This window comes from Balaenoptera musculus, chromosome 6 (assembly GCF_009873245.2).
Source record: "Balaenoptera musculus isolate JJ_BM4_2016_0621 chromosome 6, mBalMus1.pri.v3, whole genome shotgun sequence".
Taxonomy (NCBI): Eukaryota; Metazoa; Chordata; class Mammalia; order Artiodactyla; family Balaenopteridae; genus Balaenoptera; species Balaenoptera musculus.
Window position 1 is genome coordinate 92504731 of NC_045790.1, and position 1147549 is coordinate 93652279.

Sequence of the window (1147549 nt, forward strand, 5' to 3'; positions counted from 1 at the left end):
ATGCTGCAAATAACATCTAAAACGTAGTACTGGCTTAGTAGAATTGGTAGGCAGTGGATGTCAAGAATAGATATTGTCTTTTATATAATGGCTACACATTTGATGAAATTGGATGGACCACATGCTGACAGAGGTCACGGCAATAGAAGAAATGGTGGGAGAGTGATAAAAGTGTGAATGTTGCTCCTTGTTGCTTTTCACAAAGTCATATAAAAGTGAGATGAACTGGGGCTAGAGCCAGACAGACTGCAGCAGAGATGGAAGGCAATCCTGCTTTACCAAGGGAGGCACTGTCTCTAGCCTGTAATAAAATTGATTAAAATCTTGAAGCATAGAAAATGCCAACAGCCTCTGTTCTCCAAACTGCAGCTATTAAGAGCAGTGGCCTTGAAGTGGCAGCCTTAGCAGGAGACAAGGCTGGGGCACCAAGCCATTTTCAAGACTTCTCTGCCAGAAAATGCAAACGAGTAGCTCCAAAGATCAGACTGTGGGTGTTGCCTTCCCACCCAAACTTCTTGGTCAGGTGGCCCCAAAGTTTTTACCTTCAAGTTGAGAAGAAGCACAGGCAGAGCACAGAACACTGGTCTAGACCAGATCTTCGGCTGTGGGTACTTGGTGGAATTCTATTGGCAGAGAAACCACAACCCTGGGCACCCCCCCAAACTGCCCCAGGAGTAAGCAGGGCTACAAAAGCTCTGTAGCCCCACCTTGGATGTGGCCAGGGAGGTCAGTGGACAAGGAGTCCCTCCCAGAGTGGGACTGGGCTGTTAGGTGACCATCCAAGGGACTCAATGGCCGGCCAGAGGTGTCTTCATTATTCCTGCAGTGGGCTTGGGTAACCCCTTGCAGCAGTGTTTCCTGTTCTCTCCTCTTATGAATGAGTTTTCAATGGCTGTTTTCCTGTTTCTACTTCACGACTGTTTATGGGCTATGTTGGGAGAAAATAACTTGAGTGAGTTTATAGGTCATTAGACCACAAGAAGCCACCCAGAGCTGACAGAGAAGACCACAAATCACTCAAATGTGATTCTGGCTTTAGATCCATGCCATACCTGGATGGAGTTTAAGTTGTCTACCTCAGGGACAACGTGAGGCAAGAAAGGTGACACCAAAGGGTTGAGCTATGGCAGAGACCACTAATAGTCCCTCAAACCCATTCTTTCCTTGTTTCTCAGAAACAGAACTCCTGAATTTTTATTTTATTTTTTTAGAGCTCTCTTTTTTTTTTTTTTGACCACACCATGCAGCTTGTGGGATCTTAGTTCCCCAACCAGGGATCGAATCCAGGCCTTCGGCAGTGAAAGCGTTGAGTCCTAAGCACTGGACCACCAGGGAATTCCCAGAACTCCTGAATTTTAGTTAGGCACATGGCTTCTTGGAATAAAAACTATCTTTCTCAGACTCCCTTGCGGTAGGTATGGCCCTGTAAGTTTGGATTGATGAGATGTACAACATTCACATGACACGCCCTAAGGGAAGGGTCTTGTTTTTCTCCTCCCCTCTCCTCCATTCTGCCTGCTAGAACGTGAACACGACTGGAGCTGCCATCGCGGACCTGAATGTACAAGCTGCATACTGGGAACGGCCAAGTAACAAGTCAGAAGGAACCTGAGACCCTAGGGATTATGCAGCCACCTGGCAGCCCTGCATGGGAGAGGGTAAAGAAACTTCTACTTTGTGTAAGCTACTGTTGTCATGACAGCTGAATCTAATTCTGATCTAGAACTTGCCACACAAGGTCAAGGCTGTCCATGCTCATCCTTCACCAGAGGGAAGGTGAAGATGGCAGAGAGTACTCTCCTCCAAGAAAGTCAACATTTACTTAAAAAAAAAAAAAAGCAAACAAAATGAGAAAACATTTCCAGAAATCAAGACATCAGAATAAAAATGTCAACACACAATAACAGTGTTGCATAGCTTGAATGTCTTTATATTGATCAAATTGTTTTTCAGTAGAGTCACTGAAAGAACAGGTCAGAATGAAAAACACTCCAAATTTACAGACAAAATATTGCTAATCAATTAAGATACTTTTCAAAACTACATGACAACACAAATCCCTTGGTTGCTCCACACGGAACGTGAGTTACAGAGATGCCAGACAGCCCGGCCATCGGACTCCCTCCCTGCTTGGTTTCCCAGGCTGAGGTCAGAGTCTTTGCCAGGGTCTGAGGGACCAGCTCTTGGAGACAAGTTCCAGAAACGAGATACATCTCTCTCCAGTAGCTTACTGGAGGTTTTGGTTTAGGATTAACCTTGACTCTCTGGAACAGACTCCCAGAGTGGCAGATGTTGAAAAAACCCAGAGAGCTCATCCCCTCGAGCCCAAACTCCCCCTTTTACTTAGAAGGAAAGTGAGGGCTGAGGGCGACACATCTTGTCTAAGTCTAATCTAGACCCACGTCCTGCCTCTGCCCACCCTTTCCCATTGACGCTGCCTCTTCGTTGCCTCCGGTTCTATGGTAACTTCTACGAGGAACAAAAAAACATCAACCAGCAACTTTGCAGCAACAGCATCTACGCTAATCTCAAAGCAAACTGAAGTCTAAATTACTGTGGTAGGAACTAAAGACCAGCCCAAGTTTGTGATCCAACCCTCCCCGCTCCTCCCCCAACCAAATTGAGTTGGATCTCTTGTTCTGGAAAATCAAAACACCTAGTGCAGGTTCTATGGAGTGACACCAGGAGGGATCTCCCATTTTATGTCTGCACATCGACGAGTCTAATTAGATCTTCCGAGAGTGCCAGAACACAGGATGTAAATGTCTTCTCCATTCATACCCCAATTTCCCAGGCAAAATATTTATCCTGATTTTGATGAAGTTCTTCACTTAGGGCTAAAACGGGCTTCTTAGGTATAATTGCTTAAGTGTATAAGGTGATGAAGCAGGAATCTTGAACTCCACAAATTAATCAGTAGCATCTGTAGTATCTACTTGCATATTTTATTCCTTTCGATAACTCTCCTGTCTTGTTCTTCCCCAGGATTTCATGGATTTTGTTCCCGGTAACGTCTGCTGAGTCTGAACTACTGGCCTGCACAGTGGCAGAAAAAGGCCGGTTGCAACCTTCGGTAAGCTTTTTGGAAATTGATGTAAAATAATGGCAGCATTTCCTCAACCATATGAAACAATTTGTTTCTTAAAAATATAATAAAACATAAATCTCCAAACTCATTTAGACTTCACAAGCTTTTTACACACAGGGTGATGATGCCTTTTTATCAAAAGGCAATGATTTGCTCAATATCCTGATGGCATTTACATTTACTTCAGCTTTCCCTCTTTTTTGGTGCCTGGCTGATCGAATTTTCTGAGTCCAGAAGTCCTTGTATGATACTCCTTTGTGCCCTTGGTTCTCTTGAGAAGAAAAGCGATTTTCTCTTACAAAACCCCGGCTGATTCTACTTCTGTTTCATGGATTTGGGGGCTAGTCACTGATAAATTAACTTTCCAGAGTAATTCAGCCAGAGCAGTGTCAGATTCCAGCTGATGAAAACTTTAATAGCATCATCTTATTCAATCCTCATATTCAACCCAAAGTCCTCAGTATTATTTATTTCTCCTATTTTACAGATGAGAAAATGGAGGTAAAGCTCATAAGTGACTAGGCCTAGGGCGAGCTGTTGAGTGGAATCAGAAACCAAATCCTGTATCCCTTAGCTCCAAACTCTGCTGCTACACTCTGCTAGCCTGGCATTATGCTGACAAGGATGGGGCTTCGGTGTCTCCTGTCGCACAGCATGGCTCACGACACGGCACGCAACACCTTCCTCCACTCCGGCCATTTAACAGTAAAACATCGGTGGGGAAGAGATGTAAAGAATGCGGTAAATATGCTCGGTCTGGAGACAACCTTTAGAAACCTGGCCCCTACCGTAAAGGTCTTTACCCAGTTTGTGATCAGGAAACTACTCAACTAGTCCAGTTTGCTACACATCAAAATGGCCTCATTTCAGTGCACTATAACATGAAACCATCCTTTTTCTACAAATCCCATTAAGAAATTGGATACTTAGCTGTTTCTTCTGGATACATAAAACCACTATTTCAAAATACCACTTTAGAATGTTTACGTAATTTATTTTCCTTAAATAATAATTTGCTACAATCCTGTCACAAATTAAAAAAAAAATTAACATAGTATTAACAGAGGCAGAATTCTTTAGGACAATCAAAATCATGGTGTACTTAGAATAAATTAACATCAAATTGTGTTTATATTCAGATAGTCTGATCCTCTCCTTTGAAATGAAACGAAGACCATTGTAACTAAGAGTGAATGCACACATTTGTTCTTCTATACAGAGACTCATTCTTTATATAAACTCAACGGTAATTTGAATCAAGTTAGGAATCCCGAGAAACACTCACCCGTGGGAGCACACACAACCCACAGACACACACACACCTCCACAGGCAACCCTCTAGAAGCTGGGTTTCCCATGGCTCAACGACTCGATCTTTTCTCAGAAGGGCCAAAGATTCTGAATATATTTAGGTGATATCCCATCTCCCCTCAGGAAAATTGTAATGTTTCAAGTGTAATAGCTCGAAGTAGCAGCAATCCATGTCTTAGATTCAGTAGTGGATGATTCCAGTCCTGGGTGCTGAGTGTACAGCAAGAGGAAGGCAGAGGCAAGAGGCACCTGCTCCAAAAACGAACACGTGGGACAACACTGGGAGTCCTTGTTCTCAGAGTCTCAACTGAAAACTCACCCGAAACCTGCACTGCCCGATTCAGGCACTGGTGTGAACCTGAGGAGGGTCACTAGTGCAGGGAGAAGGCAGGGCATTTGGACACGATTCTCAGAAACGTCAATGTTGGAAGTGGCAGGGAGATGGGACCAAGGAAGGGAGGGCAGAAAAGGCACCGCTTGCCCCTCGGCCTGACAACCCACCCGCTGCCGTTCAGTACATTCATGGGGTTTCTCATTAGCATCAGGGCAGGTGAACACTGACTGTTCCGGCTCCGCCCAGACACACGGAAAGCTCAGCCCTTAGTCCTCTACACGTATACACACAACTCATCCAAGCAACTCTCAACAGCCACACCATCTCGTTTCTGGGAGGTCAACAGGGCTGCTGGCATCCCCTCTCAATTGCCCAAGGATGGTTTACAGGAATATGGAGACGGAGAAGGAGGGAGGCATTAGGACAGGCCCCAAACTGAGATCCCCTTCTGCTTATTTCTCTCCGGAGGAGGTGCGGGCCTAAATGGTGCTATAACCGCATGCGTTATCTACACAGTTCCTATGTACACGATACCTTTTTCTTTTAATAGATATTTAAAGTGCCTGGGTTCAAATATGCTCATTCCTTTCCCACAGCCTACAAATTCCTCTTGCTGCTTCCAGAGAGAAGGAGGACGCCCTTGGGAAAGAGGAATGAACGTCTTCACAGTCGTCTTAACTGGGATCCAGCATTTGGACTAAGCCTTCTTCATAAACACGAAGAATCGCTTCACACACAAACTTATACTGGCTCTGGAAAGGAAAAGAAAGCCGTCAAGCTGGCCAGCAGCTCCACAAATGCTGCATCAGACCACAGACACAGTTATTCTTTCACCTCACTCATAAACACCCTGAGCTCCAGCTCCGGCCGAGCCAGGCCCTGGGCTACATCAGGGACACGGTATGGAGAAGACACACCTACCTGTGAGCTCACTAGGTGATGAGGGATGGGCAATGTGGCATGGAAACACGGCAGAGGGAGGGACCAGCAGTCTCGGGGAGTCAGGGAGGGACACAGGTTGCTGCAGGGTGGCCGTTCCAATGTACACACCAGTGTACGTTGAAATGAAAGGACGGCCCATTCAGAGGAGCATAGCCAGGGCTCACGTTCCCGGCCCAGGACAGCTGGCGGTAGCGGGGCTGGTAGGGAGGTGGCACGGGTGGGCTGGGACCTGGCTGCGGAAGGCCTTGCACTGAGATAAGGAGTCTGGATCTTGTCTTCCAAAGGAAAGCCACCAAAAGCCGCTCTACAGGGTAAGGTTCTTTATATTATCAAACACCTAAGAGGCTTATTTTACTGATGTGTCCTGGGTGACAGGAAAGCATTCAGACTGAGCTGCACCAGCTAGGAAAATGTGCCCAGAAGATGCACTTTAAACATTCTTTAACTAGCAATGAGGTCTTCCATACCACAAAACAGGGCAGAGAACCTGATTTTTTTTTTCTTAACCAGGTTTCCTGGTGCACATGAATTTAAAACAAGAGCTCACCATTGTTAGAGAAATCTTATGAGCTTGGTCCATGAGTCCGTGAGGACACAGAGCTGAGGGCAAGTCCCACTCCCTTCTTTGCTAACTTCTCCTCATCCATCGGGGGGTGTGGCCTCGGAGGCCATTCCTCCAGAAAGCCTTGACTTTCCAAAGTCAGCTTTTGATACTCTTCCCGAGTTCTTAGACTCCCTTTGGACTTCTCCCACTGCTGCTGAGATTTATAGTCAACTGATCCAGTTCTACTAGATATAAGCTCAGGTCTCTCCTGCTTGTGCAATTATCTGTTGAATGGATGAATGAATGAATATGGGATAGTCCTTATTTTGCAGATGGGGAAACTGAGGCTTAGAGAGAGGTTAAGGCACTATTCAAAGGTTGCCCAGTATGTGGGGGAGTGTGAATCATGAACTTTCCATGCCACCCCACTGCCCCTGTTGTAGCTCTGGGGGAAGCCACAATATTTCCTCTTGTGGACACTTGCAGTGCCAGGTACCCAGGTGTGACGTACGTGGGAGAGAGCCCAGAAGAGGAGAGAGTAGGGCCATGCGAGACATCTGCTGAGCCAAAAGGCTCACCCAGGAACAGGAGGGTGGGGTGAAACCCTCAGGTGACCTTGCTTACTTCTGATGGACAGACACATGATGGGTCAGTGGCTTGACAATGCAGAGTGCAACCAGGGCTGCTCCCTGGCCAAGCGGCTGGCAGGAAACAAACCGTGAGGCAGCAGAAGTGGAGGGTAGCGAGAGGCAGAACTCGGATGGGGTGGGTGTTGGAACCGCTCAGCCCCTGACAAGCTCTGTGACCGTGGGCAAGTGACTCGGTCCCTTGGAGCCTTGGTCTCTCGACCTGCAAAGCCCTTCGTGCAGGCCTGGCCATCGTTAGTATTTTCATTATTGCATTTCTACTCACTGATGTCTGCACCATCATGGCGCGCTGGTCTCGCATTTTCCGAACAATATCCAGTGGGTAAACGGGCAGGTTCCTCTCGATTAGGCACATGGATGTTTCCATGGTGACCAACACACCGGTTCGACCTATCCCAGCACTGGGGGGAAAGGAGCAGAGACGGGATTTGCTCAGACAGCATTTCTGCACAGCCCAGCTCAGCTCCTCGCCAGTTCCCACGTTTACTCAGATGGAGCTTTCCTCCTCTGACCTTCAAAGAACACAAAACACACACTCAAGGTGTGCCCTTGAACAGACTGGGGGCTTAAAAACCAATGGGAAGAAACCCACCTTTCCGTGCAAAGTCCACCCCCCATCTTATGCGCATCTACTGTGAGGTCAGTCAGCTGGGAACAGGGGGAAAGATGAGGGAGGGAGTTTGTTCTCCAGTTCTGCGCTGCAATCAGAAGTCTGTCCAAATCTTTTGACATTGTGAAGAAAGAAAGCAAATAGAGCTTTGTAAAAAGCATATCTTGTGGGATTTAGGTGGGCTTGATGCCTGCCAACTTTCTCCAGGCCTTTCCCAAGGAGTATGAGTATTAAAAAAATAAAGCCAACACGCCACGGTACCTGCAGTGAACTAGGACGGGTTCACCTTCCACTCTCAGGGACCTCACGTAGTTTACAAATTCCAGGAAGTCCGAGGAGTCATCGGGAACGCCGTGGTCTGGCCATGCCACGTACTGGAGATGCGTCACTGGGTGCTCCTCTCCGGTCTGCGAAGAGACAGAGTGGCCTCGCTGAGTTACCTGGACGGTGGGCAGGCGGAAAGGAGGACCCTGGCCCTGCTCCGGCCTCCAGCCGGGGAGCTCCTGTCTCCGGACACTCTTCCGCCACTGGGCACCAGCCTGCCATGGCCACTGCCAACTCCTGCCCACCCGCCTTCCATACGCTCCCAAACACCCACCCTCGAGGGTTCCGCTGGGGCCACCTCCTGCTCGATGTCTCCTCCACCACTTCTGCCCACAGTGATCGCCTCCCGTTTGCTCCTATAGCACTTACTATTAGGGTCACCCACGTCGGCTCTTTTTTTTATGGTCAAAATACACGTAACAAGAAGTTTACCATGTTAAACATTATTAAGTGTACAGTTCAGTGGCATTAAGTACAATTCCTTCCAGAGCCTTTTCATCTTCCCAAGCTGAAACACTGTGCCCGTTAAACACTAACTTCATCCCCCAGCCATGCAGCCCTGGCAACCACCACCCTCCTTTCCGTCTCTGTGAACTGACTACTCCAGGTACGTCACACAAGAGAAGTCCCGCAGCATCTGACCTTTTGGGTCCGGCTTCTTCCACTCAGCATAATGTCTTCGAGGTTCAACCATGCGGTAGCATGTGTCAGAACTTCCTTCTTTGTAAAGGGAGCCTAGGATTCCATGGTATGAATACACTACATTCTGTTTATCCATTTATCTGCCAGTGGACACTTGGGCTGCTTCCACCTGTCGCCTCCTGTGACATATGCTGCTGTGGACACAGGTGCTGGCTCTCTTCCAGGCAGTCTGTACATCTACTGAAATGCCCACCAGGTGAAAACACAGACTGACCTGGAAGTAGAGCGCTACCCGGGCCCACGGTGGACGCTGATTCAGCACCTGCCTCTAACCCGTGCCCTCCCCTGGACCACTCGCCGCCCGTGCAATGCTCACCTCGGTGTTCGTGACCAGCATTTCCCGGAACACGTAAGCGATGGTGCAGTCCTCTGACTGACAGCGGATGTGAAAGCTGCCGTGTTCCATGACCTCGGGAGGATAGGGCCAGTACTGGTGGCATTTGGTCTGCAAGGGAACCAGCGGGTAGGGGTTAGGCTCGGCTGTGCGGTGGTCCTCGTGGCGGTTAACTGGGCAGACGGGTTGGCTGTTTGCCCAGAGCCCTCTCACTCGCACCAGGTACTCCGAGGGCTGCTGGGAGAAGAGAGACGCAGGCAAGGCCACTCTGTGCTGCGTCTGTTTTCTGAGGGTGGGCGGGGAACCTCCCTTCCTCCTCTGGGGAGCTGGGGAGGGGTGGAGCGGTCAACCCGCCGGGGGCCAGGCCACAGCTCTCACTCCAGCTGGAGCTGGAATTTGAGCACACAGACTTTTCTTCTTCATCACCAGGGTCCAACTGCTGGAGAAACAGGAGAGCCTCCGACATGAGGCCTCGACTTCGGAGCTACCTCTACCCGACACCCCCGTCCCTCGGCCCCTTCTCTGCTCTCAACACCCCTTTCTACCTCATCCCTCCTTCGGCATCCACTCCTCACCCCCTTGAGGTGGAACTCCTCAAGGCACAGCCGCTAAGAGCACACATCTGGGAGCCAGAGAGACGTCTGCTACGATCATTTTCTCCTCCACGGTGAGCCCTATGACCTTGAACCTGCTACTACTTAACCTCTCTGATTTTCACATTCTTCACCTGAAAGACAGGCCAGCACCTGCTTCCCAGATGGTGACAGAGGCTGGAGAGAATGGTGTGCAGTGCCAGGCTCACTGCGGGGGGCAGGTCAGCGGTGACGGTGGCTGTTATCACCACCGCTGCCGCAGGCCCCACCAGTGCTTTCGTATACGACTCCTACGGAGCTGACACACGCCGGACAGCAGAGGAGGAAACCCGGGCTCAGCAGGATTAAGTGGGCTGCCCCAGGTCCAGGGCTGCTGCGGCTCCCCACGGCACCCCCTGTCTTCTCTTCCCCCTTCCAAGTCCTGAAACTTGTTCCCTAGCAGTCTCACTCCTGCCTCTGGCCTCGAAGCAAAGCTCAGGGCCAAGCTGCCTATCCCATCATAGATCCATCAAGTCAAATTCTGACTCATTCAAAAAAAATTTTCTCCCCAAGCCTACAGCTGCATCAACTTGGGTAAAAAGTATGTTTACTTACAGCTGAGAGGGGGTATAAACCAACAGATGCACGTAATTTAAAAGAGCTTTTCTATTCTTATTTTCAAACGTCACAGTGAATGTGTGAAATTAAAGCATGCTGCTGAAAAGGCGGCGTTAAGAGTTTACTTGTAAACCTTTAACCTGGGTATTTTGGTTAGTGGCCACTTCCCGGCTTCTCCAAGACACGAAGGACTGCTGTCCATAGAACCTGAGGCAGAGCCAACACCCAGCAGGCCTGCATCTGCTTCCTTATCTGTGGGGGTGTAGCTGTCTGCCGCAGCCTCCCAAGGGTCCTGCCCACAGGACAGCTGATGGCAAGCTTCGCTCTGAAGTGACAAGCCCGTGCAGGGCTGAGCCACAAATACCTCTATTTCCAGAGACTCCCAGTGAATCTGACCAGAACTGGACTCTCTTTACTCCTTGATCAAATTTAGATTTTAGGTCTATTTGGATCTCTAAGCACTGGGGGTGTAGCGGAAAGAGCAAGAAGTTTGTGCATATCCTGAGTTTCCCTCCTGGTTGATAAGTTCCACTAACTTGCAATCCTGGGCAAGGTACTTCGCTTCTCTGAACCTCAGTTTTGGCCGTACTGTGCGGCTGGCAGGATCTTAGTTCCCTGACCAGGGATCGAACCCAGGCCCCCTGCAGTGGAAGCTCGGAGTCCTAACCACTGGACTGCCAGGGGATTCCCTAATGCCTACTATCTTTTGATCAGTATATGCTAAGCACTAAATGGTGCTTTTTATGGACATTATTTTATCTGGGTCTCCAAACAATCTTATGAGGTAGATACCATCATTATCTCTGTTTTGCATAAGAGTAAACTGAGGCTCAGAGAGTGAATCCACTTGTGCCAGATCCTACATATAGGAAATGGAGCATATATAGATGCAAAAAATAATTTTTCCCCCAAAAGAAACATCCTTGATGGGAGGGGAAGGAGAAGACCCTTTCAATGGAAAGACTGTATACCTCTATACCTCTGTTTCCTCTTGGAGGAAACCCATGGACCTGAAGGGAGAACACAATGGAAAACGTTTTAGGTCGGAATGAAAAGAGGGAGAAATGAAAGCTATTCTGTGGCAGGAGCGCCTCACTGACCACTGGCCTCTGGGCAAGGCTCCCAGCACCTACAGACGTGAGCACAGCACAGGGCGGCGATGGGGACCCCGCCAGCTATATGCCTGTGGGGAGGCTCACTCCGCAAAATGCAGAATATGGGAGAAAGCAAACGGAACATGCGAGAACTTCGTCTCTCAGAAAAAGCAGGGGACAGAGCTGCTGGCCTGGAGTGACTGACTCCTAATCAGGAGGAACTCAGGGGGGGTGGCGAGGACCAGATAAGGGACCTCAGGATAAAGGGCTCAGGTCACCTGAGCGTTTGTAACAGGAGAGGGAGGAAACGCATAGCCTGGATTTGAGAACAGGTTTCCAACCATTGATAAACAACAGAGGTAAGTTCCCAGGGCCAGAGATTACGAAGGGAATGCTCTGACTCATGGGAGATGGGAATCTCTAACCCGATGGAACCAGCCGGAAGGGGTTCCATTAGGAAGAAAGGGCTGGGAAACAAACCAACCAACCCACCGGGTTACATGGAGACCTCGGAGGAGCTCAGGTTCAGAGCGGACTCCAATCAGGACAAAACGGGAGGGGCAGGACCTGCAAGGGCAGCCGGTGGAAGTGAGGCCTCCTGGATGGAAGAAAGGGCCTTTTCTCCTGAGCTGGAACAGGCAGAATGAGGGGAAGAAGGGACTGCCATCGGGGCAGATGTCTGTCACTAACCACGCCTGCTGGCTGCTGTCTTTTCTCCATGGAGAACAATGACCTTGCAGCTGGGAAGGGCCGAGCCAACTTTGAAGGGGAAGGAGCAGCCCAACACAGGTGAGGAGAGCTCCTGGCTGCCCCAAGGGTTCAGGTGTTGGCTCGTAGGAGTTGCAGCACCACCGAAAGACCTCATGAGCTCGGAGAGGAGCACCTCCATGGACAGTTTCTGAGAAAACCTGGAGAATCCAGGTTCTCCAAAGTCACAGAACAGGCAGGCAAACATGGCACAGTTTCATATGGGGAGATTCTGGAGACAACAAGGCCATAAACTTGATGTCTTGTCATCTATAATATACCACAATGGCCCAGATCAAGGCCTGCAAAGTGTGGGATTTGGTAGGAGGCTAGGAGGAGATGGGGTCTGTATTAAACGGCATAGAACCACACGGTGGGAAAGTGGATTTTTCCAAGTATGCCGTAGAGAATTTCTCAGTTTGGGTCTAGGATAGCTTTAACATTATCTCCCTAGTACTTTAACTCTCTTTTTAGGAGACAGCACATGAGCGTGTGGGCAAGCACGCCTTGGGTTCACAGCCTGAAAGGCAAGAATATTTATTTAGACTTTAAAAACATTGTCTTGTGGTTTTTGCATTTTTACACATACCTTCTTTTTATGGCAAGTGATACTGGGCTTCCATTTAAGATATATCTTTCACAGGAAATTTTTTAAAGCAAGAAAAGGTGAGCCAATTTGAAGAAGAAGAATAAATAATACTACAGTAAAATATATATAGTAAGGTCCCAGCAATAATTAAGGTGTACCCAAACTACTATTACTGCTAGCTACCATCTGTATGATATTTACTGTGTGCCAAGCACTGTTCCAAGAAAGCTGCCTGTATTAACTCATTCAGTTACTCCACAAATCGACGATCGGTGTCATTATTATTCCATTTTACGTAGAGGTTCTGCAGGTTTCCTAAGCCACATAGGTAGGAAGTGACCGAGCAGGGATTTGAATTCAGGAAGCGTGGCCCTAGCATCTGCCCTCTTACCCAGGACACCACGGAACAAGATGGGTGCAGGCGCTCCAGAAAAAGAGAGAGGACAGGATAGGACTGTGAGCCAGCCGGAGTTCCCTAAGTTCAAAAAAGGTCCCAGTAATTTCACTGCCTTTCCAAAACAAGATTAGAAAATCACACATGCATACAAAAACAGAATATAAACAAAAATTAAAAATAGGCAAAAACAAGATTTCCAGACAAGGAGATCAGGTGATGCCATAGACCTGCTGTCTTGTGATTGCAGCAAAGCTTCTGAGAGTTCTCACGGTAACCAGGCAGACAAGACGGAGAGATGGCCAGGGCTGGAAGCAGAGCTGAGAGAATGAGCAACTGCTCCCCGAAGAGTGCCCTCAACGTCTCTGACTCACGGTATTCTAGAAGGAGCTTTCTACTGCTTCTTGAGGGCCTTTACATTTTTAAATGGTGACTTATGTGAAGAGAAGAGATTCTGATCGAGACTGTGAGTGACAAGAAGCTAAGAGTGAGAGCGAACACAGAGAATGACAGATGGAAAGCCCAAGGAGCCCAAGGGCACGCAAAAGGCCAGGTCTGATGGCTCATCCTCCCAGGGATGATAATCATGGCCACACAGACACACAACAGCTAATGTTTGCTGGACACCTGCGACAGGCAGCTCTCTAAGCTTTTCATATATATTGTCTCAGTCTTCACAAACCCTCCAAGGCGGCACTACTATCTGCAGTTTATATTCAGGGAAGCTGAGGGTCAGAGAGGTTAAATAACTTGCTCAAGAAGAACGTGTTCTGAACCCAGATCGTCTGGCTCCAGAGCCCCACCAGCGTGCCGCATGTAGGTTTCGGGAGTCAAATGCTTGAGTACAAAATGGGGAAACTGGCTAACAGCACCACTGAGACAAAGACAAGACAATTTTTTGCTGACCACCACCTTAATGGAAGTCAAGGATTATTTTCACATATCTGAAAGGGCAATGCATAGAAGAGAAGGGTAACTTATTACTGAGTCTTCCAGGTAAGAGAAGCAGGTGGGGTGGTGGTTCAAAGTGATGTGGATTTCAGCGTGTCGTAAAGAGGGATTTTTTAAAAAATCAGAGCCGAACACTCATGGAAGGACCCTGGAAGTGTTTTAGCCAAGGTGGGGAGCCATCTGCCTGGGACAACCTGTGTGAAAGCCCTTTGCAATCCACAGGTCTCTCTAGAAATAGTAGGAACACTTATTTTGCTGTTTTGGGTGAGAAGGTAGCCTGATCTCCTCAAACATACTATCCATTCCAATCCTGTATTCTGACTTTCAGCACAGCTCAATCTGGCATTCTGAGCTACATACCAAAGAGAGGCCTGGGAGGAGGTGGCACAAAGATCATTCAAAATAGGTGGTTCAAAATTAATTTATATTTGATTTTGGAATGTGTTTCTGGATAAACGTCTCATAATGAAGATACCCAGAGGCAGGCAGAAGTTAGAGAACTCATGCTACACAGTATCCCTTGCACACTGACTTCTGTTATATAATCAGCGATCTGTTCCTACGGAGAATGCACATCAGGCTGAGCACAGCAGGGTGCCCACCACTCTCCTACTTAAGCCCTTCTTACCTCTTTTTTCCATCAGGTTTTGCTGCAACACAAGCAGAGGCTGACAGAGGTAATTTCTTCTACTTTTTATGGCCATTGTGAACCTGGTACTCATACTGCTCTTCTCAGGACCAGCACTTGTCCTGGGTGGGTAAGGCCACAGCTAAAACAGGGGTTCTGGGACAGGTAAGGCAAGGTGAAGAGGCTTCCTGCTTGTTATAATGGATCGGAGGCAGGAATGGGAGGGGCTGTCTGATCACTCCTTAGCTTGGAAAGGCCAGGGAGTGGGCAGGAAGAGTGCCGAGCTTCCAGTCACTGGAGGTGTCCATCAGTAGCTCTGTACAGGAGATTTATGGGTCACACAGGGGCTGGACCGGGTGACGTTTCATTAAGACCTTTTCCAGCTCTGAAATTCACGTTCTGCAGAGCACAGTGTGACATGCACACTTCTGAATTGGAAATCAAGCCACTTACCCGCCCTCGCTCTGTGAGAGTCGTCAACATGACGATGAGTGACAACTTCTGATCCCAGACTACCTGCCAAAATTGTGCACAGGTATGTGGCAGGGGTCCCTGAGCGGCAATGTACTTGTTCACGAGGTTAGCAGCAGGAATTTCCATCTGGCAAGAGATTGTTAAGGCATTAGAATCTGTTACTGCCACAAGGTGGACAGGGAAATGGGTCTTACATTCTTTTAGTTAGTGACTGTCATCACACCAGAAATAACATCTCTATCCATTTTCGGCCAATAAGAATAATCAAAGAAAAAGCTACTCTCAAAAATGCTTCAAAGGGACTTCCCTGGCGGTCCAGTGGTTAAGACTTCATGCTTCCACTGCAGGGGGCGCAGGTTCGATCCCTGGTCTGGGAACTAAGATCCCACAAGCCGTGTGGCCAAAAAAAAAAAAAAAAAGCTTCAAAGGTATTTGATAATAATACTAGCATTAGATATTTAAGATAAAACTACATGATAGTCAATAGGCGATAATCAGAAGTGGACCTACGAGATGGAAGAGTTTAAATGACCTTCACCGCTGTATCCTAAATATAATCAATATTGGGTAACTGCATTTTCAGCAACACATGCCAATCCTCATGCTTACGTCTTTCCCTATGCAGGGTTTTCTATCAAGATATTTATTTTCTTTGAAGCATAAGCCATACAGGCTTATCCCACCAACTGTTGTTCCACTTTGCTTTCTGCATGGCTGCCAATGTTTGTGCCATTGAGTCGATCAGTCTCCCTCCCAGCCCCAGCTTTACTGAGGTATAACTGACAAATAAAAATTGTATATATTTAAGGTGTACAACATGATGGTTTGATATATGTTTACAGTGTGAAATGATTCCTAGAGTCAAGTTCATGAACACATCACCTCACACAGTTACCATGTGAGTTGATTAATGCTAGATGTCAAAATGTTTTCAACTGTGCTCCGTGTCCCTCTCCCACCCTGCTCTCCTTTTACTTCTAAACTAAGTCTTTTCTATGAAAGAACACTCAGAACTGGCTGAGCTTTGGAGTGGCACTGTGATTCACCCATTCTTAGATGGGAAAGGTAAATGGAGGTGCCTAACTCATGGTTTGGTTGGCGCTTGGGTTAAGGGCTTCCTCAGCCCTGGTCTCAGTCAGTCCCCACCCCAGGACTGTATGGTCTTCGCAGCCCCACCATTTCTGATGCTCTGCTTGCAGGACACCAGGAATGTTGAGGTGAGGGTCAATGGATCCCACAGGTGCTTTTGAATAAGTGGAATCACTGATCAGACCCATTCTTGCTGGTAGTTCTTGATGTCATGCTATAACCTGAGAACTTGAAAAGTCATCTGTTCATTTAGATCAGAGGTTGGTAAGCTATGGGCTGAAGGCCAAATTTAACTGCCACTTTGCAAGCCTAAGGTGTTTTTTTTGTGTTTTCACATGGTTGCATTTTAAACGGCTATATAAGTACCTAATTAATATCCTCAGTTTTGTCTCTTGGCTTGCAGAGACCAAAATATTTATTGTCTGGCTCTCTACAGAAGGAGTGTGCTGACCCCTGGTTTAGATAAAGAAACTGAAGTTCAGAGAGGCTAAGTTGCCCAAGATGCATTTTCAGAGTGAAATGAATGTTTTCCCCACAACATGTGAAATCTTTTACCTTTTGTTTTTGGGTTATATGCCCAGAGGTGGTTTTATTTTTCTTATTTCTAGGCAGGATGTACAGTAATGACATGGGAGAAAAACACAGAAAGTTACAAACATACCAATGGCCAAAACAACAGAACACCTGAATGTCTGCAGTTGAGGACAGAAGGCATGTGGACGATGGAGTCAGAGACACAGAATCTGAGTTTTGGTCTCACCTTCCGTTAGCTTTGTGACTTTTCAAATTATTAAATGTCTCTGAACCTTAGTTTCATCCTCTGTAAAATGAGACTATTCTGCCTTCCCTCAACGGCTGCTGTGGTGATGAAATGAGGGAGTGAACGGGAAAGCACTTCGCCAACTGCAAAGCGCTACACACGCCGCTGTCATGCTTGTTGTAGTGATTAATGTGCTTTTTCTCATGATCCAGATTTTTAACTTACGTTCACGTAACTCGCATTAATATAATCTTCATTTCTCTGCAATAATACCCGGGTGGTGTCATCTGTGGGGAGACCAAGACATTTACTGATTATTCCTAGTGTTATTTTTATCGCACCGGGTAAACAAGAGTTCAGTTCCCAGCCCCATCTGCAGCTCTCGCCTCATTAGCATAAACACTATTCTCCAACTGTTCAGAGTTTGAAATGGCTGCAGCAAAGACGGTGGTGTTTACAGACACACTGAAAATTGTTCCAGAATACCAGACAATCTGTTTTAAAAAGGGAAACATTATCTCAGTGTGTGTGTGGCGGTGGGGAGGGGGTATTCACGCCGGATACTCACAAGGCAGTACATCTTTATATCGGTTTTTGTCCAAATTTTGAGGCAGCTTTGCAAATGTGATGGCCAAACCGGGCTTCTTTCTGTAGAGTTGCTATATGACAAATAGAGAAGTAAAAAAACAAAAAAAAAACATTGCAAAAAACAGCTATGGAGAGAGTGTGAAAACATACTCTATCAGTAAAGTTTACCAGTCACAGCACCTAAATCTTAACATTTAAAAGTGATTTCATATATTAAGAGAAAAATCTTCCCAATAAGAAATTCTACAATCCCATGAGAAACTGACTAAATTCTTCAATAATTTTTTCTTTTTAACATGACGATCTTTGAGGAAAAGTCATAAGAAGGGGTGTGAGTCACAGATAATGGATCACGGTAAGTAAAACTTCATCTTTATGACAATTATTTGACAAGAGCTAAGAGCAAGTAGAGAGAAAGAAAGAATTCTGACTAAAAATTAAATGGAAATCATTTACATTAGTCTAAAAACACTTCCCTCCAATTTAATGGAGTGAACCATATTCTTTGCTAAGAACAAGAGCATTTCATTTCATTCATTTCAGAAGTATACTTCCACAGTAAAAACATTTATTCCAATACACAGTAAACTTCATTTAAACATTCATTTAAAGAGGTATTTCCCTATACATGCAATCATTAGTAAATAATTCAGTTAAAACCATCTTTGCACATTTACAAGCACATATTAGACACATCCGTACTGTACCTGATGTGACGTTGACAACAGCTCCATGAGAGGTATTAATAGTATTCTTGTTTTGTAAGTGAGAGGCAGAGATTAAATGCTTTGCTCAAGATTAAAACCAGAGGCTGAACTCAGATCTGACGCCAATGCTTGAGTTTTTTTTCTTTGAAGTGACATTTTATTGAGGCATGACTGACATGTAAAAAGTGGTATATAGTTAACGTACAACTCGATGAGTTTGGGGATAAGTATACGCCCATAAAACCATCACCACCATAAAGGCGTAAGATACATCCATCCCCTCTCAGAGTTTCCCCTTGCCCTTTTGAGTTTTCTTTTCTATACAACTGTGTCCCCCACTTCAAACTAGAGTGTGAAACACTATTCACCAGTGGTTTTTAGTTAACTTTATGGGAATTTAAAAACAACTTTTTTTTCAGTGTTGGAAGTGATCTTTTTTTTTTTTTTGCAGAAAGTTTAAGAAATTCAGACTAATATAAAGAAAAAAGTTACCAGTAATTTCACAACCCTGAGATGACCTTTTTTAAAAAAAATTTTATTTATTTATTTTGACTGCATTGGGTCTTCGTTGCTGCGGGCGGGCTTTCTCTAGTTGCGGTGAGTGGGGGCTACTCTTTGTTGCAGTGAGCGGGCTTTTTATTGCTGTGGCTTCTCTTGTTGCGGAGCATAGGCCCTAGGCGCACGGGTTTCAGTAGTTGTGGCTTGCGGGCTCTAGAGCGCAGGCTCAGTAGTTGTGGCGCACGGGCTTAGTTGCTCCACGGCATGTCAGATCTTTCCAGACCAGGGCTAAAACCCATGTCCCCTGCATTGGCAGGCGGATTCTTAACCACTGCGCCACCAGGGAAGTCCTGAGATGACCTTCTTCATCTACCTTCTCCAGCTTTTTTTTTCATGCACACATGTATACAAACATATGTAATTATATACGTAAACACATAAAATACACAGATATCACTATGTTTTTAAAAACAAAAAATGAGACTGAACATTTATTAGCACTTTCCATATTATGTTCTGTAGAACCCAAGTATTCTGAAAGAAGCTACTAGATATTGCTTAGAAAAAGTTTCAAGGTCAAGGAAATTTGGGAAATACTACAAGTCACCTTATGTTCTATGAATCTCTAAGACGACAAGTCCTGTAGTGCATAACCTTATTAAATTCTGATAAGCATTTCTCAAGCTAATTTGGCCATGGAGGATCTCACGTCTCACAAGACGTGTCCTGGGAAATACCACTGTAATTCTGAAGGCTGTTTTCCCCACTTATTATATAGTGTCTAGTTCTCTGTGTCATTTAAATACTCGAAGTATTCTCTATACACATGATTTTTACTGGCTCAATAATCTATAAGGTTTTCATAGTTTAACTTTTATTCTACTTCTTGATTAGATTGTTTTCAATTTTTTACTATTATAAACTCCCAGGAACAGAATTACTGCATTAAAGCATATTTTTGAGGACTCTGATACACACACACACACACACACACACACACACACACACACACATACACAGAAAATGGAGTTGCCCTCCAGGGGTGTATGAGAATGGTTAGTCCACCAAATTGTGGCCAGTATCATCAACTAAAATGTGTTTGCAATTTGAATGGGGAGGTGGAACAATGTCTTTCCCTGTATATTTTTGCAAATTGTATTTCTTGCTTTATAAACCAGCCTCTGTTGGTTTTTTCTCTTATTAGTTCTTTTATTAAACAAATTGCACAGAAATCACCAGAAGAGAATTAGCATAGACATTTTTGGTAATGATAATTATGTTATGTCTTATACATTTTCCAAATGTTTAGAATTTCCAATCTTTCCCTAAGCTCAACTATTAATCATCTTTACAATTTCAGTTCATAACAATCAAGTAGCCACTAAGCAACTTCTTAAAGGTCTGTGAGCGTTAATGAACTCTCTGGGCTCCTTCTTAAAATAAATTCATGATTTATTAGAAGTTTTGGTTTGATTCTGGGAGGAGGAGAATATATGAGTCAGTCAAATTCCCCTAAATGAAAATTTGGTTCTAACTGACTAATTGCATAGAAGTGAAATCCAATTGAGTGAATATAGCCAGTAAAGCTAACCTGGAGGTAAAAAGTTTTTCTTCTCCAAATAACAAAAGCGTAGGGCCTCCCTGGTGCTGCAGTGGTTGAGAATCTGCCTGCCAATGTAGGGGCTACGAGTTCGGGCCCTGGTCTCGGAAGATCCCACATGCCGCAGGGCAACTAGGCCCGTGAGCCACAACTACTGAGTCTGCGCTCTAGAGCCCAGGAGCCACAACTACTGAGCCCATGTGCTGCAACTATTGAAGCCTGCATGCCTAGAGCCTGAGCTCCACAACAAGAGAAGCCACCGCAATGAGAAGCCTGCACACCGCAACGAAGAGTAGCCCCCGCTCACTGCAACCAGAGAAAAGCCCTCGAGCAGCAACGAAGACCCAACGCACCAATAAACAAAAAACACCAGAAGTGTAAATGTAATCAACTTGAGATGGTCTAGCGGAAGAGCATAGGTCTAGCAAAAGGCTTTAATCACAACAAGGATATGAATGTATCTCAGCAGTTATGATCTGTTGATAGGATTGTAAAGTATTAAAAATAAAATACAAATAAAGTACTATAGCACTGTCTTCAAATTTTTAAATATGCACACCCTGGGCTTTATCTGACAGAAATGCAGAAAGATACATATCGAAGAAATTTATTGGCAGCAAAATATTTTCTTTAGCAGAAAACTGGAAACAGCCTGAATATTTCCCAACAGGGAAAAGTGTTCACTTAAATTCTGATATAGTTATACCACAAAATTATGTGCAAGTAATAGAGAGAAGATAGACTAAAAGTACAGATTCCACTCATCTATCTATTTAAGTGAAAAATGCAAGTTACAGAATAATACAGTGGTGATCCCATTTCTACACATAGCAGCATACGCACAATGTGTATATAACATATGTGTGTGCACTTATGTATGTGTGTGTATAAAATATATTTGCAAGATCATTGGAACAAGTACGCAAGGATACACACCAAATTGTTATCTGTAAATTACAACAGAGACAGAAGCTAAAGGAGAGGGGGGTCAGAAGACAATTAATTTTACTTTGGCTATTTCTGAATTACTTGAATTATTACAATGTGAATTTTTAAAAATTCAAATGACTGGGGACTTCCCTGGTGGCACAGTGGTTAAGAATCCGCCTGCCAATGCAGGGGACACAGGTTCTAGCCCTGGTCTGGGAAGATCCCACATGTCGCGGAGCAACTAACTAAGCCCGTGTGCCACAACTACTGAGCCTGCATGCTGCAACTACTGAAGCCCGTGTGCCTAGAGCCCGTGCCCTGCAACAAGAGAAGCCACCGCAGTGAGAAGCCCACGCACTGCAACGACAGCAATGAAGACTGAACGCAGCCAAAAATGAATAAATAAACAAATAAATTTATATAAAAAAATTCAAATGACTGAAGTGAGAAAAAGAACTACAACAAAAGAAATCTATATATAAAATTAAAAATTTTTTACAAAAAGTTGGGTGAACAAAGCTAAGATTTTTTTTTTTTTTTTTTTTTTTCCTTTAGAAGGATTGACAACACACTCATTTTTATGCCTGCCTTGCCAAGGCTAACATTGAACCCTATTCCCACTGAACTGCTTCAGTGCTACTCACACACTTAGTTTCTGAAGGTGTTAGCAGTTGGTTTTCAAGTTCTTTTAATTTATGGACTCTTCTCCAGACCTTGTGGGCTGCATGGCAGGCTGGGTGTGAAAACACTGCCCAGAGAAGGGTGGTCCGGAGTGGACAGAGATGGGCTGGAAACACAGGTATGTCTTTCTGGAAGGATCAGGGATGGGAGGTAATGAGCTGAAGACTATTATATTAGCCAGACTTTGAGAAAAGGCTCTTTCAAGAACTGCTCATTGGAATGACACAGTTTGCTTTGTTCATTCTTGGGCTAAAGGTATGTGAAGCAGGCAAGAGCTCCTAGTCTTTAAGATCCCTTAAATTCTGCCCTAGAATGAGAGCAACCCAGAGGCTGGAGAAGGTCACAGGGACGGAGGGTTATAAGATCACTTAGTTTTATTAAAATCTTAATTTTTATGTCCTCAAGTGCTTTGTTCTCATCATATCCGAGTGTAGTTCTAAGCAGCTGTGAAAGTAAGGGTGAATTATAAGAAGATCAGCTGAGAGGGTTTGCTATGGAACAACCGTATTTAGATTGCAGCATCAATATCATCGGCTCTGGCCTCCAAAGACAAAAACTGAACAGTGGGAGCTGGAGTTGACCAGCACGGTTCGGGGATGGATAAGACATACAGTTTTCCAGTTTAAACATTCCTCCTTTGAAAAAATCATCTAAAAGTAGAGAGAGGGCATCAGGAGATGACTCTGATCTCCTTAGACTTTTGGTCCAACCAAAGATGTGAAACCTGCTCACATCCCTCAGATAAAGGCTTCGGACACCCACTTGGCTCCAACCAGTGGATGCTGGCAAGGGCTGGCATGGTGGAAGCAAGCACCCCATCAACTGTACAACCAGGTGAAGGGGGAATTCTCACTGGAGTTCTTGAAGACTGAGAACCCAAGAAGGGGGAAGAAAAAAGGAAAAGACAAAAAAAAAAAAAAAAAAATGGAGGGACTGGAAGGGACAATGAGTAAGGAGAGCAAATAGTAGAAACGGACGCCCTCTCATGCCCTTGGCAATGACCCAGAGTCTAGTGCAGGGCAATGACTTTCAAAACAGCTATTTACCGTGCTTTCTGTATCAAGCACTAAACTGTGGTCTCCATGAAGGCAGGTGTCTTGTTTGTTCTGTTCACCACCATAAACCCTAGGCCAGCATTGTGCCTGGTACATAGTAGGTGCTCAATAAAATGTTTAGAGTCGAGGAATAATGGGATCTGCTGCTTTGGACAAAGGGTACAAAGCACTTGAGTAAAGCAGGACGAGAGGTGGCATGGAGGCATGTAACTAAGCTAAGGGTAGCCCGTTTTTCATGAAGGCCTCGAGAGGTTGTCCCCCACTTTGCAGACATAAGAACAACTTACTGCTCACAGACAGCTCGTCCACACTGGGGACTTCCACTTTCCCTTGTACCTGACCCAGTCAGGGAGCAAGGACACTGCTGACGGGGTACTCAGAGTTTCTCCCTACCTTCCTGTAAAGGTTTGCTGAAATGAACTGACATTGTTGCTGGCAATTTGGGGACTTTCAATATTGCTACTTTTATTATTATTATTTTTAATAGTGCTACTTTAAATCACAGTACCAAATGCAGATCCCAGTGCTGGCGTACTCAAGTATTCTTGCAGCGTCCCTGTCACAGATAAATACTTGACGATGAGGTGGGGTGGCAATTCCTTTAAATGGGTCCCCGGCACTTGAAATGTAAAGGCCACACACGTGGTCGTTCCAAAGCCCGCAGTTCTCTCCCTGTATTCCGAGTGTTATACTTGATAATGTCTGCCTTTCTTAAAAGAAAAAAAAAAATTTGAAAAATTAAAAAAAAAAACTTTTAGTATGAGCGCTAATCTGGAAGGTACACCTGCATGAGTAAGTCTTCAGCTGCCTTTGTCCTTCCAAATCAACTTTTGTAACGATCACAGCAGCCAGTAAGTCACCTGTTTTGACAGGAATGGATGTTTCTTACAATGGATGATGTAGGAGTGGGTTCGGGAGAAACAGTGGTCAGAAGAGAGAAAAAGATGGCTTCTGGTTTTGGCAAAGAGGGAAGATGCTGAGGTGGGAGGGGCGGGGGTATCCGAGTTTGACACGACCTTTGGTGGAGCCTTGTAGCCACTGCTCTAACTCATCAGTCCTGAGAGGTGGGAGGATAAATGTTTCTCATTTTCTATCAACTGCATTCCACAAGTCTCCAAGGAGCTTGCAAGGCCACTGGATGAGGATGGGCACAAGGGGCCTTTGCTTGCTGGGAAACCAGTTCTCAAAGGACAGTTAGCACCATCACTTAGCTTTTATCCAGCACCGTCTATACCAACTGCACACCCTTTCCCTTGCCTAAACAGAAAGCTCAACGCAGGGAAAAAGCATGAAATGAGCCACAAATTACTCTCAGGAAGGAATGACCCTGGGGCTGAGTCAACGAGTTCTTCAGAGGAGAGGAGGAGAGCATCCTGGAGGTGGTAATGGACTTGGAGCCTTGTGAACCCCAAGTCTGGGCGCCTTTATACGAGAGACAGAGGAACGCCCTACCTTGCCTGAACACAGTATTTAGGCAGTTCGAGGCTGGTCACAAATGCTGGCAAACTGCTCACATTGAGTAGCTCACACTGTGTAGCTCCTGGAGGGAAGGGCTCATATCAGAGGTTGAGTGAAGAACTGGGTCATACCTGGTGAGTTCTGACAATGGACTTTTCAACATAGATTCTAATCCCAGCTCTGTCTCTGACCAGCTGGGTGACACTGGGCAAGTTCCGTAGCCTCTGAGCCTTGTTCTCTCCACTTATAAAGGAGTGATCCAAATAATTCTGGCCATATCTGTCTCACGGAATTGCTGTGAGAGTCAACTGAGACGACATATGTGAGACACACTTGGTAGACTCCAAAGTGCTATAGAAATGCTAATTATTAAGCGTGATTTTATTACAGCTGGGACCAAACGCTTTCTGGAACACATTTGTAATTGTTTCTGAAAGCCATGGGAGGGACAGGGGAATTCCATTAATGAAGAAAATGCTTCAAAGCAAGCTTTGCTGAAAACCAGCTTGTCATCGCAAGAGGGATTCCATCCACTGCCCAGCTACTCCAGGACAGGCCCTTTGTGCCACAGAGTGGGTGGCATGGGCACTTGCTAGGAACCAGCCCCCACTTCCTGCTCCCGTTCAGAGCACAGCCTCCGACAGCCAAGCTGCCCACCTGCTGACGGCACTGGAGGAGAAGCAGGTGGGGAACCAGAATAGCCGAGACTCTGGGAGTCAGACAGTACTGGGTTCCACCTCTTGTGTGGACTGGGCAGGTTCTTTAGACTCCTCTATTCATAAATGATAATAGTTGTTGCTTTTTGCACGCTGACCGTGCGTCAGACAACGCATTAAGTATTTATCTCATCTAACTCTTACAACTAGCCCACGAAATACCCAATTTACAGATGGGGAAGTAGAGGCTACAGAGGTTAAAGGATGTGCCTGAGGTCACACAGGAAATCAGTGGTAGAGCCAGGATCTGAAGCCTGCTTGGCTCCACGTGGCTAGACAGCCACCTCAGATCTTCTCTAGCTCTGATGTCATGCTATTCTAACAACTCTCACATGGAAACAGCACGTTGTTGTTACCTATATAATTACACAAAGGTTCTACAGCTGTTAAGAGAACAAGCTCCATGAGTTAAGCCTGCCTGGTTTCCAATCAGGCTGTGCCATTTACTGTGAGATAACCTCTCCAAGACTCTGATCCAGCCCTACAGCAGGCTGCTGGGAGAATGCTGTGAGACGAAGCCTATAAAGCCCTTGGCACATAGTAAGTGCGCATTAAAGGTTTCCCTTTGTCTTCCTTTAGGATTCCCCTCCTCTACCAGCTATGTAAGACAACTTCTCCCACCTCTAGCAGTGGTTGTTAAATTGTGTTCCACAGTCTAGGGGTCCTTGGGGGGCAGTGTGGAGAGACTGAAAGGCAGGGCTCCACGGATCCCACCAGCTCCGTCACAGAGCAGATCTGCTGTTATCTGTTCTGTATTTTGGAATTCCGTAAAAATTTATTTATTTAAAAAGAAGGTTTTTCGACTTAATTTCTAGGAAACGTTTAAACTAAATGAAGGAAATGTGTAGGTACTAAAATTTAACCCTAAAAATTCTATGTTCTCCATATCTTATTTCTTCTGTAGTCCAACCATAAGCTCTAAAGGCAGGACTTAGGATGGACAGCAGCGGGACAATGGTTCTGGTACGATCTTTACTCTCCCATCCGCAGGATCAGCTTGTGCATTAAAACCTCCTGGTGATCTTGTTAAGAAGCAATATCCAGGCCCCCGCCCAGTGCAGCTGATTCAGTAGCTGTGGGCTGGGCCCGTTTAAAAAAGCTCCTCAGGTGATATCCATACAGATGGTCAGGGTGTCACCCTTTGAGAAATACTACTTAAAAACACAGGGGGACAAGTGGGTACTTCTTTCTAAAGCATTTTTTATCTTCCTAATGAATTTCAATGAACATTGTTCAAGGAAAACCTGATAGGGGATTCCCATATGTAAAACATGAAAAGTGAAGGGGATTTTCTGGAGCACCGGTCAAGACCAGGCACCGTCTTTTTTCCTCACCAAGAGCCCACAGCACCTCCTTGTGGACAATCTTATCAAAGAGACCCGGTTCGTCTTGGGTGAAGGGCTTCCATCACCTGGAGACATCTCCCAGGACTCCTTGAGCGCTGCTCACCCCCGGGAGGCCTGTTTCCCTACCTGACACCCTCTGAGCTTAGTCTGCATTAGGGTCCAGGAGGCTGTGACCCTCCTGGAATACCCTCCCCTCCACACGTAATCCCATCCACCCTCTATTAACACTACATCTCACCCCAGAGGACCTCCTGGAATCCTCTCACCTCCAGTCCCTACAGAACATACAGTCTGTGGAATGAAATCTCACCCTATCTTGGTCTTTAGCTGTTTCTGGGACTCGTGATACATTCCCACAAATATACCAAAATTAGACTGTTAAGCTCCTTGGGGTCAGAAATCCCCCTTCTCCTTCCCTCACTGTGTTCCTGATCTAGCATTTGGCACATGGTGAATACCTAATACTCGTTGAATGAAAGAACAAATGACTCCACAGTGCCATTCCCCTCTGACTTTCCCTTCCAACTCCCTCCAAAAAGAATAAAACTGATATATGCTGGCTTTTAAGTGTTCCTTGTTTCAATTATTTTGGAGAGTGTCTAAAAATAATTGAGATTTAGTGTTTAAAATGTATGTCTCGGGGCTTCCCTGGTGGTGCAGTGGTTAAGAATCCGCTTGCCAATGCAAGGAAAACGGGTTCGAGCCCTGGTCCGGGAAGATCCCACATGCCGCGGAGCAACTAAGCCTGTGTGCCACACCTACTGAGCCTGCGCTCTAGGGTCTGAGAGCCACAACTACTGAAGCCCTCGCACCTAGAGCCCATGCTCCGCAACAAGAGAAGCCACCGCAATGAGAGGCCCACGCACCGCAATGAAGAGTAGCCCCTGCTCACCGCAACTAGAGAAAGCCCACGCACAGCAATGAAGACCCAATGCAGCCAAAAATAAATCAAATAAAATGAATAAATTTTAAAAAAAAGTATGTCTCAATTTTGAGCTTTTTTGCAATGCAAAGCCAGAGGATACAACCTCTACACTTTCTTCTTTTAAAATCTTAAGCCTCCCTAGCCTCCTGCAGGCCACTGGAAAAAAAGAGCTATCTTTCTTTGTAGATATTCAGTATATGTCTATCAATTCTATCCAAGTAATTATATTATTCCTACCCTCTTATCCTGATTTCAGCTTATTTTTTGTCTATATTATCTGTCAAGGCTGTTAAGTTCAAAATTCCCTATTGATTGTTTTTGGTGGGGTCAATTCACCTTTCACTTGTGGGTTTTACTTTTTACTATTGTTCAATACACATTGCTTTACTAATGTATTTTATTTACATTCTATTCCTTACACCATTATAGAATAAACCTTTCTCTCACTCAAGACTCTCTGCTTTGCTTCTTTCTTATTTGATACTCACATTACTCATGCTTTCCTGAATCAATATGCAGTCACATATATTTGATAAATTTCCTAGTTTTGCTTCTGTGACTTTTTCCTTTATACAACTTCCTGATAAACTATGCAGTGCAGATTTCTGCTTTTGAATCTGACCTGAGACTCTCTTTCCTAATTTAGGAATCCAGACGGTGTATGTTGTCATTAATCATGATCAATTTTCTTTCATTGGCCTACTTTATGCTTCTTTGTGCTCTTCTGTTATCTTTTTACTGCACGAACTACTCTGTTTTCTACAACATTTTAAAAATGTGGAAGACAAACATATTGTGTTTTCATTCTGTTAGTGATCAGTAAAGCTGACTTGAAAACAGTCTCTTGGGTCCTACTTTGTTTTGTAAAGTCTCTGCGTGTGCCTTTGTCAACAGTCTCAATCCCATGAGTAGAGGTCGCTCCTGGGGAGGGAAGATGTGGTCTGACTTTGGTTTCGTGTCCACACGGTTCTGGGGGACTTGGGAAGCCCAGCCCCTGTGCCCTCACGGGGCCCGGCTCCTCCATCATCCCTCCGCACCCACCCTCACCGCCTCTCCACTACCTTCGACTGCCGAGTGTTCTGAGCTTTTGTGTTGGCAGCTAAATATGCTCAGAGTCTCACCTCCTCGATTTCTGACGTTTCTCCATGACTACTGATTGTTACTAGAGTGGGGGGGGGGGGCAAGCAATGGGCCGTGGTCCCCAGCCCGCTTTCTCCCTGAGGTCATGAGTCCCTGTGTGGTCCCTCCATGAGCACAGCTGCCTGGTGACTTAGATGACCTGGCAGCAGCTGAGCAGCCCACCGAGGCACTGCGGGTCTCTTACCTCAAACTGGATCAGCACCGTCCCGCTTTCGAGGCCCTTCTTTAGCTGTTCCATGGATCCCTCCAGCGTGTCCCCACCCTCCGGACACACGGGGAAAGTGGCCTCTGGGAAAAGCTGGTTCAGTTCACCTTCAGATTTGATATCAGCAAACGAGTGGACAGCTGCAGCGGACGAGAAAGAGCTTGTCTGGTTTGTGCAGCCACGTGCTGGGTGATGGGATTCCTCCCCCCAGATTACACTTATGACACCTGAATGCAGAGGGTTTAAAACATCTTATTAAATGATTAAGCACATGGTAATCATTTTCGCCAAAGATACTACTTCTCGTTGAATGATTCAATATGTACTAATTATACAAAATGACACGCTAACCTTGCTGGTGAGTTATAAATGATGGTGTTTAGTACTCAAGAGGCTTTTGCCAAAGGTAAGAGAAAGGGAAAGGACGTTTTTAAAGAAAACAGATTTTCTCCCTTTGCTCTCTGTGACCTGGTTATTCTTCTACCCCTGCTCTTCCTTCCTTCTCCGGTCCCTTTCATTTGCTCCCTTAAAACAGGCATTTTCCCAGGAAACTGGTGCGGGGTCTGGCCCTCTCTTCACACCACCACCGCCCCGCAGAGCTCAGTCAGTCAGTCTCTAACTCAAGGCCATTGTTAGGTGGGAGGCTCCCAAGTAAACATCTCTAGTCTCCTCTGTGCTTCCTCTTTGGAAATCTCCCTTCACATCAGACTCAATATGGGTTAAAAACAAACAGAGGACCCCCTCTCCCCAACCAGGCACAATACTTCCCAGCCTCACGTGCCTCTTTCTGTCTAGTCACTTCAAACTTTGGGATCATCTCTGAATGTTCCCTTTCTACCCAGAAAGAGAAGTCACTTCCCTTACCCAAGAGCCTTCAATGACTCCCCCCCCACTGCCTTCAAGATAACAGGAAAGGAGAAAGAAAGGAACAACTTTTGTGTTTTCCACATAGTTGAACTGAATCCTCACAACGCTGAACCAGCGGTCTTTATTCCCATTTTACAGATGAGGAAACTGACTCACAGGGCAAAAGAGTTGTCCAAAGTGACCCAGCCTGTCAGGGTGGGACACGGGATTTCAGTCCACATGTCTGACGCTAAAGACCACATTCTTTCCACTGACCACAGAAGCTCAGATCTTCTGCTTATTTTCATGATTTTTGTCATATCTGCTATTCCCTATGTTACTATTTATTTTTCTTTTAATCAACTCATTTTTTACTTGAATGTTTATTTTAAAAATGAACTTATCATTACAGTTATAGAAAATCAGTGGCACTGCTCTTTAAGCTCTAATAGTCTACAAACATCTGTTTCCCTCACCTCAAACAGGCGCCAGCCCTTTGCCATGGGTTGGTGGAGGACCCCCTCCCTGGCCTGGCCGGAATGCTCTCGTTCCAGCCCCTCGTATTGGCCAGCATGTCACACGGCACTTCATGTGATGGAGAGGCCTGCTCCCAATCGCTGGATTCCTTCCTTCTCTAGGATCATGTGGCCTTACCAGACACACGGCAACTTACTTATTAACCTGTGTTGGCTTCCTCATTTGGGGATAAGAATACCAACCTTACGAGAACATTGTAAGAGTTGAAGAGGATAATTACGCAAAGCAACTAACACAGTGCAGGCACTTCGCTGGTGCTGCAGAGACATCAGCTACTGTCACTAGTGACACCTACTGTGTGTCGAGCGTGGAGCTGGGTTTGGTGGGGATGGGTGGTGGGAGGAGGTGGGTAGGGGTCTGGAGAGATCTGGCAGGGCCTCATCTGCCAGAGGAGATGGGATGAGAACTGGCACTGGGAGTTTCAGTGGGAACAGAGGAGGCAGGCACGAGGGGGTGTGGGCTGTGCCGACAACTGTGAGGCCAGAACGGAGATGCAGGGCCAGGGCTTGAGTCGCATACTTCATTTACCTGCAGTATTTGAGAGCTGGGAAAGAGGATGCGAGGACGCGGCTTATTGCTTTATAACAACAACGACAACAATAATAGTAGCTGTATTCAACAGAGGTTGCCTTTCAAATGCCCACCAAGTACTGGGAAGCATCTTTGATGCCTTCCAGTACGAGTATCATTTAATCTTCCGAGGGACCCTTGGAGGTAGCGACTATGTTATCCTCATTTTACATTAGAGGAAACTGAAACACTGACTGGGTAAGAAACTTGCTCAAGGTCCCTGAACCCAGTAGGAGGCAGAGTTTGAACAGCCCCAAGGCAGCCAGGCTCCTGCCCCACTCTGCTTACTGCCTCTGCAACAAAAACCAAATGCACATGAATAAAATATAACCTGGTCCTTTGAGGAAGGGTTGAATATGCAAATGCAGGCAGGGCCAGGCAGCTAAGAGGGGTGTGTGAAGTGGGCTGAGTTGGGCCCGGGAGGCGTGGGGAAGGGGAGGGTCACACCTAGTATAAAAAGGGGTGGGAGGGTGCTGCCTACCTGCAGAGGACTGGCCATGAGGGGCGGGGCCCTGTGGGGGCAGATCTTCATATTTTTCAAGGGAGAAGTCGGCCATTAGGTGGTCACGGGAAAGCCCTTGATTTTCCCATGTTGGCTACAAGTGCAACATCGCAAAACCACGGAACAGGCTGGGGAAGGCCCTCTTTGCTACGGCTCCTCCCCCGCGGGTGGCTGTTACCTTTCCTCCTGATCACCAGGGCCAGCTCCCGTGTGTGCGACTCCCGGCTGGCTTTGATGAACATCACCACTTGGTCATGGGTGTGTTCTGAGATGTCCCGGCCGTTGATTAGCACGATTTGATCCCCTTCGTTCAGCTTAGGAATGCAGGTGTCCGCCTGCACGGGGGAAGAGCGAGTTTCTTCTGTTACCGTAACACAATCCTCAAGGGAAGAACCTGATGTTTTCTGAGCCCCGACACTTGAGACACTGGAGACCGTGACCAATTTCTCGTCTTCTCCCTCAGGCATTACCGTCTTTATTTTTACCACCACTGCAATGTTGACATGGTAGCTGGCGGTGGGATTTTAAAGGAGTCCTGCTCAGAACCTACGTTATGAAACATTTCGGAGCAAAGCTAAGAAAACTACTGAGGCCATTTCTCTATGGTAGCCAGGCTTCACTTATTACTGTAATGTCATAATGACTTCAATGCCTCTATCTTTTGTTGTCTAGATTTGTGGTTAGAAAATGATTCGTCAGCTAAAAGCGAGTATTTATCTATCTTGTGATGGAGAAAGCCTTTGCAAACATAACCCCAAAGGCAGAAGCCATTATGGAGAGAAGCCATGCATTGAACAGTGTGGGAATGAAAGGCTTCTTAACTCACAGACGCCACAAGCAGTAAGAAAAGGTAAACCACAAGCTTAAGAGTAAAACTCCCAAACGGGCACCTTCTTAGGAGGCACAGGGACCCTTTGGTGCTCACTGTTATACAAAAGCAAATCATCTCCTAGATGCCTAGAGGCCCAGACAGAGGGCTGAGGGTGGGGAGGGGGAGGGACACAGGGGCCGTGAGCCCACTCGGAGCAAGCAGAACAGCAAACTCTAAGCCCCAGTTTCCTTCTTTTGAGCAGGACTTCTACATTTCAACGTGCACACCAATCATCCGGGGATCTGGTTAAAATGCAGATTCTGGTCCAGGAGGTCTGGGGTGGGGCCCGACAGTCTGCATTTCTAATGAGCTCCCAGGTGATGCTGGTGCTGCAGCTTCGGGGACCACAATGAGCAACAAGGTTCTGGAAAACACGGACTCCATTCTTTCTTTCTATCTATATGCATGCATTTACACACACTCTCTGCTGCCAGTAAAAAAGAAACAGGACACAGAAACAGAAATCTGTTACATTTAGGGGAAAGCAAACTTGGGAAATAACAGAATATGTTTACTTACAGGTGACTCTGGGTTTATCCTTGATACCACAAGAGGCATCTTTTGATCCACTCCTCCCTGTAAACATGTAGATTAAAAAACCACTTGAGTCGTTCACAGCAACAAAGACATGCAGATATCTCTGACACAAGGGAGGGCTCAAACTTCCCTTGAACTTATTCTAATCGCAGGCGTTGGCACCTTTAGGAATGACAAGGTTCCTGGGTCCCTGGGTCTAGTGGGCCAAACAGAAGGCTGCTCAGAAGCCTACCACTGCCATCCCCACCTTCCATGGACCAAAGATGCACTTGGAGGAAGCAGCCTCCTTTCAAAAAATGCAAACATCCCCTGGAGAAGGACTCCAGAAGCACAGCCCCTAAGTGCTGCTGGAAAGGGAGTTTTCAGTGCAGGAGAGGAGCTGTAGAAAGGTCCCATGTCGTGAGGGCTTTTGACCTCTGAGAACAGGCTGTCAGCAGGGCTGCGGGTATTGGAAAGGAGTGCGTGATGGCAGCTGCAGGGTGGGCAGAAAAGACCACCTGCCCTCACTTTGCTCTAGAGTAAACCTCTTCTGTACAGGGCCAGATATTACCTATCTTGGCTTTGTGGGACAGAGGGCTCTGTTGCAACTTCTCCACTCTGCCACCGTAGTGCCAAAGGAGCCATAAACCATTTGTAAATGAATGAGGTGTCTGTGTTCCAATAAAACTTTATTTATAAAAACAGATGGGATTTGGCCTGCAGGCCATAGCTTGCAGAGCCTGCCTAGAGGGAGGCAGAGGAGGGTGATGGCCCTGCACTTGAACCACTGTTCTCTCTTAGCAATGCTGAGGGGTTCCCAACTCTCTGAGCCTTAGTGTGCATCTATAAAATGGGTCTTAAAATTCCAACTTCACCATTTAATAGAAGAACTCAATAAGGTGATATAAATAAGTACACAGAGCAGGCACTTGGCATGAGGCAGCTACTATGGCCACAAAAAAAAGCTCCCAATTCTGAAGGCCGAGCCAATTTCCTTATGCAGCCTTGGGTACGTGGCACATTTCTAATGGAAGTTAAAAAGTCATCTAAAGATTGCTTCAGAGCATCAAATGTCCTTATAAATTGCACACAACATACCTTTAGATTAAATCCAAATTTTCCATCTTCATCTGGTGTGATGCGGATCAAGACTAAGTAGCCGTCACCATCATTCTGGAAAACGTCAGAAAATCATCAGTTATCTTACTTCTTTCTCCAGTGGTTGGTGATACGCTATTTTCTTTGAGTCATAACCACTTAATCACCCGTAAGGCAGCCCTGCACGGGAAGCCTGGCTGGGTCGGCTGCCACTTCAGCCGCAGCACCTGATGTCACGCACCTTGTCACAGTAGTACTGGCTGGAGTCCTCGCTGGAGCTCCCTTTGGTCACCCTGTGGAAGTCCTCTAAGAACTGCTGATCGACGCCATCTGGGGAACAGGAGCCTGGAGCATTTGAAGATGGAGACACAGAACTGGATGACTTCTGGGTCAGGTAGCTTTGTGCTGGGTTGTTCTCGGATATACTCCTTCATCGTGGGGAAGGAGGAGATATTTTAATAACTGGATTAATATTTTATCAGAGCAAACATTACTGACTGTTGGCGCCTGGCATCTCGCGGCTGTCACCAATCCTTGGAACCTTAGAAGAGCTCCAAAGGTCAAGCCCAGGGCTCAGGCACATCCAGAGTCCACTGGCTGCCCATGCCCCCAACTGGCCTAAAGATCATCGCCTTTAGTTTTGGGGAAAAGGGGAAGGAGGGCAGGGTAGTACCAGGAACTGCTGAACACTCAGCTGCTTTGGAAGGGTGATAGGGAAATATGTCCAGCTATTCTGGTGCTTAATTATTGAAGCTCACCCAGATGCATGCGTCTTCATCCCTTTTGAAAGCTTTTCCCTTCCATCTCACTCCCACTCATAGCTCTGCTTCACAGGACAGTTCGCTACCCAAAGGAAATGGGACTAACGTGGCATATTCAGGACAATTTATATGAATCCTAGTTTACATTATTCACCTGTGACATCCATTAATGCCTCCACTGAGATTATACATTTTATTTTTCTCTAATGTAAGTCCTTTTGTATCTTGGAGCTGCACGGCCCAATATGGCAGTCACTAGTCACGTGTGGCTATTTAAATTTAAGTAAATTAAGATTAGAAAGTTCCTCAGTTGTACCAGTCACATTTCAAAAATGCTCAACAGCCACATGTGGCTAGAGGCTCCTGCACTGGACAGCGCAGTTACAGAACATTTCCATCATCGCAGGAAATTCTACTGTACGGCGTTATCTTTGAGAATTACAGACTACTGCAACTGAACAGACCTCTGTGGTCATCTGGTTCAACTCCCATTTCACAGATGAAGAAACAGGTCAAGAGACGCTGAGTGACTTGCCCAAGGTCACACAGCTTTCCCCTCACCTGACAGACAGAAGTCTGATGAACATGACTCCCCCAGCACCTCTCCCCTCTCCTCTCCTCACACACGGTCTGCTCCTAAGACCCTCCCCTCTAACCTCTCAGGGCCACAGGGATGAACACGGTGTAGGACGCGCAACTTCTCTGCATCATGCACACCCACACTAGACCCCTTCCAGAGCCACAGTCCTAGCAAAAGATGCCTTTAAAAGGCAACAGAATATGGGGTTGTCCTCATGTTCCACAGACTCCTCCGTATTCTAATCTCATTCCAGGTTAGTGATGGGAACGGTGAGCAAAGACAGACATTCAGTGAAACAGACAGACAAAAGACAGCTGCTGCTGCCTCTTTATTTCAGGTCCTTATCCGTGGAGTTTTCATTAATGTAGTGCTTCTGTTTCCTAGCAAGTTCAAATTAGCTTACTTTAAATATAAAATCTGTATCATAGTCACACACAATGAGTCACAATCTCAATTCATTTGAATAAAAGAATTCAGTGACAGAGTAGTATAGAAGTAGAGCTATTTGCAAGAGAAGAGTTTGGCCTTAAGGTGTTCAAGTTGGATGGGAAGGCATTTCAGAGAGAGGATATTTTGTTATGTACTAGTGGTATGTTTTCAGACTGAAAATAAATGAGACTTTAATTTACTTAAAAGGAAGCTAAAAAAAAATCCTCCCTAAGTTGGGCAACTTTTCTAAGTTTTGATGTTTATAAGAGCACCTCCTAGTGGCAGAAAGGGAAACCTGAAAGTTGCTAAACAAGATAAAGCCAAAGAGGTTTAGGAAAAGCTATTTCCAGCTCTAGGGGTGGACCTGAACCTTTACTGTGAAGCTGCAAATAGCATTCTTACTTCAAACATTTGGAAGAATCTGGAGATGAGAGCGATGGAAAGGGTGATGACATTTAAACAGATGAGCAAGGTGACAAAGCAGAAGACAACAGACTTTTCAGTAAACTGTAATGTATATCTGTATTCATTATATTTATTTAATTTCTAAATTCTGAATTTCGAATTATATTATATGGAACTTAGATGACATCTTACAAGGTTTTAAAGTATTTTTCTTTTTCAGTATAAAATGTAATGGTCTATCCAAAACAGCCCATAGTACTAAAAATAACATATTCAAAGTCATTATGTATCCAATCTTATTTTCTAAGTAGGGGTGGAGAGCTTACTTTTAGATGGAGATTTATTAAACATGACAATATTTTTTTGGCTGATCAACTGTGTACAGACGTTCCCTGTGGGCTGCAGTAATGATCTGCTCAGTGTGGAGGATGGACAGACAGATGGTGAGGAGGACATGGAACGACAGGAAGCAACAAGAAGGTGGCAGCTGGACGCAGCACAGGGATGCCAGGAGTGAAGATGCCAAACCAAGTGGCCTTCCTCCCCACCTGGGCAGGACGTGAGGTGCAACCGAGGGGAGAGCCCAGTGGGTGAGGATGGAGAGAAGAGGGGAACCCCTGGGGTTTCAGTGGGTAACTGTGAAAGGGGCAAAGAAAGGGGTAGCAGGAGGGAGCTGAAGCAAGTGATTTGCTCCTGAGGCTGTCGGGGAGCCAGAGTGGCCAGGGAGGGACAGGCCACCCCAGCTCCCTGCTGGGGAGAAAGGGGCAGAGACAGACAGACAGACAGACAGACTGACCGGCAGACAAACGGGTGCTCGCCCTCAGAAGCCGATGCTTCAGAACTGTAAATGCGGTAGTCATCGGAAACAAAAGCCAGGACAGAGTTCATTTCTCTGAAGGGAAGCAAGGTTAGAGACAGTTAAAATGGCAGGATTTCCTGGGTGATGCTTTTTATACCACTCTTTCCTACACCCTAGAAAATGACAAAGACCCCCGCGCCCTCCCCCCCCACAAACCTGTTAGCCAAGCAAAGCTGTGCTCCCACTGAGGGTTTCACAGCTCTCACCGGGTGCCCGCAAGGAGGCACTGGCTATGGTGGTGACAGAACAGGGGCCATTCCATGTGGCATTTCTCTCTCGAGTCTATGAGCTTCTCGAGGTCGGGAGAGACCCTAGTCCTCTGCCTATTCCTCTCCTAGTGTACTTAACACAGAGCCAGATATTTCACGTGGCTCCTGACGTAAGGATCACTGACTAACAGAAAGCATGTCTTCGTAGTATGGGTGTTACGACACGGAGACATTCTTCAGGTGATACTCTTATCTCTGCGATACATGCCAAGGGCCCGAGATCAAAACTTCACTCAAGAAGTTGCGGAGGTGGCTGAGGGAATGTGGGTCAGAGATGCCGCTGTCTGAGCTCTACGCCTCATCGCTAATGGAATCAAGGGTCATGCACCTGTCCCCAGGCTGCCCACTCAGATGTTGCGATACCTTAAGGGCAAGAAAGCACTTGTTAAATTTCAGTCAATTCATGCTTGAATTCTTTGATGAGAGTTTCTCATTGACACACAGCCTGCAGCAGCACCTACCATGGGGACCTGCTCATAGAAGACAGGTAACCAAAACTCGTTACAGTAAATCTGAGTCCTTGGCGTGCAGGTTAGATGCTGTGTGATGGTGCTCATGTGATGTGGGGACCTGCCGTGGAAGTGGCAGAGGGGGTACCCATTGTAAAAACTTGGGAGCTTGTTTGTACTTTAGCCAAGGGCTACATCCTGCTTCATGTGACCATCTCCCCATTCACCTGTCCATCCATCAGAGTAGTCACTGAATATCATGAAGTGCCAGGCACCACGCCAGGTTTGGGGGAAGGAGAGGTGAACAGGGCACTATCCCTGCCCTCAAAGAGCTCGCTGTCTAGTTTAAGATACAAAAGTAATCAAATATTATCATCATGCTGTAATGGAGACGCTCAGGTGTCTAGCGTACAGTGGGAGGCCAGGAGAGGCTTCACAGAGGAGGGGGCGCTTGAGTCTGAAAGATAAACCAGTAGAAGTTTAAACAGGTAGTCAAGAGGGAAGAAGGAAGTGTTGGGTTGGCCAAAAAGTTCCTTTGGGATTTTCCATAAGATCTTATGGAAGAGTCCGAACAAACTTTTTGGCCAACCCTATACTTTAGGCAAAACTCTAATAATAAAAAAACTTCAGTGGTATTTGCAGAGGCATGAAATGTTTAAAAAGCACAGAAAAGGCATTTAAGCAGGGGAGTGACATGCTTGGGCATAAATTTCAGAAAAATAAGCCTGTTACCCTTGTTAAGGATGGTCTGGAAGGAGGAGAGGCTAGAGACAGGAGGACACTTAGGGCACTATTGCAACTGTCCCTTCGAGAGACGATGGCGGCTACACAGGGGCAGTGCAGGGCGGACGGCGGAGGGGTCCAGGTCAAGGGATGTTCACGAGGGAGAATCAACAGGTGAGAAACTAGATGACGCAGGCGGAAGAGAAGGAGTTGTCGAGGATGCCTGAAGTTCCCATCGGTGCCAACTGGGTGGTTCTGAAACGTGGCCCCACTCACCAAGACAGGAGGAGCCACAGGCTGGACAGAAGACGATGAGCTGAGATCAGGCCAGGCTGGGTTTAAGGTATTCGTCAGCTGTCCACATGCAAGTGGCCCAAGACCAAGTGAAGTGCAGGCAAGGTGCAGGGCAAGTGGACACAAAACTCCTAATGAAAACCTGTCACTGGCTGGTCTCCTGTGGGGAGACACAGCTTGGACAACTGGGTTGTCCAACTAGAGAACCGGCTGCCACACGGCAGGAGAGCTGCCCATCACCGGCAGGGTGACCAGGTGACAGGGCAGAGGGAATTCCTACACTGGCGATGCAGCTGAAGAAGGGGATTCCCAAAGTTCCTTCCAATGCAGAGAAGCTATTTAAAAACATTTTTTAAAATAGTGGTGAAATACACATAATATAAAATTTACCATCTTAACCATTTTCAAGTTTACAGTTCAGTAGCATTTAAGTATATTCACATTGTTGTGTGTACAGAAGTTTGGAAATAAAAGCCGACAGCTGTCCCCTGTCCTTGGAACAAGGCAGGCTCTAAAGAAGGAAGTAAGCAAATAGCAAAGGCACCACAATGGCACCAAGCCCCATTCACTGAGGAGAAGTTCTTCAAACACAACCCTCATCTGCCCTAAAATTTGTTTTCCTCCAGCTTCTGCTCTGCAAAGTCATTTTTTCCTTTGGGAAACACCCCCTCCTATTTTTCTGGGTGGTGGGTTGTTTTTGTTTTTGGAAACTTCCTTCTCTGCAGATTTTGGCCTTGGCTCTGAAACAAGGAAAGGAACATAGAATGGCTGAGAGAGTAACAAGAGGACAGCCTACTCGGGCATAAAGCAAACTGCCGAGGATTCGTAACTAATCATAAACTTTGCTGCGCTGCTATAAATACGGAACAAACCAAGGTGACTTATCCACTAGGATGATGTTGAGTCTGAACCGCACCACTAGGTTTAGAGCCAAAGTCGAACTGCTCTTTTTCTTCCTTTCTCTCTTTCTTCCTCTTGTTTACATGGGTACAGAACATTACACTTCATTCTTCTTTCTAAAAGGAACTCTCCTTGCTGTCTGTGATGTTATTCATCTGATTTCTGACAGGGTATTTCCTTTTGCCTCTTAACACACTAATGTGCTGTATAAAGCATGTCCAGTGTTTCTTAAACATTTTGAAAATACTGTAGCCAACCCTGGGTATCCGTGGATACAACCAAGCACAGATCGAATTAAATCCGGGGATACAAAGGGCCAACCATACTTAGCCATTTTACGCGACAGACTTGAGCATCCATGGATTCTGGTATCTGTGAGGGTCCTAGAACCAAGCCCCCTTGGGTACCGAGGGATGACTGTACTCACTGAAGACACCACCGCAGTTTTTTCTCCAAGTACAGACTAACCTTCCCTTCTTGCCTTGGGCAATGGAGGACCACCAGACTCTCAGGGAAGCCAGCTGCCTCTGAAGACCCAGCAGTAGGTGGCTTCCTGCCAGCAGGAAGGGGCCCCCTACTTAAGTGAGGTGCTAGGCGCTGAACTTTTTCAACTGTTCGCCCCACTTGCAAAGCACAGCCGCTAACTCGATTCTGTGAGCCATCTACTGTTGGCTCGCCTGGCAAAGCCATGGCAAGGAAGGCTGCGTTTGGATCACCATTATTTGCTACCTTTAGCATTTCGCTGCAAAATAAAAAGTGCCCCAGGATGATACATCTTTGTATGTCTCACGGAGGAGTTTCAGGAAGAACCGATGTGCAATGCCTAGGGGTGAGTAGGGCTAGAAATTACTTAAATCGAACTGGGCTTGAGGAAGTGAATTCTCGGTTGAGTTTGAATAAACTTAAATAGCCACCTGTGTGTGGCTGTATTGGCCTGTGAAGGTCTAGATGCTCTAATTCCATGGTGGGGAAGGAAGATGGAATTACAGACCACAGAAGGAAGATCTGACCTAGGACCTGTAATCAGGCTTCTCGGAACCCACATTTGCCCAAACTCTCTTCTCCTTTCACCAAAGTGACAGAGCCCCGTAGTGTGATGATGAAGGTTGATAATGTGCTATTTGCCCAGCTGGCCTGGAGGTCCCGAAAGCAAAGGCTTGTCTAATTCACCTTCACATTCCCTCAATGAGCAGCAAGGGGTGTACAAAGTGTGGTGCAGGACTCGGCAATGAGAGTAGCCCTTTAAGACGTCCATATACCACTGGACAGAATTCATCTCTCCTCCACCCAGCACCTGCAAATGTACTGTATCTGTGCTGCCCAATATGGTAGCCACTACCTATGTGGTTCTTTAGCACTTGAGATGAGGCTTGTGTGACTGAGGAACTGAACTTACATTTTATTTTATTTTAAATAATTTCAATCTGAACAGCCACATGTGACTAGGGGCTACTGTACTGGACAGGGAAGGTCCAGAAGCTCCACAATTCCATGATGGATTTGCAAACCACAGCAGGAGGATCTGACACGAAGGGTGTGACTGGGCATCCCAGAGCCCTCGGTCAGTTCCCTAAACCCTCCTTCTCGTTTTACCAAAGCGACACAGCCCCTGGCAGACTCAAACTGGCTCAAGTCATGCATGCCTGCACTCCTGCCCTTGTAGACCTAGAATTGCAAAACCAGTGTCACGCAAAGGAACTTACACCCTTCCACTGTAACCTCAACGAGGCTGCAAGTTGGAGCAAGAGACAGTGATCATTTCAACAAAAGCATCATCCAAGCTCAGGTCACAAGGAAATAACGACCAGACGATTATTTAATCAGAGGTGTTAAGAACACAGATAAGCTGGAAGCTATGTTTGCTGTGGTCAGGGACAGCAGAGAGGTAGCAACCTCACACTTAAGGGCGATGTGAGATCTGTGATTCACCTGTGATGCCTAGAGTACAATCGGGATGCATTTAATGCTTTAATCCTAGTAGCTAGAGTGGTAAAAATTTACAGATTAACTGAAGTGCCTTCTTGCTAATCCTTTGCTATTAGGGGAAGCGTTATATGTTTCCATATTTTGGGCACAGCATGGGACTTAACTGAATGGATACTCAATGACCATGGTTGACTTCCTAATAGATGATCCATTCCTATAATACTTTATGTCATTTAATTTACGATCTATGTCTTGTCCACTTCAAAAAATGATTTGAGATAGCTCACTCTAAAATGTGCAGATATGGTAGAACAGTGAATTCATTAAAACAAGAGAAAAAATAAGACCCATTAATAAGGCAAGGAAGGAAGAGTAGGGACTAGATCAGAAACCTGAGCTATGGGAAGCTAATGCAATTGGGCCTGACATGCAGCTCTGAGCTCCCTGGTAATCAAGTCAAACAGGGAACTACTGAATTAGATATTATCTTACTGAATAATAAAAGGACTCAAGCCAGTATTTTAGGAGAGACATATTTTCTCCTGACCTTGAAATGTGAAGGGAGTTTGTCACATTAAAAAAGGAAAGTGGGGACATAAAAGAATTTGATGCACACTGTCCTTGACAAAAACTTAACAAAGAAAATCAGAGATGTTCTCCGAATGTTTTTTCTTTATACTGACTATTCATTAAAAACAAAAAGAACAAAAACCTGAGGACATAAGGTGGTTCTGAGAAGGCTTTCTGTGGACAGCTAGAAAATAAGCACATCTCCAGTGATGGGGAATCCTGCAGTGGTCAAACTCTGACAATCTAGAGAAATACTACTATTGCTAACATGTCTACAACCTCTGGAGTATGAAATGGCTTAAACTGGGCTTTGCTCATGAACTGGCGAGAACGCTATTCAGGAGAGCTAACAAGCGTGTGGACAGTATGTCACTGTTGCTGACAAAAAGCGGGGCAAGCTCTTGACCCCAGGCACACAGCTTGTCTTCCTGTCGGGGAAGGGAGAGCATGATGATGCTTGGCCTGGCAGAGAGCACCCCGGGGAGCTGGCTGCAGGCTCCAGCCCTTGCCTCCTCTTAAATGGCCATTGGGCCATTGAGCAAATTCCTCAACAGCCCAAACAAGCGGACGCAAAGAAAGAGAGGAACACAAGTTTCTTACTCTCGGTGTGGGCTTCGGTTCTGAGAAATCTCAGAATCGCTGTCTTTAGGGGACAGGGAGCCCTTGTAGGTGTAAAACACATCTTCAGTTTCAGTGATGTACGTCATTTCGTTCACAAGGTTGTCTGCGGAAGAGTGTCGTGGCTTTCGGATTTCGTGCCGGAGTCGAGGACTTCGCCTGGTGGGGAAAGGTTCAGTGTGAAGTGCTGAAAGCAGATTCTACTTAGGAATTTTATCAGACATCAGTGATCTAACTTTGTGCTCTGACCTTTCTAAGGATGCCTTTGCTGATGCTGTTGGAACTTAAGAGCCAGTTAACCCATTACTACACTAGAACCCACCAAGGGCCACATGGTCCCAGATATTCTTAGCCCAGTGGTTCAGCTCCTCAGCTTTATAAACAGGCAGATGAGACTGGTTTTTGCTCTTTGGGAAGCTGTTGAGCGTTGATGTAGGGGGAGTTATTTTTCCAGGAGGACTCAAGCTCGCAATGTGTAAACAGGCTTTATTGACTGCTCATCAGACAATTTTTCTGATTCATTTGTATGGTATAAATAAGGGTTTAGAAGCTAAAGTAACTTTTTCAGCAGACTTATTTCAACTACATCCCCTCATGCGAATCTCACTTGATCCAAGAAGAAATGTTTGCTTTTTAAAATATATCTCTTATGTGGTATTAGATGGGCATAGCCCCAGCACCACCCTGTCACTCCAATAGCAGCAGTAGCTGTGTGACATGAGGCAAGTCACACCACCTCTCTGAGCCTCAGTTGTACCTACCTGGCTCCTGAAAATGAATCAAATGAAGCAATGTTCCCAGGATGCCTGGGGTGACACCTGGGGCAGCACCTGGGCATCGGCTCCTGCAGTGGGTGATCCCAGGCTGCTGAGCTTTCTAAATTTCATTTTCCCTGTTTTTCCATCTTCCGCTTCTTTGTTAGCCATTTCTCCTTGGGACTGTCAGAGCCTCCACTATTTGCAATCCCCTTGGGCCCGGATAATCAATAACACTGTGTCCAAAGCAGAGTAGAAAGGTTTGTGATTCCTCAGAAGAGGACCTATAAATAGCAGTAAGAGCTACGGTCCACTGGCGTGGCAACACCAGCTCCAGCTGTTCTCCTGGATGCTGTCCTGACCTCTGCTCTGGGGCCCTGGCACGGCTGCCTAAGAGACTTTCAGACAAATTAAGCTGCTACTTTATAGCATAAATTTACTACTATGGGATGAGTGCCTAAATCTAGGAAACCAAGAACCAATCTACTCAGTCATGTTATGATTTCCAACACTAAACACCATCACCATCCCTGCCCAGAGCATTAGGCCCCAGAGGAGGGCCCTTACCCAGCGGCCCTACACAACAGCTCCTTTTTTTGCCTGCATGTTAGAATGTTCCTTAGTCCTGGTAGCTCACTCCTTGAGAATTAATTTACAGGTGCACCCTATCATGAAATGAACAGAAAGCCATACCCTTATTTCAGGGTGGAGCTGGGGCAATGTTCCTGGCTTGGTTTCCCCTTCTGATGACACCTGGCTGTTTTGAAGGCATTCACAAAATGGCCTGATGTCTTTGAGGAACATTATAATAAAATAACAATAACAACTATAACAAAAACAACAATAACAATCATTCTACCTGATCCTTTTTGTATAGCTTACAAAGCACTTGTACATTATGTCATTCAATCCCTTTACAGATGGAAAGACTGAGACCAGAGAGGTAAACAAACTTGCTAACAAACAGGAGAGTCAAAATCTGAGTCCGGGTCTTCCAGTTACAAACCCAGTGCCCTTCCCACTTTGCCAAACTGCCACTTCCTTCTTTTTAAGCTGAGTCCATCATCTTAAAAGTTGGCAGGCTACTTTCCTACGTGCATTTGCTACTGTTGCAGAGGGTCACACGTCCTTACATCAGTTGTATTACATACCTTTACTATGTTTTCTCAAAGTTTATTTTGTTTGATATTAATGGGAAACGTGAGATTATATAAAGTTAAACATGCTTCTTTATCACAGGACTTCTCAAAATCTGAATGTGCTAATTTCAAGAGCAGCATTTCAGTAAGCTGCAGTGCTCAAATTTATTTAGACCAAATAAGTTTTTAAAAAAGAACATCCCAGTCTCATACACTAAAGAAAATGTTTAGCTAGACTTGCGCATTTCACAAAAATAGTTACTTCTGCAACAGTCAAACATGCAAATGTAAACTCTGACCATAGGCCACCTGTAGTTAGGTTTTTATTTTTATTGAGTTTTTAAAAGAAGTAAAGTGTTTACTGGTGGGTAATACCAAGAAAGGAAGACATACCAGTTGGGAGTAATAGGTGGAGACCGAGACGGTAGACTCTTGGTTTCTAATTGTTCCACTGATAAAGATCTCTGCATGGCCGGGTTCCAGACCATCCCTCCAATCACTTTTTTGCAATACTGGTTATTTACAGACCTGAAAAACCAGATGTAGGTTCACTTTCAACACTGACATATTCAATGAGAAAGAAGTGACAGCATAAGTGAAACAGGTCTACACACACTCCCTCCCTGACGCATAACTGGTTAACACCTTGATGACCCCAGCAGAGGTTACCAGGAGTGGAGGTACACGGGTCAGAAGAGATTCCTTTCTGTCTTAGCTTTTCCTTATGTTATTTCTTCTCTTCGGGTGAAAAAATATTTTCTTGTCCTTACTATTTCAAGCAACAAAACTGCTTTCAGAATATAACCAAGCCTTACCAGATAGAAGGAATTTCAGGATTAACATTGAAATACAGTTCAAGTAACTTCAAGGAATTCTCACTTTACTCACACTGGCATGAGTACAAACATTAACCATCCTTCCCAGTGTTCTCTGTCTTCCTAGCTGGCAGAGACCGTCACTGTAAATCACTCCGAACTCTTTAAGAGCAGACCTGAGGAAATATGCTTAGACAGCAGAGTTTTAGGCCATGTTCTCTGAATGTGCCACCCTAAAGGTTACTTTCAAATTTTATTTATACCTAGAGAAGTTAAATCTCAGCTCTCTAGACCCCTCAGAGAATGAATTATTTGAGAGGATGGAGTTTGAAGCCAGTTTCGGGGAAACTGAGTTCTGGCATTTCTAAATTTTAAACAATGTTTTAATGTCTCATTAAAACATTCCATGCAATTCCTTGCAGCCTAAAACCAGCAACCCAACAAAAAACAGGACAAAAAACCCCAAAAGAACATAGGTAACACGAAGCACACCCTCTAGAATATCAATGTACTAATTTTCAGTGAGAAATACGGTTGTCACCCTGATCAAAACGCTCACAGCAGCGTCACCACGAGAATCTACATCACAAACCAAATTACCGTTGATTGAGAGCACAGCATCGGAATGAGGGGAGCAAGCTGGATGATTCAAAGGTTTAATGTAGCAGCTCCCCAAAGTATGCGTCACAGGTTATTAATAGGTACTCTTTGGAAAAAGAAGTGTTCCATTGTCCCATAAGCTTGGAAAATACCGAACAAGTTTCTTTTACATGGAGGCTTTCAGAGGGCCCAATATGCAAATGTATAACGGTATCTCTAGGGGTTGGGCAAATCACGTAACCTAAGCCTCAGTTTCTCCATCTATGAAATGGAGAGAATGAGGGATGAGATTTGCCAGTATGCTGAAGCTGGTATTGGTGGTCAAGAACTGCTGACCTGTGGCCACTGAGCCACCCACCATGTCCCAAGTGATCCCTAGTGGCAGATTAAAAATGGCTGCAAGTTCTCTGACTCTTGAACCCAGGCTGGCCTGTGACTGCTTTGACCAAGAGTAGCTGTGCCAGGTATGGGCCCAGCCTTTAAGATGACCGGCCACCTCTGCCTTAGGCTCTTGCAGTCTTGAGCCTCTGTGTAAGAAATCCAACTACCCTGTGAGAGGCCCTGAGAACACACAGAGAGGGCAGGGGTCCAGATGAGTCCAGCCTTCTAATCTTCCATCAAGGCACCCGGTGTGGGAGAGAAGTGGTCCCGGACCCTCAGCCCAGCCCGGCCACCAGCTGCATCTCACTGAGAAACCCTAGTCTACATACTGCATGGAGAGGACCATCCGGCCACACCCTTCCCGAATGCCTGACCCACAAGATCTTGAGAGATAATAAAATGGTTACTGCTTTAAGCCACCAAAACAGGGGTAGTTTTTTCTGCCACAATGGAGAACCAAAAAAAAAAAAAAATCCTCCGTGTTGTCTGCACTTTACAGATGAAGAAACTGAAGAAGCAAATTAAATTAAAACTGATGTAGATCAGATTTGAACCCAGCCTTCCGTAAGAGAGTCCAAGCGTTTAGTTGCTCTCAATGCCACTTCTCAGCTCACCAAGAGGATTAAGTCCAACTAAAGTAAATGCTACATTCCAACAAGTTATGTTTACGGCATGTTCAGAAATAGAGCTATTGAATGTGTAAAAATACTGGACAGTATTAGAAGCCAAAAACTTGGAAAATATCTTTGCTCTTGGTTCATCAGAAGCTTAGAGAGAGCATTTAGCACCATAAATATCAATACTATCACTGATACTAACAGACATTTACTACTTATTCAATTGAGAAAGCTATCCACTGATTACCATGTAATAGGAAAGTCACTGGAATAGTCTGATACAGTCCCACATATCAGATAATGGCTCAGACAGGGGCACCATTTTTAGTAAGAGCCACATCAATTAAAATAAAAATCACAAAAATAACTTTTCCAACCAATTCAGAAAATAATTTGATATGGAATTTCTGCTACATCTTATATTTAAAAGGCAAGTATTTATAATACATCTTGTATTCTACATCTCAGAATAAAAACATATACAAAAATATAAACTGCATGAGAATACACTGTAATCTGAAAGTTTGAAATTTATAGATTTATTTTCTAGTCATTATTTTGAATATCATTCCTACGGATAATAGCACACATGGAATTGCTGTAAGAATTAAACATATAAAAAAAAAAGAATGAAGTATAATGAAGTATGTGCATGGAACAAAGTAAGCACTCAGTAATCGTCAACTATATAATTATTACTGTTACTATCTTGTGATTGCTGGATGTAGTATATGCCAAAGTCACCTGACTCTGGAAATCTTTATTTCTGCTCATTCATTATTATAGAGCATCTTATGGAATTAATGTTCAGTGGGAGAGGCTGTCTTAATGGCACCAAGATGACCCTGAGTCACAGCCTTGTGCTTCCCTGGGTGTGACATGACAGAGCTGTTCCAATGCTGGCTGCTTGGGGGGCTCTGAGTGTTAAGAGTTGAGCAGGCAGAAGCGAGTGACAGGAATAGGAGAAGTGCCTGCGTGTGTGGAAAGACACACTGCGGCCCCAGCAGACTTTCACCCATGGTTCTAGATCCACCAGCAGCTCTGGCCCCAGGGCCTGGGGCCCCTGGGCAAAGACGTCCCTCCCCCGAGGATGTTTACTCCCCAGGGGTGACCAGGACATGTTTATTTCTCAGCGTAGCATGGAGACTGTCCCTAAAGCATACTCACTTTTTGGGGTTCCTAGAGCCCAGAGTCCAGTACTGAGACAGAACATTCTTTTCCTGAGGTAGTAGCTTCTTTGCCTGAAAGAATGTATGGTGCTCGACACAGGATTTCCATAAGTTTTTGCAAGATCGGTAATTTAACATGTTGAAGGCCACTATGTGTTCCCTGGATTCAGTCTGGGAGGAAAAACACAGTAGAGATTTCATCTACACAGATGTAGGAGCAGGGTCTCAAGCATTTTATGCCCACATCGGTGGTTATCAAGTAAGAGATGATGGACAGCAGAAAACTGGTTTCAAAATTCCTTAGGCCACAAAAACAGGGTTCTAAGAATATTCAACAGCAGGATTTGTTAACCATCTTTATGAACGTGGTAATAAAGATGACCAGAGTCTACTCTTTATCATCATCTGTGGTCTTTCATGAATGCTTTCATTTCACACCTGCCTACATTTCTAGGTCGGATATATTTGGAGCATCCAGATAAGGGCTGTCTGATACATTCCTTTCAAAATTTAGCTCTGGGAAAAATCTCTCCCCTGAAGAAATCATCTTTCACCTATCAAATGACAGGAATCTTATAATGCTTTGGGTTTCTCTATTTGCTTTCCACAAAGAGAGTTAGATCTAGTGCTTGCTTATAATAATCATTTTGATCATTTGCTCTATCTCCATTCTACCTGAGTTCAGGTTTTCTGTTCTCATGTTAAATTACCATCCTGTACATTTTTACGGCACCTTGAATTTTGCATCTGGGGCTCGGGAGACCCAGATTCTAGTCCTAGTTTTCTCTGAGCTTTAGTGCTCTCAGTCCTAAGAGTTCATTGTGATGTGGAGCCATTTTAGGTACATGTTATCTCTGGAAAATTGGGAAATGACGTAGTGACAGTAAGTGAAAAATATGCAGCCTAACAAGACAGAGTGTGGTGTCGTGGGAAGAGCGGGCATCTCAGATTCGTAACGACCGGTTCAAATTCCAGCTCCTCCACTTCACTAGCTGTGGGTTCTCTCACCTCTAAGTTGCTCTTTTCCATGTGGAAAACCAAACTGAGTTATCTGGAGAGCTGTGGACTCCTCCTATGAGACATATACTCAAGGCCACCGTGCATTTTAAACACATCAAGGGGAGGAACTGACCTTGCTGACTTTTCTTGCTACTCTGCAGTGGGCTCGGCCAGGTGCTTTGACCAATGGCACTTCTATCTAAATCTGATGATTCCCTGAGAACTGGGCATTGTTGCGTTCCTGTAAACAAGGTAACTCAGACTAGAGGAGGTTAAGTAACCCGCCCAACCGGTGAGTGGAAGAGCTAGGATCCGAACCCAATGTCTCTGACTCCAAAGCAAGTGACTTCCTCAGCCAGATAAGCAGAGTGAATTACACAGAAAACTGCGGGGCCCTCCGGACTCTGAGGCCCACTTTCTTTCCACCGTTTGCAATGCTCTTTCTTCCCTGTTAACACGTACGACAAATTCCTTCACCTGCTGAAGGACTAAGAGCTGAATTGGCTAAAAACACAAGAACCAAAGCAAGCATAGGTACAACTCACCTGTTTTCGTCGCTGATGTATAAAGAATTTTTTCCTTTTGAAAGAAATTTTTAGAATGTTCACCCTGCAAAAAAAGTAGAACACAACACAAAAGCAGCACATCAGGGAGCAGCCAGGTCGCAGCTGGCGCCTCTTGGCGTGTGTTCTCTAGTCCACGATCGTGATGGCTGGGGGCTCTCGGCTTCCTAGACTTTGCTTCGGCGCAGAAAGGATGGCGGCCCCATCACTTCGGCCAAACACTAAGTAGCTGACTGAAGCTGAGTATCACATCCGGGCCCCTGGTTTATGATGTAGCTCTTAAATAACAAGGACCATGGGCAATGCGCTCTCTTTGCTGTCGGCTGCTTTTGTGATACTGCAGCTCCGCGAGAGCTGGTGCATACCTGGGGAAGACAGCTGAGGGCAGTGTGGAGCAGCAGAAGGAGGACAGACAGACCTGGGTCTGCATCCCAGCTGCTTCGCAAACTTAACAGCCGTGTGTCAAGTAGCCTCTCTCTTGTTTGCATAGTAACACAATTATAGCCACCATTAACAGCCTTTTTTATACTTAAAGCTTTACAAGCAGCCCCTCTACTAAGCCTTGCAGTAGTCCTGAAAAGTACGTATCATTATACCCAGCTTTCAGATGAGGAAACTGAGGCTGGGAGACAGCGCTTAAGTGCTCAAGATCATTCAAACCAGGAATGCTTGGAGCCAGGATCTGAGCTTGTGCTCTTAAGTCCTCCACCGTGGAGCCTTCTGAACAGTGGGGACAGCACTGTCTTTCTCAGATTTGTGAGGATTCAAGTCTGCTGGACCCCCTCTGAGTTTTTAGACCAGAACTGGGCACTTGATAAAACTTCAATTAGTAACTAAGGAACTGCCCTGAAAATACAGCTCCTGCCCAGAGGAAGTTCTCTGAATCCTGGCTAATGTGCCGCCCAGGAAGGATTCCTTAACTCCAAAACCTGCCTTGTGTTGTTTTATCCAGGTTTCACACGGTATCCCAAACCATAGGGTGACTGGGGAAGAAGGGGATGCTGATAAAAACCAAACCAATTTTCCCAAGTACTGAATCTGGATTAATTGTACAGGTCAGAGGTAAAAACTTGGCAGAAAGTCTCTGTCCCTTCTTTAGAAATAAAAGTTTAAAATTAGAGTTATCATTACTTTTGTTCAGCGTATTTTTAAAGCATGATTCAGAAAATAATTAGAACCGGTTTGCACTTACCAAGGATAGAAACTTGTGCAAATATATTTTCGGTACACAGCGATGCCCACGGAAGCAATTCCAATCATTAGATCTAAATTGTGCAGATCCTGTAAGAAGGAAGATCTCAGATTCACAGCGTGTTACTGTCATGCTTATGCCCTCTGGTAACTCAAGCACCCACGCTTTTATAAATAGCACTACATATAAGCTCCAAAAGGAAAATTACAGAAAACAGGCAAAAATCTCCTCTTAACAGATACTTAAGATCCAAGTACTTAGCACCAAATTCTTCTAAGGTGAAAATACATTGCCTGACAGCAACACCTGGGTTCTGCCAGTTTACAAAGTTACCACCAGGCAAGCTCATTCATTCCACAGAATCATAGAAATGAACATTTGCCTTTACATTTTCAACAATTAGTATCAGACACCATATTAAAATCAGAAAAGCCTCGTGCCCCACACAGCTTTAAACAAATCTCAACTCCCATCACTGAAGAGGCTTTAGCTATTAATATGAAGTGTAGAACTGCTGATTCTAAACCCAATGAAAAATAAAATATGGCTTATAAGTCCAATATAGTCAACATTTATTAAGAGCCCATGTGCTAGGCATTGCCATAGATAATGAAGATAATAAAAGGAAGATACAGCGACTACAAGATGTTTTAAATCCATTTGAGAATGAAAATTTTAAAATAAACAGTTCCTTCCCTTGAGTCACCTATATCCCTATTTACCCAATCAGATACTCGTAATTTTAAAGAAGGGGCAGAGTTACCACTGGATGTGAACCTTAGGTTTGCCACTTACTAGCTGTGTTGGTTTGGGCTACTGGCCTCAGTTTTTCCTTTTGTACAATAAGGATTGTCGAACCCACCTCTAAGAGTTTTATCAAGCTGAACTTAGAGAATATAAGAACGTATTGGCATGCGGTAGGTATAAAAAACGTTCATCCCCTTCACCTCTCAAGAGACAGTGGGACAAATCATTTATGAACAGTGATGTGAACATGGGGAGTTGGAGAAACTGGCCGAAGAAAACACTGCTGATACTGTTGTGGAAAGTCCAGAGAGTAATCACTATTGGGCACCCAACTGAAATCACATGCTTAAAGCAAAACCAAACTGGCAAATTGAAAACCAGGGTTGCATTAAACATGATACTTGGGATCAGAATATAGGGAAGTATTAAGCAGGTGGGACAGAAAATTAGCACACAAAATAAAAATCAAGTGCAGAATAAGGAAATAAATGAATGCTTTGGGTGGGCCAGTGACGTGGGTCTCAAATCTCCTGGTTCTGTGGTCATCACGGTAGCATGGACAGTTACTGTTCGCTAAATTCCCGTGCGCATCTCCAAACCTCCCAGCTTGTGGAGCAGGACGGTATGATTAGTCTTGGCTGACGAACAACGAGCAGAAGTGATGAGTCCCCTCCGGGCCGAATCATTTAAGAGCTGGTGTGCAGCCCTCCAACTTCCTCTTCCCTTGGGACAAGCATGAGGCCACATGTGAAGATGGTGAAGCCACCAGACAGAAGCAGCCTAGGCTGCCAAATCACTGCATGGAGGAGGGCTGCCCTGGAGAGCCACCAGGACCCATATAGCCTTTGAACTACTGAGAAATAAGTTCTGTGATATCAAGTTATTGATTTTCAGGGGGTTTTGGTTGATGCAGCATAGCCAAGGGTAACCCAACTCCCTCTGATACCACGGGGGTGTCAGGCAGACAGGTAATCAACTGGCCTCAGGACCTTCATGAGATCGTGGGGGTGGGGGGAGCACAGATCAACTCAGGCAGATGTAAAGCCCACTTCACCACTGAAGAAAGGGCTCCACAACATTCTACCAGACAAAACAGTATTTGCAAGTGGAATAAAAATTAAGTCAAGTCCCAAAGTTGATGTTTTGTAAGATCCGTATCTTTTTCCTACTTTATTACCTATGTTATATCCTGTACACTGCACAGTTAGGGGACTGAAGTAAGGCAAAAGAAATGAAAGTGTTTCTATGAATTGCAAAAATATTATTTAAATGTAAACTTTGGTAATTTACTCAACTTCCCTGAGCCTCAGTTTTCTCACCTGTAAAATGGGGTGATTAGAACACATTTCCCAAGGTTGCTATAAACTTTAAATGAGACCTTATGGTCACATATGAAAGCATCTGGAACAATGGCTAGTATGGACTAGGTGTTCAACCAATATTTGCTTCCTCTGGACATGATGTGGGCCAATTACAGGGAGAAAATGTAAAGGTCAGATGCCAATTAGACAGTGCTGGGGTCACACACTGAAGCCATTACTTGTGCTACATGACCTTTGATAAGTCCCTGAGTATCAGTTTCCCCATCTATAAAATGGAGGTAATGACAACACTTACCTCATGGCATTTTACAGTGGGAAATAAATAAGCTACTGTGTCTGGCAGTTAGAAACGGCTCAGCAGATGATAGATATTAATCAATTTTACTTAAAAAGTCACAACCAATTCAAAATACTTGATTTTCATAATCATGCCATCATAATAGAAAACTATCATATTTGAGTACATAATTAGCTCTAATTTGAGCAGCACTGAGATTAAACAGTAGAAACCCTGGCTCATTAAAGAGCCACTTGGAAAATGGAACTCTATACATTTTTCACCTCTTTAACCATGAGATGGTCTTACAAAAATTACTTGTTTCTAACCCCTGTGACCCCCCCCAAAAGTAAAAAGTCTTCAAGTATGACAGCAAACATGAAAAAAACCAAGTGGATAAATAACCAGCAAAACTCAATATTACTTTATAAACCTTTCAGGTATCTTTAAAAAAAAAAAAAAAGGTCTTTTTATTATACTGGAAAAGAGATAGTTTCAAAGAAGCTTTCAGATGTTCAGAAATTAAAATTAAAATAACTTTTGAACTACATCATGCTGAGGGTACCTACCCTAGCACTGTGCAGCTCCACTCCATAGAAGTCGAGGGTCCGTGCTATGTTGATAAAGCAAGATTCCGCTTCTGATTGTTTTAGCCCACTACAAAGGCAGAGAGAAGATGCAGAGTTCACCCAGTAAACACAATATTAACTCTGATTTTTAAAATTAATACAAATCTAAAAATATTGATACCATTACTATAAGGTTATTAAATGCCTTATGTTATTCATCTTAAACAATCAAACCCCAAATGCTAGTAAACCACATTTTTCTTCTTTTCCACTGAATATGACTTCATCTAGCCCCCTCGTTCCTCTATTAAAAAATACCTCACATTTAGTAGGTTCTCAATATTCAGAGATAAAGACTGTCACCTTCTGGAATTCCCACCCTACCTTTTCCAAGTCCCTAAATTAGTACGTGCTCTTTAGGTCTTTCTGCCTTTATCTATCCTTTTAGCAGCAGCCTCAAACTTCCAAACGTCACTGTACTATTTTAGGATTCTGGCTCCTGCCTGGACAGCAGTTCTGGGAGAGGATTGGCAGTGCCTTTTTGAAGGGACACTGGTTGCTTAGGCCTTTGTTTCTATGGCCTTCCTGAGAATGTAAGGTCCCTTGAGACCTGGCCTTCTCGGTCAGGGTGGCCCTTATTTGACCTGGACTGAATGGAGTCACTGCAGCTTTAAGTGAAAGGAGGCAAGGGAAGAGGAGGCCAGAATCGGGCGAATCTGCTGGAGTGGAGGCTTGGCCCGAGGCAGCTGAGGAAGGCTGGTGCTCCCTTCTGGAAGGAAGGTGGTTTCCCCAACTGAACCCAGAGAGGACGGGGATTCACCCAGCCTGTCAGCACCTATGTCTGTCTGCCTGTCTATTCAAAACCACCTGAAGGAACGGCTCGTTTCATTAAATATGGGAAACTGTTAAAAGGTTTGCCTGGTAGGGTCAATCTGTGGGGCAGTCAGATTTAAAATGGGCATTTCCTTCAGGAACTAACGGATTTCAATGACATCCTGAAAAAGAACGCAGCAAATTATCCTGAACTCTCATAGGATTTCACACTTCACAGAAATGCTAGTTATGCCAGATATATTTGCCATCATAAGAGCTCAAAGGTTCACAAACCCCCGACATCTTGAAAGAAGATTCATAAGCAAAAGCAAGAGAAGACAACATCAAACCCAAGGGGACACGAGGTCTGACAGTGCCCGACCTGAGTTCCCAAAGTAGGTCACCCGCCCCTCCTCTCACCTGTGCTGCTCATGGAGCGCCTCCACCTTTGCTAAAAAGTCCTCATTCTGATTCGGTATGAACTGACTATCAGAAAGATAGCCCGGAGGATGAATGGAAGAATCACGGTCTCCAAAATGAGCTATCAAGACAGAATGAGGGGAAAGCACCTTTTCAATGCGGTTTGTATTTACAAGCATCTGTAGCATCACAAGAAAAACATCCATTGGAAACACTCTCCCAAGAAGTTCTGCTCCCACGTGAACCTGAGCTTCTCATTAGCTCCAGAGTCCACACTTATCACCTGATCCCTGCAGGCTAAGTACTGCCGTGCACGCTCCAGCCGGAGCCTGTCTTCCTAAGGCGCCACCAGGAGGAAAGGGGGAGCCTGTCCCAATCTAGGTTCTATTCTAATCCCACACCTGTTCCATACTCTGTGGCCAGCACAGCATTGGCGCTCATACCCCTGGCTAAAGAAAAACAAGAGAAACCACTCAGAAAAATGTCCTGCTCTACATGGCAGGCACTGTGCAGGCTCTCTGTAGTATTCCAAGGTTGTTATAACACTGGACCAACCTGCTCTAAAAGATGGGTGTGGGCAGAAGAGACCACTGTCTGCATCTTGATCTACTTCCCTGGCATTCAGGGAAATGTGGAAGAAAGGAAACCAAGGAGGTGTGCAGAGGCCACGGGGGTGGGATGGGAATGGGTGAGGCTGAAGAGTCTGAGCCCTGGCACAGCTGAGGGCACGGTTCTTAGGAAGAAGGAACATTCTTACAGGAGTCGGAAGATAGGGAGACCGATGCTGGCGCTGTCACGGAAATCATGCTGGGGACCTGCAGCTGCAGAGGGAAGAGGAAGGGGGGCCTCACAGAGGGACTCCCAGGCTGGTCTTTCGGCCAAATGGCACTTCTCTTTTGAGATCTGTGACTGCCATCTGCAGACAAGATTCACTGCTGTCTTGCTGTGACAGGTATTCTTGAGAGTTGTGCAGTGCCCACCCTGTACAAGTGCACACAGAAGCCCTGAGAACTCAAACCATCTGGTTATCTGGACTCTTGAAGAGACTGGGAAAAAGGACCCTGTGTGGGCAGCCAAGGATCTGGCTGGTGGAACCGAAGGACACTTGCTTCCCTTCTCCAAGACTGTCCTCCCACCTGCTACAAAAATAGGAGTGAGGAAGACTATTCTAGCTCTGATGGGCACTTAATCTAGTATTCTGTTTTCTTGACAAACAAAAAACCCTATTTCATCTTTTTCTTAAAAATATCAAACTTGATATTTCCAAAGGTTTTAATAAATTCTTTTTGCAGCTGGCTTCAATGTCAGGAGGCTTCTAAGGACTCATGATTATTTGAGTAGCCATTCAACAGAGAAGATTTCTAAATCAAATGATTCCTTCTCTGTCTCAAGGGCAGGGTTGGGGAAATCTTGGTCATGCTTTATAGTCAGTCCCAGAAGGGAAGGAGAGGAGTGAGGTAGTTGCTTAGGTGAATTTCATCCCAAAGTTGAAAAGTCAGATGCAAGGGTATCTTTCTTTACATCTACTCAGCCTGGGGCTCACCCTCCTCAACTGCCATCACACACAAGGGCTGCTCTTTGAGATCTGTGCTGTAATGAAGGGATCTGTGTCCTCCTTACACTGTTCCTTGAGGGCTGGGAGTGGGTCAGACTCATCTTTCGGGCCTTGTGCCCAGGCATGGCACATAGTAGCTGCTCGGGTGCTTGGAACTCACCTGTAGAGAGGCTACTGCAAAGTTCAGTTTTGGAAGGGGAAAAGGGCAGAAAGCCAAGTGACCTACACATACAGACTTGGTCATGGGTGGACCACAGGCCATGGAGGCCAGCCAGCCAAATGTGGCTAAGCTGTGAACAGGAGTGTCAAGGCTATATGAGGTAAGCACAAGTGTGGCTTACAGGTGAGTTTGTGCATGGTGAAGTGTACCACAATGCATTTACAGGAAGTAATTTAGATGTCCCGACACTGGGTCCCCAGTGAAGAAAGCCCGAGAAAGCCTTAGAATCACCTCATCCAAACTCTGCATGTTGCAGGAGAAGAAACTTGAGGTCCGGAGATGAGAAGGGACCTACCCCTATCACAGAGCTATTTTTCAGCAGTCAAGACCAGAATCTGGCTAGCACTCCCACCATCCTACCAGCCTGCCTGCCACGCCTGCGGGCTACTGCTGGCCATTTGCAGATGCCAGTGGTCATGTCCCCAGACGGCAACCAAATGCTGCAAATGACTTTCTTGAGCCTCAAGGCAGAGTCCTATTAAATTTTACACTGTTGGTTGCATCAGCTCATGGAGATCTTCTTGGATCTTGACTTGGTCATCCATCATATGAAGGAACAGTCCTAACCCCTGTGCCTTTCTGCAAACATGAAACAGCAAGGTTCTCTTTTTAGTCAAGTCACTGACAAATGTCTGAACTTAACACAAGACCACCAGTGAACCTCCCTGTAGTGTGGTTTTCCCTTGAAATCTTAGTCGGCTACTCTGCAATGAGCTGTGTTAACCACTAGGGGGAAACAAAGTTAAACAGTCTTTGGAAACCATCTGCAAAGCACAGGGCGGTTTCCACGTTGTATTCAACGACCAATGACATCATCCCACTAGATGCTCTTGATAACCTAGTGACAGGCCTTAACTTTTATCCCCATTAAACAGATAAGGAAATGGAGACTCAAGGAAGGAACCTGCCCACTGCTGCTCAGGCTGGTAACTTGGAGCCTAGACCCTGATCACAGCCCATCTTCTTTATCTACTTACGACACGCCCTAAACTCCAGAGTAACATGCTTTTCTGTTTGTGGGGAAGCAACACATGAGAAAGCTAATTATAGCAGAAAGAAAAGGAAATAAACACTTATGTGGGAAATACCTTGTCTTTTAAGTCCCATACATTCTTCTGGCTAATATTTTATATTTTGCAGGAGAGAGTGTATGTCTCAGGTACTCAAATGTATGGCATATCAAGCTGTTCTGTTGGGAAAGCCCTTATTTGCTATTCATCTAACTCCAACTTGATCTTGGAGGCTCTTCTTAAGGGGTCATCACTAGGAAGCTTTTCTACACTACCTCCCCCTGCACCCTCCTTCCCCCTCCAAGGAGAACAAAGTGCATCCTCTGTGCTCATCCTCACTGCCAGCATCAGTTGGTCCATATCTGCCTGCCCACCAGGCTGCAGACCCTTTGCAGAGAGCAGCTGTGCTCTATCTGTGCAACCTGAGGCTACTGCGGAATCCACACGTGGCAGATGCTCAGAGGCCATTATAGAACAAATATGTATTTTCAAAAACTTCATTCCTGGGGACTTCCCTGGTGGCGCAGTGATTAAGAATCCGCCTGCCAATGCAGGGGACACGGGTTCGATCCCTGGTGTGGGAAGATCCCACATGCTGCGGAGCAACTAAGTCCATGTGCCACAACTACTGAGCCTGCATGCCACAACTACTGAAGCCCACACGCCTAGAGCCTGTGCTCCGCAACAAAGAGAAGCCACTTCAATAAAAAGCCTGCGCACCGCAACGAAAAGTAGCCCCCACTCGCCACAACCAGAGAAAGCCCGCGCACAGCAACAAAAGACCCAACGCAGCCAAAAAAAAATTAAAAAAAAAACAACTTCATTCTTGGGACTTCCTTGATGGCACAGTGGTTAAGAATCTGCCTGCCAATGCAGGGGACACGGGTTCGAGCCCTGGTCTGGGAAGATCCCACATGCCGCGGAGCAACTAAGCCCGCGAGCCACAACTACTGAAGCCCGCGAGCCTAGAGCCCGTGCTCTGCAACAAGAGAAGCCACCGCAATGAGAAGCCCGCGCACCGCAACGAAGAGTAGCCCCCGCTCGCCGCAACTAGAGAAAGCCCCCGCGCAGCAATGAAGACTCAACACAGCCAAAAATAACTAATAAATAAATAAATTTATTTTTAAAAAACCCTTCATTCTTTGACCCTCATAGACCCTTGACAGGCCACCAGCAATCTTCCACCATCAAGTGCTTTCAGGTTCTTTACCCTCAGATCACTTTACTTTTTATCTGGTAAGAAAATGTGCTTTGTTTTGGCTTCACTGGCTACTGTTAGGCTTGTCTTCATATCAGATGTCCCTCTGGGACAATGTGGCAAGCCATATCAGATAAAATTTAGGCTTACTCTTTTTTTTTCTTTTTTTTTTTACTTTCTGGCCACGCCCTGTGGCATGTGGGCTCTTAGTTCCCTGACCATGGATCGAACCACCGCCCCCTGCATTGGAAGCACGGCGTCTTAACCACTGGACCACCAGGGAAGTCCCTAGGCTTAATCTTTGATCCAGCTATTTCATATCCAAGAATTAATCTTATAGAAATATATGCACAGAAGTATGGAAAAATGTGTGTAGGTATATATTTGAGGGTGGAGGAATAAGAAACTTCTACTTAAAACTGTTCGCCTGACAACCTATGATATTATTAGCATGATAGTCACGCTCATGTTTCTACTGCAGCTAGTCTGGACTTTTTAGGTGCTCATAACTTCCTTTAGCCCCCATTCTATCAGTCCTTTGCAGAGGGAAACCTGACTACTGAAGCTTAGGAATTTTATCTGGTACTCTAAATAGAGTTTGTTTACAATAGGCTGTTCCTTGACAGCTTTCTTCTGGGCACAAAATACAGTACGAGTTAAACAACACTTGCCATGAGCGAGGCATATTCTAAGAGCTTTAAGTATATTTCATCTTCACTCAACCCTATGATTAGATATTATTATCACCTCCACTTGACAGATGAAGCTGAGGCCTGAAGAGGCTCAAGGTCAGGTAGGTACAGGTGGAAGAGACAAGAGCCAGGTACTGTGGCTTCAGCCTGTGCTCTCACTGACTCAGTTAACAGCGATGGTCCACTCAAGAGTTTCTACTTTTCACCTTCAGAGGTGATACTTGAACCAAGCAGTCATATTCCAAGTTATCATAATCACCATCATCACCTCCATCTTACATGTGAAAACACTGAGATTCAGAGAGGTAACACCATGGTAGAAGCAGATGGAGAGCCAGATTTAAATGGAGTTTGCATCTAAAGCTATGTCCTTTCTAGTGTTCCTGCCCTTCAAACCTGAAGCTTTAGATGTGAGCGCCAAACTTGCTCTGAGATGTGGGAAAACTCACTCTCCTCAGCTGATCAGCCTGGCAGAGATGGAGTCCCCTGGGTCCAGTGACTACTAAGAATACAGCTGACTGGTGACCGTGCCATTTCCTATACGGATGCGACACGGCCGGGTCTGTTCCAGATGTATCATAGGGAGAGGGGAACTTTCAGATCCACCCAAGCTCGTCACTGTGCCATCTCTTCGGAGTCTCCCACTGGGGAGAAGGAGATGTAGGTTGTACGGGGAGATGAACACTGGGTCTTGTCTTGCTAGTGAGCAGGGCCACTGCTAAAGGTCTCTCTCCTACTTGCTGGTGTCATGCGGCCACCTTGCCCTTCACCTCTCCCACGTCTGTTCTTTGCTCCTGGGGAACAGGCAGCCTTAAGGCCACATCAGGAATCCCTGTCAGCATTCTCTTGCTATTTTGCCTCTTCTGAGACCAAAGCAGAGGGAGGAGCTCAGCCAGTGCCTGCCAAGGCCCGTCCATCCTGCTCTCTTAACTGCCCACCATGCAGTCGGCCAAGAGGGGAACAAGCCCAGGTGGCGTGGGGCTCACAGGAAGTCTCGAGCAGCTCTGCACGAGTTCTAGTTGGTTACCGCGCTGGCCTCACACAGCTAGTTAACTATAAAGCGATTATTTAACCTTCCATCTGGCTATGCACCCTGTTCTCGTACACATCCGGCATCTACCACGGGGCCTCACGTGGAACATATTCTAATAATGTTTTGGTGACTGAAGAAGTGGATTCTTACTTCAGCTTAAACAGGCCTTGATGGAAAAGTCCATCTGGACTTTCCATCCCACACGGCAGCCACTAGCCACACAGAGCTATTGAGCCCTTGAAATGTGGCTAGTTCAAGTTGAGATGGGCTGCAAGTGTAAAATCCGGACTGGTTTTCAAAGACTTAGTATGAAAAAAATGTAAAATATCAAAATTTCTACATGGATTACATACTAAAATAATATTTTAGATATATTACTACGATGTATTTCATTTTACTTTAACATGGCTACCAGAAAGCTTAAAGTTACACATGAAGCTCCCAGTGTATTTCTATTGGGCAGTGCTGCTCCAGGCCAATACATAAGCCGTCGCTCTACTGAAGCTAAAAATAAACTCCTAGGATCCCAGCAGAGTTTCAGAGTAGCAGCACCAAGCAAGGAGCAGGAGTGACCTCCAGCAAATTCCTGAACCTGTCCGGGTCTTAGTTTCTACATCTATAAGAAGTGACTGGTAGAAGTATTTGCCCCACCGGGATTTTGTTATAGAGTCAAATCCAGTTGTGAGTGAAGGCTCTGGAAAACGTAACGTGTGATAGGTATCTTCTGTTGTCTGGGCTCCCCTGGGAGGAAACCCCACTTTCCCTAATCCAACATCCCTGAGCTGGAGGAGAGCCTAAGTCAGGATGAAAGTGGAAATATCTGGACAGCCAGAGATATGCTGCCCAACAGGATTCCTGGGGAAGGGGGGGGTGGGGAAGGGACTCGGTCAAACAGGAGAGGCCAGTGAGTTTCTTAATATACCAGTCAGAACAAGCTGTCCATCTGCGAAATGCTCCTTTGTGACTTACACTGTACTGCATAGGATGCTAGAACCACCGCTGAGTTAAGAGGGCAGGTTAACCTGTCAGAAGAAAAACATATTAGGAAAGTCACCAGAACCCACGACAGCCCAAAACACTCACTGATTATGGGTAACACATGTCTTTTTCTTGGATTAACCATTAAAAAAAAAATCACGAATAATAACAAAGAATTTTAGGATACTCAATCTCAAAAAGTAAAGATAAAAGTAACACACTAAAGAGTCTTTGAAATTAAAAGAGAATTTTTCCATGTTTAAAATAATATATATTAATACAAATACCATGAGGCTAAAGGTTTAATGTTGGCCAGGGTTTGGCTGGTCAAGAAAGGTCAGGCTCATATCACTAAGAGAAAAAGTGAGAAAAGTATACTCTTAGATCAATGGGCAGGCAGCCTTTGTCTCTTTCTGGTAAAGACGTGAGACTTCTCATAGGGCTAAGTGAATTCCTGAGCTCTGCTGACTCTGATTCTTGATTACCCGCTTTCTAGAAGGATGACATCCTCTTAGAAGGGAAAAACAGAAAAGTATTCTGAATTTTAAAACTCCTGTGAGTTTTGAATTACTTAATTAGTTACAATGACTTATGATTCCTAAATCTATTCACCCTCCTGAAACTTCCCATCTAGAGGGAATGGTCTGCTACCCCTCAGTTTTCCTGTCATCCACTAGAAATCCATGAACCCAAGGTTGGACTTGTTTTCCTTCTTTCCTCTTCAGCTCACTGCCCTCCCAAACACCCTGTTTCAGCCAATGACGCCATCTCTGTCATATTCCAAATCATCTTGGTTGCTTCCTTCTCTCCATTCAGCTACGGATTTCACGGTCTGCCTAGGAGCTCAGCCAGCAGATCTGGGGCAGGAATCACTGCCAGGTGGAGGAACACATGAATAGAAGCAGGAGTGAGGGCTCGCAGGGTTGGGGGGGACACAGATTTTAAAAGCATTCTTCCCAGCAACCTTGTGGAAAGTGGAGAAAACATGCAGTTTCCATGGCAGCCCATGAAGTTCCCAAGATATGAGTCACCCCCACCTCTCTGACTAATCTGGTTGGCTCACCAGAGTTTCCTTTCTGTTCAGCTGTGCTGTCTGCTGGTCCTGAAGCTGCATATAAATATGAAGGTAGCCTTCCCTATCTGAGGGGCCCCATCTTTCAAGTAACCATGTGTTCCTGCTGGAACTTCTAAATGCAGATATGTCTAGGAATGCTTGCTATAGATTCGATCATCTGGAGACTCAGAGAGCCCAAAGGAAGAGCAAACATCAGCATTCACTTTCCTACCAAGATGGGCTTCAATGAGATCTAAGCTGGTGCCCTTGCTACAGGAAGAGCAGGTGAATGGGATTCAGGGAAAAGCTTAGGAGAGTGGCTAAGGGGGTTCAGTCTAGATGGGAGAAACAATCCTATGAGTAAGTCAGGAAGAACAACATTTCCAAAGAATGGTGTAAATAACAAACTAAAGAACACCACGTTCTTTGACAGATTTCTTCCTTACTCTCCAGGCTTTAGGGTCTCCATCTGTCAGACAAGATCACCTATCTTTTCAGGAAGGAGGGGATGAACAAGACCTTTCAAACCCGGGAGAAACACTAACTAGATCCACTGAGTCTGTCAAGAGATCTACGGCTACTAAGGGCTGGATGCCACCCTGACAGCCCCCCACCCCCAGAGAGACGAGGGCCGCCTGCAGGCCTGACAAGGATGTCAGGGATCTAAGCCAGGACGTGGCCCTCAGCAGGTTTCTACTGATTCACACAAAACAAGGGGTATAAGAAAAAATGAAGACGACCAATTTCTAATACTTGGAGAGCTAGACTGGAAGCTCCCGAGGTAGGGGTAGTGGGCCGGGCCTCACTGGACCAGCACAGTCAGTGCCCATCTCGTAACACGTGCTATTTGCAAAATATGTGTGGAGAAAACAGGTCAGTGTGTAGAAAAGAAAGACACAACTAGTTCTATCACCACAGAAGGCAGCCTGGACCCAGGACAGGGGTGGGTAATCTCAACCTAGAGTTACCCTGAAATATAAGAAGGCTGCCTCAGGAAAGCCCCTCATCCTCTTCCAGCCTTCTGTATGGATTCTGTTCCTGCCAAATCCCTCCTGCTTAAAACCCTCAACAGCGCTCCTCTGCCTGGTGGATCCAAGACGCAGTTCTCTGTCTGACAGGAAGAGCCCTCTCTCTCTCTCTGTTCTGCTGTAGGCCCCCAGCATGTGGTCTCCAACTGGGACTGGGCGGGGGGAGGCGATGTCCTCTCTGCCCAGTGAGATTTAACTCCTCACTTCTCCACCAACCCCAACTCATCACAGCAATCCACACTCTTCACAAAGCTCACACCGGCATCTCCTTCTCCTAAAACCTATGATGGCTGTGGTCTCCACCGCCCATATTGGTCCCAACTGCTTCACGAGCTCCTGTCTCATTTCCCCGACCAGACTGCAAGGTCCCTCATGGAAGCACAGTGGAGGCTTCTGAAGACCCTCCTCAGTAGAAGGAAAGAGGGGGTGGGGAGGATGGGAGTAAGACGTGGCTGTTCCCACCCGTTTACCTGCTGCAGTGCCTCCTGTAAGTCAAGAAAAAACTCTGGATTTGGAGAAGGTGGCTCAGGGACCACTGACTTGGAATTTCTCCTCCCCTCCTGGGCCTCTCAGATACTTGGCAGCCATGGAGATGGTCCTGATGCACAAGAAGTGCTGAAGCACGGACGGATGCTCCTGTCTTCCAGCCAAGTTCCCCAGAGAGAAAAAGAGCCACCTCTGGGTACTAAGGGGCTCAGAGGGGACCTAAATTGGGCTTGATTTGCCTTCCTGGATGAAGCCTGTTTTACATTCGGGATCTCTCCTTCCCTCCCTTTAAAGTTTCTCAGGTCTTTACCAGAAAGATAACTGTACCTTCTGTAATAAAATTGAAACAACATGAAATGAGGTTTGTCAATCCTCAGCTTCTCCAAATCCAGACCAAGCTAGAAACAGATGTCCCAAGCAGGATGCTGTCTTCAACATCCATTCTTTGTTTACATTTAATTTGTTACCAGAAATGTATGCTCATTAGATTAAAACCAGGAATTTCAGTAGTCTGGGGCAACTGACAGGAAAAGAAGAATGCAAAAGTCTCATTACCTTCCTTCACAAATATCCATCTTCAGTTGTAAGAAATACAAATGCCTATGAAATAATTGTTTTCATTAATTCACAATACTCAAATTAAAATAAGCCAAAAAAAAAAATTGACGAGTCAAGGACAAGACCTGCACATGTGAAAAACAAAACACACAAAGACATATTTTTGTCTCAAGTATCAGGCGCTGTTTAGTACACTGCAAAGCCACGCCCCTTCAGTAATAATGGCTCGTGAGGCTGCCTTAGTCTCAGTGGGTAGTGGCGGGGGGCATTTCCAGCCGGCCTCCCGCCCGCACATGCTGTCTTAGGGATGGCTGAGCAAGGATGGACGGGGTGAGAGCAGCCCAAACAACCAGCTGCTGCTGCTGCCAGTGAGTGCCCCCGGCCTGGACCTTCCCAGTCAAACTCGGGGTATCTGAGAGCACCAGGACCCACAGGCAGCCCCCTGCACCCCGAGGGGCTGCTGTTCTGAACATCTGCACGCCTATGTTCCCTCTGTGTGAAGTTACTGAGAGGTGGAGCGTCTAGGAAGACACCTCCTTGGCTGGGGTGCAAACACCCAGCAGGGCTTTTTCCTGTGTCCCAGGAACTGTGGGTGCCTGAGCAAAAGCATAGACATCAGTTATCTACAGGCTGCCAGGCCTCCGGGGTGAATCCTGCACTTGTCTGTGAGTTCCCAGCAATGTCGCTTCAAAACCCGGGACTTGATTTGTGGGCAGAACTTGGTAAGTTCTTGGTTAGTCACAGGACCCTCCATCCAGGGAGCAGGAATCACAAGGCATCAACAGTGCTGTGCAGGCCGGGAAGGGCCCTGGAGACCGTTATATTTAGGGACACGGCATACATGTGACACTTGGCCTCTGGCTCCCACTCTTTGTTAAAATTAAAAGCCTGGATTCGCACGGGATAGACATTCCAGCATCTGGCCAAGATGACAAAAGGGAAAATTCTTGAAATCCAATACAGATGCAGCAGAAGTGTTCGGGGCCAGCAGAGAGAATTTCGGCAATTTAAACAAACCAGTCGCAATATTCCTTCTAATTTCTATGTTTAAAGGTTCAGGCGCCAGTGTTTTGAGACGTGAATGCATCACATGGTATTACAACCCTGTATTTGCACAGTTCTGGGCTGTGGGTAGTATTTCATAACTTATCGCCTCATTTCAACCTCATAAGAACTCTGCGGTGGGTACCGCTACTTCCATTTTTTACTGATGAGGATACGGATGTCGAATGGGTTATGTGGGGTCAGTTATGTCTTATTTCAACCTGGACACGCATGCTATGAAAAAAACCTGATTATGCTACAAATTTCTTATGCGTCTAATGACTAAAAAGCTTAGGATCCACCTCCTAACTCTGATACTACTTTGACTGTAATTATCACCAACTACTCCTACCGTGTTGAATGCCAGAGCATCAAGAGATGGTGTGACATACATTTGCTGATTCTCTCTTATTCCAAATTGGAATCTCTATCTTTTCCACCTAGGAGAACACAATTGGTCCTTTCTAGTTTGTTCCTATATTTATCCAAGCTGAAATTCAACTGGAATTAAGTGTTCTCTCCTCCTATAATGTTACTGAGAGAAAGAAGAGAAGGAACAGAATTACAGATAATCCAGTGGTAAATCTGGACTTTCACTGACAAGCCCAGCTAAGCAGAAGGTCTTCCTCGGGATGTAAAGGAGAACGGGAACCTGGAGACCCTTGTTCATCAAATGCTACTTTGTCATATATTCAGCAACGTTTCTGAGTCAACCCCAGGACATCATACACAAAGAGATCAGAATAGTGGAATGATGCCCAAACTTAGGAGACCTCCTAGGAATCCTGAGAGAGCCTGATTCTGAGACTGCCCGTATATAAAAGTCTGTTTAGAACAGGTCTAAATTTATCAGAAACAGCCACTGTGGAGGCTCATAATCAAGGAGACGGTTAGCAATTAGAATAAAGGAAGTCATTTAAAAGAGATGCTTGGTGTGCCTGACTTCAGAAATGTAACGCTCATTTCTGGAGTGGACCCCAATCCATGACCTCAACTTCAGAAAAAAGCAATAAATGCCTCCCTGCCTAGATCCTTAGTAAACAAACAGGAAAGAACAAATACCACCTCTATACTCCTCCTTTGACCCTTGAGAGCAAAATTTCTTTAAAGGGGAACTTACTTTTGCATAGGCTACAGAGCTGGGGCTTAAAAAAGATACTATGTATAATACTGTACATCAACTATACCTCAATAAAAAAAAAAGACACTAAGTGCCAGGAATATAGGCAAAACTCTCCAATAAAGTAAAAACAAAACAAAACAAAAGTTTTTTGAATGAATGGTGGAAGCCTGGCCCAGCCTACGAAGAAGATCTGGCAGTCCTGGCTGTTCCCCAGCTCTGCAGGAGCCACAGGGGTGGTTGCTGCCATGACTCCTGCGGTGTTAGGAGAAATCTGTTACTCACATCCCAGAAGGTGACAGCTATACTCTACTCCACCCTGGGGGGACCACCCATCTTACCATGGGAGGTTGAGTAGTGGGGTTGAGTGTCAGTCTGGAACTAGTAACTTTTAGGAGGGACACGGACAAACCGAATTTCATCTGGAACTTAGGTAAGAACAAAATTTAGTCTATTATTTGTCTTCAGCCAAAATCTGCCTCTTTGTGGTCTCCACCCACTGGCCGTAATGCTACCACCGAGCACATCTAATTCCCCCTTTCCCATGACAGCCCTTGGAAGATATGAAAGCAGCCTTCATTTCTCTGAGTCTTCTCCCCATCCTGACCTCCCTACCTTTCCTCAGATGTCCCTCAAGTGACAGGGAGGCTCAGCAGAAAGGAGCTTTCCTGTGGGGTATGGAAGTAGCGTCCAACGACCGAGAGGGGCCCTGGAGAAGGGCTCCTGGGTTAGGCTGGCGTGAGCGACCCCTTCACTCAGGTACTCTGGCAGCCGCAACCCTAGGGGCTCCAGCATCTCAGGGAGGACACAGGGCAATGAGGGACGACCACTGGTTTAGGCAGTGCAGGTCACACTTGGGGTGGGAACCCTTCAGTGGGTAGTAAAGTCAATTTAATGAGCCACAAGTGACATTTTAAAAGAAGAAAATAGAAAACTTAAGAGTGCTTTGCAATTACTATTGTTTCATGAAATGTCTGCTTCAGTAATTTACATACATCTGTGTAATGCATTACAAAGCAAAATATATTTTTTATTGTGGGGTTATGATTACAAAAAAAACACCACTGGTTAAAAACACACACACAAATACACACACACACACACACACACACACACACACACACACATATATAAAATCCATCATGACATTTTTTAAAGCATCCCTTGAACAGAATTTGCTATTCAGCAGTAGCCTGAATATTTCCAGTAGGGAAATCCTGGTGGGGTCATTTCAAACATATTCTCATAGATCATGTCACCACTTTGCATCCACCGGCTTATGAGTTGACCTGTTGAGTTGAGTGTCCTACACTCCCCCTTAGTCCACCAGCATGAAAAGCTGTTATGAGGAAAACTCAAGGCATCACGTGTATGTCCCGTGGTTACCCAATGAGTCATGAGGGACATCTTATACCCGCTTAAAATTTAACCTAATAGTAAACACAAGTCAGATCTCCAACGTCTTCTATTGTAGAGGGAAGAGGTGTACAAAGAAGACAAAATAGTAATAGACTAATATTTGGCCTTTAAACACATTAAAATGTGATCATGTGATTACCATTTTTTTTAAAAAAGGAAAAAACGAAAGAGCACTTTATGTCCAAGTTAATGTCTCCTCCTTGGTGATGGTCTCATGGCCACAATGGGCACAGGATAGGATTCAATAATCCTGAACATTCATTGCTTTTTTTCTGGTGGAAGAGTTTCCCTCCCTAAGAAAAACAAACGTTTCAATAATAGAAGGGCTGGCTGTTGCCCTGGGGGGAGGGGAAGGAGAGGCCCAGGCGAGCTTGCCGAGTCCATGTTCAAACAGCAACAACTTCCCTGTGCCCGCCCCTCCATTCCAAACACGGGTACCCACCCAGAAAACCCATGTGCCAGCTCAACACCAGGGCCAGGACCTGCGCCAAGCCCGGAGGGGTAAACAACTCTTGCAGCCCTCTGGCCCTTATCTGTTTCACAGATTGCCTGAACCACAGATTCACGGAGGCGGAGGAAAGACACTGACCCGGCCTCCTCTCCTTTGCAGCTCCTACCAACAGGGGATCTGATAGAAAGTTCTCAGTTCAGAGACCTCTCATTCTCCTAAAGAGCTCAATCCTAGCCCCCTCAGAGACACTGCGCTGTTTGAGAGGTAGATGACTGTTTTACAAACTTCCTGATTGCAGTAGCAGAAAATAACTGCATTCTCTGAACACAGGTGCTCAACATGCAGGGGAAGCTGGACGGAAGGGGAAGGTAGGAGGTGGTGGATGGGAGCGTGCTGGGAACGGCACCAAATCAGGAGGCTCAAGATGAAAATGAATTCGCCGATTAAAACTTCAATACATGTACCCCCCAATTTTTACTGGGATCGTAACTGTTCGTGCAGTTATACCCAAGTGAAGTATCTGGCCACAGTGATAAATTAAAGAGTACATTTTCAGTGGTTACTCATTTTTATATACTAAATAGAAAACTTAAAAAAAAATGTTATTACCTGGTTTGTTCTTGCTGCAGTGTGTTGGGATCAGGTATAAAAAATCTTACTCGAAAATGCAGGGTACAGGGGATACCTCCTACAACATTTTTGAAAAACAAATTAAATTTTCCCTTTAAAAAAGTCAATGTATGTAAGCGGCTACTCTCCCATAAGTGATGCATTTTCCACTAGACCACAGCTTTTTCCATCAATAAAAGGACTAATTTCAAAAAAGGAGTGCATAAGTTAGTTAAGTGTTCAGAAATCTCCAAGTCTACAGGAAGTAAAATATTTTTGCAACATCAGCATAAAATGAGGTATAATCTACTTCCTATTACATGTTTAACTTAGGGATGTGTTCAAACAATGCACTCCATTATCTGTGTTAGGAACTTTAAAAATCCTTAAATCAACAGATTATACAAAACTCACAAAGAAGTAATCTCTCACATATATAATGACTTCATACTTTTCAAGTGTTTTCATGTACACTCTTGAATTTAAATACCGCCATGACTATACGTAGGCTAGGCTGCTGTCGACTGCACTGTGTAACAGATTAGCCACCAGGCTTGGAGATGTGACTTGCCTTGGGTCACACAGCCAATGATAACACCAGACTTATAGCACTGAGTCTTTTGATGCTGCATTTTAAAATCATTTTTATACTGGAAAATATTTCATGCTTATAATGCAAAGTGAATTCTAAAAATGATTAATACAGTAGAGAATATTACACAGCTAATATACTCAAATATGGCTTTATGCAACAACGCCAAGAGTCCATTTGCTTGCAAGGATAAAATTAGCCCATTTCTTTTGCTGGATGTGGCAACAGAAGAAGATCAGATTGTGTTGCTAAGATCCCATACTCTTCTTCACGTCAATTTCTCTCCTCTCCATTACTCAGTACATATTCACTGGCCCTTTCCAGCACTTTCTGGCTCTGTGAAACTCAAGCTTTTCCCACCCTGCCTCCCTCACTGATCTCCTCTACATTAGTTCATTATGGGCTCCACCCTCCCTTCTCAGTAGTACCTTCTGTCTTTATCTCTGGATTGTATCAAAGACTCTAATGGTGTGTGTGCACCTATGAATGTACCTGTGTACAGGTACCTGGGTACCTGTGGGTGGTTCTGTAACTCTGGGTGCGTGTGCGGCCCTGCATGTCAGCCAGGTTTGGGGCATAAGGTGCATAAAGGGGAACAGAGAGCGTGATGTTGGAAAACCAGGTGAAGGGTGCAGTGAGGTGTGGTCCGAAAACCCACCTAACTGGGAATTAACCTACAGCACTGGGATACACTCACGTGTACGTCTGTGACACTATTTACCCATGCCTTTGCTTCCTGTGAATGGAACTGTGCTGTTGAAAAGGACTCTGTGTGTGTGTGTGTGTGTGTGTGTGTGTGTGTGTGTGTGTGTGTGTCCTTCCTATTCTGGCTCTCACACTGGGCTGAAAAAGGCCATCCTCCTTCCCCTTTCTTTCCTATAAAATGAAACGTGGGTTCCTTTGCTCTTAGCTGTCTTCTTTCACCTTTCCCTTTCTTGACCATATTTGGTGAGGACCCTTGGGGGCTGATCTGGAAGCATCTCTGCTAACTCAGAAGTCAGACAGGGAGAAGTCAGCTTACTCACGTCTCTTGGACCACCTGGAATCCAGGTACCAGATGTTACAGGTACGCTGAGGATTGGAGGAGAGAAATGGGCCACGGCACACTAATACCTAGTGTTCAACCGACATGGGAAGGTCACACCCACCTTTTAACTGCTTCCTGATGGGTTTGCTTGCTTCAAGCCATCTCTGTTGGATAAGAAAACATAAGATATAAAACCAAACCCAGCGGGAGCCCAGCACATCTTCAAGGGAGGGTACTCACAGGAGAGTCCACTGAGTCATCACTGTGCTGCAAACCAAAATACTCCTTTTCGGTCACGCCCAAGTAGTTGTAAGCCATATCCAGGAGAACTTGACCAGTATCTTGTTTCTAGGGAAAAAAAAAAGTCCAGTGGGCAAAATTTTAAAACAAATTAAGAACTGGTGTTTAAAAGTCTTTATTGCAGGCAAGAAGGTGTTAAAACACGCAGAGAGATTTCATGCACACAGGTACCCTACAATAAGAAATATTAATAAGAATTTAATAAATTCCAAATTAAGAAGCCCCACGGAACATATGGAAAGTAGGGCTAAGATAAATATGATTTAAGAGAATGAGATTAATTTAATTTTCTAAGATTTCTTCCTTCCTCTTAGCTGAGATTCCCAAGTGATAGTGTCTAAATTGGAAAACTCAGGTATCCCAATGACAGTAAACTCCCCGTGACCTACCCACGGATTATCCACAGCAAAATGTTAATCCCAGGTCGGTTTATGTTGGCTCCTCAGGCGCCATGCAAGTATACACAGGGAGGAAAACTCTACTAACAGCATGAAGGGGAAGACAGCTAAGAATACTCAAATGCCATTGGAAATACCCTCCAAGTGATCTGGCAGGGGACACTGGAGGCTTATCTGCTTCCCTACTCCCTGGCATCTGAAGTGAGAAGCCAGTGGAGACTTTCAACCACACTTCACGTCCAGAGCAGGACTCAAGACACCTTCGCCACTCAGTGTTTTCAGACCGGGCACAGTGCTGGGCGTGGGGACAGAGCCATAATATGTGTCCCTTTCCTGCCCTCCTGGAAAGGCCAGCCGTGCAAGCAGCGACCATAACTCGGCGTTGTCAAGTGCCAAAGAACAACTCGGGGTACAGTGAACACACACAAGACAACACAAATGGGTGACTCAACCTGGGGACAAGGGAAAGCAGTCCCTGACCTGGTTCTGGGAGGCTGACAGGGCTGAGTGCCACGCCCTCCCTCCAGGCGCAGGAGCTAAGAAAAGGCATCAAGCGGACGGCCCAGCACAAAGGCACAGGGGTGGGGAATCTCGAATTCTCTAACAGGCAGACTTCTTGGGAATCCTTTGAACCAAACCATTTGACTTAAGGGCAATGTGAGTCAGAAAGAGACCAAGTATAGAACCAGCAAAGGCAGCTTTTTTGAGCACCTGATAGCAGATGATGTACCTGAAAACAGGTCACCATGACCAGGATGAGGAGAATTAGATAACTGTCACCCCCTCCTGCAGCCACTTCTCCAGGACAGTCTCACTTATCTGGTCCACAGTGTGGGAACACAAGGCACCGGGACAGTCTCACTTATCTGGCCCACAGTGTGGGAACACAAGGCACCGCCTGTGTCCTGAACACACCCCCCTTCCTGCCCCAGGGCCCTGGTTCCCGCTGCTTCCTCCACTTCCCAGGTCACCTCCCATCCCAGGGGAATCAGGACAGTGTGGAAAAGATGACCTGGTCCACATACTCTAAAGCATGAGATATTCTCCCTCCAAATGATGAGCTACTCTTGATGCAAAGAGCTATCTGCTCCCCTTGTTGAAATCATTATTTGTATGATTTTATGTTTAATATATATTATTAATGACTTTAATCTATTGGGCATCTACAAGGAGCCTGCCACGGTATTCTGCACTTTTTATATATGATATCCAATCTTTGCAGCAATGTCACACAGCTGTCAGCACCTTCCCCTGTGCTGACGAGCACACAGAGGCCTCAGAGGCTCCGTGCCCTGTGCTGTCAGCCGACGGATGGTCTGACTGCCTGACAAGGGAGCGTCTGATGCCAGAGTCTGCAGGTTACCACCACACCGCCACTCTCCCCTCTGGAGCGCATAATTCATCCATTCCAGTATCTGCACGACTCACCGAGTTCTCAAAAGGAATGGAAACAGGATACATTTTTGGTAAGAACCGCCCTCCCGGCCCGGCGCCCGCCCCACAAGAGGTCATCTCGGCTACGTCAGGTCACTGTCCGTGATAGGCTCGCTCTCTGGGAGGAGCTAAGAACAGCCGACGTCCAGGTCCGCTTCCCCGAGGATGGCCGCTCCGGGTCACAAGATGACCCGGGCTGAAGAACCTGAATGCGACAGCGCAAATGACCCCCAGGAGCAGAAACACATAAAGTGACGGAGATTCGAAGCTGCAACCAGGCCCTCGAATTAAAGGTCAGTGGGAGGCAGCCTTGACCAGGCTGCTGGAGGCTCGGGGGGGCGGCACAGGCAGCAGTGACGACAACAACGGCATTCGTAACCGAAGATGACTGGGTGCCCACTGAACGCCAGGCACGTGATTATCACTCTGGGTGGATGCCGTCCGCATTCTCCTCTACAGGGCTCATCACTCCTCCTCCTTAAAATACATCCTTACCTGGGATTCTCATTCCCTCTTGGCCTCCCCTTATCTCCCTGGACAGTCCTGCTTGTTCCTCATCCCCCCAACCGTTGAACACCGAACCTCATTCGTTATCTCCTGTCTATTCACTTCTCAGGTGATCCTGAAGTACCACATCTACCCTGGTAACACCCACATATGTATCCCAGCCTAAACCCTTCCCTTAAACTCCTCTTTTGTATACCTAATGCCATTTCTACGCAGACGAGTAAACAGGCATCTCACACTCACCATGTCCGAAACAGAACCAGTTATTTCTGCCCCCAAACCTGCTCCTCTTGCAGGCTTTCCCATTTCTATAAATTGCAGCTCCATCTTGCCCACTGCTCAGGCCAAAAACCTTGGGAGTCACCTTGAGGCCTCTTTCACATCCCAAATCCCACTGGTTCCACCTTTAAAGTATTTCCAGACTTGGTTTACTCTTAGCCCCATTACCACCCTGTCCAATCATCATGGTCTCTCCCACAGACTAAAAGTCTCAGCCCTTGCCCCACCCCCTCCCCCAGTTTAATGTCGACCGAGCATCCAAAGTGATACTTGAGTCAGATCATGTCAGGTCTCTGACCAAACTCACCAATGCAGAACAGAGCCAGTGCTCAGAATGACCTACGAGGCTCTACACAATCTCCCTATCCCCTCAAGAGGAAAAAAGTTACGTTAAAAAAGTAACAAAACAAAAAAAACCCCATCTATTTTATTACAGAAAAAGTTGGGTTTTTTTCTCCAGACTTAAGTGGAAAAGAGGAAAAAATTAACTATTTGCACCAAAATGTTCTGTTGTGACATAGGAAAATAACCAAGTACAGCGTTATATTCCATCCTTTTTATCGGTGTTTTTTCTGTCTGTACCATCTGCTGTGTTCATTTCTCCAAACTCACGTCCACCTTGATGTGGGAGTAGGGGATAATCTTGTCGAAAGGCACACTGGTGCATGTGTGTCTGCTAGCTCACTTGTCCTTGACGATATTTTACGATATTAAAGAAAATCTTTTGAAACGGCTGTTAGGAAAAACAAAACAAAACAAAACAACCCATCACCTGTTATCTCTCTGACCTCTTCGCCTCCTCCCCTCCTCCTTCCTCATTACACTCCAGACGCACTGGCTTCTAGCCTGTTCTGCAACCACACTAAGGGAAGGGGACCCCGCCCCAGGGCCTTTGCTCTGCTGTTTCTTCTACCTGGAATGCGCTTCCTCCTGAGAACCACACAGTTCCTCCCCTTACTTCCTTTAGGTCACCTCTGAAATGTCATCGTATGAGTGAGGTCTTCCCAAATCGCTTCTATAAAATGACAACTGACAACCCCACCCCTTGCCCTGTCCTTAACTCTCCACCTTCCTTACCCCGATTTTTCTTCTAAGTACATGATACCGCCTGACATAGTACACATTTGTTTATGGTCTGTTTCCTCCCTCTAGGATGTAAGCTTTAAAAGGGCAGGGATTTTGCTCTGTTTTGTTCACTGCTGTATTCTTTGTACCCAGAACAAAGCCTGGCATGTTAGTAGGTGCTCAGTAAACATGTGTTGAATAAACATTCATGTTCTTGTCGGGAAGAAGATACATGGCTGAGGAATAGCTCCAAGACAGACAATATAAATTTTAACAAAGGAGCCATGTCTGAACTAAGCTGTCAGTTTACAGCAACTGGAAGAGACCTTCGGGGCCTCTACAGAGCAGCCACTGTGCAGCGACTTCATGCACACTGCCCTCTTCTCTTGCCTGCTCAGCCACCAACGTCCACAGTGACCTGGGGTCAGCAGGAGGCAAACTCATGGGTGGGGGAAGACCCCAGCAGGGACCACTTTTTGTCACCCTTCAAATTCTTGTGGCCTTCTAACATCCCCCAGTTGTTCTCCGGTACCCTCTCTTCTCTTTCCGATGCCTTCCATTGCACACTGAATTTCCCAGGCTGGGGCAGATGCTGGCAGCCAATCTGGGGTTGGAGGCGACCCCCTTAGAACTGGCCAGAGGACGGGAGAGACAGGCAAAGGTCACGAACACCCAGTGGTGATTGGGGAGGGGAGAGGCAGCAGGGACGGCTACTGGTCAGGTATCTTACTGCTGACGTAGGACTGGAGACCCCGTTTCTAGCCCTGCCTCTGCTTGAGGTGGGACAAGCCAGGCCCTCCCTGAGCCCTGCCATCTGGGAGGCTAACCATCTCACTACCCTCCAGAAAGGACCCGCCATTTACCATTTGCACATTTAATGAGTACCTGCTGTGAGGCAGGCACAGGGGAAACGACACTATCGCCCTTCTCCAGGAGCTCACAGTTTAAAGAGTGACATATAACCTGATAATGACAACTACTATTCATGCAATGTGACAGGGGCCCTAATAAAGCATACACAGGGCACCATTATTGGAGAATCAGCTCAGGAAGTCAAAGACGTCACAGAAGCAGTAACATCTAAGACTCACACAGTTCACAAAGAAGAGGCGGAAAGACACGCCAGGTAGAGGCAAGAATATAGGCAAAGTTTTTAAGGTTATTTCTAGTTCAATCTCAACATACAAGATCTGAGACCTCAAGCTTTTAATTTAAAATAATTTCTCTTCATTTTATAAACCAAGAGATGAAAATTATTTCTTAGGGGCATTAATTCAGAAAAAATTAAATTTGGAGAACTCACATTAACTTTAAAGGTCTGTACCAAGCCATCTAGAAAGCAGACGCTGCAGATGACTTCGGATCGAGTTTTCTCTTTGGGTAATTCTGAGGTGCGTATGTTATTAATTCTTCCACCGAACGCACGTAACCGGGAGGTCATAACTATCGTTGAATAACCTGTAACAGAAGACACACCTGGTTAGCTCTGAGGTGCAAATTACCAGTTCCATGTGAACATACCTCCCATTCCATCCATCCCTCACCTGTCTGCCTTGACCCTCACAAAACTGTCTGAAGAGCTCAGATAAATGAGAGCCAGATAACAGACCATGTTTCCATTGAGTTCCAACTTCTAAGCAGCTTTAAACAATATTTATTGCTCAATTATAACACATTCAGAGAATTATATGGCTTATTTGTGTCTTATTATCTCCCTGGTCTAAATCTTCTAATTTATATTTCCCAGGTTTTAAATTTGTTAATGTTTTACAACTTTATATATTTGTGTATTACACCTCTAAGTTTTTACAGAACTAAATGTGATGCAAAAATGATTTAAAATATGAAGATATTTATTGATCAATTAGACTACATTAAGAACATCTATTCATTAAAAGACTATTTAAAAAAAAAAAGACCCACAGAGATATTTGCAATATATAACTACAAAGAATATATAAAGAGCTCCCACAAATCAGAAAGAGAAAAAACAAACAACTAGGTAGAAAATGGGAACATTAGTTGTCAAAGAAATGCACACTAAAACCTCAAAGCAACAGAACCACACCCCCACCAGAACGGCTATGATGAAATCCAACAAAACCAAGGGATGGCCATGGTGTGGAGTAGCTGGAACTCTCAGGCACTGCTAGTGAGGATGTAAATTAGTGCAGCTACTTTGGAAAACCGTTTGGCAGTATCTACGAGAGCTGAACATATGCACATTCTGTGAAATAATTCCACTCTTAGGCATATTCCCAACAGAAAAGTATACATTTATCCATTAAAAGACATGCATAAGAATTTTCATAATAGCTCCAAATTGTAAAAGACCCAACAGAACGGATAAACTGTGGTGGAGTCCCACCATGCATGACTACACAGCAAAGGAAATAAATGAACTACTGTGACACACGACACGAATTCCTCTAGTGTTGTATTGAGCAAAAGCATCCAGACGCAATAGATGACCTGTAGAGCGTGATTCCATTTACATAAAGTTCAGAATAGGCAAAACTAATCAACAGAAGACAGGATAGCAGTTACCTCTGCATGTAGTGACTGGGGGGTGTCCAGGGGTCTTCTGGGATGCTTATATTCCATCTCTTAATTGGGGTGCTAATAACACTGGTGTACTCACTTTGTGAAAATCCACCAAGCTCTACCCTTATGATTTGTGCTCTTTTTTTGTATGTATATTTCAACAAAGTTTACTTTAAAAATACATGAACGGGGCTTCCCTGGTGGCGCAGTGGTTGAGAATCTGCCTGACAATGCAGGAGATACGGGTTCGAGCCCTGGTCTGGGAAGATCCCACATGCCGCGGAGCAAATGGGCCCGTGAGCCACAATTACTGAGCCTGCGCGTCTGGAGCCTGTGCTCCGCAACAAGAGAGGCCGCGATAGTGAGAGGCCCGCACACTGCGATGAAGAGTGGCCCCCGCTTGCCACAACTAGAGAAAGCCGTCGCACAGAAACGAAGATCCAACACAGCCATAAATAAATAAATAAAGCACACCTAGTATAGTGTAATTAAAAAAAAAAATACATGAACGAAGAGGGAATTAGAGAGCAGTTTAAAAATCTGAGCATGGTATATTAGGGAACAGTAATGAAAGCGGTTTTATCAGTGAATGCAATTGTGAAGTGTTACACTAACAGACTAAAGCGGTATGCAACCGAGCACGTGGTCACTTTGTGCCGGTGGGAGGGACAAGGGTCCAGGCCAGCTCCTCAGCTTAGGAACGGAGGTGTAAATCTGACAAGATTGGGTGGAAGACCAGATAAAGATGAAGGACTTAGGAGCAATTTAATGTTCTTTTAAAAATTAATTCTCTGTAAACTTTCTATGATGAGCCGGTCCTTTGCACATGCTGTTCCTTCTGCCTGGGAAGCTCTTTCTGCTTTTCTTCACCTGAGGAACTCCTACTCAGGCCTCAGTGCCTGGCACAAGGATCACCTCCTCAGGGAAGCCTTCCCTGGCGTCCCTAATGACTCATATATTTGTTATAGGCTCTCTACAGTGCTCATCATAATTTCACATTTATGACTGATGATGTATTTAATATCTGCTTCTGCCGCTAGAAGCTGAGCTTCACGAGGGCAGGAACTGGGTCTGGTTTTGCTCACTGCATCTCCAATACCTAGCTCTGGTAGGCAGTCAATAAATATCTGAATGAATCAATGAATAAAATGAAATATGAAGCCAAGACTGATAGTCTGGAAAAAAAAATAGTACAACCTGATAGACAAACTTGGCTTGGTGGGAACAGGCAGGACAAAAGGATGGGATGAGAGTGGAGGCTTCAATTAGAACACAGAGCGGTGGTGTCCCATAGACCAATGCCCCTCACACTGTAACGTGCACACAGATCACTTGGGGTTCTGGTTAAGATGCAAACTTGAACGCGAGCAGGTCTGGGTGGGGTCTGAGAACCTGCATTTCTCGGACCCCCGGGTGATGCCGAAGTTGCTGGCCCAGGGTCCACACTGTGAAGTGCAGTCACACACAACCAGAAAAGCAGCACCAATATGTCCGGGCAGGGCCAAAGACCAAGGGTCGGAAATCAGCAGCACGGAAGGTGTGAGGACAAAGCTGACTAGAGGCCTGAGGAGAGTCAAGCCTCCGGGAACCACAGAAGCACAGCTTAGCTGCAGGCAGTGAAAACACAGAGGGGATGAAAGCTATGTAGAAGATACGCCCAGCACAGAAGGGCGCCCTTGGCCCCTAATCCTATTTCAGAAGCTCCAAGAAAACCTCCCTGCTTCTGCAGATGGGGATAGGAAACCTCAAATATTAATAAAAAAGATTCCTGGGAATGGCAGTGGAAGGGAACTTGTTGTCACTTACAAAATTCCACCCACGCCGCCACCTCCACCTTGCCCTTTCCAAGGAAAATGTCATCAGAAGCGGGGATGCGTTTTCTGAGTAAGACCAAAAGTTACCAAAAGACAACAAATGTGTTCCATAATGCTTTAACTACACTGAATTTGAAATGTCAAATTTATTGTTTAGTCCTTGTCTAAAGAATTTCGGGTGGGTTATAAAATTTTTTTAAAAGATATAATAGAACAATTTCAAGTGTGGCTCTTAGTGGGAGGTACACATCAGAATTACCTGGAGAGCTTTCAGAAAATATGCCTGTCCCTGCCCCACCCACAGATGGTGATTCAGCATTCTGGGGTGTGGTGTAGAATGACATTCTTTTTGGGAAGCCCTCAAAGGAAGAGCCAGGCCTGCATCAGCTAGAGGAGCGGAGCGGGTTTTCAGGGAACATCAGGGTGTGTTTCAGATGGTCGGACTTAGAACACAGTCAACCCTCCGTATCCAAGGGTTCCATGTCCTTGGATTCAACCAACCATGGATCAAAAATATTCAGAAAAAAAAAAAAATTCCAGAAAGTTGGAAAAAGCAAAACTTGAATTCGCCATGAGCCTACAACTAGTTACATAGCATTTATGTCATACTTACAACTATTTACTTAGCATTTACACTGCATTAGGCATTATAATTAATCTAGAAATGATTTAAAGTATATTAAAGTATGTGCATAGGTTATATGCAAATACTATGCCACTATATATAAGGGACTTAAGCATTCTTAGATTTTGGTGTCCAAGGTTGGCGGGGGGGGGGGGGGGGGGGGGGGCAGGTCCTGGAACCAATCCCCTTCAGATAACTGAGGGACAACTGTATAGGTTCAGCAAAATCTGAGCCATTCAGAGGGTATACATGCAAGACTTGGGCAGTTGCTCAGAGCAGCTAAAACCGAGAGCAAATCACATCACAACCCTGGACAGAAAAAAACCAAGGGTGATTTCAAACAGGAGCCTCCAAATGAAAGTCACATGGGCTGACACGGCAAAGGTAGGGCTGATTTTCACACCGCTCTCACCTGAGCAGCTCCGTGTCCAGTGCCAGCATGTGTACCCATGGGAACTTACTAACTTAACCAGGGTTAATGGTGTTCCCAGCGTGATCCTGTAGCCATCTGCTGACAAACTCAAGTAGACCAGCAACCCAGAAGAGACCTACTTTTTCCTCCTCACATGATCTCTGATTGTTAAATAAAGGGCTTGGGACCCAACAACATCATAATCTGGTATTTCATGAAACTTGCAGAAACGTTCTCCCCACAATTATTCCCAAAGCAAACCTTAATAAGAGCCAGCCTGATGCTGAATAACCACATAATTGAGTCATGTGGTGTTTTCCGACTGTCTTGAAATTTTATCTTAAACAATCCGGTCAGGACAATGGATGATGACTAACAAGCCCTGTTTCCTGTACCACGGCAATAAGGGAACTTGAGGTTTCTATGGCTTCCTTTATAAGCCTCTTAATTCTAAACAAAGCTACAACCCAACCAGGAACACACTGGCCTCTCCAACCACAGATGATTTCATCTGCAGCTGATGCACTTTACAACATGGAAGCCCAGCTGGTTCTTTGCCTTAAGAAACAAACAAACAAACACAACAGCTACAGCTTTAGAATCTGTTTTGCACAATAACAATAGAGGTTCTACTGTGACTGTAGTTTTTAACAAAGATTATACTTGCAAAACATTATAGACCTAGGCAACAGCTCAGTGCAATGAGACGGTGGGAGCCCACCACACGCCATGAGCCATAGGATCACCATGTGTAAATGCCTACACGATGTGACACATACCACTCAATAGAAGGCATTTTTAAACAATCTGCTGTGTACTGACTTATGATTTCAAATCCATGCTGTGAAAGCTTGTTTCAGACAAAGTGTGGTTTGAACTTGTTTTGAATAGCCTGTTTTGATGAAATGGCTTTGAAGTTGGCTATTAGGACTTTCTTATCCAACTCTCGGACCTGTAGTGGAGAGGACCCATCATGTCACTGACACTACAGTAACAGCTTGGTGGCCATCCCATGATGGACTAAACACGAAGAGGTTGACCAGCAACTTGAGAGCCTGGGCAAAGCTACTCTTCGCTGATCTAAATAGCTCTCCAAAGGTCTTGAGACACCTGCTCCTGCCAGGCCCAGGCTACTTTTGGTCAACAGCGATGTTAAACCGTGCAGCAGTCTCAGGAAGAAAAGGGACATCTGTTCCTGCCTTGGCGAGGCTACTCCTCATAGGCAGTGGTGCCAGCCAGGTAACGGTTCCTGGAATAATAACCTTCGGAGCAGTCCACCCTGCCTGGCAACACTGGTGCAATCGCCCATAAGCTACATGCCCCAGAAGTGAGGGACCTAAACCAGCAGCTTTTGGTTGGAAGGATGAAGTCTAAGAGAACCACCTCCTAGAAAGGTACATCTCAACTAAACTTGGAATTTTTCTTTCATCTCCCCATTGCCTGGAACAACAGTGTAATCACTGTGTCGTTGGTTTGCAGTATGTTCTCTCTTTCTTAACTTATTGAGAGACATTACCCGGATGAATGAAAAACGTTGCCTGCCCTATCAGTGAACAAAGGATGTTGCAACCATCAAGCCACTACAGCCACTGCCCCTGAAGGTGAGCCCTGAGGGAACTCAGGATGGAGACAAACTGGGCTGCCCGCTGCCAGGCCCTCAGCCTCTGCAGCCACCCTCAACGGTGCACCCAACGGTTAGGGAACTCTGGATGGGAAAGAACTGGATACTGGCCCTAAAGAGCTAAGGCGCATATCAAAGGAATGGTTTCAATGAGCCCGGACTCTTGCATCTTCCCATACATAGAAAAGCGCTAAATTCCTTAATTTGAGATATCTGGTTTTCTTTAATGAACAGTTTGAAGTTCCGAATACTTGGTCACTGCTGAAAAAACTCCCTATATATCCTGCTCCTCCCTTACCTCTTCAGAACAGTCCCTCAGGGCTATCTGAGAGGCTGCCTGCTGGGCTCGAAGTCCTCAGATAGTCTGCCAAATAAAACATAATGCTCAACTTTTAGGTTGTGCGTTTTTTTTTCAGTCAACATCCTGTGTGCTACTGGCTTGTGACATATTAAAAATTATAATTCCCACAGTGAACACATGATAAATAAATTATCCGTAAAGACAGCCTCAGTCTCTGAGCATAATTTGCCCAAACTAACAAACAAACAAAAACAATGCTAAGCTTCCAGTGCCGTCAGGTGCTGACTGTAGATTCTGGATTTTGTAGCGCAATCCTGATTTCAAACACTTACAGATATACTGTACTAGTGTTTCCCGCAGTTGTTGTAGATGTGATATACCTGTCAGCTACTTTACCAACTCAACGGACCCTGAAGCAGGAGCCCATTGCCCGGGGCGTGGGTGCCCTCGTGGTCAGGGTTGGCTCACAAGGCTTCTATCACTTGCCCTGGAGCCCGAGACAGGGAAGAAGTGATGCTTTGTTTCCTGAGGGTCTACACGCTGACCTGGGGACCTTTGTTTTTTCACAAGCCAATGAACCACAGGCAGGAAGAAGGGAGAGGAGTAGTCTTCTCCACTAGAGAAAGTCAGAAAGCAACCCAACTCCAATTTGATCATTTCAAAAAGAAGTGTTAAAGTTATTTCATACCCTTGTTTTTAAGAATAAGAGCTAGATCTCTAACTCAAGAGTGCAAAAGTTTCAGTTAGGAAAAAAAAAAAAAAAAGAAAAAAAAGAACAAAGCAGTCCTGATTTTAAAACACCTAATTTGTGAGTAGACCACACAAATGAACCACAGCTGGCTCCCTACAGGAATCAACCTGAATCATCCTCAAGCTGACCTAGGCCAATGCCACCACCTAGTGGCCACCAGAGGAACACACTTCACCTCCTAGCATGACTTTCTGCTTTCCTCCCTCTTCCTCCAGAGAAACATGGATAGTTATGCTTTCTCGTTTATCATCCACGTTTCAGCTCATTTTAAAAGTCTCCCAGAATATATAAGGCCTTCTCTGTCACCCAATTCCCTCCCTTTCCCTCGTGAACTCAGGAGAGCATTCTTCCTTTTTTTTTCTTTCTTTTTTTGGCTATTTATGAGCCCCAACAGATGTCTGATCAGCAGAAGACGATCTCTAGATGGAAAAGTAATAAACATTCATATACAATTAGCCATGCTAGGCGGCTGACTCAGATTATGAGCTTCTCAAATACCAGCATGTAATGTATTTAAGATAAATGTTTTATTTGTTTAGCTGCTAATACCAATATTGCTTCCTCCTCCTTTTCGCTGTAAACACAGCAGCTGGGCTGCATCATGGGCTGAGTCTGGGCTGGGGTGGGGCCAGCAGGGGCCTTAATAACCACTCATATCACTCCCGACCACGCCCCATACTGACAGGAAAACCACCACTTTCCGGTTCTTGGCTGCACCTCCCACAAGGCCAGCTTCTAGTTCCAATCTGTTCTTAGCCTGGGCCTAAGCGTTCCTTACACCCTGCTGAAGTAAGTAATTAGGGGGTATTCCCTCCTAACGATAAAACTTACAAACATCTGGATGGGGATTTATCATTTATCAAGCACTAGATCAAGATTAGATCAAACTGCAAGAATGTATACTTAATATTTAAGTTGCTAAAAAAGAAACAGTGATTAAAAGGAGACTCTTTTTAACCAGAGACTTAAATAAAACTTTAGTGTACTTAAGAGTCTGGGGAGCTTGTTAAAATACAGATTCTTGGGTACCACCCACAGAGATTCTGATTTAGTAAGAACCCAGGAGACTGCATTTTAAAACTTGCAATTTTTTTGGCTTCCCTGGTGGCACAGTGGTTGAGAATCTGCCTGCTAATGCAGGGGACACGGGTTCGAGCCCTGATCTGGGACGATCTCACATGCCGCGGAGCACCTGGGCCCGTGAGCCACAACTACTGAGCCTGCGCGCCTGGAGCCTGTGCTCTGCAACAAGAGAGGCCGCAATAGTGAGAGGCCCGCACACCGCGATGAGGAGTGGTCCCTGCTTGCCACAACTGGAGAAAGCCCTCACACAGAAACGAAGACCCAACACAGCCAAAAAAAATAAAAAAATAAAATAAAAACTTGCAAATTTTTTTGAGCTTAGAGAAAAGCTGCAAGAAAAATGAAACTCCTGTACATCCCCATTGGCCTGGATTCAACTTAACATTTTGTCACATGCTTTCTCTCTCTCCCCTGCACATACACATACCACACCCCCAAAGCTTTCTAATGAACACTTGAAAGTTGTAGATATCATGCCCCTTTACCTCTAAATATTTTAGCAGGTATCTCCCAGGAACAAGGACATTTCATAACCACAGTACAATTATCAAATTGAGGAAATTTAACATCAATAAAGCACTTATAGTCCATGCTAAAATTCTGAAAATTGTTCTGATGGTGTCCCTTTATTTCCTTCCTCCTGATCCAGGATCCCAACCAGGACCTTGCCTTGCTTTAGTTGTCAGGTAGAAACTGCATCTGTAATAAGCATCCCAAGGGGACACTGATGCAGGGTGTCTGAGCACCAAGGCAGTGGAAAACTCTTAATCAGATACTTCCTTTCAGTTTTGACCGTCTGTGCCTACAGTCAGGGGCTTGGTTAGGTCAGCACCCTACGTCAGTTTTCCCGTCTATATTACAAGTTGCTTCCCAGAGCCAAAGAGGGTTGTCTACAGCTTAGCTGCCCCATCACTCAGTCTGGGGAAGCACTTCCTTAAGGCAATGTTGAAATAACAGACTCCAGTCTATATGCTGGTGCTGGAATCAGCGCTGTGGTCATAACAGGGGAAGAAAGCAACATGAAAATAAATTCGGTTCAGAAAGGATTCTATCATGTGATATTTTGTAACCAGACGTCTCCATTTGTTCAAATTAGTTTACGTCTCTCACAGACAGCAATTCTTAACGATTCATAATATCCAAGTTATAAAAAAAGACCATAGTGCCTTCTGTTATGCACACTCTCATAAGTGGGTGACAGTCAACTACCACTGTCTTAAGGAAGAAGAGAAAAAGATATACATGCATTTTGTATGATTTATTAGCTTTGCAAATGTTAATAAAACTCACTCCAACTAATTAAAAACCGGTGATTTCAGTTCATCTGTGACATGCCCATATCTTAAAAAAACGATTTCACTTTATTAATTTTACATTATGTGCAGCTGATAACCATATTACCATACAACTGGTACATGGAATTTAATATTCATCATGACTATAATTTTTGTAAATTTATCAACACTACCTTCTGCCATTTTTTTTCCCGCTTACTTGGCTTTAATTTCCAAAGTACAACACTGCATAATAACACAAAGATAAATATACTAACTTATTTTAAAAACTAGTTTAGAATGTAAACATAATCACTACTGAATACTTACTAAATTAGAAAAATCTATTCATTAAGGGAGGCATTTTCATGTTGCTAATTCAATGGTAAAGCCAATAAACTAATTTGTCCTGGGCCTATACACCGAAAAAATTTTAAATAACATCTTTAAAGCTTTAAGCCTGCTAATTAATACAACAATCACAGCTGACAATGGAAGTATTGGTGCACAAGACTTATTTTTAATTTGGGTATGCATATATAAAAGTATTTAATGCCTTTTATTTAGAAAAAATGCTTCCGTGAATGCATTTATGAGTTCTTAACTCTGACTTCACATTATTCACCGCATGGGAGAAAATGCTCACACAAGTCTCCTTAACACCACAGCTTAATACCCAAATTATCCTGCAATTATTAATCCTTCTTTTTCTAGTTTAGTTTTATTTTTTAATTGAAGTATAGTTGATTTACAATGTTGTGCTAGTTTCAGGTGTACAGCACAGTGATTCAGTAATACATACATATATATACACACACACACACACACACACACACAGATATTCTTTTTCAGGTTCTTTTCTCATATAGGTTATTACAAAAATTGAGTAGAGTTCCCTGTGCTATATATACAGTAGGTCCTTGTTGTCTATTTTATATATAGCAGTGTATATATGTTAATCCCAACCTCCTAATTTATCCCTCCCCCACCCCTGCAATTATTAATCCTAATACTCCAGAAGTACCATCTTGGGATCAAATCCTTTACTCCATAGAACCGGTAACTTGCCCAGGGAGTGGACCTCCAACCGGTAGCCCCTGAGAAGCAGGGTGGGGTAATCTGTAGAATCAGTTGTGTTCCAACCGAGACCTGTAATTAGTGCCCTTGTTCTTCGTACAACTTCAAAATGTCAAATAGTTTTCTTATTATGGAGTTGGGTTTATTTATAGGCTCGACACCATGACACTTGCAAAACTAACCAAAGAAAAGTTATACTTGATACCGAGAGGATAACAAGAAGTAGTTTTAAGCTCCCTGAAGGGCAAGACCAAGAATGCTGTGGGAGCTGCAGGCATTTCGGGACAGAGGTGATGTTGCTATAAAGAGAAACCAACCTCTGACGTCCCCAGAGCTGAGTGTCCAGGGCTGTGATGAGAAGCCGCCTAGCACCTGAGACACAGAGCTTGCTCCTAGGTGACCAGAAAACACGTTCGACCTGTGAGGACGCTGAATGACGTCATCACCTTCCTTTTTTTCCTCCTTCTTGAAGTACCACCGAGGAAGAAAGCACAAACCCCAAGTGTAAGAGTGCTGCTCTCAAGAAGGCTGGAGGAGCCGCCTCACACCCCTTCCAAACATGATGCCCCCTCCCGGGGACCAGTCTCCCAAATTTTAACACCATTTTCATGAGATTTTTTAAAATGAGATTTTTAGAAGTTTAAAAAAAATGTTTAGGGAAAGGTTATCATGGTGTAGTGTTAAACCACGTATTTCACAGGACCCAAGCCTTCTGGAGCCACTTCTCCACGCACGTGGATGCTTCACTGGGGAGAAATGAGAAGGGCTGTGTCCCAGTCTCCCCACCCCCAGCATGTCTGAACAGTGACTGGTCAACTCCCCCATTACGTGCCACATCAGTGAACCCAGAAACTTCAGAGGCCAGCAAGCCCGCCTGTTGCTGGAAGAAGAAAGGGGACATCTGCCAGCTGCGGGGGGACTGAACCAAACCACGCTGGGGGAGATGACTTGTGGGACCTACCACCAGACAAGCTGTCAACAGCCTCCAAGCCAAATCCCTGCATGGGACTAGGACCACAGTTTCACAGACCCATCCATCTTGTTTATGATTACTTCCAGCTTTTGTTATTACTTTGGCAGGAGTTCCGTACCTTTTACTCACTCAGTATTTACTAACTGGGCACCTGCTCTGTGACAGGCCGAGGGAGTAGGGTGGGGGAAGGCACGGATGCCTGGAGTTTCGAGTTCTAAGGGGGATGAAAGCCCAGGGTACCAGGGGAACAGCAGGAAGGCTCCACCGGAGCCAGGTAGGCTGGGGTGGGTGGAGGGACCAGCACACAAAGACTCCATGGGGAAGCCTGCACGATAAAGGGAAACTAGCCGGGGGGAAGCAGTGGCAGTCCAGAAACTGCACACTACATGTGCAAAGGCCAGGAGGGGAAATACATGCACGTTTTAGGAACCCCACAGAAACAGATTTATTAGTCGGAGTGTCTGAGGAATAACTGAGGGAGGAGACTAGGTTCTTCAAAAATCCAGGATGTCACACAGAAGGGGAATTAGGATATGGTGTGAGGCTGTGGGAAGGTCAGCCTCGGTGGAATCAAGCAGAGATGTGGATTGGAACCCCAGCTTACACTTACCAGCTGTGTGAATTTAACAGAGATCACTCACCCTCCCCGAGACTCAGTTTCCTTATCTATAGAAAGGTGGAAATTCTGTTTTCCAAGGTTGTTTTAAGCACTGAAGGTAACATGTATGCATACTAACCGGCACTAGCAGGGCCCGATCAGTGGTACTTATTACTACTACCATGATTAGACTGACTGTTTCAGACCCCAAGGGTTCAACAGGTGGAAGATGGCAGGAAAAAACAAAACAAAACAAAAAAACCAGAAGGAAGAGCTTTTGAACACTCAGGGCTGCACAAATACTGAAGGGACTGCCTTGGGAGAGAGGGAGCTCCCCGTCACTAGAGGTGATCAAGCAGAGAAGGTGGATATGGCCCTTGGTGAGTAAGTTGCAGAGGGCAGGCTGCCACTGGAAGGGGTAGGAGAGATGAACTTCCAGCTTCCAGGACCAAGATTCTATTATGACTTCTGTTTCGACAGTGCCAAAACCCACTCAAAGTGGCACTGTCCAAAACTGGATTTCTTAAATGGATTTCTCATGGGAAATAATTCTAAATGGATACCTCCATCTTGGGAAAAAAACTCAAATGGCCCCTCAAACTATGAAATAGAGGGTAAAACAATATGAAGACAAAAAGCAGTATGTAAAGCTAAAAATTTAGACAATGGAATCTGTCTTATATTGAGCAGTTTCTACCTAAAATTAAGCAACCCGTCTCTTCTCATTCTCCCTTTGAATAGTTCCACTGGGCCCCGAACAGACTGGAAAACAGGATAGAATAAATTTACTCTACAGGGACATGAATCAAGTTGCATCAACTTTACAAAAATACTGTGCTAATATTTGCCCTTGGGGCACAGACACGCCCATTTGGGTGTCAGTCCATAATATTTCTATCTTAGGCTCCAGCCCCCACCCCTTTACAGCCAAAAGCAGCAGAAGCCTTCAGAAAAGAAAACAGCCGAAGTCACTTTGAAAGGTTTGAGATGTGCTAATCGCAGCACATCCCAGCCAAGAAGCTGGAATCTCACAACTGGACCTTCCCGCCAGCTCTGCTCTTGCCAAGGAGTCTGAAGCCAGCAGCAGCCTGGCCAGAGAAACCCAATCCTCACCAACAGCAGCCCTCACCATAATTTTATTTCAAGGAAGCACAGAAAAATACTCCTCCCACGCCAGCACCGCCCTATTTGTCTGTAATCAGCGAAGTGACCTAGGAAGTTACTACTCCATTTCTTTTCTAAGAAAATTTCTAAGCTTTTCTCCATTTCTAAGCTCGGTTTCCCAGCTTAGAGCCCTCTAAATCCCCTTCCAGCTTTAAAATCCTCTGCCTGTAAAGTTTTAATCCGAGGGGCCATCTCAGGTTATATTAGGTACAGTGACCCTACTGGTTGCTGGCAGGTCTAGAGACCGAGATAAAAACGTATTTTTACGTAGCCTAGTCTGATTTCCAGGGCTTTGACTTGGAGATGGGTGGGGGTGGGAATGGGGTCCGAAAATTAATTAAAAGAAACCACATTAACTCTAAAAAAAAAAAAAAAGACTTACAAAGGCGTGCCAAAATGCTAATCAGAATAGTATTTAGGAATAATGAAATGAAAATAATATATCTTATTGCTGCCTTTACTTATTTGTACTGAGACCTTCAACATGCTGGGAGCTGGGAATACAGACATACAATCCATTCTTTGATCTCAAGGAGTCCTCAAGCCACTTGACCAGGGACACCACTGCCAGGGGGCCCTGGGTGGCCAGGGGTCTCAGCAGGCCAGGGCCGACTGGAGGTCTGAAGGAATAAACCAGACTTGGGTTCCAGTCTCTGCTCTGCCACTCCCAAGCTGATAGGACCTTGGACAAATTAACCTTCAAAGTCTGTTTCATCATCTGTAAGTAATTCTGAGGAGCAGCAATCTCGTATCTAACCCCGTGGAGGCCCTGGCCCACGGCAGACACTTAATACAAGCGACTCTGAGGACTGCCCCTGTATGACGGCCCCTTCCACCCCCCTCTGTCTTAGTCCCTGGGCCGTTCCCATTCCCAGGCTTCCTATCCTGAGGAGCAACCAAGGTTCCTACAGCTGTCCGCATTTCACAGATTGGCAGGTTAGACTCAGAGAACCCTGCCCAAGTCAGTCAGCCGCCAAACGGGGTGAGGGTCCCAAGCTCAGTTCAGGGCATCACACACCTCCCCACTGAGTTCCCTGTCCTGCATGACCGGAGGAAGGCGAATTACAGGTGATTCACTGGAGGGAAAGGGCTCCACTTAATCACTATTGTTTCTGCAATTTACTGACTACAGGTATGTTCTTACCCTTTGAGATAATCTTCAATGGACACTCCCCACAGCTCGCATTTTGGTAAATTTCCTCTTAGGGAGGAAATGGTCCAGAAAAACCCTTTTTCCCTCTAACTCTGCAACATCAGAAACCTGAGTAATGACCCGGTATTTATTACCATCTTCCGTCTGTTCTAAAATGGCAACAGGTGTTTCAGAAGAGTTATTTTTAAAGGAACAGTACATCCAAAGTACCCTTTGATTGTGAAGATGGTGATTTCAGAGAAGTTAAAACATGGAACACGAATCTTTCAGAACTGTGGAAACACAGTAAGTGACTTCCTCTCACTTTTACAAAAGGTGTAGGCTGGAGTGAGTGCACAGAATGTCTAAAGGCCCTTCCAGCTCAACAGGCAGCCACCCTGAGTTAATTATTAACCGCGGGAGAGCAGGGTGGGCCACCTCATTTCCTGAGGCCAGGCCCTGGGTTTGGCCTGGGCCTCTCCTACCCCGTGAGTAACAGCTCTCCTTCCAGGGAGATCCTGAGAGTGGCCGGCCAGCCCCCTTCCAGGCACCTGCCTCCAAGGATCTCAGAACTTGGAGGACTCCTGATGGAGGCCCAGGTGCACTGCAGCCCCCAGGAGACTGGGTTTCTCAGTGAACTTGAGCTCAACCAGATCCTTGCCCGCTCACTTTTGGGGCACACATGCTGGCTCCAAGCAACAGATCTCATGAGGACAGCCACGAGGTGGGGGGAAGTGATAAACAGGGGTGGGGGGGGCAGCTAGATCCTGAGTGTGGCAGGAGACTGGGTCTCCAGGGGGATCCAGGACAACCTCACAACATCCAAACCTTGAAGTTCTTTCACACGGCTAAGGGAGGTGCTTGGGCAGCGCAGAACCTACCTACCTCCACGGCTGTGAAAAAAACAAGTTGGCTCTGACCACCAGAAGGCAGCTAACACTGGAGGGAAGGAGGAAGGGGCAGCTCAGCAGACCAGCTGCTACGACATGCTCATGTCACATAACACCAACAGCGCTGTCTTGTTTTGGGAGGGTTTTTGTTTGTTTGTTTGTTTTTTACGCTGTACTCGTCATGTCTACATAATCACACAGCCTACTCTTTCCCATCATTGCGCAATGAAACATTTGTCCAGGTATTTCAAACACTTCACTGGCATTTTTTGTTACAGTTTTATAGTATTCCACCAAGTGGAACCATAACCGTGGCTAGGTGCTCAGATGACTTCTAATTAGGAGGGCTCAGACTTCCAAAAGGACCCACAGTAAACGAGAGGAGGGAAGAAGGAGCAAGTGATCAAGAGTAGGCACAAATGTCAGGAAGTTGGGCCCGGATGAGCCCTGCTTTAGGGAGGAAAAAAAAAACCCAACCACCAAAGATGCATGGCCACACGGTGACAGGAAGGGGCTAGACCACCATCTGACAAAAAAAGGCAGAACAGATGAGCAGATAATTAATGATAGTTTGGGCAAAACCATCAGATGTACTGTTGTCTTTTCTACCAGGTAGAACAATCCTTTTACACTGGGAAGGATGGAATTAAAGGGGATGGGAAGGCATCTCCTGACCACCCATGACCCACCAGAGACTACACGTGTCATCTCATCCGGCTCCCACATCAGAAGAGGGATTCAGGCTAAAGACAGCAAGGACCATGCCCGAGGTGACCCGGCACAGAGCGGAACCCAGACCCGGTGGCTCCTGACAAAGTCGTACTCCTCCCAGACACAGCACTACCTGCTCTGCTCTTTTCTTAAACTGTGGTTAAACAGAACATAAAATTTGCCACTTCAACCATTTTTAAGTGTACAATTCAGTGGCATTAATTACATTCACGATGTTGTGCAACCAACACCACGATCTATTCCCCGAACTCTTCCATTACTCCAAACAGAAACTCTGCACCCGTGAAGCAATAATTCCCTACTCCCTCCCCCAACCTCTGGCAACCTCTAATCTACTTTCTATGAATTTGCCTATTCTAAATATTTCATATAAGTGGAATTATACAATATCTGTCCTTTTGTGACTGGCTTACTTCACTTAGCATAACGTTTAAGGTTCATCCATGCTGTAGCACGTATAAGAACTGCATTCCTGTTCAAGGCTGAATAATATTCCATTGTATGGAGAGACCACATTTTGTTATCTATTCCTTTGTTGACACTTGAGCTGGTTCCACCATTTGGCTGTTGTAAATAGTGCTGCAATGACATTTCTGTACAAACATCTGCTTTTGGGTATATACCTAGGAGTGGAATTGCTGGGTCATACAGGAATTCTATGTTTTGCCTTTTGAAGGGCCACCAAACTGCTTTCTACAGAGGCTGCACCATTTCACATTCCTACTAGCAATATAAGAGGGTTCCAGTTTCTCCACATCCTTACCTATACTTTTGATAATAGCCATCCTAATAGATGTCAAGTGATATCTCACTGGGGTTTTAATTTGCATTTTCCTAATGACTACTGATGTTAAGCAACTTTTCATGTGCTTATTGGCCATTTATAGATCTTCAGAGAAATGTCTATTCAAGTCCTCTGCCCATTTTGAAATTGGGTTGTTTATCTTAATTTGGATTAGTTATAGGAGTTCGTTATATATTCTTCATGTTAAACCTTTATCAGATAGGATTTGCAAATAGTTTCCCCATTCTGTAGGCTGTCTTTTCACTTTTTTGATGTCCTTAGAGATACAAAGTTTTTAATTTTGATGAAGTCCAATTTATCTATTTTTCTTTTGTTGCTTGTGCTTTGGTGTCATATCCAAGAATCCACTGCTAACTCCAAGGTCATTAAGATTTATCCCTGTTTTTTCTTAAGAGTTCCATGGCTTTAGCTCTTATATTTAGGGCACTGATCCATTTTGACTTAATTTTTGTTTATGGCAAGAGGTAGGAGGCACCCTGGTCTTTCTGACCAGGGTCCCTTCCCATCATGATCCTCTGGCAGAGCTAGCATTGCTGCACTAGACTGTGAACTTCATGAAGGCAGGGTCTGGGTCTTTTAAAGACCACGACCCAGTGCCTGGTACCCAGCAGGTGCTCAATAATTAACTGTGGGATAAATGGACAGTTGAGTGGATAAACCACTTGGTCGGGGGGAGTATCCTCCATCTCCCACCTCCTTCTCATCACTACTATAAGACCACCCACAGCTGGCTGAAAGGCTCATCTGTAACAAAGTAAACCTGATCGGCCAACCACACTAAGAACTAAATATGTATCAACAATTGCACTTACATACTCTTACTAGTTCAACTAAAACAATCCAAGATCTAACCAGCGCACTTAGCTGAGGACAGGGCAGAGGGTCTCAGCCCTGGAAAGCCCAATACGCCCTTACCAGTTTCCTAGTTCAAGTCCTTCATCGCACAGAGGAGGAAACCAAAGGGCTGACGGAGCCAGTGACTTCCCAAAGCCTGGGCTTCCACTCCCAGAGCTTTCCCACCAAACACAGGCCTGAGTGATCACCCACCGGAAATCCAAGAAAGGCACCAGGTTAGCCTCAACTGCTCCAGATGGTCCTCTGGCTCCAAAACCTGCCCATGGAAAAATGAACTCCGGGTCCTGGATCTCATTCTGCTACACGAGGGCCCCCTCCCTGTCCACCTCTCGCAGCACCTCACCTGCTCACTCTGCTCCAGCCACACTGCCCCTGCCCTGTACCCAGTTGTTACAAGCTCGTTCCCACCTCAGGTGTTCGCAGTTGCTGTTCCCTCTGCTTGGAACTCCCTTCTCTCAGACATCCTCCACCTTAGAGCGAGCCAGGTGTCTTATCAGTGAGGCCGTCCAGATCTCTCCTCTCACTGCACCCTTCTCCTTAGCGTTCATCACTGCTAGACATATCAAATATGTTCACTGACTGTTTCCTCCCAACTCCCATGCCCCTACCTCCTGCTAGAATGGAAGTTCCATAAGGGCAGGGACTTTGTTGTGAACTGCTGTGCCCCTAGAGCCTGGAGCAGTGCCTAGCAAGCCTGAGTATCTGCGAATGACATGCATAAAGGGACAAAATGAGGACTATCACACTCAGTCCTTCCATGTCCCTAAGTGTTACAGTGGGGAAGGCAGGCAGCTCCAGACTCGCACGTGAGCACCGCCTGAACCCCGCGGCCACACAGCGCTGCCTGTCCCGGGCTCCTGGGCAGGCACAGCTGGGACATCATGTGCCATCAAACTTCCCACACGTCCCAGTCAAGCCCAAGATGCCGGCAGCCGCTACTGTGCTGACCTGGCCACAGAAAATGGAGTCTCTCCCCACAGGCACTTAATAAATGCTTGTGAAATACACACACACACGCACTGAGTGAACAGCTAGTGTGCACAAGGCTGACACCTGCACTCCTAGAAGGCTCGTGTCAGCACTCCTAACAGCGTATCATTCCAACAATGCTGGGAGGTGGTTTGACCAGTAATTCCATTTCTAGGAACCTACTGTCAGGATACATCCATACACGAAAGTTTTATTTGCAAAGATCTTCCTCCCAGAGACATAACATTGAAAATTACACCAAAAAGCCAATTTCCAAGCTTAGAGGGCCAGTTAAGTAAATCATAAAATAGCCACGGATGTCCATGAAGACTTCAAAATGACATGGAAAACATTAGAATATTAAGGAAAAAAGGCTGGTTATAAAATTGTACCTACAGTGTGACCACAACTATAAGTCACTGTATAAAGTATGAAGGAACTCACAAGACCGTGAAAATTGTTAGTTTGTCTATTCTTTCAAATTTTCTGTAGTGCCTAAGTTTTCTATGAGCAAGAATGAGCTCAAAAATCAAACTGATAGAACTTAAAATGTTGTCACCTGATACCTCATTCGAGCCGAGGGTGTGTAACTGCTTAAACCTCAGCCCTCCGTGACACCTGGTCACCTCCTCGCCCCTTTCTGCCTTCACCTGACCCTGCTTCTTCCTCTTCCTCCCGCTTGCCCCCAGCGCCTGGTACTGGCAGCCCTCCCCACCCTGCCACAGCCCTGGCCCTGCTGCTATACCTGTCACTCCTTCCCCAGAAACCCCGCTCCCAGGCTGGGCTGCCCCACCTGAGACTCCCCTGGCCCACAGACCCACGTTGTAGCCTGACTCCTCTGCCTCCCAGCTGTGTGACAGTGGGCAAGTTGCTGAACCTCTCTGAGACTCCATTTCCTTCTCAGCAAAACAAGGGTGACCCCAACTCACAGGGGCCTCTGAGGACCCCACCTCACAGGGCATCTGAGGTTCAGGGAGTTAGACCCCCGCCTCAGGGGGCCCCTCCTTCCACGGTTGAGGTTCAACATGCTAACAGCTGTGTCTCCAGCCCCTGCCACATGATGGGCCTCAACCTGCTGGCTCCACCCAGCCTTGGGAAGCACTGCTTATGGCACACCGATGCACAGGGAGAAATTTCTTAATCCTCAATTTGCATAAATCTGGACACCTGCCCTCTCCTGAAGGAAGCGGAAAAGCAGGTTTGCTCTGGGATCCTGGATCAAACCAATGGTTTCTTGGCTGAAATTCCCATCCTCCCGTTGAAGCCTCCACCACTCCAGAAAACTCACAGCCCAACTCTCACAACGGATGCCCAAATCCAAATCCCCGGCACTCATCCTTTCTGAGTCCCTGTTCTATCTTCCGAAGACGGTCCTGGCGTTTTTAGTTGAGGTCCTGCTGACTGCTTACACCATCTTCTCCCATCCACACCCCCACTCTCCCAGGCACCTGACTCAGGGCTTCGTTCCCCCGCTCTTTCAGACACAGGGCTTTATGTGTTCTTCCTGCGTGAACACTCTGAGCTCACCCCCTACGACGCCACAGACATTTAATGAGCCCCAGCTGTGGCCAGGCTCCACAGCAGGTGCTGGGGCTCAGAGGTGAGGAAGAGGCTGTGTCAGTCAGAGAGAGATGCACGAATAATCAAACAGTCACCTTGCAGCGTGGGGAGTGCTTCTGTGGAGTCAGGTGTGTGCCACTGGCTGCTGGGGCTTTGTCTAGGGTGTGACCACAGCTCATTCTCGAGCCCATGCAAACAGCTTTTAAGGGGATTCTAATGGCAAAACTACACCTTGAAGGATGGAGTATCAAACGGCAAAATCAACTCACCCAACACTTATCCCCAAACCTGCAGGGGCCCCCGCTGCCCCTTGCCCATCACCCGCAATCTGATTCCCATCTAACCCTCCACACCCCAGACACCTGGGTGCCTGTGCTCCACGGGGCTGGGTAGAAGGCCACGCAGCTGAGCTTATTTTGCTTCTTCCATATGCTCCTCTCCATGAGCCTTGCCACCACGTGTCATATTCCTGACCAATGCCACTCACGGTGTGGTGTCCAGACTGGCGGCACTGTTATCAACCCAGGTGCCGTTAGGAATGCACAGTCTCACGCCCGGCCCCGGGCCTACGGTATCTGAATCTGCTCGTGTGCACATTAAAGTCTGAGAGGCCCTGCTCGCCGACCCATTTCAAGTCCCCCAGGCCTTCAGCTTCCTCCTTTCACCCTGTTGCCAGCTGCCATCTCTTGGCGTCTTCAACATCCATGCAATGAGCTGACACACCACCCCCAGGGTGTCCACCCCACAGTGGCACCACTCTGGCCCCACCCTGCCCAGGGCAGCGTGCATGGGTCACAGCCCTCTCCATCTGAGAGCGGGGCTCCACCTGGGGACAAGTGTCACGCTACGGTCCTTCTGACAAGCTCACTGAGAGGGACAGATGGCAGGTAGTGACGGACCGCCAGTACTTCCTGAGTAATCATCATGTGCCACTGGGAGAAGCCCTTGTCATCCTGGAATCTTCACCCAGCCTTTTGAGGCGGGGATACTTGTCATCCCCACTGTGGAAATGAGGACATCAAAACGTCAGGAGGCTCGCTGGGGTCACAGAGTTAGTGAGAGGGGGTCCGGAGACAGCCCCAGCTTACAACCTGCACCAAGAGAGAACAGTGCACACCACAGGACTCAGGAGGAGGTGGTACACCTGCATTTTAACTGGGGACAGTCCTTCGGCCAGACCTAGAAACGAGGGGGAAAGTCACAGAACAAGTGGGAGAGGCAAGCGGGGGGCCAGATCATGAAGCCCTTCAACGATGGACTAAATTGCTGAGACTAACGGGACAGCAGGAGCGCTGAAGCTTTTGGAGCAGGCTGGCCCCCAACGGCTACCCTCTTCCCTGACATCTACCCCATCCCCTCACTCACGAACCTGATCCTTCACCACGTGAGACATGCTTCTCCAACCCTCCTGAGGCAGCCAATGCAGTCAGAGCCCCCCAGGTTTGCTCGGCTCCATTGCCCGCCCTCCCCTCCCCTCGCCTCCCCTCGCCTCCCCTCCCTTCCCCTCCCCTCCCCTCTCCAGGAGGAAGCCCATCACCAGGGGACACCTCCACCAGCAGTTTTCTCCCAAGCGGCTCCTCCACAGCAAAACCCTACTAAAATCATGAAACAGGCCTCAACAAGGCCCAGCTGCCAAGAACCCTTTCCCTCCCCTCCTTTGACGGGGCTCCCTTCCAAGCCCAGTCTTCCGACATCAAATCACCAGTTTCCACCATCATCTCCAAGAGGAGGGCCGAGACTTGCCTCCTTACCCTTCAGCCCACATCCTGAGGAGGCAGCAGGGCCCTGGGGATGGAGCTGAGGAAGAGAAGGTCTCTGCCCTGGGGATGCTCACAAGGGGCAGCCCGACCCTGAATATGTACCCATTTAATGGGGAAACATTCTTAACCCCCCCATACATTCATTCACCTGGACCTATATGGTAACTCTTAAGAAACTAAAGCCTTTCTTAGTCTTTGAAAATGTCTTTTAGTAGCAAATAATCACTGCAACAAGGGAATCTGCCTTATGATCAAAAAAATGTAAGATTAACTTTGTATAAAACAGAAAACGTTAAAATTACAACACAAAAATTTTAAATTCCTGCATTATTTATAGACTAAAAACACTTTGTGATACACACTTTATTTGTGATATACAGATCTATTCTGGAGTCCAGCTACTCAACATGTGGTCTCTGGCCACAGTCTCAACACCACCTGGGGGGCCTGTTAGGGACGCAGAAGGCAGGGCCCACCCCCCCAGGCCCCTTGAATCAGAATCTGCATGTTAGCACTAAAGCTTGGGAAGCCCTGGCTTGGAGCATATCGCCAGCAGGGTTAGGGGGAGAGACAGGGGAAAGCAAGGCCGGATGGAGCCAGGTGACATGGGACCCGCAGAGAAGAGGTGATCTTAGTGCTTCTGCAGGGAACACTTTCTGGCAACAACATGAAGCAGGTATAAATGTTAGGGACCCATTGGGGAGAGAGGCAAAGTGGAGGCAAATGGGAGAAGTGTGTGAACCCACCCAGTTTTAGTGGTGGGGAAGGAAGGGCAGGTTGGAGGAGGGGCTGAGGTGTGATGGGAGGGACTTGTCCAGTGCAGCTGTAGGGGCAGTGAAGGGAGACCCTGGGGTTTCTAAGCTGGAAGACACGTCACTTACAGAGAGAACATTTTTAAGGAGGAAGGTGCAGAGCTCTGCTTTGGACACGCACATGCAGAAGAGGGACCTGGGGACACTCAGGGGGAAATGTTCAGATGTGATACACACAGAGATGACCAGGCTGGAACAGACCTGTGAGCCCCTGATGATGGGATCAGGTGTGCTCACCCAGGAAGGCCTGCAGGACGACAGAGCAGAGGGAAAGGAGCCAGAGAGCAGAGGATGAGCCAGGGTGGGTGGGGAGGCAGGAGGGGAGCTGCATCACAGAAGCCCCAGCAGGAGGGCATCGGCACAAAGACCAAATGGTCTGAGTGACCAAATGCCACTGATCTTGACAAGTGAGCGGTTCCTGGCCATCACAGCAAGGGTAGTGTTGCTCAAGGGGCAGGTGGGGAAGCCTGGGGACGATGGGCTGGGGGATGCAGGCGATAGATAAAGCTGAGACTGCTAGATAAATAAATGCCTAAACATCTCACCTGAGGTTGCAAGCCCCCTTTAATCAGAATTGTGTCCTTCGGTACACCCATGTTCATAGAAGCACTACTTGCAATAGCCAAAAGGTGGAAGCAACCTAGGTGTCCATTGACACATGACTGAATAACAAAATGTGGTACGTACGTTCAATGGAGCATTACTCAGCCTTAAAAAGGAAGAAAATTCTGACACATGTGACAACATGGATGAACCTGGAGGACATTATGCTAAATGAAATAAGCCAGTCACAAAAGGGCAAGTACTGCATGATTCCAGTTATATGAGGTACCTAGAGTAGACAAAATCATAGAGACAGAAAGTAGAGGGTGGTTGCCAGGGATGGGGTGGGGGTTCGGGGAGGGAATGGAGAGTTAGTATGCAATGGGTAGGGTTTCAGTTTTTGTAGATGAGAGAGTTCTGTGGATGCATGGTGGTGATGGTAGCACAGAGATGTGACTGTGCTTAATGCCACTGAACTGTATATACACTTAAAAATGGTTAAAATGGTAAATTTTATGTTATGTGTATTTTACCACAAATAAAAAAATATGTCTCTCTGGGATTTCCCTGGTGGCGCAGTGGTTAAGAATCCACCTGCCAATGCAGGGGACACGGGTTCGATCCCTGGTCTGGGAAGATCCCACATGCTGCAGAGCAACTAAGCCCTTGAGCCACAACTACTGAAGCCCACGTGCCCTAGAGCCCGCGCACCACAACTACTGAGCCTGCGTGCCACAACTACTGAGCACACATGCCACAACTACTGAAGCCCGCATGCCTAGAGCCTGTGCTCCACAACAAGAGAAGCCACCACATGAGGAGCTCGCCCACTGCAACGAAGAGTAGCCCCCGCTCGCCGCAACTAGAGAAAGCCCGCGCCCAGCAGCAAAGACCCGATGCAGCCAAAACAAAAAAAACAACAACAACAAAAAAAACCTTAAAAAAACCGTCTTTCTTTCAGCATAGGTATAGAAAATCTGAACTCCTGGAATTGAATAGCATGTCTATGTCAAGAGAGGTGAGAGCCAATCTTTTTCTGCGACTGTAAACTATTCCGCCAGCAGGCTTGGCAGTGAAAGGAAGGGAGTGATGGGGCGGTGACCTAATGGTAAGGCCGGGCTGGGAGAAGGCTTTTCTTTTTTTTTTTTCAGGTGATGGGATGACAGTTTTTCAACTGAAGTGGAGAGGTAAGCCAGAGCCAGAGACACTCATTTCTCAAACTGGAAGAAAGGAAGAAAGAGAAATGAAGGAGGGAGGGGGAAAGGCGAGGAAGCTCCCTCCAGATGGCCCTGAGCATCCAGGGCCACAGGTGGTGGGGGTCATCTGGAGAGGGGAGGGCAACAGGTAGGAGACCCAGAGAGGGTGGAGAAGTTAGGCTGGCTGGCATGGGAGCAACAGGGGAGGATGGAGGGCTGGTTGGGCAGCAAGGAGGGCCCAGCTGGCTGTAAAGCACAGAGCACACCATCTGGAACTATCACTAAGCCTGGGGCAGCCGTCCTCAAAGATGGTCCCTGGTCTCTGACCAGCAGCATCACCGAGGAACTTGTTAGAATGCAAATTATGGGACTTCCCTGGCAGTCCAGTGGTTAAGACTCCAAGCTTCCACTGCAGGGGGCACAGGTCCGATCCCTGGTCGGGGAGCTAAAATCCCGCATGCCACGTGGCCTGGCCAAAAATTAAAAAAAAAAAAGTGCTAAAAAAAAAAAAAGAAAAGCAAATTCTGAGGCCCCACCCGAGTCTGATTCAGACCCACTGACTCAGAAACTCTGGGGTGGGGCATAGCAGCCTTGTGTTTAAAAGGCGATTCTGATGTGCTAAAGTTTGAGAAACACTAGTACAGAATACAGAAACTCAATGGAAGGTATATATCATCTTCTTACATAAAAACGAAAAAAACAATCAGCCTAGCAGGGCTTCCGTGGTGGTGCAGTGGTTAAGAATCCACCTGCCAATGCATGGGACACGGGTTCGAGCCCTGGTCCAGGAAGATCCCACATGCCGAGGAACTACTAAGCCCGTTGCACAACTACTGAGCCTGTGCTCTAGAGCCCGTGAGCCACAGCTACTGAGCCCACATGCCACAACTACTGAAGCCCGCATGCCTAGAGCCTGAGATCCACAACAAGAGAAGCCACTGCAATGAGAAGCCCAAGCACAGCAACGAACACTCAATGCAGCCAAAAATAAATTAATTAAAAAAAAAATCAGCCTAGCAACTTCTACATAAAAGAGCAAGAAATGCACAACTATTAATACTTTGATGCCAATACAGCTTATTTCTACAGTTAAGACAAATGCCAAAGATGTAACAAATGATAGAAATATACAGTCTATTTAATAACTTCCTTAGATGAGATCTAGAAAACACACCCAAGATCTGGGGGCTGGAAACTGTATGATGCAGGTACCAGTCCCTGCTCTGTGACTATCTGTGTGCCCTGAGCATGCCTCAGTTTCCCCATCTGTAAAGAGAGGGAGCTGGAAAAGGTTCTTCTGAGGTCCTTTCCAGTTCAGACACGGTGTGACCCTCTCTGTCCTGTAAAAGGTGACCTCAAACTCAATGCTTTTACATAGCTATGCCTGGGTGGGGTGGGGGAGAACATTTTTAACCAGTAAACATAATATCGCAGTTAACCAGAAAAATTTCCAAAGTTCAGTAAGTGCTAGTATCTTGCATTCTAATAACTAGAAACTCTCATTAACTGGCTTTTCCCTTAAAGCCGCCAATGCCTGGAGTTATAAAAACACTATACTGCACTGGACCATGTTCTTGAAGTCCACAAGACTAGGATGCCCCAGAAAATCTCTATACCTTCACATTTTCACCCTATAAAACAGGCATACCTCGGAGATACTGTGGGTTCTGTTCCAGAACACCGCAATAAAGCAAATACTGCAATAAAGCGAGTCACACAAATTTTTTGGTTTCCCAGTGCATACAAAAGTTATGTTTACACTATACTGTAGTTTATTAAGTGTATAACAGCATTATGTCTAAAAAACAATATACATACATTAATTAAACACACTTTATTGCTAAAAAATGCTAACCATCATTTGAGCCTTCAGTGCCTCATTATCTTTTGCCAGTAGAGTGTTTGAAATATTGCGAGAATTACCAAAAGGTGACACAGAGACCCGAAGTGAGCAAATGATGTTGGAAAACTGGCACCGAAAGACCTGATTGATGCAGGGTTGCCACAAACCTTCAATGTAAAAAACACAGTACCTGCGAAGCCCAATACAATGAGGTATGCCTACACTTTTTAATCCAGGAAGGCAGAGTTCGTGTTTTTTGCTAGGCAGAAAATGAGTTAAGGAACTGGGCTAATCAGACACCAGTGCCCGCCCCCGTGACCGAGTGTCAGGCATTCAATACTGCAACTCTAGGCTTCCTGATAAATGACCCTGTATTGGCCTTGTTACCAGACTCCCTCGATGCTGGTTTCCTGGCTGGTCTCTCTGCATCCAAGTCCTTCTCTGCACCTTCTAGTCATTCAATGCCCATCCTCTTGTGCCTGGGTCCCCAATGCCAGCAGCTTCCGTGCCTCTGCCAAAGACCGGCGACTCGGTTCTGATCTCAGAACTAGGGCTGGAAGAGGAACCTGGGTGTCTGTGCACGAAAGACAGGTGGAAGTGTGAGCACTGAGGGGGCCGGGTGGGAAAGATGAGGTCTAGGGAAACTCTGGTCTCCAGCCATACCTCACTTACACACCCTGGCTCTTAAGTTCCATTAAAACTGGGTCAGTAGGAAGCACAGCTGGCTTGTTTTCCCCCCTGTGCATGTATCACAAACACCACCCGCCTCCTCCATCCAGCCTGGGTTTGGAAGTGATGTTCCAGGCTCTCTCAGTCCCCGTGGCAGGAAGGAACAGGTGAGGGGAGCGTTGAAACAAGGTGGGTGTAGCAGGAGAAAGGCTGGGAGGGGCACACCAAGGGAGGTGAGGCCACAGAGAGGACCAAAACCACTAATATGGGCCTGCAGGTAATGCCAGGGAGATGAGTTTTGCTTTGTCCACGCAGAAAATTCCTACTGCTAGAGGGTTTTCTAGGCTGATCCCCAGGCACTGATCTCCAACTTCAAAGTCACATTTGGGTAGAGTGACCACGTATCCTGATTTGTCCAGGATAGCCCCAGTTGAAGTTACTTGATTAGATGCAATTATTAACAGCCCCCCATTTATTCTCAAAATGTTCTGGTTTGGATTAGAAATTCTAGTTACCTTATTCTTGGGCCCCTAGGCCTGGGAAGTCAGAGCTGCAGTTGGAGAAGGCACTCAGTGTCGGGAGGGACGTGCAGGCTGAGCCTTGCCCCTCACCAAATGTTCTGTCCTCCTCTCTAGCGTCCCTGCCAAGCCATGGCCCGGCGTCCGCCTGTATTCCTGCAGAGACAGCAGGCTCACTATCCCTGGAGGAAGCCTCTCTTTTGGGGGGAAAGCTGTGTTATTAAAAAAGAATATCAGGATAGACGAATGAACAAAGATGTGGTGTATATACACAACGGAATATTACTCAGCCATAAAAAAGACTAAAATCTTGCCATTTGTGGGAACATGGATCTAGAGGACGGGTCCCCAACCCCCGGGCTGCAGACCGGTACTGGGCCGCGGCCTGTTAGGAACCAGGCCGCACAGAAGGATGTGAGCGGCGAGCGAGCGAAGCTTCATCTGCCGCTCCCCATCGCTCCCATTACTGCCTGAACTGTCCCCCCGCCCACCCCACCCCCAGCCGTCTATGGAAAAATTGTCTTCCACGGAACTGGTCCCTGGTGCCAAAACGCTTGGGGACCGCTGATCTAGAGGGTATTATGCTAAGTGAGGTAAGCCAGACAGAGAAAGACAAATACTGTATGACTTCACTTACATGTGAAATCTAAAAAACAAAAGAACAAATGAAACAAAACAGAAATAGACTCATAGATACAGAGGACAAACAGATGGTTGCAGGGGGCGGGGGGATGGGTTGGGCAAACTAGGTGAAGGGATTAAGAAGTACAAACTTCCAGTTATAAAATACATAAGCCACAGGGATGTAATATACAGCTTAAGGAATATAGACCACACTACTGTAATAACTTTGTATGGGGACAGATGGTTACTAGACTTATCGTGGTGATCATTTCATAATGTAGGCAAATGTCGAATCACTGTGTTGTTCACCTGAAACTGACATAATATTGTATGTCAACTACACTTCCATTAAAAAATAAATGCATAAAAATAAAAGTAGCAAGATTCAAATCTATATACAGCAAGATGGCAACTAAATAACAACATCCTGGGCTTCCCTGGTGGCACAGGGGTTAAGAATCCGCCTGCCAATGCAGGGGACACAGGTTCGAGGCCTGGGCCGGGAAGACCCCACATGGCGCGGAGCAACTAAGCCTGTGCGCCACAACTACTGAGCCTGCGCTCTAGAGCCCGCAAGCCACAACTACTGAAGCCCGCGCGCCTAGAGCCTGTGCTCCCCAACGAGAAGCCACTGCAACGAGAAGCCCGCGCACCGCAACGAGAAGCCCGCGCACCGCAACGAAGAGTAGCCCCCGCTCGCCGCAACTAGAGAAAGCCTGTGCCCAGCAACAAAGACCCAACGCAGCCAAAAATAAATTTAAAAAAACAAAAAAACCCACAACATCCTTCTGCTGAAAGGAGTGGGAGTGGGGGAGACTAGACAACCTGCTGACTTTTTTCATTCACCAAATGTTAACTGAGTGCATTTGATGTTTCAGTGGCATTGAAGACACATGGTGGGTTAAAACAGACTGAAACTGAGGAGCATTCTACCAAATAACTGGACTGTATTCTCCAAAAATGTCAAGGTCATAAAGGACAAAGAAAGCCTGAGGAACTGCTCTAATTTAAAGGAGACTGAAGAGACATAACCACATGCAACACAAGATCTGGGGTTTTCTTTGCTACAAAGGACACTACCAAGACAACTGGCAAAGCCTGTAGGTCTGTAGATTAGATAACAGTACTGTATCAATACTGATTCTTGTTTAAAAAGTGTACCATAATTATACAGGAGAATGTCATTGGTTTTAGGAAATACACTGAAGTATTTAGGGGGAAAGGAAGAGTCTATAAATGATCCTCAAATGGTTTAGGAAAAAAATGTATACCTAGAGAGAAGAATAAAATAAATGTGATAAAATGGTAACATTTGAGGAATCTGGGTGAAGGGTATACGGGAGTTCTCTGTTCTATTCTTGGAACTTCTCTGTAAGTCTGAATTAGGTCAAAATAAAAAGTTAAAAGAAAAAAAATAAGTCTCAAAGAAAGTGTGTGTGTGGTGTGTGCATGTGTGTTTAAAGGAAGAGAGACCCTGATTGCACAGAGCTCACAGTGTAGCTGGGGAGACAGGTACTAATACAAATATTACACTAATTAAGCACAAAATTGCAACTGTGAAAAGTGCTGTAAAAGGAGAGAGACCTGGTGGCCAGAATGTGAGCGTTTACAGCAGGCAGTTTTACCCACAGCAGGAAGGCGAGGGGAGGCATCTACAATCATGGAGCCAAGGCCCAAAGAATGAGTTAACTGGGGAGGAGGGGAGGAAGGTTCCAGGTTCTCACTGGCCCTGTGAGCAGAGAAAGCACGGGGACCAAAGCATGTACACCAGGGCCTGCAGGAGATGCCAACATTAGTTTTGTCTTTTATTCTAAAAGCAAAAGGAAGCAGTTCTGAAAGACCCCCTTGGCTGCAGCAGAGAACAGGCTGGCGTGTGGAGTCCTCCATGGTGGTGATGGTGGTGGGAGAGCTGCTTCCAGGAAGAACACCATGCATGATTTTTCCATTGCTTCCTGACACCTTAATTTTCTACAGCAACCATGTATGAATTTGATAACCAGACCTGGGGAGGGAATTGGGGGGGGAGCAAAGCGAGCAAGACCTGAGCTAAGGCTGTCATTATCTCCACTCCAGGCCCACCAGTGGTTCGGGTCAAGGGACGGCTGCCAGAGCTGGTTGCTACCTCTCCCACCAAGACCCTCAGGTCTAGACCGAGGCTGACTCACCTGAGGGAAGTAGCGTGCAGGGGCCAGGTCTTCACACCCCTCTCTCTAAGTCAGACCAGTGCCTTTCGTCAACACAGCATCCAGCTGGCCACGGCCCCTTTCTGGTCCTGGATCCTGCCCCTTGGAACGTCCCTCTAGCCCTGTGAGCCGGGCCCTCAGGCCTGCCCTGGGAGCAGGCCATCACTCGCGATGGCCACTCTCAGCATCGAAGGCTAAACAAGGCGCTTGTCTGCGGGTCAGCGGCACGAGCACAAAGGGAGGGGACCCTTTTCTGTGCCAAGTTCTACCTGAGTGGGTTTTTGGTCATTAGCTCCTTTAACATGGTCAATTTAATGGAAACAGGTTCTATTATTATCCTCCTTTTACAGTCAAGTATTTGCCTGGGGACAGACTTGAGTTCAAACCCTGGCTGTCCTCGTAGAGCAGTACGCCCTTTCAGGAGTCATTTCATCTCGCTGAGCCTCAGTTTCCTCATCCCATCTGTAAACTGGGGCTGGTAAGTACTAGCAAGATTCTGGGGCTAGAAGGTACTATTTATTCCATTTTGAGGCTCCAAGAGGCTCAGTACAGAAAATTCAAACTACACATTGCTTAACTATTTACTAAAAGCTTATGTATCCCGACAGTAAATCACGGGACCTGAATTTTCCAGGACTATCCCAATTTCAAATGCTCTGTCCTAACTTTCCACATAAACCATCAAAATGTCTCAAAAATTCCACTCTCAGTATCCAAACAACACCTCCCAGGCCTCCTCTTGCACAAAGACGCAGCACAAACATTCTTTCTCAGACTACAGATCCCAGTCTTTGGTTCAGAAAATGTAGTCAGTGGAGCCCTGCTGGACCCCTGAAGGAAACGGGGTCAGGGAGAGAAAAATCCGGGGCAGTCAGCACTCCATCACGACTCTCAGACTTGGCTGCTTCCTGGCACATCGATGTAAACCGCAGCCAGGAGAAGCTGTACCATGATGAGAGCGTCATCCACAGAGGGACACAGACCGGGGACATGAGCTCTGCCCCCACCTACCTACCCAGTGGCCAGTACTCAGGGAAGCAGCACGGCCAGAGAGTTGCTACAAAGATTAAAAGAGTGATTAATATTTGGAAAGCACTCAGAACATTGCCTGGCAGCTAGTAAGTGCCATATCAGTGTTTAATAACTAAAACCAGCGGTATCCCTGGCAGAGGGTGCTCACGCCTCAGAGACAGCACAGAGACATCGCTCCTATGCAGGACAAACAAGGAGAATGGACACATACCCTGGGTTGAGTGAGGCCAGGCCCCTGTACAGAGATGGGGGGATAACCTAATTATAGGAGGTGGGTCCTGCATTAGCCAAGATCAGGAGGCTGGGCCTGGGAAGAGTCACCATTCCTGAAATACAAGAGGTCTCTTCATGCCTCTGAGTCTTTGCATCTGCCGTTCTGTCTGCCCCCTGAATACCATCTTTTTCTACCTTCAAGGCTGAATTCAAATGCCAACTACTCCCTATGGTGGTCCCCAATGCCCATCAGAATGAATGGCTCTCTCCACTGGGGTCTCTTGCATCTAGCTTTATCCTCTTTTAAAGCAGTTATCAGACAGATAGATAGATAGCACATGCATGTCCACATGCATGTACACACTCACACAGAAATGTCACAATGTCACTGTCTTCCCAACTCCACCATGAATCCTTCCAAGACGGGTTCAGCTTTCATCTCTGTAACCCTAGGGCCTGACACATAGTATAGGCTCAATAAAGGTCTGAATTTGCTGTTACATCTGTGCTCACAGCTGATCTTCCCCTGGAGGCAGAAGGCTATTACAGGTGCATCATATGGAGATGCAAGATCTCTGGGTCTCGGAACCCATGACCAGATCAGATTTCAGCCAGGGACCTACCAAGCACTCCCTTTTAGTTCCCCCTCAGGCAGATGAAAGGAGACGCCTGTGAGATCAGAGTCTGCAGTTGCCAGGACCCAGACCTGGGCAGAGTGGACACTGACCTGGTCCGATCTTGTCTCTATTAGAGTTGGTCAGAAGAGCCCAGGCTTGGGCTTCCCTGGTGGCGCAGTGGTTGAGAATCTGCCTGCTAATGCAGGGGACACGGGTTCGAGCCCTCGTCTGGGAAGATCCCACATGCCGCGGAGCAACTAGGTCCGTGAGCCACAACTACTGAGCCTGCACATCTGGAGCCTGTGCTCCGCAACAAGAGAGGCCACAATAGTGAGAGGCCCGCGCACCGCGATGAAGAGTGGCCCCCACTTGCCGCAACTAGAGAAAACCCTAGCACAGAAAGGAAGACCCAACATAGCAATCAATCAATCAATCAATCAATCAATAAACCTTTAAAAAAAAGAAGAGCCCAGGCTTGGGAAGCTACACCAGCTGGCTGCCCCACACTCCCAGCCTGTCAACGCCAGGGGATTGCCCTCGGCATTCCAGCCCCTGCGAAGAGATGAAGAGGGTGGCCCTGCTTTCCAGGACCACTGTCTGAAGGAAGGAAGGTGAGCACTTGGGATTACGGTCAACAGGCACTTACCTAAGGAGAGAGGGAAGGACCACACATCGCAGGTTCCCCCCATCCCCCAACATGCCACAAACCCTGAGGTTGGTGGGGGGTGGGTAGGGTGCCTTGTCTTCCTGTTCCCTCCAATCCCCAAAGTCCTCTGGTAGATTATGTCCATCCTAGAAAATGGAATTCCTCGTGTGCCTGGACCCGAGGTTCAGAAGGTCCCAGTTCGTCCCTCTAGCTCCTGGTCCCACACTACCTTTGCTAGCTGAGTTTCCTCAACTGTAAGAGGAGAGAGGGAGCACACTGAAATTAAACAATGCATGCAGAATCTCCCAGATCACAGTCAACAATCAAGGAGTTGGTCTCAATCCCCTGAGACCAATTACCAGCTTGAAACCCCAACTTCTTTCAGAGATAAGATACATCTCTGACCAGGTTCCTGGCACTTGAATGGGAATGTTACAAGCCACCAGAATACCTTCTCTATGATAAAATGTGGAAATGGAGGGCTCAAAAAAAGGATGGTGAAGCAGTCTGGGATCCTGAATTGGACTCTGTGTTAACTTAGGTTCTTTCTCCCGCCCCAAGCTGTCCCTGACCTTGGCCTCCTGTGTGTCTGGCCTGGCCAAGACCTGCCCTCTCCTTGAGGAGAAGTTCCCCAGGCACCCCGGGGTTCACTGGAGTCCACTGGCCCACTCTGCATCCCCACCCAGCACTGCATCTGCCATGTAGAAGCAGCTCAATAAATGCTTGCTGAATGGAATGCCTCAGCCACTCCAGCCACTCTGAGATGCCTTCAGTAACCTGACCTTTTACATTCCAGCTAATGTCTAATTTGCATATACGAGTTGGTTTTAGGAGACAGCAAATCACCAGAGACAAGGCAGGATCAATACAGAGTATTAGGCACGTTTTATTCTACTCTAATTCTCTGCAAATTGGTATTCCATCAACTGTATGCAGGATTTATCGGAGCTTATTATAAACTAGAATATTTAACTAGAATGACCTACTCTCCGTCAGAAAATAGCTTGCTGTTGTTAATTTTCAACTAGCCAGAAAGGTTTCCAGCTTCCAATCTACTTTACATCTTGCCTTAATCATCAGGAACGCCATCTATTTGAAAGTCTCAATACAATAAAGAGCAGCCTGATGCAGAAGAAAAAGACCTGTCCGTGGAACCAGACGACATGAGTTATATCCCAGCTACACCACATACTGTGTAATTGACTGCTCAAAGCCTCAGTTTCCTCACCTGTAAAATGGGAATCACACCAGCCTCACGGGGGAGTTGTAAAAATTAAATGAGTTGATGCACGTGGATGTACTCTGTGCAGTTCTACAAGTCCATACAAAGGTTGGTTATTATAGTAAAAACATAAAACGAACTTCTCAAACAACTCAGATAGGCTGATGACAGAAAGCAGGGTGGTTCTAAAGGGGGGAGAAAGGGAAAATTTGTGCCCTGCCCCCGCACAGGGAGGGACGTCTGGAAGCATTTTTGATTGGCACAACTGAGGGAAAGGGATTGCTACCGGAATCTACTAGGTAGAGACCAAAGGTGCTGCTAAACATCCTACAATGCTAGAAAAGGCCCCACAACAAAGAATTATTGAACCCCAAATGTTAACATTGCCAAAGTTAAGAAACGCTAATTTAAATTATCACTGAAAGCTGGGTTTGGGAGCTTTTTAGAACAGAAATCTTCCTAACTAGGCTTTACTTTCAAAGCATCATCTGCTTAAACACTTGCGAGATGGATCATCTTGCAAAACAGCTCTTTTGTAAGTCAAGCTGAACTGCCAACTTCTGGAGTTTCTGAATGTATAAAACTGCTTTTAAAGAAGGTGCTCTCCGATTACAATTCAGCTAAATTGTTTTTCCAAAGATTTCAGTAGAAGTTCTCCTGGGCACAAGACAGGGTCTGTCAATCTGGCACTAGGCCCTGAAGATGCTTTTGTAATTCCAATTTCCTGGTGAAATGGGAGCCACGAGGGTCTCTAAACGAGTTAAATTCCCATCATGCCAACTGCTTCCTTGCTTTGGCCGGGCACGGTGCCCAACACCTCCACATAATTTATCCCACTTAATCCACCCAACAACCCAGTGAGGTGGGCATTATTACCGGCTGTTTGCAGGGGAGGAAAATGAAGATCAGAGAGGTTAGACAACTCGCCCCAAGGTCACCAGCTGGCCAAGGGGGAGCCCAACCTGAACGGAGGTCTCCAGTTTCCGAGTCACAAGCTCTTTCCCACCTCGGAAAACCCAGGTGTCAACTAGTCTCAACTTCCCATGAATTTTTAAGGCAACCGCAACTTCTCAGTAAGTTCAGGTTGCTGAAAACGGGAATTTCCGGGGGACTGGGCGCTCTCACATACACTCCCCCACTGCAGCTGTCTCACCGCAGGTACCTGATAAATCATTCCATATCACCCGTGGAACGGGAAGGATTTATTGGCGCTGGAGTTCGTGCCAGGCCCAGGAAATGCCATCTTTGAAAGCCGAGAGGCGAATTCGCCCTGGGAGCCAAGAAGGTCTGGCCGCCGCGCTTGGCTGGCTCCACGCGGGCTGTGCAACCCCTCGGCGGCCGGGGCAGGGGCCGCGGTCACGGCGGCGCTGGGCCCTCCCGGATCGCCGGCCGCTGGGCCCTCCCGGATCGCCGGGACCCAGCCCCACCCGGCCCGGCCTGCTCCCTCCCGCCCGCGCCCCACCAGGTGAGCGCGGCCAGGGCGCCCCCTCCCCGCCCCGACGAGGTGCCGGGAACCCGGGGCCGCCGCGACCGCCAGCCCGCCCGCGCGTTCGCCGCGCGCCTGGGGAAGCGTGGGGGCGGGGCAGCGCCCAGCGCGACCCCGGCCCCCGGTGGCCCCGCGCCCTGCCCCCAGCCCGCCGGGGTCGCGCCGGCCCGTACCTGCAGCATCTGGGGGCGCGGGGCGCCCAGGTAGGTCGCGCGTGCGGGCGGCGCAGAAGCTCGCTCGCGGCGCGACCTGGCCGCCGTCTGAGCATGCCCAGTGCCGCCCGCGGGCGGCTCCCGCCGGCCCGGCTGGCCGCGACGGGCCCGCGCGCCGGGCGGGGGGCGGGCTCCCGGAACGCCCTGCGGGACGCCCCCGCCCCCACCCGAGGCCGGTGTGCTCGGACGCGTCTCCCAGGGCCACCAGGGCTCTCTTGCCGAGTTCCGTGCAGGCCGGTGTCCCCTCGCGCATGCACGCAGGCATTCGTTCCATTACCATTTATTGGGCACCTACTGTGTGCCCAGCCCTAAGTGATTGTATGCCTAGGGATGTCGAGCAGCCGGCGCTAAACAGATCTTTGACTTAAGGAGAAGTCTTGCCGAGCTGGGGTCCTGCTGACTCCCAGTGCAGTGCCCATCCCGTTCCACTAGAAACTTCCTGGCTTGAACTTTCTTCCCAAGACTTACCTGATCTGGCTCCTGCATTCCTGCAGCCCCATGAGCACCTTTCTGTCCATCAAACACTCAGAACTTGTCTAGCCTCAGGACATTTACACATGCCTTTCCTCCTCTGTGTGGGACGTCTTTGCCCAGCTATTCCCGTGGCTGGAACCTTCTCATTGTACGTAGGTCCTCCTTCTCTGAGGCCTTCCCTGACCACCTTACTAAGTTAGCCCTCTGTTCCATGTCCTCACTTTATTTTCTTCACATTTATCACTATCCATTAATTCATTCAACAAATAATTATTGATCACTTACTCTGATTTCTTCACGTGCGGTGAATAGACAGAAATCCTGTCCCTTGCCGGAGTTTGGCGGAAGAGAGGCAGGCGATAGACAAGTAGTAGAAGGTGATATGCTTTACGAGAGGGAAAGAAACTTGGGGTGGAGGGAGTGCAGTTTTCAATGAGGTGGTCAGACATTTCAGCCAAGCAGATAAACTGGGGAGAGCATTTCTGGCAGAGGGATCAGCCAGTGCAGACACTAAGGCGCAGGACTGCTTAGGAAATAGCAAGCAGGGCAAAGTAGCAGGAGATGAGGTCGGTAACTGCCTTTTCCCCTGACTTGCTTACTTCTTACTGTGTATTCACCTCTGGAATTTTAGCTCTGGGGCTGTAGCCCTGCCCGTCTTCACTACATTGTCCCAGTCCCTACGACAGCACCTGGCACACAGTAGGTGCTCAAAAACAGTTTGTTGAATGAATATGTGAATGAAAGGATGGAGTGACGGCTGTAATCATCCTGTCCGGACCAGATGCCTGAGGGTCCAGGGGCCCTGTGGGCCTAGGGCCACTCGGCGGCAGCCGGCAGCACCTGGTGCTTCAGTTCGGTCCCTGCCCCGTAGTTGCGCCCCTGCACAGGGCGCCGCCCAAGCGTCTTGTCCGGGGAATTTCAACCGAACCAGGGAGTCCCAGGAACAGGACCCGCCCGGCCCCGCCCCCCGCCATCCGCCCCCGGACCTCCGGTCGCCAGCAAAACCTGGAGTTGCAGCGCCCTCCCGGCACCATTGGGACGGCGGGGAGCGCACTGGGCATGCTCGGAGCCGGGCGGCGCCCGAGCGCCCGGGAGGCGGAGCCTCCTGGCAGGGCGAGCGACACCTCCCGCAGAGCTCAGCTGGACCCTCAGCCACTCGGTTCCCGCCCTCAGTTAGGGTGGGGTCTGGGGGCATTTTTTTTTTTTTTTCAAAGCCCAGTGGGAAAGCTGGGAATTCAGAATCCGCGAAAGACGTTCTCCGTCCTCTCCCAGCCGCTGTGTGACCTGGGGTAAGAACCTTACCCCAAATGATATGAATACCTACCTCTGTGCTTCAAATAATATGAATACCTACCGCTTCGGTCTGGGCGCTGTGTGGGGAATGAATGAAATCAAGAACGTGAGCGGGTTTAGTCCACTTTAACGATCCATTTTTTGAGTGCCTACCTCAGTTATCGGTCATCCTCATACCAGTTCGTCAAGTGCTGAGATGAGGAAACCGAGCTTAATAAACATGAGGATTCTTGGAGTTGTCCCAATTTGCCTTCCACTAGAAACTAGGCTGAAGCTACCTCTTCCTTCTCCACAGTAAACAGTCATTAGCTTATACAGTGCTCAAATTCGAGCTAAAAAATATCTATACACCTAAGGAAAAAGGCCTAAATATTTTTTAAATCGTGCATTTCAACTCACCATAGCAGAAACAGGAACAAAAGGAAAGAATATTCCCCAAACAAATAAATGTTCACAAATAGAGGAATGATTAATTAGATTATGGTATATTTGTTGAAATAATAACTATTTTACACTAAACTAGACCGTGCTGCAACAGGAGGAAACTTACAGTACAATGTTAGGTGAAGAAAAGCTGAAAATACAAATACCCTGTGTAACAGAAATATGGGAAAATGTAAATAGTCTGATTTTGGGGGGGTAGTGAGGTTGGTTTTTCTTTTTAAGTTTATCTATTACTGTCCCAATGTTGTGTTTGCAATGTTAAACATTTAAAAGATCAAATCAAAAATTCTTGAAGTTTTGTGTGTCTAATAATAACAATAATAACTGCTATTATCAAGCTCACGTGTGATCAATATTTTACACATATTCTGTCTTTACTCCATACAGTCATTCTGCAGAGTGGGTGTTTTTAGGTCAGTTTTACAGAAAAGGAAGCAATCTAGGAGCCTTTCACAACTAGTAAGAGACAGGGTCAGGATTTGAATGCAAGTTGGACTGACCTCAAAGCCAGGGTCAATATTTATAATATTGCCTCTCTGCTTGCCATGTATCGATCATAAGAGAGACCGCATATTTCATTTTTTGTGTCTTTTTGCCTTATTTTCTCTAACCCTTTGATATGTTTATACGCTGTAGATTACCTTTAAATGTTCTGGTCTCCTGTTACTGTTTTATTCTTGGGGCCAAAATGTTAAAGTTCATCCTTTTAAACTGTTGCACCTGGAGTGACATGATGTTATTATCAGCAATGACAGTTGACCTTATAAGCTCCCAAACCTTATGCAAATGGGACTTTCGGATGGACATATAATCTTCTTAGTCTATGTGGTTGAACCCAGCCAGATGTAGAGCAAATAGAGACCCCCGTGAGGAACAGGGCTATCCCACGTCTCAGATAATGAGGACCCACATAGATTACTGTCCCTGGGCAATCATTTTGGAGGCAGAATCACAACATAAAGGGACCACATGGTCCATGGACTCCTCAGGACTCTGCTGTGATGAAAAAGTACAGACTTGATAGTCTGATGATGTTTGCAGAGAGAAAGCCAGGGCCCTAAAAGCAGCCCTCCTACTGCTGGTAAGCTAAAAAAAGTCAGCTCTCTCTTTCAATCATGCTGGTAGACTGTACCTGGCCCAGAAACTACTAAACAAACAACAGGAAACACAAAAAGCCAAAGAGAGTCATTTCATTGGAGAGGAAGACATACCACAAACCCAATATGCATCACTGGTAAGGAACGAATTCATTTAAGAGGAACAAGATGAACGACCGGACACAGTTACTAGCAGCATTCCCAGAAGCTGCCATTTGGGCAGAAAATCTGGTGCCAGGTACTGCACCCAGGCAATTGGCTGGGGGCATTTATAGGACGAGTTTCCTGGAAGAATCACTGCGATTGTCATTCATGTCAAGACTCAGGAAGCCTGGGCACCACGTGGACTGTTTTCAATGATTTATGAGGCAGGGCTCCCAGCTGAGATGCTAATGCTCATCAATTATTTGTGCTGTTAACGCAAGCTCACAAATACATGGGCAAGTGGTGCTGTTATAATGACAAGTGAAAAGAATAGGATGTAAAATTATACACACAGTATGGCTTCAACTGTGTGAATGACTAGGGTATACCATATAAAATCGCCATTTCCTAGGTCAACAACGGTTGAATATCGGTAACTTCCTATATTTCATCTTAATACATACACATAGAAAAAGGACTAGGAAGAAATGCACCAAAATATTAATGGTGGCGGCTGTGTCTGAGTATTGCATTTATAAGCAGAGAAACAAAATACAGAAGGTATCTTTTACAAATCAGGGGAATTTCAAGTCTTTGGGCATCTATTTCTTTGTATGTCTTTAGAGGTCCCTAAATCTTGTTTTACGGTAAGTGTGTTTCTTTTATTATCAGGAAAAATGAAACAAACTTGAAAGTTGGCAAGCCAAAGAAAGCGAGGCAAAGAGAGGGAAAATGACACTCAAACTGGGCGAAAACACGAGAGGTTCCTTTCACGGAGGCCTGTCTGTGCTTGTCCAGCGGTGGCAGACCGCGACAGGCTGTCTGTCCCTGGCCCAGGAGGGAGGGAGAGGAAGTGGTCAAGTCAGGAGCCTGTAGAGACGTGTTAGTCTGACTTGGGACCCCTTATCCCCTCAGCTTGCATTCTTGGAATTCTTGGACCACATAGATCTCACTTTGAGAAACACAAATTTTTAAGTGTAAAGTTTTAGCCATTAAAAAATGTCTTTCCATTGCAAATCATCACTGCCAAAAGAGGAGTTTTGTCTGGAAAACCGATGAACAAATTGAGCATAAATACAAGAACAGAGATGAGGTGAATGTTGTTAATTCATTCATTCCTTCATCAAGTATTTATTAAACACCTACTGTGTGTTAGGCACTGCTCTAAGTGCCTGGGAGACATCAGTGAACAAAACAACCATTTCTGCTCTTGTGGGCATGCATGCTAACAGGGCAAGCCAGACAATGAACAACACACATTATGAATAAGTGAATGTTGTTGTATGTGAAGAGACCAGGGGTAAGGGTGATAGGCAGAGGGATGGAGGTGGGGTGAGTGCGGAATTGCAATTTGAAATAAGACTGAGAAATTTAATCACTTAAGCAAAGACCTGAAGAAGATGAGGGAATTATTCATGCAGCTCTCTGAGGGAAGAACCTTCTGGGCAGAGAGAATAACAGTAGAAAGGCCCTTAAGGGAGCACGTCTACAGTAAGGAGGCTGGTGGGGCAAGGGGCAAGCTGCAGGAGATGAAGCCAAAGAGGTACCAGGGGCCAGAACCTGAGGGCCCTCCCCTTGTCACCCCCAGGAAGGACTCAGTCTTTCAGTCTGAGCCAGATGGAAGCCAAATATGCTTGTCAACACACCAAAAGTTAAATGCTGTCCCTTTAAATTGTCGCTTTGTATATGGGAACTGAATTCATGTAGCAGCCCTCCACTGTAAGGGAGTCAGCCACAGGATCCAGATTATGCATATATTTTTAATATTATCATCAAAATGGAAAGATAACATTCAACAATTATCTCAGAGGGTTTTCAGACCTACAAGAATACATGAACGAACCCTCAGGGATACATAGACCTGAGTTTTAAAAACACTCTTCTTGTGCACATGCTGTAGATATGCCAGAGGACCAAAAGGACCATAATAGCCCCATGGACCACCACATAGATTTGCTGCTGCATGTAAAATGGAAATGTTAGTCTAGGGACTTTGAGATCGGACTCTGAAGTGGAGAGAAATGCAGAGAGTGAAAGTTGGCGTCCTGAGCTGTGGCTGATAGTATTTAAGCAATGGCCTTCCTTGAAAGGAGTGGTGTCATCTTACAAAACCCAGAGAGAATGGGTTTGTCAAGTCTCCCAACCACACCTTGAAGGTTCAAGTGCCCGAGAACAGAAGGAGAAAGAGAAAAACACCCAGGCAATGTAGAAGAGTCCACACACAGGTCATGGCTTTAAAAAATCGGCAATGATAAAGGAAACACTCAGGGTTTCCTTAACAGATGATTCAAGGAAAAGGAGTCAGGAACAATACTGAAGGCAGCATTTTAAAAGTTTGATCCAGGAACCATATATCAAGTTCACCTTGGGAGAAGGAGTCCTTGTGAAAAAGCAGACTCCTGGCTTCAGGTCAGATCTTCTGAATCTCTGATTGCGGAACCCAGGGACCTGCATTTTATAATTAACTGTAAGAATCTTATGTACACTGAAGTTTTATAACTTCTGTCCTACAGCCTCCAATGTGTGCACACCAAGAACATAGTGTGAGTAATAAACGAAAAGGATGGGAAATTTTACTAAGAGATGATCTTGTAGGTATCACTGATGCTTTGATGAATGGGACTAAGGACAAGAGCATCAGCTTCTTAAAGGAGGTGCATGTGTAGAGGGGCAGAAGGGGAGGGAAAGAGATGTGGAGAGAGAGCATTCCCTTCAGGCAAATATGGACCCCCTAATAGAGAGCTCTCAGGCTCTCTGCTCTTGACCTTGGATCTCTGACTGCATCCATCTAACCATGCTCTCCTGGGGTCAAGAACAAGCTAACCATGGGACTGGAAGGAGGCAGTAATGGTGGCAGTCATAGTGGTGCTTAGAGGAGTGGACCTTAAAATAAACACATTGAAGTATGTAGAGTACACACCAAACTGAAACAAGGAAGGTCGTTACCTCCCGAAGAGGAATTGGACAAGTGGGGCAAGAGAGAGACGGGTGTTTACTTTTTGCTATAAACATTTGTGTACCTTCTGAATTATCTACTGTGGGACATATAACTTATTTCAAAGTAAACCAGTTCTCTCTGGAAAAAAATAATGATGTATGCACAATATATTTTAAAAATTGTTTTACATTTTTGACTCCCTCTAAATTTTGCTAACGAAGCACAGAGCATAGGTTACTTGACAAGTCAAGGCTGTAAGTATGACCAGGGCCTGACAATGTATAGCTTGCTCAAAAGAAATAGCTGTTAAGTCAAGAACTCTTACTCCTTTTTTGGAAATGCATGTGGCTGAGGAATGGAACAGAAAAGAAGAGCTTTGGATGAGGATGAAAGAGAAGTAAAAAGTCCTTTCAGTGACCTTAAGATCAAGAGTGATGCTTTCCTGACACAGCTGGTAACAAAATGGCCAGAGAAAGAAGATGGGGGACTGCAACGACCCAGGCCTCGACTGAGTTGCCTTCAGGAAAAGGCGGTCATCTGAAACCTGTCCTAGCTTGGCTGACCATTTCATCCCTGAGATGCTGGAAACCTGATCTGGGCCCGGCAGAAAACTGTGCTCCCACCCCCTGGTGACATTTCAAGAACGGTGGACGCTGTTCAGCCTGCCCCGTGCTCTGCTGACCTTCTAGCGTTGCATGGATGACACATCACAGGATTTCCTCAACTGCGCTCTGGCGTCCTGCTAGGATGTCTTTCTCATTTTTTCCATGGTACACATAGTCACTGCATCACAGTCCAAACAGACTATCCAGCGATGCCTCTGTAAACATGAGTCACATGTGAAGTTAAAGAAATCTGTGTTTGGTCAGAGACAGCAGAGCTCCTAAGGCATATCATCTTTGCATACAAAGTATGGGTTGATGACAGTTGTCTGATTTCCTGCCAAGATGCCTGAATAGTGCTTGGGGATTGACTTCATGTGGCAGCCACCAAAGCCGACACAGACGCTGCTCTTCTTCATCCTAAGCCTCCCCTTCCAAGGTGAAGTTCTCCAGCTTCTGTATGAGAAAACATTACTCTGTCTCCATTTTTTCACCACTGTGAGCTTCTCTCAGTTTGGTCTTTGATGCCACCACCTTGTCCAGCCTTGGTCATCCCAGTCCAAGCCCAAGCACAAACCTTGTTCTTGTTTCCCCTTGAAGAATGAAGGCCACCCATATCAACCTCCTGAAATGACTCATTCTCTCATCTCTGCCTGTTGAAATCCTATCCATCCTTAACCGGTTTGCAGGGCAGAAATAGAGACACAGATGTAGAGAACAAACGTATGGACACCAAGAGGAGAAAGTGGCGGGTGTGTGTGTGTGATGAATTGGGAGATTGGGATTGACATATATACACTAATATGTATAAAATGGATAACTAATAAGAACCTGCTGTATAAAAAAATAAATTTAAAAAAAAAAAGAAAGAAATCCTATCCATCCTTTAAGATCCATCTTACCAGCTACCTCTTCCTGGATTATCCCAACTGGTTATGAGCTCTCTAACTCCTGTACCCCAGGAGTCATCTCATTTTGACTTGCATTTAGTTATAAACGTGCACGTCCCATTGGAAGGCTCTTGGAAACTCCCCTGAATGGGGCCAGAGATCTTCCTGATTATGTGGGCTGTGACTATAATTTCTGAGCAAGGTATGCAAAGGGCTATGAGCCCCTTCTGAAAAATTGCTGGCCTTTCGGCAGTGAGCAAGAAACATTACATTGTATCTAAAGTCCTTCTGGAATTTCTTCCAGAATTTTGCATGCAAGCTTGATAATTAATTGACCAACAGAGGGATAGAAAAGAGACACAAATGGATGTAGATAGGTAGATTAAGGAGCAATGTGATCAGTGGTGTCCCAGATAAGGTATAATTAATTAGTGATTAGATATCACTATGACTCAATTTCTATGTGAAACAACTCAAGGATTTAGGATATCACCCCTGCCTCTTCACACCCGGGAGTCACCTAGTTGTGCTGGCAGAAGGTCTACAGGTCAAGGACCGCTTTGTTGTCTACCTGGGTTGCTGAGCTAGTTAATTCCATGAGCTCCATCTTTAGACATCAGGACCAGGAATAACAGAGTGAGTAAAATGCAACATAGAAATTACCAGGGAATTACCAGGGAATAGAGTGGGGATGCTAAACCCCACTTAGTGTCTCATGTTCAATTTCATTGTGACCTAGAATCATAAACAGTCTCAAATATGGGAAGCTGGCCGATTTTGTCAGCACTTGTGACGATATTTCATCCTCCCACTGTAGGATGGACGCATTGAGGGCAGCCTTCATCTGTCTCTCAATCTTGTCCAGTCTGAGTAACCAGCTTTCTCTGACTGCATAGGCAGACTCAGGGGCCCCTCCTTCTGCATTTAGATTCCTCTAGATTCACACTGAACACATTATATGCAACTGAGCAAGTCTGCTACCATCATTTCTTCTTATGCTGGGAGCCTAGAGAGAACCAGGAACCTACCAAGCGTGTGATGTGAGAGAAAACTAGTTGAAATTGGATTGCCTTATTGATATGTTCAAGTCAGCCCAAGTCCCTTGACTTCCCAAGGCCAGTGTATTATTTTCCATTACACTTCGTTCAATGGCATTAAAAAAAAATGTGCATAATATTAGTACGTATTTCAAATGCCAGTTCACAGGAGGGAACAATTTCCCAACAGTGTTATCTAGTTTCTTTTCAAGTTCCCTGGGTTGAGGTCAGTCTTTGTAGTTAATATTGGGTTCCTGACCCAAACACAGCCTGTGCCAGTTATGAAGTCAGTTTTCCACGCTTTGGATAAAGAGGTGACCGTGGGAACATGTACTGCTCTGTCTCCAGCTTTGGCGGAGCCACTGAAAACCCAACCCAGCCTGGCTGTCTATGTCCCCGCACGGAAATGGGGACAGACAAGGACTGTCCAGCAGGAGGAAATGGACCCATTCTGCAAAGCCAGCCTTGGCATATGGAGCAAAGGAAAGTATCCTTCCCATTCAGGAGGAAAAAATATCTCGTTAGCTATTTATTAAGCAACACTAACACTGAAGTAATCTTTTTTTTTTTAATTTATTTGTTTATTTATTTTTGGCTGTGTTGGGTCTTCGTTGCTGCGTGCAGGCTTTCTCTAGTTGTGGTGAGCGGGGGCTACTCTTCATTGTGGTGCACGAGCTTCTCATTGCGGTGGCTTCTCTTGTTGCGGAGCACGGGCTCTAGGCGCGCGGGCTTCAGTAGTTGTGGCACACGGGCTCAGTAGTTGTGGCTCGCGGGCTCTAGAGCACAGGCTCAGTAGTTGTGGCACACGGGCTTAGTTGTTCTGTGGCATGTGGGATCTTCCCGGGCCAGGGATCGAACCTGTGTCCCGTGCATTGGCAGGCAGATTCCTAACCACTGCGCCACCAGGGAAGTCCCCTCACATAGAAATTTAAACTGGAGAACACAGGGAAAGAAGTGAGAAGGCACACAAAGAGATCCCAAGATCAAGAGACAGCCAGAGAGGGACTTCGCTGCTGGTGCAGTGGTTAGGACTCCGCACTTTCACTGCCGTGGGCCTGGGTTCAATCCCTGGTCGGGGAACTAAGTTCTCGCGAGGTGTGTGGCACGGCCAACAAAACAAAAATTAAAAAATTAAAAAAAAAAAAGAGACAACCAGAGAAACTGTGGTCAAGTGTTACACTAATGACCCCCAAAGAAGTGACTTCCTGGTGCCCTATACCTGTGTAGTCCCCTCCCACACTGAGGCTAAGTGAAAGTGACTTGATTTGGCTAATGGGACATCAGCAAACAGGTCACAAGCAGATATTTAATAGGCACTTGCCACTGTGGCTGGCCCTCATGGAACCCTGGACTACCATGCCATTACCATTAAGAAGCCCGGGATAAAGGACTCCATGGAGAGAGGCCCAGTCAGGCCAGATTTGTCTCAGCTGAGCCCAAAGAAGACCAGTAGAAGAGCCACCCAGTCAACACCCTGAATCATGAGAAATTAAAAAAAAAAAAAAAAGAGTCATTTTCAGCCACTGAGTCTTGAGAGTGGTTTCTTACCAGCACGAGATAACTGGGGCCGCCACAACAGGAGCTCCTGCTGCTGAGGCCTCTGCCTTGTGACCTTTGTTTTCCAAACTGCTTTTATCCCTGGCTTGCCCGGGCCCAGCTGAGTGTCTATTCTGGGATTCTTTGAGGTGTCCATCTTTCATATTGGCTCCTGTAGTCATACAGCAACCGTGCATTATGTTAAGGCCGTTGTCAAACCCCAGCATTCAAAGAGCTGAGTCAAAATGTGAGTGTCTGTAGGGGAGGGATATTGTGGGTCTTTCTCACCATTACACCCCCACGCCTGGAATGGCGTCTGTCACATAGTAAGAGATATCCATAAGTAAATGAACATGCAGATCTTGGGAGCTTGTTCAAAATATAAATTCCAGGGTCCCACCTCTGGAGATTCTGATTTGATAGATCTGGGTCAGGTCCAGGAAACTGCATGGTAATTAAGCTACCTGAGTGATGCCAAGACAGGAGGCCTATGGAACACATTTTCACCATTAAGACCTCAAGTTATCCTTGCAACCAAAAGAGGCCAAATGACCACTTTTCTAGGTGACTGTAAATCAGAGTCGCCTGGGGAGCAAACACTCTTGGGTGAATCCAATGCAACTGGTCCACAGACTGAAGGGCATTTGGAAATCACTGGCCCAACCAACACAGTTCTCCGTAAGTCATTTGACAGCCAGACACACTTTTCTCATTCCTGAGAGCAGAGAAGACAGGCTTCCTTAGTTACACATTCTCACGCTAATCTTTAAGGCTTTTTGAAGAAAGGTTTTCATGATTATCATGAGAAGTAGTTGTTAGGGACTCCTTCTAAATCTAATGGTCTCATATGTCAATGAGATATTGGGAACAGCTCCGTCTCAAATACTGTGAGGGCTGGATGAGGTACGATGTGTGAAGGCGTTTTCAAACTGAAAACACCATGCACATAATTTGTAAGCCTTTGACCATGCATGACTATGTCATGTAGGGGATTAAAATATTTTATCTACTTTTAGATAATCAGGATTATCTAAATCAATCAGGATTTATTATGAGTTACCTTGTTCTCCTAAGGAAGGGAAAGCCAGACCTCCAGGACCCCTGTGTAAAATGTTTCAGGGACAGAAAATCCTGGCTACATTTCTAATTCCTTCTCCTGGGGTTCAAAGCCATGCATGATCTGAGTCCTGCATCACCTTGGCCTCTCCTTCCCCTGGCTCCTCCTCTCCCCTTCCTCCTGCCCTCAAGTGTCAGCCCTTCCAAAATACTAATGCAGTCCGCTGGTTCACCTCTGTCACTAGCCCTGACTCAAGTTATGCTCTGTATCTGGAATGTTCTGTATAATTCTCCATCCCCATCCACCTGGACCTTTCGTGAACCTTTGGTGTCTATTACTATCTTCCACGCTCTAGTCAGACAGAATCGACCAGCCCCTGTTTTTAATGCCTACTGAACATTTATCCAAGCTCCTGTATCCCTTGGTTAGGCTTACCTAAGCCTGGAAGTCTCTGCCCTTCTCCCACCCCGAGGGCAGGGACTTTTCCATATTAATCCCCTTGTCTCTGGCCCTGAGCACAGTGCCTGGCACAGAGAAGGGACTAATAAATATGTGTTGATTTTATGAAAGCCGGGGGCTGTCTTTGGCAGAGTTTAAAGTTCTAGAGAAAGAAAGGCGCTCATGCCTGGCAGATGTCATGTGTCTCTCTCTGAATCTGATTTCCTGCTGCTGTCCTTTGCCCTTTTCTCCTCCATACGGAGACTTATGAAAACCAAACAACTCACCCCAAGCTGCTTTGCCTGATCTTTAGCTCGTGGGGATATCCAGCAGGTTTAGAAGAGTTTGCCTACGTGGGTATCATATGCAAATGGAATACTTGATATAAATGAACAGATTAAGATATTCATGAGAAATCTCTTCTGAAGGCTAGTTCTGCATTTTTGGTGGCTACTAGATACCTCCAGCTAGATATCCCCAAAGCGCTTCAAACTCAACACGTCCCAACCTAATAGGTCAACTCTATCACACAAACCTGGTCCTTATCCACTGACCATCTGCCAACTGCCTGGGCGCCCAGCCCCAATGCCTCCCTGTCTTGTCATCTAAGAAAATGACATGTTCTCTCCATTCTACCCCCATGATAGTTCTCACATCCTTCCCAGACTCCTCCTTCCAATCCAGGACCTCCTTACCTCTCACCTGGACTCCTATAAATAGCCTCCCAACTGGTCTCCAGCTTCCTCTCAGTTTTTTCTTGAAATCTGGTAACAGGTTAATCTTGCTAAAGCACAGATTCGAACAGGTTACTCCTCTGCTTGCAAACTTCCAACGGCTCCCTGGGGCCTGCCCACTGAATAAAGTCCAAACTCCTTAGTCGGCACCTTGTACCATCTTTAACAACCCTGTCTAATCAGACGCCATCTCTTGGGAAGTGAGGATGTGAGCAGGAGGCAGCAAGAGGCATCTTTCATTCAACAATTATTGATTAGCACCAACCATCTGCCATGTACTGTTCTAGGTTCTGGGAATACACTCAAGTCCTTGATTTTATGGAGCTTATTTGTGAGAAGACAAAAAACAAAGTCATTAATATGTGTTTTTAAGATGACCGCTGTCCTGAAAAATGAGTGTGGTAGGTTGTATAGATTGAGATTGCATTGGCCCCCATTCTTCCCTCCTTCCTGCATCCAAGCTTTCTGCCACATGACCCAGAAGTTCCTTAAACTAGAAGTAGCTGGACTTCTCCCTGCTGATCTTTGGGCTGGGCCATGTGACTTGCTTTGACCAATGGGATGTTAGCAGATGTGATGCAATCAGAGGCTTGCAGCAGACTTGTGTGGTCAAGCTTGTCCCTCTTGCACTTCTGCTTCTGCCGTAAAAAGACTAGCCCGGGTAGACTGCTGGTCCCAGAAGAAGGAGGAAAATGGGAAGTACAACCAAACTGCAAATAAACTGTTGTTGGTTTAAGACACTGAGTTTTGGGGGGATGGTCTATTACTGGGGCAAAAGCTGACTGATCAAGGAACTTTAATTCTAACCTCTATGAGATCTACTTGACATCCCTGCCTTGGAGGCACTGTTCCAGAGGGGGTTCTCATACTTCCTTACTTCCACGCAAGAAACCCTTCTATGCAGGCAGTATCTTAATCTAGCCCTTTCATCAGTATCTATGAAACCCGAGTATGTCTTTCCCTTGCAACCTGAAAAAGCCTAGGACAATGTCTCCCCTACTATCATGAGGTCCTCGAGGGGAGAGATTGTTCTTGATTGCCCTGCTGGCGCAGAGCCTGGTGTAGTGCATGGTACACTCCACTAGTTGTGGAACCAGATGAAACTCCTGTCAAAATTAGTGGATCTAATGAAGCAGTATGCCCTAGGTCTTCTCTTGGAAGATCTTTTTCTGTGCAAGAGACTGTTATCCATTCAGTTTATCTGTCTCCCCATCCACCCACTCATGGGGGCTGGAAAGCACTCTGTCAGGCGCTGGGATATAAAGGCAAATTAGACATGGCTGATCCTTGTCCTTATAGAGATCGCAGACTCATAAAAGAGACAAATAGACTATTCCCAGGGGGGTGAGATAAAATCTATCAGAAATGAGAGCAAGACACTGAGGCAGTATAGTCTGGTGGGTCAGAGAAGACTTCAAGGATAAGACGACACTTCAGATGACTTTGATAGGCAAGGAGGAACTGACCAGGTATAGAAGGGGGAGAACATTCTGGGGAGAAGGTGTGACGGTGCATGAACTTAAAGTCTATGATGAGGGTATGAGGGTGTGTGGGGCGGGGAGGGGGTGGGAAGTGGTGGGAAAGGAGGTAGAAACTGAGGCCTGGCCAGATGCCAGAGCCTTGTGTGCTACGGTCAGGAGTCTGGACTAGGTGCTGAGGGCACTGGGGAGCACTGAAGAGTTTGAGCAGGGCTGTGACATGTTTGGATTTTGCATACTTAAAAGACCCCTCTGGCAGCAATGCCTTGGGAAGGGACAAGGAAGCTTATTAGGTCATTGCAGTGATAAAGGGGGGAGATGTAGATGACCTGAAATGCCGGCAGAAACCTAGAGAAGGGGAGGGGTGGGAGGGTTAGGAGGCTGAATGGATGGACCTGGTGACTGGGGGCACGGGTCCGGGGGAAGGAGGTGTTGCAAATGACTCCCAGGTTTCTGCTTAAACAACAGTACGGATGATGGCACACCACTCACAGAGGCTGAGAGCCTTGGGGTGGGGTGTGAGGATAGAAGATGAGTCCCCTTTGACCACGTGGATAAGGGGCCGCTGTGGGGCTACCAAGTGTGTGTTTCCCAGGCAGCTATACACCCAAACTCAGGAGAGAGGTGTATTTGGGTGTCATGTGTGTGATGGTGGTTGGAACTATGGGTTTGTTTGTTATGTGGCCTGGTGCTTGAGCTGGTGCTTGCAGAAGCACTGAGGAGTCATCCCCACATGGTAGGCAGGTTTTGAAAGCCCCCAAAGAATCCCTACATGGCATGTAAGACATTATCCTAGGGTGTTCAAGTGGGAAGCATCCTGGTTTACCTTTATGTTGCCCGAACCCTCCACAGGGCCCAGACATTAGCACATGCTCAGGAATGCTGGATGAATGAATGAATGAATGAGGTTCCCCTGGTCCTTTGGAAGTCATAGATGGAGAACCAACATCATTAGGCCCCACACCTGGGGTGATTCTGTAGGTTCAAGTTCTGAATTAACCAAGTTCAGCTTTCCCATAATTCCATACTTTCCAGAGGTCCTTAGGTAATTTCTAGAATCACTTTGGGAACGTCCTAAGAATGCAGATTCCCAGGCCCCATGGATAGCGATTTTGATTTAGTAGGTCTGGGCTGGGGCCTAGAAATCTGCTCTTGAAACAAGCTCCTGAAGTCGTTCTGATGTTGATGCAAGGTGGACGATATTTTGGGAAAAATCACTCATGCTGCATATTCCCCATTTCCCCATCTGGGTCTGCTCTCTACTGTCATTCACTGCGCTCTGTACCCAGGGAGGCTACCTTCTGGGGCTTGTACCACCCAGACTCCTTTGGTCTCTGTCTTCCATTTGCTTTCAACCAGTGGGGGGCAACAGCAGGAGATGGGTGGGAGGAGCGAGGGTAGGCATTGATTCCCCCTCTACCCCAAGCTGCGGTTTGGCAGTGGCTGCATCCTCAGCTCCTGCTGAGCAGCCCGTCTCTACCAGCTGCAGCTCTCGCCAAGTTCTGCTCCAGCTCCCTTCCTTCACCCCTTCAGGCCTAGGGGGAGTACTTCCCACGGCACCTAGTCTCTGGGTGCTTCGCCATCTTGATTTCCTTTAACCTTACCCAGACCTCTAAGTATTTTGTTCACTACATGCTCTTCAGTTACCTCTTTGAGTGTGCCCTCTGCTTCCTGCCAAGACAGGAAAACAAAAACATTGACTGGAAAGAGGCAGGAATTCTGGGCCCGGTTCAGTTCAGTTCAGTTCAATTCAGCAAACATTTACTGAGCGAGGTCCTGTGAGTCCAGCTCTATATCAGGAGCTGAGGATGCAGAAATGACTCAGACACAGTGCCTGCCTGCAGAGAGCTCACTGCTTAATGGGAGGTAGAGCCCCAGAATACAGGGTGATGATGGTGTAACTCGGGGTCACACTGAAAGTGCAGGGGGGACCACTACGCCAGAAGTGGTAGGAAACAGAGTCTTCCCAGAGGAGGTGACAACGTGGAATTTGGGTGGGCAGGGAAAGGATGAGAAAGAACAACTCAGGCAGGGATAGAATCACGAAGATGTGAATGGCAATGTCTGGGGCGGCTGCCTGGAGGAGGAATAGAGGCTGGGATCTTCATGCCCACTTTGCTGGAAGGCAGAGGGATGCCTCAGTCTTGAGATGTGGGCTGCTCCCCTGGCACGGGGGTTAGTCAGGGTGCCCCTGGAGCTCCAGGTTTGTGTGGGCTTGGGGGGCCTCCCACCCTTTCCCAACTGCCATGGTTTGGGCTCCTTTCCTTTTAAAGCAGGTTTAATTCACCAACCTATCAAAGCTCCCTTGCTTCCCTCAGAGGGGTATTTGGGGAAAAAAGAGGGAGACTGGGTGGAGTATTGGGCCTGGGGTCCATGAGGTTAAGACAAAAGAAAAGCTCTGGCTGGATGTACAACAGACCACCCTGATTTCACAAACTATCTCCATTGACTTTAAAGGAAGATGAGTCTGGCAAACTCCTATTTATTCGTCAAAAGCCAAATGAGATTTCACCTCCTCCAGGAAGACTTCCTGGAACCCCCTAACTAGTGCTCCTGCTCTTGTATTCATCATAGTCTCTGGTAATTTGTATGATCACCAGCGTATCTAGCCCACTTGACTACTAGATCCTCGAGTATAATACATGGGGCCTAGGGCATAGTAGAGCATCAGAAAATATTTGTTGAATTGACTTAAAAGGAATTCTTGCTGCGCTAGGGGAAGTAATAATAATAGTGATATTATCAGCCCTTTGAGGAATGAGGAAACTAACCCAGGGCAGTGAAGGAACTTGCTCATGATCACAAAGCCCATAAACAGGGCAGCATGGGGACTCGAAACCAAACAAGTCTGTTGATTCCAAGGGCTGGAGGATACACCGCTGGGCTCCTCACCCACATGGGCACAGCAGGAGTGGCTGCCCAGTGCTGCCCAGCCAGGAGATTGAGAATAAGAAGCCTCATTGATGGAGCAACCACTCCTCTCCAGGAATTGTTCAGAGCACTTCATTTGCATCAACTCCCTTAACCCTGACAACAGCTTTGTGTGGTACGTGTGTGATCATGGCCCGATTTGACAGATTAGGATCCAGAGACTGGACGTGGTTAAGAAATGTATCCAGGGTCATACCAAGAAGAAGGCAGAGCTTACAGTGAAACCCAGACTTATTCCAGAGCCTGTGCGTGCTCCGAACCATCGTACTTCTCCAGGGAACACGACACTGGCTTCAGATTTGGGAAGAAGGAGAAAACATTTATATGTATTATATTTGTAAGAGGGTTATAAACTGAAATATGCCTCTACATCATGGCAAAAGAAAAAAAGAAGAAAAAGAATAATGTTTCTAGAAGCATCCTTAAATTATACACATTGTGAGTTTTGGAAAATTTAGAGCATCACAGAGTAAATTGCATGGGCCTGGTGGAGTGGGCTTGTTCTGCTACTGAGCAGCTGTGTTGTCCTGGGCGCATCTCTTCCCCTCTCTGGGCTTCATCTGTTTCCACATCTTCTTCCAGAGGCTTCATGGAGGTGTTTCCTTTTGGATTGCAAAAGCCATGGCAGTTTGTATCAAGCATAGTCTTTTAGCGCCCTCTACTGTCCAGTTACAGCACTGTCAGTGGTGTGGGTTAGAGGGGAGGGAGAATCAGCCTATGCTTGAAACAAATGGTGAGCAGTGAAGGGCAGCTACAGGGGAAGTCCATGACATAAAGCAAAAGCCAGTCCTGTTCCAACCCATCAAAGACTTAGAAGTCCTGTTGATCCTGCCCGCACAGTTTCAATTGTTTCCGACCTGCGTTTTCCTGAGTGCACATTCCCAGGCAGTCTGTACACCCACACACAGTACCACCTCTCCTTTCATAGCATCACATTGTATGGTAAGTGCCTGTTGACACGTCTGTCTTTTTAAGCACGGGGCCTGCAGTTACTCGCCTTTATTTTCTCTCTCTGCCCCGTGGGATAGTGTATGACACACAGGCCCTCAACTCGAGTTTACCGCATGGATGAACGGAGAGAGGAAGGAATGAATCAAGGAAAGAGAGAGCCCTCTGGGAAGAGGTTGAGGTGGAAGGAGCAGGGAGCATGGGAAGTTCTGAGTTAGGAGCTAGTGTGCCTCAGGTTCAACAAGGTTCCCTACTGATCTCATGTTGCACTGGCATCTTTTCAAAGTCGGAGTGTGGAAGGGGTTTCATGAAGGGGACAAATGGAGGGCTTTTGGGGTATTGCTGGGGTGCTGGATACGTGGTGTGCTCATCTTGGGAAAATATATTCAGCTGTACACTTGTGTGCACTTAAAATTTGCATATCTTTCTGAATGTATGTTGTACTTTTTTTTTTTTTTAATTTATTTTTGGCTGTGTTGGGTCTTCGTTTCTGTGCGAGGGCTTTCTCTAGTTGCGGCGAGCGGGGGCCACTCTTCATCGCGGTGCGCGGGCCTCTCACTATCGCGGCCTCTCTTGTTGCAGAGCACAGGCTCCAGACGTGCAGGCTCAGTCGTTGTGGCTCACGGGCCCAGTTGCTCTGCGGCATGTGGGATCTTCCCAGACCAGGGCTCGAAACCGTGTCCCCTGCATTGGCAGGCGGATTCTCAACCGCTGCGCCACCAGGGAAGCCCCATATGTTGTACTTTGATGAAAAGCTTAGGTAAATCTAATTTGAGAGAGGGGTGGATATGTCTGCTTATGCCTTGTTCCAGAGTTAGAGAGAGGCAGACTGCTGAGTTTCTTTCAAAGAGCTCACTCCATGTTCTGTCTTAGCAGCTGATGGCCCAGCTCTAGGGAAACCCATGTGACCAGACCCATTGGACTTTATCGGTGTTTGACACTCTTGCCCACTCCCTTTTTCTTGAGATATTTCCATCCCTTGGCTTCCAGGACTCGATGTTTTTGCTCTGTGCTTGGCTATAACTCCGTCTCCTTTGTGGGCCTCTCTTCCAAGAACATTCCTTGAAGTTCCCAAGGGTTCTGTGCTAGGCCTGCCCTGTTTCTAACTGCAAATTCTCCCTGGATGATCTCATCCCCTCTGATGGCCAACCCTGTGTCGATGACTCACAAATATATATCTCGGGCCCATCTCTCTCTCCTGAGCTGTGGACCACTTATCCAATTGTTTCTTTGACATCTTTGCTTGGACATCTCACTGGTAACTCCACGCACCATGGATGGTGTCCATTTCTCTCTGCACCGCTATCCAAAACCATGTTCCTCCTTATGTGTTCCTTATTTCAGGGAATGGCTCCACCGTTTATCTGGGGGTTGGGCTTAATTCCCTGTGGAAGACTATATTATTGTTCAGCAAATCCTTACTCTCCCTTTCTTTCCATCTTGAAGCAGAGTATACTTCCATACCTCATTGACTTTGGGCTTGTCCGTGGGTCTTGCTTTGAATAAAAGAATGACCACGTGGCCGTTCCTAATAGAGGCTCTAGTGGCACTGTGCTGGGAGCCGCCTGTGTTTCTCTTCCCCTGGTGGTCCTGCCACCTGTCGCGAGGAGAGCAGGCCACAGATAGCTGCTGTTCCTTCAGCCTGGGTGCTTGAATGGCAGACATGTCGGGCAGACCTGAACGACCTGGAGCCTAGAGCTGAGCCCAACTGAGTTAGGTTGAGTCCAGCTGACCCACAGATCCATGTGCAAGAAATAAATGTTTGTTATTGTAAGCCACTAAGACTTCTATACTCTTCCAACTACTCACTCCCCACATTCAACCAAGACCTGTCAATTCTACCTCCTACCTTTGTCTTGATGCATCCAATGCCATCATTTCCCACTGCTGCACCCTACTCCAGGCTCTTCTCCTCTCTTGCTTGGACGCTTGCAAGTCTTTTTGCTGGTTTCCTCACATTCGATCTTGTCCCCGTTAGTCCCATCTCCACACCGTAGCAAAAATGATCTTGCTAAAATTCAGGTCAGTTGTATCCCTTCTTTAGGCGTTTCAAGGGCTTGCCATCACATTTAGGAAACCGTCCACGTCCATGGCACTCAAGGCCCTTGACCCTCTGGAGGCTGCCATCTCCCCCGCTCCTCACTCACCCCTTCTCCTCCATGCTCTGCCTACTCGCACCTCTTCCAGCTTCATGAGAGCCCCATGCTCTTTCGTGCCCTGGGCCTTGGCCATGCCTTCCCCTCTGCCTGGACCACAGTCCATTTCCCTTGCCCAACTGCACGTGGATCGCACTTCTCATCCTTTACGGGTCAGCTTAGGAATGATTTCCTTTGGGGAGTCTCCTCTGATTCCCACCGGTCTGGATGAAATCCAATTGCTATTTGCTCCCATGGCACCATGAGCTTTTCCTACCCAAACACATATCAAGCTATTTTCTCACTTTAATTTGCTTGTCTTTTCCACTGGACTTGAGCTCCCACAAACTCAGGGACTCTATCTAAATTGTTCATCCTTACATTCCTAGTGTTTAAAAAGTTGCCTACGCTCATTCTTTGAGTTCAAATATTGTTTGTTGAATAAATATTATGGGAAAATAATATGAATGGGCTAAAGAAGTCCAAGATGGAAACAAAAACCACAGAAGGGACTCAGAGAATGTCTAGTCTCATTCTTTGATTGTATAGATGGGGAAATTGAGGCTCAGAGAGGGCTTGACTAGACCAAGGACATGGAGGCTGTTAGAGGCAGAGCTGGAATTGGAAGGTTCTGATGGGACTGCCTGGGCTTTATTTGTTGTCTGATCTGAGGAATTTAAATGCTTGATTTAGGTTCTTAGTACCTGCAATATTAGCATCACCTGGGAGTTTTTTAGATCAGGCCCTGCCCTAGACATACTGAATCAGAATCTTCATTTTAAAAAGATCTCCAGGGGCTTTGTAGATACAATAAAGTCTGAGAAACACTCATTTCAGTGACCAGGGGGACAGCTAATGTGGCTTAAAGGTCATTCCAATTCATGCAAGAAAGCCAGCTGGTACAGTAGGAAAGAAAACCCAGCCAAAATGTGGTGGCATTCAGTGCATGCTGTAAACCAAAGGCCAAACGTGTGGGCCCCTCACCTTCCAAAGTTCCAGATAGTTTGGGAGTCCAGGACCTGGCCCCATGGGGGAATAATGGTTCAACTTTAGGTGAGGTGAATGAAGGGGGCTTGCATAAAGGGAAACTCCCAGAAGCCCAGCTGACCAGCAAACCTGATGCTGCAAATTTCCAACTTTTGTACTTGTAAAATCTAAAAAAAAGTTTAATAAATATTTATTTATTTACACAAATAATTCTCCCCATGCTGCTTGAGGTGGTGGTGAAAGTGTTATACTCCTGCCCTGCTAGTGACATTGTCAACTGGTGCAGGCTGTTTTGTAAACACTACAGCAATATGTAGCAACAACTACAACATTGTTGATCTCCTTGGACCAAGTAATGCCATTCACAAGAAATAATCCTAAGGAGATAATTCAACAGAAGTGAAAATCTATATGCATGAAGATGTTTGCTACAGATAACAGTGGAAAATACTAAATAAAAAAGGGAATGATTGAGCAAATTAGAATATGGTATCTTCACGACCATTTAAATTTAATTATAAAATAGCTACTATGTCTTACTTCATCTGCTTGGGGTACAGTGGTGGTTAAGAGCCTGGTCTCTGGGTGTTTGATTCTGGCTCTACCATTTACCGTGTGATCTTGGGCAAGTTTACTTAACCACTCTATGCCTCAGTTTCCTCATCTGTAAAATGGGGATAATAACAATACCTACTTCTTAGGATTGTTGTAAGGATGGAATGATTTAATTTAATTAAAGTGCCTGGAATAGCACCTCTATAAATTTGTGTTACTATTATTTTTAAGAGTCAAATTAAATGGCCTGATACTCTCACTCCACCTGACACAGGAATGCTTTTCCTCCATCCTCAGGGCCTGACCTGTGGTAAGTCCAAGACCCCCGGGGATGTTCCCTCAGTCCTCCTTGGAATCAGCCTGGTTTTCCAGCCTCGTGGAGAGAAAACAAGAGAATTTGCTCAGTTGGCCCGTACTTTGTATTCTTTGTGGCTCATGTTGCTGTTATGGTGTTGCTATTGAAACAGGTGATTCAGGAGCCATCTTGAATTCTTCCTCCCTCAGCATTATGCCGGATTGTGGTAACTCCACCCCGTATAGGCCTTTAGTACACACAGACACACACACGTGCACACACACACAACCACCTTCTGTAAGCCACTCCCCCAGCGCACCTGAGTCCTGGTTGCTGCGGCTGAACAAGGTCCCTTTCTTCTTCTCCCAACCCCTTGGTCTGTTTACATTTAGTGCCCTAGAATGGCATACTTTTCAGTAGATAATCCTACTTGTTCCGATGATAGTAATAGCTACCATTACTTGAAAGCCAGAAGTGTGCCTGCCAGGTGTTCTGCTGTATTTTTACAAACATCAGTCCTTAGAATGAAACTATGAGGCAGGTACCTAAGAGGTAAGAGGTAAGAAAATACAAGAAACAAGGTAAGTACCATTATTTCTATCTTACTGGTAGAGCCTCTGAAGTTCAAGCATGTTATGGGGTTTGCTGGAGATCCACAGTTTGTAAGTGAAAAATCTGAGATTTTAACCCAGATTTGTCTAACTCCAAAGCCCACACTCAGAACAACTACCCTAAACTGCCTCCCTACATAGGGACACAAGCAAGAAGTTTATGATAAATGGTAACTAAAAAAGTAAAAGGAAAATTGCATCACTACAATGCATAGAGTTGTGCAAAAATATGTCTGCATGTAGACAAAGCATTGAGAATGTTTGCTGTGCAAGGGCCATAGGATTAGGTATGATTTTTTCATTTTAAGTAATTTCCTTTAGTGACAGTTGCTGTATAGCTTTTACAATTTGAAAAAAGCTACCCTCCATCTGCAAAAATGACTGCCTTTAGGCCAATAGTTCTCAGCTTTGATTGATCATGAGAATCACCTGGAGGGGCTTTTAAAAGCGACCCAATGCCTGGGCTCCACCATAGATGAATAAATCAGAATCTCTGGGGGTTGAGTCCAGGCGGTGGTATTTTAAGAGAGTCTTCCCATTGATTTTGTGTGATTTTGTGTGCAACTAAGATTGAGGAACAGCTTCAGGGAGAAGCTTCACCTTCCACTCTCCTTCCAGAGAATCTAGCTGCCCCATATTCTGTGACCCCACGCTAATTAACTCAAGCTTTTCCCTCTTTTCCCTCTTTTGCCCAGGAAAAAGCTAGCAATATGACTCTCCCCCCCAGTCCTTTTAGTAGATGGGCACTGAGAAGAATCTTTGGGTGGTGGAAATATTCTGTATCCTGATTGTGGTGGTGGTTAGATACATTTGCCAAAACTCACTAAACTAGACTTAAAATTGGTGAATTTTATTATGTGTAAATTATACTTCATTAAGCTGGTGTTTAAAAAGGTATGAATATTGGAAAGGAAGAAACAAATCATTATTCACAGAAATCAATATTCATATTGTGATTGATTAATTCTACTTCCTTGTGAATTAATTCTCTTTCTTTACATTGGTGCTCTTCTTCTCTAGTCCTGGCTTTCCTCAAATATTTGGCAATTCTTGGCTGCCTTCTCTTCTATGGCTTTAGAAACGTCTAGTAAGCTTATGAAGGTTGTAGATATGGTCCGAGTCCCTGCCTCCCACCATTGTAGGGGAGATAGGCTGAGTGCAGGTGCTTGTCATCTAGTATGGAGGTTCCTTCTCCTCCATCCCTTGAGTTTTCTAGGAAGCTGGGGCCTCAGAATGACACTCAGTGCTTCCACCTGGGAAAGATGCTGCCGTCTGTTTCTTGTTATAGGTGAAGGAGGGGGAAGGGCTATCAGGTCTAGCTGCTTCTCAAAGTGGTTCTCAATTATGGTCTTTGAACCAGCAGCCTCAGCATCACCTGGGAACGTATTAGAAATGCGAATTCTCAGGCCCTGTCTCAGATCAACTGAATCAGAAACTCTGGGGTAGGTTTCAGTCTATACTTCAACCTGCCCTCCAGGTGGTTCTCAAGGTTGAGAACCACTGTCTTGACGAGTACCCCAGTTAATTTCCTGGACAATCACTCTTTCTGTTCCCTGATCCCTTTTCACAGCAGGTACTCTGGCAAGTATTTCAAGCTGAGGTTTCTTCCTTCCTGTTCCACCTTCAGTCCAATTCCAATTGCTTTCTATCATTCAGAAGTTCCCCACATTTTCTGGTGGATTGGTAGCACCTATTCTTGCTTTCTAGTGTTCCAATGGATTTTTATTTTTATTTTTAATTGTGGTGAAAAGCATATAACCTAAAATCTTAACTGTTTTTAAGTGTATAGTTTGGTAGTGTTAAGTGCATAGTTTGGTAGTGTTAAGTGCATTCAAATTGTTGTGCAATCCTCATCACTATCTATCTCAAGAACTCTTTTCATCTTGCAAAACTGAAACTCTGTACCCATTAAGCAACTCCCCATCGAATGGATTTTTAAAAAGCATATTTTTTTTCTGTCATTAAATGGAATTTTGGGTGTATATTAAGGTCAATGCATGTGCTCCGTATGCCATCTTTCTAAAAAAATTGTGGTTAAATATATATGACAAAATTTCCATCTTATCCATTTTTAGGTCTACAGTTCAGTGTCATTAAGTACATTCATATTGTTCTGCAAGATCACCACTATCCATCTCCAGAACTTTTTCATCTTCCCAAACTGAACTCTGTGCCCATTAAACACCAACTCCCCTTCCTCCCCCTGCCAGCCCCTTGTAACCACCATCTACTTTCTGTCTCTATAAATTTGACTATTCTAAGTACCTCATATGAGTGGAATTATGTAGTATTTGTGCCTTTGTGACTGGCTTACTTCACTTAGAATAATGTCAAGTTGCAACCATGTTGTAGCATGTGTCAGAATTTCCTTCCTTTTTAAGGCTGAATAACGTTCTATTGTATGTATTCACGACGTTTTGTTTATCCATTCATTGGTCAAGGTACACTTGAGTTGATTCCACTTTTTGGCTATTGTAATAATCCTGCTATGAACATGGGTGTACAAATATCTCTTCATGTCCCTGCTTTCCCTTTTTTGGAGCATATAGCCAAAGTGGAATTGCTGGTGCATATGGTAATTCTAGTTTTAATTTTTGGAGGAATTGCCATGCTGTTTTCCCTAGCATCTGCTCTATTTTACATTCCAACCACAAGGGTTCCAATTTCTCCACATCCTTGCCAACACTTGTTATTTTTTTTTTTTTTTATCATAAATGGGTGTTGAATTTTGTCAGAAGCTTTTTCTGCGTCTATTGAGATCATATGATTTTTATCCTTCAGTTTGTTAATATGGTTTATCACATTGATTGATTTGCATATATTGAAGAATCCTTGCATTCCTGAGATAAACCCCACTTGATCATGGTGTATGATCCTTTTAATGTGCTGTTGGATTGTTTGCTAGTATTTTGTTGAGGATTTTTGCATCTATGTTCATCAGAAATATTGGCCCGTAGTTTTCTTTTTTTGTGACATCTTTGTCTGGTTTTGGTATCAGAATGAGTTTGGGAGTGTTCCTCCCTCTGCTATATTTTGCAAGAGTTTGAGAAGGATAGGTGTTAGCTCTTCTCTAAATGTTTGATAGAATTCGCCTGTGAAGCCATCTGGTCCTGGGCTTTTGTTTGTTGGAATATTTTTAATCACAGTTTCAATTTCAGTGCTTGTGATTGGTCTGTTTATATTTTCTATTTCTTCCTGATTCAGTCTCAGAAGGTTGTGCTTTCCTAAGAATTTGTCCATTTCTTCCAGGTTGTCCATTTTATTGGCATATAATTGCTTGTAGTAATCTCTCATGATCCTTTGTATTTCTGCAGTGTCAGTTGTTACTTCTTTTTCATTTCTAATTCTGTTGATTTGAGTCTTCTCGCTTTTTTTCTTGATGAGTCTGGCTAATGGTTTATCAATTTTGTTTATCTTCTCAAAGAACGAGCTTTTAGTTTTATTGATCTTTGCTACTGTTTCCTTCATTTCTTTTTCATCTATTTCTGATCTGATCTTTATGATTTCTTTCCTTCTGCTAACTTTGGGGTTTTTTTGTTGTTGTTCTTCCTTCTCTAATTGCTTTAGGTGTAAGTTTAGGTTGTTTATTTTAGATTTTTCTTGTTTCTTGAGGTAGGATTGTATTGCTATAAACTTCCCTCTTAGAACTGCTTTTGCAGCATCCCATAGGTTTTGGGTCATTGTGTTTTCATTGTCATTTGTTTCTAGGTATTTTTTGATTTCTTCTTTGATTTCTTCAGTGAGCTCTTGGTTATTTAGTAGCGTATTGTTTAGCCTCCATGTGTTTGTATTTTTTACAGTTTTTTCCCTGTTATTGATATCTAGTCTCATAGCGTTGTGGTAGGAAAAGATACTTGATATGATTTCAATCTTCTAAATTTACCAAGGCTTGATTTGTGACCCAAGATATGGTCTATCCTGGAGAATGTTCCATAAGCACTTGAGAAGAAAGTATATTCTGTTGTTTTTGGATGGAATGTCCTGTAAATATCAATTAAGTCCATCTTGTCTAATGTGTCATTTAAGCTTGTGTTTCCTTATTTATTTTCATTTTGGATGATCTGGCCATTGGTGAAAGTGGGGTGTTAAAGTCCCCTACTATTATTGTGTTACTGTCAATTTCCCCTTTTACGGCTGTTAGCATTTGCCTTATGTGTTGAGGTGCTCCTGTGTTGGGGGAATAAATATTTACAATTGTTATATCTTCTTCTTGGATTGATCCCTTGATCATTATGTAGTGTCCTTCTTTGTTGTAATAGTCTTTATTTTAAAGTCTATTTTGTCTGATATGAGAATTGCTACTCCAGCTTTGTTTTGATTTCCATTTGCATGTAATATCTTTTTTCATCCCCTCACTTTCAGTCTGTATGTGTCCCTAGGTCTGAAGTGGGTCTCCTGTAGACAGCATATAATGGGTCTTGTTTTTGTTTTTGTTTTTTTTTTTTTTTTTTTTTTTTTTTTTTTTAATTATTAGCACCTTTAATGATTATTTATTTATTTATTTATTTTGGCTGTGTTGGGTCTTCATTTCTGTGCGAGGGCTTTCTCTAGTTGCACCAAGCGGGGGCCACTCTTCATCGCGGTGCGCGGGCCTCTCACTATCGCGGCCTCTCTTGTTGCGGAGCACAGGCTCCAGACGCGCAGGCTCAGTAGTTGTGGCTCACGGGCCCAGTTGCTCCGCGGCATGTGGGATCTTCCCAGACCAGGGCTCGAACCCGTGTCCCCTGCATTGGCAGGCAGATTCTCAACCACTGCGCCACCAGGGAAGCCCGGGTCTTGTTTTTGTATCCATTCAGCCAGTCTATGTCTTTTGGTTGGAGCGTTTAATCCATTTACATTTAAGGTAATTATCGATATGTATGTTCCTATTACCATTTTCTTAATGGTTTTGGGTTTGTTATTGTAGGTCTTTTCCTTCTCTAGTGTTTCCTGCCTAGAGAAGTTTCTTTAGCATTTGTTGTAAAGCTGCTTTGTTGGTGCTGAATTCTCTTAGCTTTTGCTTGTCTGAAAAGCTTTTGATTTCTCCATCGAATCTGAATGAAATCCTTGCTGTGTAGAGTAATCTTGGTTGTAGGTTTTTCTCTTTCATCACTTTAAGTATATCCTGCCACTCCCTTCCGGCCTGCAGAGTTTCTGCTGAAAAATCAGCTGATAACCTTATGGGGATTCCTTTGTATGTTATTTTTTGTTTTTCCCTTCCTGTTTTTAATATTTTTTTCTTTGAATTTAATTTTTGTTAGTTTAATTAATATGTGTCTTGGTGTGTTTCTCCTAGGGTTTATCTTGTATGGGACTCTCTGTGCTTCCTGGACTTGGGTGAATTTTTCCTTTCCCATGTTAAGGAAGTTTTCCACTGTAATTTCTTCAAATATTTTCTCAGACCCTTTCTTTTTTTCTTCTTCTTCTGGGACCCCCTATAATTTGAATGTTGGTGCATTTAATGTTGTCCTAGAGGTCTCTGAGACTGTCCTCAATTCTTTTCATTCTTTTTTCTTTATCCTGCTCCCTGGCAGTTATTTCCACCATTTTATCTTCCAGCTCACTTATCCGTTCTTCTGCCTCACTTATTCTGTTATTGCTTCCTTCTAGAGTATTTTTCATTTCAGTGATTGTGTTGTTCATCACTGTTTGTTTATTCTTTAGTTCTTCTAGGTCCTTGTTAAATGTTTCTTGTATTTTCTCCATTCTGTTTCCAAGATTTTGGATCATCTTTACTCTCATTACTCTGAATTCTTTTTCAGGTAGGTTGCCTATTTCACCTTCATTTATTTGGTCTTGTTGGTTTTTACCTTGCTCCTTCATCTGTAACAAATTTTTTTGTTGTTTCTTTTTTTTTTTTTTTTTGATGGGTGGTGCTGTATTCCTGTCTTACTGGTTGTTTGGCCTGAGACGTCTAGCACTTGAGTTTTCAGGCAGTTGGATAGAGCTGGGTCTTGGGTCTTGGTGCTGAGGTGAGGACCTCTGGGAGACCTCACTCCGATTGATATTCCCTGGGGTCTGAGGGTCTCTTTAGTCCAGTGGTTTGGACTCGGACCTCCCACCACAGGAGCTCGGGCCCGACCTCCAGCCTGGGAACCAAGATCCCGCAAGCTTTGTGGTGCAGTAAAAAAAAAAAAAAAAGAAGAAAGAAAGAAAAAAGAGCAGTACAATATCAAAGAATAAAAAACAAAATAAAATTAGAAAGATAAAAAATATATTAGGAAAAATAAAGCTATAACTGAAACAACTGCAACAAGGTAAAGTAAAACCACAGCAGAAAAAAGAAAAAAAAAAGGGGGGGGCGGGTTGGGGAACAAGCCAGAAGGAGAGATCACTAACAAAGTATAAAGAATAAAATAAAATTAGAAAAATAAAAGATTTATTAGGAAAAATAAAGATATAAAAGAATCAACAACAATGAATCAACAAGGTAAAACAGAACCCCAATCTAAAAGAGGAAAAAAGAAAAGAAAAAAAAAAAGCCTCGGCTCTTGGGGCGGAGTTTAGGTGGGGGGTGGAACTCAGGCAGGGGCAGAGTTTTGGGTGGGGCGCGACCTAGGGGGGTAGGGGGAGTGACATTTGAGCATGGGGCGGGGCCTAGGCAGGGTGACATTCAAGCGTGGGGCGGGGCCTCTGCTGAGGACCTGCTCCCGGAAGGGGTTAGGCAGCACGTGGAATGGAGCGCCTCTGGAGTGTGGAGTTCCAGAGTTTGGAGGTAGGGACCTGAGTGGGGTTTAGACCAAGCACGGTTGGAGGGGGTCTCAGAGGGGGTCTCCGAGTGTAGAGGTGGGGCCCTGGGTGGGGGTGTACGGGCAAGGCTTGGGCTCTGCACAGCAGGAGGGAGGCTCTGAGGGCAGAGGATTAGGCCCGGGAGCCCAACAGGCTCCCCGTGCCCAGGTGGACAGGGAAAGCTCTGGCCCCGTTCCCTTCTGTTCCTTCGCGCCCCTCCCCCACCATCTCCCCCAGGGTTTCCCCTGTCCCCGCTGGACCCCTAACTATGGGTGGGTCCCACTGGGTGTAGGAACTCCTTCCCTCCCCCAGCCGCCCCTCAGGGGTGCCGGTCCGGAGGTCTGGCCTTTACTTTTGCTCCCCCTTCCCTCCCTCCCTCCCACTCCCTCAGGACCCCCGGCGGCTGGAGGGGGTCTCGGTGGGCAGAGGATCAGGCCCCGGATCTCAGCAGGCTCCTGGGGACCCAAGTGGGCAGGGGAAACCTGGCCACGCTCCCTTTTGATCCTCTGCCCTCCCAGTGGTCCCCCAGTTTCCCCCTTCAGGAGTGGGATCCCTTCCCCTCCCCCAGCTGCCCCTCAGGGGTGCCAGTCCCGTCCCGCCTCCACTTCTCCTCCCCCATTGCTCCCCCCAAGTCCCACATCCTACCTGGTCCCTGGGGGTTCCTCCCATCCCCTTAGGTGTCCGTGGTCCCCCACTGGTGCCTGGTAGGTGCCCCAGTTGTGAGGAGACGCAAATTCCGTGTCCTCCTAATATGCCATCTTGACTCCGCCCCCTCTTTTATTTTTTTTATGATAGCCATCCTAATGGATGTGAAGTGGTATCCCATTGTGGTTTTGATTTTTTCTTTTTTTTTTTATAAAATTATTTATTCATTTATTTTTGGCTGCATTTGGTCTTTGTTGCTGCCTGTGGGCTTCTTCTAGTTGCGGTGAATGGGGGCTACTCTTCATTGCGGTGCGCGGGCTTCTCATCACAGTGGATTCTCTTTGTTGCAGAGCCCCGGCTCTAGGCGCGCGGGCTGCAGTAGGTGTGGCACGTGGGCTCAGTAGTTGTGGCTTGTGGGCTCTAGAGCCAGGCTCAGTAGTTGTGGTGCACGGGCTTAGTTGTTCTGCGGCATGTGGGATCTTCCCGGACCAGGGTTTGAACCTGTGTCCCCTGCCTTGGCAGGCGGATTCTTAACCATTGCACCACCAGGGAAGTCCCCTGTGGTTTTAATTTTCGTTTCCCTAATTATTAGTGATGTTGAGCTTCTTTTCATGTGCTTATTGGCCGTTTGTATATCTTCTTTGGAGAAATATCTATTCTAGTACTTTGTCCAGTTTTGAATCAGGTTTGTTTTTTTTTTTTTTGTCCCCGAGTTTTAGTAGTTCTTTATATATTCTGGATATTAATGCCTTATCAGATATGTAATTTGCAAATATTTTCTCCCATTCTGTTGGTTGCCTTTTCACTCTGTTAATAGTGTCCTTTATTGCACAAAAGGTTTTCATTTTGATGTAGTCCAATTTGTCTATTTTTTCTTTTGCTGCTTGTGCCTTTGATGTCTTATCCAAGAAAATCAGAGCCAAATCCAGTGTCATGAAGCCTGATGTTTTCTTCTCTCTATGCAATCTTGATCTAGCCTCTAATAGCAGTTTCTATTTGTCTGCTAGTTAAACATAAATATCTATCTTTCCCCCACCCTGCCCTTGTCATTAGCATGACTGTTTAAAACCTGGCAGTTTTGCTATCAATCCACGATATAGATACAGCTGCTCTCTGATGAAAGGCTAAGACAAGGTGGAGTAAGTTCTGAATGACCTTGATCTTAACCCTGATCACAGTGAAAGGGACCGGGGAAGAGTAGACTAGGTGTTTTTGGAATCAAAAGGACCTCACCCCAAATCTGCCTGTCTCTGCCACTGCTAGCTGGGTGGTTTGGGGAAGTTCTGCCTCTTTGAGCTTCAGTTTTATTTTATTGCTCATGTTTAAAATGGGGATAATAATACCTACCTTGAGGTGCAGTTGTGAGAATGACAGATAATGTGTATACATGTCTGGCTCTTGGAAGCTGGGAGCCCTAATTATTAATTATGCTGTGTTAGACTTGGTTGTCACCCAGTACATCTCCTCTACTTGACCACTAGCCCGTGAGCACCTCCAGGGACCGGTGTAGCACATCTTCATCTCTGGATCCCAACACTTGGTCCCAAGCCTAGTCAGTGGTAGGACCTCTGTAGGCCTTTGTTGAGTGAATGATTTGGAAGGTGAAAAAACATTCCCTTGCCGCCAGCCTGAAAGCCACATCCCTGTCATGGCACATGGGTGTGAACTTGTGAGTCTGAGGATTCATGTGAAATACATTCTTGCTCTTGGAATGTATTTCTTTCCACATATGGATGCCAAATGATGTCCAACTTTTCCTCTCTCCTCTTCACTGCTACTGTTTTTTGTTTACTTTCCAGGTGAAACTGATCCTGCATCCCAGAGGGAATTTTGGAAGAGGTTTCGGTGGAGGTGAAAACCAAGTGCCTGAATGGTTTTATTGCTGAAAGTCCTGAGTCTGGGAAACCTCTCAGTCTTGGGGTTTCCCTCAGAATGAAAAACAAGGGGAAGCTGACTGGCAGGTACACGGACAAGACAGAGATCTTTTGAATTCCCGACTTTATCAAAGTTTGGTTTGATAGATTCTGTACGGTTCTGTTAGGTTACATTGAATTTGGTACTTAGGTGAGTATGGAGCAGATCAGATTTTTGTTCTGGTTCCATTCAAATTTTTATTCTCTGTACAAAGTAATACCATTGGCAACTTTAAAAAAGTTACAGCGTGCAGTGTTTCTTGACATGGTAAAGTGGCCAACATTGAGACTGAGGAAATACACGTATTAATTTTGGATCATAGTTGCTTTTCTAAGCCTATTTTTGGACTGCAGTTTGCTGTCATCAACACCAAATTTTCTTCCTCGGTGAAGTATTTTCTCAAAGACAAGTCTTTATGAGTAATCATCAGAGAAAGGAAGCAGGTTAATTTTACTTTGAAAGCTCTGTTGGGTGCCAAAGCTGGTAGGGTGTGCAAAAATACAGGCTTGAACTGTTTCAGAAATGGATTTTTAAAGAATTGTGGCTAATGTTTTTCATCCCAGTGACTATTTCTGAGTTCAAATTTAGTGGAAGATGATTATGATTACTTAACAGAAACATGATCAGACAGGTATTTTATATCCTGGTACGTTCTTTATGCTCTCTCACTGGGCCAGCAGACCCCATATGTCTAGTTTCCACGGTCTAGACCCTCCCTAGTGTTGTCAGCCCACCGTTGACAACGTCCAGTTTAAAACACAGATCTGACTAAGTCATGCTCCTGCTTAAAAATCCTCACTAGCTATCCCACTTCTCCCAGGATAAAGTCCGAAGACATCCCAGGCTTGTGTGAGCTGATCCTCCATTGAGCCTATACGCTTGCTTCCTGGCTCTTTCATAGCCTTTTTAGAACCCTTCACTTATTCACATAACAAAAACTTAGCCATTTCAAACTAAACAAGTTAGTGGCATATAGTACACTTACAATGTTGTGCAACCACCACTATGATCCAGTTTCAGAATATTTTCATCACCCCCAAAGGAAACCATGTACACATTAAGTAGTCACTCCCTATTGCCCCTCCCCCAGCCCCTGGCAACCACCAACCTACTTTCTGTGTCCCTGGACTTATCTGTTCTGGACATTTCATATGTATAGAATCATTGTGTGGAATATTGAATGGAATCATGTATAATATATGACCTGTGTGTCTAGTTTCTTTTATATAATACAATATTTTTGAGGTTCCTTTGTGTGGTGACAGTACTGTATTAGAAATTCATGCCTTTCTATGTTTGAGTAATATTCTATTGTATGGATATAGCACATTCATCTGATGGTAGACATTTGGATTGTTTCCATTTTTTGGCTATTATGACTAGTGCATGCACGTATGTGTATTTGCTTGAGTACCTGTTTTCAATTCTTTTGGATATATACCTAGGAGTGGAATTGCTGGGTCATATAGTATTTCTATGTTTAATGTTTCAAAGAATTGCCAGACTGTTTTCTTCCCTTTTCTCTCGTGTTTCTATAATACAATATATTCAAGAAAATTTCTACTGTAGTACAGGTACAAGATACCTTTAGTTATAACAGGCTGTATATGTATCTGACGGCAGGGATTAGGTCTTATTTATTTGTGAATCTCCAATACCCGGGACAGGGCTGCACAGAGAAGGTACGCAAAAAATGTTTGTAGAATTGGATTGACTATAGAGGGATTATATGCAGTTTTATCCTTGAGGAAGATGTGGTGTATGTAGTAAGGCTGTGAATATAAGTGATGGGCTAAGTGGAGATAGGGAGTGGGTGAAGTGAAGAAGACCCTCCCTACTCCTTTGGACAAAGGGAAAGGAAGACCAGTGTGGTAGAACTAGTTATCCATAGACCTGGCTTCTATTGCTGGTTTGCCTTTAACTAACTCATTATAATTTTCTGAGAAGTTCAGTTCTCCTCTTTGTCAAGTGAAAAGATTGAATATTTTAGTGATATTCCATTTTTTGGGTTTGTTTTAAGCAACGGGAACTGTTTTATTCATATGAACTCACTGGTGGAAGCCCAGTATGCCTTGGTGGGGGGAAGGGCAGAGTTCAGAGCAGGGCACAGACCAGAATGCGGGGCAGCCCCTATCCCTGCAGCCCCAAGACCTTGGCAGGACCCTGAGACTCAAGGTCCCAGCACATTCAGTAGCTCTGAGAGACCTCTGTTCTAGAAAGGTCAAGGAAGCATTAATGCACACAAGTACATATTATTCTGCAAAAAAAGAATTTTTTCCAAACAATAGAGGGGAGCTTAAGGATTGAGACAGCAACTTCAATGGGAAAAGAACAAAAGATCTGATGAAAAATTACAGTGAGTAGTACATTTGGTTAAAAGGGGGTCCCCAACCTCCTTCTCACCTCCTCGTACTTAAAAAGAAAAGATGTTGCAGGTTGACTTCATGAGCAGAATTGTCAAACATTTGTACTCTCCTAACTGAATGGATTCCTGCTCCATGAGAGCACTTCCTCTGCAAATGTCCTGCCTGGTGTCATAGCTGAACGTGTCGCTGGGCAGGCCTGGTCTGGTCCTTACTTTCTGGGTTTCCTTTTTTTTCTCTCTCTCTCTCTCCTGGCAAAATGTTTTGAAAACATGACATTTACACTCCACCCTCATGTTATCTTTTCTCTCTAGTTCTTTGCTTTTGAACTAGCCTTGAACATTGTGAGGGTTAGCTGAGGCCCCCAGACCACTTCCTGGCACGCCTATGGAATCAACAGGCCATAACCTCTCTCTCCACCGGATTGCTGCTGATGCTTGGCTCGCTTTGGTCTTGTTCAATTTTTTATTTCTGCTGAAGCTCATTTTTAGGCAACACTTCTGCAAATATACTGCCTGAACCTCAAAATCTCTTCTATTTATTCAGGTTGAGGCACAGAAGTCATTCAGGCACTGAGACCGAAGTTGGTTTACACGGATGTCTGAATTAGCCCCCAAACCATGTTGTTTTTATTGTGAATACCCCTACGTGTCATCATAGAAACACAGTTCAAGCAGTGTAACCACAAACAATATTCACATTCCACTATTAACCCTCTTGTTCATTTTTTTTTTTTCTTTTTTTTGTGAGGCTCTTCTGGAAATTCTACAACTTCTTTTAAAACAGATTTTCTGGACAATGACTGCCCCTTTTGGTGGTAGAGCCCTATTATAAAAATAGAAAGGAAATTCATTTTCAATATCCCTCTCATTTTACTTGCTTAACAGTTGCTTTCACTCCAAAATGGGCATGAACGTAAACACTGCAGTATTTTCACCATTTCTTTAAATGCTTTTTAAGAAAGGGAACTTACAGTTTTCCGGAGGATACCTGTATGACGTTAATCCCTCTTGCTCCACCATGATGCTGTGGGACTAGTGGAGGATTGGATGCCGTGATCCTTTAAATATCACTTCAAAAATGATTTAGAAAAGCTAAAGTCTGTCTTGTAAGCCCCAGAACTTGTCTCAGATCTTGCCTCGATCAACTTCCAAAGTATAATGCAACGTGATTATGTTCCTCTGGGGAAACCTGTGAAACAGGTCTTTGAGCTCCATTGGATGTGTCAGAGTTTTAATTGATTGTTTACCATGTGTCTGCCCCCCCCCTAATAGCAGTGCTAAGGACAGGACGTGTTTTATGGGAACAGTCACCCAGAGCTTAACTTGTTGTTGGGTAGTAGACAAGACTATTTCCCAATGAAATTAAATCTGTTTCGTGCCCTGAGAGTTTCTTCTTGATTAAGTGTGCTCTGCTGATTATTGAGAGTGCAAACCTTGATAGCCTCCAATTAGCACTGATGAGATTCCAGGGAAAACTTACTCCCTGTTCCTTGCCAGTTATAGAAAAACATTTTGGTTGAGAAGAGGTGTGCCACAGAACTCTGTTCCTTGAGTTCATTTACTTTTCTCTTGCTTCTTGGATCACAAGACAGGGGTGAGCCACATGCCCTTATTACAAGCCATATAAAGTACCTCACATATATTATCTCATTTTGTCCTCATGATAACGTTGCAAAGAGGGCAGGCAAGTATCATTATGCCCATTTTACAGATAAGAAAACCGAGTCCCAAATAGCTTTGCAACTTACTTAAGGAACCACCAGTAATAAGCACCAAGCAAGGACTAGAAAGCAGATACTCTTTTTAGTAATTACCCTCTTTTTTGGACAGTAGCCAAGACTGCTCTACCTAGAGCTTACTGCAGTGGAATTTCTGCCCCCCAACACAATTCGTTTATTCATTCAATCAACAAACACTTGCAGTGAGTATGAATTTGGGGCCTCAAAATTCAGATCTGTAAAACAAAGGTAGATTTATTTTTAAACTTCAAGTAAATTCTCCCTTGGGTCCTCATTCCTCCTGGTGGCAGAAACTTGTCAATTCTAGGTTTTCTCTGCCAGCTCAGGGAATTTCCCCCTCCTCCCTTTTCTTCTGTAGTTGTATATAAGTTCAGGCCATTGGAAGGTTTGTGTGAGTGTGTGACAGTGTGTGTGTTATGGAGATGGTAGACGCATAGGGCCTTCTGGGGTCTTGTTACTCTGATTGCTGTTGAAATGTGTGGCCCATCTGGTCTTCCAACATTTGGTAAATACTAGCATTTATTGCTATGTGATTTTTTAAAAACCCTGCTCTTGAGGCATCTGTAGAACTGCTGGCTTGCCTTCTTTCATCTAGCTTCTATGTCCTCCTTGTAAGTATGAGAGACACTTGGCTGCCCTCCTGAGCTACTCTGAGGATTTGGGGGGATTTCATAGGACTCTCTCAGGCCTCTTGGTCTAGCCTTGTCGTATGTCTTTTTTATTCGAAGCTTCTCCCTCCTACCCTATTGTGTGTGGGAGTGGGGAGAGGACACTGTCTCCCCACCTCCTCAGGTATCACCTGGTGTGAGGCACAGGTCTTCTCTACCCCTGGATCTACCAAACTAACCTGGGGTGTATCTCATTTCCCTGACTACACACATATCCCCTCACCCTGGCCTTACCCAAGGGAAGGAGGGAGGGTGGGGTGAGGGGCATAAACAGGGACATTCTCCATCATCCAAGTGTCTGCTCTGCTGTCCAATGCTCTCCTCTAGAGCAGGTAAATTTTACTTCCTCTGGGGCAAGGGGTGGGATGGGGGTGGGGAGGAAGGATTAGCACAGCAAGTGTTCATCCAAATCTATTATCTCTGCCAGGAGCTCAGCTTTTGAAGGTCAAAAGTTATGAGTTAACTATTTTCATTCTCTCTTCCTTGAAGCAGTAAAGGTGGAATGTCTTAGCTGTCTAGGCTGGGGGGTGAGCAATGGGGTACACATAACTCTGTGTGTGTGTGTGTGTGAGAGAGAGAGAGAGAGAGAGAGAAGCTGTTAATGCCTCATAATATTACCCTGAGTTTGGTCATTTTTGCCTAACATGTTCCAGATTCTCTGCCAGATGGGAAATATAGAGGTGAGCAGACTATATCCCTTGCCTAAGATGTTTACAGCCTAGTGAGAAAGGCAGAGACAAGGAGCTTGGCCCTAAGGCGAGATGCAGGCTGAGAGTGGTGTGCACTATTTAAACCAGTGTAGTGTGCTGGCTGATTGGAAAGATGTATAAGGTGCCACCTGTACCCTTTCCCGAAGACCCAAGCAAAGACTTTACAATTCTACAGTTTCCCTGTTATCCAAACTATTTGGTGCTCACCACTTTGGGTAACTGATCTGAACTAAGATTTAAGTGGAAAGCAAAAGGAAAATTAATAGTAAAACAATTATAATTTTATATCTATGATCTCACAGGACCTTCTCCACCTCAGTGAGAGCTTGTAGGGTTATCTCCACGTGGCCCATATAGAGCCAGGGTTACTTAATAGCATCTTCTAGGTACCACTGCAAGCTGAGAAACATTAATTTGGCATTATGAAATAATCTGAAGCCGGACCCAGCTTCCGGTTCTGGTGGGCGTCTGTCTGTTGGCTGTTGTGCTACGTGTCTTTGGCTTGTGAGCGGACGGTGGGCAGGCATCATGGATCAGGTAATGCAGTTCGTTGAGCCAAGTTGGCAGTTTGTGAAGGACTCAATTCGGCTGATTAAAAGATGCACCAAACCTGATAGAAAAGAATTCCAGAAGATTGCCATGGCAACAGCAATAGGATTTGCTATAATGGGATTCACTGGCTTTTTTGTGAAATTGATCCATATTCCTATTAATAACATCATTGTTGGTGGCTGAATACCTTTTAAGAAAAGTGTTTTTCGTCTTGGGGATTGGTGAACAAGTAAGGATTTGAGACGCTCATGGAGTAACAATTTGCCTGTATGTTTTGTGTTTTTCTTTCATTTTTTTCTTCCAAGATGTTTTCTATTTGTAAATTAAAATAATTTCAAAATTTATAAAAAGCAGTAATTTCAACTTTTACTTCTGTTTCTCAAAAAAGCCTAAAAGAGAGTATGTTCATTACATAGAGCAAATTCCCTCCTCTTCTTTCATCTTCTCTTTTCTCCTCCTCTCTCTTCCTCTTCCCTTCCTATTTGTCCTATCTATCTGTCTGTCTATCTATCTATCTATCCATCCATCCATCTATCCATCTATCATCATCTATCATCCATTCATCTGCCTCATGGCCAGCTTTGCTCTTTTCCCAGTCCAAATCCCCACCCCAGATCTCTCAAACTGAGCTGGCATAGTCTTTTGGAAAAAAAAAATAAACATTTTCAACCATTTCCTGTTTTAGTTTCCTCTCTTTCTCTTTCTCCTTTTCTTTTTCCTCTCCTTCCAGTCCAGTAGCAACCTGTCCTTTTAAATACAAATCTAAATATTACTTTAGCTGCATATTATAGATCTAGAAAAAAGTCTGGTGAAGACAGAACCATCCTTAGCACGCTGGGGGTGGAGGTCGGGGTGGTGGATTGATGGGAGAGGTAGAGGGAGAGCCAAGGAAGCAAAGACCGTTTTCCTCAGTGCATGGAGAAGGTGATGTATTATTATTTGCAAGTCTATTTTTTTGATCCCTGTCAAACTCTTTTACAGATGGAGAAACTGAGGCCTGGAGAATAAAATAAGCTGCCCAAGGTCGCACAGCTGGTAAGTGACAGAGCTGTGGTTTAAATCCGGATCTTTGACATTAAGTGTTCTTCCTACTCACAAGTGGAGTAAATTCCTGGTTTCTCCCATAAGTCAAATGAGAGGAAAATTCAAATAACAAAGATTCTCTCCCCACCCCTCAAAAGTAGTAATGGAGAGGACAGTTAATGGAAAAAAGATGCCAGGTCTAGCATGAGAACTATGGTTTGTTGGTTCTTTGATATGGAGATGGTAATGGCCACCCACTGCCAGAAGTGAGGCAAGAACCAGGAGAGGCAACAAGATGGAGGGAGCTGAAGGCCTTGTGAATTAACGGTATTGGAATTACATGGGTTCCGAAGTTTGTGTTTTAAGTGTCAGCCACAGGGAAACCTGAGAGATCTGGGTTACTGCTGAAGAAAAGTATGTTACACAGTGAGAACAGGAAAAACCCAGTACTGTTTCCTGATTACTGTATTGTATATTACATGGACCTTATAAAAAAATTAAACATATAGCAGAAAGTGAGCAGCCCGTGTAATACCCCAACTCACACACCCATAAAAGTCATAAGAAAATCTTCATATTTTTTCTATACAAATACTAATATGGTGGTAAAATAGCAGAATATCATTCACAATCTGTATGAAATCTTGCAATCATATAGGTTCCTTTACCTTTACCCCTTTATGTTATAGGTATTGTGGTGATTACATCTACATACATTGAAAATGCCGTCAGACAACTCTGTCATTACTGCTTTAAACAGTCATACGTATTTTAAGGCGCTTAAGAGATGAAAATTAGTATACATTTACTCAGATTTTACCATTTTTGTTGTTTTTCTTTCATTCTTAAAGTTCCAAGTTTCTCTCTGGTATCAGTTTCCTTTCGCCTAAAGAATTTCCTTTAGCATGTATTTTAGAATCTGTCTACTGGTTACAAATTCTCTTAGATTTCCTTCATTTGAGAATATCTTTATTTCACCACCTTCATTCCTGTAAGATATTTTCACTGGATATAGACTTCTGGGTTGACACTTGTTTTCTTTCAGCACTTTTAAAGATGTTCAACTGTCTTTTGGACTCCATGGTTTATGATGAGAAATCAGTAGTCATTTGAATTATCTTTCCTCTAAAAATAATGTGTTGTTTTCCTCTAGACTCTTTCAAGATTTTAAAATATTTTTTTCTTGGTACTTAGTAGTTTTATTATGATGTGTCTGGGCATGGTTTTCTTTGACTTTATCTTGATTGGACTTTACTGAGTTTCTTAGATCTGTAAATTGATGTCTTTCACCAAATTTGAGAAATTTGGGCCATTATTTCTTCAAATGTTTTTATGTACTAATATCTATTCTTCTGGGACTCCAATGGCATGAATGTTAAACATTTTGATCTTGTCCCACAGATCTCCATGGCTCTGTTCATTGTTTTTCAGTCTTTAGTCCCTCTATTATTCAGATTGGATAATTCCTATTCATCTGTTTTCAAGTTCACTGACTCTTACCTCTATCATCTCCATTCTGCTATTGAGTCCATCTAGTAAATCTTTTATTTCAGATTATATATTTTTCAGTTTTAAAATGTCCCTTTTAATATAGTTTCTATTTCTCTGCTGAGAATGTTTATCTTTTCATTCATTTTAAGACTATTCTCCTTTATCTTATGGACCATCGTTATGATAACTACTTTAACATCTTTGCCTGATAATTCCAACATCTGGATCATCTAGGAGTTGGCATCTTTTGTCTTTTCCCTTGAAATTTTCTTCTTTTGTGTATGCTGGGTAATTTTGGATTGTATTCTGAACATTTAAAATATTATGTCATGAGACTCTGTGACCTATTAAAATCCTCTGGCAAATGTTGATATTTATGTTTCAGCAGACCTTATTAGGTTCAAACTGCAAAATCTGTATCCCCTTCTGTGGGTGACTTTTCCAATGATAGTTTTCAAACTGTTGCTATGGTGTTTTGGGTCTGTCCCATGTTTGTGCTGCTTAGGGGTTAATCTGAGACTTGAATGGTGGTTTAAATCATAATTCAGTTCTCAAAGACTTTTCCATGGTGCTTTGTATCTGTCTTGTGCATTCACAGCTCAGAGTTAAGTCTGGGCCTTGTGTAGGTTTCCACACAGAATTAGAAAATTCCTTTTTCTGGCTCTTTCCTCTCCAGGATTCTTCTCTGTGATCTAGCCCATAGAGGACTCATGATCCTCTGCTCAGAAAGATGGGGTTTTACTTAGGGTTTTATCTGTCTGTATCCTTGCTGCTATAGCACCCCTCCATGACTGGGACCCACCCTCAGGGCAAAGAAGCAAGAGAAAAAAAGAGAAAAAGAAAACAGGGATTCCTCACATACTTTTGGGAGTGCAGGGGCCTCTTTCCCCAATTATCCTGGTCAGAGAAACAGAGTTCCTATTGGAGTTTCAGCTGCCTGCACTGCCACCACACAGTTCCATGACTGGGGCTTGTCTTCAGGTCAAACCTGGGGAGCTCATCCCTGGACAGGTTGCTGCTGCAATTGTTTACTTCCCTTCTTGTCTCTTCTGTTTACTTTTCAGAGTCCTCAGGTAGTTGCTTTTTATATCTTGTACATTGTTTTTAGTTGTAATTAGAGAGAGGTAGGCTATTGTGGGCTTTATCCATCTTGTGTGGCACCAGAAGTTCTTATAATCCTTTTAAAGTTTCATCTTTTTACTTTTAAATCTTTGCTCCTTCTGGAATTAATTTTGATGTAAGGAGTAATGTAGTACACTATTATTGTTGTTGTTATTATTATTATCCTAGGAAATCTTTGGTAGGTGAATAAATCAGGAGCCATAGTGGGAAGACCATGGGATTAGCAGTTGCATCAGTCTGGGTTCAAATGACTCCATCACTTACAAGTTCGTGACCTTGGGTATAACCTCCCTAATCTCAGCTTCCTCATCAGTACAGTAAGGATAATGAATAGTATCTGCTTCACAGAGTTGCTGTGAATATTAAATGAGATAATGCTAGTAAATTATTTTGCACGGGGTCTGGCACTTAGTAGGGGACTTAATAAATGTCAGTTATCGTGGCTATGATGATGGTGATAATTATTGTTGTTATATGAATAACAAGACAAAGTCATTACACTTGAGAGTCAGGTGCACTGAAGGCTTAGGGGGATGTTACTTAGTCACAGTACATATGTCAAATCACATAGAAAGCTTCTCTCTGTCCCAGAACATGTGTGAGGTCTGAATCAGTGACATGGATTTGAGTTTGTAGGATCAGGAAATGTGACCGGGAGATGGAGAATGTTGTAGGTAATACACTGATAACTCCCTCAGTTAATGATTGTAGACAAGGAAAATGAAGAATCCTAAAACACATTTTAGAAAATGGTGTTTTTCAAATTGGAATCAGAATCATCTGATCTACTTGTTAAGATGCAGATTCTTGGGCCCCACTCCTGACCTAAGAAATTAGAACTGTGGGCAGGGCCTGGGAATATGCATTTAGCAGGCTCCCCAGGTAATTCTTTTTCTAAATAAATAAACAAACAAATAATTAATTAATTAATTTATGGCTGCGTTGGGTCTTCGTTGCTGTGCACAGGCTTTCTCTAGTTGCAGCGAGCGGGGGCTACTCTTTGTTGCTGTGTGTGGGCTTCTCATTGCAGTGGCTTCTCTTGTTGAGGAACAGGGACTCTAGGCACGTGGGCTTCAGTAGTTGCAGCATGCGGGCTCAGTAGTTGTGGCTCATGGGCTCTAGAGTGCAGGCTCAGTAGTTGTGGCACACGGGCTTAGTTGCTCCGCGGCATGTGAGATCTTCCCAGACCAGGGCTTGAACCTGTGTCCCCTGCATTGGCAGGTGGATTCTTAACCACTGCGCCACCGGGGAAGTCCCAATGAAGATGTTTCTGGATGAGATTAACATTTGAATCAGTAGACTGAATAAAGCAGATTGCCCTCCCCAAAGTGGTGGGCATTATCTAATCTGCTGAAAGCCTGAACGGAACCAAAATGTGGAGTAAGGGAGAATTTGCTCTCTCTGCCTGACTCTGTTCAAACTGGGACATCTGTTTTCTCCTGCTTTTGGGCTCAAACTCAAACCAGAACTTACACCACTGGTTTTCCTGGTTCTCAGGCCTTCAGACTCAGATTAGAACCATACCATTGGCCCTCCTGGGTCCCCATCTTGTCAACTGCAGATCTTGGGGCTTCTCAGCCTCCACAATCGTATGAGCCAGTTCCTTATAATAGCTCTCCTTATATATGTATGTATATGTGCTTTTAACTATATGTACTTTTATATATATTTAAATATATATTTATATGTATGTAATATATTTTATATGCTGCAGATATATTTATATATACTGTGTGTGTGTGTATATATATGTATATATACACATATATATATGTAGTGTGTTTCTCTGGAGAGCCCTGCCTAATGCATCTTCCCCCCTAGTTTCTGTGTCTTCCTCGTCCATCACCTCCCTCCGTGCCCAAGTCCCTTGCTTTGTCCCCTCCGTCACAGCAACCTGGTTCTCAGTAATGCTCTCCCTGTCCTATCACTCACCTGCTTAGATTTCCATGACTCCCTGTGGCCTTCAGGAGGAAGTCCCAGCTTTCCTAGGCCGGCCCGGGGAGCTTTCTTACCAACCACTCCAGCCTCCGCTCCCATCACCTGCACTCACCCGTCCCTGACTCTCGGCCCTGATTTGCGGCAGCAACTTAAACTGCTTATATTTCCTGCTTCATGTTTCCCTGCTGTCGCTCATGCTGTCCCTGCTGCCTGGGATGCCCTCACCCTCCAGACGTGTCTGGTTTACCTGCTAACTCCAGTTCATCCTTTACGACTCCACTCAGTCACCACCTCCTCCAGAATAGTCCCTGACCCAACTTAGCCTGCATTAGCTGCTCCTCCTGTTGTTCCCAGGGTACTCCGTGTTTCCCTCTGTTGTTTCTCTTATCAGATGTGTTATAATTACCTCGCGTGTGTCTGTCTTCCTCATTGGGTTGTGAGCTCCTTACCTTATTTAACTTTGTACTCCTAGACCCTAAAATGTAACTGGTACTAAATATATGTTTGTTGAATGAACAAAACCAAGTTTTTGTAGAAGGGCCTCTTTAGTACCAGCTGTCAAACTCTTCTCATACCACCTACCCCAGTGGCTCAAATCCAAGTGGTTTCCACCTGGATCTCTGCTTATCACCTCTTTCTGCTGCTTTCATGGACCCCTGAACCTTGTACTTAGTTTGGACTTTGGCTTGTGGTGCTTATTTCCTGCCTCTGCATTCTCACTTTTACTGATCTTCTGGTTTGGACTTCTGTGTCTTACCCTTTTCAGTAAACCAATGATCTCCTGTCGTCTGGGGCTACTTGAACTACAAGACCCAGCCTTCTCCGTCTCATCCATCTTGTCACCTCAAACACCCCCTACCCCTGTCATCTTCAAATTCCATGTTATACTTCCTAGACATTAAATATTATTATAAATTTTATTTTATAATAATACCATGAGAAAAATGTCCTTCATAGCAAAACAACAACAAATCTGTGCATTAATGTGGTTATGTGAGATTTACAAGGTGCTTTCACACAATTTATTTCATTAAATCCTCATAACAACCTCGTATAGTAGGTTATTATCCCCATTTTACAGATGAGGAAACTGAGGCTCAGAGTAGTTAAATGAACTGCTTGAGATCTCATAGCCAGAGACTGACAGAGCATGGACCTTAGATGAGATCCTTTGACTCCAGAGCTTTGAACTCTTTGGAGTTCACCATGGCATTAAAAGATGAGCTATAGCTGATGAAAACCAGATATATCTGATTGTAAGCTTGAAAACATGCCCTCTCCAAATCCATCTTCTATACTACTGTTAGCATAATTTTAAAAAACCTTAAATTCAGGTCAGATTTCTTCCCTATTACAATCCTTCAGTGGACCTTGGTTCCTCATCCAGTTACCTGGGGTTCTTTTGAACCCCTGACCTCAGTCTTACCCTATGTTTTAGCAACCCTACCAATTGCCTTGCTCTAAAGGCCAATGGTGGTCCATGCCTTGGTGTTCTTTGACCTAATTTCCCACCTATAGTGCATCTGCCTTTTGCCTGGCCAGTACCTCCTTCCTTTCTAGCTCAGGTATCACCTCTACTCTGGACTCAACAGCCCCACCCCCCCATCCTCACTCTCCCTACTACCTCCTTCATAGTGTCATGGAGTGAGTCACACGCTTTTGTTCCAACACCTCTAACCATTTGTGGTGTTGTTTTCATTATCTGTCTGCCTCCCTCTGAAGACCTTTATATTCCTTCAGGTTACAAATAAGGCCCAAGTTCTCTGTGTTTACAGACACCGCACTTAGCACAAGTCCACCACAGAGTAAAAGATAGTGGAGGTTTATAGAATGGATAGACAGATGGATAGTTGGAAGGATGGATGGATTCATTTTTAGAAGGATGGATGGACAGCTGGATGGTTGGATGGATGGATAGATGGACGCATGCAATAGTGAACTTCAGGTTGCCCTTTCAAATCCAGGTCTTCTTCTTCTTCTCTATTTTCTCCAGTGGCAAAGTAATTAAACAGTTTTAGTAGAATATAGAATATAGGATTAACTTCTTTCCCCCTTAGAATAGTATACTCATTGAGCTGTAGAGGAAATACAAAGTCACCTGTATCAGCCCCCTGCCTTCACACCTGTCAATGGGCCAGTCATTTTATTCTTAGATTATATTAATAACATTCCAGTTGGTAGAAGGAACCCCTTATACTGAGCACAAGTACGCCTCCCTGAAACTACTGCACTTGGGTCCAGTTTTGGCTTTTTGAACCAATGTAGATGAATAATTCCTCTTTCACAGGGTAGATTTCAACATATGAGATCATGGCCTGCCTTATTCAAGACTCTGCCGCAAGTGACAGAAAACTCAGTTTAAACCAGATAAATAAAAAGGGACAGTTATTGCCTCCTGTGAGCCAACTGCAGAATGGTAAGGATGGAGCTGTCCCCACAGTTGACTGGCCCCAGGCGCTCCATCTCTCCATTTCTCAGCTTATCTTCTATTTGTGTTTTGCTCCATTATTTCAACTTCTTCCACATGGCTGGGAATCCAAGTACCACCATCTCTACAAACACATCCTTTAACTTACAATCCAAGGGGGAAAAGGCAGAAACCCTAGGGCAGGGCTTTGACTGGTCTGGTTCAGGTCACATGTCTGTCCCTGTGGCTAGAAGTCAGGGTACTGCACTTGAAACTGAAACCATGCACCTCAGATTGGGACTTGAACCCATGTGACCGGGACTCGAACCCGGCCAAAACCCACAGTCTTCCAACTGAAATCACACAGCTGTTTTCAGGACTTAATGAATTTCAGGTTCTTGATGTCTCATTGCAGCAAGAATTCATTGAGGGGCAAAGTGATAGGTAAGAAGTGGATTTATTTAGAGAGAAACACACTCTGCAGACAGAGTGTGGGCCATCTCAGAAGGTGAGAAAGGCACCAGGGTATGGGGTTGTCAGTTTTTATAGGAGTGGGTCATTTCATGGGCTAATGAGTGGGGGGAGTATTCCAATTATTTTAGGAAGGGGCGGGGATTTCCAGGAGTTGGGCCACCGCCCACTTTTTGATCCTTATGATAGGTCTTGGAACTGTCATGGCACCTGTGGGTGTGTCATTTAGCTTGCTGTTGTGAGCGTACACTGAGGCTCAAGGTCTAGTGGAAGTCGACTTGTCTGCCATCTTGGACCCATTTGGTTCTAATCAGTTTATGTCATGTCCTTGGGCTATGTCATTCTTTCAGAGGTTGTGCTCTGCCTCCTTCCCTCCTGTTTCAAAACCCCCCTCCAGAATCACAAGGAATAGGAAAGGAGCAGGTCCTCTACAAAGCAAGGGAAATAGTTACCAGAATAAGGAGGCAAAGGATTCTGGTTAGACCAAAATAGGACATCTGCCACATCCTGCGTTCCTCTTACCTTTATACCTTAAGATTTTGAAATTTGAGATTTGAGTGCAGTCCAGACCATCCTAGGTCCCCCCTGGATGTGCTCAAGTTTGTCAGTATCCCACTCACAATGTGACCCTCTTCCCCCAGTGGAATCCTGAGGAACGCACTGTACCTCGAGTTATCTGATCTGCACAGGACACAGCAGACTCCTTGGGTTCCTTGTTCTGAACATGATCATCCCAGTGCCAGGCATATAGTGTGTACTCCAGAAATAATGAATGCATAAAAAGATAATAACCATGATTCTCAAGCCAATCCTGCCTAAACATTTCTCCCAAAGGCAAATAAGGCAGCTGTTTTGCAATTGGTAAAATATAGCAATAGAGACACAACCAATTGCACTGAGAATGAGGGAGCATGTGGGAGGCTATGGCTGGGACACCTGGCCAGGTGCGCCTGGCACCCCTGCTTGGAGGGACGGCTCTGTCCTCCTCTAAACTTTTTCACTGGAATGAGCTGCTCCTCCCCAAAGGCAGCAACACGGGAAGCTGAAGGTATTTACAGAATAAAAACAAAACCCAAAAAACTGCATGTCCTTTTCCTGCCTTTGACTTTGGCTTCAAGGGACAGAAAATTCAAAATGACAGTGACTTAAATATGAAAGACTGTCATTTAAACCAAGTGCAGAGGTAAGAGCTCAAGGCTGGAATGGCAGCTCCACAGTCCCTGGGGACCCAGATTTGCTCTTGTTTCTCCACCATCTTGTTGGTCCCAAGTTCCCACCATCACGCCACCATTCTAACAGAAAGCAGGAGGGGATAGAGGAAGGAAGAGGGTGAAGGTATGTTCCAGCGGTCTCAAGATTTCCAGAAAGCTCCCCTAACACTTCCATTTACATCTCATGGTTGGAACTTAGCTCTAGCTATGAGCAAGGCTGGGAAATAAGGTTTTTATTCCAAGCAGCTTTGTACTCTGTTAAAGCCAAGGGCTCTGTCACTATGTAAGAGACAGGAAATGGATGCTGGAATGGGCAACCGGGATCTCTGTCAACGCCGCCAGGAAGGAAAAGCTGATTCTAAAGTGTGAAGGCAAAGGCAGGAAAATTAGAACGTGTCCTGCTGTGGTCTGGGCTACAGTCCTGGTAGGGACTTTGGAGAGGAAGACTTCAGTCCATCAGTCACATTGTCAGAGCATCTTCCGTGAAATTAACTAGACCAGATCCAGGAGGTGATCTTGGTTTCCTGTAACTAAACTCCCAAGCGTGATATGCAAGGCATTCTGCACCTGCCCAGTTCTACCTCCTTTGTATAGCAGCAACCTGCCACTCTCCTGCACTTGGACCACACCCAGCTCCCTGTCATTACTAAACACGCTCAGGCCCGTTCAGTTCCCCTCCCTCCACACGTGCAGTTCCTGGTGCCTGGAAAGCACTTTCCTCCCCTCCTTGCGTGAAAACTCCCAAACACTGAGCTTTCGAGTTGAAGCTCACAAGGACTTCCTCCATGGGTCCCACCATTCCCTCCTTTGTGATTGCTAGAAGCCTTCCTCAGATTTCCTTTGCTTTCTCGTCTTTATCTGTATGTGTTTTCCTCATCACCGACCACCCTATTTAAAACAGCAGCCCCCATTTTCCCTCTAGACCCTTATCCTGCTTTATTTTTCTTTGTAGCAATTAACACCACCTAACATTTTATGTATTCATTTTTTTCCATATGTTATTGTCAGTCTCCTCCTGTTAGAAAGTAATGTTTCCAAACTCCTGGAAGATATTTAGCTTAGGGATTTCACGGAAAAATGGGGAGGGGGAGTTTCTTGGGATTCTGCAAATCATGTTATTCCTCTAAAAAATCTAAAAAATATTTTTTCATAACTTTACTTGTTTTAAAATGATAATGAGTGACTCAAATAATAAACAGGGAATCAGTTTTTCTGTGATACAGTTATGCCAAAATTTCAGAGATGTTCTGTTTAAAAAACCTGACGTATTAAACAAATACAAGGTTTGTGAATCATGAACCAATGTGTTGTGATGAGACTACATATTTCAACAACATACAAAAATGATTTCTACCTGATATTTTTGATAAAGGATTAAAAGAGAACATTAACACAAATTAAATACTTTTTTATTCGTTATATGACAAATATTCCAGGTATAAAAAATTTTTCATGTTGCTTTGATTTGGTTGAGTTGTTAAGAGTCCAGAAGCATCTTTAAGTTGGGTACATGTTCCTTCATACATGCTCATTTCCTTAATAATGAAAATATTATTTGAGCTGCCTACTTTGTTCAGCTCAAATATTGCCTCAGAGAGGCCTCCTCGGGCGGCATGGTTCAAAGCAGTAGCGCCCCACCCCTGTCTTCTCTTTCTCCCTGCCTCCCTTACCAATAGGAGGTAAGTTCTAAGAAAAGAGGAGTGACCATTTGTAAGTTGCAACCAGGCCCTCAAAACTCTACAAGTTCAATGTGAGTCCATACTGCAAGTGGGCCAACCCTTAAAATATTAGCAGTAGCAATAGTAAGTAGCAATAGTAATAACAGAGCTATTTCTTTTTAGCTCTTATTATGTACCAGGCGTCGTTTAAGTTTTTAAAATTAATGGTTTCTACAGGAGTAGATAGGATTATTATCCTTCGTTTTATTGAGAAGGTCCCAGAGGGGATAAATAACTTGCTCAAGGTCATGCAGCTAGTAAGTAGGAGAGCCAGGTGTTGAATCTAGAACACGTGCCTCCAAATTACATACTTTTCACTCTGACATCTTACTGCCTCCAGAACAATTTTATTCTACATACAACATGGTGTATGTTTCCAGGGGAAAGCTAGGTGCGTACTCACTGCCTCTTCCCTGTGTTAGTTAAACCACACTAGAAGAAGGGTGTGTTTGGTTTTGGGATCCACTAACTGGAGCCCTTTGAGAGAGGGTCCAGAAATAAACCATGAAAGGCAGGGCTGAGAGCCTGATGATGCTTGACCTGGGAAGGAGAAAGCGTGTGATTGCTTCCCTACTTTCTTTAGGTCCTTGCTTAGATCAGAGAGACGCTGTTTCTGATCACCATTTAAAATGGCAACCCCATCACCCTGGTCCTTCTCCTGTTTTAATTTTTCATCATAGCACTTATTACCACCTGACATTTTCTGACACATTTGTTCTTGACCAAAGTCATTGTCTATCTTCCCCACTAGAGAGTAAACTCCATGAGTTCAAGGATTCTGTCTAGTACCATCTTTCCGGGGATGAGAACAGGGCCTAGTACAGAGTAGACATTCAGTATATTTGTTGAGTGAATAAATAAAATATGAGTCCCCAAATAAAATATTTTCATTTGTTGACATACTATTCTAGTCCTTATCCAGGAGTAGATTCAATTAGTATATACCTAGAGTAATATCACAGAGATAATTTTATATCCTAAATCTTCCGCTGATACTGAGCTAGGCATATTTTTCTTTTTTGCTGAATTTAAACTTTACCTTCCTCTTTCTTTTCCTATCTCCACTCTCCCAAAGGCAATTAATATGAGAAGTCTATCCTCCCACATCTTTCTCCCATATAATCATGTACCTGTATGACATGTACATGTAAGTTTTTTCATCATTTTACAAATGGATATATTATATATCTCTTCCATTCTGCCTTTCTCACCTATGTATGCAAGTATATATTTACATACATAGATATACTTCTATATCTATGAAGATATAGAATAAACATTAAAAAAGCCCACAACATACTTCATGGTATAACTGTTTCAGCAATTTATACATTTCTTATGGACAGGTATTTCAATTGTTTTCCATTTGTTGCCATTTCTATCAGTCCTGCAATTTGCATTCTTATATGTATATTCCTTTGACTTTGTGTTTCATTTCTGTTTGTTATATTTTATAAAGTGGGATTTCTGGAGTATTAAGGTGTGCAGTCAGAATAGATTTGCTAGATTACTTCCCTAAAGAGCTATAGCAATACACATTTCTGTCAGCAAAGGCCAAGAATGCCCTTTTCTCTCTGCAACCTTGTGTGGGGAAATAAACCTTCTCTGGATTTCTCAGTGCTCCTGTAAAATGCTCTAGCCTCCTGAGACAGAGAAATGTATTTGGTATAAAGACAGAGAATGTTTGCCTTCACTTCTCCTAGGCACGTTTTGCTTTTCATACACTATGAGAATTAGATCTGTAGCCATTTGCTGATTCCTCTAATCCAAAAGGATAACAAAATTTCTCTTATCTCCCCAAATGGGACAAATGAGTGTAATCTGGACTAGATCCCTAGGTTAAGCTTCCAAAGTGTCAGGAATAGTGGACCACTATTTCCCTAGTGTTTACGTTTCAAAAGGGATGAAGCCCCAACCTTGGAGCCATCTCTTGGTAAAAGCCTGAGACACCTACTGGGCTTAGCTGGCCCTTGGAGAGAGATTTTTACATTCCAAAAGGTCAGAGTAAGCATCCAGGATCCTTCCTATCTCTTCTCCAATGGGTAAAGGTTTTTCCCTCTCCTTCCCAGAGAAGAGGGAGATGGCTGTCTCTCTCCTGTATACAAATGGAGTAAATATTTTTTTCCATCCCTTGTCTATGGAATGAAACCTGCCACTCACAAGAGAATTTTTATCAGCCCTCACAGCATTACCTGTGGGTCTAGGAGTGAGGGACTGTCACTGCACTTTACTCTATTGATCTGGTTGCATCAATAAAGAACTCTTTTCTCTGACCCAAGTGCTCATGCTTCTGCAGCATATATATATATATATATATATATATATATATATATATATATATATATATATATATATATATATATATATATATATATATATATATACACACACACACACACACACATATATATGTGTATATATATATATATATATATATATATATAAAACAAAAACTGTGCAAGTGGGAAAACATGCCAGACCCTTCACAGTTTTTGACACAGCATCCTGCCAGCACTGGGAATGTTCATTCTTTTTAATCTTTGCCAATCTAATGGGTGAAAACTGTCTTCTCACAGTCTTCTATTTTCCCTTCTATCAGTGAAATTGAACATATTCCATTTTAGACATTTCAGTTACCTTGCGTGTGCATCTGTGTATGTGTGTGAGAATTGCCTTTTCATAAATTCTGCCCTTTTTCCAAAGTTTTCCTTGAAATTTTTCTTATCAGTTTGTATGGGCTGTTTTTATGGTAATAGAATAGCTATGAATATAGGCTGACAGTGGCTCTTCAGCAAACGTTTTGCAAATACTTTTTCTTCCAGTCAACCTTTCAGCACGATATTTGTCCTCATCCTGCTATTCTTCCTACATGCTTTGTCTGCTTTCTGTGTGCTATCTAACAGGAAGAGGGTCCTTAATGCCTACTACTTGCAGGTCCAAATGCTAAAGTGAGGGCCAACCTCTTAGTTGGTGAGAAAGGGGCTAGAGTCACATGGAGAGAGGGTCCTTCCTGAGGGGCTTACTGTAGGGAGGATGTGTCCATTGAAAACCTCCTGTCTGACCCTGAGTCTGATACGGAGGAGGAAACCTGGAAAAAAAGACACAGTCAGTTTCTCTGCTAGAGACGCTACTCCCGAAAAGGGAGAAGATCATGGTGGGGATGTCCCAGTGGCTGGTCACTGCAGCTTGGGGCTTGGGATGCACACTCCATCCTGGGTTAGGAAGAACTTCGGCATCCTGACTTCTACCTTATCACGGGTCACCGGGCAGGCAGTCAGAAAGCAGAGCCTGCCCCCTCTCCTCACTCCCCTGGAGTCAGGGGGTAGATGCCCAGAAGAGCAAGCTGAGCAGGACCCACAGCCAGCAGGAAAGGAATATGGTGCCAGCAGGAAAGGAATATGGTGCCAGCAGGAAAGGAATATGGTGCCAGCAGGCTGTGTTTGGACCAGAAATGAACAGGATGCGAAATGGGGCTGAAACCGCTGAGGCAGAGACCAGGGAAGCGGGGTGCAGTCTCCATGCTGGATGCTGAGAGCGGGAGATGGACGCTCCTGGGTATCCTTGGGGAGTGTGGTTCTAAAGGTAGAGGAGGCACGGCCGAAATGCCACTCGGGGCCAACAGGCAACCTGCTGGGCACATTCCTTCAGTAAAGTTTCTTTCTAAAAAGAAACCACAAGGTAGCTGATCAGAGGATGAGGTTTCTTTTCCAGATGTAAGCTCTGAGTGTACAGAAGTCAAGAGGAATCCAGGGCTTTATGAAAAATGGATATTCCTCGCCCTTAAAACTTCCAGAAGCTAGTAAAGACCGAGTTTCTAGGGACAATTGGCCGTAACACAGCTTGGGGGCCAGGAGGGCACGCTGACTCCCGAGAAATGTCAGCGACATCCATGGTGAGGCTGAGGGCATCTACCCCTTGCATGGGCTGTGGCTGGGGACTCACTCACTGCCATTTTCCTATTGGACCACCGGTACACGTGTGGGGAGGCCTGGCTGCACAGTCTCAGCCCTCAAATCTCATTCTTTCCATGTGTCTTGTTGGCGAGGTTTCCTGCCACCCTCCTGGAGACTGGACAGAGCTGGCAGCAAGAAAAGAAAGACAAGTCAGGGTCATGCTGCTCTGAAGAGGCATTTGGGGCTATTTTCATGAAGGGATGGGGTAGCCGTGAGGGTGGTGGGCCGGGCAGTAACTTTGCCTCTTGCCCAGATGTATAAATGAGAAGCATCAGGCTACAGGCTGTCCAGCAGAACTCGCCATGAGGGTGGAAACAGTCCATATTTGCACTCTCAGATGTGACAACCACTAGGCACACGTGGCTAGTGGGCCCCTGGAGTGTGACTATTAGAACTGAGGAAGTGGATTTTTAATTTTACTTGATTCTCATTAATTAAAACTTGAACATAAGTAGCTAGAGTAGTGGCTAGTGGCTATTCTATTGGACAGCCCAGCACTAGAGCGTGGGGGTCAGGAGTCTGGGCTCTAGAATGAGACAGAGAATCTTGTTTCCCTCACTTGCTAGCCCTGTGAACTTGGAGAAGCAACTTAACCTCTTCCTTTTATCTAAGCTGCTTCCCTCTCCTTTTATCTAAGCTGAGGCTGATGGTACCAACCTCTCAGCCTTAATGGGGGTGTTGCCTATTCAAATATGGAAACACTAAACAAACACGTTCAAATAATTGTCACAGTCCTGAGAATCCACACCTGTCAGTCGAGGTGGAGCTGCCAGGAATTTTCAGGTAATGTAGGAGGCAGAAAGGGAGGGGATGCTTTCTGAGAAATGCGCTTGGAAAGAGTTCAGTTAATGAACTTCTATCTCTGATGCTTGAGGGTTCCTGGCTGGTGAAGAGTGTTTCAAGAGGCTTTCCTGGGAGGTGACAAACTTAGGATGCTCCCGTCTGGCTGGGCTTTGTGTCTGAGAGTTGTCTCCAGGGCCAAGTCCTGAGCTGCTCAAGACTTTGACAGATTCTAATGAGACCCCAGGGGGCAGCAGGAGTGGAGTGGTGTTGGAATCCATGTCCAGAGAGTCTTGCTTGAGAGAAAGGAGAGGTGATACCAGAGGCTGGGGAAAGGTCACTTTTTCCCAAGCTTGTAGTGTTGTCCTCAGGACCGGAAGGAGAAGTCAATTCAGACAACTTGCCTTTGGTCTAAAGCTACCCTAAGGCATTGGTGATGGTACTAGTCTAGGAAGCGGGTAGGTACAGAGAAGCCAAAAGCCTGGGAAGATGGCAAGGTCAAGTCCCATTTTCCCGTCTTTTGCTGGGAACTTTTTTTTTTATTAGTTTAAAAAAATTTTGTTTTAAATTAATTAATTTATTTATTTATTTTTGGCTGCTTTGGGTCTTCGTTGCTGTGCGCAGGCTTTCTCTAGATGCGGCGAGCAGGGGCTACTCTTTGTTGCTGTGCGCGGGCTTCTCATTGCGGTGGTTTCTCTTGTTGCGGAACACGGGCTCTAGGCGCATGGGCTTCAGTAGTTGTGGCACACGGGCTCAGTAGTTGTGGCACGTGGGCTCAGTAGTTGTGGCGCACGGGCTTAGTTGCTCCATGGCATGTGGGATCTTCCCGGACCAGGGCTTGAACCCGTGTCATCTAATCAGGTGGTTGGCAACCAGTCCCCACCCTTAGAAGCCCCCCCGCCAGTGGCCGATGATGTAATCAACCAGCCTATGTAATGAAGCCTCCATAAAACCCCTAAGGATGGGGTTCAGAAAGCTTCTGGGATGGTGATTTGGGGAGAGTGGTGCACTTGGGGAGAGCATGAAGCTCCGAGCCCTTTCCCCCCACCTTGTACTATGTGTCTCTACCATCTGGCTGTTCCTGAGTTATATCCTTTTATAATAAACTAGTTGTCTAGTAAGTAAAATGTTTCTCTGAGTTATGTGAGCTACTCTAGCAAATTAATCAAACCCAAGGAGGGGTTGTGGGAAGCTCCCATCTATAGCCGGTCAGTCAGAAGCACAGGTGACAACCTGGACTTGTGATTGGTGTCTCAAGTGGGGAAGTGTGGGGGGTTAGTCTTATAGGACTGAGCCCTTAACCTGTGGGATCTGATGCCATCTCTGGGTTGATAGTGTCAGCGTTGAGTTGAATTGTAGAACACCTAGCTGGTGCCAGACAGTTGCTTGGTGTAGGGAAAAAACCCACATGTTGGAACTGGGTGACAGGTTTGGACCTCCTAACTGGACTCCTGCTTCCAAGCCTCTCCATCACCTCTCTGTCCAGCACACCTTGTGAGTTTGGTCTTCCCGGGAAGCCATTTCCCTCACGGTGCAGCCCTATTCCTTACTACCTCCTCTCACTCCCACTCTAGGCCCACTCTGCTCTGCTGCTCAGGTTCCCCACAGGGTCCTCAGCTACATCTCATGCCTCTAGCCTCTCCCCTTTGGTCCTCATTCAGTATAATCTTTCATCTGTTCTCTGCCAGGAATGTCCTTCTTATCCAAATCCTGCCCGTTGGCTTAAGGCTCTCTGCTCCTGAAATCTTTTCTACTGCCCTCGCTCCCATCCCCTCTCCTTCCTTGGACTTTCTCAGCGCTTAACATTTTGACCCTACACCAATCAGTAGGACATTTGGTTCTGAATAAGGGAGTACCTCATTTGTCTTGCTGTCATAAAATCCTGCTCCTCCACTACCCACTCCCTGCTCCCACCAAATCTGGCCTCCTGGAAGGGCTCTGGGACCCTGTGGAATGGGTGCAGCCTCTTCTCAGGAAAGAGCTTAAGACTCTTCTCCCACATGCTCATACAAACACCCCAGAGAAGCCCCCAAGATTTATGCAGGGGGACGGGGAATCAGAGCAGAGTCAGAGAGTTGAGGCAGGAGGCTCCGAAAGCCCCCCTCTGCCTCGCTAGATTCTCAGCAGGACTCTACAGGGCATTAAGCCCAGGTGATGCCATCAGGATCAAAGCCCAGCCAGTGGCAGTACCTGGCAAACAGGATCATTACTGTCATGCATCAGGATGCCAAAGATGGATCAAAAATGGCAATGTGCTTCAACTGAATGACTAGTTTCCTCTGCTCTCTGGTAGTAACTTACTACCAGGTTAAGCTGTTTCTTGAGACGCTCTTGGACCTGAAGGTTGCTCTCTGGTAGTAACTTACTACCAGGTTAAGCTGTTTCTTGAGACGCTCTTGGACCTGAAGGTTAGGACCACATTGTCAACTCAGAGAAGGACATTTGACTGTCTGTGTATTAATAGCAGAGTATGTGTCTCAATTGTCAAAATGTTGTACCCACAGCATAAGGGCTACGAGGAAATGATCCCCTCTGATTTATAATTAATGTTGCAAGGTAGTGGTAGGAATAATAATTAGAACAACAGACTTGGGTTCAAATCTTTCTGCTATTAGACTCAAAGTCTAAGAGCCTCAGTTTCCTTATCTGTGAAACGGGCATAATAATGGTAACTACCTTATAGAATGTTGTGGGGATTAAGTGAAATCATGCATTTCAAACACTTAGCGCAGTTCCTGGGACAATGTAAATGTTCAATAAGTGTTAGCCGTGATTGATATTATGTGAAGAGTCCTATCATAAGATAAATCTGTAGTATCAGAAGACAGACAGTTTTTAGGTTTTAGTAGTAAGTACATGAAGGGTACTTGGGTAGAAGTCTGTGAAGTTTTGGCTTTCTTGCTACTGCAGAAGTGAAGTGAGCCAAGGACACTGGTGGAATGTGACCTGGGGGTCTTGCTTTAGGACAGATGACCTGAACATCACTTCTGGTTGCCCGAGTTTTGAGTTGCCTCTTGATGCTAATGACATTGTGATGAGCTAAGCTTACACCGATGAAGTAAATAGTAATTGGGGTTGAGCACCTGTGGCTCATCAGCTCCCCCTAGAGGAAGGAGTGGGGTGGTGCTGGAAGGGGTTGCCGGGGCCAGTTGCTGATACCACATGGGCCGAGTGTGAGCTCTGGATCAGGGACATCTTGGATCTGGAGTTTGAAAACTTCTTGCGCATGTACCTGCCTGTAATCTATCTTCCAGGCATGGTGAGACCTGTGAAAATAAACCCCAGCCCCTAGTCTGTCCTGCTTGCCGTGCCAGGGCGGGAAGAACACTCTGGATTGGGGGATAGTGGTAGTCATCGCTCCAGGGGCTTCTGTGAGGGGGCTTAGGTCGCCGGTGAGTGTGGCCGTCTGCTGCCCTGTTGCACGCCCTGCCCTTTGCTGCTTCTAAAGAGGGCAAAGCCTGCCTGTGTGGGTGGGAAAGGTATTATTACTGGGGCTCTTGTGGTTATTTCTGCCACCACCATCAGTTACACAGGTGGAAAAGGGTATTAGTTGGGTCAGAAAACTGCCATCGAGTACTCAGATTCCTCTACTTAGATCAAAGGAGGAAAGAAAAGAAAAAAGACACTAACGGGCCCTAAGAGACCAGAATGAACACTGAAGTGCATTTTTTCAGAAACAAAGGCCAGAGAAGGCAGTGAGATGTCCAGGGCAGCCATCTTCCTGGCAAGATACAACCCTCCCCCTGACCCCTAAGGCCATTTTTCGTGGCCGACTACGTGGTAGAGATCCTGCAGGTGCGGTCTGCGCATTGTCTTGTGTAATCCTTGGGACAACCCCACGATGAAGGGGTCATTGTACCTCTTTTACAGTTAAGGCAAAGGAGGCTCAAAGACCTTACGAGATTTGTCCACTTTGATAGAGCTAGCAAATGGGAGAGTGAAATTTGAACTTGGTTCTGACTAGATCTAAAGTTTTCCAATTCATAACTTGGATGTTGCCTCCCAGGGCTCCATTTTCCTTCTCAGTAAAATGGGGGAGTGAAACTGGTTCTAAGGCCATCCTTCTAACCCCAGTGACCACAGGTGGCCATCAGTAACTGAAAAAGGGAAAGTATAGGAAAGAATCCAGTTTGGTGAAACAACAGTTCTGTCTGAATAGAGCGATCCAGGCAAGAGGTGTGTCCCAGGGGCTGGCAGGGGGCACAGGCAACTTTGGGAGGAAAGTTCTGAGAAGGTAGAGATTGAGACACGTAGAGTCCGTCTTCCTCAGGCCATTTGGGTCCCCTGGGAAAGACATTAAAGATGCTCTCCTTTCTTGTGCCACTCTGCCCTTTCTCCTAGCCATGAACCCTGGGCTCTCACTCTTTCTTCCTCCCTAGGAAACAGGCGGGCTTGTCTAGCCAGCTTTGGGCCACCAGACTGGACTCTCAGCTCTCAAAACTATGTTTTCCTTACCACTGGATGCTTCTCCTTTTATGCCTCTTCACCACAGGCCCAGCATCAGCACTGGGGGGGGGGGGGTTCCTGGAAAAGTGGCTGGAGACTTCATCCCCTTGTCCATGTCACCAGGCAGATCTTGCTTCTCTGGGAACCACTGTGAATGACCCAAGTACAAAAGTGTAAATCAAAGCCTCCTGATGCTTTGAGACCTTCACCCTTTCACTGAACTGGCAACATCAGCAGCTCTGTCTGCACCCACTGCACCAGTATGACTGTTAGGATTCCAACTGTCACCAGAGCTCCAGCAGACAGGATTCTCTGACCTCACCCATGATGCCAGAACATTCCATGGTCCAGCTCAAACTCATATCCAGCAACTGTAAGACCCTCCAAGACAGTTTCTTTTTTGCAATAAAAACCCCCATGGATGTGCACTCGTGAAAAAATATCAATTTTATTAATGTATAATTTACAGATTAAAATGCGTCTATTTTACGTGTGCATTTGGTGACTTTTTTTTTTTTTTTTTTTTAATTTTATAGCTACTTTTATTTATTTATTTATTATTTATTTTTGGCTGTGTTGGGTCTTCGGTTCGTGCGAGGGCTTTCTCTAGTTGCGGCAAGCGGGGGCCACTCTTCATCGCGGTGCGGGGACCGCTCTTCATCGCGGTGCGCGGGCCTTTCACTATCGCGGCCCCTCCCGTTGCGGGGCACAGGCTCCAGACGCGCAGGCTCAGTAGTTGTGGCTCACGGGCCCAGCTGCTCCGTGGCATGTGGGATCTTCCCAGACCAGGGCTCGAACCCGTGTCCCCTGCATTAGCAGGCAGATTCTCAACCACTGCGCCACCAGGGAAGCCCCATTTGGTGACTTTTGACATATTTATACACCTGTATAATCGGTATCATGATCAATATAGAGAACATTTACATCATCCTAAAATGTTCCCTGTTCCCTTTCTCAATTTTCCATCCCTGGTCCTAGACATCCACTGATCTGCTTTCCGTCTTAATAGATTTGTCTTTTTTATAGTTTCATATAAATGAAATCTTCCAGTATGTAGTCTTCTATGCCTGGCTTCTTTCACTCAGCACAAAAATGTTGAGATTCATCCATGCGATTGCATGTATCATAGGTCATTTCTTTTTCTTCTTTTTTTAGTAACTTGCAGGTTTTATCAAAATGAATCAAAAAAAAAAAAAAAAAGAAAAGCAAAGGGTAACACAACCCCATATCCCAAAACTTTCTAGATTTTTTAGTGCAAGAAATGTCATATCACTGAAGCACTTGAGGATTATCATGAAATCCTAGTAAAACATGTAATCACCTCAGAAGTGGTAATAAAAAAGAGAAACAACCAAAGAGGCACACAGATTGTTATTTATTTACTTATGTTTTTGAATTTTTGAATTTTATTTTATTTTTTTATACAGCAGGTTCTTATTAGTTATCTGTTTTGTTTTTTTTTAAAGGATTTTTATACTATATTAAAAAACCACAAAATAAAAAAGGGATCAGTTGACATATATCTTAGAAGTCCTTCCAGAGTCTCTGTACCCACAGCCACGCAGGCTGCCTGTCGCCTTGCTCTCCTCTGCTCAGTCTGCGGCTCGTTGAAGGATCGCTGGAGATGACTCGGGCTCTAGTTCTTACAATCACACTTGTTCTGCCAAATCCAAGACCCTGAATTTATCCAAATTGTAGAAACATGATTTGACCACCCGTCCACCAAAATACCTCCCATTCAGATCAACAACAGCTTTAATTGCTGATTCAACCCTCTCAAATTCTAAAAATATTCGTACTGCTTCATCATCAGGGGCACCAGGAATTTCAAATATCACACATTTTCCAACTTTGCCATATTTTTCACACTCTTCCTTGGTTTCAACTTGCAAGTCTTCATCTACCTCTCCTGCACCAACCATGTTCCTTAGTAGGACCACTTTAGTAGGATACAACGTATTTCAGTTAATGGATTTGAATTCGACTTCTTGGTTGCATCTTTCTCAGTGGCGTCGCCCAGGATGATCTTGCCTCCCCGCTTGCTGGTCTTCTCCACTGACAGCGCTGTGCTCAAGCCCTGCTCTGGCTTCCCAAGACCCTGGCCTTCCCGGAAGCCGTACTTCTGCATGATTTTATGTGCTACTGTGCCACCCATGTTGGGGAGGAAGGAGTTGCCGGGGCCGGTCGGGGATCTGGGTCTGTCTTGTTCCTCGTACACTGGGGGAGGGATAGCAGCTTTGGAAGACGGTGAGCGAGGTCTTGAATCCTCTGCATAAGGAAAGTCTCGGGGTAACTCTTTGTGTTTCCCTACAAGAGAAGTGGGTGGTGCAATGGCAGCTCCGCCCATACTTCTCTTCCTCCTCTCTGGCTCGTAATCTTCATCTTCATCAGAATCTGAATCTGGTCGCCTGGAAAACCCCCTAGCTTCACGTCTGTCTTTACGCCTCTTTTCTCTCTCTTCTATTTCTGCCTTTACAGCTCCCGCTGTCTCTGTCGCTCCTCTCTTTGGCGCCTCGCTACTTTCTCATAATCGTTAGGAAACCTGGGATCATATTCATCAGCTAGGGGAATCAAAACTTCTCCTGCAGGAAACCCCCTGGGAACCGGATCCTTGAGGCCCGCTGCCACGTGCGGCGGAGTGTCCACAATCTGCCTCTGGTCTGAAGAGCCACCTCGCTTCAGGTCGCTTACCGGGGCAAGGACTGTACTTTGTTTTGTCCTCTGGCTGTTCGCCTGAGTGACAGCTGCCTTCTTCACCTGGAGCTGAGACTACAGAAGTTTGAAGTTTTGGGACCAGGCTGCTGTTTTTGAGTCACTGGTCTCCACTCCCAGGTCGTCGTACAGGGACATCTCAGTTTAATGCCGGCCCGCCCGGCCGACGCTCCCAGGCCGCGGCGGCGCACCGGGGCCGAGGCGCCGCAGACTCGACGGGCTGGACGCTGGGTGTCAGCCCCAGACGGCCGGACCTCTCCGGCGCCAACCCCTACGCAGAGTCCGTGGGGCGCCCGGCGGCGCCGTCATGTCTTTTTTTTAATTGAGGTATAGTTGATGTACAATGTTATGTAAGTTACAGGTGTATAACATAATGTTTCATAATTTTTAAAGGTTATACGCCACTTACAGTTATTATAAAATATTGGCTATATTCCCTGTGTTGTACAATATGTCCATGTAGCTTATTTCTTTTATACACAGTAGTTTGGTACCTCTTAATCCCCTACCCATATGTTGCCCCTCCCCTCTTCCCTCTCCCCACTGGTAGCCACTAGTTTGTTCTCTATATCTGTGAGTCTCATTTTTGTTATGTTCACTAGTTTGTTATATTTTCTTAGATTCCACATGTAAGTGGTATCATACAGTATTTGTCTTTCTCTGTCTGACATTTCCCTTAGCATAATATCCTCCAAGTCCATCCATGTTGTTAAAGGTCATTTTTATTATTGCTGAGTAGTTTCAGTTGTATGGATATACTTCAATTTGTTTATCCATTCCCCTGTTAATGGGCAGGTGGATGGTTTCTAGTTTTTGACTACTATGAATAAAATTGCTATAACATTTACATACTAATCTTTGTGTAGACATGTGTTTTAATTTCTCTTGGGTAGCAGCCAGGAGTGGAATTGCTGAGTCTGTGGTACATATGTGCTTAACTTTATAAGAAATTTGTGTTAGGTTTTGTCAGATACTTTTTTTTGCATCTATTGAGCAAATCATGTGGGTTTTCTTCTTTGATCTGTTAATATGGAGAAATACAATAATTGAAATTCAAACGTTAAATATTCAAACACTTGATCCATGATGATTAACCTTTTCTATACATTGCCTGACTTGATTTCTTAAAATTTTGTTACAGATTTTTGCAATCATATTATGAAGGATGTTGGTCTCAGTTTTTCATTTCTTTGCAATGTGTTTGCCTGGTTTAGGTATCAAGATAATGTTGGTCTCATAAAATGACTTGGGAAGTGTTCTCTCTTCCTCTGTTCTCTGGTAGAATTGGTATTATTTCTTCCTTAAATGCTTGATAGAATTTATCAGTAAAGGTATCTGGGTCTGGAAGTTTCTTTGCTAGAAGGTTTTAAATTACAAATTGATTTTTTTTTCTATTTTTTGGCCATGCCACGCAGCATGCGGGATCTTAGTTCCCCAACCAGGGGTCGAACCCATGCCCCCTGCAGTGGAAGCGAGGTATCTTAACCATTGGATTGCCAGGGAATCCCACAAATCAGTTTTCTTTAACAGATATTGAGATACTCAGATTTCCTATTTCTTCTTGAGTCAGTTTTATTAATTTCTATCTTTCAAGACACTTGTTTATTTCATATAAGTTGCTGAGTTTATTGGCAAACATCTTTTCGCAGTCTTCTCTTATTGTCCCTTTAATGACTTTAAAGTTAGTAGTGATGTTCCCGCTATCATTTCTGCTATTGGTAATTGTGTTTTATTTTCTTTTTAACTTGATCAGTCTGGCTAAGGGTTTGTCAAATTTGTTGATATTTTTCAGGGAATGAGCTTTTGGTGTAAGTAATTTTTTTTGTTTCTTTGACCATATTCTATTTCATTGATTTCTGTTCTTATTTTTGTTTATTTTGGTGAAAGTTTAGACAATTAATCTTAGACATTTCTTGTTCTTGTTTTACTGTTAACTTTTTAAATGTATAGAAATGTATACCTTAGAAAGTGAGAATTTCCCATAACCCATTCCCCCCTGAGGTAACTGCCTTTCTACCAATGTGCTGATCACCAAAGACGTACTAAAGGACTTGACATCCCTCTAATCCACCACATGCCTTTGAACACGTGTGCCTTTGCTCCTGGCATTCCTTCAGAAAGGAATACTCTCCCCAACATTCTCCACCTGGTGAATTCATAGTTATTAAGGTCCATCTCAAATACCACGTCCTCCTTGAACTTTCCTTCAGTTCTTCCAATCAGAGTTCATTCTCTTCTCTGTGAACCACTGGACTCTGTGCATGATTGTACTATATTGATCATTGGAAGGGTAGAATTTGAACATGGTCCATTTGTTCCAAAGTCCACACTTTGGTGTGCTATGCTGCTTCCTTGGCATTTTTCTATTGGGTTTTAGAGCAGTTTTCTATAATTCTTGACTTACTATACTCTTTCTGTTTGTTTGTTTTAACTGAGGTATAATTCACATTACATAAAATTCTCCTTTTTAAGGTGCACAATTATTACAGGATTTTAATCTCCAATTTCTTTATGGAAAGAATTATATTTATCTTAGTATTTCCAGTTCCTGGTACAGTACTTAACACTCAATATAAGACATTCAGTAAATGTTTCCTGAATTAAGAAAATAAGTGTTTACCATATGTTCTCTGCTGGTATTTCTCAAATTCAATGTGCATACAAATCACCCAGGGAGACTGTTAAAATGCAGATTCTGATTTGGAAGTGGAATCTGAGATCTAAACTTCTAACAAGCTTTTTACATGATGCCTATGCTGCTGATCTGAGGACCACACTTTGTTTTTTTTGTTTGTTTTTAATTTTTTTTATTTTTATTTTTTATTTTTTTAAACGTTTTTATTGGAGTGTAATTGCTTTACAATGGTGTGTTAGTTTCTGCTTTATAACAAAGTGAATCCGTTATACATATACATATATCCCCGTATCTCTTCCCTCTTGGGTCTCCCTCCCTCCCACCCTCCCTATCCCACTGTTCTAGCTGGTCACAAAGCACTGAGCTGATCTCCCTGTGCTATGCGACTGCTTCCCACTAGCTAGCTATTTTACATTTTGTAGTGTATATATGTCCATATATACACTACCACTCTCTCACTTTGTCCCAGCTTACGCTTCCCCCTCCCTGTGTCCTCAAGTCCATTCTCTAGTAGGTCTGCGTCTTTATTCCTGTCTTGCCCCTAGGTTCTTCATGACCTTTTTTTTTTTTTTTTAGATTCCATATATATGTGTTAGCATACTGTATTTGTTTTTCTCTTTCTGACTTACTTCACTCTGTATGACAGACTCTAGGTCCATCCACCTCACTACAAATAACTCAATTTCGTTTCTTTTTATGGCTGAGTAATATTCCATTGTATATATATGCCACATCTTCTTTATCCATTCATCTGTTGATGGACACTTAGGTTGCTTCCATGACCTGGCTATTTTAAATAGTGCTGCAATGAACATTGTGGTACATGACTCTTTCTGAATTATGGTTTTCTCAAGGTATATGCCCAGTAGTGGGATTGCTGGGTCGTATGGTAGTTCTATTTTTAGTTTTTAAAGGAACCTCCATACTGTTCTCCATAGTGGCTGTATCAATTTACATTCCCACCAACGGAGCAAGAGGGTTCCCTTTTCTCCACACCCTCTCCAGCATTTATTGTTTGTAGATTTTTTGATGATGGCCATTCTGACCGGTGTGAGGTGATACCTCATTGTAGTTTTGATTTGCATTTCTCTAATGATTAACGATGTTGAGCATTCTTTCATGTGTTTGTTGGCAATCTGTATATCTTCTTTGGAGAAATGTCTATTTAGGTCTTCTGCCCATTTTTGGATTGGGTTGTTTGTTTTTTTGATATTGAGCTGCATGAGCTGCTTGTAAATTTTGGAGATTAATCCTTTGTCAGTTGCTTCATTTGCAAATATTTTCTCCCATTCTGAGGGTTGTCTTTTCGTCTTGTTTATGGTTTCCTTTGCTGTGCAAAAAGCTTTTAAGTTTCATTAGGTCCCATTTGTTTATTTTTGTTTTTATTTCCATTTCTCTAGGAGGTGGGTCAAAAAGGATCTTGCTGTGATTTATGTCATAGAGTGTTCTGCCTATGTTTTCCTCTAAGAGTTTGATGGTGTCTGGCCTTACATTTAGGTCTTTAATCCATTTTGCGTTTATTTTTGTGTATGGTGTTAGGGAGTGTTCTAATTTCATTGTTTTACATGTAGCTGTCCAGTTTTCGCAGCACCACTTATTGAAGAGGTTGTCTTTTCTCCATTGTATATTCTTGCCTCATTTATCAAAGATAAGTTGACCATATGTGCGTGGGTTTATCTCTGGGCTTTCTATCCTGTTCCATTGATCTATATTTCTGGTTTTGTGCCAGTACCATACTGTCTTGCTTACTGTAGCTTTGTAGTATAGTCTGAAATCCGGGAGACTGATTCCTCCAGATCCGTTTTTCTTTCTCAAGATTGCTTTGGCTATTCGGGTCTTTTGTGTTTCCATACAAATTGTGAAATTTTTTGTTCTACTTCTGTGAAAAATGCCATTGGTAGTTTGATAGGGATTGCATTGAATCTGTAGATTGCTTTGGGTAGTACAGTCATTTTCACAATGTTGATTCTTCCAATCCAAAAACATGGTATATTTCTCCATCTATTTGTATCATCTTTAATTTCTTTCATCAGTGTCATAATTTTCTGCATACAGGTCTTTTGTCTCCTTAGGTAGGTTTATTCCTAGGTATTTTATTCTTTTTGTTGCAATGGTAAATGGGAATGTTTTCTTAATTTCACTTTCAGATTTTTCATCATTAGTGTTAGGAATGCAAGAGATTTCTGTGCATTAATTTTGTATCCTGCTACTTTACCAAATTCATTGATTAGCTGTAGTAGTTTTCTGGTAGCATCTTTAGGTTTCTCTGTGTATAGTATCATCTGCAAACAGTGACAGCTTTATTTCTTCTTTTCTGATTTGGATTCCTTTTATTTCTTTGTCTTCTCTGATTGCTGTGGCTAAAACGTCCAAAACTATGTTGAATAATAGTGGTGAGAGTGGGCAGCCTTGTCTTGTTCCTGATCTTAGTGGAAATGGTTTCAGTTTTTCACCATTGAGGATGATGTTGGCTGTGAGTGTGTCATATATGGCCTTTATTATGTTGAGGTAACTTCCCTCTATGCCTACTTTCTGGAGGGTTTTTATCATAAATGGGTGTTGAACTTTGTCAAAAGCTTTCTCTGCATCTATTGAGATGATCATATGGTTTTTCTCCTTAAGTTTGTTAATATGGTGTATCACATAGATTGATTTGCATATATTGAAGAATCCTTGCATTCCTGGGATAAACCCCACTTGATCATGGTGTATGATCCTTTTAATGTGCTGTTGGATTCTGTTTGCTAGTATTTTGTGGAGGATTTTTGCATCTATATTCATCAGTGATATTGGTCTGTAGTTTTCTTTTTTTGTGACCTCTTTGTCTGGTTTTGGTATCAGGGTGATGATGGCCTCATAGAATGAGTTTGGGAGTGTTCCTCCCTCTGCTATGTTTTGGAAGAGTTTGAGAAGGATAGGTGTTAGCTCTTCTCTAAATGTTTGATAGAATTCGCCTGTGAAGCCATCTGGTCCTGGGCTTTTGTTTGTTGGAAGATTTTTAATCACAGTTTCAATTTCAGTGCTTGTGATTGGTCTGTTCATATTTTCTATTTCTTCCTGGTTCAGTCTCGGAAGGTTGTGCAATTCTCAGAATTTGTCAATTTCTTCCAGGTTAGGACCACACTTTGAATTGCAATGCTCTAAGGTACCTACTCTCTAGAGTAAAGGTAGTTCTCCTGAACATACGCAAGGGGGCGCAATGGGCAAACATTTCTACTGCTATTTATAACAAAGTAGTGAATGAATTCCTGTGATATGCTTTTTGGCAGCTGTTTTGCTAATTATTATTTATGTCATGGAACAGGCACAGTAGATATCTCAGTATACTAAAAATAGACTTTCCTTTAAGCCATGTCTTTTGAAGAGTTTGCCACGATTATGCTCATAGAAACTGGAAACCCTCACAATCTGTTATTAGAAGTGTCAAATAAGAATAGCACTAAAAAATTATTAAATATGAGAGATGTGAAAGATGTGAAAATAATAATAATAGTAATAATCAAAGTAATAATGATAGTGTCAGTCATTTATTGATACCTATTAAGTGTGTAGTATTGTACTAGCTGTCTCACATAAATGGTTTCATTTAATCCTCACAACCACCCCATGAAATAGGTAATATTGCCCTCATTTTACAGGTAAGAAAATCGATGCCTAGAGAAATTAAATAAAATGCCCAAGTTCTGGAAGTCATAATTGGAAGGGTAGAATTTGAACATGCTCCATCTTTTTTTTTTTTTCCTGAATTTTTGGATTTTATTTATTTATTTATTTATTTGAATTTTATTTTATTTATTTTTTTATACAGCAGGTTCTTATTAGTTACCTATTTCATACATATTAGTGTATATATGTCAATCCCAATCTCCCAATTCATCACACCACCCCCACCCCACCCCCCTGCCACTTTCCCCCCTTGGTATCCATACGTTTGTTCTCTACGTCTGTGTCTCTATTTCTGCCCTGAACATGCTCCATCTTTTTCCAAAGTTCACACTCCTGTGTGCTGTGCTGCTTCCTCAGAATTTTCTTTTCTTCTTTTGTGGGGGAAGGATTTTCTTTTGGTGTTTAGAGCAGTGATCTATGATTCTTGATTTGCCATACGCTTTTTAAAATTTGAAATATGATTCATATGGCATAAAGTTCACCCTTCTAAAGCACACAGTTCACTGGTTTTTAGTATAATAAATACAAGGTTGTGCAACTATTGTCACTATCTAATTCCAGAATATTTTTGTCACCCCCTAAGAGAAATCCATACTCATTAGCAGTCTCACCTCATTTTCCCCTTCCACAGCCCCTGAAAACCACTGATTTACCTTCTATCCCTATGAATTTGTCTATTCCAGGCATTTCACGTAAATGTAATCATGCAACTTGTGGCCTTTTGTGTCTGGCTTTTTTCACAGAGCGTAATGTTTTCGGAGTTCATCCATGTTGTAGCATATATCAGTCCTTCCTTTTTATGTCTGAACAATATTCGAAAGTATCGACATACCACATTTTGTTTATTCATTTATCAATGGATAGACGTTTGGGTTGTTTCCATTTTTTAGCAATTATGAATAATGCTGCTATGAATATTTAGATATACATTTTTGGATGAACATAAATTTTCAATTCTCTTGGGTAAATACCAGGGAGTGGAATTGCTGGATTATATGTTAACTCTATGTTCAGCTTCTTGAGGGACTTCCAGACGGTTTTCCACAGTAGCTGCACCATTTTATATTCCCACCAGCAGTTTCCTCCATATAATTGTCAGTCCTTGTTGTTGATTTACCATGATCTGGTGATCATGAATTAATTGAAGGGGAGATAATCAAATTCTCAAACATGTTTCAAAATGAGATGCCCTTTAATTTTTTAAAGTGATGAGTGGGCTTCTGCCTACTGGAAAGAACACTGAACTGGGCTTCTTCATCATTAACTATCATTCTCTGTCATTAACTGTGTGACCCCATATTATGATCTAGTCCTTCAGACTCTCAGCTGTAGGTCTGGGATAATAAAACCTGCCTTGCTTCCCTGGTGGTCCTGGCATGAAGTTAAAACCGAATAGCTAAGGCAGGAGAAAGCACTTTCACAAATGAAAGAGTTGCCAAAATTAATGAAGTTTAAGCACTAGTGCCCCCTTTTGCCTTGGCCCTTTCCAAGGCCCTGGTCTCTGGCCACTCTGTAACCCTTCTCCTCTAGTGGGGTGGCACTGGAGTGGACAAGGACATGTTGAGTCACAACTAAAGGTAAGTTCAGCTGGGCTCTATGGGACTTGTTTCTAATAAGGTGAGTCCTAGGTATCAAGAAAGTCATGGCAGTATCTTCGTTTATTCAACAACAAACTGTATTGCATCTAGTACCTATACTAAGTGCTGGGAATACAATTTTTAGAAAGGGTAGTTGGAATTTTAATATAGCTTTCTGGGACACCAGTTGACAGAGCACACTTATTGATAAAATAAGCAAATATAGAAGAATTATGTAACATGACTAATAAGCCTGAAAAAATAGATACATATCACATATATCCAACAAATAGAATATGTACTTTTTTTATATGTGAAACATTATGTTTCTACCTCTGTATACGCTGCATTGTGCTCACCACCAAAAGTATAGTTTCCATCTGTCACCATTCAGTTGATCCCCTTTACCTGTTTCACCCTCCCCCCACTCCCCTTCCCCTCTGCTAACCACTACTCTCTTCTCTGTATTTATTTGTTTGTTTTTATTTGGTTTGGTCTATTCATTTATTTAAAACCATTTTTTATATTCTACATATGTGTGAAATCATATGGTATTTGTCCTTCTCCATCTGACTTATTTTACTTAGCATAATACCCACAAGGTCCATCCATTTTGCTGCAAATGGCAAGATTTCATCTTTCTTTTATGGCTGAGTAGTATTCCATTGTGTGTGTGTGTATATATACACACACTTCTTTATTCACTCATACATTGATGGCCACTTAGGTTGTTTTCATACCTTGGCTATTGTAAATAATGCTGCAATGAACATAGGGGTGCATGTATCTTTTTCAATTAGTGTTTTCATATTCTTTAGATAAATACCCAGAAGTGAGATAGCTGGATGATATAGTAGTTCTATTCTTAATTTTTTGAGGAACTCTTTACTGTTTTCTATGGTGACTGCACTAATTTACATTCCCACCAACAGTGTATGAGGGCTCCCTTTTATTTTTTTTATTTTTTTAAATTTTTATTTATTTTCATTTATTTATGGCTGTGCTGGGTCTTCGTTTCTGTGCGAGGGCTTTCTCTAGTTGCGGCAAGTGGGGGCTACTCTTCATCGCGGTGCGCGGGCCTCTCACTATTGTGGCCTCTGTTGTTGCGGAGCACAGGCTCCAGACGCGCAGGCTCAGTAATTGTGGCTCACGGACCCAGTTGCTCCGCGGCATGTGGGATCCTCCCAGACCAGGGCTTGAACCCGTGTCCCCTGCATTGGCAGGCAGATTCTCAACCACTGCGCCACCAGGGAAGCCCCAGGGCTCCCTTTTCTCCACATCGTCTCCAACATTTGTTATATCTTGCCTTTTTGATAATAACCGTAGAATATGTACATTTGGATCGTACCTTTTATATTTATTAATATTGGCCATGTTCTAGGCCACAGAAGAAGATCAATTTATTCCAAAGATTATTTTATTCAGTATCATGCAGACTATGTTCTGTAATTATAATGCAATAAAATTAGAAATCAATAACAATAAAAGAGTTAAAAAAACTTTCCTTTTTCTGGAAACCAACAAACAGCAAAAACAAATCAAAAACAAAAATAGTCCCCGAAATCCTTGGGTTAAAGAGATCATCATATGTCAAAATTCATGAGGCACAAAGTAGTATTTAGAGGGAAAAATTATAGTTTGAAACAAATTTATGAGAAATCAGGACCAATTTGAAGGAAAATAAACAAAACATTCAACAACAATGGTTTGAAGAAGACAACTGAGCAAACTCTACTCATGGGGTTCTGACTTATACGTACACAGGATGCTGAGTGAGCCCAGTGGAGGTGCATCTAACCTGCAGGGATCACATGTGAGCTGCTTGATGGAGTATAAGGAATCAGATTAAGATATCTGGGAAAAGCAAAGAGCAAGTGCACGGAGGTGAAAAGCAGCCAGTGGTTGTGCCCCACTGCAGGGAACGGCTCCTATGGAGGGGAGGTCAGAGAGAAGGCAAGGGTTATGTCAGACCATGAAGGCTTTGTTGTGAAATAAAAGGAAGGCATAACACATTTTTTAAAATAAAAGGATGATGATTTCAAATAAGAGTTTGAGCTCCAGGGTCAGATGATGCTGAGTTTTGAATCTCACTTATGCAAACTGTGGGGTTCTAGCTGTGTGCTCATGGGCCAGCCATTTAACCTCTGCAAGCCTCAATGTCCTCATCTTTAAGTAATAATAATAGTAATAATAATAATAATAAGAGCTACCTGATAAGTGTATTGGTGTATAAAGCACTTAGCACAGTGCCTGGCATAGACTTAAGATTCATCTGTTGTTCCAGTGTAATTGTTCATAGCACACCCTTTCATGATCAAAAGTGTCTCTGTTTGGCTGATAAGTTATATGGTCACATCAAGTTGGCACTCAGTATGTCACCTCTATGTGTGCGTGTGAGGATTTTAGAAAGATCATCCTGGATGCACATTGGAGCCTGGATTTGAAGGACACTAGACTAAACGCAGAGGGGTCGCTTAGGAGGGACCTGAACCAGGCAGGTGAGGACAGACTGGAGAGTTCCAGAACAGAGGTGTACTTTTTAAAAAGGACGCAGCTTTTATACAACTGGTGACTACTAAGATGCTTCTAGGCTTCATTAATATTCCTGACTTAGAGGACCAAGTGGGTGGTGACAGGGGATTCACCCCAGTGGGGCCAACAGAAGGAAGCACATGTTTGGGATGAAGGCATGTGGGATGGTGAATTTTGGACGCATCAACTTTAAAGACGTCTGGGGGATTGCAGCATGGAGGGGATCATTAGAGAGTCAGAAAGCAGAATCTGAAGTTCAGGGAGAGGCCAGGTCTGGAGATGGAAATATGGGTCTTACCTGTATGTGTGAGCAAACGAGATCACTCAGGGAGAGAAGTGGAAAGTGAGACGAGATGAGGGCTGAACAGCAAGCCCCAAGGAACACTGCCAGGTAGTAGGCGTCCGTGAAGGGTGCTGTTGCCCGGGAGCTTGGGAAAGCCAGGAGAAAGAAGGGTCAGAGCGGACAAAGAGGGCAGAGTCTCAAGATGCAGTGAGCGGTCAGTGGCATCAGTTCTATGGAGAGGTTGGATACGAGGAGGGCACAGAAGTGCCATTGGGTTCTGCCTGTGACGTCATGGCTGCTTTGGGAAGAAAGTTTCCGAGGAGTGGTGGGGTGGAAGCCGATTGCAGAAAGTTTCGTTTGAATGGCAGCTCAGGAGGAATGAAGAGTTAAGTTGTATTTATAACATTTCTCAGACTCGTAGATTCAAGTCAAATCCATAATTCTGAGAATTAAAAGAATCCCTTAGTTCTGGTATAATTCTTGTGGCTGACGAATGAGCATCTCTAGTTGTTGCTCATTGTGCGCTGATATCGTGCCAGACACTCTGGCCACAGTGTCTGGTGTGATAATCCCAGAGAGGGGATGAGGAAGGTGTCCCTTGACAAATGCAGAAACTGAAATTCAGAGGCTGTACGTGACCTGGTCAATGTCGCGCAACTACCCAGTCCCAGAACTGCAAATCACACTCATCTCTGATCCACCCCAAAGTCCAGTTGGTTCCTCTGAACCTCAACTCCAACCTCAGAACCTTCCCTCTTTTTTTAAACTGTCTGAAAAAGAAATTCAAAAACCCCTACTACATAGTAACCACTTTTAAAAATAAAAATGCAGAAAGTTCTCATAGCTGCCGATGGAACCAATCACTTGTTCATCACGGTATAACCTGGGGACCTCAGAAATGTGAAAAACATTAAAAAAAAAAATCGCTGTGCTTTCTTGTGCTGAGAGGGAACAGTGGAAAATGACCTGTCTTTCCTACCTGAGCCCCCCACCCCCCGCTTTAGGGGAAACAAGGAAACTTTGTGTATCTTTCAGTCCCAGAAAAGGGGGGCCTTGTCTGTGAGTAAAATAGCAAGTTTCATCTTAACCTTCAGGAATGATGTCTTTTCATGTCTTCATGGGGTACCTGAAGCCCTGCCAACTTCATGAGTGAGAAACCAGACCCACTCACCCTGGCCTGTCCACACCAGTCCCCACCACATCGGAGGCTCTTTCTGAGGCTCTTGCAGGGGTGTGAGTGCGCCCTTGTCCTTGGGGAGCTGTTCATTTGTTATTCTCTACCGCACATGCATGCTCTTTACCGCCTTTTCTGTGTATGGAACGCTTCATAATATGGTCCCAAAGGCACTGCTTAAAAAATGTAAAGAAAAGTAAGACTAATATTTTCAAGAGAAAAAAAAATCTTTTTTTTTAATAGATCTTTATTGGAGTGTAATTGCTTCACAATACTGTGTTATTTTCTGTTGTACAACAAAGTGAATCAGCCGTATGCATACATATATCCCCATATCCCCTCCCTCTTGCATCTCCCTCCCACCCTCCCTATCCCACCCCTCTAGGTCGTCGCAAAGCCCCGAGCTGATCTCCCTGTGCTATGTGGCTGCTTCCCACGAGCTATCTATCTTACATTTGGTAGTGTATATATGTCCATGCCACTCTCTCACTTCGTCCCAGCTTCCCCCTCCCCCACCCATCTCTTCAAGTCTATTCTCTATGTCTACGTCTTTATTCCTGCCTTGCCACTAGGTTCATCAGTACCATTTTTTTTGTTGTTTAGATTCCATATATATGTGTTAGCATACGGTATTTGTTTTTCTCTTTCTGACTTACTTCACTCTGTATGACAGACCCTAGGCCCATCCACCTCACTACAAATAACTCAATTTTATTTCTTTTTATGGCTGAGTAATATTCCATTGTATATATGTGCCACATCTTCTTTATCTATTCATCTGTCGATGGACATTTAGGTTGCTTCCATGTCCTGGCTATTGTAAATAGTGCTGCAATGAACATTGTGGTACATGACTCTTTCTGAATTATGGTTTTCTCAGGGTATATGCCCAGTAGTGGCATTGCTGGGTCATATGGTAATTCTATTTTTAGTTTTATAAGGAAGTTCCATACTGTTCTCCATAGTGGCTGTATCAATTTACATTCACACCAGCAGTGCAGGAGGGTTCCCTTTTCACCACACCCTTTCCAGCATTTACTGTTTCTAGATTTTTTGATAATGGCCATTCTGTGAGGTGATACCTCATTGTAGTTTTGATTTGCATTTCTCTAATAATTAGTGATGTTGAGCAGCTTTTCATGTGCCTCTTGGCCATCTGTATGTCTTCTTTAGTGAAATGTCTATTTAGGTCTTCCACCCATTTTTTAATTGGATTGTTTGTTTTTTGGATATTGAGCTCCATGAGCTGTTTGTATATTTTGGAGATTAATCCTTTGTCCGTTGTTTCATTTGCAAATATTTTCTCCCATTCTAAGGGTTGTCTTTTTGTCTTGTTTATGGTTTCCTTTGCTGTGCAAAAGCTTTAAGTTTCATTAGGTCCCATTTGTCTATTTTTGTTTTTATTTTCATTACTCTAGGAGGTAGGTCAGAAAAGATCTTGCTGTGGTTTATGTCAGAGTGTTTTTCCTATGTTTTCCTCTAAGAGTTTTATAGTGTCTGGCCTTACATTTAGGTCTTTAATCCATTTGGAGTTTATTTTTGTGTATGGTGTTAGGGAGTGTTCTAATTTCATTCTTTTACGTGTAGCTGTCCAGTTTTCCCAGCACCACTTACTGAAGAGGCTGTCTTTTCTCCATTGTATGTTCTTGCCTCCTTTGTCATAAATTAGGTGACCATATGTGCGTGGGTTTCTCTCTGGGCTTTCTATCCTGTACCATTGATCTATATTTCTGTTGTGCCAGTACGATATTGTCTTGATTACTGTAGCTTTGTGGTATAGTTTGAAGTTGGGGAGCCTGATTCCTCCAGCTCCGTTTTTCTTTCCCAAGATTGCTTTGGCTATTTGGGGTCTTTTGTGTTTCCATACGAATTGTAAAATTTTTTGTTCTAATTCTGTGAAGAATGCCATTGGTAGTTTGACAGGGATTGCACTGAATCTGTAGTTTGCTTTGGGTAGTATAGGCATTTTCACAATGTTGATTCTTCCAATCCAAAAACATGGTATATTTCTCCATGTTTATGTCATCTTTGATTTCTTTCATCAGTGTTTTATAGTTTTCTGAGTACAAGTCTTTTGCCTCCTTAGGCAGGTTTATTCCTAGGTATTTTATTCTTTTTATTGCAATGGTAAATGGGATTGGTTCCTTAATTTCTCTTTCTGATTTTTCGTTGTTAGTGTATAGGAATGCCAGAAATTTCTGTGCATTAATTTTGTATCCTGCAGCCTTACCAAATTCATTGATTAATTCTAGTAGTTTTCTGGTGGCATCTTTAGGATTTTCTATGTATAGTATCATGTCATCTGCAAACAGTGACAGCTTTACTTCTTCTTTTCCAATTTGTATTCCTTTTATTTCTTTTCTTCTCTGATTGCCGTGGCTAGGACTTCCAAAACTATGTTGAATAAGAGTGGTGAGAGTGGACGTCCTTGTCTTGTTCCTGATCTTAGTGGAAATGCTTTCAGTTTTTCACCATTGAGTGTGATGCTTGCTGTGGGTTTGTTGCATATGGCCTTTATTATGTTGAGGTAGGTTCCCTCTATTCCCATTTTCTGGAGAGTTTTTATCCTAAGTGGGTGTTGAATTTTGTCAAAAGCTTTTTCTGCACCCGTTGAGATGATTACATGGTTTTTTTCTTAATTTGTTAATATGGTGTATTACATTGATTGATTTGCATATATTGAAGAATCCTTGCATCCCTGAGATAAATCCCACTTGATCACGGTGTATGATCCTTTTAATATGTTGTTGGATTCTGTTTGCTAGTATTTTGTTCAGGATTTTTGCATCTATGTTCATCCGTGATATTGGTCTATAATTTTCTTTTTTTGTGGTGTCTTTGGTTTTGGTATCAGGGTGATGGTGGCTTCGTAGAATGAATTTGGGAGTGTTCCTCCCTCTGCAAGTTTTTGGAAGAGTTTGAGAAGGATCAGTGTTAACTCTTCTCTAAATGTTTGATAGAATTCGCCTGTGCATCCATCTGGTCCTGGACTTTTGTTTGTTGGAAGATTTAAATTACAGTTTCAATTTCATTACTTGTGATAGGTCTGTTTATATTTTCTAATTCTTCCTGGTTCAGTCTTGGGAAATTGTACCATTCCAAGAATTTATACATTTCTTCGTGGTTGTCCATTTTATTGGCATATAGTTGTTTGTAGTAGTCTCTTATAATCCTTTGTATTTCTGCAGTGTCAGTTGTGATTTCTCCTTTTTCATTTCTAATTTTATTGATTTGCGTCCTCTCCCTTTTCTTCTTGATGAGTCTGGCTAAGTGTTTATCAATTTTGTTTATCTTCTCAAAGAACTAGCTTTTAGTTTTATTGTTCTTTGCTATTGTTTGCTTCATTTCTTTTTCATTTATTTCTGATGTGATCTTTATGATTTCTTTCCTTCTACTAACTTTGGGTTTTGTTTGTTCTTCTTTCTCTAGTTGATTTAGGTGTAGGGTTAGATTGTTTATTTGAGATCTTTCTTGTTTCTTGAGGTGAGATTGAATTGCTATAAAATTCCCTCTTAGAGCTGCTTTTCCTATGTCCCATAGGTTTTGGGTCATCGTGATTTTATTGTCATTTGTTTCTATGTATTTTTTGATTTCTTCTTTGATTTCTTCAGTGATCTCTTGGTTATTTAGTAGTGCACTGTTTAGGCTCCATGTATTTGTGTTTTTTACAGTTTTTTTCCTGTAATTGATCTCCAGTCTCATAGTGTTGTGGTCAGAAAAGATGCTTGATACAATTTCAATTTTCTTAAATTTTCTGAGGCTTGATTTGTGACCCAAGATGTGATCTATCCTGAAGAATGTTCCATGTGCACTTGAGAAGAAAGTGTATTCTGCCACTTTCAGGTGGAATGTTCTATAAATATCTATTAAATCTATCTGGTCTATTGTGCCATTTAAAGCTTGTGTTTCCTTATTTATTTTCTGTTTGGATGATCCGTCCATTGGTGTAAGTAGGGTGTTAAGTCCCCTACTGTTATTGTGTTACTGTTGATTTCCCCTTTCATGGTTGTTTGCATTTGCCTTATGTATTGAGGTGCTCCTATGTTGGATGCATAAACATTTATAATTGTTATATCTTCTTCTTGGATTGATCCCTTGATCATTATGTAGTGTCCTTCCTTATCTCTTATAACAGTCTTTATTTTAAAGTGTATTGTATCTGATACGAGTATTTCTACTCCAGCTTTCTTTTTTTTATAAATTTATTTATTTTATTTATTTTATTATTTTTGGCTGCATTGGGTCTTTGTTGCTGCGCGCAGGCTTTCTCTAGTTGTGGCGAGCAGGGGCTACTCTTCGTTGTGGTGTGCGGACTTCTCATTGCAGTGGCGTCTCTTGTTGTGGAGCACGGGCTCTAGGCACACGGGCTTCAGTAGTTGTAGCACGTAGGCCCAGTAGTTGTGGCTCGCGGGCTCTAGAGCACAGGCTCAGTAGTTGTGGCGCACGGGCTTAGTTGCTCCATGGCATGTGGGGTCTTCGTGGACCAGGGCACGAACCTGTGTCCCCTGCATTGGCAGGTGGATTCTTAACCACTGCGCCACCAGGGAAGCCCTCCAGCTTTGTTTTGATTTCCATTGGCATGGAATATCTTTTTCCATCCCTTCACTTTCAGTCTGTATGTGTCCCTAGGTCTGAAGTGGGTCTCTTGTAAACAGCATATATATGAGTCTTGTTTTTGTATCCATTCAGCCAGTCTGTGTCTTTTGGTTGGGGCGTTTAATCCATTTACAGCCAAGGTTATTATCTATATGTATGTTTCTTTTTTTTTTTAATAGAGAGAAAGTCTTTATTTATTTATTTATTTATTTATGGCTGTGTTGGGTCTTCATTTCTGTGCGAGGGCTTTCTCTAGTTGTGGCAAGTGGGGGCCACTCTTCATCGCGGTGCGCGGGTCTCTCACTATTGCGGTCTCTCTTGTTGCGGAGCACAGGCTCCAGACGCGCAGGCTCAGTAATTGTGGCTCATGGGCCTAGTTGCTCCGCGGCATGTGGGATCTTCCCAGACCAGGGCTCGAACCCGCGTCCCCTGCATTGGCAGGCAGATTCTCAACCACTGCGCCACCAGGGAAGCCCTATATGTATGTTTCTACTACCATTTTCTTAATTGTTTTGGGTTTGTTTTTGTGGGTCTTTTTCTTCTGTTGTGTTTCCCACCTAGAGAAGTTTCTTTAGCATTTGTTGTAAAGCTGGTTTGGTGGTGCTGAATTCTCTTAGCTTTTGCTTGTCTGTAAAGCTTTTGATTTCTCCATCGAATCTGAATGATATCCTTGCTGGGTAGACTAATCTTGGTTGTACATTTTTCTCTTTATCACTTTAAGTATATCCTGCCACTCCCTTCTGGCCTGCAGAGTTTCTGCTGTAAAATCAGCTGATAACCTTATGGGGATTCCTTTGTATGTTATTTTTGTTTTTCCCTTGCTGCTTTTAATATTTTTTCTTTGAATTTAATTTTTGTTAGTTTGATTAATATGTGTCTTGGTGTGTTTCTCCTAGGGTTTATCTTGTATGGGACTCTCTGTGCTTCCTGGACTTGGGTGACTATTTCCTTTCCCATGTTAAGGAAGTTTTCCACTATAATCTCTTCAAATATTTTCTCAGACCCTTTCTTTTTCTCTTCTTCTGGGACCCCTATAATTCGAATGTTGGTGCGTTTAGTGTTGTCCCAGAGGTCTCTGGGATTGTCTTCAATTCTTTTCATTCTTTTTCCTTTATTCTGCTTCTTGGCAGTTATTTCCACCATTTTGTCTTCCAGCTCACTTATTCGTTCTTCTGCCTCAGTTATTCTGTTATTGATTCCTTCTAGTGTATTTTTCATTTCAGTTATTGTGTTGTTCATCTCTGTTTGTTTGTTCTTTAGTTCTTGTAGATCTTTATTAAACATTTCTTGTATCTTCTCAATCCATGCTTCCGTTCTATTTCTGAGATTCTAGATCATCTCTACTGTCATTACTATGAATTCTTTTTCAGGTAGATTGCCTATTTCCTCTTTGTTTATTTGGTGTCGTGGGTTTTTACCTTGCTTCTTCATCTGTGACATATTTTTTTGCCGTCTCATTTTTTTTTTTTTTTTTTTTATGAGTGGGATTGTGTTCCTGTCTTACTGGTTGTTTGGCCTGAGGCTTCCAGTGCTGGAGTTTGTAGATGAGGACCTCCAGGAGATCTCACTCCGATGAATATTCCCTGGGCTCTGAGGTTTTCTGTCAGTCCAGTGGTTTGGACTCAGAGCTCCAACCGCAGGAGCTTCAGCCTGACCCCTGGCTGGTGGACCAAGATTCAGCAAGCCAAGCAGGGGGGGAAAAAAAAAAAAAAAAGGATGACAGTAACAAAGTAAAAAATAAAATTAGACTAGGAAACTAATGGATATGTTAGAAAGAATATAAAAATAAAAATATAGATGCAACAATAACTGGAAGGTAAAACAGAACCACAACAGTAAAAAAGAGGAGGAAAAAAAAAAAAAAAAGAAAAAGGTGGAAAAGGCCTTGACTGTGGAGGGTGGGGCCTAAGCAGGGGTGGGGTTTGGGTTGTGGGTGGGGCCTATGCTTAGGACCCTCAGGGCTGGAAAAGGCCCTGGGGGGTGTGGGGTGTGGAGCTTAGGCTAAATGGAACAGAAGAGGCCCAGGCATGCCTCCCACCTGTGGTCTCAAAGCGGGGGGATCCCACCTGGGAGCCCAGCAGGCTTCCTGGGCCAGAGTGGTCAGGGCCAATGCTCTCCGCTCCTCTCCTACTCCTCCGGTTCTGGAGGTCCCCTCCTGCCTGCCTCTCCTGCTCTCCCCTGGCCTCCCTCCTATGCCTGCAGGACCAGTGTGGTCCCCGGGGTGGGGGTGGGGGGGGCTTGGAGGGCAGGGAACCCAGCCTGGGAGCCCAGTAGGCTTCCTGGGCTGAAGTGGTCAGGGCCAATGCTCTCCGCCCCTCTCCTACTCCTCTGGTCCTGGAGGTCCCCTCCTGCCTGCCTCTCCTGCTCTACCCTGGCCTCCCTCCTATGCCTGTAGGACTGGTGTGGTCCCTGGGGTGGGGGTGGGGGGGGGCTTGGAGCACGGGGGACCCGGCCTGGGAGCCCAGTAGGCTTCCCAGGCCGAGCGGGCAGGGCAAACCCCCTCCACTCCTTGTCCTGCTCCTCCCATCTTGGAAGCCCCCTCCCGCCTGCCTCTCCTGTTCTCTCCCAGCCTCCCACCTATGCCCCCAGGACCAACGCGACCCGGAGGGGGCCTCTGAGGGCATAGGACCCAGCCGAGAGCTGGGTAGACTTCCCGGCCGATTGGGCGGGGGAAATGCTGGGCGTGCTCCCCCCTGATCTGAGCCCCCAAGGGTCCCTCCAGGTGTGGGAACCCCTCCGCCCTCTCAGCCACCCCTCAGGGGAGCCGGTACTGTCCGGCCTCCACTTCTCCTCCCCCCTCTGTCCCCCCACGTCCTACCAGTTTGCTTGGGGGTTCCTCCTGTCTCCTTGGGCGTAGAGGTCCCCCACCAGCATCCAGCAGGTGCCCTAGTTGTGGGGAGATGTGAACTCCGCATATCCCCACACTGCTATCTTGAAAAAAAATTTGAACAGAGGAATGGATAAATAAAATGGGTAATACATTTAATGGCATACTCGACAGTTAAAAGAGTGGGCGAGACCTGTTTGAATCTGGGTGAAGCTCAAAAATACGTGATTTTGTGAAAATAAAACATTGCAAAATGACATGCACAGCGTGATATTTATCTACATGTAAAAATAATAAACAATCTATAGATTTTCAGTGGATATAGTCATATGTAAAATTGCATATTAAGGATATTATACCAATCTTATAGTTGTGGTTACTTTGGTGCCAGGGAGGTGGTGGGTGTGTTGAAGGAATGAGGGTTAGTGGATGATGAGGAGGGCTTCAGCTTGATCTATAACAGCTGTTCAAAAGTGTGGTCCGAGGATCCATAAAAATCCCCATGACCCCTTCAGGAGTTCTTCGGAGTCAAACTATTTTCATAATAGCATGAAGATGCCATTTGCCTGTTTCATGGTGTTGACATTTGCACTGCTGGTGCAAAACCAGTGGTGTGTAGAACTACGGGGTCCTTAGCAGGAATCAGAGAGTCATCATTATATCCCGGGCTGCCACTCATTTGAAGTGAAAAAATAAACCTGCCAGTTTCACTTAAGAATGACCTGAGGAAGTGGTAAAAAATTATTAATTTTATTAGATCTTGGCCTCTGTGTTCATTTAAAAAATATTCTAAGTGCTGAAGTATATATGAAGTACCTTTGCTGCATTCGCGATATGATGGTTGTCTTGAGTAAAAGCACTTGTGTGTTTGAGTTGAGAGTGCAATTAATCGATTATTTTTTACGGAACACCATTTTTATTTGCAAGAATGACTGACAGACAAACTGTGGCTATTCAGACTAGGGTATTTGGCAGATATTTTCCTGCAAATGAACAAAATGAGCCTGTTACTTCAAGGAAAACAAGTGACAGTTATTTGTTTCCCATGACAAAAGTACAAGTTTTCAAGCAAAAATTAGAATTTTGGAAAACTTGTTTCTGCCACCATGAGCTTGACAGCTTCTCGACACTTAAAAAGTTTTCTGATGAGACTGGTAGTCAGCAAACAGGATTTTAAAATTTTTTTAATTTTATATTGGGGTATAGTTGATTTTCAATGTTGTGTTAGTTTCAGTTGTACAGCAAAGTGATTCAGTTATACATATACATATATCTATTCTTTTTCAGATTGTTTTCTCATATAGGTTATTGCAGAATATTGAGTAGAGACCCTTGTGCTATACAGTAAGTCCTTGTTGATTATCTATTTTATATATAGTAGTGTATATATGTTAATAGCAACCTCCTAATTTATCCCTCTTCCCACCCCACCATTCCCCTTTGGTAACCATAAGTTTGTTTTCTCTGTCTGTAAATCTGTTTCTGATTTGCAAATAAGTTCATTTGTATCTTTTTTTTTTTTAGATTCTACATATAAGTGATATACGATATTTGTCTTTCTGACTTATTTCACTTAGTATGATAAGCTCTAGGTCCATTCATGTTGCTGCAGATGACATTATTTCATTTTTTTATGGTTGAGTAATATTCCTTTGTATATGTACCACATCTTCTTTATCCATTCATCTGTCAATAGACACTTAGGTTGCTTCCGTGTCTTGGCTATTGTAAATAGTGCTGCAGTGAACGTTGGGGTGCATGTATCTTTTCGAATTATGGAACAAACAGGATTGTATGATATTGTGTAATAAAACAAGCCAAACTTTGGAAGATCTGCATAAGCCAGTGAACCAATATTTTGCAAAAGACCAATGCATTTTGTTACAAAATCATTTTATTCGTTTTTCTGCATTTTCAACTCTAAAGAAACTATTTGCTATAAGGTGTTTATCTTAAAATAAACCTAGATTACTAGAACTAAAGTTATTTAGGCAGTGGGGCAGCAATTCACAACATATATAGCTTATAGCCCCAAAGAACTTGTACTTACCTTTCTCTCCCAATTATGTTATACTTCATCTTCCTTTTCCCCCAGCGTTCTCCTTTCCCATTTCCCTCTTTTTTCCCCATGCCCCCAAGTCAAAATGACAAATGAAGCCAAGAGTTGTTGATGTTGCCCGTGTGGGTGTGTGTGTTTGTGATGGATTGGAGGGTATCAAATAATTGCTGTTTTTGTTTATTTTCCATATGTTGCCATTAATACAGTCCCTTTCCTCTGTCTTGCTATTAAGAGAGAAACTTGGAAGTCAGAGAAAAGAAATTTGAGCGTGGATCCTTTGTCCCAAATGTCTTAGTTAGAGGCATTTGGAGGTAATATATGGAGATCTTTTGAAATAAGGAAGAGAAGAGGCAAATATATCTCTAGAGTAATAAGACCAAGGTTATTGTTTCTCAAGGAGTGGGGCCAGCATCAAAGTAGCGGGAGAACATACATCCTTCATATTGCCTGGCTGGGAGCCCTGAGAAGGATAATGAATTCTTGTGGTCCCAAGTCATGTTAGTTAGCCTTCTGGTATTTTACAGAGAAACTGGTCCCAGCATGGCAGGTGTAATCGAAGCATCCATGATCCCCTGCCTCCTCCTAACTCAGAACTGAAGCCCACCGCCTCTCCCCCCACGAGGGGAGTCAGCAGAAGCATGAACTTGAGTTCATCCCCGTGAGCTTATTGTGATTGTCATTTGGGCCCAAGCACGACAAAGTCAACCTTCTGGGCAGGACCCATGTCTGAAGCAGCATCTCCAGCCAGTTCTCAGGGACCTATTGTGTCGCCCTTGTGGTGTTAATATCTGCCACAATTGATGTCTGTTGAACACTTACTGTGCACCTGAGTGCGAATCATTTTATTTATTTCTACAACATTGCTCTGAGGTTATCGTCCTGTGGCCAGGGATTGGCTGGCTTCCTGCTGTTGGGGACACAGCTAAACTCGATTTCCCAAACTCCTTGGCAGTTAAGCCTGGTGGTAGGACTGAGTTTTGGTCAAAGACTTGCTAGTGAAGTTCTCGTGTGTTACTTCCCGGCCTGGCCTACATACCACCCCACATCTCTGACCCTCCGTGTTCTTTTCTCCTCTATCTTGTGAAGACAAGCACGGTGATGTTGGGATATAAACTGGAAGGAGTCTGGCTTTGGAATCACATCTTGGAGGGCAACCACTGCTTGGTAACACCCGGTTTGGACTTCAAGAGAGCAAAAATAAACTCTTATTGTGTTAAGCCAGTGAGATTTTTGGGGGTTTACATACAGCAGCTTGTGTTCCTCACAGTAATACTCACCCCCATTTTAGACGTGAAAAAACTGAGCCTTGGAACATTCTCTTTGTCCACAGTCTCACAACTAGCAAGCAGATCTGTGTAAGCTTGAATTATGTGTGTTTATTTCTTTGGGAGTGAAGTGGCAAGAATCTCAGTCAGGTAGTAGTTGGCAGTATGTATGTGTGTGGGGGAGGGTAGGGTACAGTTCCACCAGTGTTTTGGGCTGTGTGGTTCCCAAGATCCCTCTTGATCTCAGGCAAGAATGAGAAATGTGAGTTTCAGGGCCATCCTGTTCACTAGTCAAGGGATTGAGGGCTCCACCATGTACTTCTGCTCCTAAGCATTGCTGAGCAAGAAGCAGTGACCCCCCCAAAGCGACTGAAACTTCACCCCCGGTGTGGCTGCTGCCATGTGGCTGGCTGACAAGATCCCAGCCCTTATCTGGGCTGCAGAGGGCCTGGCCACGATGATGCTGACCTACGACCTACGGGAGAATGTAACTCTGTAAGATGTCAGCTTTCCCAGGGATATCAGTTTCGGGAGGCTGGCAGGATGTGGAGGGAAAACAATCTCAGGCTGGCTTCCCTTGCTCAGGGCGATACCTCCCCTCCCCCATCACGTGGAATTTCCACCGGAGCAGGCAGAAAACAAGCCACCCCCCACCGCTCCACTTCTCAGCCAATGTACCAAGGCCGGCTGACCTTCTTCCTTGTAACTGCATCCCCCGGGAATTGCCTGTTGATGAAGCCCATGCGGTGGTGGGGTTCATGTCTGTCTCCCAAACACACACCCGTCCTGCTACTCTTTGTGAATTCAGGAACTAGTTGTTAGAATGTTGGTGCTCAACAAAGCCCCGAGCTGATCTCCCTGTGCTATGCGGCTGCTTCCCACTAGCTAGCTATTTTACGTTTGGTAGTGTATATATGTCCATGCCACTCTCTCACTTCGTCCCAGCTTACCCTTCCCCCTCCCCATGTTGGGGCCTTGGGGGTGGCAGTGGGTGAGGTGGAGAGGAGGGGCCACCCTAATTGTTCTGAGGCCTGAAGGAGGGCACCTCCTCCCCAACCAGCAGACCCTCGTCCCCCTCCCCCTGCCCCTGGGATGTAAATGCCTTAGGTGATTGGTAATATATGAGCAGGTGGTCCTAACACCTGGGAGGCATATATTCTACCAGGAAAAATTGTGAAAGACTTTGAAATGGGCCTAAAAGACTACTGGGTGTCTTGTCTAATGCACCCTTCCTGGTTATCTGCACCTTTCATTGCCTTTGAGCTGTTTTGTAACTGTCATTGGTGGAAAACTGATAGTAATGCATATGATTCTTGCCCATAGAAATGCAAATGAATTTTGTCCAGTGGAGATGCAGTTGGTTATCGCAGGGTGGATATTGACTAGTTTTGCATTTATTTGTAAATTCCTTTCAGCATTCCGGATTGCCTTGTTAATGTATGCTCTTGAATGCTCCTTTGATCTGGTTGTAACACCTTACTGGTTCTCTTATCAAAGAGTTAAATAAATCTTTGACACGTGCTCATTTATGAAAAAAGGAAAAATAAATCCAGGTCCCCTTTCTCTCCATTGAGTTGCCCTAAAACCAGGGAAAGTTAAGCTGTACTCTGCAGAGCCCTCTTAGAGCCCACAGGAAGGGGGCTTCACTGAGAGGACTGATAGGGACTCAGCACCCTCATGCCAGTCAGAGAAGCTCTGCTTTGTCTACTTTTGTCCCCCCCGCCCCCCAGACACACAGGGCGGGGCATCCACATAAGATTTCATTGGAACCAAGATGTTATGGGTTGAATTCCTCCCCCCACCCCGTACCCCTCCCCGACCCCAGCCAAAGATGTTTAAGTCCTAATACCCAGTACCTGTGAATGTGACCTTATTTGGAAATAGTGTTTTTGCAGATGGTCAAGTTGGGATGATGTCATTAGGGTGGGCCTTAATCCAGTATGACTGTGTTTTTATAAAAAAGGGGGAATTCGGACACAGGGATGGACACACACACAGGGGGAGCGCCATGTGAAAAAGAAGACAGATCAGGATGATGCACCTATAAGCCAAGGAATGTCAGGTATTTCCAGCAAGCCACCAGGAGCTGGGTGAGAGGAGCAGAAAATATTCTCCCTCACAGCCCTCAGAGTGAACCACCCCTGCCGCCACCTTGATCTTGGACTTCTAGCCTCCAGAAACGTGCACTAGATTTTGGCTCGCTAACCCTCTCTTCACCACAAGAAGTGGAATTAGGACTGCAGAGTGTTACAAGGCTTCAAGTACCTTAAATACAGCCACCATTCAAGTGGGGAGGCATCCCATCTTTTTGGATGTAAATCTTCTCCAGGACAATATAAAATCCAAAATAGCACGCCCAGCTGCAATTTGACATTGTGTAATTACAGTTCTCCTGTTTGTTGTAGGCAAAAGCAGAGACCCTCCCAGTGTCTGAACAAAAGGAACAGACTGTTGCCTGAATGGCACCCAGGTACTGCATCCTCAGTTTCCCAATCAGAACTGTCATTGGTTGCACTTAATTAAGCTGTCTTCCCAGACTCCTGGCATCTGACAGGTTCCCATCGGAATTACTAAGGTTTGCAAGCAGGGCTGGCTTTCCTGCGCCTCTGCACGCTCTCCTGGCAGGCAGGGGTGGTTTGGACTGTGATGAGATCTTGGCTTTTCCCGCAGCATATACTGGAATAAACACTGATTGATTTTGAACATTATTTTAGCGAAACCTTGGTTTATCCAATTTTTCAGCAAGAATTTGACTACCAAAGAGAACACACACAGGGCTTGAAGGGGAAGTGACCCAGGTGCCTTGCAAGGGGGTCTCTGGCAGTTCTCTAGGTTGCTGGGGGCAGTTGGTGATGGGGCAAGTGGGTAGTGAACCTGGGGAATCAGCCTCATGGTTCTCTTAGGCTGAAGTTGTCTGCTGGTCAATTCTCCTCTCTGCTTAGTGATCCACTTGGTGCCTATCAGAAGCCCTTGCCTTGCCTGCATTCCCCTGATTGATTAAGCATTTTCCTCTGTTGGAGATCTGATCAGGTGTTTTCCTGCAAAGGTTCAAGTCGATGCCCCAAGCTGGTTGATGGGGAGGGTGACAGAGGTAAAACAGGAATAGAGAATGATGATTCTACTTTGCATTTTCCTTGCTTATTACAATGAACTTGGCACAGCTTCCCTACGATGATCAGACCTCATTTCCCAACCTCCCTCTCTTTTTTCCTCCCATAGTCTTCTCTTTAGGTTTAGAGTTTTCTACTTCATCTGCACCCTCCCCATAGGAAAAAACCCACACAGTCCCATCTTGTGTCCTGTGAATCTGACACCTTGGTCTTTAGCTGGGAGTTAATGAAAACTCCTCTGGGTGCCCCGGGGTGTGTCTTGTGTGAGTTCTTTCATTGAGTCCTTTTGTCACTTCTAATGTTCTGCCCATGAACTTCTCTCCTGCCTTCAGAGGAGTCTCCTGGTCTCTTGCAACTTCATAAAGTGGTTTGTCACCTCTGCCGTGTCTGTGAGTGTCCACAGTGACATCCACAGCAAGCAGTCAGCCTCCTAAGGCTGCCAGAACTGCCAACTCTCCAGATATACCTTGCGTTGTCACTGCACTGCCTGGTGTCATGAATTCTGGGCACGATTCAAGAGGAGGATTCCTCCCCAATATGTACCATGCTTTGCCTGTGGTCTCATTTTCAGTTCAGGTTTACACTACAAAGCAAATACGTGCTGGGCTGGCTCAGCCCCAAGCCCACCCCAAGGCCAATGCCAGCACACAAGGGACAGGCTAGTGATGTCTTCTTGTTGGGGCCTGGAGCCTTGTCTGTGGAATCCTGTGACCGCAGGGGTAAGATGAACTGAAATGACAGAGAGCCCTGGCTCCATTGTGGACCTGTCTCCATCGCGTGGCTGCTCTTTTCATGACAAAAGAGATCACATACAAGGTGTTTGCTTTTCCTGGCACAAAGCACAAGCTATTCCTTGAGCCCTTCTGACATTGTAGACTTAATGGTGCCTGTTGCCTTGTGGCTGCTTGTAAATGTTTATCCAGAAACTTGCAAGGCCAAATATGTCTCGTCAATTGTGTTCTCAGAGCAGAAGCTTCCATGGCGTTTCTCCTGTTAACTAAGAAGCTTCCAGAACAGTTAGGCCTATCTCTAAGTGAATCGAGCAGAAGCAGTAGGTTAGACTGGCAAAGCCAAAATCACAATTCAAGAAGCCATCCAGCAGGAACTCATGTGTTTGGGGGGGAGCTGGAGAGCTACTCTGAATGAGATTTTCTCCTGAGTTAAAAATCATTCCTTTAGCAAAGTTAACTAATGAAACCTAATCACTGTAATAAAATACACAAGCAAAGAAACAAACAAAAAATCATTCCTGACCTACTGTATAGCACGGGGAACTCTACTCAATATTCTGTAATAACCTACCTGGGAAAAGAATCTGAAAAAGAATGGATATATGTATACGTATAAGTGAATCACTTTGCTGTACACCTGAAGCTAACACAACATTAGAACATCATAGCTGAGCCTAGCCTGCCTTAAACATGCTCAGAACACTTGCATTAGCCCACAATTGGGCAGAATCACCTAACACAAAGCCTCTTTTATAATAAAGTTTTGAATATCTCATGTAATTTCTTGAATACTACGCCAAAAGTGAAAAACAGAACGGTTGTATGGATATAGAATGGTTGTAAAGTGTATCAGATGTTTACTCTTGTGATCACGTGGCTGACTGGGGGCTGAGGCTCACTGCCGCTGCCCAGCATCATGAGAGAGGATTGTACCGTATATCACTAGCCCAAGAGAAGATCGAAATCCAAAATTCAAAGTCCATTTTCTACTGAAAGGAGAAAAGGTTGTTTCACACCATTGTAAAGTTGAAAAATTGTTAAGTGAACAGTCATTTGAATGGCGTTGCTAATGCATAGTGGTCAAGGTCCCATCAGAAGACAGAAACTACAGCTGTTCTTATATATTTTTTAAACACCAACCTGGTCCTGGTGGGTGGAGCATGGGGTTTCCCAGAAAGGGAAGCTGGATGTGGCTGGAGCCCTGAGGGTGCACTTTGACACTTTAGGTATGTGTATGTGTGAATAGGTCTGGGTCCAGGTGTAGGGGCAGGAAGAAGATGAACGGGATTTGAAACAGACCAGCATCATGGTGCAGACGTCTCCTTCCCTCTCGCCAGGTCAGTATGTGGCGTTTCCAGCCTCCATCTGATGCCCCAGGCAGCCCTTCACAGCTCCTGCATGGCGTGTGGGGCTCCAGTCTATCTTCTCTTTTTGCAAGAACGTGAGGCTTTGCTGTTTGTCCCTGAGTCTCTCAACCACTTGAGTCCAGGTCCAGCTCTTATCCTTCTGTGAACCACTTGGCTTTAGTTTTTGCCCCTGAGTTGAGCTGTGCATATCTCCCCTTTATCATGTCTCTGGATTTTCTTTCTTGCTTTCCAATTCATCTAGGTATGTAATAAAGCTCCTTATTTGGGTGGGTGGGGGACTTGTGTGGTGTTTTACCCTGGATTTTTACGTACTTGTGGCTGAGGTGGGTAGGCCATTCCGTGACAGGTGAGTTTGTCATGGTGACCTAAGTGCCCCGGAGAGTTCTGACAGGGTGAGAGTGAGAGAGAGGTACAAAGGGTATGTGAAGATGTTTGGCTGGGGACTAAGAATGTGGTCTTCTATCTGCCCCTGGTAATGATTTGAATTGTTTTAAATTACTCTTGTTCATCTGTGGTTTATTTTATTATAATTCCACAGACAAATGGAGTCACACGGGCTCCAGTTATATTTGAAATATGACTTCAGGGTTCTAATGATGGTGATTGTGAATTTATTCATCTCAGTGCTTGCCGTATAGTAGATCCTCAATCCATATCTGTGGAGCAGATGTATGCGTGAGTAAATGAATGAATGGGTGACAGTTTACTAGGACAAAAATCTTACAATTGGGGTCTTCCATCCTCAATAATTTGACAGCTCTGATGACTTGAGCAGGTGCTGTGACATTGACCAGCAACCGCAAATTAAGTTAATAAACAATGGTTTTCCTGACAGAGGGGGACACATGGGAAATGTGAAATGCACAACTAGAAAGAGAATGCTTGAAGGAAAACATTTATCCAAGGAAGCGACAAATTGAAGGTGACTTTAAAAAATAAAAGGAAAGGCATTGATGACCTTATGGTAGAAAGGCTTTATTGTCTCTGTGGAGAAAAATCAATGAGAATTTTAGAGTGAAAAGAGAGGAATCGTGGGTTTCTCAGCGCACGCTTTGTACTAGGTGTAGTGGCGGCTTTGCCTCAGGGGAAGCTTTTATAGCCTCAGGAGGAAGGAGGCTTCCAGGAGCAAGTCACAGGCCAGCTGGGGCACAGTCCTGATGGACTGAATGGGGGGAACAGGAAACTGACTCAGAAAGGATTTATACTTTGGTGATGTAGGGAAAGGAAAGTGGACCCAGTAAGAGAGATCATTGGTTCAAAAAAGGAGGAAGAACTTGATAATCACATTAAGTTGATGAGAACAAGTAGCAGAGAGGCAGGTGTGAGAACAGAAGCTAAATCAATGGCAGTGACATGGGATCAGAGAGGAAGCCCCGGGCAATGGGCAAATAATACTGGAGGAAATAAACCACACTTGGGAGGAGAGTGGGGATAGGAAGCTTGGGAGGAGGAGACCCCAGGGTACATAAAAGGAGGAGAGTGATAGGGTCACAGCTTGGCCCTGAGGCTGTTGACAAAGAAGGCAGAATGATTCCGATCTGTTCCTCCATCCTCTCTCTTTTAAGGATATGGTATTCCAACTGGAAAGGGTAGAACAAAGAGCATGTAGAAGGGAATTGCAACCAAATACCGGTTAAGGAAACAGGGAGAACCAGGCCCAGATGAACTATATTCCAGAGATTAAAAGAGCTAGAACTGTATGAAGCTGTTGTCAATAACCTATGAGTAGTTATAGAAAATTGGTGTTGGCCAGCAGATTGGAGTTGAGTTGTCCTAGTCCATTTGGGATGCTATAACAAAATACCAGAGACTGAGTGGCTTACAAACAACAAAAAATTATTTCTCACAGTTCTAGAGGCTGGGAATCCAAGATGAAGGTGCCAGCAGATTGAGTGTCTGTTGAGGACCCTCTTCCTAGTTCATAGATGGCTATTTTCTGTGTCCTCACATGGCAGAAGGGGACAAAGAACTCTCTGGAGTCTCTTTTATAAGGGTATTAATCCCTTTCATGAGGCTCTACCCTCATTACCTAATCACCTCCCAGAAGCCTTGCCTCCAAATACCCTCATATTGGGGATTAGGTTTCAACATAGAATTTTGGGGGAACACAAATGTTTAGTCTATAGCATGAGTTAACACAATTTTCAGCAAGCCACCACTGGCCCATATGGAGCCTTTGTGTGATTTAGCAAAAGGCACCTCTTCCTCAAGATACTTTGCTTCCACCTGTTGGAAAATTATCACAATATAATTTTTAAAGAATAGGACACTTTATGGCCTTCTGCCAGAACAATTTTTACAATATTTAATGCTCAAATTTACAGTATCTACCATGTATGTGGTCCCTCCTTATATGTGACACTCTTAAGTATATATCACCTGTACCCCTTGCACAGTCTCTGATTTCAGGAAAGAAAAATGGTAGGTTACAGAAATTATAGAATAGGAGCATGGCATGATCCTTGGAAAAATTGAAGGCCACTCAACTATTTTACTTGGGAACACTTAGAAAATAATGTGGTGATCAGTAGAACTCATCAGGAATGTTGATTAATGGAGAAAAGGTAATTTGATAGACTAGTCTGTTAAAATTATATTTAGTAGGGAGAACTTGTACATAACCCTTGAGTCTGAAAATAGCGGCACAAGTGTAGGATGGGGGAAAGACGTACTTTAACAGAAGCATGTGTGAAAAGAATTTGCCAGGAATCTCAACATAAATGACTGATGAGAAGCAATCCCTATACAAAATTTTGGGGTCCTAGGCTACATCAGTAAACTTATTAGAATAGCAGAGATTAGGGCCCCTTTCTATTTTTTTCAGCTCACACCAGGATTTCACATTTGGTTCTGGGTTCCACACATGAAGACAGATATACCTAAACTGGAAGAAATTCAAATGTTTGTCTAGGAAAGTGAGAAAAATGGAAAATACATTGTTTGTGTAGCAGTCTAAGTAATTGGTGACATTAGCTGTGAGACAGGAAAAATTACTTGTAATTTATAACTTTCCCATTGAATGGCTGTGGTTGAACATTCTTTTGTTTGCTGAAAGCAAGTCTTCCTGGGAATAATAACCTTTGGCATTCTGGGATTCTAGAAGAAAGCTAGAGACCAAACAGAGGGCAGTCAACGGGAAAGATTTTTGGGAGGAAGCATGTGTAGGATGGTGACCAGTGGGGAGTGAAAGCCTCTCTCCAGCACATCAGTAAAATCTTTGGTAAAGTTTATATTGCTCACTGTGGGTTGTGGAAGGTATTTGTTGCTGCAGGCAGGCTGGGATGAAGTGTTGAGTCCTGCTTCAAGGTAGGCTAGGTCACCTTGGAAAAGAGAATTTTCATAGGGAAGGTAACGGTTGCAAAAGGCTGTAAATTGAAAAAATTAGTAGCAGTTGCTTTCTTAACTCTCTTTCAATCTACAACAATTCCCCTCCACCCCCTTTGTCAGACTGCTCATTTGTGGAAGTCATATGGTCATTTCTCCTGCAGAATTTCCTCCATTCTGGACTTGGCTAGTTGCTTCTTGTGGAGTTTAACTTGTTTTTCTATCCCTCTACCTCCCATACTTTCTCTAGACCTGTAGCTACGTCTGGAGACTTGATTAGATTCAGGTTCAGTTATTTTGGCAAGAATAATTTATACATTTTGCTGTATACTACCTATACCTCACATTGATGCATGCCATGTTCCATTCTTTTCCGTTTTTGTGTGATGCTAAGACGATCAGTAGGTTTAAGAGTTGTCAGTCTGATCCATCCATTAAAAATTTCCCGTCAACTCAATGATTTAACATCCACCAATGATTGTTGTCTAGATGCATTCTTTCATTAGGGGTTGCAAAGTGGTCTTTTAAATTCTATCATGCCTTCTGCACGTATTATCTGAAGTTATCCTATAAAGAACAAATTACTCATCAACTATTTGGTTATCCTGAAATATAGTCATAGAGGAAAATCAAGATAAATGCTCAATTCTTGCCTTTTATCAACTTTCAGAATAGAGTTGATATCCTAGCAACCTCTAAAAGTGACTAGTGCTTATTATTATTGTTATTTTAAGTGATTGTATAACCCAGGCAGTACTCTTAGATGGTTTCCTTCTTCCTCTAATTCTTGACAGACATTCCCTGGGGTGCTGCAATCTTTGTTCACCACATTTCCACTGTTTATTCCTTCATAAAGCAGTTCAGGTCTTATTAAGAGTGTTAAATGAGGTGATGTGTTTAAGGCTCTTAACACAGGACCTGGCAGGTAGTGAGGGTTAGAAATATGGAAACTGTTATTATGAAAAGATTCTTGAAGCGGACTTTCACCTCATCGATCCACCCAGACAAATGAGAATCCCTGCCAGATATCAGTACCTCCTCCCTGCCAGACCCTTGGGGATTCAGCCTCCTCAGTCCTGCATCAGAATTCAGTGGTAGCTTGATTCATCAGAACATCAGGCAGCTGGGTCCTTTAAGCCTGTCCCGAAGAGAAGGTACTTCTCCCCACTTCCTATATCACTGATAGTGTTTCTTAATGCTGAAGTTATTTATCTTATCTTTCTTTCTTTCAACATATATGTTTTGGTGGACTTTTGCATGAAAATGAAAACTATTTCTCATGGTTGTGGCATTCTTGCCCCTCCTGACTCACTCTCCATCCTTTACTGTGCTCCGTGCCAGGAGGCTGACTACATCAGTGGGCTTCTTTGCCCTCTGGCTTCTGGTTGGGCTGTGCCAATGGAAGGCACAGGCAGGGGAATTGGAGTGAGGTGATGGTTTTTTAAGCAGCTCCCTCCCTGTCAGGTTACTGTATATGGGCTGTAGCCCTACTGTGGGCTGCAGCTCCTGTCTGGCAGCTCTCTTCCTATGTTCTCTCTAGTTTCTAGCATGTGCTCACTCTCCATCAGGTAACAGCCCCCCAGCATTTCAAGGCACCAGGTAGCGCACCATCCATTGGTTGCTTTTCCTAAATGCTCCCCTTGACTTTGTAAATAGTACCTTTATTAAACTCTGCTGAAATTTCCCAATGTAAGTGTGCAAACTGTGTCCTGCTGAGTGGTAGGTACAAAATTGTTTATGTTAGTAAAAGATCAGAAACAACCTAAAATAATCACAAATTATAGGGGATTAGTTTACCAAATTATGGTGTAGCTATACGACACAAGAATATGTAGCCATCTGAATTCAAGTTTTTGAAAATATACTTAATGACAAATGAAAATGCTCATGGTATAATATTCAGGATCACCCAATTTTATAAAATAAAGTGTGTGTCTGTGTGTGAGTACGTAGAAAAAGGATTAAGTTCCTTTAACTTAAGTTCTGTGTAGGATTGTGGTTGATTTTAACAAATTCATGCTTTTTAACGTTTCCCAAATTAAAAAATGAAAAGGTAGAGTTTTGTAAGAATAAAATCAACACATTTCATTATTTCTATATTATTTAAATCAGTTTTCTACTTAATGTCATGAATGGCAATTATAGCAATACCAAAAGAGTTACTTTTGGGCAGATGTTTTTTCCTATTCGTATATTGTTTTGATGTTTGTAATCTGCTTTAAATTACTTCAGCATAGAGATGTGTGTGTGTGAATGTGTGTGAATATGTTTGTGTGTGTGTGTGTGTGTGTGTGTGTGTTACTCTGAGCTGCTCTCTAGGGGCTGTCAGTCACCCTAATCAACAATTCACACCCCAGGAGTGATCAGCTAGCACTTAATCAGAGAGGCCAGGCCCTAAAGGCAGCTGCTACAGCATTTAAGTTGTGTATATCTCAATCACCACCAGAGACTTTATTAGTTAACATAATGAATGTCAGAAATGAGTTTTCATGGATGAAATTTATGTCTTGTTAATCTGCATGACAGATGTTAGAAGTAGGCTCTTCTTAGTGAAATTAAAGGGTCTCCAGCTATGTGAGTTGGCTAGCATACTTTAGAGATGGTTGCCACCCTTGCAAGTCTTACAGCCTGATCTCTTGGGGATGGCACCTGAGGTTTGGTCCTTAAGTAGTTCTATGTTGCTGCAGAGTGGAATGATTCTGGTTGCTTTCTGTGGACAATTAGGGTGACAGAATACTGCCTCTGGAACATTGTGACATCTGCCTCTGGTTAATGTTCCATGCAAGGTGGAATCAGAGCATCTAAAAACCAAAAGAGGTTATATGATCTGTTTTGTGCTTACTTACTATTAAAGTTTGTTTAGTTGGTATCTGTACATGTGGCAGAATTTGATCTGAGACTTTCTTTCATAAAAACCTGGTAGCAAGGGTGTGGAGGTGAGCTACTTTTTGGTTTGGCCAAGACAAGAACCTGAGAGTCTTGGATGACCAAAGTAGCGTTACGTTCATTTGCAACATAGAGAACTTGGACTCCAAGGCATGCGTTGGAATACTGTGAGTTACAAAGAGCTACTTGAGGATGGAATTAGGATAAAATACTCTTTGGCCAGTTGAAATAGCTAAAGAGTATGCAGCAGAATGTGTTCCCCCAAAGCCAAAAAGTTTGTTTATTGCTGTCCATTGTGCCCTCTGCCTTCATAGTCCTGGTACTCACCTGCTCCTAAGACCAGGATGTTGCAGGTAGAGAACAGATCAGAGCCCTGGAAGGTGAGCATGACCCTCCCAGGTCAGAGGAGGAGGAGGAGGAGGAGGAGAATGGTTATGAAACTAATTTCAGGACTGAAAGAGAAATAGTGGCGCCTTCCAAGCACTGTTGGGTATCTCCAGGAGACAACACATAGATGTAAGTCACCCAAGGCCTCAATGCCTCTCCAGGTTAAGAAGTGGCATCAGTAGTTGTGGGCATGTTGAATGTATTTGCATACTGAGCTTGCTTAGGATTTCTCAGAGTCATCTACAGTCTGTCTACCTTTGTAATGTGCATCAATTATGAATTCAAATATAAATAGTATTTTTATTTACTAAAATTCCACTGTTCTAAAACTATTGAGGCAGCTGGGTAATGTTGCCTATATAACTAAATGAGGTTAATTCATTTAGTATTTGATGATATATTTTATGGGCTAGCTTAACCCGATAAACCTTTTAGATGCAGTTCTATTCCAAAAGGCATCAAGTGACCAGCTTTTTGAATAAGCAGGACTTTACTTTTTTTTTAATAAATAAATAAATAAATAAATAAATAAATAAATAAATAAATAAATAAATTTATGGCTGCATTGGGTCTTTGTTGCCGCACGCCAGCTTTCTCTAGCTGCGGCGAGCAGGGGCTACTCTTTGTTGCAGTGCGCGGGCTTTTCATAGAGGTGGCTTCTCCTGTTGTGGAGCACGGGCTCTAGGTGCGTGGGCTTCCGTAGTTTTGGCACTCCGGCTCAGTAGTTGTAGCTCGCGGGCTCTAGAGCGCAGGCTCAGTAGTTGTGGCGCACGGGCTTAGTTGCTCTGCAGCATGTGGGATCTTCCTGGACCAGGGCTCGAACCCATGTCCCCTGCATTGGCAGGCAGATTCTCAACCACTGTGCCACCAGGGAAGCCCAGGACTTTACTTTTTCTCTAAACTTCTCTGTTGACTTGTTTTTCCCTTCCCCCTGATGAAAGTCTGGGCAGTTCCCATAGCTTTTCCAATCACTCACTCGCAGGTTAACACATTGTCTAATTAGTAAGTCCAGTCTGGTTGAATAGCAAACTTCAATCTTCCATCCAATTTAAAGTCTCTCCTCTCCCACAGTGTGGACCCTTGTCAGGTAGAGACTAGCAGTGGGGAAGGAGGCGTGGTTGGATTCTTCACTATTCCTCACTCTTCTACTCTTTCTCCTCGACTCTGCGGCTTTGGCTTCTCCAGGGTTAGGGCTAGAGAGGGAGAGGAAGAGGCAGAAGATGCCTGCCTTGACTTACAAGGTAGATTACAATGTACTTGTAATCTACATTGGTGCCCTCTGGGCGGGGCCAGTGGACAAAGGCCAGTTCCTCCTCTATAGGGCTTTCTCTTGGGTTCCTTGGAGCTATCCTTCCTGGGGCCCTCCTATTTTGGTTACCTGGTGTGGCACTTTCCTGGACAGTCCCTGACCCTCGGTGGCTCCCTCCACACCCCTTCTGGTGGGATCACCTAACCTTCTTCCCTTCTGAGCGATCCATATCTAACACCTGCGATGCATGTATGCATCTTTGCCCCTCCACACTCTTCAAGTGTGGGCCAATTGCAATGCAGACCTCTTAACTGAACCACCAATGGCCTCTCCAGCCAGCCAGCCTCTCACAGTTTGACAATTTCAGGTATAGGTCAGCTCCAGACTCTGTCTTCCAATCACCAGAGTATATCTGTCAAACTCTGAGACTTGAAACCCATCCTCCTATGGCTTTAGGTGAGAACAACTTCCCCCTTCCTTCCCATTTCCCAGTGGGAATGGAGCGGAAATGCCACAGCACACCAAGTCTTTTTCTTAAAAAACTCCCCACTTCCCAATCTCTGTGACAAATCCCTAAACCTGTCCCAGTGTGAGGAGTGAAGGACTGCAGAGCCTGCCTCACGTTTCTAAGCTCATCCTACATAGGTGGTCTTGTCCTATTGTACTCAGCTGCAAGGAGAGGGAAAGGCATATTTAACGTCCTATAACTCTACCTACCCACACCCAGAGGCAGTTCTATTTAAAATGAAACATTCCAGAGGAGTCTTGATAATTAAGACTTCTACTGCAGTAGAAGTAAGAGGGTCATGCCTGCTCTCAAAATCTACTAGGCCAACATCATCACATTCACTGTGAGTCAGTCTGAAGGATTTGGAGACTTCAGTCACACACATTAACTGCTCAGGGTTGCTTAGCTTTGGGAAAGTCCCTAGAGACCTCCATTCTGCATCAACTGCCAACTGGCTTCTGTCCATATTCCAGGCAAAGTTGGAGCTATGCCAGCCATCTCCAGATTCTCTCTTTCTCTCTGAGACCCATGTCAGGACAGAACAGGCAGTTCATGGAATAGTCTTCATAGGACTATTATCTAATTCCGTGGGTTTCATTGAAGGTCAGTATAATGGGCAACCATTTACAATTTCCTTTTAGCCATACTAGAAACGTCAGGAAAAAAGCAAATCTAATGGAGAAATTACCAACTGCCTTTAATCTTCCATGTTCAATCTTCACAACATGGAAGTTGTGAAGTAAAACTGGAAATTATAGAGAAAGAAAGTAGAGTCCAGAAACACCAGCACTGCCTTACGACTCCTGTGACAGCAAGAGAATGTGTTACAGGGGACACAACTGAAAATTACAGGTGATTGTTCTGCCTCATTTGGGAACAAATCCTATTGCAAATAGCCAGCAGAACAAATTTTCTGGAAATTGTAATAATTGCATCTGGGCTAGAATGGAAGAAGAAACAATTGGGACTATTTCGTTTAAATGACAAGAACAAGAACAATTTTAATAGCAGTAAAAAGTAGCCTCTGACTAAAACATTCTCCCTGTTCCCCCAGCGTCCCTCAAAATCTTCACAGTCTAGAGCAGTGTTTCTCAACCGTTTATTCATTATAACCCAATAAGGAGCTTTTTCAGACATTTTTTTCCTCATCTCCTCCTCCCGTGAAAATTTAATACCATAAACATAATCTAATTATGTTTATGTAAATATAAAAGTATATGTATACTTACCATCTATATCTATATCTACATCTATATTTATATCTGTATCTATGTGTGTGTTTTATACATAAAGAGAGTAAGGTTTTTTCACCTATATTAATTTCCCAGGACTGCCATAACAAAGTACCATAAACTTGGTGACTTAACACAGATTTATTCTTTCATGGATCTGAAGACTAGAAGTCCAAAATCCAAGTGTTGACAGGGCCGTGTTCCTCCTGAGGATCTAGAGGAGACTCCTTCCTGTCTGCTTCAGCTCTGGTAGCCCCAAGCATGCCCTGGCTTGTGGCTGCATAACTGCAATCTCTGCCTGAGTCTTCACATGGCCTTCCTCTCTCTGTGTCTGTCCTCTTCTATCTCTTATAAGGACACTCTCATTGGATTAGAGTCCACCCTCATCCAGAATGATCTCATCTCATGCCTTGCCTTAATTATATCTGCAAAGACCCTATCTCTAATAAGGACATATTCTGAGGTTCTAGGTGGACGTGAATTTTGGGAGATGATATTTAACCCACTACAGATCCGAAGAACCAAATTTGGTCCCCTTGGGGATGACATCATCCTTGCTGAGAATACCATAACCTAGAGAATAAATGGTATTCAAAGCACTCCAGCATCTAAATCCAACTTACTTGGAGAAGTGAATGCTGTCAACTCTCTGAAGAGATCCCCTGACCAGTCCTCTGCTGGCGACTTTTGTAGTTGTCTGCAGAGGGATGCCATGGTCCCCTGAGGAAAGTCACAGCACTATCAGTCCATCTGCCCTCCTGCACCCCTCACCCAGCTGCTGAAAGGCTGCTTTAACTTCTCTCATCCTCCACTGCATCCTCTGTAAAGTGGAGAGAATCAGAGTACAGTATCTACTTCCTAGAGTTAATTTTGGCTTTAATTGAGGTCACGCACGAGGAGGGGTTCACTCAGTGTCTACCATAGAAAATGTGCTCAATCAATGATTAGCAGTTATTTTTATTATCATTCTTTTTTCCCCACTGTGTCCCCCTGAAAAATGGTGCTCCCAGTCCTTCCCCTTGACAGTTTCATGATCTGATTCCTCTCTCTAGTGATGAGGCTTCCTTTTTAGCTATCTCTCCCATTTAATGACAGCCCATCTGATCTTTCACAAGCTTCAGCTTTATTTCCCGTCAGGAAATCATGAAAATGCTTTCTGTTGGCTCACAAAGCCTTGATATAAGTTGGGGAACCATGCACAGGGGAGGGCCAACCATCAATGTAGTGAGCCAACTATGTCATGAAAAAACTGGGTGCACTGGTCAGCCCTGGTACACTCCTGGGGGGAAGGGGGGTTCTTCTCTGTGGCTTCTCTTCTAGAAAGGTAAGGAACCTATGCATTCGCTTTTCTGGGAAAATATTTTATTATGTCATATGCTTGTGAATAATTTACATTTCAGGGCATTCATCTCTGCATATTTCTAACTTTAGGCTTTTTATCTTTGTCTTTATCCTGTGGCTAAAACTCTATGGCAGAAATAAAGGTGGAATGGGTGCCCTTGACTCCATCAGCCTCAGAGGGACCTCTGTCAAATAGTCCCACTCACATGACAGGAAACTCTATCCTGTGGTTTTGATTTTATCTGACAAGTAAGTTGAGATTTGTATTCACAATTCCATGTTTTTCCTCCATGTTGCGCCAAGAGTTCTTGGTCATATAGGATTGTGCTTATGATCATTTAAACACTCTTTGTTTTACATACCCTTTGGCAGAGCCAAGCGTTTGTGGGGACTTGAATGATATTGGGGATCGTTGCTTGAAGGACATGCTGATTTTTTCCTCTTCTAGATAATCTATCATATATCCTTGAGTCAAACTAGATCACAGAGACCCAGGAAGGTGGGCTGCACTGTTCTGATAGCGGGCAAAGTTAACTTTGCTGAGTTGCTTCTTGATTTGATGCCTTCAGCCTATATAGGGGTCTTCATGGACCCATCCCTAGGAAGCTTCTTATTCTGTTGGTTGAAGAGCAAGGCTGAGGGTGTCATGCTTTCCTTCCATGGTGTCTTCTTGGAAAAATGCTTATCTTCACTACTAAGAAGATCAGTACTTCTCTTGAATGACAGCTCTGTTTTTTGCCTCATGGATGTTGGGAACTGTATATATGATCATGTTTCTTTTCTTGTGTTGGATGCTGCAAAGCTTAGAACCAGTAGGTGGTTCACCATAGCCAGACTGAGGACCGCCTCACTCCAAGCTCATTCCTATCCCTTTTCCTTGTAGTCTTTTTTCTTCTGCACTATTTAAAATTTGTGCTCTTTTATTGTATTTTAGTTTTCCTTATAAGATCCCTTATATCCTTTTTGGAATAAAGTAGGAAACACATTTTTTAAGTAAATATTTATCTGAGAGAAGAATTAAACTAATTTTGTATGATCCCAATGGGCAAAATGAGGATTCCTTCTTTTTTTCTATCTTTTCCTGCCCTCCCTCCCTCCCTCCCTCCTTCCTTCTTTCCTATCACTCAAATATTTAACATGTCAACTAACTATGAGGAACTGAAATAGGAGACTTAGGGAGATAGAGGAGGCAGCTTCTAGCTGTTTAAGAAATGACTTTATAACGCTCAGTCCTGCCCAAAGATAAACAATTACCACTTGTACCAGAACTTCATAATTTACAAAGCACTTCTGCCCACATATGACCTTGTTTTACCTTCACAGCAGTGCTCAATTGTAGGGATTATTATCTTCATTGATCAAGAACCTGAGCTTTAACAAGAATCTTGGCCAAGGTAACTTAGCTGCTAAATGGGGGAGGTAAGAATGGCTTCCTGATTTTCTGGTTTCAAATCCTTGTTTGCCCTTTCCATGACCTGAGACACCCCACCACTTATCCCCCCTCCACTTGCCGTGCGGTGGGCATACCCTCTCAGTCTGAATGTGTACCCTTTCACTCTGACGTCATGTTTACCCAGAATGTGAATTCACAATTCGCATGGTATCGGTGCTGTTTTTATTCTCTGTGATTTAAAAGCCAGCAGAGGGACTTCCCTGGTGGCGCAGTGGTTAAGAATCTGCCTGCCAATGCAGGGGACACGGGTTCAAGCCCTGGTCCAGGAAGATCCCACATGCCACGGAGCCACTAAGCCTGTGCGCCACAACTACTGAGCCTGCACTCTAGAACCCGCAAGCCACAACTACTGAAGCCCATGCACCTAGAACCTGTGCTCCACTACAGGAGAAGCCACCGCAATGAGAAGCCCGTGCACCGCAATGAAAAGTAGCTCCTGCTCACCACAACTAGAGAAAGCCCGTGCGCAGCAATGAAGACCCAATGCAGCCAATAAATAAATAAATAAATAAAAATAAATAAATAAAATAAAAAATAAGAGCCAACAGAGATATGCCAAATATGTTTCTGCTTTCATGCTTCAAAGTTTTGCTTCAGGAGATAGCATCTTCCGTACAGGGGCCACATGAATGCTGGTTGGCGGGTCCCTGTGCCAGTCATTCAGTGCTCTATCAGATTCGGCACAGCGTTTTTGAGTCACCACATGCCACCACCTCCACCTGGGGAGGTGGCTCTAGATTGCTCTTCACGTGGGTGCATATTGTGTGTTATCTTAGGGAGAGCAGAATGGTACCTTCTGGAACAAAGCTAGGGCTTATCACAGCATGCCCCACCAGCAACTATTAAGGTACTTTCTTCTCCAAACCCAAAAGTTGGGGAGTATTATTATTATTATTATTTTTGGTGAGGGGGGCCTCCTCACCATGTCCCTATTTAGCATGAAAAAGTAGACATTTCTAGGTTACTAATTTATTTAAAGGAGTATTGAGTCATCCCTTGTTATCCTTCCTTAAACGTATTTTATCTTGTTGAAATTTCTCCAGACTGACGGCTTATGGATGGCACTCTTCCTTAACTTCCAGAGAGATGCAACTGCCCCCATTTTTATGGTTCTTTGGTCATTTCCATAAGGTCATTGCATGTAAGCCCTTGCATGGAGTGTATCAGGCAGGGTAAGTCAGGTTGTGCTGTGGTAACAATACACCTCAATTAAACAAAGGTTTATTCCCTGCCTGGGTCCATTATGTGTTAGCTGGGGGCTCTGCTCCTCATTGGCTTTACTCTGGGACTGAGGCTGATGGCGTACCCACCACCTAAATGGCAGAGGGAAAGAGTGTCTCCACTTGTGCACTGGACTCCAAAACTTCAGCCCACCAAAGCGAATCACTCAGCTACACCTCACTTCAAGGAGTAGGAAAAATCAAACCCACCATGTGGAGAAGCCAAAATATTTGGTGCAGTGAGTTAGATCCTTGTGCTACACGTTAATCTCATCTGGAAATGTCAGCATTTATCTTTTAGGCAAAAACCAGGGGAACTTTTTTTTTTTTAACTAATTTATTTATTTTATTTATTTATTTTTGGCTGCGTTGGGTCTTCGTTGCTGCGCGTGGGCTTTCTCTAGTTGTGGTGAGTGGGGGCTACTCTTTGTTGTGGTGCGCGGGCTTCTCATTTCGGTGGCTTTTCTCGTTGCAGAGCACGGGCTCTAGGTGCGCGGGCTTCCGTAGTTGTGGCTCGCGGGCTCTAGAGCACAGGCTCAGTAGTTGTGGCTCACGGGCCTAGTTGCTCCGTGGCATGTGGGATCTTCCCAGACCAGGGCTCGAACCCGTGTCCCCTGCATTGGCAGGCAGATTCTCAACCACTGTGCCACCAGGGAAGCCCCCCAATTCCCTTTTCTTAATGTTTAAGTAATAACCCCCTGGTCGGGCTACTTCCATAGGATTATTGGTGAATGTCAAGGAGATACTATATATGAAAATATTTTGAAATGTGGAAAAAGTTTTATAGATAAGGATTGTTCAGCTTATTGCCATGTCTTTTTTGGGTAGAATAATAATTCTAACTCATATCACTTAGATCAAAAATAAAATACACCCATTCTGAGGACAGGCACCTTTCTCTGAAAATGATTATATCAGTTCTACAGAAATGTCAAGAACCTTTTAAAATTAATGTATAAGGCACTGGAGAAAAGGCCATGCCAATGCAGCACCTGGCACGACTTCCCAATAGTTACCTTCACGTAGCTATGAGTCTAGATGTGTAGGTTATTTTGTCTTTAGACACTTGTGGAAATACTTTCAGTCAGACCAAGAAGGATTATCTCTGCCTTTTGCCGGCCCTTTCTAAGTTGACAGGTAGAAAATTGATCATCAGAAAAGAGCACACAAAACTCTAATACTATAGATTGCGAATGGATGATAAGATTTCCTGGGCAGTCAAATGAACCCATTCGACATGATTCCCATTTTTCATGGCAGTTCATAATGATCTTCCTTCCTTGGGGCTCCCTAGAGGGGAGAATCGACCAGGTATGCTCTTAGGTTCAGCAGGGTGGCTTCCTTTATCTTGAATTTCACAGGACACTGAAATGTATGACTTTTAGGTCCCTCAAAGACTTCCTTCACTGGGCACATCTGGCCAAATGGGTAACACATTTGCCTCACAAAAACTGATCCTTTATTCTTGGCTTTTTTTTTTTTTTCATTTACTAAACACTAATGAAACACCTGTTATGCACTGTGTTAGCCATCTAGCTAGTATGGATGTAAGATTAACGAGACCCAGTCTGCCTTTGAGCAATTCACAATCTAGTGAAGGAGACAATTATACAGGCAACGGTGACTGTACAACATGTTAGAGATGCCCAGGAAGTGCAATGAGGTATCCTGGCAGCTTAGAACAGGGGAGCCTCACTGTCTCTAGAGGTCAGGGAAAGCTCCCAAGAGGAGATAAAGTGCCAGTTGGGTCTTAAGGATGATTCAATGGCTGTCAATACAAAGCAAGAGAATTGAGGGCAGAGGAATAGCATATGTAAAGACCTAGGGCTGGGAAGACTTCCTGTTATGAAATTTGTATAACTGGGGGTCATGATGCTCTGCAGAGCCCCAGTTATAGGGGCATGTAGGACCAGCTCTGTGCCAGGGAGGCCTGGGTCTCCCTCAGAACCAATTCCTGTCATCCCAGGGGGTTAACCAAAGGTGTAACATACATACATTACACGTTGGGTTGGAGCCCAGAGAGCCCTTCCACGTTTCCCCCACTTCTTCCTTCTCTGCTCCTCTGCCTTCTCCCCGACCTCCCACTCCACCTCCCAAGATTCTGGTTCCAACCAGCTGCTACCATGGTTGGCCAAGCCCAGGACACTCTGTGCCCCTTTGGTCTGAGGTCAGTCACTGCATCTTGGGAAAATAACAGTGGATCTTTGTATTCCTCAGAACGAGGCACCTACCAGACAGATTCACCTCTCTCTTGCTAATACCCATTACCCTGAAAGCCTTAATGGTGATGCGTGATTATGTTAAAAGACTTTCTTCCCATAAGGGAAGAGGACAGGAAGGAACAAAGCAGGTGAACAGTACCAAGAGCCATGTGTGTTCACTTTGCTTTCTGAGGAGAGGAAAAATCTCAGAGAGCAGCCACGTCTGTGTTTGCATCGCTCTCTGCTTTCTCACCAATCTACTGTTTGCATGGTAAGAAAAATAAGTCCTGCCCTTTGAGAGGGTGAAACAAGTTCAAGAGCTTCTTATCCAGCTCTCCCTTGATGACAACCTAATGGTTTCCATTAGATTTGTTTTCCAGGTTATATAAACCAACAGCCTTGAACGCTGACTTGGGGTAAGCAGAATAAACCAAAGAAAAAGCCAGTTAGAATGTATTGGTGAGGCATTTAGTCTTAGAAAAGAAAATCTGCAGTTGTTCTTTGTAATGGAGATTTGCTGATCTGATTCGAAAATCTCGGAAGCTAGCACTGCATTTTGAAATGGTGCATTGCTTGACATGAGGTTTAAGTTCATTTTGGAGCCAGTTCTTCACCTACCACCCCAGGTTCTTTCTGAAATGTCCTCAAAGCCTTCTTAAGAGCAGAAAGATGCTCTCCCATTTCCTCCCCGCAAACCATTACATTTTCTTTCAGTGTAACACTTTATACAGTGATCAAATTATGTGGTGACCATTACTGAAAAATATCTGTATACAGAATTCTTCCTACTCTGGCAGTGTTTATGGCAGGGACTGTTATGAAATAGCATGTAAAACATGGACCAGCTTAAAATGATTTTGCTTTTTAAAAACAGGCTGTTGATTAATAAAACCTGAAGTTATTTTGCAGAGACATCACTGCGCATGTGCAACACGGAAACCTGTGTCTCCAGGATGACCCCGGAACCAAGGATCTTCAGTCTACGGAATTCAAAGAATAGAAATGTTGCCACCAGAGCTCTTTACAAAGCAAGAACTCCTTCAGTGAGGAAAATCCAGCTTCCAGCAGCAAGAGTAGCTTGATTACCATATATGGACTGATTCAAGATTAGCCAATCAGCTTCCAGGTTTGAAATTCTCCTAATTCCTTAAATTTCGCCCTGAACCTTGGATCTGGGAGACAGATTTGAGCTCTGCAGGTCGACCTCGCAATAAAGCTCTTTCTTTTCTCAAAAGCCAGTGCCAGAGTATTGGCTTCTGTGTGCCTTGGGCAGTGAGCTTTTGCTTGGTAACACTAATCTCTGGCACCCAGTAGGTTTCTAATTCTACCACTATGCCTGGCACATAGCAGGTGTTCAATAAATATTTGTTAAATTAAATCTTATATAAAATCCCTGCTCAAAAACTTCCAATGGCTTCCTATAAACTTTCAACTTCCTCCTGACCTACATATTAAGAATCATCCTGCGTAGTTTGGAGCTGAGAGTTTTGAAGAATATCTTTGGGTCTATGACCCAAGGCTTTCTTTATTACCTCTAAATACTTAGAGTATCTACTAAGATTAGGAAGGCTTCCCCACCTCATATCCTCATTAGCTTTTCCTTGAACTATTATTACGATTTCTTATCTGGTCTCCTTGCCTCCTGACTCCCCCTTATTTTAATCATTCATAATCACTCTCTCCTGACCTCAGGACCAGCCACATAGTTTGAAGGTCCCAGTGCAAGATGAAAAATGCAGGGCCCCTTATTCAAAATTACTTAAACTTTCAACACCATGGCAGCAGGACATTACACCAAGCACAGGGCCCTTCTGTGCTCGGGGTCCTCAGTGATGGCAGAGTCTGCATATTCATGAAGCTGATCCTGCCTGAGTTCAACCCTTTTAAGGCACGGTTTCAGTCATGGTAAGTCCTTTTTCAAAAACTTTCAGAGGCTCCACGTTGTCTAGAGTTGTAATTATAGGGACTTATATCAATTCTGATCCCAACCAACCTTCCCAGCTTTATCTCCTAGAATTCCTCTTTATACACCCTACACTTCTTCCAAACGGAACTACTTAATCTTGCCCAGAGCTATCCCTTCCTACCTCTGTGCCTTATTTGTACTGCTCCCATTACTTAGAATGACGAGCCTCTTGTTTCCCATCATCACAAATCCTATGTGAAATCTTTCCTGATCCTTTCATTTAAAAAATTTTTTTTTATTGAAGTATAGTTGATTTACAATATTGTGTTAAGCTTCAGGTGGGATCCTTTCATTTTTAAGAACTCTTTTCTCCCTCTGAATTTCTAATACCATTTTAGCAGCGTCCTCTTTTGTCCTTTCACTCTTTAATGAGCTCCAAGACTGTCTCGATGCTGTGGAAGGTACAAAGATGAACGCTATTTATTCTACTGGTACTACTGTTAGGCTCTCTTATGCTCTCCAGGGCGGGCTTTGCCTAGCCTCACCTGTGTCTGGTCTTTTGTAGAGAAGGTGCTCATATACTTGTTGAATAAACCAGTGGTTACCAGTTGACTTTCAAGAAAAGGGCATACGTTCATTTGTCAGGCAAATATTTATTGAGTACCTACTATGTGTTAGACTCTCTTCTAAGAGCAGGTAATACAGGTATGAAAAAGGCAGACTGGTGCCTGCTTGCATGGAGATTATATTTTTATGGGTGGGAGGCAGGGAACAAACAAACAAACCAGAAAAATAATAGCTGTTGCTAAGTGCGTTGGATGTCATTGTGAAAGGGTTGTGAGTTTGAGGGTGTCTGGGAGACTCTTGGATTAAATAGCCAGGGAAGATGACACCACAAAGTGACATTTAAGCTGAGATCTGAATAATAAGAAAGATAATCTTGGGGGAAGTTTAAGGGCAGAGGTTCAATGCAGAGAAAACAGGCAGTGCAAAGGCCCTAGCGTGGGAATGAGCTTGGAGGAAGAGAAAAAAGACCAGAGTGGGCAGAGCAAAGTGGTCATAGAGAGACAAATATGAGATGAATGAGGGGAGGTCAGTGTGCTAGGAAGAGGAATATTGAATTTTATTCTAAATGTGAAGGGACACCTTTGGGGGATGGGAAGGTTGGGTTTAAATAGAGGAGGAATGACTTGAATTCTTTACTATGTGGATACTGGCCTGTGAGGTGGCAAGGCTGGAGATAAGGAGTTATGAGCTGGCAATAGTCCAGGTGAGAATTTCTTTTTTTTAAGGCTACAAAGCGCTTTTTGCACTGCCTTAGCTGTGTCCCACAAATTTTAACGCATAGCATTTTCATTATCTTTCAGTCCTAAATATTCACTAACATCCATTAGGGATGATTCTTTGACTCACAGGTAATTTAGAAGTGTGTTTCTAAGCTTCCAAACAGGAAACTTTAACAATTACCTCTTAAGTTTTTCCATTGCTCTGTGGCCAGATCATATACTTTGTATGACACTGATGCTTTGAAATATGACTTGCTTTATGGACTAGGAGATGGTTGGTTTTCACCACTGTTCCATGTGTGCTTGAAGTACATACTGTTTTCAGATACACTGTTCTTTGTGTCCAACAGATCAAGCTTATAAATGCTCTCATCCAAACCTTCCATATCCATCTGACTTTGTCTGCTTGGTTTATCAATTCCTAACAGAGATGTTAAAAATCTCCTACTTTGGTTTGTGAATTGATTTCTCCTTGTAGTTGTGTCAGTTTCTGCTAGACAGATTTGAAGCTATGTTCCTGGTGCACGACTGTTCTACCTTCCAGGTGATTTGAACCCCTTTTCATTACGTGGTGATAGTCCTCCTTAGCAGTGCCTTTTATCTTAAAGTCGACTTCATCTTATGATACAGCCAACACCAGCTTCCTTTTGGTTACCATCTGTTTCTTAACTGGAGTTTAGTCAAAAGAATTTTATTAACAGTTTTTTGGAAATATAATCCACATACCATAAAATTCATCTGAGTTTTGTCGACGTGCATTTGTTCTGGCTGCCTGTGGGCTTGGACTTAATTCTGCCTCTGTGTACCCTCCATTCCCCCGGTTTAGTTTTAGGTTTTACTTTCTCTCCCACCTCCTCCTAGACTGACACTGTCCACCCCACTACATTTTTCTTCTTTCTAGTTTAGTAACACGGTTTCTATCTTCTAGTGGTTATTTTAGGATTTTTAATGTGCATGTTTATCTTAAATGATAATCTTTATCCATCTTACAAATAAATTTAGAATAATTCAATTCCAGGCAGCCTGAGGATGGCCCTGCCTTCTCCCAGTTACCAAGCCTGTCAATACTGCCTTCAGCTCTGGCTACAGGGGTTGGGTTTTGTCCTTTCCAAGAGAGTTTGGGGCTGACACAGCAGTCACACAGGCCATTCCCTTCCTGCTCCTGTGAACTTGGGAGAGGAGGAGGAGGTCAGTGAAGACCCACCCCCTCCCCATGCCCACTGCCTCCTCACCACTCCCTCGTCCCCCACCCCGGAATTTTCAGGGAGCGTTCTGGCCTCACCAGAGGAGGCTGGATCCCGGATCTGGGTCACCCCTTCCCCGGATCTGAAGGCTCTTCTGCACGTGCGGCCTAAGCCCCGAAAAGTCGGTGAGGGCAGCGGGGCAGCGTCCGATTTCCGCTGGGAGCCTGAGCCTGCCGGGGTCGGGGTCGGGGTCGGGCCCTCAGGCCAGGCCGGTCGGCTCCAGGTCCTGGGGCAGGATGCGGCCCCTCTTGCGGGTCTTCTCCAGGCGCCGCTCAGCCTTGGCCGCCTTGTTCTCGCGCGGGTTCTGCCGCCACGGGTCCCGCAGCCGTTGCGTCTTCTCCGCCACACGCGCCGTGCGCTTCTCGCATGCGCGCTGGCGCTGCGCCCCCCTCTTCTTGCGCTTCGGGGCCTCCTGCAGCAGGTGCTCGTCGTTGCGGATCTTCACGCCCTCGGCCTTGTCCAGCAGGTTCGTCCACTGCATCTTTGCCTCGAGCTCCCGGGCCTGGCCCGCGCCCGCGGCCCGCAGCTCCTCCTGCCGGGCCCGCAGGCGCTTCAGCGGCTGCCTAGGTCCTGCCTGTTAGCGGCGTCAGGTTGCTCTTCCGTTTCTGCCTCTTCTCCTTCCTGCGCTGCGCCTTGCGGGAAGGCTTCTCTTCGGTCGCCTCTACCTTGTTGAAGAGCAGCCCCGGCCGGCCCTGCGCCTCCTCGCGGGGCGCCTCAGGGCCCGCTCAGCGTCCTCCGCGCCTCGGGGGCCCTGGGCGCCTTCCGCTTTGCCCTCAGCTCCCGCTGCTGCTTCTCCTTCCGGTCGCGCGCGCTCCTGCTTCCGCCGCTTCCTCCGACGTCTTTTCTCCAAAACGGCGGGAGACAGCTCCTTGGCGCTGCCCTGGCCCCGCGCCTCCGGTATCTTTTCAGGCGGGCGCTGCCGCAGAACGTCCAAGGCAAGTAAAGAGGCTGTTTGTCCAGGCCGTCCGCAGGGGCCCCGGTGGAGCTGGAGGCCTCCTCCTCCTCGGCTGCCACCGGCTTCCGGACCTGAGACTTCTCCGCGGGGGCCCGGGCCTTGGCCTCTGCAGCCTTTTCCTCCCGCTCCTGGGATTTCTTCAGTGCTTTCTTCCTCTCCTTTTTTAAGAGTCCGGCAGCTTCTAAGACTTGAGTTTTGCCAGCCGACTTGCGCTTCTGTGGCTCGGGCCTGGGCCGGGAGCAGATCTTCTTGGCCAGGCTCTGCAGGTAAGCATACTTCGCGAGCAGAGGAGCCATGGCTGGAGGCTCAGGGGTCGGGCGGGGCTCGCTTGGGGTCCTACTCGGGGGAGGAGGGCCGGGGTTCAGCATCCCGGCGGCACCCGGCAGTCCCCGGCCCGCGCTACCCTCACCTACCCGGCTGCGCTCACCAGAAACACTCCATGGATTAGGGTGGTAGTGGCTTGATCACCTGGGTGGTTGTTGGTGCCGTTCTTGAGGACGGAAGAGATTAGGGGAGGTGTAAGTTCGGAGAGCTGTTGCAGGGAAATTCTGCCAAGTGGAACAGGAAAGTCTGCATAGGCTTTGGTATGGTATGCAGTAAAGGATTAACCTTTCCCCCAGAGAGGCCTGCCCTTTGCCCTTGGCTTCTGGGAGGTAACCTCTAAGACCTTGGAATGTCCTGCCTGATTTGTTTAACTTGGGGACGTTTGGCCATGCCAGATAGTCTATGCTAGCAGTGTGATTTATAGTAGGGGTCCTTGGGTCATGAGGCGTGAACTTGACCTCTGGAGAATAAGGTTGTCCACATGAGCAGTCAGCCATATCTATGTGACTGAGCCCCAATAAAACCTCTAGACACCAAGGTTCATGTGAGCTTGTCTGGTGGGCAGTAGCTCATGCATATTGTCACACATTGTACCTGTGAGAAATAAACAGTGTCTGCATAACTCCACTAGTGTCCCGTGCTAGAGGTCCCATGCTTGGGACTCTCCTGGACCCTTCTCTATGTACCTCTTCCCTTAGCTCCTTTTAATCTGTGTCCCTGTGCTGTCATAAACTGTAACTGTGAGTATAGCAGCTTTCAGTGGGTTTTATGAGTCCTTCTAGCAAATTATCAAACTCGAGGGTGATCTTGGGGGCTCTCTAACTTGCAGTTGATAACAGAGGTAAAGATGGCCTTGTAGACCCCCGAACTTTGCATTGAGGGTATATACAAATTTAACAAAGAGAAGCCCTGTGTGACTCAGGTCTTATACTCTATTGGTCAGCTGAGTCCAGGGAGACCTGAAGAGTAAAAAGAGAATAGAGAACCTGTTGTCTCTTGACCAGTGTCTCAGAGGATTTCTCTTTTCCTTTATGCCAGTGTCACATTAAGAATCATCTACACTCTTCTGGTAAGAGAGCTGCCTATAAGTGTAACCTGGAAAGACAGCAGAGAAAGGCAGTGCCTTTAGTCATTGTGCATGATGAAATCTGTGGGAAGAAATAACACTCCTGATATGTCAACACAAGTATGGTTTTCATCTAATTGAATCCATTCATCACTACATTAAAAAAGAAGCTGATGCAATTGAAAAGTGAGTTCAGTTAGTCCATCCTCCCACAAAAACAGTCGCGCGCATGCGCACGTGTGCGTGCGTGTGTGTTGATGTGAATCTCATCTTAAAGAAAATGTAAATTCTGGCTTCAGACAAATGAAGGTTTATTTCATATGGCGACCTCCTTGCATACTGCTGATGGTTACAGCATGTGGAATTACTTATAACTAAAGCCTTTGACTGAAAATGTGGACATAGCACTCAATTTATCATCCTCTTCTCTGAGATTTAAAAGCTTTTTAGAACACAAGCTAATACCAGTTTCTGTTTTAACAAATCAGTAAGTATCTTTTCATGGACTAAATGACTTCCCCATTTGGCACCTCTCAGACCACGCCCCCTCCCCCACCCCCCTACCCCCCTGGCTGCAGAGGTTGTAATATATGTGCTGGATACAGGCAGCTTGGAAGAGTGTGTCTTATTTCACAGACTCCAGCAAGGCAAGGGCAGCAAGAGTAATTGTTCAGAACTGTGAAAACCAAACACTCTTTCCTCGATATCTCAGCTTGGATCAGGATTGCATTAGTTATCTATTGCTGTGTAACAAATTACCCCAAATTTAGTGGCTTAAAATGATATACATTTATTAACTCACAGTTTCTGTGGTCAAGAGTTTGGCATAGCTTAGCTGATTCCTTTGTTTTAGGGTTCCTCACAAGACTGAAATAAAGTTGCCAGCTGAAGCTGTGGTCTCATATGAAAGCTCAGCTGGGAAGGATCCACTTCTAAGCTCATCCAGGTTGTTGGCAGAATTCAGTTCCCAGAGGACTGTTTGACTGAGGGTTGCAGATCCTTCCTAGCTATTGGCTGGAGATTGCTCTCCAATCTTTGCCATGTGGACCTCTCCAGCGTGGCCACTTTTTTCATCAAAGTATGCAAGCTGAGAAAGCAATATGGAAAATCTAGCAAGACAGAGATTACAACATAATTATGGAGGTGACATCCCATCACTTCTGCTGTATTCTGTTGGCCTTCTCACTCTCAAGGGGAGGGGATTACACAGAGTGTGAATACCAGGAGGTGAACACTGGGAGCTATCATAGTGTCAGTCCACTAGCAGGACAGGGTCCCTGGTTGAGCGAGTCACAGTAATATCCTCTTATAGGGAATGTGCTGCATGTTTCTGAGTTTCAAAAATATTTGTGGATAGGTTCAGCAGGTGAATTATGTCTTTGAAGAAACTATGATGTCTTGGTGGCAAATTATGTCTTTATTCTGGCTAATTTTCTCATTTTTCCCATGAAATATTGTTTTCCATTCTCTCCAAAGAATCTGTTTTCTTTCATTCCTCCTTTTATTATAACCTAATAAATGCCTGGTCAAATTAGAACCTGGAAAGAGCTCGGAGTCCTTGAGGTTGGGCAGAATAGCCTAGAACTTAGCAGGTGGGCAGTAATGTGTTGGCTCAAGGCAGCTTTCTGACCTTGGCTTTTCTCAGTTTTACTATTTCTCTTTTATGTTTATGAGGCTCTGAATTAGGCACCCACACAGCTCCAGAGTTGCTTCCTAGCAGTGTCTTCATGACAAAGCATTTCCAGGGAATTCCATGCTTTACTCTCTGGAGTTTTAAAGCCTATTGAATCGGTTCCCACCAGTGGTCCTTGTAGACATTACTAAAAGTTACAGATGACATTCTGACTGAAGACCAATATGAAGCACCCACGTGTCTTTTTCAAGTGGGCAACAATCTCAGGGATTAGGAAATTGTGGTTGCTATTGTTGTTTTCGGTCACCAAAAAGTATGAAACAAATTCACCCAATCACTCATTCACATGTTGACCTATACTCATTCGAGAACTGTCATTGACTGTTGGTATTGAGAATGACAAGATGCAAAAGGCAGTCACTACCTTTATTAATCCTCGCTCTTCTTTCCCTTCTTGGCTTTCTTCTTAGCATCCACAAAGGTGTTTGCATGCTGCTCTAGCCTCTCCTAGAGATAGAAAATGTTTTACCTCTAATGCTTGTTAGGGTCTCAGCAGACTCAGAACTACTATTTCCTAGGTCTGAACACAAAGAGTCAAGGGCAATTCTTAGGCCCAACCAAATCAGCAGCTCCTTCTTCATGTTCTTCTGGGGACCCAGGGGCTATTCAGAGCCTGCCTGCATTGAGCTGGACCCAAGAGTATGCAAGCTGCCTGTTTTCGTAACGTGCTTGGGGGTGGTGGACAGGAAAGGCGAGGAGGTGGGGGGATGCTAGGTATCTGAAGTCTAGAGAAGATGATTAGAGTCTTTTAAAAGATGAGATCAGCAAATCTCTGAGCCTGTGGTGAGGCCTAGGGGTAGTTTTCAAACAAGTTAGTGTATGCTAGAATCACCTGCGGAAATTTTTTTTAATACAAATTCTATTTGCAGATATTTTGATCCAGGGGCGGTCAAAACACGGCCTAGGAATCTGCATTTGCACTTAGCATTCCTCACATTACAGATGCTGAAGGTCTAAAAAGCACCGTTTAGAAACGGTGAGACTTTAGCAAAATAGGTAGATCACATGTAAACCATAAGAAGAAAAATCCAGAGAATGAATTTACTATTTGTTTTTCCCTTCATAGATTTCAGATATATAATCATAAACACAATACCACCTACTTGTTATTTTTGACCAGAGGTGGAATGGTTTCAATGCTTATTAACTGAGGGAAAACTGAAAGCTGTAATTAAACCAACTGGCTACTTAATTCGGTCATTCATCTACTCCATCGAAGGAGCATTCATTCATATCCTTTCTTTTCTTTGATTCAAGAACGTAGTCACCTATGCTTTATGAATGAAAGTCAGCAGCCTTTCACAGCTAGACAAAGCCAGCTTGGGACAACCAGACAACGTCTCCTCTATATTTATGCCTTTAAATCACACCCTGAGTAGCCACTGTTGTTCTCTCTTGAGGAAAACAAACCGAAGTTTGGAATTACAAAGACTCAGAGGGGGAAGTCTCTGATCTGCTTAAGGAAAAAAGAGCAAGATACAAGATAAGAATATAATATAATTACTATAATATAACATCCATCTATATGTACATAGATATGTAATATTTTTATGATGCAAAATTTTAATGATTTTTATGAACTATTGTGCTGCAATATTTTTATGAGGAGAAAGAGGTGAAGATAGACTCTACCCTGTTAATATTTTTTCCCCCTTTGGGGAATTGGAGATGAGATTGGTGTGGGAAATTATTAACTTAATTTTTTATATCTGTGTAGTATTCTACCTGTTAACAGTGAACCTATAATTTTTTGGTATAAAAATTAAAGAACAGTATGTAATAAGTGCAGGGAAATTCCAGCTTTCAGGTCCAAAGTCTCGGGTATTTTAAAGTTAAAGGAAGAGGCTAGGTATGGAGGTAGATGGACTCCAATTGGCCTCCCATCAAATGCCTTTGCTCAGTGTCTTTCAGGTTAGATTTGCTAATGATTTGAGATGACGGACTGTTCGCTTTCTTCTTTCCTCAATGTGTGCATGCTACAAGGGGTTTCCCTCTTAGCAAGAGGCCGAGTGGGGATCAACATACAAACACAAAGCACCCCCCAAATGAGTAAGAAAATGGCAGGATTTCTGATAAGACATCAAATGTGCCCTGATTTTGGAGTTGAAATTTTTGTTTGTTACTGAAAGTGACCTACTGCTTATTCCTTAAGAGTGACCAGCAAAAGTCCTGGGGCCTGCCCAAGTTTTGAGGCAGAGGTAGGGAAACCATTCATTCATTCATTCATTCACTAAATAAATTTTTAAAGGTGAGTAGAGGGCCAAAAAAAAGTTGGATATTGATTTCATCTGCTAGTAGCGCTTGGTCAACAGCTGGTTATTTTAGCTATTATAATTGAAAATCGGTAAAATTCAATTTATAATTTAAGAAATTACCAAAAGCACAAAAGGACAAATATTATGTGATCCCATTTATATGAGGTACCTAGAGTAGTCAAATTCATAGACAGAAAATAGGATGCTTGTTGCCAAGGGCTGGGGGAGGAGAAAGGGAAGTTAGTGTTTAATGGGTACGGAGTTTCAGTTGGGGAGGATAAAAAAGTTCTGGAGATGGATGGTTGCACAGCAATGTGAATGTACTTAATGCCGCAGAACTGTACACCTGAGAATGGTTAAAATGGTAAATTTTATGTTATGTATGTTTTGCCACAATTTAAAAGGATAGAAAATGCAAGATGCTTCCAGAAACCTCTTCAAAGTGCAGCTTTCTTGGATCTTACTACCCTTACAGTGTGGACCTAATTCTTACAATTCAAGGGGAAAGTACTGAGGTGACCAACTGTCCCACTGTGCCTGGAACTGAGGGGCTTCTCTGGATGCAGGACTTTCAGTGCTAAATCAGAAAGTCCCAGGAAACCCAGAGCAAGTTGGTCACTTGAACAGTAGCCACCACAAGCACACCTTGTGTGCTTGGAAGAAAAACAACAGGATGGCAAGATTGTTAACCGTGGAGAACAAGGTGAAGTAGTGGGTGGTGAGGCAGAGTCTTGATGGGGTAAGCAAGACCAATCAAGTCTTCCTGCACCTACAGTAGTGGAGATGCTTTTTTTTTTTCTTCAATTTCATTTGAAATCTGAATTGCTTTGACTTCTTTTAATTTACCTTTTCGATTATCAGTGAACAATTCGAATAAGAAAATGGTGCAGACCTAGAGTTGGAGGTGCTGGCAGAGGATACGCTGCAGGACATAATGCAGAGACTGCCTGTTTTGTCTGTGTCCACGTTAACCCCCCAGGTCTTCTGCAGAATAAACAAAAAGCTGAAATGGCTTCCTTTGATGACCCATTTGGCTGCCTGAGGGCAAAAATCCCCTGACAGGCGTTTTTGCTGGCTGCTGGCTGATCAGCGTTTTACCGAAGCAAGAAATCAAAGTGGCTTGGTTTTTTTTGTCTCCTCTAGTTCTCTTTCTCATATTTAAGTCATTTTATTTTGTATTATTTTATTTTATTTTTAGAGGAAATTAATGTATTGTTGTTCTCCCTTGTGCATGATTAAATAGTATGCTAATAATTTTACCTATGTCTTTGAGTTCTTGTTTGACTCTTATTCTGAAGGCTCCACTGTGAATGTGTAGATTAAAGCGAACCTGGATCTTTTCTGGTCCTGGACCCCTTGGGTCCTTGGCTTATCTTCTCTTGGCTCCTGTCATAATGCTTATGTGGCGATTGGGCTCTCTGGCTCTCACACACTAAACTGATTCTTGGTCACATTTGTTTCTGCTTCTGGTTCTTGCTCTAGTTGAACAGGGTGGGTTGAATCTACCCTGGTGACAACAGTGGTGGCATCTGGGTTTTAATTCTGTGGCCTGGCCATTAAGTGATTTCTGTCAAGTGGCAGTTGATAAGAATCTGTAATCTGATTTCTGTGACCTTTTTTTGGTTGTATGCCTGAGGATTCTGATTGTTGCTGGCACTTGAATGCAAGGTTGAAAAGTTTTTGGTGTTTTTCTTCCTAGATTCTCTCTGTTTATGTATTTCGGTTTGTGTCAATTTGGCTTCCTCTGACCCTCAAGCTCAGAGCCTTTTTTCTTCTTTCAGAATTCTGGTAATTTTTCATGTGCATTTATTGTGGTCCCAATTGTGCCAGTATCTGCTAAGTTAAAATTCCTGCACCAAAATTAAAAGGAAGCTGAATCCTTAGTATTCAACTGTCTGCTTTTGTTATTCTTAACAACTGAATAATGCCAAAATTACTTTCTTGAGGATTTATAAAATAAGGCTAAAGAAAGGAGATTATCACTATTGTTTAAAAAAAAGAAAAGAAAAAATAATGGACCTAGAAAAAAGAGAAACTATTTTGGTAAATTCAGAGGGAAAAATCACAAAATTACACAGATTTTCAACACTGTGTTTCCCAAGAGGAACAAATGGTGATTAATTACATGTTTTTATTCTTCAACTGATCAATATCCTTAATAAATATTAGTGCCTATATTTTTACCTTAAATTCTTAAACTCCTCTAACTTGTATAAGAGTTGATAAAAATTCCCGGTTTATAAATATGAAATAGTTTTTGAGCAAACAGAGATACTTTGTCTACCTCTAGAGAGAGTTGATAAGTTAGATTATAAGATCTCAAAATCATTAGATTTTGCTCCATCAGGAGCAAATACCTTTTCTGATTAACTTCTATAAAAATTACAATATATTAAGTGCTTATATAAATATAAAATAAGAGAAACTAAAAATTCTAAATATGATTTAAATATGTTGACTATATAATAAATTTTTTTTGCTAAAGCTGTAACCTAGGGAAAAAAAGGCTTAAGTGTGATATTCATTTACAGCCTTGGATACTAGGTTAGAAAATCAAATGGAAAAATTTGCTTTAAAACATGTTGGAGATTTTAACATATCATAATGTAAAGGTATGGAAAACAGCTTTTTGAAATATTCATAATCAAGATGACTCTGAAAATTAAACTGACTTAATAAATTTGTTTAAAAACAATTTTATCTCTTCCCTCTATGCCAGTCTTGGATAGATTTTTTTTCATGGAAAGCCTAATTAATTTGAATTTCCTAAATTCTCTCTTAGTTTAGCTGGTTAGATTACCTAAAATCACTTTGTTTAAGATTACAAAATCAAGGGAACTATACTCAATATCTTTTAATAACCTACGTGGAAGAGAATGTAAAAAAATTATATATATATATATATATAAATGAATCACTTTACTGCACACCTGAAACTAACACAATATTGTAAATCAACTATATTTCAGTAAAAATTTTAAAAAAGGTTACAAAATCACAAAATCATGTGTTCAACTGAATTAAATTATAAAAGGTAATTTCTTTATAGAAAGAGACCTGTGGACAAAAATAGCTATATAGTTCTTGATTTTCTGCTTCAGGTTTTCTGTGTCTAGAGAAAAAACTTGATTGCTCTGGTTAAAGACAGCAATTACTAAAAATCCTGAGATTATACTGGTATAATTATTAAAAAATAAATATCTGTATACAAGATGATGGATATATTTTGTCTGTTTATCAAGGGGATTGTTACAGTTTATTAACATGGCAAACTTTATATATTTTATGCATAGTCTTATATATTTAACAGATGAAACAATCATAAACTCACAAAAAAGTTGGAAATACTGCCAAGACCTCTTATTTCCTGAGCTATTTGAGAGTAATTTGCAAACCCGATGTCCTATCACTGTCTAATGTGTATGATATTTCCTACAAGGCCATTCTTCCATAAAACCACAATACAACTATCAAAATTGGGAAGTTAACTTTGTTATGTTATTACTGTACAATCCTCAGACCACACTCAAGCTTTCTAATAATATCCTGTGTAGGAAAAAGACCCAGTTCGGAATCAAGAGTTGCATTTGGTTGTCATGTCTCTTTTGTCTGGAACAGTTCTTCACTCTTCCCTTGACTTTCATGACCTTGACACCTTGGAAGATTATAGGTCATTTACTTCATAGAGTGTCCCTCAATCTGAATTGGCCTGATGCTTCCTTATGACTAACACAGGTTATGCATCTTTGGCAGGAATAGCACAGAAGCGATGCTTGCTCTTCTCACAGCATCCTATCAGGTGGAGAAGGGTGTCATTTTGTCCCATTACTGGGGATGTTTACTTTGATCACTTGGTTGAAGTGGTGTCTTTCAGGCTTCTCTTCTATAACGTTCTCTTCTCAATTGCCCATTTGTCATTCAACTAAGCTGCTTTCTCTCTCTTTTCCTCCCTCTTTTCTTTCCACCACTATTGACTCATGGATTTCTCTTTTATTCAGTGGGTTATAATCTGTTTCTATCATTATTTCTGTTGCCCCCAACATGGCCCCTGAGACCAAATCAGTTCAGGTTGGTGCCTGAGTCCTTTCAATATGTTCCATCGTTCTTTGAGTACTTCTTTGCTTTCTGCCATAAGTTGTTTCAGGCTCATCTTGTACTTTTCCAGTCCCAGTTCTAGAACAAGACATTTCTCCAAGAAGCACTGGTCCCTTTTAGTGGAGAATGACATCTAGAAACCCAGACCTGAGGACTAGATGTCCTCATTTTTATTTGGGTGTCACTGCTCCCACACAGTGGGTGGAGGTAGGGAGTATATGTTTGTGTGTATATATTACATGTGCACACATTTGTATCTATATTTATCTCTACATATAACTATATGTAAATTGAAAACCATGAGGTAGCACCAATACCTCTAATTTCAGTCCAACACCACAGATTTTATTCTGTTTTTTTTCCTTTCTATATTTATTACTTCATTCTCTGACACTGAGAAACTTGGCTCCTATTATCCACATGCATCTCCTTATTTGTTCAGTCTTCCTGTAAGTGACCAATCTCCAGTCTGTGCCACCATCTTCATTTTTGACCTGCCTTGTATTCAACCCTGATGGTAATCCTAATATGGTATTACTTGATAAAGCCTCATATATTGAAAACAACCTTGTGTACCTTGTTCTGATATATCAATACTATAATTTTAAAATATTTTATTATATATATAGTTACCTGTAACTCATTCTATTCAGATAGCCACCTATTAGAGGCTCGAGAATTAACATCTCTGCCAATAGTGGCTATGTCTTCAGGGTTGGTTGAGATTTTTTTTGAAGTATAGTTGATTTACAATATTGTATTAGTTTCAAGTGTACAGCAAAGTGATTCAGTTATATATATATTTATACATATATAAATATTTTCAGATTATTTTCCATAGTAGGTTATTACAAGATATTGAATATTGTTCCTTGTGCTATATAGTAAATCCTTGTTGCTTCTCTATTTTATACATAGTGGTGTATATCTGTTAATCCTATACTCCTAATTTATCCCTCGTACCTTTCCCCTTTGGTAACCATAAGTTTGTTTTCTATGTCTGTGTGTCTCTTTCTGTTTTGTAAGTAGATTCATTTGTATTTTTTTTTTAGATTCCACATATAAGTTATATCGTATAATATTTGTCTTTCTCCTCTGACTTACTTCCCTTGGAATGATATTCTCTAAGTCCATCCATGTTGCTGCAAATGGCAAGATTTCTTTCTTTTTTTGCGGCTAATATTCCATTGTATGTATCAATATATACCACATCTTTATCGGTTGAGATTTTGATATGGTGTCAAAATAAAAGAAAAAAAGCTGATGACTTATTAGAGGCACTTCAACAACTGAAGAAAACCTTAGTTATTAAGATTAAAGTCAAAACTAAAGAAAATGCCCCAAATATGTGATATGCCAACAAGTAACCATTGTCCCTATGGGCTCCAGGATTCTGGCAAGGCAGAATGGGCCATAGGTGTGTTAAAACCAAAACTGTCCAAATTTTCAGAAGCGCTTACTCTTTTTTTTTTTAATTTTTAAAATTTATTTATTTATTTATTTATTTTTGACTGCTTTGGGTCTTCGTTGCTGCGCGTGGGCTTTTCTGTAGTTGCAGCGAGCAGGGGCTACTCTTCGTTGCGGTGCGCGGGCTTCTCATTGCGGTGGCTTCTCTCATTGCGGAGCACAGGCTCTAGGTGCACGGCCTTCAGTAGTTGTGGCACGCGGGCTCAGTAGTTGTGGCATGTGGGCTCAGTAGTTGTGGCTCGCGGGCTCTAGAGCGCAGGCTCAGTAGTTGTGGCGCACGGGCTTAGTTGCTCCGCGGCATGTGGGATCTTCCCGGACCAGGGCTTGAACCTGTGTCCCCTGCATTGGCAGGCGGATTCCTAACCACTGCGCCACCAGGGAAGCCCCAAAAGCGCTTACTCTTTACACTTAACTCTAATAATAGCAACACAGTCCACACCTGAAAACTCCTCCTGTGGTCTCACCATGTGAAATGCTTACAGGAGGACCCCTGAGACTTGCTTGTCCCTCCATCTAACCATGTCTACTTCCTTGTACTCAGATCCAGCCACTCATAAGATTACGCATTTTTTCTTGGGTTTCTTGGTATCCTCACCTTGCCACTCCTCAAGTTTGCTGGTTCTGACCTCAGATTGCCCCCGAGTCTGTGTCCTCCCCTCACCCCTCTTAAGATTGGCAGTCTGCACTTGGTTTGGTGCTTGACCTGGCTCCTGTGGGGCTGATGGGGGCACAGGCCTCTTTCGTTTTCATAAGGAAATTGAAAGACACATGGCACAGAAGCAAGACATATTCTAGAACATTTTTGCTTTGTAGCACAGGAAGTCCAAGCCCAGAAGTATTCTAAAAAGCATTGGTTGTTAGCATTTTATTTGGATGGGAGAATCCTGTGATTTGCACAATGTTGTATTTGATCTGGTCCATCTGTTCCTTTATACTGGAACTTTAATATTCATTCAAAAATCAGTATTATTTGAAAGACTACCCGGCACCCAAATATTTTTCCCAAGACCAGTCACAGTGTCTGAAATCCGAGCATCAGAGATTCATTTGATGAGGAAAGGAACTTTAAAATATTTTTTGTCCTTAAGTGCCCTCCATGGAAATAGGAATCTCTGTGGGAGGATTGTGAGGCTGGGAGAGGTTCTGAGGTTCTTGAGATCAATTTCACTTTTCAGATCCAGCCTCTCCCCTGGTCACTATTTTTGTTTTAACTTAAACACTTTCTAATGTTTTGGTGTTGGAGAGCTGTGGAAATGATGCTTATGAATATGGAAGATTAAAAGGGAGGAAGTTATTTGTGTTGTTGGAGACAAACACACTTAGCTCAAGTTCTTCTTTGTAAGTTGCTTAAGATGCTGGCACAGAGGGCTGTAGGTCAAGTTAAAGAGAATGCCAGGGGAAAAGTTATCTGTAACGTTAACTGGAACCATGAGTCAAGGCAGGGAGCCTGGAGAACGGGGAGTAAGTCAAAGAGGCCTCAAGGACAACTTGGGAGGCAGAAATGCCACCCTAGGCAGAGGGTCTGACACTTGGGACATATGGGCTTCTGGCTGCCGTCTTGTACGTCGGAGGTACATACAGTCCAAAGAGAGTGGGCTTCGAGCCAGTCATCTCCGTGCAAGGAGTGGAGGATGGGGATGGGTGGGACATTCAAGGACTGCTGCCACCTATGAGTTTGGTAAGAAGTATTCTTACTCCCCTCCTGTCACTTATCTGCATTAAGTGGCTTGTTCTGACTTGTCCTGAAACCCATAACTCCCTCAAGAAAACTTATGTATGCCCTGACCTCTCCTCCTTCATAACAACCAACATCTTTCACAGAAGTCCAGAGGCCTCCCCTGCTGCCCATTGATTCCTAGATAGCCATGTAGCCAAGTGTGTGACTCTACAGGGAAACTGTGAAATATCCATGTGGTTTGTGAAATTCAAACTCATCGCAGCTGATCCCTTAAACCAGGGGTTGGAAAGGGCCAAATATGGCCCTCTGAGCCATAGGATTATTTAAAAATTTTTAGTAGTCATTCACCACTTTCTTGGGGGAGATTTTATACAAAAATAAAGATTTTGTGTTTGTTTGTTTCCCTTGAGAAAATTGAGAAGATCTAGACACACCAGACCTATATTCCTACATGGTGGTAGTTGGCTGGGGCTGAGTAGAGGGTACCACTTCCAGGTGGAGTATGGTCCCCACGGTTCCCTATTGTCTCTCTACCCGGCCCTCTTTACTCATTTAAAATACATGCCTACTCTTTTGTGAGCTGAGTTGAAAAACTCACCTGAAACTATCCTTGGCTAGCATCTTAGATAAGATGGCACAGAAGATAGAAAAGGAGTGGAGAGGGCTGTAAAAAAAAAAAGATTACCCTATTTCAAATGGTTAACTGAGACACTGACTCCCTGCAGGCCACAAATCTTAGCCTGACCCAGACTTGGACCTTCTCACTGACTCAGGTTCACTGCCCAGGTCGGCATTTCATTGGTGTCATACTCATTGGGCAAACATTGGAGATGTAAGTGGAAGCATTCTCTCTCACTCATTAGAAAGAGGCCAGGGTGTACTTCCATTTTTCCTAAACAGTCTGAGAGGTCCAGGACCAAGAATAGTAGGTCTGGGAAGCAAGAAGAGAAACTGCTCTGGTCCCATACTTTTCCTCAGCTTCTGCTCACCAAATCTGTGCCCCCAGGGACTGCTCACACCTCCAGCGTGGCTGGGAGAGAGACAGCCAGAAGAGCGTGGAGGTGCCACTGCACTTTCTCTTTCCTGAGGTTTGGATCTCAACCCAGCAGTACCCCCTGCTATTTTCATGGTGCAGTATGTTTGTAGGAGTAGAGGGGAAACAAGTGGATATGGAAGAATGTGGATTCTGGAAATCCGAGAAAGTAAAACAAGACTGTTACTTACCTTTTCTTTAAAAATAGGCTACGTTCGTGTTTGGCTTTTCAATGTGAAATCTGGGTGTAGCTGCCTTGAGTGGAGTGGAAGTAAATTTGTTGGGTTTGAGGAGGTCAAGAAACTATGATGAAAGGGTTTGCATAAGACATTCACATGATATGAGGATGATAACCGGCCTACAGAGGTTTGAGGCGTGTCAGTGAGTGTAACTGACAAAGGTGATGGGAGGGAAAGGTTGGTGCAGTTCACTTGGTTCAAAGGAGAACATTTAAAAACTATCTGCGAATGGAGATTTAACAGGGGACAAATGGCGACTGGTAGCTAGGAGGATGCCTGGACTAACTTACTGGTCTTTCTAATGATGGAAAGTTTGCTCTCTGAAAATCAAATGATTTCTTATTGGGAGTATCTTACCTAGTTCTTTAGATTAACATATAACCAAAAATACAACGTTTGAATAATCGGTTGTATCACTTATTTTTCCCCTGAGTCTTCTGATACTGTACTTTCACAGCAATTCAGATTGGCAGAGAATTAAATTCCATTGGTTCCTCAGATATTACTTCTCTCCTGACCTCTCTGCATAGCTCTCCTGGGAGCAGCTTAATGTGTTTCATAGGTCACACAACAAAGTACACGGTGGTCCCAGCCCAGAGGGAAATGAGGATCAGCCGCTCGTTTGTTGAGGTCAGAATCCCCTGGTGGCACCTCTAGGCTGCTCTTGAATGCTCTGTCTCAGTTGGTCTTATCTTTCAGTGAGTCATTCGAGCCGTGAGAATGAGGCTTGGTGCCTTTCTCTTACCCACACATTCTGTGTCCTGGCGTATTTCTTGACTCTCTTTCCTTTCCATGCCAACTATGGCTGCCCTAATTTAAGACCTTATCATCTCTTGTCTGAACTGTGGCAGCAGGCTTCTAACTAGCTGTCCATCCTAAACTAAGAGACCCTGAGTGTCTCCAGTTACAGTGCTCTGCTTGTGATTTGGAGGTAAGAAGGGACGTTGTGTTTGCCAACGTCATCCTGTCCCTTAGTTAAGCTTCTGCAGGCAAAGTCCTCTAGTGACCTTCTCCAGCCTCAACTTTTAACCACCTCCTTCAGGACCACAACTCCAGGGGGCACCATTATACCGCGTTGTATGTAAATGGGGCCTCTGGAGTGGAGTGATATTGTGGTCCTTCTCTTTGCCTCCTACTCCAGCAAATGCCAGAAATATGTAGACATCACCCTGCTGATTCCTGTTTCTTTGTCTTTGATTTTGCTGGTTCCTCTTTCTGGAACACCTTCTCACTACTTTTCCCTACCTCTTCGGACACACAGACACACCAAGATACGCACAAACTTGTGCACACATGCACACTTCTGGTTAAATGTTTTTCATCCTTAAAGACATAGCCCAAGCATCAACTTCTCCAGCAAGATTTTCCGATTTCTCTACTACGCCTCACCTCTGTAATCACACTTAAAACACTGTATTTCAATTTTGATTATATATATGCCTTTCCTCCATGAAACCGTGAGCTCTTTAAGGGGCAGACACCATGTCTCATGCATCATGGTAGTCCCAGTTCCTACCACAGTATCTTTCCCCTAACCCTTGTTAACACTGCTCTCTGCAGGTCAAATTTCCCATCCTAAGGCTGACCCATTCCCAGGGTGACTGAGAGTGGGACTACCTCCTTCCTTCACTGGAAACCCTGCCCTACTTACAGGGATGGAATTTTGTCCTGTGGACCCCTGAAAGATACTAAACATAATATGTGGTCCCACACATATTCCCAAAGTCTAGGTTTATTGAGTATTGATATCATAGGGGAATCATCGAAATCTAGACCAAGTTGTACCGCCTAGAGCATTATCTAGTTCCTTTACAAAACTTCTCCAGCATCAAAGGAAGAGAAGACAGATCTGCACACTTTCCTGCCTATCGTGTGTGTGTGTGTGTGTGTGTGTGTGAGTCATGTCTCTGATTCCTCAGATGGCAACATATATACACAAACAAACAATACTATACAGGCATAGGGCAGTCAATGCATACTTAGAGAAAGATGCATTTCTTTGGGAACCGTCAACTGTAAAGACTTGGATCTGACAAAAGATACATGCAAGAAAGTACAACTTCTTGAGGTCTTGCTTAAGAGGAATTTTCTCATTATTTTAATTCAACAAATAGTTATTAAGAGCCTACTATGTGCTATAGGCACTGTTCTAGGGGACATATGAGTGAACAAAATGGAAAAATAAATCCCTATCCCCATAGGACTTACAGTCTAATGGGTACTTGATTGCATTTGCATCAGTAAATGTTCTCCTCACATTTTTCCTAGAGCAAAAGAACATTCTACTTCAAAGATAAATCCAGGTTTCCAGCTCTCAGAAGAGAGGGATGGTTTCCATCTTTCTAATGATCCTCCTCAAAGCATATTCCAAAAACACTTGAGGTCCATCTTAGGTAGTGCTACTTTTAATGTTGACATTTAATGTTTGTATCAGGAGATGAAAGTATTTAATGATGATATACGTAAGCCTACCTTTAAAGATACCACCAAGTAACCAATTAGCTTCTCCAGCTTTATTCAGCAAAGGAGAGCTGATAAGATTATACTAAATTTAGTATTAATAGCCTTATAGCAATTGAACCTCATCTAGCTCTTCTGGCTCTCAGCTTAAGCAGTGTGCAGTGTGTCAGGGTGACATTGGATTGGTTTCTCTCCCATGTGTGGTTAAGGGGCAGTTTTCCCTTGGCAAAGTCCCCTTGATGAGTCCATGGTGGCACTGGGTTATCTCTGAGAGGTCATTGTTCATCTTCCATCATAGGTCAGACTTGGCAGTGGTGCAATAAGTTTTCTCGCTACATCTGTACACGCATAATCATGGGCTGTTCTGAACACATACGTCATCTTGTGGGTGGATGAGAGGATTCTAAAAACAAAAAACAAATAGGCCTTTTCAGTTTTTTGAGCTAAAAGAAAACAATAAATGTGTTTCAACAAGGAAGATGATCCCAGGTCAATCATAGAAGTTTGTGTTGGCTGTTGGACTAGGTAACCCCCAGAATCCCTCCCATCATCAATAGACTGTGATTGCAAGAATCATCCATGACTCAGAAGTCAATGCTATCGGTGTCTTGTCGGAGCAGACTCATAAATATAGAGAGAAATCAATAGAAGACTATGAAAAAGAGAGATTACCTTTGCCCATGTTTAACCAAAGAAAAGAGCTCTTTGCGTGCCATCCTTCCTGTCCCGATCTGTGGGCTAATTTTACCCAGCATCAGTAGAATCACAAGAAGCTATTTGAAGTGCCATATTTTCAGAGAGAACTTATTAATGATGGAAGAAGAGTGAGACATGAAGGCTAATAGTGAGTCCATGATGTTAATTCCAGCTCTGTAAACCAAGTGGGGGGGTCTGCAGATCAATGCAGCTCTGTAAACTGTTTAATTATACCCGCCTCACACACATGAGCAGCTCCAGATGAACAAATACCCAGCTTCTGTGAGAGATAGCTTTCTTTCCTACATCTCTCTAATAGTAACATTATTGACATGAAAGTAAAAGGGTAGAATGATCCTTGTTATAAAATGTAAAAAGTACGTAAAGCTCCACAGGACATACTACTTCTAGGAGTACAGTTGAAATCCAGTAATGCCAAGCAAATTAAAAGACTGATGTTTTTATATTTTAATTATTAATCTAATGGTTTGCTTTGGGTTTGTGAATGTATTGGAATGGTACCTAGAACTTGACAAAGTGACTGTGCTTATTTTTATTTTCTTCCTCCCCAGATAGACTTAAAATGATAATAATATCTCCATTTATCCGACATTGACAAGGAAGGAAAGTGAACATGAGCACTGAGTATACTTTCCAAGTAACTAAAATTTCAGCCTAGGCGAGATATAAAATTAACAACCTAATATACATGGAAAAATTTGAAATTCCATTTAGTCTTTAACACAAATCGCTGAATATGATTATCCTATGATGGTCTCAGGAGCTACTGTGGTGTGTAGGGTTGCTTGTCCTACACTGAAGGATTCCAAACTGACATTTTTGTTATTTTTTGTTTTGTTGTCTTGTGCCCATTTTCACACTTTTCTTCCTCACTTTTTTTTTTTTTTTTAACAGACTTTTTTTTTTTTTAAATTTATTTATTTATTTATGGCTGTGTTGGGTCTTCGTTTCCGTGCAAGGGCCTTCTCTAGTTGCGGCGAGCTGGGGCCACTCTTCATCGCGGTGCGTGGGCCTCTCACTGTCGCGGCCTCTCTTGTTGCGGAGCACAGGCTCCAGACGCGCAGGCTCAGTAGTTGTGGCTCATGGGCCCAGTTGCTCGGCGGCATGTGGGATCTTCCCAGACCAGGGCTCGAACCCGTGTCCCCTGCATTGGCAGCCAGATTCTCAACCGCTGCACCACCAGGGAGGCCCTCTTCCTCACTTTTAGCTGAAGTAAAAAGTTACTTTGCCTGAAGTAACACTTTTTCCTGTTTCTCTCCAACCTTCTAATTGTGTGTTTTTATTTCTAGTAAACCAGAAAACCATTTAACCAAATATGCTCAGAATTATATCTAAGGTAGTCATATTAAGAGTTTGTTTTGAATTAGGAAACACTGAGGTCCCAGTGTAGGTTATGGACACCCTACTCTCTATCCCTCACACACTCCCCAACTCATAATTCTGCCTATAATCTCAGGCAGATTTCTAAAGCCCGCCATGATCCCCAGTTTAAAAATTCCTGTTCTAAAGTTTATGAATTATACCTATATAAAAATCCTGGTAGATACTTTCTCAGAGCTGGTCATTCTGTTTTTAGACCAGGAGGCTGAAGACTTTGGTTCTGTTAAGTTATTGACTTCCAAGTCAGTTAATATGTATTTGGTGTGTTGACAGTACCTGGTGAGCTGAGCTTAAATGAATAAACTCTTAGAGAATGTGTATCAATGGATCCACCTAGCCATACCCTGCTACTTTGAAGCTGTACTATATATATTATATATATATATGCATATATATGTAAAATTTCTAATGAATAAATAAATATATTATCTAGTGTAACATTCTCATTTAATCAATGAGAATAAACAAATTGATCATCTAAGTACCTGTATCTGTATTGGTTTCACCTCTTCAAAGGAATACTATGAAGATACGTAAAGATGGCTGTTAAAATATTGGAGATTTCAGAGGAAAGTTACAGTGTAATGATGATGATGATGAGATAACTTAGCTACTGTTTACTGAGAATCTACGAAGTACCAGGCACTGTGCTAGGCAATGTATACATATTGAATCTAACTTTCAAACTAACCTTTAAAGATAAGTATTATTGTCCTCATTTTATAGGTAAAGAAACCTGAGACTAAAGTTAAGTAATAGGTTCAAAATCACAAAGCTAGTGAATGACCAAGCTGGAACTTTAATCAGTCTGTTTGACTCTAAAGCCTGTTATTTTTTCCCTAAAATTAAACATAGCAAATGATGTATTTGTAACTCTTAACAAAGTCTAAGCCAGCCCTATAAAATATATTAAATCTTGTTTTTCTAGTGCATTTTAAAATTGTAATAGTCAATCTACTAACTTCAAAGAACTTAGATGCACCTACAATTCAATTTAACCTTTATCTTAAAGTTAAGAGATGCCCATTGAAAGGTTTTAGGCAAGGGGATTATATGATTAGATTTGTGTTCTTGGAAGATTGCTCTGGCTGTTCAGTTGAATGGGTTGGAACAAGATGTGACTGGAGGCCAGGAGGCCAGGAAGCCAGGAGGGAGGCTTTTTTATCCACAGCATGAGGATAGGGAGAAATGAATGGCTCTGTGGCTATTCAGGAGGTAGCCTGGATCAATCTTGCTGGCTGACGGGGTACGGCAAGTCAGGACAGTTAAGAATCAAAGACAATGCCCAGGTTTCTGTGAGGACACTTCCCTCTCTGTTGTTAGGATAGGTAGGCAGGGTATTAGGAGGAGATTTACAGGTGAAAATGATGAGTGAATTTCGGACATATTAGGTTTGAGGTGTTTGTGAAGATGTTACAGTGGCCTTTGGATATTCAGTTTTGAAATTTGAGAGTGATGTGGACTAGAGATTTAGTTTTGGAAGTGAGCACCATGTCAGTGGGTAAATAAAGCCACAGCAGTAGATGAAATTGCACAGGGAGGGTAGGCACAGTGAGAAGTGCAGCGAGTTGAGGACAGACCCAGCAGAACACCGACATTTAAGAGACATGTAGCAGATAAGGGGTAGCTAGAGTCGAGGCAGTGTGGTGTCATAGAAGAAGTGCTTCAAAACAGGAGTGACCCTAGTATTGACCCAAAAGAAATGAAAACATATGTTCACACAAAGACCTGTACACAAATGTATATAGCAGTTCTGTTAGTATTTGACACAAAGTGGAAACAATGTAAATATACATCAACTGGTGAATGGATAAATAAATTGTGCCTCTGTACAGTGGAATACAATTCAGCAATGAAAAGGAACTGCCTATACACACAACAATATGGAGGACTCTCAAAAGTGTTTGCAAAGTGAGAGAAGCCAAACACAAAAGGCTACATACAGTTTGATTCTATTTATATGACATTCTGGAAAAAGCAACACCATGGGGACAAAAATCAAGTCAGTGGTTGCCAGGGGCTGGAGATGAGAGGAGGGGATTGCTATCAGGAGACTCAAAGGAACTGCTTGGGGTGATGGTAATGTTCTGTATTGTGACTACGGTGGTGGTTACACGACTGTATAATGTATCTGAACTCACAGACCTGTACACCTGGAAAGGATGAATTCTACTGTATGTAACTTCTGCCTCAGTAAACCCAACTTAAAGTAAAAAATACAAAAAGGAGTGGTCAAAATGTCAAATGCTGGTCATAAGTCACACAGGAAGAGGACTGAGAGATGCCCATTGCATTCAGCATTGGTGACTCTATGGGGAGCAGGGTCAGTGGTACGCGGGAGGCAGAAGCTAGAATGCTAAGGATCAAGGAGTATGACAAATATTGCTGGTTGTCCCCCAGTATCCATTTCCCCTTCTTTCATGGGAATGGAGCCCCTGACTTTTGGCTATGCTATGCTTCTGACTATGTGGACTGAAGACTGCTTTGCCCAGGCTCCCTGGAAACTGAATATGGTCATGTGAATTAATTCTGGCCAAAGAGATGTAAGTGAAAGCGTCCTGAGGCAGCTTCTGGGAGCCTTCCTTGAAAGGCAGCTGGTATGCTTCCTTTGCCTCTTCTGCTTTGCTTCTTCCACCTTTGTGCTGGTTGGGATGCAGACACGGTGGCTGGAGCCTAAGCAACTAACTTGGATCATGAAATGACTTTAGGAAGGGACACCACAAATAAAAGAGCAACATTTTGGAGGAGTCTGGGTCTCTTAGCTCTTTGAGAGCTGCTAAACAGGTCCAGGACTCTGAACTTACAAGAGGTAGAAAGACAAACCTGTTTCCTGGTTAAGCCTCTTGATTACTCACAGCTGAACTTAATTATATATGCTACAGGGAGTAAATAGGAGGTAAGGGTGTAGAGATGGTGAGTATGGGCAATCCTTTAAAGAGGCTTGACTATGAAGGGGAAGAGTAAAGATAGGATGGTAGCTGCAGAGGGACATGGGCTGAGGGAGAGTTTTCTGATCTCCAAATTCACACTGGATTCTCTGAATGGAAACCTGGAGAAGATCTATAATCTCTTTCCACAAAATATCTCTGTGAGTCTTCACTGGGTTTGACTTTGTGGCTCACTTTCCAGAGGGAAAGGAAGGGAGTGAATCTACCCAGAACGCTTTGCGCTGGTTTCCTTTCAGTCCCTTGAGTGTGTAGAGCTCTTCCCCATCTAGAGCCACCAGAGAAGCTGATGGCTGGTTGGAATGCCCTTTCCCCTGTGGCTTGCATGTCTTAGCCATTCCCCCTCTCAGGCCAGTCCCTTCAGGGGGGCTTTCCTGAACACCTTTCCTTAGCTGGTCCACTTCCCTTTGATTCTCCATCAGAGTATTTTTTTAACTGCTATAATAAAATATAATTATATTATATTTACCCAGAATGTACAATTTAATGCTTTATAGTAAATTCAAGAGTTGTGTAATCATCACAAATTAATTTAAAAACATTCATCACAGCATTTTACTACTTAATTTTTATAGCAATATCGTCAGCCTGTGGTGACGTTTATTTTTTTCTTTCTCTGTGCTTTGTCCTTCTGCATTAGCCTGTGAGCTCCACCAAGACAGGGACCGTGATGGCTATGCTTAGGGTTGCATCCGCAGCACGTAGCAGATACCTACTCACAGAGGGGCCGGGCAGTAAGACACAATGAAAGCCTGAAGCTTGTCTCATCTACTCGTCACTGCAGCAGGTGCAGGGCCCCTGGATGGGGAGCCAGGTTCCCACTCGGGAAACCGTTAGGAGTAGAGGATTCTCAGAAGGGGTGTAGGGAGGGAATATATGTCCCAGGAAGGCTTATAACCGTGGGGGTGGGGCCGTGGTAATTTGGGAAACCATATTCAGTATGTCTTGTTTTCAAAGAACCAATTAGGGAAAGTAACGCTGGGCAGTATCTTTCTGGCAGGCGGGAATACGCAGAACGTGGAGTGATAAAGAAGGGCGTGGGGTAGCCAAAGTGATGGAACACCGCATTAACGCGCCGCAGCGCAGCTGGAGTTTACCTTGGGAAACTCAGATGGATGCCCACTTAGCTGGCTCAGCTGCGTTTCCGAACCTGTGCCCAGCCTGTTAGGGGCAGTACTTGCTATTTGCAGAGGCCAGATGCTTCTTCCTCTTGCAACTTCGGAGCTGCAACCTTGCCAATGACTCAATCGTTTTCCTGCGCCCTGTGGGCTGTGCCACCCGCCGCAGCCGCGCACCTCCCCCTCCCACCGGTCCCCGGAGTCTCAGGGCCGCGCAGCCTGTCCCAGGGGAGCCGCCAGCGCACCTGGCGCCTCGGGCGCCGGGGCCCTGCGCGCTGGTGGCCACATCGCCCGGCGCGCAGCTGCCAGCGCTCTCCCTCCCCAAACACTTAAGTGGAGTGGCTTGTCTAGTGCCCAGCGAACAACATTATCCAATTGCTTCCCGTTTTATTCGCAGGCTGGGAGCTGAGAGAGCCTGAGCTTTCACTTTCAACCCTCAAGGGGAGGAGGGGGTTCGGGCGGGGAGGGGAGACGCTCCCGGCTCCACCTCGCGCGCCGCGCGAGCAGAGCGCCCGGCTCCGGCAGAGGCGAGCAGCGCCGTAGAGCCCCGCAGCAGCGCGCCCGGCCGCCCGGAGCCCCGCGATGGAGTGAGTATCCTGCGCAGCGCGCGCTGTTCGCTGCCTTCCCCTCCGTATGTTGCTATGGCGACCGAGGCAGCAGGCTGACACCGGCTCCGGTCCCGGTCCCGGATGAGTGTTTAATTTCAGTCCGGTGTGTACGCCTGGCGTTTCCATAGCAGCAGCCGCGGCGGCAGGAGCCAAGGGGTAGGAGCCCCGGGATGCGTGGTTTTGGCCGCTGCCCCTTGGCCAGCAGGGCCTCTGGAGGGGACGATGTTGCTAAGGAGAGAGGCACGTTCTAGGCTTCCCCGTCTCTGCCCTAAGCTTCCGCTACTCAGGGAGTTGGCCGCAATAGCCATTACTTCCGATTCCTAACCATGTCAGCGCTATTGGACTGCAGTTAAGAAAAAAAAAAAAAAAAGGAGGGGGGGGGGGGTGTCACTGCGGATCAGAAGCAAATGTGGCTGGGTGTGAAGCGTGTAATGGAAGGATGATGAGTTAGTGGGTAATATGAGCCAGAGCTGCAATGCCCTGGCTACTAGAAACCATGAGGACCTCCAAATAATTGATTTCTTCCTGGGGTAATTGAGAAAAGAGACAGAACCCTAGGACTGGCAGCCGGGGGTTGAATTACAACGTCTGGCACGGTGGGCACCGCATGGGAGGGGTGGAGAGGGCATGAAGGCAAGAGGGGCGTTAACCAGAAAAGACACAATAAAGGGCTCCCGTGCAGGTTCAGACTGGGGTTCCTCTCTCCTCTGCCTTTGCATCCCTGCGTTGCTTTTTGGTCACTCTGCCAGGTTGCTGCCGCAGCAGAGCCACTCTGACAGGCGACAGGCTCCAATAAGGGGTCATTTTGGGAGCCAGCTATTAGATATCTGCTCACTTGGTCAGCTTCTCCTCCTCCTTTCTCTTCCCACGGATACTCCCTGACACTGACGCTGTATGAAATCATATTTCAGCCTGGAGATAATGTCCTGTTTTCAGGTATCAGGACTTTCATGCCAACCCCATAAACCCTAGATGCAGCTTTTATTCCCTCCCCCATATCTGATTGTGTAGATGCAATTTAATCCTCCCCAACAAGACTACTAAAGCAGAAGTGAGAGATGGTGTGGCATTTTAGCATTGAGAAGTTGTAGATTTCAACCTCTGCCTTGGCTGGTCCTAGTGCTATTGATTTCCTACACCAGTAATTTGATGTCTCTGAGCCTCAGTTTCCCTATTTATACAATGGAGATAAAGATGTTCCTTACTCATTTTTAAATGTTGAGAGGATCAGATAATATTTCTATCTCTTCTAAAGAGATTTGTAAATTGTAAGGTATGTACAAATTTAAGGAGCTAATGATTAAGGTTCCAGAGTCAGTTTGCTAGGTTTGAGTCCTTCTACACTTTGCTACATGACGTCAGTCTGTCTGGGCCTCATTTCTGGAAACAGAAATAGTAATAATAACAACTCTTTCATGTGATTTTTGTGAAGATTAAACCAGTTGATACATACAAGGTTTTTGGAACAGAACCTAGCACAAACTAAACTCAATAACTAGCATCAATTGTCTGTAAATAGTATCTATTATCTATTATTATTACTATGGTCTCCAGCATTTCCCATTGACATTTTATGGGGTCTCAGGTTGGCAGCAAGCTATTTTTTTTTTTTTCAGACAATTGGTACAGAAACTCAATAACCCAAGGGCAACTGAGAGTAGCACAATTCTTAAGATACCATTGTAGATGCAGAGACTCAACCAGAAGACACAGCAGGCTTGAGGAATACATAGCAGAAGCTGGCCAACTTGCCTCTGGCCCACCCCATTCCCATTCCTCATTGCCATTTTGATGCGGAAACTGTCTAAGAGATTGAATGTAGGTCTGGTCATCCCACTGTGTAAGGTTAAAGGGTACCCTGGTTGTTTGCTGGGGCAGTAATTTTCATCTTTACGATCTCACATTAATATTAATACTCTAATGTATAACCTATCTGCCAGACTTGAGTGTGAGAGTTCCATAATTGTGTAACAGTGTATAGTATTTGTACGTTTACTTCCTCAGACCTTCCCTCCCTTTCCTCTCCGTCCCCTGCTAAGCTTTTATTTCAGGTGTGCCAGTCTCCCACCTGGAACTCCTTGTGAACAAAGGCCTTTCCCATCACACCCTTCTGCTCCCTCCACAGGATCCCAGTTGGTGCCTCAGCCAGCCGCCTCCTCCTCTAACGACCTGGCCCTGGCTTTCCCATTCCCGTGTGGCATTCCAAAGCCCTCCTCACCTTCCATTTAACCTCCTGAATTTCCAACTGTCTATCTATTCTCTGTCCCACTCCCTTTGCTTCATTAATATAGTTAGCTTTTTAACTCTTTATATCCCCTTTCAGAATAGCACCTTTTTCTATCCTACCTTGAAATTTCCCATATGCCGCATCCGGTTCTTCCCCTCAATCTAAACCCTCCCCAAATCTCATCCTAGATAGGACAGTCCTTAAATGTGAGTGGGATAGGGACTCAATTCTCCTTACTTACTGTCTCCAACTTATGTTTATGAAAAAATTAAAAGGGGGAATAAAATTCACTTCCTTCTTTTATTTTTTCATGTAACCAACAAGTATTTGTGGAGGTTAGCACTGGTCAACACAGCAGTCATGATTCTCATCACCTGGAGTTCATAGTCTAATGAAGGGATAGATGTAAAACCAGTAAACACAAGTGAATCTATAAATACATAGTGCAATAAATGCCATGGAAGGAAAAAACACAGAGAAAATGACAGAAAAGCAATATAGGTTAGATTAAGGGGTCAGCAAAGCCCCGCTGAGGAACTGAGTTCTAATGTGACATCTAAAGGATGAGTAGGAGTTGGCTAGGTAAGAGGTAGAGGGAAGAAGCACTCTGGGCTGAGAATGCAGCATGTGCTAAAGCCCTGAGGCAGGAGAGATCTCGGCAAGTTGGAAGAACTGGAGGAAGGGAGGTGTGGCTGGAGTTTTGGCAGGGAGGGGATGGTGGTGGTTCAGAGATGGCTAAATGCATGGAGCCACCAAAGAGCTTTCTGCACCTTTCCTTCTGAAGGTATTTAAAATGAATGTGTCATAGCCAAGCGTGAGATTATCAATTTAAAAAGCCAGACTGTCGTGTGCCAATATCTGATCATTTTGAATAAGCCAAGGTCACTAATTTAAAATGACACTGAGTTAAAAAAAAACACAGTCATTTATTCCTGAGAATGTTTGGTTTTAATAAAACAAGAGCATCTTAGTTAAAATGAGAAAAAAAATCTAGATCACAAGCCAAGAGGGTCCTAGGTGATTGTAGTTGGCTACCCTCCTTGTTGGGTTGAGTGAGAGCATATGTTTGTGAGCATGAACTGTAGTACATGCAGTTACTAATTTGATACCACACCTAAAGGCTTTGCCAGACATTTCTCTAGAACAGGCTGGGAGCCAAAAAGCAAAGAGAACATAGCATGGGAACTCTTTAAATTGTAGAGTGTGTCCAATTTAGACTTGATTGATTCCTTAATTCTGACAGCTGAGGAAATGAGAGAACATCACTTAGCCTTCCATTTACCATTTGTTGCAGTTATATTGTGAGTTTTACATTTTCAGAGTTTTCAACATTTGCAGTTTTGAACTGTAAACATAATTCTCACAGTTCATTCAGTCGAGTGCCCTTTAGGTACTAGGCACTGTTCTAAGCACTGAGATTACAGCAGTGAACAAATCTGAAACAGGTCCTGTCCTCACAGAGCTTCTATTTAATAGTGGAGAACATATTTTATATATGTATGTTAATGTCAGGAAGTAATAAATGTTAAGAATAAAAGTAAAACCCAGTAGGACACTGGAGGGTGATGAGGGAGGGTTACTTTTTTTAAAAATTGAAGTATAGTTGATTTACACTGTTGTGTTAATTGCTGCTGTACAGCAAAGTGACTCAGTTATACACATATATATATATATATATTCTTTTAAATATTCTTTTCCATTATGTTTTATCACAGGACACTGAGTATAGTTCCTTGTGCTATACAGCAGGACCTTGTTGTTTATCCATTCTGTATATAATAGTTTGCATTTGCTAACCCCAAACTCCCAATTCATCCCTTCCCACCCCCAAGGGAGGGTTACTTTTGATAGAGTAGTCAGGAAACACGTTTCTGAGTTGGTGAATATGAGAGTTTGAATAGAGACTTGAACAATGAGAGGGTGACCCATTGCAGAAGAAGAGCAGTTGCAAAGGTCCTGAGGCAGGACTATGCTCTGTGGGCTTAGTTTTCATCTTGGATCTAAATGGAGTCCAGGTCACCACCAGCCCTTTCACCAATGGCCTCCTCTTTCCTGAGCATTTTGTGTTGATTTAGTGCTCAGTTTGAAGGTTTTGTTTTCAACTGGGGCCCAAGGATGTTATATTCTGAATGCCTTTCTGTTGCTTTTATGAACAAACAAATTGAATGTGTATAAAATTATAGACTCATGTCCCCCATTCCCCCATAATTCTATAAGACATTGTTCCATTGTGTTCCAGCCTTGACTGTTGCTCTGGTCTGAAGCTAGCCTGATTAATTCCTCTGGCAATTTTTTTTTGCCTTGATGCTGATAGAATTATTTTTAAACATCAAAGTTTAGCAACTTTTTTGTGATATTTCTCACTGTAAGTCATTGTGTCAGTTTTTCCTGGAAAATGTTATGTTCCTTTGAACTTAAGATTCATATTTTCCTTTATTTTTTATAAAGGTATTTTCTTCCTGGCCTTCAATTAAGAATTTTAGGGCTTCCCTCGTGGCGCAGTGGTTGAGAATCTGCCTGCTAATGCAGGGGACACGGGTTCGAGCCCTGGTCTGGGAAGATCCCACATGCCGTAGAACAGCTAGGCCCGTGAGCCACAATTACTGAGCCTGCGCATCTGGAGCCTGTGCTCCGCAACAAGAGAGGCCGCGATAATGAGAGGCCCACGCACCGCGATGAAGAGTGGCCCCCGCTTGCCACAACTAGAGAAAGCCCTCGCACAGAAACGAAGACCCAACACAGCCATAAATAAATAAATAAAATTAAAAAAAAAGAAAAAAGAGAAAAAGAATTTTTTTTTTTTGTTATCTGCTACAGGTATATCTATTACTCCCCCACCATAACTATTTTGAATTGCTTTCATTTTTTCCTGACTTTTCCATGAGCTCTTGTTACATTTTAAAATCTATCCCCTAGGTAACTGTTTCTTAGCAGTATTTGTTTAGTCCTTACTCATTCTAATGTAGCTTTCACTTCTGTAATGGTTTTGTTATTTGTTTTTGTTGAAAACAAATCTTCAATTTGTTTTCTGACTCTGCCAGTTCATTTTGCACTGATTTTTTAAAGGGTTTATATTTTCCTTAATTTCTTTGAACATGTGGAGAAGAGTTTATCTGAAAATTTCATCGATTTCTTGTGTCACTTTTCTGAAATATATTTATCTGCCTTTTGCTTGTACATCTCTTCTCTCCTTTTTAAAAATAATAGTTAAGTATATAGAATCCGTGCATGTTGACAACTTTGCATTTATTACTCATTTCCAAATGGAGGTAATTCTAGCCAAAACTGCTATTTGCCCAAGAGTAAGTGACAAGGATAAGGGCAGTGTTTGGGGAAGACAGTGACTTTAGATTAGATATTTTGTCTCATAAAAATTTCTTAACTCTACAATGTCTTCTGCTCTAAAAATACCTCGTAATGAGTGAGCAGATCACTCGGACAGGTCAGACATCCCATTTCACTTTGTGTGTGTGTGTGTGTATGTGTGTGTGTGTGTTTGGGTGGGGAGACAGACAGCTACTTGGTGCTTATTTATCACTACGTGGTTGACTCTGTTTAGCATCCCAAACAAAGGGGAGGGGGCAATTCATCTGCAAAGGTAATTGTTATTCTCTTCTCTTTCCTACATCTCTTGCCTCCAGACTAGTTATCTATGTTTAGTTTTTAAGTTTTCAAGCTTTCATAGATAATGAAGATAGAAGGCTCCGTGTCACTTCCTGCACCACTCTGGTGTGGAACCAGCCCCTCCACACAGACGTTCCCCATGTCCCCTATGTCACTTGCCCATGCCACGCCCCACCATTCCAACCCTGGGCCTCTCTGAACTTTCTCCTTACGTATAGAGAAATTTGAAAACCTACTGAGATGTGTAGAGGTATATAGATCACCTTTTAGGGTTGTCCATTGATTTAATAAAACTTATACTCTTTTTGGCAGATAATTCTTATAGTCTGTGATTTGAGAATCTTAGCTCTTTGCTGGTTTCATAGTAGATCAATCTTTCTTTCCAATTTTTCATTCTTTTAGTTCATTTCAGCAGGTTTCAGGGAGATAGAAAACTTTCCTTTACCATATCTTTGAGTGAATGAATCAATGAATCTTGTGCTTCTATGAAAATAATGTTAGGAACTACCAAATGTCATTGTTATTGGAAAATTCGTTGTTATACATATCTTTTTTCAATCAATTCTTAGGATTGTGTATGGCAAAATAAGTTCATGAATAAGATTATAAGTTCTTCGCAGTGGAAGAGTTTTGGAAAGGGTATGCATAGTGGACGGTCTCTGTCTCACCCATCAAATCCGCTCTCTCCCCTTCCCCCACTGCTCTCTCTGTGCCCTAGGAGGCTGGCCCCTGTGTCTGCATCAACTAGGCTCTCTTGCCCTTTGGCTTTCTGTTGGGTTGGATCAAGGGGAGGCGCCAGCAGGAGACCTAAGGGTGGAAAGAAAGTGAGGTCAGAACATTTATTGTATCACCTCCTTTCTTGCAGGGGAGTGGGTTGGCAGTGGCTGCGTTCCTTCTGTGAAGGCCACAGCCCCTGCCTGCAGCCTTGTCCCACAGCTATAGCTCTAGTTCTCTCCCAGTGCTGAGAATCACCTCCCCTCTACCCCGCCCCCTGCCTTTGCTCCTTCAGGACAAGGTGTGTCAGTGGCTGGCCTCCCCACTTTGTTAGCCTCTGGTGCTTCACCATCCCCTTTGGTTTTTCTTCACTCTGACCATGTCTTTGTAAAGCAGTCCCTTTATTAAGCTCTCCTCAGTTATCCAGTTTGAGTGTGCCATCTATTTTCAGCTGGGATTCTAACTCACAAAGGATAGAAGTGTTTGAAGTCTAACAAAAACACACTTCACATTACCGGTACGGAAACTGACAACTTTTCTTTGTCTACATATTCAGGTTATTGGAGCTCAAGGCTCCAAAATATGAAATAGACGTTGACAATTGTTATGAACTTACAAAGGAGAAGCTTCAGTTCGACAAGGAACCAAAGTGTTGGTTCGCTTCGCATTGAAAATGTTGTTTTTCTTATTACTTATAATAAAAATTCCCCATATTTGACTGCTCAGAGGAAGAACAATCTCAGTTATGGAGAGGCTTAATTAGAATTTTGTTGTATTTAAAGAAATGAAATTTTATTTCTTCTCATTAGAGGAAGGAACTTTACTAGTCAAAGTTCTGTTTTTGTGCATAGAACTTCATAGTATTTGACCTACTGTTTAAACATAAGTGATAATTTAACTAATCAATAGTGTATAAGTGAATGCTTCCTAAATTCTGCCAAATCAATAAAATCTGTCCCATCTTGCTTGTTCTTCTTCTTCACAGATAGCAAAGAGCATAAAATACAGGCTAATCAAAAGATATATTTTACAAGTTCTGAATGAATGGGCTCTAAATTAAAGATATTATACTCCATCTATTTTTATAAGTATTTCATACTTAGAAAGTAAGTTGTTTAGACTGCTTATCTTACTTTCAGTACCAACATTTCTCTGTCAATTATGTTCATTTATTCATTCGTTCAACTTATAATTATTAAGTACCTACTATGTGCTAGGTATTGTTCTAGGTCCCTGTGATACAAATATGAATATGTCATAGTTCCTGCCTTCACGGAGGCCACAATCTGTGAGGAACAAGTGATTATGAGAAAGTGTGCTAAGTGTTATGCTAGGGGAAGGTTCGATGAGATACTGTCTGAAGCACATAGCAAGGGGACAAGAGTCTAAATGAATCTAAGAAATTCAGAGATCCTACATGGGGCCAAAATCCAAGCCTGATTCTTAGCCCCTGAAATTAATTTAGCATAAAAACACTTTGTTTTTTAATGTCTGGGCTAGTCATCTTACAACTGCTTAAGTCACTTTCTAAAAAAATTAGCCAAGCCAATTCCAATATTAAAACTAGATTGAATAATTGATAGTCTTCAAATATTTTTGTTTGCACTGCTGAGCCTATGGCTGAGGTGCCCTCCAGGACCATTCATGCTACAGAATCGTGGTAAACGTCTGCCCCCTTGAGGAATCAGAAACTCTGTTTTTCAGCCCTTGAGGAATCAGAAACTCTGTTTTTCAGATGACCGTGGGAGGAGGGTTAACTAAGGAAGCAAAGCAAAACAAAACAAAGAACAAGAAGCAAACAAATTGAAACAAACAAACAAACAGGCAAAACACATGAAGATTTGCCAAGCACTGCCAAACCTTTTTGGATGCTTGACTTGTTTTAGCCACCTTTGTTGAAATCATGTCCAAAGCCTCCAACTTTTGAAAAGCATTAAGATCTGCTAAAGTGTGGCTATGAGACATACAGGGAAGTACTAAAGAAGTTGGTCTAGAAAGAATTTGAAAGTTCTCTATCCTTCCAGTGCTTTCCTTGTCTTCCAAGACAGAGGTATCCAGTTATTTAAAGTTGATGACACCAACAATAAAGGCTTATTTCCTCAGAGACTCACACTGTAATGTGCAATGAATCCCCTGGGAATAGTATTAAAAGGCAAATCCTGATTCTGTGGATCTGGGGTGGGATTGGAGAGTCTACATTCCCAACAAGCTTTCTAGGAGATGATAATGATGCTGCTGGTCTGGAGACCACACTTTGAGTAGCAGTGTTCACAACACAAAAACACAGCGCAGGGCTGTGTATAATGCAAGAAGTGAGGGTCTTGTCCTTTTACACTTCCTCCCCCCAGACAACCCTCCTCGTAGGGGATTGCTCCCATGAACCAGAGTTCAGCAATCTGTGAAACAGGCCAATCTACAGAGCAAAAACCAGGCTCTTCATTTTAGTTGGCATAACTTGGCAGTTCCATGTAGATAAAGTCTTTATTTTTTGGACAGTCAGGGCAGGATAGGGGGTTGTGAAAAAAAGTGTCTAGGAGGTAAATAAACGTAATCTTTTTTTTAAAATACGAATTTGAAAAGTTTTGGGGTCATAAATAATTTAAAATCTAAAAATATTTTTCTTTGGCCATTTCCTTAATATTTAAAAAATAACTAGTGAATCTAATTACCTTAAGTATCTGCAAATCAGTAAAATCTTGGTTTAAATGTCAAGTTATGATTCTATAAATATGATAGCCATGTTAATATGAATATGAAATGTTCAAACCAAGAAGCTTGTGGTATTATGTTTTCTGAACAAGATCAACAAACTTAGGGATCCTTACTTTTGAAAGCCAGGGAAGAGTGATATATTTCATAAAGAATAATTTAAACATGTTATTTAAGTTGGGTTTTCATTTATGTGAGATGAGAATTATCCCCAAAACTCTTTCCTTGTTATGGGAGCTAAATATTCTAAGGACAGTACATATTTGAGAATTAAACTGTGCAGAATAAAGTTTAGTTATGGATTCTTGATTGCTTAATAAAATGATGACTCTCCAAACCTAATTACATTTGCGTGAATTAAAGCACAGTTCTTAATGGCTCTCTATTTGTCTTCCCCCAGCCCGTGTCAGCTGCACAATGTGCCTTCCTGTTAGTTTCACTCCAGGTCTTGAAATTAGAAGTGTTTGTTGTGTTATGTTGATGTGCATGTGGCTTCAGTGCAAGAAAAGTAGGAGTGTTATGCTCTGGAAAAACAAAGATTAGGAGTGTGTGTGCCTCTGTGTGTGTGTGTGTGTGTGTGTGTAACTCTTTTTTTAAGGCCTCCTTCTAAAATGTGTATCTGTGTCTTATTTTGATACTTTCCCTTTTCCCCCATCCATCCTTACCTTGGGAATGATAAAAGGATTCCTAAGACCAAAACCCTCAGGCTGATGGAAAAGCTTTGGCCCTTGTCATCCAGTGCCCAAATCTGCCTGCATCAGGAGATTGGTCATCCTTGGGGGTATAGGCTGGCATCTTGCACTCCACAGCCGCAGAGGTAGGGGCTGGATGCCTGTGCACATCCTGGGCTCTGGCAGGGGTGGGGAGGTTAGAGGAGAAAGTGTGGGAGAGGGATTGGGGAGGGACTCAGACAATCTGTGATGTAGAAACATGTAGGGCGAAATCTACAGGGGAACCTCGGTGCCTGTTGGTTTCTTCAGTAAGGAAAGCTGCTTGGGTCATCTGCAGAGCAGGTCACTGGGAACTGCGGTCACTCCCACTGCTTGGTAGCCCCTGCTTTTCTTCCTTGTTCCTGTCTCTGTACATCTCAGCTTGGGCTGAAAACCAAATGGGTCCTTCACATAGTGCCCCGAACGGGTGGGGAAATCGGTAGTTCGTTGTGATATCTCTTTCCCAGCGAGGGGGACTCTGTCTAGCTGGGAAGTTCCCTTGGTGCTGAGCGGTGCAAGCCTGGGGAAGAGGACAATGCAGACAAAATGAAGCTGCTCTTTCTTCCCTTTTGTTTGGTTATTTTTGTTCCACTGTGTTACTGAAGTTTCTTAAGTAGACTCCTGAGCTCTCCCAGAGCTATTTGTGTTCATAGATAGCTAATTGTTGATCTTTGTTGGGAGACAGAGGCTCAGGTCTTCCATGTTTCTATCTTGGTGACGTCACCCCGGAACCAAATGGAGCTCTATTCTATTTCCAAAGCACACACCTGCCTCTCATCATGTCTAAAGCTGTATCCCTAGACCCTGACATTCTAGGTGGTACTAAGATGCAGGTACCATGTAAGCATCAATAGCTAGGGGCCTGTGTTGATATTCTCAAAGCTCAGGTTGTCACTGCTTTTGATTCATAGAATAAAAGATCTGTAGGGTGGATAAGCATAAACCAGAGATCAGAGGTAATATCATTACCTAATGTCTGCCTATACTGGAGTGGAAGCTTAGGCTTGCAATTGATGAAGAAAACTCACCTACACTTAGTTGATAAGCTTATGAATAGGTCTACATTTGGAGTCCTTTCCACCATTAAATATTAGTTATTAATGTTTCATAGATGCCCTTTATCAAAATCAGGATGTTATTTTCTTTCTCTAGGGTGCTGACAGTGTTTTTGTTGTTGTTGTTATTGTTGTTTTTTAATGAACAGCTGTTACATTTGTCAAATACTTTTCTCTACATCTAATGAGACAATCATATGGCTTCCCTTTGCTAGTATTTTGTTGAGGTTTTTGCACCTATATTCATGAAGGATATTGCTTGTAATTTTCTTTTCTTTTTTTTTTTACAATGGAATTCTTATTTGTTTAAAAAAATATTTATTTATTTATTTATTTATTTGGCTGCACCGGTCTTAGTTGCGGCATGAGGGATCTTTAGTTGCTGCATGCAGGATCTAGTTCCCTGACCAGGGATCGAACCCGGGCCCCCTACGTTAGTCCCTAATTTTCTTTTCTTGTAATGCCCTTGTCAGGTTTTGGTGTCAGTGTTATGTTGACATCATAAAACTAGCAGGGCAGGGTGTCTTCCTCCTCTATTTTATGGAAGAATTCATGAAGTAGTAGTACTATTTCTTCCTTAAATGTTTGGTAGAATTCACTGGTGGAAGTTTCTGGGCTGAATTTTTCTTGATTGGAAGGCTTTAAATTACAAATTCCATTTCTTTTTTCTTTTTCTTTTTAAATGAAGTACTATTCTTTTTTAAAATTTTATTTATTTATTTTTTTGATTTTTGGGTGTGTTTGACTTTCATTGTTGCACACGGGCTTTCTCTAGTTGTGGCGAGCAAGGTCTACTCTTCGTTGCGGTGCGTGGGCTTCTCCTTGCAGTGGCTTCTCTTGTTGTGGAGCACGGGCTCTAGGTGCATGGGCTTCAGTAGTTGTGGCATGCAGGCTCAGTAGTTGTGGCTCGTGGGCTCTAGAGCGCGGGCTCAGTAGTTATGGTGCACGGGCTTAGTTGCTCTGTGGCATGTGGGACCTTCCCGGACCAGGGCTTGAACCCGTGTACCCTACATTGGCAGGCAGATTCTTAACCACTGTGCCACCAGGGAAGTCCCACAAATTCCATTTCTTTGATAAATAAAGGACTATTCATATTTTAAATTTCTTTTTGTGTTATTTTCAGCAAGTTGCATTTTCCAAGGAATTTGTCCATATCATCTAAGTCATTAAATCTATAAAGTCTTTCATAATATTCTCTTATGAACTTTTTTAGTACAATATATCCTTGTAGCTTATTTATTTTATGTATAATAGTTTGTATCTCTTAATTCCCTACTGCTGTCATGCCCCTCCCACTTCCCTCTCCCTACTTGTTTGTGCTCTACATCTGTGTCTGTTTCTTTTTTGTTATAGTCACTAATTTATTTTATTTTTTAGATTCCACTTATAAGTCATATCATATAGTATTTGTCTTTCTCTGCCTGACTTATTTCACTTAACATAATACCCTCCAAGTCCATCCATGTTGTTGCATATGGCAAAATTTCATTCTCTTTTATGGCTCTCATTATCTTTTTAATGTGCCTAGGAATTTGTAGTGATGTTGCTGATATCATTTGTGTTTTCTCTCTTTTTTCTTGATTAGGAAAAAAAAAAAGAAAAAACTATCAATTTTGATAATTTTTTCAAAGTATCAACTTTTGGTTTATTGTGTTCTATATTGTTTGCTTTCCATTTCATTGATTTCCATTCCTTTCTTTTTAATTTCTTTTATGCTATGTGCTTTGAGTTTATTTTGTTCTTTTTCCAACATATTAAAATGAAAACTCCTTTTCTAATATAAATATTTTAAGTTAAAAATTTCCTCATAAACAGCTCCTTGCCACAAATTTGGACTTGCTGTATTTTCACTATCATTTAGTTTGAAATATTTTCTAATTACTCTGTGATTCCCTTTTTAACTCATGAGATACCATCTAGCGTCATTTTCCTTCAGCCTGAAGAAATTCCTCTAGCAGGTTTTAATGTAATGTGTTTACACTGGTAACAAATTCTCCTGCATTTTTATTTTAACTTCATTTTTAAAGAACATTTTTGCTGGAAATAGAATTCTAGGTTGACAGGGGTTTTTTTTTTCCTCTTCAGTACTTTAAAGATTTCCTTGTGTTGTCTCTTACTTGCAATATTTCTGTCAAGTCAGTCGTCATTTTTATCTTTGTTACCCTATATGTAATGTCATTTTTACTATGGTTGCTTTTAGGATTTTCTTTGGTTTTCAGTAGTTTGGTGATAGCGTGCCTAGATGTAATTTTCTTGTGATAGTTCCTATTTGGAGTTATGGAGAGTTCTCAGCATGTAGTTTTTCAAATACTTTTCCCAAACCCATTCTCTATTCTTTCCTTTTGGAACAACAGTTATTCACATAGTAGAGTGCTTGATGCTATCCCGTAAGTCATTGAGACTCTGCTTATGTGTTTGCCCTTTTTAAATTTAAATAATTTTTTTATATAAAAATGGGTTTAGATTTGTATAAAAATTTTAAAGACAGTTTAGAATTCATATATTCCCTCACCTAGTTTCTTATGTTGTTAACATCTTATATTACTAGTGTACATTTGTCACAACTAAAGAACAAACATTGGGATATTATTAATATCTATACTCCACACTTGATAAAGATTTCACTAGTTTTCACCTAATATCCCCTCTCTGTTCCAAGATCCCACCTAGGATGCCACATTACAGTTAGTCATCATGTCTCCTTACCCTCCTCCAGTCTGTGACAGTTTCTCAGACTTTCTATGTTTTTTTTATCACCATGACAGTTTCAAGGGGTACTAGTCATGTATTTTATAGAATTTACCTCAGTTTAGGTTTGTCTCATGTTTTTCTCATGGTTAGAGTGGGATTATGGCTTTTTGGAGGAAGACTACAGAGGTGAAGTGCCAGTCTCATCACATCATCTCAGGGGTACGAACAGTCAACATGACTCATCAGTGATGATGTTAACCTTGGTCACCTGGCCGAGGTAGTGTTTGCCAAGTTTCTTCTTTGTAAATTTACTTTTCTACCTTTTCCAAGGTGTAGGGAGTTAAGCTCCACCTCCTTGAGGGAGGGGTATCTGGATAATTTATTTGGAATTCTTCTATAGGGAGGCTTATCCTTTCCCCGCCATTTATTTATTTATTCAGTCATTTATACATACCAGCATGGATATTTATTTCATACTTTAGGTTATTATCCAATGCTATGTTATTATTTTGTTCAAATTTTTCTGTTTTCGTTATTGGGATCTTTCTTAGGTTGACTATGATATGCCTAAATATAGTTTTCTTGATATTTCTTCTGAAGGGTTTGGGACTCCCAGCATATATACTTTTCCTACCCCATTCTTTATCCTCTTCTTCTAGGACCCCAATTATTCATATTTTAGAGTGCTTGGTATTGTCCCATAAGTCACTGAGGCAATGATCATGGTTTTCTAAATCTTTTTCTTTGTATCTTGCTTCCATTTTGATAATTTCTCTTGATCCACCTTCACATTCAGTGTTTTTTCCCTGCATTGTCCAATTTGCTGTTAATCACATCTAGTGAATTTTTAAATTTCAGATATTTTCTTTTTCAGTTCCAGGATTTGTTTTTGGTTCTTTGTTAATTTCCATATCTCTGTGAATTTTCTTATCTTTTCACCTGTTATACCCACATTTTCCTGTAGCTCCTTTGACAGATTTACCATAGTTATTCTAAAGTCCCTATCTTCTAATTCCAGTATCTGGGTCTTCTCTGGGCCTGTTTTGCAGTTGACTGTTTTTTTCTTCATGACTCCAGTTCACATTGTCTTCACTTTCATGGTGCTTACAGAAGTTATTGAAATGATGATAGAGAACGCCCACATTACATGGTATCTGCCTAGCACCTCCTAAGGCAATCTGCTCTACAAAATTTCTTACTAAAGTATCCAGAAGATACTAAAAAGACAAAAAATTTCAACACCCCAAATTGAGACAAATGACCTATTGTCACCCTCTGGAAGGAATTTCCACTAATTATGAAGCCAATGGAAATGGGAAGAGGACAGCATTCAGCGTCCTACCTATGCTTTGCCTCTGGAAAGGGAGTAGCCTCACATCCCCAAAACAAGGTCGAGAGAGTTTTTCCCCCTGCCTAATTGACTGTACAGTCCGAAAATCAGGCAGCTTTACCTCTATTCATGTCAAGGCATATATTCAATGACTTCTGTGCCAGGAAAACGGGGAAGGAAACGGAGAGGAATTAGTGTTCGTCCACTGTAATCTTGGAGTGTGGCTAATGAGAAACGTACTGCAAGACACGGAAGAGATAATTGGGTGAATGTTGGTATCCTCATTAAGATAGGGAATGCAGGAGGCAAGAGCAGGTTTAGACAACAGATGATGAGTTCAGTTTTATACTTGCTGAGTTTGAGGCGCCTGTGTTTTATTAAGATCATTAAGATGTGAGGTACTTTTAGATTTAATTATAATCATTAAGAGTTTTCAAATAGATCCAAGGGAATAACTGGTAGAAATTTGGCCAAGTGATTGGAGTTTAAGCCAGAAGTGATATGGGCTTGGAAAACATAGAGTAGTTGAAGTCAAGGATATGGATGAAAGAAAAGGACCCTGGATAAATCCCCAAGGGGCACCAACATTTTAAGTTCAGGCAAAGGAAAAGGAACATGAAAGGAGAGATGGAAAGATGTCACGGAAAGAGTGATATCTCAGAATCTAAGGAAGTAAAGTGCTTCAAGAAAGAGAAAACAGTTCACAGTGTTAAATGTTTCAGATTAGGTAAGTCATAAGTATGTAAACTGAATGTATGTATTAAGTAAGATTAAGTAAGATGAATGTCGAAACTCGATTGCTGGAATTGAGTACTAGTTATCCACTGGTTATCTTCAGCAAAGGAATTTTGGAGGAATGATGGGGGTAGAAGTGAGATTCCCATGGGCTGAGTGAAGAAGAGGGAAAAAGTAAGGGTCACAAAAGTCTTTCTAGAAATTTGACTTTGAAAGTAAAGCTAATGGACAGTAGCTAGAAGGTTATGTAGGATCAAAGGAGGATTCTTTTGTTCTTGAGCAAGACTTGAATACATTTATATTCTTAAGGGAAGGAAGCAAGTGAGATCAATATGGGAGAGAGAATAATGAGCTAGTTCCTAGAGGTGGACCTACAGAGGAACAGGCAAATTTATTGGCAAACCACTTACTCTGTGGTTCACAGGACCCAAATCAGAGACTTTTTTTGGATCCCTTAGTTCTTAAGTGAAATTATGCTGCTGCAGAGATCATAGAGGACTTTAACATAAGGTCTGACTTGGCCATAGAATTCGTTCCAGACTAAGGATGATGTTGGCTTTGTCCTTCCTTTTAAGAAAGAGTTCTCTTCTACCTCAGGCCCCCTAACTATAGCAGGCAATCATTAACATTAATAACATTAACAGAACAACCTTGTAAACACAGGTTCATTCTAAAAAGGTTTGAGGTGATTTCATAGATTTTTATTTTAATAATACAATTGGATGAAAAGAAATGGGTGATAAAATCAAGGCCAAAGGAAAATTAGGTTTGGGAATATAGATTAAGGCTGAGCAAGATTAGGACACAGCAAATGCATGTCACATGGCTCTGTTCACTTGCTGAAGGTGGGCCGCACATTTGGCACTAGGCTTGCCTGTGGCCAGAACAAAGATGGAAAGCAATTGGTTACAAGATTCAAAATGCCTAAATGAAAAAAACTAGTTATTAAGGAGAAAACAGTTTTTCTTAGGTTCAAGGCTTGAGAGAAATTTCTCTCATGAATGCTCAATGTTCCCACATTAAACCCACAGGAATTTCCTTACAATGCCCCTCACTGAAAGTGGATGACAGAACAACCATATGCATTACCTTTTACAGAAAGAAGTATCAGTGAGGGGCATTTAATAGGTACTAAATACTTAAAAGATTCCGACTACTTTCATAGGTCCTATTACTTACACTGCAGTAGTTCCTCACATAACCTCTGTCCAGGGTTTCACCCTTAATTTTCACACCCTTTCCAACCCCTGAGATAAACGTGATCTGCATTTCATTTCAGAATGGATGAAAAAAATGATCTGTTTCAGTTCCCTTTCTCATTGTTGACTGTGCTTTACACGCAATCTAAGAGAAGCAAAGCACTTGGTACCGAGAGCTGATAATGTTGGTTTTCATCTATTTGAAAATCATTAAGATTTTCGGATAGATACCAATTCTCAGGGCACATACTTATCTAGCAGAGATAATCTCTGGGCCTTCCTAGTGTCCAGCAGAGACAAGGTATAGACAGAGGAAATTAAAGTTCTGGGAAGAGGAAATCACTGTTGGCCTAAATGTTATAGTAGCCTTTTTTTTTTTTCCTGGCTAGAGGTAAGCCAGAATTTAATTATACTGCTGATGGTTTGGCTTGATGAGTATAATGGATGCTAATTCAGAGGTGGCTGGGAATCAATATATTTTTTTTTCAGCGAGTAATAACATGTTTGCTTTGAAATCTTTTATCTAAATGTAAGATTCAACGTGAAAGCTTTTTGAGGCAAGAATTCTGGTAAAGGCACTATGGGAAAGGCGGATTCCTGTTTAGGGCTTAGATCTACCCTGGTAGATCTGATTTACAGAAGCCCCTTCTCACCTCTGGAACATCATTTTAGAAATCTCCAGGCACCAAAAAGTCCTTCAAGGACTGGGTCTGTGCTACTGGAGGCCTCTGTGTGTCTGGAACTCCATCAGCTTTCTGTTGGGGCTTCTTCCTGCGAGTGTTCCAGACTATACGTGACCAAGCTGTGGCTGTGGAAGGCATCCTGTTGACAGCACTAATTTAAATGAAAATGCTTTCATTCTGTAGATGTACCAGATTAGAGGGAAGCTATTTCAGAAGTGAAAAGAGCAAAGACACACTAAGAGACTAGTGGTGTGAGAATGGGAACAGTCAGTGTGTAGAGCTCTTGTGAAGAGCTGGTTCCTTCACCAGCCAGATGCCCTTGTTCTTTGCTGTTTCATGGATGCAGACCTTGCCCTCACCAGGCGGAAGTAAATCACCACTTCCCTCTTGGGAAAGGAACCCATTTATAACTGTCACTGATTTTTGCCTTTGGAAACTCTGACTTAGTATATGATCTTTGGAAAGTAATTGAACTTCCAGCCTTCAGGGGCCACTTGAGTATGATCTAGACTAATTATATTTGGCTTTTTCATACCTTGCTGGGAGATATAGAGCAACCCCAAAGAACAGAATTCTGAAGCTCAACAGTCATCTAGTTTAGCCTAGTGTCCAGGTGTTTGAACTCAGAGGTAAGTGTTCTCCATTACAATTGGACCCACATTTTAAAAATCCACCCCCCCCCCCGCAAGGGTTAAGAAACTCCTCTGGTTGATGGTTAGAGTGTTTCATTACTTTTAGGCAAGGAGATGCTCTTTGTAATGATAAATATTGTTACTAGAGGTGGAAATACTGTACTATAGAGTCACTTCCCTAATTATGTTTGCCAGGCTGCTTCATTTACTATCTGTGTGACTTGGTAAAGTCCCCTTGTTCATTCTGAAGTGTTCATCTGTAAAATGGAATAGTAATCCCATCTCTCTAGATTCATGCAAGAAGAGATTTTTTTCCAACTCTTAACGCGATGATGTTATTTTATATTTTATTGACATTTATTTTTGGGAACTAACCAATTTTCATCGATGACTCACATTTGCCTTATGGTTCACCTAGATTCCCAGGTGGTTCTGGCTACACCTGGGTCAGTTTCTTCCTGCAGTGTGTATGGTTTGGTTTTGATTCAAATGGTGCAGCTTATGTTTAAACTCCATTCTCTGTTACTGAAGCCAAGTCACACACAGACAGGCCCAGACTCACTTGCAGATGGGTCCACTTCCTCTCATGGGTGATCAGAGCAGGACAGGCACACGGCGGGAGGGGGGTGGGTGGAGGCACAGACCGTGCTCTCACACCTGCTCCCATCACTGCTCCGCAGCAGGAGAACAGGCCACGTGAGGTTACGCCCGAAAGCTCAGCCCTGCCTTTGGACGTTACCTCAGAGAAAGATCTCAGATGTGTGCTAAGAATAACTACTATCAGGGCATTGATCGAGGTCCTTAAACCTTTTTTATTTTGGTACCACAGATCTTTTTGGCAGTTTAATGAAGCCTATGGATTCCTTTTAAAAAATCCCATAAAATGTGTAGGATTACAAAATTTAAAACACTTACACTGAAATATAGCCATTAAAATTTTTTTTAAATGTGATATAGTAAGGCATGTACTTTATTCATGCATTAAATATCAAGCCTAACAGCAGATCAAATAACTACAGTTAATTTCAAAGTTGTGATGAGTGTATCAGTTATTTCAACATATCTGCAACAATTGTAACATGAAAATACCTGTGATTTCTATTAGTGACAAAGTCACAGGTACTGCTTCTCCTGCTGTGGTTTGTGACCTACATTCATAACTGGAAGAAATGCTAAATTTCTGTTAGATATTAGTGAAAATAAATTTGTAACTTTTTTCCCTATCAAGTTCATGAATCCCCTGATTTCTATCCCAGGCGAAGGACCCTAGATTTGGTCAATAACGAAAGCAGAAGAAAAGATAAGTATAAGAAAAATTGGAAAGCTTACTTTTTCAGTGTACAGTTACATGAATATTAAGTACATTTCAAACAACTAACAATAAATGTGCTTTAGTTTGGTGGTTAGCACAGCTTTTTGCATACGTTGTCTTGGATAAATATCCGTTGGTTTGAAGAAACTAACAAAAACATTGCTTTGCATTCATGCATCTACTGTGTCTTCTTCCTCCAGTGGACTATGAACTCTTTAAGGGCACAGTAGCTTTCCCATGATATAGGAGCCAGTAAATGTTAAATGAAAAAACTCATACGATATAATATATCTGGATTAAGTCAGAACACCTTCAAAATATCATCTGCTTAGCTTTGTATTGAATAATACCCTATTAGATAGGGAAGAGAGAGTCCTCACTAATTTCTGGCAGAATTCTAATAGCCCCCATTTATTATTTATTGTATGTCAGGGATATAATTGTCATTTAATACTCAACAATAAGGGACTTCCCTGGTGGCGCAGTGGTTAAGAATCCGCCTGCCAATGCATGGGACATGGGTTCGAGCCCTGGTCCGGGAAGATCCCACATGCTGTGGAGCAACTAAGCCCGTGCACCACAACTATTAAGCCTGCGCTCTAGAGCCCGCGAGCCACAACTGCTGAGCCCACGTGCCACAACTGCTGAAGCCTGCATACCTAGAGCCCATGCTCCGCAACAAGAGAAGCCACCACAATGAGAAGCCTGCGCACCGCAAGGAAGAGTAGCCCCTGCTCCCCGCAACTAGAGAAAGCCCGCGTGCGGCAACGAAGACCCAACGCAGACAAAAACAATAAATAAATAAGTAAATACCCACAGTAAGCTTGTGGGTATGTATTACCCACATTCAACAATGCAGTTCACATATCATTGAGAGTTTATTTGCAATAAGCCACGGCGGGCTTTTTGCTTTAAGCGCAATGGCACACTGGGGAATAGAGAGATGAAACAGGTAACGGTTCCTGCCTGCAGATAGCTTATAATCCAGTAGAGGAGAAAGATATGTATAGGCCTAATCATGAGACAAGGTGAACAAAGGCAGACTAAGTGGTCAGCATGACAAAGAGCACTGGGGCAGATGGAGTGGTTTTTTCTGGAAATGGTGGATTTTTCAGAGGAACTAAAGCTTGAGGAGAGAAGGAAGGGGGGTAGCAGGAGAGAAGGCTGAAAAGGTTGGGATTTAAATTTCAGAGCTAAGTGTTTTAGACTTATTGTATACATAGTTCAAAAATACCACTGCTATCTTCAAACTACATACCAACGATATGCCTCGTTCTAATCACTGTACACTTAGATGATCGTGATTTTGGAGGAGCCTCTCAGAACCATAATGAATCTTGTGTTTTTAAGATGAAGTGTAATCAACACTCCTCTCTTTATCCCTGGTGGAAGTCTTGTTCAAAGAATACAGGTGACTCCAAATTTATGACAGGAACAGAAGCATCTAACTGCCATATGTGACCAACCTGACAATGCTAATCTGAAGCACTGATTTGCTCTCAGACTCTGGTGAAGCATCATCATAGTGGTTCATAGTAATTTTCCCAAATAAAAAATTTAAGAGGATTAATAACACAGTAATTTGATCCAACTTGATTCTCTTGGACTAGTCAAGGCAATTAGGGAGCTGTCATCCATGCCATGCCTCTGTTTATCCTCATGAGAAGCACCCTGATTTATAGTGAAGGCTGACAGTTTAATGTAGCTCGAAACATAATTTGTAAACTCTAATGACCAGTGCAATCAGAATGGTATAAATGGAACCATTTCTCAGAATATGTGCTGTTTTGATGTTTCTGAATCATGTTGCTTTGCTCGCTCTAGGAAAAATATTGCTTTGTACATGGTTCACTAGATAAACAGTTGCATCTTCTACCAAAATATGTTTTTCATATAATCGTCTGTTTAAGTACATCTGTGGCCTTTGAATGTATAGAATAATGGAATATTTGCATAGGTTTAAAAGTGGTCTAGTCCAATTACCTTCCTTTATAAATGGAGACTTCCAGACGCAAAGAGAGAGAAAAGATTTGCCTAAGGCCATTTAACTCCATAAGAGTGGACCTTGGATGGGACCCCGGCCAATGCCTTTGCCCCACTCAAGGCTGATCCCACGTGTGGGTAGTTTTTAGGGCACTTGATCTTTTATTTGTTTGGAGTACCTTATGCTGCATGAGAACATGTTTCTCTGCCAGGTTCCTGGGGACTTCTGACCAAGTACCATTGTGTATTTTGCACTAAATGGAGAAGTTCTGTCATTGGTGAAGTATCATTCCTTCTCCTCTCATTTCTTGCCTTTATTTCTGAACTTCCTTCTTGTAATAGATTGAATGGTGCCCTTCCCAAAAGATACGCCCATGTCCTAACCCCTAGATTCTAAGAATATGACTTTCTTTGGAAAAGGGGCCTTTGCAGATGTAATTAATTTAAGGATCTCAAGATGAGCTCATCCTGGATTTAGGGTGCGCCCCAGATTCATTGTTGAGTGTCCTTAGAAGAGAAAGGCAGAGGGAGATTTGAGACACAGAGACACAGGGGAGAAAGTCATGTCAAGCAGTAGGTAGAACTTGGAGTTATGCAGCTACAAGTCAAGGAACAAGGAACATGCCAAAGATTGCTGGGAGCCACCAGAAACCAGGAGTGAGGCATGGAATAGGTTTTCCCTCAGAACCTCCAAAAGGAACCAAAGAAGATGCTAATCAATACTAATGGAGTGAAAGGCAAATAAATGTTTACTTCTAAAAAGTGCATAATGGTCCAACTCAACAGCTGTCAAGAAATTAGGCACTGCAGAGTAGATAATACAGAAAAGATTGAAATGCTCAAGGAGAGGCAAATTCCATGGTAACCTTTGTGAAGCCAAACGTATCCTTCTGTAATCATCGGTTATAAGACTCTAGTTGTTACCATCATCAGACCTCAGTTCTGTCCCTTCTGCAGAATCACATTCCCATCAGAGGGCTAACAGTGATAAAACTCACTAAACAAGTGAGCAGTGGTTGACTTTGGGTCCCTTAATCCTTCTGATCCTCAATTTTTCATCTGTAAGATGAACAAAAATTGTATCTTCCTCAAAGTCTTTTCCAGGTCACAACATGAGATAGCTGTGATATATGACTTTAAGAGGGCATAATAAATAGCACCTCTTACTTGCTTGAATTCTGAACAAACTGAGAAATAAGACCAAAGAATCAATAGATGGAAGACCAAAATATAATATCACCTTCATGATACTGGTAAAGGCTAAGTTGGAGTCCATGTTAGTGTGAGACTTCCATGAGACAGCTACATCTCTGCATGGGGCAGACTTAACTTTCCAGTCTCAGGCTAAACCGGACCCTGCCCCAGGGGAGGGTCTCCGGAGGAGCTCGGTAAGTCACGGGCTCCCTACGGCCTGGTCCACTTCTGAAAGAAAGAGGCAGGGTAATGCATGTCAAATTCCTGCCAGCAAATTCACTACTCAACTGAGTGGCTCCCAGGGGAAGAGTGAGCAAGAGGTGGACCAAGGCCAGAAGTGTCATGGAAATAGAGCTTCTTCCACATGAATGGAAGCATCTGGAGTATCTTTCTGTTTTGTGAATCCATTAGGGCTGAGCCTGTGCTCAGCCATGGAGTGGCCATCCCTGTGGGAGGGGGATCCCTGGGCATCAGGACAGTCCTGTTCTTATCCTTGGAAGACTGTTCTCCCCACCAGCCCACTGCTCGCCAGCACTTCATCCTGCCTTGGCTTGTGTCCAAGATAATATCTTTAATTTAGTTCACAATCTAGAAACATGTACTTTAAAAAATCTGTAGTATTTAGCAAAAGATCTTGAAAGAAATCAGCTACAGGTAAATTGTATCTTGGTAATTATGAGGTTAGAAGAATAAATCTTTTTCTTTTCTGGATGCTGACTTAAATAGGAGATTGAATCTCTCCTTTTCTCTGTCACACATATTCCTCCAAAGGTCCATCTGATCTCTGCTCTAAATTTATGTCTCTCGATCTCAAAGAATCCAGCTGGCTTTCAAACTCTTCGTAATTTTGAAATGGTCTTCAATTTTCTTTTCGTCATTATAGTTTAATACTGCATAGTTGGGAAGAACACATCATGTTCACAGTTTGTAATAGATATGTCATTGCCATTGTTCTCATATATAAATTTAGGGTTTTTCTCCCCCAAACTGAGTTCAAAGATAATATTAAGTAGGGTACATGGAGACCCGGGATTAAATGTTCTAAATAGCTAAGTACACATTGGCTTAACAAATATAACTTACAAATGTGTAAATACTCTCTTCCTTCGTGGACACCCAACGCACATGGGACCTCTTACAAGGTTATGATCATGTCCTATACAATTGTGAGATAAAACAAGATCTTTAAAAAAATTTTTTTTAAAGATTTATTATTTATTTATTTATTTATGGCTGCGTTGGGTCTTAGTTGCGGCATGCGGGATCTTTCGTTGTGGTGCGCGGGCTTCTCTCTAGTTGTGGCCTGCGGGTTTTCTCTCTCCAGTTTTGGCGCTCAGGCTCCAGGACGCGTGGGCTCTGTAGCTTGCGGCATGCGGGCTCTCTAGTTGAAGCGCGCAAGCTCAGTAGTTGTGGCGCACGGGCTTAGTTGCCCTGTGGCATGTGGGATCTTAGCTCCCTGACCAGGAATCGAACCCGCATCCCCTGCATTGTAAGGCGGATTCTTTACCACTGGACCACCAGGGAAGTCCCTAAAAACTTCAATAAAAAAAAATTTTTTATCAAAAAAATTTTTTTAATTGAAGTATATTTTATTTACAATGTTGTCTTAGTTTCACATGTATAGCAAAGTGATTCAGTTGTACATACATATATATATTCTTTTTCAGATTCTTTTCCCTTATAGGTTATTACAAAATATTGAGTATAGTTCTCTGTGCTATACAGTAACAAGATCTTAGTTTTATGTGTTATATGTTCTGCAACAGCCGTTCTGCCTTTCTGAGATATTTCTCCTGACTTCAGCATGAGAACACTGGCCACTTCTCAGAATGAAGAATGAATGTGTATATTTCAGAAGAAAAGCTATAAAAATGGCTTTTAAGTGCCCTCAGGAGGGGCCTGGAAAAATCTTGAAAGGGGGAAAGTTGAAGGGGTAGTTGGAAGAATTTGCTGTTGGCATAAAATCAGAAGAGGTTCAAATATAACCACAATATAAAATATATAAATGTTCTCCTCTAAAGCACTTAGATCTCTGAGATGCATGAATGTTGTATTACTTTGAATCAAATTTTAAACACACACACACACAGAGCTTCATATGTTCTGTAGCTAACTATAAACTGTCAGGGTAAAACTTGGGTTACTGAGAGAAAACGTGATTGAATCAGTATCTGGTTGAAGAGTGGAGTAGAAAAATTCCTTCTCCTTTGATTTTCTTTCCTCCTTGAATAAATTAACTATTTATTTATAACATAGACTCATGGATCCTGGGAGAGGGAAAAAAACTTACTTAGAAAGGAAGTGGTATCATCTCCTACCAAATTTAGGAGTTTTCTCCCTAGCATTCCAAATTCTGGTCTTCCTACTTTTATTTGAAGAGGCCTAAGAATGCAGAGTTCTGAAATCATAAGACACCCATGCTCTTTGCAGGCGGTGGTAGCCACTAGAAGCCTCTTGTATCTGAGTTGACCTTCCTCTCCCTGTAATATTCATCCTTTGCTTTTCATTCAGTCTTTTGGAACTAAAGGAAATAAATTAAGTTCCCTGCCCCTCTCTCGTGACACTCTTTAAGATGTTGGAAGAAACCTCTCATATTGCAATAAGTCTTTTTTTCTAATTTATATCCGAGTTTTGCACAGCTGAATAAATGGTATTTCCAGGGCAGAAATGATATCTTAACAATACTGAGTCTTCTAATCCTCAAAGATGGTATATAGCTCTCCATTTATCTCGTTATTCTTTAACTTCTCTCAGCAAGATTTTTTTACTTTTTCAGTGTACAGGTTTTACATATATTTATCTGTATGTATTCCATAGATTTTTAAAATTGAGATTGTAATTTACATAAAATTTACCTCTTTAAAGTGTATCATTCATTGGCTTTTAGTATATTCATGAAGTTGTGCAAAAGTCACCATTTCATAGTTTTTAAATGGTATTGTTTCCATTTCCAATTGTTTACATACAGTATATATATAGTTGCTACTATGTTTATGTATATACACTTTATTTTTTTATTTTGACTTTGTGTTTGAGAGCTTGCTAAATTCATTTTTAGTTCTAATAGGGTTTTTGATTTTTTTTTTCAGATCCTGTAGTTTTCTCTACATAAACATTCATGGCATCTTTGAAAAAGACAGTTTTAATTCTTCTTGTCCTTTCTCTATTTTTTTCCTCTTTATTTTGCATCATTACTAAACTTCCAGTAAACTGTTGAATAACAGTGGTTAGAGCAGATATCCTTGCCTTATTCCCAATCTTAGGAGAAAGTATTCAGTTTTTCACCATTAGGTATGATATAGCTACAGGTTTTTGATAGATGCCCTTTATTAAGTTGTAGCATGTCCTTCAACTTTCAATTCTAAACATATTTAGAATTAGTTTAATGAATGGGTATCAAATTTTGTCAAATGATTTTTCTGCATCTGTTGGGATTATCATATGGTTTTCTTTTTAGAATATGTTAATATGATGAATTACATTAATTAACTATTTTTAAAATGTTAAACCTTGCCTTTCTCCCCATTTGAGTCCAATGGGATGAACCCCATTTGATCATGATGTATTACCCTTCTTCTGTATTAGTTGATTTGATTTGCTAAACATTTTAAAAGGATTTTCGCATCAAGGATATCGGCCTGTAGTTTCCTTTTTAAAACAATGTCTTAGGATAGTTTTGTTAATGAGTAATGCTGGCCTCATAAAATGTGCTTGAAAGTGTTCCCTCTTTTTCTATTTTCTGGAAGATTTATGTAGAATTGGCTTTATATTCCCTTAAATGTTTAGTAGAATTTACCAAGAGGATCCATCTGGGCCTGGTATTTTCTTTGTGGAAATGTTTTCAATTATGAATTCCAATTATTTAATAGCTATAGGGCTATACAGGTTAGTTATTTTTTTCCTGAGTGAACTTTGATGTTTTGTGTTTTTCAAATAATTTGCCCATTTCATCTAAGTTGTCAAATTTATTGCCATAAAGTTTTCTAAATATTCCCTTATTATTTTAATGTCTGTAGGATCTCTGAGAAATTTCCTGCTTTTCATTACTAATATTGGTAATTTATATCTACTCTTTCTTTCTGGTCAGTCCTAGGAAGTGTTTTTATCAATTTTACTGACTTTTTCAAAAAACTATCATTGATTTGCTTTATTGTTTTCCTATTTTTTATTTCACTGATTTCTGATTTTATCTTTGTTACTTCCTCTCTTTGCTTACTTTAAGTTTAATTAATATTTTTCTAGTCCCTTAATGTAGAAGCTTAGAACATTGATTTTGAGCTTATCTTCTGTAATTCTGTGCTATACATTCCTTCTAACCACTGCTTTAGTTAATGCTCCATAATTTTGAGTGTCTTCATTTTCATTCAGTTTTAAATATTTTAAAATTTCCTTTGTGATTACGTTTTTGACTCATGGGTTATTTAGAAACCTGTTGCTTAATTTCTAAGTATTTGGGGATTTTTAAAGATATTCTTCTAATAATGACTTCTAATTTAATTTCATTATGGTAAAATTTCAGTCTTAATAAATTTATTGACATGTTTTATGGACCAGAATATAATATCTTTAGTGAATGTTTCATGTGCATTTGAAAAGAATGTGTATCTTAAATTAGTTCAATTTTATTATAACAAAACACCACGGAGTGGGAGGCTTATAAACAAGAGAAGTTTATTTCTAACAATTCTGTGGACTGGAAGTCCAAGATCAGGGTGCAGGCATGTTCGGATTCTGGTAAAGGACCTCTTCCAGGTTGCATGCATCTGACTTCTTGCTGTGTCCTCACATGGTAGAAGGGACAAGGGAGCTTTCTCAGGCCTCTTTTATAAGGTCACTGATTCCATTCATGAGAACTCTACTCTCATGACCTAATCACGTCTCAAGGACCCACCTCCTAATATCATCACTTTGGTGGTTAGGATTTCAACATAAGAATTTGTGGGAAACACAAACATTCAATTTATACCAGTCACTATTGGATAGTATGTTCTATAAATGTCATTTAAGTCAAGGTGATTGGTAGTATATTCAGGTATTCTATATCCTTACTGCTCTTATTTAGTTATTCTATCAACTTTTGAGAGGGGAGCATTGAAATCACCAATGTAACTGTGGATTTGTCTGTTTCTCCTTTTATTTCTGTAAGTTTTGGGTTCCTGTATCTTGAAGCTCTGTTATTTGCTGTAAACATATTTAGTATTATGTTCTTTTGTTGAATTCACCCCTTTTTCCTTGTAAAATGTCCCTTTTTCTCCCTGATAATAGTCCTTGTTGTAAAGTTTACTTTGTCTGATATTAATATAGCCGTTCCAGTTTTCTTTACATTAGTATTTTTGGATTACATCTTTTCCATTATTTTACTTTTTTTTTTTTAAGGTTTGCATTTTTTTTTTAATTAATTAATTTATTTATGGTTGTGTTGGGTCTTCGTTTCTGTGCGAGGGCTCCCCCTAGCTGCGGCAAGCGGGGGCCACTCTTCATCGCGGTGCGCGGGCCTCTCACCATCGCGGCCCCTCCCGTTGCGGGGCACAGGCTCCAGGGGCACAGGCTCCAGACGCGCAGGCTCAGTAGCTGTGGCTCACGGGCCCAGTTGCTCCGCGGCATGTGGGACCTTCCCAGACCAGGGCTCGAACCCGCGTCCCCTGCATTGGCAGGCAGACTCTCAACCACCGCGCCACCAGGGAAGCCCCATTATTTTACTTTTAACCTCTGTTTTTATATTTAAACAATTTTTTTTTTTTTTTGGTTAAACAGCACAAAATTGGTTCTTACTTTTTTTTTTAAATAATGAGACAATGTCTGCCTTTTAATTGAGGTATTTAGATTGCTAGTGTTTTAATGTAATTGTCACCATGGTTTGGTGTTAAATCTACTATCTTGATGCTTGTTTTCTATTTGATCCATATGTTTTTCTTTCTTTTTCCTCTTTTCTCATCTTCTTTTGGATTAACTGATATTTTTATTAAGCTGTTTCATCTTCTGTGTTGGCTGTACATTTTGCTTTAATTTTTGTGTGTGGGGGGTTACTCTACTATTTGCAACATATATTTTTAACTTATTACATTCTACTTTCAAATAATGTTATACCAGTTCACAAATAATGTAACACTTTAGAAGACTATACTACCATTTCCTCCTCCCAATCTTTACACTATTGTTGTCTTTCATTTTCTCCTATATATGATATAAACTCCATAATACATTGTTATTATTTTTTTCTAAATAGTCAATTATTTTTAAAGAGATTATTAAAATGAGAAAAAATTTTATATTTATCCATATGTTTCCCATTCTGTTGTTTTTTATTGCTGTCTATTGATTCAAATATCCATCTAATATTTTTTCTTTCCACCTTAAGAACTTCCTGTAGTATTTCTTGTAGAGCAGATCTGCTGACAATGAATTCACTTTGCTTTTGTTTGTCTGAAAAGTATTTCATCTTCATTTTTGAAAAATATATCTATCTAAAGAATTCTAGATGGACCATTTTTTTTCTTTCAGTACTTTAAAGATTGAATTTTGTTATCTTCTTCTTTCATAGCTTCTGATGAAACGTCAGTCATATCTTTGATCCTCTGTATATAATATGTCTTCTTTCTATGGCTGCTTTTAAGATTTTTCTCTTAAAAATCTTACTAGGTTTTAGCAACTTGATTATGATGTGCCCTGGTCTGTTTTTATTCTTTTAATGTTTATTCTGCTTTCGGTTCGTTGAGCTTTGTGAATTTGTAGGATTAGAATTTTCATCCAGTTGGACAAAATTTGGTCTTTATTTTTAAAGTGAATTTTCTTCCCATACTCTCCTTCTATTTTAGGATTTCCAATTGCATGTGTGTTATTTTACATATTGATGAGGGCCTGTTAATTTTTTTCCCAGCCTTTTTCTTTCTGTGCTTTATTTTGGATAGTTTTTATTGCTATATGTTCAAGTTCACTATTCTTTTTTTTTTCTCTCCTAGAGTGTCTACTCTAATCTTCAACCCATACAGTGAATTTTTTCATTTTAACCATTGAATTTTTTATCTCTAGAAATTCCATTTGGACCTTTTTAATATTATCCATTTTTTCTCTTCATCATGATTAAATTTTTCTCTACTTTCTTGAAAAATATGAAACATTTATAATAGCTGTATTAACTTTCTTGTCTGCTAAGAGCATAATCTCTGAAATTTCTATATTGTGTCTCTTGGTTGATTTTTCTCCTGGTTATGGATTACATATTCCTGCATTTTAGTGTACCTAGTAATTTTTAAAAAATAAGCTGATCTCTATTGTATTTTTTTAAACATTATACATATATATATATATTTGTAATTTATTTGTTATTTATTTTATATTTGGCTGTGTTGGGTCTTCATTGCAGTGCACGGGCTTCTCATTGCGGTGGCTTCTCTTATTGCGGAGCATGGGATCTAGAGCACAGACTCAGTAGTTGTAGCTCATGGGCTCCAGAGCACAGGCTTCAGTAGTTGTGGCACATGCGCTCAGTAGATGTGGCTCGCGGGCTCTAGAGCACAGGCTCAGTAGTTGTGGCGCACGGGCTTAGTTGCTCCGCGGCATGTGGGATCTTCCCGGATCAGGGCTCGAACCCATGTCCCCTGCATTGGCAGGCGGATTCTTAACCACTGCACCACCAGGGAAGTCCTGTACCTAGTAATTTTTGATTGGATACCAGGCATCACAAATTTTTGTTGTTGTTTCCTGGATTTTGTTGTATGCCTTTAAATAGTATTGATGGTTAAGTTACATGAAATAAGTTGGTATTCTCTCCCAAGCCTCATTTGGAGGCTTGATTTGAAGAGTTTTAATGGTGTATCTAGGACAACATCTTGTCTAGAGCGAATTTGGCCCCACAGCTAAGGCAGTACCTTTCTGAGTCTTCTACCCAAAGGCCCACATATTACAAGACCTTTCTACTCTGTCCTGTGGGACCAAACTATTCAGTAGTCCTGTGTGATCTCCAGGAATTATTCTTCCTATTCCTTTCTGGTGGTTCTTTTCTTGGCTTAGGGTTGTTTTGTGTTAGGAAAGCCAGATCTGCACTCAGCCGGAGAGTCAGGGTGACCCCTCTGCAGATCTTCGGTGCTCACTGTCTGTGCAGCTCCCTTCTCTATGGTACTCTACTCAGCAAACTCTGCAGACCTTCTGGATCTCCTAGACCCCTCCACTCAGTGAGACCTCCAGGCTCTGTGTGGGTTCTGCCTCCAGTCAGTTAGCTGGTGCAGCAGTAGGACTTAACCTTCTTTGTTATCCTTCCCTAAGAGAATACAGTCCCATACTGCCTGTTGTCCAATGTGTGAAAACTTGTTTCATCTATATTGTCTGATATTCTAGTTGTTTAAGGAAGAAGGGCACATCTGGTCTCTGTCATTCCATCTTGGAGGGAAGCAGAATCACTCTTTGATTTTTAAACTTTAATAATTTTGTCATCACATCAAACTTTCTTCCTCTTCTTTACCCCCAATTCACCTTAGCTGCTGTCCCCCTTATCCTATCAAGGTGTGCTGTTATTTTGAGTAACACCACCCTCATTTTTATTAATCTAAAATTCACAGGTTCAATTTTAGCCACACATACTTGTCTCAAAAGTAATTTTTACTTCTCAAGACAAGAAATATATCTATAACTTCTCAACTATGATTAAACTTTTTTTTTCCTGAATATTCTCTTCTTTTTTCTCGGCACCATTCCTATTTTTATCCAGGAGCAAGTAGGTTGGACTTCTTAATGCTCCTGAAATTAAACCTATAAAGTTCTTTGAATTACAACCAAATACAAAGATCTGTTTTGCAGTAGCTAGCCTCATTTTGAAACCTGAAATATCATGGTGACTGTGGCGAGTATCTAGTCATTTCAACCCAAATTAATTTGTTTTCCTTCATTATCATTCCCTTACTCCCTCTAAGTCTTTGATCCTCATAGTTTCATTGCAGTCAAGGTAGAATTGGATCCAACTCTTGGATATATTTGTGCTATATTTTCTCCTTGTTACTCAGCTCGTAAAGATAGATCCCCTCTTTGTAAACCAGTTTTTCTGTGAACTTTAATCCTCAGGCAGGGATAAAGTAATATGTGAAACAGCACAAGCAAGAGTTTTTACTTACAGAGGATGGTATAAACAATGTGCCAAATTTTTTTAAATTGGGAGACTGAGCCAATATTTCTAGACACGTGTATCATTGAAATATTCTCCATTTCTAAGACAAATGTTTTAAAAATAAAATAGGAAAAAATGCCCAGTGGAACATACTATTGGCTGGTTTTTGTTACACTAATAAAATAAGGTATATTGTAATCTTTTAAAAGTGCATTATATTAGGTCCAAATGAGTCAAAAAAATTTTAAAGTTGTTGAACGAAGAAACAGAGAGACATTAAGTGCCAAATGGACCCTCAGTTTATGTCAAAATGTAACTAAGGACTGTATAATTCTGTACTGAAGGTCAGTAATTTTTGTATAGTTCTTTAACCCTTTTAGATAATTTAGGTACTATTTGGTATAGGCTTATTATTCCTTTAGCATGTATAATTCTTAATGGCGTGGTATGTAGGACATCATCCCTCTTTCATGAATGAGGAAACTGAGGCTTATGTGACTTGGCCAGAATCCCTTGCCTGGTATCATACACTGCTTTAATAAACACTAGTAGTGTCCTTTGATGAAACATGGAGAAAATATATGTCCTGATTCTGTTTACTTCTCCCAGTCGCTATAGCTACTACACTAGTTCACCGAAACTCCCTTCTGTATAACTAACATCCTTCCTTCCACTCTTGTCCATCTATAATCCATTTCTACACAGCAGCTAGAGTGATTTTTAAAAAAAAATATAGGTAAGAGCATGACATTATCCTTAAAATGATCCCATGACTTTCCATTGTACATATAAAATCCGAATTCCTTACTATAGTGTATATGTTTTGATGCTTTGGGCTGCAAGTAAATAAAAAGTTGACTAACATAGCTTTAAGTGATAAGAAGATGCACTGTGTCATAAATCTGGAAGTCCATAGGTAGGTCAGGCTTGGTACAAATGACAGCCAAGGATGTCTTCTAAGATCCAGGTTCTTTTTGTCTCTGGGCTCTGCCTTCCTCAGGTTCGTCTTATTTGAAAACCAATTTACTTCTTTATCAGGAGATGGCTGCCAACCGCTGGGCTACATGCTTCTGTCCTCAGTAGGGAGGGGAGAGAAAACCTGTCACTGCAGCATAAGACATGTGAGGATCTGGGACTAATGGCTGACACCAGGGGAATGCCATGTGTAAACGCTGAGATTAGGATGCTTGCTGGAGCTAGAGCTGGAGCTGGTGTAGACACCTGAAGTTATTTCAGAATGGAGGAAGGAGGGTTGGATGTTGGGTAAGAAACTAACAGTGTGCACTACACTTGACCTAGAAGGCCCTTTGTGATCTGGCCCCACCTGTGTCTCTGACCCCAGTATATATCACTCCATCCTTCTCTCCTTCACTAACTCCAGCTGCAGTGGCCTTTCTGTCCTCAGATACCCACTCTTTCTCATGACTTAAGCCCTTTGCACATGCCATGTCCTCTGCCTGGATACTCTGTAATGAGATATCTGACACCTTCATAATACTCAAGCTTCAGTTCAAATATCACTTCTTCAGAGAGTCTTCCTTCACCTTGTAATCTAAAATATTTCCCTTCCCATCCATTTCCCTCCTTATTCTACTCTTTATGACAACAACTTCTTTTATCTGTTCCATAACACTTGCCACTCTATGGTATTTTACTGTAGATGTATTTGTTTACCTTGCTTATTTTCGATTCCCTCTTTCTCCCCCATCCCTACCCCACAACTGGAATGTATGTTCTATGAGAGCAGGAGTTTGACCGTCTTGTTCTGAGTATTCCCAGCTCCTAACACCTAGTAGGTATTCAAGTATTGGTTGCATGAATAATTAAATAAACAAATAAATGAATTTATATAACTTTCCTCAAAACACCAAGAGAATTTATATGGCTAGAAGTTATGTACAGGCTAGACCATGGTGCTCAGATGATACTTTAAAACTTCTCCTCTTTGGTTAGAATTAAAAAGTGTGAAAATTTGTCATGTACATATTTCTCTGAAGAAAAAAATCAGCCTCTAAGAAAAATAACTTTTATGTATCACACACAATTGCTTCTTAAATTACTTCCAAATGATTTTCTTACGTGTCATACACAATTACTCTTTAATTCAGAATTCAGGAAAATGCCAATCCACCTCATTTATAGAAATTTATTTATTGCATTAGAAAGGAGAAACAGAGATGACAACAAGCTAGAGAATATAGTGGAAAAAACTCCCATTTGCAACAGCAACATGAAATGTAAAATATTTAGTAATAAGCTTAACAAAAATGTTTAAGATCTATATGAGGAAATCTTCAAAACATGATTAAGGGATGCAAAATTAAATTGAATAAATGCCTGTTTTGGAAGGAATACTCAATATTATCAGATACCCATTCTCCCTAAATTAATCTAAGTTTAAAGTAATGCCAAAAGAAGCACTAAAGGTTCCTCAAGTATAAAAGGAAAAATAAATCTGCCAGAGTGGAGAGGAGGATTCTAAAAAAAGAAGACCAGTAGTCAGTGACTCACTCACCAAATATTAAAATATAAAACAATCTTAATTTAAACTATTACTGGGGCAAACTTAGAAAATGAAGACATCAGTGAAAAAGGACAGTCTAGAAATACACCCAAACAAATAAACTTACTCTATCATAAGGGCAAAATTTCATTTTAGTGAACCCAAACAAATAAACTTACTCTATCATAAAGGCACCATTTCATTTTAGTGAAGAAATGATTAATTAATTAATGCATGGTGTTAGGACAAATGTGATGCCATCTGGAAAAAGAATTTTTTTAAGTTGGATCCTTACTGTACTCCTTAACGTCATCATAAATTCCAGCTGGATCAAAAGTTTAAATGTAAAAAGTAAAACCATAAATGTCAATTTAAAAAATCACTAAAGAATTTTTTTTTATCATCCTGGAGGCTTTGGAAATGTGACACAAAATTGAGATGCTATTAAAAAGAATGATACATTAATTATTAAGGTATTTTTCATTTTCTTATAAAATACCATAAGCAAAGTCAAAAGTCAACTATGTATATAGTGTTTTTCCACTATAAAAGGGCTAATGCCATTAATATAAAGAGCACTCAGGAATCAGTAAAAAAAAAAAAAAAAAAAAAGACCAATAGCCAAATAGAAAAATGGGCACAGGGCATAAATAGGCAGTTCACAGAAAAGTAAATAAAAATAGCTTTGAAACATACTAAAAGATATTCAAAACTTCTCATAGCAAGAAAAATGTGAATTAAAATTGCAACAAGGTGCCATTTTCTATCTGTCAGATTGACAAAGATTAAAATGTTTAGTAACATATTTTCAGCAAGGCTGGGAGAAGACAGAAACTCTCACGTTTTGGGTAGGAGTGTGAATTGGAGAGCAATTCGGCAATATCTATCGAAATTTTAAATATTTATAGCTTTTGATTCACTTGTTCCACTCCTAGGCATTGATCACTTCAGTGGCACTGGCACATATACAAAGGCTTGTGTCTATGAGGGTATCAGCATTTCTTGTACTTGCAAAATTGGAAAGGACCTAATGTCCATGGCGGTGCTCCAGCTAGATCACCTTTTCTGAGCTACAATATCCATCTCCAGCTGCTCTTAATGGCTTACAGCTGCACCCTTCTCCAGAGATTTATCCTCGACTGACCAGGACCCTTCTTACCTGGAAATGCCTGAAAGGCTACCCCTCGATGGAACCCAAAGCCAACGTCTGACCTATATTGTGGGACAGAATCTCAATACTCTTTCCTGGTGCCATGCACACTCCAGAGCTCCCCATGGGATCAGGCTGAGGTTAGAAGTGACTAAAATCACGCCTTAGCTTCTTCCCCAGCCCTGTCTTTTCTCCATGGCTTCTGTATAGGTTTCTTTTGAAAGCACTTCTCAGGAAATCACTTGCACACGAATCCCCATCTTGGGCTCTGCTTCTAGAGAATCCAGTCTAAGAAATTCATTCACAGGGACTGGTTAATTAAATTATAGTCTTCTGCATAATGGTGTACTACCTAGACATGGAGAAAGGCAAAAGCTCTCTGAATACTGATATGGAATGATCTCCAAAACAGAGTGCAAAAAGCAAGTTGCAAATAACTATGTGTAATGCACTACCATTTATGTTAATATAGGCAATTGACAAATATGTTTGAATATGCATAGAATATCTCTGCAAGTACAGCCAAGAAATGATAATAGCCTTTGCTTAATGCCAAGGGGAGCCAAATTGGGGTATATGAGATGGGAGGGAAGAAGACGGAGTTTGCTATATATTGAGTTGGCCAAAAAGTTTATTCGGGTTTTTCTGTAAGATGTTACTATATACTCTTTTCTACCTTTTAAATATTCCTCCATGGAAATGAATTGCCTATTAAATTATATCAACAGTGTTAAAGCAAAAACCATTAGTGTTATGAAATAACTTAGGTTTAGGAGAATGTTACTTCTCAGAAGTCTTTTCTCTTGCCCTCAGGAATAGATTACATTTTTAAAAATTAGCATGTTAGTACTCTAAATGGAAACATGTGTTTTTTAAGTCTCTGGAGAATGCTTAAAAATTATCTAATTTTCTGTATCTTAAGACTTCTCTCTGCAATTTTGTTAATTGACTTAGTAAACACTTCTTATCAGTAATGCCATGGTAACTTCCAACTGGCCCTTTCCAAGTTATCAAATTGTCGAGTATCTTCATACAAATGAATGTGCTTTTTCTGAACTTGAACTTAATGACCATTCATTTTACTGCATTAATTATGACGGATTTCCTGCCTCCTTCATGCCTATGACCACATAGACACACCATGATTAGTTATGTTTGGCCTCTGGCTACAAATTATACACACGTGTTTGCTGTGAATTGTACATTAAAGATCAAACATCCTGGACTTAGGGCTTAAACACAGAAAGTGATGACAATGCATAGTCCTGAAACTTGAGACCACACATCATCTCTGCCTCGTAAAACAGACGTCATGACTATGTAAAAAAAACCTGTTTGCAGCTAAAACATAATAGAAGGTATCTCATGCCTCTCTCCCTGTCCAGCCCGGAGACCAGGAGGTATAACAACCCCCAAGTTGGCTTTTATCCTTCAGCTGCATGGGTGTTGCTTTTGATGGCAGGCGAAGTGCTCTTTCAAAAAGTGCCTCACTCTACCAGCTCCCCGCCCCACTTCTCACTCCTGCCACATTTGTAATATCCACTCACAAAACACAGGGCTGGAAGACTGGTGTGAATGCGTCTTGTCTGGCTGGCCTGTGTTCTTCCATTCATTCAATAAGCACTTCATGAATCCTTCTAGTACCTAGCCCCATGGAGTTTAGATTTACTCTGAGGCAAGACAGTAAGCAAATGAGAGTCGGACAGTAAGCAAATGTCCTTTTCATGTACAAAAAGGAACGGGAGAAACAATGTGTGTGTGTGTGTGTGTGTGTGTGTAAAATGTAACAGTATATGTATATGTTATATATGCCTATGTTTATATTATTGGACTACACAAAATTTTAAAACTGTGCACTAGAAATAGCACAAGAAAAATGAAAGACTAAAGATGACAGCTTGATTGTAGCACGTATGGCATGAAAAACTGGATTGCTCTTAAAAATTAATAACAGAAAGAAACAGCTCAATAGAAAAATGGACGAAAAACATAAACAATTCTTAAAAGAATGAGCACATTAAATCAGTGATGAGATACCATTTGCGTCCATTAAACTAGCAAAATGTTTTAACTCTAGGACCTCATGAGGCAAGAATGAGGTTGAAAGACTCACACGTACAGCAGTTAGTGGTGTAAATTGTCTGATGGGCAGTTAGACTGTGTAAATCAAAAGCCTGAAACCAGTTTATGATACTTGACTCTTCAGAATTCTATCTTGAGGAAGTAATCAGAGATGTAAATAAAGATTCTTGTACAAGGATGTTTATTGTAACGCTATTTTATTTTATTTTATTATTATTAGTTTTTAAAGAAATAATATTGGAAGGACTTCTTTATTTTTTTATTTTTTATAAATTTATTTATTTTATTTATTTATTTTTGGCTGTGTTGGGTCTTCGTTGCTGTGCGCCGGCTTTCTCTAGTTGTGGCGAGTGGGGGGCCACTGTTCGTTGCGGTGCACGGGCTTCTCATTGTGGTGGCTTCTCTTGTTGCGGAGCACGGGCTCTAGGCACGCGGGCTTCAGTAGTTGTGGTGCCCGGGCTCAGTAGTTGTGGCTCGCGAGCTCGAGAGTGCAGGCTCAGTAGTTGTGGTGCACTGGCTTAGCTGCTCCGCGGCATGTGGGATCTTCCCAGACCAGGGCTCGAACCTGTGTCCCCTGCATTGGCAGGTGGATTCTTAACCACTGTGCCACCAGGGAAGTCCCTGTAACACTATTTATAATTATGAAAAATAGCAAACATCCTATTCCAAAACTCAATGTTTAAATCTACTAAAGAAATTATAGGATGGAATATTATTCTACCACTAAAATTCATATTTTCAAAGAATAAGTATATGAGAAAATACTTAAGGTATATTATTAAATGAAGAAAGCAGGTAAGAACAAAAGCGAGTTAGTGATATGCACATAGACAGAAAGGAATAAGTCGAAACAGTGAGTGGTTACTTCTAGTTGATGGAATAAGGAGTGATTTTTATTTCCACTTTGTTTTTTCTTTGTATTTTCCCATCTCAACTGTGAACAAGCATTATTTTGATAATACATTCAAAGCTTATATCAAATGGTAAGGAAGAGATGTAAATACCACCCACTTCATTCTGCACCCAATCTAGATATTTACAGATGAATGTGTTTTAAATGATTGTTTGTTCAAATCCTTTAAAGGTTCCTCATGTCCTTCTGAATACAGCTGCTGTCTCACAACCTCTCAAAATTCTTCTAGGATGTAACTTGTTGTTCACAATTCACACCTCCAGTGTCTCATTGGAAAGTCTGGGCTGTTTCTAAACAGTTACTTGAAAAGTTCTCATCCTCCTTAAATGTGTATTTGAAAGTTGTTGCTGGATGTCTCTATCACACCGGGAGTTCATTAAAGGTGGAGGGGAAAGAAAGTCCAGGAAAGTGGATGCATTATTTCCTATTTCCTTTTTGTCCACCTCGGCCATCTTATGTTTTCAGTCTGTGCAGTTGAACACCAGATAAAATTATCCTTTCACTGGAAAATCAAAACATGAGCATGGTTGGCAAAAATACAGTAAGTCAATAATATGACTGGAATTGTAACAAGGACAAAGTATGGGAAATCACATATGGTAGACATGGACATTTAGGCTGAAATGCAACTTTTTATAGCTGGGAAAGAGGAAACACTTAAAAAAAGATTTTGCATTCAGTATTAAATTTTATGGGATTATATAAGATTGGGATATAAACGTTATAGTTGGAGACAACAGAACAATCTACAGTATTTTATGGCTATAAAATAAATCCTTGAGCAGGATAATAGAACTTAAAAAAACCATTTCTTAAAGTCATTTCTCATTTGGTTGAATTTAGAAATTCAAATGTACATACATTTTTAGCTTTTGCAGTGTTGTGGGTATTCAGGTCAGTATTCCCAGTGAAAATTATTCAGCATTATATAACTCATCACAAGAATATTTTTCAGGCTTCATTTGGCAGGAATAGTTTCAGGAACAGGTGTGTGTTTGTGTTGTGACTAAAAAGAAGGATTTTACTTATTACCTAAGTTTTCAATAAATGAGATCATAGAGCAGTCTCATTCATTCAAAACATTTTTATTGCATACCCAGTATGTTTCAGGCAATATGTTGTTGTTGTTTTTTTTAAATGAAAGGCTTTTTATTTTTTTTAAAGATTTTTTGATGTGGACCAATTTTAAAGTCTTTATTGAATTTGTTACAACACTGCTTCTGTTTTATGTTTTGGTTTTTTGGCCCCAAGGCATGTGGGATCTCAGCTCCCCGACCAGGGATCAAACCTGCACCCCCTGCATTGGAAGGTGAAGTCTTAACCACTGGACCGCCAGGGAAGTCCCCAGGCAATATGTTTTTCTGATAATTCCATTATGTCCTGAAAATGTTTTCAAATGGTATTTTGTAATGGCAGAATTTTTGGAAAAGTTCATAGGTTTGTACTTTTTTCATAATAGCATCTTTGTTCTGTATCAAAAAAGACAAGAATTGGGTAAATTCTCTTTTGACTTTTATGGCTAATGAATCCCTGGAAATAATTTGCTTATTTATTCAAATAAGAAATACAGGGGCTTCCCTGGTGGCGCAGTGGTTGAGAATCTGCCTGCCAATGCAGGGGACACGGGTTCAAGCCCTGGTCTGGGAAGATCCCACATGCCGCGGAGCAACTAGGCCCGTGAGCCACAATTACTGAGCCTGCGCGTCTGGAGCCTGTGCTCCGCAACAGGAGAGGCCGCGATAATGAGAGGCCTGCGCACCGCGATGAAGAGTGGCCCCCACTTGCCGCAACTAGAGAAAGCCCTCACACAGAAACGAAGACCCAACACAGCCATAAATAAATAAATAAATAAATAAACCCAAAGTTTAAAAAAAAAAAAAAAAGAAATACAGCATTATGTAAAAGACAGGAGGGTGGTGTGTGTTAGTGAGAAAGACTATGCAGTATGGTTGTATTTCATGGAATAGAAACCTTACATTTATAAATTGAATATTCATAAGTGATTCAGGGTGATAGACAACGAAGATCTTTCATAGCCGTTTAAGAGGTAAAAAAAAGTATTCTTTACCTGGACAGTAACTTGAAAGTACTTTAGTTAATCTATGGAGGACGTTAATTTGACTACACAACCCTTGGAAACCAGAAAAGTCATATTCTTTCTTTTTTTTTTTTTTTTTTAAATATTTGAGTGAGCTGTTCCACTTTTTTTTTTTTTTAACTTATTTATTTATTTATTTTTGGCTGTGTTGGGTCTTCGTTTCTGCGCGAGGGCTTTCTCTAGTTGCGGCAAGCGGGGGCCACTCTTCATCGCGGTGCGCGGGCCTCTCATTATCGCGGCCTCTCTTGTTGCGGAGCACAGGCTCCAGACGCGCAGGCTCAGTAGTTGTGGCTCACGGGCCTAGTTGCTCCGTGGCATGTGGGATCTTCCCAGACCAGGGCTCGAACCCGTGTCCCCTGCATTGGCAGGCAGATTCTCAACCACTGCGCCACCAGGGAAGCCCTGTCATATTCTTTTATTTCCTAAAATTTTATTCATCTTCTCTGAGCCTCTACACCCATGTCTAGGGAAATTCTATCTCATTGTGTTTTGTGGGCACTCTCCACTCCCCCTGACTAAGGGTCATTTAAAAGTTCAGGGGTCTTAAGTGGTCCAGACCATTGGGAAAGGATGTGCTCATCTTTGGTCCATGCTGACCGCTTCTGAAAATCTTCTTAAGCAGCCTTTGTGTCTTGGACCTCACCCTGGGAGCCTTCCAGCCTTGGGACATCTCTGAAAGAACACATAGAGGGCTTCCTGGCTCTGAGAGACTGAGATGGAGCTTAGGGCAGAAAAAGCAAGGGCCCAGGGGCTGAAAGGAAGAACAGAAGATGTCCTCCTTAGGGAGGTGCCTTAGGGAGGGAGTCACCAGTTAGACAGGAGGGCTGGTGCTCAGATATGGCAGGTTCTAGACCATGGCTGTGAAGTCCTTGGATTCATTTCCAAGTTTCTCAGCTTTTTAGCCTATAAAGCCATAGCTAAACCAGCCCCTCTGAATGACCTCCCTATGCACAGTGTGTAAGTGATTGAAATCAGATGCGCCATGGCTGTGAACTCACTCATATAAATATGTAAATTGTTGACATGGTTCGCTCAAATGGGGAAAGGTAGCAAACGTAGTCCTTAGTATCTCATTGCAGGGAGAGAAATTTGCAGAGAGAGGATACTGCAGAATGGGAACTCCGATGGGAAATGTCTATGCCTTCACAGATTTTCAATGCGTGGACGCACCATAAGTCATCTTTAGGGAGGCCACCAAGGCCATAGGGAGCTTAGTGGGGGATCCAGTAGGTGGCCTCTGGTCACTGTTTCAGGGCTGCCTTTTCTGTCATCTCAAGTGTCTCACCCATTGGTCTCCTTTCACATCTGTAACAATCTCCAAACTTACCTCTGCCGCCACCTACTTTCCCCATTCCTGCCCTTCTGCCCCAAAGGATCTGAGACAACACATAGCCATAAAGACCTGGCCCCATATGAGCTGCCATTCATTTCAACTTGGCTCTCACCAGTGCTTGACAAGTCTTCTCTCCATTTCTCCTTGGCAGGTCTCCAAAAGGGCTGTTTTAAACTATTTTTTTCTCCTTAGTCCCCACAGTCCTACCTGCTGAGAGTTAAGATGGTAAAATATGGGAGAATGTGGATGTGGGCATCAATAGCTTGGCACTCACCAGTTGTAGGACCTTCGCCAAGTTTCTTAGCTGCATCTGGAAAACAAAGATGATAATAAACAGAACTTAACCTCTGAGCATTTGTGAGTCTAAAAAGGGAATATCTGGAAAGCTCTTAGTGCATGAGGACTGGGCTCTGTGAAAGTCATCTGAGATTGTGGGTAACCTCCCTTCAAATGAGTGAACAACCTCATTCCTCCTTTCCTTGGAAAATGAAGCGCCCTCTGCATATTCTCCTTCGGCTACTTGATTGTAATTTCTACATATCACTCTCTGTCTGCTTAATCACCTTTTCCAAAATGTACCTGCAAACCCGTGTTCTTGGATGCTGTTGTTGGTGGCACAGGTTCCTTGTTCCCACAGTTATCCCCATCTTCTCTGTGATCTCCCTTGGCCTTCAGGCAAACTTTGATGCTCTTGAACATACTTCTTGAAATGCTGCCCTCCCTTGGATTACCTTGCACCATCCACTACTACGTGTCACTGTATTCCCTATTTCTTCCTGTGTCATATCTTAACACTTCGGTCTTTGCTTTTGTACCAGTTCACTCCAAGAGCTTCCACAGGATGTTGAGTGGAACAAATCATTGCTAAAAGCCCCGCATTTGGAGAATAGCCAACAACAGTTGGAGGTGGATACCTCCCATGACTTACCATGACGAGGCAGAACTGCCCAGTTAACTAAGGTGGTACTTATCCTTTTCCAAATACAGCAAAATGGTTAAGAGCACAGATTTTTGGAGCCACACTACCTGGGTTTGAATCCTGGCTCTGCCACTGATGAACTGTATGCCTTTAGTTGAGTTATTGATACTTAACCTAGTTGAGTTATTTAACCTCTCTGGTTTCTCATCTGTAACATACGGATAATAATAGTACCTACTCTTTAGGGCAACTGGATTAACCAAGTGCATTATCAAGAACAACAGCTGTGGGACTTCCCTGGTGGTGCAGTGGTTAAGAATCTGCCTGCCAATGCAGGGGACACGGGTTCGATCCCTGGTCCGGGAAGATCCCACATACCATGGAGCAACTAAGACCGTACGCCACAACTACTGAACCTGCACTCCAGAGTCCGTGAGCCACAACTACTGAGCCTGCATGCCACAACTACTGAAGCCCGCACGCCTAGAGCCTGTGCTCTGCAACAAGGAGAAGCCACCGCAATGAGAAGCCTGTGCACTGCAATGAAGAGTAGCCCCTGCTCACCACAGCTATAGAAAGCGCGTGCACAGCAACGAAGACCCAACACAGCCAAAAAAAAAAAAAAAAAAGAACAACAGCAGTATCTTTATAATTTGCCAATCTTTCTGCCTCGTCCCCAGTCCCAGTGGGGGAGGAGTGGCGGAGTGAAGGAGTAAACCATGTTTCTCTCCTCACTTCACATCTCCCCAGCAAGGAGTCAGAGGTATACAGGAGAGCAGGGTAGGGAGGAGATGAAATTTAAATCATATTTGAGATTGAAATGTTCAAGTGACTTGGACTTTTACTAACTTATCAGAAGGTGTCTGGAAAGCTATGAAATCTGTCCAAGATGTAATTAAGAACTTTTTAAAAAGGCTTATTGCAGTTTTGGAGGAAAAAAATTCACATTTTTTTACTTTACCAGCTTGATTTCTCAGTGATTGAGGATGATGATGACGATGATGACGACTATGATGATGGCTAACTGCATCAGGACAGGTTTTCTTGGATACCCATGGCAAACTATTAAGCTTGAAAATTTTCTTATTACTTTATGCCCACCATGATGGCTATAATTATTAACACAGACAATAACAAGTGTGGGTGAGGATGTGAATAAACTATAATACTCATATGTTACTGGTGGGAATGTAAAATGGTGCAGCCACTTTGGAAAACAGTTTGGCAGTTCCTCAAAATGCTAAACATAGAGTTACCACATGACCTAGCAGTTCTATTCCTGGGTATCTCCCAAAAGAAGTGAAAACATATATCTGCACAAAAACTTGTCCACAAATGTTCACAGCAACATTATTTGGCTATTATTATTCATAATAGCCAAAAAGTAAAAATAACCCCAATGTCTGTCAACTGATGAATGGATAAACAAAATGTGATATCCCTATAATGGAATATTATTCAGCCATGAAAAGAATGATGTACCAATACATGCTACCACATGGATGAACCTGAAAAACATTATGTAAAGTGAAAGAAACCACTCACAAAAGCCTATATATTATATAGTCCCATTTACATGAAATGTCCAGAATAGGTAAATCTAGAGAGACAGAAAGTAGATTAGTGGGTTCCTAGCACTGAGTGTAGGGTGGGGTGGAAAGTGAGTGCTAATGGGTACGAGGTTTCCTTTTGGAGTGACGAAAATATTCTAAATTTAGATTATAGGGATGATGGCGCAACTCTGTAAATATGGTAAAAGCCATTGAATTGAACACTTTAAATGGGTGAACTTTACGGTGTGTAAATTATATCTCAGTAAATGTATAAGAAATTCGTTTATTTTCTGCAGCTTTTGAATGGAACCACAATTGCCTTGGGCTTTATGCTTTAGAATAAATAACCTTTACCTTTTCTCTCCATATGGTTTCACTCACCAGTCAGTGATAGTAGCAGACAGTTGTCATTTTTCTGGCTTCCCAGCACTTGAATCCATTTCCAAGTTTGGGGAAACCCCCATTCATGAGTCTTGGCTGGATGTGCCAGCCACTTCTCATTCTATAAATGGAAAACACCAGATACTTTCCAAAGGTCAGAGGCACCCAACCTAGGCTTGACCAACCTGCCCCAGACTTGTAGTTAGGCAGTAGGATAGAGGTATAGAAGAGGGAAGAAGTAAAGAAGTGGGGAGTACATTTTGAACGAGGGTGAGAGCAGTGGCAACAAGCAATCTTGTCCAGGGACGGTGTTTGTGTCCAGTGCCAGGCAGTGGAAGCAGTGCAAGGCATAGCCTGCTGTGCACAGCAGCAAGGGGTGATCTCACTGGATTGATTTTTGGCTTGATTTTGGCTGTGATCGAATGCTGCTTCCTCTTCTGGTCCTGCCTGTTTTCCAAGCCTGGTTCTCCAACCTTCCCAGCAATTGTGTGAGCAGGTGAATATCCTTCCGACCAATTCGTTTCCTTCCATGATCAGTTTCTCTGCTTGCAACTAAGAATCCTTGATGCAGTCAGCAAGTCAGGATGATTTCATCCCAAAGGGTCTCCGGGATTCATCCTTCAGATTCTGGAGGCATTCATTTCTTCAGTGCCTCCTGACTACTTTGTGCCATCCGTTATCTCATTTATTCCTCACAATAACTTAGTGACATAGACACTATGACTGCCTCTTCCACAAATGAGGAAAGAAGCTCATTGGAACAAACAACTTATAGATTCAAACCCAGGCTGAGCCCAGGGTCCTTTCCTTTAGAACTTTGTGGCCCCTTCTCCATTTTCACTGCCACATCTCCTCCATCATCTGCAGAACAAAAGGGCCCAGTCTATTCCTCCCTCTGTTCCTTCCTTTTTTAAATCATTGTGGACATCATTGCCAGTTTCCTTCATAAAAGTACTGTTGATCCCTCTGTACAAGAGTCTGTAACTATTCCTCTAGATGCTCAGGCCTCAGAAAGGCATTTACTGCTCACATCCCATGCTTCCTTCTTCTCTGGCCATATCTCTCACTAACTCTCAACAAGCCCATCTCATGCCCAAAGGTCAACCCCTGTTTTCGTTTAGTCTGGCTCAATTCACTGCAGACAGTAGGCCCTCGATAAACCTCTTTAATCTGGAGACAGACTAAAGACAAAATACTGAATTCACTCCTCCATTGTAAACCCCAGATTCTATGGCAAGGATGATGTGGGGAACAATAAAATAAGCATCAGGCATCATATGACAAAGTCTATTGGAATGTGATATTCTTGGCAGGAAATCACTTCAGAGTGGAAAATGTTTGCTAAATATAAACACTGCAAAGGCATGTGTACCACCAAGACTTTATTATTAGATTCCCAGGGATTTTTATTTAGAAGCTGCAGAACTTGCAAGGCTGTACAATTCCTGGAATGGAATTTAGGTTGACTTTCTGAAATCAATTCAGGCAATACTTTCATACACATGAGCGTTCTTAGAAAGTCTCTGAGCGTCTATTCTTACTCACTTATACTGGTGGCAAAAAGTCCCCAAATAAAATCATCATGAGGTTCTGCCTGTTTCCTGCTTTAGTTGCACTGGAAATCTTCCCAGGAAACTCATGGACTTTGTAATTTCTCCTCTGCCTTTCCCATTGCCATTGGGTAGTTGAAGCCTACACTCAGGGCAAGGTCTAGGATGGTATTTGTGATTCTGCCCCCCAATTCCAGTGTGGAGGGGGGTGGTTTTCTTCACACCAGCAGGCAATTCTTGGACACCAACAGGCTGTCCGAGAATTCAACTCAGTTCTGACATTGTCTATCTGGTGATAACATCAGATTCCACAGGTTAAGTCCTGTAAGACTCTGCCCCCACCTTCCACCCACTTCAGATGCTAGTTGACAGCCCAAGTTATCACCAGTGCTTCTGACCCACAGTCTATAGATAAGAAGTTCCAAAACCCACTCTTTGTACTTCAGACACTTGTCACAAGTCCAGGTTGTTACCTATACTTCTGTCCAACTGGCTATAAATCTGAGGTTCCCCTAACCCCCTCCTTGGGTTCAATTAATTTGCTAGAGAAACCCACAGAACTCAGAACATGTTACTTACTAGATTACCAGTTTATTATAGGAGGATATAACTCAGGAACAGGCAGGAAAAAGAGATGCCTAGGGCAGTGTATGGGGAAAGGTCTTGGAGCTTCATGCCTTGTCTTAGCGCACTACTCTCCCTAAATCTCCAACCCAGAACTTTCTGAACCCCATCCTTTTGGATTTTTATGGAGACTTCATTACACAGACATAGTTGATTAACTCATTGGCCATTGGCAATTGAACTCGATCTCCAACCCCTCTTCCCCTTCTCAATGTGCGGAGCAGGGGGACTGAAAGTTCCAACCCTCTAATCTCACAGTTAAGTTTCCTGGCAACCAGCCCCCATCCTTAGGTGACCTGAAGGCTTTCCAAAAGTTGCCTCATTAACATAATGAAACATACATTTCCTCTCTTATCACAGGAAATTCTAAGGAATTTCAGTTTTAGGAGCTCTGTGCCAGAAACTGGACAAAGACCAAATATATATGTTTTATTATAAATCACAATATTCACAGTATCACAGATGGTATGAACCAAAATGAGTCAAGAAGTCTGAACAGGAGAATGCAGAGGACTGGACTACACATGCCAAGGATGGACTGGAAAGCCAGGGCAAGGGGGGAGGGTGCTTGAGCCTGTCAGATGAGCCTTGTACAACTCCTCTTCCAACAGCGTGGCTACTGGGGGGTCCAAATAGATCCTGACCATTAGCAAGAAGGATCAAAGGGTCTACAACCCACATTCTGGGGCACTACAATGTGGCCTTTTTATTGTTGCCTCTGACCCCAACTTTGGGCCCTGAATGTGACACTGTGAGAATGTCTGGCTAAATTCTCATGTTAGGCCCACCTGGATGATTGACACCTGCCCCTTCTCTCCTTATGCTTCCTCCTGCCGCCCATGTGCCTTTTCCAAGATGGCTCTCACTCCATTCTTGCTGCTATGAGCCTTCAGACCACTGAGCAACTCTCCTGGCTGTTGCTTGCTCACCTGAGCCAGGGCCTGTTGTTAAGGCCATAGCTTTCCATCAGTACTATCCTTCATAACCTCTTGCCAGGTAGAGCCTGGGCCCTTAACAGCCTGTCTTCCCACCATAAGATCCTGTAGGCAGATCCTAATTTCAGAACCATGGCTGACTCCACTAGGCTCTACTCCTCAGAGAGTTGGTAGGACCTGAGGAGGCTGTCAGGGGCCCAGCCATGTGTTAAAGACTCTGTTAACCATGACTAGAAAGAATGGATCAAAATCCTAGACTGATGGACTGCAGGAATGGGGGAACACACCAAGGAGACCAAGTCGTCCATTAGCCCATAGGTGCCTTTGTGAAAAATGGAAAACCACATCCCTTCTGGGTGGAACAATTAGAAAAAGGTGCTTTTCCTCCAGGTGGATATAACCTGAAGTGGGTTGATGGTGGCCCTCAAAAAGATACATCCAAGTCCTAACCCCTGGTACCTGTGGATGTAACCTTATTGCAAATAAGGGTCTTCGTAATATAATTAAGAATCTTGAAATGAAATCATCCTGGATTAATGAGGTGGGCCCTAAATCAAATGACCAGTGTCTTTATAAGAAGAGAAGAATCACAGAGGTGACACAGAGAGAACGCTATATGGTGACGGAGACAGAGATTGGAATTATGCAATTATAAGCCAAGGAAGGACAAGGATTACCGGGAGCCACCAGAAGCTAGGAGACAGGCATGAAGGGATTTACCCTCAGAGCTTCCAGAAGGAACCAACCTTGCTGATATCTCCAGTTCAGACTTTTAGCCTCCAGAACAATGAGAGAATAAGTTTCCAGTGTTTTAAGTCACCCAGTTTATGGTTACTTGTTACAGCAGCCCTAGGAAACTAAGATACACTCCAGGAACAGCACATGGCTTCCTGGGCAGAGTACAGACTGCTTTGAATCTCTTCCTGCCCCTCAGCCTGGTTTCTTTAAAACGTATTGTTTTTTTAACATTCCGTTTCTGATATTTCATTGTTAGTGTAAAGGAATGCAACTGATTTCTGAATGTTAATCTTGTATCCTGCTACTTGGCTGAATTCATTTATTAGATCTAGTAGTTTTTGTGTGGAGTCCTTAGGGTTTTCTATATGTAGTATCATGTCATCTGCATCTGTGACAATTTTACCTCTTCCCTCCCAATTTGGATACCTTTTATTTCTTTTTCTTGTCTGATTGCTGTGGCTAGGACTTCCAATACTATGTTGAAGAGAAGTGGTGAGAGTGGGCATCCTTGTCTTGTTCCAGATTTTAGAGGGAAGGCTTTCAGCTTTTCAGTGTTGAGTACTATATTGGCTGTGGGTTTGTCCAGCCTGGTTTCTTTGAACATGGCACAGGTGTACACTGCACAACCATTCACCAAGGCTGTGATGGAGACTGAGGCACCAGAGCCCAAATCTACAGAAAGAATTAAAAAGAGTCAGTATATGGCAGTGGGAAAAGAATGAATTCTGGAGGCAGATAGAAGCCTGGGATTCCAACACTGTTACAAGCTAATAGGACCTGAGCATTATTTATCATCTGCAAAGGAGGGAAAGGGCATTTATTGATCACCTGCTGGGAGTTTTTGTTCCTCTGACTTCACTGGATGGCTGTCAGCTTTGGATGACAATGTACAGGGCTTTGTGCCCCATTCTTCCTCAATAGATACTTATTTCCTTTCCTCTTCCCACCTTGGGTTACTGGTATCAGTATTCCAGGAGCAAGAAGGCTGCTTGGATCTGTGCTACAGCTTTGCTTCAGCTCAGGAATGTTTGGAACCTCTTAAATGGCAGCCAGTGGTATCTGGCCTTGGCTCCTTGCGCCTTGCAGGGAGAATGAAAGTGCCCGCTGGAGAGGAGAGGGAAGGAATAAAGCAAGAACTACAGTTTATAAATTCTGTTCCACCAGCATGGCCATAGTGAAATCTCCTCTGCATATTTATTTCATATGTAATACTCTATACATGAGTAACTGATCTAAGACATTCTCCATGATGAACACAAGCATTTTAACCACATTTGGTTCTCAATAGGAATTCAAGTGGGAAAGGGTTTTTTAAAATTCCAGTATGCCCTTATTTGGATGTTGTTGCCTTTGCCAGGCAAGGGGAATGCCTCTGTTTTCATTTAAAAAGGGGAAGATGGTGGTATTAGTCGTGGGTTAGAGGAGAATGAATTCACTTTTCTACCAAGTGGAGTCTGTCTGGTTATTCTTAAGCATGGGGACATTCTGCGTCTTCTGAATATGAACAGAAGTTTGTTGAAATATAATATTAATATGCACTATTGCGCTTCCCTGGTGGTGCAGTGGTTAAGAAATCGCCTGCCAGTGCAGGGGACATGGGTTCAAGCCCTGGCCCGGGAAGATCCCACATGCCGTGGAGCAGCTAAACCTGTGTGCCACAACTACTGAGCCTGCGCTCTAGAGCCCGCAAGCCACAATTACTGAGCCCGCGTGTCTAGAGCCCGTGCTCCGCAACAAGAGAAGCCACCGCAGTGAGAAGCCCGCGCACCGCAACAAAGAGTAGCCCCTGCTTGCCGCAACTAGAGAAAAGACCGCATGCAGCAACAAAGACCCAGCGCAGCCAAAAATAAAAAACTAAAGTAAATCAATTAAAAAAAATATGCACTATTATTAAGAGGATTTCGATGGTTTATAAAACCCGTGTGAATCATGTATGAGAGAGAGTTACTGAAGAGTCTCCATAAATCAAGTAATAAGATGTACACAACTTGTACATTTTTCATTTGATTATGTTTTCAGTGCTGTGTTATACCTATTTGATGGATAAAGGGAATCAAAGTCTCTGCTTTTAGAGGGGAATAATAATTCCAGTGTGACATTGGAGAGTGGATTGTGAGTCTGAGTTGGGAAATTGTGAGAGCCCCAAGGCTGGTCCTGAGTGCCATGGTTATAGAGGTGCTCAGGTGCCCAACATTGCAGTACTCTGAGTCCAGGGACAATTAGGAGAAAGGGATGGTTGCACCCTGCACCTCTTTGAAAGCTGCCTTACTAAAGCTTATGCTCCACCAGTGGTGAAGCAAAGGAGGGCTAATGGTACATTGGCTCCCTACACCCCCCTCCTCAGCCCCGCTTCCCTCCCTACCTCCCAGGTCAATCCCTAGGGAAATCTGAGCACATTTCTGTTGGATTCATTAGGGCTTTTAATGAGATGGCGTTACGCTATCCAGTGGCTGGGACTTTGCAGTTCTTTCAAAGGAGGGGCCTTTCTTATCTTTATGTACATACTTATTAATAAAGACCTTTATGGCCTTTCTTATCTTTATGTACATACTTATTAAAATCATGGCCTTATCTTAATGTACATACTTATTAATAAAGACATTCCAAATGAGTGGTGACTTACTGAGCTGTCACTATGGATGTGCCTGTCCTCATGCGTGTGTATACTTGAGCGTGTGTGCATGTGTGTGAGCAAGTCAAATAACAAGTCAGCTCTAAAGGTCTTAGTTCTGTCTTCTGATCTGACAGATGCATATACGTTGGAACTATGAACTTGTTCACCCAATAAAGCAGGGGCGATATAAGAACCTTCTATGGTTTTTTTTTTTTTGGAATATTCTATGTTTTTATGCCCCATTTCAGCATTCCTAGGAACTCTCAGGCAGAAGTTCATTGCTTAAAGGGTAGTTAAATAAAGATGCTAAAGGATTAGCCAAAACATTAACCATGTGTTATCCCAGAGTTAGTGCCAATACCTACTGACAAAAGAGAAGATTAATCTCAGAGCCTTTCGCTAAACTGCAGGCTGAAGCCCCAGTCACGTCTCAACATACTTGTTTGCAAGGAGGCCGTTTTATCTCTATCCAAGGTAGTATTAATAGACTTATGGAATAAGTTTTCTTCTTCTCCAGAAGCTTGTCTGCCTTCCAGTGACATGCTTTTGCAAATAATTCAGCTAGTCAAGTCCATCTGGAAACAGTTGTTTTGATGCTTTATATCTTTATATCTTTCACGTGACCCGTAACAAAGGCTACAGAATGAGTACGGTTTGCAGAAAGACTGAGGTGTCCACAGGTAGTGTTGAATACCCTGCTGACATTCAAACAAGTCAGCACCTGCCTCTTCAGAAGTTTGTGCATTAACACGAGGAGCCACAGAGGCTCAGGGTTATGGAATGCTTGCCCCAGAGGGGCTTAGAGCTCCTACGTCCACCTCCCATTTGGTGAGACATATCTTCTGACGCTTTCCCTCTAGATGGTCTCTGCACACAGGGAAAGGGATGCTCACCACTTCACAAGGCAGCCTATTTCTGTTGCTAGGCTACAGTAGCACAAGGAAAGTTCTCCTGTTGAGCCGAAAAATGTTTATGCGACATTTGGTCCTAGTTCTGCTTCCCAAAGCAACACAAAAGAAATCTCATTCCCCAGGATGGACTTCGTGGTCTAGACAGATGGGTAGAGATGCTGGGTTTGACCCTGGTCTGTCACTTAACTAGCTGGGCAATTTAGTATTCCTCAGAACCTTGGCTTCCTGATTTCTTAGAGGAAGATCAGAATTCCAATCACCTGGGCTGTTTGTAGGTTTTGGACCAAATAATAATACTTTTTAAACACCCATCATAGCGCCTGGCATATCATGAGCATTTATTGAATGTTCCCCTCTGCCTTCTACTTGGCAGCTCTTCTAAACACTTAAAGGCAGCACGTCTGTTTCCCTTTGGTCTCCTCTTTTCCCAGCCACTAAACTGCAGATCAAAGGGATGGAGTTGAAAGTGGGGACTGGAGAGGGAAAGGGGGGCTGGGAAATGGCTAAATCAGTGTTTAGCAAAGTGTTGGCATCAACAGGTGGTGAAAAGGATTATTTTTAGAGAGCACTTGGATGATCATTTTACAATTTAAATTTAAATCTATTTAAATGATATATTTCATAGTTGTCTTCAATTATGGCAGGTGATACTATTTATTTCTGGTATGATAGTGATACAAAGTTTGCTTTAAAAATAAGTTTCAGAATAAAGGTGAATCAAGTACCCCCAAAAGCTCTATTTTTATCTTGTTTAAAATCAAATGAATTTTAAATCAAATCCAAACAAATCAAACTCTGGTTCAGCATCTCACTAGCAAGCCAGTCTGAAAAGACTAGATCTTCTATGATTCCAACTATATGATATTCTGGAAAAGGCAAAACTGTGGAGACAGTAAAAAGATCCGAGGTTGCCAGGGATTCCGGGGGAGGGAGGGATGAATAGATGGAGCACAGGGGATTTTTAGGGCAGTGAAACTATTCTGGGTAACACTATAATGGTAGATGTATGTCATTACACAGTTGTCAAAGCCCGTAGAAGGTACAATGCAAAGAGTGAACCCTAATGTAAGCTATGAACATTAGTTAAGAATAATGTATCAATATTGGCTCATCACTTATAACAAATGTTCCACATTAATGCAAGATGTTAATCATAGGGGAAACTGGGGGTGGGTAAGTGAAGGTGTATACGGAAACTGTCTGTACTTTCTGCTCAGTTTTTCTGTGAGCCTAAAACTGCTCCAAAAAATCTTTTAATTAAACGAAAAATCTCATTAGCGAGGCAGATCACCAGTCTGTTTATTCATTTCCATATCTCCATTTGCCTGGAGGAGATTTCATGTCAAAAGCCAAATTAATCACATTTCCCCCCCATAATGGTACTGCTACCCAGTTACCACCAATTGCCACCCTTTGAGGTCCTCAGACTCATCTTAGAGGATGTTGTGCCCCTATTCCTCCTCAATTTACTACATTCAGTTTATTGTTAACTCCTCCTGTTCCTCCCCACCCCCACCTCTTCCTCTTCCTCTCTCCGAAATCTCAGGCCTGTTCAGTTTACACAACTATTGCCATGGACTAGGAGTTCTCATCTCCCCAAGCCTGGGCTACTCTGACAGCCTCTTGGGTGGTCTTCTTATTTTTAATTTCTCCTCCATTCTAAGATTATCCACCAACATCTGTTAAAATAATGTGCTAATGTCAATTTCATCCTAGTTCTCCTCTGCTTGAGAATTTACAAGTCTCTGTTCCCAATCGTCCAAACGGAGGTTATGACCAAAATGTGGATATTACATGTGCTCACCAGGTCAGGACAGGGACCTGGATGAAGATTGGCCGCAAGCTGATCCAACAAAGATAATCGATTAACAAGGACGCTAAGATGTGTGCCCAGGCTGAGGCTCTCATTCCCCCACCCACTGCCGGGAGTGTTGGTAGCTGGCGGCTCTCAGGTGAGCACCTACCTAAGAATTGCTCTCACCTGAAGACAGCCACCTCTCAGGGCTAGACCACACCCAGTGACTGGTGGATAAGGAGGTATCTGGGCGCTACCTCCTTGCCTTGAAGCCAGGACATTTCAGAAGAGCCATCCAGGCGCTAGAGTCCCCCCTCCATGGGATTGGCTGCCTGTGTTGTGACTGCATCACAGTTCAGTTCTCCTCCACTTCCCCACAGTTCTTGCTTCCCCGTGAACCATCCAGTAAACTTCCTGCACACAAGTCTCCATCTTGGCATCTGCTTTGCGGGGAACCACATCAGTGACGGCATCCAAGGTCAATTAGACTCTAAGTCTGTGCTGTTCCACTGATGTACACTATCCTTCCAAAACAGACGGGTGTTGGGGGGGAAATAACTGATACTTGTTGAAATACCTTCTAGGTTCCAGATGCTGTATTAGGATATTTTATTTATATGAGTTCTACTCCTTACATCAACCCTATGACATAGGCCTGCTTTCTAGATGAGAATACTAAGATTTAAAAATCTTGGGAACGTGCAGAAGTGGTCCAGTCAAAAAGATGTTTGGACTTAAGGAAATCCAGTAAGTAGCAGGGAGGGAAAATGACAGCACACGAGTGACTCGGTGCTGAATTCTCATTTACTCCTTTCTGCCCAGGGACAAATTTCGTGCCAGGAGATGGAGGCTGCATGGGGCCAGGAGGGCTGGGCCGTCGTCCTCCATAACCAGCTCAAACTGTCTCTCGTCCCAGGACCCCCGTCTCACTCCCTCTCCTTCTACACAGGAGCCCTCCATTCCAAGCCAGCTTCTCTGCTTTCTGTCCCTTTCACTAAATGTAACTCAGCTCAGCACCTGCCTGTTACCTGTGCCTTGTTTCTTCTTCAGAAATGCCCATTCATCAGCCCATGCCATTGTATCCATTTCAGTTTGTTTAAAAATGTATCTCCTTCTAATGCTAGCCCCAGGTAAAGAATTCGCCTCCCCAAGTACTTAAACCCTCAGCGTGGTTATAGCTGTTCTATCATCAGTCATATCTTGTAGGAGGTTGCCTTTAGAGTTTGGAAAGCTTCTTTCGATGAGTTTGAAGATTTGGTTGGGGTGGGAGCTCTAATCTCATTTGCATCCTGAATTAATCAAGAAAAGGCACAAGAAGCTAAATGTATATTAAATCTGTTATATGAAAATTCGGATTTGGGGATACTGGCTTAGAGGAAAGAGCTCTGGTTTCCTACCCATTTCCCCAAATCTGGATTCTGGTGCCTGATGCAGGTACAGTTATCACAAGGGGTAGGAACAGAGCAAGAGCCCAGGCTCTGCTTGAGGTTTGGCAGGTCCAGAAGAGAAGAAAAGACCAGACCAGTTCAATCTCACCAGGCAGGCAGAGAAGCCAGTGCGGTGAGGGGGTTGGGATGGGAATCTGAAATGTTCTTTCAGTACTGTGTCCTGGGGAGATAGGGGATGGCCTCTCTCTTCTATGGACATATGATGAATGGGGTACACTGCCTTCCCATCCCCCTCTTGAGCAGATGTGGGTTGTACTGAGTCAACTAGAATGTACGCTTCTGGAGGGCAGCACACCTCTTCCTCCACCTCTGCTGTGCCCTTGCTCAGAAGATCAGAAGTGTCTCGAGCGTAACATTACTACATGTCACTTCTACGCAACAGCAATGCTCCTTAGAATATTAGACCCCGGAATACCAATTTTCACCAACTTTGTGAAGCAGATATATTCTTCTCTATTTATTAACACATCTATGGTGCCCATGTGATTTCTACATATTTTTCGGGTGCTCTTGGGCCTGGTCTTTTCTGCCAGGTTGACTGGAATGGCTAGAACATTTTATCATCTGCAGCTGGGGAATCACTGAACTGTCTGAATATTTTCCTATGTGAGTGATTCTTATGTCAGCCAAGGCAGAAGTAAGATTTTAAATAAGCCCAAACTGTTCCATGATGTAATTCTAGGAGTGAGAATTGTGTGAAAACATGAAAAAGTAAAGGTTTTTATTGTGATAATTCTGTGAGAATTCTCTCCCCTTTATGTCACATCACTGCCAAGAAAGTCTTAACATGTCTTCCTATGTTTATAATATTGTCGAGGATTAAAAACACATGAAGCAGAGCATGACTGTGCGTGATTCCCATTCAGTCCCCATGGGACACATGAATTTCATGTCAAGATCTGTTGTCTGGATCCGGCTTAAGGTGGCATAGGGGCTGCCAGGTAAAATCAGGATGACCACTTACATTTGAATTTCAGATAAACAACAAAAAATTTTTTTAGTGTAAGTAGGTCCCACACAATATTTGGGACATACTTATACTAAAAAGTTATTTATTGTTTATCTGAAATTCAAATATTAATGGGCATTCTGCATTTTTACTTGCTAAATCTGGCAAGTGTAGGCTGGCAAAAACCTGGGAAGACCCCTTCCTCCCTCCAAGGAGAAAACCAGGTCATGGGGGAAGGTTTTAGTCAGAGCAAGGAAGAAAGAGGATGTTTTTTTAAAAAAAATTTATTAAAGTATAATTGATTTACAATGTGTTAATTTCTGCTGTACAGCAAAATGATTCAGTTATACATATATATACATCCATTTTCATATTCTTTTCCATTATGGTTTATCATAGGGTATTGAATATAGTTCCCTGTGCTATAGTAGGACCTTGTTGTTTATCCATTCTATATATAATAGTTTGCATCTGCTAATCCCAACTCCCAATCCATTCCTCCTCCACTCTCCCTCCCCCTTGGCAACCACAAGTCGAGAGCTTGTTTTTAGTGGTAGCCAAGAAGGTCAAAGTAATGCCCCATCATAATGTGTTCTCCCTTTGAAAAACAGGAACAATTTGGGAAGGTGGTTGTAAACAATGGACTGTGGAACACGGAGCATGAGACCAACAGCCCCACGTGTGTACATCTAGAAAATCAGTTGGTCGACGTGGACACGTTCAACCCCTGGTTGTGCTGTCATCCTAACCGTAGGCAGAGGAAGGAAGAAGGATGAGGTTACAGGGAGTCAGGATGGCAGAGCTGGCTTGACTGAAGGAATGGCTCCTGATGGGATGTCTAGTTGTCTAATATACGTCTTCAAAGTGACACGGCAAACTTGCCCTTGGTTTGGGCTGGCAGTAAAACCCAATGAGATCCAGTATGGCAGGCCAGTCACGAGAGAAAGGCCTGGTTCCTTAAGAGAGACGTTGGCAAGACTTTGGATAAGAGTTAGGACTTATGTCTCAGTGGGGACCTGGAAAGCATGGCAGGCAATGGTGAAAGAAGCTGGTGACTAGAGCAGGGGCGTTAATGAAGACAACAGCTTGAGGCTTTCGGACTTTTGGGCTTCTCCCAATGCTGAAGGGCCCCGCTGGGGCAGCCTGTGTGATTCTGGCTCTATCTCAGGAGTGGAGCTGAGGCAGCTCATGTCCTGTCTGTGGTCAGGCTGGCCAGGGTCCAGGAGGTGCCCGGCCCAGGAGACTGATGGAAGAGCCAAGATCTGAATAGCTCAGGGGAGCCTGGAGGAACAGCCACAGAATTGCCTTTGTACCAGGAAAGTGTGCGGGATAGAGAACAGGCTGTGTACCAGACACCGTTTAAAGAAAGGAGCAGAAATAGTTGGAGATGCAGGGCTGACTGAAACAGGAAAGTACAGGCCAAAAAGGCAGGTGAGTCATTGTATAAAGATAGTGCTAGAAGCCGTGAAGGTCTTCTTCCTTTGAAAAACGGAAACAATTCTCAAAAGGTGGGAATAGGCTTTGTAGACTGCGTGTGATCTCTGGCTAGGCTCCCATGCTCAGCAGGAACCTGTCCTAAAAAGGCTTTGGCTGGGGAGAGCTTGTAGGTGGAGAAGCCTAAGCCCTCAGCAGAAAGGCCCATGTTTCCATTAGGTCTAAGGTCTCAATTGATTAATTGAATTTAATGCCTTGTGTAAAGTCATAGAAATAAATCCAAGAACACTTGGTGCCTCAGAGCTAACAAAGAAGAGAGTTTCAGGGAAATGAATGAGAGATTAAAAGAGAGAAAGTAGAGGAGATAAAAGATAGGGAAAGAGAGAAAGAGACCACACAGACATGGGAACATTCTTTATCTTTAATTGCACTGCTTTATACATTTTGACTGAACATTCTGAAGATGAGTCTTTGCTAGACTTTGTTACCTTATTTTTTCGTATCTAAGTTAAATTTTACACAAAAATGTTTGCAGTACGATTACCAACTTCTACAAGGCATTCCTTACTTGTGTTGCTTTCTACTAAGTTGATTTCTATTAAAATGTTGAAAACATCACTGTCTGCATGTGGACAGTGTTGGCCCTAAATGCTTCTTAGTGTAACTTCTAAATGTACTTCTAAGCACCCAGGTATTTAGCAGTTGAGAAATGCTCCCCTCAGACCCATGCTTTCCATTGCCCCGTGAACCTGAACTTTTCCATCCTAGACCTTGGTATCAACGTGTGGTCCCTGGTTAAATGGTGTTTTTCTCTCATGTGCTTTTTGTATTTACCACATCTCTGTTTACAATCTTCAATGTAAAACAAACTCTTTGAAAATGATTTTTCACACGGCTAGTGTTGAAACTGAGGCAGACACACATTGTTCCAGCAAGGAAAAATATACTACCGGGGGTAAAATGAAAACATTCATTTTCCAAATTCAAGACTGAAGTCTGGAATTTCATCATCCCATAAAAATAAACCATTTGAAAATTACTTAATTCATCACTGATTCAGTCTGGAAATTAGATATCAGGGAACAAAGACAATGAAGCTCTGTTAGTTGGCATGAGAAGGCCAGAGTGTGTTTAGTTTAAGTGTTTAGGTTAATAGACCATCCCTGGGTGTTTACAGAAAAGTTCAGTTTCAAAGAAGGCTCTGACAAGTCAGCAAGGTGTAGTGCTGAGAGCATGAGAGCACAGGACTGGGAATCTAATTCCAGCTTCTAAGGCTGATTTGTATCATTTAAGGCAAGTCTCTTAACCTCAGGTCCTGATGTCTTCACCTGTAAATGAGAGATAGTCAGTGGTATGGTCTGAATGTTTGTGTCCCCCAAATTTCATAGGTTTAAACCTAACCCCACGGTGATGGTATTAGGAGGTGGGGCCTTTGGAAGGTGATTAGGTCATGAAGGCAGAGCCCTGATGAATGGGATTATAAAAGTAGACAGAGAAAGCTCCCTTGCCCCTTCTGCCATGTGAGGTTATAGTGAGAAGATGGCTATCTATGAGGAAGCAGGCTTTTACCAGACACTGAATCTGCCAGTGCCTTGATCTTGGACTTCCCAGCCTCCAGAACTGTGAGATGTAAAATACTGCTATTTATGAGCTACCCAGTCTATGGCATTTTTCTTATAGCACTGCAAATGGACTAAGACAGAGAGAGAGTTAAGGTTTTTCCCAAATTCTAGATTCCACACACACACACACACACACACACACACCACACACATACACACACATATACACAATCAAATTCCCTAAACACTAAGGCATTTGAGTAGTAGTATCTGATGATTCACTTGGTATTTAGGATCTTGGTGTAGATAAGGGCACCAATATGAATGTTAGCTGTGGTGTGGATGAAATGCCTAGGTGAGAATGAATGGAGATTTTGAGGACCAAAGGCAAGATCAATGCTTCTGAATTCTCAAAATGATGCGGCACACACAGAAAACTGATGAGGATGCTCAAGCCTAAGTCAACTGGCCATAGTGCTTAGCTACCCAAGGCTCTTCCCAGATGCCCCAAGGGCCGAGAAGATTGATATCTTGGGCATCAACCTATAACCCAGTCATTCAGGATGTCCTAGACTAGAAAACAGAACATACTATAGAATGGAGAGTGATGGTTTACACAATAAACATGATACTCCTCTTTTTATTCTTTACTTCTTATTTTTAAAATTCCAGAATGAAGGAGGAGGAACATAATTGAAAGGGATGAGATAATAAATTCAGTTGGTGACACACCAATTCTGAGGCATTTGAAACATTTGAGTTCAGATATTGAGACGCTAGGTGGATACCCAGATCTGGAAGGACGTCGGGGCTAGAGAGAGTTTTGGAAGTCATTAGCTTGTATAGATGAGATTTGAAGCCATGGACAAGATTTCTCTGAGAGAATGAGTAGAAGCCAAGGATGGGCTCAGGGGAACACTAATATTTAAGGGGCTGATAAAAGAGAAGGAGCTAGCAAAATATATAGGGCTCATTTGGAGCTTTTTACAAGGTGATTTAATGTCATTTCATAAGCGAAAAATATAAGACAAATTGATATCCAAGTATAGATATGATTTGTGTTATGTAATGACATACATAGATATAAGCAAGGGCACACACATACGGTGGATTTGTTCATTCATTCACTCATTAACAGTAAATGCATTCATTCTATCAATAAATGATTACTGAGTGCCTACTATGTGCTTGGAATTATTCTAACCATTGGGGATACAACAATGAACAAAACAGGTCAAGTCCCTTCCTGAATGGAGTTTTATGTGACACACCACACCACACTACACACACACACACACACACCCTACTAAATACTTTACAGCCTCTTCCCCACGAGGTACAGCAGAATGTAGATGGGTTTGTATTTTTACTGAGCCAAGATTCTTTATCCTCCTAAAGGATTGCCTGTCATCACCACCAACATATTGCTTTGGCCCTGTTGTTGTATTTGTCTTTTATTCACTTAAAAGGTTAACTGGATGGTTGAATTACAGGATTCTAGCCAAAGTGTGCTTCCCATAAAGGAGTTCCCAGCTCATCAGTAAGCTGAGCTCGTTTGGCATCTGTCTTACATTACTAAGGAGCTGGGCATCTGCAGGCTGAGCTCATACTGCAGAGGCATCGGCAAGACCTTGATCTGCCTTCACACCATAATTGCTGGATGACAGGGGAGCAGCGGAGGTCATGGTTCAAACCTGAGACGGCAGGTTCTGAGGACAAAACCTGCAGGAACCATTTTCTATTGGAAACTCTTTCATTTTAATTCATTGTCAGAATATTCTAACTCCAGGTCTTCCAACTCCAAACAAAGTGAAAGCAAATCTACCTTTTATCTTTCCACCTTATCATTTCCTCCAGAGTTTTTTTTTTGTTAAAATTTTCTCAGATAATTAGGAGATCATAGATCTTTTCCATTTCTGGGCCAGTATGTTCTGGGTCCCCATTAGCTAATAAGCCAACTCCATCTCTAGAATTTTCTGTTTCTATTAATGACACTATCCACTGGTGTCTCTAATCTTGCTGGTTCTTTAAAATTATTTCCCATCCAAGAAACTTTTCTTACTCTCTGTCCCTTCTCCATTGTCTGATGGAGACCTAGTTGAAAGCGTATTGGAGTTGGGAAGGAGATAGTCTTTATGGGTGAGAAAATACTACATTATGCCCAAAGTGTTGGCTGCCCTGTCCTTTTTATTAATGAACTTGGAATAACCCTTGATTCTTTTCTCTTCCATCATCTATCATATCCAATTAGTTATATATGAAGTCAGTTTCTTTAAATACTGTTTGCGCACGCATTCTTCAGCCAGTAACTTTCAATGAATCCCTATTACAAATTAGAATCCAATACATTAACCTACTGCTTGACCCAATGATTAACACTTTTAGGAACTTATCTTACAAATATAGTCACACTCATGCAAAAACACCTGTTTGCAAAAATTATTTATTGTAACCTTATATGTAATAGCAAAAGACAGGAGATAACTTAAATGTCCATTAATTAGGGACTGATTAAATAAATTATGATTCATTCATATAGTAGAATACTAGGCAGGTATAAAACAGGAAATTCTTTATATTTTGATGGTAATGATCTCTAAACTATACTGTAAAATGGAAAAAGTTAATATTTGTGAAAAAAGGATACACATGCAATATTTTCTTCTGTATGCATTTAATGTCCCTGGAAGCAACATAAGTAACATCACTTGCCTCTGGAGTGGAGAGTTGGGTGATTGAGAGATAAGAGTGAGAGGGGCCTTTTCACTATAATATACATTGATACCTTTTGATTTTTGAGCTATGTGAACTCTTAGAAATACATATACATGTACGTATGTATATACACTTTAAATTTTAAAGTCCTTCATCTAGCATTTCAGGCCTTCACAATCTGGCCCTTGATGACATTTGCAACCATATTTCTAGAATACCGCATTTTCCCCTGCAGAAGATCTCTCCTCTTGCCACATTGGTCTGCTCAAACATCTGTCTCATGCATAGTTCCATCTAGATCCTTTCAAAGTCAAATTGCCAGGTTCCAGTTCTGGTGTCACCCAACCCATGGGTCTTGACTTAAAGGAGGCAAATGAGGTATAACAGCAAAACTTGTCCTGTAGAGGGTGGCTCCACCAATCTAAACACCTGCCTGCCGCAGCTCTGCCTCTGTGGAAGTGAATTTAGAACTAATGCCAGTACCGGATCCCCTCTGACCAGAGCCCAATGCCACCTTTCTCCTTTCCCTCTAGGATGATGTACATGTGGAGGGCTATTGTTCCTGCAAGGTGAGGTTCTTTAGTCTCCAGAAGGAAATCCCCATCCTGTCTAACACTAGATCTCTGCAGACACCAGGCAGGATGTTGCTCAGCAGGCCTGAAGGTGCCCTTGTGGTTTGATGTCCTTTCAGAACTTGCCTTGACACAAAAAGGAGTCCCCTTTCCAGCTAATGCCATATCCTGTAACTCTCTGTGATGTTTCTTGGCAGGTCTTCATTGGTGCTAATTTCGTAAAGTCTGGATCCCAGAGACCTTTCCCAGTACAGAAATTTTATGCTTTTCAAGTGGGACTTTGCCCCTAAAATGGCAGAACTCTATCTGCATACTCTCTAGGCCTACGAAAACAGTAGCAGGTACAATGTGATAGTGGAATAATAATAATGTAGTGATAGCTAACAAACATTTAAGTGCTCACTCTGTGCCACGCACTGGTCCAAGCACTCAACATGCACTAACTCATTTAATCCTCACAATAACTCTGTGTAGTTATTTTTACAGATAAAAAACTGAGGCCCACAGAGGTCAAATCACTTGCCCAAGGTCACATAGCTATAAAGTGGAGAAGCTGGGATTTGAACCCAGGTAGTCTGTCTCTGAAGCCCTTAAACACCAAGCATGCTATACCAAGTGTCTTGCAAGCTGTTAACAATACAGTGACCTTCTTGGAATGACTTTTTGATCTCCATCAAAAATACCCCTCTTTTGGGCCACTCACTTTCAACTTGACTTAATGTCCGAGGTCTCACACAGCTAATAAGTGGCAGAACCAGGGTTTAGAGCCAAGCAGTCTGGATCCTGAGGCCAGGCATTTGATCATTATGCTAGACTGCCTCTCTGAAGCACAGAGGCTGGGGTGATGGACCCTTTATTACCAGTAAGACCTTGACCCAAACCCTAGTGTTCAGCCTGGCAAGAGTAGGACTGTGGTTCCTCCACGTAGGTTTGAAGATGCCCCCTGTCCTAGGGCTTCATCACATGGCCTGGTCAGTAACCTCAGACTGGACCCATCCACTGTACTCCGTTTTTGAAGTGTGGGTGGGAGGTCTTATCCTTGATCATAGGCCCATTGGTGGAGAGGAGGAGATGGGGTTGGGTGGGAAGAGTTGATGAAAGTCTCAAGCTCCTTCAGTATCCACCAAAAGGTCTACTTCCCTCAGGCATCCATGCCTACCCACCCAGCCTTGGTGATCTCCTCCCCTGAACTCCTGTAGTCTAATTGTGACTGCCCACAGCAGTTTCCATAGCTTTGCGTGGCCACTTGCCTTGGCCACGTACGATGGTGCTGTGCTTCCCAACCAACTCAACACATTTATGCTTTCAAAAATATTTATTGAACACCACCTTGATACCATGCCACCAGGTGGCACAAAGATGATCAAGACTCCATTCCTGCCCTCTAGGAACTCATGGACCAATAAAGTAATGATTATATTTAAGTGAAGATGTCATCACTGAGATGAGTGAGACATAGAAGAGAGACCTCCTAACTCTGCATGGGGGATCAGGGAAAGCTGCTAAGAGGAGACTGACCTTGACGTGAGTCATGAGGATATGAAAGGAGCTTTTCAGGGTGATAAGTGGAAAAAGAACAAGGGAAAGACTATCCAAACAGGAAAGCATTTCAGGAGAATTACAACTAATTCAGTTTAGCTGAAATACACAGCACTTATAAAGAAGCAAAGGAGATGGGGACAGATCCATAGGCATGAGCTAAAACAGAGCACAAATTCCTCCTGAATGTAAGCTTCTTAATGGCAGGGATTTTTGTCTATTTATTGACGTATCCCTGGTGCTCCACAGTGGCTGGCACAGGGGAGGCACACAGTACGTTTTTGTTGTGTATGAAGAAAAATGAATGTATGTCAGGTCCATAAATTTGGACTTTGTCTTTAAGGGTTATTTAAGAGTTTTAGGCAGATGAGTAATGTTGTTAGAAATGCATTTTGGATAAGCATGCAATCACCGAAAAATGAATACAAGAGCTCAAAATGAAGGCTGGATACAAAATAAACATGCAAACATCACCCATTTATACATACGTGTACTTGCCAGTAAAAAAATAAATAACAATAAAACTGTAAAATAACAAGTAAAGTAAGAATGTGCAAGATGTACATTAAGAAAACTATAAAACTTGATAGAAGAGTAAAAAGAAGGCTTGACTAAATAAAGAGAAACACCATGTTCTGGACAGGACGACTCAGTATTGTAAAGATGTCATGCTTCCCTAAAATAATATATAAATTTAACACAGTTTCAGTTAAAATCCCAGTAGGATTTTGTGGTACTTGACAAATAGCTTTTAAAATTCATTTGTATGTATAAATGAATGAGGACAGCCAAGAAAAACTTGAAAAACCAAGAAAAATGAGAAGGGACCTTGCTTAATCAGATCAAAAGTCACTATATAAATCTACAGTAATTAAAACAGTATGGTACTGGAGCAAGAACACACAGAAAAATGGAACAGAGTAGGATATCCAGAAACAGAATCGTGTGCATATGTACTTAACATATGATTATAGCAAATATTTATTGAGTACTTACTATGTGCTTGGCACTGTTCTAAGCACTTCGTATTACTCATTTAATTCTCACAAAACTTTATGAAGTAGGTCCTATTGTTATTCCCATTTTATTTTTTATTTTTATTTATTTATTTTTAATATCTTTATTAGAGTATAATTACAATGCTATGTTAGTTTCTGCTGTACAATAAAGTGGATCAACTATATGTATACATATATCCCCATATCACCTCCCTCTTGAGCCTCCCTCCCACCCTCCCTATCCCACCCCGCTAGGTCATTACAAAGCATTGAGCTGATCTCTCTGTGCTATGCGGCAGCTTCCCCCCAACCATCCATTTTACATTTGGTAGTGTATTTATGTCCATGCCACTCTCTCACTCCATCCCAGCTTCCCCTTCCCTCCCTGTGTCCTCAATTCCGTTCTCTATGTCTGTATCTTTATTCCTGCCCTGCCACTAGTTTCATCAGTACCGTTTTTTTAGATTCCATATATGTGCATTAGCATACGGTATTTGTTTTTCTCTTTCTGACTTACTTCACTCTGTATGACAGACTCTAGGTCCATCCACCTCATTACAAATAACTCAGTTCCGTTCCTTTTTATGGCTGAGTAATATTCCATTGTATATATGTGCCACATCTTCTTTATCCATTCATCTGTTGATTGACATTTAGGTTGCTTTCATGTCCTGGCTATTGTAAATAGTGCTGCAATGAACATTGTGGTATATGACTCTTTTTGAATTACGGTTTTCTCAGGGTGTATGCCCAGTAGTGGGATTGCTGGATCCTGTGGTAGTTCTATTTTCAGTTTTTTAAGGAATCTCCATACTGTTCTCCATAGTGGCTGTATCAATTTACATCCCCACCAGCAGTGCAGGAGGGTTCCCTTTTTGCCACACCCTCTCAAGCATTTATTGTTTGTAGATTTTTTTGATGATGGCCATTCTGACCGGTGTGAGGTGATACCTCACTGTGGTTTTGATTTGCATTTCTCTAATGATTAGTGATGTCGAGCATCTTTTTATGTGTTTGTTGGCAATCTGTATGTCTTCTTTGGAGAAATCCACTGGCTTTTTTCACAGAACTAAGACAAAGAATTTTACAATCTGTATGGAAACACAAAAGACCCTGAATAGCTAAAGCAATCTTGAGAAAGAAAAACGGAGCTGGAGGAATCAGGCTCCCTGACTTCAGACTATACTGCAAAGCTACAGTAATCAAGACAGTATGGTACTGGCACAAAAACAGAAATATAGATCAATGGAACAGGATAGAAAACCCAGAGATAAACCCACGCGCATATGGTCACCTTATCTTTGACAGAGGAGGCAAGAATATACAGTGGGGAAAAGACAGCCTCTTCAATAAGTGGTGCTGGGAAAACTGGACAGCTACATGTAAAAGAATGAAATTAGAACACTTTCTAACACTATACACAAAAATAAACTCAAAATGGATTAAAGACCTAAATGTAAGTCCAGACACTATAACACTCTTAGAGGAAAACATAGGCAGAACACTCAATGACATAAATCACAGCAACATCTTTTTTGACCCACCTCCTAGAGTAACGAAATAAAATAAAAAATAAACAAATGGGATCTAATGAAACTTAAAAGCTTTTGCACAGCAAAGGAAACCATAAACAAGGCAGAAAGACAACCCTCAGAAGGGGAGAAAATATTTGCAAATGAAGCAACTGACAAAGGGTTAATCTCCAAAATATACAAGCAGCTCATGTGGCTCAGTATCAAAAGAACAAACAACCCAATCCAAAAATGGGCAGAAGACCTAAATAGACATTTCTCCGAAGAAGACATACAGATTGTTATTCCCATTTTACATATAATAAAGCACATGTAGATGATGCTACATGCAAGCCAGTGAGTGGTATCCAGGCTTTATGACTCAAGGCCTTCATTTTGTTTTATTTTATTTTATTTTATTTTATTTTGTGTGGTGTAGTTGAATTTATTTCTATATAGTATTCCATCATAAAAATATAACCCATTTTACTTATACATTCCCTTACTGATGCACTTTGGGTTGTTTCCAGTTTGATGATTTTCCAAAGAACACTGCTCTGAACATTCTTGTCCAAACACATGTACACATCTGTGTTGGGTATAATCCTAAGAGTGGAATTGTTGGGCCGTAGAGTATGTGTATGTCCATCCTTTGGAGATACTGCCAAGGAGTTTTCAAAGTGGAATGAATAGTTTATACTCAAACAGCTGTGTATGAGAATTCCAGTTGCTCCACGTACTCACCAACACTTTGTATTGTCAGGGTTTTTTATTTTAACCCTTGTGGTGTATGTGTAGGGGTATCTCACTGTGGATTTTTGTTTTTTGTTTTATTGAAGTATAGTTGATTAACAATGTTGTATTTGTTTCTGATGTACAGTAAAGTAATTCAGTTATATTTATTCTTTTTCAGATTCTTTTCTATTATAGGTTATTGCAAGATATTGAGTATAGTTCCCTGTGCTATACAGTAGATCCTTTTTGTTTATCTATTTCATACAAAGTAGTGTATATCTGTTAATCCCAAGCTCCTAATTTATCCCTCCCCCACTTCCCCTTTGGTAACCATAAATTTGTTTTCTGTGTAACTCTGTTTCTGTTTTGTAAATAAGTTCATTTGTATCATTTTTTTAAGATTCCACATATACGTGATATCATATGATATCTGTCTTTCTCTGTCTGACTTACTTCACTTAGCATGATAATCTCTGGGTCCATCCATGTTGCTGCAAATGGCATTATTTCATTCTTTTTTATGGCTGAGTAATATTCCATTCATTATTTATCTGTTCATCTGTTGATGGACACTTTGGTTGTTTCCATGTCTGGGCTCTTGTGAATAGTGCTGCTATGAACATTGGGGTACATGTGTCTTTTTGATTTAGAGTTTTCTCTGGAAATATGTCCAGGAGTGGGATTGATGGATCATATGGTAACTCTATTTTTAGTTTTTTAAGGAGCCTCCATACTGTTCTCCATAGTGGCTGCACCAATTTACATTCCCACCAACAGTGAAGGAGGGTTCCCTTTTCTCCACACCCTCTCCAGCATTTATTATCTGTAGATGCTTCAGTGATGGCCATTCTGACTGATGTGAGGTGATACCTCGCTGTAGTTTTGATTTGCATTTCTCTAATAATTAGCAATATTGAGCATCATATCATATGCCTGTTGGCCATCTGTATGTCTTCTTTGGAGAAATGTCTATTTAGGTCATCTGTCCATTTTTTGATTGGGTTGTTTGTTTTTTTTATATTGAGCTGTATGAGTTGTCTGTATATTTTGGAAATTAAGCCCTTGTTGCTCACATCATTTGCAGATATTTTCTCCCAGTCCTAGATTGTCTTTTCATTTTGGTTATGGTTTCTTTTGCTGTTCAGAAGCTTTTAAATTTAAGTGGGTCCCATTTGTTTATTCTTGCTTTTATTTCTACTATGCTAGGAGATGCATCCAAAAAAAATACTGCTATGATTTATGTCAGAGTGTTCTGCCTATGTTTTCCTCTAGGAGTTTTATAGTATCTGGTCTTACATTTAGGCCTTTAATCCATTTTGAGTTTATTTTTGTATATGGTGCTAGAGAATGTACTAATTTCATTCCTTTATATGTAGCTGTCCGGTTTTCCCAGCACCACTTACTGACAAGATTATCTTTTCTCCATTGTATCTTCTTGCCTCTTTTGTCGAAGATTAACTGACTATAGGTGTGTGGGTTTATTTCTCTCTTTTGTTCAGTTGATCCATATGTCTTGTTTTTGTGCAAATACCATGCTGTTTTGATTACTGTAGCTTTGTAGTGTTGTCTGAAGTCTGGGAGGATTATGCCTCCAGTTTTGTTCTTTTTCCTCAGGATTACTTTGGCAATTCTGGGTCTTTTGTGGTTCCATATAAATTTTAGGATTATTTGTTCTAGTTCTTTGAAAAATGTCATGAGTAATTTGATAAGGATCCCATTAAATCTGTAGATTGCTTTGGGTAGTATGGCCACGTTAACAATATTAATTCTTCCAATCCAAGAGCATGGAATATCTTTCCATTTCTTTGAATCATCTTCAGTTTCCTTTATCAATGTTTTATAGTTCTCAGCTTATAAGTCTTTCACCTCCTTGATCAAGTTTATTCCTAAGTATCAGTAATACTGATTCTGCCTTTATTTAAAATTTTGATATTTTGTTCATTATGGACTTATTTGCATTAATTTTCATTTTTAAAATATTGCATTAAAATATTATTTGTCTTGACTACTGAGTTGTTTTTTTTGTTTGGTTTTTTAAATTTATTTATTTATTGGCGTGTTGGGTCTTTGTTGTGGGGCACGGCCTTCTCATTGTGGTGGCTTCTCTTGTTGCGGAGCACGGGCTCTAGGCACACAGGCTTCAGTAGTTGTGGCTCATGGGCTCTAGAGCACAGGCTCAGTAGTTGTGGCGCATGGGCTCAGTTGCTCTGCGGCGTGTGAGATCTTCCCAGACCAGGGATTGAACCCGTGTCCCCTGCATTGGCAGGCGGATCCTTAACCACTGCACCACCGGGAAAGTCCCACTACTGAGTTTTTTAATGCCTCTTTAAATTTTGTGTCCAAGGCAAAGTGCCTTATGCATCTAATCCTAGTTTCAACCCTGGATGGAAAAAGAAATTATTACTACCTTTGAGGATGACTTGGAAAATCAACATGTTAGGCCTGCTTAGCCACTAATTTGGAAATTCTGTTTCTAGGAATATTACCTAGAGGTATGACTGGACAAGTACACAGTGATATATATATAGGGGTGCTCATTGTAGCACAATATAGAAGAAAAAATTGAAAAATTGAACTGACCATCAATAGGGGATTGATTAAATAAATTATGGTACATTTGTGCAATAGAGTACTATATAGGCACTGAAAAGGATGGCATAGAGGTGTACATGTTTAAAGGAAAGAATATCCATATTGTCTTAAGGAGTAAATTAAAAAGCATGACTATATAGAACTATATGTGTACAGTACTCTCAATTAGGCAACACATACACACAACTCCAAAAACGTCTTAAAAAATAATGTAGATCTTTACTGGAATCACATGAAAAAGTAGCCAGAGGAAATATTACACTTCACAAAATCTCATCCATTATGGCAGCTTCTCTAAAACTCTTGACTGTCTCTCTCAAAACTCATTTTTTGCCAAATCACTCCCTCCCTCCTAATTCTCTGACATATTCTATTTTTCCAGTGGTAGTAGATAGTGCCTCATATGCCAGCCCACCCCCAGGCCCCCAGGTTTTTAATTCTGTGTCTCTACTTATCGCCCAGGAGGCCTAGTACCTGTAACACATTAGCCCTCTTCCCTAGGAGGCAGGTGTAATAAAAATCTGTTTTTGTTCAGGGAACTCCTCAGCTCATGAGTCTGTCCCCCTCTACACAGGCCAGATTCTTGCTATTCCAGCCCCTCTTGCAGGCAGAGCACAGACGTATGACCTAGGCTCAGTCAGCTACCCCGGCCCCAGACTTAGAAGCCAGCAACTCAAAGCATCAGGTGCCACACAGAATCCAATCCAGCAGTGATGGCAGCAGATCCATCCAGTGTCCAGACTCAGCCATGGCAGGGGTTCTTATGGTGGGACTCAGTATCCAGCATCCTGGGGTCAACAGGGCAGGCTGCTGCACTGCGTCCAGTGGTGGAGCTATGGTGTCTCCTCTAGACCAGCTCTACAGTGTGACTGTGCCTTGTTTCTGGCACATGGAGCCTCCAATCCTGATTTTCTGGCCTCCCAGAGACTCTGTGAGTGACCTAATATCCTTTAATAAATCCTTATTCTGCCTAAATTAGTGAAGTTTATTTTCCATTGCTTGCGGCAAAGAATCCTGCTTCATACATGTTTATTTTTGGAGTTGCCATGTATACATTTTGTGAAGAGATCTGATTTCAGCATTCATTATTGTACCCCTTTAGGTCCCTCAAAGCAAAACAAGCTGATAGGTCAAGTCAAGTTGTTATGTTTGGGGCAGTTTTATTCATCTAGAGCTGCATAGTCCAATATGGTTGCTACCAGGCTCTTGTGGCTGTCTAAATTTAAATCAATTAAAAGTAAATAGGGATTTCCCTGGTGGTCCAGTGGTTAAGAGTCTACCTTCCACTGCGAGGGACACGGGTTCGATCCCTGGTTGGGGAACTGGGATCCCACATGCCGCAGGGCAACTAAGCACGTGCGCTCTAGAGCCAGCATGCCACAACTAGAGAGCCCGCGCACCACAATGAAGAGCCCATGTGCCGCAACTAAGACCCAACACAGCCAAATAAATAAGTAAATAAATATTTTTTTAAAAAAGTAAATAAAATTAAAAATTTAATTTCTCAGTATCACTAACCACATTTTAAGTGTTTAGTTGCCATATATGGCTAGTGGGAACTGTATCAGACAGTGAGATTTAGAACATTTCCGTGAACACCAACAAGTTCTATTGGATAGGACAATCTAGAGGGATCTTGAGACCTCACCAGCCCACCTCACTGAACCATCAGAGAGGGTCAAAGACCACCTTGGAATAGATTCATTGCAATATCTGACCATATCACAGATATATTAACAGATGAGCAATTGTGCTAACTAGACCAGGGTATATTTTATTTGCACCATTTAAATTGTTCTTGCTTGCTTGCTCTTTGCCTTCCTACCTTTCTTTATTCCTCTCCCTTTCTTTGCCAAACCCATGTTGGTGAATTCGTTCAAGTTATTTGGGCATATGCTCTTAGTCTTCCATAATAATATTTGCCCTGCCAACTCCATAGGGTTGCTATGAGCAAAATCATGTAATTTAAGCCGGGGGGGTGGGGTAGGGTTTCACGTCTATGGCTGGTCTGGAATGAGCCTTGAGATGAGATGATTCTATGATGTTAGCCAGTTGATTTTGAGAAATGACTGCAACTTTCTGGATTCCAGTTTACTTACCAGTCAATTGAAGGAGTTGAATGAGATCACTTCTAAGTTCTCTTCCATTATCAACATTCAAAAATTCTGTTATTCCATATGGAATCCCAAAGACTTTATTTATTATCTCTTCAAGGGAGCTGAGAATAGAGTTCTGATGCTGGTGGGCAATGGTCAGGGAGGTGAGATGAGAATAATCTAGAATGAGTCTTTATTCAAGATTTGATGTGCAGTAACCCACTTTACTGGTGGCAAAGTATAGGATGGGAAAAGCAAACTGAGAAGCTTAGACTACAATCTCTCTCTCAAATTACCTGATGGTCATATTTTTCTTGCACTTTAGTTAATGTTTAAATGTTCAGAAGCAACTTGCAAATAACTAAAGTTTTAAATCTGCATGTTCTCTTTGGGTGGCCCAGCTTCATGCTTGGCAACTCATTCCTTGCTATTGGAACACTGTCTACCCAAAAATGATTAAATTGTTGTTCCAAATTAGTGTTCTTTAAAATAATTCAAATGCATATTTCAAAGTTACCCCTTGAGGTCGGCCACCTAGGCCATCCCAGTGAAGGACTATTGAGCAAAGGGCTTTCTAGTCAGGAATTCAAACACACACAGTGTCAGCCTGTCTCTGTTGAATCTCCTGTTCCTACAGTTTCTATTACCCAAATAAAATGTTAGGTCAAACTTCTTGAGAAGCAAGGGTACTCTAGGTGAGAGAGTATTAAGCCTTGCAGATTTGGTAACTTCATATCATTTCTAGAACTTTCTGTTAGGAAAATGGATGTTCCTCATTGTCAGTAGGGAATTGTGTTATGAAAACCATAGCATTAATTGTCATTAACATTCATTAAGCATTTTCTATGTGTTTAGCACTTTATTGACATTCCCATTTTACAGATGTGGAAACGGAGGCACAGAGAGGTTTAGCAACTTGTCTTGCCTTATAGCTCCTGGTTAATCAAGGGCATAATAACGTTGAGAGGATTTGAAACTTAGAGTTGTCACAACCATCTTGCTACCACATGCAGATGGAAAATGATCGTGGCACACAGAAGGGAAAGATAAAGGAAGCCGAGAAAAATCCTGTCCTGATGACAACAGTTGAGCCCTAAAGTCAGTTGTGCCCAAGCCAGTTCTAGCCCTGCACTTTGAAGTTTTGAGGGTTCAGTCAGAGCTTTTGGGGGTCAGTTTTTCTTTCATTTACATCCTCAAGAATCCTACTTGATATATATTTGTTTAATGTAAAAAATTTTTAAATTTTATTACTACTATTATTTTTTGAAGTGTGATTGACCTACAACTCTGAGTTCCAGCTGCACAACATAGAAACGTTTGATATTTCTATATATTATAAAATGATCATCAACATAAGTCTAGTAATCAACTGTCACTATACAAAGTTATTGCAATGTTATTGACTGTGTTCCCCATGCTGTACATTGCATCCTGTGACTCATGTATTTTGTAACTGGAAGTTTGTACCTCTTCATCTCCCTCACCTATTTCACTCATCCCCCAACCTATTCCCCTCTGGCAACCACCTGTTTGTTCTCTGTATCTATGAGAATGCTTCTGGGTTTTTTTTATGTTTGTTCATTTGTTTTTTAGGTTCCACATACAAGTGAAATCATATGATATTTGTCTTTCTCTGTTTGACTTAATTTACTTAGTATAATACCCTGTAGGTCCATCCATGTTGTTGTAAATGGCAAGATTTCATTCTTTTTTTTATGGCTGAGTAATATGCCATTGTGTATATATACCACATCTTCTTTATCCATTCATCTGTCAATGAATACCTAGGTTGTTTTCATATCTTGGTGTTTGCAAATAATGCTGCAATGACCATAGGGGTGCATATATCTTTTTGAATTATTGTTTTTGTTTTCTTTGGGAAAATACCCAGAAGTGGAATTGCTGGATCATATGGTAGTTCTATTTTTCAGTATTTAAGGAACCTCCATGCTGTTTTCCATAGTGGCTGCACCAATTTACATTCCCACCAACAGTGCACAAGGGTTCCCTTTTCTCCACATCCTCATCAACACTTATTCTCTCTTGTCTTTTTTGATGATAGCCATTCTGACAGGTGTAAAGAGATATCTCATTGTGGTTTTGATTTGCATTTCCCTGATGATTAGTGATGTTAATCATCTATTCATGTGTCTGTTGGCCATCTACATGTCTTCTTTGGAAAAATACCTGTTCAGGTCCTCTGCCCATTTTTTAATCAGGTTTTCTTCTTTGTTTGTTTATTTGATGTTGAGTTGTATGAGTTCTTTTTATATTTTGGATATTAACCCCTTATCATACCTATTATTCTCCCATTCAGTAGGCTGTCTTTTTGTTTTGCTGATAGTTTCCTTCACTGCAAAAGCTTTTTAGTTTGATGTGATCCCATTTATTTTTGCTTCTGTTTCCCTTGCCTAAGGATACATATCCAAAAAATATTGCTAAGACCAGTCAGTGTCAAAGAATATATTGCCTATGTTTTCTTCTAGGAGTCTTACGGTTTCAGGTCTTATATTTAAATCTTTAATTCATTTTGAGTTAATTTTTATATATGGTGTAAGAAAGCAGTCCTTGATTCTTTTGCATGTAGCTGTCTGGTTTTCCAAGCATCATTTATTGACAGGGTTACCTGTTCCCCATGGTATGTTTTTGCCTCCTTTATCGTAGATTAATTGACCATGTAAAAGTGGGTTTATTTCTGGGCTCTGTATTCTGGTCCATTAATCTATGTGTCTGTTTTTGTGCTAGTACCATCCTGTTTTGATTACCGAAGTTTTGTAGTATAGTTTGAAATCAAGGCGTGTGATACCTCCAGCTTTGTTCTTCTTTCTCAAGATTGTTTTGGCTACTTGGGATCTTTTGTGTTTCCATACAAATTTTAGGATTATTTTTTCTAGTTCTTCTTTGTTCCTTTCTTTTTTTTGCTCTCTTCCCTTGTGATTTGGTGACAATCTTTAGTGTTTTGTTTGGATTCCTTTCTCTTTTTCTGTGTGTGTTTCTATTATACACACACACACATACATATATATATGTATGTGTATACCTTGTATGTATATGTATACCTTGAACTCTTTATTAGGTAGAGTGCTTATCTCCATTTCACTTAGTTCTTCTTCTGGGGTTTTATCTTGCTCTTTCATTTGGAACGTATTCCTCTGTCACCTCATTTTGCCTAGTTCTCTGTTTTTATTTCTATGTATTAGGCAGGTCAGTTACGTTTCCCCATTTTGGAGGAGTGGTTTTATGTAGGAAACATCTTCCTTATGCAGCACACTTCCTTCTGGGCACCGGAGCTATTGGGTTGACCAGAAAGTTCATTCGGGTTTTTCTATAACATCTTATGGAAAAACCCGAATGAACTTTTTGGCCAACCCAATATATGCTCCATGGGTGCCCCCTATATGGGATGCACGGGCTCTTCTGTTGTGATGGGGCCAACTCCTGTGCTTGTGCTGGTAGGTAGGGCTGGCCCCCCAGCCTGACTGGCTGCCAAGCTTTACTTCATGTGGAGGTTGCCAGTGCTGGTGGGCAGGGCCGGGTGCTGGGGCAGCTGGCTCTGGGGCCCAGGTGACCCGGAGCATGTGCCATTTCACTGATGGTTGGGGCTGGGTCTGCATGCAGCTGGCTGCATGGCCAGGGGTGTCCCGGATCTAGTGCCCACTGGCTGGTGGGTGGGTAAGCCCTCAACATTAATAGGCTAGAGGGAAAACTCCAAAATGGCACTTGCCAGTGCCAGTGTCCTCGTGGTAGAATGAGCTCCAAAAAATGGCAGCTGCCTACACCTGTGTCCCCAGGAGGAGTCCCAGTTGCCTCCTGCCTCTCCAGGAAGCTCTTCCAGATCAGCAAGTGGATCTGACCCAGGCTTCTTGCAAACTACTGCCTCTGTGCTGGGTCTCAGAGCGTGTCAGATTTTGCAGAAGCCCTTGAAGGGTGGAGTCTGTTTCCTACTGCCCTCTGGGTCTCCTGAACATAAGCCCCACTGGCCTTCAAAGTCAGATGTTCTGGGGGCTCGTCTTCATGATGCAGGACCCCCAGGTTGGGGAGTGCAGTATGGGGCTTGGACCGCTCACTTCTCGGGGAAAACCTCTGCAATTGTGATTATCCTCCCATTTATGGGTTGCCTACCCAGGGATGAGGGTCGTGACTATACTGCATCTCCACCCCTCTTACCTGTCTCGTTCTTTATATTTTCAGTTGTGGAAAATCTTGTCTGTTAGTCTTCAGGTTATTCTCATCGATAGTTGCTTTGTAAATATTGGTAATTTTGGTGTGTCCGTGGGAGGAGATGAGCTCAAGGTCTTCCTATTCTGCCACACCTAGACTTGTTTTAGTTAATGTTACCAATACAAAGATACATAACCTTATCCCAAGGATAAATTTTAATTCAGGAATATGTAGAAAAATAATTCAATTATTTTTTCCTGGGTAAGGCCAATGAAAACCGCCTTACCTCCAATATGGCCTCCGAGAGCTGACTGGATATCAGACTCATCCCCCCGTCCTCATTCTGGAACCTAAGCCTTGAACTGCATTGGAGAAATAATTTAATGTGGCATTTTGCTGAAACATCCTGTACATATTTTAGGTATTTGCGGAGGCAATTTTTTGACCTTTGAATAATATATGTGCTGAGAAAGGTCTGGGGATGTTTTAACAACATGTTGAACTGAGACTGGCCTGAAGGGGTTTATTTTGGTCTCTGTTGGCTGCTACTCTTTTTCAAATCCTGTTGGTTAGAAGTTTTTAGTCTCTATGAGGACACTTTCAAGATTTTTCTACTGCAGCATATTTCATGCTATTCGATTGTCCCTTCATCAAAGGCAGCAGGTTGAATAACCTTCCGGAGAGTGGCTCCATTAGTACTCTAGGTGCGTTCCTGCTGACCTGTGGTATCCACCTGGACGTCCAGTAGACACCTCCAGCTGAATATGTCCCCAAAGGGTGCTGGCTACTTAGAGTGGAGACACACTTTTCCAACATTTCAAACTGCTGCTTAATTCTTTGAAAACATCAGTACAGGTGATTACAAGCAAAGAGATCAGTGTAGCCAAAGACAGCTTGAGGGCTGGATCTCTTCCACAGACGGTTTTTGATTGAGGGGGTAATTATGATCGAATCTACCACGTCAGCCCTTTAGCAGAGGAGACTGAATGTAATTCTGCTGTCAGTGCAGTATGACAGACCTCAGCTTAGACTGGGGATTAATTAAAAGCACATGCATTTTGGCTATTCTGCCAAAAACACAAGGAGGCAGATTCTCCTAGAATGCAAGATAGTCCCTTCGCTAGAGTTTGGCATCTTTGGAGGACCTGTTAACCTTTTTATGCAATTAAGCTACCAGGAAACGTATTTCTGCCCCAGAGGACCCTTTGTTTCCTAAAAAAAAAAAGGAACTTGTATTATGGAAGTTTGTGGGTGAGAATGCTATGATATGGTCTTGAATTATGTTAAGCTTGGTTTTCTTCCAAATTAATAAAAGAGCTTGGACTCTACCCGTCTTGCTCACTGCTGAGTTCCTAGAGTCTAGCACAGTGATTACAATCAGCAGGCATCCAGTAATTATCTCTTGGATGAATAAATGCACTAAAGTGGTAAGCAAATGCCTCGAGGAGATAGAAACCACCTTGCAGAGGAGACTTCTGGAGCTGGGTATCAAAGATTGAGTAGGAGGTCTTGGTCAAAGAAGGAAGGAGGGATGGGGGAAAAGGAATTCTAGTCAAAGGGTTACAGCATGCACAAAGGGATGGAGACATGAATTTCAACCATCTAATAATTCATAGCAGGAATCCATGAGTAAAACCTTGCATAAGGTAATAAATGACAAACCTTCACAATCAAAGTGCAAATAAAACCCCAATTCATAAATGTCCTGCTGTGGACATTGGCCAGAAGTTGGACTTTAGCCACAATGTAAGCACTATATTAGGCCAATTATCTTTGTGAGGTGATGAACCATTTCTAGAAGTTGGCACGTTCTTCCCTGCCGGTTGTAATAAGGATATTGCATAATGTCGACTTATTCTAGAATGTTGCCTGGGGCTGCGCCACCAGAAGTAGTAATGAATCAAGGACTGGTCAGGAAAATACACTAACCTCTGTGTTTGATAGAGTGGTAAGTTCTTCTACAGTTGATGTTTGGCAAACTGCCATGTTTTTGCCAACAGTGTAGTTCTGAGACTTTGGGTTTGGCTTAAGAAATTTAAGACAATTTTTAGAAATCACTATATCTTAAAAAACATTTATCACCTTTTCAGAGAGTTGGTATATGCATACAAAGAGTCCTTAAGGAACAATAATCACCCTTTTCTCTACCCCCGGGATGCTTCACAAAAGAGAATGGGGACACAGTCATTTCCAAAGGTCAGTCTGCTGGGTTCATTAGATTATATACCCTACTTATGCAAGGATGGGGGTGTCTGCAATCTATCTAACCAACCACTCATTTACCAGTGGGAAAAAATAAGTGTTAACATCCCTTATGCTAATTAACAAACCATCTGGTGCAGATTTAGAAAGCTATTCTTGAAGTGCTTGCCTATTATTTCCAGTTTGGTACCATTGAAGGCTAACCAATCATCCTGGAATATAAATTTCTTATTAGGCACTGCAGATGTTAACTAACCACACCCAGAGTGTATATTAACGTTAACTCATATATGCATATACCTACTGACACATGCTGAACTATTCTAACATAATTACAGAGAAAATTGTGTCTTAATTCCTGATTTTTTCCTAATGGTCCCATCTATGCCTCCTGCCAATGAATCATGGAATCACCAAGGCTGATGAATGAACTGGCTTATATTGGCCATGTTTCCTTTCTTTTTTGTGTCAAATGATGCAGTTCTCAAACATCTTGGAGTAGCTAGGTTTTCAGCAAATCTAACCTTTATCCTATCTGTCCCATCTTCTATCTTTTCCCAAAATAAAGAAAAAAATTGTGACCCCAATACAATCACTTTTTTGTATTCAGTAGAAAGAATGGTGAACTGAATTTTAAATTAAACTGAAGTTGTAAATTGGCTTGTTTTTATCTTTGCATTATCTGACTGCCTGATTATCCTTTATCTTGGTGGACCTTAGGTGTGAGTTACGTTACATCTAATTTATTACTAATGGTAATTAAATATTGAAGATTGTAAAACATTTTATGATATAGGGTCTGATCATATTGTACTCCTATAGGTGTTCTGAGGACAGTAAAGTTGGAGTTCACAGCTATGGTGCAGGGTAATACTCATATATGTGACATGTGTGTCAGCAGAGAAGAAAAAGAGAAGATCTCTACCTTGTTTGGCCTGAGGTGCCAAGGTATGAGATTACCTTAGGTTTGATTCTTGTTCCAGCTATACGACTGAACGGGGATGGTGGACGGTGCCATAAGTGACATCCTGGGCAGGTATGCAGCCAGGTCTGTGATTTGGGAAGCCCAGCACCTTAGTGCCTTCAGCAGGAGCCACTGTGGCACAAAGATCGATGAGACAGGAAGACCCCTATGAGACCAGTCTTCCTCAAAGCAAGTTCCAGACACCTGCTTCATTGTGGGATTGGAAACTATGCAAAGACCAATATACAGATCAATGGTGGTGAAAGACGTCACACATAAGGATAATGACCCTTCCATGTGTTCCCTGCTCCGTGTTTTCCCCAAAGTTCTCAGGTACACTGCTTCAGAAGACTGGGAGGGTAGGATGGTGCAATGGAAACAGCAACAGCTTTAGAGGCAAAAAGTAAGGAAGCTCAGCTGTATGACCCTGAGCCCCACAGTATCCTCATATGTTCAATGCATATAATACATCTCCCTGACAAGGCTTCTATGATGATTAATGAGATACCCTTTGGGAAAAAATCTTGATTTTATTTATAATTGATTGCTGTCATCTAAGGTAGGTGGATAGTAGTTGGAGAACTTTTTGTTTGCTTATCAGATGGATGGGTGGTGGGTATATGAGTTTGAAAGAGTTAGAACAGAGCTAAATTGCTTCTATGCACTTATAGAACACATGGACATTTGAGATATGGGTGAACAAGGCAGACAAAGACACTGATCATATGAAAGTTACCTTCTAGTGGAGGGAGGCAGAAAATAAGGAAATAGTCCAAAAGATAAACAATATGTGCATCATGATGAGTGCTAGGGAGAAAAATAAAGGCAGGGAAGGAATTTGAGAATGCCTGGAGTGGAAAGGGTGGTGGGGGAAGGTGTCCATCTAGACAGGATGCTCAGAGAAGGCTTCTCTCTGAGTCAGTGGAGCAAGACATACAAAACCCAGGGTTGAAGGGTGTTCTAGGCAGAGGTCTCTGAAGTACAAGGACCTTGCAGCTGGAACGAGCCAGCTGTGTTTGGTAGAATTCCCCAAGGAGATCAACTGACCAAGAGTGAGTAGAGTGAGGGATGCATGGTAGGAGATGAGGGCTGAGAAGTGAGCAGGGCCCAGATCATGGAGAGAGGCTCAGGCAAGGAGTTTGGATTTTATCCTAAGTGGGTTGGGAAGCCATTGAAGGGTTTTTGAAAGAATGTGCAGGCTGATGCTGTGTTTAAGAAAGGGGGAAGGATTTAGAAGCCTGGAAGGGAGGATGAGGGAGGTTAGAGAAAGGAGATAGAGTGATTAGGATGCATCTTGGGAAAGAGTTGAGGGGTAAACATACCTTCTTCTCTATTTTCCCATTGGCTTGGCTAAAGAGGGAGCTTGGATAGAAGAGAGAAAGCCAAAGAATATTTGTTTGGTTGTTCAGAGTGTGGTGTGTGATGGAAGCTCACACCTCTCCTAGAGAACCTTCAGGAAGTTCTGCACTGGCCAACAGTACTTTAGGGTGAGCAGATCCTGAAAGGTGAATGTGAAGAAGTACTCTGTTGGATTTAATGGCTAAGCAGGGTGAGAACAGAGGCTGTGATACATGAGTAAATACCATAGCATGGCACAGAGCAGAAACCCATTAAGTGTGCCTCTCTTTCCCACCCCTCATACCTCATCCTTGCTTTCCTTTCACCTAGTATCTAAGGCCATTTCCTCACTTGTGGAATGACATTGAACCAGGCTGAATCCCTTCCAAGGTTGACCATTTATAACCCTATGGCTTTTCATCTCCCAGAGAAGGGAACTAACTCTATGTAAATTTGCCCACAGTTTGTTGTTGTTTTTTTTTTAACATCTTTATTGGAGTATAATTGCTTTACATTATTGTGTTAGTTTCTGCTGTATAACAAAGTGAATCAGCTATACGTATACATATATCCCCATATCCCCTCCCTCTTGCGTCTCCTATCCCACCCCTCTAGGTGGTCACAAAGCACCGAGCTGACCTCCATGTGCTATGCGGCTGTTTCCCACTAGCTATCTATTTTACATTTGGTAGTGTATATATGTCAGTGCTACTCTCTCACTTCTTCCCAGCTTATCCTTCCTTCTGGCCATGTCCTCAGGTCCATTCTCTACATCTGCGTCTTTATTCCTGTCCTGCCCCTAGGTTCTTCAGAACCACTTTTTTTTTTTAGATTCCATATATATGCATTAGCATACGATATTTGTTTTTCTCTTTTTGCCTTACTTCATTCTGTATGACAGACTCTAGGTCCATCCACCTCACTGCAAATAACTCAATTTCATTTCTTTTCATGGCTGAGTAATATTCCATTGTATATATGTGCCACATCTTCTTTATCCATTCATCGGTCGATGGACATTTAGGTTGCTTCCATGTCCTGGCTATTGTAAATAGTGCTGCAATGAACATTGTGGCACATGACTCTTTTTGAATTATGGTTTTCTCAGGGTATATGCCCAGTAGTGGGATTGCTGTGTCATATGGTAGTTCTATTTTTAGTTTTTTAGGGAACCTCCATACAGTTCTCCATAGTGGTTGTATCAATTTACATTCCCACCAACAGTGCAAGAGGGTTCCCTTTTCTCCACACCCCCTCCAGCATTTATTATTTGTAGACCTTTTGATCATGGCCATTCTGACCAGTGTGAGGTGATACCTCATTGTAGTTTTGATTTGCAATTCTCTAATGACTAGTGATGTTGAGCATCCTTTCATGTCTTTGTTGACAATCTGTATATCATCTTTGGAGAGATGTCTATTTAGGTCTTCTGCCTAAATTTTTGGATTCGGTTGTTTTGTTTTTTGGATATTGAGCTGCATGAGCTGCTTGTATATTTTGGAGATTAATCCTTTGTCAGTTGCTTCATTTGCAAATATTTTCTCCCATTCTGATGGTTGTCTTTTGGTCTTGTTTATGGTTTCCTTTGCTGTGCAAAAGCTTTTAAGTTTCATTAGGTCCCATTTGTTTATTTTTACTTTTATTTCCATTTCTCTAGGAGGTGGGTCAAAAAGGATCTTGCTGTGATTTATGCCATAGAATGTTCTGCCTATGTTTTCCTCTAAGAGTTCTATATGTCTGACCTTACGTCTTTAATCCATTTTGAGTTTATTTTTGTGTATGGTGTTAGGGAGTGTTCTAATTTCATTCTTTTACATGTAGCTGTCCAGTTTTCCCAGCACCACTTATTGAAGAGGCTGTCTTTCTCCATTGTATATTCTTGCCTCCTTTATCAAAGATAACGTGACCGTATGTGCATGGGTTTATCTCTGGGCTTTCTATCCTGTTCCACTGATCTATGTTTCTGTTTTTGTGCCAATACTATACTGTCTTGATTACTGTAGCCTTGTAGTATAGTCTGAAGTCTGGGAGTCTGATTCCTCCAGCTCCGTTTTTTTCCCTCAAAACTGCTTTAGCTATTCGGGGTCTTCTGTGTCTCTGTACAAATTTTAAGATTTTTTGTTCTAGTTCTGTGAAAAATGCCATTAGTAATTTGATAGAGATTTCATTGAATCTGTAGATTGCTTTGGGTAGTATAGTCATTTTCACAATGTTGATTCTTCAAATCCAAGACATGGTATATCTTTCCATCTGTTTGTATCATCTTTAATTTCTTTCATCAGTGTCTTATAGTTTTCTGCATACAGGTCTTTTGTCTCTTTAGGTAGGTTTATTCCTAGGTATTTTATTCTTTTTGTTGCAATGGTAAATGGGAGTGTTTCCTTAATTTCTCTTTCAGATTTTTCATCATTAGTGTATAGGAATGCAAGAGATTTCTGTGCATTAATTCTGTATCTTGCAACTTTACCAAACTGTTTGATTAGCTCTAGTAGTTTTCTGGTTGCATCTTTAGGATTCTCTATGTATAGTATCATGTCATCTGCAAACAGTGACAGTTTTACCTCTTATTTTCCAATTTGTATTCCTTTTATTTCTTTTTCTTCTCTGACTGCTGTGGCTAGGACTTCCAAAACTATGTTGAGTAATAGTGGTGAGAGTGTGATCTTAGAATTAATGCTTTCAGTTTTTCACCATTGAGAATGATGTTTACTGTGGGTTTGTCGTATATGCCTTTTATTATATTGAAGAAGCTTCCCTCTATGCTCATTTTCTGGAGAGTTTTTATCATAAGTGGGTGTTGAATTTTGTCAAATCTTTTTCTGCACCTATTGAGATGATTATATGGTTTTTATTCTTAATTTGTTAATATGTTGTATCACATTGATTTGCATATATTGAAGAATCCTTGCATCCCTGAGATAAATCCCACTTGATCATGGTGTATGATTCTTTTAATGTGTTTTTGGATTCTGTTTACTAGTATTTTGTTGAGGATTTTTGCATCTATATTCATCAGTGATATTGGTCTGTAATTTCCTTTTTTTGGTAGTATCTTTGTCTGGTTTTGGTATCAGGGTGATAGTGGCCTCATAGAATGAGTTTGGGTGTGTTCCTTCTTCTACTGTTTTTTGGAAGAGTTTGAGAAGGTTAGATGTTAGCTCTTCTCTAAATGTTTGATCGAATTCACCTGAGAAGCCATCTGGTCCTGGACTTTTGTTTGTTGGAAGATTTTTACTCACAGTTTCAATTTCATTACTTGTGATTGGTCTGTTCATATTTTCTATTTCTTCCTGGTTCAGTCTTGGAAGGTTATACCTTTCTAAGAATTTGTCGGTTTCTTCCAGGTTGTCCATTTTATTGGCATAGAGTTGCTTGTAGTAGTCTCTTAGGATGCTTTGTATTTCTGCAGTGTCTGTTGTAACTTCTTTTTCATTTCTAATTTTATTGATTTGAGTCCTCTCCCTATTTTTCTTGATGAGTCTGGCTAATGGTTTGTCAATTTTGTTTATCTTCTCAAAGAAGCAGGTTTTAGTTTTATTGATCTTTGCTATTGTTTTTTTTTTGTTTCTATTTCATTTATTTCTGCTCTGATCTTTATGATTTCATTCCTTCTACTAACTTTGGGTTTTGTTTGTTCTTCTTTCTCTGTTCCTTTAGGTGTAAGGTTAGATTGTTTATTTGAGATTTTTCTTGTTTCTTGAGGTAAGCTTGTATAGCTATAAACTTCCCTCTTAGAACTGCTTATGCTGCATCCCATAGGTTTTGGATGGTCGTGTTTTCATTGTCCTTTGTCACTAGGTATTTTTTGATTTCCTCTTTGATTTCTTCAGTGATCTCTTGGTTATTTAGTATCGTATTGTTTAACCTCCATGTGTTTATGTTTTTTATGTTTTTTTCACTGTAATTGATTTCCAATCTCATAACGTTGTGGTCAGAAAAGATTCTTGATATGATTTCAATTTTCTTAAATTTACCAAGGCTTGATTTGTGACCCAACATGTGATCTATCCTGGAGAATGTTCCATGTACACTTGAGAAGAAAGTGTAATCTGTTTTTGGATGGAATGTCCTATAAATATCAATTAAATCTATCTGGTCTATTGTGTCATTTCAATCTTTAGTTTCTCTATTAATTTTCTGTTTGGATGATCTGTCCATTGGTGTAAGTGAGGTGTTAAAGTCCCCCACTATTATTGTGTTACTGTCGATTTCCTCTTTTATAGCTGTTAGCAGTTGCCTTATGTCTTGAGGTGCTCCTATGTTGGGTGCATATATATTTATAATTGTTATATCTTCTTCTTGGATTGATCCCTTGATCTTTATGTAGTGTCCTTCCTTGTCTCTTTAACATTCTTTATTTTAAAATCTATTTTATCTGATATGAGAATTGCTACTCCAGCTTTCTTTTGATTTCCTTTTGCATGAAATATCTTTTTCCATCCCCTCACTTTCAGTCTGTATGTGTCCCTAGGTCTGAAGTGGGTGTCTTGTAGACAGCATATATATGGGTCTTGTTTTTGTATCCATTCAGCAAGCCTGTGTCTTTTGGTTGGAGCATTTAATCCATTCACGTTTAAGGTAATTATCGATATGTATGTTCCTGTTACCATTTTCTTAATTGTTTTGGGTTTGTTTTTGTAAGTCCTTTTCTTCTCTTGTGTTTCCCAGTTAGAGAAGTTCCTTTAGCACTTGTTGTAGAGCTGGTTTGGTGGTGCTGAGTTCTCTTAGCTTTTGCTTGTCTGTAAAGCTTTTGATTTTTCTCTCAAATCTGAATGAGATACTTGCCGGGTAGAGTAATCTTGGTTGTATGTTCTTCCCTTTCATCACTTTAAGTATATCATGCCGCTGCCTTCTGGCTTCTAGAATTTCTGCTGAGAAATCAGCTGTTAATGTTATGGGAGTTCCCTTGTATGTTTTTTGTCATTTTTTCCTTGTTGCTTTCAGTAATTTTTCTTTGTCTTTAATTTTTGTCAATTTGATTACTATGTGTCTCGGTATGTTTCTCCTTGGGTTTATCCTGCCTGGGACTCGCTGGGCTTCCTGGACTTGGGTGGCTATTTCCTTCCCCATGTTAGGGAAGTTTTCGACTATAACCTCTTCAAATATTTTCTCGGGTCCTTTCTCTCTCTCTTCTCCTTCTGGGACCCCGATAATGCGAATGTTGTTGCATTTAATATTGTCCCAGAGGTCCCTTAGGCTGTCTTCATTTCTTTTCATTCTTTTTTCTTTATTCTGTTCCGTGGCAGTGAATTCCACCATTCTGTCTTCCAGGTCACTTATCCGTTCTTCTGCTTCAGTTATTCTGCTATTGATTCCTTCTAATGTAGTTTTCATTTCAGTTATTGTATTGTTCATCTCTGTTTGTTTGTTCTTTAATTCTTCTAGGTCTTTGTTAAACATTTCTTTCATCTTCTCGATCTTTGCCTCCATTCTTTTTCCGAGGTCCTGGATCATATTCACTATCATTATTCTAAATTCTTTTTCTGGAAGGTTGCCTATCTCCACTTCATTTAGTTGTTTTTCTGGGGTTTTATCTTGTTCCTTCATCTGGCACATAGCCCTCTGCCTTTTTGTCTTGTCTATCTTTCTGTGAATGTGGTTTTTGTTCCACAGGCTGCAGGATTGTAGTTCTTCTTCCTTCTGTTGTCTGCCCTCTGTAATGTCTTTATTTTAAAGTCTGTTTTATCTGATATGAGAATTGCTACTCCAGCTTTCTTTTGATTTCCTTTTGCATGGAATATCTTTTTCCATCCCCTCACTTTCAGTCTGTATGTGTCCCTAGGTCTGAAGTCGGTCTCTTGTAGACAGCATATGTACTGGTCTTGTTTTTGTATCCATTCAGCCAGTCTGTGTCTTTTGGTTGGAGCATTTAATCCATTTACATTTAAGGTAATTATCAACATGTATGTTCCTATTACCATTTTCTTAATTGTTTTGGGTTTGTTATTGTAGGTCTTTTCCTTCTCTTGTGTTTCCTGCCTAGAGAATTTCCTTTAGCATTTGTTGTAAAGCTGGTTTGGTGGTGCTGAATTCTGTTAACTTTCGCTTGTCTGTGAGGGTTTTAATTTTTCTGTCTAATCTGAATGAGATCCTTGCTGGGTAGAGTAATCATGGTTGTAGGTTTTCCCCTTTCATTGCTTTAAATATGTCCTGCCACTCCCTTCTCGCTTGCAGAGTTTCTGCTGAAAGATCAGCTGTTAACCTTATTGGGATTCCCTTGTATGTTATTTGTTGCTTTTTGCTTGCTGCTTTTAATATTTTTTCTTTGTTTTAAATTTTTGATAGTTTGATTAATATGTGTCTTGGCATGTTTCTCCTTGGATTTATCCTGTATGGGACTCTCTGTGCTTCCTGGACTTGATTGACTATTTCCTTTCCCATATTAGGGAAGTTTTCAACTATAATCTCTTCAAATATTTTCTCAGTCCCTTTCTTTGACTCTTCTTCTGGGACCCCCATAATTCGAATGTTGGTGCGTTTAATGTTGTCCCAGAGGTCTCCGAGACGGTCTTCAATTCTTTTCATTCTTTTTTCTTTATTCTGTTCTGTGGTAGTTATTTCCACTATTTTATCTTCTAGGTCACTTATCCGTTCTTCTGCCTCAGTTATTCTGCTATTGATTCCTTCTAGAGAATTTTTAATTTCATTCATTGTGTTGTTCATCATTGTTTGTTTGCTCTATAGTTCTTCTAGGTCCTTGTTAAACAATTCTTATATTTTCTGCATTCTATTTCCAAGATTTTGCATCATCTTTATTATCATTACTCTGAATTCTTTTTCAGGTAGACTGCCTATTTCCTCTTTATTTGTTTGGTCTGTTGGGTTTTTACCTTGCTCCTTCATCTGCTGCATACTTCTCTGTATTCTTATTTTGCTTAACTTACTGTGTTTGGGGTCTCCTTTTTGCACACTGCAGTTCATAGTTCCATTGTTTTTGGTGTCTGCCCCCAGTGGGTGAGGTCGGTTCAGTGGGTTGTGTAGGCTTCCTGGTGGAAGGGACTGGTGCCTGTGTTCTGGTGGATGAGGCTGGATCTTGTCTTTCTGGTGGGCAGGACTGCATCCAGTGGTGTGTTTTGGGGTTTCTGTGACCTTATTATGATTTTAGGCAGCCTCTCTGTGAATTGGTCTGGTTGTGTTCCTGTCTTGCTAGTTGTTTGGCATGGGGTTTCCAGCACTGGAGCTCGCTGGTCGTTGAGTGGAGCTAGGTCTTTGCGTTGAGATGGAGATCTCTGGGAGAGCTCTAGCCGATAGATATTACATGGGGCCAGGAGGACTGTGATGGTCCAGTGTCCTGAACTTGGCTCTCCCACCTTCGAGGCTCAGGCCTGACACCCAGCCGGAACACCAAGACCTTGTCAGCCACACAGTGTAGTGAAACCCCAAGGATATTAAAGAACTTGCCAGAACTCATGCAGCTGATTAGAGGCTTCACTGAACAGGAACCTCATCTTCCCATTCCCCGCCTGGTACTCGAGCAACTTCTTGGGCAGTCAGATTCCTGGAGTCTTCCTCTCTGAAGCGTTCAGAAGCGCTACTGAAGGAGGTAGGGGTGGCAGGATGCTGGGGCCGCTTGGAAAAGGGAAGAGGAAAGAAAGAAGTCTTCCCTCAGTTTTAATCATGGCATTTAACATACTCATTTGAGGATCAGTCTGGAAATCATCAGGGAATTCTTTTTTCTTTTTACTGCTACTGCATATAGCGATTGTGCAACTGAGTGGAGGAAAGATTTTTGCTTCTGATGTCCCAGGGAATGGAAAGTTGTTGCTGTCAGCCACTTAGTCAGAATCATAATTTCTTTTCCACCACAAAAGAAGGCTTGTAAGAGACTAGAAGATGGTCCCAGGTAGCTGGAATACACATTAAGTGGTTAATGCATCATTGCATAGGGGAGATGCAGCCATGTTTGAGTAGTTTGATTAAAGAACAACTCAGACTGATTCCAGATGATTTAACCGTGACTTATTGTAAGCCCAAGGGGGAGACCATAATTATAACTAACTCCTCTTTTTCTTGGCAGAGTCTAGAGTCCATTTTGTTTTCATTTCACTTAAGGTACCCCCTCTACTGAATTGTCTCCTTTTTATTTTTATTTATTTTAATTTACTTTTTAAGTTGAAGTATAGTTGATTTACAATGTTGTGTTAATTTCTGCTGTACTACAAGGTGACTCAGTTATACACATATATACATTCTTTTTCATATTCTTTTCCATTATGGTTTATCCCAGGATATTGAATATAGTTCCCTGTGCTATACAGTAGGACCTTGTTGTTTATCCATTCCATATGTAATAGTTTGCATCTACCAACCCCAAACTCCCAGACCATCCCTCTCCCTCCCGGCTTTTTCCTTGGCAACCACAGTCTGTTCTCTATGTCCATGAGTCTGTTTCTGTTTTGTAGATAAGTTCATTTGTGCCATATTTTAGATTCCACATACAAGTGATATCATATGGTATTTGTCTTTCTTTTTCCTACTTACTTCACTTAGTATGACAATCTTTAGTTGCATCCATGTTGCTGCAAATGGCATTATTTAATTCTTTTTCATGGCTGAGTAGTACTCCATTGCATATATGTACCACATCTTTTATCCATTCGTCTGTTGATGGACTTAATTATCTCCTTTTTAGATAGTGGCGTTAAATGTTTTAAGAATCTTACAGTCATTTTTCCTTTCAGCCTTGTCCTGAGGAATCAGTCAAGATGACCACAAATAATGGCATCTTGCAGCTGGTACAAAGAGAATAAATTACCAGTTGAATGTTTAACCTTACCTAATATTGCTAATATATAGCCATTAGGCATATATGTCTATTTAAATTTAAGTTAATTACAATTAAATAATATTAAGAATCAATTCCTCAGTCACACTAGACACATTTCAAGTGCTTAATAGCCACATGTGACTAGTGTCTGCCATACTGAAAGCATAGATATAGCATATTTACCTCATTGTAGGCGATTCTACTGCACAGCCTGATCTAGGAGTTTTAATAGTAGGAATCAAAAGAAGAGCTCCTTAGAATGTATAAAGAGGCAAGAAGTTCTTGTCAAACGGTTTCCATGATTTTAATTTCATACCCTTTAGCCACTGACATCTTCAGCAATGGATCTGTATGTTAGAACCAACTAATTACCCCAGAAGAAGAAAAGTGAAGCTAACTTTTCTACAATTTCCAAAATGTTTGTATTCCCAAGATCTTAGGATATTTTGCAAAGTGGCCAAAAGCATTTGCGGCAGATGGAAAGAGGACCCATCTACTGAGTAATCACAAGGCCCTACAGTAATGAACTCAGCCATTCCCATCCCTGGAGAAATAGATTGAAGCCTCTTCACTTCCATCTTGACAAACGTATTTACATTCCTCAGTTGATGTGAGGAATAAAACAGCTTTCCAAGTATAAGCTTGTCTTGGGGGCCAAGCTGTTTGTCAAAAAACATAGAGAAATACTAGCAACTCCCTGCAGATGAGAACTTAACCTTGTTCTCCAGGCATTATTGGAAGTGTTCTCTAGCTCTCTGTGCTCTTCTCTCCACTCAAGCAAAAGTTGCCCTCAGGGGCTGGCTGTTGCCCTGGACACTAAATCCACAGGCCTTTTCCTGATGCTCCTTTGTGGCTGATGCTGACCGTGTTCTCCAGCAACTCAACCTCAAGTAGAGCTTGGACCCACCATACTTTATGATCTCCTAGTGCTGTGGGGAAAGACACATTGTGTGTGTGCACATTTGCACACTTGGAGAGCATGACATCTGAGGACTGTTGGAAGCTGTGGTTCTAAGGCTTCCTGCATCTGGTGAGCCTCAATTAAAGGCAGCTTCCTAGGGCAAAATCCCAGCTCGAATTAAGTACTACAGGGAGCCAAGGCCTGAGTCCAATGAGTTCCATTTTTAAAGCTGTGGAATTGAGCACAGAAAGGCCCAATGAAATTCGTGTATTCACACCGCAAGTTAATTATGGAGTCAAGAAATCATACTTTTTTTTTTTTAACTAAAATTTCTGTATTCACACAGCAAGTTAATTATGGAGTCAAGAAATCATACTTTTTTTTTAAACTGAAATTCCTGTTACATGATTAAGAATTTTGTTCCCTTTACTCTCTAGAGATGCTTTGTGAGCCTAGGGGAAAGGGAAAGATGGTATAGATGCTAATTTTCACTTAATAGATTTTCCTTGGGATGTTGGTTGGTTTTGTTCAAAGCATCCGTGGCAAGTTGGACTACATGCATCTAGTCATCAGGCTGACGATGGGAAAAAGAGAAGCTGGACAAAGATTCATTCTTTCCCTGCCTTTTAGGACTGTGACTTGGGTTTGCCTTCTGTTTGTATGCAACAGGCTTTGGAAGACAGGCCATCTCTCTGGCTCTCAGATGTTAAGGAATGGGGCCAAATATAAAGAAAAAAGCCAAGTAGGCGTTTCTCCCACGGTGGTTATCTTTAGTCTATGCTGAGGTCATTTCCTAGTGCGAGAAAGTTGTCTGCTCATGGGCTATGGGCCAAATTCACACTGATTCCTAGAGTCTGGAAAATCACCAACCATCCCAACATCCAGGATCAGACTTCTTCAAGGCATAAGCAGGGTTAAAATCCCCTGTGTTTTGTCTTGCCCTTATCTATCTATATGGAAAATAGGTCCCATAGATCTAGTGCTGTGCAAAAAAATAAAAGAATGGTCACAAACACTCATACATTTGTGAATGTATGTATAACCACACGCACTGTACACACAGTCTCTTTTATTCTACAGTGACTATGAACATGAGAGCAATTGATCATTTAAATTTAAATTTAATGAGGTGATAAGTATTGCAAGACATGTTCAAACAATTGTCTAGGTGTCATAAGACTCTTATATAGCAGTCGCCATAGCCAAACAAACGTCATGGCAAGATGGGTTACCCTTTCTTCAATTTTAGTGGAAGGCAGTGACACATGGTTACTTTCACTACACAACTGAAAAGATTTGACTGCCCTATTCCGAAGGCTGGAGAAAGCATCTTTTCCCTTGACCACAGATAAAATATTGGTATGAATGTGCAACCCAAGTACAGTTGACAGAAAAGAGTTAAATAGCCTTAAAGAACTGAATAGCTAGTTTAGCCATATCTTTTGCATATGAAGCTTAATCATTCTGATCTTTATCATCAGTGTGGGAGAACCAGAAAGCACTTGAAAATGGATTAGGAAGACAACATAGCAAAAGATTCTTTAATCTCTAGGGATATATCACTTGGGAAGCATTTTGTCTGGAAGCATTCCTTCTCATCCTAAATCCTAAGAGAAACAAGAAGGTTAGGGATCACTGTTCTGGATCAGAAAGCATCAAAGGGATCCTGGGAACCATATGATCAGAGTGGCTTACAGAGATGTGGTGGAAAAGACTTAAGGACCAGTGGTCAGTTTGATCAACATACAGAACCAACATCCCCAGTAGCCCGAGTAGTCAATCAAAGCTGGAAAGAAGTGACCAGTGAACCCATGTGTCCTGTGACAGCACAATTGGAACTGTGTCCTTTAAAGTCTAGGGGAAGTGCCTAAGAAGCTCATTGACTCCATGACCATGTGGCCAAGGGCAAGGTCTGGTGTGATTGTGCAGAGAAGTGTCACTTACCCTGCCACGTGTGTATCTGAAAAGAGACAGAAGCAAATTCATTAGAGGCAGCAGCAGCCACTGTATACTGTGTACTGAACTGAAGCATGTCAGAGGCCCTTCCACAGACAAAAAGTAAGCCAGGCACACAAGCATGAAAAGTCAAAGGAGAACAAGACCAAGAATAAAACTGGAACTTTGCTAATTTTAGCTAGGTGCATTTATTGCTCTCATAGTAAGAGCAATTGACAATCCAACAAGAAAATAACTAGTTAACACACACTATAATTAGTGAATTTTGACCCTACATTGTTTAGCAAATCTATAAGCAGTTCACCCACCGGGTTCCAAAGCTTGTGCTTTCAAAGAACCAAATTAAAGAACCCTGTTCAAACATTATTACTAATCGTAAAATGGATAGTCTCTATCCAGTTTTAAGGTTTTATTCTTACTATGTTTTCTCAAAATCTTTACAACATTTAGGTATTGGATCCAAAAAGTCTGAGACCAGACAGATGGCCACCAACTTGCCTAACATGGCCTTGGTGCCTAAGCATGGAAAATCTTGATTGTGTCTTCCAGATGGCAAGAGGCACAGACAATCATTATATAGTTGGCCTCTAAACTGAGAATGTTCCTGACACCAGTATTACCAAAAATTAATACTAATTTACTGAGCACCAACTATATGCAGCCTGTTGCATTTGCCACATATTTCTTTACGTGATCTTGTGTTTCTCTCATAGCATACCCGGGAGGTAGAATTACTATTCCCAATTTAAAGATAAGGATACTATGTGTAAGGTGTCAACTGAGATCTTCTTCCCCATTTTCTCACAACTGCCCCTAAAGCCTGCTGCTGAGAACGTCTAGTTTGTAGAAACAACAGCTGCCATGAAGGGCTTGCTGACAGTGTACCATTTTTGAAGAATAAAATAAAAGTCATACTAGGAAAAGAAGAATAGAAGAAGAAAAAGTTAGAAGAAGAATAGAAGAAAAAAAGCTAGGAAAAAAACCTGTCTTTCCTCACAGAATAACGATTATTTATAGAGAAAATTAAGACACCTACAAAAAAGCTGCTCACACTATTAAGTGAATTTAGCAGGGTCTCAGGATAAAAGGTCAATATACAAACATCCACTATATCTCTATAATACTGGCATTGAACAATTAGAAAATGACATTATAAAATGTTCCACTTATACAAATAGGATTCCTGGAAAGCGTTAGGATCTGACGGATTTGTCCTTGAGGGAGTCTGCAATCCAGCGGAAAAGAGGAGTCAACCCAGAACAGGTGCTAGGAAAGTAAAAAGTGTTCTACATTTTACCTCCAAAGAGTTGAGACTACTCAAACAAACCTTTACAAAGGCCCAGAATGATTAACTTTCCCAAAGCCTCACAGCTCATAAACCCATGAACTGGGATGTGAATTCTGGCCTCTGACTCAAAACTGTCTTGTCTTATTCCCCACAGCACCCCTGTTCTCTGCACGTGTACTGTGAACTGGGGGAGACCTGATAGACTCGCTATTCCAAGTGCTCAAAGGTTCAAAAATTCTTCCTGAACTCCCAGCATTTCCATTTGGTTTTAGGTTGGCTTTCAAAGTCCAATATTATAATAATACTATCTCATATTCACACAATAGTTTTACTAAGCTTTCCCATGTATTACCTCATTTAATCCTCACAATAACTTTTGGGTAAGGAGAGACTGAAATGATCTTGGTTTTATAGATGATATTTAGATTGACTCAGATGGGATTTTTAAATTTTTTATTTATTTATTTTCCTTATTTTTTTTGGCCGCGTCGGGTCTTAGTTGCAGCACGTGGGATCTTCATTGAGGCATGTGGGATCTTTCATTATGGTGCACAGTCTCTTTGTTGCGGCGCTCAGGCTTCTCTCTAGTTGTGGCGTGTAGGTTTTCTCTCTCTAGTGGTGGCGTGCGGGCTCCAGAGCACACGGGCTCTGTAGTTTGCGGCACGTGGGCTCTCTCATGGAGGTGCGCGTGCTCAGTAGCTGTGGTGTGCGGGCTTAGTTGCCCCGCATCATGTGGGATCTTAGTTCCCCAACCAGGGATCGAACCTGCATCCCCTGCGTTGGAAGGTGGATTCTTTACCATTGGACCACCAGGGAAGTCCTGGGATTTTTTTTAATGGAAGTATAGTTGACTTACAACATTATATTAGTTTCAGGTGTACAACATAGTAATTTGATATTTTTATAGAATATAGTCCATACACGGTTATAAAATATTGACTATATTCCCTGTGCTGCATATTACATCCTTGTAACTTATTTATTTTATACCTAGTAGTTTTGTCTTGACCAATATCATATTGCTTATAAGAAACCGAACTAGAAATGGAACAAAAGCCTGCTTTGAAAATGTCGATTCACAAAGAGCACCAGTCTTGGCTAACAGACTGATTTCGTTTAGTCAAGCAGTCCGATTGTTGACTTAGACAACATCTGAGCACTGGAGTATATTTAAGGAAATGCCAGTTGTTACATCCATTTACCTACATCAGTGTTTGATGGAGATGGAGAAAGGGAAGGTAGGCCTCATGTTTTAGAGAATGCCGTCAGCTGTAGAAAGAAATTAGCAAACTCCTCTGTAATAAGCCTATTTTTGTTTTTTAAATGTAGGTGTCATGACTGAAGGCTTCGCTCATAAAAAGTTGAACTCTTCCTCAGTTTATAAGTATAGAGATCACAGATTCAAAACATTTCAGTGTTCGAAAGTAATTATAGCGTTCTTCTGGCTGAACCCCCTCTTTCCTAGTTGAGGGAGCAGAAGCTCCAAGATTGTAGCTGATTGCTTATGGTCACACCACCAATTAGTGACAGAATTGTTCTTAAGGGTCCAGACGCCAGTCCAGTTCTGTGGTCTTACACCCCAAACTTGGGAATATTTCCCTGTTTTTAGTTTGTATTAATTTAAAAAAATTTTTAAATTATAGTATGGTTGATTTACAGTGTTGTGTTAGTTTCTGGTGTACAGCAAAGTGATTCAGCTGTACATATATATTCTTTTTCATATTCTTTTGCATTATGGTTTATTACAGGATATTGAATATAGTTCCCTGTGCTATTCAATAGGACCGTGTTGTTTATCCATTCTATATATAATAGTTTGCTAGTTTGTATTAGTTTTAATACTAACTTTCAGGTCTCTGGTTCTGAATGGTTGTGATTTTGGAATGCAAATGACAGCAACTTAGAAACTCCATGCCAGACCCTCTGCAGGGCCACAAGGGCGAGCTGCAGAATGTGGGTCACTCCCAGGGGCATGTCATCCCCTGGAGCTTCCCACTATGAGCACAAAGGACAGTCTCATGGGTCATCTTGCTCCATGACTTCTCATCTTAAAGGTCTTGTCAAAGCTGGCCACATAGGCCCTTAAAAATATTGTAGAGTTCTTTGAAGTAGGTTGTTTATTTTTCCTGAAACACATCTGCTATTCATCTTACTTGTGTTTTGAAATGCAAGTGTTTTGGCCAGCAATTTGAAAGAGAAGTCTAATCAAAATTAAGTATATCAGTCAAATATGATTTTTCCATCAGATCTACCATCACCTCCTATTCATTCATTCATTCATTCATTCATCAACTACTTGATAGGTGTTTACTGCATGCTAGAAATTGGAGTAGCTGCTTGGGAAATAACAATGAGCAAAACAAAGTCCTGGCTATCAAGATGCTTTCATTCCAGAGGAAAGAGACAGACAATAAACAAAGGTATAATTAATTTTTTATTATTTAACTTATATCAGTTGTAGATGAGTGCTATGGCAAAGAAGCATGGTAAGGGAGGGTAGGGAGTGTAGTGTGGGTGGTGGTGATGATTTCAGTGTTATATAGGATGGTTACAAAAGGCTACTCTGCTAAGGTAGCATTGGTGCAGAGACCTGATGGAGGTGGAGAAACAAGCCAAGTCACTATGTGGGCGGAGAACTTTCCAGACAGAGGCAACAGCAAGGCATGGTCCCTGAGTTAGGAGATTGCTTGGTGTGTTCAGGAAGTGGCAAAAAGGCCTGCATGGCTGGAGTGGAGGGAGGGAGGTGGAGAGTCAGAGGAGTTGAGATCAGGGAGGTAGCAAGGTCATGTAGGGCCTTATAAAATATTATAAGGACTTTCCCTTTATTAAATAGTTTTAAAAATGGAGATATAATTTACATATAATAAAATGTACAGATCTCAAGTATTTGTTTTGAAGGGTTTTGGTAATTGTATATGTCCTGTAACCTCTACAAACCAAATGTAGAAAACATTTCCATCACCGCAGAAAGTTCTCATGTGACACTTTCTAGTCAATTCTGCCTTCAGCCCAGAGGTAAACAGTGTTCTGATTTTTATCACTGTTCTTGAACGTTGTAAAAATGGAATTATGCAGTACGTATGCTTTTGAGTCTGATTTCTTTTATTCAGTATACTGTTTTGGAGGTACATCATGCAGTTGCCTTTATCAGTAGTTCTTTGCTGAGTGGTATTCCATTGAATAAACACATCACAGTTAGTTTATCCATTGTTTTGATGGGCATTTAGGATGTTTCTTGTTTTTGTCTATTTTTGAATAAAATTGCCATGAATATTCTTTTTTTCTGGTACCTTTTGACCACCTTCACCCATTTCCCCATTCCCACCCCCTGCCCCACCCCTGCCTCTGGCAACCACCAGTCTGTTCTGTTTCTATGAGTCCAGCCATGAATATACTTGAACCAGTCTTTTTGTGGGTATATGTTTTCATTTCTCTTGGGTACGTACATAGGAGTGGAACTGCTGGGTCATAGGCTGATAATATGTTTAACTTTATGTGAAAGTGCCAAAGGGCTTTCCCAAGTGATGGTGCCACTTTACACTTCCACCAGCAGCGTGTAAGAATTCCAGTATGCTCACCGGTGTTTGGTATTGTCAGGTGGGTTTGTTTGTTTTTGCTGTAATCGTTATAGGCAGTTTGAATAACACTTCACTGTGGTTTTAATTTGCATTTATCTGCTGACTGCTGATATTGATCACATTTTCATGAGCTTTTTGGCATCTGCATATCCTTTTTTGATGAAGTGTCTATTCATGTCTTGCCCATTCTTTTGAAATTGGGTTGTTTGTCTTTCATTGTTGTTTGTAGCAGCTTTAAAAAACAGATTCTGATAAGAGCCCTTTAAGAGATCTTTTTCTCTTTCTCCCTCTTATCTATTTATCTGTCTATCTATCTATCTCAATTATTTTATTAAAGTCTTCAGGTTGCATATTTACTTTCTTAATGGCATCTTTGGCTAGGTAGGGATTTGTAATAGGTATGAAATTTGATTTATCATTTTTTTCTTTTATGATTAGTACGTTTTGTGTCCTGTGTAAGAAATTTTTGTCTACCCCAAAGTCATGAAAATATTTTCTTTTTTTTTTTTTTTTTTTTTAAATATTTTCTTCTAGAAACGTTATGGTTTTTGCTTTTGGGTTTAGTTCTGAGATCCATCTTGAATTAATTTTTGCGTATACAGTAAGGTAGGATGAGCTGCAGATATCCAGTTTCAGCACTGTTGGTTAAAAACGCTTTGTTTTCCCTTTGAATTGTCTCAGCAGAAGGAGTTTGTTTTTACTCCAAGTGAGAAGAAAGCTGCTGGAGAGTTTGAAGTACTCTCTGAAGGCAATTAACACTTTTTACCTTACATACTAGTTGCTATGTGCACGTCTTAAAACACATCCATACAGACTTTGAGAACAGGGACTATATCTTGCTTGGATTTTTATCCCCAACTTCAGCACCTAGCACAGTGCTTGGCATATCATAGGTACCCAGTGAATGAATGAATGAATTCCAACAAAAGACAAAATTAGCTTCCCTACCCCTCTTGTTTAGGACGTGGGTGTATTCATTTGTCTGGGTTCCATATGGCTACCACCCAGACTATGATCATTTCCATTTAGGTTTGTTAGTCCCAGATTTACAGGACATTTCTAACGTGTGTGCAGGATTATATATATTTCTTTGACCCATACCACATAAACATATACTGGCTCCTTGCATGGTTAACTTAGCTTCTATTTTTGTTCGCATTTCTACTTGTCATATTTGGGTAGAGAAGATTAAAAAGCAGATGTAGAGAGCAGAGAACTGGCATGTGGATTGCAGCCTGGCTGCAGCTCTCCCAGCTCTCCTAAAATGCCCAGAAAGATGCAGAAATAAGAAAGGATGCTCACCACAGCCCTGAAAAGGATGATTGTGAGACAGCCGATTGCCAAGATCCAGGATTAGTCTCCCCGCAGGGACAGCAGAGGTGGAGGCAGGGGAAAAAGGCTTTTTATGCCTATCCTAGAGGTTTCCTTTTACAGAAACCCTTGGTCTATTTCAGCCAGGAATCTGAGCACCCCTCCTCCTACTTCCGAGGGGCTGCTTCCTTTTAAGGCGGCCACAAAGCTGTTTCCCATTCACCCTTCCTTCTTTCCCTATCCACGCAGCCTCAAGAATCCCCCAAAACCAACAGGACAGAAAAAAGGGGAGGGACTTCTTTCCCTCTCTTGAAGTATGTGTAATGTTTAGTTGCATCCTGGGAAGTGTAGTTCCAAAAATTCATCACTTACGTGGGTCCAAAAAGTAAGATATATCGCAGAAGCACTCTGTATGCTGGGGTTGGAGTTTTTCATGTACGTTGAGTCAGAATCTCAAAGAAACAGACAATGGGGGCAGGAGGAGATAGTCCCCCAGGAGAGCAGAGCTGCATTAGGATCTGGAGTTTGGGTAGAAGTTGCACAGCCACCTGTGATCCAGCTGTAGGCATGAGATCATCATATAAGTGAAGGGTGGGTGTGGACGAGGCTAAGTCCATACCATGTATGGACTAAGTCACTAAGTCTGGAGAGAGCTCACATTATTTAAGTTATCATACTGAAAAAATAATATAAAAGACTACTTGGAACCAGTGGACAAAATTGCTGCAGATCTCAAGAAACGGAGCATCAATCTTAAAAGTTTAGAAGAAAATAAGATCTCTAAAAATTGTCGAATGCAGGAGCCAGAAGAAATTTTCAAAAAAAAAATGTATAGTATTCATAATATCTTTTGAGATTTAAGCCTTTCTTAAGATAGGTAACACTTTCTACCTTGCATTACAGTTGTTTATGATATGCATTTCCTAATACATTTTGATAACAGGGGGCATATCTTGCTTTAATACCTAGCACAGTGCTTGGTATATCATAGGTTCTGAATGAATGATTGAATTCCAGCAAATGACAAATATGCTCTTTTTTCTTGTTGAGTACATGAATGTACTCATTTGTCTATGTTCCATGTGGCCTTTAAAAAATAGAAATAGAAAAATCACAAGGTCATTGGAATGGGGAGGAGCGAGATGAACATGGAAATGAGAAATGGATAAAATATGCCTGAAAGTGAAAAATCTCAAGAGCAGTATTAAAATCCTTATTAGAGGCAGTAAATAACCGAACTGAACCAGTGTAGGACTGCACCATTATTGGAGAAGATAAATTAGAAATCTCTCTCAAAATGCAGAGAAAAAGGAAAAAGATATGCAAATGACAGTAGAGATATTGTTAGATATGGCGGGCAAGGAATGTATTTCCAACCTAAAAATTATATATATTTTTGAGTTAGTAATAACCAGGAAAGAAATCCTTGTAAAGACTTTGAAGAGACAATTTTCTGTACTGAAACTAAGAACATGGTTGTCACACTCCAGGCAAAATGAATGACCATATTTCTGGATCACGAGGATAAAGAAAAATAGCTTGCAAATCTCCATGGATGTTGTCTAGCTTCATGGCCTTGGGCAATTTTCTGAGCCTCAGTTTCTTCACCTTGAAAAGGTTAGCAGAGAGTCACTAGGGTCCCTGCTAGACTTGATTATCTTATGATTTCATAAATGTTTTGAGGGCTAGAGGGTCTAAAACAATGATTATTTTAACATCACACTTGCGAGGAAGGAAGCAATTAAGTTCAGTAGCTGTAAGTCCCTCCAACCAAGGCTTTATTTCTCCTTTAACATCATTTGCTCCAATGTGTTAACTTGGATTCCAGGAATGTTATAAGCACCCCAGATGTTCTCATGGTAGCAGCAGGTCCTCACAGCTCTGGCAGCATTCACTTCTTGCCGTGTTCCTCTCTTCCAGAAGAGTCAGGGATGGAGACCTGAACTCCCTTTAAGTCCTTGTGTCCCTTTAAGCCCCCCAATAATTTTTGGTACCCCCAGCCCCTCCTTTCAGCCTAGGCACCAAGCAACTTTTCTGACAGCTTTCAGGGTTTCAATCAAATCTCATCAGCCAACACAGGTTTCAGTTTTGCTCGTTTTCAGAGCCCAACAATTAGCCCTTAGGAACTACCTTACATAAAATGGCAGGAAGGCAGGTCCAAATCATTTAGCGCCTCCCCCCCCTTACCAGATGGGCTCCATTTGAAAAGGGGCTCGTTGTTCAGAGTTTTCACTTCCTCTGTGACTTGACTTGTTGGCTGAAGTGAATGCTGCCTCCGTTCTTTCCTTTCCCCTGATCTCTGGAGTCAACTCTAGTGGTCGTGTGTGCATGTGCGTGTGTGTGTGTGTTTGCAGACATGTACACACTGAGCTCCAAGAAGGAACAGACGTGAACTGCACCAGTCAGAATAGACACACCCTCTCCTGTCTGGCTAAATCCCATTCCAGGTTATTTAAAAAGTCACTCAGTTGCCAGATTTTTAGCAACAATAGAAATGGGCAGACATCATCCATTCTATGAACAATAAACACATTTAGAAAAAAAGTGGCAGATAGGAAAGGCTGCTGGGAAGTGTTCAAAAGGCATCTTTTCCCCACATGAGCATGCAGAGGTGCAGCTGCCAGAACACCTTGGCCTCTGCACTTGATTTACACAATGGTCTGGGTTGCCCCATTTGTGACCACGCAGCTTGGCGCTGGGCTTCATCAATTTAGACCCCAGAATACAGTTTATTTGTGTTATGACTCCAACCAAAACGTTCCAGGGAAGCCAAGTCCCCTCACCCCATTAAAAATGTATACTACGTATTTTTACTAGCCCGTGGAGCTTGGAGTTAGGAGGTAACAATACGTGCTTTGTTCCTCCACAAGTTTGCTGCAAAGTGTGCTGTAATCTTTGCCAGGGGTCTGCTGCTCTTTCCCAAGAGGGTGCACAGCCCTGAGGAACACTTCAAACTGCTTAACTGCCTGCCTGAGCCTTGCCTTTTATGGTATTTTTCTTCTGCACAAGGGAATGACAACCACTTAGAGTGTCAGCCAGTGAGGAACAGTTGACAGCAAAAAATCCACTCTGCTCTCAGTCCCTGGATGTCCTATCTGCCTTGAACTATTGGTCTCTGAGTCCGCTCTCTGATAACGAATTTGGGAGTGCCAGTGGGTTTGGAGGGAAATAGGAGTCACTTAGAAAAGCTCACCAGATAATTCTATTTTAGAAAGCACAAAAGAATGTTTTCCCCTCACCCTGGTAAGTTAGTTAATAAGTACAGGGCACAAGAAGCTCCCAAATAAATGGAAGAAATGGAGCAAAATATTGATAAAAGCTACAGAGTAGGTGCTTGATCACATATGCTAATATTTTTAAAAATTTATTTTTTTGAAATATAGTTGATTTACAGCTATGTTAATTTCTGCTGTACAGCAAAGTGATTCAGTTGTACATATATATATTCTTTTTCATATTCTCTTCCATTATGATTTATTACAGGACATTGAATATAGTTCCTGTTGCTATACAGTAGGACCTTGTTGTTTACATATGCTAATATTTAATCATTTAATTTAATTCAATCTTTAGGTCAGAGTTAACAGAAATAAGTTTGCTTATTAATTATTAATTCTTATTAATTAATAATTATTAGAACCATATCAAAGTATCCTTACATGCACAGAGTCTAGGGTTCTAGATAGAACCCAATAGAAAAAAGCACCAATAATATCCCCTGGAGGCTGAAGGAAGGATGGCGTAGATCTGGTTCAGGCACTGTTGTAAGTGTCTTAGGTCTAGTATCTCGTTTAATCATCACAGCAACTCAATGAGGTAGTACCATTCTTTCCTCATTTTGCAGATGAGGAAACCAAGGTACAGAGAGATTAAGAAACTTGTCCAAAGTCACACAGCTAGTTTGCAGAAGCCTAGAGTTAAACCCAGGCCATCTGGCTCCATGAGGATTTTAACAGACATAGGGATGAGGCTCATTGGGCATGGCAGAGGTGACGAGAGAACAAGAGCAAAAGCATGGAGGAGGGAACAGGCATACGTCTGGTTGGACTGAAGCATGTGTAAGAGGGTGGTGGGAAATCACACCAGAAACATAAGAATCAAATAGCTCTTCTTGCCAGTCACTTGATGTCACAGAGAAGCATTTCTGAGTAAAAGGAATAATCATACATGATGTCACTAAATGTTGCCCGTATGGGTAGGCGCCAACAAATATTGAATCAGGAGATAAGGGTCCTCCCATTTCTAAAAAACTATGACTCCATAATTTTAAAGACCACAAAACGGCTCCACCAAAGGTATTATTTTAACCAGTTTTGTCAAAATATTTACCAGCTCAAATTGAGTTTTATGCTGTTACAAGGCCATCTTCTTATTTATATACTTAATTTATTTTAGGGCATTTATTTGATTCAGCACTTGGAGTAAAGTAGAATTGTGTTTTTTCGCTTGAATGGAGGGACCAGGCAGATGAGGGGAAAGAGAGGCTATGAACCCTGGCAAACATGCCTGGCGCCTGTGCTCTTTCCTTTTGGACTTGGTGAGCTGAGCTACCCTTCTGCACCGGGACACATAGGCTGCCCGGGTCCTTGTTCCCAATAGGGCACTAGAGTCTGTAGGTAACCAGGTACTATAAGAGGAACAAGAAAAGTGGGGCGGGGGCGGGGGTGGTCTACAAGATGGCAGTCCCTTTGGCAAACCTTCGCTTTTTTCTATGTCGATGAAATACTCTGTGATCTTTATACCATTATATTAGAAACAGAGTTGTGATATTTCATAAGTTAAATGTCTGATTCCATGTGCTGTCATGTGGTGTGTTTTGTCATGACTGACAGTGACACGTTTATGCTCTGGATTGGGGAATCGCAGTTTGATGTTGGGATGGGATGTGTTCCCCCCCTTAGGGCCCCCAGGACAACACGGCCATCTGCTTTAAGGGTGAGGCGATAGGGGCAGCTCTTGTATTGCCATCTCTACCCCTCTGGGCTGCCCATTAGCCTTTGCAGGAGTCAGCCTGACAGGTCCGGGTGCCCTTCAGAAGAGCCCAGGCCTTTCACAATATGTAACCAGGCATCTCCACGTTTCTTCAACAGACTATTGAAGTTGGTCACGTACCCTACTGTCTTAGAACCACTTTCTTGGGCTTGGGCAAATCCCTAGTGCTGGAAAACAATCCCTGGAATCAAGAGATCATTCTTGTCCAGACTGCCACTGGTCTGCTCTTGAACAAGTCTTTTTTCTTACCTGGAGCTGGTTTCCTTACTTGGGATATCATGAGCTTTATGATTTCTAAGACCAGCTATATGTGAATTGCTCTCGAAAGTACAAATGTGTTTTCGTAGGTTGGAAAAAAACCAAAAACTATTTTCTAGGAATCAAGTGTTTTAAGAAATTGCAATTTTACAACATATTTTCATTATAAAAGTTAAAGTATTAGGTGATCTTGTAGAACGATTCAGGACCATTTTGCTTGTCCAGAATTGAACCTGTGATCTCCATCTTCTAAATCTGACAGACATTTTCTGAGCACTAAAATACAAGGCACCAGGGCTGAGCCCTGCATTTAGGATGCAGTCATTCAGAGGCAAATAAGTCTTCTTGGTCCCCTGCTCCCAGGAACCATAGTCAACCTGTTTCCTTCTCTGTACGTTCGGACACCTTGGCTAAAGTCAACGGTACCTACGTCGGAATCCATGACTTTCATTCCTGGCTATGCTTTGCCATTTAGAGCCTAAGCAGCTCCAGGCCGGTAGGCATCACTGACACAGCTCTATTGCTCGCATGGGCCAAAATTGCTCCTTCAGCCTGCCTGAGTGCAGGAGCAGTGATTTGTGTGGCCAATATGCCAGACCTCCTGACTTATCAAGAAAAAGCCAGAAGTCAAGACTGTAGGTAAACCCCTACAGGGTTATATTTAAGCACAGAAAGACAGGAAGCCAAAGGAGCCTCATGAAATAAGAAATGCCAGGGAAAGGTCTATCGCTTCCCTTACCTTTCAGACAAAGACAGCTGACAAAGATGCCCCCAACACTGGGATGTTGGTTCCTCATTAAAGAAGGAAAAAAAGAAAAAAATACGAAAATTTAACATAGAGTTCTACAGAAGTAGTATAATGTAAAGAAAATAGTGGAAAAAAAAGAAACAGAAAAGAAAAAGTTCTGCTATCATATGAAAAAGAATCATGCCATACCAAGTAACCAAGTAAGGTGGCCAACCAGTGGAGACAAAACTCATTTCCTTCTCATTCAGAGGGCTGCCCTAGGATGTGTGCGTGTGTGTGTGTGTGTGTGTGTGTACCATGGGTTGGGGCAAACTGGGATGCCTGTCTTTTCTAAAGGTCATTAGCAAATGGATTCTACTTGGATCCAGCCAATTGTTGCCATGAAGAAATTTTTAAAATGTTGGCAACCACTTTAATACATTCTTTTTAAAGACATAATCTGGTCCTAACAAAGCACGTCTTGGTCACTAATTTGCAACCTCTTTTCTAGAGCATTTTTCAGAACTCTGTGTATTCAATTCATGATCAGAAGGAAGGAGCAAGTGCAATTCAAGATGAGTTTCTTTGCCAATGAAGAAACTCCAGACAGAAACCAGTGCAGGAAGAGACTCTTACACCCCTGCCTCCACCCCACTTCAGGTTTCCTGCTCAAAGTGTACAGTCTACTTAGTGTGCTGTGTTCACGTGGCTCTTTCCAAATATACCTGCATCGAACCAGGCAATCCTGGGTTTGCACAGGCAACTCTGTTTAGTTTGCTTTCAAATGTTTTCCTCTCAATATTCCACTCAGAAGATGTCTAAACTTAGTGGGAACTCCAGTTGAGTTGGGCATATGGAAGGATCTCTTCAATGCTGAATCTGCCCTAAATATCCATGGTAAGGAAAAAAAAATTTTAATAATAAATTATTCAAATGTACATTCATTCTTGAAACACTTTAAGGATGTTTACATTGAAACCAGATGCCTGCTCCACAGACAGCCCCCATTTCTGTTGATTTTACAGCTCTCCTGCTCACTTCACTTTTCTCAGTGGGATCTTTGTTTCACTCACAAGTAGAAAGAATGTTTCTTTTGTTTGCTTTCCTTTGCCATCAGTGCCGCCCACCTCTGGAGGGAACTCCAGCGGTGCTGTGATTTGGCCAGCAACCCTTTCATTTCACTCCTGGAAGTCACATGCACACATGATGGTAAATCGTTTCTGATGCACCACGTGCTTGGGCTTTTCGTAGAGCCCTTTTCCTCTGTGTGGTTGGAATTTTGCAGCAGTTTGAGCAACATTTAGCGAATGCTCCCAAATAAAGTTGAGTCAATTCAGGAAACCCATCTCCTAGAGCAAGAAGGAGCTAGGATTTCTAGGGAATTTCTGGCCCTTCGAAAATGTCATCTGAACCTAAAGCTTCTATTTCTAATCTGAGCTGAATCCATGGCCAAGCAAAGAGCTGGAAGATGTATTTGTTCAAATGCCTGCGGCTATTGGCCTGGGGGAGTAAGGGGAGAGGAGCTATTCCCAAGGGTGCCCTGTTCTTTCTTAATTGGTGGGCAGTTTCTCCAGAAAGGAGAAACATCGAAGAAAAAGGTAAATGGCAAAAAGATCACTAAGCAAACTTTCCCACTCCCACTTTTATTTGTCCTGGTTCATCCATTTATTTATCCAAAAAGATATTTATTTAGCATCTACTACATATTACCAGGCTCTAGGTTAGGGACTGTGAGACAGCAGTGAATATCTCCTGGTGGGGGTGACAGAAGAGCCCAGAAAATTATAATGTGGCAAATAATATGGAGAGAAACACATGGGATAATGGTAGACCAGGGAAAGGCAGTCAATGTAGATTAGGTAGAATAAAGGTAGGGTGAGAGAAGACTTCCAGAAGCAAGTCAAGCCTGAAGTGACCATGAGTAGGAACTAGGTGGACCAGGGCTTCTGAAACCTTCCCGTGCATGGGAATCCTCTGGGGATCTTGTTATACTGAAGATAACTGATTCCGGAGGTCTGGAGTAGAGCCTGAGATTCTGGATTTCTAATATATCTGATTGCTTCTCATCAGCCTATGAAGAGCTTTCTCACTGCCTCTTACAGTGGAGTAGTGTTCTCTGGTATGATGTATAAAAACCCATTTAACCCAATGAGGGGCATTCATTTGCTATTACAAACAGAACTGCAGTGAATAACGTGGTACAACTCATTTTGCACATGGATGATCTATAGGATAAAATTCGTGGAAGTGGAATTGCTCAGTCAAAATCATTGTGATTTGTAATTTTAATAGACACTGCCAAGTGCTTCCCCACAAAGTTTGCCCCAGCAGTAGCTGATTTTCCTACACCCTCATTAACACTGTGTTAACAAACATGGTAAACTTTTTTTTTACCTGCCCGATGAGTACAAAGTAGTGCAGCTTTAATTTGCCTTTCTCTTAGTATGAGTGAGTTTAAGCATCTTTTCGTATGTTTCAAGGCTAGTTGTATTATCTCTTCTATGAACTGTCTATTCATTTACTTTGCTCATTTTTTTTTTACCGGACTGTTGATCTTGTCTCAGTGATTCATAGGTGTGTATATTAAGAGAAGTAACCATTTCATTAATTACATTGAAATTGAACATCTTTTCATATGATTAAGAGCCACTGTGTTTCCTCTCCTGAACTGTCTGTTTACATAGTTTTCCCCACCTGCTTTTTTCTTTTGGATTATTGATCTTTTTTTTCTTGATTTATAGAGTCACTTGTGAGTCATAGAATCTAAATTTTTGGACCCCATTCCAGCCTCTTACACCTGGTCATGATGTCTCCTCTAATGACATTCTACTTTTCTTCATTTCATTGAATGGAAGAACATTTATAAGTGGGCATGTAAAAACAATTTCCTAAAGACCACAAACTCAGAAAACATTGCCTCAAAACCGTGATTGTTTTTTAAGGGGCAAGATAATGTGAATCATTTAATCTCTGGCAAATACATTACAATATACAAACTTTTAGAAGAATAATCAAACATAATAAAATTTGCAAGCAATTTATAAACAGAGGCTGGAGTCTAAGATATTCATCATAGTTGGTAGAGAAGGAAAAAAAAAAAAAAACCCAGTGATTAATTGCACGCTTCAGGCCCGGTTTAAATGCAACCTCTTCCATAAAGTATGCCTTGGTGTCCGTGGATGGATGTTTCTCTTGCCTCTGAATTCCCAGAGAACTTTGTACCTCTCTTAGGAGGAGTATCAGTGTCTGTCTTTATTATAGTTAGTTTTGTACAAGAGTATTCCCAGGAGCACTGCTCATTTCCTGTACTGATCATAGATTTTTTTTCTTAAAGGAAACCTTGAAGGTCCCAAGCCACAGTCTTCTTTTTTTTCAAAGTCAGGTTTATCGAGATATAAATTACATACAGTAGAATGCACCCTTTTCAAGGGTGCAGTTCAATGAGTGCTGACAAATATATACAGGTGTGCAGTCACCTGCAAAACCAAGATACAGAACATTTCCGGCATCACAAATTGTTTGTTCCCTTGGACCCCTTTGTCATCAATTCCCTCTCCCCATCCTCAGCCTCTATCAGTCACTCATCTGATTTCTGTCCTTATAGTTTTGCCCTTTCCAGAATGTCACATAAAAGGAATCATTCATTCCGTAGCTTTTTGTGTCTGGCTACTTTTACTCTAAGCCACAGTACTTTGCAGTTAAACATAGAGAAAACAATTTCCTCATTGCTTTGTGGAATTTAGGCTAAGTAGGCCTGCTCACCAAAATCATGCCAGTGGTTAGGCAATGGCCACAAGGCAGGAGCAAAGAGGAAGGGAGAGAGACAGAAACACAAACAGTTAATATTTATTATAATATTCTTTACTGCTTAGAAAATGTTACTTTGGAGCACTTCCAGTGTGCCCACTGTTTTGTGTAATCCACATGACAATCTTATAAATTGTTATCATTTCCATTCTGCAGATGAAGGTTCAGATTGTTTAAGTGGCTTGTCCCCAGACAGAACCCTAGTAAGTGGAATACTGGCATTGAACTGAGCTCTGATTTGAAAGACTTTGTTTTGTGGATTTCTCTGGGCTCCCTTTTCCCCAAAGTCTAATAAGGGAGAGTTAACAAAAAGATCTGTAAGCCCCAGAAGGAGTTTCTCTCTTCATTCTTCCTGAAACTCATTCACTAGGAGCCCAGAAACTAGCACTGTGCCCACCAGATAGCAGGTGCTTGTTAAATATTGTTAAACGAACCAATGAAAGAGGAATCTACCTTTCTGATCCTTCCACTGCAAATGCACTGAACTTTCCTTCCCACTAGCTCACTGGGAGTTTTTCAATGGTCACATTTTTCTTATTTTAATAAGTTTCCTTTTTTTTACTCAAAGGAAAATGCAAGTTATCTCTCAATCCCTGTGATTTTGTGTCATCGCAACACATGGATTGAGTGAGTGTGAGCAAGTTCCAGCTATCCCCTTTTGGATTGTCTGTCATTTGAATGAAGGTTTATGTTCATTAAAGACCACTCCGTAGGCACTAGTCAGTTAATCATTACTTACTATGTTCTATAGCTAGACCATGAGGAGTAAAAGTCAACTCTAAGTAAAGTGAACTTAATATGAATATCTAGAAACAATTTTAATAAATATTTAATATCTTTGATATATTTGAATACAAAATAGGCTATATATAAAATAGTATTGGAATGAAAGGAAAATCTAATCTTAGGGTATTTTAAGATGCTGGCAAACCAACACGGTACATGGCAAATTTCTTCCCAGATAAGATGATTGCTTTTCTAAAAACAATCTGAATGTTTGAAAGCAGATGAAAATGTCAGGATGATGATAATATCACTTTGTAGAATGTTGTGAAATGATGTCTAAGAACAAAGATAAACAATGTAAAACATAGTATTCTATCATATAAACCTGTGTGCTTCCCAAAGGGGGTTCCAAATTATTTCAGAGAACTCTGGGAAGTTTTTGAGCCTTTGAATTTCTCGTTATTCCTTTACATAATTATGTCTCCAAAATGGTTCCACTTTTGGCAATGAACTTTGGTCAGTGGAAGTGTAGGGGCACCTGGGTTGTAGGTCTAAGTTTCTATTTTTTTAATTTAAAATATTTGTCTTTTTAATATCCTGGACCTTTCCAATGAAATTTTATCCTAGAGTATAATAAAAGACCATTTTAAAACTAGACATGTGGAACGGTGCTAATACCCACCTTTAAATTAATCAATCAGTTATGCTCACTGGCAGATTTGCCATCCCAGACCCACAGAGGGAATTGTAGGAGCTGGCAATTTCTTGAAATAGCAATGTACACATCTATATGGCAATAACACAACAGACTCTGCTTTATCATTGCAGCCCAGGCTAATGTAATTCACTCACTGTGGACCAGAAAAAAACCTAAGTTATATAAAGGAGCAAAAAGTATTTTTGCATGCTTTTTTTTTGGTCTCAGCCTTGGGCTGAGAGAATGGGAAATTTTTAAAAGGGAAGGAGGAAAACAGCGTAGAAGAAGTATGTAACCTTTTCCCTTGGAAGACATGGTTTTCCTCCCAGCCCTTCACCTGGATGCTTTGCCTCCTCGTTTTACAGGGAGATGGGGACAGTGGGAGGAAAGGGGCAGGGATGCTGAGAGCAGAAACCAGAAGAAACATGATGATTCTAGGGTCAGGAGAAGTTTGAGTGCCGGGGTAGAGCTCAAAGATGTAAGAACAGCCAGAACCGAAAGTGAGAAAAGGAGGTAGTGAGACCACTGTCCAGGGAATCAACAGGAGTAGAGCCATTTTAAGGACATATATGGGGAGAGCCAAGGAGGACTCCTTGAGAACCAGGTGCAAAGAGCAGACTAGAGAGTTGGACAGGTGAGCGCATCCCCGGGGGGTGGTGTGGCGTGGAAGACAGAGGCTGATGTAAACTAGAGGATGGAGGCAACGCAGCACGTGAAATCCGGGAGGTTCGATTCCTCCTGCCGCCCTCCAGATGCCCGGTGAATTGCCAGGTCCTGGTAATTCTCCCCACCTACTCAAGTCTGCTCCTTCGTCTCCATCTCTCTGACATCAGACCAGGGAGCTGAAAGCACCGGCTCTGCTCCCAGACTGCCTGCATGAAAAACCTGTTCAGCCACCTACTGGTTTTGTAACCCTGGGTAAATGACTAAACCTCCCTCTGCCTCAGTGTTTGCATCTGATAGATGGGAATGATGATAATATACTTACCTTATGGAATGTGGGGTTTGCTAAGTGAACCAGCACCTATGCAGTACTTCATGGGGTGCCTGGCATAGAGTCAGTAGTCAATGTTAGTTGCTGTATTAGTTTCCTAGGGCAAATGAAACGAATTACCACACACTGGCAGGGGAGGGGGGTTGGCAGGGCTTAAAACAACAGAAATGTATTCTCTCACGGTGCTGGAAGTCAGAGTCTGCAATCAAGGTGTCAGCAGGGTTGGTTCCTTCTGGAGGCTCTGAGGGAGAATCTGTCCCATGCCTCTCTGCTAGGTTCTGGTCACTGCCGAAATCCTTGGTGTTCCTTGGCTTGTAGCTGCCTCACTACAGTTAGGCTGCCACTGTCTTCACATGGCCTTCCCCTCTGGGTCTGTGTGTCTCAAATCTCCTTCTCCTTTCTCTTATAAAGACACCAGTCATTGGGGTTAGGGCCCACCCTCAATCCAGGATGCCGTCATAGCAAGGTCCTTAAGTTAACTGCATCTGCAAAGACTCTGTTTCCAAATAAGGTCATTTTATCAAGTACCGAGGATTAGAACTTGGACATATCTTTCGGGGACTGTTTAACCCATTGCAGTTGTCATAACCATTATTTTCAATTCAGGAGCTTCTCATCTCTTTTCTAGACTCTGAAAATAGTCTCCGTGCCTCCAGGGAGACTCCCTTACTCAACAATCTATTCTCAATAAGGAGCCCCAGTGATCTTTCCAAAGTGACTTCCCTGCTTCCCCCTTCAGTGGCTCCCCTCACCCGCAGGAGGATATGTGATGTGCTAAGCAGAGCTGTAACCTGTCTCCTGCCTCATCTCAGCAGTGCCATCTCTCACGTTCCTCCATCTTGCACATCCCTTTTCAAAACGGGGTGGCTTCTAGTGCCCCAAACACACGGCACTCTCTTGCGCCTCCTGGCCCTTGCACAGCCTCTCCCCTCTCCCTATGGACCATCCTCTTCCCTACTGAGCACCTATGCATCCTTTGAAATTCAGTTTTCATTTTCTCTCCTCTGGGAAGCCTTCCTGGACCCTCCTCTGGCGGCATCCCCAGACACCCGGAATTGGCTTCCTCCGCTTTACCCCCAGTGCATCTTGGATTTGTCCCTGTCACCAAACTTTATTCATTGTTTTGTAAAAGCGTGTTAATGTTTCTGTTGCTCCTTGAGGATTGTGCCTTACTCAACTCTATACCCCAATTCCAGGACAGTAAAGGAAGGTGTTGAATAATGGATGGATGGATGGATGGATGGATGGACAGTTGGATATATAAACAGATGAATGAATGGGTAGATGGTCGGATGTATAGATAGATAAATAAATGGGTGGATGAATCACTGGGAGGATAGATAGATGGATGGATGGATGGCTAACAACTGGGAAAAGGAAAACTCTGAGTCAGGGATCATGTGGAACCACAGGATGAAACCTGGACTAAAGCTGGCACCATCTGTGGTTAGAAGATCTGACCAGTTTTTAGAGGCGTGAGTGTGACTACTCACGACACTACTTGTATCTGTGTAGTGTAAATTATGAACAGCTTTGTGTATAAACATACCAGTACATGATACCCAAATTTGCTGAGCAAATTCATCACAACTCCCCCAGAGTACTCTGATTCTTCTCAATTTCCAAAGTCCTAAATTAAAGAAGCCCCTTCGGGAGCAGATAAAATGGGGTTCTCACATATTACACTTTAGTATGAAAAAGATTCACCTGGTACATAAGTTTAGAATGTGGGTCCCTAGGTCCCCACCCCCAGAGATTCTGATAAGGTCAGTCTGGGGCAGGCTCAGTGATTTGCGGCAAAGTTAAAAGTACAAATTTCGTCTCTGCCCCGTCTGCCCTCTGTGACCTTAGATGGTTTCTTAATTCTTCATCTCTGAAGTGGAGAAAATAATAGTACCTCTTTGTAGGACTGTGATGAGTTAATATAGTGATAACAAGAGTTTGACATATGTAAGTTCTCAATAAGTTTACCTGCAATCTTTGCTATCATCATCATCAGTGAAACTCTAGATCAGTGGCTCATAATCCCAGCTGCATAATAAAACTTGAAAACAGACCCTAATATAGTTGGTCTGGAGTGGGTCCCCAGGGATGGGTATTACTTTAAAGCAGCCCGGGTCTAATGTGCTGTCACAGTTGAGACCCAGCAGGCCCTAGATCGATCGGTGCTTCTCGAACTTGAATCTGCCCACAGATCACCAGGGGATCCTATAAAAATGCAGGTGTTGATTCAGTAGGTTTCAGGCCAGCGAGAAGCTGCATTTCAGCCTTGGTATGGATGTTGCTGTCCACAGACCACACAAGGAGTAGCGAGGATTTGGAGTACAACCTGAGGCCAAGCAGACAAGACCCGCAGCTTGGTCGGCAGTTTGATGTCAACACAGGGACCGATCGTGACGGAGGCCATGTAGTTCTTGGTTATACCCAGGTCTGTCACATCCTAGTGCCACACTCTTCCCGGAAGCTCCCCCATCCCTCCCTAACTCAGCCAAACCCTGGGAGGAGCGGCAGGATGGCTCTCTCTGATTTCCTTGATAAGATGTGTCAAATGAACATTCATTACAGTCCCAGGAGTCCTTTCAGAGGCATTTAAGGAAATGCTGCACATTTAGCACTTAGCTCTTCAGATTATGGAGTTCAAGGTCATCATTTTGCCCATAGAAGGGCCATCTGTATGTGTCTAAACTGCTGAGTCAATTACCCTGCCGCGTGGGAATACTATTGTGGCCTCTGTTTTTGGCACAGACGTCTTGAGGGGTTTTCCAATCATCGGTAAATGCTGAAGTCCCTGGCTCTCAGTCCCTGGCCCAGGTGTAATGACTCAGAGGCCTACAGTCAAACCAGGTGAGGGAGGAGGTGGGAGGTTAAAAATCCAAGCTGGCTAACAGGCAGAGGATGTTAGTTCTCCAAGACTGCATCTGCATCTTCTTGCAAACTCATTGTGATTTCCTCAAAGCAGCCCTCTCCAAGGTTTAAGCTGTAGGCAGAGGCCCTCGCTGCCTGAGTGTACGAGGTGGGACTCACAGCACCGTGAAATCACGCTGATGAAGGCAAAGCTGAGAGCATCTTCATTTACCGTGCATGTAGTTAACGTTACATCATCCTTTCACTGCATGTTGATTAGGCAAAACTATGAGTCATTTAAATATCTGATTACAAAGACTCTTAATTTTATATGACAAAACTATCCTTTAGATTTTCATTTCATATTTTATGATTCCTAAGACCTGGAGTCAACACTAATTACGTTTTTACAAGGCATGCATTATTTATCATCTTCATCACCAGAATAATAAAAGCCAGCACAGACCTCCCCATGTACCCTGTAAGGTAGATATTATTAACCTGAGTTTAGCTAAGACGAAATTGATGCAAGTTAAGTACCTCACCCAGCGTCCCCTATCTAATAAATATGGAGCTGGTCTTTGAACCCAGAGCATCCTGGCACCAATGCTCTTAACCATGGCACTCAACGCCTTTTGTAGCAAAGCTGCCACTCAGCATTTATGAGGGCGCTTCTTACCTGCCAGGCACAGGGCTCGACATGGATTGTCTCCTTTTGCCCTCAAAACACCCATATGGGTCAGGCACTATTAATTTCGTTTTCTGATCGAGGGAGTTGATCTAAGAGAAATGATGTAATTTCCCCAAGTTTACACTCTACCTTGTAAGCACTAGAGCTGGGGGTTGAACCCTAGGGGTCTGTGTCCCCTCTCTTTAGCTGACATTGGATTCTTGTCCCCTGCCACTCCTCTCCTCCAGCCCTGGAGTGAAGGTTTCCTGGATCTGGCCAGGCACTGGTTCCATCAGTACCCACCTATGCCCACTCTTGCCAAAGTCCCTTTGGCCATGTAAGGTAACACATTCACAGGTTCCAGGGATCAAGGCGTGGACATCTTTGAGACCATTATTCTGTCTACCATGATCGCACCATTCCATCATTCTCTCACATGAATCCTGCATGGTCCTCCATCTGATCTCCTGCTCACATCTTCCCTCCCTCATCTGGGCAGTCAGAGTGATGTTTTGAAGGTGTAAATACATCCCTTCACAGCTTGTCCAAACCCTCCCAAGGCCATGATCTGACCGGGCCACTCTTTGGCCTCTTTTCCCACTACTCAACCCCTCGCCCCCTCTGCCACCATCACACTGGTCTCCTGGCTGCGACTCCAACGGATGCTGAGCACACTCACGGTGCAGAGCCTTCCTGTGTGCTGCTCCCTCGGCCCGGACACAATTCCCTGAATATTTGCATAGCTCTGTCACTCGCTCTGTATTCAGGTCTCTCTGATGGAGTGTCGCTCCTTCATCCCCACTCTCTCCCCTTAGGGTGCTTTTCTTCAGAACACTTCTGAAGTTAGATTGTAGATTTTCCTACTTTTATTTTTTTTAATTTTTTTAAAACTCATTTGCGGTTTTTTTTTTTTTTTAATTATTTATTTTTGGCTGTGTTGGGTCTTCGTTTCTGTGCGAGGGCTTTCTCTAGTTGCGGCGAGCGGGGGCCACTCTTCATCGCGGTGCGCGGGCCTCTCACTATCGTGGCCTCTCTTGTTGCGGAGCACAGGCTCCAGACACGCAGGGCTCAGTAGTTGTGGCTCACGGGCCTAGTTGCTCCGCAGCATGTGGGATCTTCCCAGACCAGGGCTCGAACCCGTGTCCCCTGCATTAGCAGGCAGATTCTCAACCACTGTGCCACCAGGGATCCCCCGGATTTTCCTACTTTTAATGTCCCTCTCCCTTCCCTAGAATGGAAATGCAAAAAGGCAGCTTCTTTGTCCTGTTCTCTGCTGATCCCCAGCACTTGGGACGATGCTTGGTGTGAAGTGTGTGCCCAATATGTATGCTGGGAAGGAAGGAAGGGAAGGGAGGGAGGGAGGGAGGAAGGATGGAAGGAAACAAGGGATGAAGGGAGGGAGAGAAAGAAAGAAAGGAATGATGGAAGAAGTTGGCTTAGCTCTCTGGCCCTTTTATTGTTATCTAAGGTCTTAACTCTCAGAGAGGATAATATTCCAGGAACCTCAAAAGAAAAGAAATCACTTTCACCTCTTTGAAATAAGTTTTATTTATGCAGATAAATCCTCCCAACATTTAAATAGTCCCACACAGATACAGGCTTCCAACAGCATGAGCAGGTTACCTGATATTATTACATCTGCCACTTAGAGCTGTGTGACTGGAGCTCTCTGTGTCTCAGTGCCCTCATCTGTGAAATGGGTATAATAATAATGCTGCCCTCATAGGGCTGTTGTGAGGATTACATCTGTTAATGTTTGCAAAGCACTTAGAAGGGATCCAGGGACAGAGTAGGCATCACATCAGTGTTTATTAAAGATAAAAACCCAAAAAACTTTTACACTCAAATTCAAACTGTTCTCTCCAATACTCTTCAGATCTTTATTTAATTGAGAAAGAAACTTGGAAACTTTCGGCTTTTTCTTAACTCAATTTGTTTCTGCTTTATTATAACTAGGGAAAACACTAGTTTGTACTCCTATGAAAGTAAAATGGCAAAAGAGTATCTTTGCCCATTTCTTTCCACCAGTGGTCATATTCTTATCAAATAAATGTTTTCTCTATGGATTAGGGCTGTTACAATGTTTTCTAAATACTAGGATTATCAAATTTAGGACTTCATTTACTCAGAGGGTTAAGTGTGAAATCTCCAGGCTGCTCTGAAGTCGAAGTTCATCCTGAAAGACATTATCCTTTGCCTGGCTTTCCACGGGGGTGGGGTTTGAAACCTGACACCTATTTGTCGGTTGCCTCATTAGGTCACCACCTTGGAAAGGCTGCTTCCCCCTTATTAAGGAAAAGCCAGCTCCATTTGTTTTGGCTCCCAGCAACCTAACAGAGTCTTTATAATTCAGCAACAGTCTGTTTTCCTTGGAAGCTGGAGAGGCCAGTGGTTTTGGATCAAGCTTGAATTCTCACTGGAAGTTCCAAAATGGAAGTCAAATGACTTCAGCCGGCAGTGGTAGAGGCAGGAATGCGGGGCAGGCCTTTGGAAAGTGGATTTTGAATATTGGAGGCTACTCATGAGATGCCTGATGGGATAAAGCCTAACACGGTTTGAGGGTGATGTGGACAAGCCATTTTTTTTTTTTTTTTTTTATAAATTTATTTTATTTATTTATTTTTGGCTGCACTGGGTCTTTGTTGCTGGGCGCGGGCTTTCTCTAGTTGTGGCGAGCGGGGGCTACTCTTCGTTGTGGTGCACGGGTGTCTCACTGCGGTGGCTTCTCTTGTTGTGGAGCACCGGCTCTAGGCACGTGGGCTTCAGTAGTTGTGGCACGTGGGCTCAGTAGTTGTGGCTCGCGGGCTCTAGAGCGCAGGCTCAGTAGTTGTGGCTCACGGGCTTAGTTGCTCCGTGGCATGTGGGATCTTCCCGGACCAGGGCTCGAACTCGTGTCCCCTGCATTGGCAGGCGGATTCTTAACCACTGCGCCACCAAGGAAGCCCTGGACAAGCCATTTTATTATTCTGTTCAAACTCCGGGTTCTGATATCTGTTTTTTTTTTTTTATTTTATTTTTATTGTTTCCACCTAGAATAGAAAACAGTTTCAACCTAATCCTGGGAAGCAAGAATGGATTGATAAGATTCTTACTGTATACAGATGCAAGACAGGTCCCTTCTGGGGGAGACCAGTGAGGGCCACTCTAGAAGGACTAACTGCTGGATAGGCATTGGTCTGAGGAAGCTTTGGGTTGGGAGAAACACTGTAGAGGTAGCTCATGCCCAGGAAGGGGGTTCATTGGCGCCTGTGCCTTTTCTCTGCCAGAAACTATGAAAGAGAACTAAGGTAGGGCGGCTCTCAGTGTGTAGAGCGGGCAGCCTGGGCAGCCATTGGCAAGGTCCCTGGTGGGGGCAGGAGGTGACAGGGCTGAGCAGCAAAGACCCAGACTTCCGGTCTCTTACATTAATAACCAGGTTGAGCTTCCCGGCTCATAAATCAACTCTCTCCTGTCTCTCTCAACTCCTCTGATATTCTAGGTTCCAGAGAAGATTTTTTTTTTTTTTAAACAGAGCTAAGAGTGTCCATGGAAGAATTCAGGGGGTTCCAGAAAGCTCAGAAATTGTATACAAAATGTTGTAGGCATGTGCATTGCCCTTAAGTCCACAGTTTTTACCAGATTCTCAAAAGGACTCTGTGATCTGCCCTCCTGCAAAGCTTAGATCACTGTTCTAGGTGGTAACATAATTCACCCCGTAAAACACTTTGCACTTTTGTCTCCTTCAGTCTCTCATGATAAGAATTTGGCAAAGCCAAAATGTTACAAAAAGGTTTGCACAGCATCAAAAGACCTTGGAGAGCAAACTCTAGAGGCAAGAAGCAAGAGTCAGGAGTATTCATGAGTAAGTGCTGGTCTAGTCTGAGGACCATATCTGGCACACCTGGGGTCTTAGCTCAGGCTGCTGTAACAAATTACCATAAATTGGGCAGCGTAAACAACAAACATTTTTTCTTACAGTTCTGGAGGCTGGAAGTCCAAGATCAGGGTATCGACAGGTTGGGTTGCTAGTGAGGGCCCTCTTCCTGGTTTGCAGATGGCTGTCTGCTTGCTGTGTCCTCATATGGAGGAAGGAGAGAGAAAAGCAAGCTCTCTACTGCCTCTTCTTTAATCCCATCATGAGGGCTCCATTCTCATGACCGCATTGCCTTCTAAGGCCCCATCTCCATCACACTGGAGATGTGGGTTTCCACGTTTGAATGGGAAGGGGCACAAACATGCAGTCCATAGCACCCAGTGATGGGCTAACAAGTGACTTAGGAGCCTTCACTCGGACACAGGCACGTCTAGGCAGAAACACATCCAGAATGATACAGATATTGATGAATAAATGAGATTATGGTCATGATTATAAAAGAGTATTCATTGACCACCTTCAATATTGCAGGAGTTACATACATGATGAATACATTATATCACTTGATTGTCACAATAATCTTGTAAAATGGATACTGATATCTTTCCCATTTTACAGACAGAGTAACTTAAGCTCAGAGAAGTAAATTTCTTAAGGTCATTAAGTGGTAGAATTGAGATTTAAGGTCCAGTTTGTCCAATCCATGCTTCCTGCCAACCTAAGTAGCTTTGTTACATGCAGACAACCATCTTGGTGGCTTGTGGGACGCTGATGTATCTGAGATCTCCTTCAGGGCTCTGACTTTATGATTTTTGAGTTAACTGAGAGAGTGACAAGTTAAGTAAATAATTTGTTAAGTCACACACTATGTTAGAAATTGGGAGGGATAACCACTTTTCCTTCCCAAAGGGACCACCATGCATACCCTGAGGGGGTGGGATTTCTGGAATGCTGTAGAGTTAACAAGAGGGGACTTGGAAAGTTAGAAAAGGGAGGGGGAGGCTGCATTCCAGGCATAGCTCGTGGTATGAGAAAGCACCAAATTTGGAATGGGACAAACAGATGAAGAAGGTGTCAAGTTCTCCGGGGAGGAGTATGGGGACTGGAGACTAAAAACAGGGTGAAGCTCTGGCCAGATGCTCTGGTGACTTCTGAGCCTGAAACAAAGGAGAACCACCCCAGAACCCCAGGGGCCTCCCCTCCCCCATCCCAACAAAGGGGAGTTCCGTGCGACAAGGGGACCGAGCCCCAGAGGGAGATGGACTGACTGCCTGTCTATAGCGGGAGATCTTCAATTCTAGCAGAGAGCTCTCTGGTCACAGGAAAAGCTATCTCGACTGTGATGGCTTGTCCACTTGCGAAAGATGGTGTCACAGGGGCTTGACTTAGGGAAGAGTGAAAGGTGAGGAACTAGAGGAGGAAAGAGAGGAACTGAGTGGGAAGAGGGGACATCATGTAGGACTGACAGGAGACACCTGGGTCCCAGTGCAGGCATCAACAATCTGACATCCAGATGTGGGTGCACAGCACTTAATCCAGCCCAGATCCTAGAAGGCAACAACCTCCCTGCCCTCCACGCCCACGCTGGGAAAGCTGTCCCCGGAGAGAAAACAATGGGAATGACATCAGTACAGAAGGCAAGCTCATCTGTGCCTCAGAAGTGGCCCTGCCAGCTGCTTTTCCCCAGGGGACAGACACTGCTCTCACTGTGGAGGCCTGGAGAACAGCTGAGTGTCCCTTTCCCAAAGGGTTGAGCCAGACTTGGGGGCTCGTGGGAGTCAGGGAACTGCTGTCTCTGACGCATGATCTAATGTCTTGTTCATGCTCACTCCCTCCTCAGCAGAACACAACACACCTTCCTTTGTCAAGTCAGCACAGGCTCCATCCTTGGGGCCTCCCAGAGGGGCTGCCCACCCCCCACCCCCCTCAGTGCTCCTGGCTCCCAGCCAAGCGGACGCCTCTGCATCAACTCTGTTTCCATCCCTACCTCCCCAAGTATGCCTTTCTCTCTAGTGGTATAAATTTAGCTCGGAATGAATGTAGAAAGGAGGGCACATTCATGTAAACACGGACCAGGTAGCTTTCCAATCTAAGTTTGACACACACACAGATGGCAGAAAAGATCCAAGTTTCTCTGTTTCCTTCTCTCCTGCTTCTCTCTGCTGCTGCCACTGCATCCTTGGACCCCACACCCTATCCTGCATTTAGCGAAGCTAATTAAATATGTAGATCAGGAAGTGCAACTGTTTGACTGGATAAAGCAGAAATCACTTGAGTGACTGAGGTACGTTAAGGAGGCAAAGAGAGCCCTAGGTGGCGTTGGTCATTTGCATTTATTGGTTTGATTGTGTTAGAAACCCATCAGACATCTGGAAGCCTCTTTTGTCTTATGTGCTAGCTGAGTCTTTTCTCCTGGTAGGCTGAGGCTGTGGCTGCTACAGAATGTTTCTCAGTCTTACAAACATCACCTCACCCCAGCCCCTGCCTCCATCCCACTGACCAGTCCTTATGTCCCTGAGATCCTAACCTTGAAGGCATCCCTTTCACTGTAGTCCTTCCCACTCTGAGAGCATTTATAGTTAGTTCTCAAAACACCTTCTCATTCATGAGTTCCCTTCATCCTACAAGAACCTTGTGGGGTAGTTAGCTATCTCTGTGCCCAGTTTACAGACAGAAAACCTCAGCTCAGAGCAGTTAAGTTGCTTGTCTGAGGTCACACAGTAGGTGGCAGAGTTAGGATTAGGACCTAGGGTTGAGATTTTGTCTGGTGCTCTTTCCACTCTGTCTTGAGCTGCCTTGAAGAAAGGCTGTCTCTCCATGAGGCCCCAGCTGGGAGGGTTACGTTTGGTAAGGAGAAATTTTTTTTGGTGTAGGTTTTTTATCGTTAAATATTGTTTTGTTTTTAAAGGAACTATTCGGGGGCATTTATCACATTCACAGTGTTGCGCAAGCACCACCTCTGTCTGGTTCCAGCACATCCTTATCACCCCAAAGGAGACCCTGTCCCACTAATCAGTCAGTCTCCATGTCCCTTCCTCTTCCCCTGAGAATACCAGATTACTTCTGTGTCCATGGATTTGCCTTCCGTGGACATTTCATATAAACGGAATCAAGAAAATGTGACCTTTGTGACTGTTTTCTCTCAGTAGGCATCATGTCCTCAGGGTTCATCCACGTTGTAGCAGATGTCAGAGCTTTGTTCCTCGTTATGGCTGAGTAATATTCCGTAGGAGAATGAGAGTAGCTTTTATGGGTTCAAATAGAAGTGACAACCTGTACATCCCATTCATTTTTTTTACTGAAGTATAATTGATTTACAATGTTGTGTTTCAGGGGTACAGCAAAGTGGTTCAGATATATTTATTCTTTTTCAGATTCTTTACCACTATAGGTTACTACAAGATATTGAGTATAGTTCCCTGTGCTATACAGTAGGTCCTTGTCGTTTATCTACCTTATATATAGTAGTGTGTATCTGTTAATCCCAAACTCCTAATTTATCCTCCTTCCCCCCTTTCCCCTTTGGTAACCATAAATTTGTTTTCTATGTCTGTGAGTCTATTTCTATTTTGTAAGTAAGTTCATTGTATCTTTTTTTTAGAATGCACACATAACTGATATCATATGATATAGATCTGTCTGACTTACTTCACTTAGTATGATAATCTCTAGGTCCATCCATGTTGCTGCAAATGGCATTATTTCATTCTTTTTTTATGGCTGAGTAATATTCCATTGTATATGTACACCATATCTTTTTTATCCATTCATCTGTTGATGGATACTTCAGTTGCTTCCAAGTCTTGGCTACTGTAAATTGTTTTGCTGTGAACATTAGGATACATGTATCTTTTCTAATTAAAGTTTTCATCTTTTCTGGGTATATGCCCAGGAGTGGGATTGCTGGATCATATGGTAACTCTATTTTTAGTTTTTTAAGGAACCTCCATACTGCTCTTAGTAAGGAGCAATTTTTGAGACTGACCGGCTATTACCTCTCAGTGAGACCAGCTCCAAGGGGCCAAACACAAGTTGGATCCATTTTGCCAGTGTATGAGTGTATGAAGGGTGGGCAATGGGTGGGCATGCAGGATTGAAACCCTGAACACGCCAAAGGGCATCAGAAGGGCTCAGCGTCCATAGGTCGTAGGAGCTGAAGCTAGGCTTTCCCAGTTTCATTATTCATTCCCCAACCAGGAGGGCACACAGGATTTAACTGATAGGCTACTGTCCCTGCACTGCCAAACCCACAGGAAATCTCTCTCTTGTTAGCAGTGCTGACTTGCAGGATGTGTACGGCATGATTGAATCATGGCTAACAATGAAAGTGTTGATGGTCCCACTGCAAAAAGGGATTCCAAGCTGACGGGGCACTTCATGGTCATTGTACTAAGGCAAACTAGACTGGCCCCTAAGCTCTCTGGGAAGCCAGTGACCTGATTGTGTCTACCAGCATCAGATAACCAGACTGGCCTTCCCAAAGACTTTTCCCTTTGTAGCTAATTCACACCCAAACCTTGAATCAACTCCACCAAGGAGCACCTTTAATATGTGGGCATGTAGCTCTCTTCCAAAACACTCCACAATTAAGCTTTTCTTTCCATCTTTTCCTAGGACTTAATCTATGTCCTCTTAAGCATTCCCTTCTCATTCCTTCCTATTTATAATCATTAAATTGACTTACTCCAAAAGATAAGGCTGTAGGTGTCTATGAATCATTAAAGGGGGAGTCTGGTAATGAAATTTCTAGACAATAAATGACACAGGGAAGAATCCTCCCTTTTAAAAGATGAAAAAAGAGAAGTACCTACTAATGTGGAAACTTAAAGAATATTGATAGTTCACCCCTTTTCTTAAAAGAAAAAGCCTACATTAAAAAAAAAAAAAAAGCCTACATAAAAGGGTAGATACAATCAAGTCACTCACTTGATTTGGTCTATGACAGTTTTAATGAAGAAGTAATTGGGTTGTATAATTAGGACCTGCCATTTTTGGAGCACCTACTATGGTCACTCTCAAGCATTTTCCATCTGTTATCTTGATTTCTTGCAATATCCTTATGAGGTTAGAGTTGTTATCCCCCATTAAGGATGAGGAAGTTGAGCTAAAGGAATTCAAGTTTGTGCAGTTGGTGAGTCTGAGGGCTGGGATTCTAACTTGTCTTTACAGCTCATGCCTTTTCTCTGTGTCATGCCCACCTCCCACCACCTAGTCCCACTTTTCAAAATTTTTATCAACATCTGAATATCCCAGCAAGGTGAATGTAGAATGACCCCTAACCATCCAGATCCAATTCCTGTATGCTCTCCTTATAGCCCCTGGTTTCTTCCAGCAATTCACAGTGTTGATCAACTGACATTGCCAAGGCTAGCCAAGAGAAAATGAGGCCATCAGATAGAAATTGTACCATTCATTTTTAGATGGATTTCTAGTTGCTCTTTTTGAATCTTCTATGTAGAGAGCTTAGTCAATCTATACCTTAAGTGACATCCAGCCTAGTTTATTTCCCACACTGGCACCCTGTTTTCTAACTTCTTTCACTCTCTTGCACCATGGGGACTCTCTCTATGGATCTATCATTTGAATCCCATTGAGAAAAACATCACATACTTGAAATCCCATCAACTTTCCCAAGTTGTTCACAACCACAGGAGCCAAAAGGGCTCCAAGCACTGTTCCCCTCCTTTTGATCCTGTGCAGCCATCACATATGTTTTTAATGACCATGTATTCTAAAAGATCCTAGGCAAAAGAGAGATGATACAAATACAAACATTTTGGAGGACCTGGCATCCTTTTAAAATTACTTTTGTTAATGGAAAGCTTCAGGTTACTCTGAAGTTTCACACGCTTAGGTTCTGTTCAGCAAGACTTTAACTTTTACTCACTCAATGGGTCTTGGCAAGTCATTTCCCTCTCAGTTTACAGAGCTCCCGTTTTCCCCACAGGGGAGTAGGCTGTGATCATCTGTGGTTCTCAAAGGACTCACACCCTAAAATAGATTCTGCAATTTTTATTACCAAAACATCTATTTCGCAAATCTAGCATCCTGTATTCTCTCAATATAATGCTGTGCAATACAGCATCTATCAGAAAAACCATTAGACAATACGGGTAGTGCTTATGCAACACGGTTTACTGTCCCGGCAAGAACTAGTGATTTGTTACACACATTATGCACCCATTGTAATAGCTCTTTTGAGATTTCAAATGTGTGGAGGGCAAAAAGTCACCAATGTTAGCACTAGACTATGAATTCTTTGTAATACCAAGCCATAGCCTAATGTCTAGTATAGAATAGTTATACAATAAAAGTTTATGAAAGAAATGGCATAATTTGGGTTATAAGTGTCTGTGTTTGTAATGGGTTAGATGATTTCAAAATGCTAAAATTTAGAGCTTTGAGGGGAGAAGTATTGGAAGAGGAGAAAATGTTTTCTCTCTGCTCTTCACGTGCCTTCCTGTTTCACTTAGGGTTCTTAGTCACAAGCAGCAGAAACTGATTCTAGTTGCTAGGAGCAGAGAAGGCATGAATCGAAAGTGTATTACGTAGCTGGCAGAATAGCTGGGAAGGCTAGAGAAGGAGGCTTGAGTAATGGGCAGGACCAAAGATGAGCAACCAGCCTGAAAGAGTTCTCTAATGCTGTGTCTTCAAGGTCCTTGGCCAGTGCACATGGCTAACTAAGCCCAGATTGCATGCCATGTCATAGCTTCTGAGGACCTGGGAAACAAGTGTCTGGCATTTCCCGGCTTGCATGATGGGAAGTAGCTCTGAATCTCACAATGGCTCGTAATATGGGAATTCCCCAAAGATGGAAAGGGCTGCACAAATGGGGCAGGCAGAAAAAAAATGTGGAAGATTCTGCTACATTTCCCCCTGGACAAATCCCCAGGGTCCAGCATTCTGAATTTCTTCTCTCCTTTGACTTTTGGCCATCCCTGCTTTGACGATCCTCAACACGGAGTAAACAGGAGCCCTGTATATCATGGGTCTCAGGCGGTTAAAAGCCACTGAGGAAGTAAATTGGTCATAAGTCTTCTGTCTACTCCTAGTAAGCCCAGTTAGTACGATGGTTCTAAATCCATCCCTAACTTTGACCTCACCCCATAGATATTTAATTTTGTACATGTATTCAGAGAAATGTGACCCAGGAGATTCTGATGCATACTACTGACTGGGAAACGTGTCTTAATTGTTCCCATTTCTCACAGTTTCTTTACAAACCATTTCTATTTTTCTGAAGTCCCCTCCCACACCCCATCAGTCTCAACCAATGGCCCTTCCGTAAGCTGGGAAAACTAGGCTTCCGATATACACTCCCACAACTTCTCTCTCTTTCAAATAAAATGACTTCATCTTTACCCATTCCATCTTCTGTCCTACTTCATTTCCCCATCTTTCCAAGCCTAACTTGGCCACCAGTGCTCATCTGGATGCCCTCTGGTCTAATCTGAGACCTAATACTTATCTTCCCTTTGGACTGTGTCTTTGGTCTCACTTCCCTGATGCCTAATTCCCTTTGGCCCTGAAACATTCAAGTCTCCCCTGATCTAACAACCCTTCAACTTGACTCTGCTTCCCATAGACCACCTTCCTGTTCCCCCCACCACCTTCATCTTTCACATCCAAACATCTGAAAGGAGTGGTTTTTACTCAAGGATGTTCCTTCCCGACCTCTCACTCATTCAGGTCTCTGTAATTGCTTACAGGCTCACCCACACACACACACACACACACACAGCTCTCTCAATGTCACCCACGGCTTCCTGGCTGCCCAGGCCTCTTAGTCTGCATCTTTCTTGACCTCCCCAAACCACTTGACTCTGTTGAAAAACCCTTTCCTCCTGCTGTGGCTTTTCGTAGAAACATCCCTCTTGATTTTTCCTTCTAATCTTCAGATGATACTTCCTCAGCCTCCTTTCCTGGGCTTTCTCCTCTTCTCGTTCTGTTTTCTTACCCTGGCCATTCTTTCTTTAGCTATAACCACAATGTAGATGACACCCAGGTATGTGTCCCCAATCCTGATTCTTCTATCTTGAGATTCAAAGCTTTCCAACTGGTCACTTCCAAAAGATGCCTAAGCCCGTCTTCCACTCCATCTCACCTTCCATCATGCCTTTTAAAAATTTATCATAGTAAAATATACATAACAAAATTTACCATTTTAACCACTTTTAAGTATGCAGTTCAGTGACACTAAGTGCATTCACATTGCTGTGCTCTTCTAATTCCTTTTTAATATCTGTGTAACTGGAGGGGAAAGGACCACTAATTCATCACTGGGGGCTGCCCCACCTTCATATTACTGGCCGAGCCTGGTGCCTGGTGGTTATACACATGAGCTCTGGAGGGTCTGATCTAAGTTGAAATCCTAGCTCCATGACTCTGGCTGAGTCTTTCCACCTCTCTGGTCTCACTTCGCTCATCTTGTATTCTCTACTCTTGTTGGGTACGCAGTCACTCTGCCGAAGTACTAAAAGCTTTGTTTATTTGTGAGCTAACACCCCTCAAACACTTGTCCTCTGGAGCTGGCACTGGAAGTGAAGAGAAAATGAATCGTTTGAAGAAAGTGATGGGTCTTAGCCAGAAAGCAGAAGTTCCGGATATACTGGAGGGGGATGTCAAATCTGGTGCTGGCTTGGATTTACGATACAAACAGCTCCACCTACGCCTGTTATGAAAAGAAAGAGAAAACAATCAATCAGTGAAACTGTTTTGGTGACTGCTTCTGTCTTTGGGCGGAGTAGTAGAATTGCTCTTCAAGTGACAGGTGAAACCTCTCTGAATGCTGAAAGGTGATTTAGTAGAAATTGCAAGAATTGGCCCAGGAAAGAGGTGATTTGGAGAAATTTTGATGTGCCTATCCTTTCAAAATGTCTTCTTAAGTCTTGCATTTATAGAGTCATCAAGGATCTAAAGAGGTCACATTGGTTTTTTTTCCCCCCATGTTTATTCATTTATGGAGGCAAGTTTGCTTATGAGTGTTGGGAATTCTAGCAGCCCCCTCCTGGAGGTGAAGACGTATTTTGTTTTTAGCTTTTTGTTTCCTTTTGGACTGGATCTTATTCATCTCTCATTTCCAGCCCAGGGCCTGGCATAAAAGATGCACTTTAGAACTGCCGCCTGTTTCAGTAAAGAAGAGGTGAAGTGTTTTGGTGACCAGATCCTACTTTTCCTTTCAGAGACTGAGTACAGAAGTAAAGATTCTCAGAGTTTCAGCCCAGAATGTCACAGGATAATGTTCAGAACAGATTGCCCTTTACAAAGCACCTTTATACGCCTACTTTATCTCATTCAGCACTGACAGACACTCCATTTTTCAGATGAGGAAACTGAGGTTCAGAGTGGTTAAGTGACTTGCCCAGGGCTTCACAGCTAATAAGTGATCAAGCCCAGCCTAGCCGAGCACCTATAACTACAAACTCTCGGTTGTCTTTCTAACCCACATTTGGCCTCACAGAGGGATGGCCTGTGTTGAGCTACACCCTGCCCTTGGCCAACTTGACCGCTGAGGATCCTGCCATTTAAGGCATGTGGGTGAGGCAGTTGGAAATGTCCCCATGTGGAGTCTAAGCGTTTGGCACGAGATAGAAGGCAGGACGTGCTGGGGCCCCGCTTTCTGCCAGAGGCCCCTGAGCTGGCGTCTGCACGTCCCCAGTGAGCACGTGTCCACCTGGGCGCACCAACCGTGCGCCCTAGCGGCTCCCGGTGCGCCCCGGGTGCCAGCCCGCCCGCGCGCTGCCCGGCCGCGCCTTGGGGCCTCCCACTCCCCGCGGCTGCAGCCCCGGTGTCTCCCGCCCGCTTAGAGCAGCCCGGGGCTGCGGCCGCGGGTCCCCCACACCCCAGGGGCGGAGCGAGGCGCGGAGACGTCAGGGCGGAGGACGAGCGCTGGGCGAGCGCGCCCTCCCGGCTGCTGCCAGTGGCCCACGTCCCCGACTGGCGCGGCCGGCGGCGGGGAGATGCAGGGAGCGGCGGCGCTGGGGCGCAGCCAGGCGGCCGGGCGGGCGGGGGCCAGAGGCTGAGCCGGGCGAGCCAGCCGCGCACACAGCTCTGCCCGCCACCTCCGAAGCGGATCCCCGGACGCCCCTCGGCTCTCCCTGGGTTTCTAGCAAAGTCCCCCCGGGGTATCCATCAATTTCCTTGGGTGACTACAGCGTGTGTTTTGTTTTTCTTTCTTCCTTCCCTCCCTGTGTGCCCTTCTCCAGGATGGCAGAGGCGGAATTGCACAAGGAAAGGCTGCAAGCCATAGCAGTAAGTCCACTTTCATTTTATTTTCTTGCTCTATTGTCTGGGATGGAAGAGGACCCCGAGTGCTTCGGGGCCGTCGACATTCCAGCACAGTAGCCGCAGGACATGTGTTTTGGGGATAAAAGTCTGTCAAGGCTCAGCTACATTGCTTTTTCCTTTATGGTCTGTAGATGGAAAGCCCCAGGGCGCGCTTTGGGCTGGGGATTTGAATGTGGAAGATTGGCTTGGAAATAAGATGCTTGCTACTGGGCTTAGGGGAATGACTAAACAGGAGCATGAGGGGTGGGGGTCGGGGGGAGGGGATTCCTGGAATATTACCACCCAGTGCTCAGTAATACTCTGACTTCAGACACTGGAGAATGGCGGGAACGGTCACCAGAACAGTGGCTGCCGTCCACTCTGCGGAAGCTGTTGGTGTGCTAAGTGGAAAACCAGCAATCAGCTCCACTGCCAGCCACGCGGTAGAACCTCTTCCCTGGAACCGGGAGTGTTCATTTCCCCTGTTCTGTTTGATATTGACACGGGCACTGGCGCAAGCCACCACCCTGGGGAGGGGGTGGGGTGGTCTGGGGACTTCTTAGAACAACTGGGTCCTGGGAATAATATTCCAAGAGAGCCTCCTTCTTCTAGGTGTGGATCATCTGAAAACCTATTTTCAGCATACAAAGGAGCAACCAGTTTTGGCAAAGTTTATGTGCACTCTCAGAAAAGTGTACCCATGTGCATGTTGGGTATAAAAGAGCTCGAAAGCTGCCTAAATTTGAGCAATCCTGCCACAGTGTTGCCAATGATCCACAGATGTGGTATTTTTACTGGAGCCACCACAGCTGGATTATATATTTCCTTTTCAGATGAGGGAATGATTATTGCTGCTATATGAAATAATAGCAATTAGAAGAGAAGGTCTCTTAACATATTGGCATAAAAGAATCGCCAGACATTCTTTTACCTAAGTACTGTTTTTTTTTCTTTTTGGTCCAGGAGTTCCCTGGAAACACATATAAATTTGTTGGAGAAATGGTGTGTAATGTTTTGGAAGCAAAGTATATTAAAGTGTTTTTAAAATCCTTTGGACGGATCCTTCCCTGGGAAATGCATACAGACTCTTCTTTTTTAAAGAAGCGTTTGATGTGGTCTCTGTGGCTCTGAGATCCTCTTTATCAAAGTCCTCAAATCTTAAAATGTCTTGGAGACTTTACAGCTGAAGCAAGAGAGACGTTTGTTGGCACTGTTGAATGCTATGGCTTTTTTGCCTATTGGGCAATCTTTGAACTTGGTCCTCAGAACTCAGGAAGGCTTTTTTTTTTTCTTTCCCTTTCCCTCTGAGTATGTGTATTTTGATGGTTAGTGAGGTTGTTTACGGTTTCTAGAGTTAGTGGCCCAGCAGTGTGGCCAGTATGTCATGAACTTGATAAGAATGGAGATATTCAGTCCTCGGTGCCATGTAGCTGGTGGGTGTTTTATATAAACTGAATAATAGGCTGCTTTACTGTCCATGAAGTGGCTGCTCCGGAGAACGTTCGGTTGCTCCCATTGGAGGCCGCCGAAGGTTTCCAACAGTTGTCACATTCTCTGCCTTTGCATGACCAGCTTTACTGGATGCCTGAGGAACAGCTGAGCCTCATGAAAGGACTTGCTTTCTGAACGGGGTGCCAGTAGCAGCTTACACTTGGGCCACCCTTTTCCGAGTGGGGCCGGGTAATCCCAGCAGAGGCTAAATGGACTTTCAAGAAAGATCTAGCCAGTCTTCTGGAATTCTCATGCCTGTTCAGTTATGGAATTGAGTTTGTCCTGTACCTGGGAAGGTGTTGATGATTCTCATGAATGATTCGGCCTCAATGAATATATCTGTTGTTATTAGTGCAGACTTTCTAACAGCGAATTAACTGTGTGTGTGTGTGTGTGTGTGTGTGTGTGTGAGAGAGAGAGAGAGAGACAGACAGACAGACAGACAGAAAGAAAGAGAGAGAGAATTGAGAGATGGGGTGGAGGGGCTTGTGACCACATCAGTAAATAGTTCTATGCCGTGCTTTGGTCTAATGCATACTCTCCAAATTTTGCAAACTTGCCTCTTTCTACCACCTTCCTAGGGTTCTCAGGGGACCCTCAGGAGCCCACGAGGCTGCTGCCAGAGCCTAGCCCTCCTGAAGTCTCTCTGGAGATGTGAAGGAGGAAGAGAATGATTCTTTTTTTTGTTTGTTTTTTTGTTTTTTGTTATTCGTTATCTATTTTATACATACCAGGGTATATATCTCAATCCCAATCTCCCAATTCATCCCCCCCGCCACCCTGCTTTTCCCCAGGAGGAAGAGAATGATTCTTTATCTCTTCACCAACTTGGGCTCCTCTCCAAGAGGAAGAGCAGATAGATGGAGATTCTAATCTGTAGCCTCTTGGGTACTCTTTAGTCTGGACCTTGGTTCCTTCATCTGTAAAGGGGGCTCATGAGTTCTACCTCAGGGGCTGGCTGTAAGGTTTAGATACGGTGCAGGTGAAGGACCTGGCATGCAGGGGCCAGTAGATGGTCTTGAGCTAGAGCCCCCATTTCCTGTCTACACTGCTGCCTTGTCCTTTGAGGGTGAGAGGCAACATCTCTGAAACAGAAAGAGTCTGAACAGCCTTCTTTATCCTTTCCTTTACTCGACTGAAGGCCAGAGCTTAGCCCAGTGTCAATTTCGCTAGCTCCTCAGACCAGGTGCAGAGATGTGACTGGAGGATCCATCCATCCAGTCATGCAGTAGGTATTTACAAAGTATTGCCTCTCGGAAGGGACTGGCGATACCAAAAAGTCAGTGTCCCCAAGTTTCAGCCATCAGATGGAAGACTTTACCCTTCGCACACTTAAGTTCTAAAAGGGACAGATGTCCTGTGACCTACTAGCCACATGATCATCTGTGGGATTTTTTTTCCCCCCAAGGGAGTGAAATACTCAGAAACTATAGTGCTTTAATTGAATCTTCCAGTTGTGTCCAGAGACTAATCAATGAGAAAAGATGAATTTCAGCCTACTTCCTGCCAAAAGAGGAGCAAATCCATCTTGACAAGTGTCTCTACTCCCAGGTGCTCCTGCCATCCGTAGGGACTCTCCCAAAGTTGTAATTTTAGAAGACAGCAAGATGCCTCTATAGCAGAATGAATGTGGGTAATCATTCAGGGCATAATAATACAGTTGCCATTTATTGACCATTTTCTATTCAGCAGAGCTCTTGTGACGTGTGTTCTTTAAAAAAAAAAATCTTAAGTTGTTAATAGTCTAACATAAACAATTACTATTCAGTAGCAGGAATACTTATGCAAATGAGCACACACCTGGAGCAGGTAAGCTGACCTGGAGGAGTTGTAGAGCACTTTCCAAGAGAGGAGATGTTTGAGCAAGTCTTGAAGATTGAAAATAAAATGTAAAATAACACAGTAACTTCCCAATGAGCAGAAGGTGTTTATTCACTTGTTTGTTGTTAGTTTGTTTATTATTTATTTGAAATAGTCAGTATAAGAAAGGGAAAGCGAAACACATGAAGGAGTTAAGTCAGTAGCCAAAGGCGCCAACTCAGCAAGGAGACTCAAGTGCATTTGAACACAGATGATGCCATTTAATCCTAATAAGCTGATGAGGGAGGAACATCTATATGGTCCATGTTTTAAGGAGCCCGACCTTAACAGAAAGTGTCAAGGCCAGAATCAGAACCCACACTGGAGGGCACTGGAGCCCCTTTAGTGACCACTGCCAGAATTGGCTCCCCACAAGATGGTGGCAGCAGCTCGTGCTCTTCCCATGAGCTCACTGGGTAGTTCGGCAGCCTCTGTGTCAGCGGATGAGGGAGAAGCAGACTGATTCAGTAGCATCAGGAAAGGCTGAGACAAACCAGGAGGCCACATCCTTTTGAGAGTCTTCCAAGCTGGGTTTCAGTGCATGGAAATACCCAATGGGAGTTCTCACCGAGTGAGTAACAGTCCCTTGGAGAAGAAACCACTGTGTCTCAATAGAAACCAGTTTGGGGGGAGGATGTTGTTATGTCTGCACATCCGAGAGGAAGAGAGTCTTCCTTGGGCTCTGGTGAAGATAACTGAATGTTTCAGAGGTCATCGTGGGCAAAAGCCCTCAGAGACATAGAAAATACGGCCATACGTGAGTGTGTCCAAATTTGCTGAGATATGAGATGCCAATCCAACCTACCCTGGCTCTTTAGGGAATGTTGTCACTTAATGAGAACTCAGACTCTGTGGAATAATAAAAACGATCTTTGGCATTTGTACAGCACTTTACAAAAACCTGCACGTGATACCTGAATTCTGAGCTGTGCTGGGCAGGTCTCATTGTCTCCACTTTACAGTCAAGTATACAGAGGCATCTGGGCTCACACAGTGAGGTGTGGAAGGGTTGTATCTCTCTCCTGACTCCTGATTCCTCGTGTTAGTGGCACGTCTAGCCTTGGAGGGGTGCTGTGCTAGGGGCAGGAGCTGCCCCTAGGATCCTTCTGAGCTGGCGGTGGGGAGAGGGGTGAGCTTGTGGGTATATGGGCCTAGCTGTGACTCTGTGGAATCTGCCTTTTGGGGGATTTCACTTTGGACCCCTCGCCCTCTTAAAATTCTCCCCCAGAGGGTACAGATAGTGGCCTGTGGCTCCCACCTGACCCCATTCTCTGTCCTGAGAAGACCCGGATGTAGGTGGGTGGCTTAGGCTGGTTCTGCCTTTTACCCATAAAAAAACACTCTTGGCATTTCCTTGGCTTCATCTCTCAGTGTTCTTCTTGCCTCTGAGCAATAAGGCCTTGAGTGCCAGGGTTGGAGTGTGGACCAAAGGCTAAGGAGGCCAATCAGCCCGCTTTGATTCAGGCCGCTTCGGTTGGCCTGCATGGCTTGGACAAAAGTCCTGGCTGCCATTTGCCTGTGATCCAGCCTAGCTTCCCAGGTCAGGGATCCCTCAGGGGTTCTAGAGACCCAAGCCCAAGCCCTATAGTAACAGAAACTGTGATTCTTGGGGGGACCATCCCTGTACATGAACCTCTGTTGTTGGCAGGCAGCTGGTAAAGGGCTAGAGAATTGAAGATCCCAGTCATTTGTTATCTTCTTCCACATAAATGGTACCCTGCTTCTAAAAGTTCAAGTTGAGGCTTAAAAAATGGTTTGCTCAGGACATTGGTGCTGAGGAAGAGTTTGCCCCAGCTGACTCTGCAGGGCTGCTCAGCAGGTAAGGGCCACTGGGGGCCCATTCAGTGTCATTGCCAGGTCTGGGAGTGCCCAGGCAGGCCTTACACAAATATGCCCAAGGGCCATACACCTCTCTGACCATTTATTTGTACCTCTGAGTATATCAGGCTTTAGCCTCTTGGGACAAAGAGCAGCTGCTCTGGCAGGTGCCCTGTGAAATAGAGCAGTCATCATTTAAAAAACCAAGCATGGGGGCTTGTGGGTTATGATTTGTTAATATTTAGAAGAAAAACAGGGCTCAGTGAAGGCTTCTCTGCATTTCTTTGGGGTTACCCAGTGCTTTGCGGACCACTGCTATTGGTCCTTTGAACTACCCACATTTTATCACTGATCCTTTTTGGGGATGTTGATCAACTTCCTTGGCAGTAAGAGTTGATCATCATGTAGTGTGATATTGACTGAGGCAGCAAATGGCATTGATGCACGGAGACGGTGGTCCCCAGGGCTGTCAGTACCTCACATCTGGTGAGTAACAAGCGTGGATTCTGGTGTACGAAAGCCTTGGCTCACATCCCAGCTTTTCTGTTAGTATCTGTGAGACCTTGCTGGCCCTCGGTTTCCTCATCTGTAAGTTGGAGATAATTATAATACCCACCTCATGGAATTGTTGTAAAGGTTATTTGAGAGATTTCGTGGGAAATACTCAGAGCAGGGGTACAGAAAACACTCAACAAAAGTTTTCTGTTTATAGTAAGTGAATCAACAAATCATAACTCATGCATCTTTATGGAGAAAATGGACGCAAAGGGTGAAAGATGAATTCTTTTCACCTCAACTGGTGAATTGCCAAACTGGGAAATTTCATGAGTATAGTAACACCTGAGAGTTTGCAGTGCAGGAGGATACTAATAATAACAATGAAAAGGATTGTTTATAGTCGACAGGAGTGGCAAACCCAAAAGGACCCGGGGGCCAGCCTGTAACATAAATGATTGACACGGATTGAGTAGGAAGTTGTAAGGACCTGGAGAGCAGATATCACTTCTCAGTGAAGGTACAGTTAATTTATACCAGGTGAGAACGTGGGTCCTATGTTGTCACATCAACTGATTCTCAAGAGAAGCCAGAAATCTTCCTTTTTAAAATGTGAGATCTCCCGTTTCAAAAAGAATAGCATCAAGTAGCTTAAAAGCTTTTAAAACATTCGTGGACACAACAAAATTCCTTTTGGCCAACGGGATGACCTTTCGTGACCTCCACGTGTAGGTAGAGCTTTGAACATTACCGTGTGCTTTCCTTATGTGTGGACTTGTTTGGATTTCATAAGGATGCTGTGAAGTGGTACTACCAGCTCCCCTGAGATCTTTCATAATGTTACAAAATCAGGGTGCAGTTTCAATAGGGCTTTATGAGTTTGGTGTACAAATGTTTGGATCATTGGAAAAATAGTGCATATTTCCTATATTTTTTATTTTTGGCTGTGTAGGGTCTTCGGTGCGGTAGGCAGGCTTCTTATTGCGGTGGCTTCTCTCATGGTGGAGCACGGGCTCTAGGCGTGCGGGCTTCAGTAGTTGTGGCTCCTGGGCTCTAGAGCGCAAGCTCAGTAGTTTTGGTGCACCAGCCTAGTTGCTCCGCGGCATGTGGGATCTTCCTGGACCAGGCAGATTCTTAACCACTGCGCCACCAGGGAAGTCCCCCCTATACTTTTTTATATTAAATGAGCTCCTTGCAACCACTGACATTATTGTAACTCAAAGTTCACATCTAGGTAGGAGATTGCTCTCTCAAAATTAACAGAAAAATTTAAAAGACAGCAGCTTGATATGGGAAATTCCTGTTATCATAGAAGCACCTTTAAGAACAAGGTAGGCAAACTGAGCCATCACGTGTTACCCAGGTGTTTGAGATGATTTTGATTTGTTATCAGCCTCAAATAGACAATGCAGGGAGACCGGGCTGGGCTCAGGACTTCTGATAATGGCAGCAACTGCTAATGGGCATAGACTTTTGGCCAGAAATGGTGTAGAACTGTGATTCTCAAACTTCAGTGCATTAGGATCATCATCACCTGGAGGGCTCCTTAAACACACAGATTGCTGGGTCCCACTCCCAGAGTGTTTGATTTAGTAGATCTGGGCTGGAGCCTGAGAATTTGCATTTCTAACAAGTTCCCAGGGTTTGCTCTTCCCAGCTGCAGCTGCTGTTCTGGGGAATACACGTGGAAAACCCGTGGGGATGTGGTAGAAGACCAGTAGCAAAGGGAGAGGATGGTCTGGGTCTTCATAAGTGGCACACGCCCACTGTGACATGCCCAGGGGTTTGTGAAGTGTGTATATTTTAAAGAGGTGAAATGGAATAAAAGACCAAATTCAAGTCTTAATAAGTGAGAGCCTAAACCTAGCTCAGTTTGAAAGTGATATAGTTGTGTTCCTCTTACATCAAGTGACTAATCCAGAGGAGATCTTGTTTGTCTTGGGTACTTGTTTTAATCTATTTAAATAAAGTAAAATTGAAGACACCTGTTTCAGTGGTATGCTTGGGATTGGGATTGGCTGATCAAAACCATGGGCTATAAAATTCACTTGCGGAGGCCTTAGGGGACACCTCAGTGAGACAAGAAGTCATGCAACAGAGCAGATATCCAGCAATACAGTGGGAGCCCCTTTGAGAAATATACATGCTACATAATCATGATGCTATAGATGGAGAAGTCCCAGAGCAGATCAGCCAATCAAGTCTTGTGGCAGCCTCTCCAGCCTTCAGGCCTGATTCTCAATGCAGCTGCTTCTCAAGTGAGCAGCTCTAGTAGGAGGTCAGGATGAGCAGCAAGTGAGGTTCATTTACTTAATGATGGTTAGTGATTCTCCTAAGCCAGTCTGTGTGCACAAGCCAGGCTTGTCACTGGCACATCAAAGAGGAGTTTATTCTTGTCAAGATGTCCTCCAGGCTTCCTCATCCTAATTGTAGCATCCATTGTTTGAACCAACCCTTCATATTCAGATGGATTCAGCTTCACCCGGGCTCTTATTTGTCCTAAAACACAAAGCACAGAGGCCACACTGTGCAGGATGAGACCTAAGAGAACACGGACAGACTGTTGGGTGATGGCCGCCCAGCATGGGCGCTTCATAGAGGCAAGTTTGCACTTGAGCGCTGTGGGTTCGGGCGAATACCGCACAGCTGAGACCTATTTCTGGCAGGAAATGCCGGCAGAAGCAGAGGTTTGGGGGGGTGGGGGAGCATGTTGGAGCTACATATGCCCTTGGTTAATGGGTATGTCAGTCTTTTCCATTAGTCTCATGTTGAATTAGAATCCACAAAAGGAGATTATTAAATACACAGAGAGACAGACAGAGACAAACCTATAGCCTATGTACATAATGCTTGAACATATCTTAAAAATACTTCGGGGCTAGTCTTTGACTCTAGTATCAGTGCTCCTGTAGCATCCTCTGAGCTTAGCTAGAAGAAAGGAATAGGGAACCTGGTCCCTTCCCCTCGCATAAAATGGAAGGGGAACGAAAAGCCACACGCGCCCCCAAGGTAAAAAGCCCTAGCTGTAGATGCAAAGGCTGTGAGCCAGACCTCAGAACACATCTTCCCCCTCGTCATTTCCCCTCTGGCAGCCTGTTTCATTACCCTGCGGGCTTCCAGGCTCTTGACAGCCTGTGCCCTCCAAAATGTCTTCAAGGCATTTGTAAAACCTGCCCTTACTTCTTTGCTACATTATACCGATTTACTTACTATTCTAGGTGGGTGGGATTTTTTTTCCCCCTTCTAAATTATAACCAGTCATCTGAGGATTCACTTTAGTTTTTAGTTCAGGGCTGAAACTTAAAACTTTGAGGGTTATAAAAAAAAACGTTATTCTTAAGAGAAAAACATATGCTTGAAAACTTAACCCCTTGGTGGTAGCCAGGGGATCCTCTTTCTCCGAGTTTGAGTAATAGTGCAAACAATTTTTGAGACCAATAAATACCGCGTGGGGCTTCAGGATTGGGGCAGCTGTGATAGATGCATGTCCTTATGTGATGGATAGAGAAGCCGGGATCTGGGAGAGGTACCTTTTGGCCGAGAGGCATGGGGTCAATCCAGAGGCTCCCTCCGGGCTCCTGGTTCATCTCCTTTTTTTTTTTTTTTTTTTTTTAAACAGTATAGTTGAGGATAATCTTTATTGTGAGTAGTAGATTATTTATTTATTTATTTATTTATTTATTTATTTATTTATTGCCGTTCCGTGCAGCATGTGAGATCTTAGTTCCCTGACCAGGGATCGAACCCGTGCCCTCTGCACTGGAAGTGCGGAGTCCTAACCACTGGACCGCCAGGGAAGTCCCTCCTGGTTCATCTTAAACAGAGTTTCTATGTCCTGACTTGTCAGCTTGGGTTGATGATACTTGCTGCCTCTAGCGGGTTGGGAAATGGTTCGAAAATTTCCTTGCCCCAGTGGGACTGTGAGACATATAAGATCTGAAAAGTGGAAAAGAGTGTAGCGGTTCCTCAAGAAATTCAAAATAGAACTGCCATGTGATCCAGCAATCCCACTTCTGGGTATACATCCGAAGGAAATAAAATCACTATCTTGGAGAGATAGCTGCACTCCCATGTTCATTACAGCATCACTATTCACAATAGCCAAGAGATGAAAACAACCTAAGTGTCCATTGACAGATGATTGGATAAAGAAAAGGTGGTACATACAGAGTGGAATATTATTTAGCCTTTAAAAAGAAGGAAATCCTGCCGTTTGTGACAACATGGTTGGACCCTGGAGGGCATTCTGCTAAGTGAAAAAAGCCAGACACAGAAAGATAAATACCTATAATCTCACTTATATGTGGAATCTAAAAAAAAACCATTGAACTTATAGTAACAGAGGAGAGTGATGGGTACTAGAGGCTGGGAAGTGGGGGAAAGGGGGCGATGTTGATCAAAGAGTATAACTTCCAGTTTTAAGTTGAATAAGTTCTGAAAACCTAATGTACAGCATGGTGACTGTGGTTAATAATCATGTATTATATACTTGAAATCTGCTAAGAGAGTAGATCTCATGTGTTATCATTAAACACACAAAAATGGTAACTGTGTGAGGTGATGGATATGTGAATTAGCTTGATTGTGATAATTATTTCACAATGCATATCAAAACATCATGTTGTACACTGTAAATATATACAATTTTTATTTGTCAATCATACCTTAAAGCTGGGGGAAAAAATGATCAGTTTAAAAAAAAAGATCTGGAAAGCTTGAAGCTAATGTGAATGGCCTTGAAAAGAAATACTGCTTATCCAGGAAGCAAAAACACACTATAGATAGTGATGAGCCCATCATCTGAGTGCCCATGTTTCTTTTCCAGGTGGTATATAGGCAGCCTTGTTCATGAACAGTGGAGTCTGAGCATACGTGTTCAGAATTTAGTGCTGGTCATCAAATAAAACTCGCAGCAAAACCCAAAGGATATTTAACAATAGCTGGGATAGGTGTGTGGGGATGGGTCAGAAGGCAGGGCAGGTCCTGGAGGCTGGCTGTAGAATGTGCTCTCTAATGCTACCAGCTACTAGAAACGAGACTTTGGCTGCCTGATCACTCCCCATCCTTATTCACACGGGACTGAGAATGACAGATGTCCATCCCATCAGCGTTGGATCTGATGGCCACGACGAAGAGAAAGCATTGGCCCTGACAACACAGAGGAGGCGAAGGTAAAAGTAATTGCTCAGTTACCCTCCTCTCTCTCCCCTTCCCGCCATCATCGCTCTCAATCTTGACATATCACTGCCTCTGGAGGATTCCAGCTCTCCATCTGCGCTGAGCCTGGGTCCACAGAGAAAAGCTGGAAGCAGAATGGCTTAGCAGTGGTGGGGGGAACAGGAGGGGAACATCTCCCCTGTAGGGAGGCAGGGCACCCCAGGGCTCAGAAAGCAAGTCAAAGATGGTAACTTGATCCTGTAGCTTTCTTTTAGGGGGAGGGAGGAAGGGTCTCCCAGTTTCTGAGAGCTTCCCATGGGCCAGACACCCTGCTGAGTGCCTTATACTGGGCGTTAAAAACTCAGTTGTGCACAGGTGGCAGGTTGACGTGGTGGCTGAGCTTGTGGGATTGTGGTGACCGGAGAGGGTGGGTTCCCCAGAGGGCAGGCAGCACTCAACTCCAGCTGATGGGTACTTTGTGGGAATATAAATCCGAGATCTTCTATTCTTCAAGGCATCTGGAAATCCAGCTTTTGAAGGAAGTCTGTTGATATTTATATGTTCATAACCATTGAAACACTGTGTGGGCCAAACCAAACACAGTGAGATTTTAATACAGTGTGTGGGCTGGATTCATTCCTCACCCCTGACCGCCCCCCTACCCCCACCTCGGGCCCCCAGTTTCCCACTTCTGCCTTTCACAGCATTTTTATTTAATTGTAAAGCCAGTAGTATGTGGAGGTGATAGGGTAGTAGTGTTACAGCTTGAGGCTAAGTCAGATGTAGGTATGTTTAGGTCTGTTGGGGAAATTGGTGGGGGACCTGCCAGAAGCCCATCGAGGGCCCTCTGGATGGGGACCCTATAAGAAAACCATAGTCTCAGGTTAGAGTCAGAATTGCTACTTAAATCCGTTCCTTATCCAGCATGCTGGATCAACTCGCAAATTCTCTGTAAGAAGTAACAACTGAAATCACTCCTTAAAAAAATGATAATAATAATTAACATAGAGCAAAATGACCTTTTTGACGTACACATCTCTGAATTTTGTAACATGTAGATTTGTGTAACTGCCAGCACACTCAGGATGCAGAACAGTCCATCAGCCCTCAGGACTCCCCCAGGAAGCACTGTTTTTTTAACTCAGTACACATTGCAATGTAAAGGCCCCACCTTGCACCCTGACTTAAAGGATTCTGAAAACCACTTGAGGTGAGAAGGATAACCAGAACAGGAAACTGGGGTTCCCAGTCTTTGGTGGGTAACTCTTTCATAATGAATGCCCCTCCCACACCTATAACAAATTCTTGCTTTTCCCTAATAAATGCCTACCACTCCAGCCTAGTTCCTTTTTTCTCTAGCCTCCACTAGAGTTATCACATTTGGCAACTAAAATTATAGGATGCCCAGTTATTGCATGGGACACACTTTTATACTAAAAAATGGTTTGTTGTTCTTCTGAAACTCAGATTTAACTGGGCGTCCTGTAGTTTATCTGGCAAGCTCATCCCCTTCACATATGTGCTGCATGCACAACCGAGTTTAGAACCCACTTTTTCTGGGTCTGTGTTTCACTCTTCCATGTGAGTGTGAAAATACTCACTGGTTTTACTTTATTTTTTTCTCTTTCTTATTTCATTTTTTTTCTATTTAAAAAAGTTTTTCATTTTATATTGGGATATAGTTGATTAACAGTGTTGTGTTAGTTTCAGGTGTACAGCAGCGTGATTCAGTTATACATATACATGTATCTGTCTTTCAAATTCTTTTCCCATTTAGGTTATTATGGAATATTGAGCAGAGTTCCCTGTGCTATACAGTAGGTCCTTGTTGGTTTCTATTTTAAACATGGCAGTGTGTATATGTCAATCCCAAACTCCCAGTCTATCAATACTCATTGGTTTTAAATAGTAATAAGTTTGTAGGAAGATAAGGCATGTACCGGAAGGCCAAGAGGACCTACCTCATCAATACATTAATGTGTTTTCAAGAAACCCACTAGACGTATCCTTTCTGGAGAATAAGAAATGGATTAATGTGTGTTGGAGGGCAGAGGACAACTGGATTTCAGAAACTGGGACATTTTCCAGCCCCCCTTCACCCGCCTCCCCTGGCCCAACCTTTGAATGATATAAAATTGCGAAGACTAAACAAGGAGATTGTTCACACTGGGTGATTTTGAAAATATCACTGGAATGCTAGCCTTCAGCAGGCCATATATTTTGCATTGAGCAAGATGCGGCCTTGTGGTGTGTTGTCCGTGAGTCATGCAGAGCTCACAACCAGCTCATTCCTAGCCCGGATGTTTTGGTTGAGAATGCTGTGATGGTTGATTGATTTCTCTTGTTTGTTTTTGTTTGTTTTTTCATTTATCAATTTTACTAGTGTGATTTCAGAATCACAATGAGACGAGAAGGAAAATCAATTTTACAGAGTACCTTCAGAATGAAGAATGATTGGAAATTCCAATTTTCTGTCTAGACCAGAGTCAGCAAGCAGCAGTCTACGAGCCAGATCTGGCCTGCAGTCTCTTTTCATAAGGCCTGTGAGCAATACGTGGTTATTACATTTGTAAATGGTTGGAAATTTAAAAAAAAATATTTCATGACGTGAAAATTATATGAAGTTCAGATTTCAGTGTCCACACTAAAGTTTTATCAGAACACAGCCATTCCCATTCATTAATGCACGGTCTATGGCTGATTTCATACTACAGCAGCAGAGCTGAGTAGTTCCAACAGAGACCATACGGCCTGCAAAGCCTAAAATATTTATTCTCTGACCCTTTATAGAAAGACGTGGCCAACTCCTGCTCTAGACTCTATATCTGTTCTGTAACCATAGAAGTATGGTTGTGTTTGTCTTTAAGGTTCTAGGAATCTTTTAGCTAAAGAAGTGACTGTTGTCTGGTTGCTAGCAGTTCAGAACAGTAAACCTCCTAGGCATGTATCCAGAGAAAACTCTAATTCGCAAAGATACATGCACCTCAGTGTTCATAGCAACACTATTTACAATAGCCAAGACGTGGAAGCAACCTAAATGTCCGTTCATTGACAGATGAATGGATAAAGAAGGTGTGGTATATATACACAATGGAATATTACTCAGCCATAAAAAAGAATGAAATAATGCCATTTGCAGCAACATGGATGGACCTAGAGATGATCATACCTAAGTGAAGTAAATCAGACAAAGACAAATATCATATGATATCATGTATATGTGGAATCTAAAATATGATGCCAATGAACTTATTTACAAAACAGAAATAGACAGACATAGAAAACAAACTTATGGTTACCAAAGGGGAAAGGGGGGTGGAGGGAAGGATAAATTAGGAGGTTGGGATTAACATATACACACTACTATATATAAAATAGATAACAACAAGGACCTACTGTAGAGCACAGCGAACTATGCTCAATATCTTGTAATAGCCTATAATGGAAAAGAATCTATATATATATTCAGTTAAATATTATATATGTATAACTGAATCACTGTGCAGCACAGTCGAAACTAACACAACATTGTAAAGCAACTATATTTCAATAAAAGTTAAAAAGAATAAAAAAGGCACAGTGAATGAAAAAACATCAGTAAAGCATCAGACTCCCTTTTCACTCTTTTCTGGGCTGCTATGATGAGAGGCTTATATTTACTGAAGCACTTGCATACTGAATTTTGCTACTCTACGGTTTTCTTGTTACATCCTCGCTATCTAAGCCAACTATGTGTTTTCTTTTGAAAACCAGAAAATCTGATATCTTAGAGGTAATGGTTTGGCCCATGTAAAAATAAGTGATTACATATAAAACCATTTTTTTCCATTGACGGGATAAGAGGGTAGAGGAAAAGCACTGGTGATTCTCCATATCGTTTTTCTTTCTCCCCAGAAATTGCCAGAAGTCTCATTCCGTGCTCGCTGGGGATTTTAAGGGTGAAGTATCAGAATGGGAGTCAGAGAACACATCCACCACATTCCCTGAGTCCGAGCAGGAAGCCAGTGGAAAGTGGCTTCTGACCCGCTGCCCTGTCATTCATTAGCCCTTTGCCGAGGGTCAGTTACCTCCTGGAAGCCATAGCACCAATGGCTTCATTTGCAAATGAAGTGACCAGCAGGTAAAAGCTGCTGATGGCCTGCGGTAGCAGAGTCCACTCTAACCTCCCTGAATCATCAGATGTTTCCCTTCTGACCCCTTCCCTTTCTTGTCTAAAAGGGCCAGCTGCAATTTTGAGTCTTGTCTGCCTGGAAATTTCCAAAGGGACTTTGGTGCCTTAGTAAATATTTTCAAATTGCCCAAGGGAGAGAGTAGAGCCATAATTGTGAAATCAGGTTTAGAAAGCGATTACTGCAGTACTTGGGCCGGCTGTGTGAGTGTGCGGGAGCAGGCCATGGTGTGGAACCTCGTGGTTCCTCACTCGGCCGGTGGCTGGCTTTTGCTTTTCTGGTCAGACATACGCCAGACCCTGACATTCTCTATCTGGGCAACTTCTGAGCAGCTGCTGGGAGATAGGAAGCCAAGCATGGGGTTAGCGTAGGGTTCCCTCAGCTGTGGCACTACCGACAGTTTGGACCAGATAATTCTTTGCTGTGGAGGCCTGTCCTGTGCATTGTATGATGTTTAGCAGCATTCCTGGTCTCTATCCAGTAAATGCCAGTAGCATTGCCCGTGCCCCAACGTGACAATCAAAAGTGTCCCCAGACATTGCCAAATGTTCCCTGGAGGACAAAATAAGCCCTTTGAGAACCACTGATGTCGTATAATGTAAGGGTTACCTGACCAAATGTATTTCCCGTGCTTTCAGTATTAGAGATTCATTGCTTTACGCCTTCCCTTTCACCCTTAGGGATTCATTCCTTGAAGCCATGGAGGCTTTTTTAGTTTCCAGACTGTCCCATGAAAATACAAGTTTCTCACAAGGGGTAAAGCCCCAAGCCTGGGAGGACAAATGTTTTTCATCTCGTGTCAAGCCTGACCGTCTTGGGAAGATGTCTGAGGCTGCATTTGGGTTTGGGGGAAAGAACAGCATGATAGAGTACAGGGGATGAGGGAGTTGCTCTTTGTGTATAAAGAGCCTTCTTACCTGGTGTCTCTGCAGAGATTCATCAGTCAGGCCCTCGTCTCGGGTTGTAACTGCTCCTGGGGGCACCGTTCGTACGTGGTCACTGTAGCTTCGTGTATTTGTTAGGGCAGTTTTCTAGCAGGTGCCAGAAAGGTGTCTTGGAGAAGAGGTACCTTTTCTAGATCCCACAGAGCTACCGTATGGGCTGGCGGAGGTGCTGTAGTCTGCTTGATGGGAATAAGCAGCAGGAAGCACAAGGAGAGGGGCAAAGAGGGTAATTCCTGTCTCTCTCCCTTCACTTGATTATAAGCTCCTGGAAGGCAAGGGCAATGTCAATTTCATCATTACCCCTTTGCTGCCTTCATGGTACCTTTCACATAGCACCAAAGCCTCTTCAGTGACCTTAAGCAGGGTTCTTAACGTGTTTTATGTCTCAGACTCCTTCTCAGTCTTGTGGACTCAGAAAAACGCTTCAATGCACACAATAAAATACATAGGACTAAAAAGAGGACCAATTACATTGAAATACAGGCAGCACAATATTAGAAAATTGCGATAGATAACATCTGTTCTTCTATATTATTGTATTAAATGAAATCTAGTGGCAATTCTAATACATACCCCAATTTCTAATTATTGATGAACATAAGTGATATTTCAAGTTATCTCCAACAACTATAATGCGATCTGAAAATACCTGCGATTTCTATTCATGGCAAAGTGATAGGTACTGAAGATATTTCTGAGGCTTGTCCTTCTGTTCGTAACTGAAGGTAATGCTACATTTCAGCTAGAGGTTAGTGAAAATAGCCTTTAACTGGCTACCCTGAGTTCTGGCTCATCCCTGGTCTCCCTGAATTCTTTCTTAACCATGCATCTGCTTTAAAGCTCCCTCTGTTCCTCCACGTGATGCTACCCCAGCCACCTGCTTGAGACTCTTCCCTAGCAAATTTCTCCAGGTTCCTTCTTCTGTCCGTACACGCCTTTCCATCTAAACCCTCCCGCTGGGTTGTGTCTTTTTTCTCCTATCTAAGTTCGCAAGGCAAGGGAAGCATCCAGCCCCCACTTGGGGTTCCCGAGCTTCAGAGGAGAGAGGGAAACAGAAGCATCCTAGATGTCCAATGAATGCTTGTTCGGATGAAATAGTCACTTTGCCAACTTTACCCTTTTTTTTTTTTTTTTAACATCTTTATTGGAGTATAATTGCTTTACAATGGTGTGTTAGTTTCTGCTTTATAACAAAGTGAATCAGTTATACATATACATATGTTCCCATATCTCTTCCCTCTTGCGTCTCCCTCCCTCCCACCCTCCCTATCCCACCCCTCTAGGTGGTCACAAAGCACCGAGCTGATCTCCCTGTGCTATGCGGCTGCTTCCCACTAGCTATCTACTTTACATTTGGTAATGTATATATGTCCATGCCACTCTCTCACCCTGTCACATCTTACCCTTCCCCCTCCCCATATCCTCAAGTCCATTCTCTAGTAGGTCTGTGTCTTTATTCCTGTCTTGCCACTAGGTTCTTCATGGCCTTTTTTTTTTTTTCCTTTGATTCCATCTATATGTGTTAGCATACTGTATTTGTTTTTCTCTTTCTGACTTACTTCACTCTGTATGACAGCCTCTAGGTCCATCCACCTCACTACAAATAACTCAATTTCGTTTCTTTTTATGGCTGAGTAATATTCCATTGTGTATATGTGCCACATCTTCTTTTTATCTGGGGTTGCTATTGGATGCTTGGGCTGTGTTGCCAAAAAAAAAAAAGAAAATGCACAACCTAAAAGTTGAGAATTATGTTTTCTTCGGTGACCTTACTGAGGACTATAGCCTGGGATGGCAGCCTCTCAGACAGCCCTGAAGGACTGTTCCAAAGAGGTGAGGCAAGAGCCAGGATATATAGTTTTTGCTGACAAAACAAACAAACATGTAGTCCAACATCGAAAGATTACTGCTAGATCACAAAAAAACACACATGTCAAGTTAATGATTTGAATGCTTTTCCCTGTATGGGAAGATGCAAGAGTCTGGGCTCATTGAGATTATTCTTTCGATATGCATCTTAACCATCTAGGGCCAGTATCCTGTCTTTCTCCTTCCTGAATCCCCCTCAGGGTGCGCCGTCGGGGTGTCTGCAGTGGCTCACGGCTCGATGGCGGGCAACACCGTTGTTTACGTTGTTTACGTTGTTTACGGCATGGCAGGTGACATTCTTTGTTTACTGGGATGGCAGACAACTTTTTTTTTGTCCACAGCTGTGTTTGAGCTCAGCCCGCTCTTGATGCCTCTCTTCTGCGTGGGGAGCAGCTTTCAGTATGGTTTGCCGTATTCCTGGAGGTCTGCCGATCTCCTCTGGGAAGAGGGAGGGCTGGGCACCCACTGTGCCAGAAGCAGCGGTGAGCAGTGTGAGTGGTAGGACCCTTGACCAACAGTGACCCCACCACATGCATGTGCCACGAGCAGCTGGGCAGAAGCCGTCAACATCCTCATTGCATACCTTGCCGTGGACCACCAGGGCAGGGGACATGCCTGCGAACCAGGAACCTGGGGATTCAGGATGGCTACAAGGGAATTTCAAAATAAATAAATAAAAAGGAGCCACCTCTAATTAGTTTCCTGTGACATTAAGGTCAACAGGTTCCAGAATGTCCTGTGTGAGGTTAGCACCTGTGTTTCTCATCGAATGAATGTATCAGTGTTCTACCCAATTTGGACTATTGCGGCTTCCGAAGTTCTTTTTGTCCCTGGATTGTTATAAACAGTCTGTGTTAGTTTCTTAGGGCCGTCGTAACAAAGTGCCACAGACGGTGGCTTAAATAACAGAAATGTATGGTCTCACAGTTCTGGAGGCTGGAAGTCCGAGATCAGGGTATCAGCGGGATGGGTTTCGTCTGAGGGCTGAGAAGCAGGCCCTGCTTCAGGCCTCTCTCCTTGACGTGTAGCTGGATGTCTTGTCCCTGTGGCTCTTCATATGGTCTTCCGTGCGTGTCTGTCTGTGTCCACATTCCCCCATTTCATGAGGGTACCAGTTATATTGGATTACCTCTGTAAAGACCCTATTTGCAAATAAGGTCACATTCTGAGGTACTAAGGGTGAGGACTTCACTATATATTTTATGGAGGGACACAATTCAACCCATACCAGGGTCCCAGCTTGTTGTGAGGTGGCATCTGCATCTCACAGTGATGGCCATTCACACCCTAGTCTGCTTCTGGCTATGGCAGTAGAAATCGTGTCCCAAGGGAAGTGGCCCAGGGACTCGTAAGTAGTGGGTGCCATTTGCCATGAATGCCTCAAGCCTCTGCCCTTTGTCACACTCATAACTTCCTCTTAGCACACAGGACCTTTTATCTGGAAAGGCCTACAACAGCATTTCACACTAAGTTGTAATGAAGAAAGCGTAAACATTCCCTCTCCTGAAAGCCAGAAAAAACAGAGGGCAGAGATGCAGACTACATCCCAGAGCTCAGAATGTCAATTAGCCACCATCAGGGCTGTTTTGTTCAGGACGCTGGATTTTCCCCCTCCTCACCACCGGTAATGACCAAAACAGTCCTGGTGGATTCATGGGTATTTAGAGTTTGCCGAATTCTCTCACTTTCATTATCTTGTTGGGGCATCCATAAAGAGTAGGACTTCTTATTTTCTGCATTTCATTTCAGAGAAAACAGCAGCTCAGCTAAGTAATTTGTCCATGCCCATACAGGGCTACATCATCTGCGTCTCTCAGCCAGATCTTCTCAGCACACCTACCCTGTCACCCTCCATCTCTCCTCTGGGTCCCCACAGTGTGGTCCATGCAGCCTGAGTCTCATAGGCTCGCTGATCCCCTTGCTCTGCCCCAGGGCTCAATCCGACCCCTCCCACCCTCCCCAAGAGACCAAAAAGTAACCTAGGCCTGGTGAGTGTGGCCGAGGTGAGAGTATTCTTTGTTTCAAGTTCTAGGCTAAAGGGGCAACTTGGGCAACGTCATGAGGCTTGTGAAGGAGTAGAGCAGCAGCAGGAAATGACAAGGAGTTGGGTGTGGCTGGAGCATGCCGAGAAATGAGGCCAGAAGGCCAGGTGTGCCAGGGATGGGGGCCAGGACGTGGTCCCATGGTTGGCAGAGCCCATGGTTTATCAGAGACTACTCTTGTGGTAAGATGAGGCAGGGAACTGCTCCCTGGGTGCCCGCCCAGCACCCCATCACTGTCGGCGCTGGTAAATTGCTGAAGGCTTCTGAGGTGGCCTCTCTGTTCCTTTGGTGCAGGGGTCACCTTTCGCTTTTATAATTGCTTAAATCATTCTCTTTAGATGGAAACTCAGAAGAATCATCTTAACCACCTTCAGCTGAAAGCCTTATTGCCGATGGAAGCCAATTTAGAGTTGGAATGTGGAGGCTATTTCTGGACACTGTGACATCCTGTTCAACTTTCAGAGGAGCCCGGGAATAAAGGGGTGACTCAGTGTGTGAGCTTATTTTTAGGGAAAGCTGAGAATTCAGTCTGGAGCCACTCAGAGTCCTCAGTGTCTGCCAGGGCAGGGGTGCTGTTGGTGGAGAGGACGCTGAGCAGAAATGCTGTATATATCATCAGCTGTTACCCAGCGCCTCCTACACGCCAGCATATGGTTTGTTGATTTGAAAACAAGATGGGAATCAGCGTAAACAAACCTTTGAGTCAGAGGAGCCTATTTCAGGGCATTTACTCTTGAGAACTGACTTTAGAGCTAAAGAATTAATATCATAAGAGTTCCTGTTTATTGGGCATTTAATATGTACAACATATTTTGCTTTGCAAAAATTGAATGGGAACATCGATACTCTGTTAGAGGTATGGTATTGTTGTCAGTGTTTTAATAGGTGAGGAAATGTTAACTTAAGGAGGTTAAACGTTGTCCTACGACAAGGTAGCTGAGTTTGAATTTGAACTCAGATCTGGCTCCAAAGGCCATGCAAATGATCACTCCAGATTTGGCAAATAAATGGCTCGAATGCTGCCTCTCTTTGGTCCTCTGTATCACTCATTGATCATGGGATCATTGCCTGCTCAGCTCAGATTTGGCCTCAGGATCCTTCTCAACACAGTGGTCTAGGTAGCTACTGTGACCAACTGAGCAGCATTAGTACTTGAGATAAAGCCCATCTGTCATCTTAGTTGTATCTTTGTTTTGGCTCAAAATGGAGTCTTTAAGTCTGGAGACTTTGTTATTGTTGATTTCTACAGATCTATTTATAACCTTTTATTTCCTAAACACTTATAAGCAATGGAGCATTCACTGCAGTTTCCTTTTACAGTCAGTGGAGACTCTGTATTCTTTAAAAGGGGCTTCTGACTGCCTTGGAGGGAAGGATGACATTTTAGGACCCCAAGCCTTGATTAGACAATTGGCTTATGTGTGGGTGTCTGAGATAGAGAATGAACCTTAAGAACTCAGGCCATTTATAGCAGTAAACCTCTCAAATCGCCCAGTCTGATTAATTACAGCAGGGTGGTGAGGTGGGATGGGCGGATGGGGTAGGCAGGCTAAGACAGCAAGGTGATGGGGCCAACTCTGGGGAAACTTGCTCCTCGTCAGTTGCTGTGAAAAATGTCACCTCAGCTGGCAAGCGGGTTGTCCTAAAAGTGTAGCACAAATGGGAGCTCGAGGTCCCAATGGGGAGAAAGGAACTCCTTAAAAGCAAGCTCAGACAAGAGAAAGGGGAAGAGAATCCCCAGCATGGTGGCAAAGGACCCAGCCATGCAGTAGGATGAGATAATGTGTCCAGGAGGAAGTTCTTGGTCAAGGTCTAAAACTGGAACATCCAGAAATAGGTATAGAAATGCATTGCTTAGAAGCCTGGAGGCTGCCATGATTTCTTCAAGATTCCAGAAAATTGAGCTGAAATGGGGTTGAACAGTTGAAACAGACGGAAGGTAGCACATATAGATCATCAACGCAGGGTACGTTCAGTAAAATTAAAACCTTTTTGCTCTACTTAAAAAAAAGAAAAGAAAAATCTAGCTTAGGCCAGCAGCCTCTGGAAGCCTGTCATCAGGGTGCAGGATCTCAGCCGTAGGGCTAGGCTTTAGGGCTGGGGCTCCAGGCCACAGGAATGCAATGGGTAAGAGTGTGGTGAGAGTCATCTGAAATCTGGTTATCAGAACTGAGGCGGGAGGTCAGGGCAGAGCTGGAATCAAAATGCTGTGGCCCAGACTGGATACCCCCCCTGGAGAACAGTACTCTCCCCCTGCTGACTTCATCTTGTTGACACTTATTTTCTGGGAGTGTATGATATGCAAGCTCGGGGAACCCTCAAAATCATTTGGATCCAAGCCAGAAAGAGGGCTACCTTGGAGATGGTTTTACTTTATGTCCTGAGATGCTAGTGATTTGCCAAGCAGGGATCAGAGACCAGCAACCTTTCACAAAGCTCTACAGCTAGACCCAGCCCATCCAGTCTTCATCAGCCCAACAACTTGCTGTGGTGCTGAAGGAGCCACGGTGTGTCTGTGAGATGCGTGGGAAGGATGCAGAAGGCATAAAAGCAATTTATCGTCAGCATGAGGGAGCAGGCGCACAGGCTGAACCCTCCATCCCTCACCCTGCTGCTCCCTCCCGTGGTAGACACAGTGTGAAGAGGAGATGGAGACAGCGGCTTGGAATTCGTGTCTGCATTTGACGGGTATATGCACCTTGAGAATTAAGAGGTAGATGAGATTAACAGATGTCTAAATGAAGGCAGTGTCCATACTCAACGCTCCTTGGAGCTTGGAAGCCCCATGGCTGTGTCCCAGACCAGGCCCATAGAGTCCAAAGAAAAATCAAAGACTGTCACATAATATAACTATCTGGCCACCCTGGAAGCTCCACCTTTCTCCAGGCAGCTCCAGAAAAAGACAACTCCCAGCCCAGCTCTGACAGCTGAATTAGATGGCTGAGTTGTGGCATTGCTGTTGCCAAAACCACTTGGATAGTTTCCCCAAGGGGCTTAAGGCTGTGGCCAAGTTTCCTGCTTTACCCTCAGTTAAGCAGAAATCTTTACCTGGCCGGGCATTGTTATGTCTGTGTCACCTCATCATTGGAGAAAATGCATTACGGTCTCCTGCAGTTTCTTTCGTGAAATGGAGCATGGCATCAAGGAAATAAGATAGGCAGATGGCATCACAGCGGGTCAGAAATAGTATCATCTACATATTTTGATTATATTTAAAAATTCAGTTTATACACAATAGGAATTCAGTTAATTAACTCCAAGCTGTAATCTCAGTCTGGAATTGAATGGATCTGCATTTCAATAGCTTCTTTCTCCACAATAATATTTAGATGGCCCATAGCAGCCTACCATTCTAGTGCTGAAATCATAGAACTTGGTTGTTTCTTCCTCATTTTCAACAACCATTATTTTTTATGCAGTACTAATGAAATCAAGCAGTTATCATTTGACGTTTTTGTAGTTGAGGTTAATTTGTCCATTTCCTGCCAGTCTTCCATTACCTCCAGTACACATTTTCCTGATTAGCTGATAAATCAGAATTCTAATAATGGCAGTGGAGAGAGGACTGGCGAAGTTTACTTCTGTGGATTTTTTCCCAGATCATAATTGATTGATCTTTTTTCCTTTAGATTTTCCAGGACAAAAGAGTTCTTATCTTTAATAACATCTTTTCATTCTAAACAAAATGTGAAATGTGCAAAAAAGTGAAAAGAATGAAATCATCTAAAAGTGCCTGGCCTGGGGCCTGACACTCAGTAAATATTTTAACATTCTACAAGGAAAAAAATGCCCTTAATCTAAACACCAAACAAATTTGGGGGATTTTCTTGGCATTGACTTTATGTAGGTGTAGTTAGACTCCAAATGAATTTTACTTCGAACTTTTTTCACTTAACATTTACACGAACATTTTCTCATGCTATTGTAAACTTTTCATAAATATAATTTTAATTGGTTACATAATCATTAGTTAGGAGTACATTTGGCCGCGAGTAACAGAAAGCCTGAGAAACAATAGCTTCATAAGTTTTTAGTTTCGAAGAAGAAATTGGGACAACTGAGGAGGCTCTAGGAGTAGGGAAACCTCTCACTGAGGGCACGGGAGCTTTCGATGCTCTGCTACCCTTAGGGAGGTCTGCCACGCACCAGGCATGGAGCCTTCCCAGAGAGAGCAGGAAGTTCCGCTTCGGGGAGACCAAGTCACATGATCACCCTCACTCAAAAAAAGCCTGGGGGACTTCCCTGGTGGCGCAGTGGTTGAGAATCTGCCTGCCAATGCAGGGGACACGGGTTCGAGCCCTGGCCTGGGAAGATCCCACATGCCGCGGAGCAACTAGGCCCGTGAGCCACAACTACTGAGCCTGTGCGTCTGGAGCTTGTGCTCCGCAACAAGAGAGGCCGCGACAGTGAGAGGCCCGCGCACCGCGATGAAGAGTGGCCCCCGCTCGCCGCAACTGGAGAAAGCCCTCGCACAGAAACGAAGACCCAACACAGCCAAAAATAATAAATAAATTAAAAAAAAAAAAAAAAAAAGTCTGGGAAGGTGAGTTGATAACTTTCCAGGCTCTGTAGTGAAGGAATGTGGGTTTCTTAGAATAAAGCGGTCAGAATTCGAATTACTGTGTCAAAGGGCAATGGATTTTTTTTTTTTTTTTCACAATTCCAGTTTGATTGCTTACCTGGCAAGTGGCAGGATTTAAAAGCTGTGCTCCATTTACGACTGTCTGATTTGGCACTGGAAGCACAAATGCACAACCAACCAGTCGTGAAAGTCGCACCCAAACCAAAACCGGTGGATATCGGTTTCAGGGAGGCAGCTGTCAGCACAAGATAAGCAAAAATTCCTCAATGTTTAGAGCTGGTCCAATTTGGGATTAACTACTTCATGAGCAGCCTGTCCCAAGATGGAGAGACTGAACAGATACTTGGTATGTAGGAGGAAGAGGTAATTTATGGATCAGGTGAAGCGGACCAGGTGACCACTAACATCTGTACATCTCCATGATTTAAAAATTAGGGTATATTTGCTAAAATACTTCCCCAAGCACCTAGGGTATTGGCTGTGTGGTAGAGCCTTGCTCCAACGTTGCTTGTTAGTTACCTGATGTGTAGCTGGGTAGAGTGATTGCCCCACACGGCAGGGTTCACCTTCCAGGCTCCCAGCTCCAGTGCCATAGGAAAGCCCTGTCTTGGGCTTTCAAGCCACTGCCTGGCCCATAAACTGGCCTCATCCAAAGTTACACATCTTTTTTTCCTCAGTGCCTGTTAGCGTGACTATTATTTTTCCAGAGGCCACGGATTTCCTTTTTTGTGCCAACAAAATGTGCGTGTTCCTCATGGGGAGGATGGTGTGGACTCTATCTTTGATATTACTCAATTGTAAAACAAGGAAAAACATAAAAACCATTGTCCCTTTGATTTAGTTGCAAAATGGACCTGCTAAAATGGAAAGTTTCATTAATTAAACTCATTTTCTGTGAACAACTGAAAGCTATAAAATCAAGTGTGATCGGTACATGAGTCTAAGTTTATGTAACTCAGGCAGCACAGATTTTTTTTAACATCTCCTTTGTGGTACACACATTTGTGGGTGTTGAGGATGTCACAGTAAATACAACATGGAGCCTGCATTCTGCGGGGGGGACAATTTACAAATAGACAAGTGAGTAGCATATACTGTGAATAGATGTCAAAAGAGGAGCAATTTACAAATAGGCAAGTGAATAGCATATGCTGTGTTGCTTTGTGACAGTATGAGGGCTAGGGTGCTCGGAGGAGGATACCTTTATTTGATACTAACAAGATGATGTTTGAGCTGTGACATAAAACAGAAGAGTGAGCCAGGTGGACCTCTGGGGGAAGCACAGAAGGCACAGCAAGGGCATTGGCCCTGAGTTGAGAGCGTACTTGGTGTGTTCAAGAAGCAACAGTTCATAGATACAGAGATCAGATTAGTTACCAGAGGGGAAGGGAGTTAGGGGGTGGGCAAAATGGGTGAAGTGGATGATAGATGGTAACTAGACTTGTGGTGGTGACCACTTTGTAGTATATGCAGATGTTGGATTATAATTCTGTACACTTGGAACTTATATGGTGATAATGATGATGATGATGATAACGATGATAATAATAATAAAAGAAGCAACAGGAAAGCCAGTGTGGTGAAGGAAAGTGCTAGGAGATGTGCCCCAACAGGTGGTGGCCAAGTCTAGAGGACAAAGGTATCTAGATACTGGGGTACAGACTTTGGCTTTTACTTTAGGTGAAATGAGGATCACTTGGAGGATTTGGAGCACCATCTGACCTTTTTTTTTTTTTTTAAAGGATTACTCTAGCTGCTGTGCTGAGACTAGTTAATGAGGAGGGAGGCAAGGGTGAAGGCAGGGAGACCAGTTGGGAGGATACTGCAGTAATTCAAGAGACAGATGAAACCTACTTGGGCCAAGATGGTAGTAGTGGAGGTAGTGAATGATGGATATATTTTGATGGTACAGCTCAAGGGATTTTCTCACTGAGTAGAATGTGAGAGAAAGAAAGAAGTCAAGGATGCTCCAAGGGTTTTGGCTTGTGCAACTAGGAGGATGGACTTTCACTTTAATGTGATGGAGACAACAATGGGAAGGCCTGTTTTGGAGAGATAATAGGAGTTCAATCTTGGAAATGTTAAATTAGAGATGCCTATTTGACACCAAGTGGAAAGGTTGAGTGGGTGGGTAGATGTACAAATCTGGAGTTCAAAAGAGAGGTCTGGGCTGGTGACATCAACATGGGAATCGTCAACATTTGCACAGTATTTCAAGCCAGGAGGTTGGAGGGGATCACCAAGGGGATGAAAGTAGCTAGAGAAGAGGTCTGAGGTTGCGGGAGATGATGAGGAACCAGCAAATGAAACTAAGAAAGGGCGGCCAGTGAATTAGGAAGAGAGCTGAGAGAAGTGGTGACCTGGAATTTAAGAAAGTATTTCTAGAAAGCGGGAATGATCATCTTTGTCAGATGTTGCTGAGGTGCCAAGAAATTTGACGTCTGAGGACTGGCCGTTGGATTTATCAGTGTAGAGGTTACTGGTACCCTGGACTGGAGACGTTTTGATGGAGAGGTGCAGGCAAGCGCTGGATGGGTGGGATTTTGGGGAGAGAGAGGCAAGAGGAACTGGAGACAGCAAGAGTGTTGACTCTTTTAAGGAGTTTTGCTGTAAAGGGCAAAAGAGAAAGAGAGGGGTAGATGAAGAGGAATGTGGGCTCAAAGGAGGCTGCTTTTAGAGATGTTAGAGCATGTTTGAGTGCTGTTGAGAATGATCTGGAGACTGGGAAAAGTTGATGAAGCAGGAGAGAGAAACTGTCTGAAGGACATCCTTGAGTTGGAGAGTGAGGATGTCATTGAGAGCACAAATGGAGGATAGTCCTCCTACGAGAGTGATGGCAGAGCCTGTGGGACCAAGGAGTAGACTGGAGCCTGTGATGGAGGGTGTGGAGGAGACATTCTGACTGCTTCTGTTTTCTCAGTGAAATGGGAAGCAAGGTCATCTGCTGGCAATGAGGAAAGGAGAAGAGTTGTTGGAAGTTTGAGGAGACCGAAGGTGTAATATAATCCTCTTGGACAGTTGAAGAGTAATTAGTCTAGAAACACAGATTTCTGGATACCTCCAAGGCCTCCCTGCGATTTAAGGTCATGAATTGAAAGCAAAACCAGACAACGTGGTCCTGTGTTTTCTTTTTTTTTTTTAACGTCTTTATTGGAGTATAATTGCTTTACAATGGTGTGTTAGTTTCTGCTTTATAACAAATTGAATCAGTTATACGTATACATATATCCCCATATCTCTCCCTTCTTGCGTCTCCCTCCCTCCCACCCATCTAGGTGGTCACAAAGCACCGAGCTCATCTCCCTGTGCTATGCGGCTGCTTCCCACTAGCTATCTACTTTACATTTGGTAGTGTATATATGTCAATGCCACTCTCTCACTTTGTGCCAGCTTACCCTTCCCCCTCCCCGTATCCTGAAGTCCATTCTCTAGTAGGTCTGCATCTTTATTCCCATCTTGCCCCTAGGTTCTTCTCACCAATTTTTTTTCTTTTTCTTTTAGATTCCATATATATGTGTTAGCATACGGTATTTGTTTTTCTCTTTCTGACTTACTTCACTCTGTATGACAGTCTCTAGGTCCATCCACCTCACTACAAATAACTCAATTTTGTTTCTTTTTATTGCTGAGTAATAGTCCATTGTATATATGTGCCACATCTTCTTTATCCATTCATCTGTTGATGGACACTTAGGTTGCTTCCATGTCCTGGCTATTGTAAATAGAGCTGCAATGAACATTTTGGTACATGACTCTTTTTGAATTATGTACCAATTACATTATATACGGGGTATATGCCCAGTACTGGGATTTTTGGGTCGTATGGTAGTTCTATTTTTAGTTTTTTAAGGAACCTCCACACTGTTCTCCATAGTGGCTGTATCAATTTACATTCCCACCAACAGTGCAAGAGAGTTCCCTTTTCTCCACACCCTCTCCAGCATTAATTGTTTGTAGATTTTTTGATGATGGCCATTCTGACCAGTGTGAGATGATATCTCATTGTAGTTTTGATTTGCATTTCTCTAATGATTAATGATGTTGAGCATTCTTTGTTTGTTGGCAATCTGTATATCTTCTTTGGAGAAATGTCTATTTAGGTCTTCTGCCCATTTTTGGATTGGGTTGTTTGTTTTTTTGATATTGAGCTGCATGAGCTGCTTGTAAATTTTGGAGATTAATCCTTTGTCAGTTGCTTCGTTTGCAAATATTTTCTCCCATTCTGAGGGTTGTCTTTTCGTCTTGTTCATGGTTTCCTTTGCTGTGCAAAAGCTTTTAAGTTTCATTAGGTCCCATTTGTTTATTTTTGTTTTTATTTCCATTTCTCTAGGAGCTGGGTCAAAAAGGATCTTGCTGTGATTTATGTCATAGAATGTTCTGCCTATGTTTTCCTCTAAGAGTTTGATGGTGTCTGGCCTTACATTTAGGTCTTTAATCCATTCTGAGTTTATTTTTGTATATGGTGTTAGGGGGTGTTCTAATTTCATTCTTTTACATGTAGCTGTCCAGTTTTCCCAGCACCACTTATTGAAGAGGCTGTCTTTTCTCCATTGTATATTCTTGCCTCCTTTATCAAAGATAAGGTGACCATATGTGCGTGGGTTTATCTCTGGGCTTTCTATCCTGTTCCATTGATCTATATTTCTGTTTTTGTGCCAGTACCATACTGTCTTGATTACTGTAGCTTTGTGGTATAGTCTGAAGTTAGGGACCCTGATTCCTCCAGCTCCATTTTTCTTTCTCAAGGTTGCTTTGGCTATTCAGGGTCTTTTGTGTTTCTATACAAATTGTGAAATTTTTTGTTCTAGTTCTGTGAAAAATGCCAGTGGTAGCTTGATAGGGATTGCATTGATTCTGTAGATTGCTTTGGGTAGTATAGTCATTTTCCCAATGTTAATTCTTCCAGTCCAAGAACATGGTATATCTCTCCATCTGTTTGTATCATCTTTAATTTCTTTCATCAGTGTCTTATAATTTTCTGCATACAGGTCTTTTGTCTCCTTAAGTAGGTTTATTCCTAGGTATTTTATTCTTTTTGTTGCAGTGGTAAATGGGAGTGTTTTCTTAATTTCACTTTCAGATTTTTCATCATTAGTGCATAGGAATGCAAGAGATTTCTGTGCATTAATTTTGTATCCTGCTACTTTACCAAATTCATTAATTAGCTCTAGTAGTTTTCTGGTAGCATCTTTAGGATTCTCTAGGTTCTGTGTTTTCCTCCAGCATTTTCAACTGATTATGTGCAGGTACAAATAGACAAAGTGTTGGATTTCATCTGAGTTGGGCTTTTGGAAGAGTATGATTGTAATTGTTGATCGTGGAATCTAAAATGTGCCCAAAGAGGGCAGTGAGGGCATGAGGTAGGTAAGGGGCAGTGAAAGGGTGATAGGATCAAAACAGTATAAAAAGAATATTATGTTTTATAAATTGGATTGTCTTTTATAAATTAAATCATATTTCCAGTGCATGATGGAAAGTTACCACGTTTAAAAATCTGTAGTGAATTTTGATATGTGAAACATCCTATATGATAGGAATAATTTGCTGCTGCTGCTGTTTACATTGCATTTTCCTAAAGCAAGTCATGGTATATCTGGACAAAACTAGATGTAAGGCATTCTGGATAAATCTCGATGCAATTGGCCAACTGAGAGGGCTCTGAGTGGAAGCCATGTGTGAACTAGGGGTCACTGGCCCAGCCCAAGGCCTGGATTTAAATATGCAGCTGGTGCCCCACTGGCCAAGGGAGTAGCAGTCTTGGTCACATAACAGAACTAGTGATCGATGATGTGTCTAGTCAGAGGCATGGAGACTGCTAATAGGGGAAAGCAGCTGGCTGTTTGGAGTCAGGATCTATCCAATCCAGGAAAAGAGAACTGCTAAGGGTTGAGGACAGCGGGCGACGGGAACACCCATCTGGAAAGGGAGCAGGGTGGTAGGCAGAACCCCAGAGGAGGGACAGCATGGAATTCCAGCCATTCCTCCTGAGTTGTCAAGTCTGGATTTGGAGATGAGGGTTGTTGTTGGAATCACATTGACCGCAGAGGTAGCTCAGAAGAAAGGGAAGAACCTGGGTGCAGGGTGCCTCTTAGCTGCGAACACCCTTCCCACCGCGGTCTGCGCTGGCTCAGACGTTGGGTAGGACTGAGCCAGAGGCTGGGGGCACTGATGATCCAGCTGCAGAATCTGGGAAAGGCAGAGGCAGAGGAAGTGAGGAGGGGCTGACGAGGAACAGCTGCTCTCTTCCCCAGCGCAGATGGAAGCCTCCCTACCAGCACACCATTTATATCACCTATGACAAAATCCATGTTTATTTCACGCATGGCCCCGTTGTCCATATTTAACAGACATTAGGACAGGGTAAAGGGAAACCACGGTCCTCCCTTGGCCTCACCGACTTTATTCTTGCCTAGGGCAGGTGTGTACGGCATGTTAGTGTCATGAAGTGGGGTGACTCTGCTAGACCTGAGTCCTGATTCTAATCCGGCAGCATCATGGTCTTGTCACGAGATCTTGCCGTGTTTGAGGCTCCTCATACTTGATGAGGAAATAGCAGTACCTGTTCTCTCAGTAGCTGGAGATAAGAGATACGGAAGTGCTTGGGAAAGTGCAATATAAGACGCAGCTGCAAGGCTTCCGCGGTAGGTGGGGATACAGAGGCCCTAGCCTTACAAAGTGAGGTGAGGTCAGCGCAGATTAAGCAGACCAAATCAAATCTTTGATGGTTGAGTGATTTCTAAAAACGATTGCAGGTCGGCACAATTTAACAGGACTGCCCATAGTGGCTGAAAACATTGTCCAGAACGGATCAGAGAAAGCCCAGTTAGAAATGGATTGTTGCTGTAACTCAAGCAGTAGGCTATCAATGACCTCGATTTCCCCAGAAGTTTTCCCACAGGAAGTGAAAGAAAAACCACCCTGTGGCTGCCGAGGCTTGATTTGTCAAGAGCTCTGAGATCTACGTGGCGTTAAAAGATTGCCCATCTCTCAGCTTGCCCTAATGAACTGGGGCTCATTTAATTCAAAGCCAGTGAGATGTGGAAATCACATCTATAGAATAAAATGGCCAGATCTCAACCCCAGTTGCCAGCGATCCATAACAGCCTCTTGTTGCGTTGTTCTTCTCTTAGCCAGTAAATGCTTGGCTTGTTGCTGAAGCTGCTGCTTTTTTATGCCTCACACTGCGAAGTCAGTATTTTCCCTTTTTTCTGCCTTCCTTTAGGGAGGTAGGGGTGAGAAATAGCATAAAGAGAGGGCTTGTGATAGGCCGTGACCTGGAAGACCCAGAGGGCTGGTCCTGAAACAGAGGCTTGGGTGGCTGTTCTCTGTCTGCACTGTAGGATATGAGGCCAATCTGAGTGGCCCAGGGATGTGGGAGCTATTCCAGGGCATCCTGGCCTTTCCAAGAGGCCCATGAACTCCTGGGAAGAACCAAGAGCCATCTTCTTATCTTACGTCAGGTCTCCAAAGCATGTAACACACCACGCCCTGAACCCCAACTGATCAAAGTCAGGCGTGGTCACCACAAGATGGTTTGTGATGGTCCCCAGCTTCCTCCTCACTGGTTCCCCACCTGCTCTTATGTCAACCTTATCTCTCCCGCATTCTGAATCCCTGGCCCTGCAGCTGACTTTGACCCCACCTTTGCCCTTTGGGTTTGTGTAAATACGATGACTGGGCTGATTGACAAACCCTGGCACTCACACTGTGAGATGTAGGCTTCGGTGATGACATCAGAAAGCACCCAGTTCCACGTTAGGACACGATAGGTGAGCATAGTTCACATGAAGATAGACACACAGTACACACTTGTACCATCACTGCTGTGCTTTTTCACCTGTATGCACGTGGAAGCGTAAATGCGTATGTACCTAAATGTACACATGATGTACAAGTGTCAATGGTGGAGTTTTCAAGGACAGAAAAATCTAGAAATATCAAAGTAAAGGCCTAGAAACGCTGTATGAGTCAGAACATGATTGTGGGAGGATTGTAAGGCTCTGGATGCCCTCTTTTAAAGAACTTTGTAACAGTCAGATGCAAAGATGTGATATTTGGAAGAAGTGAGCTTCCCGTCACTGGAAGAATTGATTCATTCTCCTCATTTATTCATATGCAGAATAAGTACTGATGAATGCCATTTGCAACGTCATGGATGGTTGCTAGAGATTATCATACTAAGTGAATTAAATCAGACAGAGAAAGACAGATACCATATGATATCACTTACATGTGGAATCTAAAAAAAATGATACGAATGAACTTATTTACAAAACAGAAACAGACTCACAGACATAGAAAACAAACATGGTTACCAAAGGAGAAAGGTGGGGGGAGGGATAAATTAGGAATTTGGGAGTTACATATACACACTAATATATATAAAATAGACAAACAACAAGGACCTACTGTACAGCACAGGGAACTATACTCAGTATTTTGTAATAACCTATAATGGAAAAGAATCTGAAAAAGAATATATATATCTCTCTCTCTATATATATCTATCTGAATCACTTTGCTGTACACCTGAAACTAACACAAGTTTGTCCATCAACTACATGTCAGTTAAAAGAAGAGAATAAGTATTGATGGCCTACTGTGTGCTAGGGGTTCAAGGACAGCCCAGCAGGACAGACGGACCAGTAAGGAGGATTTACAAGGTCATGTTGGCAGTGAGTGTTCTGAAAGAGAGAAGCATGTTGTGCTCTCAGAATAGGTACCTTGTCCACGCTCACAGACTAGTAAGTGGCAGGGCTAGACTTTGAACACATGTCTATCTGACACCAAAACTCATCTATCAATCACTAACCTATAGTACTTCACAAGCATTTCCCTGTAACTGGATAGGAAGGTATGAGAGAGGAATAGTGAGAAACGATGGTGGGAAGGTAGACTAAGCTTTTGCTAGGTAAGGGGTTTGGATTTTGTCCTGTGGGTAATGGGAGGCTCTCGGGGAGTGATCTAATTGGGTATGCATTTTTGAGAGAGTTTTCTACTATAGTATAGAAAGTAATTTGAGTTGGGAGAGAGAGGGGGCGAGCAGGAAGACCAGTCAGAGGTGGTTCCACTGATCCCATAATGAGGTAGTAACGGCCCAAAGTAGGAGAGTAGCTGTGGAGATGCTGAAGAAGGCATGGATGCAATAGTTATAAGTTATGATTTACAAGGTGATGTAAATCAACACATCTTGGAATTGATTGAATATGATATGAGAGGTATGGAGAAATAAAGGAGATAGCCAGGTGTCTAGCATAGATAGCTAAGTGGATGGGTTGATGGTGCTATTCATCAGGGTAGGGAACACAGGGAGAGGGACATATCTGGGGGGAAGGTGATGAGTTTAGTTTGGACACGATGAGATCATGGTGCCTTTGGGACATACATGTGAGATGGCTGGTAGGCAAATGGACATACAGGTCTAGAACTCTGGTGTGGGGACTTAAAAGAAGCTGCGAATAATAGTAACTTCAGCCATGGGAATGATTGAAGCTATCCAGGGAGAGAATGTAGCATGTAAAGTCAACCTAATGACTTACATACTTAGGGATGAAGGTGGCCAGAGAGGTAGGAGGAGAATCAGGGCAGGCAGAAGGAGCGTGGTAGGTGAGGATGAAAGAACTTTTCAAGAGGAGGGAGTGATGCATGATGTTGAATGCTGCTGACAGGCAGTAACACGGTTTCTGGAAAGTGTCCATTGAATATACCAACTGAGCGGTCACTGGTGGCCCAGACAGAATGGAAATGCTGGTTAGATATTGTGGTGAGGTGTGGAGTTGAGCTGAGAGCAAGTGGAGATACTGAATGAAGCCTTTGGCTCCCCAAGTGATATGGTTGTGAAAAAAGAAAAGAAGTGAACTTTAGCTAGAGAGGCCATAGGCTTTATATGGATTTTTTTTTTTTTTTTAAAGAAGAAGTCTAAATTCTGAGGTGAAAGAGCTAGTTGAAAATAGAGAAAGAGGTGAAAACCACAGATGAGTGGAAGGATTACTGATGGTGTGGCATCTCTGAGACATGATGAAATGATGGAATTCAAGGCACTGGTAATGAGCCTTTTATATACAAACAGAAAAAAAAAATCATTTGGAGTTTCTACTTATGTTAAGCATGGGCTTGTGCTGGGGAGGACATATCTTCTACTGAAGCTACAGAGTTGACAAACAGCACATACAAAGATTCCTGGACGGTCTCAAGAGCCCAGCTGAGGTTGAAGACCACAGATTTGTAGTGGCGATCTCCTGCAGTGTTATGATTTCCTCCAGAGGGTGTGGTTCTCCACATGGGTATTTAATCTTGGGAAATCAGGATGGGCACTTAACCCTGATTTGCAATTTTGCCAGATGGGTATAGCCAAAGGATGAGGAGGCAAGCGATTGAGAATACAGGAAGACAGTGGTTGGAAATGATTGTTCACATGGTCTTAGCTGAAAAGAGATGAAGGGGAAGACAGAAGAGCTGTGATGGATGGGAAGAAAATAAAAGTCGGAGATGAGAGGGCTCGAAAAGCTCCCAGAGCAGATGTAAGGACAAGCCAGGGAGAGAGAGGGGAGGATGGAGCAGCTGTGGATGGAATCTGGGCCTTTGTATCTAACATTTCATACTTGGTGATGAGGCCAGGTGTCAGCCCCGGGGAGGGTTGGTTGAGGAGGGGGAGATCAAGGTTATCTGACATGAGATTGTCAAGGAACTGTGGGAATAACGGTTGGATGAGTCACACACACAAACACTGAGGTCACCAGGATGATGGTGGGATTTGATATGGATACTGTGAGCCAAGGAATGAAGTCATTGGTGGATGTGAGGAGGTGACCAGAAGATCACTTGGTGACAGAGATGAGGATGGATAGACCGAGGGAACAAGCAAGACTTTCCAGGAGGACACAGGAGTCATGATCTGGAAGCAACACTAAGGAGTAAAAAAAAATTGCCAAACTGACTTCCTGATCCTGATATGGTCTGGTTTAAAAGCCCATATTCTTTTGTTTTACTCTTCTGACTTACTTCACTTTGTATGACAGTCTCTAGATCCATCCACTTCTCAACAAATGACTCAATTTCGTTCCTTTTTATGGCTGAGTAATATTCCATTGTATATATGTACCACAACTTCTTTAACAAATATCGTATATTAATGCATGTATGTGGAACCTAGAAAAATGGTACAGATGAGCCGGTTTGCAGGGCAGAAGTTGAGACACAGATGTAGAGAATGGACATATGGACACCAAGGGGGGAAAACTGCGGTGGGGTGGGGAGGGTGGTGTGCTGAATTGGGCGATTGGGATTGACATGTATACACTGATGTGTATAAAATTGATGCCTAATAAGAACCTGCAGTATAAACAAACAAACAAACAAAACAACCAATACTAAACTTTCATTGGGTTATTTGTATGGAAATATGTTAATATAAATGTTTCAGACATTACATGAAATTTCTAAAAATAAAAAAAATAAAAAATAAAAAAATAAAAGCCCATATTCTTAAAACTATTCTGTACTGTTTACTGAATCTGAAGCTGAAGGATAACTTCCAGTTTACCTGGAGGTACTACCAATATCTTCCTTAAAAAAAAAAAGCTATAGGAAGTAGTCCATGCTCAACTTTATTCAACCAGATCTATTCATCTCTATTGAATCTATTCATGTCTACCAAATCAGCGAGTCTATATTTTAAGGAATAAATCTTAGGGGCAAAACATGGTAGAAATAAAATGACATGCGCCATAAAACTCCTTAAATCAATCAAGCTAATCTTATGAATCTCTGGTTAAAATTTAGACTGCAGTGGACACTTAAAATGTGAAAACATTCCAGTTGGCACTTTTATGTCTTGGACACAGTTACTGGCCTTTTGATTTGAGGCCAGTGTTGAACTAGGAATACCCCATGCATATGCATGATGTCCTACTGTTTGTAACACATGCTTGACATCTGAACCTACCTGTTATGCTGAGAATTATCAGACCAGAGAAATGTAAATAGCTGTGAGTCACAAAGCCAGCAAATTTAGTCTTAAAAAAAACCCTCAAATCTCTATAATTAAAGAGTTCATAGCTCTGTTACTCAGATTTTTTAATTGGAAAAACAAAAGCAAAAAACAAACATGGGGTGAAAGTAGATGGTACAGGCTTGTGTACATTTGCGGTGGAAATTTGCCTGTCTTATGAGCTGTGCAGTGTATATGGGTTGAAAAATGGCATCCAGAAAGCAAAAAGTTGGTTGCCTCAGAGCCCCTAGGGATGCTCAGAATTCCTTCACATCAGAGTAGTGAACACTGAAGGTTTCATTCTGTTTTGTGACTTACAGTGAGGAAGGTAGCACAGCTGTAAACCAGCTGGTGTTTCACTGATGCTTGGAAACAGGGCCCTTTTGTCTGTTCCACATGTTCTTGGCCCCCTCCCTTAATTTCACGGACTTGGTTGTTAGTGGAAAAGTATCAATAGCTGTTGAAATACAGGTTCAGTCTTGCTGAGCCTGCCACTCACCAGGACTTCTGGGGACCCGCGGGTATTGAATTTAAGACAGAGAATCTTGTTTGTGATGTGTGGCCAGGTAAAGAAGTCATTCAGTGGATTTCTCACCTGTTCCTCTGCGACTTCATTCATAGAAACGCACCTATTCCTGAGCTTCCTTGAGGACTGTCTTCCCAGCTGTCTGGGAACATAAAAGGATATAGCGCCGCCTAGTGCAGGCAATTTCTTGGCGTGTGTTCAGCCTTATTCTGGGATAAGGCAACATGGTAACATACAGGAGTGAATGTATTTATTAAATGTGGGCAGCAGTGAAACTGAAGGGTATAAATTAGCCTTTCAAAAATCGTAGTTTACTACACAATCTTTTAATGGTGGAAAAATGACTTTGAACCACAGCATCTTATAACTTACAGGGGCTATGAGGATTAATAATATGGAAACTAATATCGTAGTTACTTTTGAGTGAAGGGAGAGGGGTTGAAATTGGGATGGGACACGTGCAGAAGCTTCTGGAAGTGGCTGGCAGATTCTATTTATTTTGAACTGGGTGGTGATTACAAGGGTATTTGCCTTGAAAGAACTCATTAACTACACATTGATTTTATGGTGTTTTCTGTATCTGTATTTAGTAAAAAGGTCAAACTTTGGAAACTTTTGACCAGACACACCACCTCCTAAATTTATAGCCCTTTTCAGAGAAACCTCAAAAATGCTAAGGCATGTATGGTTTTGGCACTTTACTTCATCAGACTTTCAGAATAAGGCTTAGGTACCAATGAACACCTGCATTGACAGGTCTGTAGCATCATTCAAACTTGTATTTTTTTACCTCAATAGACGTATCATGCTTTTATAGTAGACTGTGTATTTTTGTCCTGTTTTGTATTTGAATATGAGCTTTTATGTTCTCTGTGGCACGAATTTTCCCCTTCCCATCTCTTCAGAGAAGTCCAAATTCAGTAATGCCCTTGGAACATCCAGTTGCCATGGAAGTGACCATTTAGGCTACAAGTTCATTTTTGTGACAAGTCAGAGAGAGAAACTAAGAATTACTTAGGAAGACATCTGTCCATTAGAAACTCCTTTGCAGAGTCCCGAATTTTTAAAAAGTAATTTTCTTTTAGCAGTGAGAGATGAATAGATGCATTAGTAATGCTGAAGTATTTGACTGCTTCTTCCAACGGTGAAAACTCCTGCAGAGCATTTTACAGGAGAAATTATTTAAGAATGATATAAGTGCTGGTAAATCAACATTGGATTGTAATATTAAATCCAACTTAGTTTAATTCTAAGTTATAGCTAAATTTTTTCAAGATATCATGCATTTAAAATTTCCCCTTAAAGGAAATCTCAAAAAGGATTTTACATTTGTATAATCCAGATGAGAAATGAGAAAAAAGCAAGGAAGTTGAAAGACCCAAACTGATTCCAGAAGCACTTGCCAAGTTTCCATAATGTCTCATCCACTGTTTATGGGGGAGGGCGACTTGGGAAGATCGAGGACTCTTTTCTAGGTTCTCAGGTTAGGAAATGAGATTTTAGTCTGGTCGAACTGATCTTGTATCTTTATGCATGTCTTCTACCTTATCCCAGACAGATCTGGCCCCTCAGATGAACAGGATGCAATGATAACCCACATTCCAGGGGCAACTCCTTCTGCACCCATCATGGAACTCTGCCAACCTCACAGTGGTTGGGACACACACACACACACACACACACACACACACTTAAATGAAGACTGAATTATGTGTGTGTGTGTATTATATATATTAACCTGGGGTTTATGTGTGTACCCTTTTTCTTTCTCCATAGCACTACGTATATGGAGATCAACCACTTCGAGTTGGAATAAACAGTCCTTATTTGTTTGGTATTGTGAGACCGCCAACCACCCAAAAATAAGCTTTCAAAGAAACATTAAAATTGAAGTGAGAGCATGTGCCCAGAGAAGCATGGGTTAGGAAGGGTGTTGGGTTTTTGTTTTTTGGGTTTTTTTTAGCATTGTTGGCAATAATAAAAAATTGGGAACAGTTTAATAGGAAAAAAAGAAAATGGATAAACATATGTTCACAGTAGGGAATACTATGCAGCAGCTTAAATGGTAAAGTAGATGTATATGTATGGACACGAAAAAAATTTATATGCATAAACATACCTTATGTAAATACATAAAGAAGGGGGCAAGAATTTTAGAGGGGGTGGGAAAAAAGGACTTGATCTTTTCTGTATCATTAGGGTTTTTAAAATATCAAAATTACGTTCACATATTGCTTGTGTAATTTTTAAAAATTAAGTTAGTCAAATTTATACCTCTTGGGAATCTACCTTTTAAGAGTTATTTTACACCACCTGAGGGTAAACTTACCTCTGTGGTTGAAGTTTCTCTGGTAACCTGAATTCTCGGTCTTGTTGGACATTTTAATCTAAAGACTTTTTCAAGGTAGGACTTAGGGGGGAAATCTCTTCCTGTGTGTCTGTCCGGGCTGCTCTAGAGGTGGGATGCTGTCACCTCAGTCCAATGTGTTGGTTGATTGTGATGGTTTAGGGCTCAGTATCAATCCCTCTTCTGCCCACTGTTAGCTCAAGGCCCTTGGGGGGCAAGGAGATGAAGTCATTAAATGCCAGACCATTTCAGCGTTTCCTGGGAACATAAAAGCAGATGCTGTCTTATTCCAGTATTTCTTATTTGAGATACCACCAGCCCCAGACAGTCAATGGGAGGGACTCACCAAAGACGCTGGTGATGCTCGCTGCTCCTTTGTTGTTTGAATTCTGGCTTGTGAGCGGATCTTATGCCCAAGACAGAGGAAACCTCATGTCTTTTTCAGTCGTCATCTTTGGGGGAATCCATGGAGTGACTAGAGAAGGCGGATCCAGACTCTTTCCTTTGAACAGCGGTTTGCACAACGTATACCAGTGGCTCGTAGACCTGGTTTTCATTACTGACACATTCTATCTGGGGGCCGCCGTGGATGCCGCCTGGACACTTCAATTAGTGCAGCATGCTGGACTCCTGTACTTCGGTTTGCTGCCCCAAGCTTGTCCCAACTGAGCTCCCAACTACCCCGGGAGCTCTTAGCTATCCTGATTTCAGGATAGCTGAACACAGCATCCCGATTTCAGTCTAATAAGTTAGTCTATTTCAGCCTCCTCAATTTCAGATCCTTTTAAAGTGCTGACCCGTCACTGTACCAGACACGATACCACTTCCAGCTCCTACCACTGCCATTGGAGGTGGCTGCCTTGTGAGCTGCTAGGTGAGACCAGGCACAGCCCAAAGCAGGGGCCACATGATATCTTGGTCTGTAGAGTAGGTGCCAAATAATATTCCTCGAATGGCTGAATGAACAAACATTTATACAATCTGTGAACGTGAATGAGTCCCCTCCCCCACCACAGAGCCTTTGTGACTGAGCTGCTGGGATCCGCCTCATTCAGGAATCTCTGAGGTCGCTGTGCATTCATCCGTTCATACAACAACAAATGTTAAGTACCAACTCTGTGCCAGATACTGTGCTAAGTGATGGGGATATGATGGTGGTAAAGGCATGGTCCCCGCCATCAAGGACTTCACAGTCTAACAGAGAAGATACTCTGGGATAAAAGTAGGGTGTTGTATGGCCCGACCAAATTGATTGTGATGCGTCCTCTGTGTTCACTAATTAGTAGAGTACTGTTGGCACTTGCCCAAGACCTCTACCATCTTCATCGCCTCCCTGACATGACTCCATTTAGTAGGGAGCCCATTCTCTTAGGCACCTTGGTAAACTCATCTTCTTGTGTAAAAAAGTAAAATGCCTCAGATTCCATTGCTTAGAATAGGCACTTTGGGACCAAAGGCATTTCATTTTTTTTTAAAGAAAAAATAGTTTTTCATAAGCTAATGTTTTGCCTTCTAGACCTGGGTGTCCTTCTCTTATTCATCCTCTGCCCAGGCTGCTAATAGATTTGAAGGGTAAAAATAATACCAGACTCAGCATGTTACATGAGAAATGTATTAGTTAGAAGCCTGGGGTTCTAAGAAATAGAGACCAGATCGAGCTAGCTCAAGGAAAAAGGGGTGGGTTGTTATAAGGGCTGCAGGGGTGTCTTACAGAATCAGAAACAGAAATGTGTCTGGGCCATCAAAGCTGGGAAGCAGAAGGTCACTGGAATCCTTTCTCTGCCTTTCATCTGTCGGTCCATCTTCTTCATCCATCCATCTTTTCCCCTTCCCTTCCCTTCTTCCTCTCTCTCCTTTCCCCTGCTCAATATTTCTTTCTCCACCTCACTTCCTCTGCTTTTCTGGTGCGTGTGGTCAATCAAATTTGGCTGCCCCCCAGTTTCTAAGTTGACCTGTCACAGGTCCAGCCGCATCACAGAGACTTCCTTCAAACCATGTGTGGCCAGGGGCCAGGGTCGTATTGTCCCAAAGTAGCTCCTGGAGGTCACGCTCCTGGATATGGGTTAGCTTCTAGAGAAGGGGACCCATTTTGAGCAGGACAGACATGCCCCAAAATATCTAGTGTGCCTGGGTTTACACACACAGACACACTTGTAGCCCATACACCAGAATCCCTTTCATGATGGCTACACGTTTAACTAGAGATGGTATGATGGGCCCTGCCCTGAACCCACGTGAGAGGATGTGGCTCTGACATGAGCTGTAGGATTCACAGGGTTTTTGTGGAGGTTCTGGGAACAGCCCTGGACCTGAGCCAGAATACGTGAGGTCCTGTCATGGATCCACCAGTAAATAACTCTAGGAACTTGGACAAGTCCTGACCCCAGCTGAACCTTCATTTTCTGGTTACACTTAGAGTCACAGAGGCAGCTTTCAGTGCTGTGAAGGGCCATCGTGGTGGAGAATGAGCAGGTGTGTTATCTCTGTAGTTCCAGAGTGAAAGGACAGGGGAAACTACAGAGCAGTAACAGTGGCTGAAGATCCCAAAGAACTGTCTCACCCTCAGGCTGCACCGACCCTAGAACTGGCTGCTTTATGGCACTGGCACTCCCTGTCACTGTTAGAAATCCAAGGGAAGCTCAAAAATGATCTATAAAATGGAGACACCAGCCTATTTCTTTTTTTTAATTTTTAGTTTATATTAGTGCATAATTGATTAATTGTGTTAGTTTCAGGTATATAGCAAAGTGACTTCAGTTTTACATATGCATGTATCTATTCTTTTTCAAATTCTTTTTCCCATTTAGGTTATTACAGAATATTGAGCAGAGTTCCTTGTGCTATACAGTAGGTCCTTGTTGGTTATCTGTTTTAAATATAGCAGTGCGTACATGTCAATCCCAAACTCCCAATCTATCCCTTCCCCCCACTAACCATAAATTCATTCTCTAAGTCTGTGAGTCTGTTTCTGTTTTGTAAATAAGTTCATTTGTATCATTTTTTTTAGATTCTGCATATAAGTGGTATCATATAATGTTTGTCCTTCTCTGTCTGACGTACTTCACTTAGTATGATAATCTCCCAACCTGTTTCTTAAAAGAATTATTTGTGTGTTTGTGTGTGTGTGTGTGTGTGTGTGTGTGTGTGTGTAGGGGGAGGTATGGGAGTTTTGAGTGCTGTATAAAAATGTATGTCTTTTGTATTATGGTCTTAACAAGGGAAAAGAAGTATTGGGTTGGCCAAAAGGTTCGTTTGGTTTTAAGTAAAATAAAAGACACATTTTTCATTTTCACCAAGAACTTTATTGAACAATGTATTCAGTAACCGAGCAAACTTTTTGGCCAGCCCAATATTTTTGCTCTGCTTTGTACATTCTTTAAAACCTTCGAAGCATAGTTTTTAGTGCTTGTGTCACTAGAGTTTCCAAGGCCACGAGCCCTAAGAAGAATAGGTGGGGATGTAAGTGACATGCACTTATCTTAATGAAAACAATGCCAGTTGTTCTTCTTAGTCCCATCACTGTAGTTTCTGGAATTCTTTCTCCCTTCCTTCACTCCTTTGTCCTTTCTACTTCCTGCTGGACTATCAGGGTAGGGGTGGGAATAGGAGAGAGAGCAGATTTTTGAAATCAGCCTTTAACCCTGTGTCCTATGTGAGGGTCTAGTAATAGGATGTTCCTTCTGGTTCTCAGCTCTGTGTTGCTGATGCTGATGTCTGGTTATCCCTGCCTCTGTCACCATAACCTCTGATATTGTCACTTTCTCTTTCTGAAGTCTTGGCTGGAGTTTGAAGAGCTGAAACAGTGGGGCAGTTCTGCTTTGACAGGATATGTTAACCAAATTCCCTCTGTGAGGCCATAGTGGCATATTTGGCTCTTTCCATCTTTGGGGCTCAAATAATCCCTTCAGATGGAGCCTTTTGTTAGATCTCTTCAAATTGCTTTGATATTTACATGGCTTTCAGTTTTTGCCAACCTCTGATTGGTTTTCACTCCTACTAAATGGAGCTGTTAGGTCATTCAGAAGCAGGTATAGGTACATATTTGAGCCATAATACAAGTCTAGAAATATTTACATAGCTATCACCTATAAAGAGATTTAACTGTATAGCACAGGGAACTATATTCAATATCCTGTGATAAACCATAATGGAAAAGAATATGGAAAAGAATAATATATGTATATATGTATAACTGAATCACTTTGCTGTACAGCAGAAATTAACACATTGTAAATCAACCATATTTCAAAACATTTTTTAAAGAGTCAAAAGAGATTTAGTGGCTACATCTACTATATAATTTCTTTAAAATATATAAAGTCAGATCTCTTGGGCATATTGTTTTATGTTTTTCTTATTGCTGTTAATGATGTATTTTTTAATTAAGGAAAGAAGGTTTTGATATTACTGTAGGAGTTGCCAACCTATAGAGGGGTTGTGCTCCAAGATGATATGTGACTTAGTATTTAAGTGTGAAAATAGTTACCTTCCCAGGTTAGTTAGTCCACAGTCATCAGTTTTAATACATAATGTAGGAAAATTAGTACATATTTCCAAAGAACTTGGGAAAGAAAGAAGCCTTATAAATCTAGCAGTGAAATAAAATAGAACTCTAAACTTGAATTTTAAAAAAACAGTTTATTATCATGAATGTTGGTGATTGAGGAAAAGTATGTTTAATTCAAGGCACTAAAGGGAGCAGATGAAATCTCTCATGAAGATTCTCAAAGGGATTCTTGGATCTCTCAAGTGTTTAGAAAATAATGACGCTGGTATACTATTATATATAATTGCACTGGAAAACACTTTTGACATGGTAATAATTACTTGTGTTCACATTATTTGGATATTTTTTGCCTTGCAAAAAGAAGTTAGGGAAAGAAATTTCTCTGAATTAATTGGGTAAGAATTGGAAGAAAAGGGGGAATGGGGAGAAAGCTAAAGAAGATATGAATATCTGTGAGAAAGATTACCTGAGAGTGTGAACAGGGTAGCGAGTGGAGAGTGGTAGGATGTATCTGGTAGAACTTGCTCTTGGGGATGATTGAAGTTGAGATCATATAGTTTTTCACATCTTTTATTAAGTGGGCATAATTGATTCAACACATGATTGTGTTCTAGGACAGCAATTCTCAAAATACACTCCCCCTGATTGATTAGGAACTAAGATCAAAATACAAGTTCTTGCTTTGATGAATGGTGAACAATCCCATAAAGTGCCAGTTTTTACATATGACTGAGGGTTACTAGAGTAACCTACTGAGTGAGTTTTCAAGGGTCTTTCTGAGCTCAAATTAGCATGTTACCATAGACTCTAAATAGTCAAGGAATCTAATTAGTCCTACTAAAAAGTCTAGCTGCTATTCAGTAACAAAACTCCTATAATGCAGCATGCGTGTAGATGGTGGGAACTGCCAAAAGGGAAAGGTGTAGGCGGGGCACAGAATGGCCAAAGTGGGCCGTGATCAAAGAAGCTCGAGAGTCATTGGTTCAGAAAAGTTATTCTCTATTACTCAGTCATAAAAAGAATGAAATACTGCCATTTGCAGCAACATGGATGGACCTAGAGATTATCATACTAAGCAAAGTAAGTCAGACAGAGAAAGACAAATATCATATGATATCACTTATATGTGGAATCTAAAATAATGATACAAATGAACTTATTTACAAAAAAGAGACTCACAGATATAAAAAACAAACTTATAGTTACTAAAGGGAAAAGGAGAGGGGCATAAATTTGGAATTTGGGATTAACAGATACACACTGCTGTTTATAAAATAGATAAACAACAGTGTTCTACTGTATATCACAGGGAACTATATTCAATATCTTATCCTATAATGGAAAAGAATCTGAAAAAGAATACATATATATATAGGTAGGTAGATAGATATACATATGACTGAATCACTTTGCTCTACATGCAAAACATTGTAAATCAACTATACTTCCATTTAAAAAAAAACTATACTTCCATTCAAAATACATTTTCCTTAAAAATGGTTTGGATTAGAAAAATAAAGTTCTCAGAATTATAAATAAATAAGTTTAAATTTAAGAAAAAAGAAAAGTCATTCTCAATCCTGGCTGGACATCAGAATTATCTATAGTGCTTTTAAGAATTATGAGTTGCTGGACTATATGATGATTTACTCAGTGAGATCCACCTTCTCCCCAGCAGACTTTGCCTTTGTCTCATTTGGCTATGACCTATCCACATGTCTACCCCAGACCAGTTGCTGGCAAAGGGAGACAGGGTTATGAAGATTCATCCCCTGGGGCTGGAGCCTTGCTGACCTAGGAAAACCACCACCACTGTGGTTTCAGCATTATGCAATGTACCATGGCGTGTAAAAATTCACTTTAAAAACAAAAAGAAAAAGGTCTCTGCCTTCAAAGCTCATACACCATTCACTTAGGAAGACCAAACATTGTAGGAAATAACTGGATAAGTAATTGATACAGGGCAAGAGAAGTAGAACCAACCTTTGTGAAGTACCTACCTAACCACGTGCCGAGTACTTCATACTTGTCATCTCTATTAATCCTCACTTCAGTCTTATGAGGTCATTAGTGTCAATGGCATTTTACAGATGAAAAAAACCATAAGTTCAGAGATTTCAGGGCATTTGAATTGGATTACTTATCTAGAACATGGTAAACTAGAATTTGTGTTCTTCTTCTTGGAATCTATGTTTGTTTGTTGATTTGTTTTGTCATGGCAGCCTATCAGCCTGTCTGCTAAGTAATAAGGAGCTTCTTCACCCTCATTCCAGTTTTCCATATGTGACATGACCAAAGTGCCTTCTATTCCTATACTTTGAGTGAATAGGACAGGTATGGAGTGGCTATGTGTATTTCCTCAGGATTAATCCGTGCATGAAGCTCTTTGAATCAGAGCAATATTGTACAGCCCAGTTCTGCTCATCAAATATCAGTCAGTGATTTATTGACAACCCAAACAAGTGATCCGTTCATGTAAGTTCATGATTTGTGAGTTATAACATGCTCCCCTGCACAGTATCTACCTCATTTCAAGCCTGCTCTATAATGTAAAAATGATGGATGTACAATAACTCTGTCTACTGGTGCAGCTGTACCATTAACCAGAGATGTTTGTTTTGACTTTCACCATTATTTCACAAAATGGGAGTTCATTTCATAAAGAAGATGAGCTCATACAGAGAAATTGCACTTTGGGTTTCCTTAAGAGATGGTGATTCTTGTGACATTGAGTTCATGGGTTCATGTTGTCTGATCCTATGGAAAGAATAATGCCAGTATGTGAATCAAATAATGGAAGGGGAATAAAATAAGTTTTGAGAAACAGAGCTAAAATAAGCTCAATTTATCGTAATTAGAAAAATGGATCTTGGGACTTCCCTGACGGTCCAGTGTTTAAGACTCCGTGCTCACACTGCAGGGGGCACAGGTTCGATCCCTGGTCGGGGAACTAAGATCATGTTCGGCACAGACAAAAAAAAAAAAATGGATCTTGAAAGAGTCTTTCTAAAAGGTGATGATATGGTGATGGAATGTAGAGCTTTTTCTGTGAATGGACTCTTTTATCCCAAATTATCAAGTGAGGTAGAAGAAATACGATTCGTTTTGTAATGCTTTAGTTATTGATTTCATAGGAGTTTGCTTTCTGCTTGTTCACAGCCACTAACTAGCATACAGAGGAAGTGTTGCTTACTTATGTAAAGAATTTTTTAAGATAGAAAAACTCGCCATGGTTAAACTTAGTTATTTGTGTAGGCTCAGTTCTCTCCCTGGGATGCCCACCTCACTTCTCCATTGGCCTGGGGAGCACATACTCTGTTGTACCCCCTCCCCTATAAGGCCCTATGGCCCTCCTCTCCCAAGATTCCATCCTTTATATTCCACCCAAGTGTGTTTTGTGATATCCATAGCATTTAGTGTATTTATTGTTTCCTCACCTGATTTCCTCGATTAGATAGTGAGTGCCTTGAGGACTGGGAGAGTGACCTGTTTATCTTGGTTTCCCCAGCACCTTGGAGCAAAGAGCATGACACAGGTAGGTGCTTATGCCAAATGTAACTCAAGGAATCTTGGGACCTGCCCTGCTGCTGTGGGGAGAGGACAAAACCTGAGGTTAGACGTGCTCCATCTGCCACAAAGTTCTGGGATGAAAAAGTATGAAGTGTTTATTGGTGCACGTACAAAAGTCACTTATCTCACAATTTTTCATCTGTCCTACTCCCTTCTCTCTTTTTTATCAGGGCTGCATATCCTCTGTCCTGGCCAGAGCATCATTTAGAGTGTGTTCATGCAATTTTCATGGTCTTCAAGTAAAGGTCTCAGGACTGAGATAACCAGTTTTGCTTGGTTATCATGTTCTCTTATAAAAATCAATCCATCGATCAATCATTAACTTTTTATGGAAAGAGTCAATAGAAAATAAACCTTGATTTAGAAGTTGATCATGCAAACATTTAACATAAGTGAGTTCAGTTAGGCAAACAAATAAAAAACTGAAAGAAAGACGAGTTTGAGAGAAGGAAAAATAATGACCTCTTTGAATAGTGTGAATGATTCTTCATGAACTTGGGCCCTGGGTGTGAGATGGGAGATTGATACATTTGCTGAAATCTCTACTGGTCTCTGTTTATGATTTTAGCGTTTAAAGATGCAGGTATGTTTTTCATGCTTCTTGGCCCCTAACCACAAGCCAGCTTCTTTATCTGGTGGTCAAACAAAAAAGTGATGACCTAGCTCATAGTAGGAGGAAGAGGTGACTTCACTGGACTCCACGTGAGACACAGCTGCTGGATGCTTTATGGACGTTTTAAGGATTCTCAAGGATAATTCTGATGAATTTCACCTTATACACTGACTAGAAACAGAATGTGACATTCTCGGAGATACAAAATTTGTTGTCCAGATAGGCTTTAGGGTTGGCAGGTTTTGTGAGCACATTGTGTATGTGTGTAGGGCTGAAGAGAAGGCAGGTCCATTCACCAGATCAAGGGCTGGTGCTGATGTTTGATCACCAAAACACCTCTAGGCCTAGGATTCTGATATTGGTCCAACTGCCAGCCGAGGTTGAGCAAAGCCTTTTCATGCCTGCCTTTCCTGTATCAGAGGAAAAAAAAAGGAACTGTTAAGGAAAAGGAAAGAACAAGCAATGGTTTCAGCTAAGCAATGGTTCCATTTAATAAGGGAATGGAGTGTGTTTTTATTTAATTTGAATGGAAAAGTCCCGGCCAATAGTTCCAAACCTGGGTTGGAATACCAGAATGGCTTTGAGGGAGAGGGAGAGAGGAGAGGATGCTTGGTTTTAAGTGCCTGCTGGATGTTGTGTGCTGGGTTTAATACATGACAGTCCTAAGTGGAAGGGACAACTCTCTCCATTGTGCCAAGGTTGCAACTGAATCTCAAGGACCCCTGAAGGTCACACAGTCAGTGTTGACAAAGTCTAGACGACAGCCCAGGCCTATCTCAACCCAAAGTCTATACTTCTCTCACTGCAACTCTTAAAATTGGCATAGGGTGAAGGCTGATGGAGACTCCTGGGTGCTATTCCAGATTTGGGTGGAACATCAGGTTTAGGGGTTGCGTGTCAGGAGAATGAGTGGATTGTGAGTCTTTGGGTCCCCAGAGCCTTGGACAGAAAACCTGCTGATGGAATTAGGAGTTGTTCAGTTGGAGGGGAGGTGTTCAGAGTAGGGGTTCCAGTGAAGTAATTTCTTTCCCATGGGTGACTGTAATTCCCCCCACAACACACACACACACATACACGCGCAGGAGTGTTCATGCACATATCAACACATACACAGACACACTCACAGGGCATGTGTTTTCGCCCAGGTAAGGGCTCCTTCCCCACCCCATCTCCAGCACATAGCCATGGGCACCTCTCTGTGGCTGAACCTTGTCTTGTATTAGGCTGCTCACAGGTAAGAACTCTCCACCCAGGGTCCGGAGAGTGTGCCTCCTTCATCGTTAAGCCTCCTCTCCCCCACGGTTCCTGGCACAAGGGTGATGAAGCTGCCTGATGGTTTGGGGTGATTTTTGACAAGTTATATAAACCACGATTTGACACCTTTACGCTACTGGCTGTCCAGTTGTGTGGATACATATCAAGTGAAGCTGGATAACTTTTAAAAAATCCCAATAAAAACATTCCTAGCAAAGCCAGTTCCCCAAAGGAGGTTGGCTGGCTATTGAATCTTCTGGGAGTTGTCTGCAGGCCTTTAGATAATGAGCTCCTTTCTGGACTTAGCTCAAAATTAGCGACAGATGCAGTTAGAGGAACAGAATAAAGAAGGCTAAAATTATGCAAGCCCTTTTTCTTTTTTTTAACATCTTTATTGGAGTATAATTGCTTTACAATGGTGTGTTCGTTTCTGCTTTATAACAAAGTGAATCAGCTATACATAAACATATATCCCCATATCCCCTCCCTCTTGTGTCTCCCTCCCACCCTCCCTATCCCATCCCTCTAGGTAGACAAAAAGCACCGAGCTGATCTCCCTGTGCTATGCGGCTGCTTCCCACTAGCTATCTATTTTACATTTGGTATTGTGTATATGTCCATGCCACTCTCTCACTTCATCCCAGTTTACCCTTCCCCCTCCCCGTGTCCTCAAGTCCATTCTCTACATCTGGGTGTTTATTCCTGTCCTGACCCTAGGTTCTTCAGAACCATTTTTTTTTTTTTTTTTTTAGATTCCATATGTATGTGTTAGCATACGGTATTTGTTTTTCTCTTTCTGACTTACTTCACTCTGTATGACAGTCTCTAGGTCTATCCACCTCACTACAAATAACTCAATTTTGTTTCTTTTTATGGCTGAGTAATATTCCATTGTATATATGTGCCACATCTTCTTTATCCATTCATCTGTTGATGGACACTTAGGTTGCTTCCATGTCCTGGCTATTGTAAATAGAGCTGCAATGAACATTGTGGTACATGACTCTTTTTGAATTATGGTTTTCTCAGCGTATATGCCCAATAGTGGGATTGCTGGGTCGTATGGTAATTCTATTTTTACTTTTATAAGGAAGCTCCATACTGTTCTCCATAGTGGCTGTATCAATTTACATTCCCACCAACAGTGCAAGAGAGTTCCCTTTTCTCCACACCCTCTCCAGCATTTATTGTTTGTAGATTGTTTTGATGATGGCCATTCTGACCAATGTTGAGGTGATACCTCATTGTAGTTTTGATTTGCATTTCTCTAATGATTAGTGATGTTGAGCATCCTTTCATGTGTTTGTTGGTAATCTCTATATCTTCTTTGGAGAAATGTCTGTTTAGATCTTCTGCCCAGTTTTGGATTAGATTGTTGTTTTTTTGATATTGAGCTGCATGAGCTGCCTGTAAACTTTGGAGATTAATCCTTTGTCAGTTGCTTCATTTGCAAATATTTTCTCCCATTCTGAGGGTTGTCTTTTCATCTTGTTTATGGTTTCCTTTGCTGTGCAAAAGCTTTTAAGTTTCATTAGGTCCCATTTGTTTATTTTTGTTTTTATTTCCATTACTATAGGAGGTGGGTCAAAAAGGATCTTGCTGTGATGTATGTCATAGAGTGTTCTGCCTATGTTTTCCTCTAAGAGTTTGATGGTGTCTGGCCTTACATTTGGGTCTTTAATCCATTTTGAGTTTATTTCTGTGTATGGTGTTAAGGGAGTGTTCTAACTTCATTCTTTTACATGTAGCTGTCCAGTTTCCCTGCACCCCTTTTTGAAGAGGCTGTCTTTTCTCCATTGTATATTCTTGCTTCCTTTATCAAAGATAAGGTGACCATATATGCGTGGGTTTATCTCTGGGCTTTCTATCCTGTTCCATTGTTCTATATTTCTGTTTTTGTGCCAGTACCATACTGTCTTGATTACTGTAGCTTTGTAGTATAGTCTGAAGTCAGGGAGCCTGATTCCTCCAGCTCCATTTTTCTTTCTCAAGATTGCTTTGACTATTCGGGGTCTTTTGTGTTTCCATACAAATTGTGAAATTTTTTGTTCTAGTTCTGTGAAAAATGCCAGTGGTAGTTTGATAGGGATTGCATTGAATCTGTAGATTGCTTTGGGTAGTATAGTCATTTTCACAGTGTTGATTCTTCCAATCCAAGAACATGGTATATCTCTCCATCTGTTTGTATCATCTTTAATTTCTTTCATCAGTGTCTTATAGTTTTCTGTATACAGGTCTTTTGTCTCCTTAGGTAGATTTATTCCTAATATTTTATTCTTTTTGTTGCAGTGGTAAATGGGAATGTTTCCTTAATTTCTCTTTCAGATTTTTCATCATTAGTGTATAGGAATGCAAGAGATTTCTGTTATTCAAGCCCTTTTAGTTGTTTATAATTGATATGCCCAGCACTTCTTGATAATTATTGGAAATTTTTGAGCTTTACAGTGCTTGATGTAATCAGTCCATGTCTCTGATGAGCCAACTGTTTTAGGCACTATAGAACTCTAACTTTTTAATTGCTGAATTAGTCTTTTTTTGTCTTGGTAGAGAAAATGATCTAAAATAACCTCGTTTGGGGTGACTTGAGCTGTCAGTTAAATTTAAAAAGTTAATTATTTTTAAGCAGTAGAGCCTTACAGATTCTAAAGTCACAGACTGGGAGCCAACCAACCATCCAGGGTGTAAATATTTCCTTTTGGGAGGAACACTGACAGATTCTTTCTAAATACTTCATTCCAATTCCAGTGCCCCACCTCCACTCACAGACAAAGAGACATGGGGAAGCCTCACTAATTGGCAAAGCTGGACAGGTGTAAAAGATCCAGTGCATGCAAAAGCAAGACCCTGATCTTCTCTTGGGATGAGCGCAGAGCAGAGTGTGCTTGTAAGCCTTTTGGGCTGCATGGAAGGTGCTGGAAGTGGTCCAGGGTTGAGGTTTGGCAGGTCTCACTGCCTAAGTTTGAATCCTAGTTCAATCACCTACTGGTGTGTAAACATGGCCAAATTACTTAATGTTTCTAAGCCTTGGTTTCACTATCTGTAAAATGGGGATGACGATAACCGTGCTCCCTTCCTAAGGATGCTCTGTTACGAGGATTAAATCCACGTCGGCACGTAGCACAGGGGCCTCACACGAGGTGCTCAACTGAAGTCGGTCAGTAGCTCTTTGGAACTTTTTTACTTCAGTCTCAGGGGTTACACGAGTCCCTCTTTCCTGCATAATAATCTGAGGCCCAATTGCCATGTTTGAAAGAAACGTTATTTTAAAGTTCAGAAAAATATACCTAGAAATTGAATTTCTCATTTAATTTCCATGCCTTCATGGAAAAACCCAGATATCATAGAAGACAGATTTCTGATCCAGAAACTTCCTCAACAGTGGTGACAAAGAGCTTTCACAAGCCCCAAACTTCCTTTATCCCAGCAAAGCCACTCCACAGTCACAGATTACCTGACACAATTTTGATGTGTTTCTCACATGGTAAGAGCTTGTTCAAAATTCCTATACCTGAGCTCCCTCCCTAGAGAGGCGGATGGGGCCTGGGAATATGCATTTTGATGCAGGCAGTGAGTAGATGGCTTTTTGAGATATTCAGCTCTATGCCTTTGGCTTCATTCCAGCCCTGCAGGACCTGCTGTCCTCGGGGCAGGTGCCCTCTGGTCTTCATGCCAGAGCTGTTGCCCAGCCAGCCTGCTCCACTAAAGGCAAACCGACTCACCTTTTAAAATCAACTTTTTGAGCACCTGCTCTGTGGTAGGTACCACGATGGGCCTGGAGTTTACAAAGATGAATTCAACATGGCGTGTGCTGACATGGATCTCACAGTCTAGCTGAGGATCCCCTGCAGGAAAGGGCCGCCATGTGTCCTGACCTGGAGGTGTTCACAAAGGCTTGTGAGAACAGAGCTGGCCCAGGCCACCCTGTCCTCCTCAGGCCCACCCACAGGTCCCAGATTCTGGTCTGTGGGCTCACCTAGTTTGAAGACCCTCTTGAGCATCAAGGAATGTTCCAAGCATGATTCATTCTTTGGGTGGGACTGCCCTACACATCGTAGTAAATTTAGCACCTCTACCCTCCCAACACTAAATGCCAACTGTGCCCCTCAGTCATTGTGACAATCTGGGAAAATAAGAGCCACCATGCATTTGTGAGCCCATCCCTGGTGGGCTGCTGCTGCTTCGGTCGAGGACCTCTATCCAGTCCCGGCCTTTCTCACTCAGTCTATAGCTCTGTTCCTTCCTTGAGAGACCACTTGCCTCCAGGGGTGTGCTTTCTTAGAACTGTAATTTGACAGTGTAAAAATCTATCTGTCTTGGGCTTCCCTGGTGGCGCAGTGGTTAAGAATCCTCCTGCCAATGCAGGGGACATGGGTTCGAGCCCTGGTCCGGGAAGATCCCACATGCCGAGGAGCAACTAAGCCCGTGCACCACAACTACTAAGCCTGAGCTCTAGAGCCTGCGAGCCACAACTACTGAGCCCATATACCACAACTAAGGAAGCCTGCATGCCTAGAGCCCGTGCTCCGCAACAAGAGAAGTCACCACACACTGGTGAGAAGCCCGTGCACCGCAACGAAGAGTAGCCCCCACTCGCTGCAACTAGAGAAAGCCCACACGCAGCAACGAAGCAACGAAGACCCAATGCAGCCAAAAATAAAAATAAATAAATAAATAAATTTATTTTTAAAAAAATCTATTTGTGTAAACATACAAATGAGTTAACATAGTATCAATCAAGGGGAAAGGAAGAGTCATTTTGTAACAGGGAGAAACCAGTTGGGATTTAAGAAGCACCTTAATCACCCTTAATTTTTTTTCTGTAAAGGAAAGTAGTTTTCTTTCTTTCCAGGGACGTGCAAATGAGAGTCTTAACAGGGTTACCTAAGTAAGTAAATATGATGATTTATAATCAGCATCTCTAGGGATGGAAAGTTGTACAGAGTCTGAGGCTGACCCTTTGTGGTGTGTGGTGCTGGGGGTCTTAGCAGAGAGGCCAGCCCAAGGCTCTGACTTGTAAGAGCATCACAGCTCTGCCCGGGATCACTACACTGGGAAATCAAACAGAAGTAACAGCTTCTGTTCACTGAGTATTACCATGTGCCAGGCACTGGGTTGAGTGCTGAAAAGGATCTCTTAAATCCTCAAAACAACCAAAGTTTTAGCATCTTACAGTTGGGGAAACTGAGGCTTAGCAGTGGAATTTAGACAGCCAGGAGGGGTACAGCTGGCATTCACATTCAGGCTGTCCACATCCAGAGCTAGGACCCTGGACCATTGTACCATCCACATTGTCACCCATCTTTTGCTAGATTCATCTCTTTTATTATTCATTTTAGGATTCAGTCTGATTCTCCCAAATCTCAAATTGTTCATAGGTGAGCAGCACTTCTAGTAGAAACCCTTCCTACTTAATGCCAGGAGGGGTCTCTGCTTAGATTGCTCAACTGTCTCAGTGCTGTGGTGTCTGGGCTGCTTCCACTACTCAGATTGTGGCCTCTTAGAAGCTGGCATTTCATTTCAGTGGTTGATAGGCGAGAATAGGAGGGGAATCACATTGGCAGAGGTGGAGGGATAGAAGGAGAGGGTGAAATAAAAAGGGGGCTGGAATTCGCATTAAGAGCCCTGGGTTTAAACCCCTCTTTAAAATTTACTTGCCGGATACACGGATGGACCTAGAGATTATCATATTAAGTGAAGTAAGTCAGACAGAGAAAAACAAATATCATCTGATATCACTTATATGTAGAATCAAAAAAAAATGAAAGAAATGAACTTATTTACAAGACAGAAACAGACTCACAGACATAGAAAACAAATCTATGGTTACTATAGGGGAAGGGTGGGGGGAAGGGATAAATTAGGAGCTTGGGATTAACAGATACAAACTACTATATATAAAATAGATAACCAACAAGGGCCTACTGTATAGCACAGGGAACTATATTCAATATCTTATAATAACCTATAATGGAAAAGAATCTGAAAAGGAATATGTGTGTGTGTGTGTGTGTGTATGTGTGTGTGTGTGTGTAACTGAATCACTTTGTGCACTTGAAACTAATACAATATTGTAAATCAGCTATACTTCAATAAGAAAATATTTATCTGCTGGATGACATCATACATGCATAGATTTTCTGGGCCTCAGTTTCTCTTTCACATGTGAAATGAGCATGGCTTTATCCACTTACCTAATAAGGCTGTTGACGATCCAAAGATAGTCAAATGCCCCAGGGAGTGTACAGGGCAATTCTTGGGAGTGAGGAGGGTAGAAATTTTTAGCATTTCTATTTATTTTTTACTTACTAAGAAATTAAGCTTTACTAATATTTAATATATGGATTGATCCTGCTACCCACAGTATGCTGCATGTTCCAGGCATGTCCTTAAAAAAAAGAGAAAGTTCCAGAACTGCAAGGGGTTGGCTGCTCTGTCCTCATTCAGCACATGGTGTTTTATCGTAGTTTATCTCTGCAGGTAACATGGACTCACAGAGAACATTATCTAGTTTAAACTGAACATACTCTACCAAACTGCAGATGTGGCTTAAAAAGGTTTTTGCACAGAAATCAGGAATTAAATTTTGGTTTGTCCACACAAACCAAAAATGGCAGAGCTAACACTTCTCTGGGAAGGAGTTTTTTTTTGTCAGCTCCAGTAAGATGTAAAAGCAAAGACAGGCTTATGATATCTGATAAGAAGTTGATCCCAAGGGTGGTGGTGGGATGAATTGGGAGGTTGGGATTGACATATACACACTAATATGTATAAAAGAGATAACTAATAAGAACCTGCTGTATAAAAAAAAAAAGTTGACCCCAAGAAGTTCAAAATTATCAAGAAGACTTTTTGAACTCAGCATTTACCTCTACTCTCATGGGAAGTCCCTTGAATTTTTAATTTATTTAACGTATTGCTTATTTCCTCTGTAAATTATCCATTTTAAATGCCCTTTTTGTGCATATTCTATAATGTACACATTAGTTCAGTGGTGCATGTAGATTATGTTTATCTATTATTTGTATGTATTCAGATGGTATGTACTCAAAATAGTTTACAGATAAAGGTGTGTGAAAAAAAATTGAAGGCCAGCTCTGATGTATAATATATGTGCAGGGCCTGGCACATATCACATGAGCTCAATCAGTGTTGATTTCCATCCTCTTCCTCCCTGGAATGGAGTCATAGTACTTAAGTGGACCTTGCTGATGGAAGGGGAGTGGTTGGTTTGATTTGTAGAACAAGGTGCATCTGAACCTCGTGCTACCCTAGGCCTGGCCCCATCCCAGCTGGTCACACCGAGCTCCAAACGCTTGTAGGAGCCAGGACGAGACCAGCTGGCTGCCTGTTAGTGGCCCTCTTCTGTCACCACTGCACAGTTGTCACAACCCTGGCATCCATCCACCAGACACAGCCAAGAAGCAGTAGCCAAGATTCAAATCTGTAGTTCCTGATCCCAACAAACACACCCAATGCTTTAGTGGGTTGTACAAAGAAACTACATTTTTCAGATTTGGGGTCTACTCCTCCAACTGGCTCCTGACCATTCATTGGTTGGTGAATCTGAACATGGGATACAGTTGCTCATGTCACTGTCAAGAGCGGATCTCGGTAGCTAATGTTTACTGGGTGCATTATATGCCCAGCCTTCAGCTAAGCACTTTTCCAGAATTATTTAATTTTCACAACAATCGCGTGAAGTAAGTTCTGCTACCAGCTCCATTTTACACACTAGCAAACTGAGACCCAGAGAACTAACTTTACGAAAGGAAAGTAAACTGAAGATGAAAGTGAGAAACCCCAGCCTCTCATTGGCCCAAGAACCATTTTCTCCATTTCCAAAGCCCATTCTGTAAGGAACTGAAGGGGTATACCATCCTAAATTGTCAAATAGAAAGGCTCTAAATGCAATGTGGTATCCTAGATTGGATTCTGGAATGGAGAACGGACACTAGTGAAAAAAAGGAGAGGTCCAGGCCAGGAGAGAAGCTCATGGCACACAAGTTAGGGCCTATGATAATAGGGACCTGCCTGCAGAGGAAGGGACGTAAGCAGCAGGTTGGAGTTCTGACTGCTGCACAGACCATTGTAAAAAGGCCGCAAGGGTGGGCAGCCATCCTGGTGAGGGTTCAGCGTCATATGAGAAGTCTCTGGCCGTTGTGGTTCTTCCTTGCCTGAGTCTCCTCCGCTGGCCGGCACTCACCAAGCTTTGTAAGGGACGATGCTGGTGTTAGAAGGGAGAAGACTCCACGCCTGACTACCCTTATCACTGAAGCCTTGGCTTTGGGGGAAACACAGCGCAGGCTCAGAGTCAGACAGAGCTGGGTGCAAATACCAGCACCACCTCTTCCTCCCCCTGTGCTCTGGGCGCTCACCCATCTGAGCCTTAGCTTCTTTGTCTGCAAAGTAGGGACCACGCAACCTTCTTCTTAGTGTTGTTAAGACTTAACTAAAATAACACCTGACAGTTCCAGGTGCATGTATCACTCAGTGGGAATCCTATCCCTTCGTCGTCCTTGGCTTCCTCTTTTCCTCTAGGAGTAAGGAGTGTGCCAATTCAAGACTTGTGAGACAATTTTTTTCTCATGTTTCCTTTCCCTATTACTTACTTATAGGTGCCCGCTCAGCACCACCGCCACCTCTAACGCACACACAGCTTGTTGATTAGACTTCAGCCTCCTAGAGCTTGTGTCAATAGCAGAGCTCAGGGATGGTTGGTTCTTGGTACTTGTAGCCAGGGTTCTGCAAACTACAGCCTTTGCCCAAATGGAGCACAGCTACGCCCAGTTGTTCATGTATCGTCTGTAGCTGCTTTTGTGCTACAAGGGCAGAGCTGAGTGTTACCAAACCAAACTTGGGTTTATTCACCCAATGAACGTTAGAGCCAATCTAGTGATACTGGGTTGTGGTGAAGAAAAGTACAGCGTTTATCTCAGGGCCAAGCAAGAACGGGCAGCTCATGCTCAAAAGACTCAAACTCCCCAGTGGCGTTCAGGGAAGGGTTTTTAAAGGCAGGGTGAGGGAGAGGGTCTCAGGGTGTGTGACCAGCTCACGTACGTCTTTCTGACTGGTTGGTGGTGAGGTAACAGGGTGATGTTTCAGGAATCTCAATCATCAACCTTCTGGTTCCAACCCATCCGGGTCTACGTGCTGGTGGTCAGCATGCCGTTAACTTCTTCCACCTGGTGGGGGTTTTAGTATTTGCAAAACAACTCAAGGATGTGGCTCAGGGTATTATCTATAGCCCTTGAGGAGGAACTAAAGGTCCTTGACTTTGTTTCATGGCTGAACTATTATTATTTTGTCTCCCTTGACTGTTTTCTTTTATTTCTGTATTTTTTTAAAACTCCTCTGATTAAATTTTTCCTCTTGGAACTTGGGGATGGACTAGGAGGCTAAAGCTTTTCTACAAATAAAAGGTGGGGGACATGGTGGCATCTGTCCTCAGGAAGGCCCCCGCAGGGTGTCACAAGCAGTTGGGACAGAGACCATAAAGCCAAAAATATTTAGTCTGTAGCTCTTTACAGAGCAAGTTAGCCAACTCCCACACCAGAGGATAGAAGTTTTAGAATATAGGATAGAACATAGACTCCTTATAAAAGAGAGAGGGAGAGGAAGGGAGATGGGGGAGAGAGAGACAGAGAATCTATCTCAGAGTTTTCACAAAGCCCTTTATTCCCTAACGAATGCAGTGCCTATGGAACTTTCACCTATGGTACTTTCAGCCCTCTGCTTGAAGGCAGGAATCTTCCAAAGGTCAAATGCAGGGCCTGGAGCCCTAGGACTCCAGGCTGGCATTGGTTAGTAACTCTTTAGGGAGGTAGACATCTCAAAATGAGCCTACACATAAGGCATCCAGCTGGGGATTTGCAGATAGATACCTTCCCCATTAAAATAGATCAAAAAATGACTATGTAGCATCACTTAATATAATCTTGTTTGTTTCTTGGATAGAATTTTCCTTTTCCAAGTTGGTTGGCTTTCACATGTCAAAAAAGCAAACGAGAAGTAGGACTATGTAATGATAGGGGTGCCATTTGCCAAGTTTGTGTTGTCCCATTCTTGCAGTATTTTTTATACTTTTTGTTAAATTACCATTATTAGCATGGGTTCTTCATTCTTTACCCTGATCAGGAACTCACCTGAAATAAATGCTGGTAAGACCCTGGAAAGTGTGGGAACAGAGGAGAAGGATAGGACAGGCCCCCTTGTTCATTATGTGTAGGGAACCCCCAGGGAGGCTGAGTCAGTTCAGAGAGACCCATGGGCCTCCCACACCCTCACTAGAACTGATTCCCTCTCCCTGTCTCAAACTGTCATCAGTCACCAAAGGAGACTGAACAGGGACCCTTTGGAGGCTTCGGAGGTACGTGCGGGATCTATCGCCTGTAATTCAAAGCTGATTAAAGACCTACTCAGGCCATATTTACTGCTCTTTCTCGGCACTCACAGGTGTTATAGGTGGAGGCTGCATAGAACAAACCTGTTCTCAGGGATAATCTTTTTCTTAACTGTTGTCTTTCTGAATTTTGAAATTTAGTATAGCATTTTAAAGCACAAAACTTGTTAGCCAGATTCAGTTTGACCTGCATTTAAGATGTTTTCTGTGGTTCTATATCCAGCCTCCCACTTCGTCCCTTCTGACCTGCTTCATCACTCATGTCCTAGGGTAGAAAATATTCATCTAAACTAATCCCGAGAGAAGAGGCCTCAGGGGAGGGGAGGAGAAAGGAGATATCAGCTGATGAGGATGATAAATCCTACAGTGATAAAGCAGCTTGACTCTCAAAAGCCACGTGCTCAGTACAAGATCTCCAAGCCATTATGTCAGAAGCCTCATCGACCTGTGGCTGAAACCCAGACTCTGAAGACCAAAGGAAGCAAGGACTTAACTACAAAAATAGAAAAGTGACCAACCCAGTGCTGTCTTCTAACAAAATTTAACCAAATAGCTTATTTCAGACTGATGAAGAAAGAGCTCAAATCTGCTTAAGCCGTAGGAGCTGCTGATCAGCCTGGACCATGAGATTGCCACACGCCCAGCAATGATTTTCCACCTTGGCTGACCTGAAAAATACCTGGTAGCATTTATAGCCTCCAAAGCCCAGACCAATAAGATCAAAGTCTCTGGAGGTGGGGCCTGGGCTTGGTACTTGTTAATGTTCCTCAGGTGATCTTAATGGTCATCTAGGGTTTTGCACTGTGGGGAGAATTAAGGTCAAGGTGTGGTGGCACCCAGCTGGCTCATGCCTGTTAAGAACTGGATGAGACTGGAAGCCAGATGTTAATAATGAGGTCAGGACACCACTGACATGGTATTTTTTTTTTTAACATCTTTATTGGAGTATAATAGCTTTACAACAGTGTATTATTTTCTGCTTTATAACAAAGTGAATCAGTTATACATATACATATGTCCCCATATCTCTTCCCTCTTGCATCTCCCTCCCTCCCACCCTCCCTATCCCACCACTCTAGGTGGTCACAAAGCACCAAGCTAATCTCCCTGTGCTATGCGGCTGCTTCCCACTAGCTACCTATTTTACCTTTGGTAGTGTATATATGTCCATGCCACTCTCTCACTTTGTCCCAGCTTACTCTTCCCCCTCCCCGTATCCTCAAGTCCATTGTCTAGTAGGTCTGCATCTTTATTCCCGTCTTGCCCCTAGGTTCTTCTGACCATTTTTTTTTCTTTTTTTTAAAATATTCCATATATATGTGTTTGCATACGGTATTTGTTTTTCTCTTTCTGACTTACTTCACTCTGTATGACAGTCTCTAGGTCCATCCACCTCACTACAAATAACTCAGTTTCGTTCCTTTTTATGACTGAGTAATATTCCATTGTATATATGTGCCACATCTTCTTTATCCATTCATCTGTTGATGGACACTTAGGTTGCTTCCATGTCCTGGCTATTGTAAATAGAGCTGCAATGAACATTGTGGTACATGACTCTTTTTGAATTATGGTTTTCTCAGGGTATATGCCCAGTAGTGGGATTGCTGGGTCGTATGGTAGTTCTATTTTTAGTTTTTTAAGGAACCTCCACACTGTTCTCCGTAGTGGCTGTATCAATTTACATTCCCACCAGCAGTGCAAGAGAGTTCCCTTTTCTCCACACCCTCTCCAGCATTAATTGTTTGTAGATTTTTTGATGATGGCCATTCTGACCAATGTTGAGGTGATACCTCATTGTAGTTTTGATTTGCATTTCTCTAATGATTACTGATGTTGAGCATTCTTTCATGTGTTTGTTAGCAATCTGTATATCTTCTTTGGAGAAATGTCTATTTAGGTCTTCTGCCCATTTTTGGATTGGGTTGTTTGTTTTTTTGATATTGAGCTGCATGAGTTGCTTGTATGTTTTGGAGATTAATCCTTTGTCAGTTGCTTCATTTGCAAATATTTTCTCCCATTCTGAGGGTTGTCTTTTCGTCTTGTTTATGGTTTCCTTTGCTGTGCAAAAGCTTTTAAGTTTCATTAGGTCCCATTTGTTTATTTTTGTTTTTATTTCCATTTCTCTGGGAGGTGGGTCAAAAAGGATCTTGCTGTGATTTATGTCATAGAGTGTTCTGCCTATGTTTTCCTCTAAGAGTTTGATGGTGTCTGGCCTTACATTTAGGTCTTTAATCCATTTTGAGTTTATTTTTGTGTATGGTGTTAGGGAGTGTTCTAATTTCATTCTTTTACATGTAGCTGTCCAGTTTTCCCAGCACCACTTATTGAAGAGGCTGTCTTTTCTCCACTGTATATTCTTGCCTCCTTTATCAAAGATAAGGTCACCATATGTGCATGGGTTTATCTCTGGGCTTTCTATCCTGTTCCATTGATGTATATTTGTTTTTGTGCCAGTACCATACTGTCTTGATTACTGTAGCTTTGTAGTATAGTCTGAAGTCAGGGACCCTGATTCCTCCAGCTCCGTTTTTCTTTCTCAAGATTGCTTTGGCTATTTGGGGTCTTTCGTGTTTCCATACAAATTGTGAAATTTTTTGTTCTAGTTCTGTGAAAAATGCCAGTGGTAGTTTGATAGGGATTGCATTGAATCTGTAGATTGCTTTGGGTAGTAGAGTCATTTTCACAATGTTGATTGTTCCAGTCCAAGAACATGGTATATCTCTCCATCTATTTGTATCATATTTAATTTCTTTCATCAGTGTCTTATAATTTTCTACATACAGGTCTTTTGTCTCCTTAGGTAGGTTTATTCCTAGATATTTTATTCTTTTTGTTGCCATGGTAAATGGGAGTGTTTCCTTAATTTCTCTCTCAGATTTTTCATCATTAGTGTATAGGAATGCAAGAGATTTCTGTGCATTAATTTTGTATCCTGATACTTTGCCAAATTCACTGATTAGCTCTAGTAGTTATCTGGTAGCATCCTTAGGATTCTCTATGTATAGTATCATGTCATCTGCAAACAGTGACAGATTTACTTCTTCTTTTCCAATTTGGATTCATTTTATTTCTTTTTCCTCTCTGATTGCTGTGGCTAAAACTTCCAAAACTATGTTGAAGAGTAGAGGTGAGAGTGAGCAACCTTTTCTTGTTCCTGATCTTAGTGAAAATGGTTTCAGTTTTTCACCATTGAGGACGATGTTGGCTGTGGGTTTGTCATATATGGCCTTTATTATGTTGAGGAAAGTTCCCTCTATGCCTACTTTCTGGAGGGTTTTTATCATAAATGGGTGTTGAATTTTGTCAAAAGCTTTCTCTGCATCTATTGAGATGATCATATGGTTTTTCTCCTTCAATTTGTTAATATGCTGTATCACGTTGATTGATTTGCGTATATTGAAGAATCCTTGCATTCCTGGGATAAACCCCACTTGTTCATAGTCTATGATCCTTTTAATGTGCTGTTGGATTCTGTTTACTAGTATTTTGTTGAGGATTTTTGCATCTATGTTCATCAGTGATATTGGCCTGTAGTTTTATTTCTTTGTGACATCTTTGTCTGGTTTTGGTACAGAGTGATGGTGGCCTCGTAGAATGAGCTTGGGAGTGTTCCTCCCTCTGCTATATTTTGGGAGAGTTTGAGAAGGATAGATGTTATTCTTCTCTGTTTGATAGAATTCGCCTGTGAAGCAAATTCCTGGGCTTTTGTTTGTTGGAAGATTTTAAATCACAGTTTCAATTTCAGTGCTTGTGATTGGTCTGTTCATATTTTCTATTTCTTCCTGGTTCAGTCTCAGAAGGTTGTGCATTTCTAAGAATTTGTCCATTTCTTCCAGGTTGTCCATTTTATTGGCATATAGTTGCTTGTAGTAATCTCTCATGATCCTTTGTATTTCTGCAGTGTCAGTTGTTACTTCTCCTTTTTCATTTCTAATTCTATTGATTTGAGTCTTCTCCCTTTTTTTCTTGATGAGTCTGGCTAATGGTTTATCAATTTTGTTTATCTTCTCAAAGAACCAAATTTTACATTTATTGATCTTTGCTATTGTTTCATTCATTTCTTTTCATTTATTTCTGATCTGATCTTTATGATTTCTTTCCTTCTGCTAACTTTGGGGTTTTTTTGTTCTTCTTTCTCTAATTGCTTTAGGTGTAAGGTTAGGTTGTTTATTTGAGATGTTTCTTGTTTCTTAAGGTAGGATTGTATTGCTATAAACTTCCCTCTTAGAACTGCTTTTGCTGCATCCCATAGGTTTTGAGTCATTGTGTTTTCACTGTCATTTGTTTCTAGGTACTTTTTGATTTCCTCTTTGATTTCTTTAGTGATCTCTTGGTTATTAAGTAGTGTGTTGTTTAGCCTCCATATGTTTGTATTTCTTACAGATTTTTTCCTGTAATTGATATCTAGTCTCATAGTATTGTGGTAGGAAAAGATACTTGATATGATTTCAATTTTCTTAAATTTACGAAGGCTTGATTTGTGACCCAAGATATGATCTATCCTGGAGAATGTTCCATGAGCACTTGAGAAGAATGTGTATTCTGTTGTTTTTGGGTGGAATGTCCTATAAATATCAATGAAGTCCATCTTGTTTAATGTATCATTTAAAGCTTGTGTTTCCTTATTTATTTTCATTTTGGATGATCTGTCCATTGGTGAAAGTGGGGTGTTAAAGTCCCCTACTATGATTGTGTTACTGTCGATTTCCCCTTTTATGGCTGTTAGTATTTGCCTTATGTATTGAGGTGCTGCTATGTTGGGTGCATAAATATTTACAATTGTTATATCTTCTTCTTGGATTGATCCCTTGATCATTATGTAGTGTCCTTCTTTGTCTCTTGTAATAGTCTTTGTTTTAAAGTCTATTTTGTCTGATATGAGAATTGCTACTCCAGCTTTCTTTTGATTTCCATTTGCATGGAATATCTTTTTCCATCCCCTCACTTTCAGTCTGTATGTGTCCTTAGGTCTGAAGTGGGTCTCTTGTAGACAGCATATATATGGATCTTGTTTTTGTATTCATTCAGCCAGTCTGTGTCTTTTGGTTGGAGCATTTAATCCATTTACATTTAAGGTAATTATCGTTATGTATGTTCCTATTCCCATTTTCTTAAATGTTTTGGGTTTGTTATTGTAGGTGTTTTCCTTCTCTTGTGTTTCTTGCCTAGAGAAGTTCCTTTAGCATATGTTGTAAAGCTGGTTTGGTGGTGCTGAACTCTCTCAGCTTTTGCTTGTCTGTAAAGGTTTTAATTTCTCCATCAAATCTGAATGAGATCCTTGCTGGGTAGAGTGATCTTGGTTGTAGGTTTTTCTCCTTCATCACTTTAAATATGTCCTGCCACTGCCTTCTGGCTTGCAGAGTTTCTGCTGAAAGATCAGCTGTTAACCTTATGGGGATTCCCTTATGTGTTATTTGTTGTTTTTCCCTTGCTGCTTTTAATATTTGTTCTTTGTATTTAATTTTTGATAGTTTGATTAATATGTGTCTTGGTGCATTTCTCCTTGGATTTATCCTGAATGGGACTCTCTGTGCTTCCTGGACTTGATTAACTATTTCCTTTCCCATATTAGGGAAGTTTTCAACTATTGTCTCTTCAAATATTTTATCAGTCCCTTTCTTTTTCTCTTCCTCTTCTGGGACCCCTATAATTCGAATGTTGGTGCGTTTATTGTTGTCCCAGAGGTCTCTGAGACTGTCCTCAATTCTTTTCATTCTTTTTTCTTTAATCTGCTCTGCAGTAGTTATTTCCACTCTTTTATCTTCCAGGTCACTTATCCGTTCTTCTGCCTCAGTTATTCTGCTATTGATCCCTTCTAGAGAATTTTTAATTTCATTTATTGTGTTGTTCATCACTGTTTGTTTGCTCTTTAGTTCTTCTAGGTCCTTGTTAAACGTTTCTTGTATTTTCTCCATTCTCTTTCCAAGATTTTGGATCATCTTTACTATCATTATTCTGAATTCTTTTTCAGGTAGACTGCCTCTTTCCTCTTCATTTGTTAGGCCTGGTGGGTTTTTGCCTTGCTTCTTCATCTGCTGTGTGTTTTTCTGTCTTCTCATTTTACTTAACTTACTGTGTTTGGGGTCTCCTTTTCGCAGGCTCTACATTCGTAGTTTCCGTTTTTTTTGGTGTCTCTCCCCAGTGGCTAAGGTTGGTTCAGTGGGTTGTGTAGGTTTCCTGGTGGAGGGGACTAGTGCCTGTGTTCTGGTGGATGAGGCTGGATCTTGTCTTTCTTGTGGGCAGGTCCACGTCTGGTGGTCTGTTTTGGGGTGTCTGTGACCTTATTATTATTTTAGGCATCCTCTCTGCTAATGGGTGGTGTTGTTGTGTTCCTGTCTTGCTAGTTGTTTGGCATAGGGTGTCCAGCACTGTAGCTTGTTGGTCATTGAGCGGAGCTGGGTCTTGGCATTGAGATGGAGAGCTCCGGGAGATTTTCACCATTTGATATTATGTGGAGCTGGGAGGTCTCTTGTGGACCAGTGTCCTTAACTTGGCCCTCCCACCTCAGTGGCACAGCCCTGACGCCTGGCTGGAGCACCAAAAGCCTATCCTCCACGTGGCTCAGAATAAAAGGTAGAAAAAAAAAGAAAGAAAGAAAGAAAGAAGATAAAATAAAATAAAGTAAAATAAAATAAAGTTATTAATACAAAAAATAAAAAATAATTATTAAGAAAAAAAATTTAAGTAATAAAAAAAAAAACCAGACAGACAGAACCCTAGGAGAAATGGTAAAAGCAAAGCTATACAGACAAAATCACACACAGAAGCATACACATACACACTGAGAAAAAGAGAAAAAGGGAAAAAATATATATATACCTTTGCTCCCAAAGTCCACCTCCTCAATTTGGGATGATTCATTGTCTATTCAGGTGTTCCACAGATGCAGGTACATCAAGTTGATTGTGGAGATTTAATCCGCTGCTCCTGAGGCAGCTGGGAGAGATTTCCCTTTGTCTTCTTTGTTCGCACAGCTCCCAGGGTTCAGCTTTGGATTTGGCCCCGCCTCTGTGTGTAGGTCGCCTGAGGGCGTCTGTTCTTCGCTCAGACAGGACGGGGTTAAAGGAGCAGCTGATTCGGGGGCTCTGGCTCACTCAGGACGGGGGGAGGGAGGGGTACAGATGCGGGGCGAGCCTGCGGCGGCAGAGGCCGGCGTGACGTTGCACCAGCCTGAGGCGCGCCGTGCGTTCTCCCGGGGAAGTTGTCCCTGGATCACGGGACCCTGGCAGTGGCGGGCTGCACAGGCTCCCGGGAGGGGAGGTGTGGATAGTGACCTGTGCTCGCACACAGGCTTCTTGGTGGCAGCAGCAGCCTTAGCGTCTCATGCCCGTCTCTGGTGTCCGCGCTGATAGCCGCGGCTCACGCCCGTCTCTGGAGCTCCTTTAAGCGGCGCTCTTAATCCCCTCTCCTTGCGCACCAGGAAACAAAGAGGCAAGAAAAAGTCTCCTGTCTCTTCGGCAGCTGCAGACTTTTTCCCGGACTCCCTCCCGGCCAGCTGTGGCGCACTAGCCCCCTTCAGGCTGTGTTCACACCGCCAACCCCAGTCCTCTCCCTGGGATCTGACCTCCGAAGCCCGAGCCTCAGCTCCCAGCCCCCGCCCGCCCCGGCGGGGGAGCAGACAAGCCTCTCGGGCTGGTGAGTGCTGGTCGGCACCGCTCCTCTGTGCGGGAATGTCTCCGCTTTGCCCTCCGCACCCCTGTGGCTGCGCTCTCCTCCGTGGCTCCGAAGCTTCCCCCCTCCACCCCCTGCAGTCTCCGCCCGCGAAGGGGCTTCCTAGTATGTGGAAACCTTTCCTCCTTCACGGCTCCCTCCCACGGGTGCAGGTCCCATCCCTATTCTTTTGTCTCTGTTTTTTCTTTTTTCTTTTGCCCTACCCAGGTACGTCGGGAGTTTCTTGCCTTTTGGGAGGTCTGAGGTCTTCTGCCAGCGTTCAGTGGGTGTTCTGTAGGAGTTGTTCCACGTGTAGATGTATTTCTGATGTATTTGTGGGGAGGAAGGTGATCTCCGCGTCTTACTCTTACACCGTCTTGAAGCTCCTCCTGACATGGTATTAATAGCCAGAGATCTTGAATGTTGCCCCCTGACTACAGCTATAACTCCGGAGGATACTGACAAAGGAAAGCAAAGTTCCACTTGATTCTGAGCCAGACTTAGTGAGATCCCAACCTGCCTGCTTGCCCTCAATGCCTTTCTCATGGCAGATCTCTGGTTAAGGCCAGTGTGGCTGGAGTGCGAAGTGAGGAGGTGGAGAAAGGGACAAGATGAGGGGCAAGAGAAAGGCAGGCAATGGACCATGGATGGGCTTGCTTTGATTTTATTCCAAGTGAAAAAGGAAGTCATTGGATGGTTTATAAGATGCCATCTTATTTAACCAATTATTTGCTGTTTGGGTTTTTTTTGATGTTGCATATAGCTCTGTATTGAATATTCTTTACAAAAATCTTTGAACATATTGAAGGTAATTTTCTCTGGATAAACTCTTTCTGATAAAGTCGATCAAAACTTTTGAAATAGCCTTCTGGAAAGACAATTTATAATTCCAATAGAGTCATACTTTTATAATTATTAGTTATAATTCTGACAGAGATTGAAGAGAGGGTCTTTTTTATCCACACTCTCCCCAACACAGAACATATGATATTTTAAAATACACTTGTTGGGGGTAGAATACCTTTCACAGGTGGAAGTGACACCTCAGTGCTTAATTTGCATTTCTTTGGTTATTAATAATGTTGAAAATTTTCCCTATATTTTGTTCTTTTTTTCTATATTGAAGTGTTTATATTTTTCTTTATAAATCATATTGATTTATAAGAACCCTTTATTTATGACAGGTCTTAGCCTTTTGACATATATGTTGCAAATATTTTTTTCCCAGATTGCCACTTTCCTTTGAGTTGTTATGTATGGTTGGTACCATAAAAAGCAGAGTTTTAAGTGTTATGTAATGAAATTCATCAGTTTTGTTCTCTGTGGTTTCTTTCTATACTTTATGTTTTTGAAGTCTTTTCGCATCCTAAAGTAAGAGAGTCACTCTATTTTCTCATGTTTTCAGTTTTTACATTGCTTGAGTCCATCCAGAAGTTACCTTGGTGGATGGAAAATTTTGTACTTTTAAACCATGGAGAATGGCAACAACAGCAGAAGGAATAGACCCTCTTTCATGATAGACAAATGGGCACAACTTAGCTATGCGATAACTCTAACATGAACAGTGCAAGGAAAAGAGGTACAAATTTGATTCCTTCTAAAAAACTGATGGAGTCATAATAGACTTCTGTTCATAAGGTAAAAAATCATCATTTTTTAAACCTGAAAACACAGAGTAATAGTCTGTGGTGAGGACAGATCACCCGAGTATGTTTTAAGAACAGCTTACAGTTATTAACAAGGTGGTAAATATTTTCTTTCACTTAAAATTCTTTGGGGTCACTAAGGATATGGCTAATAAGGGGGGAAAAAACCATCAAAACTCTTATGAGTTGCTTGAATCTTATTTTCAAATCAGATTTATATCATTTAAAACACAGAGAAAATGTTTGGGGGAGGGCAGTTTGGCCCTATTAAAGTTTTAAGTGCTCAAATCCTTTGACCCAGCAGTTCTACTTCTGGAAATGTATCCTATGGATATTGTCATGAAAGTACACGTACGTAGAGGAAGATTCATTGCAGCCCTGTTTATAATAACAAGTAAAACACTGGGAACCGCCTAAATAATCTATCAGCAGCAGACCTGTAAAATAAGTTAATGGCCATCTGTGAACTACCATGCGGCAGTTATAGAGAGTGAGGGGGGACTCCATGTGAAAAATGGCATAGAAAAATCTCAAAGATACATCACTAGGTAAGAAGAAAGTAAGCTGAAAAGCAGAAACTCTATAGTATGATTGCTTTTATGTAAAGAATAAAAGATCCATATGGATAATAGGTTGGTATATTCATATTTTTTCCCAAGTAGGATACATATAAGACCCAAAGGAAAGAAATTGATGGGGGTGGGGTGAAGGGTGATTCAGCTGTTCATTTTACTTCTTTGTGTATTGTCTGAATTTTCCTACCATACACATCTATTAGTTTGATTTATATTATATTTTTAAATGCTGTGTTTATCTGGGTGATATAGATGTAGATATTCTCTCCTGGTGTTGGCATCTAAAGCAACAAACAAAAACGTGATTGGCCAAAGTCATAAAAGGTGTGTCTGTCTCTGGAATTATGCTAATCTTTTGGAATTCGGGATCCTTTGTTGTTATCAGAATGCTGCACATCCTGTTCTCTTTCTATTTTTGTGCACCCTATTTTGTTTTGCATTTCCAACCATCACGGCCATGTTCAGGTTCGCCCCAGCCCCTCTACTGTCCTGTGGGCTGCTGCTCTGAGACCTGCAAGGAGCCAGTGGGAAAGCTGCTTATTGCAAGGTCCGGGCAGTGTCTGTTCCTGCTTCCTGCCGAGGGACCTTTCCTCTAGGCCTTGCAGCATGTTTCCTAGGATTGGACCATCAACTTAATGGGCACCTCTGCTCCTTACTCTTCCTGTCATCTAATTTTAGGGAGATATATTCTGATATCGAGAAGACTGGATTTAGAGAGTTTTCTCCACTTATGAGCCCAACATGGTAAATTGAGAGCTTTCCCAGCTGCTGCCTCATTGGAAGTAGTCCCTCTGCAATGAAAAGTCCAAATGGGAGAGAAATATTTAGCATTTTCTCTCCTTATCATATCATTTAGTCACCTGGAAATGTCTTCCCTGGAAATTAAAGTAAACGAATATATTGGTTCACCAGGCATTGATGAAGGTTCCAACCCAGCCTCGACCTATTTGTTTTGGATTGGGAAATGCTCCTGGATTTTGTAAGAGGCCTCTTGTTTTAAGAGTGGAGGGATTTGACATCAGAGTGTTTTGCATTTTCAACAGCTCATTTGTTCTGGGAAGTTTTGGCACTCGAGTGTGAAGGTGGCAAGATAATATGTTTCATGTGTCCTGTGTGGAGTTCACTCAAAGCTAAAGAAATCTTAACAGCCAGAACACATCTCTGTCCATGATAAAGTGCTCTGGAGTCAGACTCTCAGTTTTAACCCCTACTTGGCTACCTCTTGGCTCATGACCTTGAACAAGTTTACTCACCCTAGACTAGCCTTGACTTTTCTTATCCATAAAATCAGGGATATTAAAGGTACCTACCTCAAAGTGTTCTGAGGATTAACTGAAGGGGAATCCTTAGAACAATGCCTGGCCCATAGCAAGTAGTCAATAAACTTAGTTGCTATTATTGTTATCATCATTTTTTAAATTTATTTTTTATAGATGTATAGTTGATTTACAATATTGTGTTAGTTTCAGGTGTACGGCAAAGTGATCCAGATATATATATATTCTTTTTCAGATTCTTTTCCATTATAGGTTATTACAAAATATTGAGTATAGTTCCCTGTGCTATACAGTAGGTCCTTGTTTTTATCTATTTTATATATAGTAGTGTGTATATGTAACTCCCAAATTCCTAATTTATTCCTCCCCCCACCTTCCCCCTTTGGTAACCATAAGTTTGTTTTCTATGTGCATCTGGTTCTGTTTTGTATAGATTAATTTGTATTATTTTTTAGATTCCACATATAATTGAGTCATATAGTATTTGTTTTTCTCTGGCTGACTTACTTCACTTAGTATGATATTCTCTAGATCCATCCATGTTGCTGCAAAGGGCAATATTTCATTCTTTTTTTTTTTAATATCTTTATTGGAGTATAATTGCTTTACAAAATTGTGTTAGTTTCTGCTGTACAACAAAGTAAATCAGCTATATGTATACATATATCCCCATATCCCCTCCCTCTTGAGCCTCCCTCCCACCCTCCCTACCCCACCCCTCTAGGTCATCAAAAAGCATCGAGATGATCTCCCTGGGCTATGCAGCAACTCCCCACTAGCTATCTATTTTACATTTGGTAGTGTATATATGTCCATGCTACTCTCTCACTTCGTCCCAGCTTCCCCTTCCCCACTGTGTCCTCAAGTTCGTTCTCTATGTCTGCGTCTTTATTCCTACCCTGCCACTAGTTTCATCAGTACTGTTTTTTTTAGATTCCATATGTATGTGTTAGCATACAGTATTTGTTTTTCTCTTTCTGACTTACTTCACTCTGTATGACAGTCTCTAGGTCCATCCACCTCACTGTGTATAACTCAGTTTCGTTCCTTTTTATGGCTGAGTAATATTCCATTATATATATACGTGCCACATCTTCTTTATCCGTTCATCTGTCGATGGACACTTAGGTTGCTTCCATGTCCTGGCTATTGTAAATAGTGCTGCAATGACCATTGTGGTACATGACTCTTTTTGAATTATGGTTTTCTCAGGGTATATGCCCAGTAGTGGGATTGCTGGGTCATATGGTAGTTCTATTTTTAGTTTTTTAAGGAACCTCCATACTGTTCTCCATAGTGGCTGTATCAATTTACAGTCCCACCAACAGTGCAAGAGGGTTTCCTTTTCTCCACACCCTCTCTAGCATTTATTGTTTGTAGATTTTTGATGATGGCCATTCTGACCAGTGTGAGGTGATACCTCGTTGTGGTTTTGACTTGCATTTCTCTAAAGATTAGTGATGTTGAGCATCTTTTCATGTGTCTGTTGGCCATCTGTATGTCTTATTTGGAGAAATGTTTATTTAGGTCTTCTGCCCATTTTATGATTGGATTGTTTGTTTTTTTGATATTGAGTTCTATGAGCTTTTCATATAGTTTGGATATTAATCCCTTGTCAGCCACATCATCTGCAAATATTTTCTCGCATTTTGTAGGTTGTCTAGCACATGAAGTTGCTCTCCTTAGCATTGCAGAATCCTAGGGATAGGCGGAACCGTAGAGCAAAGCTGGTCCAACTTGCTCATATTACATGCCGAATCTAAGGCCCAGAAACAATAAGGGACTAGTCTGAGTCACTGAGGGGTTAGTGGCGAAGCGTCCATGTGAAGGCAGGTGTCCTGAGTCCCAGTTCAGTGCTCATGTGGCTTCATGGTGGGAATATCACAATTCGTTGAGGGTGGTGATAGGGAGACTACCTTCTGCAGGTGAATCTGATTATGTAATTTCTGGCATTTGGGACTTCCTCAGAGCTCTCAACCATTCTCCTTTTACAGAGAGTGCTCATTTTTTTCCACCATAGTGGGCTTATCAATATGGTACCAAGAAGCAGATCTTACTTTCTGATGAGAGCTGTATCAGACTACTTTCCTTCTTGATCTCCAGAGAAGACTGCTAAAGGGAAGCACTCCTAGCAAACAGTTTGATATTATGACCATGAAAGCAAAAATATAGCTATATGTTCAAACAATTATTTAAAGAGTAACAGTATGGGCAGACCATAAAAATAGCCTTAAGATATAATTCATATGGATTATAAAGTATCTACTAAAGACTTTAAGCTGAAACTCTCCTGTATTATGCATTTGACTTGGCAGTAACAGACTAGCAATATTAACTGTTAGGTGTAATTAGTAACAATTTTACATCCAAACTCTATATGGTGTTTCTTAAGATTTTAGGTGTTAAATTATCCTTTCAAAAACCAGTCGTGAAGTTTGAACTAATCAATGTCTTCTTTTCCTATTTAAAATTCTTTCTGTTGACTTTATAATTTCTGTTAAAAACAATACAAAGCAAGCACTTCCCTCTTTTACCAAAAGATGGCAAGCTCAAGGCCAAGTAGTCAGGTGAATAAAAGGGAATTTACCTACGTGGAAATGCTGATCTAAACTAAGCAATGAGGAATGAATATAGCTGTAGAATTCTCTACTCCACGTGGTGATGTTGAGGGTTGGATGGGTGCATGGCGAGGCAGAATAGTGTGATTACAGGAAATCTAATTTACTTGTCCTTTTGACCAAGCCTTTTAAACTGGCTCTAGATTCTGTACTTAATTTTGTAAGATCAGAAAACTACATACGAACTTAGTTTTTAGTACACTCAACTACAAACCCAAGTGCCAGTTTATTTACTTTATAGTGGATGGACATTGCAGGGAGCTTAACAAGTGTTATCTCTCCATTTAGGTAACTACTTTCAAAGCCTGAATATAATCAAAATCATAATGGGTGACCTTGAAGTCAGAGCCAGGAGAGAGGGTCTTAATATCTAATGGCATTGAGATCAGATAACTGATCTCTAATGGGGATGTGTCTTGCTGAGCAAATTCAGCATTCAAGTTAGCTGGACAGGCAATTGGACTAAGCTGAGTGGGCACCTCTTTGATTGTTTTATACCTGGTCACTCAGGTTCTCAGTTTTCAGACTGACCGTCTTCCTTTTGTTTCCTCAGACATATAAATGGCATTGGTTCTACAGCAGCATTAAACAGGGAATTATAATCCAACCATGACTGACATGACATTCTGATTCCTTAATAGAAAAAGCTCATTGGGTCCCCATTTGCAAGTTGACTTTCCACAGTTTAGTTCTCGAAACGTCACCTTCCTTCTTAGTGTAACCTATGGAAAGCCTGGCACTCTGGTGGTCCAGTTTTAGCATGAAGTCATGTTCAAAGAAATAGTGTAGTAGACAAAAGTCCCGTATCCTTACTGGCATCTTTTGGAGAATGTCAAAGGGGATTCATTTCATAAGTGACAATAAAATATCTGAAGATTCTTTCTCCCTGGTCTTTTGGTCTTAATATCTCAGCCCCTTTATTTTTAAATTCTTGAATTTCAAAACTGTCCCCACCCCTTGCAGTTCTTTGTTTGTCATCCCATCTCTCCTTTTCTCCATCTTCAGTTTCCCCCTGTATCTAGCATATCCCCCATTCCCTTTCCAAGTGCAAACTACTTAAAACAGTCTTGTTTGTGCACTTCTCCAGCACTCTACTTCTTTCTCTGGTGCTGCATTGCCAAAGCCTAGGGACCAGCTGGCCCAAAGTCACATACAGGCCTGTGTGATGGGGAGGGACACACAATTGCCTTAAGCTCACAATGGGAGAAGTCGACACAAAATTTCCTTTATCTAGCAATAGGAGGAGGAGATGTTGTAACATTTCAATTTTAACATATTTTCTTTTTTAAAAAATTTTTGTTGAAGTATAGTTGATTTACAATGTTGTGTTAATGTCTGCTATACAGCCAAGTGACCCAGTTTTATATATATATATATGTATGTATGTATGTATATATATGTATATATATATATATATATATACACATTCTTTTTCGTATTCTTTTCCATTATGGTTTATCACAGGATATTGAGTATAGCTCCCTGTGCTATACAGTAGGACCCTGTTGTTTATCCATCCTATGTATACTAGTTTGCATCTGCTAATCCCAAATTCCCAATACTTCCCTCCCCCACCCCCCCACCCCCCGCCCTTGGCAACCACAAGTCTGTTCTCTATGACCATGAGTCTGTTTCTGTTTTGTAGATAAGTTCATTTGTGTCATATTTTAGATTTCCCATGTAAGTGCTATCATATGATATTTGTCTTTCTCTTTCTGACTTACTTCGCTTAGTATGATCATCTCTAGGTCCATCCATAACATATTTTCTTTTTCCCCCTCTCATCTAAATTCTGGGATGTCTCAGTGACAATAGTGCCTTGAGGAGGTCTTCCGGTTCCTTCCCACTGCTGCACCCTGGGGCTCTAGGTATCAGCCCAAGTCAGAGTGGACCTCAGCAGAGGAAAGGAAGCACCATCTCTTTGCTTCTCACAGCCTTCCCTGCTCAGCTTCTTCCTTCTCTCACTGTTTCTCACAGACTCAGTAGGGACCCCTCCCCCAGCCACTCCCTTGCATTCCCCAAAGCCTGGGTTGCAGCGCAGGCAGCAGGAGAGAAGAGGGAGTCTGCCTGCAGCTGCACCAGGGTGGACATGGGCTTCCTAGCTACTTCTAATACCTGTCTTCCCGGCATACTTACTAACCGCCTTCGAACAGTGTCCTCCGCTCTATATGGTGGCGCCTTACTACACTAAGAGTTGACAGTTTCATAATGTTGCAATACTTCCAGAAAATACTTGCCAGGAAAATACATAATCCACAGAAAGAGGATGAAAGTGGCTTGCTAGGCCTCCCAGATCATGGAAGTATCTGGAAATCTTCCTAATGGATTGAGATCACTTCTTTCCAGATGTCTCTTGAGGCACATTCCCCCTGAATAGTTTGCTACTGTCAGCTCGTTATGCTTTCCCTGGAATTTCTACTTCCCCCAGCCTTTCTCCCCAGAGTGAGCTTTCCATGATTCTTTCCCAGAATGAGATTTTTCAACTCTTGTCTTCTGTGCAAAGCCATAAAGGTTTATTCCGTATGGGCTGCATCTTCAACAGAAAGATACTTCTGGTTTTGTGGACTGACGGCTAATGTGTTTTCAGTGAGGTATTTTACTGCCATTGAAATCATGAGTGCAAATTCATGATGCATTTGAGTGAGGGATCTGGACAAACAGGAACATGGTGGGAGGAGAACAAGTATCTCATTCAAAGATTCTTACTGAGTGTCTGTTACATGTCTCTACCATGCAACAGTCTAGACTTTGGAGATGCGTGAGCCAAGATCCTTGTCCTCAAGATGCCCATAGTTTGGTAGAGGGAGAAGATGTGTAAACTGTTAAGTGCATAAAGTCCTAAAGTGCTCAAGGTACTAATGTAGAAAGATCCACAGCCCATCAAGGGAAGAAAGAAGGAAGGGGTGATGAATTCTCTTTGGAGGGAGCAGAGAAGTCTTCTGTACTTGTCAGAACTCTTTGAGCTGCAAGTGACAGAAACACCACTCAAACTAGCTTAAGCAGAAGGGAGATTATGAGTGTATATAATTTAGGAAGCCCACGGATGGTTCTGGCTTCATGCATAACTAGATCTGGGACTCAAACAATCTCACTTGGATCCTCCTTTCTCTGTCTTCCAGCTCTGCTTCTCTCTGCGGGTTAACCTTTCTCCAGCATGGATGTGTTTCTTCCATGTGGCTTGGGAAAATTGCCACTCAGATAGACATTATCCCAGCTTAACCTTAGTGAAAAGGGAGCTTTTCTCTCCCAGTATTCATGTGTCTATTCCTAGAAGTGTCTCTTCTTGGTTCTGCTTTGGTCCTTTAGCTGCTCCTTGGACCAGTCCCTACTGCAACGAGATAAGGTAGTTTGATTGTCCTAACCTGTATCACACACAAGTCCTGGTGGCAGGAATGAGTCGGGCTACATGTGACTAATCATAACTGGCATTTCCACCACCATTTATAGTGAGGGTATGTGGGTTCTCTGATGGAAGAAAGACTGGGCAGGTGGTTGCTCTAGCTTTATGGATATTTAAGCTGTGTTGTCAAAGAGAAAAAGGTTTTCATTAGATGAAGGAGTGAGGGAAATCCATTATCGTTAGAGGAAGCAGTAAGAGCAAAACCAGGAAGGCATGAACCCACCTGGCAGATCAGGACACTTCAGATCATGCGTTGAGGCTGGAGCATATGATGGGGGGGTGCTCATGGCTTGAGATTAAACTGTGAGATACAGAGGGCCCTCTTGGCCATGGGAAGGAACTTACTATTTGCACTGTAGGCAATGAGAGACATTTCTGGGATTTTAGGCCAGGGATGGAAGTAGTCAGATTTCCATTTTAGAATATCACTAAAGCAGAGGGTGACTTGCTCAGAGCCAAGCCTCAGAGGCAGGAAGACTAGTGAGGAAACCACTGCAGTAATCCAGATGGAAAGAGGGTATAAACAGTTCAGCACTACAGCATGCGAAAGATACTGATGTAGAGTAGTCTACGTGGGGGTGGGAAGATAAAGGAGGGAATATTAAGGTTGTACTAAAGGTTCTAGTGGGGAGGTAGAAGGCGTGGAAAATGACGAACAGTATTATCAGGACTTGGTCTTTTAAGACAGTGGAGTGTCTAGAATAAATCAGGTTTCCAACTTGGGTCATGTCATTTTCTGAGATGAGGAACACAGAAGGAACAGATGTGAGAGTAGGGGAGGAGGGATGGCCGAGAGGATGACTCAAGGGTTAGGTTTGAGGCACTGGATATGAACATTTGGCAGTTGGATAGGGGAACCTGGAGCTCAAAGGAGAGATCTAGGCTGAAAATATAGATCTGCTAGTTATCTATACTGATATTGTGTAGGTTGTATAGTTGATCAGAGTAAAGAAAATCATGTAGGCTAAATGTCTACATTTAGACATTTGAGAAGGAGTTAGAAGAGAACCCAAGAGCTAGTGATTTTGCCTTGATTAAGGGAAGGAGAAGTCTGGGAAGCAGCAAGCTCGCCAGGTGAGGAGCATGGCCTGGACCAAGCAAGCAAGCATCAGGAAGCCAACGGTGGCCCCCTCGAACTTGCTGTACTATGACTCATATCTAACTCTGTACACAGGCTGATTGCACATCTTACCTCTTGTCCAGTCAGGAGTGATTTCAAGACCTAACTCCATCACTGTGGAAGGGGACATAAAGAATCCCACAATAGCCATAGATGCAAAAGTGTCCTTGTGACAGGGCTAAGCCCAGAGTCTTCATCAGATAGAACACAGATGAGAACATGCTGATACTGATGCCTGGCTGCATATGTTAACAACTCTTTGATTTCTAGCTTCAACCCAATATGGAGTTTCCTCAGGGGAGATATGAATACAGAATAAATGGGAAAGCACCACTTTCCCACTGTTGCCCGTTCCTGCACCAGCACTCTCTGTGTGGCTCAAAGCCAAGATACCATATTGCCCCACCCTCTAGATCCTATTAGTCCTGAGCCTCATCAATTCTACTTGTATTGTCCTTTTCTTCCCAATCTGATTGGAACAGCTCTGAGCTAGGATGGGCTTGTTAGTTCATCCATGCCCACCATACCCCAGGGTGAATGTTGCATCCTCCTAAGACATTTTTAAAATGTATTTTTTACTGAGGTATAGTTGATTTACAGTGTAATGTTAATTTCTGGTGTACAGCAAAGTGATTCAGCTATATATATATATGTGTATATATATATATATATATGTGTGTATATATATATATATATATATATATATATATATATTCTTTTTCATATTCTTTTCCATTATGGTTTATCACAGGATATTGAGTATATTTCCCTGTGCTATACAGTAGGACCTTGTTGTCTATCCATTCTATGTATAACAGTTTGCATCTGCTAACCCCAAACTCCCCCACCCCACATCGTGGCAATCCATCCTTCCCCCATTACCCCTCCCCCCGGCAACCACAAGTCTTTGCTCTATGTCTGTGTGTCTGTTTCTGCTTGGTGAATAAGTGCATTTGTGTCATACTTCAGATTCCACATATAAGTGATATCATATCGTATTTGTCTTTCTCTTTCTGGCTTCACTTAGTATGATAATCTCTAGGTCCATCCATGTTTCTGCAAATGGCATTATTTCATTCTTTTTTATGGCTGAGTAGTATTCTATTGTACATATATATATATATATATATATATATATATATATATATATATTCCATTGTATATGTACAGACACAGCACATCTTCTTTATCCGTTCATCTGTCAGTAGACGTTTAGATTGTTTCCATGTCTCGGCTATTGTTAAGTAGTGGTGCTGTGAACACTGGGGTGCATGTATCTTTTCAAATGATAGTTTTGTCTGGATACATGCCCAGGAGTGGGATTGCTGGATCATATGGTGACTCTATTTTTAGTTTTTTGAGGAACCTCCAGACTGTTCTCCATAGTGGCTGCACCAATTTACATTCCCACCAACAGTGTAGGACTTCTAAGGCATTTAATGATCTTTTCATCCAGAGGTCAGCAGACTATGAAGCTGGGCTAAATCTGGCCCCCACCTGTGTTTGTCAATGAAGGCTCATTAGAGCACAGACACGCTCATTTATTTATAGATTGTCTACAGCTGTTTTTGTACTGCAATGGCAGCATTGAGTAGTTGCAACAGAGACTTTCCCACAAAACCTAGAATGTTTACTATCTGGCCATTTATAGGAAATGTATCCCAATTCCTATCAATCCATCCTATATACCAGTGCCAGATAATGTTCCTAAGATGCCATTTCACCGTATTACTCTTTTGCTTAGCACCCTACAATGAGGTTACATTGTCCATGTAATAAAATCCAAGCTTCTTGGCCTGGCACCCAAGGCCCTCAGAGGTCTAGTCCTAGCCAGTCTTTTGAATCATCGATCTCTATTCCTAAAGGCAAGCCCTGCACCTGAGTTTTATTTCTCTCCTCATTGTCCCTGGAATATGCAGTGTATTTCTACCCTTACTCACACATTCCTTGGAATGTGCTGCCCATTAATCTGTATCTACCTAATTCCTACCTTAGTTAGTTCCTTAAAGAACTAACTTAAAACCTGCATCTTTCACGATCGTATCTGTTCACAGTGACCACCAATGAGTCTACTCATATAAAGATTCCCCGCTTGTACCATCTGGTGATATTTCTTCTGTTCAAGGCATGGTTCCAGTATGATGGAGGGCAATGTGCAGAGTGAGAACTTTATGTGAACAAAGGCTCAGAAGTGGGAAAGCCTAGGAAGGGTTTGCAAATGACCAGATCTGTAATTAGAACATTGTCTTTGTCCATTCAGTCTTCTCTAATGAAATACCACAGAGTGGGTGGCTTATAAACAACCGAAATTTTTTTCTCACAGTTCTAAGAAGTCTAAGATCAAGGCACCCACCGATTTGGTGTCTAGTGGGGGCCTGCATCTGGTTCACAGGCAGCTGTCTTTGCTGGTGTGTCCTCACATCGTGGAAGGGGTGAAAGAGCTCTCTGGGGTCTCTTTATGAGAGCACTGATCTCATTCATGAGCTCCACCCTCATGACCTAATCACCTCCCAAAAGTCCCACCTCCTAATACCATTATCACCTTGGGGATTAAGTTTCAAAATACGAATTTTGGGGAGAACACAAACATTCAGTCTGTAGCACACACAGCACTCAATTAACATGGATGGAACTATTGAGTCATCAGCATCCTGTACCTGTGACATACTATTTTTTTTTTTTATTCTTTTTTTAAAAATTAATTAATTGCTGTGTTGGGTCTTCGTTGCTGCATGCGAACTTTCTCTAGTTGTGGCGAGCGGGGGCTACTCTTCGTTGCGGTATGTGGGTTTCTCATTGCGGTGGCTTCTCTTGTTGCAGAGCATGGGCTCTAGGCATGCAGGCTTCAGTAGTTGTGGCACGCAGGCCCAGTAGTTGTGGCTCGTGGGCTCTAGGGCGCAGGCTCAGTAGTTGTGGCGCACGGGCTTAGTTGCTTCTCAGCATGTGGGATCTTCCTGGACCAGGGCTCGAACCCGTGTCCCCTGCATTGGCAGGCAGATTCTTAACCACTGTGCCACCAGGGAAGTCCCCGACATACTATGTTTTGATTCTGGATTTAAATATAGGACAACTCCGTACCTTGATAGACCATGGGAATGAAAGATAAAGTCCAGTAAACCTACTGTTGAGAAATTCTAGAATAAAGAGATAGTGGCTGGTTCTGGAGGTCCTTGCTTTGTCATTGGCACCTTTTAAAATTTTTATTTATTTATTTTTTTATTGAAGTATAGTTGATTTGCAGTGTTGTTATAATCTCTGCTGTACAGCAAAGTGACTCAATTATACGCATATGGACATTCTTTTTTTAATATTCTTTTCCATCATGGTTTATCACAGGATATTGAATATAGTTCTCTGTGCTATACAGTAGGACCTTGTTGTTTATCCATTCTATATATAATAGTTTGCATCTGCTAATCCCAAACTCCCATTACTTCCCTCCCCCACCTCCCTCCCCCTTGGCAACCACAAGTCTGTTCTCTATGTCTGTGAGTCTGTTTCTGTTTTGCAGATAAGTTCATTTGTACCGTATTTTAGATTCTACATATAAGTGATATCATATGGTGTTTGTCTTTCTCTTTCTGACTTACTTCACTTAGTATGATAATCTCTAGGTCTACCCATATTGCTGCAAATGGCATCATTTCATTCTTCTTTATGGCTGAATAGTATTCCATTGTACATATGTACCATATCTTCTTTATCCTTTCATCTGTTGATGGACATTAGGTTGTTTCCACGTTTTGGCTATTGTGAATAGTGCAGCTATGAACTTCGGGGTGTGTGTATCTTTTTGAATTATAGTTTTGTCCGGGTACATGCCCAGGAGTGGGATTCATATGATAATTCTATTTTTGGTTTTCTGAGGAACCTCCAGACTGTTTTCCGTAGTGGCTGCACTTACTTATATTCCTTTGAGATGCTGGATGGGTGGGCTCTCCTCACTGGTCCTCACTTTTCCCATCTGCTGCCATATATTGTGTGTTCTTGGGCATCCTCTGGGATTAGCAGCATCCGTGATGCACCATAGATTGGAGTTCTTTGGTAAATAGTAAGTTCCTAAAATGTCCTCAGGCCTCACTTTGCCAGGGAGGTTATGTCCCTGACTTGGATATTATGTCCCAGTGGCTTGAGATTATAAGCTACTATTTCTTAAAAGTCTGTGCATTACACAGAATAACTTGGTTATAACATAACTTATTACTATGTTGATTTGAATAGCAGTGGTACAAGCACATCCCCAGAAACATAGCAACTACATAAAATAAAAGCTTCCCTTAACACAGAGCAGAGCAACCAGGCTTTTACATTATTGTCTTCTCCAGGATTTGGCTGTTGTAGTGTAAAATGCCATTATGTCTTGTCCAACAAGTTTCCCCTGCATATGTGAGTAAAGGGAAATAATCCATTGCAGTAAATGTCTCAATAAACCACCCCCTTATGCACTTTGGAAACAAAACATTGAACAAGTAAGCTATCATAAGGGCAATCCTTTCTATTCTTCAATTAATCACTTTTATGTGATATTTATTATCTATATTGGAGATGTATAGAGAAGAAAAATACTAAGCATACACTCCAATGGAACAGTTATGCTCTGAATAAAAGGGAAATACATCCCTTTAAAACCAGTTTCTAGGCATTGCCTAGAAGTAAACATGTGACAGTAAGTGTAATGGCAAATAATGTTTATTCAGCATTTACTGTGTGCCAGGTCATTGTTCTAGGTCCTTTACATATATCATCTCATTTAATCCGTGCCCCAGCCATATGGTTTAGGTACAATTCTTATCTCCTCTTTATGCGAGAGAAGACTTAGATCCAGGGAGGTAAAAGAATTCGTCAGAGGTCATACAAGTAGCAAATAGAAAAGCTGGGAGGTGGACCCAGGCAGACCAAGTCTAGACTTCACATTTACCATAACCTCAGCAAGCCCTCCCAACCTGAAGTGCTCCCTCCAAGATGAACTTTAACAAAGATCACCCATCTAATTTGCATTGTTTGGTAGGTTCAACTGGATGATTTGTCCTATAAAATTTGAAATTGCATTGCATTATTTATATGTAGGATTTTGATAACAGGAATCTAACCCCAGAATTTCCCCATTTATTCTGTCATCTTTGCAGTTGATAACAACCTCTGTCTTCACAATTGAGATATTTTTATTCTTTGTCTCTAAATTAACACTGCACAGAACATGACTCTGTGTGTGTGTGTGTGTGCGTGTGTGTGTGTGTGTGTGTGTGTGTGTGTGTGTGTGTAGAAGCTGCCTTTTCTTCTGGATTAAATTGTTGCAGCTTGGCTGAGTGAAGAGAATTTCTCCCACTCACCGAGCCCACAGCAGACATGTTAAGAGAAGGCTGCTGCTTACAACACACCCAGACACGGAGGGGCAGGTGACAACGGTGTGTGTGCCCAGCATCTCTGGAAGGGTCTCTACAGATGTGTACAGCTGCTGCTGCTTCCTACCTCCAAATTCCTGGAGCCAACACCCACCCACTCTTACAGCCTCTCTCTCTCTCTTTTTATTTTCAAGGAAAAAAGAAAGAGGCAGACGGAAATAGAAGGCAAGCGCCAAGAGCTGGACGAGCAGATACTTCTGCTGCAGCATTCCAAGGTAAGCGGCTGATCCCACAAACCTGTTCCGTTATTAGACATGCAGATCACACGCCAGAGAGCTGGGCAGAGCCTGCCCTGGTGTGAAGGTGCTGCCGTGGGCTGCACCAGCCCTTTTTCATTGTCAGGAAACCATCTCTGGGCTTGTGAATTTCTCAAATTCAGGGCATTGTTACAGCATTCATTCCAATTTCTGCAAGCATGATGAGCTGATAGGTGCCTGTGGATGGGTTGGGGGTGTGTGTGCCTGTGAACCGTGGTGGTTATATATAGAAATTGGAGGAGAATTTCCACATGGTGGGTGAGGCAGCGTTCCAGGGCTGTGTCTCCAGTACATAGATGCTGTGTGTGTGTGTGTGTATACAGAGGTTCCCAAAGATACATTTAACATGCTCTTTATTAAATTAAAAATATTAATCTTTTCTTTCTTGATCTGGAGAAGAGGGAGATAAGAGCAGTATGGTCTGATAAATGAGCAGTGCTGTGCACTTCAGGTTATTCATGTGTTTTCTTTCTACTTTAACAATTTTGAAAGTGTCCTGTTAGAACACTGTCAAAGACAGTATTGAAATGGTTTGACTTGATTGGTTTCCATTGCACCATGAGAGAGAGAGAGATGCTTATTTATTTATTTTTCTTTAAAACATAATGCACTTAAGCACCATAATTGATGACAACCCAGGAGAAAGCTCTGTCACTGTCACAAGGACTCCAGTGGTTGCAGAATGTTGCTTTCTGCAGGCTCAGAGAATAGTGTGTCCAGTGGCCAGCTGGGAGTTGCTGCTTGCTTTTCACTGCTCCTGGGCTTTTTTAGAAAAACCCTCTCGTGCTCACACCTGACATTACATGTACAGAAATTGCATCGCTCAGAGGGCTAGTTGGGAAGGTGGGGCTGACTCTCCAGGTGATGCTGGGTGTGGATTATTTTTTAACAAGATGAACCTTTACGGTTGCATTTCCCATTCTTTTCTAGAAGACGGAGTTGTGCTGAATGAATCCTCAGAATAAAATTATCAGCAAGCGAGTTCCTGATTTTAAATAGCAGCATGAGGGGATGTAGGGACATGTGTATGCATATGGCTGATTCACTTTGTTGTGCAACAGAAACTAACACAGTATTGTGAAGCAATTATACTCTAATAAAGATCTATTAAAATAAAAAAATAAATAGCAGCATGACCTAAATCTGCTTCACATATTTATCAGTTCACCGTTAACTTGAACTAGAGAAAGGTGTTTTAAAGGAAGAATGGCAGCACGATACTGAGAATATTGCCTGTTTCTTTCTGCTCATCATGTAAATCCATTTATGGACCTTTCTTTGTAGGAAGCTTGCGTGTACCCTGTCTGCCACTACTCTTTCCTTACCGCATTCCTGCGGGAGGATTGAAGGCTAAAGTAAGCATCCTCTTCTTACAGAGAGGCGGGGCTTAAACACACTTAATAGAACCGAGTGAATTGTTCAAGGTCAATCTGGACAGAGCTGGATCTCTGGCTCAGAGTATAGTCAACTCACTCCTTATAAGAGACCAAAATGTATTAAATCTCATCAAATTCTTGCTTAAAAGGTGAACTTTTGAACAAGAAGAGTGAAAGAATGAGAGGCTGTTTTTGACTAGACAGACTCCCTCCTCTTTCAGCTCACTGCGGTCCTTTGCTTCTGCATTCCTTGAATCAAAAGTCAGGCAATAAATGTATGTCAGAAGATCATAAGACATTTTGTCTTTGATCATAAGGCAAAAGTTTCTTTTGTCTTACCTTTCATCTTTCTGGGTGTCAAATAAGATACCAAGGATTCATTCATTGCTGATCCAGTCCAGTGTTATAATATTCTTTTCATATTCCATCTGTCCATTTTTCATCCATCCGTCCATCCATCCAATCAACAGAAACAACAGTACAGATGACTTAGTATTGCATGGGGGAGCAGTGAGATTCCTTCAAAGGCTTAGAAACAAGGGAATAAGGTAGTTCTCTATGGTTATCCTGCTAAAATTCTCACACAGTTGATGAGATTGACTATTTAAGGGAACACCCAGCACTTTCACCAAGGTTACCTTGCTATGCCTGGGGAGAAAGGATTGGAAATGATGGAAATTTAATAAGTGGAGACCAGTGCATTATAATTTCTCTTGCTGGGGAAGACCTCTGTAGTAAGGGTGGACCACTAGCCTTGAGCAATGAAAAAGGGAAGCTCAGAGGTTGCAAAGGTGGTTTATTGGGTGCTACCCTGGAGAGAGACCCCAGCTCTGGGAGGTCCCGAGTGTCTCTGCTCTGGGGAGGGTGGCGTCTGCAGTAAGGTGAGGACAGTCACTGGCCTCACCGTGATGCAGGTGACACTTCCCTCATGAGTCTGCCCCTCTTTGTTCTGAGTCCATCCTCCCCAAAATAGAGTTATTTTAATATAAGGAGGGTGGTGCCTGATTGAGAGAGATGATCACTTCAGGCGCGAGAAGTGAATATGTTCTACCTTAAATCAGTTAACTGTTGACTGACCTTAAATAATGTGAGTCATCTTCCCTGTGATCATTGTTTGGAGCTTGGCAGCCTCACTCCTGGATGGTAGTAAATTCATTGAGGTTATAGTTCCCCCGTGAGCTCTTGGTGGAGACTCAGCCAGCTTCCTGATGGCAGCATAGCACCCATGTCATCCCCGTGTCCATCCTCAATAATAGTCATCATTTTCTTTTAGTGTCCAATATGTGCCTTTAAATACATCCCCTCAATAATGACCACATCGTAGATACTACTCTCCCCGTCCTACAGGTGAGGAAACAAACTGGTGAGATCAAGTAATCTGCCCAAGAACAGGGAGACTCTGAGTGGGGGAGCCCGATTGAACCCCAGCACTGTCTCCATAACCATGCTTTCTCCAGGACACTGTTTCCTCCAAATGAAATAATTTGTCTAGAAAGATGTCAGTTAACTATCATCACTGTCTCTTTTACTCTAAGTATATTTTCATGGGCTCTGGAAAATTTGGACCGTGTGGAGATGTGCCACAGTGATGATTCGTAGTTCCTTGAAGTAGAAAATGTTAAGAAATATGTCAGGAATTGCTATTTATTTTAGCATTTTTCAAAATTCCAGATGTGCTCTAAGAAAAATTATTCTCAGTGCAAAGTTAAATGGAAAAGCATTAGAATTTGATTTCATATTTATTAAGCTATAATTCTCATTATCAAATAGTCTTTGAATGCTTATTCTCATGCAATGGGATATGAATTATTTAGACAGATTCACTGGTCTCTTGTCGAAACAAATAAATTTTGCAATGCAATCATCTTGATACTTATATATTTGACTAATATATTTCCTAATTGCAATAGTTAGGGCTATATAGTAACTCCACAAAATGGAATATCATTACTTTTTATATGAATGATAAGCAAATTCTATAAGACGATGAAGAAAATGTTGAAATATTAGCTGCTACACCCCAGTGATTAGGAAACCTCCAGGTACTTTGACGTCCTAGCCAAATTAAACTCAGATTTCTTTTTATAAGATCCTTAGCTGTATTGAGTATCTGATATTTGTGATGCAAGAATTTCCAAGAAATGCTCACATAGGGGACCAGTAGGCAATTTTAATAGCTGTATTACTTTTGCTGATTATAAAAGGAAGGAATGTATGATCATTGCAAGAGTGAAATTCAAAAGTACTGCAAAATATAAAGAAAAACATATCAATTGTCTGCTCACCACCCAGATATAACCCAATATATTTTTATGGATTAAGATATGGAACCCTTACCACAGGCCTCATCAGCCTGTGAGTAAAATGAAATTATATTAACATTAGTCTCCAAAATGCATTAGCCTTTATCTCTTTTTTGATTTTTGTATTTAAATTTTGTATTTAAATTTTGTATTTAAATTCTCATGCAAAATTTTATAATTTTTATGAAGTCACATCTAACATTCATTTACTTTATAATTTCTGACCTTGATGTCATCCTTGGAAAGAAAATCTTCATCTCAGACACTTATCTATGATGTTTCTTACACTTCAGTAGTTTTAGGATTAAAATCTAGAATTTATTTTCCTGTAAGGAATAAGATAGGAATAACTTTACTTTTTACTGATGGTGAGACAGTAGCTTCAACATGATTTGTTGATTAATTCATCCTTTTCCCCACTGATTTAAATGTCTTCTTTATTATATACATATTTCCCACTTATACTCGAGTCTGCTATTTGTGGGTTCTTTTTATTCCATTAATCTGCCATTCCTGGGCCAACTCCATTCTCTTTAATCCCTCTAGCCTTTTAATATATTATAATATTTCATAAAGCAAGAGCCATCATTATTCTTCTTCTGAAAAATTGTCTTGGCTTTTAATTCCATGGAAACAATTACTTATTTTTATTGTTTTTATTATATGACTTGTGATCATGTGAGTTTAAAACAATAAATCAACTATTGGATTATACCAGACAGACTGAATTTAATATTCCCTTTTGCCCCTTGGTTGAATTGCCAGAGATCTGTCTCTTTCATTGGTCATTTCAAGGTCCCAGCAAGAAAAGGCACTCAGTACGTATTGCCACATGAATCCCTTTGGGACTGTCACATTTATAAAGGTTTGTATAACAGTCAGCATGGTCAGAATCCAATTGCTAATAACCACATCTTCAGTACGTAAGCTGTCTTTGAATTATTTATTCATGAGCAGGAACCCTGACTAGAGATTTTTTCTAATCCAAGCCATGAAAATTGTCATTATATTTTAAAAACCACAGCCTTTTCTCTCCAGAAGACTGAATGGAAAAAAGAAAAAAAATCAAAGAATGAATTGTGACCCTGCGAGATATTTATTGTCAACCCACCAAGGTCATTTGCTGAATAGCCCGAAGGTATCAGGAGCCTTGCTTGCAAAGACATTACAGTGTTTCTCACTATTATGAACCCTTGAAACTAATTTTAGACTTTTCTTGGTTGTTAGTCTGTGCAAAAGGCCAAGTTCAAATTTGAAAATATTGACCAGGCAGGCAGGGTACATGATGTAAAGGAACTTTATGTCTCATTCTTTTCCCCATCACATCTCCCCCCGGCCCCGTAAACAGAGCTTGAGTGGAAGTTAAAACTTGGTTTCTTCTATCGGAAGTCTTGGATCGCTTTTGTGTGGCCTGAATCATGTAACAAAACCAAAGATCTTATTGGGAGTCAATGGGGAGGAAGGGATGTGATGGGTAGGGGGGAAGGAGAATAGAGAAGGGGACACAAGTGCATGAGAACACAACACAACCATTGTGCCACCCTATGTTTAAGCCATTTTTTATTAGGAGATGGAATTTAGCCAGATTCCCAACATCACCCACTAACGCAGCCAATGTCAGCTTTAGCCCGATTACAGGTGGATGAATGATTTGGAGTAAAAAGTAAAATCACAACAATATAAGAAGAAATCACAGGTAAATAAGTCTTAGAATGAGAAAGTCTTGGCTAATTTTTACACCAAAGCCTGAACTATAAGGCAAAAAAGATTGCTAGATAATGACTTTATAAAAATGACAAATGAGCAGAAAAAGATTTGGAGACTTACTGATTCATCTCCCACTTTCCACTGTCCCCCACTCACACCGGACACTCCTCACTGCTTAGCTGGATCACCTTGAAAAGTTGCTTTTAGCCTAGTTACCTTATCTGTAGATTAAAAAGGTTTGATTAGACAATCTTGAAGGTCACCAAACTCTGTCCCACTTCCCAGCTATGACATTTGTCATCCCTCCACCTCGAATGCCCTTCCTTGCATCTCAGATCTCAGCTCAAACGTTTAAGTACTCAGAGAGATCTTTCCCACCTAAAGTGTCCTCCCTCGGTCCCTGTTTGTCACATCATCCTGCCTACCTCCTGCCATGCATGTATCATAGTCTGAAATTATCTTGCATCCATGTTTATTGGAATGAAGACTTGGTGAGAGTGGGGACTTGCCTGTCTTCCCGAGAGGTGTCTTCAGACCTGGCAGAGTGCCTGGCATGTAGGGGATGGATGGGGACCCGGCTGTTCCTGAGATGGGGGATGCAGGAGGAGAGACAGGTTTGCAAGAGGATGAGTAGTTCCTTTTGGCTAGCCAGCGGGAAAGCTTATTGCATTCCTCAGACATTTGGATAGTCCTCATGCAGTGCTACTCAGACTGTGGTCCTCGGTCTGGTGACATCAGTGACAGCATCAACTGGGAGCTTGTTAAAATTCAGACTCCCAGGCCTTATCCCCGATTCACAGAGTCAACATCTCTGTGCGCAGGGCCCTGGAATCTGTGTTATAGCAAGCCCTCCTGGGAATGCTCATACAGACTGTAAGTTTGAGAGGCTCTGTTCTAGTTTTGTTTTCCGAGGCTGGACCGGCCCACAGAGCAAGAACCAGATTTACTTCAGGAGGTCTCTCCATCGGCCTTTCAGGAGACCTGTCAAGACTCCGTGTGTCAACTGCCAGCTCCCCGTCTGCTGCTTCTTTGTCTTGACTCTTCACTGTTGCCTCCACTTGACAAATGCGAAGTTTTGACAGTTCTTAGTACCTGCACGCTTTGATAGACTTTTTTTTTTTTTTTGATGTGTGTTACTTGGACAATAAGGGCATAAGAAAAGAAAACTTTTTAGTTTTAGTTTTCACTTCTGCTGAGCTCTGCTTGTCACTAAATTCTGAAACACTCAGGCGGCCAATGAGAGCCAGAGCGACACAGGGAAGGTGGTGCTTTTGGCGGACGTGCGTGATCAGTACACACAGGTGCCTTACATCCGAGGCCCTAACACAGTCAGCTCTAGGGTACAAGACGAGGGGATCTGGAGTAGGTTAAGGAAGCCTCTGGAGGCAAATGGATTTGAATTGGTGGTTTTCCCTGACAGCAATTACTTTGGGGCCAAGTGAAAACTCAACTAAGCTTTTTTGTTTTTGTAATGTCAAAACACCTTTGTGAAACAGACTTCCCCGAGACCAGGCCCACTGTCTTGTTCTGTTAGATCCTCTCTTCCTAGCTCCAGCTGTTGGGGATGTTTTGGTGATGTCACTGCTGTATCCAGCGAAGAGACAGATCTGGGGGCACATATGCTTTTGGTGTTCATGGTCACCAGGCTGCTTTTGTCAGAGGTACTGACCAATGGCTGGGGCTAAATCAGCCAGAAAATGGGGTGGGGCGGGGTAATTCAACCCTTCCCTTGGTGGCAGGAGGCACTGGGTGAAGAAGAGCAGACAGAACATTCCCCAAATCAGCCACTTCCTCGCATTTCAAGAAGCCCTGGCTTGTAGAGCATCTCCTGCTGGGGCACAGAAAGCTGGGACTCTCCATGGCTGCCTTTCCATAAGGGTCCACACACCAAGTCTGAGGTTGCCAGCATATCAGTCTCCCAAAATCCTGAGGTTTTTACCTTCCACGGGTGGAACTAGGTTAATGTCAAACATTTTAGCACAGGAAGCTCTCTGAAAGGGTGACCCCTTCCTCCCAAGTAATCCGAGTGAAAGACAATCGAGAATTTTCCAATTCACCCATTCACTCATTCATTGGCTGGAACTGAGCCAGGTGAGACAATGAGATGCAAAAGTGAATAAGGAATGGCCTTAGCCACTGAGGAGCTGGGAGTCTACAGGGGGGACAGATATAAAAAGAAATAATTTGAGGGCAATCTAAAGAATGCTCTAGGAGTTCCCTGGTGGTCCAGTGGTTAGGACTTGGCGTTTTCACTGCTGTGGCCTGGGTTCCATCCCTGGTCGGGAAACTAAGATCCCACAAGCCGTGTGGTGCAGCCAAATAAATAAATAAATAAAATTTTAAAAATAAAGAATGCTCTAGAATATGTTCTCCACTATAGGAGACACTAATCCTGCCAGCAGAAGTGGAGGAAGGCTTCTCAGGTGGCATTTTACCTGCTCTTTCTCAGGTGAAAAGAGGAGAGACCAAGGGAACAGGACGAACGACACGAATAAACATTCCTATAGTACTAAGTATAGACCCAGCACTTTTAATATATGAACTCGTTTAAATCCTCATAACACACCTCTGAGATGAGCACAGTTGTTGTGTCCATTTTACGGATGAGGAAACTGAGGCTCAGTGAGGCTAAGGGCCTGTCCTAGGTCACACAGCTAGTAAAGGGCAGACTGGCTCCAGAATCCAGACTGTTAACCATTGTTCAACCTGGTCTCTTGCCATATGCGAGTGTGATCTCCCTGGAGAATTTTGAGTGGCTTGAGTGGAGAATGGTGGTTCTGAGGGTTTTGTTTGTTTGTTTGTTTTTTCCTTCTGCAGCCCACTTAGGAAGAGAAACTAATTTACCCCACCCATTCCCACTTTCCAGTGAGGGGTGGGGGGAATCTCTGTAATAAAGCTTCGGAAAATGTAGTAGTTTGCTAGGGCTGCCATAACAAATTCCACAGACTGGGTGTCCTAAACAACAGAAATGTATTTTCCCACAATTCTAGAGGCTAGAAGTACAAGATCAAGGTGTCAGCAGGGTTAGTTTCTTCTAATGCCCTCTCCTTGGCTTGTTGATGGCTGTCTTCCTCAGGTGTCTTTACACGATCTTTCTGCGCTTGTCTGTGTCCTAATCTCCTCTTTTTATAAGCACACCAGTCATATTGGATTAGAGCCCATCCCAATGACCTCATTTAACGTTAATTTCCTCTTTAAAAACCCTATTTCCAAAATAGTCACATTCTGCAGTAGTGGGGCTTAAGACTTCAACCTATGAATTTGGGGGCGGGGACACAATTCAGCCCACAGGAGAGCCACGAACATACACAAATTGCACCATGAGCTTTCCACACATGATTTTATATTATTAAACAATGCCCTATAAATTTTTAAGTATTTTTTTACACTTTCCTGAGTAGTAGTTGCAAACTATTTATAACGTGTTTACTGGCAACATGTTAGCAATGATGTGTAACTGTTTAAGCACATTGGGGTGAGAGGGTGGTTCCTGTCTGCAATCACTTTAGCCGTACAGTTAGGAATCACATGTGAACAAACTGGTGTCTTTAATGAATGCAAAGCTGCAGCTCAAGAGCTATAAATATGCCTCTCTATGCACTCTAAGAGTGACCAAACAAATCTCCACCAACGACTTGTAATTCAAAAGGAAGAATAACACCAGTGAAAACTATGGCCACCTGGATACCACCCTGATGATGCGTTGCTAACAAAAGGTCCAACCAGAAGTGCAGGAATTCCAGCCACCAGAACTTGCTCCTGTACATCCAGCTCCTGTACATCTTGCTCCATGGTGCTGAATGGTTGCCTGACTTCTCAGTAGAATGGCAGATCAGAACCATTAATGAATTCTAATTTACTATTGCTAAATGTTAGTAATTTTTAGTGACTCATTTTATAGGTTCATAATAAATAGCCCTTAATCCCATGTAAAGTGAGAGTCTATGGACTTGTGTATCTTTTGCTTGTAAGAGCTATCGAAAGGAAACTAGTAGTCTGAATTGTGTGTCCACAATGTTAGAGACATAGTCCATTCTCTTACTTCCGTAAATCATATTTAATTGGTTCCAAGCCATGCATGACCTGGCTCTTAGTCGTCATGAGAGCTCCCTTTCTTTCACTTCCTCACCCTAACGAATGAGATCAAACGAGATTCAGATAGAGGGGGTGCCAGGGAGCCAGAGAACCTAGCACTTAGTCTATGTTGACTGGCTTCAAGGCCATTATTCCTGTCCTTGCTGGGAAGAACTTGTCGCATGCCCTTCTTCTGGCAGAATTGGTGATGCATCCTCACACTGGTCCATTCCCATGACCACCGACCTGCCCACAGGGATGCTCAGCCATGATGTCCAGCCTCTGGCAAACATCCAGTGACCACCAAATGCCATCTAGGGAACCCAAATCAAAAATCCTCTCCTATGCCTTACATGCTTTGCTCTTCATTTTAGGGAGTTTCAACATGCCTTTCTCTTGAGCTGTTTTCATTTCCCTTCTCAAAGCACTAATCAATCACTCCCTCCTAACCACTGACCCAAAACACGAAAACTTTTCATTTCACTCCACGATTATATTGGTTCACCGACACAGGTGGGGTGCATAATTTTAGTACCATTAAGAGACAACTGCTGAGGATGGTTGGGAGTCATTAAAAATGAGTTTTTAAGAAGAGGCGCGACATAGATTAATCTTTTAAAAAGAGCACGTTAAGATGGACTGGATATTACAGTGATCTTAGGAAATGTTATAACGGAACTGTAGTTGCATAGAAAAATGTCCTTATTTTTTAGAGACTCGTATTAAAATATTTATGGGTGCCATGTCATGATGTTTGTTATTTACTTTAAAATGCTTTGGTGGAAAGAATATATGGGAAAATACGGCAAAATGTTTATAGTTGTGAAATCCAGATGAGATTACACAGGCAAGCATCATATAGTTTCCTCTGTTTTTCTGTATGTTTTCAAATTTTTTAATAATAGAAAAGTGGAAACCAATCCTTTTGGCGGCTCTCTGGGACTTAGGCGAGAGAGGCAAGTAGGGGGCCAAGTAGTGAGAAGCGATTCAGGCGGACACTGATGAGGGGCGGAGCTAAGATGGAGGCACCGAGGAGGGAGAGGAGGGTGTGGACTGAAAGGTATCATCTAGTCTGTTCTCTTCGCTCATTCCCACAGTCCAAAGTGCTTCGCGAAAAATGGCTGCTGCAGGGTGTACCTGCTGGAACTGCGGAAGAGGAGGAAGCCAGGCGGCGGCAGTCTGAGGAGGATGAGTTAAGAGTCAAACAACTTGAAGGTAACATTCAGAGGTAGGTGGTTTCCAGCCCAGACCCCCAAGCTGTGGCTTTACAGTGCAGTAACCACCGCTCTCCTCTACGGGGCGTTTCTCAATGCCGTCACCTTTTCCCAGGGCTTTAGAATTATCTTCCTCAACAGAATAGGTACGTTGTTGCCACTGAAACTTTTCCATATAACCCAGAATTTTGACTCTGAGTACTAAGTATTGTATTGGGCTGTCACACAGTACAGTGATGTCTTCATGGACCAACTAGGTGTGGTAAGCAGCTTGCCCCTTCACTAAATGTCCCCTTTTTGAGTTCTTCTGTCAGCTTTGTCTTTTTCCTTCTTGAGCTCAGGCTGTTAGCTGTTAGTGGGTCTGTTGTCAAATTTGCTACATTTGATCAATTTGAAATGGGAAAACTGTAGCCAAGGGTCTTGGAATTGAAACTGAGGGCACTCCTGTGAGCTGTGTGCCTGGGCTCTAAAAATTAACTTTGTATTGTCGAGTTTCAGTGCTCAGAGGGTGAGTTGCTTCCTTTATGGTCCTCAACCAGGTTCTGAACATTTCAGTTTGGGAGATAAGTGACCTTTCTATGGCCAGTGGCTGGCCAGGCTCAGACAGAAGCAAAATAAATGTAGGTTTCCACTTGGGAACTGTAGCCACGCCAGGTCCCAGGACACCCAGCCAGAGATGTGAGATGGTGGGGGAAGGTGGTGTGTGGAGATGCCTTAGAACGAAATCTCCCCCGCCACCTTATCCCACCAAATTCTGCTGGAAATCTCACCTTGGAGAGGGTCATCTCTTTCTCCTGAGGTTTTGAGCTCTTTTAAAATACAAAGAGTAATAACTAACTTGCTACCGGTCATTTGTACCCAAGAGTGAATGAACCTGGTGAGGGTACCTAGGGGACCCCAATAGCATCACCAAAGGGAAAAGCAGACCGACTGTAAGCCCCAAAGGTCTGTGTCCCTATTTTGCTTGAGCCCTTATGCGCCTTACAGAGTTCTCAGAGCAGCTTGCCCAGGCTTTGCTTGTGGGGGAAACTGGCTAAGAAAAAGTTTATATGGGATGTGTGTATGTGTGTGTACGTGTACATATACATACACACACATACACGTACACACACACACTTAAAATACAAAGGAGAAAGGCTAAATAATATATATACATATATATATAACATTGGAAAGGCTAAATTATATGTTAGTGTGTGTATGTGTATATATATACATATATATATATGTATATATATACCATTAGAAGAAGAAATTTTAATCCTGTAAATACTGACATCAAGCTTGTGAGGACAAGTACCTCCAGAACCCCAGGAAGAGAAGGGACTTCATGTTAGATGCCCAGAAGATAGAAAGGGGAGGGGGTGGAATGAAGTAGCTCAGAGTCCTGAGCCTTGGGGATTCCCTCTCCTCAGAAGTGGCTCGGCTTGCTGCATCTTAGACAAGATGAGGGAGCCAAGGATCATGGGAAATATTGACAGTCAATTGGAGAGGAAAAGGTAGCTCTGAGACATGGTTTTATAGGAGGTTTGTTTCTAAGTCTCAAAGTGGCAAGTCCATGGCGCTTTCAGCTGCAGAGACAGTTGATACCGTGTAGCATCTCTTTACCTTTACTCTTGTTAAAAGTTCCAGTCCATTTCCTATCTCTTTCTTACTACACTACACTACACATGGGTCTGGCACCAAGCACATGCTCCATAGCTGTTTGTTGAATGAAAGGATTGGGGCTGGGACCCCTGCCTGGCAGAGGGAGGCTGGGGAATTACTCTCCAGTCCAAGTTGGCAGAATTCTAGGAACCAAGTGGCCTGGGCACTGTCTATTCACAGCAGGAACCATGATTCAGGTTCACATGGGGCAGCATTATACTGCTGAGGAGTTCTAGGCAGGATGAAGAAACAGGGATGAGAATTGCAGGCTCCCTCTGGTATGGAGGGAGACAGTATACGCCTGGATGGGCAGAAAATTTGATTTAAAATTGTTTTTTTAAAACCTGGATATCTTTTCTCACTGAGCCTGACATGTGCATTCATTTCATGTAGTAGGTATTATTACAGATGGAAGGCAGACAGGATTTGGAAAGTAGGATAAAACCAGCTCTATGACCTTTTCTGATTTTCTTAAATGGCATCAGAAAACGTGGTCTTCAACCACATTGGCGGTTTCACTTTGGCTTGAATACAAATATATTGTTGTTCTAGCCCCATAGGTGGTAACTCTCACCTGTGATGAGCCATTACACGTGGGAGAGGAGTCTTAAATCAAGACTCAGTTTGGGCTAAATTAATCATTGGAGCGAGATGTAAGAGTTAGGAGCTGGTTTGTGGTTCAGGTGGGCATGACCATACTCCGAAAAATAAAGAGAATCTCTTTTTATCCTTTGAGTCAACAGAAGAAAGAGCTCATTCAGTGCATGCAGGCAATCTCTTGGAGGCCATTTAAGGGAGAGATTCCCAAGCCAGAAGGAAAGAAATCATAACAGCCTAAAGGGGTGGGGGTGGGATGCTTAGGCCTGGATTCAGGAGTCATTTCCTTCTGCCATAACCACGGCTTTGCAGGACATCGGCCAAATGGGCGTTGGCCATTTGTTGGAGAATGAGCTGTGTTCCCTGGAGCTGCTTTTCTGTAGGAGCAGGGCTGCCAATGGGCATCATTTCCTCCTTAGGGCCTCTTGAGGGAGGAGTTTCTTCCTACCTTAGATGTCAGTTTCTGCTTCCCTTCATCTTACTCGCAACTTCTCTTCTACAGTATTTAGCATCTTTAAGCTCCAGTCCCAAGGGAAGAAAGGAGCTCTCCCCGCTCCTTCCTTAAAGGATACTCAGTCACCTAAGACACTTTCCTGAAGTCAAGCATTGGTTCTCTCTCACACACTTAGTCACTTGAACTGCTTTAAAGGTTCATTGTAAACCTAAGCATCCTCCAGTCTTACAAGGTCTTTGGGGTTTGGCTGGCCTGACTCTGCTAATTTTGGCCGAGCTCGGCTAAGAGACTCGAAGCTGTAGGTTGGATGCGCCTGCTCTTATTTTCCCTGCGCTAATGAACTAATCGTGACAATTTCCTTTTATGGCAATGACAGAGGTGCAAGGGGGCCGAACAGGCACAAGGCGTAGGCTCAGAACTGCCGTGAGCCATTAGCCAAAGCAAGTCAATGGCTAATCCCAAAACCCAGGGAAGAGGTAGACAGTCAACCTTTAGAGAAAGGAACTCAGAGTTATGGGGCAAAGGGTACAGATACAGGAAAGGGTGAAAATGGGTACTAATCCTTCAATCTTCCAGAAGCATGATTGTTCAATTAGAAACTGCAAGCATTAGGGAAAACTGACCAGCAGGAGGGAAAGTACAGAATAGCCCAATGAATGAGAAAGAGGATGAACTGAAACAACTCAAGAATTCAGAGGAAAAGGAAGAAAAGAATAAAGGAAAATATGAGTGGCTTTGAAATAAGATCTGATCTTTATGTAATAGGAATCCTGGGAACTGTCTGCAGGTCAAATGCAGCAGAACCACTAAATTAAGGAATTCTAAAGGAAAATTTCTTTGTTTGAATGGGAACATTAATTTGTAGATCTTAAGATTTGGGTCCACTTGTCTAAGTCCTCCCCCAGCAACAAATTAGATTTTCCTGAAGAGACATATGAACTCTTTTCAAACTATATTAGTATATAATATAAATGTACTAAAATATATTAGTTCATTTAGGCCCTGAAGGTATATTATTCCCTTTGGTGAATCAGGAGTAGCTTGAAGAACCTGATGGAGCAGTAGAGAATAGCAATCCAAGAGCAGGGAGAATGCCTGCAAGGAAAGATTAAGGGAAATCAGGGTCAGTTAGTTTAGAACAAGAGAAGATAATGATAGCAACCTAACTCAGAACTTCAAGTGTATGTAGGATTTAGGCCACATCTGAATTCTTTATGTGTTGGCCATTCTGAATATGATAAAGACTTAAAATAAAGCACGAGAATTTGCGCTTAGACGTATGTCTGTTTCCCTAGATATCTTCAAGAAGAAAGAACATAACCACCTTTCTAATTCTGATTCCAAAATTCTTTACAGTGCCAGTAGCCATACAAGAAGTTCCAGGTTTAAAGACATGTTTTCTTCCAAAATGTTATTTGTAAATTGGCGGTGATTTGGAACTGAGAATGTTGTCTGTCTTTTAAAACTATTATATGTGGTGCTTAGGTTTTTAGGGCAGCCCACAAGGAGGAGGGGAGGAAGAAGGGAAAGAAGGAAGGAGGGAAGGAAGGAAGGAAGGGAGGGAGGGAGGGAGGGAGGGAGGGAAAAATGTAACTAGACTATTAAATCTGGGCGTTAGAATTACTTGGGAATAAAAATATGAATTCCCAGGCCTCATTCCAGGAAATTTGGATTCAGTGACCGAGGTGAGGAGCCCTGTAATTTATGTTTTTCAAACAGTGCTCCAGGTAATTCTTTTGCACGGTCAGGTTCAAGAACAATCGCTATAAATGGAAAAAAGCGTAGATCATAAGTGAAATCCCATTATAATACCTGTAAACCCTCAAGGCAAGTGAGAAGTAAATAGTGTTTGGAAGAAAATTGATTTCACCCAAACAGATAAAGAAGGACAACCCTGACCCTTGATTTCAGACTGATTCAAAGCCTTAGTACTCTGACTCAAGGAAATTTGAACCCTGCTTTGGGACTCCTGTAGGTGGGAATAAAGCTGTCTCTCTGGCATTGGGCTGAAGTCTGTCTACCATAGGTCCCGCCGTGGAACCAAGCTTTTTCATTTGAACTTGATTGGAAACAGCCTTGGTTTACCAAACTAAATTGATACCCGTCAGGAAAGATGGCTGCTACCATTTTTCAAAGGTTTCTGGCTGAAATTAGGAGCACGATAGCCTTGAATTCATGACTTCAGTGATGACAAATGATACATCAATTGTCAAATTCTTTTTTTTTTTTTTTTAGAAATTCACGTTCTTTTATTTATTTATTTATTTATTTATGATTGTGTTGAGTCTTCGTTTCTGTGCGAGGGCTTTCTCTAGTTGCGGCAAGCGGGGGCCACTCTTCATCGCGGTGCGCGGGCCTCTCACCATCGCGGCCTCTCTTGTTGCGGAGCACAGGCTCCAGACGCGCAGGCTCAGTAATTGTGGCTCACGGGCCCAGTTGCTCCGTGGCATGTGGGATCTTCCCAGACCAGGGCTCGAACCCGTGTCCCCTGCATTGGCAGGCAGATTCTCAACCACTGCGCCACCAGGGAAGCCCCAATTGTCAAATTCTTTCGCACAACTTTTCACAGGGCAATTTCAGGATGGCCCCATCTGTTGATTATATTCTTGGCTCACTAGAAACCAGGAGCAAAACAGGCTAAAAAAAAAGAAAAAAAGTTGGAATTGTTGAAAGCAAAATCTGTACACAGATTTCTTTCTTCTTTTTCTTTTTTAAAAAAAATGGATAGCACATCTGTCTGCTTTATTTCCCATTGGAGTGCTATATTGAGAAAGCCCAAAGGATTGTTTCTGGCTTGGGCCCGTCATCCACCATTGTCCATGCCATCACTGGATGTGATGCGTCCCTGGGGGCCACAAGTGGGTTTCCCATTGATGCTTTTGGAGATTTTAGGCAGTTAGAGTCACACTAACTGTATCTATTTCACATCTGCTCCAATCAACAAGTCTTGTCACTTGCCTTGTGGTTTTCTCACCTAAGATTCTCTTTCTTATTTAAGCAGGTTTTATTTAAGTGTTTGAAATATAGTGTTCTTAACTTTCTTTAATTAGTGAGAAATATGAGGAAGATTTATCCCCCCACCTTGGAATTACTCCAAAGAAGATGAGAAACCTCATGAAGTGGTAAATGAAAAGGGAACAAACTGTCACAAAGCCAGGGTGCTGATTCTAGCTCTGCTGCTAATTTGCTGTGTGACTTTGGGCAAATCTCTCATCCTCTCTGGTCTCAGTTTCCTCATCTCTTCAGTGAGAGGTCTCTCAGGGTCTTCCAGATGTGGTATTCTGAGATCCTCTAATTTGGGAGGTTGGCTAGAGATCCCTCTTCTGAACAAAGAGATCTATGCAGAGAAATATCACTATTGTGGAAGGAAGTAGTTTTGGAGACAGGCCAGAATCGGGGAAAGAGGTTAAGTTCTCAGGAAACAAAAGCTCCGTGTGTAACTGACTCATCCCAGAGGTGACTAATTCATCTGAACAGCTGTCAATTCTAAAGTATGTCAGATCGAAATATTCATTGAATAAAATATTGAAGCCTCAGTTGCTAACCCAGAGAGGGCCATGCAACTTTTTAGAAAGAAAATTCAAGATGCAAGTGGTCTGGTTCAATTCTGCTTCTGATTCAAGATTCTTTGAGTGCCTCTGTTGGTCTCTGATGGACACCAGAATTCACTTAATTTTCCACATTCTTAAGACACTCAAAGCAGAAGACTGGCAACATCAGGCATAAGCATGTGTGTGTTATATTATGGGATTTTGGCAACCAGGAAGATGACAGTGACCCACAAATAGCTGTTCTAGAAAAGGCAACCACAGAAATGTTCATTGGAATCACAAAGGACACTTGCTTGGGTTTCAGTGTGTTTTTTCTACTTGCTGTTTTTAAGTCTGTGCTGTGCTGTTGTTTCTTGGCAGGGCACAGAGCATGCCAAATTGGCTCTCCACATCTGTGCACTCCTGGCCATATTTGGCAAGCTAGTCCTGCCAAATTCCCATTCTTTTTCTTTCACTAAAATAAATCTTTATATAGTGTAAACCATATGGTGATATAATGGTAGCACTATATTGTCTAATATTCATTGGTCTCTTACTCTGTTCTGGGTACTGACTTAGCTTTGGGGCCTCCATGAATTCATTAATATTCTCATTTCATCCCCAGAACATTCCCACAAAGTAGTTGTGATGATGATGATACCCATTATACAGCTGGGAGAACTGAGGCTTAGGAGATAAAGTAACTTGCTGCCCAGATCGACCCCTTTAAGAAGTGAAAGAGCCAGTATTTGAACTCAGCTCTGCCTAACTCCAAAGCACATTCTTAAAAATCTCAACAAAAGTGGTTATTTTAAGCTAAAAATCTCTGAGACTTGTGATATTCAGTGAGATCACACCAAAGTTTCCCTCATGGTGTAAGTGGATGGATAAGTAACGTGCTCCTCCCTCCTCAGCGACCTTGAAAGTGCTCCACTGCGCATGATCATCGTGACTGGGGAGGCTGCCCCCTTCAGGTTCTTTCAGGAGGTACAGGTTCCATTTTAGGTTTGGTTCCCTTCCTTTTCTCTCTGAAGCCCTTTGCTCCCGAGTACACTTTATTGGTTGTCTACAGCCTAATCTCTGCTGGAAACAGTGTGTGGTTATGTAAAGGGCCCCCAGCATAGCACACTGGTTAGGAACCTGGACATTAGAGTCTGATTGACCTTGGTTTGAGCCCTAGTTCTGCATTTATGAGTTGTTTGATCATGGACAAGCCCTGTAACCTCTCTGGACTTGAGTTTCCTCACCCGTACACTGGGGATAACAATGGGGATAACAATGCCCGTCGTGAGGAGTGGTTGCAACGTGTAGAGATCACGTGCATGTGCAAGTGCCAAGTACAGTAGGCTGTCAGGAAGTAAGAGTAGTGCTATTGTTATTGTTTTCTCTATCCTTCTGGAGAGGGTTTCCAACAGTAACACTATTGACATTCGGGGCCAGATAATTCTTTGTTGTGGGGGACTGTCCTGGGCTTTGCAGGATATTTAACAGCGTCCCTGCCCTTTACCTAGTAGATGCCAGGAGCACTACGCCCACCCCCAGTCATGACCGTCAAAAATGTCTTCAAGCATGGCTAAATGTCTCCTGTGGGCTAAAAAGCCCCCTGCTGAGAACTGCTTCTCTAAAGCCTGGAGTTACAGGTGTTGATACTAAGATAAAAATCACCCCATCAAGTAGCTTCGGAATACAGAACCCTTGAAAGATTTATGAAGATAACATTAATGATTCTTGGTGCAGAATGACGTAAAGTCTTTCAGTTAGTTGAAAATAGGAGTCCTCGCTCAAGCACTGAGCCATGAAAGTCAGTTCTGTGTTAAAAAGAAATGGTTGCCTTTTTTTTTGGCATCCAATGCTGTGCTGATTTTGCAAAGGCAGTGAGTTTATGACAGTTCTACAGTTCATAAAACTGTAGAATCTTAGCGTATGCATAACTGAGGTGCTGTTATCTGGATCAACTTTTATCTGATACTCCAATTTGCAATGAACCCAGGGAGTGCGAGGCAGTAGGCAGGCTCTCCCCAGAGGCTAAAAAATGACAGGAAGCTTACTTCCTCACAGAGTAACACCCAAGTCCACACTGGAGCAAGTCTCATTATCACAAAGAATCCTCCCTTGGGATGAAAGTTATGTTCTCTGCAGTTTTTCCCGGCTCTCTGGTCCCTACCCTGCCCCCTAGGGACCACACAGAAAAGTCCCTCTTTATAGACTGAAATCTGGATGCTTCTGGGTTGTGGTCAGCTTAGGAAGCTGGGTCAGAAAAGGGAGGAAGCACTCTAAAATTGCATTCAGGCACATCTGCGTTGCACGTGCGTTTCCCAGTTGCCAGTAGTGGAAGAGCCTACCGCCCGATGTTTCCCAAGCATCTTGCCTTACTCGGGTTTTGTAGGCTCCATTATAATTGCCTCATTGTTGGTTAGGTAGATTGGGTTTAAAGTACCCGGAATGATGAAAACAGTGGGAGAATTCCATCCATACACTGAGACCACGTAAGAGCCACACTTGGGGAAAGTTTGCATTTTGCAGCCCTTAGAACAATTGCCGTAATTGAAGGAATTATGCAAAGTCAACTTTCTTGGCAGCTGGTCCCAGGCTTTTTGGCCTATGATTGCCATGCCTCAAGTTTCCTCTCTACAAATGCTTTGAAAATAGTATTTTTCTGCCCCGAAGGCTTATAATGTGGTCACTTCTAACCCCTCTATATTCTTGATGGATCAAAAGCGTCAGGGGTCCTTTCGACATTTTCTTCCATGGTCTTCACCAACTGTTTACCAATTGTGCATTCTGAAGGCAATGGATGGTCTCTCGGGTCCTTTCCATCAAGGGCAGTCTATGATCTTACAACATGGGGGCCTTACAGTCAAGTCTGATGGCTGAGGTCCAGCGGCCATGGGGACCCAGGCAGGCTTTGATGGGGAGCAGACTTGCAGGCAGGCTGACCCGACACCTCCGTCACCACAGTCTGCAGCCAAGTCGATCTCCTGAGCACATCCACACTTTGTATGCTCTCTTTTCACTACTTAGGCCCAGAGAAGAGTCCTGTGGGACCTGCTTAAGACCTGTCACTGCAAGGCCTGCCTCTCCTGGACTTCCACTTTCTCCTCCCGTCAGGTCCAAGCCTTGAGCCCTCCAAGGCAGCAAGTGGGAGATAAGCTCACAATCCCTCTCCCATTCTAAGATTCCAGTTCCCTAGCAGACGTGCAAAAACAGTAGAAGGAATATCCCTCTTCTTACTGTTACCCCACAAGCAACTTCTGCCATCAAGCGTTCTTTAGATCTCTCACCCAAGGTGTAAACCTTAACAGTGGGAATTCCAGGCCAGGTGAGAGGAAGAGGGTACGCAGCAATAGATGAGTTAGGTTTAGGCCATGTTTATTAGGAGGGATTTGCCTACATCCTCATTCCCATCCCTTTTTGGAGAAACTATTTTTGAGCACATTTGGCGCACATGTGCAGTTACACTTGCAACGTGAAGAATTAAGGTTTATTGTGCTCACAGATTCTCAGTCAGGAATTTGAGCAGAGAACAGTGGTAATGGCTTGTCTGTGCTTCACACTATGTGGGACCTCAGCTGGGATGACTCAAGGGCTGGGTGGGGCTAATATCCTCGGCACCTCCACATGGCCCTTCCACAGGGCTGGCCTTCTCCCCGCATGGCAGCTGGGTTCTGCGAAGGAGCACCCCACGGGGAGTGTCTAGAGAGCAGACATTCCAAGGGAGCCAGTGGAAGCCGTAAGACTTCTTCTGTCCCTGCCCCCCTTGGAACTCTGGTAGCATCACTTCCACTGTGTCCTGCTGGTTTCAACTGAGCCACTAAAGCCAACCCAGATTCAAACAGAAGGAAATGAGAATCTTTACCTCTTGATGGGAGTGGCAGGGTCACATTGCAAAAGAGCATGTGGGATGGGAGAGATTTTTGTGACCTGTTTGGAAAATACGACCTGCCTCAGAGCCTATGTTGTTTGGTGCATATTTGAAGCCTAGTCTTTACTATTATGTAGTTTTTGTTTGAATGTTCCACTGATTATTATGTTGTGTTCCTCTTTATTTTTATGAATCTTAAAATTCTTTTTTTTTCCTTTTTGACTGCGCCACATGGCATGCAGGCTCTGAGTTCTCCAACCAGGGATGGAACCCGTGCCCCCTGCAGTGGAAGCACAGAGCCCTAACCACTGCACCGCCAGGGAAGTCCCTTAAAATCCTTTTTGATGCAGTTAAAAAACAAAAAAGGATTGAGGAATAGAGGCCCTAAAGCCACATGTGAAGTGACAAGACCAGGTGGTCCCTTCTGACTGACAGCAACCTCCCTCCACCCAGGCCCCCCACTGCTAATAAGCCTTTTGATCTCCTTTGAAACAGAATCTCTGTTGGAATAATACACACTCCAGGGATCTCGGAGTCTCATGTTTTTCCCTCCCATGTGAAAAGGCAAAGGAAAAAAGTGAATAATGTTTGAATATTGCCAGTGCACAGAGAATATCTGTAAGGTTAGGGACACTTCTGCCAGCACAGACTGTCACCCCAATCTGGGTGCCTGGAGGAAGGATTTTACGCACTGCCATGGTATGTGGTGTGAGGGTTGCCACCTGAGCCAGATTCTGCCTGGAAGGACTGGACATCTCAACACCAGTGGCGTTCACGGCCATTGCTGGGCCACATGGCTCTTTAGTGCACATTAGAAAACGCAGCTCCACGTGAGGCCACCATTTGGAAAAACCAGTGGCTGGATTCTAGCCTCCTCTACTCCTTCGGCAGGTGTCCTCGGGCAGAAATAATGTATAGGCATGTGCGTTGGTCCTGCTCACTTCTCAGTCTCCGCTGGCCTCCTTCCTATCGGTCATTAAGGTATTCCCTAGTTACCTCCCATTCTTAAATAGTCTCAGATAAGGCCAGAGGAGATGGAGAGGAAGCTTTTTACAGGCCACTAGAGAACACAAACAAGTAAGCCATCAATTATAAGCTGGTGGGAAAGCTCCTATCATGGAAGTTCAGAAAGAGTCTATGGGAACATATGCAGGGGAGGGGTACTTAACACTCAGATTAGGGAGTGCAGGCAAGACTTCCTAGTGTGATGTGTGAGGAGAATGTGTTTTTTAGCTCTTGATTTTATCTGCTGTTGATTTTCAGCAAATTATTTTATCTTTTTACATTACCTTTCCTTGCATTACATTACACTGTATTACATTATGTTCATTCTTGACTAGGATGGAAGTTCCCTGAGCACGAGGGCTTCACGGATTACTCACTGTCTTAGTTTCCTGAGGCTACTGTAACAAATGGCCAAAAACTAGGGGGGTTTTAAACAACAGAAATGTATTCTCTCACACTTCTGGAGACCAGAAGTCCAAAATCAAGGTGTCAGCAGGGCTGTGCTTTCTCCAGAGGCTCTAGGGGAGGATCCTTCCTTGCCTCTTCTAGCTTCTCGTGGCCGCAGGCATCCCTGGGCTTGTGGCGGCATCACTCTCCTCTCTGCCTCCATCTTCATATGGCCTTCTTATCTCCCTGTGTCTTCTCCTCTTCTGCCTCTTATAAGGACAGTTACCATTGGATTTAAAGCCTATTCAGATAATCCCAGAGGATCACATCTCAAAATCCTTTCATTACATCTACAAAGACCCTTTTTTTCCAAATAAGGTCATACTCACATGTTCCGGGGTTAAGATGTGGACATATCTTTTGGGGGACCACCATTCAACCTACTACACCCACTATATATATGTGTGCGAGTGCCTACAATACTGTGTGGTGCCTACTAGGTTGCTCTCAATAAATATTTTTTAATTTAATTGATCTGTATCAGCTTTAGGTCATCCGTAGGATTGTCATGAGGTTGAAAACAAACATTTATGTCTAGAGATGGTATAGAGCTGAGATTACGGCAAAGAGTATCAGCATCCCACTTGCTGGTTCAAGTCCAGGGTCTCCACTTGCTGTCTGTGTAATCTTAGGCAAGTTTCTTTAGCTTCACTTTCCTCTACTACAAAAAAAAAAAAGATAATAAAATAATAATGAAACAAACTATTGGGTAGTGGCGATGATTAAATTAATATATACGGAATGCTTAGAAAGTACTTAGAACGGTCTAGGACTTGGTGCCCAATAGGTTTTAGCTTTTATTATAAAAATAAAAGAGTGATGTGACCATGTACAGTATATAAATAGCCCCAAATTATTTGATTTTACCAGACTCCCTCTCCACTCTCAGAAACAGCTGAGAGGGACGCCACCACCCTAAGCTTAGCACACTGTTTAGAAGTCAGCTGCAGCTGGACATACAAGTCCAGTGGTGACTTGGAAGCACCAGCCCTCACCCCTAGGACGTCCAGGGCAGAGGAAGAAAGGAGGCTGGGAGCACAGCGCTGAAAACTGCTGCCTTGCAGGGGCGGGAAGCAGCTTTTGTCCCCAGGGCAGCTGCTCCCTCTCTGGTTCCCTCCTGCTCTGTGATCAGCTCTTGTCTGTTACCCTGAGGCCCTCAGCAGGAATTCTAAGGCTTCCCAGGACCTGTCAGCTAAAGTGGAGGATGAAAGAGAACAACTCCAAGAACAGAAGAAGTAGGACAATATGATAGATTTGAGAAGAACTCAGACCAGTTGTGGGGCAGACCCAGTTGAATAGGGTGAGAAGCTAGAGTTATCTCAGCAGGTTATTTTTTTTAAAAAAATATACCCTTGTGCTTTCCAGTTGCTTATTTTTTAAAAAATTGTCTAGGTTGTTAGAGTGATGCCCTGCTCAGGTCCTCAGGAGACTTGCTTTGTTAGAGAAAAATGGCTAAACCCAGTGCTATTTAAACTATGTCCATGGACCGCTTCCGACCAGGCAACTGTTTATTACCAACTGTTTATTACCAGTTATTACCAGTCTATGACAAGATAAGGACAGGAATTGCCAGAAAGGTGTTTGGAAACCTTAATGGCAATCTGGCATTGTCATGACAACCAAGTGGGTGCTCAGTGGCTCTGTCTCACTGAATAGACCAATTTGCAGGTTGTTGCATTTCTTGGCAAGTTGCATGTGTCATGAGCTGAGTGTCTGCGATGGGTTGGGATAAACCCCAGTCCTTGACCACACTGCTGCAAAGCAAACACCAGAGAGAAGAATATATGCCCCAAGATCATAGTTTTTGCCTAAATGTTTAAATACTGTCATCGCCATCTCTTTGCACCAATTTATCTTTAGATCTAGAAAAAACCTTGCAGAGTCTTTAGGCTGAGCACCTCCCCACACCTGAGGCCAGGACAGACCCCAGGACTCTCAGAATAACCCAGCCAACCAGTGATCTTCCTGCAACTAAACCCAGGTCCCCAGTACTCTTTTAGAGCTGCCATCCTTGCCTATAGCTGATGCAGAAGAAAATCTCAGCCCCTGACAAGGAATCACAAATTCCAGATTAAAGCCCCAGAATGATGATATGGTTTTCTTGGGAGCAACTGTTTTATAAACAGGATTTGGGGGCATCTCAGGCCTTCCATTCCGGGTAATGTGCTGCTGCTGGGGTCTGCTCTGTGAAGCAAAGGACAGGACTCGAAGACACTGACCTTTTAACATTAGCCACACAGATGTCTTGCTGTGTGATCTTGAGAATATTAGTTAACGTCCCAGCTGAATCTGTAAATAGGAATAAGAATAAGATTTGCTGTCCCTGGGGACATCCTAAAAATTTTGGTCAGGCTGTAAGAGGAGGCCCAGAGGGATGACTTGGCTGGGGAAATCATCTGTAAGACTCTCTCCGTGGTTAAAAAAAAGTCATCTGGGGGCTGGAAGAGACCCTTGGCAACTGGTGTGTTCAGCCCCTGCCTTCAGGTAGGACTACAGCTTCCACCATTTCAAAGTGATGCACATGTCTCCTATTTTTAAAGAAGGGAAGGGAGATTCTACAGTTGGGTGGCTGGCTATTCCTTTGGCCAGCGCTGTCATGGCCTTGACAATATAAATGAAGCCAGGCAGGGAGGAAGCCATCTTCAGGGCGCAGTCCTACTGTGGGGGAGTCAGAAGGGACATCCTCACGTCTCGAAGACAGTGGCACTTAGGTTCCAAGTGTGTCCTGTGTCTTGTGGAGTCCGATGCAGCTCTGATAAAGCACATTATGAAGATGCTCCTTGGGCTCCTCTTTAGATGGTGTCATCTCACTGGCTTTCACACGTCCTACGTGGAATTTTCTCCAGCCGTCTTGTGCTTCATTTAGTAATTAACCCCAAGTTCTTTTTTGCCGCTCCTTAGGCGTGAATCCCAGGCTACACACAGAATTCTAGTAGCAAGGAATGTGGATTTTCCACAGGTTTAAATATTTGCTACTTGATCTTTTATCAGAGAGCTCTGAGGCCAACCTGCCATCCTCTGTGGAAGGCGGAGTGGTTTAAGGTCAAGAGTAGGCATTCTCTCTCAACTCGAATCTTCACTTCACTACTTCTCATGGCCTTGGACTGCGTACTTCATATGTCGTGCCTCAGTTTCCTCATCTGTAAAATGGAAATACTCATAGTATATACTTTGAGGATTGTTGAGAGAATGAAATGAGTTAACACATATAAAGTGCTCAAAATAGTATCTGACAAAGATGCTAGCTGCTATTTTTCTACCATGACCCAAAGCCTAGGTTTGCTTCAAGCGAATGGAATCAATCTCAGACCAAGTTTTTTCACTATCCATTTATTAGAAGGGAGTTTAATTTATTTCTGAATTATGTTCCAAACCATATTCACTGTGTTCCGTATAAATAAGTATAGTTATACAGCTGTTTTTTCTTTGGGAGGGGGGATTGGGAATGACCCCACATCACCGTTTTAGAGATGCTCTTTGTGCCTTGTGCTGCTCACCTTGTCTCTCTGAAATTACACTGTGTTTGCTTCCAGCACATTCAGTAAGACAGGGGGTGTTGAGGGGCTCACTTACTGTTTAGATTAAATGTTCTTTAATCACTGGAGTATGGGAATTTGCATTAAAATAAATTGTAGTTAATCACACTAACAAACCAGAAAGATTTATGATTTATTAGGGCAAAAAATAATTTACTGAAGTGTCCTTTGAAATCTATTTGTGGCTGTCTCTGTTCTCCAAGGAGAATTAATGTTGGATACACCTTTAAAAAAGATTTTGAACAAAAAGGGCACATAAGCAGTGGTAGCCTTTGCCACAATTGTACCCATCACACCTGCCCCAGGTCACAGCAACACCAAGGTCAAGCTCCCAATACTTCAAGTACAAATGTCCTTCACCTTTTTTTAAAGCTTTTATTATTTATTTATTTATTTATTTATTTATTTTTGGCTGTGTTGGGTCTTCGTTTCTGTGCGAGGGCTTTCTCTAGTTGTGGCAAGCAAGGGCCACTCTTCATCGCGGTGCGCGGGCCTCTCACTATCGCGGCCTCTCTTGTTGCGGAGCACAGGCTCCAGACGCGCAGGCTCAGTAGTTGTGGCTCACGGGCCCAGTTGCTCCGCGGCATGTGGGATCTTCCCAGACCAGGGCTCGAACCCGTGTCCCCTGCATTGGCAGGCGGATTCTCAACCACTGCACCACCAGGGAAGCCCTGTCCTTCACCTTTGCACATACACATGCATACACACTCCCATTCTGCAAAATTTTCTTTCCATAATGTTTTATGGAAGAGGAAACAGATCTCAAAAGTCCTGTCTTTCTCAGCCATTTGAAGCCATTTTGCAGAGTGCTGAATTCATGGTTCTGCTTTTACATATGTTAGAAATATCTCCTGCCTGGACTAGTTTATGTTCACATTCATAAAAGCCGGCAGATGTTTCCTTTATTAGGACATGCTCAACATTGCTTGTTGAAGGATCGCACCTTTTAAAAGTCAATCTAGAAAGTAAAAATTTGGAATCTTGATAAAAATAAGATAATACTTGTGAAGATTCTAGGAATGCATAGCTGGCTTTGGAACAGCCGTTTGTTGTAAAACACTCTCCCCATCCTCAAACCCCACTGACGCCATACCCCGCCTTCGCTAACTATCCTCTCTCTCCTCCCCTTCAGCCCCAAACTTCTTGGAGCATCAACGATGCTCAGCATCTCCACCTCCTCACCTCCCATCCGCTCTCCTCCGTGTCTTCTGACCCTGTACTTGCCACGCCACCAGTGGCTCAGTGCGATGGAGACTTTTTAATCCTCACCTTAGTTGACTGTTCAACATCAGGTGAGACTCCTGAATGCTCCCTATTTCTTGAACCGTCCTCCCTCCTTGATTTACTTGCCATGACAGTATCCTTGATTTTCTGTCTCCTCTTCCTTTGTCCATCCTTGAGATGTTGGTTTTTTGGGGTTCTTATCCTGGTGCTCCTCTTACGTCTCGTATTCTAAGTCGTATCATATGCTCCCATGGCTTCTGAAATACAAACATTCTTTCATTCCAATTTCTTCTCCAGAGCTACCCATTCAGCCAGCCTTCTTCTGGACATCTCAATTTGGATCTCACCCAAACACCTAAACCTCAACATGTTAAAAATTGAACTCATTACTCTCTCTAATTTGTTCCATCTCTTTGGTTCTTAATTTCTTGAAAAGCACCATTGTGCACCCAGTTGCCCAAGTCTGAAAGCAGGGCATCATCCTTGATTCCTCTCCCCATCTCAACCCCACGTCCATTCACTCATTTTATATCACAAATATTTCTAGAATGCTTCCACTCTTTTCCATCCCCGTTGCCATGACACTAGTCCAGGCCATCATTACCTTTCACGTGGGTTGCTTCAACACCCAGTCTCCCTTCCTCTAGTATTGTAGACTTCTAGCCCAAACTCTATCCAGCCACCAGAAGTATCTTTCAAAATTTCTGTCTGATGATGTCACTTTCCAGCTTAAAGACCTTCCCCCATTCCCTTTGGACTGCAAGATAAAACCCAAACCCCTTCATATTTATGATATGACCTCTGCTTACCTCTCCAGCCTTATCTCATCAGTGCTTCCTCCTTCTCCAATCACCGGCCACCCCAGTCACTCTCTGCTGTTTCCTGGAGAGACCAAGCTCTCCCTGGGTCAAGTTCTTTGTCCCTGCTGTTCCTTCAGCCAGGAACACTCTTCAGTCCTTCTTCACGTGGCTAACTCTTACGGATCCTTCAGGCCTCAGTTAAGATACCACTTTCCCTAAGCCCTGAACACTGGTTTGCTGTCCACCAAGAGCATTTTTAGCCTAGAACTTACTGTATCATAGCACATATGAAGCTGTTTTCTGTCTCTGTCTCTCTCTCTCCCTCCAGCCTCAGCTTCCTGCAGAGTAATAGAATGTAGTGTTCACTTTTGTATTCCCAGATCTTAGCGTACTGCTTGGCACAAAGGCTTTCGTATATAGTTACTGGAAGGAGGAAGACCAGAATGAAGGTAGCACAGGTGACACACCCACAGTTGCTTTAAGTATAAATGCTCGTGAGATTTCTCTCTGCTAGGCATTTCCTACTGAATATTGGGCCTTTGTCTCCATTACTGTGATTGACATTTAATCATGACATGAGCTAAAAGGAGGAGATTGTTTTCTTGACATGACTCTCATTTATCTAGAAGTGTGGACAAGTGCTGCCCTGAGCAAATGGCCATGCTCGCAACTAATTGCTGTGATGTGGTTGATATAATATTCATTTGGAACAAGATTATTAAATAGATATTCATTGAGCATCATACATAGCAGTGGGAAAGATGTTGGAAATTATACAAAAGAGGTCAAAGTGTTCTCCCCTCCTGCTCTTAGGATCTAACAGTTTAGGTGTCCAATGGATGGAATATACACATGACGGGTTCCAGGAACATATCTTCTACTACTCAGTGTAGTAGAAGTTCAGAAAAAGGAATGATCATTGGAGGCCTTAGTATTGGGGCTTTTACCCTGGTGGGATATGGCTGAGATCAATCTTTCTAAGATGTATTCATTCATTCAATAAACATTTATCAAAATGCTTATGATAGAGGCCAAGCTAGGTTAGAGATAAAGATGAAAATGGTATAATTGCTACCCTCAAGAGACCTATAATCCACTCAATTATAATGGAAGACCACTCTTCAAAGTTCCTTAACTGTGGGTATTCAGAGATCTCCTGAACCTTCTGGACTTATGTTTCTATTGCTCATGATTCCCATCATTTGATGTTAGAAGGTCCCCTTCCAGGAAATACTTCGTACCACCAAGAGAGTTAACTTTGACCCCAGACAGCACATGATGGTCCCAACCCAGAACTTTTAATACCTGAATCTTTTAAAGCAGTGATGGTTCATAGCATCACTTCCTTAGTTTTTACTTCTAAAAAATAAAAGATGCTAAGTCAAGTTTAAGAGGCCTCACTTAATTGGAAGGAAATTCCAGGCTCGTAGGAAATGAACCATGAAGGCTGAGTTGGGACGTGAGCTGAATGGCTGTCACTGAGATGGAACAAACACACATGGACATCATCACAGATAACCAGAGAGGAAACTGGGGGCCCTTCCTTGACCTCAGTGAGGCCTTGGCCCCTTTTAGCCCCAAATCGGATCCCAGATTTAGAGCTGGACTTGATTTACTGGATGATGCAGTCATGAGGACGCTGACCACGTGTGTGTTGGATCGGAGCTTAACTGGCAAGGTCAGCTGGTTGTCATGGACGCTCCATGCTGACCCAGCTCATTTGGCTTGTGACAGCTCAGCCACCTGTTGTAAACAGCTGAAGGGGGCCTGGCTCCACTTGGAAGCTTTTACTATCTCTGGCATGTTGCGTCTGCCTGGCGGTGGGAGGGGAGTGTGGATACAGTGAGGACGGACACCAGTCAATTGCTGTTCTCACGGAGTCACCCTCTTCATGGGGAGCAGTGGTCCAGGCATGGCTAGCATGAGGTCTTCCTTCTACACAGGATCTGTCATCTCTTTGAAGACAGGAGAATCACAGACCTAACTATAGAAGCAACTGTGGAGAAAAGACTGGAATAACAGGTTGGAACCAGATCCTAGAAGGCTTTGAGTGCTGAGCTGAGGGACTTGAAATTTATCCTCGAGCCCATGGAGCGTGATAAACGTTTCAGAGCAGGGGAGTTGTAATAAGCCCAGGAGTGAAACTAGGATGCTGGTTCAGTGCTGCAGTTAGAGAAGGAGCAAGGCAGAGAAGTTGGGGTAGACTGGGAAACAGCTGGGCAGGCGACTGGTTTAGGTTGGGCAGGGTCGAGGAAGACAGTCTACCAACAAAGGATGGACCAGGACACCAGAGGGCAGATCAAACAGGTCGCTCAATAATCCCGAGATCCTCATGCTTGAGCCAGAGAAAGCATCAGGCAGAGGTGGCCCAGGGCTCTGGAGAGTTCCCAGGGAGAGGCATTGGTGCACCATGAAGGAACACTTCCAACCTCGGAACCAGTTCTAGACCTGCTCACTTGTGTCGTCATGGTCATCATCCTTGCCATTGTCCTCTTCCTCCTCCCTCTCCCTCCTCCCTGCCCCTCCCTCTTCCTCCCCCTCCCCCTTCTCCTCCTCCTCCCCCTCTTCTTCCTCTTCCTTCTCCTCCTCCCCTCCTTTTCCTCTCACCCTTCCCCCTCCTCATTATTATTATTATTGATCTCGTCAATATCTTGAACCTGAATAGAGTTCTACCATGAATTAGGAGTTCCTCTTCCCCTGTGCTTTTGAAAGACTGAGCAGGGGCTTATTACAAGACGCAGTGAAAAGAGTACGCTCTTTGGCATTTGACTGACCTTGCTCTGAACCTCAGCTGTGCACCTCATTAATGGCATGGGATTTTGGGCAAGCTACTTAACCCACATGTAAAGTGGGGATCAATAATAGGTATCTCCTTTGGCTCTCGTGAGGCTTCACTTAGTTAATGTATGTGAAATGTCTAGTCTATGCCGAGCACAGAATGGGTTCCCAGCTCCTGTTAGTATCCTTTTGTCTTTCTCTTCTTATAGCACAGAGCTTGTCCTCTATGGATCTTGTTTCTCCCTAGCCAGCGGCAGAACCTTGATGGGAGGGATGTGATCAGAACAGTAGCCTTTGTTCATTATGAAGTCAATTCAGCCATCCCCCTATTTTACATTGCACTGGTTCCCTAAAAAGCTGTGCGGCGAACCGTCATTTTAATGCAGTAGAGCTGCGGTCCCCAACCTTTTTGACATTGGGGACCAGTTCTGTGGAAGACAGTTTTTCCACGGATGGGGGCTGATTGTTCAGGCAGTAATGTGAGCAATGAGGGAGCGATGGGGAGCGGGGGATGAAGCTTCACTCGCCCGCCCGCCCGCGCTCACCTCCTTCTGTATGGCCTGTATGGTTCCTAACGCAGTCCGGGGCTTGGGGACCCCTGCAGTAGAGTAGCTGGATATACTAGGAAGCCCTGCTTGTGGTCCTTTGTCAAGTGAGATGTGTCATCATTGAATTCTTTTATATGCTGATTGAGTTCAATTCATTCAAAGGTGGAGCGCACCTATGAACTTATTTCGCTACTTAGCCATGCCTCAGCTAGCACTTAGAGGGCCCCAAGCCTCATCACAGAGCCTGCCTGTCTCTCTCCAGACACATATGGCCCTGTCTAACTTGCAGATCCAAGGTTGCACGTGACTGATTTGCCCTGGGAGGAACTCCCTGTCCAGAGGCAACACAGCTAAACCCTTACCCTGGCCCAGATGAGAGGAGAACACGGGGGAGCAGGTGTGCGCTTGGTCACAGGCCCCTACTCAATGCCACAGGCACCCAGGATCTCCTTTGTGCAAGTCCTTAGGATGGGTGCTGGGGTTCCTGAGATGACAGTGGCCTCTGCACTTGGAACCTCACAGGCTTCACGATCCTCTTCTTGTGCTTGAGCTCATGAGCCAGATATTGCTCCTGGCCCTGGGTGCTGAGTTATTAGATGTACGGGTGAAAGAGCTGCTCCTTAAGCAAAGGGTCAGGGACACCCACGTGCTGGAGAATGTGCTGAGCCAGCCTCAGGAAGGGAGGGGGCTTTGCAGGAACGCACCCCGCAGAGCCTCACCGCCTGCCGCTTTCCAGATGTGGGAAGAGCCAGAGGCCTTGGGGTCTGTGTCAACACAGTGACTGGCCTTCAGTGGTAGGGAGGACATGTGTTGGCCATACTGGACTACAGGGTCACTGATTGGGTTGTTCATCACTGGCCTTTGGGGACACCTGCTGTAGCCCATTGATGGTGTCTTATTGTCACATGGCCCCTATAAAAATGAAGATGAATCAAATACTCCCAGCCACTGCCTCCTGAAGGCTCAAACCTCTGGATCTTCTCAACCAGTTTCTCTCCCTGTTATAGAGCAGGCAACAAGTTAGGTTCACAGGTTTTGGCTGGAGATTTCTGCACACACCAATAGGGGCAAGCGCACTGTTCCTTGGAGAGCAAGGGAACAAAGCATTGAGGGCAATGGACATTTTAATGTTGATATGTTGAGCTTCCTCTTCCCAAGTAACCACATGATACCAAATCCAAACAACAGCAATTTCCTCCCAGATATCAGTACTTTATGTAAATTTCCAAGCACACTACCTCAGTTGGTGGAATATGACTTTACCCACCACTAGATGGCGCCCTATGTGCACATAAGCCTCTTCCACATTGAGAACTTGAATTAGATTTTCTGGATTTTTTTAAAGGTACACACACACACACACACACACACACACACACATGCACACACACACACACATCCTAACTTTCACCATCCTTGAAGACAATCATCAATTCTTTAATTTTCCTTTTAGCATTCAAATTATGGGCTTAATCACATTCTCTGGAAAATTGGCTTAACATAGGAGTCTGTGGGTGTTCTTAAATCTTATGGACCACAAACCGTGTGATTCAGAGGCTGAATTTGAATTTATTCCATTAAATAGTATGTTTTGGTTTGTCTTGTAAAGTAGTGCATAAGGTATTTTAAAAATAGTCTTTATTTTTTTTTCTTATAAAAGGTTATAATTTTAAAGTGTAAATGATGAATATATTTATATCACAAAAATTTAACATAGTAGTTTAACTAGCAAACATATAATATATATTTTTGACTAATATAATGATGTCTTTCTTGGTATTCAATTATTTTTCAAATCCTACCTTGTCTTCTTTTTTTTTTTTAACATCTTAATTGGAGTATAATTGCTGTACAATAGTGTGTTAGTTTCTGCTGTATAACAAAGTGAATCAGTTATACATACACATATATCCCCATATCTCTTCCCTCTTGCGTCTCCCTCCCTCCCACCCTCCCTATCCCACCCCTCTAGGTGGACACAAAGCACCGAGCTGATCTCCCTGTGCTATGCAACTGCTTCCCACTAGCTATCTATTTTACATCTGGTAGTGTATATATGTCCATATATACACTACCACTCTCTCACTAAAAAATAGTCTTTAAATTCAATTTTTTTAAAGACACCAGAAGAGAAAGGGAGAACAAACATTAAATAATACTTACTCCATGGCAGGCAGTGTTCTGAGATGGCTTAAATGTTAACACATTTAATCTTCAGAGCTTAGAAAGAGCTCTTCCATATACATCATTATAACCATCTGATAACATCTAATGGACAAGGGAGTAGAGACTAAGAGAAGTGGGAGATTCTCCATTGTTTCAGCCAGTAAATGGCAGACTAATGGAACTCCTGACCTGGGCTCCTTTGCGGTACATGCTGCTGCCTCCCACTGGTCGAAACAATCAGGAGAGGCTTTGCAGAAATCAGATGGTGGCGTGAAGGGTATTTGGATTCTGCTTTCTCTCTTTTCCTTTGTCTCAATTTTCTTATCTATAACATAGGAACAAAACAATCCCTAATTGCTGTGAAAGAACTACGTAAGCTGTCTGCTGTTATTATTTGGGGAGATAATTTGGGGTTTTGTGGGAATATGAGAACTCTCATATGTGAAGCTTGTGATCCTTCACTCATTCACACAAAAAACATTCCTTGCTACTGTGTAAGATCTCCCACACTGAGGTGCCTGTACTATTTCAATACTAAATCTGGTCTGCCCTGAGCTCTCTCTTACAGCTGAATGTTGCAATGAGATTTCCTGTGCTTTCAGCAGGTGATTCTGCCTTAGCCTCAGGATCCAGAAATAGTAGACAATGGGAAGACAACTCCAGGGGTGGGACCCAGCTGAACAGAGAGTTAGCCAATGCCAGTTCTGTACAAGCCAAACCACCAAGAAAAGGCAGATCACTTTTTTTTAAAAAATTATTATTTTGGAACACAAAGTACTCTTTCTGTATCCAAGAGTTTCCATTTCAAATGGCAAATCCGATTATCCCTTTGACAGAAGGCTTCGATTAAAAGCCCAAGTCTCTGGATCAGTTTTAAAGGGCATTCTCCTTCTTTGGACCTGATGCAGGTCTTGCTTCTAAGAGCTTCTCTATTTTGGCTTACATAATGCTTTGTGACCCAGGCTTTGATTCCTACATGGGAATCATTTTGTATCTGGAGGTTCTCACTGGCAGGCTCTTGATATAAGGAAGATTCTGTTTTCCTTTGGGATTTGAAAACCCAGAAATAGACATCCTTCTCATTTGACCTCTCAAGACACTAGATGTTATAAAACAGAATCAGGGCTGGTAAGTGGTATCGGGATAAAGTTTATCAGAGAAAATACTTACAAGTTTATTTTAGTTCTGAAAGTTTTTGTCTCAAAACCCCATAATAAATGTGATGTGTGTGGCTTTCTTTAACTTCTGTGGCTCTTCTGTGGGACATTGGTCCACTCAACTGCGTTAAGCAGGGTTTCCCAGAGCTCAGGCCGGGCGGGCTCATCCACCAAGGCCATTCTCTACTAGCCCAGCCTCCAGACTGCCAGAGGGCACCCATGAGCCAGGGCCAGGGGGGATGTAGCTGCTTCTCAAAACCAGATGCGCCACTGGAAAAGGGCCCCGCCGGGCCTTCTCGCTAGCATCTTAAAGACAAAATGTCTCTACTGTATCTGTAATATGGAAGAATAACAGGGAGCTGCCAGAAGGATCTGAACGTGCCAAGGAAATACCGATAGTGCAGGGCCATGATGTGCCTACAACCCACGCAGGACACTCTGGGAGGACGCGGTGTTTGGTGTAGACTCAGCCCCTCTGCTGCAAGGGAGAGGGGAGCCTCAGCATTTGCCGAGATTCCATGATGATGGTTAGGCAGTAACTCCAAGCCCTTTCCTGCTGCAGCCATGGGAGGGCAGTGATGCAGCTCATCAGGCCAAGGGCTGGTTTTCCTTTAGAACTCGAGACCATTTCAGTCCTTGGAACATTTTCAATTAGGGCCTCATGACATGAGGTTCAAACTCATGTCTTGGCCAACTCTCTACCATAGACCATCAAAGGGGGCACAGATGGCTGCAGCTGTGTTGCCTCCCTTGCCCCGAGAAGAGGGGCCCTCTGGTACCTCCGACAGTCAGGCAGTTGCAGGGAAGTGACCAAAAGAGAGGTGGGCAAGAATGGAAAGCCGAGGGTCTATCTAACCCCTCGCAGACTCTAGCCCCTGGGCTCCCTCAGCTACTTTTGCTCATAGTTTCACAATTAAATGTCACTCAGTTTCTTCAGCCCAGCCTGTGACGCCACGTTCATGCAAAAAGGTTGACTTAGGATATCCTCAGTGTCATTATAGCATCGATGTCAGTCAGTGGAAGCCTTTTTTGCTTCCCATAATAGTCCCTGTCAAGCACGGCCTCCTCATCTCTTGCCTGGGCAAATCTTAATTGATCTTTATGCTTTCCTTCTGCTTCTCTCCCCTACATCCACCCCCATTCTCCACATAGCTGCCAGTGTGGTCTTTCTGGAACGTGGCTGATCTGATCACGCCCTTAAAACAGACAGACAGACAGACAAGAAACTTAAATGGTTTCCTTTTGCCTTCAGGACCAAATCTAAACTCCTGAGTGTGGCATTCAAGATCCATCACGTCCTGGACCCTCCCCTCCCCATCACTCTCTTCCCATCATGAGCACACTCGGAAGAGGCCAGTCCTACAGAGATGCTTGAACCTCCTTGTGCATTTCTGCCCCAGAGCGTCTGTGTCCACGCTGTCGCCTTGGCCCCTAATGCCCTCTGAACACCTCTCTGCCTTGATCATTTTTTCTCATCCTTCGAGATCCTACTGAAATGTCCCAAACTCCTGATATCCTGCCCTGCCCACTCCCTAAGCACAGTTAGTCAGGCTCCCTTCTTGGCATTCCCGTGGCATTGGGCACTTCCCGTTAGAGCTCTACAGAGCACTATTTTGTAAATGTTTATACACCTGTCTTCCCCATGAGATGATGAACTTCTTAAAAGTAGACATTGGGTAACTATCACTGTACTAGCTCAACACATGCTTGATAAACAACTAATGAAAGACCCAGCATATTTCAACATCTCTTGGTAAGCCAGAGAGACCCAAACACTGTGGTGTCTGCTTTAACCACTCGGGCCAGGAACTGCTCCTGTTTTCCTTTTAGGCATTTTCCTCCAGCCAAGTACCTGATCTCTGAGCCTCGTATATACCTCGACCCAAAGCCACCAGTGCGGCCCTGGGCTCCAGAGAGGAAGGGGCAGGGTTCTGTAGCTGCGCCTCTGAGAACAGGCCAGGGAACAATGGCAGGAAGTGTCCAAGTGGGAAACAATCAGCCAGGCACAGCCCAAGTGGAGGAGCTTCCTGATTGGCTTGATTTGTTCTGAGCAGGAACTCTTAGAATAACTTTGGAATTATCCCCGTGGGACGACAAGTTTCTCCGCGGAGGAGGAGCTGTCACCTGGTAATGTCAAGCATGGAAAACACAGTTAGAAAAAAAACAAAGCCTGAGAGAAAGACTCCTTTGGGAAGATCCATTTGGATTTTGCAGAGCCCCCAGCTCCTGCCACGGCATCCCAGGGCAGCCTCCGTCAGAGTCTCCTCTTTGGGCACAGTTGAGCCGTCACCTGTGCCTTCCAGATGGAGACCATTCTCCTTCTCCAGGGCTCAAAGGCCAGAGGCGCTATTTGTCCTTGGGTGCCCTGTTGGGCAGCTCATGGAAGCCCAGGGTGTCAGTGGCCGCAGGCAGCAATGCCCCCTTTCAGAACCACAGTACTGTGGGAGACACTGATTGAGCACTGGCTGTGTACAAAGCGGCGTAGACACTTTGGGGAGCATAGCAACACACCAGCAGCTGTTTCCACTCTCACAGCACATTGACTGCCAAACCACATTCTGTTCTGTGGAAAGGTCCACCCCAGGCAAGGATGGGGTAGGAGGAGGGGGAGGGGCTCCCCATCAGCTCAAGCCTCAACCAGGGTAGCTCTCCCTGATCAAGATGTTGGAAAAGAAAATTCTACAGCAGAAAGAGGAAACCCTGGAAACCTTTGGTGTGGGAGCGGTTCATTTGCTCTTGGAAGGAGGTGGCACAGGGCAGCAGTTAATTGCCTAGGCTCCACAGTATCTTGTAATAAACAATAATGGAGGGCTTCCCTGGTGGCGCACTGGTTGAGAATCTGCCTGCTAATGCAGGGGACGCGGGTTCGAGCCCTGGTCTGGGAAGATCCCACATGCCGTGGAGCAACTAGGCCCGTGAGCCACAACTACTGAGCCTGCGCGTCTGGAGCCTGTGCTCCGCAACAAGAGAGGCCACGATAGTGAGAGGCCCGCGCACCGCGATGAAGAGTGGTCCCCACTTGCCGCAACTAGAGAAAGCCCTCACACAGAAACGAAGACCCAACACAGTCAAAAATAAATAAATAAAAATAAATTAAAAAAAAAAAAGCAAGATGTGACTAATTCAGTCTTTAGAAAAAAAAAACAAAAACAATAATGGAAAAGAACTGAAAAAAAAGAATATATATATATATATATACGTGTGTGTATATATATATATAACCGAATTGCTTTGCTATACACCTGAAACTAACACAATATAGTAAATCAACTATACTTCAATTAAAAAAAAGAAAAGAAAAAAAAAAATCCTAGGCTCCAGCAACGAGCCGACCTAGGTTTGGATCCCAGCTTTAACATTGACTGGTGGCAGATCACAAGTTACTGATCCTCTCTCAACCTCTGGCCTGTCATCTGTCAAGTGTGGATTATAGTGGTAGTTACCGTGCAGATCGCAGAGAATTGAGTAATGTTTACACACCATGCAGCACATTGCCTGGCCCATGGTAAATGCTCACCCAATGTTAGCTGTTTTTACCACTACTCCTCTTGGACATTAACTAATTTTTATCCATGAATGACTCATTAATGTACTAACTCAGGTATCTTGAAAGCACTCTCAGTCTCCCCAGAGTAACCTCCAGTAGAGGACAGCAGGCAGAAATGTGTTGATCATCCGCAGTGTGGGCATTTATAAAAGCTGTGGCTGAAGCCCTGTGGATGCACACACACATACACACAGAGGCTGACAGGAAGCTCTTAACTCAGCAGGAAAGCTATCACAGAGTGCTGGATTTAGGCATAAACAATGAATAAACAGGGATTTGGAAGAGAGGAATGCGCCACATAAACAATTTTCACAATCAGATATGAAAGACCATATGCTTCCTGCATGAAAGGGTGAATTCAAAGAGAATCACAGGGGGAAATGAAGTAAACGCAGAGACAGTCCATCATTCTCACCCAATTTCTGCACATCTATGTGTCCTCCGCCTGTGGTTTTATTTAGATGAGCCCCAGAGTAAATAAGAACAGTATGTTACACTTACACCACACGTGCGTGTACACACACACACACACACACACACACACACACACACACACACGAGTCAGGTAAAATTATATATTTGAGATATTTGGGAAGAGTGACAAGTCTAGAAAACACAGCAGCTACCTTCTACATTATCTTAGGAGAAAGCAAATAAGACAAGTTTCTTTTTAATCAGTTCCTTGTACCAAGTCCAGAGTTGCCATTATTTTTAATTTTTTTAAGAATCATTTTTGACCGAAAGAGTTGAGCCAAAGGGTGTGTCTTGAGGCTACTTTCAATTGAAAAACAATTTATGCATTCATTTACTCAACCAGCATTTCTTGAGAACTTTCACTAAGCCAGGTTCCTTGTTAGACACAAGCTAGCAAGATGCCAGGAGCCATGTGCAAAGAAAAATAAAGAAGAGATGGTTATTATCCTGAAGAGGTTTGCAAATGGGAGTTGGGGACAGAACCCCAAATCCATAAAAAAGTGTTTAAAATATAATGGCATAAAATTGGTGGTGGAAATATGTCTATAAGATATGGCAGCAAGAAAGCATGGGAAATGTATCAGGGAAGACTTCCAGAAGGAGATGGTACCTGAGCAGATTAATAAGTAGAATTACCCAGGGAGCAAATTGACAGAACTTAGTAGCTAATATACATGTGTGGTGTTTACCAGAGAGGGGCAAGTTAGTGGTCAAGGTAACATCCAGAGGCTCACAGACATAGAAAATAGACTTGTGGTTGCCAAAGGGGAGGGAGGGATGGATTGGAGTTGGAGGTTAGCAGACACAAACTGTTATATACAGGATGGATAAACAATAAGGTCCTGCTGTATAGCACAGAGAACTATATTCGGTATGCTATGATAAACCATAATGGAAAAGAATATGAAAAAGAATATATATATATAACTGAATCACTTTGCTATACGGCAGAAATTAACATTGTAAATCTAGTTCAATAAAATTAAGAAAAAATAAAATCAATAAATCAAACAAACAAACAAAAAACAACAAAAAAAATAACATCCAGGTCTCCATCTTAAATAGAATGGATTAGTGGTGGTACCAGCAGCTGAACTAAAGAATGCCAGAAGGAGGAACAGCTTTATGGAGAAGATGAGTTTGGTGTTGCATATGTTGGGTTTGAGATACTTACGGACCATCCAGGTGGAGACATTGAAAACGCGATTGTATGTAGAGACTGGAGTTAGGAGAGAGGCTGAAGATATAGGTTGGGTAGATATGTCAGTGTGTAGGTGGGAATTAAAGCACGAGGGTGGACGTGATTAGTCAGGGATAAAATGTAGACCCAAGTGAACATTTAACGAAGAAGTAGAAGAGGCACACATGTTGAGAATGTGGTATCCTGGCCTCTGAAGGGGAGAAGGAGTGGTCCACAGCGTTTTATAAAGGGAAGAAGTCAATAGATTCACACTGAAGAGTATCCATTAGACGTGGCAGTTAGGATGTCATGGACTTTAACAAGATCAGATACAACAGCATGGTGGGTGCCAAAGCAGAGTGGACTAAGTCGAGGGGTGACTGGGGTGTGAGGAAGTTGAGGCAGCAAGAGGCGAGTGCTATTGGGGAAATCTGGAAGAGAGATTCAGCGGTAATTGGAACAGAACGCAGGGTCAAGAGAAGTTCACCTATTTTTGGTGTGAGCGAATTTATTCTAAAGGGACTAAACAGAAGGAGGCATCTTGGAGAGAAGTTGAAACTATGGTGGAGAGGGGATCATGGATAAAGTGCCATCCCAGAGGAATCGGCACAAGGTCAGGTGCACAGGTGGAGGCCTTGGCCTTCAGCGGGAGAGTCTCTGAGTCAGAGGCTGGAGGTGAAAGGCTGGATGAGACTTTTTCTCTTCCTGCAGAAAGGGATATTTCTTGGGAAGAAAGGATTTAAGCTACTGAGAAATGTATTGCTTTGAAAGGAGATCATTTCACTTTCATGTAATCAAAACTCTTTATTTCTGATGAAACAGACTCAAATAAGAATCACACCCGAGAAATCAATGCTCAGCGCGGGCTTGGAAATGATTTTCTATAGAAGAAATCAGCTTGCACAGATTCTGACAGTATGAGCCATGTGATTCCAGATAAGATAAATATACAAGAAGAGAATAGGCTGGTTTCCAGGGGCTTAGGAAAACTGATGGAGAGAGAAATTTTCATTCATATTTACTTGGGATTAAATTTGATTGCACCAACATCAGTAATGAAAAGTACTAATATGTCCCAGCTGTTCACTGAGATAAAAATAGAAAGTAATCCAATATTGATTTTTTTCAATGAATATAGAAATTTTAATACATTTGGGGGGGTGGGGAAAGTAGCAAAACCAAGCCGAGATTTTTAAATTATATTGAATAGCACCATTTCCAAGTTAGTTTCACTATAGAATCCTTTAAAAGTGTGTTCTTGCTTTGCTTTGCTTTGCTTTTCGTTCACTCAACAAATATTTATTGAGCGTCTGTATATACAGGAAAGAGTATAAGTTACAGTAATAAAATAAAATAATAGAATATGATAATAAAAATATAAAATATCGTCCTATTTCTCAATAAGCCTGTACTCAGGAGAGGGGTAATACAGGTAGGGTTGGGGAAGATAAATACATTTTTAATGCTCTACTACCAGGTGGGCTGTACCAAGTACCTAAGAGGTCTAAGGATGCTATGGGGATTTGGAAGGAGTGAACATGTTAGGTTGAGGGGATTGAAGGAAAACATTACTACGGAAACACTTTGGGCTTTGATTACTAGGCGTATCCAGTAGATAGAGTTGGGAGAGGAGAGTCATTCCAGGCTTTTCCACAGAGAAGCCTGCTGTTGGTTCTGGCTGGGACACAGGGGAAGGTGTAAGGCTGGGAAGGCGTGAGAGCAGAGGGTGGAGGGTGTGACCTTCCACCTAAGAAGGTCAATCCGATTCGGGAAGGAGATGATGGAGAACCGTCAACTTTTCAACAAGGGAAAGGATATGAGCTATACTTCAGGAATTCTTAAAGGCACCATTCTCTTCTCGGCCATATTTCTGTCTCGGTGATGACGTAGGGGGAAAAAAATGAAATGGGCTTGAGTTTCCACTGACACCTTACAGTCAAGGAAGGTCCTGTTCTTTCACAAGGAGAAGTGGAAATCCTCTGTTTATATAAAGGCCATTAACCTTTTTCACAGTAAAATACCAAATGATCTATGGTGATTCCAGATATACTCATCTAAGTAAAAGGAAACTTGTTTCCTTACAAATTGAGTCACAAATGAAAAATATTTGGGGAGTGCCATAGAAACAAATGCACTGTTTTCCTGAAATATGGAAAATGAATTTTTTAGCATCTATGTGTGTGAAAGGAAACAGTGTCCTACCTGGAATATGGAAACAGAAAGCTATTAAGATAGATAGATAGATGATAGATAGATAGATAGATAGATAGATAGATAGATAGATAGATAGATAGATAGATAGATAGATAGACAGACAGACAGTGTTAGAATGGAGTGGTTAGATAATCAGGTCCCAGGCAGAATTGAGGATCCAGGCAGCAGGAACTAATGGGGCAGCCTTCAGAATCCTGCTGTAGGAATGATTGACCACCCCCCTCCCAATTTTTCTCTGTTCTTGGGCTACTCCTTCCAAGATGCAGATCTCTGGGCAAGAGTCCAGTTGACCTAGAGTCTAGTTGACCCAGTTAATATTTCCACTCCTTGGCCGGGGATATGAGACTGTCTGATCAACAGCTTCACCAAATCCACAAGGCACTCCAGAGAGATTGTTTCCCAGTGGAGGAGCTGGATGCTCTTCCCCAAAGGAAAAGAGCAGGGACCCTGGGCAGGCAGAATTAATGATGCCCACCACCTTAGCGTCTGCCACCAGACTCACTTCTGGACTACGAATAGTGTGTTTTCTGCTCCCACTCTGCAACCAGAACTCCAGGGTCATGGGTGAGCTCCACGTTGTTGAGTCTTATGTGTAGGGGTGATTAGCTCACTGTACTGCAAAGCTGGGAAGGTCTTTGAAGTGTATGGACAGCCCAGTCTTGGCTCTCTTCCTGGTATGATTCAGCTGGCAAAAGCTGTGAGCATCAGACTGACACAAACATCACAGTACCAACATACCAGAAATGCTAAGACATGGATGATTATTACTGTGCGAAGAGTAGGAACTTCCCTGCTGAGACTTTGGATGGGGCAGGGATGTGGGGTGGGGTGGGATGAAGCACAGACCCAGCTGAGCCCCATTTTATAAGGGTTGATTAGCAGGAATGAATCGCATACCTCACGATTGCTCATTTCCCCCTTCTTTTGCCGCTGAGACATTAATGAGGCTCTAGGCTCTGATTGCCTATGGCCCCACATCCGCAGCGTGCTTCAAGGAGCATTCCTTCAAAAGTCAACAATACGTGGTAAACGTCTTGCATCACTTAGGATTAAAGGTGGATGCGAGTAACAGAGACCCACAGTAACAGTGGCTTAAACAAGATGTTTATTTCTCCCTCCAGGAACAATCCACAGGTAGGCAGTCAAGAGCTGTCTGGCGGCTGTGTGCTGGGAATCCCTCAGGGACCCAGCCTTCTTCCAGCTTAGCCCTCTCCTATCTTTGTTCTCAGAGTCCAAGATGGCAGTGAGAGCTTCACCTGCACATCTGTGCGTTTCAGGCAGAAGGATGAAGGAAGGGCTGAAAGAAGAAAGGGCTAAACAAGGTTCTAGAAGCTGCCCTACAACACTTTGACTTACATCCCTTTGGCCAGAATATGCTACCCATGGTTACAAAAGATGCTAGGGGGTGTGCACATTATTCTGTGTGCCCTGTGCCCAGCTTAACTTTAGGGGTTACATCGCACTGGAAGAAGGGGAGGATGGGAATTGGTGAACAACTCACAACCTCTTTTACATTTTGCCTTGTGCTGGATGCATAAAGAGGCGGGCCGCTTTCCTATCTTCTGAGGAGCAAGCATTCTCCCTAAGGTTCTTGTTTTGGCAGGTTGGTCAGACAGGCACCCCGCCTGACTGCTCAACTATGAAATTGCAGTTCTAGGGGAGAGAACAGGCCTGAATTCAGCACGTTGGGCCGGTCTGTCAGCATCTCCTTTTCATTCTGGGAGTATTTACTAAGACTCTAATGCATGTCACCTGAGCGGCAATGGTTGACCCGTTCACAGTTTATGTGTGTGACCTGGGCCCATGTCCCTCGACAGTGAGGAAAGCTGTAATGGGTCCGTTGTGAGGAATAGACTGGTCTTGCTCAGGGCTTGTTCAGAAACATACTTAGGGTCCCCAGGATCTTGTGAAGTTCCTTTACCGCTCCCCTTGCCTCAGCTTTTCGTTGGTGCTGAGTTGGCTCCGTGAAGAAGCCCAGAAGTCCCCACTTCCTCTTGGTCAGTCTCCCCTTTCCTCTTCTACTCTTCCCACCGCCCCCCACCCACTTCTGGGCCCCAGTTCGTACCACCCATGCTCCCCACTGAGTAGTAAGTTCCATTTGCCTTGGGTCTTCCCGTTTCCCAAATGGAGTGCCTACAAGTCAGGGTGTCTGCTAAACTTGACCTCTGCACTTCCAAGGGATGGAACTCAGACCATGAGTGAAAGCTGGTTAACTTTCACTGACCAGTGCTGATGGTGAGCACTGTTCCAAGAGGGAAGGGCTGCCTTGGGAGGTGGTGAATTCCCTGTGTGCAGAGGATTTCAAGCAGAGGTAGGATAACTGCTGGTTGGAGAGCAGTTCAGGGCCTTTGTGTTTCTGGAAATCAATGCGATTAAATGGCTTCCACTTACAGCCTGACCTTCTGTGTTTCTGTGAGCATGAAAAATCCATTGTGTTGTGCTATGCATTCTTTTTTTTTTTTTTTAATTTTTTTTTTTTTTTAATGCTATTCTTGTCTGCTTACATTCTTTTTATGTATGTATGTATGTATGGCTGTGTTGGGTCTTCGTTTCTGTTCGAGGGCTTTCTCTAGTTGCGGCAAGCGGGGGCCACTCTTCATCGCGGTGCGCGGGCCTCTCACTGTCGCGGCCTCTCTTGTTGCGGAGCACAGGCTCCAGACACGCAGGCTCAGTAATTGTGGCTCACGGGCCGAGTCGCTCCATGGCATGTGGGATCCTCCCAGACCAGGGCTCGAACCCACGTCCCCCGCACTGGCAGGCAGACTCTCAACCACTGCGCTACCAGGGAAGCCCTGTGCTATGCATTCTTGAGGAAGTGAGGGAAAAGGAGAAATTGGTCCCAGGGAGATAGTCGAAAACAGTGGCAAAGGGTCCTGGTTCTCCAGTACCAGGGTCCAAATCCTGGCCCCATTATCTTTGTGACCCTGGGCAAGTTAGTAGCTTTCTGTATCTCAGTCCTTCATCTGTGTAATGGGAGTGAAAGAATTCCTATTTCATAGGATATTGTGAAGATTAAGTATCATAATGCATGTAAAGCACTTAGAACAGTGCCTAGCACATAGTAAGCGCTCAAATTCTCCTCATTATTACTGTTGTTACATATAAGCTGTATATGCATAACAAAAACAATATTAGAATTGTTAGTATCATAACAATTATTCTAACCATCATTGATGGAGAAAGAAAAAAATGAAATATACCTGAGTTTATAGGCAAAGCCTTTTCCAAACAGTAAGACTGTTGGAAACCCAGTTTGTACTAGTCTGTGCTCTTTTGGATTCCACTGAGAGATGCCATGCGAAGGGAACATTGATTGGCTCCTGTAAGTAAGAAGGGCAGAGGTGCTGCAGAGAATCATGGCAAGCAGGAGCTAGAGAATCAGTGGGCCAGGGTCCCTCTCACTCAACCTCTCTTGTTCTCGTCTCTCTTTGCTTGAGCCTTGTTTTCTCCCACTGCAGATGAGGTAAGGTAGGGTCCCAGCAGGGCCTGGAAGGCCAGGTATTTCTGGGCCAGTCCAGGCCCAGCAGAATGAGAGCACAAAGTGAGCAGTGGGGACGAGGGACAGGAATATTGGGGGCCTCTCTGAGGCATCTTGCTGGGCTGTGTCCGTTGGAGGGCAGAGTGTGCGGTGATTGAAAAGGCCATGCAAGGCCACATGCTCCTGGGTGAGGGAGGGACGTAGTATATTCTGGGCCTTGGTCTGTGATATCTCCTCTGCCTGGCACGTTTTCTTCTCTTTTCCACCCGATGAAGGCATCCTTCAAGGCCCGGCTAACATAACACCTACTCAAGTCAAGTTTTTCTCACCACTTTGTATCTGTTGGAAAGTGCGTTCAGCTGTAATCACAATAGTGGCTTAAACTCCCAGCAAGAAATCTGGAGCGAACTGTCCAGAGCTGGTGTAGTCACTCCAGGGTGCTAACTAGAACCCAGGCAACTTCTCTCTTTCCGCACACTCAGCCGTCCTTAGCGGACTCTTGCCCCTCTGGACACAAGATGACTACTCCACCTACAGCATAATATGCCTTGTGGTAGGCAGAGTAATGGACCCCCCCCTCCCAGAGATGTCTCCGTCCTAACCTTCAGAACCTGTGAGTAGGTTAGGTTACATGGCAAAGGGGAATTAAAGTTATAGACGGAATTAAGGTCTCCAAACAGCTGACTTTAACATAGGGAGATTACCCTGGATTATGTGGGTGGGCTCAATCTAATCATAAGGATCCCTAAAAGTGGAGAGGAGGCAGAAGATGAGAGTCAGAGGGAGATGTGACTGGGGAAGAATGGTCAGAGAGCTACAGCATTGCTGACTTTGACGATGGAGGAGGGGGCCATGAGGCAAGGACTGTGGGTGGCCTCAGGGAGCTGGAAAAAGCAAGGAAACGATTCCTCCCTAAAGCCTCCAGAAGGGAACACAACTCAGCCACCTCTTGATTATAGCCTGTTGACACCCATGTCAAACTTCTGACCCGCAGAAGTGTAATATAGTAAGTTGATATTGTTGTAAGCTACTGTGTTTGTGGTCATTTGTTACAGCAGCAGTTGGAAGCTAATACATCTCTCTAGCACCAGGTCCCTGTACCAGGCAGGAAGAAGGGAAAGGCCGAGGGCGTATGCCAGCTTTCCCAGAAGTCCTGCCCAACAATGTTTACATACATCTCATTGGCCAGAACTGTCCTGTGGCCACCTTTCTATGCAAAGGAAGCTGGATGTGTAAATTTTCAGCTGGGTACATTGCCACATATCCCCCACAAAATAAGGATTCTGTTAGCATGGGAGAAGGGGAGAACAGATCTTGGGCAGGCAACTTGGAGTCCCCGGAGGAACTGACACTTTTCCAAATCGTTGTTCTTTCCTCCAGCTCTTTCTGGGCTCTCTTGCAATTTATGTGTTTACTTGGCTGTTCTCATTACTTTACCAAGAGCTCGGCCGGGCAAACACCGTGGCTGATTTAGCTCTCTGTCCCTGATGTTCAGCACAGTGCCTGATGGAAGGAAGGTGCTTGCATTAAGTTGGATGGATGGATATATACATGGACTTTGAAATGAGAGAATGATCGATGCACTTTATAGCGCCATAGGTCCTTTGTATTTTCCCATTACGATGGTCTGTCGGGGTTAGGTCGATTTTATGAGACCATTTGGCCAGGATTGCAACCTCATCTCCAGTAAATTGAACGTGCACAGCTGCAGTGTGTCACCTTTCTTTACTGTCTATTACAGTCTGCTTCTTGCTTAGGAGAAACTGAGCAAGCCAGTCAGAGGCTGTTATGTGCACCTGTCTCAGCCTAAAGAGCCTTGGTTAACCTTGAGTGTAAATTACACTTCCTGCCAATTCTTTATTTTTAGCTTGGCATTATCTCCTTGGCTCCTCCAGGGAAGACTGCATTAGATTTCGGTCATGAAACTACAAAACATTGACATTTCTAGCCCAACTGGGATGACTCTTATTAACCCCATGACACTCGGTTTCTTGGGAAGCTCCTCAGCCCTGGGACTCAGGTTTTCCACGAAAAGATGTCAGTCTGGGCCGTCCAGTGCCCACATGTGCATGTGTAGAGAAAGCTGCTGCTTGGATCTGACTCACTCAGACTTATATAAGCTGTCGATTTCCTGAGTTCATTCCCTTTGGATGAAACTCAGGTGGTGTTATCGTGAAAGTCTAGTTTTGTTGCTTTTTTTTCCTCTCTCTCTCTCCGTTCCTTCTCAGTTACACAGTATCACGACCCAGATCTTTAGCACTTGATCTATATAGCCAAGAGCCCTGAAACCCATAGGGCCTGGGCAGTGGACACAATTGGGCCAGCCAGTTGGCATCAGGTCACAGAGAATTCTTAATCACTTGAGCCTGCTTCATCGGAAGAAGTGAGTTACTTAGAGTCAGCCTTTTTTTTTTTTAAGTCAGATATTTTTAACCCAACTTTTTTCCAGAATCCCTTGTAGTACCTGACTCTGAGTCCAGCCAGACAAGCTCTGTCAGTGTTGGTTGAATTGAATGTAAATCGATATTGTGCCCATTTTAACCCCTCACTCGACCCAGGAGAAGCTGGGACCCCGGCTCCTTTCCAGTGCCACAGCCTGTGAAAGGCAGCCTTCTCAGTGCTAGGCCAGAGGAGGCAGTTTTTTTTAAAGTGATTTACTGTTTTTATTCTGATTAGATAAGGAATACATGAGGGTTTTTTTTTTAATTGGGGAAATATTGAAAATTATAAAGAAGAAAATTAAAATCACCCAATAGCTCATTACCCAGAGACAACTACCACGGATATTTTCCTATTTTCTCGAACTTAACGCTCATGAAGGGGTGCTCTGTATCCCTCCTCATTTCTCTAGGGATTGGGGGAAATGGGGACAGGGTAGATTATAGTCTTTCTAATCTTTTAGCTTCAGGTATTATTGGGATATACGTACACATACATATATACATATATTTATATAGATATAATATATATTAATAGGAAATATATCATTAGGATATAATATATATAGTACACACATATATAATATATATCTCTCTAACATACACATATGTATATTTTATTAACATCTTTATTGGAGTATAATTGCTTTACAGTGTTGTGTTAGTTTCTGCTGTATAGCAAAGTGAATCAGCTATACGTATACATATATCCCCATATCCCCTCCGTCTTGTGTCTCCCACCCCTCTAGGTGGTCACAAAGCACCGAGCTGATCTCCCTGTGCTATTCGGCTGCTTCCTACTAGCTGTCTGTTTTACATTCGGTAGTGTATATATGTTAATGCCACTCTCTCAGGTAGTGTATATATGTTAATGCCACTCTCTCACTTCGTCCCAGCTTACCCTTCGCCCTCCCCGTGTCCTCAAGTCCATTTTCTACATCTGTGTCTTTATTCCTGTCCTGCCCCTAGGTTCTTCAGAACCTTTTTTTTTTTTAGATTCCATATGTATGTGTTAGCATATGGTATTTGTTTTTCTCTTTCTGACTTACTTCACTCTGTATGACAGATTCTGGGTCCATCCACCTCACTACAAATAACTCAATTTCATTTCTTTTTATGGCTAATATTCCACTGTATATATGTGTCACATCTTCTTTATCCATTCATCTGTCGATGGGCACTTAGGTTGCTTCCATGTCCTGGCTATTGTAAATAGTGCTGCAGTGAACATTATGGTACATGTTTGAACTGCGTCAGTTAGCTGTTGTCACAATAGTGCTCTATGACAAACTACTCTCAAACTCAGTGGTTTAAAACAAAAATCATTTGTACTTGATCACACTTCTGTGAGGAGTAGGCTGGGTGTTTGCTGATCTAGGCTGGGCTTAGCTGAGTGGCTCTAATTGAAGGTGCAGGTCTGACTGGGCACGGCTTCTGACTCTGGGCTGGGCTCCTGTCCACTCCCCATGTGTTCTTTCCTGGGTGCAGGCTGAAGGCACAGCAGCTGCCCAGAGAAGCTGTTCTCTTGGTGCCAGCAGAGGCACAAGAGGACAAGCCCAATGGGGCAAACACATTCCAAACCTCTGTTTGTGTCGTGTCTGCTAACATCCCATTGGCTAAATCAGGTCACATGTCTGCACTCAAAGGGGCAGGGAAGTACGTCCTGCCATGAGGCCAAAGCAAATCATGTGACCCAACATCAGTGGGTCGGGGACGTATATACTCTTCCCATGGAGGTAAAGGGGGAAGGGAGGGAATTTGTTTTAGAATAATGGAATCTACCCACATCCTAGATGTCTGCTGAGGTACTCGGTTTTTTGAGATTCAGATGAAATCTGCTCAGATTCACCTGGCCAGTGCTATCATCCAATCTCTCCAGGAAACCTCTAGCCCAGAGCTCCTCTACCCAGTGAATTAGTTCCATTTATAGATCATTTGAGTTGTCCCTATTCCATGCTCATATTCCTTTCCTTGATTCCTCCCAAAGTAATTTACACAGATGTGTGTAAAAGGTTTGCTGAACATTTGGAACAGCAAAGGTTGATATCTCTTTGTTTATATATTGGTGTTGCTTGGCCCCTCTCCTCTAGATTCTGTTTGCATTTCAGCCCACACACAGCCTCTCAAGTCAAAGCTTGCTGAAGAATTACCTGGGTCTCAGAAATCCTGAAGATCTCATCTTGGCTGAGCTATGACTTTTTTGCAACTTGGTTCAGCTTTTTTCATTCATTCAACATACTTGTATTGAGCATTTGTACCCTCACCATGATGAATTTATACTCTAGTATGGGAAATTAACAATGTGTGTATACTCTAACACAGGGTTTAGAACTATTAAACCTTGGCAATGTTGATTTTGGGGGGGCAAATCATTCCTTATCGTGGGGGGTGTCCTGTGCTTTGTAGGATGTTTATCAATTGCTGCCCACTAGATGCCAGTAGCACCACCTCTACTCTCCTTGAGTGATGGATAGCCGCAATATCTCCAGACATTGCCAAATATGCCCTGGGGGACAAAAGCACCTTGGTTGAGAACCATTGCACTAACATATAGTAGACTTGATAAGACCTCTGGTCTTATTATTTCCTGGTGGTGAATCTGTGAAAGCCTCATGGGGTGGATGATATCTGCGTGAAGACTTCAAAAATGGTTAGGGTTTAGAAATGGGTTTCTTAAAGGAGGGAAAATCATGGGGCACAAATGGACAAATAAGGAGTAGCTCTGTCTAAAGCATAAAATGAAGTAGACTTATTGGTAAGAGTGGAGGCTATATAGGTATTAGGAGGCTAGATACTGTCATCATAAGGACTACCACTTTTACTGTGAAGGAAATGATCAGTATACCTGAAGCTGTGTTCATTTGGAGGGGATACCATTACACATAGTGTTTGTCTTCATAACCCAAAGTAATTGCTGCAAAGTCTTATCCATCCAGAGGTCATTTTTCTGATGCCTAGTAAGGAAACAGAAAAGGCCTCTGAGGGATACAGTGCAAAAATTCCATGCCTATATCTTGGTGTTCCTTACCCCTCAGAAGATCGCACTAGCCAGTTCCCAACAGCAGATTAGAAGGTGGAAGAGGAGGAGGGGGAGGCAGGCATAGACTCTGCAGAAAAGCTTCCAGCCCGACAGAGGGAAGGAGACCAAAAGCAGAATTGAATGAATGAACGAATAAATTCAGACCAAACGATTTGGAAGCATAATAATCTGGAGTCCTGTAGGCAGGGGACCATCCGTCCCTTCATAACCCCCAAAGGCATTGGTGCATTCCAGCACCACCCTAGTATACCAGCACACTCAGTGTGTAACAAGGCAGGGCATATGTGAAGTACTGTAGAGCCCCATGTGGCTAGAGTTTAGCACAACGGTTAGGAGCAGGGTCTAGAGTTACACTTCCTGGCTTGAACCCTAGCCTCAAGGCTGTGCACCAGTAAACTAGTTCCTTAACCAGGCCAAGCCTTCATGATCTCATCTGTAAAATGAGAATTCCCGACTCATGGGGTCATAGGGTCATTGGGAAGGTTAAATACAATAATCTACATGAATTCTTAGCTCAGCTCTTGGCACAGGTTTAGTGCTCAAGAAAAGTTAAATGGTTATTACTATCATTTCACTGAAAGAATAGAGCTGCCAAGACTTCCCCCAAATCATCAGTGTAGCTGCTGTTCTGGAATATTCCCAGAGTCTCCTGGCTGTGCTGAAATTTCCTTCCCAGGAAATAGATAAGTGGGTTGTAAAAACTGAGGAAGGTTTCAGAAGAGCGGGGGCAGTCGTATCAGTCCCTTCCATCTCCTGTCTTCTTGGTAGTAGAGGTTAGGCCACTGAGGAAGGTGACAGCAGGTTCCCAAGCGTACTGGCCATCAGCCATTTCTCGGCAACATATTCCCTTTGAGCAAGACTGGCTCTTCACCCCTGGCCAAGCTGACAGAAGAGCAGCTGTTCTGAGATAGGAGAATATGAAGCTGCTCTCCGGCAGAGAGTGTGTCCTATGCTGTGTAAAACCATCTACCTCCGAGTTAAGAATGTACACGTGAAGAGAAGGGGAGGCCCCAAAGCAAACTGCAAAGTGGCGGCAGTGACCTGGTGGCAGCACCTCTGGGTTGGTTTCCTTTGATCAGTGTCTGCTCAGTGGCAAAGCTGGAAACACAGGATGCTCTGTGAGGTAAAGCCTTGGCCGGGTACCACAGCATCACGTAAAATGCAGACCGCCAGGAAGTCACCCAGCAGGAAGAAGCTGCTCTCTGGTCCAGGGGTGGCAGGAAAGTAGAGTAACCTGTCCTCTGTTTGTGTGTTTTCCAGGCTGGAACAGGAAATACAAGCACTGGAAAGTGAAGAGTCCCAGATATCTGCCAAAGAGCAAATCATCCTAGAGAAACTAAAGGAGACAGAAAAATCCTTCAAGGACTTTCAGAAGGTGAAGGAAACAAATGTGATTTCTCTCAGTTATATCCCTGAGGAAGTAAGCACTAGCAGAATGGTGCCAATTGGAGAAAAGGCCAGTTGGCACTGATGAGAAGACTAAGCCACACTCTGAGGGGCAGATGCTTGAGGACCAGTGCCATCTCTGAAGCTGAGGGGGGCCTGTCTTCAGGGGTGGGTCCACCTGGCCCACCAGAAGCACAGACAAGAGTCATGAAATTAACCCCATCTCCCTACGGTCCAAACCCTTTCTGTGCCTCATGCCTGAAAAGTCATCTCCCATTAGACTCTAGAATTCTAAAACCAATTCTTATGAAGCAGATTAAACAGACTTCCTGTGGCTTTAAGTCTTTCCTTTATAAAAAGGCCAAAGACAAAACCATATCAAATGGGCATGAACTCCAAAAACAAAGCGTCAGTGAAACATGAAATTTTACCGTACAGGCATGCCTTGGAGGTATTGCAGGTTTGGTTCCAGACCACTGAAATTAATCAAATATTGCAATAAAGTGAGTGTCATGAATTTTTTGGTTTCCCAGTGCATATAAAAATTATGTTTATACTATACTATAGTCTATTAAGTATGCAATAGCATTATGTGTAAAAAAAAATGTGCATGCCTTAATTAAAAATAATGCTGTTGGAACAATGGTGCTGACAGATCTGCTTAACTGGGGGTTGTCAAAAACCTTCAATTTGTAAAAAATGCAATATTGAGGCCCAATAAAATGAGGTATGCCTGTCTGTGAAAACAGATGGTGCTGTGTAGCAAAGGGAGAATCCATAAAGCCAGCAGGCTCTGAATAACTCAGGACCCTCCCTGCATTTTATAACACGTGTTTCCTCAGGTACCCAACAGTTGATAGGAAAGCAGTCTAATCACATTCATTTTAAGATGGGATTTTCTGATACCACTTCTCCAACACAACCAAGGGTATTTGCTGAATAATTGAAATATATCTCTTGTAGGAGAAATTCAGTATAAGGTGGGAAGGGTAAACCTTTCCCTTAAATTTCAGGATCCCAAACAAATTTCCCAGAAGGGAAGAAAGCATGGGGTTTGCCCACCACAGTCAAGTTCTGGGGGAGAAAGATGGGTTAAATGAGTGAGGGGTCATCTCCCCACGTGTGTAGTGACGCTCTGCCCTGCTTTTGTTTCCACAGAGCTTCTCCAGTACGGATGGAGGTAAGTGTAAGTGCTCTCTCCCCATCTGTACCTGAATATTTTCATCCATCAGCTTAGTGGGTTTCATTAACACAGGCTCACCAGGAGACGCGATGTGTTGGTTTTTAAGGGCATCAGAAAGAAGGGGAGTGCTGTTTGCGGGTGCTCAGGAGGGCCACGCCCCCAGTCTCCTCTGCCTCTCCTCTTCAAGGACTGCTTCTTGACCAACTCTTTCTAGGCTTACACAATTGGCCTGGCTCTTCTCCTTCCATTTGGTCCCAAGGTCACTGCTTTGATCTCTCTTGAAATATGCTCAGCCAAGAGTGCCAGCCTCTAGGACCAGTTCCCTGGTAGGATGAAGCCACTGGTGCTGGTGATAGGTCTCCAGGTTACAGTATACGGCAGGAGCCCATCATCTGATGTTTAGGAACCTTCCTAAGGCCTCTGGTTTTACTTTGAATCAGAAACTGCAGTTTCTCCAGCCTTCCAGGGAAACAGGGCTGGGCAGAACCTCCCTCCCTGTGGGGGCATGGTTGGCCAGGAGCACGTGAAGGGTGGGAGCAGGGCCCCGGCTTCCTGACCCCAGCCTGGCAGGAGGGGCCTTCCTCTGCTCTCCCCTCCCCTCTCCTCCGCTCTCCTTCACTGGGGCCATGTGATGAACTTGGATTGTGTGCTTCTCAGCCTTCACCTTGCTCCTCTGACGTCAGCTACAAACTCATGAAAACCACTTGAATTCCCTCTTTCACTCTGGCCCTCAGCTTAGACCTGTTCTTAAAATGCCGGGACTTGTCGGAAGATCAGCCTACCATCTGCTCACCTGATTCTATAAGGTCACCTCTAAACTAGGAAGATGACCAGGAGCCAGAATAAGTGTTGGCATCAGTGTTTTCCCAGTGTCTTTTGGAAATATATGTTAAAGATTTAAAATGCAGAGATGGATAATGCATTTTTCTGGATTAGCAAAGATCCTTGCAATAACGATAATTCTAACTTCAGCAAAAAAGAAAACAAACAAAGAACTGGTTTGTCTGGGTTCTCCCCACCCCCCTCCAGCAAGTAAAAGGCAGGGGATCTGGATTTTGGCTCCTTGGGTGATCTTTGGGAAGGTATTAAATTAAATTCATGTGTCCAGCGCATATGCTCAGAGGCAAGTCAGGGTCGAGCAAGCAGGGACTCCAGGAGGAGGACTTTCGATAGTTCTAGAACCTTTTCTAGGGTGTGGCCAAATCAGGACATTTGTTCTGTGCTTTGGGGGTGGAGCATGGACTGAAGAGGTGGCCTTGCCTATTTTGGGGAGTTGAGGGTGGCAGCATGGGAAGGATAGCGGGCTTCCCTCGTGCTAGGGCTGCCCAGAGGCCGTGTACGTGATCATCAGTAACACAGCGTCAGACACTGACCCACAGATACCCACATATCGGAAGCGTGCACACCAACTTTTTATGCTTTCACTTCTTTTTCTCTCAAACCAGGGCCTTTCCTAGACTTCTCTCTCTAATTAGGGAAAGGATGGAGCCTGCATTTCATGTCCCAGGGAAAGCTGTGTGGGCCATGGAGACCCATGTAGTCTATGACTTGTTAACAAGCATCCATGAAGCCATGTTATAAACTCTCACTGCTCTTTTTTGTTTGCACCCTGAACTTCTCTCATTTCCTCCTGTGCTATGTACTTCCCACTATTTTCGTCTGTTTACCTAAGTAGTTCATAAAGATGGTAAGAAACACGATTGTGACTGAGAAGGGAACCTACAGAGAAAAATCACCCTCATGATTCCATCCTTCATCACTTTTTGACAGGATGGGTGAGCTGAGGCTTTTAAAAGGATGCAAAATTCTCAGGGATCCCAAGAGGTGGCCAGGGAAAAGTTTCCATGGCCTTGTCACCCTGGATGATGATTCCTACCATGTCTGGTTATAACTAAGTCTGGGGAGACCTTTCCATTATACCACATCTACTGGCAAAGAAAAGTTTGAAGGAGGGAGCACGTCCTTCCAAGAACGCAGTCAGTGTTTATAGGCTACTCTGTGGTCTGAGGGTAAAAACTCATCATGAAGCACATCCAGTTCAGGGACTTTGGGATGTCTGATTCTTTTCTCTTTCTTTGATTTCAAAGTGCCAAGACCCTCTTAGAGTCAACCAATTGTTGTTACTAAGACCTAACCAAAAAAATGATTGTAGAATAATGATGCTTAGGACAAATACCCAACTTCTGAAACACGATGATTACAGAATCCAGGCCCAACTGAAATTATGTAACTGTACAAGATGCTGCAGATAATCAGCAGAAGCGTCTCCAGTTTAATGAGTTGCCAAGGAGTCAGCTGCTAGCGTGTGCATGTGTAACGACTGCTCTTCAGGTACCCTGTGCATGTCTCCCTGTGCTTTTCAGAGAAAATAAAGGTACTGGGCTGCTGGATCATCAATGGTTTTTGACTACATGGTAGCCTTGGCAATCAAGAGCAATGTATTCCAGTCTGGAGTCGAATTTCTTGGCAACATACATTCTGATCCCCCCTCACTTCCTCCCCACCCCACATACACACTTGCTATATGGCAGAGTCCTCATCGATTGGGTGGGTTGTTTTTACTGCCCTAAATAGGCACAGTGTTTTGTGTAAGTATAAATTGCATGTGGTATGTACCTAGAGCTACCTCTGTTCTTTACCCACCGAGGAGCTGGTGTGAAACCCTTGGCCAGAACTGGCAAAGGAAAATGTCTGTACTGGGCCCATCTCATCCTTGCTGTTTTGAGACTGACCTTTGTAGGTTTCCATCCCATCCCAGTCTGGGGTGGCCTGGGACCTTTCCCACATCAAAACCCTCATACCAGGGACTTCCCTGGCAGTCCAGTGATTAAGACTCTGCAGTTCCTTTGCAGGGGGCACGGATTCGGTCCCTGCTTGGGGAACTAAGATCCCGCATGCCACAGGGTGTGGTAAAAAAAAACCCAAAAAACAAAAAAACACCTTCATACCAATTGTTGGGACAGCTCAGTGTGTCTTCAGTTGCCCAGAAGTCACGATTTCAGGAGGGTTTTCATCAATTTTGTTTCTCTAGCTTTGGCTATTTATGTTCTTCATAAAGATTTTAGCAGTGCCAGAACTGATGAGAAGCACTCATGTTACATCTCTGCTCTGTAAGTGACTGTTCTCTGCCTTCTCGGCTGGTGGGAAGAAGCATGATAGACCACCCTGACTTTGGCAGGAAGAGGGTAGTTTACTGACTGAGGCCACATGGAGAAATCTCCCTGTGGAAGCTTTGGAGGCCCTGTTTCCTATTCCTTGTGTTGGTCTATCAGACACCCTCCGCGCTGCAGAACCTTAGGGTTTACTACTTAATGATATATTGAGGGGCTGCCCTGTCCTTTTCCTCGTGCCCCACTCCTCGCCACCCCCTTATCTCTTAGCAGAAGCCATGGCTCCCCAGCCCCACAAGAGCTGCTGTCCTCAAGCCCGTAGCCAGTGACCACTGGGCAAAGGTAACTCCATCACCCACTCACATCTGGCAGGGAGCAGCCTCTGGGGGAGCCTGAAACGTAAGCAATAGGAATCACATGCAGAATTCCCCACCTGTGAGTGGCTTTTATTTCTAGCTGCTAAAACTTTCAGCATGCAGAGATGTCCTGGAAATTCTATATGTAGCATAGAATGTACCAGACACGTGTGACCAGTCCACAGAGTCTTACCTGGTCTTAATGGCTTGAGTCTCCATCTCATTTGAATGCAGGAAGTCAGATTTACTGTGGTTGCCATTCCACGGATTTCTGGAAATCCTCAGGGAAGCTCAGAAGTTCTGCACATCTGCTCTGGTCATCTCTTGTCCCCTAAACTGTCTCTCTAACCCCACATTGCTGCTCCCCCCTTCCCATGGGCCACTGTTAGCAATCTCCCTCTACCCCCTCAAGCCCCACTTACCCCCAGCTGCTGCTCTCTCTGGTGCTGCCTTGTGCTACCTTGGGGCCCAGACCCTTCCCACAGCTCCCCAGAGTGAGAGCAGAGGCTGCAGCCTAACTTGAGGAATACTGGCAGGGCAGCTCAACATGGAGAATAATGGGCAACTTTGGACATGTGGCCACACTCAGAGGCTCTGGCTCCAATCCAGGCCCCTTTCAGAGGGTCCCTACAGGCTGCTTCATGGCCATCTCCCAGCCCACCATCATCTCAAAGGCCCATCTTCCTTCCTTGCAGTGAAGGACCTTCAACCATGTCTGCCCGACCCAGGGCCCAACTCCAGCACACATGAGGCCCCAGGGAGAGACAGTAACCAGAGCCTCACTCCAACCCAGGGCCTGCCTGCCTGCTGACTCCTGACTTCCTGTTCCATCTCCCCAAAGGGTTGATATAGACAAACCCATTCTCTTAGAGAAACTCCACCCCATCCACTCCCACAGAGTGTGTTCTTTGCCCTAAGAACATGATGGTCCAATGTCAGTATATTCTGGGTTATTCAGACACACGTGAGTCAGCAGTGGTCTAGTCGGCATATAACTGAACTAATCCTAATCTGGTGTCTGTTCGTGGTCCTCTCCTGCATGAGATTTAAAAGACAAAAACCTTCCAGAACTAAGGCGGTATCGATGGGGATACACAGGACGGGACGGATGTGGGAAGTGAGTAGAGGCTAGGAACTAACTGGCCACTGGGAGGGGGAGTTAAGGACGCCACCCAGGATCCTGGGTGAATTATGGTGCCAATGAGCTGAGGTACGTTGTACAGGAGAAGCAGCAGATGAGCAAAGATGAGAGTTCCATTTTGGACATGTTGAGCGTGAGGTGACTATGGGCCTTTCAGTGGAAGTATGTGGTAAGCAGGTAAATGTGATCATTGATGAGTGATTGACATTCCAGGATTTTGGGATGTGGCCATGACACAAGGAAGGAATCACATCACCTAGAGCCCAGCTTTCTAGAATGTTCCTTCGCTTTCCCACTTCTCTCTGGGGGATATACAGATGCTTCTCCTTGTTTCACATCAGGGGTTTCCGCCTCTCCCCTAATACTTCGGCACGCCTGTTGACTTCTGTGCCCTCCATCTCCCTAAATGGGCTTTCAAGGTATTTTCCCAAGCAGAGCTGGTCTCCCTCTGTTGCATGGCCTCATTTCTTGCAACTGAGCTCATGGTGAGTTCACTGGGTGCTGTTATTTGGAATCTCAGGATTTTCTAGCTGAAACACCAGCCAGAAGTACTGAAATTGTGGGATAAATTCTGGAATTTTTTTTAAAATGCCTACAAAATTAGTCTTCTGCATGAATCAGGCACATAAAGCTATATTTCCAGTTTAAGGAAAGAGCCCTAAATTTACTTTCCAGTTCTGCTTAAGGCACGTTTCTAGTTTGAGGTCCCACATTTGGCCAATTCCACCAAATTTATAATGGCTCTCACTAGTCCATCTCTCTTTTTTTTTTTTTTGCCCCCTGAACTCATTGTACTCTTAGAATCTAGAGCTTTCTGGTGGATCTTTTAATACGTAGAGCTGTCCTGGGGCTTGAGCTCTCTGGCCAGGATCTCTCCTACCTCAGCTACTCTACTGAATACCAGTCACTGGGCAAATGCTGGTCTTTGTTTACCCTGATCCTCTGTTGCAGTGGCCGCCTCTGTGGTCCATTATGTAGGGCAGACAAGCTGCTGTCTCGGCAGTGAACCCATTGGGCCTCCCAACACTGTGCCTAATTGTATTCCCTGTTCTCTGCTACCAGATGCAGTAAATTACATTTCCTCCCAGCTCCCCGACCTGCCAATCCTCTGTTCACGAACAGCACAACCGTCACCTGGGCAGGACGGAACCAGCAGAGCAGCTGGTAAGTCCTGGGGAGCTATTTGGTTTTGATGCCAGGACTGACCATGGGGCTTGCGTTTCTCTGAGCTTTAATAATGAGTGATGCCCAGATATCCTTACATAGGGGGGACCCTGTCCTCAGCACAGCTTCAGATGTAGAATTTACAATGGCCACACCGGGCAGGCACTGGGCCCTGCTGGGTGTCTGAGGACCAAAGGGGAGGGAGTTTTGAGAAAATCAGAAACCATTTTCTTCCACTTCAGAAGAGTCTGTCTTGTGTTTGTGGTCTTTATAGCTGTCCTCATTCTTAAAGTTCATTTGCACTCTGCATCCAGGGATTTTTATTTTCCATATTGGAATAGTACAAGATCAAATGAGCTATGCCGGGAAGCTGGAGGGAAAGTATTTTCAAAGTGTATGAGTATGTTGCTGGAATCCTTTGGGAATCGAGCTGTTTGTATGTTGTGAACATATATATTCTCAAGTCTTCCCATTTCTGGAGTTATTTCTTAACTACTGTGGTATATTTGGGAAATAAAAGGAGCAATTTAAAGAATATATGTTTCTTGCTAATGTTTCTCACAGTTGTGGATTTTAGAAAATAATACACTTGTGAGTATAAAGCCTATAGAGAGCTCTGCTTTTCTCTGTTCAATGCGAACGTGCCTCAGAAATCAGAACTGGATGGCCGTGAACAATAAATCTCTATACCGATCTTTTTGCTCTTCACAGAATTGCACTGAGGGCCGGGGTGGAATGGAAAAATGAACTGCCAAGGTTGTACAGTTCGTGACAATGTAGGTGAACTTGAATCTGAACATCAGATTATGCTTTACATAATCTAGGTAAATTTATGTTTAAAATAAGTCACCTAAGGACACCTTTTATAAGACAGAATAATCATGGACCGTTAAGTCAGAGGAAATCCTTTATACAGGCCAACCTGAATATTTTATGAAGCAAATAGTCCCTCCTTATTTTAATATAAAAGTAAAATAAAAGGGCAAGTAAGCATTGACATAATTGTCATGCGCACTGGCTAAATTTCAGTATCTACCGAGTGTCTCTGTAAACATCTTAGCATCATGTTACTTTTACATACAGACTCACAGGGTTCTAGAGTTGGGGTGGGGGGGGGCGGGGAGGACTGTAAATTGTGTCTGGTCAAACCCAGGCCAGGTCAACGGATCCCTGGATAGTTAAAGGATAAGCCAGAACTTGCAGCCTATAGTCATGCTACAAAGGAACCATTGGCAGTGACTTAAGCTGTGGATTCTTTTAAATGCTCCAAAATGCACGTCTGAGATCAACTGGGGATAATAACTCTTCAAAAGTCACATACCTCCCTGCTTGTTATTAGAGTGTTGGTAGTTCCCAATAGCTGTGCGTAAACAGCTTTGCAGCCCCTTTCCACATGTTTCTGCACCTCACGGGACATGCAATATGACCCAACTAATGGATCGGCTCATGGAGGGGGGGTAGGGGCAGCATGTGGGGACTAATTTTTAAGAGATATGGAAAGGATCCGTAGACAAGCAATGTAAAGTTCGAGAGTGTTCTGTTGCTGGGATTGTAGTGCCGTGTGCGTAAGAATACACATACTATTACAAGCTAGCATCCTTCATCTTCAAAGATACTGTAAAAACATAAAGATCCAAATAGCAAAGGCATTTTTAAAGAAGTATTATGTGCTCAAAATCTTCTAAAGCATAAGCTTACATGTACTTTTGTTTATTAGGTAAGAACTAATTTGCATAAATGTATCTATTGTGGAAATACACAGACGCAGAGTCTTGAAAGGAATTGCCTTTGATGTGGTTAACTGCTTTGTCCAGGCTGTTTTTGAAGTAGAGCATCCAGATTAATTGTCACTTATGGCTAACAGTGACTAGTCAGAGCATGAATGGCATGCAAATTAATGGCACTCACCATTAATGGAATTCTTTCTCCTAGATATAATCCATCTTGCTTTAGGAACGTCCTTTTGGAAATTTGCACAATCTTAGGGCCATTTTAATAAATGTCACCGGTCATTACTCAGTATTATGACAAATATCTGATTGTTTGGAGTTTGGGAGGTTTTAGATTCTGTAAAAGTGGGAATTTATTTAGAATCATTGCTTTGCAGATTCAGGAAGCATCTATTCCAATCCCTCATTCAGACATGGAATCCGGGGGATAGAAACCCTGCAAGGAGGCCCTCAAAACCCACAGTCACCCACCATGAGACTGGGTCTCCCTCCAGGTGGCCCATTCTGTCTATAATTGATTCTGACAATTGGGAAGTTCTTCCTCTGATGGAACTCTCATTAGTCTGCTGCTTTCATCTTCTACCCATTGGTCCTTATCCTGCCCTCTGGAGACCCTCAGAACAAACCTAAGTTCTGATTTCCCTGTAAGTAGTTGAAAATGGCAATCACGTCCTGTCTTTCCTAGGTCCTCACTTACCATCCCCTTAATACCCACAGCCCCGGTCTCTTCAGCTGGTCCTGAGGTGAAGAGGTTGCTTTGACACCCTCTTCCATGCCTGTCCCTCCTCTCTGAACGCTCCCTGCTTTGTCTCTGAAGTACGAGGCTCAGAGCTGCCGAGCACGTGCACTCTGGGCTGAGCCGGTCAGCCCACAGAGCGGGGCTTGATGCCACAGACCGTGTGACTCACTTGGTTGCCATCACAGCCTTCCAGCTTCAGGCTCTAAGGTAAAGCCTCAGAGGTACGTGACATGTGCCACTACTGAGCCTCCTTTCCTTTGTCCAGTGGACTCATCACTCCAGAGTCATTTCAGTGGCAACGAGCGGTCTGTTCCCCACAGCTGCACACATACCGCTTCGCCTTATCACGTGCAGAAGAACCCACAAAATCCTTTATTTCTAATCTCGAGAGGCAAAAGTAAGGAGGAGCTATGCACCTGTCAGCGCTTGGTAGATTTCATATGACTATTAAATTTCTTCTTGTTAAAGTGTCCCTCGGGAGTGTCGGGGGGCCTGGGGTCACTGAGGAGCCTCCGGAAGGTGGGGAGGGGTTGAGGTGAGGGGACTTGGCAGTCAGATCCCTTGTGTTCTCTCCCATTTCAAGCACAGCAGCTCCCCGGCGCTTGTGTTTCCATATTGTATTTCTGCATCAGATTTCATTTGAATAAAGGGTTTAACCGTTTTGAAAGGAGAAAACTGTCTTCTCTGTTGTCTGGATTTTTACGGCTTGCGATTGTGGCTCCGAAGACACTAACTTTTCCTCTCAGTTTATTATCATCTCAGATCTGAAAAGCACACTTGCATTATTTATCATCATTTCCCTGATAAAGACGTTGAACAGTTGGAACCAAAGTCAGAGGCCTGCAGCTCACCGTTAGGGATGTCCTGGCCCTTGGGAATCCTCACTCGGCACCTATGGGGCATGGCCCTTCAACCAGTGACAGGTTCTGGCAATTGTCCTGACATTCAAGGCACGTGTTTCTGTCTTGACAACTTAAGGACATAGGGACTTTCTGATGATCCAGATATGCTGTATCTCTGGCATTTGCCTAATCTGCCTAGAGACCTTGAAGAAAAAAGAAAATGAGATGAATGTGCCTAGCTTCTGCTCTTTGAAAATTAACTCTAGAATTCAGCCAGCCATGATGTCAAGCTGTTTCTATGTAGTTTATGGAATTCCTTTCTTCTCATTTTTGAAAATGAGAACTTTGAGTCACTGCCTCCAGCGCCTTTCCTGGTATGTAAAATCCTTGAGACAAATTCATTGGTACGGGAACTGGAGCCCAGGGCCGAAAGCACTGACAGCATTTGTATCCCTGGGTGCTTTATCATTTTCCAATCTTCTCTACTCATCTGGGTTTCAACGACCTCTTAGCAGTTTCTTTCTGGCACTTTTCAGGCTGAAAACTGCCCTTCTTGACCAAAAAGACTGAAGCAAAATTGATATGAGAATTGGCTTTGGCCTTTTTTGTCCTTCAGCATCATACCCTTGCTGACTTATTTTTGTTGAAACCACAGTGTCTTGGGAAAACAGTTGATTCGAAGAAATGTTTGATTACTGGTTTTTGAAGTTAGAGATTGCCCTCTGGGATGAGAGGGAGGATCCACTCTGAATGAATGTCCTCATTTTCGTTGTTATTGACATCACAATGCCAATTTTCTATCTCCAACCTCAAGAGAAGGAGTGAACATAAATGTATATGTATAATCATATACTCAGAGGGGTAAGACTGTACATATGTATGTTCATTCAATAAGCCAAGCATGTGTATTGTTTCTCTTCCACATTCCATGTATAATGCCAGCTACTTGACGATCATTATATTGGGGTGATCTCACTGCTGGGTGGTGGTCCTGGTCTGGCTGTCTATCACCCTCGACTGGTACTTGACACATCACTGACTCACAAGCCACACAGGCTCTTAATGGCACCATGGAATATCAAAGCTGGATACCATATATATATATATATATATATACACACACACACACATATATATATATATACACACACATATATATGTGTATATATGTATATATATGTATTTGTATAACTGAATGATTTTGCTGTTCACCCGAAACTAACACAACATTGTAAATCAGCTATACTTCAATTAAAAAAAAAAAAAGCTGGATACCCTTCATTGTACAAATGGGAAAAATGAGGCCCCAAATTTGGATGTGACTTGAATAGGAATTCAGACTTACTATCTTTCTCCCTTCCCCGACACCTCCCATCTTACTGACTGATGACAGCGGGGCGTGACTTTTTATACTTTACACGTGGACCCTCAGCCTTATTCTTCTGCCCACTGGTCACAGTGAGTCAAAGGAAGTGAGCTGGGAGCAGCCTGGGTTGACAAATTTAACAGTGATTGAATGGTTCTGTCCTTACGGAGCGCAGAGTCCTGTCTTGTGTGCTCTTGTCTCGATCCTGAAATGGAATCATGCCAGTTGGTGCCCCCCTCTCCTTACTTGTGTCAGGTGCTGTTGTTTCTTCTTCCCTGGGCTCCTTAGAGCCCTTACAGCTGCTCTCTGTTTGCCCAGGCTGAAGGTGACAGGGAACAAGAGAGTGTGAAGAGCTAGGGCGGTAGGTTTGACCCGGAATCAACCATTCTCTGCTCCTCAGACCCTCTCTCTGAGCCCTGCGGTGCGCAGGTATCTTCCCTGGGGGCCTCCCACTCTTGCCCATACCTGGGTCTTTTCAGAACCTAGAAACTGGGATTATCGATCCCTGTTAGTGTGTCTCTGCTTCTTCAAGGTGGCCCTTCTATTGGTGAGAGAGCTGTGGGGGAGAAGAACCAAGAAAACCAAACAGAGCTCAGAGTCACAGCACCAATGCAGTCGTCCATTTGTATCCCTTTGCAGAAACTGGTCACTTTGGTTCTTATTCTTCATTAACAAAATGGAGATACTACTCTGCTCTCTCACCCGATTATTGGAAGGAAGAGCAAACATGTTGTGTGTCCTCCAACCTCATGGTCATCAGTGTATAGTATTTGGAAATCAATAATTAAATATATCATTTTATAAAGACGTACTTCCAGATTTCAGTCATCCCATCATTGCAGTGTCCATTGGACTGTCTTCTTTCTTTTTTCTCTATCTCCTGGTCCTTCCTCTAATACTTTTCTTTTTGTTCATGGGGCTTTTTCAAAATCTCTTTCAAGGGCTCCCCAGAAAGTTTCTTCCCCTGAGCAGTACCACCCTCCTCATTTTTTTTCAATAAGATGAGCTTAGATAACAAGCCCTTACAATCCTCATCACTGTGTACCTGTGGCATGGGGAGCCTTGAGGAAGGAAAAGGGCAGATTCGAGAGTGTTCTTTGTGGTTAGAGACGAGGGCATGATGTAAGGGAGAGGAGAGGTCTTTGGTATACGCTACTTGGCAGGAGTAAAAAGCAGAAGAGTTTTAAAAATTGTGTGCATGCCTCGTAAACAAAATGTTGACTTTAAAATGTAAGTCTTATTTTCCTAAGAAAATAAGTGGTTCATATCCACCCTCGTTCACATTTGGGATATTATTGGCTGAGAACTGAAGCAGAATAGAAATACTTATTCATAAACAACACATTTAAGATAAATGTTCACACTTCCTGTGTGGTTTTGGGAATGTCTAATAACATTCTCATATATGTATCCATAAAGTCTAAGTATTGTCTTAAGAGAGTAGAACTTTAAAGTTATCAGCCCTAAAAATGGCAATTATGTGAGGGGGTGAAGGGGTTAACTAACCTTATTTTGGTAATCATTTTGCAGTATATATGTATATTGAATCATCACATTGTACATCTTAAACTTACATATGTTATATGTCAACAATATCTCAATAAATCTGGAAACAAGCAAACAAAAATATTGCCTTTGTGTAAACCAGAGCTTCTCGAAGTGTTTGCCTGACTCCCCCTTACTAGAGAAGAGAGTGAAGGCAGACAAGGTATGTGAGACCAAACCTGAGGAAACCTGCTAAAAATCTGTGGTTCCTTTGAAGCCCAGCATCTTATCTGGGGAAAAAAAATACATACGAGTGTTATCTTTTATGGCATAACATATCTAGGTTTCTTTTATTATAAAAATGTCTTAAAGTGTTCTCTCATATTCTAGAAATATTGAAAGAACAGTGTATAACATATAAATATAAATATTAATCTGTAACCCTAATGAATCCATGTCACTTGGGGTTCAGTTCCAGAGCCATGTCACAGTTAAAAAAATACAGCTTAAATTCACAGACAAAAAAAAGAAAACCCACTAAAAAGAAACTCTGTTCTTTACCTATTTTTCCTGAAGGATATTAAAAGGGATCCAATTCATATCTCCACCCAGAAGCACTTATGTTCCCTTTACTTCCCTCCACATATAATTCTCCAAAGCATCATCCACGGCCACAGAATGTTCCTTCCCTATCCTTCTCCCACACAGCTTTCACTGTCTCTTCCATTCAACTCCTTCTTTCTCAACTCTTTATTGTATGGATCTACTTAACCGTTCTAGCAAAGACCTTCTCCTTGTCATCCCTCCTTTCAGTCCAGTCTCTGATTCTAGGAACAGGCAAGGACCAGATGAGGTTGGGGATTAGGATGGCAGAAAAGGGAAAATTGGACCAAAAATGACAGCATTCTCATTGGTGGGCAGAGAGAGAGAGGGACATCCCTAAAGATTTCCTATGTTCATAATTTGTATCCTATCAGATATGGATATAAAAACAGAAATATTTTATTCCATACTCTGTATTGATTGCAGCTCAATGTATCATTTGGTTCATATATTACTGGATGTTTGCGGTGTTGTATCTATAACTGACAATCATTATTACCTTTCTTATTTATAAATATGTCCCATGAGTGTGTTAATAGTGATAGGACATAAGAGTTTAACCCAAAATTGTGCTTTTTAATATAAATGTAATATTTAAAGAACAGGCTTTTGGAGCCCATGCAAAATTTTAAATACCTATTCTATTTCTTTGATAACACATTTTGTGGAAAATCAGGAAATAACAGAAACAGATATTTCTCTTGATATCACCGTCATTGTGTGATCTCATGTACCTCTATGACAAATATTGGTTGGCCTCCCATTGTGTCACTTAAGGAAACTCAAGATCTTTGTGCTGAGCAAGTGAAACTTTCAAAACAGACACAATGAAAAATCGAGCATTGGATTTTGCTTCAAAATCTTTTTAGCTAAGTGTTAACCGTGATCAGATTGTACCTTATTACACAAGCAGATGGAATAATACCGTTGCTATTTTTTTTAACCAGTACAAACATTAATCACTGTGTGTACCTTTTCATTGCTGTCATATTATATAAAGTATTTGTGACTAGATTAAAACAACAAATTAGACTTTTCAGTTAGTAGCAACTGTTTCACAGGTATGTATAGCAGGTACCTTTTCTACAAAAGGTTCTAAGGGTAGGTGTTGGGAGGGAGGGGGAATCATAGAAAGATGTCAGGCAAAAAACTAGCCTTCAAGGATCCTAAGTATCTATGGAGCTAATAAAACATTCCCACAGATAATTATATTACTGCGTGGAAAGTGTTAAGTGCCTTCAAAGAGGTTTAGAAGAAGTGTTCAGAGAATCTTGAGAAGAGAGGGATGACTTAGAGATGGGACGATCAAAGAAAGCTCATGGAAGAGGGTGCTGTTGACCTGGGCATCGATGGATGAGTCATATTTGGATATAAAGAAACTCAAAAGAAGGACTTTTCAAGAGAAGGGAATCTTAAAAGCAGGAAATGTTAGGTGTGAGATGGTGTTTGTTGGTCGCTCTAGAGGGAAAGGAAGCAATGAAATGTGTGATTGGAAAGATAGTTTGGATCTTTTTAACACAGTTGGGGCACTTGTAGTTCTTCAGAAAGAGGTAGGGACTCAACGGCCATGATGAGCAGAGGTGTGACATAGGACTCTAGGGTCTGCCAGTGGAGGAGGGACAAAAGGCAGTCTAGGCAGAGGGACAGCAGGCGACAGGGATGAGGAGTCATGGGGGGATGTCCTGGGAATAGTGAGAACTTTGTTATGGCCTGAGTGGATGTGGGATGAGAGGGGCCACAAGACAAGACAAGAAAGGAAGATTGCAGACAGATGCCAAAGGTAATCACATGCCAAGCTAAGGAGTTTGGTGTTTACCCTCTACAGACACAGGAGCCAACAGAGGGTTTGTAAGTAAAGTAGCTCTGTGGGCAGGGTGGAGCCTAGGCTAGCAGGGGTCGGCTGACTTTTTCTGTAAAGGGCCAGATCATAAATATTTTAGACTTTGTGGACCACGTATGGTCTCTGTTGCATATCTTTTTATTTTCTTTTCTCTTTCTTAAATTCTTTCTTTCCTTTTCTCTTTCTTAAGTTCTTTCCTTCCTTCCTTTTTTTTAACTTTTTTTTTTTTTTTTTTTAATGTAAAGACCATTCTTTGCTCCTCTGGCCATGCAAAACAGGGCCTCAGCTGCCTTTGGCCCACTGGCGATGAAAAGACAGAAGTAGCAGTTAAAAATCAGACACAGGTAATTGTGCCGAAGAGGGCCTGGTCTAAGGCAGTAGTGATAGAGGTAGTGGTGAGGAGATGCATGGGGATGGATCTGAAATAGAATTAGTTTCAGCAGTTGTTTGACTCTGGGTAATTAGGAAGAAAAGGAAAAATCAGGTGTGATTCTGAGGCTTCTCGCTTGAAAGACTAGGTAGTGGAGCTGGTGTTACTTCACACCAAGACTACGGGGGAGTTTTTTGAGAGAAGATGGATTCAGTTTTGCAGCTGCAGAGTTTGATGTATCTGTGGGTCATTCAGGGCAAGGGTGTCTGGGGACAGTTGGCTCAGTGGGTCTGAGGCCCAGTTTCCTCCCATCCAGGCCGCTTGCCTCACAGGGAGTCTCTGAGGTAATAGATTTGAAAGTATGGAGTGTCAACCAGGAAAGAGCTGGTTCTTAGGAAGCTCAGACCAGCAGCAGGATTTGAGATGAGTTGGAGAGGCCAAGATTGGACCTGGGAAGACCAGGTAAGAAGCTCTTGTGATATCTAGGGAAGAGGAAGTAGTGTCTCAGATTGAGTGGTGGCAGTAGCACAGAAAGAAGGCGGGCAGATGGGAGGGAAGTATGGGGCAGAATCTCGAGGACTTGGCGGTGCGTGCATGGGGGAAGAAAGAGGCTTTCTGTGAGGATAGTCCTCAAATTCCAGTGTCGTGGGTTGACGCCACCTCTGGTCTGTTCTTTTTCTAGTTCTTATCTTAGAAACCTAACAAAGTGACTGACGCTTACAGAGCATATAATCTGACTCCTTTCATAGCTTTCAATTTTTATAAATATCCTCTTTTAGAGTACAGTAGAGGATGGCCATGTGCCACCTGCAAAACCCTTTGTGTAATCTTCATTACAGAAAAGGGAAATGTCTAAAAAACAGTAGAATACTCTGTAAAAGAATTTTTAAACGAGATTTAAGATTTTGGAACTAGGTTACATCTTAACCAAGGGCTTTAAAATTGTCTATAAGCCTAAGGTATGCTCACGATCAAGGTAAACTTGCATGTCGTCAGCCTCCCTGTAATGTGTCACACTGGATCTCAACAGTCGCTCGTGGCCTTATTTTAGCTCATCTTCCTGGGAAGTGTGAGTGCCATTGAGATATGGTAACTCTGTACATGTGTCTTCCCAGTGCATTTAGCTGCTGTGTTAAAACACATATATAACCACCTCTGTCCACATTGCACTCACTCTAACACTCAAGATGCTTGGCAGTTAGACTAGAAAGGGCACAGCACCTTTTTTTTTTGTCTGTTTGGCAATTAACCATTCACTGGCTTTTTTTGTTGTAACATGCACTTCCTTTCTCTTGTTTTCATTCAAGCTGTGTACGCCATGGAAATTAATGTGGAGAAAGACAAACAAACAGGAGAGACCAAGATTCTCTCTACATCCACCATTGGCCCAGAGGGTGTCCATCAGAGAGGAGTCAAAGTCTTTGATGATGGTACCAAAGTAGTGTATGAGGTGCACTCAGGAGGCACCATAGTAGAAAACGGAGTGCACAAATTAAGCTCAAAGGATGTAGAAGAGCTTATTCAGAAGGCTGGACAATCAAGCTTAAGAGGAGGGCACGTGTCAGAAAGGACTGTGGTTGCAGATGGGAACCTCAGCCACCCTAAGGAACATATGCTCTGCAAAGAAGCCAAGTTAGAAATGGTCCATAAGTCTAGGAAAGATCATACTTCCGGGAACCCAGGGCAGCAGGCTCCAGCCCCCAGCACTGAAGGGCCGGAGGCAAACTTGGATCAGCCAGTCACCATGATTTTCATGGGCTACCAAAATATCGAGGATGAAGAAGAGACGAAGAAGGTGCTAGGCTATGATGAAACCATCAAGGCTGAGTTGGTCCTCATCGATGAAGACGATGAGAAGTCACTGAGGGAGAAGACGGTGACAGATGTGTCCACTATTGATGGGAACGCAGCTGAGCTGGTGTCCGGGAGACCCGTCTCAGACACCACAGAGCCCTCATCCCCCGAAGGGAAGGAAGAGAGCCTGGCCACGGAGCCAGCCCCAGGTACCCAAAAGAAAAAGCGCTGTCAATGCTGTGTTGTCATGTGACCACTTCTTTCTTCCCTTTTCTTCTGGGCAGCCTTTGTGCTCTCCACCACTTACGTAGACCTCCCTGTACCACTAACTGCGATACTGTGAACTGGAAGCAAACACCTGCCTTGCCTTGCAGTTGGATTGCTTTGATCCCTCTTATTTTTTTCCCTTTCGTTTTTTTTTTTCTCCAGTTTCCTCAGCTCAGAGACAACATGCATGTGTGTGCTTCACTCTTTCCAAGAACTTGCTTTTCCTCTAAACCTTTCCTTGTGTCTTCAAGAGGGAATCGGTTCCTTACTGCTCGATTGGAATGGACTCTTCCTAGCAGCCAGTGATCTAGTAGCCTTAATTCACTTGACTGGAATTGAATCCATGGGCATCGGGGGTTTCATTTTGTCGTGTGTTCCTATCACGTAGTCGCACATCACCACGTCACTGATTTCTCACTTGCCTCCCTCGCTGTGGATCTTTGCTTTTATATCTCATGTGGCAAAATGCTATGGGCTCTAGCCAGTTGCTAGTGTAACCAAAAGTAGACCTTACTTAGTCTGTCCAATCTAGGGTGATGCTTTTTGCTGCCTTATATAAGCTTCCAGGTTACGGTATTGTGTATCTCTGGCTTTCTGTTAAAACAAATGAAATTGATGTAAAAGAAAAGAACCCAGTGCTTGTCATAACTGAATTGTAGGGACTGATTCCATAACCTGCCCATCAGCAGCTGTCTCTCTTTCTATGACTTAACTGATGGACCCTTTATATAAGAAGCACCATTTTTAACTTTCTAAGGACATGAAACAAGCATTGTTTTGAGCATCAGCAGTGATCTCCAAAGTTAGGCGAACCCATGAGCCTTGCTTCTATTCTCTAAAAAAAAAAGAGTGTACATTTTTATATTGTTTTCTTTTTCACGGATATTTTCTGATCATGTTCATCTGTTTTCAACGAAGGGGTCATTTTGAGGAGTTTCTCTGTAGTGACCATATTTCTAAAACAGTCCTTCTGACCTACAGTGGTTGCTGTGATGCTTCCGCTCCATTGTGGACGGTGCTGTTCCTGAATTAACTCTTCATCACACCCGCCCCATTGATTCCAGAGCCTTCCATCTGGACTCTTTTCTTTGTGTCCCCATGAGAAAGAGAATGTTTCGCGTACCATCACCATGTAGGTTTACCCACCCCACAGAATTAAACTCTAAAATGTAAAAAATGTTTAAAAGATGAAGAAGGACCTATCTTCTCACCTTAAGTATTTTAATTCGTTCCACAAATACTGATTGAGTGAGTGGCACATAGCTGAGCTTCTTCAAGCATTGTTTCTTCAACTTCTGAAGATTCCAGAACATCAAAGGATGGTTTTTAATCTAGAACACAATGAACAATTCTTTAAATTCTTAGCATTCCCCCAAAGCAAAGAGCCACAGGTATAATAAAACCAAAGGGAAGCAATATAGTAAAATAATAATAGAGTAATGAAATAAAGCTGTAACATTTGAATTGGTTTTAAAACAGAGATATCTTTTTAGTTTTTTGCCCGAATGTTCATAGCATTGTTGCAGATAATTCACAAAATTATCTACGTTCCATAGAACCTACTTTCAAAAAACATATGATAAGATGTACTACATCAAGTTTAACTTCTGTGGAAAGTAGATGAGGGAAAAGTAAGGTGACCTTGAGAGAATTTTATTACAGAACCAACTCAGTTTGTCCTAAATAGCTATCTTAGTGCTAAATCTATTATTATTTTTAGTTTTTTAGCTTGAAATTATATTTATTCCAATTAAAAGGGGGAAAACCAATATTTTTTAATTTTCAAAGTTAATCTTTCCCAAATAATTGCATTTTTAACGAGCACAAAGTAAGTCGTTTTATCACCAATATATAAACCAAAAAAAGTTAAAGAAGGAAAAAAGTAACGAGCTAAGTTCTACTTTCTAAGATGATTCCATCCATGGCTTGGTTTTGAACAGCTGAGGGAATTATCTCTAAATCTCAGGTTCAGCAAAGAAGCTTTTTTTGAATAAAACTGTTCTATTATCTAGAAATAATATCTGGTTTTGCTGCCTATAAACTTTCAGCTTCGTGCTCCTCAGCAAATGGTCATTTTAGCATCATTTAAAGGTTAAAAAAAAAAAGAAGAAGAAGACATGCCAGAGAAACCTATTTACAGAGAAAAAGAAAGCAGCTTCAATGTTTTGAACAATCTCTGATTTTAATAATTTATTTAGAAAGAAACAATCTAAAAGTTTCCCATAGCTTATCTTTTTTTACTCATTTGGGGATGAAGACTATTCAGTTTGAGTTTTTAAAAGCACAGTTAGTGAGTGGAATGATAGAATTTAGCCTTGGGCGTACTTTTGATAAACGGAACCAGAGTCTTTCAGGACAGATCATTCCCTGACCTACGCTTCCATCAGTGAGTTAGTTTCTCATGAAGAAAATGGTCTTTACCTCTCACTACAAAACCACACGTGAGATTTAAAAGACCAATGATAATATGCGCTCTCATTTACCAATAATTAGTATAGGGATTAGCAAATTATATGAATTAGAGTTCTCTGTCTACTTTTACTGGTAAAGCTTATCATTTAAATGGTTTTTCAAGTAAGATGTGTTACGTTTATTAAAATGATGTGTGGCCACAGTAAACGAAGGTGTGTTTGAATATGGCGTATGTATTTGTATAGCTTGCCTCATTTTCCTATTGCAGTGGGAGGTTCAACTTCAGCCAGTACTTTTACGGGATGAGACCTATAATCCCATCTACAGAGAAAAGGAACTACCCTTCATAGTGAAAATATAAACAGAGTTGTGATTGTGAAGATTCTGCCTTTGCTGCTGGTACTGGCATTGTCTCTGTAAACACTTTATTATGTATGGTATCACGCCCTTCAGAAATACAGGGTATTGACTTACATCACCAGGCTAATTAGAGAATCAGTAATAAAGCTGCAAAACCATGATCACTTTTGAGCTCATGGTTAGTTGGACTTTCTTTTCAAATCATATACTCAGAACTCTTTAAATGGAAAGAGGAGAAAGAGGGAAAAGAGGGTCACTGCATTTGCTTAAAACAGATTCTCAATGGCATGGAGTTAAAGATCCTTAAAGAGTTAAAATGATAAACCTTATATATCCTGAAAAATCTTGATGACTTGTATACCCTTGACTTTTTTTTTTCTCTTTGATGTGCAGTAGGACAATATTAAGGAGTTTTCTTTTTTTACCTTGTGCCTCGTTTACCCACAATTATTTTATTTTCCTTATATAAGCAAAATTATTTGCCTCTAAAAGTGATTTGACAATGTCCAGCGACATCATATTGGCAGTAGAGAGGACGAGGGGCTAGGGAATTCTTTTCTGGGTAAACCCCAAACATGGTTTCCTAAAATTATTCAAAGGCTTTCAGAAAACTCAAATTCTAGAGTTCATTTGATTTGACTCTTTCTGAAATGTTAATGACGTGTTATCTGCTTCAGATTCCCACCTAGTCCATTTTACTTTCTGGTGATAAATGTTTTTCCTACATGCAAGGAGGCTTTTTATTTTGGTTAGGGGCAAGTTTTTATAAAAGGGGGAAATCATCTCTATATAATTTCCTAGAGTTACGATATCATCTCTGGAGCAAAATGTTGAGGCCAAGTCTGAAAACAGCTGATTTCTTTTCACTTCCTGCAGAACATCATTTCAAGGGACCACAGAACATCCTTGACAAACACCATTTATTTAATGCCAATGAACCAGTGGGTAGCAAAAGAGGTGGCGGGAATATGGCGATAGAGGCAAAAACTGAACCACTAAACCAGTTCTTCCTTTTTAAGAAACTGACCCTGTCAATGTAAAACACAGACAAACATAGACAAAATATGCACGGAGGATTTCTTTTGTTCTTACTTAAAATCTAGAAGCTCAGCCATCTCTGTTTGTCACCAGACCCACTTGTGGAGTTTAACCCACCAAAGGGCCCATTCCTTGTGGGAATATTCTCATCTCCTGCAATGTTATTTTGTTTACAACAAAAACCATTCCAAGGCGAGAGCAGTTTTATGTTGTACTTTCGCAACATGTACATTCATTATTGAAACCATGAATTCTCAGCATAGTTAAGATAAGTTTCAGAAACTGTGTAAATATGCAATCTTTTAGAAGCTCCTCAGTTTATTAATCAAGGTATATGTAGCTCCACTGATTAGGATAGAACCAGAAGGTATCTTTTGTCCTATTGGATAGTACAACCCAGCAGGTACACGGAGTGATGGTATATATCGCAAAACGTCTCCAAGTAATGCGCAAGATGGCATCTGGGATTCCTGTTGCCAGTTCGCCTTCATTGTGTAGACCTCTTCTGGTCTAATCAGGAAAACTTCCCTGCGTTTTCTAGGGAAAAAGAAAAATCCATCTCTTATGAGGAGCGCAGTGCTGTTATGTGTCTCTATTTTCATAGCTTCAGCAAACCACATGATAAAATCTCCATTTTAAAACCAAAATACTTATTATTTGAATGTAGAAAAGGCTAGAATAAAGATTACATCCTGAAAGTTTCAAAGGGCAGTTTCCCTGGGGATCCTTAGACCAACCTCATCCCCTACCCCTTAATCTTTATATGACTTAAATAGGCCTCTGCGTCCCCTCTCCACTCCAGTCTAAAATAAAAAGGTCTGAACTGTAGCACAAAAAATCTTGCTTTCAATGTGAAAATATAATATATATCTTTGGGGAACCACGAACTTTCTGCATCAAAGATCTGGACAGCCTTAACTTTTGTAAAAATTTTTCAGTGCTCTCTTTTACTAAGCAGGGAAACAAAATGTTTCCTGAAATTAATGACTTTTTAATATTTTGTGACTATTTTCTAAGTTTCTACAGGTTCATCTTCTCCCCATATTGCCTCTTACTAGTCACCTGGGGCTATTTTTTTTGCAAGTCATTGCATTTTTATTAAAAGAAAAGTACATCTTATGAACCACAAAATTTCCTCTAGACTTCAGGCAGTCCTTCTGGAGTAAAAGAACAGAAATACAGAAAGAAAAGAATGACAGGGTGGCTTTTTCTTTCCCCCCCTATGGTTAATGTACTGTATGGTATATATGTTTACAGAATGTATCTGCCTTGTGATGTTAACAAAACGAATGACAAAAGAAAAAAGAGTTCTGATGTGCCATTTGAAAGTTTGCCTTAGCATCACTGTTTATGTTCTTTTCTATCCTTTCAAAATCACAGGTTGTATTCCAAAGCTGTATGAACACAACATTCTCTTCCCCACCCCTACCCAGCCCTCTTCAGAGCTGTGAATTTCATCCCAGGAGCCTGAGGCAGAACCTTGCAGGTCTGGCCCAGGTGGAATAAAAGTAGGCAGAGCTTGGGTATTGCCTCTGCATGTTTACCAACCAAATACTTCCTTGTGTTCCCTTCTGAGCCAGCACTATCCCACTCTGACATTCCTGGGGTGGGCTTCATGCAATGTGTGACCTCCTGCAGTCCTTCCCACTGTAAGGGAGGTGAACTTGTGGACCCCCCTACCTGGGTCTGGGAGCATATTTTTAAGCACAATTGGCATAGCTTGAAAAAGCGAGAGAGATGGACTCAAATGGTGTGATGGAGCCTTACCTGAGGGGTGTGCCCATTCATTCTAGTGTAAGACGAGTGGCGTGATATAGATGGGAGTAGGGAGTGATTATAGAAATGGAATAGTTTACATTTATGTATTTTTTTAAGGAAAAATATTTTTGTAATGAAATTTAGATGCATTATGAAGCTTGAGTTTGAAAGCACCCTTGATTGATTATTTCTCCATTCCATTAAGGTAACTTTCTGGTGAGTTCCATAGCACTAGCCCAGACCTTGGGGGGCATGAACAGAGGTCCCGTGACCTGCCCTGGCACCAGCACTGCATGAAATCCAGTGTTTCCCAATAGTCCTAGGTTGTACGATCCAGCTTTCTATACCTGTTATACGGCTTGATAGCTCTCTGAGCCACACCTTTAATAATATAGAACGATCTTTTGGAAGGAGATACCTGTTTTAAACGAAAGCTAAGCCCAGCAATTATCTAAGTTCAACTCTTTCACATATTCAAGGAGTAATTGCTACATTTGAAGTTAAGGGACCACTCACTATGGTACATTTGAGTAACACATGCGAAATGGTGAGTCAGAAGCATCTGGCCATCTACATAATGTACACAATATACATAAATGTATAAACCAACAGTATAAAACTTACCAGGAGTTCTTGACCTTGTAAATATCAATGAGGCTGCATCCTATTTTCAGAGTTAAGTAGAGACTGGAAAGAATTATCCTTATCCATCCATAAAGGAGATAACTGAATTTTTAGAGTTCTTGGATTTTTTTCCTCAATTTTCTGCCACATTCTTGAGTTCCCATCACAGTCACACTCGGGTTCGTGAAGATCTTCACCCGCACCTGTTCATCTGTCTGGCTGACACCAGAGGTCAGAGGTCACGCCTAAGAATCTGCTCCCTATTCCTGTTAGACTGTCCTCCCAAGCAGCACCCTTTCCTAGGATGGGATCGTCTTCTACTACCCTAAAAGACCAAGAGCCTTCTTCCAACAAGGCAAGGTCTTCCACACACTCTCCATTTCAAGAAAAGTAACCTCTCTGGTTCCCAGGCACATCATTTTAGTTTTTTCATCATCAGAATCCCTCCAACAGGCCCAATTCAGGCCCAACTGTGAACCGTAGTGTCATGGCAACAACTCCAGAAATGAAAGAACCATGCAATTGCCTGAGGGTGGTAGGGAGAGGCCGTGTGCCCTGGCCTCTTGTTGCTATGGGAACCTCTTGGTTTCGAGATGAGGTGGTCAGGCAGACATCCAGTCACTTGGTTCTGCAACTAGTCTTTATGTACAAAGAGACCACCGGGCAATGCCTGATCTCAACTAGTCTGTGTGTGGCTCCAACTCCAATTCTGTCATATCCCATTCTGGCAAGTGGAAAGCGTCCTATCCTTTGTGGGGTTCTGGAACATTCTTTCCTCCTCTCAAACTCCTGACTTAAAAGAGTCAACATCATACAGGGGTTCCAGAAAATGTTGTGTCTGATGCAGCTTTCAGTGAATGTAGGTTGTTGATTGGAATGTTCGGCTTTAGCAGCTCACTCGGGGTGAGTGACATCACTGTAAATATATCCATTTGGTGGTTGGTTGCGGGGTGGGTTGGGAGCCTGTTGTGCTTACTCTGAATTAGACTTGCTGGGCTATAGCTGCTGTACTTTGTAACCTGAAGTGTACTTTGACTGTTCTGTCTCCTTCAGATGAAAAGCAAAACAAAAACCGACTTCAGAAATAACACTGCCAGCGACAGCCGATGCTGTACTTGTAGCTTCTCTCTGTTCCTCTGTACAGTATTAATAGACAATAAACTGCCTTTTCACTGCATCTACCTCTGTGTGTCTGTGCCCCGGTTCTTTCCCCTTCTCACCTGCCATGAGTGGACTTCAGGCCAGACCTCGTGGGGAGCACCTCCAACTGCTCACTAAAACTCAACGCTAATCCAGTGCTTTTCAAACCTGAACCTGCTTCAGCATCACCTGGGGGCACCCGCTAAGAATGTGGAAGCTCGACCACACCTCTGGAACTCAAATTCAGATTCCTGAGTGGGGCCCAGTAGCCTGCATGTTTACTGATATCTCCAGGTGATTCTGATACATATGCCACCTAACCCAGCCAAAGGTTTGGGTGCCCCTCGGTGGGAATCCCTGTGGCGTGCCTGTTCCAGCTGGTTTCCACATTAACTAATCCTTTCTCTAACCCCCTCTTGCACATCTGTCTCCACACCTGTCATCCCTTTTCTTGTTCCTTATAAGCCCTCAGCAGTGGCATTGCCTTTGATCCCACGGGTCAAACTCGGTCAGCCCCTCAGTTTAAGTAGTAAGAGTTCATCCAGTGTGATCTTCTAAACAGGAGCCTCTCAAGACACATGGGGACTTTGTTTCTCTTTTTTAATGCTGTATCCTCTTTCTCTAAAATAGAGTCAGCAAACTTTTCCTCTCAATGGCCAGAGAGTAAATATTTTTGGGTTTGTGGGTCACATGATTTCTGTCACAGCTACTCAGCTCTGCCAGAAAGCAGCCATACACAACATGTAAATGAATGACTGTAGCTAGGTTCCATAAACTTTAGTTACTGAAACAGAGTGGGGGCCAGATTTGGCCCTCAGGCTTGTAGTTTGCTGACCCCTGTCCTCAAACAGAGCCTGGCACATAGTAGGTACTCAATAAAACGTTAAAAAGTTATTGCAAGAGAGAATGAACAAAGGGCAGGTATGATGACACCTGCAGAACTGTCACAGTTGTTTTCTTTGAGGATATGAAATAAATCAGTTGGGGAGTTCTCATCTGTTTGGGTTCTGTAGTAGATTTTTTTTTTCTGGTGGCTTTATGCATGGAAAATAACTCAAGATTGAAACTTGAATGGTGCCTCAGATTGCCACGCTGAAATTAACAAGAGTTTCAACCAATAGAAAGCTGAGGAAGTGCAAGGACCTCTTGTCCTTGTCAAAAGTACTGGGCACTTGAAACCTGGGTGGTTCCTGGGCATCTATGCACTTCATCCTAGTGTTTGTGGAACTACATCTTATCTGATCCATCCTACACAGCGAGTGGCAGGGCTTTCTTGACATTATCCTTTTTGTTAATTGAAATACTCTTTAGTGTGTGGACATGCAGACTGGAACCATGGTAGACCATTATACACCCCACAACTCTAGGGCATACCCGCAGTGACACTCCGAGTAGTGTGTGAAAAGCCGTGTGCTGACATCCATCCCCAGTGTTGTTGTGAGTTAAGGGAAATTATATTTACATAAAGCACTCTGTAAGCTGGAAGTGGATAACAAATGTTAGTTTACTTGTGATGAAAAAGTGTTTGTTCCTCTACTAAAGGTCTTACTTTTCCCAAATGTAAACATAAGCTGTTCAGATGTGTTTCAGAACCAGTATAAAAGGGAAGCTGCTTTTTCCTGCATTGGGTTTGTGACTGCTTTTGTATTATATCGAACCATATGAAATCGCCATTTAGTAAATCAGTAATGTTAAATATAGACAGTTCCCTATAGTTCAATCTAATAATTCTATTCCAGGGGTAATTTCCCATCATGGAGGGCAAAAGATTAGCAGATAAACCCTAATTATAACCAGAGGAATTTAGATGAGAAAATAAGAACTTTGGAAGGGAACATAGTTCCATACTTAAAACTAGGCACTTCCCCTGGATAGATAGAATTTCCTTTAATATTACATCAACCCTATGAGGTAGACATTGCTAATATTCTCCTTCATACATGAAGAAGCTGAGTTAAGGAGACAGTAAGTACCTTGCTCAATATAGCAGAGCTAAAAATTGGGATGGGGCTTGGGGAACAAGTTTCAAGCTCAGCTCTCTTTACTTTCTTCCACACCCAAGCTCTTGTTATGAAAGTGGTATGGGGATGCAGCTGAGACTGGATACAGAAAGATTTGGATAACAGAGCCATCTGTGCCCAAAAAAGACAAAATGGCACCAGTTCTTATTTTGTACCTTTATCTACCCAAGCAAACGCTCTGTAATAACACTGCCCTCTGGAGGATGGGAGGTGTCTCTGCAGCACTTCCTTCCCAAAGGGGAAGCAGAGGGCTAATCACCCATATCTGTTCTCTTATCTGTTCATTTGGAGTCCTGTTGTTCTGCCTGACAGTTTTTCCTTCCCCATTCGTATAGGAGTGGCGTGTCCATCCCGGAATAAGCACAGGAGGTTTTGTTGTTGTTGTTAATATTGTTATGATTATTATTTTGCCCCGTCATAAGAGCTAAGAGGAACAGTGTTCTATGGCACTGTGCCAGTGCCTCTTGATCTAGGCTCTGTCACCCTTCTGCAGCCACCAGGAGAACACACTGTGTCTCCAACAACCCAGCTCCTCTCCTGCTTTTCTCAAACAGTGTCAAATCCTCCACTATATGGGCATCACACAAAAGCCAAAATTTGCTATTTAGAAGTTAAGGCTATAGGAGCTCAAAGAGATCATCTAATGCGGAAGTCACAAAATGGTTATCCACCGGCTGCATCTGGCCTGTGGTTATGTTGGTTTTGCCTGCATCATGTTTTAAAATCATTTTTAATTCACTGCCATTTAGAAGACGGATTTCCAGCTTCTCTTGACATTTCAGAGGCTTTGTCAACAATGGGCCTGTTTTCCTGGCTGACAGGTGTCTGGAGCCGGTGGTGGTTGCCCCCTTTGGGGGAGTCATACTCTCTTACTCACTCTCCTCACCCCCACTTCCTATTACCTTACTCTTGGCCAGCTTCCTTTGTTTATATTACCTGCCTGGCACCTGTTGGCATTTGTGGGTTACCCCTAATCTACCATAATCTACTCATTATATGGCTGGGTCCAAGATGAGACTTACCCATAGCGAGATAATGGCAGAGCTGGAACCAGAGATGAAGTCTCCTGAACTCCTTCGGAAGAATAAGGCTTTGCACTGGGTTTGGACTTAAATCTGATGGAAGCATTTAAAAATTTTGAACAACCCATAAGCAGAAAGCCAATAGCAGAATTTGATGCTTGAGCTTTTTAGCAGAAAGACTCACGTGACTTTATAATGATAGATTATCCTAAGGCTGGTGAGCTCATTTACAACTCAAGAGAAAAAAATTCATTTCCTACAACAACTTAGAGTATTTAGATTCAGCTACTCTCTATTTCTTAGGTTAAATGAACCATGTCATGTTTTAAGAACTTTGTGGCATCATGTTTCATGGTTGAAAGTTGCATTCCTGGAAAAATAAACAAAAACTTTTGTAGTCAACCCTTGACTAGTTCTGGTGCTTCATATCCCTTCTTAGGAAAAATAACAAGAGGCAAAGGCCGTATGTATTTAAATTTAAATGTGATTTTCTTTTCCCTCCTAATCCTTAGTCTCTTATCGGGCTCCTGAGGTCATGTGGTCACAGAATAGTAATATTCTCTAACGTTCACTTCCTTATCTTACTAAGAATAATAATCAGCAGAAAGTTTGACATTTCAAAGAACTGATGAAATAGGGATCTTTCCTCCCATGGCTTGTCATCAAAAATCACTGTGATCTAGTATTTTCTTTCTTTTTTAAAAAATTTTAACTAAAGGCTAAAAGAATTTAAGATGATAATTATATTTTCCAACTTTTTTTTTTCTATTTCCAAGTCACTGAGTATAGAAAATATGAGCAGCAGACCTACCCTTTTAAGGCCAGGGTTCTTAGGTCAACCTGAGGACAACCTGGAGGTGACATAAATCCTACAGTCAGTGTGAATCGTCCATCCATCAGAATATGTAGACTCATATGAGTCTACATACTCTGTCTCTTAGAGAACTTATTTCAAATCAGAGTGCAAGGACCGATTCAGTCATTTCTTTTTTCTCTGGGAGGCTGACTAAATCCTCACTCTACTCAGAGGCTTGATGTGAGATTCTGTCTCATACTTTAACTCAGTTTTTCATAAACTTAGACTTTTGGTATCACCTTAATTATTTTTGTCCTGTGTGTGTACCACCTGTGGACCCTCATTTACTCTTCTAACCACTTCTTTGACCTAAAAGGTAACTTTATTGCCCTACCTTAAGCAGGCAGCACATGCCATAGAAGTAACTGTTGAAATAAATGTAAATCAGCATTATTAATTTTCAGCTGCATACAGTTGCCTAGTAATACATTCAGTTACCTGAGACCAACTCTTTCATTGTTAAAGGAAGGAATAGCCAGGTTAGAGACATATCGAAAATATACCCGCATCTCTTCGATATAATCAGATGGCATGAAAGAAAATCAAAACAGTAATAATTTTCTCACTATGTGGTTCTGTGTTATTTAATGCCATGTTCATCTACCCCGAAAATTTTGGAAGCACTGCCTTACTTCATTGCATTCCCTTAACAAATCCCAGCTCCTCATTTTGAAGTTAGGATGAGAAATGCAAAGTGATTTGCTCAAAGCAACAGGAAGTAAGAGCAGAAACACAGTGCCAGGATTCAAACCCAGGTCAGGGTGACTTCAGATTTTTTCTGTTGTACCAGGTGCCCAACAAGCCATTCCTTTTATAAGGAATGAATTGAATACATCAGCAGCAAACTTAAAACTCTCCAGTAAAGATCTCCATCATTTAAGCAAACAAAAGTAACATCTGTTCCAGCTAGAGCTGTCTTTGGCATAAGCAGTTTTTCACTGATGGGGATCAGATCTAACTGGGCTCCAGTCTGCCTTACTTGAGCAAAGTTATACAATCAGATGTGAGTTTCCAAATAGAGCAGGAAAGTGACGCAGTAGGCAAGTGATGCAGTAGACCAAGTGATGCAGTAGACAAGCACAGGGGCCCAATGGCTGTCTCTACTGTAAGGCACTCCAGCCCTCAGCTTCAGTACCTCTTCTGAGCTCTAGTAAGCTGACTCCTGCTCAGCAGAGCTCTTGGTTAACTCTTGTAGAGTCGGGGATTTAGTCAATGCAGGCTGTAAAACTGGCTCAGCACTAGAGAATAAGCAGAACTTAATGGAAAAAGAACCACTCAGGGAATCTCAACTATTCTTTTCCCTTCCTTTCCCGTCCCTTCCCTACCCTTCCCTTCCCTTCCCTCTTCCCTTCTTTCTTCTCTTTTCTCTTCTTCTCTACTGAATGAGCCTGTTTTTGACACAAGGTGCACTCCCACCTGTAGGATGAGTTGATCTTCTCAAAAAGTTCATTAATTCTCCCAGGAAACACCATGCTCTCTGGTTCTCATTTCTTGCTTGCTGCACATTAGAATCTGGAACATTTTCTTAAAAATATAATTATACTAGGGCTCCACCCCAGAGATCCTGATCTAATTGGTATGGGTGAGGCCTGGAGCATTTATTAAATGGCTCCAAGTGATTCTCATGAGCAGTTAGGGCTGGAAACCGCAGCACAGAAGGACCCAGAGCAGGCAGGAGGGGTCCAGGTTGGAATCCTTGTCTCAACTCTGCAAACCAAGAAAAAAATGTAGTGTTTGGTATCTGAATCAAAGTCAAGTCCCAAGTCTGTCATTGGTCAGCTTGGTAATCTTTGGCAATTTATTTCAATTCAACAAGCCTCGGTTTCCCCTTCTGTAAAATGAGAATAATACCTACCTTGTAGGGCTTCTATTAGGAATGTTTTAAAGACTTTTCTTTCTGCTTTTCCTTTCTCCTTTCTCTCCCATTACAAAAGAAAAGTATTTGAGGAAGTTTGTAGGAAAAAATGCAGGCAAAAGAAATAGAGGAATAAGTCAAGAGAAAAATGAGATGAAACTAGAGGACTCAATCTAGCATAGATTTCTGAATGTTTATTTCTCTTTCTCCCATTTGTTTGAGCAATTCAGCTTGTAAAATGTACAACACAATACTACGTTATCAACCAAACCACTGAATTCTAAGTTCTTGGATCTGTTTTGAAAACAAAACATGAGATGATAGAATTGGCGTTTGGAGTGTGAGGGGACCCAGGCCTGGGCTCTGTCCCAGGTATGTCATTCATGTGTGACTTAGAAGAAGTCCTTTTTCCTCTTCTGGCCCCAACTTTCTCATCTATAAAATGAGTAATTTTACTAGATGACCATTAAGATGATTCTGAGTGACATACTACGTGGATGTCAATATCAAAGGTATTTCTCTACAGTTAAAAAAGAAAAGAAAGAAATACATCAAGCTGAGGAGTGTTTTTCCTAAAAGATCCTTAAATCCCTGGCCTTTAAAAGCCAACACATAAGCAGTCCACCGCGGCCCTGGCCTGGCCCTGAGGAGTCCCTGGGCAAATCCCGCATCACTGCCTTGCTCTGGGGTCTTTCCAAGCCCAGTGGAAAACCAGTGGCCATTTTCCTGTGTATGGTATTCAGTGGGTGAACAACTGACTCACCAAGACTTAAAAATCAGAATTTGGATTCCCTTTAAAAAATATAAACAGACTGGTCTTATTAGGGGCTAATGCCTGACATCTGTGTGCCCCACTCTCTCCTGACCCAGAGAATCCTGGAGGGTTGGTAAATATGCATCTAGAGTCTCCTGGGAGGTGAGTGTAGCAGACACGCACCACCGCCCATCTATTCTAGATGGTTTCTCCAAAGGAACCTTGAGGAATGGAGCAACAGAATGGCAGTGCTTCTCTTCCCTAAGTCCTTCTCTTCTGCCCCAAAGCTGAGTGTCCAGTGTAACGGGATTTGAAATCAGTAAACCAGTTCTGCTCCTTGATAGCTCTGTGTCTTTGGGCCAGGCACTTAGCCTTTGTGCTCTGCAGAATGCCACGGACAGTTAACTAAGCATGGGCGTATTGATATTGATGCAAAGAACGTCAGAGGAAGTAGATAAAAAGCTAGTCATGGAAGTTCCAGCTGAATGGGGTTAGTTGTCTGAAGCTTGGCTGAGGATAGTTTGGTTTCAGGTCTTTTCATGTCTCAGGAGAACATTCCTCTTTCTGAACGTTGGAAGGAGAAGTGAGAATTCTCAGATTATTTTCTGAAGCCACGGCTGGGTGATGAAATCCTTCATTGCAAGCGTAGAAGCATTCATCATCACCAAGACCAGCCCCCTCCCGACTTAATAAAACAGAGAATTGCTTTTTTTTTTTTTTTAAAGGGCCAGATTCATTTTTTTTTTTTTTAAACCCCACATTTGTTTATTTATTTATTTTTGGCTGTGTGTTGGGTCTTCGTTTCTGTGCGAGGGCTTTCTCTAGTTGCGGCGAGCGGGGGCCACTCTTCATCGCGGTGCGCGGGCCTCTCACTATCGCGGCCTCTCTTGTTGCGGAGCACAGGCTCCAGACGCGCAGGCTCAGTAGTTGTGGCTCACGGGCCTAGTTGCTCCGCGGCATGTGGGATCTTCCCGGACCAGGGCTTGAACCCGTGTCCCCTGCATTAGAAGGCAGATTCTCAACCACTGCGCCACCAGAGAAGCCCCAAGAATTGCTTTTTTATTCTTTCCTTCCAGAATCAAGATCAAACTCTTCTCTCTGAAATTCAAAGTTTGCTAAAATGGAACATCTTCTCCTCCATCTCCCTTCTTGACCAGACTTCAGGTCCCCCTGATTCCTAACATAAAATGCGCATTTTTAATTAAGGAGCCCACGCCCACCCTCCACTGGCCACATTCACGCAGCTTTACTCATGCTGTTTTGGACACACCTAGCGTAGGCCCTTGCCTCCCCACGTTTTGGGAAGTCTTAGTCATCCAGCTCAGCCCAGCTGAGTGCCTTTGTCTCATTCTGCCCGCTGCACCTGCCTCTGACCCATTGTTAGCAGTCTTCCTCTGTCCTCTGAACTCCTACTGTCCTTATATGTGGCTGAGCCTTTACTTGGGCCTTCTGCATCCATGTAGCGAAAGACTCACTTTCTAGTTCCAGAAATGGATCAGGAGCAGCATCTTTTCTCTCTAACTTCGTTGATTTCATCCTGAGACACAGACTTAACAGACTATGTGTTGAAAACACAATCAAGATTTAATGCCGACTCTCGGCTCCTGAGACTCAGTGGGAAGGATGGGGCAGGAGTCCTTGTTAAAAAAAAATGGGGGAGTCGGGGTTTCGTTTTAGTTTCTCCCCCCCCTTGTCAGAAAAAAGGGGGCTTGGTATTGTGCTGACAGCCATGGGTCTTCTCTTGTCAGGCAAGAGGAGAGACTGAACTTCTATCAGCAGATTCCAGGCAAGTTTAACAGCAGAGCACAGACAAAATAGTTTTCCTGTGCCTCACAGGACAAGGGTATTTAGGTGGGTGGAGGCTTAGTACTTTTTAGCAGTGACTAGGCAAGCAGACAGCAGACAGCCAAATCACCCTGAGCGTGTCCAGCTGTGTAAGGATTAGGCTGCTGAAGTACACCAGTTCTGGCTAATGGGAGATGGGACTAGAGTTACCCAGCAGGGCCAGTGTCCTGTTGTTCAGGTTGCTCACTGCATAATCCTAGAGGGCTCCATTCACATAGAGTATGGTGTGAATGGTGCCCTTAGAGTTGTGCAGTGCACAACATGCCCACTGTCCATGCTCAGACATGGACATGCTTAGGTAGTATGGAAATGCCTTGAAACACATAGGTGAAAATCAACCAGAAACTTACATTACAAACAAAGCATTAAACCCATAGTAAACTCGCTGTAGTATGTCAAATTACAAGAGCCAATTTTAACTCTAAGGACTATAGACTAACTCTTTAGAACCAGTAACCAAGACATACTCCCAGGAACCAGGCCTATTCTTCCTTGATTTTCTCCAGTTACGTATAGCACAGTATAAAATACATGGTATGGATGAATGTTTCATGGTGTCATAGCTGAGATCATGGACCAGAATGAAAAGGGGAGGGCCAGTTGCTCTTCTTTCTAGGACAGAGCAGTACTCCCCAGGTGTGAAACATTCACCAGTGGCCACTTAGAAAGGTTTCTCTGACCAGAGTGACAATGCATCCCACTTTGCACGTGTTTTCCCAGCCTAATTCTTGGTAGTGTTCCAGTTTGGATGGTAAAGCCTATGGCCGTGATACCTCCAGCATGTAGTCGGGCATCTCTGCTTGGTCAGCCATCCCCACACCTGAGACTGGCCTTTCCTTCCATTGATCCTTTGGCAGTGATGTAGACACAGTGATGTAGACACGGCGCTCAGGGCACAGCAAGAGCCCTTTACCCAGATAGACTTATATGAAGGATCAGTCAGAGCGCTGTGGGACAGTCAGCCATCACATAAAATCATTTCCTTTTTTTCTTTGCCATTTATAGTTAGTTCCATATTCCTATGGGCCCTCAATGAAGAGGAAGAATTAAAGACAGAAAGCAGAACACTCTCAGACCCAGTACTTATTAGCCACTAGAGACTCAACAGAGGACGTTGGTCCCTGGCTTGTGCCATTTGCCTGCTGCTCACAGTTGTGGCTGGAGGAGATTCACCGTTGGATGTGTTCAGTAGTTATAATTACAACTGACAGCACACGAGAGGGAGGAGGGTGGCTTAAAGTCCTTTGCAGATGCACGTTCATCCACCAACAATCAAGAAACTCACACAAGATGCTGTAGGTGCTGCCCAAGGCCTGAACCCATGCTGCACAGCGGCTCCGAGTTCTGATTCTCAAGTCCACCTGCCACTTCTTTGTGCCTCTGTTTCTTTATACATAAAGTGGTGATGAGCGTTAAATCTCTTGTAGAGTGTTTTCGACGCTGCCTGGTAATCACGGGCAGAATTAAAGCATTAGCTATTAGTATGAGTAGTAACCACAGCTTTGAGAGGCAGAGAACAAGCCCTAAGAATGGTATGAAACAGGGTCAGGAACTATGACCCTTGGGGCAAATCCGGCCCTCTGCCCCTTTTTTTTTTTTTTTTTTTAAATTTGGGCTTTTTTTTTTTTTTTAGCTACTTTATTTATTTATTTATTTATTTTTGGCTGTGTTGGGTCTTCGGTTCGTGCGAGGGCTTTCTCTAGTTAACGGCAAGTGGGGGCCACTCTTCATCGCGGTGCGGGGACCGCTCTTCATCGCGGTGCGCGGGCCTTTCACTATCGCGGCCCCTCCCGTTGCGGGGCACAGGCTCCAGACGCGCAGGCTCAGTAGTTGTGGCTCACGGGCCCAGCTGCTCCGTGGCATGTGGGATCTTCCCAGACCAGGGCTCGAACCCGTGTCCCCTGCATTAGCAGGCAGATTCTCAACCACTGCGCCACCAGGGAAGCCCCTCTGCCCCTTTTTGTAAATAAAGTTTTATTGGAACACAGCTATGCCCACATGTTTACATATTGACTAGGGAAGGAAGCCATATGGCCCATGAAGCCTAAAAAATTGTCTAGTACTTTACAAAAAGGTTTGCAGATACTCAAATTTGCTTTCCTATTCTAGCATTTACTGAGCACTGATAAAATGCCCTGAACTACACTAAATGTTTTAACACGTGCTATCTTTTTTTTTTGTTTTTTTGGCTGTGCCGTGCGGCTTGTGGGATCCTAGTCCCCCAACCAGGGACTGAACCCGGGCCCCTGCAGTGAAAGTACTGAATCCTAACCACTGGACAGCCAGGAATTTACTACGTATTATCTTATTTAGCTTTCACAAGAAGTAGCTCTTCAAGGTCGATAGAAATGTCCCCCCATTTTACACAGGAGGTTCAGAGCGCTTGTGACTTGCATAAAATTGCAGAGCCAGGATTCACACTCTGGTGTCCTGGTCCAGAATTTCAGGAGTCATCAGGGCAGGCGTCTTGAAGGAGTTGGGTTTGCACTTGCCCTTGAAGAATGAGTGTGGTTGTCAGTACACAAGTGTGAGAGCCGGGGAGGGTATTCAAGGCAGAAGGAACTCCTTGATCAAAAGGCCTACGGTGGGAAGCAGGGGCTGTCTGCTCCTCTGATTTGGTAGAACACAGGAACCCAAAGGGTCGGGGGACAGGCAGTGGAAGAAGTGGCTTGAGGCCAGTGTGTGGAGGGACGGGGTGTTCTCAAGGAAGAAGTTGCAACTGAGAGTTCAAGGGCAGGCCTGTGGCTGTATTTTGTTTGGCCTTTATTGTATTGACTCATACAAGGGTATTTTGTTTGGTTTGGTTTTAATTTGAATTTACAACCAAGAAATTCCACAATTTTATCTTCTCTTGAAAAAGCAGAAGGTCTAGCCAACACTGGACATTCCCAGGAAGCAGGAATCAGCTGGAGTTGAGGTCAGCTGCCCCTTTTAGATGAGGCGTAATCAGTACCACCTTAGACCCAAGCAAGAGGAGCCCCTGTCCTGGGCCCTGGGCTTTAATATGGTCTTGCTCCGGTCACACACTTTCCCATGGGGTGAGGCATCTCTGGGGCAAGGGGAATTGCCTGTACCCCTCCCCTGATCCAGGCTGTGCTTCAGATGTCAGGACTCAGAATTCTCTGCCCAAATGGGCCAAGCTCACTTCCATGGACCTCTTCACTATGGCTGAGGGGTGTACGGAGGGAAAGCAGATTGTGTTGGGGGTACAGTGTGTGTGGATGGAGCTTTGAAGTTCAGGCTGGGGTATCCAGCATTGGCTGCAAGGCCCCTGGAGTTGCAGGACAGAGGCGGGAGAGAGAAGAGAACAGATATGGGTAACAGGCCAGAGGACCTCGCTGGGAACCACCAAGTCTCAAGACTCCTAGGAATCCAAGAACACAATTTGAACTTGGCCTTCAGAGTCAGTATGAAGTGTATTTGCCAACTCAGGAGGAGAGAATGCAGTTTCTTTAATTTGAGCTTGATTTCCAGCTTTTAAATATTGGGACATATTGTGTGTGGTCCTCCATTTGTATACTTGCTCCCAGGCTCAGAAATGTCTGGGGTGAGCCTGGCTGCAATCCCCACGAGTTCCTAATGTCTTACACTATGGTTGTGTCCCTCATTGACCTGACCTATCTGGTTGTTACGGCCCTTGCTCTGAATAATTTATGGGGAAAAAACACTGAAGATTTTTAATCAGAGCCACAGTTTGCCAAATGGACAACTGTAGACAGAGAGTGAGGCTGGAAGGCCAGCTAGGGGTTACTGCTGGGAGGAGGGTCCAGCTAGGAGGTTGTAGGTCTAAACCAATGGAAATAAGAAAGGAAGGGACAGATACAAGAGTAATTTTTTTTCCCCTATGATCTTTAGGTTAGGGTGGCCAACTTATCCTGGTTTGCCTGGGACTTTCTTGGTTTTAGTTCTGAAACCTCGCATCCCAGGAAACCCCTCATTCCTGGTGACACTGAGAAGGTTAGTCCCCCTGTCTACCACCTAAACATCTGCCCCCCTCATACTGAGATCTTACTGTACCTGAGCTGGCTCAGATCCAGGGGTTGTGGATCTGAGCACAACTTTGTTCTGGAAGCAAACTGTGAAGCTATTTCTGTTCCTTAACCCTATATGCCAAACTCCTCCTAATTAGGCAAATACCTCTCAGGCCACAGAGGTCTCCCCAGGTGCTGCAGATTTAGTTCTTCAAGGCAAGAGTGTGTTCAGGACCTAATTAATGCATCAAGAGGCTTAGAGTTCAGATTCATGTTGGAAGAGAAGCCCACCTTTGATGGACATGGGATGTCATTTCTCTACCTGTTTCTGGCCACTGTCACTACCACCAGCATTAACAGAGATCACACATCGAACCTTGACTTATAGAATCCTTACTAAGTTAGATCCTCATCTGTTCTAGGAAAAGTGTTTGTTAGTGAAATCAAAATCCTCAGGAAAATCATATTGAAATCAGAATCCTCGGGAAAATCATATTTAAGCCCCAGACACGTGGCCTTCAACAAGTGACTTAACTTCTCTGAACCTTCATTTACTTCATCTGTGAAGTGGAATGAACAATCCCTACCATAGATTTGTTTTGAGAATAAAACTGTAAATGCTTCATGCACCAAAGAATTGAAAGCAGAGACTTGAACAGATATTTGTGCACCAGTGTTCAGAGCAGCATTATTCCCAATAGCCATCCCTAGACAAGGGTGGAAAGAACCCAAGTGTCCATCAACAGGTGAATGGATAAACAAAGTGTGATATATCCATACAATGGAATATTATTCAGGCATAAAAAATGAAATTCTGACACATGCTACAACGTGGATGGACATTGAAAACATTATACTAAGTTAGATAAACCAGACAGAGAAGGACAAATACTGTATGATTCCACTTATATGAGGTACCTAGACTGGTCAAATTCATAGAGACAGAAAGTAGAATAGAGGTTACCTGGGGCTGTGGGGAAGACAGCAATAGGGTGTAGAGGGTTGCACCCCACTGTGGATGTTCTTAATGCCCCTGAACTGTATACTTAAAAGGGTTAAAATAATACATTTTATGTTGTGTCTGTTGTAGCCAAATAAAAAGTAAATGCCTCATGCAGTACCTGGTCATTGAAGATACTCCAAAAGAAGAGAGAGAGAGAGAGAGCTAGAAGGAAATATTAAGATGCTACTTAGTGTTGATTGACTTCAGGGGTGGGAGTTCATACTATAAAAGCAGTCAAGGAAGAATTTGCCCAGGAGGTGGGATTTGAAACAGGGTTTGTAGGACCAGGAGACCAGGCGAGTAGGGAGGTAAAGACAAAGCCAGGCAGGAGGAGACGTTTAAGCAAACCTGGAAGGTCGGTCTGTTGTGATGGAGGCCGGGTGGTGCTGTTGTGTTCTGTTCTGTTTTCTGTTGGTGACTAGAGGTGGGACCGGGTTTCAAGGGCCTTGGAGTCCAAGTCAGCCTGGTTAGACGCCCCACAGAGCCAAGGCACTGAAGATGTTTGGGCAGGAAGGATGGCAGGAGCAGTATTTACAGGAAGATTAATCTGGGGCAAAGTATAAAATGGATGGGGTGGTGTTGCAGGAGTCCTAGATAAAGTAGGGTGGCATCCATGCAAAAGAGGAAGGGATGAATTGGAGACACATTTCAAGGGAGACTTGATAGACTTAAGATACAGCGGGATAGGGAGGAGGTGGCAAAGTGTTCAATATCTAGAAAAAAATAGCTTAGCCCTGGAGCCAGGCCCCCTGTATTCAGATACCAGCTCTGTTGCTTATGAGTTGTATGACCTTGAGTAAATCACCTAATCTTTCTGTCTTGGTTTCCTCATCTACAACATAGGAATGAATGATCTAGTAGCATCTCTCTCACAAGGCTGTCACGAAGGTTAAGTTAAAGTAATTAAAATAGTGTTCAGTACAAAATATATGTTTACTATTATTATCTGTTAAATCTGGGTGGTAGGTATGTCGGGGTTGGTTACATAATTTTTTGTATTTGAATTTTTTAAAGCATTGCTTTAAAATAATGTCTTTTACAAAAAGATATTGCAGAGCCGTGCTTCTTAAACTTCCACGTGCCTGTGAAACATTTGGCCATCTTGTTAAAAGGCAGGTTTGGGTTCAGGAGGTAGGGGGTGGGGCCCAGGGGTCTGCATTTCTTACAAGCTCCCAGGTGGTCCGATGTTGCTGGTCTACCGGCCACTCTGTGAGCAGCAAGGCTGTAGAGGAATCGAGGTCCACCAATGTTTCCAGGACAGAGTACTGTTCTGGTTATCCATTGCTGCATTACAAATCACCCAAAGCTAGTAGCTTAAAACTAAAACATTTATTGTTACTGTTATTATCGTGGTTGTTATTGTTACTATTGTCTCGCACAGTTCAGCTGTGCAGTTCTCGCTCAGGATCTCATGGAGCGGTCGTCAGACGGTAGCTGGGCCTCGAGTCACCTTGAACCTCCCTCTCGCTCGTGTCTGAAAGTTGGTTCTGCCGTGCCCTGGGACCTCAGCTGGGGCTGTCAGCCCGAACATTACCTGTGGCCTCTCCAGGTGACAAGGGGCTCTTCACAGTCCAGCAGCTGGGTTCCAAAAACAAGTGTCCCCAGAGACGGAGCCAGGCAGAAGCTGTGTCACCTTTCCTAGCCCAGCCTCCAAAGTCACCCAGCGTCACTTCCGCCACATTCTATTCATTAGAAGCAGGCTGGGCTCTAACGCACAGCATGGTGATTATAGTAAATGACACTTAAATATTACATATCAATATATATAGTATGCAATCCAAGAAGAGTGATATGCCTGAAAGTTGCTCAGAGACTAGATCTTAAATGTTCTCACAAAACAGAAATGAGAGAAAAAGTGACCCAATATGTACTTTTAAATGAAAAGAAAGCTGTGCGCCTGAGGGCCGCGCTGGTCTTAGATTTAAAATGCCAGGATTGCAATCCCAACCCTGCCGTTTACTGGACAGGAACTCCCATGCATGTCATTTTACTTTGAGCCTCCGTTTCTACGTCTTGTAAAAGGTTCTTCTTCTTCGGAGATCTGAAAGGTAAATGTGATCGAGTACGTGAATGAGCCCAGCAAAGTGCCTGCAACTCAATGATTGTTGGTTATTTGCGGTTGAACAAGAAATCCAGGGAAGGGGTAGGCACATTTCACATCAGATAGAGGAGCATGTAGTCATCACTGACCCAGAACATAGTGCAGGCGACCAATAACTGTCTTGAGTGATTAGGCCAAATGACTGGATGCCTAAACATTAAAATATGATATATACAAGGATCAAAAAGGCTAGCCCATATATAGGGGAGGGCAATTAGGCTCTGTGTCTTGAAGGGAGAAATATCTAAGGATTTGCAGATATGTCTTAAAATCTCCACAGGGACTTGCTTAAGGAAGTTCTGGCAGGAACAGAAAGCTGGGGACCAGTGTCCCAGGGAAAGCTGACATGGTTGTGTTTAAATCCATGGGTTTGAGGTGATGTGTGGGTCAAACGGGGCTCTTCCTGCGGCAGGCAGGAGGGCATGTGGATATGTGGGTATCTGTCTCCATCACTTGACTCTAAGTTTCCTGAAAACAGGGACTTGTCCCCTTTCTCTGTAATCGTCCTAGTGCAATGGACCAGCACAGCGCTTGGCACCCAGAAAGGACCCAATAGATATTTAGTGGATGAACAAATGAATGAATGAATGAAGGAACGGGAAAAGGGTTAGGACCTAGGCTCTGAGGTCTGGAATTCTGGAAACCTTTCCCAAGATTGGCCTTTCGGGCACTGCTCCCAAGGAGGGAGGGACTCCTCTGTCTACTCAGGGACCCCTGTGGCCCTGGAGGTGTGGTCTGTGCTGAAGCTTTGGGGGCCAGGGGACTGTGGGAGGCCTGGATTTACTGGGAAACCTCCCTCTTGACTTACACTAAATGGAAACTGAAACAGGAATTTCAGGAGAAAATGAAGATCAGCAGTGGCTATTTTGATTCTCATGCTATCTCCTTTCTAAGCCGCTATCTCCTTTCTAAGCCGCTCTCTCCACTTCCTGTTTGTAGACTCAAGAGAGCCAAGGGGACCAAACCTCTGAGGGGAAGGTTTTCTCTGGGGATTTCTAGCCAGATGGGCAACAGGAAACGATCAGGACTCCGCCAAGACAGATGTCTGTTTTTCAGCCAAACTGGCAGGTGTGGTAGTGCCCTGGCTGCGGTGGGCAATGCAGGTTTCAGAAAGAGGAGCCTCCAATTCTGCATCCAGCCTTCAGCATCTCCTGCTCCTACCCACATCCCCATCCCCCGAACCCTGGGATTGCGTGTGATGTCAGCCAGTGCAAAGCCATTGGGGAGGGAGGCCCCAGGGAGTGCAGATGTGATTCTCCGGGGCTGCCGGGGAGCTGTGTTTCACTTTCAAATGCCCAGGAGGAAAGGCTGTCTGTGGCCGGCCATCTGTCTTCACGGGAGGAATCTCAGGATTTCCTCCAGAGACGGAACAAGATGCCCAGGTTTTCAGAAAGTGGTTCTAGACCCAATTCCTGTCCTGGCTACAAAACTCTGGAGCTTGACAGAGCCTGAAGGACACTTGCAGAATTAGGGGCTAAGAGAAAACAATGACAGAGAAGCAACTGAACAGTGGTAGGATTGCAAATCCAAAGGTCCTGTGATCTGACAGTTCTTCCCTGCACTCACCCCACCATACACACACACACACACACACACACACACACACACACGTGCACACACATGAACATACACACACACACACACACACCTCCCAGAAAAGCTCTGTGAAGATGGGACCTTTCAGCTGACACCTGAAAAACTAGAAGAGCGGCCATGCTGAGAATTATTCCAGGCAGAAGGGACAATAATTGCAAAGGCCGGGCAGCTCCACCGCTGTGGTCTGGGCCAGAGAGGACAGCCCGTGGCTCCTTCCACACCCTCTGCTTTCCCACATCTGAGCCCCTGCGCCTGCTCTCACCTAACGCCCCACCCCCGTCCTAACCTGCCAGTGTCTTTCTCATTCACCGCCACTCCTAAATTCCTTCCCAAAGGGTAGCAGGTAGAAATATTAGCCCACAAACTCCTGTGCAAGAAATAACACTTATTTTCTTTTAATCAAATTACGGTAGACTCTGAATTCCAGTGCTGCTGGCCTGGCAGGCGTTCCATCCCAGGCATTCTTGGGAGTCCCTTGGACCCAGACTCCTGCCAAGGTGCCACGCTTACCGGGGGATAGGCCCACCATCCCTGGTCCTCACTTCTGTGTGGTACTCTGGCCCTCACAATGCCTTTAGGGCTAAAGTGCACGGCTCCTGAGCCATGCTGGGGGACAAGAGCCATGGCAGAGGCTGGGAGCCCTTGGACTCGGCATCCAGCTTCCCTGCATACACATAGCGTCAGTATCCTGTCCTGTATCTCTCCTCCCTCCCCAGCGGCGGCCAAACTGACCTCTCCTCTGGCTCCAGCTCCTGGAGGAAATTACACCGCCCCGCCCAGGCCTGGTATAATTTCTTTCATGAATTTCGGCTTTTGCAAAAGACCTGAAGGACCACTGACCAAAAAGCAGCTTCTCCCCCAATCCCTCCTCTGCACCAGCGAGAACACAAAACCCACCCAGCTGCTAGAACTGGAAAGGAGGGTGACACATAGGAAACACCCACGCAGATGTTTCCTGGACCTTCCAATAGAGTCTCTCTGTTCTGGGGGACGCAATCCACCCAGCCCTGAGAACTTGAACTCCCGAGAACAATGCTTCTCTAACCATCTGTGGTGATGGATCAGATTGTATTTTCTTCTTTTTAAAGTTCCAATTCATCCCAGAACAATACTTTTGTAAATTATTTTTATTAGAAAAATGAAATGGGAAAAAATATCAGTGAGAATACAGGTACCAATTTGTTTCTTCTTAGATTCAACAAACTGCTAGAAGTTTCTAAATATCTTCTCTCCATTTCTAGACTGACCTCATCACAGAGGGATAACCACCTGTGGACGGGCAGAAATTAGTGGGTCACACACACTTTGAGGAACACTGCCTTAGAGGGATTAGGAGGGGGAATAGGGTCTCCTCACTCCGAAAAATGTGGAGCTTTGTCAAATGTAGACCCTTTAAGGGGTGAAAGTAGAAGCTGGAAGCAGGGACAGCCATTCACCAGTGAGCCAAGAAACTAAAATTCAGCCTCCTTTACAACTGCCTGTACTGCAGACGGGCAGGCAGCGCAGGGGTCTGGAGCTAGCCTCTGGCTCACCCTGCCGGCTCATGTGCTCAGGCCCTGCCACTGGCTGCCCTGACCCAGGAGGAGTTAGCAGCTCTGAGCCTCACTTACCTCTCTGGACAATTCAGATAACAGTACTATCTCATAGGGTTGTTGGATGGGTTAATAAGTGGGTGATCACACAGAGTCATGCCTGGCAAATAGTAATGCCTGCTATTATTAAAAAGTTCCCTCCATAAACAAGGACCTACTGTATACCACAGGGAGGTATATTCAATATCTTGTAATAACCTATAATGGAAAAGAATTGGAAAAAGAATATATATATACATACCTGTATATATATAACTGAATCATTCTGCTACATACCTGAAACTAACACAACATTGTAAATCATTGTAAATCAACTATACTTCAAAAATAATTTTTTTTTCATTGTAAATCAACTATACTTCAAAAATAATTTTTTTTTAAGTTCCCTTTAAATGAAAGCTTCAGGGGGGCAGGGATTTTTATTCTCTGCCTTTTCCCAAATGCCTAGAACCATGCCTGGCACACACACAGTAGGTGCTCAATAAATATCTGTCCAGTGAATGAATCAATCTTCTAACCCATGCTGAGCTTCCGACAGTCATGCGTATCCATCCTTAACTCTTCATTACAGAAAGGGGACCTCTGTTTGTCCTCTGTGCTGATTTGCGCCCATAGCGTTTTCAAGCCTCAGGCCATTCGAGGCTTTTGTCTTGAAAGCCCCACACATTCAAGAAACACTTGAATTGTGAGCCCTTCCTAGGCAAGGTGTTTAAGACTAGACTCAAGATACATTTTTAAAGAGTGTAAAATCAGATCTTCTTGGCCTGGGATTTAGACTCCAAATCTAGTTCCAACCTGCGTTTCTAGGCAAAGGATCCACTATGTGCTTTCCTGCCCCAGCAGTGCTACCCTGAGCGTGGTGGTCCTCCCAGAGGCCCTTCTCAGCCTGCCTGTTGAAAGATCACTTATTCACCAAGCCAGGCTTCCACGCGCCCTACTCCTTGAAGCCGCCCCTGATATTCAGCCAGAGTTCATCTCTCCTCTGCATCTAATCATTCTCTCTGCTGTACTCCTTCTTCAGAAAGCCTTGTGAGCTGGCAAATTGTTTGCACACCTGTTCCTTTTCTAAGTACAAAGGGCCACGTCTGGAGCACCTCCGAATAGCATCAGTGCTTAATGGATGGCCTGGCATATAAATAAATCTTCACAGGGTCGAAGTCGTTGGTGTGTTCCCACCTGCAAGCATGAGGTCAGCAGGCTTCATTTCAGCCAAATGTAGGTGTAGATCAGAAGAGGGAACAAAACCCGTGCCAAGTGTCCCAACACCACGTTTCTTTTTCCTTCTTAGTTCTGGGTAGTTTTTGAACAAGCTGATGGTGTAGGAGCAACAGTGGCCCCCATCTGAAGGACTGTGCCAGCTTAGGAGAAGGGACCGTGGTTTGCGGGTGAACAGAGGACATGACCCGGCCTAGGGCTTAGTACTCGGAAGGCAGGTGCGTCTGCTTTCCAAGCTCCGTTGCTGCGTGGCTGGATGACCTTTGGCATGTTTTTCACTTTCCAAAGCCTCAGTTTTCTCATCTGTATAATGTGGGTGATGTTAGTATCTCCCCTGCTAGGGGCATAGTGAAGAGGAAGCTGAGAGGGGACATGTGACCACTGCCAGTCTAGGGAGTGCCACAGAGATGCTAATTGTTGCAAATTCTGGCAAAAGGTGTTGTGGGGAGGCTCGCAGACACTACATCACCGCAGGCACCACGTGCCCTTCCTATACTCCTGTGTCTCACAGCACAGCGGTGAGGATTAAACAAGGTAACATGTTTACAGGGTGTAAAACCAGACTTGGCACACTGCTCTCCAAGAACGGCTTGATAAACATCAGCAAAAAGACTTAATAAATATAAACTACTGTTAGTTAGAATGAATAGTCCATGAAGGAGACTCTGGATGAGGTTTCTAGGCTGCAGGCACTGCTGTGCCCTAATAGAATGGGTCAGCTTTGCATCCCATTAAAAAAAAAAAACTACTTTCCTTTTATGCCGCAAAATGCCACCTTGAATTTATTCTAGTGATTGAATGTCACACCCAAACAAACCCAAAGTGCTGGAGCAGTTGATCTGGTAGAGGTATCCCAGTGTGTTCGTTTATCCCACAGAGGTTTACTAACCCCCTGCTTTGTGCCAGGCACTGTGTATCAGTCAGCTTCTTCTCTAGATCATGCTGTTGTAACAAACAACCCCAACAGAGGTTTCTTTCTTGCTTATGCTTCATATTGGATGTGGGGTGGCTGCAGCTCTGCATCTTCATGCCAGGACCCAGGGAGAAGGAGCCGCCTCTATACAGCACATGCTATTCTCACGACAGAAGGAAAAAGAAATAACAGAACCATCAATAGCTCTTAAAGTTCATGCTTGGATGTGGCATGTGTAGCTTGTATTCCACTGGCCAAGGCAAATCATGTGACCAAGCTTTGCATCAAAAGGGTAGGGAAGTATATTCCTCCCATAGGGCAGTACTGCCAAGTCTCTTGGTAACAGGTGGGGACATATCATCCTCTTATTGGGAAAGCAGAAAATAATTGGGAATAATAATAGTCTGTCAAAATAAAATATGGTCTGAGTATCTAATTTTAGTCTCACAATAACTCTATGAGATAGTTATTATTATCCCCATTTTACAAAGTGGAAAATTAAGGCTTGGTATGGCTAACTAACTTGCCCAGGATGAAGCCAGCAATGAACAGGGTTGCCTGACTTGAAGCTGGTTCCAGTGGTGTGTAACCAGCCTTGGCCTGGGCAAGCTTCTTGAAGGCTCATTTTCATAAAGATGTTGTCATTCAATAAACATTTATTAAGCACCTGCTATGTGCCTGGCACTGTGCTAGACACTGGAAACATGGTGATGTGCAAGACAGAGGCTATTTCTACCCTCCTGGAGTCTAGATTCCAGTGGAGGAGAGAGGCAAACAAGAATGATGTAAGGCATGAGTGGTCCAAGCAACCAAGAGAGAGATCAGGGCACAGTGAGAACCCAGGGTGGAGGCACGTCTCTGATGACAGTTCGGAAGCTGAGAGCTAGAGCACTGTGGGACATGGCTCTTGTCAAGGCCGTGCCTGGCAAGAGGAGTGCCAAGGACAGTTTCGGGTTCAGAACCCTGAAGGGCACGCCCAGGAGCTCGACAGCGATGGAAGTGTGCCCAACGTGTTGCTAACAGGCCTTGCCGAGGCAATGGCTGTGTGGCGGGATGCTGCGATGGTGTCTGATCCAAACCCTATCAGCCTCTCCTGGGGGCTTTGTCTCGCCTTGGACACACTCAGAACCATGCTTGCCACAAAGAACAAAGACCCGGTGACTTCAAAGTCAGCCCGAGACAGAAAGGGAAACCCAGATTAGGTCTCATTTTGAGTCAGCACAGTGACACATGTGGTTTACCTGGCCCAAGCAACCAAAGCACACAGCTCTCACTTCCGTAAATGGCTTCCATTTTCAAGGCGCGTTAATGAAAAGGAGAAGGAAAGAAATCCCCTGCCACGGTTTGCAAAGTGTACCATCACTGTAAGAAAAAACCCCTTTCTTCTCACAGCTGCCGCTGTACGGAAACATGGACCCCAGAATTAGGCCTGTGTCTGTCAGCACAAGCAATCAGGTAGTAAGCCGTTGCCCCTCTAGCAAAGATGGCATGTGTGCTAGGAAACAGGCTGCTTCTTAATGAGGCAAAACACCCCGCAAAAAGCTGGCACGGCCTCGGACTGTCCCCCTCCGGATGAGAAAGGCATCGGAAATGGGAACACTTGTGTTTTGGAAAGAGGTGACTCTGTTTTCATCTTTGTTATGGACATGTACATCCTTGAAAATTTTAGAACATACCAAAGCCAAACCTATATAGATATGTGGATGGATGTGGATATGTGTTTGAATATGTATAAATACTCTTCTGATTTGATCTAAAAACTGCAGCTGGACGCCAATGTGCTTTGAGTTTATACTCGCTTTAAAAACTCTGTCTTGGAGTTTAGGCGGGAGCCCATTCTGAGCAGACTGACTCAGCCCCAGGCCACGGGCAGGGAGCAGAAAGTGCACCCCAGCCTCTTTGCTGACCTTGAGACTGATGGGGAAGCAGGAAGAGCTCCACATTGCTGGTTGCTGGATGCGGTTCTCTAGCAGGGCCTGTGTTTTCAGGGTCCGCCAGGGGAGAAAGAGCAGAGTCAACCCTGGTGTCCCATGCCCTATGCCTCAGTACTCAAGACAAATCATATTTTAATGCAATATTTGAAAAACATAAAATTAGCAAAATATGGCCATGGACCATCTGCCGGTGTTTGTAAATAAAGTTTTATTGAAACCTTTTTTTTATTGGAACGATTCCAACTTTTATTGGAACTGAGTATATTGTGTCCCCTGAAGTTTTATACCTGAGGCAAGCCCTCCCTCACCTCACCCTAGACCTGGCCATGCCCCATATCCACTCACTCATCATTCCCTCATCCTTCCTGTACCTACAGAGGGACAGGCACCAGGAGACACAGCTAACAGTTATTGAGCATTTACTGTATGCCCAGTACTGTTGTACCTTTATACATTTTGCCTCATTTAATCCCCTCTGGCAATCCTATAGGTAAATACAATTAATTCATCCCATTCCCCAGATGAGTAAACTGAGGCTTAGAAAGGCAAAGAAGCTTTCCCAAGATCAAACAGCTAGAAAGGGGAAGAGCCAGGGGTCATCTCCAGGCAGCCTGAGGGCTTTGAGGAAGGATGCCCTGAGGAAGGAAGTATGAGCTCTGGGAAGCCATCACAGAGGAGGTGATCTTGAGCAGGATGTTGAAGGATAAGTAGGAGTTTGCTAGACAGAAGAAATAAATACAGGTGGTAGTGAGTGTTTTAGAAGAGCAAACCCTCTGGAGGGGTCCTCTCTGGCTTTCCTGCGCCCAGGCCCTGCCCTGCAATCAGAATAGCAGCAAAATAATACAAATAACCAACATTTATGGATGGCTTATCCTATGTTCTAGGTACTGAACTAAGTACTTTATGAATATATATATTTTTTTAATAAATTTATTTTATTTATTTATTTTTGGCTACATTGGGTCTTCGTTGCTGCGTGCGGGCTTTCTCTAGTTGCGGCAAGGGGGGCTACTCTTCGTTGAGGTGTGCAGGCTTCTCATTGCGGTGGCTTCCCTTGTTGCGGAGCACGGGCTCTAGGCACGTGGGCTTCAGTAGTTGTGGCACGTGGGCTCAGTAGTTGTGGCTCACGGGCTTTAGAGCACAGGCTCAGTAGTTGTGGTGCACGGGCTTAGTTGCTCCGTGGCATGTGGGATCTTCCCGGACCAGGGCTTGAACCCGTGTCCCCTGCATTGGCAGGTGGACTCTAAAACACTACATCACCGGGGGAGCCCTACTTTATGAATATTATCTCATGAAATCCTCAAATCAACTATTTAGTGGCTACTACTCTTACTTGTTTTACACATGTAGAGTCTGGGACTCAAAGAGGTTAAGCAGTTTGCCCGAGGCTGCATGGGTAGTAAGTGGCTGAGCCAGACCGTAAACCCAGGGAACACCACAATGCACAGCTCCAGGGCCCTGTAAAACCTAAGAACCTGGCACCAGAGCTGCACACTTAGCCAAAACCCTGGCCCGTGTTCCTCAAACTTCATCGCGCATCAGAGTCACGTGGAGAGCTCGTTAAAACAAATGGCTGGGCTTCACCCCCAGAGGATCTAATTTGCCAGGTCCGAGGCTGAACTGATCATCTGCATTTCTAACAAGTTCCTGGTGATGCTGCTTCTCTGGTCCTGGAACCAGACGTTGAGAACCGCTGCACTACATTGACTTTCAGCAACAGTAAAATAGCGCTGCTGTCCTAGGCTGCCCTGGGAAACACAAACACTTAGGTAGTTGGGAGAAAATGTTTCTTCCTTCTTGGTACATAGATCAGAATCAACCCACTGATGAGCTTTCAACCTCTCTCTTTTTTTTTTATTCCATTTACCTTTCTTTTCTTTGGTACTTGCATCGAGCTTCTTAATTATCCAGGCTCTTAGTATTGCTTTCTGTTCCTATGAACTTTAATCCTCTACCCACATGCTGGTGCTTCTGCAGAATTAGGCAGCCCTGTGTCCCTCCACCTCTGTTGCAAGTCTGATGTGTTTCTTGGACTGATGCAGATTCCAACCATCAGCGTGAGGGGGAGGAGCACACGATCACGTGCTTACGGGTGGTTCTTGAGGCTCCACAGGGGCCTAATTATACCAAATAGTAATTCCTTCCCGGTGTTAGTCAGGAGTCTTGGGGTGGCAAGTGGCAAAACCCAATCTGAACAGATGGTCTGGGAAAATTGGGCACTTACACACTCACAGAGCCTGGTCACAGGAAGGGGGAGGGTGCAGCTGGGCTGCAGGCGTGCCCATCGAGGGCTCCCAATGCCACTGGCCTCTGCTCTGCATTCCCTGCCTCTGCTTCTTTCTGAGTGTCAGCAGCGTCCTTTCAGGCAGGCTCTCTTCACATAGCTGGCTGCCATTCACTCTCCAGCCCTCTGTTTTCAGTCCCACCTCAAAACGAGGACAAGGAGACATAGTTCCTGGCTTCTGGGAAGGGCACTCAGTGGCCCTGCTTGGATAGTTGTCCATCCCTGGACCATTTTGGATGTCTGCCCATGTCCAATCTGGGATGAGATGGGACAGGTGTTTTAGAGGATGTTAGATTCACCCTCAAACCATAATGTTGGAATGAGTGAAGGAGCATTTCCCAGAAATCAGTGGAGGAGATACTGGGAAAAAAATAAAACCCCACAGGTAAGTGAGTGGGTGGATGGAAGGGTGCACGCCTTCTCAATATCAGGCGCTGAGTTGGCGGCTGTAGCAGATTGAGAGAGGAAAATAAGGAAAGCCCCAGCCTTCCCAGAGCTCACAGTCTAGAAAGCAGGCCCAGACATGCCGTGGAAGTCGGCAAAGCTGGGCGGGAAGTTCTGTGGGTCACAGCAGGAGGCATTGCAGGGGGTCATCACAAATGCATTGAGAAAACCTGGGATCTTCGGGCTGGGCTTATTTCTTCAGCCACCAGCCAATTTTGAGCATCCACCGTGTGTTGAATAACATGCCTGCACACAATGAACTTACTGGAATGACTTAAGGTGGCATTCAACCTTATCCCCCCACAGCCAGTCACTCGAAAAGCTGTTTGTGGGGAGTTCCCTGGTGGTCCAGTGGTTAGGACTTGACATTTTCACTGCCGTGGCCCAGGTTCAATCCCTGGTTGGGGAACTAAGATCCCACAAGCCGATGGGGCACGGCCGAAAGGAAAGAAAAAATAAAAGAAAGAAAGAAAAGCTGTTTGTAAAGCTCTGTATCTTGGCTAGTGGCTGTCCCCAGCCTCCTTACGATGCCGTGTGAGGACGTTCTTCCTCCAGTACCTCAGGCTTTTGTGGTCCAAGTCTTTCATCCTCCATGCAGGGGAATCTCATGGAAAATGATGAATCCGCCCTGTGGCCTTCTGTTTGCTCACTCTGGATCCTGGAGCAGAGATTCTTTTTCCATCCCTTCACGTCCTTCCCTTTGACTTCCTTGGCATTCTCCCTGGGACTCCTTGCTATCCAAAGCTGTGGCTTCCAGAGCTTTTTAAAGAAAGAATGCAATCATTGCAAATCCTCCCAAGCCATTTGACTGTGTCACTGTGAACACACTTGACTCCATTTCTCTGGGTGGTGAGCTGGTGGATGGTGAAACTGAGGACAGGAGGCAGGTGTCATCGGGTTCCTTGTTTCCCTTTCTATCTTCTGCACGTGCCTCTCTGCCCCAGGTCTCCTATTTTAAGAGTCTGGCCATGAGGGCAAAGGAAGAATCTGTGGGGCATTGTGGCTTCAGGAGCTCTGTGTGTCAGTGTGTGGATACACATCACCCACTTCTTGTCTTGCAATAGGAATGCCAATAGTGCTCCCCCAGACAACTTTTCTTTTTTTTGTGGCTGCGTTGGGTCTTCTTTGCTGCTCACGGGCCTTCTCTAGTTGTGGCGAGCGGGGGCCACTCTTCATTGCTGTGCGCGGGCTTCTCATTGCGGTGGCTTCTACTGTTGCGGAGCACGGGCACCAGGTGCGCAGGCTTCAGTAGTTGTGGCTCGCAGGCTCTAGAACACAGGCTCAGTAGTTGTGGCTCACGGGCTCTAGAGCACAGGCTCAGTAGTTGTGGCGCACAGGCTTAGTTGCTCCGCGGCCTCTGGGATCTTCCCAGACCAGTGCTTGAACCTGTGTCTCCTGCACTGGCAGGCGGATTCTTAACCACTGCACCACCAGGGAAGCCCTCCCGCAGCCAACTTTTGCAGAAATATAGCAAACCAGGTTTCAAGTTGTCTAGTGCCATCTTTGTGCTTTCCACACTGGCATTACCATTCTCTGTGTCTGTCTTCCCAGGAGCTTCCTTTTGGTCACTGCTTTTGTTGTGTTTCCTCAATGCCCAGCATGTGCTTGGACACAACAAGGGTGCAGTACATGAACTACCCCAAAAATGGAACTAATGGTCAAACCAGCTCAACTCTTCATGTAAAGGAAAGGGGTACAAGAGGAACAACATTTATTTTGCCAGTTTTCCGTGATACTGCTGCATTTGGGGGATGATAATTAAGGACATAAGTCCCCTTTAAATTCAGAATTGATTGAAAGATAAGGCACAGTGAGCTTTTCCTAGTGAAGCTCATTAGGGAATATGGTTTAGATCTGTGCGCTAAATACATTCCTCACCTGAATTCAACTCTCCCACCGGGTCTCAGACAGGTCTGGACAACCAAAGGCCTCCCCTGGGAGCAGGCTGCTCTTTGAAAGGCAGAGATGAGAAACAGGTATCCTTGGGTTGCTCCTAAAAGTGTGGAAAGGCCTCACCACGCATGCTCATGTCCCCGTCGCACCTGCTTCTGACTCCCATGTCCGTTACTTTCATCTCTGCCATTTCAGTAGCATCTATACCCATTTCTATAATGTATAAGGCACTTTCCCAAGCATTATTTCATTTACTTCACAGGCAGGGCGTTATAGTCTTTAAGAACCTAGATCTGAAGCTAGAAGGAATATAAGCATCGTATCCCACCCCATAGCTTTTTTATAAAAAGTGAAGACTTCAGTATACATAAAGTACATAGAAGGGTGCCAGGCATGGAGTAGGTGCTTCGTAAATCTTTATTTATTTGCAAACAAGGAAACTGAAGGTAGACTTGTGCAGGGTCTCACAGTAAATGGCCAGAACACAATCCTAACTCAGGTGTTCTGCCTTCACTTCCAAACTCTCACGAATTTAATCTTTGCTTACTTTTCAAAGCCACTTTGAATGTAAAGCAGTAAAAGTGCCTGGAACCCAGTCAAATAGCAAGTATTTATTGACTGTTTACTGGTGAGTGCAGGATGTCGTGGAAGGTTGCAAATGGATGTTATTAACCACAACTGAACTTGCCTCTAAGCTGCTGGGATGAGCTTGAAGGGTGGAGAGGGCAGAGGAGTGGCAGATGGAGAGCAGCCTTGAATGGCAGGAGCTGGTCTGGGGAGATGGGACCAGCCGAGGCCTGGCTGAACTGCCTGCCTGGCCCCACCAGCCACAAAGCTTTCATAAAGATGTTCCAATCGGAGAAATGCTTCTGAACAGGTTAATTAATCATTAATACACGAATGTAACTTAGCAAACTTCTCCCTAACATCTAACTGAGACAAGGAAGGTGAATGGAGGAGGGGATTTTGGTTTGGTTTTGTTCCGTTTTGGTTTGGTTTGGTTTTATACAAGGAAGAAGCAGTCGGCTATCGGCTCCATGAGGGTTTTCAAGCCTCATGAAACCAGACCCCATTCATTCTAGGGAAGGGGAGGCAAGATATGGAAGAAAGGCACAGAACTAGAAATGGGCTTGTCTACTTCAAAAGTATCCCTACAACGCTTCAAGCCCGCAGGAATGCACGAGAAAACGGTATCTCTCCTGTGGATGAGAGTAGGCACTCTTCTATGAAACCCCTGCCCTGAGGCTAGCCACGTTCAAGTTCAACAGGCTTTTGTGGGCTAGCCTGGAAACCTAAATTTGTTCCTTTGACAAAATATGTTCATGGTTCTGAACACCTGGTGAATGAATTGGCTTTTGTTAATACATAATACAAAATAGAAGCCCTTTCCCTCTCGATTCTCCTCTACTGACCCTTCTTTTTCTGTGCCATCTCTCCCCTCTTTCACTCTTCTTGCTATTCGTGTTTTCTCATCTTTTTCTCCCTCCTTCCTTCTCTCCCTTCCTCTTTGCTCCATCTGTCTGTTCTTATTTTCTTAATGCCCGAATTCCACAAAAAATTTCGGGTGACTTTCAGAAATGGAAACCAACATCGCAAAATGTAAAGTAAGATGGCAAAATACAAGATCCAAATGATGTAAATGCAGCTTAGAAGGTTCTTCCATGGCTGCCTGGATTTGTTTTTTACACTCAGTGGCAGATATTCACAGCTGTCTTGCTGTGCTTCAGTGAGGTCCTTTTGCCTTAATTGATTATCTATTAAGAGTCAATTCTGTTAGAGCAGGCACATAAGCAAGTGGCTGTTAAAATGCCCAAGGCCAGCGCCAGCGTGAGTAGGGAACAGCCATTTTGATTCTGAGAACATTCTTGAATCTAATTCAGTGGCCCTCAAAGTAACCCATGTATGAAACAGCATTTGAAATAGCTTACAAACTAGGAAAATCAGGCTTAGAATATTTTAACGATTTATCACCCCAGACTGCAATATGGGAAGAGTGTTGCTGAGTTTGTTTCTTATCGAATGAATTGTTTTTTACTACCTGAAAAATTCACGTGATTCAAAATCAAAATATTATACAAAGGTACCCCTTGGGATGTCTTATTTTGAATGCATGTTTCCTATTCCTTCCTCTGTCACCCCCAAAAAGGAGCCACTTTTAGTAGGTTTTTATCAATGTGCTCCTATATGCAAATATAATAAAATTCAAAACTATATTTCCACTCCCTTCCCTTTTTTACACCAAAAGTGTGATACTACATACAGTATTTTTCACCTTTTTTTCTTTCACATAACATATTCTGGAGAGTTTTCCATGTCAGTACATGTGAACTTACACACACACACACACACCCCTGCATAATATTCCATTGTATGGATGCCTTTATTTCAACTTCCAACTCTGCCCATTTTGCTGAGCGCATGCTGTGAGCTCTGATCTTCTTATGGGTCTCACCTGTGCCTTACAATGCATCTAGGGACCAATCAGAACCCTGTGGTATGACGGTCAGAGACCAGGAAACACCCTTGTTACTGGGAGACTCACGGTTTGGTCTGAGGCCAGGCTCTCTGGATGTATCTTCCACAAGATATTTCAGTTTAAAACTGTGAGTGAGAGTGGCTGGTGGCATCTAGGAAATTGTTTATTCAGAAAACGAGTATTGAGATATGAATTTATTGCATTAATCACCCTAATTTATATCTTTTTTCAGTGTCAAGGTGAAGAATCATTTAAGAAGAAATAGTTCTGATGGGATACTAAAATGCATCTAGTATTTATATGACTTCATCCTTCTTGTCAGTCTTGACCATTTTTTGGAGCTAAATTCTCTGTTCACTCTGAGATCCTTAATCCTCTATTTTTTTATTATTAATTAATTAATTTATTTGTTTATTTTTGGCTGTGTTGGGTCTTCGTTTCTGTGAGGACTTTCTCTAGTTGTGGCAAGCGGAGGCCACTCTTCATCGCAGTGCGCGGGCCTCTCACTATCGTGGCCTCTCTTGTTGCGGAGCACAGGCTCCAGACGCGCAGACTCAGTAGTTGTGGCTCACGGGCCTAGTTGCTCCGCAGCATGTGAGATCTTCCCGGACCAGGGCTCGAACCCGTGTCCCCTGCATTAGCAGGCAGATTCTCAACCACTGCGCCACCAGGGAAGCCCTAATCCTCTATTTTTAATCATACTATTTGGGGTGACTAAAAGAAATTAGTATAGTGAAGTATGTCGGTCTCTTAATTGGGTCTTTAAGTCACAAATATATTCCTGAAAATCTCCTTATATATGTAATTATGGCAAATCAAAGGTCTATTTCCATAGAAAACTGACCTTTTAAAGACAATGCAAGATGGCTCCTTTTAGAATTAAAAAAATGCATGCTTTGCAACTTTGATATTTAGTATATTAACTTTTTAGAAAACAAGGCACAACGGTAGACTATTCCTACACTAAACATTTGCTGTCTATAATGAGGTGAAATGTATGTATGCTTTTTCTCCTCTATGTAAAATATGCTTAATTGTCTTTTAAACTCTCTGAGTTTTATTTATTTATTTATTTATTTTTGGCTGCGTTGAGTCTTAGTTGCGGCACGCGGGCTCCAGAGCGCATGAACTCTCTAGTTGCAGCACCTGGGCTTAGTTGCCCTGCGGCATGTGGGATCTTAGTTCCCCGACCAGGGATTGAACCCATGTTCCCTGCTTTGGAAGGTGGATTCTTAACCACTGGACCACCAGAGAAGTCCCTCTGAGTTTTTTTTTATTATTATTATTCTAACTGCACAACCTGACATTTCTTTTACCCATTAAACTGGCTTCAACTGGTAATACCTCATCAAATTCAAAAGAAATCTGATCCCCGCACCAAAACCCAGATCTGAAAACAATTAATCTTAAGGTACAGTTCAAAATAAAAAGAAAGCTAATGTTTAATAAGGCCTTGATATAATGTGTTCCTTGAGTCAACGTTTGAGAGACTGAATGACAGGAAGCTGTGTGAAAGCTTGTGGGGGGCTGGAGGGGGGAGGGAAGTGCATTCGATGAAATGTACTTGTGTTTTCTTGAATTATTTTTCTGTAGTTCATGGCGAACTTCCCAATACGACAGTAATTTGCTTGGCCTTGATTTTCTGATCTGTCTTAATTTAGTTGTCAGTACTATGAATAACTGAACTCAGTTTCAGTGGTGGTTCCTAAGAGAGGAATTCCAAAAATAAAGCTCTATAACTGCCCACTACAAAAATATTCCAATAGCCTTTCCATCTGATATGAATTTGATAGGTTTCCTTTATGTCCGGTTTTTCCCTACCCAACGTTTTCTCTGTTGTTCAGGCAGATGCAGACAGTTTTCTCACCGCGACAACCTCTCCGACTTAGATTTTCTATTTCCCTTGTGTTTGTGCCAATTAAAGCATGCCTCAGGCTGTGCTTATGACATATTTTCAGAAATTCATTGTGTAAGAGACGGTGACCGTCTCCCACACTGTTTTTCCTTAGTCTTCTTTCCTCACTGCTTTATAATCCTACCCTTTCTCTTCTTTGAAGTCTGTGTGTTTGACATTTTTTGAAAAGATCTTTCGTACATTTGGGTTATTTTAATGGGTAATTACATCAAGGGAGAAAGCTCCAAATCACTGACATGGAATGACTTGTTCTAGAAACATTTCCTAAAACACATGCCACTCCTCCTTAATAGACCTTTCTTTGCCATTTATTTTGTGCAGAAGTTCCTATTTGGGATCTGATGCAGTCTCCTTTCTCACAGACTTTAAAATAAAGATTTCAACTGGAGTAATAATTTATAGAAACAGAATCTAGTGAACATTTACTGATAAGCTATCACTATGAAGTTGGATTTTCTTCTGATCTTTGGTAGAAGCCATGTGCATATTTATGTTGTTAGGATTGTGCATGTATCCTTTTATATCTGCTTTTCTTTTTCATAATGTGATTTTTCATGTACACGTGTCACTGCATTTTCTAGCTTAGGATAAAAAATATTTAATCTTTTGGTCAGAACTTTGATATATCTTCTCCAAAATGAATTATTATGTCAAAGAATACAAACAATCTAATAGCTTCCTGGAGTGCTTTTGCTGCAAGTAACAGAAAATTTTATCTCAGTTGGCTGAAATAATAGGGAAACAATATAATTGCCCACAATAAGAACTCCTGTGTTGGGGCTGCCTGGAGTGATTTAATTTCACAGCACGATGACATCCTCAAGGGCTCAGCTTACTTCCATGTTTCTGTTCTTCCATCCTGAGGGGGTCATCTCTGTCATCTACCTGCTGTTCTCATGGTCACAAAATGGCTGCCACAGTCTAGGCGTCACCGGCCCTCATACATCTGACAGTGTTCAATGCAAGAAGAGAGGGGAGTTTCTTTCAACTGTGTCTCTTTTAAAGAGCAAGGAAATATCTCCCAAAGATCCCTATCAGGCTTCTGTTTCATTGTTCATTCCATATTTTTTTGGCAAGTGCCTTTCCTACACCAGTCACTGGCAAGGAGCATAGGATGTCTATGATTGATTTAGTGAAACACAGGGCCACGTGGAGGACAGCAGCTTACCCGGACCGGATGTGCTCTGTTCTACAGGGGAAGGATAGTTTCTGTTACACTTCCCTTATGCGTATTTTAGATTAGAATACCACTTTACAGCAGCAACCTGCAAAGTCTAAGTGTGCTCATTCCTGGATAAAGCTAAGTTTCTATCACTTTCACTTACTATCATAAATCTGAAAGGTAGTTATATAATAAATATAGTTTTAATGTCTGTTTCTTGAATGATAACCAAGGGATATGCAGTCTCTAGGTTGAGTTGGTCTGTTTTCATTTTCTTCAGTGTTTCATGTCTGTTGAATTTGAAAACCCCAACCCAAACAATTTTTTTTTCTTTTTATGTATTTTTATTTCTAGATGTTCTTTTTCTTTTCCTTTTTTTAAAAATAGATATTTATTGGAGTATAATTGCTTCACAATACTGTGTTAGTTTCTGTTGTACAACAAAGTGAATCAGCCAGACGAATGGATAAAGAAGATGTGGCACATATATACAATGGAATATTACTCAGCCATAAAAAGGAACGAAATTGAGTTATTTGTAGGGAGGTGGATGGACTTAGAGTCTGTCATACAGAGTGAAGTAAGTCAGAAAGAGAAAAACAAATACCGTATGCTAACACATATATATATGGAATATAAAAAAAAAATGGTACCAATCATTTTATATAGTAATTGCTCAAGGGCATTTGCCACCACTCATGATCCCTATATGATTTTTGAGTCAGCGACCATATCTACTAAGTAACCCTATATTGCTGAAGTCTTCCTTATAAGGTGTTAAAGTTTAAAAAAAGGAAGAAGAAAAAATAGGAAAAAGAAAAGGATGAAGAAGTGCGTTTGGGGGGCGTTTCATTGCCAAAGCTAGGTACTTTGGGATTGAAGGATAGGTGAGTCTGGAGCGAAAAGGACACCTCTTTGCAAAGTGCCAGGTGGCTCTCTCTTAGCGGACTCTCCCTTTATCCAAACCTCAAGTCGTGCCATCCTGTCATCCTGGCCCACAGTGATGGAAAGGCAAGCAGCAGGGACCATCTACTGCAGCTTGTCATAAATATTCTCCAACCCCAGAGGGTTGCTGCAGTCAGTTTCTCACTTTTCCTCTCTAGTTGCACTCAGTGCTACTCAGAAGTCCCTCTCCCTTGTGGGCCAGCTGGCAAGTAAGTCTTGTTTCATGTCATTACTCTCTTTGTAATTCTGCGCCCGCAGTTGCATTTGCCTTGAATACTCACATCCTTCAGAGCAGAGGACCCTAACCAAAACAACAACAGCTTTTTCTCTAGTATTTACCACTCCAAATAGGTTATTTTCAATACGTTATTCAAGTAAGAGACGCTTCTCAGGGGTGCTTACTCCTATCAGAGATGACAGATGAGGAGACAGAGAGCTCTATCCTGCCCTAATCTCAGCTGCTGTAGGGACGTTGGCCCAGAGAAACCCTTCAAGCTTCTCCTAGCCAGACTCGGTCCATCCTTTCTTGTTCCATCTAAGTTGTAAGTTGCCAGAGCTGGCTGCCTCCTTCACCCCTGGCCATGTGGGTGCATAGATCATATTTTAATCTGTCTCCAAAGATCCCCATCCTAATCTAAATGCTGAACTGCCACTTCCGTTAAGAATTGTTTCCCTACACATGCACCGAAGGGGGGAAATTTTGTTACTTCCTGAATTCTTCTTATACCAGGATGGTATAAGAATTCAGGGAGAAACAAACTCCTCGTGCTCCCTGCTGCTGACCTCGTTTCCTTATGGTTTGGCTGAAAGAAGTTCATTCAGAGATGCAGCAGGTTGCCCCTCTGTGTGTGGCCACCAGTGGATGGCCCGGTGCACAGACTTGTTTCTATGTGGTGTTGTTAAAGCACTTTTCATAAGCGACCCCACAGTGACCCCGATCTAAAGATGGGCCACGGGGAAAGTCCAGAACCAGCTCTTCAGATCTTTAGGCGTCCAAGCTGCAAGAGCTACCTTTAAAATGGCCCTCCAAATTTAACCCTCCATCAGAACAAAAGTAAAGAAAGCTGGTGAATTAGGACAAAGGCAGCTTCCCTTTACCCCAAGAGGCATCAGCAAGGCTACACGTCATTTGGCTGTGGGACATTGCCAGAACTATGTCAGAGACATAGAGTCAGTGACATTGCCAGAAACTGGCCCAGTTGTCAGAACACCTTGCCTTTTTGTTCATGTGTGATCAACAGGTGCCTAGAATCCTGTAATTCTGTGGTCATATTTTTACTCTTGGAGAAAAAAATAAGATGATGTTGAGAGGCTTTCTATTTTCCAAATTTCTTCTCAGGGCTGAGTAACCTGTTTTCCATGAATGTAGGCCTTTATCTTGTCTAGTGGGAACTTCCTCTAGATTGAGGCCCAGGGGTACGGGCTACCTGAGGGCAGTTCCTCCTTCTCTACTGTTCTAACTGCAGTGGGGGAGGGGGGAGTACCGGCCTCCGAGGGAAACATCTCTGCATCCCTGGCTGAGAAAAATGCCAGCATTTAAAAAAAATTGTTTTAAATTGAAGTATAGTTAATTTATAATGTATTAGTTTCAAGTGTACAGCAAAGTGATTCAGTTATACATGTATATAGCTATTCTTTTTCATATTCTTTTCCATTATCGGTTATTACAAGATATTGAGTAGAGTTCCCTGTGCTATAGAGTAGGTCCTTGTTGTTTACCTATTTTATACATAGTAGTGTATATATGTTAGTCCCAAACTCCTAATTTATTCTTCTCTCCCCTCCCCGCCCTTTTTCCTTCGGTACCCATAAGTTTGTTCTCTGTGTCTGTGAGTCTATTTCTGTTTTGTAAATAAGTTTATTTGTATCGTTTTTTTATATTCCGTGATATCATATGATACTCATCTTTCTCTGTCTGACTTACTTCACTTAGTATGATAATCTCTAGGTCCATCCATGTTGCTGCAGATGGCCTTAGTTCATTCTTTTTTTTTTGTAAGCCAGGATATATTTTAAATGCTGCCTTTTGATAACCTTCTCTCTATGTTTCATGATTTTGCTTTCTCCTCTAACAGCTTTTCATTATAGTGCTAACCATCACCATATTTATTTAAAATTATGAATGAAAAGGTTTCACTTTGTAGGATTCTCAGAAGTAGCAACTGCCACCCCTAGTAGTGGATTGTAGTCCAACGCAAAGCCTTTTTAGCTCACATCTCGAAGAAGACACTGAGGGTGGCTTGAATCATATAGGTGGTGACCACTGAAAAACAGCAAATGACTGGAAGGTTCACCCATACCAGGCTCTGAGAGGCACCAGGATGTGAATGGCCTAGAAACATAAATGAAGAGACATCTCAGTTGGGACCTAATCGCAGCCTGGAATACCTTGTTTTGTAGAGGAAAAAATAGACACGTGTTTGACTCCAGAAGGCTGAACTATGGCCAGTAGTTGCGTAGAGTTAAATTTTAGCTCAATATCAAGAAGTACATTCTGATATGAAACTTGCTAAAAATGAAATGAGCTGTGTATTCGTTTCCTAAGGCTGCTATAACAAAATACCACAAAGTGGGTGGCTTAATACAACCCTGTTTTTTTCCTGGGTTGAAATGTATTCTTTCATGGTGCTGGAGGCTAGAAGTCCAAAATCAAGGTGTTGTCAAGGCTCTGCTCTCCCTGATGTCTTTAGGGGTAGATCCTTCCCGACCTCTCCCAGCTTCTGGTGGCCCCAGGCATTCCTCAGTTTGTGGCTGCATCACTCTAGTCTCTGTCTCCATCTTCACGTGGCCTTCTTCTCTGTGTCTCTGTCTCTTTTCTTTCTTTCTTTTTTTAAAAATTTATTTAATTAATTAATTTATTTATTTTGGCTGTGTTGGGTCTTCGTTGCTACGCGCGGGCTTTTCTCTAGTTGCAGCAAGCGGGGGCTACTTTTCGTTGCAGTGAACGGGCTTCTCATTGTGGTGGCCTCTCTTGTGCAGAGCACGGGCTCTAGGCACGAGGGCTTCAGTAGTTGTGGCACACAGGCTCAGTAGGTGTGGCTTGCGGGCTCTAGAGCACAGGCTCAGTAGTTGTGGCACACGGGCTTAGTTGCTCTGTGGCACGTGGGATCATCCCGGGCCAGGGCTCAAACCCATGCCCCCTGCATTGGCAGGCGGGTTCTTAACCACCGCGCCACCAGGTAAGCCCGCGTCTCTTTTCTTGTAAGGACATCAGTCACATTGGATTAGGGCCCAGCCCAATGACTCAACCTAACTTGGTTATGTCTTCAAAGGCCCTATTTCATATATAAGGTCATATTGGGACATGCTGGGGGTTAGGACTTCAACATATTTTGGAGAGAACACAATCCAACCCATAACAAGCTAGCTCGGTGGGGGTAAGTTCTTTATCCCTGGAAGTGTGCAAATAGAATCAGAGCAATTTGTTTTTCAAGATGTTTAGGGAGATTTAAGCACTGAATAGAGAACAGGACTAGATGGCTTCTAGTATCTTCTTCCAACCCTGGCATTTCCTAATTCTACCAGTCCTGTCGTAAAGGGCTCTACTAAGTCCGGGGACCACCTTGGTCTGGTCTTGGTGAAAGGTCACATGCACAGAGACCCAGTCCAGCTTCCAAATATCATTCAAAAGGATTCCAGTCTTTACTTTTAATTCTCGAAGAACATCAGTAGCGATCCCTTTTTCCGTCCCCTGCAGCTGCTTCTCTCTGAGTCTCTGTTTTAGTCAGCACTCTTTGAGTCATACATGACGGAATCCTACTTCAAAGTAGTTTCCAAGAAAAGATTCTATTTTCTCAAAAATCACAAAGTCCAGGAGTCATTCTTTTGACTTGGACTCCATTTCTCAGCTTTGCTTTCCTCTCTGCTGGCTTCATTTTCTGGAAAGCTTTTTCCATATATGGCCACGCATACCCCCAAGCTGAATCTTAGCAGTTTAGCAAACTCATTGGGAAAGGTCCTCCTTTCCAGCATTCTAAGGGGAGTCCCAGGGCTGTCTCTCATTGGGCCAACCCTGTCCCCTTGCATTTGTCACATGCTCATCCTAAACTCATCATCGGGACTCTGCTCACCTCCTGAAGAAGGAAGCTGAGGAATGGAGGTAGTCCCATCGGAGTCACACTGTCTAGGAATGGAGGACGATAGCATCCCCAAAGGGAAATTGGGGTGCTATTAACATAATAAGAGGGAATCAGTGTTGGAGAGGACAAAACAACAATGTCCACTATGATTCCTTCATTCCTTCCCTCAAACCACTGGTATCTTTTGAAAGATGATAGATAGGTAGATAGATAGATATTGGGAAAATAAGTAGGAAGAGGCAAGCTGGAGAGGCAGGAAAAAAAGGGAAGGGAAAACCAAAAGACATGCTAAGCTGCCTAGATTTTACCTGTCCATCCATCTATCCATCCATCCATCCATCCATCTATCTATTCATCTATCTATCTATCTACCTATCCATCTGTTCATCCCTCCATCTATCTATTAATCTATCTATCTACCTATCTATCTATCTACCTACCTATCTAAAATCTAGGCAGCTTAACATCTGTCTTTTGGTTTTCCTTTCCCTTTTCCTCATGTCTCTCCAGCTTGTCTCTTCCTACTTATTTCCCCAATTCCGAATTATAAATGCTGAGCTACTGAGCTGGCAAATACTGATCTCTCCTTTAAGGGCAAGAAAGGAAGAGAAATGGAGCCAGCCAACACTGGATTCCTTGTAGCAGCGGAGGGGAGGGGAGAAGGGAGGAACTCACACTAATAATTTTGTCCCCACCATATATCAAATCACCAGAGTGAGCCTGTGTCATTTTGAGTTGTGGATACTTTAAAAATTTGCATCTGTGTCCAGGAAAGCAGTAGATAAATTTGCCCATGATAGTGAAAGGAGACATCGGGATATAAATACTCTGATGCAGTGTTATGGATGCCTCCCAAAAGTCTGGTCAAACAGTTATCTGTGTTTTAGCTTCCAGACTTCTGTAGTGGATCAAGCCAAACTCCCAAATGGGTTTTTAAACTTGAGAAACATCAGGCTTGTTTGTTTCCAACCACACAAGCACTCTTGAATTGCAAACAACACAGGCTTATAAAAAACAATATAAAAATTAATTGAGAGCTCTTCCTTCTGCCTTTAGCACATTCAGCCCTGTGGCAGTTCAGACTCAAACTCTTTAAACAACCCACCGCCCTCACACACACACATGTACAGACAGCCTGCTAAGAGCATCTGACGTCCTAGCCAAGGGCTTTGGCCCTGTCTCTGGAATCCATCCTGACCGCCTCCTGCTTCCCCATCCTTCATCACACGTCTTGCTTCTCCTCACTGATCCCAAGCCCTGCCGTGGACCCGGTTCTGGGAGTTGCCCACTGCTCCACACCCATCAGCTGCGAATCAGGGGCTCTCCTGGTTCGTGCCCTGACCCTCTGTTACCCAAGTGGATTCATTTGCCAGGGCTGCCTAAACAGCAGAAATGTATTCTCTCACAGTTCTGGAAGCTAGAAGTCCAAGATCAAGGTGTCAGCAGGTTGGGTTTCTTCTGAGACCTCTCTGCTTGGCTTGCAGGGACTGTCTTCTCTGTGTGCGCCCATGGTGTCTCTCTGTGTGTCCAAATACCCTCTTCTTAGAAGAACGCCAGTCAGATTGGATTAGGGCCCACTCAGACAGCCTCATTTTCACTTAATCTCTTCAAAGACCCTAACTCCAAATACAATCACATTCTAAGGAACTAGGGCTTAGGGCTTCAAAATAGTGAATTTGGGGGAACACAGTTCAGCCCATAACACCAGACTAGCTGACTCCCCACCTGCAGGCCCACAGATCTGCTAAATTCCCATTTCTACAGAAATTCCCATGTAGGTAAAGTAATTTCTAGTTAAGAGCTATGATAATCTGGGGGGCAAGGAAGGGACCAAATCATCACTGGTATTTGTAGAAAAAATAAAGTTAACTGAGCAAGCCAGCAGGAGTGATAATTATGACCCCAGCCATATAAAGACTTTGGAAGCCTTGATTTAGATCTAGGTATCTGCTATTTCTCCTGGCAACACTTTTCTTAGCCACAATCTGCACTGCTGTATATTCCTAGAAACTATTTATTTAAAATGGAAGCCATTATGGCATCACAGAATAAAAACGATGATAGTAATAACTAACATATATTGCGTGCTTGCTCTCTTCCTGGCAGTGAGCTGAGGAGTTACATGTATTCACTCATTTAATCCACAGCAAAACCCTATGAGGTTTCGGGAATTCCCTGGTGGTCCAGTGGTTAGGACTCCGCACTTCCAACGCAAGGAGCATGGGTTTGATCCCTGGTCGGGGAACTAAGATCCCACATGCTGTGTAGCCAAAAAACAACAACAACAAAAAATATAACAAAAGAAAAAAAAACCCTGTGAGGTAAAGAGAACTAAGGCTTAGAGTGGTTGCAATAACTTGCCATGGTCATGTGGTTCTCCTGACAGTTCAGTAATAAGTTACTGACCAGCTTTGGCCAAGTCAATTTTTTCAACTGATGGTTTAAATTCAATCTACTTCAAAAAAATCTTCTTCGAAAAAAATCTGAAGGACCCACTGTGTAGCACAGGGAACTATATTCAAAATCTTGTAATAACCTGTAATGGAAAATAATCTGAAAAAGAATAACTCTGTGTGTGTGTGTGTGTGTGTGTGTGTGCGCACTCCGGAGCGTAACTGAATCACTTTGCTGTATACCTGAAACTAACACAACATTGTAAATCAACTAGACATCAATTTAAAAAAAAAAGAATTTGAAATGGGATTAGTTCCCAACTTTTCTCAGCCTCCTCATGAGGGACACTGTGGGAATTAAACCAGATTGGATGGCAAACTCAGATGCCATTAAGGTCCAGACAGGTAACATTAGTGAGTGATGTCAACCCACAAATAAAACAGTAGAGAGTGGTGGAGACTGAGGCCTCAGAGCGGGTTAATCTCATGTATAAACGTAGTTATCAATACATAGATCTTGACAGTTGCTACCATGTAGCGTGGTGGCTACTGGGCCTAGTTGTGCCAAATCTTCTCATTTTTTTCAAGAGAAACTAGATATTTGGATGTTCACGTAAATTCTCATGAATTTTAACTCTTGGCAACTAAATCATTTAAAGCAACAACAGAGCCTTGCAGACTCGACAAAGCATGCCTACAAGCTAGAAGGGCCGCCATTTGTAACTTCTGGACTGATGTTGACCCTAAGAACCTTTCTGAACTTTCCAGAGGCTTTTCTAAAAATATTCTCCCCTATATACTTCTGCGTGATTCAGGTGGGTTTTCTGAATGGCTGAGTGAGCTCCCAGGGGTCACCTGACCCCACCACAGCTCCCCACCCCCGCCCCAAGGGAAAGAGAGGAGGCACTGGCAGGGCGCCTAGAACTCAGGGCGGAAATACAACATCCTGGCCGCACAGCCAGAGGAGGCCCCATACAGTGAGGGAACAGAGTGATGCTGGAAATCACATTGCCCAGAGAAGACCTCCTCCCAGACCACCGGCTTCCTGAGGGCCTGGACTGGGTCTTCCCATCTGGGTCTCCCCAGCCCAAGCACCAGTGCCTGGCACAGAGTGGAAATGCAAGGAAGGAGGTCAAGGTAGGGAGGGATGGAACCACAGTTACATTTCTGAAAAATAATCGTGGTGATGATACGGAAGACAGATCTGAGTTGGGAGACCTCTGGAAGCCTGACCTGGTGCAGTGGCAGTGAGGCTGGGGAGGGGGCGTCAGGTGGGAAAGCGTGGCAGAGCCCAGCCTCTTCATGTCTCCAAGGGCCACGCTCTCCACTGTGCCTTCGGTCCATGGCACCCTTTTCACAGCCAAGAGAGGGAAAGTCACAGCATGCCAGCTGGGTGATTGACCCTCCGAAGAGCCCAACGACCCTAAATACGTCCATGTCACTACCTGCTGTTTTAATCATTAATAGGTCAATGCATCTCTCTTGCGTGGGAACTGGATCCAAGATGGTGGCTTGGATTTTTATTTAATTTTTTTCACTCTCTTGCCAGTTTTATTTATTTATTTTTTAATTTTATTGAAGTATAGTTGATTTACAATGTTGTGTTACTTAATTATTTAATTTTATGTCACATGTTTAGGGGCTAAATATCAAATATCTTTCCAGCCTGGTAAAATCCGGCAAATCTAATAATTGGGATGCTGTGCAGACTATAACAGAATCCTTTACTGGACTTGGAGGGGGAGCCCCCGAACGGTAATATCTGCAGATTCACTTGAGAGTAAACCAGGCTTTAAGCTGTTAGTTCTCTAACCTCTGAGTAGGGACCCTTGAGTTTGCTGCAGGGAGCATGGTTGCCTAAAAAGGCTTTAATTTCTGAGGACTGGCTCGGGCAGGCCAAAACAAATCATTTTCAAAATTGGCTTGGGCCTCCAGGGTCTTCTAAAACTCATTTTCCACACAACCGTGATCCTTTTTTGCCCTCATTTTCGTGCATTTGGAACCTGCCTCCCCCTTCATATACAGAAGGCTGCTTAACATGCACGTTGGAGAATCGAGCAGGAGGTGAAACACCCAGTTTCCCATCTACTCTCAGATGCTGTGACCGAGAAAGGCTCTTTTCTTCTTAAAGGGAGGTCCAAGACTCCCGAATGTACAGCAGATGGTAGCTGAAAAGTTGTTACAGCTTCACACCCAGATACACCCATGATGGGTGTGTGCATGGGTGATGCACTTGTACATATGTGGGTCTGCAGGTGCGCACACAAGCATGCACACAGGTGTCTGTGTGTGGAAGTGTACATGTGTGTACATAAAAGTGTATGTAGCGGGCAGGTACGTGTGTATACCTATTGTCTCAATCTCAAGAGGGGTGTTCCTTCTTGCCTTCTAATTGTGGGTACCTTAGTGAGCAGAAGTGATTAGCAATAGCCTAATGTAGCGTGAGCTTTATCCACATCCCAAATCTGCTCCTTATTTGTGTGTTCTTGGGCAAATTACTTACTTCTCTAAGCTTCGTTTTTGCTGTCTAGAAAATGAAGATTAAAAATAGGGCCTACTTCATGTGGGGTTTTTGACTGTTGGTGAGACAATATATGTTAAATATAGCACAACGAAGAGCACATAACAAGAACTTAAGAAATGATAGCTGCTATTATTATTGTTGTTGTTGTTACTCCTTCCTACCCCATGCTTACAGGGAGAAAGTCAGCAAACTGTTTTCCAGCCCAGGGTGCTATAAGTTTCCACTTCTCTGCATGCTTGCCTCTGAGAGCACCCAAAGTTTGTCGCAGGGTTTTTGCGGGGTGTCTAAACCCAAGGTGGAGCTCATAGGTACTAGGTGCTTTCATAGTCTTCTTTTTTTTTTAATAATAGTTTTATTTGTAATAACCAAAACGTGAAACAACCCAGATGTCCTTTAATGGGTGAATGATTAAACAAACTGTGGTACGTCTATACTCTGGAATACTGTTCAGCAATAAAAATCAACAAAGTATTGATACACACAGCAACCTGGATGAATCACCAGAGGACCATGCTGAATGAATAAAACCAATTTCAAAGGTTACATAATATATGCTTTCATAGTCTTAATCCTCATCCATCTTTCTAAGGTTCTGCTGCGCAGGTCAGCCTCTGCAGAGCTAGATTGTCGTGGGATCCCACAGGACTGTGCCTTGGAGCTCTTCCTGCATGAAAGGAGAACTGCCCCATCCTTGCTGCCACAGAGAGTCCCTATAAACCCCTAGTAAACGTTCGCTGAATTGCGCTGGGTTGGGTTCAGTGCCAGCCGTGGCTCTGTATCTCTCTGGGGACCCCCCCACAAAGCTTTTATTTGATCTGCTCTTTGTGATCTCGGAAACCATCTTGAATGGGAACCTCCAGGAAGAAAACTTCCCCTCAGCAAATCTTGTTTTTTTCAATATGTCCTCAAGCTTCCTGTCCCCCTATCTCTGAAAACGAAAGAAATACAGTCTTTGGGATGGTAGTAAGCTCTTTTGGGTGGCAGTAAATTGTACTGGTTAGGCAGAGAGCCTCTGAAGTCAGAGTGCTTGGATTAAATCTTGGTTCCATCACTTGCGAGTTCAGTTTGAAGTTTTCTAAGCCTCAGTTTTCTCCTCTGTAAAGTGGGGATAATATTGTACCTGCCTCATGTACCTGTATTGTATGAGGATCGAATGAGATGATACCCATGAAGACCTAGTCCTTGATCCATCGTACGTCCTCAGTACAGTTTAGCTGTCGTGATGGGTATTATCGTGGCCATGTTGGTGGGGAGAGCAATGGATTGGAGAGGACATGGGCGCACTGGGCAAGACGTTGAGGTTTTATTCTTGTGCATCTTTGAGCTCCCTAAACATCTGCCCTGAGAGGCACCCAGACAAACTTCCCTTATTCAGGGAAGTGTAGGTGGGGGATGGGGTCCAACTGCCTCAGGGTTGAGGAAATGGATTATTTCGAGTTTTTTCCAATAACTCGTCCAAATTATGGACTTTTCTTTTTCCCCGATGAGCTCTCCTCAGGAAGAGGAGCCAAGAGAGGGAGAAATGCCCCTGCCACCATTGTTTCTAGAGGCCCCAAGGCCTGGTCTTTACATCTGTCCCAGGGAAGAGAAAGCTGGGGCTCAGAGGCAAGGATAAGCCACCACCTGGAGTGGGGTGAGCTGGGGTGAGGTCACATCCTGCCCTACCCCTCCAAGTGCCTGGGTGGGGCTTCCCATCCAGAGGAAGCAAGTCCCATCAGCTAGTCCTTGGGTGGGGTTTCCCAAAGCCAAGTGTTTAGAGGCAAATCATTGTTCTGAAATTCCGCTAGGTTTTAATGACCACCATGCTGAGAACTCCTCCAAGAACAAAGTGAGATTTTTCAAACCCAAAGGGAGCGAAAGGCGCTTAAAAGGAAGAGAAGTATCTGGCCAAGTCTCAATTCCAAGACTTGAATGAGGAAGAGAGTTTAGACGCAGGGGGACCCAGGCCCTAACCCCTTTCTTTTCATTGTGATCAATGAAATTTTCACAATGGGTCTATCTTTTGTCTGTAAAATGGGGTTGATATAATCTGGGCCCCAGGAAGAACCCTCGTCTAGGAAATCAGGCAATCTTGTCTCTGTCAGACCCAGCTTAGCAGCTACTTTCTGTGGACCCTTGACACATGCTTTTGCATCTCAGGCCCTTGGTTTTCTCACTGAAACATGAAAGCCTGGGCTCCAGACTTCCTTGTAGTTCTGTGGCTGTTTCTAGGTCAGTGCACCGATGAGGGCTGAGGCAGAGATGTGATGAAGAAGAGAATAGCCAGGATGGGCAAGAAGGTTGGAAGCACCTGAGAATCTCCACCAAGGTGCCAGTAAACCAAAGGTCCACTCCCAGCCACGGTCCCTCCACTGTGTCCTCTGTTCTTGCCTTTAGCCAGGCTATGTAGGACATCATCTGGGATCTTTTCTCCCCAACCTGTTTGTGGCTCAGCTCGTCTTAAGATGGTCCATTCCAGCTGCCCAAGCAGCATGACCTTGTGAAGTGGTGAGGAAGGTGACCAGGAAATGGCCATGTGGAGGCTGAGGAGCACTCATCAGATGACAGAGCCTTCTGTCCTGATAAGAAAGAAGCACAGGGCTTCCCCAGTGGCGCAGTGGTTGAGAATCTGCCTGCCAATGCAGGGGACACGGGTTCGAGCCCTGGTCTGGGAAGATCTCACATGCCGCGGAGCAACTGGGCCCGTGAGCCACAATTACTGAGCCTGCGCGTCTGGAGCCTGTGCTCCTCAACAAGAGAGGCTGCGACAGTGAGAGGCCCGCGCACCGCGATGAAGAGTGGCCCCCGCTCGCCGCAACTAGAGATAGCCCTCGCACAGAAACGAAGACCCAACACAGCCATAAATAAATAAATAAATACATTTACAAAGCTCAGCTCCCTAGCTCCTCTGGGGGCAAATGCTTTAAAAAAAAAAAAAGGAAAGAAAAAAAAAAGAAAGAAGAACAGGCAGCCTCAAGGCCCCTTCCAACTCCAATTCAGTTAGGGAAATATTTAAGGAGCCCCCATAATGTGCCAGACCTCACTGTGCTGACTGAGGACTGAGTTGGGCATAGGGGTGTTGCCGGTGAAGGGACAGCCCCGTCTTCAAGGTACACAGGGTCTCACCACCCAGATGTTTTATGTCCGGTGACTGCACCTCCAGTGGTTTGATGGCAAGTGTCTAGAGCCACCACCAGGTCTTGCCTGGCTCTGGGGGAAAGGACCAGTCACAGTCTGTTTCTTCAGCATCTAGAGTGAATCAGCTCAAAAGTGGGACTCTTACTGTTACCAGCCCAGGCCCTTGGACTCTTTCATCGATAGAAATTGATTAGAGGCCAGATGAGAATCGCAGGCAAGGCTTTATTGGGACTCATGCTGCACCAGGGAGTGAAAACAAGAAACAGGTGCCTTTGCTCGCTCCCTGAGAGGAGGTGCTTGGGTCCTTAAATAGGGTAACAACAGGGGCAGGTCCGTGGGTTGGGCAGGAGGCAAGGCTTAGGTGGTCCGCCCACCCCCTTGGTGGTGCTGTGTGCAGGGATCATGCACAGTACCCTGTGTTTGCTCCAGGCACCTCAGAAACGGCTGTTGGTTTGTGGCCTTTATGTATCTTATTGTTCGTAATTGCCCCAACTGCACATGCATGCAGTTATTTTTCGTTGCTTATCATTTCTTTGTATTCTGTTGCTGGAGGAGACGTCTGTCCAGGTACAAGCACTCTGGTAAAGGGTCCCAGGTCCCAGCCTGTCTCATTACCAGCGCCTTTGTGTTTCTCTTTTCTCCTTTGAGCACTCTCTGCTCTTACCCAGGCCCCACTCTGAAGCTCCTACCCCTTGAACCTGGCTGCCTCGAACTAACGCTGATCATTTAACAGCCACTGGGGGAGACTAACCGGGTATCAGGCCCACTCCCTGCCCACAGGTGCTCACAAGCTAGTTGATAAGGGCCCTCTAAGGCAGCACGGATGAGCAAATGCCGTCAGACAGACACACTTACGGGCTTTCCCTGCTCAGGCCCAATAAGCGGGGCTAATGATCAAGGCTGAGTTCACAGCGGAGGGAGGAGGTGGAAACATCACTCTAGGGCTAAGCCACCATCACCCTAAGGAGCTGGCACTGGAAGGCAGGGCTGAGTCCCGGCATCATCTGTGTATTTAACTTATATGAATTTGACTGTGTATTTCTACCTAAAATAATGAGAGGAAGAGGAAAAATAGAAAATTTAAAACTGTCAGGGATCCTGCCTGCTATTCCGGTCTATGTGCACGTCCTCTTGTGACAGACCCTCCTGGTGCTTGTCTGACAGCCATCAACCTGTCCCCTTTTTTGCCTGCCGAGATCTTGTTTTGTTCCTCTGTTTACCCTCCAGGTGGCCATGTGCTCAGAGAAGGCTGAGACCCTCACCGACCCAGAGGGTAAATCTTGATTAATTAGCTCCAAGCCAATTTTGATAATTCCATTCCCTTTTTCCATGATTGGGTTAGGAATAGACTTATGCTCTGTTTCTGACCAGTGAGACTTTGGGGGTCGGCTTGGGTGTGTGAGGAGAGGGTGCTTTTGTGGAAGACATATTAACTCCTCCCTTCTTGTGCTTCTGGATGTTTCCATGACACATGGAACTACTGTGTCCATCTTGGGACCCCAGAGGAAAGGCAAGAGCATTGCAAAGAGGTCAGACTAAGGCCGTGAGGCCATGGAGCCATTGAATTAACCACCTCTGGTACCAAACTACCTTGGGACTTCTTGTGACATGAGCCAGTCTATCCTCTGTTGTTTAAGCCTTTACTAAATAGGCTTTTGATTACCTTTAGCTAAAAGCACTCTCGATCATACACCCCAGTGGGAGGATGACAAGGGAGGTATTCATCTGCTGTTCCTGCTGTCAGCCTCAGCTCCTTCTATCTCTCATATTCTCAGCATCTTCAAACACAGAGAAATCCTAGTTTCAAGATCTGTATTTTTTTGTACGACATGATCCTTTGTACAAGCCAACAGCATCATCTGGTACTTAACAGGAGAAATGGTCCATTCCAAAGCTGGAGCAAAAGTGGTTCTGTTGGGCTTTCTAAAGTACGGTGCTAATTGGACAGTATGGGAGATTTAAGGAATTTCCAAGGGCAGTTTTTTTTTTTTTTACATGTATCCATACACACATTTAATTTTAATTTTTATTATTTATTTATTTATTTGTGGCTGTGTTGGGTCTTCGTTGCTGCATGTGGGCTTCTCATTGTGGTGGCTTCTCTTGTTGCGGAGCACTAGGCGCATGGGCTTCAGTAGTTGTGGCTCGTGGGCTCTAGAGCACAGGTTCAGTAGTTATGGCGCATGGGCTTAGTTGCTCCGCGGCATGTGGGATCTTCCCAGACCAGGGCTCAAACCCGTGTCCCCTATATTGGCAGGCGGATTCTTAACCACTGCCCCACCAGGGAAGTCCCTAATTTTTAAATATAAGTCATCTCGTGTTTATTCTGGTATTTCCAATTCATATACATGGCTTTACTGAACTTTTTCTATATTACATCTGTATCTTTTTCTACACTGAGAATCTTGAGTCCCATAAGCACATGATATGACAGAGCTGGAATATCTCAAGGGCAGTTTTGATCATGCAGGTTTGTGCCTTTTGTCTTTAGAACCTAAATCCTTTATGAGATGCAACCAACCTGTGCAATAAGCACTGGGGCACAGTGGAATCAGAGAGTGGCCCCCAAGGAAGTAGAAAGTATGGGCGATTAGAACCTGGTTGAGGAGACGGTATTTAAATGGTAGAATTTATTTAGAAGATAGATACAGATTTGTCCGATGAACTCTCTGTAATGGGAACTGGAGGTTGATGGGGATGGCGGGTCTGGAAGGGCTCCTTCCTTTCTTAAGGCTGGGCTATGTTATGCTGCTGTAATAAACAGCCCCAATCCTTTGGCTTAACATAATAAAGGTTTAGTTCTCATTCATGTTACATGGCCATTGTGGGCTGGCTGTGTCTGTGCTTTGTGTTACCCTCTCGGCTGGGCCTTAGGCCAGTAGAATTGCCACTGTCTAGAACATTGCCATTCACCGTGGTGGAGGGGAAGGGTACTCTGGAGGGTCCTGAATCAGCAGTTAAATGCTCCGGCCAGAAGTGATCAATGCTACTGCTGCCCACACTCATCAGCCAGAGCTAGTCACATGACCTCACCAACTCTAAGAAGGCCAGGAAGTGAAATCCTGTTATGTGTCCACAAGAGGAAGGAACCAGGAGCATTTGGTGAACAGCACTAATGACCACCTCGGCCACCCACTTTGTCCAACGATCTATCTAGAATCTGTGTGGACAGATGGGCTAGAGCAAAGGTCCATTCTCTTGCACATAAGAGTCCATGCTGACTTGTCTTCCTCTCTTTCTTAATCTGCTTTCACCTCGTGACACATGGTGATTCCAGGGGGTCTGGGTACAACTAGCACCCTCCCGTGCAGTTCTACCCTCTCCCTCTAAGCCTTGGACCCTTAATTTTTATTTATGTTTAGTACTAGCCAGGATCAGAACTAAGGAAGTCACCCAGTGTTTCCTGGGATGCCATCAGTTGCTTCCCCACCAAGCCTCCTTAGCTTGCTCGCCCTCTCCACTGTTCAGTCTAGTCCTGTCTCCCTTTGTTCAAACACACAGAACCATTTTGCCTATAGTTTACTCTGCTCAAGACCTCGTGGCTACCTGCTGCCAGCTCAAACCCTCTCCCTGCTGGTCCTCAGGTATGCCCCTGGCTTCTCCAGCCAGGGTTGAGCCCAGCCTCCTTCCTTTTGCTTGCACTGCCCTGTCAACCGCACACATATTATTCCCAACAGAAATCAATAGAGAGAGTGGCCAAGCCAATCATCAGAGTGTGCCCTGGGAACAGAGACCCAGGGATATGGGCGCCAGGGAGCTGGAAGCTTGGGCCAAGGGATGTATTTATCTGACTGTGCAGCTAAGTAAGGAGGTGTATAAAAAGCAACAGTGACAAGTTCATGGTGGATTTGATTTATTCCTGCAAGATCTTTATAAAACTGTCCCTGATGGAGTATTCATAAGCATCCCTCAGCTACAAGTAGACGGGTCTCAATTTTTCCACTACAGGGAAATGCAAACTTATTTTCTTCTGGGAGAGAGAAGTTATTTTTTCCTGAAGGTTTGACCCAGTCTTTTAAAAATGTAATTAAAATAGTAGTAGTATTGCTAGGGATTGTAGAAATAATATAAAATATAGTTTCTCAAAAAACTTATAAATAAGAGGTTGAGCAAAGGGAGAAGGGGGGATATAAAAGTGGTTATTTGAAAGTACAGTAGGTAGAAATATATGTGAAATATATATATTCTATATTATATATCAAATTATATATATATATGTTGATAAAATCAACATTGAAAGTTGTTGATAAAATCCTAGCACTGAAGGAATCTCAAACAAGCAATCTAAGCTACCCCCCTACCCACGTGTGGTGCAATCACTATTTTGGAAATGGAAGTGGCTTTTTTACATGTTTAAGCATCATTCAATAAAGACATGTCAGTCATCTTGCATCTTCAAGTCTGCAAAATGGGAGGATCTCTTGTACATTGGTTATCAAAGAAAATTGACCTGTAGCCCTATCAGGTGTAGTGTGCGGGTCTAGTACCCTCTCCAAGAGTCTTATTATCATGTCCTTCTCAGACTCCACTTTTGCAGGGAGCTCCCATGTACAGATGGCTGTTCTCTTCTCTCTACCCTGAGGTCCAAATGTGGGACCTTATTAACTTCCAGTCAACAACACCAATAGAAGACAATGGTGTAAGACAGATCTTCTCTGAAGGTATGAGAGTAAGGGGAGAATTACATCCTGACACAGCACGATGAATAATTTAAGATTGATTTTTAAAACATCACTGTTCTCGAAAGTCCTTTTTATCACCCCCTGGGAATTTCTTACTGCCAACTCTTGTTCCAGCATTTTTCAGCTACTCTCCTTCTTCTAAATGGACCTGTTCCATTTTTCTTTTCCTTCCACGTTTTCATACTCAAATGGCTCGTAAAGTTGCTTTGTTCTCCAAAAACAGCTTTCTACCTGGACGGAATTTTGCTTCTCTCTTTTAAAATAACATTTTTCTGTCCTCACAACTTAATATCAGGATTAATAACATTTTTAAGTTGAAATGTTATATCCATTTTCTCTCACTCTTGCCGTGAATTCTGAAGTGGTTTCTTGATTGCAGGCTAAAATTCTGAGAATACATATATATTTATGTCTCATAGCTCTTTCTTATGGCTATATATCCTTTCATAAAGATAGTATTGCTTATGAAAGGAATGATTATAGCAGAGAAAAGATTCTTCCCAAAGTGGGATATAATATATAGAGAGAGATGGGAATTAATACTTGTAAATGAATTTTATGCAACACAGGGAATTATATTTGCATAGTTAAAAATGAAATACTTTATCCAAAATGATTTTCATTATAGATTGCATCTATTAGCTATTGTTACAATAATGTTGCTTGACAAATCATCTCCAAACTCAGTCACTTTTATTGTCATGCATATGCAGTTGGGCTAGGGGTTGGCTGATCTACACTTGGCTTAGCTGCAAGGTGTGGATTGGGTCCAAGTCTGCCCCCCATGACTCTCATTTCCTTGCAGGCCAACTGGGACATGTCCTTCTCATGCTATAGCAGAAGTGCAAGAGGGCAAACATCACCACACAAACCCATTTCAAACCTTTGCTTGCATGATATCCACTAAAATCCCATTGGTCAAAGCAAACATCAGTAGGACAGGGAAGACAGTTTCTCCCACAGTGGGAGAGAAGGGGGCTGAATATTTGCTGAACAATAATTCAAATTATTCCATAATTAAATATCATATATTTGTCCATCATGCCCAACATCTGTACGTCTCTGCCAGCCAGATCCAACAGGCACCAACAGTGGCTTAAACCAGGAGGGGCTTTAGTTAAATGCAAGATGTGTCTGGGAAATAATCTATTCATGTGGGAGCAAAGATTTATTTCCCAGAAACGTGCATTTAAGACAAAGCCCACAACTTCCCTGAGAGGAAATTGTAGGGCAAGTCATCAAACTTCTCTGACCCAATTTTTACAACCCAGTGAGAGACAATTATTTGCACTTTGCAATAAATTATAGCCCATGGACCTTGAGTAATCCATTGTGCATATTTCCTGTGAAATGAGGCTCTCAAGGATTCAGAATATAAAACAAGGCAATGCAACCAGTGCTAATGTATTAACATTTAATTAATCTCATATTAGTTTATTTAAAGTGTCATGTAATTGCAAACAATTGTTATAGTTTCACCACCCGATTTGTCCAGTTGATCCTTAGAAAAATGCTAAAGTATCACAATCTTTCCTGGACACATCTCTGGTTTCTTGATTTAGCACAGAGGCTGGTAAAGCACGTCTCATGAGCCAAAACAGCCCAGCGCCTGTTTTTGTAAATAAAGTTTTATTGGAACCCAGCTATGTCCATTTTTTATTTTTAATTTATTTATTTTATTTATGGCTGTGTTGGGTCTTCGTTTCTGTGCGAGGGCTTTCTCTAGTTGTGGCAAGCGGGGGCCACTCTTCATCGCGGTGCGCAGGCCTCTCACTATCGCGGCCTCTCTTGTTGCGGAGCACAGGCTCCAGACGCGCAGGCTCAGTAGTTGTGGTGCACGGGCCTAGTTGCTCCGCGGCATGTGGGATCTTCCCAGACCAGGGCTCGAACCCGTGTCCCCTGCATTGGCAGGCAGATTCTCAACCACTGCACCACCAGGGAAGCCCCTGTCCATTTGTTTTTATGTTATCTTGGCTGCTTTCCTCTATAATGGCAGCTTGAGAAGCTGCAACAGAAGTGGTCTGACCTCAGAGCCTAAAATATTTATTATGTGGCAAACAGGAAAATGTGCCAGTCCTCATTTAACATAATGCTAGACAGTTGAAACTTGGAATTGGGTGATACACACAGGTCTGGCATGAATATTGCCCTCAAGTTACCCTTAGAGAAAATTATTCAACAAAATCAATAATGTAAATTAATATTACACAGTTTTAGTCTGTTTAAGGAAACAATCTTTTCAATACTTTAAGCTATGAGCGCTCATATCCCAGTAGGCAGTTATTATACCAATTATAAAATTTGTATCTGCTTATTAAAGTGGACCCTGAGAAACTCTGCTAAGTATTACCTTCTTAGCGTTTAAGAAGATGACTTTACTTGCAATATTGTTTTTTAAAAATATACTTGTCATACTTCAAACTTTTCACTATTATAGACCATTCCACCTCCATTCACACACATAATTGCATCTAAATTAGTGTAGTTTTACTGTATTATGATCATGGGTATTTCCAAACACCAGCCCCTGATCTCTTTTGTTGAGGTTGGAGAGAGCAAAACCTTGTATCTTGCCAGATGTCCACACTTGGAGCCTGTCTGACAGCTTAAGAAAAAAGGAGCTAACATGCATTAAGACATGGGGAGAAATATATATAGATTTTAAAAGTGAGTGTAAACTCTCAGTTATTTCCAGCAGCTGTGTAGAATCTAGGACAGTGAATAATCTGGGGTCATTTCTAGTGGATGTTGAATTAGATTCAGATGTGCAGATTTCTGTGTTATGGGGGTCACTTTAAGCTCCAAATAAGACCTCAGTATGAGGCCTGGATTCTGGAGGAGTTCATTTTAACCTCTTCTCCACTCTGGACTAGGAATAGCACTATTTATAAAATACGGGATTTAGATAATGACTCCAAACTTGGAGATTAGATAAAAACAAGAGGTGTTGACTGACCATACTTCTGAAAGGAAGCTCTCCTGGTAACTGCCAGGCAGTTAAACGATGGATAATCATTGGTTTCCTTTCAAGTCACATGGGCTTGGAAGCTGCGAAACAGTGAAGTATCTCTCTACACCAGCTGAACGCACTTGGCTCAAATGGCACCATTTTGATTTTTCTTTTTCAGGAGTTGGGTGGGAGAGTGTGCTGCTAACAGGAGATGAGATAACCTCGAAAGCCACAGACACGTCCAGCGCAGACATGACTGTCAAGGTAAGGCATCCTTTCTCTAGTGTGATTCTCAAAGTGCATCTCTAGAGGAAAGTGAGTGTATGGCAGATTTCTGGGGGCAAAATGAGCACTGCCCCTCACCCCACTGGGGTTCTCTCTCTATTCACTGAAGCCTCAGTGAGCCAACCAGAATAAGATTTGCTGAAATTTGGGATCCGGATCAGGAAGCCACCTGAAAACTAGAATTCAAGACTTGTGATTTCCAATGGACCGGTTGTAGGATCTTCAGTGAATATCTACATGTAGACTGTCTGTAAGTGGTAACCCTGTGGGGACAGTGAAGCAAATATGAAAATTCTGAGCTGAGAAACCCAGGCCCCACTGTGCATTGTGAAGAAAGGTCAGAGAGGCATAAAGTAGCTTTGATCTTGACTCAAGATTTCCACTGATGTCAGCAGGAAGGCAGCACATGGCCCACTCTGCCTGGAATGCTAATGGCCAAAGGTTTACAAAATGAGTCATCTGGAAATCAACCTAATTATCACTGTTCAAATTAAATGCATGAATTAGTAATCATTGCCTAGATTAAGGAATCTGTAGCAAAATATATCAGACATAACTATTTCCCTTATATTACTGGAATAGACACAAAGGAATGGTCCTCCTCTCTTGGAATTCTGTTTATGTTTCACTTAACAAAGGCTGGGGGTGGGAGGGCTTTCTAACATTTTTGCTTGAATGATTAGAATTTAAATAAATGCCACTTATGGAGTTTTCTTGGAAAAACAAAAAGTAATGTCCTTTTTTATATTGAGATATCACTAGAGAGATTTCACTCCTGGGTTTTTTAGTAGAGGTTGTACAAAAGAATATACAGGATGAATTTATTCAAGCTCTCCTTTGTAATGTGATGGCTGAACTTGTGTTATCTGTATTAAAGATGTTAGAGAAAGCAAAGAAACATACCACAGTGAAATGTATTATAAGATGGGAAAGTAGCATGATTGGTTAAAAGAGTCAACTAATCTAAATAATAATTATCCCGTGCTGCAAGTCTGCTTGTAATTATGTTAGAATTTGCAAGACAATGATATATATTGCAATGATGTATTGGTGTTTTGCTGGCTATTTGTGCAAAGTTTGCAAAGTTTGAGAAATCTTTGGCCATGTTGGATAGAGAGGGGTGGATGCTGATAGTAGAATTTGATGGATTTTGATGTGCTATTTTGCGATCTGTCATCATTTTAAGAATTAGTTTCTGAGATGTGTTGCTAGTGTACCTGCAGAGTTTGTTATATAAAAGCAAATGGTGTATTATGATACAAACAAGTTTTGCCTAAGTCCCATTTTATAAGGTTACTATTTAATCAGTGTGCTCCTCTTTGGCACCAGGACCTTGACTAAAGTTGTATTTGGGTCTATTCAATTTCGGTGTCATTCTCAACCTCTCTTTCTGTCTTCTTTTATTGAATACCTGGGAATGTTTTATAAGAACAGAGGATTTTTAGTTCATAAAAACTGAACCCACTCAGAAGAAAGAACACTATATACTTTAAAAAGTTAAGCAAAATACAAATATATTTACTACTCCAATAGATTCCTACAAATATTATTAAGTTACTCTATTAATGCCAGTCTCTTCTCAATAAATGATTTTTGAAACCTCTAGGTGGATGTAATTTAGGGAAACGCTTCTGTTTAGATCTTTTCTGTTAGGTTTCCCAATTATGCAGCAATTATCAATTTTTTTCCTTTGGTACCATGCTATTTCCCACCCCACACTGCTTTATGTATCCATCCTGCCCTGTGTCTATCTTAAAGTATTATTTTTTTCTGTGTCTATAAGTGCCTGATGTTCATAAATTAACTACAGATTCCTCATCATATATTCATGCCTCTACAGCTATTCCTGTTTCTAATAGCTACTTCATATATCCTTGTAATATCAGCTACTCCTGTTTTTTGCCCTGGGAAAACAAAATATTCTGTTAAAACATTAATTATAATAAAACTTGATTCAGGGCTTCCCTGGTGGCGCAGTGGTTGAGAATCTGCCTGCCAATGCAGGGGACACGGGTTCGAGCCCTGGTCTGGGAAGATCCCACGTGCCGCGGAGCAGCTGGGCCCGTGAGCCACAATTACTGAGCCTGCGCGTCTGGAGCCTGTGCTCCGCAACAAGAGAGGCCGTGATAGTGAGAGGCCCGTGCACCGCGATGAAGAGCGGCCCCCGCTTGCCACAATTAGAGAAAGCCCTCGCACAGAAACGAAGACCCAACACAGTCATAAATAAATAAATAAACAAATACTTAAAAAAAAAAAAAGCCCAATCAATACCCACCTCGCGTTGGCATTCCTTAAAAAAAAAAAAAAAAAAACTTGATTCATTGACATTTACTAAGGGGAATATCAGCAGAAACCACTAAAATACTTTGGTTTCCTCCCTATTACTCTTCTTGAGATAGATGTACCTTTCTTCACGCTTAGAAATTTTCTTTCTGAAAAAGGCACATTTTTTTGTGATGTCAGTTGTCTGAATATGGTTTTGTCTACTATATGTAGCTTTTTAATACCATGTCTTATTTTGAAATGATAGAGTCATGCTTCTAAAAATATACATGACTCAGATGAATGAATTCATTTATAAACGAACTTCTGTCATTCTGAGGAATGTTGAACTAAGAGCATTTATGTTAAAAACACCCTCTAAATACACTGATACAGGTAGGAGTATCATGTAGGCCTGCTCAACAATTTAAAATCACTATGTAGTAGGTTGAATTGTGAATCCTTTCCTTCCCCGCAAAACCATACGTCCAAGTCCTAAACCCTGGTACCCGTGACTATGACCTTATTTGGAGAAGAGGTCTTTGCAGATGTAATTAAGAATCTTGAGGTGAGATCATCCTGGATTAACCAGGTAGGACCTAAGTCCAATGACACATGTCCTTATAAGAGACAGAAGAAGAGGTAACACAGAGATGAAGGCCACAAGAAGAGACAGCGGCAGAGGTTGGAGTTCCATATAGCCCAAGCCAAAGAACACCAGAAGCTGGAAGAGGCAAGGAAGTGTTCTTCCCTAGAGACTTCAGAGGAAGCAGTGCCCTGCCAATACCTTGATTTTGGATTTCTAGCCTCTAGAATTATGAGAGAATAAGTTTTTTTTGTTGTAAGCCACCGAGTTTGTGGTAATTTGTTACAGTAGCCCTAGGAAACCAATATGCTCGGATCTACCCAAGAATTATATACCTACAGTGCCAATACCATAGAGGCTGAAAGCCAATATTACACACATCCATCACTATTTTCTTATTTATTATACTATGCTCAGCCTTTACAAGTTGTTTTTACCTGTTCTTGTTTTGAAAGAACTATTAACCTTTTTCAGCCTGAATCACGACTCACTAGAAGAAAAGGGTAGTCATATTTGGGGATAGCTTCTATATTATATTTTAATCTGTTTTGCTGCTTCTCTAGATATTGATTTTTTTTTAAGTATGGATCAATATTTTCTAAAACTTGCCTGACCATGAGAATCGTCTGCAGCAGTATTTAAAAAGAATATAGCTTCCCAGGCTTCTCCTTTCAAAATTCGGATCCAGAAGATCTGGGTTTGAGAATTAGCATTTTTAACAAGTGCTGGTGATTTTTGGGGTCAGTTTGGGAAAATGTTGTCTAGCATACCATTAAAGCAGTAAGGGGTATGGCCACAGGAGCCCTACCGCTGCCCTTGGCTCTCTGGTTGTCCAGCTGGTCTGAGAAAGGACCTGTGGACTCCCTGTTCAAAACCCTTTGGTTCCGTTTCTTTTGCACACCGACTAAGGCTCAGAACTGCAATTTCATTTCTAGCCCCATCTTCCATCATGTCTGTCTCTGGACCTGTTTTTGCCCTCTGCACCCAGCCTACTTGTAACCAGAATGATCTTTTAAAAAGGGCAAGCCAGGGCTTCCCTGGTGGCGCAGTGGTTAAGAATCCGCCTGACAATGCGGGGGACACGGGTTCAATCCCTGGTCCGGGAAGATCCCACATGCCGCGGAGCAACTAAGCCCGTGCGCCACAACTACTGAGCCTGCGCTCTAGAGCCCGCCAGCCACAACTACTGAGCCGTGTGCCACAGCTACTGAAACCGCGCGCCTAGAGCTTGTGCTCCACAAGAGAAGCCACCGCAATGAGAAGCCCGCGCACCGCAACAAGGAGTAGCCCCTGCTCGCTGCAAAGCAACGAAGACCCAACGCAGCCAAAAATAAATAAATAAATAAATTTATAAGAAAAAGAAAAGAAAGTAGCATAAGAGAGAGGCACAAGAGACAGACCCTCATGTGAGAACACAGGGAGTAAGTAGGTTTGAGGAAAGACCAGTGATCCCCCTTAACTGCAGTCTAGACAGAGATTGTCTTAGGCAGGTGCTATGTCTTTTAAAACCCCATGGCTTTTATTCAAGGCTTCCTTCCTCTTCTTCTTCCTTCCTCTCTCTCCCAGCCCAGCTAACCCCTATTTATATTCAAGTCTTTGGCTCAAATATTAGGCCTTTCTGACCAGTACTGTCACGTGCTCTCAAAGGCCCTAGTGCTTCTCCTGAAGAGCCAGGCACGTAAATAACCATCAGCGTCCTTGCATGAGATCCGGTCTCCCCTGCGGGAATGTCGTCTCTGTGAGGACCTGCATCCCAGCTCCTGACCGAGTGTGTAGCCTGTCATGTGCAATTGTCAACTGTTGTTGCATGAACAAATACATGAAGGAAGAAATGAAGACAGTGTCTGTCTAGACTGCAGTTAAGGGGGACCACTGGCCTTTCCTCAAACCTACTTACTCCCTGTGTTCTCACTGGAGGGTCTGTCTCTTGCGCCTCTCTTTATGCTTTCTTTTCTTTTTTCTTTCTTTTTTTTGAAATGTAGTTGATTTACAGTGTTGTGTTAGTTTCACGTGTGCAGCAAAGTGATTCGGGTATCTATATCTATATGTTCTTTTTCAGATTCTCTTCCATTATAGGTTATTACAAGATATTGAGTATAGTTCCCTGTGCTATAGGGTAGATCCTGTTGTTTATCTATTCTTTTTTTTTCTGTCATAGAATCTTTATTTTACATGTTTGCATCACAGCAAGAGAATCCATCCCCTACATCACCCTGAAACAAAGTGAATCAGCTATAGCTATACATATACATATATCTGTTTATCTATTCTTATGCTACTTTCCTCCGTGTTTTGTTTTTCACTTGTTAGAACCTCTAAATCACAGTTCTTTTTTTTTTTTTAATTATTTAATTATTTATTTATTTATGGCTGTGTTGGGTCTTCGTTTCTGTGCGAGGGCTTTCTCTAGTTGTGGCAAGCAGGGACCACTCTTCATCGCGGTGCGCGGGCCTCTCACTATCGCGGCCTCTCTTGTTGCATGCGGAGCACAGGCTCCAGACGCGCAGGCTCAGTAATTGTGGGTCACGGGCCCAGTTGCTCCGTGGCATGTGGGATCTTCCCAGACCAGGGCTCGAACCCGTGTCCCCTGCATTGGCAGGCAGATTCTCAACCACTGCACCACCAGGGAAGCCCAAAATCACAGTTCTTTTTTTCACCACTCCTTTTTTTTCTAAACATAATTGAGGTACATAATTTATATAATATAAAGTTCACACATTTAAGTGTACAATAATTTCTAGTAAATTTACCAACCATCACCATAATCCAGTTTAAGAACATTTTCATCACTCCAATAAGATCCCTATTATGTCCTATTAGTTTGTCTCCATTTCACCCCCAATCCCAAGCACTACTTTCTGTCTCTATAGGTTTGCCTGTTATGGACATTTAATGTAAATGGAATCATACAACACGTGGTCTTTTGTGTCTGGCTTCTTTTGCTTAGCATGGTGTTTTTGAGATCCATCCATGTTGTAGCCTGTATTAGTATTTCATTTCTTTTAATGCTGAGTAGTATTTCATTTCATGGATATACCAGAGTTTTCCTTTGTTTTCTAGTCCATTCACAAGTTGATGGACTTTTAGGTTGTTTCCCCTTTTTGGCTATTCTGAATAATTCTGTTACGAATATTCAGGCACAAGTCTTTGTGTGGATGCATGTTTTCTTTTGTCGTGGATATGAACCTAGGAGTGGAATTGCTGGGTCATGTGGTAAATCTGTGTTTAACTGTGTGAAGAACTGTCAGATTGTTTTCCAAAGTAGCTGCACCATGTTACACTCCCAGCAGCAGTGGATGAGGGTTCTGATTTTTCCACATCTTATCAATGCTTGCTATTGTCTGTGTTTTGATTATAACCATCCTAGTGGGTGTCAAGTGGCATTTCATTGTGCTTTAGATGTGGGTTTCCCTGTTGGCTAGTGATGCTGAGTATCTTTTCATCTGTTTATTGGTCATTTTTATGCAGTTAATTTTTCAATGGCTTGGTTTCCTTTATGTGCAAGAGGGTACAGGGTACGTTCTTTTATTCTCTTACTGCAGATGTGTAGTTAATGTTTTCTGAGTGAGGGACCCTCTTCTTGATGATGGGGGAAGGGGGCTCAGTTCACTTTTCCCCTTTAGGATCACTGCCGTCCCCCCACCACTGCCCTGGGAGGGCGTAGGAATGTCTCATCAATCTCTTTTCTTTCCATTTCTTTCCCTTTCTTTTCTTTCTCTCTCTCTTTTCTGTCTGATTATTTTCCCCTCACATCTCAGCTTTTTTGTTTTTTATCATTGTTATTAACCTATCAGTGTTATATTTTTTATTGTGGTAAAATATACATAAAAAAATCACACTTTTAACCATTTTTAAGTAGCATTATGTCATTCGTATTGTTCTACAGCCATTACCACCATCCATCTCCAGGACTTTTTCATTATCCCAAACTGTAACTCTGTCCCCATGAAATACTAACTCTCCATTCCCCTCCTCCCTTCAGCTCCTGGCAACCACTTCAGTGTCACAGTTTATATGTAATAATATCTAGCTGTCTTCTCAAGGGGATTTAAAATATATCCTGGGGCTTTCCTGGTGGCGCAGTGGTTGAGAATCTGCCTGCCAATGCAGGGGACACGGGTTCGAGCCCTGGTCTGGGAAGATCCCACATGCCGCGGAGCAGCTAGGCCCGTGAGCCACAACTACTGAGCCTGTGCGTCTGGAGCCTGTGCTCCGCAACAAGAGAGGCCGCGATGGTGAGAGGCCCGTGCACCGTGATGAAGAGTGGCCCCCGCTTGCTGCAACTAGAGAAAGCCCTCACACAGAAACGAAGACCCAACACAGCCATAAATAAATAAATAAATAATTAAAAATATATATATATATATCCTATTAAGAGTAGAAAGCAAGTAAGATGGCTAAACCTCAACCTAGCATTTTAATAACCTCTGGACAGGGCAAGCTAGAAAGGCAGTCATTTTACATGCATTTAAGAACTTTATATTTCCAAAATAAAGTTCCTAGGAAGCTGCTACATACTAGATCTTAAAGGAATTTGCTGGTCACGGAGCGTCCTTTCTTCTGAGGAGTAAACTGCCCAGTGCTGACATCCTGGAAGTGTCCTGCCTTTATTCAGCTGGAGCCACCAACTGCACCTGTTTGGATCTGCATTGTTTTCTTGAATTGTGTTTATTTAATGACTGTACAAAACTACATCAATCCGTGTTAAAAGTACAAAGATCCATGTTAAAAGAAATATCTCTTGGTCTGAAATAATGTGATTTGGCTGCCATCTTAATCAAATATACCAACTAAGTCCCAAATGCTGTCTTTACCTTACCCTCTTGTTTTATATACAGAGACTAAAAACTAAGTATTTGCAAAAAGGAGCACAGAACATTCTAGTACACACCTTGGATTTTTTCGCAGAAAGAAGTCTTGTACTTATTTACATTGTTAAAAGATAAACTGAGCCATAGTAAGAATTTTAAGAGTGTATTTGAACAAAAACTCATTCAAATTAGGCAGCACCAAACCAGAAGTGGTTAGCAGCACTCTGCCCACAGGAGCTGGGGAGAGACTTTTATAGAGAAAAGGTGGAAGCAATGAAAGGCAAGTAATCAATTGGCTGTAACTTAAAGCCTCACTGGCCGTTTGTATTGTTTCTCCTTAGTGTTTTGATTTTGTAACCTTGAGGCAATAACAGCTTAAATTTTGGTTTGCTGTTGGGGGTCTCCATGGCAGTAGAGCCACCTCTGTCTAATGACCTCCTTGTTTAGTCAATTTAACCACATATACAATATTTTTCAGTTGTGCTTAGGCAAGAAGCAGGATGGGTACCAGTTAGGCAAGTTGGGGGTTCTGGCTGCAAAACCGTTTGAAAGGGGCACATTTCCTAACCGAGGACACGAGAGAGCCACATAAAAAGAGGTTGTTGCCTCAGTATGTACAACTTACTGCTGGGAGGGGGATTGTTCTCCTGGAATGGCAGATGTTCTCTGTTACAAAAGGGGAAAAGCATTTAGACTCTTCCGGTGGTGAATAGAGGCCACAGGTTACAGCTTTCTTTGCGAGCTGCCTTTAAAAAGCCGTGCTGCTGAGGACCTCCTGTTGCCAGCAGAGCTGACCAGTTGTCCTTTGTACTTGCCGATGACGACATAGAGGATTGTTTGTGCAGGGACTCTGGACAAAAAGACACATTTGGGACCAGAAGTCCTTTCTACATTGGGTACATACATAAAGATTGTTCTAAATTTGCTTCCTTGCCAAAGGAACTCTTTTATGGCAGACTTTTTTAGTCCTTGAAACTATTTAGAGTGGTGGATCTCAAAGGGGGATGACAGTGGGGGGTAGGAAGCATTCCAGGACTAACTGTTGGCTAAATGTTCACCATACCCTCTCTTGGAGAATCACTGTCTTGATTTTTTTTTAATATGCATTTTGTATTATTACAAGGAATCAGATGTGAAAGGCCCTGGTGTACACTATAATATGGTGCATCAGTATTGGTTATCGTTAGTCCTATGTGTTGCTCCCTATGTGTCAAATAAAGTGAAGGTGAAATAAATGAAGTCACAATTGATAACTCTCATTATATATGTATAGATAAGGAATATTCTGGCAAATGAAAGATCTCAGGTACCTTCTTCTCTGCTGTTTTATTTATTCATCATGTCCTCCTGCTGACAATAATAGCTAATATTGATTGAGCATTTGCTGTGAGCTGGGTACTGTGCTCGGCCCTTACATGTACCATTTCATATAGTCCTCGAAATGACCCTGCAAAGGAGGAACTCTTATTCACCCCATTTTACAGATGTGGTGACTGGGGCTCAGCAAAGTGAAATGAATTATCCAAGATCTCAGAGTGAGTGTTGGAACTCAGGTGAAAAGACACTTTATAACCTCTCTACGTAGGGGTTGATGAATGCAAACTAATTTTACTATCAGCTAAAGCAGAGTAGCTCCTAGGATGGGGCAAAAGTAGTTTTGCCAGATAAAACACTGGACACCCAGTTAGATTTGAATTTTAGATAAGCAACAAGTAATTTTTTTAGTATCAGTATGTGCCAAATATTGCATGGGACATACTAAGAAATTGTTTAGGGCTTCCCTGGTGGCGCAGTGGTTGAGAATCTGCCTGCCAATGCAGGGGACACGGGTTCGAGCCCTGGTCTGGGAAGATCCCACATGCCGGGGAGCAACTGGGCCCGTGAGCCACAACTACTGAGCCTGCACGTCTGGAGCCTGTGCTCCGCAACAGGAGAGGCCCGCACACCGCGATGAAGAGTGACCCCCGCTTGCCGCAACTAGAGAAAGCCCTCACACAGAAATGAAGACCCAACACAGCTAAAATAAATAAATAAATAAATTTATTAAAAAAAAAAAAAAAAAAAAAGAAATTGTTTATTTGTTACCAAAATTTAAATTTAACTGGCCATCCTATATTTTAATTTGCTAAGTCTGGCGGTCCTAGGCAGGGAGGGGTATTGCAAAGGAGGTAAAGGAAACAGCTTAATGCATTTGATTGCTGTGGTCTGAGATTATTTGTGGTTTTGTATTTCTTTCTTTACTATGACTTTATTCATTTCAGGATGACCGTATATTATATTAAGTTCATTATATTAAGCTTTAAATCAGACAGATATACACGTTCAGTTTATACAATAAACTAATAACCTATCAATGGATCTCTCCTGATCCACTTTTTTTTTTTTCCTAGAAATAAAGCCTTCCAAACCTGACCCATGCCAAGATCTGTACCTCACTGGTTTCTCTATGAAGTGAAACCATGGGAAATTCTGCCCCCAGTTTGTTTGTTTCTCTTGACTTAAAACAAAACAAAACAAAACAAAAAACACAACTTTTCCTCAATCTGGGCATGTTATAATTTTTCTGAAGCCTATTCTAGGGTTTTCATTTTTAGCTGGGCTATCGATCAGTGATTTCATTTCCTGCAGAGAGCTTCACCATCCCAAGTTTTAAAATGTTGATGAAATATTCTTGTGCTTTTACCTAGTCTATGGCTTAGTAAAATTCCCCTCTCTCTGGGTGGTCACCTCCTGAAATAGATGACACTGGCCTACATATTCCCAGCAAAAGTTCTGACACATTCACAAATATTTCCTGAGTACATCAGTGCATTTCCTCCAATGCATATTTCTAGCATTCCAGGGGTGGGAGCGACTAATGATGACAAAGCTCTAGAATAGTCTCTGTCCTGTATGTCAGAGCCCTTTTGCAGATAAGCCTGTCTTCTTATGAATGATCTGCCCAATCTAATTAACTTTGAAGCAGGGCGTATTTGCAGTTACCAAAGTCTGACTTCTCATAAAACTAAGGCAAGCAATCCAAACGCAGAACCCACCAGCGGGAACCATCGGTCTTTGGTGCTCTTGAAAGGTTGCCAACTGGTTCCCATTAGGCGAGAGTTTGCCCATCTAGTTTATTTATGAATAAATTATCCTTAATGTCTGGGAGGGTTTGGAATGGTCACAAGTTATTCCTGAAAAACAAATTATTCACGTGGCTGTTTCCAAAAGGCTTTGTCCTGAAACAAGTCCGGTATCACAGAGGTCTCATAAATCTTTAGCATAATCCTCCGGAAGTATCTGTTGTATTCATTGGCAGAAAGATCTTGCTTCATTATACAAGCACTTAAGATAGTTTAAGTGAGCATCTAGCACTCCTCTTCATAAATTATCAATGCCTTCCTTTTCTGTGTCTTTCTTCTACCCATCCTCAGTGACCTTCCTCCTTGCTTTTTTCTGTAGCAGTGAAAACTAGTAGTTAACAGAGAAAATCTGACACACATGTAAGTTGTATATAAAAGGAGAATACGTGCTCAGGCAAGGTGATTGCTCCACTGGCTAGGAGAACAGGCTTCAAAGTGCTGAGAGATTTACACACCAGGAGTTGGGCTGTTTTGATGTCACTTGAGCTTATTACTGTTGCAACAATTGCTTCTTCCTCAGAAATGAGACAGTGGAAATGTGACATTTATTTTAGCTCAACATTATCAGGTATATTTCTAAAAAGAAAAAGGTACCGGTAGCCACAATCCCCACTCCCTCTCCCAAAGGGATCTGGCCTAGAAGGTAAGGTAATGGATCAGTCATCATATTCTCCATATGCTCAGAGACTGAGTTTTGATCTCTAATATGATGAATTTTCTAGTGAATTTCAGTTTAGAAAAATGAATGAGAATAATAGCTAACATTTATTGAGAACTTTCCATGTGTCAGGCATTGCCCACTTGCTTAGGGTATTATATTATTTAATTCTTACACAACCCTATGAGATGGGTACCATGACTGTCTCCAACTTACAGAAGAAGAAAAGGTACAGAGACACTAAGTAACTTGTCCAAGAACACACAGCAGAGTCTCAGAGCCCAGATCTAACCAGGCAGTACTTGATCTTTTTTTTTTTTTTTTTTTTTTCAGCCCTTGTTCTTAACAACTGCTGCTTCCCCTGGTAGAACAAAATGGTGATGCTCTTATGCAAACAGATAAAGTAGGTCTCACAGCCCCTGATCAATAAGAGAGCTTTTATGTAGTTCTGTTTGCATTTGTTCTTCAAATGCAAAACTGCAGTTTACCTGGTGGGATAAGATTAGATTTTCATCCCAGAGATTTGGTTGTTTTTCAGGCTTGCCCTTGGGTTTACATCCTATCAACATTCTGATTACATTTCATTATCATTCGACTGCAGTGATTCATGAATATGATAAAAACAGACTGTCTCTTCAATAAATAAGGGAAGCTGGGCCGACAGTGAATAAATAGACCTTTCTTTGAATCTGGAGAAATTCAGCCTACGGATGTCCTGCAGTATTTATTAGGAGACCACTATACCTACCATGCCTGAGCTTGGGGCAGTTTCTTCTTTTAGTTTTTCCTAAGATATGTGTATTTCTGTTATACAGCATTTCTTAACTTTTAGGTTAAAAAAAAACTTATTGAGTGTTATGTTGCATGTTCTTACATGTGGGGTACTATATTTAAACACGTTCAAATTCTGAGGGTGATTTTTCAAATTTATGGCAATAAATCCTTTGGAAATTTTGAAAATGAAAAGCTTAAGTTGAGAAATAGACAAACATTCATCCAGTAAGAATTATTATTTTTATTATTATTAATGTGTTTTATATATGTTGGTTCCTACAAAGAAAATATGAAGAAAACCCAAATATGAAAAAAATTTCCAAGTTTATCCCATGAGTGACATAGGAAAATCCCTCTTAAGAGAAAAGGCATTGCAAAAGAGGCAAAGAATCTTTTTCTTTTTCAAATAAAAATATGCATCCTGTTTCTAAGCATTTTTCATAGTATTTGACAGTTTATTAAAATAAACCTTTTTCCTCCATATGGATTTTATCAAACTTTCTTATCCTATAATAGTCTTTGACCCACCCTTCCTATTTTCTTCTTTCTCACCCTTGTTTCTTCTCTTCTTCCCTCTCTTCTTCTCTTTTTCCTTCCTCCTTCCCTTCCTTCCTTACTACCTTCCTCATTCCTTCCTCACTCCTCCCCTCCGCATTCGCTCCCTTTCTTTTTCCCAGCATTCACTAAGGGTAAGACACTATGTTATTTCACTTAACACTCACTTAACTGCACCGTGAAAGAGGGACCCTTGTTTTGTTTACTTGAAGAGTTCCATGCTCTGTAAAGGTGATTTTCCCAAGGTCACAAAATCTGTAAGAGTGGAACCAGGAATCAGTCCTAGGTCTGTAATATTTCACAGCCCACAGTTTATTGCTTTCCATACAATGAGTATTTCTTTAATAAATGGGAAGTTATTTTAATTAAAATTTAATGACAGGACTGACAAAGACATATGATATTGCTTATATGTGGAACCTAAAAAAATAACACAAATGAACTTATTTACAAAACAGAAATAAATTCACAGACACAGAAAACAAACTTATGGTTACCAAAGTGGAAAGGGGGGAGGGATAAATTGGGAATCTGGGATTAACAGATACACACTACTGTATATAAAATAGATAAACAACAAGGACCTACTGTATAGCACAGGGAACTATATTCAATACCTTTTTAAATTTTTTATTTATTTTATTTTTGGCTGTGTTGGGTCTTTGTTGCTGCACTCGGGCTTTTCTCTAGTTGCGGCGAGCAGGGGCTACCCTTCGTTGCAGTGCATGGGCTTCTCATTGTGGTCTTCTCTTTGCGGAGCACGGGTTCTAGGCACGTGGGCTTCAGTAGTTGTGGCTCGCGGGCTCTAGAGCGCAGGCTCAGTAGTTGTGATGCACGGGCTTAGCTGCTCTGTGGCATGTGGGATCTTCCCGGACCAGGGCTCGAACCCGTGTCCCCTGCATTGGCAGGCGGATTCTTAACCACTGAGCCACCAGGGAAGCCCTCAATATCTCATAATAGCCTATAATGGAAAAGACTTTTTAAAAAGATTTATATATATATATATATATATATATATACATATATATATATATGTATATATATATGTATATATATATATATATATAACTGAATCACTTTGCTATATACCTGAATCATTATAAATCAACTCTACTTCAATAACAAAAATTAATGATAGGAAAATAGCTAAATAGCTATAATCCCCCAGGAGAAGGCATTAGTCAAGTACCCTTCTGAGCTAAGACTGATCTGGCTCTTTGGACTGGCCCCAGGGCTGTTACAGAGCAGCAGACCAGCATAGATGAATAATAACAAAAAGCTACCATCTACTGAGAATCTAAATGGTGGGTTCTTTGGTCTCTGTAAGCATTAACTCAACCAGTGCTCACCACAAACCCGTGGTATAGATACTATGTAATTGTCTCCATTTTAAAGGCTAGGAAACTGAAACTGAGCCACAGGGAGATAAAGTCACCTGTGGAAGGTCCCACCCAGAATCAGTGGAGGAATGCAGATTTGGCCCCCAGAGCACACCCTCCTACCCATGACACCAGACCACCTCCCGCCTGTGATCCACACATGCTTGTCCTTTTCTCAGGTGATGCTGAGCCAGTTAACTTCACAACCAGCCATTTCCTTGGAGTTCAGATCCATAGCAAAGAAAAGGCATAGGAGTCTGCTTTCCTAATCAATAACTTTCAAGCCACACATTCTTTGTGCAAGTGACATATCTGAAAAGAGCTATTTTTGTAATGAAGGAGTTAAAGGGAGAAGAATGCCACAGATAATAGCAGAAAAAAAAGAAAGGCCAGTTGAACTCACCCATGATAAATGTTAGAAATTTAAGGGTCAATGTGGTCCTTGCATATGAAACACTAAATTCCTCTTGGGAATCGTCTTATGGGACAATCTAGTTTGTTTAGTGTTTCAAAAGTGCAATATTTTTACCTAAAGTTCAGGAACTACTTTACCCAATGTACTTCAAAAGTCTGTTTTGGTGAGTTGGTATTTTGTTGAAAAGAAATTTCTTAGAAAAATAATCAAATGGGGATTTTTTGAATTTAAAAAGAACATTTTATTGTAATGGGAATAAGAAGTATATGCGCATGCATCTGATAAATAGGTATTGAATGTCTTCTAAGTGCGATGCTTCCTGCCATGTGCCTGGTGCATCTTCTTCTTCCAATTATGTCTAGAATCTGATTCCACCATTACTATCACCACTGTACCATGACCATCCTAATTTAAGCTATTGTCACCTCTTGCCAGGATTACTACAATAGCTTCTAAGTGGTCTCCTGGCTACTCCTTTTCCCGCCTGTAGTACAGACCTTATATAGTAGCAGCCACAGTGATCTTTAAAACAACTTAAGTCATTTATCTGCTTAAAATAAATGAGTGGCTTCACATCTTATTCAAGAAAAAAAGAATCCAAAATACTTATCGAGGCTTGTGGGGTCCTCATGACCTGGCCTGGCCTGTTTCCTTTCTGAGCTCACTCACTTCCACCCTCCCCTCATCTACCCCTCCTCAGCTGTGAAGGCCTCCTGGCTGCTCCACACACGGTTGATCAGTGTTGCCACAGCTGCTGTTACCTGTGCTGAAATGCTTTTCCCTTCAATATCTCATGGCTCACTCCTTTTTGCAGTTCTCTGCTCAAATGTCACCTCATTAAGGAGTCTCTTCTTGACCATACTGTATAAAATAGTACCCACTCCCCAGTGCCATCAATGGCATCCCTTTCCCCTGCCTTATTTTTCTTTATAACAATTAACACCTCCTGACAATAATATATTTCTAATAGCTACATGGGTTAATTCAATTGACCTTTGATTTTCTATCCTGTTATCTTATTTCATATTATCTGGCATTCTTCTCCCTTGCTGGTTTTTTTCATCCTTCCCCATTCTTCACACTGTATTAGGATGTAAGCTCCATGAACACAATTTTTCATTTATTCAAAAAATTTTAATTAACACCTACTCTATGCCAAGCTATGGGCATCTAGAAATTAACTAAAGAGACTATAATCCTGTATGCATGTAGGTTACTTTTTAGTAAGAGGAGATAGACAAGAAACAAAGAAACAAGCAGGTATATTATATGAAAGACAATGATAAGTGCTTTGGAGAAAAATAAATCAGAATATTGTCAGATGGGAGTGACACGGTTATGGCTAGAAGAATGGAGTCTGTCTTTAATCAGGTGGGCAAGACTATGGGAGGAGCAGATTTGGGGAGGAAATTAAGAATTTTCTGGGCACTTGTTAAGTTTAAGATGCCTTCTAGTCATCCAAGTGGAGAGGTCAGGTGTGAGTCTGGAGTTCCAGGCAGAGGGCAGGCTGAGATAGAAATCTGGGACTCATCAGTACATAGCCACAAGACAGGATGAGATCACAGAGGGATAGAAGGAAAGAAGGAGTTGAGGCCCTAGTCCTGGATCAGCCTATATTAAAGATTTGGCAGATGAGGAAAAAAAAGGAGACCAAGAAAGAATAGCTAGTGAGGTCTGTGAGGAACCAGGAGAGAGGAGTATTTGGGAAGCCAAATGAAGGAAGTAGTTCAAAAAGGAGTGACCGAACATCTGTGTCAAATCCTGCTGCAAGGTCGAGTAAGATGAGTTCTGAGAAATGATCATTGGGTTTGGCAGCCTGGAGAGGTCATGTTGACTGTGACCAATGCTCTGTCGGTGGGGCAACGAGGACAAAAGAAAGAATGGGGGTGATGGGGGCAGGAAATGGAGACAATAAGTAGAACTCTCTCTTTTAAATATGTTTGATCTAAGGGGGAATAGAAAATTGAGGTGGTAGCTGCAGAAGGCTGTAGGGTTAAGAGAAGGTTTTTTTTGTTTTTTTTTGTTTGTTTGTTTTTAAAGTGGGAGAGATCACAGTAGACCTTATGAGGTGAGAGAAAATTTATGTTGCAAGAGAGGGTACAGTTGGGGGAGTAATGTCCTGGAACAGGTAAGAAGGGACGGGATCCAGTGCAAATGGAGGAGATGGCCTTAGCTAGGGTCAGGGGCATGTGCTCACAGTCACAAGAGGGAAGGCCATCTTCTCATTGCCTCTTCTTACTCAGTGAGATGGGAAGCCAGGACATCAGATGAGAGTGACGTGGAGCAAGAAGTATATAAGGGAAAAGGAGAAGGTGTACCTAGTCATCGCAAGAGTAGGGGAATGAATGGACTGGGGAAATGTAAATAGCATCTCCAGGCACCACTTAAAGGAAGCAGTCATCAATTTAAAGTGAAACTGGCCAGGGGGCTGTATGTATTTCTCTAATCATGTCAGTGTGTGAATGCAGATGTGGAACGGACAAAGAGTTGGATTGATCTGGGGTTACTGATTACAGGGTGACTATGGCAAAGGGAGAGACAGACAAAGGAGTTGAGAGCATACACAAGGGATGGACCATGGAATCTAAGCTACAGAAAGAATGAGACCAGGAGGGATGAGGAACGGTGATGCTTAATGGAATCATTGGATTAGCCCTGGTCATGGAGTTGGAGAATTATTGGAGTTGGCATAGTAGTAGAAAGGGTGTGGGATTTCCCTGGTGGCGCAGTGGTTAAGCATCCGCCTGCCAATTCAAGGGACATGGTTTTGAGCCCTGGCCTGGGAAGATATCACATGCCTCAGAGCAACGAAGCCCGTACACCACAACTACTAAGCCTGCGAGCCACAACTACTGAAGCCCACACGCCTAGATCCCATGCTCCGCAACAAGAGAAGCCACCGCAATGAGAAGCCCGCACACTGCAAGGAAGAGTAGCTCCCACTCGCGGCAACTAGAGAAAGCCCCTGCGCAGCAACGAAGACCCAATGTAGCCAAAAATAAATAAATAAATTAATTAATTAATTTTAAAAAAGGAAAGAGTGGTGGTTAGAGAATAGGATGTTTGAAACTGAGATTATGAAAGGTGCACGGTTATTGGTAATTACAAGGTCTAGGATGGGACCATGGAACTGGATGGCTGAAGTAGGAAGACAATAATAATTATTTTTTTAAATTTATTATTTATTTATTTATGGTTTTTTTTGGCTGCACCTCGCGGCATGCAGGATCTTAGTTCCCCCACCAGGGATCGAACCCGTGACCCCGGCAGTGGAAGCTTGGAGTCTTAACAACTGGACCACCAGGGAAGTCCCAATGATAGTTATTTTTAAAAATTTAAAAAACTTAAGAGGCCAGGATATTCAAAGACTTATCTACATGGGTGTTATAATCATTAAGACTTATAATCAGAATGTTGGAGAGAGTGACAGATGCTAAAATCTTCAGGTAATGAGGGAGGGGGATTTTACTGAGAAAGGAGGACAGTAGTCTGGAAGAAGCAGTAACGAGCAAGAACACCCATCCCACCTCCAGGCCCAGGGGCTTGAGGATGAGAGAAAGCACTTGGCTTTGTTCACTGCCACATCCCTGGCACCTACAATGGGGCCTCACACATGGGAGAATCTTAATAAATACCTGTTGAGTGGATGAGTGATTGACAGGGAATGTCCATCTTGGCAAGAGGAGTCATTGGAGACCGGTTTGGGACGCTAACTCAGATGCATTGTGAAAGGCGGCCAGGATGGGGGAGAGGCCAAGGGCAGGGAGATCTGCTAAGAGGCCATTGAATAGGCCAGGTGGGAAAGAAGGAGTGACCTATGAAGGGGCAGTGGGGACAGTAACAGGGACCACAGTATCTTGACCACAGTGAGGAAGAGGGCAAGTGACCACGGGGATTGTGGGACCCTTGAGTCAGGAAATACAGGGCAGATGAGTGAGGGGAGGCTAGTAAGGAGTTGGGTTGGAGCATGTGTGTTTGATGGGTGTTCAAGGGAAGATGCTGAACCCAAGGTAAGACTCTAGGCTGCCCTGGATAGAGTGTCTCTGTCAAGGGGAGGGTCAGGATAATGGCAATGGGGGAAGAAGGTTGTGGATGGAGCCCTTGGAAACAGCAGCCTTGGGGGCAGGCTTGAAGCAGGGGAGTCAAATAGGCCTTGACTGGTAAGAAGGGTTTTCTAGGTAAAGAGCAGAATGTGACTAGAATGGCAAAATAACTGGTGGATCCAGGGCCAACTGAGTGATACCGACCCAGAGAAAATGAAAGCAGAAGGTAGAGCTAAGGCTGGAAGGGGAGGGGAGCAGTGGGGGCTCATTTCTCCCTGGCAGGGCCCTGCCCTGGGGTAAGATGGTCCCCCCATCTTGTGGGAACCAAGCACTCTGGATACAGTGCCTGGCAGGGACCCCCTCCAGAGAGTGGCCGCAAACCACAGCACACACGCGTGTCAGCATGAAGGCTTCACTTCCCCTCTCTGATATGCAGGTCTGTGGCAGCATCCTCTGTCTGCAGAATATTCCAGAATATTGAGAACGGGCTGGAGACTTTAACAGAACTCAAAGCAAAACTCCAAGGCAAAAGGCTGAGAGGGAAATATTTCTAGGATATTGTGATAGAGATGGTGGGCACGTAACCATACTGACAGCACAACCATCCTGCCTATACTGATGGTAACCAGTGCTTCTGCACTTGTCTGGCCAGAGGTGGGTCATAGATATGACTCTGGCCTTAAAACCAAATTAACCAGAGCTTTCACTCATCATGCCATGTAATTGTTGTTTATTGTTTTCTTTAGAAATAACAAAAATACCAAAGAAAGCAAGCTTATAGCAAAGAAATTAGCCCTGACCTAAGAGTGAGCAGGCCTGAGTCTGAGTCCTGACCTTGGCCCAGTTTTGCCTGGTGGTTTTGTGTAAGTCCCATCCCCCTTCTAGGATTCAGTTGCTTTCACTGATAACAACTAACATTGTAGCTGGCCTTGGGCTTACAGCTTTACATGGATGGTCTCATTTTACACTCACAACAGTCATATTGTAGATGTGACACTGCAGGTAGATGTTCTCATGATCTGCCTTTTATAGGTGAGGATTCGGAGAGATGGAGACGCTGAGCAACTTTCTGAAGGTCACACAGCTAATAACTGACAGACCAGGATTCGAACCCTGGTCTTTAGCTCCAGAGACCCTGGATTTCACTGACACTTTGCTATACTGTAAAATGAGGAACGTGGCTGGGGTGACGTAATGTGCCTCCTAGCTCTAATTCTCATTTATCTGACATTTGGATATGCCCTCACTCATCCCAAGCAAGTTAAGAAAATGCCTGATATAAAACAGAAGCAGTGGCAGCCATCTGTCTAAACACACAGTTCTCTCTTCGTGCTGGCCTATCTTATCTCGGTCAGTCTATAAATTAATTAGCAGTCCTTCACAGGAGTCACAAACTATTTCTGATAGTCTGGCTTTGGAAGGTATTTGAGTTTGCAGTGCCTGCTCCTAAAATTTACTATGCTGTGGTCTAAAAAGAAAAGGAACTAGGAAGGAAGGGAGGAAGGAAAGCAGGGAGGGAGGGAAGGGAGGAAGGAAGGAAGGAAGGGGAAAAGAAGATAAAGGAGGGAGATTGGGATTGACATATACACATTACGATATATAAAAGATAACTAATAAGAACTTACTGTATACAGGGAACTCTATTCGGTGCTCTGTAATGACCTATATCGGAATGGAGTCTAGATGAGAGTGGATATATGTATACATATGGCTGATTCACTTTGTTGTACAGCAGAAACTAACACAACATTGTAAATCAACTATACGCCAATAAAACAATTAAAAAAAAAGACGAGAGAAAGGAGGAGAGGGAGAAGGAAAAGAAGCAGGAGAGAAGGCAAAGGTCTTTACTTGAGGAGTTGGAGGCTCTTCACAGATTATGTGGGTTTTTATGCTTTAGTTGACTATCATAAGCTGTTATGGTTTCTAAAGTGATTTTATATAGGTCATGGTCCCCTCCCAACAGAAGCTTTTAATATGCTGTAGAAGAAGCCATTATTATTCTCCATATCTAAATGGTCTTAACATTTTATAATCTTCATTGTTACTTAGGTAAGTAATTAGCTTACTCTGTGTAGATAAACTCAGACTGCCTTCAGAGTATTCCCCCATCATATTCAGTGAACTTACCTTCACGCCTGGATAAGTAATTTAATATATTCAATATCGTAGAAGGAAAAAGCCTATTGTCTTGTTGGGTTGTGCACAATATTAAAACACTTGACCAGTAAGTCAGAGACTACTTACTGCAAAGCCCACCCCTCTCTGATGATCAGAATTATTAAAGTTTAAAATCAAGTTTCCCCTAATAGTACTGAAAATCCTTATGGTTCTTTCCATAAATTAACAGCCTGTAATTAAGAGTTCTGAGGAAAACACTTGAGCATGACAGGGAAAATGTTACGGTCCCATTTTTTAAAAACTAAAAAATCATTCTCATGTTACCTAAACTGAAAAGGAATTAAGTACCACCAGAAAGAATGGTAGTTTTGTATTTAAAACACAGATCTCTGGGAATTCCCTGGCCGTCCAGTGGTTAGGACTCGGCGCTTTCACTGCTGAGGCCCCGGGTTCCATCCCTGGTCAGGGGAACTAAGGTCCCGCAAGCCTCGTGGTGCAGCCAAAAATAAATAAATAAATAAAATAAAACACGGATCGCTAATGAGAAGCAAATTCACTGGATTTACTCAACAGAAACTGCCTTCCGCACTGGGGGCACTGCTCCCATCGTCGTGTCTGTGAACACGCTGTGTCCCTTCCTGTACATTCCGAGTATATTTAGCAGACTTTGTGTTTGTGAGGCAGTGCCTTAAAAGCACCTTGTTCTACACTGTGTCTCCATTAGGGCATGAACTCCAGAGTGTTTACTAGATTTTTTAAATGCTTCAGTTGTTGAATGAGATAAAATTCTCAGCCAAGAAACAAAGAACTTGAGCCTCCGGGCTTTGTTGTTAATTACCAAAGTATTACATGAGTACATTCTTGTCATTAACACTTAAGCTTTGCGGCCTCTGTAAAGAGGAAGGTGGGGCCCACAGTGGTCCCACGTGGCCATCTGTGCCTTCTTGCTTCCCTCACAGGGGGACTCTGCCGTCTGTGCTCTCTCTCCCTTCCCCACCCTGCCTTTCCCCTGCACATGTAGCTTTTTTCTGCATCCTTTCCAACAAGCAGCTTCCATGTTGCTGCATTTCATTGATGATTTTAGTCTGGAACACTGTATGACTTGCACTTTATAATGGTACCCTTTAAATGTATATTACAAGGGGCAATCTGGATGCACAATGTCCCTTTGTCAATGTAGAGAAGGCACAGTCCAGCTATAATGTGGGACAAAATGAAAGCAGTTAGATGGGCAAAAGTTGCTTGGGTTTCAGAATGTTTCTTTGGAGTATTTTTAAAAGTCTTTTGAAAAAAGAGTCTCAATCATTGGGGTGAATGTCATCAGGTCACCATTTCCTTGTGTTAGAGGATTTGGCAAAGGAGAGGCCAAGTGTGAGGATGCAGGGAAAGGAAATATATGTGGAACAGGCTGGAAAGGAACTTACTCGGGCACAGGAAGCTGGAGATCCTGGAGAGGAAATGAAGGAAAGGCAGGCAACCACAAACTAGGCCAAGAACTGGAGTAAACATGGTCCAAGAGCCAAGTGTTCTCATGTGACAGCCATCCCTGTCTCTGTGTTCACTTGCTCTCTCCTTCCCCTGCCTAAAGATAATTGTGTCCACCCCACGTGGGTCCCAGACCAGGCTGTGTCATAGAATCATGTGAGAAGCTTGAACAAATACAGATTCCTGAGCCCCAGATCGTCTAGGGAAATTAACCCAGGCTTTTTGTTTTTTGATTTTTTTTTTTTTCCAGTTTTCCAGCTACTCTCAATGTGGGCTAGCTTGGGAAACACTGATATTCAAAGTTTTAAGAGCTGACCATCACTCAGAAACCAGACTTGACACTAGAGAAGAGATGGTTTTGAGAAGAGTGTTTTTAATTTGATAAAACAACTATAAGTCAGAACAAACAGTCCATATCCTGTCTTATATGTTGTGCATTCATTCAGAAAGTTGATGGTTAAAACAGTCTATGGATGAAATATCTCTTCTATGGAAAAGCCAAGGATGTAAGCATCATTGCTTACAATTATCTAGAGATGACATTTTTGCCCTTTTGTAAGAATCAGAGATCAGTGGAGAAATGTCTTAAGTGGGAAATCCATAAACAAACAAAACATCCAGATGAATAGGGTAAAACCACTATCAGAATTAGAAAATAAGCCAAAGATCTGTGTGCATCCTAGGAGTTTGTTGGCTGGCTATCCCAAGTCCCACAGCCTTCAGGGGAAAATTATTCCTTTTATAATCATTAAATTAAAATTACTTGGACCCTTACCCACAAAGTGTTAGAGGTGGTCCAGTGCCCACCCCACTCTTTTTATGGATTTTTAACTCAAGTGGTTAACTCCGGTGGGATGGAATTAGTTCTCCTGGTCGCTTCTTGTTCTGGTTTCCCATCTTGTCTGAATTCTCAATCTCACATCCTTCTTGCGTGATATCCAGTCTGCACCAAGCCATATATTAGCCCCTTGCCTTTGGTTCTCCGAACAAATACTGTTATCAGAGGTCTAGGGGTTACCAGAAGTACTTACATCACAACATTACACAGCAAGCAATTTTAAAAGTTTATATTAAATAGTCTCTTTATTTTGGCCACTTCTGTGATCAGGAATTTCTTATTCACTGACTCCTCCCTACCACTTCAATCTTCTTCTGACTCACAGATCTTATAAGCTTCCGAATTCCAAAAGTGAATTGCAAATTCAAGTGTATAAGCATTCTTTTTAATTTTAAGAGATATCACCAAATTGTCTAATGAATTTACCAATTTATTAACATCAGTTTATATTCCCTTCAACAGTGTACAATACTTAATTTTCATCATTCTGTCACCAATAATAGATAATATTTGTATGTTATGTATTTACTGATATCATAGGCAAAATATATTATTCCAGTATTTTCACTTGCATTTTTTTTTTAATGAGAAAGAGTTTTGGCATCTTTTCCTAAGTTCAATGGCCAGTTATACTTACTTATCTATAAATGACTGGTTTGTTTTTTTTCAGTTAGATAGTTGGTAATTTTCTTCAATTTTCATATTGATTTGTAAGAACTCTTTGCATATTAGAGATAGTAACCCATTGTTATATATGTTGCAAATATTTCCCCGTTTGTTTCTTCTCTTAGATTTGCAGTGGTGCATCTGGTCCCATGGGGATGCCCTTGGGATTGGGATTGTTCCTAACTTTTCAATGACTTTACCTGGTACTTGCTGGGAAAGCCCAACAGATCTACGGCTATTGGTTTGAGGGGGGCCAGCCTTTTCAGTGCTGGTTTTCTTTGCTTTTCCATCTTATTCTTACTCTTTTTTTCTAGCAAGCCTTTATTTTCTGTAGGACACATTTAGTACTTGAGGAGTATACCCAGCTGATGCTTTTTGGTCTTCCTCCTTGCCAGAAGGAAGAAATGGCAAATTCTTTATGATTGACCAGTCTTGGCCCCTTCTTTGGGTTTTCAGATCAGCTCTCTGAGCAACTCATGGGTCTTTCTTTCAGCTTCTATTCTTCTCTAAGCTTGGGGAGGAAGAAGAGGCTCTGTCAGTCTGTGTCTAGGCTGACTTCTTTCCCAGAAACCCAACCTTTACTTCTGGTGTTTCTCTAGTAAGTACATTCTATTTCTTGTGTCCCCTGGAGGCCACTCTTGCTCAGGGGCACCATTTAAAATGGGCAGGCAGCATGGCACAGGCAACATAAGCAAAAATGTACACTTAGGCCATAGGGAAAAAAAAATCATGACCTCCCCTCTTGCCAAGCAACATTTCCATAGAAGGTGTTGTGTCCTAAATGGTGTAGGGAGTGTTTAACATTTTCATATCCCAGCTATGTTTGTTTGTCTTCACAGAATCAGTAGCCCTTTATTTGCTTCATAAGTGCTTCTTACATGGAGCAAGGAGCGTATATATTTCATAAAATATTCTCAGCTCTAATAACCATTATCATGTTAAGGCACATACAGTGTGATGAGCCCATAAGCATGCACTGGGTAAGAAGCCAGCCTTTCCCATCTCCAGTGTTTCTTTTTTAATTTATTTTATTTATTTATTTATTTTTGGCTTCATTGGGTCTTTGTTGCTGTGCGCGGGCTTTCTCTAGTTGCGGTGAGCGGGGGGCTACTCTTTGTTGTGGTTCGCGGGCTTCTCACTGTGGTGGCTTCTCTTGTTGCGGAGCACGGGCTCTAGGCGCATAGGATTCCGTAGTTGTAGCTCACGGGCTCTAGAGCGCAGGCTCAGTAGTTGTGGCGCACGGGCCTAGTTGCTCCGCGGCATGTGGGATCTTCCCGGTCCAGGGTTCAAACCCGTGTCCCCTGCATTGGCAGGCGGATTCTTAACCACTGCGCCACCAGGGAAGCCCTCCAGTGTTTCTTATACTTTCATGTTCTTAAGAATCACCTAGGAGCTGTTAAAACAGTTTCCCTGGTCCTGCCGCCAGAGATTCTGACTTAGTAGGTAAAGGTGGAGCCCAGGAATTTGCATTTTTAATAAATGCAGACATGGTCCTGATATCTGTGGTCCTTAGTCCTGGCTTTGGGTCCAGGGCAAGATATCTCAACGTCGGGACTCTTGACATTTGGGATACAACGATCCTTTGTTGTTGTGGGACTGTACCATACCCTTCAGGATATTTAGCAACATCCCTGGCCTCTAACCATTAGATGTCAGTAGCACCCCACCCCCATTATGACAATATGACAATCAAAAATGTCTTCAGTCATTGCCAAAATGTCTGGGTGGGCGGAGGGTGGGGGTGGGGGAAGCATCAAATCACCCTTGGTTGAGAACCGCTGACCTAGGGGAAAATAAATGTTAATTTAAAACAGTTTTTACTTTCACATGCAGATGTTCATACCCTTGCATTGATTTCATTGAACAAATTAAACAAATATTTCTGATCCCTGGTATGTACCAAGCCTTTCATATTAAAAAAGTGTAGCTTAATCATGGCTTCCTCTTTAACATCTTATAAGATGAAAGAAAAGGAAATGTTCTTGTAAATTAATATCTATTGAACTTGTACTTTTCCTAAATTAATATTCCCAATAGTTTTCTGTAGAATATGCCAGAACTTTAAAATTAACAGAAAATTAGCATTAATTAATTCATATTTAAAAATAATATTACAGTCATATTAACACTGACATTGCTTTAGGAAAGAATTCAGAATTGCTGTACTATTTCTAATAAAGAAACAAATTTGACTGGTAAATGTTTGACTGGAATATAGGAAGAAAGAGTGATGATGCACTTGCCCTAATACTGTTTATAAAAATCTCACCTCTGCTGTAAGTTTAGAATTTTTCCTTGAAGAGTCTATGGTCCATATAAATAAATGTGTCCCCAAACATGCTCATTTCAATGTGAGTTTTCACATGCTATTAAAATGTTAAAAATAGAGCACAATGTAGGGCACCCAAATATTTAACTCAGATTAGTGCCATGAAGAGCTGAAAGAAAGAGAGAAAGGAAGGAAGGAAGGAGGAAAGGAAGAAAGAAAAGAAAAGAAAAGGAAAGAAAGGGATTGACTGAGGCTAAAACTCTGTAATCTCCAGCCACTGGTCAGTAAATTCTGTTGAAATTCAATAGTGTAAGAGACAAACATGCAAAAAGGCTGGTGAAACAATTCCTAAATGCCAAGAAAAAGAAGCCTATAGATTTTCAGGAACCCTGAGGAGAACCGCTGAGGTCTCCATTGTAGCCTTCACTGCATCTCCACCTCCCTTTCCGTGATGGTGTGAATAAACCTTCAGACAGTAAAGAAGCCTTTTCCGGGGTTGATGCTATTTTTAATGTCTTTAGCTGGACAGGCTTTCTGGACAGGTCCCCATGTTATCGTTTCTTGTATGGGAAATCAAGGTCCCTGGCAGTTGTCTTTCCCTGCCGTGTGTGGCAGGCAGAATCGATTCTCAGAAGAGGATCCCGGGATTTTGGCCAGCGGTTCAGAAAAAAAGCAGGCCAACAGAGGATGGAAACTAGGGGAGTAAGGGGCTCTGACTTGCAGAGGTGGGGAGGGAGAACCACTGGGAAATGAAAACCTTGATCATGCCTAGTGGAAAGTTGAATTCAAGAAATCTGACTACATATCATGTTTATATTCTATTTCCTCTGCAGAGAACACCTTGGTTTTAAAAATACTGTTTTCTGTGTGAGGTGTTTCTGTGTGTGTCCTCTCAGGATTTCTAGAAGGTCTGTCTTCAGAGGGTCATTAACATTATTTAAATATTCATGGTGGGGGAGGGGATTACAAGCTGAAATTTCAGACAGCTTGGGAGTGGGGGATGGCTGGCCACCCGCCGGATCCAGCCCCACGCGGTGTATCAGCTGCCTCCTTCCCCACCGCTGGCTTTCTTAACACACGCGCTCTGACACCAGGCCACCAGCTGCCACAACAGGGAGGGCAGCATGAAGGCTCTGGCGAGCCAGTGAACCAGAAGCATCCCTGTCCGCACCTCAGCCTCTGGACCACATCAGGGAGAGGCCCAAAACACACCGCGCCGCCGCCCGCGTCACATAGACGCGTCTCCCACCGGCTCGCAGCGGTCCTGCTTACCCGGACACGGTCTTGGTGCCGGTAAGGGATGGGGAACTCGACCCCTCGGATAGGAACTCAGCGGTGCCGGCCTTGTGAGGGCGCACACGCAGCCACACACTTCCATATACACTCATATGCACGTACGTATACACCAACGCACACGTCCAGATGCACGCACGCCGACACGGCCACACGTGCGCTAACACAGGTCCACGTAACCCAGACACAGAGCCCTCTCCCCAGTTAGGAAATACTTGGCTTCACTTGCCCCATCCCTCCATCCCTCCAATCTATCCATTCACTCATTTCTTGGTTTCTCGGTGTGTGCCAAGATTTCGCCAAAGCCACAGACAGAAGGTGTGAGTGGTTGGGGAGGGGATGTGGAAGCGGAGGGGCAGACCTCTGCCCCAGGCGCTGGGAAGGGGGCGGGGAAGGGGCGGGCTCCGGGAGCAGGCGGGCGGCGCTCCCGTGGCTCCAGCGCGCAGAACGGCCGCGGCTCTCGGCAGATGCGCTCGCCCCAGCCGTGGCCTGCCGAACGCCTTTCCGCGGAGTCTCCCCGACGCCCCGAGGAGGAGGTAGTGGCCGCGCCGCGCAAGATCGGAGGCCGAGGACAGCGCCCCCGTCCGGCGCCCAGAGGTGGGTGTCCAAGCTCAGGCACGGCGACCCAGGACACCAAGTCCCTGGGGGCCCCTCCTGGTGTTGGGGCCTCGGACGCGGGAAGAGGGTGGCTCGGGAAGGATTGGTCCCTTGGGAGCCCTTTGATGCACCGCGGACTTTAAAGGGCTTTTATGGTCCTTGCCTAGTGGAGCGTGTGCGGGGCGGGGGCCTGGCTGGAAAGGGCTGTGACCCTGTGGCTTTGAATTCCTAGGTTTGGGGGAGGGCCAGCTTTTGGCTGCTTTATTCAATACTTACTCACTTATATATGCTTTAAAAACTAAACTTAGGAATACCACCTCCCTCCCACCCCCTCTGCCAAACACACACAGAGTCGGGCTGTACAGGAAAAGCAGAGAAAAATCAAAGGTCGGTAGCCGCCTCTCCAGATCTGGGAGCCGCGGTGGATGGAGCCAGCGGTTCCAGCTGGAGAGGAAGGCGCGCGTCCTGACTCCTTTGATGGTAGCGCTGGGGGCGTTTTCAGAAATCAGAAGCTTTGCAGGGAGACTGAGGCCGAGGAGGGCCGGGTTCTCAGGCAGCTGGAACCTTTTGGAATGGGGTCTGGGGAGACGCTGCAGGAGGAGGGAGCAGCCCTTCTGCGCGCGGAGGGAGGGGGAACCGGGTCCGAGCTGAGCCTGGAAGTTCGGCCTGAGGCTGGGACCCCAGCTATTAGGATCTGGTGTTTTATCCTGGATAAAGCCGGAGGGTAGGTCTCTTTGGCCCCTTTGTGGGGACCCTGTGGGGAGTCGAGGGCGCGGATCGTGGTGGTGAGCGCTGGGGCAAGTGTTCTGGCATCGCGGTGGAGGCGACGCGCCTCCCCGGATAGGAGCTAGGAGATACTGGCGGCCCTGAGAAATTCTAGAGAATCGTAGTGGAGAACAGGGGACTGAACGGAGGTCCGGGAGAGCGGGCTGTCCGGGAGCCGCGGAGGGAGGCGAGGCGGGCCGGGGAGCGGTGGGGTTAGTGGCCGGTGAGGGCGGAAGGCGAAGCGGCGGGTGCAGGCGGTGGGGAGCGAGGCGGAGGGTGGACCCGCGGGAGCGGGACCCGCAAGCTGGTTTCTGAGTTTCCCTGGACGGATGCGAGACGGCCAGCATTGGGGATCTCTCCCTGATCCGCAGAAGGACCCATCTGGGAGGGAAGTGACTCATGTAGAGAGATGGTGGATTATTTCCCCAGACCGGGTTTCCCGTGTGGGGCAGTAGTGGTTTGGCAGATGTCTACCCTTCCCTGTAGCAGTTTTAGGCGCAGCACCTAAAACCACCCCCCCAACACACACACATATTTACCTTTGAAAAGAACACACACACACACACACACACACACACACACACACACACACGTCTCTCCATATAGTATATCCCTCAGTCTGCAAACAACTTCTCAGAGGAAGTGCTCTTCCCTCTTATCACCTGTCACAGGCACCTGGAGGCTGAATTAGGACAAACCCACCACTCACCAGTGTAATCCCACGGGATTTGTTTCCTTGGCTTTGTTCTAATTGAAGAGAGTTAATTTAAGCATCACACTTTTCTTCCTGGAAATGTTCGCAATTTAATTAAACACTCTCTTCCTGCTGGCAGCCTCCTCAACTTTGATCAATAAAATTTCAGAGTAACAGGTCTAGAAATGAGGCATATTTAGTAAGGAGTTCATTGCTTCTTTAAACATAAAGCCTTTTAAGAATTGAAACTTGCCCTAAAGCACCTCTAAACGGCTGTCCGATGCCGGCTCTCTCCTCTCCAGTTTTGATATAGGCTCTTTGCTTAAAGGGCATCTTCTCCTTTGAGTGGGCACACCATGGGTCTTGTAGGCCCTGCAGTTATTTTGAGCTGCACCAATAAAATTAGTCATGAGCCAGAAGAAACGAAAGTAATACACACCTTGGGTCTCCAGATCCCTTACCTAACAGACTGGGCAGTTAAGTGTTAAGATGCTTCTCTGGCAGTAGAGTTCATTTTCAACTTCTTTCTGGGATGCCAAGATGCTAGTGTGAGACTGGGTTTTGAGATGGGACAAACATTTTGAAATACCCATTATCTCATAGTTCTGGCATGACAGTTGAAACAGCTTCCTGCCTGCGGAGTTCAGGGTAGTGTTGTCAGAATTTATTTCACTTTCGTAAGTGGCTCACTAGCTCAGGATCTCTGGCTGATAAAGTGGAAGAGGTTGTCTTAATTTAGTTGTCAAGTGAGGGGAAAATGATCCACTGGTTGTTTTATTTCTAAACCTTTCAGTATTTTAATATAGAAATTGCATATTAACTGTTGCTTTTAAAATGCTAACACCCTGGACTTTCTAATTAATTATTATAATTATTGGCTAGATTCTGCTGTCTTTATAGAGTTGGTGGGCTCTTAAAACACCCATGTCCTAGATTTCTATCAAGGTTGTCATCACAAGTCTCTACATATTAGGAAAATGAGAAATGTTTCAAATAAAAATGCAATTGAATTTGGACGGGGGTTGTGCTGAGGGATTTTAATGATTCAAACAGGAGCATGTTGAAAATTGACTTCTGAAAACCAGTTTCATTTTTTAATTTTATACATTTCTCAGCACTGGTATGATCTCTCATGAATTAGCCTCTGGAATGGCTGTCCCTTGATCCTGAGTCACCATTTGCTTAGATTATTGGTCAGGCATCCTGTGTAAACTATTGGAAATTTCAAGTAATTGATGAATATACTTATCAGGTTCAACAATGTTAGTAAGTTTTGCTAGAAGATTGCATCATTTTTTTGGTACTGTGCAAACTTGACACCCGGAGACAGATTTGCTGTGATGCTAAAAAAGCTTAAGCTTCAGGGCCCTGCACTAGCACCAGCCTCATCCAGGAGCAGCACATTGGGTGGCTTGGGCCTGAGGGAGACAGTGCGTCCATGAGCCATCACGGGGGTGGGGGGGGGTGGGGGGAGGGGGAGGGAGAAATATCTTTGTTAGATAATCACCTTCTAAGGATATATGACTGCTGTTAAATTTTGGACATATGCCCTTCAAACACATTTTCCAGGAATATATTATTATAGAAAAGTTGAAATCACCTCTGTTGTAACAGGAACATCCACTACAGGTTTCCCCCACTTTCTGAAAGTTCACATTAGTGCCCCTTAGCTTTTACTCAAGATCTACATTTCGCTAACCAAAAGAAATCCAAAAAAGATTTTCACTTCTATGAAAAAGCTGTTATCGAGCTTATGTAGTCTTTCGTAAAATTGAAGTGCCTGCTGTAACGTGAAGCGGGAATACTCTTTGCTTCATGCCAGTTCAGCTTACCAAAGGTTTCATAGGAGTGGTCTACTTTCAGATAGTGGGACAAACCTGTATTTGGCTCAAAAAGAAAATTGTACAGTATGTTTGTGTGATTTAAGTAGGACTTGATTAATTAGAATACTTAAGAAATGGAGTGCTCTAATAATTTCAGTAACTTAACATTAAACATTTATTTCAACTGTTGTTGATGAAGATGTTTCTAAGATGTAATAAATGACTACCCCGCCTTGACTACTTCTTGCCTTAGTGAGTTTACCGTGGTGAATGTACTGTTGTCCTTCCATTGACCGTTCAGGATTTTGTAGTCTCAGCGTGATGTTAGCGTAGATACAGATTGTAATTTTTAGAAGTGTAGAAGTGTAATCGCCAAACCTAGTCCAGTACAGACTCTGGAGGCTGGCTTTTGAGAAAACTAAAATCCCAATATAAATGTTATATCTGTTCTTTGCCCCAGTCTCTGAAAGATGAAAGATGAGCGCCAGAAAAATGAGTTAATCAAGACCTTGCCTTCTTCCTACAGTAAAACAGGATGCGCTTTCTCCGGGGTTCAGCCAGAGGTTCTTTTTTCCTTTTGAAGTGAATTCAGAGATTGAGGAGGTGCAGAAGAGGACAGACAGCATGGGCGGAGGGGCTGAGAGCATCCTTGGGCCCATTCACCTCTTTTTCCCTTTGGTACTTCTCTCTCAAATCTAGGAGCACCAGTGCTACCAGGCCTTGGGGGGACACGTTTGAGTAGGATCAAGGAACATGTAAGTGGCATTTGTTCCTTTCTTGGTTGGAGTCTCAGAAAGACTGCATGGGCCCTGCAACTGGAAAAGGTACCCTTTGGAGGTAGAATGCTGAGGGTTTCCTTATTCAGGAAGAGGATAGGGATGGGGATGAAATGATAGAGCTTCCCTCAAGTGGGTTTGTTTGTTTGTTTGTCTTGGGAGGATACATGTCCGAGTTGAGGGAGTCATGGTGTGAATGCCAAGGAAGGGGAGAGAGCTGTAGAACTTGGTGGGGGTGACACTGTCCTCTGAAGCCCCCTTTTCAGGGACTTTGTGGTCGGTTGGATGCTTGATTGGAGCAGATGGGGGTGAGCAGAGCCAAATACACAGATACTATAACTAACGCCCCAGTTATCCAGAGCCATGGCAGGGCCCGAACTCATTAGTGTGTTGGCCAAATTCTCTGTAAGATCTACAGCATGTCACATAAACTGAGTCTTAGTTCCTTCATCTATAAAAAATGGGATACAGAGATTAGCGTGGCCCCTGCACAAGGATGACATGCAAATTCATGAAGTGTTCCATATTTTTTATACACACTACTATATATAAAATAGATAACTAATAGGGACCTACTGTATATCACAGGGAACTTACTCAATACTCTGCAATGACCTATATGGGAAAAGAATGTAAAAAAGTGGATATATGTATATGTATAGCTGATTCACTTTGCTGTACAGCAGAAACTAATGTAGCACTTTAAATCAACTATACTCCAATAAAAATTTTTTTTAAAAAATAAATAAATAAATAAAAATTAAAAATGGGGATACCAAAACTTACCTACTTCAAAACTTAAATGAGATAGGTATGGAAGCACCTTGAACATGTATTCTTCCCCAAATTGGTTGTTTTCTTAAATTAACCAACATCTTTCATCTTTATGGCAGATGCAAATAAGTAAACAGTTTTTAAAGTTAATTTTAAAAATTCCAGCAATTGTGTGGCACATCAATTGTTCATCCTTTACACCAGATCAGATCCAGAAGCTTTGGGCACAGAGGTTCTCCAGGCCTGACCTCCACGCCCACCCAACAGCCTCCTTTTGACTTGGGGAACCTGGCTGACATCCTTCTCTTCCCCTTACCCCAGAACACTTGCACTGTTGTATCAAGGCTTCTTCCAGTCTTCTTTACTTGCTCTCTCCTGATGCTTCGAGTAGGTCAGAAATTGCTTCTCAATGGGAAAATGGACCCAAATTTTCAGGACCCTCATCCTGGGCTTTAAGCTCACTCAGTGACCGGCAGTAGGATGGGGGTCACTGGGATTCCCCTTCACGAACTACTGCAAGCTTCTTTGCCAGCTTTCATGAGTTTACTCTGTCATAAGGCAGGAACATGGATGAATGTATTAAGTAAAGATTTGCCATGAGGGTTAAAATAAAAAAGGTTTTCAGAAGAGCCTGAGAAGCGTAGTGAATTCAGTCCTTTTTGTCTTATCATGGAACTTCTCACAGATTTGCAGTAGAGTTGGCTGCTTGGATGGATGATTATGTAGCAGCCAGGTGAGGTGGGCACACCAGAAGCATTATCTTGAGTTAATTCTTAAGTGCTACAAATCATTCTTTTTAACAAACACATATAGAAGGTGTAACCTCCACCCTTGGTCCAAACCTGGCCACCAAATTCATGGTGCCACCCCTGGATTACGGTGAGCCGGTACGTTTAAGGAAGTGAGTCGGTTAGAAAAAGCAGTTGGGGATTCACAAACAGCATGGCTGAAAAAGCAGAACACTGCAGCACCTAACCCAGTTTGTGATGCCCCTGTGAAGTTTTCTTTTTAATCACTGTCTGCTGGAGGGAAGTCCCCGCTCAGAACGTCTCCAGAGGGGGAACTGTCCAACTCAGGGCCGGTGACTCTCCAGTGTCTGTACTCTGTTTAAGGGCCTCAGCCCTGCATGAAGACCCGATTTCCTGGGAATTGGCCTGTTCACTTGAGCAGCCTATCTGGACATGTGATGCATCACCCCAGTGTCCATAGAGGGGCAGACAGTGTCCATATGGTACAGACTGTCGGCATCACCCACGTGGGAGGAGCCTGGATACTGCCTTTTAAACTGGTTTTACTGGTGATGCCAAGACCAGGTGATGGTGGCAGTCCTGGTGCTCTGTCAACAGGTCTGTGAATTCTACTTGCACGGTCTGCCCTGTGGAGCACCCAGAGTCCTTATCTGCTACGTATGATTGGCGAGCAGTCGAGTCAGTGTATATCAGTGGCGGTCCAGAACTATTAACCTCTCTTTGAACTACACAAGGGTGTTTTTTCTTGCTCTGCGTATGCTTTAGCGAGGAAGCCTTGAAAAGGATTATTACTGTGCAAAGCAAGGATAAACAGTGACACTAGAGCAGTTTTTCCTGGGTTGTCAAAGGGTGCTGGACTGGACGTTACCCCACAGGCCTTAGAGCGCCCTGGGTTGGTGAGATTTAGAGGAGAATTTGCCAGACCTTCCAGGGTTACTGTCTTTTGTCGGTTAGAAGGAAGAGTGTGTGCGTGGAACTGGTACCCACACCACTCCAGGTTCTGTGAAGAGAGAGGGGTTCCTTAGGTGGCCATCCCGGCCATCCCCATGGCTTTTCCCAGGGTGTTTGTGATGATTCTGTGGGCCTTGGACTGAGCTAGCGCTTTCTGCAGCAGAGACCAGCCCTGCAGACTCTGGGGGAAGCCCCGACCCTCAGATGCCTTTCTTCCCACCCAGCCTGACCAGCCTCGAATGCAGAGCTCTGCCAGGGCCGCCTGAGCCCCGCACCTGGGTGAAGGTGGAGGAAGGCCAAACCACACTTTCCTGTAGGCGATTAACTGCCGGCTTGCTGCCCCTCTCCCAGTGCAGCTGACTGTCTCGACTTCTATTCTCATGACGACATTTGCACAGTGGAATCATGCAGAAACTTACTTTGTTTGGAGCAATGCCTCACATACATTTTTTCGGATACAGCCTACAAATGGAAAAAGACACCATTGTTGAGCACTTTTCGTGGGGGGGGGTGGGTATGGGGAGAGAGTGATTTTCCCAAAGGAATACATCTTACTTAATATTCTAGAAAAATCAAGTACTACACAACCCTGAATTCAAAAGCTCTCTCTGTATGTGTGTTAAAATCAGTCTATGTGTCATGTGCTGTGTGATCCCAAGGCTATATTTAGCCTGGCAAATTAGTATTTTTGCATTAGAACATTTTATCCTTGCAAAGGATAACAAGGATTCTCCCCGGACACAATTCCAGATGAGTAGAATTCATTCATTTGGGGAGGAATATGAAGGAACTGTTTTGGAAATTGAGATCCGACCCAAAGCCCTTGAGATTATTCCTGTTTGAGATCATTTTTCCTTTTGAGAAAAGTTTAAATCAGTGTTAAATGCATCATGGAGGTGGACCCGGAGAGTGGGAGGCATTGCTTTTGCATGAAATCACAATGTGTACATTGTTTTAAAATATTCTTTTCATCATATGCTTCATTACCAAAACAATTCACAGCCTCCAAAGGATGACAGATGTTATGGTGTAAGCAACAGAGAGAGTATAAACTAGAAGAAAGGAAAGGGAAGAAATCCCTCCTTCTCCAACCACCACTCAGAATGGAATTGAGTTTTTTTCTTCTAGGGAATTTCCTGTAATCCTCAGGGATGGCTTGACCTTGAGGTTTCTAGGCTTGGTGCTGGGAGGAGCTAAGAGGAAAAGGGGAGGGAATTAACATTTTCTGAGCGCCAGACACCAGACTGGTTGCTTTATCTTCAGCGTCTTACCTAATGCTCGCAATCACCACCATTTTTCAAACTAATGCTCGCAATCACCACCATTTTTCAAATGGGGATGCTGAGGCGCCGGGAGGTTGCCAGGTAACCAGCCAAGCTGTGCGACTCCAAGGGCCCTGGTGCTGAGAGTGTGGTCTGAGGGCCTGCGGCATTAGCATCACCATCACCCAGGGGCTTCGTTGAAACTAGAGAATCCTGAGCCCCATTCCAGAGCTGCTGAGTCGGAATCTGCATTTGTAACAAAATCCCTAGGGACTTGTATGCACAGTACGGTGTGAGAAGCTCTACTACCCGGGACTTGGAGGGCGAAGGTCTGGCAGATACCACGGAGGAAACTAGCCAAACCTCAGGACTGCGATCGGCAGACTGACTTGAGGGATTGGTCTGTCTGGGAGGGGGGATGGGTGCAACTATCAATAGAATCTAGCAGCATCCAGCTGAGCATCTTAAAATGCACAGGATGCCCCCCTCCCCTCGCAACAAAGAATTATCTTGCCCCGAATGTCCACAGTGCTGATGCTGAGAAACCCCGATCTAGTCGTCCATATCTGGGATTCACATCCTGTAGATATGTTTCCATAGCTTCGGATGCGTGCAGCTCTCTAGCAAGTGTAACTTAGATGATGTTGATTGCATTTTGCTATGCAAATGTGATTCTCTTTACTGGGACTTGAAAAGAGTAAAAGAGCTGAAATTGCAGCCTGATAGATTTCTGTTAGGGTTATGAGAGTGTCTGGCTCTGGTACCCAGGGTGTTGCAGAAATGTTTCTGAGCGTGTACTGAGTGCCCCCCACTGGGGGTCATTCCCCCCCCCCCAACCCCCCGGTCCAGTCCTGCCTGGCAACAATACCTTTTGTTTGTTTTACTCCCCAAATTTGCCCAGGCCTCTGTCCTATTTCTCAGCCTCCAAGCAAGCTGTGTTGGGTCAGCTGTGATACCTGGAGGCTGGGGGAGGAAAGGGAATAAACACAAGATTGGTGAAGGGAAGCAAAGCCTCTTTCCTACCACCTTGCCTCCCTGCCTGCCCCTGGGATCTACTCATCTCCCCTTTTTCTCACTCAGCTCCTCTAATTCCAGCACTTCCACTGACAAACACCTCTCCTCTCTCCCTGCCCCTTCTCTCTCTCTCTCTCTAGATTCTGGCCTAGAACATCTGGAACTCTCTCCCCTCCATCCCCTCTGCCTCCTTCCCTCCTTTTCTCTCTGTCTTCCGTTTGTGAGCTGAAAATCAACCTGAATCACGACTGGGAAGTGAAACCAGGATGTCCAGTGTATATTAAGGGAGGGAAAAGTTTTGAACTGAAATTCTATCCTATAAAGAACCCTTGTCATTTATCTCCTTCAGAATGGCTGCAAACACCTCTACCTACTTTCTTGTTCTACTCTGATTAAAACTTGCTTTTTCTCCAGCTCTAGAGTTGGAAAACAGAATTCTTTCTTGGTTCTAGTGTGTTTTCCAGCTTTCTTTCACTGTTGATATTATAACGATCATTTTCCTATACTTTTAAATGAACATTGTCATTGAAGTAGATTGTTCTCAGCAAGTTTTGGATTTATCACCAAGGCATCCCAAGGAGAAGAAAATCTCTTCGCAACTTCTGTGTACCTTCTTTTCATAACTCTCATGATCCTTTGCAAATGAAAGGGGACGCCTTGGAGAGTGACGGCAAGCTACACAGAACGTCCAGCTCCAGCATTTGGAGCCAGAGGCCAGGGCAGATGAAGCTGGAGTGCTGGGCTTCTGGCCAGAGTGGAATGAATCTTCCCAGCACTGGGAAGCCTGTGTTTTTCCAGCAGACCAGCTGATCTGCTCCAGAGGGCTTTAAATTGGGCAATGGGGAGTTCTGGGGAATAGTGGAAATCAGAGAACAGGAGATCAATTGCTACGGAGGATTATTGGTTATGTCACAAAAAGGGGGAGATTTGACATCTGGCAACTGATTCCTAGTAATTGTTTTGAGAAAATAGTTGGGAAATCAGTATTAGAAACAATTTTGTCTTTAATATCAGTCCTAAAGGTGTATAAATGAGAGGAATAGGACTTTCCTGGTGGTCCAGTGGTTAAAACTCTGCACTTCCACTGCAGGGGGCACAGGTTCAATCCCTGGTGGGGGAACTAGGATCCCAGATGCCGCGCAGTGCGGCCAAAATAAATAAATAAATAAATAAATGAAAGGAAGAAAAGCTTAGAGGACTTTGTCCCCCGAGGTACCCCTCCTGTCTTCAGCCCACACCCTCTAAGTGTGTTGTCACATCTCATGAACGCCTCAAGGGTCCTCTTGGGCTTGATAATGTATGCCATCTTTTGAAAGATCCACTAAATTCTTTTGGCCACAAATTATGCCTTTCAAAATTGGCCTGGAAGAATGCTAGTAAGAATCATTACACAACTGACTACTGCAAATCCTTGGACACATACAGAGTAACAATTACTGGGGCTTTATGAAGAATGGCTCCAAACCAAGGGCAGAGTTTACATGAACAGAGGAAGACATAATTCAATATGTGTACAATTGAATAAAACCTTGAACCTTTAACATGGGCCCATTTTCATACACAAATTGGGAAGAAGCTTCTTTCAAAAGAGCATAATTTTGAAAAAGCTCAGATTTTCATATTTCTTCAGTGAGTTGAATCTTCCATAAGTGCAGATACTGGGAGATTAAAGGGGGTTTAAGATGCTTCTGATAATGAATATTTATTGAAAATCAGGCCCTCTTCCAAGTGCCACATATGTATCGCCATCTTTAACCCTCATAACATCCTCCTGTTGGGAAGATACCAGTATTATAAATTTTTGTTACAGATGAAAAAACTGAGCACAGTGGTTTAAGACAAGGGCATATATCTAGTGGCACAGTCAGAATTTGAATCCTTGTAGTCTGGCTTTTATACACAGTCTCTTAATCTTTACCATCCTTATTCTGCCTTCTTTGTACTTAAGACAAACTAAACTTGCCCTCTCCTACTGCGGTTGAGGGTATGAATCTCAGTCCATAAGCAAAGGCTTGCAAAAAACATAGCATTTTATAACTTACGTAAATTAACTTAATTTTGTCTCCAAGCCTTCCATCTGTCCAGCTTACAGAAAATTTAACCTCAGTTATTTTGGGAAAACGCCCACCTTATGATTGCATCCAAGGTCTAAGGTTTTAGGAAAAGGGCCATCTAGACACGTCTCGACACCGGTTTTAGTTGTGATTTCCAGTCACGTGTCTATATTGCTTTGACTGTTTCTGTCCACGTGGGCAAGTTTGAGGCTCTCGGCTGTTCCACACAGGCATGGGATGGAGCCCGGGAATCCTTGGCAAATCTGGGAACCTGGAGCCTGGAGTCTCTCCTCTCTGAAGTCTTGCCAGCTCTACTAGGAGCTTCCGGGGAACAGAGTAAAACACCCAGAGGTAGAGGATGGAAGGACGCTTTCTAGAATGCCTTGCATAATCTTGTCTATAGCTTAGATTTTTACAAAAGCTAGGAAGAACCTTGACTCCTTGACATCAGATCTCCAAAGCAAGCATCCTGCTGGCTGCCTGCCTGCCTAAGGGGGAGGAAGGAGGAGAGAACGTAAAAGGAGAAGACATTATTAAGATCTCAGTAATATTCATGGACTAGAGTGGTGGTTGCCAGGGGCTGGGGGGAGGGAGGAATGGGGAGTTAGTGTTAAATGGGTACAGTTTCAGTTTTGCAAAATGAAAAGAGTTCTCTGGATGGATGGTGGTGATGGTAGCAGACAATGTGAGTATACTTAATGCCCCTGAACTGTACCCTTGAAAATGGTTAAAATGCTGAATTTTATGTTTGTATATTTTACCACGATAAAGCATAGTCGTCCACACGGGAATTTTATTTCATTTGTACCAATATTGACTTTTATTAAAAACAGTCAAAAGATAAATCCAAATGACAGAAATAGAAAATAAACATCACCATCAAAAAAAAAAAGTTTATGAAAAACTATCTTTTGAAAGCTAAAGGAGAGCAGTAGATTTGAATCCTCCATTGGTGGGTGTGTTCACTGCCTTCAAGGGAAGCGCTGGTGTTGTCTGACCTCTGAGCCCAGCCTTGGTCTTGAACACAGTGGACCCCGAACACCCAATGGTAAAGTGGCCTCAGAAAGTGTTTGAGGTCCAAGTGGTCCATTGCCTTGAAGAACACTCAGCGAGATGGGCCTGCGTGGTTCATGGTACCCTCACTGGAGACCACAGGACTGATTCGAAGAGGAGAACATGTGTTGAGCTGTCTTTTCCTACTGTCTAGGCTGCTCTCTGGCCCTGGGATGAGGGCAGCTCCATAATTACCACACCTCTGTCATCAAAGGAATCCCGAGTTGTCACATTTCTCAGTATTGTTTCCCTTGCAAATTAATTCTGGTTTGTCATATTTCCAAGGTGGAAACTACCTCTCCTCGCTTTTTTTTCCCCACTGTAGCTCCATGATAAGGGAAATGATGGATGCCTGGACTTGTCTTCTGGCATCCAGGGCACTGCATATCTGGGCCCTGCAGGGGCCCAACCTCTGAAACAGGAAGAGGTGCCTGTCGAGGTCTCAAAGACACACTTTCTTAGAGTTTGCTGTCTTCTCATGCTTCCCCGGCTGTCAGAAAGGGCATGAGAGTGACCTGGGGGTTGCGAGGCTGTGGAAACACAGTGGGGGCAGCCCTGGATGGCTCTTCCCCTCTGTGGGCTTCGGTGTCACCCCAGCAGGGTGACTTCCAGGTGGAGGGCCAGCTCCCTGACACCCATGACAGCAGGGCCCCTTCTGCCTGCCGGCCCTGACAAGCATGCTGGGGCATTTCTGTGATGGCACTGCTAGTTCTTCCCCTTGCTTGCTTGTTTTTCATTTTAATTGTGGTAAAATACACATAACATAAAATTGACCATCTTCAGTCACGTTAAGTACATTCACATTGTTGTGATACCATCACCATCCATCCGTCCACGGAACTTTTCATCTTGCAAAATTGAAACCCTTTACCCATTAAATACCAACTCCCCCTTCCCCTCTCCCCTTCTAGCCCCTGGTAACCACCGTCTACTTCCGGTCTCTCTTAGTTTGGCTACTCTAGGTAACTCATCTAAGTGGAATTACATAGTATCTCTCCTTTTGTGACTGGCTATTTCACTTAGCATAATGTCCTCAAGGTTCCCCCATGTTTTAGCAGCTGTTAGAATTTCCATCCTTTTTAATATTGGTGAATTATATTCCAGAGTATGTCTATACCATATTTTGTTTATCCATCATCCATCGATGGACACTTGGGCTGCTTCCACCATTTGTCCCACCCTTGTTGTTGAGAGGCATGATTCATCTGTGAAGTCCTCCAGAGATGAAAAGAATTCCCCAGTCCCTACTTTCAAGGAGTTCACTTCTCTAGCAAGTGCCAAAGTACTAATACAGGAAAAACTAAATCACAGTAAATCATCGTATATTATGAGACATCTGTCAGGACATGTCACAGGAGGATGTGGATTTGCAAAATGCATGGCTTAGAGAGAGTACACTCTATAGTGTGGATTCCAGAGGTAGGTAGCCCGAGCCCCAATCCTGGCTTTGTCTTTAGTATCCATGTCACTTTGGGGGAATTATTGAATCTTTCTAAGCTTCAGTTTCCTTCAGTCTGTAGAATGGGGATAATAGTACTTTACCCATAGAGTTGTTGGGAGGATTAAATGAGAAAACATTGATAAAGAGTTTAACAGAGAGCCTGGCATGTGGTTAGCATTCGAGAGTAACATACAGAGGAAGCAACCTATTACCCACTAAATGCCAGTCAGTTCTCTTTAATATATTGTTCTTGTTCTCTTAATCTGACTATAAACATTGCTATCTGCATTTGCCACAATTTCACAAATATCTGTCTTTTCTCTTCATCTCCCTTTAAGATTATGGTAGTTTGCATGGTAATCGATTTTGGAGATTCTCAGATTATTCAGTAAGAATAAGCTGTTTTTATCAGATAATTGATAATAAAAGTGAATATGGCCTGGCTTTCTTATCCATGGGAGGATATAAAATGAGGAAGGGAATGACCAGTTAGTAGATAACCTTTATCTAACTGACGAGGGAATTAGCTTTCCCTAACTCTGGGCCCCTTAGGGAGAGGGGGAGGCCGGGTTCCATCTCTCGGTAACATAGGTCTGATAACATTGCCTATGTAGATAGTGCTATTGTGGCTGTTCTCTCAATTAAAAATTTCATATTTAGATTATTTTTATCTCAAAGATGGAAAGACTCTCATTTTTTCTAGTAATGCTTAAGAAAACTTTTAAAAATTAAATTGATAGTTTTGCTGAATGAAATATTTTTCTATTCAAGCGTGCCCTAAGGCATTCTAGAATGTAGGTCTAAGGCACATCATCTGGCTGGTGCGTTACTTTATTCTATTCCTGTTTGTCTGCTTGGTATTTCCTACCCAGGAGTCCACCGACTTCAAGGCAATTGAATCCATTATTACCCAGGAGAAAAAAAGTCTGAGTCTCCCTTGCCCCAACAATAGATTTCTCTCTAAAAATATATATATATAATAATAATAATAATAAAGGCATTTGAGAGGAATGGGTGCAAACACAGGAATCTCCTCCTCCACCCTAGCTGTTGCTAAGCTATAAGCTAATATTGTGAGAGAGAAAAAATATCAAGGTCTCAACTTTCCTTGCCATACCGCTTTGTATTTTTTAGTAGTATTAACGAAGGATTCCCCCCAAATTCTGGTTAAAGCTGAATGGTTTGTCCTTTAGTTTGTAGACTAGGGAGCTTTGCTTAGATTAACTCAAGGTGACCAGGCTTCTTCCACTCCTCTTGGAGTTCTTTTTTTATACCTTCCCTATTATTCTGGTGGTATCTTTCAATCAGCTTTTCTGATCAAGTACTTATGGTGACGATTGCTCAATCTGCTGGGGTGGGTAAAGGAGTGTTATGGTGCCTTTAAATATAGTTGTCTATTTGTCATCAAAAGTGAAAACCAAACTTGGAGATTTCTTTTCTCTATTTAAATTTGGAGACTTTTCTTTTTGCCAAAATCTCTGGAGAATGATAAGGTAGTGGTGGTTGAAATACTTCTGCGGCTTTTAGCAAGGGAGGATTTAGCAAGTGAGAGTTTCCCAGATTGGGTTTAGATTCATATTTGTTTATGTTCCAAACTTTTTTTTTTTTTTTTCTGTAATACCACAATTTTGAGTATCAGCAGAACGAGGGGCAGATAGTATTTCATGGAATGTGTGTAATCCTTTGGGGTCGTATATTTTACTCAAATAAACTTTCATGACGGGTTGGTTAAATAGGACAAAGTCTCCAGCAGACTTCACTTGACTATTTTTGTTCTTTTCCTGTTTTCCTGATCAGACTTCTGTCCAACCCCCTTTAAAGAGGGCAGCTGAGTAGCGTGAAAATAAGGGTTTTAGGTGGTGGTGCAGTTAAGTTACTGAGGGGTGTTGTGGGTTTGGTCTCACTTGACACTAATAGTGAAGCGATATGGGAACCCCCCACTCCATCTGCTCCAGTGGTGGGTCTGGGAAGCTCTCCAGTGATGGAGAGTAACTCCTCTCTTGGTTTTCTCACTTCTGGGTACCAGAAATAATTAGCCCTTGGTTGGCAGAGTGTAGAACTGCCCACCAAGGAGGGATCTTACAGTACGGAAGCAAGAGCATAGTGTAGGAAGGAAGTTGACATTTTTCAGGGTCAGCTGTACCTAATTTGCAAAATGTTATATTTTCGAAAGCCATCAAGTAATCCACAGACTCATCAAATCAAAGGGCTAGGTTGTAGGGAAAGAATCCTCTAGAACTGGGGAGTTCAGAACGACTTGATCAAATTATTCTACCTCCCAAAGCCTTGGTTTTGTAAATTGCAAAATGGGCTAATATTACCTATGATTAGTTGTTGCCGTGCAGTAACCAATCCAGAGTGGCTGGTATATTTTCAATAATATATATATATTTTTAAATTAATTAATTTCTTTATTTATTTTTGGCTGCACTGGGTCTTCATTGCTCCACGCGGGCTTTTTCTAGCTGCAGCCAGCGGGGGCTGCTCTTCGTTGTGGTGCGCGGGCTTCTCATTGCGGTGGCTTCTCTTGTTGCGGAGCACGGGCTCTAGGCGCGTGGGCTTCAGTAGTTGTGGCACGTAGGCTCAGTAGCTGTGGCTTGCGAGCTCTAGAGCGCAGGCCTAGTAGTTGTGACGCACGGGCTTAGTTGCTCCGCGGCATGTGGGATCTTCCCGGACCAGGGCTTGAACCCGTGTCCCCTGCATTGCGGGTGGATTCTTAACCACTGCATCACCAGGGAAGCCCTCAGTAATATATTTTTAATAAATGTAAATTTCCCTTCCTCGACCATTCAGGATCAAGTAAGTTGCCATGTAAAAAGTGTTTTGAAAACTACGGATGTAAAAGTGTTTTGAAAACTACGGATATTAATTATTATTTGTGTTTGCCTCTTAGTTGACTTTAAAACATTTGTTTGTCCCAGGAACAGAAGAAAAATATCCCTTGATTGTGAGACAGGTGCATTTTTAGTATGTTAAGTCCACTGCCTGTCTTTCTTTTTTTTAAAAAAAAATTAATTTATTTATTAATTTTTATTGGCGTATGGTTGCTTTACAATGTTGTGTTAGCCTCCACTGCACAACCAAATGAATCAGCCACACACATACAGATATCCCCTCCCTTTTGGACTTCCTTCCCGTTTAGGTTACAGCAGTGCATTAGGTAGAGCTCCCTGTTCTGTATTCCCAGTATGTTCCCATCAGTTGTCCATTCCTCCCACCCTACCCCTCTCCCCCTTGGTATCCATATATTTGTTCTCTACATCTGTGTCTTCATTTCTGCTTTGCAAGTAAGACCATCTATACCATTTTTCTAGGTTCCACATATATGCGTTATTATACAATATTTGCTTTTCTCTTTCTGACTTACTTCACTCTGTATGACACTCTCCACTGCTTATCTTTCTTGTGGCTTATTAACATGGTCAATTTCAACCCTTCGGTATTCTTGGCACAGACTCTTCAGCTGTTTTCGTCAAGTATGTTCTTGGGCTGTAAGTTACCAGATGATCCTGTGGGTGGGTCTCTGTCGGCTCCAAAATTAAATGACATGTGTGAGTTTTCTTACTGACTTAACTCAAAAACCATAGGATGACTGGGAGGCACTGAGGAAATGACAGCTTCCAGATAGTCTATCGGCCTTCCAGAACCTGTGTCTTTGGGGAGACAAGTGAGGCAGAGCTAGAGCTGCAGTTAAGTGACTCCCAGAGGCCCCTCACATTCACCGGTTTCCGCCTGGTCTGATTTATCAGGAGTGATGGGAACATGATTCAGAGATGGTCTTTTAAGTATTTTTATTCTGGTTGAATCATATCTGGTGGCTCTTTCCATTTTTCTAATGTTATCTGATTAGCTCAGGGATGCCCAACCTTTATTGTCCTGACTCACTGAGGGACACTGCTTGGTCATGAATGGGGAGACCCTGGGGAGGAAGAGGGTTGGCAGGCATTCCCCCCTGATGGGTATCCTGGCAAATTCCAGGGAGGGAAGCATGTGGTCATGACTTCCAGCAAAGCCTTACTAAAACCTTGCACACAACCCATTGTGGAAACACTTTCATCTACTCTAATACATTCATCTTCCCCTGAGAGGAGGCTGAGCTGACATCACCCTATCCCATATTGCACACCAAGAAACTGAGTCTCAAAGAAGCTAAGGGAATGGCTTAGAGTCCCACCCTTAGATCTAGTAAAATTCCAGGTGGATACAGACCACCAAAGTTAGAGGAGAAAGGAAAGTCTAGAAAGATTTTCTCCTCCTATTTTAAACTTTCCTGTATTGGTTGGATAGCTTCCAAAAAGTGATGATAATTTTTTTAAAAATCATTTTTTAAAAAACTAAAAATGTATTATATTTGTGATTATTATTCAAATTTAAAGAAATGAAAAAGGACCTAATCAGTCCTCTAGTTCAGTCCTCTCATTTTTACAGATCAGAAGACTAAGCCAAGTGCCATTAAGTAATTTGGTCAAGGTAATACATAAGCTGGCAAGCGGTATAAAATATATTTCAAAAACTTAATAGACTACATGTGATTATTAAAGCTCTGTATTCCACTAAATACACCTTTAGCTGCCTGAACTACCCCAGATGACTCTGGGCTGTACTGTTGAAAGAAAGGCTCCTGATCCTTGGCTTTGGGGTCTGTGAGACCTGGGGTGAGAACTTGGTGCTTCCTGGTACTTGCATGACCTCGGGGCACATGACTCTTCTTCCTTATATCTATTTCTTCATCTGCAAATGGGAGTAATAATTCCCATCTTGCAAAGTTAGAATTAGAAATTAGAGGTAATGAATTAGGTAGAATCCACCTGAAATCGCTGTGTTTATAGATTAAGATGGTCAAGTATTGGGAATGTCGTATAGTTTAACCTAAAATATAAAGAGTCTGATATATGCTCAGTAAATAGTAACTGTTCAAGTTATAATAGGGGATACAATAGAATTTTTATGGATATTATAGTGAGGTCCCAAATGTCTGTTTTCTTTTCTCAAGGAAACAAGGAAGACCAAAATGGCTCTGCGTTTTCTTAAATTTTACAGGTGATCTCTGACTTTGGAAAGCTTCTTACTTGAGTGCCTGCCCTCCCCCCATGGCCCTTCAGGATGTGATCATTCTTTTGATGTCTTTGACGGTTCATGGCTCAGTTAACCTTCTTCCATTGCTCTTGGGGACAGGTCCTCTGTAACCCCTCCTTCCGGTTTTCTTTCATTGAAGATCAGTTATTTTTAGGTTAGAAACTTTTCTGTACAATAACTGCCCTGCCTCACTAATGCATAGAAAATGGATATCCTTTCAGGATTTTTAGCACTGTTATAGTTTCTCTTCAGATAAATTTTAGCTAAAACTCTATAAAATTCACCTAGACTGAAGTAATATTATTGAGTTATAAGAACCTGAGGATGATTTTGGGGATTCCTGTGTTCTGGACGTCACTGTGTAATTACCTAAATGTTTTGCCTTGGGCTTCATATGACTAGTTTATAAATATACAAGATTTATAAGGTCATTCTAAGTAAAAAATTTGGTTATTTATGGTTTTTCTCGGCATTATATATTCATAGATAGTGCAGACAGTGAGCGTTAAGGAAACAGTGAGGGGTGAGTTATTATTAGTTCATATTATTATTTCATTTTATTGGATTTTCAAATTTTTTCTTCTCAAATTTTCTCTGAACCAGTATAACACTACATCCAGGGAAATGTGTCGCTTAAGCTTGTTGGTAAAAGAAATTTAACCATGTTTCACTATAAAACAAACCACTGACATGGGCAGAGATGGGGGGAGAGGGGAGAAAGAAATAGAAGAAAATAATGAGAAAATCCTAAATCTTCACCATTTTCCATAGGCTTCAACCCAATTTTCTACTCCCCAAAGTGACAGGCTAAGCCTTTTTGTTTGTTGTCTTTTGAACGATTAAGAAAAAGGAAGCTGGCATTCATGTAAAACTTAACTCACTCAACAACTTCAGATGCCTGGTGGTAACATCACTCTGCACACATTTTCAAGATTTATCTTGTTTCATTAAAACTGCAGATGTTATGTCGTCTGTTTTACTTGTCTACATAGTTTTATTACTAGGCAACTTAGTAGTCTTGCAATCTAGGTTAAAAACAGGAAAGAGAAGAAATGGGAAAGTTGGAAGAATAAATTCCACCACCTCCAGTGTGGCAGTGATTGTCAGTAATGAAATATGAAAGAATCAGGTACCGTGCATTTAGATGCCCTATGAAGAAAGCAGATCTAAGGTAGTAACATTCAAACTTTTTAAAAAGTTTTATCATTTAGTTAGATTTCCCAGGTGGCCACTAGAGAATGGATTTGGAGGAGCTTGCAATGGTCCAAGGCCAGTGAGGGCTTTTGAGGGCAGTGGCGGAGGGGATAACAAGGAAGAGGCACGTTTATTCTTCCCTGACCTTTCATGTGACCCCTCCTTGGCTCCCTTCCCACGCTTCCTCCTTTTGTCTTTTTCTCCTCTGTAAGGGCAGGATTCCACGGCAGCCTTTCAAGATCTGGCCCTTAGCTTATGCTCTGAGAATTTACCAAGTGAATTCTTGCTTCTCGTAAATCGTAACCCACCAGCCAGGGTGGCATGTAGGAGAAACAGGATGGGATGTCCAGCCATGAACCAGGTTGCCAGCGCTAAAGCGGGGCTCATTGCAACACAGCGCTTTCTGCCTGTGTGTGAAGGATGGAGGAATGCTGAGCTTGGACCATGAGGGCAAAAGTAGCCTCTCAAAATACCCTGCAGCCATGCTGGGATGGATGGGATGATGGACTCACTCTGGACCAGCTCCACGGCTTGCCTGGAAGGTGGCCAAGCAGAATGGGGCAGTCCCTGATTGATCAGAGGTCTCCAAAAACTGCCTGCTGCTAAGCTTGGATCTTTCTAGAATCATGTAGATGATAGAATTTGCCTGTGGTGTCATTTGTGGAAAAGGAAGAAAAACTGAAGGTGGACCTGAGAGAAATGACTTGTCCTGGGTCCTCCCTGTTCTGAGAATGGCACTAAGGGTTTGAAGGAAGGGATGGGGATGAGGATGGGGAAGACATTGGTTGAGAGAGATTTGTAGTTAGGACACAGGCATCCTTACATGCAGGAGTCATGTCTTCTTTGGGGGAGCAGTGTTTATATAGCATAAACGCTCTGGAGGTATATGGACCACCAGGAGGCATGATCTATCCATGTGATGCCTGCCCTACAAAGGCAGTCAGCCTGCCCAGATAACCCCCAGTGGAGACCAGCCAGCTTTTAGACTACTCTCTAATTAAATGACTTTTTCCCTGTACCTTGCTCTCACTTTGTGGGCTACTCAATTCATTTCCCCTGTCTCTTGAGTTCGGCCCCAGTTCCACCTTGGTCGACACCCCAAATGACCCTATTTCTTGGGCTCACCCAGCTGGCATTCCTCCTTCCTTCCTAGCTTAACTTTGCATGTCAACTTCAATGTGATTCTCTAAAGAGAACATATTATTAAAAAATGGAAATCTGAGACAATGAGGAAGAGTAGAAATGCGTCACTGTTTATTTTTAGGCCCAAGAATTCACACAGCAACAAACCCAAACTGTTAATTATTGCCTTAGGAAAGGTTTCTACGACTGTGCTTGCCAGGTACAAGAAAGGAAAATTACAATTGATTCTGCATTACTCTTGGAATAACCTCATCATAGATTTTCAAGCACAGACTGAGCCTTTTTGTAAAGCCCTGAAGCTTCTATCTGCAAGTCCATCTTAAGGACAGATTCCCTGTTCTGAGCAAGAATGCGTCATCGCTGGCCTTGTGTTTTCAGATTAACACAAAGCTTTGGGGGGAAAAATGCTTTAGTAAAAAGACTAAGGGTTGTTCTTCCATGGAAGTTCCTGGAAACTTCTCAACTGGGACATTTGAAGCAAGCCTCATGACCTGGCCTGAGAATTGCCACGGCTGACACGCTTTTATAGGATGTTCTACAAGGACCTATTTCTGTGAATCACAGACTTGGGCCATGGTTAGCCTAGCTTGTTGTTTTATCTCAGTTAAAAGACTTTTATTAAAAGAACAAACAAGAAAGTTCATATGAGTCAAGAATGTATTTTAATAAAGAAGATGTGGTACAGATATACAATGGAATATTACTCAGCCATAAAAAAGAATTAAATAATGCCATTTGCAGCTACATGGACGGACCTAGAGATTATCATACTAAGTGAACTAAGTCAGACAGAGGAAGACAAATACCGTATGATATCACTTATATGTGGAATCTAAGCAAACTAAGTCAGAAAGGCAAATACCATGTGATATCACTTATGTGTGGAATCTAAAATACGACACAAATGAACATATCTATGAAACAGAAACAGACTCACAGATGTTGAGAGCAGACTTGTGGTTGCCAAGGGGGAGGCGGGTGGGGGAGGGAAGGATTGGGAGTTTGGGGTTAGCAGATGAAAACTAGTATGTATAGGATGGATAAACAACAAGGTCCTACTGTATAGCACAGGGAACTATATTCAATATCCTGTGATAACCCATAATGGAAAAGAATATGAAAAAGAATGTATTTGCCTGGGCTGATATAACTGGCTGTATAACTGAGTTACTTTGTGGTACAGCAGAAATTAACACAACATTGTAAATCAACTATACTTCAATAAAATTATAAAAATAAAAGAATGTATTTTAGATGCCAGCTCTAAGGATGTAACTAGAGGGCAAATGATATTAAGTTTTCAGTTTCTCCAGGGACTTGGGTTTACATCCAACGTCATCACTTCTATATGGAAAATTCTACCCAAAAGTCTTTTTCTCTGTGCAGGTTCTGAAAAAAATTTGGGGGGTACTATATTTCTTAAATGTAACTAGCAAATATATTATGAAGATGTGTTAGTTTTTTTTCTGAAGGCTGAATTGATTGCTACTTGGCATAAACTTTTAACTGTTCTATTGTTCCATCAGGATGCTTATATAGCTTCATGTATCTCTCCACAAAATACATATTAATTGCCGAGGGAACAGAGTAAATTTGCGGTGGAGGAACCTGGCAGACACCACCCTAGTCTCAAATTAAAAACTACCACCATTAGTAATTGGACAAATTGACATTGATCACCATCTGATGAGATGAGCAAGAGAAAAACACAGCATCACTTCTGTGATATTCCTACAAAAACTCGTAACTTGGATCTAATCATGAGAAAATATCAGATAGCCCCAAATGGAAGAGCATTCAACAAAATAACTGGTTTGTAATTTTTTAAAGCATCAAGATTATGAAAGACCAAGAAAGTGCCCCAAATTGAAGGAGACTAAAGAGACATGAGAATAAATGCCACATGGGACCCTGGATTGAACCATTTTTTGATAAGAACATCATTGGGATAACCGTTGAAATTTGAATGGGGTCTGTAGTTTAGATGGTGGGATTCTGTCAACGTTAATTGCATGATTTGGAGGCTATACTGTGGCTAGGTAAAAAAAGGTCCTTATTTTTAGGAAATGTACATTGAAGTGTTAGGAATAACGAGCCTTATCTTTGCAACTGACTCCAATGGTTTAGAAAAGAATTATATACACACATATTCTAATAAGGTTTTAAGGTAAAAGACGTTATTATAAGAGACGAATTAGAAGGATATGCTCTTTCATGCGGGGACAGTTATTTCTGCTGTCAGTTTGACAATCTTGAGAAAATTCTAGCTGATGCTTGGAGTGCCAGTGTTTTCATGCACCAGTCCTGTAGTCTGCCCCTGCTCTTCTGAGATTTGAGTGGAAAGTAATTTCAAATATGTTGTGAAATTTACCAATGTAAAATTGCTGCTGTGAACAGGATTTAATCTGTTTAGGGCTTAGACACCTTATCTTCAAATTCCTCTGACATGAAATATTGAGCTAGTACTACATAAAAGTGTTTGAAGACTGAATCAGATGTGTATGTGATTCATATAAGTGTATAATTTACCTATAATATTTATTTTTCCTGATTATGAAAATACTACTATAAAAACTGTAGATACACAAAGTATAAAAACAATAAAAAGAAAATAAAGTTCAAATAGAATCTCACCACTCAGAAACCATAGGCCACTGGTAATATTTAGGCTTATTTCTTTCTAATATATATTTTTTAAACTGTCCCCATTCTTGAGACAGCGTGCTGAATATATAGTTTTTTCTATAAACTCAAAAAATATTAAATATCAAAAAACATTAGTTTTGTATCCTAAGGTTTTTATTCATTTTAGCATAAGCATTTTCCCAGTAAACAAATTTCAGATATTTTTTAAGCTTTTCATTTTCACATAATTTTCAACTTAGAAAAGAGTTGCAGGAATAGTACAAAGAATTTTTGTGTTGCTTTAGCCAACTGTTAACATTTCTCATAGTTGCTTTCCCTCTCTCTCTTCATATTCATGTATATGTGAATGTACATATATAATGTACATGTATTACATATATTTAGATATTATTTTTAATATAGCTTTTTTCTGAACCATTTAAAAATAAGTTGCAGACATCATGCCCTTTTATGTTATTTTATAGTCATAGTAAAGTTTGAAAATTCAGGAAATTTGATATTGATACAGTACTAATATCTAATATAAACTCCATTTTCATATATTGCCAGTTTTCTCCAAAATACTCTTTATAGAAATATTTTTTTAACCCCCAAACCAGGATCCAATTCAGGATCATTTAGATGTCATGTCTCCTTAGTCTCTTTTCTTCTGGAAAAATTCTTCAGCCCTTTTCTTTTTTTCTTTTAATTTTTCTTTTCTTTTTTTGGCTGCTTTGGGTCTTTGTTGCTGTGCGTAGGCTTTCTCTAGTTGTGGTGAGCGGGGGCTACTCTTCATTGCAGTGCGTGGGCTTCTCATTGCAGTGGCTTCTCTTGTTGCAGAGCACAGGCTCTAGGCATGTGGGCTTCTGTAGTTGCGGCACGCAGGCTCAGTAGTTGTGGCACACGGACTTTGTTGCTTTGCGGCACGTGGGATCTTCCCAGACCAGGGATTCAACCTGTGTCCCCTGCATTGGCAGGAGGATTCTTTTTTTTTTAAATTAATTAATTAAATTTTTTAACATCTTTATTGGAGTATAATTGCTTTACAATGATGTGTTAGCTTCTGCTTTATAACAAAGTGAATCAGCTATACATACACATATATCCCCATATCCCCTCCCTCTTGCGCCTCCCTCCCACCCTCCCTATCCCACCCCTCCTAGGTGGTCACAAAGCACCAAGCTGATCTCCCTGTGCTATGCGGCTGCTTCCCACTAGCTATCTATTTTACATTTGGTAGTGTATATATGTCCGTGCTACTCTCTCACTTTATCCCAGCTTAACCGCTGCACCACCAGGGAAGTCCCAGCCCTTTTCTTGATGTTGACGTTTATGAAGAGTACAGGAAATGTCCCTCCATGTAGATTACTCGGTTTTCTACACATGGTCATAATAGCTACTAAACATTCCACTGAAATATATTTAGATAATGGTTTATGTTGGACAGTTAGGTGGTTTCCAGATGTTTGCCTTTATAAATAATATTGCAGTGAACAGCCTTATACTTATGTTTTTGTAAGCATCCCTGATTATTTTTGTCTAAAAAAATCTTGGAAATGAAAATGCTGGGTAAATTGGCCTGGATATGACAACATATTTCCAAATTGCTTTTAAGAAGGGCGAAAAGGGCAGTAATAAAATCTCACAGGTTGCCAAATGAACCTCCGTTTTTGAAACCCAGGAATCTAAAAGAAAGACCTATGGAATATATTTTATGTTGTTACTGTTAAGTTTTCTCTCATATTTTTGTTAGATGTGCTGTGTTAAGTAAAAATGCAGGGTCCCAAATTATGCACACTTCATGTTTAGAAGTGTAGAGAAGACAGAGTTGCCAAAGCGGCCTCTGAGTTGTGTAGGTAAGCCAATTGTTCTGGGTTGTTTATTCATTTGAAATTGATCCTGGCACCCATCGAGATAAGATTACTGTATCTTTGCTTGGGGCTTCCTTTTACTACCCATATAGGTAAAGCTTTAATGTTTATTTTATGGGCAATTTTTAACATCTAGCACGTGAGTGAGGCTGTCACACAGACTGTACCCCTCCAGTGCCAGGCCCAAGCACAGCACTTGTCTCAGAAACGATACTAGTAGGCCTTTGTGCAATGAAGTGAATAGACTTGGTGGAGAGCTCTCAGTGAGTCAGAGTTTGGGGAATCAGTGCTCTTGGTAGTTAACAGCATAAGCTCTGGAGTCTGACTCTTGGGTTTGAGTCTCAGCTTACCACTTACTTGCTGTGTGACAATGGGCAAATCCCTTAACCTCTCTGAGCCTTGGTTCCTTTATCTGTAAAAGGGGGATCATAATGGTACCCATCTAATAGGGTAGTTGTGAGGACTAGGTGAGATAACACATAGAAAGTCCTAACGTGGCACATTCTAAACCCAAATTCAGTGTGAGCTTTCATGATCATAGTGACCGTCCAGTCACTTTGAGGTTGTGCTTTGCAGTGGCAAAATCACTTTTGCATCTTGTCAGGTTGGTAAGGCAGGTGTTAGTTCTTCCCTTTGACAGATGGGAAACCCAGGTTCAGAGAGGAGCTGTGAGCTGCCGAGGCTGTGTGGCCAGTACACGGCGAGGCCGGGTGTTCATCCCTGTTCTCTGACTCATAGGTCAGGGCTCTTGTTCCTGAGATCCGCTGCCTCTTTCATAACTCTGTACCTGGAAGTCCAAAGCTATCTGGGCAAATGTTAAATAAACCCCAGGATATGTCTTGATATAGACCAGGCATCAGCAAACATTTCGGTAAAGAGCAGGCAGTAAATATTTCAGGCTCTGCCAGCGGCATGGTGCATGTTGCAATTACTCTGCTCTGCCTTTGGAACTTGAAAACTGCCTTAGACAATATGTAAATAAGTGGGCGTGGGTGTGTTCCACTAAAACCGTATTTACAAGAAACTGTGGCAACCAAATTTGGCTCCTGCATGGGCTGTTTTTTATCAAACCCTGATTTAGACAGTTGGTGCACTTCTGGTGGGGGAGCATGTGCATTTCATTATGTGGGCCACTCAAGAACCTTCTTTTGAATCCTTAGACATAGTGATAAATGCACCAGTAGCTTAGGCCTGGCACTTAGTAGGTACTTGGTCACTGCTTGCAAATACATGAGAATTTCTTCTATCAGTCTGTATTTTCCTATGGAGAATTTTTCTAAAGTTATATATTCCTATATTTTAAAAAAGATTGTGGTTTATTTAGCATCTTTGAATTTTCAACTTCATTTTGTTTTTGTAGCATGTCATTCTGAAATGACATTAAAAGCACATTGGGAAAAGAGCTCTTATCCCCAAATGTATATGAAAAAAAGTTTTTCAGATATTCTTAGTGTTTATTATATATCAGTTTATTTGATTTTCATTCTCTTGCAGTGAGAGTAATTTTTAATAAAAACTCTCTTTGGGGATTTAGACAGTTTTTGTTTTAATTAGAAAAATATCTCATTTGTACTCTTAGACTACTGTTGACTCAAATAATTTAAAAAATAAGGGCTGAGGACACATTTGTTCTTTCAAATTAAACAACTACTCTTTGTAACCTAGATAAGAGCCAGCCTGTGGATACGCATGGGGTTTTGCTCCAAGAATATTTATCGTGGTGTGGGAAATGGCAGTGGTGGCCTCTTGACCCTCAGGCCAAAATACATTTAGTTGTACTTCAACCATGAGAGCAACCCCGTATGACAACTAATTTTAGGAAATTTGTGTAGTTAATTTGAAATATTGCCCTGGGCAGTCCAGCCTTGGCTGAATAAAGATGTTTTCTTTTCAGGTCAGTACTTTGTTGCCTTCAATGATTATTCTGTATCAATCTGCCAAGAACTATTATTTCCCATTTGTAGAATTTGATGAAGTCCCTCAGAATCTCTTGGCTGTGGTCAACCTTTCATCTGAAAGGCAGCAAATATACCTTTCTGTTGTACAGCAGGGAGTGAAAACATGTAGCTTTTTTTTTTGGCTGTGCCGCGTGACTTGCGGGATCTTAGTTCCCCGACCAGGGATGGAACCCGTGCCGCACTGCAGTGGAAGCGCGGAGTCTTAACCACTGGACTGCCAAGGAATTCCCGTATGTAGCTTATTTTAATCTTCAAGCTGAGATATTAGGTTAATCATCGGTTTCCCTTGGTTTTTCCACAAAGAATCGTATGGAAAAGACTTCGATACAATCATTGTGATCCAGCCAGTGAAAGGGGCAGCACCGCCCAGTTCCATTCGGGGGGATGCACGGCATTGCACTGTGCATTTGTCTCTCTGTACTTGTTGCCAGCTGGGAGAGATAGAGACTTGGGTTGGAAGGTTGAGGTTCCCTGTCTCAAAAAAGTATCTTTCTTCTCCCTCTCTTCATCATTCAGTTTTGTGAACCTAACATTCTGGCAGCTACCACGTGCAAGGCACTGTGCTAGGTGACCCTGGGGATATAAGCATGTAATTCATCACTACTGTTAACCTGCTGTATCCCAGGAGGGATTTGAAGGTAATTTGAAGGCTGCATCCCAGAAAGGAGACCAATGGTAGTCACTGGCAAACTGGCAGGCAAGGTCTTCAGTGTCTTCTGTTTTTCTAAAAGAAAGATAACTTGGGAGGGAAGAAAAAAGTCATATATTCCATCAGTTTTCAACCCTGTGTTTTATGCCACTAGGAGAAGATTCAATAGAAGTTGCCAAGAATATTGACAGTTCTAGATAGTCAAAACCGTTGAGGTGTGATGTCAGCTAGGGTAAGAGATGGGGGAAGCACAGTGCAGCCTGTCTGCTTAGCACACATAGTGGTTATGATTAGACATGGGGAGCGTGTACTTAGAGCACCGTCATCCCTGGTCGTTTTTCTGATCCCTCCGTCTATAAAAGCTGTGCCCACTGGTAATTTAGAAAGAATTGGATAAGCTGAATATTTAAAGTGTTTTGAGCTCAGGAAACCAATAAACAGAAAGTTCAAGAATCTGTGGTTTGTGTTAAAAGTATTTTGTATTATTCCAGAGATGGAATGAAAGGTACATATTTAAAGTGAATGCAAGCGGGACTTTCCTGGTGGTCCAGTGGCTAAGATTCCACGCTTCCACCGCAGGGGGCTTGGGTTCAATTCCTAAAAAAAAAAAAAAAAAAAAAATCCTGCCTGTCGCAGCTAAGACCCGGCACAGCCAAATAAATAAATAAATAAATAAAATAAATAATAAATAAAGTGAATGCAACCTACTGTATAGCACAAGGAACTATACTCAATATTTTATAATAACCTGTAAGGGAAAAGAATCTGAAAAGTTTTATATTTATATATATCACTGAATCACTGTGCTGTATACCTGAAACTAACACGACATTGTAGTGAAAGTGCGGGGTCCTAACCACTGGACCGCCAGGGAATTCCCCTAACACCACATTGTAAATCAACTGTACTTCAATTTTAAAAAAGGACAAAAATTTAAAAATAAATAAAAAATAAAATGAATGCAGTAAGTAGAAAGAAGTACTGCTTCAACCTGGTAACATTAGAGAAATTGCTTTGGGAGTGCTGCAGAAAGACTATGTACCTTTTAATAAATAACAGAAGGTGATTCTTCTGACACTCTATTTGCTTAATTTTCCAAAGCCTTCTAGAAGATGTCTATTTTGGAACGTCAACCAAACTAGCTCAAGTTGAAGGTTTTCCTCTTGATGAAAAGTAATGAAGCCAATGATATTTTTTTCCAGGGGGAAAAATTTACAACTTGCACCAGAGCATTTCGTGGAGAATTACTGTCGTCTGCGTTTGGAAATTCACATCATTAAAAAGAGAAATTTTGGAAAGGCAGGGGTGGACTAGAATTGTGGCTTGTATGTCGCCTGTAATCGTGTATTCCTTTTCTTAGGAACCTATTTTTCTTAGGGGATTATGTTCTGAAAATAGAGCACACCACACTTACCACCTGGCTTGGTGGGACACAGCATTTTGTTTACTGTTTGGGCTTATGTTCTGTGGACATGAGCATTTTCACAGACAATCCCAGGACTGAAAGGGCTCTTAAAGGTCAGCTAGTCCAGCCCCAGCATCCCCGTCCCAAGTGGTCTTTCTGCCAACAACCAGAGCCTGATTTTCCAGTGGCACTCCAGCCTGTATTTGGACAGTGCCCAGGTGACAGAAAATTCTCCCGTATACGAACTGGAATCTCACGTTGGCTTCTCTTCCTGTGCTTCATCATTGTTGGGAGTTTCACCAAGCCTGTGCCGTTCAGATATTAGAGATTTGAAGACATGTTTTCACACTCACACCATACCCCCACCCAACCCAGCCTTCCCCATCATGCCCCCATTCTTCCACCTGTATCTCATTTGATAGTTAAAGCCCTTTACCACCAACCTCAACCTTCTTAATATGTGGAGTCAAGAAAGGAACCTGTGTTCTAGTCCAGAAGGTCACTTCTCTGGCTCTTAGTTTTACACTTTTGTTAATATAGCCCAAGGTAATATGGGAGGGTCAGGCTCTAAAGGGTGAGGCTTGGTGTGGCAAATAAAAGTCACCCCTGGAATCACCCATGAAGTACAATGTATAGAAGAAACACATGGTTTTGTGTCTGTAGCCCTTACAATAAGTCCTGTTATCCTAAGGTTTAGAACTACTGATCTGGCCTAAAGAATGGAATTAAAGAAAAAAAAAAAAATCTTATCTGCAGAAGACTTCTGTGTAAAGAGAGTGAATTGAACACATGCATCTTCTTTTGCTCCCAGCCAAACAAAACCTCATTAAAGTGAGGTTTAAAGGGAGGTTTTATTGGGTTTTTGCTTTATTGTGGTAAAATGTGTGTAACATCAAATTTACCATTTTAACCATTTTGAAGTGTACAGTTTAGTAGTAAGTACGTTCTCATTGTTATACAACCATCACTACCGTCCTTCTCTAGAACTTTTTCATCTCTTCAAAGTGAAGCTCTCTACCCATTAAATACCAATTCCCCATTCCTCCCTTCCTCCAGCCCCTGGCAACCACCATCTCCTTTCTGTCTGTGGATTTGACTACTCCAAGTCCCTTGTGTAAGTGGAATCATAGGTATTTGTCCTTTGGTGGCTGGCTTCTTTCACTTAAGGGAGTTTTCTTAGAGGCATAAATCCGCAAGCACAAGGACAACAGGAAAGGAGATGATAGGAATAAAATTTTTGGCACAAAGTTGAAGGAGATGTATGGTTAAAGTAAGGAGGACTGATCTGTTTCAAGATGGTCTAAACATTCCTGAGTCCTTTGCAGTCTTTCATATGAATCAATTGGCTCTCAGCCGTCCCCAGTGACAGCTTAGGATCCTGTTTTTTCAGGTCCTAAGAGTTTTGTGTTTTTTGTTTGTTTTTTTCACTACTTATGTGTCTGCTTTCTGTCTTCCAGTTTTATTTTAAAATTTCATTGGTGGCATACTGGTTGTCTAGGTCTGGAGGGGAGAGGAGGAAGAGAGAAGGGAGGAATGGAAAGTGACTGCTAATGAGTATGCATTTGTTTTGGGGGTGATGAGAATATTCTGAAATTGATTATGATGGTGATTGTACAACTCTGTAAATGGCTGAATTGTATGGTATGCAAATTGTATCCCAATAAAGATGTTATTTTTAAAAAAATTCATTGGTGGCAAAGAGAAGATCCTATAAGCTTCCAGGGGTTAAAAAAAAAAAAAAAAGTTTACCACAGGCAAAGATCAGGAATCAAAATGGGTCTTGGCATCTCAACAGCAACACTGGCAGTTACAAGGCAGTCGAGCAATGCCCTCAGGAGTCTGGAGGAAAATGATTTTAAAGCTAGAACTTTCTATCCAGCCAAACTCTTAATCAAGTATGAGGGTAGAACAATGACATTTTCAGACATACAAGTTTTTCAGGAAGCAACTGGAGGGAGGTTGTTCACTGAAATGAGAGAGTAAACCAGGAGAGAAAACTACAAGTGATACAGGAAATAGGAGATCCAGCATGGAAGAGGCAAAGGAAGTTTCCAGGTGCTGACAGTGGGAAATCCCAGCTCTGCTCCCAAAGTGTGTCAGAAGGCTCAGGAAGTGATTTCTTTCCCAAGGTGGAATTAATAGGATATTTGATGCATTTCAGTGTCATGAGAAGAGATTTAAAGATATGGTTAAAATTTAGGGCTTGAATTAGTGAGAAATATATAAAATACTGAGTAAAGGGGGCAAAGTACTGGAGAAGACAGGAAGATATTCGGAAAAATCATCATAGTTTACCACATGGCTCATGGCTCACCTGGAAGTAGTGTTATGTAATCATAATAATACTGATCTTTAAAAGTTTTAGTATAATTGTGAGGATAGGGGCAATTGTGTGGTGAGGACATAGATAGAAAAAATCATGAAATCCTCATTTTCCATATTGGGAAGTCAAAAAATAGTGCCAACAACTGAGAAATCGCAAAGAAACAATATAAAATTGTTACTAAAAATTATCTAAAAGAGGTTAAAGTACTTTCTTCTTGGGAGGAAGAATTGGAAGGGCGGGGAGTGAGGGGATGGAGTTAAGGGATTGTGTTCTACAAAATCCATAGAACTCTTAGGCACTTTAAATTATGTGCCTGTATAACCTTCATAAAATAGTAATTAAAATTAAAGCAGATGTGAGGAAAGGAAAAAGAAAGATACTGGAGGATATGCTCCAGCAAAATGAGAGAGCAAATAAAAAAAGTGGACAGCATGCAGAAAACAAGGGATCCCACAAAGTGAAGTCTAGTGATCAACCAGGCAAGACAGGGGCAGGAGGACAAACGGCTGTAGGACACAGCGGAGCTGATAAATTTTCTGATCAACTCAACTATTTAGAAAATGCTATCGGGAGGTTTTACAGACCTTCTAGAATTGTGGGAAGAGTTAGTAATAAACATAGAAAACTAAGAATTGGGAAAAATGAGGTACTTCTTAACTCTAGAGAAAAAAACCATAAAATTAGACAAGAAAATATAATTATAATGTACTTCTTAGGTCAGCAGTATACAAAATTTACATGATCCTAATAATGTGAAGACTGAAGAATTAACCAAAATTTGTGAAGTACAGGGACTTCCCTGGTGGTCCAGTGGTCAAGAGTCCACTTCCCAATGCAGAGGACTCAGGTTCGATCCCTGGTCAGGGAACTAAGATCCCACATGCTGCAGGGCAACTAAGCCCAAGCGCCGCAACTACTGAGCCCACGCACTCTGGAGCCCGTGCACCGTGACAAAGAGCCTGCGCGCTGCAACGAAAAGATCCCGTGTGCCACAACTAAGACCCGATGCAGCCAAAAATAAATAAATAAATAAATAAATAAATATAAAAACAAGATTTGTGAAGTACATAAAAATATCGGGAGAACAAGCACAGGGGGAGTCAATGGATAATGTTTAAAACTGAAAAATAAAAAGCAACATGACATAAACATCTTATTTAAAAGTTTGGCTTTTTAAAAAAAAAAGTTTGGCAGGTAACATAAGAAATAACTATAAAGAGTTGAAAGTGGTGTGAGGCTAAGGAATGGGAGGAAGTGGGACAATAGTTTTGACACTTTAACCCTTCTATTGCCATTTGATTTTAAAAACCATGCGCATGCTCTGTGCATTTTTATCTAATGAAGATTAAAAGTAATTTAAAATATCAAAAAGGAAAACTACAGCTGTGTGGGCAGTATAAAGGATCTTTAATCTTGTTAAGAGATGGTTTATTATTGTGATTATTGAAGGAGATCATGTTTGTAAGAGCACCTAGCATACCAGTCGGCTCTAAATAAGATAAATCCTTAAACCTAAATGGATTTATTTATCTAAATAGATGGATTTGCATCTGAAGCAAGCATGCTTGACCAGTCCCACTTAGAGACAGTCCCTTGAAAAGCTGCAGAGAGTGACTTGGCCACCATTTCCTGACCTTCCAAGATGGCGTTTCTTGCTGCGGTGGATTATCACTGTTGGACCATGGGCATTGGGCTCATGACCCCACAGGTGTGTGTGTGTGTGCACACATGCATTAGATTGTAAAATCAGTCCAAAGGATGTGACTGCATCAGCCTGTCTTGGCAGCCATATCACTTCTAGCCCACTTGACACCATCAGGCTTCTGGACACACTGGCAGTATTTTCCATCCCTGTTCTACATAGTATAATTGTCTCAAGTGTTACGCTCCTTTCCAATTCCTTCACCACCAATACATCTCTAGGGTCATGAAGATCATTAAAGAGCAAATAGTCATGTCATCCTTCTTCTTAAAGCCTCTTGCCCATTGCCCTAAGAATATAATCCCCAATCCTTGGCATTCAAGGCCTGTATGAGCTATGATTTCACCCTGCACCCATTTCTCTAGGCTTATTTCTTGCCACTCCAGACCTCACCCTTTACACACCAGTGAAACCAAAGTACTGGCAGTTCTCTGTGAATAGTTTGCCATTTCATGCCTAAGTATCTTTGCTCTTGCTATCCTTCCTGCCAGGAATAGCCATTCCCTGGCAACTTGGCACTTCTAACCCCCAACGCATACCACTATGGCAACCCTAACTCTATCCCCCTTCAAGATGTAGGTTAATCAGCTCTTCCTCCGGGAAGCTTTCCCTGACTACCCCATGCTGAGTGAAGTGTCCCCTTTTGTGCTTTCATAGCACAGGTACAATCCCCCTCACAGAGTCTCAGAAGTAATGCATCATCTTAGTAGTGCTGATGTGTCCATCTCTTCCAGAGGAGAGCACCCACGGGGTGGGGTATCCTGTCTGTCTTGATCACTGCCCTGTGTCCAGTACCTGACACAGCTCATTCCCATGGGGCCTGGCACTAATTGTGTGGGTCCTCAGGGTTGCAGCCATTTCTTCAGAAGTGACTCTTCCCCTCCATGAGAGGAGCTTCATGTCTGTTCTTGGGGGATCCCAAGACCATGGCCTCCAAGTCTCCAGCCTTGTGATCCTGGTTGGAGGCTTCTTTACCTCCTTACCATCTGAATGCACAGCTGCATGCTCTGGATGAGCTGTGGAATGTGGTTCCATGGGTCAAAGTTCTGACAAAGCAATTCACAGTTCACTCGCCAGGTTGGGTGGATTTCCTTTTTTTTTTCCATTCCAGCAAGGAAGCACTTGGGCCAGGTGCATTGATTCATTCATTGATGGACTCAGCAAATATTTAGAGTGTCTGCTCTGTGCCAGGCACTGTTCTGGGTAGTTCTGGAGAGGCAGCAGTGAATTAGAGAGGCAAGGTTTCTGTCCTCAGCGACCTTACATTCTAAAGGAGGGACGCAAACAATACAAAGCAAACACAGGCACAGTCATTTCAGGTGGCGGTAAGTGCTGAGAAGAGAAGAAAAGGGAGTGTGGGGTGAGGAGGCTACTTTAGATGTGGGGATCAGGGGAGGGCCCCTCAGCCTTTGGGCTGAGGTCTGAATCCGGAAAAGAAGCTGCTCAAATGGAGAGCTGTAGCAGCACTGTCTCATGTGGTGGCCACTGGCCACCTGTAGCTATTTAAATTGGCATTTAAATTAATGAAATGACATTAGAAAATCAGTTTCTCAATCACACCGGCCACATTTCAAGTAGTCAGTAGCCAGCGTATGGCTGGTGGCTACCATGTTGGACAGTGCGGATATAGCACATTTCCATCACCGCAGAAGCATTCTATTGGGCAGAGCTGAGCTAGAGAAAAAACATTCAGGGGAGAGGGAACAGCAGGAGCAAAGGCCATGGGGCAGGAACAGACTGGGGTTGGAGGGGCCATTGTGGTCAGAGTGTCGTGAGCAGTGGCAGAGAGAGGGCATTGGTTAGGCTGATGGGAAAAGCGGGGGAGAAGGGAAAATGAGATTGCAGAAGAGCAGGTGTATCTGTTCCAAAGAACTGCCTCTTTTAATTTCACATGCTGAAATTGGGGCTGAAGTCAAGACTAGATTTGTCTGATAGAATTTTTAAAAGTAGAATGAAAATGATCTCCAGAGATGATATAACGCATGTAAAAACCACTTGAGAAAAGACCTCTACAGTATTGAAGAATACAGCATGGATCCAGTAAGTCATGACTTGGAGAGATATACTGGTTGACTCCAGTGGCCAGTGGGTGAGGTCATGGCGCTGCCCCTCGGCCTTAGAAAGAGGGAGCCAGCCATCCTAACAGGCCAAGAACATAGCTTCCTGTGTCTTTCCCCCAAATCTCTTAAAAACAGAACAACAGTTTTTTTGTTTGTTTTGTTTGTTTTAATTCTCCTTAATATTGGGTTGGCCAAAAAGTTTGTTCAGTTAGTGAATACATTGTTCAATAAAATTCTTGTTGAAAATGAAAAATGTGTCTTTTATTTTTATTTAAAACCGAACGAACTTTTTGGCCAACCCAATAACAGTTCTCGGTAAAAGTAGGATTTTGACTCTGTGCCTTAGGAGGCTAGAATTATAATCCTTTTCCATTAACAGGAGCGTCTGTGTCTTGACTTCATTTCGTATCACTTTTCATGAAGGGCTTGTCCCTTTTTGCACCTGCCTCTTTGCTAAACAGGTTTTCTTCCTCTCTTTGTAAAGGTGCCTTTGTCTGAACCAATAGAGTTACTTGTCTTTACTGTAAACACAGGGTCCAGTGACTCTCCTTACTGTGGAGAGCCAGTGGTTTTGCAGAAAGGAAAGCGTCTTGAAGGTCACTTTCTGGTGTTTATTATAAAATAAGTCATCAGAACTTTAAAAAACAAAACAGGAACTGCCCACTGCCTCCCCAGGGCTCCGTTATCCCATTACCTTTGAATTCAACTCACAGCTAGCATTTGTCGAATCATAATTGATCTGATAAAATGTAATCCGATAATTAGTAGCTGTGTACAAATAAATACACTCGACTCCTGTTTCATTTGCCCTTGAAGGCTCTAACATGGTTCCAAACTGTACCTTTGAATCGGAGAAGTCGGGCGGGTTCACATTGCAGTGTGTGTGCTTCGTCTGGGGCAGTGTCCACCAGGTACGTGTGTGCACAAGATGCCAGCTCCGTCCCGCTTCACCTGAAACGTGGTGACCTGGCAGAGGGCTGTGTCCTTACGTCGGACATCTGACCGAGGACAGGGAAACCCGGGCGAAGCTTTAGGAGCAGCTGCTTCCCAAGATCAGGTTGTGACTGAGGGAGAGTCAAGGTCATGATTGCCACGTGGATGTTCTTCTCTCTCTTTACGGTAGGTCTCCTGGGTTGCTTCCTTTTACTCTGGAGTTCTGCCGGGTGCTGCCCAGGGAACTTTAGTGCACCTTTAGTGCCTCAAACTCATAAATGGACTTTTCCTGTTATTCTTTAGGAAACTTACCTTTCTGAACTCAAGGCACTGTAGTCGTCCAGAAAGAAAAAGCACATCCCTGACGTTTCAGACACTGGAGAGTTCTAAATAGCTAAAGGTGTGTTTCTCTGGGTGACTTTTCTGTAAAAAAGCCAAAGCAGAACAGCTCTAAGTCTGCAAAAATGCTCTTCGGTGTCAAGTTCCAATTTTGCTGTAAATTATTTCTCTTTCCCTAGTAATTACCATAATACCTTAGGACCTTCCATTTATATAGCACTTTTCTTCTCAGGGAGGCACAGCTTAAATGGGAATGTTCTCTGGGCTTTTTACCTGGTGATTTAATGCTATAATTATTTCTAAACTAGTTAGTAATGATTGTGGATGCATTGTCAGAAAGCTAGGCATACAGCCCATGAACTGCAAATACATGAAAGCTATACAGGCCCTGATTTCAAATCTGATCAAATTGTTTGCCACTGACCTTGAACCTGTTGGCAAGGTAGGTCGACATGGGGGTCGAGCTAAAGAATATCCTTCTTAGGGTTTGAAAACTATTATAGGAACTCCTGACCCACTTCTGGCCCGGCATCCTGTCCCCAGCAGGGCTTGGGGGGCAGTTTTCGTATTTGTGTGCTTCTCCTAGCCCAAGTCAAAGAGTGGAGGGAGATAGTCTATATTACCTCTAGCGAGAGTGAAGTAGAGAAAAGAAGTGTGGATTACACACTTGAACTTTTTCAAGTTCACAAAGATCAGGTATTGTCTGTGATCAATACAGACTGTTAAGAAACATACTCTTAACTCGAGAGGTGACTTCATTTTCAGAACTCTTTCAAATTTGTGTGTGCTGATTTATAAAGTAATGTGTGTGATCTTTGTTGCTTTTCTGATCCCAGACAGTTTTGTGTTGTTGAGATATATTGATATATATCATTTAAGATTTATTTACTTTTTATTTACACACAGTAAAACTCACTCTTTTTGCTATATAATTCTGTGAATTTGGACAGATGCATACAGTTGCAGGCAAGGTACAGAACAGTTCAATTATCTCAGTATATTTTGTTTCGAATTTCTATTTGCATGTTTTGGTATTGAGTTTACTCTTACTTCTGAAGATGGAGCCAAACCATTTTGTGACGAATAACACAGCAGTGTCTGACACTTTCCAGGCTTAGGATTGAGTGAGATGTTAGAAGCAAGGTCTCATTTGCTGATTCTTTCCTCAAAGAGTTATAAATAGGAAAATTGCACTATCTGATTAGTTGTTTCTTCCTATTATAATGAGCGGATTAGAATGGCATAAGGTATTGCACAATATATTAAAAATAACTGAAGAAATTTATAATCAGCACTGTAATTAGTAAAAGTAATACACTAAAAATGAAAAAAGTTGATGTTTTTACAGTTTAGGTTTTTTTTAATGTAAATTGAGTTCTGTGCGATTTTTAAGGGAAGTGAAATGCTGCTAGAAGCAAAGGACTGCATAGCTTAAACTGAAGGGGATTAAAAGCTCAGATCACTGAAAAGTACAAGGATGGGTTTCAGGCATGGTGGAATCCAGGGGTTCAGATGACATCATCAATGTCCCTCCATCCCCATTCAGCTGTGCTTTCCTCTGCGTTGGCTCTATTCTTGGTAGGCTCTTTTCCTTACGGTATCAAGATGACAGCAGCTCTAGGCTTTTATCCCATTTTCTCAGTTCCTTTCAGTTCCAACCGAAGTCTCAGAATGGAGTCTCATTGGCTGTGATTGGTTCTCTTATCCATCATGGCTCCAGAGAGAGAGAGAGAGCATGGTGGGGAAGGTGCAGTGTTCTGATTGGCCGGGCTTGGGTCACATGCTCATTCTTGGAACTGAAGGGGTATCAGCTCCCCTGGACCATAGGGCAGAAGGAGGTAGTGGCAGAAGGAATAGTTCTTTAAGGAGAATCGAGGGTCAGACAAATCAAGACAACACTTGTATGTAATGAAGCCTCCATAAAAAACCAAAAAGACAGGGTTCACAGAGTTTCTGGGTTGGTGAACACGTGGAGATTTAGGGGGAGTAGCTCACTCGGAGAGTGCATGGAAGCGCCATGCTTTCTCCCCATACCTTGCCCTCTGCATCCCTTCCATCTGCCTGTTCCTGAGTTATATCCTTTTATAATAAACCAGTAACCTACTGAGTAAACAGGTTTCCTGAGTTCTGTGAGCCGCTTTGGCAAGTTAATGGAGCCCAAGGCAGGGGTCATGGGAACCTCCGATCTGTAGCTGATTGGTCAAAAACACAGATAACAACCTGGGCTTGCAATTGGCCTCTGAAATGGGGCAAGGGCAGTCTTGTAGGACTGAGTCTTTAACCTGTGGGATCTGATGCTGTCTCCTGGTAGATAGTGTCAGAACTGAGTTGAATTGCAGGATTTCCAGCTGGCGTCCGAGAACTGCTTGTTGGTGTGTGTGGCCCGGGGTGGGCGGGGGGTGGTGTGTGGAGGGACCTCCCTACTCCCACCAAACACACACACATTGGAATTGGTGAGCAGAACTTTTTATTAAAGTAATATGTCTTCTGGTTAGGAATGATTTAGAAATGAACAGGCTGTTCAGATAGATTTTCACAGATTTAGAATCTGAGAAATCCACTGAACACCACAACCCGGAATGGTGGGCACCTGGCATAGATTAGGTGCTCACTAAATGTGTTGAATAAATTTAATCCTTATGCTTTAGTTGAGAGTTGTGGAGAAAATTACTCCAAAGACCCCTTCCAAATCTGTACATTTTCTATAAAGTAGTAATGACTTTGAAGTCTTATCGAGAGATGTCTCTATCTTCTTGTGCCAAATAGATGTGTGTCTGGGGCCATTTTAATGTTGTTGTTAATGACCTAGGTTATAATGCCAGTGTTCAGCTCCTGTAGCACAAGAAATAAAATCTATCTGACTCTATATAAAATCTACATGGACATAAACCTTTTGGAGAAATAAAGCTAGATGAATTTTTACTTCTGCAGATGAGATCATTTTGTGAATTCTTGGAATGATAACTCAGATTTGGTTTGGATTCTGAGGCATCGGATGCCTGGTGGGGTGTGCGTTGTAAACTGATATGGCATTAACTTAACAACCATTCTACTGCATAAGTGGTCAGTTTGGCAGACATCTGTGAAGTTGCCCCCTCTGAGCTGGAGTGTACTAGGTGCTGGAGATACAAAGATGGCTAAGACAGAATCTCAGCTTCTGAGAGTCTTACTAATTTTTTTTTTAATTGTGGCAAAATATATAAATATAAAATTTTATCATTTTAAACCACTTGTAAGTGCAAAACTCAGTAGTATTAGGTACACTCACAATGTTATGTAGCCATCACCACTATCTATTTCCAAACCTTTTTCATCATCCCAAACAGAATCAAACAATATTTGTTCTTTTTTGCCTGGCGTCTTCCATATAGCATAATGTTTTCAAATTTGCCATATTGTAGCATGTGTTGGAATTTCATAACTTTTCATGGCTGAATAATATTCGTGTGTGTGTATACCACATTTTGTTTCACCATTCACCCATTGATGGACACTTGGGATTTTTCTGCCTTTTGGCTACTCTGCATAGTGCTGCTATGAACATTGATGTACAAATATCTGTTTGGGTCTTCCCTTTCAATCCTTTTGGGTAACCAGTTTTACATCTTGCCTGGCCACATCCTTTAGCTACTTCTGGCCAAGATTTCTGCTGATTGTTACCCTCACTTCTGACTATTACACTTTTCGCTACCATATGTGTGGGGATCTGGATTGGTGAAAATCAATGGGAAAGAAGAGAAATCAGAAAGTAACAATTCCGAGAACAGAAATAGTGAATCTTTTGTATTCTGGCTGCTGGCTTTTTCCTTCTTGTGCCAAGCATCATTGTAAGGTAGCAGCTCCCCTTTTCCCTGGAACTTATGCCTAGGGGCAAGGGAATGTCAGGAAGCCTCAGAAAATTTTCCTGGAGACCTCACTGAAAACCATGTAAATGGGGGACATTGTCTGAGTGGGTCATCCTGAATAGATGATGCAGATGGAAACCTAGTTACTAAATACTGCAGACCTAGAGGACGCTGACTTTCTTTGCACAATCTTGCTAGCTGTGAGTTCCGTCATTGGGGAGAATCCTGCGGGGAGGGCTGCTTTTAACTCCAGCTGCTGTGTTTGGGTTGGTGGCTTGCCTTAGAAACAGAAAGGGGTCAGCTCTCCCGTCAGCCACCCAGGCTTCCGGCTGAGTTTCCTTTTAACCCTGGGATTTCATACGGACCCTGAGCTCTGAAAGCAGATCACATATGGCCAGCCGTCACCCACAAGAATAGCCTTTTGTTCTTGGGGAGCTTCGCAGAGCAAGTGGGAGAGGGGGAAGAAAACCTTTTTGTAAACATGGAAATGTATTACTGAAATTCCTCCCCTCCATTGCCCCCTCCCCATTTTGTGCTGTTTACTGGCATCAGGACTTTTGCTTTTTTCCTAAGGCTGAATCACAACATTTGGCCATAGCAATGGCAAAGTGATGGAGGTTAGAGTCTTAGAAGGAAGGAGAATTGAGCTCCTGGAGTAGGACCACCATGGGCTGGGCATGGCACTGAACTAGCACATCTCTGAGTCTTCCCCTCCCCCCAGCCAGCTTAAATGTACAACATTATTCAAACAAGCCCCACAAATCAGTGAGCCTGTGAGTCTGAAATCACATGCTCAAATCTGATTTTCAATTAGAATGGAGAGGGCTGGGCAGTTTCATGCTGCTTCTTCTGTGTATGAAGGGTGATGTGTTTTCTCCTTGGTTTATCCAGACCGATTCATCCTTACTGCTCCGAAAACCCCACAAAAACAAAACAAAAAATCCCTGCAGCATTAATGCAAATTTCAGGTCCAAGGGACTCTGGCACCAGCTGGTGATGGCTGATGTGATTTGGATCTAGTTATTAAGCCTGCCATAGGCACCTGGCTCTTCCTTCAGGCTAGTCTAAATGGAGATTTCTAGGTGGTCCATGTATAATGCATGGCAGGCACAGTTCTTTACCTATCTGTCAGTCATTTACTGAGATTCCACTAAGTGCCAGGTGCTAGGGACCTCAAAACGAGTCAGATGCATCCCTGTATCAAGGGGTGTACAGTCTAGCCATCTTCCTGCTACTTCCTGGGAAAGAGACATTTTTTGGTTCAGGACAGCAAATTTGTCATGGGCATGAAAAGAAAGGCTGTTATTTTTATTTATAGCATTAATGATGTAATAAATGAAGAACTTCACTATGTCAGGCTCTTTTAATAGAATCACAGAATTTTCAAACTGGTTAAGAATGCTGGCTCTGCAGCTGGACTGCCTGGGCACAGATCTCAGTTGACTTTACTATAAAGTGGGGGTCATAATAGGACGAGTTTCATAGATTGGTTGGGGAGATTAGGTAAATTATTTTACAAAATGTGCTCAGAATACAGCCTGGCACTTAAAGCCATGTTACCTTTAAACTTCTGATTCATTCATTCATCAAAAAATGAGTAGTAGTGATGGTTGCATAAGTCTGTGAATATACTAAAGCCCTCTGAACTGTAGACTTTAAAAGAGTGCATTTTATGGTATGTGAATTATCTCAATGAAGCTGTTATAAAAAGAAAATTAATTGAGTACCTATTATGTGCAGGCACTGCCTTTTAAAACTGAGCAGGTCAGTGACTTGCTGAAGGTGAGCGGCAGAGATGGTTCTAGAGCTCAAGTTCCTGGCACACAAGCCAAGCACTTTTGCAAACTGTCAGGGATGAAATGAAGATCACAGTTCAGATTGGAAGCTGAATTTCTGTCCAGATGCAGAACCAGACCTTCAGTTAAGAAAGAAAAAAAGAACATTTTGAAAAATGTATATATATATGTATATCTGAATCACGTTGCTGTACAGCAGAAATTAACACATCGTAAATCAACTATACTTTAATTAAAAAAAGAAGAGTAGTGTGACCTTAGACCCTCTACAGTCACCAGCTCTTTCCAGCAATTCCCCTCACCTGCTGCACACCTCTGTGCTTTCCAAGACTTCAGCCAAATATAAATTCCTATATAAATACACTATGGAAAAGGTGCCAACAATTCTCCCCACCCCAGCTCTGGACATAGAATGGAGACTTTTCAGTTAGGTTTTTCAGTGAGCTATTGCTTTCATAACCAATTTTTGACATTTAAGAATTAGACCTTCTTTAAAAAAAAAAAAAAAAGAAGAAGGAAAGGAAGAAAGAGAAAAAAGAGAGGAAGGAAGGAAGGGAGGGAGGGAGGAAGGAAGAAAGAAAAGAGAATGTTTCCTATTGCAAGACAGGGACAGCATTTAAAAATCAACCCCCTTATCACCACTACCAAAAACTAATAACAAATTTTGTCCCCATGGTGAAGAAAATTTTACTCATTCTTGAGATTTCTCCACTAATGTATAAGAAGAAAAAGAGTGTTTTAGAAATAAAATGGTTTTGTTTTTTCCTGCAGAATCCATTTATATAGTAATAGAAACCATTTTAGATCCGGAATTGCCTCACAGCCTTCGGCTCCCATCAGCCTCCTGCTTTTTCTGCCATATGCTTTGTTCTGGGATTTCTTCCTTCTCCTGACATCTGGTTTTCAGGATAAGGGAAAGCCACTTCCCCTGAACTAGTGAAATGACTTTCAGGGAAAAATGGCTCAAGTTTCCAGGCAGCTATGAATGAGATGTTTTTCTGAGAGTCCCGAGCAACTATCTTGAGGAAGGAAACCTAAGAAGGTACAAGCCTTCAGCCCCTCCATTTCCCCAGGATGGGCTTGAAGCACTTTTTCCTTTAGTGGCTTAGAGGGCACCCAGCTTTCCCTAGCAGATGGGCAGCATTACCTCACCCCACATTTAATGAATAGGTTTGCCCCCAGGGGGTGGAATTGTCCCAGAGTCTATTATGAAATCTCATTTGCTTTGCATGAATCAGTTCAGGAGTCCCGAGAAAACAAAATCTGAAAAATGAAAAATGGTAAAATAGGCCTGTCACTTAGAGCTACCCATCTAAATCAGGTTTGCCCTGAAACCGCTCTGACTTGGCAAGTGATAAGCATAGTAATTTTGCACTTTTGTGATGGAGAGGGCTTTTAATTGAATTCCATTTCTTGTGGGAAGGAGCAAAACCAGTTGTAAACACCTTTCACCTTCCCCTCTCCCTTCTCTTTTTTTTTTTCTAGGACTGTAGCCTCTGAGGCATATAATTTAGCTCTGAAAGCAGACAGCTGGAGGAAAAGAGTGGAGGGGGAGGGGATGGTAGCTGAGAATCATCCAAATAACACACAAAGCACGCTTTTTTTTTTTTTTTTTTTAATCTTAAGCATTTTATCAAGAAAGGTACTCAGAACTGAGTTTCCTTCAGCCAACAACCTCAGGCCTTTTATAAATCTGACTTTCGAAGGGTTAGACATTTGACCTTGACGCAAGCTGAAGTTTGAAAGAGCGGGCTCGGTATCATTGGGCCCAGAGGGAGGCAGAGGTTGCCTTGCTGCTATTTTGGAAAGATGAGACGGTGGTGGACAAGGCCATGTGGCAGCCCACTGCCCATCCACAAGGAAGCCGATAATTTTCCACTTGCTCCTGTGTTTGTCTCTGGATCTGTCTCTTCTCAGTCACAAGGAGGAAACTGAGGCAGCTTATCATAAGATTCTGCAGAATCATTAAATAAGAACCGGATTGAGGTTTTGGTTCAGATAATAGGGTGATTCCCCTCAAGACCTCTGTTTACATGGGCGGGGGTGGCGGCCTGAGAAAGGCCATCGGAAATGGGTGGCCTTAATTTTCACTCTTTTCCTGTGTCCCACATATGAAGCTCCTTGTGCCAAAGACAGGCAGAAGACCATGTTCCCTAGCCCCTGATATGTAGACAGCCCACATCGCTCCCTGGCCCCTTGAAGGCCACCGGGCACTCTTGCAAAAGAGGTATGGTTTTTAGGATTTGTCTCAAGGAGCTTTTTTAGAAATCCTTCTGAATAACTAAGGATTCCTGCAATGTTCTTATACTGGACACTCAACCAGAATATGTGAGTCTGGCCCAGGCCCTCCTCAGCCTAGAAAAGGAGTGGATTCTCACGGGTGACTTGAAGATTCTGGTCTGAGGATTTTCCATGAGGCTGAAGGCCTCTGCTGAGTGAGCCAAGGGTAGCTTCTGGGGAGGCGAGTGCCTGGAGACTGTGCCCGGAAACCAGGTCATGAAGCCTCCTGACGTCGAAGTGATGCTCTATGAGACCTTTTCCCGAAATCTAGAATAGAAGAAATAGAAGTAGAGGTTATGAAGAACATCTTAAAGGAGTTGAAGCTTTTGAAAGCCTACAAGCCTCTGTCCTGCAGCTGAGGTCCTTAATGTGACCAGGTGGCTTTCCAGGCTTTCCTATCAAATTAGGGATCACGCCTTGCTAAAGCAGAGATCGTAAAAACCAGGCACGCAGGTTGCAGGGTTGCCCCTGGGAGTCTTATCGGCAAGTTCACAGTCCTGCACCCGACGCCCCGCTCCCTAAGCACCCCAAGGGACAAGGCTCTTTGTGCAGAAATGGAGTCTCCTCCCCATCTCACTGTATCTCGAATATTTGCTGGAGCGAATCGTCTCTCACTGTCATTTTCTGGATCTGATTGAAAGATAAATCGGGAGTAGAAAAATCTGCCAGTGCCTTTCAAGGTTATGGGCCAGGCCAAGGCAGACTGAGGCAGCCACACTTGCACTTGGCCGCTTTTGGATGTGAACAGCTGCTGCCTCTCTCCACATGAAACCCCGGGCAGCTGCTGTTATCATTCCCACTGGCCTCCCCAGAGAGAGAACATGGCTGGCTTCTGCAGACCTGCCTGAAATCATCTGCAGCTGCTTGCATGATTTCAAGATGAGAATGAAAGTGTTTAGGCAGAGGTTAAGCTGGGAAGTCCTCTGTGTGAAATATTTTCCTTTCATGGTTCCCTTTCCTTTGGGATGTAATGTACAAGCCCCTTACTGGGCAGCCCGGTGAGCCACTGGCCCACAGGGAGCTGTGGCTGTCTTCTCCAGGTCACTCCTCGTGCTACCACCCTTCCTACCACCGTGGCAGTCCCTGTGTGCGGGGCACCCCCTCTGCATGTGAGATACAGGATCTCCTTTGATACAACAGCACTCTAAGGGCCATATCCCATTTTCAGATAAGGAAACCAAGGCTCAGAGAGGTCCACTGGCTCGTCCTCCAGCAAGCTGGTGCAGAACCAGGATCCAAAAGACTTTTGTTTGATGCTGAACCCCACACTCTTTCTACCTCTGCAGTGCAGTTTGCTCCATGTCGGCACTTTCAGCCTCAACTGCTAACTAACACCATCTGAGAGCAGGAATATCCTTATTAACAGGATAGTGCCTAAAGGCATCAGGCTTACTTCTGTAATCTAGCCAATGTTTACTGAACTGTTAGGAAGATGCAGTGTGTTTGGAAATAATACAGACATTTATTATTATGTATTAGAGTATAAACTTGATCAAACGGAGAGTAAATTTGCCATCCGGTGTTACTGGCATCACGTATTTTTTGTTTGTGTTATCTCCAGGGCTGGATCAGAAAGATTAAGTTAAGAAAAAAAGATCAGACATTCAACAGTAAATACATTACTTCAGGCCTGGCTTCAAATTCACTGGGTTTATGGGGCTATTGAATTGAAATCCCAAAGTCCTTGGACCACAGCCTCTAGGAAGCCCAGAGCAGCATGGCCACTGCTGGGATTCCATTCCCTGACCAGACGCCTAGCTCTGTTGGGCGTTAGCCAGAAAGCAGGCCATTATCAGGACAGAAAACTGGGACTGGCAAAGCAAATGGTATGTCATTCCCCACTCCTACCCTTCGTGCATTTATCCTTTCAATGGCACCTGAAATTAAGACCCAAATCCTGTATGGTCTGGCCAATCCACCTCTCCGGACATCTTTTCCATCATGACCACTTTATTCCATCCCAACGTTGGGAAGGGGAAAAACAGGCCTTTTTCCTCTACCCAACTTAGGTTCCTTGGCTGGGGCCTTGCAAATTAGACTGAGAAAAGACAGAGTAACAAGAGCAAAACAAACAAGTTTTTTAATGCATGCATTCCATGTGCATACACACGGGAGTACTCAGTTATGAGTACCTCAAAGGGGTGGTTAGAACTTGAATTTCTGTAGCATCTTAGCAAAGAACAATAATTTTGTAGAGAAATGACAAGACAAAGGAAAAGGACTTTGAGCTTCTAGGGTTGGCAGATTGTGGGAAGGCAAACATATGGGGAGACTAATGATAGATAAGGCTAGTTTTAGTGAGGATTGTTAGGTAGACTCCTGGGGCCATCTCCGGGCTGATGAGGGTCTGGAGTTGTCTCTGGTGATTACCTTCTGTCCTTTCTGGTAGAGAGAGGAAGCGGGGACACCTTTATGAATCTATGTCATGCTTCTAGACAAATAAAGGGAAGGCAGAGAGCTTTTCTTGCATCTACTTCTTCACAGTTGCATTCAGCTCAAAATAATCCTATGCCAAAGGGGCATACTTAGGGGTGGCAGTCCTGGTACCCTTCACCAGCTACCGAAGCTGTCTGCCATGTCTTGTCCCCTTGCTTCTCTCGCCCCTACCCCAGGGCCTTTCACACCAGCCTGGAACAGTCTTCTGTCCCCACCGTGGCTTAGTTAACTCCTCAGCTTTCAGATGGCAGCCCAACTGTCACTTCCTCACAGAAGCCTCCCCTGACCTCCCTGACTAGCTCACATTCCCCTGTTAGAGGGTGTCAAAGGACCCAGTGCCTTTCTTCCCAAGCACTTATTACAGGTGCAACTTCACATGTATTTGTGATCGAAAAACGCCTTGTTTTCCCACTCCCATAAATTTCCAGAGGGCAGCTCCATGCCTGGTTCTCCCCACGTGTCACAGTGCCCAGCCCAGTGCCTGAGACGCAGGAGGTACCCACTTGCCAAAGCAAATGAATGGATGCAGCTAAGCCCAGCCCAGTATCCAGATCTCCTGCTCACAGCCACTGGATAGTCTGTGCTCAAGTTGCAACCAGGGAGACACTAAGCAAGTGAACAGCTCTCGTGTCTTAATGGTGGTGTTAAATTTAGAAAGAGCTTCAGCCGTAAAAAAGAATGAAATAATCCCATTTGCAGCAAGATGGATGGACCTAGAGATCATCCTACTAAATGAAGTCAGTGAGACAGAGAAAGACAAATACCATATGATATCAATTATATGATATCTAAAAAAATGATACAAATGAACTAATTTACAAAACAGAAACAGACTCACAGACGTGGAAGACAAACTTACGGTTTCCAAAGAGGAAAGGGGGCAGCGGAGGGACAAATTAGGAGTTGAAGATTAGCAGATACAAAACTATTATGTATAAAATAGATGAACGACAAGGTCCTACTGTATAGCACAAGGAACTGTATTCAATATCCTGTGATAAATCATAATGGAAAAGAATGTAAAAGGAGAGCTAGCCACTTCTCACTTCAAATTTCCAGACTTCTAGACCATTCTTAGTTTAAATATCTCTTCGAGGGGAGGACGGAATTCCAAAGATGCAGCTTTTGATAAAGCCTTGATCTTTTACCTCTTGCAAATTCTGCTTAGGAATTAGAACTTGGAGTATGGCTGCTGCAAAGAATCTTCTTTGCAGTTTTCCCTCTAGCTGATTTTTCCACTTTTTCTTGAATTTTTATCTTGAGGGCAGATGTCCCTTATGAATTCATGTGGTGTACGTAAGTTGCCCTAATGGGTTTATTTTTATTTGAGATTTGGTCTGCTATCTATAGATGCACTGGAACTGAGACCTCTGGGGTTAGAGCTGGGCCCTTGTTCCCAGAGCCCCTTTGAACTGAGAGAAATTATTTGCCTTTTTGGCAAAAGATCCACTTTTAATTTTTTATTTCTTTCTTGCTCAGATTTCTCTTTTGGCCTCATGAACTTAGATCCGTCTGTTCCCCTCTCCTTTCTGGCTGTGTCATGATCCCTCAAACATCTGAAGGAGTGCCATCTTGTAGGATTACTCAAGGGTCTCCATCCTGAATCAGTAGAACCTCTTGAATTGCCTCTCAGAAGCTCCCATGTTCCTGTGTGTTTGTCACTTGGACACAGTTCTCCTTTTTCATCCTTGCCTGTAATCTAAATGCACCCTAGGAAATTTACAAGAGTTCTACCTTTTTTTCTTTTTTTTTTAAGAGCAAGGTGTCATGTCTTGAGTTCAGTTCAGTCTCAAACTGGATTCTGTCCAGACTTTTTGTTTGGGTTTCAGATGTTTAGCCCCAAACAAATTGAGATTTAAATGGAAACAGGTCCAGATCTGGTAATGTTTGAGATTCTTCCCAGAGCACAAACGGTCCCTTACTTGAAGCTCCCCTAAGTGCAGTTCTTGAATCTTCAATCTCTGTGTTCCTAGTAAACACTCACGGAAGAAACAGTTAACAATTAATCTGCTTGTGTTCCAGTGACTTGAAAAATAAGCATCAACATTTCTGAGGCCTCATTTTATCAAGTTCTGAAGGTTGGTTTTCATAGCTGATGTTAGGCCTTGGTTTATCAGCTCCAATGGCCTGGAAACGCCTTAGACCTGAATATTTGCGATGAGCAGAGTGGACTCAGCTTAGGAATTCCAAGAAGGCAGAATCAAGATAGAGAGTGGCCGAGGCTCCCAGGTGTGGAACGAACCCAGTTTCTAAACCTGATTCTTCTGCTCAGTTGTAATGTTTATAACTTGGACTCCCTTGAGATTTTTGTACCTGGTTAGAATGTTTTAAACCTTGGAATGATGCTTCTTTGTGGATTTATCTGAGAAACATGGCAATCATAGTTCCAAGCTATCTCATAAGGCTGCTGTTGAGATCTTCAGAGTGTTGATTCTATCTTCCTGGTGCCTCAGAAGTGTGAAATGGTAGCAGGTATGTGGTATGTGTCCTGAGACTATCTGGGCCCTTTCTCTCTACTGAGATTTGTTTGTTTGTTTATTTTTTATTCAAGTATAGTTGATTTACAATGTTGTATTAGTTTCTGCTGTACAGCAGTGACTCAGTTATACACATATATACATTCTTTTTTTATATTCTTTTCCATTATGGTTTATCACAGGATATTGAGTATAGTTCCCTGTGCTATCCATTAGGACCTTGTTGTTTATCCATTCTAAAGTAATAGTTTGCATCTACCAACCCCGAACTCCCAGTCCATCCCTCTCCCTCCCCTCTGTCCCCTTGGCAACCACAAGTCTGTTCTCTATGCCTGTGAGTCTGTTTCTGTTTTGTAGATAGGTTCATTTGTGCCATATTTTAGCTTCCACATATAAGTGCTATCATAAGGTATTTGTCTTTCTCTTTCTGACTTACTTCACTTAGTATGATAATTTCAAGTTGCATCCATGTTGCTGCAAATGGCATTATTTTGTTCTTTTTTATGGCTGAGTAGTATTCCATTGTATATATGTACCACATCTTCTTAATCCATTCATCTGTTGATGGACATTTAGGTTGTTTCCATGTTTTGACTATTGTGAACAGTGCTGCTATGAACATAGGGGTGCATGTATCTTTTTGAATTATAGTTTTGTCTGATATATTCCCAGGAGTGGGATTGCTGGATCATATGGTAATTCTATTTTTAGTTTTCTGAGGAACCTCCATACTGTTTTCCATAGTGGCTGTACCAACTTACATTCCCACCAACAGTGTAGGAGGGTTCCCTTTTCTCCACACCCTCTCCAGCATTTGTTATTTGTAGACTTTTTAATGATGGCCATTCTGACCGGTGTGAGGTGGTACCTCCTTGTAGTTTTGATTTGCATTTCTCTAATATCTATTGAGATCTTAGTTGACGGATTGATCAACTTGCTCAAGTTAGTGATATTATCTCTTAGGTGATGTACTGTGTCATCCTACACAGCATCCCCATTTTACAGGAGGAGAAATAAAGACGGTGGAAGGAGCAAGGCTAGAACCCCTTCCTTCTACACTGTAAATTCAGGCAGGGGTCTGTATACCTCTTAATGGTTAGTTTTCTGAAGAGCTTCACCTTGAAGGATAGTAAATCAGAAGCTTAAATATGCATGTATCCTGTGGTTTCTTTTGAGATTGGCTTGCAGTAAAGCCCTTGGGTTACTTATACCAGAAAAAGGCACACAGAATGAATGTGTGATGTAAATGCTCTCATTGTAGTTCCCATGCAATAGCAAAAGTCTATGCTCGTGGTTCCATTATAACATCTAAATGTTTATACTATTGCAACTTAAAATTTGGTTGCTTCGTAGCTCCTACATGGGAGTTGAATTAACTTCAACGCACTTGCCCAAAACTGCTTCTTTTTCTACAGTTTTGGGGAGGTTTTGTTATTAACATTAACCACATAGGTGGTAGTTGTTTTAAAGGACTCTTAGCCACACATACTGTATAGGTCATTAAAAAAATAATTAGGAGTTAATTTTTAATAATGTCCGTTTGGTGGCTACAAATTAACATGTTTTAAAACCCCTGTGATTTGACCCCTGTTCATCATATCCTGCTGTTGATTGGTGCTGACCAGCAGAGCTAATGAGATGCCTAAGTACTGCTGTGTTTCACGGCTCGTTACTCTAGGGGAGTTGGTCTCTCTTTTTTTTTTTTTTACAACATGTGGGTGGACATAAAATTTATCAGCAGGCAAATCCATGAGGAACTAACTTTATTACAAGTATCCTTTTAGACTTGAAAGATCCCTCAGCTAGTTAATTAACTTTGCACATCATATATGTGGTTTTCATTCCAAAACTTTTTGCTTATTGCTGTGAGAAGGTTCTGCTTGATGAAGCAAAGTAGTCCGGGTTGTTTTATTTATATATATCCCCCTCTAGTCTAATGCTCTTATTTTCCTCTCCAGATTCTTTCAAACTCCCTCCCCTTCTTATGCACAATATAAATACACAAATTATTACTTGTCACCAACAGCCTTAGTGATTTTAGAAATCATCATGTGGCTACATTGCATATTTTTGCATTGACGAGCGTGCTTCTTTGGCAAACATGGTTGAGAACTTTTGAAGAAGAAAGCCTCAGGTCCATCAGGTTGGTTTTTTCTGTGGTGGAGATGCGGGTGGTATCCTCTGGGTCTCAGCATGCTCGCAGCTCTGACCCCCAGATGATGAGACTTTGTGACTAAGGTCTGAGAGAGTTGACCACAAAGGAGGCCAGAAGTGCTGAGAGCTGGGTCCAGAGGTGGCTGGCAGGAAGAAGATTCTAACCCAGAAAAGCAGCTTCTGGGAGTGCGAAGTGAGGTACTGGCTTAAAGGGGAGGGACCACACATCTAACTGCCTCAAGGCTCCTGCTAACGTCATTGCTGGGGGACATGTAAGGCTGCAGCCTCTCTTAGGTGGGGAGAAGAGAAGCCTCCCTTGGTGGGCATGTGCTGAAGAAGTGTGTTACTGCGAAGAGAGAGGTGATGGGTGCTCAGTGCTTTTTCTGTCCCAGCGCAGGTGTGCCAAGGACCACTGTGCTGGTCACAGGTGCAGCAAGATAGGAGGCTAGGGAAGGGGGAGAATGCTGGCCAGGAGTGGATTTGAGAGGTTGGGAGGACAAAGGCTTGTGTTGCTTTGTATGTGAGCACAAGCATGTGTGCTCCTGGACATCCATCAACAGCCCAGAAATTGGTTGCCATTCAATTCTCAAACAAATGGCTAGTTTATTAAGCTGCAAACTGCTATCTCCGTTAGGAAATATTCAATTCCAGCTATTAGCCCTGAGGGTTAAAGAGCCCCCCTCCTTCCTGTCTACTTTGCTCTGTCCCCAAACAATGCTTTGATGTGCATGGTGCTCCTAATGGAAGATAAGTCATCAATTAACCCAACTAGAAGGTTCAACTGAAAACAGACTTTTCAAAGAGGGGATTATCTCTGAGTTGTTAACCACTGATTGACGTTATCTGTCTGGGATATATTCTTATACCAAGGCTTAATCTCCACCTGTATAACAAAGGTGCAAAAGTATTCTAGTTATTCGGTTTGTTTTTAAAGTCACTCTAGAAATTGGGTCTTAGATCACTGAGGCTGGGGTAGAGGTGACCATATTTTCCTTTCCAAACAAGTTACCATTTTAATTCCTTCAAGAATTGGTCCTGATACCATTAAATTGCTAGGGCTTTTTCTTTTTGTTTTCTTTTTTGTTTGTTTGTTTTTTGTTTTGTTTTTTACAAAATAGAAGCAGAACCATCTATTTTTATAATAGTATTAGCAATATTGTGAATTTAAGCATAATGCAGATGAAGCAAATCTGTAATTGTGCTTGGGATTTGCAAGTCAAAACAAGGCTTTTTTTTTTTTTCCCTCCCCCAGATACTTTCAAATTCTGACAAACTCTGGTGTTAATTTACATACAGCTTTTCAGGAAAGTATCAATTGAATAAAATTAATCTATTTCACTGTTATTTTTCATTGTGCCTTTAGTTTTCTAGCATGCTTATGAGACCAAAAAGGGGCTATAAAAAATTAATTATCAAACATTTAGAAAGTAAAATAGGGCAGTCACGCCACTATCCTGATACAATCAATAATTATTTTAGTCTCTTCTAGTCTTTTTTCCCCTATGTTTGCTACAAAGATATAATCCATCTACCTAGAATCTGCTTCCAACCTCATTAGCCTCACAGAATGTTTCAAAAATTATACCCCCTACTGCTTAGTGGGTACAGAGTTTCTGTTTGAGGTGATGAAAAAATTTTAGAAATAGATTGTGGTGATGGTTGCACAACATTGTGAATGTAATTAACAGCCACTGCCTTGTACCCTTAAAATGGTAAAAAATGGCAACTTTTATGTTATATATATTTTACCACAATAAAAAAAAAAGTATATGAAAGATATGCCCCCAATTGCTTTATTTTTTCTTTTTTGAGAACTAAAGCATTGACAGATTTCAGAGTTTATAATGCTGGGAGAAAATTTTAGTGTGGAGTTTATTTTTCACAGACGTCAAAAACTACAACTTTTCAATACTACTTAGGGTTTGCGATAAGCCTGTAATTTGGAGGAAAATTTTCAGCAGTGGGGTGGCATGTTATTATAACACCAGAAACCTTGGAGGTTGAGAGGTCTTGTTTCAGGCTGAGGTAGTTAAAGCCCTCCCAGGAACACAAAAGCCTCTGAGGGCAGTGTTGACAGCCCTTGATTGACACGGACTGATAGTGAGGTTCACAGGCTCAGGTGAGGGGAGCCCTGCCCTCAGGGAGCTCCAGCAATGACTGGGCAAGTCCTCTAGAAGGATGTGGAGATGTGACAGAGCAGTTCATTCTGCTGGGCTGTTTCTCTCACCCGGAGACTTGGGATGGAGTGGGGAGCAGGTTGGACCTGGGCTTTGGGGGAAGCTGAGGGAGGGAGCGAAGGGATAGACTTAGGAAAGTAGGTCAAGTTTGGGCAGGGTGGCAGATCCTTAATTCCAGATTCATGAGTGTCTATTAGAAAATCGTCCAGGCGACATTTATTGAAGGCCTAGTTGTGCTGAGCTTTGGTGGAGGAAGGGAGACCCAGAGCAAACCATAGTGGCACCCCTGATCTCGAGCACCCATTGGGTGGGGTTCAGATCACAGACTGGGGACATCTTTCTGGACCACACACCTGACTTCCTCTGCCCTGGGGACCTCCGTTCCCAGCAGTGGTTGTTGTGGTGCATTTATATTCCTGAATCCTTAAATATTGCAAAGATGGATCCAGGCTTACAAAGAGGAAGGCAAGCTGGCTGTGTGAACCTAACTGGGCTCAATGTTTTAAACATCTCATATTCTCTCAGGTTATTCTTTTGTGTTCATATCCCAACTCTGAAATTAATTGGCCTAACACATGATTTGTTAAACATGAATTAGAGAGTGAAATCAAGAAGTGATTTTAAAGAATGCTTTTCATAACACAGGCTCAACCAGGTTCCTGAAAGGAATATATGCTCACTTAGGGATTTCAGCATTACATGGTGACATTGAGGGAGGCTGACTTGGTGGGGAACCCTTGGTGCCACCGTAGTTTTTGCAAGTAAAACCTTGCCCCCTCTCCCTTCCCAGTCCCCTTAATGGCCACGTGCCTTGCCAAGATGAGATACAGGAGTTTTAACCCCTGCCCCGATTCTGAGGTTCAGCCTGAAATCACCAACACGGGAGCATGGCTTGGCGTTACAGTTTTTCACTTTGCATAGGATATGCTCAGAAAAACTAAGGGGAAAAAATGGGAGATTGAGTGTTTTAGAATACAACAAAGCAACACCTTGGCTCAAGGCAACCTTTTTGTTCAGGAGCTTCCTAGCGCCTCGAGGCTTGAGATGTTTGTTGGTTGTGTTCCCTTCGCATTGAACCTCCCCCCCGACTCCAGACCCAGCCCCTGTTATTTCCTGTTCTTGGATCCCCACCTTCTGCCCTGCTTGCTTTGGGGGGGGTGGGTCCATGTCCGGAATGGACTGGCTGCTCTCAGATCCCTGCTATTGTTGTCCAAACTGTGTACAAGACAAAGAGACATTCTTGGGAGTAGCCAGACGTTATCTAGAGAATTCCAACCACTCTGCTGAAGAGAAAGTCACTCACCTTGACCCTTTAGAGGAGAAGCCCAGGCATCTGAAGTAGGGGCAGAGGGTAGACACAGCTTGTTAAGACTATATCTGAGGGGCTTCCCTGGTGGCCCAGTGGTTAAGAATCCACCTGCCAATGCAGGGGACACGGGTTCGAGTCCTGGTCTGGGAAGATCCCACACGCCGCAGAGCAACTAAGCCCGTGTGCCACAATTACTGAGCCTGCGCTCTAGAGCCTGCGAGCCACAACTACTGAGCCTGCGTGCCACAACTACTGAAGCCCGCGTGCCTAGAGCCCGTCTCCGCAACAAGAGAAGCCACCGCAATGAGAAGCCTGCGCACTGCAACGAAGAGTAGCCCCCGCTCGCCGCAACTAGAGAAAGCCCACGCGCAGCAACAAAGACCCAATGCAGCCAAAAATAAATAAATAAATACATTTATAAATAAATAAGTTTATAAAAAATTATTTTAAAAAAAGGCTATATCTGAGACATACCTAAGAACCCAAAGTGAATTCTTAAATTCAATGAGCTGTGGCACATCCTCTATCTTGGGAAAGCAAAAAGGATGTCAATATTTGTTTCTTTATAGTGGGCTTAGGAGAGGCTGACAAGCCAGGGCTTAGATCTCAGCTCTGTTACTTACTTGCTTTGTGTTCTTGAGCAAATTATTTAAGCTCTGAGCCTCAATGTCTTTATCTGCAAAATAGGGATTATACCCTACTTCAAGGTATTGCTGTGTGGATCTATTGAGATAATGTATATAGAGGGCATAGTGGAATGCCTAGACATTGTAATGTTCAATGAATAATTGTGACATTGTCATCCATATCATCTCTATTTCCTGTAAAGGAAACTGACACACAGCTAAGGCAGAGAGCTCATGGGAAGGTTCTAGGATTCATTTAGAGTATGTGGTAAGGTAGAAAAAGAATCTCGGGGCTAATCTTTTTTTTTAAGATTTAAAAAAAAAAACTTATTGATTGATTTATTTATTTTTGGCTGCGTTGGGTCTTCGTTGTGCTGCGCACGGGCTTTCTCTAGTTGTGGCGAGCGGGGGCTACTCTTCGTTGCAGTGCGCAGGCTTCTCATTGCGGTGGCTTCTCTTGTTGTGGAGCACAGGCTCTAGGACCACGGGCTTCAGTAGTTGTGGCTCGCAGGCTCAGTAGTTGTGGCTTGCGGGCTCTAGAGCGCAGGCTCAGTAGTTGTGGCGCATGGGCTTAGTTGCCCCACGGCATGTGGGATCTTCCCGGACCAGGGCTCGAACCCATGTCTCCCGCATTGGCACGCAGATTCTTAACCACTGCACCACCAGGGAAGCCCCAAGGGGTTAATATTTCTTGTTCGATAAGTCCAATTGTTCCAGCTTCTACAAGAGGCAAGATGGTAGTTAAAGGCCCTGAGACAGGAAGCTTCACCATTTACTGCTGGATGTCTTGGTGCAAGTCACTAAAAAGTCTCTGAGTCTCAGTTTTCCGAGCAGTATAATAGAGCTGTCAAGAGCCCTGGCCTCCTAGGTGGGTCTTGAGGAATAAATCTGACTATGCATTCAAATTGCTTAGTCCCATGCCTGGCGTATCATAAATGCTCAATATAGGGCTATGATCATTTGATCATCAACCTCAGCCGACACCTGAGGTCTCTGGGCCCCCACGTGCCTTCCCCTGTTTGACAGGTGCATACGCATTGCCAGCTCCAGGACTCTGCAGCTTCAGTCTTTGCAAACTGGCTTCACTGGTCACCAGCATCCATGTGTGCTTCTGCCTTGCAGCCGTGCAGCCTGGGGATGCCCTGATTCCACACGTATCCCTTTGCTCTCCCCGGTTTGTCCATGAGTTTTCAAAAGCGCACATACCATGTGGCCACCCACTTGATAAAGCTTGAAAATCCTATTATTGGCCTGTTGCCAGAGGACAGAGCAAGAATGACCTGCCTTGTGTTGAGGGTCTCCCCTGCCCCAGGCAGGAAACCAGCTGCTTTCACGTGTTGTCTCTTAGGGAATCTTCATAACAGCCTTAGAAGGGAGGTGTGTTTGTTTCCCTTTGCTGCCGTCACAAATTACCATGAATTTAATGGCTTAAAACAGTAGAAATTTATTCTCTCACGGTTCAGGAGGCCAGAAGTCCAAAATCAGGGATGGCAGGGTTGATTCCTTCTGGAGGCTCTGAGGGACGATCTGTTTCATGTCTCCTCCTAGCTTCTGGTGTTGCCAGCAATCCTTGGCACTTCTTGGCTTGTAGATGAATCACTCCAATTTCCGTCTCTGTCTTCACGTGGAGTTCTCCTTTGTATACATCTCTGTGTGTCCTTTCTTCTTATCAGGACACCACACCTGTCATTGGACTGAGGGCTCACCCTCATCCGATATGATCTCATCTTAACAGTTACATCTACAAAGACCCAATTTCCAGATAAGGTCATCTTCTGAGGTTCCCGGTGGATGTGAATTCTGGAGGCGAGACTATTCAGCCCACTACAGTAATTATTATACCCCTTTAACATATGAGTGACCTGAGTTTCAGAGAGGAGAAAATCCCTTACATAGCATCACACAGTCACTTTGTGACACCAGAGGATTCAAACCCTGACCTTCTTTTCTCTAGACTCAAGTTCTTCCCATTGGCTCACCTTACCACTCATAAATAAATGGAGAATAAAATAAGGGTCTAAATACCATGGCAGCAAACTGGTGAACAGCAGTCAGCCACTAGATCAAAAGGGGCCTCAGGAGGGTAAACAGGATGAACAGAGGCTATGCAAGTGAATGGTGGCCCCCCCCTTCTTTTTTTGAGGCTGGTTCTCAGACTTTATCCTGTTTCCATAATCAGTATAACTTGTTGGTTTTCAACCACAGTGCTTTCTCTTGGGATTCCACAACCCAGCAGAGAGATTCCTCAGAAATGAGACCTGAAGTGGTGGTCGGGTTCCCTTGGCATTAAGCAAAGGGAAGGAGCACATTTCTTTGTGCAAAGCCAAGTACCCTCCGTGACTCCCCGTGGCCTGCCTTACTGCTGGCTGATGTTTACCATGCATCCCCTTGCAGAGGTTCCTTCCTGGCATTCAGAGCCACAAAAGCAGTGGCCAGAAGCAGGTGACCGGCCCTTAGCTGCCCTCATATCCAGGCTGCCCAAAGTTGTGGTCCAGCAGAGCTGGCCCGGGGCCAGACTGGGAAAGCACAGAGCTGTGGGCAAAAGAGGGGTCATATCACGTGCTCTCCCTGTTTCTGGCTAAAGCACAGGGCTAGAGCAGAATCAGAACCAGGTCAGGGTCAGGTCCTCAGTATCAAGAGCAAGTTTCTCTTGGTTTAAACCACAAATGCAACGCTGTCTGCAACCAGGCTCAGAATCCCATGTAGTCAGTGGCATCAGTTTGCTGCATGAGGTGGGGTCAGAGGATTTGAGTGGGTCTGGCTTGAGCTTTTCAAAGTGCTCCTTGGCTGCCCGCCGCGACCTGCTCTTCATCAGGCCAGTGTCCCCAGCGCATGACCTGATCCAGAATCTCCACTTAGTCCTGGCAGAGCAGGACACTCAGGGCAATCATCTGGGCTGACCTGGGGTCCTCTCTTCCTGCCCGAGCAAGTCAGAGTGAATTGGATCAGAGGTCCGTTTGCTGCACCGTCTGCCTTCACATAGGACTTTGTGCTTTTGAAGAAATTTAAGAAAGGCTGTTCGTGAGTTTTCAGAGTGACTGGCAGTTCATAGTGACACTGATATGCATGATATGATGAGACCTGTTGTGTGGATGGAAGTCTAAACCTTCTAGAGCCTTCCACTGGTTCCCTTGCAATCCATAGGTACTGATTCAATAGGATCAGACCTCCTTCCTGTTGGTAAGTGGTAGATCCTTTCGTTGAGTTTTCTTCAAGCTCACCAGGTATTTCATGGAAAGAGAACCTTTGATTGTTGGGTTTTCCTTTCTTCTTCAGAATTGTGAGTGTTGTCTTGGGGAAGCGAAGCCTTGCTGTGTCACACCTCTTGCCTTTGAGCAGAGAAGAGCTTGGTGGGTGAACTGTAAGAGGACCCGGCTCCATGCTAAGTCCTCGTGCTGATCTCAGATGCTCAGGCCCGGCCTGAGGGCTGGGAGCTGGGTGACGGGGAGTGGGGTAGGGAGGATCCCAAGGCAGAAATGGCACTCGGGCCCAGGGCTTAGGATTGCCTCCCAGAGTTATCATGCGTCCCCACCCTCCCAGCGCTCAATTTAAACATTAATGAGATGTGTGCTTTTGCTTACGGAGGACTAGATTTAGCAAACCCAAAATACTGTCTTTAAAACTCGACTCGAAGCTTTAAAATACTACTAGAATAAAAAATTGATTCAGATTCACTGAGTCCCTGTTCGTGTATGTGTCCACCTGTCTGTCCGTCTTATAGGTGGATGGGGAGGCATCTAGGTTAACTCCACTGCACAATTAAATTGAATGGAGAAAAAAAAAAAGAAAAAAAGACTTGTTTAGAATAATAAATCAAGTCAGCCTCCAATTCTTGTTCTCTGCTTGACTAATCAGAGCTTGGAAAACGTTTTAATGGGGTTTTCCTATGACATATCCTGTCTGTGACATAGTTCATGAAATTCTGTGACATTTGACTCCCAAAGAGGAATTTGGTTACTCACAGAGTGTTTCACAACTTTTCTGGGAATAGGCAGCTCATGGAAGGAAAATTTTCATCTATAACAGTGAGTCAATTACATATCTTTGATGAAAAAGGAAGATTGTGTCATCTCACAATTGTGTAGCGTGGTCGGCTCCTAAAAGTATGCTATATTACAGCAAGAAAGCACAACTTCCTTGAGGGAAAGTCATGTTTGAAACACTTGTCCATCATGGCTGAGTAAAGGATTCCCTGCTCACCATGGAGACGGAAATTGGAGATTGAGAGGTGTTGCAATACCTAACAAGTAGACAAGATGGTCTTTTTTAAGTCTGTGTATTTAAAGCTCAAATTTGTAACATTTATTGATGCATGATTACTTTCAAAGATTACTTTTCCAATTATAAAAGTAATACATGCTCAGTAATACATGCCTTTATAAAATAAAAGTTATACATTCCACGTCAGCTTTTCATTCTGCCTTCAGCATTGAGTTCCCCCATTCTCCAGGGTTAACCAGTTAATATATTATTGTGATTCTTCCAAACAATATGTATATAAATGGTATCCTTGGCTTTGAGACAGTGATTTAATCTTCTCTAATCTCTCATGGTGCTATATTTCCTTTTAGTTCTTGCCCATCTCACTTTTTATATTTTTATGTACTTAATTTTTTTTCACAAGTTAATACATGCACATGATTGAAAATTCAAAAGGTGTAGAAAGGAACACAGTGAAGAGAAGTTTACTACCTCATATGTCCAGTCTACCCCATTCCAGAGAAAACCATTGTTATCAGTTTCACATTTATCCTTTCAGGCATAGTCTATGGATATTATGTGTGTGTGTGTATGTGTATATATATATACACATACACATACACACATATACACACACATATATACAATATATATTACATATACATTATACACACCTAGAAACTAATAAAAAATTATGTATATAAGACAATATATTCACATTCTTTTTTTGTTAACAACTAAAGTAGCATGGTGTATATACTGTCCTGTACCACTTGTCATTTAGCAGTAGATCTTTGAGATTGTCCTGTACCAGTTCTCATAGAGCTGGGAGCTGTACTGTCCTCTTAAAGGTTGCATATACTATTCCATTTTATGAATAGTCCAGTCCCCTAATAGGTTATTTGTAGTCTTTTATTATTGCAAGCAATGCGGCATTAGAGACCTTTGGCTATAGGTCATTTTATACACATGCCACTATACCTGAGAATAAATTCTTGGAAGTGGAATTACTGGGTCAAAGACATTGCATATTTTAAAGTTGGATACATATGCCTCATTGCCATGCGACTTCATGGAGTTGGATAAGGGTACCTCTTTCCTCCCATTCTGATAACTAATTTTCTTGGTGGAAAATTTATCTCATAATTTAGTTTTGCTTTTCTTTTATATGAGTGGGATTGGGAATCTTTTTGTATGTCTAAGAATAATTTATATATTTTGTGTGTGTCAACTGTTTTCCATGTCTTTTGTCCATTTTTGTGTTTGGTTTGTTGGTCTTTTTCCTACTGGTTTGTAAGAGTTCTATATATATCATGAATATTAACCTTTGTGATATGAGTTACAAATATATTCTGTTTATTTCTATTTTAGCCACCATTCACTGAGTCCTTTTACTGTAGGACAAATCCCCCTACTGGTCATTGTACTTCACATCAGCTTGCTATGGTAGTAGTAGTTTTATATCCTTTTTACAGACAGGGAGAGGTCCAGGTCTGTTGGATACCAAAGCCCATTCTTAACCGGAACTCTGTACCCCTGTATACACAATATATTAATATAGCATCATTCCAGGTTGCCATGCAATTTTGAAAATATGCTTTCTAAAGGTTGCATAGCATTCCATCAGTTCAGCAAATTGCAGTTTTCAGGTGCTGATTTTTATGACTACACATTTTCATTGCCTGCAGGTTTTTACTGTTCTAGACAAGATTGCAATCAGTGCATTTCTTAAAGCTTTGTGTCCGTGAAGCACCATAATGGCACCAATATTCCTGCAGAAGATAAGGGTATAGTGTCTGAGATAGCAAGCAGAGGGACCTTTTGAGTCTATGATCTTTGATGGAGGGACCCACAACAGACTCAGAGCGGAAATGGGGTGCGTGTCAGGCCCTGCATTGGGGCCCTGTATTGGCAATCAGACCCTTTCCCTTACAAGATCACCACCAGCTTCATCTGGTTCTGGAATGAAGCATACCATATATTACGATTACAGATTCTCCTCCCTTCTAAAGCCTTCTTTGTGAGCAGTATCAGAGGCAGAGGGTACACTGGGAGACTGCAGGGTGCAATGGGAAGGGAAGGGCTTGGAAGTTGGTGAACAATTTCTTTTTCTGTAGAATCATGTTTCTTACAGGAATAAATGCGATCGTGGTGTGTGACATAGCTGGGTGGTCCAAACATCCTTGTGTGTTCTTCCCATCCCTGCTCTTTGGCTTTCAGGGTCCTGAGCACCTGGGAGGTGCTGCTGAGTCTAGATTTCCTGCAGCCTTTTAAGGGAAGTCACTATTCTCTTCCCTTCTCATCCATTTTCCCTCAATAAATTAAGGGCTGGTTATGTCTTAGTTTCCCACACTTCACTCCAATTAGAGATTCTTTCAGGTAAACAAGCTCCTATTTTAAATTGTCAATATTCCCATCATATTCACATCTAAGCACAAATTGCTTTAAAGACCTGTCTCCATGCCGAGATGTGGAGCCTGGGACTTGGAGGTGGGACTTGGAGGAGGGACCTACCTGAAAGGTAATGAGGGAGCGGGCAGCCTGGGGAGGAGGAAGTGGGCATCATGGTCACTTAGAAAGGACCTCTGGGGGTGCCAAGGCCCAAGCTGCCTTCAGTGTGTTCCTTGAGTTAGGTCTCGGAGTGATTTGAAAAGCTGCAAACCTCCATCTTCCCTGGGCCCCGAGAAGCGTGGAGAGGGAGCTACCCTGTGCTGACCCCACCCCTCCCCTCTTTACAGGTCCAGGCAGCAGGCTGGGTAGGACCATTTTTGAAGCCAGTCCCTCCACCTTGCCTGCTTGCATCTAGTTCCTTGTGATCTCAGCAGATCCATTTTGGAACATTCTATCACGCTAATGGTACATACATGGGATGGCTCCATTTAGCACAATAAACTCCTTCAACTAAAGAGATAAAGTTCTGACAAGGGGAATGTCTAAGACGGAGCGGAGTTCCTTCCCGGAACCCTTGAAATCTCTCTTGGCAAAAGTATCAAGCAGTTTCAAAGGAAGCAGCTGTCCCCATTTGCTGGCTGGCTTTTTCTCAACTCTGCCCACGTCGTTACCAGACTCAGAACTAACCTGGGCTTCACCTCTGCCCAAGGTTCATGCTAACATCACAGAACGACAGAGGTCAGGAGCAGAAGGGAGGTGCATTTGGGGGGTTCACCTACTTTGGCTCTCTTATTTTACAGACCAGAAAACTAAGACCCAGAAAAAAAAAGCCTGACCTTCCCAGGGTCATGGAGAAACAGGCACACGGTTTCACAGACAGTCTGTTGCTGCCTGGCATTTGCTTTTTAATTTTTCCCTTTTGATCCTTCGCATACTTCCTGGATCTGCTCTGTCCTGAACTGCCCAGGATGCCTTCCAGGGGCAGAGCCCTGCCCTGTGGGTGGGATTCCTGGCCTCCAGCCAGACCTCTGTTCCTGACCAGCTGTGTGACCCTGAGGAGGCTGCTTAGGCCGGGGCCCACCCCTCGGTGGAATGGGTGAGAATCCCCACCTTGCAGCTGGTGAAAGGAGCACAGAGAGAAGGTATGTGAAGGTGTGTGACCCAGACTGGCCCCCAGGAGGCGGGCAGTGGACCTTCACTGAGGGATGATCATAGTAGCGTTGATGACCTTCCCACCCCAGCTGCTAGGTCCTCACAAACTGCACTTTGCTTCCCAGCCAAGCAAGTTTCCAAATGACTTCCTCTCTCCCAGTGCAAGGCACCCTCAGAAACTAAAGCAGATCAGGCTACAGCAGCCAGAGAATTAAACTGGCAGTACACAGCTGTTTTCGTAAACTCCGAAAAACCACCCCAAGCTCAGAACCGAGAGGGAGGAGGATGGATGCGGAGCCTCGACGTGTAGGTGCTGCTGGATTCCGCTCTGCTCCTGCCCGTAGGGAGACCACACCCCGCCCCGCCCCCCCGCCGCCAGCCAATGCAGGTGGCTCAGTTCGTGCTTTTGCAGCCTCTGTCTAGCTTACCAGTTGAATTTCTCCCTCTGCCTCTGAGGATAAACCACTGTTCTGGAGCAAGTCACTGTGACTTTGCCACAGAGCGTTTTTCCTAATTCCATCGTATTTTTGCAGCCGGAGGGAGGGGGTCGTGTGCGTACGAATATGAGTGATGAGTATGCATATGTGTGTGTGCACGTGTGTGTGTCCGTGTGTATGTGTGAGCGTGTGCATTGGTTTGCTAGGCCTGCCGTGGCAGCGTCCCACAAATTGGGTGGCTTAAGCAACAGAAATTTATTGTCGCACGGTTTGGAAATGAGACGTGTCAAACCAAGGTGTTGTCGGTGGAGTTGGCTCCGTCCGAGGGCCGTAGGAAGGGACGTTCCAGCCCCTCTTCTTGGCTGACGGACCCCTGACTTCTCTCTCGGCCTTTTCACGGTCCTTCTAGGTACGCCTCTGTGTCTAAATCTCCTCTTTTTATAAGGACATTAGTCACATTGGATTAGGACCCACCCAAATGACATCACTTGACTTGATTACCTCTGCAGAGACCTTATCTCCAAACAGGGTCACCTTTTGAGGTACTGTGTGTTAGGACTTCAACTTATGAAGTTGGGATGGGGGGGACGCAACTCACCTCCTAACAACGTGCACGTATGTATAGGTGTGTGTGTGCGCATATGTGTAGTAAACCGTGACACCTCAGACTCCAGTCAGAAGTGTGCCTATTGCTTAGATAATAGTACTTTAAGAGCACATACAATTTCCTCTTTTGCGAACAGGGCAGATTTAAACAAGTTTTTACACACCTGCTCATGGGGGCAGAGGGGCAGGTGTGATTATGTAGCAGGTCCTGGGTACCACTCTTGCCTCTTGGCTTGAAAGCACCTCTTCATGGAGGGCCCTGCTCACTTTGTCATTCCTGAGCAGAGCAATGCCACCCTGGGTGTGTGATTTCCCCTCCTCATTTTACTTTAGACCGTTAAGTAGCATCTTGAAATGCCTTTGGCCCTACAGCAGAACATTCCGATTATTCCAAAGGGCTGCGTAACTTCAGAGTTTCCGTAGCCTAACGCTCCCTGGTGACTTGGTATCACCCAGTCACTGAGAAACTCCTGGATTATTTCTAAATAAGCTTCAGCTCATTAAAAATGTCGCTTGGATGTTGTAAATAGTTGTAAAGTATAGTATACATTTAACTTCCTTTTCCAAAGAGCCTGCCTGGGCTCCGTTCACTCTGATGACTCCTTCCCAGACTTGTGTTTCCGGGAGAGTCACAGGGGGTCTGCGGTGCTGGGCTGCCACCGTCTTTGAGCTGCTCGCCTGCTTCACCGGGACAAACTGGTCCCAAACTGACCCCAAATAGATTGCCCCACAGGACCATGGTTGGCATTTGTCCTCCTCTTTCTATTCAGTTTACTGTGAATCTCAGTTCTCCTTGTCCTTTCTAAAATTTTACTGAAGAAAATGAGTTCTGCATGGCCCTGCAATTCTGATAGGCTTTCCATTCAGCCAAAATCCTAAATTATGCCCCAGACTTTCCAGGTCAACCCAGAGTTCCGGGGGACCAGGTGGGTGGAGCCTCATCCACCGTGGGGCAGCAAGGGGAACCAGTCATTAACATGCCATGAGCCTTGGTGTGTGGTGCTGGGGGTCTGATTCTATGGCGAAAGAGTGAGGGATATATTTGTGGCATTTATGTCTCCCCAGGGCCCATGTGGGTCTGTTTTCTTTGTGGCAGAAGATACTAGTTAGCCCTGAGAAAGGAAAAACCACTTCCCCCAGAGATTCCTTGAAATTAGAGCACTCATCCCTGTCTTCAAATTCTGTCCCACTTCAGCGTGGGACACAATGTAACCATTTAAAATATATCTGACCACCACCATTAAAGGACATAAAAAGTGCTTGTGAGATAATGTGAAGTGAAAAAAAGTTGGCTACAAATTGCATATACTGTGGTCTCAACTCTATTAAACACATATTTCCAAAAAGGAGACTGCATGAATGCAGTAAACCATTAACTGCTTTCCTCTGTGTGGAGAGTGGATGAATAACTTATTTTCCAAATTTTCTACAGTGAGGATTTATTATTTTACACACACATATAGAAGCTGTCCTATTTTACACACACATATAGAAGCTGTCCTAAAAAGTTCATTTAACTGGATGAAGTCCATTTAACTGGATCTTCAGGATCCGTCAGGTTTTTTTTTTGCTGCCTTTAGCATCACCAGGATATTAATTCCCTGCCTGCCCAAGGCCCATCTCTGACTTTCCAAGAAGACAGCCCTAACTGGTTCATCTCAGCACCACTAAGCTCCCACCTGCCCACGCAGCCCTGGGCGCCAGGCGCGAACGAGAGCTGCTTCTGGCCGGCCGGCTGCTGCCCTCCAGGCTCGGGCCAGCTAGGGGGAGGGGCCAGGTCTCTTTGAAGGGGGTTAAAGTCCTTCTTTGTGTGAATGGCCTTTGAGGGAGCAAAAGGAGGGCCAGCTGTGACTTCACAGTCTTCTGTCAGGAGGCTCAGAAGGAATTTGTCCAGCTTGAGCCGGGGCGCAAGGATACTGCCTGGAAAAAGAGGCAATTCTGACCGGGGACATGTGAAGTGGGCACTCTGGGCAGGGTAAGCCGAGTCTGCTGACCTAGCTTATGGTCCTTTGCTTTCTAATCTGGAAGGAGAGGGTTCCCTTGTGAGGCCAGAGTCTTTGTGGAGGAGGGACTCAGAGTGGGGACTTCGGGGCTACACTGTGGACGCCTTTCCTGCTGGAGAGAGAGTGGGTAGCTGGGCTCAGACTGGAGACTTGCTTCTCTTCTTGCTAATCTTGCCAGACTCCCAGCTTTCATGCTAAAGGGCAGAGCGGGAGCTCCCCACCACACATACAGTGCAGGCAAAGATGCAAAGATGCACACATCACCTTTGCCAGATAATGCTTTGAAGATGGTGCATGAGTGTGTGTGTGTGTGTGTGTGTGTGTGTGTGTGTCCTTTTCCGCAGCAGAACCAAGTGACGTAGCTGTTCTTGTGACGGGTTTTCTTGTTATCACCTTGTATGTAGTTAATCTACAAGCCTTTGTTGTAGAACTTGCCACGTTCACAGAGTGGCCTGGGGCTTCTGGGGGAACGTGTGTGCCTGTCTCCTGTGGGACCCAGGGCCATAGGAAGAGAAGCTCGCCAGCTCTGTTCCTAATACAGACTCATCTGTGGACAAAGAGTTAATCTCAAAAGCCTCTGGCACGGTTTTCTCTTTTCTCCTGGCTCTGCCTCCACATAGCGGATTTTTCCCAGGTCCACGGTGGAGCCCAGCTTTTGCTCTCTGCCATTACTGGTTGTCCAGGCATGAATCCAAGATCCCGAACTATTTTAAAACCAAGAAGGACACAGCTAAGTTACAAAGAACTGAAGCCAGGCTTGCTTTTGCTTTCAGCAGAATCAGTTACCCAGAAATTTCAGGCTGCGGGAGCCAGAGTTCCCTCTGTGGCCTTGACCTTGGTTTATTCTGGAGGTGGGGACTGTCCTGTAAAATAGCTTCACAGTGAAAAGGGCGTTTGGTGGAAAGAGCATCTTAGGACTCCTTGACAGAGCATGGGGTGTATTGCATCGAGGAAGAAGCGAAACTTGCCTTTCTTGGAGCTGAAATGAGGCATCTCTCCTCATCTAGGGGAAACCCTGAAATCTCCCAGTGGTTCTCAATCCCTTTGGTAGGGAATGGATCTCCAAGTGACTGAAAGAAACAAGCTTTTCACCAGTGGCTGCAGAAAAGGCAACAGCTTCCTTCCTCGCCTCCTCCCATCACACCTCCATCACACACACCCTCCTCCCATCACACCTCCATCACACACACCCTCTTTAGTTTCTTTCAGAGAGAGCCTAAGCTGTAAATGTGTTCATCAAACCACACCTTCACATTTCCACACGTGCAGTCTCACATATGAGCCACTGACTTTTCAGCGGATGCTATTAATAGGGCAGGCTGTGGTGCTGGGGAGACTCCCTTATGTTGCAAAGGGACCACTTCTTCACCAGGATCGTGAGTGAGTCAAGACATAGGCCAGCCTTGTTTCCAGTGGAAGGGGGTTCCAGAAGTGTTTTCATCCCATCGTCAGCAAGCCTGTACCTGAGGCCTAAGCCAGAGAGAATGGCAGGAGGGTGATTGCTGTGTTGACCAATACCATAGAAGCTCTCAGAAAGAAGGGCTGGGCCTGTAAGAACAGGAAGCTCTTTTTAAACTTTTTTTTTTTAATAATCTTTTTTTTAAATTTATTTTATTTTTGGCTGCGTTGGGTCTTCGTTGCTGCTCGCGGGCTCTCTCTAGTTGAGGCGAGCGGGGGCTACTCTTCATTGTGGTGCACGGGCTTCTCATTGCGGTGGCTTCTCCTGTGTGAACCACGGGCTCTAGGTGTGCGGGCTTCAGTAGTCGTGGCTCACGGGCTCAGCAGTTGTGGCTCGCCGGCTCTAGAGTGCAGGCTCAGTAGTTGTGGCGCACAACTACTGCCTGGGCTCCATCCACTCCGATGACTCCTTAGTTGCTTAGTTGCTCCGTGGCATGTGGGACCCTCCCAGACCAGGGCGCGAACCCGTTTTCCCCTTCATTGGCAGGCGGACTCCCAGCCACTGCACCACCAGGGAAGCCCAGGAAGCTCTTTTTAGAACCGTCTGAGTCACATTTAGTGGTAATGGCTTCATGGCAGGAGGAAGGAAACCCCAGAGATGTTGTTAGTGTTATCCCCCTTTATTGAGGGTCGTGTCATTATCCCTGAGCCCGTCTGGTCTAATTTTAGCTTTAACTACCCCAGAGTGCTGGGGGTTTTAGGTCTGCCTCTCATCAGCCAGGAAGGGTCTCTGGCCTCCTTGGGGAGTGGCCCGCCTCCCGGCTTCCCACGATCAACACCAGCCTTTGGTTCTCCGGGCCGGAAGAAGCTCTGCTGGGGAGTGGGAAGGAAATTCTGCCTGGGACTGGAATGTGGCCCAGGTTATCACTGGGGTCACTCCCCTCCACTTCCTGGCCCAGAGGCCCGAAGCGCAACAAAGGAAGCAAGCCATCCTCAGACATTCCCACTCTCTGTGCCTTCGCAGGGGTGGGTGGAAGGGACCACTCAGAGTCCCAGCGGCTTCTCTAGTAGGGGTGGGGTGGGAGGGGAGCCACAGGCCAGCTGCTGAGGAACGCTGGTGCTCCCAGCCGCCTTCATACAGTCTTTTCAGCCTACACCATCTGCCACCCTCAACAGGCAGGGAAATTTCTCTCCAATTACTGTTGTAGCAGTCTGTCTGCCTGTGCTCTATGCTATCTTTATGTGACTCTGTCTTCTCTCCTTCCAAGGCTGTAAGTTCCTTGCTGCAGTGTGGGGACCACCCCAGAGTCCTAGGGACCTCCCATGGCCCCCGGCACAGGGCTTTGTCACTCTACAGGTTCTCAGGACACGCCTCTCCTTGCAGGAATGCGCTTTGACCTTTTCAGCCTCTGTGCTCCTTTTCCACACTCCTCGGGTTCCCTTGGTCTGGGGAGTCCGTCTCGCCCAGACCTCCCGACTGTGGCTTTACCCCGTCCCTCCAAGGCTGGTGAAATTCAGCAGACCCGTGCGGGCATGTTGCAGGTGTCTAAGGATCATCCCCCGGTCAGGTTGCACCCTCTCCTCCCATTTGCCTTCATGATGGAAACTTCAGCCAGAAAGTAAAGATTCCTGCATGAACCTTCCTAGAGACAGCCATGCGTGGCCCGTGGAACACAGCAGTTGTGCCCTAAAAACTCGACTTAGGAAAGAGAGGGAGGACAAGAAAGAAAAACAGAGATACCCTCTGGTTTGACAGCTACAAGGACGTTTTCTTTCAGAGCCATGCCCCTGTTCCTAGGCCAAGAATGAGTTTGTATTTTTGGTGGAACTTAAAAATAACTGGATTAAAGGGTCAGGTCACCTACTACCCAGGGAAACGCATTTCTAATTTAAATATTGTGGCTTTAGTAGGAAGTAATCTGGGTTATTCAGAGCAGAGAAACCTGCTCGTGCAGCAGGCGCCTGATGTTTGAATAATTTGGGTCACACGGTGCATTTAGGCTAGGAGACTGGGAAGCTGGTGACAGACATTGTCAAGAGCAGGGTAGGGAGGTAGGGAAGAGGCAAACAGCAGACACGTGAAGTGAGCAGAAGCTTCTGCTTCTCGCTTGACCTTGTAGCGAAGGACACCTTTTTGGAGTCCCCCTGGGCCCAGCCAGACCTGCTAAGGAAAACGCATTTCCTTCAAGTTCTTTCCATGCTTGGTGCACCCAGCTGCAGGCCCAGGTACCCGGGGAAGATAGAGCACACTGCCGTCCATGACCTAAGCCGGGCAGGCGTCAGGGCCCTCATGTATTTTCTGGGCAAATCAAACAGGCTTCTAGAATCCCACCTGTGCTGCTGACTCTGGTGCTGGGGAGGAGTTGCAGCCTCGTCCATTGCCACGACTGGGATGTGAGATTTAGTATTTTGCCTCTGGGGTGTCATCAGAGGAAGAAGAGGACCCCCTTCAGAGGCCAAATTCCCAGAATGAGCCAGAGGCCAGCACCTCCATTTCTAGCTGGGGGGTCCTGCAGGTAGAGCAGAAGGTAGGAACTGAAACTAGGTCTCCAGGGAGTCTGTCTCTTGTCCATTCTGAACAAGGAGGGGAAAGGGGTCCTTGACTTCTGAGGCCAAATTGTGACTCTTACGTGACTTCTGGAGATTGAAGTGTGCAGACCATCAGCCAGAAAGCCGAGTAAATGCTCTTCAGATCCATCCACCTTCTTAAGACTTCCCTTGTCGTTCTGGAAGCTTCCAGTCATCAAGAATACCTTTTGAGATACTGGGATAGAATTAGGAAGAACTGGCCTTCAAGTCCTGGCTGTGCCACTTACTAGCCAGGGGACCCTGGGAAGTCTCTCGAGTTCTCTGAACCTTTTATTCTTACCTTAATTATGCCAATTAGCAAAAGCCTCAGGGGCCCTTGGGAGTTAGAGCTAAACTCTAGGAGGTAGGCAGGCACCTGTGGAAGGTGGGATTTCTGATTAGATCCTGGCTGAACATTCTTGGAGTATATACTCCGGATTAGGATGGCTGTCTGCTCCTAGAATGTAATTTAAACTAATTTCAGACACACACAGCTATCTTACATTGTGTCTGCTTGAGTATTTTAAAGTAAATGGTAGACATCCTGACCAGCTGTTAGCTATTCTGGGAAGCCAGGAGGCCGGCAGGTATTACATGCCAGATTGTTAGGGCTCCACCTGGAGGGTTAGCTGGGGTCATCCAAGGATCTCCCACCCGCCCCTTAGCACCCTGGTTTTTCTCTGACCTTTGAAAACCCAGTTTGGTGGTTCTTTCATATCTTCCTGCTTTTTGCATTGGGGCCTAGTCTATTTCAGAAAAGACTTAAAAATCCATTTAATGAATGTGCATTTTGTCTGAATCTGGAATCAAGCTTACCTTATCTGAAACACGGAGAAAATTCTGGTCTTTCTTATGTTCAAAGGGAGCAATAAGTATTTGTTGGTTTAAACATGACATCATTTAATGACGTCAAACGCAAGCTCTTGCCAGATCCTCGCACGGTGGGGATCCCAGCCCACTTTCATTCGCCTGGTATAGTTACAGTGGCTTTGATCACATCCGGCCATCCTGCACAAAGGTAAATTCTTCCTGCTGAGACAGAACTCAGGAATTTGCTCGTTGGTTATACTTGTTCCCTAACTTTACAAAAACTCAGGAACTCTGAGGCAGGACTGTAAATCAGCAATGCAGAGTTGTTTATCTCTTTAAGGACTTGTACCCTGATTAGGGTTTAGAGCTGCAACTCCCTGAGATCGATGGAACCGAGTCTCAGTAACAATTTTCTGAATTAGTGGAAAGGAGCTGGGGCCCCACGTAACTAACAGGAAGGAGAGCCTCTTTCCTGTTTATACCCTCCAGTGTCTAGGTTTTTTTTTTTTTTTAAGGTATTGGAAAGGAATCACCTCAGATTACACTGGGACTCCAAACTTTGCCTGTAATTAGCATTTTTAAAATATTTGACACATCGCAGACACAACTCCATTTCTGACTCAAGGATAAAGTTAGTTTTCTTGACACTGCAAAAATGCACTGTCAAATGCTGTTCTCAGATATTTAAACTTTTGAATTGGGACAGTTGTTGCTAGTTCAGAAAGTATCCTTGGAAAAAGTTGATACAGTTTCTTCAGTTCTTAAAAAAAAGCCATAGGGCATCAGCTCCTCCCTCGTCCAACACTGGGACAGTGAAGCATCCAGGAGAAAGGGACAATGCTGACAGAGTGTTCTCGGAGACGCTGTGGATAGGCTCAGTTCCTCCAATCTCTGTGATCAGCAGCAAGACATTCACATAGGCAAGTTTTTCGCTTCACCTGACCAGACTAAGTAAACCCCAAAATAGACTTAAAGCTTCCTAGGAAGTATGGGAAATCCAGTTTTTGTTAAGAAAAAGGGTGTTGTCTTCTGGAATTTATTGTTGCCGTTAATTACGCCATGACCTACAGAACAAGCCTCCTGCATATTTAATGAATGAATCAATGACTAAATGATCTATAGAATTATTTGCCTTTTAGCTTCTTTTAACGTTACATTGCCCTCTTTCCTCTCATGTCAACTATTGTAAAGTGTTTTCCATTTCAGTAGAGCGATGATTTTTAACCATATTTCAATCTCAGCAGCTTCCTACTATTTTCCTATTCCACCCCCCCTCCCCAAAAAAAAGAGCCAAAGGAGATAGAAGGAAAGCTCTATTATTCCCATGAAGAACATTAGCAGAGAGTCATTGGCCAAATGAGGCCGGGGGTTGGGGGGGGGGGGTTCAGTAGTCTGACTTCACCATAGCAATACCGTGTCTCTTTTTGTTGGTCAGCTTATTCCATTAATAACTTTCCATGGGGTAAGCTAATTTTGACCTAGGTTTTCTTGAGGACTGAATGGCAGCCAGGAAGTTTTAGGCATTCAAATTTCCTGTAATTCTTGAATGACATAGAAGTTACTGAAGTTACTGAATCTCCTTACCAAAAGAAAGTTCAGTTAACTTTTTTTAAAGGACAGTAGCAACATTTTTGCCATGCCTCTTTAGTTCATTCTAAAGACAAAAGAGCCACTAGTTAACAGTGGTCAAAAATGAAGTAAAAACAAAATAAAGATAGTGGAGGTTATAAATAGTAACTACCAGACTTTGACAAAGACCAGATCAAGGCTGGAAGATCCTTTGAGACCAGAAGGTGCTGACAAAGAAGTAATATTCATTATTGTTGCCTATTTCTAAGGAAGGAATTTATATTACTTGATTGATTTTAAGTCTAAAGAGGAATGTGGGAAACACAGTGAAGGAAACCCCCAGTTCATGGGTAACCTTCCAGTTTATGGATGACCATGAGAGTTTTTCAACATTCTGACAGCAATGCAGAGCACATAGCATGAACTTCCACATTTTTCTAGATAGTATGAACAAATCCATAATTGTTCACTTTCCTTGAAAGGATTTTTAAATTAATCCCCTGAGAATCATCCTAAGGTGGTGTTTTAATATTATGTTCTAAGCCTTTAACAATGTTTAAATTTAAATAAAGGAAAATTATACCGTATTGCAATTTTGCATTGTGTTAAGTCAATAATACCAGGCACCCTATAGACCTGAGACTTGAAACACAGCTGATAAAAGTGTTAGTGAAATCCTTGAGGGGAACTCAAATTAAGCTCACAACTACCGCTGAATTATCTGAGACAAACCGGAGTCCTTTGGTATGAAAAAAAAAAAAAAATCCTAGAGTTTGAAAATTAATCTTAACTAATGCCAAATAAAGTGACATGGGATTGATAACTGATGAAAAATATGATGCATTTAAAAACATTAAGAAAATGTAGTTTTTTTATTTAAACACAAAATTGGAGCTGTCACATACAAAGCATTTTAGGAACTAGATAGGAGGGGCCACCATCCACTAGCTTTTCACTCCTTAACCAAGGAGCATTGTTTTGAGAACAGAACTGTGTGGTCAGTGGCTTTGGTTCTGTGTTTATAACGCACATGGTCAATTACAGCCATGGCAGTGTGGCACTGAAGCTCTTAAGGGGCCGTTGAAGAGATCTACTGTTTTCCAATATTTTATTTCGGAAAAATTTTTCAAAAAGTTTCCTGTCTACAGAATAATTGCATTACATCTGGCTGAGAATCATGTTTTCAAGATTTGTTCTTGCCAAACGACCTTCTTTTTATAGTTGGGGACATACAAATAGTTCTGTTACATTTCTGCAGACATTTGCTATGGAATTTTTTGAAAAATTCTGATACAATTGCTATATAATCTCTTCCACTTTAGAAATTATTTGAGCAATGTCATCAGATGATCCAAATCCTAATTTACTTTTAAAAAAAATATTTATTTATTATTTATTTAGGCTGCACTGGGTCTTAGTCACGGCACTCGGGATCTTTGCTGCGGCATGTTTAGTTGCGGCATGCGGGATCTTTAGTTGCGGCATGCAGGCATCTTAGTTGCGGCATGCGTGTGTGATCTAGTTCCCCAAGCAGGGATAGAACCCAGGCTCCCTGCATTGGGAGCGCGGAGTCTTACCCACTGGACCACCAGGGAAGTCCCCCTAATTTAATTTTAAATGTAAAAATGGGACTAGCATTTATTGAAAGTTCTCTGGACACCAGGTAAACCAAATGGAATCTGTAAAATTGAGAAGGTTTAGGTACCCATTACTGCAACAAAATGAATATATAAAGGATTTTTTAGAAGAGAAACTTCTATTCAAAAGATTCTGTCATTGTGGTTTCAATTTTCCTTCCAGTTATCAGCTAATGTCTGAAGTTCATATCCATAAGCGATGTGGTCTCTAACCCTGACTTCTGTTTTCTCTTTTTTTCCAGAAGGCTCCCGAGCTTTCCGAGGATGATATCCGGCTAAAAAACGAGAGAGACAACTGTAGTGGCAACCCTCTGGAGCCTGCCACCAGCTCGCTTCCCCCAGATCACAAAAACATGGAAATTGAGGTCTCTGTTGCAGAATGTAAGAGTGTTCCCGGAATCACCTCGACTCCACATTCCATGGACCACCCCTCCCCTTTCTACTCACCCCCCCACAATGGCCTCCTCGCTGAGCACCATGAATCTCTGGATAATGACGTGGCCAGAGAGATCCGGTATCTAGACGAGGTGCTGGAGGCCAGCTGCCGCGATTCTGCTGTGGACGGAACCTACAACGGCACGTCTTCCCCAGAGCCTGGAGCAACCATCTTGGTGGGCAGCCCAAGCCCACCTGCCCACACGGCCGTCCAGCCGGAACCCACCGAGGGAGTGGCTGGCAGGCAGGCTCTCCCTCCCCTTGAGCTCCATCAGAGCACCTCTGACACCATGGCAGAGGGGGAAAGAGCCAACGGCCACCCCCCCGACCAGCCCAGAGACCTGCCGGGGGACAGCCTGCAGGTGCCCGTGAGCCCCAGCTCCTCCACCAGCTCGCGGTGTTCCTCCCGAGATGGAGAGTCCACGCTCACCACGCTGAAGAAGGAAGCCAAGTTCGAGCTGCGTGCCTTCCACGAGGACAAGAAGCCCTCCAAGCTCTTTGAGGACGACGAGAGTGAGAAGGAACAGTACTGCGTCAGGAAAGTGAGGCCTTCAGAAGAGATGCTGGAGCTGGAAAAGGAGAGGCGAGAACTCATCCGGAGTCAGGCCGTGAAAAAGAATCCTGGCATCGCCGCCAAATGGTGGAACCCTCCGCAGGAGAAGACCATTGAGGAGCAGCTGAACGAGGAACATCTGGAGTCGCACAAAAAGTACAAGGAGCGCAAGGAGAGGAGGGCGCAGCAAGAGCAGCTGCTGATACGGCAGCAGCAGGCCTCACCGCAGCCCTGCACGGCCCCTGCGTCCTCTCCAGAACGTTCCAGCGCGACTGACAGCGCAAAGGAGGACATCGTCACGGAGCAGATAGACTTCTCCGCGGCTCGCAAACAGTTCCAGCTGATGGAGAATTCCAGGCAAACGGTGGCCAAGGGCCAGAGTACACCCAGGCTCTTCTCCATCAAGCCCTTCTACAGACCTCTGGGGCCAGCCAGCTCAGACAAGACACTGACCATCTCGAGACCAGCTTCTGTCGGGGGACCTCCCGAAGACTCCTCAGCAGCCAAGGGACAGAAAGCCCACTGTGCCCTGGAGAGCCAGTCTTCTGGGGGAGGGGGCCAGGGCAGCACGGTTCCTCAGGGGAAGGAAGGGCCGTACAGTGAGCCCTCCAAACGCGGGCCCTTATCCAAACTGTGGGCAGAGGACGGCGAGTTTACAAGTGCCCGGGCTGTCCTCACCGTGGTCAAGGATGACGAACCTGGGATTTTGGATCAGTTTTCAAGGTCAGTCAATGTCTCTTTGACTCAAGAGGAACTTGACTCTGGCTTGGATGAGCTGTCGGTGAGGTCCCAGGATACCACCGTCCTGGAGACCCTGTCCAATGACTTCAGCATGGACAACATCAGTGACAGTGGGGCCTCCAATGAGACAACCAATGCCCTCCAGGAAAACTTGCTGGCTGATTTTTCTCTGCCCCAGACTCCCCAAACTGACAACCCCTCAGAGGGCCGAGGAGAAGGTGTCTCCAAGTCATTCAGTGATCATGGTTTCTATTCCCCTTCGTCCACGCTGGGAGACTCTCCGTCGGTTGATGACCCCTTGGAATATCAGGCTGGTCTCCTGGTGCAGAATGCCATTCAACAAGCCATAGCCGAGCAAGTGGACAGAGCGGTGTCTGAAACCAACAAGGGTGGAGTAGAACAGCAGGAACCTCAAGCAAGTCTGGAGGAAGCTGGAACTGGGGCTTCCAGCTCAGAGAAGCCGCAGAGCATGTTTGAACCGCCTCAGGTGTCCTCCCCTGTTCAAGAGAAAAGGGATGTATTGCCAAAGATTCTGCCTACTGAAGACAGGGCGCTCAGGGAAAAGGGGCCCTCCCAGCCACTGCCGGCAGTGCAGACCAGTGGCCCGATAAACATGGAGGAGACCAGACTGGAAGGGAGCTACTTCAGCAAGTACTCAGAGGCAGCTGAGTTGAGAAGCACAGCCTCACTCCTGGCCACTCAAGAGTCCGATGTGATGGTTGGGCCCTTCAAGCTGAGGTCCAGGAAGCAGCGGACTTTGTCCATGATCGAAGAAGAGATCCGAGCAGCCCAAGAAAGGGAAGAGGAGCTGAAGAGGCAGAGACAAGTCTTGCAGAGTACCCAGAGCCCCAAGGCAAAGAATGCCCCATCACTGCCCTCCCGAACATCGTGCTACAAAACTGCTCCAGGTAAGTGAAGTGCCGCGGACCAGAGACAGATGCTGCAGAAATCGGTGTTGCTGATTCCAGCTTTCAGGGTTGTATATGTGTGGACCCTCCTCTGTGTGTGGCTGGAGTCGGTGTCAGGGGGACACTGGAATGGGGGTTTCAGTGTTCGGAGACACACATTGGGAGTGTCAGAGTGTCCTCTGGAAGAACCCTGAGCCTAGACGGTGTTTGCCATTTCCCAAAGGATGTAATAGTTCCTTTCTTGTCCTTCTGCTGTGGTCTTGGTTTACTGTGGAGAATTGTTCTCTTTTATTGTTCTCTCTTGGCTGAGGGAGAAGCTATGTGTGGCACAGACCCAGAGTCGGCCCTTGGGTTGACTGTATTGATGTCAGTATCTGCAGTTAAATCAAACCTATCTGATTTGGGGATGTCTTCTCCTAACCCCTTCTGAATGCTGAGTGTCTTCCCAGCAATGACAGTTATGGGTTGGTGTTGCAGATCTACCCATAGAAGATGTTTTTGTCCACCTTCTGTATAATTGATCTTTATGGATTTGTCTTTCTTTAAGTCTTTCTTTAAGTCACCATAAAGCAATTACTTTGGAATCAAGGTGGTCTCATCTATTTGTGTCCTGTGATCCTTTTGGAGAAGTTGAGTTACTATATGTAAAGACAGTCCTCTAATCTTCTCCCATTGCCTGGACAGTCCCTATCTTGAATACTTTTTGTATAGATGGTTGATGTTTATTACAGTGGTAATTATTGTTGCTACTATTATGGATAACATTGTGATGAGTAATTTTTATTTCTCATTTGGACATGATGGCACTTGGGGAACCACACATCCTACCAAAGAGAAGAGCTGCTCAAGGTGTGGTCCAAGTTAGTTCATGACTATTCCTGATCAATGCTAAGTACAGACACAGGGAGTAAGCATTTGAAAACTCTTGGAGCAATTTGATAGTGTCCTCAAATGAAAGTGTGGGATTTTGTATTTTTTTAATGGATGGTCCATAATAGATTGGGCAGAAAAAACTGTTCCTTCACTAGAGATAATTTAAGAAGTGTTGCCTTAACATATAATTACTGGCATTTATCTTGGTCCATCCAGATCTTAAACCCGTTGACACTTGGCTTCCATCAAATCTATAATAACACAAGTTAACTCTTCCCATTATTAACTTTTAAATTTGAAATAATCTCAAAGCTAAAGGAAAGCTCCCTAGTTAAATACAAATATCTTTTTTATTCTGAATTAAGAGTAAATTGCCAACATGATGCTTGATCACCCCCAATTTTGTAGAATGTCCCTCAGTTTGGGTTTGTCTGATGTTTTCACATGATTATGTTCAGGTTATGCATGTTTGGTAGGAATACCACAGAACTGATGCTTATTCTTCTTACAGCATCCAATCAGGTAGTACATGGTGTCAGTTTGTCCCATTACAGGGACAGATGTTAACTTTTTTCACATGATTCTAATTTTGATCGCTTGACTGAGGGCTTCTGTACAACAGTTACTTTTTCCCTTTGTAATTAACAAATATTTTGTGGTGAGATGCTTTGGTACCATGTAATCTTCATCCCACTCCTCTTCAGACTTTAAATCTATCTATCTATCTATCTATCTATCTATCTATCTATCTATCTATCTATCTATCTATCTATCTATGACAGACGGTCTCATGGATTCCTATTATATTTAGTGGGTTATAATCCATTTCTATTGTTATTTTTATCCTTAATTGTTCAAATATAGTTCACAGGAGCCCTTTCAGGCTAACTTCAGTGTCCTTTTGACATGTCCCCATTTTTCTTTGGGCACATCTTTACTTTCTGGTGCCACAAGATGTTCCAATCTCATCTTATACTTTCCTAACCCTGAAATCAGCCTTTTCAACAAAGAGCACTAGTTCCTTTTAGTGGAGAGTGGTATTTAGAAACCAAAGTCTGAGTGTTTGATGTGCTCATTGCTGTTGGATAGGCACTGCTCTCAGGCACTCGCAATGGTCAGAATTAGAGAATATACACACATTCTATCTATCTATCAATTGATTGATAAATCAATCTATCTATCTACCTACCTATCTTGAAAACCATGAGCTCACCCTGATACCGTTAATTCTACTCTAATACCACCGGGTTCATTTTCTCTCTTTCCATATTTGTAACCTCCTCCTTGACAACAAGGTACCTGGTTCCTATTATCCCAATATACTTATTATTTGATCAAACCCCTCCCCCCTTATGGAACCAATCTACTATTTTCCTCACCAAACATGGGTTCAAGTGTCACTTTCTGGGTGGCAACTGCTGTTTCCTGTCACCAACACCCTCTTCACCCAGCTTGGGCTCCAACATCCTGTGCTGGGTCACCCGTCTCCCTTCCCACCCTGCTCTGGCTCCAGCACACCACTCTGGGCCACTGGGGTTCCTCCCACCCTCCCTGCAGGCACTCATCTTGTTCAGCCCCACCTAATAGCTTTTGGACTAAATTATTCAGGAAGGAAAGGGAAGGGAGCAGGAAGAGGGATAGCATGGTGACTTTCTTGATATGTTTTTTAATGCCTTCAGGTCATGGAGCAATGGCCAGCTGAGTGTTTGAGGCAAAGAAAACTTTCAGAAGAGGCTATTTGTCTATGCTTAACAGTGACTGGTTGGCTTTTCCCAAAGATCCTTACTTGTCGAGTTCACTTTAAAGTCTTGTTGTGGGCTGGCTTGGCACAGAGATGCCAGCTGGGCTTTCTATATGGTATCCTAAAAAAAGTTTTGGTACCACTTGAAGCCCAGTCTGGGGAGCCTGCTTTACAAGTAAGTGATTGTAAAGAGCCTGCATAAGAACCTGCAGCTTCACTGGTGGAGGAAGTCTCTGTAGTCATCTCAGCAACTTCCGCTCACATGGCAGGCAGATTCCATGGCTCTCTTATCAGTTACAGCTGCCTCCACTTACCTAGCCCTCCCTTTATATTATTTCATTATAGAACCTTCTCTACACTGCATATGCTCAGTGGTATTTTCAGTTTTCTTCACTCCATCTCTAATTACACACCTTACCATATTGCTCCATACTTTACTTCTAGCACACAAACAAAAATTAAGACATCTCAACACTTTCCTCTAGTTCCCTGACCTGCTGTGGTCCGTCAGGCTTCCCGCCAGGCTTAAAACAGGACAAAGTCCTAATGTTTGCCTTCAGCATCCCAGTAGCCCCGTACCGATTTCCCCCGTACTTCCTCCTATGCTAATGCTGATCTCCTCCCCCATATCCCATCCCCATAGGCTTGATTTCTGCTCCTTTAGTAAGATGGTAGTTCATCCATGCAAGTCTGCACCCTGCTTGGGTCTGGTTGTCACATTGACCACAGTCAAGATAACGTGTGTGCAACTCATTTCTTCACACTTACCTCTAGAACATTGAAAGTAGGTGGCAGGGCTTCCCAGAATTACAACCTGGATTGAAAGAAGCTGAATGCAAAAGGTAATTTTTTTCTATCCATGCCTGGAAACATTTAGAGTAATGCTTAGCCAGCCAGCTTCCAAGTTCGTGATCAGGAAGGAGGCTGACACATCACTCTGAGCGGCCAAACCGGACCTTTCATGGCCAGGCTCAGAACTGCTGGCTCCAACTTTGGTTTTGTGAATGGAGATGTTGCTGAGTTCCTACTGTACTACTCCCCATTTCATGCCAGTAGAGGTGACTCAGCTGGGTCATTGCATGACACAGAACGACAATTTGATATTAGGTGATGAAAAATATAATTTTTAACATCTCCTCTGGTAGAAATTATGCTGGTGACATGTTGGAATCCTGAAATCTTAAGGCAAATAAAATCCACTGAGAGCCAAGATGTGATAAGGAAAGAGAAGTGCTTTCCAACCATTTCCCAGGTGTTGAAAAGATACTTGTTTTTGCTTTTGGTTCCCTTGCCTTTCGAGATGGAAGATGATGAGATTTCTGTTTTTAAAAGGATGTAATCCTTTTCAAAGACCGATTATTAGGAAAAATTATATGGAAATTTAATCTTGTTGGTTCTTGCATGACTTTTAACAGAAGAAGGTCCACTTAAATAGGGTTTGTGTGGCATTTGTTCATACAGAAGTGAACAAGGCAGATAAAGTCCCCGCCCTCAGGGAACTTATAGTTCAGTAACAGAAACATCAAACAAAGGTGGCAATTTCATAACAGAGAAGCGTGGAGACCTGTGGAAGAACAGAGCAAGGAAGACCGCCTCACTGGGGGGATAAGGAAAGTCTTCCTTTCTTGGGAAACTATCATCTAAGCTTTGAATTGAAGGAGTTGGGTTGGGTTCAGGGGGTGGGGGAGATTGTTCCAATTAGAAGGAAGGGCACCTACAGAGGCCCCAAAGGAAGAGAACTTGGCACGTTTGAGGTGCCTAAATAAAGTTAGGGTGGGTTAAAGGAAGAGATTTAAAACAAAACAAAAGAAAGTTGATCTGGAGCCAGACAGTGAAGAGCTATGTAAATCATGTCAAAGGTTTTAGATTTTAGACTTTATCCTGTGGTCAGTGGGAAGCCAGTAAGGATTTTCAAAGGGGTAATTATCTCCACAAATCTCCAAGCTGTCCTGCCTTCATCCATGAATTGATGAATTAAAAGTCTTCCTGCTTTCCTGCGTCCATTCCACCGGCTTTTTTTCTATGTACGTCTAAAGGCCGGCCGCCATCTTGACGAGTGCCCTGGGTTATGGGAGAGGCCATGCTCTCAAGAATGAACACATGTGAGCCTTCTCTTGACGGTACTTAGAAGTAGAGAATAAAGGAAGCACTTAGGCAGGTGCACGAGCCTGATTTGAAGGTGTAACCCACGCACTGCTGTAAAACGCCCTTGAGGAATGAGTTTGGGAAGAAAACCCAAACATTTTACCGAAGTTACAGTTTAGACCTGTTAAAACGTCTTTTCATAGGAAGGGTATCAGCAGACAGTTCTCTCTTTAGTGCCTGTGTCTATTATTAGATATCCTGGTTTCACTTCCAAGTTCTAGGCAGGCCGGAGAAACCCAGCTAGTTAGGTGATGATTAGCTTAGGTTTTGGAACTAGTTTGCATTTTCATGCCAGGTGTCGAGTTGATTTACCAAGTCAGACAATTTGCCCAGTGGGACATTCTGGAGAGCGGTCAAGGAAAAGATGTGGATATTGAGTCCCATAACTTGTCTGTTTAGGTCTTTTAATATGTGGAAAGATAGTTATACATCTTATAAAAATAAGATTTCCAAGGTGTTTTGACTTCTGTTGTCAGTTTGAATTGACTGCACATGTGATGTTCATTACATTATTATAAAGCTTATTGACTGGGCCTTTTTTCTTTTCCCTTCATTATCTCCCAATATCACAAAGAAAACTCCTTTAGTTAGAAAAAAAATGTTTATATCAACACAATATTCAGGCAGCAGAGCTTGGGGCCTTTGTTCCATGCTGAATTAGAGCTGAATGAGGCCAAGTCTCACTTGAGATGCCCTCAGTCCTCCACAGTAGAAGACCTTGGTGTGGGTGACTGACGGAAGGATTCCCTCCCAGGCCCAGGTGAGAGAGAGCTCTTCTTCAGGAGTGTACAGTGTTTCCCTTTCCTGCCGGCAGGTACAAATTGTGTATCTTATAGGGGCACAGCTGGCTGTGTGAAGGTTCTAAAGCTGAACGTGGAGTATCCTACAGATGATTATGTATACCGCCAAGTTCCTTGAACATTCTCTGGTGACCGAAGTATAATCACAGTAGCTGCAACTCACCAAGACCTTAAAGCCCAGTACTATAATTCACACACAGTTTTCTCATTTCTCATTTTCTCATGTAACCCTCCCAACAGCTATCTGGGATAGAATCCAAATTACCCAAACTCTTGAGATCAGATATATTCCACATTTTTCTGATTTTAGAAAGGCCGTAAAGTGTCCATACCATTATTTAGAAAAGCAATGCAATGCATGTACTATTATTGAACACACCCAGTGGAGTCTGGGGCTGCACCTGTCATCAAATTCGATTTCTGCTGTGAAACTTAGAGTTTGTTCTATTAAGTGGGATAAATAAAGACCAAGAAGAACCTCATGCTGGTTCACCTCGGGTTTTGCTGCCAAATAAGTTATGATAAAACTTAGTTTTAATGGTTCCTCTGTGCTTTCAGGACTTAATTTCAGTGCTCCAAATTACAACAGTCAAATTGCTGACGCTGTCCAAAGATCTGGGCAGATGGCGAGGGACTAGCGTCGTCCGTGTCAGCCATTTAGCCTGGCTGCTCTTGTGAGTTCTTTCTGAAAGTTCATGCCCCAGGAGGAAGCTCAGTCATTCACTCTGCAGACAGGCTTATTGCCTGAAAACTTTGAAAGGACTGGGAGCTCAAGCAAGGAATCCATTTCTTAATTCGAGGATGTGCGGGGATAAGTGTTCACTCCACTACCTGACCAGGTTAGGTGGAGTAGGGCCAACGCTGGCCAAATTCATTTACTGGTGGTCATTGAACACCATGTCTGCTCTTTGCTGTTCTCCTTTGCTCTTTAAGATTGTTCCTTCTGGGGCTTCCCTGGCGGCACAGTGGTTAAGAATCCGCCTGCCAGTGCAGGGGACACGGGTTCGAGCCCTGGTCCGGGAAGATCCCACATGCTGCGGAGCAACTAAGCCCGTGCCCCACAACTACAGAGCCTGCGCTCTAGAGCCCGTGAGCTACAACTACTGAATCCTACGTGCCTAGAGCCCGTGCTCCGCAACAAGAGAAGCCACCGCAATGAGAAGCCCGTGCACCGCAACGAAGAGTAGCCCCCACTCACCGCAACTAGAAAAAGCCGGCGTGCAGCAATGAAGACCCAACGCAGTCAAAAATAAATAAATAAAATAAATTAATTTATTAAAAAAAAAATTGTTCCTTCTGCCTTGGATCAGAAACTCCCTGTATTTTTATCTATCTGAACCCAGTGAATATGTTCATTTTTAAAAGCACATGCCATTTGGGAAGGAATTGGTAAGAAAAGTTTAGGTCGAAGTAGGGTTTGGCAAGGGGTGAAGGTTGAAGGTGTTCAGTGACGTCAGAACTTCTCAAGTTACAGAGTTCAAAGTTCTTTTTGGACATTGCCTTCAATGGTTTGAAAAGGGCAACTGTCATAGTTAAACCCATCACCTTCACTCCTGAGAAGATATAGACCGTGGTCTTTCTTCTGTGACAAGCCTATGGTCATGGCTTCTGGGACGTAGAACTTTGGAGAAGAACAAAACTTCCTACCATTCCGTTTTGTAACAGCTTCTGCTGTCACTGCTGATTGTGCTGGGTCTTCTGGTACACACAGTGTCTGGGTTGTCCCTTGCTTTGCTGGGGACATCACATGGTGGCCTTGTTACTTGCCCTTTACCCATGCCTGGCTACCCCACGCTCCAAGTTAAGGAGAGCTGCTTCCAAAAATTCAGACTCAACTGCTCAACTGTGTGAACCTACATACAAAGAAACATGCAGTCTTGAGCTGAGAACGAAAAGATGATCAAAGGACCTAATTCTTGTAAGATCCCTGCTCTACGCCTGGTAAGAAATGTGAGCTAATCTAAACCAGGCCTGGGAGCAGGATGGCCCCCGTGACTGCTGGAGTTTAGGGCAGGATATGACAGTCTCTTACTAACCATGGCAACTTGCCGTGAGCTTCCCTAGGGAGATTGGTGTTTCAGAGCCACTTCATCTTTGTAAATAAGCTACTTACTACTTACGGGGTGGAGGACTGGGGGTGGTGGTGGGAAGAGGGTGCAGGACAGGCCATTAGAGCACCAAAGAACACATTCATGTTACATGTAGTGGTATTTTATTTCTCATGACCTTGAATGTAAAGTTCAAAGGTTTCCCCAAAAGTTATATGCATCTGACATCACAGGTATTCTCAGTCTCTCTGTCTTTTATTTCTCATTACTCAAATATAAATTCATACCAAAGCTGGCCAAGGAGAATTACACATGTGCTTAAATGTGACAGTCATTTTTCTGGATTCATATCTAAAGTTCGAATCCTGACACCACTGCTTGTTAGCTGTGTAACTAACTTACTTCACCTCTCTAAACCTCAGTTTCTTCATCAGTAAAACGGGAATAAAATAGTACCAACCTCATCAGTAAGTTAGTACAGTCAGTGCCTGGTGCACAAAAGGCTTCCAATAAGAGTTGTTGTTATTGCAGGGTTTTTTAAAATTAATTTATTTATTTTTGGCTGCATTGGGTCTTTGTTGCTGCGCACGGGCTTTCTCTAGTTGCGGCGAGCGGGGCCTACTCTTCCTTGCGGTGCACGGGCTTCTCATTGCGGTGGCGTCTCTTTGTTGCGGAGCACGGGCTCTAGGCGCGCGGGCTTCAGTAGTTGTGGCACAAGGGCTCAGTAGTTGTGGCTCACAGGCTGTAGAGCACAGGCTCAGTAGTTGTGGTACACGGGCTTAGTTGCTCCGCAGCATGTGGGATCTTCCCAGACCAGGGCTAGAACTATGTCCCCTGCATTAGCAGGCAGATTCTTAACCACTGCACCACCAGGGAAGTCCCGTTATTGCAGTTTTTGTTCTAAGAAAAGACCTAGAAAACCTTAGCAGAGTTACTTATGAGTTATTCTTCTGCAGCTACTGGAACCCTGATGTAAATGACACAACATGCTTTATAAAATTGCTTTCTAGTCCTAGCTGAGATTTATTCATAGTTACTTCTTTAGAATTAAAGTTTCTCATATAAAATCAGAGTTCAAGAATTAGCTTTCAGGAGTCAGCTGTGATTTCAAAAAACAAAGGCCATTATTAAGCATGTTGGGTGACAGTGAAATTACAAATTACCATGAAAATATTTTCTTTTTTGGGGAGGGGGTGATAATGTTCGTAGAGCTAAGCTCACTGTGTTGGTAGAAATGTGTTTAACCAAAAGATCTTGGCGGGGCAATTGCTACTTACCATGAGTTTCATCCTTACTGTTTTAATTAAATTTTTTTCTTTTTTTAGTCTTAAACTATGCTTCCCCTGCAGATGCAAAACTCTTTCCTTCTCCAGTTTTCATTTTCCAGTTCTGTTCAGAGGAATGATCCAATATCGACAACTCATCCAACATTCCACCATACCTTGAAGTAATAATATTTGGAAGTTTCTCAGACTTGTGTCACCACGCAGGGGTATTTCTCATTTCTGAGCTAGGCTTATAATCTGAAGATTCATATCATTGCATTCTCCCACCCCTGGGGCCTTCAAAGGAGGAGATGAAAGGACCAGGAACTAGCTCTTAGTGTGTGGGTCATAGCTGGAACCATACAAGCCCATGGACTCCGGATCTGACAGGCAGGATATTCCCTTGTACTGGGAGGAAATGGAATTTAGAATGCAAGTCTGAGCTCCTTTCTTTCTGGTGATCTGCGAGTGAGTCGTTTAGATGTTTGCAAGCTCACCCCAAGGCTCCGTGAAGAAAGGAGATCATTGAAGGAGGCTTGGGCCAAGGCATGTTATCTGGTGGGCGTCTTTGTTCGGTTTGGTTTTTAAATAAGAGTGGGTGATGGCTTTTTCTTTTCTTTTGAGAAATGTAGAAACAAAGGATCTTTGATTTTTAAGACGTCAGACGCCATGTGTATAGAATATAATAATCACCAAAATCCTAATGTTTGACCAAAATAATTTTCTTAACTATGGGAATCCACCCTCTTGGCTTTTTAGAAGTTAGTCCTCTTCTTATAGAGGGAGGGTGTGGGCTGTCATGGATGGCAGCAGCTGTGTACTGAGGACATGCAGCCCTCGCTCTAGTTCCCTTGGGTGGGAGGAATTGCGGGTTCTTCTCTCTGCCCCCATCAGCACAGGGAAATCCATCTTGTTTGGAGAATCCAGAAACGCAGTCAAGGCGTGGCTTTTTCTCTCTGGACAAGGCGTGGCTTAACTACTTATAATAAACAAACAGGAAACACAAATTCATGTTTCCTAGTTTTTTCTTCCACTAATCATGGGAGACAGCATTTACTAATTTGGCGTGAAATTCTGCTTCCCCCACTCTTCTCCTTAGTCTGCCTGTGAGAGTCACCAGTGAATGTGACCAGTGCTTCTCTGAGGCCCCAGGAGGTGTCAGCTCAGTAGCTCCCGTGGGCCTGTGTGTGCTGCCTGGTGAGACAGAAAGGCTTCCGGATCTGCCTGGTCCATGAAGGTTAAAGCCCCAGCTTTATCTGCTTTTCTTAGCATGTGTGGTAATACTTAAAAGAAAAAAATTCTGGTTTGTTTTATAATTTAAAATTAATTCATGCTTATTGTAGAAAAAAACTTGGAAAGTAAAGAATAAAGATAAAAGGCAAAGTGATTCATAATCCTAACTACTCCCTGCCTAGTTTTTCTCATGCACACATGTGCCTGGAAGATAACATTGGGTCTACATGTGTATTAGTTTCCTATTGCTGCTGTAACAAATCACCACAAATATAGTGGCTTAAAACAACACAAATTTATTATCTTATAGTTCTCGAGGTCAGAAATCTGAAATGTGTCAGCTATGGACTGAATTGTGTCCCCTCCCAAATTCAGTATGTTGTTGAATGCCTAACCCCCAATGTGATGGTATTTGGAGACGAGGCCTTTGGGAGATAGTAAGAGTTAGATGAGGTCATGAGAGTGGGGCCCTCATGATGGGATTAGTGCCCTTATAAGAAAAGACACCAGAGACCTCGTTCTCTCTCTGTGATGTGTGGACACAGCAAGAAGGTAGCCATCTGCATGATAGGAAGAAAGCTCTCACCAGAACCTGACCATGCTGGTACCCATGCTGATCTCACACTTCCAGCCTTCAGAACTGTGAGAAAATAATTTCTGTTGTTTAAGCCACCCAACCCATGGTATTTTGTTATGACAGTTCAAACAGACTAAAATAGTGTCCTTCTGTGCTAAAATCAAGATATTGGCAGGGCTGTGTTTCTTCTAGAGGCTCTTGGGGAGAATCCATTTCCCTCCCTTTTCCAGTTCTAGAGGCCATCTACGTTCCTTGGCTTGTGGCCCCTTCCTCCATATCCAAAGCCAATAGTATAGTATCTTCAAATCTCTCTCTCTCTCTCTCTCTCTCTCTCTGTCTCTCTCTCTGACCCTCCTGCATCTCTTTTATGAGGACCCTTGTTATTACATCAAGCCCAACTGGATAATCTTGGATAGTGTTCCCATCTCACAGTCTTTAACTTAATCACACCCTCAAAGTCCTTTTGCCATGTAAGGTAAATATTCACAGGTTTGGGGGATTAGGGTTTGGACATCTTTGTGGAAGCCATTATTCTGCCAACCACAAGACTGTTCATCTTATCCTGACTAAGTTTTACCATGTGTCATGTGTGCACTTTTGTTTTCTTTTATGCAGCTAATAAGTAGTGAGTTAGGATTTGAACCCAAGCAGTCCAACTCTGGAGCCTGCACTCCTAAACCCCTGCAATATTTCTGCTTTTGTAACCTGCTTTTTCTCTTAATGTATTTTGAATATTTTCCCATGTCCATAACTATTCCTCTAAATTTGAGAGACTAGAACATGACTTATAATGGCTAAATAATACTCCATCATCTGAATAAGCCATAACTAATTTAACCATTCTCCTATAGTCAGATGCCTTTGTTGTTTCCACATATGTAATTATAAGCAAACAAACGAACAATGGTGAAAGTTCTTGTACATAAGCTTTGTGCCCATACTTATTAGTTGAACTTGTGCCCATAAATTAGTAGTTAGTGGTTAACTAGTATACACTAGAGAATAGTATTTTCCAAACAGTTTTCCTCGAGATATTAATAGGGATTCTATGAAATGAGGTTCTGTGGTTAAATAAATTTGAGAAATGCTGCACACCCCCATTCCTAAACTAGAGATTCACAATCATATCAGCACTAAAACCTTAGAGGAGTCCCCTGGTAAGGAAATCTATCTCGTTTTATCATTAAAGCTTTCTTTAGTCGAGTGTTTCTCAAACTTATTTGACCAATGACTTTTTGACCGTTTGCAGCATTGAGCAGTATCTTACAAAGCTAAGGTAATCGGACGTGATTTTAGAAACATGGCTTTGGAATCATCCCAGCCAAGTGAAGCTGCTTATCCTCAAACACCTTTAAATGCTTAAGTCTAAAATTACTCTAGATGGAATAGTTTGGACAAAATCATATGTATGAAGTAAACTTGAGAATGTTTTCTACCCTCCACTTTGAATTCCAGTCTAGCTTTCTTCTGTTGGTTCCTATGTCAGTTAAGCTCACGTTGCCCCTGCTCCCTGCTCTGTAAATGTCAGGGACCAGCCCTTGGCCAAGACCAACACAGGTCTGCCTTGAGGTCTGCATGACACTTACTGTACATGTTGTTTCTGGGGTCCTTCAAGAGAGCTATTTTGTAAAGTGTTCAGCCCAGGTGAGAAACTAGATAGCAGGATGTTTATCATTGAAAATAGAGGCCACTTTCAGCTACTGTCAGCTATTCAGTCATTCACCAGATGAATAGACTTATATGAAAACAAGTTTTGATGGGACAAGTGGGAATGGAACCTGGGGGAACTGGGGAAGTGCTGGATGCACGCCAATGAACACCAAAGATAACCATCACTGTTTGGGGATTCTAATGAGATTTGTCCTCGGGGCCAAGGAATTTCAAGGTGCCTTCCAAGGCCATAAAGGATGAGACAGACTTCCCAAGCTTTGCATCACATTTATGTCATGATCCCCAAGGCCCAAACAGTGGTGGTGTCTGCAGTGTCTATTACTGGTGGAAGAGAACGAGAAGTTTTTTCACCATCCTAATCAAAGGGAAAACTTGATTAGGCTGCAAGCTAGGTCCCTCTCCAGGTTTTTGATGGCCTGTGTGATTACTAAGATGGCGTGAGAATTCCAGTCATGGTGGGAACCATACTGAAGGCAGGATGCTTGGAGATCACAGTAGAGAAGCCCAGCCAAGCCGACTTCCCCAGATGTCAACCAGACCAGAAGTCTGGGGTTGGGGCTCCCTTCCTCTGGAGACCTGTGGCAGCTTCTCCTGAGGCTCTGATGTGGCCTTGGTTATCTGAACCCTTCTGTTCTCTCCAAGACCTCTCAGCCACCTTCTCTTTGGAAGACACTGCTCCAGACCCGCTAAGCTAGTCTTTGGTTCCTGCTACTCCTGTGACCTCTAGTGGCTGTAACTGGCAAAACTTGCTCCGGGGATGGGTTTCATTTTGCTGGCATACTAAGAAATGAGCAGGAAATGTCCACTTCTTTATAGTAACTTTTCACCCTCTTTACGATTCTCTTTCAGCACACACCCAATTATATAATTTAGCAACAGTCAACACAATTTGGGCTCCAGACCTAACTCTGATTGTTACTAACTCATGTAATTTGGATTGATGTTAAGCATCTGAGCCTCCGTGGTCTAAATTGTTCAGAGATGTCATGACATTCACCCTGACTACATCCCAGGGTTGTTGTAAGGATAAAATGACTTGAAGCCTATCAATGAAATGCCATATAAATGTGTTTGTTATTACTCCAAAGCCATCGCGTCTGTGGTTCTGTAGACCAAGACTGTTTTATTCCATGTGCTTTGGTGAAGACGTTTAAACACTTTCCTCAGATTCTGTATTGGGAATTCTGTCCCAATCCACAAGCATTTAATAAGTGGCTGCTCTGTATATTTCATAATGGACTTGCTGGTTCATTCAATAGCCATGAACTCCTGCCTTGTGGGATTCAGCATTGACCAGGACAGACAAGGTCCTGCTCTAATGGAGTTTACATTCAAATGAGTTAGGGGGATTCACAGCCAATTGAAATGGTCCCTATCTTCAGGTGACTTTACAGCTTTATTGAGAAGAAAAGCTTAAACAACCAGATTGATACAGTCAGTATGTGAAAAAGGCTTTCCCAGAAGTATAAACAAAGTATTATGATGCAGGGGTGGTATATGTGAAAGGGTGAAGTTAGAGGCAGTGAATATGGACTATGCTTTAGAAGTTTAATGCTGGAGGATTGGCTGGTGGGAGATGATTTGGACACTTGAGAGGTCAGTTAGAAAGTGACCAACCTGGTCATGTGGTATCTATTTCTAGTCTTAGAAGAGTTGTGAAATTTTTATGCAGAATTTCCCATGAAATTGCTCATTCTTACTCCATAGACATATTATTCTTTGAGATTCCAAATAAGTACTAGCTAGACTCATTGGATGCTTGCCATTCTAAATATTAACTTTAAAAATATTAATTTAGTTCTTGTACCAACCGTATGAGGTAGGTACTTCTATCAACATACCAATTTTACAGGTTAGGAAACTGAGATAGAAAAACTTCAAAAAAAAAGGCAAGTAACTTGCCCCAAGGGTATTTGGCTGCTAACTAATGAACTCAAACCCAAGCAGGCTGGCTCTAGAACTGCATGCTCACCACTGCTGTGTTGTTTCTCAAAGCTTCATTTTAAAAGTCAACCAGGGACTTCCCTGGTGGGGCAGTGGTTAAGAATCCACCTGCCAATGCAGGGGACACGGGTTTGAGCCCTGGTCTGGGAAGATCCCACATGCCGCGGAGCAACTAAGCCCGTGCGCCACAACTACTGAGCCTGTGCTCTAGAGCCCCTGCTCCGCAACGAGAAGCCACCGCATTGAGAAGCCCAAGCACACCTCAACGAAGAGTAGCCCCCGCTCACCGCAACTAGAGAAAGCCCATGTGCAGCAATGAAGACCCAACGCAGCCAATAAATAAATAAATAAAAGTTAAAAATAAAAGTCAATCAGAATTTTTAGAGATACATACTACGTATTCAGGGGTAATATTGCCTGAGGTCTGAGATTGCTTTAAATATTTTAGTACAGGAGGGTGGGAGGAAGGCAGGCAGGCAGGATAGATGGAGCAAGGGTGGTAAAATCTTGATAAATGTTTAATATAGTTGATGGGTCCATAGGTGTCATGATAGCATTCCCTAATTTCCATAATAAAAAATAGAAACCGTTTCTAGAGAATTTGAAGATTGAAGACCTTAAAATATTTGTAACCTTACTGTTAATATCAAAAGACTTTTTATCAATGATCTGAGTAATTGAGGTCAAAGCAATGACTTTCACTAAGTTAACTAATGTAATGGTGGGTCTACAGATGTAGTGTCTGTGTATTAAAAACCACTTCCCCACCTAATTGCCAAATGTGCTGGCCATATACTTTTTTTTTTAATCAATAAAGGTTGATCTTCTTGCCAAATGTATTTGATAGAATAGCAAAATGTTTGAGTTAGAATGGACTTCCAAGACAACTTCTCCCCAAATTCTCATTTTCTAGCTAAGGAAGTTGAAACTTCGAGAACTTAAGTGATCAGCTCAAGATTAAAGGGGGAACATTACATGATTGTCTGCAGCCAACCTCATGACTGGTTCATGAGGAAGAGCAGAAATTAAAACTCAGGCTTCCTGAAGTCCAGGGGGCTTCCCAACTCCCCTCAAAGGAGCTATGCCCAGTAAAGTCCTATAGCCACCCACACAGAGACATGGACCCCAGGCTTCACTTGTGATTCCAGCTCCATCAGGCAGTCTGGGGGGGAGTGAGGTGAAGAAAGATGAGCTGCCTTCATCTTGGGTCTGGAGGAGGTCAAATGGGTCTTTAACCTTCCCTGGCGGTTTCTGAACTTTTGTGCTTGAAATATCCATTTATTTTGTGTGTTTTCTCCACATTCCTTGTTCGCAGACCCTAGCTGTGTCTCCCACAAGGGGCATAGTTGGAAAAATCATGACTGTTGCACCTGAAGGTACTTCTCAGAGGTGCGTTTGGGGCTCTGGCAATATAACCCACTCCTTCATGGGCCGGAAGGCATTTCCCAAGAGGGTGGGATGCAGGCGGTCTTAGTGACGGTGCCTGGCATCACCACACCACCATGACTGTGGACCCAATCTCCTCATCCTGAGAATACCTGTATGGCATCTCGAAAACTAAAACCTCACCTTTCCCAAGTCTAATGCACCCCTTTTCTGCAACATAGAAGCTGCTGTTGTTGGCACTTATTCCTTAAGATCTGGGATCTCAAACCTAAATGCTTTCAGGACCGTGGCAGGTAAGGTAAAGAATGAAGCTGGCCAATGTAAGACTGGAGTAACCTGGGAAGAACAGCTTAGTTCTCATTCAGAGGTTTTACAACATGTGTTGTCCATACAAAAAACCCGGGCTGGTCATCTGACCATTGGTGACCTCTGATAGAGAAGAAAGAGCCTGGGAAGGAAACCAGGAGACCTGGATACCATCGCCAGCTCCTGGTGGCCCAGCACAGCCTTCCCTTTGCTGAGCCTAAGTTTTCCTTATCTGTAAGAAATGGGTCTTTAAGGTTCAAAGGCACCGCCACCACTGACAGTCTGATTGTATGATCTGTGATAGAATACTTGTCCCCAAAACAACTGGAGCCAGCATCTGTCTGTCTGTTTGTCTGTCTGTCTGGCATATACCTGCAAAGTGCCTGAGAGCCCTCTTCGGTCTGACTGACTTTAAAACCGGTTTCCTTGAGGTCTTTGTTGGATGGGTTTGTGACATTAATCCTTAAGCACATTGATCCCTGTAATAAAATGACCTGCACTTAACCATCATTCTGGTACCACTCGGTATGTCAGAGGTTGCTTTTTTGCCAGTGTTCTTCTCTTCTTTTCGAAAGCAGTCGTGACCAGACAAGCTTAGAAAGGGTGTTCTCTTCGTGTTGTTTCAGGGAAAATAGAGAAAGTCCAACCTCCTCCATCCCCCACACCTGAAGGTCCCAGCTTGCAGCCTGACTTAGCCCCCGAAGAGGCTGCCGGATCACAGCGGCCCAAGAATCTGATGCAGACCCTCATGGAAGACTATGAGACACACAAATCTAAAAGGCGCGAGAGAATGGATGATAGTAGTGTAAGTTTCTCCTCCTTTCCTCTTTACCGTGTCCAAGGGTGAACTTCAGTACAGCGTACGGTACTCCGGTTCAGGCATGGACGTGTGTGCGGTTGTCTGGCCAGCACTGTGGTTCCAGCACCAATTTTCAAATGTGTGGTTTAACATGCCTGCAGTTGGGTTGGGGGTTTTGCCTTGTTCTCAAAAACTTTGATCATGCAAAGAGTGGGTCTTTTTGCTGCCAAGTTCTAGTTTGAGTCTACTGCTACAGCTAGTGAGTGAGGTGTGGGGTGTGTGCGTAGAAAGACACCACGCATGGGGCAATGCGGGAAGAAGGACACAAGCTCCCTGAAATCACCCGCAGGCCCCGGGGAGCTGATCTCAGCCATCGCTCGCCTGTTCTGTAGAGGTGTTATTTCTCTAGAGAACTATGACGATGCTATTCCTTCAATGTCTGCTCTGGGCGATCCCTATAAATGGTACACAGTGCTCGGAAGACTAAGTATGTTTTGGGCTGTTACCAAGCCGGTGTGTACCGTCTGGCAGGAGAGAGCCACTTAAAATGACAGTTAAAACCGCATAGTTACCCTGCTACCCTCAGCCCTGAGAACTTTGCACATGACATTCCCACCAACCACAAAGGAAGTCATCTGCTGTGTGGTTTCTTTCTCCGGTAAGCGGCTTAAGAGCCAGTGCTGCCCACAGCCTGCACAGCCAGGAGCCTGGGGATCAGCCTCAGGGGTCCGTGCCAACCTCCTTGGAATCCATTAGCATTGTTTGGGGTAACTACCTCCTCCCCCCAAATAGCTTGGGTCGGTTGAGGATACTCCCCAGTTGACCCAGGACAGTCCTGGTTTATGCCTGTTGTCCTGGCGTAATTATTAATAGCATCTCCTTTCCCTCTTAAAAGTGCCCCAGTTTGGATGCTAAATGATTTGGTCACCTGAAACTTGAACGCAGTGGGGCTCACAGTAGGAATTCCATGCTGATTCACTGCCTCTCATATCCAAGTTGGCTGAGTTAAAGGTTTTCTGGAGTTGAAGCCAGATACTGAACACTTAGTGGTAAAGAAAGCAAGCAAACACGCCTATGGCAGCTGAATGACCCACTTGGTGTGTCTCAGCCTCCTCTCACTTAGGTTTGTACCTAAATTGCTTGGAACACTGGCCCAGCTCCTCTGTTGGGCTGGAATATTTCTGGGCTGTTCCCTGTATTGTACAGTGGGATGGGCCTGGCCCTTGATAGCTGCTGCTGAGGTTTCAACTGCTGGGGCTCCTTCTCTGAGCCTGTACGACCTTTTCTGTCCATGAAGTCACTTTATCTGGCTCTTCTTTTCAGCCCTTTTTAGGTATTTTCTGGAGTCTGTGACCACCTTGAAGCTTAGGGCTATAAGGGGCTTTTCTTCAATGATTCCACACCATACATCAGCAGCTTTGGTGGAAGTTAGCTGGGATGTGTAGATGGGGAAGAACCAATGGACCACTTTGCCAGTGACCCAGCTGAGTGATTTGGAAGCACATTCTCTATATCTCTTGTGCATGCCTTTTGTGTTGAAGTGCAGGTGTTAGGGGAAAACACCATACCCAGAAGTGAAGTTACTCATTTCATAGGCAGAGGCTGACCAACTGACACTCAGGAAGCCACCTGGCGAACGTCAACTAGGTTGGATTTCCCTTTTTCATGAAGGAAGCTGCTTAGAATCAGCCTTTTAACATACCGGTTGCCCTTCACTTACACAGTGAAGTGAGAGCCTCCTGTCTCTGTTTTTCTCAAGTAAATTAACATTTTGGATAAGAAAGAAACCTACTAAACTAATCAAGCTGTTAATATCCCCAGATCTCAAATTCAAGGCCAAGTGTTCTGCACTGTTGTGGATATTACAAGAGAACCAAGTTTGTTGCTGTTGAAAATTCTTAGGAACAGAAAAAAAAAATCTATCCAACCCACTATATCCTCTTTTAAGAGACCCAAATCTGGAAAAAACAAAAGGCCCCAAAAAAACATACTTCAATTGCTTCTAAAGCAAATATATGCTCATCAGTGAGACTTCATTTCAGAGCCACCTGTTAACCTATCTTAGTTCTTTTGATTCAGGGGATCTTTCTGTTGTGTCGTCATCAATCACTGGAGAATATGTTGACGTTTACCTTTAGGAATAAACAAGCCTTCATCTCTTTTCCTAGCTGACCTGTGGCCCCTTCTTTAATGGCCTCTCATAGCAGAAGGATAACCATAGGGAACACATGGATGGCTTGAAGCTTGAGTTGTGTAACTGGCTTCCCTGCTCCAAAAGCTGGTAGTTCTGTTCTCCTGGCTTCATCCATATACACTATCCTCAGGGCAAGTTGTGGCTTCTTAGATCCTCCACCCCCTATGAACCTCCCTTGACCCACCTGGGTCCAGTGTCACCCGGCACTTCCACCTGCCAATATTCCTTCCAAAAAGTCAGTTGGCAGCATTTATGAGTCCCTCACGCGTGATCAGGACCCAACCACGTGTTCACCCATAGGAAGCAGCAAGCTCTTTCTGAATTGAATGAGAGGCATTCTTATTTGCTGTACTTCCCAAGGAGAAGGTAGACTTCAAAACAACGTGGGGTAATTGGGATGTATGCATAGTGATGCGCTGGATACAATGACGTCAGTGAGCGTGAAGGAGAGAAGGAGAAAGAGAGGGAAGGCAAATGAAGCTGTGCCCGCAGTTTCCATGAGTAGCTTTCACCAACCTGTCTGGGAAAGAAAACCGATCCTCACCATCAGAACAGGTACAGCATGCCTCCGCCCCAGAGCAGTGATGGTGTCTGGAGTCCTGTCCCCAGTTCAGGACCCTTCCACTTTCCCACTCGATAAAATATCACCTGCAGGACAGGAGGGAGGCCTCTGGCTCACGGGGTCCCTGCCAGGAGGTGGGGTGGGGACAACCGCACAGTATTTAGTGGTTTTTTTCACGTTCTTAGCTGGCCTCTCTCCTGCTGAAAGCCAAGTGAGGGCTCAGAGAATGACGGAAGATGGAACATTAAATCATGAATCTCTCTCTGGGAATACCTGCCCAGGAGTCACTATAGCACTATAGTAGTCATATGAAGTCAGCTGTGGATGTTGTGCTTCCTTTTGCAGTTGGTGACAAAGTCAATGACAAGGAACCAGAAAAAGCCCCTTTTCTGAAAAGGTTACCCCCAAACGGCCATCCTTGTTCCCAGCTCAGGCCTTGAGCAGGATAACCCTTGAGTAGCGACAGTCTTCATCTGCCGGGGCTGGCTTCCTTGTTCTGCATGGTGTGGTCACTGATGAGTGTCTCCATGCTGCAGGCTGAGCCAGGTTCTACCTCTTAAGGGACACCTTGGCTACCCTGGAGGCAGGAGGATTGCTAACCTCCACCCACACGCCTTACCCTGGGCTGTTTCCCAGCCTATACAGGGGCTTTGTGAGAATTAGCAAAAGGCACCCTTTTTCAGAACTCTGTGTGGATGCAGTCCTGCACCAGCTACACGGTCGGTGAGGGGAGTCGGGGGTCTGAGCTTCAACCCCATCCATTCCCCCAGCCTGGTGTTTTTGTGCAACACACACACTGCCCACCCAGATGCAACCGTCCTGCTCTTAGTGTAGGTTTCTTTTATCTGGAAATGTTATCTTAAGTGGAAATGTCCCCTTATCTGGGCCTGCTGCCATCTCTGGTCAGTCATGCAACTCATAATGGCCTGATGAATCATAGTTTCCTGTAGGGTTTCTTGGTACCTTGCAAAGAAAGGATACTGAGGCAACACTGTTTTTCTGGCCAGTTTTCCCCCCCAACCTGACCTGAGCCTCAGAAGACAATGAGTTCTTGAGTCAGTGGTGCTCTTGAACTTGTTTGGTAGATTTGCTTTCCCTTTCTCAGTTGAGGGGATGCTGGGCTGAGTCCAGATTACAGCCTCCTGGACATTGAGCCCCATCCTTCCTCCTCGCACAGAATCTAGGTGGGTTTTTCCTGTGTTCTCTTTCTTTCTCTTTTACCCCCAGAATAGTTACTGAGAGGGCTTTCAGCCTTCCCTGCCTGTCTTGGAATAAAAGAAGGCCTCTTTGGTTCCTGGGTTAAGTCCAAGCTGGGGGCTGGCAGTCGCTGCTTTTCCAAGAATTCCTGGCACACACTTCCTTCTAGACCAGGACGCCCTTTGGGAGTTCTAGCCCCACTCTCACTGGGTGGGTGGAGGAAGCCCGTCTGGCTCCAGTGCCCACCCCCGCCACCGCAGGCTGTATGGGAAGCTCAGCCAACATCAGTGATGCTTTGTGCCCCCAGCTCTCTCGGGTTCTCCCACATGCCCTGGGAAGGTGCAGAGGAGAGGAGCGCTCCACATTTATCAGCCCCCGGTCATCAGTCTGATCATTACAGAGCTGTGATTTTTAAGTGCAATACCCAAGAAGCAGTCAGTGATCACAGACATATGATCGCCCCTATCCAGTCTGTGGTCACCATGCCAGAAACCAATCAGTGCCTCTAAAGTCCGGCAGTGTAAATGCAAGGTCATGACCACTATTCTGGAGGAGGCTGTCCAAAGTCAGTCCTTCTCACTCATTACCCACAGCCGGGGCATATTTTCTCTGAGCTTTTCTTGTAGTGACTTTTAGTTTCCTTTATAGGAACTAAAGGATCATTTTAGTTCCTACGTAATCACTCCACTTTCAGGAACTTACTTAGGACCCCCAAGGTAGTGATGAGGGAGGCTGCTTGGTCTCCCTTGGCAGTGCCATCCTTAGATCAGCTTCAGAGAATCTGCCTCTGCAAACCTCGCATTCAAACCATCCCCTGTCTGTGGTTAGGGTCTTCTTTTCATGGGACAACAGGCTACAAGACTACTTTGGGGTTCAGAGACGCCTACAGGCAGGGGAAGGGCTGTTTGTCCACAGATGGCAATAGATTCTAACGAATCCAAAATGACCCTTAAGGATCTTGCTGGTGGGCAGCTGGTTGCATACAACCCGGGCAGAAAGAATCTTGTTAATTCAAAGCACAGAAGATGGAAGCAACAAATCTTGAATTAACAAAGTATGGCTTATCTGATATTTTTATGAAGGAATAATAGGGTATCTACTTGCTGCAAAAGATACAGACTTTTAAATAAACGAAAATCAGATGAAGCAAGTCTTGGTGTGGGTGTGTCCTGGTCTCCTGATGTTACTTCCCCTCTTGTGTCCCCTCCCCCCCCTCACCGGCGCGATGCCAGTTCCCAGCTGGGGGGTGTTTTGTGAGTGTGTCTCTGCCATGTACTAACCCTGGTTTTTCCCTCTCTGCCAGTACACCTCTAAGTTACTGTCTTGCAAGGTGACTTCCGAGGTACTTTTCCACTTGTTTGTCTTGGTCTTCTTGCATGCCTGACCCAGGTGCATGCTGTCGTGGTTTGCCATTTCCTCATGGGTTTTTCTCCCTGCCTTTTCTGAATGGGGTGATTGCCTTGAAATGTTAGCGTCCATGCAACAGTGGTACACGTGGCTGTGCTTTGCTGTGCTGTGCTCTGGGTTGGAGAAGATTCTGTCCTGCTCATGTATCTGGAAGATGTTTGGACTAGAGGGTACAACCAGTGGGCTATTTGGATTTTTGTTTGTTTGTTTCTTCAGGCGCTGATAGCAAATCTACTCTGGTCTGGTTAGAAAATCATGCAGCTCAAGAGGACTGGGCTGTCGGTTCGGATCAGTCCTTTGTTTACCTTAACACAAACCCAGAGAGCTCCATGCCATCACTTTAGGGTAACTTATTCCTACTGTGAACCAACTCAGTTCCCCCTCCCCTCCATCTTTAAACCTGTATTTTTGGTTTGGAAGCTTCTTTAAGCATTGGATTTCCCCCCAAGCCTCCTCCTTTCCCCTACAACTTCCCTTTACACAGATTTCACAAACCTGTGCTATGAAAAAGCACAATATTTTTTATTTTTCCCATTTTTTCCACATACATATTGACTTATTTATATACTATGAGAAAGCATACTGGCTTTTATATTTTTTATTTCTAGAGCATTGTATTATTTTTATTTTAAAAGAATTATTGTAAATATAGAGAATTGTAGAGAATCATTTATTCATTCACCTGGTTAACAATTTATCGAGATCCTACTACACATCGGGCACTTTCTGGGTTCTGAGGAGACAGCAGTCACCTGAACAATGTCCCTGATGCCATGGGGCTGGCATTCCAATGTGTCAAGGCTATGGCAGAGTAAAATAATAAAGCCCCCTAGCCAGCTTTGTGCATTCTTATCATTTCATAATATTTGCTTAATATTTTAAAAAGAAATTAATATTGCAAATACCATTCAAGCCCTCTTGTTACTTCTCCCAGCTCCCATTTCTTTCTCTCTCGAGAGGGAATTTTTCTGGAGTTTGGTGTTGATTGTTTCCATGCATGTTTTTATCCTTATACTACATATGTCTATGTACATAAATTATATCTAATGGTTTTGCATGTTTTAGAACTTTCTATAAATATATCATGTTGTAGTATCCTGTACTCTTTATTCTGTCTGCATCATTTTTAGATGGGTCCATGTTGATACTTATGGCTCTAGTTCACTCATTATAATTGCCGTATGTAGTATTCCATTGAATGAATACATATCTATTTATTCATTCTTCCAGTGATGGAAATGTAGGTTGTATCTTTTCTTTGCCATTACAAACAATGAGTCAATGAATGTTATTTTACACAGCTCTTTGTGTGACCTATGGAAGAAAGTCTCTAAATATATCTAGGGGTAAAAGTACTGGTTATAGGGCTTACACATCCTCACATTCACTACCTATTGCAAACTACTCTTCAAACTGGCTGTGCTAACCTATAGCACAATATATATTTTACATCTCCATATTTAGCAAAATAATTATGGTTAACTATAGACGTGAGCTGATGATTATCAGTAGTTTTGTTTCACAAAGTGTAAAATGAATATTGAAAATATCATTACATGGACCTTCCTCAGTGTCTAATTGTGGTTCTCAGTGAGGAAATGCTGGTTTAAGAATTAGACCCTAAGCCCACATCCCCTTGGAGTCAACATAAGATTGAAGAAAATCTGGTCAAATACATCCAAGGAAGATAAGACTGGGCCCTGTCTGCCTTCAGTGGAAGATATGAGGGATAAAATATTAATATAAATATTATTTAACATATCTGTCTTTTGTTTAATATCCCCAAATAAAATTATCTAGGTTGATTGCTGCTCAAACTGAAGTGATTCACTTGAATTCCCTAAGCATCAGAGAGAAAAATTAATACTAGAGGATTGTTCAAAGAGAATTGATTTTCTTTTTCTCCCACCAGACCTAAATCTGAATTAATTTGTGAAAATGATAAAACCTTAAATCAGGTCTATTATTTTTTTTTTAATGTTTTTCTCTCTCCATTCCTATGGAGAGTATTTATTGCCCTTTCTGATGCTTCTTCCTCCATACGCCCCCCCAGCCACTGAGCAGCCGTGGAACATGCTGGCCCAGAGCATCGACTCTGCACCCAGAGTTCTGGGTTCAGATGTTAGCTCTTCCTCCTTCTAACTGATGTTAGTCAGATTATTGAAACCTCTCTGTGCTTCAGCTTCTTCATATGTGAAATGCATAGTATGAATCCCATAGAACAGTAGTGAGGATTAAAACCGTAGCTGGTTCATGATTCCTGGTATGTAAGTGTTTACTATTACCAGAGCCCCAGAGGCAAGTGCTTTTTTTTAACCCAGAAAGAAAAGGAGTGGACTTTAGGAAATAAAGTTAATATGTAGAAATCTAGAACAAAAGTTCTAGATTTGCTAGAGCTTTACACACACACACACACACACACACACACACACACTCACTCACACACACAGTACTCTGAATTAATTGTGGAATAAATGCTCATTCACATACCTTCCCCGAGGGCTTGGCTTTTTGAATCTTCAAAAGGTCAGTTGGAGGAGGGAAGAAACTGTTCTATCCTGAACATGAAGCACTGTGCCCGACACTTGGTAGGAACCCAATAAATAGCTATAAGATGGATGGACAGATGGATTGAAATGGGTTCCCAAAGAACAGAGTAAATTAAATTTTTTCAAGATGATTGAGAATTAAAATAGGGCCCAAATACAAGACAAGGGACATCTGAAATTGATGGGGACTATTTTTTTCAGAACCTTAGATTTATTTTTAGCTCTTATGTAAACCTTTCAGTTTGTATGTACAGTCTGCAAGGCAAACATATGACTGTTTTACACAATGTGGAGCTCCTTGTCAAAACATCTTATGTTTGAATACCACTTGATTGCTTATAAAGCCCTTTCACATGATGAGAGAAATACATAGTTATTGTTTAAGAATTTGCTATGCCCTGGAAACTTTGGTAAATTCTTTGCCTCATTTATTCCTTAGACCACCTCGGTACTGTAGTTTTTATTATTCCCTTTTTACATATAAGGAAACTGAGGCACAGGGTAATAAACTTTCCCAAGGTCCCATAGTTACTAGGATTTAAACTTAGACCTGCCTGGACTTCAGAGGTTGCATTGCTTCCTGAGAGAGCCTGTGAAATAGGGCAGGTGTTGTGTCCGTTTTACAGATAAAGGAAGTTGAGACTCAAGATGCCATGAACGACAGCACATGTTCCAGGCACAGAGCTGGAAACAAAGCTCAGGACTTGCAATTCCAGTTCCTCACTGCCTTCCAGTACCATGTTACCAGGCCTTGACCAGAAGATTCCACTGTTTAACTCTACCAGACTTGGAGACGTGCTTTCCTCCTACTGATTTCTTATTCTTCGATGTTGACTAGGTGACCATGATATGTTTACACACCAACACTTTAGGGCATGGCTTACGTGCTTCCCGGTGAACATTCCTTCAGGAGACATGACTGAGTTGTGTCCTACACATCCGGTCAAAGCCGTCCCTGCTAGGAGGACTGGGGAAGCCTTCCTGGAGCAAAGACACTGCAGCTCTGGGAAGTCCATGCATTTGTCAGAGGTGCAGAGAAGCAAGTTGAGATGCCCCGCTCCCTGCCCAGACCTTTAATCTGACCAGAATTTACTTATGTCTGGGCTCCCATCACTGCCAGTAAACCTGCCTCTCCTTGCTTCTCTGGAGTTGCCAGCATCTCTGTCCCTTGCCAGAATGATTGTTCTCAGAATAAGCAAAGACTTCATCACCTATTGGTTGGATAACCAACCGGTGTTGGCTCTGCTAGACTTTAAATTCAGAAACTGCACATCCTAAGCTAATGCCACAGTCATTTAACTGGTTGGCACGCAGGGGCTTGCTTTCGGTGCAGTATCATGAAATTGAGCCATTTCTCCTGCGTTGGCAACGTAAATGTCATTCATCTGGATGTCATCTGGACCAAACTCAAGCTGGAGCAGACTGGCGAAGGATCCCCCCTGGGGTCCACAGACTCTTCTGGGGAGCCGGAGGGAGGGTGGCCTCACCCCAATGGTGGTGAGCCTATTTGTCCTTGATGTTGTCACCTTTCTCTTCCTTTACTAGCACCTGTGGCCCTGAAGTTACATCAAAATGCTCAGATTCCATTTTTTTAGTGGCCTGAGAAGCTCTTTTTCTTTTCACTTAATTCCTCTTTCAAGCGTAATTATACCAAAGTAGATTTTTGTGGTATAAATATGATCACAGCTTATGTAGGTCCACAAAGCTTGGTGGAATGAATTCACACTGGTTCAGTTGTTTGGAATTACTTTCCCGTCTGCTTGTTTATGAAGAGACCAAGACTGTCCATAGCTGTGCTGTCCAGTATGGTAGTCACTATTTCCATGAGGCTATTGAAATTAAAATTAATTAAAATCAGATATTTAGTTTCTCAGCCACACTAGCCATATTTCAAATGCTCAATAGCCATGTGTGGCTCGTGGCTGCCATATTGGATAGCGCAGATACAGATCACTGCCATCAGACTGCGCTGATCGATAGCATGGAGCGATGCACTTCGTTATCTAAAAACTTGATGCAGAGTCAGGTCTAGTTCAACGAAACTTGCAGAACACTTCAGGAAAATTAAATCTCTCTGTACTGAAAACGATGGGTCAAATAGCAAGTGAACTTTGGCTCTGAGGTGAATGCTACCCAGAACCTCCCATCCCGCCACCTTTACTTTCACATCTCTCCTACCTCCCAGCCGTACCAGACGCTTTACAACTTTCCCCCTCATTAGATGCTGTTGAGAGAGGGAAAGGAGGAAGGAAACAGAGAAGCTGGTTTGTGTTCATAATGAACAATCATGAACTCTGCGTAATTTTTTTCCCTCTCTCTTCAGGTCCTTGAGGCCACACGGGTTAATCGAAGAAAGAGCGCATTGGCCTTGCGCTGGGAGGCGGGGATCTATGCCAACCAAGAGGAAGAGGACAATGAATAATCAACTTCCTTCCACCCAGGAAGCTTCTTTGGTGCTTGGGTTCCCAAGAAACCAAGAAATCAACACATCAAAGCATTTTAATAGAATATTTATTGAAGTGCAAACAAACTCGGCAATCCTTATGCAGACCAGAAGTTGCAATGTACAATGATGAAAAATCAAGTGAAAAAAGAAGTCCACCCATCAAACACGAACTCCCGGGAGTCAAAAGAGAAAGGATTTTTTTTTTGTAACTCAAAGAATCCCCTGGGTTTGGACCACAGTTGATCCAAAAGGACAAAGAGGTTACAAGCAAATTGACATGGTTGCTACAGGCAGAACCAAGACTAGCCTGTCTGGGTGATGAGGCAAACAGTGGTAATGTGGCCATTTGGAGAAGCCACAGAGCTGGTGCCATCCACCCAGCAGAGGATATTTCCCTGTGCCTGCACCGGTCTCCACCCATCATAGCATCAGAGGTGTTGGACTAACCCCATTTACTCCAGCAGCTATAAAATAACGCTTCTCTCTCTATTTGCCCAGAAGAGGCAACTATGGTTCCATGCCTCTTCCGTTTAATTGTTTTGAATTGGGAGCAATTAAGGATCGCAATCCATATTTTGAAGACAAGATTTCTTCATGTTGCAAACACAACCTGTTCTGCATTAGGAGGTTGAGGAAGGGGGGAGAAAGCCAAACCAAATGGATTATTTTAGCTTTAGGATCTTGTCTGCTTATGATATTGACTGAGCTGCAGTTTCTGAGAACACATTTTCACAATTCTGTTTCTTTATATGAAAACTATATTTAGTGGGCAACAACTATTTTTATGATGGGATGGGGGAATATATCCATGTATAAAACCTATACACATTGAACAGCTTGGTTCAAGAGGGGAGGGGTATTTTTAGAGTGGTAATAATTGAAAAAAGGGCGAACTCTGCCTTAGAGAGGTAGATGATGAGAAATAAAGAGGTGTTTATAACTATATTTTATATGTAAAGTGGACCTTCAGGGGAGTAGGAAGAATGATATTTTGGATCAATCAGAAGGAAACAGTAAAGAAAGCTCACGAAAGGTAGAGAGAGAAGAAGGGAGGGAGAAAGTGTGGGAAAATAAGGAAGTTAGAGATATTATTTTTTCTGAGCAACCAGTATTTTTCAGGATGAGACAGAGAAAAATATAGAATAGAAACTTAAGTGCAGGCTTAGGTTCAGCTACAAATCCTAAAGGTGGTGTGCGTGCGTGTGTGTGTGTGTACACATGCCTTTGTGTATGTGTGCAAAGCGCGTGTGTGCTCATGAGTAAGGGTGTGTGTGTGTGAGGATTAAAATTCCAGAATGATCATGGGACAAGGGTGTTCACTTATTTCCTCCAAAGCTGTTTGCCAGCGTCAGGAGTGAGTGAGAATTTCTTTTTTATGAAAAGGATATAGAGGCTCCGAGCTGTTGCAGTATTTGTAATATTAAATTGAGCTAACATGGTATTTGCATGAGTCACAATGGCAAAGTTTTAAGCAGTTTTGTAATTTGACATTTAGGAAAGTATCGTATTTATTCTCATGCTTTGTATTCACGCTTAGTATACGCTAAAGGATGCCAGCTTTACTCTTTCTGTCATTTAAAGCAATATGATAAGGGTATTCAATCATTGAATGCCCTCAATTTCTGGATGAGAAATTTTTCAGTTCTGGCCATGAGAAAAAAACTGACCAGCCTTCTTTTTTTCCGTCCCCTTTGTTTTAAAACTGTGGTTTTAAAAAAAGCAATAAGTAAGTCAGACCTCACTAAAATTCATTTTTGTTTTTATGTCTTTATGTCATAAGCGCTAATGTGTTGTTCTGACAAGTAGCAGTTCCACCAAATTTGTATGTAGATGTCATGCACATTATCTTTGCTTCTTTTATTAGACTAGTGTGTCAACGTTAGGGGAAAGTTTATTCATAAACAGGTGGTGGACACAAAGTAAAAAATGGAACTCTCTGATAACTTACAAGGATCCTTTGAAACTGCCAAGGGAACCTGCAATTTGAAGCCAAATTCTACAGATGGATAATTGGCGCCATCCTTATATGGTTCATGCTCCTGAACATTCTGAACGAATAGTCAACAAAATGTGCTAGACGCTGGGGATATGAAACAAATAAGATCCCTGCCGTTAGGAATTTATTTTCAGGTGGGAGAGGCTGGCATGGAGACAGACATTCCCAGGAAAATGAGATGAGGAGTCCTGACAGGTGAAATGGGGGCACCCAGGAAGGAAGGGTGCTTTGTCTGAGGATTTCCAGCGTTCCCAAGACGGGCACGGGAATGAAAACAGATGCGTCAGCAGCATCGTGTGGCCCAGGGATGCAGGAGCTGCTAGGATGCCTGGAGAACAGAATGGTTCTGTGGGTTGCACAAAAAGTGAAACATGCTTCATGATTTCTGGACTAACTCTGGATCTGGTAGTGACCATAGACTTGATACAGATGAACTCCCCATCTTTCGCAAGAGGAAACAGTCCTCAGGACTTCCCTGAAGTTTTTGGTCCTGTTTTGAAGGAAACTGTGTACCCACCTTAAAACTACATTTGAGAAGAGAATGGGCAGCTGAAAAGAAAGCTTAGGAGGCCACACAATTCCTGGAATCGCTTTAGAGGCAGATAAGTTGGTCTTTGACTGCAGTTGATTGACCCAGACACACTTATTATGTAGAGTTATAGAGCCGGGATCCTTTGGTTCGCACTTTGGATAGGCAACAAATGCAGCGTTTCCGTGACTCTCTCACAGTCAAAAACCGTTTTAACTGTGGCCCCTACATCTCCATCATTTGCTTGTTCCCTTCTGCTGCCTTCTGATGACTGCTGCCCATTTCCTTGTTCCACTCACGTATCATCCTGTTAAAATGTAAATTAAAGTTCCCTTGGCAGAGCCAGATTTTCTCTGCGCTCTTGAGTTTTTTACTCATTTAAGAAACATTGGGCCATGGCTTTGTACATAGCACTGTGCTAGGCTCTGGGATCCCAAATGAACCCTTTTAACTTTGTGAAGATGCAGCAGACCCCTGGCGGAAGGTCGTCCATGCCTAATCCATCGAGAAGAAGAGGCTTGTCCAAAAATTGGCCTCTGATGCTCATCCTTGCCCCCAAATAGCACACAAGCTTGTTAATCTCAGCTAGAACAGAGGTTTAGATTCTGTAGATGTTAAAAGCTTTCCTGAAAGTATTCCATTCCGCAGTGTTGATAGATGTTCACTTTCCTCTGGAACTGATTACTGACATTCCTTGGCTTTCTCATCCAGAAATTATGGAAACAGGGTCTGTCAGTGGCAGGAGGCTGGGCTGTGTCCTACGTGAATGACACATGCAGTTTCCTTGCCTCTTTACACCCATGCATGCCGCCCAACCTAGACAGTGACATATAAGCAGTATATAGATCAGTGTCCACATATATACACAACACACACACACACACACACACAAGGCATAACAAGGAACACTAAGACAGTGTTGACTCTTGTTTCAGAAGACAAATAATTAAACATTTTTCCAACTAAAGAATGGATGTAATTAAACTATGTATTGAAAAAAAATAGCCTAAGTGTTTAGAGATGGTGACTATATCCAGTTGTAGTAACAGAACCAATTTCCTGAATTTTAAGCATTCAGTGAGTGAGCTGCCAACTTTGATTTTGTCTTGCTCTTGACCCAAATGACTTTTTTTTTTTTCTTTTTTGGAGGAGGGGGCAAAAAGCAGCAATACTGTGTTTGAAAATGATACTCTGTATCTGGCTCTCCTGTGTATGTTAACCACTTCAATGTTATTATCCTGCTTCGGTTTTATAGTGATTGTGAGGCATTCAATGCAAGTATACAATTATTTTCTCATTAAAATCCAGTGTGTGTTGTGCTTTTATAAATGAGGGCCCCTTGTTTGACTGTCGGGGGAGGTTGGAGGACCGAGCAGCCCAAGAGTAGCATGCCAGCGCTCTCGCCTCTGATTCCATGGGGCGACATCTTCTTCTTGCGTATTTGGAACCAAGAAATCAGTACTAGCTGGCGGGGCAGACCTTTGACAGGCTGTGCCCAATGCCTCCTTTGGCCATGTTGTCTCCAGCTGCCGCGGCTAGACCTGGAAACTCCGACAGGACCCACAGAAATGATACACATGCCTCTTGAGGTAGGTAGACTCCAAGGTCAAAGAGATGGTGGGGCAAACGGTAGGACAAACAGTAAAGCTCAAGCTTTGCACGTGGCTCTTAGGCTCTAATTTTTATTATTCATTCCATTCCCAGCACCTGTATTTGGCTCTCCTCTGAGGAATAGAGAATTTCGGACTTTACAGAGCATCTGAGACCACAGGTGAATCAGAAAGCTTCCTCCCCGACTTCTCCTGCCCTCCCTCCACTTCCTCCCCCCAACCCTGCAGTCTCCAGCCGCTCCACTCCGTCCCACATCTCAACTTGCGCCCGGACCTTCAGTTTCCTGCTCTTCCTTACCACCCGTTCGCCCGTCTCTCTTCCTAGGGTCTCCTTTCCAGCTGCCTCTTTCTCCATCTCTCCCCACTTACAGGACTTCTTCCAACCTTCCCTCACCCCACACCTCCCAGGCTTTCCAACCGTATTCTCCTGTTCTTCCATGTGGCATCATCTTCCAATCTCTCTCTGGTGAGAGTTCTGAATTTTGATGGGAAGGGATGAGGTGGGGTGACAGGCCCCTTTGAAAACTGGATCAAACTCTAACAATAACGGATAACATTTATGAAGCACTGAGAATGTGACAGGCACTTGCCGTGATTTCCACAAATGTAATCTATTTCTTACAACGCCATGGGGTGTACCCTTTTGGTTTTTGGGGGGTGGGGTGGGATTTTTTTGGCTGCACCACGTGGCTTGCGGGATCTTAGTCCAGCAACCAGGGATCGAACCCGGGCCCCTGGCAGTGAGAGCGCTGAGTCCTGACCACTGGACTGCCGGGGAATTCCATGGGGTGTACTATTTTGATTTCCATTTGACATGTCAGGAAACGGTTGCCATGGAGCTGGTAAACAGCAGCGCTTGCATTTGAACCTGGGCACTCTGCTTCAAGTGTTGCTCTTACCCACTCTTCCTGTAAAAATGCACATCGGCAACTTCACATACAAGGTCCAGTAGATCTGATGATGTGTGTGGGTCTGGGTGACCTCCTCCCACTATGCTCTCCAGGAGGAGGGGCTCTCATGGACCGAGGCCGAGGTCGTGATAAGGGCTCAAATCTTGGGGGAGAGCTGGGTTTTGGTGGCAGCAGCAAAGAAGTTTCTTTATTTGAATGAACTCTCTCTGGGCTCTTTCCTTTGGGATCAGCTCTCCCAGGAGATGGTGGGAGAAGATGACCGAGGCATCCCTGTTGCCAAAAGGAACCAGAAGCGACTGCAAATGGGGTGATGAAAATGTGCTAAAATTGAATTATGATGACAGTTGCACAACTTTACATTTACTGAAAATCACTGAATTGTACACTTGGGAATGAGTACATTTTATGGTATGTAAATCTTACCACAGTGAAAGCTGTAGCAAAAAACAAAGGGATGAGGGAATCAAGGAACCAGAAGAAGAGTCCAGGGAAAGGAAGCAAGGAGGCCACACAGCCTCAGGTTGAAAGGAATGAGAGGAGTCATTCAGGCCAATATTTGGCCACCAGCTCACCAGCTAATCAGGAAGAAAGCTTGCTGTCCTAGGGGTACCCCACAGGAACCAGGAGCAGTAGAGTTGTGATTGGCTGTGGATTCAGCCTCCTGGTCCTCTTTCCATCAGTCACTGCTAACACCTGGGGGACATCAGGCAACGCTAGGTGAGTCAGGATACAAAGGACTGAGATTTGGTGGGCACTCAGGCTTTGTAAACGCAGGAGAGCGGGACGCAGGGTCTGATGTAGTCAGAGTAGAAAGAATTTAGGGGTGATTCTTACTGAGGAGGCTCTTCCCGGAAACCCACCAACGTGAGGCCTTAACCTCTGAGCAGAGGACAGGTATGCAGGCCTTTCGCTCTGTGATGTCAAGTATCAGTGGGGCGCCGGAGGGGGCCTGTGGCCACTACCCCCTAGTTCAACTCCCCTGGGTTTTTTTTCTTTTATTTCCTTTTTTTTTTTTTAAATTGAAGTATAGTTGATTTACAATGTTGTGTTAGTTTCAGGTATACAGCAAAGTGATTCAGTTATACATAATTTCTATTTCTTTCAGATTCTTTTCCCTCATAGATTATTATAAAATATTGAGTAGCGTTCCCTGTGCTATACAGTAGGTCCTTGTTGTTTATTTTCTATATAGTCGTGTGTATATGTTAATCCCAAACTCCTAATTTATCCCTCCCCCCTTTCCCCTGTGGTAACCATAGCCATGTTTTCTATGTCTGTGGGTCTGTTTCTGTTTTGTGTATGAGTTCATTTGTATCATTCTTTTTTTTTTTTTAGATTCCACATCAACTCCCCTGGTTTTATTGGTGGCAAAGAGACTGATAATGAGGTTCCTTTGGAACATTGCTCCTTTTAATCATGGGCTCCTTGGGTCACAAGAGGGTGGTGACTATAGCCTTCCCTGCACACAACCCACACAAAATTCAGAACTGGGCTGCTAGGGGGACAGAAAACAAATGGGGAGTTAAAGGGAAGAATTCAAAAGGTTTGAAATGTACAAGATGACATTAAGGCAAAGAATGGGGCCTCGGGAAATACCTAGAGGTACCACACCAGCAATTTCTAAGTGTTACCCAAGCGTTCAGATGCCTTCTCTCAGAGAACATTTGCCTGATGAAGACTTTTTTTAAAAATTCCACCAAGATGCAGTAATCTCACTGTCAGTTCATCTTGATGGTAGACTTACCCAGATGACTTGCTCCAAGTCCACAGGTGGTGGGCTCGCAACAAGTGGAGTGGATCTGTTGGTCCGCTAGAGACATAAAATCACAAATCTTTCTTCCCCTTCTTCGGTTTTTCTCTGCCCTCTCATTTAGACAACCTCGGCCTCGGCCTCCGCCGTGGTCTTCAGCTAGTAACAGTGATTTGCCTCTGAGGAGAGCTGTTGTCAAACTTTTGAGAGGACCCCTGCATCACTTGGAGGGCTTCTTAAACACAGAATTGGACCCATACCCAGAGTTTCTGATTCAGAAGGGCTGGGGTGCAGCCCAAGAATTTTCTAACTGGTTTCCTGGAGATGCTGCTTCTGGTCCAAAGGACCTTGCTTTGAGAATCACTGGTCTGGAGTGTAAGTAATGAATAGGGTCTGGGCATACCACTTATGTTTGAAAACTGGGGGAGTGATGCAGGATTTATAAGCTGCAAATACAGTCACACATGGTTTTGGGCTGGTTTTGAATATTTCTTGGGGGCAGTGTTTGCCCAGCACAGCAACTCACTACTTTGTGGGTCTTGGTGAAGCAGGACCAGGATTTCACTCAGACCCTTGAGTGAGGACCCTCTGACCAGGGCTGAGCAGATTCAGAAGAAAGTATATATGTTCAGACTTTAATTTCAGGGTGAGATCAAAGGATCCTTTAGAGTATCGGAAGAAGGTCTTATCGTGTAGGCTGATAACAACGTCAGGACTCAGTGGCAAATTTGTTTGAATAACGTGGTTGCATAATCTAAGATGAGATGCAAAGCGAGAGGTCATTCTGATTTGGTCTAGAGCAGCACTTCTCAATTCTGACTCCATCTGCATCACCTGGAGAGCTTTACGTTTTGGATTCAATTGGTCTGGGCTGGAGCTCAGGCATTAATAGAAATTAAAAGCACCCCAGAGGACTCTAATACAGAGCAGGATTTGAGCATCCACTGTCCAGTGGTTCCGAACCCTGGCTGCACTGCACATCAGGATCATCCAGGGTGGGTTTTTTTAAAGATATTGGTGCTTGGACCTCACCCCTAGATATTCTGGTCATTTTACCTAAAAGGGGGTCAGAACATGGGTTGGTTTTAGAAGCTCCTCAGGTGTTTCTGATGTGTAGCCAGAGTTGAGAATAGGGGGTAGACTAGGGGAGGAATGTACTTGCTCCACGACCTGACCCACTTCAGAAAGCTCTTAGGGGTAACATCAAAGTGAAATGAGTAGAAGTCCTTGAGGGGATGAACTGACCCATCTCATTGGTCCCAGGAGACAGAGCACAGTGTTGGTGACTGAGGGAGGGGCTTTGCAAAGGGGCTTTGTTGTTACTTCTGTGGAACTCTAGCTCTCTGCCCTCGAGGAAGCCTGCACGCTCAGGCTGATGGCATGTCCAGATGGTAAACCTTTTAGGTTAAGTGAGGGACGAAAAGCCACAAGGGGGTGCCAGAGGCGTGCTCTAACCTGTAACAGGTGCACACGGAGTAAGAGCCGGAGTGGACAAAAGGCCAAACACGCCACAAAATTATTTCTGGCAGGTGAAGCCATGACCATTTCCCCCATTTGTCCTGATAAGTGTTTGTCAATTTCCATGGTGTAAATATTCCTGTGATGGCTGCTTTGAAGATACCAACAGTTTAACAACCGGTTCTCAGAATTCCTGAATATTTAATAATTGGTGGAGAACAAAACTACTGTGACTAGAAGATGCCCAGGAGGACCTAGAAGTGTGGAGCTAGAGCCGAATTAATAAGAGACTTCTTAGCTTGGAATGGCTCTTACGAACCTGTCACAGCAGGTGGCCATCAGAGATACAGGATTCTGACCATCTCTTCTGATGATCGTGATTAGTCCTAGATAGCAAAAAAAAAAAACCAAAAAAAAAAACCCAGCCTAGGTCATGTGCCCACCCCTGTTGCCAGGGTCTGTGACAGAGGAAGGGGAAGAAGAGAAGCTGGGAAGACCAAATGTGTGATACAGTACAGTTTGTGTTGCAGACAATTTCCCAGTATCTCTGAGCAATTCCATTTTTAGTGTGAGTGTCTCTCTGACAAGCGTTCAGCCTTTGGGATCAGGCAGGGGACTCAGGTTTGGGCGCACCACTCTTCAGTGGAACATTTGATTATTTGCGTTCTCTAGATCAGATTTCTGACTTATGGAGTTGCTATGAGAATTAAATAAGTTAGGTGTAAAGTGCTTGGTGAATGGTTGGTATAGATGTGCTCAGAGTTTCCTCCCTTTATTTTTAAATTTTATTTTCTTCCAGTGTTATTGAGATATAACTGACATATAGCACTGTATAAGTTTAAGGTGTACAGCGTAATGATTTGACTTACATACATCGTGAAATGATTATCACAGTAAGTTTACTGAACATCCATCATCTCCTATAGATACAAGATAAAAGAGAAAAACTATTTTTTCCTTGTGATGAGAACTCAGGAGCTACTCTTAGCTTGTTAATTCCATGTATCATTTGTATGTTACATCTCTAGCGTGCTAATTCCATGTATCATTTGTACGTTATATCCCTAGCATGCTAATTCCATGTATCATTTGTACGTTACATCCCTAGCGTGTTAATTCCATGTATCATTTGTACGTTACATCCCTAGTACTGATTTACTCCTCTCCCGCACACCTCCAGACTTCACTTCCTCTAAAGCCCTGCATTCAGTCAGCAAACACTTACTGAGTGCCGACTATGTGTCAAGCTCTGTGTATATGAGAACAAATTAAAATAGGGTTTGTTAGGATGGTTTCAGCTGGAATTGGGGGAGCTCTTCCTTAACATTGGGCTTGTGGGGACAAACCTCTTCCAAGGTCAGGTAATGTTTCCACATCTGCCTACTAAATAGGGCCACCCAGTGGTCATCTGTACTGTCTTAGATGCTTTTAATTTTCCTTCTCACTGGGGAACCCATATACTTGTATTCTTTTGGGCAAGAGAAAACTATCCAAGTGATAAGATGTTTAGTAAATGCCAGAAAGACTGACTCTCATCAGTGGAGAGTCAGAGGGTGCTAGAAGCTTGCGAGGAGACGTTTAGGAAGGAACTTCCCAAGATGAACACGAAGGCTACAGAATCACCTCATTGATCACGGGGAAGGTGGAGTTCATCTCACTGTTTTCAATGTTTTCCGTTCAAGATGCTCACCTTTGCCTGCAAGTATGGAATGTGGCCACTGGGTGGCAGTGGTTCTAAAGTAAAAGCAGCTTCCCCAGCCAAGAACCTTCCTAGGGGGTCAGGAGGAGGTTTCCCACTCTTCACACAAGCCAGGAATCTGTTGAGACCTACATATAGCTACTCCAAAAAGCCCACAATGAAAACACCACTTGCACAATTAGACATGGAGGTCAAATGTGGCTCTTCATTTATGCTTACACTTCAGTGGAAAACTGATGGTTGCCACCAGATGGCAGCATACACCTGCATGCTTCCTCCATTCATGGCCCATAGTTTTTTTTTATTTAAACAGTTTTATTACGATGTAATTTATATACCATAAAGTTCTCCCATTTAAAGTGTACAATTAAAAGGTTCTTACTATGTTTAAAGAGTTGTGCAACCATCACCACAACCAATTTTAGAATACTTTCATCACCCTCAAAATAAATATTGTACCCTTTTAGCCGTCACTCCCAATCCCTCGCCCTCCCCTACTCCTCCACTCCCCAGTACCAGGCAATGACTACTCTGCTTTCTGCCTCTATGGATTTGCCAGTTCTGGACGTTTCAAATAAATGATATTATACAATATGTCTTCTTTTGTAAGTGGCTTCTTTCACTTAGCATAAGATTTTTGAGATTCCTCCATTTGTAGGATGCATTAGTGTTTCATTCCTTTATTTTTGCCGAAAGATATTCAAATTTATGGATATACCATATTTTGTTTATCCATTCATCAGTTGACAGACCTTTGAATTGGCAAGCTTTTGTGTGGACATATGTTGTCAATTCTCTTTCAACCTAGGAGTGGAATTTCTGGGTCATGTGGTAGCTCTATGTTTAATCTTGCAGGGAACTGCGTGGCCCATAGTTCTTAAGGGCTAGCTCTGCACCAGGCACTGTGCTGAGAACTTGACATGGATTATTTCCTTCAGTTTTTACAACACTCCTTTGAGGCACCTACTATTAGTATCAGCTCCATTTTACAAATGGGGAAACTCGCACTCAGAGTGTTTGAATAACTGGCTCTGGGTGATATGATCAGGGGTGAGAGGAGGATTCAAAGCCAGACAGGATTCTGCGCCAAAGCCTGTACTCTGACCGCCCAAACTTTCCTTCTCATCAACTTGATTCAATAGCAAACAAACCTCCAGTCGTGGTCCTGGGCCAGCTCTGCTTTCTCTTAGTAGAGCCCATCTTTAGCACAGACCAGCATCAAGAGGGAGATGGTACTGTGACAGTTGAAAATTGGGCTTGTATGCTGAAGTGGCAAAGGTGTGTGGATATGAGTGGGAGGTGGACAGTCTCTGTTAAAAGTAGCCACTGTCACTAAAAGCCAACACACCCTACAATTTTGGCTCTTCCCAACTGCTTCCCTGAGCACATAGGCATGTGGTCTGCCCTCTGAGTTATCACAAATACCTACTGAGTTATGTAAATGCTCTGGAGCATCCTAGAAATAATCTCCAGCTCTCCAGCCTGAAGCATCTGTTTTCCTTGGCTCTTACTGTTCACACATTTTATGGAATCACCCCAATTCCAGGTGTCTGTTTCTGTATCGGGTAGGGTACAGGTAGATGTCAACAAAGTGACCCAATAATTAATTCACCAGCTGAAAAGAAGATAGAAGTTTATTCTTCTCTCACAGCACAGTCCAAGGGGGAAGCATTTGAAGTCCGGGGGCAGTTTGTTTTAAGCTTCTTTTAGAGTCAAACTCTTTCCATCCTGTTCCTCGTCACCCTCAGGACCTGTTGTCATGGGCACGGTCCAGCCTTAGGAAATGGTAAGATGCAGTAAAGCCATTTACTGAAAACCCAGGTGTGCCCATTCCCTGGCTCCTCAGTAGCTGTGGCTTCCCTGCATCAATTAGGACAGACAGCAGACCAGCTTCTAGAGATTAATTAATAGTAATTCTAGGGGCTTCCCTGGTAGCGCAGTGGTTGGGAATCTGCCTGCCAACGCAGGGGACATGGGTTTGAGCCCTGGTCCGGGAAGATCCCACATGCCGAGGAGCAACTAAGCCTGTGTGCCACAACTACTGAGCCCGCGCACCTAGAGCCTGTGCTCTGCAACAAGAGAGGCCACCGCAATGAGAAGCTCGTGCACGGCAACGAAGAGTAGCCCCTGCTTGCTGCAACTAGAGAAGGCCTGCGCCCAGCAACGAAAACCCAACACAGCCCCAAAATAAATAAATAAAAAAAATTCTAAAAAAACCCAGTAAGTTTAGCGTTTCCAGTGTGACCACACCCAATAAGTCCAAAGGAATAAGCTGTTAAAACTTGACTAACTGTGCATGTCTTCCCTCATGACACAGTCCGCGTCTGGTTTATCTCTTCCCATACTTACAGTTGCACAAACTGTGGGAAGAAGAATAGTTATCGGGACAGATGAACATAGAACTGTCCATTAGTCCTGAAAAGTCCTCTGGATGGATCGAGATATCCCCTGTATCTTAGCATAAAGGATAATGCATGTCTTCTCTTGCTACCCAAATATCACTTGAATACCCACGTTCCACAAATCCTGCACATCACAGGAGCAGAGCTGGCATGCTTAATGGGGACTAACGGGGAGTTTAGCCTGCGCTATGAAGCCACAAAAACAGTCACTCACGGATACAAATAAGCTGATAGTGTTCAGCCATCCCTCAGTCACATGACCTGCATCTCACTCAAGGGCAGCTGAGGAGGGCTTTTCGGAGCCTCTCGGGGTCATGCAGCTGCTTCTACTTGTACTGGTTTCTCTGACTTTGGTTGCAAGCCATACGGATTGACCTGAAGAAGATTCTGCTGGCTGCCATGTTGTTTAGTCTGGGTTAATCTCAGCGAGTCTGGAATGACCTCATGTTTATCTCCAGAGCTGCTGGAGCATGCCAGTGACCCTTAGCTGACACTGTAGAATGCATTAACTCAAGATAAGTGATGTTCTTTTCCCATAGGTTCATGAGTTGTTAAAGGGAGGGATGGACCAGCCTAGCCTGCCAGCAGCGCTTAGTAATAATACTTGGGTTTATGATATGCACCTGGTATTGGTGGAATCTGGGGGCTTTTGACATTTAAGGCTGGCCATGTATCTGGAATGTGCTTAGAGGACCAGCTCTCACTATAAAAAACCCCCACCACAAGTAGACTTGGGGCTTCTGGTTCTCAGGTGCTTTTCCTGTATGCTGATGGTGGTGACATGAGACCCGTACCACTCAGCTCTGGGAGGACAAAGAAGCCTGTGCCTGGGAGCGCCAGACCCCTTCCGATGCATCTCTCTCTCCTGTAGTGGCTGTATTGCGCCCTTGACCTTTAACAAGGTGGTCTGAGTATAAATTGAACTGTGAGTCCTTTCAGCATAGAATAGTTAAGGTAATTAATGTGCAATTAACACACATAGCTTCTTGATGCACCTTCATGCTCCTAATCTTAATGGCACCTAAACCACCTGCTTGCCAGGTGCACTTGGTCCTTGGCAATCTGTCCGGGGACTTGGAAAGGCAAAGGCTCATTATAAGGGAAATGAGGAGGGTTCTCAACAGTAACGCTCTGGGTTTCGTAAATGTTACCAAAAAGAATTCAGGTGATCTTCTTTACTTGTAAGTGAGAGGTAAAAGCACAAAGCCCACTCCAGGCAGACAGAGGAAAGTGAGGACTGGGCAGGTGGAGGCAAGTACAAGTTACCTAATGTCAGAACTTTTCAAGTCCCATCACTCATAGACTTTGCCCAGGTCCACTTGAGCCTACATCAAAAGTGGAGGAAAAATAAGTTTGGGAAGCAAAAGCGTAGAGAGGATTCTACTCTCAGAGTAAAGTATACAATTTCAGACTAAAGTATATCATTCCAGGAGCCCATTTAAAACAGGTCTTGGGTTTCAGGTGAGTAGGGCCGGATCTCTCATAGGGACTCAACCACCTGTACAGACGTGAGAGGGGACGCCATGGACCAGCTCTCTGAGGAGGAAGGCAGCTGCGAAAAGGGCTGAGTGCCCAGGACAGAGCCATGTGGATGGGACAGAGGAGGCAGTCAGAGAAGTCAAAGGGGAACCAGAAGGTTAGCTGGGCAAGCATACACAGTTTAAAAAATAATAATTTATTGAGGTGAAATTCACATAACATAAAATTAACCATCTTAAATTGCACAAGTCAGGATACTTGGGACACTCACAGTGCTCCAGAGCCACCACCTCTGGCTCGTTCCAAACATTTTCATCATCCCAAACAGAAACATCCCCAGAATCATTAAACAGTCACTCCCCATTCTCCCCAAGCCCCTGGTGACCACTGGTCTATGGATTCGCCTCTTCTGAACATTTCATATAAATGGAATCATATAATATGTGACCTTTTATGACTGGCTTCTCTCACTTAGCATAATGTTTTCAAGGTTCATCCATACTGTAGCATAAATCAGCACTTCTTTCCTTTTTAAGGCTGAATAATAGTACATTGTATGGGTAGATCATACTTAGTTTATCCATCCATCCACTGGTAGCCATTTGAACTGTTTCCAGCACTTGGCTTTTGTGAATAGTGCGGCTCTGAACATGTGTGTACATGTACTTGTTTGAGTTTGTTTTCAATTGTTTTGGGCACACACCTAGGACTGGAATTGCAGGGTCATATGGTAATTCTATGTTTACCTTCATACATAACATTTTTTTCCTTTTTTAAAATTGAAGTATAGTTGATTTACAATGTTGTGTTAGTTTCAGGTGTACAGCAAAGTGATTCAGCTATATATATATATAGTCTTTTTCAGATTCTTTTCCCTTATAGGTAATTACAAAATATTGAGTATAGTTCCCTGTGCTATACGGTAGGTCCTTTTTGATCATCTGTTTTATACATTGTAGTGTGTATATGTTAACCCCAAACTCCAAATTTATTCCTCCCCCCTCTTTCCCCTTTGGTAACTGTAAGTTTGTTTTCTATGTCTGTGGGTCTATTTCTGTTTTGTAGATAAGTTCATTTGTATCACTTTTTTTAGATTCCAAATATAAACTATATCATATGATATTTGTCTTTGACTTACTGCACTTAGTATGATAATCTCTAGGTCCATCCATGTTGCTGCAAATGGCATTATTTCATTCTTTTTTATTACTGAGTAGTATTCCATTGTATTCATACCTAACTTTTAACGGTACCCACATCCGGAGTTGGCGATTAGAAGAGGGGAGAGTAGGGGAGCCTGTTTCTCCTTAAGCTGAGGGAAAAGGGATTTAAAGGAGCCCTCAAACAGCTTGTTAAACATTCTCTGGAGAGCGGGGGAAACGGGAGCTGGGATGCAGCACACCTGAGAACTATGAAGGGCTCCAGGTTATATAGCAGGCAGCTTCCCTAAGAGCACAGCGGAGAGAGGTTGCTTTGTGAGTTTGGCCTCCCTCCTGAACTGTGGGCACAAAGCATGGTGCCCGTTTCCCCGGGAGCAGAGATGGACCTCCCATTCAAGAGGGATGGCGTGAGGTTTTCTTGGATCCCGTACACAAGGGCTGCCTGGAGTGGGGAGGGGAAAACGGCAGAAAGAAGCTGGAGGTTTCCCCGTGCCTGCCGAGGAGCTGCAGACCGGTCCTAAGCAACCATTGGAGCAGAGATGCATTCTCCAGGTCAAAGGAAGATCCCGGCGATGAGAAGGTGAGTCTCCAAAGCCAGGAAAGAGAAAGTGTCGGCGGTTAATTCCATCCCTGCCCGTCTCGTGACCGTATTAATCAGGTAAGGTCCTACCTCACCTCCCTCCCTCCCAGCCCCTGCCCACTCCCAACCCTGGAGAGGACAGACACTCTCGAAGGAATTTTGGGACAGGAGCTAGAGCCCCAGGTGGGAGAGCAGCTCAAGGAGCTTCCCACCCGCTCCCGCTGTGGACATCCAGCCCAGGGCTGCGGAGGAAGAAGTGTTACGTTTGAACGAAGTCAGACTTTTTGTTTGTTTTGTAAATTACACCGGCGCGGGTGTATTCAGTGTTTTGTGACATAGAATGGCCAGGAGCGCTTTCCATTTCTCTGAGGGATCAGAACAGAAACAGGCCCAGCCATAAATTTCATCCATGGCTGCGGAAGGCAAACATAAAGTTGTGTGTGACAGTTTCCCATGAGTCGCGCGGTTCAATGCGTTTCAATGTTGTTACTTAACGTTCCTTTTAAGAACAAAGCACGTGACTTTCCTGTAACTCTGGCTTGCGGGAGGCGTTCAGAGCCTGGAAAAGGTGTGCTCTCTCTGTAACTGCTTGCTTGCTAATCACACCACACCAGCCTGGACTCAGCAAGGGAACACACTGCAGGATCTCACAGCCATCAGCCCGGGGGCTCTTGTAACGCAGGGGTGGGGGGCTCTAGGCGCTTCCTATGGGGCTTGTGGGGGGCAACGGTTCTTCCCCGTCGCCCCTTGCCCTCTTCAGCAGAGGCTAATAGGACTGCCATTCTTTCGACCAGAATAGGAGAGTGGGGCTGAAAGTTACTAAGTGAACTTGTCAAAATGGCATAGTCTCTCCAGAACCAGTGAGCAATTCTCCACATCTCTGTGCACATACTTAGGACACTAATAGGGATAATTTTTGCTTTAAAAAAAATCTACAAGAGGAAATCTACCAAGCGTGACCCCATCCATACTGATCACACATGGAGGCAGGGGACTCCCTGTATCATGACTAGTGGGCCTCTCACTTGAGCCTGCATCAGAATCACCTGGAGGACTCACTATAACAGACTGCTGGCCTCACCCGCAGACTCCCTGAGTCAGTGGGGAAGGGCAGGGCCGGGGAAGTTGCGTTTCTGACACATTCCCAGGTGACACCGATGCTGCTGATACACAGAACACGCTCTGGAACCGTGGAGCTGTATTAGAGGAGACTGGCTGGGCTGCCACTGGCGACCCCAAACCACTCTGAAACTAATCATTCTGAAATTTGTTTGATGTGTCTCGAAAAACACTCTGAAAATAACTTTTTGCCCTCCCTCCTCACCTCTGGCTAAATACCACAGTGAGGGTTTTCAGGAACTTCTTTCTCTTTTTTTTGAATGCTTAAAAAAATCTTTTTTTAAAAAAAAAAAAACTTTTTTTCTTGAAGTATAGTTGATTTACAATTTTGTGTTAGTTTCAGGTGTACAGCGAAGTGATTCGTATCTATATATTCTCTTCCAGATTCTTTTCCATTATAGGTTATTACAAGGTATTGAATATAGTTCCCTGTGCTATACAGTAGGTCCCTGTTGTTTATTCTATATACAGTGGTGTGTAGCTGTTAATCCCAGACTCCTAATTTATGCCTCCCCCCCCTTTCCCCTTTGGTAACCATAAGTTTGTTTTCTATGTCTGCGAGTCTGTTTATGTCTTGTAAATAAGTTCATTTGTATCATTTTTTAGATTCCACATATAAGTGATATCATATGATATTTGTCTCTCTCTTTGACTTGCTTCACTTAGTACAATAATCTCTAGGTCCATCCATGTTGCTGCAAATGGCATTATTTCATTCTTTTTGATGGCTGAGTAATATAGGAACTTCTTGCCCAAACTATTACGGCCCCTTGCCTTGCAAGCGTTCCTCATTGTAATCCCTGAGCACGCCCTCATCCGCTATGGTATCTAGTTCTTCTCTAGAAGAATCCTGAGTAGAGAGCCCTCCAACAGGAGGTGACCAGTGTTTCTGGTTCAGGTACAATGAAAGGCAGACAGCTAGGTCCTAGTGAGGAAGTTCAAGGGTTTCTCTTTCCCCGTAACTCTACCCCACAAGAGGATACAGTTGAGCCTGCGTGTTAAGAGAAACCGTGGCCCTTCTGGTCAACTTTCTTTTTCCGAGAGACCAGATCATTCCTCATCTTTCCACCCGCAGAGCTGGTGAGATTCAAATAGGCATCGGCTGCCTCTTACAGAGGACTGTGCCCTGGCCCTGCTCCCTGTCCTTGGAAAGTCAGGTAGAATAGCAGTGGGACCCAAAGGAGAAAGGCCATGGAGATGCTGATGGGCGCTGCTGTGCTCGGCCTCTGAGAAGCTTCTGCCCCTTGAGCAAATTAGTGCCTCCCATCTGCAGTCTGAGTGGCCCTAAGGCAGTGGGTCTGAACACTGACCTCACATATCCAGAGGAAGCTTTCAAGGTCATCCTCAAGACAAGCCCACCTACCTAGACAGGCAAAAGAAAAAAAAAAAAAAGAGGGCAGGAAATGAACAAAGAAATGAAAACAAATGTCCACCAAAGGACCTGTAAAAATAATGTTAGTAGCTTTATTCACAATGGCAAAAAATGGAAAGAAGTAGGGCTAAGAAAAAGTAGATTGTGGTAATTACTGGGAAGAGACTAAAGTGAACTTTCTATAATGCTGGAAATGTATATCGGTCTACATTATATAAGTGTGTGTATAGCTATATCTGTGAAAATAAGCGTATATATACATGAAAATAAATACAAGATTAGTGCACTTCCCATACTTTTCATATTTTATGCCTTGGTCAAAAAGCAAAATATAGAAAACCAATGCTCAGGCCCTACTCCAGAGATTGTAATTTAATGGAATGTTCTCCAAGCTTCCTGATGATTCTCTTGTGCAGTCAGGGTTGAGAAGACTGTCTTGGAGAACAGGGCCGACCTTGGCATGAGCCTCAGGCTAGAGGGCCCAAAGGGGCCTTGCAGCTCATGGAAGGTCCAGCTCAGTGGGGTTTGGCACTTGAGGCTCCTTGGTACACACACCCTTTGGGGACTGGGCATGCCCTTGGCATGCACCTCCTTGGCAGTCGGCTGGTCAGGGGTCTTCCCATGGATCTTGCCAGGCTGTGGTAGGGGTCAGCAGAGAGGAGCCTGGGATTTGGTGGGCAATCTCCCTCAGACCTCAGGTTGTGAGTGTGGCCACACATGTTGTGGGCAGCCCCTTTAGAGGCGAGCAAGGCTCTGGAGAATCTGGCAGGTGGAGTCTGAGGCAGGGGCAGGAACCCATGGCTGGGGAGGGAGTGAGGTCGGGCTCTCTCATGCAAAAAGAAAATCAAAATGGGGTCGGTATTGCTAAGAGCGCTCTGTAAGATGGAGCTGGGAGGCCATGAAAGGTGTGTGACCGTTGCATGGCTCAGCCTGTATGGAATCTGACCTTTTGACCTGATGAAGTTATCCAAAACACCTGCCAGAAACTCAGAGTACATATCAGACCCTTACCCTAAAATAACTCCTGACAGTCTATCTACTTATAGGACTCCTACCCTAAAACAACTTGTGATTCCTTACGGACAAATATTTTCTGACTTGTGTCAGAGTCAATCACAATTCTCACCAGAAAACTTTTTTTTTTTTGGATGTATAGTTGATTTACAATGTTGTGTTAGTTTCTGCTGTACAGTAAAGTGATTGTTATACATATGTATAAATTATTTTTTATATTCTTTTCCATTATGGCTTATCACAGGATATTGAATATAGTTCCCTGTGCTATACAGTGGAACCTTGTTTATCCATTCTATATATACCAGTTTGCATCTGCTAATCCCAAACTCCCAGTCCTTCCCTCCCACACCCACACCCCTTAGCAACCACACATCTGTTCTCTATGTCTGTGAGTTTCTGTTTCATAGATAGGTTCATTTGTGTCATGTTTTAGATGCCACATATAAGTGATATCATATGGTATTTGTCTTTGTCTGACTTACTTCACTTGGTATGATAATCTCTAAGTCCATCCATGTTGCTGCAAATGGCATTACTTCATTCTTTTTTATGGCTGAGTAGTATTCCGTTGTATATATATATATACCACATCTTTATCCATTCACCTGTCGATGGACATTTAGGTTGCTTCCATGTCTTGGCTATTGTGAATACTGCTGCTATGAACATTGTGTTGCATGTATCTTTTCGAATTATGGTTTTCCCCAGATATATGCCCAGGAGTGGGATTGCTGGATTGTATGGTAATTCTATTTTTAGTTTTCTGAGGAACCTCCATACTGTTTTCCATAGTGGCTGCACCAATTTACATTCCCACAAACAGTGTAGGAGGGTTCCGTTTTCTCCACACCCTCTCCAGCATTTGTTATTTGTAGACTTTTAAATGATGTCCATTCTGACCGGTGAGAGGTGGTACCTCATTGTAGTTTAGATTTGCATTTTTCTAATAATTAGCAATGTTGAGCATCTTTTCATGTGTTGTCAGGCAACTTTTAACAACCTTGTGGCTTTTGGTCTTTGTAAGCCCCTGCCTCTTTCTCTACCTTGGAACACTCTTTTGGGGTTACCCGAATCAGTCTCCTAAACTGCAATTCTTAAGACCCTATATAAACCCTTTTCTTATTTGCAGGCTCCTGCATTATTATTATTATTATTATTATTATTTTGGTTGACACTCAGGACCCGCCAACCACAAAAGTACCTGCATTTCTTAGGAAGGGAAGAAGCTCCTGCCCTGGGAGATTTGCTAACCTGGATCTGGACTTGATATTGATTTTGAGGGCTGGCTTAGGCTCATCTTACGAACACTTGGAGTTTGGGTTGGCAGAAGATGCAGTTTTGCCACCACCAGCTTTTTCCTGCATCTATTGGGTTGGCCAAAAAAAGTTTGGGTTTTCTGTAACATCTTATAGAAAAACCCAAACGAATCTTTTTGGCCAACCCAATATTTCTCGGCCAGGACAAAGGGGTTGACATGCTGTCAAGTCTTGATTATCGTCCTGGACTTGGGAATTCAGGGGGTGGATTCATCAGTGAACAGACAAAGGAGAGACAAAAGGATTACTAATACATAGTGGGTGTATCATCTTTCTGGATGGAAGTTGAGGGGAAAACAATGTAATTGCCGCAAATCCAAGGCCAAGACATAATATTAAAAGTTCAGTCCCTTGAACACTGTTTCTAGGAAGCGTATTATTCATTAGCTGTGGGACAAACACAATTGCAGCCGGTAAAAGACTTTAGGAATTTATATGCAGACGGAAAAAATTGAAGGTGGTGAACTGGGTCTTTCTCAACAATAAGGAAGTGACCTAAAGGGCTGTTTTTGCAGAGTAGGGATAACCAATGCCTCAAAGGCTGGGGAAAGGTTAGTTTTAGGAAGAGTATTTGGAAAAAGTCAAACAGTTCTCTCTGGCCTCCAGATGGAAGCACCAGTTTCACCATCAGCCCTGGAAGGGGATTTCCCAGCTACGATGCTTACAGAAATAAGTGAAGGGGAAGGAGTCAGAAGGAGGTGGTTTAACATAGTAGTGTTAAAAGATAAACTCTTAAAATGTTTAATGTGCCTTCGTTTATTTGAGCAAAAATCGATTCCAATCAAGCTGCACCAAACCGGAAATGGTTAGGAACACTCCATCAACAGGAGCTGGGGAGAGACTTTTATAGGGAAGACCCCAAAGCAAAGTAAGGAAATTGGCTATAGCTTAAAGCCTAGTTGGCTGCTTGTGATTGGTTGCCCTTAGCTTTCATTCTGTAACCTTGAGGCATTGATGGGCCTAGATTTTGGTTTGCTACCGCAGGCCAACCAGGCATTAGAGCCAGCTCCGACTAATGGCTTCCTTGTTTAACTGAATAGGAGTTAAGAGTTGAGTGTGGCTCTGGAGTGTGGCTGACTGAGTTTGCTTCTCCTTTTGCAATTTGCTAGCTTTGTCACCTTGAGCAAGTTACATAACCGTGTTAGAACTGTTGGCCTTCAATCTGGGGTACCCCACTCACAAGTTGAGATGCAGAGTTCTTAAATAGGACAGTCACCCCAAAGAAGAAGGATCTTCCCTCAGGAAGGACCTAATCCTAGAGGTACCACCAGAAAATATTTCTAATTTGTCCAGAAGCCGAAAGAATTTTCAGATGCCTCTCTCAAAACGCAAGAAAACCAAGTTAAAAAAATTTTTTTTTCAAAATAATATATAAGGTCGAAAAAGAGACCAGAAATCTTAGGTAGTGGTCATGGCAATGCCCCTGTGAGGCACTGTTTGTCACATGGTGGATTGGTGTGACATTCAGAGGCAGAACTTGACTCTAGCTCCAGAAGGAGGGGAGGAACTAGACTCTTAGCGCCCTTCCCTCCACCAACCTCCTTAATCGGCCACAGTGGCGGAGCCTCTCTCCATATACACACAGAGGTGCTAACAAAGCCCTAATTGATTGGAGAGCAAGGGACCATGGAAGAAGCCCTCTTCCTAGCCAGTGGCTTAAATTGGGGTCAGCTGGTGCAGCAGGAGCGCTGGAGGCGCCTTCCGAGGAGCCTGAATGCTTACGGAGGGGGCCCGGAGGGACCCTCGGGCAGGATGCCGTATTTCCTGCATTTGTCTGGAATCCAGATACTGGGAAGTTCTGGATTAAAAAGTGGCTGGGGATTTTGGTATTTCTTTGCACCCAATCGACAGCTCAGCTTCTGGAGGGGAATTCTCCCTTCCCCCTGCGGGTCTACTGTGAGATTAATTTCCTACTGAAAAGCAGAAGCAGAATCCTCTCACTTAGCTGAGACACAGTGAGGATGGTGATAGTCTCCTGTCTCTGCCTACAGCCCCCCTCAGTCTAGTACAGCCCGGAGGTGAGGTAGGGACGGGGGTTGTAGATTATTGAATAGCTACTACAATAGGAGAGGTGCGGTGCCCATGGAATCCTTCTTTTCCCCCAAATGGTGTCAGTAACCCACAGCTGAAAACCAGAGGCACAAAGAACCCCATGTTTTAAGAACTGCCGGGTCTGTAGGTCAGCCACAGTCCCAAGAGCAGTGCTTCTCAAAGTGTGTTCCCCAGACCAGCAGCATCGGCATCACCCGGGACCCCGTTAGAAATGCACATTCTTGCCCCGCCCCTTCACAACTGCTGAGTGGGAAGCTGAGGGGATGGGGATCAACCATCAGTGGTTTAACAAGCCCTCCAGGTGATTCTGATGTCCGCCCACATTTGAGAAGCTGGAGATGGCTGGGAGGCAAATGCTATTTTGACGGAATGGGCATGACCCTTTTTCTTCAGGGATACGAGGCTGGCAGGAGGCTGCCCTTGGGACTGATATTCTCTCCTTGACCAAACTCTAGCTAGGCTCCTCTGAGTCCTTTCTCTCTGACTAGCCCTCAACCTAGAAGACTAGAGCCAACATGAACACGGTTTCTAATAGGTCAAGGCAGCATCCCCAGGATGACCCAAGCCCCCCCTTAAAGTGCCTGCCTGCGAAATCACAACAACGCCAAAAGAATTTACTCTTTTGTTCCAGCCAACACCTGAAGGAAGATAGGCTCCCTGTCTCCTAGTCTCTGTGGGAGGGTAGGAACCTAATTTTGATAGGTACCAGTTAGCAAACCCGGATGGGTTTCACATGGACCAATCCCACCTTTCCTACTTTCTGTAATTTTCATCTCCCTGACTTCTGAGTCCCTACTTGCCTCCCTCCCTACTCCCCCATTCTCCCTTTAAAACACACAGTCACCTCTGTACAAATGGAAGTTTTCAGCTCCCTATTGCAGTAGTATGCTAGTGATGAAAATCTGTGCTTACCACTTTAAGTAGTGTCCCGCTTTGTTGATCTTTGACAAGACATTCAATATTTGTATAGAGGCCATTCCCTCTTCCCCTGTCCACGAGGTGAACACAAGAAGGAGAGGCAGGAAGGTCAAAGAGGTTTTTTTTTTTAAGTTGGTAGTATTTGCAAGAAAGGGGGCGGGGCAACACATTATCCCCCAGTTGGATGATTGCTTGGCAAGTAGGCTTGCCCCAAGAGATGAGGAGAGACCTCAGTGGGAAAATGTCAGTATAGGACCACCAGGAAGATAAGGTGTTAAGGGTAATCATGGCACACAGGTGCAGAAAATACCCCCGTCGCTGTCCGCAGGCCTAAGCTGGGCCAGCGGAGGGCAGATGAGACGGTGGCTACGGACGAAGAGAGATGGACCCTCTGATGCACTTGTGGGGGACGGCTGTCTGCACAGCCAGGCATAACCGTTCTCACAAGGGACCCCCAAGGCAAAGGGAACGACTGCAGTGGAGTTTCTCGTCTGCAGGAGCCCGTGGGGGACGCCGGCTGTCCACACCGAGCCTGCAGACCCTCAGCGAGGTCAGTGTGAACGGTCAAGGCCAAAGAGACCAAAACTACGCCACAGCCTGTCCACACAAGCTCTCTGTGTCCTTCTAGCCTAAAGCCAAAAGGGGGTGCCGCACAGAAGGGGGAGGGGTGTGTGAGCAACAAGACCACGCCCCTCCCTCTAATTTTTTTTTTTTTTTTTTTTTTCCCCGGCTGTGTTGGGTCTTTGTTGCTGTGCGCGGGCTTTCTCTAGTTGCGGCGAGCGGGGGCTACTCTTCGTTGTGGTGCGCAGGCTTCTCACTGCGGTGGCTTCTCTTGTTGCAGAGCACGGGCTCTAGGCGTGTGGGCTCAGTAGTTGTGGCTCGCGGGCTCTAGGCATGCAGGCTCAGTAGTTGTAGCACACGGGCTTGGTTGCTCTGCGGCATGTGGGATCTTCCCGGACCAGGGCTCGAACCCGTGTCCCCTGCATTGGCAGGCGGATTCTTAACCACTGCGCCACCAGGGAAGCCCCCCTTCCTCTAATCTTAAAGGTATAAATCAAGGCTGTGCTTGGGGGTGGGGAGGTTGGTGGGATCTGACTTGAATATGCGAGACACTTTTAAATTCGAGTCGTTTCAAGTCTTAAGAACTGGGATGAAAGAGCTTTAATGATGGGGAGTACCTGATAAGTTAGGGAATCAGGCTGAGCTGGCATGAGGGGAGCCTGCCCCCTAGCAGGGATGGATTAGAATTGACAGCCAGGGACTTCCCTGGTGGTCCAGTGGTTAAGACTCCTCGCTCCCAACGCAGGAGGCCCCGGGTTCCAAACCTGGTCAGGGAACTAGATTCACATGATGCAGCTAAGAGCCCACATGCGCAATTAAAGGTCCCGCGTGCCACAACTAAGACCCGGTGCAGCCAAATAAATAAATATTAAAAAAAAAAAAAAGAATTGACAGCTAATGAGAAGGATCCTCCCTTCCTCAGCCCCACACCCCAGGGGCTATTATCGCCTCATTTTACAGCTGGGGAATCTGTGGCTCTGAGAGTTAAGTAACTCAGCTCAGGTCAGGTTTACCAATGGCAGTGCCGAGATTGGAGCCCATATGCACCTATCTCCAAGCCCAGCAAGACGGCAGCCCTGTGGGCGAGTCCTCACTGTGGGCTGGAAGGCTGGGTGACCCTAAGGTAAGCTGCCAGAGGCAGGATTTACAATGTGATCTGGTTATTCTCTAGTTTAGGAAAACCTTCTTCTGCCAACCCTGGGGAGAGTGTGGGAAAAGAAGGTTAGCTCCAGTCCTGACTGTCAGGGGAGACAAAATCAGAGTGGGTGGCGTGACAGCCCAGACATAATCTGAGCCCTTTGCCCCACAGGTTTGACCATCCGTGGGTTGGGAGAAGCATGTGAGTGTGGTTGAGAAACAGAGATTGCTCTGGTCTAATGCTCCTGGCAGAAGCACCTTGTGGGAAGGGAGCGGAAAGATTCAAAACCAGCCTTCCTCTTGCCCCTCTCCCTTCAAGCTCTACCACAGGGAACACTTAATCCTCAGCTCCACCCCAGGCACGAGAATGACCCCATCCCAGGAGAAGGCCATGCCTCTGGGGCAAAGACACGCTCAGCCTTGGTAGCTGTGAGTTGGCTCTGACTTGAACTGGCCTGCCCTTGGCTGAAAAGTTTTCCCATATCCGGCATTGCCTTTTGGACTCTGGCCTCTTAAACCAGTGCTTCAGGAAAAGCACCTCCAGACAGAAGAATGGGGACTCTAGAAAATGGGGATTTGTAGAAGGTTTGCAGTTAGGGGAGTGACCTGGGCAAAGTCTTGCACTGTCTCTTGCCTCTGAGGTCTGAGACTCCACATCCCGGGCTCCCCTTCTCTCCTGGTCACTCCTCTTCAGTGTCCCTCACTGTCTCCTCCTCCCTGACCCCACCTCTTCTGAGTAAGGATTAGAAAAATCCTTAGAGATTTTTCAACTAAGTAAATAGGGAGTTTTCAGGACTCATTCTGGACCCAGTCTTCTCTCTACTCTCTGCATAGTTGAATCCATCCTTTCTCATTGTAAGTACCTCTACATACTCATGATACTTCAATTCTTATGTCTAGCCCAGAACTCTAGTCTCATTTATCCACTTGCCTATTTGATATCTTTATTGATGTGTCTCTGAGCACCTCAAACTCAGTATCCTTCAAACTGAACTTGTAATTTTCCTTCAGTAAATCGTATTGTTTCTATCTCCAAAGTATACATATATCAAATGTATCTAATTTTTTCTCCTTCTTCTGTTCCCATTCTTTTTTTTTTTTTAAAACATCTTTATTGGAGTATAATTGCTTTGCAGTGGTGTGTTAGTTTCTGTTTTATAACAAAGTGAATCAGCTATACATATACATATATCCCCATATCTCCTCCCTCTTGTGTCTCCCTCCCTCCCTCCCTATCCCACCCCTCTAGGTGTTCACAAAGCACCATTCTGCTCCCACTCTTGCTTGAGCTAACAACATCTTTCCCACTGAACTTCCCCTGGCCGTAATTTCCCCTGACATTGCCTCTTAACATGACCATCCACTCATTCTCCATAGAACAACCAGAGTCATCTGGTTAAACTGCAGATCCAATCATTTTGGTCTCATATGTAAATCCCTTAATGGCTACTTATTGTATTCAGAATAAAATCTAATATTGTACTATGACCTTGCCCCTCTCTACCTGTGTTAGCCATTAGTTCTGCTCATCCATATTTCCATTCCTTCTCTCCTTGTGGGCACATGAAATGAATGCACTTCCTCATACCCTTGAAGTGGAGATATGCCCGTGTTACTTGCTTTGGACAATGAAACATAAGCAAAGTGATTTGAGAGCCAGTATGTGACTTTTAATGCACTTTCTTCAGCTACAGTGATTAGGGAAACCAGTATTGATGTGGTGGTGCCACAAGATTGAAGCAGCTTGAATTGTTAGTAATAATGTAGGAGAGCTGCCCTGGAAGTTTGCCCAAATCCACAGTGGAATTTTCATGAGTGGGAAAAAAAAAGCTTCTGTGTGAGGTTTAGGAGTTGTTTGTTACTCAGCAAAACATAGCCTATCCTGATTGATACACTGTAGAAAGAAGAGTTACTTGTGGGAAGCCTCTTTAAAACAAAAGCAAAGGAAAAGTTTTTTCAGAAAATTTCCTTGTTTTTCATTAGACTATTAAAAAAAAAGTTAACAACTAGCTCTTGTTAATTATTCACAAAAGGAATCACAATGAATCCCCAAATTGGAGGGAAGTTCGGGGTGGCCCAAGGAGAAGGCACATACATATTTTGGCAGGAAATGACACTCCTAGGTAACATCTCTTTTTTTTGTTGTTGTTGTTTTAAATTTATTTATTTATTTATTTATTATTTTTGGCTGTGTTGGGTCTTCATTTCTGTGCGAGGGCTTTCTCCAGTTGCGGCGAGCGGGGGCCACTCTTCATCGCGGTGCGCGGGCCTCTCACTGTCGCGGCCTCTCTTGTTGCGGAGCACAGGCTCCAGACGCGCAGGCTCAGTAGTTGTGGCTCACAGGCTCAGCTACTCCGTGGCATGTGGGATCTTCCCAGACCAGGGCTCGAACCCGTGTCCCCTGCATTGGCAGGCAGATTCTCAACCACTGCGCCACCAGGGAAGCCCTAGGTAACATCTCTTGATGTGGGTGGGCAAGACTGGATCACCATGGGGACAAAAGGAAGATGTGGGTAAAACTTTACAGAGAGAGAATCTGGCATGAGGAAAAGTCACTTTAGGTGTGTTTATTAAAGTTAAACATTAACCAAGTAAGATAATTTCTTCCCCACCACCCAAGTAATACCTGCTTCACTTTGTCTTTGGTTAAAAATATACCAGGAAGGATCTGAATGATTCAAATTTGGCTGAAAAGGGAGCAATTTTTGAGGAACACATACTTTCCAAGCAGGAGCATTTCTTTATCTTCTTTCAGGCTTCTATTACTATATATCTTCAATGATGGGCAATGTTTAATTTGGAGAGAGAGAGATTGAAGAAGGGAAGAAGAGAGCAAATAGGAAAAAAGGAAGGGAGGGAGGGAGGAAGGAAGGAAGGAAAGGACGGAGAGAGAAGGATGAAAGGAAATAAATCTATAATGAGACTGGAATGTGCAGTTTCAATGAGAGGGGAGAGATGACCAACCCTTCCTAAAGACACTTATACACACAGAACAGTAGGTGGCATTGTTTTGACCCTTTTTACCCAGGGTGACCATACTTTGGGAGGCTCAAGCTAAAATGGTGTGGTCACTACCAATGAATATAGAGACTTGTAAGTGAGCTGGCCTCCAGGCATAGCGACCAGAAAAGGGAAATTCTCAGAGCCCCTCTTCTCCAGAACATGTGAGAAATCCTCAGAAGTTACTGAAAACAAGATTGCCCACGCCTGTCGACTCTAGGGCACTGCAAAGGCATCCACTGGCTAGGGTCTCTGTTTTATGTTTCAAAATTCTCTAGTTCTAAGGACTGAGTCGATGTCCATAGCAATGTCTTCTTATATAAGCAGAATGGGGCTGCACTGATCAGACAGCACTCTTTCATCCTGAGCTGTGAGCAGTCTGGTCTGGGCAATCTCTCTTTTTTTTTTTGAAGGACAAGACTATGTGCCCACTGCAAAATTCATGTCCCACAGCCCCGACGATTGATGTAGTCCAGTTCTGCTCGAGGTAGAGGCCCTAGCTGTGCCTCTGCCTCCTAAGTTCTTAGGTGAGGCCATAGATGGCCTCAAGGTTGAGACCTTTGAGTAGAAAGCTTCAGGCTGGGCCATATAAGCCCAGGTTCCGGGCCGCCTGGGAGATCCTGGGAGTTTTCCTCTGGGGAAATGGATAGTGAGCTGGTTTTCCAGACCTGTGTGGCTTCTTTATGGAAGGAGGGTCCTGAGTGCCAATGTTTAAGCCAGATCCCACTGACTTTGTTTGGGTATTGCCCCCTTGACATTCATGCTGGGCTGCCTCTGGGATCGTGCTTCCTTGCTGAGTCATCTGAGTGTCTTCAAACAAGCCTGGGAGCCTTTGCTCAGACCCCATGAACTTGTCCTTGTGCTTTACTTGATGACTGGTTTCCTGGTGGAAGGTTTGGACCGAGCGGTGCATCTCTAGGTGCGTGTGCCATGGAGACTCGGGGGCCTGGAGACAGCCTCTGTCAGCCTCCTCCAGCATCTCCTCTGCCTCAGGATCCGCCTCTTCTAGGGACAGTGAATGCCTTCTCTCCTTGTTAATCCAAACAGCACTGACCATGGCCTCAGCAGGAGCAGGCATGTTCCCTCCTGAGAAAGCAAGGCACCAGCAGGGTCACCACTGCAAAGTACATGGGTGGCTCTCATTTTGGGGGTCTCAGAGCTTTCAAACTGAAGGAAGGCCATGCCAAATACATCAATGAGGCCAGGTACCCAATTCACTGCATTATCTCTCTCTAACACACACACACATAAACACACACACACACACACACACACACACACACATTCATGCACAATTATTCATTTATTCAACAAATATTTATTAGGCCCTTATAATGTGCCAGGCATTATTTATTCTAGGTCTTGGGAATACAGTAATGAACACTGAGACAAAATCTACCTCTTCATGATGTGGTCTAGTGGAGTAGAAAAGAATAAGCAAATAAACATACTATAATAAAGTTTCTGGTGGTAATCAATGCTATGGAAAAAAACATTCGAGTGTGATAGAATTTAATAGGAGACTTCAGTTTTTGACTGCAGTGAGGGAGTGAACCCTAGGAAGATCTAGGGAACTCATATTTCAGACTAAAAGAATAACGGGGACCAAGGGCACAATATGTGTTCACCCACATGTGTGATTCACATACACTGGCCAGTGGAAAGGGTTATTCTTAACTTACAGGGTTTTGCGTTGTGGGATTCTGATAATGGGTTTAGCACCCAAGGCAGAGGAGAGGGGAACTGTGTTTTGAGGCAGCTCCTTTTGGAGGACTGGTCTTTACCTTTCGGAACCATAGCCACTGTTCTGGGAAAATGTTTGCAGCACCTACTGCTTCCCTGAACTGGCTTCAGGGATGAGAAGGCAGACCGATGTCTTTCTTCCTTCTCAGGGACATCTTTTTACCACCTTGTGGAACATGATAGTTTCTTGTCAACTCTTGGTGGCATTGAGGGTTGGAGAAATGACTGAAAGCCATTTTCCTATAGAAAGGAGACCTGTGGCCAGCCTGGAATTCCCTCTGAAATGCAGTGAAGCTCCCTTGAGCATTCTGACATTTGTCCCTGCTGGAGGCCCCTAGGTGACAGAGTACATGGTGTGAGCGGAGAGATGGTGTTGAAGGAATAAAGCCAGAAGGAAGCCCTTGAACTCTAGTGCTAGGAATCCAGAACACCTGCCACTGCATTTCTAGAACCTAAATACATTCCATAACACTAAGGATGAAGAAAGCTAATTCCAGAGGGCTTCCTTCCATTAATCAGCTCCCAGAGTACCTGCCCTTCCAGATACAACCCAGTGTCTTAAGACCCTGAAATCTAGTTTTAGTGGGAGCCAATGTCAATGGCCACTCTGTCTTCCTGAGTCTCTGCTATGCTGGACACAGAGGATCCCTAAATTCCCTCTACTTGCTTGGTTCCATGGCATTAATATCTCCTGGTTTTCTCCTGTCATTTAAGAAAAATGAACTGTGGTAAGACACACACAACATACAATTTACCGTCTTAGCCCTTTTGAAGTGTACAGGTCAATAGTGTTAAGTCCATTCACACTGTTGCACAACTGATCTCCAGAACATTTTCATCTTTCCCAAACTGACACTATACCCATTAAACAACAACTCTTCATCTCCCCCACCCCTGGCAACCACCATTCTACTTTCTGTCTCTGTGAATTTGACTACTCCAGGTACCTCATATGAGGAGATCATTACAGCACTTGTCTTTTTGTGACTGGTTTATTTCACTTAGCATAATATCCTCAGGGTTCATGTAGGTTCATCCAAGATTCAGCATGTGTGAATTTCCTTTTTCGGGCTAATATTCATCTGCTACCATTTTGACTGCTATCTTCCCTGACTTCTTTTCCCTTCAATATTTGAAGTCTGCTTGACCCTTCAATATTTGAGTATTGTAGAACTCTAATTGTCATCCCAGCCTCTTATCAATTTATACATTGGTCCTCCACAATTTTATCCGTGCCCATGGCTTCAACTACTACCAATATGTTGATGACCCCAAATCTATATCTCCAGCCCACATTTCTCTCCTGAGATCCAGGCTGGTTGGAAGTTTTACAGACAACTCCCTCAAATGCAGCATATTGACAAACAAGTTCATCTCCTCCTAATCAGAAATCTTTTTCTCCTATATTCTCTATCTCAGTGAATGGTACCACCATCCAGCCTGCTGCTAATGTGCAGGCAAAATTGCTTTTTTTCCCCCTCCCCCAGCATCACTGTCACCTCATTTTTGTAATCTTGCTCTGATTTCTCCCTGGAGAACCACCTTATTCCTCACGCCCAGTCCAAGTGTTTCAAGTGTGCTTCTAACTCACACTCGTGTGACATAACGATCTGGTCCTCAGCCAATTAGCACAGAAAACCCTAAGGAGCCTTATACATATTAATTTATTTAGTTCCCACCACAACCCTCTACTCTGGGGACTACAGTTATTCCCAGCTGAAAGAGGAGGAAGCTGAGTCACAGAGTAATTTACATGACTTGTTCAAAGCTGCACAGAGCAAGTCAGTGGCAGAGCTGGCACTCAGGTTCAGGCCCTTCTCCAGAGACCAAGTACAGGAACACTCCATCAGACAGCACACTACTTCTCACAGTTAGAGCAAGAGTGTGGACTTGCAAACTGCTAGAAATGCCCTGAAAGATTCTGACTGAGCCTGCGGGTGAGAAGTCTTCCCTGGGGAAACAGAGCCTGAGCACTCCCCCTTGAATTAACCTGTTGTAACTCATGATGTAACTCATGTCCATGACGTAACTCATCATGTGGTGACGACGGAGGAGGGAGGTTTGAGTTATAGGATGCAGGAGAAAGGGGGCAGCGGGGAGGGATGGGGCAGGGGTGGTGAATTCTACAGGGCATGCTGAGTTTGACATGTCTTTGGGGGCGTACCCATCACATGGATGTGTGAGTCTGAACCACAGGTGTGTTAAATCTGCTTTCATTTGATACGAGGTTAATTAATGCTTGCTGAGTAACTGAATGAATTAATACCCTTGAGGATGGAATAGGGCTTTAGGAAACTGCCAGCTTCTGCCCTGCGGAGAGAGGGGGCTATTTGGCTGTACCAGTTCAGTTCAAATGGACCCCACTCATTGGCAACAGCCCAAGTTGTGAGAGATGGGTGCCTTTAGCCCAAGGCAGTGCCCTTCCTGTCCCAGACAGTGAGGACCCTCTGGCCCCTGATTCCTTCCCAGACTTGCCTAGAGCGGGGTGGGCTGCTCAGTGAGTCCTGAACTGTATAAACAGCCACAGAAATTCCCAGAGCACAGCCTTGACCTTTCAGGGGGTCTTCCTACCTCTCTTGACTTGCCCTCCCGGTTAGAGGATGAAGGGCTGGGATTTGACAATCGCTTGCTTTCTGAGCCCTGTGCTCCTAACTTCCTCCTGGAATAAATCTGAGTTCCCAAAGGGAGGCGGCTTCTCCCCTGGAGGCGGGGCTTCTGTGTCTCAGTGCCCCTCCCCAGCTGCTGTTTGAGGGGGTGCAGAGCTCGCTTGGTGAGCCTGGGTGCCTCCCGGGTCCCTGAGCCCTGCGTTTCCTCTGGCCAGTGCCCAAGCTGTCGGGAACATCACGTGTCCTCTCTCCCTGGAACCAGTTTCTCTGGTTCACAAGAGGTGCCTGGGTGAGACCCAACCAGGAAGCACAGCTCCCATCTCCCCACCTGGCCTGGCAGAGGGGCCAAGCCCGGCTCACCAGGCAGACCAGTTGAGCAAGATCAGAACCTAAGAGCAGAGGCCAGGAACAGCGCGCTGCGTGCCAGCTGCCTGCTTGAGGCCCCAGCGGAACGGCCCTGCACCGGCTTCCCTGTTCTGCCTCTGCCTCTGGCCAGCCCGCCTCCCTGCTCTTCCCCACCAGGAGGCCAGCAGAGCCCTGGCCCTGCGCTGCCCACATCTCAGCCGCCCATTCTGCCCGCAGCCAAGCCCTCGTGCCTTCCCTTCTGCCCCCAGCACCTGCCCAGCCCTACCTTTCGGGAGCACCACCACGTGGGCCTGGGCCTTCTGTTGCCGTCTCAGGCCTTCATACTGGGCTCGCAGGAGCTGGATGCTGAGCAGGGCCCCTTTCCCTGGGGCCTGAGTCCCAGAGCCGTCGGCCATGAAGGGAGACCCCAGCTGCCAGAAGTGGGGCAGGGCAGGGCACGGGCAGGGCAACCCCTTCATCTGGATCCGGATCCGGGAGCAAAGCAAACACTGATGGGCGGGGCTGGGGGGGAGGTGGTAGGGCTCAGGGAGAGGAGGGGGGAGAGGGAAGTGAGGAGGAAGGTGGAACGATCAGGAGAAGAGCAAGGGAGGGAGAGCGAGAAATTGGGGGAAGGAGAAGGGTGGGAGCGGGCGGTAAGGAGAAGGAAAAGTTGGAGGGGGAGGAGGGAAGGAAGGGATGCAAAGAGGGGATGAAGAATGGAGGAAGGAGGTGATAGCCACGGGGGATGAATGGGGTGAGAGAAGAGTGAGCACGGGGTTGGGGGGCAGCAGGAGGAGGAAGGGGGCAGGGAGTGAATGAAAGTGAGAAATCGATGGGCAGGGAGTGAGGGGCGGAGCAGGGGACAGAGAGAAGGACAAGCACGGCTTCTCAGAGTCCTTTCGGGGTCCAAGGAGTGTCCTATTCCAGGTCCTTCACTGCTTGATCCTAAAGTGTAGAATACGACTCCAGGAGCTACAGTGAAGCCTCCTGTTTCCTGGCAGAGCTGGAGCTAGTGCTGGGGGATGCCAAGTGCCCGCCTTGGTTCACACCCCTTGGACTGGAACCTGGGTGCTTGTCAGCAAAGCTGCCTGTTTGGTTGGCAGTTGGAAAAGGAGCTGGAGCCTCAGGAATACGCACCAGCATCCGGGCAGAGGGAGACCCAGTAGCAAAGGTACCCCTGAGACCTCCACTCACCACCCAGTGTGCAACTCAGGAGAAAGCCCAGCCCCAAAGTCACTGTGGGGACAGAGCCAGGGGAGCCCTGGCCTCTAGCCAGCCCCACCTCTTTGACATTTGACGTAGGCTCTGTGGTCTCAGCATTTTCCAACCAGTTAAGTTGGTGTTTATCTTACCCACAGCTATGTGTGCTCTCCCCCTCTGCTTGCTAGCCCCACCGTGTCTACAACCGCTTTGAATCCTAAACCCTCTCTCTCACACCAGCTTCGGCCTGTTCTAGCTCCATTTGGCGGATTAAGTTTTCTATCTTCTTCTAACATAATTACCCAATTACCCAAAGTATCTACAGAGGCAGTGGAAACAGTAGTAGCTGAATTTAGGAGACATTTTGGAGAATAACTGGATGGTATTTAGCAATAGGACATTGGATGAGAGATGGAGGGTGAAAGTCTGTTGGGTGGTATACGCCGTATACATATATGCTATATACTTTGTTGGGTGGCATGTGCTGCTGTAATAAGGTACCACAAATTGGTTGGCTTAAACAACAGAAATTCATTGTCTTAGAGTTCTGAAGGCTGCAAGTCCAAGATCAAGGTGTCAGCAAGGTTCGTTCCTTCTGGGCATTGCAGAGGGAATGTGTTCCATGCCTCTCACTTTGTTTCTGGTGGTTTGCTAGCAACCTTTGGCTTTTCCTGGCTTGTAAAAGCATCACCTGATCTTTGCCTTTATATTCACATGGTGTTCTCCCCGTGTGCATGTCTCTGTGCCCAAATTTCCCCTTTTTATAAGGACACTAGTCATATTGGATTCGGATCCACTCTAATGACCTCATCTTAAGTCAACTATTTATATCTGCAATGATCCTATTTCCAAACAAGGTCACATATGAGGTACTAGGGTTAGGACTTCAACATATGGATTTGGGGGGAGGGGGACACAATTTAACCCATATCAGGTAGAGAAATGGTAGCTCCATTCACAGAGATGGCACAGGAGAGGAGCAGATTGGGGCAAGGGAGAGGAAGAGGGATTTATTTTAGATGTTATGTTTGAGGTACCTATGATCGTTGGGTCATCAGGATGGAGTTAGAAGCTTGGTAGAGAGAGGCAGATGTCATTGTTTGTGAAAATGATACAGTTCATTACTGGAAAAGTTTTTATCATTAGACAGTCACGCATATAGAGAATTGAGAGATGGTCCAAAGTTGCTTTCTTTTGCCTTTTCAGTCCCCAGTAGCTTGTTCAAGTTCATGTTTAATGGGTAGAAGAGAGGTCTCCTCCATGCACTTCTACTTTCTTCTTTCTCCTCTCTTGTCCCAGCATCTAACTTCTTTCTCTTGGCATCTGGTCCATCATTATGTTCTAACTACTGAGAGAGGGGATGAATGGTCTAGGCTAGTGGGGCTTCTACACTACTTTTTAACATAACTTCTGTGCCACTATTTAAAAAAAAAAAAAAGTCTCACTGTCTTTCCCCCACCTCCTCAAGACCTCTGCAGTTATCCTGGCTTGGGTTGGGTAGGGCTCCATCAGTGGGAGGGTATATACTCCAGGAAGAGGGTTATGAAGGTGAAAATGTTCACCCTACTGTATAAGAATTGAAGTCTTCAGTCCATATGTGGCAGCTGAAGTCTTAGAATTGAAAGAAATTTCCAGTTTAGGAGGATATTTCAAGATACCAAGCTCTAGGAAGACCAATATTTAAGGGGCAGGCAGAAGTAAGAAGGTAATGTTGAGAACAGAAGAAGTGAAGTCAAAATGATAGGAGAAACAGTGAAGAGGGGCATCCCAGACTGTAAGGAAGGAAAGAAATGTCACAAAAGAGCCAGACTGGCCAAAAAGGGGGAGACAGAATCTCTTGATTACCTTCCTGCCCTATAGAATAGTATCTGAGAAATATATGCAAAAGACTGGTTCTCAATCTGGCTACACATTCAGACCACCTTGGGAGTTTTATTTATTTATTTATTTATTTATTATTTTTAAATTAATTAATTTATTTTTGGGCTGTGTTGAGTTTTCGTTGCTCGGCGTGGGCTTTCTCTACTTGCGGCAAGTGGGGGCTACTCTTCGTTGCGGTGCATGGGCTTCTCATTGCGGTGGCTTCTCTTGTTGCGGAGCATGGGCTCTAGGCACGCGGGCTTCAGTAGTTGTGGCACGCAAGCTCAGTAGTTGTGGCTCGTGGGCTCAAGGGCGCAGGCTCAGTAGTTGTGGTGCATAGGCTTAGTTGCTCTGCGACCTGTGGGATCTTCCCGGACCAGAGCTCGAACCCATGTCCCCTGCGTTAGCAGGCGGATTCTTAACCACTACACCACCAGGGAAGTCCCACCTTGGGAGTTTTAAAAGAAACACCCATGCTTGAGTGCCTCCCCTAAATATTCTGATTCACGTAGTCTGGGGTGGTATCTGGAGATTGGTATGTGTCTAACGTTCTCCACTGCTCTAGAAAGCCAGCTGCCCAGATTTCTGAGTCCCTGGGTCTCTGGGTGAGTGACAAATGGTGGGAAATAGCCCAAGCTTCTTCATCCTTTTTTTATCAGGGGGCCTCTCTAGCATGAGCTGAAGACAATAGGGACCCCTCCATTCTAGTCCAGTTGCACCTGCCATCAAATTGGACTCAATTTCTACTATATTTGACATTTGTTTATCAGTCTTCATCTTTTAATATTGATAGTTATCCCTCTCTATGGTTGTATCTTTGTAGGTATTCCGATGAGAATTAGGAGAGGCTACCAACTGCTGGTGGCCTGCCTTTTGGAAGCTTAAATTCCTTCTTTAGTTCCTCTCTCTCTTTTAATACCCAAATCTTAAATCTATTTGGAATTGATTTTAGTGTGAGAGTTTCAGATAAAGCATGAATCTAGTTATTTTTCTTCCAAAGAATTGTCCAGTTGCACAATACCACTTACTGAATAAACTTCCCTTTCCCTATGTTGCAATAACAGTAATAATACTGTAAGAAATAAGTTTGCTCAGGGTTCAAGACACCAGAAAGGGATGAGATGCCCTGTTATTTGAAGAAATATTTTCTTTTTTCCATATGGTTTAAACTGTACTGAACCTGAAAATGAAAGTCTGTGTTGAGAGGTAAGCATGTGTTTAATCTAACAGGGTCAGTAAAGAAAGGAACCACTTTCCCTGCAGCTCTCATGGGCGCTTATAGTAAAGGAAATTAGACCTAGAGGATCCAAGTCCACTCTTGTTCAAGGGACCCAGCTCTTCTATAAGACTTGGATGACAAAGGTGTCACTTAATCACTAGGGCACTATTCCAGAGAGAATCACTCAGACCGGAGGCACTATAAAGGCCAGTCATTGGTGGGCGGAGATTCAGAGACTTGAAGAAGAAGCCAGTATGGGAGATGGTTTGCGAGCCAAAGGCCAGGAGAGCTAGGTATATGTGGGGGTGGGTGATCAACAGGAGTGGATCCTGTCCTGGTGAAGGACTTAAGTTTTGAGTTCTTTCCACTGGAGACTCCAGGGAAAGCTTAAGATACCCTGATCTTTAGCTTTTCCTCTTCTCTGTAATAATTTCACTCTGAAATTATCCCACCTCTACAGCTTAGTGATGTAGCCTTAGAAAGACCAAAAGGGCAAGATGGTGAGGGATGGGAGGCCTTCCTGGGATGTCTTCTTGCTGGTTCTAGTGAGGAGGGGCCTCATCCTGTTAAGTAGACTGTGACTTGGGGTTCCATGTGGACAGTGTCCACAGGACACCCAGGTGTGATGGGAAAGGACTCAGGATGTCGAAGAGTGCTCCAGGGCAGACAGACTCCTAAGTTCAAGGTTCTCGGCCTTATGGAATGAGAGAGATTCCTCTCTGAAAAAGGCAAGTATGTGCCAGACCTGTGAAAACAATAGTTTCATTCATTGAGCCCAGACAACTGTGGGCCAGGTATGTGCTAATCACTCCATGTACCTAATCAAAAATTTTATTTTTGCGGTAAAATATACATAACATGAAATTTACCATTTGAACCATTTTAAGAGTACAATTCAGTGGCATTGAGGAGATTCACAATGTTGTACAACCATCACCACTATTTATTTTCAGAATCCTTCATTGTCCCAAACAGAAACTCCGTACCCATTAAACAATAATAACCCTTCATTCCTTTCCACCCCCCAACCCCCAGTTCCTGGTAACCTCTATTCTACTTTGTCTCTATGAATTTGCCTACTTTTGGTACTTCATGTAAGTGGAATCATACAATATTTTTCCCTTTGTGTCTGGATTATTTCTCTTAGCATGATGTTTTCAAGGTTCATCCATGTTGGAGCATGTATCAGTACGTCATTCCTTTTTATGGATGAATAATATTCTATGTTATGAATATAACACATTTTGTTTATCCATTTGTCCATTGATAGACATTTGGCTTGTTTCCATATTTTGGCCATTGTGAATAATACTGCTATGAAAATGGGTACACAAGTATTTGTGTGAATCCTTGCTTTCAGTTCTTTTGGATATATATCTAGGAGAGGAATTGCTAGATCATATGCTAAATCTATGTTTAACTTTTTGAAGAACTTGTATGTAATCAAATTTAATCCCCCTTGAGAACAATGTGAGAGAGGCAACATTATTATCCTTTCTCCTTCACCTTTTATATTGAATTCATCTCTAGCCCAGGTAGTTCCAGCTCTGAAATATATCCCAAACCCGTACACTTGTCTGCACCTCCCCCGGCACCATCTTGGTCTCAATTGTCCTCGTTTCTTTCTCCAAGACCACTGCAACAACCTCCTAACTGGCTCTCTGCTTCTATACCGTGCTCTCCCATCTATTCTCTTCTCAGTGTTCAGTGTTCTCCCGAAGGCCCAAGGCAAATTGACTTACGCCTTCCCCCTAGTTAAAATCCTTCAGTGGCTTCCCAACGCCCTCAAACTAGCATTCAAGTCTTTCTCATGGCCTATGAGGTTGTGCATGTCCTGGGTCTGTCTCACCACACCAGTCTCCTGGTTGACTTTCCTCTTGCTCCCTACATTCTAGACCAGATTTCCTACAAATACATTACAGGTATGCCCAAGATTGAGACCCACAGACCCCAGGGCAGGTGCCTCCAGCCACAAAGAGCTCATCCACTTACTCCAATGGCCCATACAAAGAGTATCATCTTCTAGGTGGGCCACAGTGTGAACAAGGGGAGAAAGTTCTCTTGCCATGTTAGCCTTCTCTCATTTTCTTGAATGCCCCCGACGTCTGTTCCTCTTTGGAGCTTTGCTATGTGCTGAGAGCTTTGCTCTCTCCATCTTCTAAAATACTCCTTTGCTTACCCTCATCTCCGTCCCCATTTTCATGGCATGCTCACCATTTGCAGCACCTGCTTCTTTCCTAGCTAACTTGCAATCAACTTCAATTTTCCGTTTAAGAGAAGGCTTAAGAGTTAGGAGCATAGACTATGGAGCCAGACTATGTGGGTTTGTATCCTATCTTCCCTACTCTTGGCAGTGTGCCTTTGGACCAGCTACTTAACTTCACTGTGTTTGCAGGTAAACCAATTCCCAAAGACAGGGAGGCAGTATGAGCTGAGTAAACAACCGAAACAAACTTCGCCTAGCATCCTCTCCCCAGACTAGGCTTTGTGGCAGTATTGCACCTGGATTCATTTAATCTGCACAGTAATTATATGTGGTTAGGTGCCATGTTATTATCGTCATCATTTCCATTTTCCAGTTGGGGAACTTGAGGCTTGGTGAGGGTAAATGACTTACTGGTAAGTGGCTGAGCCAAGATCAAGACTTTCCAATTCCACACACTCAAACCTCAGACCATCATTGCTCTATTTCAGTTGTATACAGAGTAATACATTGGAATGTCATTTGCCTGGGAACAGTGAAGTCCTGCCCTCCAGTATTGTCAGGATCCAGTTGTAGTCAACAGATCCCACTCTGGCTAAGTCAAGCAGAAAGAGATTTCACATGAGGAATTGGGTGCTTATAAGATGGCTAGAAAAGCAGAAAGAGTAATTTTAGCCCTCCAAACCACTCTACCCTTGTAACAAATTATGTTTTCCAAGGACGGCATAAACAATATCTTCCATCCTACATGCTCTTTTGCAATTGAGTTTGCCACTCCCTCATCAAGAGATGGAGTCTGTATCTTCACCCTCATGAACCTGGATTGGTTGTGTGACATCATTTGACCAACAGAGTGTGGTAGAAGTGATGCTGTGCCTGTTCTTGTCATAACCCTTAGCTTCTGGTGACTTTGGCTTCCTGCTTTTTGGAATGCTTGCCCTTGGGTGCTCCTTCTCTAAGCCCAAAGACCATGCTGTGGGCATCCCGAGCAACATGGAGAAGCTGCATAAGCTGCATGTAGGTGCTTCAGTCAACATTGCCAGGTGAACTCCCAGCCAATAGCCAGTATCAACTGCCAGCCATGTGAGTGAGCCCCCTGGACATCCAGCCGAGTCGAGCCTTCAGATAACTGCAGCCCAGCCAACATCTAAATGTAATTTCATGAGAGACCCCAATGGAGAATTGCTTACCTGAGCCCAGTAAATGCATGAGTAATAATATTAAGTAGTTGTTTTAATTCACTAAGTTTGGGGATGGTTCATGACACAGCAATAGATAACCAGAACAATCCTGACTCTGAATATGTTATCACTGTTGCTCAAACTACTGAATTGGGAAAACACCTGCTAAATTAGGAAGCTGCCAGGACAACTTCTAGACTTCAAGTCACACCATCTCTTCCATGAACCACACTTACAAAATGGATGCATGCATTCTGCCTCTCTGCCAATAAAAATTCTAGAAAATGCATCTAATTGGTGGAACCCAAAGCACCTATACTAGGTGAAGAGAATCCTAGCTGCAAGAAAGTCTTGGAAATGTAGTTGTTTCAAAGCTTCCCAGGCTTTGTAAGATAACAGAGGACTGAAATGGATGTTGAGAAAAGCAATCCACAGTATGAGCCACCCATCGTTACTCCTAAATGACTAAGCAATTTCAAGACTCAAGAAAATACAAAGAATGCTTTTTAAATGTATGTTGCATAATTCAGACTCTCTTTTCACCCAAGATATCTTTTGCATTCATTATTCCATAGACCACTGGGGCACAGTTCATCACACTAGATTATTACAGCGTTCAAAGAAATCTTATCAGTATCTGAGTATTTATATCCCTCTGGGAGTTTTTTTAAAATCTTTGCTGTCTTTTTAGTAAATACAAAGAGCAGTTGAAACAAATGATCGTGCTTTGATGCTAGGTTATATTTTAACCAAAAGAATGTAGACGTCTTGGTAGGGTTCACCAAAATATTCACTGGAATATTTTACAGTCTTCAAGTACTGGTAAAATTTATTTTTTAATTTGTATTTTTTATTGAGGTAAAACTCACATAACATAAAACTCATATTTTAAACTTTTTAAAAATGAACAATTCAGTGGCATTTAGTACATTCACAGTGTTGTACAACCATTACCTCTATCTAGTTACAAAACATTTCATCACCCCAAACAGAAACCCCATACCCACTGAGTTACTCTCCCTTCCCCTATATCCCTATTTCCTCCCAATCACTAAACTGCTTTCTGTCTCTAAGGATTCTCCTCTTCTGGATATTTCATGAAAATGGAACCATACAATATGTATGGTGCCTGGCTTCTTTCATTCAGCATAATGTTTTCAAAGTTCATCTATGTTGTAGCCTGTATCAGCACTTCATTCCTTTTATGGTTGAACAATATTCCATTGTATGAATACATCACTTTTGTTTATCCATTCATCTGTTGATGGACATTTTGGCTATTGTGAATAGCACTATTTTGAATAGTATTGCTATGAATATCAGTGACAGGTTTTTCTTTGAATAGCTCTTTTCAGTCCCTTTGGGTACTCTACCTAGGAGTAGAATCGCTGAGTCATATGGTTGTAGCATGTTGTTTTCATTGCAAAACTTCCTTGGCTGAAACTGTGTTGCATTTTTTTTTTTTAACCTGTTGAAATGATGCTTTAATACTGTCTAAAACTATCTCCAATAAAAACAATACACTCAACTCCTGTATTCTCTCCTGAAAGAGAAAGCTCAGTTCAAGATTTGTCACAGCAATACACTTTCAGTTTAGAACTCTTATTGTTTTAGATATTTACAATCTTCACAAAGTACATAATTGTATACTGAAATTTTGCCATATCTTTAGAATATAGTATTTGGGGCAAGGGGGAATACAGTTTTTAAAGTTAGAACCTAAGTCATTGTTAACATTTAAGTCAATGGCTTTATTAAGTTTATATACATTTCTAAAAGAACAAAGTACAAAACCAGATTGGCTTATTTCTTCAGCAGTTTACTAATTCTACCTTTCACCATTAAACAACAACACTTTGATAGTTAAAGTTATCGTTGATCAACTGCTTGTGAGGACTATTCCTTCTGAAGATTATTCTGTAAAGCTACATCCTAATTAGAATGGTATTGGCATTCAAATGCAACCAACTGAATTTTATGAATGACACTACTTTTTAAAAAAAATATTTATTGAGCACCTCTTTTTTAAAATAAATTTATTTATTTTTGGCTGCGTTGGGTCTTCGCTGCTGCGTGCGGGCTTCTCTTGTTACAGAGCATGGGCTCCGGGTGTGCGGGCTTCAGTTGTTGTGGCACACAGGCTCGGCAGCCGTGGTGCACGTGCCCAGTGCTCTGCGGCATGTGGGATCCTCCCAGACCAGGGCTCGAACCTGCGTCCCCTGCATTAGCAGGTGGACTCCCAACCACTGCACCACCAGGGAAGCCCTACTTTGCATTGGGTCTTCGTTGCTGCGTGCGGGCTTTCTCTAATTGCAGCAAGTGGGGGCTACTCCTCATTGCAGTGCGTGGGCTTCTCATTGCAGTGGCTTCTCTTGTTGCAGAGCACGGGCTCTAGGCGTGCAGGCTTCAGTAGTTGTGGCTCATGGGTTCAAGAGCACAGGCTCAGCAGTTGTGGCTCACGGGCTTAGTTGCTCCGCGCACGTGAGATCTTCCCGGACCAGGGCTCGAACCCGTGTCCCCTGCATTGGCAGGCGGATTCTTAACCACTGCGCCACCAGGGAAGTCCCCCGACACTACTTTTGAGTGTACTAACAAGTGTTTAGAACAGTGTGCTTTTGAGGATTGCTTATTTTTAATTCACATATTGAAATCTTGAACCACAAAAACAATGATGATGAGGGAAAGAAAAGTTCCAGAGCTATCTGGCTTCACAATGGTTATGGCAGAAAAGTATAATCAGCAGTTTCTTCCCAAATGAAAAGGTCATCAGTGGGGAAGAAAAACGTTTGAAGGGTATCTTCAGTGGAATTTGGAACTTCCCTCACCTATCTTAGCAACTGCCTCCTATAGCAAGTTGCCTTGTGAAAGCGCCTCTCATATAAAAGAATAAAAGAATAAGTTCCTTTAGAAAGGCTACAATGGAGAGAGGACTAACTAGGCCAGTGTTAGAAAATCTACATCTGTCCTCGAGATCCTGAGCAGACCTCAGCAGCTTTCTCTTCTGCATTGCAAGAGGGCTGCACTGTCTGACACAACTTCCGGCTCTAACTATGTTTTCATCAAAGGCCACCAAGGAAGGAAACATGCCTTTTTACCTCATAACATGAAGGCATTTTTATAACTATTTTATGTATTGGTTTTTCTTCAGTTTAGTTCAGCAGTATTCTACGTGAAACACCCAGTGCACCTCATATGTTACAAATATTCAAAAAACACGAGCTTGGTGATGACGATTCAAAAGAAGTCATATCCAAGTAACTGATGTGAAGAGACTCAGAAAATAAATCATTTGAGAATATTCTTTATGCCTTTAAAACAAAAAATAGGTATAATTTTATTTCAAGAAAGTATTTAGCATTTAAAGTGGAGAATGACTAACTAATTGGTAGTGCTGGCATTTATTTTCTTTTCACATTGAAACTTGGAAAACAAGGTTATAAGTTAAACTCAACCTCTTTATTATAAAAGTCTTTATTTAGTCACCTAAGTTTATTTTTACAACAAAGCACTTTTAATGTAATTTAAAACACACATGCTTTGATTGAAGAGTGACTGTAAATGGATCCAGTTTTCTTCCAGCTGTGATGACAACTTTGTCATTTCTTCTAGAAGTACAGGCTCTGAAGGAAGCATTTTAAGGTGAGCTTAAAAACAATGCAAGCTATGCCTGGGCTGGCTGTTCTGCCCATGTTTTCCTCTAAGAGTTTTATAGTGTCTGCCCTTACACTTAGATCTTTAATCCATTTTCAGTTTATTTTTGTGTATGGTGTTAGAAGTGTTCTAATTTCATTCTTTTACATGTAGCTGTCCAGTTTTCCCAGTGCCACTTATTGAAGAGGCTGTCTTTTCTCCATTGTATACTCTTGCCTCCTTTATCAAAGAAAAGGTGACAATATGTGTGTGGGTTTATCTCTGGGCTTTCTATCCTGTTCCATTGATCTATATTTCTGTTTTTGTGCCAGTACCATACTGTCTTGATTACTGTAGCTTTGTAGTATAGTCTGAAGTCAGGAGCCTGATTCCTCCAGCTCCATTTTTCTTTCTCAAGATTGCTTTGGCTATTCGGGGTCTTTTGTGTTTCCATACAAATTGTGAAATTTTTTGTTCTAGTTCTGTGAAAAATGCCATTGGTGGTTTGATAGGGATTGCATTGAATCTGTAGATTGCTTTGGGTAGTAGAGTCATTTTCACAATGTTGATTGTTCCAATCCAAGAACATGGTATATCTCTCCAACTGTTTGTATCATCTTTAATTTCTTTCATCAGTGTCTTATAGTTTTCTGCATACAGGTCTTTTGTCTCCTTAGGTAGGTTTATTCCTAGGTATTTTATTCTTTTTGTTGCAATGGTAAATGGGAGTGTTTCCTTAATTTCTCTCTCAGATTTTTCGTTGTTAGTGTATAGGAATGCAAGAGATTTCTGTGCATTAATTTTGTATCCTGCTACTCTACCAAATTTATTGATTAGCTCTAGTAGTTATCTGGTAGCATCTTTAGGATTCTCTACATATAGTATCATGTCATCTGCAAACAGTGACAGTTTTACTTCTTCTTTTCCGATTTGGATTCCTTTTATTTCTTTTTCTCCTCTGATTGCTGTGGCTAAAACTTCCAAAACTATGTTGAATAATAGTAGTGAGAGTGGGCAACCTTGTCTTGTTCCTGGTCTTAGAGGAAATGGTTTCAGTTTTTCACCATTGAGAACGATGTTGGCTGTGGGTTTGTCATATATGGCCTTTATTATGTTGAGGTAGGTTCCCTCTATGCCTACTTTCTGGAGGATTTTTATCATAAATGGGTGTTGAATTTTGAAAGCTTTTTCTACATCTATTGAGATTATCATATGGTTTTTATCCTTCAGTTTGTTAACATGGTGTATCACATTAATTGATTTGCGTATATTGAAGAATCCTTGCATTCCTGGGATAAACCCCACTTGATCATGGTGTATGATACTTTTAATGTGCTGTTGGATTCTGTTGGCTAGTATTTTGTTGAGGATTTTTGCATCTATGTTCATCAGTGATACTGGCTTGTAGTTTTCTTTTTTTGTGACATCTTTGTCTGGTTTTGGTATCAGGGTGATGGTGACCTCGTAGAATGAGTTTGGGAGTGTTCTTCCCTCTGCTATATTTTGGAAGAGTTTGAGGATAGGTGTTAGATCTTCTCTAAATGTTTGATAGAATTCTCCTGTGAAGCCATCTGGTCCTCGGCTTCTGTTTGTTGGAAGATTTTTAATCACAGTTTCAATTTCAGTGCTTGTGATTGGTCTGTTTATATTTTCTATTTCTTCCTGGTTCAGTCTCGGAAGGTTGTGCTTTTCTAAGAATTTGTCCATGTCTTCCAGGTTGTCCATTTTATTGGCATGTAGTTGCTTCTAGTAATCACTCATGATCCTTGGTATTTCTGCAGTGTCAGTTGTTACTTCTTTATCATTTCTAATTCTATTGATTTGAGTCTTCTCCCTTTTTTTCTTGATGAGTCTGGCTAATGGTTTATCAATTTTGTTTATCTTCTCAAAGAACCAGCTTTTAGTTTTATTGATCTGTGCTATTGTTTCCGTCATTTCTTTTTCATTTATTTCTGATCTGATCTTTATGATTTCTTTCCTTCTGCTAACTTTGGTTTTTTGGTTCTTCTTTCTCTAGTTGCTTTAGGTGTAAGGTTAGGTTGTTTATTTGAGACTTTTCTCGTTTCTTGAGGTAAGAGTGTATTGCTATAAACTTCCCTCTTAGAACTGCTTTTGCTGCATCCCATAGGTTTTGCATCATCGTGTTTTCATTGTCATTTGTTTCTAGGTATTTTTTCATTTCCTCTTTGATTTCTTCAGTGATCTCTTGGTTATTTAGTAGCGTATTGTTTAGCCTCCATGTGTTTATATTTTTTACAGTTTTTTTCCTGTAATTGATATCTAGTCTCATAGTGTTGTGGTCGGAAAACATACTTGATACGATTTCAATTTTCTTAAATTTACCAAGGCTTGATTTGTGACCCAAGATATGGTCTATCCTGGAAAATGTTCCATGAGCACTTGAGAAGAAAGTGTATTCTGTTGTTTTTGGATGGAATGCCCTATAAAAATCAATTAAGTCCATCTTATTTAATGTGTCATTTAAAGCTTGTGTTTCCTTATTTATTTTCATTTTTTATGGCCTGTCCATTGGTGAAAGTGGGGTGTTAAAGTCCCCTCCTATTATTGCGTTACTGTCGATTTCCCCTTTTATGGCTGTTAACATTTGCCTTATGTATTGAGGTGCTCTTATGTTGAGTGCATAAATATTTACCATTGTTATATCTTCTTCTTGGATTGATCCCTTGATCATTATCTAGTGTCCTTCTTTGTCTCCTGTAATAGTCTTTATTTTAAAGTCTGTTTTGTCTGATATGAGAATTGCTACTCCAGCTTTCTTTTGATTTCCATTTGCATGGAATATCTTTTTCCATCCCCTCACTTTCAGTCTGTATGTACCTAGATCTGAAGTGGGTCTCTTGTAGACAGCATATATATGGGTCTTGTTTTTGCATCCATTCAGCCAGTCTATGTCTCTTGGTTGGAGCATTTAATCCATTTACATTTAAGGTAATTATTGATATGTATGTTCCTATTACCATTTTCTTCATTGTTTTGGGTTGTTTTTGTAGGTCTTTTCCTTCTCTTGTGTTTCCTGCCTAGTGAAGTTCCTTTAGCATTTGTTGTAAAGCTGGTTTGGTGGTGCTGAATTCTCTTAACTTTCGCTTGTCTGTAAAGGTTTTAATTTTTCCATTGAATCTGAATGAGATCCTTGCTGGGTAGAGTAATCTTGGTTGTAGGTTTTTCCCTTTCATTACCTTAAATATGTCCTGCCACTCCCCTCCCTTCTGGCTTGCAGAGTTTCTGCTGAAAGATCAGCTGTTAACCTTATGGGGATTCCCTTGCATGTTATTTGTTGCTTTTCCCTTGCTGCCTTTAATATTTTTTCTTTGTATTTAATTTTTGATAGTTTGATTAATATGTGTCTTGGTGTGTTTCTCCTTGGATTTATCCTGTATGGGACTCTCTGCACTTTCTGGACTTGATTGACTATTTCCTTTCCCATATTAAGGAAGTTTTCAACTATAATCTCTTCATATATTTTCTCAGACCATTTCTTTTTCTCTTCTTCTTCTGGGACCCCTATAATGCGAATGCTGGTGCATTTAATCTTGTCCCAGAAGTCTCTGAGACTGTCCTCAATTCTTTTCACTCTTTTTTCTTTTCTGCTCTGCAGTAGTTATTTCCACTATTTTATCTTCCAGGTCACTTATCCGTTCTTCTCCCTCAGTTATTCTGGTATTGATTTCTTCTAGAGAATTTTTAATTTCATTTATTGTGTTGTTCATCATTGTTTGCTCTTTAGTTCTTCTAGGTCCTTGTTAAACATTTCTTGTATTTTCTCCTTTCTATTTCCAAGATTTTGGATCATCTTTACTATCACTACTCTGAATTCTTTTTCAGGTAGACTGCCTATTTCCTCTTCATTTGTTTGGTCTGGTGGGTTTTTACTTTGTTCCTTTATCTGCTGCATATTTCTCTGTCTTCTCATTTTGTTTTACTTACTGTGTTCGGGGTCTCCTTTTCACAGGCTGCAGGTTCGTAGTTCCCATTGTTTTTTGTGTTTGCCCTCAGTGGGTGAGGTTGGTTCAGTGGGTTGTGTAGGCTTCCTGGTGGAGGGGTCTGGTGCCTGTCTTCTGGTTTGGGGGGCTGGATCTTGTCTTTCTGGTGGGCAGGGCCACATCTGGTGGTGTGTTTTGGGGTGTCTGTGAACTTAGTATGACTTTAGGCGGCCTCTGTGTTAATGGGTGGGGTTGTGTCCCTGTCTTGCTAGTTGCTTGGCATGGGGCATCCAGCACTGGAGCTTGCTGGCCGTTGGGTGGAGCTGGGTCTCAGCGTTGAGATGGAGATCTCTGGTAGAGCTCTTGCCGATTGATATTACGTGGAGCTGGGAGGTCTCTGGTGGTCCAATGTCCTGAACTCAGCTCTCCCACCTCAGAGGCACAGGCCTGACACCAGGCTGGAGCACCAAGACCCTGTGAGCCACACGGCATGGCCTCTGCTGACCCCTTAATCCCTCCAGTTCACTGTACTTCAGCTACACTGGACATCTTTCAGGTCCTCAACCACATTTAATTCTTTTCCACTTTAGAGACTGTGCACTTGCTGTTCCCTCTTGTCTCTGTTCAGTGGCCACCAACTGGATCCCTAGTTTCATTTAACTTCTTGGAAAAAACGCATTTTGTTGTTCACAAAGAGAACAGGAGGGCCGTGAGGAAATGTGTCACTTCTTCTAACTGGGCTCCTGGCACTGGAATCCCTGCCTCGCCCCGCAGGCGAGTGGCCGAGGGAGGCGCGGGCATGTGCTGCCGTTTGGGGCGGGCCTTCTGTTCCTGGGGGTCCGGGGAACACAGGGAAAGGCCGGCCGTGTGGGTTCAAAAGGCAAGGGTGGCACCTCGCCTGCCTGTGCTGCATTTGGCTTTTCTGTTGATATGTCAAGAGCTCTGCCCTACAGCAGGCTGATCTTTGCATGTTAGTTGGTTTGTGTGTTTGGGTTTTTGGAAAGGAGACTATAGTTTATAATTTTTTATCATGTAATGACAAAATAACTACCTGTCTAGAAAATGATTTTGGGAGGCAAGGACAGTTTCTGACATCTTTGTCCTTCTTTTCCCAACACTGTTATTTCAAATGGATTAAAAGTTCACTGTGAAAAATGCACAAAAGTTTTCCTAAATTTGTTTTGATGTGGCCTATCAGAATTATTACTGTTGGTGGGGGGTGCATTTCTCCCTCTACACCTCTTGAGTTCTTGTGGCTGAATTAATAATAAAATTGACACAAGACAGATTACCAGGAGAAAAAGGAAGAAATTAGTGTGGACAGAGGTCTCATAGAAATGGGACCTAAGAAGTGGCAAAGCAGGCACCTTTTATACTTTTTAGACAAAGAAACAATAAATTTGTGAGGAATTGACAGGACAAAGAAATTTAGGTTTTGGTTGCTCAATTAGTGAATAAACTAAACAGAGTTTGGGCTTGGGGTACTAAATTAAAGAAGTAACAGGGTTTGTTTATACAGGCTTCTTGGCCTGAATTCCTGTCTCTGGTGATAAAGGTATCTTTCTACCTCCAGCTGCAGGGAGTATACCTTTCACCTGAGAGATTTATTTCCTGCTTTCAGGGTGACAGAGAGGAGGGTCAAAGTGTCCCTCTTGCATTGGCCATTTCTTAAATAACTTTAATTAAAAATAATCATTATGCCACTGTAGCATATTTTGGGGTGGTCCACTCTGGGCCCAAACATTACCTATGCAATTACTACTTTATGTAATGATTGTATAAAATCATTAAGTGAATTGTAGATGCAGTGTAGTGATTATGTGCCTGGAGTCTACAGCCAGAGTACCTGGGTTTGAATCCTGACTCTGCCACTTAACAGTTGTGAAATCTCATTTCTTAATCTCTCTGTGCTCAGTTTTCCCATCTGTACATGGGGCTAATAACAGCACCTTTATAAAGATGTAAAGTTCTTGGACCAGTACCTGGCATGAAGTCTGCACTATAAAAGCTTGTTGAATGCAGATTCACAAATTGGTTCAGATAATTACAACACCTTTAATCAAGATAATAAGTTAATAGTAAAGTTCTTCTAAAGGAGGATGTTATGGATTTTAATTTTAACAATGCCTAACACTCCCTATAAAAGAACATTATTCCCCCAAAAGATAACATACAAAGGCTATTGAAGGAACGCTATGGGACAATCACTTAATAATTAACTTTAAATACCTTAAAAGAGATATTATTTAATTTAAAAAATTTTACTAATGACAAAACACCATGTACTATAATAATAACAGCCCCCACCTTTGGTTTTGAGGGCAAGATTCAATTCATTCAATATTTATTCCTTCAAAAAGTACTTATCAACTACAATGTTTAAGACTCACTAATCAGTATAGAATAGTAAACTAAGGACACCTTATCTTCATGGAATTTCCAATCCAGTGGTAGAGACAGAAATGAAAAACAAGTTAACTAACAATTGTGTTATTACAATTTCTGAGAAGAACTAGGTGAAGAGAATACTACAAATAAATTACATAACGGGTATAAAGTGTTTAGGGGAGTTTCTGGTCCTTAGAATGCATACAATAAAAGTTATCTATGATTATTCATTATTCTAATAATTATAATGTATCCAGTTTATTCACCTGTTTAAAAAAATCCATCATCTTAAATTGAAGTTTCCTGCCCTCTAGTGGGGACTTTGAGTCATAGCCACACAAGCAACTGAGAATCTCAGGTTAAGTGTTTTTGATGTTTCAGCAGCTGTTTAATGAGCTCCTGCTGGTTGGGATGCCCAGCACGGTGCTCGATAAGCCATGCAAGACGCTTGCTGGCCACAGGGCCCCTCATGCCCATAACTTCCTTCAGAGGGCCTCCTTGTGCATGCTTGGTGCCGTGTGACCTCACCATCCTCCCTGGGCACCATCTATAGCTAGTCAGTGGCCTCTGAAGTGGCCTGGGGTAAAAGCTCTACTGCATAAGCCTCCCCATATAGGAGGGCGATAGGCCCAGCTAATCAGCCTCAAAGCAGATCAAGACAGAGCCAATTAATCTGCAGTCAAAGAAAAGAGATGAAAAGTATTTGAACCCTGAGGATGACAGTATCAGAGGGAAGAATGCCTGCTCTTGACCAGCCAGGGCTGCCTCCCATCCCGAGGATATTGCAGTAGCCCCAGGCAAGTCCAGGTGACGCTGTGACTGTTGCCTTTTTCCTGTTTTCCCTGAACATCTTTACTGTAACCTTGAGTTAACCCAGGTAGTTCCAGTGTTAAAGAACCTAACAAAGATGCTTAAAAAAAAAAATTATTTATTTGGCTGCACCAGGTCCAAGTTGGGGCACGGGGGATCTTTAGCTGCGGCATGCATGTGGGATCTAGTTCCCTGACCAGGGATCGAACCCGGGCCCGCTGCATTGGGAACACGGAGTCTTAACCACTGGACCACTAGGGAAGTCCCAAAGAAGCTTTAAATATCCATCCCATTTCATCTTTGCAACCTCTTGAGAAACCGGTATTATCATCCCCCAGGGGCTCAGAGAAGTTGAGTTACTTACCCAAAGTCGCATAGCTAATAACTAGCAGCACAGAATTCACACCTTGCTATCAAAGTTCATGTTCATTCCACTACTCCATAACCCATACCCATGGTATTGAAACCTGACTTAAATGGAGATATGAGATTAGATGTTCTCCCACATTTGATTTTAGCAAAAGTCTCTTTTAAAAATAACTAGGTTAGGGCTTCCCTGGTGGCTCAGTGGTTAAGAATCCGCCTGCCAATGCAGGGGACGCGGGTTCGAGCCCTGGTCCAGGAAGATCCCACATGCCGCAGAGCAACTAAGCCTGTGCGCCACAACTACTGAGCCTGCGCTCTAGAGCCCGCAAGCCACAACTGCTGAGCCTGCGTGCCACAGCTACTGAAACCTGTGTGCCTAGAGCCCGTGCTCCACAACAAGAGAAGCCACCGCATTGAGAAGCCCACACACCCCAATGAAGAGTAGACCCCGCTCGCCACAACTAGAGAAAGCCTGTGCACAGCAACGAAGACCCAATGCAGCCAAAAATAAATAAATAAATATTTTTAAAAACCCAAAATAACTTGCTGGGGTGCAGCCGAGGCCAAGAACCAATAAACTATTTTTTTTAGATTTACATTTAAATTTTATTTATTTAATAAGTAATACTGTGCATAACGCAATATCCAAAAAACTTTTAAACACAGTGAAATTTCCCTCCCACCCCTATCCTCCAGGCATCCTTCTCCCCAGAGGCAACTGGTACTTCTCATGACTAGGACTTTGGTAGCAAGTATACGTAAATACATTCTCTTCTCTCTCTCAAAATCTTGCTTATTTCACTTAACAATATTGCATGGATCTCATTCCACGTTAGGACATAAAGGATGTTCTCAGTTGCTTGACATTCCATTTTATAAAATGTACTACATTTCTTTAAAAAACAATCCTCTATTGACAGATATTTGTGCTAATATGCGCACACACACACACGCACACAAAGCATACAATTGCACATGTGTGCAAAAAATAACTAGGCCATGTACCTAGAAGTAGAATTGTTACTTTAAAAGGTGTATGCAGTTAATAACTTTGCTGAATTTTAACAAAATGCTATGTAGAGATTGTGCTGCTTTCTATTCAAAACAACAGTAGTTATGAGACAGAACTATTTAAATGGCTGTTTGCCAAGCTACCTAGTTTTGGAGAAACTTTGTATTGTTCACACTCCTGGCAGGTCTGTTTGCAGAGCTGCATTTCTATGGGAGTGAGGGTGGGGTGGGGAGGGGGGCATGAAAGAAGGGATCCACTGTAGGCCTGAGCTCTTGGCCCGATCTTAACACAGGTGTGGCCTGGGCCCTCTGCACTGCTGCCTGGACTCTTGATCTGTTACACATTCAGGGAAAGATAGCAAATCTAATTTCACAGACTTACAGTCTGGACTTTACCCACAGCTGGCCCACCTGTAAATTTTGCCCTTTCTTGTTACCCCAACTATGAGTTTCTGTTTAGGCTGTGTTATCCAAGTAGCAGGCCTCTGCTCTGTTGTTCACCCACACTGTGGATGTCTGAATAGCATGTTAATTTGTGCACAGATCCAGATGTGTGCTCTAAACACCAGGGAAAGTCACTGAAAGTCCTACCATTCTCTGCTTCTGTTTTTACCAAAGAGTTCAACTCCATCTGTTTTTTGTTTTGTTTTGTTTTGTTTTTTGAATCCCAGGAGGTTTTGTTAACAGCCCCTGGGCTTACAGAAATCACCCAACATGAACAGGCCAGGTGAGAGTTGCTCAATTTGGCATAATTTTCCTGTTGAATTTTTTATATTTAATTTGATTTTTTGATATTCTAATGGGCTCTTTTTGTGTTTTGGTGGATTTGGAGATGGGATGAGTCCAAGAACACAAGGGCATTTGAGGATTGGAGTCAGGTTAAACATTGGCTGAAACTTCAACCTCCTGGGAAGTTATTTTTCCATTTGTCCTGGGCTGCTTTATTCTTTTTCCTCAGAAGCTCTGGGTGGAGATGGGCCTGGGCAGACTCCCTACTTCTTCACTGATGAATCATGAAGGAATAAGCCTTTTATGAGTCTCAACTTAGCTTCTGTGCCCCCAGATTTAGCCCAGCTCTCTTGGGAGAGTGGACATTCCATTGAATGGTCAAAGGATAATGAGAGTAGCAATGAAATGGTCTCTGATTTAAAATGTAGATCCTTTGGGCCTTTAGGAAGTTTGTGACCATGAAAGAGAGAGAACCAGGTATCTATAGCTCTGACTTCTCTCTACCTGCCATCTGTAGAAGCAAAAAGCCATGGAGTAAGAAATTGGAGAAAAGTTTTCGTCCATCCAGAAACTGGAATTTGTACTTTGCTTGAAGGCTAATTGACATACTACCTGAAGACACCCCGTGATTGTTTATTTTTATTTATTTATTTATGGCTGTGTTGTGTCTTCGTTTCTGTGCGAGGGCTTTCTCTAGTTGTGGCAAGCGGGGGCCACTCTTCATCGCGGTGCGCGGGCCTCTCACTATCGCGGCCTCTCTTGTTGCGGAGCACGGGCTCCAGACGCGCAGGCTCAGTAGTTGTGGCTCACGGGCCTAGTTGCTCCGTGGCATGTGGGATCCTCCCAGACCAGGGCTCGAATCCGTGTCCCCTGCATTGGCAGGCAGATTCTCAACCACTGCGCCACCAGGGAAGCCCCCCGTGATTGTTTATTGACAACAATTACATCCCCCCCAAAAGTTCCTATATGAGTTCACTTAGGGGTCCAAGCAGAAGGTGGACCTAAATTAAAGAGATTTCAAGCCACCTTCAAACACATGAAAACAGAAAACTCCCTTGAAATAAAACAGCTTAAGATGTTTATGACAAAGGTGGCACTGCGGAGCAGTGGGGGCAGAAGAGATGATCCTTTTAATAAACAGTGTCTGGTCAAATGGATATCCTATGGGAAAGAAACTAATCTTGACCTCTGCCTCAGATTATACCAAAAACTCAATTCTAGAAGAACTGTAGGTCCAACTGTTAAAAAAAAAAAAAAAAAAAAATCAATTTTCTAGAAGACATCATAAAATAATATTTATTTACTTGGGGAAGGCAAAGATTGTTTAATCAGGACAGGAAAACTACTGTTAATAAAGGATATTATTGATAAAATGGACTGTATGAAAATTTAGAAATTCTTGATTTCTTATTGGAGATACTGTTAAAAGTAAAAATGCAAGGCATAGAGTGGATATACAAATGTCAGTCAGTAAGTGCATATCTAGAAAATATAAAGAACTATAAATCAGTAAGAAAAAGAGATCCAATACAGAAATAGTCAAAAGACTTAAACAGGTACTTCAAAAAAGAGGCCAATAAGCATACAGAAAATGTTCAATCTCCACATCACTGAAGTCAATAGCTGTGCTTTTTACAATAGGTGTAAAATGAATGAGATATTCACCTCACCTTTCTTGTTTTCTTCCAGTAGTTCAACAATACGTTTAATAACTATTAGTTGAAATGACATTTGTCCCTGCCATAATCTAATTGAACTGAATATAAATTTCTTGTTTGAAAGTATGATCATTTCTTCTATCTACAAATTCCATTTTGAATTCTCCATCTTGGCTAGTAATCATTTGTCTTACTGTTTTTTATTTGTCCATTCTAGCACCAAGTTTTAAAATCATTCATACTACTTTCTATTGTTTTCTGTAGATATTGTGCAGTAAGTTGAGCAAAGATTTCTTAAACAGAACATAAAATTCTTGGTTAACACTGGTTTGTTTGTTTTTTAAGAACTTCGAGCCAATACTCTATGTCAGCATGAAATTGTCTTTGTTCAGCATCATCAGTTGTTTACTCACCTTTCCTCCCGGTTCTAGTAATCGCATATGTGCTTCTTTTTGTGTACAAGTGATGTCTCATACCCCTTTAATCAAGAATCTGGTTTACAGTCATAAATACCAACATTGACCAGAGATAATCCTGCAGACTGGTTGTAAAACACATAACAGGAGTAATAAAATACTTTTCCTTGAACTTTGTATAAAAGCCAATTTCCACAGTTTCTTTCTGTGTTTTAAAATGTAGGTTTTGGGACTTCCCTGGAGGTCCAGTGGTTAAGACTCTGTGCTTCCACTGCAGGGAGTGCAGTTCGATCCCTGTTCAGGGAACTAAGATCCCACATGCTGCGTGGCCAAAAAAAAAAAAAAAAAAAATGTAGGCTTTATTATTCCTACAGTAGGATATGGTGAGCCCAAAAAATCAGATGTCTACCATTGGAAAGATAGTTTGTTACTCACAGTTTGCAAGAAAAGGGAACATACCATGCCATGTAAGGGCCACACAGGGAAGCACCAGGGTCAGGAGGCATAAAGAGTGAGAGGAAAATGTAGATGAGAGCCATTACTGTGGTTTCCACAGGAAAGAACAGGAGAGGCAGGGTAAATAGGCTTAGGGGTGGCTAGTTTAATAATTTCAGTGGGTTCTGGGGCAAAGGAGCTGCCCCTCATTGCCTGGTACCTGGCATCACAGGCAGGCCTTTGGTTTGGATTTTCCAGAATCCGAGCTCTGGGCTCGGCTCAGCTGGGTAGCAAGGCCCCTTTGTTCCAACTTTTAGAAAGACACCTGTATTCAGTTCTCAGCCAGTGGGAGCAAATATCCTACTGATGGGAGACATAGCTGGGGAAGTTGCAGGGAAAACTTAGTCTTCCATGCTTGTGACACATGGTGAGAATTCGCACTACAGATTTTTAATATGATCTTTTTCTGTGTGTGTGTGTGTGTGTGTGTGTGTGTGTGTGCTGGGATAATGAGGGCAGGTGAATAGTGACTCTGAGTGTGAGAGCCTGATAGAGGAAGCTGCGGGTTGTGTGGGCTCTGGTGAGTCCTGCATGCTCAGATGTAAATCCTGTACTAGCTCTAGGAATTGGCTAGCCTTGGAAGGGGCAATCCCTTCAGGGTGAGTAAGCCCTCAGATGTTAAAACATGAGAATAAAAAGACATGCTTAATACACTCTGTTTCAAAGACTTGGTATTAAATGAAATACTATATTTTCTACCATATTTATCCAGTGGAAAATCATTACCATTAATTTGAAGCACATTTGTGTTTTGCTAGAAATAATCTTATGCTATCAAAAGCATTGGAGTTACTTTCCAGCATCATTATCCAACAAACATAGTAACATTCCAGATGTTTTGTCCTTTTTTGATCAATTTGCTTGTTTCATGGAGATATTTTCTATATCTTGCAAGGAGCAGCCCAGGGTTACATTCGCTACTTCTGAATTATGCATTTGACATGAATAATTCTCTTTTCCATCTAAATGTTTTAATTTGTAGCCAAAGAATCATTTAGCAAATAGCGTGAAGTTGTAAGGATTTAATCGGACTTGAAGTTCAAGGTGTAGATTTGATAAGAATAATTATCTTATTCATTTTCATTATTATCATGAGTAATTAAATCTTTATTAATAAATAATTTATAATGCCTTATTTCTAAATTTTACATGGATTATGCTCAATAAAATCTGCTAATCTTTATTATTGCCAGTTTTTTTTTAATGTAAGCAGCCTTCTCATTTAGAAATTTTCTATTTATCCCTTTCAGTTTTTTTCTTTTGTTTTATTATCTATTTCTAGTATGATCTTTTTTAAAAAATATTTATTTATTTATTTATTTGGCTGCTCCGGGTCTTAGTTGCAGCATGCGGGATATTCGTTGCGGCATGCGGGCTCTTAGTTGTGGCATGCGGGATCTAGTTCCCTGACCAGGGATCAAACCCGGGCCCCTTGCATTGGGAGCTCAGAGTCTTAACCTCTGGACCACCAGGGAAGTCCTTAGTATGACCTTGACTTGTACTGATTTCAATGATCTAAAGTATTTTAAAATGATGTGTAGTTGTTCTCAAATATTCAAAATTTGAATATATTTTAATCTAAAAGTGTAAATTAAGATTAAGAAAAATTTTAAAACATTGGAATGGTCTCATGTTTTCAAAAATTAATTTTCTCTTTAAATATTCACAATTGCCCCAAAAAGTGAGGGACAAAAATATATCCAATAAAGGCAAAACTTTTACTTAATTTGTGAAATTAAATCTTGTCAAATATTTTTGTAAAAAGTAAAACTGCTCAATCCTAGTAGTCAAGGTCCATCTACTTGCCAATGTAAAGATTTAATCATTAATGTCACAGTTCTTATGTTACATGTAGGCCTATATATTTCTATACAAATGCAACAGCAATATGAATTCTGTAATACTGCAAATGTTCCTGGGGTACCATGTGCAACTGTTGCAAACACTACACTATTTTGTGAGTACCTCAGGAACTGAGAATTGAAACATAAGGGGGAGCAAGAAGAAGAAATCTCTAGCTTTACAGGTAAATGATACTTTGTAATGGAAGAATCAACCACCTCAAGGCTGAGAAGAGTTGATGGGTTAATAAGAGATACACACTACTATATATAAAATAGATAAATAACAAGGACCTACTGTATAGCACAGGGAACTATATTCAGTATCTTGTAATAACCTATAATGGAAAAGAATCTGAAAAAAATATGTATATATATATATATAAAACTGTACTGTACACCTGAAACTAGCACATTGTAAATGAACTATACTTCAAGTTAAAAAAAAAAAGAGTCGATACGTATTATTCTTTTTTCTTACCTATTGCTTTTTCCACCCAATTCCTTCCTGCACGCTAAAAATAACACCCAGTTCCTCCATGAGCAGTGACCCGAATATGTCACAGCTCCACTTAGATTGTGGTAACACAAACAAACTCAGAACTGAGGCTTACAAGAGCAGTGGTATATTAATTCTCTGAAGGGGGCCAGATACATTCTTCACTGGTTTCACTGAGGCTCATTCCAATGCATGCCTTTTGGTGAATACATGCACATATCTCTTTGTCTCTTTGGGGGTGTTTAACTCTCTGGTGAATTTTTTTTTTTTTTTTTTTTTTTTTTTAAGATTTTTTGATGCGGGCCATTTTTAAAGTCTTTATTGAATTTGTTACAATATTGCTTCTGTTTTATGTTTGCATTTTTTGGCCACGAGGCATGTGGGATCTTAGCTTCCTGACCAGGGATCGAACCCACACACTCTGCACTGGAAGGCAAAGTCTTAACCACTGGACCGCCAGGGAAGTCCCTCTGGTGAATTCTTTTTTTTTTTTTAGTAAATAAATAAATAAATAAATTTATTTTTGGCTGTGTTGGGACTTCGTTTCTATGCGAGGGCTTTCTCTAGTTGCGGCAAGCGGGGGCCACTCTTCATCGCGGTGCGCGGGCCTCTCACTATCACGGCCTCTCTTGTTGCAGAGCACAGGCTCCAGACGCACAGGCTCAGTAGTTGTGGCTCACGGGCCTAGTTGCTCTGCGGCATGTGGGATCTTCCCAGACCAGGGCTCGAACCCGTGTCCCCTGCATTAGCAGGCAGACTCTCAACCACTGCGCCACCAGGGCAGCCCCTCCTCTGGTGAATTCTTAAAGTCAGTTTTTTCATCTTTATATTCATACCTGTAGGTAATGATAGAATCCTGTAGGTTCTACCTCCAGAATATCTATCACTTCTCAAACTTTAGTGTTCTAAGAATCGCCTAGAAAGAGCTTATTTAAAACGCAGAATCACTGGGTCCCACCCCCAGAAATTCTAATTATATCAGTAAAGCCCAGGAATCTGTGTTTGTTAGAAGTTCCCAGGACCACACTCTAAGAAAATACTGGTCTACACCAGCATCTCCTCCTCAACTCCATGCACGGGAGCATTTCGGGTCCTCCAGCTTCTCACAGCGTAGATTCCCCACTAACATCCCTACCCTGAGGCATACTAATGTTGTGATCCTCATTACCAGCTGCACATTTAAATCACCTGGAGAACTTTTAAAAATTTACTGATGCCTGTGCCTCACCCATAGCAATTATATCAGACTCTCTGGGAGTGGGGCCTCGGATTCCAGAATAACAATAAAGCCAACCCAGTGAATCTGACTATGCAGCCGGGGTTGAGAACGACTGTTTCAGTCCATCCACTACCTCCCATGGCCCTTTTGCCCTGCCTTAAAGTATTCTAAGAGTTCCTTCCTCAAGCAGAGCTTCCCAGCCTGTATCCCAGAGAAGGCAAACAGGCTACAGGTGTGGCACAAAACGTTGATCCACCAGTAATCAGGCTGCTGGAGGGCCCATGAGCTCCAGTATAAGTAGTGTCTCCGTGGCTCCTTGGATGGTAGCCCGAGTTGAGTCACGTTTGTCTTCTTCTCCTCCACTCTGTGTTCGCCACTGCCCACTGCAGAGAGGTACCCATTGAGATGCAGAAGGAGAACATGGCCCAGGTGCCCAGGAAGCTCAACCCCAAGGTATGGCTAGTTGGGAAGGGGGTGTGATGCAGGCTCAGGGCGGGGGGGGGGGGGCGGGTGGAAGGACCGGCTGCCAGTGGTAGCCCCCGGATCTCTGTCTTCACATGTGTTTGATGCTTTCGCACGATAGTGGTTGATGTGCCTTCCACATGGCTACAGGGTGACTACTCCAACTGTGCATGTGTGTTCTAGAAATAAGTTGCATTGCCATTTTGAAAGACATGGCTTGAAAACATGAAAATGGATTTGAAATCTCTTGGCGTATCCCAGTAAATTTTAACGCTGTGTTGTGCAATGAAAGAGGAAGAAGATGTGTTTCTTTTAAATAATATTTCAGGTGTTGGTTGTTCCATCGTTTAAAGTTTTATCGCCTACTTGTGTGATTAAAGTGTTTTTTGTTTGGTTTCTGGTTGACGGTTACTAGCTATAATATGAAGAGAAAACTTCAAAAAGCGTGATAGGAATTGTTATGTGTAGTATAACCTATCAAAAAAAAAGTTCCCAAATATTAAAGGCAATTATCTACTTGACCTCAAGTTTCCAACAATATTACAGTTAGGAACTTCTGTTTACTCAAAAAGTCTACAAAGTAGGTGAAAATTCACAAGCTGAGAACATATTTGCAACATAAAATCAATAAAGAGCTGGTATCTAGAATGGAAAAAGAATGCTGAAAAATCAATAAAAAGAATAAACAGTAGAAAAAGAGGGGAAAAGACTTTAACAGGTGCTTCACGAAAGAGAAAATCTGAGGAGCCGTTAAGCATATTAAAAACGCTCAACATGGGACCTCCCTGGTGGTGCAGTGGTTAAGAGTCTGCCTGCCAATGCAGGGGACACGGGTTCGAGCCCTGGTCCGGGAAGATCCCACATGCTGTGGAGCAACTAAGCCCTGTGCCACAACTACTGAGCCTGCGCTCTAGAGCCCGTGAGCCACAACTACTGAAGCCTGCCCACCTAGAGTCCGTGTTCTGCAACGAGAAGCCACCGCAATGGGAAGGCCATGCACAGCAAGGAAGAGTAGCCCCCGCTCGCCGCAACTGGAGAAAGCCTGCACGCAGCAACAGAGAACCAACGCAGGCAAACATAAATAATCATAATAAAAAAGCTCAACATTATTAGAAATCACAGAAATGCAAAAGAAAACCAGAAAATGTGATTGCACAGCCACTAAATTGGATTTACTATCATTTAAATTTAAAAATCTGAGAATACTAAGTATTGGTGAGTATGTGGAGTAACAACTCTAATTCCCGTAAGTACCTGGTAAAACTGGCATTAGCTAATAAGATTGAGCAAATTCCTGCTCAAAGTGTGGTCCATGGGTCAACAGCATCGGCATCACCTGAGAGCTTGTTAGAACTGCAGAATCCCAGACCCTGCCTCAGACCTACTTGAAGCAATTAGCATCTTAAGATCTCCAGGTGATTTCATGTGCACACAAATGTTTGAGAAGCACCGCTCCATATCCCAGAGATTCCACTTCACACATATACCTTAAAGAACTTCGTTCATGGCAGCATTGTGTATAAATAAAAACTGAGACTAAGCCTAGTTCCGTAACAGTGAAATGGACAAAGTATGGTGTAGCCATGAAATGGAAGCCTATACAGTCAGGAAAACAAATGATCTACAGTTTTGCATATTAACATGGGTGACACAAGCATTAAACTGAGTGCAAGGAGCAGACCTCAGAATAATACATTTAGAATAATTCTATTTATATTTGCACATGTGTCTTATAGTTCACCTGTGAACCTTTAAAAAGTTCATGAAAACAAGCTTGAAGTTCCACATTCAACTAGGATGGTTTTTGTGGAAGTTTTATACAAATTCAATATTTAATATCCTTCCTAGTAGTTTGTATTTGGTTTTTGTATTAAAATTATTTAAAATAAAAATATGAGTATTTAACTAAGACACATGTAGATGTCCCCAAAACCTTTGTTCTCTAACCCAGTGGGCTGTTCAAGTATTGTTTTTGTGTGTACTGTGACATAAAATACATTGGGAAGCAAGGACCTTGAAGCCAAATTATTTCAAAGGCCTTCAAGGTCCCAGCCTTCCCTTGTGGCTTCATCTGTTGCTTTGCTCCAAATTCAAGCTGGATTCCTTGCCCTTCTCCAAAGCTACCACCATGCCACTAAGCCCATGCTACTTCTGGGATGCCCTGGGTGCCCTTTTTCTTTCCCTTAGGCTTTAGTGAAACACCACCACCTTTGTTAAGGGTTTTCTCAATTCCTAGACAGAATAACTCTTTCTTTTCCAGAGCCCTTAACGACCTGATGAGTCAGATGGTTAGTTGTTTAGACCTCTTCCCCCTGCTAGACCATGAACAACCCTAGACCAGTGTGCTATACTATAAATTACAGGATATCCACATAATGGAATACTATATTTGCCGTCTTTTCATGACCCTAGTTACTCTATATCCTGTGGAACTGTAAATCTTGTATTCACCTTCATTATTACATGAGTTTGGTAACAAATGTAAAGTGCTTACTATTATCTCTAGATTCATTAGTTATCCACTTTGGAGAAAAAACATCTTATGTGACAATTATACTGTCCAATTACTGAGATTTTTATCGAGTCTTTAGTGAGCACTAACATCTTTAATATTTTAAATAGCTAACAATGCATACATCCAGTTATGAAGCATCCTAGCCACTTGGTCCGCAGTAAAACAACGAAGCTTAGCAACTATGAGATTTTGTCTGGAGGTTGGCAGGAAAGAGCTATAAAACTCTATGAAGGGGAGGAAGAAAGACCACGATATTTATGTTCATCTCCTAAAATGCTTCTGAAGTTAAAAGGTTATCTGTTAATGATCTTCTGCAACAATTTGGGTGTTTGCCTGTCTCACTCTAAGAGACTATCAGAATGAAACCCATTGACCACAATCACCGTCAGAAGTCCGAGCTTCAGCCAGTCCCCCTTCATCCCCTGGCCGTATTGTACATCTCCTCAACTGGTGATTCTCAACCTTGGCTGCATATCCGATCATCTGGTGTCCAGGCAACACCCAAGACCAGTTAAAATCTCTGGGTGTTGAACCCAGTTTATTTTCTTTAAAGCTCTCTAGTTGATTCCAATGTGTTGTCTAGATTGAGAGACACGCCCCTATCTGACCAAAGACTGCCCCAACCTTTCTCCTTGCCTCCCAGTCCCTTTCATGGTATGTCCTGGAATCTACATCAGGACCCCTCTCAGTATCTTCAGTGTGTTCTTGGAATATCACCTCCTTCCTTAACAGGAATCACCTAAAGGTTCTCCCTTCCCAGCCTTTTACACCCCACATACTTCAGATAAGGAGGTGACTGGGGATTTCACTTGTCCCCAATACCCCCATACAAGCCACTTTTTCTTGCAAAATATCCCACTCCTTTGAGACGTATTCATGCCATTCTTACCCTCCTTATCACACCCCTTCATTCACTGAAGATGGTTTACCTCAAAGATGCTTTCTGTTCCTATTTCCATATTCTTCTCAGCAACCCATCTAATCTCCTGGTCTCAGATCCTTAACCCACTGAGTTCTGACCATCTTCCTCTACTCTCATCTCACTACCCTCTGATGGTCACCTTAACCCTTGTCTTCCTTAGAAAGTGTATTACCTCTAAAATCTGTTTTTTAAATCCCACTCTGCCCACCATCTTCTATCTTTTTAGTTTGCTTACTCAGTCACTCCCACTGCCACCTTTCCATCCCCAAACCCATCACTTTTTCACCATCTTCACCCTCTTCTTTCTGGTTTCTCTTCTCTACTCATCTAAGCTTGATTCTGTACTGTACCAGTAGAATCAATGCTTTGAAAATGCTACCAACTCCTTTGTATCCTCCCTCTGTTGGACTCACCTAAGACCCATTCCTGCTTGTACTTTGACTCTCCACCTTTGACTGCCTGCACTGAAGCAGCTGAATGTGACTGGAGAGGCACAGAGCAGGGCTTTGAAATGCTAACAAACTTCTCATAGGGCACTCAACCCTGCCCAGAAACTGCGCTCTGCTTCCTCATTTTTTTTTTTTAATTAATTTTGTAAGTGAAATAAGGAGCATTTTCTATTTTTTTAAAAATTTTATTTATTTACTTTATTTATGGCTGTGTTGGGTCTTCGCTTCTGTGCGAGGGCCCTCTCTAGTTGTGGCAAGCGGGGGCCACTCTTCATCGCGATGCGCGGGCCTCTCACCATCGCGGCCTCTCCTGCTGCAGAGCACAGGCTCCAGACGCGCAGGCTCAGTAATTGTGGCTCACGGGCCCAGTTGCTCTGCGGCATGTGGGATCTTCCCAGACCAGGGCTCGAACCCATGTCCCCTGCATTGGCAGGCAGACTCTCAACCACTGTGCCACCAGGGAAGCCCCTGCTTCCTCATTTTGAAGACTACTAATTCATACATTTTCCTTAAAATTGCCTAATTGCTCTCATCCCATTTCCATCTTAGAAAATAGAAACTATCTGATGGAAATTCCACCCTCCTGTTCCCAAACCCACAATCTGGTTTAAATCTGCATGCATCTTTATGCATGGGTTTATTTCTGGGTTTTCTATTATGGTCTGTTGATCTATATGTCGATTTTTTTAAATTAATTAATTAATTAGGCTGCATTGGGTCTTTGTTGCTGCACACGGGCTTTCTCTTGTTGTGGCAATCGCGGGCTACTCTTTGTTGTGGTGCGTGGGATTCTCATTGCGGTGCCTTCTCTTGTTGTGGAGCACAGGCTACAGGTGTGTGGGTGTCAGTAGTTGTGGCTCATGGGCTCAGTAGTTGTGGCTCATGGGCTCTAGAGCACAGGCTCAGTAGTTGCGGCACACGGGCTTAGTTGCTCCGCTGCATATGGGGTCTTTCCAGACCAGGGCTCGAACCCGTGTCCCCTGCATTGGCAGGAGGATTCTTAACCATTGCCCCACCAGGGAAGTCCTATATGTCTATTTTTATGCCAATACCGTACTGTTTTGATTAATATAGTTTTGTAATACAGTTTGAAATCAGGGAGTGTGATGCCTCCAGATTTGTTATTCTTTCTCAAGATTGTTTTGGCTCTTTGGGGTCTTTTGTACTTCCATATAAATTTTAGAATTCTCTGTTCTATTTCTGTGAAAAATGCCATTGGAATTTTGATAGGGATTGCTTTGAATCTGTAGATTGCTTTGGGTAGTGTTAAAATGTACAATATTCCATTTAACAATATTCTTCCAGTCCATTAGCACAGAATATCTTTTCATTGATTTGTGCCTTCAGTTTTCTTCATCAGTGTCTTATAGTTCTCAGTGTACAGGTCTTTTACTTCCTTGGTTAAATTTATTTCTATGCATTCCATTCTATTTGATGTAAATGGGATTGTTAATTTCTCTTATAGTTTTTTAGTGTACAGAAATGCAACAGATCCATATGTTTTAGTATCCTGTAAATCTACTAAATTCACTTATTCTAACAGTTTTTTTTAGTCGAGTTTTTAGGGTTTTCTATATATAATATGTCATCTGCAAATAGTGACAGTTTTACCTCTTCCTTTCCAATTTGGATGCCCTTTACTTTTTTTTTTTTTTCTTTCCTAATTGCTCTGGCTAGGTCTTCCAGTACTCTGTTGAATAAAAGTGGTGAGAGTAGGCATCCTGTTTTGTTCCTGATCAGCTTTTCACTACTGAGTATAATGTTAGCTGTGGGCTTGTCATATATGGCCTTTATTATATTGAGGTACATTCCCTTTGCACCCACTTTTTGGAAAGTTTTTTTTTTTATCATAAATGGATCGTGAATATTGTCAAATGCATTTTCTGCATCTATTGATGATCATATGTTTTTATCCTTCATTTTGTTAATGTGGTATATCACATTGATTTTGCAGATGTTGAACCATTCTTGCATCCCTGGAATAAATCCCACTTGATCATGGTGTATAATCCTTTTATGCACTGTTGAATTTGGTTTGCAAATTTTTGTTAAGGATTTTTGCATCGATATTCATCAGGGATGTTGGTCTGTAATTTTCTTGTAGTGTCTTTTTCTGGTTTTGGTATCAGGGTAATGCTGGCCTAATCAGGGTAAAATTAGTTTTCGTCTACTTTTTTGGAAGAGTTTGAGAAGGATTGGTATTAATTCTTTTTTGAATGTTTCATAGATTTCACTAGGGAAACCATCTAGTTAGGGGTTTTTGATTTATAATTCAATCTCCTTATCAGTAATTGGTCTGTTCAGATTTTGTATTTCTTCATGATTCAGTCTTGGAAAGTTTTTTGTTTCTGAGAATTTATCCATTTCCCTTAGGTTGTCCAATTTATGTATAATTGCTCAAAGTAGTCTCTTATGATCCTCTATATTTTTGTGGCATCAGTTGTTATGTCTCTTCTTTCATTTCTGATTTTGACTTCTCTTTTTCTTGGTGAGTCTACCTAAAGTTTTGTCAGTTTATCTTTTCAAAGAACCAGCTCTTGGTTTCCTTTTCTTTTTTTCTTATTGTCTTTTTTCATTTCAGTCTCTATTTCATTGATTTCTGCTCTTTATTTCCGTCCCTCTACTAGTGCTGGGCTTCACTTATTCTTTATTTGAGGTGTAGTTATTTGCGATTTTTCTTGTTTCTTGAGGTAGGCACTTATCACTATGAACTTCCATCTTAGAACTGCTTTTGCTGCATCCCATAAGTTTTGGTATGTTGTATTTCCATTTTCATTTGTCTCATGATAGTTTTTGATTTCTCTTTCTTTGTTCCATTGGTGTTCAGTAGCATGTCGTTTAATCTCTATGTATTTGTAAATTTTCCAGTTTTCTTCTGGTAATTGATTTCTGGATTCATACCATTGTGGTCAGAAAAGATGCTTGATATAAGTTCAGTCTTAAACTTAACAAGGTTTGGTTTGTGGCCTAGCATGTTATCTATCCTGGAGAATGTTCCATGTGCCCTTTAAGAATGTGTATTCTGGGGCTTCCCTGGTGGCGCAGTGGTTAAGAATCCGCCTGCCAATGCAGGGGACACAGGTTCGTGCCCTGGTCCAGGAAGATCCCACATGCCACGGAGCGGCTAGGCCGTGAGCCACAACTACTGAGCCTGCGTGTCTGGAGCCTGTGCTCCGCAACGGGAGAGGCCGCGACAGTGAGAGGCCCACGCACCGCGATGAAGAGTGGCCCCCGCTCGCCGCAACTGGAGAAAGCCTTCGCACAGAAATGAAGACCCAACACAGCCAAAAATAAATAAATAAATAAAAAAAAAGAAAAAGAATGTGTATTCTGTTGTGGATAGAATGTTACTATATGTCAGGTCTATCTGGTCTAACATGTCGTTAAAGGTCAACGTTTCCTTATTTTCTGTCTGTTCTACCCATTGACATAAGTGGGGCATTAAAGTTCCCTACTATTGTTGCATTACTATCTATTTCTCCCAAATATATGTTATATTTGCTTCATATATTTAGGTCCTCATGACTTTCTTTTTTAAAAATTTTATTGGAGTATAGTTGGTTTACAATGTTGTGTTAGTTTCAGGTGTACAGAAAAGTGATTCAGTTATACATATACATATATTCGTTCTTTTTCAGATTCTTTTTCCATAAAGGTTATTACAGAACATTGAGTAGAGTTCCCTGTGCTATGCAGTAGGTCCTTGCTGGTTATCTATTTTATATATAGTAGTGTGTATATGTTAATCTCAAGCTCCTAATTTATCCCTCCCCAACCCCCACATTTCCCCTTTAGTAACGATAAGTTTGTTTTCAAAATCTGTGAGTCTGTTTCTGTTTTGTAAATAAGTTTATTTATATCATTTTAAAAAATTAGATTCCACATATGAGTGATATGATATTTGTTTTTCCCTGTCTGCCTTCACTTAGTATGATAATCTCTAGGTCCATCCATGTAGCTGCAAATGGCATTATTTCATATTTTTTATGGCTGAGTAATATTCCATTGTATATATGTACCACATCTTTTTATCCATTCATCTTTCGATGGACATTTAGGTTTCTTCCATGTCTTGGCTATTGTAAATAGTGCTGCAGTGAACATTGGGATGCATGTATATGTTCAAATTATGGTTTTCTATGGATATATGCCCAGGAGTGGGATTCCTGGATCATATGGTAGCTCTATTTTTAGTTTTTTAAGGAACCTTCATACTGTTCTCCATAGTGGTTGTACCAATTAACATACCCACCAACAGTGTAGGAGGGTTCCCTTTTCTCCACATCCTCTTCAGCATTTATTGTTTGCAGACTTTCTGATGATGGCCATTCTGACCAGCATGAGGTGATACCTCATTGTAGTTTTGATTTGCATTTCTCTGATAATTAGTGATGTTGAGTATCTTTTCATGTGCTTTTTGGCCATCTGTATGTCTTCTTTGGAGAAATGTCTTCTTAGATCTTCTGCAAATTTTCTGATTGGGTAGTTTGTTTTTTTGACATACAGCTGCATGAGCTGTTTGTATATTTTAGAGATTAATCTGTTTTTGGTTGCTTCGTTTGCAAATATCTTCTCCAATTCTGTGGGTTGTCTTTTCGTTTTATTTATGGTTTCCTTTGCTGTCCAAAAGCTTTTAAGTTTGTTTATTTTTCTGGCTTAAAACAACAGAAATTTTATTCTCACATGGTTCTGGAGGCCAGGAGTTCAACATCAGTTTCACTGGGCTGAAATCAAGGCATCAGCGTGGCCACCATGCTCCCCACAAAGGTTCCAGGAGAGACTCAGTTCCTTGCCAACTTCCAGTGCTGCCAGCATTGTTTTGCCTCTGGTCATATCACTCCTTCTTCGGACTCTACCTTCACCTGGCCTCCTCTTCTGTGTATGTGCCATATCTCTCTGCCTTTTTCTCATAAGAGTACATGTGATGGCATTTTTTTTTTTTACAGTAGGTCCTTGTTGGTTATCTGTTTTAAATATAGCACTGTGTTCATGTCAATCACAAACTCCCAGTCTATCCCTCTCCCCACTTTCTCCCCTGGTAACCATAAGTTCATTCTCTAAGTCTGTGAGTCTGTTTCTGTTTTGTAGATAAAGTTCATTTGTATCATTTTTTTTTTTTTTAGATTCTGCATATAAGTGATATCATATGATATTTGTCTTTCTCTGTCTGACTTACTTCACTTAGTATGATAATCTCCAGGTCCATCCATGTTGCTGCAAATGGCATTATTTCACTCCTTTTTATGGCTGAGTAACATTCCATTGTATATATATCACATCTTCTTTATCCATTCATCTGTCGATGGACATTTAGGTTGCTTCCATGTCTTAGCTATTGTAAACAGTGCTGCAATGAACACTGGGGTGCATGTGGACTTTTGAACCAAGTTTTTCTCTGGATATATGCCCAAGAGTGGGATTGCTGGATCATATGGTAATTCTATTTTTAGTTTTCTGAGGAACCTCCATACTGTTTTCCATAGTGGCTGCACCAACTTACATTCCCACCAACAGTGTAGGAGAGTTCCCTTTTCTCCATGCCCTCTCCAGCATTTATTGTTTATAGATTTTTTGTTGATGGCCATTCTGACTGGTGTGAAGTGATACCTCATTGTAGTTTTGATTTGCATTTCTCTAATAATTGGTGATGTTGAATATCTTCATGTGCTTCTTGGCCATCTGTATGTCTTCTTTGGAGAAATGTCTATTTAGGTCTTCTGCCCATTTTTTTGATTGGGTTGTTTGTTTGTTTGTTTTTGTTTTTTGATATTGAGCTGCATGAGCTGTTTGTTAATTTTGGAGACTAATCCTTTGTCGGTTGCATCATTTGCAAGTATTTTCTCCCATTCTGTAGGTTGTCTTTTCATTTTGTTTATGGTTTCCTTTGCTGTGCAAATCTTTTGAGTTTAATTAGGTCCCATTTGTTTATTTTTGTTTTTATTTCCATTACTCTGGGAGATGGATCAAAAAAGATATTGCTGTGATTTATATCAGAGAGTGTTCTGCCTATGTTTTCCTCTAAGAATTTTATAGTAGCTGTCTTATATTTAGGTCTTTAATCCATTTTGAGTTTATTTTTGTGTATGGTGTTAAAGAGTGTTCTAATTTCATTTTTTTACATGTAGCTGTCCAAGTTTCCCAGCACAATTTATTCAAGAGACTGTCTTTCCTCCATTGTATAGATGCCTCCTTTGTCATAGATTAATTGACCATAAGTGTGTGGGTTTATTTCTGGGCTTTCTATCCTGTTCCATTGATCTATATTTCTGTTTTTGCACCAGTATCATACTGTTTTGATGACTGTAGCCTTGTAGTATAGTCTGAAGTCAGGGCGCCTGATTCCTCCAGCTCCATTTTTCTTTCTCAAGATTGCTATTGGCTATTTGTGTTTCCATACAAATTAAAAATTTTTTGGTTCATTTCTGTGAAAAATGCCATTGGTAATTTGATGGGGATTGCATTGAATCTGTAGATTGCCTTGGGTAATATCGTCATTTTGACAATATTGATTCATCCAATCCAAGAACATGGTATATCTTTCCATCTGTTTGTGTGGTCTTCAGTTTCTTTCATCAGTGTCTTATAGTTTACAGAGAAAAGTCTTTTGCCTCCTTGCATAGGTTTATTCCTAGGTATTCTATTCGTTTTGATGCTATGGTAAATGGGATTGTTTCCTTAATTTCTCTTTCTGATCTTTTGTTGTTAGTGTATAGAAATGCAACAGATTTCTGTATATTAATTTTGTAACCTGCAACTTTACCAAATTCATTGATGAACATTAGTAGTTTTCTGGTGGCATCTTTAGGATTTTCTATGTGTAGTATCATGTCATCTGCAAACAGTGACAGTTTTACTACTACTTTTCTAATTTGGATGACTTTTATTTCTTTTTCTTCTCTGATTGCCATGGCTAGGACTTCCAAAACTATTTTGAATAAAAGTGGCAAGAGTGGACATCCTTGTCTTGATCTTAGAGGAAATGTTTTCAGCTTTTCACCGCTGAGTATGATGTTAGTTGTGGGTTTGTCATATATGGCCTTTATTATGTTGAGGTAAGTTCCCCCTATGCCCACTTTCTGGAGAGCTTTTTATCATAAATGGGTGTTGAATTTTGTCAAATGCTTTTTCTGCATCTGTTGAGAGGACCATACGGTTTTTTTTAAATAGATTTATTTATTTATTTATTTATTTATTTTTGGTGCATTGGCTCTTCGTTGCTGTGCGCGGGCTTTCTCTAGTTGCAGTGAGTGGGGGCTACTCTTTGTTGCAGTGCACAGGCTTCTCATTGTGGTGGCTTCTCTTTGTTGCTGAGCACGGGGTCTAGGTGCGTGGGCTTCAGTAGTTGTGGTTCATGGGCTCTAGAGTGCAGGCTCAGTAGTTGTGGCGCATGGTCTTAGTTGCTCCATAGCATGTGGGATCTTCCCAGACCAGGGCTCTAACCCGTGTCCCCTGCACTGGCAGGCAGATTCTTAACCACTGTGCCACCAGGGAAGCCCCGACCATACGGTTTTTATTCTTCAGTTTGTTAATGTGGTGTATCACACTGATTGATTTCTGGATATTGAAAAATCCTTGCATCCCTGGGATAAATCCCACTCGATCATGGTGTAACATCCTTTTAATGTATTGTTGGATTCAGTTTGCTAGTATTTTGTTGAGGATTTTTACATCCATGTTCATCAGTGATATTGGCCTGTAATTTTCTTTTTTGTGTGTGTGGTATCTTTGTCTGGTTTCGGTATGGTTATGGTGGCCTCATAGAATGAGTTCAGAAGTGTTTCTTCCTCTGCAATTTTTTTGGAATAACTCCTCTCTAAATGTTAGAATTTGCCTGTGAAGCCATCTGGTCCTAGACTTTTGTTTGGGAGTTTTTTAATCACAGGTTCAATTTCAGAACTTGTAATTAGTCTGTTCATATTTTCTATTTCTTCCTGGTTCAGTCTTGGAAGATTGTACCTTTCTAAGAATTTGTCCATTTCTTCTAGGTTGTCCATTTTACTGGCATATAGTTGCTTGTAGTAGTCTCTTATGGTCCTTTTATTTCTGTTGTGTCAGTTGTAACTTCTCCTTCATTTCTAATTTTATTTATTTAAGCCCTCTCCCTTTTTTTCTTGATGAGTCTGGCTAAAGTCTTATCAATTTTTTTTATCTTTTCAAAGAACCAGCTTTTAGTCTCATTGATCTTTTCTATTGTTTTCTTGGTCTCTATGCCATTTATTTCTGCTCTTATCTTTATGATTTCTTTCCTTCTGCTAACGTTGGGTTTTGTTTGTTCTTCTTTCTCTAGTTGCTTTAGGTGTAAGGTTAAATTGTTTATTTGAGATTTTTCTTGTTTCTTGAGGTAGGCTTGTATAGCTATATACTTCCCTCTTAGAACTGCTTTCGCTGTGTCCCATAGGTTTTGGATCATCATGTTTTCATTTTCATTTGTCTCTAGGTATTTTTTGATTTCCTCTTTTGATTTCTTCAGTGATTCATTGGTTGTTTCATAAAATGTTGTTTAGCCTCCATGTTTTTGTTTTTTTTGCAGTTTTTTTCTTCTAGTTGATTTCTAATCTCATAGCTTTGTGGTCAGAAAAGATACTTGATCTGATTTCAATTTTCTTAAATTTACTGAGGCTTACTTTGTCACCCAGCATGTGATCTATCCTGGAGAATGTTCCACGTGCAATTGAAAAGAGTGTGTATTCTGCTTTCAGATGGAACGTATAAATGTCAATTAAGTCTATCTGGTCTAATTTGTCATTTAAAGCCTGTGTTTCCTTATTGATTTTCTGTCTGGGTGATCTTTCCATTGATATAAATGGGGTGTTAATGCCCCCATTTATATGTGTGTTAATGTGTGACTGTCAATTTCTCCTTTTATGTCTGTTAACATTTGCCTTATATATTGAGGTGCTCCTGTGTTGGGTGCATGTATATTTACAATTGTTATATCTTCTTCTTGGATTGATCCCTTGATCATTATGTAGTGTCCTTGTCTCCTGTAACACTCTTCATTTTAAAGTCTATTTTATCTGATATGAGAATTGCTACTCCAGCTTTCTTTTGATTTCCCTTTGCTTGGAATATCTTTTTCCATCTCCTCACTTTCAGTCTGTATGTGTCTCTAGATCTGAAGTGGGTCTCTTGTAGACAACATATTGATATATACTGGTCTTGTTTTTGTATCCATTCAGCCAGTCTGTGTCTTTTGGTTGGAGCATTTAATCCATTTACATTTAAGGTAATTATTGATATGTATGTTCTTACTGCCATTTTGTTAATTGTTTTGCATTTGTTTTTGTAGGTCTTCTTTCTTCCTTTTCTCTTTTGTTCTTTTGTGATTTGATGACTATTTTTAGTGTTGTGTTTGGATTCTTTTTTCTTTTTCATGTGTATATCTATTATAGACTTTTTGTTTGCAGTTACCATGAGGTTTTGAAATAGCAGTCTATATATAATACATGATTGTTTTAAGTTACGGATGTCTTAATTTGAAATGCCTTTCAAATATCCTTCACTTGTACTCTCCTCCTCTCATGATTACTGGTTTTGATATCATATTTGTGTGTGGATGATTTCCTACCTTTACTGTATGTTTGCCTTTACTGCTGAGCTTTCCCATTTTGTAATTTCGTTTCTAGTTGTGGCCTTTTCTTTTCCACTTAGAGAAGTTCCTTTAGCATTTGTTGGGAAGCTGGTTTGGTGGTGCCAAATGCTTTTTGCTTTTGCTCGTCTGTAAGCTTTTTATTTTCTGTCAAATCTGAATGAGAGCCTTGCTGGGTAGAGTATTCTTGGTTGTAGGTTTTTCCCTTTTATCACTTTAAATATATCATGCCACTCCCTTCTGGCCTGCAGAGTTTCTGCTGAAAAATCAGCTGATATTCTTATGGGGATTCCCTTGTATGTTATTGCTTTTCCTTTGTTGCTTTTAGTATTTCCTTTGTCTTTAACTTTTGTCAATTTGATTAGTATGTGTCTTGGCATGTTCCTCCTTGGGTTTATCCTGTATGGGATTCTCTGTGCTTCCTGGACTTAAGTGGAAGTGACTGTTTCCTTTCCTGTGTTAGGGCAGTTTTCAGCTCTTATCTCTTTAAATATTTTCTCAGGCCCTTTCTCTCCCTCTTCTCCTTCTGGGACCCCTATAACACGAATGTTTGTGCGTCTGACATTGTCCCATGTCTCTTAAACTGTTCTCATTTCTTTTCATTCTTTTTTCTTTGTTCTGTGATAGTGATTTCCAACACTCTCTTCCAGCTCACTGATTTGTTCTTCTGCCTCAGTTACTCTGCTATTGATTCCTTCTAGTGTATTTTTTATTTCAGTTATTGTATTTTCAACTCTGGTGGTTCTTTACATTTTCTAACTCTTTGCTAAAAACTTCTTGCTACTTCTCGCTCTCTGCATCCATTCTTTTCCCAAGTTCTTGGATCATCTTTACAATCATTACTCTGAACTCTTTCTCAGGAAGACTGGCTATCTCCACTTCACTTACTTGTTCTTCTGGGGTTTTATCTTGTTCTTTCATCTAGAACGTATTCCTTTGTTCTCTCATTTTGTATAAATTTCTATTTGGATTCTTATGTATGTAGTAGCTTACTTACATTTCTCAACCTTGGAGAAGTGGCCCTCCATAGGGGATGTCCTATGTGTCCCAGCAGTACAATCCCTTCTGGTCACCCAAGGGGCAGGGACCAGTTGGTCCCAGGGTAGGTTCTGAGCTGTGTTTGCAGACTCAGTTCTGCAGGCTACTGGATAGTAGTTTCCTTGCTTCTGGTGCCTGCCCACTGATGGGTAGATCTGGGTTTTGACCCTCTGGTGGGCAGGGCCGTGTCAAGGGGCATGTCTAGAGGTGGCTGTGGGCTCAGGAAGTCTTTAGGCAGCCTGTCTGCTGATGGCTGGGGCTGTGTTCCTGCCCAGTTGGTTGTTTGGCCTGAGGCATCCCAGCACTGGAGTTTACAGGCTGTTAGGTGGGGCCAAGTCTCGGTGCCAAGGACCCAAAATGTGCCTCCAGCCAGAGTTCACATAGGTCCCTGCTATGTCTGCCACCAGCCTTTATGACCCCAGGGAAGCCACAGCTGCCCCCTGCCTCCCCCAGGAGACCCTCCAAGACCAGCAAGTAGGTCTGGCCCAGGCTCATATGGAAGCACTGCTTCTGCCCCGGGACCTGGTGTGTGCGAGACTCTGTGTGCACCCTCTAAGAGTGGAATCTCTGTTTCCCCCAGTCCTGTGGAGCTCCTGCAATTAAGCCCCACTGGCCTTCAAAGTCAAATGCTCTAGGGGCTCCTTCTCCTGCTGCCAGACCCCTAGGCTGGGGAGCCTGGCATGGGACTCAGAGCTCTCACTTCTGTGGGAGAACTTCTGTGATATAATTATTCTCCAGTTCATGGGTTGCCCACCCAGGTGGTATGGGATTTGATTATATTGCAAGTGCGCCCCTCCTACTGTCTCATGGTTTCTTCTTTATGTCTATGGATATAGAATATCTTTTTTGGGTAGATTCCAGTCTTTTTAATCAATGGTTGTTCAGCAGTTGTGATTTTGGTGTGCTCATGAGAGGAGGTGAGCTCAAGGTCCTCCTACTCCTCCATCTTGTCTCCTGAAAGCTCCCCCCCACCCCCGCTATTCTTTCTTGACTACACAAAGAATTCCTTTTCAGGAATCCTTTTTTCCACCAAATTGATCTCTATTTCTGTATCATTTCCATTTGCATGCTAGCAAACCCACTGTCTTATACAGAAAATGTCTATTAACTGTATCTCTCAGCTCTACTTTAGAGAAATTTTTGCACGAGTTTTACAGACCCTGCTTCCCCATCTTTACAATCTGTTAAATTTTTTTAACTTGTAAGTAATGCATGAGTACATTCTTGTTATGAAAAATCCAAACATTTATGGATAAAACTAAAACTCATCAATCTCTACCTATCCTCCTCTCCAGAAGTCACTGCTCTGATTAGTTAGAAATGTTTCCTTCAAGATCTTCTCATGTTAATTTACACACAGATTTACCTACTGAGGTATCTAGCATGTCTTGTGTTTTACACAAATAAAATTGTACTGTTCTGTATTGTTCACATTCTGTAACTTTTTTCACTCAGTGACTTTGAAATTTTCCTATTTCAGTATTAATAACTCTTTATTCTTTTTGATGAAAAATTAATCAATTTAAGAAACAATTGGAAAATTTTATTCCAGCTAAATTTGAGGATTATAACCCGGGAAGAGCATCTCAGAAAGCTCTGAGAACTCTTCCACCCGTTAGAAGTCAAGACAGTTTATATATGTTTTTTGAGACAAAGGGCTGTACATTAAATGGTGCATTAATGACAGTTTACATAATCCAGATTTAAGTGCCATTGTGGTAGGTCATGTGACCCTTTACAAGATCAAGAAGGAATATTATCTTTTAAGAAGTTGTCTTATTGATGCTAGGTGAATGTTGCTGTTTACGGTTGAGCAGGTATTCCTGCTGATGGGGGAGGTTTGGTCAACGCATCATGTGGATACACAATGCACAGTGAGGGGAGGGGGGGGGCCAAAGGGCAGAGAAGAACTTTTATGTTTAGATTTTTCTTGTCTTGCCATAAATATGAATTTTATTTCACATTCTATATTACCTAGAAAGGATTTATCATATTGGATTCAACTATTTCTCTATTGATGGAGATCCAATTTCATGCTGCTATAAACAATGCTGCAACAATCATCCTTGGACATTTTTCTTTCCAAATGATACTTTGTTTAGGATGGATATGAAAAGTGTGATTTCTGGGTCATTTCTGATCACTCACTCTTCAGTTCTCACCAACCTGGCTTCCATCCCTATCCTTCCATAAGAATTTTGTCACAATCACTCTCCATTTTGTTTTCCTGTCATCTTTCTTAGTATCAAAACAGCATTTGATAGTTGACACACCTTCCTTTTTGAAATGTTTTTTTTTGCTTTTGGGATAAAACCCTCTTGGTTTTCCTCCTTCCCCTCTGGCTTCCATTATGTCTCTTTTGTTGGTTCCTGCTCTACTTGGTCTCTAAATGTTGGGAGCTCATCAAGCTGTCTTGAGCCCTCTTTACTCTGGATTCTCTTCCTGGGAGATCTCACACATTTAAGAGCCATCTACATTACATCTTTCAAATTCCTATTCCAGTCCAGGCTGGTACCCAGCAGTCTGCATAACATCATCTTAAATGTACACCACCAAAGCATGACTTAACATGTCCCAAGAGAATCTGGCCCCCCCACCCCCATCCTTAGCTTACTCATTACATGGCACCCCAACCACCCATTTGCTCAAGTCAAAAACCTGGTACTTACTCTAGAATCCTACTCCTAGATGTCCCTCGGATTGTCTTTCCTAAATGTTGAGTCCATACTCACTTTGTTCCCTCTCTCCCACCATCAACCAATCACAGGCATCATCATCTCTGGCCTAGGTAAATGCCAAAGCTTAACTGATTTTCTAGTTCTTTGCCTCCTTCTCCAACCCATTTTCAATACAGCTGCCAAAATGAACTCTTAATATCCAAGCATGTTACCTCAGGCTTACCCTTCAATGTCCTCCCTTTGCACCTAGAACAAGCCTTGGATGACTGGGTGCTGCCACCAACTGCCTCTATTTCATGCATCTCTGCTGGGTCTACAGTGTACCAAGTTCTCTGACTCAGGGTCTTGCTGCATGCTGTTCTCTCTGCTGGGAAGTAGAGTGCCTGGCTCTTTGCTGGTCAGTCTTTTTTCACCATCAGGTCTCAGCTTAGTCTCCTGTCAGAACCATTCCATCCCAAGCAGGTCCCCCTATTAGTCTCAATTACTGTGCCCATTTGTTTTTTTTTTGTTTTTTAATTTTTATTTATTTATTTATTTTTATTTATGGCTGTGTTGGGTCTTTGTTTCTGTGTGAGGGCTTTTCTCTAGTTGCAGCAAGTGGGGGCCACTCTTCATCGCGGTGTGCGGGCCTCTCACTATCGCGGCCTCTCTTGCTGCAGAGCATAGGCTCCAGACGCGCAGGCTCAGTAATTGTGGCTCACGAGCCCAGTTGCTCCGCAGCATGTGGGATCTTCCCAGACCAGGGCTCGAACCCGTGTCCCCTGCATTGGCAGGCAGATTCTCAACCACTGCGCCACCAGGGAAGCCCTGCCCATTTGTTTTGGCCTCACAGTATATTCCAGTCTGTTATTCATTAGTTTGCCTCCCTTTCTAGAATGTAAGCTCTATGAGAAGGGTGTCCTATTCACAGCTATATCCCTAGCCTAGCACAGTGCCTGGCACATAATAAGCATCCAATTAATATCTTGAAAGTTCATCTAAGTTCAGTATCCTGATTTTCAGATGAGGAAAGAAACCCAGCTAAGGGCCCATCATTTTACCTAGTTATTACATTGTTACACTGAGCAGCAGTGTAATAGTTGAGCATGCACTCAGGCTCCAGACTCGCTTGGTTTGAATCTCGTATCCTCCACTGACTAGTGTGATGCTGGGGATATTACTTAACCTCTTTGCCGGTTTCCTCACTGGGAAGTGGGGATTACAGTGCCTACTTCATAGGATTGTTGCAAAGATTAAATTAATATAAGGATGGTGAGGGGCATATGATTTAATTCTGATTTTCTACTGTACAAATTTAAAAACTATTTCTGCAAGCATTCCTCCAGCCCTTTGGGTCTAGAACACAAGAAACAATGTTCTTTGAATGAAATTAACAGTAACGTCCACACTCTTTACTGCTTAGGTTGGAACTTCTATCTGGCCTATAAAACCAGTTTCTTAGATACTTGAGAGAATCAAATAATTCCCACAGTAATGTTTGCGGGAACTCCCTTGTGAGCCACCTATGAAAAATTCCTAACAGATAATAGAAATCCTTTACCATTAGCAAAATTGGCACCTCACTGTAACCTTTGGGACAGGAATCTGAAACCAGAGATAAACAATTCCTTCATGGGCAGACATCAATTTTGGTCATGAGGACCATTCAGAGAGCAAAGGAGATCTGCTTGCTAGAACAAAAAATAATACTTTCTCTGTGCATAAGGTCAAAAATAATAACAGAATTTTAACATATTACTCTATTATCTGTGCATTGCCTCCAATAAGATTTTCCTAGAAGTACAAGAAAAATCTTCAATCAGTGGCCTACAAGGTTAAAAAAAAAAAAAGTGATCAAGAACATATGAAAATAACTAGGACATTAAATATCATCAAATGGCCAGTTTTCATTTATTTTGAAAACTATGCAAAGACACCAGACAGTTTTAAAAAGGGTACAGTTAATATTTTATTGTCACTTATCAGATGGCAGTTAGGTATATAGTCTTCATACTTGATCATCTTTCCTTTTTGTAAATAAAAAAAATTACAAGTTTTAAACAGCCAAAGGCTGGTCCTGTCTTCAGAAGACATGATTAGATTAATTCATTAATGGTGGCTTCAAGTTTTTCCTTATTAGCTCCAGAAAATTCACCCACCTGTTGAGAGAATATTGAATTGCCATTAGATGTAGCATTGCATCCCTATTTTGTATATCAGATATGACCACAGAATGGGCCTGGGGAGGAGAGGAAGTATAAGCTTATTTAAAATTTACATCCACGGGTAACACCCAGTTCTTTAAAGTTAAAAACTAAAACTAAAACAAAACAAAAAAACCCCTCAAAAGTCAAGACTCAGTTTTTTTACACAAATACCTCTGAACAAGGATAAATGCACTGTGATATAAATATGAAGCACCAATCACAGAGATTAATCACCAAATCCCTGTGATTTTAGTTTTAGCAAAGATCAATTATCAATGAGATGTCACATTATGTACTTAATGAAGAATGACATATTTAAATATTCTTAAAAGGAAAAAACGGGGATGTGCTTCCCAATGTGAAGGGTAAGTCACTTCAGTTTCTTCTTTTATATATCATGCTTTCCTATTACCCAGCTGGTTTTCTTCAAGGTCAGATGTACCTACCTTCTGTCCCTTTTTAAAAAACTGGAAGGTTGGCATGCATTTGACTTCACACTCTGAAGCAACATCCTGGGGGGGAAGGGAGGTGTAGAAAGAAGATAAAAAATAAGACTATGAGGAGTATTGAGCTCTGGCACCCGTGATCTAAAACCAGATTCTTTTTCCTGTTATATATCCAGAACTCAGCATTAGGCCTTTGTGCCAATTTTTATATGCTTAAACAAGGACTACAATGGCAGCACAAAAGCCAAATTGGTTATATTCTTAATTAAAATTCTAATTAATATGTACTCTCATCTTTGAGAGATACTAGAATCAGATTCTATACAATGACTCAAATTGTTTAATCGAATTATTCCCAGTTGTACTGGAGTGAGGTACATAGATGATGATCATAAAGGCAAAAGTTTAGAGTTAGGGAGAGGAACAACTTATTTACAAAGGACTTGTTCAAGAATAAGGTCATGGTGATCTAGAGGGACAGCTCCACACTGGTTTTTCTGTTTTGTTTTGTTTTTTAAAGATTTATTGATTGATTGATTGATTGATTGCTATGTTGGGTCTTCGTTTCTGTGCCAGGGCTTCCTCTAGTTGCGGCAAGCGGGGGCCACTCCTCATCGCGGTGCGTGGGCCTCTCACTGTCGCGGCCTCTCTTGTTGCGGAGCACAGGCTCCAGACGCGCAGGCTCAGTAGTTGTGGCTCACGGGCCTAGTTGCTCCATGGCATGTGGGATCTTCCCAGACCAAGGCTCGAACCCGTGTCCCCTGCATTAGCAGGCAGATTCTCAACCACTGTGCCACCAGGGAAGCCCCGTTTTTGTTTTATAACCCCTACCTCTCAACACCTTGTTCACACCAGGTTTGGGGGGGGGGGAATGCCATGAAAATGGTTTGGTTTGGACAAGAGTTTCAAGTGAACAGGTCCATTAGGGATCAAATACATCAGCTTGGCACCGCAAAGAGGATCAGGAGAGAAGTGAAGAAAGAACCACACAGCCCTCACCAAGCAGCAAAAGCTGTGGAGGACACCAACCACGGAGGCAGAACTCTGAGAAGCAGACCACGCAAACCAAAGAACTTCCACAGGAAAGGAAGGAAGGTCAGCTAAAAACACCGTGGTGACTTCCAGGTGGGAATTTGGGAGTAAGGGGCATGGGAATTAAAAATGGAGTGGTCCTAGGACTTCCCTGGCGGTCCAGCGGTTAAGACTTCAAGCTTCCACTGCAGGGGGTGTGGGTTCGATCCCTGGTTGGGGAACTAAGATCCCATATGCCAGGCTGCATGGCCCCCCCGCCAAAAAAAGGAGTGGTTCTTAGATTGAGCCACCAGTCAATGGTAGCACACCAGCCTAACGTCACCTGTTCCTCTGATGGGAAGAAAAGTGTGGTTTTACGTCTTTATGAAATTGCACATGTCCTGTTGCCAGTTTGGGCAGGAAGGGTGGTGGACACTGCTGTTTCCAGATAACCTTTACTTTTTCTTTAAATGCTCAGCAACAAGAAGCACAAGGGCAGTAATGGCTGCAATAAAATGGCTAGTATGTACTGAATGTCTACTATATTCCAGGCACTAAGTACTCAACTGAAAGCAACAGTCATAAGGAAATTACCAAGAACCTGTGATAAGACCATCAAAATGAAGATCATAACATTTTAATTGTACCAATTTACAATTCCAGAAATTTCCTTGTAGTATGAGAATCCAGGATGGAAAATGGGGTGGAGAGTTGACAGGAAGACAATGAGCTGCGCATATCAAGGTTCTGGACCGTGAGTAATGGGGAAACCAGAAGATGACAAGTTAGAAGGGTAGAAGGACTGGTTTAGCTAAAAGGTTGGAAACTGGTTGTCTAGGGGGCTGAAGCTGGTCTAGATATGTTACTTGGTTCATGTAAATGCTTAAAAAAAAAAAAAAATCTCTGAATTGCTTGAATATTTGGGAACACTGGGCCGGCCCCTCCCAGCACTTGGAGAGCAGCAGTTTAGTGCAGTCCCTTCCCTCTCTCTTCCTGACACTTGTAAGCCGCCAGTTGGATACCATCTTTCATGCAAGCAGCTGGCAGAAGCCTCAAAAGAGGTGGGTGTTAGTTTTGTTTTTATAATACCACAGTGGAAGGGCAGTGGTCTGGAAAGTGTGAACCACCCTTTCCGCCACTTCTAATCATAGAAACATACAGGGGGTGCAACTGACCTGCATCACATATGAAAGCATGCAAAACAGGACCTGGAGATAAGTAAGTAAGGAAGAAGGAGCAGAAGGACCTTGAGCTCACTTCCTCTCTCGAGCACACCAAAATCACAACTAATTGTTAAACAACCATTGACAAAGACTGGAACCTACCAAAAAAAGATATTCCACATCCAAAGACAGCAGGACCTGAACACTGATCACAACGTTCAGATGAAAAAGCTAATCGCAAAGCTTCATCAGCAGAAAATACAGGCTCCCAGTCAACGGAAATGAGAGTCTCATTGCTGGTCTCAGATTCTGGATGCCTTATACCTCTCCTAGCCAGAGCTTAGCATTCCTGCATTGGTACAACTGCCTAACTTACAATAAAATAAGACAAAAAACTAGAAACAAGATAAATGCTCAGAAGTGGTGTCAATGCTTTGAGAAAGACTTGAAGTGTTTTTTAAATCACGTTCATATGTTTTATGTCTTAAAATTGCAGTCAAGGGCTTCCCTGATGGCGCAGTGGTTAAGAATCCGCCTGCCAATGCAGGGGACTCGGGTTCGAGCCCTGGTCCGGGAAGATCCCACATGCCGTGGAGCAACTAAGCCTGTGCACCACAACTACTGAGCCTGCGCTCTAGAGCCCGCGTGCCTAGAGTCCATGCTCTGCAACAAGAGAAGCCATGGCAACAAGAAGCCCACGCACTGCAACGAAGAGTAGCTCCTGCTCACCGCAACTAGAGAAAGCCCGCACACAGCAGCGAAGACCCAGCACAGCCAAAAATAAATAAATAAAATTTAAAAAAAATTGCAGTCAAGTCTTTACATGGTAAATTTTTAGTTGAAGCATTAAGAATTCTCTCATTGGGTATGAAAGTGATTTTTTAAAGGTGACGCAGGATTCTGTACCATAATTGAATCCACCACACTGGGCTTTTAGGTTACGCACATTCTTGTGAATAAATTCAGACGTGTCCCAGGGCAAAAAAACTTAAAGTTGCTCGGTTTAAGAAGATCATTTTCAATTTTAATTATTTAGATAAGTATAATCTCACCTTTTTATGGTCCGAAAGCTGTCACTGTATGGATGGATCATTTTAACTCACCTGCTGGTCAATATGTAAAAGGCTCAGATTTTGCCTAAGCATCTCTACACTATGGTTCAATCCCCACCCATGAAAGTAAGCATTGCTAAGGGAATGAAAATATTCACTTTAAAGGCTCTAGATACACATGATTAAACCACCTCCCAATTTGAATGTGTCAGTTTATCAGTATGTATCATGATTTCTGACATCCAGTTTAAGATTTTTCATGTAACAGGATCCATCTGCCCTTCCCTACGCCAGTCACTGAATGCATGTGCTTTACTGGATTTAGAAAGAGACTCCAGTTCTGTGAGTGAACTGTTCAGGCCCATTTCTGCAATGGCCACAGAGAAAAACAGTTAATCAAATTCTTAAGAATATAAGAAATGGGGCAGTTAATGTGCTTGACAGTGTATCACTTCTACATGTTCAGTATTTTCTAGAATTTTTATGTTTGGATTTCTTCTAGCTTGTATCTGGGGGCAAAGAATGAGGTAGAGATGCAACATCTTAACCCCAAATGGTTAATTGTTAATGCATGGTTTAATAGATTTGATTCTACTTTTTTGGACTTTTTAGTCTTGTCCATGGATCTACATACCTACTCTGGTTACAAGACCACACTGGTTTAATTATTGCTGCTAATGTACTTTATGGGGCCTGTCCTTTCCCATCCTCTATGACTTCCCTCCTAATTAGTTTCTTAAAATACTTTCCAGGATTTTCCTGACTACATTATTTCACTATGTCATGATCAATTTCCCAAAAATGTTGGATGAATCTGAGAGTACCAACTAGCATTTTAATAATACCGAGTCAACATCCTGGAAGACAGTATACCCATCTAGTAAAATCTTTTACGGACCTCAGTAAAGGTTAGTAGTTCTATAACTAATATTTAATCTCTGCTGCCTCTGTTAATGTTTTATTTTTTTTCTTTTGTTTTCTATTACTTGTTCTATGGACCATTTGCCCACTCCTGTAGTGATCTGAAAGGCATGCACACTTAAAAATTAAGTAGTTACCTTTGAGGTTTTAAAAACATTCTTGATCTCAAGTTTATCACTTCCCTCATTTAAAAACAGAAAGCTAGTCACTCTCTAATGACAGACCCAGTTCCTGCCATTTAAAAAAAAATAAACAATCTGGAACTTGTGTAGTCATATAAACACTGCCATAATCAGGATACAGAACTCTTCCCTCACTCCCATAAAACCTCCTCAGTAGCTTCTTTGCGGTCAAACACTCCCCCTCTGCCCCCCACCCCTGCGCACATCCCCCCTTCCCGCCCCCCGCCTGTTCTCCATCCCTATAGTTTTGGCCCATCTCAGATTTTTATTAGTAAGTGTAACGAGGCTACATTTTACCTTATTAACTTTTGTTTCATTGGTTTCTAGCTCAGCACGCTGTATAGCCAAAATAACTTTAAATCTGCTGTTGTCACCTGTTATTAACTCATTCCCGGCTATTCTCATCATAATGGAAACACATGGCATTCTAAAACGTTGCAAAACTATCAGGCCTAAGTTACTTTGTTTCTTTTTAGCTTATAAGTATCATACTCTGTAGAGTTGGGAGTAGAGTCCACTGTTAAGGAAATAAGATCAGTCTATCATTTTCAAAAGTAGTATTCACACTTCACTATGCATACAGAGTTGTTTTGTGTGTGTACCACATTATACGTCCATGCCTCCTAACTGTCCATTTGAATCTATTACACCTAAAAGATAATCTCTTCCAGCCCAAGTGTTTGGAGATTTTTCTATTTTCTTTGCTGTTTGCCCCAAAGATACTTATAAACATTAAGTACCCTGAGTCTGCATGGACAGGAATTATCTGCATAAAAAATATAAAAACAAATTCAGCCCTAAAATATTCCATCTATTTAATGATATGATCTAATACTCAAAATAATGAATTGATGTCATTTTTATCCCTCATCTGCATTCTTTTCAAGCCAAAATCAGGGGATGGTTTTACCTACAGCATTCCAAAGCAACAAAAAGAAGATCCACTCGTGTAATTCATAAATTCCATGGGGGAAAAACAACTCACGGATTGATAATGAACTCCTTTTTGTTTGAATTAACTGCCTTGCTAACTGCTGAATGGCCAGGTAAGTAGGAACTGACAGACTATTGCTGTGTGTATGGGGTGACCAAAGGGTTCTGGAATTCAATTTTTAATGCCGCAAAAGGTTGATAAGGCTATTTAGACAGTGTAATAGTTGTCATTAAGAGTATTAAAAAAAAAAACCACACATACAAAAAATCATATGTTGCTCAAAGTGAAAGGTCCCCAACTTATGAGGAGGTCACTTCAAGGTCTAGAGGTCTACATACTTTCAGGGGGATGCTGAGGATGACAACCGCGTCTAAAGGAGGGGCTGTCATATTGAAGTCTGGGCCTGCTCTGCACACCTGCTTCCCAAAGGTTTTGGATTGAGGCAGAAAGCATTGGTCCTGGACCCAGCACGGTACAGGGGTCAAATCCACAGGCTCTGCCTCAATCAACCTTTTTCCCTTCTGTGTTGCAGTCCCATTATCTGTTCAGGGGGGATGCTGATAAAAATAGTTCTCAATGGTCACTGCCTGGATGAAATGATACAATGTAGGCAGAGGGCTTAGTGCAGCATCTAGCATATGTTAGTACTTCCGAATAAAAATGTATTCACTTGCTGTCTGATAGGGTCAGTACCAGTTTCTTTAGTCCCTTCCAGGTGCCATTTTCACCCGGCTAAGGTGACGAGATTTAAAAAAATAAGTTAGGTTAAAATAGGGAGCAAGAGTTTTTTTCGCAAACAACACATGCTGTCTACTCTTACTTAGAACAAAAACCCAGGACACATTAGAATAACTTTACTTGACAACCATACCAATTCATTCATTCTTCACCTACCACAGGTCAGACAGGTGTGCTGATAAAGAGGAAACAAAGGCGAATAAGGACAGGGTCCCTGATCCCAAGAAACTGACAGACTAATGAAGGACAGACACAAAGATCGTTATAGTAATAGCTAAGCTTACTGAATGCTTATCATGTGCCAGGCACTGCTCTAAGCACTTCACAGGTCTTATCTCACATGATCCTGACAACTGCCTTATGATGCTGGATTTATGATGCCATTTAACAGAGGCTCAACCTGAGGCACAGAACAGATAACTTCACCAAGCCCACAGAGCTAATAAGGGACACGATCCTCCCATTGGACAACCATCAATCCACGAAAAAGAGGGGCAGAGGACCCAGGGGGACACAGAGGAAGGGAACTAACCTAGTCTGGGCATAAAAGGGAGTAACTAGAGGAGAATTCCTGGAGAGGATGTGAAGCTTAAGTCAAGGAGCTTGTCCGGCAAGAAAGAAAGATGAGAAATGTGCTGGGAATAAGCAATGTGGTACTGGGAGGTGCCCACAGGCTTAGAAAATACTGCCATACATTTCCCCCCCACACACCCTTTTTATAGACCCTTCTGGACCTTTAGCAGGATTTCCATGTTTGCTCAATGAATAATCAACCTTACAAGGTTGGTGGGGGCAGGTATTAAGATCTGGTCATAGACAGAAGAACCAAGGCTCAAGGGATACTAGAATGAGCCTAAAGCAGAAGTCACTGGGCCATGGGGCCATGACTGGAAGCCAGGTCCAGCACCTTTGTTGCCACTTCATACCCTAACCCACTCCTGCCCTGCTGGGGCTAAGCAAACCTGCCCACACACATTTAAATCCCTGCTCTGCTACTTACTAACTGTAACTCCATGGTCAACCTGGGCAGGATGACAGGACAAAGGATTAAATGAATCCATACTTGTTATGCACAAAGAACAGTGCACCTGGCCCAAAATGCTAAACGAGCATTTGTTAAATTAAACCAATCATCTTGAAATGTTCCCCCAAATTCTTCTCTCAGCTCTCTATCAGACATCTTGGTGTTTGGTCTTTTCAATTTCTGTTTGTTAAGCAGCTCCTCAGAATGTTAGGTAGATTACTTGGGCTTTTAGAAAGAGACAGGTGGGGCTTCCCTGGTGGCGCAGTGGTTGAGAATCTGCCTGCCAATGCAGGGGACACGGGTTTGAGCCCTGGTCTGGGAAGATCCCACATGCCGCGGAGCAACTAGGCCCGTGAGCCACAACTACTGAGCCTGCGCGTCTGGAGCCTGTGCTCCGCAACAAGAGAGACCGCGATAGTGAGAGGCCCGCGCACTGCGATGAAGAGTGGCCCCCACTTGCCGCAACTAGAGAAAGCCCTCGCACGGAAATTAAGACCCAACACAGCCACAGAAAAAATTAATTAATTAATTAATTAAAAAAAAAAAAAGACAGGTGACTAGTAAAGATGGGTAACAGATGCCTTAATCATTCTATTTTAGGATGTGATGTACTTAGCTCCTGACATCTAGGATTAAGCTCATAATTGGCACAATCACCCGTTCTTCTGAAATAAACTTTTTAAAACTAGGGTTGTAATTCTAGTGTTTTACTTATTTATGAGAACAAGCAATGTGTAATTAATTCAGAGAAAAAGGCCAATGCAAAAAGCTCAACATTATTCCAAATTTCCAGCCACGTACCTGACAGTCATCCACATCTACTTCGAGGAACACTACGTTGGAATACTTTTCAGAGAGAGACTAGAAAATTAGGGGAAAAAAAAAAAATCCACAAAGATTTAGCACTGGGCAATGGCAGCCAACACACTCAAGCTTCTTAAATGGAAACTTAAAAGTAGGGACTAAAGATCCAAATATTTAGGGATGGGTAAGCATAAAAGACATTTTCCCTGAATCAATCAAATTCTCCTTGGTATAAAATGATTTGTAACATCAACTCTGATTCCTGAACTTCAAATAGGGCCCATGTTTCACTGTGAAGAAAAACAAAACCACTTAAGACAACCAAATTAACTGCTGAAAGTTGTCTTCAATAGGCTGTATGTGTCAAACCTAAATTGTCATGCTATGATTTTTAGACCAAAGATCCGACAACAACAAAACCTCTGTCCTTCTTTCCTAGCTTTGTGACCACCAACCCCAAACAAACACACTAATAGTTTACAAAAGCAGAAGTTGTTGGCTAATAAATACTTACATGAAAGAAAGGCTTGATCATTTTGCAAGGCCCACACCACGTGGCTGAGAAGTCGACTACTACGAGGTTCTCTCCTGCACTGTTCAAGGCTTCCTGAAAAGCATACTAAGGGAAAGAGAAAAGCAGATGTTGTTAAGAAGTTACATTTATTTCCAAAAGCCCTGATAAAATGCGACACAAAGCACAATTTGGAGGTCCTGCTTTCAGGGCCTATTTTTTATTTTTATTTTTTTATTTTTTCATTTTTATTATTTTTATTTTTTTTATAAATAAATTTATTTAAAAAAATGAATCATCAATGAGTAGAGAATTTGTCAAAATCTAATGTAATCAGATCAGGAAAATCTGGGGATCTGGAAGCACAGTAATAGAAATTGCTAGGGACAGACAAGATGAGTTGACTGGCTAGGGATGGGCCGGAGGAAGCTAGAGGTTTGATCACACATTCCAGACATACTGGCAAGAGTGGAACCAATAAGAACAACATTTTATATAATAATAGACTCTCAGCTTCCAGAAATCTTTATTGTTACAATTGTTACAGGGTGAAATACAAATGGATTTTCCAAATGTTAAATAAATTCATGAAAAATAAAAAGGCAGGGCCTATTTTTTTTTAATAAAAAAGGGAAAACAAAGCAAATAAACTGTTTGAAGAAATCCTACTGTGGTGTAATGTTATTTGATAAGATGAAACAAGTATGATGTATACAGTGTATCAATATTCATGTCTTCATAAATATAAAATATTAATTGGTTAATCCACATCCAAACTAAGTAAATGAAAGGAAAATAAAGACATTTGTATTAAAAATGTATCCACATCTGGACTTCCCTGGTGGTGCAGTGGTTAAGAATCCGCCTGCCAGTGCAGGGGACACGGGTTCGAGCCCTGGTCTGGGAAGATCCCACATGCCGTGGAGCAACTAAGCCTGTGCGCCACAACAACTAAGCCCGCATGCCACAACTACTGAAGCCCGTGTGCCTAGAGCCCATGCTCTGTAACAAGAGAAGCTACCGCAATGAGAAGCCCGCACACCGCAATGAAGAGTGGCCCCCCGCTTGCCGCAACTAGAGAAAGCCTGTGAGCAGCAACGAAGACACAACGCAGCCAAACAAAAATAAATACACAAAATAAATTTATGAAAAACAGTTTCCACATCAAATCTAGGTATAATATATAGTAGACATTCACTAAATGCTCATTGATTGATCCAAGGAATCACACTTCAATTGAATAAATCACAAAGGCACAGAATCTTGCAACTAAAACACCACAAGTTATTTTAAAAACTAAAACTTTTTGATTAAGTTAATATTGTCTATGGTAGAACATCCAAAAGCTCAAAAAAATAAATATCAATCAAGGAAAATAACCTTCTCCACAGCCTTACACTCACTGCTGACATTAAGCATATGTCCTTATACTCTTTTTAATGGAGTATCCAGAATTGAGATCATACATGCTATCGTTGATTTCTGCCCTCACTGTTGACCAAATGAAAAAGTTTTAGTCCCTCATGAAGGGAATTTTCTTTGTTATTTTTTGTAAGCAATGCTTGTTGAAAAAAATTCCACCAGTAGAAATGATCAAGAAATCCCTTACCACCAACCTCCCTGAATAATTTACCAATGGTTTTGATACTGTAACCCTAGCAACCTAACCTTCTAGTTAACAAGGGACGACTCTTTTTTAACCACAGTCAGTCAGCTGGTGCTGACCAAAACCAAGGCCATGAAGAGAAATAAAAACACAAACATCTATATCTGAAGTCTCGGTTTTCTTCAAGGGGAAAAATGCAGTCACATTGGTTTAATTAAAAACCGCCCCCCTCCTTTAAAAGCTAAGAATCAGATCAGATTTGGTCCAAGTAAAGAAGAAAGTAAATAAAGCACTGTTAACAACAAAAACAAAAAAACTAAAGTGAATTCCTCTGAAGTTACTTCTCTAGATTTCTAATTTCTGCCTCATGTTTTTTGGGGAAAACAATTCACAAATGGTGTTTCCTGGAATGGTAGGTCATGACTTCTGTACCCTTTTCAGTTATGCAGGTACAAACCTGCATACAAATAAACACACCACACCTTTGGGTGTGGGGAGGTGTGTGCATGCAGTGGAGGGTGCACACAGAGAGTAAGAAGTACAGAAATTATTTTCCCAAACCATCACCGGTTTTTTTCCAGATGAATTTCCTTCAAAGCCTTCCCTAATGTGACTTTTTTAGGTCAAACCAGCCATTCTTTACTGCAAGATCCAGATAAGACAGGAAAATAAAGATTGACAATGTCTGGTCAGATGAATACATGGTTTTGTGAACATGGCTGGCCCTCAGTAAGTACTGGTGAGGTTACTCTCAACCTAGAATATCTTTCAGCAATGACTTTTGACTTCACTGAACATGAGTCGCAGAGCCAGGTATATGTTAAGACTTCATGACAAGTTCTATTCTCTGGATAATAAAGTTTGCCTAAAACAGACATCAGTGTGAGAATGATTCAATATTATCTGACTAAGAAGCAAACCATAATTTCTACCTCTCAGAAACTACCAGTGAGGACTGATAAAGGTCCCCATCACTAACACAAACATTCTGAAAACAAAACAATGTATTTGGGGCAGATGAATAAAAGCAGCATCTAGCATCTCTTTTCCTAAACACACCCATTCCGAAGGTAATCAACAGGCATAAGAGTGGTTTGTAAAGCATTTAGCAAAGTGCCTGTGTGTTAAAGTTGGGAGTTCAAGAAATGGCAGCAGGGACTTCCCAGGTGGCACAGTGGTTAAGAATCCGCCTGCCAATGTAGGGTACATGGGTTCAAGCCCTGGTCCGGGAAGATCCCACATGCTGAGGAGCAACTAAGCCTGCGCACCACAACTACTGAGCTTGCGCTCTAGAGCTCGTGCTCCACAACAAGAGAAGCCACAGCAATGAGAAGCCCGCGCACTGCAACGAAGAGTAGCCACTGCTCGCCAAAACTAGAGAAAGCCTGCACACAGCAACAAAGACCCAACAGACAAAAATAAATAATAAATAAATTAAAAAATATATATATATATATATAATGAATAACAATCCTGCAGCCTGTGGAACAAAAACCACATTCACAGAAAGATAGACAAGATGAAAAGGCAAGGGACTATGTACCAGATGAAGGAACAAGATAAAACCCCAGAAAAACAACTAAATGAAGTGGAGATAGTCAACCTTCCAGAAAAAGAATTCAGAATAATGATAGTGAAGATGATCCAGGACCTCGGAAAAAGAATGGAGGCAAAGATCGAGAAGATGCAAGAAATGTTTAACAAAGACCTAGACAAATTAAAGAACAAACAAACAAACAGATGAACAATACAATAACTGAAATGAAAACTACCCCAGAAGGAATCAACAGCAGAATAACTGAGGCAGAAGAACGATAAGTGACCTGGAAGACAGAATGGTGGAATTCAGTGCTGTGGAACAGAATAAAGAAAAAAGAATGAAAAGAAATGAAGACAGCCTAAGAGACCTCTGGGACAACATTAAACGCAACAACATTCGCATTACAGGGGTCCCAGAAGGAGAAGAGAGAGAAAGGACCAGAGAAAATATTTGAAGAGATTATCGTAGAAAACTTCCCTAACATGGGAAAGGAAATAGTCACCCAAGTCCAGGACGTGCAGCGAGTCCCATACAGGATAAACCCAAGGAGAAACACGCCGAGACACACAGTAACCAAATTGGCAACAATTAAAGACAAAGAAAACTTACTGAAAGCAGCAACGGAAAAATGACAAATAACATACAAGGGAACTCCCATAAGGTTAACAGCTGATTTCTCAGCAGAAACTCTACAAGCCAGAAGGGAGTGGCATGATATACATAAAGTGATGAAAGGGAAGAACCTACAACCAAGATTACTCTACCCGGCAAGGATCTCATTTAGATTTGATGGAGAAATCAAAAGCTTTACAGACAAGCAAAAGCTAAGAGAATTCAGCACCACCAAACCAGCTCTACAACAAATGCTAAAGGAACTTCTCTAAATGGGAAACACAAGAGAAGAAAAGGACCTACAAAAACAAACCCAAAACAATTAAGAAAATGGTCTTAGGAACATACATATCAATAACTGCCTTAAACGTGAATGGATTAAATGTTCCAACCAAAAGACACAAGCCTGCTGAATGGATACAAAAACAAGACTCATATATATGCTGTCTACAAGAGACCCACTTCAGACCTAGGGACACATACAGACTGAAAGTGAGGGGATGGAAAAAGATATTCCATGCAAAAAGAAATCAAAAGAAAGCTGGACTAGCTATACTCATATCAGATAAAACAGACTTTAAAATAAAGAATGTTACAAGCGACAAGGAAGGACACTACATAATGATCAAGGGAACAATCCAAGAAGAAGATATAACAATTATAAATATATATGCACCCAACATAGGAGCACCTCAATACATAAGGCAACTGCTAACAGCCATAAAAGGGAAAATCGACAGTAACACAATAATAGTGGGGGGCTTTAGGGCTTCCCTGGTGGCGCAGTGGTTGAGAATCTGCCTGCTAATGCAGGGGACATGGGTTCGAGCCCTGGTCTGGGAAGATCCCACATGCCGTGGAGCAACTAGGCCCGTGAGCCACAACTGCTGAGCCTGCGCACCTGGAGCCTGTGCTCTGCAAGAAGAGAGGCCCCGTGCACCACGATGAAGAGTGGCCCCCGCTTGCCACAACTGGAGAAAGCCCTCGCACAGAAACGAACACCCAACACAGCCAAAAATAAATAAAAAAAAAAAAAAAAAAAAAAAAAAAACACAGTTCGGGTACTTTCTTTTAAAAAAAAAAAGAAAAAATAATAGTGGGGGACTTTAACACCTCACTTACACCAATGGACAGATCATCCAAAATGAAAATAAATAAGGAAACAGAAGCTTTAAATGACACAATAGACCAGATAGATTTAATTGATATTTATAGGACATTCCATCCAAAAACAGCAGATTACACTTTCTTCTCAAGTGTGCACAGAACATTCTCCAGGATAGATCACATCTTGGGTCACAAATCAAGCCTCAGTAAATTTAAGAAAATTGAAATCGTATCAAGCATCTTTTCTGACCACAACGCTATGAGATTAGAAATGAATTACAGGGAAAAAAACGTAAAAAACACAAACACATGGAGGCTAAACAATACGTTACTAAATAACCAAGAGATCACTGAAGAAATCAAAGAGGAAATCGAAAAATACCTAGAGACAAATGACAATGAAAACACGATGATCCAAAACCTATGGGATGCAGCAAAAGCAGTTCTAAGAGGGAAGTTTATAGCTATACAAGCCTACCTAAAGAAACAAGAAAAATCTCGAACAATCTAACCTTACACCTAAAGGAACTAGAGAAAGAAGAACAAACAAAACCCAAAGTTAGCAGAAGGAAAGAAATCTTAAAGATCAGAGCAGAAATAAATGAAATAGAAACAAAGAAAAAAATAGCAAAGATCAAGAAACTAAAAGCTGGTTCTTTGAGAAGATAAACAAAATTGATAAACCATTAGCCAGACTCATCAAGAAAAAAAGGGAGAAGACTCAAATCAATAGAATTAGAAACGAAAAAGGAGAAGTTACAACAGACACTGCAGAAATACAAAGCATCCTAAGAGACTACTACAAGCAACTCTATGCCAATAAAATGGACAACCTGGAAGAAATGGACAAATTCTTAGAAAGGTATAACCTTCCAAGACTGAACCAGGAAGAAATAGAAAACATGAACAGACCAATCACCAGGAATGAAATTGAAACTGTGATTAAAAATCTTCCAACAAACAAAAGTCCAGGACCAGATGGCTTCACAGGTAAATTCTATCAAACATTTAGAGAAGAACTAACACTCATCCTTCTCAAACTCTTCCAAGAAATTGCAGAGGAAGGAACACTCCCAAACCCATTCTATGAGGCCACCATCACCCTGATACCAAAACCAGACAAAGATACTACAAAAAAAGAAAATTACAGACCAATATCACTGATGAATATAGATGCAAGAATCCTCAACAAAATACTAGCAAACAGAATTCAACAACACATTAAGAGGATCATACACCATGATCAAGTAGGATTTATCCCTGCGATGCAAGGATTCTTCAATATACGCAAATCAGTCAATGTGATACACCATATTAACAAATTGAAGAATAAAAACCATATGATCATCTCAATAGATGCAGAAAAAGCTTTTGACAAAATTCAACACCCATTTATGATAAAAACTCTCCAGAAAGTGGGCATACAGGGAACCTACCTCAACATAATAAAGGCCATATACGACAAACCCACAGCAAATATCATTCTCAATGGTGAAAAACTGAAAGCATTTCCTCTAAGATCAGGAACAAGACAAGGATGTCCACTCTCACCACTATTATTCAACATAGTTTTGGAAGTCCTAGCCACGGCAACCAGAGAAGAAAAAGAAATAAAAGGAATACAAATTGGAAAAGAAGAAGTAAATCTGTCACTGTTTGCAGATGACATGATACTATACATAGAGAATGCTAAAGATGCCACCAGAAAACTACTAGAGCTAATCAATGAATTTGGTAAAGTTGCAGGATACAAAATTAATGCACAGAAATCTCTTGCATTCCTATACACTAATGATGAAAAATCTAAAAGAGAAATTAAGGAAACATTCCCATTTACCATTGCAACAAAAAGAATAAAATACCTAGGAATAAACCTACCTAAGGAGACAAAAGACCTGTATGCAGAAAACTATAAGACACTGATGAAAGAAATTAAAGATGATACCAACAGATGGAGAGATATACCATGTTCTTGGATTGGAAGAATCAACATTGTGAAAATGACTATACTGCCCAAAGCAATCTACAGATTCAATGCAATCCCTATCAAATTACCAATGGCATTTTTTACAGAACTAGAACAAAAAATCTTAAAATTTGTATGGAGACACAAAAGACCCCGAATAGCCAAAGCAGTCTTGAGGGAAAAAAAACGGAGCTGGAAGAATCAGACTCCCTGACTTCAGACTATACTACAAAGCTACAGTAATCAAGACAACATGGTACTGGCACAAAAACAGAAACATAGATCAATGGAACAAGATAGAAAGCCCAGAGATAAACCCACGCACCTATGGTCGACTATGACAAAGGAGGCAAGGATATACAATGGAGAAAAGACAGTCTCTTCAATAAGTGGTGCTGGGAAAAGTGGACAGCTACATGTAAAAGAATGAAATTAGAACACTCTCTAACACCATACACAAAAATAAAGTCAAAATGGATTGGAGACCTAAATGTAAGACTGGACACTATAAAACTCGTAGAGGAAAACATAGGAAGAACATTCTTTGACATAAATCACAGCAAGATCTTTTTTGATCCATCTCCTAGAGTAATGGAAATAAAAACAAAAATAAACAAATGGGGCCTAGTGAAACTTAAAAGCTTTTGCACAGCAAAGGAAACCATAAACAAGACGAAAAGACAACCCTCAGAATGGGAGAAAATATTTGCAAATGAATCATAAGACAAAGGATTAATCTCCAAAATATATAAACAGCTCATTCAGCTCAACATTAAAAAAACAAACAACCCAATCCAAAGATGGGCAGAAGACCTAAATAGACATTACTCCAAAGAAGACATACAGATGGCCAAGAAGCACATGAAAAGCTGTTCAACATCAGTAATTATTAGAGAAATGCAAATCAAAACTACAATGAGGTATCACCTCACACCAGTTAGAATGGGCATCATCTGAAAATCTACAAAGAATAAATGGTGGAGAGGGTGTGGAGAAAAGGGAACCCTCTTGCACTGCTGGTGGGAATGTAAATTGATACAGCCACCATGGAGAACAGTATGGAGGTTCCTTAAAAAACTAAAAATAGAATTACCATATGATCCAGCAATCCCACTACTGGGGATATACCCAGAGAAAACCACAATTCAAAAAGACACATGCACCCCAACGTTCATTGCAGCACTATTTACAATAGGCATGTCATGGAAGCAACCTAAATGCCCATCGACAGACGAATGGATAAAGAAGTTGTGGTACATATATACAATGGAATATTACTCAGCCATAAAAAGGAACGAAATTGGGTCATTTGTTGAGACGTGGATGGATCTAGAGACTGTCATACAAAGTGAAGTAAGTCAGAAAGAGAAAAACAAATATCGTATATTAACGCATGTATGTGGAACCTAGAAAAATCGTACAGATGAACCGGTTTGCAGGGCCAAAGTTGAGACACAGATGTAGAGAACAAACATATGGACACCAAGGGGGGAAAACCACGGTGGGGTGGGGATGGTGGTGCGGTGAATTGGGCGATTGCGATTGACATGTATACACTGATGTGTATAAAATTGATGACTAATAAGAACCTGCTGTATAAAAAAATAAATAAAATTTAAAAATTTTTTAAAAAAAGAAGAAAAGAAATGGCAGTGGCCATTCTTAAAAAAACTTTTCATTTCTTCCTCCTCACTTTTATAGTCCATTAACCCACTTGGAGCTGAAATGGCTCCAGTGGCTCTAAACTACCAAAACCTCAGAGTTGTCTTGTCTGGCCCACGGCACCAAGTCCATCAGGATGAAAATCTAAAGTGTACTCAATATTTACAAGAAACATTAGCTTAGCTTTTGATTGACTCTGGATCATAGTTTTGAAGATCAACTGATTATCAGGGATTTGGGCCCCAGGCCATAGTGCTTTTCTGGGTAATGAATTTCCTGTCACCCTTGTACATCTTGGTACTGATGAGGGGAGGAGGGTGCCACAATTACGACAACTAAAATAGGGAAAGACCGAAATGTGCTCCAGGAACCAATTTTCTGCGTGTAGTGTTTGGATTCTGAGACAATTCATATAGACCAAAGATTTCTCACTCCTTTCATAGGTTTTCACATGTTCTACTGATGAGGTCACCAGACTCTGCAGAAGACCACCTGCTCCTCCCCTTATAGACTGTTGTTTGTCACTCAGTAGACACTGAATAAAAATATGTGAAAAAACTCAATATTAAGGCTCTCTCTTTTCTTTTCTTCTTTTTTTATAAATTTATTTATTTTTGGCTGCTTTGGGTCTTCGTTGCTGCACACGGGCTTCTCTCTAGTTGTGGCGAGCGGGGGCTACTCTTCGTTGTGGTGCACAGGCTTCCCATTGCGGTGGCTTCTCTTGTTGCAGAGCATGGGCTCTAGGCGCGCGGGCTTCAGTAGTTGTGGCACGCGGGCTCAGTAGTTGTGGCTCGCGGGCTCTAGAGCGCAGGCTCAGTAGTTGTGGCACACGGGCTTAGTTGCTCCGTGGCATGTGGGATCTTCCCGGACCAGTGCTCGAACCCGTGTCTCCTGCACTGGCAGGCGGATTCTCAACCACTGCGCCACCAGGGAAGCCCAAGGCCCTCTCTTTTCAACCAATGAAAAGGTTGTTAATAAGTCATAAAAGGTTCACATCCCTTGACCCTGCACTCAAGACCTTAACCTGAGGAAACAGCCTGAACTCTGTATAAAGCCTCACGAACAGAAACATTCACTGAAGAGTGGAAAACTGCCCAAATGTCCAGCAATGTCTTCAGATATTGAAATTATTACAAAAAGCTTCTAATTACATGGAAAGTGTTCAGGCTAAATTAGACGACAAACACACAGCTCGGAAATAAAAATAACCTCAACTATTTTGTGGTTGCGTCTAGGAAACAGAAGATCTCCCTTTCCAAACCTTCTACAACGATCTTTATGTTTTCTGGTTGTAAAAGGAACAAAAAGATAAGGAACCATTAACAGACAAACTTCCATTTCCAAAGCTAACCCCAGCACCTAAACCAGGTCGGGGCACTCGACCCGCCTTTCCCCTGCTTTACTGGGGTGGGCGGTATCGCAGGGTAAACGGTTTCGTCCCACTGTTTGAGTAACATCAGTTTTCTCCCACTCAGTTTTGTGCCTCTGCATTTAACATCCACTTCTTGAGGGGCCACAGTACACCAGACACTGTTAGGCTCTGAGTTTTCCGAGCAGGAGGGTATTAAGTTTGCAATAACTCTCGACATGCAACACTTTTTGTCTTGGGCATTCCTAAAAGGACAGAACCGCCGTCTGGGTACCCGAAAGCCGACGAGCACACAGCGGGGCGCGGCCGCTCTCAGGGGCACTCCTGGCTCCAGCGAAACCCACCGACCACGAAATTCACCGTGGGTGAATCACAGATGGTTAGGGCAGTGAAGGTCCCTGGGCCCAGCCTTGGGGGCTGAGTCATTCCAAAGCCAGAGCTGCCGGAAACACGCCGGCGCCGCAGGAGGAGGAGTCCCGAGGGCGCGGCCCGGACTTCACCTCCTTGCCGCCACCTGGGCCCCTAGAGCCGGACTTGTACAAGCGAAGGGGTTTGGGGGTGTCTCCAGCCCGGAACCGCTCCCTTCGCGCGGATGCAGCACGCGTCAGCTCTGCGGCCAGGCAGTGCTGGAGGCAGCCGGGGGTGTCCGGCCTAGATCCACGCCCCAGGGAGCTCACTGCACCCAGCGCGGGTGGATCACGCCGCTCCCCGGGGAGAGAGTGGCAGCCAGCAAGCCCGGGCTTTCTCCAAGGAGCCCTCCACCTCCTTGCCCGGGCCCGTGTCGGGGCCAAAGGCAGACTCCCTCCATCCTTTACCCAATCGCGGTTTCCCGGCTGGGGTGGGGAGGGGGCGGAGGCTCAGTGGAGGACTCCAGGGCGCTCCCCACGCGCGTGCATCCCCCGGGCGCATAGGTTACGCGGACCTAGCGCTCCAGGGCACGCTCCACCGCCCCGGGAGCGCCCAGGCCCGGGCTTCTCGCAGTCCCAGGCCGAGTCGCCGCGTCCCCTTCCTCCAGGGATGCGAAGGGGCGGCCTGCCCACCTCCGGCCCACCGCCTACCCCACCTGCTGGGGCTGCGCGCCGCGCCCTGGCCGGCCCCGGAACGCTTACCTTGCTCTCAATCTGCTTCACCATCTTGGCTGCTGGGGTCTGACTAGCGACCTTACACTGGAATATACGGAAGAGGATCCAAGACGCCGGACGAAGCTTGGAGAGCGCGCAGCCCGCTTTCCCTTTATAGCAACGGTGGGCGGGGCGGGCGGGCGCGCGCGGCGTAAGTGTGGCGGGGGCGCGCCCGCTGGGGCCTCCTGGGCCCGCCAAGGCGTCTGGGCTACGCCCCGCCTCCCGGATGCGGCCGGACGGGGGCGGGACCGCCGGTAGGGGCGGGGCCGGAGAGGCAGGGCTGGGGCAGGGCTGGGGCGGGCGCGGGGCGGAGCTCCTGGGAGTCCTCTGGGCTGGAGACCTTCGGCGCCTCCCACCTGTACCCCACCTGGGAGTGGGGATGGGTGACGTGAAGGGCGCCTGCACTGTGCATGGCGGGCGGAGGCCACCCCCAGAGCTACAGGGTCACCTGGGAAGGGGCCAGCCAGGCCTTAATCGGACGTGCCCAGGCTCGAGAAGAGGCCACCTACGACTCCTCGGAAAGGCCCGTCGCACCCCTGCCCGCCAGCCCCGCGAACCCCACAAAATGCTGAGTAACGATAACCAGGAAGTGTTTCTGCGTGTGCACCTCCGCCTCCTTTCCGGAATTTATCGCGAAGGTTCTCTTCTCTTCCCTCCTTCCTGTTTTTTCACTTTAACGGGGAACCTGCTGCTCCAGCGTGACACAGCAGTTTAGTGCGGTAGTGACGGCCGGGAGGTGGCTGGAATCCCGCGAAGCAGACAGCTAATGAGGGTTGAAAGTCCCGCCAGAGTGACGCAGTTGTGACCCTGAGCAGGCGTTGACCTCCCCGGTGCCTCAGCTTTCCTTTCTGTAAAATGAGAATCATGATGGTCCCTAACTCCTGGCGGTGGTGTTTTGAGGATTAAATAAAGTGCTTGTAAAGTGATTAGGAGAGTGCTTGGCACATGGTAGGCACTCAAAAAGTAGTTATAATTAAAGCAGTTGTGAGCACTAATTAGTCGTGCTTGGTGTCATGTGTTGGCAGGACTGGGGATCGTGGAAGGCGAGTATGTTAGCTGGCATTGTGAAGCCAGGAGGGAAGCTGGAAGTGGAAATGGGCAAGTTGTTGAGCTGGAATGAGAGCCAGGAGGCTGGGAAGGAGTGGGATGCTGTTGGGGTGAGAGGGCGGAGCATGAATTTTCAGGTGGAGGCACTCTGGATGCAGCTCATCTAGGTGTGATTGGCTGGGATGGTGAAACTGCTCCCTGGCTTCTGTCTGCTCTTTCAAACAGAGAGGAGGGAAGGAAAACAGAGGTTTTGAACCTCTTGTGCAAAGTTTCTAAAAGGTTGAGGAACACAGTCCATGGGTAAGGATATAGACAAGGGACACATTCTAAAGACAGTCCTAGACAGAGGGAGGATGGGCTGGCCTGAATGCAGCAACCTTCCTGTAGAGAATAAGGACTAGTGGGGCAGAGAAGAGGCCTTACCGGGTACCAGGAGCACAATACAAAATTTGCTTTGCTACTGCTGTGTCTTCAGCCCAACTTACATCCCAGCTTCTGGGCCTATTAGTTGGTACATTTACATGGGAGATGACAATAAATATTTGAGCTGTAGGAAGTGGAGGTACAGATCTCCATTGGCCATCCAAACCACCCTCAGCTGACATCTCCTCTTCAAGGACCTTCCAAATGTCCGGGACCAATGTAGAGGGGGGATTATGGGGGATGCTACAATTACAGGGAACAGGGAACTGGCAGGCGAGCATGTGTATTAAGAGCCTGGACTCTGCAATTAGATTCCCTGTCCTCATACCCACTCTACCACTTAGTGTCTGGGTAGCTCTAGACAAGTCTAAACAGCCTTCCTATGCCTCAGTTTCCTCACCTATAAAATGGGGATAATAATACGCTGTGCTACTAGAAGGGTCGAGTGAGCTAAAATATGTGTAAAGTGCTTAGAACCATGCCTGGTACACAGTAAGTGCTACATAAACTGTGTTTACAGGCTATTAATAAGATGGTGACATCCCTGTGGAATGATGGCAGAGGTGGAAGGGGAGACTGTAAAACAGGTGTCAAAGACCTAAGTGAATTAAGTTATCAGGAAATTCGTAATGAACGGTGAGCTCGGTAACATGAATCTCAAAGGAAAAGGATTTTTTCCCCCCTCAGAGGGTGAAAGAAAACTGGGCTAGACTTGGCCCTACCCAAAGAGGACAGTCCCCTGCTTACAGGGACATGGGAAACTCAAGTCCTTAGGATTTCAGTTGGGGCAAGGAGGTAACATTCTGTGGGGAGAGTGAGATGCAGGGGAATCGCTGGGACAGCCCAGTGAGGAAGGATCTGTTTGTGCAGAAAGGTAGGGGTGAGAAGAGAGAGGGGGGGTGATATAAAGGCCTTTTTTTGGGGGGTTGGTTCTGTGTATTAGTCAGAACTCTCAGTTGTAAGGAGAAATTCCAGCTCAAACGGACTTAAACCAAAAAGAATTAGTAACTCATACAAGTAGGAACTCCAGAGGCCTAAAGCTGTCACAGGAGCACCATAGTTATTGTTTCATTCTCAGCGGGTTCTCCACCTAATGCAAGACTAGCCCCTCCAGGCTTAGGTCCCTACCATTTTAGTGTCCCCGAAGAAAGGGCACTCTTCTCCCCTGCTCTAGTAAGTGCCCTGGAGGTCGACCTTCATTGACTTGAGTTGGGGGTAGAGGAGGGAATCAGCCTTGCTTGAACCATTTATTTCAACTAGGAGTGAGCAAATTCCAGGGGGTTGCCAGAGAAAGGGGAAATGCATTTTGGACAGACTAAAATGGTATTTCTATGTTGTCAAGAAAAGCAGAAATGAGGAGCTTGGGTGATGAGGTTGCTTCAAGTTTCTGGGTCAGCTCAGTCTGAGGGGCTCCCTGAGGGACCGGAAAACTAGGTTTGCTGTCTTTGTTCAGGTTCGAATTTGAAGAAGATGCAGCTCTAGGGCTTCTGAGCAAGCTTCTCTCAGATCACACATTTCTCTAAGTATGAACCCTGACTGCCTCATTCAGCATAGCTGAAGGTATGTGATGATACCACAGACTCCTGGACCACACCCAGGATCACAATCTTTTGAGGTATATCCCTGGACTCTGCATTTTAAAGCAGCATCCCAGGTGATTAGATACACTAAGATTTGATAAACTTGGCCTTGGGATCTCCAAAGGGAGGCCAACAATTAGTGAAGCTTAAAGATTGTCTAGCAAGAGAGTTGAGATGAAGACACAAAAGTGAACATGTAAGTGATATGAAATTGGGAGCTCAAAATACAATGGTAAAGAAGATGGAGCTCAAAATACAGTGGTAAAGAAGGAAAAGGAACAAATACAAGTGTCGAGCAGTCATTCAGTGCCAGGCCTGGAGCTGGGCATATTGCATCATTCTTCTCAACATCCCCTAGGAGATAGATTTAATTCTTCCCATTCTACAGAGAGAATGAAGGGGAGAAAGTGCCAGCACAGTTTTCAAGCCAGCCCACCTACATGTCTTGAATTTCCTCATGCCACCAGTGACAAATATCTAACATTCCTTATACTAATTTATGAACTCTAACTATAAGGATATTTGAATAGTTTGCAGAAACTCCCTCTAGAACATCAGTTCCTATTTGGGGATTTTCAGATGCTGATTTAAACACCCCAGGAGTAGACTCCTGATTAGATACTTAAACTGTTAACTGTTTAGATTTTTAAAACTAATATACATATAAATACATTCCACAATTTCAGTGCTAAGTATTTTAATGTAAACTTCAGTATAATAACCCCTGTGAGTAGCCTGCACACCACTGCTCTTTACCTCCCTTCATCTGGTGCAATCGCCCCCCTCCCTGCCCCCTCAAACCCTTTCACTGTGTACCTTGCTGAAACTAGCTGGATTCAGCAGCACCGATATATTGTTAGCCCCTTCTCAGATGTTTCTTTTACCTTATCTGAAACTTCTGCTCTTCTCAAGTGTGGGCTCCATGTACACCAGGGCCCAGGAAGTCAGGCAAACCCCTCCTCTTGCTGCTTCCAGATTCCGTCTCCTTTTCCAAGAAGCCCACGGATGGCTCTATTTAAAAAAAAAAAAAAAAAAAAAAAAGGAAAGAAGCAAGAAACTTGACCCTTACCTCACGCCATACAACAAAATAACGCAAAATTTACTCTACAACTTCTAGAAGAAGATGTTGGAAATAAATCTTTGCAACCTTGGGGCAAATATTTCTTAGGCAGGACACTGAAATCGCTAACTATAAAAGAAAAACCTAATAAATTTCACTTCATTAAAATTTGAAACCTCTACTCTTTGAAAAACAATGTTAAACAACTGGTAAAAACATGGCAATAACTGGAACACACACTTCTCAAAAGAAGATATCTGAGTGACCAATAAGTATGCAAACAGAAAAATGCTTGACATCATTAGGCATCAGGGAATTTCAAAACCACAATGAGATACCACTTTGTACCCACTAGACTGGTAAAATTAAAAAGACTGGTAACACCAAATGGTGGTGAGATTGTAGATTAACTGGAAGTAATTTTGATACATTGCTGATAGGAGTGTAAAATTGGAAAACAGTTTGGTAAATTTGTTTTGTTTTCCTTTTTTTTTTTTTTTTTTAAAGTAAAGTTAAACATACATTTAACATATGGTCCAGTAATTCCACTTCTGGATATTTACCCAAAGGAAATTAAAACACAAATCCACACAAAGACTTGCATGTGAATGTTCATAGCAACTTTATTCACAGTAGCCCCAAACTAAACCCAAATGTTCATTAACAGGTGAAAACTATTACTAATACCACTAATGGAAGTGATATATCCAGATGATAGAATACTTCTGAGCAACAAAGAGAACTACTATATATATAATAAAATGGATGAATATCAAAAATACTATGCTGAGTTGGAAGAAACCAGACAGAAAAGACTACATACTCCAAAAATCTATTCATATGAAGTTCTAGAACAGGTAAGACTAATCTATAGCGACAGAAAGCAAATCAACAGTTTCATGATGCTGGGGTGGGGGGATTGCCGAGAGGCATAGGGAAACTTTTTGGTGATTATATAGATCTACACATTTTTTACAATTCATGGAACCATGCACTAAAGATGGGTACATTTTATTTATTATGGGTGCAAACTATATCCGCAATAAAGTTGATTTAAACAGCTAAACTGTAGTCTCTGAATAATCCTTTCTGGTCACAGAAGCCATCCTTAAGACATTAAAATACTCACAAAGCAACAGAGATGGGATAAATTGAAGCATTTAGGCAGTGCTCTAATTTGCACCACGTAAGTTGTAAGCATGGCTAACCAAGACAGTGCATGCAAAAGTAGATATCCTTTTATATGAAGTAGCCTTCATATAGGATATAAGATGTTAAACATATACAATCTAATTGGTGTGACATACCCTACTTACTCTAAATCCAGAGACATGGAGAACCACTGAGGGAAAAATACAAGTAAAACCTGGTGGACTCTTTATAAAGGGCCACCTTGGGAGTGTCTGAGCCATCCACAGTGAAGAAAGCACATAGTTAACAAAGGTAGGGTAAGACTCCTCACACCCCCAAATGAGGTAAAAAACAAGGATGTCCACTCTCACCACGTCTAGTCACCATTGTACTGCAGGTTCTAGCCAGAGCAATTAGGCAAGAAAAAAAAAGCATCCAGATTGGAAAGGAAGAACTAAAGCTATCTCTATTTGCAAATGACATGATCTTGTATACAGAAAATCCTAAAGATCCTAAAAACTATTAGAATAAGCAAGTTCAGCAAGGATGCAGGATATAGGCTCAGTATATAAAATTCAAAAAGAATGAATTACTTGGACATAATTTAATAAGAAGTGTGACACTTGTACAGTGAAAACTGCAAAACCTCATTGAAAGAAATTAAAGAGTTAAACAAATGAAAAGACATCCCATGTTCATGGATTGGAAGACAATATTATTAAGATGTCAATACTTCCCAATTGATCTATAGATTCAGTACAATCCCTATCAAAATCCCAACTGCACTTTTTGGCTGAAGTTGACAAGCTGATCCTAAAATTGATATGGAAATGCAAAGGAAACAGAATAGCTAAAAGAATCTTGAAAAACAAGAGCAAAGTTGGAGGACTCACACTTTCTAATTTTAAAACTTACTACAAAAGCTACAGTAATCAAAACAGTGTGGTACTAGCATAAGGATAGACATATAGATCAGTAGGACAAAATTGAGAGTCCAGAAATAAACCCATAAATCTATGGTCAACTGACTTTCAACAAGGGTGCAAGACCATTATGGGGAAAGGACAGTATCTTCAGCAAATGGTGCTGGGACAATTGGATATCCACATGCAAAAGAATGAGATTGGACCCATACCTTATACCATTGACAAAAATGAACTCAAAATGGATCAAAGACCTAAATGTAAGAGCTAAAACTATTAAACTCTTAGAGGAAAACATAGGTATACATTTCTGTGACCTTGGATTAGGCAATGATTTCTTAGAGATGACACCAAAAGAACAAGCAACCAAGTAAAAAATAGACAAATTGGACTTCTTCAAAATTAAAATTTTTTTCTCCAAAGCACACCATCAAGAAAGTGAAAAGACACACAGTGGGAGAAAATATTTGTAAATTACATATTTGATATGAGACTTGTATCTAGAATACATAAAGAACACTTACAACTCAACAGTAAAAAGACAACTCATTAAAAAAAAAATTGGCAAAGGATTTGAATAGACATTTCTCCAAAGAAGACAGACAAATGGCCAAGAAGCACATGAAAATATGTTCAACATCGTTAATCATTACAGAAATGCAAATCAAAACCACAATGAGATACTACTTCACACCCACTAAGATGGCTATAATAAGATTAAAACAAGTGTTGGTGAGGATGTGGAGAAATCGGAATGCTGATACACTGCTGGTAGAAATGAAAAATGGTGCAGCTGCTGTGAAAAACAGTTTGGCAGTTCCTCAATAAATTAAACATAGAGTTACTATATAATCTAGCAATTCTGCTCCTAGGTATATACCCAAAAAAGTTGATAATATATACATACACACAAAAAAACTTGCACATGAATGTTCATAGCAGCATTATTCTTAATAGTAAAAATGTAGCAATAACCCAAATATCCATCAATTAATGAATGAATAACAAAATGTGGGATAGCCATACAACAGAATATTTTTTGGCCATAAAATGGAATGAAGTTATGATACATGCCACAATAAAGATGAACCTTGAAAACATGCTAAGTGAAAGAAGCCAGACAGAAAAGGCCATGTAGTATATGATTCCATTTATCTGAAATGACCAGAACAGGCAAATCCATAGAGTCCATTAGTGGTTCCAGGGAGTGGGGGGAGTAGGAGATGGGGAGTGACTACTAATGGATATGGAGTTCTTTTTTTTTTAAATTTAATTAATTAATTAATTAATTTTTTTGCTGCATTGGGTCTTCGTTGCTGTGTGTGGGCCCTTCCCAGCTGTGGCGAGCAGGAGCCACTCTTCACGGCAGTGTGCGGGCCTCTCACTGCAGTGGCCTCTCCCACTGAGGAGCACTGGCTCCAGGTGTGCGGGCCTCAGCAGCTGCAGCACGCGGGCTCAGTAGTTGTGGCTCGCAGGCTTAGTTGTTCTGCAGCATGTGGGACCCTCCTGGAACAGGGCTGTAACCCGTGTCCCCCGCACTGGCAGGAGGACTCCCAACCACTGTGTCACCAGGGAAGTCCTGGAGTTCCTTTCTGAGGTCTTGAAAATGTTCTGAAGTTAGATAATGGTGATGATTATATAACTTTGTGAATATGTTAAAAACCATTTAACTATAAAACAAAAATGGGATAAAGATATCTATTGTGCCTTCACCAAATCATCTAATATAAATAAACATGCTCTGCAGATTACAGAAAAAGAAATGAAAACCTTTCCTACAGAAGCTGGCTGAGTCCAGTTCCTCTAATTGTACTTTGGAAATTTTATTTCTCCAGAAGGTAGAGAGATAAAATGTGGGTAGATTATCTTTGCCTGGTGTCATTAACAACTGGTCTAGAGGTAAAAGTGACCCTGACTCTTGTGGGGAGGACAACTTGCTTATCTATAACCACCAGTCAATCAGGAGTACATATTTTCGATTATCTGCTCCTTACCTACATGGCTGCTGGTGTGCTACACCGTTCATTGGAACTCAATCCAACTATGCACAAGTATCCTTACCAGCAGATAACCTTTAAGGGAAAGAGGCTGATGCCATAAAAGAATTTTACTTGGCTAGAGCCTTAAGATGTAAAAGAAGTAAGACTTCATTTGAAATACATGATTGTCTAGGATGTCTAATCCTAGAACTATTTAGAAATCACTTTACAAAGAAGTAATTCAGTGGTCCAACAAGTGCATTCAAGATTATTCCTGATGTTGGCAACTTTGAGGGTACAGTCAAGGTGTCGCAAGCAAAGATGTAAACACATTATTGGTTGGATTTTTCTGTTATATTGGCCTTTACCTTTTGTTTATCTTTGTCACTTGGCATATGTTTGTGAGGCCTGTGTTCTCTCATGATTCTCCTCCTAGAAAAATAGTGTTAGTCTTTAATTAGAATCTTTATCAGCAAAGGGAATTGAAGAGACAACAATATTTAAAAATGAATCAGGGCTTCCCTGGTGGCGCAGTGGTTAAGAATCCTCCTGCCAATGCAGGGGACACGGGTTCAAGCCCTGGTCCGCGAAGATCCCACATGCCGCGGAGTGATTAAGCCCGTGAGCCACAACTACTGAGCCCGTGTGCCACAACTACTGAAACCCCACGCTTAGAGCCCGTGCTCCACAACAAGAGAAGCCACCGCAATGAGAAGCCTGCGCACTGCAGCAAAGAGTAGCCCCCGCTCGCCACAACCAGAGAAAATGCCGCGTGCAGCAATGAAGACCCAACGCAGCCAAAAATAAACTTATGAAAAAAACCAAAGAATCACTGTAGTAACTTTTACTGAATTCACGTGAGGTCATCTTTGTTTTGCTCATAAAGGATATCTTTACTCCAATAAAGCACTTGGCATTTCCTCATTTCTACTTCACTGCTACTGTCCTGGTTCAGACCACTTCATCTCTTACCTGGACCACAGCCATAACTTTGTGACTCATCCCGCTTCTACCATGCTTGCTCCACTATGATCCATTCTTTACACATCAGTATGTACATCTGATGTACACGTCACACCTCTGCTTAAAACCAACCCTTCAATGACCTTTTCATTGCTCCCTGAATAGAACGCAAATACTGCCCATGGTCACAAGAACGGAAAACAGACTTAGATGTGCAGCTCTGATCAGACCTTGTCAGGAGCCAAAATTCCTTGTAGAAATACAAGGACTGAGGAATAGGGGTTTTATCTGTACTTACTTCAAATCCCCTTTTGTTTTCTTTTTTGATTGCAGAAACTAATAAATACCTTGTCCAATAACAAAATGGCCTGTTTTATGGTACCAGTTTCCATGGTAACACAATTCACAAACAGTGGTAGAAACACTGAGCCTTTTCTCCCCTTCAATGTATCCCTCTCGCAATTTACAGGAAGTTTATTTTAGTGTTACTCACACTTAGTCATGTTTTCTGGAAACACGTTTAGAAAATCATTCGTTTTTCTAGTGAAATCTGATAACTGAAACATACAATCTAGCACAGCCCCATCTGCCGACCCCAAACCAAACAAACCAGTGTGTCAATACCATTTAATCTTTTTTTTTCACACCTTTATTGGAGAATAAATGTTTTGTTAGCTTCTGCTGTACAACAAAGTGAATCAGCTACATATATACATATATCCCCATATCCCCTCCCTCTTGAGCCTCCCTCCCACCTTCCCTATCCCATCCTTCTAGGTCGTCACAAAGCATTGAGTTGATCTTGTGCTATGCAGCAGCTTCCCACTAGCCAACCATTTTACATTTGGTAGTGTATATATGTCAATGCTACTCTCTCACTTCGTCCCAGCTTCCCCTTCCCTCCCTGTGCCCTCAAGTCCGTTCTCTATGTCTGCGTCTTTATTCCTGCCCTGCCACTAGGTTCATCAGTACTGCTTTTTAAAATTCCACATATATGTGTTAGCATACGGTATTTGTTTTCTCTTTCTGACTTACTTCACTCTGTATGACAGCTTCTAGGTCCATCCACATCACTACAAATAACTCAATTTCGTTCCTTTTTATGGCTGAGTAATATTCCATTGTATACATGTGCCACATCTTCTTTATCCATTCATCTGTTGATGGACATTTAGGTTGCTTCCACGTCCTGGCTATTGTAAATAGTGCTGCAATGAAAACAGAACTACCATATGACCCAGCAATCCCACTACTCAGCATATACCCTGAGAAAACCATAATTCAATACCATTTGATCTTGAGTTGAGGGCAGGGTTTTGTGAAATAACACTTTCTGAACATTTTATCAAAATTATTCATAGATCTCAAACAGATAACAATTATATTTAACTTTTAATCATTCCCACCTGAAAACAAGCCATGAACTCTTAGCGGAAATGTGGTCTGACCACCAAACAGTTAAATATGAAGCGAAAAGTGAACTGCAAGATGACTGAATTAAAAGGCACTTGAGGGACTTCCCTGCCGCTCCAGTGGTTAGGACTCCCCACTTCCACTGCAGGGGTACGGGTTCAATCCCTGATCGGGGAACTAAGATCCCGCAAGCTGTGCAGCGCAGCCAAAACTAAAAAAAATTTAAAAATTAAAAAATAAAAGGCAGTTGAGTTTGTAAATTCTCTGATTTTGGAAGAAATTATGCCCTTCAGGAAAAACAAAAACACAAAGAAGTGTGGTTCCAGAGTTGCTTCTTTTGGTAAAGCTTCCCAGATTGCTTGGAAAGCGAATACAATATTATAATATTAGAACAAAATAATATCGTAGCCTTTCCATATTAGTTGCTTCCATATGGCTCTTCCCACAATGGCCACATGAGTCTCTAGGGCAAGTAGGAACATTCCTTTGATGGGGAGGAGACAAGACAGGTGAGGTGATTTGCCTGAAGTTACAGCAGGAGACCCTGGATGAGACTCCACCCAACAACGATCCAGAGATCCAAGGCCTTGGCCCGAGGCCTGGCTGTGACTATTCTTCATGCTGGACAGTCTCATACTTGCATGTGGAGGGAAAACCAATTGTATCACTTCAGCTCTGTCCCGAGTGACAGGAACACTCTGACCTTAGAAAAGGGAATTTGGCAATTCCAGGGGTAGGTCTGGCTTCAGTTATGACTTGCTGAAGAAGGTCAAGTGATGTTGCCAGGACCTAGTTTCTCTTTGATCTTCTGGCCTCTGATTTGCCCTACTTTCAGAAAAGCCTCTTCACTGTGGTAGCAGTTTGGTTGCTACAGTTCCAAACCTAACTTTCTAGCACTTCAAATCCAGTGAAAAACAGCAAAAATGTTTTTTTCTCAGGAGTCCCAATCCAGGTTTTGTTGTGTCCGGTTGGCTCTGATTGAGTGGACCAGTCAACACGGCCACGTATTGGGCCAGGCTGAGGTCACATCCTCTACCCCTTTGGCTAGGCTGGGACATGAAGGAGTACAGTCCTATAGAAGGAGCCTTCAGGGACCCCCTCAGCTTCTTCAGTAGAATGGCAGCCTTTGGTTTCACTGTGTCTCATAGATTTCACATCATGTGGGAGCAATACTTTTCTATGTAGGAATCAGGGGATGTCAGAAAAAAAGGAATGGCTGCTGGATGTGAAAAAAAATCCACCACCCCTATGTTTCAGGAGCCTGTTCATGTTTGGAATTGTCAATTGCTAAGAGAATGTTTGCTTCATATTTGGCTTCCAGAGCCATGCCAGCTATCCCAGTTGTGAGGGAGTGAAGCTGAAAAAGGCTGGAGAGGCTGCGCCCAGCTTATAAGCACCATGTTCAACCTCAGCAAACAACCTATATCATCACTTAATAAGCCAGTAGCCCAAGCACCCCAGTGTCCCCTGGCATGTATGCAGGGTAGCAAATGTCACCACCTAGAACCAAGATGCTTCTTTCATGATCTAGAGAAGGAAGGAGGGCAGTGTTTGAGTCTATAACTATTAGTGTAATTAAATTGCTTTATTATACTACCCAATGACAACTGGTAAATTAGCATCAGCCCCCAATCCAAACAGGATCCAGACCATGAATATGTCTTATTCTGGGGACATAAGAAGGTTAATAGGAATACAGTTTAACTTAGGAGCCAGAAAGTATTAATAACATTTTTCATGCTACAGGTTTTCATTGTATTCTTATTGCTAAATGTAGTAGTAGTGAGATTATGATATATGAAAATAGTTTCGTTTTATTAGTCAGGATAGGCTAAAAGATTGGAAAAGTCCTGGTAAGGGACTTTTGTCTGTTTATGCCAGAATTTTGTTACCCTTAATTTTAAAGTCATTGAACATTCCAGAATTGTTTCTATTTTACCCTTAGGTTAGTTGAAGCAGGAGGCATTGTTGGGAAATTCCTTAAGCCACTGACAAAGAAGAAGCTTGCCAAGCATCGTGTTCTAAGACCCAGACTTCAAAAGGCAGTATCATGCTACTTCTGCTTTTAAAATGTTCCATTCTCCCTTTGTGTTTCGTACTGACATCAACGCCAAAGGACAGGTTCACATTTTTGTAGTGGATGTCGAGGTTTGTATTACCAGGGTTCAGAGTTGCGAGCAACCAAAGCTTACATGGTATGATTTATTTGCACAGAATTTCTGGTCATGATGCAGAACTAGGCTTGGAAACTGAGCAGGAGCCAGGGAGGGAGATAGCAGGCTGGACCACAACCCCAAAGAAGCCACAAAACCAGTCTGGTGAGGACCCTTCTGCCATTGCCACTGAACACGTGGTTGCCCCTGGAAACTGGATGCCATTGGATTAGGGCTGTGGGATAAACGTAGGATGCCTAGTTAAAGTTGAATTTTAAATAAACAGTGCATAATTTTTTAAGTATAAGTATGTCCTATGCAATATTTGGGACACACACTAAAAAAAAATTATACTAAAGACTGCTTTTTTTAAATCTGAAATTTGAATTTAACTGGGTCTCTTGTATTTTCATTTGCTAAACCTGGCAACCCTACACTGGATGTACCATTGCTGGGGCCACTGATGCCCCTGGAAGCCTGCTACCACCTGCCATTCAAATGGATTTTCTAGGAGGTGCCTGGCTCTCCGCCTCAAGGTTCTGAAAAGAACCTGAGACAGTTCTGTGTGATCAGTGGAGCCTCAGTTACATGTCCCTGCTCTTGCCGAGAGAGAGTCAGAAAGCTGATGGTGTCTCCAACATTAACACGAAGTGGCCTCTGTCTTCCGTTAAATCTTGTTTTTCTTTTTTTAGAAGAAGGTGTCATTTTATTTGTATTTTTTTTTGGCTGTGTTGGGTCTTCGTTGCTGCGTGCGGGCTTTCTCTACTTGCAGTGAGCTGGGGCTAAACTTTGTTGCGGTGCGTGGGCTTCTCATTGCGGTGGCTTCTCTTGTGGCAGAGGATGAGCTTTAGGTGCGTGGGCTTCAGTAGTTGTGGCACACGGGCTCAGTAGTTGTGGCACACGGGCTTAGTTGCACCGTGGCATGTGGGATCTTCCCGGACCAGGGCTCGAACCCGTGTCCCCTGCATTGGCAGGTGGATTCTTAACTACTGTGCCACCAGGGAAGCCCTCCATTAAATCTTAAATTTCTCAGACATAGGGGTGGGGCAGCAGTGAGGTTCAGATATTGGGGGAGAATAAAAAGATAAATGCCTACCCTATTTTCTTTTTAACATACGTTCCTTCTTTTTCTCATCTAGTGGCCTGTGAGTTGGGAACCAGGCATGATAATATAATTCCCTTTGCCAGTTTGACTGGTTCAAGAACCCAGGTCTAAGCCAGTTAGCAGATGGAATCTGCTTGACTACCAGGGTCGTTTCAGGATTGGGAATGTGACCCAATCTGGGCTAAGGAGATGAGAGGAAAGTTTGCTAGAAGATTCTGGGGAAAGTTACATTATTCCTGAGGCTGCATTAAGCAATGATCTCATTTTCTCTCCAGATACTGTTTTTTGTAGTCTTGAGGCCTGGAAATTCTGAGCCATCTTGCTTCCAGCCTGAGATGAAGAACATGGGGAGAAAACAGGGCAGAAAGCATCATGGTAACTGCAGAGGAGAGGGCTAGAACCACTGGATGAAATCCCTCCCTACCACTGACACCTCTCCTGCATCTGGACATTCAGTCATGTGCATCAATACATTTTTGTCTGGCTTAAGCAACTTCAAATTGGATGTTCTAGCACTTATAGCCAAAAACAACCCGACTGGGGAAAAGATTCATGAATATGTGAGCCATTTTTGTAAGCTTATCATCTGTTGAATTCTGAGAGTTTAGTATAATGTGTTTTGATTGAACTAGGAATTGTTACTCTTATGAAATTGTGAGGCAAAGATGAGATTTAAATTAATGCAACATAAACAACTAGAGATCTGCTTCATTAGGCCAGGGAAAGAAGTAGTTTATGATTATTGCCAGATTCTTGCTCTTTTTGCATGAATGCCCCGAGAGGATGAGCCAGCCTCTCAGGGAGAGAGATATATTTAAATTCCTGGAAAGGCCTCCGGGACAAACATAAATAGTATTTTAGGAAACATTACCCTCCCTCTTTCTTCTTTCTTCATGGAGGAGACAGCTGCTGCTTTGGCCTGCCTAGCAACCCTCCCCATTTCTTTGGGTAACGACACCCTGCTCTTCCTCTGGATAACTCTCTCTCCTCCATTCCCTGTAATCCTGTTAGGACCTGCCCCTACCACTAGGCCCAAGGGTGGGCAGCTGACTTCAGGCCAATCAAACTCTCTTAGAAGAGCTCAGCTCTCAAGGGGAGTGATGCAAGAGGGAAAATCATTGGAGTCATTCCTAAACGGATTCCCCTTGGGTCCCTGCTCCTGAGATCCCTGGAAACGCCTGATTCCTGTTCTTCTTGAGGCTTTATTCTGGAGGCCTCTCCATTTGCTTAAGGTAGCCAGCGTGAATCTCTCTGGCAGGCTGACCCTCTCCACCCAATCAATCCTTGAACACAACCCAGCCTTCATTTAGGAGTTACACTTTTAATTTTTACTAGGCATGTGTAAATATAAGCCTGTTTGTAACAACTTCGATCATATGCCTAAATTATCAGATAATCAATTATTAACAAAATCTTTACTGGGAATTAAACTATTAGAAATTCAAGTAGTTTTATGATTAAAGGAACATATATAGCACTTACTGTGTCCAAGGCGTTGTTGATTTGTTTAATTGTCATTATAATCGAGTGATGTAAATACCATCGTTATCCCCATTTTACAGATTTTGAAACTGGAGCACAGAAAATTTAAGTAATGTGCTCAAGGTCACACAGCTAGTAAATGTAGAACTGCAATTCAAACTCTAACAGTCTGACTCCAGTCTGCCCACTGTGTAAACTCTGGCATCAATAGAATGCTGAGACTTTAACTACAAAATCAACCTCTAATGAATAACATTAGTAATATGCAAAAGCATCTTAATGGTAGAATGTCTTCCAGTCCAGAAGCAAGAGAGAGAAACAGAGTTGGCTGAAGCCCCTGGGTTCCGACTCTCAATTTTGGAGCCAAATGAAAACTGCTTACGGTTTCCAGGGAAAAAAATCCTCATCTAATTAGTTAGCAAGCACAAACTAAGTCCAAACACCTGCTACTGTTTTTCTTTCACTGTCGCCAGGTGCTCCATAAGCAGCCTTGGATCAATAAGTAATTATAACCGAAGCTGAGTATAACTAATTACATAACTTTAACTTATTAAGTTTATCTCCATTAAAATGCCCCAAAAAACTGGGATATTTTAAAGGCTGTTATAGAAAAGGGGAGACTACAGGATTAAAGCCTGTTTCACATTTGACTCAGCTGTGAGTCATCTCCTCCCCAGTGTGAATTCTCTCATCTCACTATTATTAACTCTTGTAAATATCTGTGGAGTTATTCACACAATCATTCAACTAAGTGTGTTGAGTACCTGCTAGGTGCCCAGCCCTGTCCCAGGCACTGGGATGATGGTGGTTAGCAAGCAGACGAAAATCCTTGCCCTCATGGTACTGGTGTTCTAGTGGGAGTTGTAATTTCCCAGCTGCACAGTTGAAAAAGCCTGCATTTCTCCCAGCTCCTGATTGTTTCCATTACTATAATGAATGAAAGAATGAGTTCATCTGAGGGCTGTGCCTTGTCTGTGCAACATCAGCTGGCCTGGTCCTTCCAGAGGTGTCCAAGGAAGGACACTGAGGCTAAAGGCTGCCTGGCAGAGGCGGTCATATCTGCCAGGAGATAATGATGATTCATTACTGTGCGCCCAGGATTTTAGATGAATAAACGATGCACTTTGAATTTTTGAACACAATTCTCACAACAACCTAAGATCTAAACGCAGTAGCATTTAGACCGCTGCCTTGGGCTCATGCTCTCTTCGTTTGGCCCCCTTCCCTTCACCCCACATCTTGGACGTGAACTTCTTGCCTGAGGACTTGTGAAGACTAACTCATCTGAAAATGGAAAACCAAGAACCAACAGATTCTTCCCAAATACCAAAACAGTCTGTTATTTCAGAGGAGTTAATTTCAGAAGGACAAAAGATCAAGCTTGAAAAAACTTACCTGGATCCTACTGGTAAAATAGGCACTTGGGAGATGGTGAAGCAGACAACCAGGAAAGGACAGTGGCAGTTTTCCCTGAGCTGCAAAGAAGTCTTCATTATAAGTGCATCGTCCTGGCGAAGGAAGCAGTTCCGACCACCAATGGGTGGCTAATGCCTAGAATTCTCTGCAGGTGTCGCAGATGGTAATGAAAGCCCAGAAGCAGCTGGTCTTCGGGAGCTTGAGGAAGAAACTGGCTCTAAAGGTGATGGACTGTTACTCAGCCATAGAAAAGAATGAAATAATGCCATTTGCAGCAACATGGATGGACCTAGAGATTATCATACTAAGTGAAGTAAGTCAGACAGAGAAAGACAAATATCAATATGATATCACTTATATGTGGAATCTAAAGAAAAATGATACAGATGAACTTATTTACAAAACAGAAACAGACATATAGACTTTGAAAACAAACTTGTGGTTACCAAAGGGGAAACATGGTGGGGGAAGAGGGATAAATTAGGAGTTTGGGAATAACATATACACACTACTATATATAAAACAGGTAATCAACAAGGACCAACTGTAGAGCGCAGGGAACTCTACTCAATATTCAATATTCTGTAATAACCTATATGGGAAAGAATCTGAAAAAGAATGGATATATGTATATGCATAACTGAATCACTTAGCTGTACACCTGAAACTAACACAACATTGTAAATCAACTATACTCCAATATAAAATAAAAATTAAATTAAAAAGAATTCCACAGACTGGGTAGCTTGTAAACAACAGAAATTTCTTTCTCATAGTTCTGGAGGCTGGAAGTCCAAGATCAGGGTGCAGACGCAGTCAGGTGAGGGACCTCTTCTGGGCTGCAGACTTCTTTGTGTCCTCACGTGGCAGAAGAAAGCTCTGCGGGATCTCTTTTTATTAGACCGTTAATCCCTTTGATGAGGGCCCCACCATCAGGACACAATCACCCCCCAAAGGCCCTTTCTCCTAATAACATTACCTTTGGGGGTTAGGATTTCAACATATGAACTGGGGGGAGGGCCGGAGCAGACATTCAGACCACGGCAATGGTTCTCTAGATTTGTAAATTATTATGTATAAAAAGATAGTTGAAACAAAGTTTATTTGCCTTTATATAAACATGTGGCATAGAGAGATGTATGCAATGGAGCGAGATCATACATATTAAACATACCTTAATTAACTCAAAGATGCATACTTTTTTCACTGAAATTAGGGTATGTCTTAGAACTGAAGCAAATCCCATATTAAGTGTCAGCATTTTTTTCTTTCTTGGTGATACATAATAACCTTACCATTGGTAGTGTCTCAGAATGAATGAAGTAAAGGGCACAAGTTCCTAGACAGGTCTTGGGCTTTATACAATTTATTGAGGGTGCTTTATTCAAAAAAGCCTGTAAGGGAGGGAATCAAGCAGGAGAGGGACAGGGACAGAGCCAAACAAAATCTTAGGTCAGGACTAGCCTCTGGCGGATCCATAGGAGGTGGGCTCCGGAGTGCAAGCCCCACCATAGTTTTACTCCCAAATTATTTATTGACTATGGGTTGCCTTTAGATGGGTCATAACCACCTGGGCCAAGGGCTCCCATCAGCCAAGGATAATTCTCAGGAGAAGTGGGGCAGCTGGTAGCCATTATCAGCCAATAACCACAACAACTGGGGTTTGGGGACCTCCACTTGGTGTAGGGGGTCTGGGGGGACATTACAGCATCTGCTATAGGACTCCTGCTCAGTTTCATGGTTCATAGGGCCCAAAGAGTCAAAACCAGCTTCTCTCAAGAAGAATAATCATCCTCCCGTGACAGTGTGATTTTATAGGTCCTCAATAATATCCTCAGAGTTGACTCCTCACCGAAGGTCCTAGGGCTGTTTCTGCCAGGTCTCCTGAGGACAGGGCAACCAGATGCTGTCAGAAGCCACACATGCCACAGGCACAGAGCTCTTCTGATGTATGTGTGACAGACCCAGCTCCCAAGGGACTCCACAAACTGTTACTATCTGGGGTGGAGGAGGGGCAGTAGCCCAGAGGTGAAACCATGAAGTGGGGCATATCTTCTCTGTCTCCTGCCCGACCTTTCTAGAATCTTGTCCCCTATCTTAGCATCCTTTTCTCTTATGCACTTCACCAACACTCTTCCTCTAGCTGATCTCTAACTTTAAACTGTTCTCAGGATATTTCTTTCTTTTTTTCCCCCCAAAGAACTTACCTTAAAAAAAGTGTTAGGAATTTGATGTCTTACCGCCTGGGTATATCCACATTTTAAAGACCACTGGGAGAGGATACTGTTTACCATAAGGAAATGAATAACTACTGGTGTAACTGAAGGCATCTGGAGTCCTTTAAATCATTCAGTATGGACAAGCTCCTCATACAAACTACACACGTGGGGTGACTGAATAAGAAAAGAGAGAAAAGTTGGGAAATATCAAATTCTGCTCTCATCAATCTAGGCTGTTACTCTTAGCTGATTCTTCCTCTCCTTTCCTGTATCTTGGCCCTCTCTGCACAAAAGAGCAGCTGGGTGGGCATTCCCATGCTCAATCAAGGGCATAGACAAGGATGGAATAATTCCAATATATTAATTTTCCCCATTGCAGTGATAACAACAGTAACAGCAATGACACAATCAACAATTACTGTATGTTTCCTAGGTGTCAGGCCCCTTTCAATCTCCAAGCCTTGTGAAAGAAGTTGTCAGTGGACTTCCTGGTTAATAAGAGGTAAACATCAATCTTGGGATCCTTTGTTACCTGGATCAGCCTGAGTACACATTAGAGCTGATCTAGGAATGAATGTGAAAATGATGAGAAAAAAATAATTTGACCAATGCATTCTTTCATAGACTTAGACTCAGCATGGGGGGCGGGGGGGTGGGACTCCAGATCAACTAAAGGAGATGCAGTGACAAAACAGAAGGCTAGGATCCTAAGGATACAGAGCTAAAAGGGAACTTAGAGACCACACCATTCCAACTTTCTTATTGTACAGGTGAAAAAATTCCATCCCAGGTAAACTGTTCAAAGCCACAGAATTCCAAGAAGATGACTGTGTGTGTGTGTGTGTGTGTGTGTGAGAGAGAGAGAGACATGGTTATAAAGGCAGGTGTCAATGAGGAATTTGCTAGGTTTAAGTCAAGGTACCTTAATATGGAAATACAAATTTAATGATAGCTGTAGTTAAATGAAGCTAGGAATGAATAAGAACTAAGATTGGAGAAGGCATGGAGAAAAGTATGGAGGCTCCTTAAAAAACTAAAAATAGAACTACCATATGATCCAGCAATCCCACTACTGGGCATATACCCTGAGAAAACCATAATTCAAAAAGACACATGCACCCCAATGTTCATTGCAGCACTATTTACAATAGCCAGGTCATGGAAGCAACCTAAATGCCCATCAACAGACGAATGGATAAAGAAGATGTGGTACACATATACAATGGAATATTACTCAGCCATAAAAAGGAATGAAATTGGGTCATTTGTAGAGATGTGGATGGATCTAGAGACTGTCATACAGAGTGAAGTAAGTCAGAAAGAGAAAAACAAATATCGTATGTTAACACATATATGTGGAACCTAGAAAAATGGTACAGATGAACTGGTTTGCAGGGCAGAAATACAGACACAGATGTAGAGAACAAACATATGGACACCAAGGGGGGAAAGTGGCAGGGGTGGTGGTGGTGGTGTGATGAATTGGGAGATCAGGATTGACATATATACACTAATATGTATAAAATAGATAACTAATAAGAACCTGCTGTATAAAAAAAAAATAAAATTCAAAAATTCAAAAAAATAAAACTAAAGAAAATTGAAACCAAAAAAAAGAAAAAAAGAAAAAAAAAAGAGTCATGTATCACAATGTTCACTGCAGCACTATTTACAATAGCCAGGTCATGGAAGCAACCTAGATGCCCATCAACAGACGAATGGATAAAGAAGATGTGGTGCATATATACAATGGAATATTACTCTGCCATAAAAAGAAACGAAACTGAGTTATTTGTAGTGAGGTGGATAGACCTGGAATCTGTCATACAGAGTGAAATAAGAAAGAGAAAAACAAATACCGTATGGTAACACATATATATGGAATCTAAAAAAAAAAAAAATGGTTCTGAAGAACCTAGGGGCAGGACAGGAATAAAGATGCAGACATAGAGAATGGACTTGAGGACACGGGGAGGGGGAAGGGTAAGCTGGGACAAAGTGAGAGAGTGGCATGGACATATATACACTACCAGATGTAAAATAAATAGCTAGTGGGAAGCAGCCACATAGCACAGGGAGATCAGCTCGGTGCTTTGTGACCACCTAGAGGGGTGGGATAGGGAGGGTGGGAGGGGATATGGGGATATTTGTATACGTATAGCTGATTCACTTTGTTATATAGCAGAAACTAACACAACAATGTAAAGCAATTATACTCCAATAAAGATGTTAAAAAAAAAGATTGGAGAAGGCCTTCTAAATGGTGAGTATTCATTTGCTGAGAGTAGATTATCAATCATTCTGAACTTGAGCAGCTGGTGAGAAGGGCAACCATCACCTCATGAAGGTGTGTTCCAGATGGTGGGTACCTGTGATTAGGGCACACATCCAATAGAACATCTTGGCAGGAAATGTGAGAATGGCAGTTCTTATGCCAAAACTATTCTTTACTATTTTAAGAAGGACGTGCCTACTTCTTTACTTCTCTAGTATTTCTTATCTGCCCAGACTTAGTCTATCAAGGATTTATGAAAGACGATGTGCAGTCCACGAGTCACCTAAAAAGGTTAATTTTTGGCCCTACCCTACCCTACTGTGGTTAAATACTGTCAGATTTCTGAAAGGCCCTAAAACACTGAACATTTTAAAAACTTTGGTCTCTTTTGACGTCTCTAGGATGAAAAATCTTTATTGCATACAGTACTAGAGGCTGTTGGACCATATAAAAAAAAGTGAAAATAAATAAATCAGTTCATATGTTCAAAGAGATTCCATTCTGGCTGGAACAGTAGAAATAAAAACACCATCATCCTTATCCCCATCATCACGGGAACACTTGCTGTGAACAGGTCCCATACAGTCGCTTCAAGTACATTATTCCATTTAATACTCACATAGACCTTTTGGAGGTATCCATGATAGCCCAGTTTACAGATGAGAAAACTGAGCCCCAGAGAGGCCTCTGGCCTGGCAGTGGCTGAGTCATAACTGCAAATCCAGGTTTATCTGACTTTAGAGCCTGTGATTTCTTCCATCACCACACACTGCCCTCACAGGAAGGCTTGAAAGCAAAACATGGTGATTCATTGCCTACCTGAGTAATAGGGACAGAACTGGCCCTAACATGGAGTAGATTTGTTCTTGGTTGTGGCTACTATTTATCATGCCTGGCTTTGGATTCAGTAGACCAAGTTCTCACCCTCATAATGTGATCCGTGTGGGAGCCGACTGTAGACTTGTAAAGTCTACAGAAACCAAGCAGTCTGTGACTTGTTATTACATGTGTTAAAGACAAGCTAGAGAACAATGTAGACAGCTTTGCTCCTTCTAGTTTGTAGATTATGAATGTATTAGATTTGAGCACATTATCTTTCCCTCTTCCAAACCTGCATTTCTAGGCAGGAATAGAAATGTATTCCTGGCCTTATTTGCAATCTTAGGGTTTCCTGTGTGAGTCTGGGCAGAAGTCATTCATGCCGCCATTTCTCCATCTAATAGTTACCAAGCTTCTACTAAGTGCTTGGTAATGTCCTTGGTACTGCATGCACAGGGATGGAAAGCTACCACCCTTTTCTTAGGAAGCTAAGTCTCACGGGAGACAAACACAGGGTTGCTAGGTTTAGCAAATAAAAAATACAGGACACCCAGTTAAATACTACATGGGACATACTTATACTAAAAATTATCCTTTGTTTACCTGAAAGTCAAATTTTACTAGGCACCATGTATTTTATCTAGTACCCTAGGCAGATGTAAAAATCCACCACACCCCACAAAAGATGGTGGCTCTAATGGTTGTGCACACACAGCTCCACAGACACCCAAGAGAAAGAATGCTCTCCCTGTCTGGGATAGCCGAGGGACGCTTCACATGACTGTGTGGGCCCATTTGAAGGAATGGTGTGTGTGCTGGGTGATCTTGAAGAAGATTTGACAGGCAGAGATGTGGGGAGGAAATTCCAGATGCAGGGAAGAGTACAGAGTTTGACATAATGATAATGCCTGGGGTCTGTGGGCAATGGGAGGAGGGCAAACATGAACATGAGGGCCAGATCATGAAGGGCTTTGACAGAAAGATGAATGATTCACAACTTCATTCTGCCATCAATAGGAAACCATCCCATCTCTACTTTTTCTTCTTATTTTTTCATATAGTCAGACTTTGGCTACATTTTCACAAAATGGAGGCCATGGACCCATGTGACCATGAGAGGTAATTTCAGGTAGTAATTTCTGATGATTTGGGGTAGTATGGGGAAATGCAGCATTAAATAGCCTTGACTCATGCAGGGAGAATGTTAGTTCTTTTTGTTGTTGTTCAATTTAAAACTCTTAATTTTATTTTTATGAGTACACTTAAAAAAATTAATAGGCTTTTTTCTTAGAGTTTTAGGTTTAAGAGATATTGAGCAGGAAGTACAGGGAGTTTCCATATACCTCCTCTTGATACCTTTTTTATTCTCTTTCAATATGGATCACTCAAGAAGAAAGTCTTAATTTGGTGCCATTCTATCTTTAACACCTCTCTAATAGTTGTTCATCCTGTTGGAAGAGAGAAAGAAAAGAGAGGAGGAGAGGGGAGGCAAAAGGAGGAGAGGGGAGGGGAAGGGAGAGTAAGAACAATACTGGTCTTCTATTTAAGGTATGTTGACATTGACAGATGGATAAAAAATGGATAATGGATAGAGAAGATGTGGTATGTAATACACAATGGAATACTACTCAGCCATAAAAAAGAAGGAAATATTGCCATTTACAGCAACATGGATGGACCTAGAGATTATCATACTAAGTGAAGTAAATCAGACAGAGAAAGACAAATACCATATGATATCACTTATATGTGGAATCTAAAAAAATGATACAAACGAACTTATTTACAAAATGGAAATAGACTCACAGACATAGAAAACAAACTTATGGTTACCAAAGGGAAAAGGGTGGGGGAGGGATAAATTAGGAGTTTGGGATTAAAATACACACACACACACATATATATATACAGATATATAATAGATAACCAACAAGGACCTACTGTATAGCACAGGGAGCTATACTCAATATCTTGTAATAAATAACGTATAATGGAAAAGAATCTAAAAACAAATATATATATGTGTGTGTGTGTGTGTGTGTGTGTGTGTGTATCTGAATCACTGTGCTGTATACCTGAAACTAATATAAATCAACTATTTTTCAATAATAATTTTAGAAAAAGGTGTGTTGATAAAAAGATTTGTTGCAAAATAAATGTATTCATATACAACAAGTGAATAGGAGAAGTAAATGATAATAAAATTGGCAGGCAAATGACAAAAGCTTGGAAAATTTAGGGCTAAGGAATCCTGGTTGAGGTTGCATTCTTACCTGGTGACAAGCTCCCACCCAGCCTTTTCAACATTGATGGAGGAGTTTTCTGGAGAAAAACCCCATTGTTTTTAGGAGAATGAATAAGGCTCACCTGGGGGAGCAGTGGCTTTATAGAAATCCAGTACAGTCGGCCCTTCATATTCATGGGGTCTGCATCTGCAGATCAAACCAGATGCATATAGAAAATATTAAAAAAAAAAATTCCAGAAAGTTGCAAACAGCAAAACTTGAATTTGCTGCATGAAAGCAACTATTTACACAGCATTTATATTGTATTTACATCTATTTATATAACTTACATTGTTTTAGGTAATATAAGTAATCTAGACATGATCTAAAGTATCCAGGAGAATGTCTGCAGGTTATGTACGAAGTCCATGCCATTTTATATAAGGGACTTGAGCATCCATGGATTTTGGTATCTGAGGGAGGTGTTGGAATTAATCCTCCATGGATACCAAGGGGGCTGTTACTGATATCATAGGTTTGCTTGAGGATTAAATGAGATAGTGTGTGAAATTAATAAGCCTCATTACTGATCATAAGAGTTGCAAACTGTTTTTGTCATTCTTCTTTGGTTCTAATGCCTCACTGATGGTTTGTTTGTTTGTTTTTAGTGTTTCCTTGCTTTATTTAAAAACCCTCAGGCTTCCCTGGTGGCGCAATGGTTAAGAATCCACCTGCCAGTGCAGGGAACACAGGTTCGAGCCCTGTTCCGGGAAGATCCCACATGCCGCGGAGCAACTAAGCCCGTGAGCCACCACTACTGAGCCCACATGCCTAGAGCCCGTGCTCCGCAACAAGAGAAGCCACCTTAGTGAGAAGTCCGCGCACACAACGAAGAGCAGCCCCCGCTCGCCGCAACTAGAGAAAGCCCACGCGCAGCAATGAAGACCCAACGCAGCCAAAACTAATAAATAAATAAATAAATAAATTAATTTAAAAAAATAAAAAAATAAAAACCCTCAGAGCAGGAACTTCCCTTGTGGTCCAGTGGTTAAGAATCTACCTTCCAATGCAAGGGACGCAGGTTTGATCCCTGGTCGGGGAACTAAGATCCCACATGCCGTGGGGTAACTGCGTGCTCGCGCTCCACAACGAGAGAGCCCACACACCACGACTAGAGAGAAGCCCGCGCACTGCAACTAAGATTTGACGCAGCCGAATAAATAAATATTTTAAAAACCCCCAAAAACCATCACAGCAAACAAACAACAGGCTCAATATCCTTTGGTTCTACAGTGACCATGGGTTTCCATTGAAATGCAGTTTAAATTTAGCAAAGTCATTTTGGTGTCCATCAGGTTAAAACAGAATTTCACAGTTATCTTACAAGCTTGCTTTAAGGCTTAATTTGCATTTATAAAAAAGTTTTAAAGCTTCCCATGAATGTTTGTGAAGTGATAAGAATTCTATTTAACAAGATATTGTTGCCCACTTGGTACTGCATGGTTTTGCTTAGCTTAATATTAAGAATCAATTAAAACCCAATTATTATCCAAGCAGGGACAATCCTAGGTTTTTCAGAGAGAAAAACGAGGATAAAAACATCAGCCTTCTCTGCCTCACAAGGTTATTTTTGGAAAGAAATGAAGTAATGCTGTGAACGGCTGCACAAAAACATTACTGTGCTGTACAAAGTTTGATTATTACCTTCACTGTAGAGTTGGGCCTCACTCATGTTTGTAAAACAATCCTTTGATGGACCTTATCAGTGGTGCTCAAATGTGAGCGTGCATCAGAATAATCTGGATTCCTCAGTCTACCAACAAGGTGGGAAGGCCTAGGCAAGATGCAGAGGAGTCAACATAAGTAACTCAGTGTCATTTCAAGGGTGCTGCTTCAAGGTGGGGATTTGCCTTCTGGGCTAAGAACAAGACTGCAGATTAGTGCTGGTCTCCATGGTCAATGAGGTTAGCTAAATGTGATGCATTTAGTATGCGTACACCTTCTTGCAACAGCTAGTTAATTAAATACAAAGTAGAAAATAAAAAGAATAATCTGGGTTCCTCCCATGACCGCCCCCCAACCTCATGCAGCTTTTGATTCAGGGTACCTAGAGGCGGGTGGGGGGTGTCTGAGAATGTGCATTTCTACCAAGTTCCCAGGTGATACTCCTGGTCCCAGAACCTCACTTTGAGAACCCCTATACCTAGTCATCCCTGACAAAGATGAAACCCTTATAGCAATGGCTTTCAGTCACGACTCACCAGAACCCATGGTGAGAAATATATTTTACATTGTGACCTTAGTGTAAACATACATATAACTAAATGCGTTTCATGAAATAATACTCACCATTAATCCAGTAAATGTACTCTGATATTTTTTGTTTGGTTTTAAGAAAATGCCTACTACATTGCATTTTATGAACCATCATTGGGTCCTATCTCAGCTAGAAAACACTGTTAGTGCTTGATAAATAAATATGGCACTGGTAAAAATGCACAGTGCAGCATTAGACAACGTGGCAGAAATTAAGTGATGTCCCATTCTCTATTCCTCTCAAAATAGGAAAGGCCATTATCAAAGTATGGACCCTTCTTCTACTCTTAAGCAAGAGAAATTATGTTGAGACCTTGGCTGCTGAAAGTGAGATGGAGAAGACTTTGGTTTCCAGGGAATTCTCTGGGACTCTGACATGTATCCTCTTTTACTGCTGACATGGAAGGCAGGACTGAAATAACAATGAAGAAAATGAAACATCTTCATGCTCCATCACGTAGAGAGATGCTACAGAATGTAAAACGCTGGAGGCTGGGTGATTCCATCCATGGCACATCTGGGCATGGAATTCATTCTCCATCCTGCTTCTCTTCTCCAAAGACAATTTTGGGGGTGCTCTTTCCAGAGGCCAGTGACTTGCACAAGTTGACTGGTTACAGGTGGTCCTTGACTTTTGCTGCTCCAACGTGCACACATTCCATGTTCATGCACAGAACTCCATCTTTCCATTGCCACTAGCCATGTAATGATTTCCCAGCCATCTTCCCTAGAGTAGCCTGTGCTCTGGGGATGGGTGGAGGCCTTAGCCAGGTGATGGGAATGAGATAGGCTGGGACCTGGGACCTTTTACCGGAGTGCTTGCACCTGGATAGACCTCTCCTTGAGCAACAAAATACAAAGAAACTACAAATAATCGCACGCATGCACAGTTGGGGTAATTATGAACAATAAGGTACAGAAAGGTCACAAACCAACTGCCATTTCTGAGGTGCGGGGAACAAAAGCAGGGTACTTCGCATCATGCCTGCACACAGTACCACCACGGAGGCAGGCAGACCGCCCAAGCTACCCCTCCTGCCCAACCCACCTTTCTGACCCTACCCTCACTCCCTTTAAGGAACCAGCTTGCTACCCACTCCCAAGGGCACCTGTTTCTTATTTTTGCTCCCTCGTGCTGCAGCATGAGTCCCAGTAAAGCCATGCCTGAATTTCTCATCTGGCCTCATCAATTTCTATTGATTAAAGAGTCCAAGGACCCAGGTCGGTAACAGGAATAGTCACTCTCCAGTGCTGGTCTAGGCCCAAGGGCCTCAGTCTGGCCCACAGCTCCCTGGCCACACTCTTTGACCTTCCAGCAGCCTGGCCCTTTAGAGCGGGTTAGCTCCAAGCTGAGATCCCTGGCATGGAAATCTCATCCGGCCCAGCCTCTGTCTAAGCCTTACTCACATATCACCTGGGTTCCATACAATGGCATGTCTGGGGAAGGCGGGAGAGTGACAGCTTCAGGCCCCACCAGGCTCTTGCTTTGGTGGAGAGAGGAACTCCTCTTCCTCTGTCCTGGTATATCTGGGCCCAAAGATTTAAAGATTAGGAGCCATAAAACCTTCCATCCTCGCCCCGGTGGTGAGGTCAGGCTAGTGGGAAACAGAAATGCCAGGCTTGATTTTGTTCAGGCAGACAAGCAGTGAGACCTGCCCCCAACCTCAAACAAGCCTTCATGAAGGCTTCCATCTGCCCCACTGAGGCGGGGTCTGGGCTGGAAAGTGGCGGCATTGTTACCAAAACAACTGGCTTAGCTGCCAAGAGACACAACCAAATGAAAGAGCAGGAGAAGGAAGGATTTCTTGCTTGCAGTAAGTCAGGAGAACACTGGGGATCTTTCCCAAAGCAGTGTCTCCCCAACCGCAAAATAGGGAAAGTTTTAAGCTAAGGGTACATGCATATTTATGAAGGGGCTTGAGCTGAAGAGAATTCAACATAGAATTGGGGCAAAGGTTGACAGAGTCCAGGCTTTAGTTGAGTGAAGTCAGGAGGGTCAGCAAAGGTCACCGTCATCTTTCCTTAGGCCCCAACCAATCTGGTTGTTACGATTCTCCACCTGGGTAGGGGTCTTAATTCCTGCAGAACTCAAAGATCTGTATCAGATTGTGATGTATATCCCATGAGGAGGAACTAGGACTCTATTTTATCTCTGAACTATTGTTTCTTGACAGCTTTTCATTCCTTTGTTCCCTTAAGATCATTAATTACTGAGATCTGGTCAAGGGCAAGCATTATGGCCAGGCTTAGATCACAAAATGGTTTAGGCCTAAAATGGCTTCTCTTATGTCAAAAAGCTGTATCTGCATACTATATCTCCCTACTGTATTGCATAGGGAACTATATTCAATATCCTGTGACAAACCATAATGGAAAAGAACATGAAAAAGAATGTATATACACGTATAACTGAATCACTTTGCTGGTACAGCAGAAATTATACAACATTGTAAATGAGCTATACTTCAATAAAATAAATTTTAAAAAAGCTATATCTGGTTTTTTCCTTTGGGGACCCCCTACTCTGCCTAAGGCATCACTAGCAATAATTAAGATTTTTTAGTAAAAAAGAAAAAAAAACTTTCTTGGAATCAAAACGATCTTCTAATCTCCAAGTCCCAGGCTTTTTAACTTTGTGACCTGTGATTTTCATAAAACACTTCCTCATTTTTAAGACATCAGGTCAACAGTCATTTCATGGGAAAGCACTCCCTAACTTCCGGCCTAGGTCAAATCATGGTCAAAGAGGGATAACATGTGCTCACAAAACACTAGTGCTTCTCCTCTATAGCCATGTTAGGGAGGCATCTTTAAAAAATAAACTTTATATTTTGGAATAATTTTGGATTTACAGAAAAGTTGCACAGAGAGTAAAGAGAGTTCCCATATACCTCTCACCTAGTCTCCTGATGTTAATAAATTATCATAGTATATGTCAAAACTAAGAAACCAACACTGGTATGTTACTGAGGACTAAACACCAGATTTTACTTTCACTTCACCATTTTTTTCCACTTATGCCCCTTTTGTGCTCTAGGTTCACCATTTTCTCCCACTTATGCCCTTTTCTGCTCTAGGTTCCCATTCAGGGTTCCATACTGAATTTAGTTTCGTGTCTTCTGGATCTCCTCTGGTCTGTGCATTGGGCTGAATACCAGCGAATCAGAGATGAGAAAGAGAACATGCTCCCATCCTATGAGAGTGTTTCAGCTTAAACATCCTAAGGGTCAAGATAAGCAACTCAAGGTTAAAGAAAGGTCAAGAGAGCTGTACCCCTCCCTGCTCCCTGCTGCAGTCCTCCTCTGTGTGTCCTTTCCTTAGTGAGGCAAACATTGATTAACTGATACTTGCATTTCAAGGGACTGAGATCAATTTATCATTCAGAAGAAGTACAACAGCCTTTTTGTGACAGTTTGCTTTTAACCTTTTGCTCTTGAGCTAACATTTAATTGTGAGATCAAGGAGCTTGAATACTCCAGGTGCACATTAGTTCACATTTTAACATCTTTGAAATGGAGACGCCCCTGACAAGGAGTGGCATCTCACCATCACAGTGGACCAGGTGGCAGGTCCGACTTGGTTGTCACTGTCTGTGTGTGCACAGACTTGGCCGAAGCTATTCATGTGTGGTCACCTGAATCAATTTAGGAGCCTTGTTGATGCCCTTATAGGTTGAGTTTAAAGTGTCTTTTAAAAGAATACACTGTCAGTATTGAAATGAAAAGTTACTGTGGATGCAGAAAGGCCTGAACACACAGCAGGAGGATATACATTTGGGACCGGTAAAGGGACTAGTCATTGTTGGAGGCAAGACTGCAAATCCCTGTTTTCTCGAATGCAGCAACCCAGTGCTTTACAGGACCCAGGAAAGGAAGTTGTATTACATTGTGTTACTGAGATACATGTAAATGAGGCATTTCACCACATGCCAGGGCAGTGCTCCTGAAGGGAGAAGAAATTCCTATAAATCCCCTAGAAGAGATGAAGGAAATTTCAAAGCACTGGGTTCTTCTGGGAAAATTTGGGCAAGTCATTCTGAAACAGGATGGAAGGGGGCAGGGTACAACCTTTAAAAGAATGACATAGCCCGAGGACATGACATAAACTGATTAGAACCAAATGGGCCCAAGATGGCAGATGACTCGATTTCCACTAGACCTTGAGCCTCAGTATATGCACATTGTAACACATCAGCAAGCTAAATGACATACCCACAGGTGCCATGACAGTTCCAAGGCCAACCATAAGGGTCAAAAAGTGGGCGGTGGCCCAATTCCTGAAAATCCCAATCCCTTCCCCAAAATAGTTGGAATACTCCCCCCACTCATTAGCCTATGAAATTACCCACTCCTATAAAAACTGACAACCCCATACCCTGGTGCCACTCTCGCCTTCTGGTATGGCCCACACTCTGTCTGCAGAGTGTGTCTCTCTAAATAAATCCACTTCTTACCTATCACTTTGTCTCTCACTGAATTCTTTCTGCGATGAGACATCAAGAGCCTGAAATTCATTAAGTTCTGAGGCCAGGTATGTGATCTCAGTTAAAAGAAAATGGGTTTAAGTCCTAATCTGGGATTTGGCTGGGTTTGAGTCCTGGCCCGTGGGTTCAATTCCCAATCTGAGTTGCACGGTTTCAATTTAACTAGAGTGTGTCTTCTATTCTCTGTAAGAAGAGAGGGATAAAAGTAGTACCTCTTTTGTAAGTACTGGTGTCCTGGATCTAAATCTTAAGCAGCTCACAAGAGCCTATTAGGCACATCTTTTCCCAGCTCCATGTTTAGTGACATCATTTGGTAGCTTGAAATCTACCAAGTATTTACACCAACGAAATTGGCAATCACTACAAACTGGAACTTCTTTCTTCCCAGAGAGCCAATTAAACATTTATTAGTACGTGGCTACTTACAGGATTGTTGCAAAGGTTAAACAGGGTGATGGATGCAAAAGGCTTGAAACCGAGCAGGATCCTGTGGGCCTCCCGGGCACAAAAGCCTTTCTATGTCCCCTGTTTCTTGTTTGTAGGAAATACGCTTCATTCAGCCTCCATGACCTTCCCTGAGTTCCAAGGGGCAGGTTCAAATAGTTGCTAATCAGGGAAGGGAGGGGATGCGGAGACAAGGGAGGAACAGTCAAGAAACAATAGTGCAGCCTTGGGACGAGGTGCCGGTTCCCCCTCAAGGGATATACATAACAATATCTGTGAGCTGTTTTGCAGATACAATAAGTCCTCTACATACAAATGAGTTCCATTCCGAGAGTGTGTTCCTAAGTCCAATTTTGTTCATAAGTCCAACAAAGTTAGCCTTGGTACCCAACTAACACAATCGGCTTTAGAATACTGTACTGTAATAGGTTTATAATACTTTTCACACAAATAATACATAACAAACAAACACAAAAATAAAGAAAACATGTTTAATCTTACAGTACAGTACCTTGAAAATTACAGTAGTACCAGCTACATCACCACTGCTTTGATGCTTGCTTCTGGACATCCTGGGCTTGAAATAAAGATACTGTACTACTGTACTCTATACAGTACTGTAAAGTACACAAAAGCACAACCACTTGTAGAGGATGTACGCACGTGACAATGTACGCCAGACACGTGAACTAACTTACGTGATTGGACATGCGAACTCATGTTTGCATCTTTGAAAGTTCACAACTTGAAGGTTCGTATGTAAGGGACTTACTGTACTGAAACCGCCACCAGGTGGAAGAAGTTTACTGTATGCTGCCCACAAGCACGTAGACCCCAGAGCAGTTGGAATCAGAAGGTTGATGATACTGGCTCCCAGTTACCTCACCACCAACCAGTCAGAAGAATGTCCACGAGCTGGTCGCACCCTCCTCTTTGAACCATTTACTATAAAACTCCTCACTACCCCTTCCAGGTCAGGACACACAGTTTTGAGGGCATTAGCCCACTGTGGCCCCCTTGGCCCAGCAAAGCAGTAAAGCAGTTCTTTTCTACTTCATCCAAAACTGTCTCCAAGATTCCATTCAGTGTCATTGTACAGAGGTCGAATTTCGGCTACAGGCTTGGCATACTGCCTAGCATGTAGTAAGTTTTTATGTATGTAAGCATAGCTATTTATATGTGCTTTTATCCAATGACACATTTCTAATACAAGGTGATACACTGGAGAAGAATTTTGTACCACAAACAATGACTCAATTGGGAAGATGGCTCTATGTATTTGGAGCGCACCAGGCCAATAAGACATTTATTTGTTTCTTGATTGCTGCGATGGATCCCATCTTCCACAATCTCTGGAAAACTTTCTCATTGAGCTGGTATTACTTAGCTTGTGCAGGGCCTCTGCTGTGAAGGACGCTGCCTAAGGAATGTGCTCAGAGTTAGTGGAAAGGCCAAGTGAGAGAATGCAAATGACACAATCTCTGATGGCACAAGAGTTCCAACAATGTTTGCAGTGAGATTGCAATATGGAATACCACCTGTAAAGCATTAGGAGAGAGATCAATAGAACACCACAATGTTTGCTGGAAATAAAAACACAAACACATTCACGGTGGCCTTTTAAAACGTTGCAAGTGTATTTTGTCTTGGAGATCAGCTTACATTAGTTCTCGAATCTTTTCTTCCAGTTTTTTAGCATCAGTTCCACAAAGTTCAAAAATCTGTTCACAGATACACAAAGGTGAAATATTTATTGGTTCAAATATGGCAAAGATGAAGCTTTGAGGAATTTTGTTCCTGTTTATCAACTTATCCTCTACTCATTTCCATCATCTGCAAGATACTTTAAACACACATTAAACACATTAAATTTCTGATGTTTTAATTATTTGGTACCTTTTCAAAATTGTTTGTTAATATTTTGCCAGATTTATATAATTCTCCACGATGTTCCTCTAAACTAAGATCTAAAACATATCACATTGTTGGAAATGAGGAAACCCAATCATTGAAACTTCTCAGAGCGTTTATACACTGATCTTGAGGGCTTGTTAATTCATATACATGATCCCCTGAAATCAAATGGCTTGTGATTTCCCATGCCCTGACTTTAGCCCAGGTAATAGTAGTTTAATTAATTGATTCATAGAAGCACATTTTCTTTTCAAATTCTCACATCTCTGAATCAGGATGCATTTCACAGGGGATGGTATATTTTATTTGGAACACTTTTCAGTAGGAGATAAAATAATGGTACATCTGTCAATGCGCAGCTTATGTTTGATGAAATATGGAAGTTAGAGACCCTTAACTATTCATGATCAGTTTAGTACCAGTTGTATGAGGTGGCTGGAGAGAAGGAAGAGTGTGGGTAAAATGAGGCTGAGATTGGGTGAAGACTTGAGTTTCCAGTGAGGGAGGTTTCAGCAGCCAGAAATGGTGTTAGGACTTTGGGGGCAGGGGTTAGAAAAGTCTAGAACTAACTTCAGTGCTCAGTGTGCAGCAGAGAAGAAACTACGCCCACATCTAATGATTCTGCTTCCCCTTACAGCAGCATGGTGCCTGTGGGCATCATGGTTCATTCTATTCCTTGAAAGTAAACCCCACTCTTGTGCCTCTGTCTTGATCCCATTTCACTTACCGGCTCACTCAGGGATCCACTTCTATAACAGCAAATTGCTCTTTTGATTCTTGAGAATAGGGTTACCTAAGTGTGGGTGCAGAATTTCATGATTTATCTGGGTTGTCTCATTTGCAGCCATCTCCTCTATAAATAGTTCTCTTGGCCTTGGTCACCAGGGGAGGAAGGTGTCAGAAAGGATCTGCAAAAGGCTCTTTCTTAAGAGTCAGTGGCAGCTGGATGGTGCCTCTGGGGCATGAAGGGAGTTTCATACTCCTCTCAGGCTAGAGCAGGTACCAAGACAAGAAGTCCTGGCAATAACATAGGCAGGGCTTGGCCACCTGAATGACCAGACTTGGCTGGGGACAGGAAAAGGATGCTAAGCTTAGCCAACTGACCAAAGTACTGAACCCATTGCCAGGAAACTCCTGACCAAGGTGAGGCAAAGGAAGACTCGGTATCCTCCGTGAGGCTGGAGGTTGGGAGCTTGGGCATACTTTTTTCACTTGGGGGTATTAGGACTTTCTAGACAGTTCGGTCTGGTTGGAAAGGAACTTTGTCCCTTGTCTCTAGCCAATGCTGGGGTGGAATGCAGGGTGGGAGAGGCTTGGGGTTCACCCCAGTCTCAGTCTGTCTTTCTCCATGGAAGCTGGAAAGGTACTATGTTTGCAGTGGCTCCCGCTTATCCTTCCTTGTGCCCTCTGTCCAAGATTCCTCCTGACTCTCTATCCTCTACCCCTCTGCTTCAGGAGTGGCTTGACTCCAGTGAAGGGCACACGTACTAGCTGAGCAGAAGAAAGGCACTGGCAAAGAAGGGATGAGGAGTTCCCAAGGTGTGTCTGTTCCCCACGACCACCGCCATGTAATTCCAGACAGTCCCCCACACCCCCAGTGGTCTAGAAGATGATATTTTTGTCATGCTTATGGCAATAACTCTAGTGGATCTGATTATGACTCCTTATCTTAGGATCTCCCCCACTGCCAAAAAGCAGTGTGGAGCCAAAGAGAGTTTGGGGGCCCCTAAAGATGGGCATCTCTTCTTGGAGGACACTGCCCTGCATGGAGGAGTGGCACAATCTATAAGTGTATTAGAAATAGGAAGGCACAGGCCTGAAGGGAGATTTCCAGGGAGGGGTGATTTCCATGACCATGGGGATGTGGCATGCCTGTGCTGTGACATGGGCAGCCAGAAGCCACAAGTGTGCTAAGAGCCTTGGCTACTGTTGAATGTGACTCCTGTTCCTTCTAGATACACTGAGCCTAGTACAGGGCACCATCACCCACCCTCGTACCTGAGCCAGGAAACTGAGGTCACTTAGAACATTCATATATATTCAGAACATTGCACACATGTCAGCATACAGTTTGGGGAGTTATTACGAAAGACAGCCCACTTGTGTAACCATGTCCAGATCGAGATGCAGATATAGCTTTAGTTCCTCTCTCCCAATCATTACCCTGTGCCCAAAGCCAAACACTATGATGGATTTTTCACCATAAATGAACTTAGTCTGTTTTTGAACTTTTATAAATGGAATTCTACAGTATGTTGTGTGTATTCTTCTGTGTCTGGCTTCTTTCACTCAACGTGATGTTTCTGAGATTTATCTGTGTAATGGCCAGACATTCATTTTTCAGTGTTGTTTTTTAGTATTCTATTGTACGACTATAACACAGTTTATCCATTTGGGCTATGACCAAGAGTGCTGCTAGGAACATCCTTTTCCACAACTTTGTGGGGACATCTCTGGGGGCAAATGAGCACCCATTCTTGTTGGGTTCTGCTGTCTACCTGAAAGGGGGATTACTGAGTTCAGCTTTAGTAGGAGATACCCAACAGTTTTTCGAAGGATTGCATCAATGTACACTCCACCAGCAGGGGATGAGGGTTCTGGTTGTTCCACATGCTTGACAGCACTTGGTATTGCCAGTCTTTTTCATGCTAGGCATTCAGGTGGCTTTAGGTGACATTAAATTTGTCTCTGAATTCCATGGATTTTACCCCATCAACTTCCCCCTGGGTTTTAGCAACAGCTTACAATTTGTTTCTCTTTCTCCAGTCTGTGCCCCTGAGGTCTCTTCTCCCCCTTGAAGCTCAAAAACACACATCCCATCATGCTTTCTTTGTGAAATTCTTGAGTGTTTCTCCATCATCATAAAATCCAAGCTTTTTACCAGAATTCCTCGACCTTGTCCTTTCTAGCTCCACTGTCACTCTCTACCGTAAACTCTGGACTCTAGCAACACTTTATAGTTGGATTTATTTATTCATTTAATAAATACTTAGTGAGTGCCTACCATGAGCCAGACATATGGTGAACAAAAAAGACAAAAGCCCCTCACAGAGCTCACATTCTAGTGATAATTTTACAATTTTATACTATTGGTGTATGATTATCAAATAATTCCTGACCCGTACCTGTGACATTTTTAAACTCTCTGCTTCTTCCCAGCTTTAAATCACTTGCTAATCTTTAGCATCCTTTAAGATTTAACTCATGAAGACTTCCCTGAAGTCTTTCTCTGTCATCTCATAGTATCCACTATTCTAGTGCATTCCACGATTAAAGAGTTGATTTTGTTATCTGTCTTCCCCACTAGATCAAGGATGGGGACCGTACTTCATTTTCCTGCCCCTAGTTTTAGTATCTAGCCCAGAACCTTACCCAGAGTAGGTGCTCTATTAATGGTGTTAGGCCTGAAATGAGTTGAACTAAGCTGATTTCTGGTCATTGAGGTCCGGGTCCAAGACTCTGTGTTAAGTTTCGGGGATTAGGTGTTATCTATTTTATTCTTTCTTTGCCCAATTTGCCAAAGACAAATTCTATATTTGTGTCTCCCTGTCTAGCATGGGCCTTTGCATACAGGAGTTTCATAAAAGTAGTTAATAAATGAGGAGCAGCTTACTGATAAGAGCTTATTTTATAAGTAACTTTCTTTTGAAAGGATATATATGCAAGGCCATTAACATATCATTTCTGCTCAAAATATTTTCTCATTTTAACCTGAATGTTTGGCTGTACCTCTCAAGGGCATGCTCCACTCTGAAGCATTAGGAAGCAGTGTTTACCTTGTTCTTCTCAATGCCTTCATTTTTCATGGATGGCTGCCACCCTAGCAATGACTGCTAATGAAAATTACAAGCTCCAGTTTGCAAAGACCAGTGGGATATGGAGTGGCTATTCCTGCATTAGAGAACCAACTATAGCCAACAATCAGTTAAAAAAAAAAAAAAACCCTGAAGTTTTATTACGGACATTTTCAAACATACACAAGAACAGAATAATAAAGTGAACCCCATCCTCTCATTACCCACCAGCCAGGTGCAACCAGAGGCAGTTCTGTATGCCAAAGACATTCAATCACCTACAAAGAGTTTATTCCTGCCGCTGGGAAAATGCAAAGGGGCTGGAGAGACAGTGACTTCTGAGAACATAAATTAAGGAGTCTGGCTAGTGATGTCCTCATAGGATAACTATAAAATGCATTGGCCAGTTGACATGCAATTTAGTTGAGTCAACACTGAAGTTATATTTGGACCAGCTGTATGAAAGCTCAACAATGTTCAGACCTCTGTAGTGAGTTAAAAACAACAACGACAGCAACAAAATTCTCCAAGCAACAGCAACAATCACAACACGAACCAAAAAGCCCAACAACCAACCCACACAAGATACTTCTTGGAGGATGGCTGTGGAAGTATTTGTATGTACAAGTTTATAATTTGAAATAGTATGATGTTCTTTTTCTTTAGGAAGGGTTTATTAAGACATTAAAACTGATGAATAAGATGAAAAGGATATGTCCAACAAGAGAACGTTTAAAAGTCCCTCAACCTTCTGTTGAGAGGTGGACAGTTTAATCACCGTTTGTTCCTATCTTGGCTTCTTTCTCTGACTCCTCCCACACCTGTCCCTTCCCTAGAACCATCTGCATCACATTGCAGGTATTTGTACACCTCCTCTTTGACTTTCACAACACCCAGGGCAGACTCTGCAAATGCAAGGAGGTCAGTTAAGGTTTTTGGAGTTGAGCAAAATCCAACCAAGATGACACAGTCCCTTCGAAATAGTCTGTTTCAAACAGCTTGAATTTGTATGTACTTGCATTCAAGAAAAGAGCATATAAAGCAATCTGTTCACTCACTTTTCCCTAATCTATGCTGGCCTTTTTCTCAACTTGTTCCAGTTGTGAGATTTCAGTAACATACTAATTCACTTTCATTTTCCTGTAGCAGATTTAGAAACTGCCTATGCATCTGTTTCTTAGCACACTGGTAGCATAAATAATGACTAAAGTGCTTTTTTCTTCTATGTTAGGAGTTGACAAACATTTTTGTAAGGGGCCTGATAATACCCACTATAGGCTTTGCAGGCCATATTGTTTCTGTCAAAACTACTCAAATCAACTCTCTGTACTATCTGCAACTTTTACGTAAATCTAAATTTTTTCTATATAAGTCCATAAATTATATAATAATATTAAAAATAAAGTCCATTTTTTATAATGATAATGCAGCCATAAACTTCCTTTTATATATAAAAAAAAAAGGCTACCCAAGTTGTTAGGGGAACCACTGACCAAAACCGCCCGTCCTGGCCAGGCACGACGGTAACCACTTGCATGAGTTATCTTACAACAGGACGTCCTGGTAAGGAACGTGGAACTAACAAGCTACCACCAACTGGAAGAATTCGGGAAAGGTCGAAAGGAGAGAGGAGACGCCAGTCCGTATGTGCTACCAACCTTCCAGAATCCTCCTCGCTGGAATCCATCTTGGCTGAGCGATATGCACATCACCAGGAAGGACCCTGAGTCAGAATGATTGGCCAGAGACAACCCGGAAACTAACCCCATTACCATAAAGCCTGAGACTGTGAGCCACGTGGCAGAGCAGTTCTCCTGGGTTCCCTTACCCTGCTGCTCTCCACCCGGGCTCCCCTTCCCAATAAAGTCTCTTGCTCTGTCAGCACGTGTGTCTCCTCAGACAACTCATTTCTGAGTGTTAGACAAGAGCCCACTCTCGGGCCCTGGAAGGGGTCCCCCTTCCTGCAACAAAATCAGCTATTGTAGTGCGAAGGCAGCTGCAGGTAATTAGTTAAACAAATGGGCATGTCTGTGTCCCAGTAAAACTGAGGGTCAGATTTGGCCCCGGGGCCATAGTTTGCCAACCTTTATTCTATGCCATCAACTGAAGCTGCCTGAGAGTTAGTCACTCGGGACGATGTGGCTTTCTGTTAAAGGGAATAAGAGGCATGAGTCTAACGTTGTGGGAATTCATCTCGAGCTACACTGAGAATAGAACGAGTGATTTTGGACTCTGGCCAGGTTAGATGTCATCCTGCCGTTACTGGAAGTGTGGGATGGAATTTTGTTCTTCGGGATGAAAATACTTTTGGAGCCATTCCTTTCAATGGCATATACTCTTGTTCTCATGTTTCCATTAGACCATCTGCTCAACTGTCCATTATTGGGAAAATATACCTGTTTCCTATATCCCTTAACTTCTCCCCAAGTTCAAAGGCGAGCTTATCAGCTGAGCCTAGACAAAGGTATGAGCTCATGCCTATCCTCCTCTCCCTTTTTGGGAGTGTTTGCTCAAGATACAGGTCTGTTCTTCTGGAAAGCACATTTGAAGTGAGCCTAACATCTGCCTTCTAAAGATAGCTCTGGAAAGCTATCACCCTCTGTCCTCCCTTTTGGGGGCTAAATAGTTATGAAAAGCAGCAGTATCTCCTTCACCTGGGTGGGGAAGTTTGTCCTCTGCAGCCCCAGATTCTATCGTAGCGGGGGTCATCTCAAGGTCCAGGCTACAAGGGACTAGTGAGAAATCTTTTGACATGGATCCAAGCCATGTTCTTCAATTACCACAATTTAGCACTACTGCTACTTTTAATAAAGGTGACATTTTGATTTTCCACATGAATCCATGTGAGAAAAAAGTTAATGTAGCAGGTCTGGTTGCTTACTCCTGGCATGTCTCCAAGAGAACCATGATTGATCCTTCACCAACCCCTGGGTAATGTGGTCCTCCAAGTGTTCCTCGTGTTAGTGATGGATGATTTTGTTATATATATCTGGAGCAATGGACTATGCCATTGGTGGCTTGTCAAGTTGTTTTGCATAAATGTCAATAATGATGATGTGCACCTAGTTTTATTGTTGGGGTCCTGAGTTTCCATTGTCATGGCTGGTTGTGCAGCAATGGTTGCTTAGCAAGATATGTCTATGTGACCAGTCCCCACATAAAAAACTCAGACCCAGAGAATCAAAAAGGCATCCCTAGTCAGAGACATTCCACACATGTCCCTGAAGTTCACTGCTAGGGAGAACACTCTCCTAAGCATCCCTGGACAAGGAAGAACACCAGAATTCTCTGCTGGACCTTTCTAGACTCCAACAACACCCTTCTTTTTTCCCTGCTGCTTTAACTCTGTGTTTATTGCTGTAATAAATCTTAGCTATGAATATAACATGCTGTTGAATCTTGTTAATCCTTCTGTGAATCACTGAATGAAACACTCCTGTACTTCAACAATTTAAAATTCAGAGAAAAACAGGGCTGGGACTAGGGTGGAAAATTTAAGGGATGCCAAAAACTTAGTAATTAAGAGAAATAATATCTTAATAAATATTTTTAAAAGTATTAAAATTTAATGCAAAAAATCCATGATAAACGAAACATCAAAAATTCAAATAAAGACAGGTTTCCACCCTACACCTACAATATCTTGCCTCACTTGCCTCACCCAAATCCCTGCCCTGGAGAAAAGAGGTACACAAGTAATTACTGCCCTTACGTTGCTAAAGCTGAGAGCTGCATCTTTAGCAATGGCGCTAAAGGTTGCTAAGTGATGATAAATAGTTGCTGTACTTCTCTGATTTTCCCTTCATGTCACTTAGTTCTTGCCTCCTCCAGTCAATTAATCTCTGATAATGTATCAGCTGCTTATGGGGCTGATATGTAACCCCTTTTAGGGATCTGCACCCCTCAGAGCCCTGAAGACTATATGAGAATTCTTTTCTTTTCCTCCTCATGCAGAAGCCCTCTGTAACTAAAACAATCCATTAAGGTTGAATACCATTGGTAGGTAACTCCTGAATGCTAAGATAACTTAGCTTAAATGAATACTGTAGTTACTCAAAAGAGCTTTAGAGGTCTCTGGTAACCTTCATTTCTAAACTTCTATTTACCCATACATTTTCAGGAAGATAGGTGCACAGTTAGATCCTGAGGCTCTAATAATAGCTACATTTTATAGTATGTACAAAGACTAGTGCTGGGCACTTTATTTATATTATCACAAATTTTTATGACAATAGTTCAAAGACACATGATACTGTCTCTATTTCACAAGGAATGAAACTGAGCCTTAAGGTGGTTAAGACACATTCCCAAGGTCCCCCACTAATAAGAAACAGACCTGGAATTCAACCTACAATCATCTGACTCCAGAGATGGCAAAAGCCAGCCGCAGACACTCTTTTGCGGGTGTGTGTGTGTGTGTGTGTGTGTGTGTGTGTGTCAAACACTGTTTTTTACGAACTTGAACAATGAGCATTTGGGAGGGTGATTCTCCAGGGACCACCATCCTCCTCACTTCCTACTGTGTCACCTATTGTCCCTGCCTGGCCCTTGAAGACACTGCATATGAGACCCCTGCTTCCAAGCCTATCCTCTTTCTAGCACTTGATGGTGCCACCTACTTTGGATTGTCTTTACCTCTGTACCAACTTCAAGGAGGGTGCTTGCTGGAAATGACTTCCATGACCTCAGCTGGAGCCCTGCGATTCACACACATAAGGGCAAGAGCTTCTTCTCACTCCATATGAGAGCTCAGTTCTTCTGAATTATTCATTTGTGAATAACTCATTTATTAGCATCTATGTACTCATATCCCATCACTCCCATCTTTCCTAACTGCTTTAGGAAACCATCTTACTCTCATATCAAAAAATGAAAAGAGGGAGGCAACTTTTGAGAGTTGGCCCATATTTAAGCAGTTGGCCAAGACTTGCTAAATCTTTTTTAGTCTTCCTTTCCTCTACTCCATAGACTTATACCAACTTTAGCTAGAAGCAATGTAATGCACATAGGGGATCTATTGATGGGCTTCAGAGGCTCATTGAATACCCTAGGCATTACATGCACATTTCAGTTTAGGTGCATACATATATTTTTCTGGAGCGAGAGAGAGTTTATAGTCTCCACTGGATTTTAAGAGGGTCTACAGATTTTAAGAGGGTCTATAAACCAAATTTATGAACTACTCATAATAGAATACAGTGTATTATTCTGGTTACAAAAATCAGCCAAGGTTTTGGATTCCCCATCTGACAGACACCACAGGAATGCACATTTTGTTTTCTTTTTCTTTTGTTTTCTTTTTTTAACCACAATGAATCTTACTGGAACATGCTGTGATGTCCTAGATGAAAACACTAAGGAATACAGCAGGAAGGAACAAACCCACCTTATTTATTACCTAGAATTTGTTTTGGCTGTCCTTTGCCCTAAAACTGTGAAATAATTATAGCTGTTGTTTATAGTGCATCCCAGCCAGATGTTCATCTAACCTCTGCATGAAAACTTCCAGCACCAGGGAAGGCCCATCATCCACCATGACCCTAGGTCATGATTATGTAGCTTCATTTGTTTTAGGTTTTTAATGTTTTATTTTGTTTATAGTCTATGCATTTTGCGAATATTTGAAATGAGCTAGACTCAAGGCCAAGATAAAATAACAGAACCATTAAAGGATGATCCAGTGTGGAGATGGCAGTTAGGAAATGCCAGGAAACTGCAGGTAAGGGGGGCTATTGTATTTGAGTAGAGGAGGTAATCCTGAGATTTTTGGCAGCAATGGAAACAGAAACCCAAGGGATTCCCTAAGTCTTCTGACCTAATGAGAGGAAGCTGATCATATTTTCAAGGGAGGCAAACATTCTCCTAACTCTATGTCCTATAAGGAATTATCATAAGGCTTTTTATACAGTGTACATTTTAAAAGGCATTAATGGACAGTGGCTTGTTGCCAGATGTTTTACCATAAATGTAAAGACATTTCTTATAACATTACTCCATAGAAGCTAGATTCTAGGGTTTTTTTTAATACTAGATAAATAGTATTTAACTGCTTCAATAAGCCAATTTGCAGTTGTGCCATCCCAGAAGAAAGAGAGGAGCACATTTATAGAAGTGGTCTCAAAGAAGTATATTTAATTTTTCTCTATCCCCAGGAAAACAGTGAACGTCACTGGCAGCCTTCATAGTCAATTCTATTGAGAGAGGAGGGAAATTCACAGGGACTAGTCTTTTTGCCTGGCCACCCCAAACTTCCTCTGGTTCCAGTGATTTTCCAGTGTAGACCACTAACAGGTAGAGCCTGAGGGGAATTTCAGAGGTCTCATAGTTTGCCTGCAGTTCTGGATGTAATGGTTAGAAATGGGGACCTTGCAGAAGCCCTATGGGGCTGCTCAGTTACCCAATGCTGGGGGTGGAGTCCAAAGAGGTAAAAGATTTGTAATACTGTGTCTTTATTACCTCTCCCACCTCCTTTTTTGTTCCTTTGTCTTTTGCACTGTAGATTGATATTCTCTGTCAAATGGAACGACCATTACAAATCTTTTCCACAGGTTTTCAAATGATATCTAAATTGATTCAGGTAGGGCTTCCCTGGTGGCGCAGTGGTTGAGAATCTGCCTGCTAATGCAGGGGACACGGGTTCGAGCCCTGGTCTGGGAAGATCCCACATGCCGCGGAGCAGCTGGGCCCGTGAGCCACAACTACTGAGCCTGCGCGTCTGGAGCCTGTGCCCCGCAACGGGAGGGGCCGCGATAGTGAAAGGCCCGCGCACCGCGATGAAGAGCGGTCCCCGCACCGCGATGAAGAGTGGTCCCCACTTGCCGCAACTAGAGAAAGCCCTCGCACGAACCGAAGACCCAGCACAGCAAAAAATAAATAAATAAATAAATTGATTCAGGTATGAATCCTTCTGGAGATATGATTACATATAACTACAAATGAAATTTAGAAGTAGACTCATTTGATATTATGACATAAATAATCTCAAGTTGTCTTTTTTTTTTTAAAAAAAATAACTCTATAACTGCCATGCTAAGTTAACGCTATTCAATGAAAGATTCCATTCTTAAGAAAACTTCTTGGGACATGGATATCCATGTCATAGTTAGAGGCTTGCTGGATGACTCTGGAATTAGACTACAGGGAGGTAGATCAGTTTAATGGACATTGTCATCAATTCAGTTGATTTTTTTCCCATTAGCTAGTTGGCATAAAATTCAAATTTGAGATCCTTAGTGATCCCTAGAATATAGGCATTTTGTTCCATTAATTCAAAAGGATCCATACCCTGTAGACACGAGTTAAGAAATACTTGATTACAGGAGGTCTCTCCACCTACAAGTGAGGGCTCTTACACCTCCAGAGAGAACTGAGACTAAGCAGGGCCAAGCCTTATCTCAAAAGCATAGCTATGGATTTGCTCGAGAGCCTAGACACATAATTAACTGAGAACACAAAGTTTTGTTTCATAAAACAGAGAACAACCTTTGAGCCATTAAGCAATATCTTCTGCAGAAAGAATGAAACCAGTAAGCTATTCTGAGCTGGACAGAAACTTCCTCTGAGTCAGATGAATATGAGGACAAAATCAGAAGGGGAGGCAAAGCTGGTGGGGGGATGCTGGGGAAAGACAGCAGGCTTCACTTGTTTGCTCATTCATTCATTGTTCACTCCCTCATTATTCAAACACAAAATAAGTATTTTCTATTGACGGGGGATTCTCCTAGGCCCTGGGGTTTCAAATCAGACATGAACAACTCCAAGTGCTTGGAAGAATATGAGAAAACTACATGAAGTTAAGATCTGAGTCAAACAAAAATGGGCTTGGAAAGGTAGACTGGATCAAAATTAGGGAGAAATTTTAAAGTCAGACTTGAATACAAGGGTCTAGTCTTGATTCTGAAGGCAATGGAGGGGGAGGGGTATCAACTTTTGAATAAGGGAATGACATACATGGAGCAAGGATCTATTTGGAAAAGAGAACAGAGCTTTGGCATGAACTTGGGGGTGAGGAGGGCTATTGTTTAAGTTAAAGGTATTCACAGCTAGAACTAGAAGTGGGGGTGAAATTACTAAGGGAGAGAGGTAGAATGGAAAAAAGACAGAGCCTTGGGAAACACTTATATTTGAGAACAGCAGGAGACAAAGAAGCCAGAGGAGAACTTGGGGATGAATCAGCAATAGAAGCGAAAAAAGGAGGAAGCTTCCAGGATATAGAAGCTGATTAGTTAATGACACTTGTGTAATCAAGGAATAGCAGGATTGAGAAATGGCTATTTAAACTAAGTGTTGGAAGATTCTTGGTGACTTTCAAGAGTGGGTGAGGGAATGAGTAGAAAATGAGAATTGGAAGCAGTAAATATATCCAATTCTTTCACGAATTAGACCATAAAATAAAAGAGAGCAGTCTGAGAGAACATCAGATATATTCATTAGAAATGTTTTGGTTGCAACAAGCCTCTTAGATAGCCTCATCCACCAGAGGACAGACAGCAGAAGCAAGAAGAACTACAGTCCTGCAGCCTGTGGAACAAAAACCACATTCACAGAAAGATAGACAAGATGAAAAGGCAGAAGGCTATGTACCATATGAAAGAACAAGATAAAATCCCAGAAAAACAACCAAATGAAGTGGAGATAGGCAACCTTCCAGAAAAAGAATTCAGAATAATGATAGTGAAGATGATCCAGGACCTTGGAAAAACAATGGAGGCAAAGATGGAGAAGATGCAAGAAATGCTTAACAAAGACCTAGAAGAATGAAAGAACAAACAAACAGAGATGAACAATACAATAACTGAAATGAAAACTACACTAGAAGGAATCAATAGCAGAATAACTGAGGCAGAAGAACGAATAAGTGATCTGGAAGACAGAATGGTGGAATTCACTGCTGCAGAACAGAATAAAGAAAAAAGAATGAAAAGAAATGAAGACAGCCTAAGAGACCTCTGGGACAACATTAAATGCAACAACATTTGCATTATAGGGGTCCCAGAGGAGAAGAGAGAGAGAAAGGACCAGAGAAAATATTTGAAGAGATTATAGTAGAAAACTTCCCTAACATGGGAAAGGAAATAGCCAGCCAAGTTGAGGAAGCGCAGTGAGTCCCATACAGGATAAACCCAAGGAGAAACACGCTGAGACACATAGTAATCAAAGTGGCAACAATTAAAGACAAAGAAAACTTATTGAAAGCAGCAAGGGAAAAATGACAAATAACATACAAGGGAACTCCCATAAGGTTAACAGCCGATTTCTCAGCAGAAACTCTACAGGCCAGAAGGGAGTGGCATGATATACTTAAAGTGATGAAAGGGAAGAACCTACAACCAAGATTACTCTACCCGGCAAGGATCTCATTCAGATTCGATGGAGAAATCAAAAGCTTTACAGACGAGCAAAAGCTAAGAGAATTCAGCACCACCAAACCAGCTCTACAACAAATGCTAAAGGAACTTCTCTAAGTGGGAAACACAAGAGAAGAAAAGGACCTACCAAAACAAACCCAAAACAATTAAGAAAATGGTCTTAGGAACATACATATCAATAATTACCTTAAATGTGAACGGATTAAATGCTCCAACCAAAAGACACAGGCCTGCTGAATGGATACAAAAACAAGACCCATATATATGCTGTCTACAAGAGACCCACTTCAGACCTAGGGACACATACAGACTGAAAGTGAGGGGATGGAAAAAGATATTCCATGCAAATGGAAATCAAAAGAAAGCTGGACTAGCTATACTCATATCAGATAAAATAGACTTTAAAATAAAGGATGTTACAAGAGACAAGGAAGGATACTACATAATGATCAAGGGATCAATCCAAGAAGAAGATATAACAATTATAAATATATATGCACCCAACATAGGAGCACCTCAATACATAAGGCAACTGCTAACAGCTGTAAAAGAAGAAATCGACAGTAACACAATAATAGTGGGGGACTTTAACACCTCACTTACACCAATGGACAGATCATCCAAAATGAAAATAAATAAGGAAACAGAAGCTTTAAATGACACAATAGACCAGATAGATTTAATTGATATTTATAGGACATTCCATCTAAAAACAGCAGATTACACTTTCTTCTCAAGTGTGCATGGAACATTCTCCAGGATAGATCACATCTTGGGTCACAAATCAAGCCTCAGTAAATTTAAGAAAATTGAAATCATATCAAGCATCTTTTCTGACCACAATGCTATGAGATTAGAAATGAATTACGGGGAAAAAAAGTAAAAAACACAAACACATGGAGGCTAAACACTATGTTACTAAATAACCAAGAGATCACTGAATAAATTAAAGAGGAGATCAAAAAATACCTAGAGACAAATGACAATGAAAGCACGACAATCCAAAACCTATGGGATGCAGCAAAAGCAGTTCTAAGAGGGAAGTTTATAGCTATACAAGCCTACATCAAGAAACAAGAAAAATCTCGAATAAATGATCTAACCTTACACCTAAAGGAACTAGAGTAAGGAGAACAAACAAAACCCAACGTTAGCAGAAGGAAAGAAATCATAAAGATCAGAGCAGAAATAAATGAAATAGAAACAAAGAAAACAATAGCAAAGATCGATAAAACTAAAAGCTGGTTCTTTGAGAAGATAAACAAAATTCTTAGAAGAAGAATTTTATTCTCAGAAGATAAACCATTAGCCAGACTCATCAAGAAAAAGAGGGAGAGGACTCAAATCAATAAAATTAGAAGTGAAAAAGGAGAAGTTACAACAGACACCGCGAAAACACAAAGCATCCTGAGACTACTACAAGCAACTCTATGCCAATAAAATGGACAACCTGGAAGAAATGGACAAATTCTTAGAAAGGTATAACCTTCCAAGACTGAACCAGTAAGAAATAGAAAACATGAACAGACCAATCACCAGGAATGAAATTGAAACTGTGATTAAAAATCTTCCAACAAACAAAAGTCCAGGACCAGATGGCTTCACAGGTGAATTCTATCAAACATTTAGAGAAGAGCTAACACCTATCCTTCTCAAACTCTTCCAAAAAATTGCAGAGGAAGGAACACTCCCAAACTCATTCTATGAGGCCACCATCACCCTGATACCAAAACCAGACAAAGATACTACAAAAAAAGAAAATTACAGACCAATATCACTGATGAATGTAGATGCAAAAATCCTCAACAAAATACTACCAAACAGAATCCAACAACACATTAAAAGGATCATACACCATAATCAAGTGGGATATATCCCAGGGATGCAAGGATTCTTTAATATATGCAAATCAATCAATGTGATATATTAACAAATTGAAGAAGAAAAACCATAAGATCATCTCAATGGATGCAGAAAAAGCTTTTGACAAAATTCAACACCCATTTATGATAAAAACTCTCCAGAAAGTGGGCATACAGGGAACCTACCTCAACATAATAAAGGCCATATATGATAAACCCACAGAAAACATCATTCTCAATGGTGAAAAACTGAAAGCATTTCCTCTAAGATCAGGAACAAGACAAGGATGTCCACTCTCACTGCTATTATTCAACATAGTTTTGGAAGTCCTAGCCTCGGCAATCAGAGAAGAAAAAGAAATAAAAGGAATACAAATTGGAAAAGAAGAAGTAAAACTGTCACTGTTTGTAGATGACATGGTACTATACATAGAGAATCCTAAAGATGCCACCAGAAAACTACTAGAGCTAATCAATGAATTTGGTAAAGTTGCAGGATACAAAATTAATGCACAGAAATCTCTTGCATTCCTATATACTAATGATGAAATATCTGAAAGAGAAATTAAGGAAACACTTCCATTTACCATTGCAACAAAAAGAATAAAATACCTAGGAATAAACTTACCTAGGGAGACAAAAGACCTGTATGCAGAAAACTATAAGACACTGATGAAAGAAATTAAAGATGATACCAACAGATGGAGAGATATACCATGTTCTTGGACTGGAAGAATCAATATTGTGAAAATGACTATACTACCCAAAGCAATCTACAGATTCAATGCAATCCCTATCAAATTACCAATGGCATTTTTTATGGAACTAGAACAAAAAATCTTAAAGTTTGTATGGAGACACAAAAGACCCCGAATAGCCAAAGCAGTCTTGAGGGAAAAAAACGGAGCTGGAATAAACAGACTCCCTGACTTCAGACTATACTACAAAGCTACAGTGATCAAGACAGTGTGGTACTGGCACTAAAACAGAAATATAGATCAATGGAACAGGATAGATAGCACAGACATAACCCATGCACATATGGTCACCTTATCTTTGATAAAGGAGGCAAGAATATGCAATGGAAAAATGCAGCCTCTTCAATAAGTGGTGCTGGGAAAACTGGACAGCTACATGTAAAAGAATGAAATTAGAACACTCCCTAACACCATACACAAAAATAAACTCAAAATGGATTAAAGACCTAAATGTAGGGCCAGACACTATAAAACTCTTAGAGGAAAACATAGGCAGTATACTCTATGACATAAATCACAGCAGGATCCTTTTTGATCCATCTCCTAGAGAAATGGAAATAAAAACAAAAATAAACAAATGGGACCTAATGAAACTTAAAAGCTTTTGCACAGCAAAGGAAACTATAAACAAGATGAAAAGACAACCCTCAGAATGGGAGAAAATATTTGCAAATGAAGCAACTGACAAAGGATTAATCTCCAAAATTTATAAGCAGCTCATGCAGCTCAATAGCAAAAAAACAAACAGCCCAATCCAAAAATGGGCAGAAGACCTAAATAGACATTTCTCCAAAGAAGATATACAGATTGCCAACAAACACATGAAAGAATGCTCAACATCACTAATCATTAGAGAAAAACAAATCAAAACTACAATGAGGTATAACCTCACACCAGTCAGAATGGCCATCATCAAAAAATCTACAAACAATAAATGATGAAGAGGGTGTGGAGAAAAGGGAACCCTCTTGCACTGTTGGTGGGAAAGTAAACTGATAGAGCCACTATGGAGAACAGTATGGCGGTTCCTTAAAAAACTAAAAATAGAACTACCATACGACCCAGCAATCCCACTACTGGGCATATACCCTGAGAAAACCATAATTCAAAAAGAGTCATGTACTACAATGTTCACTGCAGCTCTATTTACAATAGCCAGCACATGGAAACAGCCTAAGTGTCCATCGACAGATGAATGTATAAAGAAGATGTGGCACATATATACAATGGAATATTACTCAGTCATAAAAAGAAACAAAATTGAGTTATTTGTAGTGAGGTGGATGCACTTAGAGTCTGTCATACAGAGTGAAGTAAGTCAGAAAGAGAAAAACAAATACCGTATGCTAACACGTATACATGGAATCTAAAAAAAAAAAAAAAAGAGAGAGAATGGACTTGAGGACATGGGGAGGAGAAAGGGTAAGCTGCAATGAAGTGAGAGAGTGGCATGGACTTATATATACTACCAAATGTAAAATAGATAGCTAGTGGGAAGCAGCTGCATAGCACAGGGGGATCAGCTGGGTGCTTTGTGACCACCTAGAGGGGTGGGATAGGGAGGGTGGGAGGGAGATGCAAGAGGGTGGAGATATGGGGATATATGTATATGTATAGCTGATTCACTTTGTTATAAAGCAGAAACTAACACAGCATTGTAAAGCAATTATACTCCAATAAAGTTGCTAAAAAAAAAAAAGAATGCATACGTTAAACGGTTTCAATTTTCAAGTAAAACCTCAAGAGAGGGAATAGGTAGTGTCATTTTTTGGGGAAAAATTATTTAAATCTATTGCTTTGGGACTTCCGCGGTGGCGCAGTGGTTAAGAATCCGCCTGCCAATGCAGGGGACACGGGTTTGATTCCTGGTCCGGGAAGATCCCACATGCCGCGGAGCAATTAAGCCCGTGTGCCACAACTACTGAGCCTGCGCTCTAGAGCCCATGAGCCACAACTAATGAGCATGCATGCCACAACTACTGAAGCCTGCGTGCCTGGTGCCTGTGCTCCGCAACAAGAGAAACCACTGCGATGAGAGGCCGCACAATGCAACAAAGAGTAGCCCCTGCTCACAGCAACTAGAGAAAGCCCGCACGCAGCAACGAAGACCCAAAGCAGCCAAAAATAAATAAAATTAAAAAAAAAAATCTATTGCTTCAATTATGTTACAGCAAATACACACAAATAGAAACCGAAGATAAAATTCTACAGCTAGCATATCAAATGCTCTCATTCTCTATACTGCAGACATAATCTCTACAAAGATTAAGTATGAATTTTTTTTACTTTACATATATTCTTCATAACTCTTTTTATTTATTTATTTATTTAATCTTTTAGCTCAATCATTTAAAAAATTTTTTTACAATTTTGAAAGGTTACTTTCTATTTATAATTATTACACAATATTGGCTATATTCCCCGTGTTTTACCATACATCCTTGAGCCTGTCACAACCAATAGTTTGTACCTCCCACTCCCCCACCCCTATACTGCTCCCCCCCCACCAGTAGTTTGTTTTCTGTATCTGTGAATCTGCTTCTTTTCTGTCCATAACACTTTTTAATTGCATACTCTTTCATAGACTAGATGTATCATAAATCACTTAGCCACTCTACTAAAAAAAGACATTTACCTTGTTTCCATATTTTGTTAGAAATAATGCTACAATTACTATGCACTTAGCCATTTATTTTTCCATGAGGTATTTCATTAAGAAAAATTCCCAAGAATGGGATAATGTGTGAAAGGGAATGAAAAGTTTGTTCCTCTTAAGTGTGTTGCAAAATCACCTTTCAAAAGGTACGCACAAGTGTCCATGCTCCCAGCCATATATGTAATTACTAGTTTCATCACACACCAAGTATTTGAGGCATTCCATTCCATTAATATCTTCGAGATAATTGACATAACATACTCATGTGTGTCAGGATGGGTCTAAAAAGTTTAGTCATGTTAATTCATTTCATTTTCACTAAGGAGGGGGAAACTTTTTACGATCCATGTTTTTACAGATAGGGAAACTAAGATACCAAGAAGTTATTAAGTAAACTGCTGGGAAGTGGAAGAACTGGTTTTTGAACCACAGAAATCTGAGCCCAGAACCTGCCTGGTCAACCACTAGGCTATTTTACCTTGTAATAGCTTTTGATTGATGTTTGCCCAAGTGTGAAAAACATGTATATATTTGTGAGAGAATTTCATCACGCTCCTTGTTATAAGGTTCTTTTTTGATGGTTCTGTTCCAGAGAGGGATAATAGTGGGGTATTCATATGGATTTGGACACCTCAAATGGTCTAAATGGGGAGATTTATCACGATTCATGCTCTTTTTTTTTTACCCCTTGCCAATATGTAAAGTTCAGAAACTAAGAATTACATTGCTAAGACTGAAAATAAATACAGTTGTTTCGTCCATCCAGGATACACCAGGCCTTTTATTTTTAGACTCTGATGGCTCTATAATCTATTTCAATCTGCCAGTTACCATAGAAACATACCTTCTGGGCTTGTTTGAACATCTGAAATGTGGGTATTGCTTTGATGTGATAAATTTGGGCCAACTCCTGGAAAATAAAAGAAATGGCATGAAGTCACAATTTTGGTATCCTCTCTCTGGACCAACAGTGGTACTTGGTGACGTCTCAGGAGGCATGTCTGAGAGCCCAGGGACAGCTGATACATTACAGATTCTCTTGCCAAGAACTTTTCTAATATATCCTCAAAGCTTCCAGGAATGTTACAGTAGAAAAATGACTGTTTCCAGCATTCCTGAGCTTTCTCATTCAAGAGCTCTAGGAGACGGATGAGAGATGGGGGCCAAAACAGAATGCACTGAAGGACAAAATGAGCTCTATTTAAAAGAGCTTGTGGGGCTTCCCTGGTGGCACAGTGGTTGAGAATCTGCCTGCCAATGCAGGGGACATGGGTTCGAGTCCTGGTCTGAGAAGATCCCACATGCTGCGAAGCAACTAGGTCCGTGAGCCACAGCTACTGAGCCTGCGCGTCTGGAGCTTGTGCTCCGCAACAAGAGAGGCTGCGACAGTGAGAGGCCCGCACACCGCGATGAAGAGTGGCCCCCGCTCGCCGCAACTAGAGAAAGCCCTCGCACAGAAACGAAGACCCAACACAGCCAAAAAGAAATATAAATAAATAAATAAATAAATAAAAGCATTTAAAAAATTGTGAAAGACTGCAGAAGGGCGCCAGTGGAATCCAATATGGAAAGAGCATATTGTAAAAAATAAGAATGAGTAAAGGTCTCTTTATAACTCACACTTGAGACATGGGGTGATACAATGCCTTGCATTTTAAGTAAGGCTTGCATATTTCTTTCTTTAAGCCTTACGCCTCTTCACTGCCCATCTTTGTGAAAGATATGGAGCCAAGAGACAAGAAAATATGTTAGCATTCCAGTTGCTCTAATCCATTACAATCTGCTTTCAAATACCACTTTTTGTTTATTTTGTTTGAGTCAAAAGATAATTAGCCACCCACAGGATCAAAACCTCTCCCCTGCCACCCCCCACTACAGTATAATTTCCATGACCACAGCATTGACAACAATGAATACATTACTATTAGAAAAGAAAATTGTGCATTTTGTTTCACCTTAAGAGACAAAGAGCTGTAATCAAAAAAGAAAATAATAACACATGTTGCTAAGGGTATGGAGAAATCAGAACCCTCATACATTGCTGGTGGGAATGTAAAATAGTGCAGCTGTTTCAAAGACAATTTGTCAGTTCCTCAATAAGTTTAATAAAGAGTTACCATATGACCCAACAATTCCACTTCTCGATATATAGCCAAAAGAAATGAAAATGTATACATAAATGTTTATGCCAGTATTAGACATAATAGCGAAAAGTTGCAAACAACCCGAATGTCCATTGTAGGATGAATGGATTAAAAAAAAGGTAATATATTATTCAGCAATAAAAGGGAATGGAGTACTGATACATGCTACATCATGGATGAATCCCGCAAACTTATGTTAAGTGAAAGAAGCCCATCACAAAAGAACACATATTCTATAATTCCATTTATATGAAATGGCCAGAATAAGCAAATCTAGAGACAATGTAGACTTATGGTTGCTTAGGGTTGAGGTGGTGGATGGAGGGATCTGGGTGGGGAGGTGACTGCTAAAGAGAACAGTGTTTCTTTCTGGAGTTGTGAACACTTTCTAAAATTGATGGTAGTGATAGGTGCACAACTCTGTGAATATGAAAAAGACAAAGAGATAATAACCCTAGCTGTGTATTCTGAATGCATAGTATATGATTCAGTTTAAAGGACAATCACACACTGTCACACTTTAATGAAAGTTAAAGGAAATGGAAAAATGGAACTTTTATTATGTTCTGGGTAGTATGTCATATATTTTGTGCCTTTTAACTTATCATATTCCGTTAATTATTACCTTGTTTTACATACAGAGAAAGTGAAGTTTTTGAGGTTAACTGATAAGAGGTCACAAAACCATTAAAGGGCAGGATGGGTGAACAGTAGATTTTTTAAATTCTAAAGCTCAAATTCAATCCAATGTATGCACAGGCCACTTGTTATTGGTACTTTTCCTCATTATAAGTGAACAAATGTTAGGAAGAATAATTTTGTAGACACATTGTGTGTATCAGTAAGCACATTTTGATTGAGGACATGGGCTGATTATATTTGGGGGGGGGGTGAGGAAGAAAGGCTCTAGGGAGGTAAGGGAAGGATTTCCTGGAATTCCTTGTGGTGTTTAAACAAGCCCCTCAAAAAGCATAAGCTAATAGCAAGGGGAAAGGCAAGTTATGTTAAAATGTCTGTAATGCATTGAGTTAGGTTTAGAATTGAATAATAATCTATTACAGGGGTGAAAATCATTTTTCACTTTGAGCTCCACTTCAACAACTGGTATTGTCTGTCTAGAGCAACGCTACTGAGCAGGATTGTGGGGCAGAGTCCAGAGCAAGTGGTGAAGAATACTAGGATCGATTAGTGAATTCTGCCATAGTATGGGAAGGCGGGGGGCAGCAGGAGAGCCACATATTTATTGTCTTCTTAAAAAAAATACAAAATATACAAGAACATTAGGAGGGAGTTTACTACAGTTCATCACACTTTAAATTGCTTATATAATCACTGAGACAGCACTCTCAATGACATCGCATTGGATTTTACATTATCTACAAGGAAGGATTTAAGATTCTTACCCGAGCATTGTCCACATCTACATTAGCAAACAGGACGTTTCGGTATTGCACAGACATTTCCTTCAAAGTAAAAGAGTAAAAATTCCTCATTAGCTTAATGTTAATATTAAATCACACACTAGCAATGTCTTTTAGCAAAAACAAAACCGAACAAAAAGGTTGATCAAGAGAGCTAAGCATCATTCTGGCATTGCACTACTGCCTAGAACCTCAAGCACCAAAGTCAAAGGTTGGATGCTGCCAAGGTCAAGCAAAGATTAATGGCAGAACCAGAGTCTAAAGTCTGTGTTCTGCTATGTATCAAAACTAGATTTTCCAGAATCCTCTGCAGGCTGTCTTCCTGTTAGGTTCTGCCAGTGGGAAGCATTTGCAAGAAAATGGAAAATGGGAGGAGGGAAAAACAACTCTTCTGCTTCTGTTCCAGATGTTCTGGAAGCATCTTTGACAGCGGTGGTGACAGTGGTGTTGGTAATGGGTGTGGGGTAGTGGATGCAGAAGCAGCCTGTAAATGTCAGCTCCTGGGATTTTCTTTTTTCCCAACAGCTGTGTTCATTCTTTAAGGGCACTTAATAGCATATTGATTTGTTTGCATTAACATCATATCTCAAGCATTTCCATTGACCTGTTTCAAATGAAACCTCTCTTCAATGGTGGTGTGAAGTGTCCAGAGTTTGGCCAAGTGGAGACAACAACAGATGGAGCTGTCACTGGTGGCTGTTCCCATGGACAAGCAGGAAGTAGCATGACACAGACCGATTAGGTGGACATTAGGTGCAGAGTTCTGTTGTAGGGATTCTCTCCGGTTGTTTGTCCATGGAATGTGCCCCAAGTGGGAGTTCTTTCTTCAGTGGCTCATCAAGATGATGAAATTGGGGGGAACTCTTGGATAACAAACACGAAGGGCTTTGGTATTTTAGAGTACTTTGCAGATAAAAAAAAAGATGCTGGTTTTGACTGGCTGCATCTCTATGCCTGGCAGGAAGATGGTGTTGCCCAAGAATTCTGGGGAAATTGACTTGCACTTTTCAAGTTTCAAGATACATGGGTGTTCTCCAGTAGCAGTCAGGCGGGGCAATGGGTTTGACTTATGTGGACATCTGATTTCAGAGTCAGGTTCTATTTAGGAAGTTATCAGAGTCTCCCAAGTCTGACAGGAAATGGACAGGGTTATAGTAGTTCTGTATTGAGTAGTAGTCGGAAGACATGGTACAGATACGGGTTCCCTGCTAGACTGGGGTTCCCTTGTGAACACTGCCTTCCCTCACTGTCCCACTCCATCTACCTAGGACCCTTCTCTGCCCTCAACAAAATTCTTCCTTCTGTTCTGTTCTTCCTCCCATATAATCTGTTACCATCTGGTCACCTGTTCTGTTTGCTCTTAACTCTAAACTGTCTCCTGAATTTGATCTTTCCTTTTTTTCTCCCCAAACCACTGCCCTAGTTTTGGTAAACTCATCATTGACATTGTTGTTCACCTTGGGTTACCTGCCTCAGTTTTTCCAACCCATTCTTATACAACACTGCCAAAAGTATTTTCCAAAAACCCACGTTTGATCATGGCAAAACCTTTTTAAACATTCTTCTATTTTGACTCTACAGCAACTCATTAAGTTATAACACAAGGGCCTTCTCCATCTGGGCTCAGCTTCCTTTTCAAGGCTCGTGTGTTGCTACTTCCACTGTATACACTGTAAGTTAGCCTCACAGAGTACTTGCCTTCCCATGATCACACCATGCAATTTCTCAACAAATTTATAACCTCCCCTTTTCCAGAAATGTTCTTTTTGGGGTTCTATGCCAGGTGATCCTCTTAGCCCAGAGTCATCAAACTTCACCTTATAGACCAAATCCAGATCTCCACATGGTCTCATAAATAAAGTTTTATTGGAACATGTTTGCCCATTCGTGTATTGCCATTGCCTGCTTTTGTGCTACAACATCGAAGCTGAGTATATATGACATAGACCATATAACCTGCAAACCTGAAAATACTGTCTTTAACCTTTACAGAAAAGGTTGCCGACCCCTGTTCTTAATAATCAAGGCCCAGATCAAACGGGACTGTGGAATTTACTCAAGACTTAAAGTTTTAAATCACTTCTTAAAATCCACATTTGCTTATGATTTACTTTTTTTCTTCTTGCCATACATCCTTTAGCAGAGACTCTGGGTTGTCAACTTTTAGTTTTTGTGTGTCTGAAAAGGTCTTTTTTAAAAAATTAATTAAATTTAATTTGTTTATGGCTGGGTTGGGTCTTCGTTGCCGTGCATGGGCTTTCTCTAGTTGCAGCGAGTGGGGGCTACTCTTCGTTGTGGTGCGTGGGCTTCTCATTGCGGTGGCTTCTCTTGTTGCAGAGCACAGGCTCTAGGGCGCACCGGCTTCAGTAGTTGTGGCACATGGGCTCTGTAGTTGTGGCTTGCGGGCTCTAGAGCGCAGGTTCAGTAGTTGTGGTGCACCGGCTTAGTTGCTCTGCAGCATGTGGGATCTTCCCAGACCAGGGCTCGAACCCCTGTCCCCTGCATTGGCAGGAGGATTCTTAACCACTGCACCACCAGGGAAGCCCCTGAAAATGTCTTGAATTCTTCCCCACCTAGAGTAATGGTATAACCGGCTCACTTCCATTCCACCTTCCTGCAGAGCCTGGAAAAGGGAAAAGGTAAAGTTTCCTTGGATTCCCTTGCAGCTAGAGTTCTGGATGCAAATTGGTTTCACCAGTGAGATGCATGCAGGCAAGACTTGAAAGGCAGAAGTGAGACAGAGCTACTTTCTTTTCATCTTTGGATGTCCTGCTGGAAAGCACGACTGGGGTGTGGGAGGGTAATCGTGCTGGAGGCAGCAGCTTTGCTGAGGGATCCAGTGCCCCGACATCAGCTTCCGGATTCTGATTCTAACTCCCCGACTGCTGTTCGTGTTGTTTTTCTGTTTGTTTTTTGTTTGTTTGTTTTCTCCCAGTAGTGGCTTCCCATTTCTTCTCACATCTGATATCTGCAAAGTTAGGATCCCCTCAGGTGGGTGTGTTGTGCTTTTGAGTCATTCATGGGGTTCCAGTCTGGAGCCCATTCATCCAGTCTTCTAATGATTTTATGAGCATTTAACTCCTCGTATTAAAATCCTTTTCACTCTAATTTGGTTTCTGTTTCTACTTTGATCTCTGATAAAATGCCCTAGAGTAAGAAAAGCGTTTCCTCCAACTCCATTATGTACTATGAGTTTTTAATAAATGACACATGATGAATACCTTCTCTTGAAAAAGTTCAAACGTTACAAGAAAAATAAAGCAAAGCATGAAATTTTCCCATTCTCAATCCTCCCCCAATTTTCACTCCCTCTCACAGAAAAAAAAAAAACTTGTTTGATATGCATCTTCTGCTCCCCTTTGTCTACATATATGTATATTGATATATACATACCCACATATGTATATGCATCTCTGTTTTACATAAATGGGACCATACTGTATAAATTTTCCTATATTATTCTCTTTTTACTTAATTCTATGTTGTCTTGGAGGTAATTCCTTCATTATGTATGGGTCTACTTGATTCTTTTTATCCTCTGAATAGTATTTCACAGTGTGGATACACCCAAATTTAAAAACTGTGTGTGCATTAGTCTGGATTCCAACAGAAAATAGATGGCACATTCAAATTAGGATAATTTAGGGACGTTTATCACCAAAGGGCTAACTATAAATAACTATAAAGTTAAGGATGGGTGTGGAGGAGCTGTGAGAGTCTGGACACAACAGTGGCAGAGCCCTTACCGCCCTCAGGGCCCAAAGGTATGAAGGGAGAAAGGGGTTACCAAGCCCGAGATTAAAATGCCTCGTTGGCCATTGAAATTTGATCAGCTTTGACTTTGTGGCAGGTGAGGTAGTTATACTCCTGAAGCTAAACTTTGGAGACTCTAAGTTTTAAGTGTCTGAATAGAGGGGCCTGCCAGATATGAAAATGTTCCCTGTGGATATTCTAAGAATTTTAGGCAGAGAATAGATGTTGAGATGTCATGTAGCCAATTTCTCTATTTGAATATGTTTCTTTTAAATTAAATATCAAAGGTTGTGATTGTGGTTAGAATGAATTCAGTTAGATTCAAGAGTTTAAGTCAAAAAAGTTGAAATGTTAGAAATCTTGCTGAAAATAAACCAGAGTATTTTCAGTTGTGTAGAGAAATCCAAATTTTATATTTGAAGGAATAGATTTCATAAAATGGACCATAAATGTGAAACATCTGCGCAACAAGGAGAAATGAAAAGAAAATGCCCTGAGTTTCTTTCTGCTGCATGTTATACACCTCCCTCCCCGCCCCTCAATGGTGAAAACTCTTAAATGGGGTAATAGGAAAATTAACTAGATGAAACATTGTATAGACATGAAAATTATAATCTGGAAACTTGATAAAAACATGAACAAATGTGTATATGGAAAAAGATCTGAATACAAATATATGATTACAACTAAGTGGAATATTTTACTAAGATATTTTATAAAGGAGATCAGATATGAAAGGAATATGTAAGACATAGGATTTGTTCTGATAATAGGGTTGAAGGATTGGGAGCAGTTTATTCTTTTATATTATAGTTAAAAACAAGTATCATGTTCATCTGTAATCTATTCCAATATTTGGAAGTTCTGAACTCTGGAATTTAGGTAAAATGTCATTATTATGAATAATCCATTCCTTTGTACAATTGTACTCTTTCGCACCTTTTGATGATCCTTGCAGAATTATCCATAGACAAGTAATATTAATCTTCTGGTGTGTGTACTAATGATCTAATTAGATCTCATGATATTATATTCAGGTTAATCAGGATGCTTCAAAAAACTATGATTCTGTGCAAAAGATTTTAAGTTTAATTAGGTCCCATTTGTTTATTTTTGTTTTTGTTTTCATTACTTTAGGAGACAGATCTAAAAAGATATTGCTGTGATTTATGTCAAACAGTGTTCTGTCTATGTTTTCCTCTAGGAGTTTTATAGTATCTGGTCTTACATTTAGGTTTTTAATCCATTTTGAGTTTATTTTTATATATGGTGCTAGCAAATGTTCTAATTTCATTCTTTTACATGTAGCTGTCCAGTTTTCCTAGCACCATTTACAAAAAGGACTGTCTTTTCTCCGTTGTATATTCTTGCCTCCTTTGTCGTAGATTAATTGACCATAGGGGCGTGGGTTTATTTCTAGGCTTTCTATCCTGTTCGATTGATCTACATATGTCTGTTTTTGTGCCAGTACCATACTGCTTTGATTACTGTGGCTTTGTTAGTAAAGTCTTAAGTCAGGGAGCCTGATTCCTCCAACTCTGTTTTTCTTTCTCAAGATTGCTATTGGCTAGTTGTGTTTCCATACAAATTAAAAAAAATTTTTGTTCTGGTTCTGTGAAAAAAGCCATTAGTAATTTGATGAGGATTGCATTGAATCTGTAGATTGCCTTGGGTAGTACAGTCATTTTAAAACAAACTTATGGCTACTAAAGGGGAAAGGGGGGTAGGGATAAATTAGGAGGTTGATATTAACACATACACACTGCTATACATAAAATAGATAACCAACAAGGACCTACAGTGTAGCACAGGGAACTATACTCAATATTTTGTAACTTATAAGGGAAAAGAATCTGAAAAAGAATATCTCTATCCCTATCAATCTATCAATCTATCTATCTATCTATCTATCTATCTATCTATCTATCCGTCCAAATCACTGTGCTGTATGCCTGAAACTAACACAACATTGTAAATCAACTATACTTAAATAAAATTGAAAAAATTAAAAAATAATAATAAAAAAAAGAAGTAGGTACCAAGGTGGGGGGGAAGCTATGATTCCATAATGGCTCATAAGGGCAAAACTTTTAAGATTTATTGGGAGAACTATTTGAGAACTTTAAATTCCTTCTAAAATTGTGAAATAGACACTGATGATACTTACATGAAAAAGAGGATAAATTCTTTTGCAAGGACCACACCATTTTGCTGAAAATTCAATTACTACAAGTTTGTTTTCGGCAGATTTCAAAAGTGCTTTTAATTCATCCTGAGACCAGAGCATAAATGAGGAAATGTGCACAATCACTGAATCTCATAATGCCTTGCAGGGAATAAAATGACAGCTTAGTTATGGTGCCCCACCCCATTGTTCTCCAGGGGATCCAACCTTTCCTAAATGTCCTTGAGGGCATATATATATTTATCTTTCTAAGTATACATAAGTGATGATAAACCCACACAAAAAGGTTAGGATTCTATTTACCAGATGGGTTGGTAATGGTGGTTGGTAATGGTTGGATACCTCTGGGGAGAGACTGAGATTGGATAGTGAGAGATGAGGGGTGGAGGGTGGGGATGAATGGGTGTTCAAGGTGGACATCTATATTTGATATTTTATACAAGGACCTAAACACGCATTAACAGAGAAATCTAATGGAGAGCTAATCTAATACCTTGAATCATTTCTTGTTTTTGTTTTGTTTGGTTTTGGGGGGGGTGGGCTGATCATTATTAAAGATATAGTTAAAATCATACATTTAAGGATTAGACATGCTTCTTGCTGAATGTCTTAAGTGAATTTTTTCTACCAACTGTCTGTATCATCTAAGTAAAGTAAGATTTTCCCTCCTGGGACCTCAGATCATGGTATCTATGCTTGATTGCTTTGTGAACAATGTCCTACACTAGTTATTTCATGCACGGCTTGTCTTTCCAACAAGTCCCTAAAGAACTCAATCCTGACTCACTTCTGTGCCTCCATGGCCCCTAACTGGCACATGGTAAGTGCTCATGGAGCATTTAGTTGATGAATGAATGATCTGCTAATACATAGTGTTCTGTTCAAGATTTATTTTTCCTTTTCTCACTGGAATTCTACCAAGAGTATCTAATTTACTCTGCGCTTGGTATTCTCTTCCTTAATCTCTACAACCACCCTATGCAATGGATATTATTATTATTATCCCAATTTCACAGATGAAAAAACTAACATTTATTAGCTTTCTCATGGTCAACCAGCTGGTGAGTGGTGTAGTTGGGATTGCTAACCTAGTAAGCTTGACCCCAGAGTCCATTTCCTTAACCACTATACAAAATCGTCTCCTGAGTTCTTTATTAGTAACGGGGCTCACTCTTCCTCTCTCTGGCCCAAATGCCATCATGCGCTTATACCTGGACCACTAATTAATATGGAGGGATGGGATCACTAATTGAGTTAAATCAATCAGGGCCTATCACTGGAAATAGGGATGGGGTTTATTCTATACAGATGGCATATACTTTATAAAAGGGGAGTCTTGACAATTACATTGCCATTTGATTTACTTTCAAGAAGTGAAATGGATGACTCAAAGAAGACATGCTCTTCCTTTACCAATATTCCTCCAGGAGAGGGGTGATTAACTTTTCAGAGAGCCATGCCAAGCCTCCACTTCTCACTTGCTTCTGAAGTTATAAGGTATGCCATCCTCAAAAGCATACATGTCTTCACTTCTCAGTAGTCATTAGGGTGTAAAATGGACTACCTGGTCCAATGAATTTGACTTGGCTAAGTTCTCTGAAGGTAATACTCCCATGGTATGCATAGTGATCCCACATGTACCTATTGAGGCCCACTCTATGCCAGTTACTGGACACGCTGCTAGGATATAGCATGGACAAAAAAACAAAACATTCCACCCGCTGCCTTCATGGAGCTTACATTTGGTGGGGAAGCCAATGGTAAGATTAATAAGTAAAATATATAGTAAATTTGTGATCATTGCTAATAAAGAAAAAAGGAGAAGAATAAAACAGGAGGGAAGGATGGGAGCTGGATTACAATCACAGTTGGGGTGGCCAAGGTCCACCTCGATGTGGCATTTGAATAAAGACATAAAGGAGACAATAGGCCCTCAGAATAGGTCTCTGAGGAGGAGATGGAGAGGGCTTCTCAGAGGATGAGTGAGACCCCAAGCTATTCTATGAGAGTCCCAGAAAACCAAAAAAAAGAAGAATTACCAAAATCATTAGCAAGTGTGTGCTATTTTTAAAACATTTTTTAATGTCAAAGGTACATGGCAATGCCTTCTTTCAATCTGGTCGCTCTCATATTTGTGATCTTACATACAGGCACATTTGGGGAAAGTGTAAAAAGTCTAATTCTGAGGGTGCTAGTGGAGGGAAGACCCAGTCCCTATGTGTCCCCCTTCCCTCCAGCTCCTGGTCCTCCTGTAATGTGGTCACATCAGAATGTCTGGATGCTAAATGCCTGCTCTACCTCTAAATGATGTAGGCCCTTAACCACTCTTTTAGAGGCAATTTTCTTTACATAAAGAATTATCCCTGGCCCATATATGTATTGAGATTTGTTGTGGCAGTACCACTGGACAATGGATGGAAAGTGATTTTATGAAATACCACCTAAACACTTGTTAATGCCCCTGGTCCGTTCTATAGGCATGTCTAGGGGTTCTGTTCTCTTTCCCGGGATAAGAGAAATATGTGGACTACTTTACTTCCATAAAATTTTCCAGGTACAACTAAGGTAAAATTGGTGGGATCAGGTACAGGATGGGTTATGTTAGGAGCTGGCCTGGATCCAGCTAGAGTCAGAGCAAGAAATGAGACGGAGGAAGGGATAAAACTCTTTTTGATCAATTTTTCTCTTGGCTACTCTCTAGAGAGTGCCATCCCTCAAGAAACAACATGAAGAACAAGCATTAAAAAATAAAAATCTCCTCTTGCTACAGAGCAATGAAGGAATACTGGATGGAGGAAATATTCCTTAAAGTTTATCAAATCTGCTCTCAAGATGTCTCTTTTGAAATACTCCTTGAAGCCAAATAAATACTTGCCATGTCTCTAATATTCTGCACCATGATTTACACCTGGGAATTGCTGACAAAACTCTCCTGTTGGTTCAGTTGGCTGACTGTAGCTGTCTCTTATCAACTATAGGATCCTAGCCGGAATATAAGGGTACCTTCTCTATGACATCATTGAACGTGACATCTTAGAATCTGGAACTTTGCCAGACATGGAGCTAATTTCATTTTTATGCTATGACTAGTTAGTCAGTGTGTGGTCAGCCAAAAATCAGCCAACTGCTGGCCTTGTGTGCAGAATCAAAAACGTGTCTGTCTCTTGTTAATCTTCTACTACCTATTTCCATGCACCCCCTCCCTTCCCCAGCCCTGGCAACCGCCAAATGAGAAATAAGCAAGGTAATATTAAATAGATGAAAGTTATTTTCATTTAGGATTTTGAAGGGATTAGTTTGCAGTTGAGAAAGATACTAAAGCCTAATCCTACAATAATGTTTCTTGTACATTTGGTTTTTATGAGTCACAGATTCTCTAAACTTTGTTATTTTTGCTCTAATTATTTAGGAAGTAATGAAACTTTACTTTCATGGACTGGACCAGGGGTTGGCCAACTTTTTCTGTCAAGAACCAGATAATATTTGGGGCTTTATGGACCGCATTCAGTCTTTGGTTCATATTCTTTGTTTTTAAATCTTTAAAAAATGTAAACATTTTTAGCTGCTGGGCCTTACAAAAATAGCAGCAGCTTGCCAAACTCTGCACATGATGGTTTGTTATTTTTCAGAATTTAATGTCAGAAGAAAACCCAAACATGGCCATGACCAATGTTGCTCAGACCTTCCTCAGAGCAACAACAACAACCACCACCACAAAGTAAGAAACTGCAGAATTCTACAATAAAACAAAACCAGCAAAATCATTCTTTCTGTTTTTTCCACTCCTCCATTCAGGTCTCTCAGGAATGAATTATCTGCCTTTCTTTTTAGTGTGTGTTAGATGAAGAGCTATGAATATTTCTTGTACAGCCTCGGCCAAGTTGTTTTTTGTTGCTTCCCAGCACCCATTTCTTCCACTTTCTACCAAAAATACACGGACTTTTCCGTGGGTGAATTTATCCCTCCTCCATTTTATAGCAGTTATGCAGTTTGTATGGGATTAATCTAAATCCAGGGTTCGACCCTGATGATCTTAATCCAACTAACAATCCTATCTTTAGGCCAAGGGTTAATCACGAGAGAACAAGAAAGCAAGAGAAAGCAATTCCTAGCCCTTGTGACAGTTACTGAAATTTCCTCTTTCTTTATCTGGATGTAAACAAGATGCTGGCTGGCAGCTGTTATAAAACACACAGGAACCCAGTCTTTAAGACCAATGTTTCAGAAAGCAGTGAGGCGACAGAGAGGAAACCTGGGTTTTTGGTTTGGTCCACTGGATGAAATGTTGCTGGAAGTGCTATCTAAGCCTGATATTTGTTTCCACAGACAGCAAATGCCTTTACAGTTTAAACTGAATTAAGCTGGAATTTCTAATACTTACCTTTCTAGTTACCTTTCTAATACTTACCTGAGTAAACACTCAGATACAGTATTACAGAAATTTCTCCATTTGGGTCAAACCGCAAGAACTATGACTTAACATTGTCACTGGTGTTTAAAAATCTCTCACACAAGGCATGCAATAGTGGAGCAAAATCTAACTTTAGGATTGAGGAATCTAATTTCTGGCCTGCAGTGTGTCCAGACTCAAAATAGTCATTAATGCTCTGAAATCACTATTTACCAACTGGCATTCCAGTCATCTAAGTTCCTTTTTGAGCCTCCCTAACTGCTTAATATTTATCAAGGGAGAAGGTGGAAGGAAAATGAGCTTTAGACTCAGACAAATGTTATTATTCCACTTTACGGTATATGAGAGGCACTAAACTTGGATAAAACAACTTGGTTTCAAACCTGAGTGCTGCTATTGTGAGCTCTTGAGCAAATTACTGCTTATCTAATCTTCTATTTCCTCATCTGTGAAATGGTGATAGCGCTCACCTCTTAGGGATATGATGATAATTAACAGATATAAAGAAGTCTAGTGAAGTGTGTACAGCTCCTAGCTGAAGCCAGCAAAGGCATGCACCATTCTGGCTTTCCAAGTTTCTACTTCTGAAAGGGTTTTCTTACCTCTTAGTGAACAGAAAGCAAACCGCAACCCAATGTGCTCCCTTCTGAGCTGGCAGAGCTCTAAAAAGGAGAAGCAACATAGATTGTAACCTAATGTCCACAAGCCTCTGATGGCCCACTATGTTGATCATACCATAGGGTTGGCCAACATTGGTAAACTGGAATATTTTAGGAATAAACAAAGCCTCTTACTTATCTTGCAAAGAGTCCTAAGATCTGGCAATGCTGGGCCTTTCATTTTGTGTCACATGATGACTGTCAGGTGGAGAGCATGCCGGAGGCGGCAGCTCTTTCCAGCTGAGTCCCGTCCCCATCATCTTCCATTGCTTCAAGAACCCAAGGTGGAGTGGCAAGAAGCCATTTTTCTTGTGGGTGTGCAGCTATTTGTCTTCTACCACGATAATAGATATTTGAAGCATTTCTATTGTCTTGCCAGTGTCTGTTGTATTCTTTTTTCTTTGTCCCTGGGGTGCTTTGCTTATTAATATTACTTGCCCAGCTTCTACTGGCATTTGAGTTTGAGACTCTTGATTTTGATGCTTCTACCATCACAGCCAGGAATTTTATTCATGGTTATCCACTGAAGATCCTATCATTGCCTCTCCTTCTTCTTTTCTGTCTTTTTCATTCAAGAAGGAAAGGTAGATGTTGACGCATATTGAACATCTTCCAAGCCCTAGGTTGAGAACCACTGTTTTGAAGTGTGGGCTCCATTCTTGGCATCAGTTTCATTTATGTTATTTTGCAAATACCCTGTTAGTTAAGGTGACTGTGTTCACTCTATAGATGAGATAATCGAGGTGCAGCCAGCTTAGATAACTTATCCTAGCCGGAATCAATTTAGAATTCAAGTCTGGGTCACCTATCAGATAGGGAGGAACACAGGGTCAGCTGGAATCTGCAGGTCCCTTAGAAAGCTATTTAGCACTGGATGAACTGAATGCAGTGCATTCCTTTTTTTCTCTGCTTCAGAAGCTATCCATCATCTCTACTATTCTTTTCCTTATGGAATATAGATCTTCCTGAACTTCTCTCCACTGCATTTGGAAAGGAGATGGTACAGAATTAACTCTCAGGCACAGCTACTTAACCAACAAACTCCTGCCATGTCCCTGGGTTCCCAGAAGTGGAGCAAGGCTGGGCCAGGACTTCTGCCTTCCGACACTAGGATTTGTAGACTTTTCCACAGAATTAGCTGCTAAGCAGCTTGCCCAGCCCAGGGGCAGGGAGGGTACAAGCCGATGGATCACAGAAGTCTGTTTATATCCAACTGGAATCAAGTGCTATTAAAGTCCAGGAAAAGCGCTATTAAAGTCCAGGAAATGACCAAGTTCATAAAAACAGACATCTTTTTTATGTTTTGCAGAGAAAGTGCTTAGTTGGTAAGCAGGGCACTTTCTAATCCTGGATAAAAGCTCCTAGTCAAGTATTTTCTAGAAAAGGGCACTCGAGCCTTTCCTTTTACACTTGACTGCCTTCTTTGTTTCCCTGACACGCACTCACACGTAATTTTCCTAGACTCATTTCTGACCTCATTATTGGAATCGTGAAGCTCCAAAACAGTCTGGGTGGAGTCTCCTTTTGAGAAGTCAGGGTTGCATTAAAAAAAAAAAAAAAATTATTCAGGGGTGGAATCTGGAGAGTGGGTTGGGAATTTGAAATCTTGAAGACATTGGCAAGAAAAAAACAGAGAGTGGGAAGAAAAGTAAAGAGAGGGAGAAAAGAAAGCGGGAGAGAGGAAGAGCAAAATAGGGCCAAGTGAAAAGAATTTTTAAAAGAATAACTAAAAAATAAGAATAAAGAGATAAATCATTCACATATGTGACTTGTAATCCACCTCAGGAACTTACAGAGACACGTCAAAATGTGAAGGGCCATAGAAGCAGATAGAGAACTATTTAGTACAAAACTCAGATCATTATTAGTCTTATCCTAAGGAAAAAAAGCCAGTTTATTCTCTCTTACCAAAGACTCCGGTGGGTGATATCTTCCTCTTCGTGTCAGTTTAGGCTTTAGTTGAGTGGTGAGAGGGGGAAGTTCGAGGATACGTATGTAGGAAGAAGGGGCTGATCTGAAGTGCTCTGCAACCGAGGTCTAGAATTACAGCCACTATGAGGTGTTACTACTTAGTATGCTCACAGACTAACAGTATCAGCATCAACCTGCGAATCTGTTAAAAGAAAAAAATGAAAGAAGCTACGGGAACTACAACAACAACAAAGAATAAGAAACGAAAGAAGGAGGACGAGAAGGGAATTGTATACAGAGAGAATAAAGGATTTATAAGGAAGACTTTCATTACGTGGATGAGAAGCGGGAATTCCCTTAGAAGACCTTGCTATTCAAGGTCATAGACAGTGGAATCACCTGGGGGCTTGAGAGAAAAGCAGAATTTCAGGCTTTATCCCAGAATTTCAGGCTCTATCCCAGATGCTTGATAGAAAAGCAGAATTTCAGGCTCTATCCCAGATGCACTGAATAAGAGTCTGTATTACAAGATTCCCCAGGTGATGCTTATGCGTACTGGTGTTTGAGAAGTGCTGCTCTAGAGATCCGTTTCTATCAGGGAGCTGCCTGTGCAACAGAGGACTGGGAGCTCCAGCTTCAGCCTTGCCTGGGAATTGTGAGAAATGCAAATTCTCAGGCCCCATCCTGGACCTAATGAATCAGAATCTCTGAGGGCGGGGCCCAGATGTGCGTGTAAACTAGCCCTCCAGGTGATTCTCCTGGGCGTTCAAGTTAGAGAACCTCTAGGCTAGAAGTTTTTTGCTAACAACCGGATTGATTTATGTCAGATTGATTTATGTCAGTCTGGTGTATCATGCCTTCAACACCATAATGATGCAGGAGCATCGATCAAAATATCTCACACACTGGGAATTCCCTGGCGGTCCAGTAGTTAGGACTCTGCGCTTTCACTGCTGAGGGCCCTGGTTCAATCCCTGGTTGGGGAACTAACATCCCACAAGCCGTGTGGCGCGGCCAAAACCAAAAAACCAAAACCAACTCACACCCTGAGTGACTTGGGCACCAATCAGTCCAAATGGATAACAGCTGTGCATTAGCTCAGCTGGGTGCCTGGCCAGGTAGTAACCCTTTCAGTTGCTGGATTGGGGGAGATCCAGGGTGTCCAAGGGGAAGGACTGGGACAGCCTCAATGAGGTGGGACATGAGGGCAGAGGCTACTTATCAGCCATTATACATTCCCATAATTTAACAGCTGGTTCAACGGGCCATACCTGAACGTATCAGCTAAAGATGAGCCTTGTGATATTGATGAAAAATGCAACAACTGCTCTTCCCAGACATCAAGGGCAACTGCAACATTCAGAAGTTAGTCATTTACCAGGAAAAATGCTTATTCAAAATAAACAAGCACATTTGCTTGGAATTTCAGCATTGAGATGGGAATATAACCTTCAGTGATCCCTTTACTAGTAGGAAGCAAAACTCTGCTAGGTCCCTGGGCCGACGGCTAGTCTAGGGGACAGATCAGGAAGGAGCTCTATTATTTGAAAGGCACTTGGCATTGGCTCAAGGTTATGGGGCAGGAGTCACAATGGCGTGTAGTATGAATAGTACACAGCTCAGAGAGTGGGGAGAAAAAGAAAGGCAAGAGGCCAAGGGCTCACAGAAGGACCAAAACAGAAAAGGGCCATTCTCAAGCATCACCCAATCCCTACAACACGCCTTCAGGGAAGTGAATGAAATTGTATGTATCAAAAACTGTGCCAAGGACAAAGTGTTTACAAAAGGTAAGTTATTTAGTATTATGGCAATTATAACCATCATGGGGCAATTTCTGCCAGCCTGGGGCAAACTCGTGCCTCTGGCTTTTGTGGGCTGTGGCCGCAGTGCACGGCTGTAAGATATGTATGCACTGTGGTAATAGTAAAGAAAAACATGTACATCATTACCCCAAACTTCTTAGATTCAGATCCTAAAAGTCCTTGGATTTTCCTTCAGGCATGGAAAGAGCTGGAACACAGACTGAGGTCAGAGAAATGCCTGTCACTTGGAGTGAGGGAGATGTTACCTGTGAGTCAGTTTAGAAAATGATCTGCTTGAATCAGCAAACATTCTGTAAACACACAAAAAGGACCTCAGCGTGCCCTCGGATAAACTGAGGCTCAGGGAAGCACCAAGGAGGAGAATTGACTAAAGCCGCGTCATTGCTTCTTTCCTACCGAAAGGTCCCTTTGTTTTCTTTATATTAGAAAACACTGGAGTCTTCATTTACTTCTCTCCTGGCCACAGGTGGCTTACAGTCCCCCAAAAGCCTCCAAGGCTTCTTGTAAAAAATCTATAGTTAATTGTGTCTTCCTGATTGCTTTTATTATAAAAACATTTCAAAATACTGAGAACAGGAAAGTAGAAAAATAATTAACTGAGATATTATTTCCAAGACTGTATTATCACCACTGTTTATATTTTGATGTTATACACACACAGATGTAATTTAGTTTAAGCAAATCACCATTTTATTACTATGTGATTTTGCATTTTGCTCTCTCCCTTAATGTTATGCCAGGGGCATTTTCCCATTATCCAATGAACTCAGACTCACTTGATTTGTAATTGTTGCATACCATTCTATCATTTGGGTGCATTGTGTTTTAACTGGCTTTTTTCTCATGCTCTTTACAAACTTACAGTCACAAAACAACATCACAGAAAACTGTGATGAGTGTCTCTCCAATAAGTAACTGTGGAAACTCTTATTTTCTGAGAGTAACTTCCTAGGAATTTACTATTTTTAGTGATCTTGATGCCAACTTCCTTCTTGAGTGCTTGCACCAATTTACAGACACGAGCACATCTGTGAACTTGCTCACCTTGCCATACCATCACCAGCGTTAGCATTGATTTTTATGACTTTAATTATTCTTTGTTAAACTGATAGGAAAGCTGTTATATTATTATAGTTTTAATTTGTATCTCCTTGATTACTAATATGGTTGAACATATTTCTATTTTTTATAAAATTACTTAGTATTTAATTTTTTATTAGGAGGTCTGATTTTTAATTTGTGAGAGTCTCTTTATATTTTAAGTTTTTTGGTAATTAATAGTTTTTTAGGCACAGAAATTAATTTTTTAGTCAAATCCATTGATCATGTCTTTTGTCATTTTTCCATTGATTGCATACTTGAAAAGATCCTCTCCTTTTATGGTTATTAGTGTATAGTCATATTTTTCCTAATAACAAAAAGTAACTTTACTTTTTAAACCATTTCTGTAATGATCAAAACACATTATAAAAACCTAGGACAATCAAAATACAGAAAGGATAAAGGATGTACCCCCCCAACAAATAAAATATTACATATATTCCTCCCCCATTGTATCCATGAACATTTTACTCTTTAATATTTTCAATATTTATTTTGTTGTTGAGGGAAGAGATGAGGATATACGTACATTTTCCTCGATTCAGTTTATGGGACATCAATCTATCTCTGTTGCTTTGTGATGTTTCCTACACAACCTGTTGAGATAATATCTGACATGGCAATGTTTAAGCATTTCTGTTTTTCACCCAGTGATTTGTGTGTTTATTCTTGCACCAGACCCACTTTTGTTTATTACACATTTAATTAAAATATAAAAGCTAATATTACTTGTCCACTGGAAACTTTTCTTAGGTATGAAAAAAAGGGGGGGTAGGGATAGATTAGGAATTTGGGATTAACAGATACACACTACTATATATGAAATAGATAAAGGACTTACTGTATAGAACAGGGAACTATATTCAATATCTTCTAATAACCTATAATGGAAAAGAATCTGAAAAAGAATATATATATACATACATATATACATATATATATCAATGAATCACTTTGCTGTTCACTTGAAACTAACACAACATTGTAAATCAACTATACTTCAATAAGAAAAAGAAAAAAAAAGAAAAAAGTCTGGAAAAAAATCATTGCTGTTAAGTTATATAAAAAATAGCTCCTTAAAAAACTAAAAATAGAGCTACCATATGACCCAGCAATCCCACTCCTGGGCATATATCCAGAGAAAACCATAATTTGAAAGGATACATCCACCCCAATGTTCACTGCAGCACTATTTACCACAGCCAAGACATGGAAGCAACCTAAATGTCCATCAACAAATGAATGGATAAAGAAGATGTGGTACATATATACAATGGAATATTACTCAGCCATAAAAAGAATGAAATAATGCCATCTGTAGCAACATGGATGGACCTAGAGATTATCATACTCTTTTTTTTAAGACTTTTTAAAAATAAATTCATAAATTTATTTTTGGCTGCGTTGGGTCTTTGTTGCTGTGCACAGGCTTTCTCTAGTTGCAGTGAGCAGCGGCTACTCTTTGTTGTGGCGCACGGGCTTCTCATTCAGTGGCTTCTCTTGCTGCAGAGCATGGGCTCTAGGCACGTGGTCTTCAGTAGTTGTGGCATGCGGGCTCTGTACTTGTGGCTCATGGGCTCTAGAGCGCAGGCTCAGTAGTTGTGGTGCACGGGCTTTGTTGCTCCATGGCATGTGGGATCTTTCCGGACCAGGGATCGAACCCATGTCCCCTGCACTGGTAGGCGGATTCTTAACCACTGTGGCCCCAGGGAAGTCTGAGATTATCATACTTCGTGAAGTTACCCAGACAGAGAAAGACAAATATCATATTGTTATGGAGCACAAGCTCACTCTGCTTGCTGCATGACAGGCCAATAAATTGGAGACAAGGTGTCGAGGCAAGGAATACGACTGTATTTGGAAAGCCAGCAGACTGAGAAGAAGGCACACTAAATTCTCAAAATAACCATCTTATTGGGGTTTGGATGCCAGTTTCTTTTATAGCACAGAGATGGGGAGGGGATGAGGAAGTAAAGTTAAAAGGCCATAAGTTTGGCAAATATCACTTGGAATAGCCAGCCTCGGGGAGGGGATGGGTTAATTTCTTCTTTCTTGTAGCCATCCACAGGTGGACAGGGTCTGGATGTTTCCCTGAACAAAGGCACTTTGGTTTAACATTCAGGCAGAGGGGCAGGGTTCCCCAAGGTAGGCCATTATGTATAGACAGTATCCTCTGAGTGAACAAAAGCAGCGGAAAGCAAACATTAAAGTAAAAGAAACAGATCCAACATGTAGTCAAATTTGGCTCTTCCCTGTTACAATATGATATCACTTATATGTGAACTATAAAACAAAAATGATACAAATGAACTTATATACAAAAGAGAAATAGACCCACAAACATAACAAATTTTGGTTACCAAAGGGGAAAGGGGTGGGGGAGAGATAAATTAGGAGTTTGGGATTAACATAAGTACACTACTGTATATAAAATAGATAACAGAGAACCTCAGACTCCAGGGAATATTAATCAGAGTGAGGCCTCCTGGAGGTCCTAATCTCAGCACCAAGACCCAGCTCTATCCAACTGCTTGCAAACTCCAGTGCTGGATGTCAAAGGCCAACAACCAGTAAGACAGGAATACAGCCCAACCCATCAAAAAAAAAAAAAAAAAAAAGTGAAACGACAAAAAAAATGTTATAGACGAAGAAGCAAGGTACAAACCTAACAGACCAAAATAAATGAAGACAAAATAGGCAACCTACCTGAAAAAGAATTCAGAGTAATGATAGTAAAGATGACCCAAAATCTCGGAAAAAGAATGGAGAAAACACAAGAAACATTTAACAAGGATCTAGAAGAACTAAAGAGCAAACAAACAGTGATGAACAACACATAACTGAAATGAAAAATACTCTAGAAGGAATCAATAACAGAATAACTGAGGCAGAAGAATGAAGTGAGCTGGAAGATAAAATGGTGGAAATAACTGCCAGGGAGCAGAATAAAGAAAAAAGAATGAAAAGAATTGAGGACAGTCTCAGAGACCTCTGGGACAACATTAAATGCACCAACATTCAAATTATAGGGGTCCCAGAAGAAGAAGAGAAAAAGAAAGGGATTAAGAAAATATTTGAAGAGATTATAATTGAAAACTTCCCTAATATGGGAAAGGAAATAGTTAATCAAGTCCAGGAAGCACAGAGAGTCCCATAGAGGATAAGTCCAAGGAGAAACATGCCAAGACACATATTAATCAAACTATCAAGAATTAAATACAAAGAAAAAATATCAAAAGCAGCCAGGGAAAAACAACAAATAACATACAAGGGAATCCCCATAAGGTTAACAGCTGATCTTTCAGCAGAAACTCTGCAAGCCAGAAGGGAGTGGCAGGACATATTTAAAGTGATGAAGGAGAAAAACCTATAACCAAGATTACTCTACCCAGCAAGGATCTCATTCAGATTTGATGGAGAAATTAAAACCTTTACAGACAAGCAAAACCTAAGAGAATTCAGCACCACCAAACCAGCTTTACAACACATGCTAAAGAAACTCCTCTAGGCAGGAAACAGAAGAGAAGGAAAAGACCTACAATAACAAACCCAAAACAATTAAGAAAATGGTAATAGGAACATACATATCAATAATTATCTTAAATGTAAATGGATTAAATGCTCCAACCAAAAGACAGAGACTGGCTGAATGGATACAAAAACAAGACCCATGTACATGCTGTCTACAAGAGACCCACTTCAGACATAGGGACACATACAGACTGAAAGTGAGGGGATGGAAAAAGATATTCCATGCAAATGGAAATCAAAAGAAAGCTGGAGTAGCAATTCTCATATTAGACAAAATAGACTTTAAAACAAAGACTATTACAAGAGACAAAGAAGGACACTACATAATGATAAAGGGATGAATCCAAGAAGAAGATATAACAATGGAAAATATTTATGCACCCAACATAGGAGTACCTCAATACATAAGGCAAATGCTAACAGCCATAAAAGGGGAAATCAACAGTAACACAATCATAGTAGGGGACTTTAACACCCCACTTTCACCAATAGACAGATCATCCAAAATGAAAATAAATAAGGAAACACAAGCTTTAAATGATACATTAAATAAGATGGACTTAGTTGATATTTATAGGACATTCCATCCAAGAACAACAGAATACACATTCTTCTCAAGTGCTCATGGAACATTCTCCAGGATAGATCATATCTTGGGTCACAAATCAAGCCTTGGTAAATTAAAGAAAGTTGAAATCGTACCAAGTATCTTTTCTGACCACAGCGCTATGAGACTTGATATCAATTACAGGAAAAAATCTGTCAAAAGTACAAACACATGGAGGCTAAACAATACACTACTTAATAACCAAGAGATGACTGAAGAAATCAAAGAGGAAATCAAAAAATACCTAGAAACAAATGACAATGTAAACACGACAACCGAAAAGCTATGGGATGCAGCAAAAGCAGGTCTAAGAGGGAAGTTTATAGCAATACAATCCTACCTTAAGAAACGAGAAACATTTATGCCCCAGTATAGGTGCTCAGTAATGTTTGCTCAGTGTTAAATGAATGGCAATAACAATCTCATGGATTTGCGGAGCAATTTATAGCTTTCAAAGCCAGATTCCACATATAATCTCATTGGATCCTCACAACAACTCAGTAAGGCAGGCAGACCAAGTTGTCTTAGGCTCATTTTATGGATCGGCAGTTCTCAAACTTGTGTAGGTTTGGAGCAATCAGAGGTCATGGTGCCCTCTGAGGAATCATGTGAGCTACTGACATTTTAAATTACATAGTAACTGATTGTAGATTCTGGGCAGCAATGTCTGACTATAGGCCAGGCAGAAGCCACGTGGGCTGTTGGTGGAGTAGGTGGTGGGGGAAGCAGAATGGGGCTGGAAGGCAAAAGCAGGGACTTTTCTACTGAGGTGATCTGAAGGCGTTTTAGGGATAAATTCAAGGAGCAAGATGAGGAACCTAAGCTAGGCAATGCAAGAGGTTCAGAGTTACAGGCATGAAAACATGGGTTCCTGTTGGTTTCGTGATGTTCAAACAGAGAACCAAAATTAGCCAAAGTCACCTTATACTCTGATGAGATGGGCTGAATCACGCTGGAGGGCTCTTCTCTGAGACCTAGATGAAGGGTAAGGGAGGTTTGACCCTTTTCCTCCTTTTACATAAACTGATCTTAGAGACCTCCCATGTGAAGAGCCCCTATTAGAGTTGGTCCTGCACGGAACTTGGGGAGAGTGGAAGGAAGCTAAGACCACCTGTAAGTCAGAGCGCGTGAACGATAATCACAACTGAACTCCCCATCCAAGGATTGATGGACCAAAAACAACAACAACAACAATGCTTGGATTCCCCTTGGGAGTTATCGTAGAGAAAAATGAAGAGGACAGAGTCTCTTGGGGGTTAGTTACAGTGAGTTGAGTGGAAAAAGGTTATTCTGCAGTCCACACAGTACGAGAAAATGTTCCCATTTTGACCAGCGGTATTACTATTTCTTCTAGTATAAGGCTCACAAAGGTAGCATTCTCTTACTCTTTCTTGTTCCTTATAGACCTAGAGTATATAGAAATGACAAATATCTATTGAGCCAGTTCCATCTTTTCGATTTTACATATGGAGAAAATGTTGTCTTCTGCTCTGTTGCCACTCTTGTAAAACTCCTCATTCTATCATGGATGAATTTCTGCAATTCCCAACATGCTTCTCTGAATCAGTGTCTGCCTCTAGCCTGTACAGTGTTTGTTACCAATCCATCCCAAAGCATGTCTTTCCCCCATCACTGTCCCTGCTCAAGAGCCTTTAGTGTTTCTTCTAAGTTGCTTATTGACCTCAAACTCCTCTCTTTAAAGTCCCTCCATAATCTGACCACAGCACCAGGTTAAATTAGTTCTTTTATGTTGGCTAGATAGAGTGAGATCACATTTATCACCTTTTCTCCAAGTCAGTGTTATCAGCAGGGAGTTAACCCTTGCAAGTAGTCAGGGGCAATCCAGAGAAAAAGAAACCACAAAGGAAATTAGGCTTTTAGTCAAGATGTCCTCCTTCCCTACTTGGAAGCTGAAAGCTTCTCCTACTGCTATATCCAGCAGTTTCAAAAGATGGAGGAGAAAACAGCTAAGCTGGTGACTGTGATAATTCACAATATACATGAAGAGTCTTAGGACTTTACACCTTCTGGAGAAGGGACAGTGTCTGGCAATTGGGACAGAGAGGTAGGACTTCTGGAGGAAAAAAATGATAAAAGGAGAGAAGGGAAGGTTTAGATTGGGCCTCTCTCCACCATGTTAGGGAACATCTAAGAGGGGAGCTCATGAAGGTCTGGGCGGGGAGGCCTTACACTTCTCTAGATAAGGGGACCAGATAGTTAGACTAAGAGACACAAATGCCTGATTCTTTTTACCCCTATCTCTTATCACTAATTCTTGGATCGCGCGCGAGCGTGTGTGTGTGTGTGTGTGTGTGTGTGTGTGTGTGTTCTTGTGTATTTTTGCTCAGGAAGGAATGTAGCCAAGATCTTCAACAGCACGGGGAGGAGAATACATTCCCAAGTTCATGTTATATAATTTTACTGTAATGAAAGAATGTTGATGAACGAATCCAGCCAGGGAAGATCCTCAAATGGCAAAGGCATTTAAGGGGCCAAAGATTAGGGACCTATTGCCTGGTTGAGGTAAGGGTGCCGAGGCGATAGTGTGGGACGTGCTTTAACCCTTTCCACACACCCTCCACTCTTTGATGTGGACAATCGATTCGTTCTTGATTTTACATAAAGTCAAACGCAAGCCAAGCTCCATTTTCCAACCACATTGCTGATCTATTAAGCCACCACAGTCCGGGTGATAATAGTGATGTCCACTGCATTCTCACACCCTTTTATTATAATCCAGAAAGATTATGAAGAGGATGATAGCTCTCCAGTTCTGCAATCTATCTGCTCTTCTTAAGACTGCAGTTGGAGCCTCATAGCTCTGGCTAATATTTTTATCTTTAATCTTTGTTTATTTAACAGGTTAAACAAATACTCACCTTGTTGTTTTAATTAACTTTAGTACTGCTAGCTTGCTTTATTTGTTAATTGGCCATTTGTATTTACTCTTCAGTGAATTTCTCACTGTGTTCACTAGAGTTTTAGGGTTTTCTTATTGATTAGTGTGAACATTTTTATATATCAAGTGTATGAATCCTTTACCACATTACTATAAATATTTTTCTAATTTCAAAAAAAAAAAAAAGACTGCAGTTGGAGAGGGAATTCCCTGGCTGTCCAGTGGTTAGGACTCTGTGTTTTCACTGCCGAGGGCCAGGGTTCAATCCCAGGTCGGGGAAGTAAGATCCCTCAAGCTGCATGGCATGGCCAAAAAAACTTCAAAAAAAAAAAAAAAAAAAGACTGCAGTTATAGAGAGTCTAAACAGAGGGCAGAAGTACATATTCCCTAGTGGCAGTGGCCAAGATTCTATTCTTCACTCTATTGCCAATGATGATGTCACTCTGGGTAAGTCCCTCAGCCCTGAGCTTCATTTTTTTTTTTTTTAAATAAATTTATTTATTTATTTGTATTTATTTTTGGCTGTGTTGGGTCTTCGTTTCCGTGCGAGGGCTTTCTCTAGTTGCGGCAAGCGGGGGCCACTCTTCATCGCGGTGCGCGGGCCTCTCACTATCGCGGCCTCTCTTGTTGCGGAGCACAGGCTCCAGACGCGCAGGCTCAGTAGTTGTGGCTCACGGGCTTAGTCGCTCCGCGGCATGTGGGATCTTCCCAGACCAGGGCTCGAACCCGTGTCGCCTGCATTGGCAGGCAGATTCTTAACCACTGCGCCACCAGGGAAGCCCTGAGCTTCATTTTTAAAATCTAAAAATAAAGAGATCCCCTAAGGACCTTAAGAACTTCACTAAGGTCCTTATCCCTTCCAGTGACAACAACATTGTGGAGAGTTGTGCTGTTAAGAGGACAGATTGGTTGTGATTGTTACTGCAGAAGCTGATTTAAGGAAAGGCACTTTCTCTGGGAAAGAGGAATATGAAGTCGAAGGTCAGCCCACCGAGAGAAAAGGGGAAAATGATCGTATCAGCAACAGGAAGACCAAGTGTTCCTATTCAGGGCGGAGGGGTGGAGTCCAGGCACTGCTGCCAAACAGCCAAGCCCTCCAGTGTATGCTTATGTGAATCACCCAGGAACTTGGTGACAAGGCTGATACTGGGCAGAGAAGGTACTTTAAGTATGTGAAAGGGAATGACCTTGTAAGTGGCATCTTAGGGGGAAAGATGGTGGATTTAGCCAACTCCTTTTCCCCATAGTCTCCACTCAGCTGTTAGGAAAACCGACAGAAATTGTTGGGGGAGGGTGCCAGGGTGGGGGGCGGTCAGGACCTAGAGAGACCTTCCACGATGACTCATACAAACAATGGTGCTTAGGAAAGAGCCTCTCTCAAATCAAAGTTCAGGGTTTCAAAGAGCTCACATGTTTTCCTTCTATCTTGATGTTTATTTTATATTAGAAATACCAGGGTTTAGAGAACACAGAGACTCAATAAGAAATTTCATAGACTCAGAAAATACCTCTAGAGCTTTGGGTGGTAATTCACCTAAGCCTGTAAGTTTCCATATGTCAAACGTTATATTGATACAGTGCCAGGAGCTGAAGATTTCATTTGATCATGAATCTAAGATACGATGATGGCAAGGTGTACTACTAAACTGCCAAATGTATCATGCAATGCCATTGTTAAGAGGCATTCCTATTTTGGAGATATTAAAAAATATATATTTTGAATGAATGAAGCATGTTTAATATCCTAACTGTTGAATACTGTGGTTTCTATGTAAGTCTAACTTTAACTGCTACCCAAACACTGGTATACTATCCGGGGATGTGGTAAGGCAACTCTGGCCAAGAGTTTATTAATTCTCAGGGCCTTATTATGATACCTGGCTCAGAATCCTGAACACCAAGCTGGTAGAATTAAGTGGGGAGGGTCACTGGTGGTGTGTTGGTAGCAGGGGTGCCGGGTGGTAATAGGAAAACTGATTGTCTCGGCAAATTGATAGCATAGCACAAGAGACCGAGGATAACAGTGCTTTTTTTTTTTCAAGTTTTAAATTTTATTTTATTTATAAGAGTGCCTTTCAACTCCACTTCCAAGTGCTGACAGTGGCCTTATCTTAGTATTGTCCCTTCTTTTTTAAAAAAAAAATTATTTCATTGAAGTATAGTTGATTTACGTTGTATTAATTTCTGCTGTACAGCAAAGTGATTCAGTTACACACACACACACATATATATACACACACATATATATATACACACACACACATATACATATATATACGTCCTAATATTGTCCTTTCTTTAGTGGAAGAGATTTGGGGCCATCTAGGCATCAGATCCATAAGATCCACAGAATGTCTCATTCACCTGTCTGAAGCATCAGCAATGTTGCACTGGGGTTAACGTTGCCTGCACTTTCCTCTGAAGGGCCCGGCTTTCAGTATTGTTGTGAGGTTTCCTCTAGTCTAGCCCAGTTGCCTGGAGAGAATATGGGATTAGGAGATAAAAGAGCCTGGATTCCAGTCTCACGGACTATTAGCGTAGTAATGAAACTCACAAGGAAATGTACTTGATTGAGAAGAACGGACTCAGTAAATTGTGTGAGTACCTACTTATTTGTGAGACTCAATCTTCACAACAATTGGAGTAGGTCTTATCGTTTTCGTTATGCAGATGAGGACAGCGAGGCACCTTGTCCAACTCTCGTGGCTCATAAGGGAAGGGGCCAGCATTTGAACGTGGGTAGTTGAGCTTGTGCTTCTAATCACTGCACCCATAAATAAGAACTAAATCTTGCCATTAAGGAGAGTCAGACATAAATTAGCCATGATATAAAGATAAAAGTGCTTTAATAGACATGTTTACGAAGTGCTACACAGCCCAGAGGATGAAGCAGTTAAGTTCATGCATCTTACATATTAATAAGAAAACTGAGCCTGAGAATTAGTCAGCTACATTTTTTTTTTTAAAGAAGGGACACATCTTACTCTATAATTTCAGACCATGGGTTTCTAAAATACCATGCATTTGTTTGTTTGTGGATCGAACAGCAATGCATTTACTACAAGACTGCTGAACATCAAACACAAGATGCATCAGATAATAGCCAATAAATGTGATATAAACACATTTTTTGACTGTGGAAAATTTTAAACACACACAAAAGTAGAGAGGAGAGTATAATGAGTATAATGAACTCCCAAGTACCCCTAACTCAGCTTCAGCTATTAGCAACATTCTGCCGTTCTTGCCTTAGCTATACCTACCTCTCCTCCCCCTCCCCACTTTTTTTTTTCCTGGAGTATTTGAAAGCAAATCCAAGCATGCATGTAATTTATTGGTAAATACTTTGGTGTGACTATATAAACGACCAAGCCTTAAAAAATAATTAAAATGTCATTATGCCAACCAATGAAATTAACAATTCCAAATATTCACCTAATACCTAGTTTATGTCTAATTTTTCCTGATTAATAAACATGCTTTTAATGGAAGAACTGTTTTCACTATCAAATGTCTTCCAAAACCTCATCAGGACACCAACTGTTCAGGATGCTGAGCCCCTCTCAGCATGCTCTGAGTCAGTCCAGCATTCAAGGTAACTATCATCATTTTCACCTTTTAGATTTCTTTTGTCTTTGACTTTGGAAAGGCAGATTATGAATACAGGATTGAGAAATTTGGTTGTTTGCCTCTGAGGAAAAATTATATATGTGTGTGTGTATATATATGTATATATGTAGATATATATGTATTTTATATATATGTATACACACACAAACACGTACACACACATTATCTAAAATACTGTATCCCCCTAAATACTTTTTTTGTTTCTTCCCCACAAGTATTTACTATTGCATTCTTTCCTTAGTATTTATTGAGCACCTACTATATGGCAACTATCACCAAGGATATATTGATAAATAAGATATAACTTCTGTCTTCACGGAGGGAGGGAGGCAGACAAATGATAACTATGTGCTACGGGCTAACCTCAGAACCACAGTGGGGGGCAACTATTGGTCACGGGAAAAATAAGAAGGGGGATCTACTCTACAGGAGAGAGAAAAAGCATCAAGTTTAGCAGTATACAGAAAAGGAGCTGAGTTAGTAGATTAAAGTGTGCTATATATCAGAAGGTGAAATGAGGAGAGAACACACAAGGACTGGTTCTGTTTCTTAGGGAGCAGGACGATTGTGACTGTGACTTGGCTAGATTTGTTTTCCTTCAGTTTACTGTAAAACTAGCCAAATATTCATATAATGATGTACATGAGACCAAGAATACAGATGAGTGGGTGGGCCTTCCAGTTGCCCCCCTCATTCCACTTGTTGCAGTTATCAGAGTTTGATCATCTTGGCAGCCTGTGCAGTGAGGAATCAACTGGAGCTCAGTGCCTGTTCTATTTTTAGTTTGATAGGAGACACCTGAGCAGGCAAGAGTCTACACTGTTAAAGTGTATGCATGTTCCTGTGACACCATGCTTACAGGCTTCTGGGGTCCATTTCTGAATTTTGGGGTCTACTCAAGGTTCAAGTGTAGCAAGCTGGGCAGTGACTTAAGACCAAGATCATGAACTATTTTGATAGGGATAAAAAGGTCTGTGGGGTGTGTGTATGTGTGTGTGTAATACAGCTTCCAGATATATCTCACCTGTTGCTTCTCCTTCTGAATCTTAACACTTCTTTCACACCCACACCCACAAACACCCTGTCTGTTCTACTCATTGGCATTGTTGACTAGAAGGAATCTTGGAATGAGAAAGGGCAGAGCTCATTCTCCTCATGTCCTATATAAGTTGACCTTGGGGTGGAGGCAGAGGGGTTTAGAACAAAGTCAACAGCATCTGAGGACTCAGAACAAGTGGTGATGATGATGGTGGGGTGAGGGGAGAACAAGGAGTAGAGGAAAGTGACTCAGGTAAAGGAAATGGCTTGTGCAAAGGCTTCAAGATGAGCCCATGGATATTCAGAGAGCTGAAAGCCATTCATCATGAGGTCCTCTCAATGTTGCAGTTATGACTTATGGAACATTTCGGGCTGTCCTTTAAACACAGCCTGGAGTTATTTGATGGGACACTTAGAAAAACCAAGGCTGCTTTGTGATTAGGAACATTTCCTTTTGCAAACCTCAGAAACGTAGGCTGTAATAACAAAGGACCATAGTCAATAAAGCTTACTAAGGGTTGAGAATGCCAGCCATATTCTAGCTAAGGTTTGTTTTCTAGAAAGTGTGCTGTGGTTGGTTACTCTGAACCTTACCCTTGGACTTCAGGTGTTAGGCAGTAATTTCTAGATCTTGTAGGCATTGCTTCCCTCCCTCAGTTTTCTTAAGTGTAAAGAGGGAGCTTTGCAGAATTAGCTGAGATGGGCTGGGGAGGGGCTGAGAAGAGGAGGGACACTGATGTTTATCCAGCCATTGCCAAATGCTAGGCATCCACATGACTTTCAATACTCACAACTTTACGAGACAATGTAGGAGAAAATACATTTTAAATTACAAAGCACAATACAAACTATAAGGTGTGCAAAAACAGTTTGGAAATATTTCCCCTTTGTATATTTCATAGATTCTCAATAAAGGATTCAGATTCTTTTGAAGAATGTGGTATAATTTAGAAATGCATATGGGTGGTTTTTGCTACTTTTTTTGTGGTCCTCACGTTACTCCATTATTTCAGGTTTTTCTAGTTTGTCAGTTAGTCTTTATTACCCTTGCTGATTGAATACACTTTAACTTAGAGAAGTATAAACAAGCTTGAACACTCTGCTGGGAAAGTAAAATATCCAGTGGACATAATGAAAGGAAGAATCTTAATGATTTAGGAGGGCAAGGATCAGGTGTGTAATTAGACAAGTCAGGACTCGTGTGGGTGGAGCGAACACACTAGAAAGTGGTTTCTATGAGGAGTGGGTGTGATCAGCATTTCCTCTGAAGAGAAGGGGACAGCAGTCTGTACCGTAACGCTTACAGACATCACAACAGCCTTGGTCTATGTGTGTCTATTTAAAGCAGCTTGGCCGCATGCACAAAATTTAACAGCCCAGAAGTATTCCACCAAGGATCATATATTTTAAGTGACTTTGCCTGCTGATTACTGTGGCTGGAATATGTAGCTGTAGACCAGCTGAAGACATGTGGACCTTACAATATGCTTGCGGCTTTTTTATTATTTTCAAAACAGTGCATTTCTTTCAGGCTCCATCCAATGCGACACTTTGGGCCCAGGTGACCTTGAATGGCTGGTTGATAAGATAATTAGGGGAAAAAGGTCTGAAGTTACTGTCACTACTTTTAGGTCAGAGTTAGGAGAGAATCATGAGTAATTAGGTATAATCCCTTCAAACAAAAAAGTACTGAGGCTGCTAGGTTGGTTGTTAAGGAAGCATAAGAAAGTAATTCTGATGTAACCTGGCTGGTAAATTTCAGGTATTCTAAGTGTCCTGCTCTTATGTTCACTGGAGCATAAAGCACAAGGATATACTGTCTAAATACACTGAGAGTTTCAATAATTAATTTAGGTTCCTTAATTTGATCATCAGTGAATATTTTCCTTTGGTGTATACAAGTAGCTCACGATTGATATTTCCTCTTGGTAACAGTTTCCACTGTTATGTTAAACTATTAATCATCTTGATCTGAACTCTTCTCTAAAGATTCCTGAAGGAGTGTTTAAACAAAATTATATGGAAGCACAATCTTTAAACATGCCAATGCATATGCCAGATTAATTAGGGTAAACAGAAAGATGATATACTCATTCATGTGGGGCTTTTACTTCAACTCATTTTTACAAATTTAAGGTTATTTTGTATGAATATGAAAGTATATTTATGAATGTAAAACTAATATATTTTCATTGAAAATTGTCAGAAATAAAGGGAAAGTTTGGATGAGATAAAAATCACCCATAGTTCCATGTCTTAGGGAAAATCATTATTAACAAAGTTAGGTAAATCTCTTTCTATGCATATTGCATATGCATTTCTAGGCAATTAAGAGCACATTATAAATACATTTTATATACTGTTTTCCACTGAACATTATGCCATAATGATTTTTTCTGTTATTAAAACTCTTTGTAAATGTAATATTTAATGGCTTCATAATATTTAACCCTATGAATTCCATAACCAATACCATGAATTCCACAACGAATTCCAGGATTTTTCATCATATAATTTGTTGCTGATTTTTAATATTAAAAATGCTGTGATAATTACCTTTGTGCATAAATATTTGCCCCTAGGTTAGATTTTTTTTTTTTTTTAAATGAGATTGTGTTTCGGGCAAGGAATTACTGAAGTAAAAGGCATGCGTTCACATTTAAAAATTTTTCAAGTTGCCAGTTGTTTGGAAGAAAGGTTGTACTAGTTTATACTCCCTACAAATGTTCAAGAAAATGGTTTTATCTAGTAGCCAGCTGCATATAGTCATTAAAACAAACACTACCATCACTGCTACCACCACTACCAAAACCCCGCCAAGTGGGTAGGTGAAAAATTTACATCATTTCTTTTATCATTAGTGAAACTGCTCATTTTCTACCCATATTTCTCCTCTAGTGAGTTGTCTGTTCATATCTCTGCCCAAAATAAAATGTTTTCTTATGGCTGTTAAATCATGATATTTTAGAATATTATTATTTTGTCATGCATGATTCTGCTTGGTTTTACAATGCAGTTTGTGTTAAATTTTTTTTTTAAATAAATTTATTTATTTATGGGCCTTTGTTGCTGCACGCGGGCTTTCTCTAGTTGTTGCAAGCGGGGGCTACTCTTCGTTGCGGTGCGCGGGCTTCTCAATGGGTGGCTTTTCTTGTTGTGGAGCACTGGCTCTAGGTGTGCGGGCTTCAGTAGTTGTGGCATATGGGCTCAGTAGTTGTGTTTCGGGGGCTCTAGAGCACAGGCTCAGTATTTGTGGCGCACGGGCTTAGTTGCTCCGCGGTATGTGGGATCTTCCCGGACCAGGGCTCGAACCCGTGTCCGCTGCATTGGCAGGCAGATTCTTAACCACTGTGCCACCACGGAAGCCCTGTGTTAAATTTCAACTTGTGAGAGAAGCTTCCACATTTTTGTAGTTAAATATATTTCTTTTGTGGGTCCTTTAAAATTTTATTAAAAAAAATTTAGGGCTTCCCTGGTGGCGCAGTGGTTGAGAATCCGCCTGCCAATGCAGGCAACACGGGTTCGAGCCCTGGTCTGGGAGGATCCCACGTGCCGCGGAGCAACCGGGCCCGTGAGCCACAACTGCCGAGCCTGCGCGTCTGGAGCTTGTGCTCCGCAATGAAAGGCCGCGATAGTGAGAGGCCCGCGCACCGCGATGAAGAGTGGCCCCCACTCGCCGTAACTAGAGAAAGCCCTCGTGCAGAAATGAAGACCCAACACAGCCATAATAATAAATAAATAAATAAACAAATACTTTAAAAAAAAAAAATTTAAAGTGTATACGTCAGTGGTTTTTAGCATACAATTTATAAAGTTGTGCAACTATCACCACTATCAAATTGTAGAATACTTCATCAGTCCTGTACCTATTAGCAATTACTCTTCATTCTCTCCTCTCTCATCTTCTGTCTCTATAGATTTGCCTATTCTGGGCATTTCAAATAGATGGAAGCATATAATACATGGCTTTTTGTGTCTGGCTTCTTTCACTTAGCATAATGTTTTCAAGGTTCCCAGGGTTCTTGTCAGTCTTTGTTTTTTTTGTCTCCTTTTGACCCTGTTTGGTTTTGCTACATCCTTTGTCTTTTTTGAGGAACCACAGGAACTTAAAATCTATTTGGCCATAGTACACCTTAACCCACTGGCTGTAGTTAATTTGCCATTCAGCTTCTACTGCTTCTTACATCAGAGCATTAAGCATGATGGGTATTTGTTTGAAAAGGAAAAGCTTTACGACAGTAGAGAAGTATCCTTCTAGTCTGAGTTTTAGAGATTCTATTAAGAATAGATATTAAATTTTTCTGAAAGCTCTTCCTACATCTACTGAAATGATCATATGGCTTTTAGTACTTGACATTCCTATGATATACAGTAGGAGTTGGACAATTTTTTCATTCTTGTGGTAAAAAACCATGGATTGTCATGGATTGTTGAATTTGTTTGTACCTGTTATCATTAACTATTTTATGTTTGCCACATGGATATTCCAAAGTTGAGAATAAGTGTTTGAATACAGTGAAAACACAGATATTTGGGGCCAGCATATCTGAGTTTTAATTTAAGTTCCAATATTCATAATCCTGTGACCTTGGGCATTTTCCTTCTCATCCTCACTTTGCATTATTTTTGTAGATTTTCAATCATATGAGTATGGAAAATTTTATATCCTGCTTTTTTCCTCACTTAACTTTACACCACATACATTTTCCATGTTACTGCATTATCTTTTTGAAGGCTGGTATAATATATGATTTAGAAATGTGCTTGAGGTAGCATAGTTTAGAGTTCTTTATTGTTGGACCTTTCATCCATGTCCACATTTTCACCAATAATAATGTTGTGATGAAATTTATTATGTCTAAAACTTGTGTATATTAGCTCAAAGCATATAAAAATACTTTTAGGGATATAGATCATCACAGTGCTTTCTAAAATTATTATACCAATTTACACTCTCACTGACGATATATAAAATTTCCTATTTTACTGCATACTTACCAGCATTGTTTATTAACATTAAAAAAAAGTCACTGCTAATCTGGTAAACAAAATGTTTTCTCCCTATTTGTGAGGTTGTACTTTTTCTCACACAAATATGAATATATGGCATTTCTTTGGTGAGTCGTCTGTGTTCTGGAGTTCCATAAGTTTTTTTTCAATTTATATAATAAAGACATTCTAATAAAAATATTCGTACTTGGTCTGTCATAAAAATTTTTCTTTCCATTTTGTATATCTTCTTTTTTTTTTTGGCTGCGTGGCTTGTGGGATCTTAGCTCCTCATTGATCAAACCCACACTCTTGGCAGTGAAAGTGCAGAGTCCTAACCACTGGACCACCAGGGAATTCCCTATCTTTCCATTTTGATTATGATCTTCTGAATGACAGCCCAAACTTTCTATTTATGCTATCAAATCTGTTTATTATTCCTACTGTAATTTCTCTGTAACGTCTAGGTTTAGAAGGTTCTTTTTTTTTATTTTTTGATACATTTATTTATTTATTTATTTATGGTTGCGTTGGATCTTTGCTGCTGCGTGCAGGCTTTCCCTAGTTGCGGCGAGCGTGGGCTACTCTTCGTTGAGGTGCGTGGGCCTCTCATTGCGGTGGCCTCGCTTGTTGCGGAGCACGGGCTGTAGGCATGTGGGCTTCAGCAGTTGTGGCACGTGGGCTCAGTAGTTGTGGCTCATGGGCTCTAGAGAGCAGGCTCAGTAGTTGTGGTGCACAGGCTTAGTTGTTCTGTGGCACGTGGGATCCTCCCAGACCAGGGCTCAAACCCGTGTCCCCTGCATTGGCAGGCAGATTCCCAACCACTGCACCACCAGGGAAGTCCTTAGAAGGTTCTTTTAAGCCTTTAAATTTTTGAGAAAAATTAATTCTAAAAACCATCTTATGGTTTTAATATCAATATTTAACTCCCCAATCCACCTTGAATTTATTTTTATGTGGTGAGAATACAAATTAAAAGATTTTCAAATTTTTACCAATTGTCTAATGCCAGTCACTCTCTTACTTTCTAATATTTTACAACAAAAATTCCACTGGTTGTTGATGTTTTCTTCATGACTTCTGAGTTTTTAAGTAGAATATTTAAATTTGTAGGTACAGACTTCCATATTGATGCTTTCCTGTTTCTTGATCCAGCATGCACTATTTTAATTACTGCAGCTTTTTATTATGCTTTGATTTTTAGTAAAGATGGTCCTTTTCATTATTTTTCTTTAAAATATTTTAATTTTCCATTTTTTTTCTTCTTAATGAACATTAGAGTAAATAATTTGGTCATGTTCCCCCCCAAAATCCAATATATTAAGGGTGATTGGAATTACATTACGACTATAATTTTATTTGGGAAAAATCAACATCTTTAAGACATGCTGTTCTCTCATCCAGGAGATGGCATGCTTCTCATTATTTTAGCATTTATAAATGTTTATAGATACAATTTTATAATATTCTTCCTTGAGGTCACATAGATTTCTTACTTATATATGTATATATATTGTGAATAGGATCTTTTTCACTGTACTTTCTATTTATAAATGACAAGCAGGAAAACTATTTTTCTATCTTGTAACCATCCAGTTTACGAGACTGAGTGTTTCTAATAGATTTTCATGCCTTTGGTTTTTATCTTATAAGGGATATCTTCGTGTTTTCTGCCAAAATGAAAATTGTGACTCTTAATTTTCTCCTTTTTATACCCTTTATTTATAAATTTATGTATTATTACTTTGGCTAGAACTCACAGAATAATGTTCAAGATCAATGGGGATAGCCTTTCTGCTTTGTTTCTGGTTTAAAGGGAAGCATTTAATGGTTCACTACAGAACTGGTTATAGTTGGTTTGAAACAGATATGCTTTAGTAATGCTGGACAAACACCCTTATTTCTTTTTTTAGAAATTTAAGAATTCACTATGAATATATTTAGTACTGGAGATTTAAAAAATAACATTGTTCTGTAAATTAGTACAGCTACTATGGAAAACAGTATGGAGGTTCCTCAAAAAACTAAAAACCGAGTTGCCATCTGATCCAGCAATCCCATTCCTGGGCATATATCTGGAAAAAACTATAATTTGAAAAGATACATGCACCTCTATGCTCATAGCAGCCTATTTATAATAGCCAAGACCTGGGAACAACCTAAATATCCATCAACAGATGAATGGATAAAGAAGATGTGGTATATGTACAATGGAATACTACTCAGCCATAAAAAAGAATGAAATAATGCCACTGCAGCAACACAGATGAACCTAGAGATTATCATACTTATCATACTAATTGAAGTAAGTCAGACAAAGAAAGACAAATATCATATATCACTTATATGCAAAATCTAAAATATGACACAAATGAACAGAAACAGACTCACTGACATAGCGAACAGACTTGTGGTTGCCAAAGGGGAGGGGGTTAGGGGAGGGATGGATTGGGAGTTTGGGTTAACAGATGCAAACTATTATATAGAGAATGGATAAACAACAAGGTCCTACTGTATAGCACAGGGAACTATATTCAATATCCTGTAATAACCCACAATGGAAAAGAATATGAAAAAGAATATATACGTATATATGTATACATATATATAAAACTGAATCACTTTGCTGTGCAGCAGAAATTTGCACAAGATTGTAAATCAACTATACTTCAATAAAATTAAAAAAAATTCTTCAACTACTTTTAGTATTACTTCCCTGTGAATCACATTTCTAGATATGTAGAACCTCATATCATTTGCAAACCCCACTCGTATGGTGCTTTACTTCCTTATTCTGTCTGCATAATGCAACTAATTTGACTTACTGTGCGGTATAGATCTTTTAATCTATTCAAAGTAACCCAATACAAATTCTACATAGTAGGTACACTTTCAGAACTGTGTTTTGTTTTCAATTGCAGTAGCTTTTCCTAGCTAAAAATGTCTGGTACCATCTTTCTTTTTATTATTTAGATTTTGAGCTTTATTTTATAGTTTTATGATTATAAATGACAAAAATCAACATAATTTGGAAGTTGATGGGGTATAAATTAAATAAAAGGAATACTCATAAGCGTGGAAGATTGGTCAAAAGTGTGAATGTCAGAAGAAAGAAGGAAGAGGAGTCAATGGCTGAGGGAAGTGAAGGCGGTGAAGAGAACCACTCGGACAATCAAGATCTTTTTCATTGTTCCTGTGTTTCTTCAGAGTGCTACAGTGTGCCCCGTGCCCTGTGTGGAAGCAGTTCTCCCAGAGGATGGAGGTGAGTTGATTGGGATTTTCCTACTTGAAAGAAAATCTAGTGTTCTGGCTTTTTTTCCCCCCCAGAAGCCTGAGGAAGTCTTTATCCTGGTAGAAGGATAGTGATGGAGTTAGGGGAAGCATTGGAGTCTGACGAGCAGCTCAGCTCTGCCTTGGGCAAAGTCCATTCTTTCTTTGCAGGTGGAGCCAGGAGCACAGGTCTGGGAATTTTCCTCATTTGCCTTTTTCCTTCCCTTTCCCTGTTCTTTTATTCCAATCTCCTTTCTCCCAAAGCAGTGAGTTGTGGGATTATGACCCAGAAATGGGCTGTCTGTTAATCTTCCAGTACTTGCATTTCTTATTCCAGCTGTGAGAAGGAAGGGGAGCACTTTATTTTGTGAACCATGGTCATTATGCTTTCTTCCCCCATCCACTAAGTTGATGCCTATAGCTTTCCAAATGTTGGTGAAGGAATTAGCCAGGCTGCCCTCAGCACCAGGACAGCATCTTGTGTGGAGGGTAGCAAGTCCAATAGTTACTTTCCGATTAAATAAAAGGAAACCTTTACTGTTACACATATGGTAGAGAAGATGGAAATAGCATGAAGGGGTCTCCTTTATTGTAATTTCTCAGTACACTGCGTGGAATTCCATAACATGCTAGTGGCATAGATCATGAATCCTCTTCATTATTCCCGGGCCACCTCACAAAATGGCACTATCCAGCAAAACATTATTTAGTAGCAAAATATATTTTAATTGAAAAATCATTTTAAGTAACTGAATAAAAATGTGTATCAGGAACTTTCCCCATAGACAGGAGAATATGTACATTTTGTGAGAGTGGAGCAGCATCTATTTAATATATTTTTATATAGAAAATACAGGCATATTTAAAAAAAGAAAGTATGTCACAAGAAATAACAAAATATAACACAAAATAAAAAGGTAAACCAAAAGTAACAAGTTGACTAAAACAAGACAAGACCCAGCACCGTGTTGGAATGTCTTTGCGTAAATTCCGGGACTGCCAGGAAGAGATGATCCTGCATTTTAGGAGAGCTGGTTGGTTGTGCAGTGGTTAAAAGCCAGTCCTCCTTTTCCTGGAACAAAAAAAAAAAAAAAGAGATTCAACAGAAAAGACTGAATTGAAGGGGGAACAGTGATTTAGGGGTTGATTAAAATGCAATTGAAAGTCTCAGATACCTGGGCATCATCTGTGATGCTGTTTGGATGGATGGGGGCCATTCCTTGAGAAAACAAAGGGACATGGAGAAAAAGCGCTAACATATGAAAAGATGTGAGAATCAGCACACTGGAGTTTTAGTCCTGGCTCTGTCACTAGTTTCCTGTTTGATAATCCGCTCATCTGTACAATGAGGGGTTTGGACTTGGTGGACCTGAAGGTCTCTTACAGCGTGAACCATCTGTGGGGCTTTTTTTTGTTTTTTAATAAATTTTAAAATTTATTTTTGGCTGCGTTGGGTCTTCATTGCTGTGCACGGGCTTTCTCTAGTTGTGGCGAGCGGGGTCTACTCTTCGTTGCGGTGCGCGGGCTTCTCATTGCGGTGGCTTCTCTTGTTGCAGAGCATGGGCTCTAGGAGCGCGGGCTTCAGTAGTTATGGTGTGCGGGCTTCAGTAGTTGTGGCACGCGGGCTCAGTAGTTGTGGCTCATGGGCTCTAGAGCGCAGGCTCAGTAGTTGTGGCGCACAGGCTTAGTTGCTCTGCGGCATGTGGGATCTTCCCGGACCAGGGCTCGAAGCCGTGTCCCCTGAATTGGCAGGTGGATTCTTAACCACTGCCGCCACCAGGGAAGCCCCCGTCTATGGTTTTTATTTATGGCACTTGTTTAGGATTCATTTTCTGCACACAAAGATCAGAGGAAACAGTCTCTTCCTTAAGGATTGAGCTATCTGGGAAGAATACTGGGTCAGTCTTATTCATCATCAGAGAAGGATGCAGGTTGAGGGATTTAATGAATGCCACAGGGTGTTTCTCCACCAGCTGTCACAGATGCCCAGAAACTGCTCTGTCAACCAGCATTCATTGAGCATCAATTTTTGTGCCTATACTAAGTATGAGGGAGACAATCTTTAAGGCACTCAATCTCGTGGGAGAGAAGGAAATAAATATTATTTGTAAACATTTATCATTTTGATTTTTCAGGAAAGCTTTCTCCCCGTCCCATTTCAGGGAATTATACTCCACTTTTCTTTCTTCAGTGAATTGCCAGTCTCTTCTGCCCTTTACCCAAAGGTATGGTAAAAGTTTTAGCAAAATGACTTTTCACGTTAGTATAACATGACCTAACCTAGGATCACCATTGACTGATCGATCCATGGTGGGCCCTTGAATCAATCTGGACTCGTGAGTTCTTCTCCTGGAATTTTAAACTGGGTCAGCACACTATTTCTGTAGATACTGGAGTGTGACAGGTAAAATGTGGGCTCTATAAGCAGTTCTGTCCTTCCATGCAAACTGAACAGCAGAGGAAAGCACTCTGCAGCAAGAGAACATGGAGAAGATGCTGGAGAGAGGAGGTGAGACGGGAGGTGAGAGACTTCAGATGGCTTTCAAGAACTCAGTCTGGTTGTCTTGATGTTGAGCCAACCCACATCTTCCGGTTCCATACAGGATCCCATTATTGTGATAACAGATTCCTTTCTTTGCTTAAGCCAGTTAGAGTTGCAGTAAGAGAGTCCTAGCTAATTCAGGTCTCCTAGAAAAATTCATCACAGCATAAGGATGGGCAGGGGGGCTGCTGAGGCCTCCGGGTTGACCTTTCCTTGAATGTGGGAAATGCCTCTAAGGTGAATTTGCCATCATTTTTTTGGATTCCATTATCAACCTTTTGCGTAAAAAAAATCTAGAAGACTGTGTTATCTTTATTAATAGACAGTATTTTAACATAAGCTGATAACTACCCTTCCCCTGGTCAAGAAAAAGCTCCTTTGACCCTTGAACAATGTCAGGGTTAGGGGCGCTGACCCTCTCAGCAGTCAAAAATTGGTGTACAACTTTACATTTGGTCAGTCCTCTGTTGTGTGGCTCTGTATCCACAGAGTCAACCAGATCGTGTGTACTGTACTATGGATTTATTGCAAAAAATCTACATACAGGTAAACAAATCCATGTTGTTCAAGGGTCAACTGTATTTTGATATTAGGGAATCACGCAAACTCTGAGTTTCCTTTTCTTATCTGTAAAATGAAGTAGTTGAAACATTAAGTCTAAAATTATAAGAATGTTACAAATACTTCTTGTTCCTTTTTGAGTCACTGTCATTCTTACTCCTTTTATTTTTTTTCTCTCTCTCTCTTCTATTCTTTGCTCTCTTTTTTCCCAGCAATTCTCTCCAGTTTGACTCTCAAGTTCTTTCGACTCTGCTCTCAGGTAAAATGATCATCTTTATCTTGGAAACGTCTAAATATACTTGTACAATCCAAATTTGTTCTTTGGGGTTCAGTTTTTTTTCTCTCTGCAGAGGTGGCATATATTTGAGGTGATATGAAGAAATTCATGGGCATGAGATTTTTTTTTTGTTAATTAAGTTTGTATTTAGATAGATTTTTGTCTTTGCAAGTTGACTTTGATATTCCAATCGAAATGAAATAAAAGGAAATGGAAAAATAAAAGCTCTTTTCAGTTAACTTTTAAAAATCAATATGGAAATATCCATTTGTTTTTAATGATTCCTGTAAGATGGAAGTAAATATACAAAATACAAATCTAAGTGATGTAATACAATGATGTATATTAAAAGTTTTAAAATAGAGCTGGTGATGTTCCAACATTGCAATATTTGTGAGGACAATGTTTTAATATTGAAAATATTTTGGCAATGGTATGACGCAATATGTAATCAGAATGGTATGTTACTGGCATAAAAACAGATACATAGATCAATGAAGCAGAATAGAGAACCCAGAAATAAATGCACACATATATGGTCAGTTAACTCATGACAAAAGAGCCAAGAATATACAATGGGGAAAGGACAGTCTCTTCGATGAATGGTACTGGGAAAACTGGACAGCCACGTGCAAAAGGATGAAAGTAGACCATTATCTTACACCATACACAAAAATCAACTCAAAATGAATTAAAGATTTGAATGTAAGACTTGAAACCTTAAAACTCCTAGAAGAAAACATAAGGTGGTAGGCTCCTTGACGTCAGCCTTGGCATGATTTTTTTTGGGTTTGACACCAAAAACAAAGGCAACAGAAGCAAAAATAAACAAGTGGGACTACATCCAACTAAAAAGATTTTGCACAGCACAGAAAAGCATCAGCAAAATGAAAAGTCAATCTACTGAACGGGAGAAAATATTTGGCAACCATATATCTTGTAAGGGGTTAACATCCAAAAAATATAAAGAACTCATACAACTCAAAAGCAAAAAAAACTCCATCTGATTAAAGAATGGGCAGAGGATCCAAACAGACATTTTTCCATAGAAGACATACAGAAGGCCAACAGGTAGGTACATGAAAAGATGCTCAACATCACTAATCATCGGGAAACACAAATTAAAACTACAATTAGACATCATCTCACACCTATTAGAATGGCTATTATCAAAAAGACAAGAAATAACAAGCATTGTTGAGGATGTAGAGAAAAGGAAACCCTTGTGCACTATTGGTGGGAATGTAAATTGGTACAGCCACTGTACAAAACAGTATGGAGGCTCCTCAAAAAATTTAAAATAAAACTACCATATGATCCTGCAATTCCGCTTCTGGGTATTTAACTGAAGAAAACAAAAACACTAACTCTAAAAGATATCTGCACCCCCATGTTCATTTCAGCATTATTTACAACAGCCAAGACATGGAAACAACCTAAGTGTCCATCAATGGATAAATGGATAAAGAAAATATGTGTGTGTGTACACACACACACACCCACACACCACAATGGAATATTATTAAGCCATAAAAAGAATGAAATCTTGCCAACTCTGACAACATGGATGGACCTTGAGGGCATTATGCTAAGTGAAATGAGTCAAAGGAAGACAAGTACCGTATGATCTCGCTTGTATGTAGAATTTACAACCAAAACCCAAACCAAACTTATAGATACACAGAACAGGTGGGTGGTCGCCAGAGGTAGCGGTGGGGGTAGTGGGTGAGCAAAATGGGTGAAAGGAGTCAAAAGGTACAAACTTCCAGTTATAAAATAAATGTCATGCGGATGTAATGTATAACATGGCAATTATAATTAATAATGCTGTATAGCACATTTGATATTGCTAAGACAGTAGATCTTAAAGGTTCTCATCACAAGAAAAAAATTTTATAACTATGTACACGGACTTACATAGTTAACTAGACTTATTGTGGTGTTCACTGTGCAATATATACATACAAATATTGAATCACTATGTTGTACTAATATACTAAACTAATATAATGCTGTATGTCCATTACACCTCAATAAAAAAGTTTAAATTATAATTATTTTTTAAAAATTATTTCAAACTATTTCTCCTTTGATTTATTTTTGTGATAATCTTTTCTCAACTATGATATTTATCTGGTTAGAAATGAGAAACCAATTGCTAGAACATATTTTTACATAAATTTTCTTGTAGTCCATTAAATACTGACTATATATACCATAAAAAATATGAAACAAAAATTTTGACTTTAAAAACAAACATTCCTTATCATCAATTTCAATTCTATCTTTTATTATAAACAGGAATAGAAATGAACATCAATAAAACATATTGAGTTTGTTATTTATTTGCATCCTTGCATATGAAGGGTGCAATCTTCTGTTCAAGAAGGCAGTTAATTTATTTGTTTAATTAACCCTTTTTTCCCTTTTTTTTTTTTTGTGGAAAAATATGGAACACTTCACAAATTTGCAAGTCCTCCTTATGCAGGGGCTATGCTAATCTTCTCTGTGTTGTTCCAATTTTAGTATATGTGCTGTAACACATATGTGTTTTTGAGAAGTCATTGTTTTGTCAATCCTTAACTAATACTTCTTCGTTTGGCTTTAGTTCAAATTTAGGGAATATCTCAAAATGGATGGTTTTGGATACAAAATGCTTACATTCAAACTAGAGGTACCTTCTGGCTCTTGAGACAACTTAACTGACTTGAATTTCAGTCTCCTTATGTTATAGATAAAGAGTAGTTTTTGGTTGTCTTACCTGGAACAGTCATGTCCTGTCCAAGCCGAGAGACAATGGCATCGGTTTGGTCTTACGCATTTTCCACCATTTAAGCAGGGAGACTGGCAAACAGCTGGGATGAAAAATTCATGTGTTTATTTAATGAATACTGAGCAATTGTGAAGATGCCCATGAAGGCAGGCAGAATAAGATTTGACTCTGCTTTCTGCTCCAGCCGCCAACATTCCTCATGGACTGCATCCTGCTACTTTGCTCAACCTCATGTCATTATGTGGTACCACCTCCCTTTTTCCTTCCAGCCGAGTCAATTTTCATATTTAAGCCCCAGGTTAAGTTCTACCTACATACTGAAACCTTTGCTGATAACTCAGAGTCGACTGATTTTTCTCTTTAATCTTTTTATTTGTTCAACCAATTTGACACACACTGTTTTGGAATGTAAATTATTCAAATACTCGATGAGACTGTAAGTCTCTGGAGGGAGCCAGCACTGAACTCTATGACTGATGAAGTCATTACATCAGACATCAACTCTTACGACAACAGATCAGGCATGCAGACTGTCTAACATGACAGATGATTCAAAAGCCCTTTGTGTTTGCTAGGAAACATATTTCATGGCTTTTACCATTGGAATTACAGAAACTGGGGTAGAGTTAAAAATTAGCCACAGGTGAAACCCTGAGTGAACACCCAGGGATTTACTATGCAGACATCTTTCTCACAAGTCCTTAGTCTCAGAATCAAACACTTCATCTGCATGAATCTATCTGTTAAAAAACCTAAGGACACTAAAAACTGATGAAGACCAGTCAGTTTAACGTATCAAAGAAAAAAATAAAATGTCTGTTGGGAGAAAGCTGGGAATGAGAAACATTTAAGTCTCATGATTTCAGCCTCATTATAGCTTGGAAAGGGCAGGCTTCCCCAGAGGAAAAACTCATCTTTGGTGAGAGATAAAGAAATGTCACTTCTCTAATCACTCATTCATAAAATATGGGGAAAACGTCAGCAATCCAGGTACTGGATAAGCTCTGAGAGAGGACAAGAAGGAAAACACCAGTCTTTGCCCTTAGCTTTCTTGACGAGCAAGCTAAAAGAATGAGCGTATTTGCAATATAACAAAAAGGAAATTATGAAATAAAGCAGGATTAAAAATAGCAAAAATAAAACCCAATAATCCACAACTAATTCTCCATATCTGCTTGCTAATATATATAAAAAAATTACTCTTTTTCAAGAGCATGATGATTTAGTGGTACTTGACTGTACTAACAAATTTTTTATTATTTTCACTTCTCTGTCTAAAAGCCTAACACCTTCCTCCTTCCCTATAACATGGGTGCCCCCAACGTTCTATTCTGGGCCACCTTCTCATGCTACGTGTCTTCTGAAAAGACTTATTTTTTCTCCCCCATGAATGTCTTCCAATGATGACTGAGATATTTCTATCTTCAATGTAGATGAGTCTTCTGGGAATCTAAATCATCATCCAATTGCCTGTCAGACCCCTCCCTTTTATGTTCCACTGGCCCCTCAAACTCAGCATGTCCTTACTTACTTAACTCCTTATCTGTACCTTCAAACCTGTTCCTCTTGGGTTCTCTATCTCAAGGGTAGAAATGGCACCACCTTCCACTCAGGGGCCCAAACTGGAAATATCAGTCTTGGCTCTCTTCAGACCTTTACTCCTACAATACATCTATAACCAAGTAGTGTTGATTCATCTCCCTAACTTCTCTCCAATCCATCCTTTTTGGTCGTCCTTATTTCTCTAGACTTCATAACCTCTTGCCAGTTCTGCTTTGATAACTCCCTAACAAGTCTCCCTAATTGAAGTCTTGCTTTCTGCCCTTCTCCGTACTGCTGCCAAAATCATTTTTCAAAAAGAAAATCTGATCACATGATTTTCCTGCTTAAGACCCTTTAGTGGCTTCTGTGGCTCAGAAGACATAATCCAGCATCTTGAACTTGGCATGCAACGTGCTTCCTAATCTGGCTCTGCCCATCTTTACAGCTTCATTTCCAGCCACACCCCTACACTGCCTCTGTGGCTTCAGCTCTGTTTTGCTGATCACGTTTGTGCTACTCTTCCATGCCTTTGGCTAGAATGAGCTCCTCCTGGTGACTCCTCTTCCTTTGATTCTATGCTTGGGAAGCCTTTTCTGAATGTCTGCACTTGGGTAGTTTACCCATCTTCACTGTTGTCCTTTTAGAGAATTCAGTTAGCCTCTAGTCACCTACTTATAGGCCACTCTTTATCCTTTCTTATTTTCTACATTGGATTCTGGAGGGCAGGAGCTCCTGTTTTATACTGTACATTGAATATCAATACTTAGTGGGTATAAGTGGGATATGGGCTGAGGTAGCTGCGGCAAGATTAAAAAATAAAGACTATACGGCTCATGTCATGAAGGTGCTTAATGTCAGTTAGGGAGCTAAGGAGCTAAAAGAAATACAAATAAATCAGATCAACTGAGCTTTAAATGGCATGGTTCTAGCTAATTGTGTAATATCTATAGACACGGAATGTTAGAAGATAGATTACCGTGGTAGAGAGCAAGTTTAGGGACAAGAGGAAACTTGGCCAGGGCTTTGGAGGTTGGGTCAAGTTTCAATAGGTAGAGGAAGCCACGTCTGCAGGGGACAGGATGTGACTGGCAGGATGGGAAGTAAGGTGTATCAGGTGTGCTGACGCCAGTCTTCTGAGAGTCAGAAGAATTTGGGTTGGATGTGAAGAAAACAGGCAACCATCTTAGGTTCTTAAAAAGGGCAATTCATGCCCAAGGTAGTGTGTAATGGTGTTGTTTTGGAAAAGGAGATGGGAAGGTCAAGTAGTAGACTCTGGCGGTGATCCAAAGGAGGGGTCTTTTACTAGCTGGTGATAGTGGGGATAGAGTAAGATGCAAGAGATACTGTGCAGGAAGGAACAGAAGGAGTGCTGATACTGGTAATCTCAGATGAAGGGGAGGGAGAGTGGAGGATGTCTCCACCTGGAAGCATGATGCCACCACCTGCAAAGATAAGATGCCTGGGAAAGGGCAAGGCTGGTTTGCAGGTAGCTTCAATTTTGTATGCATGAGAAATATAGATAAATACCAAGGCTGATTTGTAATAAAGAAATACCAAATAGATTGCTGTAAGAGTTTCAAATAAAAGCTTCAAATTTAGCCTCCGGTATTACATTTTTCCTTTCCTACACTCATGGATACCTCACTTTTGGCTTTATGTGGGATGGCTGCACATCTGATTTTGCCTTTTTACCTTTCACTACCATTTCCCTGGCTTACCTATTAATAGTGCCCCTTTCATTCTCAAAAACGTCCCAGTCTGGAGGCTAAATTATATGGTCACCCCAGCCTCAGAGCTCATGACAAGCTCTGGTGTCAGCTAGCCTGTTCTACTTTACAATTAACCTCACTAGGAGGTGGTATACATATTATTTACAGGAGGAATAGTGGAGTGTTAAATAAATATAGCAAGTCCTTTGCTTTTAATAGTTGCCTGAAAATTAGGACATTAAAAAGGTAAAAAAATCGTATCATTTAAAACTGACTGATTTATTAGACAATTACTGAAAATCCTATCATATGCAGGCACTATGCTAGGTACTGAAGATATAAAGATCACAAAGGAATATCCCTGCCCTCAGGTGGCACACAATCTAGTGAGGGCAGGGAAAGTTCAATAACCAAGCTATTAAACAGATATCAAAGCACAGTAGGATAAATGCCCGTATTTGAGACAGACAAGGGTTACTAAGGGGACATGTTTGTCACCAACCAATCAACAACAGTTTGTTACTGTCTTCCATGATAAGGAACCACCTCTTGTTGAGTTTTTGCACTTTAACTTAAATTGTATTTATTTAGAGCCTTGTTCTTTCTAGATAGGTACTGCGAATTTAGTGATTTAGCTTCATAGAGATTAAAATAAATATTCTTCCAAACTCCTGCATTGTTTCCTCTACATTCTGCAAAACAGAGCAAATGACATGAAGAAGGCTGACAGCTGAGTCGACTCAGATGCTCTTTTTTGTCACACGACCCCGAGAGGTGTCTCTGAGGCAGCCATAGGTTCAGCATTGAGACCGCCATTCAAGGGACCGCCTTGAGGAATGATTTTTTTTTTTTTAATTTTTTTTTTTTGGATCTTTTCAACCAAGATCCCATGTGGGATCTTAGTTCCCCGGCCAGGGATTGAACCCATGCCCCCTGCATTGGAAGCGTGGAATCTTAACCGCTGGACCGCCACGGAAGTCCCTTGAGGAATTCTTGAGAAATTCTGATACCCTTTTGTTTCGCTGCCACCTCTGAATCTGAGTCACACTCAACGGTGTCCTCTAGGGCTTCAGAGAGTCAAGTCACCAAGAAAACAAACCATGAGAGGAGGCCTACCTGTGTGACAGCGGGACCCTGTCCAGCCAGATGGACAGTCACACTGATACGGTGCCACACAGCGACCGCCGTTCAGACAGGGAAGAATGCAGATTGCTAGAAAGGAGATCAGAAAGGATTTGATCAAAACACACACACTCAGATATGTTCAAGTGTTCAAAAAACATTTTCCAGGAGGAGTAAAACCTTGGATGACCCACTAGATAATCTTCCATATGCTCTGTTTATTAATCAGTATCATTGGGAAAACACAATCCAGAAAGTCAGTCTGAACCCTCAACCTGATGTAATGACTCTAATGCCAAATGCACTCTTTCCGAGAGGACACACTGTAATCGATGCCTGCTAAGTGCTTTGCTTTCTATTCACAAACTAAGCAGAATGTTCTCCATTTGTTATCGTTTCAAATTTCCATTACGAATTACATAAAATGCTCTAAGAGGGTTTGGCTACCTCGAGATTCTCTTCTTGCCTTTAATTAAATGTGAGAATGGGAGTCAGATAAGCTCTTCCGTGGGCTGGTGTTGGCAACACATTAGTAGTGATGGGACAGCTCAGCCTTTATTTTCTTGGAGCTGAGGCCTGATGGTGACTGAATGAGGCCTCCCTTACACCCTCCACGGCAATCACTTCTCCTACTAGAAATTACTGAGCTCTGTAAAGAGGTGTAGTCTGTTTAAAAGGAGTGGGATTGTCTACTGGCTTGGTACTCAAAGCACGGTTCTCAAACCCAAAACGTTGGTATTATGTAGGACTTGGCTAGAAATGCAGACTCTCAGGTCCCAACCCAGATCTACCAAATCAGAATCTGCATTTAACTTCTCCCAGGTGTTTTGTATGCACAGTAAAGCTTGGGAAGGCCTGCTCTAATGCATTACCGGCACATATTCAGTGAACTAAGCCAAGCCTGTTGTTACCCCAGGGTAAATGTTTCCCCAGTCTTTGGATCATTAGCATTATAGCAGGCCATGTGTGGGAGCCCTAAGTGGGAAGGCAGGATTGGAGAGAAGAAGAAGGAAAAATGCAATTCTCTTCTTTCTGAATCACTGTGAGAACACTTGCTTTGGCAAGTTGTTAGCAGCCTAAATTGATTTCCATCCTATATTTTCCTTTCTAGATTAGTTGAAATAGTTACACTTTAGAATCTCTTATAAAATGTCTGGCCTTAAAAAGAACAGATATAGACCAATGGCCATCACGTTAGTGACTCAATGTGATTTACACACTCCCAATGAAACATGAAATCATTTTATCCATCCATATATATTTTTTAAGATATTGAAACAAAGTATAGTTTAGACATTAAAAAAAATTAAAACCATTCATTTACATTCTTTCGGAAATTCAAATTTAAATGCATTTCCATGAGGATCGAAATTCTATGTTAATTTATCAAGCACTGTATAGATATGAGAGTACCAACTTTCCTTACTTTCTTAATTGGGAAGAGCTACCCTTAATTAATGGTGGGCTCCAAATCTTACCTGAAAAGTACAATGTTATGCAATGCCATGAATTTATACCAACTGTAGCAATGAGTGGCACAGAACATAAACAGAAGTGAGATAAAGGAAGACCAAGGTTGTGGAACCCTCTATTATAAGCTCCTTCCCAAGAAGATTCTTGGAAATCTGCGCCAGGAGGCAGATGAAGACAGCTTTGGATGGATCTTGATAACTGTATTTTTCAAGATCACTGATATTCTAGATGTTCTGCAACTAAATGACATATGTAAATCAGCCCTTGGCCCTCTGTCTGGTCTGCTATGGGATTTAAGCAAGTGAATTTCTGCCACTGGTAAAGCCAGCTCCTAGTAACTCCCCTGAGTTGGCAACTTCTAGGCTAACCACTGGGACTCAAAGTAAGATTTGAGGACAGACTCACGCTCTTCACAGAGACGCCCCATCCAGCCGTCTGGACAGGAACAAGCATTTGGGCGTTGGCAGATACCTCCATTCTGACATGGGAACCGACAGACAGCTGGAAAACAAGCAGGATGAGCCATAAATCTAGGGAATTATGGAAGGGTGGTTGTCGAAAATAGGACTGATTATTTACATTTCATGCTATTTCCTTGAATCGAGTTTTAAGGAAGAGAAACAAAACCCAACCTCAAGATTCGGTTGGGGATGAGCATGAGGGGCTCAGGAGGGGCATAAGCAAGCTTGGGTAGTTCTGAGACTGTAACTATCAACGTTTTCATAATTTGAGGATTCAGGGCAGGAGGGAACAAGGTGGTTTATATAAAAAGATAGTCTCTTTTGATCTGGACCAGGGGAAGTGCCCTTCTAGAAGATGCGAAAATTCTCTTCCAAAGGAGGCCTTTGATGGCCGGTAGCTCTTTGGTGATACCACTGTCCCACACTATCTTAAACAAGTGAAGAAACAAACAAACAAACAAGTAAACAAACACACAACTTTCATTTGACTTCTGACTTTAAGTGACACCTGGGCTATTCCTTGAGGATACCACCTCCTCAGCAACCCTCTCAAGAGGAGTTTGCACATACTCTTACAACCCATGTGCTGGTGATCTCATTTCTCATTGCTGCTTCCAGACAATTAATCTCCTTTCTCTTGCAATAACCCTTGCCTCTTTTGAGGCTCATGCCTTTCATTCACTGATTTCCTCAACTCTCCCTGCCCCCAAAGTCACTGAAGACTTTGGCATTTTTGACTTAAGACATGACACCATAAAACTCCTAGAAGAGAACATTAGCAAAACATTCTCTGACATAAATTGTAGCACTATTTTCTCAGGTCAGTTTCCCAAGGCAAAAGAAATAAAAGCAAAAATAAACAAATGGGACCTAATCAAACCTATAAGCTTTTGCATAGCAAAGGAAACCAAAAACAAAATGAAAAGACAACCTATGGGCTGGGAGAAAATATTTGCAAATGATGCTACCGACAAGGGCTTAATTTCCAAAATATACAAACAGCCCATACAACTCAATATCAAAAAAACCAACAACCTAATTTAAAAATGGGCAGAAGATCTAAATAGACATTTCTCCAAAGAAGACATACAGATGGCCAACAGGCACATGAAAAGATGCTCAACATCACTAGTTATTAGAGAAATGCAAACCAAAACTACAATGAGTTATCACCTCACACTGGTCAGAATGGCCATCATCAAAAAGTCTACAAATAATAAACGCTGGACAGGGTGTGGAGAAAACCCTCCTACACCGTTGGTGGGAATGTAAATTGGTGCAGCCACTAAGGAGAACAGTATGGAGGTCCCTTAAAAATTTTTAAAAATTTACCATATTAGTTACCGTATGATCCAGCAATCCTACTCCTGGGCATATATCCAGAAAAGACAAAAACTGTAATACGAAAAGATACACACACCCCAGTGTTTGTAGCAGACAATAGCCAATAGCTATTAGCAGACAATAGCTGCTAATAGCCAATAGCTAATAGCAGACAACAGACAATAGCCAAGAAGCAACCTAAGTGTCCACCAACCTAAGTGTCCATATATATATATATGCACACACACACACACACACACACATATATACACAATGGAATATTACTCAGCCATAAAGAAGAACGAAATATTGCCATTTGCAGCAACATGGATGGACCTAGAGATTATCATACTAAGTGAAGTACGTCAGAGAAAGACAAATATTATATGATATCACTTATATGTGGAAACTAAAAAATAATACAAATGAACTTATTTACAAAACAGAAACAGACTCACAGATAAAGAAAACAAAATTATGGTTACCAAAGGGGAAAGGAAGAGGAGTATGGGACTAACAGATAAACAATACTATATATAAAATAAATAAAAAGGATTTATTGTATAGCATAGGGAACTATATTCAATATCTTTTTTTTTTTGGCGGGGGGCCGCACCATGCGGGCTTGCAGGATCTTAGTTTGCCAACCAGATATTGAACCCAGGCCCTCGGCAGTGAAAGTGCAGAGTCCTAACCACTGGATCGGCAGGGAATTGCCTCAATATCTTGTAATAACCTATAATGGAAAAGAATCTGGAAAAGAATATATATCCGAATCACTTTGCTGTACATCTGAAACTAACACAGTATTGTAAATCAACTATAAAATTGAAAAATCAACAATAAAATAATAAAATAATAAATAATAAAATAATAATAATAATAAAATAATAATAAAATAATAAAAAAAAGACTTTGGCCTTTTTTCACCCCAAATCCAAATCTGACCACTGTCCTCATGGCCATGTGGACAACCCATCTAACAACGTGATTATTCTTTTAGATCCTTGGTGATGTCTGTCTTGTTCGGTAGCAGAATTCCTCACTTTCAGTAAGTATTTGTAGAATGAATGGAATAATTATTATGATTTGTAAAAAACAGTAGCCTATCTTATTAGAGAAATGTAAGTTTTAGAAGGACATACTAGGATGTCTCATTATCTACCTCATTCCATTTTGCAGAATTTTCAACATAGAAACCTCCCCCCGAGAAGATATTATTATTATTATTTTTTTAGTTTTATTTATTTATTTATTTTTGGCTGCGTTGGGTCTTTGTTGCTGCGCACAGGCTTTCTCTAGTTGTGGCAAGCGGGGGCTACTCTTCATTGCGGTGCGTGGGCTTCTCATTGTGGTGGCTTCTCTTGTTGTGGAGCCTGGGCTCTAGGCGCATGCGGGCTCAGTAGTTGTGGCTCACAGGCTTAGTTGCTCCACGGCATGTGGGATCTTCCTGGACCAGGGCTCGAACCCATGTCCCCTGCATTGGCAGGCAGATTCTTAACCACTGCACCACCAGGGAAGTCCCCGAGAAGATATTATTGAATGCACTCACAAAATTCATCCTTAGGTTTGCAAATTCAATCCAGCAAGTAAAGAGACAGCTCGTGTAAACATGGAATGCTCGCCACCAGCCCCCAGCATGTCCAGGGAGACCAAGTGGTGGGCTCTGCTTCCCTGGGGCTGCCCAGTACCTCTTGTCTCATACTCTGCCCTCTGGGTGGGCTGCCTCATCCCTTATGGGGCTCAGGGGTCTGCTCAGGATGGACGAGTAGAACTGGAATCTGTGTTGAAACACCTGAGTGTCCAGGAGGTGCCCTCATGGCCCAGATATGACACAGCTCCCCTTAGCAGCTGGAGAACACTTCCAAGATTTGGAGAGAAGACTTGCGTAAGGAGCCATGATTGACTCAGAAAGGGGCCATGTGCTGGGCCAGAGGTCTGTGTGCAAGCCTTCAAAAATCAAACTCATAAAGTTAAGGAAAATGACACATGTTAAAAGAAGACTGAAAGCCAAGGAAAGATAAAATAGCATGCATACTAGTTGTTGGCCATATCAGACTGCCATATACATTTTCCTACAGCTTCACTAAGAACTAACCATTCAAATATTTCCTTACCTCTGCAGACAGGAGGTGATGTCCAGGTTCCATTCTCTAGGCAAACACTCCTCAGGGAACCCTCCAACATGTATCCACTGTAACACGAGTAGGTGATCATGTCCCCATATTGATAATGTACACCTCGGGCAATTGCATTTTCTACATGAGTTGGTGGACCACATGAGATTTCTATAGGAAAACCAAAAATATAATTAAGCTTGTGCTACTAACCCAGCCAGTGGTCGGGAGAGGACACAGTTTCACCTCTAAGACTTAAAGAGGAAAGACAAAATACACAAAGGTAACCTTTTCACCTACATAATATCTGAAAGACACCAGAAACTAAAAGCATCACCTGCTGCTCTCTAGAAAAATTAGATGAGATGTACAATCAAAGGTTTTGTCTTCTGATTCATATGTTGAAGCTGAGCTATTTTATACTCAAGGCAACAAGTCTTGCCTTCTTCTATCCCACCAAAGAGGTATAAGAACTTCAATACAGCATGCTTATCAAATAAGAAGAGAAGAAGCATGGGGATTATTTATAGTCTATCACTTTAGAGTAAAGATCATGAATTGTAGTACTGCGGATTCCATCATGGCTGTTTTATTAGTGCCTAGAACAGTGCCTGGTGTACAATGGGCTCTCGATACATGTTTGAAAGATGAGTATATGAATGAATACCATCTCTAGCCTAAAGATACTCCATTTACACAGCTTGATGAGGTTTATGAAATTCAAGGTTTCACATTAGTTTCCCTCTTTCCAAGACTGTAAAGCAGTGACTCTCTTCTTTTGGAAAGTGTAAGATTGAAGGAGAATCCTCTCTTTTAAAAGCACAGGTACTGAATATTTAAATAAAAACGTTTATAACTAATTTTGCTTTGAGAATTTTACAAGAGAATAAACTAGATAACTAGAGTTTTTCTGTGGTGTCTCACAAGACAAGGACTGGATTGGAGTCAGGACTCTCATTAATATCCAGTTTGTATAAGGCTAACTTTTAGATGAGTCTTCATGAACTGGCTTCTAAAAGGTCACTTTGTGGTCATAATACTATTAAAATCTTGCCAGAGGGGATGATCAATTTGTCTGATTCTTCTAAATTTTCTTTTCCTTCTAAGGTAGTTAAAAACATTAATTCAATCAGTCAGATATCCAATATGTATCAATGCATACTGTGTACCAGAAACTGGAAGGAAATAAATGGAGAAAATGCTGTACCTTTGCTCAGACAATTGGGTGAAGATAGAGAAATACTGTTGTACAACTTAAAAAGAGCTATATTAGAGGTCCGGATGCCATACTGTAGAAAAATTGAGGTGAATGTAACTAATTATGCTTAGGATTGTCAGGGTATGAATCACAACGACAGTGGCCTTTGGACCAGGCTATAAAGCTCGAGTGGATAGGAGGACTATTGCTTCCAGGTTGGGAGAACAGCACGTAAAAAGATACCAGTGAGCTTGATGGTTCACAGACGTGGTTGTCAAAGCACGGATTTCAGGCCACCTGTGTGGGAATCAGCTTGGGTTCTTATTAAAAATGCAAACTTCTGGGTTTTCTAGCTTTTGAGTCTGCATCTTACATACTCTCCCCAGAGGATTCTCATACACACTAAATTTTAATCACTGATTTGTAGTGATAAATAGCAGGATGAGGTGAAAAGGATGAGGAAGGTGGCTGCTTTGGTCCCTCAGGAAGGATATTTGTTCTAAGCCAAAGACTTCCTGTCTAACAGAAAATGCAAAAGAGGGATTGAGGACAAGTGTGGAAACTGTCTCCTCTCCTAGGCAACCCCGGATCTTCTCAAGAATACTGAGGAATAATTAAGCATGCACTGAAGGGACATTTGTAATAAATGCATGTCTCTCCTGGCTCTTGCTTCCAGTGCCCCGAGTGGTAAGCCTCCGGGAGCTAAGGCCAACGTGAGGATATGTGGGCAGAATCGGGCCACTTGGCCTGCTTTAGTTCAGGCTGATGGCTTTAAAGGAGCCTAGACAGTCAAGGCTTATACATACTTAGTTCGTCCCACTTCACTAGGGGTAGATTTCATAAGGAGTTGGGACCCAAATCCCAGCTAAAAGTATGATACACACTTTTCTGGAGTAAAATCAAAATTCTAATGCTGCAGTAGGCTGCTAGCTGAAAATTCAAGGATTTGGGGCTATTTTACAGCTCTTCCTATCAGGACATATCACAAATATATACCAATTCATTTTTCAAAACAAACCTATAAGATAGACATTATTGGTGCTATTTACAAATGAGAACTCCAAAGTTCGGAGAAGTTAGGGCACTAGCATAAGTTTAGAATTAGAAAGTTTTGAGGACAGAACTCAAACCCAGGTTTTCTCTGATTTCAGAATCCCCATGGCCTTCATATGCACATTTTTCATCTCATTAATTAAAGTGCAAGTGTTCCGAAGATGAAGACCACTGTAGGCATAACATATTTTTATACTATGTAGCCCATTACCTCGCATCTGGTTAGACTCAATGAATATTTGTTAGTTGACTGCTGTAGAGGGAGTTGCCTGGACCACAAAGGAGGGCAGGATATTGGGCAGGAAAGATGCTTTATGTGTGTTAAGAAATGTCAAAAGCTCTATAAAAAAGAATGAAATAATGCCATTTACAGCACTAGAGATTATCACCCTAAGTGAAGTTAAGTCAGACAGAGAAAGACAAATATCATATGATATCACTTATATGTGGAATCTAAGAAATGATACAAGTGAACTTATTTATACAACAGAAACAGACCCACAGACATATAAAACAATCTTATGGTTACTAAAGGGAAAGGAGGGGGAGGGATAACTTAGGAATTTGGGATTAACAGATACACACTACTATATATAAAATAGCACAGGGTACTATATTCAATATCTTGTAATAACCTATACTGGAAAAGAATCTGAAAAAGAATATATATATAGATATTTGTAACTGAATCACTTTGCTGTCCACCTGAAACTAACACAACATTGTATATCTACTATACTTCAATAAAAGAAAAAAATAAAACAGCATATGCTTATGTAAATTAAAATATTAAAAAAAGTAGAATAATGTCAAGAGTTATCACAAGGCAGCAAGAGATGCTGCCAGACTGTGGTTGTCAAAGCACGGATTTCAGGCCACCTGTGTGGGAATCAGCTTGGGTTCTTATTAAAAATGCAAACTTCTGGGATTTCTAGCTTTTGAGTCTGCATCTTACATACTCTCCCCAGAGGATTCTCATACACACTAAATTTTAATTACTGATTTGTAATGATAAATAGCAGGATGAGGTGAAAAGGATGAGGAAGGTGGCTGCTTTGGTCCCTCAGGAAGGATATTTGTTAGGTATCAGCATGGTGCTAGCCCAGAGGTTTTCCAGATGTGGTTCCAGGACCAGCAGTATTGCCATCAGCAACACCTGGGAAACGGTTAAAGATGCAAATTCTCAGGGCTCACTCCAGACCTACTGAATCAGATACTCTAGGATGGGCCCAACAATCTGCTTTTTAAAAAATTTTAAAAATATTTATTTATTTACATATGTATGCATGCATGCTGCGCCGGGTCTTAGGTACAGCATGTGGGATCTAGTTCCCTGACCAGGGATTGAACCCGGGCCCGCTGCATTGGGAGCACGGAGTCTTAACCGCTGGACCACCAGGGAAGTCTCCCAGCAATCTGTTTTTAACAAGCCCTCTAGGTGGTTCTGATATCTGCTCAAGCTGGAGAACCACGGTGAAATAATTTTTGTATTGCAAAGCATGCATAGCCCATTAAAGGAGAGTTTAGGGACTCTGACAGCGTGGAGAAAAATAGGTATTTTAGATTTAATATCCTGCGCATTCTTAGAAGAGCACGTTTTGAAAACCTGTTCAGTAAATTCTGGTCAGGCAGGTTTTAGTCTAGTTCTGGATTGTGTTTTTATGTTTGGATTTCAAATTTAAAAAAAAAGTTTAAAGTAGCAAGACAGAAGTTGATGACCATGATAAGACAGAGTTCTAAATATCTACATGTAAGGTGCCTGATTGAAAATAATCTCCCAAAGATGAGGAAACAGTTCCCACTAATGAAATTCACTGGATCCCATGTGCTGACTTACTTTCACATCTGGCACTTGTCTGTGTCCACGTCTCGTCAGGGTTGCAGGTGATGATGCTTTGGCCCTGGAGCAGGAAGCCTTCCCTACACTTGATAGATACGTTCTGATCGACATAAAACTCCTTTTCAGAAAGCACAGCATTCTCAGGGATCACAAAAGGGACAGGGCATGGATTTGCTGTTAAAAATAAAAGAAAATGTGTACTGGTATTTTCCCTCTTTTCTGAGTTTGTTTCTTTGAAGGCGGAGCATTAGCCCTGCTGGAGCTGGGTTCTCAGTGATGGTAATATAAGGCTTAAAAATATAGAACTTCACACCATCACCCTGATACCAAAACCAGACAAAGATGTCACAAAAAAAGAAAACTACAGGCCAATATCTCTGATGAACATAGATGCCAAAATCCTCAACAAAATACTAGCAAACAGCATCCAACAGCACATTAAAAGGATCATACACCATGATCAAGTGGGGTTTATCCCAGGAATGCAAGGATTCTTCAATATACGTAAATCAATCAATGTGATACACCATATTAACAAATTGAAGGAGGAAAACCATATGATCATCTCAATAGATGCAGAAAAAGCTTTTGACAAAATTCAACACCCATTTATGATAAAAACTCTCCAGAAAGTAGGCATAGAGGGAACCTACCTCAACATAATAAAGGTCATATATGACACACCCACAGCCAACATTGTTCTCAATGGTGAAAAACTGAAAGCATTTCCTCTAGGATCAGGAACAACACAAGGTTGCCCACTCTCACCACTATTATTCAACATAGTTTTGGAAGTTTTAGCCACGGCAATCAGAGAAGAAAAAGAAATAAAAGGAATCCAAATCAGAAAAGAAGTAAAACGGTCACTGTTTGCAGATGATAAGATACTATACATAGAGAATCCTAAAGATGCTACCAGAAAACTACTAGAGCTAATTAATGAATTTGGTAGAGTAGCAGGATACAAAATTAATGCACAGAAATCTCTTGCATTCCTATACACTAATGATGAAAAATCTGAAAGAGAAATTAAGGAAACACTCCCATTTACCAATGCAACAAAAAGAATAAAATACCTAGGACTAAACCTACCTAAGGAGACAAAAGACCTGTATGCAGAAAACTACAAGACATTGATGAAAGAAATTAAAGATGATACAAACAGATGGAGAGATATACCATGTTCTTGGACTGGAAGAATCAACATTGTGAAAATGAAAAATGACCCAAAGCAATCTACAGATTCAATGCAATCCCTCTCAAACTACCAACAGCCATTTTCACAGAACTAGAACAAAAAATTTCACAATGTGTATGGAAACACAAAAGACCCCGAATAGCCAAAGCAATCTTGAGAAAGAAAAATGGAGCTGGAGGAATCAGGCTCCCTGACTGCAGACTATACTACAAAACTACAGTAATCAAGACAGTATGGTATTGGCACAAAAACAGAAATATAGATCGATGGAACAGGATAGAAAGACCAGAGATAAACCCACGCACATATGGTCACCTTATCTTTGATAAAGGAGGCAAGAGTATACAATGGAGGAAAGACAGGCTGTTCAATAAGTGGTGCTCGGAAAATTGGACAGCTACATGTAAAAGAATGAAATTAGAACACTTTCTAACACCATACACAAAAATAAACTCAAAATGGATCGAAGACCTAAATGTAAGGCCAGACACTATAAAACTCTTAGAGGAAAACATAGGCAGAACATTCTATGACATAAATCACAGCAACAACCTTTTTGACCCACCTCCTAGAGAAATGGAAATAAAAACAAAAAGAAACAAATGGGACCTAATGAAACTTAAAAGCTTTTGCACAGCAAAGGAAACCATAAACAAGACGAAAAGACAACCCTCAGAATGGGAGAAAATATTTGCAAATGAAGCAACTGACAAAGGATTAATCTCCAAAATATACAAGCAGTTCATGCAGCTCAACATCAAAAATCAAACAACCCAATCCAAAAATGGGTAGAAGACCTAAATAGACATTTCTCCAAAGAAGATATACAGATTGTCAACAAACACATGAAAGAATGTTCAACATCACTAATCATTAGAGAAATGCAAATCAAAACAAAAATGAGGTATCACCTCACACCAGTCAGAATGGTCATTATCAAAAAATCTACAAACAATAAATGCTGGAGAGGGTGTGGAGAAAAGGGAACCCTCCTGCACTGTTGGTGGGAATGTAAATTGATACAGCCACTATGGAGAACAGTATGGCAGTTCCTTAAAAAACTAAAAATAGAACTACCATACGACCCAGCAATCCCACTATTGGGCATATACCCTGAGAAAACCATAATTCAAAAAGAGTCATGTACCACAATGTTCACTGCAGCACTATTTACAGTAGCTAGGACATGGAAGCAACCCAAGTGTCCATCGATAGATGAATGGATAAAGAAGATGTGGCACATATATACAATGGAATATTACTCAGCCATAAAAAGAAACGAAATTGAGTTATTTGTACTGAGGTGGATGGACCTAGAGTTGGTCACACAGAGTGAAGTAAGTCAAAAAGAGAAAAACAAATACCGTATTCTAACACAAATACATGGAATCTAAAAAAAAAAAAAAAAAGGTTCTGACGAACATAGGGGCAGGACAGAAATAAAGACACAGATGTAGAGAATGGACTTGAGGACACGGGGAGGGAGAGAAGGGTAGGCTGGGACGAAGTGAGAGAGTAGCATTGACATATATACACTACCAAATGTAAAATAGATAGTGGGAAGCAGCTGCATAGCACAGGGAGATCAGCTCGGTCTCGACCACCTAGAGGGGTGGGACAGGGAGGGTGGGAGGGAGACACAAGAGGGAGGGGATATGGGGATATATGTATGCATATAGTTGATTCACTTTGTTATACAGCAGAAACTAACACAACATTATAAAGCAATTATATTCCAATAAAGATGTTAAAAAAAAATACCCCATAGTATTTGGTTTGGATATGCACAGATTTCTTTCTCTAGGCCAATCTCACCTACAGGTGAATTTTCCACCATGGTTTAGAAATTTGGGAAACTAATTAGAAAACTGAATCTGATTTAATCCCCTCCTAAGGTCAACACACACGTTTGCAGAGAGGAACTGGGTAGCTCCAAGTCCCATTTTCCATGCAGGAGGCCTCGGGTGCCCCTTCAAGGCTGTAGCCTCTGTTGCAGGAATACACCACGCTGGGTCCAGCAGTACTGTTTTCAACTTCAGCTTTCCCGTTCAGGAACCCAAGTGGAGCTTCACACTTGGTCTCTAAAAAGAAAAAGAAAAGCTTCATCTTAAGTGATTCTCCCAATCCTCTTTCCTTCTTCTGCAAAGAACTTGTATCACTTATTTAATAATTTAGAAAGAAAAAGAAAAGAAAACCACAGAGTAACAGGATCCACACAGAGCATTTTCTTACTATCTTGCATTTCAGAGATAGAAACTATTCAAACCATTATCATTGTAGTTTGAATTAAACCTGCTGCAAAACGGAAACAATCCCCTCACCGACACCATAGCAGTTTCCTATTCCAGACATAGGTGTTTCCTTTTCATTCTCCTCTCCTTTCACCCTGCACGTACATTCACACACTTTTTGATAATGAACAACTGAGATAAAAAAATGCTATTACTGGGAATGCCCAATGATGCCTTTCTGCAACTTGAGATGTTACTCAATGTTTATGTACGTGTTTATGTATACACACACATGCACACACGGTTCTTTTTTAGAACTAAAAAGTCATATTCCCCATTGAATTTCAGCCATATAATATTGCTTAAAAGACTTAAGATTCCTATTGCATACAAAATCAACTGATTAATCTATACTAGACAGTATGGTTGAAACAACAGTGAACAAAGATTCAGGTACCCCAAGTCCTAGTGTTAGCTCCGCCACTAACTTCATTTCTGATACTGGGCAAGTCACTTCCCCTCTCCCAGCCCATTTTCACTCATTGGTCAACTCAAGGGTCTGGACTAGATTATTCAAGAGGCCCCTTCTAGTTTGAAAATTTGATGACTCCTCCAGAATTATTAAGAGAAAAACATTTTTAAGCCTGCCGTTTTGATTGGTTTGTAACTATTGTATTTAAATACATTGTCTTTCGGCAGAGGAGTAATATGAGCCATGTCCTAGGAACAGAGTCACCTGTATTCACCCGCATCCTGCTAAACACACTTGGCTGTTCTCATACAATGAGTTAATGAAAGTTCCACAAACAGTGTGAATATTCATTTATTGGACAGTGGTACCAACATCATTTTAAGAAGATGTCAGTATTGCCCAGGACTGTTACCAAGGCAACAGCTCTAAGCCTTCTAATTTATCATTATTTTGCGGAAAAACCCATAAAAAGAAGGCAGGTAAACTCAATAATTAACTAGTTTCTAAACAAAATGTTTGCCATTCCAGTGTCAGCAATCTTGTGCTCTATTCCAGTTTAATCATTAATCTCTACCACAGTGTTTCACCCTTCTATTGGTTTGGTGCCCTTGAGCAAAAGCCCGTAAAATGTTCTCATGCAGTTCACGGAGTCAATTTCTTTTTTTTTTTAATTACAAAAATGACTTATAAAGAAAATGTGGCCACATTGTTATTTTGTGTCCTTAGTATCGTTTTGGGGACTAAGTGTCATTTGACTTACTTTTGCACGTTGCCACCCCTCCACTCCACTGTCCGTTCTCCTGACAGACCCGTTCCCTGTTCCCCTGTGAATCAATGAAAACAGGTCATTGACAAGATGGTACCTCTATAATGAAAAACTAAGGGAATGCAAAGTCATCTCAGATGTGAAGTTGAAACTCTTGGCACTGGAATGCTAAATAAATTCATTAAATAAATATAGTTTAAGAGGTAGGTTTAAACTTTCAAAAATGTTTTCATCAAATTACCTCAAAATACATATTCTGGCTGATGAGTGTAATTAAGGTACAGACTTTGTTTCACTTTTTGTTTAAATGATAACTAATAACCAATAGCAAAGACTGATGAAGAATGTGTCTGAAATGTCAGCGAGGTATATTTGCTTAGGATACTTAAAAATATTTTGAATTAAATTTATTTTTTAATATCTGAGAGGTACAGCAAAGAAGGTGAATTAGTTTATTTATACCCTTGGACATGAAACATGTCAAGATAACTTATTGCTATCAGGATTGACTTTTTGACAATGTAATGTATCCATTAAAGATAAACTTACCCCATTAAGGGCCCGAGCAAGTAAAATTTTATATATTTTGAGTAAAAATCTTTCTAAAATTTATTTCCCTGCCTTCAGAAATAGAGTAAAAATAATGTAATTTACTTAAAAATATATTTATAGTTGTTATTCTCAATGCACTTTTGGTATATTTTCCAATATCTCATAGCCCTTGGGGGCTATACAGGCTGTTTGCCCCCCCCCCCAGAGTCATTATAGGCTGAGCTAGGCTAAGATTACTGGGTTTTTATTTCTGGATATAATTTTTATGCGTCCTTGCTTCCTCTTTTTTTGTTGTTTATTTTTTACTGTAATCATCAGTGTTCCTAATGATAACCTTTTCCCATGTTTTAAACTCCTAATTTACTATGGAATAATTAGATAAATAAAATTCTCTAACATTATATGTTAAAAAAAAAAAAAGATTAGGTTCCAAGTAATGTATTAAGGAGCTTGACTCTAAGTCAAGTATATGAACCTTAGCACATGGATTTTGTCTCATGGCTTTTCAGTCCTCAGAGCTCTTTGGATACATATTCTCTTGAAGCTGTGCTCTAAATTAGCAAAATGTCTGAAAAGGAGCAATCACCTCTACTTTGGTTTTTATCTGATTGACTGATGTCTTTTATCCTTAATCTTCTATTCAAAGGTATTTTCTTTGAGCTATCAGTTTAATTACTGACAGATCTTTACATATAAAAATTCCATTGACTTTGATGGAAGGATACTCTCCTGACTTTCCAAGAAAATAATTGAACCAATAAAATTAAATTTTTAAAAAATATATATTCATTATTTTCTTCTTATTGAAAAAATAATATGTTTTGACTACAGAAAGGTTGGAAAACATGAAAGAAAAGTACAAAGTTTTCCAGGATTCTTCATTCAGAGATAAACCCTGTTAACATTTGCTGTACTTTCTTTGTGTTTATATACTTATGTATGCACAGGAAAATATACTATTCTAGTTTGTGAATTATTTTTTATTACTTTTGAGGAAGTATGTGACTAAGCCATCAAAGCCAGCTCCCTATCTGGGTACTTCCAGAGTGGACTACACTCAAGTAGCTAATTTTAGTCAATAGGTTAGCATTTTTCCCACTAAGATATTTTCCTTTTTCTTCCAATAATTCACAAAATATTCTGTTTCAATTATGTCAATTTTTGTTCCAATAAGAACTCAACTCTATTTTCTGTAACTATTGCTGTAAAAAAAAAAAAAATCAAACACCGTCTGTTGGTTCCCTCCTTAGTAAGTTGCAAATTTTATCATGCTTTTCCTTCTTTCTTTTTCTCTCTCTATCCCTTTACTTACCTTGTTTTTGTTTTTGTTTTGTTTTTTATCTGGAGTTTTAGATCCAGATTAGCATCAAGTTACTATTTTTGACATAACGTATCTGCTTAATCAACAATTAAGTTAGATAGTTATAGTAAGTTTTAGAATCATAGAAACCACTTTATTGCTCACTACCAGTGATTTTAGAACATGACTATCCCATTTTTGAGTTACTTTGATTTATTCCTCAGTTGCCTGTAGTGATTTTTATTTCGAGAAGACTGAATGTGTAGTAAAATTTTTGAGATTTAGATGGCTCAAAGAAGTTGTTTACCTTACATAAAAATGATAATTTATTTACATATTAGAAAATTTTAACATGATTTACATTAGCTGTCTTAATTGCTTTGTCTGATTTTGGTAATAATATGCATACTAGGAGTAATGATAATAACTACCCTCTACTGAACTCAGTCAATGCATAAAGGGTGGTGCTTGCCACTTTCTTTTACCTCCAGTCCTTGCAGTAACTTTGCAAAGGTGGTTATGGCCTTTCTACTACAGATGGGATGAAACAGAGGCTCAGAGAGGTTCAGTCAGTTCCCCAACATCTTTCATCCAGCAAGAGCAGAGAGCCTCTAACAGAAGTCTGCTGGGACCAAGTCCCTATTCTTAACCACTTTTCCAGCCATTGACCTTTGGTATCTGGGGCACTTGTTAAAAATGCAAAAATTCAAATTCAACAGTTCTTTTTTTGGTAAGACTTTTCCCTAATGGTGTGTTTTTCCATCCAGAGGCATTATAATGTCTGGGTGCCTCTATTTTATTTTCTGACATCAGTAGCCATGATGATGATAACCTAAATCCATTAATTCATAAGAGCTGCAAATTCTGAGATTTAAATTCTATCATTATTGACTGATTTCATCTACTGTTTGGTTACTTAGTCATCCAGTTAGCATTGAAAAGATACTTTTCCCCCTTTCGTTGTGTTTTCAAAGTAATGAATTTGCTCATGGGCATCCCCTAAAAGTTACCAACTAATTTTCTTCTAGTATCGTTGTGAGTCTACTGTCATTCATGACGTATTTGATGTGTTTCAGTCCATTAAAGTTATTACCCTTATTGATGCTAAAATGGTCTCATCTTGGCCTGTGGAAGCCTCATCCAATTGGCTCCTGAGGTGTTTTTTTTAACATGTCGCCTTTGATAGGTTCCCTCCTAACTCATATGATAAGCTTTTCTAGGCTAATCTTTTACATTTCATGTTCCAGACCTGGACTTGGTTATTTCTGTAAGTAACTGGACATTAATATTTATAAAAACTTTCTCAGGTGATTCAAACATGTAGCTTGGAAAAAGAACAATTGTTATAGCATCTCTCTCAATTTTGTGGTTAACATTGGGATATTTCCAAAATTTTTAAGGTAAATTATCTACTTCCTCAAGTTTAATGACCCATCAGTTTGCTATATATTTGTTTAGATTTTACACCACTTTTCTTCTTAACAAATTGCAAGATTAGTACTCTCACATGAAGAGCAACTGAGTTTCAAAAACAGAAAAACTCTTCAATTGCAATAACCATTACATTATCATCCTTCTTTACCCCCACCTTTTTAAAAAAAAAAAATCTTTTGAGGAAATAAAACAAGATCCACCTAAGCCTAGTTCCAGCTTTCATGGACCTATCTTATGATAGTTCTCTGGTTCTATGGTCAGTAGAAAAAAAATGGAACATGCTATACACATTTAACAAATCACTGGCAATGCATACGTCTGCAAAACCTACATTTAATACCATTATAACAGCAAAACAGGAAAGAAGTTTCCCGAAAAACCAAAGGACAACATTATGTAATATAAAACAGGCCTCTTAAAGTTCAAGTTTGATAATGTGATCATGCTTTTAGCAAAATTGACTGCAGCATTCACACCAAAGTAAATAGGTGCTGCTGATGGGATTTTAACATTACAAACCAGGCAAGCGTGGTCTTGAGGCCTATCGTGGTATTTGGTTAGAACTACTCTGGGGATTTTTTCAGGCCATAGCTGCCTGGTGGGAACCTGGCATCTCAATCAAAAACCCTCCAAGGTATTTGGGCCCATTGCTTGAGGAAACCCTAGCTTTGTATAACTAAATCCTTATGGTTGCCTCCCCACAGTGACAGAGGGACTGTGCAGAATACAATTAACAGGAGGCGAAAACACAGGTTTAAATGACCAACTAAAGTCTTGTGGCTGGTATACAAAGTTCCTCTTTTTTTCATGGCTTTGATTCTTTAATTTGAGACTTACTTTGCTTTTTAAAATTGTAAGTCACTTTAAATATTTCTCAGAGAGTGCTAAAATATAAGGCAACAAAGTATAGAAAAGTCTTTTAGGACCCAAATCGGTGAAACAAAATGGCGTAACACTAAAAATATTCCTAAGTATATTGGAAAAACAAATTAATGCTAGTTAAGCAATTTGTTCGCTTACCTCTAATTCATAACCAGTTTCACAGTCATAAATAATCATGCTTTCAAAGCTGTATTCACTGCCAAACACAAACCCATGTTCTGGACTTTCAGGTTTCCCACAAGAAACTGGACTGCAGGATTCATCAGAAAATGGTGGCTCCCAGGTGCCATCAATCTAAATAACAAGTTGTAAGTTACATTTAGAAATTAGTACCCATGAATGAAGAAGTCTGCAAATATTGGTTGTATAACAGAATAATCCCCAAATGATAGTCAGAGGACCTAGAACTTGGTCTTACTTCTGCCACTTATTATCTTTGGCCTTAAAAAACACACATTAATTATCAGATGGCTTTAACAGTCATCACTAAACAATTTTAGACATTTCTGAAACTCACAAAACAAGCATTTTCTTCCTAATAGGATCCTTTAAAAAATCAAGAACACCAAGAAGTATGTTTTCATTATGATGCATGAGGACTGGATGATAGATACCAATATTCCATGACTTGTAGTAACACACCCTTATATTTTACATAATTCTGCGTTTTAATCTGAAGTTGATGAGAAACAGCAACTTTCAGGCATACGATCCAAAGTTTAAAAAGATGGTTTCCTTTTTCTCCCTTCCCAACATGAATACTTGAAAACATTCTATCGTATATTGTGAGCAAGTCACATAGTTACAGAAAAAAAAAAGACACACATACATTTACTTTATTTCCTCACCAGCACAGTTAGAATTAACATTTTCCAGCCTTCTTTTCAGGTATAGTGAGGCGTACACAGATGCTTCCCTTGAAGACTGTTATTCTCTTGCTAATGTTGTTTTGTTTTCTTTGAGGAAATAGCATATGAGTTGAATAGCAGTCTAAAACAAGACTTGAGGCTAAGCCCTTTATTCTACAGATGAGCCAGAAATAATTATAGATATATATATGACTGCCTCATAATTAACCATTCCCCTAATGTCAGAAATATACATTGTATCTAATTTTTCAATACTGTAAATAATGCTTCAATAAATATATTTTTTGCACAAATGATATTCTGGGTATTACTATTAACTTTTAAAAGCTACATAGTATTGTTTTCTTTTGATACATCTGGAGTTTATTTTGGTATATATTAATTTTTTCCCTAGTGGTTACTTCATTGTATCAGAATGATTTGTTTATGAATGATTCCTTTCTTCACTGACTTGTGATGATTCCTTTATCAGGATCTACTTTTGACTTATTTCTTCCAGTCCATTCATTTCCCCTTCTACCGAATTTTACACTAATACCACACTGATAGGAGCTTGGCAATTCTAAGTAGCTTTATTAAAGTGACACAAGTAGTAAGCAGAGGCAGAATTTGACTCCAATTTTTGTTTCTGCTACCTTTGCTCTTCTACTAAACCTGGAAACATATTTGGTAACAATTAGGCCTCATTTCTACACATAGAGAGTCTATGTGTAGACCATACACATAGTTGATTTGTCATGAATCTCTTGTTATAGATATTTTAACATTTTATTTACCTTTGGGACTTTTCACCTGCCCTTGGCACTTTATTTTTTAAAATGGGACCATTGGAAAGAAAGATATATTTTATTATATTTCTACCAAAAAACTTCTCAAATTCTTTGACATGATTGGAAACGAGACATTTTCTCTTTTCAGGACAGCAAGATACTGCCTGTGTGGATATATGTATATGTATATCTATATCCACACACTTACATATACATATATCTATATACACACACACATATATATAGTATAATATACACTTACATATATATCCACACACACACACACATAGTATAATATATATAAATGAGTTATACCCTACATGTTCTAATTAAGACAGAGAATCTTACCTTACATGTTGATATATTAACTCCCTCATAGGTATACCCTTTTGCACATGACACAGAAACTTGCTTATTCACACTGAAATCATCCCCATGAACAAGTATGTGTGTTATGCTTGCTGGCAAAGGACATTTTTTAGGACTGCAAGAGATTCTCTCAGGGAACCAACGACCATCTTTCTGACAGGTGAATGTGTCTATCTCTGTATCCATCATATAACCTTCTAGACACCTGCAATGGGAAAGTAAAAATGAGTGCCTTAAAGGGAGTGCAATATAGTTGGTGACTTATTCTTGGATTCAAGAAGCTGTTATAAAGCTTAGTAGACATTTTATGTGATGTATTAAAAATAACTCAAATGTCAGGGGGATGGAGCTGCCTTGAAAAAACACCAAGAAAACAATGACAACCAGATGAATCCTTAGTTATCCACATTAAGGATTAGCCAAGTCTAAAGTTGCTTTAAATGTTGTTGACATGATTTACCTTTGTTCTGGATAATATCATTATTAAATTCATTTTTATTATGAAAATATCTAACAGTTCAAGAAACTCTAGACGAAGTCAATGGATTTCTGCATAATTGTGGAGAGAATAAAGCCAAGTGTTAAAAGCTTCAGTTTTTGGACTGCAGTCCAGAGAGGGTGTTTTCTTCCCAGTTAGCTAAATTTTTGACCTATCACTTTTCATTTTACAACCCTCCTGCCGGTGCCCCTTGGAGACTCTAGAGCCATGGTCTTACCTGAGTTTCACTTTACTTCCATAGGTGTGTACCTCTCCAGTTGCCACTGCACTGGAGACAGGTGGTGGGGGTCCACAGGACAGGGGCTCGCAGACAGGATAAGGCTGGCTCCACGTCCCTTTCTCTGTACAAATCAGATCTGAACTGCCTCGGATGACATACCCAGATCTGCAGTTGTAAGTTATCACATTTTCCTCCAAAGAGCCACTCTCACTGGTGAATGCATTTGGTATCGTTGGGGGAGAACCGCAAGAAGTGTGTTCACAGCGTGGGAAGCCAGAGCTCCATTGGCCATTGGCTTCGCAGGTGATTTCAGAAAGTCCCAGGAGCTGGAAGCCTTTGAAGCACTGAATCCGAGCTGCCTGTCCGCAAGCAAAATCTGTCCCGTTGACTGCTCCATTTTGAATGACTGGTGGGGAACACGTGCAAGGCAGGCAGGAAGGTGGGCTGCCACTCCAGGAACTATTGGAGAGACACTTTCTTGAAGGACTTCCATGGAGCTTATAACCGGGAAAGCACTGATACTGTATATGCCCCCCATGATAAAAGGAAAAGCCATTAGGGAAGCCATGGGCAAGATCTTCAGGAGGGCCACAGTTGACTGGTTTACAGAGAGGAACCTGGGCATCCCAGTTACCATCTGACTGACAGATGAGTTTGGGGGCACCGTGCAACACGTAGCCGTCTTGACAATGGAACACCACTTTCTTCCCGAAGCCATAGTCTAGGCCATCCATCACCCCATTTGCCACCTGTAGCGGGGGGGCACACCTGACAGGCACACAGATGGGAGTCGTCCCACTCCAACTTCCATCAGCAAGACAAACACGACTGCTGGCCCCCTCCAGCAAGAACCCTTCATCGCAAGTGTACTCAACCTCTTTTTGGAATGTATACTCCTCTCCCTTTACCTGGCCATTTGCTGAGACTGGAGGTGAACCGCAGTTCACAGGAATACAGATTGGCTCATTCCTATCCCAATTTTTATTTTCTTGACACGTTCTCCTGTCAGTGCCATTCAACACATACCCAGGATTACACTCATAGTACAATATGCTCAGGAATGTGTAGTTGCTTCCTTTGATGGAGCCATTCATAACTAGATTTGGTTTGGGGCATGAGATGGCCTCACAGCGTGGGGAAGTACCACTCCATTCTCTATTCTGTAGACAAAGTCTTACGTCGGAGCCCACCAGAGTGTGCCCAGGTTTGCAGCTATACTGTATGGCACTGCCCATGGTAGTGTCTGTAAAATGCAAAAAGCCGTTTTCAGGAGCAACAGGCAGGTCACATTCAACTGAAATGCATGATGGCGCACTGCCATTCCAAGTTCCATCCTCCTGGCAGATCAGCACAGGGTTCCCCAAGAGTTCATATCCTGGATTACAGGTGTATGAAACCAGGGTATTGTATCGGAATTTTGCTGAATGTGTAGCAGGAGATCCCTTTGTGTTTCCCCAGGTTTTAGCCACTGTTCCCAGATGATGAGGCGGGTGAGGAGTCAGATATGGAACTTCCATCATGTCTTCTTCTTGGTTAAAATATTCCTGACCATCGCTGACCTTAGTACAGTCTCCAAAATCAATGTGAGGGGGGAGACCGCAGTCTATGAGTACACACGTTGGGATGGAGCTTGACCATCCCGACTCTTCACAGGTCTGCATGGCGTGACCAGCTACCTGGAACCCAGGGAAGCAGCTGTAGATGATCATGGCACCATAGCTGTAATCTGCACCTTCTACGAAACCGTTTTCAATGGGATGTGGGGGATCACAGTGGATGGCACTGCAAGATGGGACATCCACATCCCAATCACCTGTCTCTAAACAAGTCAAGGCTTTGGGACCTTTGAGCCTGAAGCCCCGGTCACAAGAGTAGGTGATGGTCTGCCCATAGTGTAGGTTTGTGTAAGAGAATTTGCCATTCGAGATCTCCTTGGGCTTTGGGCACTCAATGGGTTTACAGGTTGGTTTTCTTCCAAGCCAGTGACCATTTTCCCCACAAAGAGTGGTAGAATTGCCCACCAACTCAAAGCCTGGCTTGCAGGTATAGAGAGCTGTGCTCAGATAGGCAAGACCTTGCACGTCAATGATACCATTGAGGATTTCCTCAGGTTGGGGGCATTCTACTGGCACACATTCTGGCAGTGGAGACCTCCAGGTACCATCAGCCTGGCAGAAGGTGGTAGGATCTCCTCTTAAGAAAAACCCATCCACACAAGAATACTTGACAGTACTTCCAAAATGAAGAGCAGGAGAAGGAGCAGGGACCCCAAAGGAGATCAGCGGAGGCGGGAGGCAAAGAACCATCTTACACACAGGAAAAGAATCATTCCACTGCTGGGATGGCAAGCATTTCAGGACAGAGGGGCCCTGGAGAGCGTTCCCTTCTTTACAGGAAAATGTCACCACTCCCACCTCGGTGGGCAACTCCTTCAAAACCAGTTGGTTCTCCAAGAGAGGTGGCTCTGGGCACTTGGCGGGCACACACTTTTGGTTTGGCTTCTTATTCCATTTGCCAGATTTCAGGCATGTCCAAGAATGATCGCCAATAAGCTCATAACCCTCATTGCAGAAAAACTGAACCTTGGACCCTACTTCAAAATTTTCTCCTTTCCTGTAGCCATTCTGGATCGGGGGAGGTTTTCCACAGTTGAGAGGGATGCACGACAGAGGCGATTCACTGTGCCAGTGGCGATTGGCTTGGCAGACAAACACAGGACTTCCGACCGACTTATAGCCTGGGTTACACCGGTATCTCACTTCACTCTCAAAGGTCCTGCCAGTTGTATGCTGGATAACAGGGAGAAAGCAATGAAGTACAATTTGTATAACACGTAATATAACTGACAAAATACAGCAAATCACAGTAAAGAAGAACTAAACTAAAATGCCTATGTTAAAATGGATCAATTAAGACATAAGCAAATGAAGACTTGTATTTTTCCAATAGGTCCACTCTATTTTTTTAATTTAAATAAACAAAAAGGATGGCAGAAGGTCAAATTAGGTAATCCCTACAGCAGAAATGTTGGCCACAGTGGTAAGCCCATAATAAGTAAAGATCAATAGTCTCTAAATCGATTGATGAGTTGATGGAGCAATACCAAAAATTATAAATTACTTGGTAAATTAAAAAAATCTCACTGACCAAAGCAGTGCTATAGTTTGTTGTTTTACTCACAGAAAAGGAAACATACACAAACATACATTTGTTTACGCTTAGATAATAAGAAAAACAAATTTTTTTATGGATATGGACCTACTGTCAGAGTCTTGTGTTCATTCTTAAGATAACTTTAAAAAATTGCTGCCATAAGATAAGGGTGGAAAATAAAAAGTAATATTTTATCTTTTAAACAAAAAATTTAATATTCATACTCTCAACATTCAAATATATAAGTGAATAACATAGTAAGAGGTCATTTTTAGGCAGTACAAAGATGAATTACTTCTGAAAACTTTAAAAAGATTGCAATGGTTCTTTTGTTAATGGTACGTCTAGCTTCCGTGGTGCAGTGAACTTCTTGGTATTTGGACATGATTATTTGTTTTGTTTATTTATCTATTTCTTGGGTACCCCACATGCATGTAAACGCCCTGCCATCACAGACCTAATCCGTGTTATTAAATACTAGATCTCCAGTGCTTACCTGGCACCTAGTAGGAGCTTCAGAAATATTTGTTAAATGAATAAATGAAGAAAGCCTCCTTACATATACTAGACACCTTCTTCCAATGGAAAGCTAATACATCTGAGCAAAAGTCTTAAATAAAAGGCATTCACTGTTGTTTTAGAATATAAAGGAGTAAAGGCACTGTGTATGCGTGGGTTTTAAAAAAGTGTTTAATTAGAATACTGTCTTTAAAATGACCCTTGATTTGGGGGAATAGATTGTTATTCCTGTTTTCTTGATAGATTTAATGAGAAGACACATAGTAACGAGAAAGGAGGATATGTGTGGATCTGACAAAACCCTTTGTCCTGATGAAATTACCTTTAGGTTCCCTAAAAGAAAACTGCAAAAACCACCTTATGGTGAATGGATGGTTTACCCCCATCTTTTGTCTAAAAATAAGAAATGATAACAGATTTCTCTAGGTTCCATTTAGACCTTGATTTCTATAAACAATACATCCATCTTGGAATAACTTTTTGTAAATCAAAATAGTATCTCTTAAAACTATTTTATTCTAACTTCATAGCTGGGCTAAGATATTGCTATAAAGTGTTTCAAGTGCTTATATGCTAGTAGAAGGTAGAAAGCTATAGATTAAAAGGATTCATGACCTCTATCAAATTCTCTCCAATATTTACCACCAATAGACTTAGTGGCTTCTGTTATTCACCTATTAGTCTGTTCATGTCCCTGCTTCTGAATAAGCCACAATGGGCTGGCCCTGTAAACGATGAAAGCCATGGACGCTTGTGAATCAGTCTCTTACCTCCAGAAAGCCATTCTCAACCTTTGGTGGTTCATTGCAAGATACAGGGTGGCATGTGGGTATGGGGCTACTCCACTGTCCCGTGGCTTCGCAGGCGCTCTTCTTCTCCCCTTTAATGTAGAAGCCCCTGCTGCAGCTATAAGCCACCACGGCTCCGAAACTGTAGTTTGATCCAATCGCATAGCCGTTCATGATGCGGGGTGGCTCTCCGCAGCGCACGGGGATGCACTGGATGGACATGGGGGAAGGACTCCACTGCCCACCTCTCAGACATTCAATCTTTGCTGAGGTGTTCAGCACGAAACCCTCCGTGCATTTGAAGCTCACAACTGAGCCTGCGGCAAATCTTGCTTTGCTCACAGATTCCAAGATGCTGTAGGAAACAGCAGGGGGTTTTTCACAAAAATGAGCTATACAACGGGGCATGGCCTGACCTTCGGGGGGAACCCACTTGCCCTGGGCATTGCAGAGGAGCTGCGAGTTGTCTGCCAGGCTGTAACCGTCTGAACAATAGTAGAATGCAATGTCTCCAAATAACCGATGGGCAGTCTCTGGAGAGGCATGTTCCACACTGGGGGGCTCGTCACAGGAGACAGCCAGACACTGCTGGTCACTTCTGCTCCACTTGCCATTGGCCAGGCACTCAATGGTGTCAGGACCGGCAAGGGTGTAGCTATGAGATGAGGGAGAAAGGAACAGTAACTAAGCACATTATCTGAGAAAAGGTGTTTGCATCTTCTTATTCTGCTTTTATTTTTTAAATCTTTCCACCAATGACTTTACTTTTACCCTTTATCCTTTAAAACAATATTTACGATTTGAATTTGAGCTTATTGATCAAATGACCTTCATTTAAGATATACATCTTGTTATTAATATTAGGGCTTGTTCAGAAAGGGAAGTGGATTTTGCTATTTATACTACCAAATGTAAAATAGATAGCTAGTGGGAAGCAGCCGCATAGCACAAGGAGATCGGCTCAGTGCTTTGCGACCACCTAGAGGGGTGGGATAGGGAGGGTGGGAGGGAGACGCAAGAGGGAGGAGATATGGGGATATATGTGTATGTATAGCTGATTCACTTTGTTATACAGCAGAAACTAACACACCATTGTAAAGCAATTATACTCCAATAAAGATGTTAAAAAAAAAAGAAGAAACTCTAAAAATTGTTACACATTTCTTTAAAAATAAAAATGAGGACTAAGCTATGGTCCTGTCTGACTCAATTCAAAGTTGGAACTTCATCTATCTATAGATGATTTCCGTTGCTTAATTTGATCACCAGTCTTTGAAACAAAAGCTCTGATGAACCACAGGTAGCCTGCATATAACTCCTAGTTATCCACTTGCTTATAATCAATGCACTTTAAAGGAGGGATTATAATTTCAGTCTCCATTGTTTCCTAAACCCTTAACCACGTGGTTAGCATTAAAAGCTGTGTCTGCATATGGCTCTGCTATTCAACCAGCACGAATAAATTTTGCTTTCTTTATGCACAGGTATTTCCCCATATATGATGATAGATTGATGACTTACAGAAATCTTAAATTATGCTCAAGTGCTCTCTCAATGAAGCAGAACAAAATATTAGGATACGCAGTATTAGAATAATTACATTTGAGTCATTCTGATTTTCATTCTCACTTTCGTACTGAAGAGAAAGAGGACAGGGAGTTTGAAAGGACTGTCTAACATCCGATCAGTCCGTCGTCTTGATAATAATGAAGCGTAAGGGGACTAAAATAATTTGGCACCAATTGAACCCTGTTTAGGAATATTAATTTCTTCATTTTGCAGATGAGTGAATGGTCGCTCAGACAGGCTAGGAAATCTGCTGAGAGTCACATGGATGCAAGTAGCAGAGTTAGGATCTGAATTCGGTTTACTGGATTCCAACCCTTCTATCTTTCCCATGATGTTGCTCTATCTCTCTTCCTTTTTTTTTTTTTTTTTTTAGGAGATGACTCTCCCTTTGTATGTATGTATGTATGTATGTATTTATTTTTAACATCTTTATTGGAGTATAATTGCTTTACAATGTTGTGTTAGTTTCTGTTGTACAACAAAGTGAATCAGCTATACCTATACATATATCCCCATATCCCCTCCCTCTTGCGTCTCCCTCCCACCCTCCCTATCCCACCCATCTAGGTGGTCACAAAGCACCGAGCTGATCTCCCTGTGCCATGCAACTGCTTCCCACTAGCTAGCTATTTTACATTTGGTAGTGTATACATGTCAATGCTACTCTCACTTCGTCCCAGCTTACCCTTCCCCCTCCCTGTGTCCTCAAGTCCATTCTCTACGTCTGCATCTTTATTTCTGTCCTGCCCCTAGGTTCATCAGAACCATTTTTTTTTTCAGATTCCTTATATATGTGTTAGCATACAGTATTTGTTTTTCTTTTTCTGACTTACTTCACTCTGTTAGACAGACTCTAGGTCCATCCACCTCACTACAAATAACTCAATTTTGTTTCTTTTCATGGCTGAGTAATATTCCATTGTATATATGTGCCACATCTTCTTTATCCATTCATCTGTCAATGGACACTTAGGTTGCTTCCATGTCCTGGCTATTGTAAATAGTGCTGCAATGTCCTCTCTCTTTTTAAAAGGAGGTCAGTTAGATCGCAATCGGTGGGTGTCCTGTGGAAACTGTATGGCAGTGTCATTAGTACAACTTATCTGACCTGCCCTTCAGCAAAGATTCTTAAGTCATTAGCTAGCAAACATTTCTCCTGAGGTCCCTTTTCGTTTTATAAGGAATCGGCTCTTATACAGGGATTGGAATTCCTTCACCCACTCTGGCAAGATTTAGGAAATCTATAGGAAACAGAAAGATCAAGGAAAAAATGATAGAGCATCATCAGAGATGTGTGTTCCTACCCTACCTACAGTCATATATCATGCTATGGATAGAAGTGGTCTCAAAGCGAATACTCATAGCCTTCCCCAATAGCTGAGCACAGTCTCCAGTTAGGGTCTGCAGTTCATTGTTGTGGAAAAGCTCAGTTCTTTGTATAAGAATCTGAGCTGAATAAATTTTTGGATGGCTTCTGTCTTAAAGGATCCAGGAAGTTATACAAAGGCAGTATGTTACAAGCATAATTTTATTATTAAAAATACATTGCCCTAGGTCTGAGTGCCTGGACTCTGCTATTCCTGGGTAGAATGTGTTCCATTTACAGAGGCTCTTTTTTTTGGGTCTTCTTCAGTTTATTTTATCAATGTTTTGTAGTTTCAATGTACAGATTTTTCACATCCTTGGTTTAATCTACTTTTTTTTATACAGCAGGTTTTTATGAGTTATCTATTTTATACATATTAGTGTATATATGTCAATCCCAATCCCCAATTCATCCCCACCCCACCCCCCGGCCAGCTTTCCCCCCTTGGTGTCCATACGTTTGTTCTCTACATCTGTGTCTCTATTTCTGCCTTGCAAACCGGTTCATCTGTACCATTTTTCTAGATTGCCCATATATGCGTTAATATACGATATTTGTTTTTCCCTTTCTGACTTACTTCACTCTGTATGACAGATTCTAGGTCCATCCACCTCACTGCAAATAACTCAGTTTCGTTCCATTTTATGGCTGAGTAATATTCCATTGTATATATGTACCACATCTTCTTTATCCATTCGTCTGTCAATGGGCATTTAGGATGCTTCCTATAGAGGCTCTTGATGTTTTATATTTTTATAGCACAATTTACATCCTTTGCACACTTTGAACCATGCATCATTATTTTCATGGGGTCCTTTGATATTGCTACCATATTTCATTGGCTGAAGTTTATAGACATCACCTGAGACATCCCTGATTTATTAGGATCCATTGTGCCATCTATAGAGTGCTTCCTTTAGGTAATGGGACTGGCTGCTTTGAGGCAGAAGCCTCTGCCTCCAGAATCTTCCTTATTCCTCAAAGCCTCTTGAGGACACAAGAACAGAGTTTTGTAATCTGGCAGCACTTTGTTAGGCCTCTGACCCCTGATCTGCTGGAAAATCTCCACCAATGACTCTTCCCTAATGGAAAATCACAGCAAAAAGCTCTTCTGTAATATAACGGAAGATTACCACTAAATATATGTATTTTGAATAAATGAATTTAAAGAATGCATTTTCAATACTATCCATACTTTCCTAGAACTGACACCATCCCTTTCTCTGACTTAAGAACTTGACTTTTCTTTATGATTCTCAATCAACATTTAGTTCTTCATTAGGCAATTCGGCCATGCTATGTGCTAGAATCCCTTCCTTAGTGTACAAGGCAATGTCAGTGCATGTACTTTGTGTCCCAGATGAAACAGCTTTTGAGGGGAGTCGTGAAAGAAGCAGGAAAGGAAGGCAAGTAACAGGAGCAAAGAAATGGGAGTGTGATATAGCTGGGGACTTCTGGGGACTTACAAATAGTTAGGAATGGCCTATGAACATCTGGAAAAGGAAGCAGTGGTCACTAGGATCTTGTGTGTTTTTGACAGTTGTGATGGTTAATGGATGAAGATGTGGCAGGCACAGATGAACTGGAAATGGTTTTTGACAGTTCCTTTGACAAGGATTCTCATAAGATTTTAGCAGAAGAAATGCTGCTAGAACAGAAAGATAGTTAAGTGGTTTATTAACTGGATGACCCAAAGAGTATTGGTTAATAGAAGCAAGCTAGTTGGGTGTTTCGTATCTTCTGAATGCCACAAAACTCTGTCCTTAGCCTATCAGTTTATAAGCAACACATAACTGTAGGGTGAAGGATAAGGGTTTTAACAGGGCAGGTCAGTGTTTCTAATCTTACTAGGTAATATTTAACAAAGATAAAATGGGAGGTCCTGTATATAGATAATAAAGAAAAACTGCACAAAGGGAAAACTGGCTTAGTGGCAGCCAATGTGAAAGACTTTAGTTTCCTCGAATGAGTTGAATGAGTCAATGGTGACATCCTTAAAAGGGTTACTGCATCTTTAGAAACTCATTTATCCAGAAAGACAAGAAGAGAAATGAAATAAATTGTTATGTTTTAAGTACCACGTGTCAGTCCCTAGACTTGGTGTTTTTATCTCTCTTGCAGTTACATTCTAATTTGCACATTCAGCTCTGGGTATCACAGTTCAAAAAGGGCTATAGACCTATTGGAATAGGCTCAGAGGAGAGTGACTCTGAGAGTGAACAGACTTGGAATCATGCCCATTGATGAGAAAGAGAAAGGCAGATTTGAGGTTGAGCTGGCTGAAACGTCTGTCTCCCTACACCTTCACTTCCAAAGCTGCAAGCTTGGCATCTTAACCAGAGTGTAGGATCATTTTTCAGTCATGGAAATGTTATGAAGGGGCTGGGACCCCTTACTGAAACCTCTCAATTAGTTCTAATGATCCATTTGTAGAACCCTGGGGCCAAGCTATCAATACTTGAATGGCTGGCATTTCAGAGGAGCAGAGGAATTTACATTGAGTGGCTTCAAAAATAAATAAATAAAGCCAGTGCTTTAGACTAGATAGCATATTCAGTGAAGATGGGGACAGAGGCTTATCAAAAATAACTGTCTTCTGAAACATATATATCAGTTAGTCTTTTAAGACGCTAAAGAAGGATATATTCTCTGAATGCCAAAAAAATGATAAAGTTTTGTACAGATGATAAGATACATCCTATATACGTTGGCTACTAAAACAGGAAAAATTGGAATTGGTACAAATCTAAAACATTGAAATATTTAATTTTACTCTGTGTGACCTTTTGTATTCTCATTCAAGAGACACTGGGGACACCCTTGCAGTCTGTTATTTAAAATCAGGCCATACGTATTATAAAACAAGTTGTTTTCCTCCGTAATTCCAAGGAAAAATGTCCCATCGATATTACAGTGATGTCATAGAATGACACATTTTAGGATACACTGGCTGTAATACATCATACTTCTGGAATGATAACAAAAAATCCTTTGAAAATGGGCAGAGTAATCTCCAGATGCAATTTTCAGTGATTTGATTCATGGAGTGAATGCCTACTAACGGGCATGGGCTTGGGAAGCTTTGCAAGAAGGCTCCCCAGTGGGTTATTAGCTCTTCTCTTCTGAGAAAAAGAACCTTAAAAGAGTCTTAAAAGAGCAGCATACTAGATATTTAAAGGGCTGCAATTTAATAAGAGCAATAGAAAGTATAAATCTGTATCAGTAATTAGTTCTGTTTCCAATTGAAAAAGATTACAAAAATGTTATCGTAGTATATTCAGTAATTGCATTTAAAAGTCTATATTTGAGAAGACTCAAAAGGGAAACATTCTATCAGGATGTTAGGATGTCAGTGACCCTTCCTTCCTACTGAGTTTCTCACCAAGAGAGTATACATGAGGATGAAAAGGAAAACGGGAAACAAGTGACCATTTTATTAATTGAGGCAAAAAGCTGAAAACCACCAGTGTAATGTTTTGATAAAAGGTGAATTTGGAAGGCCAATTTCAGGGCAGGAGACAGAAATCAGACTTATTCCTTTTCTTCTCTGGCATTCATCTTACTACTCCAGTCTCCTAAAGTCTCTGTTCTTCTATCCTAATCTTGAGAGAATGCCTTCTTTTCTTAACCCAAGGAAAGGCCCATGCAAAGCACAACACCAATTAAGAGAAGACAAAAATATTGAGACCAAAACAAGAATGTGTGTATGTGCACCCAATAAACAGGAGTGGGTAGCTTAAACGGTGTGTAGGTCAGTGGTCTGTGTTAGGCAGCCCCAAGGGAGAAGACGGGATTGAGAGGGTTAGGGAGGGAAATAGGCCCTAACATTCTTATCAGGCCAACAGCATCTTAGGAAGTAGAAGGAGACAGCAGGATGCCAAAGTCATTACACAAAAGCCATGACATGAACACAGTGATTCCATCCTGGAATAGAACAGACATAATGCATGTTGACCTATGCTAATCAATCCCTTGGTGGGAAGAGATAGAAAAGGAGTGAAGAGAGAGAGGACAAGCACTGACTTCTAGTTCTGGCTATAATGTTGTCTGAACACCCTCCCTATATAACACTTGACGAAATACAGCAGAAATTATTTTAAATGCATAGCTTAGCTGACCAGAAAGGATATCTCCATGTGCCAGAAATGAAGAGGAAATGAAAAACAGAAAAGTAAGCCTGTGAATGAATGCTATGGTTGCCCTTGGATTGGACAGGAAAGGGGAAATAGAGAGTAATAGCTGGGTCTCTGGCAAGAATCTATGTCCTAGAAGGACATACACTGAAAGGATATTCACCAGAAAAATTCCACCTAGAGGCCTAGTGAGATGACAAGTGAGATCTCTGTATTTGCTGGGAATCTGGCTGGAAAAACAAAGTCCCGGCTAAGGTAGCAGAACCCAGGACTGCATGTCATGTGGACTTGAGGGTAGGGTTTATACCGCTCATTTTGTATGGAAAGCCTTTGAACTGATAAATAAATGTAAAATTAGGTTTTTGGATGGTGATACTCCTGGGGCAACTAGAAGAAAAAATAATCCTTATACTCAGATCATTAAAGGACTGTCACAGATCAAACAAGTCCCAAACACTATAAGGACAGAATCTGAAATTACAAAATACACATGCACGCTTTCCATCATGAATGGGTCAGTAGACAGAACAAACAGCAAGATGAGGGCACCAATAAATTGAGATAATAGAAAAAGTGGTCTAAAACGGGAATAAAGACACAGACCTACTAGAGAATGGACTTGAGGATATGGGGAGGGGGTGGGGTGAGATGTGACAGGGTAAGAGAGTGTCATGGACATATATACATGACCAAATGTAAAATAGATAACAGTGGGAAGCAGCCGCATAGCACAGGGAGATCAGCTCGGTGCTTTGTGACCACCTAGAGGGGTGGGATGGGGAGGGCGGGAGGGAGGGAGATGCAAGAGGGGAGAGAAATGGGAACATATTGTATATGTATAACTGATTCACTTTGTTATAAAGCAGAAGCTAACACACCATTGTAAGGCAATTATACTTCAATAAAGATGTTTAAAAAAAAAAAAAGTGGTCTAAAATCTAAAAAAAAAAAAAGAAAGAAATATGTTCAAATAATTAAGGACAAAAACCCTTAAAATCCTATTTAAAAGGAAGAGACTATGTAAAAAGAAATAGTTGAAAAATAAAGAGAAATTCTAAAAATAAAAATATAGAAAATAAAAATTCATAAAAAGGGGACACATTTCAAAAGCAGATTATAGATAGTAGAAAGGAAAATTAGTGAACTGGAAGATATATGTGAGGAGATTATCCAAATGCAACCCAAGTTTTTAAAGAGATGGAAAATGTGACAGGTTAATAAACATGTAAAGTAGAAATAAAAGCTCCAATATTTATCTAATAAAACTTACAGAAATAGAGAAAAGTGAAAGTTAAGAAGAAAGAATATTTAAAGTGAAAATAGCTTATTCTAAAATTGGTGAAAGATACAAATTCTTAGATGTAAGAAGTACAATGAGCCCTGAACAAGGTGAATGGCAATTAGTACAACTTTAGTCATACCATAGAGAAACACCAAAACAACGAAGACAAATTAAAAAAATAAATAAAGGGAAAACACATTACTTATAAAGGAACAACAATTCAATCAGTTTCTCAACCTCAGCACTACTGACATTTTGGACCAGACAATTCTTTGTTGTGGGGGTCTGTCCTATGCATTGTAGGATGTTTTAGCAGCATCCCCAGACTCTATTCACTAGTTCCTATAGCACCTTTCCCTCAACGGGGACAACCAAAAACGTCTCCAGACATTGTCAAATGTTCCTGGAAGGCAATATTGCCCCTGGTTGAGGGCTACTAAATTAGACTGATGGAATCCTCAATAGAAACACTAGAAGTCATAGGGCAATGGAAAGATCTTTCAAAAATGTTTATGGAAGCAAACTATTAATGTAGACTTGTATACCCAGCTAAACTATAATTCAAGAGCAAGGGTAAAATACTATTATTTTCAGACAAAGATTGTGTAACATACTGACTCTTGCCAAAAGAAAGATATAAAGGATGTACTTCAGGAAGTAGAAGCATTAAACCCAAAGGAAGGAGTGGGATGGAAAAAGCAATTCATAAAAATGAATGCTTTTTATGAAAGATTCATAAAAATGTTAGTAAATCTAAATAAGCATTGAGTATATTAAAAAAATGACTAATTTGGGAAGTTGTAAAATAAGAGGGAAGTAAAATGTAGATAGTGATAAGACATTTAAGATGAGAGGGGTGACAAAAACAAATATTTTCTAAGATCTTTGAGTTGTTCAGCAGAAAGGCAAAGAAATTGAGTATGATCTCAGAGTAGGAAAAACTTCATAAATTTGACACATACAAAAAACAAACTCTAAAGGAAACGACCGATAAATATTAAGGACTATCTAATATAAAGTTAAAAATATGCATGCCTCATGACCCAACAATTCTCACTTCTGGTGTCTAGGCCAGAGGTATTCTTCCTTCTATGGACAGGGAGATGTGCAACGATGTTTACTTCAGCACTGCTGTATCATCAGATAAAGTGGAAATCAACTAACCCTCTACCAGCAGGGAAATGGGTAACTTAGAGATTGCTCATTTGGACAAGGAAGCACTATACAGCAGTTAAAATGAATTCTGTTGACTTACATTTATCAACAAAGGCAAAAAACATGACGTTAAACGAAAATCAAGCTTCAAAAGGATACTCAGAGTATGAAACAACGTACACGAAAATTAAAACATTTAAATCAACAGAATATTTGTTTACGAGGACATACATATGTAACACAGAAAAAAATGCACATTTACTTTGAGAGGAGTGAGAAAGTGATGAGAATGGCTTCTAGTTATTTTTGTAATATTGTATTTCTTTTATAAAGAGAGATCTACAATAACTATGGCAAAAATTTAACATGTACTTTTATCTCAGCGGTGGATACACAGGTAATTTTAAATAGAGATTAATTTGGTTTTGTGCTCTTTTGCATATTTAAATGTTTCATTAGGCATTTGTCCAGAAAAAAGGAACAAGACAGAGCTCTCCAGTCTGGCCACCCTCATAACACTCTAAGAGTAAGTGTATGTAAAGGGGTAAAGTGTTCTTCCTCTCACCAAAATTTTTCCTTTCAGAAAAATGAAACTATCTCCTAATAGCTACTGATATTTTTCTTTTAGGAAAAAAACAGGAGTGGTAGTGATTTGTGACCATGTGTACTTTCTATTAATTTGATTAACTACTTAAGATAGTTTCCCCTATATTATTAAAATGTCATCACTTTACATAACAATAATGACACAGAAAATATTAATAAAGCCATATTGATATAGTACCTTCATGCACATATAAAGCACTTTTATAAAAATGGCCTCATACCCTTTAAAAGCTATATGACTGAGGTGACAGATTTGGTTTCCATCTTTTCAATGAGAAGAAAGCTCCCACAGAGTGTCTATTTGCTTAGAGCAGAAGGGATCTGTACGATAACGTGGCCCAATACCTTTATGTTTTAACTATAAAGTGGGAATAATATATCTTCTTCAAAATCCCCCTCTTTGTTGAAGGGAGCAGATGAGACAATTCACAGGCATGTCCTTTGAAGAATGTAAAACCCTCTATGAATGCAGGGATTTGTTGTGATTTTCATTATTGTCTTTATTGCTTCTTTTAACAAACCCTTTTTGTATAATACGTAGACAACATTAGGCAGATATAGAACTCTTCTTATGATATAAGTGAATGATTTATAGAGAAAAAAAGAAAAATGGGAATTTTTATAAGAGCATGATCTTTAAAAGTATATGCAAAGACAAAATTCTAGTAGGAGATATAGTAAAGTATCATTTATCTTTGGGCAATTTTAAAAAATATATTTTTATTTTCTAGTTTTATATGGTGATAATACATTACTTCTTAATCAGAAAAAAACCCAGAAGCTGTCAATATCTAGTTATTATCTGGAACATTTATATCGATAAGGTTTCACAAACATTTAAATGACTAATCTTAAATAGTACTACGTAGCTCGTTACGAAGCAATTTTTAAATGAGTCAATCCACAGGGGAGAGATGGGGCCATCAGAAGGTAATTCCTACAAATTGATACAACATTGTAAAGCAACTATACTTCAACAAAATAAATTTTAACAAGCTAATTCTTACACTGACACTTTAATATTCAAGATTTCTAGTCTCACTTAAGAAGGTGTTAAGATCCGGGATTTCTGTCATTTACGTGAGTATTTGACTCTCAAGAGCTTTTTGCAAGAAAATATTGTTGCCACCTGCTGGTGGCCTGTATTCGTGGAACGGTCTTCTATCTAGGTGAAAACAACTTCAACTTTCATGTTACTTTCATGAAACTGTGTCCTCTCTTCTGTCCTAACATCATAATAGTGGCACAGCTTGTTGAGTTATTATTTTCTGGTTAGTCCATGCAGTATATCATTTTACTCCTCACAATATCCATAAGGAGTATCAACCTTTAATGAACTCATAGAAGCAGAGAGAGGTTATACCATTTTCCCCGGGCTGCACAGTGAGTGAATGATAGAGCTGAGACACAAATCCAGAAAATGGCAGCCCCTCTGCTGCCACTCGTTCCAACTGTATGAAAAGCATCTGTGGTAAATCTGGAGTGTGAAAGTTATAAACTATTACTGGTGAAAACATTTATTGAGGAAGCACGGAAAAAAATGAGCAATGAAATGCCAGTCAGATGATCTGGGATTTAATCACCCCTCAATTCTTTACTGCCTGCCTGAGACCCTAAGCAGATCACCATCCCAGAGGGAGCCTCTCCTTTCTCTGTGTCTTACACGGTTTTTGTGAGGATAAAATGAGATAATGAGTATGAAGGCACTTTGTAATCTGTTCCTGTTTTTTTACACTTTACCTCTGAATTAAATGAGATCATTAAAAATTTTTAAATCTGAACTTTTAAATATTTTTTTCATGCAGATGTGGCATCTTTATGTTGTGACCTATGTCTTGCGTTTGGTTTGGCAGAGGATAAATACACAAATGCCTATTTAAATATGCTTTTTGCATCTTTAATTAAAGTATAGAGATATTTTCCACTGCATTGCCCAATGTCCATTATTCAAGGCCTAATTTGATAAATTACTCTAATTCCAGGAAAACATTGTTTCCACAGGGGAATATGCTCCCTTTCTGTTGTAAGAAAAGAACATAAAGCTCTCTTTGGCTTTGGCTGCCAGGAAATTTAATTTAGTATTCAATGGAGCCCATCTGCGGTTGGGCCCATCCTCTCCCAAAATTCCTTTCCTTCATTGGGTTTACTCACCCTTCTTTGCAAGTGTAAGTGACAGTGTTCCCAAAAGTGAAGTTACTCCCGGTGGTGACAGCATCTTTGATGGCCGGTGGCTCTCCACAGAAGACGAGATGGCAGGTAGGTGGCGCTCTGTCCCAGCTGCCTGAGGCCGAGCATTCGATGACCAAAGGGCCCTGCAAGCTACAGGAAAGAATGGTGCCACCTCTTTTGTTGGCTATTTACTTATTGCTCTGGAGGTGAACTAGGAAGGACTTAGGAGAGAATAGGGGACACTTGAGGAATTTTAATACATAAAAATAAAGTTTCTTCCCATTTTATTGCTTTATATAAAAACAAGGGAAATCTGGGACTTCCCTGGCAGTCCAGTGGTTAAGACACTGCACTTCCACTGCAGGGGGCACAGGTTCAATCCCTGGTCAGGGAACTAAGATCCCAAATGGCATGTGGCAATCAATCAGTCAATCAGTCACTTTTTTTTTTTTTTAAAGGGAAATCTCAGCTGGCTATAGATTCATTTAAAACTATGAGTAGGCTAAAACAACATAACTGGGGTACAAAACAAAATGGTTCAATGTGCTCATTGGTGGTGCTGTGATTAGCAGATTACTTGGATGAGAAGGGGTAACATGCTGGTTAGGATCCAGTGATAAGGAAGACAGACACCCAGGAAGTCAGGGTAACTGAGGTCAGAGGGCACTGCCCCTGCCATTAGCCTGGGCATCTGAACCGTGTTGCTCATCACTCTGACCTCTGGTCTTCCTTTGAATTTAAAAACCTCGCAGGCCTACGGCATGGCTTATCCACCTTCACTTGCCAACCAGCTTTTGATTGTACAACTCACTCCATTTTCTGTTCACTTGATCTGTTTCATGTCAGATCCTGTTGGCCAAGTTTTTGATCACAGCCCGACTCTTTATTGTCCCTTCTTTTTGTTTTGTTTTTATTTATTTTATTTTTGGCTGTGTTGGGTCTTTGTTGCTGTGTGTGGGCTTTCTCTAGTTGCGGCGGGCAGGGGCTACTCTACGTTGCGGTGCGTGGGCTTCTCTACGTTGCAGTGCGTGGGCTTCTCATTGCGGTGGCTTCTCTTGTTGCAGAGCATGGGCTCTAGGTGCATGGGCTTCCGTAGTTGTGGCTCGCAGGCTCAGTAGTTGTGGCACACAGGCTTAGTTGCCCTGTGGCATGTGGGATCTTCCCGGACCCGGGCTTGAACCTGTGTCCCCTGCATTGGCAGGCGGATTCTTAATCACTGCGCCACCAGGGAAGCCCTTTTTTTTTTTTTTTTTAAGATTTTTTTGATGTGGACCATTTTTAAAATCTTTATTGAATTTGTTACAAAATTAGCAAATTCCTTAGTTCCTTGACCAGGGATTGAACCCACACCCGCGGCACTGGAAGGTGAAGTCTTAACTACAGGACCACCAGAGATACTGTCCCTTCTTTTTGAACACACACACACACACCCCATTAATCAAATTAACCTCTTAACAGTATTAAAGACCCTGGTCCTTATCTTGACATGATTTTTACGACATCCTATGCAATATTTCGTTTGCCAAAATATCCATCACTAAAGCATTTTATTAGGTGTTGTGTTATGCTTCATAAACATTTTTTGCTTTCCTGTTTAATGTCTGAATGTTTATAACATTGAATTAGAGGTCCCAGAGTCAAAATTAGATGGAATATTTCCCTGGGCATTTACTATAGGCTGAGCCTCAAGAAGCACACACATTTGAGAATATCTTTTTCATTTAAGAACTTGTATTTCAAGCCAGCCAGTCACATGCAAGTGAAACCCACTGAGTAAATAATGAGGAACAGGGTATTGTAGGAAGCTTGGCTGGTGTCTAGGACTGTACCTGTATCCATTCTCACACGAATACGATGCAGTAGAAAGATAGGTAAGCCCACTCAAAATATATTTCCCATTATTTATGTCTTCGGGGCTGGAACACTTGACCAGTTCACACAAGGGAGGAGAATGACTCCAAGAACTGCTAGCAAGGCAGGATGATTCCTTCTCACCCTCCAGAGTATATCCTTTGTTACACCTAATGAAGAGAAAAGAAAATGACAGAAAAGAATGTCTTATTTTGCATAAGTTTATCTGTGCCAAAACTTCCAAAAAGATCAAGAATTTACACATATTGTTAGAGCACTTTCTTTTCCTACTGAAATAATGCTTTGAAAAAATTTTTTCAGGGTTGAATACTATGCATCTTGCTCACAGGGATCCTGCTGGGTGATAAATAGAAGGACGGATTTAGGATTTGGCTTGTCTCCAGTTTGTGTCATGGATTAGTAGCTGCAAACAGAAAATTCTTTTTTTAGAATTTATTTTATTGGAGTTGATTTACAACGTTGTGTCAATTTCTGCTGTACGGCACAGTGATTCGGTTATACGTATGTATATACATACTTTTTTCATATTCTTTTCCATCACGGTTTATCACAGGATATTGAATACAGATCACTGTGCTATACAGTAGGACCTTGTTGTTTATCCATTCTCTATATAATAGTTTGCATCTACTATCCCAAACTCCTAATCCTTCCCTCCCCCACCCGCCTTCCCCTTGGCAACCACAAGTCTGTTTTCTATGTCTGTGAGTCTGCTTCTGGCAAACAGAAAATTCTTGGTTTGAGAGTGGTCCTGTCTAGAATGAGTCCCTAGGATGCCATGGAAGAAGGCCCTCCAAGCTAATGAATATTTTTGGCTATAAGCTGGAGCTCTGGATCCAAACCCAAACATGTAATTCAACTAATTCCATATTAATTTGAAAACATCCTCTGGGATTACTCTTTGTCTTTTCTTCCAGTATTCTATCACTACCAGCGTGTAATCAACAAACTCTACAATGCAGTGTTAATCTTAGACACTCACCTATATGTTACTTTACTGCCATAGGTAAATGAAGATCCATCAATGCCACCATTTTCTGGGCCAGCTGGTGCACCACAGGAAACGGCTTAAGGGAGGAGAAGCAAAAGGCATTGCTTTTCTTAGCCAGTATGTGTAAAAATCTCTAAAAGCTCAAGGGCAGCTCTAGGTTTTTGGTCACATTTAAATAAAAGCCCGATACTGGGCTTTAAATACAAAGAACACTGAGACGACATAACACTTGGCATTTCTCCACCTTGACTTTCTAGAATTGCCAAACACCATAAACATGGGGGAATTTACTCAACATACGTTCACAATATGGTATTAGATGACTCCATTCTCCAGACTCCAAACATGTTATTTTGGCTACCCCCATCAGCTGGTGTCCTTCATCACATGAAAATGTGACTTCAGCACCCACAGTATAAATCTCCCCGGAAGAGTGGCCGTTTTCTGGATTTCCTGGAGCCTTGCATTTTATAGGTTCTTGAAAGAGAGAAACAGTTTTTGTGGGTCAATAGGTGGCTTTCACACAACCATGCAAGGTCTCATAGCAAAAGAATTCCACTACAGTTAAGGTACCAGTTAAATCCTGAGGAGAAAAAAAAAGCTTTTGAAGGGAAAGGCATGAAGTCCAGGGACACACTAGCTGATTAGACCAGAACATACATTTAATAGGCGTTTTAAAAACAGCATTTTGAAACAGCAATGTATAAGACAAAGAAACTAAATTTATCAGTCCCAAAAGGAAGCTGTTTATCGAGGAAGTAGTGGTGATGCCTGGGCATGGCTCATAAGGGCTTCAGCAAGTCCTCCTTCTCCCAACCTCATACCCACTTTTTAAGAGCAATGGACCTTCTCTCAAGCTGATGTGAAGGCTGTCCCAAAGCACATTTAGGAGAAGTTCTCAGCCGCCCCTTCCAAACAGCCTACAGATCCTAAGCCTCCTATGTGTCGATCTGGGGTCAGTCACTACTTCTAGGGAAGGAAAAAAGTTAAAGGGAGATTTAGGGCTAGAGCTGAACAAGAGGAGTGAATAAATACTTAAATTCTCAAAAAGGGAACATATACTGATTTAATCTTTCTGAAGATCCTTTTGGCTTATAAGCCAAGGACCTTAACTGAAACCCTTGCAAAAAGTAAAAGCAATTATAAGATTGATTTTGAGAATTCCTCTTTAATTTCTGTCTAATTGTTTTCTGGTAGTTGCTTTCTCATAACTAATATAGAAAGATATATAAGGGTTATCACAAAACATAGAGATGTGTAAGGCAGGATTGTCTGTGTTTTTTCAATGATATAATTTTGTGTGCCTGAGGCAGAGGAAAGATACTGAAGGTGAAGAGGTGATGAAGCATCCTATTTGCTCTGACTGAGGCAGTAGAGGCCATTGCTTATATTTCTAAATCCACTCTATTATTCTTCTATTATGTAGATATTTCTTAAACAGTCTGGTGATAAAGCTGGCTCTCAGTTTTGTTTTTCAGAAATTGGGAAGTTAGCAAAAGCACAATGCTAGTTTAAAGCACCTTTAATTGTTGCTTATGTATCATTAAAAAATTTTTTTAATTGAAGTATAGTTGATTTACAATGCTGTGTTAGTTTTACATGTACAGCAAAGTGATTCACTTATACATATATATATATATATATATATATATATATATATATATATATCCATTCTTTTTCAGATTCTTTTCCATTATAGGTTATTACAAGATATTGAATATAGTTCCCTGTGCTGTACAGTAGGTCCTTGTTACTTATCTATTTTATATACAGCAGTGTGTATCTGTTAATCCCAAACTCCCAATTTATCCCTCCCCCTGCTTTCCTCTTTGGTAACCATAAGTTTGTTTTCTGTCTGTGAGTCTATTTCTGTTTTGTAAATAAGTTCATTTGTAACATTTTTTTAGATTCCACATATAAGTAATATCATATAATATTTGTCTTTCTCTGCTTATGTATCCTTTTAAAGGTGGTTTTTCTTTTCCATCTCCCCCTTGAAGTTAAAAATTCGTCTTACTTTTAAATAACATACATTTACAATATATACTTGAACTAAAAAATTGAAATAGACTTCCCAATTACACATAGCCGAGTTACCTGCACAGTTTTTACCATCTCCTGTGTAGGGTGGGACACACGAGCAGATGTAGGACCCATTTGTATTCAGGCAGGAAGCGTGCTCACTGCAATCTGACCCAACTGCACATTCATCAACATCTAAAATGAAGACAGTTTACAGATAGTAAAGTTGATGGATCTGTCTTATGTAGCAAACATTTGTTTTTACTTTCAAATCATTACATATCATTTAATGCATCACATTATATATTGATATATATTTTTATGAAATTTAGATATGATAGTCATAATCACACTGCAGATCTACAATAAAAGCTATTATTTCCCCAGTTTATAGGTGAATACGTAGAACAGAAATAAATATTCTTAATATTGAGCCTGGTAAAAATTTAAAACATGTTTGGCATGTCTATGGATAGCTGCTTTGTCACTGTGGCTTGCCCAGAGCGCACTAGGATGAGATGAAATTAACAAAGGCATGCCACAAAAGCCTCAGGAATTTGGGATAATTGTCTCCCACAGAGTTAGAGTAAATGCACACAGTAATTAAATGCATGCAGTAATTAAATGCACACAGTAATTGCCAAGATTTATCTCACCGAGACACGATGGTGAAATGCCATTCCAGCTCCCATTATCCGTACAGAACATCCTTGAATCACCCAACAAATAGTAGCCATTGTTGCACTGGTAGGTCACTGTGCTGCCAGCATGGAAGTCCTCGGCTGAATAAAAGCCATTCTCCAAAGGGGGTGGCACCCCACAGCTAATGCCTGTAACGTGACAACTACATTAGGAGCAACATACTCAATGAACATTTTACTTTTATTTATTTTTTTTATAAATTTATTTATTTATTTAATTTTTGGCTGCGCTGGGTCTTCATTGCTGCGTGCGGGCTTTCTCTAGTTGCGGTGAGCGGGGGCTACTCTTCGTTGGGGTGCGCGGGCTTCTCGTTGCGGTGGCTTCTCTTGTTGTGGAGCACGGGCTCTAGGCGCGCGGGCTCAGTAGTTGTGGCATGTGGGCTCAGTAGTTGTGGCTCGCGGGCTCTAGAGCGCAGGCTCAGTAGTTGTGGCGCACGGGCTTAGTTGCTCTGCGGCATGTGGGATCTTCCCGGACCAGGGCTCGAACCCGTGGCCCCTGCATTGGCAGGCGGATTCTCAACCACTGCGCCACCAGGGAAGTCCCATTTTACTTACATTAAACTTGTAGTTGAGTTAAGCATGAACTTTGCATTGCACACAAACATTAGACTGAGAAGGCTTAGGAGTGGTGACAGGCTACAGCCATACCTGTGCCCAGAGCGTCTGGCTCACAGTAGGCACGCAATTCATTCATTTAAAAAAATATTTATGGAGCGCCTGCTACCTGCTACACGCTGTCCTGATGCTGAGGTTGCAGTAATGAACCAAACAGACAAAATCCCTGCCTTATAAAGTGTACTATCGAGTCAGAGAAGAGACACAAGAAACAGATAAATATATGAAATATCAGGTGGAAAGAGATGCACTGGAGGAACTTCTCTGATCACCCTATCTACAACAGCAGTCCTGCTTCCACCCAACCCTCTCACTTTATATCTCCCTACCCTGCTTTACTTTTCTTCAGAGCCTTTACTTCTGGCCCTTGCTGTTCTTATTTACTATAAATAAATAATATTATATTTACTTGTTACTTTCTGCCTCTCCTACTACAGTGTAAACTCCAAAAGAAGAGAGACTTTCTTCCCCAACTGCTGCATCTCCAGAACTTAGCTCAGTGTCTAGCACACACTCACACTAGGTACTTTCAAAACTGTTGAATAAATGAATGACTGGGTGTATCCAACTTAAGAGATCTATTCCTGTTTTCCCACCCAGCAGTGACTCATCTCCCTTTGGACTCCAGCCCTCACACCTGTCTTTCCCTCCATCCAGTTCCTTGGGTCACCTGGGTGCCTTCACAGGTGGTGGGCTCTTTGGATCCTCATCTCCCACCTCCCTCATGGTGCCCAGCACACTTCATTACACAAGGGAAGTATTCAGTGAATATCTGCTATATTGGCTACTATGCAAATGCAGTATTTCACTTTTATCTAGCATTCCTGAAAAGTGTTCTTAGGGTTCCAGCATTTTTCAAGAGCTACTGAAATGCCTTCAACGAAGGCAGCTCACGTTCACAGAGAGGCAGTGGCTGTGTCCACTGTCCTTGATTCAGGCAATACTGCACGGGGTTCCCGACCATCTGGAAGCCTGGATCACAGAACAGACTGATTTTGGAGCCTGGCTTTACATCTCCTGATGCAGTTCGCAGATGAGGTACTGATCCTTCTAAAGGTGGGCAATCTGAGGGCAGAGAATGCAGGTTCAGAGCTTGTCAGTAACACAGTGGCAGCAGCACCAAGTTAAGGGTTTCAAATCATATGTTGTACCAGCGTTTGAGCGCCACTCTATTGATATTAAAACAAGATGACATGTAACCAGATCACTGGCAGGCAAAATTTCTGGAAAAAAAAAACTATTGGAGTCAACAAACAACTTTCCCTCTTCCAGCAGAAGTCTGCTGAATATTTTTTAAGGAAAAAATAGTATTTTAGAATTAATAAAATGTTCTTATGAGTTATCAAAAACCATGAATTCTAGGATACCTTCGGAAACTTGTTTAAATACACTGAATTTTAGGAGGCATTTTTGATCATTCAGAGTTTGACTATTCAGTATGTGGGTCATAACATCCATTTCTTTTCTCTCTGTGCCACCTGCCCCAAGATGACAGCTAAGAAGTACAGAGCCGAGAGAGTACCCCATCTCAAACAGGAGGATGGGACTTCGGGGGGGCATTTAAAAAATTAACTATATCCCTCCTCTCATTCTATTTTCCTTATCTTATTTTACCTTTGTTTAAGTTTCCTGCACAATTATTTTGTACCCTGTTACTCAGAATGTATTTAACTATTAAAAAATAATAGATCCTTCGGATGAAGGTAGGGTAAAATGAATTACTAGGTAAACAAGAAACTGACAGACATATACTATTTGACCAGTAGAGAATCAAATGTCTCCTTTTGCTAGAAAAGCCCAGAGTAGTCAAGAGACAGCAGAGTCTATGGAAGAAGGAAACTAACCAGAACAGAATAAGCTCTTGGAATCGATCTTCACTCTCCCCACAATTCCTGACAGGAAATCAGGCCACGCTAGCACGTTTCCTTTACTGAGTTCCTCTGGGCATGAGGAAGTCAGCGATTTCACCTGAAAGTTTAAAAACACATCTTTAGATAAACCTCACTTTTTTCACGAAGACAGAGTTATTGTATCTCCTACTGAAAACCTTCACAGAAGTGTGGAGGGCAGTGGTGGGAAGCAGACTTTCGGAGGTAGTGTGATTTCAGGGGCAAAGGACAATTCTCTTCCTTCCCTCTCTCTCCTCCACCCCATCATTCCTTTTCCCAAATATTTCCTTGTAACTGGAATTCTGACATTCTACCTATAGAATTTCTTGTCTAAAACTTTGCAGTGTGTTCAGGTGTTATAGGGGCTCTCCCTTTCCAGTCTCCTGTCTTCTATCTCTCATCTGGAGTTGAGAAAGCTGAGGTTTAGGCAAGTTCTGCCACTATAATAATAAGAGCAAACATTTATCAGGCTCTTACTATGTGCCAAACAGCGTCTCAATCTTACATGGAGGATTTTGTTCCATCCTGCCAAACTCCACTATGCAGTTCTATTTGTTTATCTTTCATAGATCAGAAAACTAAAGCTTAGAGAGATGGGGTAACACGTTCAAAATCATCAGAGTGAGTTCGTGGTAAAACTGGAATTTGAACCCAGGCCATTGGACTGCAGACTGGCTTTAACCACTAGCCCAGCTGTTACTCTTTGTGTGTAATCTTGCGCCAGCCCTAAATTTCTGCTTCTTTAGTCAGAGGGATTGGAAGTAGTCTTCTCTATGATTCTTTCTAGCTCTGAAACCACAAGATTTTATGAAACAATCATGTCCAATAAAATTGTAAAACATCACCAAGAGACTGAAAAGGAGATTCACTGAAAGTTATTGTAGATAATCTCTGCCTGGCTTAGTCTACGACCATAACATCAAATGATATCGGTGGTAAGTTCTGGAAACTCAGAGGTGTCAATAAGATATGGCATCGTTAGGCTGTGCACATTTGTACTAGTTTTGTACCTTTGCATCTCATTACTGTCATACACTGAAAATGGAATTGACCTGCTGTGGAGACAGGACATAGTCCCAGAGGTTGAGCTGGCTTATGGAGCCCACAAAAGACTCAGCTGGGTTGAATCCCTCTCCTTTTTTGTCTTGTTCTTGCCCAAGAACTAATGCACCACCACCTAAAGAGAAAGGAGAGAAAAAAGGAGGAAAACTGGCCTGATTGTTATTTCTAAAATGATAACTTAATGAAGGCACAGCCTATATAAATGTATCAGGGAAAGTTATTGAAAAGCTAAATTATCTACATTTGCTGCATGATTTATCAGTAAGATGAATTCAATATTTTTTATACCAACTTAAAAAATGGTCAAAGAGGATTTCGAATATTATATTGGATTTATATATATTTAACTATAAAACTAGATATATACATATATAAGCATATAATATTTTATGTCAACAAAATAGCTAAGTCCTATTTCGCCTCCTTTGTTCTAGGAAATTACCCTCCATGACAGATTACCAGTAGCTGCTCTTCATCTTTTTATTCTTCAGCTTACAATGATTAAAGTTCTATCATCAATTCCAGGGAACATTCCAGTGGCCACCTAATTGCAAAATCCAATGGGACTTCTTCAATATTCACCTCTGGTGACTTCTCTGTATCCCCTGTTTCTATTAACCATTTCATTCTATTAAACTGCCCTTCCTGGCATACTTAATGGTCTGTGTTTGCCCCTCCAGAACTACCCTCCCCCCTTCTCCGCTCTGCTTTGTGTCCCCTAGGTTGAGACCTATGGACTACACCACCTGGTTTCCTTGGTCCTCTGGCTTCCATTTGGCCAATGGAAAGACCAATTAGAGGTAAGAAAGTGGGATGAGAGAGAAGTTTAACTTCCCAGATACCTTTCTCCCAGGCAACAGATGGTAGGGGTTGCTTTCCTCTCTCTCACATCATTGCTCCCGCTGGGTGATTTCTCCCCATCACTGCAGGTTTGCCTGCTTTCTGGCGACAACTCCCCATCCTTGTCAATTCATGTCCATCTCTTGTGATTTTCCATTGTTGCTAGTCATGGTGTGTTTTACTACCACATCTTGGTTCTCAAGCATGCCCACACCTTTGAAAACAATCTCTTCATGAAACGCTTCAGCTACCCTCCTTGTGTGTTTCCTGCCAGGAGCCCGACTGATTCCACTTGGTTTTCATGACAGCATCCTCTCCTGGTTCTCCCTGAACCTTTCTGCTCATTCTCAGTCTCCCTTCTCTGCCTGCCTCTTAGACTCTGATGCGCCCAGGATTCCACCCTAGCCTCCTTTCTTCTTCCTTCAGCTGTTCCCCCTATCTGACCTCACTCCTGCCAATCCATGTCTATAGAGCCCTCATTCCTGATTTCCCAACCTACATCGCTTTCTTACAAAATTAATCATTAAAATTAATACATACACGTAGAAGGAAATTTGAAAAAAAAAAGTATAAAGAATTCCTTCTACCCAGAAACAATCATTTAACAGTTTTGTGTATTTCTTTCTAGGTTCTATATTCTTTTAATTATTTCTTTTAGTATGGGTGTGTGAGAGAGATTTTGAAACACACAACACAGGAGCCTACTACATGTGATGTTGGGAGCTTGCTTTTCTTCTTGAACATGTTCTCATTTCATGAGTTTTAATAGTTATTTTATCACGTGAATGCGCAACAATCGATAATTTTCTTCATTAATTAACTTAACAACCACTCCTTATTGGATATTGGGGTTGTTTCCAGGTTTGGTACTAAGATAACACTGAGATAAATATATTGATACGTAGATATTTGTTCAGATCATTGATTCTTTCTTTTCGATTGATTCCTGGTAGTGAAGTGTTGGTTGCGTGCAAAGGGTTTCTCTAAGGCTGTTGATGAAAGTTTCTGAATTGTTTCCCAGAAAGTCTGGATCAATTTTCACACCCTCCAGGACTCTATAAGAACATTCACCACGCTGAATCCTTGCCAAGCATATCTTACCACTAAAAAGCAACTCTCAATTTGATATAAAGTGGTATCAACCTATGTTTGTAGCTGCACATATTCCTGGGATTAAATTCAAACTCAATATGCCTAAAACCAAATACAGAATCTTCCCCCACCCCTGATTCCTGCTCTGATAATTGTCCTTTCCTGAGAGAATTCCTATCTCAGCCAACAGACTCTTCAATAAATCTGGTCACCCAAACTGTAGTCAGTCATTCACTAGGGTCTGTCAGTTGGAGCTCTGCAATACTTATGGACTGTAATTCATTCTTATTGCTATGGTCAGACAACCATCTCCTTGGGTGGCTACTATTATAGTTCCCTTGTTCTATTTTCCTATTCCTTTAACTTACTTTTCACTCTTCTATTAGGATGTAATTTTTTTTTGAGATAGAAGTATTCCTTTTTTTTGAGATAGAAATATTCCTTTTTTTTTTTTTTAACCATCAGTGAAATAAATGCTCATTATGAAAATATCAGAAAAGAATAAAGAAGAAAAATAAAAGCCACCTGCAATCCTACCACCCAGAGAAGGAAGAGTTAAAAACAAGAATACTCTAAATTAAACACAAAAAGGAGCCACCACCCCACTTCACAGGATAATGCCACTTCCTGCAGAAACACTTTTAATGTTTCCTTATTTACTACAGGGAACCTCCAGCCATTCCTCCTCATATGACATACGTCACAGAAGGACCTAGATAGTGCAGGCTTATTGCCAGGTACAAGGCTGAGAACACTGGAACATTTAATACTTTTGCATTCCTTCAAACAAAACTCTCTAAATATTTGTTTAAAAGTATTTTTAGAAGAGAGTTTGAGTTCTATCAGAAAAAGGGCCTAAAAGATGGGTAGCTATTAGCAGTGCCCCAGCCTGTATTCTGGATCTACTTGTATACTGTGCATACGGATCACGAACCAAACCTAAAATAAAAACGACAAACAAAACCAACCAACAAAAAAAAACACCAGCAATTAATCTCCTCCTTGGAAGATAGTTTAGTAACCACCCACTGTTACTTCAGCACGCATCTTGGTAGTCTTAATATACATCCCAAAGGCATTTCTTACAGAGTCACACAGCTCACCTAGGAAAAGCTTCTAATAATTCACAGTCAGGATAATCAGAGGGTGGTAAATGGGAGAGATAACTTAGCAAACTTGATGTTCATCAAAGCACCACCGCCTCTAGCATCAAACGGAATTATATTCCTTTTGCTAAGACATACCAGGGATGGGCGAACCAACAGAGAGGCCCATACCACCGTCAGATAATTTCCCATCGATGTAGACTTTCCAGGCTCCATCAGCACTCGTCCAAGTGATTGCAATATGATGCCAACTGCCGTCATTCACCGAGGGACAGTCTGTTATTTTTTCCTTGCCATTCACATAAAGAACCCAGCTGCAGAAAGATTCCAGGGGATACAGTCATCAGTCATATGTCATAATCCCATCTGTGGGGCATGTTACTATCTTTCTTTTTTTCTTTTCCTTTTTTGTGGGTAAAGCACTTCGGGTAAAACCGTTACTTCTTTTTCTCCATTTCAGCCATGTTTCATAGAAGCAGATTTGATTACTAATTACTCTTTATTGTAGCTCACGGAAAACTGGTTTGTGTGAAACACTGAGGGGTAGGAAAAAGTCTTAGGATGAGCTGAAAGAAGTCAGTCCAACTTGAGATAATTCACCAACTGTCTATTCTGGAGAGACTGAGTCAAGAATGGAAGGAATGAGAGTTATGTAAATGTCAGTCTGGTTTCCTTCCTCTAGGATGCATGTTCCTACACCTCAGAACAGACTTCAGAGATCTCATAGGAAGTCAATCCTATCTCTCTGTTGACAAAACAGTCACATGGCAGACGAAGTATATCGATCCAAAGAAAAGAATAATTGGAACTAAACGGAGGTGACCAGACACAAGAGGGTTCCAACAACCATGTCACTTAGAGGACTGTCAAAGTTAACAAGCAGTTAAAAGTAAAATATCTTCAAAAGCACATGGAGAAAAAGAAAAGACTAGGAAAATTGATAAAGAAGGTTAAGAATTCATTGACTAACTCTCCCAGCATCTTCTGAGCCCCTATTCAAAGATGTTTATGAAAAAGTATTTTTATTGATAAAACATGAATCGTTTCCCCTCTGTGTTTTCCCACTTTCCTCCCCCAATTCAAGCAGGCAACAGGTTTTCTCTTTCTATACATCCTGCCTCAGGGGAGGATTTTGCAAATTTTTTGGATTTTGCTTCTGAACGTTCAAGTCCCTTAAGAAGAATGGGGTTTGAGGACGGGAAGATTTCCACCAGAATAGTGAGAATCTCATGGATTGATGAGAGGAAAGAGAGCTCAGTGGGTCCCTGAAGGCTGCAACCTGCTCACTAGCAAAAGGCCACAAATTTGGGCGGATCTGGGAGGAAAAGGCCATGTGGTACACCACAGAATCTCTCTAGACTGAAGGCATAAACTCTCAGCCTTGACAAGGACTCCACATGTGGCGAAGAGCAGTAGTTCTGCAAGGACCACAGAGGCTGAGGCAGTGGATAGCTCAGTGGTCAGCAGGGTAGACAGATGACCAATGGCGGGAGTCCTGCCTGAGTCTGTGGCTCTTTAGCAAAACTCTGTGGGTTTTAGATGATCTGTGACCATCTAAGACAGGAGAAGCAGTCAGTAGAAAGAAATCAGAGAAACAACCGGGGCTGACTTTCCCAGAGGGATGGGGTTCTGCATTTGGAATGAATTGATCCAAAAAGACATAAAGGAATGTCATCTTGCACACCTGAGATTACAGACGGATTCGTATTCAATACAAGTGTCTCCCACGGGTCAACAGTGCCACTGAAATCTCTTGACTCTTTGCCGCTCTGATATGTAAATAAAGGAGCACTGGTCTGAAAAGTCAGAGTTTGACACTTAACTCTGCCACTCCCAGGGTGTGAGATTTGGGGGCAAAGCGTTTAGTTTCTCTGAAACTTCATTTTACCTTTTAAGGGGCATCAGTTCCTCAAGTCATTGTGAAGCTCAAATGAAATAATACATATGAAAACACTTAGCAAATAGCAAAATACAATACATGTATAAGGCATTACCACTGCAACTCTGCCTTCTTATAGGACTTGTCCAGATGCTCTGTTTGATTACTGTCACCCTGCTGTTCTGCTGGAACACCTGACCGCCCCCCACCACCACTCCAACCCCCTTGTCAGTTCTAACTTGGTGCCAGGATAAGTCCTAGCACAGCCTTCCTGACACCTCTGCTTACCCATTATAATCGGTTAGAAGGAAGGTATTGTCACTGCCATTCTCAAGTGCATAGGAGATTGGCGTCCCATAGTTGGTGGTGTCAGAGGATTTCATCCAGAATGTGCAAGTTACAGCATGGAGGGATGGAAGTACACCATCCAGCATGACGTAACCATAGATGCCAGAAACTTCAAAATCCAGGTTAAAACCTGCAGACTGTTCTGCAACAAATAAGAAAGTATGAGCACACATACACATGGCCAATAGACACGTGAAAAGATATTCAACATCGCTGACTATTAGAGAAATGTAAATCAAAACTACCATGAGGTATCACCTCACACCAGTTAGAAGAGCCATCATTAAAAAGTCTACAAATAATAAATGTTGGAGAGGGTGTGGAGAAAAGGGAACCCTCCTGTACTGTTGGGAATGTAAATTGGTGCAGCTACTATGGAAAACAGTATGGAGGTTCCTCAAAAAAGTAAAAATAGAATTACCATATGATACAGCAATCCCACTACTGGGCATATATCTGGAGAAAACTCTAATTCTAAAAGATAGACGCACCCCGATGTTCACAGCAGCACTATTTACAATAGCCAAGAACCTAAATGTCTTGGCACAATGGAAGCAACCTAAATGTCCATCAACAGATGAATGGATAAAGAAGATGTGGCATGTATATACATACATACATATATATATATATATATATATATATAAATAAAAATATAAAGTGGAATACTACTCAGCCATGAAAACAAATGAAATAATGCCATTTGCAGCAACATGGATGGACCTAGAGATTATCATACTAAGTGAAGTAAGTCATACAGAGAAAGACAAATACCATATGATATCACTTATATGTGGAATCTAAAAAATGATACAAATGAACTTATTTGCAAAACAGAAACAGATTCACAGACACAGAAAACAAACTTATAGTTACCAAACGGGAAGCGGGGGAGGAATAAATTAGGAGTTTGGGATTAGGAGATACAAACTACTATAAATAAAATAGATAAACAACAAGGTCCTACTATATAGCACAGGGAACTATATTCAATATCTTGTAATATACTGTAGGGAAAAGAATATGAAAAAGAATATATATAACTGAATCACTTTGTATATACCAGAAACTAACAAAACACTGTAAATCAACTATATTTCAATAAAAAGAAAATCATGAGGCACTTGTGAGGCATTTTTCAATTGTCTAAGGTAAGCAGGAAGTAAGCAATACTATTGTCAAAGAAGCTCATTTCAGTAAATATGATGATCTGAGAAGCAGTTTCAAAATTAAATACATATTGTTTACAAAATATATAACATATTCATTTTGTATGTCTTTTATTACTATTATTTTTTATTGAGATATAGTTGATTTACAATATTACATAAGTTTCAGGTGTACAACATAGTGATTCAAAATTTTTATAGGTTATACTCCATTTATAGTTATTATAAAATATTGGCTAACTTCCCTATGCTTACCCTTGTAGCTTATTTATTTTATACATAGTAGTTTGTACCTCTTAATCCCCTATGCCCAACTTACCCCTCCCCTCTTCCCTCTTCCCACTGGTAACCACTAGTTTGTTCTCTGCATCTGTGAAGTCTGTTTTCTTCTTAACAAATTGTTTTTTTTTTAAAGACTTTTTTGATGTGGACCATTTTTAAAGGCTTTATTGAATCTGTTACAATATTGTTTCTGTTTTCTGTTTTGTTTTGTTTGTCCATGAGGCATGTGGGATCTTAGCTCCCCAACCAGGGGTCGAACCCACACCCCCTGTGTTGGAGGGCAAAGTCTTAACCACTGGACCGCCAGTCCCTAACAAATTCTTTCAAATAAAATCATCAGTGAGTATCTAAGACAGGAAACGCACTCAGCAGTGAAAGGAAGCTGAGAAACAGGGAATAGCTGGAAGGAGAGGTGGGGTTGGGGAGTCATTAAAGATGAGAGACTCTAAGCACATGTGTGGAGTGACTGATACTGCAGGAGAGAAGGAGGGGGTCACTGCAAGGGCAACCCTCCATCCCTGCTCAGGGCTCTGGCTCTTCTCCATTTTATGAGCCCCAATCCTGCATATCCCACTCAACAGAACAAAAGTCCTACAGCTAAAAGACTCCAGTGCTCTGAGAAAGCAGTTTAGCATTGACTCTCAAACACATCCATGAATTCTGACCTTCTAAATCAAGTGACTTATCAAAGCATCCTTTCTAAACATGCAGAATGTGAAGAGTTCTGCTAAATTCGATTTTCTCCATTTCTCCCTTACATCTCTAAGCTTCAGCCTCCTGTGTTACTGGAGATAACATGAACCAGTCTAGTGGGGGCAGTGAAGAATGAGTACAAAATGCTTCGCATAGTTTTTGGTATATAGGTGGTGCTCAGTGCAGGTAAAAATTGACACTGTTATTATATCATTATTGTTAGTATCGTTACTAATAACATTAAGTTCATATATACCTGTTTCACACCTGCTGCCTGAAAATCCTGGCTGACATTTACAACTGTATGAGTTTAATTCATCCACACAGGTGGCCTGATTTCTGCAGGGGTTAGACTGACATTCGTTGATGTTCAAATCACAGTGTGGCCCTGTGAAGCCCACTGCACACTGGCACCTGAAAGAAAACAAAATATTGTAACAGAATAGTTGCAGAAAGGGCGTTAGAAGCAGTCTCCAATGACAACATTGTCTCAAAAGACTCTGAAAAGCTGAAGTGCTATTATGATCTCTCTTATATGTGGAATCTAAATATATGTGTACACACACACACACACACACACACACACACACACACCCCCCAAGCTTATAGAACATAAGCCAGAGACAGGGGGTGGGAGGTGGGAGAAATAGGTGAATCCTTTTTGTTTTTCTTTTTATTCAGTTTAACTAAATTGAATTTTTAAAAAACCCTGAAATGCTGAAACATATTTTCCACATTAAAACAGTGCTTTAACTGTTACTTTTTTTAGTTCATTCAAATAAGCCTATTTAAGACAACGTATATTTGAGATATTGTAGTAGCAAAAATAGAGTATAAAGCAGTTCTGGTCAAGGTGAAGTATTATTCATACATTGGGAATTTCTCTCCCCACAGAAGTGCTAGAAGAAACATAAATCCACATATGTTAATCCAATCTTTATAACAATGAGGTACTTTACAGATGAGTAAACCGTGGCTCAGAGAGGTTAATATGCCTGAGTCCTCTTTTTACTAAGTGGTGGAAGAGGACTTTGACCTCAGTCTAGTGGCTTATTCTTAATCAGTATGCCATACAGTCTCTGTGGTATGCAACAAACGATTTAAACCCCTCAGAATGGAGAACACATCTAATGATGTCAAATGCTGACAAAGGTGTCATGAAGTGGGAAATCTCAGTGAGTAGAACTACCATTTGGCAATGTCAAGGGAAGTGGAGAGTTTGTATTCCCAGAGCCCTGTATGTCCATTTCTAGTGTGAACTCTAGGAGATTACTGCCCAGGTGCACAAGGACACACATAACAAATGTTCACAACAGCATCATTCTACACGTTCACGGAGAAGCGAATGGGAAAATAAACCACGGTATAATCATTCAGTGGAATACTAATCAGCAGGTGAAGTGAGCAAACTAGAGCCAAATATATCAGTCTTGAAAATACAGAGTGTTGAGTGAAAAAACAAAACCCAAAATACAAAAGGATATATATACATATGATATGATACCACTTAACGTAACGTGTAGAACTATACTATATACTGTTTATGAAGGCATATACATAGTAAAACACAAAGTCTGAATGAGGAAGATATAAACCAACTTCAGGACAGTGATTACTATTGGGGAAGAAGAGGAATATGTGTGGGTGTTGTGCATGTGCGTGTGTATGTGTGCATATTTGGAGGGACTCCAAATCTATCTTTAGAATCTGATTTTTTAAAAACAAAAGATATAAATCAAATACGGCAAAAGGCTAAGGTTTGATAATTACTGTGATGAGTGTATGACTTTTATTATTCTTTGTAATTTTCTGTATGTCTGAAATATTTTTAATTAAAAAGGAACTGCCCAATAAATGTAGTTAATATTGTTACCAGCATGTTTATATGGGGACCTCTCTGATACTGGCAATAATATGAATAAATGGTATTTGGGGGTTTAAAAGAAAATCTCAGTTGCAATTGGCGTGCATCTTCATGGAGTTCTGTGTAGTTGAGGGTAAATCTATTTTGGCTAGAATTTCACTCATCTTTATATGTACAAGTGTGATATCATTATGGCAGTTCAATATCTTTGTCTATGAAACAGATTCACTTTGGTGGCAACTAACATTCCTTTTGAATTAGGAGGGTTTACCTTCACCTTTCCTCTAGTTAGGATTAGACAAATTTGGTATGCATCAATTGTTTTGGACCCTGGGGAGAGTTTGGAACTCTTGCTGTTCATCTGGAAATTTCTCATTGCCTATGGTTAGGGGCTGTATGCCAGAAGATATAAAAAAGCCTATGAAAAGATGATGCTACCCTGCTAAGACCTCATTTCCATATTAAGAGTGAAAGTCTCACTGGCAGAACTGGCTTCCTATTTCTTCCAGATAGTATCCTAGCTCTGTTAGGGGACGGTAATGGAAGGGGGCTGAACCGGAAAAGTACTGGGAAATGTTGCAACTGGGGTAGAATTTTTTTTTTTTTTTTTTTGCTTTTAACTTTCGAAAACTTACAGAACCAGTTGCTTGTTGAGGGCAATAAAGTTTCCTAAAATTTTGCAAGCAAGACCAGTCTGTCTTTTGCACTGCAGAAGCCACAGATCCTGCAAGAGGAAGGGGATGGAATAGGGCAGACTTGATAGTAATAAAAAAAAAAAAGTGTTGGTTTTCAAACTGTTTTCTACTGGCTCCCTAAGAGCTGCCTCAGGAAGACAGAGTCTTTCTCCCCCAAAACACCACTATTTTCAACCCCCAAAGTTTAGCTTTTATTGTTTTATTTGTTTACACTCAGATTTCTCCTGAAACGAGGGTTACTAAACTAAAAAATAAAAGTTTGAAAACCATGGTTATAGAATGTAGAATGGCGCTGTGACAGTAGAATTGCACAATTCCTATTTCAGCTAGTGGGAAAACTCCAGCTAAAATATAAAACATTTAAAACTGGGTTTTGTACAGTGCCTCTGTATTTGCTTCTGAATAAATGTGCTTCCTTTCATCTTTTATGACTTCCCAAGTATAGAGCAGTGGTTTCCAAGTCTGGCTGTGCATCAGAATCACTGGGGAACTTAAAACATACAGGTTGTCTATTTTAAAATTATAGACTTCACCCAAGACTTAGGAAATCAGAACATCAGGTGGTAGACCGATTCTACCATAGCTTACCCTTGGGCTAGGATTTGTGAAGGGCTGATTTGGAATTCAAAGTAATACTCTGTAAAGACTGCAGAATGACTGAACAGTTCAGATAATAATAATAATAGTGAAAGGAGCCAGACTTAGTCTTTTACCTGAAGCTATTGGCACCATCCTTGCAGGTAGCTCCATTTTTGCACGGTTGGCTGAAACACTCATCCATGTTTATTTCGCACCGGCTGCCCAAAAATCCAGGTGGGCACTTGCACAAGAACCCCCCAAGCTGATCTTCACAGACTGCATTATTTAAGCATGGGCTTGACTGGCATTCATTGACTTCTGTTTCACAGTGTAGGCCTGGGGATGGATGAGGACGAGAACGAGCCCACATGTTAACCCCTTGGGAAAACTGGGATCAAGGTGCTGACTCCTTAGAGCATGCTGCTTCTAAAGGATGGGAATGGAGGCTGCAGAGCCACTGGCCTACCAAACTGGTTTCAGAGCCATTCTTCAACAAGCTCTGGCTTTTCTAAATCATTTTAGGACTGTGTTTTTGAAAATCTGCTCTTTCAATCTTACCTCTTTCTGAAACTAACATTAGCAATGAATATCTAATTGAGATAATGTTAAAAAATGGAACTAGCAAATTTAGTTCAAAATATTCCTCTGTTTCTTTGACCTTGCCTCTTTTCTTCACTGATCATTTTCTGTTTTAGACTTCTTCTTTATCAGTTAAGTGTAGATAGATAGATATTTTAACTCTATTATTTAGCATCCATTCGCAATATGATTTTATATATAATTTAACTCCAGTTCCTTCTTGAGTGTTTGTCTTAGCATATAAACTCATGTCTTCTCTCTCTCTTTCTGTCTCTATACACACATATATATACACACATGTACAGGAACATATTATTTTTTCTGAACTGTTTTAGAGTAAATTGTAGAAATGATGCCCTTTTACCCCTAAATACTTCAGTGTGAATTTCCTCAAAAATAAGGACTCTCTCTTATGAAATCACAGCACAGTTGTAAAATCAGAAAATTAATATTAACTTGTATAATATTACATATATATATACATACATATATATATGTAATGTTCGTAAATGTAATGATTTCTGGTGCTTTACAGGACTCTATGACAACTAGGAAGAATGGAAACATCTTACCCATGTATCCTTTCACACACGTGCAGCGATAACCAGCCAAGCCATCAACACAAGTTCCTTTATTTGAACAAGGACTGGAGCTACACTCATTTATGTTTTCTTCACAGAGTTGACCTGCAAAGAATCACAGAATATTTGAGCTGGAGAAAACTGAAAGGAATTTAAGACTAATCGGTTTTCAAGCAAGTTGTTCAGGTGTAAGAGCAAAACGATTGGAAATCATGGCTAACATGTTTGTGAAAAATTTTGCTCTTTGCCAAATACAATTATTTGCTGAATAATATTCCAATATATATTATATATATGATATCTATTTATCTATCTATCTATGTATCTATATGTATCTATGTATGTATGTATCTATCTATCTACCTACCTACCTACCTCACATTTTCTTTATCCATTCATCCCTTGATTTATACTTAGCTTGTTTCCATATCTTGGCCATTGGCTATTGTGAATAATGCTGCAATGAACATGAAAATACAGATATCTCTTTGAGATAGTGATTTCATTTCCTTTGGATGCATACCCAGATGAGGGAATGCTGGATTGTATGGTAATTCTATTTTTAATTTTTTGAGGAACCTCCATGCTGTTTTCCATAATGGCTGCACCAATTTACATTCCCACCAACAGCTCACAATGGTCCCCTTTTCTCCATGTCCTTGCCAGCACTGTTATCTCTTATCTTTCTTAATTTTTAATTAATTTTTATTGGAGTATAGTTGATTTACAACGTTGTGTAAGTTTCTACTGTACAGCAAAGTGAATCAGTTATACATATATCCACTCTTTTTAGATTCTATTCCCATATAGGTCATTACAGAGTATTGAGTAGAGTTCCCTGTGCTATACAGTAGGTCCTTATTAGTTATCTATTTTAAATATAGTAGTGTTTATAAGTCAATCCCAATCTCCCAATTTATCCCTCCCCCTCCTTTTCCCTTTGGTAACCGTAAGTTTGTTTTCTACATCTGTGACTCTATTTCTGTTTTGTAAATAGGTTCATTTGTACCATATTTTTTAGATCCCACATATAAGCAATATCATATGATATCTGTCTTTCTCTTTCTGACTTACTTCACTTAGTACAATAATCTCTAGGTCTATCCATGTCGCTGCAAATAGCATTACTTCATTCTTTTTCATGGCTAATATTCCATTTTGTGTGTGTGTGTGTGTGTGTGTGTGTGTGTGTGTGTGTACACACCTCCCCCCCACATCTTCTTTATCCATTCCTCCGTTGATGGACATTTATATTTTGATAATAGCCATTCTAACAGGTGTGAGGTGGTAACTCATTATTTTAAGGATTCCAGGGTTAATATTCTAAGAACGAGAAACTTTCCCCTTACCTGTGTAACCAGATGGGCATTCACAAATGAACTCCCCAACTCGGTCTTTACAAATTCCATTGTTGTAGCATGGCAGTGAGCTGCATTCATCAATGTCTGTTTCACATTTTAAGCCTAAAATGCAAACCAGACACTGAAGGTCAGTCAAAGAGCGGATTAACAGAAACAGAACCATGATCATTTAAACATAATTATCCCAATAATCTGAATTTATAGGGAGTGGTGGTGGTGAAGGAAAGGGCAATATTTGTTAAGAGCTACCATCTAGTTAAGTATTTAATGAAGGTATTACCTCTCTCTAAACAGCTTTAAGGTATCCTTATAAGGATACATAGAAGATAGCAAAAGATCCTAAGTTAGAAGTAGAGGGGGAAAAAGGGAAATCTGGAAGCATAAAATAGAGCCAGGAATTAGTTTAATTCCAAAGTGAAAAATACAGAGTCATATATACTTGCTACCAAGGCCACTTGGCGGAGGAAGTGGGGGTGGGACTAAATCCTGCCAGATCTCAGCTCATATGTCAGGTATCCTAGAATGGGGTGCACCTTCCCATAGGGTGCACACAGGCTTTCTATGGGCTAGCTCTGCCGAAACCCAGGTTCTTCTACACCAGGGGGTCTCAAAGTGTGGTCCCTGGACCAACAGCATCAGTAATCCCCTGGGAATATGATAGAAATGCAAATTCTCACAACTTCCCTAGACCTACTGAATCAGAAGTTCTGGGATTGGGGTCCAGCAATCTGTGTTTTAAGAAGTCCTCCAGATGATTCTGATGCACGTCAAAATTTGAGAATCACTGTCCTATATTATGCTTTTCTCAACCACCTCTCATTTATAAAATTCTAGGACAAGTTCATTATTTCTTGTGGAATGTCGGGACAAAAATTTTTATAAGAATTGAAACACACACACATGCACATATGCACATGTTGAAATAAGTGAAATGACAACATTCTGTATTTTGTTTTCCAACTTCTCTTTTGCTTATTTTGTGGTGAATTATTTAAATACCACTTTCTCATTAAAAACACTTCATGTTGGTGGCATAAAACTCGAAAAAAACATGTAAAAACTGCATTTCTGGAAGAAAACAGGAAATTATTTTAAATAAACTGCAATTTTTTAAGATATAGTTCATTTCTCCTCAAAAATTATATTTCTGGACGGAGCTGGATTTGAACCAAACTGCAAGAAAACATAATTCTTACATAATTCCTACATAATCAAGTTCAAAGCCACGCTGTTTTTCTAAGCACAGCTTCCAGAAAGAAATAAAGCAACAAATCATGGCCATTCATAAGAACTTCCATTCATGTGAAGCAAATGAGAGAAACTGGAGTTTGTTTAAAAATGTTTATGCTGGACAATCTGTTCTATGTTGAGTGTCATGCATTTAATTTGTGTTAGAATGCAACCTTGGACATGGCCTCTGGAACCGTATTCCAATTTAAATCGTGAGTTATGATGTGACTTTTCATAGAGAAGATGATTCTTTATTCTTCCCCCAAAATGTGCAAAGAAAACTGTCATTCGTAAGATATGTATGCTTTTTTCACTTATTGGTTTGTCTTGTTCAACCAAACTTTTGTGCAATTATACAGTCTAATGTATCTTATGGTGTTTATTTTTAATGTTTCAAAGTTTGATACCGCAAGTCACAATGATACTGTATGAAAAACACATGAAAATTTGCATTCCTGTGTTACCTGTATATCCAGTTGGACAGAGACACACATAACCACGCCCAAGTTGTTGGCAGGTTCCACCATTGTGGCAGGGGTTTAAGAAACATTCATGGAAAACCTACCAGTGGCAGAAAAGAAATTTATCAGAGACAAAACACTATTTGTTTCAAAGCAATTCTGAGTAGGGAGTTAGAAGGTTTACATCAGGTTTCGGTTTCCAGGTGAGTCCAGCTGGACGGCTGCCTGCATAACGCTGGTACCTGCCATATATGGGCACAAATGCTATATATTATTCTTGAGTGATGTTCTGATAAACCCAGGCAGTGTTGCTAAATGCTGGCTCCATTTAAGGCATTTTAAAAAGTGTTCTAAGGACAGGCCCCAACCCAGACCAGCTAAATCAGGAATCTCTGGAAGTGGTATCTGTGCATCATTTTTAAAAGTAAGCCAGTGGATTCTAATATGTCTGTGTCCATTACATGCAGTTTCAAATATGACTTATGAAGCCCTTATAAGTGAGTATGTTTGGATGTAGGAAGTTAAAATAAGAAATATAACTTCATTATCCTCCTTAAAAATACTTAAAGCCAAGGAATTTATTATGACATTGGGCAAGGTGCATTCAGAGTCATGGCTGAATCACCCAAAAGAATTATTCTTAACTCGTCTTCAAAAAAATAAATGGAAAAGTTTTATGAGTTATGTTTCCTATTTTTTTAAAAACCCACAACTTACTCCAATAAATGATTTTTATTTTTGCTGGCAAAATATTTAAATAACTTTCATGAAAGTTGAGTAACTCTTCCTGCTAATCAGAAAAGGGCTTTGGTTAATCCAAACGCCCTTACTCAAATGATGGGTTATGCTCATGGTACATGGTACATGTTAATTATTAGCAAATCAAAAGACGCGCCACATCTACAATTCTCTGTGCCAGACATTGCTGGGAACAATTCCCATTTCTGGTACTTAGAACTTCCAATGCTGCATTTTTGGCAAGTTCATTTTATAAGTCATAGGCAAATGTAATTATTCATTGATAATATTCATGAGTCTTGATTACTTGAAGTTTCAACTCTGGTAGTTTTCCTCTGTGGGACATGTACAACGACAAATTGTTTTCCAAGCATTCCATTAGAGAAAATTTTATAAATATAAAATGGACTTGCCTGACTGCTGACTTCATACTTCTTTTTGATATGTCCAGGAGAAGCAACAGGCACTATACTTTCCTCTGCTGCTGAGAAAGTTGAACTAAAACCTAATAAAATTAATGGGAAAACAACTGAAAAACGTATTTGTGTGTAGTAGATATTGGCAATAAACAGACTCTATTTATTTTTTTCTTTTTCTTTTTTAAAATTGAAGTATAGTTGTTTTACTGCTAATTTCTGCTGTACAGCAAAGTGATTCAGTTATACAAATATATACATTCTTTTTAAAAATTCTTTTCCATTATGGTTTATCATAGGATATTGAATATAGTTCCCTGTGCTATACAGTAGGGCCTTGTTTGTCCATTCTATATATAACAGCTGACATCTGTTAATCCCAGCCTCCCACTCCACCCCTCCTCCAAAACCCCCTCCCCCTTGGCAACCGCAAGTCTGTTCTCTAGGAGCAGACTCTATTTAAATACCATGGTCAAGATTCTGATTCTCAGAGTGGGTAAAGCCACATATATTTTGTTTCAGTAATATAAAGAGAGCATAGAGATGGATGGAATTATGTCATTAAATTCTAGACTTTTAGAAATTTGGAATTTATCAAGTTCGACATTCCCAAAATAAGAACCTTTGAGTCACTGTCATCAAAAAGACCTTCAAAAGGATAGTTTAACACATCCAGACACCCAAAGGCACTGAAAATAGTAATATTCAGAATCGAAGCTACCACAGAGATGAACAAAAGTCTCCAACACAGGATTACATGAGAAGTGAAGTATATCATCTTACTGGAACAATCTGTGATGGATCTGGCACCAGTGATGGTTGTAGTTCCATAAAAGGGACAAGATAAGCAGAAGGACTTCCCTGGGTTGGGTTGGTAGTAGTCTTGAGGACATGGATAACAGGGCATTAACCCAGAACGAGAGAACTCTCCTACTGGACAAGGCACTGCAAAAGTAAGAACAAATCATTGGTGCTTCAGAGCAGTATACCCTACCTCTAAAAGAAGTGCATTAACCTTTGGTTATAAGAAAGCTATCGCATTGCTAATATTTTCTCTTGCACTTACTTAATACCCAGACCATTTTATCACCTAGATAAATGTTTTGTTGTTTCCTTCCCATCTTTAACAACACAACAACACACAGCAACTCAGTAAAAATCAGAATTGGCCATATAATACTGTGTTATGATTTTTCCACTTAACTTTATATCATAAGCAAATCATTCCCCAAATCATTCAGTAACATGGTGTTTAATAAATGAAAAATATTACATCTCATTGGCAGACCATAATTGATCTCACATTTCCTCTCCTATGGAACACTCAGGTTGTTTCTACCAGTTTGCTATTATAAATAATGCTGACGTGAACTTTTCTATATAAATTTTTTAATATAGCTCTGATTACTTCCTTGGGATAACATTTGACTTTGAGTAGTTGAGTAGTTAGAGCTAAAGATATGACAATTTAAAGCCATAAATATGTCATGCCCAAATCTTTAAATAATGTAATTTACAGTCCCATTGGCAGAAATTTTTATTTCCCCTGTAGAGTTGTCTATTATTTATTGGGGGGTCTTTTATTTTTAAAACTTTTAATGTCATTTTGGGTTAGACATGCTTTTCGTAAACAACATGCAGTTGAATATTATCTTTTAACCAAATTGGAAATTCTCTTGCCAAGATTTGGTGGAATATAAGAAAACAGCCCCAAACATAAATTTTGGTTACATTTGGCAGAGGGATAGTGGGGTAGAGTACCCATGACTAAATCCTTGGGTTGGGGTTTTAGACTGTGATCCATAGACAAATTCAGGCAGAGTGTGTGATCTGGAGTCATTTGAGTGAGCCCTAAAACCATTATAAATGCTGAAAACTACTAAAACTATTAAGATTCGTCTGCATAAAATTAAGTATAGGAGACAGGACACAGGGAAACAGCTACTCAGGATATCAGCATACTTATCATTTAGGTTTTGGATTCTTGATAATAAAAATTAGTATAGCAGAAATAATTACCAATATGGTTGAAAATTTTAGAGATACACTTGAGGCTCAAGGGAGCAGGATACTCCAAGTGATGGCATCTCTTTTTTATTGGTATGACAATAAACATTAAGTAAATGACAACACATCTGTCGTAATCTCAAGACGCTTCGATCAAATTTCTTAAGCAAAAACAGCTAGGCAAATCTTTTGCAAAAGAGCTCTTTTACGTACCCAACTGACAAAAAGTAGAGAATTGAATCAAGAGATGACAGAAGATAACATAGATATTAATGCATATTTAGAAAAAAAAATTTCTGGTGGCTACATTTGCTATATTCAAGGAGAGTTTTAAACTACAAGTATCTTTGTTTCACCAAGAATAAAATAATCTACTCTGTTACTAGATGTAGACAGGGCTTTGCACAAACATATTATAAACCTATAGGAGTTTAAAATGGGTTTTCTGATTCCCAAGTTTCCAAAAATGATTGTCTATTTGGAAAAGGTACCTTCCAAATAGCTAATTAGTTAATTGGAAGCATAAATCTTCCACTGATCAAAGTATAAATTTTCTGTTTGAGAGGATATCTATGAATGTGCATGATATGCTAGAAATATAAATGCTGCCACTTAAACCCAAGATGCTATAATGAATTAAACTGTTTTTTTCCATATAACTTTTTTCAGTACAATCTTACCCTTAAAAAGAAAAAAAGACTGTGCCCCTAAAAACTAACAGAATTATACTGTCAGTTGTAGCACATAATTATACTATAATTGTCAAAAATTATACTAAGATATAGTAATAATAAAATCTTAAGATTAAAAATCAATAAGCCAATTAGCATCTCAAAATAGCAAACATGGTGTTGTGATGTCTATACTTTGCTTTTTGACCTAGAAAGTGTAAAATAAACTTTCATGTGGAAATTAGTTTAAATTACATTCCAAGGGCAGACAGTTGTCATCACAAATATACTTTCCAAGAGTGAATAATCAGCATTTAATATATAATTTATATATGCAGTACATATATATATATACACACACACATATACATACACACACATATATGAATGTATAAACATACACATATACATAATAATAGCACTATCTAGTACACAGTACAGTATTAAATACACACACATGCATACACACATGACACAGTTCCTAATGGACTAATGTCATAAGAAAAGATGTGAGAAAGTTTCATTCTGAACCTTGGCCAGAGAAACTGTGGTTTCTAAATCAAGACAAATGGAACAAAATTCTTCTCACCTCTTCTACTGTAGAGAAAGAGAAAAAAAGTATCCAAATATGCCAAAAGTGATATCAAAATAGAATTAAAAATAAAGCATTGAAATGACCAGGGAAAAATGTAACCTCACATGTCTGTCCCCTGATAGTGTAAAGGAATAAATTCAGCCTTGGAGCCATTGGTTTCCTATGACAAAGCCAGAAGTCAAAGCCTTGTATTCTGAGCCTCCTTTTAACTTCATCCTACAGGGTTGGGCTAAGAAGTGTTACCATCCTGTTCCACAAATAATCTTTCCTTCTATTGGGACCATATGTAAACAACACCACCACTAAAAACTCATTTGTGGGATTATTTTGATAAAAATCATTTTTAAAAAATGGAAAATTTCAGACTCTTCTGTAACCAAGGACTCAAGACTATTTAATATCCTAATAAGTGACAATAGGTGAAATGTATAAAGAATGTTACATTATGCTAACATAGTAATATACTTAAAGATAACTGCTATATTTATTAATGATATTTTAAGTTCAACAGGCCAAAGGAGGCAAAAAGTGATATGTCAGCAAAAAATAAGATAAACTGTACAACATGCCCATAAAACATAAATCAGTACAGAAAGAGAAAAGAGGAGACGGAGAGAAAGAAAGAAGGGGAGGGGGAGAGAGGGAGAGAAAAGGGGTTGGCTGAAAACTAAGGAAAATATATAAGGGACTGTTTTAGAACTCACACACATTTAAATTTAAAGTAAAAGTAAAATGGTGTTTATCCAGCACCGCAGGGGTAAGTGTCATTACCAAATATTACCAATTCCTACTCAGGACAAGTAGACTGTGGTTAAACATATGCTAGGAATATTAGGAGAAATGGAACAGTTACCAGAAGTTTAGAGATTTTCTGGGAATTATAATTACTTAATTGCAGTAATTTGGTATTAGAAAACCTCAAGGCTTATCTGGAAAGTTAAAGGATAAAAATTTGTCAAATATGAACTTGTTTCACCGTAAAAATCCTAGTTGCTTTTGTGGTTGGAAGGAAGGAAGGAAGGAAGGAGGGAGGGAGGGAGGGAGAGAGGGAGACGGGAGGGAGAGGGAGGGGCGGGGAGAGAGAAGGGGGGGGAGGGGAGGGGCGCGGATTTTTCCCTGCAGACTTTCTTCCATAGTTAGCTTGTATACTGACAAAATAATAGAGTCTTTGGCAGATCTCTTTCAACCATAATGTGAGGTTTTGTTTGACTTTTAATTAAAAAAAAAAAATCCACAGCTGGTATTACACAACACACATGGTTTATGAGTTTCAAATAGGTCCTAGTTAAATTCTCTTCTCATCAGTGAAACATTAGGCTGATGAACACTGCTCGCCCAATTCCTCAAGTCTAAGAGGCTTTCATCTACTGTGAAATTCTGAGATTCAAACCGATGGAGCATATAAAACCTATTACTCATAGTATGTATTTCCTGTAGCACTTAAATTATGAGGACTACGACTCCCAGGATGCAATGCTGGACACTCCCCGTCCCCTCCCCACCACTACACTCAAACAGCCTAAGCATTTGTTTTCTAGGAATCTCAGCCTCTAACTGGATGCAGATGTATATATGATTGGGGTGCAATGAGCATGGGATGTGTGTGTGTGTAGCTTGAGGGAATGGGGAACCAGCAGACTGGCTTCTTAAAAACATCACTCATCAGTAAGGGAAGAGTTTAAACTTTCAGATTGCCATAGACCTTAGGTTTTTCAATAAGGGTATTAAGAATGGGGAGACTGTCATACAGAGTGAAGTAAGTCAGAAAGAGAAAAACAAATATCGTATATTAACGCACGTATGTGGAACCTAGAAAAATGGTACAGATGAACCGGTTTGCAGGGCAGAAGTTGAGACACAGATGTAGAGAACAGACGTATGGACACCAAGGGGGGAAAACCGCGGTGGGCTGGGGATGGTGGTGTGCTGAATTGGGCGATTGGGATTGACATGTATACACTGATGTGTATAAAACTGATGACCGATTAAAAAAAAAGAAACTAGATCAAGGGAAAAAAAAAAAAAAAAAGAATGGGGAGGACACACAATTTTTTAAAAAGTCATCTTTTAGCCAGGCATGCTTGTTCTGTTCCCAGCGATGTAGCAGAGGGAGGCCAACAACTTTTTATTTTTTGCAAAGTTCCACTGAATTTGCAAAGTCATTGCAGTTTATTGGAGATTCTGGCAATAGACTGACCTTGACTGTCAGACCTAGTTTCACTGTCATTCTAAGTTTTCATCTTTTACTTTTGTTTATGGCTTCCAGTTTTTTCACTGCTGGAAAACTGTACTTGGTAGGGATGTTAGAATTACTTGAAAAATAGAACTCTAATCTTTATATTTCTATTTAAACCAGTGGTTCTCAATGTGTGGTCCCTGGACCAAGCAGAATCAGCATCACTTGAGAATTAGTTAGAAATGCAAATTCTCAGGCCCCACACCTGACCTGCTGAATTAAAAACTCTGGGGCTGGGGCCCAGCACTCTGTGTTTTAACAAACTCTCCATGGTGACATTTGAGAACCAAAATTAGTCATACTTTAGAATCACCTGGGGGAACTTCAGAAGAAAACCAGAAAACTTAAATCAGAATACCTGGGGGGGGGCAGAGATTGGGTTTCAGTATTTTTAAAATACTGATGTAAATGTGCAATGATTCTAGTATGCAGCCAGAGTGGATAATCACTCATGAAAATCTTCAAACTGTAGGGAATGAACGTTACAATTCAGAGGTGGTATTTTTAGAGTTTCAAGGAACATTAGATAAGACCTCATTTTATACCTGAGGAATCTAAGTTCCTAGTTGAGATGTATTTCTATCATATCATGTGGCCACATGGTTACAAATGTTGAGGGCTGGGACCAAGTCTTGTGCTTCTTGTGTGCTCCTAACGGTACCAGCACGGTGTTTATATTATGGGTGTTTACACTTAAGTATTGACTGGCCGAATAGAAGGAAACTCTCTATGAAGAGACAGTTATTTACATTCTTTGCATGCAGTAGACATATGGTTTTGCTGAAAAGATTCCACTCCTCCATGCATAGAACCTAGGAGGCTTGAAAAAAAAAAGCGATGTTTAAGACTTAACCTCCACAAGCAGAAATGTCCACGGCTCCTCTCTTCACAGTTGAAGTGTTTTCTGGACATACGAGGCATCCCCGGGAACCAAATGCTGGCTGATAGCTGCCCAGTGGACAAGATTCGCAGGTCTCAAGCCCATTTGATGAGTAGGTGCCTTGTTTACACTGAGCTAAAACGAAAAATGTAACGTGGTTAATAACGATGACACCAGCTATACAAAATTAGCACTGTGTACAATAGGATTTTCCACATTTGAATTTATTTAGGATAGAATGAGGGTCACGAAGAACTCCAAGCATACATGTTATATTTTAGACTCCCCATACTTCTGTATACCAAGTCTTAGGCTCATTTCCAGTTACTTGTATTATGACCTAGCACGGTGTTTGACACGTAGAAAATGTCGACAAACAGTTTTTGGGTGAAGTTAGAAATCTGCATCTCAGAAAGTCACTCTCATAAGATCAAGCTGTCCCGGGGAAGCTTGTTTTTGTACAAGTTCTCAGCTTGTACACTGTTCTCTTGAGTGACTGAAACAAAACCCCCGATTAAGCTAGAGTCTCATGACTATGCTGGCACCTTTTTCACTCTAAATAAGAACTGGCCCTCTTACCTCGTCCTCCCTACAGACACCATTTCATTTGAGGGTTGGCAGAGAAGAAGTAAAAGTAGTCTTAGCATCAGGCCCAGAGAGGTTAATTAAGCAGCTTTCCCAAACTCATAGCAATGGTTTTGTAGTAGAGCGGGCTTAAGGCCAGATTCCCCAATTCCCAGTGCACTGTCCTTTCCTTCTGCCCTTCTCCTCCGGATGACTCTCATTTTCAGCGCTGCTAACATTTTTAGTGCATTTGCAATCACCTAGCACTGCTCTCAAGGTTACATGTGTCATGAAGTACCCGTACCTGCATTGGCAACAACAGGCAAGGAGGAACAATTTTGCAATTCCTTCTTTTAGGTGTGTCTTACTGTAACTTTAAATGTGAAAGAAAATGTTTCCATCAGGAATGTTCACTGAGAATAACAGTAACAATATTTTGAAAGGACTGGATACTTTAGTAGCAAGAATAGGTGCATATGGGCCTGTAGTTATTCATTTCCAAGTAAATGGAGAGTGAATCTCATCATATCAGATATTATTCTAACAAAAAGCAGCCTAATGCTTGCTAAGAGCCATGAAAGTCCTTTCCACCAATTAAAGTGAGATTCACTATAAAACACCCAGGTTAACTGATGAATGTGGATTAGAGTTCTTGACAGTGGAGTTTGACCTAGAGCAATGGACTGTTGCAAAAGGGAAGATAAATGGACTTCTCTAAAGTGAGTAACAGTTTGCAATTAAAAGAGAGAAAAAAGCAATTAATGAAATTGCTTTTGGTAATGCTCGTATTTCATCCTATTTGCCATTGAGATTTTATAACTGGAAACAAAATTTAGGCTTCTGGTTAAAATGAGCACTAAGCCCCTACCTTTACATTCCGAGCTGCTTCTTGAATGGAGATATTCAGTGTAAGTTCCAGTTGGACAGGGTTTGCACTCAAGCTGCCCTTCTTCATCTTGATAGGAACCCATCAAGCAGCTTTCACAGACAGAATTCTCCAGAGAATAGTAGGTTCCCAAAGGGCAATTAACTGAAGAGAAAACAAGCAGGAAACACTGAATATAGTATGGAATGCGCTTTTTCCCTAAGGCATGAGAGTAATAAAGCCTGCTTCCAGATACTATTGTTTATGGGTTAAATTTTACTGCCAGAGGCTTACTCACATGATAAACCTTCCAGAAATGTATTCCTCTAAACCAACAGTAGACTCTTTTTTTTTTTTTTTGAGAAAATGCAAATTCTTATTGACCAAGCTTAGTGTTTATATGATGGGGGCTTTGAAGTGTGGGTTGAAGCTCTAATAAACCAGATTATTCTGGAAACACACAGTTCATGGAAGAAGAAGATAAAACAATGAATGTTTAGGTTAATTTGGGGCTTCGAGATATTAAAAATGATTTCATAGCTGTTCTTCTGAATGGTTTCCCTTACGAAATTGAGTGTCCATTATAGCATTATTTCTAGAAATAAAAACAGGCAAAGGTGGTGAGCCTAAAACAAGTGACTTGAGTCGACCCTTGTCTCTGATTGCAGGAATTACTGCCCACTGAAGGCAAGTCTGAGGCATCCTCAGACCCAAAGGCTCCGAGGAAACAGGCCAATTTTAGAACCTTCCTTCCTGGAAGATTTGGTCTACTATTTGGAGGCCTGGAGTGCAGAATTTCTGAGACCAAAGTGGGATGTTAAATTCACTGAAAGCCTGCTATCGAAGTTAGTATTTTTATAGAGAGGACACTTGAAAGAATCACTTGGGTGATTCTGAGGTGTTAAGGTATGTAAGAATTACCTGGCAACTTATTAAATTTCAGATTCCAATGCCCTGACCCCAAGGGGTCAGATGCATCCGTTTTGGGATGGGGCCTTAACCAAGCTGCATTTTGAAAGCACTTCAGGGTATGCTGACACAGGTAGTCTGAAGACCACACTGAGAAATGCAAAATGTTGGCCAAGGCAATTCCTGATTTTCACTCACAAGTTGAGAAAAAACAAAGAGGAGGCTCAGAAAGACAACGTTAATGTGCTTTTGATGGGCTGGGTTTATCACACTGTGAAAAACTCAACTGAGCTCTGGGAATAGCAGTAAGAACTGTTGAGGAAGGTTTTCCGACCAGGACACAAGAGCCCCAACCTACAGAGAGGTTAACAGAAGACTCATGTCAGTTGGTTCCATTGAGCGGACAGAGTTTGGTTAGAGGAGATCCCACCATCTATAAATGATGACTTATTTGGGAAAGAGACTGGAACTGATCCAGATAGTGACAGTCTAAAATAGGGGTAAAAGCTAAGGGACTCAGGGGAGGGAGAATGGGGAATGGAAGTTTAATGGGTCTGGGGTCTCCTTTGGGGGTGATGAAAATGTTCTGGAATTGTGATAGAGGTGACAGTTGAATGACATTGCAATTGTACTAAATACCACTGAATTGTATACTTTTTAAAATAAATTTATTTATTTTATTTATTTATTTTTGGCTGTGTTGGGTCTTTGTTGCTGTGCACGGGCTTCCTCTAGTTGCAGCGAGTGGGGGCTACTCTTTGCTGTGCGCGGGCTTCTCAATGCGGTGGCTTCTCTTGTTGCGGAGCACGGGCTCTAGGCACGTGGGCTTCAGTAGTTGTGGCAGGTGGGTTCAGTAGTGGTGGCTTGCGGGCTCTAGAGCACAGGCTCAGTAGTTGTGGCGCATGGGCTTAGTTGATCTGCGGCATGTGGGATCTTCCCAGACCAGGGATCGAACCCGTGTCCCCTGCATTGGCAGGCGGATTCTTAACCACTGCGCCACCAGGGAAGTCCCTGAATTGTATACTTTAAAATGGTTCAGTTTATGCTATGTGAATTTCATGTTGGCTGCCTGGGTGGGAATCTCGGCTACACCACTTACTGTCTTAAACGGTAAGACTTACTGGGTAAGTTCTTAGCCTCCCTGGCTTCAGTTTTCTCACGTATAAAATGTACTTAATAAGAATGGTACCTCATACAGTAGCTAAACAGGATTAAACACATGAGACGGGCTCAGCCAGCACACATGAGCGGTCAGAAGGTATGAGTTTCTATTATTGGAGTTGCTGCTGAAAGCCGTGAGGTCTAAAGATCTATAAATAAAACTAAGATTTGAGTCGCTCACCTAAAATAATTTCTTGTCATGACCAATAGTGGTTATCTAGACTTTTGAGACACTAAGCATGTAACAATAAGAAAATGTAGCTTTCATCACAATATCCCTTTAGAGTTGTAAAACGACTCTATCCATGTCATTTGACCCAATAGGCACCAAATATTTTTGATTACAGGGAGAAGTCTTACCACACATACGCCCTCTCAGCATGGAGCCTGGTCTGCAGAAGAGGAAAGCCTTTTCGGTTTCTAAGGAATTGCTGTCAGCTACAAGCATTTCAGATGCAAGATGAAAGGAATACATGGGCTCCTTAGTAAGGGTCCTTTTCAGTCGATTTGTGATAGTTTCCAACGTCTTAATGAGTCGTTGCTGATTTTCCAATTCAAGGGTATCATTTCTTTCATCGGGTAAGGGCACACTAGCTGAGATAAAAACGAAACAAGAGAAAACATAACACACACACATGGTGTTGCAGGAAGCCATTTGTAGTGAGTTTTTACCAAAGGGAAATAGCATATTAAAAATCTTCCAGGGGGCTTCCCTGGTGGCGCAGTGGTTGAGAATCTGCCTGCCAATGCAGGGGACGCGGGTTCGAGCCCTGGTCTGGGAAGATCCCATATGCCATGGAGCAACTAGGCCCGTGAGCCACAACTACTGAGCCTGCGCGTCTGGAGCCTGTGCTCCGCAACAAGAGAGGCCGCGACGGTGAGAGGCCCGCGCACCGCAATGAAGAGTGGCCCCCACTCGCCACAACTAGAGAAAGCCCTTGCACAGAAATGAAGACCCAACATAGCCAAAAATAAATAAATAAATTAATTAATTAAAAAAAAATAGTTACCACTCTTTAAATAAATAAATAAGTAAATAAAATTATTTAAAAAAAAAAAATCTTCCAGGAAAAATAAACTGAAACTTAAACACCACTTACTGAGCAACTAGTACCTGGAGAATATTAAGAACAACACGATTGGTTTTAATCTTTCTCTCCTATGCTGGATCTACATCACCCTTTTGTGGAGTTCTTCATGATTACATATTAAATTCCTGCAAACTCTTGCTTTTTAAAAACACACCGTAGTTCATCATGTCAAGATGAGCACAAAGCAGGGGGCTTGTTGCTATGGGAACTATAAAATATATCTGTGATATTAAGAAAAAAGTGACGAAACTTGGTTGATTGTGCTTGCCCTAATTTTCAGGGCCAGGGTCATTTCCTAATAATGATAACAAATAGAAAATCTGAAAAACAGGTCTCCAACCAAGAATTCCCCGCTATATTAACCTTTTCAAATAGATAGTCTATCCTTACCTGTGATGTTAAAAATTAACTTAATTTTGTGGTCAGATAATGGGGCACTTCTTTTAATCCGTGAAGATCTGGCTTTGCCAGCGCCCGTGGGTGTTTCTCGCACAGTGTCCAGGAAGTCATCGTAAGAGTAATCCAGCCTGTTAGCTGCAGCCCAGCCGCCAGGTCCTGGACAGTTGGGGCAGAGAGACAAAAGAAGTTACACTTGCACCTTTATCAGCGTTTAGGTTCTAATGTTAGGCCACAAATCAAACTGTCCTTGATCATTGCTTAAATTGCCCATAATATACCATATACAAGGTTTCGTCTGTAATACCATATTGTAGCTTTAGGCGCTTCATATTAAGTTTAGATTGCCAATGAATTCCATAAAAAGTATAAAGCACAATCTCTGTAGAGCTATATAGGCATTTAAAACATTCTATCCTTGACCTAATAATAAATTACCTTAACTTTGGAGGAAATGGGAGGAGGTACAGATTTTAATCAATTCCTATTTCCCTTCAGGGTTTGCTCCATTCTTGCTTTTTTATATCAGCGTTATAAACTTAATGCATGTAAACAGATTTCCTTTTGTGAAGACTGTTCAAATATCTGCATATCTGCATTATATTTCAAAGGTGGGGGTAGTTTCTGAGGGCAGCATGTAAGTTAAATGATTGCGTAGTTAGGAAACTACGCTGGAGGCAGCGTGGCTGCACGTGATTCTTTAGATGCCCTCCATATCGTTGTGATGGCTTCTCATATATGTTGTACGGCTGCACAATCTTAGTCAAGCTCCTTTCATCTCTCTGAATCTCAGTTTCTTTGTGTCTACACTGAGATAATTGTGCTTTCCTCATAGGTTTGCCTGTGGAATAATTGAGCTAATTTATGCAAACTATCTAGCTCATATTTGACTCATTCTAAAACCTCAGTGATAGTAAATGATATTAATATTGGTCTAGGCGTACTGTTGTTGCTTAGTTAGGTGCTTTAAACATCAAATTCTATTTATACAGGCTTGTCCACTTAAGTAAGTTGGTTTTTGAGGGTTTTTTTTTTTTTTTTTTTAGCTTAATTCATGTTTGGGGCCATTAAAAAGAACTGGGATCAATATTTTTGTTTTTCACTTAAACATTTGTCCCACAAGTGTCATGTAGCCATTACGTTGATAGGAAAAAAAAAGATTAGCAAAGAGAAAAATATAAAATATTACTTATAATTCCATCACATAGAAATAATGACCATAACATTTTAGACAAGAATTTTTTCTATGAATATATAAACACACACATACACATTTATGCATACATACATATATATATATATATATATAGCTAGAATAAAAATAAACATACCGCACTTTTAACAAAATGAGATCATACTATATGTATATTATTTGGTAATTGTTTTTCAAATTTTTTCAAAAATATATTATAATATTTCTGTGTCAAACGGTTTCATAATATTCTCTTCTATAGCTATACTACAAACTAAGCAGGTTTCTATCTTCAGACTTTTAGGTTATTTCAAAATTTTAGAACATCCTTGTACATACACTATTTCATAAAGTATAAGACACCATCAATGAGAAGACACATCCCAATTTCACAGATGTCCAAATGAAAAGTGTACATCTTAGAATTTATAAAATGTGGTACATGTTTGTACATTAGCATGACTTTTATCTTGAGAAATAGCCTTAGAAGTGGAATTTCTGGCTCCGAGCATTTTTAATCCTTTAGATACATATCGTCAAATGCCCTTCAATGTCTCCTCTACACACAATATATGAATATGATTTTTTTTTCCTGACACCCTTGCCAGCTCTGGGTATTATGATTCTTATTCAAATTCGTTAATCTGACAGGTCAAAAATGGCATCTCATTTTAGTTTTCATTTGAATTACATGATTATTATAAGATCAAACAATTTTAATATATTTATTGGCCTTTTATTTTCCATACATTATGACTTGCCAAGGTGTTATAACTATTACGCTGATCTTGTGACTCTGTTGTGAGGACACTCAAGGAGGAAGGGTTGTCTCTTAGGATCACTTGTACCACATGCCATCTGGATCCTTCTAGGATGACAAACATCACCCATCTCAAAGCATCATGATGACAACTGACTCCCTCTGTGTGTATCCCTGCACCCCTGCAACCTACCTCAACAATCTGGGGGTTGAGGGAAACCTGGGTCATGTGTGACAGAAGAGGCATTGTTATTCTAGATGTGCCACTGCCAGCTCCCCTGCCAGTGTCACCTTGTGTTTTTCTGTCTAAAATTTTAATGTCCAATATGTTCACTGAGAAGTTGTACGTAATAGTTAAAATTGGAAAACAACCTAAAGCCTAACAATAGGAAATTGTTTATATAAATTATGGCAAACTGATAAAATAATATGTAGATATTAAAATTGTATTGAAGTATAATATTTATGACATAAAAATGTCCTGAATAAAATCTAACCTAAAAATCCACGTTTACAAAATAGTATGGGTCAGCATACATATGCACGTACGGTTACATATTCATTAATATATTAACAGAATTATTTCTGGGATTGCAGGTTATCTCAATATCATTCTTTGTTCTTTAGCATTTTTCAAATTTTTGCAATAAACATATATGCACAAATAATATTTTTAAATTTAAAAATCTAAAGCAACATTCAACATCACTCAATGCTGAATCACTAAAAACATGACTAGTGTCAGAAACAAAAAGGATGTCTGCTGTCATGTGAATTAATACTATCTCAACCTTCTAAGCACTTTATTTATACTTGTACTTCCTCATTCAATCCTTACAATGGCTCTATGAGTTCAGTACTCTTATATAACCCAATTTACAGGTGAGAAAATGGAGGCACAGAGTGGTTTGAGGACTTGGGCTCAAGACCACACACCTAGTTGGTGGGGAAGCCAGGATTCGGACCTTACTAGTTGCTTGTAGAGTTCATGTGCTTTAAACACAACACTATTTTGTTATCACTATTACATTTTAAAACATTACTCTGCAAGTTCTGGACAGTTTTATAAGAATGAAATAAAGATAATTACTGGAAAGGACAATTTTGTTAATTGAGAGACACAATTGAAGTCTAGAAATCTGAAGACAGTAAGCTAAATGGCCAGATGAACCAGCCAAAAAAAATCACATAGCACACTTTGGAGTAGCTTTAATAAAAGTTATATGTCAATTATATCTCAAAAAAAAAAAAAACAAGAAAAAAGTGTTCAGACTCTACATGAAGAAAACATCAGAATTCCACTTGAAGGTATATTAGACTTGAATAAATGGCTTACTTGCAATTTAAGTTAAATGCCATATAAAAATTGCTGTTAGTACTTTACAGTTATTACTATTCTCTTCTAAGATCTCATATGAATATTTGAATTTTACAGTCATAATGTGACTTAGTTTTCTTAGTTTTTATCATCCTGAGGCATTTTGGCTAATATTTTGAAAGAATTTATTTGATACCCCAAATGTAATATATTTATAAAGATCATTAAGCACAGTATCAAGTTATCCAGTCATCCTAAAATACTTGATGAATAAATGAATGAAAGATCATTTTTCCAGTTTGCCCCACTCTTCTGGAATGATTTTCTTAGTCTGCAGATCAGTTTTGCCAACTACCCACACTAAATAATTTCATTACCAATTGCAAAGCCATTTTCATACTCATAATTATATTCGAGGCAGTATTTTTTGGTCAGGTCCTCCAGTCTGCAGTCAATGTCATCAGCATCACTACAAAATGATGGGACCTGCAAATAAAAAATGAAGAGGACAAAATGTACTTCACATCTGGGTGTGCCTTGGATAAGTCCTTTGCTCCTCTGGCCTTCACATCTCCATCAGTAGGAGGGAGGGGAGGGCCCTAGAGCTCTGTCTGTTCTTAAAAAGGTTCCTGACCCTCCTCCATGCCCTCCCCTACCTCCTCTAAGTGCCTGTGGACCACCAGGATTAGCCTCATGCCTTTTCTTTCGGTTTATATCACTTACCGCAAGAAACCCAGGACTCTTGGGATATCTCTTGTCTCTTAACTTTCACCCCATTTGGCTTTTTTTAAATTGAAGTGCAGTTGATTTACAACATTTTATTAATGGCTCTTTAGATCCCTTTTCTCTGACCCTATCTCCCACCCTTCTCCAAGTCCTCAAAACCCTCCTTGATGCCCTCTGAAATGCACAGTCAGTAATCAGCCAATCTCCTATTATTATTATTATTTTTTTTAACCTCCTCTCTTTATATTCTCTTCATTTTTGCTCTCAATGAAACCTGACTTCCTAGTTTTCTTAGGTGGTGGGCATGGAGGAAGTGTCCTCCTCACTCTTTATTGCTGTTTCCAGATCACGCTCCCATGAACCTCCTTGAAGCCTCAAGAGTTTTGAAGTTCCTGCAGTCAACTATACCACACACTGACCCTCCTTGTGGCCATCACCTACAGCCCTCCCCCACTCTGAGTTACCGTCTCATTCCGAGAACGCTTGGTAACCGTCCCTGTCACAGCCCTCGGTGATTTCTGCATCCACCCAGCTGATCCTTCTATCACCTTGGAGTCTCACTTCCTCTTCCGTCTTCCAGCTCTACTTTGTCACTTGACATACATGAGACATACACTTGAGGGTATGTCTCACGATCATACCCTCAGACCTCGTCGTTACCAGTAACTGCACCTTCTCCTACTCCCAAGAATCCAACAATTCTTTGACTTCATCAGAATCTATAATCCACTGATGCTACCCACCTCCTCACTGTCTCTCAGCTCCTGATGTCTTCACTTCCTTTTTTGCCCATCTTGGATCCCATGGTCTACCACCATGAATTACTCCCGTGCATGCACCCTCCTCAATTTGTTTGCCTGGAGAACCTTTAACCCTGGTTAAACTCATTGCTCTGCTTTCTCCACATTTGCACCCACATGCTCAACTATAGCTTAGGAGAAAACACAATGCTGCTTACTGCCAATCCTACTACATTTCCCTAGTATATTCATTTATGCTCTCCTAGAAAATTATTTTATACCATGTTCTGTTTTCTCAAACCTCCAGCAACTCCTCCCCATCCACACTCCAGGCTGATCATTCCGCATCTTTTTTCACAGATCAAATAGTCACAAAAGATCCTTCCTTCACACACTTACATCACCATGTGGACTCACTCCTGTATCTATGCTTCTGTACACTCTGCCTCCTTGATGCCTCTCTTTCTCTCACACTCTGTATCAAATCTACTACTACTACTACATCTACTTTCAGAATCTATCCAAAATCTAAGCCACTCAACTCTGTTACAGATACAAATATATATATATATATATATATATATATATGTCATCATTTCCTGCCTTCAAGACATTCAATACAGTTAAATACATTGTTTTGCTTTCCTGGAATCACTGAAAGAGTCCTAAACAAAAACGCATGAAAAAGAAAATCCTTTAAATGTTCAATGATCTCCTCATCGTAAAAGAAATATAGTCTACAATGGCATTTTTGTCATACTTTAAATAACAAAGCAGACATTCTCAAACCACATGGACCCTAAGCTTTCCTTGCTGACTTGGAGTGTTTTAAAAAATTCAAAGTGCTTTAACACAGATTTACATATAATTCACTCCAGAGTCCAAAAACCTATGAATAATTCTAAATATGAGGAGCAAGTTTGGGCCACAAAGAAGAAGGGAATCATCAGGACAAAGAATTTTTGTTGCAGGTGACCCAGAGAGGTTACAAAAAAACTCAACAGCGAGTATCCTTTCAAATATGGCAAGCAACAAAGGAATGCTACTGACATACCATTTTCCCCAGGGTGGTCTCAAATGCTTCAGAAAACTTCTTCAACAGATCGGTGTCATCACAACGAGTTGCTTTGTACAGCATCTCAAAGGACTTGAACCCATGATTTGCAAAACGTTTTACTGGAAAATGTTGGAAAAAAACAGCTCCAGTTGGTTAGTGTTTTCAAAACAACGATTTAATTTTCTGTGCAATTAACTGTAACTTGGTATTTTAATCCTGACATGATTTGTGGGACTGTTATAAAAACAAAAGATGACAGTTAAGGAACGTTTCCAGGCATTAATTGATCATAATAAACCATGAGCCAAGCAGCTCTGTACCCAGTTACCCGGTGATAAGTTTGCTTTGATATATTATTCTTTACCTTCCAATCATATAAAAAAAGGAACATTTAAGAGAAAAAGAGATATAAAAATTCTCCTCATTATATTCCTGGGAATCTTTGAAAAATCCTAGCTGCATCAAAGATATTATCATTTATATTTATGTAAACTTATAACTTATATGTTTATTATATTTTCAACCAATAGACATTGAAAATTTTCTGAATATTATGTGAAATTCTATTTCTTGAAAGTGTAATTTCACAAAGATAAATTTTTCCTTGGATCAGAAGCTTAGAATTTAGACTCAGCAAGATGTCTTGGAATATTCAGAGACGATGTCTCCTAATAGCGTCACCATTAAAATCCTACTGTCTAAATCTTTGATAGAGGTGAGTGATATCACTTTTATTTGCTTCCCAAATTTGGGGAAAAAAATAGCTCAAGTAAGTGGGCTTTACTCTTCTTCTAAGACATTGGCATTTAAACTTCATCTACAGTACTAGATCAAAGATTCACTCCAGAAAATATTATTTACACTAGACAAAGATATTGGGTTATTTTTATAATAATATATAAGATTACAGAATAGCTCTAAATCTAAATCACTTCTAAAGAGAATGCGACTGATCTCTCACTGCATCACGTATATTGGCTCTTACTTTAAACATAAGCTCTTCTAAAGACTCTAAGACTATACTTTATAAGTTGAAGTTTACAAGTCAAGAATGACATGCTGACAAGTCTCTTCGGATAATTCTGGTAAATAAAAATGAGAGCGCCAAGATGGTTTTGCCATAAACTGAGTCTTATCCTATAGCAATCCGATGAATAGCAAGACTCTGGGGGGCTAATATCTTAAGTCAAGGGACAAGCATTTCTCTTATCTGCAAACACTTCAAATTCACAGCACCATTTTCCACTCACCAAACCTAATCCCTATATTGAAGCAATTTTTCCCTTTAATGTTTAGAAATTTATACACATAGGCAGACAAATACATATTCACACATATGAAAGGAGTCCAGAAAATAATTAGAACTTACTAGCACAGTCTGGCCATTCAGTGGAATATGGTGGTTTCCAGATACCATCTTCATAAGCACAATAATACTTGTCAGTAGACCCTTCTGTGAAATCATAGCCCTCTAAGCAACTTAATGTGCAGTTAACTCCAGCACTATCTTGAGTACATATAAAATCCCCATTTACAGGTGTAAATGGAACTTCACAGGGGGAACCTGTGTAAAAAAAATTGTATTACTCATATACAGTGGTATAAGAAATACAAATTAAAATCCAGGAGTCTAAGCTGAATTTTGAAAAGGATTCCTCCTGTCCGCCACTACTCCTAGAAAAACTCTCACAGTAAATCCTTAGTGTGGGATTGTTGCCAAGTCTGCTTTTTGATTCCTAGGTGGGTATAGTTAAAAAACTGTACCTATGTGTAATTATGGGTAATTAATTACCTATGTGTAACTGTGCATATTTTATGAAAAGATAAAGTACTTCTGATTTGCGAGTTATTTTTTGGCATTCCTTTAAGAAAAATGAAAACCAGATAACATTACATAGGAAATACATTTTCTGAATCTGTCTCCTCAAGCATTCAAAATAGTATCATGACAACAATACTTTACAACTTTGGAAAAAAATGTTAGTAAGTCATTAATTAAAGACTACCTCGGAAGACAATATTTCTATTGACCATGAAGTGAAGGAATAATCATCAGAAATCTCGATAAAATCTGTCAGTATTCTAACTTTAAACATCTACTGCTCATAGCCTATTTTCTTTCACAAAATAGAGTGCAACAGCGATTACATATATCAAGTTCAACTAGATTTTTGGAGGCTTATGCAGAGTATACCTTTTATGATAATGTGGATGTCACATGTTCTGTTATTGCCTGAGGGATCAGTGGCTGTGTACCGCACTACCGTCTCCCCGTGAGGGAAAAGGTCTCCTGGTGTATGACTTCTGGTGATGGCCAACACAGCCCCTAGAAAGGAAAGAAGGGGAAAGAAGGAATCCAATTTGGGGGTTATTGTGTGCAGTCACTTTATTTGATTTGAATTTTCATTTTCTATTTATACAAACCAGCTGGGCATTCTATTTGTACTGATTTGGCCGCTAGTAGAAAATAAAAGATATAATCTTATGCTATAACACAGAAATTGTTGACTCAAAAACCTATTAAATTAAGGCATTCTTACTAAATAAATTATTTTCCTTGAATAGGTCAGTCTCTGTGAATACTGGAAATTTAATTAAGAAATCTATTTAACTTGCATTCCTACTGTTTTGGGGGCTTTGGTCAAAGCTTTAAAGTGAACTTCAGCTACATTAGCTCATTTTTTTCTGTTTTCCCATGAATTTTTATAACTTTTTTGACAAATGTTTAAGAACTGAGTATGAAAACAGAGAACTGCATTAGATTTACCAATAGGATGCATAGTTTATGTCTTTAGGACACTGGAAGCTTAGAGACTCAATGAATTTATTAGAACACTTTCAAATAAAACATCTTGTAAATATCTTGTTTAATAATGTCCACTGAATACTGAATGAAAGGAAAAGCCATGGATAGGTAAGATTAATAATGTTAAATTATATATAATTAGCCTAGCATTAAAACGTATTACCTTATATAATTATTCCTTCTATTTAGATGTAATTTGCTTTTCATTTCTCTTTTATCTTTTTAAAAGCTTTTTAAAATAAAGCAGAATTCGGCGGTAACATACTGACAACACGATCTCTGCATTCTCACCTGAGTTGTCCGAGAACTGAGGCTCATCCCAGGTGGCAGCATGCTCCTTCTCGGAGACCTGGACTGGAGGTGGGGATCTGCACCAGTCTATGCTAGGTGGTTCTACATCTAAAGAACATGAAATCAGAGAATGAAGTCACAGTTGATGTTCAAAACCGATGAGGAAGGTTGCGAGAGAGAACTGAAGTCCACTTGTGTTGGCAGAGAACCTTGACCTTGTTAGACACAAGGCTGGCCCTGGGGTCCCTTTGATGATGAGGTATGTTTCATCCCTGCCCTCAACATCAAAAGAAAAAGCTGATTCTTGCTATACATCCCTCTGCCTGTTGAAGAAGAAATACCAGATTGCTAAAATCACCATGAGCACAGCAGTATGAAAGGCAAATTCAGGATACGGTGAGCATTTAATTTGTGAGTTTCGCCACTGGTAGTTGAGCTGATCCACCTAGAAGTGTAGAAAATCTTCCCAGATAATTGGAAGGCATGAAATGACCAAAGCAGTCATTTCACTGCGATCACTCCCACGATCCTCCTCTTAACGGAAGGGCTGACAGATGCTAAATGGAAGGACCAATGGGCAGAGATCCGAGCCATGCTGTAGAATACGTAAGATGTAAGTGAGGATGCTGTATTGTTGGAAGGCCAGGAGGTTATGTCCATAGATGGGACACCGGAGTCTAAGATTCCTAAGGTTGATAAATTCCTGGTAAAGACAAAGAACAGGGTGTGGACATGGGAATGGGGGGCTACAGTGGAGAGGGGGTGAAAGCCATGGTAGAAATGAAAGAACTGTGTGTCTGTTGCTGGGCACTGTAATCTACACTGAAGGAGGGGTTTGAGGTGGCGGCGCAGATGAGCCAGGTTTCAAAGCTCTGACGGAATGTGGTGGAATTTTTAGGATGTCAGTAAAGGACAATAAAGAAGGTGTAAAGGAGGAAATTTTAACATAATTATTAATGTTTACACTTTTGCAATGTCCTTCTATCTGTAATAACATGCCTTTGAGGGAGACTGGACGAATACTACTTTTCTAATTATATAGGTAAGGAATCTTAAACCAGGCAAATTTAAGAGACTTGCCTTAGGTCATTAAGCTGGTAAATTATAGTCATAGGCCTCAAGACTAGGATGATATACTATCAATGACATATGGAAACATATAATTCTGAAATTAAACGAGCTCTACCTCTGGAGAATATACAGATTTTTGTTTTAAGCTAAGTCTTATGAATAAATGTTCAGTTTTTCTCTTTTCCTCATGTTTGTCATTTCCTTAGCACAGGATCTTTGGTTTACTACTTTCCTAGGCTGTAAACTCAGCCTAGGAAACTGTCAACCAGCAATGGAGCCTCTTTTGCTCACAGTTAGGTCTCCACGGCCTAGCACGGCACCTGGCCCATAACAGATGCTCAGAAAAAGTTGCTGAATAAAGAAAAGAATGAAGGAATGCTTGCAGGAGGTCAGTGCACTTTGAGAATGCTGAATCAAGCCAATTCATAGTTAAATTTACAAATCCAACAGTATTTATTATTTTCCCAAAAGAAATTGCAAATGAAATAGTTCCAAGATTTTCTAAATTTTTCTGATTTTAGCCAAACAGTTTAAACTTGAAGTTCAGGGACAGGAGAGCAGTAAGACAAGACGAGGCCAATGACTGTCAAAGAATTGGAGGTACCAGCAGATGCATTGTCTCCAAGAGGGAGAGAAAGTCCTTTCAAAGCAAGTGAGGCAGCACTCTGCGGAATGTTAAGCAAAAGCGTTCCTATTTCCTCTCATTTATCATTAAGACACCAACACCCCCGTCATCTGAGGAAAACAAGAAAATGTAGGCTTTGGAATATTTTCTGTGTCTCTCTCTCCCCCTCCCTTTCTCCCCCACTCTCTCTTTCCCCCTCCTTCTCCTGTCCCCTCCTCCCTCCCATTTCCTCTCTCTCTTTCATAATTTGAAAATTCAGCTAGTGTCTAGCTAGGCACTCGAGTACACTTTTTACATTTCATCATGCTGACTCTTCATTGTAAAAAATGAAACTTGGCAAACTCTTGAATCACATTTTCATGTTTAAAATCACAGCGCCATAAAAACAAACCCAACATATTTTTCATGTGACTGATAAAAGTTCATGCTTAAAACAACCTTGAAAAAGCAATTAAAAACAACTAAGCACTATGACATGAACTAGACTGACTTTTATATGAGTCTTTTTATCTACTTTCACCAAAACCTACCATTTCTAGGGTAAGAAGCCAGTTTGATACACATTAGTTATTTCAAGAGGCTATGTAAAAGTCTTAAAATAAAATGAATTTAATGTACTGAATTTTAAAATAAACATTAAAAATATATCTGAGACCAAAATACAAAAATGTTAGTATATTTACACAGAGCTTAATGTGTCAGGCACTACCTTGAGCAGTTTGTATATCTTAACTAATCAAAAAATCTCACAATAACCCTATAAGGTAATATATTTATTAATTCTATTTCTGGATGAAGAAACTGAGGCACAGAGAGGTGACTGGTTACACTGCCTTAAGTGGGAGAGCTGGCTATGGAGTCGAGTGGTTTGGGTTCAGAGTCTGTGCTCTTGAGTGCTACAGACCACTTCAAATACTCTCCACGTCTTAAGTCTTGCTGGTGGGTATCTGGTATCTACTGAATTGATTGAAAGCACAAACACCAACTGGGAGATGATGGAGTAAACCAAACCAAAAAAATAAAGTAAAATAAAAAAGAAGGAGTGATGTATAGCAGTGGGATGTGAGGATGGAGAGACTGGGACAGATTTCAGAGATATTAAGGAGATGGAACCAGTAGAACCTGATGAGGTATTGGATGTTGGTGATGGAGGGAGAGGAATCAAGAATGACTTCCAGATTTCTGCAATGGTAGCTAGGTCTTCACTCCATTTTCTGAGCTAAGAAATATTTTAGGTTTGGGTGAGTTTGAAGTGCCTGTGGGGCATCCACGTGGGAAAGTCGGTAGGCAGAATTATATATTGCTCTGAATTTCAGAAGAGAAATCTGAGCTGGAGATAGAAATCTGGGAGCTGTCAGTTAACAAAATTACCAGGAAAACTAGAGAGAAAGAAAGAGAAGAGGGCCAAGGCTGGAATCCTGGGGATGATCCACACTTGAGAGTTGGTCTGAGGAAGAGAAGCCTGAAAAAGCAATCAAGGAGGAAAAATGAGAATAATGGGGGGAAAAACCCCGAAAGACTGGTGTCAGAGAAGCTACGGAAGGAGGCAGTTTTGATAAAGAGAGCATTGTTAATAATGTAAAATCTATGGAAACATGTCAAATAAGGACTGAAAAGTGTGCAGCAGGATTAGTTCTAGAGATCACCGTAACCTTGATGAAAGTAGTTTCTATGAGTGAAGGAGACAGAAGCCAGACTTGAGTGACTTTGAGAATAAATGGCAGTTAAGCCAAAAGAGATGGCAACCACTGGGAACTTTTCAAAAGGCTCATATAGGAAGGGGTCAAAGAGATAGAGTGATAATTAAAGGGTATGTAGGTTTCAAAGAGGAAGTGGCTTCAGTAGGCTTCAATGACAGAAGGAAGAATCAGTGAGAAAGGAGTTGTTGAAGATAAAGGAGAAGCAAAGTCTTTGGGGGTACTGGATTATTTTCACAAACCTACCCAAGTAATTTGAAGACTTACCAATAACCTTGATATGGAAAGTGCAGCTGGCTTGGTTGTTGGATAGGTCAGTTGCTGTGTACGTGACAGCAACATCTCCAATTGGGAAAAGATAAGGTGGGGTAAAAGCTGGATGAACGTGGATTGACACCTATTGGAGAGAAATATTTGGAAAGTTAAAGTTAATATTAATAGTACTTTTATTATTTTTTGTTTTATATATTATTAGCAAAGTGAAGTCAAAAAGACACAATATTTTATGTATAGCAAAAAGGAAAAAAAAAATCAGACATAGCCTTTGGTATACTTCTTTCTAGACTATTTATCTATATAGTTTATAGAGTTGGGATACATATGAAATGTTGTTCCTTTTTTATTAAACATAATATCTTAAAACATTTTTTATGCTCTTACATAGTTTTTAGAACTTATGACTCTTAAATACCTTTATAACCTATATAATAAATACATGGCAATTTTTTCAAAGAAAAATCTATTCAAGGACATTTAAATTGGTCCCAAATTTTAATGTTGTAAGCAGCACTACGATGAACAGTTTTGTACAGATAATTTTAAAATATTTTTATTACGTACTTATAATAAATTTCCAGAAACAGAATTGTTAACCTCAAAGTCATTAGCATTTTATTGACAGATAATACAAAATTTACTTCCCAGATCATGGTAAAAATTTGCATTCCCATTGTTAGTATTTGATAGTATCATTGTCAAAGTTCCCATTCAAAGTTCTCTGATCTATATTAAATATCATTACCTTTTGGTAAATCAAAAATATGGCATGAGGTCATTGTTTTAATTTGCAGTTTCTTAATGTCTTATGATAAGATTAAATTCTCATATGATTGCATGATATAGATATATTCTTCCCTTTTTGAACCATATGTTTGCCTTTTCAGTCCATTTGAAAATTATAATGTGATAAAGATAAATTTATATTAATATGTGATATAATAAACATTCTAACATTTGACATATTTGAAGCATTTTTCTCTAGTTTGCTAGAGAACTATTAAAAATACAAATTGAGGGACTTCCCTGGTGGCGCAGTAGTTAAGAATCCACCTGCCAATGCAGGGGACGTGGGTTCGATCTCTGGTGTGGAAAGATCCCACATGCTGTGGAGCAACTAAGCCCGTGTGCCACAACTACTGAGCCTGCGCTCTAGAGCCCACAAGCCACAACTACTGAGCCCAGGCGCCACAACTACTGAAGCCCGTGCACCTAGAGCCCATGCTCCACAACAAGAGAAGCCACCATAAGGAGAAGCCTGCCCACAACGGAGAGTAGCCCCCACTCTCCACAACTAGAGAAAGCCCGCGCACAGCAACGAAGACCCAATGCAGCCAAAAATAAATAATTTTAAAAATAAATTTATTTTAAAAAATTGAGAAATATTTTGGAGGTCAAATCCATTGGTTTTTTCCATTGTATTTTTAAAAAATACTTCAACACACAGGTGCTACATTTAGTCTAAATTCTCATGGATCCTGAAGTATGTCCCTGCACTCTTCTTAGTATTTGATGACAATGACCAGGATGATGACGATAATGATGGTAATGCATGTTTTCATGGGCCTCTTAATAGAATGTGGAAACTACATACGAGGGAGCACTCAATGCACACATCAGCTACAGTACAGTAAGTACTATAATTTACATTTACACTTTTAAAATCAGATTTAAAAGTTACCTTGTCTTTGGTTACCTAAAGATAAATACCATATGATCTCGCTAATAAGTGGCAGGAAAAAAAAAAGGATCACAGATACAGAGAACAGTTGGGTGGTTGCCAGAAGAGGGGTATGGGGGTGCTCAAAATGGGTGAAGGTGGACAAAATGTACAAACTTCCACTTATAAAATAAATAAGTCCTGGAGATGTAATATACAGAGTGATGACTATATTTAATAATACACTTTAAAAAAGTTATCTTGATTTTTTAAAGTATATTGTGTTTATTCAACACAATTATCAGAACATATTGTGTGTGTTTGTGTGTGTGTCCTTGAATGGCACATGTCCTTGAATGACACAACTTACATACATATTTACATGCAGGTGTAAAAACTATATACTATTTAAGGGCATCTTCATGTATGTGAACAGTAAAAGTATAGATTTAAGAGGGTGTTAAATTCCTAATTCCTTTCCTAGCATCTGATGGATAATTATCTCAAGCTACTGTATATACAATACTAAAATACTGTGTTCTGAATAACGCTGGTTTTAAAAAAGCTGAGTAAGAAACACTGACGTTATCTTCTTCAGATTGGCCAACAGGCAATCATTTCAGGATCATATTTTAAAACATATGCTTAAAAATAGGAACTAAGATTGAGTCCCCATCTTTCTTTTTCTTAAAAGATCTTCAGAGCCTAGGAAGGGGCAAAGAATTCTCAGCCAACGAATCCGCAGAATGAAGGGTTTCCGTTTTTAGATTTTCATCTGAAATTTCTAATGAAAAATTCAAGGTTGATCATTCTTCTATCGGATGGGGCATTAACATTTAGGAGTACAGCTAGAGAGAGCACTATCATTAGAGTATTAGTAAGTTTTCAACAGCACACATATTTGCAGTGCATTTAGAATCCATCTGACAAAGGATGCAAATATTTGCTCAAACCTTACCTTTTCCCCAGAGTTGTCTTTAGCTGTTGGGATTTGCCAAGTGATATTAGCAGAGTCTTGCTGTTCCTGAGTCTCAGCCTCTATGTCCGCAGGACAGGTGATTTGAGGAGCTTCCACGTCTGATTCAGAAAATAAACAAATCAGTTAACATATCAATGTGTAATTCTAAGTCGTCTAAGAGAGAGGTAAAAAGATATTAATACTCTGTGACTTGCTTTTTACATCCCAATTCCTGACTGATATGGAATTTACAACTGCCTTCAGGATAATGTATCTCAGGATGACTTTCGAAGCCCTTCCTGAACTGGTACCTGCTCCCCTCTTTGCCTCCTCTCTGACAAATCCCCTACCAGAACTCAGTCTCCACATCGAATACCCTCAGTCCCACGAGAGCACCATGGTTCTTCTTATACCTGGGTCTTTGTCCATGTTCTTTTATTTGCCTGAATCAATGCTCTCTTCCCCCTTTACCCAGGTAACCCCTACTTGTCCTTTAATTCTCAGCTTAGACACAAGCTCCTCAGGAAGCTTCTCTGACCCCACTGGTCCATTTTAGGTGCTCACTCCAGAAGTTCCCATGGCCCTCTGTCCTTCCCAACCATAACTCGTTTTGCCATTTTGAAATTACATTTTCTCCCCCCAAAGAATTTAAGTTCTTTGAAAGCCAGGATATCTCTTGTCCCATTGTATTATATAGTTCCTGGCATATAACAGGAGTTTGATAAATATTTTTGGAATGAAATAAAGAGACAGAAAAAATGAATGTTGACTGTGGCAGGAAGGAAGTGCACTGGAAAACAATGCTGTCAAGTGGAATTAATTAGTGTGCTAAAATGTACTGGCAAAACAAACAACAGATTAAAGCCAATGATATTTTTTGCAGTGTGAAACTCTGCAGTACAGATACTGAATTAGATGTGGTAACATTCCACATAGCCACATCAGTCACTGTAGAGCTAAGTTCTTATTACATGGTATAATAAATCCTCTTACGTTACGTTAAATTAGGTCTTCCGTAACTTGCAGCTGAATATATCCGAATTGATCTAAAAAGATCACCTTCTTGTTTCTTTAAAATTTTATTCAATTTATATTTTCCTTTTCTCAGAGGGGCTAATACTTAGACGATTTTTCCCCACGAAGATGCATTAGCATATTAACTCTTAAAATCTAAAGCAGTAGTTTATTTTTCCTTTACACTTGAATATTAGCTTGAATGGATTTGGAATTTAAAGTTTATATCTATTTTCCCTCTGTATTCTTAGAACATTGCTACATTTCCTTCTGGCATTTAGAGTTATAAATGAGAAGTGTAGTGTGAGTCTGATCCTTATTTCCTTTGTGAAATTTCTCTTTTCTCTCTGGAAACTTCAGATTTTCTCCTTAACTTTGGACCTTGGAAATTTCACCGGGAGTAGTGAAAGTATGCCTGCCCAACATTCAGAGGCTATTTTTTTTTAATTAATTTATTTATTTTTGACTGAGTTGGGTCTTTGTTGCTGCGCGTGGGCTTTCTCTAGTTGTGGCAAGCGGGGGCTACTCTTTGTTGCGGTGCACGGACCTTTCATTGCGGTGGCCTCTCCTCTTGCGGAGCACAGGCTCTAGGCACGCAGGCTTCAGTATTGAAGTACGCGGGCTTCAGTAGTTGTGGCACGCGGGCTCAGTAGTTGTGGAGCGCAGGCTCTAGAGCACAGGCTCAGTAGTTGTGGCGCACTGGCCTAGCTGCTCCGCGGCATGTGGGATCCTCCTGGACCAGGGCTTGAACCCGTGTCCCCTGCATTAGCAAGCGGACTCCCAACCCCTGAGCCACCAGGGAAGCCCCTATTTTTTTTTTTGACTCACATTACTCACTGTTTTCTTGAACATGGATCAATAAACTCTATTTCTCTGGTAATGGTACTTTATTTTTTATTGAAGTATAGTTGATTTACAATGTTGCGTTAGTTTCAGGTGTACAGCAAAGTGATTCAGTTATACATACATACATATATATACACATATATATGTATATATATTTTTCCATTAAAGGTTATTACAAGATATTGAATATAGTTCCCTAAGCTACTCGGTAGGACCTTGTTGTTGGGGAGAAGGGACAGGTTAAGAGCTTGGGGTTAACAGATATATACTACTTTATATAAAATAGACAAACAAGGTCTGAGGCTACTTTGATCAAAAAATTCAACCCTTTCTGAAGCTCAGGGAAACTTTCTTCTACTGGTAGGAAATTCTTCTCCTCCATCCCTTATACTCTCTCTGCTTCTGGAACTCTTTACTGGGGTTTCTCGATTTATCACGGGTATCTCTTAACTTCCATCTTTTGGGCTTGATCCATTGGGATATTCAAGTTCCTTGTTTATCAGTTCTCCATTCTGAAGGAATTCTCAGTTTGCTTCGTCAAATCACTAATATTGTTTTCAACAACATCCACTCCACTTTTTGGCCCTTCCCTTAGAGATATTTATATTTTTACTTCTAAGAACTCTTTCTTGCTCTCAATAGCTCCTTTTCATAGCAGTCGGCTCTTGTTGCTAGGAAGATGGCAATGTTCTCTTGTGAATGTACTGAGATACAGGTTTCAAAGGGCTGATGACTTGCTTTTTTAAAAAAAATTAATTTAATCTCACCTGCTTTATAGGAGCCAGAAATTCCCCAAAGATCTTCAACTCCCAGTGGAAAACTTAACCTGACTTCCAGCTCTAATATCATCCTTAGTTTTCTATTTCTTCTATTATTGCCTGGTATATTGAAAATGGATTTTGTGAGCCCATGATTTTGTAACAGACATCTTCATAGCATTTTTTAGGGTTACATCTATCCTTTTACCGTAGATTTGCAGCAAAAGTTGCAAAGAGGGACAGTCCCACACTGCACCAATGTGTCATTATATAGAATTTGGTTTTTAACCCGACCATTGCATGGACCTACCTTCACAAGCAGCTGTCTGAACTTTGGCACTCCATTTTCCGGAGGTGGTACACCTCACTTCTTCTCTGCCTCCTGATAAAATGAATCCTTGGTGGCAACTTAGCTGACAAATCGTCCCAGGTTTGGCTGGATGCTTGCCACAGTTGGGGGGTGACACGATGACACCTTTGGGCTTCTGAAAGGTGGAGCAGTGGCGCTCTATTGTAGGAGAGCAAGAAAATGTTATTTGCGTTCCCACAAATTGCAAATGTCACAGATTCGCTTTACTAGAGAAAAATACAATTGGTCTGCTGTGGGACTGACATAAGTCACTAAATGAGGTCTGTATGTGACACTAAACAAATGCTGTATTGTAAATAATGCTCAACCATATCTCTTTAGTTACCTCATGTTATTTTGCCGGTGCAGCAAAATCTTGAAAGATTTCTAACTAGTACTTAAATCAATGCCGACTGTGACTTTTATCATTTGCTTAGAGCACCGTCATTCAGTTTGCAGAATATTACATTATGGCTACAAAGTATAAAATAGTGAATTAGATTCTATCTTTCATAGAATAAGTGATAATTCAGCAATCAGTCTCCATTTTATGAATTTTTTTGTGCCATCTTTAAGCAAGTACATAATGAGAATAGTTTTTATACTCTCTCTAGAATCACTGTGTCATAATTAGGGCCTTGACTCTTAATGATGTTATTTTCAGCACAGATGAAGAACAGCAGATGAATTAGGTAGAATTAGGTAGACTGGAGATAGAATGGAAAATCAGACTAGGACTTAATGCAGGGTGTGTGTCTGTGTGTGTGTCACACACACACACAGGACCCCATATACACATTTGTTTGTTGTTGTAGTAGTGATTCTACTGGGAGCACTGCTGGTGTCTTTAGTCTGTATATCCCATGTGATATGCCAGGCATTATTCTAAGTGCTTTACAAGGATAGACTCATTTAAACATATGCAGTAAGGGCTGTTGTTATTATTCCCACTTACAAACAAGAGTGCTGGAACATAATACTAGCTCTCATAGTTAACTTTCCTGAGGCTACCCGATTGGTAAGTAGCAGAACCTGTGTGCTCCTAAAATATTCCACAACCATGCCTCCTCCCTGAAATGACTGCTTTCAAACCTCTCCGTCAGCAAAAGCAAATTTTCCTGAGAAATTGGTATGTTTCTTTATTTTTGCACAGTATGTACCACGTGGTTGCCCAGACTTCCTATTTTGCTTTGACCAAGAGGAAAATCAGAGCCAAATTTGTGGTTCAAATATAACAACTATATGGGACTCTAAATAGTTTATTTAGGTATGGTTGTTTATAAATTAAGAAAATTATTATTTTAGCTGTCATAACTGTTGAAGATTTTATTCCCTGTTAATATTCTCTTTCTTATTATTTATGACCTTTTGAATGAATGTCTTTAGTTTTTATATAGTCTAATCTAATCTTTTCTAATCTAACGGAAAATCTTTTCCCATTGCTTTTATGCCTAATACATTCTAAGATGGGTTAATATTCACTTACATATATTAACTATACTCTCTTCTAGCTTTTAATGGTTTTATTTTTAATTTATATTTTTAAAACTATGAAGAATTTATGTCAGTGTCTGGTGTGTATTAAAGACATATGAAAATTTCATTTTGTTTTTCCCAAGGAGCTAGCCAATTTTCCTATATTATCAGTTGAATAAATTTTATCTTCTCAACTGAGCTATGATGCTTCCCTAATAATACGTGAAACTCGGAAGTTTTGGAATCTATCCAGTCCCATTGATCTGATGGCAATTCTTGCGTACTCTTCATTTTTGCAGTTTTAGTATATATTTTAAAACCCAGTAGAGCTACTTTCTTTTACTACTCTTTATTACTCTTCCCTTTCAATCTTATTTCAGTGAGTTTTGCCTACACATTCTTCCAGATGAATCCTGGAGTCAATCCCCAACTCCAAAAAGGGGGCAAAAAAGAAAAACCCTTTTGGGCTATTGGATGATATTGCATTTTACGTATACATATATTTGGAGAGAACTTACATTTTGATAAAATTTTATAAAAACATTAAGGTGTTCTTTTGGCCTTTCAGTAATATTTTGTAGTTTGTGTAACACAGGTTCCACACATTTCTGTTTAAGGTTATTCTTATATATTTTATATTTTCTATAGATCTTTTGAATGTGATTTTTCTCTGTATATTCTGTTTATCATTTATATAGAAGAGTTGTTTATTTGATATTCTTATGACTTTAATGAACTCTCAGTCTTTTAGTAGGTTCATTCTTTTTTGGAGGTAGACACGTAGTTTACAAATGATGATTCTGAATCCTCTTAAGCTCTAACCTTATGATTTATTACAAGAGCTAAAGCTTAGAGAACAATGCTAAATAATACGGATGATTCTGGAATCCTTTTGTTTTTCCAGATTTAGTTAAGACTGTCTACATTGTTTCCATAAGTGGATGCAGATTTAAGATGGACTTTTTTATTATGTCAGTAATCAATATGAGTTTCTTAGAGTTCTATTAAAAATGTGTTTTAAATGATAATAAAACATTTTTATCTTATACTGAGCAACCATATGAATTTTTCCTATTTTTTATAATGAAGTAATTTATTATGTTGATAGAGTACCTAATTTTAAACCCTCCTTACATTCCTAGGATAAACCTCTACTCGTTTTGGCAGACCATTCTTCTGAATGTGGGTTGCTAGTATATTTGCTGTCGTAGTTTTCTATCTTTTTTTTTTTTCTTGGTAAAAGTTGTCAGGTTGGCAATAGAATAATAGTTTGATAGTATGAACTGATTAACTTTCCACTAATTGGGCCAAATTACATGGTATGAGAATTACTGCTTTTTAAAAGTTTGAAAGAGTTTCACTGATCCCTCAGTCTTTTGGGGAGGAGTAATTAAACTCTGATAACATTTCCATTTCTTTGTAAATTACCCACAGGTAACTATATACTTGCTTTTCTACTTTTTTCCTTGATTCATTTAATAATTTTCATTTTCTTAGAAAATCATGCATAATAAATGTATTGTATGGTGTCTTATTATTCTTTTAAAAACCTCAGACCTCTGGGACTTCCCTGGTGGCACAGTGGTTAAGAATCCGCCTGCCAATGCAGGGGGCGCGGGTTCGAGCCCTGGTCCAGGAAGACCCCACATGCTGTGGAGCAGCTAAGCCCGTGCGCCACAATTACTGAGCCTGCGTTCTAGAGCCCGTGAGCCACAACTACTGAGCCCACGTGCCACAGCTACTGAAACCCACGTGCCTAGAGCTCGTGCTCCGCAACAAGAGAAGCCACAGCAATGAGAAGCCCGCGCACAGCAATGAAGAGTAGCCCCCTCTCACCACAACTAGAGAAAGCCCGTGCGCAGCAACGAAGACCCAGCGCAGCCAAAAATAATAAATATATTTAAAAAAAATAAAATAAAAACCTCAGACCTCATATATTCCTTTGTGATAGTTTCCTGGAAAAATTCTAGTTTTGCATTTTTCTTTCTTCTTTTTAAAATTTATTTTATTACTTTATTCAAAGATTTTCCTCTTATCCACTCTACTGCATTCCATCTCCTTTTATAATTCATCTTCCTTTATTATTATTATGTACTTCTTTCAACTTCTCTTACAATCATTATTTTCCTAGCTTTTGAATTTAATGTTTAGTTATTTTCATTCTTCCTGTTTAATAATGAAAATATTTATATCTGTGAAATTTTATCAGTGTATAATTTAACCCATATCTCATAACTTTGGTTCTAGAATTTTCTCAATTTCATTGTTTACTTTTTAATTGTATTTTTTAAAACGTCTCCTTTGTTCATTTAATTCATTTCCTTTATCTCTCTTTGTATTGGAGTCTTCACATTTTTGTGTTTTGGTCTAGTTTCATATGTCAGAAAATGTTAAGGACATTGACTTTTTTTTTATGTGTTTCAAATAACTTTTTCTTGTTTGCATTTTAATAATGCAGAGAATTCATTTGAAGTACAGAAATTTACATCTTTATGTATTCAAATCTATTGTCCTTTTTATTTTTATGAAGTTCTTCTCCATTAAAATCCGTATTTTCTCCATATTATTTCTTACATTTCACTCCTTAATTTGCCTCATTTAATTAATTAGTTAAATTAACTTAGTGATTTTTAAAAATGAGGTGAGTCAAAACTGACTAATTTTTAGATAAGCTTCTTTCCCCCATTGATATCTAAAATTTCCCTTATTGAATATTATATTCTTCTACAAAAAATAATGTTTGTTTCTGAGCCATGTTTGCTTCCATTGTTCTGTGCATCCTTGTACCATTAATGTACCATTTTAATCACTGTGGGTTCATAATCTGTCTTATGATGGTGAGAATAAGTTCTCCCTCAGTGTACCTCATGTTCAAAATTTTCCTGTTTTGCAACTATTCTTCAATACGCTTTCCATTCATGTCTATCAATTTTTTAAGTGGAAAATTTCATAGTAATTATGGTTATTGTCAGAATTTGAGGGCTACAGTGAGTTGCTCCCCAATAAATTGTAAATAAGGATATAATTTCCTTTTGATGGTTATACTTCAAATCTACCAAGATTGACATATATTTTAAATCATTACAGAGATGTGCACAATAATTTTAAAGAGAATTCTTAAAGTTTGAAGAATTTTAAAATTTTAAGTTAAACTTAATTAAATTTAAATTCTTTAAAGAATAACTCCAGAGTAACCTTATTAAATGTATTACATTTTTAATAAAAGACTGGGTCCCTCACAAGAAAAGCTGCTCATCCATGGAGCCAGTGAAATAGATGATTCTCAGGAGTAACCATTAATATCTAGATACAAATTCTAACCTTGGGAGACAACGTTCCAACTAAAGGGATTTATTGAGATTTAATGTTCCACTGCCAAAGCAGCCTTTTTATGGTGGATAGATCCATCATCTTCATTTAATTCTGTGAACTATCTGGAGAAGCTAACTCCCTTTGTTTTGGTTTTATGCCAACTAAGTCTGTTTGTGGTTTGGGAATCCTTGTAGCTTCTGCCTCCAGGGAAATATAATGTCTGTCAGGCCTATGTCTTTCAGTAGTCATGACAAGTATCTCATTGTTAATATACTTTACTTGTTATTTTTATTATTAAATTATTATTTAAATATTTAATACTCCCCTATAAGTTTTCTGAGCCTGCACCATGAGAGTCAACTCTAGAACTGTTATTGAACCCCTCAGTAAAGCCCAATATCCTTTCTGGTGACACCCTCCCTTATTATCAGCCCTGGATCCAATACTAGATTATACTAGAATAAACCTGTACATCAATTTATAAAGAAGAGAGATAGTTATAGTACCTAGTTTTCCCATCTAGGATCCTGGAATACCTCAATTTATTCCCTACATATAGTTCTTCTTCCTATTTTGGAAGTTGGTTATTTAATGACATACCTGTTAGCACTCCCAGGTATACTGTATCTGACGCATAGTAAGGGTTCACTAATGGTAGTTATTATCAGTTCATCATCATCATTATTACCATTGTTAATGTTTCAACAGTGTATAAGATGCAGCAAACTGGAAGAGCTACTGAGTTTATTCATTCTGGACCCAATTTCAGGCATGAGATGTCACAACTCTTAGTGAAGGACAAGGCAGAAAATCTTCTGATGAAAGAGAATCTTACGGCCCATCTTAACATTCGCTGGTTCATAATTTTGTCCTTTCATCAACAAGGTAAAGGTAAATTGTGTTTTAAAAATTGAGGGAATTGCACAGCATTTGCTGTTAAAAAAATCCATCCAAATTTGCCCCAATTAAAACAAAAATCATTACCATTGGAAGCTGTAAACTTTAGGGATTCGGAAAACTGGATTGTGGTGAGAAGTCTTTTTACCAGTGGAGGGGAATAAAACCACATATTTGTTCATGTATCTACAGCGCCATATACCTATACATATGGAGGTGTATTTATATCCATAATGAGCTGGTTTTTAGTTCTAGGTCTTCACAGAAAACAGGAGAAACCAGAGAGCAAGAGAAATGACCCATCGAAGGCACCATGCCTTCTAAGAACTTACCCACACACCGGGGTTCTAGCCCATCCCACTGGGCGTTTACTTGGCAGGTAAGCCTAGCACTTCCTTCTAGTCTGTACCCTTCATCACAGGTGACCAAACACACTGTCCTATAGGACAGTTCCCCGGTAGAACAGCTGAGGCGGCCATGTTTGGGTTGGCGGAGACGAGGGCATGTTCTCACTATGTGAAATGAAAACAATTAGATCATATTCTACTCAATGAGGACAAAGATAATAATTATAAATTTAATAAGGCCTACACATTACAAACAGTGAATAACACACCATTATACTTGGAGTTAGAATGGGATAATTAAAAGCCTATGTTTCATCAAATGCATGGCCTAAACCACATCGCTGTGTTCCACCTCTGCCTATAGGTGCAAAACTTAAGCTGTTTAAGGAGTCTGGCCCTAAATGGACAATGATGGCTGGAGATTGGGAATGGTTTACAAAGGGAGGTCCCTGCAGCCCTCAGCTGGGCCTTTGCTGTGATTCTCCAGGCTACGTTCTAACAAAAGGAAGGGGTCTTTTCCAGGACGGAGATCAGGTTCAATTCAGTTTTCAGACCTCATGGGCATATCCTGGGCTTTTTAATGATCCCAGACTCTTGACAGCTGCTCAGCCTCTGCAATCTTGAACTCCAGCATTCCACTCTAGCCACAATTCTGGTCCTTTTAGCTTTTTCACCCCTTTCTTCCCAGACGCTTCCTGCAAATCCTAGCTCATGATGGTAATATTGACTTATGCATTATCATTGTTTTGTTTGTTTTTGCTGCTGTGGCAGAGACTGCTAGTTGCCCACCCAATAACCACTCTTCCCAGTTTTATTCAGCATAGTAACATGCACAGCTAGAAGATAACAATTCTCCACCTCCATCACAACAAATGAGAGCCAGTGACATATATGCTAAGGTTGTATGGGACTTCCGGAAAAGCTTTTGAGTGGGGACTGTCTCAGTTGAGAGAGTACTTTTTTGCCTTCCCCTCTTCCTCCTTCTTTGTCCTGAAATACAGACATGAAGGATAGGGCCCCAGCATATTACAGGGTAAGTCTCATGCACTAAGATGGTAGAGCAAAAAAATAAAAGAAGCCTGGGTCTCTGATGACAATGAGCTATCACAGCAGCTTTGGATTACCTACTTCTGTCCTTTCAGGTGAGAGAAAAACAAACCCTTAATTGGCTTATGACCTAGTTATTTGGGTCACTGATACCAGTAGGTATATGCAAACCCTAATTCCCTCTGCCCAGCATCCATTCATTTTCCCTTTGTTAATTTTCCAAGGAAAGCTCTTTCGCCTCTTTCAGCTCATGGGATCTGTGTGTGCTCCAACCTTGCTCAGGGGTAGAGCGTGTGAGCCCGGATCACATTCCCCTGGTCTGAGAAGTGACCAGGTTACAACTGGTGATATACTTCCTTTCTCTATTGACTTTGAAACCACCATGAAAAAGGAGCTAGAAGAGTATTTACTAAGCTCTGGAGACTGGAAAGGGCCCTGTGCCTCAGTCAGCCTCAGCACCACCAGCAGCAGAAGTGCCATGGGTTGTCCAGAGAACTGAGAATCTACAAGAAGGTACTCGGACTGCTCCTGCAGGCTCCCAAATGACATCTGTGCTCTGAGTTCTGGCAAGAGTCTACCACCGCCTAGCCTACCCAAATCCCATAAAGTGCCTTACCGTCCAGCTCAGTCAATTCCATCAGGCCCTATATTCTCGTTCATGACAATCGCTTCATCTACCAGGGTCATCCCCACACAGTTCTGATCCAAATCTAACTCACAAACTCATGCACCTGCCCTCTGGAATACATGATCGGTCCTCAATAAATCCCGTCCTATCCTAAACTTCTCTTATGAACTTTTCCTTACTTTCTCATCCTCGTAAAAAATCTTATTGTCTCTTATAGACAGGACCTGCTCTTATTGCCTTCCCAGATCATTCTCTTTCTTCTTCCTAAACACCTCCAGCTCCCTGGAGGGAGGAAAAACGTCCCTTCCCCCTCCCCCACCCCGCTCCCCAGTTGCCTGCTGACCTTTTGGCCACTTCTCATTCTTTAATGATTTTATATTTCTCTCTCTCTCTCTCTTTCTCTCTCTGGCACGCACGCACACACACACCCACACACACACACACACACACAAGCTGGTGATTTCATGATCTATGTAGATGGTCATTCCAATACCCTAGAGTCATATTCCTCACCTCTTCTTCACCAATAACCACATCCTTCACCTTATTTCAGCCTCCCCTCCACTGCCTTATCCTCTAGACCTTGCCAGCACCAATCCAAGCACCCTCCTCTAACAACGACCTCCTATCTTCCTAGATTATTCCCTCAAGAGCTTCAACTCCATCAAATTCTATACCCTACTGGAGCCTCCAATCTATTATGTGTTCTTCTTTAGGTAAAATTATCTCTAAAGAGTTTATGCTCTTTCTACACTTCTTTTTCTCCAGTTCTAGCTTAGACCCACTCCAATCAGGATTTCAAATCAGGAGAAGGAGGAAGGACAGTAAAGGAGGAAAGAAAGGGGGAGAATAAGGAGAGGGGAGAAGAAAGGGAAGAGAAGGGGAGGAGAAAAGCAGGAGATAGAGAGGAAGAGGAGGGGAGGGGGAGACATGGAAGAGGATGGGGAAAGGAGAGTGCAGGGAAGGGAAGGGAAGGGAGAGGTGGGGGGGCTGCACAGACCCATGGCCGTGCACCCTTTCAGTCAGATGGCACGTACATCCTGGTCATAAACAGAGACACGGAGAGCACAAGAGAGTGGATTCTTGTTGAATATGCCAACAGATGGGCGCAGATACTCAATTTAATAGTTTACAGATATAATCCAATAAGCATCAGGCATTGTACAAAAAGCAAAAACAACCCCTGCCAAAGAACAAATCTCACTTTTCTCTCAGATAACACTCCTGCAACACTAAAGGCCACAAGACAACAGAGCAATCTCTAAATATTTTTGAACAAAATCATTTGGGACTCAAGAACTTTGTTGAGACTCTGGGTAAGATGTCTTTTGCCTTCTTTTATGCATTTGCCGATTTTTCATATGAAGCATGCAGTTACTTATGATGAAAGCTTAACTTTAAAATAATAGGAAAGGAAGTTGGGGTAAAATATTCAGTGCATATTCAACTGAAGTCGCGGTTTCACAGAATCTACTCTGAAGGAACCCATTCAAATTATATTAGTTGGCAGAACATAAATATTGGGTGCATGAAATATTCATTTAGGATTGATTACTCCTTAGAGAAAACTCAAGAATTAGATTAGAAGTTAAACCATAAGCCCTCGCCTTTCAATCACTGGGATAGTTTGGACCAAAGTCAACTATTAATGACAAATGAGTAGAATTATTTTGCCTTCCATGTTTTGATTTTTATTGAGTGTGTCCACCATGTAAGTAGAATCTTTACTGAGTGTATCCATCAAGGGTGTAGAAATATTTTGCCTCCCATATTTTGACTTTTCTTGAGGGCACTCATCAGGCGTAGCACAATGCCAAGAGCCAGGTAGGATTAAAAGTGAATGAGACAAATTACTATGATCAAGATATAGAAAATCTAGAAAACCATATTAAACAACCGCTTTTGATCCAATAAACTGCTGAAATGACTCCAGCTTTCCAACTTCAGACGAAATGAACTTGCAGCATCTCTCAAGGGAACTGATAGTAAATTAGAGCTGGTGTTTCATACACATGTAAATTACATTGCTTCTCAAGTGTTGGTTTTAATAAACTTTCATTGCTCCTCAGGGAAAACAAAGCATATGTAATAATTCCTATTTAGTTCTTAAACATTTTATACTCCTTTTCAACCAAGAATGACCATTTTTATCATTTTTGATAGGAACATGCTTATTTATGAGTTTCAACTTCAAAAATATTTTTATTTCAATAAGCTGAAAAATTCTGCAATAAACTTTTGACTGACATTCATGTTAAAGCAATCCTTAAATATTTATTTAGTCTTTTTAGAAAACAGCAATTTAGTCTTTCAAGAGAATGGTCTACTAGGTAGCAGACAATGTGAGAACTTGATCTGGTTCTCAATGGGAAGACTCAGATTTTTTTCTCAGATTTACACTTCCTGTCATTCTCCCAATTTTGACAGCTTCTATACTGAAAATAAAATAAATCTGATGTTAAATGTAGGGTTCTCACTGTTGCCTGAACGTTTTTCTCAGGAAAAATACTATCACAAAATTTACTTTACTTTCATGTTGTGGTTTAGCCGGTTATCATTGAGAAACCACAAAGGAATCTGTACTAGTTTAGAAAGGAATGTGTAATTCAGATAAAATTCAGAGTGTAAGTGTTTTAATGAAGAATGTAGAGGAGGAATAAGAATCAAGCCTATTAGTTATTATTTAACACTACAAAACATTTAGGATGTAACATGGAATTTGTAAAAGGTTTTATATTTTACACTGGTCTTTCATTTCTGCCTCACTTTTAGAAAGATTTTCAAGAAAAAAATAAACTTATCCTCTGTCTTTATAATTAGACTTAAATTAGATCTGTAAAATGCTACTTTCTCCATACTACCCCTCCTGAAACAGAAATGAATTCCCACATAACGGCCATATTTCACCGAATCCCAGACGCCCCAATTGTAAGGCACAACATTATTTTATAAGCTGCTAATAAGGAAACAATAATGTCTGTGAAAGGATTTAACGCCACGGTTGTTGAGGTACATCTCAGTTTTAGGATGTTAAGATGTGGGGAAAAAGTGTTTTTGAATTAAGGAATTATGGTATATGTTTCATAGAACAATACCTCAAGTACAGGCAGACCTCAGAGATATTGCAGGCTCGGTTCCAGACCACCAAATACAGTGACTATTGCAGTAAAGCAAGTCCCACGATTTTTTTGGTTTCCCAGTGCATATAAAAGTTATGTTTACACTATACTGTAGTCTATTAAGTGTGCAAATTAGAATTATTCTAAAAACCAATATACATCCATTACTTAAAAATAGTTTATTGCTGAAAAATGCTAACCATCATCTGACAACGTGGGGTTGCTATCAATACAAACCTTCAATTTGTAAAAACTGCAACGTCAGCAAAGCAAAATAAAGCAAAGCTCAGTAAAACGAAGTATGCCTGTAACCAAAACCATTCATGAGGAGCCAGAGGAAGAGCCTGACTTAGTACCTTCATTCAGGACAACTTTGTTCACTGGTAAGTTAGGGAGTAGTTTTTTGGATGTGAAATTCAAGGGAGCTTAGAAAAGTTCACATCCTGGAGCATCGCTCTTATTTTGATTAAAGTTATTTTACTTATACGGGGACATCAATGCAAATTGCATAAAAAACAACAAGCCTGCTTTTTAAAAATGGGACTGCATAATGGGAAGTGACACAAGCAGACTGTCAGTGTATCTATTTGTCAATGTACTTATCCATATCATTTACCAGAAGTATAACCAAGGATTAGCTGGGGTGGGGGAAGATACATTCTGTGCTCATAATGAGCTCACAGACTAGCAGAGGTGATTGACAAGTTAATTAATTAAAGTAAGTACAGTGGTTTGTATTGTAACAAGCTGGTTAAGCTGGGAAACACTGTCAGAATCCCCTTATTGTGGGCCAGTTTAGGGTTGATCAAAAGAAGAACCTGCACTTGATTTTGGAAGGCGGAAGAGAGGCAGTGATCACTGCAGGCAGAATCAGTGATGGACAAATGCAGACATGCACAGTAGGTTCCAGCTTGTCTTTGGTCACCTCCACTCCACATCCCAATTGCTGACCCTGTTTGACCCAAAGTGGCCCCAAGCTCACTGTTGGGTTCTTGGCTGTAGAGTGTCAGGGCATGGTTACACAGAGATAAAGCTTCTCTTAGACTTCCCAACACACTTCTCCCTTGTGGTTCCACTTCAGCAGCTGGGTGGGCTTGCATTCTCAGACTGAACTGGTAGTAACTCCTCCGATGCTCCAATTCCTCTCCTGGACCTTCCACTTCCCAGCTCCTTCCAAAATCATGTAAAGTCTGATTCTTAAAATAAGTTCCTTATCCCATAGCATAGATGGTGTATTTCCTGGGCTTCCCTGACTGACCCTGACACACAAAGCACAAGGGCTAGAATGAGGGCAGGACAGGTTTGTGGATGCACATACAGAGGTTAAGGGGTCATCCCATCCCAGCTGAGAAGGTCAGCGACAGGCAGGGCTTATACACAGGGACCAAAGGAATGACTGGACAATCATGGCTGTTGAAAACTTGCAAATGGATGGCTTCCTGAGAGGGCATGGCCATTTCTTAAGGCTTTAGTGTAGGATTCGAGGCTCAGGATGGAGACTGTAGAGGGTTAAAGAGGCAGGGGCCAGACCTTATCCTAAAGGGGTTGTCTGCCTGATTTTCTCACTCTTCTTTGGAAGGTCAGTAAGTGGAAAGTTAAAATGTCATGTTTTCTACCTTCCGCCATGAGGTATTTGGAAGAAGGGGTAGAGGTTTTACAAAGAACTTAATAACTATGTAACTTTACAGGAATATTTCTAAGAGGTTCCCATGATCAACCTTTTCAGTAATAGGCTTTTTCCCATTTGAGACTGTATGACTAAGAATGTCTTTGCTTTGCTTTCCCACATAAACAATAGCTTGCCGGAGTTTAGAAACCTAGGGTCTAATTCTTTTCTTTCAGAATTCAGGAAACATACTCTTATCTTCTAATATTTAGAACGGCTAATAACGGGCTCAAGGCAAGTCTGATTCCCTTTCCTTTATAGGTAATATTATTTCTAACTGTGAAACAGGCCCCATTTTCTAATTTTTCCAGGGCTTTCAGAAGTTTCAATAAGATTATTTCCAGACATGGATCTGTTTTCAATAATTTGTTTTCTGGCACTCAGTAAGTGATTTTAAGTTGACTATCAAAGATTTCAGTCATGTGTATTTTCCAGATTTCAGCTTGCGGTTATATTCTTTGATCTTCTATTAGTGCCTCTCCTCCACTCCATTCTCTCTCTGGATTCTTAATCTGTGAAGAGTCTATTTCCTGTGACTATTCTCGTGTCATTTTATTCTTTCATCTTTTTTCTAATCTTTCAAATGTTGCTCTACTTTCAGAAGGATTTCTAGCGTTGATTTTCTAACTTATTAATCTGGCTTTTGACTATGTCTGTTCATTGTGTCAGCAACCTTTTTCTTCTCCTTAAGATATCTTTCTCCTCTCAGATTTCTCCCATTTCTCGGAATCCTAATCTTATTTTACCAATGTAATTGCCTTTGCATCTCAGTGATTCCATTTTTCTCCCCTCTTCTTTCAGGTCTCCTTTGTTCAATTTGCTGATTCCTTCTCTTTTTGTAAGTAGAGATAAGGGTCTGGACTGGGACCTGATTTAAGCAAATTCATATTCATAGATGAGTTCAGTATTGGTAGCCGATGAATACAAACAGTGAATGTCTCCTGGGGTTCACAAATGGCCTTGAAGTTGTGAGTAGGTTGGCTTCCCTTATGGGTGTGGGAGCCAAGAGAAGACTAGAAGACAGAACTTCTTACCCTACTCCAGTGAGCTGGGTGATACAGGGTCTTGGAGCAGTCAAAGCCTCAGCAAAATGTATTGCCAAAGGACGCCTAGGGGATGTGTTGGGGGTAACGTTGCCAGATTTAGCATAAAAACAAACAAATGAGGATATCTAGTTAAATCTGAATTTCAGAAAAGCAACAAATAATTTTTTGTTTAAGAAGGTCTCTAATCTTGTATGGGACTTACTTATATTGTACTAAAAAGTTATTTGTTGTTTATCTAAAATTTGAATCTAAACGGGTGTCCTGTATTTCATCTGGCAACCCGAGGTGAGGGGGGGAATACTGTATTCAGAAGCTTCATGGGCAGGGATTCTCAAGTCCTTTGGCTTGTTCCCCTCTCTTCTTAGAGAGCCTTCTCTTTCAACCCAATTTGTGAAACCCTAGGAAGTTGGCCATGCAGTGGTCGTAAGAAGTAGGAAAGTAGGTCTTGGAGACGGCAAGAATGGAAGTGAATTAAGGTACTCTCAGTTTTGCTTGTTGTTTCTCTGTATCTGATGTGGGAGCCTCAGGTTCTACCTATGGTACTGCCCCCTTTTCTGTTGGCCTGATGAGGCTCTTTGGGATCTCACTTTAGCAAACTCCCACTTTCTATTGGCATGCTGTCTACTCAAAGTGAAGGCTGGGGATGTATACATTGGCTAACTACTCTTGTCACAGGATACTGGTGTGGTCCTTCGAGTCCTACAATCAAAGTAGACATCAAAGCCGCACACTGACCATCCCCAAACTCTCCCTGGACCCTGTCTTGGCTGCCTGAAATCTGAGGTTTAAGGTAACCTGTCCATTTCTTTCCCAGGCAGGCCTTTCCTTTGCTTGTTCATAAAAGAAACACAAAGGGCATAGTTTATGATGATGTGGTCAACTGAACTTAGCAGTTCTGACTTCAAACCTCCTATAATTTTTTCTCTTTATGTGGTCTATGGTCTATGAAATCAAAAGAAACAAAGAATCTACTAGTCCATTAGAGTTTAAGTTGAGGATGTCGAGCAAGACAATCAATAAACAATGTGAAATGGCAGTCTGCATACCTCTGCAGGAGCTCTCAGAACCGGACCACGAACCATCGGGCAGACACAGGAAGATGCTGCTTCCCACGAGGTCGAACCCTGGGTGACATCGGACCCCACAGGCTGCATTGAAGTGGCTGTTGCAAGTGTTCTGGATAAAGTAGCCATTTTCAGGAGGCTTCAGGGCAGGGCAGCGGACAACTAACATTTACAGGGATAAGAATAAAAAGCAAAATGAGTCTCTGTCCATAAAGCATCCTCCCCCCGCTTTTTCTTTTCTGGTCAAGAGGACATTGTATACACAGAGCTAAATTATCAACAGCATTCCCATTTACTGCATATGAATTCCTAAGTGCACATTTGGAAGAAGAACACTTCTGGCTCACGCTTATTAGGTATTTGCTTCCAGTTAAGTTTAAAAACAGACTAAATATTATGGTTTAAGCTTAGAAATTTTAAAATCTTGATATCTATGTGGATACGAAATTTTCTAGTTCTTGACTTTCATATGTCATTAGCTATTTTCCTTCTCAGTTAGAGTGGAATAAAATAAAGAACAAATAAGTCCAGCAAAGCACGTTTGCCACAAATCCCAAGAGCCACAGCTTTGGCTAATTAAATATTTTTAAATTTTGATATGAATAATATCAAAGTACTTTACTTATAAAAATATTTTCTTTAAATGGACTTAAACATCACCAGAGCCCAAACTAGCTCATTTGTTATTCAAATTCGCTGTTAAATTTGTGACTTCTCTCTCTTAGATTCATTTTAGATCTTTTCCGATACTAAATCTGTTTTCATAGTCACATTACTTGTGGAGTCTCAGATATCCTTTCTCTGGAGCAAGATATGGATATGTTCAGTGATAAGGAATGCTAGATAATAAAAACAAAGAATTCCCCCCAAATAAGATTAGAGGAAGGAATATTAAAGACCATGCCCAATTAATTGGATGAAAACACCGGCATTACTTCCCTAAAAGAGATCAGCTTTTATATTTCCTATCTGCCAGTGGTGGGATCCTTACCTTTGCAGGTCTGGCCAGATGCCCGGTACCCCTCCTTGCAGACACAGTCTTCAGGGGAAGTACTTCCAGGTGGAGAAGTATGATTTTCATCAGGACATGGAAGGCAAGTGCTGATTCCTCCTGGTGAACCTTCTGGTTTGTATGTCCCGGATGGGCAAGCTGTGGGTAAGCCAGGGAAGCCCATTTTATGTGGGGTACATCAATGGACAGTTAACAACATTTAGGAAACTGATTAGGGGGGAAAATCCCAAACAATAGCTTTTCATAGAAATAATCGTATAATTCAAGCAAGGAGAGAAACCAAGATTTTTTTAAAAGAGTGATATAGTTGGCTATTTGCAGGTAATGAAGTGGCCTCTTTGATGTCCCACAGTTAGTTACAATCACAACACATCATGGCATGATATGGCTGGGCTTATTTATGGGAAAATTCAAAACAGCAATGTACGTAAAGGGACTAAAAGGAATCAATGATACTCAATGCGTAAAAAAATCTTGCTAAAGACAGTATAATCCATATTCCATCAACCCCCCCAACCTGTGCAGCTGCACCTCCCCCACTGTGTCCCCCAACACTCACTCGCAGCAGAATAGAATAACTGTAGATATGCAAAAAGCACTGGGCCCCTTGTTTTGGTTCAAAGCACTGGACAAAGGGTGAGGAGAAAGTAAAGGGCTTGAGGGAAATGATCCTACTGACGGGAAATAAGCCTTTTGAAGAAAAAAGAGTCACAGACCCTGCTTTTCCCAGGCTCAAGAAAAAAGAAAAAAAAAAAAAAAAAAAAAAAAGATGAAAAGCAGGACCTGATTGACCTTGCTTCTTATCTTCCCTCTGCACTGACAATGCGGCTTTGAATCTGTATTTACTCTCCCTGGAGTTACACATCTGTAAAGTAACTCACAATTAAGAATTCAATAACAGAGAAATTGTGGAATAAAGAGACTTGCAATGCTTAATAAAGCCAAATAAATGTAGTGTAGTCAAGTATGCATTAGATTATTTAAAAAAATAGTAGCAACCAAGGAATGTGCACTTATGTGGTGATATTTGATATAAATTATCTCCTTTAATCCTCACAGTATTAATAAGTAGTATTAATAATTACTAATATTTTTATTAATAGGTACATTATTTTTATTAGTATTGTGTCCATTTTAAAGAGAGAATGGAGGCTTAGAGTAATTTGATGATTTGACTAAAGTTACTCAGTTAACAGGTGATAGCGCTAGGAGATTTTTTTAGCATTTAACATTGGTTTATTACATTTTTATGCTGAAATTCAAAATCACATTTATCTTGTTTGCAATTAGTAAGTCAAATATTTTTAAATGGTAGTACACTCCTTTCTTCTTCCTATTGTCATTTGTTTAAGGCCTGTTTCTAGGTAGACAAGCTCTGGCTTGTTTATCTTTTTTAAAGACTTTTTTTTAGGTTTACAACAAAATTGAGATGAAGATTAGAGCTGGAATTTTAAAGCAGATATTTACATAGCATTCACTATGTCCCAGGGACTGTTCTACATATTTTATAAATATTATCTGTTTATCCATTTAAGAACCTATGAGGTAACAAATATTATTAATCTCATTTTACAGATGAGAAAACTAAGGCACTAAGAGGTTAACTAACTTGCCAAAGTTACACAGTAAGTGACAAAGCTGGGGTTTGAACCAAGAGAATTGGGATCCAGAGGCCATGTTCTTTACCACTACAGGTTCTATGTCTCAAACCCAGGTCTCCTGGATGCAAAAGTCCTTGTTTTAACACTAAAATATGCTAAAAACAGAAGAAATCATTATTGAGAGAGAAGACTCGTAATATAATGTAATTTTTAGAAAAAAAGCATGCTTCTAACATTCTTGATTATATTTAAAAACAGAAGAGAACATTTTCCCATGTATATAGTAGAAAATTCCAGAATTGATAAAGCTGTAGCTATTTAAGAATGAGAGAAACATTTGTAGGAAAGTTATAATGATGTGTGACTTATGAAAAATACTTCAGCAGAAAAAAAGGGAACATTACTTCAAAGCATCATAGCATTAAATATTGAATTATTATTGAATTTTTCATATTTCTGAATATTCCTTTTTTATAAAAAGTTCAGTAAATATTGGCACAGATCTTCAAGAAGATGCAAGACAACACTGTATCCTTTGAACAGAAGGCAGCAGCTATAGGAGAAAATGATTAAGATAAACACACAAATGGAAAAGAAAACATAAACTGTAACAGCAAGATTAAAGCTGTTGTTGGAGGCAGTAAAAAGAAGCCAGAAAATTCCAGAACAACACAAGTAAAAGCTGTGATATTAATGCAAGAAAATATTCCTTACTTGAAGTTTCAGGGCAATAAAAACTCATCAAGTTCCCAGCAAAATTAAGAAAAAGTGATTAACACCCAAAACAAAGGAAAAGTATGACAAGTGTCTAGGAAAGAAAAACAGAATAAATGGGAAAATCAAATTGACATTTCATTTCTCCTGTGCAGAAACAAATGCCATGAAAAAAGAATGAAATAAGATACACAGCTATGTGGAAAAAATATTATGAACCCAAAACTCTATATCTGGGCAAGCTACTGGTAAATATGAGGGAAGAGAAAGACATTTGAGAATGTGCATGACTTCTGGAAATCAAGATGTATTTCACTGATTGAAAAGAAATCAACATAAAGAACTCAAGTATGAGGGAAAAAACTGGTATTCAATAAATTGCTTGAGATTAAGAAAGTAGTGGAACATACCATATATTGTTAAGTATCTTGCTAAAATAATTGTAAAAATTATTAAATAGCAAATAAAGCCCCTCCTTAAAAAGAAAGACATATGATCTAAGGGAAAAATATAATAATCTTTACATATTATAAAGAAAAAACGTTTAAAGTCTGAGGGAAACGGGATGGTTGGGAAGAGGAAAAGATAAAGCTCTCATTTCCTTTCATACATATCAATATGAAAAAACTGAAAGAAAAACATAGGTTCAAATTTGTACACAAAAATTTCACATAACTATGAATAGAAAAAGAATGCATAACCTCCAAATCAGTGGAAGAGAAAAAAACCCAAATAACAAAGGTAGAAAAACATAGCTACTAAACAACCAATGGATCACTGAAGAAATCCAAGAGGAAATCAAAAAATACCTAGAGACAAATGAAAACAAAATCACAATGATCCAAAAACCCATGGGATGCAGCAAAAGCAGTTCAAAGAGGCAAGTCCATAGCAATACAATCTTACCTCAGGAAACAAGAAAAATCACAAATAAACAACCTAACCTTACACCTAAAGCAACTAGAGAAAGAAGAACAAACAAAACCCAAAGTTAGCAGAGGGGAAGAAATTATAAAGATCAGAGCAGAAATAAATGGATTAGAGAGCAAGAAAACAGTAGATATGATCAATGAAACTAAAAGCTGGTTCTTTGAAAAGATAAACAAAATGGATAAACCTTTAGCAAGACTCATCAAGAAAAAAAAAAGGAGAGGGCTCAAATCAATAAAATTAGGAATGAAAAAGGAGAAGTTACAATGGACAACACAGAAATACAAAGGATCACAAGAGACTACTACAAGCAACTGTATGCCAATAAAATGGACAACTTAGAAGAAATGGACAAATTCTTAGAAATGTACAACCTCCCAAGACTGAACCAGGAAGCAACAGAAAATATGAACAGACCAACCACAAGTACTGAAATTGAAACCGTGATTAAAAAACTCCCAACAAGCAAAAGTCTAGGACCAGATGGCTTCACAGGTGAATTCTATCAAACATTTAGAGAAGAGTTAACACCTATCCTTCTGAAACTATTCCAAAAAACTGCAGAGGAAGGAACACTCCTGAACTCATTCTATGAGGCCACCATCACCCTGATACCAAAACTAGATAAAGATACCACAAAAAAAGAAAATTATAGGCCAATATCACTGATGAATATAGACGCCAATATCCTCAACGAAATACCAGCAATCCAAATCCAACAATACATTAAAAGGATCATACACCATGAGTGAGTGGGATTTATCCCAGGGATGCAAGGATTTTTCGATATCCGCAAATCAAACAATGTGCTATACCACATCAACAAATTGAAAAATAAAAACCATATGATCATCTCAACAGATGCAGAAAAAGCTTTTGACAAAATTCAACACCCATTTATGATAAAAACTCTCCAGAAAATGGGCACAGAGGGAACATACCTCAACATAATAAAGGCCATATATGACAAACCTACAGCTAACATCATACTCAGTGGTGAAAAGCTGAAAGCATTTCCTCTAAGATCAGGAACAAGACAAGGATGTCCACTCTCACCACTTTTATTCAACATAGTTTTGGAAGTCCTAGCCATGGCAATCAGAGAAGAAAAAGAAATAAAAGGAATCCAAATTGGAAAAGAAGACATAAAACTGTCACTGTTTGCAGATGACATGATACTATACATAGAAAATCCTAAAAATGCTACCAGAAAATTACTAGAGCTCATCAATGAATTTGGTAAAGTTGCAGGATACAAAATTAATATACAGAAATCTGTTGCATTTCTATACACTAACAACAGAAGATCAGAAAGAGAAATTTTTTTAAAAATCCTATTTACCATTGCATCAAAAACAATAAAATAACTAGGATAAACCTACCTAAGGAGATAAAAGACTTGTACTCTGAAAACTATACGATGCTGATGAAAGAAACTGAAGACGACACAAACAGATGGAAACATATACCATGTTCTTGGACTGGAAGAATCAATATTGTTAAAATGACTGTACTACCCAAGGCAATCTACAGATTCAATGCAATCCCTATCAAATTACCAATGGCATTTTTCACAGAACTAGATCCAAAAATCTTAAAATTTGTATAGAGACACAAAAGACCCCAAATAGCCAAAGCAATCTTGACAAAGAAAAACAGAGCTGGAGGAATCAGGCTCCCTGACTTCAGATTATACTACAAAGCCACAGTCATCAAAACAGCAATGGTACTGGCACAAAAACAGAAATATAGACCAATGGAACAGGACAGAAAGCCAGAAATAAACCCACACACCTATGGTCATTTAATCTACGACAAAGGAGGCAAGACTACAATGGAGAAAAGACAGTCTCTTCAATAAACGGTGTTGGGAAAACTGAACAGCTACATGTAAAAAAACAAAACTAGAACATTCTTTAACACTATACATAAAAATAAACTCAAAAGCCCTAAATGTAAGACCAGATAGTATAAAACTCTTAGAGAAAAACATAAGCAGAACACTATTTGACATAAATCACAGCAATATCTTTTTCGATCTGTCTCCCAGAGTAACGGAAGTAAAAACAAAAATAAACAAATGGGACCAAATTAAACTTGAAAGCTTTTGCACAGCAAAGGAAACCACAACAAAACAAAAAGACAACCCACAGAACGGAAGAAAGTATTCGCAAATGATGTGACTGACAAGGGATTAGTCTCCAAAATTTACAAACAGCTCAAGTGGCTCAATATCCAAAAATCAAACAACCCAATCAAAAAATGGTCAGAAGACCTAAATAGACATTTCTCCTAAGAAGATATACAGATGGCCAAGAGGGACAAGAAAAGATGCTCAACATCACTAATTATTAGAGAAATGCAAATCAAAACTACAATGAGATTACCTCACATCAGTCAGAATGGCCATCATCAAACGGACAGTAAATGCTGGAGAGGGTGTGGAGAAAAGGGAACCCTCCTACACTGTTGGTGGGAATGTAAATTGGTACAGCCACTATGGAGAACAGTATGGCGGTTTCTCAAAAAACTAAAAACAGAGTTACCATATGATCCAGCAATCCCACTCCTGGGCATTTATCTGGAGAAAAACATGGTTCGAACGGATACATGCACCCCAATGTTCATTGCAGCACTGTTTACAATAGCCAAGACATGGATGCAACCTAAATGTCCATCAACAGATGAATGGATAAAGAAGACATGGTACATATGTACAATGGAATATTACTCAGCCATTAAAAAGAATGAAATAATGCCATTTATAGCAACATGGATGGACCTGGAGATTATCATACTAAGTGAAATAAGTCAGACAGAGAAAGACAAATATCATATGATATCGCTTATATGCAGAATCTAAAAAAAATGATACAAATGAACTTATTTACATAACAGAAACAGACTCACAGACTTAGAGAATGAACTTATGGTTACCAGGGGGGAAAGGTAGGGGGAAGGGATAGACTGGGAGTTTGGGACTGACATATACACACTGCTATATTTAAAATAGATAACCAACAAGGACCTACCATAAAAAAAAAAAAGTTTAAAATTTTTAAAAATTAAAAAAATAAAAACAGAACAAGAAGATAAATAGTAGAAAGAATTTATAACAAAATGTCCTTAACTAAGGTAATGGAAATAAAACCAAATATATCAGTTATCATCAATAATAGTAATGGGTTAATTTAACCCTGCTGATAAGATATAAACTTAAAAACAAGCCAGAGATACAGGTTAAAGATAGTTGGATGTAAAAATATATGTTAAATATTTCAAAAAATTTTCAGGAAGCAAACAAATTACTACCTTAAGGAGAAATAAAAGCTTAACACATAAAGAGCATTTTCTAATATATGAAAAAGATAGGAATACTTCAATAGAAAAGTTGACAAAGAACAAAAGCTGGAAATTTACTAAAGAAGAAATGAAAATGACCTATAATCGTAGGATACACTGTCTAACCTCACTTATAATGAAAAATGCAAATTGATGACTACTTTTTACTTTGGAAAAATTTTTAATGGATGTTAGTACCCATTGCTGGCAGGCATGTGGGCAAACAGGCCCTCTCCCACTCTGTAGGGCAACCTGAGGGTAGACACCAAAAGCCTCAAGTGGAGCTTTCCCTTTGATATAGCATTTCATTTCTAATAATTTGTCCAAGTGAAAGGAAACATTTTTTACCTACACATATAAGTATGTATAATTACTGTCTGTCATTACACAGCACTGGAAACCAAGACAAATGTCAAGAGATGGGGGGTTTGTTAAATTCTTATGACAAATCCATCAAACGGTGTATTAGCCATAAAAATGGAATTCTTGACATGGCAGGTCAATCAAATTGTGTAGTTGAGTGTAAAAAAAAAAGCATGTTTCAAACACCATATGTATTGTATGATCTTCTGGTTAATGAATGCATAAAATTCTATAATGTTATGAATACATGTCATATATTCATGGTAGAATTATGAGGCTTCCAAGTTTGTTTATTTTTGCTGATTTACATTTTGTTTTGTTATACTGAATAGGTATTGTGCAAAAACATTAAAAGTAAATAAAAATTATACATAAAAGAAAGTCATTGTCTCAAATGCTGTATTTCATTTCACAGTTATTGGTTCTCTGACTTCAGAGATCACTTTGATTCCTACTTCTCCCTCCATCTCCTTCAATATCCAAATTGAAATCATGTTGTTTGGGTTTTACTCCTTAAAAACCCTCTGCATTTCGCCTATCCCTCCATCTGCATCGCTCTTATCTTAGACAGGAACTCATTACCTCTCTTCCAGGTTTTTACAAAGTCCTTTCACTGGTTCCCTCAACCTTCATCTCTACTCTTTAATCCATCTTAGATGTTGCTGTCTGAACATCTTTCTAAAATATAAATGTGATCAAAGCACTTTCTACCAAAAACTGCAACAACAGGATGAGGCCCCCTGTCTTTACTCTGATCTATTGGGTTGGCCAAAAAGTTCTTTTGGGTTTCTCTGTAATTCTTTGATCCATCTATAACTTTCCTGCCTGTCTGCTACAATGAACCAGTGAACTCCATATCCTGATCAGAAGCTGCTTCAGAATCAAGCACAGACTAGTTTTGCACCACACCTCCCCCACCTCAGTTTACTGGACTTGGGAGTTTGACCAATTTACTTAATTTTTCTGAGACTTTGTTTCTTCGCGTGTAATATTAGTAGTACTTGCCTTATAAATTTGTTGTTAGGATTAATTGAAATAATGTGAGTAAAGCAACAATGCCGGGCACGTAGTTGGCATTCAGTAAATGTTAGAATAATGTCCCCAACTCTTAATTTTCTCAACTATAAAAGAGACAGTTATACTTCTTTTATGGCTTGTTGTGCCCAGTAGATGCTTTGGAGCTTGGTAAATATTATCTCCCTCTCTTTCCCTTTCCTATCTTCCACTTAGCTTCTGCCTTGGCATATGCTTTCCTTTCTCTAAATGAACCTCCAGTATCCTTCAAGACTAACTTGTTCTTCAAAGCTTCTCTAACTTTTTCAGACAGATACTGTTAACTTCATTTCTGTGCCCCAGAGCACGTTACCCCCACCTCTGCTCTGGCACATATCACACTGTGTGTAACATACGCACTTGCCTCTTTCTCTCCATGGGGAACACACTCTTGTAAGTTCAGGGAGTCTTCCAGTCATCTGACCCAGCCATTGCCCATCCCATTGCCCGAACCAGCAGTCACTCAGTCAAAGGAGGGCAGGAGAAAACAAGCTCTATTGGAAGTGGAGGATGGGTTAGTGTGGAGGAAGGACCAAAGTCGGAGGGACTAACAACAAGGCGGAGTGAAAGGACGTTAGACTAGGAGTCAAGACAACTGAGTTGCTATCTTGGCTGCTCCACTAACAAGCTACGGGGTCACTGGCAAGTGATTTTTTTTTTAATTTTCCTACAAAATACAGAGGTTACATTTAATGATGGCTATGACCTTTCCAATGCTAACATTTGATGATTCTATAAATAGAATAATACTAAAAAGTTAAATAAACTTTTCATATGAACAGTCAGATTTTATCTACAGATTTTATAATTTATTTTAAAAAAATATTACATAAAAAGGAGCTAATCTTACACCATTACTCTCCAAAACCTTTTGAATAATCAAGAATTTACAACATTGGAGAACAGTGTTTTGGATAAAAATATCCAAAACTACATTTGGAAATGTATTGTGAAATTCATAATGGTAATGGAAAACAGACTCAGGAGAACTATTTAAAGGCATTGCACAACTCTAGTGGGAGAGGTGTAATCAACTTCTTTGATTCCCAAGGGGGAAAATTCCTCATCTAAAACCAAGCAAAAGTTGAAAAGATGAAATTAACTGTGGTTTGAAAAAGTTCCACAAGTGATGGTAAAGGGCTAGGGTATAATTTTTTTCTTTATCATATGAAATGATTCCCTTCCTGGAAATGTACCAAATAATGTTTCTTAATTGCTCTTCTTGTTGTTGTTAAAATAAGCACTTTCTCTTTTCAGAAACATCTTAGCAGTTATCAGCTACTATTATTGGAACTGTGATTCTTGAAATTATCATGTGCTAACATTAGATTTTTCTTCAACTGCCAACACAATTTTTTGACTCAAGTAAATAAAAATATCAACCAGTTTGGAATTTGTAGAATATAAAGAAGTCTCTGTTCTCTAAATATCAATCCTTTAGATGACTATTTTAGTTAATAATATTTATTATACAGTAACTTATACTTTACAAAATTCCTTCTTATACATAATCAAAGATTAATGTTTTAAAAATCTCTATAAATACTAAGAGCCTCTGTTCTTTGCACAATTCACCTTTAAAGGTTAATGAAACTCTTTAAAGAATATAGTTTTAGGGAAGTTGCATCAGCTGCATTCAGGCTGTGAAGTACACAACTCCAAGTGTGCCCATGCATGTAGATGATAATGGGACCCAGGAGTTGTGCAAATCAAAAGCCCTGGGTAGGACATCAAACAAGTTATCTGGGCCCCCAAAAAAGGCTCTTTATTATTACAATATCATGGTTCTTCTCAACTTTATGGATTCATTCTGAATAAGGAATCTGTTCCTACAAATAGTTGTGCTAGGATTTTGAGCACAGGGGTCCACTGCACTAGAAAAGAACCAGCTTTCCCCGAGGCTAAGTCAATCCTTGTCACAAGTACAAGACAAGGACCTAGGTATACATATGAGGGACTTTCTTTTTAGTAGACAGCCAAGATTCTTTCTATTTTCATCAAGGAATTAGAAGAGGAGACTTTTAACTGACCTGGATTCTGCACATCTGAATCTGTGTAAAATGTATTAGCATCCTGCCAACCTCCCTGTGATTGGTTAGCTCATCTGGCTGGAATACAGACTATTTGGGCAAAATTGTGAATGTAGGCAACTGTGTGGTGCCAGAGCAGCAAATAGCACCCAAGCTGCAGGACACCATGTTGCAAATGTAAACATCTGCTCCAACTAGAAAGGAAATTACTGATGGATTAGGATGAGTCTATCAAAAAAGAAAAGACAAAACTCTCAAAATGTGTCCAAAAGAAGATGCATCAGTGAAGTAAGCGTCATATGTTAAGAATATATGTGTACACACATACATACACATATAGACATAAATACATATATCACACATAAACACATATATTACACACAAATATAACCTGGCTGAGTATAGAACACTTAGGCAAAGTCTTTTTAGTTGAAAACTCTGTGTTCTCTCTTTTTTTTTTTGGCTGTGCCACGCGGCTTGTGGGATCTTAGTTCCCCAACCAGGGATCAAACCCCGGCCCCTGGACCACCAGGGAATTCCCTGAAAACTCTTAATTGTCTTAAGGTGTTTACTGTCTGGGTGAGAAATGTGAGATCATCCTGAGTTTTACAATTAAAACTTCACGGGCAAGCACTTTTAGGAAAGGCCTCTGGAGATTTTAGAATTATCTTCAACTTATTTATTACTTCTAAAATAGCTAATAACTCAGAATTGTATAAAGAAGAAAATAAAATTTACCATAAGCTTGACTACTCTGGTTTAACTATTCTTTTAATGTTTAATACTTAGGTTGATTCCAATTTTTTACAATTAAAAACAACGTTCCTATAATCATCTTTTTCCCTTATATCTTTCACCCATTAACATTTTTTTTCCTTAGGCAAAATAATATTAACTTTTCATTAGCCTACTGTCAAGTTATTGTATATTCCCATTATCAGGAATAAAAGTATATATCTTACTGTACTCTCATGAGTTTTTAAAATTACCAATTAATCATTATTTAAATGTGAAGTCCCATGAATTCCAATGCAACAGATTTTCAACTCGAATCTAGGGTGAATCTATCTCTGAGATTCAGACATGTGTAGGCCCAACAGAAGTCTATTTTCTTACGGAACTTGAGAAACTTCTGGGAGAAAACTCTATCCCTGGTAGGGGTAATATTTAAAATGTTACCAGAGGGACTTCCCTGGTGGTCCAGTGGTAAAGAATCAGCCTTATAAGGCAGGGGACGCGGGTTCGATCCCTGGTCAGGGAACTAAGATCCCACATGCTGTGGGGCAACTAAGCCTGTGTGCCGCAACTACTGAGTTCGCGTGCCTCAACTAGAGAGCCTGCATGCTGCAAACTACAGAGCGCACGCGCCCTGGAGCCTGCGTGCCACAACTAGAGAGAGAAAAACCCACACGCCATGACTAGAGAGAAGCCCACGCGCCGCAACCAAGAGCCTGCACGCTGCAACGAAAGATCCTGCACGCCTCAATGAAGATCCCGCATGCCACAACTAAGACCCGACACAGCCAAAGATAAACAAAAATAAATAAATAAAGAGTACTAAAAATAAATAAATAAATAAAATGTTACCATAATGGCATGATCACTGATCAATGAGAGCAGACATGAGCTGTAGCATCAAGCAGAGTTCTGCATGCCCACTAATCTGCCAGATGTTACCTCTGTAGGTGCTGGATTGTGGGATAGACCAGTGAGGCTGGAGAGAGGGTGAGATCAGTAAGGGGACATTTAGGGACTTGGGGACAGCAGCTATTTACCAACCAATACATTTGTATTTCAAAATTTTAACAATTTTTACAACTGTACTGATGCATATCTGATGAATTAGCCTGGCCTAAGGAACAAGAGAAATGGCACATGCTGGATCTGGTAACACTTGACTTTAGCAGTCAGAAAGGAGAAAGATTCTGAGTATAGTTTGGTGTTTGTTGTCAAATTTGTTTCCCTTTGGGTCATATAAAGAGTGGTAAGTTTTGAGTAAAGTCTCAGGCCATAGTTGCCTTTGATATTTTTCTTTCCTCATCTCTTCTACCTCAGTTCAATAAGACTTTAAGGTCTTTGAGGGCTTGGTAATATGGATAATATCAGTTTCTATGCCCATTGGTTGCTGTGCTAATTTAGGACCTTATTATTTTATGACTTGATTGATCTGTAACCTCTATACATACATCTCTTGTTCTAGGTTACTTCAGATTCCGTGATTTCTGCCACAGATGCTGAATTAATATTCCTGTAACATGTCTTTCATCATGCCACTTTCCTGCTCAAAAATCTTCAATGGCTTACAGTTACCAATTGACCAAAGGCCATCTCTGTAACCTGGAATTCAAGTCCCAGTACAATCTAGTGCACTGCTCCTTACCATTCTTTCCATGAATCCCACTTTTCCCCATAGATTTTGGCTACTTACCCACCCATACAAGCTAACTTCAGTCCCCATCACAAGCCTGTACTTTTCATTGTCCACAACAGTACCCCTATTTCTAACTGTCCTCATTCTATCTTTCAAACCCAGTTCAAATCCCATCATCTCCATAACTAATAGTAAATATTTTTTGAACAGCCATAGCATTTTGCATATCACATATGTCACATCATTTTTATATTTATTCAATCTCAGTTGCTTAGAACTGGATTAACCATAATTCTTGGTTCATGGCACACATTCTGACTTGTTTGCAGTAATTATAGCTCTACTTTATATTAAGCTACTTTAAGGCAAGTACTGTGCAAGAATCATATCTTCTGAAGTACCTAAAAGATAATTCGATAAATATTTAAAGGAGTCAGTGGACAGATTTAAATGATTTCCTTCTGTAGTTTCCATAAAACCCGATTCAGAGTGACCCCTTCTGCCTGGCATTCATTCATTCTGATGATCTGTGTTGTCTCCTCTACTGCACCTTGAAATACTCTACTCATCTAGTCAATTTTTCCCTTCCATATTCCCATATTCAAATGTTTGGATTATTTTCTGAATAATCTGTGTGTAAATAAAATTGCAAGTATTTTACTTTGGCAATTACAATGCTTTCAACACGTTAAATTTCACCACCTCACCACCTTTCTCCCAGTTCATCCCTTAAAGGAGGGTGTGGTGCAAAGCATCAAGGGAGAATCCTCGGATGAGAATTCTACTAATTACTACGGGTTGTGACACTGTCTGACCTTCTCTACTTGATGTAACCAATTGGAGAACTGTTTTTCCATCACAATGCATGGGTGATCAAGTTTATAGCCAAGTAGTTGTAAAACTAAAATGTCTTCACCCTCCGTAGGGACGAAAAGGATATGACAGGTAATGGGATACTTGGGATAGACAGAAGGTAAGACAGAACTTTGCCTGTGGTCTTCAACAGAGGATTAAAAAGGGGCAAAGTACCATGTTACGTGACAACACATGAGAGGGATGTTATCCAGACTTGAGGCAGGGGTGGGGTGGTCAGGAAAGCTCTGTTGGTCAAAGTGATTTCAGAGGTGAGACCAAGACCAAGCATAGAAGTGAGGAGAGGGGTGTAGAAACAGGGTGATAGCATTCCGGACAGAGGGAACAACATGTGCAGACCCAGAGGCAAGAGAGGGCAATCCTGAAAATATAAGAGTTCACACTGGCTGGAGGACAGAGGGGTGAGGCTTAGAAAGGTGAGTGCCAGAACCACTGGGGCTGGACAGGTCACTTTCAAAAGCTAGGAGTTTATTCTTAAGACAATGAGAACAATGACAACATGTTAAGTTAGGGTGCGTGAAAAGATCACTTTGGATGCCTTTTGGAGAATGATTTTGAATGTGAATAACATTTCATTCTCAAACACATGGAAAGATTCACTCACCCCCATCTACCTCTATACATAAGGATGATTTAAGAACTTTGAGCTATAGTTAATTAATGCTTTTTTTTTTTTGATTAATTGCTTTAATGTCTTTTTCTCCATAATTCTTGCTAAAATTGTTATCCTTTATTGATTGGCCGTTAACCATTTTTTTTCCATTGCCTTTTTGGTTACTTTTGGTTTTCCAGAAATAAAAGTCATCATCAGGCATAAGATATGAGAAAAACTGACATCACCACTTCTACAAAGAGTGACCCTAAAGACATAACACATAAAGAACAATATCACTGTTGGATTGATACAACCATCATGGAAAAACCTGTCAACAGAGAAGAAATGATGCACACAAAAAGCAGAGGAACATTTTTCTGGGAAGATGGAGTAGATGTATTTTTCCTTAGTCCTTCTGCTAAAGTACAACTAAAACCCCCAGACGTTATATATAAAATAAACAAGAAATGAACTGATAAGAAGGCAGACCAACTAGGGACCTTGAGATTCAAAGAACAACATGGTAGTCAGTTCCTTGCACTTCCTTTTTCCTCATGTATCCTAGACATATACCTGAAGAAGCTGGCATCCCCAAAAACACCAGTGGGTATGGACAAAAAAACCCAAAACAACAAAATACAGTTCTCTCAGCCAAAGGATGAAGAAAAGGGCAGCCTAGCAAGATGGAACACTTGTGGACAGTCAACAGTTGACTCCTCTATTCTAGCCAAACTCCACAGAAAAAGACCTGTGACCCAAGCCCAGCCATACCAGGCAGAGGCCAAGTGGAGAGCCTAGACTTCCACTCCTGCAAAGCTCTAGAAAAGCACTCCCACACCTCTGCCAGAGTTGGTATGGGAGAAGGCCAAGTAGAGAGATGGGTCTTTCATGCCAATGAAGAACACAGAGGTGAGGATGGTGTGTCTCTTCCATACTCACCCAGAAGTACCAAGGGGTCCCTCCCCGCCCCACTGGAGTGGTGTCTCGGAGTAGGTTCAGTGGAGAGTGAGGACTTGCACCACCACCAAGCAGTAAAGAGGTTCCTTCCTTGCAGTGTCAGTGGAGGCCACATGGGGAGCAATCATCAGGCATCCCTACCCCTTCCATCCAGGGTGGTATCAGTGAAGGCTTAACAAAGAGCATGGACTTCATCCACATCCAGCAGTAATGAGGATCCCCTCACCACACACATACACATCAGTGTCAATCAACAGGGCAAAATGAGGAACCTGGATTTCTATGTTCACCTGGCAGTGCTCCTCATCCCTCCTCCTCTGCTGGAGGAATGTTTATGTAACACTCGTGAAATGACAAAATTGTAGAAATGGAGGACAGATTAGAGGTTTCAAGAGGTTAAAGTAGGGGCAGCCAAGGGTAGGAGGGAAGTGTTTGTTGTTCTAAAAAAGCATGTTATAGATTCTCGTGGTGGTAGAGCTGTTCTATATCTTGTCTGTATCAATGTCAATATCCTGATTGTGATATTCTACTGTAGTTTTGCAAAATGATACCATTGAGAAAAACTAGGAAAATGATATAGGGGATCTCTCTGTATTAGTTCTTTTACTTTTTTTTTTTTTTGGGGGGTTTATTTTATTTTATTTATTTATTTATTTATGGCTGTGTTGGGTCTTCGTTTCTGTGCGAGGGCTTTCTCTAGTTGTGGCAAGCGGGGGCCACTCTTCATCGCAGTGCGCGGGCCTCTCACTATCGCGGCCTCTCTTGTTGCGGAGCACAGGCTCCAGACGCGCAGGCTCAGTAGTTGTGGCTCACGGGCCCAGTTGCTCCGCGGCATGTGGGATCTTCCCAGACCAGGGCTCGAACCCGTGTCCCCTGCATTGGCAGGCAGATTCTCAACCACTGCGCCACCAGGGAAGCCCTGTATTAGTTCTTAAAACTGCACGTGACAATATTATCTCAAAAGAAAACATGTAATAAAAATTTAAAAAGCAAAAGGCAGAGAAGCAAAATTTCAAGGTGTATCCAGAAACATGCAATATAGAGAAACTGTATCTTGGAGCCTGGGGTATCTGCGTCACTACAGAGGTGCAGTTGGTTGGAGGTCAGGGATATTTCTTCATACCTAACCATTGCTTTATACATGGAACAGAATATGATGAAGAGTATGCGTGAGTATTAGCAAGACCAGAGAGGGTATTCCTCCTGTAGAAATTCACAAATCGACCCTCTTATTCATATATCAGTTTCTTTGAAATTTTACGGTTCCTAATGAGGGTCACACATTTCTCTTTCAAATTAATCTTAGGAAACACATTTTTCCCTTATTATTGTAAATGGGATTTCATCACATTTTTAAAACTTAATGTTTCATTGATTTGAAGTCTTTATCTTGCTACCTTACAAGTCTATTAATTCTACTGGTTTTCCATGGATTTCTTTGGATTTTCTAGGTTAACAATAACATCATATGAAAATAGTAAAACGGCTCTTTTTTTTTTGTTTAACATATTAAATATTGATGGTGAAAAAGAGTAACCTTGCCCTATTAATCTTTATGGTTATGTCTTTACATATTTCACGTTTCACATATAATGTGTATTTGATTACTTTTTTCTCATAATTTATTCTATAGTTTATGACTTATTTTAATACAACTGCTTCCATATTTTGACAAAATCTATACATTTCAAGGTTTTATGAAAAATTTCCCAACCACTAACACTATGCTGCATATAGTGATAATGGTTTGTTTTATATTTGTTAAATGATTGTTTAAATGGTAAAAACCCACAATATCCTGGAATGCTGTCTTGACTGTGATATGAATTAAAACACTACCCCAAACCATCAATCATCAATATGTGTAAATAGCTTTACACATACATACAAACACATACACACACACAATATACCGTGGTTTTAGAACAAAATTTGGAAAATTATCTCAGTAACTAGATAACATGAAAGAGATAAATGTGTGATTAGCCACTTCCTACTGTTGAACTCGGCCTTCCAGATGGCTGACTTTGATTCTAAGCCAGTGCTTCTAAGGGTCAGTAGACTTGTTCACCTTCATTTCTCTAAAAAAGGAATGGAAAATTCTCAGGAAGTTGGGAACCAAGCAGAGTTTCCATATGCTGTATCCCAATATCTAAACAAGAAATTTTCTTTATTTATTTACTCGTTCATTCATTCACTCAAAGTTTATTAATGCTTACTCCAAGTTCATGGTCATGTAGCAGAGGCGATGAAAACAGAGAAAGGGAGAGAGAGAGAGACATAGACATAATCCTGCCCTAAAGGGATTCATAGAATACCAGAGGAGGAAAACACCTAACAAAAATGATGAGGCTGTGTGGTAAATGTTAACAGAAAAAAAAGATATTTATGAGAACCAAAAAATCTAGATCTATCTGTGCCAGGGCAAGAAGGAATGAAAGGGAAAGTTTCATAAGAGAAGTGAGTTTGTTATGAATCCTGATGGATAGGTAAGAACTGAACAGACAGACAAAATGTGGAATATTCTAAGCAAAGGAGGACAAAAATGCACAAGTGTGGAGCCGTGAAAGAGCTTGCAGTGTCTGAGCGGCCACCAGCACCCTGGGGTGGCCAGAGCATAAGATGCTGCAATGTTCATACCCAAGAGATCATTTAAGCCTAGTAGAATCTCATGGCTTTGATATTTATTCTCAAACTTTAAACAGAGACACAGTAATGTTTTCTGAATCTTACGTTAAAGCATTAATTCAGTTTGTCAATATAGAGCAGGTGTCTCATCCTCAGTAGAGGGTGACGTTTGGAACTTGTCACAGCTGTTTGGTGTATCGTAGGCTACTTAGCAGCTTCCCTGGCCTCTGGCCACTAGATGACAATAGCTCCTTCCACTGTGACAACCAATAACATCTTCAGACATTGCCAAATGTCCCCAAGGGGGCAAAATCTCTCCTTGTTGAGAACCACCACTGGTAGAGCATAACAATTTAAATTAATCAAGGACTTACTATATGCCAAGCACCACAGCAAGCTTTTCACACATATTATCTCACTGCCTTTTTATAACAATCCTACTGGTATTAACCCCATTTCATAGACTAAGAAACTAAGGCCCACAGAGGTCAAAGAACTTGCCCAGAAAAACACAGCGAGGAAGTGACAGAACTAGGATTCATCACTAGCATTCATGCCACTAACTGTAATCCATAACTATTTATTTATAGATTTATTTATGGATTTACAAGGTTGTATAAGGATTGAATCATGTATCTCGGCATTACCAGCCTTTAGCACACTCACAGCGCCCATCATTTTACTGAGCCTGATTTTTCTCTAGCTTGGGCTACCATTTTCAAATTGCTAACCTTGGCTACCATCCAAACTTGGCTAATCATCTCATATTTAGTAAGCACCAACTCCATGCAGAGTCCATGGAACCAAACACTTGAGATGCTAAGCTACAGCTGAGAAGCAACTGTTTATTTTATTTTATTTATTTATTTATTTATTTTTTAATTTATTTTTGGCTGTGTTGGGTCTTCGTTTCTGCGCGAGGGCTTTCTCTAGTTGTGGCAAGCGGGGGCCACTCTTCATCGCGGTGCGCGGGCCTCTCACTATCGCGGCCTCTCCCGTTGCGGAGCACAGGCTCCAGACGCGCAGGCTCAGTAGTTGTGGCTCACGGGCCCAGCCGCTCTGCGGCATGTGGGATCTTCCCAGACCAGGGCTCAAACCCGTGTCTCCTGCATTGGCAGGCAGATTCTCAACCACTGCGCCACCAGGGAAGCCCAAACTGTTTATTTTAAATGTAGTCTGGAAAGAGCAGCAAAATATTTCTGGATCATTTCCTTGATGGATAAGGACAGTGCAATGAGTGCTATGGAATCACTGGAGGCAATAAAATGGCGCAGAGACAGCGCGGATTCTGGGCTCCGAGAGAGCTGGGTCTGCTCACTAACTTCTTTAGAGATGAATGCCATTAGGAAAACTTAAAAATTCTTTCACACTGTTTCCTCTTCTGCCAAAGAGGCACATAAGCGGGCAAAGACTTTGCAAGATGCATGTGGATGTGGCATGAATCATTTTAGAGAGCCAATTTGCAGGACCTCAACATTCCTTTGTCCTCTTAGCTAAACTGATGTGCCAGAGAAAGCATCTACGGCACCTTTACACAATTGCCCTTTGTTCATTTTTCAAAAGAAATGTGTACTTTTCACCCCTTCTAAATCTTGATGCATTGCCCCAAGGCAATAAATCTCCAGCACAAGTCAAAATCTTGGTATCTGGAGACCCTTCAGATTAAGGCACAATAAGCAGGTCCTCTAAGAAACTTTTCTAGTCTTTCACATATTTCAGTTAAGTATCTTTCAATATTTCTTGACATTGGAAATGGAGTATTTTGGCTCACTTCTGGGATGTTTTGAATTCAGATACATTGTAGGGTGGGGACGGGGGAGGGAAGGCATCGTTCATTTACCGCCTTTCCTTTTCAACCCCCTGACTACTGTCAAAGCACATGCCACTTCTTTAGAAGAGTTGCATGAGGGCAAAGCAAGGAAGAAAATGTCCGTAAGAAATATTGAAGGTGGCAGCAGCTTATTTCACCCAGATGACAAATTCAGGGCAGGCTCTCTGCCTCGTTTATCAATTGTAGAATTCTAAAGTAATATGATTGCCACTGGAATGTGCATTGGCTTATTTAGGCCTTTTTCTCTCAGAAAATAAATCTGATTTGGAGGATAGGTTTGACTGTGAGAAACATTTTCACAAATAGGTGATATGGTAGATATTTGTGCAGAAATTAAATAAGCTAAATCTATGGCTCCAAGATTTTGATAAGAAGATATTAATGCACATTTTAGGGTAAAATAATTTTATCAAAGACTATTGAATTGTTAAAAGTTTATTAAAATTCAGGGACTTCCCTGGTGGTGCAGTGGTTAAGAATCCACCTGCCAATGCAGGGGACACAGGTTTGAGCCCTGGTCCAGGAAGATCCCACATACCGCAGAGCAACTAAGCCTGTGCGCCACAACTACTGAGCCTGCATGTCACAACTACTGAAGACTGCATGCCTAGAGCCTGTGCTCCGTAACAAGAGAAGCCACCGTAATGAGAAGCCCACGCACTGCAACAAAGAGTAGCCCCCGCAAACCGCAACTAGAGAAAGCCCGCGCACAGCAACAAAGGCCCAACGCAGCCAAAAATATATAAATTTCAAAAATAAATTTATTTTTTTAAAAAGTTTATTAAAATTCATACTATTTTGTTTTTCCCAAAATCAACTTTAAACAAAATGCTTCCAAATGAAATAGTAACAGGTAGTCTTTTAATAAGTCCTGGTAAAGTTCTAGTCTTTGGGGGCGCTTCCCAGAAATTTGAGAAAGTGAATGATTGGAATGATGGGTTAAAAACTCCTTTTGCTGGTGAAAAGTTTTCCAATTCCTTAGTTTCAGTAAAATTGAAAGAGGACCTAAGGGAATTGTCAGCTGAGAGATCATTTACAATCCTTTTTTGACAATAGATAACTCATGTTATTTTTGGCATGTAACTCAGGAGGAACTCCAAGAATTGAGTGACATCAGTTTAACACAACTCTTTCAAGTGCCATCTACATATTTGTATGAAGAAGGTTTTCAGCACTAAAACCTATAAAAATGAAAAACAGCACTGAAATGAATGCTGTACGCTCTCTTATTCTAATAGTGAACAACAGAAATCCATGGGTCCATGAATTAATGAACAACCCGTCTGATTAAGAGATGAATCTCCAATAGTATCTTACTTTTTATATGTAACAAGTATCAAAATGTGTAATAATGTTTGACAAGTTATATACAAGTAACAACTGCAATAATAACTCAATCTGTTAGCAATTTTGGTCACAGAAAATGTAAAAATTTCAATTGATATCAACAATTTTTGTAGCAGAGGAGTAGAATTCTGCAATCAATAAAAGGCTTTAGGACATAAAAATATGTTGCATTAGAAGAGAATTATGTGGGGACTTCCCCCTGGTGGCACAGTGGTTAAGACTCCACTCTCCCAATGCAGGGGGCCTGGGTTCAATCCCTGGTCAGGGAACTAGATCCCACATGCATGCCGCAACTAAAAGTTTGCATGCCACTACTAAGGAGCTGGCGAGCCACAAATAAGGAGCCCGTGAGCCGCAACTAAGGAGCCTGCCTGCTGCAACTAAGACCCAGCGCAACCAAATAAATAAATATTTTTTTAAAAAGAACTATAAAAAAAAAAAAGAGGGCTTCCCTGGTGGCGCAGTGGTTGAGAATCTGCCTGCCAATGCAGGGGACACGGGTTCGAGCCCTGGTCTGGGAAGATCCCACATGCCGCGAAGCAACGAGGCCCGTGAGCCACAACTACTGAGCCTGCGCGTCTGGAGCCTGTGCTCCGCAACAAGAGAGGCCGTGACAGTGAGAGGCCCGCGCACTGCGATGAAGAGTGGCCCCCACTTGCCGCAACTAGAGAAAGCCGTCGCACAGAAACGAAGACCCAACACAGCCAAAAATAAATAAATAAATAATTAAAAAAAAAAAAAAAAAAAAAGAATAGAATTATGTGGTAGAAGTGGAGTAAAGAGACCTAAGAAAACATGCAAAGTTTCCGCATTAAAAAAAGGCGCTTGCAGACAGAGAAAACAAACTTATGTTTACCAAAGGGGCAAGGGGGGGAGGAGGGATAAATTAGGAGTTTGGGATTAACATATACACATTACTATATATAAAATAGATAACCAACAAGGACCTACTGTATAGCACAGGGAACTACACTCAATATTTTGTGATAACCTATATGGGAAACAGAATCTGAAAAAGAAAAAATATATATATATGTAAAACCGAATCACTTTGCTGCACACCTGAAACTAACACAACATTGTATCAACTATACTTCAATAAAACTTTTTTTAAAAAGGTGCTTGTTCATCAGTGGATACTACTAGAAGGAATCAAATTTGCTGTGGTACTTAGATTTCGGTGGGTACATTTAATAGTGCTGCAACAGTTTTATTTCAAAACATCAATACAGTACTATAGAAATGCCATCTTTACGAACCCCGTTGAAAAGTTTACGGGGCCTCTTAAAAATCAATGACGGGCACGTGGGTTTTCAGTCTTTAGGGGTTTCGTGAGCAAACACATTTGAAGATTACTGATTTCACAGATGTTAATTGTTTTCCCTTTGTCTCCTTTCCATTGTTACTGGAAAGTTACTTATAATGGGGCTGGGGAAAAGAAGTAGGGAGAGAGGAAGATTTTACAGTGAGAAGCAGAAATTGGTCATAATCCTTCTTTTGACAATTTTAAAATATTGGCTATACTTATGAGTATCTCTAAAGGAAACAACATTCTGACTTTGAGAGGTTCCGTTCAAGATGGTGATGGAGGAGGATCCTGGGCTCACCACCTCCCCCGACACACTGAATCTGCAGCTACATATGGCACAACTTCCTCTGCAAAAAAACTAAAAGCTGTCTGAGCGACCCCTACACATTGGGCAAATGACAGAAGGCCCACGTCGAAACAGGCAGGAGGGGCTGGGACACAACCTAGCCACAAACCCCATCACAGCGTGGCCACCCACAATCCAGAGAGAACTCAAAACCCGAAGCTGCTCCCTGAGGCGGGAGGAGTTTGAACCCCACCGTGAGCACCCAACTTGTAAGACCTGCATCTGAGAGAAGAGACCCCAAAACATCTAGCTTTGAAAATCAACAGGGCTTGAGTTCGCGAGACCCACAGACCATAAGGAACTGAGAAACGCCTCTTAATGGGCTCTTTCATGACTCACCTGCCCCAGGGCTCAGCGCAGAGGCAGTGGGTCCAGGGGCATCCAGACTTGATGTGATTCAAGCTCATTTGCTCATCTTAAAGCATCTGAGTTTAGCACACACCTAGCGGCCTGCTGGCTGGCGGACACCATCTTCACCCCCTTCCTCTTCTTCACTCTAGCCAGCGGGTAGCATCTTTTTTTCTTCTTCTTCTGTTTCCAGCAGATGCCATCTATACTCTCTCCCTCTGCTGTGCTCTAGAGCCATAGTATCTCCCGAAGGGGAGCTTTCACACCTGGCTGGTGCCCTGGCTTTTGCGGCTGCTGAGGAGGGGATACCCCTTGATTGCCTGGCTCCGGAGGCCGGCAGGGCTTATGCTTGTGGGTCCCACAGGACGTAACCAATGGAGAAAGAGTTCTTAAACAGCTTCCGCCCCCAAGAGACAGGAAGAGGCAACAGACACAGGAGCTCAGACTCTGTGAAAGTGGCCAGTTAGCAAATCATCACAGCTGCAGCCCGAGGGCCAGGTTTCTAATTAAACACACGTGTAAGTGCTAACTACGATCCTTTCCAGAGATCTCCAAGAGGAGGTGCTATCTTCATGCTCTCCCTGGCCATGCTCCGAAACGCCAATATCTCCCAGAGGGGGGCTTTCCCACGTGTCTGGTGCCCTGGTTTTTGCGACTGCCTCCCAGGAGATGTCCCTGGATTGCCTGGCTCTGGAGGCCGGGGCTGGGGGGCGGCTAGTGTTCTTGGGTCCCCTGGAACGATCGGAGAGACAGTTCCAGGCAGGCTACTCCCCACCAGGGCACTGCACAGACAATAGACTGAAAACAACCACCACCCCCCTGCTTCTGTGAAAGAGGCCTATTTTCTTCTTCTGGAGCCTGAGGGGTGGCTTCAGCTTTGCCAAGCAAATAAGAGGCCTACGGAGGTGCTCTCAGGGAACCCAGGCAGTTGGGTGCCATCTATGCATGTTCTCTCTGCCATGCCACACCTTCCTGATACCTCCTGGAAAGGAGTTTATACACTCATCTGGAGCCCCAGTTTTTGTGACTGCCACCCAGGGTACACCTCCAGATCACCCGGCTCTGGCAGCCAAAAGGTCTTTTACACTTGCGGTCCCAGAGGACCGTATATATCGCATACTTTAAATACCTGCATACTTTAAAAGCTGCTACCCGAAGGTGTGAATTCCAAACAGCCTGAATCTAGGTGGTGACTGAGATCCTCCCCTTTGGGACACTGACAGGTCCTGGCACAGCCTCAACGAAAATAAATTAAAAGTAAAATAGGCTGCGTGGACAATCCCAAAGGTTCAAGAGACAACCAAGAGCTAGGGGAGGGGTGAACGATAAGGGTCATCTCCTACACGGGGCCGCTCCTTCAAGACTGAGAGAGGTGTCTGTTTTATCTAATGCACAGAAAGCAACGCGAGAGTCAAGGAGAATGAAGAAATGGCTGTTCCAAACAAAAGAACAAGACAAAACCTCAGGAAAAAACCTTAATTAAATAGAGATAAGTAATTCACCTGATAAAGAGTTCAAAGTCATGGTCATAAAGATGCTCACCAAACTTGGGAGAAGACTGAATACAGTGAGAACTTCAACAAAGAAACAGAAAATATAGTCAAGTACCAAACAGAAGGTACAGAGCTGAAGAATACAATGACTGCACTGAAATACAATATTCTGGCTTTGGAGTTTGGTGATGTTTCACACCTACGGTCTAATGATATGCATTTTCCTGTTATAAAAATTATGATAGACTGGAAAATGCACCATCAGTACTGAATACCTACCACATTCAGTGGCAAACTGAACAAACTAGCCCAGGGCAGGCAGCAGTGACCCATCCTCCTCAAGCTGATGGGAACCAGGGTCAACATGCCAGCAATATTCCCTCATAAAAAAGCGAATAGGGATACACTGTACAAATTCCTTACACCTTACAAATCCATTATTAGGCACCGCTGGGGATGTTTTTTGGGGAAAAAAACCAGCTACATTCTGCTCAGAGAACAAGATTTCCAAATGTTCTGGTTTCTATTCAAGAATTTCTAGAGCTTTCTGTCCTTTCTCTTTCCAAAATGTTAGACAGGAAAATGTGTGTGTGTGTGTGTGTGTGTGTGTGTGTGTACGCAGGTGTGTGCAGGGTGGGGGTGGGGAACTGTGTGTATATATTTACATGTGTAATAAGATATTCCCACATAAATATTCCATTGTTACCATTTCTATTGTGTATCCTCCTTTAATGAAAAATAATATAACCGGGGCTTTGCCTCATTATCTGTTCCTCAGCCTTGACCTTCATCCAGTTATAATTTTAAATCTGCTAATCATTCCAAACTCACTGAAATGGAGTCGATGCCTGCAAAGCAGTGTCTCAAGATGTCTATTGTCTCTATGTCTCTCAAATCCCTTCAGGCGAAATTCAGAACAGCTGCAACTGCTTGGATTTACAACAGGAGTTCACTGGCTATTCACAACTGATTATGATGATCTAGCCATGTAAAAATGACTCATCTAGTGAATTAACCATACTCTGTATTTGATTTATTGCTGACAAAATTTAACCAAATGTAAATATTTTGCATTCAAACAAATTGAGTACATTCTTAAAAATGTCTTACCACATGCCTTTGTGCTAAGGACCCTGTGGTGCCCAAGGCAGAGGTGGAAACCAGGCAATTGCCTAAGATTTCAATAATGAGTTCTCGTCCATTTAAGATTCTGGTATTAAACCTGGCCTCTTATCTACATCCGTTTTCTTTTCCTTTTTTTTAAAATAAATTTGTTTGTTTATGGCTGCATTGCGTCTTCCTTGCTGCGCGGGCTTTCTCTAGTTGCGGCGAGGGGGTCTACTCTTCGTTTCAGTGCATGGGCTTCTCACTGAGGTGGCTTCTCTTGTTGCAGAGCGCGGGCTCTAGGCGTGCGGGCTTCAGTAGTTGTGTCTCGTGGGCTCCAGAGTGCAGGCTCAGTAGTTGTGGTGCACGGGCTTAGTTGCTCCACGTCATGTGGGATCTTCCCGGACCAGGGCTCGAACCCGTGTCCCCTGCATTGGCAGGCAGATTCTCAACCACTGCACCACCAGGGAAGCCCATATCCTTTTCCTTGATGGGCTCTGAAGGCAGGCAGTGGGGATACAGAATGAGCTAGAAAATCACTGCCCATTAAATCACTAGTCTGATGAAGCAGGAACAAAGCAAATGGTTGGACCAAATGTAAAATAGATAGCTAGTGGGAAGCAGCCACATAGCACAGGGAGATCAGCTTGATGCTTTGTGTCCACCTAGAGGGGTGGGATAGGGAGGGTGGGAGGGAGACGCAAGAGGGAGGAGATATGGGGATATATGTATATGTATAGCTGATTCACTTTGTTATACAGCAGAAATTAACACATCATTGTAAAGCAATTATACTCCAATAAAAATGTTTAAAAAAAAAAAAAGCGAATAGTTGGGTGTGGTGGGAAAGGGAACCTGCAGAAGCATGAAGAAATGTCTGAGGAATGAAATAGAGTGGTATTTGGGGGAAACTATAACTAGCTCCAGCTTTTAGGTCAAAGGGTAAAGAGAGGTCAAATCATACAACCTTAATGCTCTGCTAAAGAGCTTGAAGTTTATTGCACAAATGAGTCATAATTAAAAAACTGTAAGCAGGGGTGTGGCATGATTGGGTTTATATAACTCATTCTCTTCTTTTCCTGCCTAATATTACGTTGAGCTGCATGAAGCTGCTACCTTGTGGGTTGAAAGTAATCAAATATTGATGATCTCATAAGGATCAAACTGATACTTAACAGAATTTGAAATTATATTTTCAATTGTGTTTATTTGTTGAATGTCTATCTCTATGGCTAGATGGTAGACTCCAGAGCCAGACAACTTGGGTTCATAAATCAGCTCTATTAGCTGTGTGACCCTGGACCAGTTACTTTACCTCTCAGACTTTGTTTCCTTGTCTCACAATACTCCAGAGAGTTACTGTGACCATTACATGAGTTAATATATATCGATGATTGAAATGGTGTCTGGGATGTAGTAAGTGCTACTCAAATATTAGCTATTATTATTATTATCATCATCGTCATCAGTTATTACTGCTGTCATCAGCATCATCACCACTTCCAAATGTCTATGTTAAATGTGAAGAATGAGGAAAGTAATCCTAGAGCTAGAAATTGGAAGCGACTCCCTTTCATTAGATTCCACAGTTCTTTAGTCCTCTTCCCTTAAGTTCAATAACTAATCCTAGCAGGATGTTTTCTCAGCCCTTGAAACCTGCTCATGTAGTATTAAAGTCCCATACCTGAACTTCTGAATTATACAAAATACCTCCAGTAAATGAAAGCGAGTTATGTAGGTTTTTTTTAAAAAAAAAAACAAAAACAAAATATCAACAGCCTTTCATAAAGTACTGATTTACAACCAAAAAAAAAAAAAAAACCTTCCTATATGGGATGCAGTTTCCTCATTTCCCAAGTGAATTGTGAGAAAAACCCTTACAGCTAGCTCTAGTATTCTACTTTTCTATGAAATTAACAAATACAATTTGCCTCAGCATATAACTTTTCCCTAATCAAGCAAACAACCTCTACTTCAAAATCCAATGGCACATTATCCCACCACCTTTTCTCACACAGGATTCTTGATTTTCACTGGATACTCATCATGTCAATATGGTATCCACCTTTAGTAGCGGCAAAGCTTCTTGATGGTATTCACCTGCATGCAGGGATCTTCCTTATCCTCCCCATAGCACAATTCCTCAGGTTAGGGCCACTAGTCTAGCCCAGAAGAGTGGAATTTACAAAATAGATGGTATCCCTTGTCTTCAAGTATCTCATTCTTGAGATAATTATTTTAATGTTCATTCATTAGCTTTCTCATAATATTTATATTATCTCACAATAATGATTAATAATAAAAGCTACCATTGATCAAGAATTGATGTGCCAGATATTGTCCTAAGCATTCTAAGTATATTCTCTCAATTACCCAATCATCTATCTACGCATATATACATGACTGTATACACACACACATATCTATAGGTACACTTCTATATACATATATGTATGTGTATATATATACATAAAACTATACCAAAAATATATATATACTTAAAACTATACATATATATACACATAAAACTATACCATTATTAAGCCCATTTTACAGAAGAAACTGAGAATCAGAAAGAATTAATCATCCAAAGCCACATAGTTTATGTCAGAGGCTGAATTTTAGCTAGACCCTTCTGCATTTTTAAACACTTTCAGTTCAGTGTTTATGGTCTCCAAAAAACAATGTACCCAAGAAGCTTTTTTCAAAAGTGCAAAATAAGCAGTTTGATACCTTGAAAACAGGATTTAGAGAAAAGTATCCTGGGTCCCTTCCTGGTCCTGCTGATTTGATGGTGGGATATGCCATCTTGAGCAAAATACTCGTCTTTCCCTGAGACCTCAATTTCCTCTTGTAGAATGAAGGGTTTAGAGCAGATGATCCCTAAGGTTTCTTTTGGCTCGAAAGAGAAATGATTTGCTTCGGAAAGGCATTGTTTCTACAATGAGGATAAATACCCAGAATGCCAACTCTTCTTAATGAAAGGTAACATACTCTCCTGAAGCAACAAAATAACTATCTTCTAGTCATCCTTCAGATCTTGGTTTAGAGAGTACAATATTAGTCTAACCTTCTCTGGAGTCCCTTCTTCATACTGCACTTCACAGTCTGTGATTACAAATTGATTTGTGTAGTTAGATTGTAAGTTCTAAGAAGGTAGGCACCATGTCTGTCTGTTCACCACTGAACACCTGCACATTGAATCACTGAACCACTGGCACAGAGAAAGTGCTCAGGAACATTTGTCAGCTAAATGGATTTTAAAAGGGGCTCACAGCTGCTAGGATTTCAGTATTGGATGATTTACAGCAAATATTTCTTTCTGCCTTTCCAAAAGATAGGAGTCTAGTAATGAGTCTTTCATGTCATCGGAAGGCTATAATTTATTTATTTTCTCTTAGCTGGTACCATGCAGGAGAAGCCAGTGATGAACACTGCCTCCCGAAAGTGTGAAAATCACAGCTCAGCGTTCCAATACCACTTTCTCTAACCCCTGAGAAACAAATATTGAAGATGACGATATCAACATTTATATCAGGGACTTTCTGGCAGTCCAGTGGTTAAGACTCTGTGCTTCCACTGCAGGGAGTGCGGGTTGGATCTCTGCTCGGGGAACTAAGATCCCACATGCTGCGTGGCACGGCCAAAAAAAAAAAAAAAAAAAACATTTATATAAATGAACTGGATCTAACTGCAATCCTGCACGTAAGGAAGGCTTACTAATTTAAGAGAAGGGATGGAAAAACGAATCCTTTTGTGCTTGGTGTTCTTGGCTGGAACCAGCAGCCAAAGTGCTGTTGTCCCCTCTACTGCAGCTCCACTGACAGGCCCACCCAACTGTGTACATTTTACAGACGGATGGCTGTGCCTCTCTGCCTGGAATGCACGACTGGTAGCAGCTACAGCGACCTGGGTAACTGGGGGCAGTGGGTTTGTGAACCGCCCCCCTCTCTTCCTGCAGCTTATCCCCTGGGATGCAAGATGACAGTGCCCGGGAGCGGTGGAGGCTGGGTACAGCACGGCTGAGGCTGCTGGGGCCGCACGGCAGTGGCTTGTTGGCCGCGAGCTCAGTCTAGGACCACACGGAAAGCAGACATGCTGACTACGGCATGCAGCAAAGAAAACGAGAGCTTCTGCCTCTGTTCGGTGGGCTTGGACGGGAGAGGGAAGGAGGGGGCGTCGGGGAGAGTGCCAAGCTGGGCTGTTCATGAAAGTGTGGGAAGATTCAAGGGGAGGCATTTGGCCAACTCAGAGGCAGTTGGGCAGATCCCACCCTCCCTTTTTTTTCTGCTTAAATGAGAAATCCTGCTTGATGGAGTGGGAGCAGGGCCAAGAAAGGAATGATTCTGCTGGGCGAGCATGGGATGCTCGGACCCAGGAAGGATGTCCGCCAGCTGGGATCAGGGCCAGTGGTGGGGGGAGGAGAAATCGAGGGAAGGGAGATGAGAAGCAGCAAGAATGAAAGCAAGTGTCAGAGGCTGGGATTAGCAGATGCCAACGATTATATACAGCATAGATCAACAAGGTCCTACCGTATAGCACAGGAAACTATATTCAGTATCCTGTGAGAAACCATAATGGAAAAGAACATAAAAAAAGAATGTATATATATGTATAACTGAACCACTTTGCTGTACAGCAGAAACTAACGCAACACCGTAAATCAACTATACTTCAATTTAAAAAACAAAGTAAAAGTGAGTAAAAGAAGAATATGAGAAGAAATGTCCCACTAGGAGAAGAAAAGAGAGAAAGCAGGTCAGGTCAAAGACCTGGGAGGTTCACCCCTGGGAGAACCACATTTCTGTGTTATAGAGCAGACCCACCTACCTTCCAAATAGCAGAATGAAATAATGTTCACGTGAAATGAGGAGTGAAAGACCACACCGGACAGTATAAAGTAAACCTACTGCCCCAAAATTCTCCTGGTGGGTATTAATTTCCATGGGAATACATTTTTCCCAAACAGCAAACCATGGAAGAGTTGTAAGTTCTAAAAAACGGGTTACCTTTTAAGTAAAACAGAGCAAACAAAATGCTATCACAGTAAAACCATAGAGTACTTCCATGTATTTGATATTTCCTAAAATATAATTTATTTTTTTAAAACAGCTAAAATATAATTTAGAACCCAAGAATCCTAAGTTGTTCTTCTTGTCTTTCTAATATAGTATTAAGAACATGAAGATCCTGTGGTAAGAAAACCTAGAGGAGATAAAATTATAAATGTCGAAGAAGTGAATTCCATTTTGAAGTGATGTCACTTTTAGAGCTTTCTAATGTCCCTTCGTGGAGACATGTGAAGAGCTAAAAGACCATCAGTTACATTTTTTTGGTGACGATCCTACAAGTTACATGTGGCCTGAGGACCAGAATCCCACTGGCTGCAATCTCTTACAGAGGCTGAGGCATATTTTGGCGATTTGGCTATTGACTGATTACAAATAAAAGGCCCCAAATCTTCCCCCTTCCTGGATCTGAACCCAGGCTTCAAGAGGCCATTCTTCCTCTTGGAGCTCTGCCCCTACCATGTAAACAAGGCTGGGCTGGCTTCATGGGGTCTGAGAAGCCATATAAAATACAGTCTAGTAGTCCTAGACAAGCCATTTTAGACCAGCCTCCAGCTAGCTGATCCCCAAACAGGTGAGAGAACTCAGGTAAGATCAGCGGAGCAGCCAACCCTACTCACAGCCAACGACAAATGCTTGAGCCAACACAGCTGAGACCAAAAGTGCTGCCCAACCAATCCACAGACTCATGAGCAGTACCAAATACTTAGTGTTTACCCACTGAGCATGTGGACTGATTCCTGCACAGGAACAGACAACTGATACAGTTACACACAGACCGGGCACTCACCTGTGCATTCGTACTGTAGACCTTTCCCATAATACCCCTTCTCACAGATGCACTCAAATTGACCCGTGTGTGTCCCACATTTGCAGCTTGCCATCTGGTCACAGCAGTCTTTGCCGGCTTCACACAGATATGAGCAATGCGACATATCCTCTTGAATAAAACTCCCAGAAGGCAGATCTACCAAGCACATATGACAGGGGGTCATAAAAAAAAAATGAATAAGCAGTTGAATGTTACATTCTCTCATTACCACAATTGAAGCTCAAGACAGAGAAAATATCTTTTCATTTCCGTCAAATTCCCAACTGCTCCCCACTCCCATCCAAATATGAAGGTGTGTGATTTGCAGGACCACAGACTGGGAATTTGATTCAGCTGGTTAAGCTATTTCAGTCTGGGACCTCTTCATAAGTTCTCAAGGCCAGGCAGGGTCAGGCAGAAATTAAGTAGTTTCAGCGAGGAATCTCCAGATGCAGCAGGAAGTAATGTAGTCGGTCCTCCAGGTCAGTCCCCTGGCTTCCACACCAGCATGAGGTCAGGCAGCAGTAACCAGATTTCTAGAATACTTGTTCAGATAAATAAATAAAGCTGCAATCCTGACTGCTGTCAAAGGGGGCTGATGGTGAGTTACTGATTTAAGAATAAATACCATTACTTCTATAATGATTTGATTAAAAACTGAAACAATGGCACCACACAAGTTGAATAATAGAACCAGGATCTGGTTTCTCTCTCAATTTTAAATAAATTTTCACTTATGTAAAAGGAGACCATACAGATAACTTGAGCCATGCTCTGAAGTGAGCCATGCTGGGAATTCAACAACACAGGCAGAGCTGTCCTGTTCTGAAAGTGACTTAACGGGGCAGGGTAAGGTTGACTATGGCTTATCAGGAATGGATGACCTAGAATCAGGCACATGGTAAGTTCCATTTACCTTGCTGAGGAAGTTCAAAAGTCTTAGCCTAAATTTCAGCACTAGGTCCACAGTTCTAGGCCCAGATACAGTGATAGGCCCACAGTAGAAACTCAAATGGGTGAGTTTCAGCAAGACACATGAACTGCCATTGAATAGCCAGAAAGGAGATTGGTGATGGCCTCAGTTATGGAACATCTGTCTCTATGCATTAAGACCCTGAACAATAGACAGGGACAATGTAAAGGGAAGACCCCAGCCCTAAGAGAAAGAGACTTGTACAACCAAGTACCCTATTAAAGCCCCATCTAATAGACTGTGGTGTGGGTACAAGGTCTGCAACATGGGCATCTTGGACTTAGCTCTGAGCCACAGGTTTATTTGGCAGTTGAGGGAGCAAGAAAAACGTAGCTATAAGACTGATGCACTGGCATTTAGGTCGGGGAGAGAGATAAGTGAACAAGGTGCATATGTGGAAAGCTATTATTCTGGAAACTACATCTGTTGAGAATGGCCACAAACATGGACAGCCTTGAGACCAAAAGTGGATCCATCCAAATTGAAAGTAGTTTCTGCAGACCACAGATAGAGAGAACAAACTAGTGGTTACCAGTGAGGGGAGGGGCAGTATGGGGGTGGGGGAGTGGAAGGTACAAACTCTTGGGTATAAGATGGGCTCAAGGATGTATTGTACAACACAGGGAATACAGGCAATATTTTGTAATAACTGTAAATTGGAAGTAACCTTTAAAAATTGTATAAAAATAAAAAACTATATATAAAAAAAGAAAGTTGCTTCAGAGAACATGGAGGCAGGAGAAATGAGGTTCACTTCCTTTGCCCCCATCGTTTCTCTTCAGTAAAAACAGGATTTTTTTTTATGGAACCTGGAAACTTGATTAGAGTATTACACATTTTAGATTTTAGTATTTTGTAATAAAAGTGATGCCTTCCAAAACTCTGTTGTGATAGGGTAACCAAAATCCTTTCCTTGAAGACTCTGTCCCATCCAGTTTCTGACTCAACTTGCATTGGGCAGAAGGCCCCCATCCTACAAGACAGAAGGTTGGTAGGACTGGAAATGAGTCCTCTATGACACAGCTAATAACACCCACAATTTCATAATCCCATCTAGTGCAACAGCCCCTCTGTCTTCCTACTCAGCATATCACTTTTCCCAGAGAAAAGGAGAAACAAAAAAAGCCCCAGTTACTGAACTTCCGTCATATGCCAAACACTGTGCTGGTGAAATTTAAATATTTTATTTAATCCTCCTGACAAAGCTATTCGGTACATGTTATCATATCTCTATTTTAAAAGTAGAGGAAACTGAAGCTCATAGATGTTAGATAAATTGGCTAAGGTAATAGCCGATGGACAGTTATTGAGAGCTTAGTATAATAAGCTCTCAGTGACTTTTCTAATCACTTTATATGTATTAATCCATTTAATCCTTGGAATAAGCCTATGAAGTAGGTACTATTCTTGTACCCTATTCTATTAACAAGAAATCTAGGGAGTGCAAAAGTTAAATAATTTGCCCAAAGCCACCCAGTTAGTAGGTTGACTAATTGGGAATTTTTGCTCTATCCATAGGTAGCCTGAGATGCTGCTCTAAACTCTTCTGTTGGAACTACAGTAAGGCTGACCCACTTATTTTGAACATCACTAATTGTGAGGAAACCTCATGTTGCCATGATTTGCCCATTTGGTCTGAGGCTAGATCCCCATCTCCTCCTCCCAATCTGCACTTTCTCTCCTGGATCAGTGCAAGATACATGCCCATACTACACCTGGAAGTTCATCTGACTTAAGTCACCCAACTAAACATCCTTATAAATGGTGCACAAAGAACTCTAATGAATGGATTTACTGATGCTATTCCCTGTCGCTCTCACTGCTCTTCAGTTTATCCATAAGCATATCGATACTCAAACTGTCAGGTCAAGAAGTATGTGTTAAGTATTTATTGTCCCTATAATCTTCATGTATATTCTGGAAACATTCTGGTGAGATTCACTAAGCATGTCTCTGAATGTTTACTTCATCCTTCCAGAAAACTGAAGATGAGATGTAAGTCAAGGCTTCCAACTCCGTGTGTGGCCTCAAAACACACCTCAGTTCATTCCACTGATTCTAATGGTTCCAGGTGGGAGCATATGGATATTTTAGTGAAAATATATCACAGTTATTAAAAAACAAAACAAAACAAATACTCCTGTTGCAAGGCCAGAATGTCATCTCTACTTATGAAGTTCAACGCAGCTCATAATACACAAAGAACACGTGGCATCACGCTCAGCGAAGACCTCATAGGGCTTGGTATTATCCCCACAGTGGGTTTCAAGAAATCAGCAAGAAGGAAACCCTGTTTAAAGGCACTGCGTTATGCCAGTAGGCTTCCATTACCTTCATGCAACGCTCGGCGGGCTAAAGCCTCAAATTCTTCAAAACTGTGGAGCAGGTAGCAGTGCTCCTCCTTTGGGGTGGAAGCCATGTCATTCAGTTCTCGAATGTTTCCTTGCCATATGCCAAAAGTGAAGATTTCCACTCCAAAATCTCGCAGTGATGCTGCAATGGGTCTTGGATCTCCCCCGTTGGAATATCCATCCGTAATGAGAAATATAACTTTTGTTGAGTTTTCTCTAGAATGACGAAGAATTTGCTGTAATGAAATAGGGCAAGTTAGAATGAGTATGTATCGTGTTGGCCTACTCTGTGCCTCCCTTATTAGGTAAGGGAGTGCTTGTGAAGATCATTAACATTTCACAAGAGTGAGGAATGGAACACTGATCAGTGAGGGTAAAACACAAACAGGCACAGAGGAGAGCCTACAATGGTCTTCTCAAAGAACCACAATAAACCTCAAAAGCATTTAAAATGTATCATCATCATCATCGCCATAGAGCTTGCTAATTGAGAGCAACAAATGTTTATGGGGACTTCCCTGGTGGTCCAGTGTAAAGAATCCACCTCCCAATGCAGGGGATGCAGGTTCAATCCCTGGTCAGGGAACGAAGATCCCACATGCTGTGAGGCAACTAAGCCCGCACACCGCAACTAGAGAAGCCTGCGCACCGCAATGAAGAGCCCACGCGCCGCAACAAAGACCCAGCACAGCCAAAAAAAAAAAAGTTTATGGAATGAATTTGTATTAATATTATCAATTATTGTTAAACTATTTGTATTGATTTTCAGGCTCAAAATATGGACCAAATCTGAGTCTTATGTATCTACTTCCTATCATATTTAGCTAGCTACCCACTTACCTACCTAGCTGAACCACCTCATGATCATACACTAAAAGCTGGACGAGAAGAAAATTTAACAGAACATGTCTTTTCCAGAGTTAATAATGACTCACTTGCCTCCTCTATTTGTTTTTCCACTGCTCCTCCAAAATTGGAGAATTGATTCAATACTTCATCTTTTTTGGACCACCCAGTATTAGCACAAAATCAGCTGTTTTTTTGGTGGTGTCCTATCTTCATGAGAAAATACTGATTCACTCAATTTGACAATTCGGCTTTACTGTTTTAGGACAAGTGAGTTATCCTCTATAATGTTATATGCTGTTCCTTCTCTATAGATAAAAGGAAAAAGATGAAACCTTTTTTTAAAAAAAAGTGTATATTCATTGCCACTATGCTTTGTAATGTCATACTGTAAAGGCACAAGAGATCCAATGGTGAGTCTGGCTTATAATTAAATTTGCTGTTGTTGCTTTTCATTAGAAATGGGTAGGAAAGGTAAAAAAGCACCAGGGTATATTTTCTGGCAAGTTCGTAGAAGGAATCCAATGTTTCTTAAGCAATGATTCAAGAAATGCTACATTCAGAAGAAGAGCAACATTGTAACCTACATTCTGTTAAAGTTAAAAGGAGATATTATGATTTTAAAAATAACTTTGCCTCAATTCATTTTAGGGGACAGGCTCAGCTATAAGACCCAGATTCTCTCATAAGATTCATGTCTGTAGCAAGCATATTTCATTAGTATATAATTAATAGGTATTTATTCTAATTCAATAATTCCTGCCAATTAGTTTCAGAGTTTGTGAGCTAAAGATAAAGCTGTTAAATCCGAATTTAAAGACAATTAAATTAAACTGAAAGTTACTCTGGAAAACATGTGGAAAGACAGCAATTTGAGAAAAGGTATTCAAACACTTCATTCCACTTCTTCTCGAAAACCAAGTGAAATAAAGGAAAACAAACAGTGTGGAAGGACCGTACTGAAGACAGGAACGGAGGGCAGGTGTATGTGGCAGAATAACATGAGATACTAATGGCTCTTAAAGCTTAAAAAGCCGCCCTCTTGATGAATGACAAGAAGATCTGGGATGAATACTTGGTACGTGTGAGATATTTCCTCACTCCAGACAAGAAAAGAACCTCTGAATGGCTATCATCAAAAAGAACAGAAGTAACTAATGCTGGTGATGATGTGGAGAAAAGGGAACCCTTGTACATTGTTGGTGGGAATATAAATTGGTACAGCCACTGTGGAGAACAGTATGGAGGTTGCTCAAAAATCTAAAAATAGAATTACATATGATCCAGCAATCCCACTCCTGGGTATATATCTGAAGAAAACAAGAACACTAATTTGAAAAGATACCTGAACCCCAACGTTCACAGCAGCATTATTTACAAATGCCAAGATATGGAAGCAACCTAAGTGTCCATCAAAAGATGAATGGATAAAGAGGATGTGGTATATACACAATGGAATACTACTCATCCATAAAAAAGAACGAAATTTTGCCATTTGCAGTAATATGGATGGATTTGGAGGGCATTATGCTAAGTGAAGTAAGTCAGACAGAGAAAGACAAATACTGTATGGTATCACTTATTATGTGGAATCTAAAATGTACAACAAACTAGTGAATATAACAAAAAAGAAGCAGACTCATAAATATAGAGAACAAACCAGTGGTTACCAGTGGGGAGAGAGAGGGGAGGGACAATATACGGGTGAGGGAGTGGGAAGTACAAACTATTGGGTACAAGATAGGCTACAAGGATGTATTGTACAACATGGGGAGTATAGCCAATATTTTGTAATAACTGTAAATGGAGTGTAACCTTTAAAAATTGTATAAAAACTAAAAAAATAATTTAAAAAAAGAGCCTCTGAGGAGAGGGAGAGAAAGAGGAGTTAGGGGAGAAGGAGAGATTTTAGATGTTGCTGTGCGGCGCTGTGCTCTACACCAATCCCTCCACACCCCCCAACTCAGTCACCATAGGAGCGATGACTGACATTCCTTTATAGGGATGGGTATAGGGATCCATGAGTCCTCTTTCCATGTGGATATTTGGGATAATGGTAAGTCCCACAGAAGTGCTGCTGGTCACAGTGACATGGGGCAATAGAATATAACTATGTGGGATGTTCAAGGGGAGTGGGAAGTACAAGACCTGATGAGTCTTGTGTATTCCTGGAGAGGCTTAGGAGACAGAGTTGGTGCAATATGAAGACTCCTAGGGAGTTTTGCAATATTAAGGATGTGGGAGTGGCTGACAGCATGGACCATGAGAGCTATGTCTCTCTCAGGCAATATCAACATGAAGAAATCCTGGAAGCCCCAGGAGATTGCTGCACCAAGGGTGGCAAACCTGACAAAACCATATGCAGATGACCAAGGATGATCATCATGACCACTGATGAGAGAACTGAGACAATTCCAGATGATGGACATGCAGGGAATGTCAGAGCTGAGAGGTGGACATCCACTCCCTTGCTGCAGCTTTGCAGAAGCTCCAAAGTTTAGACTCAACTAGAGGGAGAAACGGAAGAGGGAAACATTCCTGAAGGTGGCTCAGTTTTCAAAAGTGAAGCACTTGAGAAATTTCTGATTTTGAATTTGCTTGGAAGTACCTGGATGGAATTTTCTCTCATCGGGTGGATTGGAGCTTCAAAATAGAAATGACAGTTAGTATTAGAAAAATAAAGAATTTTAAAAAAATCTTAATTGGCAGATAGTGAAATATGTTCTTTTTTTACAAACACAGCTTCTCTTACTGATGGAACCTTGTGATATCTTGGAAAACAGGTAGAAAAAAGTCTTTTGGAACTCCGACAACCCCACCTTATTTAGAGGGAGAGGCAAAGGCTAGAGATGAAGGGCAGGAGGAGAGAGAAGGAGGTCACTTGATTCAACCTCTTTGCAACACAGCTCAAAGATATTCCGAGGTGACAAAGGCAAGGACAACTTCAGACAGAAACCTAGTCTTCTCCCCACATGTAACTTCCTTGAAGGCAGATATTTTTGTCTAGTTCTTCAATTCTTAATTCTCAAAGTTTAGCACAGCACTTGGGAAACTGTACACACTCAATAAGTATTAGCCAATAAATAGCAGCCCATAATGCAGCCAGTGCTCAGGCCAAAAACCTTGGAGTCACCCTTATCTCTCTCTCTTCTTGTATACTGCTTTAGAAAGCTTCCCCTCCCCAAGTCTATTAAAATATTCTCATATTCTTTTCTCTAATACTTCTGTTTTTTAAAAATTATTAAATCCATACATTTTTCTTTGATGTGAAATAGATACTCCCTTTACTTTTATCCAACTTCATAAGCAATTTTCTTCCCTGGTTAAAGTCTCTTCATTCTGTTTTACTGACTTACTTGCTGATTCATGGCCAACGCCACATAGTTTGGTTACCATACCGTCATAGTATTTTTTTTCATATCTGGTAGGGAAACTCTAACATCCTTTTATTTTCTCTTTTAAAATGTTTGTAGTTAACCTTGAACATTCTCCTTTCCAACTGAGCTTGAGAGTCAGCTTATCTAATTCTTCATTAATTTTTTTTTCTATCTAACCATTTGATCCAGCAATTCCACATCTAGAAATCTAGAGCAGATAAACTCTAGGATACACTGGAGAGTTGCTTGAGTACGTTGGTCTTAAGTGAGCAGTGGGAATATACAGAATGTGTGTGTGTGCTGTATGTTGTATAGTTTTGCACAAAAAAAGATTAAGTTTTCTTTTTGTGCCTTTATTGTCCTTCAGACAGAAACAAATACCATTTTGGAATATTAATCTTCACTCCTGTCAATAACATTCCTTAACATCCAGGTTAGGATTTGCAGAGATTTCTGGTTGTACTACTCATTATGTACAAAACACTTTAAGCTGTGATTCTATTTTTCTTCTCTTCTTGCAGAGAACTACTGAGTATTTACAGGAACCATTATATCTGTTGGCAAGACAATATATTAAGCTTAAAATAGTAAGAAGAATAGCAGGACTAGTAGTCCAAGCAAAGAATTACACAAGATCTGGGTTTGGAATGCACTTTAAGGATAGAGCAGGGAATGGATGATTTACTGAAAATAATCTACCCCCCTCCCCCAATCTCTGTGCTTCATCATACTTGAATAAGAACATAATTCAATAAAAACATTTTTTTCATCCCACAGATCTAAGAAGTAAATAGAGCTGTGGTAATGTTGGTGGAATGTGGTAGAGGACCAACTCTTGATTCCCCTCTTACTGTTCCTGAAATAGTTTACATCATCTGCAATCCTTTGAAAGGCATTTAAGAAATAGAATTTTTTGGTCCAGAATACTGAATGAGGCAAACCCTTTGTGGCCAACAAAAAACTTGACATGAACTTTGTATAGCAAAAGGTTATCACCATCTGTATTGCATCAAGCCTCTGATTAGCTTGTATAAATATCTGGCAGAGGAGTAAGCTCCCCTTGTCCAGTAAGAGTCATTAGAATGATAAAAATGCAGGGTTGTGTAACATTGTTCTAACACCCGAGATCCATCACCATTACACAAGACTGCAATCCCCCTCCCCACACCCTCCAAGTCAGGCCACAAGGGAACTGTTTTGAAAAATGATCTTGAAAGAAAAACAGAGGTTACAAGAAAGCTGACATAGGGACAATATTTGCCCTTGGGTTCCATTAATTAAACTACATGTAGATATAATACCAACCTCAGCACAACCTTAGCTGCAATTACCCACTGTGGACAACTTCAAATGAGGATAGTAACTACAGAAACTCATAAGTCATCTTTTAACATTCTTGATTTTGTGGACTGATACCTATTGTGACTCTATCAGAGCCACTTTCCTCCAGGAGGCAGAAAACTAGTGAATTATGCCAGTGTTTCAACTTGTTTCCCACAAATGTTTTTTTTCATGTTAGGGAACATTAAGTACAAACAATTCACCATAGGGAATGTAAGTTGGTACAGCCACTATGGAAAACAGTATGGATATTCCTCAAAAAACTAAAAATAGAGTTGCCATATGATCAAGCAATCCCACTCCTGGGCATATTTCCAGACAAAACTATAATTCAAAAAGATACATGCATCCGTATCTTCATAGCAGCACTATCTACAATAGCCAAGACATGGAAACAATCTAAATGTCCATCGATAGATGAATGGACAAAGAAGATGTGGTGTGTATATATCACATACAATGGAATACTACTCAGCCATAAAAAAGAATGAAATAATGCCATTTGTAGCAACATGGATGGACCTAGAGATTATCATACTAAGCAAAGTAAGTCAGAAAGAGAAAGACAAATACCACAGGATATCACTTATATGTGGAATCTAAAATACAACACAAATGAACCTATCTATGAAACAGAAACAGACTCACAGACACAGAGAACAGACTTGTGGTTGCCAAGGGGGATGAGGGGTGGGGGAGGGATGGATTGGAAGTTTGGGGTTAGCAGATGCAAACCATTATATATAGAATGGATAAACAACAAGGTCCTACTGAATAGCACAGGGAAGTATATTCAATATCCTGTGATAAACCATAATGGAAAAGAATTTTTAAAAGAATATGTATATATATATATGTATAACTGAATAACTTTGCTGCACAGCAGAAATTAATACAACATTGTAAATCAACTATACTTCAATTTAAAAAGAGACACCATAAGCTACTTGTAATACTTTCCTCATTCTTCAAATTGCAAAATTTCACCAAGCTTCATCTGCTATTTAGTTAATATTTTTAATTTGAATACTCAAATATTCTTCAGTTCAAGGAATGTTTATTGCTTTACATTTGTGGCTAGTATATCTGGGAAAAGAATATATTCATATTCTTATATATTCAGATGAATATATATATATATATATATTCATCTGTTGGTTCATCATTTTCTGGACATATTCTATTCTTTTTTCATTTTTATCTCATTCTACTTCCTTCCGAATTGGGTGGAAATGTCTCAAGCTTTTCTTCCATATCACTGGTTTTACACAGTGTTTCTCTTCCCTTCTACTTCCAATTAAGAATTAATCCTGGACCTAGAGATTATGATACTAAGTGAAGTAAGGAGACAGAGAAAGACAAATACCATATGATATCACTTATATGTGGGATCTAAAAACATGATACAAATGTATTTATTTACAAAACAGAAACAGACTCACACACATAGAAAACAAACTTATGGTTACCAAAGGGGAGGGGGGAAGGGATAAATTAGGAGTTTGGGATTAAAATATACACACTACTATATATAAAACAGATAAACAACAAGGACCTACTGTATAGCACAGGGAACTATATTCAACAACTTGTAATAACCTATAATGGAAGAGAATCTGAAAAAGAATAGATATATAACAGAATCACTTTGTTGTATACCAGAAACTAACACAACATTGTAAATCGACTATACTTCCTATTTAAAAAAAGCACCTTAGGGCTTCCCTGGTGGCGCAGTGGTTGAGAATCTGCCTGCCAATGCAGGGGACACGGGTTCGAGCCCTGGTCTGGGAAGATCCCACATGCTGCGGAGCAGCTAGGCCCATGAGCCACAACTACTGAGCCTGCGCGTCTGGAGCCTGTGCTCCGCAACAAGAGAGGCCGCGATAGTGAGAGGCCCGCGCACCGCGATGAAGAGTGGCCCCCGCTTGCCACAACTAGAGAAAGCCCTCGCACAGAAACGAAGACCCAACACAGCCAAAATAAATAAATAAATAAATTAATAAATTAAAAAAAAAAAAAAAAGCACCTTAAAAATCGCCTAAAAATTGTCACCTTAAAAAAAAGAGAATTAATCCTGGCATTGCATTTATTTTTCTTTTTACAATACTTCTTTGTTTCACACAGTTTTCTCTTTATTCCCTTTAGCTTCTCAGCCAGTTTTGTTTTCCTCTCAGTCCTTTGTTTATTTCATTTCTCATCACCATTTCAGTGTTTTATTTACCTATGGTAAGTGCACATAATAAATGCTTTCTAGGATTTAGTTCTGTTTTTCACAGTGAATTCCTAAACTTTATCTGTACCTTACATTCTATCTTTACTTTATTTAGCAAAAAAATTTCAAAGAAGCCAGATAGGAGTTTTGTGTCTTCCTTTTTCCTCACCCATGAATGAAATGGTATATCCAGTGAAAGTGTTTGCAGCAAACAATCAACAAGTGGGTAAAATTAGTGTTGGAATACATGGCTATAACATTTGCTATTATTATTATTGATAAAACAAATCGAAAACCTACCCAAGTGATCAGTGAAGAGGGTTAAAAATAAACCACACACTGTGTCTGGAAACAGAGGGTCTAAGTAAGCATTGTCCAATAGAACTTTCTGTGATAAGTGACATGTTATCTGCTCTGTTCAATAGAGTAGCCTCTAGGCACATGTGGCTACTGAACACATGAAAGGAAGCTATTGCAACTAAGGAAGTGAATTCATAACTATGTGTAATTTTAATTAATTTAAATTTAAAAAGCCACATCTAGCTAGTGTCTACCATACTGGACCATGCAGGTCAAACTAGATATAGCCTTGTCCCTGGAGGGAAAAACACAAAAAGTCTAAGCAGGCCCATAAAAATATTCTGTCAACTCAAGAACTGCAAAATCAACTTGAAGATTTGGAAGAATACAGAATTTAATACTGAAATAAGAAGAAAGTAATGCAATAGAATGGTACTTGCATCACTAGGATTTAGAAAGCCATAGCGTCTATGAAAACAGGAACTGAAAGCCACAGAAAGAGAGCAGGCTAAGAAGAAAACAGAGATGTGCAGGAGGAGAGGGACTGGATAAGAAGAAAAAATGCCAGGAAACCAAAAAGGCAATGAAAGACAGAAATACACCTTTGTGGTAGTGAGATAAAATGTCAGAAATCCAAACTAAAAAAGTTTATTAGTACAAATTTATAGTAAAAAGCTGCTGACTAACCTCATTTATAAACATAAATGCACAATTCCAAATAAATACTCCCAAACTGAATTCAAATGATATTCAAAACAGAGAAAGACAAATATCATACGATATCACTTACATGTGAAATCTAAAAAAATGATACAAATGAACTTATTTACAAAACAGAAATAGACTCACAGACATAGAAAACAAACTTATGGTTACCAAAGTGGAAAGGGGGGAAGAATAAATTACGAGTTTGGGACTAGCAGATACAAACGACTATATACAAAATCGGTGAACAACAAGGTCCTACTGTATAGCACAGGGAACTATATTCAATATCGTGTAATAACCTATAATGGAAAAGAATCTGAAAAAGAATAAATATATATATATATATATATATAAAACTGAATCACTTTGCTGTACACCTGAAACACTGTAAATCAACCATATTTCAATAAAAAATAAAAATAATGTGAATCTAAATAAAAAAAATAAGATCCAAAAGATCTTTCTCCTTTATTCAATAAGGTTCATTCCTCATATGCAAAAGTAGATTAAAATTGTCTTTTGCGGGGCTTCCCTGGTGGCGCAGTGGTTGAGAATCCGCCTGCCAATGCAGGGGACACGGGTTCGAGCCCTGGTCTGGGAAGATCCCACATGCCGCGGAGCAACTAGACCCGTGAGCCACAATTACTGAGCCTGCGCATCTGGAGCCTGTGCTCCGCAACAAGAGAGGTCGCGATAATGAGAGGCCCGCGCACAGCGATGAGGAGTGGCCCCCACTTGCCGCAACTGGAGAAGGCCCTCGCACAGAAACGAAGACCCAATACAGCCATAAATAAATAAATAAATAAATAAATCCAAAGGGGGGGGGAAGCCTCTTCCCATTATTGCCTTCTGCCAAGAATAGAGAAAACAACTAGAGATATTTAAAAAAAAAAAAAAAAATTGTCTTTTGCTATAACACAACACAATCGCTGTGCCAATTAAAAGAAAATAATAATCCAAGTACTAAAAAGGCATTCAATAAAATTAAGTTTTGCTTTTTTATGAATGAAAATTAGAAATAAAAAGATACTCAGTAATATGATAGAGTATCTATCTCAAAGCAACACTGCAAAATCATGCTCAACTGTGAAGACTCAGCATAATTCCCAATTAGATAAGGAGCAAATCAGCAATTTTAAGTATTTTCACTCTTACTTAAAATCCTTTTGCAATTTCTAGCCAAGGCAATAAGACAAAACCATAATTAGTACTGCATTCCTTAAAGTTTCTGCTCTGTCTCAAAAAAACAAAATTAGAAAGCAAGGGACAAACTGGAAAATATATTCATCATGCTTGTCAAATAGAGTATTAAGGTCCTTAAAATATAAATAACTTTTACATATCTCTAAAGGAAAAGAATGAGAAAAACAACAGAAACATAGATGTTTGAACAAAACAAATACAAAAAAAAAGGAATTCTATTTGTCAGAAAATATGAAAAACATTTAACTTCACTAACAACCAAAATAATGTAAGTTCAATAATAGAAATACTATTTTTTCACTTCTCAAATGGTCAAAGTTTTTTTTTTAAGGTAAAAGTTGTAAAATATGTGGGGAAACAGTTACCTCTACTGGAAATGCCACCTGGACTGTTAATATTTGGGAGTACAGTGTGACAAAGTGACCATAGCCTCAAAAATTTCATGTGATTTGAACTACAATTCTACATCTAAGAATATCTTAAGGAAATAACCATGGATACACATAAAAAGTGATCAAAAGGATGAATATCCTAGAATAATTTGCAAAATAGAAAATGGAAACAATATAAAATTGCAACAATAGGTTACTGGTTAAATAAATTACAGGGCAATCATGAAATATCCTTATAATAATAATACTGAATAATATTAAATGTAAAAAGTAGGTAACCAAAAACAATGATTTTTTTACATTAGTGTGCATGTGTGTGTAAATGTATTCAATACTACATGTATGTGCACGTGTGTATGAGTATGACTAACAGCATGTACCTCAAAATGTTGACTATCTCTTGGTAGTATATTTACAGGGTTTTATTTACCTCTATTTTGTCCTTTTATATCATTTCCAAATTTTCTCTTTCTCCTTCATCTATTCTTCCTCTACGAAACGTCACGTGAACTCAGAACTTTGAGTCTCACCTATAAACTAATGACTCCTAAATCTATGCCAAATAAACTCAAACTCCCAATGTGAAGTTCCAGCAGCCCAGTGGACACCTCTGCCTAAATGTGCCATATGCCCCTCAAACTCAATTTATCCTCACCATGCACAAGTAAGGTTTCCTTCCTTCTGTTTTTAAAACAGGTCAACTATGGTACCATAATCTATCCCACCTTATAAATCTGCAATCTCGTAGTAATCTATGATGCCTTCTTTCTAATCTATCACCTTCAGTAACCGATCCAGACCCATACATTTCACCTCTGAACTATCTACGAGTCTCACGATTGTATTGCCCCAGCCTTGGTTTAGGTACAGGATATTGGTTCTGTCTGGATTATTGAAAAACACCAGTTGTTTTAAGCATCTCTAGCTGAAGCTGCTCTTCTTTCAAATCCATTGTCTGACCTGCCATCCAACTTATCTTTCTGAAATACTGATCTAATCATGTTTAAAATTTCCACGATTTCCCCTCCATCTACAAAATAAAGCCTAAATTTCTTTACAAGCCCTTTTATCACCTCGTCCTAAATAACACTTCCAGTCACATCCCTATTCCATCCCTATCTCCTACTTCCCCAACCTACTTCTTACACCATATGTTCCCTACACCATTCTATTCAGAGGTTTTGAAACACACCATGCTTTCCTTCTGTTTGCTCTACCTGGAAATTAACAACTCTTTCTTATCTCCCACTATGTCTACCTCCACTTTTACCAGTTCTTCAAAATCCAGATCAAAGTTCATCTCCTCATTGAAACTTTCCCAAGTATTAAATCCACCTCAATGCCCCCCACTACACACCAACCCCATCATACTTATAGTTGACACTTACATATCTGGCCATATCCCAAGCTAGCAAGATACTCAATGGCAAGGTTGACTCATATTTTTATTCTAGTGAAGATCAAAAAATAACTATGAAATAAGTGGATGAAAGAATAAACAAGTAAATGCCTTAATTTTCATTAGATATGTGTCCAACATGCAGAATAAACTAATAAATTCTAGGCCAAAACTTTTGTTGCAGTAATCTCGTTATGCAATTGTGAAATGAAAAAATCTTATAAATGTTATATTTAAACTTATTTCACCAAACCTATATTGAGCTTCTATTATATACCAAGCAATGTGCTAGGGATTTTTAATCGTACTACTTGATGATACAACAGAAACATTCACTAAAAACAAACAAGCAAGAAGTAAAACAATGACAAAAGTACAACTGGAAAGAGTATTCTGCAGTAACTCAGCTTTCCTATTTATATTGTAATATCAAATCAATTATATTTAGTATGTCTTATTTATTTTAAGCATTTACTCAGGCTTTCTAGACTGAAATTCTAGAATGAAAAAAGAATGTTGGCTTGAGTAACATTTGGGCTATTTTTTACAGTCTAGCCAAATCAGAAAAGAACCAGAGGGTCGAAAAAAAACTTAATCTCAGATTTATGGTCACAGAGTTTCTCCACCCACGTACATGCTTTAGTTATTAAACACAGACACAAAACATTCTGAAGTGGACCCACTGGAACAGTACATCAAATTGGGAAATGATGTGCACGGGAGTTGATGAGTAGCAGACTTAATCCAGACTGTAAAAAAACAACAGAATAAACATGCAAAAGACCAAACAGTCTTCCAATAATGCCAAGTTCCACCATCCGTTCTAGAAACATGCCAGGAATAAAGAAAATCTGGAGAGCAAAAAGTGAAGTCATCGGAATCCAAATGACAATGAAAGAAGGCTAAACGACATGTCACTCAAACTGCTAATTTACAACAAAATAATAAAATAAAATTCAAATTTATGATTAATATTGTTATCAATCAATTTATAAAATGATTTCAGCTAACATGTTAAATGTCTATACAGTATGACCAAGTAGCAGCCCATAAAGTCAAAGGTATTAGGGAGTCTGCTCAGGTGCTTCACATCAAGTGGTCAAAGGAGAAAGTAACCTCAAATGATACTTGGGTATCAGTATATGGTTTTACAAATGACTTAGGCAAAGAATACAGGGGCACTTCCTTAATATGACAGAAAGAGCTATTGTAAACCAATGGGCAAAAACATGCTTGAAACAGTCTCATTAAATTTAATAACAAAGCTAGACTGTCCCATCACTTCTATGTGGAAAGTCTAGCTAATATGATGAGGCAAGGAATGGAAATGAATAATCCAAAAATTTCTGATGAAACAGAATTAAATAAAAAGGAAATACTGAGAGATGTTGAGAAAGAGGTACGCACAAGGGTAAATGTTTTAATTGCAAAGTTCTGTAGCGACAACTGACTGGTAATATTTAAAAATTCAATTGTGATAAACTTGAAGGGTAATTTCAGGAGAATTTTATTGTATGGGGACATTTTCAATATGAAGCTTTAAAAATAAAACTTAAAAAACATACTTTTACTACATATTTATACATAATTATATATGTACTCACACATAGAAAAAAAGAGTAAAAAACAAAAACTAGAATAGTTATATTTTTGTTTCACCTAAAACTATTAATTGGTCTATTATTTACATAATAAGGAAAAGAAGCAAAAGTTATTTTTAAAGAAACACATGCAAATCCCTCCTCACACTGATGGGATTCCTCTGGTTCCCTGTGTATAGTCCTACCTCTGTTCCCTACCCACTGGGAAAAAAATTCTACTCTCTCAGAGCTCTCTGTGCCTGAGTCCAAATTTCCAGGAGACAGAATATAAATGATCCATCTCAACTACTGGATCACCACCCTCAGTCCATCCAGACATGGGACAACCTCTACAGGTGGGCAAAGGATTGAGGAGGAGGATGGGTGTGGCTCTTGGGGAAAATAGTTGTTGATTGACATGGACCACAGAAGAAATGAGCTACAACGGAAGGGAAGAATTTAATGCTATGCCTAGACTTATCCAGCAGAAAAACTGCTTTGGAAACTTATCAGGTCAAACTGTCCTTCCAAAAAAGCACCAAATGTTAGGAAACATGGTGTATAGACTGGAAGAATTCAAGTGTAAAAATATAACTGAGAAAGTAGAAACACATTATTTTTTTTTCTTTGTATTTATTTATTTATATTATTATTATTTTTTAACATCTTTATTGGAGCATAATTGCTTTACAATGGTGTGTTAGTTTCTGCTTTATAACAAAGTGAATCAGTTATACATATACATATATCCCCATATCTCCTCCCTCTTGCTTCTCCCTCCCACCCTCCCTATCCCACCCCTCTAGGTGGTCACAAAGCACCGAGCTGATCTCCCTGTGCTATGCGGCTGCTTCCCACTAGCTATCTGTTTTATGTTTGGTAGAGAAACACATTATTGATGATTCAAAGCTGTCAGGAAAGAAACTATGTCTTCTTACCAGGTATTTCAATAGTGACTCTGAAGGAAAAGTTTAGGAGTTTAGAATATACAAGACACAGAGAATCTAACCATTATATTGTAAATATTTGGGATTCAGGAACAACACAACTTTTCAAAAAGCCGGATGTATTTCAAATCAAGTGTACTGACACAGGGGAGATTCAAAGAGGGTGGAGGTTCTCAGTTCATGAACTTATTGTGTATGTTGTTATAATTATCCTAAATTTATCAAAAACCACATTTAATTGTGACATTTATTAGCATTCCAAATAAATGACACTTGGAAGTTTATTTTGTTTTCCTTTTGTTTCCTTTGTTTTGTTTTGTATTTTAGTTTCTATGAATGACTATATTAATTGCCATTATAGGGCAAAAGATTCTGTGTATCATGTTTTTTAAAAAAACTGAAATTAGACCCCAAACAATTTAGGGTTGAGTTTGCACAGATTAGAAGACTTATTACATGTATATACTTAAATTATCAATCAATGACTGTAGTAATATTTACATCCATCATCATTCAAACATGCTGACTTTTAAAATTACTATAATACAGTCTCTAGTGAATTAAACAATTCTTATCATTTAAATACATGCTTACACCTAAAACAGTGACAGTGTTCCTTAAATATGCACTGGATATATAAATGAATCTAGTTCATTACCTAAGGTACTTGAAGAAAGATTTTTCTAAGCATTGAGGATCATGGAGCCGATTGCTAAAGTGAGATTTTCTTATCTGAAGAAAATACTAAAATAGCCATAATGGAGATATTTTTCTTTTGTGAAATGGAGTGGCATATATAAAAACAGGAATGTTATGATGCAGGGGAACACTGAGTATCCCAGATCAGGATAAACTGAATTTAGTTGGAAGACCAAGTTTTATACCGAGGTTTGGCATGTAAATTTATAAACTTAAGTTTACACTGTATGACATTTTGAGACATGGACGAGAAGTACCTAGGACTAAAAAATAGTAATTTTGCTTGAGTCACATTTTCATTTCAACAAAAGATGTGAGGCTGAGTGTTGACCTTGGATTAGAGGAACTGAAAAACTCAGAAAAGTAGATAAATAAAGAGGACAGAGGCAGATGTGTTGCAAACAGGAGATACAATCTCCCACTGCTTCAGTGGCTTGGTCTCTGCAAGGATTGGTGGAGACATCTGTTAAGATACCCGAGGTGGGAGACGCTGGCCAATGTAATTATACTGTATAAAAATGGCATAAACAACAAGGTCCTACTGTATAGCACAGGGAACTGTATTCCATGTCCTGTAATAAGCCATAATGGAAAAGAATATGAAAAGAAGGTATATATATGCATAACTGAATCACTTCGCTGTACAGCAGAAATTAATACAACATTGTAAATCAACTACACTTCAATAAAATAAATCTTTAAAAAATGGCATCTGAGAGGCAATTCCCTGTACTGAGTGGGGGTGAAGGGGATGGGGGCTAAAGATCATCACTTGGGATTATCAGATGCTTTACAGAGTGTCCACTCAAGTGACATTCCCCAAATGTTCCCTCCTTTTAGTCCTGTGTCTGTTCTACTTGGTCTTCTGCGTGGGCACCCACATACTCAAGTCCCCCTCACGGCTGCCCTCTCGGCCTCGTCTTTGCAATGAACTTCATTGCTGAGTATGTATCAGTGGGTCTTGCACTTACTGGATCCTCTAACAGAGCACAGAGGCAGTATTACATGGGGGTTAAAAGTTTAGACTTTGGCCCAGACTGCCTGGATTTGAAATCCAGTACACCTTGACTTATCAGCAGTGTCACTTTGGTCAAGTTACTTACGTTCTCTGTGTCTCAGTTTCCTCATCCGTACTTGGGAAATAATAATAACAACCTAACTGAGGACACTTTTCTGTTGCAAGGGTTTAATGAATTCATATAGGGGAAGTGCTTAGCGTGGGACCTGACAAGTAGCAATTACTCACTACCATTATTCGTAAAAGAAACTTTTAACGTGTTGCTAGAATATATCCATCAAGTAGGTAAACCAATGACAATGAAACCAATATTTCATTTGAAGCGGTGAATGAAAATAAGTCATCATATTTGTGAAGGTTGACAAGATACATCAGGGGATTAGGGAAAATTATGACTCTATATCCAAAACCCATACAACTCCACCTGAGCCGAGAAGGGGGTGATGATGCCCCAGGTAGAGGAACAGAAAAAGAACCACTTGAACCTGTCCTGTTGTGAGGATGCCATTACAGAAGTGGTTAAAGGGTGGTGCTGACAGTGATACGGAGAGAAGACATGAATTTAAAACCTCAGATGCCTGCACGTTCTCTTTTGAACTCATTGGATGTTCTCTCTAGAGGTGCTGTGGGGTTTGCCTCCTGGACCGGATTTAGGGGAAAAAGGTAAGAATTCACGCCTAAGATTCTACTCAGCACTTTATATTTCTCCCCTGGGAAAGTGGTCTAAAGGGTGAATTTGCTAAAATTATTATAACCTATCATTTAAGAAGCCAAGCATCCACTGGATATTCCTTTAAGAAGATGTCATAGCCATCCTTGTTTTAGTTAGAAATCATAGAAGCACAATACTATCTTTGATATACTAAAGTTAAAAATACTGAACACTAAGGTTATAATAAATATCATTTCCTAGGTCCTACAGGAGATATAAAGTCAAATAAGATGTGATCTCTGTCCTCAACAAGCAGAGGGTAGACAGACATCACCCAGACAACAAGTGGTACAAAAGAGTATGTACCATGTTTCCCTGTAATTTCCCAACATAATTAGGCAACTCCCGTCAGTATCTCCCCACATTTGGGAAAATATCAAATAGGTGAATACAGATTACACTGCAAAATTTCCGAAAAGAACTGTACTGCTGGGACTTCAGCTACCTCTGCCTCCTAGATTCTGATATTGGGCCTCATACCTTGAAACCACAGGAGAAACAGGAAATTTCAAAAGAGGAAAAAGTGAAAGGTGATAAGAGAAAAAGTCATTGGTGCTTCCTGTGTTTGTGGACTGACAATCTCTGGCCCATGTTCAGATCCCACTTCTGGTAGTACACCCAGTAACTGCTCCCTATGCCAGTTGTCTGTTTAGCAGGCAATAAAGTGACGCAAGCCCAGTTCTTTTCCTTGTTCTCTTTCCCCTATGGAAAAGTCACGCACCCTTGCTTTGCCAAATGTTGGCAGGGCAGGCTGCTCCCCTGAGGCCCCTTTCTGCCTGCAACACTCGACCCTGTCAATAACGCCCCCGTCCCATATCCCAGCATCTGCATCTCTTTGTCTGAGGGCTTCCTTTGGAGACCACTCTATTCACTTGCAGGGGAGGTGAGAGTGGCAGAGAATTAACGCTCTCCAGAGAGCGGCCCTCAACAGTGACTGATGAGAGTAGGTCTATAAATGCCCCCAGATCCCTCTCTGCTGTGCTCATTCAAAGTCTTGAATTCCACCCCCGGCTCCTAGTGGGATTAAGCACAAATTACCTTTCCTGTAATTGTTGGTTCCCTTCCCGTCTCACATGCTGACTCTCCTAGCAATGTTTACTAGGTTTGTTTACCTCCCAGACAAGCTACTTGCACTCGAATCCTCATCTCAGTTCCGCTTCAGGAAGAGCCCAAACGGAGACACTGGCTCTGTCTCTGGCTTGCTTTGTCTCCATTCAATCGGCACAGGAGCAGATCAAGGCTTCTGCCCAAGTAAATTTCCAACCAGTACAGAGAATGCTGGTCTCCCCTTCACTTAGCTGTTGGAAGGGGAGAGTCCTCTACGAGGGCCAGGAGAGATCAGCCTTTCAGCAGGAACTCTGCTCTCCCCAAAGGCAAAGATCCCAATGCCTGCTCTGTTTCTGGGTCTCAGTGTTTCCCTTGTTTCTCAGCCCTCTGATGGTATAAACTAGAGTAGGGTGCCAGGCGGGGGCTGAGCGGGACGGCTGATGGTGTAGGGCCCGCTCTGCACAGTATCCGTCCATTTCCTCTGAGGGAATGTATCAAAGTTGTTGGTGGCGCTCTTTAAAATGTGGAATATTCAGCGCTCATTAGTTTAAGCCACAGGTCCCAGTGCCAAATCTGAGACCACAGTGAAAGTCCTACATCACGCCCTGCTGCTGATGAGTACTGAAAATGCAGATTTTTACTACTGATTAGCTACAAATAGCCTAAACTTTGGTATCTTTATTGCTAGAAACTTCCAACAATAACTGCCTGAAATCACCACTTTGGGAGCAACATTTAAAAGCCAAGCATGCATATTTTGAAGGAAATTGTGACTAAAAAGAGAGAAATCTTGGCTAGAAACAGTGCTTTGAAAAACACAAACAAGCAAATAAAAATTGCTTAACTTTTTCTAAGTCAACTGCAGATTCATCTGGAAAGGTAAAGCCTATAAAATAGGGTTAAGACAATGAGGGCTTATTTGCAGATATGACTTGATTGGTGTAGGTCAAAATGAGTGAGCCAAGTTGATAGAGGTACCATTATCAAAACACACTATCAAACAACACTGCTGAACGTGCCTGAACCCTCTCCACCAACAACAGCAGGCAAATAGGCTGCCTGTTTCCGCACAGGACAAAAAGCACACACGCAAAACAAAATGAACCTTGAGAGCTAGAGAAGAATGGATTGTGGAAAATGGGTCCTTTGAGGCAATTATTTCATTTACGTGTGACGATATTAACGGGTTAGAGAATACCTTTCTGCTATGAGAATGTCTTTGATCAGTGAGAGTAAGAGGGACTGACAGGGCAGTGGGTCGGCCTCCCTCTCCACGTGCGAGCAGCCAAAGGAAGGTCACGTTCCCCAGCCTCTCAGCAAGGTGATGGAGCCAGTTGTTTCCACCATCTGCAGCCTCAACGCTCTCCTCTGTGTCCCACTGTGGCCAGCCATCAGGGCTCCTCTCCTGAATGAATACCCACAGGGAGCTTGCCAAGTGGTGAAACAACCACTGTCATCTGCGTGCAGATTTTTATGGGAGTTTGGATCCTCAAGACGCAACGTGACGCTAGGAGGGAGGAAAGGGACAGCTGGAGGGCATAACAGGATCTGTAGGGTCAGTGCTTTCAACCCAGGACAATTCTCCAGTCCTGATGGACTCCGTACAACAGCATTTGGCATTCAGGGGGAAAAAAAAAAAAAAAAGTTGGAATTGTTTCACTTCGATTTCCTGATAATCAGCTAAAGCATTATTTTATTTCTTAAAGCAGAGCTGTTTTGTGGGATAGTATACAAAGTTCTCATGACAATTTAGATAAAAGCTGAGATTCAAAAGGATTTTATACTTGAGACCAACCGCTTCAGGCTATGCCTCCAGATGCCCCAAAGGCATGTCTTCAATCATCTGTACCCAGGTGAGCAATGATATTTCACTTCCTAGTAAATAATACGTGTTCGCTATAACTAGATTTTCCAAAGGCAGAAGAAATGGATTTATTTAAACAGGTAAATATACTGCCTATAGATAACTACTGTTAACATTTTGAAATTTTTCTTCCCAGTTGTTTTCCTGAGTGCATATATTTTATGAAATTGGACTTTTATATATACAGTTTTATACAGTGATGGTAAACACACAGAGAGTTTTGGCTCATTTAATATGCTATTTGGCCAATTTACGATGTCATTAAATAGTCTTTAAAGATATGATTTTACTGAATATATTTCACTGTGGATGTGTTTTTATTTTGTTAACCTTGGAACTTGGTTGTTGCTGCCTCTAGTTTCTGGGTGGAGTGTACAGCCTCAGAGTTACCCTCTGGTCCCCCGACACCCCCATTCTCACCCTGCCCCTGGGGAGGAAGGCTTCCTCATCTCCTCCCTCTCCCCCCTTTTCTTTGGCCTTGGGCTGCCCGTCTGTGGTTTATAGAGATAGGCTCCATGTGCCCAGCACTGCCTGTCCGGGGGGTGCAAGTCAATCTAATTTAGAGATTCAGTATTAGGTTGCTGTGCACCTAAGCCTGCATTAAGCAGGAGATGCCGGCATGCTTGATTCTCCACCTGACTTCTCTGTTGTATTATAATTCAACTGATTTAGTACTCAGGAGAGGTGAAGAAAGGTGTCATTTATTAAGCCCTCCCAAACCATAGCCAAATTGTTTCTAAATTCCTATTCCAAGGAATGCTGGGATGAACATCCTTTTACAGGAATCTTTGTGTGTTTCTTGTATTATTTCTTATGAGAAGCTCCTTGATGGGTAATTTAGTTTTACTATTTATACTTTTAAGACTGCAAACATACTGACAATTTACCATATTATTCTGGAAACATGCTCCCAATTTTAAATACACAGATGTATTGTGAATGCTCTACATTAAGAGAAAGGAGGCTATTAAGAGGAAGACCTTGAAGAGAGAAAAAAGAAGGAGAAATATTCAGTAGAAGGTCTTCCTTGGTTGCGGGAAGAGACCCTTACTCTAATAAAGGTGAGGAAGTACGGTTAAATACAGATGCATGTAAGTTTGGAGGTGGAACTAGTGGAAATTTGAGAGAGCTCATATCTGAGAAAATCAGAAGTGTATGTATTTTAACCATATACACATATATACATTTTAAAGATCACCTTTGATATTTTATAAAACTATATTTTACATTAGCAACCAGTATATCCTATAACCAGGTGCAGTAGGATGGGCATTAAACAATGAAGGCTATCAGGAGTGTTTCAGAGGGAATTAAGAAAATAGTGCATTGAACTCACGTACCTCAAAATATATTTTATACACTCTAGCGATAACACCTGGAAAAATATCCAACTTGGACTCTACTTAGTAAATGACTAAGTAAATTTACTAAGTAAACTGATTTTACTCTGTAAATGATTCAATCTTTGTAATAAACCCTGCCAAGAACTTTCTTTAAAATTTTTTTCTCTATTACTCTTGTAGGAAGTTTTGTCCTTAATTTTGAATGACATCTATTCACACAAAACAAGGTAGCGTCACTATTGCAACATATGTAGCAACTAGACTGCTCCTCAAGTTTATAGTTTTCAGGTTCACCGCAACTAGAAAGAAAGAATGCTCTGAATTTGAAACATTGTTATTGCTTGACACTTTACACAAATAAAACGCAACTGGTTGAATGACCTAATAACAAAGGCAGATAGCAAAGAAGATGAATATTTAAAAAATCTTTTCATCAAGATTGATAAGAAAATGCACCTACTAATGCACTGCATATTTCAGTTCCTTCTCACTATCATTCATTTCAAATGAAGTGCTGTAATAACATTCATGGGCTACAACATCTCACAGAATGTTTCCTATCCACAATTGGCCTCCAAACCAAAGCAGGTTACTGTATGTAAGCAGATTCTATGCCAGAAATACATTCTTCATATGGCCGGGGGAGATTTAGAGAATAGTGTTAAAAATCTACGGGAAAGGCAGAGATAATACAGAACAGGAAATTCCTTTTAATGTAGAAGTCTCTTAACCTGACAGCTTCCTCTTAAGAGCCAAAGAAGAACCATGTTTTCCTGAGAAAGGTTCATTTGGATTTACTAACTGATAATAAAATATTGATTATATTTTGTGGGATGCATTTTTTTCCCCCCATCACTCTCAGTATAATCTTTTATTTGGGAGTGAATGCCATATTATTTAGAAGCTTCTGGGAAACTAACATAGGAAGTTTCTGTTGCCAAAATTTAAATAGATTGCTCAGGAACTTTGATAGTTTTTCTAAAACAAAAGCTTGATCTAGCACAAGGACAAAGGTATTTTTTAGTTAGGCAAGGCCTGACTCGTCCATCTTGAGCTGGGCCATTTGAGGAAGAAACGAAATGGGATTTCCAGATATTTCTCTGGTTAGACATACACTCTTCCTGACACACTGGTTTGGTAAAGACCACTCATCACTTCCTCAGTATCCACACTCTCCTTCCTCTTCAGTAACAAAACTCTGTAAAGCTAAGGATGGTATAGAGACCAAGTTCCCCCTCAGTGAGATCTACGGGAATGTATTGTGTGAATTGCTACAGAGTCTTCTTAAACAGCAATATGACTGTCTTTATCCTTTCTTGCCTCCTGGAATGAGCCCCTGATGGTAGGAGCTCCAACAGCTATCTTGGACCATGAGGCGACCCGAAGATGATAGAACAGAGGTCTGAAAGAGAGGACTCTGGGTCCCTGAAGACATCAGACAGCTGCCATATTAGCTCTGACTTTTCTACTCAAGACTTAATTTGAGAGAGACACAACTGTTTATCATGTTTAAGCTTGTGGTACTTTAGATTTTTCTACTACATCCAGCTAAATTTAATCTTAGCTAATATATTGGGTTAAAAAGGAAGCTCAGAGGACAAACTAGAAGGTATTATACCATCTCAGGTTCTGCCAATGATTGGTCCCTGTTAGAGCGTGGAACACAATCAAGGATCACAAAATGAAATTCTAAGTGCCAGGTGGGGATGCTGAGGAGTTGAGAGAAATCACACCCAGAATTGTTACACACCCCGATCTGTCAAGAGTAGGCCCCACATGGACATATACACACTACCAAGTGTAAAACAGATAGCTAGTGGGAAGCAGCCGCATAGCACAGGGAGATCAGCTGGGTCTCTCTAGATCACCTAGAGGGGTGGGATAGGGAGGGTGGGAGGGAGACACAAAAGGGAGGAGATATGGGGATATATGCATATGTATAGCTGATTCACTTTGTTGTAGGGCGGAAACTGGCACACCATTGTAAAGCAATTATACTCCAATAAAGATGTTAAAAAAAAAAAAAAAGGAAGCCCCAAACTCAGATTTTTAAAAAATGCTATCTCCTGATTTTAAAATGCCTGCCAAAATTAAAACATACATTAAATATACATATATATTTTAAAATACACAAATACATACACACACACACACATATATATGCACCTGCACACACACACATAGGCCATATATATATCACACACATTAAGGGCCAATTGAAAAGCACCCACGGAATGACTGTGGCCTTAAAGCCATGGTTTTTGTCTTCTGGGTTAGATTGGCATTAATATCTATGTAACCTTTAGAAGCTCTGAAGATGGAATTCCCTACTTCTCCCTGGCTTTCGATACAACTCAACAAATGGAGGTAATACAGTAAGATGGTGGGTTGGGTGAGGGGCGGTGGGGGAGGAGAAAGACCAGATGACAATTCGGACACTGGATTGACTCTACCTTTGGCATTTATTCAGCCCTGTGAGTACCATTTAGTTACCTAATCTCTCCTAGTATCCAGGCCTTTTCTGTAAAACTTGATTCTGGAAAATCATAACATGAAAGCGCTTCATAAATTACAGATCACTTTACAAATTAAAGGTGTATCTGGTCAAGAATGAATACATTTAATAATTCTACTTCATGGTTGCTGTTAAGAGAAATCCTCTCTAGCACATTGTACCAAGAGGACACTGGGGAAGGCTTTTCTATCCTCTGACCACAGAAGTGAAGTAGGACAGAGCAGTCTGCCATTCCTCTGTGTTTAAGCAGTCAGTCTTTGACCAAGTACCCTCATGATGGATTTCAACCAAACATCATATAATACTGGCAGCCAACAGGGATAAGTGTCTTTAACAGTAGCATACGTGCACCCTCTTAATACGTATCACAGTGTCCTGTATGCTGGGCATAACAAAACTAATAAATAAAATACACAGATACCAGACTAAGAAGAAATTAGAATTCAATATTTGACAATTATTTGCTCTCTCTCCAAATAAATTTCAGTACCATCTTTGCCTGGGAAATATACAAGAGGTCTGGATCTATTTTCTGCACTGAGGATTCATTCATTCATTCATTCCTTCATTCACACTTCTAAAGTACAGATGGGATTACAAAAGAACTGTCTACAGAAGACCAAGGCAACATGAGAATTGTTTTAAAGTTTAAGAAGCACAAAAGAGAGAACACTTCCAGAGGTGTATTTAGAAAGATCATCTTTCCAGCATCAAAAAAGAACTTAGCTCCTTCAACGGTGAGTAATTCTTGACATCTAAATCATGCTCTGAGTTTGGAACAGCTGAATCCACTGCAGATTGTATGACTCCCCTCTACCTCTTCCAATAGGGAAGGAGAACCCAAACTTTGCTTATTTCTTCAGCATCTGGGCCATCAGAAAGACTGCTGCATAGGCTATTATTGGCTCATTGTATAGAAATAAAATAGCCTTAATTTTATTCATCAGGGTTTTAATCTGGTGGCATCTCACACAACTCCACGTTTTATCAGAACACTTAAAAGGTAAAGGTGTGAACGCGTAGCAGCGAGGACACATAACGACGATGCCCTTCCCTTGAAGCTAGGAAGAGTCTCCACCTGTCTCTTCCCAGTCTTCGGGCCACACCTAAAGCTCAGATTTTTGGCAAGGCAGCACGTTCCCCACCATCGGATCATATTTCTGGAACTCTGGAACAATAAAGAAAGCAGTAGTTTTTTCCAAAGGAAGCTCCATGCTATGTTTGTGTAAGAGAGATTTAGCAAAAGTGAAGTGGGATGAGAGGCTCTGATTTTATTATGATGTGAAATGCTTAGGAGTTGAAGAGTTCTGCATTCATAGAGGGGCCAATCCAAAATATGCACTTTAGGAAAGGCAATTTATAAATACATGGCAGGGAGAAAAACCAAAAGAAAGGTCACTGTGGAAGTCATCTCTTGGAAAGGAAAAGCTGAAGAGCTTTTCGTTTGTTTTGTCAAAGGCTTTCATGTAATTAAGTTCAAGGTGCTAAATCTTTCCCCCATTCTATTGATTGTGTCTCTGGAGGGAACTGTACTAACTACAGATTTCACTGCTTTTGCCCTATACTCTTTGATGACAGTCGGGGATGGTGCCCCAAAAGAAAACATCTACACTGCAGTTCATCCATTCAAATAAAGTGTGTCTGTGCATATACTCCCCCCATCAAGCGGTACAATTCTGACACCCTATAAAAAATGAAGCAACACTGTTACCCTTTTTGTTTCGTCAATCATATGTGCTGAGAGATAACAGCAAATTTCATGTTGGTAAAGGAAATTCTCTATCTTGAAATTTTACATAAGAGGAGAAGATGTCTGAATTGGGGGGGGGGGGTAGCCACGTACTTGCAAGTGTGTATCTATGTGTTTGCATATTTGTCTGCCTGTGTTTGTGGCTGTGGACAGCTGTGAGGTCATTCAGTGTCAAATGGAAAAGGTTTGAAAAACTCAGTTTTCTGGGGAAAGTAATGAGTAACCTCAAAAATGTCCCCATGATTTTCAGTTTCACATAAAGGCCACATCACAATCAGTTCCAATATTACCATTCTACGCACACATGGGAATCTGATGAACTGTTTCATCTCCATGAAGAAATGTCTAAATTTCCAAACAGAACCACACAGTTTATCATTTTCAAACTAATCCTGTGATAAAACAGGCTTGCTTGATCCCTTTGCCAAAATTCCCATTCAAACTTCTACTAATGCCATTTCTAAACAGCGGTCATCTTCTATCAACTTTCTCCATAAATATCATATTTTAATTACACCTAAGCATACTCATCAGAGGCTTGGCAAAGTTACAATAAAGACATGTAGGTTTCCAGGTTAGACAGGAACTGAGTCCAGCTGACCCTCTGCTGTACCTTCTCATAACCCAACCAAAATGAGAAAAGGAAAATAAAGTCAAGGGAAAGTTCAGTTAAAACAAACTTTTGAGAAATTTCTGCTTGTTAGATTACAAACGGATCCAGACTGAAGAAAGGCACTGGGACCCCTATTGGCAATTCCACTTTCCAAGACAGGATGTAGTATTTGGAAGGAGAAAGCTGAAGACAGAGTAGGTCTTGAGGAAAGCAGTTCATACTCAACTCATTACCCATTGAACTGATTTGGATCAACAGTACTGAGAGGCCCTGGGCAGACCTGGCCAAGCCAAACAGAGGAGCTGGTCTATGGCAAGTTTTTCCCTGATGCAGAGGGCTTCTTCCCTGATGGAGTGGGCAGTGACGTGAGGAATAAGGCCAGCCTCTGGGACCTCATGAGAACTCGGAGTGGAGGCCAACAGAGGACTGAGTCTACAAAACTGAACCCTGCCTGGCGTAACTACTTCAATTAAGAGAGGATATCTTTAGGGAGTTCTTTTGTCTCTTAAAGCCAAAAGCCTTTCAAACTTCATAGGAAAGGGAAAAAAAGCACAAATTAAAAGTAGATTCAACAGATTGATAAAATGGTAGATGCTAGCATCATAAACAAAATTCAAAGGCAAGTGAAACACAGAGAAAAAAATACTTGCCGCAGACTTGGCAGCAGGAGGGTTAATATCATTAATATTTAAAATGCATTTACAAATCACTAAGAAAAAGAATCACCCTCAAATGAAAAATGGATAATAATCCCAAAGTATTTTAAGAGGTATTCAAAAAAAGAGCTATATATGGCCAACAGTCCATGAAAAACGTGTTCAGCCTCACTAGTGAGGAAATGCAATATAAAATGGGATTCTAGGGACTTCTCTGGTGGCACAGTGGTTAAGAATCCGCCTGCCAATGCAGGGGACATAGGTTTGACCCTGGTCTAGGAAGATCCCACATGCCACGGAGCAACTAAGCCCCCGCGCCACAACTACTGAGCGTGCGCTCTAGAACCCACAAGCCACAACTACTGAGCCCATGTGCCACAACTACTGAAGCCCACGTGCCTAGAGCCCGTGCTCTGCAGCAAGAGAAGCCACTGCAATGAGAAGCCCACGCACAGCAATGATGAGTAGCCCCTGCTCACCGCAACTACAGAAAAGCCCACGTGCAGCAACGAAGACCCAACGCAGCCAAAAAAAAAAAAAAAATGGGATTCTACTTTTCACATATAAATTAGGAGTGTCATGTTCAAATGATACTAACCTGTGTTGGCTGTGTCCTATATACGGACCCAGGCACTACATGTAGGCGTGCAATTTGGTACCCATTTTCTACAGAGCCACTTGGCACACGTATCAAAGGCCTTAAAAAACAGGCATCCTCTTTGAAGGAATAATACCTACCACTTCAGAAATTTGTATTAAGGAAATTATTAGAAATATGAGCAAAGATTTGCTCACACAGTACTGTTTGTAACAGCCTAAATATACAATAATAGGTAATTACGTGATAAAAATAAAAGCACATCCTGTAATGGAATACTGTGTGACCATGAAAAATGATAAAGTAGAAGTGTATTTCTTATTATGAAAAGAAGACTGCAAAATATGATGGAAAAGTCAAGTTAAAGAAGAGAACATACAATACAATCCTTTTTTGAGTAAACATTATTTATGCATGATATACGTATGAAAACATACCTACTACCTTGACAATTGCAAAAAGAAGGATATGCACCAAAATATTACAGTGTATTTACAGAAAAATTTTCTGATTATTTTATCTTCTACAATAAACACTATCAGTAAAATAAAATGTATTTTAAAAAAATGAATCAAAGAGACTTTGACAAGAATTCAGATACATAAGTCATGTTTAAAAAATCAACGTTTCTTTACATCAAGAATAATTGTCTAGGGGCTTCCCTGGTGGCGCAGTCGTTGAGAATCTGCCTGCCAATGCAGGGGACACGGGTTCGAGCCCTGGTCTGGGAAGATCCCGCATGCCGCAGAGCAACTAGGCCCGTGAGCCACAATTACTGAGCCTGCGCGTCTGGAGCCTGTGCTCCGCAACAAGAGAGGCCGCGATAGTGAGAGGCCCGCGCACCGCGATGAAGAGTGGCCCCCGCTTGCCACAACTAGAGAAAGCCCTTGCACAGAAACGAAGACCCAACACAGCCATAAATTAATTAACTAATTAATTTAAAAAAAAAAAGAATAATTGTCTAACAGCTCATACTACTCAATAACAAAAAAACAAACAACCCAATCGAAAAGTGGGAATAAGACCTAAATAGATGGACTATTACTCAGCCATAAAAAAGAATGAAATAATGCCATTTGCAGCAACATGGATGGACCTAGAGATTATCATGCTAAGCGAAGTCAGAAAGAGAAAGACAAATACCATGTGACATCACTTATATGTGGAATCTAAAATACAACACAAATGAACATATCTATGAAACAGAAACAGACTCACAGACATAGAGAACAGACTGTGGTTGCTAAGGGGGAGGGGGAGTGGGGAAGGGAAGGATTGGGAGTTTGCAATTAGCAAATGCAAACTAGTATATATAGGATGGATAAACAACAAAGTCCTACTGTATAGCACAGGGAACTATATTCAATATCTTGTGATAAACCATAATGCAAAAAATATGAAAAAAGATATATATGTATAACTTTGTATATAAGTCACTTTGATGTACAGCAGAAATTAACACAACACTGTAAATTGACTATACTTCAATAAAATTTTTAAAATTTTTAAAAAGTAAAAGAAGAATAATTGTTTAAAATTTAATTTGAAAAGATGCTATTCAGGATAGCAGTATTGAATAGAATACATTTAGGTCTAAATTTGAAAAATATATGCAGGACTTAATTACTAGAAATCTACGACTTTACTGAAGGATACAAAAAGAAGTGGTTATAAATGGACATACCATATTTTTGACTTGGAAGAACTATTATTATAAAATGTAAATAATCCCCAATTTAATTCTATATTTTCTATATTGAAATCAAAATCCTGGCTGGTTTCATTTGGAATATGTGAAAGTGAATTAAAAATTCATATTAAGTTATAAATATATAAGAACTGATTTAAAGAGAAAAGATAAGAAAAAGGAGAATTTGCATTACCAGATATTTAAATATATTGTAAGGTTATAATAATTAAATCACTTTTTGAAAGCTTAAAAATAATAGATGGATAATAGGATGGACTATCCTATCATCCAGGATAATAAAAAATTCATAGAAAGCCAGGAGGAGATCAAATACCCATAAGCTTTTAGTGTATGATAAAAGTGGCATTCAATTAAATTGGAAAAGGATGAATGGCTAGTAAACAAATGATGCTGGGACAACTGGTTAACTATTTATTAAAAAATAAAGTTACACATCTTTGTCATACCATACACTAAAACAAGCTCCTGATAGATTAAACTGTTAGATGGGAAAATATTTCTCTGATTTGGGAAATGAGAAAGCCATTCTAAGAATATAAGCAAATGTAGGATCTTAAAGACAAAGTTTGATGGATTTGGCTATATACAAATTTAAATCATCCATCTAACAACACTGTGATAAAGAAAAGTAAAAGGCAGTGAACTGGAGAAACATTTGCAGCATGTATGAAAAAGAGTTACCAGTCTTACTATGTAAAGAGCTTTTACAAATCATTAAAATAAACCAACAAACACACACCATAATTGCAAAATGGGCAAAAATTATGACCAGGTAATTATCAAAGGAAAAATACAAATGCCCAGTAAATGTATCAGAAAATGTTCATTCCCCAGTAAAACTAAAACAATTGAATTTGCTAAAATGATACCTCTATTCACCTACCAAATTGGCAAAGACATTAAAAATATGAGTGCATGTTATTGGTGACCATGTGGCAAACTTACTGCTGTGATAACTCTGCTGGTGGGAATGTAAATCTATACAAGCCTCCAAGGGAGAACTGGAAATATGTATCAAGTAGTTTACAAATGTCTGTATCTTTAATTCAGCAACTTTACAGAAATTCTTCCTCGAGAAGTAATCAAAGGGGTCCATAAATATTTGTGTTTACCATGACAATAAAAACCTAAGTGTCCAACAACTGGTGACAGGTAAAATAGATCATAGTATATGCACCCATCAGACTAGTATGCGAGTTAGGTAGGTATATAATAACTATATTATATTACATATATAATGATGTAGATCATTTCATGATATAACAAATGAAAAATGTAGGCTACAAAAGAGCAAGACACCAGTTTGGTTTAAACTATGTGCAGATGTGCATCCTGGGCAAATGTTCAACAACATGTAAACAGTGGCTTTATAAGGGTGATGGGATTAGAGGCTTCTTTCCCCCCCCTTTTCCTCCTCTGATTTCATTCATTTCACAAAAATTGGCTTGCTATCATGTGTCTGACATTTCTATATGCTCCAAATTTTCTTCAACTGAATATGTGTCACATTGTAATCAGAAAAAGTTAAATTTTGGAAAAGTAAAAGTCCAGCATCTTAAACTGACTTCCTCTTCCAGGTGCTAAGAATCTTGTAAAGGACTCAGAGCAACGAAATTCATGTTGAAAGCATAAAATCACGTACCAGAGAACTGGGGAAATGTTCAGGTCACTTCGCCTCTTACCTTTAGAGACACTTCATAAAACGTACTCACCTGTTCCAGTTTGGCCACGGTTTGTCCCTACGAGCGTGAATTGTGAAGAGCATCTCAAGGACCTCTTCCTAAGAGGGTCCTCAAAGACCACTTAATAAGGAGTCTGACATCTTCTTAAGCCTTTAAAATCCAACATCCCAAGGGACCCCACCCACCAACAATAGAAGGGTAGGTATGATTCTGACTTTGGGGATGGGGACGCTTGACTCAGGGTGCTGTGGCTTGCCCTAGGCTGAGCCCAGCTTTGAGCCGGACAGGCAGCGGGGGGTGGGCAGGGCCGGGGCGCGGGCTGGGGCCGGGGCCGGGGCCGGGAGGGGCGGGCACCTTACCGCGGCTTGCTGGAAGGCGCCCTTGGTGTAGGTGCCGCCACCGCGGTAGGTGATGGCCGGGATCTCGCGGCTGAGCAGCGCGCACTTGTGCTGGTGCGCGCGGCGGGAGGAGATGTAATCGACGCGCGGCACCACGTTGTTCTTGGACGAGAAGGTCACGATGGCCACGCGCGTGGCCGTGGGCACCACGGGGAAGTCGGACAGCAGCTTACGGACGAACTTGAGCTCGCTGAGGAAGTTGGCTTGGCCCACGCTGGACGACTCGTCCACCAGGAAGACAAGCTCCAGGCGCTCGCTGAGCTCCCGCAGCCGCCGCACGCGTCGCCGGAAAGCCTGGCCCAGCCGCTCCACTTTGCTCTCCGCCGCCGCCGCGTCCTCGCCGGGCGCGGGCGGCGCGGGCAGCCGCCCCGGGGTCTCGGGCGCGGCCTCGGGGAAGAGGCGGAAGCTGAAATTGCGAGACGGAGACAGCTGCTGAAAGGTCGCCCAGCCCGAAACGAGCGCCAGACCCCAGCAACAAAAGGCCAGGCGCGCCCACATTGCGCTGGAGACGGAGCGGCCGCCCGGGGCGCAGGCGTCGGCCCGGCGCGGAGAGATGCTCAGCCGCCGGGCTCGCCGAGGGGCGTGCGCGGCGCGGGGCGCGAGGCGCGGGGCACAGGACGGCGGCCGCGAGCCTCAGCGCCCTCTCATCTGACACTGGGGACAGAGTCCAACCTCCTCCGGCAGCCCGGGGACAAGGGATGGAACGGCGCGCGCTCGCTACCCCTCTCGCTCTCGTCTTTTCTCTCCCCTCTCTCCTCCTCCTCGCTCTCCCTGAAGCCTATAAAATGTTTGAAGGAAAGGGGGCAGTCAAGAAAAATCTCCCGCTTCCCTCCTTCTCTCCCTCCTATCTCTGTCTCTCCCTCTCCCCTCTCCTTCCTCTATCTCTGCCTCTATCTCTCTCCTCCCCCTTCTCATTCTCCTCCCGAGTTCAAGCCAAAGACTCTCGGAGATTCCATGACACCAGAACCCCGCGTCTGTCAGGCTGTCAACATTCCCGCAGCAAGCGCACCAGCGCCGAAGCCCTGATTGATCCCATATGTCTGGCAGGAGCTGCAGAGGAATTCACTGGAGATGGATCCAGATACCGAGAGTGCCACAGTAATTGGAAACACTTCGTAGAGGAAACACACGGACTGGCCAGGGAGTTGAAAGCATCCTTTGAAAACTGCTTGCTCACCTTTTGTGTCTCTTTTTTCCCCCTCTGGTTCCTCAAAGCCCTCACCAAGTGGATGTTTATTTGACTTTCCTGGTGGGGCTTTCTGGTCAGTGGTGTGTGTGAGTGTGTCCTCTTGAGGGTCGCCTCAGATCACACCATATAGGGGTTGCATCTACCCCTATGCAGCCCATAGGGATGATTTGTCATGGTGCTGCGTTCATGCATTTATTTATTCATCCATTTGGTCACTCCTTCATTCATTCAACAAATATTTTTGAGCACCTACTGTGTGCCAGGACACCTGGAATATAAGGAGGAATACAAATTGACATAGATCTTGTCCCCAAGGAACTTATAGGGTAACAAGTGACGTGACCATTAACCAGATATTTCACAAATAATGTATATAATCACAGCTGACCATGCTAAGGCTATGAAGCAGATCTTAGGCAGATAGATTTGACCTTAGAAGACCAGGGAAGCCTTTGCAGAGGACATGAAGTTTGAGCTGAAATCTGATGATGAGCAAGGGTCCCTTTTCCCCAGTCCTCTTTCATGTACCCGGTGGTCTGTTTCAACAGGTGAGACCCATAGAGGGCTATTTCCTTGGCTTTGAATGGTACCTGGCACATAGCTACTTTGAAACACAAGTTGCCACCTGGGGGTAGTTTTTCCAAAACAAACCCCGAAAGGGATGGTGCAAGTGCAAAGAAGGAGTAAACTTTGCATAAGAGGTGGAGTAAACTTTGCAAAAATGATTCTAGCTAGGAGTCAGGAGCCCTGTGTAGATATGCCTCTGCAATTATATAAATCCCCTGAACCAAGACACTTCCAACTCTTGGCTTCAATTTCCACATCTGTTTCATGATGGAATTCAATGATCTCAGAGTTTCCTTTGTCTCTAATATCAGATGATTTAATTCCATCTATATTTAATGAAATACCTTCACAGTATATTGGTTGAAATGTTAGGGCTCTTGGAGTCTGTTTGCCCAGAATGAAGTCTTGGCTCTGCCATTCAGTAGTTGTATGACCTTGACATTAGTTTGCTCATCTGTAAAATGGAGTAATAATAATAGCATATTAGAGGTTATTGTGAGGATATAATCATAAAAACAAATTTCTTAGGCTAGTGCTTAGACTATAGCATGTACTCTACAAATGCTGATTGCTACTATTGCCACATTTAACCATAAATACTCTTCAAATCCTCATTTTTCTAGGATTTTTCCATTTGACCATCTACTGTGCCAGAATATTAGATACTGAGGATTTAAAGCTGAATAAGACTCAGTTCCAGTCTTCCAGAAGTTCAAAGGATATCAGAAGAGAACACAGACTTGCAAACAATTACAGAGCAGTAGGACGATTTCAAGGATGGAGAAGAGAGAGCAAGAAGAGAAAGTTCTCAATCTTCCCCGGGAATAAGCAAGACCTCATTTGAGCTGAGACTTTAAAAAAAGAGAAAGTCTGTCCAAATTTCATCTACTCGGTGTTATTTCATATACATCATTAAGAGCTAACATTTTAGGACCTTTATGTGCCAGGCACCGTGGCAACTACTATGTGTATTTGCTCATATGCTCCCAAAGAAATCCAGGGATGTAGACGATTGCTTTAGGACTTTCTGGTTGCAAGCAATAGGCACCCAACTTCTCCTTGCTGTAAACAAGAAGGGATTGCTTCGCTCAGTAACTAAACTGGACAAAAGGCAGTGGTGGACTGGTCTCAAAAAGGCTTGGAAAAGGAAATCAAGAACTACGTAAGTCTTCCATTTTTCTCTCTCTTCTGCTTCTCTTTGCATGTTGGATTAAGTTTCTGGCTTTGGATTTATGACCTGAGAAGGAAAGACTCTTCCCCCTAAGCTCAAGTTAAAAAAAAAAATCAAGAAAAACCACCACCCCCATGACCCTAAAGAAAGACTCCACTGAAGCAAGCATGGGCTATATGCCCATTCCTTAGCCCAGCACTGTGATGAAGGGGATGGGCCATTATCATTGTCCTAACTTAGGTCATATGCTCACTGTGGCAGAGACTCCTGTCACCTACCTACCATATCTGGTCTCCCCTTCCTGAACAGCAATAGAGCTCTTGAGTTTTAGCTGGGCACAAAGGTACCCAAAATAAAGATTACATATCCCAGCCTCCCTTACAGATGAATGCGGCCATGAAGCTAGGATCTGGGTAATGATATATAAATCCTGGTTCTGTATGGCAGCTTCCAGAAAACCTCTTTAAAAGACAGCTGCTTCTTTTGTTGGTTGTCTCCTTTCATCCCTTATTCCATTTTCTGCCTGGAACATGAATATGGTGTCAGACCTCTAGCAGCCATCTTGGATCATGAGAAGAATGGTCACATTATAGCGACAGCTGAGTAGTAATCTAGAACGAGCCTGGGTCCCTGCAGACTTCACAGAGCAAAACCACCACAGTCATCTCAGATTGCCTATCTACCCCTTTTAATTGAGTTTTCCTGTTACATTCAGCTGAACTTGATCCTGTATAATAAACTCAAACCTGTAGCCATGGAAGCTATCCTCTCAAAATATGCTTTCATAAATGCTATGGCAGAGAAAAGAGGACATACATAGTGAATTACTCACTACCCCCCAAAAGTGACACACATCACTTCTGCTTCATTTCATTGGCCAAAAAAAGATGCATGGCCATGTCCAATTCCAAAGGTCGGGAAGTACAATCCTACCATAGTCCTAGAAAGCAGAAAGTAGAAATATTTAGTGAACAGAGCAAATAATTACCATATTGAGTCACCTGAATTGGGAAGACAGTTGAGTTCAAAAAGCAAAGTAGAGACAAAACCCTGGGAAGCTTAGTCTGCCCTAAAATTGAGGAGGTTCCTATAGGAAAGTTATAAATCAGTTTCTGCAAGGACTTTCTGATCTTTAGTTTGGGATAGTAAATTCACCTGATGCCTGCTATATTACATATAACCGTGATGAATTACGTAGCAGTGGCTGACTCTAGCAGGAGTTTGTAATTGAGCAGCTGTGGGCATTTGATTAAATTCTTCTTTTCTACATTTTTCATCCCAGCTCTTCTTGGAATTTTTGTCCTTTTGGCACAAAAAAACCCAATTATACCAAAATACAGTTATCAAAATGTTCTTTAAAATTGAATTTGTCATATAGTAATACGTGTACTTTTTCATGACCATGTTAAATAACATCACCTATCCACTGTTCTAATAAATGCCTTGTTTTCAAAGTATTGATGAAGTAACGATATTCTGCTGTGGATCTAGGTGCATTTAAAGCTCCCTGGATAATTCTGACACATGCCCTAGCGGTGAGAACATAAGGCCAACATACTCCGGCATTGTGTATTTCCAGTGGGTTGAACAGTCAGGCCTATGTTAACTGTCCCAGTGGTAAGGAGTGGAGACTTAGAGGAATCTTGCCTGTACATTATTAAGACTGCTGCTCCAAGCTTGGCACTGCTCCCCAGAGCTCTCTAGTGTATTAAACTCTCTGGTCTAAAGCAGTGGTTCTCCATGGGGTGATTCTGCACCCCACTGACTTCGCCATCCCCATCACCAGGGAACATTAGGCAATGTTTGGAGATATCTGTGGGGGAAACAGTGCTACTGGCATCTAGTGTAGAGGCAGGGATGCAACTAAACACCCTACGATGCATGGGACAGCCTCCACAATAAAGAATTATTCAGCCCAACCCGTCAGCAGTGCTGAGGTTCAGAAACCCTGGCCTATAGGACAATAAATAACAGACACAAAAAAAGATAAACTTTCACTATAGGGATGTAAGTCAGAAAGAGAAAGACAAATACCATATGATATCACTTACATGTGGAATCTAAAATACGACACAAATGAACTTATCTATGAAACAGAAACAGACTCACGGACATAGAGAACAGACTGGTGGTTGCCAAGGGGAAGGGGGTTAGGGGAGGGATGGAGTGGGAGGTTGGGGTGAGCAGATGTAAGCTGTTATATATAGAATGGATAAACAACAAGGTCCTACTGTATAGCATAGCAAACTATATTCAGTGTCCTATGATAAACCATAATGGAAAAGGATATAAAAAAAGAACATGTGTATATATATATATATATATATATATGTGTGTATAACTGAATCACTTTGCTGTACAGCAGTTATTAACACAACGTTGTAAATCATACTTCAATTAAAAAAAAAACAACTTTCACTATAGCAAAGACTAAGACTGAGAAGCAACCTAAAGGTACTGAAATGACAATATGGAGCCAGACTGAGAAGAAACTACCTGGGATTCATCTCATGACATAAAGACATACGTGGAAAAAAAAAAAAAAAGTGTGTTGGTGGTGTAAGGGATGGGGGATGCCTTATATTTTTCTCACCACCTGCACCCTGATCAACAAGAAACTGAACCTCAATCCCTGTCTATCCAATGGGACTTGTGTAAAGGACACCCACCTTCACCCCACCCTTCACTGCAACCACCTTCCTGCATTAAAGCAGGTGCTGTAAAAAGACAGGACAGATTTGTAGGGGGGGAGAGATAGAAGGGGAAGTGAGGAAGAAAGCAGAGAGTGGTGCCGGCAAAGGTCCTTCTGAGATGTCAAGAATCAAGTCCAGTAAATGGAAGCAGAGGCAGGAAAAGTTTCAGTTTCCATGCATGTTGGGCATAGTGTCTCGTTTTGTTTTAAAATCTATCACACAGTGTTAGTGAATCACAGCGACAGGCAGTAGGGACAGTAGGAAGATGCCACCTTGTGACTGTATTTTATAAGACTCTCAGTTGTGAATTTAACAAAGACATTCTCCCCTGCACAGATTGTTTCTTTAAGTAGAATTATCTGAAGATGGAGTTCATGATGGAAAAGTCTTAGCAGGGGACACTGTAAACAATTAAAAAGTAGTAAACATAAATAAATGTTATAACACTAGATACAGATAAAAAATTTTAAATACATATCATTTTATGTGTCTTATTTCATTTAATCCTGCCCTAAATCCTGAAATATAGTGGGTACTCCATTTTTATGGGTGAAGAAATAGAGCTATATAAGGTAGCCATAAAGTCTGGAAGTAAAAATGGTTTATTGCTATTACATTGCAGTGCATGGTGGGTTTAACGTGTTGTCCCTTGCTAGCAGCACAAGCTTGCTGTGAAGGTGGTAATTAACACAGCATGTGTGTCCATCCCTGCATTTGTATGTACAGTGCACTGCCTCAGATAATTTTGGTCTCTGATTTCTGTGGACAAAACCTGAGCCTTTAACAAACCCCAGAGGAAGGAATCAAGGGGGTTCAGATCTGGCACTTTCCTCCACACAACCATGTCAGCCAAACCAGTTTTGGAAATTATCCAACCAATCCCTCACCTTCTGGCTTAATGGGGTGCTGAGTGTGCCAGCCTGTTGGAACCACTCCTGGCACCCTTCCCCTAGCCTGTCATATGCCGGCATTAACTGGTTACTTTACATGATAAAATACATCTTTTCAGACACGTTACTTCAAAGAAAAATGGTCCCAAGACACGTGCTTTCCACAGGTCACACCACACCATCACCTTTGCCTTGCATTTGAGTGGCTGAAGTACAGCGTGGGTTTTCTTGATTGTCTCCTGACCCAGCATTGCATCTACTGTTGCCCCCCCTTTTACATAAAAAGTAGCTTGGTCTCAGTCTTTGGCATTCTTATCCAGGAGATCTGAGCGCCTTGAGCACATTTCCAAACAACAATTGGGATTATCCTCAGCTAAACTTTGTAGGACTTACATCTTGAACTGGTGAAAGGCACATGGATTGAGAATTTTTCATGTGGTACTGACAAGTACCCCCAGTTTCTAGAATGCTCTTTGAGCTGGCTATTATGTCCACAGTGACCATTTCTTTTACCTCTTCAGAAACAGTCATCCACAAAACAGTGTGCCCAAAACATTGCCTGTGGTCTTGAATTTGTGAACCAGCCTTCCAAAGGTGCTCTCTTCCAGAAGGACACGCATTGAAGGACTCTTTATATTCAGTGACATGACCAGCCCTCATGTCCACTTAGAAGTAGCAGCATAGTGTGTTCATCTTTCATCATCTTCAACCTGTAAAAAGTAAAATAGCATCATTTATGTTTCTAGATATTATATCCAAGGTCAAGGCTTGAACCAAACTCCATTTGTGATTTTCACCATAATTCTTGAGGTTGCTCTGCTAAAAACAAATAATAATAATCATAAAAGTTTTTAAAAGGCATATTCTTTTTATCTTTATCTCTTTTCTTTCTCCCACAAGTGTGTGGAATACAAAGAGATCAGTAAAGATAATTAATTTCCTGTTGACAAATTATGACACCACCACTCCCATCTGGAGGCAGCTATAACTATAGTTACTTTATAAAATTTATTTTTAAATTATCATGCAGTAAAATTAACTTTTTGTGGGTGTACAGTTCCATGAATTCAAACACATATACAGATTCATGTAACCATACCCACAATCAGGCTACAAAACAGTTCCATCACTCCAAAAAACTCCCTCTGCAGTTACCCCCTCCTCTCACTCCTAATCCCTGGCAACCCACTGATCTGTTCTCCATCACTACAGTTTTGTCTTTTCAAGAATCATATAAACGGAATTATACAGTATGTAGTTTTCTGAGACTAGCTTTTTTCACTCAGTAAAATAACTTTGAAATTCATCTAAGTTTGTGTACAGGTGTTTATATGAACTTAAATTTTTATTGACTTAGAATAAATACCCAGAGATAGGATTACTAAATCATATGGTAAAGTATGTTCAATGTTTTAAGAAACTGCTAAAATGTTTTTCAGAGTGGTGCGTGTACCATTGCTCATTCACAATAGAAATGTATCAGTTCTAGTGGTTCTGCATCCCATGCAGCACCTGGTACTGCGTGTCTATGTGTGTGTACACATATATTTGTGTGGGTACACATATATTTGTGTGGCTACATATATATGTAATTCTAGATTGATAGTCCTCCTCTTTATCTGTCATCTTGAGTCCACTATTGAGCCCATTCAGCAAATTTTAAATTTCAGTTATTATATTTTTCAGTTCTACAATTTTAATTTGATTCTTCTTTATATCTTCTATTTGTTGGAAGAACATTTCTATTTTTCCATTTGTTCAAGAGAGTTTATAATTGCTTGTTGAAGCATTTGTATGATAGCTGCTTTGTGATATAATTCCAATGTCTGTCAGCTGGCATTGTCTTTTCCCACACAAGTTGTGAGTTTTTTTTTTTTTTTTGGAGGGCAAATTGAATTGTTTCCAGAGTATTTTGAATATTATGTTATGAAATTCTGGGTCTTATTGAAGTCCTATAGAAAGTATTGATTTTTTTTTTTTTTTGAGCTGGAAGTTAACCAAGGGAGGTTCTGGTCACAAGATCCAACCATCCTTCTGTGGGAGCTGGCTCCAGTGTTAGTTCAGATTTCAAAGTTTTTGCAATGCTATTAAGATTTTTCCTGTGTATGAGCCCCGTGGTCAATCTGGGATCCAGGTGGTGTTCTCTTTTATAGTTCAGCTACTAACTAAGATCAGATACATGTGTGGGCAGCTCAGAAGTTCCCAAGCCATTGGCTCCTCATGATCTCCCCCATTACATTCCACTTTTCTGGGGGTTCCCCCTTTTCAGTCCTTTGCCCCGAAAAACTGAGACTTTAGTTGCCTCACTCTCCTGCTTACTTCTGTGACTATGTTTTGCATTTGGGCCAAATGGCAGGAGGACAGTGCGGTTCTGCCCCATCCTCCTGAGTTCACAAATCCACTGATAAGAGAGGAAGGTTCTTCCTCCAAGTTTTGGGTCCTGCTGTTGCTTTGCAGCCTCTGCCATCACTGCTGCTACCAAGACATTGCCTGAGATTTGGGAAATATTGTACAAAAACAGGGAGAGGAAAAACAAACACACACACTCTCTCTTTCCCACTCTTCTGCACCTGTGCCTACCTGTGGGCTTCAGACTATTGCACGGAGGCCCAGAGGATCCTAGACGGGGAAGAAAATGGTAAACTCACTGCTGGTTCAGTGGTATTTTAAATTCTGGTCTTCTTCCCCAAGCTACCTGCTACTGTTAACTTTCTGAGTCCTCAAATAGCGGCTCCACGCACCCTATAGATTTTATAGTTGTCATTAGACAGGGTGGAATGTATTTACACCATCTTACTTAGAACTAGTACCATTACTTTATATTTGAATAACAATTTTATTTTCCTTCATTACTCTTCCAAGGTTATCTGTTCATTTAAATTTTTATACTTCTTCTTAAGAAAGTCTTCGTAATTTACATTCTGTTAGGCAAGTGTCCTTAATTTAAATGTAGACTTAAAATTTATCAACGTAAAGATTTAAGTAGCACACATTTTCAATTATTATATTCTCCTCCATATGTATGGTATTAGTTTCTTTCCAATGTTATATATTGGTAATTTGACTTTTTTTTCTCTTGATTACTCTCACAAACATTTTATCTATTTTGTGGTGCCTTTTAGAGAACAAACACTTGGACTCTGCTTTTTGATACATTAATTTACGCTTTTATCCTGAAGAATTTTTTTTGTAGTTCCTTAACTTCAGTCCTTTCTTTATTTTCATTTATTCTGTTTTTTAAATAGAGCTCTTGAAGATATCATTTCCACTGAGTATAACTTTAGCTCAATCTCATGTGTAGTGTCATTATTGTTCTCTAAACAACATATAATTAGACTTTTATTGCCTCGTTGGCCCATAAATTATTGAAGTGGGAAATTTATTTTATTTTATTTTGTTATTATTTTAACTCTGAGTGTTTGTATGTTTTGTTAAACTATTTTTAAACTAATTTTCAAGTTTATTTCATTGAGGTCTGAGAACAGGACTGTACATTTTTTGTTCTTATTGAAATTTCTTAGGATACAGTAAAACATACATTAAATTTTGGAAAAAAAATAAGCATTTTTGGTTGTAAGATATAAATTCTTCTATCTTATAAATCAACTTTATTGTATACATTATTCAAATACTCCATATCCGCATCCACTTTAATCTGTTCCATCTGTTCAAGACCGAAAGTATGTTAAAATCTGGTACAGTCATTTTTTGACACTTATGTTTTTAGGGTTTGCTTTATATTTTTGTGATATATTAAATTTTATGCATAAATGTTTGTAATAGTTATATTCTCTGTGAATAAGTACTCATTAACAAGCTAACTTCATAACTTCAACAACATAAAATCAGCTTTATTCATTTATTATATTTACCTTGAATTTTACTATGTCTGGATGGCACCTCAGCTTTACTACAACTATATTATCATGATCATTATCAATATCACTGTTTTTAATTTGCTTGATATTTCCTTACTCAGTCTTTTTTATCTCCTTCTTTAGTCTGTCTCTCTTTGAAATGTCTTAGGAGGAGGATATTAGATTTCTGATGGATTAAAGAGACAAATATGAATTAAATCATAAAGAAACCAGAAGAATATACAGATGAACATTTATAAGATTGTAGTGTGTGGAAGGTTTTAATCATGTAAACGAAGGAAGAAATCACAAAGAGAAACATTAATTTGACCACATAGCAATGAACACTCTTATCATCATAAAATATCATAAACAAATTAAAAGGACAATGACAAACTGGAAAATGGCAGAAAAAATGTTATCATCCTGCGCTTCCCTGGTGGCGCAGTGGTTAAGAATCTGCCTGCCAATGCAGGGGACACGGGTTCGAGCCCTGGTCTGGGAAGATCCCACATGCCGCGGAGCAACTAAGCCCGTGAGCCACAACTACTGAGCCTGCGCGTCTGGAGCCTGTGCTCCGCAACGGGAGAGGCCGCGACAGTGAGAGTCCCGCGCACCGCGATGAAGAGAGGCCCCCGCTCTCCGCAACTGGAGAAAGCCCTCGCACAGAAACGAAGACCCAACACAGCCAAATATAAATAAATAAATAAATAAATAAATAAATTTATTAAAAAATAAATAAATAAATTTAAAAAAAATTTTTATCATCCTGATGTATAAAAAGCATTCTCGTTAACTCTACATTAGCAAGACAACTGAAAATATAGACAAAGGGTAATGGAAAAGCAATTCTGAGAAGAATAAACTCAGATGGACACCAAGCATATGAATAACTATTGAACCACATTTATAATTATGGAAATATGCATTATAACAGAAACAAGAAACTTTTTTTTTTTCTGCATTTCATGTTGGCAAAAATTAATGAATATATATTCAACCCTGGAAGTGGCTAAGGCTGGGTTAGCAGAAACAAAGCACATGTGCTTCCATTCTTCAATCCCTCATTGAGGTTAAACACCACTAATTTATCTTAGCATTCTCTGCTGCTGGACCCAGATGTGGTCTTGCAGTCCTTCCCATCAAGGAATACCAAGTCACCACTACTAACTAATTGATGCTGGTACTCCAATGGAATGTATTTGCCATTCCTAAAGTTTAATGAAAGTGGAGCTATTCTACATGGCTAGCCCTTGGCAGCCTAATTCAATAATATGATTTTTTTTAAAGGTATGATAATGATCATACCCTTTAGCTAGGAATCCTTTCTAAGGAGAAAATCAGAGACAAGTGCACACATTTATGTACAAGGCTGGAATTTACGGTACTAATTATAAAAGTAAAATGTTGGGAACATTGGAAATAATCTTAACGTATAATAATAAGAGAATGGGAACTTCCCTGGTGGCGCAATGGTTAAGAATCCGCCTGCCAATGCAGGGGACAAGGGTTCGAGCCCTGGTCCAGGAAGATCCCACATGCTGCAGAGCAACTAAGCCCCTGCGCCACAACTACTCAGCCTGTGCTCTCTAGCCCGTGAGCCACAACTACTGAGCCCGCATGCCACAACTACTGAAGCCCACGCACCTAGAGCCCATGCTTCGCAACAAGAGAAGCTACCGCAATGAGAAGCCTGCAACGAAGAGTAGACCCCGCTCACCGCAACTAGAGAAAGCCCGCCTGCAGCAATGAAGACCCAACGCGGCCAAAAATAAATAAATTAATTAATTAATTTTAAAAAATAAGAGAATGGTTAGATGAAGCATATTAAATACATAAAAAGAAAATTTAGTCATTATGCTTATAGTTTCAAAAAAATTTAATGCTATAAAAATACTCAGTACATCCTGTTAAATTGGGATGGGGGAGGCAAAAAACCCACTGGTGTCATGTGAATTGTTTTAAAAAATATGCACATAGAAAACCATGATAAAAGGAAACATACAAATATGCAATAATGTTTATCTTAGGTAGAACAATAACTATCAATTCTTATTTCATTCATTATATGTTGAGAGGGTAGAGAAATAGACTCTACCTCTTGATAGGGGAGTAGCGAGATCACATGGCAGAAGATCATGTGGAAGAAAAATAGTATTGTGGACCTCTTTGGAAAATACATTCTGCCACTCAATATTAGAAGCAAATCTGTCACTTTTGGGAATCTCCTACCTGCTCTTCAACTTGCCAGTCTCATACTTGAGAATTCTAACTCTTCAGAGAGCTTTAATATATTCAGTGGGTAAAGTCTAAAAAATAGGAACTTCTCCCTTATTTCACTACTTTATAAAGAAACAATTTGCAGTGGCATAATTTATCCCTTGTGGAATGTGATGTGATCTCAGACTTACAGTGTTTGCAAACTTGCACGGTTTAAAATGAAGCAACATACTCCACTAATTTCTGTTTATCCTGTTAACTTGTGCATTGTTTTCCTCCAGCCAGATGTTTCTTATACTTAATTTGCCTAACAATATTCAGACTAGAAAACCATTCTAGCATTAAAATGATGCACCAAACATACCCACATTAATTTTCCATATCCTTGGCTCTTTCTAGATCTGCCTTGCATTTTTCAACATCCTTAATTTCTATTGAACTCAGATGGAATCTATGTTTGCCAGGAAAGAAAGAAAACAAAACACGTGACGGAATTTTATATTTTTCCGTGTCATATGGAAAAAGCTTAAAGACATAATATAGTCTTAAAAATCATGCTGGTGTGCATGATTTTTAAGAGTATATTATATCTTCAGACTTGAAACCATAATACTTCTAGAAGAAAACATAGGCAGTACACTCAGTGACGTAGGTCTTAGAAACATATTTTTGGGTATTTCTCCTTAGGGAAGAGAAACAAAAGCAAAAATAAGCAAATGGGACCTCAGCAAACTTAAAAACTTTTGCACAGTGAAGGAAACCATCAACAAAACAAAAAGGCAACCTACTGAATAAGAGAAGACATTTTCAAACGACATATCTGATAAGGGGTTAATATCCAAAATGTATAAAGAACTCATACAACTCCATATCAAAAAAACTAACAACCCGATTAAAAAATGGACAGAAGAGCTGAATAGGCATTTTCCCAAAGACATATACAGATGGCCAACAGGCATATGAAAAGATGCTCAATATCACTAATCATCAGGGAGATGCAAATTAAAACTACAATGAGATATCATCTCACACCTGTCAGAATGGCTATCATCAAAAAGACCAGAAATGACAAGTGGTGGTTATGATGTGGGGAAAAGGGAGGGAACCCTCATACACTGTTGGTGGGAATGTAAATTGTTACAGCAACTATGGAAAACAGTATGGAGGTTCCTCAAAATGTTAAAGATAGAACTACCATATGATCCAGAAATTCCACACCTAGGTATATATCTGAAGAAAATGAAAACACTAATACAGAAAGATATATTTGCCCCAATGTTCACAGCAACATTATTTATAATAGACAAGATATGGAAGCAACCTAAGTATCTATCAACAGATGAATGGTTGTAATACACACACACACACACACACACACACACACACACACACACATACACACAATGGAATACTACTCAGCCATACAAAAGAATGAATTTTTGCCATTTGCAATAACATGGATGGACCTGGAGGGTATTATGCTTAGTGAAATAAGTCAGACAGAAGAAGACAAATACTGTATGTTTTCACTTATATGCAGAATCTAAAAAATAAAATGAATGAATATAACAAAACAGAAACAGATTCACAGATATAGAAAACAAACTAGAGGGGAGAAGGGTCGGGGAGAAGATAGGTGAAGGGGATTAAGAGATATAGACAAATAGATATAAAATAAATAAGTTATAAGGATATAATGTACACATGGGAATATAGCCAATATTTTATAATAACTTTACATGGAGTATAATCTAGAAAAATATTGAGTCACTATGCTATACACCTGAAACTAATGGTGTAAGTCAATTATACTGCAATTTTAAAAAATCATGCATACCGGGCATTTGATTTAAGAAAGTGTGGTAGACAACCTTTGAAACGGCCTCTAATGACCCCTTGCCTCCTGATATTCGTGTCTTTGTAATTCTTTCCCCTTGAATGTGGGTTGTCCTTAATGACTGACTTCCAACAATAAAATATGGCAAAAATGTTGGGATGTCGCTTTCAAGATTAAGTTACAAAAGACTCTGTTTTCCATTTTGCTCACTCTCCCCCTCTCTTGCTCTGAGGAAAGCCAGTTGCCATGTCGTGAGATGCCTGATGGAGAGGCCCACAGGGCAGGGAACTGATGTCTCTGGCCAAGAGCCAACAAGGGCCTGCAGTCTGTCAACAGCCAAGTAGTATGCTTCGAAGTGGGGCTTCTGAAGCCTTTCAACAGCCATATGAGTGAGCGTGGAAGCAGAGCCGCCACTGTCAAGCCCTAAGATGACCGTAGCCCTGGGCAACATCGTGGCTGTAGTTTTTTGCAAGACACTTTGAGCTAGATAACCCAGCTTAGCAACACCTGGAAATGTCAGATACGAATGTCAGATACGAAATGTCAGATATGAATAGAAAATGTCAGATACGAAATGTTGTGTTAAGCCACTGCATTTTAGGGTAATTTACTATGGCAGCAGCAATGTGGGCACCTAAAGCCCATAAAGAAAACTCATGTCTCTGACTAGAAGAGCAAATAAAAGGGCCCCTGTGGTTCAAAGACTTTGGAGGGAATCACCATTATTTTCCCCCTATGTTTTCTCTTGCTACTTCATCCTGATGGCCATCTCAGTAGCATGGACTGTACAACTTGAAAGAAACTCTGGCTTTCTGGTCCAAAAACCAGGGAAAGGAACCATAAGGGACAGAGTGTGTAGGGGAAATTCTAGGGAGAAGAGATCTGGAGAAAGAGATCCTCCAATTCTGTGTATGAACTGAGACAAGTCCTCAGTCATGACCTGCAAATTCAGGGACAGACACAAAGAACCAAAGCTTTGAGAACTAGACTACAATATAAACCTGTATCCATTATTCTAGACTAACCCATATGAGGTGTGTGTGTGGAGCAGACCTAAACAGCACAGAAAGAGCTTTGAAAATTGAACTTACATTAGACTTGCCACAGAAGGAGAGACAGAATGTGTGGTCTCAACCTAACTGGGTTTATTCACTGTTACAACAAAACAGAAGACAAGAAATTGGTGTCTCCTCTAAAATCCAGAGGATTTTAACACGACCTAGAATCTCACAGTATAATATTCAAAATGTCCAGGATACATCTCAAAAGTACTTCAAAAAAAAAAAAAGGAAAAAAGAAGAATCTGATCACTTTTTATCAGGAAGAGACAATCAACAAATGCAAACCCCAAGACTGTCTAGATATCTGAATTATCAGACAAAGATATTAAAACAGCTATTATAAACATGTCCCATAAGGTAAAGGTGAACACTCTAAAAATGTATAAAAAAAGAAGTTTTGAGCAGAGAAACTGTAAAAATGAACCAAATAGAAATTTAAAAACTGAAAAATGCAATATCTGAAATTAAAAAAAAAAATTACTGGATGGGCTCAATGGCAGAAGGGGATGACGATGACAAAAGAAATATTCAGTGAACTTAAAAATAGATAAATAGAAATTAGCCAATCTGAAGAACAAAGAGTCAAAAAAAGATTAGGGGGGAAAAAGAACAAAATCTCTAGTACCTGTGGGACAGTATCAAAGTTCTAACTTTGTGTCATTAGAGTCCCAGAAGAGAGAAAAAATAGATTGGTGCAAATATATATATATATTTTTAAGAAATAACAGGTGAACACTTCTTAAATATAGTAAAAGACATAAATGTACAGATTCAAGAAGTTCTGAGACCCATCACAGGACAAACTAAAAAAGAAAAATGCCCAGACACATCATAATCAAACTATCAAAAACCAAAGATTAAATTATATGTATTTTTAAATCTATATCTATCTATCTATATATATACACACATATATAAATTATACATATAGCAGTCAGAGACAAATGACATATTACATACAGGGAAACAATAGTTTGAATAACTAAGGATTTCTCATCAAAAATCATGGAGGCCAAAGTAGTTAAATAACATTCAAGAGCTGAAAGAAAGGAATTGTCAACCTCAAATTCAATAGCCAACGAAATGTCCCTCAGGAATAATAGCAAAATAAAGACATTTTCAGCTGATGGAAAATTAGAAGAACTAGAAACCACCATACCTGCTCTAAAAAAATGCTGAAGGACGCTCTTAAAGATGGAGAAAAATGATACAAGGGGTAAAATGTAACTCCAGAAATAAAGGAAGCGCAACAGAAAAGGTAAATATCAAGGTAAATAGACTATTTTTCTCCTGTTACACATTCTCTTCAAATAAGTATAACTATCAAATGCAAAAATTACAACATTGTCTGATGGTATTTTTAATGTGAGTATATGAATATGAATTACAACTATAATATAAAGAAAGTGATATAAGGAATCTATGTGGATGTAAGTCTTCTAAATTTCCACATGTTTCAATAAGAAGACAGAGACTTTTAGGTTAGACTTTCAAAAGGACTCAATTATATGTTAACCCATTTTAAATGTAAATATAGTAGATTGATAAAAGTAAAAGGAAGGTAAGAGATACACTATGAAATCACCAATCAAAAGGATACCTCAGTGGCTATATTATCACAGTCAGAGTAGACTTTAGAACACGGAAATATTATCAGGGATAGCAAAGGACATTAAATACTGATAAAGGGGTGAATTCTAGAAGAAGATATAATAATCCTAAATGTGTATGCTCCTAACAACAGACATCAAACTACATGAAGCAAAAACTGACAGAACTGAAAGAAGAAAGAATAAATAGACAAATTAACAAATATAGTGGGAGATATCTCTAGTCAGTAATTAATAGAAGAACTTGATAGAAAATCAGCAAGGATATAGAAGACTTAAGCAACACTAATTGCCATTTATAGAACACTCTGTACAATTAGAGCAGAATACATATTCTTTTCAAGTGTTCATAGAACACTCACCAAGATAGATGATATCGTGAGCCATAAAATGAGCCTTAATCAATTTACAAGAATTGAAACCATATGAAGTATGTGTTCACTATAATGGAATTAAAACTAGAAATCAGAAATTAAACAGAGAAACATCTGGAAAAACCCCAAACATTTGGAAATGAAACAACCCATGGACCAAAGAAAAAACCTCAAGGGAAATTAGAAAATATTCTTAACTCAATGAAAATGAAAAAAAACCATATCATAATTTATGGAATGTGGTTAAAGCAGTATTTAGAGAGAAATTTATAGCATTAAATGCTTGTATTTTAAAAGAAGGATGGTCTCAAGTTGATATTCTACCCTCATATTAAGAGACTAGTAAAGAACAAATTCAACCCAAAACAAGTAGAAGGAAGGAAATAATGAATGCATTATTAGGGGAGTATACTCCCTAAATAAAGGAACAGAAATAAACGAAGTGGAAAACAGAAAAACAGTAGGGAAAATCAATGAAACCAAGGAATGTTTCTCTGATTAAAACTAACCAGACAGACCATGGGGGAAAAAAAGATTCAAATTACCAATATCAGGACTAAAAGGGGAGATATCACTACAGACCGCACACACATTACAAGGACAACAAAGGAATACTACAAACAACTCTATCACACAAATTCAACAACTTTTATGAGTTGGACCAATTCCTTGAAAACTACAAACTACCAAAAGTCACCCAAACTTAATTTGGGGGGAATAGAGGTTATCTATCTCAGGAGACTCTCCAGGCTTTATTCAGGACCACTGCCTGCTCCCAGTATGCTGTTTCTCCAGCCTCAGGCTGAGTTCTCATCTCCATAACTCCAGCTACCATCAAAGCTTAGTCCTGAATCTTGGTCATTGTTTCATTAGTCCACCCTTTTTGCTATAAACCTCTAATTCCATCCCTCTCCCCTTCCCAGAATATCTATATTGAGAAGAGAATTAACACAATCTTTAGGAACCTTGGATAGCTTAGGTTTTGCAGAAAAATTGGAAGAATCTGATTAGCCTCTCTTAGGAGCCCCTGTCCCCACTGCCCTCAGCCAAAACTTTCTCAGCAGCACGTGTGTACTCTGTATTAGTGCACATTCAGGAAGGTTCAAAGCACTTGCCTGCTACTCTCTACATGGCCAAGCCCTCTGTCAAGGGGCTGTCTTCATCCAGCAACACTCCTCAAATCACCTAGATTTCAGTAGTATGTGGCTTTTCTCATGAGCTTTATTTCCTGCTTTTAAGGACCAACAGAGTCCTCAGAGGAACTAACTGTTATTTGCTCCAATAACTGTTGCAAGGTTAGGACCCTAAAAGTACATCTACTCCAGCTCTTCATTGTAATTTAAGGGAGAACTCAATGTGTTTTTGTACAGCTTATGTCTGTAGATTTATGGTTTATGAATTAACAACTAGGGTCCTTCCTCTCTTGTCAGCTTTCCAGTTAGTTTTTGTTCGTTTATAAAATGGAAAACACACACATCAAAAGCATAGTTCTCAACTCTGTCTGAAAGTGATGAAGTAGTTTTTACCCATTTCTTACAATTTTGGAGTGGTGTTCCCAAACTAACATTGCCTGTGAGGGACAAACATATACTTCCAGGCAGCATTTGCCAGCATCTTGACAGGCGTGACAAGGTGCATTCCTGGCAACATTTTGAGAGAATACAAAAGCAATGGAGTGTGCAAGAGATTCAACAGTTAAGCCAAGAAGTTATAATGTTTGAACTTCCCAAGAGCCACCTCCCATAATTAATATGGATTTCTTTAAACCACCAGAGCTGGGCCTCGTTCCTCTCGCACACTCCCTGGGAATGTTAACTCTCATCCAAGACCTTCCCTTAAGACCAGCAGGACACGGTGTTTATGGTCTCAACAAAACTGGAATTTTCCTCCTGGTTACATGTTGACCAATTTCTCATTGAAGTGATTCCCCACCTTTGCAGAAACACCTGAATGCTGCCACCAACGCCTCTCTGAGCTGAGCCCTTGCCCCATCTTCGTTTCTGTTTGTTTTTCAGAACCAGAATCGGCAAGGGCTCATCTTGCTTTCTAAGCAAATATAACTCCTACTCACCTCTTCCCTTTTGGCAGCAGCAGGCCCTGCTTACCATCCCCTCTTTCACATAATTACCTCTTTCTTTATGCTCTGCCCCTTCTCTAAACAGGTATTTTTCTTTTTGTTCTCTTGTTTCCCTTAAGTAGCTAGGAGTGTAAAAGCTAGGGCTTGATTTTCACTTTGAAATGTTTCCCACACTTGTAGCGTGACTGTCACTAGAGGATTTATATTAGATTAAGTGAAGGAAAAAAAATGGAGTGTGAGAGGAATGAAGAATGAAAAATACTCTCCTGTGACAGATCAATTATTTTCAGATAAAACGTAATGTCATCCCATAGCTTAAAGTAACTCTGAGAACTGTAGCCAGTTGGGGTAACCAATAACATGAATGTGCTTAGTTCTTCTCCTTTAGAACACTGGTTTTCAAATTTGAGTACCCATTGGAATCACCTGAGAAATTTTTTTTAGAATACTGATACATAGATCCCATCCACAAAGACTCTGATTTAACTTGTATGAGTTGCAGCCTGGGCATCAAGATTTTAAAAATTTCCCTGGGTGACTGTACTGTGCACCAAAGGGGCTCTATCGTGTAGGAAATTTCAGCAGGATCAGAATCCCCGGGAGAGTTTGATAAAATATCGATGGTTAGAGTTTCTGATTCAGTTGGTTTGGATGGAGGCCTGAGACTTTCCGTGTCTAATGAATTCCCAGCTGAAGCTGATGATGTTGTCCTGGAGGCCCTACTTTGAGAACCGCTGCTTCAGAGCACTTTCCTTTGCATCAGAATCACTTTTCTGTGCCCAGGAGTCTGTGAAAAGGCAGGCCTGCTTTAGTAGGTGTGGGATCGGACCTAAGATTCTGCATTTCTAATATGCTCTCAGGTAATACCAATGTTGCTGATCCCTGGACCATACTTTTACAGCAAAAGATTAGAGTACAGGAAGTCAACTATTAAGAGTATTCATTAAATAAATATGATTCCGTGAAAAGAGTGAGAAAAAAATTTAGTACCAAAGCACCGATCTGAAGGAAGTTTTCAATAGTAATTTCAATATCATTATACAGATACATGAGAAAAATTTCATGATCTTTGAGAATTTACCCCCGAAATGGATAATGTCATATAATGCAAAATTCAAAATTACCCTGAGTATTTTTAAGGCAAAAGTGTCTAATGTTCAAGAATGCCGCCTCCAGAAAAAACAGTATTGAATGAATATTTGTTTTTAACAGCTTTATTGAGATATAATTTACTCACCATAAAGTTCATCTATTTAAAGTGTACAATTCAATGGTTTTTAGTACATTTACAGAGTTGTGCAACCATCATCCTAATCTAATTTTAGAAAATTTTCATCATTCTAAATACAAACCCCATACCCATGGGTAGTCTCTCCCCAGCTCCCTTACTCTCCCAGCTCTAGGCAATCACTCATTGACTTTCTATCTCTATAACTTGCCTACTCTGAACATTTCAGACAAATGGGATCATATAATATGTGGTCTTTTGTGCTTGGCTTCTTTCATTTAGCATCATGTCTGTCCTCTATTATAAAATCCTATCAGCATTATATCAATACATATATAGTTTTTTTTCTGGTGATATTTAAAAATTAATGTTCAGTTTTTACATCTTTTTTTTTTTGCAAGTGCAAACGATCAGTCCTAACCAAGAATGTAAAAGTAAACTACTAACTCACATTTCTGCTTTTAAGTATATAATAACCAGTCTCAGATTTGACTCTGTTCTGAAAACTAAGAAGAACACATAAAGATTCTGTTTGTGATGTAACTGGTTTGCTAACATACTGGTGGAGCTTCCCAATTTTCTTACCTGGGGTGACAAGGTTATGTGACTGTAAGTGCCTTTTGTTGAACTTGAAAATGTACAACTAGCCCCTCTAAAATATAACACGATCTCTATTAAGGCCTGACAGTTTTCTGATGATCCACTATCAAGTAAGTTCATTTGGAAGGGAAAACCAAATGCCAAGAATCTTGAAATAATAATATAACTTTAATGGTAGTTTGTAAAAAAAAAAAAAAATCAGTGTCTGAAAATTGCCTGTTAGAGTAAGAATTGGAAACACCAGGGTCATGAATAATTGTTTTGGGGGTAATTTCCACAAAAGAGTTCTAATATAACAATTTTGTTTCTGCTGACCACCTTATTTTTTTAATTTCTAGGCTTAAACTTAGGGTTAATAATTTTTATACTCTTTTTACTTTGCAAGTGCTTATCCATTTTTACACAAATGACAAATCAGTTTCTGAAGTTTAGTACTTTCTTTCTATGCCTTGGGTGATGAGGGTCTTATGATAAGGTGGAGAGAGAACATTTGGTTCCCATCAAGTACTCATACACACGTTAAAGCAATGGCTTCAGTTTCAAAAACTCCTGAATTTTTTGAAACATCAGAATGTGACATTTCCAAATTCTAAGACAATATGCAAATAACCAAACAAAATGGCACTTTAGTGTGAGAGCTAAACCCTAGATTTAAGATGCTAGGTTTTAAAGGAAGTGACAGATATGAAAAATGACAAGAGAGAGAAAATATCAGAAAATATTAAAGAATTTGATAAGGTCATCTTCCAAAATTAGGAATAACTTATTTAGCAGATTTTAGTAAAAAATAATAAAATCAGTAATATGTACATTTGTTTCTTCCAAATTAGAATTATTCTCGCCAATCTGAGAGCTCATATCTGAAGGCATAAGAAGCTATGGGTGGTGACTAACACAAGTGAACATGGCATGATGTGGTGACAGCCCATTTGGGCTCTGTAAAACGAGAAGTTTTTACTAGACTGTTTCTTAGTCTGTTTGGGTCGGGGGGAGCACAAAATGCTTTGAGAAGCTTATGAAAGCTATGGATCCTCTCTCCAGAAAAATTCAGAATTTTGAGTACAATTTCCATAGATTCCAGATGCCTTGAGGATGACTAATGGGTAAGGATCCCTAGAGCCCACAAAGTACTTGGCATGTCATGAGTTATAAATGTGGTGATGATGATAATAAATAGCTTTGTGTCATGAGTTGAAGAATGAGGAAAAAAAGACACTTTAAAAATGGAGTTTCAGGCTTCCCTAGTGGCGTAGTGGTTGAGAATCCGCCTGCCAATGTAGGGGACACAGGTTCGAGCCCTGGTCTGGGAAGATCCCACATGCCGCGGAGCGACTAGGCCCGTGAGCCACAACTACTGAGCCTGCGCGTCTGGAGCCTGTGCTCCACAACAAGAGAGGCCGCGATAGTGAGAGGCCCGCGCACTGCGATGAAGAGTGGCCCCCGCTTGCCGCAGCTAGAAAAAGCCCTCGCACAGAAACGAAGACCCAACACAGCCAAAAATAAAATAAATAAATAATTAATTAATTAATTTTTTTTAAAAAAAGGAGTTTCAGGGCTTCCCTGTGGCATATTGGTTAAGAATCCGCCTGCCAATGCACGGGACACAGGTTCGAGCCCTGGTCCGGGAAGATCCCACATGCTGCGGAACAACTAAGCCTGTACTCCACAACTACTGAGCCTGCGCTCTAGAGCTCGCAAGCCACAACTACTGAGCCCACGCGCCGCATCTACTGAAGCCCATGCACTCTAGAGCCTGTGCTCTGCAACAAGAGAAGCCACAGCAAAGAGAAGCCCGCACACCACAAACGAAGAGCAGCCCCCGCTCGCCACAACTAGAGAAAGCCCACGCGCAGCAACGAAGACCCAACACAGCCAAAAATCATAAACAAAAATAAATAAATGTTTAAAAAAATGGACTTTCATTCAGGTTAGTGATCACTGAAAATTCCTCCCAGATTCTGGCAACCGGCTGTCTGTCAATATTCATTATCAGTGTTTGTTATTTGGAATGTTCATTCTTTTTTGCTTTAATCAGTATTTTTTGCCAACTTGGGAGAGGATCCATTTTGGAGCTACTATTTATTAATTGTTTTGTACCAAGCACTCTGATAAGCAATTAGTCTGCATTAGCTCATTTCATCCAAACAAATCCCAATAAAAAGATTTTACTAATGAAGAAGCTGAGACTTCAGGTAGCTCCCAAGAGCCCCAAAGACTGTTCCCAGAAAGGAACAGATTTGTTTCATGCAGTGAAGAACATGTAGAACACTAACCATTTTTTAAAAACAAATTTACCTTCATTGGCCCAATAATTACTAAAAATTTCTTCCAGATTCTAGCAACACTCTCTTAATATTAATTTTTACTGTTTGTTATTTTGGATTGTCACTATTGTCTGGGTTTTGTCAATATTTTAATGGGAACTCTGGACAGGGGAAACTAGGGGCGGCTAGCCAGAGACCATGTTAGACTTCCACCAGCCATTCTGACCAGAACTGTCATCTCCCTGACATAGCTCCAACGTTGCCATTTGGCTTCCTTCTTATCTTTGGGTTTTCCCAAGAACCTGCTACATGGGTTATAAACTGAACCTTATTTTATGTTGTAGACCTGCGTACTTTGTTTTCTTTTCCATTCATCCTGGTTTCATGCTGAATATGAAACTAGCTAGAAAATTACCACTTTAAAATGTTCACTGCAAGGTTGTGAAGAAAAGAACACAATTTTGGTAAAGACTGACACGTCCAAACTTATTTGGTAAATGTTTGTCATGAATGTCAATGGGTAATGAAAAATTAATGTCAATAGGTCGTGGAAACTGCTCACACTGTGATCATCTGCTTTCTCTTTTTAGTTTTCTAGGCTTCTGCCTTCTCCTTCCATCATTTTTTAAAAGCTTCTTTTATGCATATTCCTGGTTTTGGCCACATACTTTCATCTCTACATATTCTCCTTGGTGACCTCATCCACTCTCAAGTATTCATGCCATGCGAATCTCCATTTCCAGTCCAGACCTCCCTCCAAACTCAACTTGTTCAATCACGTACAACCTGGATCCATCCATCCAGGTTTCCATGGGCATTTCAAACTCAACATGTCCAAATGAAGTTATCATCCTCAAAAATCCTTCAATCTCTCACCCTATCCATTTCTCTCCCATCGTTCACCTCCCCAAAACATTACCTTCCGACGTTTCTCACCACCCCATAATAATCACTGGTATTAATTTATCCATGTGAAATTCAGAAGCGCCTACATTCTTTGATCCATGTGGTCTTTTCACTCATTAATCACCATCTTCTGCATATATGAGTAGGAAGAATAACATCTGCTTATCTCAGCAGTGGTTTTGTAATTATTTTAAGGCCTTTTCAAATATATTTTTGTGAATTTAAAATGATGGACTATCTTTTAATGTATTTACATATACAATGCAAAATGTTTCACCTTTGTAAGTTTGTAACTTTTGGCTTAGAAAGCATTAATATTTTTACTCAAGCCATCTGGGTCTTGGAGATGTCGTGTGTTTTTGATAATTATATGTGGAAACTGATTTTGATCTTTAAAAATTACTTTAGGAATGCTATTTGCTAAATTTCTTTCCCTTTCTGTTTTTCTGAGTGTATTACAACTAACTTGCAATTCAAAAGAAAAATTTGGAAAGGCTTATATTTAAGCAATTTCAAGTGAACATCACAGATATCAAACGATCAAACTAAAACATTAATAGCTGTAGATGACTCAAATGTTTCCTTGACTTAACTGTCTTGTTTTTATGTAATTTTTCCTCCACATTTAAAAAAAATCCTTTAGCACCGTCTGCTTCTATAATACTTTGTCATGCTTTAAAAATTTCATTCCCAGACTCTGCAGTCTTGCAATACCTCCATGAAAGTTTCGTAAAGGAAATAAATTGGAAAAAGAATTTCCATTCCTCCTAGCTTGTTTCTTAACAAACAGCAGACAAATTGCTCAAGAAACATAGAGCTGCATAATTTTTGTCACAATCAGACACTTCCCTTCTGATTTTCCCTCTGACCTTATGACCATGTTGTGCCTGAGGAAACAGTATTTTATGTGCTATGCACACAACTTGTGCAATAATTTTTCTTTAAAATATGCAGATCTGGTTTTATAATCTGTACCATTAAATATGATGAATTTCCATATACTCTCATTCATTTTATAGATAAACATTTAACAGATGACTAGATTACCAAAATAAATTCTCCAAGGGACATTGATGGACTAAAGCAATAATACCAGTAAAAGAAATCCGATAAAGTAAATAAACTCTTCCTCGATGAAATTAAAACACACGTTTAGATAAAAATCAGACTTTTCCAGTTTGGGACAGCAGTAATGGAAGATTAAGTGGCTCACTTTTGCACTGTGTACAACTCAAGTCTGATATTGATTTAGAAACAGAAATAAGTGGTATTAAAACAGTGATGCTGAAATTGTGGTAGAAGAAATAGCAATAGGCCAACAGTTTCCTCGGGGAAGTCTAAATATGGATGTTCAATTGTTTACAAATACATTCAACCTTTCAATCATTATTCAATATACATCAAACACCTGCTGTGTCTAGATTCTATACAAGTTTCTGTAATGAATCAATAATTTTCTAAATAATTTTAAATGAAATTGATTCATCATCTTATAGATAGAACTGGACTCCCCTCCTCCTGTATTTTCTTCTCTGGTCCATTTTCCACATACTAACCAGAATTAACTTTGTAAAGTTAAAATTATATTATATAATAAAGTTCAAACTCCTTAATGTGGTTTACAGAAACTTGATGGTTTCACGCTTGCTACCTCTCTGGCCTTGCGCTCGCCCTTGCCCTCCGGCCACACTGAACGACTAAGCATTCACAGAAGTCAGGCCTTTGCATGCATTTCCACTGCCCAGATAATTTTCTTCCTCTCCTTTTCTGACTCTTTTTCCTTGCTTTTTAGTTTCTGGCCTAAATATCTTCTTGGCTAAAACTTCTCTAAGGAATAAAGCCTGGTCGGGTGAGCCTCTTATGCAGTCAAATACTCTACACCTGAGCTCTCTCCATCAGGTGTGTCTCTTATGAACCACATTTAACATGCCATGCCTTCCACCTTTTAGCACCTAACACAGCAAGTTATTCACTTGTCTGCCTCTTTTACTGGACTGGCTACCCCTCAAGGACAATTGTTTGCTCTGGAAATCTCGTTACGTGAAATAGGGCCTTGGTGATAATTGGCTGAATGAGTAAACGGAAAATTGAAATACATTTTTCCCATTTATTTTGGTGAGGCCATTTTACAGTGGCATGTGTGTGAAGTAAGGGAAATTATCCTTGGTCTCACTACTTGACTACGTGGATTGAAATATTTGATGGTAAATGCACACGCTTAAGCACAGTCTCCTTTATCACACGTTTTAATTTTATTATTAAATGTTTTGTACTGAAATCAGTAATGCCCCCGTCTTCCCTACTGAGAAGATTAAGTGGCTTAATCTTGCTTTGATGTATTATGATGAGTCAAAATACAAGGCAACTCCAAAATCAACTTAAATTTTTTTTCTTTTTTTTTTCTTTTTAAAGCAGGGTAAGAAGGAATTGCACTAACAATAGTTATTTCTGGTTGACTTTTACTTTCATTTTTTACTCTCCCATGTTTTCCTAAACATTGACAATGGGCAGGTCAAAAAGGAAACCAATAAATATTTTACACACAGGAAAGAACAGGAAAGATAATTACATTGTACAAAAGACACATTAGTAATATGGGTGATCTGTGACTTTCTTGCTACCTTTAAAATTCTATAATTTTATGGCTTCTCAATTGTACTATGCAAAAATATGTAGATTTTAATCCATACTAGATACAGTAGGGATTCAACTAGAAATGTCTGTGAAATGTTCTATCACGATAGAAATAATTAATGAAAAAGTTTACATATGACTTTAGTCACAATAAAAGGTAAATGCCTTGCACATAGTGAGCACTCATTAACTGTTAAACAAATAAATCTATGAACTGGTCAATGAATGTTAAATGAAGTTTGTGTATTAAAATCCTGTCTCTGCTGCCCTCCAGTGGCTCAAAGGCTAAACTCTGAAAGACTTCATTTTCTGCATTTCATTTTCAGATCCTTATTTGAGAGGAGTATGAATGTTCAGGTTTGGGGGCTTGGTATTTTTCATGGACAGTTTTGTATTTGTTCTCTGAAATATTACCTTGGTGGATCAAGACTAAATCCCCAAGATCAAATGCATTACCCATCTCTTCCCATTTGCAGGTTAAACTTCAGCAGTAGTAATAGGTGGTGTCAATAAACACTAACATTTGTATGTTCACAGTTTATAGAGATTTTTCATTTGTGTCATCACATAAAACTCCTTGTAAGAAATAGTGGTGTCAATGACGACGACAACTGCAACTGTTTTATTAGAAATAGCTCTGGCCTCTTGTTACTATAAAAAGTAGGTGATAGTCTTGCCATGTGCTATTAGGCATGAGGGTTCACATAAATGACATACCCTGTGAGCAGCCTGGGACTCTAAATTTACATGTAATCTAAAAGTAGTACTATAGAAAAATGTTAACTTAACAGCAAATACCATTACAAATATCAGTTCTGCAATCGGGTGAACTACAGAACTGTATTTTTGTATTGCCCTGGTCTGTGAGAGTTATATCCTGAATTCAACCGGTGACTAGAGTAGATGCAGGAGAAAACTTTTGTTTCCAAAAAAATGGAGTTTTTGACATTGGCTAGGAGCTAACTGCCAGATCTCCTGTGCTTCAGGCCTCATCCTGGGGTTTTAGATAACGATCTCCAACTGATTTATCTTCTAGATGACTTCTCTAAATGTTTACCTTCCCTTGTTATTATACTTCTTCTGGAATTTCCTTTCAGTTTTAGCCAAGAAAGTCTCTAAATTCCTTCCTAGTCTGCCACCATACCTCTAGGTGGTGTGATTGTTTCCATTTTTTGCTCACCTACAATCTATCATCTTGAATCATAGTCTCTTACTTTATGTCTCTTACTTAAACGTTATTTCTTCCTTTTCTGTAATATGTATGTCCCATTTATCCTTCATAATAATACTTGTGTTTTTCTTATTATCAATTAGATTATTAGAATTTTGTGTATTTTATTGATGTTTTCATAAGCTCTTGGGTTTATTTAACAATTGTGTAATTTTTCTACTTTTTACTTCACTGTAATTTTGCAACTTGTTTTCAGTTAATAATATATTGGGAACATTATAAAAGAAAAATTATTTTTAGAACTAATCCTAAGAATATTTTCTCACCAAAGCATTTTTATAACAGTGAAGCATTTAAAAAGAATAAGTAAACTGAAATAAATGTCCATTAAGAGGAGATGTGTTATATAAATTTCAGTGACATCATAAAATGCAATAATATTCACTAATTAAAATTATGTTTTCTTTAAATATTTATTTGCTTGTTACAAGTCCATAAAATAACAAGTTAAAATTACAGGACATTTTGTGAGTTAAAATATAAAAAAGTATTTTTTTCCATTTTTAGAAATGGATGTGCATGGATGTATTGTGAGTGTGTGTGTATATGTTACATATATGCACACATAAATGTCTGAAAGAATATACTCTAAGCTACTAACAGTGATTTTATCTGTGGTGTGGTTGTTATCATAAGAATCTATAACCAAAAATGTCCCAACTCTCCTTATTCTTCATGAGGCCTTTAACCTAATGTGCCTTAAACTTCAACATATACTTTAATATAATTTTCTAAACACTTCCAAAAATTTTATGGAGATACAGGCACAAAAATAAAAGAAAACAGCCAAACTGGGATGCTTTCCATTCTTGTTACAAGAAAAGCGAACCAAGAACATAGTGAGAAATTGTTTTAAGACAGGTTTGTGGTACTTCGTTATGGCACTCCTAGGAAACTAATACAATTTCCTTAGGAAATTATCCATTTTATCAAGGTTTTAAAATTTTATTTGTATAGAAGTCTATAAAGCAGTCTCTTAGGATTTGTAATTGCTTCTGCTTCATTTTGTTTTCACTCAATTCTTCATTTTTTACTTTCTTAAGTTAGGGGTATTTTGTCTATTGTTTTATTTCACCTCAAAATAAGGACTTTATTTGTGAATTAGATTTATTGTTTTCTATTCTGAACCTCAACAATTCCTGCTTTTACCCTTACTATATCTTTGATTATTTATTTCTTTGGTTTATTTTGTTGTTTACCTTTATCTTTTTCTTTGTTTTTATTTTTGGTTTGTTTTTGCATTTTGAGCTGGCCATTTAATTCATTTATCTTCATTCTTTCATTTTTATTCATTAAAGTGTTTAAGGTTTTGAGTTTTCCTCTCACCAGTACTTTAAATATCTTCAAAAGACTGAAATATAGTGTTTTGTCACTGGTTTTCAATAATTCTGTAATTTGTATTTCCCCTTTCACCCATTAAGCAGAAATTGTTTAATGGAAGGCTTTAAAATTGCCAGTTGGACATACATTTATTTATTGTTAATAATTTTTCATTTTTTGGCTTTGTGATAAATGTATTAATATTTCTTATTCATGGTACTTATTGATCTTTTCTTTGTGACATTCTATATGATCAATTCTCATGACTTCCATGTGCCCTTCAGTAGGTACACTCTATTATCAGAGTCTGAAGCTTTATATATCCTTAAGATCTGTCTTACTGTAAGTCTGATATTTGTGGTCTCAAGTCTATCATATTATTTTATTTTATAATTATTATTATGTTATATTTGCTGAGTTTTTTCTACACACTATAGATATGTTTTGCTCTTCTACCTTTTAAACTTTGCTATTTACAAAGTGATTAACTTTATCCTTATGTATTTTTTAACGCCCTTAGTCCTGTTTCCTTATTTGAACTTTTACTCAATACTCTGTTGTTTTACTCTGGTATCCATTAATTCTCACCTGTTCACAATATGTATAAAAAAATTAGTAAAATTATTCTACTTTCCTCTTTTGTTCTCCATTCTCCTCTGATATGTTGGTTGTGTTATTTATACTTGTAAAAGATACAACACATAACTGATATTGTGTATAACATTATTTTACCACCATTGTCCTCATTTTTATAGTACTATAGTCTTACATAGATCTATATACAACTGAATGTATGAAATGTATACCAATAGTCTTTTTTTTCTGGTTTCAGCAGTCAGATCTTGGTTAGAAGATGCTCATTCTCTAGTGAATTCCTCAAGAAAGGCTACTGAGTACAGAATGTCCTGATCTCTTGCATATTTAAAGCATTGCTATCAAAGACAACTTGGCTTTATAAAATTCTTGGTTTGCACATCCTTTCCTGAAAGGATTTGAAGATTCTGCTTCATTGATGCCTTGCTTTATGTATGTTTTTCTAAGAAATTTGATGCTAGTCTAATTTTGTCCTTGTAACTTTTTTTTTTAACCTGATGGCCCTGAGAATTTTTTTCTTCATCTTTAAAGTCTAATAGTTTTACTAGAATATGTCACAGCATTGATCATTGTAGGTCAATTTTCCCTGGTACCTGGTAGATCATTTCAATATGTAAATATGGGTTTTGTTTATTTCTAGAAACTTTACTTAGATTATACATTTTAGTATTAGTTCTGTTTAATTTTTCTCCTTCTGAAACTCCAATAATACATAAATTAGTTCTTTTTTGCTTGAATACCATTTAAATCACTTTTCTTTGGCCTTTTAAAAACTCTTTATTTTTTCATTCCCATGGTTGTTTTCTTATTTTTATTCATTGCACTTTATTAATTTTTCACCTGTATCTTTTCTTCCATGATTCCCTCCTCCCCCACTGAATTCAATCAACTCCTATTTCATTTCTTCTTATTCTTGACTTTTGAATTTTTGATGTAAAGTCCTGTTTTAAAAATTCCCAAGGGACTTCCCTGGTGGTCCAGTGGTAAAGAATCTGCCTTACAATGCAGGGACTGTGGGTTCGATTCCTGGTTGGGGAACTAGGATCCCACATGCTGCGGGGCAACTAAGCCCACGTGCCATAACTACTGCGCTTGCATGCCTCAACTAGAGAGCCTGCGTGCTGCAAGCTACAGAGCTCACGCACCCTGGAGCCTGCATGCCACACCAGAGAGAAGCCTTTGCACCACAACGAAGATCCTGCATGCCTCAACGAAGATCCCACGTGCTGCAACTAAGACCTGACGCAGCCAAAAATAAATAAACTAAATAAATAGTAAGTAAATCTTTTTTAAAAAAATTCCCAAATACTTGTTTGACAATACTTAATTCAGTTTGGAGCATTGTGTGATAGTTTCCTTTTCCTTTGCTTTTCTTCTGTTTAAGGGAAAGTTCATTAGAAAACTGTTCTGATTATCATTTGCTTTATTTTAATAGTAATCTATACAGACAAAGACTGTATCCCTGCTTGGGGAAGATTACCAGATTCTTAATTCAAACTTATCTTCTTCAGGCTGTAGAGCAAAATATAACTTCTCTCTAGATGGCTTTCGTTTTTTCTGTAGGGGGTAAGGAGAATGATTATGTGCTCTTTGATATTTTAATTTCCTTTTGTTTTCTAGGATCTCAAATTTCCCTCTCTCCCTTCTTTTTCTCATTCACTCTGAATTTTCCAAGTTGTGTTTCTCCCATCTGTTTAACCCCTACATCCCTGCAAACTTACTCTTTTCTAATTGCCTCCTTGCACCCTCTATACATTTCTCAGTCCCTTCCATGAGATCAGTACTCTTTTTCAATATTTTTACACTTAGGTTTGGTTTTCTTTCTCTGGAAGTAATTTCGAGATTAACCTTAGGCCCACTGCCAGTTTCCCTCTTCTTTCATGCAGTTTTTAATAGACTGCTTTTGCTCTCCGTGGACACTTCTGTCAGGAATGTGAGTAGTTCACTGGTATTTTGTTTTGATTTTTCCAGTTTTACAAGTAATTGGAAGTCTGGATGTTCTCTACTACTAGAATTTTGCATAGTTTTATTTGTTCTTGTTGTTCTGACTTTTCTTAAGAGGATATGTTGGGAGATTTGAATTTACTGAATGCCTCAACGAAAATCCCACGTGCCGCAACTAAGACCTGACACAGACAAAAATACATAAATAAATCTTAAAAAAAATATTTCCAAATACTTGTTTGAGAATACTTAATTCAGTTTGGAACACTGTGTGATAGTTTCCTTTGCTTTAGCTTCCCTGCCATTGCTTTAGCTTCCCTAAGTTCCCCCAATTTTATTTTAAGTGGTAGATTTTAATATATTATTGTCAATTAAAAGTAACTTCGAAAATGAGTATTTTTTAAAGCAAAAAAAAAAAAAATCCTACAAAGTTGCATGAGACGCTTCACAGGAAAGACATATCTAAGTCTTCAAGCCTGTGCTCCAAAAAGAATTGCTACTGAGATACTGGAATCACTACTAATGATCTTTGAGATACCAAAGAGACATGGAACAGTTGCGAGGATATTGCAAATGGGTAAATCCTGTTGAAATTTTCACAATGTGAAAGATGGATTATGTAAGATAACTATAGCAATTTTGACTTTGAGCCTAAGTAGTGTTCTAGGATGGTTATTTAAGAGGTCGTTTGGAGTTACTCAGATGAAGCTCAGGTTGAACGTGGGTTCCTTGTGAAGAAGTACTATCAGGTTAGCTAGACTCCTTTTTTTTGAAAGTATGGGTAGATTTGGGAATTATGTGAATATAATGTATCTGGAATTGAGAAGACATTTGACAAATCTTTTATTATATCCTTTTGGGCAAAATGGAAAAACATAAGCTGTATTATAATATCATCTCTTTCTTGCTTCCTCTAAGCTATTGGGCCTATCTTTGTGTCAGGTGCTCACTCCACCATATAAAAGAGGTCCAAGAACACATTAGTTTTACTACCATATTGTAAACAATTTTCCCTTGCTTGTTTCGTGTTTATTTTACCCCAACTTCTGACCTGATTCATTTTCCCATTTATGACTTTAACTTGAGCCTTGGAACTATTGCTCATTACAAGTTGCTGGCTAGCAGCTACGCTTGGCTGGAATTCATATTCTCTCTTTGATTACTTCTATGAAAAGGGATGAATATAAATTAAAGATGATAAAACTATAAATAAAATGAAGGGATAAAAGAATGATAAAGTTCATAATTCAGATTCTGAAAACTGTTTTAACGGTACCATATATATGCTACATTAAGGAAATTCCACAAGATTTTTCCTTATATATCCCTCTTTTTCTTAAAATTTTATAATGTTTAATTTTGATAACTACCGCCTTCCCTAAGTTCTAAACATTTTGCTGGTGGTGTTGTTCTGAGGAAACACTCCCAAGACGATCAGCAGATGGCACTGCTAACTTGAGGAACCAATTCCAGATGAACTAAAATTTGGAGATGTGACTTTTTAAAACTATTAACAGTCACTATTTTTTCATTACACAAGTGTATTGAAGAATAATGAGAAAATAAAGTTAAGCAGATGGAAGAAATTTTAAAATCAGATAAATAACAGGTAAATTCACTATGAATATTTTAGTGCAGCGCCAGGTTTTATGGTCACATGGAAACAAAAATGGAATATATCCCACAAGAGCTTAGTGACTAGGTTTTTTAAATGAATAATGTATTATAAACAAATTGCTATGTCATCTTTCTCAGCAACATGATTTTTTCTGCCTATAAAACTATATCATAATTTGCTTAACTAATAACATGGTGTCTGAAATTTAGGCTACTTCCAATTCCTTATTCTCATAAATAACACTGTCGTGAACATCCTTGTGCCTAATTCCTTAGTTATAAGCATCACATACTTAATTGTCTCCCAACAGGATAAATTTTTAGAAGAACAACTTCTGTTTCAAAATATATCTATATGTTTAAAGTACTGTTTTCAAATTGGTCACAAGAAAGGCTACACTAATTTACACACTCCTTTTTGCTTTGATTTACATACACTGAATATTATATTAAAAAGCATTTGCTTCAAAATGGGAACAAAAGTTAACTTTAAAGCAAATGTCTGTCTTTTATTAAATATTTTTAACTTTTAATAGGTTTATGATCTGCTTGATTTTTGTGAAATTTGTATTCAGGTCTTTTACCCCTTTTTAAAAATAGAATAAGTCATGATTTCTCTGCTTATTCTGTAAGCACTCTGTATACATTAAGGTTATCATTGTCACAAAATATCCCAATACCATTAACCCAAGAGTTATTTAAGAGAGCATTATTTTATTTTAGAAAGAATATATTTCTTCTTTGTAAAGTTTATTAACTTGTTTTGAGTATTATTTTATAATTAATTTTAATAAATGTCCCCAGGGGTTACGAAAAGGCTTAGTCTATATTTGTATGCTCTAGAATTCAAATTTTACAATCCTGTTATATTTCTCTAATTCTCTATATGTTATTTATTTTTGACCATTTGATTTCTCATGGAGAAGAGATGCTAAAATTTTCAACAATTATGTTTCTCTTTACTCACATTTGTTTTTTCTTTTTACGTTTTATCATTATATTATTTGATGCATTAAAGCTTATAACTCATATTTTTAGTGTGGATTTTGCATTTTACCTTAAAGAAAGCCCTCTACCCTATTTCAGTTGTCTCTTTAAAAAAAATCAAATTATACTTGGTGTACTCCCTAATTAATGTATCAATTGTATATTATTAATATATCAGTTAAGAGATGCTTCTCAAGTGGTTGAAAAGTTTGATCTTTTCAGTAGCTTTAAACATTTTACTCATAATGTTTCCTGTTTTTTCAATGGCTTCCTTCAAACTGTCCCACAGGTCTATGTCATTCCATATTATAAATTAATAGAATTTGAATTCCATAATATAAATGCTTTAAAAGAGGATGTGACTATCTCTTATGCACTTAATGTTTAGGGAGCTGCCTAACTGGAATAGAGTATTTCTCATGTAAATCAACGGATTTTTAAAAATAATGGCATTCACTCTGACAGGGTTTTCAGGATAGGTGTATTTAACTCATCAAAACATCTACATGAAGTAGGTATTATTATTATCGTTATTGTATTATTACTGTAACATTTTAGAAATGAGGAACAGAGAGATTAAGTTATTGCCCAAGGTAAGATAACCAGGATCCAAACCCACACAACAAAAACATCTGAGTTAGTGGTTTTATTTCCACAACCAAGCCAGAGAGAGAGAGGCCTGCGAGCAAAAACTGCAAGTGATGATTTTATTTACGACTTTGTAGGATGATGGTGTACGGCACAAGACTGCTGGTGCCTGGTGGCAGCACCTGGGCAACCACAGTGGAGGTTGTTTCCACAGCTTCGGGAGTATTAGAAGACAGTCCCTTTGGCAGGTCTGGCGACAGTATTATAGTGAGCAATGGAAGGACAGTGATGAAGTGCACTTACAACAGGCTTGGCAAGATGCCAATGGAAGGGGCTGGCGCCAAAGAGCAAGACAGAAGCAGAGATGGAGCAGGTCAGGACTCAGTTGTGAATTCAAGTGCACCCCCCCTCCCCACCCCCTGGGGACTTGCAATGAATATGACAGAGTCCAGAAAAGACCTGATGCCACAGGAGGGGATGAAGTTGAAAGCAGAAAATTTTGCTTATTTCTTGACAAATTGCCGTACTTCTACCTGTCTGCTAGTATGGCCTAGGAAATACAGGATCCTTCTATGGGCTGGGGGTGGGAGGGGCAGCTACATTGACAGAGCAAAGGCAGTGTAACCCACTGGGCAGGAATTACATTTGCAAAATCAAAAGATTGGTTTGCACAGCCATGGTTCACACCTGGCCCGCAATGCTTTGTGATGCCTTAGATCCTATTATCCTGATCCTGAGTCTAGAAGTCTTTTCACTAAAGCATCTGCGTATGATTAAGAGCAGCTAACGTAGGATTTAAAAAGAAGCACCCATGGGTTACACATGATAGTTTTTTATGAATGAATACTAAACAAGTCAGAGTGAACATCTACCATTTCACCTGTAGAGTTGAAGCCCTAGCTCTGTCAACTGCCCTGAGATTTGTGTGATCTTAGGAAAAGCATACATCTGAGAGCCTTGGTACATCCACCAAGGATGTACCAAACTTCCCATATTCCAAGTGACACTGACCCTCAAATTAAAACAAGCCTCTCTCTTAGGGGTAAAATTAGTGACCAATGGACCCAAAGGTTTTTGAATTTTGATGTTAATGAAATGAAATTCTGTTAGAGTAACTAGGCAAAAACAAAATAAAACAAAACAGGTAACTTTGAATGACACAAAAATTAGATTTACCTCTAACTTCTATGTAATATTGGATGTCAGACAACATTGAAGAAAAGTCTACAGTCAAATCCATTGCCTTTTACCCGAGAGCCTTCAGTAGATATTCTGATTATACAAGGCCTCAGCAAACACACCTCATATCTACCCTTCTCGAAAAGAAGAAAAATATTTTACTCCATCGAAAAATGAATCAAAATTCACAAGATGATTCTGAGACACAAAGAACTGATAAGCTCATGAATAATATATAGAATTATCTAAAGAGTGTTGTAAGTATAGCTACAAAAATGGGTACAAATATGAAAATTGTGTTTATTTATGAATTTGTAATGCATATGTATATTTAAAAGTAATACAGCAGAAATTAATACAACATTGTAAATAAACTATACTTCAATAAAATAAAATTTTTAAAAAGGTAATACAAAATTATGGTGGGTAATTTAGGGAGTCAAAAAAGTATGGAGAAATAATCATTTGTAATTCTGCCTATGAAAAAAAAAATCTTAACATTTCAGTGTATTTCCTCCTGTTACACATATGCATGTTGCAAGCCAACTATAAATGGCAAATTTTATTCTTACATTTTAAAACTTAATAACGGATAAAATCTAATAGCCTGAATTTCTGAAAACACGATTTTTAATATTTTTGCATAATATTACATTCTACAAAAATCCTATAATTTCAAAAGATTTCCTTTTGGGGGCCATTAGATCATTTCTACATTTTTGGGCTATTGTGTATAACATAGATGTAAATGTCTTTTAATCTCTGCATTGGATAGAGTCCTGAACATGAAATTAGTGAGTCAAAATGTATTTTTATAAAGCTCTTGATAAAAATTTCCCATTGGGCTTCCCTGGTGGCGCAGTGGTTGAGAATCTGCCTGCCAATGCAGGGGACACGGGTTCGAGCCCTGGTCTGGGAAGATCCCACATGCCGCAGAGCAACTGGGCCCGTGAGCCACAACTACTGAGCCTGCGCGTCTGGAGCCTGTGCTCCGCAACAACAGAGGCCGCGATAGTGAGAGGCCCGCACACCGCGATGAAGAGTGGCCCCTGCTCGCCGCAACTAGAGAAAGCCCTCGCACAGAAACGAAGACCCAACACAGCAAAAAAAAAATAAACAAATTTATAAAAAAAAAAAAAAATTCCCATTAATTTATACAACCACCATCTGTGTAGGAGAATATTGGTTTATGTCATCAATAGCAACAATCATCCTTAGAAAGTATAACTTCCCAATTTGAAAGGCAAACAATGACATATTTTATTCTATTTAGGTCCTAATGTTTTTCGCAGAAATTCAAATCGGGGTATTTTCCCTGGGTAAATGTGACTGGCCAAGGAGTCAAGGAATCATGTTCTGTCTGATACGTTATCTCAACAAACTGTGTCTATATCCTGACTGCACACACCCCTCAACCACACCAGCCCCACTTTCTACCATCCCATCCACTCCTCTCCCACTACACTGTCTGTCCTTCTAGCCCTGAGCTAATGTCCTATCGTTGCACCATCCACCATACAGATGGAAGCAAAGCAAGTTAGGGCTGGAGGTAGGAGCATGTGTATTACATGCTGCCCATTGACTAACATTCTCCTATAACTTGCTATTTAGAAATGGGGAAACAATTCTTACTGGTGCATTTGATTTAACTCTTTGATAAGATAGACCTTAATAACATCAGGAATTAAATCATTCTTGCAGTCACCAGTGGCTGATTGGTACAAGGCCATTGCTTGTACTTCATTATCACGACACCAGTTGCACAGAAGCTAATGGACCCTGCTTTTCTCTCCAAGGTGGAATGATAACTCTAAGAAATCTCATATACACATTAACATTTACTATTTGTTATTTCGTTGAATACTGATTAGTTTGAGAATTTTTTTAAAATTTATTTATTTATTCATTTATTTAATTTTTGGCTGCATTGGGTCTTCACCGCTGCATGAGGGGTATCTCTAGTTGCTGAGAGCGGGGGCTACTCTTTGCTACAGTGTGCGGGCCTCTCATTGCAGTGGCTTCTCTTGCTGCGGAGCACGGGCTCTAAACGCATGGGCTTCAGTAGTTGTGGCATGCGGGCTCAGTAGTTGTGGCATGCAGGCTCTAGAGTGCAGGCTCAGTAGTTGTGGCGCACGGGCTTAGCCGCTCTGCGGCATGTGGGATCTTCCCGGACCAGGGCTCAAACCCGCGTCCCCTGCATTAGCGGGCGGACTCTTAACCACTGTGCCACCAGGGAAGCCCTAGTTTGAGAATTTTCATGCTGTTAGGTTTTTGTAATTCTCTGACTTGTTCATGTCCTTGTTCAAATTCAGGTTGGAATTTTTTTCTTATTAGTTTATATGAGCTCTTTGCACACTATAGTTAGTAATCAATGCAATTTCTGTAACAAATATTTACCCTTAAGTTGTCTTAGGTAGAGAATGGTCCTACCTCATTCCTGATGTCTATGTGTAAATTCTACGTGCATGAGATTCCTGGACATATTCTGACCTTGTTATCACTTCTTTTCGAGGGAGAAGCAGCATCATGATCCAATTGACGAGTCTGGGAGCAAAATCTGTGCATACACAGCTCAGTACCCTTTTCAAGTGTTTTCTAATTTGAGAGCAAACTTCCCCCCAGTGAGACAAGAGGGACAAGTTCTATTCTGCTTTCTCATGTCGTAAGTTCAACAGGCGCAGACCCCTAATGTGAACGCTTGGGTTGCTCCAAGGCTGCCTGTGAGTTGACGGGTACATAAGCCTAACTCAGGGGCTCTATGGTAGCAAACTCACCCATCTGTCACTGTTCGGCAACATTCTCCAACATGAGCTTGATAATAATAAAGGTGATATTTTGGCCTCTGTCTATTGACTTATCTCTTTTATATTTCAATTGGTTCAGAAGTTGGACGGGGGAGACAGATACTATTTATTGAATCTTTGAATTCCAGTAATTTGTTTCTTAATGATGTGGTTTTTAAAATAATATAAAATAGTTTAATTTTTGTACAGTCAAATTTATTGCTGCTTTCCTTTATTCCTTACATTGCTTTTATTCTTAGAAAATCTACCCCCATGCTAAGATCATTCAGATTTATCTATATTTTCATCCAGCTCTTAATGTACTTTGGCTTTTTGTTATTCAAATCTATTTGAAATTAGCTTATGAACATGAGGTAAAGTGAAGATTTCTTTTCCAAATAATTAAGAAAACACCTTGGCACACCTTTTTTGAATAATCCTTATTACGCACAAAATTGTAATAACCTTCTCATTTACTACCAAATATGTACACGTGGCTTCACCGACAGCACCGTCAGGATCTGGGACCTGCAGGACCAGGGTGTGGTCAGGACCCTGCCGGGTCACCCTAACAGAACCAAGACCATCGTTGTCAAAGACCAGAACATCCAGACCTGACAGTCTGGACTCCTGCCAGCGGCGCTGAGACCCAGGGACAGCCGGGGAGCCCCAGGAATACCAGTTCATGTCTCAGATAATGAGCCTGTACCCCGCCTCCGAGAGGACCGGGTACTGGTGGGCACAGCCAATAGCCAGCGGTAGCTGCAGCACATCTGTGGGAGCCCGAAGTACACGGTGGGGTGTAAGGATAGCACCATCCTCCGTCTCAACTTCTCTTCCCTCCGCCAGGGGTGGGAGAGTGTTGGGACGGACCACCTGGTTAGCATCTACTGCATGCCCGTGGTGACCAAGGTGTCCCAGGCACCCGAGATCTCCTCCATCGTGTGCTGGGATGTGTCCCCCACAGCTGCCTGATGGTTACTGGGGTCCAGGGGCTGCTCTTGATGTACCAGATCACGTACTGAGGGGCTTGCCCCTGTTGTCCCGACTCCGGGTCCTTTCTTTTGGTCTTTTTTTTCCCCCAGGGATGGGGGGCAGGTGGTAGTGGTGACGTGTGGTGTGGGGATGCTGAGTTTCTTTGGCATTACGAGACTGGACTGGTGATCTTTGCCACATGCAGTAAAGCAACTGAGGGAAACAATAACCCCCCCACCACATATAGATGTTATGTATATATGCATATATACATGTATCTGTGTGTTTACATACATATTACATATACACACAGTCATGTCTCTGGACTGTCAATTATATACCGTTGATTCTTTTGCCGAAGTTCTATTTTTCAGTTACGATGGCTTCATATTTTGTTTTAATCAGGTAAGGGAGGTTCTACCTCGCACAATCCATCGTATGAATACATGTTATAATAAAATACCATTTTTGGCTATCAAGTTTTGCAAGCAAACGTTAATTAATTTTCTGCAATAAACTTTTATTATTTTGTAAGTGTGATCTCTACACATTGTGCATGCCTGTGAGTCAGGCACGGACTGGACCGTGGCCTGTGCTCCCAGCTGGCCTGCCGCACGACCGAGAATGGTCTCCACCAGTCACAAATTACATCTGTTTGTGCCTCTATTTGTTAGACAATCTGGCACCAGGAACAGCTGAGAGGAAAGATTTGAAAACAGCTTGCTTGACTGATGTGTCTAGAGTTATCTCTAAATCCAAATAAAATGTTAAGTGCTATCAAGAAATCATAAATCAGGCATGTCTCTCTTTGAGCCATGAGAAGATCTTGCTACAGCTTTTATGACACCCATTTGTGAGAGACTGGCTTGCATTCAAAGACAGAATTTAGATCTGCTTGTTCCACACAATTAATTAGGTCGCATTTTTAACCTGATTGAGCTGCGAGGTGTAGCACAGGGCCTAGCATTTAAGTCATGGTGACGAAAACTATTGGAACTAGGATTGCCAGCCAGGTAAGAGGAATATAGCACCTACTAAGAATGCAGAACGTGGCTGATACCAAAGAACATGTTGGGAGAGCAGCTATGATCCAGGAGATGTGTTTGTGGGTAATGAGACATCGATCAGGATGGGCACGAACAATACAGGGTAGCTGAGCAAAACACCAGTAGGACATCACCTTGGGGGAGATCCCAGTACTGAACTTCGTGGGTTATAACAAGAAGTTTTCAAGGGAACCCTCCTACACTGTTGTCCGGAATATAATTTGGTGCAGCCACTATGGAAAACAGTAAGGAGGTTCCTCAAACAACTAAAAATAGAGTTGCCATATGATCCAGCAATCTTACTCCTGGGCAAATATCCAGACAACACTATAATTTGCAAAGATACATGCACCCCTACGTTCACAGCAGCACTACTTACGATAGTTAAGACGTGGAAACAACCTCGATGTCCATCAACAGATGAATGGATAAAGAAGATGGAATACTATGGAATACTACTCAGCCATAGTATACAATGGAATACTACAATGGAATACTACTCAGCCGCAAAAAAGAACTGAAATAATGCCATATGCCGTTACATGGATGGACCTAGAGATTATCATATTAAGTGAAGTAAGTCAGAAAGAGAAAGACAAATACCATATGATATCACTTATATGTGGAATCTAAAATATGACACAAATGAACTTATCTACGAAACAGAAACAGAATCACAGATGTAAAGAACAGACTTGCAGTTGCCAAGGCAGGGGCGGGGAGGGGAGGGATGGATTGGGAGTTTGGGATTAGCAGATGCAAACTATTATATATAGAATGGATAAACAACAAGGTCCTACTGTACAGCACAGGGAATTATATTCAGTATCCTGTAATAAACCATAATACAAAAGAATATGAAAAAGAATATAAATATATAACTGAATCACCTCGCTGTACACCAGAAACTAACACAACATCGTAAATCAACTATACTTCAATAAAAAAAAGTTTTCACATTTTTATATTTGTGAAAACCCTAAAGGTCACGTGAGGGTGCAAATGGACCTCTTCTCCAGGCAAAGCTTTGTTTTAAGAAAAAAATTTCCTAACTGTTGTATTAGATGCCATCAGTTAACGCCAGCTCGGCCTAATTTAGGCAGAAAAGTAATTACTGGAAGAATATTGTGAAGCTCACAGAATCAACGGAAAGGCTAGTGAACCGAACTTGAAAAATGGGTAAAAACCAAGGAAAGTTAGGCAGGAGGCACTACGTCAAGGCCATGCCCCAGGAGCAGTTGGGCTCTGGTGACGTCTTGGCACCAGCACCTCTACCCTCTACCATGGCTGCCCTGCGCCATGTCAGTGAATGAATTCTCACGTGACTTTGGCTTTTGCTGACTCACTTAAGACTGGAAGTAGTGGTCAGGAACATCTGATTGGCTGATCCTGGTCGTGTGCCCACCTGGGTTTGGGCAAGTTGGGGAGAATCTGGAAACTTGGGCTTCTTTATGTAAGGCTGGGCCTTGACTCCTTAGCAAGACTGTTGAGACTGGGAGGGGAGGGAGTCTGGGTGTTGGGTAGCGAAACAAAACAACAACAAAAAACCCCCACAAACACAAATATATCAGCAATGGATTTCTATACTTGAAATTTCAACATTTTGAATATTTGTTACTTATAAAAATCTGTTTCTGTTTTCTGCAATAATTTGTTTTTAAAAGTCTAATGCTTAAGGTCTGGTTTTTTTTCCACTTTTTGTGAAAGGAATATTTTTTCTTTACTCTTTCTTTTGATAGGGTCCTGGTATATCTCCCCAGTAATAGGGTGCTTACAGCGCCCCCTGGATCTCCCTAAACGTCACTTGGGTCTTCATAAGGAAGGCTGGTCTCCAGCTCCTTGATCCAGTAGCCCAAACTGAGTGCAGAGGGACCTAGGGCATTGGGCAGCCTTGGCAGGTAAGTCTCATTTCTGAAGTAAATCTCATCTGTCTCTCTCAAAACTTACATGCCAGATACCACATCTTTCCTGGCGCAGCAGAAGCCACGGAAACCTGATGTAAATGTGCCACCTACAGAAGACTGTTCCCCACCTCCACCTACCCCCATTTTAGCACTCTGAACAGTTAGCGGCCTGGGCTTAGGCAAGTTTTCCAATATCACCTTTGCCAGCAGCCAGTGGCTTGACAAAGCTATCCAGGGCTCAGACCTCTCAGCTTAACTACTCTCAAATCTGGCTGGATTCCCCCAAGGCACTTATACCAGTGAATCTGGCGGGGAGCAGCTGCCCAAGACCCTCGAGGAGGAGGGTTTTCTTATGATCTGATGGTTCATTTCCAACTCAAGCCCTAGACCATATAAACTAATGTATATTTATGGCATTCACAATTTCTTCTTAATTTTTGAAAGCCTCTAATTTCTAAGGCAAGAGTTTGCAAGTCAATCCTGATTAACCTTCTTTAAGCAGATCCCATGTGCCCTGTAATGAAAAGAAATTCTAGCATTTGGATGGTACCCTTCCCTGGTTTCCTATATGAATGTAGCTGTTTCTCCATTTCTTGGCTGATTTCACTAGCCACTGGGAAGAGAAATATTAAACATCTGTTGTCAAGTAGCTACCTTCCCACAGATGGCAACGAGATCTGTGTTTGTTCTTTTTATATTTTATTTCACTTCTTCCTTTGAGTTCCTGTCTCATTGCTTTCTCTTGGCATTCATAAAAAGGTATGAGGCAAAAATGAATTAGGCGAGAAAAGAAGTAGCACAATGCTCTCATACCCCACACATCGTGGACAGGTGGTTTCCCTTGGGCTCTACTTCTCTCCCTGCTCTCACATTTACCTAGTTAACAGCGGCTCAGCTCAAATGCTCTCCGCTCTGTGGCGGTCATCTCAGACCGGCCTCACCATTGCGGGACCCACATCAGCACCCAGAGTTCCCCCCCCACAGGGCTCTAAACATGCCTCTCTCACACCTATTGTACTCTTCCATCATTGTCCATGCACTCACAGCATCTCCCTAGCCAGACTGTGAACTCCCTGATAGTTACCCGTCACTGGATCCCCAAGGTCAAGTGGAGTTTGTGAAATGAATGAACAGGTTTGGGAAAGAGACAGAAAAGACAAGAAGAAAACTTTTCTTAGAACCTCTAGGTTGTTCCTAAATTGGTAACATCTAAGATCTCTCACACTTTGTTCAACCAATTTGGGAGGACAAATGTGAAGAAAGAGCTAGATTATGGGGCTGATAACCATTTCTGTTTATTCTGCTAAAAGCATAGTGCGTGTGTTAGAGGCTAACAATGTAAATAATTACTAACAGCAAATAAAGTATATAAACATAGCTTTGGATAACAGTTTCTATATAATTCCCATTTCTTTATAATGAATGCCCTATTCTGCATTTATTATTAGAAAAACGAATTGTCCACTGTGGAAGAGCTACCCATCACCCTCACAGCTCCTAAGCAATATACAATCTCGTCTTTTATGGCTCTCAGCTGCACCCTGCCTGGAAGATGCTTTAGACGTGAGCCAACTTTTGACATCTAACAAATGCCCAGTAAAAGACACTTCGAATTCCAGTTGGACTGAACTTGCCCTTGCTCCAGAGGGCACATAAATGAATAAATACATCGTGCACACACATATGCGCGCACGCAATCCTCAGAGCAGCTGTGTTATATTATAAGTTGGAGGCCTTTTGTTAGTTCAGATGTTTCAGGTCTGTAAAAGCACTCTGGAGAAGAAATAAATATTATGAGTAAGTCTCGTTTCCAGGCTTATAGTGGAGAAACACTTACTAGCACGGTTTACTACAGCTTTATACTCAAACAATCTCGTAAAAGAATACCAGCATTACTCACTCAGCACATGACTGCTAAGACAAGATGGTGTTTGTTTTATTCTCTAAATATTCAAAACATGATTTCATTCAGACCATTTCCCAGATGGATTTTCTTTTCAGTAAAACTAATCAGGATAATCATGGATCATGGACCCACTTTCTTCTGTTTTTTTCTTAAAGCATTCATCTTTCTTTTACTTTACCAAATATTGAATATTAACAAAACTTCACAATGAGAGAGACAAGATATATACATTTGAATTGTCAAAGGAGAGGCAGGAAGCTGGGCAGGAACTCAACGTGGACTCTAGATCATTCCATTTGAGGTTTTGGGCTTTTGCTGTGAAGGCTCAGGGTCTGAGGCTGACAAATTAGGCAACAAGAGGAGAATGTACTGAAGACTGATATAAATGTGAATTTATTAATTTACAAGGAGAAAGGACTCTCATAATAACCAAAATACTATAAGTCTGCCTATCAGTGCACTCTCTTCTTATCGTTAAACTCTATGTGAAGCCAAATTATAACACGATTGTTTAGTGAACATAAAGTCAGAACAAAGGGACAGGGGGAAGTTGATTTTTAATGGCAATGAGAGCCTGATATGTCCATATCCCTATGAGGTCTTGTTAAGGGGATTAGAAACACTCTGCCATGCTCTTCCCAAAGCCTGGTACATTCTTCCCCCATTCTTCATTAACTTTTACTAATCCATCTAATCTTAGCTTAATTATCACTTTCTTAGAGAGACCTTTTCTGGTCTTCTTATCTAAGAAAGGGTCCCCACTGTACACTCCAGAGCACTCTGTAATTTCTCTTTATAGCACTTACCTCGATTTGTACTTATATACTTATTTGTTGCTTCAAGTCCTGTCTACCTGCAGACTCTAAGTTCCAGGAGAGCGGGCATCATGTTTGTTTTGAGTCCCACCAGGTTTTCAGTACCAACCACAGCACCTGGCACCTCTGCAAGCATTCAGTACATATTTGTTAAATGAATGTTCATCCAGAAGCTGCCTGGAGTAGTGGCTAAGAGCACAGGTGCTGGATTCAGGCTCCCCAGATTGAAATTCTGGCTCTGCCTCTTAATAACTATGGGAGCCTGAGCAAATTACAGAATAAGATCCCTTATCTTACGATAAGGGAGGACACTGATAGTGCCTGCCTCACAGCATTCTAATGAGGATTAAATAAGATAATAGATGGAAAATACTTGAAACACTGACTGGCACAGTAATCACTCAAGCAGAGTTAGATCTTAATAGTTTCTTTCAAAGCATAATTCCAAGAAAAATTGAAAGCCTGATTGCTAAAACTCAATTTCCCTGGGAATTATTAGGATGAGTACCATCAATACTAATCTCTGAAGATATTTATGTTCCCATGGTTTAGCAGACCATCTTTTTGATTAAAAAATCCTTTATTATTAAATATGTGGATATATTGAAACAAGTCATACTCAAGCCCTTCCAGCCTAGAATTCACTTTATCTCCTCATGATGTTTTGTGTCTATGTACTGATCCGCTGTGCATGGGCAACAGAGCTTAACTCTAATGGCAGCTGTATTATCCTCATTTCTGAGTTTTTGGGAGGGCCACCTCTGTAACAATGAATTACGGACAATACTCAAGGTGGATATTTTATAAAATTTAGTAAGGAAAGAAGAACACAATAAACACACAAAATTCTGTAAGAACAGAGGTAATCATTATTGTATTCATTTGTTTTAAACGCTTTACTGATAAACACTATGGGGCATGCACCATATTTGCAATGAATTAGCATTGTAGTTTTTGCCCCCCTGCCGCCCCCCTGTGGGTTTCACTTGGGTGCTTATGGGTAAGCGCCTGGACACTAGGAGAAAAGTTACATAACCTCAAGCTGTCAATCAACTTGTCAGTCAAATGACACAGGACACAGGGAGGGGCCACCACTCTAAAAAAAAAACCCAACCCTACCCCACTGCAGGGCTGCTTCTGGTTTCCAACAGCCCGCTCTCATCCTTTCTCGGGACTGTACTTTTGCTCTGCTTAATAAAACTCTGGCTGCTTAAAAATGCTCTATGCCTCTCAACTGAATTCTTTCCCTCAAGAGGGCAAGAACTGAGGAAACGGCCGATCCACCGGTGATAGACAGATAAGAAATAAATCCATATACATATAGTCAACTATAATTTTTGAGAAAGGAGACATGAAAACACAATGAGGGAAGGATAGTTTCTTCAATAAATGGTGTTGGGAAAACTGGATATTCCCATGCAAGAGAATGAAATTAGACATCTGTCTTACAACATACACAGAAATCAACCCAAAGTGGAGTAAGACTTAAATGAATGACCTGAAACGGTAAAACTCGTAGAGGAAAACATGGGAGAAAATCTCCTTGACATCCATCTTGACAGTGATTTTTTTAGATTTGACACCAAAAGTAAAGGCAATAAAAGCAAAAATAAATAAGTGGGACTACATCAAACTAAAAAGCTTCTGCACAGCAAAGGAAACCAACAACAAAATGAGAGGGGAACCTACTGAATGGGAGAAAATATTTGCAAATCATATATCTGATAAGGGGTTAATATCCAAAATATATCAAGAACTCATACAACTCAGTAAAAACAAACAAACGGGGCTTCCCTGATGGCATAGTGGTTAAGAATCTGCCTGCCAACGTAGGGGACACGGGTTCGAGCCCTGGTCTGGGAAGATCCCACGTGCCGCGGAGCAACTAAGTCCATGCGCCGTAACTACTGAGCCTGCGCTCTAGAGCCTGTGCGCCGCAACTACTGAGCCCGCGTGCCACAACTACTGAAGCCCATGCGCCTAGAGCCCATGCTCCGCAACAAGAGAAGCCACCGCAATGAGAAGCCCATGCACCCCAACAAAGAGTAGCCCCCGCTCGCCGCAACTAGAGAAAGCCCGCACACAGCAGCAAAGACCCAATGCAGCCAAAGATAAAAAAATAAATTAAAAAAAAAAAAGCCAACAAATTGAAAAATTGGAGGAGGAACTGAGTAGACACTTTTCCAAAGAAGACATACAAATGGCTAACAGGTACATAAAAATGTGCTCAACATCACTAGCCATCTGGGAAATGCAAATCAAAACCACAATCAGATATCACCTCCTACCTATTAAAATGGCTATCAGCCAAAACCAAGCAATAGCAAGTTCTGACAAGGATGTGGAGAAAACAGAACCATTTTTCACCGTTGGTAAGAATATAAATTGGTGCAGCCACTGTGAAGGTTCCTCAAAATATTCAAAATAGAACTACCTTATGATCCAGCAGTCCCACTTCTGGGTATTTACCCAAAAGAAATGAAATCATAATCTCAGAGAGATATCTGTACTCCCATGTTCATCGCAGCATTATTCAAAATAGTCAACATATGGAAACAATTTAAGTATCCATCAATGGATGAGTCGATAAAGAAAATGTGGTATACACGTACAATGGAACATTATTCAGCCTTAAAAGAAGAAGGAATCCTTGCCAGCATTTGGTGCTGTCAGTATCCAGGACTTTGGACATTTTAATAGGTGTGTAGTGGCATCTCACTGTTGTTTTAACTTGCATTTCTCTGAAAACATATTATGTAAAACAGATTTTTCATATGCTTAATTTGCCATCTGTGTATCCTCTTTGCTGAGGTGTCTGTTAGGGTCTTTGGCCCACCTTTGGATTGGGTTGTTTTCTTGTCATTGAGTTTTAGGAGCTCTTTGTGTATTTTGGGTAGCAGTCCTTCGTCAGATGTGTCCTTTGCAAATATTTTCTAACACTTTGTGGCTTGTCTTCTCATTATCTTGACATTGTCTTTTTTTTTTAGGTAGTGAAATTAGAGGAAGCTTTATTATTTATAGTATTCTTCCATTAATCTATTTTATACCATGCTAATTGTAAAATAATTTGCACTCATCTTTTGAAATATGTGAACATTAATGTTCATCACTTATACATTTCATTATACCTGGAATATAGAATTAGTAAACTAGAAAAGAGAACTGGTACAATGCTTGTTCATCCTATTTGGAGAATAAAGCTGGGGAAAGGAATTAACAATTATGAATGCTAGTTTATTATGAGCTAGATATTGCCCTTGTTCACAAAATACATCATCCCCTTTTAACTTCATCACTCCATGAGAAAGTTTCATTACCATCTTTTTTTTAAGACTATTTTTTAGAGCAGTTTGTGGTTTACATCAAAATTGAGAAGAAGGTAAAGAGATTTTCCAAATACCTTCTGTCCCTACATGTGCATAACTTCCCCCATTATCAACATCACTCAACAGAATGATACATTCTTTAACAAGGATGAATCGATATTGACGAATCATAATCACCCAAAGTCCGCAGTTTACCTTAGGGTTCACTCTTGGTGCTGTGGACCAAGGATTTGGACAAATGTATAATGACATGTATCCATCATTATAATATAATACATAATATTTTCACTAAAAAACATTGTCTTTTGCAGAGCAGGCTTTAATTTTAATAAATTCCAGCTTGTCAATTAAAAAAAAAAAGAAGGAAATAGAGCCATTTTTGACAACCTGGATGAACCTGGAGGACATTACGGTAAGCCAAGTAAGTGAGACAGAGAAAGACAAACACTGTATTTGTGGGGGTGGAAAAAATGGGGAGAGGTTGGTAAAACAGTACAAACTTTTAGTTATAAGATGAGTAAGTTCCGAGGATCTAATGTACAGCATGATGACCACAGTTAACAATGCTGTATTGCATACTTGAAATGTACTAAAATAGTAAGTCTTATGCTTTCTCATCGAAAAAAAAAAAAAAAAAGGTAACTATGCGAAGGGATGGATACGTTAATTACCTTGGTAGTGGAAATCATTTCACAATGTATACACATATCAAATCATCACGTTATACACTTTAAATAGATTACAATTTGTCAATTATATCTCAATAAAACTGGAAAAAACCTACAATTTTTCCACTTGAATTATCAATTACAAAGAGGTGTGTTAAAATCTTCCACAATGGTTGAAATGGTTCTAAAATGGCTGTGGATTTGCCAATTTCTCATAGTAATTCTATAATTTTTATTATAAATTATATTTCTATAATTTTATATAAATTATAATTCTATAATTTTTTGCTATATATATTCTTTATATACATATATTAGGTGCATGAAGCTACATATATGATAGTGGGTGAAGAATAGATAAACATCAATGAAACACAATGTACAAATATAAAGCATCTTTCCTGTTACCCCCTCACATATGTGCTCATGGGAGTCCTTAGTAATCAATCATGGCACTCCTTTCTGATCCTAAAGTTGTTCCAGAATATGTTTAACATAGTGCTCCGTGCAATCATCTTAGTCACCCTTCAAGGTAATTCCTTTTTGCCTTTCCCTTCCTTACCATCTTATTGTCCTCAAGAATTTAATACACTAAAAAGATGAGATCTCAGGTAAATGGGATAAATAAGAGATTACTTTTTAATAAATGGAGATTATTATTTATTATCTAATCAATTATTAAATTTAATTTAATGGAGATTATTTAATACATGGATTAGTTAATAAAGAGATTATTTAATAATTGATACTTTAAAAAATAATGTCATATTTCTACTTTCCATGATGCTGAGGAAAATTCTGGATTGATTGAAAAATTTAATATAAAGATAATAAACTCTTAGTTGGTCTAGAAAAGAATGTAGGTTGTTATTATCTTTTCTTGGAATCCAGAGAGCTTTTATAAACATAAAAGCAGGGCCTGGGTAGCGGGCACAAGGAAAAAGTCTGATAGATTTAAGTTTTATAAAAATTTAAAAAAATTTTTTCAGTCATAAAAGGCAAACTGAATAAATGAGGAATAGATCGACAATGCATATAATACTTTAAGTTCTTAATATATACAGATCTTATAAATTAAATAAGAAAAAGACAAGCATCTTAGAGGAAAAAGAGACTAAGAACAAGCTCACATAATTTACAATAGAAGAAGTATTAACAGCCAATACACATATTGCAAAAGGTTACATTTCACACATAAAACAACACAAGATACCTATTTTACCCATCAAATTATCACAGACAGAAAGCCAAAGATTATATGATTTCACTTACATGTGGAATCTAAAAAACAAATGAACAAACATAACGAAACGGAAACAGAGTCATAGATACAGAGAACAAACAGATGGTTGCCAGAGGGGAGGGGAGTGGGGGGATGAGAAAAATAGGTGAGGGAGATTAAGAGGTACAAACTTCCAGCTACAAAATACATGAGTCATGGGTACGAAATGTACAGTGTGGGGAATACAGTCAACAATAACGTAATATCTTTGTACGGTGACAGATGCTAACTAGAATTAGCTTCGTGATCATCTTGCAATGTATAGAAATAGCGAATCACTTTGTTGTGCACCAGGAACTAATGTAGTGTTGTAGGTCAATTATTCTTCAAAAACAAACAAGCAAACAAAAAAATCTTATGGAAAAGAAGAACAGATTTGTGCTTACCAGAGGCAGGGGTGGGGGAGAGGGAATTGGATCAAGGTGGTCAAAAGGTACGAACTTCCAGTTATAACATAAATAAGTACTAGGGATGACATGTACAGCATGATTAATATAATTAACACTGCTGTTATGTTCTATACGAATGTTGTTAAGACAGTAAATCTTGAGTTCTCATCATAAGGAAAAAAAATTGTTTTCCTTTCATTTGTATGAAATGATGAATGTTCACTGAACTTATTGTGATAATCATTTCATGGTGTACGTAAGTCAAATCACTCTGCTGTACACCTTAAACTTACACAGTGCTGTATGTAAACTATATCTCAACAAAACTGGAAGAAAAAAATTATCATAGATAGTTCAAAAATGATATCATGATAGAGTGAAAATTGGTGACACTGGTAAAAATATCTGGAAGGAAATTTGGAAACATATATCAAGGGCTTCATAAATATTCACATACTTACACTCAGTAATTCCGTTCCTATATTTATCTAACGGTCAGAGGATCACATGAACAAGAATGGATGAGGTGCTGATATTTTACTTCTAAGGTTAGGAATTGGAAATAACTAAAATGGGTGAACGACTGCACAGATGGTATTAATAGTATATCTGTAAGTTAGAATAAAATCTGTAATAATCAATGTTGGTAGAAATGTACACAAACCAATGTGCAGTGTTCTTCAAACTTTAACATATATTCTATGTGTAACATGAAAGAAGTTGAGAAATAAATGTACAACCATGGCAAAAATGTTTGTTTGCTAAGTCTGGACCCTACTATTAAATGACTGACTACTGTTTTTATTGTTCTTAATGTTTTATGATTGTTTTCTTTTTCTTATTTATTTTTTACTATGAATGGCTAAAAACAGAAAAAGATTTTTAAAAAGAAAATGTCAGCAAACAAAGAGTGCCTAAAAATCACATCAGACTATTGCAGTCTTCAAATATTTCCTAATTCAGAGAAGTACAACTAAAAACGGTTTTACTAGACCACCGACAAAGAAACATCTCAAAAATATTACTTCACTCGCAAAGCTAGAAAATCACAGAAAATATCTCCTTGAGTATGCACTGTAATAATTTCTAAAGCCCTATGTAAACCGCTACTCAAAATCTCCAGAACTTTCCCTGGTCCGCACAGTTCAGTCTGGCCCTTGCCCTGGGCTAACCAAAAGCAACCTGTCCTCTGGCCCATAGGCCACACACATCCAGGCTTTGCAAAAGGGCCAGAGGTGTGGCTGGTCTGCCTACCCTAATCCTGGTGATTACCGGGACATCACAAAATAAGACTTATCTGTGGGTTTATATTTTTATTAAATTAAATCTCCTGAGGGTGTCAGAGTTATGCAAAAACCGCATTTACTAATCCTTGCAACAGCTCAAAGAGATCACTGCAAAAACAGGCTGTGAATACACTGACCCTGTCATACTGAT

General features: G+C 42.0%; 7 protein-coding genes, 2 long non-coding RNA genes and 4 pseudogenes across 19 annotated transcripts; 4 read left to right on the forward strand and 9 right to left on the reverse strand.

The window, feature by feature from the left end:
- Positions 1–1907: 1907 nt before the first annotated feature.
- Positions 1908–111564, reverse strand: PTPN3 (protein tyrosine phosphatase non-receptor type 3). Of its 5 annotated transcripts, XM_036855181.1 has the most exons (29): positions 111477–111511; positions 103278–103492; positions 102481–102667; positions 76063–76217; positions 71017–71124; positions 70898–70940; positions 69158–69236; positions 64512–64556; positions 61380–61432; positions 54703–54823; positions 53470–53557; positions 50555–50643; positions 49345–49408; positions 47799–47971; positions 44612–44746; positions 42307–42483; positions 36513–36608; positions 33783–33969; positions 33542–33616; positions 32447–32503; positions 31235–31391; positions 28581–28741; positions 17321–17411; positions 16978–17039; positions 14883–15029; positions 8819–8947; positions 7738–7883; positions 7132–7267; positions 1908–5485 (listed from the first exon to the last, which is right to left on the reverse strand). In XM_036855181.1, the coding sequence occupies exons 4-29, from the start codon at positions 76198–76200 to the stop codon at positions 5408–5410; spliced, it is 2835 nt and encodes a 944-aa protein (XP_036711076.1). In that variant the 5' UTR covers positions 76201–76217; positions 102481–102667; positions 103278–103492; positions 111477–111511; the 3' UTR covers positions 1908–5407. The 5 variants fall into 5 exon arrangements, with proteins under 5 accessions (XP_036711076.1, XP_036711075.1, XP_036711077.1 ...); XM_036855180.1 differs by lacking the exons at positions 102481–102667; positions 103278–103492 and having other exon boundaries at positions 111477–111543; XM_036855182.1 differs by lacking the exons at positions 36513–36608; positions 102481–102667; positions 103278–103492 and having other exon boundaries at positions 111477–111564.
- A 1555-nt stretch (positions 111565–113119) lies between these two features.
- On the forward strand, positions 113120–170418 carry LOC118896458. Its single transcript, XR_005020179.1, has 4 exons — positions 113120–113278; positions 143292–143453; positions 150422–150475; positions 170047–170418. It is a non-coding gene; the product is annotated as an uncharacterized LOC118896458 (long non-coding RNA).
- Positions 149369–149694, forward strand: LOC118896457 (protein transport protein Sec61 subunit gamma-like). The gene has a single exon (XM_036854238.1). It carries the CDS (start codon positions 149417–149419, stop codon positions 149621–149623), a length of 207 nt encoding a protein of 68 aa, XP_036710133.1. The 5' UTR covers positions 149369–149416; the 3' UTR covers positions 149624–149694.
- Positions 170419–171493: 1075 nt separating the features above from the next.
- LOC118896456 lies at positions 171494–172905 on the reverse strand (annotated as a pseudogene).
- Positions 172906–220970: 48065 nt separating this feature from the next.
- Positions 220971–222022, reverse strand: LOC118896564 (annotated as a pseudogene).
- On the forward strand, positions 221935–724150 carry PALM2AKAP2 (PALM2 and AKAP2 fusion). 7 transcript variants are annotated; one of them, XM_036854498.1, is made up of 12 exons: positions 221935–221992; positions 373189–373234; positions 456707–456787; positions 467387–467517; positions 508886–509000; positions 510170–510191; positions 515864–515965; positions 526248–526943; positions 588054–588139; positions 690785–693179; positions 709795–709973; positions 720200–724150. In XM_036854498.1, the coding sequence occupies exons 2-12, from the start codon at positions 373190–373192 to the stop codon at positions 720296–720298; spliced, it is 3951 nt and encodes a 1316-aa protein (XP_036710393.1). In that variant the 5' UTR covers positions 221935–221992; position 373189; the 3' UTR covers positions 720299–724150. The 7 variants fall into 7 exon arrangements, with proteins under 7 accessions (XP_036710393.1, XP_036710392.1, XP_036710397.1 ...); XM_036854497.1 differs by lacking the exon at positions 221935–221992 and adding an exon at positions 244764–244783; XM_036854502.1 differs by lacking the exons at positions 221935–221992; positions 709795–709973 and adding an exon at positions 244764–244783.
- On the forward strand, positions 620526–620623 carry LOC118897567 (annotated as a pseudogene).
- A 24208-nt stretch (positions 724151–748358) lies between the features above and the next one.
- C6H9orf152 (chromosome 6 C9orf152 homolog) lies at positions 748359–753561 on the reverse strand. Its single transcript, XM_036855124.1, has 2 exons — positions 753369–753561; positions 748359–749474 (listed from the first exon to the last, which is right to left on the reverse strand). The coding sequence occupies exons 1-2, from the start codon at positions 753559–753561 to the stop codon at positions 748963–748965; spliced, it is 705 nt and encodes a 234-aa protein (XP_036711019.1). The 3' UTR covers positions 748359–748962.
- A 45709-nt stretch (positions 753562–799270) lies between these two features.
- On the reverse strand, positions 799271–819501 carry TXN (thioredoxin). Its single transcript, XM_036855125.1, has 5 exons — positions 819345–819501; positions 808377–808481; positions 807860–807919; positions 800034–800099; positions 799271–799539 (listed from the first exon to the last, which is right to left on the reverse strand). The coding sequence occupies exons 1-5, from the start codon at positions 819366–819368 to the stop codon at positions 799477–799479; spliced, it is 318 nt and encodes a 105-aa protein (XP_036711020.1). The 5' UTR covers positions 819369–819501; the 3' UTR covers positions 799271–799476.
- Positions 819502–852429: 32928 nt separating this feature from the next.
- TXNDC8 (thioredoxin domain containing 8) lies at positions 852430–883634 on the reverse strand. The gene is made up of 5 exons (XM_036856282.1): positions 883543–883634; positions 880650–880754; positions 874712–874771; positions 872009–872074; positions 852430–852533 (listed from the first exon to the last, which is right to left on the reverse strand). Exons 1-5 carry the CDS (start codon positions 883564–883566, stop codon positions 852471–852473), a joined length of 318 nt encoding a protein of 105 aa, XP_036712177.1. The 5' UTR covers positions 883567–883634; the 3' UTR covers positions 852430–852470.
- A 2259-nt stretch (positions 883635–885893) lies between these two features.
- On the reverse strand, positions 885894–889686 carry LOC118897248. The gene is made up of 4 exons (XR_005020386.1): positions 889598–889686; positions 888920–888998; positions 887646–887850; positions 885894–886542 (listed from the first exon to the last, which is right to left on the reverse strand). It is a non-coding gene; the product is annotated as an uncharacterized LOC118897248 (long non-coding RNA).
- Positions 889687–911121: 21435 nt separating this feature from the next.
- On the reverse strand, positions 911122–1094900 carry SVEP1 (sushi, von Willebrand factor type A, EGF and pentraxin domain containing 1). The gene is made up of 48 exons (XM_036856266.1): positions 1094342–1094900; positions 1063447–1063702; positions 1060122–1060298; positions 1029007–1029165; positions 1027998–1028177; positions 1019431–1019610; positions 1013375–1013572; positions 1010447–1010565; positions 1007820–1007949; positions 1004160–1004267; positions 1003257–1003388; positions 1002432–1002626; positions 1001060–1001181; positions 998917–999025; positions 995264–995428; positions 994143–994376; positions 991716–991877; positions 990257–990418; positions 984678–984839; positions 983892–983983; positions 982744–982840; positions 981038–981151; positions 979680–979793; positions 978663–978864; positions 975647–975804; positions 973187–973388; positions 971158–971333; positions 967972–968096; positions 966875–966998; positions 965925–966095; positions 964371–964544; positions 963790–963909; positions 961993–962169; positions 961684–961768; positions 960659–960850; positions 958812–958979; positions 946532–947204; positions 942087–944878; positions 941350–941575; positions 939501–939656; positions 935189–935252; positions 933633–933806; positions 930525–930701; positions 926437–926607; positions 922941–923036; positions 921057–921152; positions 916678–916771; positions 911122–911608 (listed from the first exon to the last, which is right to left on the reverse strand). Exons 1-48 carry the CDS (start codon positions 1094876–1094878, stop codon positions 911587–911589), a joined length of 10719 nt encoding a protein of 3572 aa, XP_036712161.1. The 5' UTR covers positions 1094879–1094900; the 3' UTR covers positions 911122–911586.
- On the reverse strand, positions 916360–916459 carry LOC118897627 (annotated as a pseudogene).
- Positions 1094901–1147549: the final 52649 nt, after the last annotated feature.

Coding starts and splice junctions, on each gene's coding strand:
- TXNDC8 (XM_036856282.1), bottom strand. CDS start 883,566: ATGGTGCAGAATATTAGAGACATG. Junction 874,772..880,649: donor GAATTTATCCTCTTTTTCAT/GTAAGTATCATC, acceptor TTTACTTTGAAG/GAAATGTCTGTGCAATACCG. Junction 872,075..874,711: donor TAGATGTGGACAATGCTCGG/GTAAGAATCTTA, acceptor TTTATTTTCCAG/GAGTTGGCCCAAATTTATCA.
- PALM2AKAP2 (XM_036854497.1), top strand. Junction 515,966..526,247: donor CGGAACCAGCAGAGCAGCTG/GTAAGTCCTGGG, acceptor TTTTCATTCAAG/CTGTGTACGCCATGGAAATT. Junction 693,180..709,794: donor GTGCTACAAAACTGCTCCAG/GTAAGTGAAGTG, acceptor GTGTTGTTTCAG/GGAAAATAGAGAAAGTCCAA.
- SVEP1 (XM_036856266.1), bottom strand. CDS start 1,094,878: ATGTGGGCGCGCCTGGCCTTTTGTTGCTGGGGTCTGGCGCTCGTTTCG. Junction 975,805..978,662: donor GATGGTGCCAATAGCTTCAG/GTAAAAGACTAA, acceptor GTTTTCTTTCAG/GTGCCAGTGTGCAGTGGGCT. Junction 916,772..921,056: donor AGGGTCCCGCTGTCACACAG/GTAGGCCTCCTC, acceptor TTTTCATCCCAG/CTGTTTGCCAGTCTCCCTGC.
- LOC118896457 (XM_036854238.1), top strand. CDS start 149,417: ATGGATCAGGTAATGCAGTTCGTTGAGCCAAGTTGGCAGTTTGTGAAG.
- TXN (XM_036855125.1), bottom strand. CDS start 819,368: ATGGTGAAGCAGATTGAGAGCAAG. Junction 807,920..808,376: donor TGATCAAGCCTTTCTTTCAT/GTAAGTATTTAT, acceptor CTAATTTTCTAG/TCTCTCTCTGAAAAGTATTC. Junction 799,540..800,033: donor TTTTTAAAAAGGGACAGAAG/GTAGGTACATCT, acceptor TTCTCTCAACAG/GTGGGTGAATTTTCTGGAGC.
- PTPN3 (XM_036855180.1), bottom strand. CDS start 76,200: ATGACCTCCCGGTTACGTGCGTTCGGTGGAAGAATTAATAACATACGC. Junction 69,237..70,897: donor CATCAGGAAGCAGTTAAAAG/GTGGGTGTGACC, acceptor AAAATGTTGTAG/GAGGTATCCCCTGTACCCTG. Junction 17,412..28,580: donor CGGTGCTGATCCAGTTTGAG/GTAAGAGACCCG, acceptor TTTGTCATATAG/CAACTCTACAGAAAGAAGCC.
- C6H9orf152 (XM_036855124.1), bottom strand. CDS start 753,561: ATGAAGGGGTTGCCCTGCCCGTGCCCTGCCCTGCCCCACTTCTGGCAG. Junction 749,475..753,368: donor CGTGGTGGTGCTCCCGAAAG/GTAGGGCTGGGC, acceptor TTGCTTTCTCAG/GAGGGAACATGCCTGCTCCT.